This window comes from Vanessa cardui, chromosome 11 (genome assembly GCF_905220365.1).
Source record: "Vanessa cardui chromosome 11, ilVanCard2.1, whole genome shotgun sequence".
Lineage (NCBI taxonomy): Eukaryota > Metazoa > Arthropoda > Insecta > Lepidoptera > Nymphalidae > Vanessa > Vanessa cardui.
Genome location: NC_061133.1, coordinates 12,638,055 through 13,791,487, shown reverse-complemented (window position 1 = coordinate 13,791,487; position 1,153,433 = coordinate 12,638,055). Strand labels below are relative to the sequence as shown.

Sequence of the window (1,153,433 nt, the reverse complement as noted above, 5' to 3'; positions counted from 1 at the left end):
TAAAAAATGTTATAAATAATATTTGATATATATGCATATACATCATCATGATTATCATCCTCCTGTCTTTATCCCAATTCTATTTGGGGACGACGCAGTATGCCTTCCTCTTCCATACTTCTGTCTGACGTCATCTCAAAACTTAGTTTATTTTCAGCTATATCGTCTTTCACACTCCACCCATGCTTTCTTCTTTATTTTACAATTAAGTGAAACTACCACCGGTTCGAAAAGTTCTTCTACCGAGAAGATCCGGCAAGAAACTCAGTAGTTACTCTTTTTAATTAATGTTATTGTTAAATGACGATTCAAAATTTCTTGTAAAAACCTACTTGAATAAAATTTATTTCGATTTTGATTTTCAATTTAGTGGATTGATCGTGAAAAAGCAGGTTTCCTCTCTCTCTATCGAAAGAGTTAATTTATAATACTAGTAGAGATAGTAATCATACTAGCTTATACCCGGAACGGGTCACGCTGTCTATTGAACGCTAATGGTTGTTGATGTGAAGTCAGAAGCCATCACACGATTAACAACAATAGAATGAACAGTAACGGTTCATAAAATATTAATTTGATTCATTCATCAAGATCGAAAGTAACATTAGAAATACTGCTTGGCCGCATACACTATTACTACGCTCAAATGAAATAAAAAAAAAAAAAACATTTAAAATATACTTCAATTAATATGTAAAGTATTATGAATGCAAATTATTTAAAAAAAATCAAAATATATTTCATTCGAGTAGGCTTTTACGAGCACTTTTGAATCGTCATTTAACAACTATATTAAGTGAAGCTACCACCGGTTTCAAAAGTAGATTCCACTGAGAACAACTAACATAACATCAGATTATATACATTAAATTACATTACACCGTATAATCCGTAACATTGGATAATGACTTGACAATATATAAGCAGACTTGTTTCTGCCGTGACATAGCCCGCCTATTAAGTTAGCTTTATAAAAAGTAACCTAATATAGTATATACGTGGTGTTGAGCAAAATATCAATCGCATTTATAATTTTACTAAGGTTATTTATATGGGTCCGAAAGAAAATTTCCCACTGCTGGGAACTCTGCTGCTACAGCTTCAATCCTGATTAACAACAAGTTACGATTATACCTTCAACCATTGAGCCATTACGGTTTTTGTATGTTTTTGTTAAATCAAGACTTTCAACTCAAAATTTAAATAGCTTTTATTGATTTATTCATATTACGTGTAACCGCTTGTCCCATATTAATATAGATACACTTTATATGGATAGTTTGGACCCACGTGTTGCGCAATTCACTACAGGGGAGCGGATTTAAGAGAAAGTGCATCTGCACAGATCACCGGTCTTGTATCGCTAATTTTGCTATGACGTTATCTCATATGGTATTCATTCTACCAGCTTTAAAACTAGCAAGTGTCTGCGATATATATTAAATCGTTTTATAGTAATTACTAGTGATATTAATAAATCGAGTAAATGTATTATCGATTCAATAATTAGACAATATATCTGCTAATACGAACGAATTCGTGACCGGTTATTTGAAAGTAAAAGTAAGCTGCTAATATATCTCAAAACAAAAGTTGTTCCTGCGTCTCTCGATAACGGATTACGTCAGCCTGGCTGTCTTTCGCTGATATGTTCATCATAAAGTCGATCGATGGAATCGCACTTTCAACTCGTTACCAACTCGATCTGATCGAGGCCTTGTATTCTCGTATGAGTTTAATGTATTATTCGAATACCATTTACGGCCCAACCAATGTTACGTAGTAAACATTCCACTTTACTTAAAACAGTTTAAAGCTATTGCGTAATCACGCATTTCGCAATGTAAACTCACTCATTTACGAAATAAAATGTATGTATTATTTTTTTTTTTACAAAAGATAGATTTATTTACAGAAACTTACATTAACAACAAATATAATACAGTTAACGTCTAGGTGCGATCACATGTTTTTCATAACATTAAATGTAATGAGATGACTAATAGTTTCTTTTTCGTTTAATGGTGAGGAGCGCCGTATGAGGATGAGATGGATGGGACTCCGTAGGATCCGGAAGGAGCACCGATGGTGTTGTAAGAGGAAGAGGGGGCGCTGTAGGAGATGGAGCCTCCGTGACCACCGGAGTAACCACCGCTGGAGTATCCGCCGCTGGAGTAACCGCCGCTGGAGTAACCGGAGTATCCGCCGGCGTAACCTTCCTGAGCCTGATGGTACTGAGCGACTTGAATGCCTTGTTGCAGGGATTCCAGTTCAACTCCTACGATTCTCTCGTGAGGCACACCGTAGACGGGAGCGGGGGCGCCGTAGTGGGAGGAGATACCGTGACCGTGTCCATGTCCGCCACTGATGGAGGATTGGTAAGCCTGGTTTTGGATTTCGTCCTTAAGGATGATGTGTCTGATTTTGTCGAGTAGATGGGGGTCGATGTGGTAGCCCTCGGAGGTCTGGTGGCCGACTGGAACGGAGCTGTAGTGGCCGCCACTGGCGAGGGGAGAGCTGTAGCCGCCGTGTCCTCCTCCAATCGAGATGGAAGATGGAGCGGAGTAGCTGTAGCCTACTGGGGGCTCAGCGACGGCGCAGCCGATGAGGGCGAGGGCGACCTGGAACGAAGGAACGGTCTTAATCTTATAGGTCATATACTACATACATTATTTAACACGATGTATTCTTAATTTAAATTTAAAATTTAAAATTCGAAAACGAACGTTCTATAAAAAAAACTAATTTTATCGAATTAAAAATTTAGAATTCACAATAAAAAACTACGATTCGACTGCACGTGTGTTACGATATAATTCTAAATTTGAATACGATCCAGGAATGGTGACGTCACAATTATTACACAAAACCGAAACACTAAATAACTTAATACTATCCAGAACACATCACTGCACTCCAAGTAACACTTACAATGCTCCACTTGGCCATTATGTAGTATGAACTCAGTGACTGGTCGATGTGATATGATAGCTCTTGGAATGGTCAGGCGCTTTTATATCGAAGACTTTGATGTCTACTTTTACTTTGGACCATCCGGCTGTGCTCAGACGAGGACGAATACGGGTTACGAATGAACTATATTTTTTTATTTTTCGAACAAAAACAACTAACATTTGATTACGATTTTGTCGGATGAGCGCGTGATGAAGAGAAACCGCATTCGTATAAGCGTGACTAGATTTCTTAAATTGATTTGGTTATATCTACGTTACGAATTAACTTACGCTAATAATAATTTAGATTAACTTCGGATATACGATGTAAATACATAATGTTTCCGTGATTTGATTGTTAAAATAATCAACTAAGAAATTACATTTGAAAATTAATAGTTCTAGTTTTAAATAAAAATAATAATTGTATTATATGCGTCACCGCTTCAGACATATATTGACAATTATGTTATATGATACGTAAGGAAACGTGATATTTCGGAAATCAATTCTAATTAGGAAATAATTAATTGTATGATATTATCTAAATTTACAAGCAAGTGTAATGGAAATGTTTATTTTATGTACATATATTTACTTCCCTTTATGCCAGCGTGAGTTTGTTAGCTTATCAGTTTTATATATTCACAACATAGCGATGGGACGATATGATATATTTTCATATATAGTCAATTAATTTAAGCATGATATTATCTTTATTTTAGCCGACATAAAAAATAAGGTCGCTTTTAATTGGGCGATGCATTATCTTCGCTCATTGTGACATATTTTTTTAATATGAGATTGCATATAAATCGTTTTTATTTTTATTATTTTTATAACACCGCTTGCTTTTTGTCCCATGATAGTTAGGATTTTTTTAAATTAAACATCGCGTTTAGTAAAGTCCGACCATATATTTATTGAAATCTAAATACATTTTGCTTGGTTTGGCGCTACTTATAAAATAACTCGTTCCTATTTAAATTTATATATGTAAGATAATATAATAAAAATCATGACTCGAAACAAATTTCGGTAGAAACAAAGACACTGGAGAAAATTAGTTATAACTGACCGATTATATAAACAGAGCGTGATTCTATGTTTATCCTGAGAGGCTATATCGTGAAGGTTTTGAGTAGAGACCGCGTGTTGACAAAAATAATAATCAGCTGATTTCCTTTCGCCGGTTCTTCTCAAGTCAGGGTATTTTCATTTCCGAACCGGTAGTAGTGTTTAATTTGACTATCGATAATCAAGTGAATTGAAAACTTGAATTGAATAAAGGAATTTGAGTAAAATCAAACTCAAGTTGGAATTTTAATAACAAAGATAGGACGCCCTGTAAGTAGACAGTGATGGTATTCGTGAGGTCCCAGACAGGGGTTGGAGGAGAACCACAAAAATCAAGTTTAGTGGCGTGTCATTACAGATGCAGACCCCTCTTTCTCGCGTAGATATCTAGCCCTCAAATCAAATAATTAACTATAATACAAATATGTGATTCTTAATAGAAATACATCTATAACCTTGTTTTACTACTTTCTTGATATATTCTAATAAAATAGTGTTCTGTGACTCATAGGTACCCCATTATCCTAATATGCCCAGGGCCCCAAATATGTTAAAGATGGCCCTGTTAAGATGCCTATGTTCAGTAGTAAATTGATGAATTTTATAATGATGTAGTTTACAATTGGTATATAAGCTATAGAAACAAGGGTAGATAATTCAATCAGGGGTCAGAAAAAAATGGTTATTGGACTTAATAGTGATTCTATAGCAGCTTGAAGTTTGGTAATATGCAATGCTCAATCTCGTATCCGGAAATCACGACGGAAAATGATCTAACTCTGATCCGATTGTCATCTTTTCTGATTATGAGAGTGTGGGTATAGTGAATGCACCTGTCTTTCCGCATACCCTGGTAATATCTCTTGATATGTTATATCATGTTACTAGCGTCCCGGCCCGGCTTCGCACGGGTGCAATACTTGACGACAACACATTAAAAAATTCTAAAATAATCAGTGTTACTTAACCATATTGTCTATGTTTTATATATAAAAACCTTCCTCTCGAATCACTATCTATTAAAAAAACCGCATCAAAATCCGTTGCGTAGTTTTAAAGATTTAAGCATATGTAGAGACATAGAGACTGAGAAAGCGACTTTGTTTTATACTATATAAAGAGTTACAGTATTTGTTTATTTATTTATTTATTTATTTATTTTATTTGGTTCTTCAACAATTTGTACACTGTTTATAATAATAAAATATAACAAAAATAACATTCTGTTCTAAGTGTCACAATTACTTATAGAAGAACACAGCATGCACTAAAAGAAAACAATCAACATCTTAACCTAATTAGAAAATTATTTCAATCTTAATTAAAAGGAAGTAAAAAAACAAAAAAAAAAAAGCGATGTAATAAATATATATATGGGACAGGATGTATCAACTTAGACTTCATTTTTGTTGCCCAGTACGATATTTTTCATGGACGCAATGGACGTAACATTTAGATCGACACTGTGTTGATATTCATCATAAGCATCATACATTATTTACATTTATTAACGACATCACATTAGAAAATTCTAAAATTATCAGTGTTACATAACTAAATTGTCTATGTTTTATATATAAAAAACTTCCTCTCGAATCACTCTATCTATTAAAAAAACCGCATCAAAATCCGTTGCATAGTTTTAAACATTTAAGCATATATAGGGTCATAGACTGAGAGAGCGACTTTGTTTTATACTATATCAAGATTATTATATTACTTAATTGTTTTATTCAATCTAATTGTAATATGTGTGATTTAAAAACGGTGATATAAAGAAATATACATTTATTATTTAACTGGAGCGTGTCGGTTCGTAAAAAAATCTTTTTTAAAAGATCAATTAATGTAAGATAATGTCGACACAATTAAAAAAGTGCAATGCTGCTATATATTATAAATGTTTATAATTTAAAGTGAAAATATATGTTTTTAGTGTAATATGTTTTTTTAATATATTCTTACTCATTATTATTTTAATAAAAAAGTAAAATTTGTTAGATTCTAATTTGAGGGTAGATTATAAAGAATAGGAATTTGACGACGTTTCATTTTTTCTTTTAAAATTATCTATACATATAACAAAAATGGAGTGCTTCTTTGTAATATTAAAATTACCACTTTTTTCTAAATGCAAATTATAAAAAAAATACACGTTACGTACATATACCTACCAAAATGCTATTTTTCACAATTTTTGTCTGTCTATTAGTTTGTTCCGGCTAATCTCTGGAACGGCTGAACCGATTTTGACGGGACTTTCACTGGCTGATGCAGTAAGAAGTAAGTTACTTCTGCTTCTAGGCTACAAGAATATTTTTTGTTAAACTCAAACGCGAAGGAAGTCACGGTCGCAGCAATATATATATATTTAATTTAATCATTAACTTGTAGGACTCATTAAAGCTAAGTGTGGCTACCTGACATTGGTTTCTGGTAACCGGTTCAATTTTTATTGCAACATCAACAATCACTTTTTTCTATTTATTGTAACGACTGCAACATGTACTTAAGATTAACTTTCAAAGTCAAAATAAAAACTTCGATTACTGCCTTTTTAAAAATTTTATATGTCGATCATAACATCACGCTTATATATCTAAATTCAAATAAAATTGTATTTAAAATTTTATAATACTGTGCATAAGATTAAAAAAGTAAAATTTTAATATTCAATAATATATATTGATCTATAACACTATAAAATATGCTAATTCGATATAATTGATACAAACAACAGTAAGACAGGAAAACATCTAATTAGCGAGCTTTATTTGTATTCTACCACCAAACTGCAATACTTAGTAATGTTGTTTTACTTGTTGTCTGGGTATTGTCTGGGTTTAAGGGTGAGTGAGCCAGTGTAACCAAACACACAGCAACAAGTGACATAGCGAACGCGTAACGCAACGGAGTGTATCCACTGTTTTTAATATGAGACTCAGATCCGGTAATTCTTACAAAAACCCACGTCGTGTAGAAAAACAATTAATACCAATTTTATTAGAGATAAAAACATATGACGTAACTTTGTACATTCCGAGTTAACGCACGGGTTTTACTTAAACCAACAATGGTTCAATCATCAAATTGTCTTTTAATTAAATAAATAATAATAATTATATTAATTTTATTCCAGAAAACGTATATTTTAATTCCAGGAAATAATAAAACGAAAACAAAATTAATTGCGACATAGTTCCAAGGCCTTGACTTTTATCTTGGGATCCTATATCTAGTAAATATTTAAATGAAACACATTATTATTATTCATATGTAATTTTGAATAAAAACATATGTATGTTAAATATATAACATATTGTTCGAACGTTAATGTATAATGTATTTATAGTTTATTTAAACTAAACACACACATAAGGTAATAAAACAATCAAATCTAACAGACCGAAAAGACGTTTCATCGTAATTGTTTTATGAATAACTTTAAAATTGCTTCTTACTTCACTAACATATTTTTTATATCATTCTGACACGAATAAACGAAATTTCTTAATGAAATGTTAGCAAGTGAAACAAAGAGAGACATAAGTGAAAAAGTTGCTCTCAAAAAATTCATTAAGGTAATATTCCTTATCCCCCACAGATGGTCTAGACCTAGGTATGGTTATTGCATCACGGAAGCACACGTAGGCGATCCCGTGCCCCACTATGGCGGGTATTGAGTACTGCAATCGGCCTAGTATCATATACCTGATTGGATACATAAGTATATTTTACTATTATCATGGTCTTCAATCTTCAAAACAATATGTGTGGCCTTCAGCGAGAAGAAATAGCAAGAAACTGTTCTTTTCAAATAAACAGATTTACAATGCTGTTAGTCCTGTGATGGAAGCGAGGCTAAAATTATTCTTTTCACTACCTAGTAACTATTTAAAAATATTTATATTAACAACGATACGTTATAAAAAATCAAAAACATTCAAAAATTAAACACAAATTTTCGCAGATTTAGGAAAAATAATAACCTCTTTAGTCCGTAATACCTAGTACTTATTATAATAAGGGTATTTTCTCACATGCTACAATTACTATAACGGCGAATACAATAAAAGTTGCCTAGTATAAAACCGCCGCTTTTGATGTCAGGTGCGCAACTATTGCGCCAGTTACTTTAAAAACAAGGTTATTCGATAAATCACAAGACCTGTCTGTCTAAAATATTTTCGTCTATCATTTCACTATGCAACTATTATTAATAAAGTTACGTAAATCGACAATTTCTACGTATACCATTTTGCCCACCGAGGTTTAACGACATAGACTTTTAAGACTATTAATGAAAAAAAAATCGATGTAATTAAACTTACAACAACAACGACTTTTCAAAAAGCCTTCAAATGACCCCTCTAATAGATTTCCCCTAAAGTATTATGTCAAAGTCATTTATAAACATCGCTTTTAATATAATTATGTATGCGGCTAACTTAGGTAAATATAATTGCTATGTATGTATATACTTAATGAACTCAATTTCCGTGTTCGAACATTATGTATTTTAAAAGTAACAGCTCGTAAATTTCCCACTGCTGGGTTAAGGCCTCCTCTCCCTTTGGAGGAGAAGGTTTGGAACATATTTCACGACGCTGTTCCAATGCGGGTTGGTGGAGTGCACATGGAAGAATGACTATGAAATTAGACACATGCAGGCTCCCTCACGTAGTTTTCCTTCACCGCCGAGCACGAGATGAATTATAAACACACGTTCTATATAATATTTAAATAAGAGTCACAAATTGTTAAATAAAAATATTAGTGTGTATATTCTCATTGCATATATGTATATTCATAATATACATATATGTGCTATATTAATTTGCTATGAGTCATGCGATCGCAAAGATAACTAATGCTTACATATAGTATTTACGTAATATCAGTTGGAACAATTCTCGTCTGTAGGTTTTTATGCAAGCCAAACTAGTCATTTATCACTTATTTAACCAAACAGCAACACTAATGCAAAGTTCCGGTTTGAAGGATGAGTGACCCAGTAATTACATAAGGCATAACCTGGTTCCTGGTTCATGGTACTTTGACAATGAAAGAAATGGTTAATAGTGTCTATAGTGCCGATATTAGCTTGAACTATTATTAGGTCAACAGCATGGGTATTTTAAATCGCTACATAGTATAAAACAAACTCACTTTCTCTGTCCCTATATTCCGATGTATGTATAAATGTTTAAAACAATGCAACGGATTTTGATGCGCTTTTTTTAATAGATAGAATGATTCAAGAGAAAGGTTTATATGTATAAGACATGCACAATATTGCAACCGTGTAAAGCCAGGGCCGGTCGCTAGTATATATATAATAATTAAAAAAAAACATATAAACACTTAAAGCGTCATTGTCAATGGGCCATAGTGACCACATACAATCAGGTGGCTCATATGCTCGTTTTCCAACCTATAGCATAAATAATAAACTATATATTATGTATATTATTTACAGTTTTTAAGCGCCAAATGAAAGTCAAACACCTAAAAAAACGTCTACGAATATATGTTTGAGACTGTTCTACCAGAAGGCATTCGAAGGATTCGTTATTCGTAGGTTAGTTACGCAAATACGAACGCGATTTTATTACAGTTCAACGATATTATCACACTAAAGTATGCCAAGGTTCCTCAGATGCGTTTGAAACATAGAAATTATATATTAAGATGGTGTCATATTGTTAAAACGTCACGCTTATTTACACAATGACTAATTTATATGTAAGTCGTGTTAAAATCGGATACGATTTGAATTATTTTCGAAATTTACTTATTTACATATGGTATGACATATTTAGTGAAAAAATATACATGAATAGCCGATGAAACAATAAATTCGATAGTTACATTTGTGTGCGTAACTAACACAGATGCACTTGGATAATTCGTTAAAGAACGAACCAACAACAACAACAGTCTGTAAATTTCCCACTGCTGGGCTAAGGCCTCCTCTCCTTTGAAGAAAATGAAATTTTGTACATATTCCACCACGCTGTTGCTGTTCCAATGCGAGTCGGTATATACAAAGTTGACGCAACCACTGGGCTATCTCGTGTCTCGTATAAAATTGTTTAAGAACGGCTAATTGATGCCTAGGTGGCTGTTTCGATTAAAACCATCCGTCTATGCAATACCCACTCATAATACTATATTCTACTGGCAAACAGCAATACTTAATATTATTGGTTTAAATGACGAGGGAACAAGCTCAAGGGATATACCGTCTTACCAAGGTCATGCATTGGTGACGAGGTATGTTCATGTTTGTTACAGTAACCATGTCTTTTACCACGTATCAGATGACCCATTTGTCAGTATTCATACATGTATGACATCTATACATATAATAAAATTGTCTGTTTGTGATATTAAAATAAACGCCTTTTATTAAATTCCTATGTCTGCTTGTCTGTCTGTCTAATCTATGCAACAGCTGAACCGATTTTGACGGGATTTCTAATATAATAAGAAGTAACTAAGGTTACAATAATAGTAAAAAGTTTTTGTTAAATCTAAACGTGAATGAAGTCGAGGTAGTAGTTTATATAAAATAACCGGAGAGAAAGCAAACGCTCGACCAACCTTTGTAATTTCCTAGATAAGGCCTACCACTTCTCAAATATAGGATTTTGTTATTTGTTAGATCAAAGAATTTGAACCAAGGCTATTAGGCTTTTCAAACCTTCAAAGCTAACCAATAAATCGTTATTCAATATTTTTAATGATATTTCACTGTATTTTCCTCAAAATGTTGTTTTTCGTAAAATACATTAAATATTTTTCCACTTAATTATCATGCTAGTTAACAAACACAGCGACTTAAACAAATATTCATATTACATACATATATTCTAAAGTAAATGAAAAGACTATTGAAAGGTATAATAGAAATATTTTTTAGGAGTGTAGACATATAAAAAACAACAAGATAGTTTTTTTTTTTAATTGGTGACTATGTCTTGTAAGGAGGTAAAGTAATGACTTCAAATTGGCCTGCCATTAACTTAATATTAATGCCGGTCTACAATGTCATATGTCAAACTAACAGAAAGTAACAATTTGGTATATTTCTTTTTGTTTTATTTTTATGCAAAGTTATTTTTTGTAAAATAAAAAATATTTAATTTTACTGCAACGTTTGAGTAAAAACGTATTAAAAAAAAATAAGGAAATTAAGGATAGTCTTGCTTTTGCAAAAGTTGAATAATAAATAGCACATTTAATTCGCGACGGTAACAACGCCGCGTACTTATACCGTAAATGCTTAAGTATTTCTAAAGGTAGCCATCAAATCTAAATACAATAGAAATTTACATTGAGAATTACCGAACACCATATCTGTTCGTTCGTTTATTTCGTAAATTTTGGGCTATATTGCACTGACATATGTGATATACATACATATACTGACAACACAATTGTTATTACTGATAACGGTTTGTAATATCAACTGGACAAGGGCATGACCTCCTTTTGAAAAGATGCTTAGGTCCACCAACACGTGGCAGAATATTATTCCATATTATTTCTCAACTAATTGTTGCTGAGTAAGAGAAGCATAAACACAAGTTATTTGGATTTGATGATCTGATGGTATGATTGCGGAAAGTGAAGTGCTGGTAGCTCTACTGAACCTTTACTCTCAAGGTTCTCTATGCCTATATCTACCAGTGCTTACCATTGGGTGATGATTAATTAATTGATTTGGATTTTTGGAATTATCACTCTCAAAAAAGACCATCTGAGCTGGATATGTTATAGTGTCACACGTGAGTGGTTATAAGTGACCTATCTATGCCCTTACACTCATAACTCGATTGGAAATACCATAGGAGTAAGATCAACGTCTTAAGAGACTCTTCAAGAGACGGAAATGTAAATACCAACGTCAAGTCTCCACTTTAGCTACTGAGCTTTCTCGACAGTACCAGTAGTGTTTATGAACCTTAAAAGGGGTTTTCATGGGGACTTTGGAATTTGCCTTATAATCTAAGTACTTTACTAACGGAATAGTCCATAAAAATAAAACAGATTTGGTCCACAAACTTTAGGTCACATCCAAGTCCATTTCATTCCGTCACCAGAAAAATTGTGCACTAATTTGTCAATGTAAGAAGTTTTAATGAAAACACTAGAGGCAATCACTATAATTTAATTTTGCACATCACCGTTGACCTTTGAACTATCAACAAAAGTATATTTACTTCTTTTTCACGTCACTTTGACCTTTAGAACTATCCACAAAAAAATGTAGTTACCTCTCATTTCGAACGTGCCATTTACTTGCGTGATTTATACAAATAATGGTTTTACATAATTAAGTGCGAAAAGCCATTATTATGGCCGGGTTCAATGTCGTCCAATGTCATGTAACTATGGTAATAATGACACCGACGAAGACTGTTTGATTATTACGCAATACATTAGCACACTGCTCGAAGTCAACAAATGCCAAGTGTTTGATGACTATTATTTCTTATGGGCCAATGTCAGCGGTCATTAATAATGTAACGAGAATTACCATGAATTAATTCATTCAGAATTTTGATATGGATATGCTGGTCTTTTACTGTGCCTTTTAATTATAGCAGAGATATTTTGTGGAATACGTGGATGAAGTTTAGAATCATGAATGATATTTGGTTTATTTTATTTTTATTCTACCGCCAAATAACAGTACTCAGTATTGTTGTGTTCCGGTTTGAAGGGTGAGTGAGCCAGTATAACTACAGGCACAAGAGACATAACATCTTAGTTCCCAATTTTAGTGGCACATTGACGATGTAAGGATAGTTAATATTTCTTGATTGTCTATGGGTGATGGTGACCACTTACCATCAGGTGGCCCATATGCTCGAGCGCCAACCTATACCATAAAAAAAAATAATCAGCGTAAGTTCAAGTCCAAATATCGCAAGACCCGTTATGGAGAATGTCTTGTCATATGTTTATTCAGCAAGCCACTATCGAATCCAATAATGTAATTTGCTCCATAACTTGTTAACACTTTAAAAACTTAATAACAAGTATGGTGTTTATTCAAGTACTCCAGAGCTACGAGGCTTTTACTAAGAGACTGCCAAATGCCAACAGTTTGTTACTGGTTTCTCTTTATTTTTAAAAAAATATTAATGATCATTTGCAGACTACTTCTTTTAACTTTGTAATCTGTAGTGTCTCTATTGTTTCATATCGAGTTTCAAAATCAAATCCTAAATCTAGCAATTAGATGTTGTCGTGAACTTGCCGTGGAATAGTGCAAGCTCCAAACGGTAAGATGAGGTATCTTTAATGGGACTTTCCAAATCAGAATATTTCTGCACACAGGAAATTTTTGTACCATATAATTTGATGTTCTCCGTGTTTTCTTTCTTCCAATTTGAACCGGAACACAAAAAATACCTATTACAGTTTGGCGATATATTATCTGATGAGTGGTACCTACCCAGACCCGCTTGCACAAAGTCCAGAATGATTTGATTGTAGTTGTTTTTTTTTTTCTTTCTTATATGTTTAGATGCTGGGACGTGACTTCGTTTGACTGGATTAAGTGCATTAAATATCTGAGACTAAATAAAGTTAAGATGTTGAATCCTGTTACTCATTTCTCATTTTTAAGCAGTAAGCACACATTGTATTAAATAAAAAATATTTTCGAACTGACTAGTAAAGTAAAGTAAAGTAAGTACATAGTACTTTACTACTACTTATTTACTTTGTTGTATTCTCATTGAAGTGAACCACTTAAGTAAAGGCACAAGGGACATAATACCTTAGATTCCAAGTCTTTGATTGATCGATCAATGATTTTAGTAATGCTTAATAATTCTTTTGGTCGTCTTTGGGTGATGGTGATCATACACAAAATAGGCCTATAAAAGGCCTAAAGTGAAAACTTAATATTATATTGAAAAGTTAGGTATATAGATAAGTGTAATTTAAAGAAATATATTAATAATAATTATTTAATTTTTTAATTAAAATTACATAAACAGCTTAGCATTTAACATAGTTTAATAGTCATTATGTCAATAGAAACATAAAAAGCTTATGAAATTTAACAACATTTTTATCATAAAAATTATTATTAGTAATTCCATTAAATCGTAACATAAGTAATTAGAACAACTATAAAAACGTCTCGAGTAAATAAATTTAAGCCGGACCAAGACATTAATCTGAAATACGTAAGATGCAAATTATCGTTAGACTCTTAATAAAAAGAATATTTATTATAAGTTCGTAATATTGTTAAAAATTGCAAAATTATACAGACTAATGAAAGTATAGATGGTGTTATTTAAATATTTATATATTAATTAAATTAAGTTTAATGTGTGTACGAGTCATCGCATACATTTGTAATTATAAGCCAATATTTTAATTTAATTTAGCTAGTATAGCATTGTGTTATAAAACTACATCAAAGCATTTTTGGCAAATGCATTCAGTACTCGACGGGAATGGTTATTTTAGCACTCTCCTGAGTTACCATCCCTTAACTAGCATTATTCAGAATTCCTTCTCAGCTTAGCTTATTGTAGGAATAAACCCCTAATAATAAAGTAACTTTGTACCATGTATGTCTGGATCTGGATTTCACTACGTATGTTTTAATTTCAGGATTATGGGTAACTTTAACCTCGTAATTTAGAGCTAGGAAGAAGCAAACTTACGCCATAGACAATAAAAACATAACAGAAAGGTTAGGGTTGCCATAAAATTAACTAAAAAATGTACATAAGTGTATTTTGTTACTGACCCTTGAGAAACAAGGTTTTTTAATAAAAAAAAAAAAAATGTGCTTAAATCAACCTAAATCTAAAATTAGAAATACAATATCTTAGTAACAGGAGAAAACAAATACCTTAATCAACAGGAAATAACATAAGAAAGTAGTTGTGAAAGATGCTGAAACTTATAGGTTAATTTCCCCATTCCATGTATAAAAAGTCATCATGTATTTCGTAGTATCCCCTTTTCACAACTATTTGCTCATGATCTAAATACTTCACAACATCTTTTTTGTTACAATTCAGAAAATCAGGTTTAGATGGCCATTTCCACCCATCTGAAGCTTTTTGCATTACGGAAATCTTTAGGTTCTGTCCCAGGCTCTTGATGACCTTACCAGGAAACAGACACTCTTCGTAACTCACAATACAAAAAGATTCATTGCCCTGTTGACCTGTTTGATTGGTTGTATCTTTGTGTGGGCCAATGTTTTACTGAAGGCCAAAGTTACCCAGACTGACATTAACGAAAAGTAGAATTAATTTCTCCAACAATCTCGAAACTCACTCGGTGTGATACGGTACACGCGAAATAGCGTATTGCGCGTAAGTCCGTTTCAACATGTCACAAGTGAGATATGGCGAGTGCTTACAGAATAACACTGCGGTTATCTAACATAAAACAAGAATCTGCTAGACATTTCGTTGTATTCTTATCTGATGAAGAGATGATTGATGAACTAAGCTGTTTCGTAATAATTATATATAAATACGCTACTTTAGATGACATCGTAGGCGGCGGTGAGTTTGCAAGTGAGTACACCTACAGTCGATCGTATTAACATTACCCAACAAACATTTTAAAGATCGCCACAACGTGTCACCAGTAACTTTTGGTTCTATAAGCTGGTCGCCGTTACGCCGCTATAACGTCGACATCACCAAGAAAAGGCCCATTTTATACAACTTAGTGTCCTATAAGAGTCATGTAGCGGTCGCATAAGTTACTTTTTGGTCGCATAGTGGTCGCATAGTGGTCGTATAGAGGTCGTGCGGCAGACTTATAGTGTTTATTACCGCTGCTTTACGACATTTGCTCGAATAGCAGTATCCAACACGCTTCTTACAAGACTATATTTGTTGTCAAAGTGACTGGATAAAATATTAATTGTAAATTGAATTTGAAAGCTGTCACGAACAAACTTCATTGATTGTGAACATTATTTTTTGTTTATTCATCTATGTGTTCACTTCGAAACTCAAGTTCAAGGAATATTGATCTGATGGGAAATTAATTTTATCGAGTATAATGCGCTAGTTTTATCTATATAATGAACGCGCTAGTGTAATTAAGTAAATAAATAATATTTTATTGAGATTTTTTTTAAAAATTACCTTTACACGACTTCAAGTGCAGGAAAAGACTTTTATACAACTTCTAAATGACGTTTCATTTTATGTCATTATTGGATTTGTAAATATTCCGCCATAGAAAACGAAATTAGAGTTCAGTCAGTATTTGTCAAGTGTTTAAAACCTTCTCCTTAATGGAAGAGGAGGCCTTATCTCAGCAGTGGGAAACGTACAGGCTGTTACTTTACTTTGCTTCAGTTTTGATAAAAAAAAATGGTACGTGATATAATAGATCAGATTTTATGCCCATTTTTTTAGATTATCACGAGGTATATCATTTTCATGGGCTTCATTTGTGCTATCATAGTCGGAACTATCATTAATACACAATCTAGCCTTCTTCCACACTCTCCGTTCAAAATCAACCGCCTTTTGTACCAGCAGTACCAGCTCGGCACACCCAGTGGCGTAAATAGGGCGGTGCCACCGGTGCCCAGGCACAGGGAGTAGATTATTGTTTTTTCTTTTTACTCTTGTTAAGATTCCGGTGAGCCTCTAGTACTCGATTTCAATACAAACTTACTTACATGCTAGTATCATTAAAAACATACATCGCGCTCATTTTTTTGGCAGCGCACGAACGCATTTGTATTTAGTGTTTATCGTTAATGGGCAACACATTTGCAGTAGTGAACCTGCGTTTAAGTTTTAGTGAATGAGACAGTAAAATAGGCAAAGGGTCTGCTTAAATAGGGCGCAGTTATAGAAGCTCGCACAGGCCGCAGAAAAGGCTATTTACGACACTGGGCACACCACGCCACGAGAGGAAGTGACGGGATTCCCACAATACGGTGTCGATAATCAATAATCATACTAATACATGTTATTTAAGTTAAAAAAAATATATTTAAAAATCTAAACCTTACTAAAATTGTTATTTTAATTAAAATTATATAAGTATATTTAAATAATCATGACAACTATTATAGAACAACTAAATGCACTTTCTGCGCTTCGATTAATATTACGTTGCTCAGAACTCACTAAATTTCGTACGGAACCATTTCCAATTAATCGACAGGTAACTTGTCGTGTACTTATATTCGATATAATACAATTGGAGGTAAGAAATGTAGCATAGTTATTTTTAACATTCCTCTTAAAGTGGCCACTTTTTTATATATTTGCCCAGCTTTTTCTATCCATTTCAACTATGTAAAATTATTTTAACAAAGACGCAAATGAATGGCGGTGTATGTAATATTTAGTGTATTTTAAAACTCTTATAGGACATTCAGTCGTATAAATGTCGTGAAATAGTCATTTTGACTTAAATTCGTATAGGAGTTTTATACGTCACTCTAATACGACTATAGTCGGTATAAAAGTCGCAAAGACGTTTCTACTGCCACAACGCTGCTTACACGACTAAATGCCGTGTAATAGTCGTATAAAACAGTCGCATAGACGTTCCTACGACGTTTTTACGCGACTATAAGTCAAATAAACTAAAGGCGGCATTAAGTCGTACAACAGAATAAAACGACTTCTATACAACGCTTATACAATTATTAGTTGCGTAATTTCTTCTTATACGATTAAAATGTTTGTTGGGTAGTCAAGTCAAGTGTTTTAAAAATTAAAAATATTCTCCTAAATGTGATATCTGTAAAACTAGAAACTACTATCTAGTATTCGTTATAGTAATGCTTCTAATTTTGAATTAATCAGTAATTAAATTAAGTCATGCCACATGTGTATTCCACAGGCATAGGAACAGCGTGGTGGAATATGTTCCAAAACCTCTCCTCAAAAGGAGAGGAGGTCTTAGCCCAGCAGTGGGAAATTGTCAGGCTATTTTTGTTGTAATTAAAGACACTTTTATATATCGATTACCCAGTGGCTAATTAGAAAACTGTACATCGAAAATTGTACCAAAATGATGAGCCGTATAAAAAAAGTTACATTTTACTTTCAAAAATTCTTAATCGCGCACCGAAGGAATTTAGAGGTTGGTTCGTTTCACTGAGAATTTAAATCTACTTGAAGTTATTCGTCCAGCCCTCTCTCTTTAGTCATTTCACAATGTGTGAAAAAAGTATATCGCCTATTTATTTGTACTTTTTTTTAACAGGGAAAAGTATTTAAAAATCATTATTCATAAAATTTTTTTTAAATAGAGAAAAATATTTAAAAATCAGTACAAAAAAATGTTAAAAATTAATACAATTCTGTTGAAATATACGTAATTGATATCATTACTCTGTGTACGTTCATCTTCGCTCTGATAACTTTCATTCATCAGATAGTTCTCATACATTCATACACACATTCGAACAGACTTGTAAGAACAGCGTTAGCGTACATAATGCACAGTAATTTAGAGAAAGGCTTGAGATCCAACACTGACTCGCGTTGAAATCGTTTTCATTGACTCACGTTCTATAAGGATTATCGGTTAACATTCCACATTTAAAAACTTACGACGTAATATAAAAGATATATCTACGATTATTTATTGTAAACAATAATAACACAATTATAAAATTCAAAATATAACTATTAAAATTTTAATGGTATATAATTTAGATTTCAAAATTAAGTTATATTTTTATATAATATTAATTTAAATAATTGTATTTAACTATCGTGACTTTGTATTTTTTAAATGTTAAAAAAGAGTAACTACTGAGTTTTTTGCCTGTTCTTCTCGGTAGAATCTACTTTCCGAACCGGTGGTAGCTTCACTTAATTGTAAAATGACGATACAAAAGTGCTTGTAAAAGCCTACTTTAATAAAAATTATTTTGATTTGATTTGATTTAATTTAAAATTTTATTTAAGTTAAAGGTATAAATAATGCAGTCCAATAAAAATATTAATAAGGAGAATATGTTACTATATTTATATATTCTTCATTACACAGAGTATATAAATACCAATATCATGAGATATGTTTGTGCTTATTTCGATTTTATGAAATAAAGTTATGCAATTTACAAAATATATTGTGTATACATTGTTTTCGAAATGTTTAAATTAAAAAAAAATCAAAATTCAAGGTGATTTAGGCAAAAAATATATGTTCCTAACATTAAATATTGCGACAGAGGGTTCATTATATATGTTATTTTAAGATGTCAGTAAATAATAAACGAGATGTAAAAATATGTGAGGCTTTTATTTATTTATATAACTACATATATCGATTACTTTTATGTGTTTTTTATTTATTGTTTTTCAGAACATGCTAGTTAGACGTATTGATTATTAACTATTTGAATAACATGTTTATTAGTTCATTTATAACAAGCAACGCGCCCCGGTTTCGCTCGGATGCAATACTGATACTAAATAATCTACAGAATTTGTTTATTGACGACATGACATTGAAACTTCTAAAATTAACAGTGTTTCTTCATTATATTGTCTATATATTTTATACAAGCCATATTTCTATGTAATTGTCAAATTGAGTCTAAAAATAAAAAATAAATCAAAAATAACTTAAGTTAAAATTTTTATTCATTACTTAAGTTATTCAGATAAAAGAATACCTCAACTTGTTTTTGTAACACTTATGTGTAATAAGTGTTACAAAAACTAGTTTTTATATCAATATTTCGTTGTCTAGGTCATATTGAGGAGTTCTTTCTGCTTGCTCATCCTGGGTATTTAATCAAGTCATACCTGCTATAAAAATACTTTGTCATCGGAACTGGAAATCCACGTATAGTTTTGATTACGTAAAATAAGAGGATGTCCTTTCAATTCGTCTCTCAAGATTTGACCAAACCTAACCAACGGACGTCATAAAAATAAACGGTTTTTTCTCAATTTCCGACTTCCTTTAAAATAACATGATCGTTGTAATGGAAACGTATCCACGACCTCACCTTCGATACGTCATAGCGACGAATGATCCGCTAAGAACATTCACCGGTCACTTTTATGTAACTGGTATGTCACTTTTATAACGATCTGAATGATGGCTCACGGATTAATGATTCATATTACTCGATTAACTTATTAAATTAAGAAAGTAATCATGACTGTGTGTTTTCACAAGATATGGCCCAGTGGTTAGAACGCGTGCATCTTAACCGATGATTTCGGGTTTAAACCCACCACCACTACATGTGCTTTATTTGTGTTTATAATTCATCTCGTGCTCGGCGGAGAAGGAAAACATCGCGAGAAGTGTCAGCATGTATCTAAATTTTATCTTAATTCATCCACATGTGCATTTGACCAACCCGCATTGGAACAGCGTGGTGGAATATGTTCCAAACACCCCCTCTATTTGGGAGAGGAGGCCTTAGCCTAGCAGTACGAAATTTACCGGCTATTCCTGTTACTGTTTACTACTGATTTCACAAATGAGCCGTTAGGGAAATTGTAATAAAATGCCATAGTATTTAGTAAGTAGTGGTGCCAAATCGGGGTGAGATGACCCACGCGCATTCGCTCCAAATTTTAGCCAGGAGTTGCACCTGGTGGGCTATAAAAACACTATAAGCTCAATGGTCATTAAGTAATAATAATAAAAATTAAGTAGTTTTTTTGGAAAGATTTTTTGTCAGGATCTAATATACTAATGCATTGTTGTACGTATTATCACGTCTATTGACAGAAAATTCAGATATTGTCAGAAACTTGGTAATAATTAATTAAATAAATATATATTATAACAAACTAATTCAGCTTAAACTGGATTTAATTGTAGTAATGACCAAAATCAAAATTAATATTTAGTTTTAATCACAGATAGCTTGTAACCTGGTTATAAATATACATTCTTAAAGTAAATTACATTAAAACATTGCAAAATACAGCAAATTGAACACCGTATTGCCGAATCGTTTTATATATCAACACATTAACCAAATAGTTTGTATTAGTCACAGTGCTCAAACGATTCGCTAAAAAAATGTGAGTTAATTATGTCGTAACTCCAAGATTAAATTATTCTAGTCTCGAAGAATTGAGATATGTAGGTTGGTACAGTTGTTCGAGTGCCCTTGTGTATAGTTTTATTTCCCATCACTTTGATTTTAAACTTATCTATTAATTTTAGTGCCCATAATAATGGTAATTATGTAGTAAGTAATTTCTACTTTATAGTCTAAATGAAACTATTACATTTAATAAGAAACCCTGCTTCTGACTTACATAGCGTTCAGAACTATTAAATAAATATATTAGTTTTTATAGTATTGATGGACCATCAGACTTGACTATTCTTAGTTATTTACGTTCTCTACCTTAAAGGTAATACTGACAAATTAAAATAGTATTATAATTTGTTCTTAGACCGATATATGGTGCAGGATTTTCTCTTTTCGGCAAAGCGATTTCACTAAACATTTACCTTGTATGGGTAATATTTCTCATTTATAAATTAGAAAGGCATCATCAGGGAATATTGCGTCATATGTAATGTGTATTTGGCATTAATCATTTTACTTGTATTTGTAACAAATCGATAATTGGACAAGTTCGGAAATTACGTAAAATATAATTTAGATCATGGACGGAAATTTATGAGACGTTTTGAGCATGGGAAGCGATGGTACTTACTATCGACCGTTTGTCAAGTTTTTGTATCTAATATATTACTTTTTATATGTACATGCTACAATATTATTTAAATTTCATACATGAGTTATAATTGACTTCGAGGACTTACAGAAGTATCATCGTCCTCCTGCCCTTATCCCAATTTTATTTGGGTCGGTGTCTTCTTCTTCCATACTTCTCTACCTGACGTGATCTCACAAGTAATATTATTGCCAGACGTCTTTCATATAATCCATCCATCGTTTCTTTGGTCGACCCCTCCTCTATATCCACCTTCATGCTCAAGATCTTCCTAACAATATGGTCCTCATTCCTCATAACATGCCCATGCCTTTATAGTTCCCACATTGCTTCTCGGTTACCGGTGATACTTTCAAACTTCCTCTTACGTACTGAAGCAAATAATAACAAAATTATAAACTATGATGGCTTAGAATTGTGGTACTATGCGTGCGTTTCCTCGTTGAATCACACTCCTAATTATATGAGTGACAAATGAATATAATTAATACAATTTATTTGAACTATTATTTCAAAGTCCAAGTCAATAAATATACTATTTGAATCAGAAAGTTTCTACGCTAGGTCGCTTACGCATATATGTACATAATGTATGTGAATTATTGAAATATGAAACAATTATATTGAAGTATAAACAACATTACATAACACACTACCCTTTCTTACATTGATAGTGTTGTTCCCTTCTCTTTCTAGTATCTTCCTTACAAAATCTTAATGTAACCCTGACACTATCTAATCTTTGTAAGATGTGCAAATAATTAAAATACTTAAATGCCTAGAACAATAACACATAAAAATAATATGAGAAGTTTTAATTGGTTAGACCATTTGTAAAAAAATCGTGCTTCCAAAACAATACACTAGTTATTTAGCACCAACGTAGTGTACATTGACAAAGAGACAATACATAAACTTGATAATTATAAAATGATAAAATCAAGACATTATCAATGACTATACAATATTGGTTGCAACATTTTCAATTGACTTCTTAGAAAGGGCATTAAAAAATTTAACGTTATCGATCTGTTGGGCAATAAATATAATTTTGGATTGTGACAGTAAAGATCAGTGAGTGTATGAGTATTTAAGGAGGTTTATATCTGACCCGGCTTTTTTATGGATAAACCTCTATTCTATTCCCAATCCCCCTCCTCAAATTTGTTATTCAAACATACTTACAGTATAAAATATTTCTATCAACATTTCAGCTTTCTTAGCACTGTTTAAATAAAGATACTAAGACATACAACGTGGTCACAGATGCGATAAATCAAAAATCTAAATCAAAATCAACATGCGCTTTAGTCAAGTAGGCTTTTACAAGTACATTTGAATCGTCATTTAGCAACTACATATGTAAATCTACCACCGGTTCGGAAAGTAAATTCAACCGAGAAGAACCGGCAAACACAGTAATTACTCTTTATTAACATTTCAAAAAACAGTCATATTAGTTAATTACAATTATATATATATATATATATATGCATGTAATCCTATCCTGCCTGGAAGTCGACAAGTATTAATTCCACGCTTTTTTACCGTCTGTTTAAACTTGTATTGAATAATATATCTTCTCTACCAATGTAATTTTTTACAAATGATTGAAATATATGAAACGGCAACGTTAAAAATGTCTGTGGAATTTTATTATAGAAACTGATATCTAAGATCCTATGATCGATAAGATATCTCAGCCTCTCTGATCCGTGACTAAGATTGCAGTCATAAGGGCTTAAGTGAGTAGGAATTCCACATGAATCGATTGTCTGTGTTCTGTGTGTGCATGGTTCTATTTGTAAACCAAGACATCCAAGGTTATGTGCTTAAGCCCAAGATCGACTCAGTAAAAATGAATTGAGTTTTTGTCAAAATTTCTCAGTACGATTCTTGACTTAGAATCTTGACTGTCATGTATATCCTTGCTTTGAAAAGTATGTAGGCTGCTCTACGATCTTCTTCTCTCTATGGAAGTGTCGGATTTCTGTGCTATCGGCTTATAATGGTAAGGATACGGAGAATGCATATTCTACATCTTCCACGTAGTTGATTAATTTTCGTTAATATAAAATGTTCTGACCGAAAAATTCGAAGAGTTTCGCCAAGCCATAATTAGAACACAATAGGGGCATCGAATGCGTCATATCAAGGCAAACTCGGAGCTTTTCCTATCCATGATGATTGTCATCGCAGTTGTTTTAGTGAAATCCCATATAACCCTCAGATGTACCATCCTAAATGTTTCCACTTCGTTAAGAAAGAAAAGAGACGAAAATACTGCCATGACCAGTATCGTAATCATCATCCCCATTATCATGAAGAGTCTAACTGAAATCATCCAATTATATTGAATATATAATAATAAATTGAATACTTAATTTACAAAGTGAAATATTAGTCAGAATAATATAATGTCTAGTCATCATACGAAGATCTTAAAAAAAAGAACCAATACAGACTTATTTTAGATTGTATATTTCAACCTGTTACTTATTTCACAACATCTCGCAAAGGAGATTGTAGTGTTTTGCAATAAAAAATGCATATAATTCAAAGGTAATATCATATTCGATAAACTGGCTAGATCGTTGGACTTCCTAACCGTAACATTTTGGTAAATTAGTATTTTCAACTCGACTAAATTATATATTAACACGTTGGCAGCGGCATCAGTTTTATTTTTTCCATTCCTATAGTACGGGCGTTTAAGACCTCGTATGTAAACTATCATAATACCGGTACTGGGCTTATTAGACCTCGTAACCTTTAAGAAACTAAAATTCGATGAGATGTGATTGTGTGAAGTGATCTAATTTTATATCTTCAATGCGCTTCGTGGTCGAAGAGACCCCGTATTAAAGTAGGTACACCATAGCATTCTGTTTTCAATGGGCATCATATAAATATATTTATCACTTCCCTACAATATAACAAATAGATGTAACGGCCTCCGGATGACAAAGAAATCTATGTATTTCTTAGGCGCACCCGCAAGGGACACATTAGGGGCGTGTTAGACCTCGCTCCCCATTAAACGTGTTAACCGGTGTAGGGCTTTCAAATATGTCTGCACGTCCGTTTTTTTGCCAAACTTCCATAACTATGTTCATGTCTTCCGGTTTGAAGGGTAGAGTAGCCAATTTAATTACAGGCATAAGACAATTTTCATCGAAATTCTGCCACATGTGCATTCCACCAACCCGCATTGGAACAGCGTGGTGGAATATGTTCCAAACCCTCTCATTAATGGAAGAGAAGGCTTTATCTCAGCAGTGGGAAATGTACAGGCTGTTACTTTACTTTTATCCCTTAGGGAAAGCATATTTTATTAAGTAAGTAGTAGTAGTAAGTATTCATCATAATTTTTTGACATGACATTTCAAATATTTGCAACATTTTACATATTATAGGAAATACTTAGCCAAATCCTTACAACCTATATTAATATTATAAATGTGAAGGTAACTCTGTTTGTCTGTCGCTCTTTTTCAAAAAAAACCAATGAACCGAATTTGACGAAATTTAGTATGAAGTTCACTTCAAGTAAGGACATAGGTTACTTTTTTCCCAATGATAGATTCATGTTGAAAAGCAAACAAAATGTAACGATGTCAAATGATTTTATTGTCGTACTAACTTATTCGAGACTATTCTAGAATACAATTAAACTCGTTTGACACACAAACGAAAAAAGAACAAAAGACTGTATAGCCAACATTATTAAAGACCTACTGATAAGTCGTTTTGTAAGACCTTATGACATTGTTTATATTAGACAGCTCTAATACCCAACACGTGATTATCAACCTTCTAAACTGTAAACGACAACTAATTGTATATCTACCTTAAAGTCCAGCAACGGGTGCTATATGTTTGTGTTCGTTCCTTGTACAAATTTTACGGTATCAAATTTACTTATAATTACATTAATATTTTACCGTACATATATACAGAATATATATTAAGAAGTAATCAATCAATGTTAGAATAGTTAGAATATTATTATCTTTTGATTTACTGGCGATTGCTCATAAAACCAATCATAGTATAAATGTACTAAAACTGAGTACGGAAGATTTGTGAATGTTAAAATATGTGCAAAGACTTTCTAAAAACCTTTCGATCAAATAAAGTTCAGAAACGTTAACATAAAAATATCAACCCATATATGCGTGTTACTTTTTTGGCGCTCATTTTAATATTTTTCTCATGTGTCTGTTTGTTTATATACTTTATAAAAAAAAATACACAAATAAACTTGCATAATATTTTTTACAAACAAAATTTAATATACCAGTGCAAAAACGGTCATATACCAAAAAAGGAATCTCTTGCAGTCTTATATTATACAACTAATAAAAATAAATAATATACATATATAAGAAATGAATACATATGTACATAATGTCTTTGATTATTTATATGTGTAGATGGACTGTCAAAGCTGTACGTTTTTGTGGTGGCCAACAGATGGCTACTAAATTTACTCACACTAATAAAGTATGTCGTTTGGCGTATGTCAAGCGTAGCTGACACACACACAAAGATAACAAAGTTGGCCCAATTGACTTAGTTTCTTAGTAACGCCATTCTATTTTGATGTATAATTGAAATGGATTCTGAAATTCTGGGTTTAATTTTTAAGTGTGGTGAAAATTATGAAACAATAGAATATAGGATTAATTCCAAAATCGAAATTTTGAATTGTCATTTATCAAACTATATTAACTGAAGCTACCACTTTACTACTACTTCATTTAATGGTCGAAATCACTTGTCTTTTGATCATATTAAATAAACATAAATATTGGACAACATCGTATACATTACTCTGATTCCAGTGTAAGAAGCTAACGCACTTGTTTTATGACAATCATCAGGATTAATGACGGTACCACAAACACCCAGACCCAAGACAACGTAGAAAGCTAATTAACTTTTTCTATATCAACTCGGTCGGGAATTGAACCCGGGACCTCAGACTGGCATACTCATGAAAACCGGTGTGAAACACACTACTCGACCAAAGAGGGCATATAAAAAGATTTTGGAAAAGCTTACATAATAATTAGTAATAGTAATCAACAATAAGCAGAAGATGAAAATAGGAATTTTGCACTTTTCGATTTTGACTCCAAAACTTTTTGCTATAATCTTAACGTTTTATCTTTGGTATAACTTATCTTGAATTTTAAAATTATTAGCAAATTTTTCGGTCAGCTGTGTAACTTACCCAATTCATTTTCATAATATATTTATTGTAAATTATGTTTATTGTATACATAATGTATTCGTTTAAGATAAGAGAATAGTCGTCGAATCTTTTTAATGAACGTGGTGATATATTTTATTGAATCGGCAAAATCAAAGAACTCGACATCTATAAATATTCGCGATTTCGCATGAACTTTGCAAATAAAACAGGTTTTAGTAACTTTTGATCCATTCCATGATCCCTTGAATTTTCTCAATACCAATTACTGTACATTATGATGTATCCTCCAGATCGATTACGGCTAATCTCAAGGGAGATGAGCCAATTACATTATAAGTGTACGCAGACACATGTAAGTTTTACTTTGTTCTCGTTGGAATAATGCTCTTACTCGCTCTAAAAGCTATCGTTATTCAGTCAGTGTGAATGGGGGTCATCAGAGCATCATTTGTGCATAGTCAGCCTGTACATTTCCCACTACTGAGATGAGGCCTCCTCTGCAATTAAGGAGAGGGTTTGGAATATATTCCACCACGCTGTTCTAATGCGGGTACGTGGAATGCACATGTGGCAGAATTTCGATGAAATTAGACACATGCAGGTTTCCTCACGATGTTTTCCTTCAACGCCGAGCACGAGATGAATTATTAACACAAATTAAGCACATATATAGTGGTGCTTGCCTGGGTTTGAACCCGCAATCATCGGTTAAGATGCACGCGTTCTAACCACTGGCTGGCCACTGAAGGCGCGATGTTTCCCCCTCTATTATCTTCTAAGCTAGATGGGCACCGGGTACAGAGAACCCCGGCTGCAGAAAATCTTCTTCCCGATCTTATTTGATGGAGTTTGTAAGCGGAGACAATTTCCTCACACACGTATGCGAAAAAAGACCATCTCCATCCAAAACCTCTCGCTGACTCATGGCATGCAGCGAGATATCACCGACTATCACCACCAAGACATGCCCTGGGCCTTACAAGCAGCACACTCCATCAGGAAGTGCTGTGCCATACCCAATGGCGCGTCATACCAAAACTAGTGGCTGATGGATGTCATGATGTGCAAGCCCGTCTGGATTGGTACCACTCACTCGTCAGTTATTCTACCGCCAAATAACAGTACTCAGTATTGTTGTGTTCCGGTTTGAAGGGTGAGTGAGCCAGTGAAACTACAGGCACAAGGGACACAACATTTTAATTTCCAAGGTTGGTGGCACATTGACGATGTAAGGAATAATTAATATTTCATACAGCTTCATTATCTATGGGTGATGGTGACCACTTACCATCAGGTGGCCTATACTCTCGTCCGCCAACCTATACAATAAAAATAATAATAATAGCTAACATGCACCGGTAATGAGGTACCGAATGAGGGCCTAATTACAAGTTGTTTATATAGATAGCTATCATATCATAATATCGTAAAATCATAGAAATTTACATAGTTTTTTTTAAACTTACAGCCATATTGTGTGTCAGTGTCGTCACGAAAATACTCGAGCCACTTTGAATCATCATTTCGATAAACATCGTTTAGCAAAATCAGTTGACTCATTTCGACTCAATTTATTAATTTACATACATAAATAAATATACATAAATAAAAATAATCGTTCGTATTTGTGTACGAAATGTTTTGAAAAATTCTTGAATTGTATCTTTATTATTATTAATTATAATATATTTATTATTTAAAATATTATGGTTGATGATTTTATTAAAAATTGAAAGACAAAATTTTATTAAATACTAGAATTGCGTATCACGACTTCTGATTAATATACTATATTATATTTCACAATAAGATTTTTTTATGTCTGTTAACGAATACTGTGATATATTTCTTTTTAGACTAGACGTAAACAATAGCAATAAACTCATCTACCTTCCTATAATAAATAAAAAAACATAAAAGTGTTAAGTGATGTTAAGTTTTTAATTAAAAAATTATGTATATTATTAAGCAATTACAAAGTTATAAGGAAGTTTTTCATTTAATTGTGCGATTAAACACAATTTTTTCTACGTACGCGAAGGGATCTGGCACATTTCATACTGGTGCCACTACTTGTAACGCCTGTGGGTACCTACGCACTTAAAAAGAAGATAGCGTACAATTTCCTTTAAGGCCGCCAACGCACTTGCAAGCCCCCTGGTGTTCCAGATGTCCAAGGGCGGTGGATGTCACTTTCCGTCAGGTGAGCTTCCTACTCGTTTGAAAAAAAAAATAATATAAAGATATATTATATAAATCATCTGTGTATATGTGTGTCTGAACTACTTCTAAATGTGCAACCATTGCCTAAGCAATTTTGATAAACTCTTGTGTGTGTATATAATTCCCCAGATGGCTTAGATTAGGCTCAGCTTGGGCTAGGCTTTACGTCTGTGTGTCGTTTTGCTCTTGGCCGTATTGTTCTTTGCAATATAACAGGGCATGGGGGCGAGTATTAGACAACCTTAAACTTATTTCATCAAATCCCTTGTTAGTCTTATATATTTAACAAGACAAGACGTTAGCGTAATTTAATAGCCCACTAACGCCATCTATTATTTAAGTAGTTAATTATATTTGTACACATAGTGACTACAACATAAACACTGAACTATATGACATTACAGTGGTGACAAAACGCCATTAAAAATGGTTATCACTTACACTTTAAGCCGTAAAACGCATTACCCGTTTTCGTGATGCTTACCAAACACCTTATATGTACGTGATGTGGTCATTCTTTTGTAATTCTGTGTTATGTTATTAAACCCATTAGTGTATGGTATAAGTAACAGGATTCGATCGTTTCTGGAACTTCGTGAGGTAAAATAAAACAATAAAAAAATCTATTGGACTATCAAACTTTGTTTAAAATAAGAACTACATTTTATTTTATCTGTACTAATATTATAAATGTGAAAGAAACGGTGTCCCTTCTTTTTCTGAATAACTAACTAATTCTAATGTAGTTTAATATGAAGCAAACATGAATCCGAAGGGCGGATAAAGTCTAATTTTTTACTTATTGTAGGGACCTTTTTGGCAATTGCAATGGGGCGTAGCTACGGATTAAGAGCCGTGATGGCCCAGCGGTTAAAACTAAACCGATGATTGCGGTTACAAACCCAGACAAGTACTAAATTTTCATTTGGTTAATTTGTAATTATAATTAATGACGTGCTTGGTGGTGAAAAAAAACATCGTGATGAAACTTGCACGTGACTATTTTGATACACGTATCATATAAATGTTATAATTGAAGTGAATATGGCATATCGCATTTGACATTTCAAACATTGGAGTTTCGAGTTTCTTACAGAGTACCACTATTTATCTGTCACTTATTTTTAGTTAAATTATTAATTAGTACATGTGTGTGCTTTATACAAAATTGTTGTATAATGTTGTGTGAAAAACGCTTTCAGCTTATTATTTAAGCCGGCCTGTATCTAATGGTTTGTTGTATGCATGCTAATATTTATGGGTTTTTGTGAGTATGCACAACAGTGACTTGTGCCATTGACACAGATATTTCTGGGTCGATGATCTTATAACATATTCAGTGCAGTTTTTATGGGATTTTTATGTTAATCTTAAATTCTTTACACAATGATTTTCTATTTCGTTGTGTTTTTGTTATATAACATCACTAATATGGAATTATTTGTCAATCTGGTTTGGAAACAGTGATAAAAACTTTGGTCCATGTGTTGAAATAAAAAAAAACGCCTTAAAATAGAAAAGCTTTATATGGTTCCTTATTAAGTGTAAATATAAAAACAAAAAATATATCATACAATACATTTTTAATTAGTTAGTTTTGTACAAAGTTTTACATATTTCTTATTATTTTTCATATCAATTCCGTAATTATGTTCGCATTTGGGAGTAAATTGAAGCATTACGAGTATTTAAAATTTGTATATCCTTATAACAAATTTTTGACCAATCAGCTTAACAATTATAACAGTCAATATTGAATTCATTTATTCTAAAATAAAATATACGTCAACAAATATTTGAAACAACTTTCATCAATTATATAATTGTTATTTTATTTATGTATAATATATTCAAAATAATTATCTATTAATAAAATACTAACAGCATAAATATGACAAAGAATACTGAAATTAAAAGACATAATTTATTTAAATATTTCGAGATAATTATGATGATTCAAATTTAATTTTATTCAAGATGATTTTGTAATGTTAAAAGTGGAGTATAATGAGTCAGACACATAGGTACTTTAATGCGCTTGAAATGTCGTAATAGTATTACAGAGTCTTGGATAAGGCCTCAACTACATCGAAAATGAGAGTACAATTTCAAATATTACTTTAGTACAATTTTATATTTAGTATATATATAATATGTAAAATAGTTCACGTGATTAATTTAAAAATTGCGTTCCATATTCAAATTTTCGTGTTGTTAAGCTTTATATGTAACAACTTAATTTATGGTAATTACATAATAAAAATTACAAATGATTTTTTTACACCTTAAAATCAAATAAACGGTAAAGAATTGAAGCCATGTACCATAAATATGATATAAATGAATTATTAAAAAAAACCACTAAAGAATATAATTAATGGAAGGAATTTTTTTTTTTTAAGTTACTATATATTTACTAATTTTTTAACTAATTGTAGCAATGTACAATATGATATGAGTAAAAAATAATATTCTAAAAATACATTATTTTAAGTCACACCTTTATGATGAATGCTAAGTGCTTTGTATTTGGTAACGAAGACAAAAAAAACATTGACCTCGGCCATTAGTTCTTTTCTATCTTTATGATCTTGGTCAGTGCAAAGATTATTAAAGATAAAAGTGCTCGAATACCGCTTGATGTACTAAATCTTTTGAACTAGCCGTGACCGCGACATTGTACGCGTTTCAATTTAACAAAAAAAAAAATTGTAGCCCCATTTACTGTTTATTATATTAGTTATCTGCCAGAGAAGTCCCGTCGAAATCGGTCCAGCCGTTCCAGAGATTTGCCGGAGCAAACAGACAAACAGACAGAAAAAATGGTAAAAAAAAATATTTTGGTATATGTACCGTATACATACATATACATTGAGTAAAAAAGGGCTATTTTAATATTACAAACAGACACTCCAATTTTTTTGTATGTATAGGTGACTTGCTTCAGTGAAAGTATGATCGTCTAAAGATTGAAGCAGTTTTGATGTAACATTTACTACTGTTATATTGCATATTGCACTCTGTTTTACGATTTTGTCATACTTATCTTTATTACATTAATCAACTTTTATTAATAATGATTAATTTTATTTTTACATTATTGCAATTCATTATAATTAAATCTATAATAAAGATCATTAATATTATATGTGTATGACTATAAATAAACTCAATATAGATTTTGAAGCGTTAGTACTAATCGTTGCTAAAATGATATTTATTATTAAATATAGAACACCTAGTATTATTATTATTATGTGGTAACTTATAGGTTGGTGGACAAGCACATGGGCTACCTGATGGTGAGTGGCCACCACCACCCATAGAAAATGGCATGTGGCACGCCAATGCGACACCAACTTTGGGAACTAAGATGTTATGTCTCTTGAGTCTGTAGTTACACTGTGTGCAGGCTGAGTAAGCACCCTTCAATCCGGAACGCAACAGTACTGTTGTTTAGCGGTAGAATAACTGATGACTGGGTGGTACCTACTCAAACGGGCTTGCACAAAGCCCAAATAAAATAGAAATGATTATATTCTATTAAAACTAATAAATGAAATAAATTATCACTAATATAGATAAGAAATATTATAGAAATCAAAATTGAACCCTGTGGAACACTTACGAGATATCAAATTTGAAAATAGAACTCTAAATCTAAATGAGATACAATTTTAATAACATTCAATATAATTAACTGGAAACAATCGTGTATAACAATTTAAAGTCTAATTTTCTACACTCGTTACTGCAAAGGCGATATTATTTGTAATCCGCATAAATATGACGTCGGTAATGAAACGCACCACGTATTAAAACGTAATTAATTCAAATTAAAACGTTTAATGAAATCCTTTATCCGCACATGCCGCGAACAGTCGGAGCAATTAATTCGGCATATTCTGCTCCATTAACAGATATTATTTTGTATTAGATCTTGTTATGTTTGTATAAATTCTTCCGAAAATAACGCGTGGATTGAACGAATATTTGAGGTAAAAGTATGAAACCAGTCAGTCAGTAACAGTCTGTAAATTTACCGCTGCTAGGCCTCCTCTCTCTTTTGCGGAGAAGGTTTGGAACATATTCCTCCACGCTGTTCCAATGCGGGTTGGTGCCGTTGGTTGAATGCACATATGGCAGAATTTCGATGAAATTAGACACATGCAGATTTTGTCACGATATTTTATTTCACCGCTTATAAACAAAAATTAAGCACATGAATATTCAGTGGTGCCTGTCTGTGTTTGAACCCGCAATCATCGGTTAAGATGCACGTGTTATAAACATTCAGCCATCTCGGCTGTACTGGGTCATCTCAGTTCTACCAAGTAACTATTAAACTAAATATTAAGGTATTTCCGTTTTGGAATGACAGTATCACGAAATAACAAAAATTATACCAATATATTAATTATGAGCAATTTCATCTAGATGTATGATATCTTGTTTGAAAATCAACGAATAGTTACTTCAAGCTTTCTTATCATCTTCATCTTAATGTACAAGGTATGATTTATCTTTGCTTTTTTTAAATGTATTGTTTGTCGAATGTTATGTAATAGATATTCGTGAATTGGTATTATGGTATTGACTTATGTGAATACGAATATATATCTAATTTTCTCTTATATAACTTAATGTATTAAAAAAATTACAAATAATACTCTGTAAAAATAAAATATAAATAAAATTTGAGCTGATAAAATCTTAGGGGCATTCAGTTAAGAAAACTTATGATCTGTCGTGCCTACATCTTTGGTTGCTTATTCGGAAAAGTCATTGCTTTTGTCATAGAAATACTACTGCTACATAAAGTTATTTAGCTCTTAGAAATACTTCAAAAATATTCAAAAACTTTTACTTTACTAATTATGCTTGTAATTTGAATCAGTGCAAAACGTGAGACTAAAAGATTTGAATGGTATAGTGTGCGAAATTTGGTTATTAGTATTACTGTTCTGTGATTTAAGCTCACAATTAATCATTTCTTTAATTATTTTCAAAAATAGTTCTTCATTCAAAATTTAAAAAAAAACTTTTAATAATAGCATTAGAGTTACACAATTGTTAAAACAAAGTTCCTGACATTAATTAATTATACTTGTGTAATTAAATTTCTAATCACTATTCTTGGGATCAAACTTTATAAATTTGATTTTTTTCTTAATTATTTTTTATTTATGTGCCTAATTTTTGTATATAATTTTCTCGTTCTCGACAGAGAAAGAAAACATCATGAGGAAACTTGCATGTGTCTAATTTCAATGAAATTCTGCCACATGTGTATTCCATCAACCCGCATTGGAACAGCGAGGTAGAAAGAGTATGCTATGTATGTTTAAGGTAGATATGTAAACCTTCTCCTCAAAGGGAGAGGTAGGCCCAGCAGTGGGAAATTTACAGGCTGTTGATTGTCTTATTTCTTACAGAATATCAAAAACAAGTCTTGTCACTAATGTTTAAATGAAGTATGTTTTAACGCAATCGAATTTAATCTATTTTCCTCATAAGCAGTATTTCTCTATCTGACGTTTTCCGCTCAATGTTTGCCATATCGAATTAATGACGTCACAGTGGCCTTCGAATCACTTCTGCCCAATTTTAGTAAACTATTTTTGAAGAATAACAAACTAACATTGCTCTTATTAGTATCGGTTATGTAACATGTAAGTTAAGTGTAGTTATTTACGATCAATGTTTGATGATTACGCAGTCTTCATTTTATAACTAGTATTACGTAGAAAGCAAAATGGAAAGGAGATTGAAATATTATTAAAGGTCAAAAGTTAACAAATGTAACGAGATGGAGCGGCGAATGTAAAGTAGGGCTGCGCTTGCGCATGTCATTCGCAGATTATTGTGATCGCTGTAATTATATTGAGCTGGTGTTACGCAAGAGTACATATAAGGTATTTAATAAAATTGGTAGTAAGAAAAATAATTGATACATTTTTAATTAATGTAAATTTGTGGCAGATACACATATAGCAGTTTGTATGTATTTTTTGAATACTTAAAGATTTGTCATATAGGCTATTAAATATATTTATTGTTATATGTAGTGGTATAACTACATGTTTATCTTTCAAGATAATATTTGTATGCTGTATATACCTAATTGTAATAAATCTAATTAAGGTAATACACGAAAAGCAGGCACGTGAAATAAATGCATATATTTTTGTAAAATAATTATTATTCAAAAGAGTCTTACCTAATGGACATATGCAACATTGGTAGGTTTACAGCCTTATAGGTAGCTGGCTTTTATGAAATGATTAGGCTAAGGCTAGACTAATTTCTTGAGAGTTTTCAACTCTAAAATCTACTGCAAAAAGACATAATTATACTGTTTTAATAACAATGAAGTAATACAGAATCACAGTTATTTAATTAACGACACGTAAACGAAAGTCAGGATGACGCATTAGAATGTAAAACCGAGACCATACTTACGCTAACTTTTCTCTCCATCGTAATTATTTATGTCTTCACATTAATAGGTGACAATTAAGAATTATATATCAGTCGCTTTTACTGCACAAGTGTGTATGCTGCCTAATGTATCTGGTGAAAGGAAAAATGATATCACGAATCATAATTATAAATACCTCGAAATTCGTGTTATACAATAATCTCAACCAATCTCTTCTTCATGTTATTAATAGTGTGCAGATCACATAACTGAACCTTATGTTATTATTAAACTAGGGGCGTGGTCCATTGAAATAACTCTTGATTTTCCAAACGATTATTCAATTATTGAGATAATAGGCATAACCTGTAAATTTCCTTCTGATGGGTTGAGGGTTCTTTTTTGAGGAGAAGGTTAGGAGCATATTCTACCACGCTGCTCCAGTGCGGCTTATTGGATTCAAATGTGGCAGAATTTCGTTGAAATTAGACACATGCAGGTTTCCTCATAATGTTTTCCCTCACCGAGAAGTTCCAGATGGATAATTATCATCGGTTAAGGTGTACGCGCTATAACCATTGGGCCATCTCGGATCGTTGGGATCAAAATACTTAAAATTATGTTAAAATGTGCCATAAATATATTTAATTTATTTGTATTTAGACTAAAATTGTACCATATATATAGCTACGATGTAGGCTTACAAGTGCCAAGTGTTTTCGAATGAAGTTCTTTTACAGAAATCTTCAAAACCTTTCCTTTTTTTTTCTTTTTTCTATCTCTTTCTACTATAGACGGTTTTATATATTGTATATTTAAATTTAGTTTTATTATTGTTTTATTTAACACAATTTTTAGTAAATCATTTATTTCTTGTCATTATAATCATTTTATTATCCTAAATTTTGTTTATTTATTTCAAAGTATTTTATTTAATATATATAACATATATGTGTCAGCTCTATTTTTTTGTAACACGACTTCACAGAAACTTAAAATGCTCAGAAAATTTTGTTCTATCATTACTACAATGATATCGAACTAATAATTTTGTAATCGTAAGGTTAACATATTATAACAATCAAGATATTTATGTAAGATCTTAATTGAAATCATAAAATACCATTATTTAATTAAAGTTGTAATTATTAACAGCACTTAATGTAATGTGCATAAACCTTGTATCGTAAAAGGGAACGTAATTAATTTCCGGGCAAGTAAGTCATATTTGAAAGACTTTACTTGGTGGTAGGACTTTATGCAAGCTCGTCTGGGTAGGTACCACTCACTCGTCATGCTACCGTTAAACAGCAGTATTCAGTATTGTTGTGTTCCGGTTTAAACGGTGAGTGAACCAGTGTGACGATAGGCACATGAGACATAAATTCTTAGTTTCTTAGGTTGGTGGTGTACTGACGATATAAGAAATGCTTATTATTTGTTGCAGTACTATTGTCTATGTCATAATACCAATAACGATGACCACTTACCAACAGGGTAAACATAGTTTAAATTTATATTTTATTAAATATATTTATTATAAGAAAGCCCATCTCCAAGCGAAATATTAATTTTATTTACTTCTCGATCTGAGCAACATACTAAATGCTATCAGATATTGAGATACCACTCAAGTTAACACAAAAATCATCATCAAAATCGATACAACTCTTAAAGATTTAGTTACACGCACATTCACAAAATTTTGTGCATAAAAAGATGACGAGACATGTTTTTGTATTCCTATTTGAAATACTGAACCAATATAGATAAAACCTATTCCAGAAAACGCACCGCGTTTAGGATAAGGTTATACCATACATGACAGACAACATCTGAGGGTTTTGCTTGTAATAAATAAATGAAATAATATTTTTGCAATGGTAATGTGTTACCCAACACTTATTTTATGTGTCTAGCAATAAAGCCTAAATTACAGTGGCATATTCGTCCCTTTTGATCGGTATACCATGTCTCATACAGTGGACCAATTGCTCAGCAATTATTTATCAGTCAGTCTTCAGCTTCAATTTCGAAGGGTCTTTTAACTAGAAGCGATTATAATAATTATTTATTCCATACTAAAATAATCTTTATAAACAATTACATGGTTGAACTACGACAAAAGTCTCAATGTATTATAGCACGGTCATCAAACGAAACACAGATCAAGTACTGGCTATCCTAGCTAGGCTAATTAAATAACTTGTGTTAAGGATAAGATTATGATATATATTTTGTATGTGTTGATTACGAACACATGCATAACCTATAATTTATGTAAAAACAGAATAGCACTTGCGATTCCATCGTTACAACAGCCGTGCTATTAAAGCAAATCCCTTTAGGCCTATTCCAAGGAGATTTGACAGAGATACGACACAGTAAACACTACTGCCACCGTACCTGATCCCGAATTCACATACAAAGTTATGGAATTAGTCATAAAATGGATTCGTGACTCAAATATCTAACCTATGCATTACATGGACGAATACGAAAAACTTATACACATTTTACTAACAACGAAATATCTATCTTATTTTACTGTGCTAAGGCTCAAATTCAATTTGTAATCGTTTGTAGTTAGGATGTTTTGAACGGTTGAATATAAAACGATGTGAGTTGACATTCGATAGAGGGCGTCGTGTGACGTCATTAAATCAGTAAAGTAACAAAATTTAGGGCTTAAGGGGGGTTGATATTGAACTGAGCGAAATTGTGGCGTTTTGAAAACGATTCCATACTTTGGATGTATATTAGGTATAACAGTTTTGAAATATTTTATCACAGCAACGTGGATAGGACACGCTGGTTTCAGCGATCTGTTAAAAATGATTACACCTCCGTATTTATTTAAATTTAGTGAAAAAAAAATATCGAAGATAACAAAAAATACATCTAAAGCAGCTATTTCTTGTTACTGCAAAAGTTAAATTATATAACAAATAAAATCTACTTTATATAAAAAAAATTACAGCGTGAGAAAAAGGCTCTGTTCTTAAAAGGAATTCTCGAAATTGATTCCACCAATCACCACTGAGAGTTATAGCAACTCTGGCATAATTTTAACCAATCAGATGATGTCAGAAAAAGTTACAATATGTATAAATATGTTACCTTAACTAACACACTATCAAAGAGAAAAGCTTCAATGTATCGATATTATAAACAATAACTAATGATCAAAACAAAACGCAAACCGATATCAGTTCACTGATAGACACATTTTTGTTTAAAAGGAAGCAATGCTAATTTGATTATCGGTTCAAAAGCACGTCAGTCGCAACGATCCTTTGATCCAGCAAAAATAAAGATATGTGCCGCACTTTATGGCGTACCTTATGGTCTGGAACATGTTATAGGCGATAGCGCTGTGGCTACTGGGTTCAATATGAAAAAAATCGAAGATATATTTTCCATTTGACAGGTTTAGTTTTTTATGATACGAGCTGTAGATCAGTAAAATTTTAACACTGAGTAATAGACAACGTAAGGCCTAAGACTGCAGTCTTAAATCAGATCGAGAAGCATTTTTCTTGGTGTTAGCGTAGTCTTTGGCATTCCTGCCCATTTATGCAAGTACCACAATAGTAATATTTATTGTTGTATTCCAAATTGAAGGGAGATATAATCTTAGCTCCCAAGGTTGTTAGAGCATTTTAGGAATAGTTAATATTTCTTACAGAGAATTGACTTAGATATTGGTCTATGACCAATTGTCCCTCTCACTTACCAGCAGGTGGCCTCTTTGTCTACCCGTCAGTTAAATATAATGATAAATATGAAATGTCTAAATACGTTAGCCCTAAGAACGTTTTATTCTTCAAGGTTTATTTTTATGTAAATTTGTGACTAAGTTTATATTAAAACAAATTCGACCAGTATGTTTGGATATTATTTGATGGTAAAAGGCTGTTCAAAGGTTTATATAGATAAAATATTTCAATCATTATATAATTCAAATACTTTCTAACCTTTTTTGAGGTCACAACAAAATCAAAATGTTAATATCTCATATATTAATATTTTTTAATGTAAACATTTTGAAATAATCTCCTCAAATAATTGATGTTTTTTTTAATATTTATTTTGTTATGTTATGAGTTTGTTTATTTTTTTACTCTGAATCATAACTAGGTTTACATCCAATGATTCTCAAATTAAGTGACCAATCAAGATCGCTTAACAACATTAATCGCTGTCGCTTATGATTTAAGGCGTGTTAAAATAGTGCCCGAGGCGCCGTTCCCGCTAAGCTAATGAGATGTCAGTACAATCATTTGCTGTGTAACCTTGCTAGCTTTTTGGTGTTTAAATTTATTCACTTCATACTCATATTAATTAAGTCGAGATTATCGTGCGTATGTCACTTCTGTTTTCTTATTATCTATGATTTTATATAATTTAACATAAATTGTAATCAATGAATTGTTACGCAGTATTCAATTACTGGAGCCGAGATGGTCCAGTGGTTAGAAACCTAATTATTGCGGGTACAAACCCAGGCAAGCACCACTGAATATTCATGTTCTTAATTTGTTTTTATAATTCATCTCGTGCTCGGCGGTGAAGGAAAACATCTTGGAGAAACCTCCATGTCTAATTTCATAGAAATTCTGCCACTTGTGTAATCCATCAACCCGCATTGAAATAAGCTTGTTGGAATATGTTCCAAATCTTCTCCTCAAAGGGCTCTCAAATGGCCCTTTATGGCTGACGCCTTAGCCCAGCAGTGGGAAATTTACAGGTTGTTGTTGTATGTTCTAGTTATTTTATCTTTGATTAACTTGGACCTGAACTTTATTGTTAAGTAATTGTTAATAATGTCAGTAACATTATAAATGTGACATATCTATTTGTCTGTTGCTCTTTCAGGGAAAAACTACTAAACCAAATTCGATGAAAAATTTGAAGCAAGTTTGAACTTCAACGACATAAACAACTTTTTTACGTACAACACCCTCTGACCAACCCCTTAAGTGGATGTCAGCTAGTAAGAAGTAAAGGAATCACTCTTAGGTACAAGTCGAAGTCATTCTGTAAGGCTACCTCTGTACCTTTGTAATAAAGTAACTTTAAAGTATTTGATTTTCATGTACTTCGCTTGGTCGCATAAGTCTGACCTATCTATCACAAACAAAAATTACTGAGTAATGTAAGTTGAAAGAAATGACTACAGAGTCTCTTGCGGGTTCTTCTTAGTGTTATTTCCTTTCCAAACCGATGGTAACTTTATTTTTAATTTATTACTAACACGACGATTCTAAAATTCTTTTATGAGCCTACTTGAATCGAGAATATTTTGATTTTATTAAGTAACGTATATGTACTGACTTCACAATTTCGGAGGTGTGGATTTATTAATTATCGAAACATTATACAAAGATGAAATGTGATAGCTTTTATTTTACTAAAGTTACAGTCATCACAACATCTTGGTTCTCTATGGCGCATAGGCGATGTAAGCATTTAGTTGCTATATAACTCGTATGTGATGCACTATCGATTTATTCTGTATATGATTCAATGAAATCCAGGAAAATGAAAAAAGTTGTAAGCATGCATTCATAGCACATTCAAAAATTTAATTTTAATAATCTTTCCAACGGTCATTGAAAATTGTCTCAATATTTTCTATTTTTGTAAAATTATCACAATACAACGAATTTTTTTTTAATTTAGAATAATCAGATATCAACCAAGATGCAGATACCAATCAAGAAGTACATAGCCTTACTAATTTTCATGGATCAAGTAAACAATCTGTTTGTACATAGCATAAGTAGACCAGAGTAAAAATGAAACATAGATATGTGTAATAATACTGATTTTAATACCTATTTACATGCGCATCATATTCTAAACTAACACATATACAAGACAATACTTACTCAATGCACACGTTGAAACGATTTCTAGAAGACTAACAAATAGGGCTGACAACCGTTTAAAAACATTACCAACTAATCATTACACATAAAAATAAACAATTATTGAAAAATTCTGATTGAGTGATTAATTTAATATGTTAGCATTACAAATAGAATAGGAATATTCTTATTGTAGGAATTTGCAAAAATCTACAGATACTTTATTAGTTATAACAAATTTTACGTTTCTTTCTGGATGCACGATGCAGTTTAACTGTTAAAAAAAAATCAAAGATCGCACTCAGAAACAGTAACAAGTATTGCATATTTAGAATTTAAAAAACTATTAGAACTCGTGATACAATCAAAACCATTTCATGAAATAAAAATTTTCTTGCCACGATAATCACGTCAAAAAAGTTTTAATTGAATAAACAACATACTTCCTTCCGAAACTACTATCCAATGATGCTTATATAACTAATTGATAAAAACATTAATTATTAAAGATCCAAAAGATAATAAGGTCCAGAGATTTTTAACACGTAAATGTCAACCAAAGATGTCCGAGCAATCAACCACCAGTTTTGGTGATGAAAAAATAAATTCGTGAATATTTATATTTGACGACCTTCGTTTTCCATAACACAAGTGCTTTAGCTACTTACATTGGGATCAGAGTGATGTATGCGATGTTTTTCAATATTTATTTAATATTAAAATATTGTTTACTATCGATGATCGACAACCCTAGCAGCACATGTCCGACGTTCGCGTTCAAAAGCGGCTACTCAAAGACGTTATACCATATTAGCCGGCTAATTGAATAAAAAATAAATCTTTTTACAAAGCTCCCTGTTTATCTGCATTGCCTCGGGTGAGACGGATAATTATTGTTTCACTTTGTATTATGTTCATTGTTTGAAGCAGTTTCTTTTGTTGGAGTCCATTACGGTAGCTTGTCTTTAGCATAAATTCTAATCGTCAGTCCTCTGAAGGTTGGGATTGTGGACTTTTGAAATATTAACGTTGCAAGAACGGTTTTATTTGTTTGTATTTTATTGAAGAATACATAGAGAATTGATTATATAAATTAAAAGTAACAACAAACTATATGTATGACTTTATGTTTGATTATTTATGTCCAATAGGGGACAGAAGACAAACAAATTGAAATATCTTGTTGGTAGGGTTTTATGCAAGCCCGATTGGGTAGGTACCACCCATATATTCTACAGCCAAGCAGCAATAAGAGTAAGGAATAGTTAAGATTTTTTTCATTTCTTTCGCTCTTTAAGCGGTGATGGCTACTTACCATCTGGTCACCAATTTCCCTCTGCTCGTACCTATATCTAAACAAAGATACTTTGGAACCGAAACTAATCATCCCATATAAGTTATTAAATAACTGTTCAGTAACATACACACATGAATATAAGTGGTGAGACTTACTTCGAATGTTGCATTGTAATTTATGAAAATAATCACTTACCCTAATTTTAAATTAAAATATAATGAAGTTGATAATCTAAGTGAATTCTTTTATTCACTGGGGTCTGTTTGTGATAACAGCCTGGAGCTATAGGGGTGCATTTGGTATGCAAATGACAATGTCACGTGTACTTTGAACTTAATAGTTAAGTTTCATCCCTTGGTGACGATGATGAAGTTACATCCAAATCGTTTGAGTATATTCAATATAAAAATAAAAAAAGTTTGTTCATTTGAACATACAAATGATTTAAAACTGTGTTGTGTCTTGAAAACAAGTCTGTATTTTATTTAAAATAAAAGATCAAATTATGGAACCTATATTAATAATATAGTAAATTTGAAAGTAACTCTGTCTGTCTGTCGCTGTTACGCGACAAAACAGCTGAACAGAATTTGATGCAACTTAGTATGAAGTAAACTTGAACTCCAAAAAAGGACATAGGCTACTTTTTTGCCTGACACATGACAACCAACACCCCAAACATGAAGCCCCGCGGCTTCTACTGTTCAAATAAAATAAGGTATATTAAATAAAGCTCCATGGTATACTTCTATCAAGTCAGACCACAGCATAAACTCGAAGTCATTAAAAACTAACATGTCTCTCTTATACTGCTAGATAACTTGTGATCACAATAATATTATTATTGGCTGCCTTGGACTCGTGACTGGATAAAACAAAAATAAAAATTATACTAGTAGAAAATTAGACTAGAATTTACCAGCAAGAATTGGTAATGTTGTATACTGATTGGAAAGATGAGTCAGCCAGTGTAACTAATGGTACAAGGGATATGTTGCCTAAGTTACAAATAGAAAAATCATTGCAGATCCTTAGAGTTTAAGAAGATAATTGTTAAGTCTTATTGGGTAAAATTCTTGTTCTGTTCTATTGAATTCTTAATGAACTATTGTTCAGTTTTCTATGTTACTTTCATATGCTAAAATATGCATCTGCATACACCCCCGGTATAGCAGATGTCCATAAGCAGTGGTAGTTACTTTCCATCAGGTGAGCCCCCTGCTCGTTTGCCTCCTATAACATAAAAAAAAAACAAAACCAGTTATAACCGGAACAAAAACGTATTCCAAATTTAAATTATCACAGTTCAATAAACTAGACGTATTTATGAAGCGATTTGATAAAGTCATTTTAAAATAACTATTTACGGATGCATAAAAACGGTTGAAAGGTTGAATAATTACTATTGATACGTACATATCTGATGCCTATCTTTTTTTATTTGCAGCTCTTAACCTCGACGATCAAACGTTTTTCGAAATTAACTGATAAATTCGCGCCAATCCGATTAACCGGCGCTCACACCGTCAGTATTTTTAACGGTTTACGATTCTAGTATAACCAAAAATGGAACTATAACCAAACGAATATGATGTAATTAAGGTTGATTGATCAAACACAAAGCCCAACAATTTATTAACTGGTCTCATTTGTAATCTTTTGAGCAACGTCGAATAAATTAATCACGATGAGAGACCACGAGATGGAGTGACGATGTACGCAACTCGGCTGGCAGGAGTTGGATGAGAGTAGCAAGAACGATCATTGCGTGCAATTGGAGAGACCACTAATAAGACGTAAAAAATATTAAATTAACAATAAATGCAACTGAATCACGAACATTTGTGGTTCAAGTGGTGGCAGGACTTTGTGCAAAACCCTCTGAGTAGGTACCACCCTCTCATCAGACATGCTAGCAAGCAGATTTTTTTTTGATTTGTTGAGTTTCATTTTAAAAGGCGAGTGAGCCAGTGTAATTAAAGGCACTAGGGTTATAGTATCAGTAAAATGGGGTGGTTAATGTTTCTAACACGGTGGTGGTGGCCATTTAGAGGTCCACATGTCAACTTGCCAAAAAAAAATGTAAGCTTTAATTAACACAATGCTAATTAACTTAACTTATGGAATTGTGTCTGTTTAATTTATCGTACAAAGGTAAATTATATATTACCTGATAAGATATAAATGAATATTTGCCTTTATTTAGATATCTTTATTATTCAGTTACATACCGTCCTTAGTGGACTTAGAGTATGTTTCTCCGATTTTTAACATTCTTTCTATTGATAACAGAAAAAATAATGAGTGATTAAATTAATATCTATGCACAATTATTAATGCTTTTTTTTTTCAAAATTCATAGCCCAATTCGGTAGTTTAAAAAATGAATAAAAATATTAGATCACGGTGTAAATACAGCCAATTTTCACAAAGCGGTTCAAAACAACGAATTATCTTTGAACGATATCCATCACTTCACACAGTCTAACGAAGCACAAAACGCCAGAACAAAACGAGCAATGGAGGACAGAATTGAGAGATTAACACATTTTTTATGAATGTTACTGGTGCCATATTTCGCTGTATTGATAGGCAACAGTGGTTACTTTTTTAAAAAATAAATAAAAGCCTAAATCTGTTTGCATTGATGAGCCATAGTTGGAGCGATGACGGGCTGAATACATAAAATACTATTTTCGACAACTATATTAAGATTGACGTACAGAAATTTTTCATCGGCAGGTTTTTACAGGCAGAAATTAAGTTTTGCTATGTTTGTCTATTTCGAAATACTAAAAACTTAAAGTATAAAAAAATTAAAGTCATATTTTTGTTTTTTCTTTTTATGTAAATAGGCTCCAGAGCATTAATTTTCGTATATTTTTTATAGATCGATTTACATATAGGAATTATAAAGGTATTGTACCTATATAGATATAATATTTTATTTTATTATAGTTAGCTCCAACATAAATTATGCGTAGATAGTGAGCGAGAAAAAGCATTCAAATAATATTCATAACACTAATTAAAATATATTAACAACTAAAGTAAATAACTTAAAAATCATTTTATTTAAGAATAACGTTACAAAATAATATATAATCAAAATGTTATTAATTAAAAAATATATGTCAAGTCTATATTTAATATATATTCTTAAGAGTTCAGCTTCAGTAATCAAATTACCCTATACTCAGCTTGTTACCGATATATTAGACAAAAATTCATCTCAGCATGTTGGGGTGTCCAGGGGTTTAATTAACGGTCAGTAAATTAAGCGCAGTTGTGCCAAACCAGCAGTTTGGTTGAGCTGATGCGGATAGAATAAGAAATAAATCTCTACGTTATGAGATGTTTCGTACGTTAGCTTGTGTGATAGAATTTATAATCTGTACAATTATAATACGCTGATGTATTTGTGAATTCGTAGCAAAGTGCTACCTATTTAATTTTGTATTATAAACTTATAATAGTTACAAATTTGAATGCACGTTTTTATTTGTTATTTATATGACTGGCTAATACCTTTTTTATTCTTAGTCATATAGTCTCTTCAAATATATCAAGAAAAAATAGTACATACTTCTTCTTATGCACAAATTAATAATCTCCAGACATTTTTTCTACATAATAAATTATTTAGAAAAAAATGTGTGGAGTATCAAAATTTTAAACACACTTCACATATTTGAGAAATACTGAAGGTAGGAATTACTTACCTAGTAAATAATAGATAACAACACATAGGTTTGGTCTTCATTTACATTTACTTTCAGTTATATTACATAAAAATATTTTAATTAAAAATTATATAATATAGAATTCTAATTCGTTTTTTATAATACTTTTTACAATATTAACTACCTTTTTGGAAAGCGAAAGTATCGTCAAAATCTCCTAAGCACTTTAGTTGATTACCCGGAACTAACAGTTAGACAGCTAATAATGTTAAAATTTAGTACCATGTATTTGTATGGATTATTTATTTTTATTTGAATATTAAAAACAGAAATTTCAATTTCATTTATTCTTATAGATTATAGATTACTTAACAAAAATAATTTTAATATGATTCTTTATATTTAAAGAAATAATCAAGTAACAATTTGGCACGAGATCTGCCAACGGGAATCTGAGGCCCATCTGGTATGTTTCGTTAATAACATAACTTAACTACGTACACGCTTGTCGAATTTATTATGAGGATGCTGCTTCGACTGATGCACATTCTCGAGAAGAAAATCCAATTAATAACTTTTTTTATAATATAGGTAAGTGTAGCAAGAAGTTATTCATGTGCTTAATTTGTGTTTATAATTCATCTCGTGCTCGACGCAGAAGGAAAACACCACGAAGAAAACTGCATGTGTTTAATTTCATTGAAATTCTGGCACATGTATATTCAACCAACCCGCATTGGAACAGCGTGGTGAAACATTTTCCTCACCTTCCTCAAAGGAAGAGGAGGACTTAACCCAGCATTGGTGACAGGCCGTTGTTCTTGTTGTAGCAAGAAGTCCCAATATCACCAATACAGCACTAAACTTGGGTACTATGTTGTACCACTAGTACCTGTAGTTGTACTGACTCACTCACCCCTCAATCCAAGGCGTAACGATAAAGAGTACTGCTGTTTAGTGATGTCACACCAACCTTGCTGGTCACTGAGTCCTACCATCAACTGCATTATGCGGTCTGGTCTGCATTTCATATAATTAATTTATAAAATGTTATATGTTATCGAAATCGCACCAGAGTAACCTGCGTTGGTGGAACAAATCATAGTCAAAATAAATTTAATTCAAGTAAATAAAAATCGTCATTTCAAGCTACAACCGGTTCCAAATTCAAATTCTACCGAGAAGAGCCGGCAAGAAATTTCTTATTTTCTTATCGTAATAATTGTTGTGTATTATAATCAATGCACAGTCAAATCTATTGAGTTTACAAAGTTGAAAATTGGAATATAGATAAATTCTAACAACGAAAACATCCGCTAATAAAAGGTAATTTCAACTTTAACGGGGAAATTATTTGGGTATCTTTGTTCGAAGTCATTGTTCTTTGAAGTACGAACATGAAATATTTAATCCTTATTTCAGACGGACAAAGTCGTATATATATAAATTGGATATTGGCTGTGTTTGTTTGGCTGCTTGGATGTTTGTTTGTTTTGTTCTTAAATCGGAGTTAATTTTAAGTACCGAATCATTGATTAATTGATGGTTTGTTTGGATATTAAAAATCTTTACTTATATTTTAAAAACACAAAGAGCGACCGATATAGTTGCTTTTTGACTTTTGTATTAAGTTTGAACTAGAAGGAAGTATATAGTCATATTTTTTTTAATATAAAGACATTTTTTTTTCTTTGTATATTGCACGGAACTAAAGAACCAATCCTAAAAATTTCTACATATACATTTCTATCTCGGGTAGAGGAAATTATATTTATATGATATAATTTTATTCATAAATAGTTAAAAGTCCGGGAGAAGTCAGGTACGAGTCGCTAGCTTAATATAATCTTGCGGAATTTCTTGGAACACTATTAGCTCACCTCTAACCAGTGTTCCATAAATAAAATTATAACAAAACATATAACTTTAACGTCCTAAAAACAATCACATCTCTGAAGTCTTAGATTATTAAAAGTAAAGTAAAGTAACAACCCGTAAATTTCCCACTGCTGAGATAAGGCATCCTCTTCCATTAAGGAGGGGGTTATCGTGAGGAAACCTGCACCTGCTTCCACATGTGCATTCTACCAACACGCATTGGAACAGCGTAGTGGAATATGTTCCAAATCCTCTTAGATTATTATAAATCAGCAAATAAAAGTTCGTTAATCAATTAAACACCCAAAATGTATTTAATTCACAATACACTATTAATAGCGTGTTTGTACTTTTCACAAAAGCTTTCTAATTCCCATCACTAAACAAACAATGGGTCCAAATTGCCATTCGTTTCGTAACTTAGTTATTTTCAGTCTAATGGGGTATTGTTTTATACTTGATGAACGCTTAATTGATGGTTTTATGCCTATTATATATGGGAATGGTGATATTGATCATATAAACGTTACCAATCTGAGTTGATATAATTATTTTAATTAATAACATACGTTTGTTAAATATTATGCTTAGTGGAACTGTTCTGTAACTCATTTGGTGGTAGGTGCAAGCACGTGTTGGTAAAAACAACTCATCGCAAGAGAATTATAATCCAGAGTTTCAGTGAATATAGTCAGTGTTGACCTACTAGCAAAAGATCCCCGGATTTGTGAATTTCTTCACTACAATAAAAAGGTTTAATTAGGTATATAATTTTTTTTGGGTTTTTGTGTAAATGAGTTAAAATAGAACGACAATTGTTAATCTTCCATTCGTGCGAAGCTGGGACGGCTAGTAGTTTATATAAATATATTAATAATAATTAAATAAAAGTGTCCCCATTGAACAAAATTATATATCAATACAAGAAATTTTAAAAAATACAAAATATGTATGACAATTTTTTAAGTGGCTCCTAAATTTATAAATAAACTATTTGCAGTTATAAAAGCACACAAAAAAGTTTAAATTCTTGCGAACCTATAACATTCAATTGCACTTACTACCATTTGTTCATAATTATTAGCTTAAGCGATAAAAATTAGAAAATTAATGAAAATGTGATTTGTTTGTATTATATTTCTGAAACTCGCAATAAACACTATAGACCAGGTAGGACTTGTGACTTCGCGACAAATAACTCAATAGAGACGCGTTGTCGCCATCCATCCTCGTTGCGACACCGCTGTAATGAAATCAGCTTATCTCCACGACTGTACCACTTATCTCCGTCACTGTACCTCCAAAAGAACACAATTTTTACTTAATTGAAATAGGAATGACAATATCTGTAATTCACTAAGCGACACAGATCCAACTAAGAGTCGCCTCTGCAACAAATAACTCAAGAGCGATTTGTTGTCGCCATCCATCGTCGCCGCGACACCGCGGTAATGAAAGCCGCTTATCTCCATGACTGTACCGCTTATCCACGTCACTGTACCTCAAGACGGCTAATCGAGTGTTCATTTGAATTTAAATTAACGACTGTACATGGATAATTCTTTTTTTAAACATTTTTTTACCAAATATAAGGTGTATGTAATGAGTATTATCATCAAAAGATTGAAATTAAAACTATTTTAAATGCCATAAATTTATTAAAATGTAACTTATAAAAATAATAATTTAATAAAAATATTTAAAAATTCAAATAATAATGTTTATATTCTTGAATATCGAACTCTTTTTATTTAAATTTGATTCTGTTAAATAATCATACATTGTCGTGATATATTTGTGTTAACATTATTTATATATATGTAAATTGGAAACTTAGCTAACCTCATATTATTATAAAATATATTGAACTAGTAGTTGTCCGCGGCTTCGCTCATGTTTTAGGAGTTGGTTGTCATGTGTCAGGCAAAAAAGTATATGTTCTTTCTTGGAGTTTAAGTTTGTTTCATAGCAAATTTCATGCAATTTGATTTGTTCATTTGGTAGTTTTATAAATCCAAACTCAGCTCGATTAGATATAACTACATTTATTTAACATAATAGGTTCAATCGGCATAATTCCAGCTTGTACAATCAATCACCCTTAATATTTAAGATAACCCTGTAATCATAACGCCCAACCTCCATCTAGTTTACTTTTTCCCAACCCCGTTCAAAATCAACCGCCTTTTGTTTTTCTCGTGCCAGGTAGTACCAGCTCACCGCACCACGCCACGAGAGGAATTGGCGGGAGTCCCACAATACGGTGTCGATAACGGAATCAATAATCATACTAATAAATATTTCCATCAAAAAAAAGCATTTAGAAATGAAAACCGTGCTAAATATTACTATTTCGATTAAAATTATATAAGTATATTTAAAAAATCATGACAGTAGTGAAAGAGCGACAAACAGACAGACAGAGTTACCTTCACATTTATAACATCAATACAGATTATTTTCGACTCGAACAATAAATTATCGAAATCAAGACGAACAGAACATCCTCGAAATAATTTCAAACCGTAACAGACGTGAAATTTCGTTTCGACAAACTTAAATCTCAAAACAATCAGAGTTATGGGTGAAAATGACGTAAAGGAAACATGACCGATAATAAATTCGTGTGTAGCACAACAGACGTAAATCGCGTATCGTAAATACACGCAGGTGAGAAGTGGTCTGTTTATCGGATCGTGATCGTTACGCATTCGCTATTTATTGTTGTGTACGGTGGGCGGCACGGGTTCGCAGCGAGATGATTTCACGTTCAATTTGTTTGTTGCACGACCTTATTTATATCTTTACTTGACGAGATAATTGGCAGAAATCATCCGATTTTGAGAATATTGGTTGCAACATAGATTCTTCCATAAAATTTAATTGTAAATTTTCTAAATTATATTTTATTTCATCGTCAAGTTATGGTCGGAGTTGCTGTGTTTCAGATGAATGAGTCAGTGTAACTAGAGACTCAAAGGATATAACGTATTGGTTACCAAGGTGGCGTTTTGGTATGGGGAATGGGACATTTTTCGTACAGCGTCAATATCTTCGGGCGAGGTGATCACTGACCATAAAGTAGTAAATTTAGCCACTACCCATTGATATAATAAAAAAAACGCGTGTTAATAAGTGCTGGCAGAAATCATATGCAGAAATATGACAGAAGAGACAACTGCTGCACAAAGGCTTCTCACTTGGCTCGCAATTGAGCCTCGACCTTCAGCCTCCTCCAACTTAGGACACTTGGAATCCATTCAAGAACCAGGCTGCTGCAATCACTATAGGTCTGTGGTACATGTGATCTGTCCCCAGCTTGCTAATTCACTTGAACTAAATCGATATCTTGTCAGAAAGACATGTACCACAGACCTATAAAACTGTTTGGATTAGATCGCTAAGATAAACTGAAAGTATAACTCTATAGATCGCTGACTAACTTTGATCAAGCCAAGCTACTTTTGCTAAAAATTTACCCAACAGCTACCAGAATTATGAAACAAAACATATTGATGTTTAAATATTTTGTCGGATACAACCTTTAAAAACCAAATATAAAGCTAAAGCTGGTAACCCTTAATTAAACGCACTAATTACTGGTAAAATAATATTCAGACAAAATCGAGACAGTGTTGCTAGTCTACAAGTAATATTACGAAATAATTGTGACATCATAAGATTCTAGTGTATATATTTGAAACAAGGTGCGGTACCATTAATTTATATTTAACGGTGAATGTTACAACATTTATATTATTAGATGGGATATTTTCTCACGGAATCCGATACTTGATCGAGCAGGAAATTCGAATGTGGGTCGGTAAGTAATTACAAGATTACTCAGAAACCTAAAATATTCATATAATTTATTTTATTTTATGGTATAGGTTGGCGAGCATATTGGCCACCTGATATTAAGTGGTCACCATCACCCATAGACAATGAAGCTTTAAGAAATATTAATTATTCCTTACAACGTCAATGTGCCACCAACCTTGGGAACTAAGATGTCGTGTACCTTGTGCCTGTAGTTACACTGGCTCACTCACCCTTCAAACCGGAACACAACAATACTGAGTACTGTTATTTGGCGGTAGAATAACTGATGAGTAATTTTATATATATCTCAAGATGGTGTCAGTACAGGACAACCATAATGCGAGTATTTTATCTTATATGATTTTAATCATGACTAGTAATCGTCTGCGGCTTCGGTCGCAGTTTAGTGTGTTGATTGTCATCTGTTAGACAAAAACATAGCCTATATCCTTTTTTGGACTTCAAGTTTGCTTCATACCAAATATCATCAAATTCGGTTCAGCCGTATGATCGTGAAATAGCGACAGACAGACAGACAAAGCTACTTACATTTATAATATTAATATAGATAACATTTTGTCAGCCTTTTAATCGAAGCAAGCTTTATTTAATTGGCAACAATTGATTTGAACAAATTAACTAGTTGTTGTTTTGATTAAATCTTACAAACTTAATCATAACTACGTCCTTTTATCTTATGGAATTGAAATTTTAGATATTGGTTCAAATCCGATGATGCATTTTTATATTATATGCCAGACCTGATTTTACATATTCTACATACAATCAATCCATTTTTAATGTAAAACTTTTTGGTCCCGCCAAAATGTTTAGTCGGTAATTAAATTAAAATGCGCTCTTCAAGTACTAAATTATGTCATAATAATTTTTTCAAATATATCTTAATCTTTCAAATATTTACTACGAAACATCGACTATTTATATTTTTTAATAATTGCATCACATCACTAATGCATAAATGAACTCGTCAAATTACCAGCCAGTATCATTTACCAACGGACCTAAATTGTGCAATAATTATTCGTGAGTAACGTAAATAAGATCTCGATTAATTATAGATAAACTTGATATACATATATCATATGAATCAAATTAAACACAAGCTTTATACAATGACGGTCTACCTCGAATGTCACACACACTTAGCGTAAAATATTGGACGAATTATTATATATGTTTTACGTTAAAATTTGTGATTCGATAGAAAAATTTAATTTGATATATATTTTTTATTGAACGGAATGCATGTAAAAACCAAAATATTTCTATCGGAAATGAAATAAAGGAATCAATCAAGTGCAAAAATAAACACAAGCAACTTGTATTCCTTTGTATCTTTAAATAACTATGTTGACTTCCAAGCAGGATATATTAATTAAAATAATTGTATTTAACTAACATGACTTTGTATTTTTTAATTGTTAAAAAAGGGTAACTACTGAGTTTCTTGTCGGTTCTTCTCGGTAGAATCTACTTTCCGAGTCGGTGGTAGCTTCACTTAATTGTAATGACAATTCAAAAGTGCACAGATGCAAAAGTTTATTTGCATTTGATTTGATTTATTCAAAGTCAAAAGTCAAGATCAACAACCTTCACCCAATATAAAAGCATTACTACTATGTATTGACTGTTAAAAAATCTACCATCGATTCGAAAAGAAACAATTCAGACTTGAGAAGAACCACGAAAGAATCTTAGGGGAACTTTTCCTATATATTTTTTTCATCAATTAATCTTACAATGTTTTTATTTCATAAATCTATTTCAAACTGTCAGGAGGCGATCGTTTCATTACCAAGGTCGTATAATCTAAGAAATTTACCGTGACACAAGCATTCTTTAACACTTTTTTTATTTTGCAAATGATTATAGTCTGTAATGATATCAAGTACGTCTAAAACGTAATGCTAAATGAATGCATGTCACGTCATTTCACGTCACGCTGGTGAACACTGGAAGGAAATTGTCCCGTCGAACGCATTACATTTTTCCATTCGCGTCAACGCCACAACGGCCAACAATGCTACAAAGGGGCAATGATCGCAGACGCTGTTGCCAGCTAAAATTATTTCGCACTATCATTTGATTAATATCATTCAAGACTTACTTAATTGTAATAACAGATTTTATATACAGCTAAAAATAAATGTAATTTTCAAATTAAGAACTTTTATTTTTATTATAGAATGTATTAATTATACTGGCAACTATTTAATATGTATTTATTTTACAACATTTTTTTAATTATTGTAAATAAGATATCAGTAATAATATTTAATGATACAAGAGAGATTTTAATTAAAATGTTCAATAAATATAATAATCAAAATCGTTTAACAATAAACAATAAAAAGCAACCGAATCAAAACCTTCTTTATTCAAACATGTCAAATAAAATTAAATCCTTATTCACGTAAAACTATAATTATTTACATACTATCAAAATAAGTCCAAAATAATAACATTTCAATATTTTTTAACCTTTATATTATTTAGAAAATCAAAGCACAATCTTCTAACATATCTAGATACCCTTTTATCTTTCAAATAAATCCAATCGATATGAAACTAAAGAAAAAAAAAAGCAATCCGAAAGAAAAAAAAACACCTACCTAAGTTATTTCCAATCTAGCTCCCATAAAGAAAACGAACATCCGAGGGATCACCTTCGAACGGGAAAAATTCACTATTTCAACGAAAAGAAATCCAAAAAATTAGTCCCAAACAAGGGAAGGGGCGAGACGACGGATAACAGTTACACATTTTCGTCGCGAAGGCTAACGATTCCGAAGCGAACTGTCCCATAAATCTGGTACTGCCTGATTGATACATGGCGGTGGGTTGACGCCCATCCCGTAATTTACTGCGAGCGACGCCCTCCAACCATCTAGATAGCAAGACTTTTGTTTTGCATTAATTCCTCTTGCCTCTTGCCTAGTGCCGCCTTGCTTGAGGAAAATGTACTGAACCTTTATAAAAGGAATCGTATTTTTTTTTTTGTTCTTTTTTATCGTTGAAACTATGTTAAAGCTTTGTTTATGCTTGAGTTAATACATAGAGATATTTGTAAATGTAAGAATACAAATAAATTTTAATTATTTAATACGTTTATAATAAATACGATATATCATTTTTATCATTATCATTATTATATCGAGTGTCTGAGATCAATACTTTGTTATGCAATTTAAAATGTAGCCTTTAGAAGACAGATAACCCATTGCTGGGCAAGCCTCCCAGCATTGGGTCTTCTAAAGGTCACCCTTGAGGAGAAAATTTGGAGTTTATTCTGCCACACGGTTCCATTACGGATTGGTAGATACACGTGGAACATAAATAATGTTCACGTGACTGAAAATGCGACACATCAAAGTATTAAAGAGAGGTTTTTCTCAGTTAGTTTTTATTAGAACGATGTATGGTTGTAGTTCTTGTTTATTTGATATGTTACATTTGAAATAATGAGCGAAGTGTTTATCAATTAATTATCAATTAATTAGGTGATGATTTCCTTTATACCGTATTAAGTTTTATTACGTGATGTAATTTAATGTCAACTTGCACTAAGTTAAAAAACTTTTATTTATACAATATTATCACAATTTAAAATCAAATCTGAAAATTTCGTAGCAGCACGTCATCAAAACAACATATCCCACAGCAACTCTACAGCACAACATGAATTACAAAAACATTTCTGAACCGAACACTATTCAAAGATCCTTTCACGCCAGTAAATAATTTTCACACACCATAATCATTCATCCCCAAAAACGGCACACACAAACAGGCCGGTGACGTCACACGCCCGTCTACGATATTAGTTGACTCGAAACAAAAGTGCGGTCCTTTAAAAAATCAACCAGTAACGAGTAACAGACGAGATTCTTTTCAGAGCCCGCATAAAAAAATCGCCACTAATTTCAAAACACTCACACTATGCGACACAGGGCTAGAATAAAGGCTTTCTTAAAAGTTAATCTAAGACAAAAGCGTTATTACCAACTGCCCCCGGGTGTGGGACGAATGTTGCCTTTGTTTATTTTAATTTTTTCGCATGGCGGGCGCCGTCTAGAGTCTAACTAGCGCTAAGGAGGGATATACAGAGTGCGTTTATAAAGGTATGTTATTTTGTCCACTATAAGTGGCTGGATGACGTTATGTTCTAATTTCGAAATGCATGTCGACTGTATAGAATAACGATGTTTTGTTTTATTTAATTTATTCAAAAATGGAACTTTATTTTTGAATGCTATATTTTCGTAGGATGATAGATTCTATTAGCCTGAATTTCTTGTCAATGTTTCTATGTTCTATTTTTGAACGCTCGTTGACGTTTAAAATTATGTATCCCTCTGAAATGTGTGCTTTTATATTTTATTAATTCGTTAATCTGACTTGAATAAATAGTTTATTATTCCCTGTTTAATTTCATAAAAAATATTTGTCTAAATATATATAGATCTTATTTTATATTTAAAAATATTTTTTTAATTTTGAATTGCGATATACGTGCGTAAATATATTTTTAATTAAACAATTAATCGTTATAAATAATCGAGCACCCTGTACACCAGCATGGTACAGAACAGTGATATGCAGTTCATTTTCAGCTTTGGCGGGAATTATCAGCGATGCGTGATGGTTACTGCCTTCCGCAGCTTTGTATAGTGCTCTCAGTAAACAATGGTTTATTATATACTATATAGTTCTTTTAAAAGAAAACTCCTCGCTGAAGGAAGGCGTAATTAGCCTCATTTCAAAGTTTGAGATGAAGCTAGCCTTTTTTTTATTGTTTTTTTCGTGTATTATAATAGGTGAAGTTGTATTGTTTTGTTTCGACGTCGTTTCATTGTTATGTGTTGAATTTCATTTTTTTAATATAAAAATTTTCATTTTCATTTATAATAATTGTCGGTAAAATTCCGGCCTGAAACCACTCACTAATATTTTAGTAATCTATTGTCGGGCTTGTGTTTTACGTTATTGTGACAACAGGTTCCAAAGAATGCATCACGATTTTAGTGTATAGAATATTAAGAATTCTCATTTAAAAGGGTATTTTAGAGACGACTTATAGTTTCATATTTACGTAAAACATAGTTGAACTATCAATGTGTATATAATTAGTTTAAGGGGTTAATAAGGAAACACATCGATTACATTAATTATAATTAACCTTAAAAGCTCTATCGAATAAAATCATCAAAATTAGATTTTGGTACTTTGTAAAATTAAATGTCATGTAAATATATACGAACTTAATATAAAGTATTCAGTTGAATGTTACTGTGACAGGGTAACTATACGTTAGGTATATTATCTCGAGCAGTTTTTCATTAACATTTTCCAACTAGCTCAAAACTTCAGAGCCCACTGTAGCGTACGTTGACAAAAATAGGATGACGTGTCAAGCGCCGCCGGCTGTACTCGTGCTTGCTAAATCATGACTTGCTCCGCTAAGCACATACACACGGGTTACTTGCTCCACGTTTTATTTTTCAAAAAACGAACGTAGTTTTTTGTAAAGAGTTTTTAATGTGTTTTTTTTTTTTTAAGAATGCTTCTTCGTTTTTCCGCGAGTATACTACAAGGTTCATTTGATTAGTTCATATATATAGAGCATGTAAATATTTAATCAATAAGTAGGTAAACGGAAAAAATGTTTATTTTAATATTTTCCTTTTTGCAAACCAGAAAAAAAGTAAAGTTAATAATTTATTTTCGTCAATTTTTGGTTGGTTGACAAATCAATTTTTGTATATATCTAGGTGATTTTACTGGCTTTAATTATAATAAATAACTAAGTTTTATGTATTTTAATAGTTCATCATCCTATTGATGACGACGTCACTGGTTGAGATAGATTAATTTGGTGTTAAGTTTAAGCCACTAGGTACATTATAAAACCATCTCTTCATCTACTCAGTCAGAGGTCATCCTATACTTTAGTCACATTACTTATAAAAATGCTTAATGTAACTCATGCATAAACTACAGATATATTGAAAATATCATAAATTTCAAATTTGGAACGGATTCTTTTACGCGACTTACGGCAAAGTGAACCGGAAGATATCGTCACATAAGAAAAAGGGAAATGTTCCCGGAAAATCTTTCCGTCTCTTTCTATTGGTTACGGTTATATGGAGAGTTGTTTAAAGTAAGTTATTGTTTGAATTCATGGTATTTATAATCAGACTCAAACTTAAATTCCTTTATTCAATGTGGATTACACTTAAAGTAAAGTAAAGTAACAGCCTGTAAATTTCGTAATGCTGGGCTAATAGCCTCCTCTCCCATTAAGGAGAGGGCTTGGAACATATTCCACCACGCTCTTCCAATGAGGGTTGGTGGAATGCACATGTGGCGGAATTTCAATAAAATTAGACACATGCAGGTTTCCTCACGATGTTTTCCTTAACCGCCAAGCACAAGATGAATTATAAACATAAATTAAGCACATATATAGTGGTGCTAGCCTGGGTTTGAACCCGAAATCATGGTGTTCTAACCAATGGGCCATCTCGGCTCAACACACTTATTGAAAGCCAAATTAAACACCACCAACGGTTAGAAAATGGAAACACCCTGACCTGAGAAGAACTGGCGAAAGAAACTCAGCGAATCTTTTTTTGTCATATTAAGTTCTAAAACTATTAACTTCGCGTCAATGACATTCTAATAAACAGATATGTTATACCCATACTAACCAACAAAAAAAGTGTGCCGCCCCGGGGACCGTTTATTTTACATTTCGTTACAAGTAAAAAGGATAGCTTGATAAAAACAATAAGTTAAAGGAATAACTAGATGTTTTAATTACGCAAAACGTATTACTACGTAATTATGATGCATTATAACGTATTACTACGTAAAACGACTAAAGGCAAACGTTCCAATTAGGACGTTTTCTAGTCTTCACTTTTTGCGCGTTAATGACATATCTGTTTACTAGAACATCATTGCTTCGCGTATTAAAAATTACAAAACGTAATGTACTATTTATTTTGGATATTTATTTTATAACATGCTTGACAGCGAAACGATTACCATTAGGTTCTTATTATTTTACGACATTAATTCTACTATAAAACAGCCCCTTTTGGATTTCAAGGTATAAAGATACGTAGCCAGAAGAAAGAGTAACTACTGAGTTCTTTGTCGGTTCTTCTAAACATAATTTAAACTCCGAATTAGTGATTTAGCTTAAAACGATTTGATAAAATGACGTCAAAGGTGCATGGAATAGCCTACTTGATTTTCTATCAAACCGCCCATTTAATGAAACTTCCGTAACCCCGTCATAAATAATATTATTAATAAACGACGTAGTCTCTTAACTTCAGCTGGAAAATAATCAAACTCTATTGGCAGTTAAGAAATCTATAACATTACTCAGAGCGTCAATGCGCCACTGCATGGGATGTTATATGTCGTGTCATTTCTCTATGTCATTACACTGGCTCACTCATCCAGGGTAAACAAGCGAAGTATTGGTTTCATACTCGATGTAATTTAAACTAGAATGCACATTACACTATCTGTAATAAGTACGAAAGACAATTTAAAAATTTGACAGCTTATTAATAAAATCTCATCTAAAAACTTTGTTAATTAAAATTAAACAACGGATTTTGATGCGGTTCTTTTAATAGATAGTAAATCGAGAGGAAGGTTTTTGTATACTGATGATAATACTGGACCATATAGAAAAGAAACACTGATCATTTTAAAACTTTCTATTGTGATGTCGTAAATAAACAAATTCTGTTGTATATTTGCTGTATTCCAGTTTGAAGGGTGAGTGAGCCAGTGAACTAAGGACGCAAGACAATAAGGGAAATATCATCTCAGTTTTTAAATTTGACGGTGGAGTGGCGATGTATGGAATGATAAAAAGAATATGATGCCATAGTCTACGTTCATTTGTAACAATAAAATATCATATGTATTTTTATTGAATAAATATATATAATCATTATTATTTTTTATAAAATAGAGTATGTCAAATAATTGGACAAATTTGATGACCAAATGTGGTTATTGTATGTGATATCGTTTTCTTAATACAGGAAATAGATCTATGATAGTTATTCGAATTAAAAGAAACATTATTTACATTAGCGATAATATATGTATTTTGTTAAATGTCAACCTATTACTGATCTAAATAATTATTTTTAAGAGTGATTTGAATAAAAAAATATTATATACAAATAGAAAGTTATATGACATTTAAACAAGCTATGAAATGTCTTCTGGATAGATTTAAGCAATTAAAATAGGATTAAATGTGATTATTTTAGAAAAATACTATTGCATTATGGTTTAATTACAATAAAGTTTTAAGTTAAGTTATAAATGTTTCTTAGTTTATAATTCTTATAAAAAGAGATTAATGTATATTTATATTTTTAAATACAGAACTAATTTATTAACATCGACGCCTTGCAAGCTATTACATATAGACGGTCAAAGATCAAAGGTTCCACATATATCTCGGACTTCATCAATTCGCACTTAAAACCTTCATTCAAATTTCAAACGATCGAAAGCCTTTCGGCAAATTCATTCCCTCAAAGGCCACTATCAAAACGCAAATATCTCACGTAGTAAGGTGTCTCACTGAATGCACACATCTGGACGACTGAAGCTACTAATATTTCAAGCGCGACCACTACCCCGCTTTAACATCTTTACAAACATACCAAGAAACTTTATTAAATTTAATAACGTTCTTATTTCAAAGGCATAAGGGTTATAAAAGCTTGCGTTTGTGTTTGACGATGCTGCTATCAAGTTGGGAGGTCAGTGTAAAGATAGCGTTTACGAAGCTGGCTGTGGTCGCGGCTAGGTTGAAATATGCAGAGTTGGTATCGAATGTGACCCTTACAAAGGAGTGTTTCGGTAAGACAGTCCGTATGGAGACGCGTCGTGCCTGCAGGTGTGTGAGTGGGTCCATTATGTCACGACACGGCGTTGCTATTATAAATATATAAAGCCGTCATCATTTGAAATATAATGAGACATTTCTAATAGACTTTTGAATATTTTTCATTGATTAATGATTAAGTATAAGATATAAAATAATTTCGATTTATTAATTACATTTTAAAAATAATACAATATAATAGTTTTATCTCTTCTTGCCATAAAGAACGTTTTTAAACTTGTCGAGGAACAGACTATCACTATAAGTAATATATACAAACATATGTATAATTATAAAATATTTGAACAGGGTACACTCGTGTCTTGGAAAGAATATTCACTGTTTTTGCACTAATGCACAAGCATGTGTATTCTTTTGCACTGTAGCCGACTGTAAGCTTCCGACCTCCAGTGTCCTGCTGCCTCAGTTTCGGTGACTAGCTGAGGATCTCGTATAACTCTCAGCCGGTCGCCGAAAACGATTATTGCAACTTTCACTGGGTTACGACTGTGGATGTTTTTGGTGCACTGGATGACTCTTATGCACAGTAAAGTCATTTTTGAAAAGGTGTCGCCACACCGAAATCGGTCAGTATAATACCATTGATATCATTAATAGGATCAATCTTAAGGATGATACACACTGGCCGTAATTGAAGTCGTATCGTAAAAAATTAAGCAATGGATACACACATACGTAGTTTTCAAAAGCCATCCTGAGGGAGGGGTCTCACAAAGTGACCGCTATTAAACTTGCATAGCTTAAACAGCGAGTGTGAGGTTGGCACAGGAGATCCCTAATACACGAATTATTATTTCAAACATATTACTAATAAGAGCGATTCGTAACTATCGTCTTGTGTAATTCCAAATCATTTTACACGATCAATTAAAGTTAAACCGTAAATACTCAAAAAGTAAAGTAAAGTTAGAGCCTGTAAATTATCCACTATTGGGCTATGGCCTCCTCTTCCATTAAGGAGAGGGTTTGGAACATATTCCACCACACTGTTCCAATGCGAGTTGGTGGAATGCACGTGTGGCAGAATTTCGATGAAATTAGACATGCATGCAGGTTTCCTCACGATGTTTTTCTTCAGCGCCGACCGCCGGAATCATCGATTAGGATGCACGCGTTCTAACCACTGGGCCATCTCAGCTCACTCGTTAACACTCAGTGAACTTTAATTGTTGATTTTGGGTTGAAACTATATAAGATATAACTCAAATTTCATGCACATAATTTGTATTTATATTTCAGTTTACGTTTGGTGTAAAGAAAGCAACAAACCTACATGAGTTGGAAGACATGTATATCGCTACGTGTGTAACCACCAAACTACATTGGAGTAGCGGGGTGTAGAAAGCTATAAGCCTTACCCTTTTACTAGATGATACAATTTTTTCAAAATGGCTATTACTTTAAAAGAAAGGAATTGTCTATTAAAACGAGAAGTAGTAGTTTCTTACAACGCCATCCTTCTCATTTCTCAAATCTATGTATCCATTTAACTAATATTAAATAAAAATAACATGTCCATTTTTAGTATCCTACGTGAAAATCAACTTGAAATGTAAATTATTTATTAAAAAAAACTAGGTATTTTTTTATACATGTTAACGTTATTTACAAAAAATCATAAACTGCGTCGAGACCAATACATAAAGTGCTGAAAATACTGAATATACTGGCAGTATTAACCCGTCGTACGGGACAGCGGAAATTAATTATTTTCACAAAATAAATAGTTGAAAAACGAATAACCAAAAAAAAGTTAAAAACAAAATCACATCGATCAAATCATAAATTTTAGTTGTATTATTATAATTAATGATGAAAGAGTTGCAATGGTTCATTAGTTAGAACATCTTAAATTGAATTTCAGATTGCGCGTTCAACTTAGTCACCATTTGTTTTTCGTGTGCTATTTATCTTGTGTAGTAACCAACGGCAAGGGTCCTGGTTAGTTCGTAAGGTCGTATATATATTATGTGGAAGAAATTCCAACGTGATGTCACAAGAAGATATCTTTGCCCAGATATGTAATTTAACAGTATTTTTTGATAAATGGTGGTAGCTAGGCGAAACGGTCACAATAGGACACGTAGAAAAAAACACTAACCATTCCATACATCAACGAGAACTTAGGTGTGCCTTGTGCCTGTAGTTATACTGGCTCAATCACCCTTTCAACCGGAATACAACAATATTAAGCATTGCTGCATGATGGTAGCATACATAATAAACCTACCCTTGCACCACCAATTGGCAACATACACCCAATCATCAAAATCGGTTCAAAATTGTTGTAAAACATCTACAAGAAATAACATTTGATAATACGCTAAATGCATGTAATACTTGACAACGTCGTGATAAATAATAAACAAAATAACAAGCTGAAGACATTTTAAGTGTAGAGAAACGATTCCATCTTAAAATCTGTCTGGCAGTGAAAATATGACGCGTACAAAGTTTATACGTCAACTGCGAGTGACCGAGGCGATCGATGAAGTTTGACCTCTTCACCTGCCCTCAGCCGTCTTCACTGCACTCCTTAAGGGCAAGACTGTATTCAGATAAAAATAATACGTAAATTTTACATTACATTAAATGTATCTTATACTGTTTAAGCTTTCTTATATATTTCCTGTTGAAATTCTTTACCTACCTAGGGTATTTTCTTTTATATGTATAAAAGATCTGTCTGTCTTGCTTTCACGCCAAAACTAGACCGATTTATATAAAATTTGGTACACCAATAGTCTAGAGCCTGAGAAAGTACATAGGCTACTATTTTGGAAACAAATAGGTAAGGCTTGTTTGTAACTTGTCATCAATATAATGTTTTAAGTTAATTTGTTAGTGTAATATTCTACGCAAGCAAACAGCTAGTTACTTATATAAATGATTATTTAAGTCACTAAGGTCCATTAAGATCACTTGAATCTAGTGCCCTATCAATGCATTATTTATTTAAAAGCAATGAGACGATAGTTTATCGATTGATGAGTCACTAATTACAAATTATGACACAAGTAATGAGACGATTAGATATTATACAAACTAGAAATCGTTACACACCCTTAAGATTCACGTCCCTTGTATTTCAAATGACAAACGTACACTAGCTTTTCATATCAGTACTGACACTCCACGCTCTTCTAGTCATGGTAAAGTAACTCGATATCTATATCCTGAGATGGCCCAGTGAGCTGAGATGGCCCAGTGGTTAGAACGCGTGCATTTTAACCGATGATTTCGGGTTCAAACCCAGGCAAGCACCACTATGTTTATGTGCTTAATTTGTATTTATAAATCATCTCGTGCTCAGCGGTGAAGGAAAACATCGTGAGGAAACCTACATGTGTCTAATTTCATTGTAATTCTGCCATATGTGCATTCCACCAACCCGCATTGGAACAGCGTGGTGCAATATGTTCCAAACCCTCTCCTTAATAGAAAGGGGAGGCCTTATCTCAGCAGTGGGAAATGTACAGGCTGTTACTATTCTTTATTCTATCTATGTATATCCTATTCCAATGGGAGAAGGAAAAGGAATAAACAAATCTTAGATTATGTATTTCGTGCGATTTGCTAAAAAATATGCAACATTGCACACTACTAAAAGTTTATTAATATATCTGTATTAATAAAACAAAATTATTCTACTTAAACACATATTCCTACTTTAAATTTACTTTCAAAATTTCAATAACAGTTTCGTCAACGTTTAGAACGCTATTTCGCAAAACCATAGTGAATATCATAGATTAATCAAGGTCTCCACCAATGACATCGCTCAAATTTGCTGTCAGATGTTGTTCATTTGGCTTTTTCTGTTATGGTTCTATGTTATGGTTGTTAGTATAATAATTTACAAATCCATATTGTTGCTTATTTAGTATTAATTTACTTGGTGGTAGGGCTTTGTGCAAGTCCGTCTGGGTAGGTACCACCCACTCATCAGTTATTCTACCGCCAAACAACAGTACGCAGTATTGTTGTGTTCCGGTTTTAAGGGTGAGTGAGCCAGTGTAACTACAGGCACAAGGGACATAACATCTTAGTTCCCAAGGTTGGTGGCGCATTGACGATGTAAGGAATAGTTAATATTTCTTACAGCGTCATTGTCTATGGGTGATGGTGACCACTTACCATCAGGTGGCCCATATGCTCGTCCGCCAATCTATAACATAAAAAAAAATTAGCTTGTAATAATCAGTAGTTATAAGTAATTCTTAAATAATGTAAATTTAATTTTATATGGCACGTCTTTTTTGGTACATATTCATCTTCCACTTAAGCGCCTCCACGTCTGCAATCTGCCATCTCTTATACCGACGTTCGAAAATGAGAAGATTTTCAACATACGTTCTGCCGATTGATTACTATCTATTCGTATATATCTAACAGTATACATATATACTTAGTTAATTTTGTAAACAAGATTTTTATCAGATACAATTCATTAAGGATATCATTCATTAATTTATTAAGAATTAGCATTAACTATTCTACTTAAACACACATTCCTACTTTAAAACTACTTTCAAAATTTCTATTATTATATATAACATATAAATATTAGAATAATATAATAGAACATTAATCAAATAGTTTATTTCGTCTCCTTAAGAAGACTTGCATTGAAATCACCCTGCTAGTGAATATACCTCAAATTTTAATCCAATACATTAAACACGTCAGCTATCTCGAGTAATTTTTCTTCAGCACAGATATCGATATAAAATACTGTCACAAGTTTACTTTTAATCGTAGTACTAGTAGATACCGTATAGTACTAGACATTGAGACATTGCCTATTCAACTAATTATATAGGATCATACATATATTACATACAAAAACGGTTATTTCAACTTGGCCCATTAAAAGTTTAAATAAATATGAGACAACATCACATACATTACTCTGATCCCAATGTACTAAGTAGCTGAAGCACTTGTGTTACGGAAATCAGAAGTAACGACGGTACCACAAACACCCAGACCCAAGACAACATAGAAAACTAATACTAATCTACATCGACTCGGCCGGTAATCGAACCCGGGATCTCAGAGTAGCATACCCATGAAAACCGGTGTACACGCCCCTCGACCATGGAGGTCGTCAAAATGACATAATCTTTGTACAGTCTAGTTTTCAACCCTGTAACATGTCGATTCAGAATATTTTATATATATATATATATATATATATATATATATATATATATATATATATATATATATATATATATATATATATATATATATATATCCTATATTATGTCCAGTATAGTTATATTTCAATAGTAGCTGTTTACAGTTTCTTCTTCCGGTACGTCATAAAATTCTATTGGCTACATTGTAGGTTGATGTGTCCGGCCTACTTTATCTTCATTGCCCTCGGAGCCTCGACTTCGAAAGTGTATAATTAGGGCGTACATATAATTTAAAATATATACAAACAATAGTTAACAAATCTTTAGCTCTACTTTTAAAAGATTGCCTTGTAAGCACTAGGCTGTTGCACTCTTGTCGATGTCTCTATATTTTACAATTAAAAAAAAAAAGAAAACAATACACCTCTCTAATAGAAACTTATTGATCTTTGTAATTTAATGGAATATAAAAAAGCTACTACCGATGAAGAAGATAAAGTGTAAGATGTAGATAAAGTCGAGAAGAACCGGTAAGAAAGCAGTTACTCTTTTACTACTACCTAATTTACTACCTACACCAAAATTAAAATCAAATAAAACACAAACAGACTCGAACCTTTGTTAGATGCATATCTATCAACTGAGCCATTTAAGTAGTAAAATAACATATCAGTACGAATGTTTCAAAATAAATAATCCGAATATACACAATAAAATTGTATTCGCTGCATTTTATTGGGGACATATTTAAAGTCTTGGCGATCGAAATTAAGCCAATCTAAACGGACATATATATGAGCTTAGTATATAATATCACGAGCTGTAAACTACGACTTCGTTTACATTCAACTCAATATATAGACAAAACTATTGTGAGATTGTTGCCAAATCGAAAACTGAGCTAAACGCAAGTCCGCACGCCGAAATATACTAAGAACATTTGCATAAGAAGTAGTTTCATAAAAGTATTCTACCGTATTTTTCAATTACGCTTTTATTTTGCAGTTTCGAAATATTTAAGACGCGATTCTACTTTTATTCTTTTTGTATTTTAGATAATAGACTCTGGTTGGGACCAGGTTTTGCTTGTTTTAATTTTTAATTAGATTTATTCGGTACAAGTAAGAGGCCGGCCCAGAAGGTTAGTGTGCATGCATTTTAACCGATGTTTTCGGACTCAAAACTAGTATGTGTTTGTAATTCGTCTTATGTTCGGTGGGTGCTCGGTGGTGAAGGAAAACACCGTGAGGAAACCTGCATGTGTCTAGACTCAATGAAAATCTGAGACATATTTATCCTCGAACCCGCACTCGACAAGCGTAGTAAAATAAGCTCGAAACCTTCTTCTCAAACGAAAAGGAGTTTTCAATCCAACACTGGGATATTACTTAAATTTGTAACACATATATATTTTGTAACAAGTAATTAAAAAACTAACAAGACGCAATTTAGAAGAACTAAGACTCTAATTTCATTTGGTATTTGGATTTTGTATAAGCTCGTTCTGTGTAAGACCCAACCATTCAGAATTTATTCTATCAGTAAACTACAATACCATTTTTGGGATTCCAGATTCAAGGGACTTATTTTTTTTTTGTTTCAAAAGTTTATTGCGTCTTGGTTATGTAATGGAAAATATTCGACTCGTGTCAAATGAAATTCTACCAAACCAATCATGCAATAAATAAGTTCTTCAGCTTTAGCTTTAGAAGTTTTTGACCAAGAGTTGCGAATAAAATACACATAGGTGAGTGTAAACGTTTACAAAAGACGTATGTAATAATGAATACGTCATCATTATACGTCTTTTTAGTTTTAATTTCTCTAAACTAAACAAAACAGAAATAAAAGTACATAAAACGAAACTATATTTACCAGTATTACCAGACAATGTCACTCGCTCAAAGAGTTCCTTGCGTCTCCCTGACAGTTCGTGACAAGTACGAAGTCCTACACTAAACTCCCCTAACGATTGAATTCCAACTGAAAAATTATACTGAAATGTGAGCATTACTGTGTGAACTCTAATTTGTATGTTTTTTTTTGTACAATGATTATTGTTTACTCAAAAGTAAATTAAGTAATTAAGTATAAAATCAAAAATTGATGATTTGATGACCTCCGTAGTCGAGTATTGTGTACACAAGTTTTGATGGGTACGCCACTCCGAGGTACCGGGTTCGATTCCCAGCCGAGTTGATTTTGAAAAAGTTCGTTAGTTTTCATGTGGTCTGGGTGCTTCTGATTTTCCATAAACAATGTGCTTAACTTACATTGGTATCAGAGTAATTTATGTGATGTTGTCCAACATTTATATATTGTTATTATTATTATTTGATTACGCGTTGCATTATAATGTTACAAATTTCCCCAACCCCTTTTATAAAAGATTATTTTAAATTCATAACAAAATAGAATGTTTAACTAAGGATATATTTCTTTGTAAAACTGAAAGAAATACTTTGTTTCGGTTAGCTAAACAGTAAACATAAAGAAATTAACTGGCGCCCAACGTGGGACTTAGCCTTGACAATATAATTGATACTCTAAAAAACGTATTGTGAATCTTTAAGAGTCGTTATATTTCTTCCAAAAATCCATAGCTGTATACAATATTAAAAAAAAAAATAGTAAAAAACAAAATTAAACATTAATCAATTTCCAATTTACGAAACTTCTGTTTAGAAACAATAAAAATCTTTAATATAAATCTTAAATATTTAAATCTTAGTCCGATTTAATTTAAAACAACTTAATATCTAGTAAAAATTATATAAACATATCTATAGGAGGCTTATTATTAAATACTACAAAGACATTAAAAAAATATCATTATTAAAATTTATATTAAAAAAAAAATCAAATACATGCTTTAGAATATATTCATCTTTAAAATATCACTTCCAAGACGGATAAACAATAACGGTTTTCACAATAAGCGCAATAAGCATCGTCTTAGTTAACATCTTGCCCTATAAATACCCAAGGCTATCGGGTATCATTAGCCTTTTTAATATTAATAAACGATTGCTTATAATTTTTTTATGTTATGGGTTGGCGGACAAGCATATAAGCCACCTGATGGTAAGTGGTCACCATCACCCATAGACAATGACGCTGTAAGAAATATTAATTATTCCTTACATCTTCAATGTTGCCACCAACCTTGGGAACTAAAATGTTATGTCCCTTGTGCCTGTAGTTACACTGGCTCACTCACCCTTCAAACCGGAACACAACAATACTGAGTTCTGTTATTTGGCAGTACAATAACTGATGAGTGGGTGGTACCTACCCAGACGGGCTTGCACAAAGCCCTACCACCAAGTGAAAATGATAATACATATTTTTTATTAAATATGATAATATATTTGTAAAATATTTGTTACGTAATTCTTTAGTTTCAAGTAAAAATCATGGTAATAATAGAACATTTATCGTAATGATAGATCACACTGAAGCGCGATGAGCGCTCCCCAACAGATTCCCTGGTCATTCGTGAACAGGAAACTATGAAAAATAAGGAGTTTACTTTAGCAGCGGCTTGGATGCTTTATGGTGGTAATTGTATTTAAATGAAAACTGTTTTGATAACATGTCTTTTCCTAGTATTAAAAGGTCTATTACAAAGATTTGTTTTTACATAATTTTTCTTTGTATTATTTTGGAAATATAACCTTAAAACCCTAATCAATAAAATTTCAATATTCATCATAAAATATGCATCGTGTGATGTTTTTTTTAACACATTTACTAAATACATGAAGAAACACATTCTCCTCGCATCAGTTTTCACAAAAAGAAATATTCCAACCAATAAAACTACGTGGACCATTTAACACAGAGATCACTATTGTCTTACCTGGCGCGTGCGCCGAATAATCGTCGATTAGGTAGGGTCAGCAGATAAACAAAGCGACGCATTAAGGGGGTGGATTAACGCGAGCTGAAATATGTCGGTCGCCGTAAATTTTCTTACACCCCCACAGACGCGCGGCCCATCGACAGCGTTGAAGGGTACCGACTGCAAAAAAGTTCACTATTTAAATGTAATTCATTACAATAATAACTTAGTAGATTAAAGCTTTTCTTAATTGTTGAAAGTTTGACTTAAAATCGATATGATAGAATAATCTGTACAATTAGATTAGTGCACTTGTAAAAGTTTTTTTTTCAAGGTCAAAGTAAAACTTTGTCCGTATCGTTGTGTAGTCAAAACCGTTAGCTGTAACATAATAGTTATCGCCCGTGGCTTCACTCGTCTTTTTGGGGTTGGTCATCAGATGTTAGCCATAGTCAGTCTTCCTTAAAGTTTAAGATTGCTTAATTGAAAAATTTCATTGATTTCGGTCCAGTGGTTTAGCCGTTAAAAAACGAACAGACACATGTACCATAGACAATGACGCTGTAATATTTTTTACAGTGTCATTATCTATGAGTGATGGTGACCATTTACAATCAGGTGGTCCATATGCTCGTCCGCAATGTACATTGTTACTATTGCATACAGTAGTATTGATTACATCTTATCTATGACATGAAGGCCAACATTTAACTTGAAACGACTAACGTGAAATTATAGTCACAATTCCATCAATCTTCAACGCTCGCGAATAAAATTATGATTTGTTATTCCAACGGTACCGATGTCTCCCGATTCGTCCCACCGAAAATTTTCGTTCGAGCCGTTTCTAAAGCGCCTTTTTTAATCTCTATAAATCAAATTTATGACTTGTGTAAGCTTTCTGTTTTATTTACCCTTTTATAATTTTGTTGCGCGCGCTCCTTTAGATAAAGAGGGGTTGTGGGGTAGTACAAGTGTAGAAACACGTCAGAATTAATCTGTGTTATAACAGATTGCGGTATTGTAATTCATATCATTTCTGTTTTGTATTGTAAAAGACTTCTTATTTCTAAAACGATGAACTTTAATTTTCTTTTTATTATTAGAAGTCAATCTTTCTTTGTTGTTTTAATTATATTTTAAGGGTAAGCAATTACTAGAAAAGTAAATGAATTAATCTAAAAATTTAACAATTCAATTGTATATTTTTGGGCAAAGTTTTCTTGGCCTTAAGTTAGTCTTAACTGAGCGATTCACTACAGAGATAAAAACTTGAAATATCAACATAACAGAGTATCAATCCATGAATAATGTGTCCTTGTTAATTTAACAGTAAATGGAAGTTAACATAACGACATAAAAACATAGAATACTTAATATAACAGGATTTGACTTTCGAATAAAAATACTGCATTGTTTATAAACCTTTCAATAAGATAAATAATAAACAAAACAAAAACTTCAACTTAGGCACTTAATTTTGGTTACATATGATCACGAGCTGTCAGAAATCCATTTTATTAGCGACCAGTACTTGATGCTATATGTGTTGACATATAGTAGGAGACTAGGCGTAGTTTATTCAGAACAATACAGGGACACGTTTCTCCATTATAAATAAGTATTATAGTCTATTCTATGAAAGACAGAATGAATATAAAAATACGTAGAAGTTGAATAGTTATATTTAAAAGGTAAAAAAAGAAACATTTCTCCTGTATTTCACTTGGTGGTCAGTTTGAAGGGTGAGTGCTTCAATGTAACTAAAGACACAAGTGCAAACCACCTACCATTTGAAAGTTCACTTATCTATCTTAAAAAAAAGCAAGTGTTTAAGTAATAGCATGTGACGCGTCATGTTGCCAACATTAACATGACATCCCCTAAGAATACCTAGAATATGTGTTAGTAACATCTGACAACCGACTATAGCGCCGGACTAGCTCATTGGTCAAATCAAACTCGCAATCTATCATCCCGTTACATACTTCCGTCCCTTTCACAAAAGTGACAAATGAACGAAACAAAAATACAAATTTATTATAATTTATAAAAACTCAAAACGCTATATCTGGGTCCTTGTACCATAAACAGCTCCCTTCAATGGAGTTTGTCGTTCGTCTTCTATCTACGATAGCTCGGTGGCTGTAATTAATTTCGGCATTGTTCGGCGTATGTCGCGGTATTATTTGCTCCGGTGATAAATTTGTGATGTATGTTTTTATATTCGATTGATGATTTTCGTCGTAAGCCAGGTGTTTGTTTCGTATTGTGAAAGAATTTTGATATATTATACATTGTTTGAATTACAGCTACACTTCGTCTTACGATCTATTTTTATTTACACGAGTTATTTCAATATTTGTTCATTACAATTTCATCTTAAGGGGTTAATACTTTTTATGAAAATAACAATCGAACACACTTAATTTTATTTTGAAAGACGATAAACTTGAAATATTAATTTATGTAAATTATAGCGCGATTTAAAGAACTATTAACGCCATCTATTAACAAAAATGCAAACTATTTGTTTTATTAACATAAATAAGAACACTTCTCGTAAACGGTATTCATAGTTATGTCAAATAAGATTATCCAGATGCACAGTGGATATTATAGTCTATAAATTCAAAGGCACTCTCTATTTCCTCTTATAATCCGACTAAATTGTAAGGAGTTATGTCTTATGTTTTATCTGAGATATGGAAGTTCAAAATCTATGATCTTTTAAAACTATCTGGATAATCCTAACAAATCTTCATATAATTTAAGGCCCATTTGTAATGAGATCCAGATTTCTGTATTTTAAAACTGTATTTTCATACAACAAAAAAGCTACACTACGTTACAAAACGAATGAAACAGTACTGTCCATGTCATGAGTACTACTGAGTTTCTTGCCGGTTCTTCTCGGTAGAATCTACTTTCCGAACCGATGGTAGCTTCACTTAATTGTTAAATGACGATTCAAAAGTGTTTGTAAAAGCCCACTTGAATAAAGTATACTTTGATTTTTGATTGATTTATTTACAACCAAACTTATCCCTACGTATGCCAGGCACATGGTATATAACATCCTATAATCAATGATTAACAGTGCATTGACGTATTAAACGTTCTATAAATGCATATATCTTACACTCTCCGTACCAGGTATGTACATCATCACATAATAACAGTACCACTGTTTTTAACTTTGCCGTTTCGTAAATTCAAATCGTTTATAAAAAATACATTGGTAAAAAAGGCATATTATTCGATACAAGATTTTGTAGATGATAAAAAAGCGTGAAATTAATGCCTGTTGACTTCCAGACAGGAAATATTAATTTAAATAATTGTATTAACTAACATGACTTTGTATTTTTTAATGTTGAAAAAGAGTAACTACTGAGTTTCTTGCCGGTTCTTCTCGGTAGAATTTACTTCCGGACCGGTGGTACTTTCACTTAATTGTTAAATGACGATCCAAAAGTGCTTGTAAAAGCCAACTTGAATAAAGTTTATTTTGATTTTGATAATGTGATGATGTGGAAAGTGATGGAAAGTGTCAATTAAAATGTATGTGTATAGTTTTTCGTATAAAGTTAATTTGTTTCTAGAGCACGTAATAAGAACAGATATATAAGTTTATGTATATAACAAAAAATATAACCTTCGTACCATATGAATGATAAACGAATACAAAAGTTATATCGGAATGGAATATAAATCGCCATATTTGTTTTATTTCCAAGTATTGATAATTTGGAGTTTGCTATATTCTATTTTATTCTATACTAGCGGCCCGACCCGGCTTCGCTCAGGTTGACATGACCTTTTTATATTTTTACCTTTTATTTATATATTTTTTGTCGCTTTCTTCTAATGCTTTTAACAATTGCCGTTCTATTTCAACTATAATAAAATATATACTTAAATATCCCTCATGAATCTCTCTGTTAATTAGTGAATACTTCATGAAAATTCGTTCAGTGGTTTTAGAGTGTATCGGGAACATACAGACGGTCAGACGCGCGAGGGCACTTTGTTTATATAAATGACACATTCGAAAAAGCATAGCAAGAATATTCGTAAAAATTTCGTAATCCTCATAATGAATGATAGATGTTCGAATCACATTAAAACGTTCCCGTAAAAACATTGCATCATTTTAAAACGTTTCATTCCATTTTATGTTCACCAAAATAAAACGTCAACACTCCACAATAAATCCAAGGCCGGACCTCCCTCAAGGAGGCAGCCATGACTGTCAGGACGTGATAGACGGCGCTGTATAAACCTGACGAGACGACTACGCTCGTCGGAATGGCTCTACGGAGCCCACTATATCATTTTTATTACATGCCATCTTCATTTTCATATTTCATATTTGCATTTCACCCTACCTCCCAACCACCCACGGTTTCGCGCGTTTTTCTGTAATCACCGGCTTTGTGGAATGTTGTCCTAAATAATTTTTTAAGATGATATTTTAAATTAATCATAGTTTCATAGTTAGGGCCTCTATGTTAAATTATTGACGCAGTAAAACAATAAATTTAACAATATATGATCAAATCTGTATTTTTTTTGCTGGCTTTACTCGTGGTCGTCTCACACACACTAAGACATCTTGTAAGCACGACTATCACTCACACTAATGCACGCTGATAATAACTTAACGCGTCTTCTTAAGCAAATAGATCTATATCCCGTATTTAATGAAACATAAATTTCAATATCGTACTCATATTTGAGACAATTTAAGCAATAGGCAAGGGTTGAAATTATAAAAGCATGCTGTGATATTTTTATCTGTTTACTGTTAAGAGACGGATTTGTAACGAAGATTGAAATGTAATTAGTCAGATCCTATTTTAATAAATATATAGATTCAAAATTTTATGGCAACGTCATATCATATACATATAGAAAATTACAGGCACAAGGGACATAATATCTTAGTTCCCAAGGTTGGTGGCCCAGTAATTATTTCTTAAAGCGTCATTGTCTATGGGTGATGGTGACCACGTACCATCAGCGTTCGTTTATGTATATACGAACAAACTCTTCCCCTTAATTTCCATGGCCTGAAATCCACCATGCAACTGATGGGAAAAGTAAGCTATAAAACATAACCTAACAGCCGTACAGTCCTTGACTAAGCACTTAGAAAGAGTAAAAAGAAAAGGCTTAACTGGCTTCATAATGAATACTAAACTAATTAGCCAAGAAAATTCGCGCTTACTCCGTTAATGTGCGATGCAAAGTCACATATTCGCATAATATCAGCGTCGGAGATCGGGAGCCGCTGAGTCTCTTAAACACGCCTCTATAAATAGTGGGTTGAATACCTGGACTCTGTTAAGGGGAATGTTTGAGCTAAATTAAAAAAAAAAAAAACAATATATTATTAAAATGGCATCAATTTTACAATAATAAGAACTGATAAATCTAAATCAAAACCAAATGCAGGTTGATGTTAAAATCCCGAAAAACTATTTGTTTTGTAATTTTTTATACCATGGTTATACGGGCGGGTACATGGTCTATCAGATGGTAAATTATAAGTTAACCATTCCTTGCATCTCCAATACGCCACAAACCTTGGGAACTAAAAAGTCTATTCCACCAAGTAATAAAACCAGCGAATACTTGGTACCCTGTGGTTGCAACTAAAATTATAATAAATGGTACATTAATAAAGAATTAAAGAAATTATTATCAATAATTAATTTAAAAAAATTAATTGAAATAAATAGTGTTCGTGGTCACGGGTAGTCTACCCGTGACCACGAACACTGCAAAGTGCTCGAAACGTCGGGATGTTTTAAAAATAATTAATATACGCGATTCATCCCTTATAATTAGTTTTATTTAAATGTGTAATAATCGCGAAAATTTAAGACAACATTAAATTAATTGAATTTGATGGTTAATGATATTAATTTATTTATGTATATTAATTGTGTTATCCATGTGTTTCTTAACGCTTATTTACAGAAGGAAAATAATTTATTAGATATTCCCATATTTTAAAATTAATCAATCAAAAAATAAATGAATCAATGGCATTGTTAACGCCGTCAACAACGAGAATATTATGTTCTTTAGGAGGAATTTGCTGAACGGTTTCTTAGTAGAAGAAATGTCGACGAAGATGCCATGCCTTTCCCCAAAGGGCTTGTTCTTGTATACCTTATTTATTTATTATTTAAAATCATTACTAGACAGCTGCCCCTTAACTATGCGGTGACCACGAGCTCAAGAGACAAAAACTGCAAGTGTACAGCCCTCTTTACGAGCAGTGTGCGGTGCCGGCAGAATTATAAGAGGTTTTAGCACAACTAAACAGATATTAAATTCAGCGTGTAAACGGGCTTTGCTTTTTAGAATGCACGTTTAGAATATATCACATAATACCGCTGGATATACCTTGGAAATACTGTATTACATATAATGGAATAGGATTACTTGATAATGGAAAATGTCGCAAAATTTTAATATTGACTTTCGTGCGACCTCGTATTATAGTATGGGGAAATATGAAGATAATTGAGATCACTAATGAATAAAGGATATACATTAATTGTAAATCATCAATGTGGACATTGAAATTACTACTTCAGGATTGTTAACCTTCTCAGTTATTTTTGACAGCTGTCACGTTCAACTAGAAAAATAGCTTGACGTATAAAACAAATGTTGACTGGGACTGTTATTACTGACATTCAAAGTGAGTTTAAGAACTGTAAAGTATAAAAGTAGTTGGTCTTGGGCATGGATGGTAATCGATGTGGATGTGGATGGATACAGAGGTAGAGGACGACCAAAGAAACGATGGACGGATTGTGGAAGGTATGATTAGAAAGAATGTTACTTGTGAGATAACGTCCGACAGAGAAGTATGGAAGGAGAAGATGAAAGTATAAAATGACAGTCAATGACTTAGTACTGTAACGTAATATTTAAACCTAAGGATGGATTGTTACATCATAGACAAGTGCTGCCAATGAAGGAATTCCCCTGAGAGCTACCTTTTGTACGAACGTGACAAAATTCATATCAATATATACCTTCAAACCTTTATTAAACTATATGATACGTCATCCTGGTAGTAACCACTTGATCTTGACTTATAAAAATTTGCTTTCATCAATGTCTAGACAAAAGAATCCAAACATGTAATAAGTCTTCGTGAAACCCATTTCTTACGAGATCGATCAAACAAACATTGCGATTTATGTGAAGTAACGCGTATTCTGTAAAATTAACGCAACATCGACACTCAGCGCGGATAACAGATCGCCTGACTCAACGATGTAACGACTTATACCCGCTACTTCGCTCGCTGAAGATTTCATTAGAAGAAAGTTTTTTTTTTTTATGAAATAGCTGGGCATTGTATGGACACCTGATGGTAAGCAGTAGGCCATTGACATTGGCGCTGTGAGAAATTTTAATCATATTTACTTGGTGGTAGGGCTTTGTACAAGCCCGTCTGGGTAGGTACCACCCACTCATCAGTTATTCTACCGCCAAATAACAGTACTCAATATTGTTGTGTTCCGGTTTGAAGGGTGAGTGAGCCAGTGTAACTAGAGGCACAAAGGGCATAACATCTTAGTTCCCAAGTTTGGTGGCATATTAACGATATAAAGAATAATTAATATTTCTTACAGCGTCATTGTCTATGGGTGATGGTGACCACTTAGAATCAGGTGGCCCATATGCTCGTCCGCCAACTTATACCACAAAAAAAAAATTATATCTTGTATGCGCCACCAAACTTGGAAACGAATGTACTTACACTGGCTAACTCATCCTTCAAATCTGAATATAACAATATAAAGTATACCTACTTGGCGGTGAATTTTATATGATAGTGGTCAACACAAAACCTTACCACTTATCGGATTTGATAAATATGATCAAGAGATAAACGTCTAATCGAAATAAGAATTTAATTAAAAAAAAATCTGCTGACTTTAAATTCTGGATTGTTCTAAGAAGTTATCATTTTTTTCTATCTAGAACTATCAAAATTGCATCTAAAAGTTCAGTTTAGCCCTTATACTACCAAGAGTTCGTATTTCTGTTCTCCAGAAAGTAAATAATTAAAAAATAATTCTTATTTATCCATGTTTTCTGAATCTAAACTAAATGTTCTCTTTCTCCTCTCCTCTCTTTACCTGGTTTTAATATCATCGTTGAATGCAGACATGACTCTTACAATTTTATTATACATGTTTACATCGTATAAAACAATATTGAACAGTCGGTATTAGTGTAAATATTTAGATCGTAAAAGCTATAGTATACGGTGAATCAGAACGCGCTTATAAATCCATCGTTGCGCGTGAGTAAAACAGTTCATAGATATTTGTTACGGGTTTTAAATCAAGAAAGGTGCGCGCGAGTCGTGTGACCATACTTTAAACTTATCCCAAATTGGGACTGAAGGAACGTCGTCGAAAAGGCAGTACGTGTGCAGTCAGAAAACCTTAGTCTGTTTTCAAATTCATTCCTTTATCAAGTCTTAAACTGTAAGGACCTTTTGAATCTAAACATCAAATCGTTGCGACGCAATATGTAATTCTCGATCGGTACAGCAGATTATCGCTCATACTATTGTCAAATAGTCATTCTTAGTATTGTTGTAAGGTGAAGGATTAAGTATCACTGCAGACACAATATAACATTGTAGTTCCTTGTTTCAGAGTTGATGTTAATGTAAAGTGATCTCTTGAAGTTCCGGTAAATGAAAACTAAAATTGACTTAGACCGTTGGTTCAGTTGTCCATATATATTTACTGATACCCGTCCCAACTTCGTCCAAGTAAAATTAGAATTTTATTTACACTAAACAAGTAAAAAATCGGCTTACCCAATCGTTTTAATAAGTTTTGTTCCAATTATACTACTTTGAAATCAGTTGTAAAATATAATAACTCTTTAAAACATTTTAATTTCTGTATAACAATTATTGAAGCAGGATTGGTCTTCAGATATCTGGAATCGAGGTCACACGATTGACGCTGTTTACGTTGAGACGGCGTGAGATCGTTCGAACAATTCGTCATCGGGCGAATGAATCTCTCAACACGTACAAAACTGTTTTATTGTAGCCTTAAAAATATTTAGAGCAGGTCACATAATATTTATTATCAAAATTCTATATACCAGTCTTATTTTTTTATTATGGAATTTATTATTATTTACATGAGGGTTTTAAATATCGTAAAAATTAAAAATAAATCAAACAAATGAAAACAATAAATACACATAAATATTACAATTATAATAACAAAAATGGTTTTTATAACTAATTGAAACACTAACATCAAATAATTTTAAATTCTTGTTGAGTTCGGTTCATTTTCAAATTTTTAAGTGTTATACGTTTAATCGCACGTATCTATTTTTTATCTAATTCTTCGTTACCCCTAATGATTCCCAGCTCTCAATCTTGCTGAGTCGTGTCGATCTGCGCCTGCGCAGGCCGACGACAGACAGATGAGCTAACACATGACGAATGCAAACTATAACACCGTGTGAAGCTTCTAAATTTATTTGTATCTGCGAAGCGATGGTAATAGCTTCTTTTAGTAACTAGCTAATTCTTAAAAAAAAAACACTAGATGTTTTCTAGACATCAACTTACTGAACAATTTATAAGTCTACATCTTGCTGCGTTTGCACAGAGGTACCTATAGTGTATATTGTGAATTTCAGGACATTTTATTTATATGGCCGAGTCACTTTCAAATTAATTGTCTTTTTCTCTAGGTTTCAATTAGGCTTGCAGCTTCATAACATGGACCACCAAACATTCAGCGGACTAGTTTTATATTGAGATATAATTGGGATTTAAACACAGACTATAAACTATACGTGTCTCGTACTTTAAATAATAATCGATATGAATGTTTTATAGCAACCGATTTAATTATAGTCACAACAGCTATAGCCGAAACGTACAAATTATATTTTCATTGCCATTGAATTATTATCGCGACAATTTGAAATATCAAAAACAGATCGTCGAGTCCTTATTATAATTAAAATAATTACTGGACAGACAAACAGTTTACGACCGCAGTCACACCCAGATGTGCATTAAATACGATTCATTATCAACAAAAATGAGTTTATGTATATTTATTTGCGTGTAACGCGCCGCAGACGTCAAAACGGCGTACCGCCGCCGCTGTCATTTACCACAAAAACTAGATAAAACCGATTAAAATCGGTTCCTGCTGGTGATGGCCGCATTACACGATTACGATATATACGGACTGATTTTAAATATTACAATCGCAGTCGTATAAATACAGAAATCTCACGATCAGTATTGCCATATTGTGTATTTATTCAAAATTAAATTTCATAACTCTTAAATTGTATTAATTTATTATATTTAATAATAAAAATTAAACAAGTGCTTATATTTTATCTTTGCTCTTATTATTTATCACCATCATCAAATATGTGTTCGTAATGTCGATTCAATTGGTTGTGTGGAAGTTGCTTAATATCTAATTACTAGATTTACTATTACTAGACTCATATATAATAAAATGGTAATTTAAGAAGCGTGTAAAATGTCTGTTCAGCTGTAAACACACCAACTGAAGCTGTTATACGTAACAGATGTGAATACCCTTTCAATTCGAAGCGGCGCACTTTGACCTTGAAATTTTAACCTACAAAAGTTTGAAGACTGACAAACTGATATTTTCAATAAACTAAGCAAGATTACGACATTGCTATTCTGCATTGTACAAGTGCAGAATATCTAAGGAAAGCCTCAGGCTTGATTACGATGTGATCCTTCACCGATGAAAAGAATGAATTTTGAAAACTGGTTTAAACCGGTTCAAAAAATTAAATGTTAGCTGATTTCAAATCTTGGGTTGGGAGACCTGTTCTCCTCAGTAGAATGTACATTATGAACTGTGGCTAATTGCAGGTTAAAGAACTTTATTACCCATAAAGAACTTTACAGTCCACTTTACAATGAGTAATGCATATAACTTATATACAAAGTTTGTTTCAGTGGTAGAATGTAGCACAGTTATTTTCTATAATAACCCAACGATCTGTAGTATATTTACCAACTCCAAACATTATGTACTACTACCAAACCACAACATTTGGCATTGTTGTGTTCCGGTTTGAAGGTGAGTGAGCCAGATGTTATGGACATAACATCCTAGTTTCCAAAGCTTGTTGCATTAGCATATAGGAAAATATTATCAGTGCCATATCTATGGGCAGTAATGACCACTCATCACCAGGTAATCAGTGCCTTAATTATGATAAATTCAATGTGAACCAACTTTAATACCTAAATTTTATTTTAACAAAAACGTTCGTTAAGTCGCATTGGATAACCAAAAGCAGTTCCAAATCTGGACATCTGAGTTATCACGTATTTATAACTGATCTCGTACTCATTGGTGAAGGTAAACATTGTGAGTAAACCTACTTAGCTCCGATAAAAATATGCCACATATGTTTCCACCAAACCACATTGGAACTGATCTCCTTAAGAGTACAGAATCCTTTTCATCAGCTCTGCTACATTCACGATTTTTTTTTGGTATCTGCCTAAATATATCCGTCCTATTCAATTAGTAACGATCACAAAAGCTTTGGAAGCGACAAAACGTCCATTATATTATCTCGCCAATAAAATAACGAGATCTAAATTTCCCCAAAATTTATTTATTTATTGCTTTTATAATACGTCCGAGTATATATCACGGGCCTGTCATACTGGCGGGCGATAATGCAAAATTTCAGGCTCAAAAAATCTATGGAGACTAAATTATTGTAATTTTATTTTTAAAATTAGTATTTTTGTCTTCACAAAAGTGATTATTATTTTATTTTGAGGGTGTTTTTCTTTGTAATTACAGCTCATAATTTATGTCATAATTATGATTATATTTTAACTATAACATATTTTAATTATTATTCTAGTAACAATAATGAATGTTTTTTAATTTTTTTAAATGTTGAAATAGAGTAAATACTGAGTTTCTTGCCGGTTTTTCTCGGTAGATTCTACTTTCCGAACCGGTGGTAGCTTCACTTAATTGTAAAATGACGATTCAAAAGGTCTTGTAAAAGCCTATTTGAATAAAGTTTATTTTGATTTGATTTGATTTAATTTAATTGGAATTATCTTAAAAATATTTGTTAAATAAATAATTATTGACAAAAAAAATACGCCAACAGTATTAATTATTCACGACAGACAGGCAAATCAAGTCAAAGAGCTAGTACGTAACCTTTAAAACAAAATAGTGAAATTTAATTTCGTAAAACAATTTTCGACTTCATTACAAGGATTATTTAAACACAAACAACGACATCTCCACGTATTTCTGCGTCCACAAACGCCACCAGCGTCGAAGTGCGCTAGTAACGAGAGGCGTCACAATAATTTTCCTCGTATGACAATGCTTTAATGTGCGTTTGATTCATCCCATACAAATGAGGTTATCATTCGCAGCGATGTCGACTCGTTATAATGAATTTTGCTATTGTCAAGCGCGGCCGTTTTGTGGCTGTACGCTTTCGCCCATTGGCGACATATGCTTGACAACCTGATTAAAAGCTTTTTTGGATATATGTCCATTGGCCTTATCACAACACATACTGAATTTACATATTAAGCTCTTCTTTTTTGATTTGATACGAATTATAACATACATCACACATCACATACATTACTCTGATCCTAATGTAAGTAGTTAAAGCACTTGTGTTATGTAAAATCAGAAGTAAAGACGGTACCACAAACACCCAGACCCAAGACAAAACATAAAACTAATGAACTTTTTCTACATCGACTTGGCCTAGATTCGAACATCGGACCTCGGAGTGTCGTACCCATTAAAACTGGTGTACACACTACTACTAATTCCTAACACAATAGTATTTATTTGAAATCAAAAGTTTATATAAATTGTTCCTCCAAATTAACCAAAATTTTGCTCTTGATTTCCAATCGTCAGCGTTCTTAAATAAACATTCTATTTTTTTAAAAAGCATGAGTATATATTCGAAATTTAAAATATTCCCCTAATCATTTAGCAGCCATTATCAATGCATGACAAAAACGCGCCACCGTACATCATAACGAAACGCTGACATCGCCTAAGTTATCCGACAAACTTTTCACCCGGACACCTTGAGGCCATTAAGGCCTTAATGACTGCCTGTAAATTGGCCATAACTCAGGCCAGGCCGTAAATAACTGGGATTGTGATAAGGGCACTGCTGACTTGTCTCATCCCAATGTGTCTATCTTAGTTTAGCATGTGCGGCGATTTATAGTCAGGCACATTTATATTGTCAAGGGTGTGTAGTTCATTTGGCTTGGGATAGATAATGGAATTCTTCGAGTTAGTCCTCTTGTAGTTTGTCTATTGGTATTCGTATGTTATAGTGATGAATTTATGTTTATTGTTATCAATTAATTTATATATTATAGTGTTACATGGCATGCCCTATATCATTATCATTACACAGTATAAAACAAAGTCGCTTATCGCTACTCTTCAAAATCTTTAAAAATATGCAACGCATTTTAATGCAGTTTTGTAATAGATGGAGTTATTCGAGAGAAAGGTTTTTGTGTACAAAACATGGAAAATATAGTAAAGAAACGCTGTGAATTTTAGAATTTACTAACGTCGTAATTTTTTTTATGTTATACGTTGGTGGACGAGCATATGGGCCACCTGATGGTAAGTGGTCACTACCACCCATAGACAACGACGCTGTAAGAAATATTAACTGTTCCTTACATCGTCAATGTGTCAGCAACCTTAGGAACTAAGATGTTATATACCTTGTGCCTGTAGTTACACTGGCTCACTCACCCTTCAAACCGGAACGCAACAATACTGAGTACTGTTATATGGCCGTAAAATAACTAATGAGTGGGTGGTACCTACCCAGACGGGCTTGCACAAAGTCCCACCACCAAAATACCACCAATAAACAAATCCTGTAGTATATTCATTATCAGTATTAAACCTTTGCGAAGCTGCGTCTGGTCTCTAGTTAAACAATTAATTTAATTGGAAATAGTTTTAGCAACAAAACGAATCTTATGATAATTGATAAAGTTTCAATGTACTTTTATATATGTTATATACATATTACATTCACTGTCCTTGAAATGTGATATTAAGTTATATATTCATGACTTACTCGACCCGCTTAACCCTAATTAGTAACTTCTAAGTGCTTTCATATTTTACCTTCCTGCAGACATTCAAGATAGTTTACTGATTATCCCAAAAACCCTTTAATATCTTCAAATAGAAAAGTTGCAAGTTTTTTTGCTCTCATATATATAGTAAACATACATTATATATCGATGTATACATATATATTTGTGTTTATAAACATTCCAATTTTGATCTCGTATTTGTAACAGTTTTAACATTGCTATATCTCTGAAAAATTAATGAAGAATTGATCACTATAAGTAGAAATATCATAGGTAGGTTGACTGGTCACCTGGTAATAATTGCGCACCATTGTCAAGAAATATTAGAAAATATTAATCAATCCTGATATAATACCAGTACCTCACCAACCTACAACCTTAGAAATAAAATGTCATTATGCTTGTACTAAAATCTAATTAGTAAGCTGAAGTGGCAGTGGGCTGGTCATATTTGTCGAAGAACCGACAACCGTTGGGGAAAACGTGTTCTAGAGTGGAGACCGCGTCTCGGAAAACGCAGTGTAGGACGTCCTCAGGCACGGTGGAGTGACGATTTACGCAAGGCGGCAGGCAGGAGCTGGATGCGAGTAGCCGGAGAAAGATTACAGTGGCGTGCACTTGGAGAGGCCTATGTCCATCAGTGGACAAAAACGGGCTGATGATTATGATAATGATGCTTGTACTGACGTTACACGCCACTCACCTTTTAAACCGAACAAACGATACTACGTATTTATTTGGCTGTAGAATATAATAAGTGGTAGTTAGCTATGAAGCTTTAACAAGTAAAAACACTATGTACATAGCATATTTAAGCTGGGGTCTCTCTAAGTAGCATAATATATACTCGTATCAAAGGAACACTACTTGGGTTTGGTTTATTGATATTAATTACAATTTAAAAAGCACACAAGAGCAATTCGAAAATACAAGCAAATAACGACTTAGTTACCAATATACATAGGACTTTTATGCTATCAAGTATCCCTGTTGTAATTACAGTGAAGCCGCTATAAACATCGTCAAATCTATTACCCGTAACCTGGCTAATATTTTATTCGAGCCATTTCCATATCTCGCCACACTTTTGTTCGGGAATAAAAACAAACAATTATCGCCGGGCGGGCGTCGGTGCCGCAGAATTAACAATTACTTAGACGAAATCTCCTGAACCGCCATTATCTCGTCTCGTCGTAACTCCTCGCTAACTGTTATTGCCATCATTCCCGCTTGATTTAAACAAGACGTTACGGTACAGTCGCTCCCGTCAGACTTCTCGGGATCTGTAAATATCAGGATGTGGTAGTTAGGACTTTTTTTATCTAGATACTAGATAGCCAAGATTGGGATTCGAAGAGCTTAGATTATTTAGACACGGCATTAATATTCTGTCAAACAAATGTATATATTTTTCAAATGAACTTATGTCTGTTACTTCTAATTATATTAAAATCTATGTCTCTAAGTGTATGTTTTAGATAGGCTGAGAACTTGGAGCTCTGACGAACTTTAGGACAAGCCTCTCTGACTAATGATGATTATTTTTTGGGGCATATAGATATGTAGACTAAACAAATGGGCCATCCATAGAATACCATAGACTTTGAAAATTTTCAAAATATAAATTATTTCTCAACTCACCAATTTACCATCTAACTTTCGAACTATGAATTTTATATTCTGTCTAAACAAACCCTTAAAACCTTTAAACTAGAACACAAAAATACTAAGTACCTAATACTTGCATAAAACCCTATCACCCAAGTGTAATAAAACTATAACAGTATTTGAATTTCCCTTAGATTTGTACTAGAATTAGAGTTACATATTAAATATATTTCGTAGTTCCATGACACGCTATGAGTGTCTCAATGATTTGCTATAGCTAGAGAGATAAGTGAGTTCGTTACGTTGAAATGACCAAAGGAACACCATCGCTGTTATCTTTCAGAATTATAATGGGAAAATGTTGAAAAAAAAACCAGAGATATTTTTTTAAAATATAAACAAATTAAATTATTGTTAAATTGAATGTATCCAATGTAAAATATTTTTGTAAAAATATTTGTTGATTTTCATTAAGGATATCCGTCTAAATAATAATGTACATAGATTAAATAAATTACTAAGTGTAAACTAACAATTTTAGTGTTGGAAAAAAGTATCTGAGCATATTATCATGAACTGAGTTTTTAATTGGAATTTTATATAATTTGATGTTATTTTATTAAGTCTTATTTATCTATCTTATGTTTTATCAAATTCCAATACTTATGAAACACACAAAAGTATTTTATTTTTTTATATATCTTCGTAAAGTTGGTAAAACCATTGATTTAAGAAGAAAAAAGTTTAACATTAACTAATGCTTCTTACTAATAACTATAAAACGTTTATAACTTATTACAGTATTATTAATATTTAATTCATTAAAATAGTGTAAAAACAATTTATCTATTCGCTTATTTATTTATATCATATGGGTTAGGTAGTGATTAGTTTGAATGTAATCGTAAAAAAAAAGTTAAATAAGTAAAGCGGCTGTACAGCCGTTCCATAATATACATATTACATACATATTATGGAGATTCAAAGTTTATTCCACTATAGTATAGTAACCTGCACTAGTATCCCAGTATTTTAATCTACATATAATATATATAATATTATAAATGTGGAAGTAACTTTGTCTGTCTATCTGTCGCTATATAACGACCAAACTGCTGAACCGAATTTGATGAAATTTTTTTTGAAACAAACTTGAACTCCAGGGAAAAACATAGGCTACTTTTTTGCCTGACACATGACAATGTTTTGCTTATATGCACGAGATAAATTCAACACAATAAATTAAGTATAATAAAAATACGTAGAAGTTAGTACGATTCGAACCCATTTACATTGTTTAAATCCAACGTGTTACACCATTAGGCGATAGGCTTTTTATATTATACACAAAAAAATAAACAAAAATATAATATTATAAATATTTGACAAAATACATTAAGAAAGTAACTTTAAACTATTACAAAATTCCGAATCGAAGGGCATTTGTCGCACGGATTAAGGAGGGATGGGGGAAGACATTTAGTCTTGACATTCGAGTATTTATTCGCATAATAATAATTCCTCAACGCGTCGACGGGGGCAGCCTTAAGAGTTATGGCCGGGGGAGGCACCTTCAAGGTGATATCCCTTGTTAAGTTAAAGAGGACATTCCCTGGCAATTATTTAAAAAAACACAAGACACAACTAGTTTTTTTGTGATATAGTTTGGAGGACAAGCACATGGGCCACCTGATGGTAAGTGGTCACCATCACCCATAGATAATGACGGTGTAAGAAATATTACAATTCCTTACATCGTCAATGTGCCACCAACCTTAGGAACTAAGATGCCATGTCCCTTGTGCCTGTAGTTACACTGGCTCACTCACCCTTCAAACTGGAACACAACAATACTGAGTACTGTTATTTGGCGGTAGAATAACTGATGAGTGGGTGGTATCTACCCAGACGGGCTTTCATAAGGCCCTACCACCAAGAATAAAAAATAGTCTCAAGTCTCATTCTAATATTCAATGTATTACTTTTGAAAATAAATCTTTTTTTTTTAAATATTTTTTAGCCAATAATAGTAGTACAGAAGATTAATGACACATACAGATTACTTGGAAACATTTAACAAGATAATAGATTGATGACCTCCATTCTAGGAAAATCCTGTGTTATATTTACATTCATCCGTCCACTACCACTAATTAAATCGATTAATTATATTTTTAAGAACTGTGTGGTAATTATGACATGATTAATATAAAAGAAAACAAAAACGACTACTTATAATAATACTGTAAGCCTTCAAGTATTGTTAATGATTACATACAATTATGAAGGCCTATGTTTACCCAACATTCGCAAAATAATGACATATTTGTTACTTTACAAATTATTTTAACAAAAACCATTAAATAGATTTAAAATATGCAGAAATACAGTTTATATATTAGACCAATATCAAGAATATGACTTTTGGCTTCTAAGAGTAGTAGACAGTTTCCAATTTATTTAATTCCCATAATATAAGCTATATTATAGCTATATTCGCTATATTCTATCTAGAATTAAATATAAGCTATATTCTATCTAGAATTAAACGCTATTAGTTTTGAATTAGTATCACTATGGAGGATAATTTATTTATTATTTGAATTATTTATACAATATCTATGGCCGTAGAAAGTGCATGTCGTATCCATAAAGACCTTTCCCCTCCCGTCCATCGCCTCAAGATTAAGGCATTAACTGTAGAAAGCGCGTCGCGGCGATGTACCGGCCTCAATATTGTTATACCTAACATTACGTCTATGAGTAAACACTTACTGGAAAAGACAAAAATTCAAATAAAAAAATTAAATCTTTAACAATTTAAAACTACGCAATGCTTTTGTATATGCATGGACAATATAGTAAAAAACTCTGATAATTTTAGAAGATTGTAATGGGATGTCGTTAATATATAAATTCTGTACTATATTCAGTTTCGGTATTACACCCGTGCGAAGACGGGGTGGGTCGCTAGTATTAAATAAAAAAAAGATTGAAATTCGTTAGTGAGAAATTTTGACGTCAATTTTAAAATTTCTTAGCTGAAAAATTGAATCAAACTATAATAATGTCTGAAGAAATTTGGCTTGAATAATACTACTAGTACTATAAATGCGATACTTTGTGAGGATGAATGTATTGTATGTGTTGTTGCTCTGCCACGTAAAAACTACTCAACGGATTTGGATGATATTTTACATTATTATAAGTTATAAATCATAATAACACATAGGGTAGAATTTATAATGATTTTATGTAATTGGGTCTCAATAAAACAAGACTTATCGAGTATCTGTGTGAAGCTGGGCGGGTTGCCAGTATCTACATATGCTTAAATTATTTGATACTTAAATAGAGGGTTACGATAAAAATGAACAAATCAATCATCTACATATATTTTCTTGGTGTGCGTGACAACTACGCTTAACGCGTGTTCGATGCGTTCTCATCCTTAACAGTATCTAGATATATAAATATTCAAAAATGGAATTAAACAAATCATTCCCATTTAACATTTACACAGCCAATGACGAGTTATATCAAATGTAAAAATATACATTGCATTTTTTGACATTTCTTTGTTTTTTTTTTTCAATAGTATTATTACAAGGTATCACTGAATTGTGCCTAATTTTTTAAATTTCGAATCAATGTAACTTATTTTTATTACAAATGAATTACGTTCGAATCTCGACGAATGGATTATCAAATTTTATTTAGTTTCATTAGTCTATCTATTAATTGATCAATCCAGAATAAATATTTCTAAGTTTCGCATTAAGTTTACAATCTTTTCAGTCCGGTAAAATCAAATAAGTATGCCAAATTTTATATGGAATGTTCGTATACTTGTGCTTTGGAAATCACATAATTTTAACTCTTTACAGTCATGTCAGATTGACATCCCATCATGACAGTTAGGGTGTATTCACCATTATACTTTAATAATAATATTATGAGAAGTTATTCGTCACTGGAAAAGAAGAACTAGCGCTAGAAATTATATTGTAAGCTATTTTCCATCCCAATGACTTTATTACTTCAAAAATGAAAGTATCTAGTTCTTATACATCATTGTAGAGAACCATTCACGGTCTTCAAGCATTAAAACAATAGCCGTGATTACCTCATCAAACGCGCAAATATCTAAAGATTAAGCCTAAAGAATTAACGTCCTGTGACCCACTCGTCTGAAGGGTTAAGACGACGTTTTGGTGGTATTAAAGAACACATTTTAATGCACGACACCTTAATGTTATAATAAAAACTAATCGCTATTTTGATAAGGATGACAATATATATTCAGATAGGTTTTTATTTAAATTTACTTTTTAATTATCGAAGTAAGAAATAGAACCATTTCCAAAAGCAAAATACCTGAGAAGATCGGGAAAGAAACGGAATAAGTTTTAGTATATTTTTTATTGGTTATAATTTTCGTTGCAAACAAGAAATACTCAAAACACAATAGTTTCATTCATAAACTAAATAATTACATAAATCAGTTGCGTGTTTATACGTATAATATAGGTGAGTTACTTCGGAATAAAATATTTCGTTAATTTTTAACTATTAGTAATTAAAAACAAATTGATCAGATTTAACACAATAATTATTAACACTTTATTTAACACAAATATTTAAAATATATATATATATTAAAAATTACTGAAGTTGATTACTTTGATGACAATAAAACTTCACATTTAGTGAGGTATTAACGTAATAATATCTGCTATTTATAGAATCAACCAAATAGTTCGCATATAATATAACTGTCTAAGAGAATGAATACTTAACATTCACCGTTTTCAAAACCTCTAGTTTCACAATGGCGGCCATAATGGAGCCCAAGTCGACTGGATATATGGGCGCGATAAAAACGTATCCATCCCGATATGCCTGCACTAAATCACCACTTAATAGTCGAGGAGCTCGTAAATATGTCAACATACGCCAATATCTTCGGATATACAGAAGATTTTTCCCTTCAACTTGCAGTCTGTCAGGCTTTGAGAACGTTTTTTTTTTTCGGACAATTATCTTAATGGTGATGTGTCTGTGTAATCTTTTTCGGTATTTATTTTGTTATGTTTTTTGAATTGCTATTATCGTTTTGTGTTGAATTTAATGTTAAAAAATAATAATACATTGGTTGGGGGGTGTAAATTCAATAATTTATGTTGACTTAAATGGACACTAATAATAACAAAAAGATACTTGGACCTACTTTATGACATTCATAGTATAATCATCATATGTAATATAATGTTTTTACTAAGTTACACCTTACGTCTTCTTTATATTATTGTATTCATACTCTGCCAAGTCGTATATATTATATTTATATGCTTCAATATACTTATTATGAGATACTAAAAGATAAAATGTATTTATTGGATTCACATACATTTATATATTACTATACAATAAATATGTCTCAATAGGCTTACATAGGCTTAAATACGAAAAGGTTATCTTAACTAAATAAGTCTAACAGAAATACTTATTATAAATAATCTTAAATTCTTTGATCCGTCTGTGTATGGTGGCACTTAGTCAGAAGTATTTCTGCCAAAATTAATGTACGATGTACAACAAGGAAATATGTTCTAGTTTGATTAAGATTATTGAGCATCAGATGTAAATATATAAATACTATAGTATTCAGGAAAGAAAAAAATCTTAGATTTTAGATTAGACTTTAATAAAATATATAAAAAAGTTTTGACTTCATTAACGTTTTTGTTGATATTTTTAACAGTTGCTGTTAAATACATAAGAATGTGAGAAATAAAATCTGTCTGCAAAACTAAACAATGCGAACTAATTAAAATCAAATTAATCGTAAAAAAGTGGAATCATGTCAAATTGAGCGTAAAATTTCAAGAAGAAAAACAATGGCGCACCGACGATAACGGCCCGCGACTTAAATTAAATCGGGGCTGTTTCGACAAACCCTTCATTCTCGAAACACACGGGAACAAATTTAATTAAAAAACGAATGCTTACTTATTTACATATAAATTTGCGAAAAATTTAAAATGCAGTAAAAATTTTGTAACGCAATATTTGTTACCAAAAAAATCGTTAATATTTTTTAAACCTTAAGAAACCATACTCGATTAAAATAAACGATTGAGATTCGCATATTTCGAAATAGTCTTAAGCATAACTATTTTGCACACAATCAAATAAAATCAAATCAAAATATACTTTTTTCGAGTAGGATCCACAAGCACTTTTAAATCGTTATTTAACAACCATATTAAGTGAAGTTACCACCGATTCGGAATTTAGATTCTACCGAGAAGAACCAACATGGGTTTTACATATATGATTAACTAAATGTGCACAAGACATTATACATCATCAATATATGTGCTCATATATTTATTTTATATGTAGTGTACATTAAATAAATATATTTACAATAAAGACAAGTAAACATCATCCTCCTGCCCTTATCCCAATTTTATATGCGTTCGGCGCAGCATGTCTTCTCCTTCCATACTTCTCTGTCAGACGTCATCTCACAAGTAACATTATTTCTAAACATATCGTCAATCACACAATCCATCCATCGTTTCTTGGATCGTTCTCTACCTCTATATCCATCCACATCCATGCTCAACATCGACAATTAAACATCAAGAAAAATGACATTTCGTCGTTATAAGCAATTTAATGCATGGAATAATAAAACGCTGCGTCTATTTATATTATAAGCACCCGTATGTCCCCAACCCTAGAGGGTTAACTCTAAACTCCGGCCGAGGTATGAATATTTACGAAATCATTAATTATTTTTTAACTTTCTTCAGCTTAAGAGGATTTTCTTAGCCGCCGGAAAGAACTGAATGACTGTATTTATTTTTAGTTAACCAACTTTTCAGCTTCGTCGATATATTTTTTTTTATATCTGATATAACTTTAAAACGGGTTATAATCAAGCGTCTTCGTGTTTCATCGTATAATCTGTATACATGTGAAAGTATATAATTATGTATATTATAATGTATTTTTTCTCTATAAGTATCAATCACTTAAAAACTATTAAACGTATGAGATTGTTGACTTTTTGACGCGAAATTGTCTGTCTGTAATAGTCTTTAGTTGTAAAAAATCTTTCTATTTATGTCAGGATTATTTAATATGTAGTGTCGTGGGCGGGTATCAGGTAATTTTATAATTGCAAAGGTAACTCTATAACTTCACGCTATAACCACTGAACCGATTTAGATGTAATTTTCTTATAGACACAGTTTACGGCCTGAGAAAGGACATAGGTTACTACATATAGGCCATTTTTTAATGCACTCCTCGGATTAATAAATGTAATGTTTTATATGCTAAAAGTTCGCAGGTTCAACTAGTATTATTATATATTAGTGACTTCGAAAGGGTATAGTTTGCATTTTCACCAACGTAAAAAATAAATTTTTGCCTAAACTTTTTTTCAAAATGTTTGTTCCTTTTAAAATCGGCTCATATTCTTATCAAACATATTTATTGATATTATATTCTTAATAGGAAAATGATCATCGCTATTTATTTGTACAATCTTAACGCATTTTAATATAGTAACTTATTTTATTTATTTTATAAAGCGCTATCATTTTATAATATCTCTATAATATAAAAAAACGGTTGTTATTTAATTTTGTTTTTAATTTAAACGTAAAGAGCAACCGTAAAAATTTTGAAGCGTTATTACACCGTTAGCATCAACGCACCCGCGAGCCTCCCGTCGTTGCTTGCTTGCGTCGTTGCAGATGTCCATGGATGATGGTAGTCGTTTTCCATCAGATGAGCCTCCTGCTCGTTTGCCAACGGTGGCATAAATAATAAGAATCATATGTACTGCGCCTTTTTTTATTTATATTTGTATTATATATCAATCAATAAAAATAAATACAGAAAAGTATGCCTAAAATAGAGGAACTGTTCCTCCTAATTTCTGTCCACCACAATATAATGCTGATATTAAAGATTTATGAAACAACAATTGAGAAGTGCTCGGATATCCATTACATTAGAATATTTCGATTTAAATATTTTCAAATAACTTAATCACAACAACGAAACACAATCATAACGAAACAAATGCACAAGTTCGTAGCAATTCGTAGCACCGTAGCACCGTAGCTCATAAGATGGTCGGATCTGGTTGTAAAATTTAATTTGTCTACTTTATTATAATGAGAAAACACGACAAATTAGTAATAAGGCGAGGAGTAACGCAGCGAGTTTGATAGTACATTCAAATCTAGCGCACATTAAGTGTAATAGCAGAGGTCTGCGCCTCGAGATGACGACGAGAGAATAGAGTGGATATAATCCTTGCAAATACAAAGTCATAGTTTATAGTGAAAAATATAGTGACCATGATTTATTTTCATTTGTCGCGTTATAATACCAATTCATTTGTAAAAGTCTTCTTAATTCGATCGTATAATATTTTACAAACAAATATATCCACGTAATTTAAAAATAAAAACAAAATCATTTTAATTAAATATTATAGAGCACCAAAAACGAAAGAAATATGACGTAATTTATATAAATAGGTAGTATAACTTAAACCCTTTTGTATATAATGCATCTTCACCATGTCCACACGAATCTCTCATCTCACCGCAGCACAGAAACAAATTCCCGGCTCATTTGTTTTTTATTTACCAGCGGTTGTAATCGAAAGTATAAATTGAGTTTAACTGCGTTGAGGCCGATAGCGGCTGTTCGCTCGTAATAAGAATAAACTTAGCTTGTATTTAAACTGTTATGAAATATTTAACTTTAGACTCGCCTTCCCAGTTATTTTCCCTCGGGTCTCGTTTATTGATCTAATCCAATATATAAAGAAGGATAAGGTTTTAGTTTATTTTTAATATAGCTTTATTGAAAATCATCATTCATATTTACTTCATTTCTTTAATCAGTGGGGGTAAATGTCTGAAGCTCCTAGTCAATGCTTTAACGTTAAGATTGGTTTATATTATATATATGGGTGGAAGAGACATTTACGTGTTCGATTGGTCGTAATTAATATTAATTAAACTAAAAATACAATCAAAACATTTGTTGACAATCATTTGGGTTGCCAGTATCATAAGAACTTAAAATGAGACATATGGGTGGAAGATACACTCACGTCTTCGATTGATGGGAATTAATATTTATTAAAAAATACAATCAAAACATTTATTTTACAAACAGGCAGACTACATACGAGCTACCAGTGTTATAAGACTAAGACGTTGAAGTGAGAAATAGAATACCTGACAACTAAAAAGTACACCATTCAATTACATATGACAGAAACTAAAACCTCATTCGTCAAAACTGTATTATCACGTGATAAATACCACCCCAATTTAACCTTGAAATATTCATCACCTTCAAAGAAGTTTTACTTTTAAAAAGTATTTATATAAATGCAAATCTTTTATATGTTCGACTGAAGATTAATTCTTGTATAGCTAAGTATACTTGTGGGCTGAGATGGCCCAGTGGTTAGAACGCGTGCATCTTAACCGATCATTGCGGGTTCAAACCCAAGCAAGCACCACTATATATATGCTCGGCGGTGAAGGAAAACATCGTGAGGAAACCTGCATGTGTCTAATTTCATCGAAATTCTGCCACATGTGCATTCCACCAACCCGCATTGGAATAGCATGGTGGAATATGTTCCAAACCCTCTCCTTAATGGAAGAGGAGGCCTTATCTCACTAAGTATGACAATGATCTTGTATAGACAAAATCCTGTCCCGTTGAACCAAACGGCTATCAATAAAACTATCAGCAATAACCGATACGTCGCTCGCAATAAACTAGTAACGCGACACGTATTTTAGCTTCTGCGGCAAAGCGATATCGAAGCCATGTCCGTCATGCGATATCGTAAACTAGGGTTAAACAGCTTTGCTCTCAACGCATCAATAGTGGCGATTCAGACTGATTGGTTCAGTACAATGATGTCAAATTTTCAGGGGATTTCGGATTACCGCGAACGAATGATTTTGATACTTTCGTTTGATTGTTTTCTCTTGTTGTGATTCTTGATAGTTATAATTTACTATTTTATATATTATAGCATTAGTTTTATTGTTTTAAATAGGTAATAATATAGGATTTCATAGAAGTTATGTCATTGTTTGTAGGTTTTATTTTTTGTTTTGTCGCGTCTGAACTGTTAAACCTATAACGAAATTTGTTATATGGATAAATAAAGTGTCATATCAAATCCACGCTACAAAAATCATCTTAAAAAATATATTCATAGGTATAATATATTCGTTATCATTAATGCAACTGTTTGCTGATTAAGTTACTATGAAAAGCTATATTTGAAACCACTAAAATAAAACAAGTTATCACTGACAAAAAAATCCTCAGTAAAACCTCCCAGATTCGAACTCACGATCCCAAGTTAATACACGTACCATAAACATTTCATGTATATTAAATTAAAAAGCAAAAAACAATATTATTCTCTCATACGTATTTCCATTCGCTAAATTATTTAAAGCCTTAATTAAGTCAAATTAAATTTAAATAGCGCCAACCTATATGTTGTTTATTCACTAATACCATAACTAACATCGCTTTATTTTAATCAGTTAATATTAGAACATGAATGTTTATTTGTCAATTACAGTGTATCCCTTAAACAATGTGGTATTCGTGCGTACATTTGAAACGTTTAATTATAATAGTAGCATTAGCGATTAGCGAAATGAAATATATATATAATTGAGTATGTTATGTTGTTGGTCGTTAAATTAAATAAGTGAGTCGTTAAGTTTAGCTAATTACGCCGAATGGACGGACAAAATCGGATAAACATTGTTATTTATACGCTTTACGAGCGCACTGGCTTCCGACCGCCGGTTCGCGTGTTAATGCACGCATGTGTCGTTGTGTTCGAAATTATTATAACACACGTTCTAAATATGACGTCATGTGTGTAGCTTTTTAATTGCTTATGAATAGCAGAGCCTTCCTGTAAGAAGAAATTTGACAATCACCGCAGAACACGGTCGTGTAATATCAATATTTGACATAGGAAATTGACGACGATACTATTAATATTTCATGCACATAGGTATCAAAATAGAGTATCAATGTAATTCAATTGTCGACACTTTACAAATTATATTCGAATTATTTTTTTAAGCGATTAAATTAACGGATATTTTTCGCACTAAATCAAACATAAATAAATGTTTTTACCATTAAACGAAGGAAAATATGACTCAATGAAAGTAAACTAAGTCCTTTTAGTTGCATTCGTTGGTTCCTATTTAAGTCATGTATTTGAATTAAATATACATATATTTATATATAGTAAAATTAGTATAACGCTTCAATGTTAAATTATTAATTATTATTAATAAAAAATTAATATCTCCTACACAAACAATATGTTCATAGTGAGAATCAGCTGGAACTCAATAGATTTCTAAATAACATATATTCATATAAAATAATATAAGTATCAAAATATATTTTGACAAATTTATTTCGTTTGTACATATGAAATAGATTACCCACAGACTGACGATCGTGCTATTGATCCAAGAACTACCAACAAATTAAAAGAAACTGAAGTTATATCAAAATATTATTTATTCGAGTGGGAAAAGGCACTTTTGAGTCGTCATACAGAGTTCAATTAAATCGAAAGCTGCGAAAGATATATTAATATTTCGTACAGCATATTAAATATGGCGCGGGAAGTCAAAAAATACCAAAAATTTATTCGAATATTAAACAAAAACCCATACAAATATTTGCATCACGGACTTGATAGAATTTCGGTTTAATTTCAATGTATGTGTATAGTTAATACTAAGGCACGTCACACACGATTAATGTATTAATATATTATATTTTAAGTTATTTTATAGTGTAATTTAATTTTTAGTAAAACGTAAGGTACAGTCTAGAATTAGACAGGACTATAAGAATTCTTCGTGTCTGCTTGTGTGACTTAAAAACTATAGAAGTTATATTTGTTAGGATAACACAGATTTATCATAAGTATTACTCGATAAAGGATTATTTGAATGATAAAAATTACTGAGTTAGTATTTGTTCAATTCCATAGAAGATAAGTAATAATTAAATTGTGTTTTACAATATATATTGGAAGAAAAGTGAAAGACGTGAAGAGACTTTGATTTCTTAAACGGTTCTTCTGTAGTTTTTAGTTATGGTGGTGATGTAAAACTACATCTAATTTACTCCTGTAAAATGATACAACAGCCTGATTGAGTTAAATATATTTTCATTTTGATTGAAATTGAAACTGAGTGGCGAGGTAATGCCCCCTTTACTTTTTAATACATATTGAGCCACCGAGGCTACAGTGTATATAATAAAATTTTTAATTTTACTTAAACCCACAACAGACAAACTTTCAAGGCCTACTTTTTATTCTTTAATTATCTTAAAATAACTATTTCATGTTTTTAAAAACTATTGCCATAATTATAAATGTTCGGAGTATTTCAACAGTGTATCATCGACTTCCAAATCTCAAATGAAAAATAAAAAAAAAGAAACTTCTTTTTTTTAACTAAACATCCTTGAATGTCAATGAAAAAGGCGGGAAGCCGTGTAAATTCAAAATATATTTATTATCTGTATCTTGCGTGATTATTTGTCGGACATTTTGTCCTAAGATATATTAGTGTACCCATCGTATACGATGCGTTTAAGTTAACCTTTTTTATATAAATCTCTCACAAAATATATAAAACTTTTATATATTTAAAATCCAATAAAATTTATTAAAGGCAATGTCAATAAAAAACAAGGTTAATGAGGTTAGCATTTAAAATCCAAAATTAAAATGGCCGAAACAGTTTCAACGTATTTACGCCGAGCATTATAAACCTACCAATGTAAAGTGCACGTGTAATTATCGTAAAACGTCACATGTTTATGTATTTTTAATTCCGTCGTATATCGCGAACTGTAGCGATAAAATGGCGGACAGCACAATATGGCGTCGATTCGGAAATCGTTGGGCAGTAAAGTGGTTTTAATGTGATAGCTTTAGTGTGCTATCGTATTGCTATTTTGTGAATGCACAAGATTTTAGTTTTTGTATTTTATCTAAAGACTAAATTAGCTTAATGTTTTTTTTTTTATTTTAATATTAGCTTAAACATAAACTGAAAGGTTCGCAATTGGATACTTATACTTCTTTATTTTAAAATTCCCCACTTGACTAAATTATAAGAAATAGGTATTTAAATATAAAAAATCACTTAAAGGTTAATAGATTTTATTCACCAAACGTTTTTTTTTTCTTTTAATAATCTTTTATTACTGTTCTTAAAGAAAAATCATTGGGTTGTAACAAGTTCAGTCTTCAACAGCCACTTAGGAAAAGTCCGGTAAAGTCGTGTATCACATCTTGCAAAAAATTACCCTTTACTTATCAACTTTCTTTTCTGAAACTAAAATTTATACCAATTGCTAAACTATATTTTATGACAAAACATTTTACACTTTTTAGTGAAAAAGTCAAAAAAACTGACGTCGTGATTCTATCATGAAACATAACTCATTGTTCGTTACTGACACCATGTCTCGCGTAGCAAAACATGTCTGACTACCGGCGGTACAAATATAAATTACATTATTACTACCCATTATAAACCTTATTCATATCACATTAAGGATCAATATAAACGCATCCATAAAATTGCAATACATGCACTTGACAAATTACAATTTACAAATGATAATTCGAAAATTGAACTCTAACATAAAGGCACAAGGATTCTTGTTGTGCAAATACGAAGTGGCTATGTCGAATTCGTTGCAAAGTTTTTAAAGTAGCTAACATTGCTGAAATTAAACCTTATTCACTTGTATTAAGGATGTGATTGGCTGGATTTTTTTATTTTTGCGCGTTCAGCCGGAGCGTCACTATCTCGACGGTCGGTTGTCACTCAGGTGGTTTTTTTCAAAATCTGTCCCGCCCGGGGACGTTCGAAAGATTAACGTTCTTTTTTTCATTTTGATTGTTTACAGAAGTTTAAAGAACCATTTCACCGACACTGCAACTATCATTATATACTTATGAAAATATTATATAGAAGTGATTAAAGATATTCGATCGATATATAACTACGATAAATATTTCTGATGTTCGAGAAATAAAAAGAAGGTTATTCTTTTTTCATTTTAATTGTTTACAGTAGTTTAAAGAACCATTTTACCGACACTATAAGTGTATCCCATTATATACTTATAGAAATAGTATATACGGATAATCAAAGGATTTTAAAGGACATAATCAAACAATTAAGAAGTTCAATAACTTATAATATACAATATGCATTTTTAAAATATTTGAATACTCTGCTCGAACCTACAAAAAAGGTTTTAAGCTTGCGATTTTTTTGTACAACATCGCTGTGTTTACGTATCTTCACTATAATCCTATAGCTAATATAATAACATAAAAAAAACTATAATATCAACACATTTCGACCGAATGTAATATATCGGTCGAATTGGGAACGGTTTTAAATATAAATGAGTAATTCTATCTGATAGTTTTATATATTATACAATTCGATCTGACGGTCCGTCCGTACCTGCAATAACAATGGAAGCCATATTAATGACATTATCAAAAACCCATCGTTCCGCTCGTTAGCCTCTGCAATGCGAATTAAAACTGCATTCGATTCAGCAGTAACGATAATTATCAGTAATTAGAATAAACGGGTGGAGCAGGGGCGCGGGGCTATATTTTTTTTTATTTTGCATAATAATTATATTGTACAAACATAAGGGTAATAGCTACTATGAAGTAAGGCTTTTTAAATTTAGAAGTATATTATTTGGATGGAGTATTGTAAGAAATTTGATAAAAAAAAACAACGTTTTGTCAAGTCATTCATAACTAATTAGTAAAGATAATTAAGGAATTATGTCTAAGTATTTTATTATACTTGATTAAAATGAATTGATTTAAAAACGATTCAGTTTCTTGTCTATTCTTGTTAGAATCTGTATAAAATATCGATGATAGTTTTACTTTACTTTAACAATTGGAACACTTTTTATATATAATGAGTTAGGTATAAGAGTTAGTTATTATATTATACATCAGTTGTTTACAACTAAAACAATGACGTCATCATTATGGACGTACAGATCGACTTCTATCCAGCAGTGCGATTCTGTAAAATGTCACTTCGAATCTCACTCGTGAAATGTTTAATTTACGGTGATTCGCCATTTTGATACGATAAACGAGTCAATGTCGCATATCATTTTCGGAGATTTCACGCACGAGTTCTGCAGTGTTTCGCGTTTCTTATTGCCTAATACCTGTACTGACCAGTAAAGGTACATCTAAAACACAAATATTAAAAACATCCGGTCTCTAAAGACATCAGTCACATTTTAAATTATGAAAAAAGGCTTACTCAGCCGCAGAGTCAAAAGGTCCTAAATGCATTGTTATATTAATACTTCTCTCACGTGCTTTTCTTTGCGATGTACAAAGAGTAATTGTAAATAATAATTGTTTGCAAAGTTAAAACAGTTAAGTATTTCCATATTCTTTAAGGTTTTTTGAGTTACTTAGAATTCGATCAATTCCAGTTAGTGATAATTTTTGGTTATGAATTTGCAAGTGTGCTTCATTGAATTACATTATAATATGTTGCAAGTTCGATTCCAAATTCGATGTCCGAAAATCCACAACCGCGCGATTTCTTAGACATTTTCTGCCTCGCACAACTACTTTGTTGAACCAGCTTTCGCCGGTGATTTTTACGAACCGATACGACATGGAAACCTTCAAGACAAGAGCTCCTTTCTTAAAGGCCAGCAACGCACCTGCAAGCCCCCTGGTGTTGCAGATGTCCATGGACGGTGGTAGTCACTTTTCATCAGGTGAGCCTCCTGCTCGTTTGCCACCTATGTCATAAAAAAAAATTACAAATAAGTTTTGTTCCAAATAATAATATGTACCTTGATTTCGTAATTTTTTTATTAATTTCGTTTGTATATTTCATAACTTAATTGACATATAACGTCAACATTTAAAACGTCACGTTTATTCGATTCGATTTTCGAATGTAACAATAGACCGTATTTCATCTACAGGTTGCTCCGAAACGCGTACAAAACTTGCTCGCAAAATCCTAGTTGTCCGGCGATTGTCAAGCTATATCGCTGCAATAAACTGCGTTGCAATACGGACGCTTGTCCACACGCGGCCGCGGCCGTAACTCGGACTCATGCGGTTTGAGCCTCGGGAATTACACGGAGCTGTTAAATTGTCCAACATTATTAATAATAACATGTATTTTATGCGTATGCCTTCCTTGTAATCTTTTTTTTTATGGAATAGGTTGGACGAGCATATGGGCCACCTGATGGTAAGTTGTCACCATCACCCATAGACAATGACGCTGTAAGAAATATTAACTATTCCTTACATCGCCAATGCGCCACCAACCTTGGGAACTAAGATGCTATGTCCCTTGTGCCTGTAGTTACACTGGCTCACTTAACCTCCAAACCGGAACACAACAATACTGCGTACTGCTGTTTAGCGGTAGAATATCTGATAAGTGGGTTCACACAGGTGCAATAATGATACTAAATATACTACAAAATTTAACGAAATCACATTAGAAAATTCTAACATTATCAGTGACTCTTTACTATATTGTCCAGTTATTATATATAAAAAACCTTCCTATCGAATAAATATGTATTAAAAAAAAACCGTATCGGAATCCGTTGAGTAATTTTAAAGATTTAACCTTATATAGGAACAGACAGCAGTAAGCGACTTTGTTTTATACTATGTAATAAAGCCTACTACTAACACTAACGTCCTCAAACTTTAAACATAAATTTCATTTTCAATATATAGCTATATGAAACCAATCATCTATTTTCTTCTACAATAGCCTAGCAGGTACATATAAAACGTACCTATTGTATTTATTAAGTATCAAATGAGTTGTAATAAATATTCTGCTAACGTTGAAATGCCCAAATATTGCTAACAAATTGAAAGTTCAATTCAATTGAATTGAACTAGAATAGTTGCCGTTTAACCGTTTTACTAATTCTACTAAAGAAACGATCCAGTCGCTTTATGATCTAAATCAAAATCATACACACTTTATTCGAGTAGGCTTTTATAAGCACTTTTCAGTCGTCATTTAATAATTATATTCAATACAAATTATATTAATTTAAATATAATATACAAATTATATTAATTTAAATATAATATAATTCGTGTTAAAAAAAATAGTGAACCTATCACCGGGTCAGATTATAGATTCCATCGAGAACCATGAATTTCTGCGACTTTTTTTTTTAATATTTTATATACAAAGTTATGTTAGTCAAATACAATTATTATTACAAATCTTCATAATATACCCTGCCTAGAAGCTAACAAGCATTGGTTCCACTGTTTACAAAACTGTTTAAATATAAACAATAACATTATTTTTAAGATTTTAGTTTTAGTGTTTCTGTTAACTACTTGATTTCAAGGATCTTATCATATTTAATCTGCAATATTAAATTAAGATGTGCATCTGTTAGTTGTATCAGGTTTAATAATATATGAATTTACAAAAATTTTACTTTAACAATTAAACACGTATGATTTCGTAATAATACCTTAATGCTAAGAAACGTTTTGTTTTTAATCATATGCTCTTTCAAAAAATATAATGAGAACAAACAATACATTCAAAACAATGCGTTTAAAAATATTTTTCGAGCTAAAATTTCACAAAATGGCTCCGAAAATTTCGCTTATTATTAAACGCACCGGAATATTGTTTTCACTTTCCTTACAATAGTTTTTAGGCGTCCTACGTGAACTAAAGAAATGTTTAAAATAAAAATTATAAATTATACAACCATATGCTTGTGGCCACACTTACCTTTTAGTTCATAACGGATTTCATATCTACTTCTTTCCATTTGCGATGTAATTGTTTTATTTGTAGGTTTCTTTATTGTTGCGCGCATACAATAGGTAAATATAAGTATTTTAAATCTATTCACAAGGATTTAAAAATAAAACAACATCAAAATGAATTGATTCTTTTGTATATTAATATAAAATCCCCACAAATAGCTTCATAAATATTAATAAAATAAAAATTTCAGTTTGAAGTATCTACTGTGTAAATTTAACTTTAACTTTGCCGTCTCGTAAATTCAAAACGTTTATAAAAAATACATTGGTAAAAAAGGCGTATTATTCGATACAAGATTTTGTAGATGATAAAAAAGCGTGGAATTAATACATGTTGACTTCCAGGCAGGATTTATTAATTTAAATAATTGTATTAACTAACAAGCCTGTATTTTTTTTAAATGTTGAAAAAGAGTAAGTACTGACTTTCTTGCCGGTTCTTCTCGGTAGAATCTACTTTCCGAACCGGTGGTAGCTTCACTTAATTGTTATATGACGATTCCAAAGTGCTTGAAAAGCCCACTTGAATAAAGTATATTTTGATTTTGATTTTTTTTAAATAAATTTATAAATATATGTCCTGAAAAAACAACTCTATATAAATCCGGTCAAACCGGCCAATTAAAACAAGGCAAGTCGACGTCGGCCATCTTAAATCTGCAGGCTTGTATTGGCAATATCTGGCGCACCTATTGCACGCGCACCCTGTATGTCGTGGATTTAGCACCGAATGTGAACACGCTGTATGCATACTTAAACGCACTGATACGGCTTGTATAATTTTAGACACATTTTTGGTTGACATTTTGGTTATTCTCAGTTGAAGTTTGTGGTTTTTGAAATGAAATAATTATTTGTATATTGAAAGCATAGAAAGTTCAGTGATTATAAAACGTGAATCTTAACCCGGGATTACGAGTTGACCCAGTGAAAAACACAGCAAATTTTCGTGGAAAAATTGTAAGAAAACCCGCAAGAAAGCATGTTTTTGATGAAAATCATTCAATTCTACCTATGTGTCAATCAAACCGCCTTGGTCGTATAAGAGGTCCCTCTTCTGTACTCGTAAGCAGTACCTTAGAACTGCAGTAGAACATTTGCTACTTATTTATTTTTTACTATATTTATTAATATTTCGTTTCAATTAGCATTTTTATCATAAAAGAACTTCTTGATGGTTTTTTTGTACTTTAACTTAATTGTAATTTTTTAAGTTACTAGGTAAACTACTACGTTTTATATGTTACTAATCTAAAAGTTTATATGTTCCACGTGATCATTTGCCAGGCAACAATTCCATTGTATGCTTATAACCAACCACATGCAAGTCGCTTTGAATATGAGCAAGAAAAATAATCCAAGACTTGATCCCAAAGGGACTGCATACACTAAGATACAACTAAAGAAAGACTTTTTGGTACCCAAAAGTAATTTGATGTAGTTTCAATCAAGTTGTTTTAATATTTTAAAAGTGATCAGATTGAACCTTTCCTTTTTTAACACAAATAAATTATTAATTGTAATTACTCAACATAGGCTTTAGCACTATAATAATTAACAACTCTTCTAACATCATCTGTACTATACAAACAAAAAAACCAAGGTTTTTATTTTATCTCTTGTGATTATTAGTATGACACTTTTAGTACGTAAGATTTTTATTTTTTATGGAATAGGTTGGCGGACTGGGATATGGGCCACCTAATGGTAAGTGGTCACCATCATCCATAGACAATGAAGCTGTAAGAAATATTAACTATTCCTTACATCGTCAATGCGCCACCAACCTTAGGAACTAAGATGCTATGACCCTTGTGCCTGTAGTTACACTGGCTCAATCACCCTTCAAACCGGAACACAACAATACAGCGTACTGTTGTTTAACGGTAGAATAGCTGATGAGGCTTGCCCAAAGCCCTACCACCAAGTAAAAAATTACAAAAGAATTACAAAATATCACTGTTTGATGGTAGCCTTGTCTAAGTGATGTCCACTCAAACTTGCAAAGAGATCTACCAGCGAATCCCTAACTTAAATAACATTCTGAACATTACAAAATGTAGACCATCGACCGCGCAACCAATATGGTGAATATACAACAGCTTATTCTGCTCCTAAATAAATGGGTATTATAAAATAGACGTTAAATTAGATTTTGGACGGCGATGATTATTTATCATCGCAGTCAATAACGCGGTAATGACTGCACTAAATATGATTTAGGATAATGATTAAAAGGATCCCTAATTCCATGATTCATAATGCTATGAACGCTGATATTATTAATTTCGTTTTGTACTATGTTAACGTTCATAATTCTACTAAAAGTATATAAATTAACATATTTGCATTCGTTAATTTTATTAATATAAGTCATTTTATTTAATCGTATTCCTATAAATTTTAAGACTTTAATTTTCATTCCTAACTTGAACCATATAAGGATGTATCATAATTTATATTGCTTTCGATAATTCATTTATTGGATCAACTTATAAGCTATAACATAACATTACACTAATATCTTGAAGGCTGAGTAACGTTTAATATGTCTTACACCTCTGCATGCCGCGAGTGTATTATATAGCTGGATATATTGTATAGTTGAAGGCGTGGGGTAGAACCCATAAACCTAAACCAATATGATTATTTGTAGGCTTGATAGTATGTATGTTTTAAATACACTAATCTCAGGAACTTGTATGTTCAAGCAAAAGCCATAAAAGTAAAGTAAAGTAAATTGTAAATTACCCACTGCTGGGCTTAGGCCTCCTCTCCCATTACGAGAGAGTTTGAAACATATTCCACCACGCTGTTCCAATGCGGGTTGGTGGAATGCACATGTGGTATAAATGTCAAACTATTTAGTTTTTTTTTACTTGTATAAAATAAATAAAATGAACTTGATTATGATCTTACAATATTTTGTACGCATATTTGTATAATTTTATAAAATCGCGAGTATATAATATATATACAATTTGGAAATATTTTATTTATAATTTGACTTCCAAAGACGGTTTTCAGTTACAGCGTTCAAGCTTAGTTATCATAGTTCTCGAACGTGTGCGCAGGGCAGCTGCACTTTTTATATCTTCTCTCTGATAATACAAAGAGATGTAATTCACGTGCTTAGGAGAACTAACACAACTAAACAACCAGCCAGCAATTCAGTAACTGCAAATTTCTTGACAGAAAAAACCAATATGATTTTATATCCATGATATTTGCAATATTATGAGCTAACGATTTGTTATGAACCATGAATGAAAAATGAAAAATGAAAAAAATTGATACAATTCTCCATCTAAAATACCTATAACTTTTATACTTATGTAGACAATTTCAGTAACAATATCTAACGACAAAGTTTACAGTCCATATCCTATTCCTAAACCCGTGCTAAACCGTCTCGTATCACAGTCTACATGGTTTACGGACGCCCATTGTTATAATCAACGCGTATCATGGAATATGTTCATCTTCATACAATGATAACAGCTAACTGGTTATTGTTAGCCAACTATGGTGATTTTGGTATGGTTTTTAGTAGGTGGGACTAGAAAATACGCCACCTTATGGTAAGCAGATCATCACATATAAATATTAGTCATGTTAGAAATACAAGTCATATCTTACATCGCAACTCATAAGCTTATATTGTGAACTAAGATGATATATCCTGTAAATCCAAACAGGAACAAAATAGTATTAAGTATTTCTGTTTAACAGTAATGAAAGTTAATTACACAGGCAAAGTGGCACCAAGATCCACCACCAAGCCACATTAATTTATAATCGCCTTTTTATTCTAACTAATGGTTAAATATCGCCGATCAAAAGATTTCAGTTCAAGGCTCAAGGGTCCTTAGATCAGGCTGATGATAAATTATTGGTTTCTTTTGTCGAAAAATTGGAAGTGTCATCCTGTGCCTCAGAAAGCACGTAAAGCGTTGTTTCGTCTGACGTTGAATGAGGAAATACAGGATGTTCTGTGTAGTTAACTAGTCTCTCTTATGTTAATTATAGAAATATAAACCTGAACAGATTATTGTAGATACAAGGCATTTGCACCCTTATAACCTTTTTCATATCCTGTACTATTAAGATGTATTGTATTTAAATGTTTCATATATGTTTAGGATGATGTCTTTACGACATTCCATCTCGCTGCTTTAATACGCGATAAGTTATCAAGTAACGGCAGAATTTAATTCGACTAAGACAGATATTTCTTAACCGTTCATCAAGAAATGAATTATAAGCAGCCTCAGTATTTTATCGCAAATAGCGAGATTAAATTCATCGAGTAAGTTATGTCTTTTTATTGGTAGGCCTACTAATAGTAACTAATTTCTTACGTCCCTCGTATCTGTAGTTACACTGGGTCACTCATCTCAAACCGGAATGCAAAAATATAAAGTATTTGATGCCGTTTGGCTGGCTTGCATGAACCACCTGCATAATCATCCCAGATCCTGTTTAATTATCGCCTACCATCACCGGTTAGAAAGCAATTTCTATCCATTCATCAATGTTAACATTTTGTATTAAACCACAAATCTAAATTAAACAGTTTTACTTATAAAATATATGTTATAAATCTGATAAGTTACTACACAAAAAATGTTTTTAAGTCGTACAAGTAAAGCTTTTTTTATCTTATTTTTATTACCACATTTACGTTTACTAATAACCAGCGACACCCATTTCATGTCTTCAGGGGTATTACAGTATTACGCATTAGTGTTGCGCTGCGACAGTTAGCCTGTGCGAGCCTCTACCCCGCCGAAAGACGAAGAGGCTACCGCTGCTTTTTTTTGTGGGTAAGTCCGATGGACCTGGGTGCACTCGGCGTCCAGAGTACCGGGGAGTCCCACATACACCCCCACTTTCCATCACGTGGGGGAAGCGGGTAATGCGTGCGAGCCTCCACCGTAATGAAGTTACTGCGTACATAGAAACTCCATACTACTGGTGAAGTTGGGCTAGCGCCGTCACCTTCACTCTTGTAATCTTCGGCGGAGCAAACAGCGAAAGCACTTTCCTCCCAATCCCGCTCCGCTACTTCACTTGTGTCATGACACTTCCCCAGAACGAGAGTATATCCATCCAACACCTATCACTGGCGAGCAATAACAAATAAACCTATACGAACTACGAGGCCTTGATTAAACCAATATTAAAACAGATAAAAGCAATATTGCGAGCAGTAAGTCATTACAAAATATAACTTACGTTATCGCGATTATCTCCGCACTAAGCTATAAAACTAGGACGCGATCATCAAAAACTGGCGAACAGAGAGATATAAATCAAAACGTACCAACGACGCTACTGATTATATTCGCAACGGGGCGATAATGGCGTCCACGGGCATAATGAGCACCGAAAATTGCACTATTTTGATTTAATGACGTAAAATAACAGCAATCAATGCTGGGTCTGTATTGTGAGTTTTAGCAGAACATTCTGATGATAAACGCTGACGTTATTGTAATGATTTATTAAAAACGCAAAATAAAAACGTTTGATTTGTGAAACTGAGCTTATTTTAGCTGTAGGAAACGAAAGAGCTAATTGGCTACGTGTTGATGAAATTGGTCATCGCTTAAGAGATTGCCTTCGTAAGAAATTGTAACCTTTCCCTACCCTGCCTGACACAAACCTGACAAGATGTTATAACCCTTGTGTTTAGGGTTACACTTGCTCAAACCTTCAAACCGGAAGACTACAACGCAATAATACGGAATATTGTTGTTGGGCGGTAGATGCCATTTCTGTATCTGTACTGTACCCCTGACTAGCAAGTAATATTGAATGTTTAGATTAGTAGACACGGTATAAACTAAGATAGACTATAATACAGACATATAGATAAAATAAAATAATATACGATTTATGAAATTGTTTTACCTTATGATATAGTTAAGCCATGGTTTAATTCGTATCGACATAAATGAATTATTATATATTACTATTATAAAATAATTATTTAAGTACTAAAGTTTCTTTTTCAATATATATTTTATTTTTTCAACGGTTATTTTTATAAAATAATGCTATGTCGATAATCTGTTTAAATGAAACAACTAAGAGAAATAAGCAAATAATCCCTTAGTTTCCACCCTTAAGAAAATAATTATTTATTTAAATTAACATGGGTGCTAACTCAAAACCTTGTTTATTCCATAAACAAGTTGTTTCATAATCAGTAACGTTACCAAGACTCATTGAAACTAATCATAAGATATGATGTTATGCTTTGTGCAAGCCCGCCGTACCTACCCAAGGTACCACCCACTCATCAGATATTTTACCGCTAAACAACAGTACGTAGTATTATTGTGTTCCGGTTTGAAGGGTAAGTGAGCCAGTGTAAGTACAGGCACAAGAGACATACCATCTTAGTTCCCAAGGTTGGTGGCGTGTTGACGATGTAAGGAATAGTTAATATTTCTTACAGAGTCGTTGTCTATGGGTGATGGTGACCACTTACCATCAGGTGGCCCATATGCTCGTCCATCTCATAAAAAAAATAATAATCGGTCATTACAAAGAAAGATCGTAAATAATCAACCAATAAATTATTATTCTTAAAATAATATTAAGGAATATGTACATTCGTAGCATTAAATTTATTATCTAATAAGTAACCTCTTAGAGAAATCCAAAATAAGGCCAACAGTCCGTAACACAATAAACCAATAAAATACAAGTATAAATAAAAATAACTGCCCCGATATAAATAAGGCGAGTTCCAGTAGGCGAGTATATCACGGGCTCAGGGTGACGTGTCAGCCATGTTGAGTAATGGCGTCACACAACATAAAATATACAACAAAAACTGTTCTTCCAACAGTTTTGTCCCATATTAAGAATGAGCGTAAACAGAACTTGGATTTGGAACACAGTCAGATTGAAGCGTGGAGTCGACCACATACATATTATTACTAAAAAAATTCATTAAATTTGTATTTACTTCTTCAGTGTATTTAAAAACTATTATTTAAATTTTTACCATATACATGTGTTTTATTTATTTTAAAAACATTATATCACATTAAGATTATTTTAAAGCCTTTGACATAATTAAAATTTGATTCAAAAACACTAGCAAGATTTCAAATTAATAAATTTCATCAAATAGAATAATGGTAAGATAACTAATATATTTTTTATAATGTCTAATCAAGACGCAAAAATGCTTGTAAATAATATAATTTAAAGCTATTCATTAAGACCTTTCCAATGAGCTCAAACACAACATCTTGACATTACAGCAGTGCCAGTTTGTAATACTATAATTGAAGTCACGGAATACTAATTTTGGTTCAGTCAGACCTGTAAAAGTAGCTCACTAGATCAATAGCTACAATTAGAAATAGTATGACATTCAAGTTTCAGTACAATTTTTTCGAAATAATACCTAAGAATATTTTCGATCGAGATTATGAGTAAAAAAAAACTACGACTAAGAGCGTGTCCATTACAGCCTCTGTTCAAAACGCTTCTCCCGAATCAAGCTCAGTTCGCGGGGTAATTCGTTATTTTTATTGTTTTTTGTTATTATCATTCTGTCCCTAGGATTACTGTGTGTGATACACGGCCGGCACTGGATGCGTTTAATTGCCACGGACGCTTTACACTCGACGATAAATAATAAGATTAAGGTACAGTAGATTTGGATGTTTATGAAAGACAATAAGTAAAAACGTAGTTTATGTTCTGCTATTTTCTTTTTTGTGTGATTTAATGTTTTTTTTTTTGCCGACGGTTTTTTTTGCCAATGGTATTAAGTTTGAAATCCTAATAATTGTACTATTTAATATGATATCTGATTAAATTTTTTGTTAATTTAAGACCGAATAAAAGATCCTGTTCAATAATAAAGGCGTGCTTAGACTGTACTCTTATTTTAATGTTTGATATTTTTGCTGTATTACTTTAATTTTTATATTTATCTTATATTAGTTGATAATGTATTGGACGAAGACAAGGTAATTAACAAAGATATTCCTCGTTTGTTAACAATATTAATTTTTATTAAAATATTTACCGGTTAATTTAATAAATGTCGTTCAGAATCCCCTCAATGAAACATTTTTAAAATAAGAACAGAATGTATAAAATCACAGGGTTGTGACATTACCTATCTTATCAGATTACTTCAATGGCAATAAAAAATTCTTGTATTGTCACAAAAGTTAAACAAGCATTCAAACATAAGTTACAATTATAAGTCGGACGATTATTTCAATTTCGAATTTTAAACGCCACAGATAACTTGTAAATTGATTCAATAAATAAAAAATACATATATTGAATTCGTGTTATTTTCGTAGTATTATTTTAAGAAATCATGTGAACAAGTATATGTAAAACATAGACGAAGTATATAAAGATGAATTTAAAAAAAAACACATACATAATAGTTTAAGATACGTGAGTGTGTGCTTGGCATCAAAATTTTTGTTAATTAAAATCATTTACATAAATCTTATAAAAAATAGTGACTTACGATTGTCACATACAGCCATATACATAGATAGAAATTTATTAAATGTACTAGCTAACCCGGCAAACTTCGTACTGCCATAATCGAAATGCTTAAATTGGTCAAATGTGATGTGAATAGAAAACATTGCACGCAGCGAAACTGGTGATATGAACTGTAACAATAAACAATTGATACTTATATTAAAAACGACACTGTCTATAATTTTTTCTATACCTTCAATGACACAGGAATCATGAGGTTGCGTGATAAATTGCCATGTTGCTATGATTAAGTCCTTACAACATAAAATCGGTTATCGGTTCTACGACAAATATGACCAGCTCACTGCTACTTCAGCTTACTTATCCGGTGGGTTATGTCGATGACTTTGATTGTTTGACGGATCACCTCATTTCTGATGCGATCCCTCAGAGAAACGCCGAGCATAAGCCTTTCCATAGCAAGCTGAACGACTTTAAGCTGGTGGATCAGCCTTGCCGTGAGTGTCCACGTTTCGGCTCGTATGTCATGACGGGTAGGACGCACTGGTTGAAGACTTTCGTCTTAAGACACTGTGAGATCGACAATGTAAAGTTTCGACGTAACTCCCCTAACACTACCCAACCCAGCTGAATTCTTTTTTTCACCTCGTCCTCAAGGTTGTTTCCAACTAAACGCAAAGTCTGCCCGAGGTAGACATACATATATTTGAACAACTTCGAGGACGGTTCATTGAACATGATATGGTTTTATCCAAGTTTATCCGTAGGCCGATACGCATAGAAGAATCAGCCAGATCGTTCAGCATTTGTTGTAGGTCCTGCAGCGTTTCTGCCACGATGACGATGTCGTCTGCGAATCTCAAGTGAGAGATGTATTCGCCATTGATGTTGATGCCACGTCCTTTCCAGTTCAGCGTCTTGAATGGAGAAATAGATGTAATGAACTCGTATGTAGCTCACCGCATAGACCATGTATCATATTTTTAACGACAACGTGAAATAACTCTGAATCAAGAGTTTCATCGGGAATTTCAGCTGATATAACGTTATCGATTTGATCCGGAGTAATTTTATGTACCAGCCAAATTAATACATGTGCATGCGGAACTCCCCTTTATGCCATTCAATGGAGTAAATACAATTAAATTAAATCCATAAGTGCTTTCAATTTTTGCCGAAAAACACGTGCTGTAATGTCATGACGGTCAGTTGTCGACTATTCTTCAAATAAATTGTTTTTAATATCATCCCACTGCGGATTACATGTAAATGTAATGAACAGATCCGGTCGACCATTTCGTACATAAGAAATTGCGTCTTGTGCATATTCGTTCATATGCCGTCGGTAACCAATAAACGAAAATGGCAATGTAGTCAATCGCCCGCTGTCATTTACATTAGCATCATTCGCTATCGCATCTTGCAATTGAATATATTCTTCGGATCTTAATTTTACTTGCTTGAACAAAAATTAAAACTTTCAGTTTCCATTTTAGCATACGTATCAACGATGTACTGATGATATAGTTTAACACATCTCGAGATTTAATTTTGTGCTTGTGGACGAACCACCAATCGATACAAATAAAAATTCATGGCAGTAACTTTATTCTGTATATTTAGACATGAAAATAAATGCAAACACTGTACTTTTAAATAATAAATTGAAATAAGACGTATTTATTACCTATTGAAACTGGTCGATGAGTGTATTCATTTTTTAATTAATATTTACTTTTAATTTAACAGCACAATTCCTCATCTGTAAAATCTCCATTAACAAAATGACCCGCTATTTATTGAATTCATTTGTTACAAAAATGTGATTAATGAAGAACCACTCGACCGATTTTGAGCAAACTCCACATAAACCATCTACTAAATAGTCCAAACAAACCCTGAAAATTTAGTTTGGATAGGTGAGCCCGTTCTTGAGTTATAAAGTAACATCGAAAAATGCCACTTATTTTTGTAGAAATAGATTCGAAAAATAGACGTAGCGATGTTTTAAATAATGCAAAATTAATTTTAAAACATCAATGTTTTATTGTCTAACATCAATAATCATAGAAAATCAATGATAATTCTGTAATAAATCTATTTCGAAGGAAAAATAAAGTTGTTTTTTTTTTTATTATTATATTCCTAGCATTTTATCATGCTTACTGACCTTCTAAACCTTCCCTGGACTTCCACCAATAAGTCAAGACCAAAATTAGCCAAATCGGTCCAACCGTTCTGGAGTTTTAGCGAGACTAACGAACAGCAACTCATTTTTATATATATAGATAATTGTATATTCGTAAAATTCAAAATCGCTTATTATACAAAATTATACGCCCCATATGATATAATATAACAATCAAAGCAACGTGTTTAGTTAAAATGAATTTATTATAGTATTTGTTGCTCGTAACAATGATAAAGTGATTTAATTATAAGCTACCTTCGCTTGGAGAGCAACGTGAGGGCGTTAATATATTATTATTATCGTTTATACTTTAAATAACAAACGTTATAGTTATTATATCATTAATTACATTTATAGCTATAGCATTTGCTTTGTTATATATGTATATCTTCTGCGTCGACTTCTAAATCTATCGGTTTACCCCATTTGTTATATATGTATATATAGTTGTTTATGTTTAGCATTCATGTTAGTTTTTCAATCGTAATAAAAGTAGTTTTCAAAGTATATTAACAAATCCTTAAAAAAAATATGAGACAACATCACATACATTACTCTGATCCCAATGTAAGTAGCTAAAGCCCTTGTGTTATGGAAAATCATAAGTAACGAAGGTACTACAAACACCCAGACCCAAGACAACATAGAAAACTAATTATAATCTACATCGACTCGGCCGGGAATCGAACTCGGCGTGGCGTACCCATGAAAAGCACTCGACCACGAATCCTTAGAGTCAAACAGAAAAAAAATATCTTAGTTTACTTCATTAGTGTAATAAACTGCCTATTTAATTTTGTTTGATTTTGTTATCTCAAACTTAATCCCTTGACCATAAAACATCGAAACGTTTCTGAATTAAGAAAAACAACAATTGTTTATTTGTTTATTATAAGCATTCACTAATTTATTAATGACAATTTTTTTCAAAGGAGTAAAAATGGTCATTTACTTAATATATTATTTTGTAATTAACAAATAAGGTAAATAACTATCCAAACAAACATATACGAACTCATTAACAAATGAAGTGAAATGGCAAACGCGTCACGCATTATTCATCAACAGGTGTGAAAGGGAGAGAAATACTGTCATCTCCAATTAATATAAGAATATGAAAAATCAACGTCAGTCCCAGTTGAATTCACGCTATCGAAGGAACCGTTGCAAAATCTCACTATGAGTACATTAATTGATAACGACACGATATTATCAGAAAACGAACAATGGAAAAGATTGGAAGAAGAATGGGGTAAACCGATAGATCTAGAAGTCGACGCAGAAGATGATTCACCAAGAATAAAATCAGCTTACAGCACCTTAGATCTGAAGGGAACTACGTTTGATTCATCGTTTCTATTCAAGAAAGTAAGAAGGAAAATTGGAAGACAGCTATCCAAGAAGTCCACATCATCAGCTTTGGAATACAACGATTTCATCAGTAATTTGAAAGACGATCCGAGCAGAGAATCATCCAAACAGTTTTATTTCATCAACGGTCAGCTCGTATCGGCTGCTTCCATCGAAAACATATGCGATACGATCGATGATATCTTCAAATCGATCGATAAACTATCGACAGTTACAAGTACTGTTCGAAAGGAGAAATTTCCAGATAAAGTCCAGTGTAGTATATCAGCGACTGACTTATCATTTGACTCAGACACCGAAGACACAAAATACAGTGAAATCGAGAGGCATATCGAAGAAGCGTTTGAAGAGTTCAATTCCATATCAGCTATAGATGCCATCGACCAATCGACCTTGGATTCTGTTACGACGCTGGTTCAGAAATTCAGTTCAGTGTTAAACGATCCCGTTATACAATGCAGTCCAAGGCGACGAAGGCAGTGCTGTGATAAGTTCAAGGAACTGGCGGATTTTTGGAAAAATCGTGCTTTTGAGTGTGATTGACCAAACATGAGGGTAGGTTGATATTTATTTATATAAATTAATTTAGCATTAGAATTAATATTTCCGTATATTTCATAGTGTATAACGTATGTACAATCCGTACGTAACATTCGTTTAATTTCAGCTAGTGTAATTTATATTTGTGACCTTACAAACATATAATTAAATATAGGTACTGTTAATTAAAATATGTTAAGATTTCAAATGAATTTAGTTACTATGATTATTTTATATTTATCAAATAGATATGTATATACAATATTAAAATGATTTTTAATTTTATCGAATTTATGAAATGTTTAATTTGTTGTAATGAATTCTCACAAACAATCTTAATTTAATTAGTGTAACTTAGTATGTTATAATCGTATAAAATCATTATATTGTATACGAATGTCTTAAGTTTATGTAATTGAAAACAAGTATTATTGTAAATGAAAACATATATTTTAAAATAAATACAACTACGTTTAATATAAATATATGTTGAGTTTCATTTTGATAAATCAAGTAGATTTTTACTAGCACTTATGAATCGCCATTTAACAACTACATATATTAAGTGGAGCTTCGTTTCGGAAAGTAGATTCTACCAAAAATAATCGACAAGATACTCAGTAGTTACTTTTTTCAACATTTTAAAAATACAGTCATGTATTTTTTTTAATTTAATAACATTTTTATTATCATAATAATTAAAACATTAAATGCTTAAATATAGGTATACAAATATGAATTAAAAATAAGTTACTTTATAAATATTGACCGCGTGAAATGGTGGCAAGAATGAATTAGTTAGATACAATAATATGTATGTGTGAATAAATATGTCAGTTTCATCCGCTAATCTATACATATAATAAAATTGGAGTGTCTCTGTATACACGGTACATGTGCCAACATAACATTTACATTTTTTTTCCTGTCTGTCTGTTTGTTCCGGTGAATCTCTGGAACGGCTAGACCTATTCTGACGGGTCTTTCACTGGGAAAAAACTGATGTAATAAGAAGTAACTTAGGCTACATGTATTTTGTTAAATTCAAACGCGTACAATCGCGGGCACAGTTAATACTATTGACTTGAGATGAAATTCAAGTTCTTGAGAGAAAATAGCTTATAAATATTCTATTATATTGTTTTCAAGAACGATTTATAATTTCGAACTATCGGCCAAATCCCAATAGCAAGTATCAATAATACTTAACAACTTTGTCACAGTTGTAGAGTACAGCCAGCATAAACAAGACTAACACACCTATTACTTAATTACCTGAACAGTACAACAAATAGAAATTCATGGTTCATTAGCCAAAGCGTGGTACCGTTCGTCCACGGTGCAAGTTGGACCTTAAATCATGAGCTGTGCCTGTGGACCGCTGCTTGGAAACATACGGGAGGGTTAAAACGTCGCGGTTCACGAGGAATACGCTGATCGATAGTTTTAACAACATATATAGTATAAATCTGACATAATAATAAAGTTTATAATATAAAACACAAATTGAGATAACATATGCAATTAATATGAAATACGTTCAATTATTTCTAACATGAATTTAGTACTATGCACTTGTAGTATCAATGAATATTTTAACTGAGTTAATTTATTTAATCATGAGATACACAATTCTTTTTTTCTATTTAGATTAAATAAAACATGCGTAAATAGATACATAACTATATATGTATATTAACTATATATATTAATCCACCAACCCGCATTGGAACAGCGTGGTGGAATATGTTCCAGACCTTCTCCTCAAAGGGAGAGGAGGCCTAGCAGTGGGAATTTACAGGCTGTTGTTGTATTAATGAGTATATGCATATTACACACATAAAGAGTATTGTTTATCTGAGTAATGTATCTCTGGGATATCTTATATACATTATTATATAATGACGTTATCTTTAACAGATAGATATAGTTATAAAGAACCATTAATGATTATAACGCAGCGTTCACGCTCGCAATATTAACCCGTGTGTCATCAATATCCCGCGCACTGACCGTAAGCAGAAACTTATTCCTGTTGTTCATGAGAGTTGGACAGTTTGTCAATTTATGAGGCCGGCACAATAGCGTACGAGTGAAGGCAGATTTGGTTAATTGAGTTACAGGAGTTATGAGCTAAGAACATTTTAGCTAATTAGACAATATATACCATCTTTTGTTGTCGTTTTGAATCTAATATATGACTTTGATAGCACTTTTATGGTAACATAGCGCAAGTTTTGAACCCATTGCGTTTATTTGATATCAGCGATGATCCAGAAGAAAATGAATTTGGTAATTTCATTGACGAATCTCTTGAAAAGACTGGTTGTCCAACCAATGTAAGTTGGCGAGGAAGAAAAGTTTTTTTTTAATTAATCTGTGTTGCTTATGGTTAAGCTGGATTGGTTTTCCATAAACGTTAGGGTAGTTTTAATAGTGGTACTCAAATTAAGGGCATTGATGGATATCCTACAATAAATTACATTTTAATGCAAGATATTATTAGTATTCTCATGCTCATAATCTTAACTAGTATTAAAAATTCGATGTATTTTTTGTTTTTTGTTACGTCTTCAAGTCTTGCTTCTTTTAAGTCAACTACTTAATCGTCAATTGATTTGCATACACCTTATCAGGATCAGATATTCACGTACCAGAATACATTCACTACCTAAAACCAGAACTCCCTCGAGGAAAATACATTTTTCTTAATATTCAAAAGTCAAAGTCTTTATTCAATATGGCAGTGGTATACTTGCTTATGCGGTAAAAGAAAACATCGTGAGGAAACCTGCATGTGTATAATCGAATTTCTGCCACATGTGCATTCCAATGCGGGTGCATTGGAAGAGCGTGGTGGAATATGTTCCAAACCCTCTCCTTAATGGAAGAGGAGGCCTTATCCCAGCAGTAGGAAATTACTTACTTACGTTACTTTACTTCACTTATACATGCTTATTGGTTGTGAAATGTTTAATTTAGCGGATAATTAAATGACGTTTAATATTATAATGAAACTAGCGATCCGACCCGGCTTCGCACGGGTGCAATACTGATACTAAATATACTACAGAATTTGTTTATTGACGACATCACATAGCAAACTTTTAAAATTATCAGTGTTTCTTTACTATATTGTTCATGTATTATATATACAAACCCCTATTAAAAAAACCGCAGAAAAAAACCTTCAGCCAAGAAAACCCCATAGTATATCTATCAAAAAACAATACGATATACTTTAAGATATAGGTATGTTTTTTACAAATTACCTTTTATAGGATAATATACTGGGGCTCAATCAAGGTATAGCTTCTTTATACCTTATTTATATCTATATATTATGAACAACTATTCTTTTCTTACTAGATATTAATCACTAAGTATCACACTCGTGTAAACCGTCTTACCGTAGTCCGCTGTCATGATAGCTGTATTCTTTAAATTTTTTAGTGATTATCTAAAAAAATGGTATAGTAACTTGATATAATACCACAAAAACCCCAGGTGAATCTGTTTTTTTTTATTATTGTATAGGTTGGCGGACGAGCAAATGGGCCACCTGATGATAAGTGGTCACCATCGCCAATAGACAATGACGCTATAAGAAATATTAACTATTCCTTACATCGTCAATGTACCACCAACCTTGGGAACTAAGTTGTTATGTCCCTTGTGCCTGTAGTTACACTGGCTCACTCACCCTTCAAACCGGAACATAACAATACTGAGTACTGTTATTTGGCGGTTGAATAACTGATGAGTGGGTGGTACCTACCCAGACGGGCTTGCACAAAGCCCTACCACCAAGTAAAAAAGTTTTTAAAAGTTGTTAAAAAAGTTTTCGGGTTTTTCATTAGCCTCAAGTCGACGACCTCCGTGGTCGAGTGGTGTTTACACCGGTTTTCATGGGTACGCCACTCCGAGGTCTCGGGTTCGATTCCCGGCTGAGTCGATGTAGATTATCATTAGTTTTCTATGTTCTCTTGGGTCTGGGTGTTTGTAGTAACGTCGTTACTTCTGTCTATCTTCCATAACACAAGTGCTTTAGCTACTTACATTGGGATCAGAGTAATGTATGTGATGTTATCTCATATTTATTTATTTATAAGTCTGAAAGTTGGAACTGTGTACATTGCCGTGGCTCGGAAAGCACGTATAGTTGATAGTCCTCTATCTGAACTCGTTCTGGTAGGATTTGCAAACATCTGATTATAAGAACAGAAACTGCACCCTTGTTTGTGCACTTAATCGTCCTACTCATTGGTCTTTCCTTGAGATTAGCCAATTCGGCCCAATTCGGTAAGCACGTCACCATCATAATCTGTGTCACATTTAATGTTTACTGGTGAGTTTCGAATTGTCATAGCTATCAAAAGCAATAACAAGAAATTTGAAACTATATGTTACAGTTCACTGGTTAATAATAATTATTAACTAGCGACCCCGGCTTCGCACCGGTACCTGAAATGTATCGTTATATAAGTGTAAAATTTTAACCCAATCCGTTTAGTAGTTTTTTCGTGATAGAATAACAAACATACATACATCCTCAAAAACTTATCCCATTTACAATATTAGTAGGACATTTACTCCTGTTTTTAAGGCTGGATTACAATTAACATATTGCTCAAAGCAATTATATTCAAAGGTTTTCTTACCTTAAATACTAATCTGATTGTTATTTAGTTATATTATTGTTATTAATTAATTTAACACTTGCAAAGTCGAGTCCAGTATTCTTTATGTGATATTATTTTGACACATTTCATATATAATAATAAAACCGCTGAACGGGGCGGTCACTTCGCAAAAGTTTCCTTGAAAAACAAAACAGTATCGCTCCATTAGTGACGTCACAGCCCACGGGCCCGCTCTCAATCAATTTGGATGAAATCACCGGAGTGAAGTGTTTTTTAATTAATTTTATGAGTGAACAGCGCTCGGTTACAGGTATGAAAGAGATGAATGGTTTCTATTTTATTTTAGTCTATTATAGAATATGGATTTTTTTAAAGGAAAGTTCTATTATTATTGAGAATGCACCTTGCATTAAATATTGAGATTCAATGAGGTAAGTAAGTATGGAAATTATAGTTAATAACCTAATATTATAATGTGTTATAAGTGTATTCAATGTTATGTAAATATACAATTAACGATGTATTTATTAATATTATTTGTTTCATTTAAAATCATTTTTTTGATTATAACTAGTGTAACATAAAAAATCATGTTTAAAAATTAGCGTAACAATTTTTTTATGTCCAATCCTCTCCACTCCACTCTTGTCCGCACGACATCGTCGTCCACGCACTAATTCAATATGGCCGACGTAAGCCATTTGCGTTCGCGCTTGACGCATCGCCCGTGAAAAAATCAATTACGATTTTTTGATAGCGGTGACCAGCTAAGTCAGTATGGAATACAAATATTATTTTTATAAGGATAATAATTTAAGCAACATGCATTAGCTTTTACAAAACCAAAATGTACTCTATTCAAGTAGGCTTTTACAAGCACTTTGATTCGCCATTTTACAAAATATATTAAGTGAAGCTATCACCAGTTTAGAATACAGATTCTATCGAGAAGAACCGACAGTAAACTCAGTAGTAACTCAGTAGTAGTTTTATTTTTACAAGCCCTTTAGGACGGCGGAAAATGACTATTTATTAAGTACTGAAAACTATCAACCAAGCTAAAGAAATCAATTATGAGATATAATCTCATACCTTAAAAGTATCTAATAGATTAAGATACTTTTAAGATGCAAAACAGACGTCGCATTACTTACAAGTATAAAAATTCCAGTTTTTCAAATTAAAAATATCTATATTATAACGAAACGTCAATTATAGCTTAACTATTTATTAATAGCATTAAGGCTTATGTTAACTATCCAGTGATATTCCGAAGACTTGAAGTATAAAAAAGCTTGTAATTTTTTTTATAAAAGCCTCTTCCACAATGAGCTGACTGATGCCTTCTATAATAGACACTTTTAGTGGCGCCATTTCGCATGACACAATCTGTCATATATACACAACACCAAACAGAAGCCTTGTCACGTGGGCAGGAGAGACAAGCCCTGGAAATAAGAAAGCGTATTCGATATTTAAATATATATTTCTTTTTTTTTTTTAAGTGCAAAAATTAATGGCATTAAGAAATTTTTATGCCTGTAAATAAATTTGATTTATTTTAAAGTATATTCATTAGTAAGACTAAAATATGTTATGTTATGTTATATTTGGATAGCAAGAAAGAGTTAAAGTGGAACTATTTAACAGATACAATTATTAATAACGATTTTGTACTATATGTTCAATAGTTCCAGTTCAGTCGTTTGTGTGGAACTGGCTTAAAATTATGTTGTAATTTTTCATCATTATCATCAGCCTGTTGTTGTCCACTGCTGGACATAGGCCTCTCCAAGCGCACGCCACTGTGGTCTTTCTCCGTTTTCTAACTAATCGCTAAGTATGAAGAGTAACATATTTCAATATCATAATTAAAACTGCTCGAATATTAAACACGAAAGCGCTTTGTAAATCACGGATCCATTAGACGCAGGTGCGCAGAATGCGCATGCGCAACTTATATGCAATTTACAACGAAACACTATAATAACGAGTAATGGCGTTGCTTAAAATTAATTCATTACTTACAGTTTCAACATCACCGTGAAATAACTTGTGGTATTTGAAATTAATTGAAAATTAAGTCTTTAATATCAATACAAGATATCAAGATATATGAATAAATTCGTAACCCCTTCTGTCCCTTTGCATGTGGTACAGAGAACATTTTTGAGCAATGGTATACGTATAAATAATAAGATACCGGGATATATAATCAATTTACTATTAACAAAATTTTAGAAAGTTTATTAAGACTTAATTAATAAAGGTAAAAAAAGTAAAGTAACAGCCTGTACATTTCCCACTGCTGAGATAAGGCCTCCTCTTCTATTAAGGAGAGGGTTTGGAACATATTCCACCACGCTGTTCCAATGCGGGTTGGTGAAATACACATGTGGCTGAATTTCTATGAATTTTGTCACATGCAGGTTTCCTCACGATGTTTTCCTTCACCGCTGAGCACGAGATGAAAACAAATTAAGCACATGAATCAGCGGTTCTTGCCTGGGTTTGAACCCGCAATCATCGGTTAAGATGCACGCTTTCTAACCACTGGCCCATCTCGACTTACAAAATTAACAAAATTTTAGAAAGTTTATTACGACTTCATTAATAAATGTTTCTTTTTATTGTATTATATATTATTATGTAGCTCGTACAGCTTGGCCATAACTTCTTTTTGTTTTGTTGTCAAGGAAAACGTTGTTTTTAGTATTTATTAATCACCATAGATTAGGTGCGTGAATACTTCAGTTAAATGGACACGTTATATTCGCCGAGCCATATCCGGTCTAGAATAAAAATATAAATTGCTATTAATTGATCGCGCTGTGGCTATTGGCATGTCGCTCTGGGTACCCAAACCTATTAGATATTCTCCTGCCAAACAGTAATACTAATTGTTTTGTTCCGCTTTGAAAGGTGAGTAAGCCAGTGTATCGACAGGCACACGTACATATTACGTCTAACTTAAAAAATCGTTATATTTTTATCAAATTTTCAATATGTAATAAAATTCAGCAGACATTTTTAACTTTGCGTCTTCGTAAATTCAAATCGTTTATAAAAAATACATTGGTAAAAAAGGCGCATTACTCGATACAAGATTTTGTAGATGATAAAAAAGCGTGGAATTAATACCTGTTGACTTCCACACAGGATATATTAATTTAAATAATTGTATTAACTAACATGACTTTGTATTTTTTAAATGTTGAAAAAGAGTAACTACTGACTTTCTTGCCGGTTCTTCTCGGTAGAATCTACTTTCCGAACCGGTGGTAGCTTCACTAAATTGTTAATTGACAATTCAAAAGTGCTTGTAAAACAACATAAAGTTTATTTTGATTTTGAATAATGCATATGATCGATCCGATCGAACCACTGGCTAAACATTAACATTTAAAAGTTTGAAAGTTGACAAAAGTTTAATCACTAGTAAAAAATGATCATTGATGCATTCATGATTCCGAATATATTGGCACAGGTTATCAAACAATATTACATCACACCACGAAAGTAAATAAAAAATAAAGGTAAATCAGGATGTAACAAATACTTCCCATTAACGCTGAAGCTCGAACAAGCAGCGATCAAGCACTCCATCGGTAGATGTCGGCCGATGTCGACGCACGCCCACAAATTAATTCAGTTAACGCCGCTTACCGGGCATCACCTGGACTCCCAACAAGGCTATAAAAATACTGGAATAAACAGGATACTATATTTGACATAAAAAAAAACAAGAATATTTTGTCGAATTAATTAAACGCATCTAGGTATAATGTTTGTTCAAATCTGTCTTTAAAAATGTTAAGTAACGATTTGACGAATAGGTATTTTCTGATAAGCAAATTTAAGCCTTATCGAAAAGTCAAAAGATTGACTTTTAAGTATTGGATTAAAATAACTTATTATATTTTAGAACAATTGTGTGCTTATTTATGTGTATTAAAATGGTAGCTGTGGACCCATATCTATGTGTCATATTATGTCAAGGTACCGTTAGGATAATATTTTTTTTTTTATTTTCAGGCCTATTCCAGTATAAAAGAATCTATCAATTTACGCTGACAGTAAAGCGATGTGAACACAGCCGCGAATTAGACAAGACTGCTAAGAGATATGGACCACATACGTCACGTTGGGGCAAATGTTTGTATGTTGGGTCCAAGTTGACAAATATCGTCATGTGTCTATTTTCAATATTAACAAATTCGCGTGCACAATATCATTGAAAGTGAAATATTTGGGTTTGGATTTCGGTGTCTGGTGTATTTTGTTATAACTATTCACCATCCACTATAGACATTCCTTACATATATTCCACCGCTATTGGCACCACCGTCCTTCGGAACTGATATGATTTCAAAAGCCCTACCAGCGAGGTAAAGTGTTAAAATGAATTATTAAGCCAAGGGAATTATAAAATTCACACCTCACGCACTTATCATTCAATCAAATAGTGTTTATAATTTACGTCATTTAAAAATAAATAAATGGAACACGCGTGAATGAGACACCAATGTTAAGTGGCCAACACCGCCCATAGACAATGGCACTGTATAGAAATATTAATCATTCATTAGGTCAATGTGCCACCAACCTTGAGGAAAAATATGTTATATCCAAAGCATAAAACAACTATACTGAGTAATGCTCATTAGTGGTAGAATATTTGATGATTTTGTGGTACTTACCCAGACGGAATAACACAACGCCACACCATGTTCAAACAATTTTTAAAATTGAATACATTATTGTAACTTTCGATCGTATTTTTTGTTAATAAAAAACATCTATTTACGGAACGTTTTTTCTTATTTTTGAACTGAAACATCAAATCATATCTTTCACATATCACAGTCCATATCAATATATAACAACGGAGACCGTTCGTGTATTGTATATACTTAAACACAATACATAAACGCTGTACCGACTAAATAACGCACGTTTTAATTTATTATTAAACTTGTGCAAGATGCACTTGCCGGGACCAAGTTTCGATACAACGGGACTATAAATTAATAAGGCGAACTGGCGGACACGTGATATATTGGTATTAGATGTTAATGGCGGCGCTTGGGGTTGAGAGTATAATATATACAATGTCGTGTTCAATATTTGATATTAATTATAATTGATTTTTTTTGTTTTGTTTTTATTTCCATCCGAACTTATAGATGCCGCAAATGTTTTTAATGGGATTGTTCATCGAAGTCAAGACTCCGGAAGTATCTAGTAGGTACTTGGTGGTAGGGCTTTGTGCAAGCCCGTCTGGGTAGATAACACCCACTCATCAGTTATTCTACCGCCAAATAACAGCACTCAGTCTTGTTGTGTTCTGGTTTGAAGGGTGAGTGAGCAAGTGTAACAACAGACACAAGGGACATAACATCTTAGTTCCCAAGGTTAGTAGCACATTGACGATGTAAGGAATAGTTAATATTTCTTACAGCTTCATTGTCTATGGGTGATGGTGACCACTAACCATCAGGTGGCCTATATGCTCGTCCGCCAATCTATAAAAAAAATAAGATTTTTTGTCTGGGGTCAAATGTATCTATTGAATTATTTGTATGACTTCATTTTGTTGTTATTTCGTGGTATATTTAAAATAAAAGTAAATATAATTTTGAGTATTAAATACGAATCATTTGTTTGATTTAATATTTTGTATAAAATAGATGACTTAAGAAAGATTATAAGCTTACCGCAGAACATACCGATGTGTGATTATAAGCAGAATCTGATAACAATCAATACGCATATGGCGTATCAAAAGGGCGTATCACCATAGGTCGGACAAACAATAGCATATAGTATATATACATAGTTAATCTAAAGAACATAAGAACTATACGAACAATACATTTTGTTATTAAACCCTAAAAATAACTATCGGTAAATCATATATGTTGGTTGATATTCGAGAAATGTATTAAAACTATTTAAAAAATATTATTTTATAGTTTCAGTAATTCTAATTGTGTTCTATTGTATTAAAGAAAAATATACTATTTAAATCACAAGTAGGCCAATGGGTAATAATAATGAGTGTTTTGGTAATTGAAAAATAAATGCACGTGTATGAAAACCCTAACGTTAAAACATGTATCACGTATTACCAACCAACAACAACATAACACACCAAGACTAAAGAAAAAAACATGTATGAGTTTCGAAATAATTGTGCCCGTTTTTTTATATACGCACGAAAAATACCTAAATAATATTTACACAATAATTAACAATAAAATAAATAAATATTTCAATATTTCACAGATCATATCACGCTAACGAATTTAACAATTTCAACCAACCAAAATTATTAGCACATAAAAAGCAATAATATCTACAAAAGGATATTAAAAACGCATGTTTATGAAAAGGCTATTCAAAACTTGATAATATTTTATACTTAATACATTACGTAACGGGTTTCATATAGCTCAACGCGAACCTTATCGTCCGTGGTATCAGCTAGCATCATCGCAAACGCACGATGCACCTGGGATTGCATTAGCGCTGACATATTTATGTGCATATTCGCTATAATTACGAACACTTTGCACCGTAATGAGTGCTATAGAAACGTTACAACATATAACGTGTGCTATAAAAATATCCCCCATATAAATTTGTTATAAGTTTGTTATTTTTAAACCAGAATGTTGAATCGAGATTTAAGGTTTTTTTTTTTTCATTGTGTCAAAATAGTTGATATTTGAATTTATGCAAGTAAGATATTGAAGAGTGACTTTATTTTTATTTTATATGTGTGTAATTCTTAAATAAAAGTAACCTAAGTTACTTCTTACTACATCAACTTGCCATTGAAACCATAAAACATTTTAGGTTTGACATTACAATTTAATTATTACTCATCCGCGTTTGATGATGACATTTATAATTTATTGAATACTACGACTTACTATTTAAATATTAATTTTTTTATTTATTATTTTTTAAATCTAAAAGTGTCTGAAGAATTATAGTGTGGCGTTATATGCGAACATCTTGCCTGGAGAAATAATTAATTGTGCGGTATTTTAATCATGTAAATATAACAATCAAATTTTATAATAACTTAAAAAGAGTTTTAAGCAGAGACCCTATGATCCCGGGTTCAAACCCCATATCGATAAATAACTTAATACTTTATAATATTATAGTGTGAAGATTAATATAACCAATTTATATAATTCACTGTGTTCATGTTATTGCCTCAAAAATATATTTGCATGTACAGAATGTCTATGAAAAAAGTATTTCATATTTGTACTGTATTCAATAAATAAATACGTAAGTTAATAATATATACTTGAAAAATATATATGTTGTTTAACTTAAAACACAATTAGCCAGTCACCTTAAGTAAATTTGATTGTGAGTGGCCTCAAATTAATCTAACGCCTAACACACTAACAACGGAGTGGGATGACCATTCTTCATTAGCACAAAGGAACTCGGCTTTTGTCTCGCGACCATTCATTTGTGATTGTTCACTACACTCACTGAGACCCGGCCCGGCTGGCCTATTCTGGAACTCACGTCTACACAAACCGATTACAAAAACTTACTTATGTGTCTTATACCATCAAAGTAATGTTTGAAATGTATTTCTAATAATATATTTCACATGTGTATATAATAAAAATCGTTATTGGGTATCGCCATATTGTGACGTCATGATTTAAGAAAAATATGTATTTGGAGGCCTACGGATAATGTGCTCATGAAAGGCATGACAACGACTTGGGTGCGGAATGAGTAGATTACGTCAAAAAGTATTCTGGTGTCCCATTAACATCCTACTGGGAGTGAACATGTTTATTTTAAAAAATTGAGTTGATGGTGACTACATATGACAGATTTCATCTGATACATTCATGATGCAAATTATGATACATAGATTGATGAAATATACAAATTTGACTCACGTAATTAATTAATACACTTACCTCGAAAATCTAATTGCTGAGAATACACTCGTAGTCCTTTATACTTAATCAGAAAATGTAAGAAATATATAAATCAATCCTATTAATAAAACGATATATAAGCCAATGCGTCACCAACCTTGGAACCTGATGTTATGTCTCTCATGCCTGTAGTTACATTGACTGCCTAACTCTTCAAATCGCCAAACAATCATTAGTATTGATACTTGTCATTTTGCTATTTAGTGTTAGTATTGACGTTTATTAAATATTATATGATGTCTGTAAATTGATTTAATTTGATATTATATTTAACGACGCATGAGCCAGATGACCGAGCCGAGATGGCCCAGTGGTTAGAATGCGCGCATCTTAACCGATTTTTGCTTGTTTAAACCCAGGCAAGCACAACTGAAAACTCATGTGCTTAATTTATGTTTCTAATTCATCTCGTGCTGGGCGGTGAAGGAAAACATCGTGAGGAAACCTGCATGTGTCTAATTTCATCCAAATTCTGCCACTTGTGTATTCCACGAACCCGCATTGGAACAGCGTGGTGGAATAAGTTCGAAACCTTATTCTCGAAAATAGGGGAGGCCTTAGCCCAGCAGTGGGAAATATACAGGCTGGTTATAAAACAACGTATGTCACTTGTATTTGTTTTATGGTTTTAAGCTGTTATTTAAAACGAAATGTGAATAAAAATCTTACACTCTTATAAACAGATAAAAACTGACATATTTAAAAAAAAAAAACAATATCAAATTGAAAACGTAATGCTTACAAAATGACCCACGCCGTCAGAATAATCCCGCTGTCGGAATGGCTTGATCCCTGTCAACAAATCCACAATACAGCCTGACTCGGTGTCACCCCGGCACAACAATGAAATGATTAATGTCCGCTATCGGCCCGAGATTCGATTCGTAAGTGTGGCCTGCATTATTAATATAGACGTTAATGGTCTTACTATAATGGTTCGGACAATAGTCTAGTGCATGCCTGCCTTTATATTGATTCTCTTAATATTCACGAAGGAAAAGGTAGACTTGAAACTGCAGATAAGTCCGAGAATATAATAGTTGTCAATTGGGCAAAATTTTGAAAAAAAATGTTCCAGTTGATCATAAGTAAACAGATTAAATATTATGTTGTTGAGTTAGTAATATCTAGTTTAAATTATTGGTAACAATATTATAATCATAAGAGATTTAAGAAGTTTCGATTTTGTAATGTAAAACAAATAGTTTGTAGGTACTTATTACTGTAGGGAGGGATTACTGCATGGAAACGGATATATTTAATTTCATTGTATTGCTATTTATTAACGTTGGTTTATTTGAAGAAAGAATCTCAGTGTTCATTAAAAGGATATATTTACTATTGGTAAAAATTATCAAAATATAATTTATTTTTGAAGAGGATTTATTTTTATTTAAGCATATAGATACAAAATACCTACATCTGCTCAAGATTAAGATAAGCTTTGAAGATAAATGTGTTGTATTTCTGTAATCAGTCAAAAAAAGGTAAAATAAAAAAAACGACTCGTATATTTTTTGTCCAGCCTCTGTAATCCGACGTCAGCTGCCGCTCTGGGCTGACGTTCGTGTCATGGATTATACTTCTGATAAGCACTGACGTGGCAAAACGGTGCAAATGTACCTTAAAAATAACCGTTTTTACTCTCAGCGATGGGGAGTAAAAAACTAAGATCGCTTTGAATTGTAATATCTCTTTAAACTCCCAAACGATTCTAGGTTAGTCATAAAAATAATGTTAATTGCAATAGTCTGTGTTTTCTTTTATTGCTTAATAATAAATTTGAAAAACATTAATTGAAATAATTGAGAAAACCAAAGGAAATCTCTTCAATTAGACTCGCTAAACGCCAACCTATTCTAGGCAAGTGACAGAACAAACTTCCCGCACCGGCACTGGCTCAAACCGCCTTAAACTGGTTTACGCCTGGTGTGAACCGGTTCAAGCTAGCTTAGCTGAATTTACATAAACTTCTAGTCTTAGGTTTGCCGTAATAGTGCAGTGTTTATTTAGTTGTTCTATAAGTGTTTGGAATATTTCCACTATATATATAATTTCCATAATATGATTTTATGTAAAATCACTAAAAAATATCGTTGTTATTTGTTTATGGTCATCTAAGGGGAATTTTATCAATTTTGAAATTAGAACTTGTTCTTGAATTAAAATTAGTTATTTTCTTAAAATGAAATTAAATAGATATACAAAATGGACAAGTGATTTCCTAACCCTCGCTTTTACACCAATGCACAAGTGCAGTGATCCAAAACAAACTAACACCTATCACGGTGCATTAAACCTGGTGGAATCTTTACGGGTACATTTGGGACATTTGCGATTCTATGGAGCCACAGTGACATTTCGCTAAAAGGGTACGGTAATTGTCAGGCTCTTTTATTTTTACCCGGCTTAGTTTACGCCTCGCTGATTCTAGAACCATATCGTGGATAAATTACCTCGTAATAATTTGTAATAGTTCTGGTAAAATGTCGACTTTGCAATTTATATATTAACAACTCAGAAGTTGTCACTTTATTTTTACATAAGCACTAAGCAAAAAAAGTTTTATTTTACTTTTTAATTCACTTTTATAATAAATTATTTGTTCCTTATTACATACTACGCATAAAATGTTGACTGATTTATCTAAAAGTGGTGAAACGCGTGAACCGCAAACCAAACACGGTAGCACAAAGTTTGCGAACTGGATTGCAACGGATTACGCCAGTCTCCGGCGACGCATACCGGTTAGAACCGGTGGGTACTGTTTAGAGGCAGTTAGTCAGGTGAGATCGTCGCGAGGTTTACAATTGGTATTATCGCTGTGCAATTGCGGTGGGCGGGAATATGAATGCTAGTTAGTAGTTAGATGCTAATCTGCGGCTTTTGATAGTCGCGTATTTTATATGCATCGTATAGTCCTTATTGTTTTAAAATTTTGCAGTCTAGTTTAACCGATTAATTGTATCTCATCTCCAATAATATGTTTTTTTTAAAGGACATAATTATTTGAGTTTGAGTTTTTTATGTTATTGAGATCTAAAGATGAAAAGTGAAGGACCTTGACTATTGTTCTCGATAGTTTATTGATGTCTAATTATTGATATAATTATTATTATATTCATTGTTTCTTAAAGCTATAGAATTACATAAATATATATTGTATCTACAAACAAAACATTTCACGGCCGAGAGCACAAGTATCATTAGATATTTAACAATCAACTACACAGTACCACCAATTGTATAGATTTACAAATTTGCTTTTTAGAGTAATCACCTTTTTTTGGTGTGTAAATAAATATAATTTTTTATTTAAGCCAGGTTGGCTACAATGCCACTAAATATGTAATATATTAAATAAATTATATAACAGTTTTTGAAACTCCAAATACTTTAACATCACTTGCCTTTAGTGAATACGTATTTTATACTAGAGCAATGATTACGATAAGTTAAACTGTACATTCGAATAAGATAAATCATTAGTAATCTACATTACCTACATTTGAATTGGAGCGATTCAAATCATCAATTTGCCTAACAGGATACAGGCAATCCAGCTGAAGCATATGCCCTTAAATCAATGGGTCTTTGTTCAGGTATCCTGAGTGCCATCGAGACCTGTTTGATTTAATATAATGGCCATATGTGCACATTAGACGATCAATTGGTCATCAATTGTTGGGTTAATTTGCAGTAAATACGCACTAATCCCCCACGTCGAGGGTGGATTCGGTCTTGACGACGTGGCGCACTAACTAATTTGATACGTTGTCTATTTACATTTTATTATAATAATTATCTATTAATAGAATGCGTATTTAGATACGGATCTACATTATGTTATTGTGAGTTCAAATCTCAGTAAACCTCATTTAATTTTCCTTCTTAAATCAACTTGTGGAAAGAACGCCAAAAAATTTCGAATTGGGATAAAATTCTGCCATCAAATTGAAGCAACTTTCAAACGTGGAATAAACCTAAGCCCAGCTGTGGGTCATTTACAAATTTGACTTTATTAGAAACAAAGATTAACAAAATGTATTGATATTGATTTCAATAAATATTTATGTAGAATATATTGATAATCTTTTCATTCCGAAATTTACCATCTACCGTACTTGAACAGTTACGTATCTAAACACAAATCGCAATACCCTTGACTAATTAAAGTAATTTGTCGAAAAACAATTCCAATTTCAATAAGGAAACTTTTCATTCAACATCTTGACTAACGGCAGCAAAATTTTTAACCTTCAACCATTTTTCTTCAGGCGGTACTAATTGATTACCAGTAATTCGAAGTACAAATTGCTGGGCCATATCTCAAGGCGACAACGGCCTATCAATATGGTTGCTATACCACGCCAATAGCCGCCGGCGTAAATTGAGATGCTCAATTTACGAGCAATGCGCTTCAAGATGTTGTCTGTCACTGTGGATTGAGTGTTACACGAACTTAAACCATTAATTGGTACTTGGGACGTATCAGCGTGGCGCAGGCGGAATCCAGCCTTTGGCTGTAATATATATTGTTATTGTTAACTTGGATTTTAATTATAAATAACATTCCCTTGTATGTATATACCTCCTAGATATTATATATTTCATTATAAGTTCAAGAGGGGGTAATCAAAAACAGACTTTGACATTGTCAATGAAGAAAAACGAACGTTTTCAGTGTTTAAGTTGGTATAGGAAGTTTGCAAGTAATAATTAATAGTAAGCAATTGTAGTAAAATAAAAGTGGGTAGTTTTAAAGAAGTAGTAACGTGAATAGTGTTATATTATAAATAAATATATAGCATCGCATGTAATATAAAAATCTAAGGCTTGTTCATCCTTAGTTCTTGTTCGATTGGAATATTAATTATAAAAAATATCTAAACCAAAATCAATTGAAAATATTTGAGTTACTTTTATTTAATTAATTTAAATTTTCAACGCGATCATAATTATGTTGAATCAATCACTATTTTGTTAAATCAAGTGAAACTATGATTGAAGCTTCAAACCCAGGTAAGAACGATATTTTCATGTGTTTAATTTGTGTTTTATTCATATGTGCTCTATGCGGTGAATGAAAATGTGCCTCAAATTCCACCAACCAGTACCAGAACAGTGTGTTGGCCATATTTGCAGCCTAATTTAATAATCAGTTAATTGACTTAACTTTTTCATTTGTCTTCAGTAGTAAAAAGAGCTGAAGCGCCAAAATGGTATTATTGAGAAATGAGATTTAAAGATTTTATTTTTAATCTCTTTTCAAAACATAACGACTGTGGCACTTTATTGTTTTTTTTTCCTTTGGTAATGACGATATGTTTCTTTTTGTCTAAATTAGCAAAGTCATAAAACTATAATCTCCTACAAAATCGAAAAGTTTGAAGAAGCCTCTTTATTAACACAAGAATTAATAAATCAAATGCTTATATATATACAAATATAAACTAAAACTAGTTTCTATACAAATCATGACCGCGTGGAATGGTAGCAGATTTTCCCAAAATCGCAAAAAACGTTTGAAAAATGAATTTTTCCATGTATTTCTAGGAAAATAATATTAGACCGTCTCGTATAATTTTTAATTTGTCAGTCAATTCTGAGTGGTAACGACGCTACCACATCACCCGCAGTGCCATACCGCAGTTCAAATCAAATAATTCTGTACATTACCATTGATTAAATTAACATTAATTATTATTAAATATTATTATGTACGGATGTTAAATAAAATATTATATTGAAGTAAAACAATCGCCAAAAGTATTAATTATTTTTCTTTTTGTGTGAAATTGAGATTAAATTAATCCTTTATATGATAATATCATTGGAGATGTTAATAATGATTATCAATGACAGCCTTGTAATTTTCATATTAACTTAATCAAAGTGTGTTATCCTGAAGTCACTTCGCATCTCACTTGTAGTACATTGAACAGCTATTAACGGTGATAAGTTATTTTAATGTATATGCTTTATTATGCTTTTATAATCATCACTATAGCTTATTTTTCCTGTCATTCATTATCGTGTCCATCACGAGAGCTTGGAGCTGGCAGCTTGTTTTTAAAACCTGGCATCAGTGATATTTGAAATTACATCAGAGCTTACATATGAGCTGAAAAGGCCCAATAGTTAGAACGCGTGCATCTTAACCGATGATTGCGGATTCAAACCCAGGCAAGCACCACTATATATTTGTGCTTAATTTGTGTTTATAATTCATCTCGCGCTTGGCGGTGAAGGAAAACATCGTGAGGAAACCTGCATGTGTCTAATTTCATCGAAATTCTGCCACATGTGCATTCCACCAACCCGCATTGGAACAGCGTGGTGGAATATGTTCCCAACCCTCTCCTTAATGGAGAGGAGGCCTTATACCAGCAGTGGGAAATTTACAGGCTGTTACATTACTTTACTTTACAGAGCTTATATGTGACAGAATATATGTATGTATAAAAATTTGCATTGCTGAAATAGTCATAAATATAATAAGAAAGACACTCAGCTATATTAACGTAAGACGTTTTCAAGAAAAAACATCACTTTTAAATGTCCAATAAAATCCAAATAAAACCCAACCATCTATTGTATTAACAGTTTTGAAGACGTATCATTAAAATATAAATAATTCCGCCCGACTTCAGACTATCTTCCTTCACAAAATACCTGAAAGCTTTTAACGCCCGAGCCTTATATCACAGACTCCCTGTCTTTCGATTCCGGGCCCATAACATAAACATGACGGTACACTATTAAAAGTTGGACTCGTTTTGTAAGTCGAAATATTATTCGACTACCTTCTATCTCGTCCGTATCGGAGTCAGGGCTGCCAACTATACACAATTTGCATTTTTATTTTATTTTATTACAACGGATTCGGTATGTTCCGTTTTTAAACTTTGCGAATTCTGTTTACGATATCGTTATCCGTATGAGGTTATCTACTGCTGTTTTCGGTTATTCGAGATTTAAATTCGTATTTGTTACACTAATACGTTCTACTTTAAGATTTTATTCGGTTCAAAATGTACTTAGATTTTATATGAGTTCGGTTTGTGCGAGACGTTCGAAAGGTTCGTCGTGTTACGGTTTATTTTTTATTTTATTTCATAGATTTTTTTTTATTTCAACACATTTTTTGTCGTAGGTGAATCTTTTGTCTAACATCATGTAGTTCCTAATCTAGACAAATATCATTACTCGTTGTTGCTAAATTATTACCTTTTTAATAGAGAACATTATACCACGAATACTTATAATGATGTACTTCTTATAATGATGCAAATCCATTAGAAAAAAAAAACATAAATGAAGGATCATACTAGATCAAATTAACATTAATAAATGATTAGCATTGTATTAGACATGATAATTGTTATTATTAAATTCGTGACAGCCCTGGTTCAGGGATACAGTCCGGTGGAGTCCGGCGCTGTCTCATAAACATGGCCCTGTATCAGCGCGTAATCTGCCGGATTTGTCGATCAGGCCGGCTATCCACTGGCCAGATTTGTACGGGGCTTTGCCGCCGATGGGACACATACGTTTTGCTTTTCTTGCCGGCTATTTATTGGTCTGTGCGGCCAGGTGCGCTGAATTTGTTTATGTTCAATGATTGAGGATTACATCGGTGAATCGATTGATCGTAGCTTACGTTGAGTTGGTATCTGCGTTCAAACGTATTACAAGTTTAAGGCAACGCGCACGGTAGTGTATGCAGTCGAGTTTATTTAGAAGTAACGTTGGATTGGTATAACGTATGATATACGAATTCATTTTTAAAAATAAATAACTTTTCGTATTGTTTATTTGACTAAAACAAAAGAATTCAATAAACCTTATAATGTTTACTATTTTATATATTTATTTTTATTAAGTTAGATACAAAAATTGATTATTTACTTGCATTAAGGCTGGTATAAAAAAAAAAACAATATTTTTTAGTCTTGTAGACTAAACACTAAGGTAAAGTAAGTAAACACTAATATAATAAACGTAACGATTTAATAAAATGATGACGTTTTAATAAAATATTTAAACATATATTACCTAAGCAAAAACATAAATGATTATACAAACTACACGCTATGGAAAATTGAAATTTATTTCAATACGTTTCACTAACAAACGACCTTTACCCTGATTAACCTAAAAATTGTACGTTAGTATATTTCTATTTTAGTCAGTCACAAACATGTTATAATTCGCAGCAAGTAGCTTTCAGTCTGTAAATATCCCACAGCTGGGATACGGCTTCCCTTCCCTTTAAAAAAAAAAGCTTCGGAGCTTATTGGATTTCATTGCAATTAGACAAATACCGATATGAATTAAAACCAATTTAAGCACGTGAATTTTCACTTTTGGTTTGAACCTGCAATCATCGGTTAAGATACACGAGTTCTATCCTCTAAGCCATTTCGGTTTTTATATAATTCGCAAGCATTATTATAATTTAGCAAAACATATAAAATTAGAATACATATTGCTGAAATAGGTCTTTTATAACGTAAATGTACCCTACTTACCCCACAAAGAACATTCAATTCGCCCTTACATATCTAAATGTAAATGGCCAATCAAGACTACCTGTGCCTGTGAAATGGCTGGTACCCAAACTATATGTCCCGGGCCGGACATATATAAGGTATTTTATTTATTTCAAGATACACAAAGTCTTATCGGTGGATATATAGTTTCTGCGTGTACAGACTAGGTTGCTCTTCATTTGTTTTTATCATTACATATTACGACGAATTGAAATACGATTATTTTAATGAATAGATACAACTAACTATAATATTATTTCCAGTGCCAAGCAAATGCTTTTTTATTTAATTATTTTGTAATAATTTAATTTTGTAATAAAACTTAAGACTGGTTACTTATACCGATAAGTACTCCAGACCCTTGAAAAGTAGTCCAAATGGTGTAATAGATATCGCTCATAATTCCAGTACCAGTCTTCCGTTGTGGGCTAAATAATTAACAAATTCTTAATCATTTTTATGGACATCTGATATATAAAAATGTACCTCCATTTTTCACAACACAATTGTGGGCGCGGTATAACGTATTTATTACAATAATAATTCAATCATATTATTTTATCATATTTATAAAGTATTTTGCAATTACTCGAAATATAAATAATATTATTAAATATAAGTGTTCTAGTATGAACGGAACGCAGCTGACATGTGCCTAGTTAAGTTTACTCCTCATAACACCTCCGTTTGATGACGGTTGTTTTAAATACCTGCGGTAATGGGAGCCTATTTAGCTGATACGACAATGACGTTTGTACGTTTCCCAGATCACGTGACGTTAGCGAATAAATCGAGCTGTTTACTGCGACCGTTTGAACCATTGACACAATTCTCGAACATGTAGATATAAAAAACTAATTAAATTAATTTAAATTATTGTAAGAAATTGGTGTGATAACTATTATCATAATGCCATTTATCTGCGATACGTCGTTTTTAACTTAAGAGTTCGGTTTTACTTTCTGAGTTTGATATAACTTAAAATAAGTTAATCAGTGTATCAAAAGCCTAAGGTCTATAATGCTTTTCCAATACAAAATCTTATACATTCTTAGTTTTCAAGAATAATTTTATATCATCAAACAAACGAAATAAGATAAGCTAAAATAGACCTTATTTCAAGGCAAAATTATTTGAATTAAAATTACAAGAATTAATTTATAAAACAGATGACCATAATACTCGTATACTATATATGTTTATAAATAGTGTCTAAAAGTTTGTAACTCTGTCGCAAAATAAAAATAGAGGAATCCACGTCAGTAAAAAAAGGTTTAAATTACAAATATTCCATTAAATTATGAAATGAATTATTTAATAAGGTAATAATAACACAGAAAAACCTTCAATCATAAATAATCTGTGGAACCCGAGACTGTTTTTCGTCGTAACGGCTTGTAATGGCTGTCATTTCGTGTCATCTTGCAGTTAACTGTTAACGAGATTATCAAAATACTGAAGATAAGTTTTAGAGCGTTTTCATATTATCCGATCCGATGTCGGTGTCGGATGGCGATAGCTGACAGCCGATACCCGACATCATATGCTATTTTCACATATTTAAGACAAAATCAATCCGATTCGGTCATTATAGCAGACTGTATAATAGAAATTTTTATTACTGTATTTTTTATGGTACAGGTTGGCGGACGAGCATATAGGCCACCTCATGGTAAGAGCATCACCCATAGACAATGAAGCTGTAAGAAATATTAATTATTCCTTACATCGTCAATGTGCCATCAACCTTGGGAACTAAGTTGCTATGTCCCTTGTGCCTGTAGTTACACTGGCTCACTCGCCCTTCAAACCGGAACAGAAAAATACAGAGTACTGTTATTTCGCGGTAGAATAACTGATGAGTGGGTTGTACCTACCCAGACGGGCAGGTGCACAAAATCCTAACACCAAGTAAATCTGTAAAGTATCTGTATCTGTATCTGTTTTATTTGAGAATCAAAAAGTTATATTTACAATGGAAATCCAATTGTGAATGCTAGGGCTCTGCGCACACATAGATAATTTAAATACACGTATAGCACACTTAAACAATATCGGCTGACAGTTCACGAGCTTCTGATTGTGCTGCGGACATATCGGTGTCGGCTCTGATAATCCATATCGGATCGGACAATATGAGAGACGGTTACATATTGCATACAGTTTACTTCTTCCGATATCGTACAGCGCGATAACGACACCGGATCGCATAAGGTGAAAACACTCGTATTCTGTAGGAATTCACTTAGTACCTCATAGACTAACAGTGATACGCTATACGTATATCTAGAAGACAAAATTAAATAGCAAAAACAATTGACACTATTTTTTGTATTTTCACATTAAACGTATATATATTATGTTTAGTGATCTCATATTCAATTGTTTATATTATATATATTATTATATATTATTATATATATTATTGTATATATTATATATGAGACAAGCAAAAAAAAAACCCCTGAGTTTCTTTCGCCGGTTCTTCTCAGGTCAGGGTATTTTCTTTTCCGAACCGGTTTTAATGTTTCAATTGACGATCAATAAAAAAGTGTAATGCTTCTATACTGAATAAAGTTATTTGAGTTTGAGTTTGAGTTTTTAGCAACAAGAACGTTCAATGTTGTTGAAAAAATTGCGATCTAAAACTTAGGTTCTTAAATGTCTGTTATTCAAACAGGCTTTGATCACATCAAAACCTTCCGTACATATTCAATTAAATTTGTCTTAGAAGATATACGTCGTGAAATGCTACATAACTTTTCAATCGCTCATAAAAAAATACGAAAATATAATGTTCGTCTAAAGTACAAAGAGGCCGTAACATAACAAAAAAAAACACACACTAAGAGTAAAAGAGACAACATGATCTCTAATAGTTAAAATTCGTCTTTCATCAGCAAAAGATCTCATCTAGGCCTAAAACGGTAAATAATATTTTAAATTAATGCTAATGGCCTCGGTTAGCCTAAATGCTGGGCGGTGGCATAACTCAGAGCAAGTGACTCTTCCCTTGTAAATATATGAATATCTACCTACATTATCCGTTATTTATTGTGATTACGGCGAAATAAACGGACGATGGATACCTACGTCTTACAGCTAATGGCTGTTGCTCATTATAAGTATAATTTTCATTAATCTATACTCATATTATAAAGCGGAAAACTTTTCTCGTTTGCTTGTAATGAATAGGCTCAAAAACTACTTGATCGATTTAAAAAAATCTTTAACCATACGCAAGCTACATTATCCACGATTTATTTATTATTATTAATTGCTAGAAAAGATAAGGAATCCTTACTTCAACTTAAGTAACGTAAACCAAGGTCGGGCCGCTAGTTATGCGTAAAGTAACAACAATACTATGTTTCTATGTTTATCTATACTGATACTATAAATGCGAAAGTAGCTTTGTGTATGTGATTGTGAGCTGTTCGTTCTAAGCTAAAATACTGAATACATTTTGATGACATTTTGGTATGAAGAAAGATTTTTGTGCCTAACCTGAGGATCTAACCCTAAAACGTATGCGAAGATAAGCAAGCAAAAACCGCTATCAATAAATTCTGCTAAAAAGGAGACGCGGTAACAGATTATTGGTGACAATATACATACATATATACATATTGAAAAGAAATTGTAAGAAAATTGGAGGAAATTTCAATACTTAACACATCAAATAGGAACATTGATAAAATAAAGAAATCAATACAATTTGAACCCCATTAAAATAATTATAATAATTATGATAATTATTAAAGAATGTTAAATATAATTGAGTCAAAAAGATGTTATAATTTTAAATTAACATGGTTATTTTTATTATTAAAGTTATTAATTTCGACGAATGTCTTGTTCGTGAACAAGACATTCGTAGACAATGTCGAAATATCGAGCTCCACCGAACAAAAATAAAAAACATCATTATTGTTATTTTTCAGAAGTTTAGCAATTTAGAAAATATTCGTTTGTTTTATTTTTTGGTAATATAAGTATTTTTAAGTTTTTGATTTCGAGACTATATTCGCCCAAAAGTTGACTGACTAAAACTGAAAGGATTTAAGTTCGCGTTTTATACCAAATAATTGTTTACACATTTATATTAAATAAACATTTTTTTTTATTTAATAAATGTCTTTAAATAATTTAAGTAATCTACTTTAAAAAAGGGCTTATCAAGGAATCACGTCTCGAAACGTTACAGACCCACGATCCCCGAACTTGAGTTATTTGCTCAAGTTATCGGCCCCCCGTTTATCACAGAAACGTCACATTTAATAATAAATGATAATTGCGTTCCAGCTTACAAAGCCGATCGGCCGATTCACGTAACTAACTTTAGTTTAACTTTGAATTTAGAACTGTATCTTATGTTGTTCTCGTTCTGAGACCATGGAATGCATGAAGTTGACGTGTCCGTTATTATTATTTAAATTTAGAATTATAACATTCCAAACTTAAATAATTTAAATAATTATTTTCGGCATAGTTCTCTAGTTTATACTTTAAAAAAAATTATAAATGTAATAAGCTTTTAGTGTATTCATTAAAAGAAGGAATAAAGACAAACAAATAATTAGCACTGCACCAGGTAAGCTGATCATTGCAGTTATACGTATACTATTTAAAAGGCTATATCACAAAAAAATTCAAAGTAACAATGTAATAAGCGTCTTGTAACATATAAGTAAACGTTACAGAAGGCTTACCTTTTTAATTCTGCCATATGCGGAAATATTTCGCAAGTAATATACAATAAAAATTAAACCATACTTAAATATACTTTGTATATACATATAATAAATATGTCCCATGTACGCTAATGTACAGTTATTGATATAAACTCCATAAAATATAGTTACCAATTTTAAGACACTTATGACTAAATGTTATAGAACAATCCTCTCCATGCTATCTTAGTCCAAACCAACAGCATTCTTAATCACTTAGCATTGGTAAACGCTCGACAAGGTAAACAATATGAAGACACTAAACTTGAACTATAATTCACGGTCGCGCTTAAACTTGCGCAAATATTAACTGCATTGTTAAACAACGACCAATTTTAACTATGACACACGGCGGTCTTATTGAAATCCTCTGGAATGGCTTTAACTCAATGAGGTATGTATTCACTATACAACTACTTACGAGCGAATGGGCTGTCTTATAATAGGTATATACAGAAGAGATATACTATACTGCATAAACGTAGTATTTATCCGATAACATACTTTGTCTACAGCTCTCTAATCAGCCAAAGGAACAGTGTAATAAAAAACAATTTTTTCAGGGCTTTATTTTTTTATCTTACTACACGTATAGCTTGAGTCTTGGTCGCATCATTTTTTTTAATTTTTGTTGGTCTGTCAATATGTCTGTCTGTTTCGGCTAATCTCTGAAATGGCTGGACCGATTTTGACGGGACTTTCACTGGTGGATACTTGATATATTAGGGAGTAACTTAGGCTACAATATATTTTTTTTGTAAAAGTCAAACGCGTACACGGTCGCGGGCACAGCTAGTTTATAATAAATTCAAATTCGCAATTGATAGACAACACAAACACAATAGTTTAAATGCAAAGTTCCGAGGAGGTACCATTAGAGGTTGAAAAAAAACTAGTGTATGGTACCAAAACAGATGCAGAAAACTTACCACCTAAATATACATTCTGTAAATTTTATGATATAGATAAAAAGAGACAGCGAGAAAGCATTCTATATATATAGTTATACTATTTTTACAATACAATATAAAACACACTACAATACAAAAAAGAAACAATAGATACGAAATCTGCCCTTATTACTAAACCACCACCAGACTAACTTAGGATTGAGGAATATAGAAAGCAAAACAAAAAATGCAAACAAAAACCTACTAAAGTCTTCCCAGTAACAAGCACTGCTTCCCTTAAAACCGTCACAACATATTGGTTTTTGACGAAATTGACAATTCAAAATTTCTTCTCAAAACCAGCTCGATCTTAATATTCTTAATTTTCCTCTTTTCCTGTATTTTTCCCGGGTTTCGAGCATAATCCGCCATGAACATTACAGCTTCCCAGACATGCATCTTCCAGAATTTCTCCCCGGAGTATTTGAGCACTTGAAAATTACTTTAATTTGTATTTGCAATTCATCTTATGTTTTACACTGAAAGAAAACAAACATAGTAAAGACATATAAGACCGCTATAATTATCTGATACATTCACAAATATAATTTATTTATATCAGTTCAGTGTATAGTTCAATTTGAAATCCAATTTGAAAATCGTCATTTCTAAAATAAATCCAATAAAATCCGTGTTTGTAACATTCGTTTATCAATATATTTTATTTATTAAGTTCTTCGTTTGTTAGTTTTGGATACTTATGAATATATTCGGTTCAACAAATCATTTTATATAATACTAACGACTCGTCCTGGCTTCACATGCAAAACATATCAGTGTTTCTTTAGTATACTGTCCATGTGTTAGATACAAAATCCTTTCTGTCAAACCACTCTACCTAACTAAAAAACCGCATCAAAATCCGTTGGGTAAGTTTAAAAGTCTAAGCATACATAGGGACAGTCAGCGGTAAGCGACTTTGTTTTATACTATGTAGTGAATTTGATTATTTCAGATTCATTATATCTGTATGGAAAACTAATTAAACTTGACAAGATTAGCACACGGCTATTTAATCAAGTCCACCTTAGGATAGATCATTGTTTGCGTTACAATCGTATTTTGTCAATCTTGATAGCGACCCTGTTTGCAAACAAGGTGTATCGAAGTTTGCACATCCACTCAAATTTGTTCCTTAACTCGAACGGTTAATGGGATGTAAGGAAGGTGATTTGAGACAAGATGTTGGAAGTTCTGATAAGGTATTTTGTTTAACTTGTGATTCATTTGCTACGTACTCTTGAGTTTGTTCGCTTAACGATTTATTATTAACATTGATTACCTAACAAGGACATTTAGAAAGATGCAAAACTCCGATAGGTTTAAACGGGACTAATTTTTTTTTTTAGAATTATTCGATTATTCAGACAAATTTGAAAGATAGTGGTGATCGAGGCCCTAACTTTGATACTCTCTGTAAATCCTTGTAGTCGTGTTACATTTACCATCTCGTCGGATTATAAAAATGAGGAATTGCCCTTGGTTTTGCCTCACTTGTCCCGCCTAACCGAGATATTTTAAAGCATCAATGATAGCATTTTGTGGAGACTGCCACTGTTACCATTCCGGGTGGTAGGGTGTAAAGAAACAATATTAGGTTATAAAATTTTTAATGCACAGTAACATAGTATTATAAACAACCAATTACTTAATTTACTTGTTACTTATGTTACTTCTTATAATGACTATTAAATAAAAATTATGCCAGCTAGACTCAGCGTGGGTCACTTGGGATAAAAGGCAAGCTTGAAAATTCAATGTTACTAATCTAAAATTTAAGGTTGAAAATTAGGCGACACTGACGAATAAATTAATTGATGTGGTTTGAACGAATACACCGTTCGCCAGACCGGTGTAAACGAAATTTATAATATAATTGAAAGGGGGTACATCACCAAAGTTTCCAGCTACACGTGGATGGATACCGACAACGGCTTAGGGAACAGGCCTGCCGTCCTTGGAGTTGCACCAGCCGCTATCTGGGCACACTCAACCAGGAACCTGGAGCCGTTCACTCTTAATATTTCCATTCAAGAAGTCCACGTGGTGGGTAAATCCGATTAAAAAAAAAAACCTCCTTCTGGAGGTTCAAAGTCCTGCTTACACAAATTGACGATCTCAACTCCGGAGAACCATTTCAAAAGGTCACTGGAAACCACAATTTACACATGACTACGACTTTTCGAATTGTAAACCAATGCATTTTATCAAAAACAAGAATTAAAGACTTACAATTTCTTACGAGTCGGTAAACATGATATAAAGTTCTGTCAAACTTCAAAACTTCATTGTTAATATAAATTCTGAAAAGATAACTGCTATTAAAGCACTGAATACTAAACAACCACAAATTAAGAAACTCAATTATTAAGATAACTCACCGATATATTCAGTATATCGAATTAAAAGTTTGGATTCGGTGTGAAGCCGATAGTTCCAAAATTCAAAAAGAACGAAATCGAAAGTTCACGAACCTTTGAAAGGTTAGCGAGTGTGACCAGTATCACTACCAAAATACCCTTAATGAAAAAGGAATTATATCCATAATTAAATCAGGGAAATAATTTTGGAATAATTATTAAAATTAAGAAAAGTCAAAAATGAGGCAAAGTAAATTTATCATAACTAGACTCCGACACCTACATCGAAGAACTAACCTTTAAACTGGAAGACAGCTATTAAATTAATCTGAAACGATTTGAAATGACCTCTAATCAAATTCAGCAAACGAATTAGATGATTAAAATCTTATTTTAATAATTGTTTTAATGCACCTTTAAAATAAATGTAATTTATTTTATTAATTAAAATTTTAGAAAATGCCAAGATGAAGCGTTATACTAGCAACAGGCACGGAATTTAGCGAATTGACACTTTTTTGACGTTTTATATAATTATAAAAAAAAAGTTAAAATTATGAAAATAATTTTTAATGTAACAACCCATCATCAGTCAATTAGTTTATCATAATTGTCGGATAATTCAAACATATGTTTGCATATATAAACAGCATCTTCGATAATGTAATTAGTGGTGGTTAAACTTTGAAATCAAGGTTTTATAATCGTCTGGTAATTAAATAAGTATTCCATGTACTCGTATGGACATTGAATCTAGCAATTAGTATTAGTATATCCTTTATAATAATGGACTGATCTATATTTCTTTTCCTATATTTATCGTAATTTATCAAAATCGAGAAGTTCACAGAAAAGACACACAAACACATCAGAGATATATTCACAAGCAAAACTTAATAATCAATATTAAAAAAAAAGTAAGTAAAGTAACAGCCTGTAAATTTTCCACTGCTAGGCTAAGGCCTCCTCTCCTTTTGAGGGAAAGGTTTGGAACATATTCCACCACGCTGTTCCAATGCTACTTGGTGGAATGAAATGTGAATGTTTGAACCAGAAGTCATCGGTTAAGATGCACGCGTTCTTACCACTGGGCAATCTCAGCTTCTTAAGAAATATCCAATATTAATATATCAATATTAAATACTTGTTTACTATACATCCCCACAATCTTACAAAATCATTTCGTCATGTTAGGCAATATCTTTGATAGTTTATATTTTCATTTAAAATTGCCACATCATATTTTCTAAGCTCCAATCCAATAAGCGTGTCAGCCATGCCTCTGTATCAGTGATCTCTTTGTTTGACTCATATCTCGGATTAACTGTTCCCGATACCTGATAAAGTAACATTAAACATTGAACTATAATTCAAATGATATGGTACTGTAATGAAAAATGGTAAAAAATAAAATAATAGGTTAAATTGAGAGGAGACCATAAAGTCTCCTCTCCATTTGAAAAGCCTGTAAATTTCCCACTGCAGGGTTATGTTTGTAAAAAAATATATAAATTGTAGCTTTTGTGTAATTCTGATGTATAACCTCACCTATATTACTGTAAAATTACATCCAAATTCGATTAAGAGTTTTTCTCGAAAGTATAACAAACATACACATATCCATTCTCAGAAAGTTTCGCATTTATAATATTAATAGAATGGTATTTTATTAAAACATTAATTAATCTATTTATAAAAATGGCTGTAATGCCTCGTCTATACAAAGAAGCGTTATCATTATTATTTATATTCATCAGGTGTTGATATTACTTCACACGATTTGCGTAAAAAGAAAAACTACACAATAAAATATGTCATTTAAATCTATTAAATTGCAGCGTATTCTACTTTTTAAAATGACAAGCAATCTTGCCCAGCCGTGCGTAATTTACCTACAACTTTTTTTAACTCAAAATACACATAATTTTTGTTTGTTCGGTCTAAAAAAACTGCAATAGTATTTGTTTTTAAGATAGGTGTCCCTTCATGTCACTTTACATCCTCGTATTGGCATTTTGGGCCTTTTATTACGAGATCCTGATGCCATACAGATGCTATCTGCATCTTGTATTGAGGTGGATAAATGAGTTTTCCCTTGTTCTCTAAACTTTTACCATCTGATACAGCCATTGTCTCTTAACACCTTTATCGCTATTTGGATTTAAGTAACTAATATTTATTTAATCTAGTTGTAAGTACTTACTAGGGACCTAATTATTTGAAGGAGACATTGTATTTTTTTATGTTTGGAACATGGCAAAGGGTTTCGTTTTTACTGCCCAATTTTTTTTTCTTTTTCCTTACCTTAATTCGATTATATTGCGAATAGAACTTTCATTATGCGAAGTACGACGTATATATATAATTATTACCTACTTATTCTTATGTGTATTCTCATAAGTTGCTACGTTAATTTAATGTAATCAAATCATTAATATTGATCATAAGACTTATTTAGGTCAGTTATTGTGCCGTAATGTTTTATTAGATTCCTTTTAAACACGTCAAATGACTTTCGCTGTTGTATTGAGAAAGCTATTATTTAAAAGAAGTTAATTAGTACAATCTGATAATGGCGATGATGACTAAGACTATGTATTGTATTTATAATCATATAAAATATCAAAAAAATAATGTTCTTGTTTACTTATTATACTATTAAATAATTAAGAAATTATTTTTTTTTAGTTTTAAAATTTTTAGTACTCATTTTATTACTAATTTTGTAACAAGTGTTTATTTATAAACAAATATCCATTTTTAAAATTATGAATTTCCGTACAAACTCTCGATTCCATTAAAACCCTTAAAATTCCTTTTTAGTAGCTACCTTAAGGAATTCTTGTGCAAAATACCTCCTATTAGAATCAGCATTTTAGGCTGTGCATTGCATGCGAATCAATCATTTTAAAAAAAATTACATAGATAATGTTTTTTCGTATTACAAATATGTTATAAAAAAAACTCGAAACTCACCGTAGATCACGCTCTTAAGAATCAGAAAATTATATTCTACATTGAATCTAATAACTATATACCCGCATCTAGTTAGCATGTCACCGTAAGTCATTAAAGTTTTCATCATTTCCCGAGTGAGAAACGAAGCGAGTATTTACAGAATCGCACTTCAGTTTTAGGCCCTGTAATAAGAGTATCAAAATAAGATAAACATAGCTTACATTAATAGACTGAAAAAAAAATTCGAAGCATTTATTCAATACAGTTCTAAACATTTCTCGATTCGATGTTTAATTAAACTCAAATTAGTGTTGCGAATTAAAGCGAACGTGTACGCATCGGTTCTGCGGAACTGTGTACGATTGATGCACATTGAACCCTATTTAGACGGAATAAAGCTCAAAATTCGGTGGATGTTCATACCGCGCACTTAGTAAGGAAGATCGCGCACTCTTACAAATTGGCCACATTAATACAGACAAGAGATAGAGGTGACACGATCGAAACAAGTGCGTTTTAATAAAATTGTGAATTTGATGTTGACTAAATAAAACGTACAAAAAGTGGATTATATCTAAAATATCTCAAAAAAAAATGGGTGAACATCATCCATTAAAACTTATTCGAATACACAAAAAATAATACGCGTCTTATATAAAAACAGCTACATATGTATTCACTCTACTGAAAATTATAATTTTGATTAAAAATAAATGATTCAATATTCTTCAGAACTACATCTACAGAAATTTTATAGTGAAATGTACGAAATGATTAATGATCTATGTCTGTATAAGGTTCATTTGATTTAATTCAGTAATTAGAGTAATTAAGTATCACTCGATTGTCCTTTCGTCATTTATTTTGACATGTACTGTAAGAAAATCGCTAGTAAAATATAGATATTAAAACAACAGGATATTTTGTACGATTATAGATCGTATCTTGTTAGGTATCAATCGTAATGTTATTCCATCGTCTCGTTCAAAGAAGTTGCACGTTTGTTAGTCGTAGTTACATTAATGTAGTACATTCCGGTGTCGATTCGGTAACAGGCGCTGTCGAATGTTCGTCTCCCGGCTCTGTAGGGATTGGTTCGTGGTGTGGTTAACGGTAGGAACGCAACTTATTTTTAAATTAAATATTTTTAGGCAGTATATTGAAATTCAATGTCATATTTTCAAAGAAGGTTTTAATGTAAATATTTGTGACGCAAAAAAGGTTTTACTTCAACTTTTTTTCATAAGTTATATACAGTAAATAATATAAAATAGTTAATACTGATAATAATAATAGCTTCACTGGTCTGGGTTAAGTTTAATTTATTATACTAGTTAGGTATGAGTTTTTCCTGTCAAGGAGTTTTCCAAGGAGTCTGAAAGAGACACGTACATAAAATGAAATTAATTTATTTGTTGAACCGCACACTGTTTACTAAAAATAACGTAACGTCCAATCTATACTGTAAAGTAAAGGTTATTTTAATTAATTTAATTTAATTAAAAGCGTTTCCAAAGAATTTTCTATAATTGAATACGGTAGTATGAATTTTAGCTATAAATAAATATTCCAGTGTAATGATTCAACATTGAATAAATTATTTTGAGTCCTATTTATAAAGCGAGTATATATATTGTAATATAATTAATGAATTACAAAACATAGCTTGATAGAATTACATTGTACAACAAGTTTAAAAAAATGTATAATATTCTTTGCGACCAATACTGTCATATAATCCTACTCATCTACTCATAAAAATAACTGAACCAACACATAAAAAATTAACTAAATGGGATAAAATAAGGGTTTCTAATTAAATTCAGTTAAAAAAAATAAAAAACTTGTAATAATAATTAAAGGTCAAAATAGAAACTATAATGTATATTTTTTTAATTTCAAGATAGCAGTTCACCTCACTGCGAGCCAGCTGTCAATAGTCAAGAGTGATACCAGTTGAATTCCCGCCGTGACACAAGGTGCGCGGGAATGTTAATTAAGCATTGATGGCCAATCCGCCATCTTGTCTGTTACTTAGTAAATTCACGATAAGTAATTGGTGATTAAAAAGCCCGTAGTTATCTGCTGATGGAGGTAACTAGTGCTTATTTATTACGAGCTCGTTCGCTGTTTGCACCCGTTGGACGTCGAATTTGAACTAGATTGATAGACTAATTATGTGCCAACAAAATAGTCAGTTACCACTAACACATTGGTGTTGTAAGAAATATTGACCATACCTTAAAATTTTAATACCAACCAACCTTATTATTACAGTTTTTTAATACGGATTATTTACCATTTTTTTATTTTTAGTTGGTGATTTTCGTGATTAAGGAATTCGTAGATAATGTCGAAACATCGAGCTCCCGTATTACATAACTGTAACAATAAAAATAACCATGGTAATTTTAAAATCTTATATAAACTTATTTTGTACTTGTAGGTAATTAAAGTTACTACGGCTACTTTTGGCGGTAACATAAATGATAAATGGTTGGTACCTACTTAGATAAGCTTACACAAAGTATCGCATAATAAGGTCGCCATTAAATAACGACAGATGCGAAATAACCCAGTGGTTAGAATCCCGTGCATTTTAACCGATGATTGCGGGTTTCAAACCCAGGCAAGCACCGTTGAATATTCATGTGCTTAATCTGTGTTTATAGTTCACCTCGTGCTCGGCGGTGAAGGAAAACATCGTGAGGAAACCTGCATGTGTTGATGTGTCTAATTTCATAGAAATTCTGCCACATGTGTATTCCGTGTGTTCCGTGTGTTCCGAATCTTTTCCTCAAAAGGAGAGGAAGCCTTAAACCAGCTGTGTGAAATTTACAGGCTGTTTGTTGTAGTTGTTGTATAAATGATGAATGGGTGGTGCCTACCTAGATGAGCTTATACAAAGCCCTACCACCAAGTATTGCATAATAAAGTCGCCATTAAATACCACTTGTAAACAACAAAATAGATTTTATTATTGAGATAGAACGTGATTGTAAATTGTAACCGATTTTTTGTTTTCGTAAAAACTATTGCAAAACTCGATACTTGTCTAAAAGGAATTAAAGAACAAAAGACCGTGCAATACCGGCACACTATCGCCGCACGGGGACGGTACTATGCAAAAAGGCGCTAATTTCTCGAAACCAAAAAGTGGTAATGGTTATGCGTTGCAGCACCAACGCGTTTGTCTCGCGATAACGCGCGCTTACAATTAGTCGGGACGGCTTTATACGGAAGGTGCGCGAGTTTAAAATTTTATTATGCTTTTTACAGGATATTTTCAGAAATAAATTTACGAAACGAAATTTTGGTCTTATTTGAAGTGGAAAATAATATCTTTAGTAGTTAACAGTACAATACTATTTAAATATAGATTGAAATGAAACATAATTATTTGTAATGGCGTATCATTTTCACAATATTTTTTTTGTTTTTTTTTAACTCTTGGCATTCTTTTTATTTTCTATTTTGAGTTCTTAACTAACATAAATCTAATAAATATTTAATCAAAAAGCTAAGTCTTTTTTACTTTAAATTATTATTAATACACTAAATTATATAATTCGTGTTTTTTACTGCAAGTGATGCAAGTTATACATCAGAAATGTGTAGATCTTGACATTGTACTCATTTCTCGTTTAATTCTATAACAGATAAATAATACTTTTAAAATCTAATTTATTCTATCTCTGAAAAAGGAATGGCAACATCTCTATTAAAACCATCCACACTCGCAATTAGACGTGACTTGGCGACTATAATCGTTAATGTTTAGCACCGGCCACATATTTCTGTACCTTTGTGCAAATGCACCCTCCTTCTAGAATCGTATGTGCTGAGACCAATCAGAGAGCGCCGTTTTAATAACGGTTACGATACACGTTTGATTGAAGTAGACTATTCTTTTTTCGAATTTCAGACGGTTTTTCCGCAGAACGTATTTTTTTTTTGTCGCGTGAAAAGAATGACACTTGAATTTATATTCGAATGCCGCTTTTTATAAAGCAAAAATCAAACAGTTTATCATTATTAAAAAGTAAAATATTTTTTTTACATAAAAATGACGCTGAGGCTTATATTTTGTTCATCATTTAACATTTATAATGGCGCAATATGCAATTAAATAATTTTATAGTACTTCTTTGCCGATATGACTTTTAGTCGCATTTGTATAAAGCTCGCAATAAATATGTAATAATTTAATAAAATTAAAACAAATTTTAATGCAACTAACTAATTTAAAAATGAAAATAGTATAATTATTAATTTTCTGTCTTATCAAAATAAAGCTAATTCAAGTAATCTTTTGCAAGCACTTTTGAATTGTTATTTAACAGAACTATATGTATTACATTCGAAGCTACCATCCGGTCGAAATGTAAATTCTACCTAAAAGTACTGTCAATCAAATACAAATAAAAGTTTTAAATATCGTGCCTGAAAGTCAACAAATACTGGCTCCACAATTATAATCCCCTGACCATATCACCTAACGTTACGAAGTAGGCATACAGTTTGTGTATCCGTTACGTTATCAACATTAAAAATTAAAAAAGAATCATCAGTAATTAAATCAAATCAAATCAAAATGAACTTTATTCAAGTAGGCTTTTGATTCGTCATTTTACAATTAAGTGAAGCTACCACTGAACCGGAAAGAAAATCAGTAGTTACTCTTTTTCAACATTTAAAAAATACAAAGTCAAGTTAGTTAAATAGAATTATTTAAATTAAAATATCCTGCTTGGAAGTTAACAGGTATTAACTGCACGCTTTTTTATCATCTATAAAATCAATATTGTCACAAACACCATGCATACATTACACGTAGAGGTATCGTTGGCTATTCACATCAGTTCACAAAACATATATTATGTTAAATTACGTGAATAAAACAAGGTAACTAAACATATATAATTTTATCACTAGTGCATATGTTTTTATAAATAATATCCATAGTTGTCTCATATAAGTTAAGGACACACACACAATACGTTATTTCTGAAATTCCACTTAGGACTGTTCAGTAGTACGTATAGAATATCTTTTTAAGGATATTTTTTTTAAGATTTTCAAATTTTATATCATTTTATACTTACATTAATGAGCCATCAAGTATATCATTCCTTTGTATGAGTGAACATGACAGTTTCAAATTAGGAATATTGAATATGTCAAAACTTTTAATCCAGAGTGAAACAAGATACAAATATTTTATAAAAGTCAAACTTCTATTTATTTTAGAAAACGATTCGCATGATCTTATCTATACATTCCAAAATGAACCGTTTTTATTAAATAACACAATATCTTTAAGAATCATTTGCCCTGTGTGAGCAGTGGAAGGCTGTATACAGACTGGCTCATTAACCAGGCACATATCGACTTGGCTGATTTCTCCAGGGCGTATCTACTGTTTGATGGCGCCCAACGTGGGGCACTTTTATTAAGACACGGTCTTAGAATGAGCGGATTGTATAAATTAAATATTTTAAGTTATAAACTATATTTTAATATATATAGTTATGGTTTTTTTTATAATTTTGCTTGATATATGTTTAATTAAACTAGATTGTCGTCAAATAATAATACTTAATTAATAAGAGATATGTGGCATGCTAAGTTGGTAATGGATGGGTCAAGTAGTTAGACGAAAGAAAAACGTTCGAATGTGATCTCTGTGCTCTTTGTTAAGAAAAGAAGGCATACTCCGGACTTTTCGGACTGACTATCTAAAGAAGATGGCGAGAAAACAGTATTGGGAACAGTATTGGTCTTGTAATATCTAACATTAGGATTTTAAAGGATATTTGGATAGATTAAATATTTTTTTTCCTTTAATTACTACAAAATATTATATTTGTTTTATAAGGCAACAAAACAATTTGTTCTTGCAAGTTTGTTAATATTTGTAACGATAAAATATTTTATTTTTAAATAGAACGAATTCCTTTTTTAAAATTCCTTTTAAGAATTCCGTTTATTTAGTGGCCCTGTACTAAAACTGTTACTTTTAGAATTTGTATGTTTTACATGCTTGTATTAAATATTGCAATAATAATTATTGATATTTTGGCGCATATTGCTCATAAGTTTTATGTAACTAAAATATTGTTTAACTTGTTCTAATAGGACTCTAAAAATAATACTCAGTCAATCAAGTATGAATTAATAATTCGTTTTTAGTGTCACCTTATTACGAATGTCATTGATAAAGCTGTATTAATATAATTGTATTCGCAAGTATAATTTTATCTAATAATATTAAACTGTAATGACTCAAATTATTACAATAAAACTTTAAAGATACTAGTCAAAATTAAATTCTCATTTAATTGTTTTCATACATTTTAATCTTTGACAATATTTTCTTTAAACACTAAGTATGAAATGAATTTTACAATCCTATATTATGCGTGACCTCGTAACGAAATTATTTCATAAATGTCCAGAATACATCTTATATATTCAATCTTTAATTATTCTTAGTTGAAACCAGTGGTAAGCAAACAAAAAAATTAAAAAGGGGAGAGAAACAAAATGTACGCAAACATTGATTAAATTACACTCTTTATCTCCTCAAATCACTGCCGTAAAACTCGCTAAGGAAAATAAGCTGAAAATATAAGGGGCCCCACGTTGGGCGCCAAAACATCGTCTATTAAATATTCATACACCGTAAAAAGTTTCAGAAGGACCGGTTGGAACTCATCAAATTACAACTTGCTCAAGTGATCAACTTCGATGGGGAAAAAAAAATATTTAAGACATGTCTATGATTACAAATACTCAGTGTGATTTTTAATATCATACTTTCGTTTGAATGTGTGTTTCATTCGAATCATAACGTACAATAAGTACGTTCAAATAATAAATTACGAAACAGGTTCAAACGAATTAATAACAATATTTTATTCATTAACTGATAAAATCAATTATGTGGTCCTGTCATTAAAGAATTCCCAGGGAGACCGGCGGCGTCGAGCGCTTGAGGCAAACTGAATAACTTTTAATTTCTTCACCGCAGACATTGACGTCAGACGATTGCAATTGGCGGGAAAGTTACATCCCACAGATAAAGACAAGTTTTTGAATCTAGAAATGTGTAATGGACGCCATTGGAGTAAAGGTCGTTTAACTCTGAAACTTAATGCGACATTCGACCAGGAAAACTTTTTACATTCCGTCAAATTTATTACGTCGAATGAAATACAGGAAAACTATTTATAATATTTTTTGTTTCTTTATTATAAATAAATAAAAAAGACATATTTATTGTATAAACAAAAGTAACATTTAATGCACATATATAGAAGATTTCCCCTGTCAATGTTAATGTTATCATGGCGTCCGACAATAATCGTGATTCGGAAAAAAGGCGGTCTATTACAGACTCAGCGAATCGGCCTAATGACACGTGTTAGACGCCTAAACAATGTTTTAATGCGGCCGAAACTCCCTTACGTGGATGGGTGGATGTATTTGTTTAGGATAAGCTAACAGCCTGCCGTTTAGCGAGCGACCCTGATCGTGTGGTACAAGGAATAAGACAATACGGTTATGAAGATGAAACAAAGATTACTAGTGTATCAAACACATATGTTGGAAATAATCATAGATAATATAAAACAAGAAAAAAATATCTAGACAAAAAAAAACAACATTTATACATCGTGTAAATTTATATCTACCCTCCAAAAAAATAGACGCGTATTCCATTAGAAATCGCTATCCTTTCTTGACTTGCTTCAATTCAAATACAGCGTGATACAGGTGTGAGATTAAATGGCTGCCGTGTATACAGGGTGTTCATTACGATATTGCTGCGACTACAGCGAATATTGCGAGCGGTTTTTATTAGGGACGTCATAACTGTGCCCACTTTTTTGATGAGAATTGAAAATATGTTTGATCTGACCAACGTTGGATGCCATTTTACTTATTGTTTATTGCGCTTTATAACGTTTCAATGGCCGTGTCCAACGTTTGAATGGTGTTGACTTTATTCGTAATTATCGTTTACACTCATTATTTACGATATATACATCCATATATATTGTTGATTGAATAAAATAATTAAATTAATGAAAGCTTTTAATATACTGTTGGTAGGTACTTTCGATAACTATGTATAAATATATTGATAATTATTTATATGACTTTAAAAAGGCTTAACGTCAACAATCCTTTTTTTATTTATAAAAATCTAGATTTCTCTTTATGCAACTTACCATGATTCAAAGGATGTTTTAATATTAATAGAAGATTAATTTATTTAATATATAATATCTTAATTTTGCGTATCCAAGATCATGAAGGTAATGCTGTCACTACATGTGCATCATAGAACCAAAACTTGTAGTGAATAGTAAATATATAATGCCCATAACTATATACATATGTATTCAATTTTCTGATTTGCACATAATTTATTATATATATTTAGACTTCAGTTATAGCTTTTTTTTATTGGAGTGAGAGAGACGGATAAAAAGATGTATAAAAGTCGCGTATTAAATTTAATAGCAACATTCGAAAATAACAATAAAATTAAAAAAAATTAGGCATGTCACGTAACATGTTTAATATTTTTGTTCAAATTCAGCTGATCGGATTATTTGCTTATCGTACTAACGTTACTTGAGACCTGAGACCGCCATTACAAATCATATTTCTCATACTCAATACAACGATCTATTAAAATGTTTAAGTAACCTAGGCCCTCAGCCGATAAGAGGCCCTGAGGCAGGAATCAATTGGTAACATATAAATTTTTTTTTAACGAAATTATCGAAAATAGTAACATATCTTATTTGTATAGGATCGTAGCATTCCTTCACAATATAGTAAGAAACAGTGTAATTATTAATAAAAGTCTATGAAGATAGTAAAATATTTTTTTAAAGAATTTAGAAATGGATAAAGGGGCCCCAAGCCGAGCCGCGTCATAGTAAATACGGCCCTGTGAAAACTATAGGAACTTACATCATATATACATGAAGGATTTAAGGGACTCAGATCTATCAGGATACAGTAATCAATGACGATCAATACAGAACTTTCCATAAACACAAAAAAAGGTTAATTTAGGTATAAAGTCGTAAAAGACAAAGAGACAAAAAAATATATTTTAAAATATCTTTGCCATAACGCTAAAGACAACAGAAGCTACAATATAAACATACATATACAATGTATGATAATGTTCAGCATCGATTAACTGTAACAGGTGGACGGAACGATCGTGTGAGTTACGGTTATATTTATGTTCGTATGTACGTTCGCTCGTAACTCAAGAACTGTGCATCGATTTTGTCGTAGCGGAGCCACTACCGTTATTTATCGACTAAACGTGAGTAACATATTGTTTTAACATTCGATTTTTCATAGCTTATTGAATTTGAATATTAAATATAAATTTCAAATTTCTTAAATAATTATCTATTGCTTTGAGAATTATCTCTTTAAACAAAATCAAAATTTATTTAATTAGAACATAAGGGTGTAATTATGCATAGATACCTTTCAAGCAAAGAGTTAAAGTTTTTCGACCACATTGCTCCAATAAGCGATGCAGGTCACACGCAGCTCCAAATCCTTCTTTCAAATTTTTCGACGATCATTAAATAGATAAAAACAAATAAAACAAAATTCTGCCACATAGAACATAAAGTGTTGGCCCAGATTTGACCTGGAATTTCTAGTTCAGATTACGAGAGCTAAATACCTACTAAACATCCATAAGTAAAGTCGTTCATAAATACAATTCCAAATTTAAAAATTATCGAAACATTTAATCGAAAACCGTTAACTAAAAATTTTAATTAAATATATTGGTTTAAAATCGTAAATACAAAGCGTACCTTTATTAAAGCCATTAGGAGGGTCAAGCCCTCCTTACATCACGTATTATTGTGCTTCCTCACACGAACATGTCCCCTGTACCCTCGGGGACAATTAAGGTCCAGCAAGATTTCACACGTACTATTTGAATTTTAAACAATAGTTTGTCATATAAATTCAATTTTATCTACCGATGTTTAATGTTAGGGTGTTTCGTAAACGCAATAAATAACCAAATTGTTTTCCTTTATGTGACCATGGTTTAGTATTTATTCAACGAACGATTCAAACTTGAGGCTAGATTTAAAGCAGATCCAAAGTTGCAAGATTCAAGTCCCAAATCGTGTTGACAAAAAGTTATTGGCATTTTCATTCAAGAAATTATTAGTAACAGATTCTGGAATTTTGAAGTGCATACACTCCCATGCCTCGGAGTGCACGTAGCTCCGAGGGGTCTCTTGGCATTTGGGCATCTTTTAATTTGTGTCGGATTTTCCGTTTCATTGAATCTTGAGAATGAAAGCATGGAGAATACACTTACACTGGTCTTCTTTGGATATGGCTGTGGCCAAAATCGATCAGTATGACATCATCAACATCATCATTTAAATAACGACATTCCATGATTTTCGGCATTTGTACTGAGGACACCAAGTTTAGAATATACTACATGCTTTCTCCGTAAAAACTTACATAATTTTTCTGTCAAGGTCTTATTGCCGTGCCCTAGAAGGCAAACATGCTACTGTGAGCCTTGAGCCTGTGAGATTTCTTTGAATTGGGAGTCATTCAAGCAACGACACTCGAGAAACATACAGTGCACTAGTGTTTAATAAGTTATGGTCATTATAACCTTTTACAATTCGTTCGATTTTATCTATCGTAACGGAATACAGTTAAGCAGACGGTATACATGCTGATATCTTTTAAAAAAAGTATTTTAAAATAAGTATATAAAGGAGCAGCATGTCCGAGCCCATCGATCAAATCAGATCGATCAGAGTTTCGATCTTTAACCGTCTTCGGTGGTATGAAATAAAACTCTGGAAATAATCCTCTCTGATTTATTCCAATATGAGGTGGTCCGATCGCTCCGACGGCTCGACCAAGCCTGTCGATACCGGCGGGCGCTTGATCTTTTATAACAAAAATAGGTGAGTAGACTTATTCACTCAAAACAACAGCTGTTTACCAACACTAAAATATTTCAGACTAATTTAACATTTCAAAATTCACTAAAAAATATTAATTTAACAATGAAACAGTTTTAAACTATTAAAATAATCATATCTGGTACACGTGTTTTTCTTAAATTCATGGTTTCGTGCCGACGTATATAATATTATTATTATTCATTGTATTTAATAACAGCCTGTAGTATAGTTTAGTAATGTTTTAAATAAATTTTCGTTTACAGTGAGGGACGGACAAGGGTGTGCGCAATTAACTCGGTCGCGACCATAAAGAATAAAACGTTTGGATTCAGGCGGATACCGTCAAAATTGTTGCCTCCAAACTACACTAACTTTTCACAGTTTAGATTTGAGGCGAGTGCCACAGTCGCTCTTATAGTGGATTGGATTCTGACGTGTTGTAATTACAAGTTACTGATGTTTAGAAAACATCAAGCAATGTCAACAATCATTGGATTGGATTGACAGAAGAGACTGGATGCAATGGTCAAATTAAAAGTCTATATGCAATGGAAGCGTTGTATATTATAACAGGATATTTTAGCAACATTGGAGAATTGTAAACTTAATTCCTGCTCTTACACAATTTAACGTAGATTGTTAGATATCAGTGCCAAAGGTGTGGCTTAAGGGATATTATTTTAATGCTTTTGATATGAGTACTACTCATAAAGATATAACAAAAAAATTAAATTCAAACTTTTACGTTAAGTAACAATAAAGTTGCGTTCATAAAATATATCCAAGAATAGATAAAAGATCAACGTATTTACCCATAAATATTATTAGGCGGTGATTGGTAATGTCAATGAAATAACAACAGTTAACATTTCAAAGCAATGAAAGAAATTATTGTCTAACCAAACATTATTACATTATTACTATTAAAACAAGTTTTGAAATTAAATCAATCTATGTAGCTATAAACTAGTATTTAAATGATATTATTTTGTCCTTGTCATTATAATGTAAATAATAGAAGCTAGACAAAGACGTGGCACAATTTAGTCGAACGTAACACGAGTCGGTGCCACCGTCCATCGGTTGCTGTTACGGCACCAGTTAACGGCCTTAATCGCAGGTCTACAACGAGTCACGCCACAAAATACTAATTCTACTTTTACAAAACGTATCAAACTTTTCTAATTACACCAAATGTGACGCTCCCTTTATTGTAATTTTGTCTAACTGGAACATCGCCATTGCCACGAGCCGTTAAGTTTTATACTTTATTTATGTTCGTGCTTGTCGGAACTGCAGTTATGAGAAATAATTTGCCGGTTAAAACATTAATTTCAGTGAATATAAGAGGTCGTTCCTGTAAATCTTATAGGTCGCCAAAGACAGCTATAGCGCTTTGTACGGCATCGTCTATCAAAATATTTTTACGGCGAAGCGAAATATTAATTCTTAGCATAATATATTTGGACGCCATTTTTGTTTTATTGATATCTATAAAACAATAAAAGCAAAAATATCACAACGTAATAAGTTGACAACTCTTCTCATAAATTACTTTCTTAAAACGTAATAACTCGAAATGTAAATTATTATTTTCGAGTAGTAAAATATAATAAGTAAGAGAAAAATAATGTCATTGCTTATATTACAGACGTACGAAATTAGAAAAGGAATATATATAAGAGAAGAACGGAAATTACGTCATAAATAACATACTAAAACGGAAAACGGCAACAAAAGCACAATGACCGAAATTAATTCCATAAACAAGATCACATATGCAGCAATAGACAATAATTCGCACGCGTTTCCGAACCACGTGGCCGGGCAAGATGGCCGACCTTTTGGCGGGAATCGCTTGTCTAACGGTAATGGCGTCTTTTTACGCTACCTGCTTGCTAATTGGAAATTAGGAGCCTAATGTGTAGGGCTTAATGTTTGCTTGAACTGTTATTGCTATTCCCGATTTACGTATCCGTTCGTCTTTTTTAATTAGCTACACGCACTGTTTCGTTTATTGAAGAAAAGGGAACGGCCATCTTGAAAGTAGGTAAATTTATTCAATATAATTACATAAACTTACAAGTATACATTTATTAGATACCTATATTATTACAAAACTATTAGAGTGTTTTATTTTATTAAAAAAAATGATATTGATTATTTAATAGGAGACTTTGTTTATTTACTTTTTAATTCTCACAACAAATATTTTTAGCGATTTATTAAATTATTTTTTCAATTATTAACCTTAGCATTATTTTATATACAACTAAAAGTTTATTATATCAATTAATTATGATGTTATACAATTCACATAAAGATTTTAACACTAATTATGATATGATACTAGCGGCAAAGACGGCAGCCATTTTACCGCCATCTGACGCTTGTAAAATGAATTTATTGATACGTCTAATTGCTTCGTACGGGTATTGCCAAAGTGTTATGCAGTTACAGCTGTCATCTCGATATAGCTTCATATAGCATAATGCTGCATTCGAAATTTAAATTTGCATTATTTTTACATCTCAACCAACAACGTCATTCTGCGCTTGGGAATCCCTCTTCGTTTGTGACGGATTGCCATTCAATTGAATGAGAAATCATAATGAAAATTTAGAAACGTGGGTCGGTGAAATTGTTCGATCTCGGATCGAAATATTTCATTCTTTAGCAAGGACAGAAAAAGACTAATATACATATACACATATATGATAGACTGCTTCTCTTATTAAGAAGGCTTGTAACTTAATTTAGTATACTGCTTTAAGTTTCGTCGGTGGATAAACGTCTCGTAGATATGATTTATCTCGTTATCTTAGTTTTTAACGTTTTGCTACTTTACATACGAATACGTGAGGAAACCTGCATGGGTCAAATTTCATCGAAATTCCATCACATGTGCATTCTGCCAACCTACATTGGAACAACGCGCTGGAATATGTTCCAAGCCCTCTCTTTAATGGAAGAGGAGGCCTTATCCCAGCGGTAGGAAATTTACAGGCTGTTACTTTATACGAACACGACATCGATTATAAATATATTAAGCTTTCCTAGAACTGACAACCGGAATCCCAAATTCAATTCTTCTAATTAAGCACTGTGATTTAACAGAACAATACGTATCTTGAAATTAAACCACATTTAAATTCCCAACGTTTTGATTTTGTTTATATAAGATAATTTTAATGATATTTTTAAATGGGTCTCTAAATATTATAGCTTTTAAAAGCGTAAGACGTCCATTAAACACACGCCTTTATCATTGTTAATATGAATGCTGAAAGTCATGCTTAAAACATCCATTTATTGTGTGAATCGTCAAGTTTTACTGCTGGAATGGTTATAGCACCATCTATCTTTTTATAGATAAATAAAGAGACGCATCGTGAGCTTATCTTTTGTTAAAATATAATTTTTAGTATGAGATTGCTTCATCTTAAATAGATAATATTTTCTGATATGTTTTTATCTATTTATATATATGTTTATATAATAAATAATAATACTTTTCATATGAGCCTTTGTGAACTATACTTTGAAAGCGCCGTGGACACTTTAAAACTATGTCGTTAATGTTATTAATTAAAAAATGTACGTGTAGTAATATGTCATGATTACATTTATTTTGAAGTGTCTGTTAATCGTTGTTTTAAGTTATTTTTAAATGGTTGATGTTAGCAACAAATGAATTATAGATCTGTTCAATAACGATAGCACGCGTCTCTAAGTTACATTCTATCAGATTGCATAAGTATGACAGTACGAGTAGACCCGTGCTTACAAGATGTCCTGGAGTGCGTAAGATGACTGTTTTAAAAGTAGAGACACCAAAAAAAATACCTAGATTACGTTTGCATTAATTCACAACAATTTAACGTGGAGGCGGGAGTTTTCGTCATTGAACATTTACTATACTAGAATAAACTACGGAAATCGACAAAGGTATGTGGAAATAATATATACAAATATAAATTTTGTACAATATCACATACATTACTCTGATCACTAGCTGAAGCACTTGTGTTATGGAAGATCAGAAGTAACGAAGGTACTACATACACCAAGACCCAAGACGACGGAATCGAACCCGGGGACCTCAGAGTGGCGTACCCATGAAAACCGGTGTACACACCACTCGACCACGGAGGTCGTTAGAATATATTACAGAAATGTCCGCAAAACACTGAAAAATCACATTTTTAATCATATATTACTGACGTATATGTATATTTCATAAACTATAATTATGTGTACAATGTTCAAGAAATAATTATTGAAAACAAACGATACTACCGATCTACAAAAGTCATATTTATATAACATATTCCAAATTTATGTTCATTTATCATATCAAATTATACTTACCCCATCCCTTAGCGTTAGAACCACGACGCCATTAGCCCCATAGAATACGCCATAAAGCCATAAACCACCAGATAATATGCATTAAAACATTAGTTCGGCGCTGGAATTTCCGATATCTGTTTAAGGGTCATAAAGAATGACGGTGCATCTGATATTATTACTTAATTTTATTTAATGTACTTAAAATAAATAAAGTAAAGTTTGTGTTTTTTATCAATATATAAAGATTTTAAATTAGCAGTTTAGATTTCATCTACTTCTCTCATTCTCTACTCGTAACTTAAGCTTTGCGACTGATGGGATGAAAAAATATGTAATTATTATATACTATATGAAAATAAGGTGCAAAAAAGGTATTAACGTTGATTGTTTTTAAAATATATATTATAATATTATATATATTTATGTACATGTACCGTCAAAACAGATTTTCTTTAAATATTCGTTCAGCTTTAAATTGTAATTTAATTTATAAGTAAGACAATACTTTATATATTTGCATTTTTGAAACAATAAAGCTATTATTTTTATTATTACTCTAATTCAATCAACTATACCAATTATCAACATATTTAATTTACATATATAAATCATCTATTTATTGAACTAAGAAAGATTGCCAATAATAGTGGAAGGAAACAATACGCGGTTGACATTTCTCGCATTAAGAGTGGGGATGATGGGGATGGGGGCCCAATGTCGAATTAAGCTAACATTTTTATTGTTTATCTAGTCATTATAGGGGCAGCTATCTATCAGTGAATATTGCGTTTTATTTGTTTTTATAGCTGTCATATTTTATAACGGATCCCATCGCATCTGTTTTATTTGATGTTTTCGACAGATAATACAAAAATATGGCGTCGTGTTATTTTGATAATAAACGTGTATTTATTATTTATTACTTCTATTTTACTAAAGGTGGTAGGTATTGCAGGTCTGGTAGGGTACCAGCTCACCAATTAACCTCTTAGCAAACTACTTTAATATCAAAGAAAACATCATATCTGTCTAAAAAGTTTTTATATTGTTTACAGTATGTGTGACGAAGACAATCTACCATCATAAATGTTCTCTTATCTATCTTCCTATGATAAATTTAAAAAGTGAATTTATACAAACCGTTTCTGCATTTTTTAAATACTTTTATATTTCTCATATTTATAATCTAGTATATCAAATATTAGGATCCCAGGGTTTCTAAGCAAACGCTGCCATAATTATGATAGTCACAAACACAATTTTTTTCCCAAAAAATATTTTGCACAGAAAACGAATACCGGTAGGTCGCGTAAACACAATTTAACTTAATACCCTAGCCCATCAAAACCAACATTGTTTAGTGCAAATTAAATGCAATTTAACGTACAAAAAGCATTCCAACATTCCACAACAAATTCTGTACCAAATTGGCGACGGATCCTGAATCGGGCCCAATGTTTATTCTAAGGGGGAAGAATTGACTAAAGTAACCGATTTGAATGCATACTTGTCCGTCAGTCAGTGCGATATCACGAGAGAGCGAACGCTGAACGCTGTAGCAACCATCCATTAAAGCTAAAATCGCCCCGCCCCGCACTACCTGGTAATACTCTTGGGTAACCGCGGTAAATACTAGATGTGAAAGAGGTCAAGTTACACTAGCCGGTGAATTGAACGAGCTAACTTGTCACATACACGATTAAACCTGATTGTGATGTAGGCTCACGGGATAACTGTTGATTTGATTTTATGTTACGCCGAAACGTCTGTTTGCGCGTTTATAGCTTATAAACTCTTGTTTGAATCGAACTGTATCGACATATAAAATTGGCTGTTAAACGATTATGATTGTGTATGAGTTCGGCTTTGGATAACGTTTCTATGGTTTTAGGAACGCGTTTATTTAATCGTTTATAAATTTATTATATACCGCTGAAAGATAACCGCAAATAAAAATGTAACTTGTGTTCTAAACTAGCTTCTATATAGGATATAGTATATTACAAAAGGGAACTACGAATTGTAAGGTGGCTTCTTATCCTTGGATGACAAAAAAGCATTCTATGGTAAAGACATATGTATATAATTGTTCGGAAACTTATTCTGTACTTCGAAAAGCTTTTTCGAATATAATTTCAGTTTATTTAACTTTCATTTATCTATTTATTCATTTAACATAATACAAAATAGCAACAAATTATTATAGTACAGCATAAGTTTTATAATAAACAACTATAGTAACAAAAAAATGGTTTGCTAATGAACCTTATATACATTAGACATATTCAATTTAATTCAATCAAAGTTACAAACGTCGTAACGGATTTGATACTGATAATTTAAACCATGCTCTTTCAAATTAAGTTTTGAGTTAATTTACTAATTCAAAACCATAATGCCATAAAATTGAAATCCTAAAATAAAATCTAAAAGACGATACGAAATAACTAACAAATATTATTTACCAATTTGAATTAAATAAATACCTATTAATATTTGTGAAAAATGAAAAGAACCTTGTCAACAAAACACATAATATCAAATTTAAGAGCAAGACGTAATATTAAAACTATAACACACAAACAATCGACATTGGGAAAGCATCGCGAGTCATCAACAACATACAATGCGGAACACATTACAACGAACTTTCTGGAATACACCCCCCGCCCTCAAACGTGCGATAAATAAGGGGGGCACAACAAAAACTCTCAGAAGCATCACCTCGGCACGTCACCCTGCTCAGATTTCATTACCATAAAGAACTGGAAGCCTTAAAACCCCCCAGCAGTGTAAAAGGTGACGTACACCGACCATTATAAAATGAACCGCCGTCTGGCTCCCGCTTCCTCGTTCCATTCTAAAAATCGGTATCGTAAGAAGGGAGGGGAAGGTCGTGGAAGATAGGGCGCTTGGAATCCCAGAGCGGGCCGGTCCCCGCGTCGAAATGTGCCGTAAATCGTCATAAAACTGTCTGGATTCATGATGTGACGCTGCCCCGGGGTAATTAAAGGACAATTTATAGTTTTGCCCGCTACCCCCTTTCGTGGAGACTACCCCGGCCTCCTCGACGGATGTCGAATCGCGTCTGTTTAGTTTTTCCTCACTGTTTTTCCTAATGTACTTTGTAGTTTTTGGCTAATTTATTACCATCATCGCTTTCTTTGTAAATATTTTTCTAATAATATAGAATAGTATGTAGCAATGTTCGTTGTTTATTCTTAGTATGAATAGTATGGTTTTATAGATATTTAATTTTTTTTTTGTTTTCATTTGGAATTTCCAGTATCAACTAACTCTAAACTTATATCTAATTTATTCTAAATTATATGCGTATGTACCCAATGAATAAAAATCAAACTTGTTATACCCAGAAGATGAAACTGTGCTTAATTTTGGTACTGTCATATAACTTTGACAGATTATGTCATGCATGACTGGATGAATACATGAAAGACATGAAGCGATGTGATAGAGATAACTCCATAGACTGTTTTTATTGTAGTTGTGAATTTCTTTTTTTTAATTTACGAGACGTAGACACCTATATACTATGTTAAAGGTTTTAAAAATATTGTGTTTATAGTTATTATTATTATATATTTCAGTATCAAAATATTTATTTAAAAAAAACTAATTTATGTTGCACAAATAAAAAAAATAAACGATTATAATGATAATAAAATCAATGTCACCGATAATATTTTTAATTTTATCAAAACCAACCAAATCCAGATCCGGATATATATTACGAATGTCTTCATTTAGAGAATTAGAATAGAAAATTCTTGTGAATTTAAACACCCTGACATGATGCGGAGTTTAATTATCGCCTCGGAGGATTTCGTCACGAAAAAGTGGAGCCTTAAAGTAATGTATATCAGGATAAAACCGCAAAGATTTAGTAGCGGACAAATCCCGGAAACGCTTCGTTTTTAAATTATTGTGCTGCGTCAGGTGGAAAACTATGTGCATTGAATTTTTTTTTTTGTTTTATATTAGAAGGCAGATAGGCCAAAGATAATAATCACCAAAGATCTATCAGTCTTTTAAAATCTTAGATGATTTCTGAAACTATACACTTATTTTGTTAAATGACGATTCCTTCTTGTATGAGCATACTTGCACCACGAATACCTCAAATTCATGACTAGTGTGTACACCGGTTTTCGAGTACGCCATTCCAAGGTCCCAGGTTCGATTCCCGGCCGATCCGATGTAGATTATCATTAGTTTTCTATGTTTTCTTGGATTTGGATGTTTGTGGTACCATTATTACTTCTGATTTTCTACAACACAAGTGCTTTAGCTATTTAAATTGGGATCAGAGTAATTTATGTGATGTTGTCTCAAATTAATTTTTTTTATTAAATGACAATTTTTCGTACGCCCTAGGAAAATCAAGAAAACAAATCAGTACCCATTTTATGGATGTATAATTCCAACATGACATTACATTGCTGGTTATATTCGAGAAACTTTACTTAGTATAGTCACACTTAAACTGAAATCCCCGTAGCATCGTAGCGTCCGCGTAGATGTGCTACATCAAAACCCAATTTTCGTAGACGCGTACGAAAAATACAAAACAAAGAAAATCATTTTAATATCCGCTCAATAACATGAAATCCTTATTTATAATGCCAATAACGCTCTTCAATAATGACGTAGTCGTGTTTCAGACCGATTTAATTTGAGCTCTCGATGGCCCCTTGTTGCTGTGTGTAGGGTATTCCATCCAATATTTATAGACCAGGAGGTTACTACAAAATCTCACAATCACACCTGATCTCCTAGTAATTTAATTTTATGTTGGTTTCAAACTTAACAGTTGTAGTATTATTATATACATATATTATGTTATACTATGAATTTCATCTTACAATCCTTGATGACAATCTGGGGTTTTAACCTATTAATAAATTAGTACAAAAGCAAATTTCAAATTATTATTATACATACATCTGATTCGGAAGTCTGGCTAAATTTTTAGACCGATAAATAAATCAAATATAAAAACTAAAATAATTGTTTGAAATATATAAAAGTTATTTTTGTAACTGAAGTCTAAAATTATAATTCATCAAAAAAATATAAAAAGATTTCAACGATACGTCACAAAACCTTTTTCCGTTTCACTCATACATTACATAAATAACTTTGCATACAAATTTGGGTATTTAATACTCTCAGCAAAGCCAACAAAATTTAAATAAATAAAATCAAAATCGATCAAAAACTTCCAATCAGCTCTCGGTCTAATTGGTAGGGGTCTACATTACTGGTGTTTGTGACGATTTTGGCGATTTATAGTTAGTATAGGGCTCCGTGCCCTGGTCACGTAGCGTCCCTCCGTGATACGATGATTTGAACGCGTCACGTGTTCATGGTTAGCAACAGTTTATTATCTAATTCGCTTTTCAATGGATCTCTGTGTATCGTTTCGTTGATTGAATTTCGAATGAATGACAATGTATGGTTCTAGTGATGTAATCTTGCTGATTGATAAATTCTGAATGATTTCTGAATGAGTTCAGAAGCTAATTTGTAGATTTCTTGATTATAAATACAATTTGAATTTTATAAAAATCATTCTAAATTTGAAAAACTATTATATTTAATTCATAATGTAAAATTTTTATTACAGTTTATCAATGTGTTATGTATACATAAAATATTTAAATAATGTTTTAACCGTATTTTGACTTAAATTTTATTTTTTCGATTTCATTGAAGCTGTTATATATAGGTTAATATAGGTTGCCATATAAAAACATTCAACATTAAATTATATAAAATTATGTATACTAGGTTCACTGCCAACGTCTGATACAATTTTAGCTCGATCAGTTGGGCGTAAACTTTCACGAAATTGACATTGACCATTCACAAAACATGCAATTAAAAAATTCTTAAAAAATTACACATAATTAAGCAGCATAGCATAATTTAGCATATTAGTTTAATTATGTAATTATTAAAAAAAAATATTGTCAAATGTATTAGACATGAAAAAATAACGAAGGCTCAGTGTAAATAATTACATGTTAACATACATCGTCAAGCACAAGACGACGAAATACTAATTAAGACACTGAAGTGTTTGTCCGAATTTCAGCGACCTCTGCTTAAAAATAACAATACCTCAATTTTAATATGTCATAAGTAATGAATAGTCTCAATAACGAATGTAGTCCTTAATACAATCCCTATGAGAATAATTTCCACTCGAACAATTACTGGTAATGAAATCGTCCATTAAAACCAACCGAGCACATCAAACGATCGTACTTCTTGCACATAGCTCATTGGATGCTGGGAAGTCGAACAACTCATATTTGACACCCATAACTGTATATCATGCCATCCATCCGTGAATCAGAACTTTGGCAATTAAAATTGTTGGTTTAACAAAGTTATAAGTTATATTTATTAAGAATAATACCGTCTCTAGTTATCTAGGAAATTTCGTTACTTAACAAACGACTATTGGTATTAATATTAATTCATTTATTCATCTGGAACTGCAGCATAATCTGGAATCGGTTTCCAAATTTAATTTGAAATCCAATTCCAAATTCCAAATGATGATGTATCAGGAATTGTTTAAGCCATATACTAAATTAAGACCAGTAGTAGCTCTTCACATCTGTGTAAAAAAAGAACTCTCCATTTAAATAACGTTTCATTATCCAGATTCGTAATTCCATATTACGCGTATTAAGTATATATAAAATAAAATCACAATCACTTATAAAGTAAACGAACAGTTACAATATAAACAGAATTCATCATAAATAAATGGTTGGAGAAAAATTAAATAATTTTAATTAGATGCTCCTTGTGCCTTGTGCCTGTAGTTACACTGGCTCACTCATCCTTCAAACGGGAACACAACAATGCTACGTACTGTTGTTTAGAGTATCTGATTATTGAGTGGTACCTAACCAGACGGCCTTGCACAAAGCACTACCACAAAGAAAGAGATAAGAATTTGTTATTTCATTAATGTACGTGGCTCGTTTGAATCAATTAAATGAGTAAGAAGTTAGAAAGTATTAAGATCAGTAGAAAAACTGTTTAGACAGTGTAAAAGACACATACTTCACCTGCACAAAACTATCATTATTATATCTAAGGATTATACCTATTTACTACCTTTAAAATGATCAAAGAAGCATATTTAAAATGTTACACAGACTACAGATATACTATATAATAGATGAATAATGCGTTAAGTTCCTGAATAAATAAATAATGACTAGAGTTAAATAATAAAAGTTTGATAAGTAGCCTAACTCGTTAAGTTGTTATCAGAAACTCATAAGGCTAATTACTGCGAACTGAATACTTAAATGCGGTTAAATTACACAGATTTGGTTACTTAAAGATATCGTAACGCCGGCGTTAAGTTTTGTCTAACTTAAAACAGGGGTCGTAAACATTTAACGCTTCGTTAATTAATATTCAATATTAAATTGATAATAAGAAATATCACAATCAATTTGATTTATTTTTACAAATAGTTAGAAAAATAAGAATAAATCAAATGAAAAAGAAACAGATTGTGACTAGTCCCCAGTTTATGAAACAATCGATCTTCATTAAGCAAAACTGCTGTTCGTACTGCCTTGTTGATCTGTAGCTTATCCGCTTGTAGGATCATGAGGTCAGGTGTCTGGATTCGTTGCAGCTAAAAGTAATTGGGTATTTCATACAATAACATATAGTTTGAATGTTAAGGCTCCCGAACCTGTTAAAGCACATAAAGTCTGGTCCTGCGTTTAAATAATTTCTTTCTTATCTTCTCTGTATCTGATCCCATCGGGCTATTAGTAAAAGAGTTTCTTAGCGGTCGTTATTAATATACACCAAATTGAGAACCAGTAGATTATCAAAAATACTTCATAAAGCTATTTATTTTTATGATATTGGCTGGCGGACGAACATATGGACCACTTGATAGTAAGTGGTCACCATTACAATGGCGCTGTAAGAAACATTAACCATTCCTTTCATCGCCTTGGGAACTAAGATGTTATGTTATTTATGCCTGTAGCTACACTGGCTCAATCAACCTTCAAACTGGAACACAACAATACCTACCTAGATGAGCTCTACCACTAAAAATTTAACATATAATAAAAAAAAATTAATATATAAATAAATTATATTTTAATTAGATTAATTTCATATAACGTAAATAATAAAAAATACAGTTATATTTTAACGTAATTATTCGAATAGATTGTGTCGTACCAAATGTTTACGAGCCAAGTTCTCATGAGATAGGAAAGTTTCTCAAGCGATGCGATGCAGGCCGAACGCAATCAACATTATTCACTTAATAATGAACCAGAATAAGGATTATTTCGCTACTTTGTTAAGTTTTGTTATCAAATAAAAATTACCCATCGGGTTTTGTATTTAATATTGCTTTAATTATAGTTCATTAAGAACCAAGTTAGCTCAAATTTCAGTACTTTGTTTTTTCTTATTTAATTATGTAAAGTATGGGATAAGGCCTCCTCTTCCATTAAGGAGAGGGTTTAGAACATATTCCACCAATGCAGGTTGGTGGAATGCACATGTGGCAGAATTCCGATGAAATTAGACACATGCAGGTTTCCTCACGATGTTTTCCTTCACCGCCGAGCTCGAGATGGTGCTGCCTGGGTTTGAAACCCGCGTTTAAGATGCACGCGTTCTAACCACTGGGCCATATCAGCTCTCTTTTAATTATCATAAGCTAAAACACATTTCTACGGTTATTATCACCGTTTCATTCTTTATATAAAAACACTGTATGCAAATGCTTATAGTCGAAATAAATATTGTTAAATTACAGACCAGTACTGCCACTGAGGGACAGTGATCCCTAAGGTCGAAGAATAGATTTGATAATTAATATATATACTAGAATGCGTCTTCAATATCTGAAAGAGTATGGAAAAAACTTAATGAAAATATTAATTCCGAAATAAATAATTATCACGCCATTGTTGCAAGTACTTTGGTTCAAATCATCCCAAATTAACTGGCACATTGATGTACATACATACAGAATAAGACGTAGAAAATTTACATTTATATTTATTCAAAATATGTATATAAACAGTGTGATATAAATATTTGATAAATACACTTAACTGAGTAACCGACCTCAAACCCGCGCCGTGGCTACGATTTGACAAGTGACGACAGGGGACCAGTGGAGTTACTAATTCTCATGCGTTCTATGAATTGTTTAAATGTTGAACATTTTTCGTAAGCAAATAAAATAAAACTATTGTTACGAGAGACATTTGATTCTATAACATAATTTATATCACATTATTATTGGCGTTGGCGGACGAGCATATGGGCCACCTGATGGTAAGTGGTCACCATCACCCATAGACAATGAAGCTGTAAGAAATATTAACTATTCATTACATCGTCAATGTGCCACTAACCTTGGAAACTAAGATGTTATGTCCATTGTATCTGTAGTTCCACTGGCTCACTCACCCTTCAAACCGGAACACAACAATACTGAGTACTGTTATTTGGCGGTAGAATAACTGATGAGTGGGTGGTACCTACCCAGACGGGCTTGCTCAAAGCCCTACCACCAAGTTATATAGCAGGGGATATTGAATTTACTTTATTATATACAATTATTATTGTAATTCATTGATCAATAATTTGTAAAACTGTAATTAATATTATTTTATATGACATAGCATTTAATACTGGCATGTAACACTATTTCTTATTTTAAAAATGATTGAGCTGTCATTAGAAAACAATTGGATGATAACGTGGCACAAATGATAGAGAGATTGGAGCACCATTGTAATACGTAATATTATTAACTACTGAAATTACACTATGTTTTATGTTATTTGATGTATATTATTATTATAGCAGCTGAGATGGCCCAGTGATTAGAACGCGTACATCTTAACCGATGATTGCGGGTTTAAACCCAGGCAAGCACTGCTGATTCATGTGCTTAATTTGTCTTTATAATTCATCTCGTGCTCAGCGGTGAAGGAAAACATCGTGAGGAAACCTGCATGTGACAAATTTCATAGAAATTCTGCCACACGTGTATTCCACCAAGCCGCATTGGAAAAGCGTGGTGGAATATGTTCCAAACCTTCTCCTCAAAGGGAGAGGAGGCCTTTAGCCCAACAGTGGGAATTTACAGGCTGTTGTTGTTGTTGTATTATTATAGAAAGATGGTTCAGTGTTTATAAAACGTTATGCCACATAAAATAATACTGAATCAATTCTGGCAAATAGTATTACGTCTTCAGCTGCTTTAACTGTTTTTATTATACTTGGTAGGACTCTGTGTCAGCCCATTAGCGTAGGTACGACTCATTATATAATCTACCCATAAGTAGCTATGTTAAGTTTAATTATGTTCAGTGTAACTACGGGCACAAAGGACACATCTTAGTTCCCAAAGTTAGTCATTGGCGATGCAATAAATGGTTGAAATTTCTAATGCTGCTTATGTCAATGTGCATTGGAGATCCTTTACCTTCAAAAAATGCATAGACAGGTCCGCCTACCTCCGTTATCTAAAAAAAATTACGGTAAATTAAAGGTGTGTATGAAGCAACTAATTTTAAAAGTGCAATGATAAAAAATCAAGCACATTTAAGAGGAGAGAAAACCTTTGTCCGTTAACATAAGAATATTTATGCGAATTATTTTATAATTATAATATTATTTTGCAATAATAACCAATAATGCCCATTAATATTAATAATTAATTAATATTTCTTTGGCTTAAATTTATTGACGCTCTTAAAAATATGTTTATTGAGTGATTCGGATTTGGTGTATGGGTTGTTAACTTTACATTAGGACCTATTAAATCAAGTTTACTTCAAAAATCTTTATTCGGTATAGAAGCGTTAAACTTGCTTATTGGTTACAAAAAATAACCAGCGGTTTACAGACAAAAACGTGTACTGAAAGAGCCGGTGAAAAAACTCAACATATTTTTTTAATAGCTTGTACCGTTCATTCCCGAGGTGTGCAAAATCTTATACATCAATCAAAATGACAAACTATATGAACCGACCTTTTCTAGAACCAGTTACAAACTAATCATTATAAAACGTAATAAGCAACAGGGATGTCGTCGCGTTGTAAATGTTGTAACATTATCGTAAACAAACCGATTGCGTTGAGATTTAACGACAATCACTGTGTACGCACGTGCGTTGCGTTGGATTTTAGGCGTTGTAGACGCGTATTGTCATTTATACACCATTTATATGTCGTATGATTATAATCTGTGCACATTTTGCGATGGCACAAAATTAACAGTCTAAATTATAATACTTTTATCGTTAAGCACAATACATACGTACTTTCGACGGATCATTTAAAAAAAAAAACAGAATAAATACAACTTACCTATGACTTAAAGAGAAAAACGACATAATTATTTGTCAACGACTGTACTCTAATAAGCCCAAAATCGAGGCTTTACTGTAGCCAATGAAAATTTGTAGTATGTGCCAAAAATTTGTATCAATATTCAAAGTTTTTTTAAGACAAAAATAAATTATAGGTGAATATCAAATAGCGCGTGAAATGTCTTGTAAGACTTTTTTATTTTTTGTTCTGACGAATATGTTTATTAACTATTCGTGTATAATTGAAGGTATTATGCTACTATCCCATCGTAAACATTATAAAAAAACCTTACGGGATTTACATAGTAGTACAATTTTTCGAAAACCTATTTGCTTATACAGCACTTTCCGTAAATCAAATTAAACGACTATTTCTTCTAAAATTTTTTTTTAAGTTGTGCGCAGTACATCAGTAAGTATTTCAAAATTTCAGGAAAGTAAATTTAATTAACCAACACAATTTAAAAAAGACCTATCGTGATTCTCTTTGTACTTGTGGGTAGTCTTTCTATTGTGATTATGTTTAATCATTTGATAGCAAAAAATCAATCTTTTTTTTAAGTAAATAGCGTGTATGTTTTTTATTGTAACACAACGCTAGATGTCGCCACGTGTTCGAGATAGCTGAAACTCGTTCAAAGCACCTCCAGAAACGAATGGATTTTAAATGACTGTGATTTCACGAGAGATCTCGTTTTTGTATGCAGATTTAGAACCTCTGAAGACGACAATGAGTTCGTATGTTAAAATTATATAACATTATCATAATACTAACACAAGTACCTATATTAACTTATTTTGAAGTATACGTATTGTTTCAATCGAATATAAAATGGTTTATTTTTATTTTTAAATTCATAAGTCAAATACAATGACATTGACAGCTCATTTGTCTTAATTTTTAACAAAGTAATTTATCATCTATGAACATCATTTCAATCAAAAAAGTTTACCATCAAACAGTATGTATATAATCTATCTTATAATCTTCATATTATTTTTTACGGCATATACATATGTCATCTGGATATTTACAAATCAAAAGATGATCAAAACATAAAAATAATTCCTCGTCTCAGATAAACCTTCAGACCCTATGCGATGGCGGACACCATAAATAACACCCGTCTGAATTGTCAACCGGCCACCCTAATTTACTGCTAGTAATTAGGAGTTTGCACTTTGCCAAAGCGATTTGCATCGATCGACTCAAGTTTCGACTTATCATTACAATGATATTAAAATAATGTTCGTTTCCATAGCTAATATTGCATACCTATATTTACCGAAGAATTTCATTTTCATCTTACATCTTTGTTTATAAATTTGTTAATCAATTTAAAAATGAAAAGAAAAATTGAGAGAAAATAAAACTTATATAAAACAGTTACATTTTATTTGCCCACGTAAGAAAGTATTTTTAATATTTTTTGTACATCTGTCATAGGATAGTAAATAATGTTTTTATAAAATGTACTTAGCCAGTAAAGCAATAATTATACATTTAAAGCACATAAATATAAACATATTATACATTTATTATTAGTAAATACATACATAAACTTATTATTAGTAAATACATACATACATTTATTTTATTAGTAGATTATTAAATATTCTTATGTTTTATTTTTATTATTTTACGAAAAGTGAGATTTATTTTATCCAAAAAACTCAAAAAGCAGGGTACAAGATAGGATAATCTGCATTATGGACCTATCATTCAATTTAGTTATAGTTCTAACAGACATATTATTGAAATTAAATTAACTTTTTTATACTTAAAACACATATTAAAATTATTAGGCCACAGTGACATCTTACGCATTTATTTAAAACAAAAACGCGAACTAATGCTCCACACAGGCCATATTTAACTATCTTCTTAGTGATAGATACTTACACGAGATGGCGTAGTGAAAAGCTTGTATTATATAGTTTATATTTGATAAATATAATACATATATTAAATATTTTATGTAACACATAAAAACAATATTTTCAAAAGATCCACTAGAACCGACGTCATATATTTTAATAATAATAAATTAAATTAACACTTTTAAAATATATCGCGATTAACGAACGTTTTCCCGCGTTTATTTTGACAGGCATGTCAATAAAAAAACTTTGCAGAGATATACTTTACACTTTTTAAGACAATCTTTTTTGAATTATTATATTTATATTCCACTTTTATAAGCAATATTGTATATTTTTAAGTATATTTTATTAATATGGATCCATTTGAAATCGAATTCATAGGCGAAAACAGAATAGTTAGTATAATACCAAACTTTTCTCATGACAAAATATTTTTAATTTGTGGTGAATTTGGACCGTTTCGAGCCGGTTTACCAATGAATGTTCCACTTTGGTTAGCTGTTATGTTAAAACAGAAGCAAAAATGTCGGATGGTACCACCAGACTGGATGGATATAGAGGTTTTGGAGACTATAAAAGAAGAAGAAAAGATATCTAGGTAATGTATTTAAATAAAAGATAACTACATAATTATACATTCATCAATAGAGTATAGGATTGTAAGATAGTATATAAACAAAACAATATTGTTGTATTTAAAGGTTTTTCACTAAAATGCCCCATGAGCACTATATGGTAGAAGCAAAACTGATTCTGGGGGTAGCTGCAGAGGACATACCACGGGCCGCTGAAATAAAAACAATTATTAAAGACATCTGGGATATTCGTATGTCTAAATTGCGAACTTCTATGGATGCTTTGATGAAATCTGGTGGTTCATATGGTAGACTAGATCACTTAACGATGATGGAGATAAACTCTGTGAAACCATTGCTACCTCAAGCTATGGATGAATTACATAGAATTAAAATGGTAATGTATTGTATTTATGTTTTCTTACACATAACACCTATATAATAAAGTTGCTAAGTTTCCTTGTTAATGGTAATATCTGGCAGCTCTCTTTGAAGTATTTAATTTACTGTTCACAAAACCGTAACACTTGAAAATTCAGAAATTGCCCAAAAATTTTCTAGAGAGATCAAAATGATGACTATATGTTACTAAATTTAAAATTAACTTGATTTAAATTAAGTTTTAAAACATTGTACGCTATTTCACTGTTATTACTGCATAATTTCAGAATTAAAAATACATTTTAATGCTGAATGATAATAAAATATGTTTAATTTCATACGAAGTGAACCTAACTAATAATTTTTAGTGTACTTGAATCAATACATTCTGGGCATTAATTTGTGACAGCCATATTTTATATAAAGACTATTTGGAATCCATGATTTGATTTTTTTAAGAAATTGTTTGAATGTTATATGGTGCCTCTGAAAATATGTGGCCTCTATCTAACTTGCCTTCACATCACCCATTTGGTTACCTGTCTTCCTAAATCAAATTTTAAAATCTAGCTGTTTCACAATGTGGTTTAATTTATAGTATTTTACGTATTACTAATTTCTTTTAAACAAAATTATTGTACATATTTCAGATGACAAGACAAACAACATCATCCACTTTAAATAGTTCAACATTCAGTCAGTCAGGAAGCTCACAAAGCAAATGACATCTAACAAATGAAACTTATTAGGCATCAGAAAGAGGGACTACTATATCTCTTAACACATTGTCTGTGGCATCAGTTTTTTTATATTTTCCATTCCAGCGGTATGGGGGGTGTTTAAGACCTCATACTACGATACCCATTCGAGGCTTAATAAACCCTGTAATGTTAAAGACACTAATCGTTGATATGATGTGATGCTGTAATGTGATTGAATATTAATTCTTCAGTGCAGTACATGTTAAAAGAGATCCCATATAAATTGTATATACCATAGCATTCTGTTTTCGATAGGCATAATTAAAATATATTTGTCACTTTCCTACAATATCAAATAGACGTACCAGCCTCCACATGGCAGGAAATGGAATTGTCATTTAGGAGTTTTTGATGTCTAAAATACTAGTCTGCTTCAACGGGTATTGAAGTAGATGTTTTTAGAATTCCTTCCTCACCATAAATTATGATATTAATATTTGCAAACTCAAATTCCTTTATTCAATATGTAAGCAGTAAACATACTTATTGATAGTCGATTTAGTAGCTCCGGTTTGAAAAAGAAAATACTCTGAACTGAGAACTGGCGAAAGAAACACGATAAAAAAAAATTAAAAATAACATAATTTGCCAGATTTGATGTCTTATATTATCATCTTCAACAACAGCTTGTGAATTCCCACTGCTGGGCCTCCTCTCCCTTTGAGGAGAAGGTTTGGAACATATTCCACCATGCTGTTCCAATGCGGGTTGGTGGAATACACATGTGCAGAATTTCTATGAAATTTGTCACATGCAGGTTTCCTCACGATGTTTTCCTTCACCGCTGAGCACGAAATGAATTATAAAGACAAATTAAGCACATGAAACAGCGGTGCTTTCCTGGATTTGAACCCGCAATCATCGGTTAAGATGCACGCGTTCTAACCACTGGGCCATCTCAACTAACATATTATCATCTTACTGACTGAAAGAACTGCAATGTTAATATTATGATGTCGTAAATAGTTAATTAATTAAATTTTAAGTCGATTTTTGATATTTTTATACTATGGAAGAAAATACATTGTCCTTGAATGGCATATACTTTGAAGCCTTAAGAATTTATCTTAGTGCATTTGTTAGTATATTTCAGCTTGTTTATTGTAACTGTGATAATAAATTAATAACTAAAATACCAAATTTTGTTTAATTTTTTAATATTGTCATTATCATTATTTTATAAAATAATAATTTATCTATTCACATTTATTTAAAGCTATATCAAAATTATAAATGTGTTAAAGAATGGTGTCTTTAAGATTTTTCGATGTTGTTAAATGCAAAATGGCATCTCCAATACCAAAAAATAGGACTTGATTACTTCAAAAGCAGGATTTATTTGTTATTTATATACCAGTCAAGTGTCAACTCCTGTAGGTATAGTATACTGCAAAAGAAACAGGTTATACAAAAAGAGGGAATATAGACATTTGTTATTTCTTTGGATATAAGGAGGTAAGCATCGTATGGAAACCTCGTTGTATAGCATTAATAGTGTCATGATTTTTTAAACATATAATTTTAATAGAAATAATAATATTTAGTACGGTTTTGATTTTTAAATACGTTTTTAGGGTTCCGTACCTCAAAAGGAAAAAACGGAACCCTTATAGGATCACTTTGTTGTCCGTCTGTCCGTCCGTCCGTCCGTCTGTCAAGACCCTTTTTCTCAGGAACGCGTAGAGGTATGAAGCTGAAATTTATATCAATTACTCAGGTCTACTGTCCCTTGAAGGTGTGAAAAAATCAACAAAAAACTTCTAAGCCAACGCAATCAAAAGATACAGCCGTTTATGTCGCAAATTTTCGACACTTGCAAGGGAATCAAAACCTACAGGGTGCTTCCCGTGAACTCAGAATCTTAAAATTTGGTACGAAGCAACGTCTTATAGCATAGATAAAGGAAAAATTACGAAAACCATAAACTTTTAGTTACATCACATAATATATATTTTTTTAATAATTTTAAACTTACTATCCATTTCCTCATAAACGCGTAGAGGTATTAAATTGAAATTCATACCAAATACTCAGGTCTATAATACCTTTAAGTTGTAACAAAATCGAACTTCTATGTCAACGCAATCAAAAGAAACAGCAATTTAAGCTGCATATTTTGAAACTCGCAAGTACTCGCAAGGGAATCAAAACCTAAAGGGTACTTCCAGTCGACCTAGAATCTTGAAATTTGGCATGAAGCAACGTTTTATAGCACACATAAAGGAAAAATTCCGAAAACCTTAAATTTTTAGTTACATTACAAAATATATATTTTTTAATAAATATAAACTTATTACTTTTTTCCTCATGAACGCGTAGAGCTATCAAGTTGAAATTCATATCAAATACTTAGATCTAATTGCCTTTAACCCGTGAAAAAATAAATAAATGATATGTGTTAATATAAAATAAAGGATTACTTAAACGATAAAGAGATCTTTGTCTTAAATTTATGCTCCTCCATCTTGCCCCATTGTAATGTTATGAATTTCATTTTGCAATAAAAATACCATAGTTATGACTCGATTGTCGTAATGAACGAACTTTGTAAACCTTGCAGGTTTGTACGGAACCCTCGGAGCGCGAGTCCGACTCGCACTTGGCCGGTTTTTTTTTTAAATTGAAATAACATTTATTAGTATGATTATTGATTCGGCTATCGACAGCGTTGAGCATATACTCAATACTGTGACTCCTGTCACTTCCTCTCGTGGCGTGGTGCGGCGAGCTGGTACGAGAAAAACAAAAGGCGGTTGATTTTGAACGGAAGTAAACTAGATTCGAGGTTGGGCGGTTAAAGGATATAATTAATATACAATAAGCGGTTAAATAATATATGTATCGATTGGTAATGTAATATAGTGACATGAATTAATGTTATGTGAGTAGTATTACTACACTAGCTACACATCAACCCTTCCGCATTAATTGACATTTGTGGTAAAATTAGCTCCGCCGTGGGATATTTACAGACTGTTATTTTACGAGTTAAGTGTTAACTGAGAAGTAATTTAGTATCTAGATAAGACTTAATAAATGATTATTATAAGCATGTTTAATTGATAGTTTCCTTGAAAACTTAACAAATGTGATAAGTCATTTACGGATGAATGTAATTGAACTACTTTCAGATAAAGCAAATTATAAGAACAGTAATTATATGGTCGTCATACATATTTTCAAAGCACTATAGATAATAATGAATGTTATAATCACAGATTTTTAAAGAAATTTTATTAACTTTTTTCGATTTACGAATGATTTGGACCATCCCATTGGCTTATGGAGATTATATTAGAGTGCATTCTTTATCTGTGTCTGCTGTCGTATCGTTTCTTTCAAACGGAAGACCTGACTTTTATTCCTTTTTTTATTGAAAGGTCTTGGAACTAGAATTAAGAACACTATCGTGAGAGAAATTCTGTTCATCTGCTTAAAACTCAACAGCTGTTTTTAAAATCTTAAAGGGATGTAAACAACTAATGGTTTAAATTTTTTGGTTATGGTTTTAATTTATTCAATATATTGAATATCAAAACTTCCTTAACAAATTTTTAATTTTTTAAGGGTACACAATAAAAGAATTATTTAAGAAAAAAAATATATTTTTCATCTTAATATCCAAAGTCATGTACATAGGTTTCTTAAAACTAACGCGTAAACGCATCTTATGTTCTAATCTTAAATTTGTTAGTCTCATTGTAGTTACTGATAAGGTACTATAATAAAGAAAATTCTCAAAACTAACTTATGTTATAGGATTACTATGAAATCTACTAGAATTACTAGCGATTACAATCAGATATAAAAATACTGTACAGCTAATTCTACGAAATCGAAACTTCTAATCGGCCTTCCTTTGCCTACTAATAATATGTATTAGAAAAAGACAAATATTTATTTCAGATTCTATATCAAAAGAAAATTTGCAGTATTGCCAGATATGCAAATCGAAAAAATATTTTATATTTGTATCCCAACATCAGTTATAATATTTAACCTATAATTTTTAGTAAAGTAATTACTTTATATTTATGTTACTAACACAACTACGTAATACACACTGCAGTAGAAAAAATGGGCTTAAAATAATGTTTTTTTCTGGAATGTAAAATTACAGTTGAGATTAAACGTCAAAAGCAAGCGTTTTCGAGATCCAAAAGATAGTTATTAAACTGAAATTTGTTTACAAATTAGTTTGTGAATTCAAAATTATATTTTTAATCAAACAGTTTATATAAAATTTGTCACACAAAATATTATTATAAATTTCTAAAAGAAGCAACTACAATCAAGTGTAATAGATGCTTATACATAAGTAAAATTATTATAATTACAAACAGCTAAGCCGTGATCGATCGTTTTGCATTGATTAACTTTGCTAAGGAAATGTACATCACTATAATTATTGCTCGCGCAAAGTCATCAAAACGCTTTGGTTTAACTCCAGCTTGTAAACACACAGAGATACAAGTAAAGAATATTTTATTTACATTTATATTTAAAGGTTCTTCGACAGTCTAATATATACATTGAAAATATTTTTGGATAAATTATTTAGTTTAGAAAATATATACAAAGATCTGCCGATATAACGTAACGATCATGTCTCAAAGTTGTATTTATAGTCTGTTTGGGAAGTTCGTGCATTTTTTAAAGCGCCTTTATATTTTATCTGAAGGCCAACAAAAATGCGAGGGAACCTTGTGCAATGGCAACACACAGTTTTTGCAGTGTCCTATAAAAATGTGTGTATAGTATAAAATAACTTAGAATATTTCATATGGCACGTTTGAAAAGGAGTAAGTTATAGATATTCCTTGGAAAGGGAAAAATATTATACAGTTAAGGTAGATAAATTCCTTTGAAACAATGCTCAGTTCGTTATTTACTTCCAACGGCAATGAAACTCAAGAGATCTTCAGTGAAAGGATAACAATGCAGCGCTTGCGCTCTTACAGCTAATTATTTACAAATTTTAATGGAGTTAACGAATCTTGACATTGACAGTCAAAATGATTTATTGTCAAAATAAAGTGACACTTTATTTCAAGCAATAGATTTGACAGCGTCAACCGTTAACGCCATTTTAGTTTCCATAGAGAAGTCCTTTAGGGCCGTATAGAATTTATATATATATCGATAACTCCAGTCTTATTAACTGTTGCAATTGAAACTCAAAAATGCCCACAACTAAAGTTATCCTAAATTATGTACAAGTTAAACCTATGACTTTTAAATTATCTAATACTAAATAACAATGACTTTTGTGCGCCGATTGATAATCTTGACACGGTACTAGACGGCTACAATTTTGCTCGGGTCCACTTTGACCCTCAGGAACATCACATCGTCCTTGACAAAATTCCTCTTCTTGAGCATTTCGTGGGAAACGAACCTCGGGAATCCGAAGCCTAACGCGTCTGGTTCCTTCGATGGTCTTTGGAAGTTCTTCCATGTGGGGTCGGGGACGAAGCTTTCGACGATATTGCAGGCTCTGTCTGGACTTGAACTTTGGTCGAAGAGTGTGAAAGAGACGGTGTGAGCGAACGGCCAGCGCAGAAGAGCGTCGTATTCGCCGGGCAAGATCTTGATGTACACTGACATGTGGGTTGACTCGCCAGCGCCGTTGCCGTTCAAGAAAAGTGATGCCTGTAAAAAAAAAAATCAAATAATTTAAAAAATGTTCCTTTAATTTCAATAATATTTTAAAAATAATGCCTAATTTAAACGTATGTTTACCATCAATTATATTAACTGATTTTAATTTAATTTTAATTGTAGTATGAAGTACATATATTATATAATAAATAATTATTTTGAGGTTGAATTTCATCGCATCGATTATGTAATGTTGCATAATTAAATTTTTCTGATACAAAGAAATTGCATATTGTTACAGAGTGAACGCATCTTTTAAGAGTTTTATTTGAAAAGTCAGTTACTCTTAAAAATAATATCAAAAGCTGTATGTATCTGCTGTTGTCAAAACAAACATAACCTTGATACTTTTGTCGTTATTACTGTAACAAAAAAGAGGAACAGGCTGACGTATATTTAGTAGCGTACGCTCGGAGTGACTAAGCGATACTAAATCAGATTTCAGCGGTTGTAGAAATGTTAGTCATGATATTATTCACACGTATAAATAAACCGTGGACTTTCTGTATACAAACAAAAGATTACACCTGCCATAATCGTACAAAACATTTAATAACCCTGGTAACATTCGACAACTTCGATTTTTAAGTTTACTGTCAAAAGGCAGATGATGCGATATCATTGGTCGAGAGCTCTATTAATCTATGATATTCACGATGGTTCCGATAAAATGGCGTTTTGAACGGCGACGTAACCGTTACGTGCTTAGTGTAATAGTGTTGTATATATACATAATATAATAAGGCGACAACTGTGTAGTAGTTAGTAGTAGTAGTAAAGGTAAGGTTGGTTTGTGTTAACGCCCTCCCCGGTGGCTGGTGGTGGATGGCTTGTCGAGTGTTGTATTATAAATAAACATAAATTAGGCGACAACTGTGTTATAGTAGTTAGTAGTAGTAGTAAAGGTAAGGTTGGTTTGTCTCTCACCTGCAGCTTGTAGCCGTACTGCGAGGTGTAGAAGGTGGGCGAGACGAGCTCGACGCCGTCCTTGGCGCGCGCGTCGGCCATGCGCGCGGCCCAGTCCGGCACGCGCCACACGAGCGCGCCCGAGCTGGACGCGCCCAGCCGCGCCACCGCGCCGCGCAGCGCGTCCAGCTGCCGCGCCTGCCGCGCCGCCAGCGCGCACACCAGCGACAGGTGCGCCTGCGCGCTCTCCTCCGCGTGCCGCTCCAGCGCCGGCCGCGTGCCCTGCGCGCGACGCACGTTAGCCTCGATTGCGACTTAACTACGTACCATGGCCGTCTCTGCCATTACGTTATACAATTGAGTGATTTAATCATTGTAATGTAAAAAAAAATGTAATGTAACAGCCTGTAAATTTCCCACTGCTGGGCTTATGGCCTCCTCTTTCATTAAGGAAAGGGCTTGGAACATATTCCACCACACTGTTCCAATGCGGGTTGGTGGAATGCACATGTGTCAGAATTTCAATGAAACTAGACACATGCAGGTTTCCTCACGATGTTTTCCTTCACCGCCGAGCACGAGATGAATTATAAACACAAATTAAGCACTTATATATCCTCCTGACACCTCGCGTACTTTACAAAGTGCTAAATAAATCGTACTCTAAACGCCGAATATTTTTGAACTTCTTATTTCGACATCGGACGACCGTCCTTTATGTAGCATTAATTCCCGATTGTTTGTATTCACCCGCTAAAAAAGTATTGGTCAAGTGATTGCTTGTAGCCAATGAAGTTTAAGCAATGGCGATAGATTGTCCATGGAGTTCGATAGAAATATCAAACCTAGTGGCGGCCATTCTTGCGAAGCGTGCTCAGGAGTTCAGGAAGATGACGGCACGCCACCGACAGGGTTAGTATAACTTCAATTTTTTTTATTAAATTCACTTGTTTTAATGATTTTTTTTACATAATTTAAAATTAGTAAATTTTCTTTGGAATTTGCGTACTTTTGGGGAGAAATACAAAAATAATATATTAAATAAACCGTCGTAAATAAATTAAACCTATAGAAAGGCACTTCGTTCGTTATTCATAGTTTAAATATATGGAATTGATCGTATGTATATCACATTCGGCGTTCATACCAAAAGTAGCGTAATATTATTTTCAGCGTTACGAACCACCGATATCACGGAATTATTGAATAACTCCGAGTTTGAAAACTCGAGTGAGGATGAAAATTTCGCTGAGGCTCCTAGCAATGAATCCCGATCATCGGCAGATGAAGCATGAGCGACAGTTGAGACAGCGTTGATAGCAATTTGTCAAGAGATCGAAGCGGTTCTAGTATCCTCGGGAGGACTACTGGTTTTCGAGGTCGGGGCAGACGGCGTGCTGGCTGTGCTACTTTCAGCTACGGAACTCATTGAAGTATATGATCTTGATGTCACCACTGATTATGTGATATTTTGGTTTACCAAGGAAGTACGACATTTGAAGATTGACATATGTTGATTGGGTAGTCTTGTAACCTTTTTTGTATTATATTGATAAAAATAAATAAATTTATTTATGTTTGGTACTTCATTTGTGACGTTACATTAAATTATATGAATAAATGTAATCATTAGTTTTATTTATACAATTAACCTACTTATGCCTTAATGACCTGAAGTCCTTTATAAAAGACAAAAAATATCTAAACAAATGTAAACTCAATGTCTTCGTCAAATAATGTTAAGAAACATTTGTTTTAGTGAAAACTCGGGAGAACCCCTAGTTTATGTTTTATTTAACTGACAAGGTCTCGGCCTTTGTAACAAAAACAGTTTATTGCTATGTAAAGTACATTCGGCCCTTGTTGCAAGTGAACTCAGTAAATGCTTAGGCGTCAGGAGGATATAGTGGTGCTTGCCTGGGGTTGAACCCGAAAAAGGTTAAGATGCACGAGTTCTAACCACTGGGCCATCTCGGCTCTCTCTCTCTCTCTCTCTCTCTCTCGATTTAATCATTATTGTGATTATTTTATTTAAATAGAGTGCATAATCTATATTGACGAGTGATCCGTATGTATTCGATATAATTTAAAAATAGAAACAATTATCTCGTCCCCATTAAAGTAGTTATCTGCAGCGAGCTTATTGCATAATCTACAGGCGCAACGTCGAGTACATTAACATAAATCGATGTCAATGGCACGAAGTATCTGCACTATCAATTAATATTTATTATTTACTTGCGCATTATCACACAAGTCGTCACACTAATTTACTTTTATAGTAAATATCATTGCACTGCTTTTATAAATTTCACATTTGATTTTCAAACAGAGTAACATTATTTCAACACTCTAGCATACAAATGGAGATCAAAAATGGAGTAATATTAGGTATTGGAGGATATAGTATGTTAATTATTTAAATAATATTACATATTTAGATCGAGGTCAACTGACGATAGGATATGGTTTGATAATTTTGCAACTCCTACACGCCAAAAAGAAATCGCGCTTAGTGAGTTCGAACAGTGTCTCACCTTGAACCGACATCCCGCGTCCCGGTACGCGCAGAGCACGGTCCCGGCGGCGCAGTGGTCGCGCAGGTGCGCGTCGAGCTCGTCCCGCGCGGGCGCGGCCGAGCAGCGCTGCGGGCACGGCACGGGCGCGCGCGAGCACATCGCGCCGTGCGCCGACACCGTGTCCTGTAACGAGATGCCGAATTGTTAGTCAAATTTGCAATTCCATTTCACTGTATAAGTATGAGCTGATATAGACCAGTGGTTAGAACGCGTGCAACTTAACCGATGATTGCGGGTTCACGGCCAGGCAGGCACCACTTTGTCATTCTCACTCATTCATCACGTGCTTGGCGGAGAAGGAAAACATCGTGAGGAAACCTGAATGTGTCTAATTTCATAGAAATTCTGCCACATGTGTACTCCACCAACCCGTATTGGAACAGAGTGGTGGAATATATTTCAAACCTTCTCCTCGAAGGGAGAGAAGGTCAGCCCAGCAGTGTGAAATTTAAAGTCTATTGTTGTTGTCGGTTCGGTATATTTGAAGGAATTTAATTAGTATCCGGTTTATTCAGATCAGCTCACCTGCGTGTACCGTTGTCCGCAATGTCTGCAGGGCACGAGCCGCTTGCTGCAGTGCTGTTGAACATGTTGCTGTGTGTGTCTGCGCTGCACCTTCGCGCCGCACTTGTTCTCGCAGTACACTGGCTCGTGGCCGCAGTTACCTTGATGCTCCTACAATAATACATTATTAATTAATTACTAGATTAATTTAAATTTTAATTTTGGAATGTGAAGATTCGTATTAGATGTGTGTGCTTACCTCGAGCGCACTCCCAGAGAACTCTTTGCCACAGTGCTCACAGTTGGCCCTGCGACGGGGGCACGTGTAGCGTAAGTGATCCTGCATGAGCACGCGCGGGATCATCGCACCGCACTGAGCAGCGCAAAGCACGGCGTCGTGCTTGCATGTGTTTAAGTGCGCCTGTGAATTACATTATAGATTTTTATTAATTATTTAATTATAAAATTTTTAATAGACTAGCTGAGCCCGCGACCTTGTACGCGTTTGAATTTAACAAATAATATATTATTGTAGCCTAAGTTACTCCTTATTATATCAGTTATCTGCCATCGAGTCCCGTCAAAATTGGTCCAGCCGTTGCAGAGATTGGCCAGAACAAATAGACAGACAGACAGACAAAAATTTAAAAAAAACATTATTTTGGTATATATACCGTGTATACATACATATGTATTGAGTAAAAAAGGGCTATTTTAATGTTATAAGCAGATACTCAATTTTTTTTATATTATTATGTATAGATTGGTTCGAAATTTTTAGATATAAGTATGATATGTTGAAAATTTTGAAAAATAACAACATTATGATTCATTTTTAAATGCCTACCTACTCTTAAACGATGTCAAGTTGATTACAAATCTCATATAGTTAAAACAATAACTTATGCACGTATTCAATATCTTAACTGTAACAAACTACATACGCACAACGTAGATAAGAATTGTAACAAACATTAGAAATCTCTAGATATTTGGAGCAGCACGTGTCAGCGTTAAAGATAAAGAAATGTGTCGAATCCGACGTAGGAGCATAAAAATGATTGATACGACGGCCGTTTACGATACGCCCTCATAACTTTATCTCGACAAATATTTACGATTCCCAGCCACTCACCTTCAGCTTGCGGAGCTCGTCCGACCACTGACATCCCTCCTTGTGGTGGATGCAGTACACCACCGAACCCATTATCGCCTTTTCCGATTCCGGGTCTGGGTATATCTGTAACAAACAAACCATTATTGTGACTTCTGTATCGAAAACAAACGAACTCACCCCAATTATGAATATTTACGTTGTTCCGTTTAAATATGTGACTTGTTGACACTTTCTTTAACTTATTTACTATATATTTGAACATTTTGAATGCGTAACGAACACACGACGTCAAAAGCAAAGGTTGCCGTAAAGACTGATGGAAGCGCTAGGCGCTGGCATAACGTATTATATAGGACATCGCGATCAAAAATAAACCGATACTGAAAGAGGCGTAAGCGTACCGTGCGTTCGAATATGGAACACATCGTATCAAAATATGCAAAATGGCCGACAGTTTGTTTTTCGCGCGCTGTTGTATCGACACGAGACAGGAGCACTCGCGGCAAGGGCTCGACGCTAAATGACATTCCCGTTTGTACATTTTCGTTATCTTTATGGGTGCAACGAACAGATGGCTGACGCGGACCACCGGCCCTAGTGTTTGCGTCGAGATAAGCGTGATTTTTCACTTCCCAAACCAGCTGGGTAATGAGACGGGTAAATAAACTTGTTAGGATCTCTAGCGCGATCCCTTTCACACGACAGAGTTAATTATTCCCTGAACCGTTTCAAGATGGTGGATCGCATTCGTATGCGAGTGTAAACAAACAAGGCGAACAGATAAAACAACACAAAATTGTTTGTAAACAACGCTAGCAAACGATTCTTAGCATCTGAAACATCTTTCACTATCTACCCACAAAGATGTCAAAGCCAACAGCGACTTCGATTCGAGTCGGTATTAACAGATGTTACGACATACAAAGACCACTTCTCATTTAGTTGTTTGTTAAAACATTAAAACGAACGAGCGTTGGATGTCGAATCGTTCATAAAAACGAAAGATCAAATAGTTCATAGTGCGATGCGTTCTATTTACATTGATGCATGTGGTCATCGGCATGGATGCTGCATAACCGTACCACCTTAGGATCTATAGCATTAACTCAAATTGAACACTTAATCCTATCGATTACCGCACGGGATAATAGATCTAACACTTTGGCATTAGAAGCGAGGTTGCCGTGGTATCTGAGCGTCGAATGGACGCTCTTAAAGTCAGCAGTGTATAAATTTACAAATTTAGAATGTTATTTGTGTCGTATTCTAAAAAGATGGACCGCGATGTGTTGAACTCTCCCGCATCGCTCAATTATAGAACGCGTTGTACCGTAAACAGAATAGAAGCGAAATGTCATAGAATTGTACTATTGCAACGGCGCTTACGACATTCGGATAACGATCGTTATGAAAAGATGAAAATTGTATTCCTGTAACGCGTTCATCACTTTGTTGCTTAAAAGTTGTAATTAATAATTAATAATTTTTTAATATATTTTGTTTTGTATGAGTGATATTTTAAAAGATTTAAAATTAAGTTATATATGGTGAAGGAATGCAGTCTAATGGAACATGAAATATCGAATGGACAGACCTACACCTAGACAGTGTAAAAACGGAATAAGTCCAAGCCTACATTATGCATAATTAATTTCAAACATGTAATCAATTTAAATTGATACAAACATTATTTTTATATCTCTAAATTAAATAACTGTAACTAAGTATTAAATTACACATACATTATAGGTACATACCTACAAGTTCTTGATTTACTATAGAGAATTAAAAAAAACTGTTTTTTTTTTTTAATCGAGAATGCAATGTCAACGTCACACATTGACAAAATTATTTTCATAGTCTGACACATAATTTTTTTTAATTATATATTACAAAATTATTAACCGAGGTCTATCAATATATAAAGGAAGGCCGTCTGCATGTGTGGGTGATCTTATGCAATTATCATAGCTTTGTGGGCGGTACTTATTGAATTCGTCTGTGTACATTTTATTCCTTTTACGTCCAGAAACCAGTTCTCATATAAACGTTTCACAAGTAAACTTCGATTGCTATGAACAAGATAATTATTTACTATTTACGATAATTATAATATAGAAATGCAATAATATTGCAATACTGGAATTTTGATGGCTGGGTCGCTCTTTGGCTATTAGTATTTATAGTATTATCAATTGCTTTTTTTATATTTAATTCCTTTACAATGTGTTATTTTATCTTAAAATTATATATTACTAGCGACCCGTGCCGCTTCGCACGGGTCCAATTATACTAAATATACTACAGATTGTTTTTTACTACATCACTTTAGAAACTTCTAATCTCATCAGTATTTCTCTACTATATTATATATGTATACATTTAAACCTTCATCTCGAATCAATGTATCTATTAGAAAAATCGCATCAAAATCCGTTGCGTGATTTTAAAGATCTAAGCATACATAGGAACAGACAGCGGTAAGCGACTTTGTTTTTATACTCTGTAATGACTAGCTTAACTCGTGGTTTTTCCCGCGTGGCATTTATAACAGCACAAAAGCTTTCATAGACAATTTTCAACCGACTTCTAAAAGGAGGAGGTTATCAATTCGTCTGTATTTTTTTTTTTTTTTTTATGTTTGTTACCTCATAACTTTTCACTGGGTGGACCGATTTTGATAAATTTTTTTTTGTTTGAAAGGTAGTGCTTCCCGTGGGGTCCCATTTTTTTTTATTTTTTTTTCCGATGATGGTATCCATGTGAAAACGACATAAGTCTTAAATTTGCATTATGTATATGCGCGACAAATAGGTGAATAACTGAAAATCACGTTAACCAATTTTGGTAATTCTTTTTTTATTATAAAATATATACTACAAGGGTAATTTGGTGAAAGTTTGGTAAGGTTCTGAGCACAGGATCCATAACAAAGTAACGGAACGGAAGGGAACGGAACAATTCTGAGGAGCACGTTAGCAATACTCGGTCGAATCTTTTATTTATAGGTTATTTGGATATTTGAGTCACCTTCCGTAATGTGGTTATGTTTATGTAATTATCATAGTCGAATATTATAATCAACTAGCTACCCACCCCGGCTTCGCACGGGTGCAATACTGATACTAAATATACTACAGAATTTGTTTATTCACGACATCACATCGCAAACTTTTAAAATTATCAGTGTTTCTTTACTATATTGTTCATGTATTATATACACAAACCTTCCCCTTGAATCACACTATCTTTTAAAAAAAACCGCATCAAAATCCGTTGCGTAGATTTAAAGATATAGGGACAGAGAAAGCGACTTTGTTTTATACTATGTAGTGATGGAACTCCTATACGGCTCGCAGTTAGGGTGCGATATGGGGCAGAATTTCTTACTATCTTTAATCAAATTTTGTGTATGTGATGTGATGTCATATGATGTACGAAATATAGTTGGTCTTTTTCAAAGTTTTTTTGCTGAGTTCGATTACAGCTCTTTCGAGGGATCCTTGTAGTTTACGCCGCGTGACGTATTAAATCCGCATTTTCGAATGTCTATTTTTGCTTTATTCGCAAGTTTCCTTTGAAATTGTCCTCGAAGTAGTTTCTGACTCATATAAACGGAACGCTTAATCTATCCATATTAAAAAAAATTAGTTAGTCAACATCAGCTTCACTTAAAATCAAAAAATAAATAAAATTTTAACAAAAAGAAAAACCGACTTCAAACAAAACACTATTTTAAAACAAATGAATATGCACGAAAAAGTAATAAAAATAATTGCGTATTCAACATATTTTTTAGAGTCTTCCTAAGTTAAATGAAATGAAAAATATTAGACTACTTAAAAGTCGATTAACGATTATATCATGTAGTTATAATTATTGTTATATTTGGAGTCGGTGTCAGCCAATAAAACCCTACAGTATATCTATCAAAAAACAATACGAGAATACTTTAACAAATATGTTTTTTACAAATTACCTTTTACACAATAATATACTGGATCAATCAAGGGGCTCGTATCGCTTCTTTCTTTTGATTGTTGGGGCAAGGGCACCATGGCTGACACCGGCTCCAAATATACCAATAACTATAACTACATGATATAATCGTTAATCGACTTTTAAGTAGTCTAATATTTTTCATTTCATTTAACTTAGGAAGACTCTAAAAAATATGTTGAATACGCAATTATTTTTATTACTTTTTCGTGCATATTCATTTGTTTTAAAATAGTGTTTTGTTTGAAGTCGGTTTTTCTTTTTGTTAAAATTTTATACCAACTCAATAAGCGACGTCAATATCGTCCTTGGAGTACAATCTTGTGGTCATACTTTCGTATTTATAATATTAGTATAAATATAATTGTGTTATTATTTAAAATTAATAGTATCATCATTTATTTAAACGCAGTTAAGTTCGATACATTGCTTACTCAGTGCTATTATTGTTTATATTTAAAATGATTACCAACGTATTATATGTATATCGAATCAAATCTAAATGAAATAAACTTTATTCATGTAAGCTTTTACAAGCACTTTTGAATCGTCATTTTACAATTAAGTGAATCTAACACCGGTTCGGAAAGTAGATTCTACCGAGAACTGACAAGAAACTCAGTTACTCTTTTTCAACATTTAAAATATACAGTCATGTTAGTTAAATACAATTATATATGTATGTTATATATCCTGCCTGGCAGTCAACAGGTATTATATAGTTAGGTATGTTTATTTTGTTTGTTTGACTGCATATTATAAGTTCAATAATTGATATGATCATTTACACAGTTCTACACTAGCAAGTTTTCTACTTACTCACTGGTCACAAACAGCACATTTTTGGTTCGTTGACTATCTAATTTTTTGGAAGTATAAATTAGAACTCGTGTACATAAACGAATATATGTCAAAAACCTTTACCTACCATTTCAGTGGTAGAGTGGTAAGTGCATTCACAGTTTGTAAGTGGTTACCATATTTGGGTGAAAGTAATTTAAGGATTTCTTTTATTTGTATTTTGCTTTAAAAGGTTAAACAAGAATATGACGTTGAACTTTTATAAAGCATTAAGTTAGAATGTTCAATAATCCAGTGTTTATTTTTTTTAATATATACCAGCTGTGCCCGCGACCTTGTACGCGTTTGAAATTAACAAAAAAAAATATTGTAGCCTAAGTTACTCCTTATTATATCAGTTATCTGCCAGTGAAAGTCCCTTTAAAATCGGTCCAGCCTTTCCAGACATTACCCGGAACAACAGAGAGATAGACAGAAAAATTGTAAAAGAGGGGTAATTTAATATTACAAACAGACACTCTAATTTTATTATATGTATAGGTAATAGTGGGCAAATGAGCAGGAAGCTCTGAAAATCTGATGGAAAGTGACTACCACCATGGACATCTCCAACACCGGGAGACGGTTTTTATTTTTTGGACCCCTACAATTTTTATTTACATTGCCTTGTAAGACTTACAGCCTTGTAAGAACCTGCGCTTTTAAATATCAGCCAATCAAATATCTCCAAATACCACCATTAAAACCTATCTACCAATCGGCTGGAAGTATACGGAGAACAATAAACTTGTTCTAATTTCAAAACGCGGGCAATTGTGTCAAAACAGAAAGCCGTGCGTTATTTTTATCACAATTACATATAATAATTGGTAAGCTGTGTCCGGTGGATATGTCACTTATATTATGATTAATTGGAATTACTTATAACTCTATTGGCAATTAAAATGTTATTATTTTATATATATATGTAACATATTTATTAATACAATAAAATATATTTCGTTTTATAATGTATTATGTTATTGCTACGTCGTGTGCTTAATTCAAATAAACGACATGCAATCTCGTCTCTTAATTTCCCACTGTTGGAAAAATGGAAGATTGGTGGAATGTAGCCTTCTCTCCCAACAGCCACATTGAATACTCATAGGTGATAAGCCATCAGCAATAATACGAAAATAATGTAAAGGCTTTCTTAATCAAATTATTTCCATCTATCTGCCATCAGGGTGACATCAAATGGAAAGACTTTATTCGCTTGTTTTCCGAGGCACGGTATGATACTGTCAGGTGTAACTATTACCACTATTATTATCTATCTAAAAAAAATATGCCTACAAGTTAACTAGACCAACGAAATCGTTGAAATTATGCGTATTACAACTCTTACGTAAAAAGGTAGTGTAACCAGTAAAAGTGTAAAGGTACTGTATAAGTATTAGGGCAAGGGCCTCCCCAATTAGAGGCTTAACATAAACAAGCTGAAAGTTTACGATAAACGTGAACTTGAGAGATTTAAATACACGTGAAGATGGATATAAGTGAAGTTAGGTAGCTCAGACACTAAGGTATTTGGGACGTTTACACACGTATGCGTTTTAAAGGTTAAACTTTCCCGTTTAATCTGTGTGTCACTGACATTATTTTTCCAGAAACAAAATCGATTTTGATAATAATTTGACGATAGTAGTCTGTATAAGAAGGAAAAGTTAGTAAGATAAGGCTTTAGAGGGTAAGTAAAGTGTAAAAGTCATACTAGGCAAAGGGCTTATTACCTCTAGAGGCTCTTGACGAGGGCTGAATGTACCTCAAATAATTATCACGTTATGGTTGGAATAAGCCAAATTTCAGATAATATAAATGCTATGTATGTTTACTTCATTACAGCTATACCATTGAATCAAACGTGATGTAATTTTAAATAGGTATAAAAATTGAGGTATTTTTCGGGATATTAATGACGTCACAGGCCTCTTAGCAAGTAGTAAATTTTGTCAGTACTGCAAGAAGTATGATTTTTGCATCACTAATGCGCCACCAATCTTGGGTTCACTCATTCTTCAAACCAGCAGATAATAATTTTTTAGTGTTGCTTTTTAGGGGTAGAATATATGATGAGGTGTTACCTACCCAGGCGTACCAGGCAAGATAACCAAGTATACATTCGAAAATATTTTTAGTTTTATTTATGAAATCTGTTTCTATTCTTGTACAAACTTGATGTATTCTTATTTTAATATTCAAAGTCGCTACAATCATTAGAACCACAACATTTTTTTTAAAGAATAAAAAAAGTTCATTATCCATGGGCGAACGGAAGCGAGTTCGATGCCCGGCTGCGATGGCTAGCGGAACCATAACGTGGAATATGTAATGACCTAGTATACGCAGCTACTGCACTATTTAAATAATTATATATTTAAAATAGTAAAACATTGATAAAAAAAAAACTTCACGGCAGAACAATTATGATGAAAATTGTATTATAAATTATACTTAATAATCTGTATGATCCTATGGCACAGATAATAATAAAAACATTTATCTATAACAGCGAATACACTTTTAATTTCTGAACGGTTCAAAAACGTTATGATGTACACGCTATTATTAACACTATCCATTCATAAACATCGACCCGGAATATCAACGAACTGATGGACAGACGATTAATCACTGTTCGATGTTAATGCATGGCTGTTTATGTTTATCTTACGTCAGTTATATCATCTGAACGCAACCTACTACTTTGTAAATAAAAAAAAAATGTGTGTGTTTTTGGTCGAATGGGAATAGAGCACTTTATTTGAATTTGGAATATGATATCAATTAAGTAGCTGTCAGCGCGATGAACAGGGGTTAGGTTACACGGAATTTAATTCGAGAACAAACTTCGTTTTGTTTTCGAAACGACATACGAAAATATTTATAAATGTTGCCATGTATAAAAAAAATGTGACTTCAAAAGTTTATTTTAATTAAGTAACAACACTGTATTAATTATCGATTATTTCTATGTAATATAAATAATAAATGATATAACTAAAAAAATTTTATAATAATAAATTACTATATCAGGCTTTTTTAAAAGAGTCTTTTAAAGAATATTGATATGTCTTTTTTCAATTAGTACACATTCATTAAACAAAACTATTTGGTAATCTCTGTACGGATATGAATCAAACCTCATTAAATAGTCAATGTAACAAACACACTAGCACTTAATTATTACTTGTATTAACGTAAATAAATCCTAAAAATTTCAACCGATTAAATTCACTTACGATCTCCGTTTAAAACTTGTCTCAGATATGATGAAACGGTTAAAACGTTTCGCAAATGAAGTGGAAACTAGTTTTATAAAGTAAAACGTAATTTCGAAAATGGAATAGCATTTCAATTGACAGTCACAGATAGAAAAACATTAACTGGACTCTTAGGTTACGTGATAATTAAACACCATATCAAGGCGTTACTAATTTCATTCTAAAAAAGGATTTTTATATTATGAAATTAATGTTCAAAAACAATTCAATATTATAGGAAGTAATGATTTCGCATGTTCTTTGCAGGTATATTATTTTGCAATTCATCGTAGATTTTTGATTATTAATAAGCACGCTTCCATTTTGGTCGTTGACGTTTGGTTTACATGGAGTCAATTGAGGATCTTTTTTTGTGACGAAACTTCAATTTTTTATAGGGCAATGGTCGTAGAAAATACTGCCAAATTAAAAATATTTTACATATATTCACATGTAGCACATAACGATGGATGTGTGTTTGTATTTCGTTTATCTTAATTTAAGTGAGAAGAATAGCATATCAGAGATACCAAACGTCTCAATATTAACGCCACACATTCCTGTAACTTAGTTGTGTGATGCAAACGCATCTGAAAAGTATTTAGATAGTTTAGATAATTTTAGTAATATTGATAGTTCTTTTGAATTAATGAAATATTCGCTATATGATTATTCAAGTTATGATTTCTCATGTAAGAAAGTCAATAAAAAACAAGAAGGTTTATAATGAAGTATTATTTATATGATAGTAATTTTAATGGAACTAATATAACACTTTAATTTTATTCAATTTAGAAGTATTGCACGTAGTTGTTGATTTTAAACATCAATATTGATTTGGACGAAGAAATATCTCAGATATGAGAATAACCGATGAAAGAATACATCAAACATATTATTGCGATTTTATTTTTTAAATCACCTTCATATGGAATTCCACGAAACAGACGACATTGCATCATAAGCTTATGAAGTTAACTCATAAATTCGATTGGACTTCAGCTGACTTTAAGACGTTTTCAATTTTCGAAATACTTTATAAGAGTCAGATACCATAATGTTACTGCAAAATCAATGTCATTGATAAGGTATTGACGTATTTCACGTTATCTGTATAACAGAACCGATGTTCACAATGAACTCGGTAAATCAATCATGTATGTGGACCGGAAACATAATCGATAAATTTAATGCTAAGTGTTGTATTGGTGACTAGACTACTACATCTATGATCGAATATTTATAGACTTCATAATCTCATCGATATATATTATATTACTTAGTATACTTACACGTACCCATAAAAATAATCTTGTTAATAGAGATTATTAGTCAGAATCTGAATGCAGAAATTATCATAATTTGCATAGAATTAATTAATGAATATAACTATGTAATACTTTGAATGAATATGCATTTAAATGTAACAAAATATTTACATTTAAATGCATGCATTCGAATAATGTGTGACAAGCATATGCTTTTTGGTGGATTTATTTGGTCTTATTTTGGTGGAGATTTTGTTGTATCGACTTGAGATAAGTTAAAGACCAGATCAACAGTTGTTACAGTCTTCTGAATAACGGATTTCTTTAATATCAAAAAGGATTTAAACACCACGTTGGTTGATAAAGATTATGGCGTTTTATTATTAAACGAATAAGTGTTTTCATTCAGTTAGATCACATCTTAAACAACAAAATAATAATAATTTAATTTAAAGTCACGCCAAAACTTTGTAATTCGAATGAATGAGTTCATAATACTTGGCAATGCTTTAAGGGAAGAGTATAACGTCAAATTACAAGCACATTAATGCTATTACTAAGCCTCCATTGATAAAATTCAATCACACAATTCACTCAACAAGTGTGACCTCTCGTAACCAAGTCACTAACCGTTTAAGTTCAATTGGATAATTATACAGTTCAATTGAACATACCGTCATTGATATCACAGGCTATTATCGCCCGTATTTCCTTAAGTTAAGAGACAAATTAGCTTGTTCAATAAATCAATACATTATATACAATCCAATCCAAAATGGACTTTATATCAGTGTAATAGGGTTGAAACTTAAATGGTAAATATTGTAAGCAATTCATATACGGTCGCAAATTGATCGACACCGGATATTGCCATTATTGTCGTGTGATTCGCGAGTTCTTTTGGAAATTCGGACGTTGATCCTGAGATTTCTAGATTTTTCTAGAATTTTAATCAGTAAAATTCCCACAAAAAATATCAAATGACCTTGCTTTCAAAGTAGGTATAGCAGTAACAGGTGACTTAATAGTAGAGTAAGACTGTAATACTATTTCTCATTTTTATTTATTTCACAAGTGTGTATATCAGTTTGTTTGTTTCATTTTGATATGAATTAAAACATTTGCATAGCCTTAGATACAGAATTCTAAAAAAAAATAATTCAGGAACATATATAAACTTTTTGAATAACAGTAGATTAATCATTATTAATACAGAATTCTTCTACAGTTCCAAAAGAGCATAAATCATTCTATATTTTTTCCAAAGATCGAAACTTATAATGCCATCACCTTTTAACAATATCGTTAGAAATATATTTTCAAATACAACTTAGATGCTCAAGGCGATTTACTCAGGCGAAATCAATTAACGACATATTAAATCAGTTGTGTGCAAAACTCAAATATTTAAAAATGAAATCTATTAAGATATAAACAATAAAAATATTTTCGCGACTTTTATTATAAATATTCGATGTGTTGTAACTCTAATGTTATTGTTACACAACAATTCGTAACTCGTGGTTTGCTAAACAGAACGTGTCTCCGGTAATCCGCTTATGAATTATAATTGGACTGAATCGTCCATGTGGAGGTCTATCTTAATGTTTTGGTTTTAGTATTACATAATGTGCAAAATATGTTTGATGTTACAAACATTACTTTGACATGGTCTTATAATATACCACGAGCCCTTGGATTCAAATCCCTGGTCCCAAAAAATATAAATTGATTGATCGGTAACTAGATAAGATCTAAGTTTTTGAAACTCTTGGTCAGATGAAGTCAGATTCATCAAAATGAGGTAAATTTGATGATAAGAACCTTGAGAAGAATCGTAGAATGATCCGTTTACTTTACGTAACTTAAAACAATTTAGTAATGTTTCACAATTTTCAAATGAAGCTTTGATATTATCTGATTCAGAAATTAAAAAATTAAAATTTACATAAAAATAATCTACATTACCTTAAAACTAAATACCAATCAATCATCAACAAAATCAAAGGTAATGAAATCAGCCATAGCGATTTATAAAAATATTATTAAAAAAAAAGTTCAAAGTTCAAAAATCGAGTCGAATCGTTTTGTCCCCATGGAATTTGAAAACGTCAAACACAGTAAACAAACAAATGAGTAACAATGGGATTATTCTAAGAAATTACCATAAGCATAAATGTATTACTGTGACTCAATAGTAAATAGATATATTTGTTTTAAATTCCTTCCTCGTAAGTATAGAAGAGTATAGCTTAGTCACATTGGATTTTGAGAATTCACCATTACTTAGACGAGTGTTACATTATACAATAAAAAACATATGGAACACAACGTTTTTTATAGTGAAGCAACAAAAACGAATACAAAATTCCCGGTAGTCTAAAACCTCATTCTTAATACCATGTGAAAGTAACTCTGCCTGTCGCTCTTTCACGACCAAACAGCTGCACCGTTTTTCATGAAATTTGGTATGAAGCAAACATGAACTCCAAGAAAGTCAGACAGTCAGGCTACTTTTTTGCCTGACACGTGACAACCAACACCCTGAAAGGCGGGCGAAGCCGTAGGCGACTATAATCAAAAGATCAATCCTTGAAGTAAAAGCAAAAATACTGCATCTTGCTGTTAAATAGTTTGGGTGTTTTTAAACTCTACTTATGAAAATCAAACACACTTATCATGGCAATAACTCATTTACAACATTCTAGGAAATAATAGTATCATTAGAGCAATGTAATCTTTTTCTACAGATTGCAAATAACACTCGGTTACTGGCCGGATGTCGTGCAGCCTCACGACCGGAAGGGGCCATCTCATCACTACGTACGCAAATATGTACATATCCATCGCAAATACGATTATAACGAACAAGATTGATTTGTGTTCTAGATAAACTGTCTGTATATATAAGGCAATGAATTACTGGGTGCAAGTCAGTGTAGGTAACTCATCAGCTATTCTACCGTTAAATAGCGATTAGTATTTTTGGGTTCCTTGGCTTAGCTGCCATAATTAGCGGCGCATAGTGTACAGCGTCAGCCTCTATCATAAAATTATAAATAAAATATTAACTGTTGCTTTTTCAGGACATCAAGAAGAAAATCTAAGCTTATGACTACTGTGATAAATGAATGTAACTTCACTCAATTTAATCAAAGTAATAAACCAATTTTGTCAATTTATGCCAAGCATTTCCTCAATGACTGTCATTTGGGAAAATCCTAGATGTCACTGTCATGTTATTTATTAACCTGAGGGTTATGACTTGATGATAACAATGTTTAATTTTCAATGTTTAAAAAACATTAAGTTTCTTCGGTAATTTTTTCCTCATTATTTATTTTGAAGTCCCAGGTTAAGCGTCCGTGCCCTTGTTAAATTTAATTGCTTAATTTTTATTTAATTTTTAATTTGTTTTGCAATAACAATAGATTGTTTTGTTTTATTTGAATATGTTTTAAATTTGGAAATATTTATCTCACTTATTTTTAAGTTCTTTTTTTTGTGATGCGCTATTTTGACACTTGTATTGTTTAAGTATCATATTAATTATAATCAATATCCCGTATCAATGACATTTAATCCTGATTTTATAATTTTATTTTCTACCATCACCGATTGAATCCGTGTGAAGTTGTGTCATTTAATAAGTTTAAGCCGTAATACAAAGGTCGTAAAAGCCACGTGAACAATTACGTTATGTAAGAGCGATCCGCTTTTGATAAAACTGTGAGAACTGAAAATACTTAAACGAGAATTAGTGTACATTCAATTAATTTTATCAGATCAGCTGTTATCTTGTTACTACAATTTATATTAAATGGGGTTATCTTTTTTATGGAACAGGCTGGCGGATGAGCATATGGGCCACCGGATTGGAAGTAGCCATCACCTATAGACAATGACGCTGTAAGAAATATTAACTATTCCTCAATGCGCCACCAACCTTGGGAACTAAGATGTCATGTCCCTTGTGCCTGTGGTTACACTGGCTCACTCACCCTTCTAAGCGGAACACAACAATACTGAGTACTGTTGTTAGGCGGTAGAATAATTGATAAATGGACTTTGTACAAGCCTTAAAAGTTTACTACATGATAATTATATTTATTTGTAATTAAAAATATCGAAATATAATTCAATGATAACGCCTAATCGAAAACAGCAGATAGAAGGCAAATATCAAACGATATATTGTTAAACAAAATATGTTTTGTGTAAACATTGTGTTCCTCTGATTCACAAAAAAAAACTATAACTTATTTGTCATAATGGCGCACCTCTTCCCACCCTAATAAAAAACATTTGTTATACAAATATCTCTACAAAAATCCAACCCCAAGCGATGGGGTCATTAGCATCTATTATGATATACATTACAATAATAAAGGGGGAAACCTATTAACACTTACACAATGAAAGTAATGGATTATAGTGTAAAGTTTAGAGGACAAAGTAACTTCTCAATTTGCTGTCATTATAGTTGGTAGGATTGGTCATATTTATATTGCGTTATTAAATAATCTGTAAAAGTAGCCGTAATTTCTTTACTCAAATGTAATTTATTAATAATTCTTACATCTCAAATACATTGTTATATTCGTTCAATATTATTATTGATAGGAGCTTAAGATCATTTTTAATTAAAGTACATTTTTTAAATTATTTTTATGTAATTGTATCTATATATTACTATGTGTACCTATATATCTCAAAGATCGTGTTTAGAGTGGGAAAGACAATATTATATAACCAACCTACGATTCTATATGACATAACGATAGGCATATCGTTGACCCATTGAAGCCGATAATCAGAAATCCGATATGTCACTAAACAGAGTTTCGTTTAAATTTAAATCAATTCGATATTATTGCGAATTTAGAAAGGAGTATTTATTTAAAAAAAAAACTCAACCTACCAAATAGGTTTTGCTAAGATTTGCGCAAGATGCCCTGCCTCTGTGATGTCGGCGATGTGATGATTGCGATAACGCAACGACCCACATCTAACGTTTGTCTTATAGATATTTACTTCTAACTTTACGAAAATAATATTAATTATTTTTAACTTATTTAAAATCAGCACTAAAGATAAATTTGATGGAGTTTATAAAATTTATCTTAACATTAATGCGTTTTAAGTTAGTTATAGTTTTACATACTCATCAAATTAATTTCATCCTTTTAAATGCAAAAATAAATTATATATTTAATAAGATTCAAATTATTTGTTGGTTTTAAGCCCGATTTTTAAATATTTTTCCTTATACATACATTAAAAAAGACAATGTCTAATTTCTTGATTCCTTTTTTTTTATCAATGAGATAGTCTAGAGCGACTTACACCGGTTCTATCGACTCAGACTGACAGATTCAAATATAAATGTTTTTTTTAACAAGGACGAGAACAACAGTTTTTGGCAAAATTCTGTTTTGAAACACATCAAACGGGGCTAAGCTAACGAGAGGACCAGCGGTTCGGCTTTAAAATATAGCATTTGTTGCTTTTATAACCACAAATTTGCATGAATTTCCAAATATTTTTCATTCTTTAATTATTGCAAATTATGTAAAATATTGTCATTAATAAGTTAAGATTAATCTGTGTCAATTAACATATTAAAATTTTGTGTTTCTGATTACGTAAATCGCGGTGCCCTTGACGTAGTAACATCCTGACATGGTTTTCTCTAAATGTTTTCTATATATGATCTACTCTCTAAATATGATTTTATACAGTATGCTTTTTTCTCAAGATCGAAATGAAAGCAATGTTAAACCTGTCTCGCAAAACAAAGTTGATAAAAATACTTCTTTAAAAAATTGTAATTTCTTTGTGAGTCCCGTATGTGGTACCACTTAGTTGATTGCATTTACGCACTCACACATGCGAAACTTTCTGACGTAGTACTGAGAACTTACAATAGGTATCGCACGTAAGATATATAAAAAAATTAAAGGTATTGCAACGCATTCATACTGTCTCTTTAAAATGTATGCTTAGGGTATCCCGATTTACATAAATGTGCGATTTTCTCCATTACGTATTCAAGTCATAGACAATTGAACGTGTTTGGACATGTCTGAATGAAACCAGCCGGGCTCCGGACTCGTAATGATGAAACAGGTTGAAATTTGAGATCCTTTTTATAAGAAATAAAGACTGCGAAAAAATGCCAAGATAGCAAACACGTAGAATAGAAATATTTTTTAAGATAAATTTTAAAAGAATCTTAGCTGTATTTGACAATGACTTAAACTTTTATCTTGTTCCACTGACATAATGTAAATTTAAAAAAAATAAAACGTCAAGATTGAACAGTCGATTGAAAATATAGGGCCGCCATATTGCATTTGTGATGACATCACAAAATCTATTTATTACACTTGATTTTATGAATGATTTTTATTGACGTCATATTTTGTGTATCATTTAGACAAATCGAAATTTTAAAAGAACTTATGTTAATTATAATTACATATATTTTCTATCATTGATTGTTTTGTTTGATGATTTTCTGATGCATTTTATATACATGTTTGCAGTTATTTTTCATGTAGTAGTATTAATAAGTAGTACATGACATATCCCCTTTACAAGTTATTTTGAAGAAGTATCCTTTGTATATCTATGGAACACAATAAACATACATTCATAAACGCGTAAGTATGTATTGACATAACTGCTGATGAGTGAGTTACGTTGAGTGCATACTGTTAATTACAACGGAGTTCTCACGCCTCTTAGTCAACGACGGTAATGCTTTCCAAGAAACTAAACGTGTTAAAAAATAATTAAACCGATAAAGATTAAGCTAATATATAGAAGCATTCTTAATTTAAACTTTGTTAATTTGTTTAATCAATAAGTATAGGGCATTGACGTTACATTTTTATGATTAATTTTACATTCGAATTTCAAAATATTTTAAACATAGAACTATAAATGTTACCAGGTATAAATAATAATTTAAAACTGACCTCCAATAAGTCGTACAAAAACTCCACATAGCTCATCGCGAATTGTAAGCACAAGTGAAGACGACACACAGCCACTGTTGAGAGAATTATAAAAAAAAAATAGCATCTATGTGAGGTTATGCCACACCTGGGCCGCCTACACAAACCTGCCCCTGATGACCTGGCTCGCTGTATATGGACACCAATCGACAGGTTTGTCGTTAAAACTGCTATGTTTACCGTTCAGAGACGCTAATTATAAACTTAGAATAATTTTAATAAAGGTCGTTTTTTATTGATTGATATTTCACAATTATTATTCTTTGTGACTGGTCATATATATTTTTATATTTCTTGTTTGCGTAAAGTTATATGTGTACGTTATAAATGTAGACATTAAGCCCGTATGTAATGTAACTAAAACAACAATTTCACATCGGCCAGTCTGAGACGAATCTCATCGTGCCAAACCGGTCTTAAAAGTAGGCTTGCAAAATCCACTTCCTACAGCGTTAGTTATTCAGTTGCATATTATAATCTTAACAAAAGAATAAACGATTCAAATAATACTTTTTTGTACATAGCTAATTTACAAAATAATATCGTCGTTCGAATAAATTAAAAAAAAAGGTGTCACTTTGACAGTGACGTAACTATACAATAAATTACAGATTGTAATTTTGAAAATAGGACTATGAGACGGAAAAAAATGTTTACTAATAATCGAAACAGAAGTATAGGCAGCTACAGTTTAAAACGATCGTCTAAACTCGTTAATAAATCATGCTACTTACACATTATAATGCACTGTATCAGTAGAATAACAGATAATGTATATAATGATAGACCAGAGATACGAACAATCAAATGACTGACGAAAGCATGGGTTTTAATATACTCTGTTCAACTCACGCCCGAGGCGTTGTATGCATTGTTTTTTTTTAAACCTAACCCAATCGAATCCGTATGCAACCTCCGTGGGAACCTTAGGATTGGATTTGGATGCCTTAGGATTGTAAGTTATTTAATTTTGCAAAATTCGATATTTAGTGCCCGAGGCGAATGATTTCGATCTCGCAAGTCAAGGGCGTTTTACGGCTCCTGATTACAATGGCGGTGCGAATGGGACAGCTTTTTAAACGATTAAGGTTAAGAATGGCGGATGTAATAATTTAGCTTACAACCGCTTATTGTTTCGAGAAACATTAAAATTAGTGATAAAAGCTGACCATACGTGTACTTGTAATTACAAATGCCCTACAAACCTTTATAGTAATATTTACATTGCATTACTGCCAACATTTCACGTGATAATCTTAATATAATGTTTTTTTTTTTTTTATTGAATAGACAGAGATTTACACAAACTACTATTTCTTATTCTCAAATAAAATCTAATGTTTACACAGAATGCATATAATGAAAAATGGAGATGAATGATAAATAAAAAAAAATGATTATGGCAAAGGACAAAATAAATTTGTTTAAAAAACATTGTTACGTCTGATTGTTATTATTCAACAATCGACAACCTACCGGGTTTTTATCTTTGTTTCTGGCGATTAGGCATTCAGATGTGCAACAATCGTAGAGCCGATAAATTTTGAGGCGGTTCGCGTACGCATTACAAAACGATGACTAAACCAGCGTATTTCCAACTCTCTCACAACCTGCGTATCGTTAATGACTAAGGCGAAATATTGACTGCGACTTGCTGTAAAATATTCGACACGCGTTTGCCTGGGTCATATTCAAACTCAATGGCCTGCAAAGTTAGCTAAAGCTGATTTAAATATTCCTAAGTCTATAAGCAGGAAAGCTTCTTACTTGATTCCGTCAAAACAGCTGAACAAATTCAAAAGAAAAATGGTAATTTATCATGACCTGGCATCAATGGAAGGATCGAGGAACAGATCCAAAAAGATATGCTGTAATATTCAACATCAATTATCATCTTATTTAAATTTAGAACGTTTTGTAAGTACGATTTGGGTTTGGCCATTTCTAAATTCACTTCGAGAATAATGGCATAATTTCTTTGAATGTCAATTTCAACCGTAAAATTGCACCGAATTACCTTGACAATGACAATGGATATCTACAAATTAAGATTTCCAACAACCAACATTACTTAATCAAGTACAATCTGTGCCATTGAATTAAGTGGAATTGGACAAACGCCGCATAATGCTTTACGGTTCAGAGATTTTTCTCACAGTATACAAACGCAGCTTAACAAAATTATATGTGTTCTTGGTATTCATTTAAATATAAACCCTGTTACAACTTTTGTTAAGACAATTATAGGCTATCAATAACTGTGTAAAATTTGTGACAAAGAAAATTGATTCTTAGATTGTAAATCTTATGGTATATTTTAATGATAATGGATCTGCTGATACGAAGGACAACGGATGTCCAGTGCGGTCAAATTATTCGGTTCGCCTTCGAAGTTTAAAACGAACGCGCATCCGGTCAATTGAACATCAATATAACTTATTACTGATTCAAAGGTCTAATGTAAATTTATGGGAAACGATCGATGAATTAATTGTTCCTGTTTATTGCCAAAATTTAAATTTCGAACCGAATAATAATCTTTTAAATTCAAATAATTAGCTAAGACGTATCGTTGTTTAGAATCATGGAAATGATTATAACGATATTACGCGATCATATGATTCTCTTAATGTGGAGGTTTAAAAATAACAATAAAAGAAAGCATTTAATGATGTAGGTAATCATAAAGGTTTAACTACAGTGAGAAACGATCTTATTAGCATCATCCATGTCATTAAGCATGATCACAATCTGACCCTATAGACTATCTGACACTTAAATACCATACTAACAATGATTAAAAATAATATCTAAAACTATTCTTAAACGAATCACTAATAATTAAAGTAATTTTATTATTAAATCATGTATACAAAGAACGTTTGAATCGAGATGGTTATAAAATGATACGTTGTCAGTTATTTATTGTAACGTAATTATGGATTTGTGATGGATCGAATGGAGAATACACCCTTTGATGTGAGCTGCGTTTTATTTCACATGATCACAGTGATTTTGAATTCTTTAATATACTGTATAGATTTTGGAATGGTTTTCATTTAATAGGTTGTTTGTTTGTTAAAATTCATCTTCAATATATTCTCTTTTCAAATAGACAAATCGTCATTTTTCTTAGACAATCGAATAAGTTTTTGTATTCAGAATGATGATTCTGCATATTATTGTTTATGTTCTGCGTAAATAATAACTAATGCTAATTTGTTTTCTTCTTATTCATTGGATAATATACCTTATTTATTCATCATTTTTATAAGTTAAATTTAATTTAATAAATCGCCAATACTGAGACTATTTCAACGTGACCTATTAACTTTGTTATTGTTTATTTTTATTTATGTAGTTATGGAAATTTAGTTTTAAATATTTCTTAATTCTTCGTATAAAATTTTCTATTTTAAATAACTAAATTAACGAATATCTGAATAACGCAACGCAAGTACGATCGATGATACTAAAAGATCGCAGAATCGTTTGCTATTGTTAATAAAATTTATGACTAGATCAATCGAACGCTTTAAGGTGATCAAACAGAAATAGTGCTGCATAGAGTAACAAAGGTTAAAGGCACTTTTAGTACTAAGAGCTTGGACTCAAGACATATACCAATAAACATGACTTCGACACAAAACAGACGCACCGAAAAGGGGACGTGCTTTGTTTAGATCTTGTATAAATAAATTTCAAGTACTGCCCTTTGAAATACTTCAATATTTTTTTAAGAAAAATTATCAGTTGTTCCAAAATTAAATGTATTTACTTGTTTGATGTTTTTGATTGATTTAGTAATATTATGTACATCACTAATGTGATGATATTATTATCAAAACTTTTTAAAGCAACCAATACAACTTTATTAATTTATTGTTATATGACTGAGTATCCTATACAATAATAATTGACTTACTGCCTAAGAAACCTTTGAATACTATGATATTATACACCGATATTTATATTCTCTTAAATCAATCATTTCTTGTTGAATATTGTTATTTTGACAGAATTATGAGAAGCAATATTACTTGCGTGGATCATGATAATCATTATGTATTATTCTTACCCTCGCCTTCATAGCGAAATATAATATGTTATACAAAATGGTAACTAAATAAAATTCAAAGAAATCTGCCATCTGCTGTTGAAATCAGCTGATCAATATTAAAATCATGTCGTCCATTCAGCTTCCACTCAGGTAGTTGATTTTTTTTAAATTGTATTCATGTGTCAGCTGTTTGGTGCGTGCGCATGCCTTAAATCTTCAAAGTTTCCGATAGGCACCAAACATCTGCTCTCGGCAGGTGCCTTGGTGGAATTCACGAAATTTTAAGTTCGACCTTTAAGTAATTACGATTCGCTACATCTGCTGTTATGAGTGTAACATTAAAGGCATGTGTTAAATGATCAGCATTTTTAAACGATTGGGTAACATTTGGTTACCTTATCAAAATGTTTCAAAAAACATCGGAGCTATTTTGCTCTGAGATAAAATACTGTCTGCAAATTTTTGAGTTTTCTCGTTACCGCTAAAGGCTATTACAATAAAAGCGGATCTAAGTTGCCCTTAATGGATTGGTTGGCAAACTATGGCTAGAGATGGCACACACGTTCGCGGTTACCATTACGTAAACAGTTGATTATGATTTTTTTAATGTTTAAACATGCCTCGGCGGAGCGGCAACCTTAAATTACACGTAATATTGCATTACTTTTCTCACTCCTAGATTTTGATTTAAACTGCAATAACACACAATATTTATTTTTTAATCGCCTGATTTCAAACCCAATCCCTTTGTGGTATCTTATAACGGATTATTTGATATTTAACTTTCATGTATTATCTGTATATCCTTTCTGATATTTGTTCATACACCCGGATTCCATTTTATCACTTGGAAATCTTTTTTTTTGCATCCGTACCCATGCGAGTGTTATATTTCCATACTTTAGTGATATTGTTCATATCTTGTGCCATATCCGTTAGATATCAGATATCGCATAACATGGATACTTTGCAATGTAAAGTAATTCCATATAATATATAGAAATTATGTACGAAATGTAAAGTTGCGTTCACAAGTTTTTTTGGATAGGGTTGTAACTTTTTCCCTTTTCATTATAGTCACCATATTATAATACGTCGCATTATACTGGTAGATACTGCACCTTTGTCAAAGTAATAGTATTTTAGTGTTTTATTGTCAGCTAGTGGGATCATGGCGTTATTTTTAATATTTATAAAATTCAACATTTCGTTACTTTCGAAATATGAACAACGGACATAGCTCATATTTTCTACATGATCAGTAATTTTACCAGTTTAAACTGGTTTTGCGACTTTTTTCAAACATCACTCACGAACATGATATGACAGGTTATTTGCACTTAATTTTTTTGATCATAAACTGGGACACAAAATTTACAGTATTTGAAGCTGGTTGCGATTACATACAGATATTATTATGTTTTCGATTGCCGCAGCTATTCGCCATTTTGAACTAGACATGTCAACCAATCAAAGTATAGATTAGATATCTACTATAAAAAATATGAAAAAAAAATACAGCAATAAGAAATTATAATAATTTTTACGCGAAGGATGAAACAGTTTGCGGTATTGAAGTCTTCATTATCCCGGTTTTGAATGGGCTCGCCGATGCTGTTTTCTGTACACCCGTCAAACAGCTGACGGAACAAAAAATCACCCCTCTTCCTTTATCTCTAGTGGATTCAATGGCCACTTATATTATTACCTTAAACATCTTCGATCGAGTAAGAATGAGTAATAACTGGCTGGAAATATTTATATAATAGCCAATAACTACAATAATGTTTTAAAGACATAGCATTATTGTCTATATTTGGCAGAAAATAAAAAAAACAAAAAAATACTTATATTAATTATCTGTGTATATTTTTTTATGTTTTACAAATCAAACCGTATATCCATCGACCCAGGAACTATTAACGTAGAACGCATGTCTATTCCATTTTCAAATCAACATAAGGTTTTTTTTTTAAACTCATGTGTGCACGGTTCGCTTCCCACCAGTAGCTTGCACATGGCATCGAGGAATTTGACACGCAGATGTTCGTTCCGCCACAGACACAATAAAATACCTAATAAACATACCCATTACTTTCTTCAAAATAAAAACCGACTCAAAATATTTAAAGGTGTGTACATTTTAAGTATAAATTTTTACTGAACAAAAATATTTAAAAAATTTAAAAAGAGAACATCTTAATTTTACAACAGATTAAATAATAACACTACAATTTACAATATAGATCGAATAAAAAGTAATAACAAAACGAGAAAGCTAAGCTGCGACATCCATTAGCGTGGACGAGCGTGAGTTACGATGCATATGGCAAGATCATTGAAGGCATTTTGAAATGTCATTCTGTTGACTATTAAAAAATAAGTGTCTGTCTTTATGGGCATATTTTAAAAGCACGCGATGACAAAAAAGGTCAATTCACAACTTGGACCAAAGGCTAACCTTAACAGGGTTCAACATTGTTTGTTGCAACGGAACGCAATCCGCATTCCATTCTCCTTAGTTTAAAATTCGCGCTAAATATTTACTACCAATAAATGATGGCGAGGCGTTTTTTCTTTTTTCAATTTAATATAAGTCAAAAGCTACACGCTATAAAACCGAAATCGTTTTTTCGGATATTGATTGCTTTCTTTTACGATTACAAATGAATATTTATTTTATTACATGTTTCGTAATTTACTGTCGTTTGAAGGTATGAGATACTTTGACATACTACGGGCGTAAAATTGGAACAGTTTAGTTGCAAAATCTTTTACGGTCGTAAATAAAGAATACGCTTGAGTGGCTTCGAATTAATAATGTGTTTGACGACACATTTTTTTAGTTTTTATATTCTTATTGTTGTAATTTTAAATTCTTAAGGTGACTACAACATTACCACGTAACAAATAATGTTATACAATTGAGCGTAGCTGATCTAATTGTCTCTGTGTTCGTCCACTCTATGTTAGTTAATAATTATTAATTAATATAATACTTGGGATTTCCTTAAGCCTAAACTTAAAGTAATTTCTTGTTATTTCACTCGCCCGACGTGTCCACTTCAAACATGACACACATTTCAATAAACAGTTTCAATTTAATACTTTCATATTCAGAGATGCAAATGTTAGTGTAAAATAACAGTAATAATAAAGTTATTACACAAACGAATTGCGCAAACACATATACGCATGACGATATGGGTCAGTAATGAAGTATAAAATGAAACCTATACTTTGAGTATCGATGCAAAACCTAAATAAGTTTGAGACACTTCAGCATTTAGAAAGGCATCTCAAAAGGTGAAAGTCATGTGCTATCTTGCTTTGCAAAAACTCGCATCTCTGTGCGGCCTTGTCAAGGTGAGTGCAAGGGGGACATAACGGTGCGCCTGCGCAGCGCACCGGCTACCGCGTACCACGACGGTAAACAGCTGACAATACCGCTGTAAACAACGTCCATCGAACGCCCAAACCGATACAACGTTTAAACTTCCTAAACAAAAGCGTCTATATGTTTTAAATTTTGCGTTAGTACGACGAAATGTTTTCTACGTGGGAAACAAGACACGTATCGTTCATTTCCTTTCAGAAACCTACAGCTTAATAGCTGGCTAATATGGTAGTGTTTTAGCATTTTGGGCACGTATTTTAGTCTTTTATAGAAGACCAGTTATATCTAACTGTGTCATCTTTTAGGGATAAGGGTATGCTTTCAAATGGATTGTAAACAGACAATTTTTGAATTTGGAACAGTTATAAACAACAGCCAAACAATATGAATATAGTATGAGAGTATTTCACAAGTTCGACTTGCTGTTATACAATAGTAAAAGTAAAATAATGGTTATAGTATTATAATATTAAATAATATAATGTATCATTAAAATAAAGACCGTTAGTGTGGCTATCACCTGCGATATTTGTAATTGATAATATAAAGAGTCGTGTTGTAAAAATAGTTCTAGAACCGGTTGAACGTCTAGCTCACAAAATTACTTAAAAATACTTTTAGTGACATTCAGTAACAATTGACTGGAAACGTTACACATGAATGCTTTCTGGAACTCAAATACGCGTTTGGAAAACTTAAACGCTTTAGGAGACTTCGGATAAAGCTTTTTAACATGCATACTCCGTTCCCGGACCCTTTCTAACATGTAATACGAAAAACTTTAAGGGTCCTTCCCCAAGTAAAAGGGCGACTTACTATTTGACTGATCTCGGTGATAGGGATCGGCGAAATTGTTTTGTCAGAACCCTGCGGCAGAGACGATGCACTGGGGGTGGGCGAGACCCCCGGGGATCCCGGCTGGACATTGACCACGCTCTCCTTCGACGTACGGTTCGGAGACAGCCTAGCTGGGAAGCTGAGCGTCTTCGTCCACTGGGACAAGCTGCGCACCATCTTGGCTGTCCATAAGCACTACACGTTCACTGAACTCAAAACAAGCGCGAGCGACACATACACTCCCCACGGCGGTTAGCGGACGAATGCGATCAACGATGCCATCAAAACTTACGGGCTGTGCAAGTTACGACGTGTATGGCGTTAGCTTGTGTGCGTAGGGTGTGCACGCGTGTGCGTATTGCACGGACTGGTATTGGATTGGGAGCTCGTTGCGGGTCCGATCTTTTGTTTATCGATGGGGCGGCCACCTTACCACTTCTAAATTGAGAGTCTTTGTATAAATTTTTGCACAAGATTTAATTATAAATTAGCAAAGTAGACTCACAGAAAATAATTATTTTATTTTTAAACTCAATGTGATTTGTTATTAATGATCTCTCCTCTCTATTTTTACAAATAGTTAATCATGTTTTAAGTGATGTAGATTGTGATCTTTACGTCTGTATAAATTTAACATGTAATACTAAAAAAATTCAATAGTCACACATGAATGTACCTATAATTATACCACCCTCGCAATCCTATATAAAAATGATTCAGGAATTAGCAACGGTAAGCGAAGGCCGAAAATAACTGCACATGGCATTCCTAGGGTCGAACCCCTTTCAAACTACGAATTGTCAAATGCATCAAATGTTACTCTTTAATTTTTATAATTAATCAATGGATGTTACAGGGTAAATGATGTAGGCTTATTAGTATAGCATAATATGTTTTAAAACTGGTTTTTAGAACAAAGATCCAAAAGTCCGACATGTTTGGACAGGTCTATTAATTTAAAATAACGAATTAAATTTTTTGAATGGTTCAACCGTTTTCTGATGAACTGTGACATATCGTTTCTTGATCGAGTTAAATAAAAAAATTAAAATTGCAATGAGTTTTTCGCTTTACATTTTTTTTTTGTTGAATAATGTATTCGAAAATGACATGATATTTTGTTATAGTAAATCTATTTATTGCACTCAAATGATCATACAAAAAAACTTTACAAAGGCGGTCTTATCCAAATAAGGTACTCGTTTATCTATAATCCTAAAAGCACTATGGTTGATATAAGTCGTTAAAATCTGTGGAAACATGTCTGAACAAGTGATTGAAAAAAAAACTAAATTAGTAATTAATTATATTTTATATGAGATACATATGTATAGACACTAAAGATTCGTCATAATTAGTTTAATTTGTTGTGTACTTCATATCACTCCGTCCGAACTTCACATGGGAAAAAAGAGGGGTATAACCCTTGACATTATTATTAATGAGATAGAAATTCACAAATACTGTGATATATTAGTATCTATCCATTGAAGCCCTCACATTTCACGCATATATTCAAATAAATTACTTGCACAATCTCATAAAATACGGCAAAATGTAAAGTCAATATTTTTCACAATAAACGTATAAGATTAACGTGTTATTCATTTTAACAAGGGTTAATAACTGTATCAAATAAATCGTAAACTTGACGTTTATTTTTTATACTTAAAATGATAACATACGCATAAATAAGAGATCAGATATATTTTTACCAACCTTTCTTTCATTTTTAAGGCCTTTGATTCTTATACTTTAGGTACTAGTCTTAAATCATGTAAGTACTCTTAATGCATTTTTAATTGATTTCCAAGATTAGTAACGGTGACTTACTATCAGGAGGCCCATTTGCTCAGGCGCTAAGACGATCAAACAATTATTTTTATGATCTAGTAAGCTAGATCATAAATATAATTGTATATATTTATTATGGCTCATTTGTATATTATATTATATCTAAATCTAAATTAAAGACCACATCGTAGTAAGACAAAGACGTGTGTTGTTTTTTTGATTATGGCCATTTGAAACTCAAAAACAATTTAACGTACCTAACCCTACTTAACTAATATTTAAAGATAACTTCTTGTTGTGTAATTAGGTATATAGATTTTCAAATATAAATATAAGGACATTTGATACATTCTATAATATATTTAAACAGACAAAAAAAAGTTTTAAAATGATCACAGGCCTGGTGTTCGGAGTAAGCTGAGAGTTCCCTTTATTCGCCACACATGGGGACCTACGCGAGGCGTAAACTCGAAACAATGGTGCGCAGGATTCGTTGCGTGTTTACTTCCGACGCGCCACGTGCGGTACGCGCAGCTGCCTCGCGCGCCGCCCGCAGCGCACGCCGTAAGTACTCTAGACTTGACGCAAATATAAGTATGGCTCTTCTATTCGTCTGATTTAAGATCTTGATTGATAACCAGACCCACAGATAAATTTTATCACAAATCTTATACATAATAACATTGGAGTGTCTGTTTGTAACAGTAAAACAACCCTTTTTTACTCAACGCATATGTATGTATACACGGTACATAAACCAAATTAACATTTTTTACAATTTTGTCTGTGTATCTGTTTGTTCCGGTTAATCTATGGAACGGTTAGACCGATTTTGACGGGACTTTTACTGGCAGATAACTGATATAATAAGGAGTAGCTTAAGCATAATAATATATTTTTTTGTTATATCAAACGCGTACAAGGTCGCGGGCACAGCTAGTATGCAATAAAAAATGTATTTATAATATAAATTATAAACCCTAATTAATGTTCAAGTAGCGTTATAATTACATAGAAAATTAACATAAACTATTTCTAGAAATTAGTACACTGTACATCGGCGGCAAATACAATAAACACATTAACAAAACAACACTCCGAGCTACCCAAAGACATAAAAACCGAACTATCCTAACATCCTTCCCAATCGATATAAAAAAGGGCCATTAATGCCCCACGCTCAAGGGGCACACTTCCCAAGACAACCCTTGTCTTTGTGATGAAAGTGCCACTATTGTTTGGGACCCATTTCATTACGCTTTAGAGAAAAACTCTATACATCTCATTAAAATATAAGGGTAGTTTTTGATTGACAACCCCTCAGCTCTATTTAGGGTTGAAATAATGAAATAAATTCATACGTATTCATTATTTTAAGTATGAGAATCAACTTCAATTATGTAGTACATGGAAATGTCTATTAAGTAGTTACTTTATTTATTATACATTTTAACACCTGTTTTTGACAGCTGGTTTATTGAACTTTAAAGTATTATGAATCTATATATTATATTAACTGCAAATGAGGTATGACACTTATATTATTGTGTATGTAATAGTATGTTTGTAATGTCTTACAGTCTAATAAAACTATTTATAATTATATTAGTAATCTGTAGTTATAAGTACTTCATAATTATAGTTTGAAAATTGTTTTTGTTCATAATACATACAACTAATAGGCACTTACATTATATTGTATATTTTACCATGGAGCAAAGATCATATAGATTTTATTTTCACAAAAAAAGCATACTTGTAATTAAGACTTTACTTATCACCAAATAATTTATTTAAAACGATACTTTTGAAGTAAAACTTTAAGATCGTGTAAATGTCACTTTGATGGATATGTGATGTCCCTTGACAATACTGTGACGACACGTTCTTGTAAATTACGGAAAGTTTTTGTATCACTGGGCTAAGGCCTCCTCTCTGTTTGAGGAGAATTTTTTTAACATATTCCACCACGCTGTGGTGTGTGGACCATATTCTACCACGTGTGTATTCCACCAATGCGGATTGGTGGAATTCACACGTGGTAGAATTTCTATGAAATTAGACACATGCAGGTTTCCTCACGATGTTTTCCTTTACCGCCGAGCAGGAGATGAATTATAAAGACATATGAAGCACATGAATATGCAGTGGTACTTGTCTGGGTTTGAACCTGCAATCATCAGTTAAGATTCGCGCGTTCTTGGCTCTCATTAACATACAATTATAGATAAAAAGAATATTATAAAATAAGTTAAATAATTTGTAACACAGATAAAACTATAACAAATATATATATTCTTGGCTCTCATCAGCATACAATTATAGATAGTAAAGAATATTATAAATTAAGTTAAATAATTTGTAACACACATAAAACTATAAAAAATATATTAAAAGCATATTCTATTAGCCTTTGCCTCAGATACTTTATTCGAAATGATACACATAAAAAGCGTTGCTCACAAATAGACCTTGAAACGTTACAACGCAAAAAGGTTCACTGCAAAAAGTAAAAAAAAAACGCAACGCATTGTCACCCTCACCTCTCACAGCGAGGTTGTTATTACTCAAAACGCAGTAAGCTCGTATGGTATTAGTCTGCCGTCAATCTTTACCACTATTTAGGGATACGATAAATTATTTCCTTGCACGACATAACTCCTGTTACGTTAAAATTTTACTGCATGTAAAATTTTTATTATGAATTAGTGTATTATTGGTAACTCCATTTATATTAATAAACTGAGCTTTTTCTTTAACAAAAAAAAAATTACTAATATTATAATTGCGAAAGTTTGTGAGAATGTATGTTTATTTGTTACTCTTTCACAAAAAAACTACTGAACGGATTTGGATGATATTTTACAGTAATATAGGTCATACATCATATTAAAACATAGGCTACAATTTATAACGATTTTATGTAATTTGGTCATTATATAACTAATTGACTAATTAATATAAATAAAACCATTGTTACAGTTCGTATTAACCGCACTGCATATTCTTTATTATGTATGATGTAGGTATACAGGTTGTAATTAACATTACTTTTATTTAATAAATTATTTGTATTTGTTTTATTAGTAGTAATACATGTGTATTGCTGAAAGCGCTCTAGCAGTGCTTCATAATTATTACTAAGAATAGAAATAACTCGTTAAGGTAAATAATTAATATAAGCTCAAAAACAATTAGTTAATTAAGGGCTTTGTTACTAATAATTGCCAAATTTGTTGTACTGTTTATCTTAATCGTTTAACAAATAATAATGAAAGCTTTTTACTCAAATATAGTACGTATTGAAATAGTGTTAGGAACTAAAATTGTTTGCTCAACTACTTAATTGATAATGTATTTGTACATAAATAACATTTATCTTTCGTTATCAACTTTTCCCACAGTTTTGGAATCGATTTATGTATATAAAAAAATGTTTGTTAATAGTTTCCGAAACATAGAAATTATCCTCATCCTAATTGAAGCTATTATGAGTTTCTCAATATTACAACCGAATTTAATTCGTATTCTTTTCAAAATAAACTCTATAACTGCATACAGTTTTTCAAACTGACGTTGCCCACTGTGTGAAAAGACACGTGCGATTGTATTATAATAGTCGTTTTTACGATCGTAAAAGTATATTGTTTAGATTAAATGTTATCGAATATTTGCGTGATCAGGAAATGTGTGTAACTTTGAAAGCATTTCAATGTTATTTAATTAATTGCGAATTTTTTAATCGTTAACAGCTGACATCGTGTAAATTATCTATACATAAAATGAAATTGGAGTGTCTGTTTGTAATATTAAAATAGCCCCTTTTACTCAATGCATATGTATGTATTCACGGTGCATATACCAAAATAACATTTATAGCAATTTTTGTCTGTTTGTTTGTTCCGGCTAAAACAGAAGCCGTCTGGAACGGCTGGACCGATTTTGACGGGACTTTCATTGGCAGATAACTGATATAATGGAGTAACTTTTATGGCTACATTATTTATTTTTTGTTAAATTCAAATGAAGTAATAATAGTAATTAATAATTACATGCTGTATAATACATTGAACGAATATGATTTTTTCAAGAATTACTAAAATTGTCGAAACAAATTTAAATTTAACAAATGTGTATCTTAAATATAACGTAGTAATGAATACTATATTGCAGCAGCGTGATATGAGCCAAATCTCTTCAAAAGTTGAAGACTAAGTCCAGCAGTGGGAAATTGTTGTTTTTATACTTTATCCTACATGTATGGAAATAAATAAGACTTCTTCTTATAAAAAGAGACTGATTTAAATACTGTACATTTTTTTTATTTGCAACTTTATATATTTAATATAATAATATAAGATCGTACTAAAATCTAAATCCTTAACATCATAATTTCAAAACAAATTATATTAAAATAAGGTCACCGAGTTTGCCGACTAAGTTTAAAATTAGGACGTTTACACAATATAACCATATGCGAGCCCCATGCCCTACAAACAATGGCAAAATAACACCATATGTGTCACGAATGAAAAAATCAGAAATAGCAAAGTGACCCGCCCACATGGCGTACGGAAGAAACATAAATTATTCTTAAGACCCCTAAAGTACACGTGAACAAATAATTCAAGGCTTTTTAGGGTTTGGTTTATATAATAGAATGTATTATGGGATTTTCCTTAAATATATTATCGGAAGATGTTACTATTGTTTGATTTTTATGTATAATCTTGGTCAACCAGAGTATTATCGTGACAGAATAAATAACAGTAACTACGATGATTATTAATTACTCATAATTTTTTATTTTTTTGTGTTACATGTGTGAAGAAGTTATATTAATTTTTTATTAATCTATGTAATTGTCTAACTTATTTATTTAGGCTGTGGTCATCTTTTTGTACCTATTTGAATCAGGGATTTTAATTTTTCGAATATTTTTATTGTTTTCTCATTTTAAAAAGTGCATTATAATATTCCTTGTGGTCAACCCACATAAAACAGTACGCGAGACATAAAGACATTTGTTTTTCTCTAATATTTTAGTAAAAAATTAGAGAGTCATCGCAGTCATGATATTACCTAACCATGAAGTATATTATACTAATGTATTGTATATATGCAAAATATATTGTAAAACTTCTGATTAGTCCATAAATAAGATTAACTTTCTTTGTATCGTGCAAAGCTATGTAGATCTTCTTTTGTTTAATTTGGTATATTTTCCCTTCAATGTAAATTCTAAAGATATTATCAAAACATTTGGATGAACAATGACATAATAGAAATGTCGTGTGCACGACTAGTACTAGGAATTGTTTATTAACGAATAAGTGACCTGGTTGGCGCCATTTTATTTTTGATTGTCCGAATATAATGGCATACGTGATCACGGCCCATCTTCTAATACGTGACTAATTTTAAAAATCGAAATTAAAATATACGATCGAGTAGGTTATAACAAATAGTTTTTAATGGTCTTTTCAGAAGTTCGATACAAATGAATCTGAGACAATTTCGTATTGTAAATTGTATTGAGAATACGGCACAACCGAAAAAACATAAAGCAGTATGATATTATTGCATGACTTATCATAACATAGTACAAAACAAAGTCGCTTGCCGCTGTATGTCCCTATGTATGTTTAGATCTTAAAAATTACGCAACGGATTATGATGGGGTTTGTTTCAATAGATAGATTGAATCAAGAGAGTTTATATGTAAAATACCTGCACTTAATATTAAATGAACAAAGATAATTTTATTTTCTAAAGTTATGTTGTAAGACGGAGCGTTTGGTAGTGTCTAATGACTGAAAAACTATGAACTTTGTAAGACGCTCGGTTGTTGATACTACTATTTAACTACTTACTACCAATAAACAATCAAACATAATCTCCATATCGCTTATATAAATCTCTTTTAACAACTCCCCCAACAATGAGGTTGATCTCCAGTAATTAATGTGAATATCTAAACTTATTTACGCTAATAGTTTGTTTTAACGTCTAAAGACGCGTTCACAACAACCGAATCTCACGCAGCGATTAATAACATAACTGCCACTCCCGAAACGCATTATCGACCGTTATGACAATTTGTTATGTCACCCTTACGTCCAATCATAGACGATTCTATATTTGAAACGCCAAAAACGTTCCGTCATGAACGTTCCTAATTTGAAAATTTTGAAACAAAGAAAGGGCAGAGAACTTTTAAATCATGGTATAGGTGACATTGATGATGCGTGGAAAAAAGAATATAAAGGCAGTGACACATTTATTAGTACTGTCACTTACCTCTGACAGCTCGTAAGTTTAAAACTTTAATTCGTGATAAGCCTAATGTGTGTTAAGATGTGGATGGATGAGCTACTGGATTTTAGCTTTCACGTTTCGAAATGACCTTTAAATGGGGCGTTATAAACAAAGCAGACGAATATTAGTGTTTTTTGATTCTTGGCTTATCGTAAGGATGTTTTAGAACGTAATTATATTGAGAAATCGTTTGGAATGAAATATAATTTCAATTTATTTTCTCATTTATTTAGGTAAATTATGATATAACATTTTTGTGGTTATTTTTTTATTAAATTATTTATTGCCCCGGCCTCGCACGAGTAAAACACTGATACTAAATACTACAAGGACGTACGTGTATTAAGTCATCACATTAGCGACTTCTAAAATTATCAGTGTTTTTATATATGAAAACCTTGCTTTCAAATCAATCTATCTTTTTAAAAAACACATCACAGATACACATACATGGGGATAGACAGCAGTTAGCGACAATGTTATATACTATGTTATAATAATGAAGAGAATAATGATTTAGAAATAGTAGAAGAATATACTTTTCTGTTTAAAGAAAACATTCATAACGTCAATACGTTACTAAAATTACTTTTAATCTGATGCAACATTAAACACGAAAATTAAATGACCTTTCCGATCCCGAAACAAATCAACTCGTAACACGAAATGACAGATGGCGTTCCTTATTTTTTATTTTATTACAATTCCTCATCTAACTACACCAATTACGTACGCTGACAATATGGTTAGAAACATTTAGGGGCATTAGTCAACTAATTCATTTGACAGGCGCGTCGTAATCATAATCGACTTAATAACACCACTATGACGCCAACCAGAGTGGTTCTGTATGAAAAGAAATCTAATTTTGCAATATTTACTGCGGTTGATAATATTGCTAGTGTGAAATTAACCTTATAAAAAAGTTTTCCCGCACTTCTGAATTTAATTAAAATTATTTGAATTCTTCATTTGATTTCAAGTAATTTAATTAATTATCAATCGAAATTAAATTCCGAGTTTAACGTGTCTCCATTTACATAAAATATATATTCAAATAGGTAATAATAAGTTAGTAAAGTAACAGCCTGTAAATTTCCCACTGCTGAAATAAGGCCTCCTCTTCCATTAAGTCTCCTTAATATTCCTTAAAGGGTTTGGAACATATTCCACCACGCTGTTCCAATGCGGGTTGGTGGAATGCACATGTGGCAGAATTTCGATTAAATTAGATTAGTTTTCCTTCACCGCTGAGCATGAGATGAATTATAAACACAAATGAAGCACATATGTATATATAGTGGTGCTTGCCTGGGTTTGAACCCGCAATCATCGGTTAAGATGCACGCGTTCTAACGACTGGGCCATCTCAGCATAACAAATTAATAAATATTGAAGTATGAAAAAAACTATAGAAGAGTTTTAAATTATATAATTTATATTATTTCAACAATGCATAGCGGACATCCGGTAACCGTTTTAGTGTTGTTATCAATTTATCAACGCCCGTATACATCAATTAAGACATTCCAGCTGAAATCCCACAAATACTTCAACACGCATAAGGCGCGTTATAACCTATCTAATATATATTCATTAATAACTACGAAAGGTTTTAGAGAAGCGTGTTTTCAAAATAAATTAAGAGGCGACCCGCCTTTTAATTAAATATATTAGAAACTTGCTGTGCCCGCGACATAGTACGCGTTTAAATTTAACAAAAAAAAAATTATTGTAGCCTAAGTTAATTATTATATCAGTTATCAACCAGTGAAATTCCCGTCAAAATCGGTCCAGCATTTCCAGAGATTAGCCGGAACAAACAGACATACACACAAAAATTGTAAAAAATGTTATTTTGGTATATGTACCGTGTGTATATACATATGCATTGAATGAAAAAGGGTTATTTTAACACTACAATTAGACACTTCAATTTTGTGATAAAAAATTGGAAATCCAGTGTTGCCAGATTTCCAAGCGCTGGTAGTCACTTTCTTTCAAATAAGCCTTCATAGCGTTTGTCTAAACGTCATAAAAATACAGACAAACAACCTAGTCTGAATATTGAGTCTATATAGGGCTGGTTAAGTACAGGCGTTATTTCAATTCAATAAAAGTTTGTATATTATCGACAAAGTCTACGACATGCTATAAGTACAATGGACTCCGTCAGCTGCGATGTGAATGGGACAGATGCGAATGCTTTCGAACAAAACATTCAATTTAATGGTTCGGCCCGTACTGTCAATCTTTCGGTTTTAACGTTCATATCTGAAATGTGTAAAATTTTATTTCATTACATACTTATTCAACTTCACCTGTTCCTATAGCTGATGTTTATATGTGTAGGTCAAATCTTACTAATTATAAACCAGTTTCTATTGAGCTAATTAATATACATATAAGCACATGTACGGTGCTATTGATAAATAAGCTTTTAAGCTAGCGTTCATCTTTATTTTCATGTTTTTGATAACAAAATATATGTGCCAAATTTGACACGTTTATGTCAAATAGTTTTTGAGTCAAAAGAGGCACCAAATGGTTCGTGTCATATTACACACGGTGCTACTCGCCAGTTCTGTTACCTGAACTTGGTTGACACGCTACCGCGTATCTAGATAAAATTTCCAAGGGTTTAATATTTGTATATCAACAATATACCGCTTTATTAAAATTGTGAACTAAAAGAAAACTATACAGAAATTAAAAAAAGTCCCGGACAGATCTCATCACCAGTGCTGTCAAGACGATCAGTCAAAAGATTTTGCACCATCAAAGATTTCAGAAGAAAGTTAATTTGCAAACGGTATAAAGTAATCATTAAAGAATAATACGCTTCAATCTATTAAATTAATTCAGTATATCATCGTATATAGAGCATTGCAGTCTACAATTTACAAATAGCAAGGAAAGGTTCAAATTTCACATCGTTTTAACATTGATGCAATATGAAGACAATAGCAGTCCCATGGCGATTATAAGATACATTACTGCTATTCTTAAATAAACAGTTACGTAACCTTTCATAAACAACATTCACCATATTCCTTTCCCACTAATTATTACTTCCACATAGTTCTCTGATCAACACGATATCTTAATAAAACTTATGTAAGTGAATTTGAAATAGTTTTTAAATCTTCTTCATTTCTTTATTTGCGTTTTTTAATGTGAAATTAATGAGAATGAAAAATGTTGTCTATATTTTTTAAAGCAGTTAGCAGTTATTTTATATTACTGGAATTATTATGAATTCATGACGATTGTTATTGTAATCACACATTAGATAATTGAATAAATAATCGTTCTAGACTATACTTTCAGCAGCAACAGTGGTTTTAGACTAGACTATAAGTAGCCTATCAAAAACTGGATAAGAGATGATTTCTAGATAAGAAACACTGCCTGGAAATTTAAGCCAACTCGTGCTCTGACTTCCTAAGGATGTATGAGATTTCTCCTTAGTACAGAACGTGATCATTAGAGAGAAACGAACTCCATCATCTATTTGGCGAGTAAAATAATATAATAGTAGTAATAGTCAATAATAATAATACCAATAGTCAGGGGCCATCTGATAATCAGTGTCAGTATTGTCTTGTGTATAATCGATGTAATGTATGTGTATGTGTAGCAAAATAAATGGTTGGAATGGTTTTAAAAAAAGAACAGATAAAAAACGTTGCCCAACATTAAACTGTCAAATGCGTGACGCACTATGTGACAATTAACATTTATTAATAAAATCGATTCGATGCCGCATACGTCAACTAAGACAGAATTAAGTGTGGGATCTTATCGCTACTTAGTCCGTAGCCCAATTAGAGGTTATTTATTTAAGGCAGGGTGGTCCGACAAAACGACGGTGCGCTATTTGTTGTCGGCGATCGGTTCGGTCGACCCCCGTCAATTGGATGATGTCAGTTACCATGTTCTGTCGCAGAGTCTAATTTTGGTGATCGCGTTAATGTATCACGGCATTTGATATTTCATTTTGATGACCCATAACTATAGTTTGAAATATAAAAATACCTTACTCATTTATAAAACGTATTTAGTAAATAGCACAACAAATTTTTTAATTAAGTAATCGAAATTACTGAAACGTATTTACCATTATCATCATTACATAGTATAAAACAAAGTCGCTCACCGCTGTCTGTCCCTATGTATGCTTGGATCTTTCAAATTACGCTACGGACTTTGATGCAGATTTTCTTAATAGATAATGTGATTGGAGAGGAAGGTTGTTGAATATAAAACGTTGACAATATAATAAAAAAAAACTGATAATTTAGATTTTCTCTAGTATATTCAGTATCAGCATAATACCCGTGCAAAGCCGAATCAAATTCTCATAGAAATATTAAACACTAAATAAATTTAAACTGGTATCGAATATGATAACGTTAACAGACGCCCTGACATTTTTATACGTAGTTCATCTCACCGCATTCCAGCTCCGACCGTTACCGAGATCTTTCTATTGTCAAACACTTTACTTGTCTTTTTTCAATACAAACGGACTGATAAAGACGCACTCATATCAATAGAAACGTGGAGATTAATCTCATATGTCATCTATGCTTAAGTTCGTCAGAATCTCATACAAAAGGGATTTGATGCTCCCATTAAAAGGAAATGAAATGATTTCATTATAAAGTATATTCTTTATGAATACAATATTGAAATTAGTAAATTAATCTCTGTTCGAAATTTAAAATATATGACGGCATGTAATATAGGAGAATATTTATTGAGTTTAAAAAAAAAACTGTAAGCCAAGACACCGTTGCTATCGTGAGTCTTATATTATGTTAAGTACCTACAGCCAATTTACTATGCTAAATATTTTATGCACGTGCAGAGTTCAAGTAGAGTTATGATATAATTCAGCTATTGATTTATTTGTGAAAAATAGTAAGTACATCTCAGTACTTCATTGCTAATTATTCTTGGTGAAATCTATACTTCGAACCGGTAGCCTACATGTTCAAAAAAGAATAGTTTCCACTGTCGCCCATCTTATTAGGTTACACAGTTAATCTAAGGTGATAGAGCAAAGCTAATTAAACGCTGCTTCAATACGTATTGAATTGCAAAATTGTATGTATCCTAACGACATTTTACTTTACAGCTGAGCTCGACATAAACTATAAAAACAAAATAAGGCTTTTTGATGCCGCAACCGTTGATTAAGCACGTTCAATCAATAGGATTTCACCATTCATAAAATGTTTAAAAAAGTACGCCTCGAAATTGTTGTCAAATTACACGTGGCCGAGGTATTAGAAAACTATAACACATTGGTTGCTCACCATGATTTTAATAATGCACCCAATCTTCTCCCAGAGAACTTTCACATAAGAATGTATTTGAAAAGGTTAAAAACGACGACTACCGAGAATAATTACTACTACTATACTACCTACATAATAAAGCATAGACTATCGACTCGCCCCGGCTTCGCACGGTTGCAATGCTGATACTAACTATACTGCACCATATCTTCCGTCATTCTCTACTATATTGTACAAGTAAATACCTTCCTCTTGAATCAATCTATATTATATTCTAATTTCCAAGTAATCTTAGAACACCTGTAAAAAAGTAGGCAATTAACTTTTTACTTATTATGACTTTTGATTTACTGTGTGTTTTTGTTGTACTACTTGTTGGTGTTGTCAAATAAATAAATAAATTTAAAAAACCTTCAAAATCCGCTGCGTAATTTTAAAGATCTAAGCATACATAAGGACAGACAGTAAGCGACTTTGTTTTATACTATGTTAAGACCCATTGCTCGTGCTAATTGTATTTGACATATAAGAATTCACATAGATTTCAAACAAACCGTCCGTTACTCTGTCAACTTTCGTTTTATGATCTCATCATACGAAGGTCATGATAGCCGGTAACCGGTTAAAAAACGTCCGTTAATTCGGAAACTGCCATTACGATCAGCTGGTCGACACTCCCATGGAACTTGTTTTTTTTTTTACTTACAGTATCAAATAGATTAGAAGGCATAGATTTTAAGACGAAATAAAAATATTGTATAAGGATTTGCGATATTCCTTTAAATTGAACTCCATGAAATTTTATTTATTGAAAATTCTATGTAAATATATAAAAAAATTGTTGTTTAGTTAAAAGATATAGCAATTCTTTTTTATTTTGACAAAATACTATACTATACTTATCGATTGAGTGCAACAAAATCATCTCTTATTTAATTTCTTTTTATTTATTTGAATTCACACTATCCACATATCTAAAGAAAAATTCTATTTTTTTTTTCTAAAACATAACATAGCTGATTGCTTCCACTGGTTAAAAGTTAGGGACATTTATCGTCAATATTAAATCGAGTTTGCCATTCAACGATCATAAATTCATAAGATGCCACTTGTCACATTTTTGTATATTCTAATTTTAGTCTGCAAAGTATTTTTTTTTATAAATCCTAGAATTCAATGCAAACTATTATATTGGAGGGCACTTTAATCACAACATATAACATTTTTAATTGCGTTTCATGCGTGTAGTCGGTACATTATCCGAAAGAATTTATGCAGTAATTAATTTAACGCATTCAAACTTGACCTTAATAAATTTAACTGTTCTTATATAATACAATACATGTAAATGTCATTGTAATCACAAAATCGTGTGCATTATTTTTAATTACTAAATAATTGATTACTTTGATCTTATACATACAATGTTGTTCGTTATTATAATTAATTTCAAGGTCTTATGTGAAGTATAATTAATGAGGGAACTCCATGACTTATCCGATGATGATATCCGATGGTATATGCCTTATCGTCAACCTTAGGTCAGCTGTGTAATATGTAAAACCTGTTACTTATTACTTAAATTAACGAAAATGATACTGCAAGCCATTCAACAATAATTAATAATAAAAAAATCTAATTTTAAATTCGCTAGTAACTAATCTCTAAAACTTACTTGTATCTTTTGATAGGCTATTTACTATTAAAGGTTGTACAGGTAGTAAGTAGATGGGCCACATAATGTTGGTATATGATAACGAAATCTATACCTATACTTCTGTACTAATATTATAAACGTTAAAGTAAATCTGTATATCTATTTATCTGTCGCTTTTTCACTACCAAACCAATGAAATGAATTTGATGAAATTTGGTATGAAGTAAATTTGAACTCCAATGAAAAACATATGCTAAACATTTTTGCCTAACATGATAACCAAACCCCTAAAACGCGAACGAAGCCAGCTAAAACTAGTGGACTATGAAAGCTTACGTAATTAAATTACCATTATTTTATTTTTTTTATTTTTTATGGTAAAGGTTGGCGGACGAGCATATGGGCCACCTGATGGTAAGTGGTCACCATCACCCATAGACAATAACGCTGTAAGAAATATTAACTATTCCCTACATCGTCAATGTGCCACCAACCTTGGGAACTAAGATGTTATGTGCCTGTAGTTACACTGGCTCACTCACCCTTCAAACCGGAACACAACAATACTGAGTACTGTTGTTTAGCGGTAGAATAACTGATGAGTGGGAGATACCCACCCAGACGCTTGCACAAACCCCTACAGTACCTTTACCAAACCATTTAAATCATTAATTTTTGCTACACATACGAATACATTACAACGATTGTATACAAGAAAATAATGAAATTCAAGGTATACAGTGTAGGTAACAAGGGGTTCATCTCAGTATATGCTGTGATATTACAAAGAAAATATTAAAATATATAGCGATGTCAGTAATTAATGTTATTTAACGTTATTCCGACTTGTTTGCACACCCAATGGACGCATTCCTCCTGCGCGATCGAATAATGAGTCACAAAGACGCCGCTTCAAAAAGTTTACTCATAATAATGGATGCTTTCTACCGAGAACTTACAATATTGTAACCTTTGTATAGTTCGGTTTTATATGTAACTAGCTACTCCCCGCGGACTCGCCTGTGATAATGGATGATATATAGCCTCTATTACACTTGGTGGGTTTTATTACTTGGTTCTAACCACCCACTCATCACAAATTCTGGTGAGCCGGTGTCACGAAATAAGAGTCACCTTAGTACTCTTTTAACTTTTAACAAACGAGTAATAATGTCTATATATACAAGTATATCGAGATGTAAGTTCTACCAAGACGAAATCACATAGGTAGGCTCACATAGGTAGGCTTTTTTTCTCAAATGATTGATATACCTTTTATTACCTTTATGATTATCAAGGAACACAAACTTCACACTTTAATAATCTACACTCATACGGACGAGACGTAAACTTTTGTTATATCTATAGATAAAGACACATCGTATGTTTTATGGACCATCATAAAATTTTAGATTGTTAAATAGAGAGGTTTTATTTGTCATCTAATTTTAAATATGCTTCATTGTAAATGCATTGTAAATAATCAAACGTGAAATTTTATTAGTCATTTTTGAGAAATATCTTTTGGAATGTGAAGAGGGCTGATTGATATATTATATGTGCTCAGGTAATATTTAAACTGTATCATTATTGTACCAACGACTCAGAAGAATGAGAATGAGAGAGAGAGAGAGTGCTAGATTTAACTATGCGTGTAATAAAATTGTAATGATTGATTTTTATAGACATTGTTATTAAAAAATATTATAGGGTTATGACTTTTGGCGGAAGAGTTAGGTAAGTTAGTACAATATGGAGGTTATAAGGCTGCAAATGTCGAAGTTCTAGTTTAGTATCGAAAACTTTAAGTCGGTCTAATGAAATAAACTTAGTTTTCTTTCAGATAAATCGAATGATATTGTGTACAACAAACATCTACAGATTTTTTCGAGCTTATTATGGAATAAATGTATTTGTATGAATAAATGTATTTTTTACTTTTTTTTAAAGAGAATACTTGATTATCATCTTAGAATTTTCTTGAAGTTTAGAGAGTGGATTAGCAGCTAGAACGCATGATATTTATGGCTCCAAACCAAGGGTCGCATTAATCTTGGGTTCGACGGTGAATAAAACCATCGTGAGGAAACCTGGAACCCAAACCTCGTCAAATATAGAGGAGATCTTAGGCAAACATTGGAAAATATAGAAGCTGTAATCGAATATAGATACATCACTAAAATCTTTAATGACTGTTTTAAAAAAGGGCGGTTACCGTGTCAAACATGAAGGGGCTGTTTTCCTAAAACCCTGTCAAGATTTACGATCATTCAAAATAAATTGCGTTTGTCGTCGCCGCCAATTCTATCATAACTTGTGCTGTCGTCATACGATTGATACTTTATCTCTTTTCGGCTAAATTTCCAAAAAAAAAAACATATTTGAGTTAAGCTAATTTAATTCTTATTGCACATAAAATAGGAACCAGCGTTATTTTCTTGTCTTTCAACGCCGGTGGTGCAACAATTAACCTGTAAATCGTAGCTTGACACCTCGTTTGTCACAGATTGATTATGCATGGGAAATTAAATCTTAATAAATTACTATAGAGTTTAAAGTCACTTGCATTACAGATGGTTTAATGTTGAGAAGCTTTCAAACAATTTTCATTCATATTTCATATATTTTAAGGTTGGTTTTCGTTTGGGTAAGTTATGTTTGTTGTATATCAAGCCGCCTCTATCAGCATGGAGTCCTTTGACATAAAGAGTAGATGTTTGATTGTTCGTTTGTTTTGTAATGCCGAAACTACTGGAGGTCCGATTCTTCGTAATGAAATTATTAGTGGGTGACCGGTGTTAAATAAAGGAGTTAGACGACATTCAATATTCTAGAAAAAAACAGCAGTTTAAAAAGAAGATAGTTTTTAGTTAGGGTTATCTTGAAATATGAAAACGAAGTTGCTTAGTTAATTATTTATCCTGGAAATATTAAATAAGTTGTAATTTTTTTAATTTGTCGACTAAGTTAGTTTAAATATTGCGCCATTGCTGACTAATTAAAATAAGACATAAAAAAGTATATAGAAAAGTATACAGTTACCACCAATTAGACATATAAAACGTTCCATATTTAAAAATAAAAAACAAATTAAATACTGAGTAATATATTAAAATGCATTAACATTATTATGATCAAATAAAACTTCATTCAAGGTTCAGAAATCATTTGTATTAAGTGTTAAAAAAAAATTATCGCATATAATTTGCTCTCTGTTCAATTTGTTAATTCGAAACTTAGCACTAACTGCAGGTAATTTAAAAGTTTAAAAAGTAATCACCAGTAAGTCAGCAAACAACAACACAATAGGCTTTCTTTGCTCTCCGGTGTTGCTAATCAAGTTACGCGTGACGTAACTCACACATCCCATCTCTATTTAAAGTTCTCCAAACAATAAAATACCTTTTATTTATACCTTTGAGAATATACGCGTTAAGGTAAGGGTGCGTGACTCCTGCTCGCAAACTGTTTTATTTATTAACACCGACATCACACAATTATAGCGCTGTAGCGCTGAAGAAATTGTTGTTTCAAATAGATTTAATACGTAATCCAAACTAATATTATAAATGCGACAGGAACTTTGTCTCACTGCGTATTTTTAAAGTTATTTAAATTTACTAGGGAGTAGACTTATACCTCCTTAGAAGAGTCAGGAGATATTTTGTTTAATTCACCCCGCAAGGAGGTAAAATTAGGGATGAAAGTTTGTGTAAATTTTACACTTGTAAAGCGAATCAGCTAGCTTACAATAAATAATATTGATGATCGTATTTTGAAATAAAATATTTTAATAACAATGTAAATTTTAAACTTACAAATAATTGAAGAGTTGTAATAGTAGTTATTTATTTATTAACTTATGATTGACTAACCAATAAGCAAGCTACAAAACTGTTTAACAATAAACTACGTTTAACATGTTTTAACGGGTCAGCAGCTGGAATTCCTGCGCTGTTATCGCTTCAATAGTCAAGAGTAGTTGAACAGGAGTTGTCAATTGTTGAACAAAGATAGCTTGTGAATGTTTTTACGGTTATTTTGTTCACCTTTCGTTATCCGCACAATAACTCCTTTGTTAAATAAATTTACATTATCTGTGATAAGGGATTGCGTTTGTTGCTCATTGTTTGTTTTAGGGTTTTGGAATTGGTTTTGTGTTTTTTTTGGGTTTGGAAATAGATGGTATAAATTAATTTAGTTCCGTTGTCAACAGCGTTAAATTTTCTGGTACTACCGTTACAAGTGTTGGGTTTTTTTAGTTTAGTGTCTTTGGTAGAAAAGTATAAGTATAATTGTTATATTTTTTATTAATTACAATACAAACTATAATAAAATCTTAGACACACACTAACTAATATTTCTGACTTATGGTATGAATTAATATTTTTAATCACATATATTAATAAAAAAGGTTTGTGGCGAATTGATAGACACAGGACAAATATCTTACCGTATGTATATTTTTTTTTTCGCTGGTAACATCTTATTGTATTGTTCAACCTCAACAGATATAAGTTTTAATTAAAAAAGATATGAAAAAAAATTCTGTAAATATCTATATCCTTTTCTTTCTGTAATTCTAATGACGAATCATTGATACAAAAATAATAGTTTTTTATTGTCTTCATCACAGTTCGATTCATCTGATAACAATGCTTTAGCACCCGCTTCACCCGTAACAGCCTTCAAATATTATATTATATTATTATAACTTTCAATAAGATTCAAATAAACTTTACTAGCAATATGGTTTGGATGAACATACCATTCCATTTCATACTTTCATTCATTCATTCATTCCAGTGCATTAAGACTTTACATTACCGCTTACCAAGAACTCACGCTTACCGATGTCATTGTACTGTACATAAGTCCCCTGGCAACTTAAAATTTCCAATTCATGCTTTTAGAATATAATATACAAACAAAAACCTCATTCATATCAGCTTTTATAAATAAGGTATAGCTAATACAAAAAAGTTATCATAAAATGTCAATCGCGAAATTCAAAAACGATTTAGCACGCATTTAAGTCCCAGCTAATCTCAAACGACCGAAGTGTTTCCGATCCGCAAGGTCGTACGTTCGCCTCGCCAGTACCATTCAACATAACCTAATATTGCAAATATTTTAAAATATCTTCTAACAGATATCACAAGTTTTTTTTTTATGGCTTGTTACGGTAAATTAAAAAGTTTATATATATTTTACATTGACAAAAATAGATTCCAGTTCAATGAACAGATGGACTATATTAATGTATGATAAGATATTTAAGATTATTAAATTAAGAATTACCTAAATGAAATAGGTATTTATTTCATTTCTTTAATCGTATCATAAAGGTTTGTAAACCTTATGAAAAATGGCGCCCGTCGCATCGGTCTCTACGTTGTCTTTAACAAATTAACAGCACACACACATAAACAAGTAGTAGTTTAGGTGTGCAAGACCTGATGAATTGGTGGAATTTACCTCTCAAACAATAAATCAATTTCCTTATGCAAAACAATAAAAAGTAACGATCTCACGAACTAAATAACATAGAATTTAATTGTTTCTCCTTCCGTTTCCGTACAAAACAGATTAGTGGAACTCCTTACAACCGCTTTAAAATCTTCATTTATATGTTAACTTTTCATACATATATACATTGCATTTCAGATTATAAAACAAAAGGCAGAAGGAATGTTTTAGCGAAGCAAGAAAAGATATTTAGTTAAGCTAGTGGTTTTGGCATTTTAACCGATGATTGCGGGTTCAAACCCAGGCTAGCACCGCTGATTCATGTGCTTAATTTGTCTTTATAATTCATCTCGCTCTCAGCGGTGAAAGAAAACGTCGTGAGGAAACCTGCATCTGACAAATTTCATAGAAATTCTGCCACATGTGTATTCCACCAACCCCCATTGGAACAGCTTGGTGGAATATCTTCCAAACCTTCTACTCGAAGGGAGAGGAGGCCTTTAGCCCAGCAGTGGGAATTTATAGGCTGTTGTTGTTGTAGACTATCCTTTAAATTATTCATCATCATCATCATCACGATCTGTATTATTCTACTGCTTGACGTAGGCCTACCCCAATATATATGTTAATTCATAATTATTTACAACTTAGTTGCCACATATTCGAACATGATCAGTCACTTCATTCATGAAACCCACTGATCGATGAAACACTTCAAGTTACCGAGTAACATAACCCGCTAGGCCACGACAAGGTCGCAAGACGGAACACGTCACGACATGTCGAGAACAGATCTTACGTGATATTTTTTTTTGTAATTACAACAAGTGTTGACAGGATGTCCAGGGTAATTTATCAACTGCTATTAAAAACGAGTACCATTAATTTTTATTAGAAAAAAAAATCACAATTTGCTCAAGGCTGTATTATTATATCAATGTATGTATGTTTATCAAAGTAAACTAGTTCTAGTGACAGAACAGAAAATTTCTTATGGCCCGTATTAGTTAAGAAGAGTTAAAATAAACTCAAGTCATTTTGTCAAGACCGCCATTGTAAGTCACCTATTCACGTATTTATTTTCCAAAGGAGCTTTGATACAATTATTTAGACACGAATATAAAACAATTAAAAATCAATGCATTTATTTAACATTGATTTGTAGTATTTAATTAATTATTTGTCTATACTATTTGCTTCGTAATTGTTCCTTTACTAATTGGTTTGTTCGCACTCCTGCCAAATGGACTGTGACACAGATAATATAATATTTAGCAATTGTACAAAATATATCATACCAATTGTTACGAACCAACCTTGCTTTTACAATCACTTCGATCACGGTGGTCCCTTGCTAAATATTATCTAGAATGTCTTTAACGCATACTTTAACAGTAGCTACAGTTAGTTTTTACTAAATCACTAGTTGTATTCAAATAGAATGAAAGTTGTAATTGTATTAATTAATTACGTTTACCTTAACTTACAATTAGAAATAGAAACAACTTAGGAATCAACAAGCAGAAAGCAGCAGTTAAAATTAAAACTAATATATGATATTTTACTATAATATATAATAATATTATAAATGCGAAAGTATCTACTATTGGATATACAACTGAATCGAATTAGTTGAAATTTGGTACAAAAGTATAACATTCCAAAAAAGAAGGACATAAATACTTTTCTTATCATCTGACGACCGAAAAAAAATGTGTCTTTCTATATTTAGTAGTAATATAAATATTCGAAATTTAAAATCTTTGAAAAGATACATTCGAGTTATAAAAACAGAATGAGATCTACACTCAACTAATAGTATTCATTGGACTTGTCATCATAGTATGTATACAAGAAAACAAATAATACATAGCATTATATATTGCATGTGTATATTTAGTCATGTAAACGAGGCCGTTATTAATTTACCACCAATCTAGTTTCATTAAATAATATAATTTTAATAGGATTACAAATTTCTGCACGATTCGTCATTTATTTAGGTGAATAATTTCCCACGTTTTTTTTATCTTTTCTCAGTCAAATTAGATCGTAATCATTGACAGAACTTTCGCGAGAAATCGATCGGATTCGCATTAAATGTTTGTTTTGTCACAAGGTGCTTGTTTGAGGAGCTTTTTTTCTTAGAATTTCTCTATATTCAAGTGAAAAGTGAAAGTGACTTGCTTATATTAAAATAGTATTTATTATATTCGACAAAAAAAACCCGCTGAGTTCTTCTCAGGTCAGGGTATTTTCTTTTCCAAAACGATGGTACTATTTCAATTGACCATCAATAAGAAAGTGTCATACTTCTATATTGAATAGTTATTTGAGTTTGAGTTTTGAGTTACTAATATCAAATGTATTTTTGATTTTGGAACGGGATATCACATTTATGTATCAATGTTAAGCTACGGCTTCTCCTAAAGAATTTACTCATTTAATCAGGACAAGGGTTATTAATAAACAATAAATAATCAACTAGTCGCTCTCACCTTCGTCCACGTTTTAGGGGTTGTTTGTCAAGTTAAAGTGTCTAAGGAACCTCATCATCATCCTCCTACCCTTATTCCAATTTTATTTTTGGTTGGCGCAGCATGTCTTCTCCTTCCATACTTCTTTGTCAGACGTCATCTCACAGGTAACATTCTTTCTAACCATATCGTCTTTCACACAATCCATCCATCGTTTCCTTGGTCGTCCTCTACCTCTATATCCATCCCAAAGTAACCTAGAACCTTTCTTATAATTTAAGCGTGCTTCATACAAAATTTAACAAACGAATAATAAGACAGCTAGAGTTACTTACATGTATAATATTAGTATCTATATGTACTTAACGAGCTTTTTTACTACATTGATTGATGTCACATCCCAACCTTGTATCGGTTAATTTTAAAATATGCAATGCGTAATTTAACATAAAACATAACTGGCCTCTAAATAATGCCATACAAACACACGTGCGCGCGCACCTTGCACCAGGTGCGCGCTCAGCTGCCGCAATCATTGCCGGTTCAATCTCACCTTTTCTGGTCAAGCTTTTTTGTTATAAGAGCTTCGTACTTATTTATTTGGAGACAGCTTCACCTGCGAGACTTGGGTGCTATTCGTTTTATTTCTAAACGAATTGTGAGTCTGTGTCTCTGCTTTATTATGTATAATTTAATTAAATTTTTATAGAATTTGTAAGGGTAGAAACATACTGTTAATATCGCGACACGAAGTCTGCCTTATTTATAATACATTAATTTTATGATTATATTGTGTATAACTTTTTAATTTAAAAAGTAATTAATAATAAAATTAAAACAATAACCTATTCATATATAATAAAACATATATTACGATACCTAAATACATATTTTTTTGGTTTTGATTTATTTTAATTATAACATGGTGTTAATTCATTGCACAATCATTGTTATATGTATAACGCATATTAACTTAATAAGAAGAGTTGGTTTCAACCAGACGTTTACCGACCTCTCGTTATTTTATTAAAATCATAAATCAAAATATATTTTACTCAAGTGCAAGAAAACAAGTTATTAAGAGTTATCATTGTACAAGTCAGTTAATATTATGTCAACTTGTATGTTATAATCAATATAATACATTAATTAACTTTTAAATTTTATCAAGACTGTTCGAATGTAAATAATTATCCATAATATGAATAACGTAGTGTTAGATATTGAATGCAGATGCGTTTTTTATTTATGATCGTAATATTGAATATACACGTCAATAAAATATTATATTATTACAAAAGCTTTTTTCTTTATGTAGATAGTTATTTATTTATTATTGTCGAACATGACTTTGAAATGATTAATTGCTTAATATAAATGAAGGTAGGACGTGCAAATGGGCCTGACGGTAAGTGGTCACCACCGCCCATAGACAATGACGATAAACAACTTCTTACATATTCATTACCACCCTTGAGGAATAATATTTTATTTTCTTTATGAGTCTACTTGAGTTAAGAATAGTTATATTTTAATTTTAAATATGTTTTCCTTGTACCTGGATTTACACTGGCTCACTCATCGTTGAAAACAAAATATAAAAATATTTACTATAGAAAAAGAAGAAAAATGTGAAAGGTAAATAATAACTTGAATATACAAAAAAACGTTTGTGACAAAAATACTCACAGGATAAATTAGAATCTTGATAAGTTCATATTTGATACCGATCGTTCAAAATCTACTCGAGTTAGCCAACAGACAAACGAACGGCTAACTCAAAATTCATCTGAATAATTCATCACTGACGGACGACAATACGATCGACACGACGCGGGTTCAAATGGTGTCACTTCGTTACGTAAACGATGTATTTTTAACGTGTTTAAAGTGTTCTTTGACCTGTATTTGATAATTTTCTTTTTAATCTAACAAATAGTTTAAATAAAAAGAAATCAAAATAAACTATATTCAATTAGACTTTTACAAGCACTTTTGAATCGTCATTTTACAATTAAGTGAAGCTACCACCGGTTCGGAAAATAGATTCCGAGAAAAACCGACAAGAAACTCAGTATATGAGATGAATGTATTTTTTTTTTGTTATGTTTCATACGTATGTTTCATTTTTTATGTATTTAATTGATCGAATTTCAACTCTTTATCTTACATGAATACAAGAGTATACATTTAGGTACTTATTGATTGTCAAAATCTAACATGAAATATTTAAATAAAACATCTACATATATATCATATATTACACGTATATTCCACTATGTAACTGTTTGACACTGACTTTTACAAATATTTTATAATATATATATATTTTCAATTATTTGTATTGTTTGTGTTTTTTTTTTGTGGTACAGGTTGGCGGACGAGTATATGGGCCACCTCATGGTATGTGGTCACCATCACCCATAGACAATGACGCTGTAAGAAATATTAACTATTCCTTACATCATCAATGTGCCACCAACCTTGGGAACTAAGATGTTATGTCCCTTGTGCCCGTAGTTACACTGGCTCACTCACTCCTCAAATCAGAATACAACAATACTGAGTACTGTTATTTAGATTTTAAGAAGGAGAAAAAAAATACAAACTTATAAAAAACAGTTGTCTCACTCTTTCATCAATATATAATTATTAATTGGTGTTATTCTTGTCACGAGCTTTTCTCTACCTCTGCTTAGTCATATCATCGTTTATTCCGTTCTAATACATACATACATCACTTGTCATTTAGTAACTTTTTTTACACTTCCTCTTACCTAAAAGTCATTCACATTAATACCTAATATTATACTTGTAATTTACTCTTCACTTCGAGTCACGTGTCGTCACCGTGTAATCACATTTGAACATAATGTTATTCCCATGCGTACAAAATACCAAGCGATAAAACATGTATGATTGTTATATAGCGTTATATTAATGCTAATGTCACATATTACATATATCTCAAATGTATCACAAACATTCCATATCAATAAAGTCGAACCAGAATCGCGTTGATGTCTTTAACTCCGAAAAAACGATCACGAACGTTTTAACGTACGACGCATATATCAATTTTAAATACAATTCGAAGTCACCTTTATAAATTGAAGCCTATAAAGTGTCTTCGAAGAATAAGATGTCTGGTTCGTTGACCCCAATAAAACTTAAATAGACCAGACCCAAACATTACGTCCATATACATAAGTGTGTGGATAAATAACGTATAATAAATCAAGTATTTTCAAACAAAACGACTGGAATATTCGAAGGAATCTATCAAATTGTCACATAATGTTTCATGCCTTTATGATTAGGGTGACCATGATTTGGGAACCACCACTTTGCAACCAATCAAAAGTAACAAGTGCATGCATGTTGAATTAATTTAATTACAAAAAAAAGTAATACTTTATTAAATATATATTTCTCACGTTTACTCGTGCTTTTAAATTATCCCATATTTATGCTATTTCAATTAAAATGTAACCAGCAAGAAATCGATATTAAAACTATTTTATATTAAATCATTTCAAAAAATAGTATACGCTATCATGATATATACGAATGTAAAATAAAAACTAAGCTTATTTTAATTACATTGAAAATTTAATTTTTTTATGTAGCATAAGAACCCAATTTGATGGTGACCCTACCATCGTTATCTAGTCTAATCATAATCAATCATATAGCAGTCACTGTTGGTGTAATGTCTCTAAATGTGCCTTACAGACCTTCGAAGGCCGAGGCTTGTGGCTCGTCGCCTGATAAATGTCAATCATATTTTTTATGTTGTTAATAACATTCATGTTTACGAATGTCATATATATTTTTTTATTAAGAGGTAAAATAAAATGTTTAATGTATGTATGTAATATACATAAGGCAGGCAGCCTGGATTGTAAGAAATAGAAAGGTGAATTTCGAAAGAGATTTTCGTCTTTAATGAAGAGCTTTGAAAATGTAATGATGCAAAATTTGAAATAAATTTAGATATTTAATTTTCAATCAAATCCGATGACTTCTTTTAAAGTATGATTCTTGTAAGCGTATTAAGATAAATACATTTAAAAAGTGTTGATTAACGTTATGATTAACATAAAATATATACAAATATGAATTAAAAATAGTTACTGTGGCTAGAATATTGTCAGCATTTCCTCGTTGAATCGCAATTTCAATCCTCTGGACAAAAAACGAATCAGCCAATAAGTGTGTATTTCAATAAAAAATAATTCTTTTGTTCTTAATTTAAATTAATTAGTAAAATGACGATTCACAAGTTACAACTTACATACAACGGACATTTTGAATTTGATAAAAAAGAAAACACTAAATTATATATAAAAAAGGTAACTGTTTATTACATACCAAAGAGTCTTAATACGTAATGTCCGAACGTTACACATATCACAAGAATCAGACACGTGACCTATGACTCGAATGTGATTTAATCGATGTGTCAGTTAAGTTATTGAACTGAGTTGACATTGGTATGTCTTTGTAGAGCATTGTTTAACTAGCGCTTTATTTAACCAAGGCCCGCACAAGTTCAAGCTGAAAGCATACGCCATAATGAGAAGGAAAGAAGATATGGTATTAATACTAAACTATTTGAAGAAAACTGATGTATAAAATACATACTGTTAAAATTATATCGTGAAATGTAGTATTGTTATGTCTGTGAGCGGAGATGGCCCAGCGGTTAGAACGCAAGGAGCTTAACCGATGATTACGGGCTCAAACTCAGGCAAACACCACTGAATTTTCATGTGCTTAATTGGTGTTTGAAATTAATCTTGTTTTCGTCTGTGAGGAAAAACATCGTGAGGTAACCTGCATGTGACTTATTTCAACGATATTATACCAATTGTGTATACACTAACCCGCATTGGAGTAGCGTGATGGAATATGCTACAAACCTTCTCCTCAAAGGGAGAGGAGGCCCTTTAGCACAGCAATGAGAAATTTACAGAATTTTGATAATGATGATGTCTGATAAAGATGTTCTTAAAAAAAAGTATAGTTTTAATGAACTTCTAACATGGATAATATCACAAAATTATTCTATATTTAAATACAAGAAGATATCCCGAAATGGTCAATTAAAAAAAACGTTCTAATTTCGTAATTTAAGTTACTTAAGCGATTCCAGCGCTTTTTTGTTGTGTATGAATCTGCGTATATCATTTTTAAAGCGCGTTTTATCTATTACCGTAAGCTTAATACTTGACAAACATACCGTGTGTCGTGAGAAAGACCAAGATAAGGCAACAAATGTCCAGTAATACGGTAACAAGATAAGTGAAGTGCGGTGTTCTTTGGACTATCAGATTAACTGATACGCTTAGAATAATTGTTAAGGTGACTACGTACAGAGAATTCACTGGTATTTTTTATCTGTGTGTGTTTTAAGAGTTATTAACCTTTTTATGACTCTATATCATTTGTTTCCTAACAATATTTTATTAAATAAACGTCTATAACTAAAAGCTATATTAAATAACTGATTCGTACTTCTCGTGGCTACCTTATGGCTAAAGTCGGGTTTCTGAGATTAAGCTCAGGGTTGTGATTATCACCACGGGATTCCCCCTTAGGAATTAGAGGACCGCGTAGGCGCGCTGACCGTTAGGGTGTCACAGTAGTATGCGAAAGCGATCCTGAGCCCCATATACCCCCCACTTTATCAGGGTGGGGGAAGCGCGTAAGGCGTTTTTTCAGCTAGAAAAAAAGGGTTGTGATGTGAGATCCCAGTCATTCGCTGTCTCAACAATATTTGGATTCATGTAAAATAGAAAAAAAACTTTTGAAAAGTTAAGATCTGATACGGATCAAATATCAGTTAACTATTATTATTAAAGATAATTTATATACGGATAGATAAGTTCTTTTAATTTGAATGGAGCGATGTCAAACGGTCATTGTGTTTAGGGTGCGTTCCTTCACGTCCCTTCTCGATTGTTTCCGACTGCTTTACATTAAAATAGACTGAATATCCTCACCTCAATGCCTTTGAATATACTTAAATTGAAGTTCTTTCAGATAAGGTCAGTGAACTACGTCTTCCCATAGATTAATCTCAAATTTAAGGGTCGACACAAACGCTATCATAATACGGGATTTTTAAATGTAAACGATTTTTCTTTTAATATTTTGTTCTTTTGACGAGTTAAGAAAGGGTTTTATATGTTATAAGCTACTAAATAATTTTCAAAATTAGAATGGATCTAAGTGCTAATAATTTGAGGAAAGTAAGCATACTTTCCTCAAATTACTACTACTTATATACTTTACTAGCAAGTAATATGGGTCCGAAACAGGGTACAAAGTTCAACTCGATCAGATGTACATACATATAATGCAGGAATGCAAAGACAATTAAACAAACATTAATTAGTATACCTTTCTTCTTTATATATTATGTATATTCGACCACAAATCCTTATTCTAGTACTACAGACATCCTGCCCTCCCGTAATATTCAAGCAGTGAGTAAAACTAGTTGAAAATACAAATCTAAAGCGTATAATTAGGAAAACTCTTAACATCCCTTTTTCTTTGAGTTTGATTGAAGCTCCGGCAGGTGACATCAGAAGGCGCGCAGAGCTGTTATCAGCTCGTAATCAAGGACATAATGTATGCAATGGATTAAATTAATCATTAAAATTGAACAACATTATGTATTACGATTATTTGAATGAATGACATATATATACAATGTTTTGTACATTATAGATATGCAACAAAAAACACATGACATTCTTTTTTTAAAATTAAAGTATAATATATTGATATAATTTCCCATCGTATGTTGTAAGCTTTAACTATCCTTAGAAATCTCTAAAGAATTTATTAATGTCCGAATACGTAATACACAAGATTGAATCTGTTTTGTCCGTGATCTGAATCATATCTTTTGTAGTGTTGTACTTAAATATTTGAATTGAGTAGTTTTGACCCTCTGACATTTGTTTTCTTTGAATGGTAATTTATTAGATGAATAAAAAATTATCTAAACTAGTCCGTAGACAACAGTTTTTTTTGGTATATCAAAATTAACATTTATTAGTCATGAGAAGATTTTTTTTAAATATTTTTCTGTGGTCTGTCTTCCCGGTCTTGTACGATGGCCAGGATAACTCTGGCTTCTTGGATTTTTCTTTCGAATAGTTCTTAATAACAACGGGAGTTGGGTAGTTATCAGGATTACATCTCAAAAAATGAGTGCAGTTTTTTCGTATTTCAGTATTATCGGATTAAGCGTTACGATGTAAACATGAACATGTTTAAGAGTGTGTGTGTGCAAACATCTATATACCCACACACACTTTTAAACATAGATTTAAACACTATTAACGAAATTTCAAAATTAATTTAAAAAAAAATGATAACTTATTTTTTCATTGGACAATGATCACCTTTTGAAGCTGGTTATGAATAAATATTTATTATTATTTAAAACTCTCACCAACAAAAGACGATGTAACCGAATATACATATTGTACTATTTTCACGCTCCATTGACGTACAAGGGACCAGTTTGATTCCCAGTTGAGGCAAATAATATAATTACGGCTTTTAATAGCGAAAGGGGTGAATAGATAGATTTACGGTTCACATTTCTATAGATTCTGGTTTAGATCAGGTTTCTATGGTTCCTTAGATAAACTTAATAGGTATGCATGAAGGTTTTATGTTACCACGAATTATTAAATATTCTATTTTACGAATTGAAAAAAGATTTTATTGTACTTTGCTATGTTCCTTTTTATATGTATATATTTTTGCTGGTTTTGTACGACCCCGTCTGTGTAATTACTATACACTAAATGGTGATTTCACTGAATATAAATACAGTACTGGATTGGATAGTAAGTCAGTATAACAAGGCACAAAATATCTAAGATATTTGTATTAGAGTTTATATTTTTGATAACATTTTAAAAATCAATTATATTTCCTGTACTGGTTACCAGAGCTTGTTCATCGTTCTGAAGATTTAACGGGGAAATTTTGCTCTCATTCCTATTTGTTACTATTTCACGGTGTTATGACTTGTACTGTAACTATTTTTAATTTGTATTGATTTATTTAAGATCTAATTTTAATTCCATAAATATAAACAAGTTATTTTATATTAAAATTAACGTCAGCGGAATTTGAAAAATAAACACAGTAACACATACTCTACAAATGAAGCTAGTCAAACAAACTCTAAACATATAATATATATATTTACCCACACTACCGTATATGCTAATATTGCATCAATCAGCTTATAAAAACAATGGAGTACTCGTGTACTTATTTGTGTGCTTGTGCTCAAAATAGCTTATATATTTACAAAGATCACATTACATACAAGAAACGTCGAATTCGTTTCTTTGTTTTTCATTTTATTATTATTATTTACATAATATTATGTTGAATTGGTATTGAGAGCCGTAATGGTCCAGTGGTTAAATGACGTGAATCTTATCTGATAGTCCGTAGTTCAACACCGTAACTGAATTTTTTATTTGTTTATGTTCAAATTTGGTAATAGTAGTTATCGTGAGGAAAACTGCCTGTTCCGTAGCAAAATCCGCCCCGTAAATACTCGTTAGTGGATTCACGTAGAAGAACAGTATTACTATTTCTTTTTTATTTACAATGTGTTACATACATCAAAGAGACCCCGTACCCCTAAAGTAGGACATCCTGTATATAACGGGTCAGTGACTTCCAAATTAGTGCTTACATTTGTTGGACTTATTAAATTTCAATGAATTACAAATCTTTTTTAAGAGTAGAGTCCTTCGCCCCAGCAGTAGGACATGTTTACCATTATATACATACATATCTATACTTATAATAAATCTGTAGGGATGTCAATTCTGTACATGAAATATTTTTCCAAAATAACCATCAGGGGGTGATCAGGGATCGATACTGATGGCAAAAATACAATCAGTAAAATTTTTGTCTGTCTGTCTGTCTGTCCGTATAACCGTTATAGAAACAAAAACTACTCGACGGATTTTAACGAAACTTGGTATAATTATCTTTCATACTCCTGAGCTGGTTATAGTATACTTTTCATCACGCTAAAATCAATAGGAGCAGAGCAGTGAAGGGAAATGTTGGGAAAACGGTAGAAATTACTCCTATTTTAAGCTTCCGTCGCGTGTACAGCCTTAATGGTTAAAGGTTCACAGAAATCATGTATTACGGAAATGTTCTCCTTAAAATTATATAGAAAATATCCCATGACAGCCTATGTCTATCTTTTATGGTAGACTCACAATAACACGTGACACTCCCGATAGCGTAGTAGTTCGAAGCTTTCTGATTATATTTGACTATTCCTTACGTTTATAACACTCTCAATCATCCCAAATCCAAAAAAAGTTAACAGTTTTTACTATTCCATATTAAAGAATCATAGAAATCGGTATAGAAACACCAAAGTTATACATGAAATACGCTAATGATAAAGCTATCGCACGTGAATACTAAATCTATACTACTATATAAATCTCTAGAGTCTGTCTGTGCACTTATTTTTTGTATAAATGGTCTTTTTATGATTGACTGACATAATTTTTATCATTTTTGTAATTTATGTCTGTCTGCCTGTATGTTCTGCTTAAACTCGAGAACAGCTGCACCGATCTTTATAAAAATTAGTATACAGGAAAAAGATGTACTTGCGCAAATCATAGGCTATCTATATAAAGTCGATTTGTTTGTATTACGAAAATTGATGTGTATATCTATTGTTTTATGGAGAAAGTGATTATGCTATCCCCATTGATGTAACTCACCAGCATGTGGCGCTGCGATATAAAGATTTCTACAACGTTCAACCGGTTGTCATGAAAATAATAAACGTACAAGTATTTTTTTATGGAGAAAGTGATTATTTCATCCGTAACATTAAAAATAACCAACAGATGGCCCTTACGTATATCACGATGCAATTCTATAATTATGAAATATTTACAAAAAAATGAAATGAAATCTATTCAAAAAGCACACAAACTAACTTAATTTCCGTCATATGTCAATAAACATATAATAATCACAACAATAATAATTGTCATTTTAAAATAATTATAGATTACATACACGGGAAGAAGTGATTAGCTGTCAGATAATAAGAAAATAAACAATAATCATAATTGGTAAGTATACTCATAACTCCAATAACAATGAATCTTTAGTATAAAATGTAAACGTAAGACAAATAACCAAAAAAACTACTTATTTATATAAATAACAAAAGATCGGAACATAAACAAATATATGCGCAGCGTCATCTAAAAGAGCTAAGGAAACAACACACCAACAAGAAATACGTATAGAAGCAAATATAATCCGAATTTCTACTTTGAGAGTTGCCAAAACAGTTAGTCAACGTAATGATCAAGTTTCAGATCTTCGAACAAGCATCTTCATCAACAGATACTGAAAAACCTAATGAGCGAGCCCAACGACTAGATGATCAACGATTAAAATAGACTAAGTCAAGAACTAGAACCAATCTCAATAAATCAGCCTTCAATTACGGTATAGGTTATGGATAACAAGATGCATCCCGATGTGATCATTGGTTTAATGAATATAGTATTCCCATTGTCACACTATGATGTTTAAAATAAACTGCTGGCATGGCTACTCCACTGGCAAAATGTATTTACCACAACTGGTTGAATCACCAGAATCTCTTATTACCTACTTTGTTGGAACTACTAAGGAGTCTCAATATTTCCTTCAGTATATTATAAAATACAATTCATGCTTTCAAATGACATTATTTGGAGCAACAAATATTGTACAAGACAATAATTTCGCGTCTACGTTTGAAGTGTATCATATGATTGGTTAACTTCTTCCAGTATCTAAATAAAATCCCCAGTTTCTGGACATTTATTTAATGGACAACGTAGAAAAAGATTGATCTTCGATGCATGTTCAGTACCACAACTAATAGAGAAATCATCGCTAAATTTAAGATTATGCTTTATGAAAATAATTGTTTAGTTAAAGATTTTAAATCTGTTCTAGACGATGAAACAACAAATGATTCAAAGTCATTATCAATGCAGATAGAACGCCATTGAATGCAGAGCATGAAAGCCGTTTTAATGCTTCCATAGCTTCTGAACTCACAGCTGTAATTGTCGGTACAGAAATTACAAAACGAGGTAATGTTATCACTAAGCGACACAAAAACAATCTAGGTGTCGCTGAAACACATCAATCGTATGACAATTATTACGATTATACAATTCGGTTTATGCGAGCTGAAGATAGATATCATATCGATCTTCGTACAATGGAAGTCCAAAACATATGCACGAATATGCTCAGGATGCTTTGACGTACGTTCGAAAGTATTGACAAGGTTGTAAATATACCGGATTAAAGAGGACGTGTTGGTGTGATGCAAACTTTTACAGACTATAGAAATTTAATTAAAATTTTCATCGTACCAATTTTACATCGATATTATACCATCAAAAACATTCTCATAAATCATATCTGTTTCCGGATTCAACAAAAAGAAGATGTGATCTTGACAAATAAGTTTATGGGTGTTATGATCAATCTGCAGCCTAACATCATTGAAAAAGATGAAATAGATGACGAATATTAAATAAAATAATTTTTAAGTATTTGATTTAATATTCTAATTGTATCTTGATTTGTTTCTTTATTATTTGTACAATGTTGATGATCAGTAATTAATTGCAAAATGAAAAATTCTAAATTTATTTTTCTGCGACTAATGCCCAGCGAAGCGGGCGGGTATAGCTAGTGTATAATATGTATATTGGAGAGCCAAGATGGTCCAATGTGTGCTTGTGTTTCACACGTACCTGACACACATCAATAGGAATAAGAATACCTTATAACTAGAATAAATAATATATAAAATTTTTTTATCATCATCATTACATTGTATAAAACATAGTCGCTTAACGCTGTAAGTGCTTATGTATGAAGAACTTTAAAATTACGCAACGGATTTTGAAGCAATTTTTTTTAACATTATAAGACATTTTACAGTATATTAGTATCGGCAAAGCAACCGTGCGAAGCAAGGGCGGATCGCTATTCATCTCATATTCTGTGAATTTAATAAATATATTTAAAAATATAATCATTCTAATATAATTTCTCATAGCAAATCAATAAAAAGCTCTCAAAGCAGAGTGTAGTAAGGCAACAATGTTATGATAGACCGCTCCTTTAGCAGCTAACGCTTTAGTTCCTGTAGCGCCGGTTCTCACGACCTGCGACTTGCACGCGTATAGCTTGCACAGACGAAGCTATATCGACATACGAGTGGAACGGACACCACGACATTTGTATATATGTATATATATATACGTTGATATCATTTGGTATGAAGCAAGAACCCTGAAGAAGGACGTAGCCTTATTTATACCTCGTTTATAGTAAAGTAACAGCCTGTAAATTACCCACTGCTGGGCTAAGGCCTCCTCTTCCATTAAGGAGAGTGTTTGGAACATATTCCACGCTGTTCCAATGCAGGTTGGTGGAATGCACATGTGGTAAAATTTAGTTGAAAAAAGACACATATGCAGGTTTCCTCACGATGTTTTCCTTCACCGCCGAGCACGAGATGAATTATAAACACAAATAAATAAATTAAATTATATATGTATATATATAGTAGACAGTATCGGTTAAGATTCACACGTTCTAACCACTGGGCCGTCTCAGCTCTCGTTTATAATGGCCTTATAAATACCTCGTTCGTCAGTTTTATATATTTTTATATTTATTAATGATTCTATAATTAGGCACCTAATAAATTGTAAGATTTTGATGCCGAGAGGAGAAAGCCTCAGCCTCAAGTTGCTAGTAGTTAAACGAAAAGGCCCGATAATATTTCACTGTGGCGCAAGTGCCTTCTTTATAAGAATTAACATTGTATCTCAGTCTTGAAATTTTGATAGTCGATTTTGATTAATATCCTGTAAATGTTATAATTATTACGGTCTATATCACATAACACATTTTGACATTTCACGCACGTTTTCAGCGATGAATTTCGAGTTTACTCTTACTTTTAAGACTCCCATAATTTTTATATATTAAGTTTAATGTTTCTTTAGGAACTTACTTACTGACTGAAATAATATTTTTCGGTTTTAAAACTGGCTTTTTATCACCATCGTATAAAAAAAATCATTCATTATATTTTATGAAAAATATTTTTTTATTTTTATTGTCCACTTTACGCAATAGTCAGTGATGTGCGAGGAGTACAGCTATAAGATAAATTTAAACAATTAGACAGAGACAGTAATAGCAGCAACAGACCGGTACAACATCGCGAGAGCAGGACGACAACACTGACCGGTTAGCATTGCAAGGTCGTCCCGCGGGGTGAGTGACACCGAAATGCGCCCGCGCATAGCGTGCCAAAACCATATCTTCGTTACACAGACACTATTGATTTTTAATTGATGAATTAACGGCTATTTATACATAAGCGCGGCCTTGTCTTCAGATGAAAAAAAGCGTATAAGATTTGTTTTATGGGTGCTGTTACAAATCGTTAAATTCGCGGTACGATGGACTGAAGATTCGCAGTTTTAGTACATTAGCGTTAGAATTGTGGACGCGGATTTTTTTTTTTCTATTGACCTTAGAAAAAATGAATCATTTGCGTATTTAACGCTCATTGCCGATATTTCGCGTTAGTCACGACTTCGCTGAGAGAAAAACATTATGATTGAACGAATGGAATTAATATTTACTATATAAGTCGCAGACATAAAGAGTTATGTATATTTTAATGAACTATGAGTGTTAAACGAACAGTCATTACATATCAAAGCCATTATTTCAGATAACACGAACGAATGACATAATATTATAAAATAATGGTGACAATAATTGCACATATAGGTCCAACAAACACAACCTTATTGCTTCTGTTACTCGATTGCATAGAGTTACTCTTTTCTGAGTTATTGTTTTACAAGAAGACACAAGAACGAGTTCAAAGAGTTTAAGCGTACTTAATCTATAATTAAATTAAAAAAAAAAGTAAGAATTGTCTGTAAAAAGTTTCTATATAATTATTGACTTTATAGATTATTTTACACCTTGGTTATTTATCGTATTTAAAATTCGAGTTCCTTGAAAAAATCTTACATAAAAAGACACCGTATATATTTAGGAACTATATTTTCGTCATACTTACAGACTCTTTATCAGATATACGATATATGCATGTATATATAATAATTTGTAAAATTTCGTATATGCAGCTTATTGTCTTAGAAGAGAAAGGTGTGTAATGTTTCCACTATTAAATGTACGGCGCGATAGCACCGTATACTGTAAAGCTGTAATACAAAATATAACTTACAGAATCAAAGTCAGCGGCGCAAATATTATAGGATAAAGCGGTTAACCAGGGTCCCCTAAGGTGAGAGGGCCCTCGAAACTTAGTGATGAGTAGACTTAATGTGAACAGTTTCTGATATGACACAAAGAAAAAAAATCATTTTAATTTATTGAAATAATATGTTGGTAAATTTCTTTCATTATCCGCCTGGCTATCAGTGACGTCACAGTATAAATATTTTCATTGAAATTGGTCTACAATGATATTGATAATGAGACCATTCAATGCTATGAACATTTTTCATTTGACAAATAGGAAATATTTTTTTGTAAAATGCCGAAGACCGTTATCATAATAATATAACACAGTTATCTAGTTCAAGAGCTAGGGCCCCTTTGTTCTGTGCATATAATTGGTTTTTTAAAATACAGTTTTAATCATTACTACGCTTATATAAATTTATACGAAATAAATAAAAGTGAAAGGTCAATTTAAGTCTATCTACATAATCACAATATTAACATTGTTTTGTTATAAAAATATTAAAAAAAAAAAACAAATTAATTGTTTGAAACAAAACATAATATATCTTTCATAATGAAATGAATTCAATTTTTTTTCTTTGGTATTTAAACATTTCACAGCGTTGAACGCTGACAAACAATAAAAATATACTATAAAACGATGAAGTAATTCAAAATATGATATGAGCAAAGAAACACTCGTTTATGTTAAAACAATTTCCATTAAAATGTTCACAAGTCCGCGTCTATTCATTATAGTTTCCAATTCCCATAGGCGTTTACGAGAAAGTTTTCCACATAAAAATGATGGCGTCGTGCGCAATTCGCAATTCGGAATGTATGGATTCTGCGCACGCGCATGCGGTTCGCACGCGGCAATTTCAAATTCAATTACGATCGTGTTAGGAGCAGATCGCATCCAGAGTCGTTAAAACTGTTTCTAGAAAATACTCGAAAATTAAAATGATCATAAATTTCACAACGACATTTAATAGTAGAAATCTGAATAATTTTAATGAATGCAATCTTTGCTTTATAACCAATAAAGAATACCGTTAGGACATTTTTTGTTATTGAATACTTAATGTACACATCTCATTGCGCCACATTACGTTAAATTTAATACCGTGATTACTTGATAGCTTTGTTCAAGTATGTCTTGGTAGATAGGTAGCATCTATCACATATTCTACCAGCAAAAAGTAATATCTAGTAACTAGTTAGTGTTGAAAAAAAGTAACTACTGAGTTTTATTTCAATGTGTAATAATCGCGAAAATCTAAGACAACATTACTGAGTTTCCTGCCGGTTCTTCTCGGTAGAATCAATGGTATCGGTGGCTTCACTTAATCGTTAAAGGACGATTCAAAAGTGCTTCTAAAAGCCTACCGGAATAAAGTTTATTCTAATTTTGATTTTAGTATGTTTGTGTTCGGCTTGGAAGGCTTAGTGAACTACAGGCACATAATATCGTTTCCAGAGTTGGTATCGCGTAGACGGAGAAAGAGAAGATTAATTTTACTAACAGTACTTATCTCTATGGATGATGATGAACATTATATGACCCATTGGGCAGTCTATCTATCTATTAAAACAAAGTCGTGAATAATATTAAAAATGATGCGTTAGATATAAAACTCATACCGGCCATAACTTCTAAATTCCTAAGAAACAACTAACAAAATAACATAAAACTTAATATTTGTTTATTAAACCCATTTAGGGCTCGTTAAAAGACAATAAAAGTTTCTGTAAGTTGCCTTTTGACCGCAGTGCGCGCGCGCATGTAAACAACGCCATCTAGCGACACATGTCGAAACCACTTTATGGCGTCTCCGCTTGGGTGGGCCGTGTTGAATCATCGGTAAATATAGAGGTCGATAGAATCAAATTTGTGCTTATTTAATGTGTTCATAATCAAACATGCGTGTTTATTATAATTAATTATACTTTTTTACATATGAATCAGTTGTATATCTATATTAATATTATAAATGTGATATTAAGTCTATCTGTCGCTCTTTTACGAACAAAACGCTGAATCGATTTTGATGAATAAATAATAAATAAATAAATATGAGACAACATCACATACGTTACTCTGATCCCAATTTAAGTAGCCAAAGCACTTGTGTTATGGAAAATCAGAAGTAGCGACGGTACCACAAACACCCAGACCCAAGACAACATAGAAAACTAATGATAATCTACATTGACTCAGCCGGGAATCGAACCCAGGACCTCGGAGTAGCGTGCCCATGAAAACCGGTGTACACACCACTCGACCACGAAGGTCGTCTATGATGAAATTCGGTATGAAGTTAGTTTGAACTCCAATGAAAGGACATAGGCTTCTTTTTTGCGCAACACATGACAACCAACACCCAAAAACGCGAGTGAAGCCTCGGGCAACTACTAGTTGATATATATTATTATATGTGTAGAATATACATATATGTATTTTAGTAATTGTTGACTTACCTTAGCGTAGTCGACGGGTGAAGCATTCACGGGACTCGTGAATAAACCCTCGCTGTAACAAAATAGGTATTATATTATTAAGTTAATCAAGGATACGTTAAATAAAATTTTGTTAAAATATAAATTTATAATTCGTAACCACAGAATAGTAAAGATCAGAGACATAATTTCCATCATAATAGAAAAAAATAGTTACTAAGAATAAAGTGTCAATCTTAATGTTTTTTATTAGATTTGATGGATCGTTGCTAACAACAACAACAGCCTGTAAATTTACCACTGCTGGGCTGAGTCCTCCTCTCCCTTTGAGGAGAAGGTTTGGAACATATTCCAACACACTGTTCCAATGCCGATTGGTGAGTGATTTGGCGTTGGGAGGTGTCCAGCTCTCCTTTGTAAGAATTAAATGCGTCTATCCACCGCTGTTCCAATGCGGGTTGGTGGAATACACATGTGGCAGAATTTCAATGAAATTAAACACATGCAGGTTTCCTTACGATGTTTTTCTTCGCCTCCGAGCACGAGATGCATTATAAACACAAATTGAGCACATATATAGTAGTAGTGCTTGCCTGTGTTTGAACCCGAAATCATCGGTTAAGATGCACTCGTTCTAATATAACTACTGGGTCATCTCAGCTCAAACAACAAAGCAAGCTGCTATATACTTATATAACCAAAGTGTGATTATACATTTTTTTTAATAAAGTCGACGATGAGTAAACGGAGAACGTGCGAATATAATCGAATTGTCACATGACTGTTCTGCCGGCATATTAATTAATCACTTGCCTTAAATGTACTATCAGAACGAAAAATATGTTTATCTTTAAATATTTTCGTCATGAATCATCAAATTTAATTAATCTTGTTTTAAATGCAATTGAATATTTACACAAGGCTATCTATCTAAGATCTAGTGGTTAGAAGATGTCAATCTTAATTGATGATTCCGAGTTTAAATTATATATTTATTTAAATTATATAAAAACCGGCGAGCATCCCAAAATTTCTTCATAATCATATGTGATATATCACAAATATCCACTAACACTCCTTGGAGCAGTTGTGGTGGAAAAAGCTAAACCCAAAAAAGGGAGTAGCAGGCTGATACTTTAAATAACATATCATGAAAATTTGACTTTTTTCTGGCGTAATGTAAAGTTAAGCAATTTTATTCATGTGACGGCATTAACCGATACATGTTGGCTTACCCAGGATTTTTTTTTTTTCACCAGTAACATGAGTAAAAGTAGTTCTACGCATATCGGCTTTTGACTATATGCCTTATTTATTCACCCCGTTGCAACAAAAAAAGTTTAACGATATTTGTAATAGTTATAATAATATGTAATGTGCCTGTCTATATTATAGTAGCTCCTATACGATTGAAACCTAAAAATAAAAAAAATGTACTTAAATGTAAATTCAAAAAATTTATCTTTAAAAGTGTAAAACGCTATACGGAACCTATCATACAGAATAATTTCACACTTAACAAAATAAATGATAGTCAATTTTACCGCTGACATTTGTAAGTAGTATGTATTGCGAAGAATTATCTACAACATATACTTGTATGCGCGTGCGCATGAGATATGGACGTTTTTGTCGCGTGATGATCTCTACGTTTCCGGACGAATGTTTTGCTTAATAATCGGTATAATCGGCGCAACAGACCGTATACGAAGATGATTTATGAAACCATACATGTTTAGCTTGCTTAATAATATTAATTGATCAAATTTCCTCAATTACATTGTATTATGGGCTATTAATGTTTAGTACTTGATACCGGGTAGAACGGTTTTTGCAATATGTAACAGTGAATTCGTCAAATATTCTTTCTTATATTCCAATATCTAATCGTGGGACAGTTTTATAAAATACATTTAAAATAATCAGTACTATTGCTGAATTAAAAAATATATATACCTATTTACTTTTGGGACTTAGTTTAGTAACCTATTCCCAACAGGCGCATACCTGTATAGGTGTAGTGTGAACATTTGAACGGATTGATTTTCTAGAATATAATACATCATCGCTATGGGGAACATAATAAACCTGCTACTTTGTATACCTGCTACTCGAACAACTTTTACTAATCGATCAGATTAATAGTCAGACGTGGATATGACACACCAGCTGTTCTGGACCTATAAATGATCGCCGACCCTACTTTCTAAAGCACAAACATTTGTAAGATGTATAAGAATTCAATAAGGAGTTTCTTCCAGCTGTTATAGTCACATTTTTAAATGAAACGTTTACGTGTGATCACATTTATAACAATAAAACTTACCAATACATATTACCGCCCCCTAAACAGCATACTCGGTTTAAATCCGCCCCCAATGTTTATAACACTTCATCACAAGGAAAGTAATGCATGAGAATCATCAAACGTAGCGGCATTGAGAGCATGCGTTTTAGAAAAAATTGAGTAAACATCAGGAATTCATTTTGATTAATTGAATATGAAGCGTTAATGTAAACATCACTTAATTACGTTAAGTTTTAATTGATATGTCGAATGTATATAAGCTAATCCATTCCAATACCGCGTTACGAGTAAATATGTATAAGAAACTAGATCATATACATCTATGTATTGGCGCTCGTTAATGCTTTAACGTTTAAGACATTGGCGATAAAAATACATTAGTGGTGTTCAAACTCCTTTCTGAAACCCACCCTTGGTTTGTTTGTGATTTTTGGTTACATCTCAGCGTTATCAATGTGACAATGGCTGATATGACTTTTTGGAATGAGTGTCATAAGAACATTTAAGGCTGTGTCTGATGTTCCGCAAAGATCAAAAACGTAACTTCGGTGTAAAAATTGACTCTAAATTAATTTTACTTGGTGGTAGGGCTTTGTGCAAGCCCGCCTGGGTAGGTACCACCCACTCATCAGATATATAATCTACCGCTAAACAACAGTACGCAATATTGTTATGTTCCGATTTGAAGGGTGAGTGAGCCAGTGTAACTACAGGCACAAGAGACATAGCATCTTAGTTCCCAAGGTTGGTGGTGCAGTGACGAAGTAAGGGATAGTTAATATTTTTTACAGCGTCATTGTCTATGGGTGATGGTGACCACTTACCATCAGGTGGCCCATATGCTCGCCCGCCAACCTAATCCAGAAAAAAAATATTTAAATTACAGTTTATAAAGTAATAAAAAGTCATATATAGACTAGCTACTACTGCTTTAATTTTGCTTACGAGTGCAGTTAAATTTGTGTGCCACATAAGTAAGTAAGTAAGTCTCACACACATCCCTTAGAAATCAGTACTCATTAAGCCATTATTTTATTCCTAGCGGGTGTCATTTCGCTGGATTTTCCATTGGGCAGCCGAACATTTGATTGGATTTTTTAAGACCTGATGATAAGTTATCACCACAGCCCATAGACACTAGAGCCACACCTTAATATTACCAAAAGTGAAATGTTGTGTACCTTATACATTATGCCCTGAAGTTACCTACCCAGGCAAAATACATCTCGTTAACACATGGCCTTCTAAATCATTATATATGTCTGTTGTACGGCATAATCGACTCTAATACCATTTTATTGGAAACCCTAGTGCCATCAACGCGAGGTATAGTTTAGTCTTCGATTGAACACTAAACAAACGAACTTATACACTTATATTATGAGCATATCTGTAATAAAAAACAATTTTTCCTAGCAGCACTTCACGGTTATATCTTTGTAATCTGTATTCCTAGAAGTAATGCGATGCCATTAAAAGAAAAATTTATAGCTAACAACACGTTACGTTTTGTAACTATTGAATAATAATATAGACACATTATTATGCTAATGGCGAAAACATAGTGCATTAAACCGATTAAAAGAATAAAAAACAGTGCGTGTTGCCTGTCAATAAATCATCACTGCTAAAAATAAAATCAATTTGTTTTAAAACGTCATTCATTGTCATGTGCCATTGCATCAGACTATGAATATACTGCTTATGAATAAAAATACTTTTACTTAACAAAAATAATGTTTAATTATGTTGAATTTAACTTAGTTTTACTACAGACTTAGCTCATGCGTGCATTCTGGATTTTACGAAATTTTGTAGAACGCGTTCATCTTAACCAATGATTGCGGGCTCAAATCCAGGCAAGAATTACTAAATTTTGTGCTTTTATGTGTTTATAATTCATCTTGCGGTCGGCGGTGACATAGTGAGGAAACCTGCGTGTGTCTAATTTAAACGAAATCCTCTTGTGAATTCACCAACATTGGATCAGCGTGGTGTAATATTTTCCAAACCCTCTCATCGAAGGGAAAGGAGGCCCAGCTGTGAAATCATATGGAATTTAGCCTGCGGCAAATCACACTCCAGCAGCATTTTGGAATAAACCTTAGGTAAGAAATCTCAGCATTGACTAGCTCTTATTTTCTATAATATTTCGTTTTCAAACCAAATATTTTATGAATCTACTTTATAGGTGTTATATTTTTGTTTCTATGTTAATATAAGTAGATTGCATCACAGACAGACAGCTGGCGGTATCAAAACAAAGGAAAGATATCGGTTCCTCCGACCGAACCAGACCTGTTGTAACGCAAGCTGAGAAACCACATAGCGGCTAACCAACCACGGGCCGTTCCCATTTATCTGCTTTGCTTGATGAGTAAAATCTTCTACGATATACTAGACAACCCACCTTGTTTTACTTGGCTATTATTTATTTTTATTTGACTTGTTACCTGTTGACTTCCAAGCAGGATATATTAATTTAAATAATTGTATTAACTAACGTGACTTTGTATTTTTTAAATGTTGAAAAAGTGTAACTACTGAGTTACTTGCCGCTTCTTATCGGTAGAATCTACTCTCCGAACCGATGGTAACTTCACTTAATTGTAAAATGACGATTCAAAAGTGCTTATAAAAGCCTACTTGAATACAGTTTATTTTGATTTTGTTATGCACGGGTGGAAGTTTGCTAATTAAGTTTATTGTTTCGTATAAGGACCAATCTAGAAATAATGACAATCATAAAAATAGTATTTATGTGTACGAGAAAACGTACGCGTTTATTGATTTATATTATTTAAGGGGAAACATAAACATTTAATGATTATTCGGAAAGCAGTAAATAAAAAGAATGAGTCACAATTTTTGATATTTTAAATTTCGGCATAAACAAAGTCACTTTCGGCCATTTTTAGACTAAAAACTTTTAAAGTGCGCAACAGATTGTCATCAATAAACAGAGAGATTAAAGAAGGTTCATGATTATATGTATACATGAATATGATAGAAGAAAAACGTCAGCATTTTGACTTTCGTAGCCGAAAAAAAAAACGATAAGCTTACGTTTATATTTATTTTTCAGTCTAAGAGTACATTGTGTGAAGCCGGGACGGGTAGCTAGTCTCTTTATATGACTCAAAATCAGCTCTTTGCTTACAGTATTATGGATCAAATGCCGCTTCTAACGAGGCATTGATAAACAAGCAAGCAATCTAAACGCTAATTACTCTTATAGATAAAGAAATACACTTTTTATTCATAATACACTTCTAATGTTAAATACAGATTATCTTCCAAATACATCCATTCATCGCTTATCCCTTTTTCGAAATACCAAAAATATAGATAGATAGATATAGATACCAGAAATATAGATAGCTAAATATCTACATAACACCAACGAGGCAGTTCACATAAAAATTGCGGTAACAGTTTTTAATACCACACTTTGTTTAACGGAATTAACACGTGTATGTAATTTTACGCAATGTTGGATATAATTAGCCATTTAATATTACGTATACACAAGTACTGTACAATTCTGTTAGACACGGGTATATTTATTGGGGTTTAAGGTAGGAAATAGAAGGTATTTGCAGTTTACTGTAGGAAATAGAAAGACATTGCGATTTGGAAGAGAAAACGGACAGATAGTTTGTTACTTAATCTACCCCTTGGCGAACTCCCTCGAGATTTTTAAGCAAGGAAATAGAACATCAAAGTTCGTGTAGTGACTAAACAGTATCATCGGGTGCCATCTTTAAATGGAAGTTGAGAGCGATCAGAGTGCGGAAAGCCATTTATAAAAATTCAGAATATTTGAGTCTACACTTTTATATTCAAAACTTGCTCCTTAGTCTTTCTGGTGCTGTTAATAAAATCTTACCTTCCAGGATCATATTTGGAAACTTGTATAGATTAAGCAGAGTCGAGCTGAGTTAAGTAACTTAGTCATCAAACATGTCCGAAAAATATTATTTTTACTTAGTGTTCCAATTGGAACGATCGGTATGTCATTACAACAGGCACAAGAAATATGACCTATGAGATGTGTATCCCAAGGTGACATTAGATATGGTTATTATGTTATCGTGCTAACACATAACTTTGTCAGTCTGCTAAGCTGCTGAGCTGTTTACCCAAAAATAGTTTTACCGTCATTTTTCCTAGACCAAACTTTTCACCGCCATATAAAAGAGCCCAAGAAAAGTACTAGAACTAGCGGTATCTCATATAGAATGAAATTACATACATGAACAAATATTGGAAAACAATTTGCAATTCAATTCAATAACAAGCAGTGAGTTACGCCAACAGAAGCTGAAAATACGGTCAACGACCATCTAGGTTCCTCGTAGAACTAAACTTTACGTAATATGTCGATAATGTGTCGCAAGTTTGCTGCATTCAAATACATAATTCGTTGCATCTCATTGACACACATCGAACGTAGCAAATCGTCGCAATATGATGCCTCTAATTGGAATGTACATTCTTTACTATTCATAGTTAAAGCGAAGGAAATTTCAAGTGGGAAATATTGATTTTATAAGTGTAACTAAATATAAAAAAAATACATTAAGATTTTTAAAGAGTCAACGCTCAGGGTATATCTGACGCGTGTTGATGTTGAATTTTCAGATAGTTTGTGTTTAGTGACTAAGTTGGAAATAACAATAATAATATGATTATAGTATTGTGCTGCTTGGAGGCACTATTTGTTGACCACTATCGATAGAGACCTCTTATAAATACCACACGAACACTTTCAAATGCTATTCAATACAAAGTTCATATTAATTAAGATAAATTATTTCACGTGAAATAGGGCCAATAATGCTTCTAGTGTTATTGAAATGTACCGTTGAATCGTTGATATTCCAATGCTAAGCGCAATAAACTAGCGTATCAACAATGGAGGGACATAGGTCCTTTTTATTTTAGTTTTCAAATTCTCTTTCCAAGATGCGATTGTATAATGTTGAAAATTGAACAATTATGTTAAATCATTCATTCAATAATAATAATTAGACAATTATTATATAAACGATCTAGTCTACTGCATAATATATCTATATAAAAATGTAATTATAAAAAACGTGGGAAAATATTATTAATCGTTTGATGACAATTTTGAGGGGGATCTATATCTGTGACAAGGAGACTCAAATAATTATAATTATTATATAATATAAAACAAAGTTGCTTACCGCTGTCTATGCCTATGTACCTATGCTTAGTTAAAATTACGCAACAGATTTTGATGCGATTATTTTAATAGATAAAGTTATTCGAGAAGAATGTTAAGTGTTTTAGGTGTTTCTCATGTCATGTCGTAAATAAACATATCCTGTAGAATATTTAAGTATTACATCCGTACGAAGCTGGGCCGGATCGGATCGGACAAAATGAAATTTATAATCACTTAGTATGGATTGAATTAAATCCAAAACGAATTAAGTCAACACCTAAAAAAAGTTTCAGGAAAACGTCCTAAGAAGTTTGAATAAAAAAGAAATGAATCCTATTACTTGCCGTGCCTGTCAAAGCATCTAACACCCGACTCTGCGCTTTGTCAACAGGCGGCTTCAATTTCTAAGCGTTATCTGATAGCGTAACATGAAATGGCTTAGTTTATTTTAAATTTGTAAACGTTGATCTTTATTCAAAAACTTATAATGTTCCTAATATTATAAGTCTCAGTCTACTTTAAAAATATAGAAATTACATATTTTTTCTTTGGCTCTTTTAATTGTTATTGTATCAAGCACACCAAAAAAGGTGAGCAAAAAGTATTTATTCGTTGCGATATTTTATCTTAATTTATAATAAAATTTGAGTGTCTGTTTGTAATATTAAGATGACCGCTGTTTATTAAATGTGTACATGGTACATAACAACTAAAACAACATTTTTTACTATATTGGTATGTCTGGCTGGCTCTAGGCGAACCATAAACCAACTTCTTACTTAATTTAACTTTACAATGCAACTTCACTATAAAAACATTTAAAAAATATGATCATATTGACAATCCAGACACACACCTTTACATCTTCATAAGCTTTTGATAATGTTTCTAAACGAGTCATTTATGGTACGAAAAATTATTCGTTCGAAATTCAAAATAAAATAAAATAAATTTATAACGTCCAATATATCCCGTTACAGTCATATAATGCACACTACGTAAAGAGGTCTTATTTTATAAATGCAGCTCATAATCTGTGCTATTATAAATACAAAAGTAATGTTGTCTTTCTGTCTGTTGCTCTTTCAAGAACAAACTTTACTGAATTTGATTATATTTGGTATGCAGTAAGCTGTATCTTCAAGGTCCGTGACCAAAAACTCAAACAAGTGTAAAGCAGCGTGCAACAACTAGCAAGTTATAAATATAAAAACGTAATAATACAATCCACAAAAGTCCCGGTGAGTACCTCTAGTAGGTAGTTACCTCTAATTGATTAATTAATCCGTTACGAATATTTGTCATGAACCAAATCGAACCCACGATAATTACCATAGCGACTGTACCTGTTGACTTCCAGGCAGGATATATTACGTACATATATAATTGTATTTAACAAACATGACTGTATTTTTTAAATGTTGAAAAAGAGTAACTACTGATTTTCTTGGCGGTTCTTCTCCGTAGAAACTACTTTCCAAACCGCTTGAATTAATTGAAAAATGACAATTCAAAACTGACAAACAGACTTGAAAAAAATTTATTTTGTTTTTGATTTTGAGTGATTACCTATGACAATTTGTTGAAGCTCTATTAGTATACAGTGTTAATCGACGTCTTAATGCGTCACAATTAAATTGATAGCAATTATAATTATTATAGCTAATTATGTACAGTATTACCATAGAAGTAATGATAGAGCAAGTCGTATAGCGGCGGTGAGTTGCGCAGGCGCACCGTGTCGAGATGAAGTCCGTTAGTTCCCAAGTAATCGGATCTTCCGCATAAACCAGTCAAGTTTCCGACTGTATCTCGACTAGTAATAGTTTTCTATTAGCTTAATTTGCATACGTTTTAATAATTGATGATTATTTACTAGGAACCAATAATGACATTTCCTGTCAGGACTTTGGGTTTTTTTTTATTTGTACGATAGTTTATTGGCAAAGACATGTTATGAATTTATTAAGATTGTTTTTTAGTGATATGGAACCTTGTGTCACCATTTATTTTAGTTTCAATGACACTAACTTTTTTTTTTTTATTTGATACTGTCTAGTGTTGTGTAAAAATTGTTTTAATAATCCACAAATTAGATGGACATATATTGTTCTTACCAAAAGTGTTATCTCAATATATTCGATACAAAATTTTATAGATGATAGAAAAGCGTGAAGTTAATACCTGTTGACTACCAAATTAATTTAAATAATGGCATTAACTAACAATACTTTGTATTTTTAAAATGTTGAAAAAGAGTAACTACTGAGTTTCTTGCCGGTTCTTCTCTGTAGAATCTTCTTTCCGAACCGGTGGTAGCTTCACTTAATTGTAAAATGACGATTCAAAAGTGCTTGTAAAAGCCTACTTGAATAAAGTTTATTTTGATTATGATTTATTTCATAATAATTTACTCGCTTACTTAACATCGCTAACAAAAGAGCCTTAATAAATTTTCCCAAGCATGTATACTTTACAAAAGTGTACATATTATAAGTATATTTATTGTACATACGTATATTACTTATTATGTATGCAATGCTGAAAAATGTATATACATTTTAATTTAATTTTTTAAGCCGTAATTTTTATGTACAAGGTAACGTTACTCATAACAAATATTTAAAGTAACTCCAACATAATGTGATCGTAAATAGAATATAAAAGAAACAGCCGTCCCGTATCCCAAGTCAAGAAACAATTTACATACACGCATACAAGAACATGTAACATGTAACTCACCTGTTCACTTTGAACAGAAGTCCTACTGGGGTCATTTCAAATTGTTCGAAATTTGAATTACTATCCTTCACTTCACACCGGCACAAACAGTTCGAAACAGTCAAAGAGTCACAAATAATAAAAAAAGTTCGTATATATAAACTTACAAAAAATTCAAAAATCGAATTGCGAATTTTCAAATTACTGATTTAACATTTTTTGTCTGTGGTTCCAAGGAAAATACGATTCTAAATCGATTCAATAATCGTACTCTGCTTATCAGAGGGATTGATCGATTGTGAAGCGTGGTGGTCGGTCGGCGGTCGCGAGAGCTGTGAGGTGACAAACAATGGTTGTGAGGACTAATTATACAAGTTCTCCTCATTCGTTACAACAGGTGGGAACGGTTTATTCAATGTAAAAGACAATTGGAATTCTGGTGTATGTCTATGGGATTCTTGTGTTTAAAAACAAGATTTTAATATTTTTCATATAAGCCGAACTAGTTCTAACTATAATGGTTCTGCTGAATAATGTAAATGTAATATTTTATAATATCCTTTACTTTTTTTTAATAATAACATACGGAGTCCTTCAGAGTTTTTCTGCTTGGTTAGTGTTGCATTTATAAAAAAAAATAGTACGTATTAAATAGTTTAATGCATTCCATACAACGCTACATCCATTTTAAATACAAAATAATTTAAATTTTTAATAAAAAAAATACTTTAATTATAATCAAATCTCATTACAGTGACAAGTTTATTTCGAATACGAAATGTTTTTAAATTTTATCTTAAAAAGGGTAAAACAAAAAGTTTTTATATTTTTCAACGCTACCTTAATAATTTATTATGACTGTTGCTTTTTATTATTTTATTTATGAGGGTTTTGAAGAATACTCGCAAGGTCAGTGTCTTAGTGTTTTTTGGACAGAATAGGCATGAAAAATACGTTAATTAACAATTCATTAAAAGTAACGCATTGGTAGAACTAAACTTAAAATGTACAAATTAAGTCAGCTTAGAATATAATCTTTACTGATCGTATTAGCGTTATTGAGTAACAGACGCCAACACAAACATAGGATAACTGTATTTTATACACAACGTAGTAAACTAACAAAAATAATATTACACCATAAACTACATAGAGTCATCCATCTTGGTAATAAAAAAAGTAAATATCATCTTTACGTGCCTCTGTGGGATGTAAGCTTTTGTCTCTGGTGGAATATAAGCTCTGTTAAAATCCCTCACACTTCAACGACCTCGTTGGTCAATTAGTTAGCTTATAAGGCTGGACATTTTGAAGTTCCGGGTTCAATTCTAGTCAAAAGTTTTAGTTCATCTTTCATTATCAAAAGCCATCGAAAGTTTTAATTTAATTCTTCTGATGAAGAACGCCTTTGTTTTAGTTGGATGGCATTCCAGTCGTGCATCTCTAGGGATTATGACAGTGATGGCATCTTTGTTTGCGTAGCAAGCACGTGTTAACATTAAGATCTCCGCTGCAATGGACTTACTTAAATAGTCCTTCTACCCTGAGAATGGTAGCGTAATGAATTTGTCAAGATAAAATGATTAATATTTAATATTTATTAATATGGGAAACGCTAATTGTAGTTAGAAGAACGTTTTAAATATCCATTGAGCTTTACTATTCGTTAACCTTTGTTTTTTTTTCTCGCTGGAAAAACACTTTACGTGCTTCCCCCACGTGATGGAAAGTGGGGGGGGGGGTGGTATTTCCCGGTTTCCAGGACGCCGAGTGCGCCCAAGTGCACCGCGTATACCCACTAAAAATCCAGCGGTACCTTCTCCGTCTTTCGGCGGGAGCGGGCCACGGGATCGCTTACGCATGCTACCGTGACACTATTCGTTAACCTTGAACGAACCCTTCGTTAAACTTCATTTGAATATTTAAATATCATTTTAAATTTTAATATTTGACATCATAAATGCAATCAACGTCACTAAGATTGCACTTTATATAAAAATAACAATTTAGTGTTTCATAGTTTGAAGCGTGACCCTAGAAACAAAATATAAGACTAAGTACAAGGCTGCTACTTCCCATCATTAATGGTTTTATTACGTCCACCACATCCGCGCACGCGCACACCACAGGATGCTATGACTTACCAACCAATGTGTTCGAATGTTACCATTCTTATTGTCATAGCAATAAGAACTATATTCTTGAATTATTTCACAATGATAACATTGCTGAAACAGAAGTCCTACCATACAATCAAGTATGATAGCCCTTAACACAATTGTAATAAAGACTATTTTAAAGCGATGAGGTTTAATAATCATTTGGTATCATGGTTGTCGCCTTCTTGTCGTCTACAGCATATTGTTTCCTTTATATATAATTGAATATTTTAATAACAATGGCGCTTGCTGTCCTTTTTTGTTGGGTAATGTTGGCAAATACGTATTTCCGAATACAGAGGCTATAAAATCCGAGACAATATTATGTGCAAATGTAAAGTGGCATTTAGTAAATATGCGGACTAATATGAATATTTGGACTGGCAAGTTTACTACCTGATGGTAAGTGGTCACCACTGCTGATAGACATAAGTACTCTCAGAATTATGAATTATTCTTTATATAAAAACAATGCTTAGTTTATAGTCGGGATTGCTCAGTGGTGATTGTGGATGATTGCGGATTCCAACCCAGGCAAGCACCACCAAATTTTCATGTGCTAAATTGGTGTTTTATAATTCATTTCAAACTTATTGGTGAAGGCGATATCACGAGGAAGCTTGCATGTGTCTAATTTAAACGAGATTCAGCCACATGTGAACCCACCAACGCACATTGGAGCAGCGTGGAGAGATATGCTCCTAACCTCCTCTTCTTAGCCTTAGCCCAGCAGTGGATAATTTACAGGCTGTTACTATTACACGACTAACTTCGGGAACTAAGCTATTATGTCCCTTGTCCTTGTAACATTGGGTCAACCACTCAAACCGGAACACAACAATACTATGTACTCTTTGGCGGTAGAATATATTATGATAGGTAACTATCCTTGTATAGAGCCCATCAAGCTATATCAATACCAAGTTGGTTTGATCGACACCGAATTTCTGACACATTCCTCAAGGTTGTTAATCACCACAATCTCGAGCTTGGCGGTGTAGGAAACCTGCATGTGTCTAATTTCAATGAAATTTTGCCACATGTGAATCCACCAACCATTGGAGTAGTGTGGTGGAATATGTTCCTAACTTTCTCCTCAAAAAGGGATAGGCCTGCTGTGGGTAATTTACAGGCCGTTTTGTTATAGATGCAATTCTTCGACTAATATTTACGTGTACCATCGTGTGGACGATTGACTCCTTGAAATATCTTAATACATACAATAAATCTGTAACAGGATATTGTCCGTCCGTGCACGCAACCTGCGGAAACCACTGGGTGGACTTTAATTAAACTTGGTGATAGCTTATATCCTGTCTATGTGTAACGTTATTCTTATTTTAAAAAGCGAAACAGGCTTAATACCGAAATATTGTACTGCCATACAATATTTGAAGCACTTATGACATTATTGTAGTTTTTTGTAAATTTACAATAGAAGTTTTCCTCATTGTATCTTTCACACAGATTATAATTTTATGATACATTAAGTTTACCTTAAAGAATCGATATACCAGCTATTGATACTAATATAAAATGAATTAAGATTGATTGTGTTTGTATTCTCACACAAGACTACCGTTTTATTTTCATTTGTAGTGTACGTTTAAAACAAAATTTAAACGAGCTGCTAATGTTTTGCAGAAATTGAATCATTTATTTAATAAAAAGATATGCTTTACTTACTGAATGGTGGGGAGGGAATCAACTCTTACATAGTAGGTTTATTTTTTGACGATTTAATTTATTATCCTTTCGATATAATCATCACAAACCGATAGCAGATTTTTCGACAAATTTAATAAAAAATTAATCAACAAATCTTTTATTTTTGGTTTATTCTTTTGTTTTTAATTGTTATGAAAATGCTATAATGGGAAATTCAACAAAAAGTAAATAAAGCAAAAGCTTCTCATATCCCACTGCTGGTGTAAGGTCTCCTCTCATATTTTAGGGGAAGGTTTGGTTGCTACACGCTGCTCTAACGAAGTTTCGATTCACGTAGCACATTCTCATCTGTCACATGTAGATTTCCTCACAATGTTTCCTTCACCGCTAAGCACAAGATGAATTGTAAACACAAACCAAACAGCTCATGTACAGTACCTTTTTTATTGATAGCTTTATCTAGAGTGGTTATAAATCGAAATCCTTGTCCATCTTTAAACATCGCTTGAAAAACTATTATCTGTCCATATCCCAAGAATGTATGTAAGTATGAAATAATATGTAGTGTATAATTATGTATATATTTTGATATATAATATATATTATATATCAATATTTATTATATGTGTATTATTTGGATGTAGTTGTGTGTAGTTTATTATTATACTGTAATATTAGTCTACTTAAATAGTTATTATCTCTTAATTCTATTTGCACTTACCTGTTCTCTCGTCTTAAGTTCCTGTCACCAAAGGTGAGAGATCGCTATAAGCGATAAGACCGCCTTTGCGCACCATTTGTTGTTTTTTGTCTCTCTATTACCCATTATCGTGTAATGTGTTGTGCAATAAAGTATTTTAAATAAATAAATAAAATAAATAAAAAACAATTGTTAAGATAGTTCTAAGTGTGTTTATATTTTATGCAAATCCATTTTCAAAGTGGTTTGCAATTTAATTCTATTACAATGCACTGACGTATTGCAAAATCAGCGTGCAATATCAAACTTAAGAATTCTTAGAAAAATATTTTTGCTATATGTGCTGTAGCTGGTTAATCTGTGTGAATATTTAACAACCAAAATGCATTTCTAAATATTGTATACTAGAGACCTGCCCAGCTTCGTACGGATGCAATGCTGACACTAAATATATTACAAATTGACTTTGTATACAACGTATAAGTTTTTTGTCAGTAGACCATACAAACTGCTGTCACTGCATTAAAATGTATATTTCTCAAATATCTTATGCATGTATTATACACATAACCTCTATACAACACCTTCCTCTTAGATCACTCTATCTATTAATAAAACCACATCAAAATCCAACGCGTAGTTTTAAAGATCTAAGCATACAGCAACAGACGGTGGGACGCGACTTAGATTTATCTGATGATTTTTTTTTATTCATTATAATAGATTTTACTTCTTCGCTCATAAATTCAAAATTACCAACGCCTTACCTCCTATTTTATTGACTGTTTTGCTTTAAACATCACTCCATCTGTTAAAAACTTAGGTATTCTAATAGATAATTCCCTTTCTTGGACTCCACAAATTGCAGAGGTAAGTCGTAAATTGTTTGCTGCAATAGGGCGGTTACGAAAATGGAAAAACCTTCTGTCCATAAATATTAAGAAATCCTTAGCCAATGCTCTTCTCTTGCCAATACTAGATTATGCAGATCAATGCTACTTGGATTTAACCGAAATCCAACTCGACAAACTAGAGCGATTGCAAAACCTGTGCATAAGATTTATTTTCGGTTTACGAAAATATGATCATGTCTCTTCCTGCCGTCTACAACTTAATTGGCTTTCTATAAGACTCCGTCGTAACTTTCACATTCTCCTTCTTCTTTACACTATCCTTTACAATCCTCTTTCTCCTTCCTATTTAAAAGAGTCCTTCTGTTTTCTCGGCTCAGACCAAACACATAGCCTTGGTCTCCGTTCACGGAATGACAATCGCCTTAAGTTACCGACTTGTCTTGTCTGCCAAGCTTTGGAACTCACTCCCCTGAGATATTCGCCAGTCAGAATCTATAAACTCCTTTAAAAATCGTTTATTCAATTACTATTTACGTAAAGTTGATGAACTTTAAATTTATAGTGCATTATATGTATGTCTTAAATTCATTTTGTATATATTATAAGTATATTTATGTATGTATTTAGTATATTTGTATGTATTTATGCGTATATGTATGTATGTATGTAGTTAGGTTTTTATAATTGTTTGGATTACCTTCGCTTCGCTTATTATTATTTGCACTACCCATATATTTTGACTTTTCTTCTTTCACTACGGGTTGTCTGGTAGAGATTACTTATAGCAATAAGACCGCCCTTGTACATCACTTTCTTTTCCTTATATTTGTTATTACTGTTTTTTTTCCTGTTAATGTTTGTGTGCAATAAAGTTTTTATCTATCTATCTATCTATCTACCAACTAACATGTTTTGTAATTAGGTATTTAAAGTTATTATGAAATAACAACAAATGTATGGCCTGTAAATTTCCCACAGCTGGGCTAAGGCCTCCTCTTCCTTTTTTTGAGGAAAAGGTAATAAGTATATTTCACAACGCTGCTCCAGTGCGGTTTGCTGGATTATGAAAACATTTTATTTAGAACACTTTTTATTTTTTAATTGCGACACAAAATCAAACCACTGCCTTAACTTAACGAGTTATCAGCTGTGTCTTCACTCGTCGTCAGATGTTAGGCATAAAAAAGTAGTACAAGTTCTTCCTTGACGTTAAAGCTTGCGACACACCAAATTTCATCTAAATTTGTGCAGCAGTTTAATCGCGAATGGGTAACATACATACATTTGCATTCATAATATTAGTGTATATTCTTACATTAATGTTAGTTAGACATTACGACTTTGTTTAAATAATCGACAACAATATTCCGCTAGTTAAAAGAAGGCGCTATATGAATCACACACGAGTGTAAAGTGGCATTTATTACATACCTGTTACTTGAACTTATTTATATTTCAATAAGCATGACCTTCAAACATACTTAATTCAAAGTTTAAAACATTGAAAAACAGTGTAACGACGATGATGATGTCCTGGCCGTTTTACAACAGGGCAGCTAATATAGGTTCATTTAACTAATATTTTACAGCCAGTTAATATGAGAATTGCAGTTTGGCTTAGAACTCTAATATATTATTTTGTAATTTAACTTTAAATGAATGTACGTTTTATTAATAAAATTTCAGTTATAACGGGTTGGTGGAATGCACGTGTGGCAGAATTTCGATGAAATTAGACACATGCAGGTTTCCTCAAGATGGTTTCCTTCACCGCCGAGCACGAGATGAATTAAAAGCACATTGATATGATTTAGACGACCTCCGTGGTCGAGTGGTGAGTACACCGGTTTTCATGGGTACGCCACTCCGAGGTCCCGGGTTCGATTCCCGGCCGAGTCGATGTAGATTATAATTAGTTTTCTATGTCGTCTTGGGTCTGGGTGTCTGTGGTACCGTCGTTACTTCTGATTTTCCATAACACAAGTGCTTTAGCTACTTACATTGGGATCAGAGTAATGTATGTGATGTTGTCTCATATTTATTTATTTTATTGATATATATAGTGGTGCTTGCGTGGGTTTTAACCCGAATTCATCGATTAAGATGCGCGCGTTCTAACCACTGGGCCATCTCTTAATTACAATAATGCTAAGTTATATTTAATATACAATATAAAAGTGAAGCACGTCAAGAATGCCTTAATACGGGTTTAGTCTATGAGAACTGTCGACAGATGTCAGTCACGTTTGCATCTCGACTGGTCCAACCCGTCTCGTTTATTTATAGTTAATTGATTAACCGTAGCTACTGCATTCTGCGCGTCCAGTTCTAGTCGCTAACATTTTAAGGAAATTGTAATTTTTTTTAACATACAAAACTTTACAACAGAGCGCAACTTCTTCTTTAATAAAGAGTACTTCGGTTATCACCAAATTATTAAGAGATCACATAGACACATTTAGTTAATCATTGTACAAAAGAAAAAACGCTTTTATAGATACTCACATAGAAAACTCTAAAATAAGATTCAATTATGGGGAGGTGGGGGCATGTAATAGACCCTCGCTGACCCTACATCAGAACCAGCGCAAGTTTTGTACAAATTTAGTGGATGGTGTTTTTAAGAGTCGACGTAATTAATCAATTTGTTAAGTTTAATGTTTTATTAGCACTATGAGGGTGGCATTTTCTTTTGGCATTGGCATTTTCTAAAATAATTGAATAAAAAACAAAAAGATTCCATTATATAGGGTTGTTAAGATGGACTGCATTTTTATTCATAAATAATTTGTTTTATTATTATTTTTTTTTTATTTTTGTTACCACAGTTTACATAGCATATTTAAGGTTGGGTCTCTCTAATTGCATGATTCATACTCGTGTCAGAGGGACCCACTAATTTACGTTCCGAAAGCATGCAGTTATAAAATTCATCACTAATATGATTAACTTATTGCTTCATCTGCGATTAGATTATAATACTATTTACTTGATATCACTATACCCTCAAGATAATATAGGTCATTGTCAATGTCGTCAAATAAATTGAGAGATCACTATAAGCGATAAGACCGCCTTTGCGCACGTTGTATCTAATTGTTTTGTATTTCCTATATATTTCCATGTGTCGTGCAATAAAGGATTTTAAATAAAATATATATATATATAGTTAATAATTCATTTAATTAAAGTACGGCCTGTCAAAATCACGATTCAAATATACTCAGAATGTCATGAAAAATATTTAAACTTGATGCCTTATTTTAGTACGAATAACACAATACATAAGTTATAAAACTCTTAATGTAATTAAAAAAAAAGAAATGTCACGTTGACAGTATAAAGTAAACGAGTAACAATACGCTCCTATAATTAAATAGCGTAACTTAAATAGCGTGCTATGCTATGCAACTGTACCCTGGTAGAATCTTCGTGTAAGTCATGTGACTATCTCGCACATCTGGACTTCAAACAATAAAACATCATTAGATAAAGAACAAGGAACGTTGTGTAACGGGTGATTGTCCTGAGGTGTTATCGACGCGAGTTCGATTCCTGTTTGGCATTCCTTTCGAGCTCGTAAAACTCAAACAATGGCGTTTGAACCGTGAGCGTATATTTCCCGCGTTATAAAATATAAATCACTTTATAAAATGTTCTATTGTAAATACTAATTAAAAATTTATTTTGACATAACTAGAATACTTGGTTCGTATTTTGGTAAGGATGTATGGTGTACAAATTGTTATAAAAAATATTTGTTACTAATTTGATAATTATTTACGTTCGCACAAATTTATACATTATTCATTATTGAATGCTCTCAATTTTTTCGTAGCGTTACAAAGCGTTTGCCGTATATTTTTGACGTCTTCGATTGACGACTTTCAAGCTCCCTATGCAACATTCATTTTTTAACAGCCGTGAAAATAACACTTTATTTCGGGTTAGTATAAAAACTGTATTAAAAACTAACTAGCACTACTGACAATGACTATGCAAATCGTTAAAAGCTATATATAATATGCATTTATATCTTTATGGATAAAGAAATCACTTTATGCATAAGAGGAACTGACCCGCACGTTGATTACCAAACGTTCTTGTTTTGTGGTAGACAACCGTACTCTATTGTCGAGAATATCGTTAATTTTTATATATAACTAGCTGTCCCGCGACCTTATACGCGCTTGAATTTAATAAAAAAAAATATTATTGTATCTTAAGTTACTCCTTATTATATCAGTTATCTGCCAGTGAAATTCTCGTCAAAATCGGTCCAGTCGTTCCAGAGATTAGCCGGAACAAACAGACAGCTGTCTGTCTGTTGCCAAAAATTGTAAAAAAACATATTTTGGTATGTGTATGTGTATACATACATATGCATGTAAAAAGGGTTATTCTATTATTACAAACAGACACTCCAATTTTATTATATGTAATAGATAAAGGTTCCGCTTTTTGTTATTTGGCTACGGAACCCAAAAATCGGACAAAATATTTAAATCAATTTTTAGTTTAAGGTAAAATTATTATAAATTTTGAAAATCTCAAAATGTGTGAAAAGGATTGAGGTTAGAGGTTAACGACAGCTTAGCTTGACGGAAGCTAAAATTATTCATTTGATAAATTTAGATTCCATTGTGTATAATGTTTATCAATTCTACAAAATCGTTTACAAAATTACTAATTGTTTTAAGTTTTATTTATTTATTAAATCAAAACATTTATTAAAATTACGGACTTACACAATTTTCATGGTTCATGAGCTATAGGATGTTTAAAAAGAGTAACTACTGAGTTTCTTGTCGGGTTTTCTCGGTAGAATCTACTTTCCGAACCGGTGGTAGCTTCACTTAATTGTAAAATGACGATTTAAAAGTTCTTGTAAAAGCCTACTCGAATAAAGTTTATTTTGATTTTGATGATTTTCATTTTATAAGATACAAAGTGGCAGTGGGCTGCTCATATTTGTCGCAGAACCGACAACCGTTGGGGAAAACGCGTTCTAGAGTGGAGTTCGCGTCTCGGCAAACGTTGTGTAGGACGTCCTCAGGCACGGAGGAGTGACGCAGTCCTATGTCCAGCAGTGGACGGAAACGGGCTGATGATGATATATAGATGCAAAGTTAGTTTTTAGAACAGCAACAATATTGGTTGCACTATAAATACGCTTCACAGTTTTCACTTCACGCATTTATTCATATTGTTACGGAATACCAAATTTATTTCAAGTCATATCGAAGTGTGTTTAGATATGAAAACTGATTTCTAATTCCATCGTGATTTTAACAGGATCGCATAGTTGTCGAGAACAAATCACTTCGCATATCAATGAGATTCGAGGTGAATTGTAGAGAAAAGCACTCTTGCGCAGAAAATATTAGTTAAATAGGTAAGTTACTAATAAACTGGAAGGTAATACTTAGTACTTATAATTAGCTAATATATTGAAGGATAAGACTTTGCTAATCTATTAGGGTTATTTTTAAGATAATTAACGTTACTTAGTAGTACTTATTAGTTTTTCAAGCGAAAAACAACAAACATTTCTGTGGCTTCGTCCCAATATGAAGGTTAACCAGTGTAGATACAGGCATTAGATACTGGTGGTTTGTTAATATAGTGTAGGAGGTCCATTAGACCGTAAATTACTATGTCTATATATTTATATATAATTAACATTAGTAATGTCAGTAAAATGGTACATCTATTACCTTTAAACGTGCTTTAAAATTTAGAGGCAAGTTACTCAAAGTGCATCATTGAAAATTTTACGTAAAAAACTTGCCAAGATTGATTGTAATTAAGACACTGAGGTTCCGTACAGTATACATATGTCATATACGCTTATTCCATAAATAAAGAGTCCAATAAATTAATGTATAATTTGATTATATATATAATGAACTATAATAATGACAGTAAAATTCTATAAGTAATTTAGTGCAAATAAAATCTATTACCTTTAAACATGTCTTAAAATTTAGAGGCAAGGTACTTAAAGTGCATCGTTGGAAACTTTACGTAAAAAATTGCCAAAATCGTTTGTAAGTTTGACACTGAGATTCCGTATAATATACGTCGTATATTCCATAAGGAAAAATGATATAAATTAGCCAATTATTAGCTAATTTTAAACATAAATGATTTGAAAATTATATATTATAACATTTATAGGTTATATTATTGGGCTTCGTTGCTTTCTAAGCTAAACTATCGAAGCAATTAGTTAGATTTCGTTCTGAAACAATTGTCTCTTTATTTACTAAGAAGACCAGAAGACCATAATCCTGAAGATTTTTCATAATTGGTGGAAATACTACCATACCACTCATCTGATGTATAATAATGGGGAATCTTTGATCTCTTGGTCTATATGTCTTAAAGCTCTTCTTCACCTGATCGATCAGCGTCGAGCAGCTTGCATATAACGAGTACTTAATTTGAATTACATTGAACAATGCAATCCATTTCCCCAATTATAGCTTGGGACAAGATCAAGGTTAGTCGACAACGTGGAGCAACCCCTTCACGGTAGCATGGGCAAGCGATGCCGTGACGTCCTTCCTAAGTGGTTTTATAGTAAATATTCCGTCACATATGGCACCCTCGAGTCACACATAAACTTCTCGATGGGGAAACGTATTTTAGAAAGATAAAAAAACTAAGCCGATAAAATAATAGACGACCTCAGTGGTCGAGTAGTGTGTACACCGGTTTTTATGGCTACGCCAGTCCGAGGTCCCGGTCCGATTCCCGGCCGGGTCGATGTAGAATATGTTAATTAGTTCTCTATGTTTTTCTTGGGTCTGGGTGTTTGTGGTACTGTCGCTACTTCTGATTTTCCATAACACAAGTGCTCTAGCATTTATGAGTAGCCGGAGAAAAACAGCCGTGGACAACAACAGGCTGATGATGATGATGAAGTGCTTTAGCTACTTACATTGGGTTAAGAGTAATGTATGTGATGCTGTCCAATATTTATTATTATTTATTATAAGGGACGCTAAGTATAGCCTACAGAACCCCAAGCAAACTTCACATGTATCGTTTCCAATTCCCTTCATCAAATATTTTAAGGACGTTCTTACAATGTAATCTTTAATCTGCGTGTAATGATCCTTAATTACGTTTATAATTGAATTTCAGAAAGTTAACGCGGCGAATGACTGTTTTTATCAGATACAAACATTCAGGATATCCGTTTAATATAAAAAACTTCGACGCTTCTGATTGACAGCGCCAAGATTGTTCAACTTTTCCCATCATCGGAATGGTGTTTATGATGTATTTTTGTAAAAAAATATATATTCATTAAATTATCTGTACTAACTTAAATATTATAACTTTAAACAGCAAAAAAATATGATGATATTGCTATTGAAACATATTTCAAGTGGTTGGTTTCTGGTTCTCTTTCTAATAGTTTAGACTGACGGTGGAGACCACCTATTGACCATGTAATTCTTTTTTATTGTATAGGTTGGCGGACGAGCATATGGCCCACATGATGGTAAGTTGTCATTACCCATAGACAATGACGCTGTAAGATATATTTACTATTCCTTAAATCGTCAATGCGCCACTAACCTTGGGAACTATGATGTTATATCCCTTGTGCCTGTAGTTACACTGGCTCACTCACCCTTTAAACCGGAACACAACAATACTGAGTACTGTTGTTTGGCGGTAGAATAACTGATGAGTGGGTGGTACATACGGGCAAAGCCCTACCACCAAGTAATTCACAACAAAACAGCAATGCTTCCTATCACTGCGTTATGGTTGGACGTTTGAGTGTAATTCATAATATATATGAGACATATGAGACAACATCACATACAGTACTCTGATCCCAATGTAAGTAGCTGAAGCACTTGTGTTATGGAAATCAGAAGTAACGACGGTACAACAAACACCCAGACCCAAGACAACATAGAAAACTAATGATAATCTACATTGACTCCGCCGGGAATCGAACCCTTGACCTCGGAGTGGCGTACTCATGATCACCGGTGTACACACCACTCGACCACGGAGGTCGTCATAATGTGTGTTAACAGGCGCTCTCTATATTACTCATATCACTCTCATATGTTTCCAACTTGAGAATGTTTAGTAGAAGGATCAATAAAACAAACCCGTGGAAGTTTTTATTTCTGGCTTGCATATACGTTAGCCCACTGACCAATGAGAGATGATTTTGCTTATTTAAAAACAGAAAAAAAAACAGAGGCATTCATCCTATTACTGCACGCATGTCGAAGTGAAACGAATATATTTTATCATTTTCCCAATGAACTCTCTTATTTCCCAGACTCAAAAGTATCCAATATGATATTCCTTTTGTTGAATATGAAATTACAGAACGCTAGATTATCCCGATAAATTACCTAAGGCTATACATCATATAATAATCAGAATAACACAAAGACCTGTCGAGATAGATTATTATCTATTATTTTATCGTATCAGCCTTTTATGATAATATATTAGCCACGAAATACAAAATATCTACCTACTTAGTTTTACTAATTAATGCCCCGATTACAACACTTATTAGAAACAATAATCAAAGCAGATTTAAAAATAAGAGCATTGAAAAAAAATTATACGGACAAATAATATCGTAAGCATGGTCTTGCTTACGATATTATTTGTTTCAGACCACGTGATACATGACACCGATATCTGCTCCCGTTATAGGAAACGAAAGTGTGTCCGGGCTTTCGGCTGCGTGATCCCATTCGATCGGATTCAGTTAATCGACAAACTTCGATTTCGCTATTAGCTGATTATAAACGGTAACAAAATCTAACTAATAATTGGCGTCACTAGAATCATTCCACTAAATTTTTAAGGTATATTGATCGATTAAAAAATTAATTTAAAGTTACGTCTTCCATACAAACTTTTTACCCCTATATCACCCACTTCTAGGTAAAATTTCAAAAATTTCTTCCATATTGTTTACTATGTAATACGATATAGAACGATCGTATACACCAAGTTTCAGAGCCCAGTCAGGACTTGTTATTTTTTATATATAAATTAGGATGACTCTAAAAGTCCACTCCTAATAACAAATTAACACCCTTAAGGGAAATATGAGAACTTATATAAAAGATATGAGAAGTCTTTGGTTATGACTTAGTCTACCAATGGCATTTTAACAGGATTATTAATAGAATATTATATGTACACGTTCGCTATGATTAGAGATTCTCAGAGCATGACGTCCGCGACCGTGAAACCTCACATTACATTTTAACCACTGCTTTGCAGAAATATAATTTCATATCAATCAGCTACGCATAATATTTGCATGATTTTTTTAAACTGGCAACACTGGTTGCTTCTATGAAACGAAAGTGCGTTAGCGGATATTTTTGTTAATAAAAAGAAGTTTCACACTTTCTTTGGCAATTTTTCAAATAATTTTTCATTACATTTGTGATGATTGATTTATTGTTCGAACTTCAGGGAACTCACTATAACTTTAAGAATGCCTATACCGTCTTTACATCAACGTTTTTTAGATCTTTTCAGTATGGGTGAAATTTTTCAATTATTGTGTTGGGTTGTAATTTAGTCCACGCTTTAATAGCTTCTGAAAATATCTAGTATACTAAGAATTTCTCATTAACGCCCAATCAAATGGCTTTTTTCTCTCGCTGCAGACATGCGCTAAGCGTTTCCCCCAAATGAAATGTTGAGGTTTGTGGGACTCGCTCATGTACTAACCCTCTAAAAAACCAACGGCACCGACTCCTCGTCTTCGGTGGGCGTGACAGTATCACTTACGCGTGCTAGATGACGACCATTAATAAGTATTGCTGTCTGGCGGTAGAATACTTATTTAGTGGGCAGTACTTTTCCTGACATGCCAAAAAAAAGCATAATTTAACACCTCTATAATATGGCTTGCATCTCGCTTAACACGTTAATATTTTTACTTACAAACACCGTGTGAACTACAAAAATTTCCATACAATGGAACAACACATGACTACGTCTGGGTTTTGATAAAGCACCGCTGAACTAAGTGCGGGTTAAGCTTATTTAATTATACATATGAGTATCTTTTGCATATCTAAGATCTTGACAGAGATTTTGCTCGAAAAAGCAATTGTTTTGGACATAAATACCCACGTTTGAAGTTGTTTATGGATTTTTTTATTTCTTTCTGCTAAAACGGTTTTTACCAAGAATTTATCAAGTTTTATTTTTAATCTTAGTCCACATCGGTTGTAATAAAAGCTTTCGATCTATAAATAATTAATACATGAACGGTTTCAGTGGTCGTTCCTTTGTTCAATACTCGGTAACTGGTTCGATTTAGGTGACAAGTTTTTTGATGTGTTTAACGTTCGATTCCTTTGTTTGTGTGTTTGAGTATTTTAATACAGCATATCTTTTATTCTATCATTGTTTACGTACTAAAGAAATTCTTCTAAATATTTGTCAAAAATAATTGTAAAATAAAGCTTATCTTTACAAGAAATCTTTAGACTAGATCTAGTTAGTATTCATATTTTTACGACTTTAAACGAATATGGCTGTATTCTAGACAACTACATACGGAAATATTTACGTTTAAGATTTTAAATTTAAATGGTTATTTTTATTATTTAAATGTTAAAAACGGGATAATTACCATTTTTTTTTATTTGATGGAGCCCGAAATTTCGACATTATCTACGAATGTCTTGTTAACGAGAGGAGTCTCGAAATTATTACTTTTTATTTGATAAATAATAATAATAAGTAGAAATGTTTAATTTTGTTATAATATGAACAAGATATAGTTCATATTGAATAAAATGCTTGGTTGTTAATTGTTAAGTTTCTAGAATAATTGAATTAAATAATTGTACATATGTATATATATTACATCATGTTATTTGAAAATTATTAACAGTTTCTAATTACCTTTTATTTGCATTACGTTAATTTTTTTTTATAATTCTTTATTGCACACCACAAACAAAAAAAAAAGAAAGTACCATAAAATTAATAAAATACAAAAAAAGAATTAAAAAAAAAACAAAACAAATTGTTAATTTATGTGGTTTATCAAACGCATTCTTAAATAAAATTGATTTTGATTTGCTGTAAGAAAACTGCGTGCGAAATCTAGTATGAAATAATTTTGCTTGTTCGCATAAATTGTTTTCCCTACATTACAAGTGGGTTCCTATTTCTTGCGGTAATAGTTCCCATGCTTTCGTTCACAATTGTCGTCGGTTTCTCTTCAATTACGGTTTCTTGTGACAATGGTATGTTTATATTGACAAGCGCTTCAATGGAAATATTCCATCTAAATGTACCATTTAGATAATAAACGTACGCAACTTAAATAAAAAAAAAAAACTGTTTATCATGGTATAGATACAGAACGTATATTTAACTTATAAAATTATGTATACTTGGTAGTAGGTCTTTGTGCAAGCCCGTCTAGGTATGCCCCCCACTTATCATAAAAACTAGCGACCCGCCACGGCATCGCACTGCCGATTTTCTTACAATGTTCACAGTTTTTCATTTATTCTCTACTATACTGTGAATGTATTATACATATAGACATTCCTCTTGAATCACTCTATCTATTAAAAAAAACGCATCAAAATCCGTTGCGTAATTCTAAGGATCTGAGCATACATAGGAACAGGCAGCATTAAGCGACTTTATTTTATAGTATGTAATGATATTAATGATATACTGCAAGCACCGTGAGTAAGTCAGTGTAACAGCAGACGTAACGGTCCTAATATTTGCAGTTCCCGAGGTGGTTGGGCATTGGCGATATACGAATTGCTTATAATTTCGTAAAGCGCCAATTATTACAAGCAGCACTTACTGGCCTATTTGCCTGTCCGCCTACCTATGCCATAAAAAAAACGTCCAAAAATACAGCTTGTTTTTGACCGCAGTTAAAATGAATTATGAACAAAGATTAAACGGGCACATAAAATTCAACACCAATCGGTAAGAAAGAGATAGCATTATCTAGACAAGGAAAGGAAGTCAATGAAGCCGCAATACAATAGATAAGATCTTAGACTAAGACAATTAATTATTTCTATAGGGCCATCAACCCATGCGTCATTTCGCGGTTCGGTGACGGCGAGTTATGTCGGCACATAGCTACACATATAGCGTCGATGCGACTATATAATGTTGATAATTTAATTTGATTTTACAATCAACCTGTTCATTTTATTATTGAAATAATTCGAAGGCATTAATGTTGTATATTAATTTACTTAGGTTTGTTTTGTTGCATACCCAATGGGAAATCCAATTTAAAAACGTTACAAGGAGCACAACAGAATTTTCTTAAAAATTTGAGTATTTTAAAAACAATATATAGAACATTTTCCCTCTCTTTTTATCCACAATAATTTTCATCCTAAGTTTAGCCCTCTAGTTCAGGAATTAAAAAATAATAACATATGTATTATGTATTATGATAGACACAAATTAAACACATAATTCCATAATTCAAAAACTTAATAAAGTGACACAGCCAAGAAAAATATCATGCTTAATTACACCGTCTTCGGAGATGAATTTTCAAAAATATCTTTAACATATCTCATATTTCTAATATCCAACGAATTTGCATACTTAAAAATTTACAAAGGCAAAATTTTACAAAGGTATTACGGACCAAAATTTCCTTCCGTTAGTCTTTCAGCGATTAAGAGAGTGTGTTGTATGTCAGTCAGTAATTTTAATTATTACTAAGATGTTATCATCTGAATACATTATACACATTAATAAACATAAAGTATATATGAGGCAACATTAGAAACATTCTTGGATACCGATAGAAGTAGCTGAAACCCTTGTGTTATGCTTATGGTTTATCAATTTAAATACCTTGCGCATGTTTTGACTCCTGCCCTCAAAGATGATGATGACACTGATAGGGAGCGAAGAGCGATGTGTGTTAGAGCTAACATGATTGCCGTTGATTTGCACGTTCCTCGAGGGAGGTCAAGCTTACCCTATTTAAAGCATACTGCACCTCTTTCTACACGTGTAGTCTGTGGGCTCATTTTACTCAAAAAGCTTACAACGCTCTTCGCATCCAATACAATAACGCATTTCGAATTTTCATGGGGTTGCCCCGCTACTGCAGCGCGTCTGGGATGTTTGCAGAAGCTCGCACGGACTGCTTTTATGCGTGCTAGCTCCAACAGTATCCTGCGTATGATAGCTGGTAGACTAGATTGTACATTTATCAACAATTGTTGTAAGATCTCGGCTGGACCTATTGTTTACAGCTAGTAGTTGTGATAAGGAGCATTATGCCTATTTAATATGTATTAATATTATTTTTATAGCACTAAGATAGTTATTAAGAAAAATTTGTAACTAACACTATGAGTCATTAATACGAGAAATAAATTATTATTTTTATATAATGTCGGAAGTAGCGACGGTTCTACAAACACTTTTTTTTCGCTGGAAGAACGCTTTACACGCTTCCCCCACGTGATGGAAAGTGGGGGGGTGTGGGACTCCCCGGTTTCCTGGGATGCCGAGTGCGCCCAGGTCCACCGGGTTTACCCACTAAAAACCAGCGGTACCCTCTCAGTCTTTCGGCGGGCGCCGCGGGATCGCTTACGCATGCTACCGGGACTCCCTGACGTACTACAAACACCCCGACCCAAGACACATTAAAAACTAATGAACTTTTTCTACGTCGACTCGGGCGGGATCCGAACCTAAGATCTCGAAGTAGCATACCCATGAAAACCGGTGTACACACTCCTTGACCACGGAGGTCGTTGTGGCATTGATTACATCATTGCTTGTCAACCTTAATAACACCTAAATCATTTTAACGCTATCATACAAAATTGAAAGCCAACCAACGCACAAACCATTAAAGATTAATTACGATAATTTTTGTTTTAATTTATTTATTTGATATTCCATTTAGGGATTGGTAAGTACAAAAAATAATGAAGGGACCTCCGGGTATTATATTTCGAATATGTTCTTATTTTAAACACAGATTCCGAACCTGCTTTCCCTTGGGGTTGAGAAATAATGCGATTATTTGTCATCATCATCAGTGAATCGCTATGCACTGGTACATAAGATAATTTTTCAAAATTCGGATTCCAACTTGGATCAAAATTACCCACCCTCCTCCCATTTTCACATTAAGTTGCTTTAATAAGCAAATTAACAAAATTTAACTCTTTGTAATACGAGTTTGACAATATTTTAGAAAATATTTCTTATAAGAAATAAAAAGTAGTTTTTTTATATAGTAATAAAAATAATTTACTTACCTTTTAAGAAAATTATATTTGTTTAAAAAAAAACCCAACCAATATATATTTATGATTATCTCAAAAAGGATTAGAAATTTCAAACTCGTTTAATAAAAGGAATATATTATACAAATATTACTTTAATGTATTTGATAATCTCCTCTTTTATGAAAAGGCTGAGCGGTGTTATTCTGTCTTCACTCACTTCGCATTTCATTCGTGAAATGGTGAAAACCGATTTATATACCGACAATACGTAAATTAAACGTGCATTCTAGCCAATACTAACGAAATCTAGGTTTTTAATATTTTATTCATCAACATATCATCATGTAATTTGGTACACATATCTCCTGTAAAGAAAATGATATAGACTACCTTGATCCTCTTACACTTGATCCTCCATCCCCACTTAAACGAAGCCGCTGCCAGAAACTAGTGTCTCATTATTATTATAGTCAAATTCGCAAATCACTTAATAACATAACACAATCGTTTTCAGTGTAGAGTTCATTCACAGAATAGTCTTAGTTGTAAAGAACGCTTAAGTTATATGACGGACATTATATTAACATATAACTATTTTCATTTTACGGCTTTATATTGTATTGCTATAATAAAATATAACGGATGATGTCTGTTCATAAAATATGTATATATCAAAATAATTGGAGGATATTACTATCTTTATTCAAAATTTAACTCTTTTGGACTGTTACATGTACATTTTGATTATTTACGTACACAAAAAAAAAACTTGGAACGCCCAACAGTAATTTTAATTGATCTAATACTGAAACTATTTAACTTGAGCTTAGGATTAGATTAGGACTTAAATTTTATTTATAATAATATGATAATGCAAGGAAAGGTTAATATTTTTCTTTATTGTATTTCATTCTTAGTTTCAAATCTTGAATACGTACCTACATTAGAATTTTGGGTATGTCCATTGACTTTAAAAATCCAGGCAGGATTGTATTTAACTAACATGATTTTTGTATTTTTAAATGCTCTCCTTGCCGGTTCTTCTCGGTAGAATCTACAGGAAAGCTTTACTTGATAATTTATTAAATGACGATTGAAAAGTACGTAAAAGTACTTCTACGAAAAGCCTACTTTAACTAAGTGTGTTTTGATTTTAATTATTTTGATTTTGATAGTATTGCCTGCCTATCTCGGCCGAGATAAAAGAAAAAGAAGTCAGACAGACTGGTGCCGTAACGCGTTACGTAACGAAACGATTTATCCTTCCATAAAAAGTTACAACTTCTGAACTAATACTAGCTAATTAAAACAAACACATAAGTAATATAAAACAACATATAATGTTTTATTTATTAAATAATTATCGTTTAATAATATCAAGACATAAAATTATTTGGATATATAATATCTATATTTTGTAAGATAATACTCAATCAATATAATCATAATATGATTTTTGTATACATACGATAATCTTTAACTGAAAAAAAAAAACATTTAAAACAATGTACAAAATATTTTAAGACACGTGTTTCTTTGTTCTACGCTATAAGGTAACATTGTATTAATATTATTTCACGGATTTATTATAATACAGAATTAAAATGTATTGGCTTATTTAATATGTACCGTCAAGTTACTTTAAAAGGATAACACTTAGCGCTCCCGCCGTCTATACGTGTAGGCGATGCTTTTGGGCAGAACGATGTATATGCTGCCTTTATAAAATATTCAATACATGTTTGGATTTGTTCTTCAAATCGACGCTTTTTTTAACTAATTAATATTTATTAGGTAATAATTATACGGAGCTATATCTATCCATCACAGATTAATTCGCATATTAATAGTTGCGTGAGAAACTGGATTTTTTTTTAAATTAGCGACTAACAAAATTACGCGCATTTTAGGTTATAGTTTATTTAAATTCACTTAAGTACAGATGGTTACAATTAATGCAGAATAAATGAAAATTAAATATTTATTACGCAATATAGGCGCAAAAAATAATTTAAACAAAAGAATTGATTGCATTTTATTTCTTCAAAGAGATTGTTGATTTCAGCTGGTTAGGTGTTTGGATTGGGTAGGTATTTTACTGTACGCAACACAAAGGGACAGTGAGCCAGTGTTATTGCTGTCAAAAAGGACAAAACAGCCTAGGTGGGCGCAATTTAATGTATGTGTAAAAAGCAACAATAGGATACGTATTTCTCTTTCATTTTATAATATTATTTTTCCTTTTTTAACAATTCGCAAGGGTTAATATATTTCGAAAATAATCCGACTATCACTATAGTGAAATACCAGAAAGTTATATGCGATATTGTCTATAATAACTATGATGTACAAGGATCAAAATTGCGTGTTACTCTATGTGAATAAGTTTTCAACATTTCACATGCGAAGTGGGCTGTTCAAATTTTGGCCAAAGCCATTTCAAAATTTGGTTTTAGGAGTTATGTAAATTTACTTGATAGAGTTTTGTGCAAGTCTGTTTGTGTAAATAACATTATCTTACATATCCCATCGCCAAACTATAACACTTAATAGTGTTGTGTTTGTATATGAAGAATCAGAAAACCAGTGTAACTATAGACCAAAATATACCACCTAAGCTGTCAAGGTTGTTAGTGTATTGCTGATGTAATGAATGAAAAATAAATCTAATAACGCCAAAAAATGAGTCCTATTTGGCTGACGGCCAACATCACTACATATTGTAAAACAAAGTCCGCAGGCATTTCTGTATGTTCCCGAGAAACTCTAAAACTACTGAACAGATTTTCATGCGGTTTTCACTAATAAACAGAAGGATTCATAAGGAAGGTTTAAGTATATAATTTTTTCAGGTTTTTGTATAAATAATTTAAAATAAAAAGACATTTGTTAAACAAGTCGGAAAAAGCTACAAAAAAGTTTTCTCTAGCCGTGCGAAGCCGGGACTGGCCGCTAGTATAACATAATAAAATGGTTTCTGACCATAAACTCTAAATAGAGAGCAAACATTTTTTATTTGATTGACTTGTTATGACCTTGAATCCTTAGGTTAAATCCTTGACCAATGGGAAAGTGTCCATTACATAGTAAATTAGATTTCACCAATAAAACGCTACTTGCATCTACGCATAGATAATGCCTGTATCTATACATTGCTTATCGTGTAAGAATCTAGATAATTCATCCTGTCGAGAGCGCAGCCAGTGGAAAATTCAGATTTATATCCGTTCGTTACATGATTTTTTCATCGCTTCACAATTTTACAGAGCGTTTTTAAACAATCGATGTGTTTAATTTGCATCGCTTTATTTATTAGCTCTATGCTAATGATAAATTACGCATTGACAGCATAACGTGATAGTGATGTTTGTTTGTAGGGAGTAATCTCCGGAACATGTGTTCCAATTTTATAAAGCTTTTTTATTTTGGAAACGACGTGACCACAGAATACTATATTATTTTATATATCATATCATTTTCTTCATTGATAAACTGCAGCCGTGCGAAGCAAGGGAATCACTTGTTTTTTTTATATATTATCTACGTTAGTCTTGAGGCTAGATATAAAGTATTTCGAGGTCCTGGGTTTGAACTTTGATTGATTGATACTGATCGTTTTTTTTTAATAGTATTTATGATTTCTTTAAAAGTACATAGTGCTTTTTAAATTACAACATACTTTTGTAAGAAAATTTAAATTCTAATCTTCATATCCCAGGATTTCATTGAGAGTAATGCTTGCACTTTTTCGAGATGTATAAAAAGTTACTCAAAATCAAAGTTTTCCTTTGCATTTAATTATAATATAACAACGTGACTATAGTTATATTATACTGTAAATACGAGTAGTTGTACAAACAACAATATAGGAAATATCAAGTATCATAATACAAAGGGATTGATAGCATAATATAATGTGTTTAATGCTAATAAGGTGATAATTTTTGTTTATAAATCGTGCAAAGAGGTTCGTGTACGTGAAAATACTTCTTGGTTACATTTTTTACTTTTGGCACACCGACTTTTGCTTTTATTAATTTTGTTTGTTTGATAATTCTCACTCATTTAGGTACTCTCCAATACATAAATTCTTTATTACTGTCTACCTTCTAAAAAAAATATTGTAATAATTTATGTTACGTTACATTTAAATAACACATATGAAACTTTTTTATGAAGCGCCAAACAAAAACATAAAAAATATTTTTAAATTTCGAACATTTGCAACGGATTTTGCTAACCTTACTACATTAAATCACTTTAAATATAATTTGATAAGATAAATGAACCCCTAACCTTTGTTACTCAGTATCGATCCCTCCATAAAAGGCTAGGTGGCGAAGACTCCTAACCGAGTATTTTAATCACCGTATTTAATTGGCATTATCGTAAATTTTATACCAACGTGGGCGTTTTACTTAGTATCAAGTGCATTGACTTAACAATATTATTATGTATCATCGCTAATGTAACGCAATCGATCGTCGGACCTTCATTTATTTTTATGGATTTAAAAATTCACTTACAATTTGAATAAGACGTAAGTACAAAGAACTAAGCTTTTGACAAAGACATTTTTAATTAATTGATCCTTTTGTGTAAATAGTATAAGGTAATATACGTGTTTCTTACTTATTATTAAGATTTTTTTGTCAAATTTTTTTTGTTACATTTGCTGTCGAAAAGCTTGGCACTTGGAGTAGTGGTGCAAAAGCTTCATCACAAGTATAACACCTCGCCTCATTGCCTCCACTGGTGACAGGAGGGCTGGATCATCTTTCGCCCAGAGGATCGGAACTGCGATTCAACGGGGAAATGCTGCTAGTATTCTTGCCACCATTCCACGCGGTCAAGATTTTTACAGTAATCAATTTTAGTTCATATTTGTATATATTTAAGCATTCAATGTTATTTAATATTAATAAAGATATTTATAGATAGCATTGAGCTCTTAACTGGATGCATACCAGTGATACCATATAACAATAACTCGATATGACTCTCGTAAATATTCTTCGATTTCAAACAATAATTTTCATATCAATCGTTTGAACAGTGTCATTATCCTTCTGCCCTTATCCCAATTTTATTTGGGGTCGGCCAACATGTCTTCCTCTTACTACTTCTCTTTCAGACGTCATCTCACAAGTAACATTCTTTCTAACCATATCCTCTTTCACACAATCCATCCATCGTTTCCTTGGTCGTCCTCTACCTCTATATCCATCCATATCCATGCTCAAAGCCTTCCTCACAATATGTTTATCGTTTGAACAGTATATTCCACCAACTCGCATTAGAACAGTGTGGTGGAATATGTTCCAAACCCTCTCCTCAAAGGGAGAGGCGGCCTTTAGCCCAGCAGTGGGAATTTACAGGCTGTTGTTGTTGTTGTTTGAACAGTATATAAGTTCGCCATCTAGTGGCAAGTTACGATAGCGTTATAAAAACCTCCATAAAGAAATACATTAAAATATCTGCTAATTTTCATGGTAATATGTCGAAAGGCGTCAAGGTCTATAAATAATAGCCAATCTTTAAAAATCATTAATTATGAATGAAATTATTTTATTCATATATATATGTGCCTTGTCAAATGATAAACAATTCGCGAGGTTGTGTGTGTATTTATCTTCATCAATCGCGGCCCACGCTCGCCCACTATTGGGTTTATTTCATATTTCACGCCAACTCCTAACGATAACCTAGGATATAATAATAATTATTAATTACTATGTAATTTTAAGGAAACAGCGATTTTGTAACACGGACAAGAAATATAGATATAGGTATAACAATAAATGAATATGAGACAACAACATATACATTACTCTCATCCCAATGTAAGTAGCTAGAGCACTTGTATTATGGAAAGTTAGACCTAACGACGGTACCACAAACACCCAGACCCAAGACAACATAGAAAACTAAGGATAATCTACATCGACTCGGCCGGGAATCGAACCCGGAACCTTAGAGTGTCGACCACGGAGGTCGAAAGTTAAAGGCATATACTATTGACTAATTGAATTACTAAAATAATTAATGATATAATTCAAAAAGGAAGGCTGCCTCTCTACAACTCTACTTATAATAATCTATACCAATATAATAAAGAGCTAATATTTGTTCGTTTGTATGTAAGAGGTCTGGAATAATTGATCCAATTCTAAAAATGTTTTCACTAAAGCTACACCATTGATTGATTGATTAATTGATGATTGATTGATTGATTCCTGTGCACCATAAGATACACCCGCACTGTATAAATTGATATACCATATAAAACACGTGCGAAGCCGGGGCTTGTTGCTAGTGGCTTACTATACCTATTTCTTTAGCTATAGCAAAAAAATCAAGTATAGCTATTATACTTGATTTTAACTATTAAAACTGATTCCAGTATTTAATGTACCATCAAACTATTCTATCCATTCAGCAAGGTAAGAGGTAAGTCACATCCGCGCTATAATTAAAAATGTGAAAGTTAGTTTGTTTGATTATTCAGATTTCACGCATCAACGCCTTAACAGATCACCGTGAGAAATACCCGGACAGATTGAGATCGAGGTGTGCATACAATGCTTTGGAATAAAAAAAGGGTAAATACTATTTAGCTAGGTAATACTGTTAAATGTCATAAAACCCCACATCTCTTTTTAAACAAAACGGCTTGGTGCGAGCCTCTCTGTGTAGATAGCACCGACTGGTAGTATATTCTACCGCTAAATAGCAAGTACTTAGTATTTTTGTGTTGCGGTTTGTAAAGTGAGTGAGCCAGTGTAACTACATCATACACGAGATATATGTATAACACTCAAGATTGCTGTCGCATTTACGGTGTACGGAATAGGTAGGAAAGATGACCATTTTCATGACAATAACTGTCAAAACGAACCTATTTTTAATCCACAAATAAAATCGAACTGTTTCTTTACATATTGATTACATGTACATATGTCAGAATTTTGCATGAAACTTATAGGTTTAAGTAATTAAGTTAAACTTCAAATATAGAATAGTGATTGTGCTTGCATAAGCATAAGCCTCTAAAAAGGCTATGCAGGTGGAAATGTCTTTGTTAAACACGGGTCAAACTATACATTATCTTTTACTTCTTTTTCAAACTGCATTTACTTAATCGTGATGATTAGTACAAGCCCATTTGGATAGTTAAATTAAAATAAATAATTTATAAACAATTAATCGGACTTCAAAATTAGAAACAGCTAATAAACTGAAAATAAAAAAATATATCTATGAAACTAATAGACCAATTTAAATGAAACTTACACTGTCCCCTACGTTTAAGTATACCTTAACTTGAATTAAAAATGATCATCTCAATACGACTTTTAGTTTTAAAAAAACTCGTGATCAAAAAAACCCTTCTGAAATTAAGCACGGAAGTTTAACTGAATCTACACAAAAATATAATAAAATTCTAACAGTGTTACATACATTTCGAACTGATAACCTCCTTTATTTAGAAGTGGATTAAAAATAATAATTAAAATGGAAACATTGAATCCTTAACTAAAAAAATACAGACGTGTCAATGGTAACACGTGCGGAATTCGTCTGTGACACGGTTCATATCAAACGTGATAGTCTTAGACAGTGACGGACGTGGTGGCAGATGGCGCTCGAAATGCACATTGCCCTCCCGACACCGATTAGAATAAATATGTTAATCTCAATTCCTTATGAACGTATCGAACGCTAGTTTTGACATTTTATTTTGTATATTTTAAATGTAGGTACATTAGTCCAAGAAAAAAGTTACACTATAAATATTTAGTCATACCTATTTGATTTGTCTGAGGAACTATTTGGACGCAATGCTGATACTAAATATACTACACATTTTTTTCACTTAAGACATTACAATAGAAACGTTTATAATCATCATTGTTTCTTTACTATATTGTCTATTACTATATTTTACTATATTTTTAAATGTTGAAAAAGAGTAACTACTGAGTTTCTTGCCGGTTCTTCTCGGTAGAATCTACTTTCCGAACCGGTGGTAGCTTCACTTAATTGCTATATGACGATTCAAAAGTGCTTGAAAAAGCCCACTTGAATAAAGTATATTTTGATTTTGATTTTTTGATATTATATACAGAAATCTTCTACTCGAATTACTCTACTGGAATAAAGTCGCATCAAAATCAGTTGCGTAATTTTAAAGATCTAAGCATACATAGGGACATGCAGCGGCAAACGACATTTTAGCATTTTATATACTGTGTAATAAATCTGTGAAATGATCAAAAATTATAATTTAAAAGACTAATTGTATTCAACTAAGCTCCTAGACGCACCTATGAATCATTTTACAAGATGTTAAACCTGTACGATTTCGGAATGTAAATATATTATTCTAGAACTATGTTTACGTTCAGATTTCATAAGGGTAAACCTTATGAAGTTATAAGTTAATTCAAAGTTATCCATTTCATTTATCTCGTTAATCTTAGGGGTGATTTTGATGAAGATGTTGAAATAAACTAATGTTTCGGATCACAGTAAGGTTATTTTGAATGAAGAAACTCGAAACTCATTGCAGAACACGCGTAAAATCAGTGTGTGATGCGATGACTAAATGGAGTACCCCCAAAAATCTAATGTCAATATTTGAAGGATGAGTTACGAAATGAATGCTTACAGAATAACACTGTTGTTTCCTAGGTATAATCATTTTATAAGTAAAAAGTAACATAAAATATATATCTTAATAGTAGTAGTAGTATATATATGTGCCAAAAACATCCCAACAATTAAATTCTTAAAATAAATTAAGATAATATTTTATTTAATAGTAATTTCCACATTTTCATGGGATGAAAATGTGTCGGTAATATTTTATTTCCATCTACGAGCTGATGAAGCGTTCTGAACATTAATTATCTTGTACTTCGTTCGTCGGTAGCGCAAATGAATCGTGAAATGAACGTGTAACAAGTAGGGAGCTAATTAGCACCTTGTGTACAGATTCAAACTATTGGAAAAAGCGATTAATGAATATAATGAAAAGATTATATATGGTATTAGTTTAATTAGATGAATTAGTCTTCGTAAATCCTCTTGTAAGAGTAATTGGCGTTGATTTTAGTAAAATTTAGAGTTCAATGTTTCCTATGTGTAGTCAGATATCTTCCTTCTTAAAAACTATTTATCTTTGTGGTCAGTTCTCATAGACATTGGTTTTGAATGAAATCATAATATTTCTCATATCATGCGACACCAATCGTGGCAACTAGCTAGATTAGAAAAGTTACTTGAGTCTGTGTTTTCACTGACTCACTGACGTTTTAAACGAAACACAACAATTCTTAATATTGTTGTTTGTTGATTAATTAAGTGATGAATTTGTGGTAAGTAAATAGGCTTGCACAGACACTTGGACTTTGTGTAATAACATAATTCCAGTATAATTAAAATAGCTGTCTGTGAATATTTTTCACCGCCAAGCATGACATGAAATCCAGATGGTACTGACGAAAGCTTGAAGTGACAATTCCTGTCTTTGCTTGTATATCATTCTTATATACTTGTGGATCAAAAATTTTGTAATACGAAACCTATGACATACTTTGTTTTGATAACATTGTAAACTGTTAGTGTGTCAAAATGATAAAACCACTTTTAAATGAAATGGATATAAAATAGTATACATCAGTTCAGTTTTTTACATCTGTAGTACATACCTACCGCTCTATAACAGGCTAGTAACTTTTCCCGCCCTTTAAATTTAATTCTTTATTAAATCTTAACAATTTATTTCGAGATTAGTCTTTATTCTTTGAACTATTAGGTTGAAAATTTGACACCGCACCACCTCGATTAATACCTAATGATATAAAGTAAAGTAAAAAGTAAAGTAACAGCCTGTAAATTTCCCACTGCTGAGATAAGGCCTCCTCTTCCATTAAGGAGAGGGTTTGGAACGTATTCCACCACGCTGTTCCAATGCGGGTTGGTGGAATGCACATGTGGCAGAATTTCGATGAAATTAGACACATGCAGGTTTCCTCACGATGTTTTCCTTCACCGCCGAGCATGAGATGAATTATAAACACAATTAAGCACATATATATAGAGGTGCTTGCCTGGGTTTGAACCCGCAATCATCGGTTAAGATGCACGCGTTCTAACCACTGGGCCATCTCAGCTCCATCGGTGGTTCAGTGGTAGAATGCTCGCCTGCCTAATGATATATTAATATTTAAAATATTATTATTTGGTTTATTCTCAGTGGAATAAATTTTCGCTATTGCCATTACTTCAATGTTTATTTTCATTATAGATTTAAATCCGTCCAAGCGAGAGACGCGTATGATTGATCGTCTGTCTCCAGCGCGCGATACCGTGAAATTATTCACATAATGATCAACAAAGCTATTTAAGATATAGTATTTTAACTATATCACTATATATAGCTATAGCTCAATTATTAGCAACAAAACACATCAAAATACTCTTACAATAAACACATACTTTAATCACATTTCAGAAAAGTAAGCGCCGAGATGGCCCAGTGGTTAGAACGCGTACATCTTAACCGATGATTACGGATTAAAACCCAGGCTGAACAACTGAATTTTCATGTGCTGAGCTCGGTGGTGAAGGAAAACATCGTGAGGAAACCTGCATGTGTCTAATGAACATGTGAATCCACTTCTTCTCTAAAAGTCATACCCAAGCCTGGCAACGTGCCATTTACAGTCTACTTTAATTTATTATATCTAAAGTTAATCAATCAACAATATTTCAAATAATCATTTATATTGCGTACAAGTAATTTGCGTGTTTGTAATGAATTCATTGAAGAATTTCAATATCTATATGCGTTTGAATCAAATGATTTTGTTCAAATAAATCAATTAAACAACTCATCTTGGTAATTGAGCGTAAACATCTTGTTAATACAACATATTTTAGTTTGATTTATGTACGAGTATTTGCGATGAACATAACAATATTATGTATAAAAGTTTTCCATACTGTTGAGCAATTAATAAGTTTTAGTTAAGTCTTATTAGACCTCGTTGGTGCACCAAAAACTAGAAACTTTTTGTTGTTTATTATTTTTTTAATAATCATCCAAATTTAGTTTTTATTTTTAATTGACGTACGTCAATGATTGTTGAACACAGAATCAATCATCTGTTCATGTCAGGTATGATAGCAAAGACACATTAGAGAATTATTGGGGTTAGGGGGACAATTCTAATAACGCTTATGATATGTTACTGAGCTTATTTAGACCCAACTATTCCTCACAAAAATAAACCTTAGGTTAATTGTTACTGTCAGCCTGCCGGCATCGCCCTCATGTATGTAAGGAGGCATGTGTTAAATTAGATTATTTTAAACCTTTTTGGTTCAATTTCAACATTTTGTATCTCTTTTGTTTTTGGTATTTTGTAAGACTCCACAGTGCCTAAGATGCCAGCGCTTTAGTACACCAGAATACCTACTAAAACACAACGCTCCTGTATATTCGGCGAGCGTCACGGGATTGCATTCGCATTCTACCGTGACCAAACCTTTTCCGTACCTTTCCTGAGTAAGGAAGATCATGCAACAATCTTTGAATAGGTAAGACGCTAAAGCGTCACAAACAAAACAATAAACAAAATCACTTTTTCATTCATAAACTTTGTTCGAAAAGTCAATATATGTTAAGAGTAAATAGACATATATATTGACATGTAGAATTGCCTTTAACTAACTTTTGTATGTTTATTTGAATATAAATATTAGTATGTGAGAAGTGTTTTATAACGAGACGAAAAAGGCATTGCCAATATAACTTCTACGGAATAAATATTACATGTAGTGTCAAGTTCGATGATATAGGGATGTCACGCTTAAAGAAAATAAAGATTTTTGTATAACATATTATATATATATATATATATATATGTGTGTGTGTGTGTGTGTAGTATAGCTGCCTGTCCCGAGATCATACGGATGAAACGAAATTTTGATTTTAATTCCGATCGCAGTGCGCTTAGGTTTAAAGATTATTTATTCTCATAAAGTAGTAATTGAAAATAATACAAACAAAACAGATTACAGATTACATTCGTTGTCGTACTTACATTTATCATTTTTGACAATAGCACACAAATCATTAGATTTAAACAAAAAAATTACCATGATTTGATTTGATTGATGATCTGATGTGATTTGTGCAAGTTCACTTGGGTAGGTACCACCCACTCATCAGATATTCTACCGCTAAACAACAGTACGCAGTATTGTTGTGTTCCGGTTTGAAGGGTGATTGAGTCAGTGTAACTACAGGCACAAGGGACATAACATTTTAGTTCCCAAGGTTGGTGGCGCATTGACTATGTAAGGAATAGTTAATGTTTCTTACAGCGTCATTGTCTATGGGTGATGGTGACCACTTACAAATCATCAAATGGCCCTCGTGTATATGTAATATGCTCGTCCGCAAATCTATTCCACAAAAAAAAAACTACTATTATTCCATTTTACTTACTCTGTTTTTGCAAAAAATATAATGAGACAGTTACTTTTTCTTAGTATATGAGTATCTTATTATAAAATCGCGCACCGTTATATGTTTTGCGCTTACCGAGTTTAAACAAAACCATCCAGGGCCCCGAAAAATATCAACTAAATTGGTCTAAGATTTGATTTCTAAAAATAAACATCACCATCGAAATACTATAATGACTTCAGCTAGTATTCCATCGTCTACACTACGCATGCGTAAAATAGTTCGAAACTCGTGATGTGGCGATAATGATTACATGTTAATAAGTCAAAAAATCTCAAAAATGTCTACCTTAGTTAAGTAACTTCCGTTAACATAATTAGATTGAACATTTTAAATAAATTACATTATAAAATAGTCACACATAATTAACACATTCACATCAGTGGCAACCCTAATGAAAGCACGTCAATTTACTTCCTTAACCGGACAGGAAGCGGTACGAAAGCTCGTGAAGCTCAATATACAATATGACTATCAATGTATCAAATATATACTGTTATCGAGTTATTGACCAGTAAAAAATACGAGTCGGAATGCTGGCGGCTTCCGGGCTTTGAATCTGCTCGTTTAAAATTAAAAATAAAACCCTTTTTGCTTAAAACAAAAATCTAAATATACTTTATTCAATTAGGCTTTTAAAAACACTTTTGAAAGCTACCGAGAAAAATCGTGAGGAATCACGATAGTTACTATATAAATGATATAAAATAAAATTTATGTAATATATCCTGCCTGAAAGTCAACAAGTAAAACTATGCTTTAATGTGGCAAGAACACTTTGTAAAGCATGCAGTAGTTCGAAAATATTGGATACCATTGAGGAGGATGGTAATGCTTTATCTTTACATAGCATAAAACAAAGTCGCTTACCGCTTGGATTATGATGCGGTTTTTTTACTAGATAGAGTGATTCGAGAGGATTTTTTTTGTATATAATACATAGACAATATATTAAGTAAACAAGTATATTAAGTATCTGCATTACATCCGAAGCCAGTTAGCCAGACGAGTGCGCTATTTGAATTATTAATTTAAGGTAATTATAATACTAGGTGATATTTAGGTTTAAACCCTTATCAAATTTAATTTCTCGAATTCAAACCACTGGGCCATTGTGCATTGTCTGAATCGACCATAGGGTCCTTTAGTAACATTTTTATTTATATATTTACAGATAACATCAAATTCTTGCTTATTATATTACTATATCTATAGTTTTTGCCAATCAACGCTCGATTCGTCTTTCTATCATATCGATATCATAATAAGGTAAAATTATACGAGCTTATTTAAAAGTTACATTATTTAACAGTATTAATCACATAATTGAATAAATGTACTAAAATACAATTTCATTCTTTAGAATCTGCATCTCACACAGTGAAAAATGACAAAAACTTCGGCCTTAATAATAATACTTTGATAAAACCTTTAACATATTCACATCCCAATAATGGACCGGTTATAAATATAAATCTGTACCTAAACATAGTCTTTGTAAGTAACTCAACAAAACATCCGATAACTTCAAGTAAAATTCCCATAAAATGTCCATAATTTACGACTCTAATTATTATACATGTGTTCTTTATTTATAAAACGCTTCCTGGTCCCTATGGGACTTGAGCTATAACCTATGCCGTCCGACGTAGAAAAACAGTCGTTAAAAACACATCAAATTATGTATTTACAACTAAAATAGAGAGTACGGCGCTTTACTAGTAGGTGGCTGTACAAAATTAGCCTTTGCCTCTTCAGTGCGTTTCAATAAATTTATAAAAAAAAAATGTTGTACAATACAGTAAAAAAATTTTTTTGTATTTTTAGTAATTTATAAAAAGAATTTTGTATATTTTTTATTTGCTTACCTGCTTAATGAGACGTAAATGGGTAAAGTGGCCATGTCGAAATATGGTGTTACCTGAAACAAAAATATATTTTTTTAATTAAATTATATTATTTAATCAACTTATTGCAACACTTAAATATTACATCAGTTTTTTTTTTTTTAAGTATAAACAATATGTTGAATTGTTTTCATTGTAATACCATTTCAATGACCTCATTAGAGAAAAGTCGAATAAATACTTCTTTTCTATTTAATAAAAAAAAACGTACAATGACGATTACTAATTAAAGACCCTTTAACCGGATGCAAAATCTGTTGGGTCATAGACAATAGTCAGTCGATGAGCTTTATCTATTGTTTCGACCTAGATAACAAAATAGCTGTACTTTTTTATTTACTTTTTGTCTGTTAATTATTGAAACTTAAAACTTTTAGATACTGTATATTTTATTGTTATCAAAGGCATGAAACTTGTACCGTTCATTAATTTTATATTTATTAAAAATTATTCTCTAGCGATGTTATAACCTATGTTATTTTTTGTACAATAACTTTTTTATATTGCTTATTTCATGGTATAAAATAAATAAATATAAAATCTTTAATAAACCTGGTAGTTTTTTTATGGTATAGGTTGGCGGACGAGCATATGGGCCATCTGATGGTAAGTGGTCACCATCACCCATAAATAATGACGCTGTAAAAAATATAACTATTCCTTATATCGTCAATGCGCCACCAACCTTGGGAACTAAGATGTTATGTCCCTTGTGCCTGTAGTTACACTGGCTCACTCACCCTTCCAACCGGAACACAACAATACTGAGTACTGTTATTCGGCGGTAGAATAACTGATGAGTGGGTGGTACCTATCCATGCGGGCTAGCACAAAGCCCTACCAACAAGTATATATGTATATATTGTACCTATAATATCGTAATGCATTTCATTTTATTTCATATATTTTATTTGTGAACTAGTGATATTATACATAATTTATCGTTATTTAATATTAAAAATGTAAAACTTCAATTAATTCGTTCATTTAAAATGTGATAAAACTGAATTATATTGAAACTGCTTAACCGATCTTTCACATAAAAATAATCTCTCCAAAACACCCTAAATAATATAGGTCCTGACTCTTAGTTAATAGGGAGGGTGAAACTAGGGGAATAAAATCAATAGAGGGTAGAAAACGAATTTCTGAACGATCTGCATTCCATCCTCTTTTATTTATTTCACACTAGGCTATGAGTCATAGATTAAACAAGGTAATAAAGAATTCAGTATTCATGTTATTATTCCACGGAAAATTAAAAAAAGAAACTATTTAAATATGGCCGACACGTTTATATACTCATTATATTATTGTACCATAAATATTTACACTTCGATTGAATAAACATCAAGATTAAAGATTAGAGATTCTGGATTCGTACTCCATTACGAAATACTTTGCAATCTTCTAAATTTCAAACTTCCGTTCTGAAGTTAAAAACATGTTTATAAAAAGTAAATTTTACAAATGCGTTCAAAAATTATGTATGAAACTCTAAAAGAGATTAACCTACAAGATAAACAACTAAAGACTTTTATTTTACGACAGTGAAAATTGCTTTATTGAAGTTGGGGGAATCGTATAAATTAATTTGATGTCTAATACCATATAAATAATTATAACCTAAAAATTTAAACGATGAGGAGTGAAAACAGTAATAGCTTTTTATTAAGTAACCACATGTTACATTGCTTTTTTTAATATATCATTTCTAATTTGAACATATAACATATCATATATACTTTTAATTATATACAGCATAAACTCAAATAAAGCAACTTATTTATATTATTACTCATATAATTAAGAAATCTTATGCGTACTAACTCGAGGTCATAGTAAACAATAAAATCATAATATAAACGTATAAAATATTAATAATAGGACATAAAGAATAATTGTTGAATAACTTACGTGAAACTTTATATTCCAAAAAGATAACATAAAAAAACAGATATGTAATTAAATGTATGTGTAGATGACACACATGTTGAATTACAAATATATATATTTTAGAAGCAACACTAAATAATTATACTTACAAAATCCTTCTCAGTACTTTGATTAAAAAGTAACAATCCGCTAATCGCTACAGGTGCATTTTATTTGTATTAAAAAAAAAAAAAACTTTCAAACCACCAACACGACACAAGTTTTATCAATAGAGGGCATTGACACGAAAACACCAAATAAAAACAACGTCCTTGCCGCGCTTTTCTACGTCAAATAAGCGTGCGTTCCGTCACTGAATTATTATTTATCTGTGAACGAAAATGGCCGCTCTGTCTGCGAGCCGTTTATTTTTACTACAGCTTTGCATGGGGTAGCTAACATAGTTTGGGGTAACAAGTGAATTATCTAATCCGCGCATGCGTGGTGGTCGCGTCACTTGTGTGCGCAAATTAGCGGGTATATTGAAATAGTACTATCGTGTGGGGTAGATGGAATTTATAGAACTTGGGTAAATAAATATTAGTGTATTGGTCAATGAATATAACTCTTAGTAATTGTACGATTTGACCTTGACAAAGAACTCTTAAGAATATGTATGAATACATGACAGTGAACATTGAAAATTTAAATAAAACTAGTTATTACGGATTTTAATCGCGTATATTAATTATTTTGGACATCCCGACGTTTCGAGCACTTTACAGCGTTCGTGGTCACGGGTAGACAATTAATATACGCGATTAAAATCCGTAATAACTAGTTTTATTTAAATGTGTAATAATCGCGAAAAATTTAAGACAACATAACATTGAAAATTGTTTTACTTTTCTTAATATTGAAATACATGCTAGTAGTAGCCCGCGGCTTCGCTAGCGTTATTGGTTGTCATGACGTGTTAAGCAAAAAAAGTAACCTATGTCCTTTTTTGGAATTCAACTTTGCTTAAACCAATTTTCATCAAATTCGGTTTAGCGGTTTGATTGTGAAAAAGCGCCAGACAGAAATACAGAGTTACTTTCACATTTACAATATTGATAAAGACAAGATTTAACACATATATATAAAACAATCTTAATGCATATAAATATTTGCATTGGACAGTAAATACTCGTTTCGTTATAAACTTTTTTTTAACCAAGGAAAACACCGGCAGGCACAGGAACCGCGCTCAGCTGAGCGTGGCGCGTATGGCGTATGGGACGTGGCGTTGCTATGGTTTGTGAAGAAATGGTATTGTTGGGGCGAGACAAATGAATATTTATAACTTAAGCTCGTAAAACAATAGCGTGTTGAGTAATCGAATTTATATCGCCTGGCTATTGCGTTTTATCCTAATGTATAAGGTGTTACAATAAAGTATGATTATCATTACATAGTATAAAACAAAGTCGCTTACCACTGTCCCTTTGTATGCTAAGATGTTTAAAATTACGCAACGGATTTTGATGAGGTTTCTTTTAATACGTAGAGTGATTCGTGAGACAGGTTTTTTATACAAAACATTGACAAACGATATAGTAAAGAAACACGTATAATTTCTGTTTATTTTTGAAGTTTCTGATGTGATGTTGTAAATAAACAAATTCTGTAGTATATTTAGTATAAGTATTGCACCCGTGTGAAGGCAGTGCGGGTCGCTAGTTCCTTTGTAAATATTTAAGTCCGATCAGACGAAATGATTATAAATCACATACAATTTTAAAAAACCTTAACAAACCCATATGGAACCAGAAACAATTGGATACATTTACTTAAATTAATTCATTCATTAATTCTCAACAAATTTCTACCATAAACTTTCCAAACACGTTGAGCATCGGTTAATAGTAAAGTAAATTAAAATAAAGTAAAGAACATATTCCACCATGCTGCACAATGCGGGTTGGTGGAATACACATGTGGCAGAATTTCGATGAAATTAGACGTGCCTGGTGCTTGCCTGGGTTTGAACCCGAAATCATCAGTTAAGATGCACGCATTCTAACCACTGGGCCATCGGTTAACATATCAAATAAATTGTGATATGACTGTCCAATCCCGTTGGTTTAAATAACACCTGACTGTCATATTTTCTACCGCCAAACAGAAATATTGAGTATTGTTCTGTTCTGATTCTTACAAGGATCATACACTAGATCCCAAGGTTGATGATGCAATGCTAATGTAACGAAAGGAATACTCTTCGATAATAGCGCTGGATACTGTAAAATATGGCACCGTAAACAGATCCACAGCTGCTACATTCTACAATAACCTGATCTTTAATTCCTGTAGCCGACTAGCAGCTATTTTTCTCTCTCCCATTAAGCTGATAACAGCTGTTATGTCCAGGATCATAATTTGTTTTTCAAAGAATCAACTTATATAAAGGTGTTCGAGATCAGAGAGTTTTAAAAAAAAGTATTAACTTAAGTCATGAAAAATCAGTTAATTAAGCTTTTTGAGTATGACAATGAAAAAGTAATTTCACTTTCATCAAAAGCTTTTTATGTTTGTATTTGATGAACATTATTAAAACCGTAAACAATTTCCCTTAAGGAAATTATCTCCTACCTTTCCCTTCCCCCATTATACTTAGATTTATTATTGTATACAGTATTATATTATTTATGTGTAAGTGTTTTTAATATAAGTATTCATTAACTTAATATTCCATAAGCACAAATATCACTGCGCACGCGCCAAGCAAAAACGTCCCTACTCATAGAACGGAACGACACGCTTACAATCATAGCTTTATAATTGTTAGAATTAGAGTTCCGTAACATTAAGAATAACCTAATAAGAATAACCTTATAAATATTAAATAAAAAAATAAACAATTATTTTACTTCCAAAATATCGGTCCATTGATCGTACGTACGATAAAAAAACACAATATAAGCCAAAATAAATACTTAGTTCAGTACTTTCAAAATAAGAGCGTTTTAAACGCGACGCGTTTGTTAAAACACATCAATATATCGCTACCCAACAATCTATATCCATATTAATATTATAAATGTGAAAGTAACTCTGTTTTTGTTTGTCGCTCTTTCACAACCAAACCGCTGAACCGAATTTGATGAAATTTCTTATGAAGCAAAATTGAACTCCAAAAAAGAACAAAAGCTACTTTTTGCCTAACATTCCACATAAAAATTATGCCAATACAATCTATAATTACTAATATACATGATAATATACATATTTCAATAGATTTTAGACTAGGATTTAAAATCCTGGGCCTCAAATTTACAAATATTGATACTGCTTACTAGTTTAAGTATCACAGGGTAGATATATAGAATGCGTGGCTAGGCAAATTGCATGTCTGAATAAAAATAAACCGTAAACAAGATTTTCACCCAGCATCGGTGCATAATAATGTTAAATGATTCTGCAGAAGTATACCATTTTTAATGTATTCCGTGCATCATTTTCCCAGGTATTTGCCTCTTAAATACTTAATATTCTTCCAATCTCTTGAATAGACAATATTTAGACACTTGTGAAAATAGAAATACAATTCTGAGAACGTTGCAATATAAAGCGAAACAGCGGGCATATATTTTCTTCCATTAGATTGTCACAATTAAATTGAATATATTTGAACAGTCGTGAGAAGTATTATGTTAGGTACATAATAAATGATAAATTATCCATGCAGAACCCAGAACACGCGCTAGTATCGTCACGACCTTTACCGTTGATTTTGCAATCAAGTACCACTCCAGTATTCAAACATATTTATTAATGCATTATATATAAAAACAGGAATATTTAAAACATTATTAAAATAACAATTTATGCAATAAAAAATAGTTTTACTCTGAAAAAGGTTAACATATTCTTAGTTACGTATTGTTTCTAAGAAAAAAAATTTGAACAATCACTGGATGCATTGTTTTTTTATCACTTGCAGTTTAGGCGTAGCAACTTCATGCTTCTCTTGGCATTCATTGAGAACACAGCCTATATGACGACAGAAGCACACTGATCTTGGTGGATCTGAAAACATTAAGAAAAATTTTAGTCTAGGTATAAAATGACGTATTTATATCTTGTAAAATTATAGTCAAGATTTTTGTCGTCAATATAGTACGACAAAATTAGCATCGGCAAATTGCGTAAAACCGATCGCTTCCGAATTATAGTACGCTATCCCAAATTTATCAATACTTCATTCTTATGTGAATATGATCTTTACACAAACGTAATAACTTGTAATATATATATATATATATATATATATATATATATATATATATATATATATATATATATTCGTCAATTTGACACGTCGATTTACATGCACTTCCTTTATCGGATTGAACTGACGCGAGAATCTATAGCGACGAATAGCTTCGAATTTCGAGTTTGGGAGCTATTTCTATTGGTTGTATAAATCGGCAATAATCGGTTTTATTAAATTTGCCGACTCTACAAATCAAATCAAATCAAAATAAACTTTATTCAAGTAGGCTTTTACAAGCACTTTTGAATCGAAATTTTACAATTAAGTGTAGCTACCACCGGTTCGGAAAGTAGATTCTACCGAGAAGTACCGGCAAGAAACTCAGTTATTCTTTTTTAACATTTAAAAAATACAAAGTCAAACTTAAGTTATTTAAGTTGTGTCGTACTATAGTTATGACCTTACTAGCTGACCGGTCTTGGTCTCGCATGATGGACTGGAGAAAGTTCATGGGTCTAAGCCGACAAATTCAGCAACGTTACATCACAAACAGAAATAATGATCAAAGGGTGAAGACCAATGATTGAGAGTAGTATTCATACTCATTTATGCAAATTTACGTCTTTATAGTATTATCTTATTTCTAAATTCCTCACCGCTAAGTAGGTTACCACTCATTAGATATTTTTCCCCCAACTTGGAGTATTTAGTATTGTTGTGTAGTGGTTTGAAAAGCCAATGAACCAATGTAACTATAAGCACAAGGAAATAACATCTCAGTTCGGTATAATGTAAGAAATGCTTATTATGTCAATGCCAATGGGCGGTGGTGACCACTTACCATTAAGTTTTCCATTTGCCCAATCGCCTACCTATTATGTTAAAAAAGTTCTTCATTAGCGTACGGTTATTACCAGCCAACAATATATTTATGGGCTATTAAAGTCATATAGCGCATCAAATAACAAAACCCACCTTCAGTTAAATCGTCGTTATAATACAACAAGATATCAGGAATATGAATATTCTCTGGTAAAGAGACCTCACTGAATAAATCACGTTCGTCGGGAATGCCATTTTCTGCTAGATTTTTGGTGTAGTCGAGTCCTCTACCAAGATATCTCCAAGTGTACGAGAGCATGTGGTAATTGTGAGGTAGGTAACGCATCATTATTTGATAAATTGTCTCCTCAGAGCAAACTTCTAAGGTCACGCTGGAACCTGGAGTAAATCAGAGGTCAAACTCGTAATGATACGGATTAATTAATTTAACTATAGTTTATTCTTTGATAATCTTTAGCCTGTTCCATTATTTATAAATTAAATATAAAAAATTATTTAAAAATTAAATTTATGCGCTTGATCAAATCTTAGCTGGGGTCAATACAACGCTGTTCCTTCAAGAAAGTAGCACTTTATTTAGAAATGTTTGAAGTTAAAAAGTTGGTTCATTCTGGAATTTAAGAGATCATTTGAAGACATTAATCCGCTCACTTGCATAGGAGCAGCGTGCTGGAATAAGCTCCAAATCTTAAGGGAAAGATCCTTAGGGCAGCAGTGGGACATCTACAGGCCGTTACTTTAAATTAAATTAATCTGACGCCTTATCTCTTTCCAAATGTGTCGTATCGGCATACCGCCAGATTATAAAAATAAGAGAATAAAGAGCCTGTGTATGCTCACAAAACTGTGCACTATTATAACTGCACAATTTTCTAGTTTCCGTAAAGAATAACCATCCTGTTCGGAATCGGGGGTAATCAATTAAATGCCCTTAGTAACTATTACTAAAAATATAAACAAGTTTAAATTAAATACCAGTTAAAGTATTAGTTATCCTTATCGGTCTGGTCCTCTCCGTTAATTTTCCCACTACATTGTTCTCATCCAACCACCAAGGATTCGTGATCGGACGCCAGCGCGTGGAGGGCACTACTGGCTGCTCATTGCCTGGACCAAATCGATGATAAGGCGTTTTTGATCCCACAAGCGGGTGCGTATAATGTGCCCAATTATCACCATCAAACCAGTGGCTTACATCTTTCCCAGCGTATGCTACTACGGCCATTGCTAACTGGAAAAAGATTGTAAGCCTGAATAACCTTTAGCTACATTCATGTAAAAAATTAAATAGCTATATTTTCTTAGCTTGAACATGTATTCTACAGCAAGAATTCATATACGTTCAGTCTATGTGATCTTGCTATCACTACATGGATGCTGCTAGCGATGACAGCGCACCTATATATCAGAAATTCCATGGAAACTATTACCGCACGCTTAAAAAAGCATCCCTGATGCGCTTCAGAATAAGTGTGCAGCACTTTCAGCAGCACTCGGAATGCGTTTTTAGCATTCGACTACGCAAAGATATATAATATTCTCAAAACAATGAAGGGGCAGATTTTCAGCATTCTGGATTAAATAAATGTTAAAAAAACCTATTTAGTTACTCTTTTTCCATCGCAATATGAGAATCCACGCTTGAAGCAATCACAGTATTCCACGCACGTGTCTTCGCACAACCAGGATTTAACTGGACACGAACAACTTTTGATGCACTTGCAGATCCTAAACTGTTCCTTGAGCCAATTGGTGAGGTTCCGCACCACGCCGTTGACGGAAACCCAGCAATCAGTAGCTTTATTGTGAAGTGCCACTTCAGCTGGCGTATACCATTCTTGTTTTGTGTAAATCATTATGGTTTTTTTCTTTTTCTTTTATAAAATTAAAATGTATTAAGATATAAGTACAATGTATTATAATTTTAGGTTATAAAGGATTATTATATTTTGACAACTTTAAAAGAAGTTCATAAATAAAATTATCAACCTATTTTGACACATATATTATTATTTAAAAATATATAAGAACATTATAATTGTACTGTTCGGAATATATATAAATGTTCTGTTGGGTCATTTTTAAATCTTTAGAGAAATCTTCATTAGGCGGAGATGAAAAAGTTACATTCGTTCTCGTAATTATAGTACATAAAACCTTTAAAATACCTATTTGTTAAATATTCGATACTCAATGTGTATTCATTATTATGTGACAAATTTAAACGGGAATCATCCGTAAAACCTATAACTATAAATACCCCACTTTTTCCTAGCACCTACCTACTGTAGTCTTATGAGTTTAATACACAAAAAGTACTTTAAAATAAGGTATTGCACTATAACCTATAATAAGTTATATGTATATTATAATGGTTAGGTTGGTTAAATAAATAATATGCACTGTTTATTATAAATATATTATATAAATAAACATGTAAATATTACAATAACGTAAGAGAGAGTTACGCTTGTAAGCATTTTTTTACAGGTATTGAAGAAAGCTTCGCGAAAATTTTATTAAAATCGCAGCATCATAAATGTTGCTTTTTAATGTTAAAAAAAAAACAAGTTCTAATTTTAGAACATCATGATGCTAAATTGCAAAAAGGCATTTATGTAACCTTACCATGTATTACCGTTATACAAGAGCTTTATATAATTATACATATCGTAGATATTTTCATCTTATAAATTGGCAGCTAATCTAATTAATTACTTAGGTAAACCAGTACCTATAATCATTTCATTATAATCATTTTTTTATTTTAGTCTCCGGAGACTGAGTCTTTTCTTTTTAAGGTTATACTAAATAGATATTATACAAATTGCCATATAAAAAAATCATGTAACAAAAAAAAAAAAACAAAAAAGTTTATGAAACGTTTGAAGGCTTTATTCAATATGTTTTAATTGTATATATACAGATCGCAGGCAACCAATGCTCTGATTGTAGGTGATTTATAGCTGGTAATGTAATGTCCACGTGTGCAGAGCGTTCAGTGTCAGGAGGGCTGGTGCGGCGCTTGCGAGAGGTGTTTGACGATGTCGACCCAGTCCCAGCCGCGCGGCCGCTCGCCCGCGCGCCCGATCTCGGCGCGGTCCCACGCGCGACGTTTCTGTGCTTTGCTCATCTGCTCCTTTTTCTCGGGTTTCTTTGTTTCAGTCTAAAAGTAGGTGTTGCCACAGTTAAAAATACGTATATATTTTTAAAGTGAATAAAAAAAAAATTTAAAAAAAAGTCACAGTTTTCGATTTTAGATTTGAGAGTTTTAGATTTGATTAATGTGTGTTGTGTTTTTTTTTAAGGTATAGTTTGGCATATGGGCCACCTGATGGTTAGTGGTCACCATCACCCATCGACAATGACGCTGTAAGAAATCTTAATTATTCTTTACATCGTCAATGTGCCACCAACCTTGGGAACTAAGATGCCTTGTGCCTGTAGTTACACTGGCTCACTCACCCTTTCAAACCAGAACACAACAATACTGAGACAGAAATTTAAATGATGAGTGGGTGGTACATACCCAGATGGGCTAGCACAAAGCCCTACCACCAAGTTTATCTGTTTATATGCAATTTGTGGATGAAATTTTGTATATTGGCATTAAAAGAAGGTTTCTGTCCACAAATGTCCACGGTAGCATGTACCAGGGTAGCTTATTGTAATAATGAATACCTGTTCCGTAATAGCAATTTTTTCGACTCTAGCAACAACGGCCTCCTCCGTTTGTTCAGCCAAGATTTCCGTAACCTTTTCTTTGAGACATTCAAACAAGGTATATGTCATTGCACAACCCACCCATTGATCAGCTTCTGCATTTACAATAGAAAGTATCTTTTCTTTTACCGAAGGTAATCTGAAAAACGAAGTAATCATTTGTTATTTAAATATATTTCTTGCTAATTACTAATTTCTGATTTTGAATGGATCCATCTGAAAACCATATTATATTTTTATATAAAATTATAAAAAGGAAATCCTAAACTTCATCCAAATTAATATACCGCTATTGTGTTATTTAACAGCATTAAAAGACTTGCTTTAACATATAAGAAAAGCACAGCAACAAAGGAAAAGGAAGGCAAATACGATTTCCTATTGAATATGTCACTGTAAAATTATAAAATCCATAAGATTAGATATCACGAGAAATAATATGTTAAATTGCAATCATATTTCATAGTTTACAATATTTCGAAAGATTACAATCTGTCTCTTCAGATTGTAATCTAACGAATTTTGTAATCTAACGGTGACATATATAATAGTGAGTAGAGTTCATCTGTATTGGTGCACAGACTTCTGCACTCATATCCTGTGTCTCTCTTAACAATGACTACTGTCGCCAAAATTGCTCAGACGATCCAATTGTAAACAGTGCATATAAAATAAAATAAAAAACTGTAAAGCTGTACTCACAAGCTCTGATTATAAAATATTTCTAAATTAAAACTCGGCTTCTCTGTGGGATATGTGGGTCCCCATAATATTTCTAGTATGAATGACTTATCTCCCTCTGTGTACTGAAATTAAAAAGATATACAATTAAAAAAGTATACACAAATTTATAATATATTTTAGTTAATTATATTAAATAACACAGTACACAATGGTTAAATGACTTATTGTATAACTGCAGATTAAATGATGACTTCAAAACTATGGTCAGACCAGGGGTCAATTTTCAGAGGTAGGCCAAATAAGATACATATTACTATTTCAATTATAAAACAGATCAGTTTGTTTATACTTTTTAAATTTAATTAAATTTATATTTGTTTCTTAATTATATAACATTATTATAAGCAGATTTGGATATCAGATATGTAATGTAGCATTAAATATTATAATAGTATATAATGAAATTTTATCTAATAGCAAATCTAGCAGAACCAAATATGAGGAATGATAGAAATTGTGCTCAGCACAACATAACTCACTAAGTGTCTCTAGTTATTTCAGACCAGATAAATATAAACTCACCTTATACTGATAAGATTTTGCATCAACTTGCTTAAAATTTTCATCTCCTTCATAGATTGATTTAAGAACTTCTATCTCTTCAGCCTGTTGCTCTGCATCATCAGACATTGTTATACTTAATGAGATCCTGAAAATAACAGTTGCATTTTAACATAAAGATTTAAATACCTATATCTTAATATTGGAAAAATAATAATACAAATGAGTCACAGAGAATAGGCTAATAAACTAATATTATAAACGAAAATTTGACTTTGTTTTTGTGTCATTTACACATATTATTTTTAAATAGGACTAGTTTTAATATAACCTCAAACTATTATGTCTGGACAATTTTAACATAGTATATTAACAGCATCTCCACTAGATTTTTAATTTATATAGTCTACTTCTATATAATCAAGTCTTAACTTTAATTTGAATTTTATTTACGTTTTATTACAATATACTAAAAATAGGAAGGATAGTTTTTTTTGTCAATATACCATAATTACACACAAAAACAATTACAAAAATAAACTCCGTACTATATTATAAAAACCTTACCTTTCTTAATGATATTTGTTATTTTTCTAAAATAAAATTATTTAATATGTTAACATGTTTTTTAATATCCAAAAATTCTTGACTTTATATTGTCTAACTGACATGTGTCATCCGAACAGCTGGCAGTTGCTGAGAATGACAACAATAATAATTGCTAACGTAGAAAAATATAATTGATTAATAACATGTAAACGAGTACATATCTATTAATTATTTTTAGTCTAAGGAGCTAAATTTATACTTTTAAGAATTTTGAAATAGTTTAAAATAATTTATCATTAATCTTAGAAAGTAAGTTATTACAAAATGGATTTGTTTGTTTGACCTAAGTTTTTGTACTAACAAACTAACATGGCAATAATAATTTCTTTTGTCAGTAGAATACGTTATTTGAAATTTCAATATTCAATATCGTAAGTGAACCTCAAGTTGATATCTTAAACGAAAAGTTATAAAGTATTGTGAACATTGCATATTTTAGCATAATATAATCGCAATGAATATTCCAAAATGTGATTGCAAAGAAAATCGACCTCCAGCAGGTGGACGATCTAACTGTGCGTGCTCTTCAAATACACAAAAAATGCCAGCTGATAGCTTTAAAGTACCAACAATACCTGTTAACCGCCCGGCTCTCAGTAACAACAAGGAGCAGCCAGGAAAACCAAAACCAAACCAAAATGATAAAAAAAAACAATGGGCACTGACGGATTTCGACTTAGGACGCCCGCTCGGGAAAGGTAAATTTGGCAATGTGTACTTAGCGAGAGAAAAAGAATCACACTACGTTGTGGCACTTAAAGTGCTCTTTAAGAGTCAGATCCTAGATTCGGAAATTGAACACCAGGTCAGACGCGAGGTTGAAATACAGTGCAGACTAAGGCACCCAAACATATTACGTATGTATGGTTATTTTCACGACGAAAAAAGGATATATTTAATCTTGGAATATGCAAAACACGGTGCGCTTTATAAATTGCTGAAGGAACGCGGGCGTTTCGACGAGAAAACAGCAGCCATTTACGTGCGCGACTTAACAAAGGCTTTGATCTATTGTCACACAAAGAAAGTAATTCATAGAGATATTAAGCCGGAGAATTTGTTAATCGGCCACAACTTTGAACTGAAAATAGCTGATTTTGGATGGTCTGTTCATTCACCTTCCTCAAGACGTATGACTCTATGTGGTACACTAGATTATTTATCACCTGAAATGATTGAAGGCAAACCTCATACATACGCTGTCGATATATGGAGCCTTGGAGTTTTATGTTATGAGCTGCTTGTAGGCTTACCTCCATTTGATGCAAAAGACTCCCATCAAACATACAGAAAGATACGGTATGTAATAATTAAGTATCCAGACTTTGTATCCGAGAAGGCAAAAGACTTAATGGGAAAATTATTAGTTATTAACCCTGAACAAAGATTACCACTAACTCATGTTCTTCAGCATCCATGGATTATAGAAAATGCTCCTGAAGGCGTGCATCCGCCTATATGTAATACTGAACAAAAATGATTTAGAAAACAGTATTTTTATGAGATTTATTTCCAAATGGTGACTAATTTGCTATCAAATATTGTCCAATTATTACATAATTTACTATATTATGTGTTTAAATTTATTTGTATCAATTAGTGACTTGTGAATTATCCCGAATTATAGATTAAACTAAAATAATTGCCAATGTTATAAGTTTTTATTGTTGTCATAGATAATTTTTAGTATTTCAATAGTTACATATGATCATTACAAACAAAATGACTGATTTAAACAATTAATTTAATACCTGTAATGTGTAATGTAATTTTTATATTTTCAGTACTGTAGTATGTTAAAAATAAATTTAATAATAAAATATAATATTGTCTGATGTCATCATGATAGTTAATTATTGAATGACTGAAATATTTATTTTAATTTGATCATGGTGGATTGTAAATAATTTTAATAAACAATACTACAACTCTACAGCTTGTTTTTTTTGTTCATGTAATAAATATCTATAGCATATTTATCAAAACTTGGATCCTTTTTGACAATAAAGTTCCAGTGGACAAATTCACCGATTAGACATATAAAGCTCAATGTGTAACCGATAGCAAGTGCTAAAAATGCACAGTATAATTTTTTCAAATTGATTAACGCTTTGATTTCCTCTTCCTTTGCGTCCATTGATCTTATTTTGTACATGATGTCACTAAGCCATTTCTCCACGAGACCGACTTCTATGATTCTTTGAATATAAACATCGGCTAATGGTTTCAGAGGCGAGTTTTTATGAAAACCAATAGATATCGGTATGTTTACGACGCAATCTGACATTATATGCAAGTTTCTGTCCCCTTTATCGTTATCTTGTGTAACATCTATTGACATTGAGTTATTCATATTTAATTTTCTTTTGACGCTCAAGTACTTCAGGTAGTCTGAGCTGTCGTAGTAAGCGAAAACGCCTTTCGCTATTTTCTCGGCGGCTTTCTCGGGATTCTCAACGTTTTCGAATCTTTCGGAGATCTTTTGTCCCATTTCATCTAGCGAACCTTCGAAGAATTGTTTTGTTTGGAGCCCCCACCCACCGCATGCTATTTTGCTATTGACCAATTCTTTCAACGTATCAATGGTAACCCGTGGTGCGGGATTGGCTAGAATAGCGGTCATACTCGCTCTATACGATACGACTAATAGAATGCAATAGAGCCAGTACCATCCAGTTAAAAGGCGGATTGACCAACCAGTGGGCAACTTGGGTAGAGATACAACGAGTAACATTCCATACGTATAGAGAATGCTGTTTGTTATTTCGCCGAATAAATATAGCCCGACGGGTTTTGCATCTGTAACGTAAATATTGATTTGCTCTCAGCTGACCTCGGAGTATCGACTTTAGAGTAAATCTCAGGGAAAAAGGACAAAAAATTGAATATTGTTGCTTCATACTTACAGGTATAATTTTTTTCATTTGCCTCATTTTTGGTATTTTTATTATTTAATGGTTTGTAATTCAAAAGATTTATATAATAATTGGCTAGGCCGTAAAATATAGATCCGGTTACTAACAAAACTAATAAAACAGCGATCCACATGTACAGACTGTAAAAATATAAATTACTGGATTAATATACAGTAAACCTGTTAATACGACATAAACAAATTCAAGCACATGGTTGAACATTTTGCTTCTTGTTAGAAATTATCAACGAACGAATGGCGCGTTGACTTGTCTGGGATACTTCTAAGTTTTGTGTACTTATGTCGGACTTCGAGTACCAGGGTCTTTTTAAATAGCTAGAAAGTATTTGGAGTTCAATATTCAAGTTTATTATATAATAGTTGAAATTTTGCAAAATTTTGGAATATCCTACATATTAAATACACCGCCTCAGTCTTTAAGTACAATTCTAATCAATGTAGTACAATGTGTCCCTTTTATTAAAGTTCGACAGTACTTTAATCATTAAGATTTAAAACATATTTAATGAAGCTTGGCGCATACTTACTTAAATGGTAGAATTAGCGTTTTCCAAGAGTTATCCGATAAAGCCTCTGGAGTTAAGAAAGTCCAACACTGAGATGTGTAAGGGTTGCTCAAATCTAATAATTCCAAATGATAAGGTGTGTATTGTAAATTTCCGAGAGCCAAATCAGCTTTGCCGCTCACCACTTCGCCGAGAAGACCGGAGTAAGAACCGTTACTGTCCTTCTGACCCCATTTATGAATATATGAATCCAAGGGTTCATACAAATGGTGCACAAAGTTCATTTTCTTGGCGAGTGTGTTAAGAATCTGTTAAATCAAAATCATAATAGATTTTGATTATAAAGGATTAAATATTATTTTCACGACATGCTTGTAAAATTTGAGTCGAGATGGCCCAGTGGTTGGAAAGCGTGCATCTTAACCAACAATTGCGTATTCAAACCCAGGCAAGCACCGCTGATACATGTGCTTAATTTGACTTTATAATTCATCTCGTGCTCAGCGGTGAAGGAAAACATCGTAAGGAAACCTGCATGTGACAAATTTCATAGAAATTCTGCCACATGTGTAATCCACCAACCCGCATTGGAACAGCGTGGTGGAATATGTTCCAAAACCTTCTCCTCAAAGGGAGAAGAGGCCTTTAGGCCAGCAGTGGGAATTTACAGGCTGTTGTTGTTGTAAAATTTATTAGTAGCTTGCTGAACCTGCGTATTTAACCACGCGATATTTAGAAAACTTTACCTACAGCTTACAAACTTCAATAATATTTAAATACTTACTTCAATTTCGACACCGCCAACTTTGTTAGTGGCATTCGACTTCATCACCACGACTGATGGTAGATGATCAAAATAAACAACATTTAAAACTTCCCCGTTAAGATTTCCAGTTTTATCCGCAAAGAGATCTCTACTATAATGGAATTGTCCACTCCATGTATCGACTCGTCTTGATATAAATATGCCTTTGATGGGATTTGGGAAAGGAACTGTTGAAAGGTCGAACCAGGCCTTATTTTTAGCTTTGCCAATAACTCTTCTATGATATTTCAGAAACACGACATTTACAATTCGTTTCCAAATGTAATGTAAGCTGCTGTGAAATAATCTTACGTCATGAAGAATTATATATTTGGCTCGCGTGTCTAATATCCTGTACCTAAAATAATGGCTTAAAATTACTATAATAGTTAAAAACAAATCAGTATCAAAGCAGTAAATGCTGCAGAGAACAAATGGACTTAAGGCTTGACTTCATGTGTTTATGCCTATACCTCATTGTCGACAGCCGAGATGGCCTGGAGAGTCTAGATGGCCTAGTGGTTAAAACACGTGTATCTTAAACGATGATTGGAGGTTCAAACCCAGTCAAGCACCACTGAACATTCATGTTCTTAATTTGTGTTTATAATTCATCTCGTGCTCGGCGGTGAAGGAAACAATCCTGAGGAAACCTGCATGTGTCTAATTTCATAGAAATTCTGCCACATGCGTATTTCACCAACAGGCATTGGAATAGCGTGGTGGAATATGTTAAAAGGGAGAGGAGGCCTTAGCCCAGCAGTGGGAAATTTACAGGCTGTTGTTGTTGTCATGTTTATATAGAAGTATAAAATATATGAATAGCTTTAACCTATCTCCAAATCTTAAAAGTCCCGTCAATTGAAAACCATTAGCCATAATAATAGTATACATATTGCAGCCATCCCTCCTCGCCTGCCGTAAAGCTTCTAAAGTGTCGTAGTTAGGGGATAGTAAATCTTCGTATTCCTCCACAACGATCTAAAAGTAAAATTATGAATTATGATAAATCTTATTGGATACAGCCTGACCGATTTCAGCCACGGTATGTAATCTCAATGGGGACCAGTCAACTACGTAGAATATATAACAGTGCATAAGAATATATCCTTATAATTCGATGGCAAAAACAAAAGTTATAGGTACGGCATCTGTATTTTTATTTCTTCGATTTAAAACTTATTTAATAATCTCAGAATAAAGGACAGTGCTTACACTCCTGTATCTCGGAAATCATTGAATTATGAAAGTGAGAGAATAATCGGTGTATACACGCACTTATATGATACGCTGTAATATGTCCCGCGCAATTGAGAATAACGGCCGTGTAAAATTTCGTTCAAGAATACATTATTATTAAATAGAAACAGTTTCATATCACTAAAACTTAATTTTCATACCATAACAATTGGAACAGCAAAAGTTCGTTTAAAAAAAGCCCCTTCGAATACGTTTAAATACACCGCGTCGCATATAATAACCAGGCAAGTTACGCCATCTTTCCTGACCAAACCATTCAACAAATCTATTAGTACCAATTGTAGGTCTTTTCGTACTTGTAATTCATTCACCAATATACCTAAGTCTGCCTGGATTCTAAAAATACAAAATAAAATATATAAAACATTATTTCTGTCGACGTTTCTAAATCTATATATAAACTCAAGAATTGTTTAAATCTTCATTTTATAGTATCATATTCATTCGTTGATATCATTAAAATAGTATGACTTTCATGATCCGATTAGTATCAATGCATACTAATTGTACAAAATTTGAGAATCTGTATATAACAATAGGTACCCTTTATTTATCAAGACCTGCCTTGTTCATGTTGGGCTGTCGGTCTATTTTTTTAAGTCAGCTTCGCTACTTCGCTTACTTGGTGGTAGGGCTTTGTGCAAGCCCGCCTGGCTAGGTACCACCCACTCATCAGTTATTCTACCGCCAAATAACAGTACTCAGTATTGTTTGAAGTATGAGTGAGCCAGTGTAACTACAGGCACAAGGGACATAATATCTTAGTTCCCAAGGTTGGTGGCACATTGACGATGTAAGGAATAGTTAATATTTCTTACAGCTTCATTGTGTATGGGTGATGGTGACCATTTATCATCAGGTAGCCTATATGCCTGCCAACCTATACCATAAAAAACAGGGATTTTATACCCAACGAATTCCGCATATTCCGCACTTCAATCTATGCCAAAAGGAGACTTCGCAAGGGCTTTTAAGTCAGAAAATCCTATATTAAACTCCTTTTACTTATGCCATAAACCAATTTAAAAAACTTACGGAATCATAAACGCCGCAAAGAAAACAAATTTAACAACGATTCCCGCCATTTTAGCTGAACGAATGAAATGTTGAGTCAAATCAAAATCCATTTTAAGGCAGACTAATTGACAACCTCTAATTCCGTATTCAAAGCAATTACGTTGAACCGATTTGTAAATAAATAATCATTCAATTTGAACCGTATAAAGTGGTTTAAGACTAATACATAAATTAAAAAGGTCAGCATTTTGATTAAAAATAACAAAAGTCGGTATAATCTTTTATTACTAAAACATTGTATATATCTTTAAACATTCTCATTATTGTACATAAAAACAATAAAAAAATATTCCTTAAAAAATTTTTTTATTAAAAATTTCAACCGTTTAACAAACCACCATTAAATATATCTTTTAAAAATGTAAATCTTATCATACAATATAAATTTTTTTGTGCTTAATTTAAATAATAAGATAATTTATATTAAAACATTTTATGTTACGAATTTTAATTGACATCAAGTACATAAGTATTTTGTATATTGTTTCTTTACATATTTATTTCTAATATATAGTAATGGCATTTATATACATATATTAATATTTTAAATACTTTTTATTGTGATTTTTCTTGTCTTATTTCAAGATAAACGAAAACAAAAATAACTATACACGTAAAATAATATAAAAAAGCAAATAACATTGTTGTGACTTAATTGTATGCATATATCACATTATTGTTTACAAATTGTAGCTTTTTCAAATGCCAATTACAGCACCCTGTATACAAAATTAAGTTAAGCAACCTGCTTTATATAAAAATAAGTGTATTGCACTTAAGTCGTACAGAATGTGACAGTTGGGAATACGTTGAGTGTTTTGCATCGTACGGGTAGTGCTTGAGCATATATATATGTAGGCGTGTGTGTGTGTGTGTGTGCGCGCTATAGCTTGCTGTGCAGACGCGCACGCCAGTGCACGACGTCACGCCACCACGCCGGACGGGTCATCGACCCCGGTGACGTCATCACCGTGTTCTGGATGTGTTTGTACACCTGTGCCAGTAATATAAACACATTAGGTATAAATGGGGTAACATGAGTTTCAATCTTGTATTATTAATTAAAATCAGGTCTCTATGCACTTACATTGTTTTTATAATTCTTTGTTTTTTGAGGTGTAATAAGTTTATATGTATTTGTAACTCGACATATATATAAAATTATTCTGTGAGATCTTTAGTGTTTTTTATGCTGACTCTCTCATTTATTGCAAATTGAAATTGTAATACATATTTGGTATTAACGGGCATCGTCGCGCCATGATGCGTGTGATTCAGAATATACGATGTTTTAAAAGCTCATCTGGGTTGATACCTTCCACCCATTTACCAAACATTACTTCACTTAAGTTACTACAACACTTAGTACTTTTACGTTCCGGTCTGGAGTGCGAACGATTCAATACAACAACAGGCACAAGGGACATAACATCTGAATTTCCAATATCGATAACGTATTGGTCGTGTCAGTGATAGTTGATGTGAGTTAGCAGACCTGTCCGTCAGCCATGCCGAGCACGGAGTTAAGGCAGAAGTCAGGCGGCGCTAGTGTGTCTGCGAGCGCGGGCGCGTGCGGGCGCAGCGCTGCGCATGCGCGAACCACGCCCTCGCGCAACCGCGCGCCCTCCTGCGCGCGCAGGTAGCCGCCCTGGGGGAATTATATTGCATGGGTATACTCATGATATTTATATGAAAATAAACTATATCATAAGTTAACAAAAAAAAGTTACAGCCTGTAAATTTCCCACTGCTGAGATAAGGCCTCCTCTTCCATTAAGGAGAGAGTTTGGAACATATTCCACCATGCTGTTCCAATGCGAGTTGGTGGAATGCACATGTGACAGAATTTCGATGAAATTAGACACATGCAGGTTTCCTCACGATGTTTTCCTTCACCGCCGAGCACGAGATGAATTATAAACACAATTAAGCACATATATATAGTGGTGCTTGCCTGGGTTTGAACCCGCAACCATCGGTTAAGATGCACGCGTTCTAACCACTGGGCCATCTCAGCTAACTATATCATATCACAACTAAATTCATTTATTTGTAAGTTTAGTTATTTCTGGTTTGTAGACCAAGCGGCAATACTTAGTATTCTTGCGTTCCAGTTTGAAGGATGAGCGAGTCAATATGACTATAGGCACAAGAGACAATACCGTGCGTAAAAAAATATGAATTATTACTCATATCAGCATGATATGAGTAATAATTCATATTTTTTTACAGTACCAATGCGGTGGTGGTGGTGAAAATCAGGTGGCCGATTTACAAGTAGGCTTAATTATTTTACTTAAAAATATGTAGTTGAAATAAGTTTTACCAATAGTGTGACTAATTTTTTTATGTTTTATTATTTGAATTTTTGCCACCATTATAATATCTGTTTAGTAAAAAGAACGACTAGTGTAGATTACCTAGATGGCATTCAGTTCAATTTGCCCATACATTTGTTTAGGTAGAACGATTACTTACAATATACAGAGTAGCCATATGTTTTTCTAGAAGAAACGCGCCATACAATGACACCATTTGTAACAAAACTTCTCTACAAGGAGCGTCTTCGAAAGCGTTCGCAGTTTTGTAGAAGTGGTTCAGTATGTAGTTCTAGAACAATTCATTAAACATTACGATATAATATATGCACATATTTATTAACTAAGAACATTTCAGAGAGTAGGAAAAAAGCTGAAAGATACGACTTTATTACTGATCTTCACATATATCATAAGAATAAAGTACATAAGAGATTATTCTTTTTGAAACGAAATCGAAAATTTCACTCTCTCTCTCTCTCTCTCTCGCTCTCTCAAAACTTCTTGTCATTCTGATCTTTCCCTCTCTTTCAAAATCGCCCCGTCTCTCTCTCTAATGTACACAACATTAGAGAGAGACGGGGCGATTGTGTTTTTAATAATATTATTTTAACATTTTTCCGTTATTATTTCTTGTTTAAAACATAATAGCGAAATCAAATTTACTCAATATGGGTGCCTCACGGCACCACTCTTTTTCATAAGATTGGCTTCTTAAGGTGGTTTACTACTAGCTAACATAGTATATTATTAGCGTAACTGACACGCGGAAGAAACATAATATAATATATTATGTTTAATGGCATACTTGAAATAAAACTAGTTATAACGGATTTGATTCGCGTATATTAATTATTTTTGACATCCCGACGTTTCGAGCACTTTACAGCGTTCGTGGTCACGGGTAGGTAGTAGAGTCTACCGCGATACGCGATTCAAATCCGTTATAACTAGTTTTATTTCAATGTGTAATAATCGCGAAAATTTAAGACAACATTAATGGCATACTTCTCCATATATGACGGACAACGAGACCGCGTTGTATGCTTGTGATTCGTTCTTCGCTTGTAAATTGTCTTTGCCCTCACTCTTCAGCTTGGAAACTTTTTCGTAAGTCATCTTTAGCACGTATGCGGTCAGCCATTTGTACATTTGTATCAGGTCTGGAAAATAATTTAAGAATAAATGTACAAAATCAAAATCAAAATAAACTTTATTCAAGTAGGCTTTAAAAAGCTCTTTTGAATCGCCATCAATAAAGTGAAGCTACCACGTGTTTGGAAAGTAGATTCTACCGAGAAGAACCGGCAAGAAAATCAGTAGTTACTTTTTGTCAGGAAAATAATAAAAAAAAGTACAAAATTAAAATAAACTTTATTCAAGTAGGCTTTTAAAAGCTCTTTTGAATCGTCATTTTACAATAAAGTGAAGCTACCACCGGTTTGGAACGTAGATTCTACCGAGAAGAACCGGCAAGAAACTCAGTTGTTACTCTTTTTCAAAATTTAAAATATACAAAGTCATGTTAGTTAATACAATTATTTAAATTAATATATATTCTGCTTGAAAGTCAACAGGTATTAACTCCACGCTTTTTATCATCTATAAAATCTTGTATCGAATAATATGCTTTTTCTACCAATGTATTTTTTACAAACGATTTGAATTTATGAAACGGCAAAATTAAAAATGTCTGCCGAATTTTATTATAGAAACGGATACCTTGCCCCAAGAAATATTTAAGGATTTTGCGGAGTCGGAAACTTGGCTTTATAAGCTTACCTTTACTTCTAGTGCATATACAATGATTATCACAGATTTTATCAAAGTGATCAATGTTACTGTCAATATATATAATATTGTTGTAAATATATTGCGACGCAACAATGAGTATTCCTACTCTGTTAAAAACATCCCGAAGAGAGTCTCTAGCTCCAAGATTATAAATAGACCGGATTGCCCTCTTTTGTAAAATGAAGACAGATTCAATATCTGTAGCGGTATCCCAAAGTAATATGCCATATGGCATAATACCGTGAAAAAAACCGAAATATACTACTAGACGAGCGGTATCAACATCAGTTAGTTGTCTAACTTTTCTAACCGCGTATCCTGCGCAGCCGAGTCTTCCTGTTAGGGATGATAAATGAGGACTCTACTAAAGTTTGGAATCTAATTCTTTTCCTAATAACACCGTAGTATTAGCTTCTTCAAGACGGTTAAAAGATATCTTATAATTTTGCTTTCTAATATTGTAATTGTAAGGTAAAAACTACACATTTTGTTTTTTGTGCATTCAAAACTAAATTATTTACTGTAAACCAATCGTGTATCTGTGATAATGCACCATTCACAACGTCATAGATTTTTTCCTGTCAACCTTAAAAATCAGTGAAGTATCGTCAGCACACAACGCTATATCACAAATGCTTTTAACATAGAAAGGAAAATCATTTATATATACTAGAAATAGAAAGGGACCCAACATTGAACCTTGTGGAACACCCATTTTCAACGTGGATCCAGAATACTTTATTCCATTAATGAAAACTTGCTGGATTCTTTTACACAATACAAATACAATTCATTTAACCCTATTTCATTAAAATAATAAATAAATTTTAGTCTCATGTAGCAAAAAACCAAATTAATCTAATTTAAATTAAATAAATACATAAACTCTATGTTATTGACTGTCAAAGTCAAAGACAGCTTCCCAATTTTAATACTTAAGGAGCTAGTCACAATCTATACATCGCCATATTAAGCTATGATATTAAAACAACTTACTGCAGGGATCTATTAGTTCCTCAACGGTCGTCCAGGGGCACGTGGTCTTCAGAAACTCGTCAGCATTTTCGAGGAACTTCAATGACCCCAGAGGCGTATCTTCATCTTTGATTTCTCGCCTCTTCGGCCACATGGTCAGCAGCCAGTTGCTACTCTGCTGCAAGAGCAGGCTGTTCTCGCCCTCGTACGTGCAATTTGCGTCATTGTCGTTTCTTAAGTCGCCCAAACCAGCGGCTGCGGTTCATATGCACGATTGTAATTATTACACTTTATATATATTGTTGGAATAAACAAGTACGATCTGCGTCAAGTCACACAACTTTCCATTAAAAAAAAATGCGGGAGATTCGTAGTTGACACATTGAGAATTGCTATTATAATTATTACGGTGTAATGTGATTATTGATGGTTATTTGTGTTGTAGACTAAGTGTTTTTCTATTGTGGTAGATTGATTGTTATTTTAAATTAAAGATAATTGTTTTAGAGGTTAACCTACTTCCTGCTTCTGGTTCTAAAAATATATATTATTTTTTTTATTGCGTCGTAATATCATACAAATAGAGTGCAACTACATTTTTTTAGTTTGTAATGTAATCTTTTAGTATTACATATTATGCTACATATTAGGGACATAGTTGAATATCAAAAATATACGCCATAAACAGGCCGCACTGACCTCGCAGGTATCCGTGTCCGCCGGCCGCCTCCCGGCACGCCTGGATGGCGTCGCGCGCCGCCCACGCGCACAGCGGCTTGGCGCTCGCCGACAGCGCGTGCAGCTCCACGCCGCGCGCCGCCGAGCCCGCGCGCCCTGACGCACGCGCCCAGTTATATAACGCACACACGCGCACGCACGCACACACGCATACAGACACACGAGCCGCCACGCGCACAGCGGCTTGGCGCTCGCCGACAGCGCGTGCAGCTCCACGCCGCGCGCCGCCGAGCCCGCGCGCCCTGACGCACGCGCCCAGTTATATAACGCACACACGCGCACGCACGCACACACGCATACAGACACACGAGCCGCCACGCGCACAGCGGCTTGGCGCTCGCCGACAGCGCGTGCAGCTCCACGCCGCGCGCCGCCGAGCCCGCGCGCCCTGACGCACGCGCCCAGTTATATAACGCACACACGCGCACGCACGCACACACGCATACAGACACACGAGCCGCCACGCGCACAGCGGCTTGGCGCTCGCCGACAGCGCGTGCAGCTCCACGCCGCGCGCCGCCGAGCCCGCGCGCCCTGACGCACGCGCCCAGTTATATAACGCACACACGCGCACGCACGCACACACGCATACAGACACACGAGCCGCCACGCGCACAGCGGCTTGGCGCTCGCCGACAGCGCGTGCAGCTCCACGCCGCGCGCCGCCGAGCCCGCGCGCCCTGACGCACGCGCCCAGTTATATAACGCACACACGCATACAGACACACGAGCCGCCACGCGCACAGCGGCTTGGCGCTCGCCGACAGCGCGTGCAGCTCCACGCCGCGCGCCGCCGAGCCCGCGCGCCCTGACGCACGCGCCCAGTTATATAACGCACACACGCGCACGCACGCACACACGCATACAGACACACGAGCCGCCACGCGCACAGCGGCTTGGCGCTCGCCGACAGCGCGTGCAGCTCCACGCCGCGCGCCGCCGAGCCCGCGCGCCCTGACGCACGCGCCCAGTTATATAACGCACACACGCGCACGCACGCACACACGCATACAGACACACGAGCCGCCACGCGCACAGCGGCTTGGCCCTCGCCACGCACACACGCATACAGACATACGAGCAAACACGCGTCTCGCACGCACACACTCACACGTTGCATTACATACACATACCCGCACATTGTACGCACACTTGCGGATGCACTCACACGTTGAAATAAATAAGCAAACCCACAAATCGTTGCACACATACGTACGCACTCACACATTGAATTACATACGCCTGCGCGATTACACCAACTTCGACGAACGCGCGTAAAGAGTCACAATATATACTTGGTGATTGAACTAACCGAGCAGGCTGTCGATGGTGATTCTGACGTGCAGGTCGCCGAACCAATTGCAGAATATGCGGAACGCGAACGTCGTCGCCAGGTACGGCAACAGGCGGACTTGCTGCGGACATAACATTTGGAAATATTACAAATCTCACAAGCATTCAAAATATACATTATTTACCTGGTTTTGTGCAATCCCGCCTGGGTTCCTACTATAAGCGAGCAGTAAAATAACTGAAGAGAGATACGACTCATGAGAAGGGTAAGTGAGCCAGAGTAACTTCAAGCATATAACATCCCAGTCCCCAAAGTTGGTCGCATTTGCGATGTAAGGAATAGCTTATATTTCTTACAGTGTCTTTGTCTATGGGTGATGGTGATCACTGTACCATACGATCAAAAAAAAAATCGATTACATTACCAGAATCCCAGAATTAAATTCTATGATGGGTTTGGGGCAATATGCCTAAAAATGTGATATTTACCTGTTGTTGATATTCGAGCACGGGTGTTTCCTCAATGGCATCTTGCGGCCCGAACTGTTTCCTTACGGCAGAGTACCTGATCGCTATGACTATCGCTTTCTGAAGATAGTTTGTCGATATCGATGTTATATGCACTCGTCCACCTAAAATATTTAATGGATTAGAACCAATTATTATTATTAAATGCAATTATTCATGTGGTTTTTATACTTCCACTGAGAAAAAGTGAGAAGTTAACAAATGTAATTGCTCAAGAGACATAACATCTTAGTAAGTGCGTATGCTAGCGTGCTCTTGTTTGTGTGTATGTGTATGTTTGCATGTATAAGTGTGTGCAAAAGAGAAAGAGAATGTGCTAGTTCGAGTATAATATAAGTCTTGTGAACTAATCATTACAGTGTGTATACCTGTATGATACAATTTGTCCGATATTGTAAAAAATGACCCCTCTGCAGGCGAAATCTTGTCAGCAAATGAGGGATTATTGTGATTTAATATCAAATCAAAGATTTATTACATTACAAGGGAGGATTATGAAACATTAAATTGTATTGATGATAAACACTCATAATACCTGATAATATTCCCAAAGATGCGCCGAATCTCTTACTGGGATCCCTGAAAGGCGTTTTATAGTCCCCATTATCGTCAACTCCCCCCAATTTATCCAGTGCATACTCCTTTGGTATGTGGTAATTGTTGAACATGACAAATCTGCAATTAATAATATTAAATTAATTATAAGTTTTGAAAACAACACCATGTTGTTTTAATATTACAGTACGAATAAATCTCCTAAAATAGAGCGTGGTGCTACGTAATAAAAGAACCTTTTGGGACGCATCAGATAGATTCAAATCACAGGGAAATTGGATAAAGATACGGCCAACATATCGAGGATATACGCTGAAAGCAAAATCCACCATTCCTTAGATCTTAGAAACTACTTGCCTGTAAATAAATTACACTGATTCTTACTTCAAACTGAAACATAATTATTAGATATTGCTGGCATTCTGGAATATGCAAGTTTATTTAGTCCCAAGATCTTTGTGTAAGCTCGCAAAATAAATACCATTTTATTATCGAGCTACAATACTCTGTACGGTGTTGTCCGGTGTTTTCCGGTGTCGAGTTTACGTAATCTAGAGTAATTACTGACCCAAGACTCAAACATATTTCTTATTCTAAAAGTATGTTAAGTTCAGCTTCATACAAATTTGAATTTTAATTTAAGGCCATTAAGGCCAGTTCAGTTCAGCGACATAGAGTCATATATTTTTGGTCATTAGGACTAAAATTCCAGCCTAATTTAATGCAAATAGCTCTGTGTTTTAAAAGAGGAAGTTTGAAAGTGGCACCGATAGCCGAGAAGTTATGTGAATGTAATTATGTAATGAAACGATGGATGGATTGTGTTAAAGATGATATGGCTGGAAATAATGTTACATGTGAGATGACGTCACATAGAGTAGTATGGAAGAAAAAGACATGCTGCGCCGCCGACCTCAAGTAAATAGGGATAAGGGCAGGTGGATGATGATGTCTGTTTTAAAGGGCAACATATTCAATAACCATTGTAGAGGATACCTACCCATTGTCAACACCATTCAATCCAATCTTCTCTCCAATATCCCCTGCCGTTACTCCCGGAAACGTTTTCAGGGTCGTCGGGTCTCTAATGGGAACAACGAATGCATGCAAGCCATGATTTTTCCCTTTCGATATAAGCATTGCGTAGACAATCGCGTGTGTTGCGCATTTTCCTAGAAAATCATAATAACGTTAGCGGCTTAAAACAATTGTTGTGTTTGACCTTGTCATAGCTGATGCATGATGAGAGATAATATTTAAAAAATAATTAGCAGTAAGTTTTTGTTAATCTGTATAAAAGATAAAACGCCGAGATGGCTGAGTGGTTAGAACGCGTTCATCTTAACCGATGATTACGGGCACTAAAATTTCATGTGCTTAATTAGTGTTTATAATTCATCTCGTGCACGGCCGTGAAAGATAACATCATGATGAAACCTGCATGTGTCTAATTTCAACGAAATTCTGGCACATGTGGATCCAACCTGCCTTGGAGCAGCGTGGTATAATATGCTCCAAAACCTCCTTTAAAGGGAGAGGGCTTAGCCCAGCGATGGTACATATTGTTGTTGTATAAAACTTACTACTAATAAAAATACGAGATAATATATAATTTATTATAAATATAATATTTAAGATTATGCTTGTACTTGTGTCTATACATTTGTTTTCGAATATATTCGACTAATTATATCATTAACATAATAAAGAATACAATGACCGATTGCTGAATAACGTCCGATTTAATTATCTGATAAAAATAATAAAATAAGTAGTAAACATCACCTCGATAGTACAATACATGTTGTATAATATTTAATATATATAAAAAATAACAAAAACAAAAAACGACTTCAAACAAAACAGTATTTATAAAACAAATTAATGTGCACTAAAAATTAAAAAAATAATTACGTATTCAAAATATTTTTTAGAGTTCTTCTAAGTAAAATGAAATGAAAAATGTTAGACTACTTAAAAGTCGATTTACGTTTGTATAATGTAGGTAAAATTATTATTATATTTGGAGCCGGTATCCTAATAGGGGCCAAATATCTACCAGTGTTTCTGTGCTGAATATTCCTTATGTAACAGATATGATGACAGTTGACAGATAATATAATCAACTTTTCCTTTATATATCTGTTGCACTCATCACGTGAAGGTCCTAGTGACCTTCGATTAGATAAAAAAATAGCTATAATCCTTAATAACATACTATAAAACCTTTGATTCCGAGATATATACCATGATAAAGCAATTTATATGACATTCGTAATGTACGTCAATTATATGTCCAAAGATCACAATTCTTACATATAATAGTTGGCCGACGTGTCTGATCAAATCAAAATAAACTTTATTCAAGTGGGCAACTTTATTCAACTTTTTTCAAGCACTTTTGAATCGTCAATTAACAATTAAGTGAAGCTACACCGGTTCGAAAAGTAGATTCTATCGAGAAGAACCGGCAAGAAACGCAGTACTTACTCTTTTTCAACATTTAAAAAATACAAAGTCATGTTAGTTAATACAATTATTTAAATTAATATTTCCTGCCTGGAAGTCAACAGGTATTAATTCCACGCTTTTTTATCATCTACAAAATCTTGTATCGAATAATACGCCTTTTTTACCAATGGATTTTTTATAAGCGATTTGAATTTACGAAACGGCAAAGTTAAAAATGTCTGTTATGTAATATTATACATAATATAAAATATAAAACCTTCTCCGAATCGTGCTTTATCTTCAAGTATAACTTTTATATATACTGGTTTAGTTTTTGTTAACAATCACGGGAAGTCTATATTCCTTCACATTGTGTTTTTTAATGTCCCGATTAAGCCCGATAATTCTTAATTGCAATTTATTACATTTTTACGATTTAACAAAGAATTAATTTTAGAGAGAGGCTAAAATTTACTGGCCGGTTAAAGAGCATCGCTATGGTTGTATATAAAAAAAAAACGTGCGAACAGACGTTGTCAGTTTATAATTAAATGAAAAAAAAAAAACAAAAAAACAGGTTACCTAATTTGTAAATACTGTTGAATAAACGGTTAGTTTAGCGTGTTAAAAAGATAATTAATTAAAACACTAGAGGGTAGTGTTTTCATTAATTATCTAAAGCTAAAATACATATACTTACAGATTATTTTCCACGGAAAAAACCGAAAATATAATTTAGTTTTTTTTTTTTAATTACCTAAAGAACAAAGGTGAAGCGGACGTGAGACTCGGCTGAAAATCATCAAGATTAGATTTCTTGTAAATATACAATAGTGAGATTCTATTTTTTATTAAAATGACGTATCTTTATGACCTGAGATAATTTAGTCAGGTTTATTTTTAGTTGAAATGACAATTAAGAGTCCGTTTATAAAAAAAAATTTAGTCCACGAATGCAAGACACAGGGGCCGATTATACTCTTGGGACTTCTGTATAATATGCAGCACTGTGTGGATGTGGTGTGCGCAAGACGGTTCATGATCACTCTTGAAAACAGCTTATAGACGTGACTCAGTAGGGATATAGGACGATAGTTCTTCAGCAGGGTTTTGTATCCCTTTTTGAAGACCAGAACGACCACACTCCTACTCCACGCTACCGGAGTTCTCCCTTCGAAGAGAACAGAGTTAAAAAGCTTTTGGAGTTCCTTAAGTACCGGATTACCTCCTGCTTTTAATAACTCTATAGAAATACCGTCCTCTCAGGGGCTTTTCCATTTTTAAGCTGTTTAAGAGCAATCTCGATTTCGCCAACACTGACTTCAGGCAGGTCTTCGTCAATGGCGTGTTAATGTAGCTCTAGAATCCTCATTTTCGGGATCAGGTCGAGATGCATGCGATGCGTATAACCGGCCGTGGAAGTCCACTACTTCCGAAAGAACTGCCGGCTTGGAAGAAACGACTTCTCCACTTGCTGTGGTCAACTTCGTCAGGTGGCTCCTTATAAGAGATTGTACGAACACCTTAGACTCCTGATTCTGCTCGATTGCTCTTTCAATCGTAAGAGTATTGGACCACCGGAGGTCGTGGCATACGCGCTTCCTGATCTCTTGGTTAGTTGCCGCTTGTCTGTCGAAGTTTCTTCATTAGCCTTAAAGTCTCTTCTGAAAGTTTGCATGCCACAAAATCTTGTACCTTCTTCCCTGAGAATTCGAACTACATTTTCTAGGGTCTGGTTTACGTCTGTTGTGGTTTTCACGGCAGCGAATCGGTTCTCCAGGTTTGACTGGAACGTTTCAGATCCCGCAATGGGTTGGAGCAGCTTTGGTCGGAGCGTGGACTTCATCAGACGGACGCGCTCGACCCTAAAATCGATATTCAGAGAGCCTCGGACAAGTCGGTGATCACTACCGGTATTGAACCTGTTGATCACTGAGACGTCTCTGAATTTTTGCCTCTTGTCTGTCATGCTGAAGTCTATCTCATTTTTTGTCATAGCATCAGGGCTGTGTCACGTCAACTTCCTCGAGGTCGGTGCGTACGCTTGCACCACCTTGAGGAAGTTGACGTCTCTTTATTTTGATGGCTATACCGCCATCATTCGGTCGCCAGAGCCTCGTTTGCTAGTCGTAGTGAGATTGGCTTTGCTATTTTTTATTATTGTCTAAGCATTAAAATAAATATCAACAAGAACAAGAACATGAAATTAAATATTTATATATCCTGCCGTAATTCATTCATAAAAATTAATTCTTTTATATCTTTAATATAACTTTGTATTGAGTAATAAGCCTTTTATATATACTTGTTTTTTTATATGATCTTTATTTTTTTAAATATTAGTAGGTAATATTAAATATACTCAAAGTTAAAACCTCTGAAACGCGTGGAAAATCATGTAGAATATTTTTTTATGTATATTGATTTAGATTATTTTCAGCCAGGCTTTACAAAAAACATACACTCATATTATTATATAGATTTGTACCATAATAGCATAGGAAAATCAAAATGTATACGGCTAATTGAGCGGACTTTATCTGACGTCAAATGATTTCCATTTAATTACGAAACTACTTTCTGTTCAAGTGTCATTTATGATCATTTCCGATCTGCAAGCCTTACTGCAAGTTCTTACATTTTACGCAATACATTTCCTCCATTCCCGACTAGATATTTCGAAAATAGCGATTCAGACGTGTGTGAACTATCGATAGTTTGGCTATCGATAGTTTGTCGATAGTGGACCATCGATATACAACACTAATGCAGACTAACCATTTATAAACGGATGCAAAACGAGTCAAAATCGTGTATTAATTCTTTATTTTCACGTAAGTTTTAATTTTCCATTAAAACATTATTAAATTAAAATAATATGTAAAGCTAATGACGCTAACGGTTCGGAACGTATATTTCACCAAGAGGAATCGATTACTGTAACTTCTTTGTTTTTAAACAGACGACACACAAAAGTATTAAATCGTTAGAAAATACATAGATTATAACTAGACATTCCGAGTTATCGTGTAACATGTATTTTACAAATTATTTGAGCCTATTAAAAGAAATAACAACATTCATTTACATAAAATTAGTATATTAAATAGCGTTATTTCATGAATTCAATTTAATTTATCATATGCCGATAAAAACCGTGGGTTATAATTATTATTGTTCCATGTAATACGATACAAAATTAACGGCAGTTAGTCTTAAAAAAAAAATACATTACATAAACCTTCCTAATGGAAGCAATGCTTTCAAATAATTCCTACTAAATCTACCGCCATCAACAGTACAGTATATCCTGGTGAAACAGTTTATAGCAATGTAAATAGACGAAAACAATGGAAATATATTACCATTTTAATGTTTTAGAGGTCAAAAGGACAAATATGTCAAAAGTTATGATAATTAAAATTACTGGTATAACTAAATACAGTGTAATACAAGCTAAAAATATCTTTTTAAATTTTCATTTGATAATGAAACTTAGATTATATATAGTATCTATTAGTCAAAGTCATATTATTATGCAATTTTTAATTACCACCCCACCACTGGGAATTTTTAAAACTTGATTTTGTAATTGTTCATCTTTTGTTTGATAATCTGGGGTCTAAAATTCCATATTTAAATCTATCCATCATTCCATATTTATATCTATTTAACATACATGCAATACTTTTATTGAATATCAAATTACTACTGCCAGTTCCAAAGAAACTCCTCAGATTTGAGAAGAACTAGCGAAAGAATCTCAATATTTTTTGTAGGAAATGTGTTTACTTTTTTTTAATGATAAATTATTTATTTTTGAAACTCCTGGTATCAATTGTTTCATTACTAATTTTTTTAAATAACTAGGTTTTTTGAAAGATGTTTGTTTATTCATATTTAGGTATTTGAAGGTCCTGGGGTGAAAAAGGGTCTCAATTTTTTCCCAATTAAATTGAATATTTTTTTATTTACCCACTATATAAGACCTATTTCTTTAATTTAACTCTTTTTATATTCAACACTGTTTATGAAACATAAGAAAATGAATGATGTACACTCACCCAAGGATCCAACCCAAAACTTAGCAGCTTCAAAATCAGCGGAATGTAACACAAATTGCTTTGTTTCAGGGCAATAAGTTGCAGTTGTTCTCATGCCCTTTGCATTGGAGCCGTGGGATACTTCAGTGAGGGCAAAGCATCCACCAATCTTTCCCATTTCAGTGGCTTCTATAAAATCATACAAGTGAGGCCCTCCACTTCCTTGAATTGTGTTCGAGAACATACGGAATGTCAGAGAAATTTTCACAGCAAGTGAACTATTAAACATAAATAAAGCTTCCGACCATGCTTGGAATGATTTTGGCTCTTCTACAAGCTAAAAAATAATCATTTTTGTTTATTAAGAAAAGTGCATGTACATTTTTTTGTTGTGTAAGTAACATGAATGACTTACCAGTTCAGAGGGTAAAAAATTCTCATTAAATATGGCATACATGCGTTTCACTGTTATACGTCTTTCTTCATCAAGAGAAAGTGATGTATCAGAATGTTGAAATAATGGATTACTTTCCATAAACTTCCACATATCATGCTACAAATAAACAAATTAAGAATATGTATATTTTTATTTCATTTAATGATATAATTTTAGTTTGTAAAACATTTCTCAATTGTCTTAAAGACTTCAAAGTCTTAAATTAAAAAGTTTTAAATTAAATAATAAAAAAGGTAGCTAATTTAGTGGATATTGCGATTAAAAAAATAAACTTTGTACCTTGTTGTTACTTATTAAATATTTTATGATTAAAATCTTAATCATTAATCTTATACTTAGTTAAGTTAAAGTACTTACTTTAAGTTTAATTGTTGTCATATTATCATAAACGAGTTTCATAACACGCCAATTAAATGTTGCTTTTTTTCTATAATCATCCAGTGGTCCATTTGGTAAGTCGGGGAAATAGCTTTTTAACTCGTCCATGACAATTTTTTTTGAAGATTCCATCGTTTTCTAACAAATAACAATGACAAACACCACTCACTTTCTGTAATATTGTAATTACTAATTTAATGTTTCACTTATATATAAAACTGATTAAATCGACAAAAAAGTTAAGCCTTAGTTATCACATATCAACAATATTGTGTTATGAACATTGAACTTTATTATAGACAATTTATTTGACATTTAAAAAACAAAACACTACCTATTTAACACTAATTAATACTTTTAATATATTTTTATATTTATAAATTGCTCATAATTTTATTTAATAAACTAAAACAAATGAACACTTTTCCGATCTTTTTGAATTTTAACATTTAAAACTTTTAATGAAATGTAAATTTATGCATTAGATAATTGTATATTTTGTGAGAATTTAAAAGTTAAATTCATGGTAGATAGAATAATGATTACGATATTTTATGCATTTACATAAATAAACGTTTTAATATATATGTACATTTAGTTTAAAACATTGAAACTATTATATTTAATAAATTTAAAAATGCAAACACTATAAAGTCTGCAATACACGTTGGGCCAGCGCGATGGACCTACGTTAAGATGATTTACCGCGAGACCAGTAGTAATTATACATGTCAGAAGCTAGGTCTGCGGGTCACAGACCCAACGTGAATACTGTTTGCTTGACACTTGTTGAATGAGTTGATGTAGTGCTAGTGTTTGATTCTTTCGTTCAAGGATGAAATATAGATACCTCTTACAGCCAATGAAATATATTTTTGTAGCAAACTACTATTATGAGAGACATAAAATTAAGACACGAAAGAGATAATTTTTCAGATGCAATAGAAGTTCATAACTTTACCGCAAATTAAGTGTCAGTCGCTCTATATATATCAACTTACACTTCATCGTTTTTTAACTAGATAATTTATTAATCTATAAGCAACAAAATAGATAAACATGAAATTAATCTTAAATTGAAAAACAATACTCTTTATAACTTCTTTAAATCTATACATTGTGTAAGGAAAACCAGAGGAAAGAATTTATTATCGATATATATTTATATACTGTATATATCGATAATCAATTCTTTATCGAAAGAAAAACTATAACTTTTAGTAGAATATACAATGTGTTGTGTTGTGTGTTAATGTTATTAAACATTAAGATAATAAGATAAAGTTTATGAAAATATTTTTGAATTTAAAAATGTCGTGTAATACATCTTTGAAGGTACATTTGGTGTGTGACTGTTGTTTGACCACGGGTAGCAGGAACTTAACTTTTAGTTGTCAAAAGTTCAAAACAAATAAAAGTAACATATGAAAATTATTCAAATGGCGGAGCGTCGCTAGAATTTCTTTAAAAAACATTATTAAACTGAAATAGATGAACCCGTTTTCTTGAAACGATGGGTATTGGTGAGTATAAAATAAGATTTTTTTGTTCTACAATAACAAAGTTTCACCGTAACAAGTGTTACCGTACGTTATTTTTCATTTAAAAAAAAAAGAACCGGTGAATCACTAGTCATAACAAAAAAAAACTTATGTACAAAAAAAAAACAGTTTTACAATCTTTGCTATGTTGTTAATTTAATAAAATAATATAATTTAATAAAATAATTTTATAAATAAAATAAACAAATGAGGCATCCATGTAAATAATAATGATTGAAGACTTTAGAAGTATAAGTTTATATACATCAAGTAGTACATCCAGTAGTAGATTTTTTTGTATTACCTATGTTACAGGATAAATTTAATTTAACTCTAGCACCTTTCTGTATGTAAAAGTGGTCGATTTATAGGTAATATACACTTAGCCCATGAACTCTGTATCTATTTCTGTACCTTATAAATAGTTTGATTATTTAATTCTTTATTATACGTATAATTTCTGTATTATATCACATTTTATTAAAAGTTCTTCTTCTAACAATAAATAAATGGAAAAAAAAGTCCTTCGTAAATTTAATGTGTCTTATCCATGATTGAGTAAAAGAATCTTTTTTAATTTTTAAGTATAAATTATTTTTTCTAATACTTATAAGTTACAAGATGCAACCTTAATCATCTTGCTTAAAAATTAACATAGATTACTTATTAATTAAATATTTATTAATGCTATAATATGGCTATTTGACAATGTGAAAAATTAATTGTGAATTATTGTAATGAGTGTATATTATGAGTTTAAAAATGATTATTTACTAACGAAAGTTGAAAATAATACTTAATTTATTCAAAAATCCATAAATAAAAATGCATTTTTTCAAACATTTGTCACATGACACAAAACACTCCTCATGGCCGGGCTTATGATGAAGTCACTTTCTTGTAAACTTTGCTTTTCTACTATATGTACCACAGATATTTTTCGGCAAATATGTACAAGAAATAAAAAACACAACTTTTACTGGGTTCCTTAACTTCTACTAAATAATACAAAATGGATTTTAAAAACCAGTCAAATAGCCTATTTTTTTAGAGATCATAATGTTAAAAGGCATGAAACAAAATAGTTATGAATGATAAGCTATTTTAATATTTAGACGTTTGCTCAATAGCTAGCTAGAATACCTGAATCTGGACAAATGGTTGGGCAAGCCATACTGAATTCTCATGCACTTATTTTATGTTTATCCACCAACACATGGATGCAGCACAAAGCACAGTAACTATCAGGCTTTAAGCAACACCCTACCTTTAAAAAAATAACTGGGCATTATAATTATTGTTCAACCTTAATTAGAGAAGTCCATAAGTTACAAATGTAATAGTTTATTAAGCGGTTTGAAAAGCATGAATAGCAAGTTTCTCAAACTGATAACCTAATGTAACAATGTGTTTGTTGAATGAAACTTTTTAAAATGATTGCATCCATTAATTTACATTTTTTCAATTTTGATAATTTTGTTTTAATTCTTTAATTTTTTTATAAATATTTATTGAATTATAGGCATGCTAGGTACCTATCCAATGTATATGTTGCAGCCAGCTGGTTCAATTAGCCTTTTCATTAATAGCCTCGACACTTTACTAAAGGGGGCCGGTCAATCAGATTCCCGAATGACAACCCCCAATATATCCAGAGCCATCTCATGTTATGCCTTTGGGAACCCCCGAATTTGGAGCTCTGTTTGTTTATTTAAATAATTTGCTCACAGTTTGGCCTTAAGTATAGTTTGAAACATACGGTGCGATCAGAAGCGTAGATTTAAATACACATGCTCCTTGCTTTTTTTCGGTAAATAAAATTTTAAATTAAATATTTTATATATTTTTATAACATAGGTGGAAAATGCAACTTCAAATATTTATTTAAAAAAAAAAGTACCATTTAAATCAACTTCAACTTTTAATTTTTTTCTATAAATCTTCTGATTTATAAAAAAAAATTAAACAATGGAAATTTTTCAATATTTAAACAATAATTATCGGTCCAAATTTAAAAATGCGGAATGAAAAACGATTTTTTTAATTGCCTTTTTCCTCAAAAATACCTTAAAAACAAAAAACTAAAAAAAACATCTCATTTTTGAACCCCCAAAAACCTCTGCCGACGGCCATGGGTGTCAGTACACCCATGATGACAGTTCGTCGGCATAGCAGTGAATGTTCCCATTTATTTATAGCTGATGACGACTTTAGTTTTTCTAAAGTTTCTGCTTCTATGGAAAATGAGTCCAATGAGAACTTTGCTTCCCCCGGAACCGTTCATAAAAGCAGAGCTCTCATTAGATATCGCTCGTCGCCCGTCGCTCGCGCACAGTTTGCAGAGGCCATTACGCGGGAATAAGAAATTTTTTTTTTTTTTTTACTTTTGTCATTTCTGAAATAAAAAAAAAGTTGGGAAGATTTTTATTAATATTTGCTTATGCTAGTTGGGGGCCCTGTGGCTCGGGGGCCCCGTATAATTGATACGGCAGATACGGCGGTAGCTACGCCCCTGCGTGCGATAACTTTCGAAAATACGTAGATATCTGTTTTTTTTTTTAATTCTGTGGCTATTGTATATCTATTTCTATCATGAAGAGCATGTCTATCTATTATATTATATTATATATTTCTACTTTTAATGTCGACTATCGTCACACGCCTTTGGATAAATATGTTAGTTATTTCTTACAAATATGGCAATTTCGATATACATAGAAGTCAATGTGAGCAGAAACATGTGAAAGAAATTGTCGGTTCCTTGGGGCCCTCTCAAGACAGGGGCGCGTGCCCCGTGAGCCATATGGTAAATACGGTAATGAATACATCTTCCATTCATAGAAAGATAACTCTCAAGTAAATAAAAAAAATAATAATATCGCGCCTATATCGTTGATATTTCGAACCTCAAGCGATCAGTCTCAGCGGTCATTTGGAGGGAAAACCCAAATTGGCTTTGTGTGCTCAGCAAGGCAAGACAGTATTTCACGTCGGCCCTTGAGTAAGACTATACTGGGCGCAAATTCGGCCCCACATGGAATACTGCTCTTATCTTTGGGCGGGCGATCCCTAGTACCAGCTCCTTTCTTTCTTTGAATAAGGTCAAATGACCCTATTCACAGCGGAGCGGCTCGAATTGTCGACGATCAAGCTCTTTCCAACTTTGCATTTTCTACTGAAATTTTCAAGGGCAATGTTCCTAGGAATTCTACGGATTAATACCGGCTGCTGAATTTCACCTTCGGACATCTCGTCAAAATTCGTAATTTCACCCGCACCACCTTGATGTTCGAAAATCCACAACAGCGATTTTTAAGACATTTTCTACCTCGCACAACCACTGTGGGATTAACAGTTGCTGGTTTTTCCGAATCGATACAACTTTGAAACCTTTAAGAAAAGAACGCGCTCCTTCCATAAAGGCCGGCATCACATCTGCAAGCCCCCCGGTGTTGTAGATGTCCGTGGTGGTAAGATGTAAATTTAAAGAAATTAAAGTAATGACTGTCGCTTCTCAATTTGTTTTTGATGTTATGTATGTCCGCAAAAACATAAATGTTCCCAAAAATTGTGACGTACATTCCAATAATACTAGGAACAAGAATAAACTTGTTACGCTTAGTACCCGATTACACAGGGTTAGTAACTCTTTTTTGGTGCAATGTATACGTTTTTACAACAGGATCCCAGAATACGTTCAACAATATTCAATTATAAAATTCAAAAGAATCGTTAAAGAGCGTTTGTGTGCTAAAGGCTATTACAGCAACTAATGACTTTCTAGTTGACTGCACACCTGTTTTAAATAACAAGAATATGTTTATTACAGTATATTGTAAATTGACAGTATAAAAAAATAATCCCGCTGAGTTTTTTCGCCGGTTCTTCTCAGGTCTGCGGTTTTATATTCCGAACCGGTTGCAGATTTTCGACAATCAATAAGAAAGTGTAAACACTTCTATTTTGAATAAAAGTTTTTGACTTTGACTTGACTTTGACTATCAGGTGAGCTTATTGCTCGTTTCCCCCTATAACATAAAAAAATAAATATATACGAGTATATATTACTATTTATCACAAAACCGAATCTGTTAATTCTGTCTCAATATGGTTCTGTCGGCTTTACCCTCAGGGTGTTTTTTTAAGAAATTTAAGGCGCGAAGGGGGCGCGGTAATAAAGCACAGGTGCAAGATGTACATGTCCTTTGTTACCGCACTGCACAAATAAAAGGCTAAAGTGTTTCACATTCCGAAGCGCCCAAGGCCACTTAGTTGAGTCAGAAATATAGATCTTTTTAACCAATTTGAAAAGGAGAATCCAAAGCATGAAAATGTCTAGGCGCTACATTTAATGGTTAATTAAGCTAGTTGCTTGCGACATATTTACCTAAGCACTCTACAATGGCAGTATAGACACGTCCGAATTATGAACTAATATTATTATTACTAATAATATTATTATTATTAGCCGTGGGCTAATATATTTTTAGGTCGCACTAGAATGCTTTCTATTAAATAGGACATATTACTAATTGGAAAAACCAATGCAATTTGTTGCCAATTTTGTTGGTAGAATTAGCTTTTATACATAAACATCTTTTTCAATTTAGCTCTTTATGCGAATCCTGTTGAAACCGAAATATACATATAGTATTACTCACAAATAGAGTTTCTACGCTGTGGAGTAATAGGTTTTATAAGTGTTTTTTTTTTTTACCGTTTATATAAAACATTTATGTTGAAGGAAAACTATAAAGAAATATACTTTGTTTTTTTTGCGCTAAGACATTATATGCTGACATGTTTAGTAATCTTTTTTTTCTAATATAAAGTATAGATCGCATTCTTAACAGACCTGGGCAAGACAAAAAATTAGAAAAGACAGTATGATAAAATTATAGAGGTAGCCTGCAGAAGTAACGTAACTGCGACGCTTTTCTTTACGTTTAGTTTAAAGTACATCAAAGTTTATACTAGATTTCAGTGAACACTGAATATTCACGATATTCTAAGAAGGCTGTTATATCTTTATCTTCTGCTTCAGAATATTTTATTATGAAGACTACTGAAACGTTTTTAATTCTGTTTAATTATTAGTAACAAATTATATTCCACTAACTGACTGATGTACAATTGATGTTTTTTATAGTATTTCGTTGAACAGAATTATATAAAAATACAAATACGTATTAATTAAGATATTCGGTAATTAATTTTGTATCTATACTGCAAAAATAATTACAATAAAAGTCTAATAAGTACAGACAATATTTGCATTATACATATTAATGTTAATTATTATATCATACAAATTATCTAAATTAATTTGATAAGTATGTAGTTAGTCCTTGTAGAACAAGACAAAACAGTGTACTATTGTAAGGTAAATTGAATTAAATTGTCTATACTAAAAATATTAAACCTTTTAACTTTATTGGTAAGCAGATAATCAGCGCCAAACATAGCCCAATTTACAGTATATAATGTAGGTATTGTAAACGTGTGTGTCAGTAAAAAAATGTATCTTACATTTTCTATTCTAACAGCCTAACAGCATTACGTAGTATTGCTATTTTACATGATGTTTAAAGGGCGACACGTGAAACATCTCGGCCTTCAAGGTTGGTGGCGCATTGGAATTATGTACGGAATGGTGACTATTTACGATCAGGTGACCCGGCGTCCGATCGCCTACCTATAACCAGCTGGTCGGCACAATGAAAATTTATTGGGTTATTCTGTCGAAAAATTCTGACTAACAGCCCAGGGTCTAGAGGATTTTTTGAAGACTTTCATATTTGGAAAGCACAGAGCCGGTAGTCGTGCGACTGAACTCATGTCGGTCGTGACGGATTTGTGCAGCTTATAACACAAATATTTTGCATTATATGGCGTCCCTTGAGATAGATTGCTATGTTTGAAATTGGTCAGGACGAAACCATCACATATTGAACATCTTAAGAGTAACCGGCATTGACTACACAATGGCTATAGCATAGTTTTCTAGTATACTGTCACATGTATTAGATAAATATAATGTGACAATTTGAATATGAAAGCAAAGATTTAAATCATTGTATGAAAAGTATTAAAATGATCATGGGATCATAATTAGAAAAACAATTTTTTTATTTTATTCGACGTATTCCTTACTGATATAGCTGACTAAAACCGAAACCGATTAAAAAGGTTAAGATTTTTGTTTTCGAACTCTGTTTTTGTTCTCACGATCCACAAGTAAGAGTCGATTTAAATATATATACATGAATTCAGGGTGAAGCAATTCCTATGCTGTTGTGTCGTATACAGTTGATAAAAAAATAAATGTTTAATATGAAGGAATCGTAATATTACGTTATAATAACATATAGGTAACTACATTGCCTATCCTACGGTATCGGTACGTTAAATACGGTAAGGGCGGCAGTTTCGTTTCGTTCGTAGGGGGTACAGAACGTTTCCCGCGCAAATTCCCGCCAAAATGTTTGCGAAAGGTAAAAGACGCGTTCGAATTATTTTGTTCTTAGTATTTCTTGAATATTTTATGCAATAAAAAATATAAAGTTCACTAATTTAATAACATTATTAAAAGTTATTAATTTTTGTTATTTCACTTTAGTTTCTTTTTTATATTTTATTTTTATTTATTTTTTGTTTCAGTTACGGCTTTGACGTTATTCACTTTAATACAAACAGCGACAAGTTTTGGTAAGTTTTGAATTTATAACATTTTTATATAACGGTAAAATTGTTGAATGTGTAACAAAAATAATTGCGGCACAGATTAAACTTCAAATTTTATTATTGTTTTTTAACTGTTACTTTGTATGAATTAAAAAAAAAATCGGTATATTGCATATTACTCAAAATTGACGTATTAAAAAATAATTTATTGTAACAAAATAATTAAATGCACTGTGAATCAATTAATGCATTAAATAGTACTTTAGATTTTAAATTGTACTAGGTATCTTGTTTAAAAAAACAGATTTGAGGCGTTTGTTGAAATTAAAAACATTTTTATAAAACCTCGGCCAAACTGAAAATAAAATAACCAGATAAACAAGAATAACTCATATCATTTTATTATCTCTTAGTATTCATTGCCTACATAATGTTTAATTAAATACATTTTCATTCTTACGCTATTAACTGTTTTTGTTGTGATATTTATTAAAATAATCCTTAATTAATGAATTAAGAAAAATAAGCGCTAAAATATAAATTAATATATTGGAAAAATGCTTCTCTTTTTAATCTGTTTAGCTTTTCTAATTATATTTTAGGTTTCTTGATTTGCAGATTATAATATATAAATAAAAAAAGTTATTGCTATGATATCTCTGTCAGTTAGTTACAAGATTCAATTAATTTAATACATACACGAATTCGATGCCCACAAGTCCTTAATAGAGTCGAGATAGCCCAGTGGTTAGAACGCGTGCATCTTAACCGATGATTGCGGGTTCAAACACAGGCAAGCACCGCTGATTCATGTGCTTAATTTGTCTTTATAATTCATCTCGTGCTCAGCGGTGAAGGAAAACATCGTGAGGAATTTCAATTGCATGTGACAAATTTCATAGAAGTTCTGCCACATGTGTATTCCATCAACCCGCATTGGAACAGCGTGGTGGAATATGTTCCAAACCTTCTCCTCAAAGGGAGAGGAGGCCTTTAGCCCAGCAGTGGGAATTTACAGGCTGTTGTTAAGTCCTTAATATTAAACTTTAAAAAAAGGTTATTTTTAAGATTAGGACTAATTATTTTGAATTGGCGAAATAAACTATTTATTACGACTAACTCAGGTCGTAATTTATCGCTAACATAAAATCGGTGAAGATGCGTTATATGGGTTCCCCTTAGTTAGACACGATGACAATGCCTAGATTACGTAATCGTCTTTGTTATAGATTAGACGCTGTGTACTAATTCATACACTAAAACCAATGTTTGTTGAGAAGCAGCGCTATAATATATACAAGCTGTACAATAGGCAATTTGACTGGTTTTTAATGTACAATTTATATTATTTAGTAGAGGTTAAGGCACCCAGTAAAAGTTGATTTTTTTATTTCTAGTACATGTTTGCCGAAAAATATCATATTAAAAATTCCATATTTAAATAACGCGCGAAAACGCTACTTGGACAATATGGCGCTGCAATGGGGTCGGTGACGTCACTTTGCTGTATTTTAATCTGTGGTACATATAGTAGAAAAGCAAGGTTTACAAGAAAGTGACTTCATCATAAGCCCGGCCAATCAGGAGCGTTTTGTGTCACGTGACAAACGTTTGAAAAAATGCATTTTTATTTATTGTTTTTTGAATAAATTAAGTATTATTTTCAAGTTTCGTTAGTAAATAACCATTTTTAAAGTCATAATATACTCTGTTTACAATAATTCACAATTTATTTTTCGCGTTGTCAAATAACCTATTCTGATTTTCAAATCTTAAGTATTAGTATTCCTGTTTGTTCTACTGACCAGTGTAAGGCCGCTGATCTCGAGATTCCGGCTTCAATGCCCAGGGGTTGATATGAAGTTATTCAATTTTTCATTATTAAAATTGTTAGTAGAAGTCCAGAGGCGACAAGTTGTGTATAATATACTTCCTCGTAAAACACGTGTCGTGTGGGGTTCCGTCGTCAAATGATGAGAATGAGGCAATAGAGTGACTGTGTTACGCACACACTTATGCACAATATGTCCTTTGTAGTTGCCTGAAATCCTTTCTGATATGTTTTCGAGACGAAACGCGTGAATGCCACGGCTAAAACGTTACTAAATATAAATGTTTTAATCGTTTTTTGTAATGTTCTCTTATCTCCATTGGTAATGACTTGGAACCATTTTATTCCGACGTATAATTGAATAATGAATAACTTTGTAATTAAAATCTTTTCAGCAGCTTTCGCTTCCTCTGAATTATTTTTAATAAGATAAGTGATTTTTTTATATTAAACATTGCATTATATTATAAGTGATTATTGTTTCTTTAAATAGGTAGTACTGTAGGTAGTACTTATACAAATGATTATAATCAACCAAATTTTTAAATGAGCTAACTAGTTAGAATAATTGGCTATAAATAATGTCGATAAAAAATACGTTTAGAAGTGTGGTGGCTATAACTCTAATCCCTCTTGTTAAGAGACTAAGGCCTCGCTTTGAAATATACAGGCTGTTGTTTTTTAGTAAAAAAATTGCCGAATAGAAAAAAAAAACACCTATCCTCAATATCGTTGATCGTACTTAGTAAAATGAGACACAAATAACTTATGTAAGTCGTAAATTATTGACTTGAAAGATTTCTTACTTTTAACTTTATACTTTACAAAAACGTCGTCGAGAAATTTCTCATATAAACTCGAGCGTTGTACGAGGTGACTTTATACATAAGTTTGTTAATTTAATAATCGCGTTTTCATACGAGGGATCACGTGACCGTTTATCGTGTATCGTTAGCGACGTCATTCCAATGATAAAACGGGTAATTTAAAATATTAAAAGTATATTTGAGGTCAAATATTGCATGTTTTAAAAAATAGTCTATTATTCTTTTTTTAAGGTTCCTTAGGAATTAATAACATTAATTGCTTAAGTATATACAAATGGTGAAATGATGGCAAGAATGTAAGTAGCATTTCACCTTTGAATTCCGATCCTCTCAACAGAAAACGAAGAAGTCCCGTCACCAAAGTTTTTAAATAAATAATTTAATAAATATAATTAACACGCATTAAAAGTATCAGTGTATCAGTTCTAAAAATCTGATTTTAATGAAGTATATTCGTATATGCTTATTTATGTTAAGCCCTTGTATGTACTTTACTTCATTATGATAAGACTTACGTATAGCTGAAACTTTGTTCGAATAGCATTAATTATATAAATTTAATATCCTGAAAATTTATTCAAAAATGTTTAAGAGGAAGAATAATAGTATCATTCTTCATTATTCTTAGCGATTTCAGCGTTCAAAAGCATTTGAGTTCTTCCGTGAAAAATTAAAGGAACCTTTATAATTGATTACCAATATTATGAAACATTTTAGCAGGTGTTATTTGTGTGTTTTGTAAGTGTTTAGTTCCCTAAATCAAACCTTCATGTGCATGTGCGGGGTTGAGTTTCTCATCATCATCATAATCAGCTTGTAGTCCACTGCTAGACATAGGCCTCCCTCAAGGCATGCCAATGAACCCGATCTTCGGCCCTCCATTCAAGTAATATACACTTAGGTCCCTCCCAAAAGACAACCTTTGACAAAACAAAAACAGTTGTATTTCGTATAATTACTAGGACAATCAAGAAAAGTTTCCGATTCCTTGACTGATCAACACTGATAATTGACATTATGTAAAAATGTTAATATGTTTGTTAAGCGTGCTCGTAAATAAAACGTGTGTTTATTAGTGGAAACGGAATGAAACTTCACAAGTAATTTCCTGTGTTTATACATACATATATGTAGAGGAACGTACGACGCATAGCTCATAAATGTGAAGTATAGACATTTCTAAGTCCTATAAAATATACTGACGCGAAAGATCTTTCGTAAGCTTCTTACACGCGAATTTCCGGCGAGCAGACATACGGAACCAGATGCTGTACACATACGAAACTATTTACGCCAATAAAATACTGTCGATACAGTCAATGGAATTTATTTCAACTGAAGATTATGGTATAAAAGTCGGCAGCTACGATATGTTTCTGAACCTACACTTTGGTATTTGATATTGACGGTATGCCTGTAAAGTTTACTAATACAATATCACATACATTTATAGGAAATAACTTGGTGGTAGCTTTTTGGGCACGCTCGTTTGGGTACGTACCAACTACTCGTTATATATGCTATCTTCAAGCAGCAATACTTTGTATGTTGTATTGTTTTGTACTGGTTTGAAGTGTACAGGTACAAAAGGAATTTTTGTCCCCAAGGATAGTGGCCTATTGGTTTGGCATGGATGATTACAATTTGTTACGGTGCCAAATTACCAATGTCTATAGGAAGCCGGTCATCCCATACTGTCCAACTAAATTTACAAAAATAATCTTCATTATGTCACTTTGATTTATGTCTATACTATGAGAGTTATGTCTTGAACCACGGTGAACATTCCGAAATCGATTAGAGTTAATTTAAAATAGCTTCTAGCACATCGCTTATTACTGTTTTTAGTACATGAAACATCGATTTCCATAAAAACTTTGACATTCATTTGATTTCGAAGCACCTTAAATTGCTCTTCACGGCTTATTTTGGATCAGCACGTCCGGTCGGAAGATCACAAGAAGAATCTATCTAAGATCAAATTTGATCGTACAAATTCACATAAAGCCGATTCTAATCGAAAAGAGAATGAAGATAAACAAAAACCTTAATTTACGTAGTCATTAGTTATACAATTTGCTACAATCTATATTGTCCACAATTCTTGTCATGTATCATAAATACACCACTATTTCACTTCACTTTAATTTTGCTGCCAAAGTTCCGATGACAGTTTCCATAATATATATGCAGCACCAGGGAGCTGGCAGGTACGTTACTGGCCTTTAAGGAAGAAGTACGCTCTTTCTTGAAGGTTCCCATATCGGCTTGAAAAATATCGCCGGCGAAAGCTGGTGCCACAAAGTGGTTGTGGTGTAACTGGCAATTTTACCTTTTCTTCATAACGATGTCCTGATCGCTAATTTATGCAAATGTCATGGCATTGCCATGTCAAATATATTATAGCTCTCATTACAACATCAGAATGCTCTAAGTATTGATAGTACAATTAGTATTCAAACCTACATGCATTAAATTTGAATTGGGTGTACTAATTGTTTATAGACCTATGTTAGAGAACTGCTAATTGAATTATGTTATTATTGACGTCATTATAAATTCGCATTAGCTTAATCTAATATTCACTATGTCATATAGTCAATGACAATAATTATTTGTACCTACTATAAACTATTTATAGAAATTGTTTATTTGGAATATAAAGGCTATAAATCAATTCAAATTCATTTACATATTTTTTTAATTATTTTAAAATACTGGCAGAGACTGTATATATTGGACTGTTTAGCTTGCTACCTTTGCCTTTACTGAGGCGAAAGAGAGACAACATATAAAATATATTTGTAAAACCGAAACAGCAATTAATGAATACATAGTAATTCAATCACTCATGCAGTGATGATTGATTATTATTTTAAGTCTCGACTGTCAAAGTTGACCAAGCATAAAAAAATGTGGCACACAGTTGGCCCCTACGTACACGTACATTGGGAAAGTAGTGTGACGTAGCCGCGACGCATACCAATATAATAAAGTTTACTTTATTGGTTTTTGGTATACGTACACTTAATCTACGGTGTACATAGCTTTAGATCAAGTGTCGCACTAAAATTCATATGAATTGAAATAGTGTCATAAGACCTAATAGTTTGTGCCTAAAATGTACACATCTTTTAATTTTAGATAAAACGTTAATATTACTTACAACAAATAATGCAATATTTTGCAACACGTTATTTATAAGAGTATATATACATTTTCAGAAACAAAAATATTAATATGAAAGTGCTATTTCTTATCAGTTCCTTTTAAAGTTAAAACAAATAGCGAGCGGAAAGTTACAATACAGTTCTTACCGACATTTTAAAGTGTTACAAACAGATTTCCATTAAATGGATTGCCATCACTTACTCGATTGCTTTTAAAATTCCACACAATTTTTAAACGAAACTAGTGTTGTTCGTGTCTCAGGTTTTTAAATGTATTTTCTATAGTAATATTATGTTATTTATTAGAGAAATATACTTTAAAATCGAACTTTAATATTATCTCCTTACAACTTAGCTGGATGTTGAAGATACCTCAACGCTGTTTAATACTTTCTGCTAAATAACTGAAATATCATTATATGTAAAATAATGTACTCCCGTCGTGTCTGTATGCCATAACCTACCAAAGGGATCTTTATCCCCTTAGGGGTGGAATTTATCAAAACCCTTTCTTAGCGGATGCCTACGTTATAATATCTAACTGCATGGCAAATTTCAGGCCGATCCGTCCAGTGGATTGGGCTATGCGTTGTCGTTGCGTTGAAAAAGTTTTTGATTATTTTTAAAAATAATAAGCCGCCTAATTAAAATTTATATTATTAGAACCTTATTCTAACCGGGCAAAGCTCGGTCTATGTAAAACTGAAATCAATCAATCAGTCAAATATTAATATAAATAAGTAACTCCCCGCAACTATAATAATCACCAGTTATATTTTTAACAAAATACAAATTTTACTAACCACAGCGTAAAATTATATCAGTATTAAAAACTTTTATTCTTCTAATCTCAACTGAATATCATTAACTCAACTATACGTGAGTTTAAAGAAGGCGGGCATTAATGAAACTGCGTTACACTCGCAATAACTTAAAACAGTTATAAAAGAGTACCAAAACGTGCAGGTACAGTTTGTCCTTTATGAAGGAACTCGGTAGGACCAACTTTTAAAGCCTCGGTGCCGTATCTTGCATAATTTAGCGTGTGTACTTTGTCAACTTAGTGTGTAGTCGGTCCTTCTAGGTACACTAGGTGTTGTTCAGTGCATCCTTTGTTTGTGGAGATTGTTCCAGCATTATTGCGGATTTTGATGTCGCCACGGAATACGCTACGTATATGAGTTTTGTTAATATAAACAAATTTGGTTTTAAAACGCTTGTAAAATGTTCGGCTTCTTGTTGCTACAATGTCGTTTTAGTGTCTTTGTTTCATATTATATACAAGAGTTTTTATTCTTGTAATCTGAGAGGAGTTATTGTTTTGATTTGTAAGGGACATTGTCCAATCACGTGCGAGTGTTCTATTACAACAACAACAGCCTGTAAATTTGCCACAGCTGGGCTATAGCCGCCTCTCTCTCAAGGAGAAGGTTTGAAACATATTCCACCACGCTGTTCCAACGCGGGTTGGTGGAATGCACATGTTCTATGAAATAAGACAGGTTTCCTCTCGATGTTCTCCTTCACAGTCGAGCATGAGATGAATTATAAACACAAATTAAGTTCATGAGTATTCAGTGGTGCTTGCCTGTACTTGAACCCGCAATCATCAGTTAGGATGGACGAGTTTTAAGCAATGGGCCATCTTTGCTTTTTTAAATTTGGATATTTAGTTGAAACTGATAATCTTTAATGTACACACACAGGGAAACGTGTAAAAAGGATATACTACATTATTATCATAATCTGTGAAGCAGCCAAAAAAGGAGCTTATCATCAATCAGCTTATGGTGAAACTCGGGGGAGCATACAATGACCCCCAAAATTCGTCGCTGATTTTCAGTGAGCCCCTAAGAGGGTACTAACAACAATAACAGCAATGCAAATAGGTCGATATAATATTTAATGAATTTTATTTACATTATTATAATCATCAAAATCAAAAAATTAAAATCAAAATAAACTTTATTCAAGTAGGCTTTTATAAGCACTTTTGAATCGTCATTTTACAATTAAGTGAAGCTACCACCCGTTTGGAAAGTAGATTCTACCGAGAAGAACCGGCAAGAATCTCAGTTGTTACTCTTTGTCAACGTTTAAAAATACAAATTCATGTTAGTTAATACAAATATTTAATTATTAATATATCCTGCTTCGAAGTCAACTGGTATTAACTCCACGCTTTTTTACTTGTATATAAATATATGTATGACGGCGATATATCAACGGCAGCCATATCTTTGGTGGGAGTTTCTGGTAAAGGGTTCATAGGTCTCAGGTAATTAATTACGGAGTTGACAATTCTTGTATTTTATACGGTAATTATCACAGTTGCGTGAACCAACGGTCCCGTTTGGAAGGTCCGAACTGTATCTCTCCCTTTAATAAAATTTAGCTTCCGACTCTCCTCTTTCGAAAAGAATTAAATGAACGTGACACTGGTCCCATCAAATGATTCCGATCACGTGACTCATTATGACACGGACGTTCACCAATTCACACCCCACAGACACAACAAAATCATCTAAGTTACTATTTATCGACGACATGTATACATATATATCATAGTTAAATAAATCAACGTCCAAGATATTAAATACATATTTAATACTGATGAGTTGATTGTAGGGGACGAAACGGTGCTTCATACTATTAATTATCTTTTTAATTTGGTAGGATATTATTTTGTATAAAATTTTAATACACGCCTTAGTTCCCTAATATATACTTAAATCAATGTCTTCAAGAAAGAAACATAATTATAGGGCTTTCAATGAAAAGTCTCGATAAAATTCTTTACAACTGGCTATAATTATAATGCTATTGATACGTCTATTTCAAGTTATTTTTAGTATTAGCTTTAAAAATGAATATTAATAACTTATATACATTATACGCAAAAGATTATATCAAAGAAAAATATTGCAAACCTCAATCAGTGCTAATTTTATAAATTATGTGAAAGTAACTCTATCTCTTTCTGTCTTTGCCTCTTTCACTACCAAACTACTGAATCGAATGTGATGAAATTTGGTGTGAAGCAAACTTGAACTTCTAGAAAGGACATAGGTTACATTTTTGCCTAACACATGACATCATTAAAATGCGAGCGAAGCCTAGGGCGACAACTAGTACTAAAATAACATCAGGTAAAATCAAAATGACTTATGTGACCTTAATTATGACCAACTCTCGTTGTCCGTCCAACACCACCGATACCACAAGCAAATGTCACTTTACTTCTGAGTTAGTTTTCGTCGGATGGTTAATGGCGTAAAAACTGCTTACATACATTATATTATACTTCGATAGTAATACTAATAAACATTGTATATCGGATAGTTATCTATCTACCGTCTATGGGTGGTGACCATTTTCCATTGACCAGTTTTTCCGTATGTCTATTCAAATGAAAACAGAATCCCACTATTATGAATACGAAATCATTCGATTCAAATAAATCTTTTTCGAACTTTTTCGACAACTGAGATATTCTCTTCTTTCCATTTCACAATTCCGTCCAGAAATCAGAGACCAATTCGCATCAGTAAGTGCATTTCGAGAAACGTAGTTGAAGCCCGGTCGAATCAGAAACTTAAATCTGATAAAAGGTAGTCTTATTTGAATTTCCGTTTGTAAGTAAAGAGGAAATAGTGTATTGGAATCTTTTGGGTAAACTTTCTTAATCCTACTTCGTTGGAAGTACGGCTTCGAATCTGATGCGGGATTGCTTTGAAAATTATTACTCTGTAATTAATTTCATTTACTTTTGAAACTTAAATATAGTCTGCCAGATTTATGTATCTAATTAGTTTCCGTTTTACTATTTCATTAATTTGTGGTAGAAATGTTGGTTATATTCTGTTCATGACATCCTTAATATGAAAGTTTTGCTTATTTGTTAGTAATGATATAATATTATATGTTTATATACACATCAGGAATACAGAAAAGGATAAAAGTATGTCCTGTATGTTTTGGTGAAACAGATGGTGGAAACTTTTATAATTGTACTATTTTCACTTTAGTGACGGTTTATAAATACAGCTACAACAGAATTTATGATAGAAATAATGATAATATTTTTTTCGTAGAGATAAGTGATAAATTGTGAAAATTACTTAAATATGTTTTTCTATATTTTAAATCTCTTTTCTTTAAAGCCCTGAATTAATGTAACGTAATGTATAAATAACGTTCGCTGTAAGCACTCAGACCGATGTGTGACGCTTGGGTTCCCTCAATAAACGCTTAATACTTTCGAATACAAGCCATTTCATAGATGTTTGACCTTTCATTCCATTACGTATCAAAATCTTATTCGTCCAAGATCAACTATTAGTTTATTTTGGATTTTTACGTAGTGTTTTTTCATATCTTTCCAGTTTTTGTAGATATAGCTAATTTATAAGCATAAAATAAATCAATCAACTTCAATCAATCAATTTCAGAGATGCTTTCCCGTATTGAACCGCAATACGGGAAAGCATCTCTGAATTTTCATATCTCTACTTCGCGCTTATAACGATATTCATCTCGACCTCGGCGGTGAAGGAAATTATTTTGAGGAAGCCTTTACGTCATGTGAATATTAGTCATATGTTAATTTATTCATTAGAAAGTATCCACCTAAACCCTTTCATTAATGTAATATGAATAAATTCAAAGTATTATTAAGACGGTCTTTTTTAATAGAACTTAGAACTTAGTTAGAAACGTGTGATCTCAGGACGGGCAGTTACTAAAGATATGACGACCTCCGTGGTCTAGTGGTGTGTACACCGGTTTTCACGGGTATGCCATTCAGAGATCCCAGGCTCGTTTTCCGGTCGAGTCCAATATTTAGTGTATATTAATATAATAATGGGTGATTTTCTTGTATTTTGTGGTGAGTATGTACTGTAATGTATGTACATACATCATGATATTATATACTTTATAGACAATACTAGCGAAAATAATTCCAAGCGATCGTATTTTTAGTAATGTAGAAAGAGGAAAATGTTTATTCGTTTCCATTTAAGTAACATAATTGAATTTATATTCCGTTAGACATCTTTGTCTTAGCACAAAAACACCTTCCTCGTAAGCCTCGCGTCAAATTGAAATCATTCGTTCCTTATAAATTCGGCATCGGATGAAATCCCACAGGATCTCGTCGAGTCTACGAGCTCGAATTATTGATGTGAGCTCTCAGTCAGCAGCGAGTGTGCAGTGAGTTTCTCGACAGATTTGTGTGCTCTGATTGTACCGAATTTGAAGTGCATTGTCACCTGGAGACCCCGTGCTGTGGACGTCTGTCTCATTGTCCTGTTTAAATGTGTAACGTTTCTATTTATAGCCCTTAGAGCTTACCTTGGCAAATAAATGTTTTTTATACTTTCACTGGTACTCATACAGTGGTTGAAATTGGTCATATTTAGTATAGAATATTTCAAGAAAATATTTGTAAATAGCTGAAAGAGAAGGAAAAACTATCAGTTGACATATAGAGGAGAAAAAGATACTGAACTGTTTTGTCTTGTGTATATGATCAGGGTGTAAATAAAATTATTGTTTCAACCCGACCAAGTCGATATAGATATTATGTCCTCAAAATGTGACATTACAAATTAACTGCACAATACTGATAAAGATAAAACTTTATCACTCATATATAACATTTTCGAATGCGTTCAAAATTCGAAAAAAAATTGCTATTAAAAATTGAGGCAGTATAACAAGGGATTCAGTTCCATCGCGCAGCGACAGTCGCCGTAATCCCGATAGATTCGGATGAAATTCGTCCATTTGCTACGATGGCGACGAATTATTAATGCTCCCAAATGCTATTTGCACCTTATCCAGGATTCAGTTGGAAAAGTTTCAGCAAAATTGAACGAAATTGATTTCGCTGTGGCAATGGAATATCGAATGACTAGTGAATTTGTTATTGGAACTCGATGACACGTGTTAGTCCCGACTATTTGTGTTTCGAATTCATTTAATATACGTTATTGTCAGTTTTATCGGAAATCATTCATTCGATTGAAGTTGGAGTGAATTTAAATACAAATCTTCAGCATATTCTACGATAAATAAATCGTTGGGCAAACACGTTCGAATAAAACGTTAAGTCACTTTATCACTCTCGGAACATTACGTTCATTCTCTTTATCCGCGACCGGCCTATCTCTGAGAGCGAAATCCGAGTGGGATAAATCCGCGAACTGAGAGCAGCCAGAGTTCCCTCAATGAATAATGCAAACGATCACCTGAGGTGCGAGACATTAAAAACTCATTGCAGTTCTTCATGGTACGTATCGCGGAAATGGATTCGTAATGAGCTATCTCCTTCCTTTCATTCGATGGCTGTTTTCAGATTAATCAGACTATACCCAGAAGTCAGGATTGGTACGAAGACTCGTAATAAAGTATTTTGGTACATTATTCTTTTAATCGTTTCAAAAATTCATACGGTGGTATGAATAGTTTAATCAGGTTTTGATATGAAAAATTATTTACATAATCACATGTTTAATTAATTTTTACAAAGCATATTACATTGCTGTATTGCAGAAAAATACATCGCACACAATAAAATGGCTTCAAATTAATTCATAACAGTGTTTTTATATGCTTATGTACTTTTTATGACTATCGTCTTGTTAATTTTTTACATTTAAAGCAATACAGCCATATCAAAAACATATTTTTGTATAATTTATCTTTTTTTAAGTTAAATAGTGAGGAACTAATGCGAACGCTAATTTAAAATCTGAAAGAAAAAGATTTTTGGTAAAATGTTCGTTTCGATTTAACGGACAATGACGAGCGTAATATCATGTAATCCTACTTATTTGTCTTCTAAGTATATTGTTTTCTAAAAAATAAAATGCATATGTGACTGACTGATCAAATCTTCTCAACGGGATTTAAAAATCTTAAATTTTCCTTTGCATAGTGCTGTCATGCAAAAATACTAGAACCACGTCACGTTTCACTTGTACTAGCAAAATTTATTGACACGCCTTCAAGGTTCCACGCGGAAAGTTTCCTCACCATAAATCTTTAGACAAACTTTAAGATTGCACTAAACTTGCCGACGTTATTAGCTACTGAATAATTCATCAGCATCCGAGCATTATCATTATATTTTTCTCACCTCGCGTTAAAATTGGTATCGATTTATTTAGACTATTTAAAAATTAACGTATATTTATGGACTGCTGGCATTTTTGGTCGATGCTTTGGGGAGGATCTTTTACAGTGGAGTATTGTTCACTTATCACTTTATTCCTTTAAGCTATTAGCGATGTAATTTATTCCCTCTGTGTATTCTCAAGTTTAAACTAAGAACGATAATAGCTGGGAGTATATGCTGCCAAAAAATGTATCTAATGTCCATTTAGTATATGCAAAAACAATTATACTTTGTACGAATGTTTCTGTACTAATAGTTAGAATGTTACCAAAACTGTATCTTTGTTCTTATCGCTATTTTTAAATGATGAACAAAACAGTTTTCGTAATTAAGAAAACAACTTAATGCTGCAAGCTCATTCAGTCACATAAGATATAATTAGGTGCGATGGACCAATTACAATCATTCATCCATAAATTTGGACAATTACGATTTTAAAAATAGGAGAATGATCTTACCTTGAGTCGAGATGGCCCAGTGGTTAGAACGCGTGCATCTTAACCGATGATTGCGGGTTCAAACCCAGGCAAGCACCGCTGATTCATGTGCTTAATTTGTCTTTATAATTCATCTCGTGCTCAGCGGTGAAGGAAAACATCGTGAGGAAACCTGCATGTGACAAATTTCATAGAAATTCTGCCACATGTGTATTCCACCAACCCGCATTGGAACAGCGTGGTGGAATATGTTCCAAAAAACCTTCTTCTTAAAGGGAGAGGAGGCCTTTAGCCCAGCAGTGGGAATTTACAGGCTGTTGTTGAATGATCTTACAGTTTTTGTGAGCTTTCAACATTGTGACTTGTATTTGTAACATTTATTATTTATTTGTTACATTTTATAGTTTCTTGTGAAAAACTTTGTTTAGATAGTTTTGTGCATGTTCATATTGATTGTATTTCCATAGACATTTTGGTAAATTTTTTAAATAATTTTATTAATAGAGTAATTTATCAAAACGCAATATCTTCATACTGTTCAGTTTCTCCAGCTTTCCAATATAAATCTATATTTCAATTAACATCGCCTCTAGGATGAAATTATCTAAAATTGCCTCGGCATCATAATTCCCAATCAATAAGCCTATAGACTACGGTATCGCATATCTCATGCCGATACATCATTGAGCGTACCCTAAGTTCATGTACACCTGATTAATAGCCATGACACGTGAACCTCTGATTGATGATTCCAGCGGGGCTTCGATCGACGTGCGAAGCTATTTGTCATAATTTCATGATAATGTCGTTACGTCGAACACGTTATCTCCTTTAGGTAATGTAAACACGCTAATGATACACCGTTCGTTTCTTTGCGATCACAGATTATGTTAAACAGACTTCAACGTATAAGATTTTTTATATGTAATATATAGGTTGCGTAAAATTAGTAAAATTAAAATATATCATATCATATCATTGGTTGTCATCCGCTTCTTCGAGAAAAATGCGTATCTACTTTCTTGGGGTTTAACCTTGCTTTATACAGAATTTCATCAAATTCGGTTCAGTGATTTAGTCTTGAAAACCGTTGTATGAGTGTATACTTTTATTTCCAGGCAGCATTTCAATCGAAATTTATGGAATATTTAAAACTTTTTAAATTTGGTTTTATTTGTATTTTATTGGTGTATGCTTCCTTGGAAACCATTTACAATTGGGAGTATTTTGTATTTTTAGTTTATTTTTAAGTTAATGAGGTACTTTATCAAGTCTAAAATATTTTTCAGATTCAAGAAACGTTGTATTTACTATAGTTAGTCAAGCAGAGCCATATCACGCAAGTGTCGCAAATCGCCTAAAACAAGACTTAGAGAATCAAGTCAATGAATTAGAAAAGGTAATAATTGTTATCCTTGTGATATTTCAAGTGAAAAAGTAAATTCTAAAAACATTAATTAAAATAACAAAAGTATTTATAAAAGCTATTCTAAGAATTTATGTACGAATTGAAGTTTGTTTTACTTCTTAAGATTTTATAATATAACTATCTCAAGTGAATTGTAATATAAATAAAACGAGATCTTTTGTCGGTACAATTCAGTCATTATTTGTGACCAAATCTACTAGGCTTTGTACGACATAATATATACAGTGCTTCCATATTATAGCTTACACCTAAAGTCTACATAACACATGAAGATATACCCGTAGCGGGGGCTTGGACAATAATTCCTCTACTGAGGCCCCTAGTCACTAAATACAAAGATACAAATGTTCGATGGGTTCTATTCGTGGAACCCCATACTGCTGTGCGTTGTAGTAAACTATTTGAAGCCTTAGCAGCAGCTGACAGTCAGAAGGTAATCCAATCGATAGTTTATATTTCTTAAATTCTTGTTTTGAAATCAGTTTTAAAACTGGCAGGTTTCATTGCCAGCCGTGAAATTTAGAAAAAAATCAAATCAAATGAATTGAAAATACGGTTTCCTTTTTAGGATACAATGTGGATTGGTTACCCTCTAAGTGATGATGAACCAACAATTATACATCATTTTGCCTTTTACGAGGATTTGGAAGATGATGGTGGTTTTGTGTATCCCCATTTTGCAAATGGTTTCGCGATGAGAATAGAATTGATGGACAGGTAAGACTTATAATAGAATCAGGTTAGAAAAATGTCAAGGTTTGTAATTTATAAAATATATCAACAGGCTCGTAAATCAAATAGAGAATGACGAGAGGAAGTTAGAAGCAGATTTCTCAATTGACCCAGCGTTCGAACTGGCTCAGCTCGTGTATGGGGATAGCACTAGTCCGGGACCGTTATTGACCCCTGATCTGAGCTTCTGCATTGTTTCCGGTGATAATTGTGCCACCTACCCTAGACAGTTCGATATATGCGTAAGTTACATTACTTACTATTTTCTTGATTCTGATTATCAATAAGGAATAATCTGATATGTTATATTTTTCAGAAAGTCTTAAGGATTTCCCATACTTCATAATTCATAGTAAGCTAATTATTTTTCCCTGGCAGGGCAGCCCTATTGCGGAGGATTCGATATACTTTGCAGTGAAAACTTGGACAGGTTTCCACTCTACCAGAGCAAAGGTGGTGAAGAAGACATGGGGGAAACACGTGACACATCTGCAATTCTTCAGTGATAAATCTGGTAAGTTTAGAAATTTGATCTTGTCTTCGGATATTGACGGTGCTTAAATTTAAATAAAACTAGTTATAACGGATTTTAATCGCGTATATTAATTATTTTGGACATCCCGACGTTTCGAGCACTTTACAGCGTTTGTGGTCACGGGTAGACGTGACATCGTTATAACTAGTTTTATTTAGATGTGTAATAATCGCGAAAATTTAAGACAACATTGGGAAATTTTAGTTTACCACCCATTCAATTTTACTACCTTTCATCGCACCACCAATCAGTACTACTTCGTCTTAACGTGTTCCATTTTCAAGGGTGAAATAAATTAGCCAGTGTAACTACACACACAAAGATCATAACATCTTACTTCCTAACAACAACAGCCTGTAAATTCCCACTGCTGGGCTAAAGGCCTCCTCTCCCTTTGAGGAGAAGGTTTTGGAATATATACCACTCTGTTCCAATGCGGGTTGGTGGAATACACATGTGGCAGAATTTCTATGAAATTTGACACATGCAGGTTTCCTCACGATGTTTTCCTACACCGCTGAGCACGAGATGAATTATAAAGACAAATCAAGCATTGGATCACCGTGGTGGAATATGTTCCAAACCTTCTCCTCAAAGGGAGAGGAGGCCTTTAGTCCAGCAGTGGGAATTTACAGGCTGTTGTTGTTGTTGTATATTAGAATTACTCATAAAGTAGTTTAACTGACGATCTTAGTTGAAGATAAAATTAACAGCAAAAATGGTCTGCTTCTGGTCAAGCATCTTCTTTCTTAGTGTTTCTGGTAACATAACTTATGTATCTATATAACTATAAATACATGCAATAGGTCCAATTTTTCTTTACAACAATTTCCTTATCTCAAATAGTTTTTAAAGAATCTCTGGATAAAAATTTTCTTTAAATATCCAATGCACTATCGATAGCAATTTTAATTTAATAAAAGTTTAAACTTTTAAGTCTTACGTAGGACTATCTTATCGACTTACTTTTTAATTAGAGATTCTATAAATACAGCAATCACTGCCAGTCTGGCCTTATACGTTCTTTTATAATTTTAAATATTATTGTATTACTGTAGACTAAATAAGTTATAAATATAGCATAGATACACAAATACATAAAAGATTCGTATCTTGTTTGTGTAGGTGCTAACCAATTCAGTAGCAGTTGTATTTTCGACCCAACACACAAATGCCCAAATATCTTGGCCTTAAGTCGTGAATTAAAATAAAGCATTGAATGTTTGGGTACAAAAGGTTTCTTTCAAATTTACACTGTGTAGACTTGCGAATATCAATCCATCAGATTGGTACCCACGCTTCATAGACATGATATAAGAAATATTAACAATTCCATACATCACAAAAACACCACTAACCTCGGGAACTAAGTAATGTCCTTTTCACCTGTAATTAAATTGGTACACTCACCCTTAAAGATGGAACACAAATATTCTAATTTCTGTTGTTTAACGATTTTATAACTGATGCGTGTATACAGACGGGCTTGATCATAGTCCTATTACCAAGTAAAGGTTTTCAAAGTGTTGTACTGTGGAATGTTCATTATTTATATATTTCTTGGAAATGCAGCTGATTGTTTACAACTTTGTCATAGCCAAAGATTTATATCAAGTTATAATCATAAAATTTACTTTATCCACATTCCATAAATTGACTCAAATTATGAGAAAAGTTCAGTAGAAGTATCAGCGTAAAATATTTCCGCAGATCCCGATCTTCCTGCCGTGGATATCGGTGTGCCAAACACCAAAACAGGTCATTGCTTGAAAACGGTCACCATTTTAAAGGAAGTTGTGAAGAGATTGAAAGATCTACCAAATATCAAATGGATATTCCTTGCTGATGATGATACTATTTTGGGGTAAGGAAGGGTTCCATCGTTCTTTATGTTGTATGCGTGATTTTTAAAAATTTAAATGGTTAATTTTATATATGTATAAAAGCATGCAGCTTCATTATTATTCAAGTAAATAAGATTATCATTCGTGATTATCTGTGCTGATATGTGTTAATTTTCCCACAACTTTATCAATAAACAAAGTTAATTTAATTCAAAAGTGTTCAGCGACTCTGCGAATTGCTAAGCTGCTATCGAGGCGGCTCCGACATCACGGTTCTCGGAGAAAGATATGGTTACGGATACGGCAAGAAGGAGACGGCTGGTAAAGGTAAGATATCTACTTTTTCAATCATCGTTATGGATTCTATGCTGCTTTACTCTGAAGGAAACAATTAACAATTTGTCATATATAATATATACGTTACTTGGGAAATTTTCAGGAATATTAGGGGTGAGTCTAAAACCCTTTTGAGAAATGACTAGTTTCTTCTAAAATCTTCTTTTCTGATTATATTATGTATAGGTTACATATAGTCTTTTCCTAATGTACCGATCGAGCTACCCCAGTGTATACTAAACCTCCGCGGCCCGAAGGCTACGACTACATAACGGGCGGCGGCGGCACGGCGCTGTCGGCGGGCGCGGCGCGCGCGCTGGCGGCGTGCGCGTGCGCGGCGCGCGCGGCGCCCGACGACATGGCGCTGGGCGCGTGCGCGCTGCGACACAACATCTCGCTCACGCACTCGCCGCTCTTCCACCAGGTCAGTGTCAACCCACGAGACTTACCGGGATATTTATTTAACCTGGGTCTCTTAGCCTTAAGTGTCGGCCAAGAAACCCTAAAATATATCTAGCAAAAAGTAATTCGATAATCCTTGATGTATTATGTTTTTTACACTTCTTATACGACAATATACTGTGTCAATCATGGGTCTCGTATCGCTTTTGATTGTGGAGGTGCGTGCCCGGGGCTGAAACCGGCTCCAAATATAATAATAATTGTAACTACATTATATAATCGTAAATCGACTTTTAACTAGTTTTTTTTTCAGTGCATATTAGTTTGTTTTGTAATAGTATTTTGTTTGAAGTCGGTTTTTCTTTTTGTTTGTTTGTTTTGACAAAGTTGACGACGCCAACACATTTTTTTACGGTATAGGTTGGCGAATGAGCATATGGGCCACCATATGTGGTCACCATAACCCATAGGCAATGACGCTGTAAGAAATATTAAATATTCCTTACGTCGTCAATGTGCCACCAACCTTGGGAACTAAGATGTTATGTCCCTTGCGCCTGTAGTTATGATGAATATATTAAATAATATATTAAAGAATGTACAATGTTTACTATTTTAAGCGTTTCGTTTATCTAGGCGCGTCCACAAGATTACCCGCGTGAAGTACTGGCAAGAGATCGCCCGGTGTCCTTCCACAGGCACTCCTCACCAGAACCGCTCAGGGTCTACGCTACCTGGTTCCAGCATGACGACTTAGCTCTTAAAAGAAAAAAGAATAAGGACGAACTGTAGTTAGTAGAAAAATATTTTTTAATTATATAAAGTTACAGTCAAACTTGTTTGAATGAATTATTTAAAGGTTCCTAAATGTTTAAATAAACGGTTAAATGTTTGAACGAATTTATACATTCTCTTGTTATCTGTCTCAGCTTTTAATTACTTTTTAATTTTATAATATTTAATGTGTTAGAAAATATTGTTACAAAAATATCATGACAAATCTACATTCCATGCAAGGTTTTTTTATATATGTATGAGATGTATATAACGTTTTCTTTTTCAAAATTTTATAAAATTTGACGTTTAGTTTTATGTATTGTTTATTATAGAATTAAATTTAAACAGTTTTGCTTTGTATTATTTTATAAGTATTATAGAAGTTAATGTTAAGATATAAAAATATATAATAATTTAGCTTAGTTATGCCAAAATATAGATTTCGGTAAAATGTTGCCATCTAAAAAGTGCGTTATTCTTTCGAATTACTTATTTGTTCTTAGAAAGTGGTTCTATACAATAAATGATAATAATGTGTTATCTGAATTAATACGTTCAATATATAATAATGAATTTGTTTTTTCGAACTCCCAATTAATTAATGTAATCGTTACGTAACTTTGGGTACTTATTTTGCATAAGCCTTATTTTACCCGTGCAAAGCCCTTGCAGACATTAGTATTTATTTGCCTTTATAATATATACATACATTAAAAAAAAAAGGTTTTTTATGGTTAGAAATTTTGGCATAATTAAGTTTATTTGTAGTCGCTATAATATCTGTGCCAGTATTGTTACACTGTAAATACATATCATTGTGTACGATTAAATAAAGTTTACTATTTTTGTATCTGTTGTTTTATTAAAGTACCTATATAAATTAGTGCATTTTACAAAATTAATCATCATAACAATAACAAAAAAACATTGTTATGATTTCGTTAGTGTATAAAAAATCAAAATAATTTGAATTATTTAAGTTGACGTGGTTTGAGATGTCTTATTCTATATCACTTAAAATAAAACTATAAAATAGGGTACTTTCGGTAGTGGAAAAGAAATTATTAAATTTGGTAAAAAAATAAATGTATGTAGAAATACACACAACATTCTGATTTTGAATAATAAAAGTATATTATTGTTTGATTTTATTAAAAGTCGTAATTTTTAATCTGTATGTCAAGTGACCTATATATAACACGAGCTATTATGATGTTAAGACATCATCATCATCATCATCATCAGCCTAATCTTGTCCACTGTTGAACATAGGCCTCTCCAAGTGCACGCAACTGTGGTCTTTCTCCGGCTAATCTCCTGTCCGCTGCCTTGCGTATATCTACATCGTCTCTGGCGTATATCGTTGATGTATATGTAGGGATGTACGGGGGCCCAAGTTACACCTTAGCTCCTTAAGCCAACCTCACCTACCCGTGGTGCATCCTGCCGACCAGCAAACGAGGCTCTGGCGACTGACTGATGGCGGTATAACCATCAAAAATAGGCGACAGGCAGATGACGGGCAGCAGCGTCATCGGTACGAGAAGCTACGTCCTGTGATCGCCAACCCGCATGCCCAGCGTGGCGATTATGGGCAATATCCTCTTATGCACAACACACGTTAAGACATACGTATAGGTAAAAAATGTCAGTTCAGTGTGAATAGCAATGATAATTCTGTTTTCGTCAGTGCATTTTATTTAAACCTATTTTCTCATTATTTATTAAAATGAAAACGTAAGTAGTTAAACGTAACGTAAGATACTCCTTATTACATCAGCTATCTGCCAGTCAAAGTCCCGTCACAATCGGTCCAGCTGTTACAGAGATTAGCCGGAACAAATAAACAGACAGACAATAATTGAAAAAATGTATATACATATGCAGGTAGTAAAAAGCGGTTATTTAAATATGACAAACAGACACTCCAATTATTATTATATGTTTAGATATACTTAAGAATCTTGTTAAATATACATATTTTTAATAATATGATATGACGCCATCTTTGAAAAATTCCTTAAGCCCGTAAATCTTGATTAATGTCTTGTATTTTACATCATTAATAATTAATGTAAGTTTCAGTCTTAGCTAATGGACCTTTTGATAACGGTGACTTGCGAGTTTCTTACTCCACTGATCACAGAATCAATGGGTTTGTTTTGATGTAGTAAGATGGTGGTAAGATTAAATACAGCTATTGAAGTATGAACTTTAATTGGTTTCTTTTATACATAGATATATCTTTTGTTTTTCTTTTTATATTTTCTCCATGTAATGTACACATATAAGATATATATTATTATATTTTAATATCCACACGCCGTGCACACACACAGTCTTCACCCGCGCCCAACTCATATCTTTTTTATATTCCCGCCCTTTCCGCCATGTCAGATACATATATACACAGATAATATATATCCATACACAATATAAGTCCAATAATAATAATTATATTATTACAGATCTGTGTACATCATAGTCATCAAATCAATATAATTACAATTTCTATAATGTTAATTTAATGTGTCTGCATTTTATTGCTAGGTGTAAGAACCAAAATTAATGTGGATTGCAAATAAGTATCGAAATATTTGCATTGAATTCTACGGCGATGATTTCTTCATTGTCTGGGAGTTTCTTAACGTGTGTTCCTTGTACCAAGAAAATATACCTTACAGGGTACCCTTATAGGGTATTTGGTATAAAGCCTACTCATACAAAGCCTAATGGCGTCTTATTAAATTATGACATTAAGATTTCACCATACATATTTACTAGTTTTTAATTAGTCAGATTAATTCCTAATTGTTACTACTTTCATAATAAAGAGATGATTTGGAAAATTTTACTGATATACATATACATAGGAAGATTAAGTGTTAAAAGATTGCATGGAAATCTTAAATACTAGTAGGATACCTATCATAAAATGACATTGTTTATATTTTAATTTTAAAATTTTATATTTATTTTCAGGGTACTGAACATCCCTGATGTCGTAAAATAGGTACAGAAAGTTTGTATGTAAATTTCGTTATATTATTATGTTATTCGTGAAATCATAAAATATTTTACATTTACATATTAAGTTAGGGCAGGCAGACAAAGTTGCGGGCAACAATGTAGCTCAATTAAGTATGTTGAGAACTATATTACACAATATATCGTAGAAAATAATAATGTATAAAGATTAACAATTGTTTTCTTAATGCTTTTTATAATGCTTTTTATAATTTTTTTATATTTAATGTTATTAGAATTTAAATCGTATTTTTATTTTGTTTATTGGTTACTTAGTGTGGTGCTTTACTAAACACTGATTTATAACTTGTTTTTATTTCTGTTTTAATGTTGTATCCGGTTCTTATGTTTTACTATATTTGTGATAAAAAATATCCTTGTAATTGCTTACTCACAAACGGCTGGCGGGATGGAGGAGTAGCTTATTAGAACTCAATATTCTAGTATTTTGATTTATTTTGGTATTATTATACTATTTAATTATTTTTACTTACATATATATAATATTAACTTGTATTTACATTAATAGTATGATTTCAAGCGTTCACAGCGTAAGTGACTCGAATGATAATAGTATCTATCTTAGTGACTCAGTATTATCTACTGATGATAGTTTTCACAGTGCTTCTCTTCCTCTTAATTCTCTTTTAGACTCAACTTTCTCCGGTGTTTCTAGAAACTTTAATGTAGTGCATATAAATGCGCAGAGTATTCCATCTCATTACCCTGATTTCCTGTCCTCCTTCGACAGTAAATATATTCATGCCATTCTTGTATCCGAATCTTTTTTGAAACCAAATTTACCCTCGACGTCTTACTGTTTGCCTGGCTACCATCTGATCCGGAACGACCGAACAGGTAAAGGTGGTGGTGGTGTGGCAATATACCTCCGCAGTCATATCCCCTTTACAATTTTAAGTAAGTCTCCTTCACAATACTCTGAGTCATCGGAACACATCTTTATTGAGGTCTTATTCGGTCATCTCAAACTACTACTGGGCGTATTTTATAGTCCGTCACTCAATATTAATTATTTTAATAATTTTGAAATGTTATTAGATCAATTTAGAACTTCTGTCGATCACACCATAATTATGGGTGATTTTAACACCTGCTTGATTAAAGACGACCAACGTGCCCGACGACTTAAGAATATAATTGATAGCTGTAACCTTAATGTACTTCCAACGAATGCGACTCATTTTTTTCCAAATTGTTCTCCCTCACTATTGGACTTAATGTTTGTTTCCTCTCTCAGACATGTTGACGTCCATGGTCAGTTTCCCGCAGAGGCCTTTTCCTACCACGACTTAGTTTATTTATCCTATAGAATTCGGCCTCCGCGAGCGAAGCCAACTATAGTGATGCGGCGTAATTTTCAAAAGCTTAATAACACCAATTTCATGAGCGATTTAAACAATATCGACTGGAATGCTATTTATAATGCCAGCTCAATTGATGAAAAAATTAGCATATTTAATTCTCTCTTAACCGATTTATTGGATGTACATGCCCCATTACGACCTATTAAGCTTAAGCACTTACCGGCTCCTTGGCTAACTCAGGATATTAGAGCACTCATGGCTAAGCGTAATGCTGCGAAGGCCAAATATAAAAGAAATCCAACTACTGACAACTTGGAAAAATATAAACATCTACGAAATCGTTGCAATAAACTCTGTCGTGATGCTCAGCGTAAGTTTATTGCAAATGCTATTGATAATAGCGGTACATCCAAGGTTTGGCGGTTTTTGAAATCGCTGGGAATCGGTCGTCAGCGGGAAACCATTTCTTTTAATATCAAACTTGATGATCTTAACAGACACTTTCTTTCTTCTTCTTCTATAAATATGTGTGACAAACTTAACACAATCAACTTTCTTCATACACTGCCTATTCCTGATAACCCTCCTTTCGAATTCAGCTCTGTCACCATTAGCGAGTTAAGGAAGCACATCCTTAGTATTAAATCAGACTCAACTGGCTGTGATGAAATAAGTCGAAAACTTATTCTCCTTACTCTCAACAATATTTTACCTATTTTATGTCATATATTTAATTACTCCCTGTCAACTGGTACTTTCCCTTCTATTTGGCGCAAAGCTCTAGTGATTCCTATTCCTAAAGTTTCCAATCCCTTGTTACCTTCTCATTTTAGACCTATATCTGTGCTTCCTTTTCTCTCGAAGGTGCTAGAACGTGTAGTCCATTCTCAACTAAGCCAATTCCTCTCTATAAATAAAATCCTCTGCCCTTTCCAATCTGGGTTTAGAAAAGGCCATAGTACAGTTACAGCTCTCACCAAAGTATGTGACGATATACGTAACGGAATTGACAACAAATGCGTAACTATACTAGCTCTTCTTGACTTTTCGAATGCTTTTAATACTATCGACTATGACATATGCTTGGCAATCCTTGAATCTCTAAACATAGGTTCTATTGCTGTTGATTGGTTCCGTTCTTACCTGTTCAACCGACAGCAATGCATAACGGCAAACAGTAGGTCTTCACCTTTTTTAGATATCCCTTCCGGTGTCCCGCAAGGTGGTGTACTCTCTCCTCTTCTCTTTTCTATTTTCATTAATACTCTCTCTACACTTATCTCTTCATCCTATCATCTATATGCTGATGATCTTCAAATATATGTTACCGCTCCCTTGGACGGTATCGACGAGGCTGTTGCAACTTTGAATAATGATTTGGTAAAGATCAGTGAATGGTGTAGATCTTACGGTCTCCAACTGAATCCAAGGAAGTCGCAAGTAGCTGTTTTTGGCAGTCCTAAGCTTCTGTCGAGGGTCAAAGACAAAATCCTATCTCCAATCATGCTTGATGGCCACACACTACCGCTGCAAGAAACTGTTAGAAATCTTGGACTACTTCTGGATGCTTCCTTATCCTGGGTACCTCAGGTTGCAGAAATGAGTCGTAAGATGTATGCCATCATTGGTTTTTTAAGGCGATGGAAAAATCTACTACCCATCAAGGCTAAGATCAGCTTAGCCAATGCATTTCTTTTTCCAATATTAGATTATGCCGACGCCTGCTACATTGATTTAACTGAAGACCTTCTGAATAAATTAGAACGGCTGCAAAATTTGGCCATTAGATTCATATTTGGCCTGCGTAAGTATGATCACGTTTCGCAGTATCGGTCTCAGTTGAAGTGGCTGCCAATCAGGCTTCGAAGAAACTTGCACGCCTTATCTCTTCTCTATGCTATTTTATATGTTGAGCATACACCACCTTACCTTAAAGAACGCTTCAAATTTCTTGGGTTTGATAGCACACACAACCTGCGTTCTAGTGAGGACAACAAACTTGTCACACCCTGCAGTCGGACACAAACCTACAGCAACTCTTTCACCGTGAAAACCGTCAAACTCTGGAATGCACTACCCACTGATATACGGCAGTCTAAATCCTTGGCAATATTTAAGCATCGTTTGAGAAACTATTACCTATCCATATCTAAATAATGTATGCAAGTATGTAATAATATGTAGTTTATATTTATGTATATATGTATGTATATTTTAACATATATTATATTTCTATGTATGTATTATTGGTATGTAGTTATGTGTAGTTTATTACTATACCTTAGTATAAATATTATTATATTGTACTTTTCCTCATTTTTTCATATATTTTTCTTCACTTACCTGTTTTCGTTCTAAGCTCCTATCACCAAAGGTTGTCTGTGAGAGATCGCTATAAGCGATAAGACCGCCTTTGCGCACCATGTACTTATTTTATGTTTTATATTTCCCCTTTTTTTTTCCGTGTGTTGTGCAATAAAGCATTTTAAAATAAAATAAATGCTGTCTTCATATTAACATACACAGTTAGGTTAATTTTGTTTATTTTTGGATTCACGTAAATTTTGGTACTATATAAATTCGGGTAGGTTATATTTTAGAACAGACAAAGATGTTTAAACTATTCGAGAGAAAATATTTGATATTTGATTCGAGAACTTTCTTGAGACAACAGGAAAGTAGTGGAATCGAGGGTAGTTCTAAGAGAAGCTTCATTTTGTAAGAGATTTTTTTTATGGTTGACTTTAATTTAATACATATTCGAACATCCATTTATAATAAGTCATATTTTAATATTTTCAAAGCTGTTAGCCCTTGTGCAAGACCGTCTGGTTATCACCCAGTCGTTTCATAATTCTATCGGGCTGGAATACTTGGTATTTTTATAAATTATATTTGTAAGGTGAATGAGTCAGTTTAACTACTACAGTTACAAAGTTTGACGGCGCATTGACGATGTAAGGAATGGTTTATATTTCTTCCAGCGTCAATATCTATTGACAGTGGTGAGTACTTACCATAAGGTTATTCTTTGTGCCTCTGTCAACCTATTATAAAATAAAAATTAAGGAATTACACAATATGCGGAATTTAGTACTATACGTTTTCATTAGAACAACCTGCGTTCAGTTAAAATGCAACGCGAAATTAGTTTTTCACGCCATAAAGTTTAAGTTTTGGACAAGTTGCGTATATTTTACAAGACTGTTGTTTCATAACCCTTTGTATTCAGAGACGGCGCTGATAACAACGACATAGTTTAAGCAACTGCACTGCAGGTTCTATCAAGATTGCTGCCTTGCTTTTGTGTTTTAATAATAGCACTTGCTGTACTTGTTTAAATGTAACAACTTTATGAAATACAGTCTAACAAATACGAATAAATTAGCGACCCGCCCCGGCTACGCACAATAATGATACTAAATAAAATATAGAATTTATTTACATAGGATATCATACAATTAAGTGAAGCTACCACTGGTTCGGAAAGTAGATTCTACCGAGAAGAACCGGCAAGAATCTCAGTAGTTACTCTTTTTCAACATTTAAAAAATACAAAATAATTTTATTTAAATACAATTATTTGAATGAATATATCCAGATTGGAAGTCAACAGGTATTAATTTCACGCTTTCTTATCATCTAATACTCGTACATTATCTGTATATGTATATCTTTGATTATTTATATGTCTAGGCAGACTGTCAAAGCTGAAAGTACATTAAAAAATAGTGACCTACAGTTAGCCCCATTTTTTTTACGCACTTGTAAAGTAGGATTATGTTTGGCGAGTGTCAAGCGTGGCTGGCACGCAACAGATTAAAAAGTTGGCCCTTTTGTTATAGTTTCTATGAAGTAGTACGACACAACATAGATGTAGCATCAGCAAAATTCGTAAATCCTATCACATCCGAATTAAGTATGCTATATCAAATTATGAATATTTAGTTCTTATGTGAATATGATCTCTACACAAACGTAACAACTTGTATGTCATATGACCTAATATATTCGTCAATTTGACACGTCGATTTACATGCACTTGCTTTCTCGGGTTGAAGCGAAATTAAGAAATAAACATTGCGAGAGTGAGAGTGAGGTGAAATAAAATATACAGTAAATTGCTAAAAAGGTCGCTTTACAATATAATCAAAATCGACAAGAAATATCATTATTGCCATATTTAAAAAAATCGTGACGAAAAATTTATTTTTATTTGAATATAACGTACGTATAACATATATCTAGCACAACGTAAAACCTCCCATGTGTATTTGATATAACATAACCGATATTAATTCTAGTCAAAGTTTCAAACTTTGAGAACCTCTAAGAGGGTTCACCATTCATCATGCGTCACGCGATACTTTGCTAAGTACAAAGTAAAACTTGCATTTTTCATTGCGACAACTTTTAAGTACGGCTCTGGAAGTTTTCGTACAAGGAAAACTGAACCTTATCTCTTAGGTATTGAGTTTGTTATCGTTAATTCGAGTATTACCGAAGTGATTCTGGATTTTCTACGCTTCGAGCGTTCGATTGATCAACTTGTCACCTTTATTCGTTCGAATGAATATTTATGAAACACATTTCCAGTATTATCAAATACTTATAAATTGTGTACATTATTTCCACAAACAAACATTTTATCATTTAAATTAATACTTATTTATACTAATATAATTAATGTAGAAGTTACACAGTCTATTTGTCTACGGAACGGCTAAACCATTGAAACAAATTTGATGAAACTTGTTATGAAATACGCTTGAACTCCAAGAAAGAACATTATAAATAATACATTCATACAAATAATCGAAATATAACTAAAACCTACGGTCTATTTCAGTTCTATATTTACGCAATATCTCTCACCCTTTTGATGGTTAAAAGGTTACAAAGTGCCATACAATCCCGTAAAAAGCTGGTTAAATCGGAATTAAACTCAAAAAATATAATTATTGTAAACCTAATTTCATCTTCATAAATATCTAATGGCTTGTTACTAATGCCGCAGATCCTGTTAGCCAGGTTTGGGAGTAAAACTTTATTGCTATGTTTCTTTCTATACCTACTCCTTGTAGGGAGTGCAAAATTTTAAGATAATTCGTTGATTCGTTTAGACGTAAAAGGTTAACAAACTCACCTTCGCATTTATAATTTTAGTTAGTAATACTTGTACGGAAAACTTTGGAAACTCAGTATAGACAACGGGCTGTGTCTTGTAAAGCTAAACTATTAAGAAATTTAGATCCTATTCACTTTCAGATCTTTGAGAAACTAATTACTAAATATGAATATGTTTTCTCGTCTATTCGGAATGTACTTTGAATTAACTCACACTTGTGAGCTCCTAATTCATTCGAGCACCATTTTTCCTTTCACAAATATGAGAACATTAGTATATTGTCAATGATATTCTAATAAAATATGTTATATCCATACTAAACAACAGAAAAAAGTGTGCCGTGCCGGGGATTATTTTAGTTTATTTTTACATTTCGTCAAAAGTAAAAAGAATAGCTTGATAAAAACAATAAGTAAAAGCGATAACTAGATGTTTTAATTACGCAAAACGTATTATTGCGTAATTATGATGTATTATAACGTATTACTACGTAAAATGACTAAAGGCAAACGTCTCAATTAGGACGTTTTCTAGTCTTCACTTTTTGCGCGTTAATAACATATCTGTTTACTACAACATCATCGTATATTGTCAAAAAATATATATATTATATTATGCATATGAAATCACCCCGTGAATTACATTAATTGGTGCCGTTCTTACCAATATGGTTGCTGGCCAATTTTAAAAAAGACAACAACAGCATTTCAGCGGACTACACTGGAAATATTATAGTGTACTTTCTGTTTCGTCACATTCATAATGTTATGGGACGTCAAACCCAAAACGGTTGTTTTCGATAATTGAAGCGTAGGTCCTACTATCCGCTCTGTTCCTTAGATTGAAAATAAATTTAATACGGAGTAACCTCACATTAGGGGAATAAACACTAATCCCGTTTAAAGTACTAAACACTAACATACATATATATATATATGTTATGCATTTACTAATATTAAGTGAATAACGTTATTATTTAATAAGTAAAGTCAATTAATATGTTCAATTTCAATCTGCGAGTTTCAGCTTCACAGAGGCAATTTACTCGGATTTTCATTTACTTAAAATACTCTGTAAGGTATACCCATATAACATCATATTGACTTTTATTTTCATATAGCGATGGAAAGCAAAGTAATCTACAGTTCTTTGTATAAACATTCTCTCACAAAGGAAATGTTGATTACTATTTCAGCAATCAACTTTTGTGATTATTGTAACTACATGTTAAACAGTAAAAAAATTATGAATGTTGGAATTGGAATGTTGGACTGAACTATAAATTTTTTTTAACTTTTATATGAAGGGGCTGATTTCTGAATCTCGCAATTGTTTGGTTCTACCAAACGTATATAGGGTCACGAAGAAAGGTTTAATGTTGGTTGTCTTTGAATTTTGTATTGTATATAAATAGCCACGTGGTGTTATATCTGTTTTTATTAATCGTTAATGGTTTACTAACCAGATGTCTTCCTTCTTTTGATGGATAACCGCTATATTGATTAACTTTCACCATACAATATATTCAGAGATCTTATACAGTTCCTTATTAATACTTGCCTTAATATCGAGTCTAAGCACTAGTCCACTAAATTATAACCAAAGCATAATACATAAATCATAATCCACATTGAAGCAGCGTAGAATATGCTCCAAACCTTCTCAAAGAGAGAAGAGGCTTTAGCCCACCAGTGGGAAGTTGTTGCCCATGTGGCACCTAAGATAAGACTTAATAATTTCGAGAGCAACCTAAGAATATTTTTTCTTGTTGACACAAAATCAAAGAGGCGACTTCGATATCATCTGACGTTGACTCGAGATATACTTAATGTCTCAAAAGTCTTATAAATCAATGTCTCCTTAGTATTGACTCTTGAATCAGCGCTAAATTTATGATGAATGAATCTGGGATGCTGACCGAATTATATCAAAACGATTGATAGATACAAGATATATACTTGCAAATATATATAGATATATTTGCAAATGATTTTACAAATTGAGGCACTCTTGTAATTAGTATGACCTAAAACGTACATACTAATGCTTTCAATGGATTAATACTAATGATTGGAAAGTAAAATACTGGCTCATTAACTAAAATAAATCTGGTATTTGCTTGCATGTGGTACCTACATGGTTTTCACGAAACAATTTAGATGGCTGAGTGGTATATGATGGTCTTTTTGATTATGGATGATTTTGTATATTGATAATTTTTTTTTAATGTTATTGGAAACGAGCAGGGCGCTCACCTGATGGAGAGTGACTACCACCGCCCATGGACATCTGCAACACCAGGGGGCTTGCAGGTGCGTTGCCGGCCTTTAAGGAAAGTTTTTGCTCTTTTCTTGAAGGTGCCCAAGTCGTATCGGTTCGGAAAAACCGACGGCGAAAGCTGGTTCCACAGAGTTGTTGTGCGAGGCAGTGTAGGTTTATGCATATTGATTCTCAAAGAACGATAAGGCATGAATGCCGTCAAATGTTTTGTTGATATTTCGTTATAATGTATGTAAGAGGCCCGATCGAGTCGAGATGGCCCAGTGGTTAGAACGCGTGCATTTTTTTTTTTTATAAATGTCTAGGCTAGCGCCTGTAAATGCTGCGCGACAATGTGAATTAAGCCACTTGACAAATCGCTATGGCGGTGCGGCTTTGTTTGCAGGGTGGTAATGCTAACTACGGCCGGAGCCTCCCACCTAGAATATGTTGCTCGATTAGCACCACCCAGGGGTCACGTGTAGGGTAATGAGGGATGCAACCTGTCTTTGGTGATACCTACGGACGTGAGCAACTTTGACCCCCAAACCGCATCTTAACCGATGATTGCGGGTTCAAACCCAGGCAAGCACTCTCGAGCTCAGTGGTGAAGGAAAACATCGTGAGGAAACCTGCATGTGACAAATTTCATAGAAATTCTGCCACATGTGTAATTCCAACAACCCGCATTGGAACAGCGTGGTGGAATATGTTCCAAACCTTCTCCTTAAATGGAGAGGAGGCCTTTAGGAATTTACAGGGTGTTGTTGTTGTTGTATGTAAGAGGCACTAGTTCTCTGGGATCCTGGAACGGTTCCTATTGTGGTTCGTCATATACGTTAGTACATCTCTTTGTAAAACCGTGGAATATACGAAAGCGATTCCGGATTTTTTCGGATTTCAGCATAGTATACCACGGATGTTCATTAATTAGCGTATTAGTATTACCGGTTTACCACTGATGTTCATTAGGTAGCGCATTAGTCGTACGAATTTTAAGATTAACTCATATACATGCAAGGTCAATCTACAATATATTAGGAAAGATTTTGTAAGCAGTTAGTCACAGACTGGATGAGCAACGAAAATATCCTTAAATCTTAAAACATCAAAGAGCAGAGTCGCACAGAGCGCCAACAAACATCAATTTCCTCATAATTTGTAAACTCGTCGAGTATCAAGGGGCAATCGCGTGGAAAGTACGGCAGTTTCACACAACATATGTTAACCCGACGCCGCGCCAGCCCGGGGCACGCTCCATCTGAAGATTTTTCTTACATATAATTTTGTATTTGGTATCGTTAAATATGAACGCACCTTACACCCTACGACTGAAGGTAATCTTTTGGAACATGTTATGTATAAAAATATTTGTTTTGATTTTCATAGTACTATTGCAACTATATTTTATTAAAAAATCTTTTTATGGAAATACGTACGAGTAAATGCACATTGTTGCAACTGCTTTTGAAGCTGTATCAAATGGCAGTGTCAGTGGTGACCATTTACTACCAAGATGTGGTAAATACCTCTAGTAGGTCTAAGAAAATTGATCGCTGCATTACTGTTGCTCTAATAGGTCTTTCAAGTTCGATTAAAGCAAGGTTTTTGTGTTAACTGAGCCCGAGGTGAAAGAGGTCTGAAAAAATTATCAACATTGTACCTAAATGATAAAACCTTTTTGTACATACATAGATAGTGTTAGAGTTATTTTTTTACACATTGTATAACTATAATTTATTAGAATGATTTAGTTAATAATATGTCGATTGACTATTTTTAGAATATGTTGTAATGTAATATTTTAATTGTTCACGATTAATACTGGCCGGAAAGAAGGAGAATGTCAAGAAATCAAATGCGGCGGCAATGTTTGGTGATATTTAATTTTTTTTTAATTTAGAAATAATGATAATGAGAGGCTAAATTTTGATATAAAATACGGGATATATTATAAAACACGGATTAGTGAATAAAATGAATGTGAAAATAGTGCTAATAAATGAATCTGGAAGAATATCTTTGTTTAAACTCGTGACCATCCTAAAAATAGATATATTACTTCTAACAGTTTTTGGACTTGTAATTTTTTATTTATTAAATAGGTATCATGACGTCTCTTCCCGTTTTCTGTAAACAACCAATGACAATGACAATTACTGTCAAATAAAAAAAAACGTTAGAGAATTAAATTCAAATTTAGAATTGATATTATTACTTTATCTCTAGTTCATATTTATGTCTTCCCATCAAGATAAATTTAAGTTAGAACATTAACAATGGTTAATCGTATACAGTAACAATATTAGATAAAACGGATATTTGTGATTATCACAGCAATTCTGGAATCATGTAAGCGTCGTGTCGTAGGAATAGGAGAATATTTTAAGATGAGGCGCTCCACTGCCTCTTTGAGCAAAATGCAAATAAAACGAAGGTTTCTTCGAAATCGTAAATCAAGCCACTCCGGCAAAGCGCTCCAGCGGCGTTTGTTCATTGTACAACGACTGTGCATCGCGTATGACACTTCAGAACTCATTCCATTGTTGGTTATGGAAGTTTAATGGAGAATTGATTTTCTATCTATAATTCTATACCTGAACGTTTTAAACTTACTCGGGATATTTTATAAACGCTATATAAAATCAATGGATGTATTTTCTATTATGGTGCTTAGTCTAGGAGCTTTTTTTATCAGATAGCCATTGAAATATGAAGAAAGCAAGTTATATTTGAAAGAGAATATATAATAATGTCAAATTTTATTAAAAAATAATCCATATTTGTATTGCTTGCTCTTAAGTATCTTTATAAAAAAATAGTTTGTTCAAAGCAAACCTGCATTGTTTATGTAACTCTTTTTTATGGCATCCAATTATAAAGTTTTAATGCAATAACGTTCTTATAATTGACTGCCTTGTTCTAGTTGCTTATAAAGTTACAGATTCCGGGGTCCCGGGTCAAATGCAGCGTGTACCTTCTTGTAGCCCAGAGTTTGTCACTACGGTTGCCTTAAATAGTCGCCTTTAGGGCTATGATAAATCTCAAGTAAAAAAAAGGTCTTAATTTGCATTAAATACATCTTCCGACGTAAATTTGTATACGAGTAAATATAGGCAGGAGGATATCGGACGATGTTTTTAGTGTTTTAATAAAAAAAAAATTCAATAAAATTGAAAAATTCGATGGCTTTTAGTTGTTTTACATATCAGATCCCAAAGGTGTTCGAACCGCATCAGATCGATATCTGTATTTGTTTTTTTTTGTTGATGAATCTCGAAAACTGCCAAGGAGTCTTGATGATGGAAGTGTCTGTCTGTATGTAAGCGTTCAGATCATGACAAACTCCCACGCTTGATCGTGTCTGATTGGTCGTCTCACCGGATTAAGATAGTGAGAGAGAGATAGATATGTCACTATATTTGCACGTACATTTCTGCACTATAATATGTCCTGTCCATTTGGTTTATATTTCTTCAATTATTAATACTATTATTTATTACTTCTACATTCAACCACTTTTACGGAAAATGTAAATTTTAATGATGTCGTATCTGATTATACAATGGAGCACCACACGTCAGGTGATAGAATCGTGAACACTTATCAAAATATATATTCATGCTGAGAGAGAATTCAGCTCACAAAGCTAAAAGCGATTACAGCAAATGCCTTTTAAAATATGTGGGTAACATTTTGTGTTTTATTGCCGAATTGGTTAAATTTTTAAAGTTCTCTCAGCGTTTAACCGTCTAAGCGAAAAGTTTAGGATTTCGATTCAGCGATGTTTAAGAAAGTTATCGATTTCCTTTTGATAAATTTATTGAATGTATTTTATAAATTGACTTAATTATTTTTGTTAATGGTATATTTAAAACGGGATATTTTTTGATGGACTCATGTGAACAAGACATTCGTAGGCAATGTCGAAATATCGGGTTCCACCAAGTAAAAATAAAAACATGGTAAATTTTCCGTTTTTTAATAACATTAAATGTATGTCCGTAAAAATATTTAAAAAAAAACGGCAATTGTGTCGTAAGCATTCACATAACACAAGGATAAGTAATATATATATGTTACGTATATATACAGGTATATATATCTTAAAGTGATTGGACTATGTTGCCTTGGAAGCCATTTATAATTATTTACAGATAGAATAACATTCTGTTATAAATAAACTTTTATGTATAGTGTAAATTAAACATGAAAAGTATTTATTAATTATGATTGTTATTTTAGAATTGCAAACTAAAATCGAAAAGGGATCTCTTAATATTGATTTCGGAGTAGGTGGGACTACGACAAACAGGTATTTATACCTGTATATATAGATATCACCATAGGATCTTAAGAATCATTCAAACCTAGAGAAAGAAAACCAAAAAAATAGTCAGATATATAGTATTTATTTGCTAATCGTGACTGTTTTATCCTGTATCTAGTGAGTGAGTTAAAATTAAAAAAGACTTTGATGAATTTGATACTATTTTATTTATAACAATTTTAAAGTCGTATACGTAGTCCCACCTACTCCGAAATCAATATTAAGAGATCCCTTTTCGATTTTAGTTTGCAATTCTAAAATAACAATCATAATTAATAAATACTTTTCATGTTTAATTTACACTATACATAAAAGTTTATTTATAACAGAATGTTATTCTATCTGTAAATAATTATAAATGGCTTCCAAGGCAACATAGTCCAATCACTACATTGTATAAAACAAAGTCGCTTTCTCTGTCCCTATATCTCTATGTATGCTTAAATCTTCAAAACTGGGTAACGGATTTTGATGCGGTTTTGTTTAATAGATTGAGTTATTCAGAAAGGTTTTTATATGTAAAGCATTGTTTGGCCATTTTATTAAAGAACTGATAATTTTAGAAATTTCTACTCTGATGTCATTACACCCGTGCGAAGCCAAACATAAAGCGAGCATATTCGCTACAGTACACTACAGTTAACAAGAGTTAAAAATAAAAACGTTGAAGAAATTACCGTCCCCAAGTTTAGAAGGCCATTGACAGCCGAACAAACAGGATTAGTCCCATCCCAAACCTCATCTTAGGCTTACGACGCTCACAATAAATTGTTCAAAAATTACATAGCGAGTTTACGGGCGGGAAAGCGGAACTCAGATATATAAAAGGCAATAAAAATAAATTGGACGAGCGACTACGGCTCTAGTAGGGTTTATTGGAGTTATGCTTGGTCCGATCAAGGATGACTTCTCCGGCAAATGAATTGGTCTGTATATGAATGTTGGTCGATAAAATTATAGCGATACGTTTTGAAAGGCGATGTTGTTTCGTGGTTCCTGGAAGATTATAAACCTGAATTATCGGCACTGTATTCGCATGTTGTGGGTCAAGGAACTCATCGCTAGGAAACTTTGTGTGTCGAACGAAAACTTATGGCACGTGTCCCCAACATACTTAAAAGAAAAGAAAGGCAGGCAGGTAAAATGAGAAGATACCTAAAGCTAATAGTGGGACATTAATTTTACAGGTTGTTTTTACGTGCTATAATAATGCAAACATTTATCACATATTTATCATTTATACATCATATATAATATTAGGAGGATTACTATCGAGTTTTATATTAATTATGACTTAATAAAACATAAAATTGAAATCAATTAATTGGCGCAGCTATAAAAATAAAGTTAAAAACATTTGTTTTTGTCGAACATGCAGATTAAACAAACTCTAAAAAAATCTTTCAAACTTTCGCAATTAGTCCAATAAAGCGAGTGGTATTCTAAAGGAAAAGTCTGAACTGATCAAACGGTAATTAACTTTATCGAGAAGATTCGATAGCGCTGGAAGTGTTTTATGACATCTGCATCGAAACTTAACACGTTTTACTTTATTTTCCCCAAGTTCTAACTAATCAAATTTACCAAAATAATACCTGTAATTACTACATAGTATAAAACAAAGTCGCTATATCCGTGCATGCTTAAATCTGTAAAACTACGCAACGGATTGGGATGGGGTTTTTTAATAGATAGAGTGATTCGAGAGGAAGGTTTAGTAAAGAAACACTGATAATTTTAGAAGTTTCGAATGTGATATCGTAAATAAACAAATTCTGTAGTATATTTACTATTAGTATTGCACCCGTGTGAAGCCGGGGCGGTCGCTAGTAGACTATATAATGGATCTTGAGAAATATAATGAATTGCAGTAAGTACCGTTGGATTTTCTTGTATTGATTTATGTACAACTTGTCTTTGTTAATTTAATTTCGTTTGAGTTTTGATATAAAGTTGTGACGATATTCTTTAACGGTCAATCAAACGGATAAATTAATTATTATTTTCGTATCAGAAAAATTCAAAGAAGAAAAATTTAGATATGTTATACAGCCTCTAATTAAGGCAAGTCTTCAAAAGTACCGCTTAATTCTTACATCACGCTGATATTATGTAGAGGAGGATATGAAAAATGGTGAAAACTCCGATCATAGTATTTGTGTGTGATTTTTTCGATGTTTGAAAAGATCGCTTAAACTTGCTTTATCCACACTATCATCTAAATTAAACAATTTAGTACAAAGCTGCGTTCAGTTGAAGGCAAATTATTTTAGGAAATAAAGTATTGACACCTAATCTGGTTACTCCGGCTTAACCGAGAACTTTTAATTAAAAGCTATTAAAGCTCCGCAAAAAATTGGTGACTCTTTGGATGAAGGAAATTGCTTCCAAAACAAAATCTATATACTTAGGTTTTTCAAAGTTTTAAAATGTATACGTTCTGAATATTCTTTCTGAACTAAAGCTTCTGATCTTCAAGGTCTTTATCGAACAGATCATTTCGTTTCTCAAAAATAATCACAACAAAAGAACCCTGACTGTTTTGTATTCACGCCTTCATACCAACTTTATAAATATTGATCAACAAACATTTTAGAAATAAAGGGTAGTAAAAAGGACAAAAGCAAATGTCGACCGGCTCAACCTACTTGATAATGTAAGAGCAAAAACACACGAAACATTTATCACATGTGGAATATATTCGTAAAAAATTTTATACTCTTCCTAACGGCCTATCGAATGTTTTTTACTAAATTTAAACTCTTGACTAATTTAATTTCTGTAATTAAAATCAAAATATACGAAATAATAATATCGTCATTTTACAGAACTATATTAAAGAAACCACCGATTAAAAACGTAGAAACTTCTGAGAAGGGCTAGTAAAAAATCACTGTTTATTCCTATCGAACATTTAGAACACATTATTTTGTTTATAATAAACAGTACATAAGACAGTAAACAAGTATTAGGCTTTACTTTATCATCTTTGTAATCTAGTCTGGTATAGTATGTCTTATTTAATAATTTTCCTTTGACAAACGATTTGTTTTTATGAATCTGCAATGTTAAAAATATCTGTGGAATTTGTTCTAAGAAGGATTTATTGATGTTGCGGGGTCGGAAGTTTAGTGTTATTAGCTTATTCTTACGTCTCGTATTCATACAATGATTATCACTGATTCTATCAATGTTATTGGGAACACAAATAACATTGTTGTAAATATATTGTGACGCAACTGTGAACATCCCTACTTTGTTGAAAACATCCCGGAGGGACTCTGTAACCCCAATATTATAAATAAATAGGTAAGCTCTCTTTTGTAAAATAAAAGTATAATTTTTAACAAACGCAATTTCTTAATAAGTAAATTTTTATAAAATGGTTAAACAACGTATCTTCTGCTATTCATTACCATTCTTTATTTCAACATATTTTTAGTTTAGCTTTATGAAATTGTTGCCGGCTTCTATAACCTGCCCAACTTGTAACAAAGTTCCAGAAGCAAGTTGAGACTTGTTCATGAAGGCTTGTTCAGAACTTCCGTAGGCTTTATTAACTACGTCCTGTCAATGACGTTTCACGAGTGGTCACATTAATATTGCTCTAGTATATTGTTCCTTATAACAATTAAAATAAGATTCAAGCAAGTTAATTACGTCATTTGTGGGACCATGATCATAAATCGGTGCTGTTCTTGGATAATAGTCCTTATCACTATGTTATTAAAGTCATATATCAGTATAATTGTTCGTTCCTTAAACTTTGAAGAACAGTTTGGTTCATACATACGTAAGCAGAGCTTCGGTCTTAGACCCTAGTTAATGTTATCAATCACGTCAACGTCTACTAAACATAGTAATATTCAAGTTTACACATATAGATGTATTGTTATATGGAGTTGAAGCATTTGGTTGAAAATACATCATTTAAAAAATAAATCAAAAGAATACAAAGCAAAGTCGAGATCGTTAAAATCTCAGTCAATCTACTTGTAACAATATCGTCACAAATTTATTGTGTCCAGATTTAAATAAAGACATATTGTGCTACTAACATATTTTATTTGGTTTGAAGCTTTATTACCTTATGCTCGTTTGTCAAATAAAAAAAATTAAGTTACCCAGTTGATCAAGAGATGAATTCATGGTACTCAGGTTCCCTTACAAATATTATGGTTAAATAACACTAGATGTTAAAAAACTTGGAATTAATATACCTGTTGACTTTCACGCAGGATATGTTGAAAAAGAGTAACTACTGAGTTTCTTGCCGGTTCTTCTCGGTAGAATCTACTTTCCGAACCGGTGGTAGCTTCACTTAATTGTTAAATGACGATTCAAAAGTGCTTGTAAAAGTCCACTTTAATAAAGTTTATTTTGATTTTGATTTTGAGTGATTCCAAAATTTGTACTTTGGTTGCCGAATAAGAATCAGCAACCAACACTATAATCCTTATTTTTAAAGGTTACTGTTTAAACTAACTACCTATATTACAATGTTATACTGGTATCAAAGGTAAGTAAGACAAGTTATTGAATATAGATACCACAACCACTAAGCTACCTGAGCTTACCGGCAGGTCGTCAATCGCCCTGTTCAATATTTGTTAGGAATATATCTTGTGAAAATATAGTAAATTGTCTATGGGAAATTCATAATGTATTTTAAATGGTATCAATAATTTTGATAATACACTTGAAGGTATATGAGCAGAGATGGAGTTGAAGAGACTTAGAACGCGTGCATATTAACCGATAATTGCAGGTTCAAATCTAGGCAAGCATCATTATATATGTGCTTAATTTGTGTTTATAATTCATCTCGTGCTTGGCGGTGAAGGAAAACGTCGTGAGGAAACCTGCATGTGCCTAATTTCATCGAAATTCTGCCACACGTGCATTCCACCAACCAGCATTGGAACAGGTGGAATATGTTCCAAACCCTCTCATTAATGGAAGAGGAGGCCTTAACCCAGTAGTGAGAAATTTACAGGCTGTTACTTGAAGGTATTTACATATGTATGTGTTGCGTCCACGCCGTATAAAATCAAAAAATCAAAATCAAAATATACTTTATTCAAGTGGGCTTTTCCAAGCACTTTTGAATCGTCATATAACAATTAAGTGAAGCTACCACCGGTTCGGAAAGTAGATTCTACTGTGAAGAACCGGCAAGAAACTCAGTAGTTACTCTTTTTCAACATTTAAAAAATTACAGTCATGTTAGTTAATACAATTATTTAAATTAATATATCCTGCCTTGAAGTCAACGGGTATATAGTCTGACATTACATGAAAACGTATTTAGTATATTAAGAGATAAATAACATTAAAGACTTCAGTGATAATCTAAATTAATATTATAGATGTGAAAGTTACTCTATCTGCCTGTCGCTCTTTCACGACCATACCGCTAATGCGAATTTCATGAAATTTGATATGTACACTTGAACTTCAAGAAAGGAGGCACATAGCATCCAACACAATAAAATACGAGCGAAACCTCGGGCGCCTACTAGTATTACAGAAAAATACAATACTTAAGAACGAAAGAATTAACAGATAATAAACCAAAACGATACCACTCCGATCACGTTCCGTTAAATAGAAACAGATTAATTTCTTCCAGTGGATTATTACGGCGCCCGCACGTGTATCGGGTAGTGAGTAGTGGATATTGGGTAAGGGGTAGTCGGGGGTAGACAATAAAGAATATTGACACAATAACTAGCTCCACTCGCACGCTTGCACCAGACTGGAATATTAGATCGACCGTGTGACCATTGTCTTTGTAAATTATATGAACGATTTTTTTATTCAGCTTTCATATTTAGAACGTGTTGTTGCCATCCACAGATAATACAAGTTAAGATTTAAAAAAAGGAAACCAATTTTTTAGTTATACTAACCTTGTTAAATTGTACGGGTATATAATGATAATAGTTTATTATTTGAAATGTATGATATTTTTGGTTTTGCCTTTTTTTTTGCTTTATCAATGCCGTTTGTGAACCAGCCACTTTTAAGGGAAATTCTGACATCTGTCAAATAAAATTTCTCAACCTTTTCATAGGAGAGTCGAATCAAAATACGTGTTTCTTTCCTACCGTAAAACGTTGTCTTAACATAATAATATAATTGAAAAATATCGTAATATTCAAATGTCTTAATTTTATATTATTTAAAGGTATTTCCATACAATTATTATCTCTGGCAAATTTATGATATTACGATATAACATTAGACTTTTGACGTATGCGTTACATACATAACTAGTGTATGTTATAAATTTAAGGCTCAATTTTTTTTTCCTTTTTCTGTTTTTTTTTTCATAATACAATGGACACACGCTTGTATAGGAACACAACACTAGGGGAATCCGAAACGAGCTCTTAATAATGTTCCCTATGATATCGCCTCACTATTGCTAAATGGTTTGCCTGCGTATATCAGATTTATGTACAGCTTTCACAATTTACACCCTAAAATCTATTGCATAGAGTCGAAAATTCATTTCACTTTATGAATAGCAGAAAAATTGAATAGTGCAGTATTTCATAACGAGTCTGTGGCGTGATAATTTTTCCACGTGGTCTAAACATGACGATTGTAGATTTTAATTAATTGTATTTAGTTTAATCACGTTGATTGTAGGTTTTTAATAATTTTATAAATTCGTACGTTATTTTTAGTAGCTACGAATTTGTTTTTGTCTATGATTATAGACGTATAAAGCATTTTAAAGATACAGACATAAACACATAGATGTTTTAAAATGGTTATTTGATTTTTCGCCGAACGATCTGATCGAAGTGGATGTTTGTTTTAATCTGAACAAATAATCGGAACACATTACATTTTCTTAAATCAAAAATCAAAATAAAAATAAAATTTATTCAAGTGGGCAATTACAAGCACTTTTGAATCGTCATTTAACAATTAAGTGAAGCTAACACCGGTTTTGAAAGTAGATTCAATCGAGAAGTACACTTATGTGTACCACAATTAAAAAAGCCATTAATAGGAAGACATTACTTGAAAGAACTATTTTATAAAAAGACTAAGTTGAAAAAATCTCGGACGTCAGTTTTTATGTTTGCAAATACCGCTTCAAAATGTCTATGAACCTATTTTTGTTATTATAAGTAGATTTCATTTTTACTGTGTGTGTATTTAACACAATTAAATAAAAAATAATCGGTAGCGTGGCGAGTGAGAAAACGCGAGCTTTGCTAGTTCTTATTAAAAACAAGTATAGTAATATTACGATAAAAACTTTGTTTAATATATACTAAAGGGTATATGATAAATTGTTATACAAACAAAAAGCTAATATAAAATTGATATACAATATTTAACATACACATTCCCACCAATGCAATACATAGCAAACTTTTAAAACATAACATGTTTAGTTGACAAAAATGTCGTCAAAACGTTTCTACAATTTCCGATTTAACATCGTAATCTTTCGAAACATTATTAAAAATATTAACATATTAAGCGTTAAGTTGTTGTTTTCGTAGCGACGTTCGTAGCAGTAATTGGCTTGTTTCCACTTCTGTTTTTTTACTGCTGGTACTCATATTATCCCGTCTAGATTGCCGGCTCCGAGCTTTGTTAACGCAGGAGATAAGATACTGTTATGTTCTGTTTTTATCTCCTAACGAATCTAATTTGTGAAATATTTTATTTATCGAAGTTTTAAAATCTTTAAAACGTTATATTTCCTTAATTAATACGGTGCAATGGAGTGTATTGCAACTGATTGAAATTGTAACAAAATTGAAAAGTTTGTTTCTTGTTTATCGTTACGTGCTTCCTACAATTTGAACTTAGTGATGATGATGTACTCTTGAATGATTTTGTCATTACGATTAGTTTCAAGGTAAAATAGTTTTCTGCACTTGTATATTAGTATACATATATATATATGTACCGGAAGTAATCCGACGGAGGACAACACCTTCAACGTTTTCCGAGACCACATTTCAAACTTCCAAAATGCTGCTGTCTTTAAAAAAAAGGGGGTTAGTCACACACAACCCACTTATTTTTTTATTCAGAGATTTACGCAAAGGTCTAAATTTAGATTTATATAATATTAGATATTTTTTGAATGCTTGTGTGAATGAGCTTATGGGGTAACCAGTAACACAAGTCTAAATCCTATGCAGGGGCCCTTGCAACTTTTTCTAAAGCTTTGAGAACTTTTATCTATGAACCTTTTTATTCTATAACTTTTTTTACGTCTGATTCGTATCGAACTTTCAGTTTTCTTTATACTCTAAGCTAGCATATAGTCAAATGAGACAAATTAAATTTTAACATTTGAATATTGATATATAATCAGTAATCAAATGTTATAATTGAATTAGAAATACTGTCAAAATAATTTTATCAACAATTTGCTATAAGTACACGCACACTACTAAAAAAACACTAGTGCTATATTTGTTTTACATATTTTGGAGTACAATAATCAGTAAGATAAAAGACATGTTTTTTTTTATATTTACGAGCTATGTATCGAGTAAATTAAATATATATATGTTTTTTTATTATTCTTTATTGCACAAATAAAACATGTACAAAGGGCGGACTTAAGGCTATAACAGCATTTTCTGCCAGCCAATTTTCTTATTAGTTTTCTTTTAGTATTTTAATATTTTAATGAAAATTAATTTACCACGTGGACTTATGTAATTTTTGTCACAGACCAATCAAATACGTTATTTGTTTCGTCTGCGAAAACATATTATTCCAAAATCAAATACAAATAACTTCTGATCTATGATTTATGACTTATCGTGTTCAAAATGGCGTCGTTTGTGTCACTGTTACCATCGGTTTTTTCAGTTTTTTTTTTTGCCACGTTCCGTATCTACACGCGATGTCTCCACTCGCTTGCTTTCTGATAACCTATTTTTATGTGTTATTGAAACTATAATATTAAAGGCATATGTAGTTCACGGAACACGATAAATAATATAACTAAAAATATAATCATTACTACATAGTATAAAACACATCGCTTATTACTGTCTGTCCCTATGTATGCTTAGGTCGGGTTGCTAGTAATTACTAAAAAAGGCTGTTAAAATTTGTTAGAGTTTGTACTCTTGACTTAAATTGTATATGTAACGTGTAAACATTCTTATATATTCATCACTACAAAGAATAAAACAAAATAGCTTACCCTATCCCTATGTAGGCTTAGATCTTTCAAATTACGCAACGGATTGTGATGCGGTTCTTTTAATAGATAAATTCATGAGGATGGTTTTTATATATAATACATAGACAGTATAGTAAAGAAACTCTGATAATTTTAGAAGTTTCTAATGTAATGTCGTAAATATATAAATTCTGTAGTATAATTAGTATTGCATCAGTATGAAGCCGGGGCGGATCGCTATCGTTGTAAATAATGTAAACTCTTCATCAAAAACCAATGAGTGATTACGCCAACAGCCCAGCGTCGATTCAAGACCTCAGAGATGGAATTCGTGAGGCTATCAAAGACATAGGGCAGCCACTTTGCGATTCGGTTATGGAAATTTTTCATGGCAGGATGGTATCCTGTAAGCGCGGTCGTGGATATCATTTGCCTGATGTTATTTTCCACTATTAACGGCTTACCTTCCTCCTCATAACGAAATAGACATCCGGTCATTTATATTAAAAAATTGACATTTTTCTTTGAATATCAAAATAACACCTCTTATTGGAAAACCTTATATATTGATATATGTAATAAATATTCATATTGTTCATTGGTTTTTGAATAAATGTATTAACTGAAATTTAATGTTCAATTTCATTAATTTCCTCTGGAGATTAGAGACAGCAAATAAACAAACCGAATAACGAAATGGCCCGTCGAGGTGATTTCATTTCCGCTCTGGAGCTAAGGTCGATTAGACAGACTGACGTTTGAGAACGCGGCGAACTAAGATTTACGTATTTCGTTAGTGTAGCGTCAGAAAAAAAAAGTCTATGATATAAGTTTTTATTTTTATTTTGTAATTTTTTCAATTAATAATACTTGTAAGTCACCATATATTTACAGTGTGGACTTAGTATGTTAATTGTCTATAAGCAGTTCTCTTCTTCTTAACAGACATTTGTTAGATTTTTTTTCACGTTGTAGACGAGACTATTCGGAAAAAACTTTTTATATTGACTGTAGTACATTCAATATAAATAATAAATTAAGTAGTAGTATATTCAATATAAATAATACATTAGTAGTAAGGTACCCAAAGGGAAACAGGTTTAGTGAGATTATTATCCACTAAAATTTTTGCAATTGCTAACTTTCATTGATAACAAGATCCAATGATCATGGTGAACGATTGAACAATGTATCCGCTGGCTGACCATGCCAGTGCCATGCTCTATTCGTGGAAAACTTTCCGAAATGGGATATGTAGCGCTTTATATATTCTTAAATGAATCCTGCCTCAGAATCGATGTTATGGAAAGTAAATTGCAATGATAAGCTATGCTAATGCGTGTATCCTTAGTAAATGGCCATTTCATATATAATCACACATGTGATTTGTGGTGACTTTCGATTTGGTATTTACAAATTAAATTTCATACTTATCCTTCAATTTTGGATATTTTTTATTTAAGAAATGAAGCGTAATAATTTTATAGATCAGCAATAAAAGACCCTTTTTATGCTAACGGTATTCAGTAAAAGCTAATTTAATCGGTCGGCTGCTGGCGTCAGTTTATCTCCAGCCGATGTAATCGAAAACAACTGGGAGACCAGCAGACCGCGATCTTTAAAGTTGGCGACGCTGTACAGACGCCCTCTGAAGCCACTTAGTGCAGGACTTTACCAAAGACGCTAAGTTATTTTTGGTAAATAACACTTTAAATAATATCTATATTTTGACTGGCTAGACGTAAGGCAGATGACAAGGTCAAGGGTTCAAATACCAGTCAAAACAAAAATAATATTTATTTAATATTTGGGAAACAAACAGATATAAAATATAATCTAATTACATAATACAGTTTAGATATCACATTATCCAGCGAAGTTTCCACCGATTGATAAAACATAAAATGCACTCAAATGATTTAACACAATAAGAAAAAAAAATATTTGACAATATTAAAAGTATAAAGTTATATATATAAATTTATATATATACATATATAGTGCTGTATGTAAGGCAGTGGATAAGAAATAACTTCTAGTTTATCTGTAGAAAAAAAACTGTTATTGTATTTGCAGCATGATGGTAGAGCTTTTTGTCTTGGTGGTAAGGATTTATTCTTGGTAGTAGGACAAAGTTGGTGGAGCGTTGGCGAAGTAAAGAATGGTTATTATCTTTTATAGAGCCATTGTCTATGGGCGGTGGTGATCAGTCACCATCAGGTTGCCCATAAGCTCGTCGTCAACACACACCATTAAAAAAAGGAATAAATATTCACTCCCGTGCTTTAGAAAACACGTAAACCCTTGTCTTGCGCCTCAACTCTCCGTTGTATCCCTTGTATCGGATTTCCCATCCCATCGGAATTATGAGCTTGATACAGCGAACACCTGGGTTTGAGGCACACATTTGGGCACTTTAATATATCTTATTAAGACAGCTTTTCCAAAATCTTTTCTAAAGTAAAAACTTCGAAATTGCTTTAAAAAATAAATGCAGTTGAAATGAAATTTGGAAAAAATATACTTACATGCGCGTTAGACAGGGGATACCCTCTTATAAGGACCACAATATTTCAATCAATTTATACAAAATCAAATTCAGCACAGCAACTTTATTTTAGAATTGGCAGTCAGCCGGGCAAAGCACCGTGAGACATTTTTAACGTTCCTTATATTACTAATACGTCATCAATCTTGGTTGCTAAAGTATTTATGTCCCTTGTGCCTCTAACATCACTCATCCTTCACATGGGAACACAAAAATACGAACAATTGAAAACAAATTACCAACCCGCTCATATTACTGTGAGCGGTGTCTCTGAGTAATCAAACCATACAGGTTTTAACTTCAATTATAAAGATGGTAATATATCATCCAAATAACTTTCATTCAGAACGAAAAATACAATTTTATTCATCTGAGATGGCCCAGTGGTTACAACGCGTGCATCTTAATCGATGATTTCGGGTTCAAATCCAGGCAAGCATCACTATATATATATATATGTGCTTAATTTGTGTTTATAATTCATCTCATGCTCGGCGGTGAAGGAAAACATCGTGGGGAAACCTGCATGTGTCTAATTTCATCGAAATTCTGTCACATGTGCATTCCACCAACCCGCATTGGAACAGCGTGGTGGAATATGTTCTATACCTCCTCCTTAATGGAAGAGGAGGCCTTAGCTCAGCAGTGGGTAATTTACAGGCTGTTACTTACTGTTACTTATATTATCATTGAAAAATGTCGCTTGCAGTATGAGATGAATTGGACTCGGTTTTTCAAGGATTTTGAATTATAAAGTAAAATAAAAACAACGCTTAATTAAAAACAAAAAAAATTATTACATTAAATTTTTTTTTTTGGTAAATGCAAATTACCCAGAAAACAACCAAAATGTATGATACATACAATAATATTATGACATCCACAGTTTTAGTTCCTCATTAACTTATAAGTAGAAGCGGAATTCTTATTAATACGAATTACAAGAAATAAATAATAATTAATAATAAAAATTAACAATGGCGTCGCTAGCGCTAGTTAATTATATTTTTACTAACATTTTCTCACAGAATTTTCTACACGGGTAACATTTTTTATAATTTCACACTTCTGATTATAAAATCTTGTCAATTCTCATATAGTCTATGGTATTCAAAATGAAGTGTCCAGAGTAGGTTTTAATTTACCTTTCTTAACATTATTAAGTACGCGCTTTAATACAAAACTAATTAACGTTCTCATTTTAAAATATATAGTTTTTATATTCTGTGAAAAAATGCTAAAAATTCGAAATATTATTCTAATATATTTACATTAATTTAGTTAATTAGAAACTGGCAGTTTTCAGAAGGCACGCATTCGTAAAGCACATGTGTAAATTGCTTAAGGCACAACTGTCAAAATACTAAATTTAATCTTGTTAAAAACTTGGCTTGACTGCATTTAAAAATTGCAAAACTTGCGCACAATGTGAATAATTATACGATCGGTTTTATTTTGACCTGATATATTAATAACCTATGATTTATTTTTTAATTGTAAAAACATCTAAAAAATATTCGCTATAATTGTACAACCAATAATGTGCGCTAAGCTTAACAGCCACAAAAGCCTACTTATTGTACCTAAATGTGATGTTTTTATATATTAATAAAAGATATGTTATTGCGATATGGTTTTAAATAAGGCACTTTATGTCTAACATTATACTGAAATTTAAATATTTATTTATTACATTCGAATATTTACATTACTTTAAATATAATTATTGCTAATCAAAGCGTACGATTCAATGCCTTCTAAAATATTATTTTTTAATGAGAATGAAGATTCGTTAGTACGAAAATATTAATATTTTTGTTCAGCTACATCCACATCGTCTCATTTGAAAGTAAACCTAATTTATAATATTATAGATCACATTTTACAAAAACACTCATACATTTTCGTCACGTGTATCACACTCGTGTATAAATTTTTATACTTTTTATTTTATTATCTATATCTAATATGGCGTAAATACCGACGTGATTCATGTTTCATTATCGTGACTAGTAATACGTTATGTTATATTTATATATTGTAATATTTTACCTTAAAACATTTTTGGGCAAAAATATTTAAGGTATTTTTTACAAAAATAAAATCGAATATAAATCTCATGAGGCATTATAAATTTGTCCTTTGTCTGTTATATACATTTTATAATGAAATTAACTTTTTATAAAAAGGATCAATTCGTAATATTGCAACTTTGAGATGCATTATATATATATATATATATATATATATATTCTATTGATTATATATATTTTTACAATTTTTTATGACTTATATGAAGATTTGATGAAATGTATGAAAGGTAATTTTATAAATGGCCGCCGTCCTTACTGTCACCACAGATTAAAAAAAAATTAAATACAAATATTGTTCGCCAACAGATTATAAACTGGTAAGATTCATCATTAATTCATTCACGTTATGGTAATTTCGCAAAGATTATATTCTTTAAAATGATTCGTGGCGTCAATATCTGTTCATGCTAGTAGAGTCCTGACTTGTGATGTCACTCGCGGCATCGGTCGAGCTGGAATCTGTGGCCTCGGCGTCAGAGGTGGGGTTGACGTCAGAGGTGGCGTTGACGTCAGAGGTCGCGTCGACGTCGGACGTCGAGTCACCCTCGGAGGTGGCGCCCGTGTCGCTGGCGAAGCCGAGATCGGTGGTCGGATATCAAAGATGCTCGTCACGGCCGTTCAGAGGTTGTCGCTCGGTGTGGTCCGAGGGCCGGTTACGTTTGAAGAATCCGCACTAAAAAAAAATTCAACTCGATAAGGACACAACAATTTGCACTTGCAAATATAAAATAATATTTACTATAAAACAATGTAGTAAAATTATAAATAATAAAACTGAAAACGATCATAATACTTCGACTAGGCCCAAATCATTGATAGCCAAATATTAAATAATTTGTATATTTTAAACTCGTAACACAGTCGGGCGCGGGCTCACCTTGTAGAGCGCGAAGACGAGCAGCAGCAGCAGCAGCGCGCCCGCCACGGCGGCCAGGATGATGACCCACAGCGGGATGGCGCCGCTGTCTAGCGCCTCCAGCTGCGGCGTGACCAGCGTGTGCGCCTCGGCCGCCGCCCACGCCTGCGCGCGCGCGCCGCCCAGCGGCAGCCGCGACACGCGCGCCGCGCCCAGCGACGACAGCCGCACGGCCCGCGACGCCGACATCTGTGGACACCGAACACTCTATCGTTTCAGACTGTCTATAGTAGACTATGGTTTTTATTTTTGAAGATAATATGCGAACAGCTATGTACGAGAACCTCGTAAAAACATATATTCAACATCATAAGATAAACCCACAAAAGATCAGTTGAATGTTTGCATACTCAAGACAATGAGTTGATTTGAGGAAAATTCATCTAAAACGATTCGTCTATAACAATTCAACTAAACCAATTCGTCATAAAAATAATTCGACTATTAGCAATTCGTCTAAAACAATTCGACTAAAGCAATTCGACTACAACAATTCGACTAAAACAATTTTAGTAATAATAATTAGTCGAAAACAATTTAACTGAAAAAAAACTTTACTAAAATTAATTCCACTAACATTGCGTATACAAAAGTCAAGTGGAACAAGAGTGTCTCTTTTGCTTACTCTAAAAGCTTTGTACCGTTAAACTGCTTAAAAAATTCCTATCGTGTAGGTGTATTCACGATTTTTGAGATATCTGGTTGGAATTCGCTATATGGACTAACAACAAACAACAAGAGCCTGTAAATTCCCACTGCTGGGCTAAAGGCCTCCTCTCCCTTTGTGGAGAAGGTTTGGAACATATTCCACCACGCTGTTCCAATGCGGGTGGAAAACACATGTGGCAGAATTTCTATGAAATTTGTCACGTGCAGGTTTCCTCACGATGTTTACCTTCGCCGCTGAGCACGAGATGAATTATAAAGACAAATTAAGCACATGAATCAGCGGTGCTTGCCTGGGTTTGAACCCGCAATCATCGGTTAAGATGCACGCGTTCCAACCACTGGGCCATCTCGACTCATATGGACTAATGGTGGTAGTGTTTCAATTGACTATCAATAAGAAAGTGTAATACTTCTAAATCTGTAATAATCATTGTATGTGCACAAGAAGTAAGAATAAATTTATAACATCAAATTTCCGACTTCGCAAAGTTAATAAATCCTTCTTGGGGCAAGGTATCCGTTTCTATGATAGAATTTTTAATTTTGCCGTTTCATTAATTTCAATAATTTGTAAAAAATGTACACTGGTAAAGAAGGCGTATTATGCAATACAAGATTATGCAGACGATAAAAAAGCGTGGAATGAATACTGGTTGGAGTAGTTCCAGGAAGGATAAATTACATCCATATTTAATTGTAATTAACATACATAACATAAATATATTTTTAAATGTTGAAAAAGAGTAACTACTGTCCGAAATCTGAATCTACTTTACGAGCCGGTGATACCTTCATTTAATATAGTTGTGAAATGAAGATTCAAAAGTGCTTGTAAAACTTGAATAAAGTATATTTTGATTTAGAGTTTTTTGAATATATTGATACATACAGTAAAAACAACATCTTCTTGGCAATGGTCTATAAAAAAGCATTTCAATGATAAGCCTTACCAAATATACATGATTGCAACAAATATTTTGGAGTTTGCGTAATTGAAATGAATTATACAAATGGAGTCCGGACCCTCACCTCGTTGAGCACGGAGGCGTTGACGCGCGCGCGCAGCGCCACCCACGCCTCCTGCCCGCGCAGCAGGCGGCCCGTGCGGCAGCGCACCACCGAGCACTTGTACTTCTCCTCGCACTTCTCCAGCATCTCCTTCAGCTGCGGATCCACCTGCCGAGCGACACATTCAAACTATAGTTGGCAAAAAATGACAGCCGATTTGGCCATGTGGTAAACTCTAATGCTAGGGTCATAGTTGTGATATCTGTATTTATAGTTTTAGCTTAGATTTTTTACTGACTAAAGCTTTAAAATAACTTACGTCATCTTGACGCCGCCGTCTAGTACTTTCCCGTCTGTGATCTGAGGATGAGCTGAAGCTTCCGCCTGAAGAGTAAGAATTGTGTCCACCTGTGGGAAGTAAAACTTAGTTGACTAAAGTAATTTAACTAATAACAAGATTAAACCAGCGATTTCAATAAAAATAAATGTTAAACAAGATTTTTTTTATTATTTAAAAATACCTGATCTTGAAGAATACGAGTAGGAACTTCCACTACTAGCACCACCATACGCTGCTCCTGTCATGCCTGGGTGATAACCTCCTCCTCCTTGCTGCATTCCACCCTGATAACCCCCACTTTGATAACTGCTTCCTTGGTATCCACTCTGGCTTCCAACACTTTGTGCAGATCCGGATCCATGGCTTCCACTGACATCAGCGATTCCATATTTAAATTCATTATTCGGATTTTGAGCTGCATATACACCAAAGCCTTCTAACTTGTCTTCTTCTTCATCGCCTACCACGGTGACACCTGAGCCTGCTCTAAAAGTACTGGAACCAGCTTTCATTATATCAGGATTGACGGTTTCTGTTGTACCCCAGGAACCATGAACGAAACCTTGAGATCCGTAGCCTTGTTGCGCACCACCTTGGTTATTGAGATAGCTGAAAGAATATTTTTTATTAAAAACAAAATGAATAAAAACAGGAAATCAATACCCATAAAATGAAGTTTCAAATCTTGACGGATTGCTTAAAACTTTACTACTTAATATAAATATACTAATTTTAATAATAAAGTTTGTAGAATTTTAATTTTAATTTTTTATTTTTATTACGAACTGAAACTTACGCATTAAAGGAACTGCCAGCCTCGCCTTCGTGTCCAAGTGATCCGTACTCTGTGCTCGTCTCACTCTGGGATATGATGTTATGGTTCGAGTCATAGAGAATTGTCCTATTTTTAACACGAACAATACGTCCATCCTGACCAACACCTTCTAAGCCTCCATAGGCTTGTCCTCCTTGAACGTGGCCTTGACCTTGATAGTAACTTCCTTGCCCATAGCCCGCTTGCGCTTGCCCGTGAGCAGTTTGACCATGTCCGTAACTACCCTGAGCTTGACCACTTTGTACATAACCACTTTGTCCTCCTTGAGAGAAGCTAGCTTGGCTTCCTTGGCCCTGGCTAAAGCTGCGGCTAGAGTCTTGGTAAGTAGGTTTAGCCATTGTAGCAAGATTTCTCCGAATAATTTCCCGTTCTTCAGCACTTAATCCCTCACCAGACGTCCCGCTGGTCCAAGTACGATTATACGTATACGTGCCACCAGCTTGGCTTCCTCCACCAACTTGGCCACTGCCATACTGACCACCGGAGACTTGTCCACCGCTGTAATGCCCGCTACCGGCATGAGCTCCATATTGCCCCCCTGATTCCTGAGAACCGCTGGCTTGGCTTGTGCCGTACTGTCCACCGGAGACATGGCCACCATTTACATATGTTGTTCCAAACTGGCCACTAGAAGCTGAACCACCGCTCTGTTGGCTCGTGCTGAACTGGCTGCCACTAGCTTGGCTGCTACCATAGACCCCACTAGATGCTCCATATTGGCCACCGCTAAACTTGTTTCCACCAGAATTAGCGTTTACTTGACCGTTACTTGTGTATTTTTCTTCCCAGTAATCTGTAGAAAAATTTGGTTTTACAAAATATAAAATTAAAAATATATATATGTCTATCCTCGCAACTCCGCTCAGATAAACTTACGTTGTCCATAATATCCTCCACTACCTCCGATCTGTGATGCTGAGTAGAGATCGCTGCTTTTCATTGCTGCATTACAAATATTAAAGCATTAATTTTATTGATTTGTATTGTTGGCATATTAGCTATTTTTTTAATTATTCAATTTAATGTATTTTTTGTTCTAGATTTGAAAGTCAGTACTATTGCTAAATGTATGATTTCTTTAAAAATAGTTTTGTTTTGATGGAGGCAAGTACCTTCCCTCTCCTTGGTCAGCAGGTAGGCGTAGGGGTTCTGCACGAAGAGGTTGTCGGGGTTGACCTGGCGCGCCACGTCGCACTCCACCTCGCCGAGCCACTGCGGCTGCACCAGCATGTACATCAGGTTGTCCCCTGGAACCATTGTTGAGCAATTCATATTCAGAAAAACATTCATTTTTTAAAATGATACACTGTTGACTCCCTACGTTGAGTTAAAAAAGAATATTAACTGCATCAGAAATTACATCCACATCTTAGTTTGAAAAAGATATTAATAAAATGAGTCTAATACGTTTTGGGAAGTGATTCAAAGTGACTCAAATACTATGGAAATACCAATAAACAATAATAGAGGTGATATATTCAATATTCATTCACTTTTATTATTACATATACATTCACTTAATAAATCGAATTTCATTCAAAAATGAGTTTACAAAAACAGGTTACTTTTTTTTATAAAGAGTTTTCTGTTTATTTAATTCAAAATACATTGAATGTTAAAGTAAAATCATTGATGGCGCTCTCGTTTTAATTCAATACTTGAACTTACAATGAACCAACAACATGGTCACTGAAATAAATGTCATACATGATAGATTACATGATAGTTATATAGATTGAAGTAAAGATATTTCAATATCTAGTGATAATTTTAAATTCAAAATGAGATGTACCAGTGAGGGTTTGATAGGGCCACATGATGTATATCTCGGCCTCGTCGACCGTGAAGGGGCCCTCGTTCTTGATGTTGTACTTGTGGATCACTTGGGGACCCAGCTTCGTGTCGTCCTTCAAGTTCTGCGCGTCGTAGTTTGACGCGTTGTAGTGCAGTTCCGGTGGGTCAGATGCACTGAAGAAATAAAATAGTATTTATCCTTTTTGCGTTATTAACTATTGCAGAAATTTTTAATCGATTAGTATTATGTGGGGTCGAAAGTCCTACTATTTTGATTTTAAAACATTTATAAAAATGAAGTATATTTAAATTTTAAATAATGAAACAGATAACTTTCCAAAATGGAGTCCTTATTCAAATATTCTATCTCTTTCTTTACAACGACCAAACAACAAATGACCAAAGGTTTGACAGCAAAAAGTCTTCGAGCTGGGTCTTTTCTCCGACAGTCCAGTCGACTCACCCGATGACGGACAGCACCGCCTTGACGACGACTCCGATGCCGAGGTGCCTCGTGTTGTCGTACTGCGTGCCCTGCTCGGGGTTGGTGGAGTTCACCTCCATGTCGAAGTCCAGGCTCGTCACGCGCGCGTCCACCTCCACGATCACGCGGAAGTTTACCTGTGGGGAGAGAGGCTTTCACTCAGTACTTTGTATTATTTATGGGGCTGATCGGAAACATATTGGACAGATAGATCACAGTTGATTAATCAATCAGCATTCAGCTTTTTTTATTTAACACATTGATTGACGTATGATTTCTACCTTAAAATGAAAAAAGAAAGCTCTTATGTAATGATGAACTATATATTTCTAGACCAATTAACGAATATTGAAAGTTATTTGCGCTATGTAGGAAAGGATACTCACACTTTGCCCGCTGGCCATTGGATTTCCCAAGTCACATTTCAAAGTACTGTTTCCATCTGTGCCCTTGTTCTTAATAGAGCAGTAGATGGGCGTCGACTCGGCGCGCTCCTTGTCCAACCTCTCCATCTTGGCGTACGTGACTCCGGCGGGGATTTGAAGATAGTATGCGGCTTCGAAAGCGTCCTCCCCAGAATTTTCCACTTTTACATCGATGTGTAAATTCTCACCGGATCCGAGAACGTAATTCACGGTTGGCCTACAAGATAAAGACATAAAGATTAGGGTGTGAATCTAAACGTGAGGTGAAAGTAAATATTTCCTTATGATTGTGATATTTGAATCGACAGTATCAGAACATTCGATGTATTTGTTTTGATCCCATCGACACCCATATCAGAGGAGCGGTCACTCACGTGGTGACAAACATCTTGAGGTCGGGCACGCAGACGTTGTCGGGCCCGCAGTTCTTCTGTATGTTGAGCGAGTCGGTGCGCTCGATGCTGCGCGTGCGGTCGAGCACGGGCGGCACCGCGCCCCCCGCGCCGCCCGCGCCGCCCGCGCCCGACAGCTCGTACGTCAGCTTCACCTCCATCGGAGTCAGCTTGTCGCGGATATCGTCCTGAGGACATAGAATTGCAACAGGCAATGTAATATCAGTCGGTGCAACAGAGGTTCTGAAATAGTATTCCATGAAACACACTAATTCGCAAAGATTAATCATCACAAGATATTTATAAAAGTCAAAATATTTGTTTTATTGAATCTGACTTACGTCTAGGTACACCATAATCTCCTTGCACTCCTGCTGGCCCTGTGTCAGCAACATGTGCGTCGTGTACATCGTCTGCCTGCTCTCCATCAGAAACAGGCGCTTGCTCGTCTTCTGCCTCGAGTCCAGGTCGATGGTCACCTCGAAGTCTAGAAATGCAACATTTTTATACTAACGGTTGTTTTGTTTTATTATCGTCGTGTTCTCCTTCGATTCTTCATAAATTTTCTAACAGTCACATGCTTTGAACATATATGTGCAAATTGAATTAACATACATAATATAACATGAATAACATCTAACATTTACTACGGAGTGGCGTTAACACATTAAAGATCACTATTTTATTCATATTTACATTACTTATTTAAAACAGTGATATTTACACAATTAAAGAATTTTATGTCTTTTTTTTAGTACCAATCGTTTGCTATTACAACCACTCACCAAAATAACAAATATATCCTTCCGCTTGAAAAAGAAAATTATGATAAAACTATTGCACATTACAAATATCACATACGGATTCTTTCCCCCCATACAATCACATATGACAGATACATGTACATACATAATCTACATATTTAAGACAAATTCCATGAACGATAAAATTTTGGACACATTTGGGTTCAATGTCGGAATATTACAATTATTTCATTAAACCGACTATCTATACTAGATTTAATTGTCACAATGAATGACTGATAAAATGGATGAAAATCCACAAAAAGCTAATTTGATAATGTACTCACTTATTTGTTGATCAACGTTGACGCCATCGTATGTGAGACAGAACATTAGCTGCGCACACGCAACCTGCGTGCCGTTCGAGAGGCGGCACCTCTTGTCGTCGAGCGATATTAATTTGCTTTCACCCATAAACTTGACATCCGCCATTACTTTTACAACAGGACGAGATCTAGAAATAATAAACATAAATTTAGTTATAGACATCACTAATAACAAACAATATAATTGAAATAGACAACGCCAATGCATTGCCAAAGTGGGGAAGATCGATATTATTTCTCTTATCTTTCTAGTTACACTAATTCACTCAAATCGGAACACACCAATGGTAAATATTTGGCAATAAAAATATATGATGAGTGTATTGAACACAGACGGCCTTTAATAAAACCCTAGTATCAAATAAAATAATGAAATACAGGGAATAGAATACGTGAATTCAGATCGCATACAGCAGGTTCCCATTCGGGCCGTCTCACTTTGTTTTGGTGTGTTTAAATTTTATTGTTCTCGGTGAACAAAAACATTGCTCGAAAACATTTCTTATTACTATATTTTACAAACATCTTGGAGTTAACATTGTTTCGAAGAGTCTTGACGCAAATAGCCACTTACTTTAAAAACACAACGCTGTCTGATTTATAAGCGCCCACGGCTAAATCGGTGTAGTTGTTGTTGTCAAGGTCCACTCCTCCAGACAGAGAGAATCCAAACGTGGTTAACGAGGGGCTGATCTCTTCAGCCGTGATCGCCTGGGAGTACTTCTCCCCAATACCCAACTCACTCCCGTGATAGATGAACACCACGCCTCTACCATTTTCTCCACCGTAAGGGGCACCAACTGCCACATCTGAAGGGAAGAGTTAAATTATTTTCATATGGCTCTTTGAATGATTACCTTTATTTAAAAAAAATGTACCAAACAATAAAATTATTTTTACATCAGTCTTAGTTGGAAAAAAAATCTTCTAATAATGAAGTCTCCTGCATTTAATCAACATACCTCCAAATCCGTCATAATTGATATCTCCAAGTGACGTGACGGCTAAACCGAATCTTCCTTTAGACACTTCACCTGTTCGCGCATGATTCTTAGAGAATGCCTAAAATGATATTATTATGATATATTATTAGTTCATATTCTATGAGCTATCCTAACACACGCCGTTGGTTGCCTGGAAGAGATCGCTATAACGATAAGGTCGCCGAAATTTTACGCCTCTTTTATTGAGGCTGAAACTATGTTGTATTCATTTATTTTGTCTGTGTGGTATATAATAAAATTTTAAAGTAAATAAGTAAAATAGCAGGTATAAGTCAAAGAAACAAAACAGAAGATTAATGATAAATTATACAATAATGCGTATATATACGTATATTACTGAAAATAAATTACTTACCCTATTCTTGCCTTGGTAAATGACATATATTCTTCCATGTTCATAACCATCGCTTTTAGGCTTAGTGAACATTGGGGCGCCAACTATAATATCATCAGCTCCGTCACCATCGATATCACCACTCGCAAGACTGTAGCCAAAGTACGCACCGATTTGTGAACCGCTGATATTTTTTATATTTTGGAGCTCCCAAGTATACAATACAACCTAAAAGAACAGAATTTTAATAAACCTTTCCTTGGTCAAACCTAAACAAATCCATGGAACGAAAATAAATATATGTTAATTAATTTTAACAGAACACCAACCAATCCTCTCAGATCTGATCCTCTCGGTACCCCAACAGCGACTCCCTGGATACCCTGACCAGCAAAGTCTCCAACCGTCACTGAGTATCCCATGTAAGAGTCATCGTATTTAGGAATTGCTTCTGGTGTCGAAATCAGTACTGGTCTTGAGTTTAATGTTTGCACTTTCAGCTGACCTATAAAAGGATTGGTTATAAATAACGTAAGATCAATTAAATCTTGTAATGACTCATTCAAAAGCCATTCCGTTCATGACGTAAGCTTTATGATATTCATGTATAAATTGACCGGTGATCTATTTGATAAGAATGTACAAGATACATCGAGCAAACTAATTAATTCATTTTGAAAGATGTGACGTCATTCAAATATACAAGAGGTAGACAATGAGAAATTTAGAGACGTATCTATAGATATGTTTAAAAATCGGGTTCATTTAATAAGTGTTTTAGAACATGAAGTTGAAACAGCACAGACAAATTAAAGTTACAGTTAAACAAATTGTTAGCAGACACATGTTACATTATTTGCATTGTGATCATGTGCCAAAGAAACAATAGTTACTTCACATCAATGATCATTATCAAAAGCATTTTATACATTAACAACATCACTGAGTTACGTTTCAAGAACAAAAAAGTTCAAAATATTTGATAAATTCTTGAAATGAAACTCGTTACAATAATCTAAATTAAAACATTTTTTTGCCATCAATAATTCCGAAAATTTATTTACAACACTTTTTTTAATACTTTTAAAAATCGAAACCAAATTAAACGAATTATAATTAAACAAAATTACACTCTTGTAAAATGCCAATCAAATAAAACGTAAATTTTAAAACATCTTAATAAAATAAAAGGGATATCTGAGTATGTTAAATACCACCAAATTATTCAAGCGACCAAAATTAATTTTTAAAGCCAATGGGATGATTTTTATTTCAATTAGTCTTAAAGCGTTGGGCATTTATTTAAAGCGTTAATTAACCTTTTAATCCCTTTTAACAATATCATAAGTAGGAACCATAATATAAGACCACGTTAACAGAAAAAGGTACTGTTCTACAATTTTATATAAAATGAATAAAAATATGTCTCGTTTGATATTTTTGAATAATGTTGGTAATGTTTTTCCAAATGTATGTTTTTCTGAATCAGCCTGATGTAAATCAGGCTAATGGTTAGCACTGTACGGAGATGACTTTAAACAAATCATTTATGAAAATCGGGAGCCATACGTGCTGTGACTCGTCTAATTCTACGTTCATCATGAGCGTAGCCAGGTAAAGACTAAATATACCCAATATTGTAGACAAAAACCAAAATCCTATTCAATTCTAACGAATCTCATGAAAAAGTAATTTAGGGTGATTTATCGAAAAAAATGTTTGTAGATTTTTTTTGTGGCCATTTCACGCCCAGGATAAAACCCTGGCTACGCCAATGATATTCACCATGGAATGGAGTCTAGTCATTCGTGCAATGACTTCACTATGACTATTTACTATGCATCTAATGGACGTTGTAGGTCATATCATCGATACCATAAATGTGACATGGAAAGCTAATGATTATACTATTCATAATGTTGATAGTTGGGATGGTTTTTGAGTCGGCACCCGATCAACCATTTTGAATAGAAATTATGAAGATTTAATTCAACTCTTATTTGAGGATCGATTAATAATTTCAAATTATTATGGATAATCGATTTTAATTAGGATTTACGAACAAATTATTTTTTCATTAAAAGAAAAAATCGATATCCATGATCAATAATCGAATCGACAAAATAAGAATTAAACAACATCAATATGGCTCGGCTTTATTATTTGTAGGATTATGTTCGAAAGCCTCTTTAGGTTATGTTTGTTAAGAGTTACGAGGTCAATCTGGCGATACGTTTGTTTTTTACCTTCCTTCGGCATATAGTAGTTGAATCTCGCACTAGTGTCTATGGATAACGTTCGCCCTGTGAATTGTCACCAATAGTTCAGAATATATCACACATGTAGACGGACTTACTTGACGACTTAACTTATATATACACATCTATATAAAACAACGGCGAGCCAATTGCTATGTGAGAGCCAATAATACTAACTTATTTTGGTAAGTTCTCGATTCTAATACAATCGATATTTTCTTCACAGAATATATCAGCTTAATCGCCACTACTGACCAATTCTACTTATTTACAACAGTTACGATACAATCCAGTTTATATTACGATCAAATTTCGAACGAATCGTTACTGGATAGTTGCATTTGAAAAATAGAAATACGGCTGAACTGCATCGATTACATTTCGATTCGATTGCGATGAACTGTCAATTTTTTAATATAATCGGACCTTGGTTAAAGCTATTATGCTGTAATACGCATCAGCTGTTATTTACACTACTAATGCATTCTTATATTCCTTTCCAGTACATTGGCTCACTCACCGCTCATGACCAAACGGCAAAGATTTTGCTGTTTACGGAAGATCACACTGATACACTATGGTATCAGTTGAATACTCTCATTTTCTGTTCACAATTTAAAACATTGTAATAATAATCTATTTAGTCCGTAAATTATTTTTCTATAGCCGCTTTTTTATTACTAACATTTTGAAGTTATGATTAGATATTATATCTTACCTTGCCAATAAAAGCTCCCAGGAGCGCCCATGAACAGCCTTTGACCATCCTAGAAAGTAAGATAAATACGTTTATTAATAATATGAAAAAATATATACATTGCACAAGATACAATTATAAAATATATTAGTCATTTGTCTTAAAAGGGACAGTCCACCTTTATATATAATGTAAATTAAAAAAAAGAGTTTTTAATTAATAACTACAAACAGGTATATACTATAAAAGTAAAACATTTGATCGTTGTCGAGTCAAAAAAAGAGACAGACGGACAGACAGTCATGACAATTTGTAGGGTTATATTTCTACATCGACAAAAGACAGATTAAATATTGTTTTCCCCAAAAAGTTTTATTACATATTTTTAATGAAATAACCAGTTTATAAAAATACAATAATCGTAAATCATCTCTAAATCTGAACTTTCAGGATCGATTAAAACATAAATATAAGTTATATTCTGTCCAAATATAGACCACATTTCGTTAACTTTGAAGAAATTTAAGAAACTGAACACATTTGTTTTAATTTATTACCCAAGCCTAAGCTATCGCTATGAATATTGGAAAAAAAGAATAAATTATTTCTCATTAGAAATTAATATTTGAAAATCGAATTCGTAATTCCAAACGCAAAAATATCTCAATCATAGAAAGAGACAAAGATAGCACTTTGTTTCATATAACATGCAGTACCAGTTTAAGTTGTTAAAGCACTTGCATTGGTTATACGAGCTCACTGTTATCATAAAGGGGTGGTTTATAGCCTACTTCTTTACGTCGAGATAAAATTGATCTGTTTATGTGTGAAGCACTTATGTATTTTTAAATTTTATGATCTGAGTGATAACGTAGAGGGGATCGTCTGGTGAATAAGGAAGTATTGTTTTTAATAATACTTAAATGCTTATGTTCTAATTATAAAAAAGTATTTAATCGTTCTCATTAACATATAAATAACTAAGCCAAGCTTTATACTTAAAATAAGAAACGTCAATATCTATCTGCATACGAAATGACCTCATCCGTTGCGCGTACGCATCTCAGACCCATTAACTTATCGGACGAAACGCAGACGCTTCCAACTCGTGTGAACGTGTGAGATAACTCCAGTACTCCAAAAAAATTCTGTATCTTTGAACATGTGTATTGATTTGTCGTTACTTGCCACTTGAGATAACAAATCCAAAGTTTTTTTTCGTATTTCTTTTTTATTTTTTCCTTGTTTGTTTTTATGGAAACGAAAATTCCTATTCTAACATGTACCTAAGTACATGTTTGTTTTTCTTATGCTTCAATTTTGAAACCCAGTAAGTATCATATTAATAAAGTTTATTTATCGATTCACAAATTTAATTTCATAAGCTCTTAAGATATTGTCAATTCCCATAGTAGTATTGCGCGGGCGCCGGCTGGCCGATAAATATGCGCGTACGCCGCGTCACCCCATATAAAGAGCGACAAGCTCCATGCGCGGGCGCACGCCTTCTTTCGGCGCTGTCACGTGGGGGCAGAATGTCAAATCGAAGGTTTATGGGCTTGCGTTTCGCAACTGTTTAGTATAAATAAAGAGTTTGATAAATTTTATTAGAGTTAGTTAATGGAATAAGACGTGTCTACATTTTAAAGCTTCAAACAATTCGTGGAAATCGTTAAAGTCAACTGCTTGCTCGTAATTGAATATTCAATTATTACCCATAAATTTTGGCGTTGTTAAATCCCATAACTCGTGAAACGAGGCACTAGCACTAGCAAAGTTATATTATATTGTTCAAAGTCAACTGAATATACATGAGGGAAATTAAATTTTACTGTTGTAAACAAAACTTTACAGTAAATTTTAGTCATTTATTGTGATTCCGAAGTATCTGTTTTCATTGAAGAACGTAATAAACGACACTGAGAACAATTATTAAAACTGTAATCTTTGAATTTAATTTAATATATTTTAGTGCCTATGCAAACTAAAAAGACAAACAACGTATCTTTATACGTCTTTATATTCTCTTTAGAATACTTTAAATAAAACTAGTTGTCAAGGGTTTGGTTGTCATGTGTTAAGCAAAATAGCAAATGTCCTTCCTTGGAGTTTAAATTTGCTTCATACCAAATTTAATCAAATTCGGTTCAGCGGTTTGGTATTGAAAGTGCGATACAGACAGATTAACTTTCACATTTCTAATATCAGTATAGAAGTATACATTTTAATTTCGTATTCAGTTAATGTGTTATTATTTCAACGGTTATTTAAACAGTGCCAAATTAGGCTTGTAGATGTAATACCAAATATGTACGAAAGCATTTTATAACAATAAATAAAATAATTATTCGGACAAATCCCTAAATGTGTTCGATTCAATTTTACGAGTACAATGGTGCGCATATCGCTTTTCCCGCCAACACCATTGTCTGCAAATGGCGGCCGTTTACGGCTACGTTCCGAAACCATGTTTGTAAATCCACAAAGAATGTTTAAGACGTTTCAATGACATGGAATTTTGTTTTGCATAGGAAAAAGGCTGAAATGAATAAAAAAATAAAAAGAAACACATTCAGAGGGATAACGCTTTATCGGTAGACGAATTATAATTCCGGGTAAGTTGACGGTTTCATATTTTTTTTTTATCAAAATATACAGTTTTGAGTCGTTATTTGGTGCGACATATAACTCTAACAACAACCGACGATGAATTCTTTACATATATATGTAATATATTTTATGATTTAAAGATTTAACTCTAGTTAACTCTACTAAAAGTAAATAAAAGTTTATGTAGTTTTATTTCAAGTTTCTAAGATTTAATATGCAATCTAACATCACTTTGAAAAGGTTGCGTAGGTCTACTTCTTTTATCATAAAATGAATTATATTTATCATTTATTTTTGTTTATTTTAATATCACTAGCACAAACCAGTAGTCATAAATACGACACTTAAATAATAAAAATATTTAATTAAGGCAAATAGCTAGCAACACTCGGTTTGAAATTGTGCCCTTATATTGAGCTACAATTTACATCTGCATTACGATTCAACAAGCTGTACCAATGAATAGTAATGAAACAATTGACCCGACTTCACACCTAATCGAATTTATTGCTGTATAAAGTTGATGCTTGATATAAATTTTCAAGCAAAGGAGGTTTGTATGGTTAAGGAAAATATTATATATTTTTGCCTGTATAAATCGAATTTTATTGAAAATTAAAAAAAAGGACCATATCACTCAAACACGTTATATGAATTAATTGATCTGCAAATATGTAGGAATTATAATTAACTACTACGTATAGTTTTAAGGTGAAGCATATAATAATTACAAATAGGAGCTTAATGATATAACAAAATAGTATTTTTTAAATTCCTATGAGGCTATTCTTAGCAATCAAACGTATCAGCTTACACGAAGTAGATTCCAAGGATTTATGCAAGTCGTGGTATCTATAATTCTGTTCCCCGAAAAGATCACATCTTGCGGGTTTCGCCGCGACGCATGTGTTGCTTTCATACGAATATCATATGGTATTTTTTTTAATAAATACTTGTAACACAGATAATTAAAATAAACGTACTACCTCATTTTTAAAAAATCTAAATAATTTTCTTCAATTTTAGTTCTAAAGGTATTATAATGTGTGATATAGAATAAATAAACAAAGTATTGCATATATTAGAGGTTTGGCTCCTGATTACAACAATACAACTCGCATAGTGCGGAACTTTACCATTTTCGAGAAATTTAAGAAAAACTGTATACAAAAAAATAATGTGAAATTTGTCAAATAAATCGTCGAATCATTGTAACATTTTTTAAGTTCGTCAAGGGTGCAAATTTACATGATGGGATTACCTTGGGCGCCAATACCAATATGGAGATTACACGTACTCTCCCCCTAGCCCCTTTACCCCCTCTGCGCACGAATACTAAACCGCTACCAATATTTCTATAAGTGTCAACCTGTTTTACCATCAAGTGGCCAATTTGCCCATCCTATTACGATAAAAACAAAACAATTTACTTGTAACAGTTTAACGTATACTACCAACATTCATTTTTTGCGCTCAAAATATAATAACTGTCAAAAAATGCTGATCACGTACGAATTACGATCCTTGTCATTTTGGCGCGACATCTGTGATACTATCATTTTAAAATGTTACTTCTTTTGCTTAAACACATTAGAAATTAATGTTATTGTCGTTTATAAGACGAGAATTTAAATTAACTATTTAGTGGTTTTAGTACCATTGCAGACATGTTCTTTCTAGTATATCGAGTTAAATTCGTTTTTGACTAAATTGGACTACAAGATACTTCTGCAAGTACCTAAGTTATGTTTGAAAACTGAATAAATGTTGATTATCCCGACCGTGATTTGATCTCAAACGCTCGTCGTCAACGTATTTATAAACTAATAACATTTTTTCAGCCGGTTATGTCTATATATGGTAAAATTCACTTGAAACTTATGAATGAATGAAGTTACTTTGTATTCATTTTAGTTTTCATCACAGCCTTATATCCTAATGAAAATAAGATCAATACTGTATTTTATAAATTTTTAAATAAATTAGTTATTGTGGATTAAACATACGACAATTTGGAATTTATCATTGAATTGTAAAGAAATTAAAGTGTATGATTCTTATAAATCTAATTAAACGTTGAACGTAAAACATTATCTTGAATTAGTTTACAAGCATGAGAGACAAATATATCAATCAGGCGGTCATTTATAAAGTAATAAAAATGAAACTTTACCAAACAGAGAAAGTCGTAAAACCGCCCGGACAATTCGCAATATAAACCACCTATTTTCGGAATAGAAATCGCCGGTCGTTTTACTATATTTTTTGCGCTTGCAACAATAAAAGTTTTTAATAATTCATAAGGGCGCTGCGCGGGCGCAGGCGGGCCGCGCATTCGCGTCACGTGCGACCGACGATGCGATCTCGATGATAATTCAACACGGTAAAAATAATGCTATTCCCACGATCGTAAAATCACGATGTTTTACACGTTAGACCTTCTGCGGGGATTCGATTCACGAAAATCTTTTCATCTAAACCAAAGAATAAAAAAATTAAAAAAAAAAAAATCTTGAAAAGATTCTTTCGATTAAAAGTCGTAAAATTATAACTTAAATCTGCGTAACGATCTAGCATCATAGATATTACCTTTATTGTTATATCGATAGATCTCATATCATCGAGTTGGTGTCGATAGTATCGATAACCGTAGCGCCTCTAAAAGGAGCGTTTAATCGAGATACTTTACGCTGATACAACACTTTAGCTATAATCTTAACGAATATATGAGAGTCACGTCTGTTACCTACTCAACAAAAATCATGATTTTTCATAGAAATTTTCAAAAGTACAAAAAATACTTTTCTCCTTCTTTCCTTCCTCTCCTTTGCGACAGACGGTAATTAATAATACTTAACATATTTTAATTTAAATATTTTATTTAAAAAGCCGTTTATAAAGAGTCAAACTTTACGAGTCATCTTAAATCTGCAAAACAACAGTACGCAGTATTGTTGTGTTCCGGTTTGAAGGGTGAGTGAGCCAGTGTAACTACAGGTACAAGGGACATAGCATCTTAGTTCCCAAGGTTGGTGGCGCATTGACGATGTAAGGAATAGTTAGTATTTCTTACAGCGTCATTGTCTATGAGTGATGGTGACCACTTACCATCAGATGGCTCATATGCTCGTCCGCCATAAAACCTATACCATAAAAAAATACTTTTCCCCTTTTTCCTTCCTCCTCCCCTTTATGACAGACGGGAATTAATAGTACATAACATATTTTACTTTAAATATTTTATTTAAAAAACCGTTTATAAAGCATATGCGAATTATAATCTTAAATCTTTTGCGTTATACATATATATAAGATAATATGTAAATCGCTTCCAATACCGAACGATTAACATTCGCATTACGAAACGTTTACGGAACGATGACAATTTCATTCTGGTCACCGGCTCGTATTATGCGAGATTACTGTTATTACAATGCGTTTAACTCACCTTTGAGACTGCCGCGGAAAAACCGGCTTGACACACGCCCGTCTTACGTTGCCCGTGGCTTGCTGGAAATTGTTAAATTAAATTAATAACAATACACGAATACGTTTCGAATAACGTCGATTAAAATCAGCAAGGAATCTTGCAGTTTAACGTTTTTATACGAAACAATTATTTATTATAATAAATGTTCTTGTTTGTTTTATAATTTGATTTTTGAAATGTTGTGTAAATAATAAAACGAATAGGTACTACAATTTATATTAAAATAAACCGTTTACTAAATTAATTAATAATAATAATATTTCAAGTGTATTACAAATTGAAATTTTTTATTTAATAATTATTGTATGTGTAGTTGGTGTGTTTGTGTGTGTAACCTAATTGCTATAGAATATATACATATGATAAATTACTTAGCGTGTATAATACATACAGATGCAAGCATACACATTTACAAACTATTATACACTTATACATACATGCCATACATAACATACATAAATATTTTATTAAGCAAATACCGACGTTTTATTAAAATGTTACGTTATGGTATTGGAAATGATACTTTCTCAGTTCTAGTGCAACGTTGTAATGTAACGTTTGCGTGAAACGTTTCTGATGCACAATCATTTACAATTGAATTGGATACTGCGTCATGAATTTAATTAAGATTCTTCATTCAGCAAAACCTTTCTCAGTTTATACATATATTGTTTATATTTTATTTTTATTAATAATATAATAAATATAATAATTGAATTGTTTTATTTTATTTTCGTAGTTACAATATGATTTAATTGTGTGTTTCTAATCGTCAAAGTGAAGTTATCACTCACGATGAAAGTGTAGTTAGACACTTAACATTAATGCTTTAATGATTTCGGAAGATAAAGATTACCAATATGATGATCATCAAATCGGTTATCATATCCCCCCTACAAGTGCATCATACATCGAACTGGCAACACTACTCCATACATACCTTCGTCCTGCGATCGGAACCCTAAACAGAGTACAAAAATCTAAAATCCATATTTTACGTAAGCACAATACACATTGTTATCACATATTTGTGATAGGGCTTTGAGCAATCCCATCTGATTAGATACCACCCACCCTAAACATCATTATCATATATTTAACCGCCAATAATACTTAGTATTGTGAAGAGGGTGAGTCAGTGTAACAACAGGCACAAGGGACAAAACATCTTAATACTCAAGGTTGGTGGCGAAAGTAATATTTAATATTTCTTAAAGCACCAATGTCTATGTACGATGGTGACCACTTCCCTTCAAAGGGCACAAGAGGCACTATCAACGTATAAAACTATTAATTAAGAAAATTAAAAATTAAGTAAAGTTCATTAAAGTTCCTCAGTTATACAAAAGCCGTTATAAGGATATACTTTAAACGTATTATAAAATGTAATAATAATAATTAACCATTGGAATGTGACTAAAACATATTTTTATTATATAATTTTGATGATAGATAGTGTATTGTTCATATGATATAAAATTAAGTCGTCAGTGTGGAAGCGGCCTTATCATAAATCAAAGTCGCGTCGCCGCGAGCGTACGTCACGCTAATTTTCCCTCTCAATCCGCCATTACCGGAGGAAGTGACGGGAAGTTTGGCGCGCTTTTAACGCAAACATAATGCATATCAAAAAATGACGTTTCATTTCCCTTTTTTAACTTAGATAAACATTTTAGTTAGACGAAGGAATAGGATTTTACATCCTTATCTGTATTAGAAACAAAAAAAAAAACAAAACTAAATAGACTAAACTTTCAGAATTTAATTGAGTTATCAATTATTTTTTAAATATATCTATCTCGTACATGGATTATACTTACAGTTTCGACAGGGTGAAAATTCATTGACGTCCACTGCATCTGAGGACTTGGCGACGAAGCAGGAGCCAACCGGGTCGCGCTGGTTAAGTTTAGCTGTCACATAGGACACGTAACGGGGGGCGCAGGCCTGGAACAAATTGACAACATTAAGTACATGTACTATATATATAATAGATGATAAAAAGCGTGGAGTTAATACCTATTGACTTCCAAGCAGGATATATTAATTTAAATAATTGTATTGACTAACATGACTTTGTATTTTTTAAATGTTGAAAAAGAGTAACTACTGAGTTTCTTGCCGGTTCTTCTCGGTAGAATCTACCTTCCGAACCGGTGGTAGCCTCACTTAAGATAGTTGTTAAATGACGATTCAAAAGTGCTTGTAAAAAGCCTACTTGAATTAAGTTTATTTGATATATTTTTTTGTATGATTGTTAGTATAGTCGCAATCAATTAAATTTCGACTCAGCTTAGCGAAAATAAATATGTTTCAAAATATTTTCTGTAGTATTTCTGGCTTAAATATATGTTTGTATAACTTTTATCCTGTTTGATTATATAATTCCATAATATGAATTTTGTAAAACAATTAAAATGACGTCAATTAACGAAACAGACAATTTCTATAAATAATACAATTCGGATTTCATTAATAAAGGAAAATGGTTAAATTATACGTCAAACTAAAGGTTAACGAACTTTTCTCGGAATTGTAATACCACAATGTTTCATAATGTCAACTATATTTTACGATCATAACATCCTTCATAAGCTGGTTCACGGATTCCTGAAAGAACACGCCCCTAGGACCAAATATAGAAACCTTTACGGGCTTAACATTAAAAGTTTCAAACTTAACACTTTGACGACACAAAGTAAACCCTTCGATAGGGTTGCCAGTATCTTAATGACGAAACATACGTACTGTTTAAACAACAATAACAACCTTTAAATTTCCTACTGCTGGGCTAAGGCCTCCTCTCCTTTTGAGGAGAAGTTTTGGATCATATTCTACACCTTGTTCCAATACGAGTTGGTGGAATACACATTTTTCAGAATTTCTATGAAATTAGAAAAAGCTGGGTTTTTCACAGTGTTCTCCTTCACCGCCAAAACCGAGATGAATTCATAAATACAAATTAAGCACATGAATATTCAGTGGTGCTTGCTTGGGTTTGAACCTGCAATCATTGGTTACGATGCACGCGCTCCATACCATACCATTGGACCATCTGGGCCCAGTGGCGGGACGTGGTTTAAAGACTATAGTAAATTAAATTATCATTCAATTTCAATTCAATTATCATATAACGTGTTATAGAAAGATTTATCTTATATTGCAAGGAAGTTTTTTTTTTGAACGTAAACAAATATAAATAATTGACAGAATGATTTGACAGCCCTACAGACCCTCTATCAAATCGAATAAAAACAGACCCATCTGCGCATGCGTCGTGAAGTTAATAACAAACAAACAAACTAATAACACTCGCGTGCAGTTATACAAAACAGAGACATCTGGCGGAAATATAATCCTTATACATTTAAATAGTTTTTCTAAGAATTATTTCAATTTATAAATAACTATCATTATTTGTATAATTATCTGTATTTTAAGTAGATAAACCGATGTGAATGCTTTTCTAACTAATGTTGTCGAATCAGAATCAGAATAATCCTCGGAATATTAATATCTCAGGACCAATATGTTCTACTGGAATAATTGTCGTTTTTTTAGATAATCAATTAATAGGAAATTAATTAAAATATTATAAAAATATAAAATAAAATTGTTCTGTTTTTTGTGGTTAATCTCCGGAAAAAAAAATATCCAATAAGAAAAACCACCAGCAGATACGTATATTATTCCTGATTTCTATATGTTTTCTTTAATTATATACCTGTACGAAGCTGAGGGGAATCGCTAGTATGATATATATAACTTCAATAGGCATGACCAAAACGCGTAGAATCCAGGAGCTTTACCCAGCACAGTTCTGTTACATTTTATAACCAAGCGACAGAAGAACATCGTGTTGGATCAAACTAAAAACCTTCATAATAGGACAGGAAACTTTACCGAGCAGTGAAACATTTGGGCTATAGTTTACGGAACCATGTCGTACTAATTTAGGAGCTATAATGGTGAGTGTGGTACTCGTTTGATTTTAATGGGATATTGATCACCAGTCGTTAAGCTCCGATAAATAAACGTACGCTTGTAGATGTTCTCGTCACAAGCAATCAAATAATGTACCAGATAATATCAAAAAACTGTCTTACAGAAATGGTGTTGCAGTGGGCCAGTTTAAATTCAGCGGTTTTCATGGGTACGCCACTCCGAGGTCCCGGATTCGATTTCCGGCCGAGTCAATGTAGGGAATTCATTAGTTTTGTTGTCTTGGGTGTTTGTGGTACTGTCGTTACTTCTGATTTTCCATAAACCAAGTGCTTTAGCTACTTACATTGGGATCAGAGTAATGTATGTGATGTTGTCCAATATTTATATGCAGAAAATATAATTTAAACTTCGAAACGAAAATTATGTAAGCTCCTCTATATTTTCTTAATTTTATTCTATGAAGAATATTCTCAATGTATGATGCGAGTTTTAAAATTAACAACAGCTACTCACTCGTACATTATATAAACTTAACGTGAAACCTAAATCTTAAGAGTCCATTGTCCAGCAAGGTTATTGACTCGACTCCTTTATTTTTCAAATCAGCTGATATTCGTCCGCCATTTTGTTGGAATTTGTTAAGTGAATCACACACTTCGTCATATCTGAGTCAGCGCGACGAATGTGGAGGCTCAGGTTAACTTGTGTTAGATTTCACGCGCTTTCTTTTTATTTGCAGATTTATATCTATACAAATATTACAATTCGAAAGTGACTCTGTACATCTGTTTCTCTTTCAAGGCTAAAACAATAAAAGCGATTTTTGAAATTTGGCATAAGGTAAGGCTCAGTCCCAAGGCAGGATATTGGTTATTTTTTTTTAATTCATCCATTAAACATGGTTAAGTTGGGATGGAATAAATACAATTTTTTCAAATTTGAAAAAGGAGAAACTAACCGAAGTGACACAGGGAATAGATTCCAGACTGTAATCTATCTCTCTGCAAAAAGTCCGATGCGACCTTACGTAACAGACTTTTATTCATCCAAACTCCCGTTTTTAATATCAGTAAGATTGCGTTTCATGAACAAACATATAATGAATACAACCTTAATTCTAACATATAATTAATACAAATTAATGAAGGAGTGCGTTCTGACCTTTCACCTTTCTCATGAGGGATGACAGTACAAATAGTTAGATGCGTACTGGTGACCCAATAATCAGCCAATAAAACCTTTATTGAAAAACCAATTAGAATAATATAATTCGAAATAGACAATACGTAATGATCCAACGTCCATTAATCTGGTTGTAGATCACACAAATGGAACGCACGCCGTTTGGTTTCCGAACGCAAGCACGACCTATATAGTTCACAAGAATAGCGCTATAATGTTGAAAAACTAGGCTAATGTTACGTTACAGGGAGGAACGTCTATATATACGAAATAAAACGGTCTCGTCAGATATTGCCAATGGAATGACACGTTAAAACAATTTCAGTATCATGATTTTATTTATTCCATTAGGCACTTTTGGATACGAAAAAAGCTAATCGAATAAAAAATATATGCAATTTCGTAAGGACTATCAACAATTTAGATAATGTTGGTGTTTTACTTGGTGATGGGGCTTTGTTCAATCCCGTTTGGGCACCACCAACTCATCACTACCGCACTATTCTACCGCCAATTTTATTATAATCGTATTTCGGTTTCGGGACGTAACGTAATCTTGACTTCCAAAGTTGGGTGCGCATGGGCAGTGTAAGGTGGGTTAACATTCCTTACAGATTCTGTGAGCTGTGGTCACCACTTCCCAACGGTGATATGCCAGTCCACCTACATTTAATTCAAGCTAAAGTTACATAAATATAAACATTTATTGGCTTGCTGCACAGAAAATGTTAAACGATTTTTCCATAAATATGTAAAACTGCATATATATGTATTTGTAATAACGTAGAATACAATAGTTTTGCGTTTATATATTACATTCTACGGTCTACGGGATATGTCAAATAGTTGCAACATAATATCCGAAATACATATAAATATATGACCTATTTAACACAATACAACAGTTGTCTGTCGGTAGGAGAGTTGTAAATCACGAACAATGCCTCCTTGAAGTCTCGGCAGTGTTATTTGAGCGCTGTTCCTCGCGATGTCATAATCTTTACGACATACATTTGCTATTGTTGGTTTTGAAATTCCAATGACTTTAATTCGTTTAAGTGGTGTTTACACTATGGGACATAAATTCTACATAAATCATATGTTATTTACCTATTTTGATTTCTGTTTTCTGTACTCTTTTCCTCTTTATTCACAAAACGTATTATAATATTTCGTTACATCCGTTTAACTAGCAAGTTTAATTAATCGTTTAACTGTTTTACATGATTTAAAACAAATTTTACGTTTAACTTCAGTGGAGTAGGCCATTGTTATTTTCTATTCATGTAACCTTTTGTTTTATTTATATGTAGGTGAATTGGCATCTGTAGGAGACATTAACAATTCCCTACATGTCAATGTCGTCACCAAACTAGGGAATTAGGATGTTGTCCTTTGTGCCTGCAGTAATACTTGCTCAATCAAGCTTTAAGCCGGAATACAACAATAGTAATTATTGCTAATCAGTTAATAACTTACTTGGACAGGTTTGTATAAAAGCCGTTAAACTAAGTAAATCTTTAGAAAAGTCTACTCGTATTTACAACGTCAAATATAAATCACCAACATCGACAGCTCCTGTATTAAATTTTTTATTAGTAACAAAACCAACATAGTACAAATATACTATCTCAGTGACCACGAAAATAAAGGGATGAATTCGTGAGATCGTTTCATATACCCGATCCAGTCTGTGAACAAAGGGTCGCCGGTATACCGAGGACACTATGGGTAGACTTTTCTGTCGGCTCTATCACACCATTGTTTACTTATAAACGTAAATTCAGTGTAATCACATTAACATTAAATTCCACTCGGAATATCGTGTAAAAACGGCGGCGCATGCGCAGCTAATCGATTTTCGGTGTTGCCACTCTCTGTTATAGTTTTATTGTGTTTAATCGTTCAATTTAGACAAATTACTGGTAACGTGAAGCAATTGCCAGAAATTGTCGTTCGATAAAAAAAACGACGAATACGATAATTGAAAAACACGTTACAAGTTTTATCAACGTTTAGTAAACAGTGAAGTACTGTTAATCAAAACATACATATAACGTTTTAAGCTATATCTAAAGAGTGTTTGGAGTACTATAATACTCCTTAATTAATAATTATATCTGGATTCCAGTCATATATGTATGTCAATAAAATGTCAAGAGTGAGGCGGTCGATATCTTATTTGCTAAGAAACGATTTCGCTTCAAATGGCAACACTGTGCTGATTATTTTTACTTCATATAACGGCAATACCGTTCAAAGAGCTGTTAATTTTCGAGAATCTGGCGTAACGCTATTTAGGAGCAGAGAAAAAGCGATGGCTCGCCAGTATAAAGTCACAGTAACTTTCTTTATAAGGACTTCATAGGCTGAATGAGTACAATCGTACAAGGAACAGTGGGCCCGACTAGACTATTGAAAGGAAAAAACTGACCGTAGTTCAACCTACTTGAAATGAAGACCATATAATTGTTAATCTATATTAATATTATAAATGTGAAAGTAATTTTGTCTGCCTGTCGTTCTTTCACGATCATACCGCTGAACCGAATTTGAGGAAATTTGGTATGTAGCAAAATTGATCTCCAAGCAAGGACCGGGCTCCTTTTTTTCCTGACACATGACAACTAACACTCTAAAACGACAGCGAAGCCGCGTTCATCTACTAGTATATAACACATAAGAGGAGATATCATCATAAAAAAATAAGATCACTGGCTCAAGAGCAGTTTTACGTTTTAACGTTTTCCACCAAAAATTACACGAATTTGCTTAAGTGATCAAGTTTAATTGTGCCGTTCTCGGTACTGTAAATGTCAAATGAGAATTTTTTTGTTTGCTGGACGTTGGCAGATATTTCAAGAATTTCGCATTTCGTATAAGATGCAGACGTTCGGTACACTTCCGTTACGTATATGTTAAATTATTTAAAATATATAAATCCATGTTCAAGAATTAATAAAATTGTATATACTTGATTATATGGTACCCTGTATTAGAGTCTGCGAGATTTGTCGGTTAAAATTAAAATTCTGTTTCAGGATTTAATCTACACGGTATTATAGAAAAATTATCAAAAGTTTTATTTAACTTGACCTACGTAGGTCACGGCACCACTAAACTTAAATAAATCTTATAGAAAGAAATAAGTGACATTTCTATTCTAAGGTACGTTTACGATTGGTAGTACGTCCAAAAAGTGTAATAACTCGGATAAAATGATTACAGTTTAATCTATTTATCCCAACACATATCGCAACTGATACTGCAAGTGTACTTACCTGCGATACTGTACAACTTTTTCCTTCATTCACCGCTAAGATCTAATTGCGCACGAGTGGTAACGGTGGTACCGTTATCATTGAGGGTTAGCAGGAAGAACTTAAAAGGGAAACTCGACGTCTAGTTTTTAACACAAAGTCTATATAGTTCGATGAGAGTGGTACCGTTCTGTACAGTTATGACAGACCAAGCTTAATATGGCGCTGGTACTTTTAAATAGTAAGTGGGACACATCGACTAATACGTGACACGCCGTTAAAGGGTCTCGAGTTGTGCTAAATGGCTAGATCGATCAATAGCGTTCTCATACATTTCCTTAATGATCTTTCGTAAGATAAAGAGACATATATATATATATATATATACATATATATATATACTAGTATATACTATATATATACTAGTATTATACATGTAAAAGTAATTCTGTCTGTCTGTCTGTCGTTCTTTCACCAAACCAATGAACCGAATTTGACGTGACAAATTTGATCGCCAAGGTAGGACATTTTTGCCTAACACATGGCTACCAACCCTGTAGACGCGAGCAAAGCAGTGGGCGACAACTATGTATTGTTACATATAATAACTCTATGTGCGGCTTTAGTCAGGCGAAATTTATAAAACTTTCAATTACCGTTTTACCCCCTTAGAGGTAAAGTTTCATACAATCCGTTCTTATTCTACACCCTATCAGGAGTATAACTGGCAAATTTCAAGTTTGTATCTGTTATAGTGTAGTTAACTTAAATTACAAGGGATAAACAATTTAATTCCTAATTGAAACGCAAGCGAAGTCGCGGTGCCAACTAGTATAACATAAATGTACTGACGCATAATTATTACCAACGTAATAATACTAATAATCTATCAACGGGCGCCAGGATGGTATAAATAATGAATAAATGCTTTACAAAGTGAACCGTTATCTCGCTGAGAGGAAATTAGCTGCCCAAAGGTCATCCTTATCGGATACCCCGGCGTTGCTCCAGCATCTATCATCTTTCATTGCCATTTCTACCTCCGGGGTGGAACACTTACGGTCATCGCTTTATGCAGCACATTAATATGGCTATTGTTTATTGTGTTCCATCGTAATATTGTTTTGTGTAACATTAAAAAATTAAAAGCCGTATAATAAACATATATAATAAAAAGTTGTATAATATAGACTCTTTATTACATAATATAAAACAAAGTCGCTTACCGCTGTCAGTTTCTATGTATGCGTAGATTTGGATTTTGATGCGGTTTTTTAAATAGATACAGTGATTCTAGGGGAAGGTTTTTGTATATAATACATTAACAATATAATTAAGAAACACTGATAATTTTAGATGTGTCTAATATTATATCGAGCCATTACCGCCAAATTATCGTAAGTACTTTTGTCGAAAAATCGTTTTTTATTGATACTAATATTTTAAACCGTAACGGACCGATCCCTGTTAATAATTTCCTCAGAAAAAAAACCGTTACAAAGTTATAGCAAATGCTAAAATTATCGTGAATACATACGTTTTTAAAGTCTTAACGTAAGCGACAATAGGCATTTTTATCTTATTTGACTAATGACCGATTTTTTTAGCGCAAGCGACCCTACTTATTATCGCAACCGACATTAGTCCTTGATCGTAAGGCGCTTACTATAAAGAAACCTGTCGTGACATATTTATTTCCACGAAAGTTATTAGGATGCAACTAACAGCGTTCCAAAGGGAACGATGTTATTTTTTAGGATTTTTAGGATTATTAGGATGCAACTAACATCGTTCCCTTTGAAACGCTGTTAGTTGCATCCTAATAATCCTAAAAATCCATTGTGGTTAAAAAAATAGTTTCACTCATAATTACAAATAATCAAAATCAAAATAAACTTTGTTCAAGTGGGCTTTTACAAGCATATTTGAATCGTAAAATTAACGTTTTAAATAGTGTTTTTTATTGTGTAGTACTTGAATTAATTGAGTTATAAGTGTACTGCAAATAAGAAGCTCAAACATTTATCAAATAAAAAAGCAATGTCGACTTCAGCAGCTAAGGTATGTATTGTATTTTAATTTTTTTAAATGAATGCAAGAAAAATGTAATATGCCTACAATTTATTGCCTGTAATATTGTTCTCCCATTTTAATTGTTGATGTGTTAGATTAGTATTGGTTAAAAAAATAGTTAAGTCAGGCCATTCTCTTTTATACGAGAATGGTCTCTATTTTACCTAAGTTTAATTAAAGAAACAAAGAGTGGATGACAGAAAATTCCTTAACGATCTCTCAAAGACGGGTTCTTAATAGGTTAGTGAGCACACTTTTTTTACTAAAACTTTGTCCGTCCGTTTATATGTTTTACATCATGCGATTCTTTTTAAGACTTCTCTTATTTGTTACAGCTAATATCACCACTCCCCGCAGAAAAAAAGCTATCATGAAACTGCTTTTCCCGAGAACATACAGCAAGATGCAGAGGCTTTAGTTCTTGATCCATTCTTGCTAACAGGCAGTAACAACGATATTAATATAGATCCTACACTAACTGTGACGACATCATGGTCTAATACCGTTTTAAATTCTGAGCAAAATACCAATCCACGTATAACAATAACTCTAAATAAACTTGTTGATTATAGTGATTCTGACACTGTAAATTCTTATACTTTAATGGATTTAGATAATCAAAATGAAATTGCACAAGAAGATATAACAAATTATGATCAAACTAATTTAGGGGATCCTGATTGCATTGATCAAATCAAATGAAATCAAAATAAACTTTATTCAAGTAGGCTTTTACAAGCACTTTTGAATCGTCATTTTACAATTAAGTAAAGCTATCATCGGAAAGTAGATTCTTCCGACAAGAACCGGCAAGAAAATCAGTAGTTAAAATTTAAAAAATACAAAGTCATGTTACTCAAATACAATTATTTAAATTAATATATCCTGCTTGGAAGTCAACAGGTATTAACTCCACGCTTTTTTATCATCTGTAAAATCTTGTATCGAATAATACGCTTTTTCTAACCATGTATTTCTTACAAACAATTTGAATTTACGAAACGGCAAAGTTAAAAATGTCTGCGGAATTTTATTATACATACGGATACCTTGCCCCAAGAAGGATTTATTGACTTTGCGGAGTCGTTTGAGCTTGACGTTATAAGCTTATCCTTACTCCTAGTGCACATACAATGATTATCACTGAAAGTGATCAATGTTATTGTGAATATACATAATATTGTTGTAAATATACTGTAACGCAACAGTGAGTATTCCTACTTTGTTAAAAACATCCCGAAGAGAGTCTCTTATTAATACAGCCTAGCACCAGTTCATTTTTGACCAAGCTGAACTAAACGGGAAGTCTTTGGATATCTACGACAATAATGCCTGCATTGATAGTGAATACTCATGGAAGCCCGCCTCATCGTCCAGTGATTCGGATGGACATGAGTCACCTCAAGAGACGATTGTTGGTCAAAGAGGATACAGGAAAATAAAACCTTTACCGGAACGTCCTTTATCAAAAAAAAATCGCGAAGTTGCTGTAGGGAAATCTGTGCAATCTCATCCTTGTAGGAATAAAAGATGTGGTAACTCATGTTCAAATAAATTTACTGAAGATGATCAGGCTAATATCCTTGAAAACTATTGGGAATTAGGTTGTGACAAAAGACACAAAGATTTCCTACTGTCATGTGCTAAAAAGAGGCCGATTGATAGATTGAGTGTGATACAGTGTGATATTGCCTTTTGCTTAAGACCCTAAACTTATCTCAAATGTCTTTAAGATACGCTATCGAAAATGCCAATAATTTTCTGAATACCGCTTGGGAAAGCAAAAAAGCTCTTCATACTCATAATAAATCTGGTGAAGTAGAAGTCGCACAGTTAAAATCGTTCATTGAGATGTTGCCTTCTGTTCCATCCCACTGTTGTCGCAATAAGAGCACAAAAGTATAATTACCTCAATAATTTCAAAACATATCGTTTCTATACACACTGTATGTTGTCACTTGAAAGAAAAGAATCTAGAATGATTATTCCATCAAGAATATTTAAGTATGCGGCATAATGAAACCATACGTGATGCTTTAGCTGAAACGGAAGAAGTATGATGCAAATAATGAGAATTATAATACTTTACTTAATTTTATTATATGTATAATCTGCTTGATCTCATTATTCCAAATGATTAACATAAATATATTTTTAATGATAGAAAATTTATTTTGTTTGAAAACTATGATGGAACCGTACGTGGTGTTAAAGCGGTCGAAGTAGATTCGTACCACAAGAAATACTTTATTTTATTTTATATACGTTGATTGATCTCATTATTTTAAATGTTTGATATGAATAAATATATTTTCAATTATATATGTGACTATTTCATTTAAAAACCTTTTGTAATGCTTATTTATTTACAGTTATAGTTACTTGGAAATAGTCATTTTAATAGACATTTTTATCGTAAACGCCAAAATCACTATCGATTATGACAGCAAAAATAATGTAAACGCCATAAATGACATAAATACTTATAAGTTTTGTTTTATTTTCAATTACATATTTAAATGTTTAAAAAATATTAAAGTATGCGAAATTTTTATTTCCTAGCACGCTTCGGTATAAAAATATTTAAAAAAAATCGTCTCCTGTAAAATTTGGTTTTTGTCGGTTGCGCTAAAATGGCGGTAAAGGCTCGATATCTTAATTAAACAAATTCTATAGTATATTTAGTATCAGTATTGCACCCGTGCGAAACCATATAGTATTACAGCGTATACGATTAATTTTAGTATCATGTTTCCACAGCACAAGTATTCTAGGACGTTTATCTCCTAAAGCATGAATAGATTACTAAATAGCTAATTATAGTAGGTAATGCACAGGATAATATATTAATATTTTCGCGCCCGATCCCGCCTCCTTTCGTTACATGCTATCTACAACGCATGCGCCGACCCGTGGAAAGGGCGCGGCGCGTGCGCTGCGCACAATGAACTTATGAGAGAAAATGAACATAGAATACACGATTTGTTATTCATTCTAAAATAGAGAACAGATAAGTTACTTGATAAATAGCTTTATAGTAATTATGACCATGATATTCGCCTTGTGGTTTTAATTTGAAGAAAACTTATATGTTTGCACGTTTCGAACGATTTATTTATTCATGGTTTTATATAAATCATAGTTATACTTTTAATTGCTTAAACCTCCTCAATACCTACCAAAGCCCACGAAAACAAAACAGTTGACAAATAGAAAATAGTTTGGTGCTGAACTATAACTGTTAGCCTGTTTTATATTATTTTTTAGACAATACAGAGTAATCGAATATGTAAGTACATATACTTATACTATAATTTAAAATGGACTAATTATATTTTTTTGTTTTGTGAGAAAGTATTTATTTAATGTCCAAAGTCTCGCTTTACATTGATTACAACATTAAACTCAGATCGCATATTTAACCGACCGATCTCCATTATATTGTCAGAGCAAACGTATACAGGGGAGTACAATTTGTCGGCACTGCCTTAACGCGTCTTAAGAAAGCACTCCATTTTATACCTCAGACTATATGGACCATTCAACGGTCTCATATAAATGGTAACACCAATTGTACCGTTCAGACCAAATTTAGTCTGGCAGTCTGGCTGTCTAGACAAATAATCTGAACTTTATGCGCTGATATTGTTTTCCTGATTATTTTAAAGTCTAGTATTTAAGACTGATATAATTGAATGATGTATATAGTTGGAGCCTGCGAAGTCACTCGCGATTTAGACTGGTCATTATGTGTTAGGTGTAAAAATGTAGCCTATGTTCTTCTTTGGAGTTTCATCGAATTGGGTTTTGTAGTTTGACAAAGAAAAAGCAACAGGCGGATAGAGTTAATTTCGCATTTATAATATTAGTCAACATGTATAAAATTATAATATATCAAATCATAATTTGTTTTTCCACTGATATAAAAAATAAACCATTATATTTTAATTTAAAATCGTAGGAACGTATATATATTTTTGAATTAAATACAATATACTACATATTTGTAATTATTTTCTTAGGCCTTATCTCGATGGAACATAGACATAAAAAATTAAAAAATTCCAATTTTGAAAAAAAAGATTGTTTTTTTCTAAGTGGCCACATAGTTAATAATATATTTTCTGAAGAGCTTTAAAGCAAAATAACGTCAAGATAATTATAGCTATCTCAACGTATCCAGGCTATCTGCTTAACCCTGAGCAAACAATAACTTATTGTATCTCGAATTATTTTACTGCGATACTGGCGCCAAAGGATTATTCGTATTGCGAGAGTGTAGTCTTCCATGATTCATAGATGTTAATAAACCTATTGCGTAATACGTGCTGTGCCTGACTTTGTGTCTCTTCCTCGTCAATGGAGGACCAATTTTTTTTTTTAGAACGACAATAATTAGATTTTTTTGGATATAAAGCGTTTACATCATAAAAGTTGACGTAACGTATATGTTAAAGAAATGATATGTTATATGTTTTATCTAAAAGAAATATCATATTAAAAGGGGGGTGGGGGTTTGTTTGCTAAAACGATAATTTCCGGAACTATAGTTTTAATTTGAATTGTTATTTTTGCGTTATGCTTAGGCGAACGTGGTTTACCTCAAACTTTATCCAATATCACGAAAAGTGAGAAATAAATGTGTTAATTTATTTATTAGATACATATTCTATAAACTCATCACATAAATATATTATATAAATTATGTATTGAAAATCACGTGATATAATATTATATTAATTAAAATAAATTAATACGTTATGAACAGACAAACATAATTATAATTACTATATATAGAGACTAACTGTTTGTTGCAGCATCGCTTTGGAATATTTATTACCTCGGAATAAGGATATGAATCAATTGCAGTCTACCACTAAATAATCGTTTAGCAATCTTGAAAATTATATAAATACTTCTTATCGGTATATTGACAATATGAAATTAGAAATTCGTGAGACATGAAAATTAAAGTTTGGAGTTATAGACTGCATGGACCACATCCACATTAATATAAACTTAATAAAAAACTATATAAACCGTAAAATATCATAATATTGAAATGTTAATAAACGAAAATGCAATTCAATATAGCGCGTCTTCACAAAGATTTACGTGAAAAATTTTGTGTCATCTAAGTAAGTTCTTAATTCAATTTTTATTTAAAATTTTTACTGCAGACCTCCATTATACACCGATTTTTCTCTCAAGCCGCCCTAGCTTGTTTCTATTTAAATTCGAAGAAGAAATACTTAATATGAATTACGGTATGAAACTTATCGGCTTTGCACGTATCCAAAGGGCATACAAAATTTACTAGAAATGTTTTTGTTTCTCTACTATATTGTCACGTTTTATATACAAAAACCTTCCTCTCGAATTACTCTATCTATAAAAAAACCGCATCGAAATGCATTGCGTAAGTTTGAATATCTAAGCATACATAGGGACAGACATCGGTAAGCGACTTTGTTTTATACTATGTAATGAAACGATTTTCACTCTTGTCTATTCTGCTATAATTTTATATAAGTTTTAAAAACGATGTGCTTAAAGAGCTCTCGTTATACACAGAATCAAGCACTCGAAGATTTTATTACGATGATTGTGTAGAGAATTGAGAAATGAAGTTTGCTTTTTACTTTTTGTATCGTGTCATTCATTGGCACAAGCGTTTATACTATATAGACTGAGAGCCAGTGATCGGCACTTACGGTATAGTAGCAATCTCCATGTTACTGCCAGGTATACTGCTTCACCTGTAGGGTAAAAGGAGGTTCACTATTCCCATCGAGGGTTCCTTTGAGTGAGCCAATCCACTTTCAAAACGTGATCGCAGCAAGTCTGCCCTTTTGATATCTTAAAATATATATTTACTTGGTGGTAGGGCTTTATGCTAGCCCGTCTGGGTAGGTACCACCCACTCATCAGTTATTCTTCCGCCAAATAACAATACTCAGTATTGTTGTGTTCCGGTTTGAAGGATGAGTGAGCCAGTGTAACTACAGGCACAAGGGACATAACACATTAGTTCCCAAGGTTGGTGGCACATTGACGATGTAAGGAATAGTTAATATTTCTAACAGCGTCATTGTCTATGGTTGGTGGTGACCACTTATTATCAGGTGGCCTATATGCTCGTCCGCCAACCTATACCATAAAAAAAACTTAAATGGCACTTACTCCGGTTCCTTCTATATCTTCTATCTACATATATAAAATAACGAGTCCTCACTGACTGACTCATCATCGCCGATCACTGGCTCTTGGATTATACGTAATGATTCCCATTGATCGATACTCGTATTGTTCTTTTGTTACGCACAGACGCACAATAGAATTATTCGCATTAGCTACATTGATGATAAATCGACGGCTAGACGTGAAATGACGGGGGATATAACTATATTTTATATATGTTCTTGTTTACAGTGTTCTTATGATAAGAACATATAATGAACATACTTAAAGTTATTTGAGAGATCGCAAGTAATTTTATATATTTAAACTATACGTATAATAATATATACTATATGTATAAAATTAGATACTATAGACTAAAATTTCTCAGTGGTAGAGTTTTTGTAAGTCCAGTATATTTTACCATCAAGCAGCCATACTTGGAAGAGTGAGTGTTACTGCAGAAATAAGGGACATAACATCTTCACATAATATTAGACAGGCATTGGCGATATAGGGACCTCATACGCCACCAATATTATGCGCTGTGAGGACTACCTACCATAAGGCACATGTGCTTGGGTGCGGTAGAAAGCTACGGTATTACTGAATGCTATGCTTTATACCCATAAATCTTATTAAAATCAGATTATGGTAGATTTAACATTACCATGATTATATTCTCATTAAACATCACTACATAGTATAAAACGAAGTCAATTTCTCTGTCCCTAAAGCCCTATGTATGCTTAAATCTTTAAAACTACGCAACGGATTTTGATGTGTTTTTTTTTAATATATAGAGTAATTCGTGAGGAAGGTTTTTGTATGTGTAATAATACATGGACAATAAAGTAAAGAAATACTGATAATTTTAGAAGTTTGTAATGTGATGTCGTTAATAAACAAATTCTGTAGTATATTTAGTATCAGTATTGCCTCCGTGTGAAACCGGGGCGAGTCTCTAGTAATATATAAATTCCAATATTAGATTAAATAACTTCAACTTAACGGTTAACTTTTTCTTGTTTATTCTTTTATTCATCAATCTCATTAACATATAACCGGAATGAATGTTTTAAAGGGCTGTAATTAAATAATAGATATAACAGAATGCTTACTAATGAAAGAGGCCAAAATCACTGCAGGCTGATTGATTTTTTTCTAAATACGCTATCATAGAGTTTGATATTTTTAGAAATGGCATCCAATTTATTTTTATTTTTATTTTCTCTTTAAAATAGCTTAAAATAAATTAAATTGAGTTAAATCTGTGTTGATTATAATTTTGCTTATCTCAACATCAGATGAGATGAGAGATGAGACAAAAAACTTTTCGTCACTTTTTTTAACTTAAGTTTGTAAAGGTGAACACTATTGTAATAAACTATAAGAAAAGTATTTAGTAAAATGTAGTGCTAATAATTGGTTCGCCATATTATTTTTTCATTATAGCAACGGCTTATAGTAAGCGGGCAACACTGACGCTTTAAAGAACGTACGATTTCTCCATTAACAACAAGAATTAACTCACTACTGTGTCCAACACTTTTCAGTCGGACCAAAGCACTATCAAGAACGATTTTATCCTAGAATGAATATCGACTGATCTCATAAAGCCTTAAGAAAAAGCTATGTAATAATTCCTTAATGCATGTCACTTCCATGATAAACACTGTTCATAGGTAACGATCTGAGGGCACGCGTGTCTAATTTAACATTATTCTTTGTTGTTTATGAATAATACGATTTAAATGGCGTGTTATTAATGATTTTAATGTTATATTCAACTTAGATTTTGTTTATTATTATTACGTACCAGTAAAAATTGTATGGCTTATAATTTAAACAGTATAGGGTTATAAAGGTTTTTGGAATGGATCCTGCGGTTCTATTATATAAGATCTTACTTTGACTAACTAGTAAAATGTTAAGAATCAACTATAACATACTCGAATCCAAAATAGCGTAACCTATTTAAGTTCTTGTATTATTAGTGATGATAGCCAATGGCGTATATGACTTTATGAAATTTCACGATCGCGTTCTGCGTGAGTTGAGTTTTTACGTAATAGCTCAACTCGACCTTTGGCCATTGTCATGGTATTTAGATTGATGGAATTTGAAAAATGACGTCATCGCCTTTTAGAGAAAGAATGATTATATCAATGAGGCGTATTCATATTTGTTTGAATATAAAGCATAAACTATAGTATTAAAAAAAACAGTAGTGTGTACACTTCTACTGAAAAATAATATTGCACTTTTATGATAAGCATAACCTCCCGAGATTTGCTCTAGACGAACTCCGTAACAACAAAATAGAGAAGGTATTTCTTTGTTTATGTACAAGATTATATTCGCTTCTTTATATCTTTTCAGTTGAATACTATCTTCACAAGTTAATTAATAACCCACGAATATACGCATATTCAAAACATAGTGAAAAATATATATAGTTAATTTTTGATTAGAAACATTAAAAAACATACTTGTCGTACTAATATTACGTCTACGTCTATACTTCGTATTGCTTACTCTTCATGACGCAAAACATCCAATAGTATTTCTGCGTATATTAAATTGTATATCCATCATAGTGAAGTAAATCCTTGCATTGACAGTCTCTAACAATGAAAAAAAGTGATATTTGTTTATAACAGTGCTTTCGACTACATTATAACTGTAACATACAAAATTGAAAAAAAAAAAATCCTTTAAAAAATGAAGAAACACAAAAATATTCAAGACATCCACTCCGAAGGTAGACAATAAGATAAACAGCCGTAAAAGGTCCGCGTCCGAAACCGACGCACGTAGCTGTCACCGCTCGACGCCATATTAGGTGCGCGCGCGCAGCAAGAACTCAAGAATTCGTCTGACAAATCACCGGACAATTTGTTTGCTTAAGTACCAGATCCACAGGATGCCACTGAAAATTTCGCGCCGTTATTAAAAAAAAAAAGTAGGATCTTTGCTACGTTAAATTACGACTTTCCTTATTTAAATCACGACGGTTACACGACAATCTTATTTCGATAAAATAGTAAATAATTTTAAATTTCGAATTATTTTTTGAATACTCTAAATCATATTTTTAATAGGTATGTTATACGTTAAATCAAGTTGCGATTATTTATTTATTTTTTTGTAAAATTAATAAAGCAATAAATACCCTTGCGGCAAAGATTGTATGTCGTAGGTCTTACCAAAAACCTCCCATTCATTACTTATAAAAATTTCAACACCATTAAGAAACATTTATTAATATATATAGATAGGTTAACATAGTACGTCGAACATGACGTACTTCTCATTCATGACTTCATCAAATTCCACATTTGATTTTATATATTAATTAATTATAACAAATAGATCATTAAAACATCTGATTTGTATGCTGATGTTTTCGTACTACTATCTTCTAATTATCATATCACACCTAAAGAAAGCATTCTAATAGTTCAGAGAATTGATACAAGGAGTATGTGATACCAAAGTTGAGAACGTATAAAGCAAACAATACGAATAATACTTAGAAGCGGAAAGATATCGTCGCATCAATCAGCTCAGCTCCATATAGAGAACGCCTTGAAATAAAACCTAGACCATAGATTATATAATTTTATAGAAAGACAAAGTACAGTACACACATCATCAATATTTACATTGGAATAGAACTTGGCTATTGATCATTGGTGAGCTTTTAAAATAACCGTCCAGCCATAGAAGGTTATAGAGCTCCCTTGAAATACCATTGTCGGATCAGATCAGGAGATCGCTGTATAAAGCGCACATAGCTGTATCACCGATTTGACAGACCGATCACTGACAAAATGTCATGGTCGTTTTCGTTTTAATTTAAAGTTCTAAAAGTCCACTCTCTAAACTAGTTTTTGTAAATAATATTAAAATGGATACATGTATAATACAGTATGTATATCATATAAAAAATGTAAACTAATGGCCTCCGTGCGTATAAAGTGAAAGATAGTCCGAAACAAAACTTAAAAATGCTGAGTTGAATTTTCACTATTCATATATATATGAATATACACATAAGTGTTCTGCAAAGTTCTATGTATATAAAAAATGTAATGATGATTTTAAATAAAGTAAAGGAGTCATAAACCTTCACAACCTATTTGTCGCGTCTATTTTTTCTTAGGTCTTCGATAAGTAGATGCGCGTACGCAACCGGCATGAAGCGACGTCGCGATATCTAGCGATTTATCGCAGGAAATATATTTGCAAGTGTAATAATGGTCGATACATGATCGGATACGCATGGAAAATTACTCTTTTCAAGTAAAACGACGCGTTACATGCGCAATCCATTTATGGTAACACCAGCTTTTATGTTACATTTGAAAAATGTTCTAAGAGTTCCGTAGTTAAATATAAAAACCATACAAAATAATTCAAACAATGAATTAAATTTCATTAGTCAATTTCATAATGATAACATGAAAATAAAATAATTATTATTGAATTATAGATTTTCATTTAAGTTGCACCTTAATAATAAAATAAAATATTTATTATTGAATTAAAACATTTAAATGTATTTTTGTAAATTTAAAAATGAAAATTTTTACATAAAAATAAAAATTCAATTGAAACATCTAACAGGCAAAGGATTGGCTAGACGCCGCTGGCGTGGGAATGTCAACCAATAAAAATCAACAAAAAACTAAGACAACCAATAAAAAAAGGCAACAATTACACGTTCGACAAAATAAGAGCTTGGCTCGATTGCAAGTGATCCAATAAAGCATGATCATCGAGTATGTTTGTATGTTGAATATTACTGTATTACTATTAGTAGATTTGATTAATTTATATTTTTGTCTTTATAACAGACACAAACAAAATTTTAAGTGAACAAAGTTTGCTTGACTGTATTTGGTATGTATTTGGCAATACAGACAGTCGGTCTATGTGTTAAATTATGAACAATGGAAATTGAACCATCATATACTTCATTACAGATCAATAAACATACATCATTAATTACTTGCGTCATTTTGAAACTGAACCAACCCAAAAAGTGGTTAACCTACCAAAATTTCTGCCACCTCTATAAATATAAACTCTACAATCAAAAGAATATTTCGTCATATCAAAAGAGACATAACTAATTATAAAATTAGGAAGATTTAATTTGACACGTGAGACGTCGGGGCTGGAAGTAGTATGTGCGAGCAATGCCGCGGGTAATAGCCAGCTAGTTATAAATAAACGATGTGCGATCTGAGCAAAAACGTCGTCTCGCGACATATCGGGTGAGCAATTATAAATCAATAAGTAACTTAAACGATATGTAGCCGACGCGATACAGGCTGTTTCATATATATATTTGTTAAACAATCTTATATAGTATCCCAGTGATTATGGGACGATAGCTGCATATGATAGACTAAGGTCTCATTTTGAAGAGCTCAAGTTGTAGATGTGAAAAAGAAGTTATAATATTACAATTGAATGAAGATATAATTTTAGAAACTGGAAAAAAATACTGGCCGGTTACAGAGAACTTATATATTTTACATTAAAAAAAGTCATTTAAAAAAGGTTTCATTACTTTCTAAAGAAATGAAATCAACACAAAACTTTATAGATTTTAAAATACCACAAAAACCTTCTGAATAAATGCAAAGTTTCGCGGGCGACCCACTAGTCAAACAATAAAGATTTAATAAAATACTTAAAGCTTCTATAAGAAACAACAATGAAAATAGATTTAAGTAGGTCGAAAAACCGTGATGACGGATTAACGTTAATCTTATGCGAATATTATGAGTTAGTTATAAATCCATGTTAATACACTGAAATAAAATGTGGATTGTTACTCTACTACATATAGAGTATCTTGCCAGATTAATTTGTGATGACAAAGAAAATACTATTACTTAAGAGAGAAACAAAGAGTCTCTGTAATTTATGTAATCGTAATTTACTATTTGTTACATTAATTTAATTGTCAAATTGAACAACAACTACTAACTTGGACTATGGTTGTATTATGGTTCAGAACAACATTCATTTATTACTTTCAAGGAAACTCACAACGGCACTTATATCATAATATTATACAAAAATACATACATAAGTTTCCTCTGATAAAAATAACTCACAAGTGAAAACATTATACAATGAAATGAGATTATATGAAATTTAAAATTAAATCAGATATCTTAATGGACTTGGAACTTTCATTAATGTCATCTTGTCAAAAATAAAAAATAAATAATAGAATCAAATTAAATGAATCAGCACGAAAAATATTAATTTAATTGTACACATTATCTTGGATCTCAAAATGATAAATATTATTAATATTCCTACAGATTAAAAATATAAAATCTTCGAAGGATTCGTATACAGCCTGTAGAGAAGAGAATCCATCACTAATTCAGAACACAACGCGTTCACAAACAGAACAAAAATCCAAACAAATTGCCGCATCAGCCTTTCGGTCCGTTTTTGCACTAATTCGGCATACCTAAATAAAAATTCCGTCTCCCCTTTAAGTGGTCACAAAAACCGAGTATGGTACCACTTCGGCGAACGCGATCGTTGGAGATCTTGGAAAAAAGTCGAACTGAAAGCTAACCGCGATGTTATTCGTATATTGTAATTAATCGACGCCATATTCTGATTCATCTTTATACGTTTGTTAATGTTTCAATACATTTATACTAAACGTTTGATATGGTATTATTTTAAGAAATCCAATGCCGAAATGGCTCTGTGGTTCGGTTTGGTGTATCAATTGCGGGTTCAAACTTGAAAAAAATAAATATATTTACAATGATTTAGCCTTAGGATTAGCCTATGCCTCTAAAATAGAATTATCCATTAGGTAGACTAAATATATCTATATTGTTATATTTATCCTATACTTTTAAATTTACCAGACTAGGATAATAGTCATCTACGTTCCAAAAAATTTACTCCGAGTAGGAGAATTAGTTATATTACGTCCGATCGTTACACTCTTATCGTTGAAAAGATTTTTTTATAATTTCAAATTAATTAAGTTATTTACTTTACCGAAACTAAGCTATGATATTTAATGACGAAACCTTTCTTTATCCAATAACATTTATGAAGCTTTGATAAAAATATATTTGATATATCAAAAATACCTTACTAATACTTTAAAAAAGTCTGAAATCTATCTTTCGTAGTCAGCTTATCCTATCCCCACACTATTTTAGTTAAAAAACCTAACTAACATGAATCACGTATAAACGTCGCTCAATACCACTGACCAAGCAATATACTTCAGAATGTCCACTAAGAGTCAACCCCTTTCCCCGTGACATAGATAACACCGTCCACAAATCGTAAAAGCGACCTTCTGACCTAATGGTGTGGCAACCCCATGATTGTATTCCTGACCCACTTGCAAATACCAACGCCTTTCACGGGGAAAATTAATGGCGGACATGATAAATAACATCTTGATAAGGGTAGGACATTCGTAATATTGTGGAAAGTCACGACGCGGGCATTTTGATTAAAAACCATAAGTCAAGTAAAGTTCAGAAACATAAAAAAAATAATTAATTAAATTTCGTGTAATGATTTCTTTTTTGCATAAAAAAATGATTGAATGAAAGCCGTGTATAAAAATATAACATTCTGTATATTCTGCTGTTTGGATTCCTTACGATGTTTTCCTTGATTGAGTACGAGTTGAATTAAAAAAAAAAACAAATTAATTTCATGGAAAATCAATGGTACTCGGGTTTGAACAAACCACGGGTAGGATTTACGTTGCATCCACTTAGCTATCTTTGCTCTTGATGACGTCATAAATTATGACATATGAACCTTTAATGAATAATATAAGAGACAAATATTGTTCATGAATAGTCCCTACTATATATATGGTAGGGCTTAGTGCAAACTCTTCTACTTACGCCCTATAATAATACTTAGTTTTGTTCTGTTCCGGTTTGAAGTTTGATTGAGCCAGTATGACTACAGGAACGGGGGACATAACATCTCAGTCCCAAAGGATAGTTACGTATTGCTGATGTTACAGTGTTTAATATTTCTTAGTGATAATATGTATGGGCAATCGTTACCAATATATATAATAAAATTACCTTTTTACCTCATTTTCGTTAAAAAACTTTGATAAGCAATTCACAATATTTTAAGATTACAACTTTACAAGCGTACTGAGATTAAAAACTTCAATTTAATATTTATAAGAAAACAACGAATCTGAAAACCTGATATGTCAAATTGACGTTGTAATATATTTAAAAATCCGGTATATATAATTTAAATAAAATATATTATATTTTAATGTTAATTTAATAAAAAAAGGTTCAGTATAATGAAACTAACTTAGAAAAAAAACGCAATTCCTAACAGTATGTTTACTACGAAATCGTTTACTATTTTACTTTTTTTAAATGTCATTTATTTAAAATATCGGCAAATATTATTTGATTAAACTATATTATTAATGTAAATTTCACTTAACAAACAAAGAGGTTGCATATAAAGAAATATAATTTAAAGTCATTACTCAATCACACACACATACACACACTCATATTATATCACAGCACACAATTATTGTTAATATTTTTCAATTCGAACTGTATTTCAATATTAATACACAAGATACATATCTAATATGTAATATTAAATATACTTAATTTTATATATGATAAGCTCTTACTCTGTGGTAAGAATACAATCTTTATCAATAACAGTCTTAAAATATAACTCAATAAACAAAAGATATCTATAGACAGGCATGAACAATGTGAAAAGTTGACCTTTCGTCTAAAAGCCATCATCCTCCAATCAGTTCACGACGTTGGGTGTAACAGGAAGGGTGCAGCCAAGACCCGTAAACTTTATAGGTCACCATTACAATGTTTATGGGGTCATGAGACACCATAAACTAACAACGGTGTCGCATCGTCTAACGAGTTTAGGAGATACAGCATAGATAAAAAATTATATAAGACAAAACAATTGTCCAAAGGTTTTGTTTCTTTGAATTAGTATTCATAAAAAATCTTGTTTAAGACATTAACCAGTTTCAAAATACCACCGGATTATTCCGGCGCAGATACGTTAGATCACTATCTAACTATATCTATACATTCTAAAAGAGTTATGTCTCTACATATATAATATGATGAGAGCCGAGATGGCCTAGTGGTTAGAACACGTGCGTCTTAACCGATGATTTCGGATTCAAACCCAGGCAAGCTACACTATATATATGTGCTTAATTCATCTCGTGCTCGCCGGTGAAGGAAAATCGTGAGGAAACCTGCATGTGTCAAATTTCATTGAAATTCTGCCACATGTGCATTCCACCAACTGTATTGGAACAGCGTGGTGGAATATGTTCCGAGCCCTCTCCTTGATGGGAGAGGAGGCCATTAGCCCAGCAGTGGGAAATATACAGGCTGTTACTTTTAATTTATATACAATATATGTATCGCGCGATTTCATTTCATTCTCGTTAAATGCTGCCTAAAATTCCACTGTAAGTCGTAGCGTATTCCAATCAGTAAACAAACCTTAATTTACATACTACATGCGTTTTCCTAATAGCTCTGCTATTTTATGTCCTACAAATAGTTCTTAATTAATATATATTTATTACAACACAACACTTTCCCACTGAACTAAAGATATTTTACTTGCAAAGTTTCGATATAAAATTCGCGAACATTGGAAACATTTTTTGGGAATCCCATACTAAAGATTGGTTCAAGCTCTTGACCAATTGACATAACTTAAATTCGAACCAAATTTTTTGTTTCTGTGTCTTTACTCGTTCTGTGTTTTTTGTGTATAGAATGCCTATATATTAATATATATACAAATTTACAACATACGTACTTAATTCGTGCGTAAATTAATACATTTAATAAATGCACTATCTAAAGAAAGTTAAAAATATTACTGGCCGATTTTCAAATGAGACTGCTCAAATAAAGCAAAACTCAAACTATAAAAGAGGTTGTTTGTATGCAATGGCGGATTTATAAATCTGCCGCTAGTAGGCTAGCAGGCTATTCAATTTTTGCCGCCCCTACTTTCGTGTCCTATCGTCCTCATTACATCGATTTTTTCCCGTTATTAGTATGATTATAAACTAGGTGATATTTCTGTCAGTTACTAGATTATTTTTCCAATTCGCTATGTAGTGACGAGAATACGAATTACGAAGGTAATGTGTTTACATATAATAAGTTGTTTTTTTATTTCTGTAAGATAATAACGAATTTGGGCTAAATTTGCCACCCCTCTAAATCTGCCGGCCTAGGCTCCAGGATACTTAGCCTATGTGTGACGCTTCTGACATTTCTAAAAAAAACTCGTAGAAATTCACAAATATTTTGATCCTGAGTGCTATATGATATGAATAATATTGATAATATATCTTATTTTAATTATCTTTATTAGCTTTTTTTTGAAGCTGACGCAATTTAGTATAATATATCCTAGACAGTTTGTTAGCCTCTGTTGAGTACTACTGTCAGTATGATCAAAACCAGTCAGGTAAAAAAAAATGGTGATAGGAAAGATGCAATATAATTTACTCACAACAATAGGTCCGTTCCTGCCGGTGCTCGTGAGCGTGGCTCCGAACCACTGGTTCGATTTCTGATCGATCTGTCTGTGCGCGCTGTCCACGTTGTTATCTATAAAAGAAAATATAATGTTAAAAACGTTGACAACTTTTGAAAATATATTTAAATGGCACCATATTTTTTTTAAATAAAAATTCCATATTTGAATTATTACAGTAACAAAAAAATGTTTACATAATATTGTATTAAACCTATATACGATAGAAAGAGAGAGGGAACGAAAAAGAAAGAGATGAACAAAAATACGTGACAACTTCTACCAGTAAGCCGCGTAAAATTACTTTTTTCAATAACATTGATGTTTACGTATATTTATTTATTTATCTAACTAAAACTTATTATAGCAATTATTTTAGTAGGTAGACGTTAAATAAATGAAAAAAAGAACTATTTGTTCATAGTGAAATCGATGAGGTCTGCTCTAAGTATTGCACTGCTCTATATTTTACTTATAATAAAACTATGAAATTATTTATATCACAATGTTGATATACCACAGATCTAGAAACCGAAAGAATGGACAAAATAAATTGTTTGAAAAATAGTGAAGAAAAATTAAATAAATTAAGCCGTTAATTTATTTAATTTTTCTTCAAATATTCTATTACTTTTTAAGTCATTTCCCTAAGAGAAGGTTTTGAGCTAAAATCAGCACGCTTCTCCACTGTTGTTATTGTTGGTAGTGTATTGGTGTATTGGAGTACATTTAGACAGTCAAAACTTAACCAAATATGTAACAATACAAATTCAATCCGGTTTCACACATATTAAAAGCCAAGCCCTAATACTCAGGGCTCGCAAGTCACAGGGTGCTGGGTCATTAGCTCATTAATGATCGCCTTCGTACAACCGACACGTGACGTCATTTACTCATATCCGACTTCCGGTGACTCAATAGATTAGTAGAGTATGACTTAAGGTGTACAAAGTCGTGAGTATCATAATCACGACGCAAAAACTCAGTTTTAATTTCTTATTTTTATAGTTTATCGTTTGTCTTGAATGATTTATTTTAATGAGTATTGTTTTTTGTTGGGTTTTGTAAATTATATGTGAACAAATAGTCAGGATTTTGACCTATCTTTTGAATGTTGTATTTATTATCTTACCTGCAATCTGTGACAATATGTTTTGTTTACCATTCTACTAATATTATAAATGCGATAGATTTAAGGACGGATGTATGTATGTTTATTACACTCTCACAAAAAACGCCTTAACGTATTTGGACCAAAATATAATCATACATATCAAGTATCCGTGCGACGCCGGGGCGGGTCGCTAGTATTTAATTAATAAATAAAATAAGAGGAGAGGAGATCTTTCCAGTCCACTAAATACATACAAGCGTTTACATTGTAGTAAAGCAGTACATAGTATCATTAATGCAATGCCCACTTGTAAAATATTTTCCAAGATTTATTTACAATAATTATAATGTATATATGAATACATATATATGATCCACTATTCTAATAACTTCAGTCTTATTTGTCTGTGTGTGTCGTATGTGTCGCGATGTACGATAAAGTGATTCATTGGGAAAACACGCTCCAAGGCATTTCATTATTTACTCGACTTTCATTGACTATGGACGTTAGTCATTGAAATTGTATTCCACCGGTGTATTTGATAGTTTTTATAACTTCAGTCAATGCAATGGTTGTTTGAAATGTTAGCGTTGTTTAGATGGTATTTACCAACAGAACTATACGGAACAAGTATATTGAAAGAAATAGTTAAGTAAATATCAAAGTAGTAAGTAAAGAAGAAGCCCGTTAATTTCCCATTGCTGGGTTAAGGCCTCCTCTCCTATTAAGGAGAGGGTTTGGAACATATTCAACCACGCTGTTCCAATGCGGGTTGGTGGAAAGCACATGTGACAGAATTTCTATGATATTTGACATATGCACGGTTTCCTCACGATGTTTTCTTTTACCGCCGAGCACGAGATGAATTATAAACACAAATTAAGCACATATATATAGTGATACTTGCCTGGGTTTGAACCCGAAATCATCGGTTAAGATGCAGGCGTTCTAACCACTGGGCCATCTCTGCTCAAATGATGCGATAAATGTGATAAATTTTGGTGTTATAGACTTATATCATTACTTGGTGGTAGGGCTTTGTGCAAACCCGTTTGGGTAGGTACCACCAACTCATCAGATATTCTACCGCTAAAAAATAGCACTCAGTATTATTGTGATCCGGTTTGAAGGTTGAGTGAATGAAGGAATGGTTAATACCTTTTATGGTGCCATTGTCTATGAGTGGTGGTGACCACTTACCATCAGATAGCCCATACGCTCGTTCGCTAACCCATGCAACAGTAAAATAGTTATCGTTGTTTTTTTTTTAAATCGTAAAAAAATATATAATAATACCATCAAATTAAAAATAAAACAAAATGACAACACGACCACAGACTATAAATAAAGCAATACAAATGAATCGATTGTTCGTCGAGATAGTCAGTAGCTCAAATATGGCGACTGACAAATGACGGGTATTACGAGTGTATAAGATACAATGTTCCGCATTAAATCAGAGGATGCCGCTAGCTCCGCCCCGTATTGGTTTTGCTCTCAACGCCACCCGAAAGTGGTTAAGTTAGCCATCCATTACTTAGCTATGGTCATATTTTCATTATGTGAGGATTCCTACCAGTTCAAATAATTCGGTCAAAAAATCTTAAATTCCACGGACTACCTTTATGAACCATTAAATTTTATAACAATCAATAACAAAGTGTAACGCATGTACATAGTTATCTATGTATAATTAAATTAAAATTTGGAATCGTTAATAGCGCATATAAATAGTCGGTAGGTTTTCGAGCCGCCTAGCGTTGAAAAAACTAGCAGGTTCGATCCCGACCCCTTGGGCAATTTCGTCCCAGCACAGGAGGTTTATTTACTAGAGCTAAATATCAGTAATTTCTTAAAATGGGGAATTGCTTTTATTATTTCAAAAATAGCTTGTGCATTTTTTCTCTGGATGAAAGTTCAATAATTCACAAACACAAAGACTTATTTAAAAATAACTCTGAATGTTTATTTGAATATCCATTGTACCTATATTTGTCTTGTAAGATAAATATATGAATATAGTTCGTAAGTAGAACTAACATATACTCTACTATAGTATTTTATGAGCAACTCAAGCGTAGCATTTTAGAGCAACAAATCGCGCTGTAATCACAGTGTATCACCGGCATTAAACTTGATTTTTATCGCAAACCTTTAATGGAATACCTTATAAGGTCCACTTGGAGTAAATTATAGTCCACCCTTATTGTTCCTGTCATTATCTCTGTTAAGAAATTATAAGAGTACAAAGTGAGAAGGCTGTATGTGTATACATGGCGTTGATGAAAGCGTAGATTAAATTTATTAATTGTAAATATTCAATACTCGCAACCCGCCCCGGCTTCCCATGAGTGCAATACTCATAGTAAATATACTACATAATTTGTTTATTTACGACATCACATTAGAAACTTCTAAAATTACCTGTGTTTCTTAACTATATTGTCCATGTATTATATACATAAACCTTCCTCTCGAATCACTCTATCTATTAAAAAAAATCGCATCAAAATCCGTTACGTAATTTTAAAGATCTAAGCATACATAGAGACAGGCAGAAGTAAGCGACTGTGTTTTATACTATATAATGATTTAAATTAAAGATGTAAAGAAAATTACTAACGTGTTTCTTTTATAAATGTAATTTATTTAAGTAATATGTGTACCTCTTTTAGTAATATAATATAGATATTTGACATAAGTGATCCTTAGACACATGATGTGTATATTTACTTATAAAGGTACATAATTTTTGATCGTCTGTACATCATGCTGTTTATTATGTTCGTGACCGATTCTTTCGCATGTTTCGAAGTTAAATGTTTATTGTGATACGATTTTAAAACCGTTTTGAACATACACGCAAAAGGGTAATGAAATAACCTGATCAATTTGCGTCAAAATTAAGTGTTTATAATAAAACATTCCATATATTTTTTAATTATATGTGTTAATGATGATGAAATGGACTAACTGTTAAGAGGTCACCACTGATCATAGACATTGGCTTTACGTTACTGACCTTGGGAACTATTATGTCCCTTGTGCATGTAGTTACACTGGCACACTCATCCTTCAAACCGAAACACATACGAAGTGTTGTTGCTTAGAGGTAAATGCGATGTATCTGTGGTACGTACCTGGTTACCATAGACACATCGTACATATAAGCTTTTAAAAGGTTCAAACACGTCAATAGTTTATTAAACTGCCTCCGTAAAACAATAATATATAACAGAACACTTAATATATAACAGAAGTAGGATTAGCACAGAAAGCTACATTTTTCCGCAATAATTCATAGTACGAAATACTACCATTAACAACTTCATAATTCCGTGATATTGTCCAATAAATATTATCGTGTACAACCCTAAGATTGAACAAGCAATTATATTATTATTACGACACGCACGATGATATGGTTCCGTGGAAGAAAGCCATGGCGACGTGACATGTCGCTTGGGATACTGTGTCAATTGGCAATCAGTGAAACAATTGCTATCCCAACACGCTATGGCTTATTACTGAATATATAAGGAATCTAATTAAAGAATTCGTCTCAATTCAATTGGAAAGGAATCCAATTGACGACTTCTTTAATTTGACGTGTAATACATTAATGACCAATGATACATAGATAGATATATTTCAATGCGGATATCTTCAAGAAGAGTGATAAGGAAGGGTTACATGTATGATAAAATCGAGCATTATGACTATCCCGGTCGGAAAAAATATGTTCTTCTTTTGACATTTTTTTAATATAAAGCTTGTATTTGAACCCTGATTATATCTGTTTCTGTATTAATCCGTTAATAAAATCTTAAACAGTCTCAATGTATTTCTTTAAATTTTACATATGCAGATAGTTTCACAAATGAACTTCCTATTAATAAATACTACTATTACTGCTACGAATTTATTCCAAACATGCTAACATATTAATGCAGTTGTTTTTTTTAATAAATAATGATGTAACAATCAATTGATTGGGAACTCATACCAAGAATGGAACATTAAACATCGATCCCCCTAAATGTATTGTTGCATAGCACTTCTCTTAAAACAAAACGAATGTATGATCATTAATACATTTGTAACAAATGTTCATTGACCACGTAACTAACATACATTCTAATATAGATCTTATATTAATAGAGATAATATCTATAATGCTATGAATTTAACATCTGAGGGTTCCACCCTTCATGCTATGGATAATTAGGTAAAACGCAGTCCCATTTTACAGTTCAATGGTGCCAGAAAATACATGAAACTCCATAAATTAAAGATTCAATGATGATCATAAAACACATGCAACTTTACCACGGTACATTTATTTCATTAATTTAATTATGGAATAATTGTATTATTGTGTATAAAAATATCATATATAATATCATGATGGATAGGAGTGTTATATTATAAACTAATATTAAAAATATACAAGCGAGACCGTTGTGCCAAGAAAAACGTCTTTATTTGAAATTGAAAATTAAGTTAAAGTTACTAGGTGGTAGGGCTTAGTGCAAGCCCGTCTGGGTAGGGACCACCCACTCATCAGTTATTCTACCGCCAAATAACAGTACTCAGTATTGTTGTGTTCCAGTTTGAAGGGTGAGTGAGCCAGTGTAACTACAGGCACAAGGAATATGACATCTTAGTTCCCAAGGTTGGTGGCACATTGACGATGTAAGAAATTGTAATATTTCTTACAGCGTCTTTGTCTATGGGTGATGGCGACCACTTACCATTAGGTGGCCCATATGCTCGTCCACTAAACTATATCATAAAAAAATAATAATAATAATACATATTTATCATCATATGTATGTGTAAAAACAATCTCGATTTAAAATTTTGCAAGATACAAATTCTGTCGCGGTGAGTATCTGAGCATACAAATCGCGTAGTATAATTTCACAGTGTGGGCTTAGCCGAACAGAAACACATGGCATTATTCAATTTATATTGTAATTAGTAATAAAAGAAATAAAGCATTTAGTACTACTATAAACGGCGTTATATATTTTATAAACAAACACCACATACAATGATTTTTTATATTCTCAAACACGTGTTGGTTGTATGCGCAATATCTGCTTACGAAAAAATTATCATTAACATGTAAATTTGCAATCCTTTGTTCGTATATTTAAAGAATTATACATCATAATATTTTTTGGTTTTGAGTAACAAGACGTTACAAAACCTTCTTATAAGGATTTTCGTAAAAACTGATGTACTGTTTTTTTACAGACGATTCAAATTAGTTTCTTGTGATATGGTAATTATTTTTAGTACATGTTATCAATACGAATGTGCTAAGATGATACTTGTTTTGTGTAGATGAATTTAAACGAAACTATACAAGCAAAAACATATGTATATCCAATCTTTTACTGAAACATATTATAAAATGTGTAAGATACATTACTAATAGCTGAACTGCCTAGTAGCCTTTACCGAAATTTATAAAATCTCCAACCCCCATTTTACACCCTAAGTTTCGTAAAATATGTTGTAAAATTTTAAATTATTTTGGTGTAGTGAGTTCTACACGAGTAAGAAAGTCCCTTTGCAGAAAGTTAATGAAAATAGAAATCAATAAGCACTCAGAACCCCATAAACATTTAACAATCCTCTTTAATAGTGAATAAATCAACCTACCTCATCAATCTGGTCCCAATTGAGCTTACGAATTGAACGAATTGGCCCATAGTCCGGACTCCTGACCACTTATTGCTAATTGATCCTAATACTGAGGTCGCTAACGTTCTTACGTTAATAGAAATCCGATCCTTATTCGTTTACGTTAAGCGTAATTATCGCATAAACTAATTTCGTATATTTGTTCTAATTGTGCCAGCGTAGAGGGCCATGTAAGATATTATTTAGAGTATAATGGATCTTAAAGCAAAGACTACAAGGTTTTTTATTGAGTGGCGTGTTATTTAGGTTGACAGTTGGCAAATAAATTCTTTGTTTATATATATGTATTTAGTTTGATAAAATTATCATAATGCATTAAAGTAATCTGAAGTGGTCATTTCAGTGATCTCATCTTAACAGTTTAAGCGGCTAAGACCGAACTTGCAGTTTATAATTCTAATTAATTTTTTGTTCTATCAATAGATAGATAATTATATACATTATGCTCGGATGTCTTGTCTGCACGTTTATCGTGCAAATGGATTGGATAATTTGGGCAATTCAAAATGCACAACACAATAGCGCTCAATAAATAGAAAGACAAATATATTTGAAAAAAAAAATGTTACATACAATGTTTTACACTTGCTGCCACAGGGTATAATTTTTCCAGAAAATAATCACGAAAGCAAAACCATAGATAGAAGCTAACTTCTCAGTTATAGAACGGAATTAGAACCCTTCCTTACGAACCCAATATAAAACGAGACAAACAGTTACTCGCTTTCCTACCGTGTCGATTACAGCGCAAATATTAATCATAAACAAACGTACAAATTTTACTTGAAGCGTACGTTTTGGCCACTTCAGAACACTTGAGAACTGGTTATGATCAAATTTAGCCAATAGCCAATGTTTGCCCAACCTTTGTGTGCTGTTTGTTAGCACGTGACTTGTATTTGGGGAAGTAAAGATGCATAACGGCTGTTAAGGTAAGGGTAACCGTGATCACGAATCTCTGATTTCAATCTATATTAATATTATGAATGTGAAAGTAACTCTGTATGTCTGTCGCTCTTTCACAACCAAAGCCCTGAATTGAATTTGATGAAATTTGGTATGGAGCAATTTTGAACTCCAAGAAAGGACGTGGATTGTTTTTACCTAACACATGACGCCCAACACTCTAAAAAGCTAGAAGCCGCGTGGGACTAATAATAATAACTACATAAAATACACATTTACGCTTTTTTCCGTAAGAGAAATTTTATTTAATTAAAACATCAATCAATAAATAAGTGATTTATCCGCTCTAGGTCTGTAATATTTCATACTTTTTCCAACCTACCACAGTTTTACCCACCGTATCTGTATACTGGCTCATTAATAATTTAAGTTGGGCTGCAACGCAGTCCATTGTCCCTTAGGCAGAATAAGTAATGGTCAATGAGTAATACACTCCAAAAAAAGAATAAAATTCTTTATTTAAAGCATTTCATATTAATGGTTAGATCTCAACCATCTGCGAAATTTTATCATTAGACATTTGAAAATCAAAAACTATCCATCCATTCGATTTTTGAAATCCCAATCGCCAAACTAACCAAAACTGAAAACGGATTTCATCAACTTCGATGTTGATTTTGTAATCTTTTTTTTACAGGTGACATCAAGATGACACATCTGAGCTTAATCGGTTTCAAATTTTACGAAATCTCGATGTTCCATTCGTAATAGGTCGCTGATATTGAGAGTTGAATGACGTAGGGGCATGTCATTAGAATTAGTTATTTACACAAAGTAATAGAGCTAGTCATGTTATTTCCTATTTTGATAGAGTTCTTAGTAAATTATTAGTGATAAATCATTCAATTAAGCGTCAAGCACGTACGTCGTGACGTCACTCGCAATATCAATAAAGAAATCAGGGTTCGTCGAACAAATGTGCACTTGTAAAGCAACATATGGGAGGTCATTGACCCGTTTGCGTTTGCGCATGAAAACGAAATAAATGACGCTTCTGGAGGAGTGCGAGCGCATCAAAGTCGACCCTAATACAAATGTGGCGCTATGGTCATGTAGAGTGACAACGATCGTTTTGTAATTAGGATATTTAATTTATATGTTTAACTAAGGATTTTGTGGTCAACGTATCTGTACTAACCAACCGGTACTTTATGGCTTTCATCCAATGTCTCCATGTCATCCATGGGTGAGTGTGGTGATGTGTGTTAGAATACCTATGTTCTCTATAACCTTGGTGACGTATAAGCAAATTAAAAAAAAACGGTTGTGCAGTTCAAAACCTACATTCGAATTTATAATATCATATGAATGTTTATCATGATGACAATACAACCAGATATCATAGACAAAGATACCGTTGAATTTTTAGAACTTTTTGTATTGTTATTTACATAGGCAAATGAATGTGTGCATACAGCCTACAAGTATCAAGCAAATCCATAATAATGGTCACACTACACGTATTCAATGCAAATAATTGATTTATACTTAATCAATGTTTAGGACGTCACTTGCACAATATGACCTCATTTTTGAATTGGAAGTATACAATTGATTTATATTTTTATATACAGAACGGGCCGGACTTTTGTCCATCGATGGGTCATTACATATTTGTGGATGTGTGCGTGTGTAACACCAACAACAATGGGATGACTTTTTACTGGCGTTTTTATAAAACGTAATGGTCGGTTGGCAACATTCTGGCACATCTGTATGCGATAACCTAACCTACATTTAGAGAAGGCTTACTTATGAACTTAAAGTGAAGATAATTATCTGTAATGTAATATATATCTTTATTTTTTTACTTGATATAATTGTTTCATAAACAGTATCGTACGAATTAATAATAATTATGTAATGTATAATCGAATAATCCTTGCATGTATACAAGAAGTATTGTGAGCTTCAAAAGTTATGTCTTACTTTATTTTCTATTTATCTTGCATTGAAAGAGTGTGCAAATAGTGTCGATGATCAAAAAATACAGCCGAATTAATAACCTCCGCCTTTTTGAAGTCAGTTGAAAAAGAGTATCTGCTGAGTATCTTGTGAGTTCTGCTCACTTAAATCTACGTTTCGAACTGAGAGTCGCTTTCAATTTATTATTTCTTTATAAAATAACGATCCAAATATAACCCAATAGATAGAAGATATTTATACACAACAAAATAATACACAAAGTAATACATCATACATAATCTAAGTAACGAACTTTTTCTCTGAAAATTAATCGTTCAATCTCCATTGGTATTTATTACATTTTGCGTCGTATGACTAATTCACGCTTTTGCTTGTCACAAACAAATTAAAAAAAAACGATTGTTACCCTACAAAGCTCGCGGCTCATTGATTTATGTTTTATCAACGCACGATGCGTTAATGTTGCTGCTTTCAACTCGGTCTGAATGCGTTCCCAATCAGAACCACTTCGGCCACGCAGCGGACACAAACATACAAGATGGATCGTATTTGTAAATATTAAATTATCTCTTTCATATATCAACACTGACCTCTATTGTAGCTAAAAATATACCACCTAATTATCCGACTAACTCCGTAAAGGTAAATAAAACCACAAATAATATGCTAAGTTTTTTTAAATTTAAAAAAAGAAAGCGCTCAAATTTTTAAATTTAGAATTTTTTTTTGTAACGACCAATAACTTTCTTGCTGGATAAACTTTCTCCAATCAAAGAGCAGTAAATTTGCTAATCAATAATTGTATTCAAACACATTATATGTATATGTATGTGTATACATGTATGCGTACATATGTCACCGCTGCTTATATGTTATGAAATAATAACATTATACACGCTATGTTACTTGTCAGATTTAAATGACAATGTCAACATAAGCCAAATCTAAATTAACTCCCAAATTAAATAATAATACTCGAAATTTAATTAATTCACATCGGCATACGGCTTATATTTTTTAAACAAAATGACGTTAACTTTAAAACAACCGGTTCCGGAATTAACATGCTAGATACTAGTTTTAGTAAAAACAAGTTATATTTGAACTGTTGAGAATATTTAAGGCTGTTTATAATAATGGTCAACAATTGCATGAATGAATAAAACACAGTCATTGACACAAAAATAATAATAGATAATTAAAAAAAAAAACATTAATTTAGAATTAAGACGTTTCATGGATAGCGAAATTTTTAAAACCTAATAATTCGAATTTCGAATACTTTTCGAAAAAGAATCGTTTTATTTATGTAATGATTTAGAAATGGAACCGGATTGACTGTTTTTAAATGAATTTATTGACGATACAGATACGTTTTACACAATCTCTTATTTGACATAACTAATTATTTTGCTAGCTCATTCTCACGTGTGTGCGACAGAGCTAGCAATATAATTATTTATAAAGGATTGCAAGTGATTAAGTTCTGTTAATTACTTATGAGATATTTTACAACGTAATCAGCACGTTTTAGAATTGCGCATTTTGAATATTGAAAATCGATATATGTATGTAAGCTCAATTCACACAGGCGCAGGCATCGATTATTTCTGACATTAAATAAAACTGCTGGTACAGTTTTATTATCAGTATATATCATATTATAGTTAATTGTATACTTTATTTTATTTTCACGGGATAAAATTAAATAAATGCTACAACTAGTTAGAAGCGTAAATTTTACTGACAAGAACCGGCCAGAAACTCTGTAGTTACACAAAGCAGGGCAATAAAATTAATCAGACAACTTAAAAAATTTTATATATCCTGTATCACGCTTTTTATAGTCTGTATAATCTCGTATTGTGTAATAAGATTTATCTATTTAAGTTTTTAATAAAAAATTAAATTTATAAATAGGCAAAGGTCTATTGGTATACAGTATACAACAACAACAACACCCTGTAAATTACCCATTTTACAGTTTAAATATTAGTAATATAGGAAAAAATAAATCCCACAAATGAGGTAATTCTATATTTAAATTAAACGGTTAAATTCTATGGAATTATGATACATGCTCAATGGTGTCAAGGATGACCCAATGCCATCATCTTTCACTTAAAATAAATCGTAAGCTGTGGAACTATTCCGTAAGCACAAAATCGACTGGGCTGAATAATGAAGGTACCTATACTAATATTATAAATACGAAAGTAACTCAGTCTATCCGTCAGTCGCACTTTAACAGCTAAACCACTAGACATATTAATGACATTTTGTATGAAGCAAGCCAAGCTCTAGTGAAGGAAATAGGCAATTTTTTATGTCTCAGGAACAACGCCTAAAATGCGAGCGAAACCAAGGGCAACACTTAGAAACAAGACGTTATAAAAATAGTCCTTAACTGGCACGGGGCTGTAAGAGCTTTGAGCAGGCTCTGTATAACTGTATTCTATAAAACATGGCACATATAAATGATACACAGCATCTTCAATATGCACAATTTATAATGTACCTGATGATTTCTTGCACGTATTGATGAAATGTGCTCAGAACGAATTAGAACTAGACTTGATTTAGATTTAGTTTGTTAATTAATGCAATATCAATCTAAATGATTTTTCTTTTTCTATTGCATAGTTTGGAGCATATGGGCCACCTGATGGTAAGTGGTCACCATCACCCATAGACAATGACGCTGTAAGAAATATTAACTATTCCTGAACTAAGATGTTATGTCCCTTGTGCCTGTATTTACACTGGCTCACTTACCTTTCAAACCGGAACACAACAATACTGAGTACTGCTATTTGGCGGTAGAATAATTGATGAGTAGGTGATACCTACCCAGACGGGCTTGCACAAAGCCCTACCACCAAGTAAAATAATATGTAATATCCAATGTCTAATCTCACAGAAATTATCCAAATTAAGTAGGTACGCAAAGACTTGAGATTAATTAAGATAGTTTTAAGTTTATAATTTTGTATCATCATAATGAATCTGGTTGACGAGGGCGACATGTTCCCGTTTAAAAAATCCCTTTTTAGATTAAATAAAAATGATACACGCATCGTATTCTGATGTCCTGACCTGTCACTTTGAGTCGCTTTTCGACATTTCACGTGAGTTCTTACAGAATAGGACTGTTGACCTAAAGACCTATTTGCGTTTAAGACGTGATATCAAACAGCAATTACATATTAAATTGTTTACATTGAAAGTGAGATTTATTTATCATATAAATTATAGCCGAATATGTACACAAATAGTTTACTATGTAAATACATAGAATTTAAATACTTCCACCAACCCTCATTGGAACATCGTGGTGGAATATGTTCCAAACCTTCTCCTTAATGGAAGAGGTGGCCTTATTTCAGCAGTGGGAAATGTATAGGCGTTACTTTACTTTACTTTTACTTTATGTAAATACATTTGACAATATAGACTGTTAAATTCTTGATAGCTCTTTCTCTTTCTTTCTATATTGATAGAATTTAAATTTCGAACCACTATTAGCGTCCTTGAATACAGGCAATTTTTATATAAAAACTTTTTTGCATTACCTATTTAAGCATAATTACGGTCCCTAAATGTATTGTTTATAGTCAACGTCAAATGGTTTATAAACACAAATTGAGCACACGAAAGCTCATTGGTGCTTACCCGGGCTCAAAGTGAGCTCGTAACTTCAACCAACATGTACACAAAACGTGTTGTAACCATAATATAAATAAAAGATTTTCTACCATTTTGATTACTTCGTCTCACTTTATATGAACGATCTAGAATGTTTTTAAAAACATTGTGAATGACAATACAAGCGGGCAATCGAAGCTGCCCACGTCAGCACCCACGGGCCAAATATCAATCCCACGTAATTGATTTTAATAACTGCTTTACTAATTCAATTCATTGCTAACTTGTATTTCGATCGCTACAGCGTAGGACTTTCTAACGTATAAAATTCCGGCAACGCGAGCGTTCACGTAAACTCTGCGTTTGCTTGCGCAAATCGGTTTGCGCTCGCATGCTCGTGTAGATGCTAAAATTAGTAATTTAGTTAATTTTTCCAGTATAAGAAAATCCCAGCTCTTTATCAGTTCAATGACAGTATATATTATATAGAATTCGCTTGAAAGCATTCAATGTATATTTAGCTATTATTATTATATATAACTGAATGTATATATTTATATTGTTAGGTAGAATGGCAAATGTATGAGTACCTAGATTGTAATTTATATTGCCAAAGCGTCACCAATGTTGTTAACTGACATATCGCTTGTACCTGTAATTATACTGGTTCTGACTCACCCTCAAAACCTTCACCCTTCGTATCAGAACATAACTATACCAAATCCTGCTTAGCGATAGGATAATCAGTAAAAACCCAAAAAATATACACAAAGTAGATTATTGACTGTTGCTTTACTCTTTAGAAGTTAAATTTAAACATGTGATTAATATTTGAAGGCCTCTTTTAAAGCTTTACTAATGCAGTATTCTCAAATTTATTATTTTTACTTTATATATTTTTTTAAATATTGGACAACATCCTAATGAAAGTAGCTAAAGCACTTGCGTTATGGAAAATCAGTTGTAACGACAGTGGCACAAACACGCAGACCCAAGACAACATAGAAAAGTAATGCACTTTTTCTAAATTGACTCAGCCGGGAATCGAACCCGGGACACGCTACTCGACCACGGAGGTCGTCATGATTTCAGTGACACTACTAACATTAAAGTTATAATAATTTTATAGGTTATGTTATTGATTTGCACTCTTCATCCGCATTCACACGCTGCGATCACACGCAGTGAAAATTCGTGCACTATCTAAACATCTGTTGGTCTACGAGCGACGTGTTTGAATTTTGATGATCTGTGGAGGCTATCTGCCTGTAAAACAATAATAAACACTATTAACTTTAAACACTTCTTATATACCGTAAAATAAAATAGTTTCATATCCTAGTCTGGAACGCTAATTTTCTCTTCGATTTTATCTCGAACAAGCAATGCCAATTTTCATCTGTTAAATCTATACTAATACTAGAAATGTGCAAAATAACTCCTTCTGTCTGTGTGTCACTCTTTCACTGTCAAACCAATGGATCTAATTTGACGAAATTTGCTATGAAGCAACATTGAACTCCAAGGTAGGTCATACTTTTTTGCCTAACACAAGATAATCAACCCATAAAACGCGAGTGAAGTTGCCGACAGCAACTAGTTTGTTATAATTTGTCCTCACATGACGAATATCATGTCAAAATCAAAATAAACTTTATTCAAGTGGGCTTTTACAAGCACTTTTAAATCGTCATTTAACAATTAAGTGAAGCTACCACCGGTTCGAAAAGTAAATTCTACCGAGAAGGACCGGCAAGAAAATCAGTAGCTACTCTTTTTCAAAGCTTAAAAAATACAATCATATTAGTTAAATACAATTATATATGTATGTAATGTATGCTGCCTGGAAGTCCAAAGGTATTAATTCCAGGCTTTTTTTATCATCTACAAAATCTTGTATCAAATAAAATGCCTTTTTTACCAATGTATTTTTTATAAACGATTTGAATTTGCGAAACGGCAAAGTTAAAAATGTCTGCGGATGAGCAAAAGTATTAATATAGTATGATATACTATATTAATACTACGAAGATAAGCTGCTACATACAAAACAAACTAATTTGATTACTTTATTGTATTATTATATTATATTATATTATAATAATCAAATTAGTTTGTTCTGTATGTAGCAGGTAATCTTCGGAACCAATTTTAAACATAAATAAATTATATGATATCATTTTCTTTCCTAATCTTCTCATGTGAAACCGGGACGAGTCACTAGTCTATTATAATGTGCCGTTATAATGAAAACAAAAATCTATAAGCCTGAATACGCGAAGTTCGTGGCCAGTCGAGGCACGTAGCGGCAGCGAGTACGTAATAACTAATATATTACATTCCTGCACAAGACGTCACGAGGAATACAGATCATAAGTGCACTCTCTTCACCTCGGAAGCGGCTCCATTGTATAACTTCATAGTAGAGATAACCGCTCAATACAGATAACGCAAGACGAATATGCAAATATCTAGTGTGGGGACGAGTTTATCGATAAAAATATCCTATAATTCATTATATTTTTATTTATCACATATTATTTTAGTATGTAAAATTGATAAAACGACTAGAAACCGTTCCTTAGATCACTAATATTACTAATATGTTTTTCCCGTAAACCTTTAGTTACACTAACTAACTGAAATATAACAATAATAAGTATTTCTTTTTGCTGCTCATTATAATTTTAAGAGCGGTTGATATATATCGCAAAGCCCAACTATTTATTTAAATTGTTAACAGTGAAATTAAAGGACGTAAAATAATTATTTATTTATATTAATATCAAATCATCGACCATTTTAACGGTATAAAGTAAACAATATTCAATCGATATACGCGATTCCTTAATGTCACATCACTAATTCGTATCTTATCAAAGTCGGCTGCATTTCACAACCACCATTGTGGTGATCGGCGCTGACTTCTGTAAGCATTGCACCGACTTTCTCTTATCTTTTAAAACATTAAAAACTACAGAAGGTTAGAAATGAGTTCCGCTTGACCAGGCATAATATTATATCTACGTTATGTATAAAGTACTGACTCATTTAATCAGTTAAACAACTATAAAGACAATACTTGTCCGTCAGTTAGGATTGACTAGCGAATTATTCCAAATTAACACGCAAAACCCACTGAATCATTCCATAGTAACATGTGTAAAAATATAAAATAGTCAGTTATATCATCAATAAAGCTACGTCCACACTTTTGCACATAATGATTGTTCATAATAATATATAAGATCCTTAAATTTGAAAACTTGATTGTGGCATACATTCAAGTTTTCGTTTTGTTTTCTTACATCACTTACCCTTTAATCAAATAATTCGAAACATTTATTAATATTATGAACATATAATAATATTTCATACATGCCTATTTGGTGCGGTGCCAATGCACGCAATATAACAATCACTAACAATTAATTATGACTAGGCGAGATTAGTAGATATACAGCCAGTATTTTTAGGGTTGAAGCGTAAAATATTCTAATATAAACTTATTTTTATCAAAATAGATTAGTAGTTCCATTCGATAAGGAAGTTGAAATAAAACTAGCTATAAGGGATTTGAATCGCGTATATTAATTATTTTTAACATCCCGACGTTTCGAGCACTTTACAGCGTTCGTGGTCACGGGTAGACTGAGTCTAGTCTCTAATCCGTTATAGCTAGTTTTATTTCAATGTGTAATCGCGAAAATTTAAGACAACATTATAATAAGGAAGTTCATTCATAAAATAACAGAAGTAAGTGTAGTTTGTTCTATAATATAAGCCGTCCCGTTCCATATATACATCTATATATACATAAATAGTACAAACTGTAAGTACTTCTACCTCACCCACAACGCTTACAAGTTTACCAATAAAAATACCAGCAACAAAAGCATAAAACTAATTGCGTAATCGGTAGCAAATAAAGCCAGTGCAGGTTTTTGCGCCCGCGCACCCACGCGCCGCCCACTCCTACATGACCCACTAATCCACGATACACGCTAATTATACACGAATTATATTATCCCATTAACAGTTTACACACCGTGTTATCTAGCGGATAAATCTCCTATTTGTGTGTATAAGATGATTCTTGTTATGCTTTCTTTATTATAAACGTTTTTGAGGATTATTTATTATGTTTATTTAATATGAGCTAGCGTTCGTTCGAAATTCGATAATTATTAACCACTGTTAAAAATTTTAGGGTCAACATCACATACACATACATTACTCTGATCCTAAGTGAATAGCTGAAGCACTTGTGTTATAGAAAATTAAAAGTAAAGACGGCACAAACACCCAGACCCAAGCCAACATAGTAAACATCCCTACGTCATAAAATTATATGAATTACTAATTTATGTAATTGGTTAATAATTGAATCGTGTTTTCGTTGTGCCAATAATAATTGTCACCGCTATTCTACTAGAGGATACAATGTTGGTCATCAATGTCGAAAATCAAGATATTTATAATAGTTAATATTTTGAAAACTATTAAAACTAAGTTTAAATTGATAACGAAAAAAAATAATTTAATCCTATTCTTCAATAAAACAAGAAATAGGAAGTATTAAAATGAAAAATATAGTTAAAAAAAAATATCGAAACATTCAAGGAAACAGTTACGAAGAATTGATCACTCAGCAATCTGCTATAAAAGTTCAGCAAAGCATTCTCGTAATTCTGACTACGACGATACAATTATTTCTCATCGAAATACGAGCGTTAAAAACTCAAGTCATAATAAATGCAAATAAATAAAACTCTTAAGCAATATATGACGCAGGGAACTCATAAAAACCGTTCTTGAAATATTAATCTCATTGTTTAACCACGAGCTCATTCGCCAACGGAATCTTAACGTCTGATATTTATGGTAATCACTTATGCGATTGGGTAACCAAATTCAACCGGTCAACCAAAATGCTTGTACTAATTTTATATTCAAGTTTCTTTGAGGATAACATTCAAAAACAAATAACAGATGTGTTCCTAAACTATTATAGAATCAGCATTGATAAAAAAAATTAATGTAATCATAAATTTGAATGGTGAATTATCAGGACCCAATTTGAAAGATTATGGCAATGTAGCGCCAAAATTGAAGGGCCCTGGTTTAAAGCTCCCTTAAATGCAGCCCTCATTATTACCAATGGAGAATCAAACATCAAACAGCAGACAGTTGCATTTCATAATGTCTAATTTCAACTGCCTTACTGTTAAAAAGGTTCAAATCATATTCTAAAACGCAACTTTACTTCGACGGTGGCAAATTTTCTCAGTTTTTTAGTGACCACCTAGTTTAGCAAGAGATCGGTTCACGAATTGAATGTAAGTCTATGTTATGAATTCCAAAAATTATCTACTAAGCTAATTCGGATCCAGTTCAACAATTGGTATTTTTTCCCACCAGTATGAACAAGAAATTTCAGAATATTTGACTAAATAATGGATATATTTAACAAATAATTGTATAAAAATACTGAACACGTATTCATCTGTAATATTTACTCATTGTTGTCGTATTACCTTTTTCATTACAATGGCGGACCTTATTTAATACCAAGATTCAACGATTAGGTAAGCAGCCTTATTTGGCACACCCATTTATTAGACTGAAAGTAACCGAGATTTCTCCTTAATAAAATGTAATAAAAACCAAACATTTCGCTGTGTATTATTCCCTGACATATTATATACAGCATCCGTCTGGGAACAAAGCGGTGGCGCTGTAACAGTGGTATAAATCAGTTGCGCGTGCGCAGCGCTGTCACGTTGCGCGGGAGTACGGGACTGCCGGGCTGCACGCCAAATAATAGACAACACACACGTTACATCGTAACTTTTTAACAAATGTGGAATCGTGTTTTTCTTGTTGTTAGGAATGTTTTATTGTTGTGTCAATATGCTTTGGTATTGAGGTTGTGTTTATAAGGCTTAGACGTACGTTGTATGTTTAATACAGCTTAATAATGGTATATAAATTATTATAAGTGTGTATTTAAAAAGCAATAATATTTATGATTTTGACACGATTTCTATTTAAATGTTTAGTCGAGACTGAATTAAATTTATTACGCGCACTTTTGAACAAGATATATATTCTGATACTTTTAAATGGTAGTGTGCGTTAGACTTCCACGGTAATGGTTCCGTATCATTCTGTCTTTCACAAATTCAGTCTTAAAATTTTCATTTACATTTTTCTTCATACCCTACAGTCTTTATGCTTCATAGTTTCAGAAACAAGATCCCTTACTACTTTATTTGGTATATCTTATATTCCATTTTATTACATTTATCTTATATACATAACGTGGTGGATTATGTTTTTAATATTCAGATTTTAACTCCCTAAAGTAACGTCCAAAATTTGACTTATTTATTGCTATTTTTCTGATTGGTCACCGAAATATGACTTAAAAAGATAAATAGTATTAGGTTCTTATACTAAAGTAATCATATTCGCATATGGTAATCCTTGTTTAGTTCTACTGTTACTTACTTCGATTCTTGTCAAATTCCATGAGTGAACATAACTGGAGCGGGTTGGTGCCGTCTTCCGGCGGGTAGCCACGATGTCCGGGCTGACAGCGGTACACCGCTCCTGGACGACGGACGCCGCTTACTTGGTACGGCTCATCTTCTGGTGCTCCCACCAAGATCCTGGAAGGATAGAAATAATTAAGATTACAAAATTAAAATATAATATATTCACTTTTGAATCGTCATTTAACAACTATTTTAAGTGAAGCTACCACTGGTTCGGAAAGTTGGTTCTACAGAGAAGAGCCGGCGAGAAACTCAGTAGTTTAAACCATTTAAAAATATAGACATGTTAGTTAATTACAATTATATATATATGTAGTTTATCCTGCCTGGAAGTCTACAAGTATTAATTCCACGTTTTTTTATCGTCTGCATAATCTTGTACTGAATAATATGCCTTCTTTACCAATGTATTTTTTACAAACGATTTCAATTTATGAAACCATATCTAAGTTCATAATCCAATAATTAAATATTGCCAGTTGACAATTTTCGGATGTGTATAACTCGATATTAGAAGAACAGTTCTATAAAGTGACTTTGATGTGTCAGCTTTTGAAGTTATATTTGTATTTACATAAAATTTATACACAAGTTTCAACGTATAAGATAAATATGTCACAACTGTTTCTTCCTTAATTGAATTCTCATAAAATATAACTATGTCAAGGATCTCTTATTAGTGGAAGCAGTTAGTCATAGAGATTTATTTATTGTGAACAGTTAATCAATAAAAAAAGTTAATTAAGTCATTAAAAATTATTATTAATTAAAAAGCTTCATCAAAAGTATAACACTTCGCCTCATTGCCTCCACTGGTGACAGGAGGGCTGTTTTGTTTTTTGCCCAGAGGATCGGAATTGCGATTCAACGGGGAAATGCTGCTAGCATTCTTGCCACCATTCCACGCGGTCAAGATTTATACAGTAACTAGTTTTAGTTCATATTTGCATATATTTAAGCATTTAATGTTATAAAATTAATTAATTATTATCGATCAATATGATTGGAATAATGAGTGAGTCGCAATGAAACCAAACATATCCTAGTTTATTTTTTCATAAATGAAAATGTTAGTCATGTGATTGTTATACTTTATAAATATTAATTTTGCGTATCATAATATCAAAGATCAATGTAATCTCTGTGGCCATCTAGCGTTGAATAGGGTCAAACAGTGCAGGGCCAACGCTGGCGAAGTGCCAGCCACGGAAATAGACAGAGTTCAATCCCCGGCTGTGTAACCGCTCGCCAAATTGTATTCCTATATAACTGACTCATATCGACAATCTGTTGAAATTTGTATCGCCACATATAACACACAGATAATGTGTCATTTGACGTATTATATGTATACTTTGACAATAAATTTTTTGATAGTAATAACATAAATAAAAGGGGGAAAAGAAATATCAGATATGCATTACGTAAAACGGCAGTTAATCTACAAACGTTACAATAAAAGTTAGTCATTTGAATTATCGACAGGATATGTTTGTTCTTATTTTCACATATTTGTATGTATTTAGTATTGATACTGCGATAAATATTAAATATTATTATACTATAGACCCCGTTTAACGAACTAAGACACAAAGGTTTAAATACAATTTAACCCGATAGAGAATACAATATATTGATGCTCAATTCCAATATAATAAACCTACCCAGTTATCTAATAGCTACTATACTATAGCACTATACTTACATGTGTATTTAAATACACTGCAAAATAGAAATGCAGAAAAAAATAATCTAAAATTACAAGTGAGTACAATCAAACAATATTATCGCACAATCACGAGATAAAATATAAGCTATGAATATTATTTATAAACGCATTCATTTCCATTATCGTATATTTGCCAATGAAGGCACACATACAACAAATCATTCAGTCATCGTATACCATATACTCACACATAAACATATAATCTTCTAGCTGAACCCACGGGTTCGGAACCCAAAATTATCTAATTAATGCTGAAAATATAACATATGTCCGTCCTTGACGTACAAGATTGCCTAATAGAAAATTTCATCAAAATTTAAAAGCGTTACAGAAAGAGTTACTATAGAATTTATAATGTTAGGTCAGATTTAGTTAATCATATATATATAGAACAGTCCTAATTAATTTAATTGATGAATAATAATTACGATTACGTAGTTAACAAATTTTTATTAATACTTTGACCAAGGAGAATATACGTATAAATATTTTTAGTAAGGTGCCTATGAATGATTTCACTGTTCGACTTTTCATCATTTTGTCACTCCGTGTCGAGTTTGCGGCGGGCGACAAATGTATTTCTGGCGCCGGAAGAGGGGACTATTTTGAGCTCGATCTCACCTTAGACACGCAAGACGAAGGTAAGATAATACACTACCAAACCTTACTATGTTAAAATGAGACAACAACATCACATTCATTACTCTGATCCCAATGTAAGTAGCTGAAGCACTTGTGTTATGGAAATCAGAAGTACCACAAATACCCAGACCCAAGACAACATAGAAAACTAATGGTAATCTACATCGACTCGGCCGGGAATCGAACCCGAAACCTCAGAGTGGCGTACCCATGAAAACCGGTGTACACACCACTCGACCATGGAGGTCGTCAAATCTTATTATATCATCGAAATATCCTTTAATTAATTAGGCTTATATGCTATAAGACTTTCAATTTTTTTATGGTATAGTTTTGCGGACGAGCATATGGGCCACCTGATGGTAAGTGGTCACCATCACCCAGAGACAATGAATCTTTTAGAAATTAACTATTTCTTACAACGTCAATGTGCCACCAACCTTGGGAACTAAGATGTTATGTCCCTTGTGCCTATAGTTACACTGGCTCACTCACCCTGCAAATCGGAATACAACAATACTGAGTACTGTTATTTGGCGGTAGAATAACTGATCAGTGGGTGGTACCTACCCAGACGGGCTTGCACTAAGCCCTACCACCAAGTAATGAACTTCGGGATGATTCTAAGGTTAAAAATAAGTTAAAAACGTGGTGGACTATTTGATTGTATGTGATCACCATCCCTTATTAGAAATACAGACGCTTAAAGGAATAAAAACCATTACGTAATACACCAATAAGCCCCAACCTTGGAAAATAATATATTAAGTACGTCACTTTTATCTGTACACTGGCTCATTCAACCCTTTCAAAGCGGAATATAATAATACTCATTATTATTATTATTTGATGAAGATTTTATGAGACGCCCGGTACCCAGGCGTATTTTTTAAAATCTCTAACATGAAGCCAATACTTTTATCAAATTTAATAAGAATTTATCTATTTATATGACTATTTTTTCTTCAATGATAATTTACTATTATATTATATATAATTTTACATAAATATTCGTAGACTTAAATTTATACAGCCATCAACCAAGACTACGAGACTAAGGACTCTACATAAAAATAATTCATATTTATTAAAAAAAAACGCTTTGACATTCTTCATTTAAATACATAAAGCAATGTTATTGTTCACCTGAATATTATCAAGAAATAACTAGAAAGATAAGTTTGTTTCCCTTTGAAAGACTGTAATTGCTTTAAGACAATAGTATCTCAATATTTCTATAATTATTCTGTTCTTGTAATCAGAGTTAGTCATCCATTTAAGCGCAGATTAGTAATGAGTCATTGTTCATAATCGATGTAAATATTAACCTTATACGTATTTAATTATTTGATCATTTTATTATTGAATCATTAATAAAATACTTACAAATACAGTGTTATACAGACCGACTTCTGTTGGAACTGAAGTGAAATCTTAATTACAGGTGATATCGACATTCGAATGAAAGAGGCAACATCACTCATAACATTCAGTTACATTGTACTTTAATACGTAAAAAAATATGTGACAACATATACAACCTTTTTGATCATCCTTCAAAAAGTAATGTTTGATTAATCCCTAGTTTATTCCATAAATACAAAAAAACTGCATAACCCAAAGGTAAGCAGAGACCTACTCGCCCTCGAAGAGATTCGTTTTGTATTGTCCCACTATAAGACATATCTAAATATGAATAACAAAAATTAAGCACATTAATACTAATGCCGCTTACTCAGGTTTGAACCAAAGTCTTTGATTAAGATTGACATACCATTACATCTAGGCCCAGTTGATACATGTAAAGCAATAATATATACAAGAATAGTAAGGATCAATGACCCATAAATGGCATTATTATAAAAATTACGTAAGAGAGTGTTGCCAACACAACTCACTGCTCTAACTAGGATTGACGTATGAACCTGCTTTCTTTGCCAACATTACTGGAAGATTGAGGATAATATTATTAGAGCTGTCTTTATAAACACAATGTCATAATAATTGATTAGGTCTCACAAAATGTCTGTTATACTTTACTCTGTAAATGCTTGATAATTGGGTCTTAAATAATGTTCCTTAGTTATATATTTTTTTCTTTTGACATCTCTCATTCGCGTCTGGAACGTTCTCGAACGTGTTAATACTAGAATGAATTCTTTTTTTAACTTTATGGCGTTTGCATTTCCAATATAAATTAATAATTACACAAAAATTTAGCACTTGAAAACAGTAACGATTTAAATCTGGAATTGAATCCGCAACCAGTATGTCTCTAGCTCAATAATGATCATCATGATTCATCTAGGCCGTATCGATTGTATACCTATGATTAAACCTTAAAGTAGTTACGCTTAAATACCAACTAACCAATAATGACATATGCAGCGATACTTAATAACATACTTATAATATATATATAGGTACATATATATAACGTTATGTTTTGTAGAGTACTTATACTTACCTCTTCAATGAATCTATAACTATATAGATTGTACACGCTAATATATATAGTTCCAAATTTGACCACTAGGGGCGCTGTAAAATTTAGCATAATTATTGAGAACATTCGATATTTAAAAAAATATACGACAATCTGACCACACTAGTTATTACGAACGCTTTTAATTCGAACACTAATTAGATGTTTCAACAATACTCATCCTAGAATATAATTAGGGTCAGCCAGGAGAACAGTAACGTTTTGATTGTTATTCGCTACGCTCTGGATCATCTTAGCTGTCAAGTGAACGTGTCCAATCGGGTGTTGGTGAGTCAAGCGTTGACTGAGTCACGACGCCGAGCGCCACCTGGCTTGTGTTTTATTTTTGTTATCGTTACGAAATTAAGATGTTCGCTTCATATCAGACGTTTTTAAAATCACTCATCGCGAAAAGAGGTCTTATATTTTTAACAGATAAGAAATAGCTTTACATATTTAATTTTTTTTTACTTATTCATTCAGGTTCACCGAAAATTGTTAACATTAGTATATATGGTAAATGTAACAATTAGGTACATTAGAGATTTAAACTCTTCGTATATAACAGTTAAATATATATACATTCATACTACGTGTATTTAAAAAAAATCATCAATTCAAATCAAAGTACACTTTATTCAAATACAGATCCGCATAAAAGGTACCGTTAAGGTTAAGGTATATAATGCAGATTCTACCAGATTCTTACATTGAAAATGATGAGGAATTCTTTTAGAGGTTAATAAATAGAAAGTATGTAATAATAAATAGTACATAAAATGTCCTCATTAGATTATGTTATTAAGATAAACTGAGGTAAATAACTCAAATGGGTTAAATACATGTAATTATATAAAATTATCTGACATCTTTCCACGAGGTTTTATCTCTACTCTGCGCTTTGTGATAACGAAACGGAATACCTATAATATAAAGAACTTAGATATCTAAATGAATGCTCGTATTGTTTATGGGAGCTGAGATGGCCCAGTAGTTAGAACGCGTGCATCTTAACCGATGATTGCGGGTTCAAACCCAGGCAAGCACCACTATATACTCGTATATGTGCTTAATTTGTATTAATAATTCATCTCATGCTCGGCGGTGAAGGAAAACATCGTGAGGAAACCTGCATGTGTCTAAATTCATCGAAATTCTGCCACATGTGCATTCCACCAACCCGCATTGGAACAGCGTGGTGGAATATGTTCCAAACCCTTTCCTTAATGGAAGAGGAGGCCTTATCTCAGCAGTGGGAAATGTACAGGCTGTTACTTTACTTTACTTTTTACTTTATTGTTTATGGGCTACAGGTTCTTTTCTATACTACCCGGGTAGGAGTATGACGCCACACCATCTGATGGTAAATGGAAGTGGAGTCAGAACGCGAAGACGACTAGTACAGTCAGCAAGAATGAGCTGCACTAGTCGCTTTTGCTATGTTGACCCGTAAGATCTTCACGCTTTGTTTGAAGACACCCAGGTTATTAAAGAAGGGGATACTAATAAAGAAGATAATAAAGAATAAATAGATAATAAAGAAGGGGGACACACGTGTTAGAACAGTTTCATTTTTAGTTCAAAATGAAATAAGTTTTTTAAAGTATAGTAAAGCGGACAGACAATAGGCCACTTGATGGTAAGTAGTCATCACCATCACATAGTTTCTGTACAAAATATTAACCATTCCTTCCATCATCCCTTGTGTCTGTAATTAAGTACACTAGCTCTCGACCCCTACGAGCTACTAACAGAACTACGCTAATTATGATAAAGTATTTATGTTTGGCGGTAGAATATCTGATGAGTATCTACCTAAGCTTGCACAAAACCCTACCCAATGAAAAGTTCTAGTTATAAATGAATGTTAAATTATATAAGATTTTAAATTGGCATGGTTACTTTTAATAACCACCTAGTTTAGTAGTTTCACGATTTATTACGTCTTGGTAACGAGGCGAATATATTCTTAGATAATGTCGAAATATCGAGCACTACCAAAAAAGAAAAATAAAATAAAAAACATGTCAAATGCATTTACGTTTTAAATAACTGTAATATGTTCAATTACTAAAGTATAGTATTAATTCTTCTTATCAGCAGAACTTATCACAGTTAAAATGTTTATGTTTTTAAATAGATATACATATATAGTTTAAGAATGAAAGCGGTTGCGCAATAGAGATAAATATATTCAAATTTGTTATCAAAAATGATCTCAAACAAATCTCTCGTAGTAATTTTTTTGTCACGTGATAACGATGTGCGATGACACGTAGCCTTCGAGCCAATGAAAGATAATAAGCTGATGACACAAAGGTCAAAAACATTCTCCAGACATCAAGGACTCGACTTGGAATATCGCCAAATATTGGATCAAACGTTGGTTCAAATATCACAAATATATTTCGTGTTTTTATTTGCATAATATTTTTATTTTTTTACCTATATTGTTTAACCAAATATATTTGTGTAATTGCTAAATTCATGTCTAGTATATTTTTTCCAAAAAGATACAATAATAAAGTAAAATAATTTTTAGTTAGGTATTTACCAGAACTTGAAAAACTATCGTAACATTTACTTAATAAAACCGGCCAAGTGCGAGTCGGACTTGTTCGCGAAGGCTTAAATATAAAAATCATAAATATTGAATGAGGGCCCAACTAAGTGTGTATTTTATTCTGTTTTTGTTAGTATTTCTCGCGTTATAGTGCCAACAGAAATATATCAGTGAAAATTTCAACTGTCTAACTATCACACGGACAGCGTGACAGACAGAGTTTTAGTAAGGGAGTCCCGTTTGGCCCTTGGTTACGGAACCCTAAAAAGTATTATCGGTATATAACTGTCTATTACACTGGAATAGGTCCTCCTCAGACTTCAAGAAGAAGTTGTGCTTTGTATTGATTTCCTAATATTATTTATTCGGCTATAAATAGTAGCATATCAGAAACCGACAAATAATACATTTTATAACAATAAAGATCTGAGGATACCAACAGGTTTCTTTGACTCAATATCAGCTCGATCTGCAATTATTTAAAGCAGCGAATTGATTACCATAAAACATTTATATTTTTCAAGGATTTCTATTAGTTTTGCATGTCGTAATGCTGTGAATGGTAGAAGTTTTACATTACATTTACATTAACAGTCTGTAAATTTCCCACTGCTGGGCTAAAACCTCTTTTCCATTAGAGGGGAACGTTTGGACTTATTCTACCAAGCTACTCTAATGCGGGGATACACATGTGGCACAATTTCGTATAGGACACCTGTAGGTTTCATGTATTTACTATCAGAGATACATATTTTTTTTTGGTTCGACTAAATTTTTAACAAACAATCGGGATCTAGAAGATCAGATTGAAGATTGAATAGAATCTTATGCTTTTTGCATGCCCACTACAACATGAATTTGAGTTAAAAAGTTGTCGTACAAAACTATGACTGCGGGACGAATACACACGGTAATATTCGCTAAGACAATTAAAATACATTTCATATCGCGTGAAAACACGAACTATCTTGTTTATATTTTTATAATTCTTTATCAACGCTGTCACTGTTACCATTCCTAACGCCTCGTTAACGTTGCGCCACAAACGTTGACATACCTATCTTCAGCAAACTGAATTTAATCTTTTACACGAGCAATTAGGGTCGTTGTCTTCATTACTTGTAGGTATTTTACAGGTGGTGAGACTTTACTGCCTAATTAGACGGTTGAAACACGTAAAGAAATCTAATGATATCGATTGATTTTTATTTTATTATTAAACTTTGCACGTTCATAATGCGTCGAGAGTAACACAAGTTGATTCCAGGCAGGATATCTTACAGAAATTTAATTGTTTTGAATAGTGATTACTGATTTTCCTATCGGTTCGTCCCGGTAGTATCTATCTAAAAAACCGGTAGCTTAAAATTCTAATATGTCAAATAAGTAATTAACTAAAAGTTGAATAAGCACTCGCATAAAGAATATTTTGATTTTATTTGCACTCATTTTAGGCGATTGTTGTCACAACTAGTATCTCAAAAATGGTTGTACTGGATAATTTATCACAGCTGGGTTTTTTTAGTTACTTTGTCTGACTAATACATAATGTACACCAATCAAATTTCAATTTAAAACTGGATCATAAAAATAAAATTAAGTGGAATTTAAATTATTCAAATTACATGGTGTGCTAATTATACAAACTAAGTGAATACTAATATCACAAAATGAACTAATAAATCACCAAGTCTCTCGAAATAAGTGACTTTATAGATGGTACTTGGATACGGAACCAGCCTCGTTATATTATAGGTCACGATATTCGCAGACATTACGGTCGGAATGACAATTTATCCAGCTAATTGTTTCTTGTTACGGCGGTACGAGCGACGCGTCGTCTTGCAGCCGATGTCATTCTCTGCATCATTACTCATAATTCACGTTACACGATATATGTGAATAAGTATTATAAAATACTTACTACTACTACAACTTCAAAATTAGAAACATCTAGTGAGTTAAAAAAAAATAGACATAGATTATATTGAAACTTGAACTATTCCCTATGTCCCTGAAATCGATCAAGTTTTGCGTTGTAATGTTCAAACTCAAACTCGTACTCAAATAACTTTATTATAATATAGAAGCATTATACTACGTATTGATGGTAAAATTAAACACTATCCTAAAAAGAAACACCCAGACCTGATAAGAACCGGCGAAAGAAACTCAGAGGGACGAATTAATTAAATACATATTGTATATGAACAGAAATAGTCGTCATTCCCCCCTTTCCTTATGATCAAATAAAAGCTTATCAGCCATATAATTAGTAGTTAAAATATTAAACCTATATTAAAACGACTTATATCAATCTATATGTACATAAATACATAATTCAAAGCAATACGTACACAAAATAGATAACGACGTTATATTTAGCGACACAAGTAAATAAGTCATGTTTTGAAGCCCCACCGATACCGCGTAAGGCGAGAACGGTTTGACCCTTTTGTCTCGAGATCGTCTCGTCGTGATTACGGAATTTGATAGGCTTCGCTAAGATATTTTAATTGCACGTTCATGAACATGACATGCGTGTTAAATTATTATTTATATACTAGCTGTGCCCGCGACTTTTTACACGTTAGAATTTAACAAAAAAAATATATTATTGTATCCTAAGTTACTCCTTATTATATGAGTTATGTGCCAGTGAAAGTCCCGTCGAAATCGGCCCAGCCGATCTAGAGATTAGCCGGAACAAACAGACAGACGAAGATTGTAAAAAATGTTATTTTGGTAAATGTACCGTGCATACATTCAGATGTATTGAGTAAAAAAGGGCTATTTTAATATTACAAACAGACACTCCAATTTTATTATACATGTATCTATACAGATATAGATACAGTTCTCAACGGCGAAAATTATTAAAATATCCTTTTTTATTACTACAAGACTATATGTTCTTCGCTTTGTAATGTTAAGCTCAATGGATACAGTATAGAACAGTAACAGTCTGTAAATTTCCCACTGCTGTGCTAAGGCCTCTTCATACATTAAGGAGAGGATTTGGAATATATTCCACTACGCTGTTCGAATGCGGATTGGTGAAATGCACATGTGGCAGAATTTCTGTGTGTGATGAATGTGATGGCTGTCTGTGTGCTCTAGGTAAAGTTCAATAAATTTAACGCCGGTGAAGACGCAGGTTCAACTAGTTTAATGTAAACAATAAGGATTTTTTTTGAAAATATTGTTTTTAAATTCGTGACTAATTTTTAATACTAACGTTTACTTATTAAATGACATATAACAGCGATATTTCAAAACATTATTTGTCTTAAGCATTAGGTAAGCGTTATAAGAAGGTGTTATGCGAACCGCGCCAAAAAACTTATGTTACAGCAAAACCTTAAATATAAATTCTATCCATCCGCTAACACAAACTTCATTGACAACTTTAGTAAATGAGTCTATTGGTTGGTACATTTCTGAACGAAACAATCTAATTGTAATTTATACGACACGACAGTACCTTTGCATTAGAAAAAATCAACCACTATTTACATTGTTAATGCGCTGCCAGATATGGGATCTATTACGTTATCTTGTTTCTATAATTAAACTGAAACCGTCATCCGTCAAACCAAATACATTGTATTGAGTTTGACAGTAGAATATCTTATGATTAGGAGTTTCTAGACGAGCCGGTAGTTTTATTGTGCATGAAATGTTTTGTAGTGAAACATAATAGTTGAGTAGTCAGTCCTCTATAAGAACTCACTTCCTTTCTCACTCTAAAAGCTATTGTGATAAGATTATCATATTTATAGTCAATGTCACATATTTCAATCAACTTCTGCGGTGAGTTACGAGTCGGTTATGACAGATGAGATCTAAGATTATTCAGACTTCTCTCTATTAATGGCACAAATGCCATGTTCTCTTATTTTAATTAACTTGTTCTGCGTTTTAAATAATGAGCTGAATTGAAAAATCAAACATAATTTATGCCCTAGTGTCCAAAATATCTCATCTACTAAATATAATTCAAAACGGCAATTAATTTCAAACAAAGCTTGAGTTTAATTTGATTATTAAATAAAATAGATAATTTGCAAATAAAATGTAATAGTCATTGAAAGTAGAGAACAAGTGACATAAGATGCCCGGCCCGCATAGGGTGGGCCTTCGCCCTGATTGACTCAATGAGAAGATTGCAAGGGTCTGCGGACCCGTGAGAATGGCGAGAGCCACGAGTACACTCACATTACATTATTTAACTCCATATAACAATTCAAAACATAAACATTGAACAGGAACTATTATAAGTAAAAATAATTACCCACATTCGTTACTTTTAAAACGTTTTGGAATCCTGTGGTTTTGACTTCATTGTTTTTTTTTTTGTAAAAGATATTCAAAACTTGCATCTTTATTGTTTTATTTAAAAACCTAAATTTCGTAAAAAAAAATTATTTAGTTTAGATGGAGTCTAGTCAAGTCTGCGAATGACACCCTGCTGTGCATCCTATTGTCTCCGGTAAAAGTCTTGGCACTTTTTCCGCCACGCAAATCCAGTGCCTATTATTTGGCAAATAAATGGCAAAATGTTCACCAACACATCCACGTCAACCCGATATTTTTCCGTACAGTAGAATATGAATAAGATCGGTCAAGATTTAACGTAATATCTCGAGATTGGTTTATTAAATTAATAATACCATTCACATATGAAACTACGTGAGGCCGCTAGTGTCCATAAGCATAACCATTCCTACGACAAAGGTAAAGCCGGTAAATTGCGAAAGCCGGTAATTTCGGCAATCACAGATGCAAATGGCGGGAAAGCAAGGCGTAGGTTGATTTTTTAATGGTATTTAGAACGAATAAATGCGAAGGCGTCAAGTTGTTTTTAGAGATACAATTTGTATTGACTTCTTAATAACTTAGATAAATACATATACATATAATATTAAGATTTTTTGACATCTACAAAAAATTAAAGATATACCCTAGAACATATAATATTTATACTAAGATAAGTTCTTAATTGCTTTTAGGGCTTATAGCCAAGTTAAAATCATTGAACGATATATACACATATATTAAAATTACGTATGTCGTAAGCATGAAGTAGAAACATATAGTCTATTATTATCACCACGCTCAAGGTGAGAAGAAATCAGTGAGACTTGCGCTCGCGCATCGTGTTAAGTATAATTCACGCATTTTAGAGGCATCGAAACGTGCGTGGGAGTGATCGTGCCCCACTTTTGATTCAAATGAAAGTGCCCTTGAATGGTCGGTGTACCATTCATGAATTATTCTAGTCATTCATAGTTATCTGACGATAGATTACGACATTGTTAATCTGATTTCCCTTTTTATATAAAATACTTGGATGTCATTTATAATTCGATACCTTTAAAAATAGTGGAATAATAATCCCCAAAGACTCTTTGGAATATAATTACAAAGCTGTATCGAACTTCATCAGCTTCAGATTTCAAGAACTATATTTTCATTTTAAAGAACGGAAACGTCGTTTCAAATCTTTCATCCCAATTTTTATAGCCTTCGTCTTCTTTTTATAGTCTTCATTAGATTAATTTATTAACCAAAATGTATAAATTTGCATTATTCAATTATTCAAGCTTTTTAAAATTTATAATAAAATTTCGTCCATTAACGAGAGCAAAATAGAAACAGCAGTTTAAGATCATTGTAAAAAATTTAGAATCGGTGCAAGTAGCCGGTTTAAGTAAACTTAGTCATGATATGATTGTACACACTATGTCACATGTAGATGATAAGAATCTGTATTTTCTGATATTTCATGTTAAAAATTTAATCTACTCGTAAAATGTCAATTCATGATACCGACTTGAAAAAACTGAAATAATAAAAAACAAAATCAAATCAACTTTTAATAAGGTAGCAAGCACTATGTATCTATAGGTTGGTTAAACCTCAATTTTAATAACTCGTTACATATAAAGATTTAATGAGGAAACCTATAAAAGGATAGAGATTAGCGTGAAGAATAAATAATTATTATTAGCACCTCGTCCGACTTCCTTCGCTCGTTATCTAAATTAGGATCAACAAAGGCACTGCGGAGCGATCTCACCTAATAATTAGTACCCTAATCTCGGCTTATATCTCGGCGCAATTAACAGGAGATCTACGATCATCGGTTAAGATGCACGCGTTCTAACCACTGGACTATCTCGACTATTGCGGGTTCAAATCTGAATATTCATGTGCTTAATTTGTGTTTATAATTCATCCCGTGCTCGGCAGTGAAGGCAAATACCTCGAGGAAACCCGTGTCATATTTCATAGAAATTCTGCCACATGTGTATTCCACCAACCCGCATTGGAACAGCGTGGTGGAATATGTTCCAAACTTTCTCCTCAAAGGGAGATGAGGCCTTAGCTCAGCAGTGGGAAATTTACAGGCTGTGAAAGATAAATACTGCTGGGTACTACTGAATGGAAACAGAAGTTGTAAATAATTCATAACATGTACATATATCTTGACAATTATTTCATAACAATTCGACAGAATAACGACGTTGCATTTTAAACAATAATCGAAAATCAAATCATGCTTTTTTCAGTTTAGCTTTTACAAGCACTTTTGAATCGTCATTTAACGTTAATATTAAGTGAAGCTAGTGAAGCAAATTCTACCGGAGAAGAACCGGCAAGATTCTCAGTAGTTACTCTTTTTCAACATTTAAAAATACAAAGCCAAATAAATTAAATACAATTGTATATGTATGTAATCGCAACTTAATTTTAAAGGTTTTTTTTTTAATTAACTTCCTAATGAGAGGTTTCGGTTTCCTCTTGTAATTTGTTCCACACGTTAAATGCATTTACGATAGCGAAGTATTGAAAATTTATGACTGTTACACACGTGTGTAGTCAGTTGTTTACCGTAGGTCTGTATGACGCGACCACCCGGTCAGGCCTTTATGATACATGGTACCACTGTCACCTAACGGTATTCAATTAAAGCATTATGTTAATTTAATCCCATTTCATGCTTATTAAGCGGTTTAGAAAAATTCTTAATTTTTCAATTATCTAAATATTATAGATTTTTTTTTGTATTTTAAATAGATTTATAAGTCTGATAGTAATCTTAATTTCTTTATTGTCACGTGATATGCGAATGCGTTTTGAAGAGTTGTTGTGTTGCGCATGCGTTGATGTATATTCTGCAAACAAAAACCGGCAAGAAACTCACTTACGTTGCAATACTGGTATTAAATATACTACAGAATTTGTTTATTTACGACATCACATTACAAACTTCTAAAATCAGTGTTTCTTTACTATATTGTTCATGTATTGTATACAAAAATCTTCCTCTCGAAACACTCTATCTATTAAAAAAAATCATATTTTTATTTTCTAGCGACTTTGTTTTATAATACGTAGTGATTAACAACTTATACTAATACATAATAACTCATTTAACATGTCTGATATCAACTAATAAAGGTAAGATTTAAACTCTATGTAGTCAAATAATACCAAACGTTTTTCGTTCATACTGTCTGGCCCCGGCAATAAGGGGACTAACACACGTTACGGCGGTACTTTTCTTGTCCTCTAATTAAATCAGTCGCCACCTGTCCCCTGTTCCCTGCGCGGGATGCGCGCGTGCGCACCTTCCTTCCTCTCCGACAATAAACCAACGAGTTATATTCAACCTTATACCCTTATAATAGAGTATATTTTTGTTTAAATACGCAAAGGGCTATTTATCAGCAATCGGCATCACAAAAGTCTTCAACTCGATCGCAGGTGTTTGTATATATCGTTTAATTTATATAAGGCTTTTGTGAACGCACGCGTCTATACATACTTATAAGTTAAATTACAGCTAATCAAACAGGTGCTTGGTTCTAAGTGAGAATAATAGACAGATTCTTTAAATAGTTATTTATTACATAATCTGATTTCTTACAATCCTTATATTGTAACTTTCCTGACTCCTCATTACATTACAGATTCTGTCTTTCAAGATTTTTGGGAAACACAGTGCACGCAAAATAAAATCCTCCCTCTCTTTTCATTGATACTCCATTCCTATTTCTAGTAACATGACGAAATATAGCCTTCCACTATAAATGGCTATATGACACTGAAATACTTATGCGTACAAATTGGATGTGTAGTCTGTGACAATAGTGCGAACAAGCAAACAATCTCTTCAGCTTTCTAATAATAGTATAGACGTAACACATCAACATCGGTACAACAACACACGAGGAATTAGTGGACGTGAATATAACCTCAAGTTCGCCTTTTACTGGTATATATTGTATATGTAAAATGGCAGTAAGTCGGTCACATCTGTCGAAGAAGCGATAGTCGTTGAGGCAAGAAGATTCTAAAGTGGAGATCGCGAATCGGCAAACGTAATGACGCCCTGTGGCAAGGTCGAGTGATATGCGGAAGGTTTTTCTATAATGGTATTGGTTGGCGAACGAGCATATGGGCCACCAGATGGTAAGTGGTCACCATCACCCATAGACAATGAAGCTGTAAGAAATATTAACTATTCCTTACATCGTCAATGTGCCGCCAACCTTGGGAACTAATATGTTATGTTGTAAGGTGGTAGAAAGTGGGTGATAAGGGCCGAAGATCGTGCTCAGCGGTGCACCTAGGGGAGACATATATGTATGTCCAGCAGTGATAACTTCAACGAAATTAATGTCACGTGAACGCATAGAATATTCCTATTATAAAATGACGATTATTTTTATACGTATAACATCATATTGCATGTTATCAATTTAATTACATCATGTTATCATTTAATTTAATAGTCCACTTATAATTGTTAACGTTTCACATCGTTTAAAGTTCATACGGATCATGTTAACGATAGGTAGACGTAACGCCGAGCCTCGATATTAAGTCGATAATCCGAGAACAGCCGTAACAGTTAACTACCCACCCTACAAGTCGTTACGCTATATTTACTCGTCTGCGCACGCGCATGGAAGTTGCCGGAGGAAGTGAGATATTCCGTTTATTTTTAACTTCACGCTGTATACGACCGCAACGTCATAAGACGTTAAAAATATTTTTATCAGAAGAAATCCTCATAGAAAATATTTAATTATCACGATTATCTTTCTTACCTATATATTATAAAACAAAGTCGTTTACTGCTGTCTGTCCTTATGTTAACTTATAATAGATTTTTTTAGATAGAGTGATTCGAGAGGAAGGTTTTTGTGCATAATACATGGACAAAATAGTGGCGTAAATAAACAAAATCTGTAGTATATTAGTAAGTCGGGGCGTGTTGGTAGTATATAATATTAGTAGGATTGTTAGGAGTGTAATTGAAATCCATTCAACAGAACATATTGTATAGAATGAGGTAATTAATCTTTTAATTAATGCAATCGTATAGAATGAGTGTAATTAATTAATCAACAAATTAATTTTATAATTATTTATATTGTAAACCACAAGCTTGATAATGATTTACTCAAACGACCGGCTTATTATTATGATTGCAATAGTATTTAGTAGAAGTTAAGGAACCCAGTAAAAGTTGTATTTTTATTTGTAGTACATACTTGCTGAAAAATATCACATTAAAAATTCCATATTTAAATAGCGCGCAAAAACGCTACTTGGACAATATGGCACTGCGATGGGATCGGTGACGTCACTTCCCTGTATTTTAATCTGTGGTACATATAGTAGAAAAGCAAAGTTTACAAGAAAGTGACATCATCATAAGCCCGTCCAATCAGGAGCGTTTTGTGTCACGTGACACAACAAACGTTTGAAAAAATGCATTTTTTAGGGATTTTTGAAGAAATTAAGTATTATTTTCAACTTTCGTTAGTAAATAACCATTTTTAAACTCATAATTTACACTGATTACAATAATTCACAATTTATTTTTCGCATTTTCAAATAGCCTATTAGGTAAAAAAAAATCTATATTATATTAATTAGTATTTTTTTTAAATCATATAACTAATATTTTTAGTCTGTGAAAGTTACCAAAGGTAAAAATTAACAATGCCGAACGCAAAAAAAATATGAATGTCTCTACCTTTCATTCAATTATCGTTAAAAATAATGTAAGGCGTATGTTATGTGAGTATAAATTAGTTGTAAGGAAACCAGCAATCTGTTTTTTAACCCACTCACTTCGATATTATGTAAAATAAAACAATACCACTTTAAACTCGGTTAAATCAGTGAATAGAATATTCTGGAAATGGTAACGCAGATTTTTCCTCTAAAATCATACGTATTCTAACAATATCTAAAAATTTTCAATGATGAAGTGCTGTTGAGAAGTAGCTTATCCAATTGATCAAACCAAATTCCTTTATTCTTTACTGAAGGAGGTTCGGAAAAAAACTACCTTATCTGAGAAGAACTGGCGAAAAAAACTCAGGTTACCTCGTCGCTCAACAGACTCAGGATTTGCGACTTGTTTAATACAGTGTAAACTATTTATAACGTTATCCTTTATAACGATAAACTCCCTATAAAGTAGAAGTGAGCACGACTTGGTTGGTTTGCGTTAAAACCCACATATTGATACACTCTTTATAGCAATATAGCCATCCATCCGTAGGATTTTTGGCATGGGAACCCCCTTAAATATTTATTTTATTTTGTTTTAAATGTTTGTTGTTCACAGAATTACAACAATTGAAAATTTCATATGTCACGTGTCCAACTATCACGGTTCATGAGTTACAGCTTGGCAGACGGACAGACGGACGAATGGACAGCGGAGTCTTAGTAATAGGGTCCCGTTTTACCCTTTGTTTACGGAACCCTAAAATATGAAATCAATAAAATTACTGATGAGTTAGAATCACAACTACACAAGTGTATCATATCCGTCCAGCTTCTATTCTAAGGGAACACTATCGAAACTGTTAACCAGTGAAAGGTGTAAGTACTTAACATGTGTTGACGGCTCCAGAGATGGTCACTTATCATCGTCATTATTATACCTCATGCACTGTCTGATTTCCTCTTTGAAACATCACTATGGTCAAAATGAGATACTTTCTCTTCTAACTTAATTTTGTTTTTTTATGGTATAGGCTGTCGGACGAGCATATGGGCCACCTGATGGTAAGTGGTCACCATCGCCCATAGACAATGACGCTGTAAGAAATATTAACTATTCCTTACATGTGCCACCAACCTTGGGAACTAAGATGTTATGTCCCTTGTACCTGTAGTTACACTGGCTCACTCACCCTTCAGACAGGAACACAACATTACTGAGTACTGTTATTTGGCGGTAGAATAACTGATGAGTGGGTGGTATCTACCCAGACGGGCTTGCACAAAGCCCTTAATATTTCATTTTTATCTCGAGATAGATATAGTCAAAGTCAAAAACCTTTATTCAAAATGGGAGTGTTTAAACTTCCTTATTGATTGTCGAAAATCTACCATATAATACCTCAGACCTGAGAAAAACCGGCGAAAGAAACTCAACGGGATCTATTTTGTTTTTTATAATATCAATTTACAATATACAATAATAAACATATTTTTATTATTTGAAACAGCCTGGAGGCGATCATTTCATTCCCAAGGTGTGCATTTATAGCTATAGATAGATAGGAATAGTGATCTTTCGTTGCAGGAAAGACAATCTGTATTTGTCCTCAAGACCTTCGCGAGATTTAATTTTCCTTGAGAGAACACGAGGCCTGTGTGTAAATTATAAAGCTGACGTTTTCCTCTCGACATAATATAAATAAGTGAAACTGTATACCACTATATATATGTGCTTAATTATGTTTATAATTTATCTCATGCTCGGCGGTGAAGAAAAACATCGTGAGGAAACCTGCATGTGTCTAATTTCATCGAAATTCTGCCACATGTGCATTCCACTAACCCGCATTGGAACAGCGTGAAATATGTGCCAAACCCTCTCCGTAGTGGGAGAGGAGGCCTTAGCCCAACGGGGGGAAATTTACAGACTGTTACTTTACTTTACTATTATAATATTATACTAAATGTCTAGACTAAGAATATTCGTGTAACCTACAGATGAACATAGTGACCCAAGATACTCGACTATTAAAATGGGAATAAAAAAATAAAAAAAAGCCTTTATTACCAGCAACAATGTCCATAGGCGTTAACTTATCATTTAAAAGCCAATTTACCAGGTCTATTTAATGAATAAAAATCAACAAGGAAGTCAAATGAATCATCATTATATAAATGACACAAGCGACAACGCTACAAATAAATGACATTGGCATTGGCAACTAACCAGTGTCATCATCGTCAATATTAAAGTAAGCAAGGCAACCACTGACTTCCCTTATCTTAACATTACTCAAGCATGCTCGATTACATGCACATTGATAACGTAATGGCTAAAATTATACTGACATTAGAGCTGAGACGGCCCAGTGGTGAGAACGCGCATCTTAACCGATGATTGCGGGTTCAAACCCAGGCAAGCACCACTATATATATATGTGCTTAATTTGTGTTTATAATTCATCATCATCATCATCATCATTCGTGCTTGGCGGTCGTGTCTAATTTCATTTAAATTCTGCCACATGTGCATTCCATTAACCCTCATTGGAACAGCGTGGTGGAATATGTTCCAAACCATCTCCTTAATGGAAGAGGAGGCCTTATCCCAGCAGTGGGAAATTTACAGGATGCTACTTTACTTTTTTACTTTAAAATTACGCACACACCGGCAAAGAGGCGATTCGTCGGTTTGTTTGTTTTCGTTCTAATAATATACAGTTGGATTGCGAACTTTTGTAAACATTAGTTATTTTGTCTGAGTTTTTTTATCAGTTAATTTATACAAAACTGACCTTGTGCACAAGGATATCAGACTCATATTATAAATCTCTGGTCCGCTGAAACACTAATTTTGGCGTAATTTGACGCAACAAGTCGTCAGAGCGACTAGTTTTTTGTTTTTAATTAAAATTGTACACACATATTTAAATTTGCATTTAAAATTGCTTATTAAATTATCTTTTAAGAATGAAAACAGCCTATCAGACACTTTTCTCTCTAGTAACTTTAGAAAATAAGTAAAAACATTACAATAAAATTAAAATATTTATATCAAAAATATTATCATTGTTTTAGTTGTCAAGTTAGTATCGAAAATAATAACATTAAAAATCATCATATTCGTCATTCGCTAGCGTTCATCCGATTTTTTTCATTTTGAAAAACATCAGCAACACAAACAACTTTCCCATGTACAAAGACGTGAAAACAGAAGTTACAAATACAAACAATACTTCACATCGACGGATCCAAAAAAGAAAAGCTAATATTTGAACGTCTGAAGATAATTGTTAACTAAAGCACGCGCTAAAGAACTTTTGACCCACTAACGCCACATCTGGTTCTCGGAGTTGTTTATAGAAACTATTTGTATTTTTTTAGACAATATTTAAATAAATAACTTAATTTAAAAGGTGTTTAGTCTATTTTGTTCTAGATGTATTTTGTACTTTAATTATAATACATTTAAATACTAGAATGATGAACAGCTGTGTTTACATAAGATTGCTTAGCATTAAATAACATACAAATTAAAATTAAAATATTCGAGTACGGAATATGACCGCATGGAATGGTGGCATGAATGTTAGCGTTGAATCGCAATTCCAAATTGCACTAGTACGAGCAAAAACACAAAGTATTTATGTTTTATGAAAGTTTTTGCGGCATTAGCAAGCGCCGAGATCCTGCGATACAAAAACCATACAAAAACTTTAAAGAAATCGTCACGCTTGGCTAATTACTTTAAAAGACATGAACATTCGCGAAGTGATAAGTTCTGAATTGAGTCTTTGTCCGTCGAGACCGGTATCACGTCTCAGGCTGGGTTTAAATAGTTAATAACCACGTAGCAAAACGGTGTCGAATTTCGATGCGCCTGCGCTCCGATTTCCACATGACCGGACCACCGGGACGGTAGCGCGATCGTATCTGATAGGTGAACATGAACTGCGAATGACCCGTGATACAACGTGATGGACATTGTCTATCAATCGTTGATGGCTCAACGGAGTGTGAACAAACGTCAAAATTTATCACTATAATAGTGTTTTAATGTTTTTTTTTTTTTTTTTCCTAACGGGCTGTTGTGTCTTTATTCGTAGAACATTTTTATCTCAAGCAGTTTGCATGAAAGTATATGTTTTTTATCATTCGTCTCTGCCATATGTAATTTTGCAAATGTCAAACATATGTTCTTCAATACGTTATACGATTTTCGACGAGCAAGCCTTCATAAGCACCGTATTATCCTATTATGTTGCAAAATTATTCGCATTAGTACAATGTTATACGCGTCTTCTATTCTGTCCCATTGGGCTGTTGTTCCAACCAATCGATGTTCCCATACCATTGTGAAGCGGTAAATGGACTACCGGCAGATGGTAAGTGGATACCATGGCCCGTAGATAGAGGCGCATAAAATATAGGTCATTCCTCAAATCGCCAAAACGCTACCAAACTTGAGAAACTTGGATTATGTCCCTTGTGCCTGTATTTACACTGGCATACTCACACTTTAGAATATCATCGTAAATATATACATACCCAGACGGGCTGCATAAACCCCTACCACCCATTAAATATATGTGGTGGATGAGTCACGCGTTTTTGATAATATATGTTATATGTATATATTAAAAACAAATGTGTTCACAGTCTACAGGTGTCATTAAAATACATTTTTATAGAATAATACTTACATGTTTACAATATAGCGTTACCTCAAGCGATGACTGCCATCCGGCCATATGGCGTTATGTCATGCGCGTGGGCACGATAGCCGATACTCGGAACCGCTTAGTGTGTGCGCACCTTAGATCATGTTTAGTAAAACCATTTATAAACTATATGAAACGACTATTGTCTGATTTTTTTTATATGTATTTTGGGACGTAATCGACGATGAAATACAGTCATACAATATTTTTTTAATTGATTATAATAATATTTAAGCAATAAGAGCGAAATTTGTCTAAAGAATTTATGACGTTCGACTTTCTTATGTGAATAAAACGTTCGAATTAAAACTAAAACGTACATAAGTACCTCATTCAATTATAATTCTTATTCTGGGTGTTAAATGTCACAGATCTAAGAAATAAGACGAAATAATTCAACTACTTCAAGGTTAACCAAAATATCTCACTTTTATACTTTTTACTTTTGACGACCTCTGCGGTCGAATGGTGTGTACACTGGTTTTCATGGGTACGCCACTCTGAGGTACCGGGTTTGATTCCCGACGAGTCGATGTTGAAGGTTTATTAGTTTTCTATGTCGTCTTGGATCTGGGTATTTGTGGTACCTTCGTTACTTCTGATTTTCCATAATACAAGTACTTTAGCTACTTACATTGGGATCAGAGTTGTGTATGTGATGTTGTCCAATATGTATTTATTAAAAAAAAATATTCAAAAAATATGAACGTAAGCATTATCTGTTACATATTTAATTGATACGCTTACTATAAATCCATATATGCTAAGGAGAGCTAATGAATGGCGTGACGTACCCGCCCCCGTAGTACCATATGGTCTGTCATTGATACCCACACTGGCATTAGAGATACTTAATTAAAATCAAAATATTCAGTGCAGAATCAATAGTAACTTCAATTTAAACTTTATTCCAATGAAAGTAGGAGAAAAGATAAAGAAACCGTAGATCTAAGTATTTCAAGCGGTTTGCTAATAACTCAGCTATATTGTGCATTATTAAGAGTTCATGATTAATATGTATTTATTTATAATTATTATTGCAATTAATAACTTATTTCCATTTTAATATTTCTACCAAAACTCCGATAATACTCTCACCGACGTTCAAAAAGTTTGAAAGATTACATATTATAAAACAATGTTACAACAAAGGATCGACAACTTTTTAAAAGAACGTAGAAACGTTAAGACTTTTAATTTACTGAAGTTAAAGAATACGAGTCATATTTTAACAATGAATATATTTCTTGCAAAATGATTAGTCATATATATTTCGTCATTACAACCACTTAAGATGAATAAAGTTTTCATGAAATTCGTCATATATATGGCCTCCAAAAGCTCAGTGCTTACCAGTGTATTTGCATCATGGCTCGGAATATAATTGCATATGCAAAGTTACTTATAAAACATTTTATAACACAAACAAGTTCCTTCAATCAATTACGCAACGTATTTAATATTTAGTGCAAGATTTAACGTTGCACACGCTTGTTTGCACGCACAAGACAAGACATGCGCCTGCGCAGGACATTCTAAGATTGATTTGATTGCAATCAAAAATCAAAATATACTTTATTCGAGTAGGCTTTTACAAGCACTTTTGAATCGTCATTTAACAACTGTATTAAGTGAAGGTACTAACCGTTTTGAAAGTAGATTCTACCGAAAAGAACCGCCAAGAAACTCAGTAGTTACTATATTCCTTTTTTACCATAGTTATACCTACATAATATTTAAGTAAATGAATAACACAGTATGACAAAACTACAGTCAATACGTAGGTAAAACCCCAGCGCTTGCGTGACAAACGACCGGTAACCAAGGGAAAACTTCTGTACCCTCACAGGACGTTACCTTACCCTTCCCGTTAAACGAATAAATATACTAGTCTATACTTAATATTATAATTGTGAAAGTAACTCTGTCTGTCTGTCATTCTTTCAAGGCCAAACCAATGAATGATTTTGATGAAATTTGGCGTGAAGCAAACTTGAACTCCAAGAAGGAACATAGGTTACTTTTTTTCAAAATCAACGAAAAATATACTGATTCTTGTTTCATAAACTTTTGATTGTTTATCAAATATTTTAGTGCATGAGTTATATGTTTAGAACTTTAAATGTAATTTAAATTATTGATTTACCGTGGAGCTTACTACATTTTTGAAATATCGTTATCCAATAAAATAACTTGTTCCCTTTTATAAGTTGTTGTCAAATTATTTTATTTCAAACATAAAATAATATTGTAATGTGGTCTTTAATCTTAATCAATTTAAAACATACATATTTGTTCAAGATCAGTACACAAGATAGAATAATTACCTACTATGAGTTATAGAGTGCCCAGAAATTGATAACAAATGAGATGCTGTATTGACACTCAAATCACTGTTTATAATTTTATCTTACTATACTAATACTATAAAGAGAGAAAATTCGTTTGTTTGTATGTAAACCCGGGAACTAATCACTACATCATTCCTGAGTGCTATACTAAGAAAAGGTTATATGTGTCATAGCGTTTTCTTTATTATTAATTGCACCCGTGCGATGTCGGGGCAAGTCGCTAGTTTATTATAATTTATTTTAATTTAAATAAATATTAAAAAGTATGTATATTTATTATTATTACAAAATATCTATTTCCCTAATTCCTTATTACTGCCAAAAAATTTTTGAAGTTACTTATAACGATAGAAGTCAATATGTATATATTTAGTAAGAAAACAATTAAAACAAGACTTATTTTCCTTTTATCTTTGTCAATGTATCCCCACGTCAAGTTCAAATACATATTTAAAAAAAAAAAAAACAATTTGCTCAGCTCAATTAAATATATACAAACTCATTACGTATATCTTATATAAATAAATGATAAAGTTACAGTAATTGAAAACAGGTCTGAGGTCTTCACCCTCTGGACGAACGATAATATTGACTCTTAGATAATTTATTTACTCACTCATACATGTTATACATAGTCTATTACATTCACATAAGTATATAATTACAAAGTATAAAACAAAGTCGCTTACCGCTGTCTGTCCCTATGTATGCTTATATCTTTAAGTTTACGCAACGGATATTGATGCAGTTTTTTTAAATAGATAGATTGATTCGAGAGAAAGGTTTTTATATATAATACATGGACAATATAATAGAAACACTGATAATTTTAGAAGTATCTGTTAATTACTACAGAATTACTAATAAAAATAATTTTATTAGTAATTCTGTAGTATAGTTAGTAACAATATTGCAACCGTGCGAAGTCGGGGCGGTTCCCTAGTAATATAATACATGTATAATAATATAATAAATGAACCATATCATTATGTAAAATTTACTTTAGTATAGCTTTAGAATGCAACAAAAAGTATTATTATTAGTATTATATTATGCTATTCATTACATAAGCAATTTGCTGTCAACCATGAAATCTAAGGGATCCTTGTAAAAAAGGGTCTGTCCTGGCATTAGTGACATAAGTCTACTATGTAGCTTCGTTATTATTTCATTAAAAAAGAAGATTAACTTGACTCTTAAGAGCTTAATAAAAGGCTAATTTTTTAAAACATTATTTTAATTTTGAGCAATACAGATCATTTATGTGTTATGATAACATATACATATTTATATTTAAAAAAAGTTAAACGATCGTTAGACATAAAAATAAGTAATCGAAATTAAGTTATGTCAAAATATGGCAATCAATATAATAAATTATTTTATGCTGTGATTGCATTTCAAAGGACTAATATGTTAGAATGACGGTTGCAAGGTTGTTAACATTATTTAGTCGACCTTTGACTTAAATATTAATCAATTATTATATCACATACAAAATGATTTGCATAAAATTGTTTATTTAACATATTGTTTAATCTTATAATGGATTAATAACGTGTTTTTATAAATAGCTGTTATGATCTTGACATGAAATACATTTTAGAACAGGCGTGCTTATATATTATGTTGGTTAAAGATACAAGAGCTTATAGCTAGAATCATGATTGAGAGCCTTTATCATGGGAACAGTTGAAAAGATGCTACCTGTAGGGATGCAGTGTTACTAGGGCTTTGCAGGCTCTATATAATTGTATTCCAGTGTGTAAGGTAACTGTTGATTTACATGCAATTTACATATAAACCCTATCGGTAGGATCCTAGGAGTGGCTTGGATTTCTTTCTTTTCTCTTTCCAGTGCCGTTATCTTCGGCATAATTAGTCTATGCCATCTCATCAATGATTTGTTACTTCTACAATCGTATATTATTAATATCAAAGCACCGTTTACTGAGTATCAAACATTTTATAGTACGATTGTGTTTAAATAACAATTAAATTTCAATTTATGGAGCTTCCGTCACGTCACATCCGCGGCCGCTGGCACATGAGCATACAAATGCCAGCACTCTGGCGCCATCTGGCGACCGACGCGGGTTTGTGTCCGGCCCATTGTTTTTTAAAATGTCACTAGATATTGACTGACGGATATTAGGTGTCTTGCTTGCAAGCGGATACGCGTTGTGGTCTGCGAATTTTAAATGTAGATATTTAAGTGTGAAACGAACTTACGCAAGTCGATCTATGCGTTGTGTGTTCGCAACGCAACTCAGGACTAATACTATAATATGAATCTATATACTAACAATACGAGAAGGAACATGAATTAACATCGGATATCCTCGTATATCGTCGTGTTTATTCGTATATCGTCAAGAAAGGGGAAATAAAAATTTCCTAACATGTGATTCAGACCGAAATAACTAATACTAAATGGATAAGATTTATGTCGAAAGGGTTATAATTGAGTTTAACTTCAATAAATCAACTCATTCCGATATAAGAATATATTTTTAAACAATCTAATAGCGTGATTCAGAGCGTGAATGACAAAGAATCGATGACGGTGTGAATGAATGATCACACAAACCCACACATTCACATCTCACCTGCCTCACCTTGACTCATCGCGTATGTCACCGTAACCTCTAAACGTGATGCCGTAACTACGGCTATATCCGCTATTTGGAAATACTGTACCAATCGATCGAGAAACACGGGCTGATTACTTGATGATCATGATTACCATTGCCTATAAACATTGGTACCGTATAAACCATTTCTTACGTAACATCCAACCATATTCTTTGTGTCTGTGGTTACACTGGCTCACTAGCCCTTCAAACCGTATCACAACAATATTACATATTGCTTTTTGGTCGTAGAAATTGTGTTGAAATTAAATGAGTCTCTCGGTCGTTATAAAAAAATAAGAGCTCATTAATCGACAAGTATTTTATGGATTTTAAAAACAAAGGACAAGCTTCAACTAACTGACTCTTGCTTAAGTTTTTCTTATTTTTTTAAAAAGATAATTTAAACAACTCAAACATAATAGGAAGAATGCAATGTGATAATAAATGTGATCTTAAATAAACGAAAGAAAACAAAGACAATTTAATTATTGACTGTTAAACATTTCTGTAATTTCTATTAAAATATAACTTTAAAGTAGAATTTATTTCTGATCGAACACTATAAAATAAAACATTTGAATTATTAATCTTCTTTATAATCTGTATATCATTGAAATTTCCATAAAAATTTATGACGAAACCATGACGCAAAAGGTGAACAAAGACGAAAGTTCTAAATAAATGGGATCATAAAAAAAACAAGTTGAACAACTGATCTTTTCCAGTGAAAGTAATATCCAGGGCAATATTGCGAAAGCGCTATCGATTTTAATAATCCTTTTATAAAGTGACAGGTTATATGTATCTGTCACATTCACCAAAATAAACTTAACAGTTTAAGATAACTAACTTCTCATTAATCCAACCAACCAATTAAATCAATGAGTGGAATTTCTTTTTTAAATTTAGTTTTGAATTTAGAATAAAACTATTCCAATATAGAATCTTAATTTTCTGGTTTGAATTATTGCCTGTTGAGTAAATATTCCAACTAAGGATTTGAGAAACAGATAAAAAATATTTCGCACTATGTAGTACATTAAGGAAAGATATTTGCTAAAAACCATTTTTGCTAAGATAAGAACAAATCACGTGTTGTTTAATATTTGTTCATTAGACGGAAACTATTTTAAGATAACTTCTATATACGTTCCTTTTATGTTCTTAAAATAATAAATTCATTGTTCGTATTTCACAACGAAAAACTTTTTAAAACTGTTTAAATAAAAATTAAATATGCATTATAGATACAACAAATAAATTTGTGTGATGTAATATTTTATAATTATAAGAATACATATCGAGGTCCGATGATCGAGACTTTATCTAAAAAGGTCGTCAAATGCCTGAAATTTTACATTCTTAAAATTGATCTCCCCTTTCATTTCAGGTTGCTGTTACAAACGACTTAAAGTTAATCGTAGAGAGGGGTCGACGTGAGTTGTCGCACAAAATGAAAAATATACCTATATTTAAGTACTTACAAGCATTTTTGAAATGTCATTTTACAAAACTGTACTAAGTCTAGCTACCATCGGTTCGGTAATAATTTCGAATTCTATTCTAATATTGACAATTTTAGATTTCATTCTAAGCACGAAATCACCCTATATCATGAGAGTGAAGTATCAGAATAAGATGAAGTAACATTGAGTCTATTCATTAGAAAATTTATCACGTATCAAGACTTGGTGATACGACAGTATCACCAAGTCGTTTGTCAACATTTAACGAGTGAGATACGAAGTGACTAACGAAAAATTTACAAAATCGAACAAAAAGTTATAATTCAAAAAAAACAACAAATAGATAATGATAATATCTTTATAAGTGAAACTTTATTATGAATATCAATATTAATTTTCTAAAGTGGATATAATGTGTTTCCGTCAGCGCAGCCTCCGACATTCAATGCGATCGTTTGTTTAGAGAAACAAAGATAAATCGATTTGATTAAACCAATATCAATGGACTTCACATTATTGTTTAAAAGTAAGTTCCATTTTTCATAAAGTTATCTAAATGAAAACAATATATGTATGTATATAAACATAAAATGACTTACAGCACTTTATTGAACTTTAAAGCAGGAGTACAAAGAAAATTAAACGGAATTCAACCGATTATAATAACTACCGTAATTTTGGAAAATATTTTCAATATAGGAACAGCCAAAACTCGTTTCATTCCAAAGCTTTTTGCAAATAATTCTGAGTTTGCATTTTGCTCATTCATTAAATATTAAGTAGTATTGTACTCGTATTAAAACATTGCCTCACATTTAACTAAATTCGAGTAACAGAAGCTTTAAGGATCACATCTCTCACTAATTCGTTAATATTTAAAAAATAACTTTGCATGTAATGTCAATTCATGTCGGAACTTTGTAACTTGTAGATTGAGCGAATAGCCCTATATATAAGTGTTATATCAGTAGCTTTTGAATTACCTATAACAATAGCTCAAGATACTAAATGTTAAACCCAAGTTTTTTATACAATAATTGAGCTATTACGCTCTTTGCTGTATATTGCAAAATTTAAAACAATAAACTCGTTGCTATACTTTACATAATATGTTAATTTTATTTAGTATCATCAGTTTATTTTTTAAAAATATCTCTGACCTGAATAAGTTAAATATTAAATTGTACTATTATTCATCATAAACGTAAAGCGAAAATACAGACAATAAGCAGGATCACCTTGCAGTGATATCATTTCGAGCTTAATCTTGCGCATGCGCATTTAGGTCAGGGCGACTGATTTGCGTAAGCGTTCCGAGAAATACCTCGACGAATGTGTAGGGAAAATTTGACATTGTTTTCTTGCTTCGAACGTATTAAAGGAATCCGTTATAATTCATTTTAATGGATCTTTAATATCGTCACTAAATTGAGTTTTCAAAAAAATTATAAATAAGGTACCTATATTACTCAATATAAGATTAAATTAATGATAAATAAGAGTAGTATTTGTTGACTTCTATGCAAGATATATTATTACATAATTTTAATTGTGCTTTATTAACAAACTTTGTAATTGGAATACACGAGATAATTATTATTATATTTAGTTATTATTATATTAATTAGTTTCTTATCGGTTCTCGATAGAATCTGCTTTTCGAATCAGTACATTTACATTTAATTTAATTTATAATATGTGGATTCAAAAGTTATTTTTGAGCCTACTCGTAAACGGAATACTTTAATTTGATTCATTATAATCATGATTCCGCTACTCGTTGTAGTCCATTCCAGCTACAGAAGGAAAGAAAGAGCACAGTGGCGTGCTTTTGGAGAGGCCTATGTCCAGCAGTGGACAAATATGGGCTACTGATGATGGTAGAATTAATAAATTTCTCCTATTATTGGCACGATACCAAATCAGCTTTTGTATTTCAAAGTGAGGAGTATGGAATACCATCAATCCGTTTGTTATAAATTATGTTACGTAAATGTTCTATTATAGTTTCACTTGCGCAGAATCGAAATTTGATATGAGGCAGTACACCTAACCGCTGTTGCTAACAGCAGTGTCCTTACAAAACCGACCAAACGTCAGAATATTTTGACACGAACGAATATAAGGAGGCCATAAAGCTTGTCAAAAATTGTAAACAAATTACTTCAATCATTGCGTTTAATTTTATCTTATAAAATATAATCATCAAAAATGATAAGTAATTACTATTACCAAAAATTTATTGGATTTATTTATCCAGAAACAATAATCTCAGCCAAATTAGCCAAAAAAGGAAAATACTCCAAAAATAAAGGACGTATCAACTAAACGTTGTGCATTTCACGATTATATAACAAATGTCAAGGCTGAGAGCGTATCAAATTTAATTTGAGAATTGTTATTACTATGTAGCGGCTGATAAGAAACATGCGCCCACGCAGATCGCTAAACAACCGCATTATAAATAGCCACTTGCTACGCTTGCATCACCACAAATATTCGACAGACATTACGCAGTACGTTAAGATGTATCGAATTATTATAAATATAGTTTTGTTTATAGCGTAAGGAACAATATATTACATTCCACGTTAAAATAAATCGAATATTTCTATTAAATAGGTATAAAATAAAGTGAAGTAATAGCGGCTAAATGTTCCAATGTTAAGTTAAGGCCTTTCCTTTCTGTTTTGACAAGCTTTAAAGCCTAAATCCAACCACGCAGATCCATTGAATGTTTCCTACATTAGAGCACGAGTAATCATATATTAAAAACTATTAAATGAAACACATGAATTCAGTAACGCTTGCAATCATCGGTTGTAGTTAACGTGCTACTTTTGCGTCATCAGAGATTGGAATAGATGTGTAAAAATAAAATTGAAGTAAACAAAAAATACTAATAAAACCGTGAATACTATGTGTTCCGGTTTGAAGGGTGATTGAGCCAGTGCACAAAGGAAGAAGATCTTCAATCAAGTTCCCAAGGTTGGAACATTGTTTGTGGAACTTTGGTGATATAAGGAATGGTAAATATTTCTTACAGCATCAATGTCTGGGTGGTAACCACCCACATACCCTTCGACCGGTCTCATACTGATTTGATTAAACAACATTCATTTTTATAACATCAAATACACTTCATTCAAGTAGGCTATATTAAGTGAAGCTACCATCGATTCGGAATAAAGATACTACCGGAAGATAACATTTAAAAAAAAACCTAATATAGGTGACATGTATAAAATGATATTCAAAATCTAAATTTAGCTTCGCCTTAAATTTGCTAATTGGCAAGAGCACTTTCAAGTTCAAAGTAATATCTAAATTGTTATTAATGAGTACAATAGCAGAGACTGTTAGAGCATTCAATGGCATTTTAATATCGCAGCGCTATGTAACAATTATGATATTGTTCGTGTTTTAGGAACTCCTTTTGCAGACCAATTATTCATATAACAGGTCTTTTTTTTGCAATAGCACGACTAGATTTAAAGGGACTTTTAATTTCATTTATTATATAACGGTGGCAAAAAATAACTGTCTGAAAAATTTGAAGGGAAGTACAATGCTACTTCTTCTGCTGGAAGAAAAAAACCTTTGGCGCTTTATCAACTGTTCTATTTCTAATTCACTTAAGTACTTTTATATGACTATCAATAAATTACTATATGTTGCACGTTTTAATATAAATGTTTGAGCATTACAATTAGACAATACTTAGCGAACTTAACCATACAAACAAAATTTCATCATGTATATTTCTCATCTTCCGTACAGCACACGAAAGATATATTTACAATGTGATTAGTAAATTTATTACAAAATCGGACATGCAGTTGCCGTAAGTAAAGCTAGCAACTCGTGAGGTCGTCCGCGAGCGCCATATTGGTAATGAGGTCACGGGTACTGCGCCGGCGCAGACGTGCGCCTACATTTACACCGTGGGGTTACTTTCTAGAACATTTTTTTTATTTCATATTATTTTTTAATTGCAGTTTTGTTTTTGAGCATTTTCCGGATCAAAAACTAACCTGACACGTTACGAATGATAGACGCAAATATGTATTTAAATACAATTCAAAACTAAAATAACCTGGACGAGTCCATGGAAAAAAAACACAAACAGACACATTTTAACAAGTTTATAATATTATATTGTGAAATTAAACCATTAATAAAATATTCTTATTGAAAAAACAATGCTAAAATAAGTTACTATTAATTTTGATAATTCGTTTCATTTATAATTACACCTCTGTAATGCACTTTTTAATTACTTAGAAGCGCTCATTAAAAGCTCATATTTAACTAATTATTCATATATATTTTGCTATCAGATTATGTTATATCCTAATTATTATGTACGTGTATTAATACATTTGTATACGCATACATCGATATGAAGTATCACTTTAAATTGTACTCATAATAACTCATTTAATATGAATAATATTTCTTAAAAATGTATCAAATAGCGTGACTGGTACATGGAAACACACCTAACCGGTTTTTTCGCAAAAAAACTAAGGAGAATTGTCATTGTATTTGTTTAATACAAGTAGGTATAGTACGACATAACTGAGATGTAGCATCGGTAAAATTCGTAAAACCGATCACATCCGAATTAAGTGCGCCATCTCAAATTATCAACATTTATTTATTATGTATATCTGATCTTTACACAAACGTAACGTCATATGACCTAATATATTCGTCAATTTGACACGTCGATTTGCTTTCTCGGGTTGAACTGACGCGAGAATCTATAGCGACGAATAGCGTCGAATGGCGCGATATGGATATTTCTATTGATTGTGTAAATCGGCAGTAATCGGTTTTACATACAAGAATACATCTAAGTTGTGTCGGACTATACGTATTAGGTATTTATTATCCTCGTACGTCGCGTCTTAGTACAGTTATAAAGACTCTTTTGTTAAACGTAGAGGCTCTAACTTGAATTGAAGTTAGCTCGTGAATTCGAAATTTAAACAAGAGCTAACTGGATGCATTAATGTTAGTTATTGTAATAATTAGTTATTGTAGTCCCGCGGACTTTCTCCACACTCACACATACACACACACAAAAAAGTACAAAATCTTGTACCTATTTAACGAAATTGGAGTCTATTTGGTTAAACGCATATAGACTTTTTAATAGTTATTTTAGAAAAGGAATTCCACTTTGTATAACATAAGCAACAAAAATATGATTAATAATTGATGTCCTCCTAAACTCTGTCGGCAAATACGGCAATTCTCAACGATGACAAATGCGCAGTGCACTTTAAATCCCTCCCTCAATTGAGACGTGATTGAATAGAGTGCAGGTGCAGCACTGAACACTCAATGTCCTATTCGAGACACGGCACACACTGCCTTCAAAACTTCAATCATCCTAGTTACAAAATAACTAAAGCTACGAACTCCAATTATAATCATACTCATTGAAGTTTAATAAATACGTCAAAACAAATGAAAAATGAGTCCTCATTTCCCGCGCACGTCGAGATATCATTTAAAATTTATTTTAAAATTTACGTACGAAATTAAAGTAACCATTAATCACTTTGCACGGCAATAATTTAAACTGTAAGATAGCAATGTCGCGGGTTATCCTTATCAAGAGGTATGCGCAAGCGACGCATAAGATAGCGTTTTATTTCGAAATTATATTTTTTGCGGCTACTACACATATTTACATACATACTATACATACACAAATACTGTTACAAAACAGTTTGAGGCTTTCGACAGTCATTTATATATCTAAGATTTTGTATGTATTTTCGATCAGTAGTTTAAACTTGTAAGTTAAACAATTTTTGGTGTAGAAAGGAGGAAAGATTTAAGAATTCTTGCTTCCCGATTACAGCATTATTATTAAAACAATATGTACCTATAGTTCAGATTTAAATATTAAAACAGCTAGATAATACTAGTTACTCGTATTGCTAAAAAATCTACAAATGTATTGATTTTTTTTTTATTATCTGTGCATTACTACGGAAATGACACATGCTATAGTCTAAATATTTCATAATTATTTTTCATTAAAATTACCCTAGATAATACATTAAATTTAACGACGAAATAAAAGCATTCCTAAAGCGTAATTACGAATAAATCTTAATATCCTATGTACACGCCAACATCGCTGACAGCACTTGATAACATTGTTTTGACAAAAGGATAATTTGGACGATCCGGAGGGACAACGACCCCCGATAACGAAGATTAGAAAGTTATTTGTGCTTCAATATCATAATTAACTAAGCGTTGTTTGAAGCAAATGTATTAATTAATAGTTCAATTCAAATTTAAAACTAGGCACGATTGAGTGTCATGTTCTTATTTTCGTTTCAATCATAGTATTGCAGTGTTAAACAAAACATGAGAGAATATTTTAAATGACAGGCTCAAATGAGATTTGTCAGATGTGTCCACCAAAGCGAATTGTGGCAAAACAAGAACAAACTGCAGTTCTATCCGAAGACATCTTTGCCAAGCACACATTGATGGGATATTGTTTTTTTTAAGGAAATTTTAAAGTGAGACAGTATTGAAAATCAGGTCATTGATATAGAGCACTACATACTATAGAATATAGATATACCTACCTAATTCTTATTAGCTTTCTAGTTTATTTTAAAAATAATTATAATTATGATTATTTTGAATGGAAGAAACATTAGACGACGTTTGAATCGCTAAGTAAAACCAGGCATAAATCACACAACACTCTTAAACCTACATTTGGACAGTTCGACATCAATAAATGATCGATAAAAAACCCATCTGACCGCAGCCGTAAACGTCCAAAGTCATTACTTATCTTTACCATTAACAGCATGAAGGGACTTGCTTCATAGACTTAGCGACTAATGACACGTCGACGGATTCAAATGTTATTAACAACATATACGTAATGTAAACGAAACCAATCATAAATCAAACGAGAAGCGACGTCTCACCCTTACAAACAAAAATAGCCCCGTTCACGAGTGAATTAAGTAAAAAAAAGTTAAAAAGGGCGCGACGTCGGCGCGCGCGCATGTGCTGAACATGTGACGCCTGCCATGTTTCCGGTTCCAGAATCGAAATTTTTGCGTCCCATTGTCTGGACTCATGGGGGTGTCAATTTTTAAACGAAGAAAAACAAAGCCTTGACCATAAACTTTACTAGCATGAAATGAACTTTGAACAAACGGGATACACATGGTGTTCTAAAAAATATTAAATATTTAGTTATAATTAATTTATCAGTGTATTAAAATTCATTGGATCGTATAACGGATTCAATTAGATCATTACACGGTGCTACTGGTGTTCGATATGAAATCAATATTAATTTATGTTTTTTGCACCTTCAATGAAATACATAAATGATTAGTGTTTTATGAATTATGAAACAAAAAAGAACAGAAATCATTATTTAATGTCTGACCTAATTGATATATCTATTAACTTATTACATTTCGTTCATTAAATACTAAACTGAATGTTTTATTTTTCTAATATTTTATAACCTTATATTAATTTTTAAAATGTACTTATATTAATTACGAGAATAAGCCATCATTATTATTTGTTTATCTTTGGTCTATTTATTCATTATAAATTAAAAAAATAATAAACATATCTCACGCTATTTTAATTTAAAGGAAGATTTCGTATGATGTGTGTGTTGAGTAAAAATGAATCAAAGTTTAATTCCACATGTGCAGATTTAATCTCAATTGTAAGAGATAAGATATAATTATAGAGATATAAAATCACGTTTCGTAATCTCGAATTTGGCTCTTTACAAACATAAATAAAAGGAATTAAGAATCAAATTGTTTGAATGTAATGTTTGTAAGCAAATCGAAGGAGTTAATTCCGATACTAAATGATTCCAATCTTGTAACGATACTATATAAATAAATGTCGAGTATCAAAGTTATGTAGTCGCAGTAACATTTCATACTAAATATGTAGTTTCAATATATTTGTACAGTTGTAGAACAAATGAATATAATTATACAATTGTTCGGTACGAGTATGTCACGAATATAGGCTTTGTGCACAACTTGTAAATGTAGAAACTTGCTAGAATTTTAATGTAATAAATTATTTAATAGCTGTTCATTATGAACATTTATATTACATTTTATTTTTTAGGGCGACAACGTGTTTATTTGCGGGATATTAATAATCGTTTAAGTAATAATTAAATTTTTGACTTCGAAAAACCAAATTACTAAAATTACATTTAAATAATTGATACACTAATTAATTAATAGCAATGATCTTAAGAAGGTAATTTGAACATAACCTCATTAGCGCACGTCAAAATGCATTACGAATAGCTGATAAAAAAAAAACTCTACAACTTTGAAGACTGCGTGTTTTTAAGTTGCGGCTAATTTCCAAGTTCTGAACGGTTTTGAGATTTATTTTTTCCCCCAGCATTTGATTCCAGGACTTTCAGATCTGCAACCTAAGTAGCCATCGACTACTAGTAAATCAGCCAGTAAAATGCCTATATCCTCGCTCACTGTTCAAACCTACTGACTTTAAATCGTTGAGTACGCGCATTCAGATATCAAGTATTCATGGCATTTCAGTAATCGAATAACCTAAAAGAGGATTTCAAGTCTATAGTCATTGTTCCTTTTAGAAAAGTTAAAAATTAAAATCACATATAAATAATCCTATTATATTTAAGAAAATCAGAGTAAACTAACCGATTATGTAACTTTCTTTTAGTCATAGTTTTTAATTTAATTACAAAGGATAGTTCCATTCATTCAACATTACACTATTTTATATTTGTAAATATTTTTCAATCTTATATTGTGCAAATTAAAAGACCTCTCTGAACGCTATGGTAGCGACGTTACAAAATGTCACAGTGACTTTTGGTAGGTAGTTCGTCGAACCCTGAACTGTGCTGTACTGTGTGTGCTAAATAGTTATAATAAAGCTGATTAAATAGTAGCGACGCTATTCTGTCTGTGTTGCTTGCATACTAAATAACTTAACCTGCTTTTAAAATGTAAATTTAAAAAATATATTTCATTTTACTCTCCATAATACATAGCGGTATGTACGATTAATGCATAATATTTTATAATAAATAAAAATAGACAGACTATTTATAAAATCTGACTTTTTTCCTAATGTTTTATATAAAATATAATTACTATTTAAGATGTAGGCATAACATAAATTTTAAACAGTCAACGTCTAAATTTGCTTTTTTAAATTGAAACTTATATTTTTTGCCTATGATCTAGATTTATTACATTTTAAACCCATCGATTTTTTGCACAGCCTTTCTGTATCACCAAATAGAACTCGTTCAAGCATTAATTTAAGTTTACGACGCTCTCGATGTTTAATACTATACAATAAATTGTATATTATATTATTATGTTAAAAGATATCAATAATTAACATAGTCCACCTTGATTTATAATCTCAGATCAACAGAAAACGATTAGTCTAGGATATAAAGACATCATTATACATTTTGGTCTAAGAATATACATCATTAGTTATAACATAAACGAACTGGTCGAATGAGGCCTGCCTGATGAACCGAGGCGAGGAACATCAAAGGAACACTGTCGTCGATCTTGAATATCAATTATAATGAACTCGATTACAAACCTTGTTGCTTGTTCCTCGCCTAACATGCATATTACTGATGCAATTTTTCGATCATACCTCAATAATTGAAATTCGTGTACACGATTTTGGTCCCTAGGTTTCGGTAATAAATAACGCTTTCGTATAAGTCATTAATTATAAGTCCGGCAAGCGGTGTGTTGTCTGCGATTCAATTGAAAGCGTGCTAAAAATCGCACTTATGAACTTCTTGAACGATGATGTCATTTTGAGATAAACTCCAGCACCGTCGGCACACAACCTTCACAATTACCATTTATATTTCCACGTCGAGAATAAAACATTAAATTTTAATCTCAAGGATTTATGTATTCGTAAGCAATGTTATGTTTTTTTTATTTTTTCGCGTCTTCCGTTTCAATGGAACGAAAGGCCGTCAATGAATCATTTCAAAGAATGGAAGAGTTATCTTAGCCGGATGAAATTGTCAAATCTTTTTGTTAAATTTTTTAAGAGAAACTCTTTAATGGCATGATTACCAGAATTGTCTAAACTTCTAAATTAATATTTAAAAAATACTTACATTTTTCTATCACCGTCGACGTGCGACTGGACGGTAAATCCAAACATAGATTGATAATTTCCTGTATAAACCACCCTTGAAGGGATGTCCACATTGAACCCTAGGGCGCCCGCCCAAGCGCATAGAAAAACGCACAAAAATAATGCCATTTTAAAAAATATAAAACACGTGAGTCACAGCACTGCACAAGAAAAATATATAAAGCACACTATAATTAATTATTTAAATAAATTATATAATTCGTCCTCATGATTCGTTTCGACTACGAGTTCGTGATCGTAAATATATTGCGACCGACAACACGTGTACTACATACGGCGGTCGGCACAACACTGACGCAAGGCCGCGCGGACCGACTCGCGAGTGAGGTAATCCCGTAGAAAATAAGTTCGGAAAATGTTTCACGTACGACGGCCGTTTCGCGCGTTTTTTCTCAGAAGATGAGTGTATGTTTTGAAACACGATTATTTTGGGTGACGACTATTTGACTCATTTCTCGGCGAGTTCGACCTTACAGTGTCACGTTTACTTAATTACGATGAATTTATTATTATTTAATGTTCGAAGAAAATAAAACGATTAATTAAGTACAGAACCTTGAATATCTTTGGGTATTAATGAGGACAGTTGTTAACACTAATGTGATTAATATTTCAACTCTGCTAGAATATTAAAATTATTTCTTTTTATAAAATAATAATAATCTTTAACAAATGTATACAATGTTTCAATGGAACATAGTTCTCGAGTCTACGTGTTACGTCGTGGTTTTCTGTTTTTCGAGATATTAAATATTTTGTCGCACCGCTAAAAAATTAAATTATCCACCAGCTCCTCTCATGACCTAGGTTCTTTCAAACGAGGTGTAAAGAGGCAGTTTACGTGACCTCATATCTAGGACTTCTATTGTAGTTCATTCTGCCTGACTCTACTAGCCTTTTTTATGACATAGGTGTCAAACGAGCTGGAGGCTCACCTTATGGAAAGTGACTACCACCGCCCATGGACATCTGCAATACCAGGGGGATTGCAGGTGCGTAGCCTTCTTCGCGTTTGAACTCTACTACCCCTTAGAACTCTTATACTATGTATATATACTCCTATTCGGATAATATTTAAATGAGGTTTTCTTTACGGTGTGTTTTAAATTATATAAGAAACTATTATACTTTTAATTCTTTTAAAAGAGTAATTATGGCAGTGGCGTAGCTAGGTGAGGAAGGGCCCCGGTGAATAGAAAAAGAATCGGGCCCCCACCCCCTCTTTCCCATCCCTCTCAAACTAATAATTACGCTTTAAAATTATAGATACCAAATAAGAAATCTTGTTTTTCTAACTTCAGAAGCTTAAGGTATAGTTTAGAGGGCCCCCTGAACTCCGGGGCCCTGGTGCACTGCACCACCTGCCCTACGATAGCTACGCCACTGAATTATGGGGTTTCTTGCCGGTTCGTCTCAGTAGAATCTGCATCCTGAAACGGTGACAGCGTTACTTAATATAGTTTATTAAATTACGATTCAAAAGAGCTTGTAAAAGCCTACTTGAATAAAGAATATTTTGATTTTAAATTTCACATATTTGTTATAATCCTTGGTGCATTAAATCCTAACATTTAATTATATTCTGTAATGTAATAATATAATTTATTAATTGATATATAATTTGTGTATTCTATATTTATAATTATTTCAGAGTTTTAATAATAGACTCATATTATTTTATTTATTAGTACAGCACCACCCACCTTATATTCTATGACCTATCCTACACCATCGGTTGCCTGGAAGAGATCACAATTTAGCGATAAGGTCGCCAAAATTGTACGCTTGTTCAAGGCCAAATCTTTGTTATAGACTCTGTGTTGTGTACAATAAAAGAAAGAAAGAATAATTCATAAAAAAACGAAAACTGCACTCTCTCTACAGCGTCTCAAATCTAAAGCTATCTCCATAGATACCTTTAGAACTGGCTACTAGACCTGGCTTGACAAGGGCAGAGTAAGGACTCTGCCCGTGTATATCAATCAAATGGAAAGTTGTAACCTAATCAAAAGTAATGGTATAAAATAAATATTTTTATCATAATACCTATTTATTTATTTAAATACTTTATACTATTACACAAAGTTTATGGGACAAAAGGCGGACTTAAAACCTGAAGGCATTCTCTGCCAGTCAACCTTTAGGTTAATCAGAAAGGCATGAGAAGTCTTTATTGGTCGGCATATTTTTTTCGATTATTTCAACAAGCATATTTCTCACAACTTAAACACCTAAACCTTTCTCATAAAACATTCCGCCCATTAATGAAAACAATAAAGAAATCCGTTGGGTAGTTTTTTATTTGGACTTAATATGATAATATTGTGCACAGATTAAATGTTTAAATTTGGAACACTAAAATATTTCTTTTTTTTTGTATGGTATAGGTTGGCTGAAGATCATATGGGCCACCTGATGGTAAGTGGTCACCATCACTCATTGACAATGACGCTGTAAGAAATATTACTTATTCTTTTTCTACCAAGTATTTCTTCTTACATCGTCAGTGTGCCACCAAACTTGGGAACTAAGATGTTATGTCCCTTGTGCCTATAGTTACACTGGCTTATCATGATCAATCATTAAAATTAATGGTTTAATAAATAAAAACGAAAATAAACATTTAGTACAAATAATATTTATTGGTACAATAACATGCCGCGTATAAAATATTTCATATACATAAATACTATTAAGAATACTGCATTACTAACAAAACTACATTACAATTTTATATATTGTAATTTAAATCTTTGCCATCATTTCCTTAAAAAAAAACAATACAGTGCCATGTATTTTAAAAAGGAGGTTTTATTCCAAGATGATATTATAGGATATACATGATTTTTTCATAATTTAACCAAGTTTTTAAACAATGCTACTTACCTTTTAATCTGTTCTTAAACACTTACAAAAATAAGCGTCCACAAATCATTTTATTTCAAAGTTCATTAAAAATAATTTATTACTTACATGATTATAATAACATAAAATTATTAATAAATAAAAACATGTTATTGAGATTACTTTTCAGTTGTTCATTACTAAATCATTAAGAGATTTGAGTTTGTTAATTAATCATTTATTTATTAGCCGATTTAATTATTTACTATCGAACTATCAATTTTGTAATAAAAGTTAAACAGGTAACCCCAATATTAGTGCTGATTTTGATGACAACCTTCAAATTAATCTAATTAGACAGTAAAGACTATCGCTATCTCTTTTCGATGTATGGGTTTAAACAGGATAGCAAGTATTTTAGCCTTTTCGGTTTGTCTTAGTACATTATGCACAGCATAAGTATAGAAATATTTTTAACAGACTATAACAATCAACATGTCGTTACATTATTTTTTATAAACACTCCTTAACAGCCTCTATTTATTTCATTTACTTATTATAAATAGTTTGGAATGATTTTTTTTTATTTTCGTTCAATTTAAATTCTAAGCTTTTATCACTCCGTTAAATATAAATAAATTTATTCATTACTTTTAACAGACAATTTTATACTTAAACACATTTTCTTTTAGTGTTGCTATATTTAATAATCAAACTTGTCTTTAAAAAAATCATTTTAAATTTATTAAAAATTGTCTTTTTCATTTTAAACGTCTTTAATATGTAACGTAATGTAATATTAAAGGAATACTTATGTCAAATAAATGTTCGTTGATTATATCAAAATATTACAACGTTTCGTATACTTAAACAATATAAAAAAACTGCATTCGAAAATATATTCTATTACGTCTCATCATGGTTCAGTTTCGTTTGATCGACAGTTTTTTTAACCTTACGCTACGATTTCGAAAACTTGAACACGCTCGGTGTGCTTTTCTTCTGCGGTTTATTTTCAGCGACCTGCAAAGTAAAAACAATAAATTTAAGTTTGATTATACATTTGCCGCTGAAATCTAACCTATGTATATATGGTATATAATATGAGATCGTAATTTTATATTTAATGTAATAAGGAAAAATAATTTCATGTTATTGTAAAAGCTTACTTGAATAAAGTAAGTTACTTATACTATATATAATAATGACACTACAAACTTAGTAAGTAGTATGAGGCATTAAATATATTTCAAACAGGAAAAAAAGAAGAAAAAGGTATGCAATTTAAAACGAACTTAAAATGTGTAATTAAAAAAAATTTGAAAGCATAATATAGGTATGTAACACGTGTATGTGACTTTTCACAAAGCGACTAAACAAGCATCAATGAGTTTTCGTATCCTTAATTAAATTTATGTCATTTTCATCACATTGTGAGGAAACTGCACGAGATCAGTCATCTGTCCTCACATCGCTAGTTGGTGACATAATAAGCTCCAAGCTTTCTCCTTAAGAGAATAGCTTTTAAATCAGCAGGAGAATATAAATGTTTAATGGGCGGGGGTTGCGTATAGTATCGTATAGTTTTTTTTTATGGTATAGGTTGGCGGACGAGCATATGGGCCACCTGGTGGTAAGTGGTCACCATCGCCTATAGACATTAACGCTGTAAGAATTATTAACTATTCCTTACATCGTCAATGTGCCACCAACCTTGGGAACTAAGATGTTATGTCCCTTGTGCCTGTAGTTACACTGGCTCACTCACCCTTCAGACCGGAACACAACAATACTGAATTCTGTTGTTTGGCGGTAGAACAACTGATGAGTGGGTGGTACCTACCCAGACGGGCTTGCACAAAGCCCTACCACCAAGTATGCATAGTATGCATAGTACCACCAAGTAAGTATAGTATATTATAGTATAGTATGGCATAGCTACGGTGCGGTCGCCCAGCAGCAGGCGCGCCTTGTCCTCCTCGTGCGGCTCGGGCGCGGCGGCGGCGCGGCGGTGCAGCTGCAGCTTCTGCCGGATCGCCTGCGACACGATCACCCTGCCACGCCGGACACAGATATTAAAATATGTTTTTTGCCAACGGTACCTCCAGACTGGCGGTATCGGACACAGATATTAAAATATGTTTTTTGTCAACGGTACCTCGAGACTATCGGGAGGTCTGAATCGAAAATCGAAATGCGCAAGGTTTATTCTAAATTAATATATTGTGCTTATAAGCAATTAAAAAAAGAAAATTTAAGATAAAGAAACAAGTTTGGTTTTCATTACGGATTTTGTAAAAAGGATTTTTAATGTTGGCAATTTTTTAAGAGAAATTAAAGTATTATATATTTTTTATCAACAAGTATTTGAAATGCATAATATAGCAGACCTATTGAAAAAACGTATGGAATATCTAATCTTGCTTATCTTTTATCCTCCTACAATTGAAATAAAGAAAGCACTCTCTTGCGATTTTTATTGGACAATAAAAAATATATATATAAAACAATGTTTAAAATCAAAATGACGTAACGTCCTTCAACTAAACAGCCAGTAATAATAATCAATCGAAATCCCGTAATAGCATAGTAATACCTTCTGGTGTCACTCTTGGTAGCCAGAAGCAGGTCGAGCCAGGTCCAGGTAACGTTGTGGTACTCCAGCGTGGGCAGCACCAGCGGCAGATCTCGGACGTCCTCCAGGTTCTTCTCCTTGCTGCCTTTGTACGAGACGCGCACCGGCACCTCTGGGATCTTGATGTAGATAAACAGCTTATTCTTCTCAGCTCGTTCCTGAATAAAAAAAGTTTTTTTTTTTTATAAATTGTATGACGAAAAATATTTGGTCATTACTGGTAAATATGGGTTAAAAACGAATCAAGCTCTAAAACTATAGGTAAAGTTTGGATGTGCTTATTGAATTTTTTATATTTTTTTATGATTTAATGTAAGTACCCACTTATCAAATATACTAAGGCTAAACAGCATTACTCAATATTGTGTTATAATTTTAAGTGTAACTACAGCCACAAGGAACATCTTGTTGGTGACACATTGGCGATAAGGAATGGTTAATAATGCTGACAGTGCCATTGTCTATCAGCGGTGGTGACCACTTACTGTTTGGTGGCCCAATTGAATTGAAGTGTTGAATTATTATTCTATATTTATCTCACCTTCATCTTTTCCACGTCGTCCTTATCCTTCTTGTCTCTCTTGACGTAGAAGTTAGAGTTTGAATCTTTGCCCTTCTTTTTAACTTTCTTGGAAGAACTGGATCCAGCTCGAAGGGTACCGTCGCCCTCCTCCTCGCCCTCCTCTATAGCATCCGGGTCTCGCTCAGGGAAGCAGAATTTGAGCATTGTGTTGAAAAATTTCTTGGTCAGACCTGGCATTATTTAGATATTGGATTTATTTTATTACCATTTTTATAAAAACATAGTAATGGTTAATAATTTTAACATTCTTATGTTAAAGCTGTTTATTTTTATGTGCAACATATGCTAAAAAAAATCAAATCAAATCAATTTTATTCAAGTAAACTTCACAATGAAGCGTTTTTGAATCGTCAACAATTAAATACTACCACCGTTTCGGAAAGCAGCTTCTAGCGAGAAGAAGCGGCAAGAAACTCGCACAGTTGCTCTTTTTAAATAAACAGATTTACAATGCTGTTGTAAATGTACAATTTACAGTGATTAGTGTCCTATGATGGAACCCGAGCTTAAATTCAGGCGTTTCTTTCTAAAAAGTATTCTTTTAATTAATAATATGATTTATTTATTAATTTAGTCTTAATAATCTTTTTAAATTTTGAGAATTAAATCATGAGTATCTCAAGCTTGACGATTATGAACAATGATTGACGACGATGTATAAACTTTATTATTCTAATCGATTTCGTTTTAATTTTTACTTTTTCCTGGTCCCTTTTAATGTTGTAAATGTTTAAAATCGATGTCCCCAACGGATGACCCTATATAACCTGGCATCTCGCTTGACGCGGAGGAGACACTGACCGATGCGGATGGGCACGATGTTGACCTCGAAGTGCTCCTTGACGGAGATGCCGCCCACGGGCGGGCGGTCGCGGCAGAACACGCGCAGCGCCGCGCGCCGCGCCACGGGCGCGCGCCCGCTCGCCGCCGCCGGCGCCAGCACCTCGGGGAACGGCTCGTTGGGCAGCAGGTTGGTCACGCGCACGTAGCCCACCTCCAGCTGGTGCTCCACCGAGTCGTCCGAGCGCGACGTCTTCGTGTACAGGAAGTTGGTCAGCAGCAGGTCGGCGATGCCCAGCTGCCCGTCGGCGTCCGTGAGCCGCCAGCGCGCCGACTTGAAGCAGATCTCGTTGTAGCGGTGCGGGCGCGCGTGCGGCGCGCGCGGCGCGGGGGCGGCGGCCGAGCGCCGCGCCTCGCGCCACGCCAGCACCATGGCGTCCAGCTCCGAGCCCAGCGACCACGCCGACTCCTTGCACTCGTTCACCTGCGCCCAGAGATAGTGAGACAACACGCTAGCCTCGGATACCAGCAGAAACATAATAATAGCTCCCATTACATTATACAGTTTTTAGCTTTATGTAACGAGGTCGTTATCATTCTATTTTAATTTTCTTACCGCTCAAAACACGAGAGGTGTTTATCCGCTATAATCTATAATTCATAAATATTTCATAATAGTTATTATTTTAAAAAAATAAAATATATATATATATATATTTATTATAATATTTTTTATTATATATATATATATATAATAAAAAAAAAAAGAAAAATATCATATTAAAAATTCCATATTTAAATAAATGCAAAAACGCTACTTGGACAATATGGCGCTGCAATGGGGTCGGTGACGTCACTTTCCTGTATTTTAATCTGTGATACATATAGTAAAAAAGCAAAGTTTACAAGAAAGTGACTTCATCATTGCCCGGCCAATAAGGAGCGTTTTGTGTCACGTGACAAACGTTTGAAAAATTGCATTTTTATTTATGGATTTTTGAATAAATTAAGTATTATTTTCAACTTTCGTCAGTAAATAACCATTTTTAAACTCATAATATACAATAATTCACAATGTATTTTTCGCATTGTCAAATAGCCTATTGTGTCGATCCACAAAGGTAAATCAAAAAGAAAAAATATACTGTTATAACATACAATACTACAACAAGCCAATCTCAACATTGAATACCTGATCGTCGAGAGCTTTGAGTTCGGCGAGAGCGACGGGGTCGTTCCCGTTGATGGACCGATTCTTGAGGTAGTATTCTTTCTCCAGCCGCCGCAACCGCGCCAGCGACTCTCGAACCTACAAACATTAAAACATCGATTAATACAGTCATTATATAATTATTACAACATAATATTATTATAACTTATATGATATAAGGCTATAAATTATTTTAAATAAAATATTTGCTGTATTTGGTAGCCGAAATGTAATGTAATTTGTCATTTTTATAAATAAAAATAAAACAATGTTTCTGAATTTAGAACATGAACATTGGGAATCTGGTTTGAAAAACGGAATATAAGGGTTGTAACGAAAACTGGAAAATATAAATATTATAAACTACATATATTAAATAATTGTATTGTTAATTATTTCATGTTTTCGTTTATTTGAAGTCTTCAATCATATAATGTATCTTTAAAATATTTTAATTTTAATATTGGAAACAGATTAACTTTTTTCAAGGCGAACTCCAAAAGACGAACACATTAATGCGGAATACAGTATATAAAGTCGATACTGAACAAAAAATAGGCCTTGCCAAAATCAAATAAATTAACTCAAAATAAACTTTGTATTTAGTTGGCTTTTCAAGCACTTTTGAATATTCATTTAAAAAAAAAATTTTAAACCTAAAGCTACTACCGGTTCGAAATGTAGATTCTGTCGCAAAAAACTCTTTTCCAACAAATAATCAATATAGAGCTAAATTATGATTTACTAAATAAATGATAACAATGTATTTGATAAAATAAACAGTATCACAGCAGGTGACACTTATGTATTTGACTCAATTGATATCATAATCGCTAAATAAGATAGCAATAATGTTTCAAGTGTAGTGCTAAATGTATCTAGAGACTGTATAGCAATTCAAATACACTCTACTATTTCGCACTTACAATCACATCCTCGGTAGTATAGTGGTAAGTATCCCCGCCTGTCACGCGGGAGACCGGGGTTCGATTCCCCGCCGTGGAGTTCACTTTTTTTTTAGTATACCATTTTTATTTGATGATTAATGAATGTAAATTTTAATACAATGCAGCAGATATAGAAATAGTATTAATTTTGGAAAAAAAGAGCTATTAAATTTTTATAAACAACCCAAACCCTACAATTTTAGAACATCACTGTGAATTTGTTTAAGAAATTGCAGAATATATTTTCTATAATATGTATAATGTTTGTACAGAATACTAATTATTGTAAAAAAAAAACGTTTTAAAGCTGTTTTTGAAAGAGCAACTACGAAAGTTTGTTCCGTTTTTTTCTGGAGGCTGTTTTTGAAACGGTAGTAGTCTTTTAATATTGACGATTCAGAAACGCTTCATTTTGGAATGTATTTGAATAAAATTGATTTGTTTTGAATGAAAACTATTTTACATGAAGTCCTTAATAAAAACTTATAAAATGACTTTCAATCTCGTTTCCTTACGATTTATATAAAATTTAGAGAATATTATCAAGGATGCTTCTATTTCTTAAAACAGGTTTGAATCAATAGGCTATTTGACTGGTTTTTAAAATCCAGACCCAGTAAAAGTTGATTTTTTTATTTCTAGTACATACTTGCCACGAATATCATATTAAAAATTCCATATTTAAATAGCGCGCGAAAACACTACTTGGACAATACGGCGGTGCAATGGGGTCGGTGACGTCACTGGCCTGTATTTTAATCTGTGGTTCATATAGTAGGCAAGCAAGGTTAACAAGCAAGTGACTTCATCATAAGCCCGGCCAATCATGAGAGTTTTGTGTCACGTGACAAACGTTAAAAAATGTTTTAGCATTTTCATTTGTCGATTTTTGAATAAATCAAGTATTATTTTCAACTTTCTTTTATAAACAACCATCTTAAAACTCATAATAAATACTGATTACAATAATTGTCACTTTATGTTTCGCATTGTCAAATAGCCTATTCGAGTAGTAGGGAGAGTGTGACCTGCGTCTGCAGCTTGTGTATGAGGTGTCGCGGGTCGGTGTCGCGGTGCAGCTGCAGCTGGAAGCGCATGCGCGCGCGCCGCTCCAGCGTGCGACGCCGCTCCGGCTCCACGTGCAACACCACATTGTTCACCACGTCCAGCAGCATCGCGTACTGACAAACCGATACACGTTAATTTAAATAAAACGAATTATAACGAGTCGAGATGGCCCAGTGGTTAGAACGCGTGCATCTTAACCGATGATTGCAGGTTCAAACCCAGGCGAGCACCGCTGATTCATGTGCTTAATTTGTCTTTATAATTCATCTCGTGCTCAGCGGTGAAGGAAAACATCGTGAGGAAACCTGCATGTGACAAATTTCATAGAAATTCTGCCACATGTGTATTCCACCAACCCGCATTGGAACAGCGTGGTGGAATATGTTCCAAACCTTCTCCTCTAAGGGAGAAGAGGCCTTTAGCCCTGCAGTGGGAATTTACAGGCTGTTGTTGTTGTTGTTGTTGAATTATAACGGATGAATCGCGTATATTAATTATTTTTAAGCATCCCGACGTTTCGAGCACTTTGCAGTGTTCGTGGTCACGGGTAGACTAAGATGACATTTGTCTATTTGAAGAACAAAGGAAATATTATTAACAACAACTTAAAAATAATTAATATACGCGATTCATCCGTTATAATTCGTTTTATTTAAATGTGTAATAATCGCGAAAATTTAAGACAACATTACGATCCACTTAACTCATTCGTCTTCATTGTGACCACTTATGTTAAATTATTAAGCAATTTATTCAAGCATTCAAATCAATAGATGATCTTTTAAATTAAACTAGTTATAACGGATTTTAATCGCGTATATTAATTTTGTTTGACATCCCGACGTTTCGAGCACTTTACAGCGTTAGTGGTCACGGATAGGTAGGTCACGCTGTAAAGTGCTCGAAACGTCGGGATGTCGAAAATAATTAATATATGCGATTCAAATCCGTTATAACTAGTTTTATTTCAATGTGTAATAATCGCAAAAATTTATGACAACATTAATAGATGATCTTTTGTTAAATACAACTTATATTAAATTTTAAGGTTCCATTAAAATTGGAACTGTCTTATTCCTTAAAAAATCTTATTAACAACATTCTCATTATTCTTTATCGATTTTAATATATATATATATATATATATACAGGGTTATTTGTAAAACATTAACAACCTCGCAGGGCTAGATTAAGAACATCATAAATAACAACTTTTGTTTTATGACCTTGAACAAAACTAAATATTTTTTCCAAAAAAACATTTCCAAGTTTTTGTTGCACTCTCTAACATTTCAATATCCTTCCGTGTTGCGTCATTCATATTTAATAATAATAGTAAAAACCCTCAACGTAATCACGTGACTGGCTCGCTATTGGCCAGCGGTTTTCGGAAAGCGCGTAGAAGGGTTTCGCGCCGCCCACACGCTTCGCTATACGTCTTCGTATTATCAGTTTAACTGACACAGCGACGCGCAAATGTTTGCAGGATGTAACAGATTTTGTTCCTCTCGTGGCTACGATGACGAATGTTTATCATAGTGTGAATGTTTGTATTTTATGTTTACGTCCGGAATTAGGATTCCCGGAAATTTTTACTCTGAAGTGCCGAGCAAAAAGTGATGTTCAGTCTCATGTTCCAATTTAAACACTTGACTAATTAATTTGCAAAAGATTATTTAGTTATTTGGTATTCGTATAACGTAGTAAAGTTAATTATTATTTTATACCTTTTCTTAAACTATGTACCTAATCTCCCGGATCCTATCTGATAATAGGATCCTCGACTCCTGATAATGAGACCGACTGTTAAGTATACTTTGAAATAAAAAAGAATTTTCATAATCGGTCAAACCGTCTTTGAGATTCCGTAACATACCTACCTACATAAAAAAGTCCCGACAAATTAAAAACCGCAATTTTAAGTCGTTTAAAAAAAGCTATAAAGCTAAATGAAAGTTAATTACGAACAAGAAAATAAATATTTCTCAATTTTAACAATCTAAGTTAAAATAAGGTACCTATTTAATTATTTATGAACAAAAGACAATATGATTATTATCAATACCTAATCTTTTTTTTAGTAAAACTGCTTGTACTACTATTACTTTACTTTAATTTATCTTATTCAAGGTAAACTAATGAGTTATTTAATCGAACAATAACTAAAATCCGATAATCACAATAAATTAAAAACTTGTCAACATTTGATCTGGCCGGCCTATCCATCAAAAGCCGTAATAATATTAATCGTGACTCATTATGTAGGTACATAGGTAAACCACAACGCCTTCATACTCCTACTTATCAAAGCATAAAACTGACCGTATTAAAATGATAAAAGGTTAAATCGTTTTGTTTAGGCACACGGCATGTTTAGATGCCTAGGTACGTAATTTACGTGTATGACTAATGTATTCAACATTTAACTATTTCTATAAAGTAATATGACACACGAATCTATTAAACATTAAAAACAGGCCATCAACTTGAAATTCCGGCTACCAGAACCAAGAATTAGAAGTGCATTTTAAAATTTTTTTTTTGGGAAGAAAGGAGTCAGTGTTATTAATTTACATTCAACAATAGAATAAAAACAAATAAGTTTTATCAAAACAAATTATTTTTCAGTTTCAAAATAGTAGGTATCTTTTCTATCCATCTATCAGAATCTTACTGTAAAGACAAGGCTGTATGGTCTAGTATCATTGCCTATATCCAATCAAGATAAATTAAAATTAAACCCTGCAATGTGACATTTATGTATTTGTTTACAATTTTTTTGCAACTTTTCGGTCTTGTTTTACGAGTTTGTTTTATGAATCATTAGTTTTAGATTTAACAGTTTTTGCAACTTACTTTTAGTTGGACTACTATTTTGCGACATTGCTACTGACCATTGCAAATTGAAAGTTTAGTTCTTTCCACCATAAGACAATTAAAAGGAAATTAAATAGTAAGTATGTTTATTTCTCTGCTATGTTTTACATTTTTTAATGTAATCTTTTGTTGGGATATTTTTTAATATTAAAGTGTGGAAAATTTAATTCATTCTTTATACCTAAGTTACCTATGTAAAATTTTGCGTATTTTGTGATACAAGATTAAATGTTGTCTGTTACTTTGCACCTCTGTACAGATGTGTACAAGACCTTGTTGATCTCCCTTAAACAATTTTAAATAAACCAATCTATTTAAAATTTTATAAATGTCATACAATTTCTATTCTCTTGACAAAAATATTGAAGAGAAAGCTCATCTTTGTGCTCAACAGCTTTCTTTATTGTTATTTCCTATGGTTGTTATTGGTATTCCTTTCTTTTAGTAAAATAAGTTTACATTACTAATACAAAGTAAAATTAAATTCTTAGAGGAAGCATAAATTAATAATGTTATTTTTGAATTGATAAGACAAAAAAATTAACTAAATTATTAAGCATGTAATTTAACTATTTTTATTTTCTTTTAGTTTGGAATTGAATAGCAGCAGATGTATTTGCTTAGATTTAAAATGTGAAAGTAAAGTCCTCATTTAAATAAAACTATTTTTATTTTGCATATGTAACTTTTTGGTATTGCTAATATTGCAATTAGAATTCAATCCAACGCCTCTGATGAAATGTTTGTTTTATGAATTCCACAATACATATTTCAGAATGGATTGTATTTTCTATCCAGTAAACTTCTGTTCTTTAATAAGTCTCATAATCTCTACAGGTAGACAACTTATCAAAAGTTGTATATCAACCATGCTGGCAAAGAGCTGATCAGACCAGCTGGGATTGGGTACCTCAAGCGAGCTAGACCAGGAAACTATCAAACCTTCCTGCAAATTTTCAGAGGAAAATCTCAATTGAACATCAATCATAAGAATAATAAAATTATTTTATTATACACAAAAGGCCTTGTTTTTTATTAATCTTGGTATTGTATGTCCCTATGGTATTTAGTAACTGTATTAATATGACTCAATATCTTTTATTCCTTTCTTCATCTAATTTGTTATAATAATATTTTTGTATAATAAATTAAGAACTGAAATAATTTTTTTTTAAACAAAAAACAGACCTTAATTTAATAAGCTTTAATTTTTATGCTTAATATTATTACATTCTTGTTAAATTTTACATTCAATTGTTTTTTTTTACAATTTATTATGAACAAACTTTATACAAAAAAACCTAAGGGCAATATTTTTATTATTCTGACTGCCTCATTTACAAAAAAAAATGCAAATATGAATTATACAATTAACTTAAAAAATATGATCTTAACTCTGTTAAACTGATTTCACGATGGAATTAGGATCTGGGTATAAAGATTCTTCTCAAGTTAAAAGACAAACTTAAGTTTTAGCTCATTGATTTTGTTTTAACAAATTAAAAATAAAACAAAAACATAATAAAATGATAGTATGGGTTTGGAACCACACACCATTTAGAATTGATAGTTTTATGGAGACCAGCTAGTTTGTGAGTATCGCGTTTAGGTAATGAGAATGACTTGTCTGTTTGAACGCTTAATTGTTACTGACTTGCTTGCTTTTATATTTGCTTAGGAATGTGAAACATACAATGAAATTATGTTAATGTATTGGTGAACCTATACAATGATGCTTATTTTAAATTAAATTTTATTCTATTGTACCTCTAAGGGTTAAATCCCGGGGATGTCTGTGTGTATTCCGCACATATTGTTCTATGTAGTCACCTTCACAACCTACACATAATCCACACCTAAAAATTAATTGTTCATTCACTCTCGATAGCACTTGTGAGTTTGACTTAACCTGGTCGAAAGCCCAAGTGATTTTCTCCACTAACATTTCACGGCTTGTGATTTCACGTCCACTATACACCAATGTTTTGACGTGTCCCCATAAATAAAAATCTAATGGCGTGATATCCGGCGACCTAGCGGGCCAGGCACGAGGTCCGCCGCGCCCAATCCAACGACCAGGAAAATTGTTATTTAAAAAATTCCGGACTTCGCGAGCATTATGCGCTGGCGCTCCGTCATGTTGATAATACATAACACGTAAATCAGCGAGGGGTATATCTTCCTCTAAATCTGGTAGTGTTTCAGTGAGGAAACGTAGGTATGTTTCTCCATTGAGTCGCTCCAAAAAGACAGGGCCTAGTAAAGTTGAATTTACAATTCCTGCCCACACATTGACGCTAAATCGGTGTTGAAAATGATGTGGTCTAGTTTTGTGTGGATTTTCATGGCACCACAAATGCTCATTGCGAGAATTGAACAAACCGACTCTGCCAAATGTTGCTTCGTCAGTCCATAAAATAGTTGGCCTCTCGTTTAGCACCCAGTTACAAAACGCAACTCGCGCGGGTTTATCGGGTTCGTTTAATTCTTGGACGCGAAGAAGGTGAAAGGGATATTTCCCTTCATTGTGTACAACACTCCATGCGAAGTATTGCGATACATTAAACCGCCGGGCTGCGTCGTTGGTGCTCGCTGCTGGATTGGCTTCGAAGAACTCCATGATTTCTTCTTCCTCTTGAACTGTGCGCCTTGGCGGACGACCACTATCTCTTAAAGGAGAACGGAATTGGCCGTAATCGCGTAATCGCTGTGTGGCAGCTAGCATTGTCACGCGGCTTGGAGTAGGCACATTTGGAAATTTAATCGCATATTGACGACATGCTTCTGAAACGTTGTCATCGCATTTCGCTAAAATGCGAACCATTTCAGTATATTCGATATTGGAATATGGCATAGTGAACTTATTAACTGAAATCAACGGACTGTAAACTGAAATTAGCAATAAGAGCACGTTGCGCGGGCACATCAAAGCGTAAGACTGCGACGGCGCATCAAAGCGTTAATTACGTCAAGTCAAGCGTGTTAACTCCGCCCATTTTGTGGGTGGAGCTAAAATCAGACTATTTTAACTGTTTTTTTTTTCATTGCCGTATAGAGTTTTTAACATTAGAGAAATCAATTTTAATATTTTTAATTTTGTATGAAAGTAAAAATTAATGAGTTATGAAAAGTCATAAAACAAAAGTTGTTGTTTATGATGTTCTCAATCTAGCCCTGCGAGGTTGTTAATGTTTTACAAATAACCCTGTATATATATATATTTTGTATAATATATTAGCAGAACGCCGGAAGATTAGAAATGTGGATGCATCTAGCGCACCTGCATGGAGTTGGTGCAGACGTCGAGGTCGTGGTGCATGAGCGTGAAGGAGTCGTAGGGCTCGGGCGCGCCGTAGCCCGCCGCGCCGCCGCCGCCCTCCTCGCTCTCCTCGTGCGACACGTAGTGGAACTCGCACGCGCAGCGCGACACTATGCGTTGCAGCTGAAGTCATGAAATAAGTATAGTACGACACAAATTAGATGTAGCATCGGAAAATGCAATGGAATGAAAATAAAACCGATTACTGCCGATTTACACAACCAATAGAAACAGCTCCCTATCGCGCCATTCGACGCTATTCGTCGCTATAGATTCACGCGTCAGAGAAAGCAAGTGCATGTAAATCGACGCGTCAAATTGACGAATATATTAGGTTCTATGATATTACAAGTTATTACGTTTGTGCAAAGATCATATTCGTATGAGAAATAAATATAGATAATTTGAGATGGCGTACTCAATTCGGATGTGATCGGCTTAACGAATTTTGCCGATGCGACATCTAAGTTGTGTCGTACTATACAATATTAGACTATTCCGTTGTTATAATATAACGACTAATCCGTTGTTATAATCGTACACATGTAAACAATAAAAAATTAAGTCATATATAACCTCAGACTGGTTAGTTTTTGACCGGTTCTTCTCAGGTCAGTACTTTTCTTCTAGTACCGGACTTTTCGGAACCAGTGGTAAAACTTAATATGACAATTAATAATAATATTGATTGAAGTTTTGACGCTACTATTTTGAATAATGAAAATTCATTTGATTTAATTGATAATAAGCAAACGTTTAATTTTATAAATTTCTAGTATTACACTAATGCTATACAATCGAGAGCATGCGAGAACGCTAAACACATACACACGTGAGCACGCTAATCACATACACACTATATTATTTCAAATGACTGCAATCCAAGGCAATCAAACTGAAGTCAGTCGCAGGACCATCGGCATGTTGTGGCTTTCGAGGAACATGGGTATATCATCACAGTGATAGTACTCACCTGAGCGAGCCCTGCGTCCGCCGAGGGCCCCACGGTGCGGCCAATGACCCCGCCGGCGGAGTGTCCGCTGCCCACGAGGCGCGGCACGTCCGGCAGCGTGCTGATCTCGGCGCCCTGCCAGCGCTCCTCAATCTCCTCGACAGACACCCACTGAATATTCTCTAGAAAATTTAAAAGCTTACTTCGAATATGACATCCTCGATTTTGATTTATTCAGGAAATTTTTCAAAAACGTTACAAATAAATTTCATATGTTAAAAAAATGTTAAAAAGTCTACCCGTGACCACGAACGCTGTAATATGCTCGAAATGTGGGGGTGTCAAAAATAATTAATATACGCGATTCGAATCGAAAATTCGAAAATGTGTAATAATCGCGAAAATTTTAAGACAACATTCATATGTTAAGTAAGATATGGCAGAATGAAAAATAGCCAAAAGATACAATTTTATCCAGTGGAAATTTTTTATGACAATATTTTGAATATCTTAAAAAGTCCAAATAATAATAAATAATAAATATGAGACAACATCACATACATTACTCTGATCCCAATGTAAGTAGCTAAAGCACTTGTGTTATGGAAAATCAGAAGTAACGAAGGTACAACAAACACCCAGACCCAAGACAACATAGAAAACTAATGACAATCTATATCGACTCGGCCGGGAATCGAACCCGGGACCTTGGAGTGGCGTACCCTTGAAAACCGGTGCACGCACCACTCGACCACGGAGGTCGTCGATCGTCGAAATCGAAAATAAATGTCAAGCGCGCTCTGACCGTCGAGCTGGTCGCGGTCGGCGGCGCTGACGGTGGCGTAGTACTGCATGGCGGACAGCGCGCCCGACCACGCGGCGGCGGCGGGCGCGCGCCGCACGCGCTGCCGCACCTCCGCGCGCGCCGCGCACAGGATCACGTAGCCGCGCGTCTCGCAGCCCTTCAGCACCACTTGCGAGTTCACCAGCTCGACTGCGCGCGCACACACTTGATCACTGTCGTACTTTAAACAACCTCACCAAGTCTATAGGCGTGCACAAGTTCGTCAGGAATGACAAGTCGTTTTTTTTAAGCCCCGACGCAAAAACGACAGGGTTTAAGTTTAAGGTGTCTGTGTAAATGTGTATATGTCTGTCTATGGCATCCCAAACGAATGACCAGTTTTTAATGCGGTTTTTTTTTGTTTGAAAAGTATATCAGTCGTAAGTGTTCTTATCTATATTTGGTGGGAATCGATTCTGGTCTTCAAGGTCATCAGGTCGTTTGTTAGGTTAGCATGATAGGAATGTAACACGATCAGTTTGCTTGCAAGCGTATGTGGGATCTGACATTTGAAACACATTACTGTTTCAAATGTTAGATCCCACATTCTTCTGGAACTACTGAGCTGGTCTGCTGTTAGAAGTCGAAGACAGGAAACGTAACCTTGACTGACTGCCTTTTAATCACACCCCATCGAGTTTGGGCTCATTGAATTTGCTTTGTTTGGTCGGGTTTTTTTTTTAAATTTTTAATATAATTATTTCGTATCACCATAATTTATGTACTCCATATTTATGAACTAGTCGGCTTAAAATTACATGCAGTGTGATCAACGAATACTATCGCTTCGTCCCTCAAAGCTAAGGATTCCCATGCTTCTATAGGCAAGGCAACTCTTTTCCAAAAAAGCCTAATTAATCACTTTAAAAATTCTTTATTTTCTTTCACTTTAAGAAATTTTTAGTTTTTTTTTTTTTTTATAATTATTCCTTATTATTAGGGACGAAGCGATACTATTCGTTGGTCACACTGCATGTAATTTTAAATCGACTAGTTGATAAATATGGAGTACATAAATGAAGGTGTACACGCTGCTAGACTTGAACGCTCAGCGCGGTAGCAGGGCAACATACTGAGGCAGGCGGTGTGCGAGTTGTCGTCGTCGAGCACGTGCTTGAGGTGCAGGTGCGAGGGGTGCGCGGGCGGCGCGTCGGCCTCCGCGCCCGCCAGCTCGTCGCTGAACACCACGGGCGCCTCGCCGCCCGCCTCGCCCGCCTCCGCCACCAGCGCCGCCAGCATGTTGGCGCCGCCGCCCGCGCCCTGCGAACCGATAACATCAAATTAGTGTAGTAAAACAACGACCTTATAAGTATAAACAGAATGATAATAAATCAATATTTTATTAGGTTGGCGCCAAACTCACTTGCGTTGGAGCTGGTGGTGGAGAAACTACGTCAGATTCTCGTTGATTCTTTGGTGAAGTCGTAGGTTTCTCTTCCTCTTTTAGTGCTTTGGTTGAAAGATTCTTTTTGAGTTGCTAAAAAAACAAAAGGAAATATATCTTAATTAATTTTAATTTCATGGCAAAATAAATATATCATTTATTGTTTTGCCTACAGTACAGTAATAAGAAAAACTTCGCACGTTCAAAGTCATATGACATCTGCGTTCCATTACCTGCGTTTTGATGTAAGTATCTATGAGGGCAAAAGCGAGGTCGCGGTTGAGTTTAGTCCAGGCCCCGCGCAGGTCGTGCACGGCCAGCCGATGCGTCGGCGCCGGCGTGGAGCCCGCCCCGCCCGCCTCGCGGCCGTACGACACCCGACGCACCGACAGGCAGTAGCACTTCTCCATGGCCGGCGGGTTCAGCATCGACGAGTTCTGCATCAAACGAATGCAACATATCGGACACATGTGTAACACGTCTCCTGCGATGGAGGACAGGCAAGGACAGGCAGCCGACCTCGTCGTCGGCGTCGGGCTGGGCCGGGTGCGCGTGGTGCGGCGCGTGGGGCGGCGGCGCGGGCTGCGCGGGCGTCTTGAGCCAGATCTCGGCGTCGTTGAGGTCGCAGTTCATGTAGAGCGTGGCCCACACGGCGCGCGCGCGCCGCAGCAGCGCGTCCGAGTTGGCCACCAGCGCCAGGCGGTGCCGCGCGCCGCACGTCACGCGCGCGCCGCGCATCTCGATGCCGCGCTGCATGGACGACGACGACCAGTAGAACACCTGCACACACGCGACACGTGAGCCTCACCACACACACCGCGCCGGCGGGCGCGCCCACCGACCCTCACCTGCAGGTTGTGGAGGGTGAGGGACACGCTGACGTTCCGATAGTGGCGCGACAGCTGCGGCTTGCGCGGCCGCAGGTTGTTGAACACGCGCCCGCGCCGCGTGGGCCGCGTCGTGCCCGACAGGATCAGCTTGAGGCTCTCGAACCATCTGAGTTCATTTTCAACATGGAGTTACTTCCGTAGAAAAACGTCCCACCGGAGTGATCATTCTCAGTATACCCATCCCCTCCCCCGCCACAAACCTCAGCGTACTTCCGTACAGCAGAAGCACGGGTCCGTCGCCCTCGATAGGTTTGGTGTCCATACTCAGGTGCAGGTCGAGACCCTGCGAGCGGAAGGCTCGGTACGAGTCGTGCTCCTGGTTGCTGGAGTACTCCGGCAGGCGCGTGGGCGCGCAGGGCGCCACGGCGTGGTGGTCGCGCGGGTCGCCCACGCACTGCCAGCCCAGCTTGACGGCGAGCCGCAGCGCCGGCACGCGCAGCACGCGGCAGTCGTCGTACTTGCTGGCCGTGCGCACGAACACCTTCAGCTCTCCCAGGAAGCCGAGCTTGCCTGGAGGAAACGTCGATACAACGATCCATTCACCTCCCAGACTCTCGTCACTGAAGCTAGGCCCCTACCGTTAGTCCAGTCCAGAACCAGATCGCTCCACGTCACTTCCATCTCCTCGGTCGTATTGTAGGGATCCAGAGACACGTGCAGTAGACACGTGAACTTGGTGCAATTGACCGTCAGTCGTCCGTGAAACAGCAGTCGTACCTTATCCCACCACGCCAGGGGGGCTGAGGGGTCCAGTGAAGGTCGAGATACTTGATCAAATGCTGAGGGAAAAAGTTATACCAAGTAAAAATGAAAAGAGGATTTCAATTTTATTCATACCATTTGCCACAGAGACTTATAATAAGCAAAAAAGTTTACTTACCAAGATTACAGTGTGCTATGACAGGTTCCCAACACGGTCCGAAGGCATAGCTGTATTCCGTCATTTCGCAGCAGAGGTCGTAGTACCACTTCAGAGGCATCATGCTTCGCTCCAATTCGAACTTACCCCAAGGTTCGCCCTGGTCAATAACAACCGTTCTAACCGCTGAAAATTTATGATTTGGTGTTTAAAGTTATTTCTTTTTTTAAATGATTTTACAACATTTAATACCGAACTGAAAAGACTATACAATTCAATAACTATCATTTAATAAATGTTACTACTTTTGCCTTTTTTATCTGCAAGCTACAAATTTAGTAAGTTCTATCTTTGAGTCGGTAGTTTTCTTTAACAACCGAAGCACACGACATCAAGTTTATAGTGTTCATTTTAATAGAATAAAATAGTACCCCTAGGCGGCGGCTGCTCCTCCGCTGCCATCAGGGTCCCCCAGAGCTTCAACTCGCTGAGGCTGAGCAGCGGCTGCGGGAAGTCGCGCAGGCGGAGCTGCCACAGCGCGCAGCTCACGCTCACGGCGCGGCACCACAGCGTCGTGAACTCGATGCCGTCCTCGGGCCACGGCCTGCGGGGCGTGCGCGGGGTCAGGGCGGGGGGGTGTAGCGGGCGGGGCGGCGCGGGGCGGCACTCACGAGTCGGGGTCGAGGTGTCGCAGGCGCGCGGAGGCGCGGCGCGCGCCGTGCACGCTGCGGTCGGCCAGCGCCAGCAGCGACAGCGCGCTGACGACGCAGGCCACGAGGCGCGTGCGCGGCGGCGGCGCGGCGCGCGTGCGCTGCACGTAGATCTGCGCGTCCTTGTGGCGCAGCGCCGCGTACAGCTCCTCCACCTTGCCGGCCGGCAGGAACAGGTGCGGCTTGCACAGCTCCTGCACCTGGGGACGGATCGAGGAGCTGACTGCCCGCTTACGGCTTCTTTATTAGTACCCATATACCGCGCACCTTAGGACTACAATCCGACAATAATGACCAATTTCAACATGACCATTTAAGTTAATTCAACCGTCAATCATGTGAACTAATATATCATGTATCTTGCTAATATCACACCGTCTCCTTTAAAACTCTCGACGTCACAAACCTATTTTGTGAGATCAGAAACCTTCGTTGCTTCCACTCTCACACCTACCTTGGCGTCAAGCATCGTTCTTCGTTTCTGGCTCTCCTTGTATTCGTCCTCCAGTAGTTCATAATTATCTCTTAGCCTGACTTCAAAGGGATCGTCGCTCATTTCAATTATTATCTCGTCGATCTGAAAAATATTAAACGCAACAACTCAGTTATTTCTTTTGTATGATTATGTAATAAAAACAATTATATACTACAACTAACATAAGTGCTACAATGTCTCACACTGCTCGACTTTGGAGCGACACTTAATTGAAATTATGAACAAATATGATAATATAAACCAAAATTATAGCTTGGGGCATTTAAAGGCAAGTGGTCACAACCAGTCGTATAAATTAGCACGGCAAAAAAATATTACCCACACCTTACATTGATATTAAGTAATGCCATTTCGAAGTGAAATATGTGATACCTATTCAGCCAAGCTTGCCCAAAGTCCCACTAAGAAAAATCTTCCAGTACCAAAATTATCAATAAAATATCACAAGAAGCACTTTTATTTTCAAACTATCCTCTTTTATATATGAAATCAAAACCCTAAAAACTTCGATCACAAATAAAGTTCCCTGCAAGCTCGTTTTTGGCCCAAACAACTTCTATTCGTATAATTTACAAATTTTGAGAACATCCGAATTTGTAACACTCGTGGAAGTATCAGGAGTATTTGCAATCCAAACTGCTATTTACAAATATTAGAAAAATATATATAATTTGTTTATCTTGTATATATGAGTGTTTCTGATATACCTTTATATGTAAATCGCTTGGCAAGGGACTGTCCTCTGTGAAGGGCTTCTTCTTAATTCCATGTATCAATTTGATCCATTTGAAAAGCGACACGAATTCGCCTTGCACTGCTTCCGCGAAACGATGTTTGTATGGAAATATAACTCGGACTAAACCTACGTTGACAGCCCTGAAATAAAGTAACAATAGGCTATTTGACTGGTTTTTAAAATCCATTTTATATTATTTAGTAGAGGCTAAGGAACCCAGTAAAATTTGATTTTTTTAATTCTAGTATATATTTGCCGAAAAATATCATATTAAAAATTCAATATTTAAATAACGCGCGAAAACGCTAGTTGGACAATATGGCGCTGCAATGGGGTCGGTGACGTCACTTTGCTCTATTTCAATCTGTGGTACATATAGTAGAAAAGCAAGGTTTACAAGAAAGTGACTTCATCATAAGCCCGGCCAATCAGGAGCGTTTTGTGTCACGTGGCAAACGTTTGAAAACTACTAAAACACTAAATAAATAAATAAATAAATTATTTTCAAGTTTCGTTAGTAAATAACCATTTTTAAACTCATAATATACACTGATTACAATAATTCACAATTTATTTTTCGCATTGTCAAATAACTTATTGGAAAAGAGACAGTTTACAATTTATTGAATTTAAATTGAGAACAAATTTCACAGAAAAAAAACAATGTCAATTTTTTTTTTAAATATTTAACGAATGAGTTCATGCACACCGTCAGACTTACCAAACCTTATTCCACATAAGAACAAATCCCTCATTCGCCTTCCTCTCAACCCTTATTTCGGGATCATCAGCGGCTCTCTCCATGGAGTAACCTTCAACTGTGATTATCTCATCACCATTCAAGATCATCTTCAACTGGCTCCATAATATCGACAAACCTTTTTCATGGTCGTATGCAATCGTCATGTCATCTATAATAAGTAATATACATATTTATGTCCTTTCACAATCAAAGGAAAAAAGGTAAACAAACAATTTTGAACTTGAATTGACAAATTTTAAATAGATTAGGTACAAGTAGGTAAAAGTACTGAATGGGTCGTTTTTGAGTCAAACCAGTCACGAATGACATATTTTTTTATAATATAATAAAAAAGTAAAATTTATATGTTTGTGGGTAGGAGGTAATCTTCTAAACTAATCTTACTAATACTACTTTTTTATATTGTGTTTTTTATATGGCAATTCAAGACCCTGTAAGAGCCTTTTTGAATATGATAAATTCCACTTGATAATTCATTTGTATAAAGCTACATTAGTCGTGGATATACTATGTCTCTTTCATCCATATACATATAAGAACTTGTAAGATTACCTTCGAATCACCATGTAAAAAAGTAAGTGACTTTTTCCTAAATTATGAATATATATTTAATGGTTTCAGACACAGACTTAGAGGGCAAATTAACAGAAATATGTCAATATTGCGTTTTGATCTCTAAACATGTGATATGTTTATCAAATAATGATATGCAAACAAATAATACTGACCAGTTGCAAAGAGCATATGATTACTCTGTGATAAAATTATTCCAAAATTAGTTTGACTCTTGAACGAGACTCTCCAATCTATCGCTCTACTGCTCTTCTGTTTCGATTTCGATACATCGCTGTCACTTTCCCTCTTCAGTCTCAGCTCATCCCTGAATTTTCTGACCGCTCTCACGAAGGTGAGAATCTTAAGGTGCAAATTTGCGCTCCATTCGAAGTCAACGTTTTCTATGAATTGAAAATCCAGCAAAACGGAGTGCCTCTCTCTGGAGGGCACTCGCTCTATCCTGGCGAGGCGCACGTGGAAAAATGCCGTCGGTATTTCATCTGACCGCTGACACACCACATTCCCTGCAATCATTTAAAACATAATAACAATAGCGCATATTGAACACCCTGCTATTTAATTTATATAAATGTTTGAACGCTATTTTCTAATTGTGTATGGAACTAAAATCGTCAATTTTTGAGTACATTTCGTGGGTCCCTGGAGGGCTCACATTGGACTCAATAGGTGATGTTGCAATTGAGAAGTAAATAAAAATCTTCTCATACCTTAAAAACTGCGGGACACATAGGTAGTTCTTTTATTATTTTTTATATTGTGTCTTACATTGCCAGTATTTATGGACAGTAGTTACTACTAACCACCAGCTCTGCTACATAATTGGGCTACCTAGTACCTATATAACAATAAAAAGGCTTTATAAATAAAAATTATTAACCTTGATAAGGCACCATTTCGACCATCTTCAACCCGGACACGAGCGCCCCCGCCTTCGCGGTAGTTTTCTCCAAAGTCACAGCATCGATTCTCGTCATTAAGCACATTTTTTCATCGATAATTAGGAACAAATTGATATGAGATAAGGCCACATTGACCGCTATATTACAAGAGGAATCGGGAACTACGGGTTGAGGTGATTTTGGCGTCGAGGTAGTTCGGTAGTCGTTTAGACAATCCACAAACGATATCAACGAGTCAGCAATTTCGGAACTCCATTCGAGCCGAAGACAGTCCATCATGGCTTCAATCTAGAAAAAAAAAAAAAAACAATTTTATAGATCAGTTTAGTTTCTCTATATATATATATATATATATATATATATATATATATATATATATATATATATAATTTAATTTAGACAAGTCACAGATACCTTGGAGTCCCTGGGGCCGTGCGTGCCCCACTTGACGAGCGCCACGGCGAGCAGCGCCGAGCGCCACGTGTGCTGGCGCCGAGGGGGGGGCTCGCCCCCCGACCCCGCCCACCCGCCGTCCACCAGCAGCTCCGCGCTCCAGTGGCGCGACCCCACCACCAACTGCGCCACCACCCACTTGTAAGGCTCCTCTATAACACGCATTTAAACTTGTTTAAATTTTTCAAAAATCAAATCAATTTTATTCAAGTAAACTTCACAATGAAGCGTTTTTGAATCGTCAATAATCAAATACTACCACCGTTTTGGGAAAGCAGCTTCTAGCGAGAAGAAACGGCAAGAAACTCGCATAGTTGCTCTTTTCAAATAAACACATTTACAATGCTGTTATTGACAGTAATTAGCGTTCATTAAGCATTGTTACAATACTTTTTTTGTCGTTATTAATACCGATCAAATGTTAATATTATATTATTTAGACACATCATTAGAAAGAAGAACATCTTAAAGAAACTTGTATGAAATAGGCAATACCTCGTGTATCCAGCAGCTGGTCCAACTTGACCTTCAAGCCGCTGCAGCCGGCCGCCAGCGCGCTGTCGGCGTGCGCGGGCGCGGACGAGCGCAGCGCCCGCAGCGCCACCCCGCGCAGCTCGGCGCAGCCCTGCACGGCGCAGCTGCTGGCCACGCGCGCCCACCACGACTGCGCGTCCCACGCTGCCGGCAGCCGAGACATGACGTCAGTATTTACTGACACAATGACACAATATTATCTCGATATTAAATGTTTTGATATTATGAGAGCCTATAACTCAATAAACGGAGACAAAGATTTAGATATTTTCGGTAACATAAAAAAATTTAAAAATAAATTATTAATTGTAAATACTCAAAATTGTTTAGTTTAGATAGTTTACTTATGTTATCTTTATTTTAATTTATTGTTATTATGTAAATAGTCTTTAATTAGCTTTTTTTTTAACTTCTTTTTTTTTAGTGTGTACTTTGTTGGTGATCTAATAAATAAATAAATAATTGCTACTTACGTTTTGTGGGGGATTCGGATATTTTTAACGGTTTCGATTTCTTCAGTCGCTGCCACGCACTGTACCATTCGAACGCATTGCTATGGTTGTAGGTGAGGTTTAGCGTGCTGATGATGAGGTACAGGTTGAGGACACCCTTCTCCAGCTGTGAATATGAAACGCCAAAATAAAGTAATCACTGCTATCACAGTGCAAAATAACAACAAACAAACAACAACAGCCTGTAAATTCCCACTGCTGGGCTAAAGGCCTCCTCTACCTTTTGAGGAGAAGGTTTGGAACATATTCCACCACGCTGTTCCAATGCAGGTTGGTGGAATACACATGTGGCAGAATTTCTATGAAATTTGTCACATGCAGGTTTCCTCACGATGTTTTCCTTCACCGCTGAGCACGAGATGAATTATAAAGACAAATTAAGCACATGAATCAGCGGTGCTTGTCTGGGTTTGAACCCGTAATCATCGGTTAAGATGCACGCGTTCTAACCACTGGGCCATCTCGACTCTCCCCGTGCAAAATACCCCGAGTTAAAAATCTAATCTTACCTTAGCGTCTAATTTGAGCTTGTTGATAAAGACTAAGGTATCGGCCCGGGCCTGCACCCGCAACTGGTCCATTTGGACCGCCACGTACACCTGCGGCAGGCCCACCACCTGCGCTACGGACGCACTCACTACCACCGAGGCAGAACTGAATCTAGAATTAACCTGATAAATTTTCGGATGGAAATATATTAATGATTTGAGTCAAACAAATATATCTCTGTGATGAAAAGTGAGAAAAATGTTTTAATAATTTAACAATTATCTTACTTGTAAGCCTTGCAATGTTGTCTCAAAATGTGTCTTCGTTATGTTGTCAATACAGCCTATTTTAGTTGCATCAATTTTGAGACTAAATATCTGTAAACCAAAGAATGTTTCGTATTTTCTTTCGTTTATATAGATAAGACAATATAAAAATTTATTTGCAATATTACCTTTGGAATAGCTGGCGAGAGTCTCGGTAAAAGAGTATCATAATGATCTTCCATGAAATGTGGTAACCTTGAATGTTTTCTTTTCTTGCGATTTTGAAGAAAAACATATAATTCATCTTGAAGCATTACTGTTGTATTCGTAACAACTGTATGAATTTTCTGTAATGAAAATTAAACTTTATTCATTAAAATATAAGGTAATATTTGCTTTGATATAGTAAACTATTTAAACTACAGATTTAATCAAATGTTTTGATATTATCTTACTTCAACATTTAATGGTCCTTCTGCTTTCACGGTGCCTTCAATTAGCACACTACACGATGCCTCGGCTAAGCTTTTACTGGTTTTCAATATCATCACTCTAGCATTTACAATGTTAGCTGAAAATACCAGCGCACGCGCAGGCCCGCCGGCCGCACCATCTGCGTGTACTTCTGATACAGATGCGTGCACACTCCATGCATTATCTACATTACTATTAATTGTCACTATTGCATTATAGATGTGGACTCCCATAAACTGAAATTTTATAAATATTGTGACTATAGTACCTTGTAAGTATGTTGATAAAAAAAACTAACCAAATTTCGTAGAATAACTACTAATGATGATTAAATTGTTTTCAAGGACTATTAACTATGGAAAGAAAAAACACCTATAATATATACCTGAGCAAACATAATAAGGCTAGGAGGCAGCTTTTTATTTCTAAAATCTAGTAACTTCTGCTGTCCAAGACCACTGAGGTCTCTTTCCAGGGTACTGTAACCACTTGCTTCATCATCAAGTCCGTCAGACCTGGAGCTTGAATTCTGCTTTGATAGGAGAGGCTTTAAGATAGTCTCAACCACTGCACTTCTCTTTTCTTCTGCATAATTATTTACTTCTACCGACTTGATTACTACAGAAACTAATTTATTTATCTCTGAGTTGAAAAAGCTACTCTTAAAAGACACTTCCTCTATGTGCTGGAAAAAAAATTGTATTAGAACAAGTTTATAAAAAGGCCAAAATCATAAAACATAGCGAATGTAATGTGGATCTTAACATAACACAGTGGGTACAAATCAAAGGAGATACCAGATCTTAAAAGATGTCATTTGTGTTTATAATTCATCGCATCGTACTTGGCAATAAAAAAAAAACAAACTAAGGATAACTGGCTTATGTAGATAAAATTTGCCTGCTAATTTTCTAAAATGCCATGGATGGAACAGGCTAGTGGAATAATCTAAACTCAAAGTCATAGTCTAATTTGATCAGTGTAACATTAACAGATATTTTTCTGTATACATTTTTTTAAAGAATTCTAATTAGTCTAATAATAATCATAGATCTTGTTTCTGATATAATGCTCTCTAACTGGATTTTTTTGGATTTAGATATACAAAACAAAAAATGTTTCAAATTTTCCAAATGTTTCAGTAATGAATATAAGATAAGAAAGTGTTAAAAAAATGACATGCTAACATTTTGTAGATTTCATGTGTAGACTATTAATTTTTATTCCATATAATCACAGAAAAAACAAACAGCCTTTACAAATAATTAACTGCTTCATCAATGAGATTTAAGCATAACTTTGTCAGCTTATTAAGCATACTTTAATCCCAATACTTACAATTGAGTATCCATCTTTTGATAAGCTAACATCTCGCAATATTAATTTTGGCACAGCTATCCTTCCAATCTTCAGTTTTATGTGATACTTTCTTTTGAAAAGCCATGCTAATACAGCTGGTAGTAACCTGAAATAAGAAATATATAAATGCATTTAATATTATATTTATTATCCACATTGTCAGTCGAAGGGAAAAAGTGCTAAAGTCCTAAACTATACTTTTTGAAAATGAAGTTTATGAACTCTAAACCTTATTTTCAAACACAGTTTAATGGGATTTATAACAATAACTATAGAGAGACCTGCTATGGCGACCATTGATATTAGTAGTATTATTAATTTGAATAAATAAGAAAATTTAAGTAGTTTTTGTTCACACTATGCAGTTAAAAAACCACACACCTTTTACAATTCTTATGTTAACACACTCTAATACTAACTTTCTGGTTACTAAAACTACCAATTAGTGCGGCATATTATTTAACAGGAAAACAAACAGAAAGTTATCATCTACTTACCATGATACACAAGAATATATCAAAACAAAAATTAGACATAGTACGAGAAATATATTCATTTTTAAATATTTAAACAATTCATTGAACTTTTATAATGTTTATTTATTTAAATACATTCATTTTTTCAATAAATGATAACCAACGTATCAAAATAGTTTAGCCGTAATCATATTACTCATTGTGACATTTATTGTCAAAATATTTCGTATAAATGTCAAATTCTTGTCAAAATATTGAAGTTTTACGTTTCGTGTAGAATTTTATATAGGTAATGGAAGTATATCAATAAATAGTATTTAAGATGTAAAAACATTTTTGTTTCAATAGAAATATACATGAAACATATTCGAGAAAATGCAGCGACTTTCAGAAAAGCTTTCAAAAAATTTATCGTAAGTAACGTCTGCCGACGGTTTTACTAGGAGAAGAAATAAGACGAAATCATGAAAAAAAGACATAACAAAACCTTACGCACGTATCGTGTGTTGTAAAATGTTATATATATATTATTTTTCTTTGTTGTTAAATGTTGAAAATCTTCTTGCCTAAATGTTTTTGCTTTTTTCTCATTTCTATTCGAATCAATACCTTTCTTGTATTCATTTATAACTTTTAATACTTTAAGCATATCAACACACATTCTGTAATTAATGTAATAATATAATAAAATTAAATATCTTGAGATGAAATGATTTATATCAGACAAAACAAATTATTTTTAAGAAAAAAGTGTTTTATTCATCTTACACTACAACCATTAATAAATGAATATCATCTTTTATTCTTTTTTTTTTCTTTCATTATACGTATTACGTTCATTTCACATTATACTTTCAGTTCAGTTCATATTACATTATACTTTCATTATACGTTATAGTTTTTCTTGTTCTTTCATTATACGCTAAGTACTAATAGAGAGGCTGCTGTTGCACTGGAATGATTTGAATTAATTTATTAGTAAAAAAAACTTATTAACGAAAGTCCGGTCATCATGTATTATAACATTTATTTATATATTATATTTAATTATTCAATCCTTGGAAATATTCAGTTACGGTCATTATTTTTGAAAAGGTGTAAATGTAACTAACAAAATGTCCCTATACTATGTTTATGTTGTCATTGCACATAGTAAATTGTAACTTAACATCGAAAAAAAAAACATTAGGCATCAATAAGTAATAAAATGACTTGTTTAAATTAATCAAAACTAAATGCTCGGAAATAAACTTAAAATAAATTTTAAGACAGAAACCAGTGAGCAAAACGATTTTTTACTTGTGTTAGATAATCATTTAGCTATGTAACAAGTATAAACGAGAGGGGCTAAAAAATCAAGTAAAGAAGGACTTCAAAGTTAAAAATTTAATTTAATGCGTCATTCAAATTTCTCAACACGGGTCCAGATAACGTCTTGACTGTTTTACTGGACTCGTTTTCGATTTACCTGTACATGAATTTATATGTCACTTTTCCACTCTATGTCGCAAGAATATGAAAATATATACATACTTTATTTATCATTTTTAAAATACAACTTTTACAAATTTGAAAATAGGTCACAATACAAATTTAAAATAAGATATTGGACTGAAATGTTACATGAAAGAATAAAGGACCTTTTGAATGACTAGGGAATCTAAATGGCTAAAATAATTCATTTTATTGCATATTTAAAAAAAAACATACTATATCAGGTAGATTGAATGAATGGAGCCAATGTGACCTCCACATTCATTGATCTTAAATCCCCAGTTTTTATTTATAAGAGCTGCTACAGATAAATGGTGCAGATCATTAGAAAACCTACATAGCCATGCCAGGACAGGCACATCACAAATAAGCAATCAATGGTGTATGAGACTCCTCAGAAGAAAATTCACCCATATAGGCTGTATAAAAGTAGGTGGCCAAAAATTATATAAATGCCTACATAAAATTAATAATGTATTTTTTTTTAATGTTAATAGCAATAACTCTCTATTCAAAAGAGATATACTAATGAAATAAATAGTCATAAGAGGTATCTGAGAATATGTATGTTGCAAATTTTTGCTGAAAAATTAATTCAAGCCTTTTTAGTGGCTTGGCAAAATCTGTGGAAAAATAAACATTTTATTTTTACATAAACAATAATTTTAAATAACAATCAAACATATCATTAATGTTTATAACTTATAATAGTTAAAAATAACCATATTAGGAAAGATAAATAATTCAATAATATTTCATCATTTATTTTATATTTATTTTTAATGTAAGCTATCTATAATCTATATATTATTAACTTTCTTCTTAAGGCCAGGATCTCTTAGCAGAGTAGCCTGCAAACTTCTTTCTTGTCTTTAAGCCGGATACAATTGTAGAACTCTTTGGAAATACTGATTTTCCATTGAAGAGGGTGTCAGTATCTGAAACAAATGTATTTATTAGTAATAGATCAACTGATATAATAATTTAATTCAAACTTTCCAGAGATTCACTACTTATCTTAATATACTTAAATTACATATGTGAAATAAAACTCTGTTACATACAAAGCATATATTACCTGGATGGAATCTGACATAATTTTCTTGTACGTGCAAATTCTTTGGTAACTCAATTTTCTTCAAGCTATCAAACGGAGTTGATGTATCTACTGGTGTCTCATAAAACTCTCTCAAATCATCTGAAATAATTTAAACACTGCTATTAATAAAGCAAAGTATAAAAAATAAAAAGAGCTAATACATATATGCAATTAATTTTTTACAGAATTATTTTTCCATCCTTATTAATAACAACAAAATATACTTTGTTCAATTATTCACAGACATTTATAAATTATCACAATTACCATATGTTCTTTATGTGTTCATTCCATACTTTATGAAGGGAATGATAAAAAGTTAATTTTACTTATTAAAATAATGTACTATATTTTCAAAATATAAACTATGTTTTCCCTCTTATAAAGATAATTTTGTATGAAAAATTGGTTTAAAAGTCACTTACCAACAGTCTCAATAGTATGTAACAAGGAATTGGGAATGCCATGTCCTGTTTCATCAAAACAAGCCTTCAAAACAGTGTATTTAACATCGAGGGAATCAAACTCTGATTCAGTATTCAGCCCATTATCAGCGCATATTTTAAGTATAGTTTTGTCTATTTCTGCCGGTGGGTCCCATGGTTTATTTGGACGAAGAAATCTGTAATTACATTATAATTACATTATTTCATAAATTATATGAGTTGTTGAGAATTGAAAAACGTTAATGTTAATAAAGAAAACGAGATAATAATATATTTAAAGTACATTATTATCTGGTTAATTGAAATAGTATGGAATTTCTTTAATAAATAATTCGAAAAACTTTTTACCCCCTTGCAGCAAGTGATTCTGCAGCAGCTTGTAATTTCTTGTCTATTTTTGGTAATTTGGTTTGTTTATGTCTAATAGCTACTACCTGAAATAAATAAATTCGTAAGATAAATTTAAAAACAATTAAATATTATATCACTTCGATGGCAATAAGATATAACCTGAAAATTTTTAACAGTCGTAGACAACACATTTCTAAACATTATTTTATAATTTTTAACAATTGCTTGTTAAAAAACTCTCAATAAATTCTTTCCAAACAATATTGGCGAAGTTTTTTATTTAATAATAAAATAATCCGATTTTATTAGAACTCTTCAAATTTGACAACCTTATTTACGTCTCAATTTAGAAACACGAGTTGTACAGAAACTTCCAATTATATTTGAGATATTTTTGTTTTTTTGATTTCTTTATTTAAAATTCCGATCAATATTTAATGTAATTAATATTTAATATACAAATATATTTTTTTATAATCTAAAGTTAAATAATCTTAATGTTATAAATGATATTAGAAATGGAACGTATTCAGATTTCTGAACGAAAGTAGTTCCTATTTTTACCGCTATGTGCGCTACCGTCGGCTTGGGTTGTTGTTTCCTATCCGCCATTTTCCAGTCGCCATTGAAAGGTGAAAACTTCACTAAATGTCGGTGATGATTTTAAGATTTTGAGTGGTTTCTTTAAGATTGAATCAGTTTTTAGTGTTGTGAAATGAAAATGAAGTGTCCCGGACTACCATGACGCATCAAAATCACCAAACAAACGGTGCAAGTCTCGAGGATTGCCACACAAACTTCTTCGCCTTGGTAAGTCACTTTTACATTGATGAAAGAACTCGTAGGTACTTTTCTTTCGAAATCCTTGTGATTATAGTAATACTATTATTGTGTGCGTCTATTTTACGACATTGTATTGAACGTTCCGCTGTAAGTCAACAATAAATTCACGATGATCAACGGTCCAATTATCGTTATTCGGTACTGATATACAAAATTCACCTTAATTGTAATACGGTAATGAAATCGATCAATTGCGTTAAATATTATGTACGGAAGAATACATGCTTAGTCGGCTTATGACGCTCGACCGTTAGTCATCCTGGCATCATATCCCAAGCAGTGGAGTCATGTCGTGTTGCTAACCCACAAAATGTCATCACATTCAGTAAGCGAGGCCACAAGAAGCCACAGGCCCATAGAGGTCATTTTGAATTCACCAGGCCGTAACGCGGACCGTAATGCGTTCGCGAGACTAGTTTCGCCAGGTCGAGGAAATAACTTTCTTATTACTTGCATTCTTACAGCTGCGTTCAGTTCAATACTGCGACATAATTTATGATAGTCGAAATGTTTATGTATAAAGAAACGATCGGGTCATTCATTATCGTCGTGTTGTAGTGTGGAGTCGCTTTGCGTAACATTCGTAGCTGGCGCGAATTTTATCAGATTGTGTTCGGGTGAGGATTAGCGGCGGGTGTATGGCAAGGAGACAGGGGGGCACGGTGACGGGGTGGGGGCGGTCGGTCGTCCTCGGCGGAGAACAGCCCGGCGCCATTTCCACCTGACGCGTTGCCACATCTCCGCGCCGCGGCGCGCGCCTGCACCCGTCTCCCTCATCGCTCCGCCTATCTCGGCGCGATACAAATTACTGATTTCTTGCCCTGCCTGCTTATTGTCTAATTATTTATGCGACGTTTGCGGACACAGCTCCTTTTGTTGTAAAGAATGCTTTCGTTTACATCGCCCGATCGTAGGACGGTGACGCATCGACCTACTAGGCTGACATTGCGCCGGGTTCAATACACTTTAGATCGGACATAACTTGATTTTAAATACTTAAGCAAAACAATATTTCGTAATTTCTAAGTAAAAAAATCAGACGTTTTGTGCCATCATAAAAGATTTTTTCCTTGTGAGTATGTATATGAATAGCATGACCTACAGACCTACATTTATTAAATACCACGTTTACAATTATTAGTTTTTATGCGATGACCTTCATATAAAAATTGAGCGAATTCCTTACTATATTGGAAATCAAAAATCGCAGTTAAGTTTCGTACAAAAAAAGGCCCATTTAAAAATACCGATGCAGTACCATTATGGGCCATAATGAGCGGGAGCTGTTGTCTCTTTCACATGATGCAAATTGTGTGCGATAATGTTATATTATTGGAATGTTTCGCGCGTTTTTACATAGTAAAACGGAACGTGTATCGAAAGAGTTCTTATATAACAAATACATCAATACGAACATTGTTAGTTACTAATAACATTTCAATCTATTTTAAATAATTTGTATGTATACTTTCATTTTTATTTTCGTCGGATGTAATTAGGTATTACGTATTTCTCATAAATGTTTTAAAAATGATAATAATGTATAATAAGTACGTCATATCAATACATTCAGTCAACGGTGATTCTGAATCTGCGCAGAGACAGATGTCGCGGGGGTCGAACGAAGCTCGAGTTGCGCGGGCGTTTCGCTCATTCAAGCGTTATGAATGGTTATCGTAACTTTCCCATACCGAGGACCGGAGCGTGGCCTCCGCCTAGCTGTAGCGTGCCATCTCACCCGTGCCAATATACAACTATGATAATTCAAATATATTTTATCCTATATTTTTTAAAACCACAACCTATCGTGAGAAATTTTATATTATCTACAATAATCTTGAAACAGTAATAAATTGCTTTTTTATCTAATTTAAATATAATATTTTATATGATTTTTGTAATTCGTAATTGAATATAAACACAATAAAATAAATATAAGGCTGTTATAAAGATTACACTGCAGTCATATCGCAAAGCGCAATATTCACGGCAAGTCTTCAGTAATTATTAACAAGTTCATGAATATATATTTTCTTAAAAAGTACCCATTCAAGCAGACCTCTCCACCTTCTTCGGAATATTACGATGACTTAATATTTTAGCGTTCATTTCCGCTGGCGCCGTTGCGGCGTTATTGTCCATTGACCGTCCAAATTCACCGCTCAGTTATTCATGGTATCTGACGAACTCCAGCAGACCCATCCCTTATCTCCATGCAAACGAGCACATCTTCAATTACCCAATGAATATGGCGGGCTTCATAGCCAGGAACGCTATTAACAGTAAGGTTTTGAATGTTTTAAAAATTTATATCATCCTACATCATGTAGAATTAAAGTATAATTATATCAACATATATTCATTAATGACATAGAAATATGTTATACACTTTTATAATAGACGAGCTATTTGTAAAGGTCGGCAATTAAAATTTAAATACTAAGAGCGGATAGATGTGTAAACAATTCCGTTCACTGTCACTGTTTATGACTTAGAGAATAGATAAAACGATAACATATCAGTGAACGCATGTTGCTCATGCTCATGCGATCATAGCTATATCTATATCGTGAGTAAATTATTAAAAAAAAACTTCTGACTTTATTTTAAAAAGTTAAAGTATAATGTTCCAAAGTTATGTATGTCGAATCTTATACAATACAGTTATATAAATAAATGAATTTTGTTGTATGTGATTAAAACTGTATTATAATGGTTTTCATACACATTGTATTTAATAATTACATTATATCGAATGCATTGTAATAATAACATAAATATGTGATATTTTTCGTGGTTTTGTTGTGTTGCGGTCTCGTCAGCTCGCTGATAAACTATCGCATCACTCGGTATCAAGGTTCCAGTCGGAACGGTGGCGATCATTATCAACGAGAGCTCACACTACCGTTAAACTTGTTGCCACTTAAATAACAAGTATATTTTATTCACATCTGAATATCTGAAACGAGGTTAATTTGCCTTCTATTTATCGTATTAATATTTTATAATAGTTTTAAACACGAGAGTTTGTTAAAGTATTTCTCACTGTAATATCACGCATAGATAGATCAGTATATATGTATTTTGAATAGATGAGACAAATTATTTGCTTTTTAATACACCAAGCGCAGGTCATACTAGGTTGTAAATATCATATTTATAATGTTGTTATATATTAAACAGCTTGACTTTTTTTTTAATTGTTCATCTGTTAATTATTGCGATACTCTATAAACTACGAGTGAATTTTTATTCGAAAATAGAAATTTATTCCTGTGTCAAGTGAACTTTTTGTCTAATTTGTTTACCTGCAAGTTGTAGTAGAGAAGCATGGTCAAAATAATCCTTTTTCTTAGAAAGAGAGAATACCTTAGTCTTGTAATAGAACATCAATTCGTCTAGAGGATACTCATCTCCCTTGGACTTGACCATCACACCGTCACCACCTTATTCCCACGTCGCTTTATACTAGCTTCCGTTAAATATTTCCGTAACACAATGAAATCGAACATAATATATAAATTAGACTTCTGTAAAGCAAATGGTCTAACGTATATGTTAATTTATCCCATAATTTGCGATAAGCATAAAAACAACAGTTGACCCGCGGTATGGCTGTGTCGCCGCGGTACCGCAACTCTACGTCAATTTTAATCACACTGATAATATTTTCGCGTCGTTATCAGTACGTCTTGTGACGCCGGCAGCTTTTTATAGCCGACCCAACAACGGTTTTGTGATATTATGATATATAAAAATATATTTTAATTCACTGATTTCGATTCTAATATGATGAGGGCATTTAAAAAGCTATTTTTCTTGTGTGTTTATGAAATACTTGAATTAAAAATATAAATAGATTACGTAAACTAAATTGATAAGGTATTTTTTTTATAATTAAATAGTAATAAGATGTATCAGTGATATAATAAAATTAGCTGTAATTTATAAATTTATTTATAATTTTGATGTAATCGATACGAAAATTATCAATGTGTTTCGTATAATGTATGTTAAGTAATTGAAGATTTAAAATTTTACATAATTTATTTAAAAATAAAACCAAAATCTCCAAATTATCGTACTTTGTTAAAATGTGAGCATGATTTCATAATTAATAGATCAGATTATAATTTTCATATTCAAATCTATTTATATAATCAAAGATAATACATACATAAGATATAAAACGAATTTGAAAAAAGTACACAAACATTATTATTGATTATAGACAAACAATTTTTTTTACAATTATATTTTTATTTAAGTAGGCTGTTACAAGCATAAGTGACATTTAAACCCAACAGTACGGCATGTAGATACCACTTACAATCAGCAAGAAATTCAGTACCTTACTATTTATAATCATATTATATAATAAACACGTATTCCATTTTCAAATAGTTGTATATGATATGTATCAGTATGTTGTATCGTAACATCTAGCTCTTATATTGGAAAAGTAAAACCTTCATTGATAATTTTTGAAAAATATTTTTTCTTGTAAACAATCGTAATTGCTCAAAAGTATTATACGTACAAGATATGAAATTATCATTTGACATTAGCTCCAGGTTGTGTCAAATACAGAATATTTAGTTTTGTTGGTCATTTCAAACAAAATTACTGGTTGTAAACCGATTCTGTGAAAGGAATAATTCAATGTTTTCATCGACATTGCTTAGTGTTTTTTCTTGTCAACTTTTGATGTAATGATGAATCATCAACAAACAATTAAATACAATAGCATTATATACATAAATTACATATACAATAGATAAAATGGTACCTAGAATCGATTTCTGTGGATCACTCACTTTACCACAGACCCAGAAAAGTACAATTTATAAAATTGATACATTTTAAAGATACATATATCTACGTTATCACGTCTTATCGATATATAGAATTTATTAATATTAATTAGGTGGTATAAGTTACTTTATCATGTAAACATTCTTTATCACTTCTAATTTGCTAATAATAAGGTAGTACTTGAAATTGTTTCGATTTCTAGACTAATTAGTTTGTTTTTTCTTTTAACTTGTTAAGTTTGAATACTTTAAACCCAAGTAAAATTCAAATTAATTACCAAAGATAATACAAAATTTGGTAATTCTAATTATTAAAAGAAATCTATAGAATTTTTGTTTTTGAATGCGGCACGATTGAAAAGGCACTTTCATGATATAGACGTCAGTTTCAAGATAACTTGCCATAGTTTCGTTGTATATTTAATATATTTATAAAATATAATTATATACATTTGTTGGACATCAAATCGAGCCAACAGTTTGATAAACTTTTGGAGATTCATAAGTGTAAGGTACCATTTACTAAATTAATTATACTTATGCTAAGTCCTGATTAAAGTAAATTTCTATCAAAGGGACGAAAAGCATATTAAACATTTTCTTAAAGAAATATATATTAATAATATTTGATGCGACACATGATACTAAATTTTCTCCCTGAAAAAAGAGTCGCTGTTGATGTCTTAGGGTTATGGTTGAAACCGCGAAATTATAATTTATTTTGTAAATTGTCTACGTCAAAATAATAGCAACACTATATAATGGTGAAATGCCACGAAAGTTTTGATTGGGTGGCTCTTTCAAACTAGCTATTGTCATTACAAATGGATCAATCAATATCCGCTTAAGAGTGCAACGTTAAAGCTCACTTACTTGTCAAAAGGTCCATTTATACATAATATGGTCTTATTTGTTCATTGAAATTCCAATTTAATTAAAATTGTTCAAAGAGAAGATTGCGCAGATTCTAATTTCGACAATGTTTAAAATCTGAACTGATATCACCGTTTTGATAATAACCTCGCGAAATATATAAGTACGATTTCCCTAGCGAGGTCGTCCTTGATAAACAACAGCTTTGTAAAGTACGTCCTTCACCTAGATCGCATCCTGACTTACCTATTGAAAACAATCCTTTCTCTGAGCTCTCACAACTTTTCCTTGAGTTTTATAACTACTTGTACTTCGTTACTTTATACGACATCATTCGGTAACTTGATGTTGTTTTGTTCAAGACTTGTTGTATTTTAAACGTTCCAACTTGACACCTGTACCTTGAATTTAAGGTTTTGTTTGTTTTGCATGTATATTATTATAAAACTTATTTGATCAGTTTACATATAGGTACTGACTACCGTTGCCATTGTTATCTACATAAATATCAAAATATTTTTGGATATATTGTTTGTCTGGATGTTATTTAAACTATTAAGGGGAAAAAAGATTATTTAATTACATAAAATATCACGACGTCATGGGGATAGTTAATCATATCTATTAATACGTTTGTGACAATATCGGTACGAATAGCCGCTATCAGAGTAGCTATTAATAAAAATAATTAGAAGTATTTAGCACGTATTATAATTGCCTCCGAGTGACCGTCGTCCATCGAGCAACTCGGCGTAATGTGAGCGGTGCTAGCGGGCTACTCTCTTATCTTGACCTACATATCGTCGGCCGCGACGAAGCAGCCCGCACCGTCGCACTCTAGCTAATCTACCAGCATTAATTGTCACTTTAAAACAATCATTAACATACATCTTATTATTCGTTCAGGGTTAACAATTACATCAGTTATAAAACTACTTCCATACCATACTTACTTGCCATTTTTTTTTTCAATTCAATTTGTAATTTGAAGAAACACAACCCTTTATGCAATACCAAATTTTATAAAATATTGTTTGAACTTTCATTCATTGAAATAAAAATAAGTAAACTATTTAGTAAACAACGTGGTTTATGACAAAAACACAAATTTGTCGCAAACGTAAGCTCAATTAAGATGTTACTTGCACCTTTTGGTTTAAATTAAATTTACATTAAATTTTCGTTACGTTTGTATTACAACCAGTAATCTTATGTAATTTTTAATTGATATATATATATATATATTGATTTATTAAACATACTTATAGTAAATTAACGGCCTCTAAGTATGACATTGGCAGACGAAGTCCCTTCTCATAAGGACTCGTGTCTACCCTGCACAACTATTAGTTGTACGATATAATTTACCCAGAAAATCTCAGATTAAGGCAGGGCAGGTTTCATACATCTTCCTTCTCTATATAACACGACTTCATTTGTAAAAAATATCTACAAACTTATAGGTTTAATAATTGTTTAATTTAACACTGTTGCTCTCTTTCTAACATCGTTGATTTGACATTCGAAAGGAGAAGACAGCATATATAAAGTTTATATATGAAATTTCTTTAAATAAAGTCCGATTTCATTGATATTTGAGCCCGCTTACTTAGATTAATATCCGAGTACTCTATCCGCATTCGACAGTCTTCGTTCGTCGATACAATGGTCTGCAATATCAAGATCCTGTATCATTGAGCGTTCGTTTTCATTACGCATTCTTTTGCAGTCGTAAAGTAATAATACAGCTCGGAGATGAAATAACGAGATGAAACGGAAAGCGCACCGTATATAAACACTGAATGTTTTCCCCGAGTCATCAGAGCCTTGACCCGGTATGTGATGTGTCATGATTATGTGAGGGAAGACGATATTGAGGTCAAGGACGGTGCTGATGACGCCGTCGATGATCCTTAAACTCCTTGCGAGGTATCATATATAATGATAATATATTTCATTCAGTAAAGACCAAGGTAAGATAAAAAGCGATGCAAATAATCATACATTATTAAAGATGCTTTTAAAACATCCCTTCTAACGAATGTTTTTTAAATTATCTGACGTCATTATAACAAGATGAAGTGCTGTCAACGTTTTTGATCAGACATTACAAAATGTCATCTAAGTATGTCGCTATTATTCTATCAAATGCCTTACTTAATATATGTAATTCAGAGTGGCGAATAAATCAATTTGCGCCATCTATTGGTACCGCATTGTAACACACGAACTTAAGAAACAATATATTAATAGCCATTACTAATATACCAATTTACACATCTATGTATTTTGTTTCAACTAATGGTTCTAGTGTTATGAGTGGGAGGATAATAACCCAAGAATAATGATAGAATCAGAATTTCTTAAGTTACAACACTTTATAGCATCTTTTATTTTATATAGTACATTACGCTTATGTACTTTTACGCAAAAGTTTCTACATTATTTTATGTTCGTAACGCCTTGGCCCTTCCTTTTGACCCTGTATTCACGGAAAACTGGTGTAACTTAAATATCTAGTTTTATCTCTTACGTGTTTTCCAAGAACGTAATACACATGTTAAGTGTGAAATGAAATCGTGAGCGCATACAGTAGAAGTATACATATTTTAACATGAAAATTTTAAAAAGTGATCGCTGACACGATTATTTTAAAGACAATATACGAAGTATTGACACCGCAACGCCGAGCTTATTAATAAAGAATGTATCTGGGTTGAATCGTGTTGTAAATTAAGTGTAAAATCAGCGGTGTTGATGTTGCGCAATGAGATATTATGCGTTTGCTTGTAAACAAGGGTCTCTTGATATAGCATCGGAAACTCGGCCGAATGCAGCGTCAGAGGGCATGCGATTAAATTTAAAACGCTTTCACTCAACGAGCAGCCCCTCCTCCCGGTCCCCCCACCGGCTGCAGCCAGAGTTGCGAACTCGTTTCTGCGATCAGTGCCGAAGATTGCACTCGATGAATTCGTCGACTCGCTTGTTTTATTTGCACGCTACAATTGACTGTTCCTTTACTCATAACTCTATTAAGATAAATGATAATGTAATCCTCATGTTAAACGTGTAATTTGCGACTATTCGTACAGCGGGAAACCTTTATTAACGATATAAGGTTGAGGAAAATTTAATTTAATAATGGTGAATAGCCAATGAGCGTACAACTTCATCGCGTACCACTTACCAAATGGTGCACGATGTATTTTCGTGTCACCATACAAAGTAGAACAAGTGAACAAGAAAATACAAGGCTTCGAGCGCTTTTTTATTCATGCTTTACTCCGTAGTATCTTAACTTATATATTAACATGATTCAGTAGATTATTATTGAAGAAAATATTCGTAAATCGTTCGTGATAAACTCGAAATGTATTAATGTGACATTGAACTCTATAATTTTTGTTAAAAAACAAATATTAAATCTATATTTCCTGATTCGGCGGCAATATTTTCTTCCGCTGTAATAAGTTATCAATTTAAATGGTTTATTTTTCTAATAGATGTTTGTATATCAATATATATATACTAATTGAAGTGGTACAATTGAAATAAATTAGTATCGTAATCTTACTTCAACCTGAAACAAAACTTCCTTAAAGTATAAACTAGCGATAAAGTACTATTAATCTAATTCTTATTTGAAATACATAATACTTGATTCAGATTTAAAATTACACTGAGCTGTACTGTACCTATCAATAATGATACTATTATATTTCTTTTATAATATAAAATATAATGTTAGGAATATTATATAAACAAGCCTTCCTTGCTTCAACGCTTGTAATGTATGTCGTATTAATAAGGTGAGGTGAAATTTCTACCGCGCTAATGATATGACCGTATGTAATATAAAACGCAGTAATTAAAAGTTATTAACATCATTAACTGGCTGTGTCTCGCGATTTTATACGCTTTAAATATGGATTATTTCATACAGCTTGTCATAATAGTGGACGGCTATGGAGCATCGTCGTAGTTTTGAACGGAACTATCGCAAAAAAATATTCGACCATTTATATAATATAAATATACGAAAAATTATATAAGCTAAGAGAAAAGACTTTATTATCCTGTAAGTTAATTCATAACTATTTCAATATAAAATATAATTAGATCAATGACATATATATGTTTAAATTTTTTTGGGTAGAAACTAGATACATTATTATAATTAGAAGTAAAAAAATATTCAAACATCTTCTTTTTCAACATAAAAACCGTCAAATATTGATGAGTATGGAGCTTTCTGCGTCCTCTTTTATTCCAGTATGCATGTGCGACAATCCCTCTCATAGTCCTTTGTATTCATAAAAGCTTTGCGGTATGCGAATCGGAATCTGCACTGTCAGAGCAACTATATTATGAGATTATATATTTTTAACAAACGATTTTTTTTTTATATAATCGAATAAATTTAACGAAATGGTTTGATATATTTGAAAACAGTTCAGTTTTCTTAAAAGCTATATGATGACGGATTAGTGCAGTAATTAAAGCCACTTATTAGGTATATTATGTAAATAATAGCCGGCTACTAGACCCATAAGTTGTTTTTTCTTTAAATAGCTTATAATATTCTGCGCACCGGCTGCCATTTGTTTTAATAACATTCTATAACAACATGTTATAACTTATATTAGTCTGACTTATTTTGTGCGATTTTTACTCAAGTAAGACATATAGTTTTTGCCGTTATATTAGGAATATTATGAGTAAGTTCTACAAGTGATTTTTGTTTTGTATGAAATGCTATCCAAAATTTTGTCACTATCTCCAAGGCTATAAAGGTGAAAAAGTAAAATCAAACGCAGAAAACGTGGAATAAAATAATATATAAAGTATGTCCGCTGCATTATCACCGAACGTGCATATTACGTAATACTAAGTATAAAAAAAACTAGGGCAAATCCTCAAATTTCTAGATGTACGCTGTCTTAAGGTTCGTTGACCGCAGACGCGCGCGCCTGTTTTTACCGTTAGCTGGATAGCACACTGTAGTGCAAGCCTACCTGTATACCCTTCACCCTTGCTCAGGGTGTAATTTTCTCCGGTTCATCCTTACTTTTTCTCCATTTTTGCGTCGAGCTTGTCTCGCCTGAAATGCTTCAACGTTCTTTGAAAATACTACCATAAGTATACTCGAGTAGAACGAGAGATTTGTTTTAAATGAATATTATGTAAGGTAGATACTCTTTGCTGTGACAATTGACACGTTGAATTAAAAAAAAACAAAGGTGTAAACAAATATGTTTTCCATTATGGTTTTATTGAAAATTTGTAAAATACAACATGCGACAAATATTAATAACGCGATGAATATTCTCGGCAGTTTGTTGTCGTGATATTTTCATTTCCGAATTGGTGGATATTTTTTTTTCTAAGCTCATATTGGACCTTGTTTTAATTAAAGTTCTAATGCGTCGCAGTTCAACGGCCGATGGAGCGATTGTTGAGTTATTATTTCTACTCGATTACGGCATTGCAAAAGCGTGCGAACAATAGATACAATGAGAGAACTCGTAATCTAAATATTACATGTCGGTTGCTGTCACCGTACCTGCTTTGGATTTTAAAAGAAGCTAAAGACGTTAAGATAAGTTATTAATATAGTCAAAAAATAAGTGCTTCCTCATAACTACATCAATTTGATGTGAAATCTTTCATGAATATTAATTATATCAGCTGTTTCCATTTAGTTTGTTAGTGTTTTTATTTTAAATACAACGGTTCTCATATATTATTATATTTCCTTTTTATTAATATAGTTCGTTTTCATAGTACTCGATTATATATTTAAAACATTTAATCACAACTCTTAAGATTCATTAGTTTATCACCTTTCTATTAACAGATTATATAACTATTATTTATTACTCAATTTAATTAAATCAGTAGCAGATATACAATGTTGTTTCAATAGCTATCAAAGACCAGCGTTATAGTATTATTGTATTCATCACAACTCGTTACCGTACCGGCTCTGCCTGCGCCCGCGCAGCCTGACCTCACCGACCGGCGCGTGCCTCTCGGCGCGCTCGTCGCATAACAATTTCGTATTTTGTTCACACTTTGCGCTTCAATAGCACGGATTGCCAGTGGATTTAATTGAGGCCTTCTATTTTAAACTCGTGTTTGAATCCTTTGTTTCTTTTAAGTATTGTTTTAACAATCAATCGCACAGTACACTGTTCAAACGTGTTTTCTCATCGAGTGTACCCAAATTAGGCCACGTTAATTTTACGGTTTTATATACTTGTAACAATAATATTGTATATAAATTGAATGAATCAATAAAAAAATGTCTTAGATATTACAAATGTGGTCTATTATCTAAATCTCTCGGGTCAGAGGTAATTGTTTTATCATTTTAATATTGGCACAGATAACCATGTACTTCAATATTGTAACCGCTTTGTTCCCGTCTCGCTCCCGCTCGTTCTTATTTGAATGACAAAGAGGGAGTGAGGTAGTTGTAAGTGGCGAGTCGTTACCGCCTACACGCCCCCGGTAACATGGTTCTAGTTGTCGGAAGAATCTGTTTGACTCCTGTTTACAGTACGGCTACATTATATTCACTCCACGTGCAAAAACTTGACTTTGTAAAATGAACTCTAATGCTTATGCTGTGAAGGTTCAGTTTCAGATTATATCGTTTGATATAGCTGTGGGAAATATACGATTGTGACTCTTAAAAGTTAAACCGACCATTAGATTTAAGGGTTGATCGAGGTCAGATAAATTAATAGGTGAACTTTTATTGTAATGAAGTATTAAACGAGCTTGAATAAATTAATTACATCTATTTTAGAATGCTCATGTTTTTTTATAATTTGTATATTATATTTATTTATATATTCAATTTACTTGGATGTTTTAAAATGTTACTTCTTTAAAACGAAATGTTGACTTTCTTCGTTTTTTTTAAACTTTTATTTGACTCTACTCTTTTACAAGTAAATGTGTGAGATTTGTATAGTAAGTGTAAGTAGGTCGGTGCAACTCATATCAAAACGTTCCCTATATTTTTATGGGCCCGTAAGATTTCTATACGTGAGTTGATTTCCTAATCTCTTCATGATCTTTTATGATATATATGTCTTATAAGTCCTTATTACATCATTTATACACATATTTTTCTAATTAAATTATCCAATAACTATAATAAAATTCAATAACGATAACACGTTTTATAATGTAAACAATTGTAATTGCAACATGTCTACATGTCTTATCTTGATTATTGATTTACGGAATATGTACAGCGCTCCAAAGTGATCGCATGGTAACAGTAACTTGGCACTTACCTACGCCATTAGTGGACTAGATCGTAATAAATCACGGACGATTATGACCGTTATCGCGAAGGAGCAGATGTTAGATTTGTTCGTTGCTTATACTAGAACCTTATAGTGAAATGACACGCGCAATCCATAGTAATGATGTTCGCGGAAGTAGCCGACATGAGGCGATCATGTCACGCACCGTGTCACCGAGCTCGGTCGGAAAAGTGTAAAGGTATCGATTTTGATACAAATTGTACTAAAAACATCTTAAAAGATGAAATAAGCTGATTTAAAGAAAGTATTTATTATACCTCGTATACATATTTACGCCTTGGGATCCTTGTGAGTTGAATATTTGTCGCATTTCAAAAATAAACATTTTATCTTTGCTGTGTCGTTGTCGTTTATACTCTTTTTTTTTTTTTGCTGCATTAAATTGTTCTCTAAATTTAATTTAGCTAAATATTGTAAAAATATAACATAGTTTATAATATATTTCAAAGCTAGTTAAAAAGGCAGGACTATTAAAGTTAGTACCTGTACTTTTAAGACTAGGCAATATTTATTAACTGCTAACTTATCTGATGCCGGTTCGGTAAAATAACACGTTTACCTGTCTGATATCTTAAACGTCTCAATGTTGAAAATTCGATCTGTATAAATTTACGTAAAAGGAAATACGTTCAGTAAGTAAGTATAAACTATGTCTCAATAATATTACAACACTTACATTTGTATTGTACAATTTATAGTTATTTAAATATGTGTATAAAAATACATAAAAGTATGATAGAAAAATATATCAACAGAAAAAAATCAAAACCGACCCCCTAGAGAGTAGTGACGTCACAGAACAAAAATGCAGTAGCGAAGTGCAGGGCCGGGGGCGAGCGCACGCGCACGTCTCTGTCGCCGTCACATCATCCTCGATTGTTTACCCCGCTAGTAACGTAACCGCGCTGTTGCCGCGCCGTGTTCGCCTCCTCTCACTTTCGCGACGCTCTGTCCCGCTCTTACGTAGTAAACCCTTCTCGCTCTCGGCTAGCGGTGTTCGACTTTTTTGGACATGCAGTTTTTTCCGTTCTCGGTTATGCTCGCTTTACGGACCTACATTGTTTACAGTCAACTGTTTATTTAATTGTACATATTTTATGGTTCCGGTAGTTTCTCGATTAGATAAAACCAAGTTCTAGCTAAGGACAACAATTGTATTGAGTGTTATTACGCGTTTCTAAAACAATGTCTCATACAAAACTAAATATATCCGTTATTCATACAGCTCCAACCGACAAAGTAAAAGTAAATTGGAAACGAAACACTAACACTGTAATAAATCTAAAATGTAGGACACTATTGAATCGGGGTCATATTTAAGCCCAACACTGGATAACATGCCGAGAAAACATTCCAAAGGGTATATTAAGTAATTTTCACTTATTTATATTGATGTAGTGTTTCGTACTTTACGAACAAAATTCTTACCGAACTACGAACTTCGTGCCCTTATTTCTGCTTTAATTTCATAAAGTTGCATCAAGTTACGTAAGTTGACTTTAGATCCGGTCATGGTGGAAATTTCCCAGGAAACTCCCTGCCTTTCAACGGCTTCAACCGGGCGTTATCGCCCGGGTCGGTGAGTCCGTCAGACGACGTCGTTCGCCTCGCATTTTAAATTCAAATAACCGCAGATTTTCTGACGAAGTTTCGTTTTACGAGCCGAGAGCTTTGTCGACGAATATTTTTGCTTAATATCAGCCGTGCCGCTGCGTTCGCTTTGATGTAGCCTTTGAATTACCATTGTAATCTATTGACCCCTTTGTACGAGTATCGGAAAGACATTAGCGACGAGTGAAGACATTTGTCGAAGATTTTGCTCTTTTATTGAGTAGCTGTTACAGCTTTCATTTAAGAAATCGTATTTTAGTTATAAAAAAGAACATTGATCGATTTTTAAACACCCCATGGCGATGTTGATACCGATGCGTGGTCACGTCATACGATAGAAAGTGAGTTGGTCCCGCGCGAGCGCATCGGGCGTTAGAAAGCGGCCGGTCTCAGACGTCCACCGAAACGGCGATCGGCATGCGTCTGCGCATTCTTTCACATAACCGTCCGACATGATTATGCGCAATGTGGAACGGAGGCAACATTAAGATGAACCAAATATTGATATACATTTCATGATACTAATCTATTCAATTATGGATTCGTTTAAAACTAAACGTCTAGTCGAAAAGAAACCCAAGTCCCCTCTATCGAAGCCGTTCGATGCGACCCCACGCGCGTCTGCCAGGTGCGTGGAGCCCTTCCGCTGCAGATGGCTACGTCGGGAAGAAGTCCGTTGACCCTCTTAGCTGCGGCTATTAATATTTAACACCTTCAGTATAGCAACAAAACGTTTGATTCGCCTTTCGACCTTCGTACTATATATATATTTATTATTACTCTTTTAAAACATAGACCCCGTTATCAATTTGAAAAAGTCTTTAAAAGATGATAACCCCACTTCATATAATTACAATTGTGATGATTTTCATATTTTTTCTTTACATATGTATTTGAAAGGTGTCTTTGACGACTACTACAATTCATGAAATCCTTTTATTTGTGCACTCATATTCCTGACTTCGTACATGGGGTATTGACCTGTTGCTAACATTAACGCGCATGCGCATCCGCAAGGTCATATCAACATAACTATGTTGCTGATCTCGACTCAATAATACGATCTTTAATATTTTATCTCTAAAATTTAACCGTATTGTAAGCTGAGATTAAATCTAGTGACTCAATTTAAGAAAAACCTTAGGTAAACTCGAGAATGAAAATTGTGTTATTCAATTTAAATAATATATTACTTATACATACTTGTTTTACGTAAGTCGCAAGGTAATCAACACTAGTAGGTAATTATATTAATGAGGAAGAAAATATTTTACACCTTATATGTACAAATAGTTTAGTATGATGTTATTTAACTAATTCAAATTAAATAAAACTCAAATGAGTACGATCATTTGTTAATGATACTATTTAATTATATGTAGGTACTGCTTTTTTATTATTGTTTATATTTAGAAAATAAATTACTATTTCGTATTTCATGCTCCAATGTTATCAATAGCATATACCGTTTCATACACTGTGTTACTAATTATTATAATGTTGTTAACTATATTAACATAATCAAGAAGAATAAATTTGAAAATTCGTTTCATACTAATTTTGTCATAAGGTGTGGATATTATTTTATATAAGTTGTGATATTTTCGCTAAACGGATACAATTTGTTCCAGACGGAGCTGTATGGCATAAAATGGCGTAAACTAGTGTGGGGGGAGACGAGCGGCGGCGCCGAGGGCGAGGAGGGCGCCGCGCCGCTCGCCGACCCTGTCATCAGCAGCTACGCGCGCTGCCTCGCCGGCGACATCCTGTGCGTGTGGCGGCGCGTGCCGGCCCCGCAGCCTCTCGACATCGACATTGGCATGGCCGCGCCGCCACCGCTCTCCCTGCGAGCCTCGAAGGAGCTATGGATCTTCTGGTACGGCGAGGAGCCGGACCTCAACGGACTCGTCGCACCCGAACTTATCGCCAGCCGTGAGTATTTTATGATATACTTTACTAATTATGAGACGTAATATATACAGGTACTTTAGTTTCTGCTAATCGTGATTTTATAACAATGTAACTCTTTAGAACATCGTAATTTAACGTAATTTTTAATGAATAATAAATTTTTTTAAACTTTTTTGCAAAGTTTTCGACTTTTACCCCAAATTTTACTAGAGTTCGTCGAAATGTTTTTTTACAAATGTTACGAAAACATAAATTAAAACGAAAAAAAAGTGATATTGAACGTTTAAAGTGTAGTACTTACAGCAAGTAATCATGTTTTGGCGCGCTAGCAGTTTAATGTCTGAACTTAACAGCTCGTTTAACAAGCCTCCGGGAGATGTTGTATCATCGGTAACAATTACGCGAAAGATTAAGATCGTGCGACGTCATTCCTTCTCGAGGCTCGAGTAACGGGGACCGGGAAAACTTGAGCGGCTAATTAATATAATAAATTACGTATACAGTTCACTTTTAACTTGTAGACATGATCGCTTAAAACGAGATGTACTATTTTCCACTTAAAAACTGTAATAATATTGAAAATGAACTGTAATTAAGAAATACGGTTAATGTTGAGAGTTATAAGAAATTAAATCATTATCTTCAGTGTGACGATCGAAAGTAAAAATGGATAGTTTCATTGGCTATTATAAAACAGCTCGTGTCACAGTGTATCGTCAAATTACACTACGGAAAAATGATATTGAACCCTCCCATGCCACAGTAATAACATAAAATTGTAGCTGCTGAAACAAGAATCAAAGTAAAAGTGTTGGCTAGGTGTCAAGAAAAGTTTGAGGCGGTGCCTGTCGAAGGCTAGTCGTGAACGACTCCGCTTCAAGTGCAACAGGTGGTCTTGATAAAGTTAGCGGGGAATACTTTGCGATGTGTTTCGAAAGTGAACGACACACGACGCACGTTCATTTATTTGTACAATTGACAAACTGATGCGATACAGTACGATGGCTTGTTGTTATGCTTTTTAATCAACAGATAATAATAAAAGGTGACAATCTCTGTGGCTATATTATTAGTTATTAGTGACCCGCCCCGGCTTCGAACGGGTGCAATTATATATCACAGTAGAAACTTCGTGTTTCTTCAAGAAATTGTCCATGTATTCTATATTCTCGAATCACTTTATCTATTAAAAAATCGCATCAAATTCCGTTGCGTATTTTATTCCATTAGAATCAGATGTATTGTATATTTAAAAATACAGTTTATTAATTGTTTTTCTCCATGAAGATAACTTTGACCACTCAAATCATTTTACTTTCATACTATCGCACAGTTCATAAAGCGCGATTGGTTTTCCGCAATTCGTTTGAACAGTTCGCCAGCTCATATAATACTCTGCAGTCGAGAATTATACAGTTACCGTAATGACTAGAAACTTCAAATCGACAATGTGTTGAGCAATACTAAAGATTGTTAATTGCTCGAAGACACGATACGTCCACGGATGTACGTTGTACGGTCGTGCCAGTGTATCCGTTGAACGTTCGAACTCCGAAGATGTATGTATGTAAACTGAAAAAAACAATTAACGTGTTTAAATATATGTGATAGTAATGTTTAATGCGTGTAGATTACTATGTAACTGGTTACATTCGTTTTTTTTTTATTATTATTTTATTCGACGGATATATATGTAAACTACAGTATAACTAAGTTTACTTTAGTATTACAACAAATATAAATTACTAGCTGTCGCCCGTGATCTTGCCCGCGTAGAAATTGATTATAAATAGTTTAACAGAACAATTTAATATATTACGTTAATTGGTTCGACTTCTGTGGTCGAGGCCTGGTGGATATCAGACTAGTCGAAGAGCTTACATTCCTTAGTGGGTGTCAACTCAATAAAACGATCCTAGTTACTAAATTTAAAGGTCCTTACTTATAGTTTACGCTCGGCAATGATGAATCCAACAGTTAGTACTGAAAAGAAGAAGAAAATATTTAAAAGATAGATAATTACAATAAAAGTAAAAAAAATAACAATTTAAAAGTAATTGCAAACATCTTATACGAGAATTCAAATTAGATCAGAATAGAAAGAAATAATATATTCAAGTGGATATGTTTATTTTTAGAGAGTTTTATGAGATTTTTTATAAAAAAAGTGTAACTAATCAAGTGAAATTTAATCACAACCTCTTTATCTGATATAATTTTTTCGTTTCAATATTGATCGCTAAGTAGGTATCGATTCTTTATTCTAATATCTGATCAGAAGAGATAAATGCATCTTTAACTGAAATAAATAAATATTGCAAATTTTGTGACGACGAACGATAAGTCATTGTTATCGTACGAAATTCTACATAGTACCGTTTTCCTCCTCGTTTATTTATTTAAACGATACCGGCCATACCGGCGCGGGCGCAGCACCGGCGAGCAAGTTCAAGCGACCGATTCCTAAAATAGACCGTGACATAAATCTACATAAACGGTCCTTATTTTGGTCGGTGCCCATTGTGACGGTGACGACTCTCGAGCTTTTCTCTGAAATTCACAAGGATTTTCTTTGTTATTTATATTTGATAACGATCGTGTTGTGTGCTACATAACGTACTGAGATTGTTTTATAATCAATCTTTAAATTTTATTTTTGTTGAATGTAATGACTCATAAATTTTCCATTTCTGACCAATAAAAACTCTTCTCATATAAGTGGAGTTTATTGGAAGGAGTTCTGAAGATTTTTTTCTGAAAATCTCAATAAATCACCTACTTTATTTGAAACTCCCACTACAGCCCAACCCAGATAGACCAACTATAGAAAATACCCACTAAAAACTCCGTCTCTTCAGCAGACGCCACAGAATCGTTTTCGCATGTTACCTTGACTTCCTGATAAAAGAATTAACCACACTCAATATCTAAAGCATAGACGATTATATGAACAATTAAATTATCATATTCCTATAATACAGCATAGTAAATTACTTTTTTTAACACTCAATATGGAATATAGATTAATAATAATGTGTAATTCGGTGTATTTATTTAACGTTTGCTTTTATTAATTGTATGTAATTAAAATTTTCCTTGTGCAGAATTTACAGTATCGGCCGTTTGTGACCGTGATCGTCAATTATTTTAACCTTGCGTACTTATTTAGCTCAGGAACAGCATTCGGAAGCTGACCACAGCTTAGTACATCTGAGATTAAAATACTATATCGTATGAATAATAATTTTATCATTTGAATGCAATGCAATGAATGCAAATGCATTGCATCAATACTAGTACAAATATTTATACTACATAACATGATTTAAAACAGGTTAAAATATATATTTTTTAGTATTTATTTCTTTCACGAAATAGTAAGTACTCAGGCTCTTGACGGTTTTTATAGGCTATCACTATATTCTGATAATTTATATTCATTTAAATGTACAACATGACGTCATCAGTATTAACAAAATTTTAATGTAGATGTAATCGACTGCAAATTTAAATGAAAAATTAATTGCATTTATAACCTCTTTCTTTATTTTTGGAGTCGGTTAAAATAGAGAACGAAATGGTATTTCAATATTGTTTCGAAATAATTTGATTATTTAAATGAACGCATGCTTACTTTGCAAAAGATGCATTTTGTTTACAAACGTGTTTCACATAGTAATAACTAAATTATACATGTATATAGATATATGTAGTTCTTTCATAGATGTTTGTAGTTTGTTTTGAGATATTACAAGATTATTTTTATACTATTTTGTAAGGAAATAGATTATTTGAATAAAATCTTACCTGATATCTTAAATGCAAAGTATGTTTGTTTGCAGTCACATCAAGTATTAGCCTTTCATCGTGTAATTTTTTATACACGTTGTCAGGAATACAGAAAAAATCCAATCTAAAATCTGATATAAATTTGCACATAACCTTTTTGCTCTTATATTATGAAAGCATTTTCTTAGTAATGAATACAATTCAATCTATATTTTTTATATTATTTAATATTATAAATGTGAAAGTAAGTCTGTATGTCTGTTGCTCTCTCATGGCTAAACCATAAAACCGAATTAGATGAAATTTGTTGTGAAGCAAAATTGAACTTCAAGGAAGGCTACGTTTATTGCCTAACACATGACAACCAACGCCCTAATACGCGAGCGAAACCGCGGGCTTCAACTAGTGATATTGATTCATTTATATGAGATGACCTTTCATTATTATTTAATTAATATGTTTAGTTTTATTATCATATTATAATTTATTGTACATAAGCATGTAAACCAGGAAGGCGTTATTCGAGCGGCTGGTTGCGTAATGTCACACCTAGGTGGCAACGAGGCTTAACGATATTACGTGAGCAGAAGCGCCACGCGGCTTTATAGAAGGCCGAAACGCTAATCGGAAGTGGCTCTATCGTACTCGAATCGGTGTTTAAACTTTGTATTCAATAATTATAATCAGATATAATATCATGGGAACGATAATTCAAACGCGTCTCGGCAAACGTAGGGTAGGACGTCCTCAAGCATGGTGGAGTGACGATTTATGCAAGGCGGCAGGCAGGAGTTGGATGCGAGTAGCCGGAGAAAGACCGCAGTGGCGTGCACTTGGAGAGGCCTATGTCCAGCAGTGGATAAAATCAGGCTAATAATGATGATGATCTTTCAAAACCTATGATGTCCTCCTTCACTAAAAGCTTCTTTATATATCACAAAAATACAGGACAATATTTCATATTTTTCATTTGTGATAAACAGTATTACAATCGAAGAAATAATAGAGATAAAAATACCTTAGATTTACGTTTTCAATGCTATTCTAATAGCACGACTATATTGTGCACTGCAAATAATTTATGATTAATATATCTTTATTTGTAATACAACACTATAAACAGCTTCGTCGGTATTAAAAACGCAATTTTTCGCTAATCACAATCACAGTGAAATTCTTAGATCTTAGATTATTATTAAAGCTCTCGACCAAAGATATCACGTTTATTAGTATTAGATGACAAATATATTTTTGCAATTGCTATAGACGAAGTATATATAGATTCAAAGTTCGTGAATGAATAATTTTAAGACATTTATTGATGTGCTGTATAAGTATATGGCGACATTTTTTTTCGGTAGCTTAGTGTACAGCTATAGGATACGATGTCTACACTATTTAAAACAATAATAAGAGCATTAAAATAAAACATATAAATTAATAAAGTAATATATTCGTTGTTTGATTTGGTATTAAATAAAACGTATCAAAGACTTATCGATTTTTTTACGCTATATTAAAATAACAAACAGTAAAATGTTAACTTTATTACATATTTTATATATTAATGATGTATTTTTAAGCATAAAACCAATATTTTTCGAATAACAGACCGTATAATTATAAATACAGACCGTAAATACAAGTTTTCGCCAACGATATATATCTCTCTTTTCTGTTAACCCACTTCTGCTTATAAGGGGATGGATACAAGGGTGGGCAAGGACGCAGTATCGACTCGCGATGTTCTGTGACATTTTTACCCTCCGCCCTAACATTCTGTTTTTTATTCAATAATACTATGCTCTTAAATCTTAATGTAAAACTTTTACGTGTAAAAATCTTGTTAATCTTAAAACTACGGCGACGATAGGATTTTATATTCTGGTATAGAGATATGTTTGAATAAAAATCTATTATTTAGCTTCAGCCTACGGTTTGGCTCGTGCTTGAGGAATGATTTTTCTCTCTCTTACTCTCACCGTTAATATATATTTTAATATATTTCCCGGCCTATTTCATACAAATAAATAATAAGATGTAGTTTACTATAAACTAACACATATTACTTATAATATTAATAGTCGAGCGAGGGTAGTATCTAATCTGATAATCTATTTACAATCGTCAGTTGTCAGCCTTATTTACATTAGCTCTATAGTTATTCAGTGTACGCATCATTACCGTATACATTGTAATAAATTTAATCCTTAATGTCTCTTAATGTTGTGCTAATAACACCTGTTCGCCTTATATTCAAACAAGTGTCCAGATCCTTGGATTGTCTCCGCTAAACCGGTGTAATAGATTCGTATAATGACGTTAAATTGTTAATGCGATACACAATTAGAATCGTTATCAACACTGCGTAAGGACGAAAGTGGATTGCACTCGCGAAGTATGGCTAGATGAGAAGGTGGATGCTGCGTTCGATCGAAGGTCGCCGCCGATCAGAGACGGACGGAAATAGCTGGACGTATGGCAATTTCCCGTCCGATCAAAACCATTGACACCATATTTATGTACATAAAAATCCTTGGACTGATGATCAAAAAACAATATTCTACACCTAAAAAGTAGGATCAAAACACTTTGAATTTTTTTTTTTTATTGAATGCCTAAATACACAAATATTTACAATTTTTTATTATAATCTAACGATATTATAAGATCACAAAGAAGATAGGTAATGATTACGATCTTTCAAAACGATTTAGATCGGCTCGACTGCTAATAATTTTACTTAAAATATTGAATTCAAATTGACTAGAAATAAAAACTCCGATTTAATAGTTAACACAATTAACAAACGAACCCTTTACGGAGTTAGAGGTTATTCGAAACTTGAGAGTTTTATAATTCCATAAAAGAAAACTACGCCATCAGCCTATCATGCTCGTATTGTTAACATTGAACCTCTCTATTATTCTAGTAATAATACAAAGTACAATAAGAAGTACAAAATTGTAATGATTTTAAGCGACATAGCTGTATTGATGCGCTCCTGTCTTATATATTTCATTATGATTGCTAGTTCAAACCCAGGCAAGCACCGCTGAATGTAATGCTAATATGTATTTACAATTCATCTCGTGCTCGGCGGTGAATAAAAACGTGAGCATACACATGTGTTAACCACCAATCTGCTTTGGAGCAACATGGTGGAGTAAGCTACCAAACTTCTCTAAAGAGAAAGGAGGCCTTAGCCCAGCAGTGGATATTTACAGCTATTTATAAAGAACATTTTGGCTAGACGAAATGTACTTCGAGGATCAAAATGTGCTCTTTTTTCAATAAGTGTCTTAATAGGTCCAAAAGAGCGACTCAATTATACAATAAGTACAATAAGCATGAATCGTATGTAATCGATATCGTAATCGTATATACACAGGATAGAGAAAAGACCTAAATACGAATAAGGCTTATAACGCACCATAGAGTAGATGCAAACACATATGTAAATTATATTTCTAATATTTCAAACGAATTCGGATTGTTAAATTATTTATCCAAGCCACCCTTACGTAAGGTAGGCAGTTAATTTAAATATTGATTTTTTTTTTGTATATCTTCTCTCCTAAATAATAGCGATATAAAAACGTCGCAGTTACAAGAATTACGGGTAAAAATGATATTATAATCCCCATCAAACGTTTAACTCTGCGTACGCGTGTATAACGTCCCCTAATGCCGCCGCTGGCAACAATTTGCGAGGAATCCTTCCCAGTCTAACTGCGTACGTGAGCCTATTTGCGACGAGATTAACGGTTGACCCGGGCGGCAGGCGACAACGGATTATCTGTATAGCTTTCGCGGATGCGGCGAGCTATGGCGGAATGTAGCGCTAGAGATGAAACGATTTTTGCTAGAATATATCTCAGCCGTGAATGGTAATGCTGTGATACAAGTAAGAAAAAACGTTTACGCGTAATTGTGTGTTTAGATAAAAATCTTTATTAATTTTGATACGCATTTTTCAGTAGCTCTATCACAATTGTATCTCTAAGATACGTTATTCGGCGACGAGTATGCCGCAAGTTAAGTGCCGCCGTTAACATATATAACTCGCTTTCTTTTTTTATAATTTCATATACTGAACAGTCACACATATTGTTTGAAATAATAAAAAGTTTGCGTTTGCTACTATTTGATTTTATTTTCTTGTGAAATATTGTAATTAATTATTTTTCAAACTATTTAACAGCTTAATAATATTCTCAAGTTCTTAAAAAAACATTTCTATCAACATCAAACTATTCTTTATAGTAGGCTCATATAAGTATAAATCGTCATGATACAGCTATGATTTAAATTCTGTAATAATAAAGTGTATTAATATACTTTCATTAAAAAAAAAAGTTTTCTCTGAAGTGTAAACAGTTCTGATAAGTGAAGTTACGAAGAACCCATTTGAAGTCTTTAATTGTAAATGTGTTTGTCCATCCTGTTCATTAAACTTACCGTTGGTACATATTTTTGCAGACCAGTCTGGGTATATAACAGTATATATTAAAACGTAATAGTAATGCTTTGTATAAATGTGTTTCAGTTTGAACGTTTCATTTGAATGAGGTATTGTGTAATAACAGACATACGAGGACATAGGTATCAGGTCCCGACATCTTGATCCTGTGGTCGGAGGCGCTGACGTCGAAATGAGTGATTTATTTTTGTTATAGATCACGTATCCGTAGACGTAGACTTACCGTTAGGTATTTAAATATAGCAACTTTACCTTGTACCTTTATTCTGATCTGAGCCTTATATCGCCGGCGTTATAATAAATAACATTTTGTTACTGATAATAATCGTGTATTCAAAGTAATTGCACAGACATCGTGCTGAGAGATCACACATCTCATTCATGAATATGGAATCCCGATCACGTGATTCATTTGTATAATGAACGTGAATTTTCCTCGGTTAGTGTGTCATTAGCTAGCTGTTCGATTCAGCAATGGTTCATCGGTATTACCGTAATGACAACGATTAAATATGATTACATGTGACGAGACACGTACTTCAGCTCCGTACGGTGGTAAGAAATACTTATACGTAATGCGATGATAGCCTTTGTGTGGGTACGAGGGAGATGACAGTAGAATGTGGCGGTATTATTGATCTGTATTCCGGATATAAGGATGTATAATGTATATATAATCTGAGTTTTATCCCTTGCGACTAAATAAGTTTTGAGTGTTTTATAGTCGACGTTACCTAAGTGGTGCTATTTATTTTAAATCAATAATCGCTACAAACTTTTTACTTTTGTCAATTTTTCGCAATAATTTCAAACGGCCTCATATTAACCTTTCAAACATGGCCATATTGATATCAACATATGTTTTGTGGTATATGGGTCTAGTACATTATATTGATCAAGTTTTTCCACATCAAGGCGATTTTAACCACATCATCGTGACGTCGAGACCAAATTGATACCTGTCCCAATATATCCATTATAACACTGGCTCATTAAAACTCAGTTCTAACTCATTAATAAAAAAAATACTTTTTTTAGGTACCATTGAGTATGTAACACATAACTAGCCATCACTGACCAAAAATCAAAAAAAATGTGTCAATCTATACATAAAACCCAAATGTTTTTCGAAATAAACGTGATAATGAAAATAACTTTTAGTAACATTTATAAATGTAATAAAGTAATCACGATCATAATAATATAAGGTCGATAAAACAGTTATTTAACTATGAGAGCTACGGTTAAATCTCCGGACGATAACCGCTGAACACATACGCCGGTAATAAATTAAATCCAATTTTCTGCGTGATGGATTAAATTGAGTGCATTCATATTTTAAGGGAGCTAGCCATTTCGTTTGCTCTCTATGGGGGGAACAAAGAGGCGAATACTTTTTTTTTCATATATATCTAAGGATTTATGTGTCGGAATATTATTTAGATTATTTCTTATGTTATTTTATTATTACTGAGCGCTTAATCATTTAATACGCTATTTTGAATTGTCGTATATGCTATACAAATTTTACTGATGAAATATTTTTATAAAATAGTTGCTTTTTCCGGTCATTATATACTTAATTGAAAACTGAACCATAATGCTCGCAAATCTTTCGCTTAATCAATCCAAGCTACTTCCTTGGATGACATGTTCAATGTTTTAGATTTGTTTTTTTTTTTTTTGTGAAGTAGTTTTTTCCATGATGCAAAATTAAGGCTATTCTCGTAGTAACGCGACGGCTGATCGAACTCGTCTGTGCGGTGGTGCGGTGAAGCGGTGGTACGTGGGCGGCGGGCAGCGCAAATGTCAGGACCACCCCGCGCCCACTCCGGCCCTCTGGAATAGCTAACGAAATTGATAAAGGTCGACTTCTAGGCGAGAGGTCTATTGACAAGTATGCAATGTTATACTGTGACAATTACTTCTGTTGCATATCTATGTAACAAATTATGCGAATTTTATAATAGCTTCTAGTAATAATTGCTTTATACTTCGATGAAATATCAAAATCCGCAGTACGACAATGGGTGTTGGGAAGTTATCTCAAATAGGCGAGATCATAAATTTATAGAGACCGTTAAAACATTCTTCTTATTGTATATTACTGCATTTTCATCCCTATTATTTTTTAATAGCTTCAATCTTCGCCATTTTTAACCCTCTGCAATTGTCTGATAGCACTCTTATGTAATAAGATCAATAACTATAAATATTAATCTCAATGATACTTAATTAAATATATTAAATTTTATTTGCATTCGATGGCAAGTTGATATAAAATGCAACGCTGAAAAGCATTCCTGAAACAGCGTGGGCCGTAACGCAGGCTACAAGTGCACCTTCACGCCCACTGCGCCATGTAAAGCTACGCGCATATTATCGATGTAAACACAGCCGCTATAGAACAGTGCAAGGGTCGTGGAAGTGCGATACGCGACTCGACGGTCGTATTGATCGCATGACTTAATGAGTACAATTCCTATTTTTTTTGTCTGTCAGTCTGTTTGTTCCGGCTATTCTCTGGAACGGCTTGGATTTTGGCGAGATTATTCACTAGCAACAAGCTAATGCAATAAGGAGTAATTTAGGCTACAACAATAACATTTTTCTTAATTCAAACGCGTACGCAGTCGCGGGCTCAGCTAGTCATAAATATAATTCTGACAGAATTCAGATATCAAATTCATATAAAATATTACAACGGTATGGAAATCGTGAGTAGTATTTATAATTTTGGTTCATAGGAAACATTAATTTGAAGCCGCGTAGCCGGTTTTAATAGTATCTCATGTTCTAAGGCGACTATTGTATAAGGGTGGGTACATAACGCTATTATCGCATAGGTAGGTATGTATATTACGTTTGTAGTTTATAATATACAATGCGTTCACCCAGCGTTAATATAAACTTGCTTCTAGAGCACCCTTGCCCGCGGCCAGGCTCGATCCGCTTATGTTACGGTCTGCTGAGTGCTGTCATTAATCATTCACTTTCGTGTCCTGGAACCGTGCCTGTGTGTCGTGTGTACTCGCTGAAAACTTTATCGACTCGACCGGCTTTTGTTACTTATACAAGATTAACTTGTGTATAACAGTAGGTAATGCTACGTTTGCCATATATCCAACAGTTTAGTAGTAAATATTAGTAAAATTTGCTCACAACGCGCCAGATTTTCTACCGCATAGCAACGATGTTTCGTTTTGGTTTTTTTATTTAGAACTGTAGAGCGAATTCGGTAATAAATATGACGGAGACCGACGTTTCTTTGTAAGTTTTCCTTTCGTTATTTGTATCATTACTTATTTGATCGTTATTTTTCTTAGGTATATCTATAGTAATTATAAAATTAACTTTAATTCAGTGATATTTTATCAGTACCAGTATTTAGGATAACAGCAATGAACACAGTAATATTATAGCCAGAATGGTATCGTTTGATATAAGCTATAAGCAATAAAACAGGCTTGTTTGGGCGGCGCGGTGAGCGGGCGGGGGCTAGGGCGGTGACTGAGAGGCGCGGACGCGGGCGCGAGTGCGTATGCCATATCGATCCATATGCCCTTACCCGTGAGCCGTTTTCCGCGGTGACCACGTGCCTCGTGACCTTCGTGCTGATGAGTTGTTAATAGATGGCACCCTAAATACTCGGAGTAACACAAATATTATTCTCAACTTCATTAATAGTAAAAATACAAAAACATTCGAAATTAATTTTAAGTAGCTTGCTTATCAGACAATAAGAGATTGTGAGAGTAAAACTCTAAATGATAATGACGCTACAGATAAACGTCGTTGCTTCAGAACGATTTCCCGAAGATAAAAATCGTTCGTGCGCCCGTACTAAATTTAGCGTCGTCATAAATGTATTGATGCGCGCCGCGGCATCATAACCGCGGCATACAAACGATGGTGGCGCGCGATAAATTAGGTGCGAAGTGGCGCGAAGACGGCGATAAGTGGCACCTACCGGCGCGTCCCGCTCGACTCTCGCCGCCACCGCCGCACGCCACCGCACGCCGCACCATGATCGATACTCCCCGCCGGCCGTCACCGTCCGCATTCGTAAGCTACCTACTGCATCCACCCTGTAAAAACTCGCCATGTATGAAACTGGCTTTACAGACGGAAGATAGAGACACAGACTGAAATAAATCAATTGCTAATATTGTAAAATAATAGTGAAAATGTATTCTTACTATTAAGAAATATTACGATAAAAAATTTGGAAGCGGTTGTATTGACCACATCTGCAATGATACGTTCCGCGTGAAACAAATGATAAAAAAGACAACTTAATCACTTCGATTCACACGAGCTGGATTACAAATTCTATGAAATTTTCCACTTACAGACACTTCTTATCTTGATTACTACAGAGATATAAATTATCAGTTTCAATTTCGACATTTACTCGCTTTTTAACTTTTTGTTATTTATGAAATATTTTCAAAACAACTTTATTCACGTGTATTCAAGTTTGAAAAATCAAATAGCAAACGTAGATGATTAGGATTAATAACAACACGTATTGGTCTAATAATTAATTTCTTGTTTATTTAAAAAAAGCCATTTTTCCTCCCCCAATTAAGGTCTATACGTCGTTTTGCGATTGAAGTTACATACGAAGCAATCGCCTAAACCTGTAATGAGTGTACGATCCCCCTAATCCATAGTAATACCGGAATATGTCTAGACGGTGTAACTTTGCCACTTATTAGACGATTAATCTAGATCCTGCTCGTATTGTGTATCATGTACTACGCCAATACGACAATAAACACACACGCAAAGGCATCCTATCCTTTAAAGGAGAGTATTTCTATTGGAGCCTATTCCAAAACGATGGATGAATTAAGTCTCGGTCAAATGGATTAATAACACAAATGAAGCTCATAAAAACGGATTTTCCAAAATTGAATTTGCGTTCCTCAGATCAAATCCTGTCATTCTAACAACTGAGCCATCTCAATTCTAATGATAATTACATTGGGATTATATAAAAAAATATTAAGCTCTCAATCATCATTCCCAAAAAAACGACCTTATATAAACGAGTTGTTGCCGTTATGATTAACATCCGGATTATATGAATCCTATATACTGGTTGTGTCCGCGAACTGGTGTTTCAGGTCACGGTCAACATCTGTACTTATTTTAGGATTTTATAAACCTAATTTCATTATCAGGGCATTTCGTTTTAGTGTAGTCATCGATAGGAGTTTGTGTATCATTTTTGTGTTTGTTATTATTAAGTTAACGTTTTAGGTTATCAGATTCATTGTATATCTACCGATAAATATATGAAATTTAAATTTAAATTTTTTATACGCTCTTTGGTCGTATACCATTTGACGCTCACTGATTAGTTTCGTAGCCTGTGAAAGTGCTGCTGTCTTACTAATGAGGGGCTAAGGCACCCTCTCCCTTCGAGATTTGGGTCTCATTTTATCACAATGATCCAAATGTGAACTAAATTAACTCATGAAAGTTTCTCTATGATATTTTATTTACCGCACTAGCTTAAGATGAATTATAAACAAATTAAGCTCGTGAAAATTTATTGGTGCTTGCCCAGGTAAAACCACTGGGCTATCACAGCTTAAATTCACAGACGCACCTTATTTCAATCCACGTTATAGTTATGCGAACGTATTTATAGTAATTTAAATCAGCTCGCATCTATCGCAGCGTACCGAAATATTAGGTTTTACTTTCTTGAGTCGACGGCCTGGACCGACTGGTTTCATAACTTGTTCCACCGGGCTTGCCCGCGGTCAGTACGACACCTGATCCTCGCTGCACATGTCCCCATACTTGTAAACGTATTATGTAGACAGATGTTCGAGGACCGCTTAGGGTGCGAGCCGAGGAAGCCATGCCTGCCAATTTTCCACAGTGAATCCATTTGTAACATAACGAAATTACTAATACAGGTTCAAATATTGATTTTGTACGATTTTATATCAACTCCGCAAATCAACCGTTTCGATTTCTTGTTCTCGAATTCCTAGACCAATTAAATGACCGACGATAAAACGAATGGCGTGCGCGTGTGTCGACCGATCGTTCGGATGCCTTTCTAAGGGCTCTTATCGTGTGTTACATATAAAGAAATGTAACTTACCGGATCCTTTGAATATTGGATCATGTACGTCATTGAAACAAATCATTATCTAAATGTAACTTGACAAATGTCTTAACAAGTGAAAAAGATTTTATGATTAAAGGCTCAAATCGTCTATTATTCCCGTAAGAAAGCATTTTCCATTATATGCTGTGCATGTATGCTATGGTAGTTGAAATATTTGAGGCCGTCGCAGGCGGTCGGGGCGCAGTCGTTGACCCACGGCGTGCCCACTCCGCGTCTATGCACGCTACGCCCTCAGACACGCATCCGAACCGAACCAAGATACGTGCACTAATCTCTATATATCCTTTTCAATTTTATCTCAGAATTATGACAGTGAGCAATCTCTTATTAGGGGCACAACTGTTTGAGAATTTTTTAATACTTCAATTATTATCTTCCGCGTATGTCGGCGTTTCATGTTATCTATCCAATGTTTCACTCAAGTGAGGTAATGTTAGTGTATTGAGTGCGTTATCTAATTCAAATATTATCTCATCCGATATATTTTGTACAGATAATGCAGCGTCCGCGAAGCGCTTCTCTTGTAGACCATAAATTCTTAACAAATTGTACGCGAGATGTAAAGTATCGGCAATAAAATAAACGTCTACGTTAAGGGAATACCAACAAACGATTATTATTAGCTCTTTACCAAACAATCTCGCTCGTATGCTCCGTTGTTCAACTATTTATTTTAAGAGAATGAACTTAATAAGAGTTTGGATATACATATTTCACTTTCATATTTTTCGAGTATGAAAATAATTATACAGTTTGCTTTGATTTGAAAGTAGATTATACGCCTATATACCCCGAGTACATGGCGTCGACCGCTGGGTTGAGTAATATATTTTTTTAAGATTTTCTGATAAGAAATTCTCAATAGCAGCTCTTGTCTTGTCTTGTCTTGTCTCTTAACCCTTATGGGTTTCGATATAGGATAGCATTATGAAAGCCTACACACGTAACTATAATGTGTCGTGTGTAAGATTGAGCAGGGTATTATTTTGTGAATAGTACTACTAGTAATACTAATAGTAATATTCCAAAATCAGCGAGGTAAGTCATCATCCTCGTCCTCAATCATGCAAACAGATACACCTATTAAAACATTTAGAACGTACAATTATTCATCACTCACGATGCCGGCTATTAATTTAACATTATTCCGCTTGGCCAAACAAATCAAAAAGTATGAAAACGGTCCGTTAGCTTATTAATTAGTTGGGAGGGCCGCAGACGGCGTGGGCTGAATGCGCAAGCGCAATATAAACTATAATTGGGAGTATCAACTCTTTTTGTTCTACATTTGAATCTAGAAAGTATCTCAATATAATTTATGACTAAAGATTTCAAATATAGTATATTTTATTGTATCATATCCTTAATGAAAACATAATTAATATGACTAAAGACACACAGCGTCAATGACTTGCAATGCAATAGTCCGAGGCGCCCACGATATCTTGCAAATATATCTTGTATTTATAGCTCGGCGTATTCGTTGTAGAAATACAATCATATCATACCAGCTTCTCAAATCGTCATCAGCGTTTGTAACTCTGAGAAATTAGGCGGAACGTCAGCGGGGCCGTGGGAAAGGCCCCTACGCAAACGTCTCTTTATATAACGGTGCTACTGTTACTTTTGAACATTACATTTTTGTTGACTTACTTTACGACGCATATTTTCTACGAAAACAAAATAAAATATTCAATGGTACATGTGCATAGCTCCCGAACCCTTCAGTGAATGCAAAATGAATTCGTGTTAGCTCCTAAGATTTTCCGCAAGGTTGATGAACGCCGCCCGCGTCCACCGCATTTGAAGTTTTATTATTAAACCACCGCAGTGACGCGTATTGACGGCCGCGCTCCCGATCGAGCTATTTATTGATGCGCGCGCGCAACGCCCCGCGGCTATCGATCGGTTTCCGATGTTGTTGCTCGTTTTAAGATACCTACTAATAATGCACTTACGGGAACGTGCGCTACTGTTTTATTTATATTATTAACGTACTTTCTTTTTGTTTATTAATAATTCCTAATAAGAATTATTAAAAATATTCTTCAGAGACATTTTTATGGTAGAACCTAGATCTGTCTGACATTTTAAATCTCTCTTTATTTATCAAAATAATATAAAATATCGCAAATAACTTATACTTAAAATAAAACCAAAAATTTCGAACGTTGCTTCTGATAAATATTCAAATTTGCACCTCGTTCGCGGTGTCTCGTTCTGTTTCGGTACACATGTTTTGTTCATAATGATTAGACGCGACGAGTGCGGGTTGCGCTACCCTTAGCCCTGAGAGCCGTGAGCTGAGACAAAGTGAGAGGGTGGGCCGTGCCGCAGCAGCTGCGTGACTCGCGCAGATGGCGAGCACCGCCGCCCCGACGATACTATCACCGCACTCGATCTATAGACATTGCGAGGCGTCTTGTGACGCGATATGAGATGTGCAAGACAATTGACTAAATAATTCAATACTTCTCGTCAATTTCCCATCACTTTCAACTTTAAATATGTATGTTTATAAAATTATTACTGTGTCGCACTGTACTTGGATAAAATATAAATAAATACATGATTAGGTTTCTAATTTCGTTAACACAAATTATACAAAAGCAGCAATCTCTTAGAATCCCCAAAAAAATAAATATTAGTGAAATTTCATATGGAATAATTTATAGTACAATAGATTTGCAGAATTCTATAACCTAAAAACCGATTAATAAAAAAGAGTTAGTAAAGTACAGTCGCAACGGGGTAGGCCCGATGCGGGCGCATCGGGTGACTTGCGGGCGGTCCGTGACGTCGGCGGGGCGACGCGCGTGTGACGTCACGCGCACGTGGGCGTGTGCGAGCGAGAGCACGACAGGCGACGGGAGGGACGAACCGGCCCGGCCTGCGGCAGAGGGCGCGCGCGAATTGACAGATTTCCACGCGCTCGATACAATCTTGAATCGCATTATCGGCGGCGATAGAATCAACCTACATTCTTGCAGTCCATGCGATGTTTTATATATATAGCAAACATTTTTTATTACTGCTACATTGAAATAATTTAATATTATTTAAAGATTTATTCATAAAAATATAATTCACTGAGTACTAAATTCTTTTTACAATAATTAAATAATTATTATTAAACAAAAATAATTTTAACGGGTCTCTCTGTATATTATTTCGAAACCCAAACAAAATGCGATAACAACTGCCGAAGCAAATGATTGGCGCTAGCGGCGATGTCGGTGGCGGTAACAATCGGGTGTAAACAAAGCGCGCGCATATCGCCACACCGACGCGGACACCCCGCGCCACCCCCGAGCTGTCACTCGATGTTTACTACCTCTATATCCCACCTTGCCAAAATCTATCGAAATATCCAAAGATTCACTCTTCCAATGCTTTCTATTTACTTGGTAATTGTTCCACTACGCATTAGTAAACATTTTAGTATTACCTATATTTACGTACTAATGTTTCATTTATTTAATAGTATTAAATATCTTGTAAGAATTACATAAATAAATTATAACTGTTCGTACCAGTGATACCTATACAATAACTTCATGTTCAATCAAGTCTTTTATTTATTACGAGCGAACCGCAGCTAAAGTTTTGGAAAATTCGTAGGTCAAGTTGAGTTTGAGTAACAATTAGTTAAACCCACGTAGAATTTATATTCGTGTACAAACAGATCGTAAATGTCGTAACCGTAACAATAGCGAAGTCGAGAACTTTGTACTTTTAATTAGATCCCAAATTTTTAACATTGTATGCCTGTTTGGTACATTAAGTTTGAAATATGGTTTTTATCCTCTGATGGAAAGTCTATATGTACTTGTAATATTATAGGGAAAAATGATTTAATGTATTTAATTTAATGTATTTATCATATTTATAATATTAAGTTGTTTTTAAATTATATATTTTTTTTAGTTTAGAATGATTTGCTTTCAAATTTCATAAGACTGTGGTCTTGTTTTGTTTCTACCTAGTTTTGTTTTACACTATTTGAAGTAAATTGTCTGGAATTAAATTAGAGAGGAAAAAATGTATTCCATTATAAGCATCGAAGTATTAGTAATACTGTTTACATTCGTAATTATTATAAAAATTATAATTTTATCAACATAAACTAGGTTATTGAATCAATCTATATATTAACATAGGATAAGTTTACCTTTAGAATATAAGTAAGAGAATTCGTTTAAGCATGTAACAAGACCGCCTCAACAGGTCCCCATATCCGTGGGGTGAGGTCGGTGGTGAGAGAGGCGTAACGCGTACACCGATCTCTGCATTGCTTACTATACACGCCTATATACATCTGCCCTAGTCAACATACAGCTCAATAATATTCATTTTAGGCTATAGTATTAAAATCTATACATAAATCAAACACAGCTATGATTGTGAAGCTCAACTGAAAAGTTAGACTTCAGTCTATTTTTTTTTACACGTCCTTTCAACATTTTCATTTCCTAATTTTATATTATTTAATCTTACTTGAACGTAATGTATATGTATTTGTTTACTTATATATTATATCGCGTGTGCTATTTAATATTTAATTTGCTCATTTATAAACGTCCTTTTTTTTTAATTACAGTATAACGATAATTTTGTAGACATATATCTGTCAAATTGCTACTATAAAAACAAGATTATTTATATACATTGTTTAATAAACCTTGGTTTTAAATTAAATAGTTTTTATGATGTAAAATTAAAATATATATATTCCATTGTATTCAACTTTAAGTGGTTTCGTTTGAGAGATAGTAAAATAGTATCGGAGATCGCAAACAAGTACCGCGTCTCGTGTCACACGATAATGTAAAGCTGTCACTGACTTCGATAAATCCTGACGCTCCACCAAGTACGGAATCGTTAAACGCTATATTTATTGCCCACACGATTAGTCCAACACAGTCCAATATATTCGCGGTAACTTGTTGCCGCTACGTGGATAGTTATTTCGTAAGTAGGAATGTTTTGAAGCGGGAAACGCAAGGTGATTCACTTTAGCAGAACATTCGATCAGATGTTTCCATCGAAACTCGTACTCTACGTATTTATTACAAAACATACATTTCAAGATTTGGTTTTTATTAAAATTCTCAAATGACTTTCCATCTTATAATTCGTGAGACCAAAATATCCATCAAATTCCCATTGAACTGAATGTGGAATTTGAATGGGTTGAGGGATTAATATTTAATCGTCTGCGATGCAATGACTCGGGTCTTCGGGAGTGATAATCGCATGGCAATTGTCGGTGGGAGTCGGTGAGCAGCGCGGCGGCGCGCGTCTGCTTCGCTATCGATCCCGGCCTAAGGTGCCGCGTACCGTGCCACCCGCGCCGTTACACCGCAAATATGCGACCTTGAACCCTTCACCAGCCTAATAATTGCATACCGACCGCTGCAACTCTTTATCTAATTGCATCCACGGCGCCAACTTCGTTATGAATATTCAGTTTTTTTTTTTTTTTAAATTGACTGTTTCTATTCCGTTACCATTTAAAAATATATTTTATAACATCATATGAAACAGAAGCGTATTGAATTTTATTATTTATTTTAACAGAAAAAGCAATGTTCTCATGGGAAATATCTAGCAATTAGTTTTAACCCAATCAACATAACAATACGATAACGTCTATAAACTGATAGTGAAATCCGTGGAGGCGCTATCGAGATCGCCCGCGACCCGGTCGGTCGTGACTCGCTCCGGTATCGCTGCTGTACGGTAAGCGAACCGTTCGACGGTTATGGCCTTGGAAGATACGATGAAGCCAACAGCCGGCGCGATAATGATTGCAGTATGTATGAAATAACTGCAACTCTCATGCTAGCGGTATCCGCGTGAGGTATCACTTAAGGAGTTACCTTTATAACTGGATTCTTGTTTTGCTCAATTCGCTATATTTTATTACACTTGAAAGAAATAACACGAGGATTTTATTGAGCGTTGTCTTTTTTTATCTCGGACTTGTATATACAAACTTTATTTACGCTCTCGTATTATTAATAATATATGTATAGCCGTCTGAAATAGTCCGTTGAATCATCAAACCAGTAAAATTATTCTTACTTGAGTTGGCGTTATTGTTGATACAATTATAATCTGTTTGTTTTTGCGGTGAAATATATTCTTGTTAATTTGTATTACGTTTAACGCTTTAGTTTAACATAATAACAAAGTGTCTGGTAAATAAAATCAATGAGAACATCGCCATAGATCCGTAATTAATTCATTTATAATGCTTATTCTGCGGAATACTGCTTTGTTACTTGACGCCCTTGAACACCTTGACGACATGCTCTCACGACTTTGTTTGGAACGAGATCATAATACCAACAGTTCGTATACGTCATGCGTCGAAATTCGAATTCCTGCGAAACAGTATATCAACGGTTAAGAAAAACGGATATCTATTAAAAACTAATACATAATTAAAGATTAAAACCGTCATCTATGTCAGCATGCGCTAGATACTGGAAAAACTAGTTCAGCCGCGGCGCGAGATGGCGCGCGCACCTGGAACACGAATGTCAAGGCTGCACGCTTGGAACCGCTCCAGCACGACGCGTGCACGCGCAAAAACTTATATCCTAAACATAACTTTTTACATATATAGAAATATGGCTTTTATCGTCAATTATTTACTCCCGCTAATGAAATTACCCTGCTTTTAAAATAATGTTCTATTTGAAATCGTATTTGTATCTATTTTATTACGAATAAATAAGGTGTAAAATTCAATGTCATTTATATTGTTGCCGGCCGCTATAGTAAGCATGTGTGTCGCGCGCGACAAACACAAGCACGTGCAGCGAGTGCTCTAGTGACGTCACAGGGGTCGCCCCCGCCCTGCCTCCCAGAGAGACAAGGATGGCGCGAGCCGGCGAGGCGGCAACAGCGCGCGGGCCGTTTTGTTTTCACATGGAACGCTAGTGATAGGCCGAGTTTATCTTCCGATTGCGAATGCAACAACAGCTATTTCAAGCGTACCTTACCGCTGCACAACAATATACGTATCTTTATCGCTTCCCCGATGCTCTGCTATTGTGGTCGTTTCATTGTCATCTCGACCTTGTTCGTACGTAATTATTGACAGATTGTATATGGCAATGTTTTCGATATCTGAATTCTAATTAGGACACTCCAATTAGATATAGAGGCGTACACCTAAGATAGACTTATACTAATCACTTTGTTGCATGACAAAGGCGATATCGTTACTATTGATAGCGGCAATGTCAAGGCGATATTAAATATGCGCAGGCGCATTCCATTATCGCTGAACGTCTAAACATATTTTAAAAACAAATGCGGTCACAATAATATTTTTTTAATTTTAAAATTTGTTAACGTATTTTATTATATTTACAGAAGGCGATCAAGGTTCCTGGGAGAGCGGGCTTTCCTACGAGTGTCGCTCGCTGCTGTTCAAGGCATTACATAATTTAATCGAAAGGTAAGTACGCCAAATATTTATGTATGAACACTTACAACAAGTCAATTAACATGAGACACGAAATTCACATACGTTGGAACGAAGGAAATATTTATTTTGTAATCTTAAACAATCCATACTTAAACATGTCTGCCCGTATATAACGTAGAACAACTAAGTTCATTTCACTTTCTCGGTTCGCTCTTGCAGTTTCTCTTGGAATATTCTAGTTATTGCCATCTACGTGACAGTAGTCTCTTGTCTTACTTTTGTGACTCGATGACGCCTCGAACCTACGCATAACCGGCACCAGAGACACACCGGTTTAAGAAGCGTTCTCTTTCTACTCACAACTTATCAACGTCGTTTGTTGTGTAATCACTGTTTTTGCTCTACAATATATATGATATACTTACGTTATATAATATATTTAAAATATTATTATATCAAACTTTAAAATTGTTATACATGAGTTTCTTCCGCCGCAGACGCACATCGTTTTTGTAGTTGTTATCTATCAATCTTTTACCTTTATTCCGTTGCTGTAATAATTAGAAATACACACACGTGTCGTAAATTATGCTATTTATAAAACATCCGACCCCTATAATTGTACATTTATCACCAAATAATTAGTTAAGCCTCATATCTAATTAATGCGTCGAATTCGCTTAGAATCGGTAAAATATTCGTATCGAATTAATAGTAGTACGTATTTAAACAAATAATTTAGTGGCACTTTTTAAAGTTTTGCTTCATTGCCGCTAGATCAATCGTAATTCGTAATCGTGCATTGCGCACAATTATTATGTTTTGCACCTGGCGTGCGGGCTGCGCGGGCGCATCGCCCGACGTCATCATTACGCGAAGGTCGTTGAATCGGCCGTTGGGGTGTTCTGAAAATGTTTGACCTTTCTACAGGTTTTTTTCTATTCAACCTGATGTAGGCTTAAACGTTTAATGGTTGTTCTGTTATACCTATTATTGTTAATTTAATTATTATAATTACGAATGATTAATGCACATTATCGCCTCTTTAATTGTTTTTTTTTTATAATTAAATATAAATATATGTAAATAGTACTATATACAGTTTAATAAAATTAAAATAGTAGAGCGAATCGTATATCTGCAGATAATCAGCGAACGCCCGGTGTTTTGTTATTTATCGTCAAGGTCATTACACCACTTATGTTGTTAATTTTTCACACAACCACTGCACTTTATTTCAACATCCTAGTCAATAACCCGAGTGCTTTGTGTAAACGATAAATAGAGTGAGTTCTTAGAGCGGTATCGGCCAGGCCGGCTCGGATATGAACGAAATCCAGACGAGTCGTTGACCCCGACGGCGGCACGTCAAAGAAACAATGCGTGCGCCGACGATCGCGACAATTTTACGATACGTGTTGTAATGAAGGGACGAACGTTTCAACTTTTTTTTTTCACTTCAGTTTTTATTTTTATGGGCTATTAATGTCGTCGGATCCCTCATTGCGAGTGTTGCTGCGATGCGGTAGATAAAACGTTGACTTTTTAAACGGCGGTGTTAGCAAATATTTATAAGCGTTGTTGCCAGTTAAAGAAAATTAATATATATTTTATAATGACTTGTTAATCGGATCTTTATTAATTTATTTTTCTTTGATCATCTGTTTAAGGGCGGTCATATAAATTTATTAGCGTGTTTAGCGTTTTACAACCGACCTTCTTCCTTTGGAATTTTTTGTTCCAATAAATAATATTTATACGATCGTTATTAACTTATTGCTTTGTCTTTATTTTAATTTAATATATTTACACAGTACTACGTCTTAATTTTTTTAAATACTTTTTATTGAATGATATTTTGAAATTGTAACTTAATTAAATACTGCAGTGTAATAAGTATTAATCCCATTATTAGTATACAACCTATGAAATGTAATTAATTATTGTTCAAAGGCTATTTATTGTTTATTTGTTACTACCATATCCAAAACACAACGTGTGTATTACATGTATGGCATGAATATAACGAAGCATTAAAGTTCACAGCGAACAATTACACGACCAGTCATACATAATTACATACACAAAGAAATTCGTAACGGCAATAAGTCGATAAGTGTGTAACACCCTCTCATAAATATACAAGAGCGCTACTGATTTTGTACTTCTTTTGTCTCAGATTAAAGTAAGCTTACTATTTTTATTCGTTAAATATACATTAATTAAATTCACGTCTTCTACTACTGTAGAATTAGGAAAAAAAAGTGGTACCGTCGATACTTCTGATTTTCACTAACACAAGTGCTTTAGCTACTTCCATTGGGATCAGAGTAATGTATGTAATCTTGTCACATATTTATTTATTAATTTTGTATCAAAGATTTACCATTGTGTCTCGTTCGCCTAATGGCTGAAACCAAAGGTAAAGCCTCGAAACTATTCGTCCATACCGGAGTATTTCCTCTGTTCGACTTACTAGGTGTTTTTGTAAATGTGGATTATAATTCCAACGTCTAATACGACCAGAGTGTAATCCTGATACTGTGAATCTATGGTCCCTCGAGCGACCGCTAGAGGCGCTTTAATTCTTTACATGTAATTCGAATAATTGTTACTGAAAAGAATTTTATCGGTATATCTAAATAGGTAATAGGTAAATCTAAATAAATAAATGCATGATTATGTTTATATAATGTTGTATATATGTAGTTAATATATTTTAGTAAATTGTAAGATCGCTTAAACTACATTACATTTTTTTATTTAAAAAAAGGTATAATAAGTAAATTACGGAATTAAAAAAAATGTTTTGATATTAAGATAAATAATATATACTTTACGGCATATACGGCAAAACATTGTTCTCACGTTATGTTTATTTTTTATTTTACAGATGTCTGTTGTCGCGGGACTTTGTAAGGCTCGGGAAGTGGTTCGTTCAACCCTACGATGGCGACGAAGAAGATGTCGGCAAGAGGTAATGTTTAATTAAAAAACGTTGGAGTAAATTTAAAACAATAATTTTTAATTTATTAGTTATATATATCACGGAAGCTAATATTTGAACCAGCTGCACTCACTAAGCTGTTTTAAATAAGCACTCGTGGTAACACGTGGGCTCGCTTCCAACAATAACATGAAGATCTCTGTGTTGCACTCGTTAAGACATCAGAGTGAGACTTCGTTCCCCTTCAAACAAACGAAATGATAAATTCGATATTCCTGAAAGCATTCATGGTCCTTCGAGCCGGATAAACATCACGAAGATTATTTTGCAGTGAGTAAGTTTCTAATTTCGTTTTCCAGCCCGTGGCACCTGTCGTTCTCGTTCGCGTTCTTCCTTCACGGCGAGAGTACGGTGTGTGCTTCCGTGGACGTCCGCCAGCACCCGCCCGTGCGGACCCTCACCGCCAAGCGTCTCGCGCGCCTGCACTCGCGTGGAGACAACAAGGGTGAGCCCATCAATAATAGATCAATGATGTTTAATTCAATCCGGATTTAACCGGTTCGAACATTCAAATCGCACGAGTCAAGCAGCCGCGGCTCAATTTCGAAATAGCAGCAAGTTACGAGTGTATCGAATATGCAGTGGAGTTGCATATCGCTTGACGTTTTAAGTTGTAATCATAGTAACTGTAATATGTATTTATCAATGGCATAAAAAGCAAATAAACACTACAGTCCACATACAAATACACATGTAATTTTGTTAACAACCAACCTGGTGACTATAGTTATTAGTACTATTAGTAATAAATGTACTTACCAGGCTATTATTATTTTTAGTTAGTAATATGGAAATATTATTATTGCAATAATACTTATTATATATTTTTAAAATTCATATAACATAAACTTGACTGGCTTATTTCATTATTTTGGTGCTAGTAACTAGTAACAGTAGTACTTGATGTAACATCGAAGTGACCTTAATTCTCTGATGACAGTGATCCTGGCTCCCTTCGGTCTGGAGGGTCGCGTGACGGGTCGCGAGTGGGGGGACGGCGACGCGGCCACGGCGCGTCTGCTGGACGCCTGGCGACACCTCTACCCGCTCGAGCAGGGCTGCGGCGCCGTCGAGGTGACAACACTTATATAATCTGTCAATTACATTGGCAAAAATGATGTACTCATAAACAATTTCAAGACAAGCTCCCACTTTTTCTTAACTAATTCAAATAAATTATAATATGTGATTCCAGTAAGGATTGACAATCAGGCAGTCCATTGGAAAATTTACTTTTTTAAAATAAAATATATGAAACAGATAAGTCTCTATCCATTGACTATAATAGTATTTTTATCTAAATGATCGATGCGGCAGGTGGAGTGCGGCGGCGTGCGCATGCGCTACCCGGTGCCGTACGTGCTGGTGACGGAGATGGAGGCGCCGCGCGACGCGCCGCCCACGGCCGCGCGCCTCGCCACGCGCGCGCTCGCCGCGCTCGCCGCGCCGCGCCCGCACCAGGTACGCTCCCGGACTCCAGACACTCGCGCACTGGGAAGTTGGAAACGGAACTCTTCTTAATACATGAACATTTCCGAGTAAACTTCCGATATTATTCAGAGAAAACTTCTCTATTGAATTATGTTTGAGATAGCATACATAATTCGAAATAAGTTTTCGTACAATTGTATTTACTGTATTATTACATGTACATTTTCTGTTTGACTCGATAGTAAACAGTTTTGTGATCTATTTGCGTGATTTACATTTTTTGCGAATCATATAACTGAACATGTATATCTTATGACATTAAATAATTGAACACTTGATTTTTACAGACGGCGGAATTGTGTTACGCGGAGTTGTCGGGCGACGCGAACGACGACTTCGTCGACCCCACCAGGAAGACACCCTGTACCTGCGCCAAGTGAGTGCTTCGAAACGATACACGCTCCGAGCTGCCGCTGTAGATTCGTATGATTCAAAGTGAATAGCGAAATATGCATTACTTTTAACATATAAACTCCTTGACCTTGATCCTGTTACTTCGTATACTAAGTAACACTCAAATTATTTGTAATACGATTCTTGATGATGTCGGTCAAATATATATAATGCATATTTTTCGATTCGAATATAAATATATATTATGTATGCAGTAGTCAAATGCAGTATATTTATTTACATAGCAGTAGATGTTCGAACCTTGTGTTTGCGTATTTATGTATGTTATAATTATTCGTAACATATTTATTTATGAAATGCAAACTGTATTTATGACAGTAAAGTTCCGTCGATCACATGCTTAAAGATGGTTTGGTTACTAAGAGTGTTCTAAAATACATGTGTGTTGGTATAGATTGTAGTCGACGAAATTTTCTGTATCAAAGAGCGATCTTCCAGACGGGTGTAGTTCTGTAGATAGATAGGTAGATGTTATGTATGTGAATGTTTTATACAGTATGAATAGTCACAAGTATTTTATTATAGATTTTAGTCTGTAGAGGGATATAAGCTTCACTAACGGACATCTCTCAGTGAGACGTGATCGTTAGACTACTTATATATTATATATATGCATGGCTGAGATGTTTATGTTTTAAATTATATTAACACTTAATGTTTTGTTTTCCATTTTCTTTTGTTTTTAACATCTCAGTCACTGTATCCGATGCGTACAAGCTTCTGTCACACTCGATACGAGCGTAACTAATTATTTTGAATACTCGCTTCAGTAGAGGTCGAAACGAAACGTAATGCATCTATTACGTGAACTTAAGTAGATTGCATCAATATGTAATTTGTTCTATCCCTTTCGTAAGACGTATTTGCATGGTTTTTTTTTTAAAACATTAAGTTCTTCCCTCTCGTTACTGTAATATGACCCGTGTACGTAAAGAGCAATCGTGAGTCGCAACCGAGCGTCGTCGGGAGGCCCTCGAAACGACCGTCGGTCAAAGCATAGATAACGCTCGCGCGGTAGGAGCGGCCGGTAGAGTGTGACAGGGGCGGGTGTGCGGCGCGGGCGCACTAGCGTTGTGTTGTGCAGGTGGCGGCGCCGCCGCGCCGCGCGCCCGCGCCCGCCGCCCTTCCACCGCCGCGCGCCCGCGCCGCGCCGGCGCCCCGCCGCGCCCGCCGCGCCCGCCGCGCCGCCCGCGCCCGCGCCGCCCGCCAGGTACGTACCTCTGCCGCCGCTCCGGCGTCTCGCGCGCCCCGCCCTCGTCACGGCACGTGAGCATTATTTTTGATTCGATGGCCGAGTTACTTTTAAATATCATTATCTACAAAGTTAACGGGCTCTAGTATTGACCGCTGGAACCGGACTGGAACCGTGAAAATGCAGCCTCTCAACGTGCAACCCCACAAGGTGAGTCAACTTATTTTATATCAGGTGAAGAGTAAATAAAGTGACGACTGGTTGAAACGAAACGTCAAACGTACCCTGACGTACATCTGATTCCAAGTAAGTGGTGTCGAGTGACATGTTAGCCTTGCGTGTAACTTCCATCGAGCATAGCCGTCTGAAACATCTTAACATATCACCATAAACACGAATAATGCAACTCTCTTACCGCATGCCCTATTGCCTCAAATTCATATATTTTATATTGCCTCCGTAGAATAATAAGCATGTATCCTATTTATGGTAAATTGCATGTTTGTGTATTTTATATATCAACTTATATTATACTATATGTATATATATAGAAAAATTTTGTAATAACAATAATGAGGTTCTTGAACTAATAAATTTTATTTTGAGTACAAAAAAATACACATCAAACATTACTTTAAATCTATTCATACTTTATTTCAGAATACAACACATAGTCATTTTGATATATATAAATAACATGGAAATATAAAATATATTAGTTATTAAATGACACATAAAATTTGAAGTACCTCGTAAACGTAGTTTTTTATTTCTATGTTTCAGATTATGTTAGATGTGTCAATGTTAGGTAACGCGTCTGTCCATTTCGTCATACATGCATAATAACATCTACCTCATCTCAATACTCTTAACTCGCTCGATTCATTTCATAATTTCGAACAAAATGCTGATTTCATTCATCACGATGGGCAGTGTCAGTGATTGTGTGTGTTTTTTAATATTTCCATAAATTCTTAAAGGAAATTCAATTGTCATTTGTGATAAATACAGAGTCGGCCACATGACTGCTACTGCGCTCAAATGTGCAAATGTATTCACAAAAAATTGAAAAAAAATTCTTCTACCTAACAATACTCATAGAACACCTCGCGACGTCAGCATATGGAAATGATTCATAACTTTCAATCAGCACTAGCAGGTTGCGGGGCGGTCTCTCGCGGGTCAAGCGCACATTCCAACCCGCGTGTGTGTTGCAGGGCCAGCGGCTGCGGCGCGGGCTGCGCGGGCGGCGGCGGCGCGTGCTCGCCGGGCAGCTGCGGCGCCGCGTCGCCCGCCGGCGCGCCCTCGCCGCACCACGCGCACGCCGCGCTCTCCACGCTCACCACGCTGGCGGCGCACCAGGTACCCACGACGACGACACCTAGCTGATGTTTTGTTTTATGCCTTTCAAATTATTGACACATAGTTTTTTTGTATTAATTCTTAGGTCAATGTACCGACGACGCTGCATACGCCGGCGCCGACGCCCGACCCCCTGGCGCCGCCCACACCCGCGCCCCCCTCTGCGCCGCCGCATAAGAATTACGCGCAGGTACCGCAATCTATTGGATTTTTGTATGAATATTATGTAGATACACTCTTATAGAGAAGCAAAGAGTTCACCATCATTGCTTTTTGACTTTAAAAAATAAATAGTAACAGCAGCCGAACTAATCATAACCTTGACGTCAGGGCGAGTCGCCGGGCGGCGGCGGCGCGGCGAGTGCGGGCTCGCCCGGCGGCGCCAGCGCGCCCGCGGAGCTGCTGCGCCGGCCCGCGCTGCCCGCGCCCGAGAAGCGCCTCGACCCGCTGGAGGACGAGCACTCGCTGCACATGCTGTACGACTACACCACCGTGCACGCATGGTGAGCGCCACATGCCGGGCCAATCACCCTCTAATGCTAGGATTAGTTGACAGTGACGTTATGTAGCGACTCGTGAAAGCATTCGTGCTACGTATGCTATATATGCGAGAATAACGCTTCCGATTAGAAGCAAGCATTTTATCATTATGAACCATGCCTTGGGTGCCGTAAATAGTTGCGGCTGTAAAACCATATATTATCATATATAAACATAACAAAAAAAAGTATGCAATTAGCAGTATTTACGCCGCATGCGGCTCGCTGCTAGCTAATAATGAATACGAATCTCGATATAATAATATCATATATATTTTATGTAATTGTACTGTCAATATTCGTATATATTTTAAAAAGCAATATCAAACAAAGTTTTTTCATTGGAAACTTTAAATTTACCCACTTTTTTATTTTAAATAATTTATGTGTCTGTAAATAATGTTAGTTACGTTTTCAACGCTATCATATGGCTATCAGGTACTGTAGTTATATTATAGTATTATTTTAGGACACTAGAATTATTTTTTATAATTTTCTTTGCACTTTTTATATATGATATTCATTATAGTATTTCATTGTTATTTTTTATACTTACTCTTAAACTATAAGCGAGTCGATACATGTTCGTATTGGAGTCATGTACTTTTCAATGTGAATCGTTATCTCGCTATAATATCTGTTGGTGACCAATAAGCGCATCAACAACTTTGAAGCTATGGTTGTTTGTGTTAAATATTGGCTACATATATTTTTTACTTACACTTACAATTTACTTTAAATATAGTTAGTAATGTAGTAATATTGTATTTGATTGTAGTATATCAACTGGTATCGTCATAGGCAGTGCAGAACTGTGGGACTAGCTCCTAGTGACTGCTTAGTCTTTAGCGATACAATCTAGCTAATAATTATTTATAATTCCCTTTACATCTTACGTTATTACTATTTACTACAATCAGTATAATAGCTAAGTATAAATATGTTGACTATAACGAATGTCCCGCCGGGCGCAGGCTGGAGCACCCCGTGAAGCGGTTCAAGAGCGCGGAGGGCACGTTCAGCGAGGAGCTGGCGCTGGGCGTGGCGGCCGGCGACCTGTACGCGGGCCACGACCACACGCGCCTGCCCGCCACGCCGCTGCGCGACCACGCGCTGCACGCCCACATCAAGAGCGAGAAGCAGGACCACGTCAGTACTCCGTCCATAACCACTCACCCGGCCCACCAAAGAGTTTGCCCAGCAAAGTTTTTATTGCTGAAACAACTACATGGATAATTTTATTACATAGCAAAATCTTGAGATTTATTTTTAAAAATTATATATAAATAATCAAACTCCGTATAAGAAATAATATTATGATGTAACCAAATTTTATTTTTGTCATATGGTGTATCTGAAATCAATAATGAGTTTCGTATTCGTATTTGATTGTAGGAGGATGCAAAAGAGTACAAGAATCTTTTTACGTCGGACGGCTTATGTCCGACTTTAAAGGACCTGGAACAAATATTCGATAATTCGGACGACGCGGCCAGTGGTGATGAGACGGTAAGACTTGTGAGTGTACCCTTTTTATTATCTACTCGTAGAATAATAGAATGCATGCTATCTTCTGAATAACTTGATATTTATAACTTTTATCCAACTCATTTTAAAAATAACTAAGTACATAAAATAACATATTCAGAAGATATTATTTTTGTATGTATACCTTTTATTTGAGCAACAAATGATGCATTATTAATCGTTTTAGCTACAAGTGCAAACGCCGCCCGATTCGAACAAGTCAATGGAGGAGACGCGCTGCCTGAGTGGGCGCTGCGTGCGCGCCGAGGAGCTGAGCAAGATGTTCCCCACGCCGCCGAGCATGGAGGCGCACGCGCAGCCCTCGCCGGGCTTCTCCCCGCCCGACGACGCGCAGCAGACGCACGCGCACGCGCACTCGCACGTGCACGGCCACCGCGCGCATGGCTCCCCGCCGCCCGACCCTATTGAGGTACATTTTTTTAACTTTATATACAATTACAATTATTCTTAGTGGTAGGGCTTTGTGCAAGCCCGTCTGGGTAGGTACCACCCACTCATCAGTTATTCTACCGCCAAATAACAGTACTCAGTATTGTTGTGTTCCGGTTTGAAGGGTGAGTGAACCAGTGTAACTACAGGCACAAGGGACATAACATCTTAGTTCCCAAGGTTGGTGGCTCATTGACGATGTAAGGTAATATATCTTACAGTGTCATTGTCTATAGGTGATGGTGACCACTTTCCATCAGGTGGCCCATATGCTCGTCCGCCAACCTATAACATAAAAAAATATATATATTTGTTTATTGTACTGTACTTACATAAAAGTAGTTAGAGTTGGATAATTCCGAGTGAGTAGGTAGGATACTTATATTGATAAGATTTTTTTGGTATAAGATAAATGAATATGGGTTTGATATGAACTAATATGTTGCTTGACGCAGTGAGAGAATATCAGATGTTTATATATTATACTCTTGCACTTTTCACAGGATTGGTCATATGTGTTCAAACCGCCTACGATATGCAAGTATGTGGGTTCATCCAAGTATGCGCCTCTGACTACTCTTCCGAGCCAGATGTTGCCTCCGGTGGCCTTACCGCCACACGCAGTGTACCGGCCGCGCTGGCAACGCGCCAAACAGGACTCCGAACGTGATGAGCATGCGCAGCCGCATCGAACGGAGTCGTCCAATACTAATAGTACGATTGTTTTATTTCATACTTGTATCTTCTTCAAACACCGGAAACAAGATTCTTAAAATATATCGTTCTGATTCAGGTGGAAGCAATACTACAAGTAGCAATACCAGTACCAGTGGTGTGAAGCGATCGATATCGGCCAGCAACGAACGCGTCACCAGTGGCGCCACCCCCGCTACGGAGACGCGTGCCTCGCCCCGGCGACCGGGCGCGCCCTCGTCCGCAGCTCCTTGTGCGATTAGTACAGCACCCGCCTCGCCACGGGCCGCTGCGCCAGCGTGCCCATTGTTACTCAATGTGCTACTGGCAGATACCGTGCTCAATGTCTTCCGAGACCATAACTTCGACAGTTGCACGCTTTGTGTGTGCAACGCCGGCGCGCGGGTAAGACAAACTCCTATAATATGTATTAAAGTAGTTAGTACTGGTATCCTTAATGGAATAGGAGGCCTTATCTCAGCAGTGGGAAATGTACAGACTGCTACTTGACTTTTTTACTTTTACTGGTATTAAATTGTAGTATGCGAGGCTTTCTTAAAGGTTGAATTTCATTCGATTTATATGTGTCCAACGAATGGATTGCTTCCTAAACTCACTCATGAGATTATTATAATTGAAAAACGATATTGTTTTATTAACAGATGGTTGGCAATATTCGCGGTGCGGATGCGGGAACGTATCTGCCGGGAGGTGACTGGGGCGGCAGCGTCGATGATGAGCCTTCTCGATGCTCTTGTGGCTTCAGTGCTATTGTTAACCGTCGACTGGCGCATCGAGCGGGGCTGTTTTACGAGGTAATTTAGATAAAATCGATGAATAGTAAGTTACTACTCAAACTGTGGACATGTTAGTTTAAAGTTCCATCGCAGCCATAGATGTTTAATTAAATATAAACTGACATACAAAGTCTTCACCGCCCTTCCGCAGGATGAGATGGAGATCACGGGTATAGCGGAGGAGCCGGGCGGGCGCAGCGGGCGCGGCACGCTGGGCGACGTGGCCGGCGTGGTGGTGGCGCAGTGCGCCGCGCCCGCCGGCGGCGCCGCCTCTGCCCTCGCGCGCGCCGCACGCCGCGCCTCCGCGCACTCGCCCGACCACTTGCGCCTCAACCTGCTCGAGTGAGTCGCCTATACTGTGCTGCGCGTACGAGTGGCCGTGGCATGCCGTGTAACCGATGCTATAATGCGCCTCCCGCACCTCGCAGGTACTCCGACGGCGGAGCAGCAGCGGCGCGAGCGCTCCGCGCGGCGGCCGGCGGCGCAGGCGCTTCGTTACCCGCACCCACCCCCGCCACCGCCGCCACCGCCGGCGCCGGCGCCGCCGTGCATCGCTGGCCCTTCATCGGTGCACGAGCGCCACGCTCCTCGAGGGATGTTGTCAGGTACTCCCTTTTTCCTAAATGAGTTATATTGTAGTAGATATAAATAAACAGACGGTTACAAAAAAAAATACAATAAAATATTAAAGTGTTTGTTGTTGAGAATTTTTCCAGAATTAATACAAGGAAATACAAGCTGGGAAGAATAAAGCTTCTCGGAAATACCTCTACATTCATTTCACGCACGTCTATTTTTTTATGTATTTAGTAGATCAATTTAAAAAAAAAAGTACTGAATAGAAAATGTATAGTAATTATTAAATTATGACAGATTAATGCGTCGCCTTCGGCCGCTGCTCCAAGATGCGATACAAAAACGTTGTTGCGGCGCTCGCATGTGGGACGGCGTGACGGGCCCGCTGACGTGGCGGCAGTTCCACCGGCTGGCCGGCCGCGGCAACGAGGACCTGTGCGAGCCGCAACCCGTGCCGCCTCTGCTGGTTGGCCACGACCGGGACTGGATCTCGCTGTCGCCGTACGCCCTGCGGCACTGGGAGCGCCTGTCGCTCGAACCGTACTCGTACGCTCGAGACGTGGCCTACGTCGTATTGGCGGCAGACGGCGACTACTTGTCGGAACCTATCAAAACGTTCTTCCGAGAGCTATCGGCGGCCTACGAGTCATGTCGGCTGGGTAGACATCAACCTATTGCTAGGATAGCGCGGGACGGTATCGTGAAGACGGCGCCTAGCGACGGCGAACGGTAAGTCTGATTTACTTACTAAAAACAAATAATTATAAATATTTTTGAAACTCTTTACATTTTAAAAGCTTATGTTATTGTGATTTTACACAATTATAAAAAAAATATATTCATATTTAAATATAAATAAACCATATTATTAATCTGTATGTTATTTATTATTCATTTTATATGTATTCTTTAGGGATTCAAATTATGAAGAATGGACTGGAGAGCTACCTCCTGGGAGATTAGGAGAATATATGAAAGCCTATGCTGAGACCCTGCGGTCGAACCTCGTGCCGCAGCTAGCTGCGCTAAATGTTGACCGGACGTTATTCGAAAGTAGGTTTTATTGTAAAAAAAATAATAAATATAAAATAAATAAAACTGTAAAATAAATATATATGTAAAGTACATATAAAATAATGTTAAAAATGTGCCCTTCAGCAAACAATTCGGGTTCAATGCGACCCCCCACGGCGCCGGAGATGCCTGGCACCCCCGGCGGCTGCAGCGGAGCGGGCGCGACGGCGGGCGAGCACGAGGCGGAGAGCAGCGGCCTGCCCAGCAGCGCGGCCTGGGAGGAGGACGAGGCGGGCGCGCCGGCGCTCGTGCTGTACGTCGTGGAGCCGCCCGCCGCGCATGCGCACCGCCCGCGCGCCCTCACCGCGCTGCTGCGGCTCGCGGCGCAGGCGCACCACCACCTGCACCACCACAACCCGCTCATCAAGGTACTATATTGCTCGGTCAGTCGTAGGCGTGTATACAACAAACAACAACAACAGCCTGTAAATTCCCACTGCTGGGCTAAAGGCCTCCTCTCCCTTTGAGGAGAAGGTTTGGAACATATTCCACCACGCTGTTCCAGTGCGGGTTGGTGGAATGCACATGTGGCAGAATTTCTATGAAATTTGTCACATGCAGGTTTCCTCACGATGTTTTCCTTCACCGCTGAGCACGAGATGAATTATAAAGACAAATTAAGCACATGAAACAGCGGTGCTTGCCTGGGTTTGAACCCGCAATCATCGGTTAAGATGCACGTGTTCTAACCACTGGGCCATCTCGACTCAGAGTTTTTTTGAGTCGAGGCGTGTATAGTACGACACAACTTAGATGTCGCATCGGCAAAATTCGTAAAACCGATCACATTCGAATTGAGTACGCTATCCCAAATTATCAATATTTATTTGTCATGCGAATATGATCTTTACTCAAACGTAATAACTTGTAATATCATATGACCTAATATATTCGTCAATTTGACGCGTCGATTTACATGCACTTTCTTTCTCTGACGCGTGAATCTATAGCGACGAATAGCGTCGAATGGCGCGATAGGGAGTTTCTATTGGTTGTGTAAATCGGCAGTAATCGGTTTTATTTTCATTCCATTGCACTTCCCGATGCTACATCCAATTTGTGTCATACTATAGCTTGTGAGACATTTGTACCGTGAATATTCCATTTTCCTAAAGATGTTAATAAAAACACAAAATAATTTAACACTCCACGCATTAAAATTGCGTATTTTTATTATTTAAATATCTCCAAATTATTGCGCATTTTTATTATGATTACGTAACATAATTTTATATCTTTACACAGATAATATCATTAGAAGGCGTCTGTGAGACATGGGGTGCGCTAGGAAGCACCGACGTGGGCGGCATCGGCGGCGGGGCGGGCGGAGGGGCGGAGGTGCGCGCGCTGGCCTTCAGCGTGTTCAGCAGCGCCCGTCGGCTACTCTCGCACTCACCTGCTGGCAAATCTTTGACGGGCTTCGGCACCGCTGCCAATGCCAATCTCTTCCTTAGCTCGAAAGATGTAAGTACTTATTATATCTCTTATGCCACTGAAATATTTCCAGTATTGGACACGACTGAAAATTTTGTTCCAGAGAAGAACTGTCAGGTTTTAAAAGATTTTCCTCCTTTTATTATGTTTCCAATTTTAAAAAAAAAAAAAAAAAAAAATTCTGTACACAGGAGAAAAACCGGGCACCATATAAGCTGTTCTCTCCTGCATGGGTGCTGGCACCTCCGCGCGCGCTCAAGGAGGTGGCGGAGACGTGGGGGACGACCTGCGGCGAGCAAAGCGCTGTGTTATTCCTGGCTTACTGCTTGTCGCACGACCAGCGCTGGCTGCTGGCCGCCGCCACTGACGCCCGCGGGGAACTGCTCGATACCGCCGCCATCAATATACACGTTCCCGCCAGGTAAAAATCCTATGCATATTCATACGTTCATGTTCATGTTCATTCCTACAATCTTTCAAAAAAATAATCCAGATAAATATGTATTAAAAAATCTCTAATTTTTTTTAATTCAATAGATCGAGACGGAAGAGAGGCGGTCCGGCGCGTAGGCTAGGTTTAACAAAGTTGATGGACTTCACTTTGGGTGTTATGTCGCAATCGGTGCAGCCCTGGCGACTTGTCGTCGGTCGCGTCGGAAGAATCGGCCACGGAGAACTTAAAGGTATACAAATAAAGAAAATTAAATATTTCATCAATTATAAGATCGTTGAGTTAAAACACAGTGAAAAATTAATTTAAATTACCTATCATTACATGGAAGTAATCGCTTTACAGGATGGAGCTGGCTGCTATCTCGACCTAATCTAAATCGCGCCTCGAACATGCTCCGCGAGATGTGCGGCAGCTGTTCGCTGCTGTACCCGACCGGCGCCCCCTGTATCCTATCCGCCTGCCTTGTTTCAACGGAGCCCGATTCCTGCCTGCGGCTCATGGCCGACCGCTTCACACCAGATGAGCGCTTCTCGCAGGCTTCCATTCAGTCGCATCTGCATACGCCTCGAGACGTCACAGCTACGCACATACTCGTCTTTCCAACGTCTGCTACCACGCAGGTATAAATGAATAAAATCATTAGTCTTCTTAAATGTGATCAAATAAAAATATCAGTGATAATTAAATTCCAGATACGGTTTCAATAATTAAACTGTAATAAATAGTATTATGATAGTTTTATATTTAATAGCTTCAGCTTATAGAATAGGTAACCTTTTCATCGACAACTTTGAACATCAGAATTATTTTTATTTATGTAACTTGTTAAATATGTTATAGTCGAATCAAATGCCATTCGAGCCACCAAACGCCAACGGCGAGGAGAACGACATGCTACTTGGTTTGGTGGACATGGTGGACGAAGACATGGGCGAAGAGAATATGACGGATCTGCTCATTAGCGACATGTTCATGTGGCCCGCTGGCAGTCCGCGCGCCTCTCCTAGGAGGCACGATGACGAAGCCAGCCGGGAGGGCAGCCCTGCGAGGCACGCACATCTTAATGCCACAGGGGCTTACCCTCGCGACGATGAACATCAGCCGGTTAGTAGAAGGCCGTGTTTAGTAGTATAATTGAAAGACTTCAGTTTAAGTATAACAGAATTTAATTCCTATTTATGATACGTTTACAGGAACAAGTCGGAACAGTCCTGCAGCAGCCACTGGCTCTTGGGTACCTGGTTTCTACGGCGCCTCTGGGCGCCATGCCGGGCTGGTGGTGGGCGAGTTGCTGGCACCTGCGCGATGCGTGCCCTGCATTCCTCAAAAACGCCTTGCACTTACAGTGCTCCGTCGCACCTCACGACGACTACACGTCGCTCACTCAGCGTCGCGACCACAACACGCATCCACTCGATTCAACCACCACCACCGACGTTTTACGGTATTTATAAATTATATATGCTGATTTTATCTATAGCTGTCATAGTTTCTAAATAAGTTCTTTATTATTTACATTAATACAATATTAAAACAATACAAAGCAATAATAACGTAAATATTTACAGATATGTTTTGGAAGGCTACAATGCGCTTTCGTGGTTGGCGCTTGACGGCACGACGCATGACCGGCTGTCTTGCTTGCCACTCCACGTGCAGGTGCTCATGCAGCTGTACCACACCGCCGCCGCCATCGGCTAGACCGGCCATCTGGATCTTCACGCTACAGGGGATCAAGATTAATGTGCTACCAGTTGTCGAGAGTGTGTCCTGGAAGTTTTATATTCAGTGAAGTTTTACATGTGGTGAAGTGTTGAGAAGTGGAGCACTGGATAATAGGTGAATGAATAGGTGCGCCATCTAAAGTGTTGGTTACCATTTATAGTAATAAAATTATTTATTGGAGTTGGTGTGAAGAATGTCGCAGGTCTGTATTAATAATGTTGACCTATTTTATATGTATTTAAAAATTCAGTCGATTATCTAGACAAGTTTATTAATTAAAATATATTTTTTTAATTGAAATTGATTTCCTATACATTTTTTTACTATTTAATCCGTATCATTAATTTTATTTGATACTTTGATATTAATATAATATTTTAAAATACAGACTTGCGATAGATCTTACCGTTGTTAAAGATTAATGAAGTCCATTGAATGAATTAAAAAGTACAACATCTAAAACATGTATTCGACAGGGATTTGTCATTGAACAAGGTTACTTTTGTAGCCATAATATAAGATAGATATCAAAATAATGTAATTTTTTTTCGTAAAATCTCTTGAGATTAATCTTTTAGGGACAATTAATATGGAATGTTTGATTACAATAAATTTGTGATGAATTTTACAGTAATAGAAATGTATGGATTCTTTTCCAATAGAACTCATTCTTCAAAGCATATAGAATTCTTAGATGAAGCAGTACTTAGGTAAATTAATTATATGGTATGGCTCGTATGTAAGATGGCTTGAATAGGGACAAGTTATTGTTGTCAAGGTTTGATGTTTAGCCCTAGAAAGGGTAGTTGAGCTGGGTTATGAATAGTTGTTATAGTAAATCAATTGAAAGAGTGGTAACTTTAGTGTTGCCCCTTATACTATAAGTTGTTTTTAGGACAACGATTATAAGCAATTAAATTGAAAGTAGCCTGTTATATTTTTCAACATCAGGCATACATTTGTTGTGAGGAAATATATAAAAACATCTTATAGTAGCAAGAGTACCATCTGGAGGAGTAAGTTACCACGACTTTGTACGAATATCGAAATGTTAAATTAAACATTAAGAAAATTTATAAAAAAAATATTAGATAAGCCGGGGAACTATTAAGAATAAACAAATTCAATCTTACAAAGGTCCAATTCGGAATACAAAGATGGTTTTTACTGAAACCATAGTTTTTGAGATTTAGTCTCGTTAGGGCATTTCATTTTCATCTTTACTCATATGTATAAGATTTCTTCCATTGTAGTCTTTCGAAAAGAAATATCATTCTTCCGTGATCTCACACTCCATAAAAAAACCTCATTTTCTGTAGTGTAGTGTCCCACTTTTATGCTGTCTTGTAGTGATTAATTTTAATGGTGATCCATTGCCAATTTTAATTCAATCAAATCAATTTATATTTTATCTACTTTTTTATATGTTTTCTAATTCTTTTTGTAACCGACATATATTTATATTTACAATTTCATTTGTATGAAAGATCTTAAATCTAACCTGTAATATATACCCAATTAAACATTAGTAATTTTTAATAAAACTATGTTTAAAGAAAAACTTCTATGAAAACTAACCTAGAGTCTATTGTACTTGATAGCTTAGTGCTAGTGTTTTGGAATGATTTTATATCTGTAGCATGTTAGATGGACAGAGTCTGTGAATATCGTAGTTCTTTTCTTCTTCTAGCAGTTTGTGAGTTTTGATTGTCTGTCTGACTTCTCGTTTCAGTCTTAAGTCTTCTAATCATGGTTATCCGAGAGATGTAGATTGTCACAAGTTAATTATTGCAGTTGTAATATTATTATAATGTTGTTGTGCTACGTATAATGTAATATATTATTTTTATTTTATGTTTCAAGCCGGTATGAATTACCAAAGGTGTTAGCTATTCGATTAGTGATTTAGATATTTTTACCGCCACAGATTTTCATAGCAATCTTGATTGACAGGGTTCTGTTTTCGTCTCTATTACATTTAATGAAATCAAAATTTTTTTTTAATCAATTTTAAAATTATTTTTGTACAGTTATTTTTTTATTTAAATTTAAATAATTTTTCTATCATTTTATTATGTACGAAATAAATTAAAAATCATGTAGTTGAAATTTTAAATTAGATCAATTAACCGTTAATTTAAAGCTCGGATCTGTATTGACCGAGCACAGTTTTATATCCAGGGATCAAAGGCTCAACGTTGGTTGACATAATTAAAACATTTCTTTGAAGTAATGAATAACATTAGTGCAAAATGTTGGTAATATATTATTAAGTAAACTGCCAAGTGACCGCGTCGAGGCGCGAGTGGGAAGGGTATAACATTCTAAAAACAGTATGTCTAGTAATATCGTTTTCTTATGATAATGAACCTCCAATCGGAAAATAATTAGTAACACCAATAGTTTACGATTATATGAATAGTAAAGTAATAAAGAGAGCCCTCTAGATCATGTTCGGAACTAGCATTTGTATAATTAGAGGTCGTTTTATATAACTATTAATGAAAATCCATTGTAATGACAGCATTGTTGATAGGTCGAATCTCTTACATTTTGAGTAGGTATATAAAAATTTTCTATTTTAATAAAATTAAAGGTAAGTAATAGGCAGGTGTCATAAAGATATTGTAATATATACATAAATAAGACCCATTGGGATGATCTTTGTAATATCGCGGCACATGTGGAGTGTCTCAAATAAATTTGTAATTCCGTTGGACTCTGGAAGTTAAACGTTTATTTGTTGAACAAAATGAAAACTAAACAGTAATAATTAAAATTTCGTTGCTTTTTACCTGATTAATTTTAGTTGCAAACACATTCGGTCAGTTACTGAAACTGATTGTAGGCAAATTGTACAGGCTCTGTATGAAGGCGGCGTCGCTGGCGTGCCGGTATACATAAATTATTTAATTGTAGCGACGCGACGGCTACAGCGCGTATTAACTGAATTATGGCTAGTTGAATATAAAATGTTTTAAATGTGTTACAGCATTTGAGAATATTTAATGATGTTGTATATAGTTTATATTTTGTTTTGTAAAACGACACTTTGTAAATATAATTGAAGTAGTGATGTACCGTTAATTATTTGCCCACTTTGCCGATGTATAATGGAGCACGTTTTAAAGAAACCACTCGTAATATTTTGTACAGTTGTTAAGCGAGATTCGTAGTTGAATGAATTATTTTTAAGATTACGTTTTTGATCCTTTTTTTGTTATTGTGAATTTGTCAATTTTTTTAGGGAATTGGGATTGTACTGTATATAGACCACACCATTTTGTCATATATTAGTTTGTAAGCGGACAAATCTGATGATTGTAATGGAAATCAAATTTTCTCAATAGAGCAATCATTAGGTATTCGTAAACAAAAGTTAGTGTAATACTTGATATTAATATAACTTTATAAATAACTGTGAAAATAGGTAATAATAATTATGAATAAAATATTACATATTTATAACTACATTTTATTTTCCCTCAATTAATTTTGCCATATGTGAAATCAACAAATATAAAAGTAAAGTAAAGTAACAGCCTGTTAATTACCCACTGCTGGGCTAAGGCCTCCTCTGTCATTAAGGAGAGGGTTTGGAACATATTCTGAGAGCTGAGATGGCCCAGTGGTTAGAACGCGTGCATCTTAACCGATGATTGCGGGTTCAAATCCAGGCAAGCACCACTATATATATGTGCTTAATTTGTGTTTATAATTCATCTTGTGCTCAGCGGTGAAGGAAAACATCGTGGGGAAACCTGCCTGTGTCTAATTTCATCGAAATTCTGCCCCATTTGCATTCCACCAACAAATAAAACATTTAGATATTTAATTTTTCTTTGGTAATTATTTGTTAAGAGACAATATCGAATTTAAACCTGACGGACACCTTAATAACTAATCTACATATATACGGTCGCCTAGACCTAATGTGAAGATTTAATAAAAATGTTTTATAGCAGTACAATATTCTACAAAAATATCAAAAGTGGAATTAAAAAACTTTTGGATATTTAAAAAGTTATCATCAAATTACCATTTCCTTTTTGAAAAAGAAACTAAATTTCTCCTAACGAGGAATTTCTGTCTAGACACCAACGGCAAGAATTAGCTACTGCTGAGAAGGATGGAAATATAGAGGAACTACAGCGCACAGTTTACTTTAGAGCATTATCGCAGATACTTTCACATTAGAATATCTTTAGGAACTCTATATAGCAGTGTCTAACTATAACTTCGTACCAAATAATGAAATAAATATTAAGATTTATTAATAATTATTGGATCTAGACCTAGAGCTTTTATTGTGTCAATAAGTTCTAAGCAATACTCCGAAGTTAAACATGTGTCGTAAATCAGTATTTATTTATATATATATAATATGCCAGTGCAAATTTCTAACTCAGCTTTACATAGTGTTAAACACTTTGAAAGCGCATTAATCTGCTCATCATAATCCTGACCATGCACAGATCGTAAGTCGTAACTCATAATGGATTGTTCTGCCACAACAGGTTTGCGCACACACTGTTATATATCATATACAAATGGTTATATTTTATAGTTTTTGATATTAAAACCCCATGGCTTATATTAGAAGGATATTCATTTTATTAGAATAGGAAATTGGTCGTTAATAAATAATCCTAGTTTCAAATATAAAAAGCCTATAACTTTTTGTTCAGTTGTTATGATTGCATTATGATTGAAAGTGATAATTATATAAACAAATATAAAAAAATGTATTTATCAAATTTAATAAATAACTTACACATTTAAACTTTTGCTCAGAAGTCAGAACCAAGGCTTAGTTTAAAAAATAATTAAACAATTGAAGATGTTTAAAAAATAAATTTAATTATCGTCTCTGAATGTAAAAATATACTTGGTCACTAATAAAAACGCTAAGCCTAATCAATTATTAAATTATATTATTTAATGTTCCTTAATCTGTATTATTAAAGTATATAAATTTAGCCTGCATTATTGCAGATCTTTGCCTAGGATTAAAGATTTTTGACACAGGAAAAAATCAACTTGACGTATCGAGTTGACGTTTGTAACATTAAAGAAAATAAAAATTAAAAATAGAAAAATGAATATGTCTATTTGATATCAAACAATATTTTCATTGCTTGAAACTAATTGAGTTAAGATAAAGATTTTCAACCAGATAGTTTTTCGAATATGTACCTTTATTGTTGATAGTCTTTGTGTTGGCCTTAACTAATATATAGATCTTATTACGACCATTAAGGCAAAATGAAGATTAATGAGAAGAATTTATGCGCTTTCGCTTCATCAGCAACTCCAGTAGATCGTGAGGGATGGCTAGATATGAGAGGCGAAGTAGGAAAGAGCTACCAACGCAGATGGTTTACCTTGAAAGGAAATCTACTGTTTTATTTCGACAAAAAAGGAGATAAAGAACCAGTCGGTGTAATTATACTGGAAGGATGTACGATTGGTAAACTACTTGCTCAACTATTTACTAAAAATTTTACTAAACTAATAAGTGTTAATTGTGTAATTATTTCATTGGAAACGAAATAGGTTCGATTTGTATACTGTTTCACAGAATTGACTGAGGAAGAGTCGTACAGTTTCAAGATAGTGTTCCACTGTGAAGGCGGACGTACGTATTTCTTGTGCACAAACTCACAAGCCTCAATGGAAGCTTGGATGAAGGCTTTGGCTTGTGCAAGCTATGACTATATGAAGTTGATGGTGGCCGAGCTGCAGAGACAGCTGGATGAAGCTCAGGGTAATAAATATAATGCATTTTTTTTTATTATTATTAACTACATTAAAATGTATACATATGTAAAAGGTGTATCTATTTAATGTGTGTAAAAAATTGTTTAATTAACAGCTGAAGAGGCTGCTGAGGCGGCTGCATTAGTTACGGTCACATCTCCTGAAGAGGAACCCAAGGTTCCCCCACGGGGTCAACGCTACAATCCCTTCAATAAAGCTCCCGAAGGAGAAACTAAAGCAGTGCCGGGGAGTAGACACCGTAAGTACACTTACACATTTATCAACTCCTTATCAAAATCTAAGTAAATATATTTTCTCGCAAGGTGGAATAAGCAAGGACATTGATTAATAAGTTAATAGTTCTACATTAAATAATCTTAAATAATCTTTAGGTTTAGTTTTCATCTTAATAAATAAAAATTTATGAAGGGATACTAAAACCAAGTTTTCAATAGTCTACATAAGTTTAATTCTAGTAATAATAATAATCATTTGTACTCATGAAATGTATTTTTTTTACCCATGTTATGGTGTTGTAAATATATCTTATACTAATAATTTCTTTCAGACAAAGAGAGTGTGAAGTCAGAGCTTCCTCGTAAAAAAGTACCATTCCGTGATATCCACAAATCCTATGGTCGAAAGATCCTTTCAGATCGCAGTGAATGGCGCGCACGGCTGCGCATGCGCGATGAGGCGGTCGAGCGACCTCTTATACAACTGTGAGGTTATACACCTTAACACAGATATATGAAAGAGAGAGATATATACATGAGAAAGGGATGCAGTATTTAAGATGATTCAATATCTCTTTGCTATTGTATTTTGACGAGTGATGAAATTGATAATAATTTGTATTACTTGGCAGTATTGAAGATGAAGTTGGCAAGATTTGAATATGAAAATGCAAACATCTGATTTTAAATGATGTTGTACTAATATTACATGTATTTTATTTATTGCTTACTCAATACCTTTACAGCACTCACAAGAGAATTATTCTATGAGAATTCCTTCCTTATATTATTATATACATACATAATTTAACAGTAAAAAATATTGTAGTCATATTATGTTTTCTGTATAATTGTCAAATTTCATTTACATGGTCTGTGATGGATTTAGAGTTGTACCTGATGTTAATGTTTATTTATCATGTTATCGACAAGCAAATAATATCTCTGACTTTATCTAACCTCTGTATAATGACATTCTCTCTGTCCCTTTCTCTCTGATTATGATGATATTTATTTATTATTTTAATAATGTGTACAGAAACAAAATGTTTTGTTTCATTTCCAATGGAAACAAGTGAATGTTGAGATTAATAAGTAATAGCTTTGCTATCACTTTAGGCTCACTTTCAATGTATTAAGATCACAGACGGCATCAGCTACACCCGAAATTACTGTGCACTGATCTGTGTGCTCGATTAAAAAAAAAAAATCCATCTTAATTTAAATGACAAGTGTCTCATTTAAATATATGGCCTACGAATTATACTGACTAAGAAACTTTATATAATTAATATTTCTGTCTATAGCACGGATAAAGAGCTTAAAAATTTCACCTAGTCTTGACTCTTGATCATGTTTTTTTAAACATTCTTTCTGGTCTGCTCAGATCTCTCATTTATTGACAAGATATTCAGACGAGAAAGAAAAGAACAAAAAGTAAAATGTTCTATTTTTATTTATAAGTTATGTTATTCGCTCGAAGGTCAAAGGTTTCCAATAATCATATTTGTTTTGAAGAAAACTTATATGTATTTGTTCCTTTGAATATTTTTTATTAGATGAACGTTTCATCTTTGCCCATTTATAATAGTGTTAAAAAAGATAATTGTTAGTTTTTTACTTTGCTTGAAGCTTTAAACATATCTTATTGTACTTATAAGTTAGGAACTGAAATTATAATTTATATTGAATCCTATGGAAAGTAGGATCTTTAAAATCGAAATTTATTGTTAAGCTTGCTTGCCAATTTTATTTTATCAGGAAAAACGATAAATAATAATTTGTAATTTGAATTTAATTTGTACGGATTACATTTTAAGAATGTGCTTGTTAATATATATATTACTATTATTTCTTTTTGTTTTTATTACACTACTTCTTTCGTAGATTTTCTGTAGAGATTAATGTTTTAATCACTTTTCGGATGGACAAATTTATGAAAGAAGTTTAAAGCCAATTCCAACATTTTTTTAATCTTACTGGTAAAACTCTTTTTATGCCATCTTCATGAAGTGGGACCCGCTGATGGCTAGTGTGCCATAGCACACCGGGATACGCTTTAAAAAAAAACGGGGTCTCAGTGAGGGGCGTCACGGGATCGCTAGCGTATTCTATCGTGACGGTCGAGATTACTTTATGGATATACAATTCTTAGTGGGGATTCCTCCCGTCAGTTTCAAGGCATTGTACTCAATTATAATATTGTTGGAATAAACAAGCAATGTCTGCCACAAGTCAAACAACTTCCCTTAAAAAAAGGCGGGAGATTTGCGGCTGACACATTGAGATCGCCATTATGATTATTCCTGTATAGTGTGATTATTGATGGTTATTTGTGTTGTAGACTAAATGTTTTTTTTTTTGTTGTAGATTTATTAACATAAGAATTAACAACATTAAATGCTTAAATATATATATACAAATATGAACTAAAACTAGTTACTGTATAAATCTTGACCGCGTGGAATGGTGGCAAGAATGCTAGCAGCATTTCCCCGTTGAATCGCAATTCCGATCCTCTGGGCAAAAAACGAACCAGTCCTCCTGCCACCAGTGGAGGCAATGAGGCGAGGTGTTATACTTTTGATGAAGCTTTTTGCACCACTACTCCAAGGGCCAAGCGTTTCGACAGCAAATGGAACAAAAAAGTAATTAGATATAATACACGAATATTTAGTTAATTTTTTGGCTTCAGCTTTTTCCGCAGCGGCACCGGCTCTTAACATTGTTTCTCGGATAAAGAATTTTTTATATAAAATCTCCTGAAGAGGAACCCAAGGTTCCTCCACGGGGTCAAAAATGTTGTAGATTGATTGTTCTTGTAAATCAAAGATAACTGTTTTAGAGGTTAGCCTACTTCCTGCTTCTGGTCCTAAAAATATATTTAAATATAATATTATCGTCAATTATAGTGCTTTTAACACATATTAAATAAATGAAAGTATATTTTTTTAACTTTTATTTGTTACACTGTAACTTTTATGAAATAATAAGTTAGCTATTCAGTAAAATGAATAAATTACTGAATAGCTAATTAAAGTACTAGCATTATTATATAATAATGTGCTTTTAAATAAGGCTAATGAAAGGTCGAAATAAAACGATATTATTGTATTAAGTAGTTTATTTTAAAAATCTTTGTTATATAAACCAACACTTTACAACGTCAACTAAGACAATAAAGGGAGATAATATAGATACTAAGAGGCTACTGGTGTGACGGCGGCACGAGAACAACATCATCTCTTGTCAATAGATGGCGCTAGTTGTATCATAATGGGGGTCACACACACCAGTCCGCGTTACACCAATAGCCGCAGTCAGTCGCGTTAAGACCTGCCAGTTGAAGCGCATATGCATCTAATTTTGGTATATCCCATAATACTAGACAATATTGAGCAAAATACACCGCAGCTATCATATGTCATTGTGATAAGGCATATTTTCGCTTGACGCTCCGACGCGGGTGAACTATACATAACAAGGTGAAATCGATGAGTGGAAGACCGTTCGAATGCCCAGTTCGGAAAACATGGTAACAAACACACGCGGTGACATGTGAGCCGTCGCACACGGCGCCGGAACCGGCCAGTGACGCCGGCCATTAATGAATCTATCGATACCAATACCGATTCGATGCCGTGTGCGACACAACACTAAAACGAAACACAAGGTGACAATGTCAAACTTTAAACTTCTAAAATAAAGTGTTAATATTTAAAAAAAACAATATAATATGCCTAAAGATACACACCCGTTACAGTATATTTTTAAAATCGTTAATTTTAAACATAAAAAATCTGATGATTTTAATTTTGTAACAGGTCATTGAAAACATGCCTTTAGAATTTCCAACTCGAATATATCTCCCATTTCCGAATACATATGTAAGTATAATAACTATTTATAAATCTACAAAAAATCATAAACAAGGTTCTCTAAAAACTAACGAGACACAGCGATTAACTGTCATTACAACAATATTCTTACCAACGACCACAATCTATAACCAAAGACTAAAAAAAAATTATCTGTCAAATTACCACAAACAATGTAATTAGAAGCCATTTTGGTAAAATAATTTATAATTTTAGTAATTTTTTTTTATGAAAATTATATAATTTTATCTTGGCCCATTTAGTACTTTGAAATTGAGCATTTTCATATAGATCTCTACAGTTTTAACGCGTTAACTCTCTCAAACAAAAAACATAAAAATCCACCCGAGAGTACATAGCTGTGTCTCCGAATATACCGCGAAACGCGAACGTCAAAAAAAAACTCATAAATAAGAAATATTTGGTAACAAACTCCTTATAAGATAAATGAACAGCAAACTGCACGAAACGACTGGTTACAAAAGATGAGCGGACTTGAGTATTTACACATTGTTAAAATTTTACACGATCGATACATCACTAACCCGAATCTACCGCTAAGAAGGAAAGTCCGTGGGATGAAGTAGCTTCGACTTTATGGATTTTATAATTACGCTATTCTGAATGAAACAATTTAATAAAACTACACGCCTTCAAGAATTACAAGGAAATGTCAAGCGAATGAAAATCGAGTCCAGAATAGCATAATTCTAAAATAATTGTGAAGAATGAAAAAATATTGAAAACAATATACACTCTATAGTTAATTAAAATTAAGTAAAAAAAAAACAAACAAAGTTATATACAAGTTTTGTGGTGGGTGGGAGTTAAAAGTTCTGGCCACTTCTCGTAGAGGAAGGACATTTTTGGTCTTAGTTAATAACTTAACTATAAATATTTAGAGAATACATTTTCAATATATTAATGTAACAATACATCGTTAAATCAAATACGCTTAAAGCGGATGCGAAATTATAGGTTCTCTAGGAGCAACAATTCCGCACCTCCGACGTCATTGGAATACAATCGCTGATACGTCGCCGTAGAGTTCAGTTTCGATCAACAGATCGGGTACAATCGTACCCTTACGTGTCCGAGTGTGGCCGCATGCAGGCGCGGTGACGTCACGCCTCGAAGCGCTTCTTGCGCGCGGCGACGACGCCGGCCAGCGGTCTCAGTTCTGCGGACAAGCACGCTAGTGAAGCACCGACTCACATACCGTAGAAGGAAAGAACGAATGATTTGTATTTAGCTATATAATGTCAAAGAAAAAAATATAGAAACACGACAGGAAGTCGCAATGTACGATGACTTGCTTTTATATGTATTTAATGTATCGTTGGTGAAAGAAAACATCATGAGGCAACCTGTACGTGTGCCGACACGGATTTATGTCATTTAAATATCCATCTACTGGCAACACTGGTACGACGCGTTAGAAGCTTTAAGCCGTAAGACATTTAATGAATTTCACCGATACTGTTGAATTTAACTAATGACGATTAGGTTACCTGTACAGGGGATAGCTGCAGGTTTCTCGACGTGTCGGTCTTGGAGTACTGCAGGCCGGACCCGCGGGCTCTCGACTCCAGCGAGCTCGACCTTGAAGACTTCCCCTATAATAGCGAATGTTCATTGTACATAATGATTTTATTTACAACGTAATAAGCGTAGGTATATAGACACACATCAAATAGAGGGAACATACACAACAAGGAAAGACAAAATGAATGATATTATAATTATAGTATGGTCTTTCCTCACCTTTATTTACAGCACAATATAACTAATCACTCATGTGTTATGTATCATAATATCAAACACATGTACAATATACAAATTATATGTATGGTAATGTGCTAAACTATGGAAATCTGAATTAATTTGGTATTTAAAAAATTTTTGAAGACATTGAAAAAAAAAATTAAATTATAAAAAAAAATTTAACGCCAAAACCACCATGCAAGTAAATACTTATGTAGAACACACACGAAAACCATTCCTATCAATATTTATACACAATAAATTTCTAAATATCACAAAACCAACGAAAATTCATGCAACATATTATTATGATAATTTTTTTTATCAAAATGAAGGCAAATGGGATTATTTTAAGTTTCGAAATCGATAATTCGAATGATATATACAGTTTTGAATTTAGAAAATAGGTATGTATTAATTTTTAAGTTCAAAACAGCTGTTCTTTTTATTTTACAATTATTATTCTTGGTGCACATGACAACACCACATTCTGCCTAATCTACCTACCTAATCTATCTACATTTGCGTTTTGTCAAATTTAAATTTTGTTTTTTTAGTTGTTTCTGTTATTTTAACACTAATTTTACTGTTATTTTAGTTTATTTACTGTTATTTTAGTTTTTTATCAAGATTTATACAGTAACTAGTTTTATTTCATATTTGTATATATTTAAGCATTTAATGTAATTAATTCTTATGTTAATAAATTAATATATTTATACAAAAAAGAAATTAATTTTGTTGATTTACTAATTTTACTGTATCCCTAGAAAATGTTTGGCTAACAAATTGTAAATTTACTTTTTGGTACTTTATTTTTTTAAAAGGAAGGAAAGTTAAGGGTTTTCCTTAAAACTGCCTGCATATGTTTTCCCACACTAGATATCTATTACTCATGCTTAATAACTTAGCGTAATGATGACTTTGAATATTGTTTGCAAATTAGAAATACATTTTCCTTGTAAGACAATAATATTAAGATCTGGTTTGAAAGATAACTTAAGACAATATGGTAATTGGTGCACATTTTATCCTGTATAAACTTTGAAATGAACCAAATCTATTTTAAATGTTTTAAGTGTATATTTTGACCTACAACATCAAATACAACTCATACAACAACAGCCTGTAAATTCCTACTACTGGGCCAAAGGCCTCCTCTCCCTTAGAGGAGAAGTTTTGGAACATATTCCACCACGCTGTTCCAATGCGGTTTGGTGGAATTCACATGTGGCAGAATTTCTATGAAATTTGTCACATGCAGGATTCCTGACGATATTTTCCTTCACCGCTTAGCACGAGATGAATTATAAAGACAAATTAAGCACATGAATCAGCGGTGCTTGCCTGGGTTTGAACCCGCAATCATCGGTTAAGATGCACGCGTTCTAACCACTGGGCCATCTCGACTCAATACAAGTCATAACGAATACAAATTGCTAACTTATCATAATCTTTGACGTGTGTGTCTCGCAATGATCAGCGTACGCACTCGAAACAGCTAATTATTGATACTAATGATTTTTTTTCAGTAAGTACCGCCCTACTAATTTTATTGTTACTGTTTTTTTCATGGTACTTATCGTATACGTAACGTACATATGATTATTATGAATGTATCGGCCGACGAATGTATGAACTAACATTTTTTTGCGAAATTGAGTTTCTTATACCTTTAACATACAAGTGATTGGTATTAAAATAAGAAATACCAATTGATTAAAGAAATACAAACATCAATTGATTAATAAATACTTTTTTCCCCTTAACTAAAATTACATCTAAGTTAGATAGGCGATATTCGTACATCACGGACGATATGTTATATTGAAAAATGACAGATGGTAAATGATCACCACCGCCAGAAGACATGAACACTGTAAGAAATATTAACCATCACCAATGTACCATCAACTTTGGGAACTAAGAAAGTATGTCTCTCGTGCCTGTAGTTACACTGGCTCACTCACTCTTTAAGCCGGAACACAACATTACTAGGTGCTGCTGGTTTGTGGTAGAGTATGTGACGAGTGGGTGTGTGAAAATGGTTACCAACAAGTGGGTACCACTAATTAAAATTAACGTCATGAGAAGACTTATTTGTATATGATGCTAATGGTGTTACCATTTCAGCATTATTTAATTAATTAAGTAAATGGTGTCCAAATATTGTCCGAAATGTTTTAATTAAAAATAATTGAAATGTACCTAATTTTTAAATTCTATATTCACAACGGTTTTTCAAATGATCCAACACAGCCAGTGTTCTAAGCAAATTTTAATACTTATAACAGTAATAACATAATACTAATTTAAATGCTTCTGAGAAATCTGTCAGCTAATGTTTTTAGTGAAGATATTTTTCACTTAAATCAAGCGAACAACAAGAGAATACTTTGTCTCACATACAACACTGAAAGCGATGTATTAATTATTAAACTATTTACAATAATAAAAAATAACAATTTTTTGAGAATTCTTTATATATTCTGCAAATTTATTTAATAATGTGAATTTTTTAAATAAAATATACGTTAAACTGATCCGAAATAAAATAAAAATGATAAATATCAAAATTATGAGTAAAAAGTGTAAACAAACTTTATTGGAGTAATGTTGGGTTGTTTTTAGGCCTTGTGGTCGTAGCTTTGTGTCTGCATCTTATCTTATTATTATTTTTATTTTATTGGCAAATGTATTTAATAAATCTGAGTTATGCCTGTAATATCAAGTATTTTTATATATTATAGTATATTGTCTTGTGATGGCATTAATGATTACTATTTATTTCAGCGAGGGAATGAGCAATTTTGAGATATATTTAATATTGTAAAATTCTGACTGCTTTGTAACCAGTCTATGACTATTAAGTGACATTATAGTATATACGAAATGAAAAGGATTATAACTAAGAGTAAAGAATAACCTACTAATAATGTCAATTTAATATCTTGTAAATTTTTCTTTTACATTTTCTTAATAATATCCGTTATTGAACTATCCGGAACTAATGGATTATCCGAAATTATTTTTTATCCGTAACCATATCTGGAATCGGTAAATTATTATTCAAATATCCGTAACCATATCCAAGATGAGATTTCCATTATATCCTTGGAGTGAATTAGACTTGATAAAGTTTGCAAAATCATGTGAATTGTAGTAAGTCGAGTGTCGTGTAGGTTAGTAGTTTTGGGTGTTGTGGTGTGGTGTGGTGTGGTGTGGTGTGGTGAGAGGAGGAGTGGCGTGTTACCTGCGGCGGAGCGGCCCTGCCAGGCGGCTGCCAGGCGGCGCAGGTGTGCCCACAGCGGCGCGTCCGCCCCATGCTGTTAGTGCCCGCCACGCAACCACGCCAATGCAATACAGTGGACAGACTTACGACTACGCAGTGATCGCGCGAATTGATCGTTGCGTTCGAATCTTATTATACGATGCGAATTTCGTTTAGTTAATTTAGAATTTAAATCTATTTTTCAATGTTAATTTTTGCAGCAATTGTTTACTATGATTTGTGAATTTATGAAAAACAAGAATTCCAATGTATGTACTCATAATTTTATAATACAAATAATTTAGTAAAAAAAACAAAAAAAAGAAACAATCGCATATATAAGTCATCAAACCAACAAAGCCAGTATACAGCTCGTCACAGTTCAATTTGTGCGATCAATCACTTCAAACGCTACGAAAGCGACGACTTAAGTTTATATACAGAATGTTCGCTGTCTGTGTGAGTGCAATTATACTCGTCGCAAATGTTCACTTGTGACGTTCGTATGAATGGTAATGGAAATGTTACGTGCTCGTGACGTCATGCAAGCGTGGAGCGTCTACTTTGCTCGGTAGTTTAAGCGGTATTTATAAAAAAGCCTATGTAAGCGAGCCCTAGATCTGCGCCAGATTAAGGAGAGCTTTACGTACCGGTGCAGTATCCTCGATGAGTTGCGCGAGTGTGGAAGCTTCCGCGTTCTTCATTTCATTCGCTTCGGACATTATATGCGCTCGGAGCTGTTTGTTTCTGTAATGGTAAATTGCTATGTTAATAAGGAAGTACAAGTGGTAGTGCCACGCTGTATACCTTCGGGTTACAGCCGAATGGGCCGGCACGCCCGGGGAAGTACCACTCTCTCACTTAAAATCGGCGTAAAGTGGTGGCTATGCTACCGCGTTTCGTCCGGTAAGTGAGAGTTCCGGAGGCCCAATCCCCCTCCCCCCCAAAACTTGATGGTTGTGCAGAATTTGGTTAAATTACCCCAGGAGGGTACCATCAGCGACAGCGGTGGAGAATCCCTCTCTGGGCATCCATGCTCAGGACGTACACCGCCTGAGCAGGGATGCCCAGGCTGCCCTCCGAATTCTGGGGGGGGCAATTTTGCGCTCGCCACTGTTCGGGGCAAGCGGAGCAGGCATCATAAGGCAACCCCTACCACCCTCGCTGTGGACTTCTGCAACATAAGGGGACTCAACTCCAACCTCAACGCCGTTCACTACCATCTGGAAACGGCGAAGCCGGCCTTGCTCTTTCTAACCGAGACCCAGATATCTTCTCCTGCCGATACGACTTTTCTCTCGTACTCTGGGTACAAATTGGAACATTCTTTTATACCACGAGCTGGGGTATGCGTTTACGTCAGAGATGATATCTGTTCTCGACGCCTCGGCAGCCTTGAAGGACAGGACCTATCGATTATCTGGCTACGTGTAGACTGCGATGATCATCCGCGAATCTATGCGTGCCTTTATAGGTCCCATAGCGGTAATGCCGAAACCGACCGACTGGTTGAGCACGTCCAAATGGCTACAGATTCCGTGCTTCAGCAGATTCCATCCGCAGAGATCATTATTCTGGGTGACTTTAATGCTCACCACGCAGAATGGCTCGGCTCACGCACCACCGATCATGCGGGTGGATCTGTTCTGGACTTCGCTCTAGCATATGATCTGACACAACTGGTCAACTCGCCAACGCGAATACCGGATGTGGAGGATCATACACCTTCCCTGTTGGACCTTCTGCTGACTTCGCATCCGGATGGCTATCAGGTTATCGTCGATCCCCCTCTGGGCTCGTCTGACCACTGTCTCGTCCGGAGTACAGTGCCGGTTGTGCGGTACTCACGGCCTCGCTTTGTTGGGTGCCGCTGAGTATGGCACTACAAGTCAGCAGATTGGGATGGGATGCGGTCTTTTTTTGCATCGTACCCATGGGGGCAGATTTGTTTCTCGCCGGAAGATCCGAACGCTGCTGCTGACTCTGTTGCCGATGTGGTGCTTCAGGGTATGGAACTATTCATTCCTTACTCTGCAGTACCCATCGGTGGCAAGTCCCAGCCTTGGTTTGGTCGTTTCTGCAAAACGGCATCACGCCGAAAGTGGGAACGCTATCAAACCTGGGCTAATGCATCTGCGTCTCGTGATGTAAATACCAGCGCATTCAAAAAGGAATATAACTCTGCCTCTAGGTCCCTCAAAAACGTGATTGCTAGGGCGAAGACGGAGTACATTGGCAGAATTGGCGAGAGACTGGTGCGTCTCCCTTCAGGAACACGAGCGTTCTGGTCTCTCGCTAAGGCTGTCTTAGGGAATTTCTGTCAGCCCTCTTTTCCATCTCTGCACAGGGACGGTGAGTCATTGGCCCATACCGCGAAAGAGAAAGCTGATCTTTTAGGCTCTCTCTTCGCGTCGAACTCGACTCTGGATGACCAAGGAAAATCTCCACCAACAATTCCGCGGTGTGATACCACGATGCCGGAAGTTAAATTCCGGCAAAGTGCAGTTCGTAAAGCACTTCTTTCCTTGGACATTCATAAGTCGAGCGGACCCGATGGTATCCCTCCAATCGTGCTACGGACATGTGCTCCCGAGTTGGCACCGGTCTTAACGCGTCTTTTCCGGCAATCCTACACATTAGGCGTCGTCCCGAATTCCTGGAAGACAGCTTTGGTGCATCCGATCCCTAAAAAAGGCAACCGCTCAGACCCGTCCAATTATAGGCCTATAGCCATCACCTCCTTGCTCTCCAAGATAATGGAGTCCCTTATTAACTGCCAGCTCCTGCGGTACCTAGAGGAGAATCAGCTGATTAGTGACCGCCAGTACGGTTTCCGTCAGGGTCGCTCAGCCGGTGATCTTCTAGTTTACCTTACTCATAGGTGGGCTGAAGCAGTTGAGAGCAAGGGGGAGGCATTAGCAGCCAGCTTGGACATAGCGAAGGCCTTCGATCGCGTATGGCACAAAGCGCTTCTTTCGAAGCTTCCTTCCTATGGGCTTCCCGGGAAATTATGCAATTGGATTACCAGCTTTTTGGCAGATCGGAGCATCAAGGTCGTTGTCGACGGTGCATGCTCTGACTTAAAATTCGTCAATGCTGGTGTTCCACAAGGCTGCGTTCTATCACCCACTCTGTTTCTTCTGCATATCAATGATTTGTTGCAAATCGGGAACATTCATTGCTATGCAGACGACAGTACCGTTGACACCTTATACACCGGCCGCGCTAATATTTCTCGGGAAAACGTCGAAGAGAACCGGAACAAACTTGTGTCTGAAATCGAGTCTTCATTAAACGAAGTCTCGAATTGGGGCCGGCTAAATCTAGTCCATTTCAACCCCAAAAAGACGCAAGTTTGCGCGTTAACCGCTAAAAAAACACCATTTGTCGTATCTCCACGATTTGAGAACATTCCGATAGCCGCTACAGGTAGTATCGGAATACTTGGCGTTGATATTTCGAGCCTCGTTCAGTTCCGCGGTCAATTGGAAGGCAAAGCCAAATTGGCTTCAAAAAAGCTGGGCGTGCTCAGCAAGGCGAGACAGTATTTCACGTCGGCCCATCGCCTAAAACTTTACAAGGCGCAAATTCGGCCTCACATGGAGTACTGCTCTCACCTCTGGGCGGGTGCTCCCCAGTACCAGCTCCTTCCATTTGACCGCATCCAACGTAGAGCGGCTCGAGTTATCGACGATCAAGCCCTTTCCGATCTCCTTGATCCTTTGGCTTTGCGTAGAGATGTCGGATCACTCTGCATCTTCTACCGAATTTTTCACGGGGAATGTTCCGAGAAATTGTTCGGATTAATCCCGGCTGCTGAATTTCACCTTCGGACATCTCGTCAAAATTCTAAGTTTCACCCGCACCATCTTGATGTCCGAAAATCCACAACAGCGCGATTTCTTAGACATTTTCTGCCTCGCACAACCACTTTGTGGAACCAGCTTTCGCCGGCGGTTTTTCCGAACCGATACGACATGGGAACCTTCAAGAAAAGAGCCTACTCCTTTCTCAAAGGCCGGCAACGCACCTGCAAGCCCCCGGGTGTTGCAGATGTCCATGGGCGGTGGTCTTCTATAGGTTATTCTTGTTTTTCCGGTTCACTAAGAATTGGATTTATAAAACGAATATTTATTACTCTATGGCTCTTATAGAAACATTAATTAATAAATATTGCAATTTAATTGTCCATCCTATATATCTACACAAAATGATACCCTTTTTTCTTATTTTATATTGTCGTTTGGAATATAAAAAATATTAGTGATCTCCGCGGATCACTGTGTCAAATGTATTGTAAGTGATTGGCAAGCGAGTCTCAACTATTCAAGTTCTAGCTCCTCCCTTAGTTGACGATAAATACGAATTTAAATATTCGTCAACGCATTTTTTGTAATCAATCAAGGCAGTGACCTGGCGTCGAGCTGCATGATGTGGTTGTGCGCGTGCGCGAGCTGCGCGCTGGCCGCCGACAGCCGCTCCTCCAGCGCCGCCGACTCCACGCACTTCACGGAGTACTTCTCCGACAGCGACAGGATCTCGCGCCTGATCTCCTCCATTTCTTGTCTGTAATCGTGAGCACTGCCACTGAGAATACCGAACCAAAGTTTAGACTGCATACTGTTCAACGATCAGGGTCGCCGGCGGGCGGAACGTACTGGTGTCGCGAGCTGAGCTGGCCGAGGTCGGGCGCGCCGCGCGACAGGAACTCGGCCTTGAACTTGTCCACCTCGCGCCGCACCTCGCTCTCGTGCGCCTTGCGCATCGCGTCCAGCGCCGCCAGCGTCGCGCGCGTCTCCTCCGCCAGCGCCTGCTCCTTCTCGAGTCTGCGAACGCACGATCACGCATTCATTTTTCTCTGGATGGCGAAAGACCGCGCTCGGGCGATTGGCATGAATTAGTAAAAAAACTAACCTAAGCTGCTCCCTCTCGGCGCGGTGCTTGTCCTCCATCTCGCGCACGATGCGCCGGTGCGAGCTCTCCATGGCCAGCAGGCCCTTCTCGCACAGCGCACGGAGCTGCTCGATCTCCTGCTGGTATCGCGCGCGGAGACTGTCGCCGTGGGTGTCCGCCGCCACCGCACTCTGCGTTGAAAATTGTAGTCAGGATGAGTAACAATCGACACCGCCACCGGCCTCAGTCGTCAGCACTACCGGCACTACCTGGTACGCGGCGCGCAGGCTGTCCAGCTGCACCGAGTACTCGGAGTCGAGCGCGGCGAGGCGGCGCTGCAGCGTGCGCGCGCGCTCCCGCAGCGCCGCGCGCTCGCGCTCGTGCTGCGCCTGCAGCTGCGCGCGCGCGCGCCGCGCCGCCGCCAGCGCCGCCGCCTGCTGCGCCAGCGCGCACTCGCCGCGCGCGCGCTCCGCCGTGAGGCGCTCCAGCGCGTCCTGCAGGCGCGCGCACTGCGGGCACTGCAGCGCCTCCACGCGGCGCCGCAGCGCCTCCATGCGGCGCCCCACGTCGGCGTCCCGGGCGCCTCCCACCTCGTCATCGTCCACGGCCTCGTCTCCCGCGAGCCGCCTCTGTGCCGCCGCGACGGCCGCCTCCACCCGCTCGAGGCTCTCGCCGATCTTCATCGAGTCTTCACTGTTGCCCGAACAGTCACTGGAGAAGAGCGCTCGGCACTCGGTCGAGAAGTGCTGGAACAGGTAGACGAACTCCGCCTCGAGCGCGGGGTCCGTCTCCAGCGAGGAGATGGCGTCGTCGGCCCGACGGAGCGCGTCGCTCGGCTCCGAGGCGCGGTAGGTGCCCTCGACGACGGCGACGCGCGCGTCCACCAGCGCCTTGTGCGCGAGGACGTCGGCCAGCTGCTGCAGTAGCGCGCGGCTGTCGAGTCCCGGGGAGTCCCTGCGCTCGGCGGCGAGGCACTCGCGGTAGCGCGCGGCGATGTCGCGCACGGCGGCGTCCATCTCGCAGCGCAGGTGGTCGTGCGCGGCCTGCCACCACAGCTCCAGGTCGGCGCGCTGCTGCGCGGACAGCGTGAGGCGCGCGCGGCGCGCGGCGTCGAGGCGGCCCTCGCAGAGCTGCGCGGCGCGGGCCAGCGCGCGCGCCACCTCGGCCTGCACCAGCTCGGCGCCCAGCGCGTCGCGCGCCGCCGCCCACGCCTCGCGCACGCGCGCCGCCTCGGCGTCGGCGGGCATGGCGTAGCTGAGCGTCTCGCTGGCGAGCGCGGAGCAGAGCTCGGTCAGTTTCTCCGACTTGTACTTGTCGACGGCCTCGGCGACCTCCCTCTGCGAGGCCTTCAGCGCCTCGAGGTCCGCGCTCTCGATGATGACCTCCGACCTCCTCGACTCGGAGTCGCGGCTGCTCGCTATGACGTCGATCTTTCGGGAGAGTATCCTCGCGAGGTAGTCGAGGGAGCTCTTGGTGGCGGACGAGACTCTGCCGCCGTCGCCGTTTATCTTAGACTTAAGGTTATCGATTAGTTGACTAGTTTCGTTTATTTCAGACTTTATTAATCTAGCGAAGAATCTGCTCCCGTTCGACGATTCCAGGGCCTCTTGTATTCGGCCCACTAGGATCGCTTCGTAGGCTAGCTTCTCTGCTAGAATTTCTAAGCTCTTTCTCTGTGTCAGCTCTCCGGCTTCGTAGAGCGCCGCCTTCTTTTTAGATATCTCTAGCAGTTTGGTCCTCAATTGTTCCTCGAGCTGCACGACTACCTGCGCCACGTTATCGTTGACGTCTTCCCCGGCCTGTTGCCGCTCAGACGAGTCTATGATGCACTTGTCGAAGCATTCCTGTAATCTTTTGCTGACGTCCATCAAACATTTCTCCATTGATTTAATGCTGTATTTCTTTTCAACGCTCGGGGAAGGCGATCGCCTAGATTTAGCCGCTCTCATCGCACTCATTTGGCACAAGCATTCGTTAACTTTATTTCTCGAATGTATGACGACGTTTTCAAGACTCTGAAGTCTGTCTAAGAGATGTCTCTGTGATTGGGTGCCCACCGTAGAACTCTCCGGACTATCGTTGCTCAGAGGACTCTCGGTCGACCTCGTTATCGGACTTAACGATTGAGTGATTGATTCGCATGAATTTGTTACATCTCGACGGTGTTCTAAAGCTGAAGCCACTTTGGTTTCAAGCGAACTTAGTCGGACAAGCATTTTCATGGGTTCCGAACTCGTGGCACTATCTAGTGACTTTCTTCGTAATCTCGCAGCTAATCTTTTCATCCTTTTTTCGTCCGTAACGCTATCCGTTTTGGATACTTTTTCTTTGGCTGGCGACGCGCTTTTGGAAGGCGAGTTAATGGTGGGCACGGGTTCTCCTGTTTCCAACATTGTGATTTTATTTTCTAATTCTGTTAATTTCTCCTCTACTTCTTTACCCAATGTAAACGATTCCCGGCCCTTTAGAGATAAGCTACGTCGTTTTTCTCTGGACTCAGTTTTTTGTATTTTATGTTTTAAAGTCCGAACTTGCTTGTCCGAAGCCGTGAGTTTTTGTGTTAAATCTAATATGCGAGCCGCCAATAAATCTATTTCGGATCTGCTGCATTGCTCTCTTAGTTTCATTTCATTTCTCAATTTCATATTGGTTACCTCCAACTCATCATACATGTTATGTGATTCCCGAAGTTCTCTTTTCATGGTTTTGATTTCTTGGATTGCCATCAAGAATCTGTTTCTCAATTCTGCGTATTCTTCGATCAGTCTATTTTTCTCCAAAGACTCGAGATTTAAGTCTTGATTAATGTTACTGAGATCACTAAGTGATCCAATGCTTTTTCTTTTTTCTCTTGTCGGTGATTCAGCTACTATTTTACCTTCCAACTCTCTTATCCTAAGATAAAGATTATCATTTTCTTTAATATTCTTTAGAAGCCTTTCGTTGAGTTCGTTCAACTCCTTTTGTAGCTGCTTTATTGTCTCCTGCGCTGTCGTCAACTGACTCGTCAATAGCTCACAATGCTCGGTTGATTCTTTCAAAAAGTTTTGTGTCTCTGTTAGCTTGTTTTCCCACATCGTTTTGTCTTGATTGTACATTTGTTTTATTGCGTCCAAATTCTCGGCTTCCTTGGTCCTGACAGATAATTCTTCTTCCTTCTTTTGTAATGTTATAACCAACTCTTCCATTTTCTTTTCTCTCAACGCGGCATCTGCCTTTAGTTTACGCAGCCTCGCTAATTCCGATTCAGCAGCGTTAACATCATTCAATGCTAATTTTAATTGCTTTCGCAAATCTTCGATTTCGATCGTTTGTTTGTCGATAGTTGAAATGTAGCTACGTTTTCTTGGTTCATTTGGTTTATCGTTCTCGTCAACCTCATCAATAGGGAGGTCTTTTTCTTTGGTAGCATCTATTTCGTCTTTATCGACTTTGTCGCATTTAGGTTGTGTTTGCTGGCAACCTCTGGCACGTACCTTTTCTTTGACTTTGGATATTGGAGTTCGATTGAGTATGGGTGATGGCGGCGGCTGAGAGCCAACATCTCCCCAATCTGCACTATCTCTGCGCCCTCCTTCGGATGCTGTTCTGTATTCTTCGTCCGAGGAGAATGGTCCCGACTTTGCCGTGTTGGGAGTTACTGGTGTAATCGGTGATGTCGATGATTCAGATGTCTGATCGACTGCGTCCTCTCGCAATATCAGAGAAAGTGGCCCAGAGTCGGGTAATCCAGCCGTCCTTCGCATGGCAGAGACCCAATTAGCTCTGATTCCTGCTGTAACCGCTGACAAAACGATGTGTTTTCCATCCCAAGTCTACAAATACAATATAGAGTATGATAAGTTAATGTTATTGTTGTGTAATTAATATATTATTAAGTGACTAAAACAAAAAAAAAGAAGATGAATTTAGTTCTAAATAATCATTTTCAAATTACCTCAGTTTCAAATGCGTATCCGTTGGTGGAAGCTGATGATGGTAGTTCGACGACCCTCGAAATACCGCTAAGATCTATAACCCCATCCATCAGGCCTCTATGTTCTGCGTGGGGATCTCGGAAGTATAATAAAGCAGCTCCTCGTAAGACAAACCAGTGTCTAGACCAACCGCCAGCTCCTCTTCGTTGAAGCCACCCAGCTCTTGCGTGTAGAAGCCTCTCAGCTGGTAGTTCTACTCTGCCTCCTTCAGTGGTCTCCGTTGTTTCCACTGTATCTGTTGGTTCACTTCCTTCGCTTGCTGAACTTGTGATTCCTTCATCAGGGGGTGGACCACCATCCGGTGAACCTCTTGCCTAAAGAAGTTTAAAAAGTAATTATTGAATAAACTGTAGATATTCGTATATCTTATAAGCACATAATTTCATAAGAAACATACATATATAAATATTAACTTTAGCTGCAAAAGAGATATGTTGGTATTAATATAGTTTGTAGACCTCCATGGTCGAGTGGTGTGTACACCGATTTTCATGGGTACGCCACTCTGAGGTCCCGGTTTCGATTCCCGGCCAAGTCGATGTACATTACCATTAGTTTTCTATGTTGTCTTGGGTCTGGGTGTTTGTGGTACCGTCGTTACTTCTGATTTCCATAACACAAGTGTTTCAGCTACTTATATTGGGATCAGAGTAATGTATGTGATGTTGTCTCATATTTATTTATTTATTTATTTATAAAAACAGGTGTAAAATTAATGAGACGTTTTAATGAATACTTACCGGTAGTCTATCTGGGGGCGGTAGTCTCGTAGGTCTTTCGAGTGTGGGCGGAAGCGCGCGACGAGAGCGCGGTCTAGTTAGTGATGCAGCAATATCGCGTAATTGTTCATCATACTGCTGGTGCTGTTGTTGCAGTAGCGGCGATCGTACTACATTGGCTGCAAAGATATATTGAGATACAATTACAACACAACAAACATCAGACAACAACAGCAGCATGTAAATTTCTCACTGCTGGGCTAAGGCCTCCTCTCCCAATGAGAAGGTATGGAATATATTCCACCACGCTGTTCCAATGCGGGTGGGTGAAATACAAATGTGGCAGAATTTCTATGAAATTAGACCCATGCAGGTTTCCTCACGATGTTTTCTTTCACCACCGACCACAAAATGAATTATATATACAGATTAAGCACATGAACAATCAGTGGCCATCTCGGCGTTCCAATTAATAAATTACAACACTTTGTACATGAATTAGCTTTTAGCTAAAGTCACTACGACAGATGACCGTTTTTTTTTGGATTCGTTTTAAGGGCATACCTTCATCAGTGGAAGGAGTTGTCGTCGGTTCAGGCCACGTATCCCTGCGGCGGGAGCGCGCCTTCTCCTCGCCATTGATCTTGTCTCGTGTCGGCGGTGATGCAGACGACACTGGCTGATCGTTGTACACTGAAACAAACATCATAAACATCAAAATAACTATAAGAGGAATAGTTCTAACAAAAATTACGTGGTTTAATTTTTTTACCATCGTCTACTTCGATAGCCAAGAAGATTTCGTATTATGTGTTGTTTGAAGAGAGAGTGAGTGAGTGTTTTAGCTGGCATACGACACGTATACTTACTTATTGCAAGCGATATAACGATAGGATAATACATGACCGTCTGAATTTTTCCATACTTGCCTTTTCACTGTGACAAATGTGTGAAAATGCATATAGATATTTTTATAAACATCTCGCGTTGACGGTGACGTAATTATCATTGACGGGCCAAGTCGATAATTCTGAAGGGAAACTGTGATATTGCAACAGGCTTTATAATAAATAGTTCACAAACGAGAGTTCGATTAGAAGTATTTTTTTTATAATCTTTTGGAACAGCACCTTGTCCTGTGATTACAGGACAGAGAAGGATTCTGTCACTGTCAATTTTTTGACATTGACGATAATTTGACAAAGACAAGGAAATATATTTACAATTCCAGACTCCGGTCTGCTATTGAAATTCCTCGATAGTGACCCCAGTAACTTTTTCCTACGTGACCCGGCTATGTCCAATTTATAAGGCTTTATAAGCTTACAGAGCACGAGGCAATAGATAGGCCCATAAAGATATTTCGTTGATAAAAGTAAAAAATCTTTGTTGGTAAAAATAAGTTAAAACGTAAAGAATTTATTATCAGAGCAAAACGAAGTGAAGTATAGGTTCGTAAAAAATACTTTTTTGTTTTAAAATATGAAGAGATGATAGATACCTAGGGTAAAGAAACTTTAAATTACCTAGGCCGACGCAAACAGGATATTTGACCTTAAGAATTTTCCAGCATATTTTTACTCATTTAAATTGACTTGTGAGTTTTATTATTTTATCGATACGACTTTCATTCCAGGGGCTTAAAATAATAATCAATGTGTAATAAATCGCCTTGTCATTACATATAGCCTGAGGCTTATATCATTTTCGATGAGAGGCCAGATATGTATTCGCAGACAGAGTTAGCACTTGAAGGAAGGTTGTCCCTGCGTTGGGGCAACATCGGCCGGGCATCGAATCGAGATAATTGATGGAATCCCGCAACGACCAGATCGCGTGGCAAGGTCGCAAGAAAAAAAAATAAAGATATGCGCCCTTTCAGACGATTATTTACGAGCAAAGGAACCGTCACACAGACCGTAAAATCTCTAAATTATTAAAATGTGTGAAAAAATATATAACGTATATTATAATATTATAAATGTGAAAGTAACTCGGTCTATCAGTCTGTCGCTCTTTCACAACTAAACTAATGAACCGAATTTGATGAAACTTGGTGTGAAGCAGAACTTAACTCCGGGGGGGACATAGGCTATTTTTTGCCTAAAACGCGAGCGAAGCCGCGGGCATCAACAAGTCTCTTTTTTCTTAAAATCGTAATTTCTCAAATACAAAAATTATTGAATGCAAACTATGATAAGAAGAAGAAATGACAGATTTGTTATAAAACGTAAAAAGTGCCTAGAAGTGTATTTCTTATTTGTGAATATGTTTGAGTTTGAGAAGCATTATGTTTTATCGTACTGATTTTTACTTTAAACGCATATCATAATTATTCCTAACGAATGTATCAGGTCCTTTACGGGCTATTGTAAGAGACCACGACTCTGGCGATCAAATAATATAAATGAACGTGCCATTATGCGAAATTGTGGAGCCGCTCCGTCGAAACATTTAACTTGATGCGCACGCGATTATTCTCGGCAAAAAAAACAATTCATCCCTCAAAGAGCGTAAAATTTTACAAAATAATATAGCAATTGTAGTTAACATACTCACTTAATGGAAACTCTTTAAACGATTATAAATAAAATATACCTAAGAGACAAAGATTCTTGGAGAAATACCAAAATATTGTCGCTTAAATGATAAAATTGCTGATTTCAAGTATTTTTTTAACTACATCATATTATTTCGACAATTTTTTTTATAGCTTATCATATAGGTCATTTAAATAGATCAGCACAGGTAAGTGGTTACTACTACTGATAAATATAAACCAATCCTTGTGCCAATGTGCCAGAAACCTTGATCTAAGATGATATGTTCCTTGTGGCTGTAATTCCACTGGCTTACTGGTCCTTGAAACCGAAACGCAACAATAATTATAATTCATCAGCGGGTGGTACCACCTAGGAAGGGCTCGTAGAAACGAAATATGTAGTAAGTACAATCCCCTTATACCAATGATTATTACAATGATATTAAGAGACTTGGTTCAACGTCGTGTTGATTTTTATCAAAGTAGGCTAATGTTAATTTCTAAATGCAGATAAAACATTTAACCCTTTTTAAGTCAGCAGTCAGATGATAACCAAATTGGCCCCATTTCCTATTTAAATGGACAACACTCCTTCTAGAGGCGATATTAATCGACAAAACAAACAAAATGGCGTCAACGCGTTCGCGCGCTTTGTCGGCGCTCGCGCAGATATGTTCCCATTTATACCCCTTTATAGAGACATATTATTATCTGTGGAACTTGTAAATCATCATTAAGAGTGGAGCTGTAAATGGTTGCGTTTATAGTTCTAAACGCGACGAGTTATTATTTTGCATATTAATTCTTTATTAGCAATTAAACTTGGACGTTCATTGCTTTCTTGGAATCTACATCAAGGTCGATATTATTCAAATATAGAATGCTCGGAGAAAGTACGAGAACTTTTCGGATTCAACAGATCGGTTTGCATAATTATTCAATATAGTATTTAATAATCAATATAAACACATCTCTGTGATTTAGGATACGATAGTTCCATCGTCTAATTTCATTGCTTTTAAATATTATCACTGACTTTATTTTCGGCAACTAGTCAATACTTTGTCTTTAAACTTTAACGTGTATGGATCGCTTTATGCAACTGCTTTCTGCTTTAAAATTTTGGCCAAACATTTTGGTTCTGGCAACAAAGCAGTTAATCAATGAAATGAAATATAAGTACTTTACACACACCACAAAAAAAAGTTAAGTACGCGAATGTAATAGATATTATTATTACATTTATTTTCATAAACGAATTAATTACAATACAGGATTCATATGAATAGTCATATCTTTAACAAATCTACATGTATGGTATATATGGTATGTAGTACATAAATAATTATCGCGTTCATGATTTTATTTCGACGCCAGCGAAATGACTATCCGCGATTAACATGGAATGGCTATTGAAATTATATTCTGATGTTAGATATTATTATTTATGCGCAAAAATAAACAAAACACCTTAGTTTATACGTCGATAAATTACAAAAACTATCATGAGAAGTATTTCAATATACAACAGATACGAGATGGACCCAAGATGTTTATGTTTAAAAATAAAAGTCATTGCATGCGAGGTCTAGTAACAAATAAGATTACCGTGTCGAGGCGTCATTCAGTGGAGATTTACAGCTGAAAAAATGCTTATACATATAAATGAAAACGAGGCAGGAATTCATTTAGCCACGGGCCAGAGTTGCTCTCGGAGGCTCTGATTGAAGTTTTTACGTATTTTTCCATCTTTGGTTCGTCGAGTCGTGATTTATGAGTAATTTCCAATTGGATGGTTTATATTTTTGGTGTACTTTTAGGTTGCGTTTATATTTGGAAATATTTTTTTCTAAAATTCTAATGATTTATAAACGGGGAGGCTGTTTTATGTAATGAGATAAAATCTTCCTTTCAGCCTCGGGACTACTCTGAGAATTTTCATTTTTTTTTTCAGAATCGTACCAAGAACTGTCCGAAAGAAAGAACATTAGATAACTAATTAAAATCAAAGATAAATAAATATATATAAATACAATAAGTATAAATGCTGGTACAAAGGAGTTCATGAAATATAACAATTAATTATTTCTTTCTTACACAAAAAATAACAGCCGGTATTTCCAATACTCATATGATTTGTTTTATTTCAACAAAAGCCTTTTTGCTCCATTAACGAACGTAGTTGGTAGCTAATATGTTTTTAGGTGTCATCGACCCCGGGTCATTACTCACGCTGTATGGAGCTGAGTTGGTGCTTTCGCTAAAGGTACCGTCGCCGTCGGTTTCAATGAAACGTTGGTTTTTTTTTGCAACGTACGTGTCACGTTCTGAGAACCAATTAAGTATAGCAAATTATATAATGGCTTCGACTTCGGTTTTGTATAAAAACTCGTGTTTAATTACCTATTTAGGGTGCTGTCTAATGGAAACACTTTTTGTTGTACAATACTCGTATTTGTTACTTGTGTTACTGGCGAAGGTTATATCGACTTTCAAAAGCATATTTACAGTTCAATACATGTGTATATAAATACATGTACATTAGTTAAATCCAATTAATATGAAGTTATAAAAGTGAATTCAATGACACCTTACTTGATACGTCTATGAATAATATTATTTATATATTTTTATTTGAATGATATTTTTTATCACTGATCGAAATTGAAGCCGGGATATTCCCTTGAGATCATTCTATACTCTGAACTATGTGAGTCAATAACATTGAATATGTACAGCCTTTTATTTTAGATGAATATTTTCTATCGCGTAGTATTGACATCTTCCCTACTCTAATATTCCTCTAAGTTTTACGGAACAAGTAATTCATTCTTACTAATATATACTATAAGGTTAATAACAACAAAACAACAAGAACAACAACAACAACATTCTTGTTGTTGTTGTTGTTATTCGTCAGCCTGTAAATTTTCCAATGCGGGTTGGTGGAATACATATGTGGCAGAATTTCTATGAAATTAGACACATGCAGGTTTCGTCACGATTTTTTCCTTCACCGCCGAACACGAGATGAATTATAAACACAAATTAAGCATATGAATTCATTGGTGATTGCCTAGATTTGAACCCGCAATCATCGGATTAAGAACAGAAATCTTTAATTAAAATATCTCTGTATTCGTTTTATTCAACAAAACGTTTATGTACACTGTGATAATTTAAAGTTAAACGCAAACATTATAGTATATAAAACTTTACGATTTTCCAAACGGTCGTGTGAAACTTGTTTATGAAGATTTCAAGCCAGCTCGTGTTTATTTAGGTAGCCCACTTTGTGGCTTTAACAGCTCCATAGATCGAGAACAGTGAACATTAGAAATGCCACTGAGCAAGTTAGGAGAAAATGATATTGATTACCTGGTGAGAACAGTCATTATTAACTAATTTGAATTTAATCTGAGTGCTGATTGGTTGGTGACATCCGATGGCTTTCAGGCGACCAATGAGCTTTCAGATTAGTGGATAAATTAGACTGCTCGTCACTGTGTGTTATAAAATTGTTGATATTAACTCATTATAAATAATACGCCGCGGTTTCACAGATGTTAAAATTTATTTATAGGTTGCTGTTTCAAAGTTAGATACTCTGATTGTTAAGAATACTTTGCACTTATCTGTGCAAATAATAATAATAAGCTGGCTATGAAAAATATAATTTAGATATCAGTTTAGCAAAATGAAATGATTTTTATTGTATTATTAATTTCCATGTATATTTCGAGGTTAAAGATTGACTTATGACATTTCTAACGTATTCTTAACTCTATGTTCGTAACTATAGGCTATAGAGCAAACATACACTTTCTTCTCCAATTAGAATGTTGATTAAGACATCGGTTACATTGTACCGTATATTTCGCAATAACAGTTCGTATAGCGTAAAGCTATAAGGTCTAAAATAATCAACTTTAATTGTTTGAATAATTTGAATAAAGTTTTATTTGTTTGCACAGAAGAACCATTAGAGACAATGTAATAGCGAATTGGTTAAAATACTCAGATAACCGAAGATCGGGGGTTCGAATCTGTAAAGCTATAATTGAGTTTTAACTTATTATTTTAACTATTCCTTAAATCGTCAATGCGCCACCAACCTTGGGAATTAAGATATTATGTCACTTGTGCCTGTAGTTACACTGGCTCACTCACCCTCCAAACCGGAACATAACAATAATGAGTAGTGTTGTTTGGCGGTAGAATAACTGACGAGTGGGTGGTACCTACCCAGACGGGCTTGCACAAGGCTCTACCATGATGAATGGACGCTAGCATTAGTCGGATTAAATGCGTACACAGTAGAGAACAATGAGATGATTGGGTCAGACAAGATACATCCACTTTCCACAAAAAGAGACTAGTCTCTAAACTAGAGCCTCTGTTTAACAGATGAGCCTCGGTTGAGTCACGAGAGAAAGATATGAAATTGGTGAAATTTTCAGATATTTTCGTTAGTGCAGAGAAATCTAGCAAACAAAACGAAGAAAGATCTGTCTGAGTTGCGTCGCGGTGTCACGCACCGGCGCGCGCGCACCCAAAACGCGAAAGTGAAACGTAGCCGCACTCTTCCTTATCGTCTCATTGTCAATTGAAGCTTTTCAACGAATTTTGTACAGTTCATTCGAAATTATTTACTGTTATTGAATAAAACATATAGAGAAGATACTAAGATTTATTAAAAGGAAAATCAAATTAAAGCCTATAAAAAACATCTTATGATAAAAAACTAGATGATATGGGAAAACACTAGTGAAATTTGGCTTATGTATTTCTAACCAGTAGTCGCCCGCAGCTTCGCTTGCGTTTTAGGGAAATGGTTATCATGTGTCAGGCGCTTCTCAAACATATTTACTTGGCTTGGGACAAATCACAGAATGCTACTGGAGTATTCTGTGATATATCTAAAGCATTCGATTGTGTAGAACACGAAACGCTTCTTTATAAGCTCAAATATTACGGTGTTAAAGGTAAGGCTCTTGATCTCATTGCTTCATACTTAAGTCAAAGAATCCAGCAAGTTTTCATTAATGGAATAAAGTCTTCTGGATCTACGTTAAAAATGGGTGTTCCACAAGGTTCAATTTTAGGTCCTTTTCCCTAGTATATGTATAAATGATCTTCCTTTCTATGTTAAAGGCAAAAAAACTAACCTATGTCCCTTCTTGGAGTTCAAGTTTGCTTCATACGAAATTTTGTCAAATTCAGTTCAGCAGTTTGGTCGTGAAACAGCGACAGACAGATAGAGTTACTTTCACATTTATAATATTATAATATCTAATTAAAGCCTAAAAAATAAATCTTATGATAAAAATTAGATGATATAGGGAACTACACAAATTAAAACAGGTTTTCGAATTTAAGGTACCATGGACCACAGCACGGAAATAGCACGATATATTGTATCATAAAGTCGATTACATAAATCGATTGTAAACGAATAAATAATCGTTAAACATTGTATCGGAATTCGATCACCGACCATCACTCACGAGATTTATCTCAATATTGTTATGAGGCTTAAATCGAAGCGATCAACAACGGTTACTATTAGACGAAGGTCGCTATAATTCATTTTATGATAATTCAGATAAACTTAATGTTAATATCGTGAACTATTGTTATACAGAATGATTTTTGTTGACAATATTGAATATGATTAAAATTTTTTTTGATAAAGATCAACGAGCTGAGATGGCCCAGTGGTTAGAACGCGTGCATCTTAACCGATGATTGCGGGTTCAAATCCAGGCAAGCACAACTATATATATGTGCTTAATTTGTGTTTATAATTCATCTCGTGCTCGGCGGTGAAGGAAAACATCGTGAGGAAACCTGCATGTGGCTAATTTCATCGAAATCCTGCCACATGTGCATTCCACCATCCGCATTGGAACAGCGTGATGAAATACGTTCCAAACCCTCTCCTTAATGGAAGTGTAGGCCTTATCCCAGCAGTGGGAAATTTATAAGCATCTAAGTTGTGTCGTAATATAGTATTATAATATCACCGACTGTTTCCTTGCTCGAAATGTTCTTCCAAAAATATAGAACGTTCCTATTTAAAAACAAAGTGACGTCATCGAAACGGAAAAGTCTATATATTTTTTTTATATTATAAACGTCAATCTTTAGCCTGTTGGTATTATTTAATTGTTAGTATAGATTACAGTTATTGATAAGGGTCATTGTTATCGTTATCTATAAAGTTGTCGTTTAGCTACATTATGAAACTTGTAACTGAATTAACGGGTTCAAAATTGCAACACTCTAGTTAAGGGTGTAGTACACATGATTTCGGTTAAATTCATTTTTAACGTTAATTATAACGAAAAATAACGTTATTTTTTTAAATTCGTTATAATGAGGACTTTGCCTCCCTTGTTTGAACTATTCGTACCAAAAACTAATACAAATAAACAGATGTGGTTTAATAACTAAATTCTATTTGAAAGACGTGTTTAACGTGAACGATTACGTATTCGAGTGTGTTAATATTTACTGAGCATAACATACCGGTAGGTCCTTGTAAAGGCACGAGTACCGTCAAACAGTAATACTTTGTATTTCTGTGATTCGACTTAAAATAAATCCAGACTAATTAAGGCATCAGAGACATCTTAGATATCGACTGGTTGAACGTCCATTGACGATGTAAAAACTTATTTATACTTCTTATATTACTCTATAGTCAAAGACTCCACGCATGATTTATTTAAAATAAAAGAACATACTCTAAGTTTAACACGTATAAGTCAACAGTCAAATCTAGTCACTTCTAAATAACTCATGGCAGTGACTGTTAATCTGTAATTAAAGGTTACCTATAATGCGTTAGATTTGTAATTAAGATCGCCCAGGTGCGCACGCGCATGCAGGCATTCGAGTACACTCGTATAATGTTCTCTGCTATTAAGCAAAGATGTTAACACCCTACATATACGATTTGATAAGTAATTTGTTTGAAGAGAAACTTGTACAAATATAAATATATGTTTTAATATTAACATAAACTGCATTTATTAATTCAGAAGCTAAACAATATGGACGTAATGAATTAAAATATGTGTTTATCTATAATTAAATTACACATCACATTTAAAATGTAAATAAAATGATAATTCGTAGTTTTTCAAAATTATTTTTTACGTAACAGTCAACGGTGTGACACTATAAAGCCTAGTCATTTTTTTTACTTTAAATAGCATGGATCATGTTTGAGATATTTAAATTATTAAAATGGTAATTACTATATATATAATACTACAGTAATATATATTGACTTAAATTGCCCTTTTGATTTAAAATATTGCGCCTGTCATGCCATATTAAATACATAGTATTAAAATAGAGGTATTTGTTTAAGCAACTAATAATTAAGATTAATATTCTACTACACTAAGTTACATTTTTAATATTTAATTATTTTCCAAACAAACTAACAAACACTTCGAATATTATATAATATTGTGTATCAGTACATAAATGGGTCAAATTACCTTTCACAGATACTAAAATAATTTATAATCTGTTGCACCATAAACAAAACATCGCGAAACGGCAGAAGGCAGCATAAATTGTGATCAAGGGCGAGCTATCAATTAGCGTTGGAAGTGTTTCTAACGGCGCAGATTATAAAGTGGACTCCAGATACTACGAGACCATACGAATAAAATACAGAATCGATTTCGCTTCGATTTTATTTATCGATTTGAAACGACACAAATAGGGTTTATATATATTTGTATACAATATTTATTGATAAATTTAAAATTCGAACATCAATACATTAGACAATTCTATTTTTAAACATAAAAAAAAATGTGTAATGTTTTATCTGTGATTGCATAATCAAAATCTTTTCTGCTTTTCTTTCAGGTGATAGTTTTGTTCTTGTGGTCAAGTTAGTTCCTTTAAACCACAGAGTAACTGTTCTTGGTCTGTTTAATTATCATTATTATCTATTTCTTGTTTGTTATATATAAGCTAGTTTTTATCTATCTCCATTAAAAAGACTTTGCATGGACTGACAGTAACTTTGTATCGGACCGTTCCTCACGCTGCCCCATACAAGTAACAGGTAACGGCACCTAATTAGAACTTGTTGTCACCCAACGCGATTTATAGACTGGCTGAGTCCCACGATGGAGAAGCGAGAGGTTATATATGTATATATAAGTAAGAACGGGATAGACAATGTTTAGAATACAAGTAGCTTTGAAACGTTGGGTCAGTTTAAATTAAATTGCAGTATCATCTATTACATATTAAAATACGTCACAAATATTAGGATGCGTCCAGTTGTTCGCATGTGATTGCGTAACGAATATAAACACAAGTGACTTATTTGTGGGTGGGTTTTCAACGCAAGTTAGTCAGTAATAATTTTAAATTTAACAGTTCTTTTTTGTCTAGTGATAATTTACTTAAATAGTATGACAACGTCAAATAATTATTTTATTTTTTTCACGAGACATTGACAATGTACACTCACCAACTACAACAACAGCCTGTAAGTTTCCCAAAGCTGGGCTAAGGCCTTCTCTCCCTTTGAGGAGAAGTTTTGGAACATATGTACACAAAAGTGAAATACATGTTGATAACAGAACAATAAACTAACAATATTTTGTTATGAATATATCATAAACATATAGAATACTAAATTACAAGATTAAATAGATTCTATAAAATTTGGTATCGTCCGCTGGACTGTTTGAATTTCTGATGACGTCATAATGTGTCAAAGATACGAATCAGAGATATAATTTTCATTCATTCGTTTCTGCTTAGAAAACTCTGAATGCGTAATTTATGTGCATATACGTATATTGAAATATAATTTAACGCATCTATTAAAAAAAGTCTCGCAACATAATCTTGCAATCGATAAACGAATAATTACGTGAAGATTGCGTCTCAAATACAGTTATCGCAAACATCTCGTAATATAAAAGTCGCAATGTATAATGTATTATTAGGAACGGTATCGCAATTTTTACCGATTCGATTGCTCGTTGCAATTACGTAATCGTCCTGTCCGCGTAAATTGGTTGCAGACGTAAATAGTTGTAGTGTTATAACGAGTAAATAACGGAATAATGTTGTACGTTACAAAAAAACGATAATTCTTTTTGACTGTTTGTTCTTTTTTTAAATTCTGATACAATATTAATGTTACGCATTACAAGATTGATGAATAAATTATGAAATAATCACTGCTAATATTATGTGTTTGTTGTATTGTGTGACCCCGCAACAAAGATTTCGATTATCATAACAACAATAGTTTGCATAAGGATGACATGTTTATTCATGTTCTGGGTAAATTGACATAGGCTTCTAAGACAGTTAGAGGACAGGCTTTATTATAAGTTTTTTTTTTGTATAAATTATCGTTATTTTTATGGTTGCAAGATTTTATTACCTCAGAAAACACAGTGATCAGACGATCTAGAGAAGAGTTTAGACGATACCCAGTCTGTGATTGACTAGGTACTGTAGACTTACTCATGCCACCAGAAGAGCTCGTATAATTGGATTTCAAAATCTCCGTTTCAAAATAATTTAGAGCTCACTAATAAGACCCACAGTTATAAAGTTATGGGACAAAATTTGAAATGCAAATTTGCGTGAGCGCCATCTAAAGTGGGAAGGTATGTTTGCATAAAGGTATAAACACACTTGTCCGTTACCAATCGTTTCATGCTTCGTCTAAGAAAATTTAACAAACGTTTGATATATGGGAAATTATTGATCGTTTGTAAAATATTATAGTGGTGTCAGAAATATAGCTACTGAAACTTTATTCAAATGATTATTTTATACCAATCATTGTACATGTATCGTCGATTTATTGGAACACAAGTGAATTATTTGCCACACACACCGATACGTAAAAAATAAATATAATAAATTTAACAATAATATATTATCATTTTTGGGCCTATTTCTTTTGTTTATAATATGGATCAAACTAAATTTTTATAATGCGTGTATATTCTGACGTAACCACTTACAAGTACTTATTTTTTTCTTCAATAAAAATAACATGTCAAGCATTTTTAGTAGCGTCGATATCCTTCGGCGTATCTTTGCGCATACGTGTGTATTCTCTCTAACTGTATTGCTAAAGCCTGTATATCAGATGCATGTTCATTTGAAATACGGGCCGATGTCACGAGTGGGAGTGTCTTTGAATAGACTCAATGAAAGCTACCGAAGGTTGTATTCCCAGGGTTATCAAGGACACGTGTCCTTAAACAGGAATACGTATAAAAATACCAGTTACATGTTTTATTGCTAACGGGAAATTTGAATCGTTAATTTGTTGATAAGAAGATGAATATTTTCTTCAGTCCATCAGTTTTTTTACGGTCTAATATTTTATCAGATAAACTTGCGATTGCATTGTTATGCGTTTAAATATATATACAATTACCAAACTATTGAGCTATGAAGTAGGAAATATACTTTGGGTAATATAAAGTACTTCATTAAATAGTACGATTTTTTAGCTTACCTTTGGTGTCAATGTTGGTGGGTGTGGCGAGGCTGGGTATCTCCGACTGCGGCGGCTGCACTCTCGGCCCTGGCCACGTGGTGGTACCACCGCAGAACCTCGGCCTCGCGCTGCAGTCCGCAGCGTCCCGGAGCGTCGACGCGTCTGCGGAGTATTCTGAAATCAGATCACTCTGACTCAGATTTAAGTGGTTTTGGTGCGAGTTGTACTTTAGTGAGTGATATAGTTTGAAGCTGATTTTATAGTGCGTGCTACGGTTATGCTACGTACTTCTCGTTGTCGATGACTGCAGGAGGCTGGCTGTTTGACCTCCGGGAAACGTGGCGTTGCGTTTATGTCGACCCTGTGAACGATTAATTATTAATAAATCATTACCATTAACAAATTATACCAACGTCAAATCTTCAATTGCATAAAGAAAGTTTATTCAATTTCATATCAGTAATCTATATTAATATTATAAATGTGAAAGTAACTCTGTCTGAATTTGAAGAAATTTCGTATGGAGCAAACTCGAACTTCAAGAAACGACATAGGCTTTACCTCACACATGACAACCAACACCCAAAAACGTCAGCGAAGCCGCGTGCGACTATTAGTTTAATATGTATGCAATACAAAAGAAAGAGACGGCAATATAAACATTGTTCTGTAGCGGTAAAATTGTTGAGAAATTGATAGAACAAAATAATTTCCCAGTAACTAATGGCTTTGTTAGGCATTTAATCATATAGTATGAAGTACAGTCATTAAAAAGACATCTAAAGATTCTTCAGAGACACTTCGACAATTCGTGTTTAGTTTCCAATCCACCATCCGAATTTGGTTTAACAGGACGAGACGAGAACGTATCTACCAATAGAAACCGACGATAATTGTTCGAAAGCGCATTACTGCAAATAGCTTCGAAGAATATTTGTTGACAGACGCAAACCAATACGAACCAGACCGCTGCGTCATCACTTCGTCTAACACGCACACTACTGTACCCAATAATTACAATAGCACACATTGAAAACTTTATTTCGATTGGACAAGTAAGAAATATATAAAAGGTAATTATTTAATTAGGAATACAGTTCACATCGTCAGATTGCATTAACATGAAATTTATCTATATCATTTTAGAACTACATAACAGTAAAATCGCAGAGATCATTTTAAACTGTTGCACGATGCTCGGTCACTCAAATGTTGGTTCATTAGCATATGTTAACCACAATCCGATAAAAATCTATATTAGACATCATTCAGACATACACTTTGACACTTTGGCACAAAAAATATATATAAATTACAAATGATTAGTAGAGTAACAGCTTAACATCTACTGAACATCTTCTAGTTTTTACACGACACTGCCTCTCATACAAGAAAAGGTAGTCATGAAGAAATACTTTATGTCAAAGCGAAATAAATTAATGATTACACGCAGAATGTAATTACTATTACACGACGCGAAATAGCAGCGGATATTGCTGAACATTGGACTGGACTCATTTCGCGAAGTAAGGAATTTACATCAACTACCAGTTTCGGACTGACTTAACTAGAATTATATCAGACATGGGATTAGCACATACTGGCGTCGATTCTGTTGTACGCAATCTCTCGTTTCATTTGACAGGATTAAAAGTTAAGAAAGGAATCAAATCAAATGGTCCTTAAATAGTTTAGAAATTGTCAAGAGCAGAAATACATTGTCAGGCATATTATAATTTGTCAAAATATCAGCTAATTATTATTTATTAAAATTAGATCTTTTTATTGCTCCATTAATCGAATTAAAAAAAGAAGGAGATTATTAATGCGATTGTATGTATTTATTTTAAAATTTGTTAAGTCAAAATTTCGTCATTTACGAACCGATATGAAAATTTATTTGTTTGGGAACATCCCATTTTTTCCCAATAAATTTCGAGTAAAACAATTGAAATCGGGATATCTTTTGGTAAAATTTAAATAAGACTATTTTTTAATAACTAGAAATAATAAAGACAAATCATTTGTCATTGATTCTAATAGGCCATTAGAGGACGCAAATCCAGATCCAATCTTGAGAACTAGTCTAGGATGCACGAGTGTGTCCCCAATCACTTCCACGCTCACCCTCACTCTCATAATCCGATAATACAACATGATTAGCGAGAGATTAGTCGCAGAACGGTTTTACGTGCTTTCCCAGCAATTTAACACTGACAAGTTTCTTACTCCAACATTTCTGATGTTGACTTTTTTGTCCGAGTCGGGATTTAAACCAAAACTTTGGGATCTGCAATCTTAATACTAGCTATTAAATTTGATTGTATAAGGAAACGAATCCGAGTTTTTTGTTGGTGCAAAGCGACATTATTTCTGAGTGGTAAAGGGTATAATTTATTTGTATTTATATCTTTTTCTATCACTAAATTGCAATCATCCGAAGTCGAATAATGAAAAGAATTCGAAGTCAATCTTTAGTTAAAATATATATTTGTAACCGAAAATAAATGATAGTTGTATTATGCATTACGAATAAAAATAACCGATATCTCTCGCATCGCTCATGATCTCATATGATCAGGTTGAGTATAAATTAATTGGCGAAAACATAAAACAATTTAATCGGTGCGCCTGCGCCGGCGCCGTCCCGTTAGCGGATAGGCGATGTACCCGGTCGTTGAACTGATATAATTTTGATGACTGATACCTGTTTTATTAGTTCTTAGTATATGATATGGGATGACAAATCGTACATAATAATCTACATTAAAAATCAATTACAAAATATTGTATGTATATTCTCACGATACAATTATTGCAATAGCATTTCAAATCCTTTATTTTTAGTAAGTTAGAACAGAGTCGAATAACTTAATTATGTAATATGTCTTAACTTAAATGTATGGTTGTAGTAACTAGTTTACAGAAAAGTTACGAATACATATTACGAAACCTTCATTCAGTAAACAATAATAAAGACATTTAACATACTATTTAAAAACCTACTGGCACAGATTTGACATTCAATTTTAATTTTCGATACACAAATTAGACGTTGTGATTATTGATAGTGATTTTCCAATCCATCAGCGTTTTCTAGCGAACAATATATAATCATTACAGTTATTTAATACATGATATCTACCATGGTTTTTATTTTTCGATGGTAATGCTTGGTATTTTGACATTATCTACAAATGTCTTGTTCACGAGACTGAAGATCTACAAGAATCTACTCGCAAAACGTAATAATGAAAATAACCAAGTTAATTTTAAATCTTGAATATAGGATGATTTCCGTTGCGTTTATTTTCGGCATTTTATTTAAATTGTCCATTTGCATAATTTAAACTCTATATAACTTCTGTATAGACTATAACGAGATCTTTCGCATCGTTACTACAAATCTGTAACGTCAACTTTACGTGAGGCAACTTTCTTAGAGAAACTCGTACCGAATTTTAATCCGTACACTTTATAGTTTTAGAGATTTCGTGTTCAGTTTTGATAGAAGCTTTAATATATACAGAAAATGATAAATCTAATTCATGAGCTACAAAGTTGACCACGTCTAAAATGGTAACTATCGAGTCAGTTGACAATTAATTGGTATCAACTACTGAAATTAGTTATGGTGTCCGTATCACGACTAATTGATACCGTTCCCGCGGTGGTGAGATTAATTCTAACAATTTTCACCACACTTCCTCAACGTTTATGGTCACCACACACCGGTATGTCCGCTGGATGGGTCTGGCAAAAAATATTCTACTAATTAATGACTTGATGACGCGTTGTCGATACTTTGTTTGCAAATCTCGAATGGTTTTTCCTATTCTGTTACTGGTAATGTTCGTTACGAAGATGGATATTGAAAATTTATAAGCATTCGATTTCAAGTATGTCAATTCATTCATGTCGAGTTTTTATTGTATAGACGTTTGGCATTAACAAACGTGTATCATTATTGACTTTTATTATGGATGGGTAGCTTTCTTGAAAGCTAAACTCTGATTAATTTTGAATTGCCTTGATTTTATAGACTATATGTCTTAAGAAGCATCAGAATGTGTTCGTGAACAGCCTTATCTTCACGCAAAAATCAGATCAAAAAGTTAATTACGATATAAGTTCCAATCAAAACAAAAATTACTAACAGACTTAATTATGATAAAATTCTTCCAAATCGACTTCATAAACAAAATACAATTAAAAAAAATCTTTCATCTCACAAAACTCATAAGTTTAATTAACATTATCAGATCAAAGTTATTCGTGGTGTCAATGGGCACGGCGATCCAATTAGGTCGGATCTAACAGAATATTATTACGACATTAATTAGTGAAGACTAAATTTAGTTTAACTTTTAGAGGTGATATATTATGTAATGACAACTTCATCAGAATCTGTTGTAATTGATGAAGAGATTAATAACATAGCATTAATGAGCATACAGAGAAATATTATGAATATGTTTGATCATTGGAATAACTAGTAAGCCCCAAAGCATTCATAATTTTGTAAGAGATCCTAACATTAATGAGGATTATACATTATAAATCTACATTCAGATCGAATGAGCAGATTTTAGTAGATATAGGATATAAAGATCTAGATATATAGACAAAAACAAACCAGCTCAGTACCTTTTTCAGTCAATCAATAAAAAAGAAATGAAAATATTCGCAATAAGATTTGAGTGTGTCGAATGATTTTTAATTATGGTTGGCACACATCCATTGGAACACTAGTTTAAAATATTGAAATCGTTAAAATATATAAAAGTATAATTAGTAATCTGCGTGTATAAAAGTAACGTAAATATAACAATTTATACACGAGAATATTCGACATTAAACGAATTTACAAAAATATAAACCTCATGTCTGGATGGACTAGATCAGAAACGTGACTGCGGCAAGTGTAGCTATAGAGTTTTAGATGTCATAAAACGGAGATGATATTGATAAGCTAGTTTGAAGGTCTTGTAATAAAATTTGTTAGTATTTTTATAAGCATTGAATTTTATATGCGTCAAACAGAAAATAAGTATAATGCAAACTTCCTCAAAAGATACGAAGGTTTTAGCCCATTATTGACACAGTTACTGACTATTTATAATAATTTAATAGACTATTTAAAAGTGATGAGAATGTTTGGTTTTGCTGTTCCAACATACGAATGTATGATATTGATATTATATTTACCAAATGTAATTGGTTATATTTGAAATAGTTTATGAACGACTTCTAGTCAGTGAGTGAGTCAGAGCGAGAAATTCCATCCAGATCTAATTATGGTGTATTTGCGGCAACTGGGTCGCAGACAAAATTCGCTGGAACCGATCGACTATTGACCCAATTGAAAAATTGCTTTCAGTTCGAATCGAGTCCTGTTACACTAATTTGTTTTATTTAGGACGCAACACGAATTCTTATATTAATGTTGTTGTACTTACTTCGGCTTGATACAGTCTTAAAATATGTATATTTCTTTTTAAATGTATTATTTGCTAGTAACACGTGCGCCAAATTAACACTTCATTTATCAAAACTTTTTCGAATTAATTTAACGAAATAGGATCTTTACAATCTCTTAGTATTTACGTGGTTACTACTTGAAATTTTACTAAGGTTAAATTATTATCTGAATTAGAATAAAATAAAATCTACATCAGGAATCATATAATTATATCATTATGGTTTTACAAAAACACAAAATAGGGGGGTTTACTGTCAAAAGTTATAGTGACTTGTTTTTTTGAAAGTCAAATCAATGACGATACAAAGAGATAAATCACTGTTTACTAATAAACTGACAATTAAAATAAAGACATTAATCTATGAATTTGACGCAATAAAAAAGAGCAACTGAAAAGCGACTAAGTTTACCAACTCAGGAAATCCTGAATCAATATAATATCAACATTAGTTCAGGTATTTAAATAAAAAGTTCGACGAAATCGAAACAGATCTCGAATCACTGGTCTCTAATCATCCGTTAGCTATAGAGGCCATGAGCGACCGTGATGATTGTGTGATTGATTACATTTCCTAGTCGATTTGACGAGACGTAATTTAAAAATGTAATTACATCATTCAATACGTAACCACTTCATACCGAATTGAAAATGAATGAAGATATAAATGAATGAATTATACTTGCTCGAATTGCTAGTTTAGTAAATAAAACATACACTTATATACGAATCGATTTTGATACCGAAAGAACCATGTCGCAGAAACGATATCAGTCCGAGCTCTGAATCTAAAATGCATCGTTCGAATACCTTGACGCGATATGGTTATAAATATAAACAGTGACGACTTTATACAAGTCAACAATGCATTTGTCCTTTGAGTGCTAGTCCAGTTATCAGGTTACATGCCAATTGAAAGCCAAGGACACGAGCCGGTTCCAGCGCATGCAAATCGTCACGCTCCTGACCGCTTTGTCCAGGATTGTATTTAGTTTCAACTATCGTATTTACTTTGCCTTTGATAAATTATATTATCAAGTAGTTTAGATGCCTGTTTATTTATACACACGCTAATAATTAAAACATATCAATAATTAATCAAGAATCTTCACGTATTATTAGTGTCTCAAATAGTTTCATATTTTTTTTACATTTTTAGACAACTACGTCAAAATATGAGAAAAGGATTATCTAGTTTACTATAAGTTAGAATTTAGCATAAACTTATAAAGGTCATAGTCTTTTTCTCTTAAATAATGCTACTTTGATGCTTTCTGTTATACAGGTGGCAGAGTATTTGGTACATCCTGTGTTTCTCATTACGTTCCTTCATCTTAGAATACGAGATAAATTATATACTGTATTACTAATTATTGAATGATTACAAGGAGATAATACAACTCGGAGAAAACGTTTCCAATTATGAATATATCTGTCAACAGCATGAATCATTTAATGCCTGTACCAGATTTCCCTTCGAGAATTTCCTGTTGAATCCCATTTCGTATCGAATTAATGGGAAATAGTGTCTTCGAAATCAATCATCGCCATTTTGATATTTCGCTAGTAATGGTTAGTGAATAAGCGATATTTACTAAATAAGCTTTCTAATTATTGATTTGAAATTAATTGGAAATCAATATGTCGATATGACCTAAAATTTCATCCTACTAATATTATAACGGGGCAGGTTGCTAGTGTAATATATATTTGATAAAAGGTTTCTAGTTAAGCTTTTTTAAAAATGGCATTATAAATAAAAATATAAGCAGAATACATTTATAGAATAATTGAAAACGTCTCCTAGCACTTGATTCATGCCAAGCATTCACCATTCTATAACGATACGAGGGACTATTAAATCGGCCATATATTTATCTCTAAACAGGTGTACAATAAACAACGCAGGCTCTCGAAGAATCCTCGTTTCGAACGCTTATCAACCATTCAGCGCTTCCATTACCAATCGCCGGAAATGAAACATTATCAGGACAGTTGTTATCATTCCTCACGAAGGTAACATTCAATCTGTTTCCATTACGTTTCATAATTAGAGTCTCATGAACCTTTTAAGGTAATTCACTGGTTCATAATCTGCTAGCATCCGCCTGTCCTCGTTGCAGATCAAAATATAGTATAACGGATACAAACGCAGGGGATATGACACTTAATGGCTTCCAGCAGCTTCCTGAAGATGGCGTGAGTATAATTTACAACTCTAGAAACGAATTACGGAAGTAATGCGTTTCGAACTAATTGGTGTTTAATTTAAATTTATTATTTGTTGGAAATATCATCATAAATACTTATGATTTAATTGTTAGATATTTCAAAATAATAAGTAGATTTTAAATAAACGGTTCAAGTGCACTGCGTTACAAATATAATAAACAATTTGGCTGTTTCGGAAAAATGTTAGGAGCCCAAAAAATGGAATGTCCAAAATTCTATTAGTTAATATGCTTAGTGTCAATAATAACATACCTTGCTTCTCGGGTATACGCTCAGCACGTCAGACCACCACCGCGCCTCTTCTCTACAAGTTCCTTTGACGAACGTGACACGTTCCGGTGCCGTGATGGCCAGGCTGTGGGCATGACCCGTCACGCTATCTGCCTCGCTCACTTCTAGCACTGTCGTCATATCCACGCTGGCTTGCGGGACTGTGTCTGGCTGCAACAGAAAATATTTTTTTGTTAAACATGTATTGGAGAAAATATGACCAAATAGTTTCAATTGGGAAATTGGGAACTTCTCTGTAAGATTAAAGATTTGAAAAAGAAATGACTGCGTTCTTCGAATAAATCATAATATTCCTAATTCAAATATTTACATAGCCCAGGAAACGTACTTATCGCGCGGGCAACGTTGTAATCAAGTTTTCTTCATGGAAATTGTAGTTAACGGCATTCTGACGCTAGCAAGTATCAGGTACACTGTCGGTCTCCGCGGGGGGTAAGACTAGACGCGTTTATTTAGACCAACATCTTAAGCTAGGGAGAGGCGTCACCTATCCATTATTTAGTTAGCGAGTAAGTTGTATTAAGCTCACCTGTCTCGCATGAAAAGGAGTTATACTCACGATAGTATTTTATTTAAAATGTTCTATAAAAGTCGTTTTGGTAAACTTATTTTAAAATATAACTCAAAATCAAATCGTCCAGAAACAATATATTTTAAGGAATTGGTTACAAATTATTATATTTTACAATAGCACCAGAAACACTTATAGTCTTACTAATAAACAAGGTAACCAACGCGACAGCAAATTTCCATAAAACGTCAACATATAATTCAGTCTTATATGAACGCAGCCTTAGTTCCTCCATTCCAGTGACAAACTGTCTCAACCTCCTACCCAGTACCTCAACGTCGCACTTAAAAGGCAAATATACTATATCACATCCACTTAGCTTAGCCCTAATAGACCATCCAACGCACGTAATTAGTCTCAGGCTCATTAAGGATATTCGATCCGTTTATCTAGATATTTATATGAATCTAGACTCTATTTCCTCACTGATGGTGAGAAGTAAATTAAACGTTTAAAATATTATCCCAGCTATTCGTAATTGCTGTGTTTAAAAGCTTAATTTATCAGCGCCAATTTCAGAGCTATTCAAAGGTCGCAAATTATTCCTCAGCGAGCATCGCTAGGAATATTACTTTGTAGCACCTTCATCTAAAAATACTTTTTGTAATTTTATTGGCGAGAGTTCTTCGAATGTACCCTTTTGTAAAGTATTGTGAATATGGAGCCGACATGTTTGATACAAAGCTATTTGTTATGTTGTACTTTACAGTCCATCTATTTGAGAAAACTATCGGCCGCCCGCGTTGGATTGTGGTATTAATCTAGAGCGACCCTGGCCTGATGAACTTGACCTGCGCCTGAGTCGAGGTTAATCGTTTCAGTGCATAACAAAACGATCGTATGACGCGTGTAAATATGACATTGTAGTCTAAATAAATAATGAAACTGTAAATAAGGAAACTTTGTCTAATTGTTCAGACAAATAACCGAAAATACAAAACTTACAGCGCTCAGTACGTTTGCAAACTTAAATTGATTGGATATCATTAATTTAATAATAACGCATATTTTTTTATATTTATTCACGTACATAGTAGATATTTACGCAATACAAAACACACCGTGAGAAATAATGTCATATGAAATAACATATCTTATACAACATATATTTCCAAGAAGTCCTAGACAGAGTGATACAATATAGACGTGATAACTTCGATATTTATACAAGGAGTTTATCACAATACTAATCGTTACATTAATTAAGTTTATTTACTAAAGCCAGGAGGTCATGTCATATTTAATGGACACTTTAGCTCGTCACCTCATCCATCAAAAGAGATAAGAGCAGTGTCAAAACGTCAAAATAACATTTAATATCTCCAGTGATCTGAAATAAATCTTGCAAATATAAACGAAACATCGGTGAAAGCACTAACGAAAACCGATAACGAACCGAAAAAGTGAAAATAAATTTCACGTAAAACACGTTAACGATATGACCAATTAAAATCCTCGCTTGAATCGTGGAAGCGGTCAAGCTTCAATAAGCGTATATCAAAGTTTATTAATCACGCCCAATGAGACGTAAAGACAAGGTGATTTATTATACTACTTTCCCTGTGTCCCGAAATGGTCTAAATTGACATCAGATCGCGAGCAGCGCCAATATTATGCAACGGTTGTGTCTAAGGATGTATGTTCGAAACGGCTCAAGGGTCTTCCATTGCGTGGAATCTTGACCGATCGTAAAAATTGTCAATATAAAGTCGGAAATGAATTTCCTGCGGACTGAAGTTTTCGTGATTTTATCGCCTGCAATCCTACCGTTGTGACGGCAGCGATTAACGATTATGCAATTGTTCCCATGCGACGGTCCAGCAACCATAATTTCCGTTGTAGCGGGACAGAGGCATTCAAACGGACCATGAATGGGCGGAACTCCCATATGTATTGCTTTTGAGGGCTAAACACGATGTTACGTCCATACATTTAACAAAGACCTTACTTCAAATCAAAGTTTCATAAATAGCTTTTATCTAATTTAGTGACTTCTTAGTAGTTGTGTTCAGTAACAATTTAGGATTACGCTACTTTAAAAAAGTTTCTACAACTGCGTTAGATGTCGGAACCTCAAAACATTGTACCGTGTGTTATTTTTTGCAGGTCAACAATATTTGGTCGATGAAGCCAAATTGGACAAATTCTTAAAAGCAATTAAGCAGTGCCGTGACAAATAAATAAATTCGTTTAACCCAATGGCGTTTGAATTAATCATATTATATTGAGCACTCGAATTCTGTCAGATGTTAAATTAATGTCTTTGCTAAAACACGATTTTACTGTTGAGTTTATATAACTATTATTAGGTGCGTCAACTTTAGTATTTTATATTTGATGTCTAATAGTTGAGCAGTTTTCATTGCAAATTCATTTTGAATTACTAAGATAATGATACTCAGTAATATGTAGATAATAACGATTTACTAATAAAATTTTGCAAAGCTATACTTTTTTTAATTCAAAATATTGGACAAAAAGTATATTATTTAATAAATAAAGAAGGTCATATTAATAAAGAAAGACATTGATTGTAATTTGAAGCAATGCCCTAGCATGAGATTCCTACAAGCATTTAGAAAGGAATTCTCATTAATTAAGATTGTCATTAAATTAAACGTTAAAGTCAAACTTAGTTTGCTCACTGCGTGACGTTATAAATCTTAGGTCCGTGTACAAAACAATTAGCCTTACACCTCTAACGAATCCTGACCAGTTTAACTAACACCGTAGACCTCTCATTCATTCTCCTATAAAAGACATCCGAAACACCGGTGTTGGAAATAAGGCTCAAATATATTGGTGGTCATCAAGAACATTACAGATTAGCTATGGGATAGCTAACAGTTTCTTACCGCGTTCATGGTTTATTTATGTACGTAAAGTTATCGAATGTTAAGAACGGAATCCAGTTATAACGGTGCTGTAAATAAAATTTATCTATTTGGTAAAGAAAAATGTTTCGAATCCTTCGAGGGATAATTGAACTAAAAATAAGAAATATTTCAATAAACTGTGTTTGGAATGTTTTCATTTTAAGACACCAAAGTGTTTTTTGATATGCTCATTAATTCCAACGAGAAAGTAACGAATCAGGCGTATTTAAATATAGAATTCTTCAGACCAGTTACAACTTTTACGGAAGATATTATACATGGTGTAGGTATTGTTGATATAGGTGTATTATTTTATTGCATGCCTCGAATGATACAGTCAGTCAGCTAACACCGTTAAATATAAGTGCTGAACAGTTATAGGGTCGCCCACGCAGTGTCGCCGATTATCCCTAGAGTTATGGACCTCACGCACGCAGCCTCTGATAGATAAAGGTCAATGAGATAGCTGTTATGGTATTCAAGCAGTCGAACAGTGAATTATGATATGAATGTCAATTAAAGGTATTAAAGAGTGAAGTGAGTCTTTATGCTTCGTAACTTATCCGGAAAATGTTTGAGTATTTCAATGTAATCGATAATTAGAACGAATCATGAATCTGCCACAAATGTTCATTTTTAAATCAATCTATACTATCTATACTAATTCTATAAATGAGAAAGTAACTCTGTCTGTCGGTCGCTCTATATATTACTATGAAGCAAACTTGAACTTGAAAGCAATGATCTAGGATACTTTTTACCCTAAAATACGAATGAAGACACGAGTGAAAACTAGTTATTCTATATATGCTATTCTATATGCAAGATCGTGTGGATCCTTATATCTCCATTGATGTGGAGTTTCACATCAATGGAGATGTAAGGATGGACGTCCAGTTTATACGTTCTATTTGGTATCAATAATCTAACTTTGTATTTATAATTAATTTTATTTATTTTTTTAATTGTGAAAAAGAAAACACATGTAAAAGTAATGTATGTAAAAGTAATGTAGTAAAATAATAATTAAAATATTGCATACTGCGTGTATCTCGTTATTAGAGCTCGCGTGAAATTAACTTTATCACGTAATTAGCGATATCGCGAGTGCACACGTCGACAACAATGTTGTTTTCTAAAAACTTTAATTACATAAATAATCAAGTTAATGCGATCGTAAATAATCTGAGCGTGTCGTATCTGGCGCCATTTATTTTATTGGGTTCGGATGAACTCGACCCTGTTTTGATTACACAAACATGTTTCATTCATAAGTTAATAACAAGGAAATGATTAGTGTCAGTGTCGTCTCTATAATGATCATTATGACGTATTTTAGTAGTATAAGTTCATGTTTAACTTATTTCTATCTCGTCTCTGTAAAGAATTTACACCCACTGAATTTATGCTACTAATAGCTACTTAAGCGACTCGGGTTTAGGAGATACGACTATAAGCGATGGATTATATTTAAATTTAAGAGCTATGATGTCCCGTGATAAGAACGCGTAGGTACATCTTAATCGATGATTACGGGTTCAAACTCAGGAGCACCACTGAATTTTCATGTGCTTAATTTGTATTTATAATACATCTCGAGATCTATGATGAAGGTAAACATCGTGAGGAAACCTGCATATGTATAATTTCAACGATTTTATTAACACATGTGAATCAAGCGTCTAGCTAATAAGAGCTTGGTGGTATTTGCTCCTAACCTTCTCCTCAAAGAACGAGGAGGCCTTAGCCCAGTGGGATATATACAAGCTGTATGTTGTATACATCAATTTCAAATAAGAAGACAGTTCGGATTTGATTCTTGCGTCTTTAATTTACTTTATAGTTGAATGAAATTCAACAAGAGTAGAGAAAGATTCGCGTCGTAAATTTAAATATAATCTAAAGTCACTCTATGTAAAAGACACATTAAAAATGTCACAAACTGGACATTCTGATTACTTCTTATATAAATGGTCAATTTACGAACTTCCTAGATTAATTTAGACCAAAGTGTTCTATCAGCAACATAGATGTTTGCAATTAACTTAGTATTCACGGAACTAGTGATCGAATTTGTTTCCAATTTACGAGGGTGATCAATTAGAGAGAAACACCTTGTCCAAGTTGTCGAGATCAAATGGTCTTTGATAATGAGAATCTCACTGCCCAGTACATTTCATTTTGCACACAGTAAACAATTTAATTTGGCTATACTTTTTATTGTTGGACAATGAATTCATATCATGAACATATTACAAAAATCTACAGTTTTATTTCAATTATGTTTATTCAAGTATCGCAGTCTGGCTAGTAAGATTCGAAAAGATCATTTTTTTTTAATATTGTCCAAGTGAATTTCTCAAAACAACCAAAATCTAAAATGATTCGGAAAGTAGATTCTACCGAGAATAACCAGCAAGGAACCTACTGTTCCTGTTAATCTTTTTCTATATTTAAAATACAAAGTTATGTTACTTAAATATAGATATATGCGTATGTATACAAGCATAAAAAATCGTCTATACATATATATTATGCTAGGTACAGAGTAAAATTGATCGGTACACATGTTTTGAATAAATATGATTGAATATAAAACAGCTTTTGAAAGTAGTCTTAAGAAAGGCGTACGTTGTTTATGAAAACGTGTTTATTATGTTTATTGCCTTTAAAATAAACGTTCCTAATTGCCGATTAAATTATTCTCCGTCTATCCATTGTGCGATCTGTAATTCCAATTGCTACCCATTAGCGAGGTGATCCATTAAAGCAAGTGTCCGAGATCAGCGGTTCCGTGCTAATAAGATGTCGTTAGTGATTTGCATCCAGGTGCAGGGTTACCGGGGGAAACGTTTACTTTATGTTTTCACTTATTGATATTGTTAATTATTCGTATTAATTAACAATGACGATTGATTCTAAATTATGATTTCACAGGAAACAAAATTAAGCATTTAATATTTTACATTATTTGATGTATGTGTTAACCGATTTTTGATATGTAACATCTTCCATCTCGCTTTCTTGCGATCCGTGGGAGTGATTTCGTGCAAAGGGACGGAAGTGTGTAACAGGGGCCAGTAGCGCGCGCTTTTTGATTCGACCAATAAGCGCGCTCAATTCTAGTGATCGTTCGAAAGGAATTGTAGCAACCTGTAAATACCCAAGGCTAAAGACTCTTCTACCTTTGTGGAGTAGGTTAGGAGCGAATTCCTTCAAACTACAATGTGGATTGGTGGTTTCACATGTGACATAATTTCATTGAAATTTGACACATGTAAGGTTCCTTCGAGCTCAAAATGAATTATAAAAACATATTAAGCACATAAAAAATCAGTGGTGGTTGCTTGGGATTGAATCCGCAATCATTGGTTAAGATGTACGCACTTTCAACACTGGAGTATCCCAGCTGTGTTCCATAATTATAAGATGTTTTGTTATTTATATATAATTGAATTGAAAGCGACAGCCCTACCGTCCCCTGCTGTACTTCCTATTGTATGTGGGGCACGCTACACGCTACCACTCACCATCGACAATTGAGAATGCCATTCGTCTGTTCGATACAATTAATTGTCTCCAATAATTGAATCTTTTTATGGTAAAGAAACTCATTTTTATGTTACGAGTCAAAATCAACCTTAAGAACTAACCTACTTAACATTTAGGAAAACTTTTTAATTGTCGTTTACAAATACATTAATAAGCTATTATCGGTGATGGATGGTGTCAGAATACTAAATCCGAGATATTGAATATTTATAATTTTGTAAACCGAGCTCTCAATTTATGTAAAGCTCATGAGTGTTGTGACGTCACCATAAATCAAACGAGTGTTACCCAAAACATACAATAAAGTACGATACTTGATTATTAATGATATGAATTGACGTTACTAATGAACACTTCATGATAATGAAACAATGTATTCTTTAAATCATTAGCAAGTATGTGGATATCAACATTTATCAATAAGATTTTTAATCGTGTTCTTAAAATTAACAAACATAACCCAATAAATGGATATAAATATATGTATGTCAATTGTCAAGAAATTAGTGCTGCAACACCAGATGTCAAGTTACAATAAAGAGTAGTATTAAGAACATATTCATGAAAAAAAAATCACTGAAACGCTTTTATAATCTACTCATTAATATCAAACAGGTTTTCCACATGCATATAATACGACCTACATTTAAAAAAATTGTTCAAATTCAAATATATGACAAGTGGCATCTCCGATAGCTTCTGATGCACTTAAGATAATTTGACAATTATCAATTATAAGTGCGCTAATAACACAAGACAAGGTTGTACACAAACATCGACCGCCGTCAAAGTTTATTAACGGTGCCTCTTTGAAATTACATCGATTCGAAACAGTAGGAAGCAACGAACGATTGACAAGCAATCGAGACAGATCCGACCACAGGCAGCTTGTAGCCGAATAGAAGCCAGGGCACCGCTACTCGATTCAAAATACATCGATATCACCGCAGTAATGGAAATACAAACAAAGCCGCAGGTAGGAAGTGAACGATGAACGAATGATCCGAGTGACGAGCTCTCGCGGCTAAGAGGTAATCTTGCTCAGATCTTTGTAACCAATGCAAGCCTAACCTTAAAGCACATTATGGTATTCCAATACAAGCTTAATCTTTAAGCATAGCTGTTTCGTTTTTAATTTCAATTTAACGTACAAAATACTCGATCTTAAAAATATATTATGGTATTTTAATATTTTAAGGGTAAGAATATTTATCTCTTAGTCTCTGTGATTATATTTTAAGTGAAATAATTTTTCTTTCGTTGCTTCTCTCTCTTATAGCTAATATACTTGAATGGAATCAAAATTATGATCAATTATTTTATCAGTGTTAGACGTTTGTGCATGTTCAGTTTGGTGGCAAGCCAAGCAGACAGAAAGCAAGATTTCGAAGACGTTCTAGTTTTAATTGTAACGTTGTCAGGATACGCATCAAACATCACAATAAAAATATATTTTTTATAGCACCAGATTGCGGAGCAACTCAGTGACTAGAATCAATAACATTAAATGTCTGACTTCCTTTTTATTTGCTCCAATTGCTAATCTAAATCAAAATAAATTAAAAAATAATCCTTATTTTAGAAAAACATTACATACTTTAATATACCGTTTAAATAGATTCACAAATCCTCTCCACATCTCTCAACTTGAGCCGTGATGGACAATCATTTCGTCACGGATGCTGGTTCCGTAGCTGTGGATAATTTCGCTTATCGCACTACACTTTCCGTAAATGTCAGGTCGCCTCTCGCCGCCACTTATTCTCGCTAACCGCATATTTTCAGACCTTATCAGCGTGTCAGTCAAATTGACGCAACACACGACTTATTAACTTAAAATGATATTATAATACATCTAACAATTGTGAATACATTGTTTGCAGGAGTATACATTAATTTGTTCATCTGAAGATATTCGAATATTCATCTTCACTACACATTCTAAAACAAGTCTACCGTTCGTGTCTGTCTTGTCTGTATGTTCGCGGTAAACTCCGAAACTACTGAACGGATTTTCATACGGTTTTCACTAAGAGAGAGAGGGAGTCATAAGGAGGGTTTAGATATAAAATTTATTAAGGTTTTTGTGTAAATAAGTTGAAATAGAACATCAACAGTTAATCATGTCGCAAAAAGGCAAAAAAAATACATATGTATGTTCACCCCCGTATCACGCTGGTACGGGCAAGTAAGTAGTGATTGTATATAAGGTATAGATTATTCCAAAACTAAACATATAATCATTATTATCCCGTATACATCTCTTATGTTTGGATTCGTATCTCAATAATTTCTGATAACATATGTAGATTCTAATATCCTAATTAACACACACGAAGACCGGTCGAGTCTGTTGATAAATCATTATATATAATAAACGAATGTTAATAATTAATTGATTACAACAATTTCTCTTAATAAAGGAATGTCTCGCTTCTGTTATACAATCACTTTCGTTTGTAAACTGTATCGTGTCACGAATTTTCAACACTATATATTTATATGTATATATAAGTTATGCGAGTGGTATTTATATACTTTATTTATAATTGTAAGGAGAGTATTTTTAAATCTTATCAATTAATTATTTTGGCCCTTTTACCTTATATTGAAATTTAAATCGAATAATGTAATCGTTTATTTTTAATTATATAATTTAAACGATTCGAGTATTCGAAGATATATTATTTTATCATATCTATAAAGTTTATACAATAACGTAATAACAGCATCGTAATGTTAAAAGGTCCTAAGAGGTAATTGATTTCAATCATATTTAATTTGTTTATTAACTATTTGATTTATAAAAAGGATAAACTATTATTAAATAATCGGGCAAGTTCGCATTAAGGCTCCGTAGTTATGACAACAATCCTGGGAAGAATCTTTACTCACATACTAATTGTGTCCCTTATACTTTATACCCTGGCTTACTCTTCCCTAAACCTGGATCCCAGCAATATTAAGCGTTGCTGTTATGCCGTAGAATTACTGTCTAAATTATGATACTGATACCAGAATATTCGGTTACGTAAGGGCTTACAATCAACCCTAGATCTCTTATCCCAGAGCAATCGTAGGGTCAGTGACTTATAGCATTAAATAGCAAAACGCTTCAGCTCAGTAACTAGCATTTTTAATCAAACACCAAGAGGCAATTAAGATGGTGAAGTGTAGTATTAATAATGTGTGTATAAAAATCGTGCGGCCGGTCACTCAAACATGAAGCCTCGAAGTTTGGTTCACGATCCATTCACCAGGGACATATACAGAGTGTTACATATGACATAAAATCGTATCCACGAGCGATACCTTAATTTAATTAATGTTTTCGTACAAAAAGTATACTTTGGGAATTTTAGTTAGTTCTTTCAGTGGAATAGTAGCTTCAAATTTTCTTTAAGTAAGTCCTTATGGGAAACTACTGGAATAATAATAAACAATACAAATGTGAGTTAGTTTATTTGTCAAGTTTTACAAGTTAACTACTCAACGAATCATCATGAAATAAAGATAAGATATATAAATGTATGTCATCATGGGTTTAGACGATATATGGGATTACATAGGGTTTTTAACACCTGGCCTATATACAAACAAATACAATTTTGTTCCTTAGAATCATTTATCCTAGTATTTAGGGTTTTTGCTTATTTTAACGGTTACCATATACAATGCTTTTAAATTAAAAAAGAATAAACCCGATGTTTATTTTGCCGCTTTTGTAGATTTGCTTTTCAAAATGTTGAATTTAAATTTGAGTAATCAATTACTTATCATATATTATATAAATCTGTATCTTATTCCTCATCATCTCGTTAGTATAATAAGTAGCTGCTACTTTCGCTGTCACAAAAGACCATTAAATACAATTTATAAAGATGACAAAGATACGAACAAGTGATCTATTTCGATGTCAATCGCTACACCTAATTAATTGCGTAACAAGTATTATTAAATATATTATCTTGTTAATAAATCTACAATACAAAGAATATCGTAGATACAGACCGTTTTAGTACATAAAAGGAATATTATGATTTATATAATACCTAATATTGAGTCCGTTAAGATCAAAATAACAGATCCCGTAAGGAATAATAAATAATTAATATTCTATAGTCATTGTTTTTGTAATTTTTTTTAATATCAGTTAATAATTAATTAAATCCACAACCATCACGTTCGAACTTATGTCTTTACCTGTTCAATGTGAACTTGACTTTGTAATTTGAAAAGATTTGATTGGTCAAATGGGCCGGTAAACAATGACAACTCACTGCATTCTTAACGCGAACAGACTATAGTGTTTCTGTTTGAATGGTAAAAGAGAATTAACTCAGTGATAGTCAGAGAATTCTTGGTATAAGATATGTTTTATATTTCTTAAAGTGGTAAATGGTAAAGGCTATAAGTAGTAGTTGATCCTACCGTCAGCGGCTATTTTTTTATTTTATGTAACAGGTAGGTTACCACCACCTGTAGACATCGGTGCTGTAAGAAATATTACCTACACCTTTCATACTAGTATGTTATGTCCCTTATGTCTATAGTTACATTGCTCATTCATCCTTGATACCCAAAAATTTTAACTATTGCTGATTGGCTGTAGAATATCTAATGCGTAGGTGGTACCTACCTAGACGGGCGTACTAAAAGGTCGGCTATAATTGTATAAAAAAATACATAAATACAAGACTACTATTACTTATCACACGCTGTATAACACAAGCGATTAAGGAAAGGCGCGACAGAATATTTTAAGCCGATTAATCGGATCAGCTGATTGCTAGACAAGCCCTTACCTACTTAATTTTGTGTTTGAATGTCACTTTGACTTAACTAGGGAGAAAGTGTTCGTTAATATATACAGTTATATATTTTATAGCTCATAAAAGTAACATAACTTAAATGAATGTCGTTAAATTTTATGTTTTTACCTTTTAGTGTTTTCTAACTAATATTATATTGTAATTTAAAATACCGTAGCGTTTTAAGAAAATGTGAAAAGATTATCGTCATTGTCGATAATTATGAAAAAAAAAACACAACAAAATGTTACGACGAAGAATGCTAATAAAATACGAACAAAGTCAATTGAGAGTCAAAAATCATTTTTCAATATAGAAGTGTTACACTTGCTCATTCTCTATAGCTACATATATCTCCAAACGGAGACCAAACGGGATCATAGATAACCACCGTATTTAAGAGGCAATGTAATTAATCTATACTAATGTTATAAAGCATGTCTTTCTGTGTCTAAGTCGCTCTTTCACGACCAAACCAATGAACCGTTGATGAAATTTGGTGTGAAGTAAGCTTGAACTTGAACTCCAAGGATTGGCTATTTTTTTGCCTAATACATGATATCAAAAACCCCTTAAACGCTATCAAAGGGGACTACTAATAATTTATAAAGATATTAAACAAATCGTAGAAGCTCATTAGTGATTCGCTATTATTGCTTTATCTCATTTCGTTGTTCGGTTTTTGTTATGAATATAGCCGCGTGGCTCGCAGGATGCGCGCGCCGGCGGAAATGTCGCACAGCGCAGACAATGCTCTATTGTGCCGGGTAATTACCGGGACAGCCTCATTGTCATGTGACCCACTTTCGATTCGCCCTGTAACTTGTCCTAACCATGCGCGATTTAAGATGTTGCGTTAGGGTATGGACATACTTTCGTTTTATTAGATTACATCCCGTTGCCTGTCATCCGCGCCGAGCTCGCCATTCGCTTCACTGAGTAACAATCCCAGGAGCACATGGGTATACGTGCGAAAGCGATCGCTGCCTAAATTCGAAGTGACACGTTGTCAAAAAAAAAAAGTCTAAAACCAGTTCAACCTTTTTTCATAAAATATAGGGAGTAGTATCCATATAAGTACAGTATAACACGAGATTTTTTAATCCAAGCCTTAAATGTAAAGATATATTAAAAGAAATACTAATTCAAAAATTACATAATATAAATTTTAATAGACTTTAGATACAAAACAATTTCCTTAATTAAAAATCAAAATTGAAATACCGAAATTAATTAACAATTTAAATAACGTATTCAAGAGAAGATTTCATTGACAGAAACCCTAAAAAGATGTCTTTAATAATTTCCCATCTGATAACGATTTCTATTCGATGTTATCTCGACGTTCTTAATTATATACCGCGTATGTGAAGGCAGCTTTATGGACGCCACTTAATCATTGTGTCGCATTACAATACAATAAGCAATCACGCTACGAATATATAAATGTATTTGTTTCTTCCCGAGGAAGATCGTTTTGACAACCGAGGTTTAACGAATAACTAACGACTTTCCTTAACGAAATCAAATTTTCTGTTATAAATAGGCTATTTGACTGGTTTTTAAAATCCATTTTATATTATTAAGTAGAGGTTAAAGAACCCCGTTTTTACGGGGTTCTTTCTACTACACATTAGCCGAAAAATATCATATTAAAAATTCCATATTTAAATAGCACGCAAAATGCTACTTGGACACTGGCGCTGCAATGGGGTCGGTGACAGCACTTGCTCGTATTTTAATCTATGGTACATATACTAGGCAAGCAAGTTGAACAAGCAAGTAACTTCATCATAAGCCAATCAAAAGCGTTTTGTGTATTGTACTTTTGTCAAGTGACAAACGTTTAAAAAATGTCTTTTGGTATCAAGAATCTGCATTAGTACAAATTGGTGAAATAGAGAACCCAGTTTATATTGATGGACGATATATTCATTTCGAATTAGTACTTTGAGTGAGTTTATTTATTTAAGTACCATCCCCTTAACTTATATAATACTGCCAACCATGAATATAATTCCTAGGTAATTAGTAAGTAGCTGACTAAACAGATTCCATAGTGATAACCAATTAATATTAGGGCACTATATAATATTTAAACAAATGAAAAAACCAATTCAAATTACATAATTGATACCTATTTACATTCTTATTATTTCGACTTCCTAAGATATCTCCGATGACCTGACTCTGTTTATTTTTTATTGTATATCCAAACAGTTATTATAACATAGTATAATAATAGAACGACTAAACATAGTGACTAAATAAAATAAAATGTGGAGCATCAAAGACACCGTCTAACCAGAAACATGGTCCCGTTATTCGAGTGTAATAAAAACTCAGTCCGTTCGCTGATCTCTTAGACTTGTAAATGCTCATTGCCGTTGATAACACTTATCATCGCACGTGTGGTCTTAAAAGCATGTTTGTTTAAATCCTTAACGGTTGTAAGGTTAAGATCACTTTTGCATAACTTCTGTCACTTTTTTTTTTTTAAAGTTACTCCAAATTTCTAATGTTGATAAAACTGTTATCTGTGGTCGAAATTTACGCATATTTGAGAGTGACAATACTTTAGGAATAATCTATATCAATATTTTAAACGTGGAAGTAAATCTCTCTGTCTGTCTGTTGCTCTTTCACTACCAAAATGGTAAACTGAATTTGATAAAATTTGGTATGACGCAAAATTGAACTAAAAGGAAGGACATACGCTACTTTAAAACTAAAACGAGTAAAACGCGGGCGACAACTAGTAAAGAAATATAGGGATTTTTTCAAAAATTGTTCTCTTTCAAGGTAAGGCGGATGGGCGCCTTTCCTAGAAGGCGGAAGAACATCGGCTCTTGAGAAAATAGTTAGAAGTGTATTTTCTCTACACTGGTCATTGTAAGTCTTTAAAAAACATGTGGCAACATGTGACTTTCATTCCTTACGTTTGGTCACGACGTTTCCCTTCACCAGTGAGCACAAGAATAGGGCTTAGTTGATATATCCTCTAATGTAAATAAACTACTAATAAATTGCAACTAATAAGTTGTGCACTACACTGTGTATAGCTAATTGTTGCAACGGATATTTTTCAGAAGGTGAGCAAAACCTTTTTCTTCGCTAATGTTATGCAGATTAACCTGAAAACGTTTACATGGCATTGCTCCTATAGAAAATAGATGTTGCGAACCGCTGCGAGCATTAATGATTGATCGCGCGAGGTGCAAGTTACAAGATGAATTATTATACGATATTTAAATAAAAATCAAAAACAATTCTAAGGAGCCATTTTGTATTGCAATTTGCTAACTAATGAGTCTCATATTTCAACATACAGTAATATGTTATCAGTAACCTTTTAACAATCTGTATGGACATAAATATCTTTTAATATATATTCAAGGAAGATACATGCATAAGTTATCTTTTTTAGGGATCGGTTATTATAGACTTGAAAATAATGAAGTACGCTTACTCAGAGGAATATGTTTTCGTTAACATCTTGGACCAGAGCGCAAGGGACTCCATCACAGCCAGCGAGCCCGCCTCTGCCGTTTCCGTGATGACGTTTTCGAGCAAATGCCGACGCAAATCACTATTTATTGCTCACTGCATTATTTCGCGGCTATGCGCTCTACGAAGATTTAAATGGGACCGCACGAACCGTCAATTCACCTGCCCGTCAGTTGCAAGTGATCATTGACGGACCTAAGTAGGTGGTGTTGGTTCTTGTCCTCATTTCTATACAGTTATGACAATGTATGATATTTGCAGATTCACATTCCAGAAGTCAGCTAAAATCTGTTTATATTTTTTGTAGAAAAAAAATGTCCGCAATTGTGACAGAAATCCGAAAAGTATTTAAATCTTAGAACGGCATGGTTGGATGCGGAGTAGTGAATAGCAACTAATTTGTTAAAGTGTCGCCGAGTCCAGCGACGTCGGAGGTGTAGACAGGTTGTCTTATAAATATTACAAGTTAAAGATTAACATCTTCAGGTGGGCACATAGACGACTTGGAACATTTAACTTAACTGTCTTCCAGATATAATCTTAGGAACTTATGTTCTACCGTAAAAGGTCTGATGAGATTTCTTTTTTATGCTTTTTGAAACAGCGATTAACACTAATGGTTAAAAGCTCAAGGTTCGTTTTTAGTTGATTTTTTGTTTTCATTACGCTCCGTTAAATGTTACGAGATTGAGCAGGGAGACGAAATTAATGGTGACGGTAATTTTAATTGCCTTTTTTAAGCTGTCATAATGTTACGTCCCTTGTCAAGGATCAGATTTTATGGCATCCGAGATAGCAGGAGCCTTTTAATTTTTATGAAGGATGGTGGTTTTTAATGTTTAAAATAAATTGATGATCCCGATGAAAACTGAATCTCTTTGTGGATTAAATAACAAACAGTAACTTTCGAGTTAAAAATCGCGTAATTGAAATAAAAATATTTTTAGATTTATTGACTTTAGAGGAAGATATGATTGAAACACACACAAAAATTTAAGTGAATTAATCAATAAATGTGATCAATTTTGAGCGGTGAGCGGGCGCGGGCGGTTAGCAACGCTTCTAGATACGTAGTGCAAGGTCAATATAACGCGCGTTTGGAGCGTCCACGAGCGGGGGAGGGGCGTTGAGTTGTCAACGCGGGGAGCGGGCAGTGAGCGTCGGACGCGCGTGCGTTGTGGTTGCACTATCATGTCTTTCGAGGACATTATCCTAAAAGTCAAGGCGCACCCCGAGTTATGGCTGTGCACGCATCAGTATTACAGAAATAGAGCGGTTTGCTCACGAACTTGGAAACAAATTACTAAAGAACTGGATGCTGATGGTACGTTCGAAAGATGATTTAACCAATTTTATAATTGAATTCAATTCTTGTCTTAATAGCTTTTCGTTGCGTTAACAGGACACGGATTTTCGTCAATGTCACGTAGAAATCAATATTATAAGGCTGGTATAAAAAGTGCTTACTCATTCTACGTATGTACAGACGACACTTTTTTATATTAACACACAAATATAGTACATTGAATAGGATTTACAATTTTGGAAATAGGAGCGATCTGATGATACGAATGTGACGTAACTCGAACAATTGATTAATATAATAAATAATTTTAGAGCTGAAACACAGGCAAATCGATTTTAACGAAATTATTAAAGTTGCTAGTAAACTTATTATAATAAATGAGTTCTCATAGGTATTTTATGGGCGTATGTGTTTCAATAAGTCACCACATTTATTAATTTTCGTCTCTGAAATCATTATTTTAATAATAAAAAATACTAACATTTTCTATTTGTCATTCAGAATGGACAGTTAAGAAACGATGGAAGCATTTAAAGGATCAATACAGGAAAGAACTCAAAAAGATATTATCAAAACGATTGGCGATGTCAAACTGGCATTACTACAATGACCTGAGCTTTATTACCAATGAGGTGTTAACTGGAAGACATGGCGTCAATAAAAATGTTGACTCTAATAACGTTGCATCAGAAAACGAATCAGACAGCGACGAACAGACACTTTTACAAACAAAATTGCAACATCAACGTGTTAATAAACAAAACTCATCAGCTCTTGTAAGGCGTTTAAACGTAAATAAAAAGCCATTGATAATGAAACAATTGAAAGAATTAAAAGATTTGATTCAAAGCAAGAAAACAATGGAAGATGATTTGAGAAATGATGCGGATTACTTATTCTTAATAAGTCTACTGCCTACCATAAGGAAGCTGACAGATCTACAAAAATTGCACTTCAGAGGTAAAGTTAACGAGTGGCTGCTAGAGACTCTGTCGCAATACCAGTTTACGAATGATTGTGATAATAAAATATACGTCCAAGATCAATTAAATGAAAGTCAACCTTGAAGTTGATTTATATGCAAAAACAGAAGTCTTGGGAAATATTTGAAGCTGCGTATGTTTATGGTATTATAATATAAACGTTTTGAATTAAAACTTTTAAAGCAAAATTTCTGTAATCTTTTTCTTAAAAACGTTAACCATACAGACTGATGTTCAAATATTCGTTTATTTTTATTGTTAAGAGATTTAAGTTTATAATATATTTTAAAGCTGTGTTCATATGCAAACTGATAAAATTTTAATGAATATTTAATAACTCTTCAAAATACTTCGTTTAAAGCACTAAGTGTAGTTAAGGTTTTTCTATATTGTTTGTGTATTGTACAATTTGAATAAAAAAAATAATTTGTCTAAAAGTAATTTTTATTTATTCTTTTTTATTAATATACTACAATAGAATAATAATGATGCTATGTGTGAGTGACGCTCGTGCTTACGAGATGATTAGTGAGCGTGAGACGACTAAGCATACAGCCAGAATACTATTAGGATTATATTTTTTAAGGTTATTTTATTATAAATATATTGCGTAAAATGTACAACAGTAATGAAATTGATATTCGAAATCGGTGGCACATTCGAACTCACTTTTCGGGTATCACGTAAAAAGGAGACTAATTGAGTATGCGCAACTTGCAAGCAAAACTTTAGATCGCGTTTCAAGGCCGTACATATCGTGAAACTATGAACATGTCTTATTTGTATGCGAAATGGTTTTTTAAAGGATTGCAATTTACCAAGCACAAAATTAAAAGTACCCGACAGGTCTTTATGAATTCATCGTGTATCAATGAATGTTTGGATTACAAATAGAAGAGATTAGATTTACTTGGTGGTAGGGCTTTGTGCTAGCCCATCTGGGTAAGTACAACCCACTCATCAGTTATTCTTCCGCCAACTAACAGTACTCAGTATTGTTGTGTTGCGGTTTGAGGGGTGCGTGAGCCAGTGTAACTACTACTAGTCACAAGGGACATAACAACTTAGTTCCCAAGGTTGGTGGCACATTGACGATTTAAAGAATAGATAATATTTCTTACAGCGTCATTGTCTATGGATGATGGTGACCACTAACCATCAGGTGGCCCATATGCTCGTCCGGCAACTTATACCATAAAAAAAAAATAATTCGATCCGATTTGGGTCAAATTGAAGATCATTAAATATGTCACGCGGAAGTATTTATTTCACATGCGTTTTTAAATAATATATATGTGTATAATATGAATTCGTCAACCTGCTCAATTACAGACACCAAAAGATTACGATTTTCTTTTTCAACAACTCAACTAACTCTATGTCTCTATTGTTAAGAATTAAGTATCATTAGTAATTTTATTACATTAAATATAATTGTAAGATTCTTAAGGATGTATTTCACTGTTTCCTATTACATTACTCTATAATGTAACATTATAAAACTAGAATCTAGCAAGTTTAAAAAGCGATTGAGTAATTTATATCTATAACACTAAAATATTGCAATTATAATGTTGATAAGATTACGTTTAAAATGTAATATTGTCAATTTCAACGGCATATGTAAGAATATTGCGTCAATATTTGTACACGACTTTTTAATTAATCAACGTATAACGCCATTTGTGGGGTAAGATTTAGCATCACAATGGTCTGTTGCAAGTTTTCTCTACGATTTTCTATTGCGCGGGAAATACCTCACTGTTGTTGCACTCATATGCAACATTATCTTGCAACATTCGAGAGCACAGTTCATGAGATATTTGATTAACTATTGTTTAGCTTGGCTTTGTTTTTCCAATGATTAAAAAAAATATGTTGGAATGTGATCGATATTTACTGTACAAGATTTTTCGTCCACAAGTTATTTATAATAACAATAAATATTGCATTATAGTAGACTGTAGAATCTTTAGATCAAACACTTAAACTTTTAAGTAGTATTTACGTTAAAATCTAGTACAACGAAGTGTCAATCCGCAAATCATACCAAAATCGGCATATCATAAATTACGGAAGCGTGCGCGCAGGTGAATCGTCGTGGGTGCGCCCGCGCCGGCGTAGAGGATCGCTTGCTCAAATTGCTCAATGCGGCCGCATTCCATCATTGAATGCGGGTGTGGACGCACGTGTATAACGTAGCCTACGTTTGGATAAAATCAGATAACTTAACTTGAATTATTATTACATGTCATATAATAAAACAAATTAATGAGATGCAGCATTTATTATTAATCAAGTCAAATCACAATTACTATTAAAATATATACGGTAGTAAAATTTGTAATAACGCAAATAATCCATATTTTAATGCTATAAGTCAATATGGATTTATTTTTAATTTACATTTTGTAATTGGTCGCAGAAATGTAAATACTAGTTAAGTTAGTACCGATAGTTTGCTGCTAGCTAATTGCAGATATAATTAATAATGCGATATAATCAAAATTTATGTCTGCCCACACAGACAGTCGTTTCGAACTCAATTGATAACAACCAATGAATTGCTTTCGACATAGCTAAATTGCCTCCCTCGGGCAGTACGAGGGTAAAGCACCAAATAATGTGCTAACATCAAAACATTATATTTTGATTGAAATTCGAAACCTCAGGCGATAATTTGATTCAAATTAAACACGACATGAATATTAATTGCTCGAAGCACCTGTGCTAAATCGAACGGAGAAGTCCACGATTGTGCAACATACATCACAGCTCAATGTTACTGAGATACAATTACGAGATGACTCAAGTCATAAGTGACATAGCGGTAGATTTATGTGCAAACGATTTGAAAAATTACAGGCAAATTGACGAAACAATTACTTTTGTTCGACGCTCCCAGCTATCATCTAAATTATTATAAGCTGGAGCCGAATGATGGGTGCATGGCATTTTGGTTACGAAATTGAATACGTTAATTATACGATCACGACGCTATGAAGTCCCTAATTGCATACGATAGTATATTGCAAATACGCGTGGAAGCAGGTCACCCAATGGTACGGGCTTGTAAGGTATCCTCATATAATCCAATATAACGTATGGCTTCGTTTTGACGCAAACAATCGAATTATTCGCGAGGAGTCTATGTTCTTCTGCGAATTCTGATTATTACACAATATTGTTGTCATTGGTTGTTTGAAAAGACTAATAATAATAAAGATATTTAACGTTATTTTCTTTTCCCAATAAACTATTTCATATGACTAGGATCAAATGTATGTCATCTAGGACAAAATATAAATTACTTTTTATCGTATTATTTAAGCAAAAAGTACCAAGAACAGAATATTGGTTCCTTTATTAGTTTTATAAAAAAAAACTTTACTTGGTGGTAGTTCGCTTACCATATATCTTACCACTAAATAGCAAAATTGTTCGAAGGAACCTCTCAGTTCCCAAGATTGGTGACTATTATTGGTCATATACGAAATGGTTAAAAGTTCATACGATATCATTGTCTATGGGAAGTGGTGACTTACCATCTGGTGACCCATTTATAATTCCGTTTACCTCTAATCAAATTGGACCAGATCAGCATCACATTTTATTCGATAAATATATGAATTGTATTTTGGTACGTTTTGGACTAAAATACATTACTGTGCAACCGACAAACATGATCATTGGTAATTAAGCACAAGATAACATCCACCGGATTTTACTGATGTTTTATAAAGTGTTTCGGGTTTATTCGCGTTAAGATGATTCATATGCGACTTGTTTGCGTTAGTAAATATAGATTTACACTTAATCTCCGTTTCCGCAATCCGCTAAAGGGATTAGTAAACTTGGCAACCGATTTCTCGTTTTAATATCTGTTTATTCGATTTGCTTGCTTGTCTTGAACAGTAATATTGACGCAGTTTTAAAAACAACAGCACATAAAATTGGATAATGTCAATCTTAGTTTAGTGCGACTTTACAATTTTGATATTTGAGAATAAAATTAAAATCATTGAGCTACGTGTACCTACACATGTATTGAAGGCTAAAGTTGCACCTACACGGTGTGCTCAGCCATCCAGTTCCGCATATTAATATAACATGCAAATGGATTAATTTATGAGTCAAGTTTTCATATAAATACAGCTAAGCACTAAGTTTTGTGTTTAGAATCCACTGGAGCACCGAAATGCTTTAAAATTTCTAAAGAGTTAATTAATCCTTAGCAAAGTAGGAAGGAAGTATCTTTACTATTTTGATAGTAAAAAAAATGAATTAGGTATCCACAGGGAATCTTTACTATATCTAGTGAATTAAGTCTGTGCAAATAAGACTATCAATTTGATGAAATGGAGTTATGTTGTAACAATAACAATTATAAAGAAAGATATATTTCATGTAGTATACTAAGGTAGTATATATTTTTTACAATAAAAAAAACAAAGTGGTATTGAATAACGGATACAGACAGACTTTGACTTTACTTAGTTTGGAAGACGGTGGACAGCAAATTGGACCACATGATAGAAAATGGTTATGTCAGAAAAAACAATCTTGGTATGCCAAGATTGATGAACTTCCAAACGTCTTGGACGTGGTAGCTGGTTTTGGCATGATGTAACTTGAAATAGTCAAAATACATATACATTATTAGTAAGTTAAATAAAGGTAACTTAAGAAATTAGTACAAAAATAATTGTGACAATAATTTGTAGCGTCATATTTTACTAGAACAGGTATCGATAAGGTGGCTGCATATACTCATAGCATATCGGGCTCATGGTTTCCTTTCTCTCTTTCAGTGATGCAAATATCCCGTATTCACACGTTAAGTAGCACGCAATGAATTACTCTGAGCCGATGATGAGGGCCTGCTTGTTCGTCAACGCCGCCGTACATGGCCGGCTCCGTTCGATCGATAAAATTATTATATACCTACATTGTAACTAAGTTCTCTCTGATTTATATGCAGTGAAACACTATATAATGAGGCGCGTTTACGATCGTTCCAAGCGTATTGCAAAAGTTGCCTTTGAGTTTTATTGCGACCTGTTCGTATTTGTGATGTTGATATTTTGGTTTAGTAACATTTGAAAACATTTCATCCTTTACTCGGTTCTGTGAAAGTGACTTAGATAGGGAGGATTCGTTTATTTTTATCTGCCCCATGCATTCAATGAGGTTCTATAAGTAGTCACCTCGCATCTCACTCCTCATATTTTGGGCATTAATATTATAATTATTATAGTAAATTCTGCGGTTTGTTTCGAGTTTCTTCTTACAGAATCTAATGAATTTTAAGTTTGAATACGTATCATTTTTTATATAGAGAGCGAACAGGGTACATATTAAGTTTGGCGGTTGTTCCACTACGTTGCAGTAATGCGAGTTGAAGGCAATTTGTGACGTAATGTTATTGGACACATGCAGATTTCTACACAATGTTATCCTTCACTGACGAGCGCGTAACGATTAACTATAAAAAAAACAAGCAAGAAGAACTGCGGTGTTTATTTGGATTTGAGTCTATAATTTTAGATTAAGATCCCTTGATCTATCTGATGCTCCATTGTCTAATATAAGGTTCTGAATTCAAAATCATTAACGGTATTTTTGACAATTTCCCAAACATACATACTATCTTTAAATGGATTGTACAAAAAACATAATTCCGTAGAATAATCAGCAACCGACATACATTTAATTATTCGTGCCGAGTAAAAGTAGCATTAATTGTTTAATAAGGTTTGTGACAAAAAGTTTTTATGCGAACCGATCGAGGTTGTATGAGTTTCCATTATAGGGATTCCCGTTTATCCTAACTTAATGCAGGTTATTTACTATACATTTAAAAAAAAGCTACTGTATAATAATTAGACGATAGAAATGTAGGAATTGATATGGTCAAGAACGTAATGGTTACGTTTTACTTTTTTATACAAATATTGATTGGTTTTGTTGTCATTTAATAACTTATATTATCACTAGTGGTCGCCCGTGGCTTCGTTCGCGTTTTAGGGTATTGGTTGTAATATCTTAGTCAAAAAAGTAATCTATGTCCTTTCTTGGAGATCAATTTTGCTTCATACCAAATTGCATCTAATTTCGGTTCAGTGGTTTCGTGAAAGAGTGACAAACAGACATAGTTCCTTTCACATTTATAATATTAATATAGATTATGTAGATATAGATTTTGTAAATACCAATACCCATTTTAACGATCTGTCATCTCGACTGGTAATAACTCATCTACTTTAACAAAGTACTAAATATTCATATGCTTAAATTTGTGTATGATGCAGTAAAGGAAATATTCGTGAGGAAACCTACATATTACGTTAATATCTACAACCAGTACTGCAATAGTGTGGTGAGATGTCCCAGTGGTTAGAACGCGTGCATCTTAACCGATGATTGCGGGTTCAAACCCAGGCAAGCACCGCTGATTTAAGTGCTTAATTTGTCTTTATAATTCATCTCGTGCTCAGCAGTGAAGGAAAACATCGTGAGGAAACCTGCATGTGATAAATTTCATAGAAATTCTGCCACATGTGTATTCCATCAAACCGCATTGGAAAAGCGTGATGGAATATGTTCCAAACCTTCTCCTCAAAGGGAGTGGAGGCCTTTAGCCCAGCAGTGGGAATTTACAGGCTGTTGTTGTTGATGTTGTGGTGAGCTGAGTACTTTTAAAGAAAAGTTAGACATTTAGAATCTGTCATTTAATTACTTAAATTTAATCTACTAGGTTCGTGAGATATTTGTAACAGATCTGTTACATCCGACTTAGATCCCTGTCATCAATATTAAATAAAAAGTTGTTACATACTAAATATGGCGTGTATTAAAATTCATGTGCGCTAAGTTGAAATGAATATTAATGTGCAAATAAAAATGGTAAGGATTTGATTTTAATATATAAGCCTCGCTGAGACCCTTACTAAGACGTGTTACGTGTTTGGTAGTATGTGTTTTTGTTTATATATAATTAACACAATACGTGCGTTCAAGTACGATCACAGAGGTAAGGAAGGCTCTGAATATGTAGTGGGGATGCTCAGTTGCGTTTACTTTTTTATCTAAGATATTTTTATATGATTGTGGTCTTGAAATTTGCTAGAAAGTAAGATAGAAATATATTTAATTTCTATTTCTTCGATAAATTCGTGCGTATTTGAATTTAACCAAAATATTACTGTTGTTGCCTATGTTAAATTCGCCGGAACTGACGGACAGATAGACAGACAAAAAAAGGTTTTGCTATAGGTACCGTGTATACATATGCATTTAGTAAAAAGCGGTCGTTTTAATAATACAAAAAGACACTCCAATTTTATTATAAGTATAGATAGTTTGCATTCAAAACAGTTCCTAAAGTATAACGAAACCAAATAAAAAAGTGCAATGACCTTTTCTGTGCTCTATTAAATAAATAGAACTATGTATATATTTCTTAACGACTCTAAGTAATCTTCATTCAACTGTGCATTTATTATATTAAAATTATAATTAAGTAAATAAACACTCAAGTTGTTTTCAAAACACATTAATTTTACGACATTTATATGGTCTAAGGTTGAGTTCAATCAATTCAGTATTAACCGGTTAAGTGAAGAAGTCAGTTGAACTTATGTATTCGTTTTTCCTGATCTGAAAGGGTGAACGTCTGGATACGGTAGCGTTTGATCTAACAAGTCAATTACAACTCTACGGTTTACGGGTATAACCTGAGACTGGATTGAATCTGTTATAAGGTTAGGGCTGTCAACAGTTACTTTTTTATATTCACTCACGAGGGCGCATTATATTCTTCTTAATAATTGCAAAAATGATCTGATTCGTATTTTTTTTTGCTGTCCATACTCTTATGTTAAAGTTCCACGCACACTTAAACATTTGTAGCCACGAGTTACACTGATCAGATTTACTACTATGGACTTGGAAACTGATAAAAAATAGATATATTTATAATTTTTTTTTGTAATTTCTAGTACGAAATCTTCAAATAAAATCAAATTGAAATCTTGTATTTTTTTCTTCTACAATAAAATGAAATTGAATGAAATTTGATATGAATAAAGATTGCTTTTTATAGCCACACCTACTTTTACCTATTTCTGTACAAACAGAAAGTATTAGTAGGAGTTCTCTGTATGTGTGTGTATTACATATGATACTTGCTTGTTGTTTAACTATTGTGTCGGCTATTTGGACGTGGGTCTTGTTAAAACGTAATACAAGATTGCAATCAGGGTGAAAATGTATAAATAAGTTGGTGTTGCAGAGTACGAGGAAGATAATTAAAAGATGCAACTTGCATTATAGATAACATCAGCAAGACTGAAATATCTTTATATTGTATATATGTGTGCATGTTTTTGTGGTGGAGGGCGTTTGTGTGTGTAATGTCTTTTATACGAGGGATAACATATAATTGTAAAATATATATTATAAATGTGAAAGTAGCTCTGTCTATCTGTCGCTCTTTCAAGACCAAACCGCTGAACCGAATTTGATGGAATTTGGTATAAAGAAAACTTGAACTCAAAGAAAGGACGTAAGCTATTTTTGCTTTTACACGACAACCAACATTCAAAACGCAACGAAGCCGCTTTTTTGTAACTAGTAATTTTTTCTCAAATATAATTCAACGTGTAGAAAATGTTATAGTTTGTGTTGTACAGCCCTGTCGATGCAGAGTTGATGAGAGGCGATATAAAGACAACTTGCGGGAACTTTACAAGAATATGAAATATTTAGTGATATAGAAACGTTTATACTAATTGAGAATGATCGGTAATATTCCTACTTGTTGTAAATCATAAGGTTGTGTTTTTTTCAAATTGCCGACACACAAACAAATACGTGCATACGCACACAATTTACACTTTTTTTTTAATATACCAAATAAATTGTAACCAATTTTTTAATATGGCATCTTAGCATCTGTTAGGAATTGATTTTTATTTATTTATTTAATATATAATTCGCAATAAATTATACCATTTATTTAAATTCAGTACAGTTTTTATGGGGAAGCAGATGTCTCAAATATTAACAACTGGCCTGCCTACCTACTGGACTGCCTATTTGACCTCCCCCATATTTTATAGATGATTCTGGACAAGAACAGGAATTTTCTATAACTTATAGTTATCATGATATTCGCCGCGTATTCAAATGCTTGACGCTTAATTTTTTTGTAATATTATTCACGAAATGGCTTCGGCGAATCTAACGTAATTTGATTAATCAAAATAGCCTACGCATTGCATAGTAAAAACAATGGAATCGTGAAACTTTCATTTCTACTTATTTTTATATCTTAAACGTGTTCTAGAAAATTATATTTGTTAATATTGAACTATTCATAGAAATATCAATCACAACAATGCGGTACTCACGTGTTCGTCTAGAGAGTAGGTTAGCTCTCCATCGTCATACAAAACGAACCACCTCCGCTGCCATCTCTGAAACAAGAAAAATAAAATATAAAACCTCGTTTTGTACGGACCTTCTTTAAAATTATTAAATAATAATACTATTATTGTGTACATATCTTCCAATTAATGTCCATGGTATGGTAGGATCTGATTCGAAGTGTACATTATTTTTAAATATGGAAACAAGAAAAATAAAATATAAAACCTCATTTTGAACGGACCTCATTTGAAATTATAATAGACAAATAATATTATTGTGTACATATCGTCCAAGTAATGTCCATGGTATGGTATGATCTGATTCGAAGTGTCAATTATTTTTAAATATAGAATTCAAAGTAAACAATTCAAACCCGATTTGTATTCCACAAAGCATCCGGACGAGATTTGCTTTTTTAATTTGCAAGTTAAAAACAACAACATTATTAAACATTGTCGGAGTTATTTTCGTCGTGTTCCATTCGTGGGAACAACAAACAACAGTTTAAAATGTTTAATCGTCGATTAGCAAATATCCGCTGGGATTGGAATTCTGTATTTCGCAATGATATACTGTGAAAAAAAATCGCAAGCAAATCGAACATATTACACCAATATAACCTTGAAAATTAGAATTCAACTATTTTATTTCGCTATCATTTATACTAAAGTACTTCCCGTTACATATAATATATGTTATTAGTGTGAAAAATTCCTTTAAACTACTCATGTAATCTAGACTAGTTAGCAAGTGTGGGTATAGCTTTATTCCTTTTAAACTACATATTTAATCTAGACTAGTTAGCAAGTGTGGGCATAGCTTTAAAATTAAATAAGACTTAGTTTTACCAAATCTAGACAGCGAGTCGAGTGAGAAGTGACTGATCATGACCTCATTGACCTTTTGAATCGGCTATGTTAATACATGCTAACAGGCATCTTTGAAACCATTACCAAATACTACTGGTTGTGGGAGTACCACCACCACCGAATCAAAAACAATTCTACTGCTATACATAAATAATTAACATTGTTGTGTGTTAAAAGGATTTCTGGATAGTTATCCAATATGTGTAAATTGTTCGTCAATAAAATGACTGTTTTGTTCCTTTGCTACACTAATAAAAAAAAAGTAAATCCTTGTATCCGAATTCGTTTATAATTACAATAGTAAGGGCTGTTTACATCGACTTATTAGACGATAAATACTGATGAAATAAAATAGTTCGCACAAAACAATATTAGACAAGAATATTTCTTTGTACTGTACTTTTCATAGCGTGATTTTTTCCATAGTCGGGTTATAATTTTAAATTCAAATCTTATTTAAATTTGGAATTTCGATTTGCACGGTACAGATAAAAATGGAACACCCAATCCGAACTAATATTATAGAAAGATCGTGCTCCGTGAATTAGTCGTTTAAAAAATATATCGATCGAGTTCGATGACGGTTTTTTATTTAGCAAATAAAGCGCAGAGCAACCTACTATCAAACGTAACAAAGAGTTCATATATAATTGAATTATCATTGTGAATGTGAAACGGAACGAACTCCGCAACAATTCGAAATAGCTATCTATTATGAAACCAAATAGCAAGTTACCTATAATAGTATTAAAATCGATCGTCGAATGCTATTTATAATTTAGCCGGGTTATAGTTATATCACGCTTACGAAAGAACGCACGTGTCTCATTGTTTTAAGTTACTGTTGCGTATAAAACAATTGTTTAGATTTACCACCCTGTGTAAGTAACGATATGAAAAATGTACTGTATAATTTCAAACGTGGTTTTATTACGAAACAAAACGAAAAGGGCATAAGACATATTAAAGCCAGTATTATTAAAATATTATACCTAGTTCATTTTTTTCTGTAAGATTAAATTTAGATTCCTTATTCATTCCGATAGAATTCGTCACAATTAAAAAAAGTCTTATGCATTGGGCCAACACTTTTTCACCAACATTGTCAAATGTCAAACTATGGTGTGCTATTTAACTATTAACTATGGTATGTATTATTAAAAAAACTCCATTAACCTCGATCCTGAACCCAATACCCCAAGATGCTGCCTTAAATAACTCTTATAACATGTATTGTTTTTATCAGAATTTATTGAATAATGTTTACTTTCTTCTAATAAACAATATAATTGTTTAAGTATTTGAGTGAAATTAATGATTTTTTTAACCAGTTTTCGAGCTATGCGACCTCTTTGCAAAACAGTAATTACTTTAATAGGTTCAAGAACACGGCACTTTCACTGATATTTGCATATAGCTCTCAGTTTAACGTATTCATAGTTTTTGCGTCGAACAATGAGGCGCGAGACAATAGTGTTGCCATATTAATGACTGTTAATAAATTCCAAAAGGATTTTTACTATACTTATGTAATAATGCTATGTTATACATGATGTTAGGTTATTTTGTAAGTACATTGACCTGTATTAAATATATACATACAATATACTTAATTTATACATTACAGGATTAATTAACATCTTAACTACCACATGTTCGACATACAGAGAAGAACCGACTAGAAACTTGTTAATAAAATTCATTTTTATAATTATGTACTTGTCCTGTATTAAATACAATTTATAAAACATTTTTATTTTTTGTGATGACAACACATATATTTAAAAAAACCGACTACCGCTTTAACCATCTCATGACAAAGAACTAACTAATTTTGAACCTCATGAATTGAAACCCAAATGATCCCAAATAAAGGTTCTCGTAACAAGGCTCCAAATAACAAAATATCATCGTCAATAATTGACAATACTTATATGAAAGGAAACCGGCGGATGCGTCTAAACGCGTAACAAGATGACGCCATGTTGGAATTCGACTGCCTAATCACAAGTTAATATCATCAGTAGTTTAAGCACCACGATATCTCTCCAGAATATTCCACGGCTCATGTTTTTGTCGGATTGAGAAATAACGTCGAATCATAATCTAAAGTAATATTGAAGAGTTCTTATTACATATTAAATAAAGGCCAATGATGTTCTAGTAAACAGACATGTCATTAACGCGCAAAAAGTAAAGACTAGAAAACGTCCTAATTGGGACGTTTGCTTTTAGTCATTTTACGTAGTATGCGTAATTAAAACATCTAGTTATCCCTTTTACTTATTGTTTTTATGAAGCTATCCTTTTTACTTTTAACGAAATGTAAAATAAACGGTCCCCGGGGCGGCACATTTTTTCCGTTGTTTAGTATGGGTACAACATATCTGTTTATTAGAATATCATTGATAAATGCTGTATTTATAACCCTCATTCAAATTTGATATTTAATTGTCATCGTGACATGACAAGTTGACAAGTAACTGCTGTCATTTGTTTTAAATTTAACGGCATTTAATAGCTAGGAGTGACGTCACTAATGTCATTTTTGTGTTTTCTGTCCATCCGGTTTACTGATCCTGTTTATTTTGTTTGCGATACTGACGCTGTGAGCTTAAGGTTATCACGTATTTAACACTAATTAATGGAAATGCACTAGACTATATGAATCGTCATAGGATACTTTGACTTGGCAGAGTCGGTACTAAGAATATCATTATTATTACAATGATTTCAAACCATACAGTAACCATCTATAGATATACCTGCTTGCCCGTAGACACTACTCTAGTGTTGCTTAGTGGATATTACACATGCGCCAGAATTGAATTATAAATATGCAGATATAGAGTCGGATTTAAAGGTCTGCAGGCCCCGGGGCCACAAAGAAGTGAGGGCCCTAGACAAACAGAAGCGTGAACACCCTAATAATTATATTATTATGAATTAATTAGTTTTTTTTATTTCAATCGGTAAGCTATGATTTGTTTCGTATTTGCATCGGTAACTTTTAAAATATTAAATAGTAACATTATTATAATTTGCCTATATCTCAGTATTTGTTAACTTGCTGAAAACTGTGGCCCCCTCTCATGTGGAGGCCCCAGGGCGGTTGCCCCGGTTGCCCTCCCCTAAATACGGCCCTGTGCAGATATCCTCACGATGTTCATTAACGCTAAGTATGACATTATAAATACAAATGCATTGGAATAATAATTGCACTTGAGCTTATTGGATTTGATAGTCGAACTTTCATCACTATCCAGTTTGTCAGACATTTAAACTTGACTGAACAAACAGGATACTTTTTATCCGACTTCAAAAAAGGAGGTTCTCAGTTCGATTGTTTGTATGTATGTAGGTATGTTTGTCGGCGATTTTTCTCGCGTTTGGCTAGAGCTATTTGGATGCGGTTTTCAGAAAAGTATTTGTTACATTCCGGAGAAGGTTTTAGTGCTTTAACCGACTAGAAACAAGGATGTTCTTAGTTTGACCCATGATTATTATCATCTACAAATATTATAATATTCTGCTTTTTTAAACTGGCAACATAAATATGAACATGACAGATACTTAACATGGCGGGAAATTAATTTACTATTTAATCAACAATATTATTAGCATTGTCGATATTGTAACCGATGTATAATATAAACTACTGTTTTTTGTAATATTGATTCTACTTATAATTTGCATTCCAGCAGCGGAGCGGGAGAGGTAATCTTAGAGGGCGTATCGCCTTGCCTCCTATTACAGCGACCGACTTTCCCCGCGGGCGACGATTGTTGATGATTGTCACTCGCGCGTGCCGCCGCAGAAACGAATGGAGTCGCGAAAAACATAATATATATATGTGTATTATCTAATATTATATAATTATATATTATAATAAGAGGCGAGATGGCCCAGTGGTTAGAGCGAGTGCATTTTAACGGATGATTGCGAGTTCAAACCCAGGCAAGCATCACTGAATATGTATGTGCTTAATTTGTGTTTACAATTGATCTCGTTCTCGGCGGTGAAGCAATACATCGTGAGGAATGCATAATTTCTATGAAATTTGACACATGCGGTTGCATGTGCCACATGTGTATTCCACCAATCCGCATTGGAATAAGTTCCAAAACTTCTCCTCAAAAGGGAGAGGAGGCTTTAGCCTAGCTGTGGGGAATTTACAGGCTCTTGATGTTGTATATTATACAATTACATTGCAAACGCAATTTCAAAAGTACAAATTCAATTATTCTATTTAAACGAAAAACGAATAATATCTACTGAATTAGTAGTTTCAAGTAAAATATAATTAAACTTAATTACGCTATTAATATGATATCTTAATAAGTTTAACCCAATTCCCATTGCACAATTTATATATAAGATAACGAGATCCATTACAATTGTCAATATTATAATTATAATTCAAACACATTAATTCAAACATCGACGCTCGGTTGTAAATCGCGTTTATTTATGTGTCAGCATTCGCGACACGCTTTCCAATCACACTTGAGCTCCCGCACACCTGTGCCACAGATAACGGGATACGAGGAAGGAACAGATAACACAATGGAAATTATTACACAGATAATAAATTTATACTTATTCTACTGTTAAATAGATAATTTCGATTATAAGTGACAAGAAAAACAATAATTAATAGAATTACAAAAATGTTATAGGAATTTATGACAATTAAATTAGTCTGTACCTAGTTAATTTTACTTTATTTTTATTAAATATTTTATGTAATTTATCTGTCAATTATAGTTCGATCAAATTTGGGCTTTATAATCACATTCCTTTGTTTTTAAAATAAAAAAATATATATTTATTGTTTATGCAAGATATATTTAATATCTCGAATACATAGATTTAATCACTGTAGATAATAATAGTCTATACTTTATCTGTGCTAGTGTAGTAACATCAAAATAATCCATAAAATAGTACTAACAATTTGCTAATTGCCATATAAATACGGAACGTTAGCTAATAGCTTAAACCTTAAACAATACAGTGCGGGCGCTCCGTCTCAACAATTTCAATCACCAGTTAAGCTGATAAAGACAAGTCGGCATTAGCGACGAGATGGCAATCAGCTGACACCTCGTGAACATTAATGTCACACCAATTAACCTATTAAAACGTTAGAGATCTTTTGAACACACTGTATAATGTTACAGAGACATTGTTTGTATTTAAAACTACCTTTTTTTCTTAGTAAGATTTTATCACACAGGTATTTTTTAATGTATCACAGCTCGTAAATGAACAGAATTACTTCATAATAATGTTATAAATGTGGAAGTAACTTTGTCTGTCTGTCCGTCGCTCTTTAACTGCCAAACCAATGAACCGAGTTTGACGAAATTTGCTATGAAGCAAACTTGAACTCGATAAAGGAAGGACATAAGCAACTTTTTTGCCTAATTCATAACAACCAACCGCCTAAAACACGAGCGACAACTAATAAAGCATATACCTATATTCTGATCTGCCGTTGCCCTTGCTTCTAGCATAAGTCCAGGTCAGATTGAAGAAGAATTGTGTTTATATACAATTGGACATAGATAATATCCGAAACATTTAAATCTTCGATAAACTCCAAGACAAAGAAATACAAGTTTAAGTCTTAAGAGAAACTGTTCATGCAGTGCGGCCCATTATGTATTTCATATAGTGTATTTTTAGAATCGTTGGTACAGGTAGTTGGTACGATAAATAATTCCCCAGTTTAAGTTTTTACACCAATCACTTTAAATTACTCAACTAAAAGTGAAATTCTTTATAAAAAGATATTTATTGTAATCACTTAATTGGACTTGGCGTTATTTTTAGAAGGCATCCTTTAAATTATTTTAACGAGCCTCCCCCGCTTACATTGTTGCAAATATAACGACAGAATGTGTAAATAATGTGGCATAATGACATAGCTGCTTTTAACGTACAAAAACAATAATTATTTATTTAAATGAGATGAATTTGTAATGTTTTAATTTTAAGTTAATATTGAATTAGTTCACGCGTTTATACTAATCTATTCTAATAATATAAATGCAAAATTAGCTTTGTCTGTCTGTCTGGTATAGCTCTTTCAATTAAATCACTCATTAAAAACAAAAAAAACAGTAACAGCCTATAAATTTCCAACTGCTGTATAAAGCCCTTCTTTCTCTTTGAGGAAAAGGTTTGAAGCATATTCCATGACGCTGGTCTAACGCGTGGTTTGAAGCAGTTGAAATTTGTCACATGCAGGTTTCCTCACGATGTTTTCCTTTATCGCTAAACTAGAGTTACTTGAGCGCTAAAACGTCTGCAAGTCTCTTGCACAGTTGGAATGAGCGGTGACAGGGGTAGGTCATGAAGACATTATTGCCAAATTAGTATAGATGGTGAATACGACAAAAATGCCACAGATAATTTACAATTAATGCTTATATTAGAATCTTCGTATTGTTTATAACATTGTGAGTGTGAAATACTTGCATAACGTACTGGGTCGTGTCCCATCCGCTCGCTAACTAGCAACTACCTGTCGTGAATCAGTTAATTATAGCCTAGGCTAAGCTAGCCTCTAGCGTGTTACACGCTGCAACGAATATTAGTAATTTGCTCAGTAATAGTTTAAAGTTTGACATCCGACAAAACTACATTATATATGTTGTTTGTAAGTAAACACTTGAGAACAACTGTGTTAATATAATTAGTTAGAAATAAATATGTCTCTTTACTCGATACGTATCAAAACAAAATAACTTGAAATCTTGAAGGTAAACTTCTTATACGAGAATAAGATTTCAGTAGCAATTTCTGGTGCCGTAATTTTGATTTTTTTTATGTCAATTGTTTAGGTGGACTGGTAAATGAGCCAGATGAATTTGGAATATGAAGACCAGCTTGGAAAACACCCATATAAATAAGCAAGTAAAGATTTGTATAAGACACTTAATGATGATTGGATGGATGATTGTAGAATTCCCAAATTTGTTGAACATTTCTTGATAACTACATCGAATCGAAGAAGTCGTTAGAAGATCTAATTGAGACTAAGAATTTCTTTCAACTGTTTCAAAACACTTCTGCTAAAGTGTGTGTGGTATTCTTGCGTCTCGTGCACTAGATCTGTCACAAATGATCCATTTAGCTTACACGATTGTGTTCCGTTGAGCGCTAAGTTATTTCACGCCTGTATTATTGAACGACACGTATCAGCGATTTGGTCCTTAGGATAGTATACGAATCTAGATGACACACTGATTATTGAAATTATAAAATTTAGATATTTGTCTTTATATCAGCCTATTTGTGTTTTCATAATTATGCTCCAGAATATGATCATTTTAATATGGCAAGCTTAAGGTATCTGTTATTTTACGTTAACGTTTCCTGATTCGACATTGACAATAATAACAAAATAACTGAAAATAACCGGAGAAAATTGTGTATTATTTAGTGTCCTACCAAGTATTATCAATCTTAATGACAAGTCAGTGGACTTTCTGTTATTGTGTATATCAAATCTGATCAATAATTCTGATGCTTAGTTGTATAAGTCATCGAATGGAAAGGAAATATATTATGCACTACATTTGTGCACTGGTTGATCAAATCCTTAAATGTCAAATCGAATGTGAAGAATTTAATAAGCGTAGTCTACGTGAGTTTATGGTAGGTTAACAGCGGGGGGTACCGACCTCGTGGACGTAATTGATTTCTATTGTAACTATGTTATCACTGATGATTGTTATATCATCTACATGTGTTGCGATAATTCGATTCCGAATGAATCGATTATTCTTGGTTTGTACGTGAACAAATAATAATCGATCACCTTCAAATTAGGCTTCCAAAAGGATTTCAATTAGAGATAACTTCGATTCCTGTACGAGATTTTTTTTTTCTTTAAACATTTTATCAAGATCACGAAGTATATTTATTAAATTAGTCTTAGTGAAAGGTATAACAGGCCGTGTAGAATTTATTTATTTTCAAAAATTGTGATGGAATTCATGAAAGGTGTGGAGGAAAATATTCTGAAATCAGTATTTGACCTTTCCTTATTCGGTTTTCCAATTAGGTATAGGCACCGTGCGTAGCGATGACTCTGCCATCTCGTGACACATATACAAAACTTTTACCCTCAATTTTAGAAATTCTACTGTCAAACAACGGAATTTCTGAATTGTCGTGTTAATTTTTGATAATTTGAGCTATCGAAATGTATTGTTGTATTGCTGGATGCCGTAATACATCCAAAAACAACTTTAAGGGTGTAAAATTTTACTATTTCCCTACTAATAGTACTCACATGCCATAGCTTAGGGATAAAAGAGTGAAATGGATAAATGCAGTTATAAAGACACGTAAGTATACCTTCAAGTATTTAAATTGTACTATTTGATTTTATTTATATAAAAATCACCAATTTTGTGGGTAACCGTTATGGAAGACAGTTTAATTTTCGTCGATCGTTGAATCTAACCTATAACTGTTGTTTCTTTTAGTAGACATCAAAAAAACTGGTCCCCATCTAAAAATACCACCATCTGCAGCGCCCATTTTATTGGCAACAGAAAATCCGAAAATCCTCTTGATGAAAAATTAATTGGTAAAAAAACCATGTTTTATAATTTTGATCATTGTAAAATCATATGTACAGACTTGACAGCTGCCAGCCTGTCACCAATGTCTCTGGGAAGTTTCTTTTTTTACTCGCACGGTGTCTCTACTCTCAGGATTATAACGCCCTCTATTGTTTCTGCACGGTGCCTATATCTATTTTGATTTGACAGAAGGGTGAGAGTCTTACTTTTTAAAAATTAACAGTACAAAATTCCACATTTATGTATCAACTTTTCTATTATGAATTGTTTTTGTGTTATTTAAAGCCATTTTAAAAAAAAAAATTCTTCGTTTCTAACTATAACTAGGTTATTTTTTTCAATTAATTGATCGCATTGTAACACAAATTGAGCACTTATTTTAAATTGAGAATCTTATATTGCAAATACTTTTTTTATTAAATAAAATATCATCTATTATTAAAACAACAGATAAATAGTCAAATAGAGCTATTTAATATAAAAACACACTTGAAACTGCCATAGATCACGATCGCGAAACGCCTGAATCTTATATGTTTTGTCAACAATATTTATAACAATCACTATAATATCTGTTTATAATATTTCATGAATGACATAAAATGAGCTTTTTATGATATTGATTTTACATCATAGCTCCGAAAATGTATTGGTAATATTATTCCACAAAACGCATGCCACACTCGTGCTTTTTGCGTTAATTTTTTTTTACTTAACGTCATTCACTTTGAAAGAACAAGACAACACGCGAATTAGCCAGACATTTGTTATTGCAAAAAGTTGTAATTATTTAATTTTCGGGTATCTTTACTTTTTTATGGCCTCACAACGTCAAACTTTTGATATAATTTTCTTTTTTGTTTAGCTATTTGAATTAGGGATAAAAAAAAACAATAATTATGATCGGATCAAATAAATATAAATATGTTCAGAAATATGTTCTGTAAGTATTTAGCTTTCACACTTTTTTGTGAAGGTTTTCGTAAAAAGGGACAGAAGTGTGTAACAGGAAGCCGGGGAAGCCCGCGTTATGATTCGACCAATGGGCGCTCGCCGCTCTAGCACCGGCGCGCTCCATTGGTCGAATCAAATAACTATTATTATCTATATTTAACCGTCAAATCGTGCCTAATCATTTTCCGAGAGGATATAATTTATCTATAACTAGCGTAAAATATAACACATCAAACGCGACTGCTGTAAGGATCGTTACAATATTAATAATCACATATTTTGTATATTAGTAATTACTATGATTTCACATTCAGTCTTTAAAATTTAAATTTCTGTAATACCTTATTCTTGAATAAGGCAATGTATAGTACTATAAATATAATTAATCTAATTTTATGGTCGACATATTTCTTTTAACATTCTCAACATTCATGGCAAATAAATAAAGGTATAAATAATTATTAATATTGCTGGTAGTTTGTGAGCGATATTTATTACTAATGTAGTAAATACTAGTGTGATTGCTGTTACGGATTAATCAAGTGAATTTATTTATTATATATGTAAAATATAATTCCTATTATCTTCGACATTTAATTAGTATTTCATCTTAGCAATTTGCTTCCTACTATTTGACCAATATGTACATATTGGTCACTCACCAAAAAATTTAATTTAATTCGATATCTTTGCAAAGACACACTCAAATTTTAGTTAACCAAAAAAACGAAAACTATTGAAAGAAATAAATCTAATCTAAATCGTAAAAGAAAAAATGAAATTGAAATTTAAAAACAAAAGTTGAAAGATGACAAATTTGCATTAAATCGATTAACGAATCGTCCGAATCGATTCGAATCGCTTTTGATTTAGCCTTTTGCCCATATTTGTCGCGAGCGTTACGCGAATTTATGATAAGAAAGCACCATTCACCATTACCGTCGAATTACCTTTTAAAATACCGCTATCATAATGTAGATATTGTCTTTTATTCGTCTTTCGAAAGTACTTAATGCACTATTTAATTAAAATCTCGTTAACTGTATATTTTTATTAAGGCTCGAGTTTATAAGTGGTCTCAGTGAATCGTGCAACTTACAACAATAAAAACAATGTGAAAAATTTCGAAGCAAAGTTTTTATTGAAATTCTTCAAATGAGCAAGAATCTGGGAAACCTTTTAAAACCAGTATATATAACAGGTATATATAGTATAGTATTCATCTTGATAAAGCAACAGTATTAAGTCTAATATAATGTATTGTCACAAGCACTAAATGCGGTCAAATTTTCAGCTCAATCGTTACAAGTATTTGAAACAATTGAGGTCGAGAGTTGGTACAGTGTTTAGAAGCCTTAGCCCAGCGATGGGAAATTTTGATGGGAAATGGCTGTTATTGAGACAATAGACCCACAACTATCAATGCATGAGGTGCACAAATTACTTGATGAAAGGGTTTTCCGATTATCAATCAGATATGCCAAAGAGCAATAATAATAATAACTTTTTATTTCAAGTGACTAAGACTCATTTTTATTGTTAGTGATACATATTACTTACCTCCTATGTTAGTATAATATATTAATTAACAAAAAAAAAAATGCAATTCTTAGTATTGTTTGAAGAATGAGTGAGGCAAGTTGGTGGCCTATTGGCGATGTAAGAAATAGGTAATATTTTTTACAGCACCCATGTCTATGGGCGATGGTGACCACTTACCATACCACTGTTTTTTTTAAGTAGGTATATTACTAAGATTTGTATCTGCTAGGTGTTTCATGTCTCCGTCAGTCTATGGAAAGGGGCACTTACCATCAGCTAGGTAATTTACACGTCAGCCTCCTACAAAAAAGACAATGCTCAAGTATAATCAAAGGCTCAGACGTAACTCACGCAAGCAGAGTGTTTGCCAAAGAACAGACATCTTAGTCTAATTAATCAAGTCACGAATCTCTGCCGTTGACCTCTAGTATACACGTGTCACATTCACTGGAGTTTCTTCGGCTGCAAATATTTCGTATGAAAAAAATAACTACATGTGTTATATAGCATTTAGAAATACTTTACCTACAATTTTAGATATATACATATTAATATATTTTAAAATTTTCGTTATCTGAACGCACTTATTACGCGCTATACGAAGTGCGTTTACTATAACAAGTTTTATAGTAAAGTTTTTATTTTTGGGTATGAAAGTTTAATTGTGATCCCTTATCACACTGTATGATGTAGACTTTCATTATTCTTTTCGTTTGTGTCATGCAGTGTGAAATGTCCCTCATCCGCACGCACCATAGAACGTACGCAGCCGCTTTCATCAGCGCTGTTGTAATCACGCAGTTTTCATTGCGACATTCCCCGTAAACGACACCACATACATCTCAGTTCATCTATATGTACACTAAGTGAATTATGACTGCAAAAATTAGGAATTATATATAGCTATGTATCATGTATTACGGACCAGATGTGAAAATAACTTTAAAATAGGATTGATTTAACATAATAACAAATAACAATCAACAATAACATTAAAATAATTAAATTAACAAAAAAAAAAAAACAATTCAAACGGCATATTTTCTTCGCGCCAAAAAGTAATCCCAAGTCGGTGACAGGCGATCGCGCGCTCTTTTTTTTTTTAATTATCACGCTACAAGGTATTCATATTTTAGGCGAAAAATAAATACTATATCGTTAAAAACATTACAAAATTTTGGGTTATAATGCTAGTAGATTTATTTTTTTCGTAATTTATATTAATAACAATTCTGTTTAAGCATGAAAGCGTGAATGTCAAATTTGGCCACACTATATATAAAAAATGACAAGATCTATCTTTATTAAGTCGATAAAAAAGTAACAATTGCTTAAATTAATTTGTAGCCGTATGTAACGACCGTATACCTATTCCGTGAATATAACAAACGACTGTCTGCGATCAAAATAATTAAATAGAAATAAAAGAAAGAAAACCTTCAAAATTTAACAAGGAAAAACACAGTAATATTTTAAGTGATTGTTAAATATCTTGCAATTCACGATATCAATTACGATTTAATGTACTACGCGAGCCGAATCAACCTTTGATTTAACTAAAACGCGTTATATTATTCGGCGTTGTTCGATATATAATTGGTTGTTTCAAAAATTGGACAATTTGCTAAATTACCCGCAAGTAACTAGTTTCTCAGCAACGCCGGCGTTATTATCTGTCTAACAACACGAATACAAATACGACCTAAAGAGAAAACTAAATTGTTTTACTCATAATTCAATATTGTAACATGTATGTAGATTTAGTGATGAATTGATGTGATATATTTTCGATATGTACTGAAATAACTACACGGAACTGATATACTTGGTGGTAGGGCTTTGTGCAAGCCCGTCTGGGTAGGTACCACCCACTCATCAGTTATTCTACCGCCTAATAACAGTACTCAGTATTGTTGTGTTCCAGTTTGAAGGGAGAGTGAGCCAGTGTAACTACAGGCACAAGGGACATAACATCTTAGTTCCCAAGGTTGGTGGCACATTAACGATGAAAGGAATAGTTAATATTTCTTACAGCGTTATTGTCTATGGGTGATGGTAACCACTTACCATCAGGTGGCCCATATGCTCGTCCACCAACATATAGCATAAAAAATGATAATATAAACATCTATCAATATATAAAGAACTCTATATCAATATTAATATAGAAAAATCTATCAATAAATAACGATGAAATACACGACTAATAAATATGTACATCGCGAAAGTATACTTCATAAAAAACAACATTTTTTGTAAAAAATAATTACAGTGTTAAAACCTCCTTGGGCGTGTTTTATAATAATATAAGTGAGTACATAGTTATTAACCTCTACAATTTCTTTTCTTCTATAACCCAAGCAAAAACAAGTTTACTGATTAGTCAAATTTATTTCAAAAAATCTTTTGCATGTAAACAAATTGTTTTAAATGTCAACTTCTTATAAATAAAATATTACCTATATATTATTTAAAACAAAATATAATATAATTTATTACATATAGTGATACATAAAGTTGCAGAATTTATAGGAAGGATGAAATCTAGGCTAAATCGTTTTGTAGGCCGATCTCACCAGGGAACATGGTACGAGTTACAAGTTTTCGTCATTTCGCTGCGAGAGAAATGACGCAACACAAATGTCAAATCTGAAGTTCAGAGCACGTGTTCGCGATGATTGATGATTGCTCTTTTTTTTTTATTTCGACAAGATATTTATATGCAAACGGTTTTTAATTACACGTCTATCAAATGTTATATCGGTTGACGAGAACAATTGTATATAGCAAATATTTTTATTCCATCTTTAAATATTTTTATTCCATCTTTAAAAAATTTTTAGAACATAATTGTAATTTGTAAAATAGATAATGTAAGAAGGACATTCAAATTAAACTGGCACATATACCCTTAAAATCGAAGCACAGCAATACTAAATACTGCAGTTTGGCGGCAGAATAACTGAAAGCCGAGATGGCCCTAGATGGAAAGAAAGCGGTATGTAATTTCAATGAAATTCTGTAATGTGTGTATTCATCAACCCGCGATGGAGGAGCATGGTGGTATATTCTCCAAACCTTCTCGTCAACACTAGACACTGTGAATTTTACAGGCTGGTACTGTTAGTGGTAGAATGTCTGATGAGTGGCTGGTACCAAAACCAGACGGCCCTGCTGAATACCAACCAATTACAATTAAACACCAAGTACAATTACAATTTACATCCAATTTATTTTTAAGTTAAAAAGAAAAAGATGTACATACATAAACAAAATTCGCTGATTATCTAAAACTAGCTGCATATACATCAATAGAAAAACATTAATTCGATTGAGAGTCAGTAATACACGTACATGTATATGCATGTATGTTCATTCAGAACTAGTGTTCGTGATTGAATTTAAATAGGAACATGTTTCCGTTTCGACTTACAAATCTCCTTGTCAATAATGTTATCTATATTGCAAAATTTGGACGCAAATTGCGAGACAATAATTCAGATTCAATGAAATCAAGCTACATTCAGTTATGGAAGAACGAAAATATTTACTATTAGATATGTGATTTTCTAAGCCAATTTGATTTTTTTCTTAACAAAGTTTTACACTTAAAAGAACATACAAGGATGTTGGCTCATAACAAACTCATTACCAAATAATGGCTCGGGCTAAAAATACTCACGTATCCAGCCACATGCAAAGGTTCGGATATACAAATATTTTTTGGAGGAAAAAAAAATAACAGTTTAAACACAACACCTCCAATTAAGCTTTAGATTTCTCAGAATAATTTCAGCGTTAACAACCGCGTGTCATGCGCAAAAGAAACAAAAACAATATTCAAATTGCCTCTGATGATTGTACCAAGTGCAAGAAGCCCATCATTTCAGTAGCCGAAAAAATAATAAAAGAACATGCAAGTTTATTAGGGACCAAGTGAATTTTTATCCATCGAGTATAAGGAATTCGATTATGGAGATGCCGTAACGAAATGCGAAGACTCCCCATTTGTGCGGTAATACTTTCAAAATGGCGGCCAGTGTCCCGTTCCCGCCGTGCCACCGTGACTGATCGATACTAACTTTACATCTTCTAATTGCGATGTCCATTGACCCTTGGTTAGTACTTTTTGCACAGCGTACAGTGGCCGAGGTGGTCCTGATAAATGACTGGAATTACTTGTAGAATTTCATTGAAATTCGCCGCAGCCTTTGATCGTTTAAGTCTTTAAATTTATGTACACCACATACACAATGGACTTTCTTTTTGAGTAAATAATTTTGGCGTATCGTCTTCCGAGCTGGCGTCGTATAATAACATATCACATATCTCCGAGATCGTGGTCTTGACCCTGAGATCTTTTGATGGCGTAATGAAGGGTTTTATTAAATCAACGTCAGAAGTCCATTAAAAATGGACCCTTACAAAGCAAAGTCCATCAATCAAGCAGACGATACGGATATAAACGAGACATTATAAAAGGGTGGACTGACTACATTTCGAGTTTATTTTTTTGGTAAACATTTATATGATTGTATAGACAAAGTTATATGTGCCGCGTGATCGAGTATTCATGACGGATCATCTGTTAGAGGAAAAGAGGGATCCTCATTAGTAAGTCAATGTAAATGTTATAATTAATCGTCCGTGTTATAAAATTATATGAAGAGATATAACGATACCATAAGGTAAGATATTTATGGTCTGTCAGGAAGAAGTAAGATAAAAAATCGAATGTTTGAATACGTGATTTAATTTATTCGTTTTGAAAACAATCAACGAGCAACTAAAAAAATATCGAAACAAAACGATGACTTAAGTTCATTAAAAACTATAGAAAAAAAATCTTAAAAATGCCACAACTTTCTTTAGATAAAAACAAAGTTTAAAAAGTATGTTTAAACACAGTATCAGAGAACACGACGTTTATTTAAAAAAATGACCCCTGTCCTTCAGGAATGCTATGAGATAACATCGAAGGCGGTCTTGAGTGATGTACTACGCTAATGGGCAGCATAGGCGTAGGAAAAAATTGAGATAACGCAATAACGTTAACGTTACTGGAGGGTAAAGGGCACTTAGAGAATTGTTTGGCGTTTGGCAAAAGAGCCCTTTAAGTGTATTTGAATTAAGAACATTGGAAATTACCTACTTTTTAACACTACTGGGTCAGTAATCGCCTATAGACATTATTAAAGCATGCTAAGCTATTGCGTCGAATGTAGTATGGACGTATGTAGTCATATAGTGCACGTTTGATTTTCATTAAGTTAAGCTAATACAGCAGTTCAGCCCATGACATTTCATGAATAGTTACTTAGCCGTAAGCGGACATTCAAATGATTGATTTTAACGCATGTGTGATAATTATCTCCAGGTTCATAGTGCAAGGATTATTCGTGCGTACGGCGCGTGCGTACGCGTCACGCGTATACTCGTAGCTCCCGATCTTGATCGTGAACGAGATTGCGATTGTTTTGATACTGCGGTCCTGCTACACAACTGACAAATTGCCTTTCAATGCATTCGAGCAATCATTCAAAATTATACACTCAAAACAATCCATACAGTACACGATTTTAAACAATAATTACAAAAGAGGTTTTTTGTCGACCGTTTCTGAGAAGGCTTACGGTGTGATTAGGGTAAAAAAAGTTAGTGGCATTGTACGATATACAAAGAAAAAAGAACAACGGCTCCTCGAGACATGGGAACAGCAATCCACATGAAAACCGCAGGACCAATACGAGTGCACGATAAACAGCCACGCGTACATGAAACTTCCTCCGTTGACCGCAAGGGTTTGAAAAAACTTGAACAATGGCAAGTCTTTCATAATCTTTGCCACATAAATTCGCAATGCGGGCAATACATATAAGAGAAGAAGAAGACAAGAAAATAATAGACGATTTTTAGTATTTACGTTTTTTCAAGGAAAATTATTTTTGGTGTTATTGAGACTAACAGTATGAAGTTCTCATGATAATATTTTCTCAATCGACTAGACACGCTTAAAAATAATAAACAACGCATGAGGAACACGATCCCGGCTAGTAGATCTGACCGCACCGTACGATGCGGTCGCGGAAAAAATATAAAAGATTCCTAACCACACCGTGACGCAAACAGCGCCCTTGATAACGCCTTTGAAATTTGCAGATATTCAAATATCTGTCCATAATACATAACGTCAATTGACATATTTTGATGATATTATTTATTCAAGCAGGCTAATATAATAGAACTTTGGAATCGTCATTTGTATATGACACAGATGTTATCTCAGTGTAATTCGAATGGTACAATTAATTTATAATCCTTCATTTACAATAAACACTAATAAAAAGATATATTTTTTGGCATTTTCGCTTTCACTGGTGTAAAAGAAAAACAATAAACTGTTGATCGATGATGATGATAATGTTTAATTTTGATATGAAGCTAGCTCAAATTTCAAGGTAGGACATAGTTGTTCTATGCTAAATATCTGATGACAAACCCCGAAAACCTAAGCGACGCCGCGACATACAATTGGTGTATCTTAATTTCGTCTAATATAAGTACTTGAAGAATAAGTTTGGTTATTTTACAATGTCTGTTCGTAACTAGATAGTTTAGTTAAGATTATACATGGTTGAACGGCAAGTAGGTGTAGTTTATGGCGAGTGAATAGATATGGCTTCCGTCGGATTTTTCTTGAAGCCGAGACGTTATGCTAATTTTGTAATGGACATTGTTAGGGCGGTCCCTATCTCGTGATCGCAGTTCTTTTTTAATATTATTAATTTATTATCCTATCTGACGCTACCATTGTAATTAAGCAGCTACACGAGTAAGGATAAGATTGTTTTTGTTGTTTTTTGTGCATATATTGACAATGTAATATTTCAAACATTATGTAAGGTTATTTTTTTAAGGCTTTAGTTAAATTTAATTCAGCCTCACACGATCGTATTTAGTACAAAGTAATTTTTGTGTAAAAATAAAATCAAAGTATACTTTTTTAATTAGTCTATCAAGACAAGTCAATCCTCCATTTAAAAAAATCTTGCATCAATTTATCGTGCCAGCGATTTAAATATTTCTCTCCTAATCTAAAACGTTATTAGCAAGCCACCCTTCACATAGGAACATAGTTAAATAAAAAGCAATTAAAACGACATCCATATACCTAGCTTAAAAAAATGCAGTTTAACTGTTCGGAAATCAGAAATGGTGATTGTATAGACTTGACAAACCAATTGAGCGACGCCACGGGCGACGACTGGTGCTTTAAAAATAGATTATTCTACAAACATTTTGTTCTTGTTGGTCTATAATTCATATCGGGTCGATTACCACGCGGAAGGCTCACTAATAACCAGCGGGTCCGTGTCGAATCCACCCGGATTTTATGTACCATTAGTTAGACAGGATTAGAGTGCTGTACACTCGGGTCTCCAGCCGCTACCACCGCGCCGTGGAGACAATTAACTTTGGAATGTTGTAGGCATTAAATTTGATTGGTTATACGACTGCCGCATCTGTAATTACGCGCTCTTTGATTGAAATTTATCTCGTCCCTTGTGAGAATATAGATGACTTTTTTTTTCTCATATACGGTCATCTGATACGTCAATTATCATACAGTTACAGTGTTTTTGATCCTTTAAAACAATTTTAAATAGATATGTAAAATTTTATATAACAGTTGAAGCGTTTTGTATGCAACACAATATATTTTTTTAAATTATAAATGTAAAGTGTACATTTACATTACATAGTTAAACAAGAAGATATGTTATTAGATTCTATACTGGTTATTTTAAAATTGGGATAAGATGAGGTGAAGAATTAAAAAATGTAAAGTAACAGCCTGTAAATTTCCCACTGCCGGGATAAGGCGTCCTCTTCCATTAAGGAGAGGACATTCGGACATTTGGAACATATTCTACTACGCTGTTCCAATGCGGGTTGGTGGAATGCACATGTAGCAGAATTTCGATAAAACTAGACACATGCAGGTTCCCTCACGATGTTTTCCTTCACCGTCGAGCACGAGATGAATTGTAAACACAAATTAAGCACATACGTTTATATAGAGTTGGGCTTGCCTGGGTTTGAACCCGAAATCATCGGTTAAGATGTAGGCGTTCTAACCACTGGGCCATCTCAGCTCCATCGAGATGAAGATATATTTATTCATAAATAAATATACAAACATATCATTAACTACATTAAATACTTAAATACTATACATGATCTGAAAGTAAGACTTCGTTTAAGGTAAAATATTAGTGAAAGAATTAACAAATTTTCTGAGGGCTGCTGAATTGATTAATAAAGAAAAATAATATTCATGAAGCGTTTGTTGTAGAAAGCGTATCGACATTTTGTCGTTTGGATCACGCTAACCGAACAAATTAATTTTCACCGATAAAAGTAATCTGCATCTGGCATAACAATCATTTTTTGCGCAATTATGATCGGAATATAATGATAACACACGGAACTCGTTCACAGGATTGCATTTACTATACAAACGTTCAATTAATAATAGATCCTATTGCTTTGTCATACAGATCAATTTATACAATCACTATTAGTTCACAACGAGTGGACTTTATCACATTGTAATAGAAGTTATTTTCAATTGTATCATCGGTAAGTATTAGGGGCGTTCACCCCGCTCGCAAATAGCTCAGAATCTAACTCACGCAGTGATTGCAGACTTCATCGCTTGTGGTAGCTAACTACCGTATGCAATATAGATGGCGCTGATAAACGCCTCAACTACCCTCACACGCAGAATATCGGCGCGGGCGCAGGATCCGCGGAGATTGCGTCGTCCTCTCGTTACTGGAGATTATGTGTTGACGACGTCTGTTGTATGACTTGTATTTTTCGATATTACCATAACAAAACGAATATCAAGCAATGCATGCAAAAGTACCTACTCAAATAATGTTTATTCGCTATATGTATATGTTGTATATATTAAGCCCAGCAGTGGGAAATTTGCAGGTTGTTGTTGTTTTTACGTGTTGCGACGTGTTAATTGCTTGTCAAAAATAAATCTTATCACGGTACGAACATTTACTACACAAGCAAATGTTACAACATTTAAAATATTCAATTAGGAATAATTAATTGTTATTAAAAACTTGTCTGTATCATGGTTCATTATTTAAATTGATAAGTAATCACGACATCTACGTGTAGCAATAACACCTGTGGTCAGTAAATCGACGGTACCTCGCGTTTTACCACCCGTCTAAACAGTACCATTCGACTGGACCGTGAACCCTGAACACTTGTTCCGAACACAGATGTTTCACAATCATTCGTGAGCGACCTTCGCTCGTTACCATCATACTATCGTATCGGCGCAGACGCAGCCGCGTGGGAATGTACGGAAATTATCTCATCTTCGCCTGTATCGTGTTTATCTGCGATAGAATTATGATACATGTAGTTTCATTTATGGGCTCTTATTATTATTTAATTTAATTAAATTTGATGATTATGATCATGTTCACCTTGCTGATTTCGATCATGAAGCCAAATTTTATTATTACAATATAAACCAATGCATTCTCTTTTTGACGAGACCGACACTTAGGGAGTATGACCAAGGGCTTTTTGTGTTTCAAGGCACGGGATTATAAGTGTAGCTACCTTACATCCTTGGAACCCAGCAACTTGATATCTATAGCCATATAATCTACTACGTTTAGACCCAAATATTTAACTTATAATTTTACGAATAAAATTAGTAGTTACAAATGTGTACATATTTATCATATAAATGTAAAAGAAACGTGGAATACAAATAGCTTGTTTTAATTATGCCTATTCAAGTATGGGTATGGAATTAAAAACAACAATAGCAGCCGCACGCGCAGCCATCTGACATTTGGCGCTCACCTGCGCTTGCGCAATACGGCGTGCATCCCAAACTCCCGCGCATAGCTCACATATAATTAAATTGAATAGTTCGCATCGCATTCATTGTGTACACGCGTAATTTATATAACCTATCAGTAACTAAGAGAAAACGTTACAATATATCTTGCTTTAACTGTTTGATTGACACCAACGCATTAATTTTTGACAATTAAATTAAATCAACAATTAAACTTGCAGATATGTTTTATAGTGGTTATTATAAACACATAACTGATTTATTGTTCTATATGCTCAACTATTATCTATACTAATTTTAATTGCGAAAGTATGTCTGTGTGTTTATTGCGCTGTCACGGCTTAACCAGTGAACTGAATTTTATGAAATTTCGTTCAAAAAAATCTTGATCCTCAAGTATAAGCTGCATTTTATATCAAAAATTTACACACGGCCGAAGCCACGTGAGAAATGTAGTTGAATGTAATCGTTTTGAATACTATTCAAAATATATTAAATATTCTTTAAGTAACGATTAAGTAACGACATTATCTGTATGAGATTGTTGAATGAGATATGAATAAATAGTCACGAGCCTGAATAAGCTATACAATTTCAACGTAAATAAATATTATGATCAAGACTAATCAATCAAAGTCCACTCATCTATCTCACGTTAATCCTATACTTTTGTGACAAATGTGATTCTCATTTCAAAAAGAAAGTTGTCATCGTGTCGGGAATAGTTTATTTTACGGTACTTATCGCTCCGGCTTTAAGGAGTCAGAAAATACATTAGATTTCAAATAGACTTGCCGAGTTCCGTGTGTTAAATTACGTTGGAATTACGGGCCGCCGTGGGAGTGTCCCGGGAAAATGATCAGTAATAGGTTGTATGCTATTTGATATTTTTTATCGGACAAATCCTATTATTATAAATATAATTGGTTCCAATGGCTTTTTTTTCTTTGACTTTGAAATTTTAAATATAGGTAATGTACTTTGGTGATAAATATACCTAATCAATACTTCAATTAAAACATATGCATACACATAATTTATTTTGGTTTTATTGTATTGCGGATTTATTAAGATACTGTAATATATAAACAACTGTAAGAATAATATACCAGAAATACTCCTGCTTATTCAACGAGAACAATTTTCCTAATAACACGGAAATAATGGTCTCCTTAGTCTAATCCTGCATTAGACGAGTCGGCATCTTTGTGCCTTGCTCACGCGCATCCTAATCGTCAAGCGATACGCAATCATGCTGTAATGGATCCGAGGGATCGAACGCTCATCTCCGATGTAAACTGACCAGCTATCTAAACACATTTTTAAAGATTGAAAAACAACTATATACTATACAATGATGTTCTAGTAAACAGATATGTCATTGACGCGCAAAAAGTGAAGACTAGAAAACGTCCTAATTGGGACGTTTGCCTTTAGTCGTTTTCAACATAATTATGCCACTAATACGTTATAATACATCATAATTATGTAGTTAATACGTTTTGCGTAATTAAAACATCTAGTTATCCCTTTTACTTATTATTTTTATCAAGCTAACCTTTTTACTTGTAACGAAATGTAAAATAAACGGTCCCCGGCGCGGCACACTTTTTTCTGTTGTTTATTATGGGTATAACGTATCTGTTTATTAGAATATCATTGATACTATAGATCACTTTTTTAGATTTGCTAAACTGCTAGTTTAATTTGTAAACAATATATTATCATCAAAAATATGTCTTATTTATAAAAGTTTAATTAAACAATGATTACTCGTATCGTTTAACTTGTAAGATCCGCAAGAACATCCATAGAAGAAGCCTTATATTTAGAAGTTCAATGAACCTTAATCTTAACAAAGAGAAATATCATCACTATTCTACTTACCTCCTTTATTTGAGAACACCTTGAAAAAATAACAAGAAATTGGGTTATATTATCAGACAGCATTATTCTGCGATGTATATATAATTATATATGATAATATTTCAAATAAATGCAGAGCTAACAATACGATAATCATAACGTGTGATATATGAGCTGGAGTCGAGCTGTGTCGAGCTGCAAACGCCGGCATGCCATCGTGCGAGCTCGCCTAGTAATCAGCGCGTCCGGTCCGATCTACGCGAGGTTTATGATAGCCTCAAGTACAAAACGGCTGTCGATAAGGATAAACACTTAGCACTTCTGTTGTTTATGCTGTGTTGTAAATAACGAGGAAATTATAATGAGTGGAAACTGAAAAGTTGTAATCAGATGTGATTTAGTTTTACAACGTAAAGTGTTGATGCGTTATCAAATAAACAAGTTGCATATGTTGCGAATACAGAACTGAAAATAGAAATGTGTGGATGTTTTAAATATTTTTGAAATTTTCTATTGGGTTTTTAAGGATTTAAGTAAATGTCACATTTGATGTTGTTGTACACAACTAATTTATCAGAATTTGACGGCTTGCTATCCTTTTCAACCCAGTACATAAGAAAGAGATAGCAACATATTTACACCTCTTACATCAGCAGAGTTTAAATGTGTACACCAGTATCACAAACAGGGTTTTAGCGACTCCATTCGCGCCATTTTTCTTGCAATATACATTGACATTTTTATCAAAGTAATTCTACATTAATTTCACTATGATATATTTAGTGGTTTAATAATTTGATGCAACAGATTTGCATTTATTAATATTTCAATATAATATAGGTAGCAGACTTAGGTAGTTTCTAGAAGACATTTTTTATACTTAAAGCAAAGGTGTTATTAAATCACGAGGAAGAATTATTAGTATACGTAATGCACCTTGACCCCCATAGCGGGTTGAGAGCGTGATCGATGGTGTTCGGCGTGAAATATCTCAATTCATTAGTCAGCCACGGTGCCACGGTGCGACGGTGTCGTGCGGATTGTGCAAATTACTGCTATTGTTTGTAAATGATCGCCTGATTTCGTTATGTTCGGGAATCGAGAATCGGTTTAGACTTTTTGTTTTACGAGGTACATATTACGTGCGATGTATGATCAATTAGAATTACGGATTTTTACTTTTGTTTTTTAACTATTTCGCATTATATGGCCAATTCGTTTTCATTGCGTTATGTTATACATATAATATCTTAATTTGGTTTTAATGTGGATATCATATCTTTATTAGTTGCAATTGAAGCTGTGACATCTACCTACTGACTAAGTAGGTGGTCTTGATACTATCCAGATAGATAACAGTTCATAAAGATTTGTATGTGATTACAAATTTTTGAGCCATGTACTCATCAGGGATTGCAGAGATCCAAACATCAATACTCCGAACCCAGGAAGGGTTCCACTTTGAACGCGTCTATCATTGATTATTATGACCACTATTTAACTTTTTTTGATCATCTACCTTCTTATAATAAATGAAAATACCTATATGTTTGAAAACTTAATCCATAGTTGTCAATTTAAAAAGTATTTAGCCCCGTGGCGAAATAATTTCGTAATTATAGTCCTCAATACTAATTTAAATCCCAAGCAAAGCTTTACTTAAAAATGTAATCTTAATGTATATTTCAACAACATACTAATTGTCCGAATAACTTAACTCTTGTTTTACATACGTGTAACTTTTACTTTTGATATAAATTTAATAAAAGTTAGCGCCGTTTAAGCAGGTTTGAACAGGTGGATTAAATACCAAATTAAATAAGAATCAAAATACACTTTATTCAAGTAGGCTTTTACAAGCACTTTGGAATTAAAGAACTATATTAAGTAAAATTCAACCATAACCTTTTAAGGCAATCAGTTTAGCTAACGATGAGTACGACGTTCAAAATATTAAAAATTCTATTTAGGAATTGTATATGACAATACAAAGTTTTGAATTAGTAGTACCTATTGGTCTATTCCCAATCCAGTTTCGTCGGATCGTTTTAGAACTATAAGTATACTTGTATTAGCGAAGAGACCTAAAGTATCCATAAAGATTCAGTTAAAATGAAGCATATCTAAGATCTTTTAGAAAAAAAAATACGTTGGCATGACCTCAAAACCTAAGCAAACCAAGGAGGAAAAAGTTTGACTATTGCTTGAATTTATATTCATTAAGACCTCATTTTCTATACTGTCATAAATAATAATTAAATATTTCCTGGAACTTTTTTCGCATCATATTCAACTACGCTACTCTTTCCTTCGACTTTCTAATACGATCATCAAAAGAATTTGATCATTAAGACGTTTAATATGAAGATGTTTGCATTCCTTCAATTATAACTTGTTTTATCCATTAATAGACGTATAAAATACCGAAATACTTTCTTTAAGCTTGTAAATCTAGTTTTGACTTTACAATCTATGATGATTTAAGATCCACATAGAATTTCGATTATGTATTAGCACTAGCTGTCATCCGCGACTTGACACGCGTGTTAGGATTTAGTTATCATATGTTAGGGAATTTGAGTCGAGATGGCCCAGTGGTTAGAACACGTGCATCTTAACCGATGATTGCGGGTTCAAACCCAGGCAAGCACCGCTGATTCATGTGCTTAATTTGTCTTTATAATTCAACTCGTGCTCAGCGGTGAAGGAAAACATCGTGAGGAAACCTGCATGTGACAAATTTGATAGAAATTCTGCCACATGTGTATTCCACCAACTTTACGTAATTATTTTTATTAGTTAATTATTTTACAGGCTGTTGTTGTTGTTGTTGATGTTAGGGAAAAAAACGTAGCCTATGTCCTTTCTTGGATTTTAAGTCTGTTGCACACCAAATTTCATCAAATTCGGTTCATTGGTTTGGAAAGAACGACAGATAGACAGACAGAGTAACTGTCACATTTATAAAAGTAATATAGATAACAGTAATACAATATTAAGTAGTAAAGTTACCTTCCATTAATGCAATACGATCATGATTATTAAAATACATTATGTATGAGAGTAAAGATTTGTTACCCATATAATTCATTTGTATTTCTGTGATTTTACTTTCATTAAATTAATGTGATATTACAAATATCTGCTATTAATTTAGGAAACCTAAGTAGAAGTAATATTCAATTATCGTTAAATTTCCGTTGAATTCGTTCCATTAGCAATTTTTCCTCTGCCATATAAATCTGCTCCGTGAATTTCAATTTTCAATGGCATTTATTGCTCACATTACATAATGACCCTACCATTTTATCGGCACCACAGAAAACATAAAAATTCCGAAATCATCTCGCGTGTATTATTCATGAAAACACAGGGCCGGAGGGTTTTCGCAAATTGCCCATACACGCCATATTCGGTCGCCGTAAAATTCGATCTGATAAAGAATCGAATTCGTTTTCGGCCCTTCCAAGTTTACCATACGACTATACAAAACATTGATTATTGCTTGTTGATTTATTGCATATGAAAATCGCGTGCGTTCTCGTACTTTCGATTTTTGTTATAATTTTAAAGGCACGAGTAAGTATAGTACTACACAACTTAGTAGCAGCATCGGCATATTCAATAAAACCGATTACTGCCGATTTATACAAGCAATAGAAATAGCTTCCTATTATCGTCGTTATAGATTCTCGCGTCAGTTCAACCCGAGAAAGCAAATGCATATAAATCAACATGTCAAATAGACGAACATATTAGGTCATATAATATTACAATTTTATGTAAAGATCATATTCACATATTAAATAAATATTGATAATAGGGGATAGCGTACTTAAATCGGATGTGATCGGTTTTACGAACTTTTGCCGATGCTACATTTAAGTTGTGCCGTACTATACGTCTCGAAATTGATTTTAATATGTAATCAAGTTGTACACGAACGTTTCGTTTTTGTTTTAATATTATGATGTAAAATTTTACGAGTTATGATTTGAGGGAACCACGTTTCCTTTCTGGTCGATCAGGTCAGGGCGGTTTCGGCTCAGAATTACATGTAAATAATTCTTATTTCTCTCGTGGGAAGACAGATGAGGAGGCAGTGTATTTGAAAGTAAAAGTAGCGTCACATTGATATGTGCCAAAGAAGCGACGAAGTCCGAATTCCTAATCAGTCTCTGCCCACGCGGCGCCACTTGTCCATGTAACTTTCTATTGACCGTCGGCACTTTAAAACAAACGAACAAACATCACTGACTTTCGATTTGCATAGAGACTTTTAATGCTGTAATATTCTTAACATGAATTCTAATTGACATATATCTACGTGATACTTTACAATACAAACCGCTTATATAGAAGTGTGACGTTGTATTTTATTGTAGGTTTCAAATTGCATACCTGAAACAAAAAATAATATAACATTAATCATTACTATCACTACATAGTATAAAACAAAGTAGCTGTCTCTGGCCCTATATCTCTATGTATGATTAAATCATCAAAACTACGCAACGGCTTTTGATGCGGTTTTTTTAATAGATAGAGTGATTCGAGAGGAAGGTTTTTTATACATTAAAAACTAGAATTTAAAAAACCAAATATACATACACGTTTTGCTTGTCTTTTACGACGATGAATGACTGTTTCAAAACAAACTCTGTAATGTCTATATCTTCTCTGACCATGTATGTTAACTCTCCTAACTGTAAACCACATCGTTTTCTAGAAATCTTACGTCAGATCAGAGAAGAATGTAGCCCGGCGGTATTTCGTTCAGAGGGTATTATCTAGTCGGGATTATTGGGGAGCAATAAATAATAATAAAGTGGACAAGAGCGCATTGCGTGACGCACGCCACCGTGCGCCCGCGCCGCTCCGCGTGCACATCTCGCTACCACGACGATGGCACCGACAAACAGAAACCGAAGTCGTGTAATGACACTTAAGAAAAGGGGAAGCCAGCATTTAGAGCTTTATATTTACGTACGGCTTCTGAGTTTAGCTGATTTAATATTATATAACAAGAGCCGAGATGGCCCAGTGGTTAGGACGCGTGCATCGTAACCGATGATTGCGGTTTCAAACAAATATTGTGTTTGAAACTTGCTTAATTTGTTTAATTTCTATGTAATTCGTCTCGTGCTCGGCGGTGAGGGAAAACATCGCGAGGAAACCTTCATGTCTAATTTCATCAAAATTCTGCCACATGTAAATTCCACCAATCCGCATTGGAACAGCGTCGTGGAATATGTTCCAAACCCTCTCCTCAAAGAGAGAGGAGGCCTTAGCCCAGCAGTGGGAAATTTACAGGCTGTTGTTGAATAACAACAATATTCTACAAAACAATTTGATTTGTAAGCCGATACACGCATAGCGACTTAATTATTTGCTCATTTTGTTGAAGGTGTCATTACGATTAGCATGAAGTGATTCACGTATTCATCAGGATGTCAATTAGCATGTGAATTGTAATTATAAATAGCTATTAGTGCGGTAAAACACGAACACTTTCAATATTTGTATGCGCTAGACATTATGCCGGCCGTGACGTGACAGAACGGGCGGAGATCACGCCCAGCTTTGTTTTAAAAATATTAATCGCTCATTGGTCTTCGAAATACATAACGATATGAGATAAAACATAAAAAAAATATACATACAATCAGTTTAATACAAAATAAAATGAAATTAACAAATAAAGAATTCTTAAATTGAAATATACATAAAATACTTAAAGGTGTAAAATACTATTTCTTCTTACGTTTCTTCTTTGCGTCTTTAGTTGTTTTTTCTTCCTCGGCTGGGGGCGTGGGTGGCAATATCCTATCTGGCCACAAGCGTTTTAAATAATCGACTAACTTGACCAAGTCAATAGTTTTTCCTGTCCCAGGAGGTCCAATAAAAGCATTTGATAACTCTTCAAGTAAACCTTCGTCCATGTATACGCCATTAATCCTTAAGTTTTTTGTAAACAATTTGACATCCATTGGTTCTTTATTAGCTTTAAAAAGTTCTAAAATAATATGAACTATATCAATAACTTTCTTTTTAGATTGCTTGCATATTGCATCAGTTCTTTTTAATACAATTTCACGCATATCACCAACAGTGGGAACAAACTTTGTCACTAAGCCTCCCCATGTAATTATTGCCTTTTTTCTATACTTTAAGGATAATATTTCTTGTCTAAGCAGGAGAAACTCAACTGTTACAAAAACGTTATCAAGAAATAGCTTTTGAACCTTAACTTTACGCTCTCTTAGACAATTTAATAACGCTAATGCGTCTCTGGGGGTTAAAGGATTACTCGAGATATCCAAAACATTCAAACCTTTATTGTCTTCCAAGCCTTTTGCTATATGTTTAATTTCTACACTTGAGAGTTTGTTATTGCTTAAATTAAGTGATTTGAGGCTTGGATTTGTTAAAAGATTCTTAATCGCTTTACCTACTCGAAGACCACTTATAGCAGTCCAAGATAAATTTAGTTCTTGCAATGCTTGATTTTGGGATAGCTTCGCGCATAAACTAAAAATCGCATTCGGTGATAGAAAGCTATTCCAGGATAAATCGAGGTGTGTCAATTTATTACAGATTCCGAAGGCTTCCGCCAATGTAAGTACGGATTGAGCCGTGAGTTCATTATAGCAAAGATTTATATTTGTTATATCTGAGCCTTTAACGATTGCTTTGGCTAAGTTAGTTACGCCGACGTCTTCGAGACAATTTTTAGTTAAATTAATTTTTCGTAAAGAACGATTGATTTGTAGCCCAGCGAACAATTGTCTTGCACCCACTGGGCCTATGCGACAGCCACTTAAATTCAATTCTTGTAAAGTTATATTTTCTATTAACATATCACCTAAATGAAAACATCCATCTTTACTTATCCAATTATCGGTCAAATCCAAAGTTTTTACGTATTTATTATTTTTAAGAGATTCTGCTATAGCCTGAAAGCCCATTGGACTTACTCCGTAGTATTTTAGGTCCACATGTTCCTCTAATAGTTCTTTGTAAAAAATACGAATTGGACTGAGGCCCATTTTTTTACATAAGGCTAAATAGAGCTCTTGGCCGTCATCTGGGTAAATTATTCTTGGCTCGGGTTGAAGCAAAGCTTCTACGATGCCAGGATTTACAACACCTGGATAACTGTAATAGGGATGTCTAAAAACTGAGCTTGAAGACAGTGGCAGATATCCCATACACATGTCGGCATTATTAATTTGATTTTGGTGATATTCTTGATTTTCTTTATTTTGTTGATTTTCTTGATTTTGTTGATTTTCTTGATCTGGTTGATTTTCTTGATCTTGGTGATTTTCTTGATTTTGTTGATCTTGGTGATATTCTAGATTTTCTTGATTTTGGTCCTGATCTACGTTTTTAGATGAATCAAGATTACACTCTTCGTGAGATAATTCTTCGGGTTTTGATAACTTGACGGAAGACATGATAATTATATATTATCATTAGTAACTAAATAAATCAAAACACAAATTACTTAAACCATGTAAGATATTATAAAACATTTGTGTGTATTTATGACATAAGTCAAAGATTTTCGTCATGACAGAAGATAGGGACACATAAAAATCTTAATTCGTACTAAAAAAAGTTTAATAAATATACTTTTTACATACCAAAACTATTATTACAAAATATAATCCCAATATAATAGTGCACAAAGGAATACAAATACAAATATTTAACAAAAATATACTCATAATAAATAGATTGTAAAATTACTAAAATATCAATTCAGAAGTTTTTATTTCTTTTTTTTCCCCTTTCCTTTATTTTCAGTTATTTCGGGAACAGGTTCAGGAATGGGCGGTTCAGGCTCGGGTTCTGGGGGTGGCGTTGGTGGAAGTTTGCGATCTGGCCATTTTCGTTGCATGTAATCCACCAATTGGCTTATACTAATGGTCTTAGTTTTGGCACTTTTTGGTCCCGGAAACGCATTTACAATTTCATCGATTAGATTTTCGTCAAGATTAGCTCCTGCGTCAGCTATAGCATCCGCAAAACTTTTCGAAGACATAACTTCTATTTTGTCCTTTAAGATTTGCATAGCTATTAAAGCTATATCGACCTTTCGTTTTTTACCTTTCTTTGTTAAAAACTCAACTCTGTTTAGCACTAAATCTCTCATATCCGGCCCTGTGGGACGGAATCCGCCAATAACGCCTCCATATGTAATAACAACATTCTTTTTTGTTTTCATTTCCTTAATTAATTTCAATAACATTAAAAAGTGACCATCAACAAACACATTATCCATTAAAAGATTTTGGATTTTGACAGTATTCAATTTCATTTTTTGAAGCATCTTTACAGCGTCCTCCGGAGTTAAAGGGTTGTATGATAGATTTAATGTTACTAACTTTTTTGCTCTACCTATATTTGCTATGGCATTTTGTATACCTTCTCCTGTAAGTCTATTATTACTAAGATCGAAGACTCGAAGGTTTGAAGCTCTTGAGATCAAATTTAGAGCAGTTCCAATGCGCCCACCTGATAAGGAATTCCAAGATAAATTCAATTCCTGTAAAAGTTTGTTTTCAGACAGTCGAGTCAGCAAATTAATTGTTCCTAGGACTGGAGCGTATAGATTGTTCCAAGAGAGATCAAGGTGTGTGAACTTATTATGTGTTTCTAATGCTTCCGCTAAAACGTTTGCAGATTTACCGCTGATGTTGTTATAATTTATTAGTAATTCCTTTACGCTAATTCCACGAATAATTGAAGCTGCAAGATATTCTAAGCCAATATCTCCAATACGATTTCTGTTGATATTCAAAGTTTGTAAACCTCTATTAAGATGTAATCCTGCAAATAACTGTTTAGCACCTGTTGCACCAATCCTACAACCAGTGAGATTTAGTTCTTTCAAAATTGAATTGCTTATAAGCATTTCGCCCAAATGGAAGCATGCATCATCGTTTAGGAAATTATCAGTTAAGTCAAAACTTGTCACATTCTTATTATACTGCAGAGCTAAGGACATTGGTCTTACTCCGAAAGGATTAACGCAGTAATATTTTAAATCTATAGATTCTTTGAGTAAGCCTTTGTAAAACGTCATGACAGGACTTTGATTCATTTCATTACAAATTGTCAAATATAATTGCTGACCATCATCGGGATATATTACTTTTTCTTCAGGATCAAGCAAAGCCTTTCTGATACCTGGGTCTAGAACCGCAGGGTAATTGAAGTAAGGATGAATAAGAATTGAACTTCTTGACATCGACACATATTTGTTGCATACTTCTCCACTGCCAGGGCTATATAGTCCTTGCTCGTATAAAACTCGTTTAGGATTCTCTTCTGGTGCTTCTATGATAAGTGATGACCATTCTTCCATCGGTGGGTCCTCCGAACTCTCCTCAATAGGCAGTTCATATATAACTTCAGTTTCCTGTTCCTCTTCTGATACTTCTGACGACATTTTTAATATCAAAATAAATATATCAAAAATAAATAATATTTACGAATAAAAGGCGTCTAAATATTACAAATCATAATTTCAAAAGGCATTTGTCAAAAATGACGCTTTGAAAACTCGAATACTTTTAAAAAGCCAAAATATAATAGAAATGTAATAAAAAAAAATGAATTGATTAAATATCGACATTTAAATAATTAGTACAAGAAAAAATTAAAAAAAGGACGCTTAAAAAAATTGTAAAAGTATTGAGTTGCAGTCCTACGTTTATACTTATTGCGATAATGTCTGCCTGACAGATTCGAGCCACGGCGGCTTTTGACATTGGAGATAAGCAGTAACTGTTCGGGAAACAATATAGCGCACAAATGAATCTTTAAATACGATTGTACTCTCTATTCCTTCACTTTTATAATTCGTGTTATGACAATCCGTCACGACTATAACGAGGTCGGGATCAACAGCTTTGTTTTTTGAGACAAGAGAATTTATTAATACTGCTCACTTCCTGGCACTTCACTTCTCATTCGCCACTCTCACTTTCCATGACACTAGCATATAAGCTGCAAATTCCCCAACCTATACAGCTACCCAATAGAACACATATACAACTATTATCCAAAATGTGAAAAGACATGGCTCTGTTATAGATTTCACTCATTGAATACTTTCGTCATAATTAACAAACCATAACTGTCAATCAGGAATATATGGAGTTGCAACCCATTAATATTTTTCTCATTAAAAAAGTATCTTAAAGTAAAATCAGGAATAAACAATACCATAACAGTAAGCGTTTCACCGGTGACCAGAAACATTCCCGTAAATAAACAGCGGAAATACAAACCAAAATTGAATATAATTATTGTAATAAAGAAGTGAGGTAATGGAGATGGGTTGCTTTAACTAGAAAATTACAAACAGTCTAGTCATAATAAAATTTCAATAGACTTCTGAACATAAAGTATGAGGTAAGAAGGCCCTTGCATGATTTATCTATGGGTGCTTAAAAAGCTTTGCAAGGTTTTAACGGAGGTTTAATTACAACTGTCGATTGTAAGCTGTGCACGCAATGGTAAGAAATGAATCTTCAGAGATAATTGCCCATGTGGTTACAATCTCGGTACTCGGCGAACAGGGAAAATTTAAAATCGATGCATCCGGTAGAGTATTGGATATCGAGAGAATATTATTTACTGTTCAGACCTTTATCACACGGTTTCAAAGAGAGAATAAATACAAATACACTTCATATTTGTCCAATACTGTATAAACTATCAATGTCTGTGTGACAATTTTTTTTGTTTATTAATTAGACAGTTTAGTATTTTTACAGAAAGTTTCGTTTTATGCTATTTAAACATTTAGAAAAAATGAGTAGAAAATTTTTGATTTGAACTCTAAAGCAATAAGGCGACCTAATTTAAGACGCTTAATTCAATTGAATTTATAAATGAAGGCAAAATATAAAATGAAAAAGAATATATACAAAAATAAAAATTGTAAACAAAAACATAAGAATTTTTTTAAAGGCTTACTTCCTAGAAAAAATTAGCAAAGACAAAATTCGGATTTCAAATGAATATAAAGGTGGTGCTCCAGTCATATCTTAATTCATTGGGTTTGTCTAGAAATTCTTCGATCTTAAGCGAAACTACAGTGAAAGTTCCGCCCGAGGGCACGGAAATGAGCCAAGAAGTAGAGGCGTTGTTAGTATATGACGTTGAAGACATCATCAGAGATAAAATACGCCAGCCATCCATCAAAATGTCTACAGCCTGGGCAGTATCATGTTCTCTGTTTAGGCTTGCGACTTACAACACCAAATATATGACAAATTCAAATGATTCAAGACTAATTTGCATTTACTTTCAATTTCATCAATCTTACAGTGCAACGTATTTTTATATGAATTGTAATACATTTTTGGGCATCATGTCCATTACTTTGTTGTTTTACAGTCGCTTTTGTTTGGTCCAAGCGGAATTTCGCGATAAGATTTATGTGGTCTAGTGAAACTAATCGAATTAGGGCGCGGTTGCACGCTAAATCGTCTAATTAATAGAATTTGTCTGTTTGTACATTGTTAACCTCGCTATTATCTTTATCAACACCATGTTCTAGGCCACGAACTAAGCTTTCGTTCGTTAACCGGCTGCCACATTCAGCCATTTAATATTAAATCACTTTCTCTTTTTTTTTCTAATAAATCTTATCATATGTTATTTAATTTGTAAATATTTGAATACTTCTAAATATTTCCAGAATTTTAACCGGTTCCAAAAATAATTATTTTTTTTGATGAGATTATAAATATATCTAGAACTAAGCGATACGATATAATTTCATAAAATTGATTTAACTTAATAAATCATCCACGGCTATAAAATCACAACGGTCGCCAGAATCGAAATTATTTGATTTAGAGAAATGGAAAGGCGAGGCCATTGTTTTCTCTTTGAAAATAAATTCAGATAAACTGTATTTGGATTTGTAATGGGAGACCGGTGGAAAGTTGAGATGGCATCAACTAGTGGCAATTTTGCAGATTAGCATAACCCTCTGTCGACTGCGTTTTTCATTCGTGATATTTTTGTACTTTAAATATGTATACAGACGTTTCGCTTGCTGGGTTACGTATGCAGAGGACATGATAAGCTTTCATGTTTTGATACCAATCTGTTGATCTTATGGCCAAGATGGCGCATGAATTTGTGACGCTGTTTTAACCCCTTTCGAGAATCTCTGAATTTTATGTGCTTATAAATTAATGGTGTTTAATACTCATTTCGTGCTTCTCGTTGGAGGAAAACATCATAACCAAATCTGCAAGTTAAGTGTCAAGTGAAAATCGTCGAAATGTTTCTCCTCCGTATTGGAGTCGTTTCGTGTATTGTATGGATAATAAATAAAGAAACAATCACCATTCCTAAATAACCCAACTCGACCCTGGTCTAGGTATCTAATTCAACGAGTATAAAAAAACATGCTTATTTGGTATCGACATATCAGGAGCCGAAGGATTTGTTTTAGCAAAACAATAATGCTAATTGCTCACTTTGACCAGCCAGCGGCGCGTGCGTATGCGAGCAAAAAATTACACCAGCCTTAAATGGGGTATATAAGTCGACAAAGCGACTGGCGCTCATGAATAAAAATACCTCGCCAAAAACAATTTGTTGATAATTAAAGCGCTTTATCTAATGCAATGGTTATTAAAGGATTTTGTGAACGGGTTTTCTTTTTATTATTACAGTTATTAAATACGAGATATTTCTCGTGTGGAGCTCGATGTTTTGACATTACCTACGAATGTCTTGTTCACGAGATATCGTGTTGTTATCGTTCTTATTAAGTGTAAAAGTAAAAATAACCATGTTAATTTAAATGTTATGTTTTATTTTTATTTTTCTTCGCTTTACTTACATCTGAACGAAAGATATTTAGCTAGTTTTAAATATTCGGATACACACGGACTCATTTAAATATCAAAGGCAATAAAAGTAATTTAAATTTCAACACTGCATGATTTATAGGTCATATGTTGTTATATTTTGCAATTATTTTGACTTCCATTTAATACTATGATTATAATGAAACTATGCAAACTTATTGAGTACATAAGATGTGGGCTGTGCTTACTTATATAATAAACTAAATGCAGCTAAAAACAAAAGACTGACCTCCGTTTACTAAAGTCAATTACGAGCTATTAATCTTTGTATCAACTTATAATGTAATTACGTTTGAACAAGCGTTTGATAATTAAACAATTTCAGGGTTATATATCAAGACTAATAAATCTAGTATCTAGTAAATCATTGCGAATTAATACCATGATTTAGCGAACCACTCGACAATCTACTAACTAAGAATTTTGACGTCGATAATTATATCCTGAGAAAATCCAAAGAATAACAAAATTGTGTATCTTGCATATTTTTATATTCCATAATTGACAAAAAAGGAAGAGCATTAACTAATAGTAATTCCAGAATGTGTCACAGAATAAATGTATTCAGTGCAAATGCGCTATATTCTTTTTAATTTAAAATCTAATTCCTTTATTCAACATAGAAGCATTACACTTACTTATTTATGGTCAGTTTAAACACTACCATGGTTTCGAAAAAAGGAACACCTTGAAGTGAGAAGAACCGGCGAAAGAAACTCAGAAAATCATGTAACATACCGCCTACTTGGTATATATTATACTATCATGTAGGCTACATTAGGCTACTTCCTCAATATGACCATAGATTTAAGTCTTGCTAGAAAAGAAAATTTGAATAACTTTTCTGACAGCGATTTAAAAAATACTGATTTTTCTTAACAATTATTCTTGTTATAATACCATCATTACAACTAAAAAAAAAATACTCAAATGAAAAAAAAAACATTTATACTGATACCTCAAGTTCCTCTGTCTGACCAAAATACCAAAATAATCCGTTCTGTTAAATGTTATGCAATAACTAACTGCTTTTCTGGAACATTCTTGAAAGTATAAAATACTTCATTAATCTTTTACTCATACAAAACGAAATGATAGTTTTGCAGTCCATTTAGGTCTCGTAGGTTTCGAATTTCTGATACGTCACAATTAAATAACAGTTATTACGTTGCCTTGATTTTTTATTTGTCTATAATTATGCCGTCGGTAACTATAATAACATAATAACGAATGTTTGAACGCTTCTGAGTGGACAGACTGATATGGAAGTGACTTAGTCGACCTTATAAACAGAGGTTACGATCTGTCAAAATTGTAATTCGAATTTCATAATTTTTTAAACATGGAATACGATCATGGTTATGATTTATTAATTTTCCTTCAAGGCTTTCGTGTCTAATTTGTCCAAAAAGTCTTGTATTACAAGTTCATTACGCGCCAATAACATGGTTTTTTTCTGTTGTAATTGACTAAATTATGGACCGGCTTGCATTTTGAACATAATTATTACGAATATAAAGTAAAATAATAAATATCTTTGGAACATCTCGACCGATTGGTTCCAAAATCTAATCAGGTGTCTAAATGAACCTTAATCGGTTGATTCGTTATCAAGATATCGAATGACAAAAAATATTTACACATGCACACACCCACACACATACATCAAGCTGTAAATAGTGATAATGGCTTTCTAGGACCTAAAACGAAGATGAAGAGATTCGATTCGAAAACTCGATTTTTTAATTATCGATGTTATACCATGCAATAAATTCTTAATTATTTAATCATTCGATTTTCAAAAAACTTTTTTCAATTAGTTTTATTTTAACTGGAAATTGTTCATATCATTTTTGATATCGTCAACAGATAATATTTGTGTCCTTTAAAATTACAATTTGTTTAAAGATTTTCGTGTAATTATTAAATTCTTCCAATAACAAGTAATTAATGGACCTATTAATAATCATATCATAAAAATCTACTTTAATTACAATGTATGTTTGTAATAGTTATGTACTCTATTACTGGTGAGTAATAGAGTTGTACCTGATTATACAAACAAGAGACCAGAAGGCAACGAGGAAAAACTATAATAAAAAAATGTGGTTTTATTGCTAAAACACTCGTAGCATTTGTAGAAAAACTTTACATAAAAAAATGAATGCGGTTAGGACAGTTTTAAGGTGGTTGGTTAAAAGAGAAATAATTTAAAAAATATATGAAACTAGCGGTCGCCCGCGGCTTCGCCCGCGTAGATAACGGTTCATAATCAGTCTTCTAATATCCCTACTGCTGAGGCACGGTCACATTTGAAGAATTACTGCAACCGGCGCTTGGATCTATTGTGATAAACCTCAAATTCGTGATCACAACACCTCAGCTAGACCAACATCAGCCACGAATCTGATGAGGTTCTTAGGGTCGGCGGCCATTATGACCTCTAAGGACCGGAGTTAGAACATTTTATAGTTCTATCTTTTATAGTTTAGGCATCATACGCAAAAAATCAACTTTTTTGGTAGATTTTTTCCTTTTTTGTCCGAAAAACCCAAAATATCTTACTAAACCCTATTTTTTTTTCAAAATAAAATTTAGCCTATGTTATGCGGGATTAATTTAGCTTTCGAATGGTGAAAGAATTTTTAAAATCGGTCCAGTAGTTTTTGAGCCTATTCATTACAACCAAACAAACAAAGTTTTCCTCTTTATAATATTAGTGTAGATTGAACTGAAATACTAATAACAATCTTCACTAACTTACTAACATTCTTAGCATTGTTTTATACATTATTTTTAATAACTTCGAGTTACATTTTTCTACCGCATACCTTTTAAAATTAATTCTTATATTTATTTATTGTAAATATTAGTATTAAAACAAGTTGTAAAAATAAATAAGAAAATAAATAATATAATAATAGTAAAAGTTTATATGTATGGATGTTTGTTATCCTTTGATCCAAATATAACGAATAAAACAATAAAATAATATAGCTTATACATCAAAATAACTTAGGATATCATTTATAAAGATGTGTATATAATACTAGACAACCAACTCGAGAAAACGCGAGCGAAGCCGAGCGCGATTACTAGTATTTTAGAAGTGTATAACGATGAAACAATCATCTCTTTACATCACGGTATATTTTCAACATATATTATATGAAAATTGAATAAGTTCAAGTTGGGACAAGACAAGTTACTTAATGTTTACAGCATTTGTAATACTAAATAAAAATGCGTGTTTTTTTTAATATGACTATTTATAATCTATGTGTATTTTATTTAAGACAGTTAAAATATAATTAATTCAACCTACTTTTAAATCTTTATCAACTACGATAGACACTGGTATAAGGTTGTCACGGAGTTGACTTCATTTAGGTTTGATGTATTTTATTTTATTTAAGTTAATATTTTCATATAAGCTAGTCTAGTCTAGTCTTGCTAGTAGATCATATAAGTAGTCATGTGTAATAAATATGTAATTAGTAAAAAAAAGGTTAATATGGAAAACTTTTTTTCACACACACACTAGGGTTTTATAGCCTGCCTTCATCAATATATCTGCTATATGCAATATCTGTATATAATATATAATATTTTATCGAAGCCTTAATGCAGAATAACCCTCGCACTCACAGATTGTCATCTTCAATTTATCCCCTTGAAAGTAAATTAAGAAAGTTACCCATGTTCCCCGGAAAATTACCTCAGTACCAACTGTTAAGCCTGAGTAGGTAGAAGAGTAACTTTTGCATTTTTCATATTAGTATAAATTAAATCTATTTAAAATATAATTGTTTATGTTATGATATTTTTTTCTTTTATATTACTTAATAGATAATAATAAATTCTCACAATCAATCAGAATGACGGATGGAAAACATACCTACAACATAACAAAAAAAATAGAAGTCGCCTAATCACATTCGGCAATATAAACCATAAAACACCCGCACTTGTTATCTAGAGCGAGGTGAAATCATTAATTACAGAGCCTTATTGATTTGTACACAACAAAATGTTATTTACTGTCAAATTAGTCATTATTACGACGGAATTAGGTTCAAATTACGAAACAATTTTAGAGTATTACGCGATAAAGCGTGGGACATTATTTGAGGTTACAATCGATATCGCAATTCACTATTGACATGTTCTAATATCGATGAAAAAATGCTTCGAGAAAAATAAACACGAATGGTATACATTTTAAAGAATACAGACATACCTTTCGATATTTTTATCGGTATGCTTAGCTTATTAATATTATTAACTAAACAAGATTTACAATTTTAAAAATAAATAAAGATAGCAAACTATCTGTCAGTGAAAGTCCTGTCAAAATCGGTCCAGCTGTACCAAAGATTAAGATTAGCCGGAACAAACAGACAGACTGATAGACACAAAAAAATTGTAAAATATATATTTTGATATGTGTATGTATACATACATATGCTTTTAGTAAAAATTGGTTGTCTTAATTCTACAAACAGACATTTCAATTTTATTATATGTCTAGATAAGCACCTTTCCTCCTCTCGGCCATCTTAAAAAAAAAACAATGAAACCAAGACTGGGTACCTAATTCTTACATTCTTTTATTGGCAGTGCATTGAATATTTAGCGGTTGAAGATACTACTAAAGGTACTTGTAGGTCCCTAACAAGTTTTTATCCATACGCCATACAAAAGTTTGACAATGATCATGAATCTCCTCACAGATGTATTGAAATAAAATACCATAATTACCCTTGAAGATGAGCGTGTACCGTTACTAAAAGAAGAATTAAATTCTATAGATTTACAACTATTGTTTAATTATTTCAAAATATTCTAAGCAAAGACATGGCATAAAATAGACGAATTTAAAGACGACCGTTTTTTCTCAGAAGTCAGTTAATAATAAGAAACTGTATATCTAAAAAAAAAGATTTTAGCTCAAAACATAATATTAAAACAAGACGAAATTATCGAAATCCTAGCATTCTCCTTTGAAATAATTTATTGGTAGCTTAGTCTACGAGGGTTACATTGCAATAAAAACACATACGATTGGTATTTAAGTTATGAAACTTACATAAAAGCAATCGACGTGACCACATTCCGTCTCCTATAGACATCGAAGGCCGTTCCAAACAATAATAAAAATATAGTACTTAGCCAATACAGACCCTAATATTCCACACTAAAAAACCTTCAAGTAGGTCGTATTCATTTCATTCGATAGCACTTTTTTATCCAACCTTATATTTTTTTAATTCAAATACAAAATTCAAAATAAGAACGGTAATCGATAACCATCAAAGGAATCCGTTTTGTGTGTTCATCTCGTACAAAGGTTTAATCGAGCGGTCGATGAAAAGCGCGTAGCAATCTGATTACGACTGTCTTAATATAGTTTATAAGCAGCCAGATCAGATTGTATTCTGATACTGGATTTTCCTATTTATTGATACGAAAGCGTTGGAATATAAATTAATGACGGAATGAAATGATTAAAATGTATTTGCATATGCTGTGAAGTCTCACAAGTCACAACATAAATAAGAAGACTTATACAGTTTTGAGGCGAAAAAGCCTCGAATGTGTAATTAATTCTGCAAATTACTAGAACTTCTATGGAGGTTAGTTTTGAGTATGTTGACTACTATATTTATCGTATAATTTCATAATATACTTGTCTGTTAGTGTATATTATTTTCAACTCTGTTTGAATGTTATTTTTATGTATCTATATATATGTACGATTGACATAAAATAAAATCAGCATTGCTGATACTAAATACAGTACAGACTTTCCTTGTTTCTTTGCTATATTGTCCATTTATTATATACAAAAACCTTCCTCTCGAATGACTCTAAAAAACCGCATCAAAATCCATTGGGTAATTTGAAAGATCTAAGCATACATAGAGGCAGACAGCGGTAAGCGACTTTGTTTTATACTATGATAATGATAATGATTCCGATCGTTTTATCAGCTACTTTCCTTTTCTTGTTAATATAATCCTTTTGCTCGCTTTCATTGATCATGTTTAATATTTATATAAGAGCCTGCGATTACTGTATGGTCAATGATAAAACGTGACTTAGCTGTTTGTGTCTTATAGGCTGTGATTTGGATCTCATCGAGTACATCTACAATCGAGATATCGAAGGAATCGGTAATAATAACCTACGGTAATACCGCGACGAATGCGATTTATGAAACGAATTTTTCACTCGGATCGTTCATTGAATTCCCGTACCTCCCCAAATATCAGTTATAATTTCGGTTTTCGAGCGCGAACTTGTATATTATTAGTGATCCGCCTCGAATAATTTTTGAGTTTGTTTTCAATTATTATAATCTGTGGGTACAGAGGCGACCTTATATCCCTAACAGGAAAATTATTATAAAACCTTTATGGTTATATTTTAATGTTATTTCGTTGTAAGTGAATAATAATGATTTCTTGGATATTTAAATATAGAATTCTACTTTAAATAAGACATAATATTATGTTTAGAAACATATATACATGTAAAATCTACAAAACATTTGAATTATTATTACTTAGAAGAAAAAACGCTGCAAAAAGATTTTTTCGGATCTAACGCTCTCTTCTAGTACGAACAACAATTTAACGAGCCATAAAGAAGCGTACTTCATTAAAGTCGCACAGAAATAGTCCATAAAACCTGATCTAAGCCGTACTAAAATCGCTCAGTGCGCACGCGCAGCTCGTTGATAGGTACGAGTAGCCGGACTTGAAACGTAGTATATTTCTCATTTCAACCCATAAAGGTAAACAAATAGAAAACTACAATCTTAGAAACGTTATAAGTTACTTTTTATCCTTACAAACGAACATTATACTAATATCATGAATGCTTATTTTTTCAGTTTGGACCTTTGGATATTGAACGTTACCTTTTGAGAAACTACAAATTTTAAAAACTTTTTGACTAGATAAAAATTCATAACTAAAAATTTACCTATTTTATAAGGTAAGGGCATCATCATTTACGACATTTTAGATGTGGCTCAGCCTGTTCAAGCAGATTTCTGAATCGAACTAGCATTTTCTTTTCAGTTCTTTACGTATCATAAAAAAAAAAAAACATAATTGTTTTGCCAAATGACTTTTACCATCTTTTCCTAGGTATGTTTAGATCTTTAGAATTAAGCAACGAATTTTGATGCGGTTTTTCTAATAGATAGAATGTATTTGTATGTAATACGTGGACAATATAGTAAAGAAACACTATCAGTGTTTCTTTAGACAATTTCCACTATATTTTGTATAAGCACTGCACTCGTGCGAAGCCGTTTCGGGTCACTAGTTTACAATTCACTCTCAGATGTAAAATAGATTTAAATGTTACGTAAAAATGTAATCAGGCCTATTTACAAGCAGACCTTGAAATTACGTGAAATTATCCTCGCCCACGAGATGCCCACCCGTTCGAACGAAATGAAACGATCCACATGATTGGATTATCGCAAATTGTGCGTATAATCGTGTATAATTGGTATAATTGACGCGTGTAATGCGAACACGAGCGAATATTCTATTCTTGATAATTTATTGTCACCGTAAAATCTATGAAAGTAGGGAGTCTGAAAGGTTTTTTTTCGTATTCGACAAAACTTCATTGCATAATTTATTAATGTATCTCGAATAGATATGGAATAATTCTATTCGTGCTTGGCGGTGAAGGAAAACATCGTGAGAAAACCTGCATGTGTCTAATTTCATCGAAATTCTGCCACATGTGCATTCCACCAATCTGCATTGGAATATGTTCCAAATCCTCTCCTTAACGGAAGATAAGGCCTTATCCCAGCAGTGAGAAATTTACAGGCTGTTACTTTACTTGACTCTATGCAATAATTATTATTGATTGCAATACACATACAGTTAAACTAATTTTACATTGATTTTTTTTAATACACAACTTTCAAATTATTATTCTCAATTCTCAATATGATTTACTTATATTGTGTTATTATATTTATTTACGTATAGTGTCGTTATTTGTTTTCTATTTGAAGTAAAGTATACACCTATGAAATATATTATAAAGAAATATGCCTATATCACTCACCTATAATTCATATTCGTATTTCTTTTAGTATGTAAGATCAAAGGTAGGTTAGGTTAGCTAGGTAACAATAAAAAGCCTGCTACGATAATCAAGTGTACCAGGCTGTTGCTTCTAAAAATACATGTGTGGCAAATAGGCCTTAAAATCCGACTTATTTTAATGCCGAGACCGGTTTTGTATTTTAGAACCTAACTCTAGGCTCATAGTTTTGTAAGCGATATTACTCAAACATCACAAATTTATCTTACTGACAGTAATAAAAATGAAATATTTAATTTCATTTGCAACACAAATATCTATCTCACTTTTATGTTAGTTCGTTAGATATTTCTCACATGCATAAATTTCTTTTTCACAAAGCAGTAAGTAACGCCCACAAAACAGTTACACGGAATCTTTGTTTTCGTAAATTAATTTATGGCCATTGTAGATATGTAAAGAAAGTCATCACTTTCACTCGCTAACATTATAAAGTATCTTAGATAACATCTAATAGTAATTAAATTTCTAAGATATTAAAATCAATTTTATTACATTACCAATAGAACATTACCGAAGAGATGAATTACGGTGATTACCTGGAATATAAAACAGAATGAATTAGAGAAATTTACAATAAAATAAGTCGATTTATTTACTATACAATTAATGTCTCATTGGTTTTTATGTATGTAATAAATGTCACGGTTTTATTTGTGACGTCATAAAATAACAATGACGGTGCGCAGAACAATGAAGAGTTGAACTGTTTAACCTTACAGAGTGGCTCTGTCCAAATCTTCTAAACCGATGTTACTATGTGTGAAGTTATTAATGTTTTGCTTGTCGTTAACTGTACTTTTATTCGAATAGGTTGGCGGACGATCATTTGGGCCACCTAATGTTAAGTGGTCACCATCACCCATAGACAATGACGCTGTAAGAAATATTAACTCTTACTCTATTACTCTTACATCTTCAATGCGCCACCTTGGAAACCATGTCCCTTGTGCCTGCAGTTACACTGGCTCACTCACCCTTCAAACCGGAATACAACAATACTGCGTACTGTTGTTTAGCGGTAGAATATCTGATGAGTGGGAGGTACTTACCCAGGCGGGCTTGCACAAATCCCTACCACCAAGAAATTATAAATATAATTTACAAATATATTATTTGAAGTTATAGCATTTTTATCAAAGAATCAGTTTTGCTTGTGACCTAATCGCATCTTATTTTTATTATTTAGAAACAAAATATAAAATAATAACCCACTGACAATGATTGTATAAAACTTGGTATTATCGTATATATTTGTGTATTGGAAATTTAATATCTTTACGTATAATGCTATCAATAAATAACATTGGATCTGATTAAAATCGAACAGGAATATCATGAAAACTTATAAACACAATAAGGCTATCGAACCTATAACAAATTATACGATTATGTTAACACATGCACAGTTTTCTACATCATGTTCACAAGATTCATAGCTTAATGAAAGTTTCTATGCAATTTCTAAGACGATGAAGTAAAAGTACGACCGTAATCACGCGAGAGACTCATTGCACTTACATGATAAAGGATCGCACACACCGGTGCGACGGAGCGAGGCGCGAGCGAACACGACGTAGAATATTTTCTAAAACAACGGCCATACTTGTTATCAAGTGAGTGAAGTGCATCAGAGGATCGTTATTTATATAAGTATATATCTCGTTTGGTAGTACAGGTGTGGCCGCTTCATATTCAAGTCGCTTCCGCTTAGCTTCACGCTGGTGTAAGCCACCCTTAAAGAGTTTATCTAGCGGCGCGTGTTGCACACCCGTTGAATGCCGATCTTTGATAAATTGCACTGAACATAGGGTTGCCATTCTTCTTAAATAATTCCTACTTTAGGAACTATATTTAAAAAGATTTTAAATGTGTTAATGATTTTTAATATTTCATACGTACTGTTTTTCTGATATTTCAGATAATAGAATGATATACAGTAATAAGGTGCGAATCGATTCGATTCATGAAACTACAATGATTTATAATTTAGAGTGACAGCCCTGTAACACCTGTCTATCCCTTTCCAGCACTAGGTGAAAGTATATATAGGAGTGAGACAGCTACGCTAGTTGAGTTGATAATGAGCAAGGGAAATGGTGGTGCATTCTTCAGTAGGGTCAGTGAAAAGTGAAAGTTCTCGAGGTCTGACACTTGACTCACGTTTTTACTAAATGATATTACGTAAATATTTTAAGATGGGTTTCAAACGTTATCAATACTAAGATTTTATTTAAAACACAAACAAGATTGTGTGTATAAGATGAAATTCAATATTATATGTGTACCAACTAATGTTTTATGTACTTGCCAGTTTCCAGTATCTCTGTATATATATAAGCCGAGATGGCCCAGTGGTTGGGACGCGTCCATCTTAATCGATAATTGCAGGTTCAAACCCAGGCAAGCACTATTGAATATTCATATGCTTAATTTGTGTTTATAATGTATATCTCGTGCTTGGCGGTGAAGGAAAGTATCGTGATGAAGCCTGCATGTGTCTAATTTCATAAAAATTCTGCCACATCTGCCTCAGAGGGAGAGGAGGCCTTAGCCCAGCCGTGGGAAATTTACAGGCTTTTGGTTGTAGTTTGTTGTTTTCTCTGTATATTAAAGATGGAGTTTGCTGATTATTCATATCTATCGCATCAAAATCCTCGTATGGAGCTCAACCTTCAATGCCAATTTAAATTTCCCATATCGAATATCGTTTGAAACCGCACCCACCATTGTGTTCCCATTGACTGATCGCTTGTCAGCGCTCGACAAATCAAGATCGATTCTGATACTATTCTTAATTCGATCTATTCCATCTCCTTCACTCATATGTATATCATTATATATCTATCTCATTTCATAGGGAAGCGTGAGCACGAACTTAGTGATCTGTTTATATCATTTGTCATGGTAATTTTTTTGGAAAGTTGATATTGATAACGTTCTTGACGCTTAACAAATTAAACATAAGTAAATTGATCTCACCGATTGAATTAAACGGTTATTTGAAAATACATTAATAAATGAATGTCAAAATGTAATAGAAAGATTACTTAACAAAGAATAAGATCAAACTTTATAAAATTTCCTAATAAATATTTTAGTATGCGAATAAATATCTGTAACTTGGCAGCTGATAAAATATTCCATATCAATGTATAGTACGACACAACTTAGATGTAGCGTCGGCAAAATTCGTAAAACCGATTACTGCCGATTTACACAATCAATAGAAGTAGCTCCTTATCGCGCCATTCGCCGCTATTCGTCGCTATAGATTCTCGACTTCTCGTTATATTACACGTTATTACGTTTGTATAAAGATCATATTCATTCAAGAAATAAATATTGATAATTTGGGATGGCGTACTTAAGTTGGCTGTGTCTGGTTTTATGAAGTCTGCGATGCTACATCTAAGTTGTGTCGTACTACATTCGTAATTATTATAATGACATCATGAATAAACTTAAAAATTTGTATGCAATAAAAAAAATCTTACGATAGCGACTAATGTCTATGTAAGCTAAATTACACAATCTACATATTACAAATTGAGCTCAAAGCCCTTTGATTGCCAATTTATAAGATAATTTAATGCATATCTAACATCACATGGAATAATTATAAGAAATAATGATCTCAGTTGCGCATAATAAATCGTTTAGTGATGAGCCCACACATGCTAGCACTAATATTTATTGGTAATATAAATGCATCATCAAAGACAGATAATAAATTCCACTGAAAAACCTAAGGGCAAGAATATGAACAATTAAAAAAGATTTGAAGTTAACAACAATAACAACAGCCTGTAAACTTCCCACTGCTGGGTTAAGGCCTCTCTCCCTTTAAGGAGAAGGTTTGGAACATATTCCATAACGCTTTTCCAATGGGGGTTGGTGGTATACACATGTGGCAGAATTTCTATGAAATTAAACACATGTAGATTTCCTTACGATGTTTCCCTTCACCACTGAGTTCGAGATGAATTATAAACAAAAATTAAGCACATGAATATGCTGCGGTGGTGGTCTGGGTTTGAACCCGCAATCATCGGTTAAGATGCACGCGTTCTAACCAATGGGCCATCTCGGATCGAAGTTGCTAAAGATAGAATAATTCAAATAATGAACGCGGTCGTCGTTATTAAGAAGAGAGGGAATGATGTGCAAATGAGGAAGATTCAGATGCGACTAATGGACTAGCTCAAAGTTTAATACCAGGTTCACACAGCCCAGCGTAGGGCGGAAGGCACGCGTGACCTGACATTTCGTTGGATGCGCTTTAACACTCATCTGACGCAACACTTTCTTGTGGCGAAATTCTTTAAGATTGCCTAAGTATCATAAAACTTTCAACTCGACGAGTAAACTCATCTCGTTACTGGGTTTCCGGGATGATGAGGCAAGTCGGGCTTTTTGGGTCGCTGTGTTGTAAGTGTTCAGTTGATGCATATAACAAATGTTTGTTTGAAATTTGGGTCTAATTGCATATCAGAACGATTACGAATATAAACTTGATGAGTTGAGTGTTACTGAACTTCCTTACAAATATTTTCAGCGAGTTAATAAAACACATTGCAAATCGTGATACGGTTAAAATCAAAATCAAAATAAAAATTATTCAGTAGGTTTTTTTCAAAGAAATTTTGAATCGTCATTTAAAAATGAAGTGGAGCTACAACCGGTTCCGAGAAGAACCGGCAAGAAACTCAATAGTTACTCTTTTTCAATATTTAAAAAATACGGTCATGTTAGTTTAATTCAATTATATATGTATGTAAAATATCCTGCCTGGAAGTCAAAAGGTATTAACTCCAAGCTCTTTTATCATCTATAATAACTTGTATCGAATAATATGCCTTTTTTACCAATGTATTTTTTACAACTGTTGCAAATTTGATCGAAAAATTCGTAGATATTACGAAGCATTAATCTTCCAAGCTGGTCCATCTAACGTAAGATTTATATAAAAATATTTTACGCATCTCCGTACTTACACAATAAAACAATGAGAGTCAAGAATTAACGCTAGCGTTGTGTAATGGACATTTTGTTTTAAAATAGAAAGGCGATGCTTTATTGTGGGAAGTTAAAATTTATTGTGTGTTAACGGAATTCCGAAATTGAGGTTATCTTAACGTGTGACAGCCGGTTAAAGAAAATAGCGGTTAAGGCTCAGCCTAACAGTTTCTAAGGCAAACAGTGCTATATAAGTATATAAAATAAATTGGTGAGCCTTATGTGCTTTATACACTTAACCTTATTGCAGCAGTTGGTAATCTCCATAAAAAATCTTCAATTGTTACTTTTCTTCTACTTTATGATTAAGAACAAACTCCACGTAGCTAATTATATATATAGTATTTTCGATTGCGGATTCTTAATGTCCTGATAAATTAATGTCAATTTTCTGAGAAGCAATAGACAATAATCTAAGACCGAAATGAGGACAGCGCTATTTACATTTAATCTCTGCAGCGGCTAGTATGTGCGAGCCCTTACGGTCGCGCCCTAATCTTGCTATCTCGTGAAAGACGTGTAATCTCTCCGATAAAAGCTTTAAGTATTAGTGCTTGTTTATAAGCTATAAATTTGCGAACACTCTATAGATAAAAGCTACTGTATTTACTTTTTCTACATGTTTAGATATGTGCCCTACAACGTTTGGAGCCATATCCAATAATTCATTCACAAATTAAGAGATCCAAGATAAATATAAACTAATCTATTTTTTAAGCGAATATAATTGTAAATATATCTCTACTAGGTCAATGCTTTATTCGCAGAAGACTTTTGGCTTAATTCCATCACGCGGCGTGGACTACGGGTTAGAGGGTTACATTTGGCAGAATTTCTTTCACTTGATCCCGATTTCATCAAGATGTTTTCTTCGATGATGAGCTGGAGATGATAGACAGTGATGCTTGCTCGTATTCAGTCGTGACCTGAACATTTATTATAAATATTAACTAAGTATTTAGTAACTTAATTAGAAATTAGAGATGGGCGTTTTTATTAGTTCGAATGCTAGGGCAGTCGGTCGAGGGCGAGGGTGCGCACGCGCAGTCAGCTTGGCGCCGACTTTCACTGCGCGGGTCAACGATCGGTAGCCAAATATAATAAATGACGTCGTGTACTAACGTCAGCAACGATCGCGATTTTGGGTTCAAGACATTTGCACATCTGTAAACAGCTACCAGTAATAAAATCCTCATACTTTGGTTTACATTTATTTTATTAGCCGTCCTACATTCATTAAATACATAAATGCTGACATCTAGCACTCCCCTTCTGAGGAATAGGTTAGAGACTAATCCTAAAATATGCTTCAACATTTTACGATAGATCATTCCACAGGGTATAAGGTGTTACGTTATTTGGATCCGTAATGGCCTCATTTACCCTTCAAACTAACAACAACCGTACGGGGTATTGTTGTTTGGAGGTGGAATATAATATTATTGTGCCGTACCCAACCAGTCAGAACCCACCATACGGCAACAGAATTTTTATCAGCTACTTTTCGTCACGATATTTTACTTAACCCCTGATCACGAAGTAATAATGTACACAAAATGATTAGGGTACCCGAGCATTGGTTAAGATCTATCTCTTGTAGTAACTGTGTCATTTAGGATATACAACTTTACAATTTACCCTATGTATGTGTATATAATGTTGCCCCTAATTCTATGTTTAAAGAATCATAAATATATAGACGTACGTTGGAATGATTAATACGTTTCGAAGTTAACAACCGGAGCCCGCAGCTAAATCGTTTCACAGAACTTTCCATTACTCAAATACCGTAAATAAACTTTAGATGTGAGATTACAAGGAAAGCAAGAGACTCCGAATAAATGGAATAGTTTAATATTATACAAATAGATAAAAAGACAATTGTTCTCTATTTGATCCGGTCGGGTGCGCTAACCAACAAAACTTATATAAAGTTGTAATCATGTCTGTATGCGATGTCTGTTTAACGAAAGTAAGTGAAGTACGGATTAATGTTATCGATTCAAAAAAAATTGAACTGGTCAATGGAAAATAACCCTTATGATAAATGGATCTTTTAGAGATTTTGCTAATATAAAAACATATTTATTCAATTTGATGCCACACATAAGAAAAATATATTATATATTTGATCAATAGCAAAAGGAAGTACAGATTTGTATTTAGAGTTTGTATGTAGAGAATTATTTGTAAAAGAAAACAGGTTTTAATAGTCTAGATGGACACATGACCGAACAGGTCAAAATTGTGGAGCAGATAAAAAAAATACATTTCCTTTTTACTTGAGAGAAAATGTCTTTGTCCCGTAGTGGATGGCATTCAGTTTTTTATTTATTCATTACTTTTAATCTCATTTCTGGGACAGAAATATATGTACATTTTACGATTACAATATATAGTTAAATTGTAGTTAGCTCACAATCTACGCATAATTTCGATGTTTTTGTACATATTTTTTTTAAATCATCAACTTTTTAATATCCGGCCGAACATTATCATTAAACAACATCACAGAATCATTAAATAAAATCGATTTATATCGGTTTATTTATATTTTTATCATGATTCGAATAATAATATGTTTATTTATGATATTAACTAGAATGGATTGAATTACATCACGTTTTTAATAGAATGATCGTGAAGCATCAACTCCCTGTGCCTTCCTGAACTGTATTCTTATTTCTTATGAGACGTAAAATTGACTTGCTTATTCCCCTGATCTGCCATTGACCGTTAGATATGTAACTATTTCTAGCCTTCAATTCAGATAGTCTGTATGTTTACTAATGTAGTTTTCACAGCACGAACCAGATTCAATAAGATTCTTCTGACGTACACACATGTGACAAAATAAAGAACGCAAACAACGCATGCGTGTTTTGACATTCACAAGAAGTAAGTCCTTTTCGCGTCAGAAGCGTTTCAGCAAACGTTGCTCTTATGCTCGGCCTTGAAATTTCACTTTCATTGCGCCCAGTAATATTGGATGAGAGTGTATTATCACGATCGAACTTTTCAAAAAATGTTGCGCATAAGTTTATTTTGAAGTTATATTCAGATAAAAGATAGATAGATATATAGATAGATAGCTATAATTTCAGTGATCTCGTCGAACAAAGCCGAGTGCGAAGGTTGTGTGAAACATAATCGGATAGACATCCATGGAGCGTGATAATCGAGAATCACGACTATTAAAATAATTAACCGATGAGAGCCATTCATAGAACACTTTCTTTTTATATAGATAAAGATCTGTCAAGATTTCCAAGTGTACGTACAATGATCAAGATTATTCGTAGTCAGCTATAAATTATTTTGAATAAGTAAAAGTTGTAGGAATAAACGGGTTTAAATTTATTTATTTATGTTTAAAACTGTTTTATGGAACATTTTGTGAATTAATTTGTTTACTTTACACTGTGGCGAGCATTTTTGAATCGGCATTTCACAATGTTACATCACTACACATAAGATAAAATAGTTCGGTCGCATGCAATAAATTCAAAAGTTACCGAATTTCATAAGGTTTCAACTAATGGATGTAGTGAGGTATGGGGCAGGTTTAGATGGATAATCCAGTAATGTTTTATATGGTTGACTAACATGTGATCCATAATCGTTGAGGATATCGGCAAAATCAAAGGGGCTGGAAGTTCTTCTGGCACGCCTGGATTTGGCGAGGCTTCCATCACGGGACACAATTTTATGTAAAAAATAGCTTTGTAAATATATTTGAAAAGAGCGACTTGTTTCATGCCGTTTCTTCTAGCTGGAGGCTGCTTTCCAAAGCGGTGATAGTATTTAAATATTTACGGTTCAAAAACGCTTCATTGTAAAGTTTAATTGAATATAATTGATTTGATTTGAAACGTTTGACGTAACATCGGTTCAAAAAGACTTATCGTACAATAATTTACTTAATACTTTTTAAACTATTTACATTACATATGAAATTTGAGTTTTATTAAGCCACCGCCATCATAAATAACCTTCAATGCAAAGCTTTAGTGGAAATTTACGCGATTTTACACTTTAAAATGTGGACGCTTAGATCACAATCCTATGCAAGGATGATTCAGTAATTCGTGACCGTTGACTGATATTAGGCAAAGACCTTTTCATTTTTGCCATTTGTACTAAAGTCTTGCGGTTTTATTACAAAAGCGTTATGAAATATAAATCATGACACTGTTATTTATTTCAAATGATAACTTTTCGTGATTTTCAAAATATATTTTTGTCATAACTGAGTGTGGTAAACATAAGTGAATCAATATTTTTGTCATGCCTGTTAAGTGGTAAACAATTTCGTACGCCACCATTAAATATTACTGAAATCTTACTAAAATATTGTGTCAAATTACGAAGTAAAAAGTCCTTTCCATTACGACGGTTAAGGCTTGACTATTATAATAATGGAGCTGACATGTTACATGGCCCAGTGGTTAGAACGCGTGCATCTTAACCGATGTTTGCGGGTTCAAATCCAGGCAAGCACCACTATATATATGAGCTTAATTTGTTTTTATAATTCATCTCGTGCTCGGCGGTGAAGGAAAACATCGTGAGGAAACCTGCAAGTGTCTAATTTCATCGATATTCTGCCACATTTGAATTCCACCATCTCGCATTGGAACAGCGTGGTGGAATATGTTCCAAAACCTCTCCTTCATGAGCCTTATCCCAGCAATGGGAAATTTACAGGCTGTTACTTTACTTATTATAATAATAATGTATTTATGGAGATTTGGTTACAGCGCGGCAGTCATTGAGAACCTAGCCAATAAATTGATGAGCAGTTGAATGTATAGGATGCATATTGTAAATGAATGTTGTTATTGCGTTGAAAAATTAAATTATCTAAATATTCTCGCGATGTAGCGCTTTAATGTAATTATTCAAATCTACGCACAGATAGACAATACAGCACTGTGGGAAGTTATTTGAGTCAGTTCAGAGGATCGATCTCCAAGTGAGTCAGGGTCAACCGCTTGATGGCGCTGCCACACTGCAGTTATAAAACGACTTAAAACATTTACATCAACACATTACGTAATTTATATTAGACTTTGTTACTATTTGTAAGAAGTTTTTAACGTTCCTATACCAATAAAAATAATGTATAATACATATATAATAAATGGGTTTTATTTTTGGAAAATCAAAATTACAATATACTTTAATCAAGTCGGGCTTTACATCATTAATGTATCCAAGAAAAGAATCGCCAAGAAACTCAGTAGTTACTCTTTTTTGACATTTATAATACATATACAAGTTTGTGTATGTATTATACACAGGCCTCCCATTCAAAGTATTCTAGTATGAAGCGGCAATATATAGGTAGTTTGTTGTATTTGAAGGATGGTTTCATTTCGTTTTGTTACAATTTGTGGAAACGACAACTATCAAATATTTATTAACGCTACATTATATTTTCTGTAGTGTGGCAGCATCATATATAGACAAACTCACATTTATTTCGCATCGAGAATGAGATAAATACATACGGTGAATATATGTACTTACGTTCGTTTGATTTAAATTGTCAATTAAATTATTTAGGTTATTCATTTGTTTTACTACAATTTTAATTTTTGAATTTATTATGCGACGCCACCTTTTTTAATTAAAGGTATTGAATTTATCATATAAATATACATCACAATTTGATGATGTCGATGTCATTGCGTTCAAAAACAATGATTATCATTATTCTGAATGCAATCATAATACATTATTATTTGGAAGGATAACATTTAGCGCTTATCATGGTCATGGACAAATTTTAAGATAATAAAAAAAAACCCAAGTTTACGCAGTAGAGGAAACAGGATATAGGGATGATAGTAATTTCATATTTCTAGAAACAAAAAAGGATCGCTCTTTCAATATACATTATTTTATTAATAAATAAATGTAAATAATTATTTTTAAGACGCTCGATTTCAATAAAACCGTTATTAAATCCGGATGTAGTTTGAGATAAAGGTTTTATAAAGCGTGTTTTCTGTATCTTTAATTTTAAATCTTGATCTATAAAAAAGCATTATACATACATTATAGAAACTTAAATAACTTAAAGACTACACGTTTAACTTTGTTATAAAAATTAATAGTAATTTTGCATAATCCATCCTTTGTTTATTATGGTTCGTAATAATTCATTGAATTTCACGCAACGCCAAAACGACGTGTATACTCGTCTCCAATCATTAACACCAGCGAGACATAAATTCCCGGCCACGCTAATAAAGCCCTTATCATTGTGTAATAAGGCGTATAATAGCATCAATTTTATACATCTCAGATAATGACGATACAAATCGCGAAGGGACCATGTGACAGTTTTAAAATTACGCAGCGATCGTGAAAAATGACGTTCGTCTTTGATCGCTGTTTCACAGAAACGTCGAATAAAAAGTCTCATTACGATCGTGTAAACTAAAATAGTCGTTATACCATTGGTGTAGACTCGATAATTGTTTTTTGGAGCGCAATTTAACACAAGTGCGTTTAAACAATATACCATTTACGATAGAAAAACATAATTAATTTCAGCTGCAAATCAACGTTTCTTTGGCAGTCAATTCTTGCATTATTCTTATATGTTCATAAATTTTTATAAATAAAAAAAAACCGCCTTCAAAAATGAACTAAAAAGAAAAAAATAATCAGTTACATCCATATCCAATTAACGATTTTTTAATCACCTCTCAAAGTCGGTGCCAACATTGCTAATATAGGTACATAATACATACATACAAAAACTAAATCTATTTATTGTATAGATGACACCATTAGACAAACCCTACTATCGATACAAATTAAATGATTTTAATATAGGAATTTATTTACTTTGTTGGCACCGACTTCAAAAGGTGATTAAAAAATCGTAAATTGGATATAGATGTAACTGATTATTTTTTTCTTTTTAGTTCATTTTTGAAGGCGGTTTTTTTTTATTTATAAAAATTTATTTAATGCTTTTCAGTGTTGTTTTGTTATTTATAATTACAATTGGTAGTGTTTGTCATTCACTTTATTATACTCAGTACATTTCGGCTTTCGACTCTAAACATAACTCAACGCCGTTTCAATACGATGTGGACTGCAACTCAAATTAAGCGTTACCTAAGTTACAATAGCCTAATGTTAACTGCTCATCGCCAATTAGACAATACCATTTTTGCCGATGCAATGCCGTTAATCATTGAGGAATTCTCCTGGTAGTCCACCATCAGCTAGACTTCATCATAGGCATGTTTACTAACATCAATTGCTTGACGACTATCTTAAAGAAATAGAACTAAACCCGTAAAATAGTTACTTACTAATAGGTTCTGATTACCAGTTGTGGTCTTCATCATCAGTTCTACTTCATCAAATGTCACTTTTCGTGAGCATATGACCAAGGCACTTTGAATAAAACCAAAATCACTATAGGTGTGCCTATAAAATTTGAGGAGTTCCCTCGATTTCTCCAGGATCCCATCATCAGATCCTGATCTCCTGACAATGGGACCACCTGTAAAACATACCCTTTCAAACAAAAAAAGAATTGTCAAAATCGGCCCAGCCATCTTCGAGTAATTCGGTAACATACATAAAAAATAAAAAAAAAAAAAAAAAAAAAAGGCCCCGACGAATTGAGAACCTCCTCCTTTTTTTGAAGTCGGTTAAAAAAAGTAGCTATAGCTATCGGCTTTGCATGCGTTTTTGGGTACGTTAAGTCTTAGGTATTAAAAATGAGCTTATGTTCTTCATTAGACTTCAAGCTTGATGCATACAGAAATATCATCAAATTCTCTTCAGTAATTTAGTCGTGAAAAAATGAACACACAGATAGATAGACAGATTTACTTTCGCATTTATAATCTTATTATAGATTATCTAATGAAATGCGTATTAACGCAAAACAAAAATAAGCAGACCAAGCAAAAAACAAACTTATTTTCATTGAAATATAGATTATTTTTAAGGCAAGCTTAAACTTAACTATACAATTGGGTATAGTTCACACAGATTTAGCTTATGTAAGATCAATACCAACGATTTTTGACACCTTTCTATTAAGTTCGTTCTATCATTTACGTTTTGGTCACGTAAGTAATATTAATATACCGATTACTTTCTCTTAGCATCAAATTCTCCTCCTGAATATATTTATCGGAGTGAAACACTTGAAGTCTGCTAAATAATGCATTCTGTAGCGATCCTCGAGTCTGACCCGGGTCAAGTACTGACCAAGGCCGGTTCGAGTCACGACCGCTGTGATGCGTCACTGCCTAATTATTTTCTATTGATAAATTCGGTTTCCTTTATAACTCATCTTAAAGACTGCTTTTAATATCCTTTATAATTTTTTTTTAGTAATTATTAAATGGATCGGTAAATAATAAATAATGGACAACATCACATACATTACTCTGATCGCAATGTAAGTAGCAAAAGCACTTGGGTTATGAAAGATCAGAAGCAAAGACGGTATCACAAACACCCAAATCCAACACAACATAGAAAATTTCTGCATCGACTCGGCCTAGAATCGAACCCAGCAACTCGAAGTGGCGAACCTATGAAAAACGGTGTACCCAGTACTCAACTATAGAAGTCATCTCCGACCTCCAGTGTAATTTAAAATATTTCTCCCAAAATTCATCTTACGCCACAACAAACATCATATGCTCAAACAAATTTGTTGCATTAACCTTTTTCAATGTTCGATGTGTCGATTTAAGATTTACACAGATAATAGATAACAAAATTATGGTCAATTATCTGTATGTCTAAAAGCTGTTTTGAAGGACGGACGGTGGTAGCGATTCTTCACTGTGAGGTCGACAAGGTTCAGCGCTAATGCTTGCTGAATTTGTAGTATACAGGAAGAGATAATGATCTCAAATAGATCCCACATGATGTTAAGCTTGCACATGGCATAAATTCATTGCGAAATGTCCATTATAATACTGAAATTATCATATTGCATAAAACATTAAATTACCGCATAAAATTATGACTGCTTTCGAGGAAAATCGTATTACGAGTTTAATATTTAACACCTTTAAATGTTATTTATGAGTAAGTGTGAAGATGGGTTCCCACAAGTGTAACCCAATATTATTTCGTTTGACATCAGCTGACCCATCTCACACGTTATGTATACGCTTAGAAGTTAAATACGTTACCGAAATGTGACCTTTATGTCTCATGTAAATAAGCAATAATACTGCCCAATATCGTATTGAGGTAAGTCATTACTTGTATCTAGTGGTCGATTTTGGTTCATAGGCGTGTTTGAAACATAATAAATACAATATAAATCTATATTTTTATTTTGTGCGGAGAGAAAGTTAGAACATGTCATTTGTATTCACGGCATTACGTAAGATGTTTTATAAATAACCCGACGAACATAGATTATCTGAGAGACTTAAAGCTTAATTTATTTTATAACCTTTTTCAAACGGATAAGTACATGGTAATCACGTCACCCTACCATTAATCATCCTTTCTGGCTTCCTAATTTGATAAGGAATATCCGAGATGAAAGTTTGAGAATCGTCTTTGGAGATGTTATGAATGGTGTAAAATAAATATAGACAACATATGTTTTATTTTAACAACGAACGACAACAACAGTCTGTAAATTTCCCACTGCTGAGATTCCTCTCCCTTTGAGGAGAAGGTTTTGGAAGATATTCTACCACGCTGTTCCAATGCAGGTTGATGGTATTTTAACAAGAATTTTTAAATTCCTCAAATACATGGGACTGGATAATACCTCTCGTTCCCAGGTCCAGGATCTATTGAGATGCGGACCGCGAAGGGCGCGTAGGGCTCATTGTAATGCACATGCCGTCCGACGATTGTTTCAGCAATGCCCTTGTGGGGCATTGACTTTGCTATGACGTGACTGTATTTTCACACTTGATCCCCATGGATACAACTACCATTATTTTAAATAGACTTGCAACAATCCGTAAGTTTAACGTTTGATTTTGGCTTTGTTGTTTACGGTTTTAAGGTGAATGTACTCGGAAGCCCTACGACCCCTGTCCAAATTCCCTGTGACGTCACGTCTTGGTCAGCACTTCCTACAAAAGAAACATTAGCTTGACTTGTATAAAGTGTAATGCTTCACTTCCAAATCGTGTTCATATATTTTGAGAGTTTATATTAACATCGGAATTTGAAATGTCTATGTCCTTCTTGTAAAGGAAATAATTAATTAGACCGTAACCAAATTCATACGGCTTTTTTAGAAAATGTTTTAAAAGAACATTTGCTTGATCATATGAAATCGCTCTAGTTAAGAAATTACCGCGATACTAACAAAAACTGATTTTTCCAAATATCTGTGTTACTAATACGTATTAAATACATTGGAACTTTTAACATATAAAATGTTCGATATAGATGTTTTATCACAACATTTGGCGGGCAATAAAACGAAACTCCTTAAAGGCGACTTTTTGCCATCAAACGAAATTAGTTTCCGCACTCGTATTTAGGTTATAAACATTTACGCTAAAACCGTTCAGACACTCGATAAATCATTACAATAAACACAGCATTTATTGATGGCAATATCTGATGTAATATGAAAGGGTCATTGATCTTGATCGACCCATTTTATGGCGAGTGTTTATTTCGACAAAGTTGCAAAAGGCGTGCACGCGAGGGACAGATACAATTTTGTCAAATTGTACGACTGCTTTCCAGGCTGTAATGAGGGAACATTAAAACGGTCCAGGGTAATTGTTTGCAGACATGCAAGCTTAAATGGTGCTTTACATTCAGCATGAGTGCGAGGTATCTAATTTGCGACCCTTCTAGGTCAGATTCGTCTAAAGTACAGGGAATGACCTCGGGTGACCTCATGTTTATGTCTGATGTTTGAAATGATATATGAGCCTTTTAAGGACGGAATTAATTGACGTGTAATGCATTTGAATATACATTAGAATCTGCATCACGCTTTGCATATTCGATACTTTTAAATTGCATTTCAAGATTTCCATTTTGTTGAATCATTTGTTTTGATTATGTCTGACAAATCATTACAGAAAAAAATGTGTATTATTTTTTTTTAGCGTTAGTGGCACAATTTTAATCTTGTATAACGAAATTTTTGTTTTGATTTAAGATTTGGAAATTGTTATGAATATAATTTATTGCACGACATAAATCTAGGAGATAAAAAAAATTACAATTTTAGAAACTTTTTTGTTAAGAACGCAGGTTGTTCTGCCTACACAAGCAACGGTATAACCATCAAGTCAGTCACTATGAATAAGTTATAAATCATATCTTGACATGCGCAAGCGCAAACGGATAACGGTTCTTGAGTTTCGCAGAGGACGGATTAAGTCCGGCCGCGAAGTCTCAGGTTCGATTTCCTTGAGTTGATTAATCGCCGGTTAAAATATGCTAATACAAGATATTTCATATGTAAATATAATCTAAGATTTTAGATGTGAGATAAACTCTACATTGCGATAACGGGGTTTACATAAAAACAAGTTAAACGCTTAAGAAGCGCACTGGGTAATGAATATCTCTTAAATGTATAAATATATATAATCAAGTTCTACAAAAAATAAACTTTGTGATTTCACACGCAATAAGCTACAACCAACATTACTTAATGTGTTACATCTACCATACTGTTACAGTAACAGCCTGTCAATTTCCCACTGCTGGGCTAAGGCCACCTCTCCCAATAAGGAGAGGAACATATTCCTCCACGCTGTTCCAATACACATGTCTCAGCTCTTGTCTACCATAGTTAAAGCTAATTTCGAAGAACCCAAAACATTAGCTAAAGGAAAGGAACAGACCAATCACAGCGTTACTTACTTGTACCCATTTTATAATTGATATGAAATATTCAGACAATTACTCGCAACTGGGTTAGTGATTTGACCGTAACGTGTAATTGGTAACCTGACATTAGTTGCAGCGAAATTATTTATCAATTTAAGGACCTCACAGCTCGTGTTATTATGAAAAATATGGTAATAACACGTAATGTTAAATGTCTGGTCTCATTACCGAAATTGCGTACATCACTTGGTCTTTAAGTGAATAAAAACGAAACAAGAGACGAAAAGAAATATAATAATGATACGAGGATCCCGTTGCGAGAAATTATAATGTGCTGTAAAAAATGGATAATGCTAATTTTAAAGATGATAAGGCTTTCACACATTTTGCATTGTTTTCAAAGGAATTCCAGAGGGAATTATTTTGGTGATGATTATTCTAAATGGACGTTTAGTAGATATTACAGTACAGGTATATTTCCAAGCAGAGCCATTTACATGACTCCCATAATCCCATGGAAGGGCAATCCAGAGAAAAAGGGAAAGGGTTCGTGCCAACGACAAATTGCTTTACGTGCTCTGCGAGGAGTAACAGTATATTCTTGGTGGTAGGGCTTTGTGCAAGCCCGTCTGGATAGGTACCACCCACTCATCAGTTATTCTACCGCCAAATAACAGTACTCAGTATTGTTGTGTTCCGGTTTGAAGGGTGAGTGAGCCAGTGTAACTACAGGCACAAGGGACGTAACATCTTAGTTCCCAAGGTTGGTGGCACATTGACGATGTAAGGAATAGTTAATATTTCTTACAGCGTCATTGTCTATGGGTATTGGTGACCACTTACCATCATGTGGCCCATATGCTCGTCCGCCAACCTATACCATAAAACAAAAAACAAAAACACCAAAACTAAAACTTTTTAAAGGATTTAGCTGCATGTTGCTGAAAGAAATTTCAACAAATTTACTGGCCCAACTTTTTTTGAACAGAAGACAAAATTTCTTTACGTGCTTTCTGAAGAGTAAAGGCAGTACCTGATCCAAAACTTTTCCAAGGATTTAACTGAAAAATTCTGAAAGAAAAGGTCAATAAATTTTACGGGCCCAAATTAATTTGAACCGAAGACTTTCCACCATTTTTTAAGTTAGCAACGAGACCAAGGCGGTCGACGCAACGCGGCAGACTAGACAAGACTTTTTAGAAAGCGGTTATCGAATCGGAAGTTGAATCGAATTATGTCGTTAAAACCTAGAACTTGTATGTCAGTGCTGTTTAAAGTCTATGCCGAGTGTGTTATTAGAAAAAATATATAATTTAAAACGACTTCCGTACACTTTTTTAAACTAAAGCCACTTAAGATTATGGTTCCTTGATATGTAGTGTGCGTGATGATTATTGTATAACAATATTCTTTGAACGTTTTTCAATGAACATTTTGGTTCGATATTTAAAAATCAGCGCTAGAATAGGGCTCGGACTTAGCCAACAAAGATTGAAGGTCATATGTCCAAAGCACTGCAACATTTGGTGATCAAATATGCTCCACACAAGAGATAATCTTTTCCCCGCTGTGGAACATTAAGAGGCTTGTATGTAACGTCACCAGCACATCTAATGGAATTAATTAAAACAAACATTAGAAACCCGATGACTAACTCGTTCCTCATTAACTCTCGCAAATCGCGCTGTTTTCCCTTTTTTCTTCACTTTTCCTACCAGTATTGGTTCCTTACTTGACGTCTTGACAAAAATGGTTATAGAAAATCACGAGTTGAATAACTTTCGACTTTTCGATTTTGTCGAAAGTATTAACCGCGACTTACAATAATGAAGTCTCTTACGTCTTGTGTAAAACGTTGGTAGCAGAATAAAAGTATGTATTAATGGATAAAATAATATAATCGTAAGTAGCATCTTCATTTAAGTCATGACTAGAAAATGTATTATACTTATGCATGTAAGCGGAGCAATATTTTATTGTAATATTGCATATACTTTGCATATATCATATGAAATATAGAAATTGATATTTAAATGATTTGACGTGGAAACTAAGGTAGCCTTATTTGCCGTTTGATATCGCGTCGTAACCAAATTTATCACTTTTAATGTTTTAAAAAGGAATATTATATGATCGATTATTTAGTATCACTCGAAATAAGTATCAAATTATTTACCCTTTGACTTTCTATTTCTTAGAATCTATATTCCGAACCTGCGCCTGCTTTACATTCAAATGAATCCTGTAAGTTATGATAGAAAGTACTAGTGCTACTTAAGAATTATTTTAAAAATAAAAAATAAACTAAATAGAATAAGTACTTTAGTTTTCGATATATCGATCGATCGTAATACAATTTCCGTAATATGTATCGATAGTGAAATTTTTAGAAGCGAAAGTCGATGTCCCAAATTTTTCTAGAACTCGTGAACTTGTAATTTGAGCCTCGAATTTCGATCCGATAAAAGGTAAACAATCAACAGTGAAACCTCGCTTTAGTCTCGGCACTGTTCATTCGATATTATCTGACCGATTATTTACTGAATCGAATGATTTAATCGAGTCCCTAAAGTTTCTTAATTAATTAAAAATGACTGCTATTATATAGAAGGTATTACGTAACCAAGCTTATTTATTAATGTTTTCGTGTAAGTTATTGTTTTGATTCGATTTTATGAATATGTAAACTTTTTAAAATTGAAATCTTAAAAATATACTTGGCATTTTGAGCACAGACGTTCAATTTTAAAATTTAGAAGTAACAAATTAGTCTTAATAATGAATAATAATGCTCTGCTATAAATAGGACTGGCATTTCAAATATAAAGATTTGGTACATATTAAAATTGAACGCCAAAAAGTCGAATTTAATGCGGATATGTTAAAGTACATTTAATTTATAAAAAAATTAACGAGTTTATATTAAATCAATTAATGAACCAGAGCGACGATAACCGGTAATAATCTAATTAGAATTGGTGCCGGCGAAGCGATTCCGATACATAGTTTTCTCTGGAATGATTTATTATACCTCGTTGAAAATGCCTCAGAGCTAATGTTTATTATTAACAAATCAGTCAGAGATGGAATTTAATAAAAGGCCTCAATAGCTCATTGGTATTCGTGAAGATTGCGATGTGAAAGTCACGGGTTCAAAGCTGACCCTCGAGCTATTGTCCTCGTCTTATACAAGTATAACGCTCGGAGGATACAATATTAGCAATACTTTGAAAATGTGAATAATTAATTGTTTAAATAAACTTCAAATTGAAAGGGCTCTTATATTGAAATTAAATCTAAGCGTTGTCATGTCGGGCTCTAAACGCTTAGCCTATATGTCATAAATTTGAAGGATTGATATCTTAGATATAAATTGATCGTATTAATGCTGTTTTTTTATTTTATTTTTTATTTGAATTGGAAAATGTATGAAAGTATATCTATATCTAATTTACCGAAAAATAATTCAGCTGAGTTTCTAAAACGGGGCAGTTTTTGCACAATCAATAAGAAAATATATTGAATAATGCTTTGGTTTGAAAACAATTTAGATTTTTTAATAACGATATTGTCATTGAAAATAAACTAACATAAACTATTACTATTATGTTATTTAATTGCTTTCTTTTAACGTATTGATAAATTCAAAGAACATTTTCAAACATTACGAGCGAAAAATAACACGCGATTAAATCTAAAAAAAAGCAACTTATTATACGTATTTGTTTTTAATAAACATTCATTGTTAGCAGTTTGAGCGAAAACAGCTTCACATGATGCATTTCTCGCTTGTCACGCTTACACGCGAGCGAAAAAGCGAAGCTAAATAATCTATAGACGCAATAAATTCCACACTTTTACTTTTAACATCCTACTAAAAACAGTGATTTGACAAAAACTTAGCGATTGTAATCTCGTGGGACTCGATTATTGCAGGCAATCTGTTATTATGGCTGTGGATTAACGAATCGCGGTAGACATTAAATGTTTTTACTCGATACCCACGCGTCGCTTTTTATCCGACTAGAAAAAGGAAGGTTGCATGTTTTACCCGTATTTATAAATAGTTTACTAGTATGTTGTAGTCGCGAGCTAAGTGGACTGTACAAGAAGCGTCTCAAAATCCAGGGTCTTAATATAGAAGACTCTTTTCTTCTTTGGAGTATCTTGTTCTTCAGAAGAATTGAAGCCATTTAGAGCCATTCGTTGAGTACCTAATATCAGGTGTGAGTATGAGAAGGATTTGTCGTTTCATTAGCTAACTCTAAAGCAAGGCGCACGCAAAATACACGTTGCTGCGAAATCAAAATCAATATATTATATGTATTTTATTCGAGTAGGCTTTTCACAAGCACTTTTGTATCGTCATTTAAAAACTATTTTAAGTGAAGCTACCACCGGTTCGAAATGTAGATTTTACGCGAAAGGGTACGTTGTTAGCCCGCTTAGATCGTCATTGAGGGTTTCTTATCTACAAATACTCAATAACAGCCTGGAATATGAAAGACCCCTATGCCTATGAAAGCACTAGTACATTGTAATAGACATAGGACGAAAATAAATCTTGCATCTTTACTGATTTTATAAATGTGAAAGTCATTTTGCCTCCCTACTGCTTAGTATTAAACAAGCTTCAATCGACAACTATTTGTATATAATGCCATAATATGTTTACTTTCCTACAATTCGACGAAAACTTGACTTTTATTTACCATTCAAATCAAAATATTATTCCAAGGTCGATTGAGTGCTTAAGACACAGTAACACATTTTTACACGTAACATTTAAAGCTGTAATATTTTTTGTAATGAAAACGATCTAATCTACAGTTTTTTTAATCAATAACGTTTGATTATTAATAAAATGTAATAACGAATAACGAATTAAGCAATGTTGTATGACAAACTCTAATTGAATACAATACACTATTGCCAAGCAATATTAACCATAATAATAATTAAATTCAAGGACTTTATGGCTGAATATTGTGTAAATCGCTTCTGCAGTTCGATCTAAATAACAGCTTTTGAGTGTTCAAATATTACTGCAATTAAGGAAACATTAAATCGAAAGGAAGTATTAAAATTACTAAATCACTGAACATTTGAATTTGTCTAATTTACAAGTTGACTTTGCTCGCGTTTTAAGGGTCGGTAGAATATGATGAATTGGTGGTATCAACCAAGCGGCTTGCACAAAAGCATAATTAAAAAAAACTGTTAGATGATAACACGCCTTAGAAATTTAACGATCGCCTTAAGGCGCAATTTAAATATATTATAAGTAGAAAAAATGCGCTGTACATGTGCGCCAGTTTGTCTAAAATCCTACAGAAGACCCGACAGTAATTATTTGACATAAATAAATAAGTGAATATTGAATAAATTATTTGACAGCCAGTGTGCACTGTAGTGTACTACAGATGCAAGGAACTAATATTTTTTTTTCCAAGTTTGGCGAGCATTGGCGATTTTATTTCTCACTGCGCCAATTTAAGAGTGTCGGTGACAATATTACTCTCTATGTATAAAATTACGGTATTGACCAGAACTAATTGTATATTGAGCTGAGATGGCCCAGTGGTTAGATCGTGTGCATCTTAACCGATGATTGCGGGTTCAAATCCAGACAACCACCACTATATATACATGTGCTTAATTTGTGATTATAGTTAATCTCGTGCTCGACGGTTAAGGAAAACATCGTAAGGAAACCCGCATTATTTCATCGAAATTCTGCCACATGTGCATTCTACCAACCGGCATTGGAACAGCATGGTGGAATATGTTCCAAACCCTCTCGTAAATGGTAAATGGAAGAGGAGGCGTTGTCTCAGTAACAACATACAACATACTTAATTGTATGTTATAAAATGTTGATTCAAAAATACGTCATAAAACTGTAAAGTATGTTTGATTGACGATTTAAATATAGGTAATATGATTTAAATAGAATATTGCTTTATCGTTATTATATACTTACTATATATAAAAACGTTGATCCGCATCTCATTACCTATAGGTACTATATACCAGCGTTTTTCTTACCTGAAACAATAAAATAAAATGTTTGTTATATTATTACTTAAATACAATGAAGTACAATAGTTACAAAGCAATTGGAATAATTTTACAGTATTTTTTCAAAGAGTTCCAGTTCAACCTTTTTGAATTTGCCTTAACTGTTTTATTCATATTTGTATATATTGATATACCGGTTGTATATACTTTTAATAATTCTTATATAAATAACTTTTTCTTTGAATCACTTTGATACACAACACACAATCACGAAACGAAAAATAACAAACAATCAACGTTATAACAGCAAAATTGTAAATCGGCTAAAATTATTAATAATGAAATGAATACAATAGTTAATAAGCCGAAAACAGAAACAATTTCACTCGGCGTTTGTAATCATAATAAATCAGTCAATAGCAGATTTATTTAGCTCGATTTAGTAACAAGCCTCGCCCACTTGTAAGCGGGGAAAGTCGAATGGGAAGCTTGTTCATCATCGCTCGGTGTTTACGGTAACAAGTGAAAATTGCTATTGATTATTCAGCTCTTGATCCCACGGGGATTGGATAGCTACTTTGGTTTTGGTAATGGTTTCATATAAATTGTAGAGTTTAAGTTACATAACGTTACTTTGAAATTATTAGGCAGTGATAACTCAATGGATTATATGCCGCCTAGTGATGTGATAGCCTCAGGTTCGATACATTCGTGTTGAAGAATTTTTTTATCGTTCTAAATTTATAAATATTCAAGTATTTTTTGATATTGTTATTTTAATATAATGTCATACGATTTAATCTAAACTGTATGTATTGTACTCATATAAAGAGATATATATTTATTAATATGGATTACAATTTAAAATGTATTAAATACAAGTGCGATCAACGGATGTGTTCAATGGGCCACACATAATTCGCCATGACTTTTGAGTAGCAGTAAGCAGAGATGGCTCAGTTGTTAGAACGTTTGCATTTTTACCGATGATTACGGGTTCAAACCCAGGCAGGTGAATTTTCATTTGCTTAATTCGTTTGAAGGAAAATATCTTGAGGAAACTTGCATGTGTCCAATTTCACATAAGTAATACTAATTCGAATTGGAACAGCATGGATGTTCCAGCTCAAAAAACCTTCTGCTCAAAAGGGACCTTACCCTGGCAGAGAGTAGTTTACAAGCTAATTTGGACTATAACAAAATCGACATCGTATTACCATGATGAAAGTTCGATTCCATTTTTTATTTAAAAAAAAATGGCCGACTTTAAAATATTATTCACAAGATTTAAGAAGAATTGATCACTGCTCTAAACTAACTGATGTAGTTAGTATACTTATATATATGACTATATATGTACAGTACATACAGTTCATACAAACAGAGGTAAGTTCAATTAACGTGATTGAAACACGCATGCGTATCTTAATCAATTGCAGACACCATTGCAACAAGACGTATTACGTGACCGCTCATTATGACAGGAGCGCGTTGACAAATCGCGACTTTCCCTGCGCATGCGCAGGTGGCCGCAAGTTTGTAGCTACGCTCGTATAATATCAAACATATGAATTACTAATGGTTAGAAATTCTATAAGCACCATTGAATGATGATGAGTAATACCCTTACACGTAGAACATATGAATTGAAATATACTCATACTATTGTTGCAATAAAATTGTTAATATAAATTGATTACACGGTTCTGCGGTTAACACGGTATTGTCATTTATCGGTCATTGAACTCTGTATAGAATATATTAAATACGAATATAAAAGGCAAAAAATTATACTAACACACTTTAACAACTGTATTATATACGTAATCCTTAACGCGAATAAACATTATAAAATATAAATTAATTTAATATTCCATTAATGACCTTACATTAGAACCCGATTAATTATTATAATGTGTACAAATTGGTATTATTATATTTATACGTGCTGTAAGAACAGTGGTTTGCAGTCGATTATGATATCTACGCTAATAATATAAATGTGAAAGTAGGTCTGTCTGCGTGTTTCTCTTCCGCAGCCAAATCACTGAACCGAATTTGATTAAATTTCGTATAAACTTGAACAAAGTACTTAATTAATATCCAATCCCCAAAAGACAAGCGAAAACGCGGGCAAGAAATAGTATAGCTATAATTAACGTAGCAGTTATCAGTTTATACAAACTATCTGTATCTTTTATATTAATGGTACCGTCGTTACTTCTGATTTCCATAACACAAGTGCTTCAGCTACTTACATTGGGATCAGAGTAATGTATGTGATGTTGTCTCATATTTATTTATTATTATTATTAATTGATTGATAGGTAAAGCCGCGAGACAGGCGCAGTACCAAATGAAACAAAAGAAAGTGTCTACGTTTCGCATCACTATCGATCTATGTATTGACACAGCGCTTTCGCTAGCAGATGCGGCGCCTGCGCAGGAAGCCGGCGATTATGATCGCCGCCGGCGACGATGACTTACGAGGTATCACTACGTCGCACGCATTATGTTAATCATCCTTAGAAACAAGAAAAGTGTTTTGTTTAATGATCGATGATATTTCAATGGCAGATAAAGAGTTCTTGGAAACTCTTGAAAAAAGCCTAACGTTCTATAAGCTTGTAATGAAAACATTGTATTGTAGGTATTTGTAAATGTGTATGAAATTTCTCTACAAGGAATGATTTTATTTTTTATCGTGATGTCAGTAGATAGAAGACGTTAAGAATGTTTTTTTTTTAATTATTTCTATTAACATATTATGTGTAAAATAAGACCATGGGTTTATTTCCAGCAAATGTGTCTCTACCTCAGGAAAATCTATCTAAACGGATTGACGATTGGAAATAAATTACAAAGTCTTGTCCTAAAAGGATGAGGGCCTTGCACAGTGGGGCATGTATTTTATAGACTACCAAAATATTAATTATTATGTTCTATATTTAAAAACGTAATAAACGTGTAAAGTCTAGAAGAGTGACTAATTAAATGTACAAAAGCTCACACCCAGCATATATCTAGTGTATAAACGCTGGAAAGCGAACGCACATCCGTCGATGACTTTCAATTTCGCCTGCGCTTGCGCATGTTAAAGAAATAAAAAAATAAAAAATGCAAAAGAAATTTCTAAATTGTCTGTAACGCTTTCAATAATTCTGTAATTGCTTGATATATCTTTTTTCTATTCTTATATTCTTTTCTATTGACGTTTGGATGTTCTATTCAAATTGTACTCGATGTTAGAATACTTTGAAATCTACCACTCAGTTTTGATGTACTTGCGTATTATAAATTAATGTAATTGACACTTCGAGTGTCTGTCTGTCTGTATTAGAAACATCATTGCGATTATTATTTTTTCTTTATAGTAGGTAAATAGACCACCTTGAGAGGTCCTCACAGCGGAGTGGTCAGTTACATCGCAATCATGGAATGAAATATTGGAATCATTCTTTGTACATATACCTACTTTAGGTTCCTCGCCTTTCAAACACAAAAGTACGAAGGATTGCTTTGTTATACTAGAATATGATGAGGGCTTACTTACCCAGGTGGGCTTGGATCATGCTAAAATCTCGAAGTTAAAATCGATGTTATTTTCGTTGCCAGTATTAAAAAAAAATAAACCTACAACAATTCGAAAATCGAATTTTTATTTTATTAATTTGTATATTAATTTAGAATAGAATAGCTGAATCCTAATAAATAAATTAAACATGTAGTTATTTATCAAAGTGAAGATAATAAGCGGCCTCATTTCAGACGGACTTGATATATCTATTTTTTTTTTATTTAAACAAAATGACAGGAACAAGATTGCACGTTTTAAATCCAAAGTTCTTTTCGACTTTTATTTTTTATCAGTGAAAGTAACTTTATGTCGAGCGACATTTCAGAAGCGAGTTACGTTCTGTTTTCTTTTTGTTTAAGTAAAATATATATTTCGTGTAACAACTTTTTAATTCAACGTTTTCATACACGAAGATTTACTTTTAGCTTTTATTAAAATGTCATATTACTTGTCACACTGTCTTAGCGATCGCGTACTACACGTGAGTATTGAAATCATTCGAAAATGTGGGTAAATATCCATTTCATAATGAGATTTAGAAGATATGTGCCGCTCTGTTCTTATGTGAGTATTTCAATACAAGAATCTTCTCGACACACTCACACCGTTCCATTTATAAATATATTGTATAATATTTTTCAAAACAAAATTTTAGCAACAAAAAAGTTTAGTTATTATTAGTGTCGATATAATCAAAAGTAACTCAATCGAGTTTATGTAACACGTTTCATTTCAAGCAATTTTTTTCTATACATCCTAAAAGGTTGAAGTTCAATAAAGACTAGTAAAGTTGAGACTATGACGTGTTCATATCTAAGTGCACATATATAAGTCCGGAAGTCTTAGTATTTACAGTCAGAGTAAGAAAACCTTCGTCAGTTTTCAAATTAATTCCTTTATCAAGTCTTAAACTCTTCGTACCTTTTGAATCTAAACATCAAATCATTGCGACGCAATATGTCATTCTCGATCGGTAAAGCAGATTATCGCTCATACTGAGCATACGAAAATAGATCTTAAGGTGACGAACCTTTTCTTACCCCAACTGTACATACTGATTTTAGGTATGAATTATTTTAAAGTCATAAAATTTGCTCGATAAAATGAACTTACAGAAAAGACCGCTATGTATTCATAGCCTATTAATCCACGTCACTTTGCGTTCGTTTGCACATGTGTCCGAAGCCTTACCAATCAGCTACATAAGACTAGATCAACTCGTCAACGAATTTCTCCATTGAATAACTCTTGTCATGAATACTTGTTTCGGCTTTCGTTGCTTATGTAATCTAATTATAATAATTACATTATATTGACGTGTATTAATTAGTTCTGTGTTGTTGATTTAATAAAAAACACCATGTTCTGTCGTTATGAATCAATTATGAATCAGATTATTATCTGAAACACGTTTGATAGTCACCGATTATATATTAAACTGGCTAACTGCTGGACCCGACTTCGTTCGGGTAAAATTACCGTTATGTCACGTGATCTTTTTAATGAAACGCGTTTTTATTTTTATTATTTTTAGGAAATATATGATACAACAAGCGATATCTTTGCCCGTGTAAATTATTTCTCAAGAAAAAAAAACGTTCCATCTATACTTATATTGGGAATGCGAAATTTACTCATTATATCTGTTCATCTGTTACGCGTTAATGGCTAAAACATTGAAATGAATTTGATGGACTTTGGTATGAAACTAACCTGAACCTCAAGATAGGCTTGTTATACCTAAAACGACGGCCACTATCACGCCACCGTAGCGGAAAAAAGGTGATCATTTGAAAATTATATAAGTACATAATATATTTAAGAACATTTACAAAATAAGATCATTAATGAATGTTAATTTATTTACGCCATTACACAACTCTTACAAAAGTAAAAGACAAGAAAATTTTATGCGTCAGAAATCTAAGAAAAGAAAAGTTTAAATTAAAAAAAATATATTACATTCAATAGTAATAGTATACCCTCAACCTGTATACAGAAGAATCACTGAAAAAAGACGCATATTCTTAGAACAGAAATAACTTTACAATGAAGTTATTCTTCTATAAATTGAACAATTGGATGACGTATCGTTCTGCGACTCAGCTAATAAGGAATCCGTTGATAAGTATGAGAAAGCCAAGCTTCCGCGTGTCGCATAAACCCGTCCTCAACACTTTCTCGTCAGGAAGTGAATACTGGAAAAATGAACATATATTACCGAGATTTCTAAGGAAACTCTGACTAGCTATCAATGGCGTACGGAAGAGGAACGAAAATCGCTTCGTCATAATGGATCTGAATTATGGATGATTTCACGTATAATATATTTTCAACAGCTTTATTTGGAATAAATCTTACTCCTTATCAAAATAACTGCAGTTAGTGTGAGATCCTAGTTCGCTTCTCACTCGTGAACTGTTAACCAATCCGGTGATGCGTAATACACGCATCAATAAGTTATCTGTAATTGTTTCGTGATTACATTCGACATTTCACAATCGTTTCGTATTTTTTCTCATGGAATAGTTCATCGGACGTTGAATTACTTCTAAATATTATACATACATACATAAATTAGTTGCCGGCCTCATACGCGTTTTAGGCGTTGGTTAAGTGTTAGGTATAACAATGTTACCGTAAAATCATAATAGACAGAGAGACTTACATTAATTATATAAGTATAGATTTGAGAAACGCAGATGGCCCTTCTATTCGAATGTTCTAAGGTCGTGTAATGAAAAACATGAAGACTTCATAAGTGGGTGCTAAATGCATCAGTTAACATCTGACCTCTGTGTACAGTGTTGCAAGATGCTCTGAGATATTTGATATTTGTTAATGCAACTAAAATACTTCGAGGAGCTACAAATGTTTGTTTATATGTTAACACTGATCGCAAAAAAGAAAAATGAAATTATGACCATATCTCAATATTATAAATGTGAAAGTAACTCTGTTTGTCTCTCTTTCACGACCAAACCGCTGAACCGATTTTGGTGAAATTTGGCGTGAAGAAACCATGAACTTCAAGCAATGACAGACGCTAATATAGCCTAGCACATGACAACCAACACATTTAAACACGAGCGAAACTGCGGGCGACTGGTAGTTTAATAATTTACTTACTGTAAGAATTGATTTGTCGTTTTTATTTTTATTTTATGTTTTCATTTGTTCTCAGTGGTGCTATTACGTGTATAGCATAGCGAGTTGCTATCAATATTTGTTGATGATTGATATCAAAAGTACAAATGGGTATTATGAACTATTCAGTAGCATAATACACCATAATGTTTTTTCACGGCAACATTTATCAATTGATAGTTGCTATAACGGTAATAGCAACACGGGTACGAGGTGTTAATTTCCGAACCGGTGGCTGATTTTTGACTATGAATAAGCAAGTGTAACACTTCTATATTGAATAAAGACTTTTGATTTTGTGTGTTCTTTTTTTGTAAGTAATTAAGAAAAAATTAAAGAAAATAAACCATTCATTTCGATTAAGCTCTATTGAAATTTATTAAAAAAAATTGAAATGTTTATTTTTTTATTTTAAATGGCAACGAGCATGTGACTCTGAGTTAGCCTGTGACTCCACTGTATGATTTTTATAATTACTTTAAATCAACTTACCTATGTATATAATCCCTATGTAATCATGTAACAAATAGTAATGAGTACCATACTATAATTTAATATTTATAAACTTTTTATTTCATGCAGGTTATATTGAAATGAACTCTAATAATGCAGTTCATTATTGTACTTACTACGTTTTTTACAGATTGACGTACATTCAAGCTGTATTGTGTAATCAGCATTCTATCACAGACGCGTTCCGCTTGGGGTCACCATCTGACAGATTTCGGAATCAGGACAAGGAATCGAATTAAGTTATAACTTTGATTTGCGTAACAATGGTAATAAAATTTAAACATGAGTGAGGTAATACTGACAATGTCCTAAAATTCAGCATTTTTTTTAACATACAAATTCTATACTTACACATTATAAGATTTAAATATGTTGCAAAAAGTCATATTATGTATCATATTATATGTCTCCATCTTCCCAGGGATGAAACTTTTATTGATATAAAAATAAAACGCCTCCATACATTTATTCCTAAATTTAAAAAAAAATTTAAAAGTATCATTATTTTTACACGTTAACAAAATAAAAGCCTATATCAAGTAACTTTACGAAACAAGTCACAAAAACTTCCACAAGTCCTGGGAAAAAAGAACGGTTGGGAACACTACCAATCAAAATCTAAAAATTACAAGCAATTAGATAGTTCATTGACCCTTGGCCGATTCAGACTTGTATAGAGAAAGACTTGAAGACCCAGCTCATATTATACTTACATTTAAATATTAATTTTATGACAAGATAATATTGTTTAAGCGGCAGTTACATCACGTGTTATTAAAAATATCACTATTACATGACTTAAAATAAATTAAAATATACATTATTCGAGTGGGCTATTTGATGAAACTCAAACTTTTCAATTTTCATCTTAATGTAATATTTCTGATTTATTTATTTTTCTTTTGTATATATACTGTAATTATTTATTATTATTACAATGTGCCTATGTTAACATAACCTGGCTGTGGTTTTTGACATTATATGTCAAAAACCGGATAATTTTTCTAACAACGAAGATTCACATGTATTACTTAAATATTCCCTTAATATGTAACAACATCGAGAGAAATATACTCCTTTTGAAATACGCCTTGTTTTATAAAAAATAAATTGTTATTCGTTACCCAACGCTAACATAAATCAATAGATAACAATTTCAATAATTACATAAACGTAGGAAACAATACGTAATATTTTAATGAGTTTAGTATGAAATACCGGAACTGATCCTCTGCACTAGACAGCTGAATTATTTCGGGGCGTGTCGCAAGCAACTTGTTGATTTATTGCTATAAACGCGAACGCACCCGGGGAGGCTATACAAATGTGTAGCACAAGCTTAACATTCTGAATTCCATACGTAATGAGAAATCTGTAACTTAGATGTGGTTCTCAATAATTGTTATTGATAATTGCATTTTTCATACAACAATACTTGTTGTGTTTTGGATGGAAGTGTGAGTAAGCCAGTGTACAGGCACAAGTGATATAACATCTTAGTTCCTGAAATTGATGGCGCATTGATATTGTGAGGAATACTATCTACATATCAGGACAATTATTTCATACAACACGTTTGTACTATAGTAAAAATGGTAATACTTTTTACAACAAGTTAGCCCATTTGTAACAACTTAATAATAATAATAATAATTGTATTTTAAAATAAAATTAAATATTATATATGAATAAAGAAAAATAATAATTGATAGGAAAAAAATACATTAATCAAATGAAAATCAATCAAATTTCACATATCTTAATTGGTATAATTATATATATAAGACTAAAGCTAAAGCTGTAAGATCACCTGAAGTACGTACCCTCCAGTTCAAAGGAAGATTGAGAATAGGGAGAACTTCAAAAAGTAAACATAAGACAAATTATCGGCATATTACTCCTGTTTTCCTAGTTATAATAATCATTTACTCATTATTTTATATACAATATTTATTACGTAGAATATAAACCATTACGTATACAAGCGTCAATATAAATAGTGTTTGAAGGCGATAAATCTCTTCTTTAATGTAGATACGCCGTTAGTATCAACGTATAGACTCAAGACCATTTCTCCGTGTTAACAGAGAGTACCAGCTCCAAACTACCACTTCCTACTCGACCATAATGGGATTCCATCGACCAGTCCAGTAACATTTTACGTTCAGAAAAAACTGACTATAAGGAACATATTTATAGACCCGCTCATTACAAGCGTGCGTTTATGTAATAGGAAATACATACGGTCAATGATCTGTTATGTATTATATATTTGAAGTTACGATTTGATTTGTTGCATATGTTATTTTATATATAAGTAATAACCGTTAATTAAACTTAATTGTGTAAAAGGATCAACTCTAAAGTAATTCGAAATCAAAATCTAAGTTAAAAATATGTTTAATTTTTCTACTTTGATTTTCATTTTATCAAATTTATCCTTTACTATATTTCTAAAGCGGTTTTACTTGCCTGTAAAAAAAATAAATTCCTTGAGGTTCTATGTTGATTCATACAGTTTCATCATATTCGGCTTAGTGGTTTAACCGTCAAATCGAAATAGACAGAAAGGAACAGTTACTTTCTTATTTATAATATCAATATATATGTATACTATCCTAGTCAACACTTAGCCCTGCTATGTATATTTTTTAATGTAAATTCGAAAATTAAATCTCAATTCAAGATTTATGAAAATGTTTTGAAAAACTTTAATATTCGTTCAACAAAGAAAGTTGTTAAGTCAGAAATATTTCCTATAGACAAATTACAGGTCTAGCCGTCTGTCGGTAACCGCGACCGACTTCCGCATTGCGTGCAACCGCTGGCACGCACAAAAAGATGCACAGTTTATACATAAATAATACATAATATTTATATACCATTGCGAGAGACACGCTGGAAAACGCTGAAGTCGCCAAACGAGGCAGTATCTGTCTTATACGAAAAATAAGATCGAAATCAAATTAAAGCACTTTTGAGTCGTCCTTTACCGATATATTATGAAAATACTTCACTATTTTTTTTAAATATTTAATATAAACTATAATTGTTCAGATGAACAACATAAGTATTTCCATTAGAGAAATGTTGCATTAATTCGCAATTAGTTTTTTATAGTCAGGTAAATCATAATAAACTAAGATATTAAACTTTTAATTAGGATTAATAAGATTAAATAATGGTCTAATTATTACAAAAAAAAGTCGGAAATATGTAACGGCAACACTGTTATGAACCGAGCACACATGACGCTGCGCCCATGCAGCGTGACGCGTTATCAGACTAGAACGTGAAATGCGCAAATTTCACAGTGTTGCCATGCAAATTAAATGTGACCCACTTTCTAGAGCAATTAGATAAATAAATCTATTGTTCATTAGCTACTTTAACTATTATGCTAATGTAATGTTAATTCAATTTTAATAGAATTAACTATCAGCTCGTAAATGTCCCACCGATGTCTAGTGTAGAGAAAGTTGAACTTCTTAGTAGAATCTACATTACAAAAGTATGGCGTTGATTTCATTTTTTTTAATATGTTTGCAAAGTGCTTGTAGTTTTATTCCCGCTTTAACTAACACTGTCATTAATTTACTTCACACATAGAAAATAAACAAAAATATAGAAAATTTACAGAATGATTTGTGTTATCACAATATCTTTTGTAAGTGTATTTAGTTGTATTGGCCAATTAAAAAGGAATCCCTTTGGCAAATCTACATTGTGAAACAAATGGCTCTCAACTACCTAAAGTTACTAGTAATACTTACTTCAAGTTACTTGAGACAGTCAGATAAAACTTTGGCCATATATATTAGACCATACATCGATGACTTAATTTATTTGAAAAGATCACCATCATCGGTCCCTACGTATTCTTAGCTCTTTAAAATTACTCAACAGTTTTTGATACAGTTATTTTTAATAGATAGAGTGATTCCAGAGGAAGGTTTTTGTATATAACATATGGACAATATATTACTATAATAGAAACAATGATTAGACTAATTTGAGGATAACGTGAAAGGAATAGAATATGTTCCAAAACCTTCACCTCAAAGGGAGAGGAGGCCTTTAGCCCAGCAGTGGGAATTTATAGGCTGCTGTTGTTGTTGTTATTATTAATAATTTGAGGAGTGTCTAATGTGATGTCGTAAATAAACAAATTGTGTAGCATACTTATTGTTAGTATTGCACCCGTGCGAAGTCGTCGCGGGTCTCTAGTAATACATATTCTGAAAACATATCAAAAGGTCGATATAATCTCATGACGTTTTAATGTAGTCCTTTAATGCATAAATAATGTAGACATTAGCGAACCCGAGGCAAGCTCTGATGTAACGCGCAAACAAACACAAGTACGAGCTCATTGAGCAAGATGTCGTGTGAAACGAAATATCGAACATAAAAAGGTATTCGTCAAAGACATTTGGAAATGAAATGGTATTGCTATATTTAACTTACTAATCCATAAATATAATAAAATTGGTGTATCTGTCTGTTACATTAACACTTTTTATTAAATGCATATACATGTAGATACGGTACATATACTATTTTTTTTATATAATTTTAGTGAAAGAGAATAACAATGAAAATCAATCAGCACTTGTCAGGTCTAAGGTAAAACATTTAGGAGTGTAAAAACTTCATCAAATACATTTCAGCCGTTTAGAAGTAGATTGGCGATAGACACAAGTAATTTATACATGAGAGGAATATAACTTAAACTACTTACTTCCTAGTTTCATCACCAGAACATTTATTACATACAAAATCTTACAAAGATTAAGCGTACCTTATCAAATTATGAATAGTTGAAAGTGGTTGCAAAACCTATCAAGTATAGATTAAATCTAAATATGACAGGGTTCTAGATTATTAAATACGCTGAACGAAGCCATCTGACCTCCATAAACAAAAAATAACCTACCACCAAACGGTTATTAGTTTCCGAGATAAGTGTTATCAAATAAACACACCATCATAATGATATTTCTGATTAACGACCCGTTTCCCCACCCCCGACCACATTAGGTATTAAGTTTCTAGGCACAGGGAAAGCTGGTGCTGTCGCTGCAATCATAGTAATTTAGGTCTTAAAGCGGAGACCTAGACCGCAATTGTTGGTAATTGTATCGGTTATCGATTACTATGTTAATAAATTTTCTTGCGAGTATCATTATGGCCTTTTTGTAATCAAAGTGATCTAACAATTTTAGAAAAAATCTTTACCTTTTCACCGTTGTACCATTTTATGATTGTATCATTTGACGACGTCCGTGGCCGAGTGGAGTGTACAAAGGTTATCATGGGTACGCCACTCATAGGTCCTGGGTTCGATTCCCGGCTGAGTCGATGTAGATTATCATTAGTTTTCTATGTTGTCTTGGGTCTGGGTGTTTGTGGTACGGTCGTTACTTCTGATTTTCCATTATACAAGTGCTTTAGCTACTTACATTTGGATCAGAGTAATGCATGTGATGTTGTCTAAACCCTTGTTGTTAAACCCTTAGAAAGAGCAACCTACCCCTAAAGAACGAGACAAAACTAACTTTAAAGAAACAAATTTTAAATCACATTATCGATTTCAAAATATATATTCAAATTTTATAGAGTGGTTATTCTAAATATAGAAGTTTTTGAAATCATAAATAATAACAGTGTCTCAATAGTAGCCTGTATTTATTACTTATATTTATTTATTATTACGTAAATAAATACCGGAGTCATAAAAGTTAACCAACACAGCGGTTGCTTCACAACGCCCCGCAAATAACCTTAGCGTAAGACTGAGCGGCCAGCAACAGCGAAAACATCCCCGAATACACGAATACTGTTCTACTATCTATATTAATATGATAAATGTGAAAGTAACTTTGTCTGTCTGTCTGTCTGTCGGTCTTTCACGACCAGACTACTGAATAAGCAAACTTGAACTCATTAGGCTACTTTTTTGCGTAACACATGACACCCTTAGACGCAATTCCGCTGGCCACTACTAATATTAAATATTTGATTGCCAATGCGTTCTTCTTTACGTTACTTTTGTTGGTACCTGGCCATTTAAATCAATGAGCTAGTTTAATATACTACATACTTCTCATATTTTTTGTTTGACTTCCCTTTTCCTTCTGTTCGTTTGTTCCGGCTAATCTTCGGAACGGCTTGGTCAGTCTTGAAGGGACTTTCACAGCCAAATAGCTTATGTAATAAGGAGTTACATATGCTACAATAATAACTTTTTTGTTGAATTCAAACCCACATAAAATCGCGGGCACAGATAGTATGGTTATATATCCAAAAGGATACGTCATTATATATTTATATGTATAATATTGTCTATTTCTATGAAACAACTGTAATACAAATAAAACATTTCCAACATAGTTTTCAATGTACGTAGAGTTTTAAGATTAAGAACCGCGCCGTTCCCCGGTTGCCTAATGCCATTGAAATGAGCAAATTTTAATATCCATAACCCTGCGCGTGACTCGGCCTAGAGTCTAGACCAGTATTCTGCCTGTACTGAGAATTTTGTATGGGAATCTGATTATATCGATCGCTTCGTGCTGGACGAATTTACGGAACCGAAAATATCCTTTGTTTAAACATAATATAGGGCAACGATAAAAGATAACTTCGCAATGGCAATATTGCGATATAATAATTATTGTACTATAAAAAGGTTACCCGTTGATTGCATCACTATCACTACATAGTATAAAACAAAGTCGCTTTCTCTGTCCCTATATCCCTATGTATGCTTAAATCTTTAAAACTACGAAACGGATTTTGATGCGGTTTTTTTAGTTGATGGAGTGATTCGAGAGGAAGGTTTTTGTATATAATACATAAATAATATAGTTAAGAACAACACAACATTGATAACTTTAGAAGATTGTAATGTGATGATGTATATAAACAAGGGTTTAAAAATACAATAATATAAAATAGTACAGAAGTATAGAAGCCGATGGCGTTTACAGCCCAGTGCCTCGCAATATATTAACCTACCCGGTGCTATAGGATTGGGAGTCAGAGATGGCCCAGTAGTTAGAACGCGTGTATCTTAACCGATAATCGCGGGTTCAAACCCAGACAAGCACCACTGAACATTCATGTGCTTAATTTGTGTTTATAATTCAACTCGTGCTCAGCGGTGAAGGAAAACATCGTGAGGAAACGTGCATGTCTAATTTCAAAGAAATTCTGCCACATGTGTACTCCACCAACCCGCATTGGAACAGCATGGTGGAATAGGTTTTAAGCCTTCTCCTCAAAGTGAGAGGTCTTAACCCAGCAGTGGGAAATTTTACAGGCTCATGTTGTTGGTATAGGATCTGACGTTATATAATGCGAATGTATTTTTGCATAGAACTGTCAACAATAATAAATCCCGCGCAATTCTCAATTGACTAGTCTTCCTTGAGATTGGAGAACAATGTTATGTAGGTCGTATTTATTATTAAGTAAATGCATCATATTAAGTAACTGTCCTCTCGTCCATTAAAATATATTTAGACAGTTTTTCCTGTATAACGGCTTTAAGTAGTCTGTATAATTTGAAACATAAATGTTTAAATAAAATAATATCAGATAGTGTAGGAAGTATTTGACACTTATATTAATTGTTTTCGACTACATCCGTAATTTCGTCTGCTTACAAATAATAACGAAAAAGAAAAAAACTTAAATATTCTTTAATATCGTAAAAATCCGCGTCGTGTTCGAGGTTCGTCCTTAAATTACAATAATAATCTCCGGTAATAAAATGGCTGTTCATTATCATGAAAAAAACAAAACCGCGGCACACCATTAACAAGGGGACAGGGGTCCGAAATAAATTATGACGTTTTAATTCGACGCGCGTCGGAAATCGTCGCCCGATTATTTTTTCATCCGGACATCTCGATCGGTATCCCATCAATTTGCCCGTTAATAAATTAACATCCAGCAATGTATTCCGGACTCGTTTCAGACGCTTTTTTTTAACTACGCCGTAAATATAGATACGTCGACACCAACGCTACCGAATTGAGTTGGACGCATCTTTAAATTAAATGTAAAGATTTATGTATCGATTTAAAATACCTTCATATTTATAGAACGTCACAATCGATTGGAAAATATTATTCGTTTATCTCTGTTATGTTATGTTATATATTGCTTAAATTTATGTCGTATACAAATAAGATTTTGTGCTTAATGATTTTTATGTGTATATGTGGTATATTCTACCGCTAAACAAAAGTACGCAGTATTGTTGTGCTCCGGTTTGAAGGGTTAGTGAGCCAGTGTAACGACAGGCTCAAGGGACATAGTATCTTGGTTCCCAATGTTGGTGGCGCATTGACGATGTAAGGAATAGTTAATATTTCTTACAGCGTCATTATCTATGGGTGATGGTGACCAGTTACCATCAGGTGGCCCATATGCTCGTCCACCAACCTATTACATAAAAAAAATGTTTCTGTTGTTGTTTTGAATAGTCATTCCATTGGATTAAATTGAGGGAACAACTAGCCGCTCTATAACTATACTATATATCATATATCCTACGAATATAACCAGTATGAGTATTGAGTAACTCATTATGATTACAGTTACGGTCGCCCATATTTATTTACGATGGAATAGTATATTACCACCGCGCGTGAACATCTACAAAATCAAGGAGGTTGATGATGCCTTGGCTCTTTTCTTGAAAGTTCACAATTCGTAATGAACGGTAATCTATAGATTATGGATAACTGTCAGCCGTGGTAATGACATTAAATTGTTTCACATTATTTACTTAACAAAGTATACTAATGATACCTATAATAGCTATGATACCTACCATATGAAGCACAATAAACCACTGGCATTAAAATCTAGTACGACAACACTAGCCTTGTTCTATTGATATAATAATCAGTATCACATAAAATATTATTTTAAAAATAATACACAGCGAAGTAACATGTGTTTCGGATAAACATATATTTTACTGTAGTTATGTTCGTATCTCGAGTTTTAATTACGAACGATAAAAGAACGAACCGGCGGGCGTTCGATGCATTGGAAAAGGAATAAATTGTACGGATAATGTTCGTTTAAGATAGTTAATAATGGCTTAATAAAGTTTAAGAAGCATTGCGATACGATACGCCGTCTCACATCGAAAAAGGATGCATATATCAAGATAATATGTTATGTACAGTCAGAGTAAGAAAACCTCAGTCGTAACTCTTAGTACCTTTTGAAACTGAAACACTAAACAGATAACTGCATATAAAATTAAACTTACATTGTACTTTTGCCATATTACATTGCGACGCAATATGTCATTCTCGATCGGCAAAGCAGATTATCGCCCATACTGAGCATACGAAAATAGATCTTAAGGTGACGAACCTTTCCTTACCCTGACTGTACGTTTAAGGTATAACAGCGTGCGAAAACTGAAGAGCCGCTATTAACAGCGTTGGATACTTCTCAACGATTTGAAAGGATATTTATTTTTAGAAAGCAGAAGCGATTGGGCTCCGATTGCTATCGACTTACATTGTAGAGATTGACAATTCGTTGCCAACTACGGGATATAAGTCATTATGTCACTTGTGTAATGTCTTGGCATATACGATCATATATAAATATACCGCACACATTAGCTGCGTCAGTCTCCTGTCCGAGTACTGTTCGGATAATATTCACAAGCTACGACAATTTGTCCAATTAGGCTCGGAGTTAACTTGTAATTAATCATTGAATAATTTTTCTACATCCATATTGTTCTATAATAATAGGAACTTTGAAATGTTGTCCAAAATATCTCCTATATGAGTCAATTTTGATATAATTATATTTATGAGTTCTTAATATAAAAATTACTGTATGTACAATTTAAGTTGGTCGGTTTAAAGAAGGGAAAAACGATATATGTTTAGTTAGTTTAAAAAAGCGATTGTAAACTTCAAAAAATTGAAACTTTTGAAGTAATCAGTATTCATCATTCTTATTAATAAAAAAAAATATCTAACAAATCACAAATGACTTCAATCCGGATAAATTACAATGCGCATAATTTTATTATACTTTCCGCAATAATATATCAATCTATACTAATATTATAAACAGGTAAAAGTTTGTCTGTATGCAGGGGTTAATGACCGGAACTAATGATCTAAGTCTAAATATTTTTTCAATGATAGAAAGCTACATTATTAGTGTAGTAGGGTATCAATTATATTGATATCATAACAATGTCTTTATTGATAAATTGCAACCGTGCGAAGCCAGGCCGGATCGCTAGCGAATAAAAACCTCTCGAACGGATTAATAATCCACTTCCTTCACTGACGTAACCTTATGTTAATGACAGTTTAATTGATCTGTTATAGCACATTCGTTTTTACATAATTCTTTGTTTATTTTAATAAATTAATATTAATGTGATATTTATGCAATTTTCATAATTATTTTCGATTAATTTATCAACTTCTAGTTTGTTAGTCTTTCCTATTTAAATGAGGTTGATGGACTGGCAAAAGGACCACCTAAGTAGAAAGTGTTACCACTAGACATAAATGTAATGAAGAAAGATTATCACTTCTCGATACCCTGAGAACGAATGTAAACTGTTTTTATCCCTTGTACCTTTATACTGGCTTACTCACCCTTCGAACAACACATAACATATGTGTTATGTACAGCACAAAATTCTACCAAAAATGAACGATCGGAAGACAAGCAGTTTCTTCTGTTTAAAATATCTTAGCGCTCCATAAATATAATATAGTTTCTATTGCTGGTCCGTTTGGAAAAAAAACGAGAAAAAAAAATCACATTATTATTAGCCCAGTGGAATAATAGGCATTGGCCCATGGAATAGTCTGCTTACTTAAGCAAAACAAGAAAAACAATTAAATAATCATTATATGTTATGAGAAAACATTACAAAGATTTGTATAAAGTTTATGACGTAATTAATCCAACTACCAATATAAAAAAATCCAATTCGTTCTATTTTCGAAAATCTTTTTAATCTATATGATCATATAACTAAAACGACCTCCCACTATTCGATCGGTTAGAACTACCGCGATCAGTCGTGCGTGCAATCTGCACTACTTGACAACGGAGTTGTAATAGACAGTAGAAAGCTAAGGAAATTACTACTTGAACATTACAATATTATACCATTTCATATTTGATGTTATAGATGTAATAACGATCAGAGGAACGCTTGCTACAGCGATAGACGATAGTACAGACTCATTATACATACATATAATAAAATTGGAGTGTCTGTTTGTAATATTAAAATAACAATGCATATGTATGTATACCCGGTACATATACCAAAGTAACATTTTTACAATTTTTGTCTGCCTATCTGTCTGTCTGTTTGTTGCGGCTAATCTCTGGAACGGCTGGACCGATTTTGACGGGACTTTCATATTCCATATAATATACATATATTTTTGTTAAATTCAAACGCGTACAAGTTAATGCTACACAGCTAGTTAATATATATATTTAACAATATGTTATTTACGAACTGCTTAAGCATTATTGTTTTGTAAACATGATCTGCCCTAAGTCAGTATATAGAACGCGAATTTATGTTAAGTAGGTATGTCTTAAATATTCGTTTAAATGAGATTACTTAATGAGTCTACAGTAAACTAACAATATAAAACAAGCATTAACTTTAAACCTATTGACATTTTTAAACAATCATGAACTCTTGTAAGCATATTTTAACCCATTAACAATACGCAATCAACGGGTCAGAGTAAAAGTATGTAACCACTAAAAGCGTAGCGAAACGACGCGGTGATATTATTTCAGTGGCACGTTCTCACGTCGTTCATTTCAAAAGTGTTTCACGTACTCCCTAAAAAGCCAAGGATTACTACTTAATTTGTGTCGAAATAATTTATTCAAATCGTTTTTATAACTAATTTTAAATAGAATAGCGAATCCACTAATTCCGAATATTTCCAAGAATAATCTTCAATGATCTAGTTAAAAAAATTATTAAAAGATGCCGAAACTTACTTCTATTTTGACTTTCTAAACGGGCGTGCTTTTCTGTATGCCATGGCTGATTGCTATGGCTGGAATGCCCTGTTATGGAATGAATTTTTACTACATAGCCATAATCCACTAAAGGACATCTGGGCGACTTGTTAACCAAATATTTATATTAATGATATCTAGATGAAGTTAAATTATAGCCTAATGTCGCGCTATAATACAGTAGGCAGTTAACCTAACTCACGATTAGTTCAAACCCGCTGATAAATCGGTCCGAGCTTAGCCCCACGAATGCTTAACATTTAAACAGATATTATCTCGGCGCTTGTTCTACAACACAACTATAATTTAAATAAATAACGATAATTTCGGCGAGCTAGTTGTAATTTGATTTGCACTTTTTTATCGGGAACCTAATACGAAATTAATTGTTTTACTGGTTGCGAGTATCTATTACTTTTTATATTAATATTTACTTAAATAAAATAAGTAAACAGGAGTGCAATAAATAGCACAGTTTTAAAATTACATAGCAAGAGATTCTCTCTATTACCATTCGTTTTTTATGTTGTCCCAGACCCAATCTGGGTGTTGGTGGTACCGTCGTTACTTCTGATTTTCCATAACACAAGTGCTTTAGCTAATAACATTGGGTTCACAGAGTAATGTTTGTGATGTTGTCCCATATTTATTTATTTATTTTATTATCTAATAGTAAGTAATATATGTAGCCTGTGGTTCGGGGTTTGTTATTTTTGACTACAGGACTTAATAATCCCGCTTTGATTTGGAGTGTGAAAATAAATTAGTCAGACGGTCATCACTAATGTGCCACCCTATGGTCACCAGGGCCCATTGACATTGGTGGTATAAGAAAATATATAATTCATTACATCTTTAATACGCCACCAGCATTGACATCGCCCCCAAGGTTGGGAAGTAAAGTCAATATTGTTTTCATATTGCCTGTAGTTACACTGGCTCACTCACCCTTCTAAGTGGAACACAACAATAAAAAGGTATTACTGCTTGACGGTAGAATACGTGGTACTACATAGGCTTGCCCCAAGTAAATAAAAGTAAGTTAATTAAATTTTCTACTCAGTGTATCAAAATGAAACTGATTTTTATATGGGTTTTTGATTTATATGACTTTTAATAATGATATTTATGTACATGCGATAAAACGAACGGCTACGTAGTCATTGACACTGATAGCAGGCTCAGTGAAACTCATCTAGATATAATCGATCTAGAACTCGGCTAGTCACGCCCCCTCTTTATGCAAATGTCGGCGGCTGTCGCTGCGTTTGTTCCTTTGAACGTCTTTACTCACTTTCTCGATCATTTACATAAATAAAATGTTATTACTATTATACGTTTCAACACACGCATTCATAACGCAATGATTTTAAACTTCATTTAAAAATATCAGTACGACAAGCGTCAATAACATCATTAAACTTATTTCGTTTAATATTTTTCTCATAAGAAATTAATTGTAATTTCATCAATTTCAATTTTTACATTGAATACACTGGAAGAGAGCGCACTTGTCATTCATTACACGCTGATATTCGCTTCAATAAATTTTACACGAATGAAGCAAAATTCATAGTCTTCATATAAGGCTGAACACTTAATCATATTGGATCCATATAATAAAATTAGAGTGGAGTGAATATAATAATAGCCCTTTTTTACTCAATGCATTTACGTATGTATGCACGATATATATATACCAAAATAACATTTTTTACAATTTCTGTCCGTTTGTTCCGGCTAATCATGGAAAAGCTGGACCGATTTTGACGGGATCTTCACTGGCAGATAACTGATATAATGAGTAACTTAGGATACAATCATTTTTTTTTCTGTTAAATTCAAACGCATACAAAGTTGGCTGTGTCCAATATATATAATAAAACAAAACGACCGTTCCCGTGTTCCTGACAAGTGAATTGATAACGCAAAATTCGATTCGAACTCTCATGATTAATACTATCTGTCGAGGTCCGCCAGCTTTAATTTGCGCCTCGACTCTCCCGCGCATCTTTTTGACACGTTTTGGCGCCGGAAAGCGGCCCCCCGTCGGATTTTATCGTGACCGCCGAGACATCGTATACGAATCTTTTTATTTCAATCGTTTGCATAATAATATAACCATATTTCGTACGGATAAGATTCGTAAACCTCGTGTGCGTATACTCGTAAATAACCCCGGTCGATATATGTATAATTTTATGTTTCTCTCACTTAAACGACCAGGGTCAATTGAACATAATGCTATAAAACAAGATTTATATAAACAAAAAGCAATAATGACATTAGCTTTAATAAGTTTCACGTGGTACAAAAAGTGAATAACCAATTCATAATAATTATTAATCTGTAAGTACAGTAAGAAATCCTTCGTCAGTTTTCAAATTAATTCCTTTATCAAGTCTTTAACTCTTAGTACCTTTTGGATCTGAACATCAAATCATTGCGACGCAATATGTTATTCTCGATCGGTAAAGCAGATTATAGCTCATACCTAGCATACGAAAATGGATCTTAAGGTGACGAAGCTTTTCTTACCCCGACTGTACTTATATCTATCCAATAGAAGATTACTACAACTATATCAGAAAAGACAAAAACGTGATGCTTTTTTAAGTCGATATATAATATATATATAACTATTAACTTATATATATATATAACTATTAACTTTCGTGATTAATATTATTGCAATTTAAACATAAGTTTTATAGAATTAAAATACTCCGAAAATAATTAAAAAGATAATAAAATATTTTTAAATGATTATTCGTTTTTCTCAAGCGGCAACATCACAAGCTGTCAATTCACCACATATATATTGTTACTGGCAACACGGACATGTCAGCCTAATTACTCGGCCGTGGCGATTTTCCATAACGGCTCGCGTCACTTGATTAATATTAATTATTCTTTACGATTATTCGGCAATGTTTTTGATTACGCCATTATCAACTTTACAAGAAATTATTATATTGTTTGATAATTTTGTATATCTTTTCCTGTTTTACTGATTAGTAAATTATCGTTTTCGTATTGATTAAAGATGATAATTTTTATTACTATTGCAGTGTAAAAGATTTAATTACTACAAATATGATCAACATGTGACAAGCTTCAATAATCTGAATTTAATAGAGTATTATATTAAAATGTTTTCGTTTTTTTATGTTATAGGTTGCCGGACGAGCATATGGGCCACCTGATAGTAAGTGGTCACCATCACCCATAGACAATGACGCTGTAAGAAATATTAACTATTCCTTACATCGTCAATGTGCCACCAACTTTGGGAACTAAGATGTTATGTCCATTGTGCCTGTAGTTACATTGGCTCACTCACCCTTCAAACCGGAACACAATAATTTTGAGTACTGTTATTTGGCGGTAGAATAACTGATGAGTGGGTGGTACCTACCCAGACGGGCTTGCACAAAGCCCTACCACCAAGTACTGAGATAACGGAGATGATATATATTTATAGGAAAGGACATAGGTTAATGTTTTGTTACCCCTCGAGAGAGCAGAAAGGGTGGTGATGTATTGAGAGCTCTAGGTAACGCTTCATAAATTTAAAAGTATTTTGTTAAAGCAGCAGGTTTAGCTAGTATTTTATAACCAAGTATTAGTCTTCTTATATTGTGTAGATTGCATACAGTGCATGTTCCACATATCGCAGGTCGGTTGAAACGTTAAAGTGTGAAAGCAGGACAAACAAACAGACTCACTTTCACATTTAAAATATTATGTAAGAACAAAATCGAATCAAAATTTATAACCTAAAAAAAATTACATTAAAAATCCAGTTATTCATACGCGGAGATATTCTCGCAACTAAAAAAAAAATCAACTCTTTAATAACCCATAAAATAATTTTATCAACATAAATATTGAATATATGTGAGACTGCAACCGAAAGAACAGGTTACTCTGTATAACATACATCAAACATCTTTATTTTCTTTCTGCCCATTGGCATGTTCAAAATAAAAATATTAAATCGACCGTCCACTGGATTCCATCGCTATACAGCGCTATATCATGCAATAATCGATACTGACTATACTATCGTACACCTTAGCATTTTAATACACGCTTTAATTGAAGCACTTGGTATCTCAAACAATCTTAGGTAAGTTTACGTGTTCTGCTTACTATCAAACTAAACTCTGAAGAGAAACACGTAAAAATCCAGCCCTGAGACTTGTATTGTATATCAATGTTCTTTATAGCATTGATATAACAGCACTTACATATTTATGGTTTTTAATTAGAGAATATACAAATGAATAATAAAAGACTTAACGCACGTTTAAAAATTTATTTACTCGCTATTAATTGTATTGAAATTAAGCTACGTTTTGCTGTGTATCAGTGGACAACGAGCTTTATATCAGCATGTCGTACAAGTATAATATGTTTAAATTCGACAATAAATATTTGATTCCTCGAAACTGAATCGACTCTAATGTGTTTTATTGTTTTCTTGAACGTCAATGTGACCTTATCCTTCTTTATTAGTTTGAGACTTTATTCAATGTAATTATGTCTGTTGTTCGTTTGTATCGTTACTTTGCATTATACGATAATTTGAAGATTTCTTATTAAGTTTAATGAAGTGATAAAAAAATATTGATAAAAAGATATAACTCCAAGGTTTGTAATGGGTTTTTCCCTTAGATAATAATGTCAGAACATATAGAATTGTTTATGAAGCATATTATTTTTCTCAAGTTCGATTAGGAATAAATCCCGGCTAGACAAGACATGTGGGCTTACCTTTGTTCTGTAGAGCGGATTGGAAAAGTCCCAGCCTGGTGCCACGAACAGATATCCGCATTTTGATATCTTTCTACTGGCCTGAAAATAAAATAAAAAAAAAATTAACTTGGCTGAATATGATATACTTGGCTGTATAATTCGAGATCTCTGCTCTCTTTCAATTTGTAAAAAAAAGAATGGTTAAAAAGTTACGCGCGAAAACTGTGACAGACTAAAAAAACATAAAGATTAAAAATAAATTCAGGTGACTGTATTTATATTTGTTGTAAATACAACACCTTAGTGCGAAAGTGCTTGTATCGACAGATGCAAAGCCAAAATACACCAGATGAAATATTTGCACCGAGCAACCTTCACATCGTTAATCATACGTTGACACACCATAAAGGAATTAACAGTAAATGTAAATCAATGCGTGGGCGTTGGCAGTGTTGGCACGTTGGTGCTTGAAGCTAGCAAGTACCAACTCTTGAGGTGAGAGCAAACTTTGACCAATGTTGGCAAACACGCCAACCTACACTGTTCTCATGCTCATTGCTATACACACCATTTATGTGCTTCGAGATCATCAAACGAATGTAGGATTGGTTTTGTTCATACAAATATTTAATTGATATCTCGTAAATGAATATTGCCTGTGTTAGTTACGGACAGTTAAATATTATTTAGTCTTATTAAAATGTTAGATATGTATCGCTAATCGGCTGAAGGTGAGAATGCAAAAGAAATCAATAAATAAATCAATCGGCTTATCATAATTTTTATATAACATTTAATAAATTTAAGTCCTTTAGCGACGCTGTCATCGCCATCCATATTTGTAATTTGATATGATATACAGTAGAATGTCTTTGCAACAAAACTTGCAAAAAAGTCAGTCCTTTTTGACGATAAAAATCTAATGGACAATTTCACACCCAAAAATGCACAACCTTATTCTTTATTCGATAAATTCTTTAAACTAATTCAGAGACTTATGACCATGATAAAATGTGTTCATTTTTTGCTGTCTCCTCTTTCATCTCGGAGATAAAAGATTTCCAAAAGGATTTCGACCTCATATCCTAATGCGAATTGTTTTGGAATCAGTAAAACCTTCATGGACACATGAACTGATGTCACCGGAGGCCAGTGACCCTCAATTGCGTCACGAAGTACAGTCGTGTTAACATTACTTAATGTTTGATTAACCAACGAAGACCCAAATCAAGTGTCCGTTGAAATGCTAGATCATTACAAGTGTATATGGCAATGACGAAACATTTACATAGCTAGTACTTATCTTTGAAGATATATCACCGCTATATTTCATCCTATATTGTAATAATTAATATGGAATACGATGAAAATAGCACTTAATTAATAATAACTTTAAAATTTAACTGCAGTATTATAATCTTTTAGGATCAGAGGTTCCAATAGCTAATATTGAATTTGGAATTGTTTAAGTCCTGTAAACATTTAAGTTTTGAAGAAGTATTATAAAGATCTAGAGCGGTTTCGAGAGAAAAATAAAGTTGTAGCTAAGCACATAAAACTAGTATTCTTTTAAATGAACCAAATGAATACAGTATCCATAAAAAACATTTTACAAACATCCGCAGCGGTCAGAGCGACTGTACGAATGAACTTGACCGATCTTTTTGTGAGGTACAAAGGCCATCGACACGTCCGCGTGTGTCATCGTCATCAGATAATGCGAATTTAAGCGACCGAGCCTGGCTATAGGAGCACCGTTGTAATGATTGCGAGAAATGCAATACTATGTATTTACACCAAACAATCACTTGAATAAAATAATAGTAATATACCCATACTTATATTATAAATGCAAAAGTATCTCTGTTTGTCTGTCTCGCTTTCGAGTCAAAACTACTGGACCGATTTAAATGAAATTTGATACACAACTAATCTGGAGCATGAGAAAGGACATAGGCTTTTTTGAAAACAAAGAGGTAAGACCTCTTTGTGTACCAATCATTTATTTATTTGTAAATATATTCACTTTCTTTGCGACCAAAAGTGGGTAATAGCTAGTATAAAACGATATCTTCGTGGTGAGTTAATTTTCATTTTATTAAGTTTTTAACTTAATAAATATTATCTAAAAATTCCGTCGCTTTCCAATCGGTCCATAAAATATCATAGCAGCAATGATGTACACAAAAGATATTTGAAAATAATTTAATTTGATGATGCCTTAGTAAAAATTCTCTAAAAAGCAAAGTACATTTAGCCTTTTCTTAGAGACTATGTTCGAATATGAATATTTAACGTGCCAGCACGAAAGCGTTCTATACTTATAGATTGTTTCTAGAAATATATACATAACAGTTCAGTAGCTTCCCTTATAATATCTATGTCAGGGTCCCCAACCGGTCGCGTGGTACCGTTACCACCGTACACGCCATTACGGCGACAATACGAATTCTGTGCGTATCGAATCGGCTGCGCGTGCGTCGCTAGATCGCTATCACCCGCGTGAGCCCCTTAACACCAGCAGCGCTTTACAGTGCTACATATATTTAAATATTTTATTGGCATATGTTTAATATTATCGTCGCATTTCAAAATTCGTTGTGATAATATTTGGCTACTTGTTTTTAAATCGATAAATTTTATGGTGGTGATTATTTTTGTTATAAATGTTATTTACACAATTATAATTATAAAAAGATTATCATGAGTTAAATACATAATGGCCACACCTCTATAATACATTTATTTTGTATCTTAATAGTCATGTTAATTTATATTACATATTATCAAGAAGATATATTGGTCGTTATTTTGTAAGGAAATATCTTATGATGGCGTTAACCACATTGGTTCCATGGGAATGGGGACGAGTCCTACGATAGGACGGTACACGCGTTGACACATTGGCCTCCTCTGATGTCAGGGGAACAATGTTAAGGGACGGAACGGTAGCGGAAAATCGTGTAACGAATTACATCTGAGAGCCGTTTCCAATTGAAAAATTTTACACCTGTTGAATCTTTGGATTATATAACCAAGTAAATATAACCCAGCCTTATTGCGTGATATGTACATAATAGAAATATAGTTCTTATTTTAAATAATTCTTATGTAAAAAAATATCCAATATTACGTATTCATCTGTTATAAAGCGGTTAATATCTTCTATATTTATATGTCGTTTAATATTAAGCGCTACACGAGCGCTTGAAATATCATATTGCAACAACATTTCACGCTTACGGCATTGGTTGTCTATTAATTTTAATAGCAACAGACACTTTATTGAATCGTAAATTGAATTTTTGCATTTACAAACAGATGATTATTATTTACTGTTAGTTACATAATATAAGAAACTAATACATTATGAAATTTGTGCAGCATCATTATTGTATGGATTTTTATTCAATTATTCGAAGTATAGATTGTAAAAGTCTTTATCGTTACGAGAGAAAAAACGACTGTTATTGAAATTTTATTTTCTCTGTTTCATTTGGAAGTGTTATCTAAAATATATAATCAGTTGATCATATTATATTTACAGAATGTAAATGTATGGACATGAATCTTATTTTAAATATTAACAATTACACAATAATTTATGATTTGTACTGTTCGCTATTAACAGTATTAAAAAAGTAATTTAGAATGATGGCAACATTATTACCCTTTTATAATATATAATATGGTTGACTGTGGAACTACAGGAGATGGTTTAAAGACATAAGGGCGTAACTAACTTAATGTTAAGTATTTTATGTTTTCAGTACAATATTCTATTTAGATAACGTTACGTTTTCATAAATCAAGCAAATTTTGTACATACACACGAACACTCGTTCAAAAACAAACGTCTAGTACATTAGTCGGCAATAAAACATCCGTAACTCTTTATGGTTACACGGTCGTCCTAAAAAACAATTGATTTACGAGCGAAAACCTGCTGGACGTACCAACACGAATATAGAAAATCTTACATTGTTGTAAACATAATAACGCATCAACGATCAGTAAGGTCTAACTGTAAAGCTATGTACATACATGGTATCCACTATGGGCTGTTTAAAACAAGCAAAGAATGACCATTGTGTGTTGTGTGGTGCCAAATGAACCCTCCAAAGTCCAATAGCAGAGTGCGCCATATAACTGTTTATTGATGAAGTTTCATTGACATCATTGTATTGAATACTTCAAACCAGCCAACACGAGAACTCTTGGATATTGTAACAAAATACAGTAAGTCCTTTCCTTTTGATGAGAAGGAATTAATACGACCACGCTGCTTTATTCAGGTATCTTGAAAAAGACAAGTTATAGTATAGTAGTAGAATTCTAATATTTCATAACTATTTTTTTTAAATATACTAATTTCGACAACTAGACTTCCATTTATCTACTTCGATGACTTTGTCGAGAGCTTCGGAAACTGGAGTTCTGACTTTTATATGAGATACACATTGATATCAAGTAAAATTGTTAATTTTTTTTTTCTGTCTGTAAGAAAATATTTTCCATATAAGTTGAAAAAGTTGGGATTTGACTTAATGAGGATCAGCTGATTGTGTTTGATGTGAATAATAAAGAAGACAAATATTACCAAGAAAGTATCGCACCCTTAATTTAGAAATACCGCAATACCACTAGCTAGGTAAATTAAAAATCGCTCGAAGGACACTGACAGTCTGCACGTCGCTTAAAGGGTGTTGCAAAATGTGCGAGCACGTTTCAACAATAAACTTTATGTTCAACAACATTAAGTTCAATTTCACGGACCGTGCTGAGGGCATGGAAATTTTAGTCGTCTATGTGAAATATTCTGTGCTGATAAGACCCACTGGGCCGTCTATTTATGCAATATTACTTGTAAGAAGCTGTTTCTTAATATTTTTATATACTTTTGCACTAGGTACTGGTTGATCGATTGGGTATTGATTGTAAATGCACTGTTAAATCACTCGTTTCTCATGATTAACAGAGTCAGGAAGTTAAGCGTTATAAGAAGGCCACTAACCCATGTACAAGACATATTTAAACAAATTTTAAATTTAATCAATAAATATTTTATTCAATAGTTAGTAACAATTCGTGAATAACCCGCTATTTCTACTGTTGAACTGAGATGGACGTCCATCGGGGCGCTATATTATGTATTAGCAATTGACCATTAATGATCCAATACGAAAAACCAAGTTCGAGATAAAATAGATAATGCGAAAAAAACATTTCACACGTCTCGGGAATTCTTCCACTAGATACAAGTTTGTATAAGTTCACTTTGTATTTTCAAAATATACAGAATGATTGCCTTCTAGAAGTTGTAATTGAAGTATCCTTCTCGAAGAGCGCCAGAGAACTCACTGAACAACAAAATATACAAGTTGTGCCCATTCATTAATTATATTCCTTATTCTTAATATTAGATGATGATGATGATAATTATATTTGATAGATCTTAAGCAACAAGTGCTATAGGAAATGTAAGATTGTCGGCGTACCCTATATAAAAGTAAGAAAAACAAACGACAAAGGATATCCTTGCAACTATGATCAATGAATATATAATCAGTTACATATATAAAGTAATAGAAAATATAAATTAAGTTAAAAATTGACATTTAATTTAAAGAAAATATCGATACAGTTTTGACGCATCACTAAATCTGACTCAATTCATTATCGATTCGTTCTACAATACCAATTTAGATTAGATAGCTCATATTGACAAGTATAAAAAATACCACATTATGATAACACGTCTATAATAAAATCACAATACATTATGACTTCGATACGAAAGTGAACTTGATTAAATAGTTGTTGATTTTGAGAGGATGTGACATGAGAATAATATCGATAAGCGTATCGATTTTGCGAAAGTATAAATATCGGATTCATATCGATCCACGAGTACGGGGTGGTCGTGGGAACTGGGCGACTTGCACTTTCGTCGGCGCGCGCGCAACCGATGCGCGATAGCGGGCGCCGAGGAGTCTGCGCACGAGTATAGCTACGGATTAATCATTCATCGGTTCAAACGGGCCTTACATGGCTCGAGGATTTATGGAGAAAGTTGAACCGTTAGGATGAAAGCTCCTTAACAGGGAGTCATTGGTATGATAAGCTTCGGTGTTAAATTTGGGAGTTATTTGTAGCGAATTTACTGAAACATAGACAAAGCCATCAAATAATGACAAGATAACAATTATTATCATTAGTATAATTAATGTTTACTGAAATTATGAAGACACATAATCCAAAGATGGTCAACCTCTATAAAGAGTTAAATAAATATTGATAGTAACCACATGACAAAACATTGCTGTACAAATACAAGTGTTAAAACATCTACAACTTTTAATGAGGCATTCACACCAATTAATAAACATCTCTATTGACAATGAACCGTCAAACGTTCTCATGAAGAGAAACGTGAAACAAAACAATAACAGATTCGAATCGAATATAAAAGATATCGTGTATAATAGAAATATCAACAAAGATGTCACTTTCACGAAGCGATGAACGACGTCGCGATATCAAATTGTTCGGGGAACTGCAAAAACGCGTCAATGTCTGCGATATCGAATCACGACTTTCGACAAACAGTCGATAAACGTTTTTAAAAATCGCTATCAATGGTTCTCGAATGAATACCTCCGTCTAATTATTCCCCGTTCCATTATTGCACTGATTATAATGTCACAGAAATTACAATCTTCATATTTTACCGCCGCGTCTATAATCTCCGATCGTTATTCCGATAAAAGATTCCTCTGTGTATTGCATTTCGATAAATCTACAGATAAGACTGAGTTAATCGTTACACATGGGACCTACTTTTGGAATGGCTTCATGTGCTCATTCGCCGAAACTAGTTTGAGCTGTTCGAGTCGAGGAAAGGTTACCGAAGAGACGAAAACCCGTGGTACCGGCGGGCGGTCGGGCCCGGCTCGTCACGGAATCGCTACCGGCACAATTATCGTATCTAGACCACTCTCACTGAATCAAAAAGAACACCGCGACGTAAAGAAAGCAAAGTCAGGTGCGCTCCCATTTCACTTTCCAATGACTTATCTTTAATGCGATGTACACGAATTTGAACTCAAGGCCGATAATGACAAGATTTAATTTGGTGTGCTTTCACGAAATATCTGACTCGGAACGCTTAATTATCAAGATTTGCACGGAAACCCTTTAACTAATTGTGGTTGTTTTTTAGTTAGAATCATTATTATTGTAATAGTTAATCTTCTATATCCCACTTACCCATCATCATTTTTCTAAAATATTTTAGAAAGATAAAATATATACTTGCATATTTGTTTAATCAAGTTTCATGAAGTTTAAAAATAGATTTAAACTATCCAATTATGGTCATCATAATCAGTACTCTGCATAAATTACTCCAAGATTATCATTGCAATGCTGCAGGAACATAAAAAAACAAATGCAGATAAAGAAAAAAACGAGTACAATATATTATCTGTCCAACATAAACTAATATACAAGCTAAATATCTTCATTACACTTTCTCGAAGCTAATACAAGAAACATTAGCGAAGCATTAACATACATACTTAACTGACATAAAATATTCATCTCGGGTTATCAAAAGCATCTCATCTATTGGAGATCAAGAGCAGGCATTGTGGGACGCGACCGCAAGAAGCTCGCCTAATGACAGATCATTTAGTACACGCTTAGTATCGATCGGATTGAGACGTTGGAACTGTATTTTGACAGGCCATTTTTATCTCTAAATAAGACCACCGTATACATTGGATAATTGACAATTGCGTTCCGTTTTAAATATAAATCTTATGATAAATTAATCGTCTACTAAAAATGAAGTATAGTTCATATATTCCGTACGATATTCGGCATACGAAACGAATCCAAACAAACGTTTACAAAGGTCTAAGTAGTCGATATCATTCGTATTCAGCATGAGACAAAATAAAGCTAGATATAAAAAATGCTATTGTATTTCCTTCTAAGAACATATTATTAAAGTTCCAAGAATTTAGATAACTCTAAACCATTTAAGCACACTAGATCTCGAAATGGATTTAAAAAAAGCTAGTCATTTAGTGACCGTATTTATGTCTACCTAATGGTATGGGTCACCATCACTCATAGACAATAGAACTGTAAGAAATGTTAACCATTCCTTATATCGCTAAAGTACCGTCAATCAAGATTTTATGTCACATGTGTAGTTATACTAGCTAACCTTACCTAAACATTGAAACTGGAACACGACAATACCGGGTACGCTGTGTGGCGTTAAGTCAGGCCAGCACAAAGTCTACCAAGTAAAATTAATTTGACATGTAGCAACCCATACATATAATCATTCACCCATAGAGAACTGATCAACCGAGTGTCGTTCAATAAGTGAATATACATTTAAACTAGTAGTCAAGCTCACCTTGTACACTAGAAGGTCTAGGAAGCCTCGGCGAGTAATTTGATTTTAAGTGTCGAAAGCAGGTCAACAAGTTTAATTAAATATAATATTATAAATGTTTTTATCTATATGCTAAAATACAAGAATAATATTAAGAATATAATTATTATTATTTAATATTAGAGTACAAATGTGAGAGTAACTCTGTCTGTCTGTCTGTTGCTCTTTCACGACCGAACCATTGAACCGAATTTGATGAAATTTGCTATGAAGAAAACTTGAACTCCAAAGATGACACAGGGTTTTTTGCCTAATACATGACAACCAACACCCTCAAATGCGAACGAAGTCGCGCGCGATCACTAGTACTGCATAAATAATTACTTGTTCCGAATAGATCGATAGTACTATACTACTATATAAATTAAATATTCAATAGAATAATTAATATTATTAAACAAATTGTAGTAGGTGTTTTCGATTGTATTATAATCAACGCCAAAAGGCTTTTTCAATGAATTGGGTGGAACTGGTTTCAAATGATTTGAATAACTTAACCCACATATATGTATCTATTTTTAATTTATATCAATGAAATATAGTGTTACTGGCTTTCCTGTGGGAAAATATTATAAATACTTCGAAACATTGTATATGCACTATAAGTAAGGATAAACTTATAACGCCAAGTTTCCGACTCCGCAAAGTCAATGGATCCTTCTTGGGGCAAGGTATCCGTTTCTATAATAAAATTCCGCAGAAATTTTTAACTTTGCCGTTTAGTAAATTCAAATCGTTTGTTAAAAATACATTGGTAGAAAAAGCATACTATTCGATACAAGATTTTGTAGATGATAAAAAAGCGTGGAGTAATACCTGTTGACTTCCAAGCAGGATACATTAATTGAAATAATTGTATTTAATTAACATGACGTTGTATTTTTTAAATGTTAAAAAAGAGTAACTACTGAGTTTCTTGCCGGTTCTTCTCGGTAGAATCTACTTTCCGAACCGGTGGTAGCTTCACATTGTAAAATGACGATTCAAAAGTGCTTATAAAAGCCTACTTGAATAAAGTTTATTTTGATTTTGATTGATTTTGACTCTAGGTTGCTACTGAGAGTTTTTCATCAGAAAAATCTACTGGCCACTGAGGAATTTAAATCAGCACCTCGCAACCTGCAACCTTATAAGCCACGAAACAAGTAGACGAAAGAGGCAGTCGAATCTAAATTCCAGCGATTGCAAATCAGATGTTTCCGAACCAAGTATACTGTGAAAACAAGGCCGAGGTTAGGTGCCAGTAATTAATAATGCAAGGCGTCGAAATAGCTATCTCAACATAAACACACTACATGAACTGACACTGACATTCGATAGGAAAATATTTTGACAAATCACCTTGGAGCAGGTTTTTTTTTATTTGAGCGGTACATGCAGGAAACATTCCATAGTATATTCAATAACGCTACTTAATATGCTTTCAAATGAACACAACAACGTAATAAATATGATAGATGTAAATGATATTAATGGCACACATTTGTTAGCAACGACCAAGAATATTTAGTCATAGTCGGTATCGTTGTATCCTCATAAATGGTACAGTTTAAAAATTTTTGAATGAATATGGAACCAAATTGCAAGATTTTGTTAGTGTAAATATTGTATTATACGTAGTGAGCTCGTGACTGTAACAAATCCTAAAATTCTGTCAAAATGACGACCTTCGTAGTCGAGTGGTGTGTACTCCAGCTTTCATGGGTTCGATCGATCGATCGAATCGATGAAGAAAAAGTTCATTAGTTTTCTATGATGTCATGAGTCTGGTTTTGATTTTCCATAACACATGCTTTAGCTACTTACATTGGTATCAGATAATGTATGTGATGTTGTCCAAATTAATCTATATATTAATTTAAAGGATTTATTTTTTCAAACTATTACGTACACGAAAAATATGAATTCCATTTTCAAATTTGAAACGCTTATCACCCGTTCTACCTTTAGCCAATAATGTAACAATAAACATTCAACCTCTACCATACACCGTCCATCCATTACGACCGTCATTTTCCAAGCGATTGTATGCAAATACGCGACTAACCGTCCAGTTTTCGTATGAAAAACGAGGACTATAACAAACAATGACGACGAGTTTTCACCGTTTTCCATTCCGTTAAAACACCCACCTGACTTTCCACATACAATTGTTGTCACTTTCTACGTCAATAGAAATTACCACTGAACAATGATTGTTAGATTAATATCGACTTTATCGCCGTTTCATAAAGTCCAAATTGTTTTTAATTCATTGATGGTTTCTTTTTTGAAAAAGACTTATTAATTGCGAGTCGTTTGCTGCATGAGTACCCAATGAAATTTCTTTTCTGTTGCCATTCTTATATTATTATTGATTAATTAAAATATATTTATCATTACATGTGCAACTTATTATTTTAGTTGGTCTAAAATATTCCTTTCGTTTTAACCTAACCGACAAGTTAATATATGAACTCGGGTTTGTCTGAAACGCATAAGGCATATTTCGATTTTTTCCAAAAAGAGAACGTCAAATATCTTGGTAAAATGACAATTCGATCGATTATCAGATTGACTCCGAGTGATAAGAATCTGATCTCCACCTGATCATCCACATTCATCACGTCACTGGCTATCCATTACACTGCATCACATTCAGGATCTCGACCTCTGCACCCAATCTGTAGGAACGTCGGATGTAATCAAACCGACGGCATCCAAGGCTTCGGATGACTAATGTTCCTTAATTCAATCTTGGAAGTGCTGGTTATAATGTTGATGTATGGTACTAGTGATCAAGTAGGTATTATAGCAACTAAATGTAAATATTTAAAATGAAAACTTAAACATTAATTAATTTAATATGAGTAAGTTACTCTGCAGCCAATTTTCAAGAAAAAAACAACCGATATTTAGTGAAAGTATATCTTTATAATGTTATGTAAGGTATTAAAAGTTATTGACTGTAAACAGATAAATTTCTATGTAGAAACAATACGCGATGCACAAAAAAAAACAATGATACTTCGTATACCGCAACAATTGTAAAGATTAGATCCAGTCATGAAAACAAAAGTGAGGAATTCGAACATTATGTAATGTACGTAACAAACGAGATGGTCTTAGGCGTGGGATACATTGTTTAAGTAGGTGTGACGGATTCCAGACCATTACCAGTTCTGTGGGGTAACGATGATTACCTTATAATCATAGGTTCTTGCTGTTTCTCACCCGCACCTTCGACCAACTCGTCTGGCGGGTTTGGAAAGAGACAGCCATTACGAGCGCTATTGATTAGAAAAGGACAAATGAGGGATAGATCAAGGATCTACAATATACAGGAAAGACTTGTTTTTATGATGATTCAATGGCAGGAATTGGTTGGATTACAAACGACTCTTGGAGATTTTGCTATTGCTTGTAATAAAATTGCATCAACCTTGAATAAACTGATAATAAACAACGAAAATCATTAATTATTCTCAATCCTATGTACTAATCACGATAAAAAATACGAGGAAGATTGTGTCGATAAAAGTTTATTTTTACAACATATTATAAAAAGGTCCTACCAATATTCTTTAAATAGAAGACACACGAGCGGGAATTTTAATGGTCCAAGCCGCTTGTTTATCTCGGGCTTTTTCATAAAATAACAACTGTTTCGTTGCATTCTGTTCTGTCCTTGCCTTTAAATTGTCCTATTATAAATTATGGTATACAGAAAAAATTGGCGACGAGATGATTGTTTATTAAAGTAGTACGTGCCACTCGTTTGCGATTTAATCGAGGCACTGCGCTCACGCCCCTACTTGTCTCATAAATTCACTTTTTCCGTAGCATCTAAAATCAAACCACTACTCAACTCATTGTCAAGTATTTGAACAATTTTAACGTTGTTAATATCAATATTTTTAGCTAAATTGCTTTTGATTGATTCAAATTATGGGCAATAGTAAAGTCACATATAACTTTTCCACTGTATGACCAAGTCTGCCTCTCCTTTCGAGAAGAAATTCTACCGCGCTGTTTAAAAGTCAATACATACCTATGTGGTAAATTTTCATATTTTCACGTGAGTCCGAGATAAATAATAAACACAATTTGTTTGAATTTAAAAACTTCGCTGAGAATTCATGTTATATCCTTGGTCATTTCGAATTAAGATAAAACTATGTATTATATTTCGAATAAAATAATACAATAAATTAAAAATATGTCACTGTGTTAATAGATAAGGCAACTTGGTCGAGACTTATACTAACAATGGTACGTGCCGGCTGGTTATTTTTATATACATATTTATATAATTTGAAAGATGCCAGTTTTTTCTCACTCACCTGGCACATTGATCCATTTAAACGGATATGATATTTTTTATTTCTGCCTATAACTCGTTCCCAATATCATTCTAGAAACGAGTTCCCTGGTTACTGCTAATGTAACTAGATTAATGGTGGACTAGTTTGTGTGTTTGTGAGTTTATTCACTTGTAAATTTACCGACGCAGATGTTTTGATACTGTTCAACGTTTTAAAATTTGTTATTTTTTCGCATACTAACTGTTTTCACTTTTAAAAGTGTAGAGCTATAAAAATAAAATCTCGAAATTGCTCCAGCATACGACAGTATAGTTAGAGAATATAATTTTGAAAACAGTAACTACTGAGTACCTTGCCGGTTCCTCTGAGTAGAGTCTACTTTCTGAATCAGTGGTAGCTTCACTTAATATAGTTGTTAAATGACGATTGCTTGTAAAGTGAAGTGTTTATTTTTAGGTATACGCATAAAAATAGCATATCACCAAAATTTACCCAAGATGATTTTCACGCGTGTTTACAGAATAACTCTGCAGTATAGAGCTGCATTCATTATAAATTTAATTTCAAAACTTAAGCGGTATTTTCAATTGAAAAATGAAGTATGTACTTAATCAATTAAAACTGTTTTATTTCTTTTTTATTTAGAGGACATGGTGCAGACTCACGATTGTCATCTTAATGCATATTTCTTAATGCTCGACCTTTGGCAGCGACATCTGTCTCGACGATAATGCTATGGATATATTTAACAGTAATAACAAAAAGTAATCCAGTTTCACATCAAATAAATTGTTCATGAAATATTTTTTAAATTGACGTACTATTTTTCATTAAACTTTACTTGGCTAAATGGGTATAGTTCTCAAGTGTCGACAAATTCATTACATCTCGCAATGAGAAAATTCATAACCCGTGGCAAACATTCGAATATTTTTATCTCTAAATTTGTTTCAATCAAATAAACTAAAACAATAATTTAATGTATTAAGTCTAAGAGAATACACGCCCTCGCGCACTGTCTCCAATTCGTTTGACATATTATAAACATGACACTACAAATTCTCATGATAAATTGTTTTAATTAAATCAAGCTGTCGAAAATAGAGAACCGGAAGCTTATTTAAATATGCCATGCCATAGATTTGCATTAAATAATCACTTTTAGAATATTATAATTAATCGATTCATGATATCGAAATTTTACACTTAAGATATTTGCAAATAATAATTTGAGAAGAGATTAATATTGAATATATTATTTTAAATGTAGTAAAGATGATAATAATTCGTTTGATATCTCCATCTGTGAGGCTATTACGAGATAAAACAGCTGTGATTGACAACCAAACAAGTAAAACGAAACATAAGGGCTACAATTGCCTGTTTCGTCTAACTCCCTAAATGGTAATCCTGAATATGGCATGTTTCTAGTTTTGGTCCCTAAGTGCGAACTGACCGCATTAAAAGAACCATTATATCATTTAAAAAACGAATAAGAATGCAGAGGTCACATAACAGCGATGGTGACATTTTTTATAATTAAATCCTTAACATACTTTAACAGGCATAACAAAAAAAAATCGATACAATGATAATGATTATAAATATTTTAATAGTTAAAGGAAGTGTAACTCAATAAGGCAATTCAAATGGAAATTCGAAAAGCATTAACATTTAGCGTTGAATCTTATGTTGATGGAAGAACTGGAAGCTTGGGCTTATCATTTTTCTAAACAGGTTCCGCGTTGATTCCAAGATTGCAGTCAGCGACGATAATATCTCTGCTCGTTATTCGCTGGCAATCGAACCAGGACATAAACAGTAGCTCAAGTCAAACTAGGTTTTGCTTGATGATTTACGACCACGAAATAATCGATGTGTTTTTTTACGAGCACATAAAAACTGTTATTGTGCATGGGCTATAAATAAACATTCTTGATGAACAGAGGCAATTGGATTTGTGTCACATGAGTCAACGGTGATTCGTCTCTGCCTTATATTTAGAGCTTTATGCGAATTTGATATAAATGGGTCAGGTTTGTGGGACGTTAGCATATGGCGTGCGATCGAGTACGTGTTCGCTAAAATTTAGCGACGAAAACAAACTCATTGTGTCGAAGCCGATGCCAGAATTTTGATGGACAAATTAATGTCTTCAGTTTGTAATTTGTGTCATGCAAAAATTTTACTTAACTTTTCATGAAACTATTAATTGAATATGAGGAGGAAAAAATCTGTAACCAGCTTTGAGCTACGTTCGAGGTCAATCTTGTTACTCACTTATCTGGCCTGTTCATCATTGTTAAGAGTAATTTATGACGGGCGGTAAAACAGTGCATACTCTTAGGTATAATCATGTTTACAGGGTCTACGTATAAAGAGTTTTTGTTCATTAAACAACGTAAAGCGTGTCTCTACAAGGTCGTATAACGGCTAAGCTAAAATAAATCCTAATTAGTTCTTAGCTTCCTTAAAGTTTTGTTAAATTTCTCAATACATAAATATTGTTACGTAATTTTTTTTTGTTTTGTTTGAATTTTGAATGACCGATTGTAATTATAATTAATGAAATGCAAGTCATGTTTAAGTCGCAGGTGGTTACGCTCTAGATAGAAGATTTCGTAACACGAAATATTAAATTTTGTTTATTACGATTATTGCATAAACTCTAATTTTAATTTAGTCTGAAATTAAACTGGTTTGAATTATCTAACAAAACTGCTTCATTAAAAACTAATGATTTATTTCTTGACACTAAAATGTAAACATTTTTTTTTATATCATCATATGCTGCTGTCATATGCATATGATTATTAGGAGAAAACAAGTCTTTCATTGTAATTGTAAAAAATATATTAAAATGTACGACAGCGTTGCTACCACACTGGTAGACCCTGATTCTAATGCGCTACGGTACTTTGAAAACATACATTCATAATTTTCTCTGGGTCATGAAAACCTCCAAGTCACGAAGAGCTCCCGCTGATGAAATTAATAAATAAAACCTTTAGCCTTACAGTAGTTCAGGGGTCCAGTAATTCTGGGTGCGTTGTAGCACGTTCCTTTCAATATGGCGCCGATGTCTACGTGACGTTGGTGAAGGCGGGAAACAATGGTAGCCCGTTATGAATATTGAGCTGGAGGGATAGTGGGCATGCTTCAACGATTTTCGCCGCATGTCTACATAGCTATTCGACTATGAAATCACACATCGGAATGTTCGCTGGCCTACTGCGGTACGCGAGCGTGCCGTTTCCGCGCCATATTTGGCGCGTTCGAAATTTTAAATATTCATTTTTTATAACGGCATCTTTTTTTCTAAGCTGCCAAGTATTTTTTAATATACATATTACGCATAATATTAGTTTTAACATAGTCATATATTATCTGTTATGTTATTTTTATTGGTATCTGTCATTGCCTACTAGTTTGACTTTTGACTTTAAACTGCTGGCCTAAATTTGTTTTTAAAAGAACCATTTATTAAAAACGAATATATTCAAATGATCAATACGTCATAAAAGCGTATGTGTGTATAAATATCGATGCGACTTACGTCTATTTACAGAAAACTAAAACCGCAAGTGGCGCTTACTAAATATTCAAGAAACAGATAAAGTAGCCAATGTCGCGACGATGTTTTCGCTATGCATGTCATTATTGTTATTTTCGTTATTTATTGGGAATTTGGTGAGTCAAACGATATCGCTTATTTATTTCAAGATTCGTCATATGTACCGGATTCGATGTTCTCAGAAAGAAGACATTCAAGCAAGTATCGAAATTATATGAAACAGGAAAACTCTATTGAATTGAACGAGTTCAAATATGCACAACAGTTTACTGATGATGAGATATAAAGCTCATATCATATTCTAATCACATATTCTATCAAATACTAGTATCACTGTGGTTGAGCCAGTATAATTACAGGCGCATAGAATATAACATTTTAGTTCCCCTGATTTGTTGCAAATATACGGTGTTCGAAATTGAAATGTTTACCCATGATCAATATTAATGTTTTGTGGTTACGACGCTCCCATTGGCTCGTCTGATTTTAAATAAAGAATTATTTAAAAAAATCGAACTCGTTCTCTTTCTAACAGATGTAACAACTGAGTGAATGGTCCATACAAGAAGAATTCAAAGAGATTGTCTCACTAATAGCTGCAACGAAGCGTTTAAGGTGCCTCCTAAACTTCTAAGAAATTGCGTATTCTCATCCACCACTTAGACCGTAACATAACCCACACATAAAACGCAATAATTCGAAATATGTCCAAGCGATTATAGTCACTAGATTAAAATATCATAAAAACGAGTTTCGTTCGCAGACGATTAAGAAAAATTTCAAAGCTGCGTTCGTATACTCGTTACTCAAACGCGACAACTATTTGAGTGATGTCGAGTAAAAAACGTCGTATCTAACGTCATTTATGTAATTAAAAATTATAGTTACGGTTACGTAAAGCGTAATTGTGAGTGAAAATTTTATGTTGCGCAATAATAATTTTACGTTTTGCTTTATCTGGGTCGTCGTTATCAGAATTAACGAAAACAAATGAATTTATTGCGGCCCGTGCGAGAGTTTGTATCGAATCTTAACTGCTCTTAAAGCACTAAGCGAGATTTACTTAATAATTAATTTGTGCCTTCTCACACTTTGAATTCGACGTTAAATGAGAATTGATTACACACACACACATACAACTCTGTATAAAATGAGTTTTATTCAATAAATTAATAAGTATTTTGTCACTTTACGCATTTATGATATAAAAGGTTTAATTGTTATTTATTTCGTAAAGGCAGAAAATTGTCTGCGTGGAGCTCATCCGTTAAAAAAAGTCTTTGAAACCGAGAGAAGAAAATGCAACGGATGTTTGTAATTCTTTCACGAGAAGATATTTATGACAGTTCATAGTTAGAAAAAATACTTCACATAATAATATCACTTGCTGGTAGGGCTTTGGGCAAGCCCGTCTGAGTAGGTACCACCCACTCATCAGTTATTCTATCGCCAAACAACAGTACTCAGTATTGTTGTGTTCCGGTTTGAAGGGTGAGCCAGCCAGAGTACAGGCACAAGGGACATAATATCTTAGTTTCCAAGATTGGTGGCGCATTGACGATTTAAGGAATACTTAATATTTCTTACAGCGTCATTGTCTATGGGTAATGGTGACCACTTACCATCAGGTGGCCCATATGCTCGTCCGTCAACCATACCATACCATAAAAAAAAAATCCCTTAATTTCAAAATGAGCCGAGATGCTCCGGGTTCGAAAACGATGAAACCAAGGCCGTTTTAATATCACATACCTAATATTATGTAATTAATATTTTATAGTTCATCACGCGCTCAAAAGTGATCGAATACTTCGTGAGAAAATCTGTACATGTCGGATGCAAATCTTGTCACATAAGCATTCCACCAGCCCGCATTGGCGCGTTGTGAAATACACACCTAACCTCAGCAGCAATGGGATATTATCTCAGCAGCAGTAGGACAAGTACACTCGATTTCCTCAAGGATATCAACAAATTGTTATTTCACTTTTTTTTTCTTAATTAACAAACTTGGATTAGTTCAGTAAAAAAGAGTCAATAGAAATAAAACTCTAAGAAATTCTGAATCGTTTTGCAAGTATTAAATCAATGAATCGTGAAAGAAACACCACGGAATGTGGACTACCGGTTTTCGGCAACAAGAAATAGCAAGAACTTCAACTGTCAACTTTTTTATACGACGTCCATAACAATATCAACGAAAAGTCATTACTCTTTCGTCCCATAGATATTGAATAACTCGCTTTTTTTTTAATATTATTTATAAAATTTAGATATTACTTTCGTAGTATTTATGTATATTTCTGCCGATGATACTTCAACCTATTAAATGCGGTATACAATGATCGAAGGCGGCAAAAAATATAAATATTTGAGGGATCGGGTACTGAGTCGGAATTAAGGAAATTACGTATAGGGTTCGTAGTAATCTTGCTCCAAAATGAGCAGATCCGTGAGCGGCTCCATCATCACACGTCCATAAAAAATACTCGTATTATTAATGTCTAGTTCTCTATAGGAAATCCCTTTGGAAAACACTGCAACTTTACTCTTTTTTCTTATAAGTGATAATCTTCCTCTTTCCAGGAATTCCTGTGCACAATAACATCCCACCAGATTAGACCTAGCGGGTTTACCTGTGCATTGTATGTCAATAATGTAATTTTAAAATTATTCAGATATTATGGTCTGTAATAATACCTATTTCATAAATTTAATAATTATATATTTACCGTTTAATAAGGTATGTGTAAAATAATTAAAATACTTTAATTAATAAAGATATTTTTTTATCTGTAAGATTCTTGAACAACCATTGAACTAACTTCACATAGGAATGTTGCTATTAGTTCGTTATGCGATATATCGTATCGTATACAACAATGGGCACTTGATACCGTATAATTTTTTCTTGTCCCGACCCGAGGCTACAATTAGCCGTCCATTTACGTACGCTGCGCGCACGTCACGAAAAATAACGCGATCCTTTGAAATAGCTTCGTTTATCTTTCCTGTTTAGAGATTCCAAATTCATTCATACTTATTAGGACTTCTAAATTAACATTTTACGTTAGAATAAGGCCTTTGGGTAAAACTAAGGGAGCTTAGTACTGTATATTAAAGATCGACTTCAATACCATTCTAAAAATCATAATGATATAATTTGGTTTGTTGTGTGGGCTATGTAACGTTTCATTTGGGTTTTTATTTTATTTGGAAATAACAGTAAATACCGTGGTAATGCTGTGATATATGCCTTGAGGGCCCAGTAAATCTTAGCCGATTTTTCAGAGTTCAATTCCGGACAAGCACCATTGAATTCATGTACTTAATTTGTAATTATTATTCATCTCGCGCGGTGGTGAAGATACTTGCACGTGGTGGTTGAGGGTCTGTCTAGTGTACCCAGCTACACGCATTGGATTTTGGTGGTGGAGTAGACTCCAAATCATCTCTTGAAAAGAGAGCCAAGCTCTTTCTCTCTAGTAGAGAGACGTTAACATGCCTAACTTCACTGTACTCTTATTAAATACCATTAGACAATGTATTATATATAAATATAATTCATAACCAGTACCAATCTCCATCGATATTCTTAAACCCTTCAAGTTTCCCACGATTAACTAAATTTACGATACATAAAAACAAACATGGCGTTGTCAGAGTTTCACTTGATCTCGGCCAACCACTTAAAATTTAAATTTGCAGCTTCGCGTTCAGAAGAAGCGGCTTACGATGACTGATGCCTTACCTGCAATAAAGAGAATAATATTTTATTGAAATTGTTTTTTAAAAAAAAAAAACTTTCTTCGAAACGCGATGGTTTCATATTTTCTACGGTTCTGAGGAAAATATCTATAATATATAATACTAAAATTTTACTTAGTGTAATATATTACGTTACTATATGTATAAGTAAATTATATATTGTAACAAATCATTATACAAAAGTCAGTATTATTTATGAGTGAGCCAGTGTAAATCCAAGTACAAGGGATTTAGTCGGTTATATTAGATGGGCTCAATACACCATTGTATTGAATCGTTTATAATTCTTGAAGTGTTTATTACCTTTCCAAATTGAAGTTAAAATACATATAAAAATTTCGCACTCAAATTCGACCTTGAACTTACATCCTTATCGTCGCGAATATCTTTAAATAAAGGTTACTAAGTAAAGCTATATATGTCGATGTTTATAGTTGTAAATATTGTAATGTATCCCATATATTAATGGTTTTCATATTTGTCTGTTAAAGTAAAACTATGATTCGAACGATAAGGCAAACTTCGAACCGACCGTGTTCAAAAATGCGTTCATGTTTGAATCTTTTCTAATAAATTAGCTATCGATATTTTAGGCTCACTCGAGTGAAAAAAAAAAAAACAAAAAGTAATTTAAATATTTCACTTTTAAAATTCGATTTTTTTTTATTCGCGTTTCCGTAACACTATTTATGTTATTATTAAATACTGGCTACCCAGCCACGGGTGCAATGCTGATACCAAATATACTACAGAATTTGTTTGTCTAAGACATCACACTAGAAACCTCTAAAATTATCAAATTTTATTTACTATATTGTCCATATATTATATACCAAAAACCTTCCTCTCGAAACACTATCTATTAAAAAAACTGCATTAAATCCGTTGCTTAATTTTAAAGATCTAAGCATACATACATATATACAGACAGAGGTAAGCGATTTTGTTTTATACTATGTAATGATGATGAAAGAACATTAATACCTTTAGCGACTTTATGCGTAAACTTAAACATACAGTTATTATTAACATGTTTGTAGCAAAATATATTCGCAATTAATTAAATCGAACGGAAATAATTAGCATTAAAGTGATTATATTAACGTTATATTTACATAACATATTATACAGCACAGTCTCGACCGCAAGCGGCTATGAGAAGCCGGCTCTTTATTCACATAGGCATTGAATGCGGAGATTGTATTATATGCAGTTTATTGATTAACGCCTGGGAACTGGAAATTAAGATTTACATTTATTTTAAGGTGAGCAAACGAACAACATTACAACTAACAACCTATAAATTTTCCACTGCTGGACTAAGATGTCTTCTCATAGATCAAACCAATGAACATCGTTTGATGTAATTTTTTATGAAGTTTGAAACCTAATGAGAAACACAGGCTCTACGCATATTCGTCACGGGAGCATGCGTAAGCGATCCCGTGGCGCCCGCCGAAAGACGGAGAGGGTACCGCTGGTTTTTTAGTGGGTAAACCAGGTGTACTTGGGCGCACTCGGCGTCCAGGGCTCCGGGGTGTCCCACAGACCCTCCTCACTTTCCATCACGTGGGGGAAGCACTTAACGCGTTTTCTCAGCGAGAAAAAAATGGCTCTAAAATGCAAGAGAAGCAACGGGTGAAAACTAGTCTATATTTCATTTCGCATTGGTTTAATTAATTTCTAATTCGGGAGTAAGATTATTACAACACTCTGAAGGTGACAGGCGTGTGCAGACCTCTATTAGAAAATATTTATAGTCTGTGGTTATGGAATATCATTAAAATTCATCGAATTTTTTTATGTCTCATCGATTTATGCGTGTATAATGTTACAAAGAAATGAATCTAAATAATATATGACATTTAATTTTAAATAATTACAATATAAAGATAAGTCTTTTTGGGTTTATAGTTGATTAATAATCATCAATTTAGTGTAAGCGGTATCGCCGTTCTAATCAGATGTAAACAAAACGAACGTTTTGCAAACAAGATATACATATATAAACAAAAATACTTTTTTTGTCTTATTCATAAATTTCCATTAACCTTTTCGAAAAACATTATTATTTGCATACACACATCACGTTTACAATTTTATTTTATATATATGGTAATAACATCAAGTTTGACAGTATTTATTACACGGCAGAATTAATTTACAGTTATAGAAAATTATTGAACGATGGGATAGGGAATTAACAACAAACAAAGGAAAATAAATTGTAAAATTGGTTTTGACTGCAAACAATAGTTGTTACATGACGCTTTTTAAACAGCAAGATGGTAGACGAAGCTATGACACATGTGGTAAGTGCTCATATAAATTGACGCTGTAGACTGCATTAATCAAATCTCGCATTGCCTACTGTCTGTTAAATAAAGAATAATAGTCCTTATTTTGAAAAACGACTTTTATAATATTACTAGCGACCCGCCCGGCTTCGCACGGGTGCAATACTGATACTAAATATACTACAGTATTTTTTTTATTTACGACATCACATTGCAAACTTCTAAAATTATCAGTATTTTACTATTTACTATATTACTTTTTTTAACTATATTGTTCATGTATTATACAAAAACCTTCCTCTTGAATTACTCTATCTATTAAAAAAACCGCATCAAAATACGTTGCGTAGTTTTAAAGATTTAAGCGTACAAAGGGACAAAAAAGCGATTTTATACTATGTAAAGACTAGTTATTGCACGCGGCTTCACTCGCGTTTTAAGGGTTAAATGTAACTGTAGCGAGTTAACTGTTAGTTCTATCCTTCCACACACAGACAGAGAAACAGACAGACGTACTTTCGAATTTATAATATTAGTATATTCCATAATTTAAGCAGTATGGTTATACAAAATATGAAACTTAAAATATAATAAAAAATACAAAATGAACTATACACTAATGAAATCATTGCTTCTGCTGCAAATTGCTGTTTACACATTACACGTTAAACATAATTACATTACAGATCGTTTGCTGCATGTTTCAACACAAGATCAGATATCATTTTCGGGAAGGATCGTCATTAGCGAGAATCTAATGCAATCGTACCCTTCAGAACTGCTATTAACATATCTGGAAGGTAATCGAATACCGACCAAGTGGCGATTTGTCAACTAAGCAGATATCATTACGGTTAAGCAACATTAAGGCTTAGTGCTAACTGTATAATGTAATGTAGGGTACACATTGTTATATGTCGACTGAGCTCAGTTCGTAGAACACGTTAGAACTGACCAGCGAGTTTTGAACGACGATCTCTGTGGTCGAGTACTGTGTACACTGGCTTTCATGACTACGCCACTCCGAGGTCCCGATTTCGATTCCCGGCCGAGTCGATGTAGAAAATTAATTAGTTTTCTATGTTGTCTTGGGTCTGGGTGTTTGTGGTGCCGTTACTTCTGATTTTCCATAACACAAGTGTTTTAGCTATTTACATTGGGATCAGAGTAATGTATATGATGTTATCCAATTTATTTATTTATTTAGTTCATTTTGTAATCAACTAAACTAAAAAACAAAAAATATCTCTATATTATCTTACGTATCACATCACAATTCTGACACATTTACACCCGTCAATCCAGAAACATATTCTCTTTGACACGAGAAGTAATTTTTTTATAAAAATATATTGAATTAAAAAAAGCTTCAAAGAGCACAGATTCGGCAGTGAGAACACGCCTCAACGTATATTTCATTCGAAGCACAGTATTACCTACTCGTATTACAGGGTTACGACATCGGAACCAGTCGTAAAACATTCGCATCGCGTGATCTAATCTAAAAACCTCATCGCGGCCCAAAACTCGATGTTAGATGTGAGCGCAGATTGCCACTGAATAGCGTTCGCAGCCAAACAAGTCGCTGATGAATGCCTATTCACTGATTACCATTTCAATTTCGTATATGCACACGTAATTGGGAATGTTTTCGAGTGCTTTATTAGCTCGTATATTCGCACACTTTTTTTAAATTCAAATTCAAATAACTTTATTCAATATAGTGCATTACACTTTCTTATTGATGGTCAATTGAAACACTAACACCGGTTCGGAAAGAAAATACCCTGACCTCAGAAGAACCGGCGAAAGAAACTCAGCGGGTTTTTTTTTTTTTTGTTTGTCTTATGTATTATATAAATAAACAATTTAATATGAGATGAAATAGCCAGGAGGCGATCGTTTCATTCCCAAGGTGTGCTATCGATCATAAACTCATTAATTGTATAATAACCTTTGTATAACCACTAACTAACTTTTTTATATTTTATATACTGTTTGATTGTTTTTTGTTTATATATACGAAGTAAGAAATTATAACCCTATCTATCTTATATCGAGAATGCACCACCAACTTCGAGCACTAAGATGTATTTAAAACTGTATAAGGAATGAAAACAAACCAAATATCAGAGGAAAAACTTCCAAAAGATCGTCAGCGATTCAATCTTTAAAGATGCCTTTCGGATTCGAGGATGACGTTCGAAATGTATTTCGATTCCAGACCGTAAATAGAATACGGATATAATTCTACAATAAGGGCATATAAGTGACTCCATTTGTAATTCTGTCCCATTGTTCAGGGAGAAATTTACCGAATCTACTGTTACGGTTGCTTCAATGAAAACGAGATTCTGTACCGTAAATAACTCACCTGCCATCGCTGACCATAACAAGTGCGCTGTTAATCTTGACGTGACAGCCGCTGACCAGTCGGCCCAAATTTTGGTCCACGCATGTACGTATGTAAATCGAGAGATTTGACAAGTAGTAGTTGAATTGTATTGTCGTCTTAAATTCAATATTAGCATATCATATGGCTGATAAACATTTGCATAATATTACGCTAATAATTTTGATTGTTCGAATTTTGATTATTTTGAGTCTATTACAAATCAAGATGTATATCATAAATAACTTTGAAAATTGATAAAAAACACTTCAGCAAAATGAATTTACCAATTCTGAATCGTTCGCTTCAATCAACGTTAAATCTTTTATTTCCTTAAACTACTCGACGATAATTTCAGCCATATTTTAGCATAACGCTCAATTTTGCAATGTTTGCTTTCCGATGCACGTATCTCATATAATTTAATTCGGTGCCTCTTGTTAAATGCCAGGGGACCTGTTCACTGACCTACAGAGGTTTTTTCACCAATCTCGCTATATGTAATCTCGATTCATGATTGCGACACAGCTTTTCGGCAATTTTGCTGTCTTGATAGTGTATGCAATAATTTGCCGGCTCCGTGTGTAATACGTCCAATGAATTCTTTTACCTTAAGTGAAATTACCTGACATAAAGAAATGTTAATGTCTTTTTTAATGAAAGTACGTTACGGTTAATAATGTTTTGTTTCGATATTGTTTCCAAAAATATCTGTTACTAGTTAGTAGTTGTCTGCGGGTTCGCTCGCGTTTTAGGGTGTTGATTGTCATGTGTCAGGCAACAAAAGTAGCCTTTGTCCTTTCTTGGAGTCAATTCAAGTCAGCTTCAAACCAAATTTCATCAAATTCGGTTCGGTTGGCCGGAGTTACTTTCAAATTTATAATATTAATATAGACTAATAAATATGTTAACACCACACTTGCTAAATTATCCTATTTCATCTTTTGCTATTATTATCAGGAATCAATTTTTATTTGAGACATTTAATCAATTGATTTGCGATTACTTCCCACAATCTCCTTGTGCAGTCCATCGAGAATCCGAAATAAATCTTTTAAGACCAGCAGCAGCAGGCTGAGCGCATAGCGTACATTACAGTGAGCCAATTAAAAGAGAAAAATTATATCCTTTAAATACTCTACATAGCAACATTCACCTGCTTTCCATTCATTAGGCCGTTGCGTAACCTTCGACGATTCCTTATTGGGATTTGTACGTTACTGCCTTTTGAATTTGGGTGAAAGTAGCTCGTAGTTATTTGGTTGTTTCCTGACACGGTTCTGACCTATTTCGTCGAACGTAAGCTCTAATTAGGCAATAAATTAGGCTACACGCCTCTAGACATCGTTGTCTACCGTAATTGCTTGTAATTACAATTTATTGCGTCCATAATATCGTATCGGTCGTAAATTTATTTGAATCGTAGCGAGGTGAGTATTTTAGTGCTAAATTAAAGTTTTTGCGTTTTCAATTTTAAGCCATTAACATGGATTTTGACTTTCTCTATAAGAATGTTTCCTGTAAAATATTAATCACCAATAATTAGTACTTTTTTTCGTAATTACCATATATTAATAAATTTTGGTTCAAGACTATATTTTTTGTTATTATGGATTTAATTGGTCGATTTTTAATAATCATTGATTGCTTTAATATATTTCCATTTGTCCTGGAATCAGAGTATACCTATTATGCCTGAGAAAAGTATATGACACAGTGATTTGAGAGGATTTCTTAACATACCGTTTATTATTGTTATGAATAGAATATAATTCAATTATCTCCTCATTATCTAATATAACGAGCACAGTTGTATTTTCTTCTCGGCCACACAATTTTATTTCTCGAGCAGATTTCTGTAATATTTATTAGAAACTTTAATAAGATCTTCGCTGCTCTATTAGATATCAGATTGCCGTCGCATCGCGTTATGAGTGTGAGGGATAATGCACCTGTGTCTGCGCATGCGCTTGAACACTAACATCACACACGGTCGCTGAATCTATCTAGAGAATACCACGATGACCAAGTCACAGACAAAAGGAGACTGCATTGGTGCGACCACCATTTTTTATTAATTTGGGCGAACGGGCATGGGTGTATAGTAAATATCACTGCCTAGAACATAGGTGCTAATGACACGAATTATTCCTTACATTGCTAATGTATCACCTGACCTGGGTACTAAGCTGTTATGTCCATCATTCCTTATTCACCCTTTAAACCGGAACACAACAATACAGTACTGCAGTTTGTGTGGTAGAATATCTGATGAGTTTTTTTGTTTAATTTCAATTTGAATAAATGTGACAAAAATAGTTGTTATTATACTAAGTATCACTGTTTTGCGGTGGAATATTTGTGGTGGAGAGGGTGGTACATACCGAGGCGGGCTTGCACAAAGCCCTAACACCAAATAGACATATCACCCTATCATCAGTACGAGTATATCATCGTTTAACTGTATTTAATTTTATTTCTTCTTAACTAGCTAGTATATAGTATATATTCCGTTGTAACAATTCACAGTTGTAGCAGGTGGTCACGTGCCGTTACGTGGGAGTCCGATGTAATCTATGCCTCACGTATTTTAGACTCGACACTTGCTATTTATTTTGACTAACGCAATACATCAAGTACATTGTTTGGTTTATGTTGTAAATTTAAATACATAATTTTTTTATTTTAATTATATCTTTTTAGTTTGGTAAATAACATTTCGAATGCCACTGAAAATTTTAATACAGTTTCTACCTCCTAAAATAGCCTTAAAAACCTCAAAGCCATGATATGGTTAGAAGTGAGATTTTGAACGCAAGATGCGTATACAGAATTAAACGAATGTTACTCATAGGTCATTTATTATTGTCAAAAACCCACGGAACAATTAACATGATAAATTTTGATGTTATTTTGTTTGTTAAGCCAAAATGTTATCATCTGAATGTAATCGATTATGAGCTCGATATTTATATATCTATGAATAAAATGTATAAAAAAATATTCGATTCGATAAACGATTAATGTAGGTTACATGTAAGTACAATAATGCGTGACGGAGCTGAAAACGATCATGTGAAGGTATTCTATTATAGCTAGTTTGTTCCACAGTCACAAGTACGCACTAAACAAGTGAGAAATCAACAGCGAAATGCGAGCGGTTATCACGACGTCGCTAACGCGGTTAGCGATGCGCGTGCGCCGAGCGCCAGGGACGATTGCGTCACAACGATCCGTTATTCTAATAATAATCGCTTTTCAATAAGTTTACTAACCATTTAAAATAAACAACAACAAAGTGCTGTTAAGAATGTATTGTACGTTTAATTTTAGGCTGAAAATAAATCGAATATAATATTTTTGTAAATTTAAAAAAATGCCATTTTTTTTAAATAAAGAACAACATTACAACATAACTAAATAACATTCCAATTTCTAATAACAAAAAAAGCAAATCAATACACATCAAAATAAAACAACATACTTGTTATTATCATTAGAGGAAATAAAAGGCTGTGTAGTCGAATATAGCCTAACCGCAAAAATAACAAACAAAATTGTCAAACCGTTGTCTAACCGCACAATCATCTATGTAAACAATTGAAAACGCCTCGAGCAACCGTCGAAAACCAAAGAAAGAATATATAAATGAAAGAGCTTAAATGAATAATCCAAACAACACCTTGCGTAAATTATGTTAGATTAAGCCATTTGCGGCACTTCATTAGGCTTCATAAACGCCATTGGCACATCAGAGGCGCAGAACATACTTTCGCGTGTTACGAATAAAATCGCGCAATCCGCAAATGACAATATAATCTTTGAAAATACGACAAAGTGTTACAGTTCCACAGATTACGTTCACCGTGGAAATCTGAAACAAAACATTGGAAATACGAATCATGTCAACAACTCACGTGAAGTTGAAGATAATCTTTTGTTATGAAGATGCAAGTATCGCCGTAATTATTAATGGCCGATACAGGAGGACCGAGATTATTGAACTGAGATGGCCCAGTGGGAACCCAGATAGAACACGATGATCGTGGATTTAAATCCTTGTAACATACAGTGGATCTGCATGGTAAAATAACCTTCATAATTTCCTCTTATAAGATAAATAGTCCAGTGGTTCTACCACTGATACAGAACTTTGTAACGCTAAAGACTTGGAAAGTATGACAATAGATTACAAATCATCATCAGTTATCATCCAGCGTTCAGTTTTTCGTTTCCTTATTCTTTAACTGATTGTATAACACACGATGTTATGGAAGAGTGGGTCCACCATGGTGGGTAGATAACGCAAGTTAAATATGCTATGTATAATGTGGTAAAGAATAAACATTTGCTTGATCGTTCTGATAAACTACTGAACATAAGAAAAGCTTATACATGTATATGTATTATTATATATTAGAATACGGCATTGTTGCCAATCTTTGGATTTTATTTTCGGCAACTACGATTGTCATCAACCAGATCCACCTATCCCTTTAACTTGCATGCTCTCTAGGCTAGGTAAGTTTTCTGTTGAATTGTCTTTCTGATTCGATAATTCAGAGAAACTCCGAGTTTAGCACTTTCCATGGCTCGCAGCCCGACCTTAAATTGGTGAACCATTCGCACTCGCACGTCTCAGCTCGTTATGTCGAAACAAATTCTATATTCTATACCATATATGACCAAGTAAAGCGAATCGGTATTCTATTCATTATGTTCTCATTTACATTTTTATTGTTGACAATTAGTACACAATGTATACAATCTATTCGAAGTTCAAATAAAATAAAATCAAGAATTCCAAAGATACGCTGTCAGGAATCTGTTATTATTGGTACCACTCAAATCGTCTAAGAACTGATGTTCAATACAATAAAAGATGCTAGTCACGACAGCCAATGTGCAAGGAACTATCGACCAATCTCTGGCAAATTGTTATTTATCAGAGTATAATTTGTCCAGCTTCTTCAGAAATAACAATTCAGGGTTATAAATGAAGTTAGACTTCTGAATAATATAAAAATTCTAAAGTCTAAATTGTAATCCAAGATATACAGGAAATATGCAATTACCCAAATATATCTCTAATCTAATTTGCCTTATCATGTCAAGAGCATATGAAAGGATGCGCCTGTCAAGCGGTTGTCAAGTACCGTCTTCGACCTGTCACGTCGACTCCGGAACGTCGGGTTAGCCGGGCTATCGCGACATGACCGCGCATGCGCAGCGCTAATTGCGACCGCGTCCCCGCAGCCCTGGGTCAGACTAACGGGCATCCAGCGTTATAAATGATATGGGACGTATGTTAGCGGGATATGAAAGGGATGCTAAAGAGCTTTATCATCATGAGAGGACCATTATTCACAGTACAAAGAACACATTTCCTCGTACGTGCTGGAATCTCATGCAGCACAATTTAATATTACATCATTTAAATTATTATAACTTGTATATTCTGACATAGAAATTATTTCTAATTACGAAATTCCGAAGTCATGTTATAAAATACGGATACATATATAATGACAGCGAAAAATCCGTCTCATTGTCTTCCGTATTCTTTATACATTGTATTATAATAAAGAAAGCACTATCTCGATAAAAAGGCGTAATCGTCGAGTATTACATCAGACGCACGTAGCTCGAGGAAGCCATTGGGTCTTACCGGATTTCCCATATGACGATAAGGTAAGAAAACATTACACGCTAACTGTATTCGTACGCAAACCTCGGAAGCGTCAGGTGTTATCTAACTTTTGTGTATCGTGTCGGTAATGGGAACTCTTCCCACAGTTTTCATACTTAATTATCAAATTACATTACAGCTCCGTAATTGTTATTCTTGCTGTTTCTCGTCAGCCGGTCATACTTTGATCTCCTTTTATTTCGGCGTTGTTTTATTTCATTGTTACGAAAACTAGGTGAAACGATTGAGGTAAGTGTAGCTAATTTAGAACTTGCTCGGTGTTTTTTCTAAATTGTTATTTTAGGTTAATTATAAGAAAAATGTTTTACATAATCGACTCGCTTCGAATAGGAGCGGAAGTTTGGTACAGTTTTAGTGACTTTCATATAGAAATTATACAATTAATTAAATGTTATTAATTTGTGTTTTTATCCGCAAATGTCTCTCGTTCACCAAGTTAAAATTGCATACCATATAAATAGGTAACAAGAGCGACTTTGAGTAATTATTTAGTATTGATTTGGTGGTAGAATTTTGTGCAAAGCCGTCTAGGTAGGTAAAGCCAACTCATTTTACCCCCAAGAAACAAATGTAACAGGCATAAGGGACAGCTTAGCTGCGAAAAATGTTGGAGCACTGGTCGATGGTGATTGTCTATGGACACTGGTGGCCGCTTACTATCAGATAGGGTCACTTGCTCGTCTGCCAATTATACCATAAAATTGTATTGTACTTGTATCGCAAAAGACTGCTCATGCTTTAGCTAATTAAATATTTCATCCAACTATTTTTCATTGAAACACGCTAATTGTAAGAGATAACATCTTCAAAAACATACTTAATTGACAGTTAATTACACAACGTACAAAAGAGAAATATGTATGTTAAAAGGTATAATAACTTTGATTAATTATCTTTTAAGAATTACCGATATTCGAATTTATTTCTACATTTAACCGAAGACTTTCATATCGACCCGGACAAATCTAAAATATTGACGCTTCAAATTATATGAAAACTAGCTATTATCAATTTCATAAGGATTTGAATTCAAATTTTCTCATTAGAACCTAATTGATAAAGTAAGATTGTACATCTGATTTTTATATACTTTTTTGTGTCTGATTGTTGAGTGAAGTTTACTATTGCTATAATGTTCATAAGGATTTTCTTAGTCAAGTTACCAAATAATTTGTCGATAAACCTGACCAAAGTATGTAATAAATATACATATTAAGGGAATTACCATGGGTATTGCTCTTTGATGTTAAACGTTGTTTTAAAGAGTGACCCTTTGATAAATATTTCTAACGATTCTAAGTCTCTTCTAATTTTAAATAAGGACTCAGCATCTCAGGCTCCATTTGAAATGAAACCTTAATTCATCAAGCGCGATCCCGTCCATAATTAAAATAGATTATATTAATGTGATCATTTCATACAGACGCGCCATTTATTTTTATTGATTAATTTAACGCCGCTTGCAAAGAGGCTAAGTGGATAATTTAGCTTTTCTGATATTCTAATAAAGCTAATTGAATATCATGAAGACGCTTCACGGAGGATTACTTAAGTGATAATAAGTTCTGTCGTTTTAAAAGCGATTACTTGTGAAACTAATTGGTTGACTAATGTCTCGTTGCGTGCTGCATTTAGAATACAGACTTCAGGTCATTGATACAAGGGATTCGACGTTTCTCAACCTTTTTAATTAGTAAAAGTAATAATTAACTGACTTCGTGACACTCGACAACAATTTTTTTTAAAAAGCAAACTAATTCTACCAAAATTTTATATTAAAAAAAAATTGCTGCTATTCGAAAATTTGAGCCGAGATGGCCCAGTGGTTAGAAAGCGTGCATCTTAACCGATGGTTGCGGATTCAAACCCAGGCAAGCAACACTGCAGATTCATGTGCTTGATTTGTGTTTATAATTTATCTCGTGTTCGGCGGTGAAGGAAATTAGAATTTCACCAAACTGGAACATTGATAAGAATATGCAGGAGTTAAACTAATTATCCTTAACGGTTTTTCGAATGACACATTCCTCGCATATTGTGTGTAATGATTAAATAAATTAGTCCGTGCGTAGCATATAATTATGCAGAATATATAATAATATAAAGCATACGTAGGTCACGTAACGACGTTGCCTTCATAAATATTTATCGATCGCTTTGATTCATTATTAGAACAAACAGATCAGAATAATTGTCGGGCAAGAAATATTTCTCGAGATCACAATTTTTTTTTGTTTTGTTTTTTAATAGACGAACACAATTAAATTCTAGTTTGGACAATGTCGTCAATATGAAGTCTGACACGAATGTTCAAGAATCTTAACAGTAAGTAAACACAGTCCAATGTTTAGTTATACTAACAAAATTACCCTTTTTATAACAATAAAAACAAGAAAATAATAACTGGCAACATTCAGAATCCGAACTCTTACTGAAAATTATTCGATATATGAACTAATCTGCTTTTTTAAGACTCAATCTAGGATTTGAATTTAGAACCTCAGCTACTACGCAGTAACATAAGCGACAATTACGAGGATACAATAAATAGATACTCATATTTACACGGCGCCGCACGCATTACACGAGTATTCTTCACACCTGTTTCCTGGTCGTATTAAATAACTTAACAGCGTATTTAGATGGTAATACGAATAGATTTGTAACACCTCAGATTTAATGTCTGAATGTAGAGGCGTTTACGTTCAATTCACGAGGACGCCGCTGAAGTGGGGTTAATTGTGACTTATATGGTGACGGTTGGTGGAAATTTATTGCATTGTAGGATGGATGCCGCTGGGGGTCATACATTTTTATACGTAATAAAACTTTTATGGAACTGTTTAATTTAATTCACCATTAAATTGATAAAACACCTTTTGTATAAAATAATTTGCAAATTACGATATAATTTCGATTTCCAAAATCTCAGTACAATAATAATAACTTGTATCTAGATAATGGCTTTATTTTTCGTTCTAGAATTAAAAATGTCAGGATAAAAGTAAGCTTATGAAACAGCAACAAAAATCTCCACATCGGTTAAAAGGTCAGTAAAGTCTTTTGAAGTCAGTGTAACCCGAAGCCGTATGGGACAATTCCTACCTATCTTCAAATTAATCTCGTAACAGTAATCCCTTTCGCCTTCACGCGAATATAATACCGAACATTAAGATGGAAGAAAAAATTAAAAATAAAAAGATCTTGTTTTTGCCACCAAACAAATTTGAAATATGTATACCTAGCGATCGCCCCGGTTTCGCACGAGTGCAATGCTGATACTAAATACACTACCGAACACCTAACGACGTTCACAGTTTTCAGTCCTTAGACAATACAAACCGCTACGTCCTACGACATCACTTTACTAACTAAAATAATCCCTGTTTATCTACTATATTTAGCATGTATTATACACATAAACCTCCTGAATCAATCTATCTATTAAAAAAAAATGCATTAAAAATCGTTGTGTATTTTTAAAGATCTAAGCATACATAATGACAGACAGTGGTGAGCGAGTTTGTTTTATACTATGATAGAAAGTTATTAAAAACCGCCTTGTTTAATACTATTTAGAGATAAAACTTTACAGTACAATGCTTGGTTATATTTGCAACATACAAAATAGCTTAATATTCACGAGGTTGTAATTGAGATGAAAATTCAAAGACAGGACTTTAAGTAACGAGTTAAAACGATGAAGCTATTAAAGAGCGATTACGAACGCACCCGCGGAATGCGAGATGAATAGAGATAGACAAACCCAAGTGATCAGCATGTATGATTTAGCGGCGTGCGTTTTTACAGCGCGCTCTCCACTTCACACTCTGAATGCTTTGAGGGCTGGTGTAAGTTATAAGCTAATGTATCAACGCATAGCAATTGGTAATATGATTATATATTTATTTTATTTTTATTATCGTATTTTTATTAAAGCATATTGTAAATGAAAGTTTGCTTGTCTTGTATGTAATTTAGTGCGGCGACCATGAATCTGGTTATCAGTGGGAGTTTATATCAAAAGCAAGTTGGCCTAAGTCTACCATTTACATTAAGAAAAACAATTTGATTTTGCTTCATTACCTACTTTGTAATAAGGCAATAAGGGTATTATAAGCAATGTTTATAAGACAAGATCTGAGATATAAACCAGGGTAAACATTATTAGCATATGTACAGTCGTTTATATTAATTGTATTGATGATAATAATAATAATCAAATGGTTCAAACTCAATAACAACTAATTCTGTCTGGTAAGAAGGATTAATGTTTGCGTCTGTACAACCCAGACCACAACAATTGCCGTACATAAACAAATAAGTTACTATATTTGTATTCATAAACAGTACGAAGATGTAACGGTAAGCATAAATAACTTGATTAAGAATCAACGCACTGCTTAAACTTTAAGTCATAGATACATAAACTTGGATGACTGTTTTAATGTAAAGGTGCAGTAAGATATGCGAAATGATCATTTTAAAAGCGGCGTTGTAATCAATTACTCATGTCAATACTTTTAGCATATAAAGAAGTTCATATTATCTTATGCGATTTTGACAATAGTGATACGATTATGAACGTGAGAGTAAAACTGTCAGTCTGTCTGTCTGTCGCTCTTTCACGACCAAACCGCTGAACCGAATTTGATGAAATTTAGTATGAAGCAGATTTAAACTCCAAGAAAGGACATAGGCTATTTTTGTGTCTGTCACATGACAAGCAACACGTAAAACGCGAACGATGCCGCGGACTACTAGTATATCGCTTAGTTTTATTGTAGTAATACTGTAGGTGCTGGCGACCTATCGCCACCATTTCATCACTCGGTCTCCCAAGCAACCCGAGCGCCACGGTCTAGTAGTCCGGCCAGCTTCGTGTTACACGCGACCACTTTCTGTTGGGACGGGAGAATTTAGAGCAATGCATACACAGGCTCGCCATATTATATGATTGCATATTTATTTTATACAATTACGGTATTTTTATTAGAAATTGTATTTAAATGTTTGCTTGGCTCGTAATTTACTGCGATGGCCATTAACTTGTTTTTCATTGGTAGTCTATTTCGATTGCAATTGGCCGTAGTCTAAGAAAAATAATTGCATTTGACTCCATTACTTTTTGCCAATAAGAGTTGTTTTAGGATATTTTCGTCAGTGTTATAACTGGCTGTCGTGCTAAATATCGTGTCGTAATACTTAAGACGCAAGTTAATTCAAAGGAGAGCTTTATATTGAGTATCGCCATCTTCATATTTATTATTTTCTTAATTAAAAAAAAAAAAAGAATAACTATTGTATTTACAATAAATCTTTAGATTATTTGTCCTTATTTTCCCTGTCCATACATAGTCACCCTACAGATATACGATGGTCATTGAATTTGTCAATTATAATTATTCATTGGCTTCTCAAATAACAGAAGCATGTCTGTTATTTACGTACGTACGTCAAGAACAGACTACTTATTATAAATTGGTCATCTGAAGTCTCTCTTAGAAAATAATCGTCGACTAATAAATTATTATTGTTGTTTTAATTATGTTTCCCATTTCCCGCTATTATTACGGTTTATTAATACACAACCGTTATTTGAAACTGTAAAATAAATAATGCTTATTTTATTCTCGATACAACGCTAATTTTCAATAATTGTATGCCCGAAAAGGGTATTTTAAGTAATTATTTTGTATAATTGTACCCATATCGCGATAACGGATTAATATGAATCCACCGAGAATAATCGATTCTGGTGTCCGTATATGGTATGATCTAAAACATTCGAGTTATTTGGGTGACATCGAAATAGCTTTAGAATTCTAACTGTTGGGGTCAATTTGAGACCACACAATGATAACGATTAAAAATCGTCGATTATGCGAGAATCGACTGATGATCGACCCACGCGAGCTATCCAAACATGTGTTTTGTTATTCATTCATATTAATCATTTGCATGTTTACATCAATAAAATTAATATTCATCGAAGTAAACTCGATTAATGAAAGTATTTAATTATCTTTCGAACGGAATTCGAATTTTAAATAATAACAAATTAATTTTCAACTAAATTTAATAAAGAAAAAAAGCAGTCTAAAATATTTTATGTAAAGAATATTACATACTTTATGTATGAATACAACACACACTACGTTAAGAATAAAATGTATTATGATTGATAAAACAATGCACGATAATAGAAAATCTGAGTTTCATAAAAACAAGTATCCGTTCGATCACTTTAGAATCGATTTTCTGCCGTCGATCGATACGAATGATTTATTCGATTCACACTCACATCGATTCGTCTTGCTGCCTGTAATTGTTTCAAGGTGTATGTGTGTATCTTATTTACTATAAGTTTTGTGGTTAAGGTTCATTGTTAGAATTTAATGCTTGGAAATGGGTTCTCCCCTCCTTTCAAATGTAACAATACCTTTTTATTTTTATTTGTTATAATATTGTCATCATAATAGGATATATCCAGTATAATTAAATGGCTTAGAATTCGCCAAAAGATATTTTATACAAACAATACATTTATGTATGTCTCCCTTATTACTGTTATCAATAAAAATATGTAACATACGAAAATTAAATTCTAAAAAATCTATTTCCATCATTTCACTGTATTAGTTACGAGAAATTTTTGAATAAAAAATAATGTTACATATATAAGGCAATAACATATCAACTTTTTAAATTAATTATATATATTAACTATTAAGTAATTTAAGTAAATATAATATACAAAGTATATATTGTAGTTAGAACATAACGTCGAAGTAAAAGGGCCAATAATGTATAAGGTCTGATTTAATTCGTTATCTCGATCTCAAAGGTACCCAAGATCGGTCAGGATCGATAAACGATATCGAATTAAACGCACCGAATTTATAGCTGAAGACAGTCATTATCCGCTTACGATCGCTAATTTCGCGGGGACGATCGACCAACGACAGTTTCACAACGATATAGATAGCTGGAATGGAAACTATAACTATCGATGTTCGAAATCGATAAGAAATATTATGATTGTACTAGGATACCACAGCTTTGTGGAGGATTGAAGATATAATTCTTCTAAAGCCTTAATAATTAATTTATTTGCAATAGTTGACCTTTCTTAACTTACAAAAAATGTATATGTCTCTTTAAGAAAGGTCCATCATAACCATTGGTCAGTTCCTTTTGTTATATACTTACGATTAAAAATATATCATTTGAATGACTACCCAAGATAATTGGAAATAGTTTATTTACTGTATTTAAAACATTTATTCAACATATGATATGTTATGAGATGGGACCTTGTCACAAGACAGAGGGCAATTCTACATAACGGTTACAATACTTTCCCAACTATATTCTGATCCAATTTCGAATCCTCATAAAAATAGATTCAGCTTAATCGTGAGGACTAAATCTACATATTTATATTATGATACGATTCAGATCGTTGTGTAAGTTGTAGGCAACGATAACGTTTCAATTCGATAGTCATCAGAATCAGAATTGCGATTCAAAGAAATGCTGCTAGCATTTTGACATCAACATGCATTTCTAATCATGATTTCTTTAATACCTACTTGTAGTTATCATTTGTTTTATTTAAGTCTGTTGTGTAAATTTTTATGAAACTAGCGACCTGCCCAAGTGTTTACTTATGATATCACATTAGAAACTCTAAAATTATCAGTGTTTCTTTACCATACTGTATATACATTATATACAAAAACCTTCCTCTCGAATCACTCTATCTATTAAAAAACCGCATCAAAATCCGTTGCGTAGTTTCAACAATTTAAGCATAGGGACATAGGGAAAGAGAAAGCGACTTTATTTTGTACTTGAGAATGAATTCAAGTCACATCTAGAATTTATGTATCTGCGCACGGAAAACGACGAACAGCGCATCAAAAGCTTTAAATGTCTATACGTATCAATTTTACTGGCTTAAATCCCTTGGCAATTCCCGAGGCGGTCGACAAATGTACTTCACTTTATCTCCCAGCATAAAACTTTAACATCGGTATTAGACAATTTATATTAAACGAAGTTACATTACATTGTGCCCTCACAACGGGATACAGTTTTTTTACTAGAAGTGCTATTCTGTAAGTCATTTCGTATCTCACTTTTGAAATTTCGAAAACTTTGAAATGTATGTATTTCATATTTGATGATAAATAAATAGATGATTGATACGGTTAGTTTCCTAGTAGTTTGAGTTTGCTAGAGAGATTTACTTTTAGAAATGGCGGTTAATTTTTCGATACTGTGATACTGATCTGTTATAATTCATAATGTTATTGATTTCTCTTATTTATAAGATCAAATAAGACATAGATTGTTTTCTTCTTTATCATTGATATTTGAAAGCAAAATAAAGTCGTAGCAAGAACAATATAATTAATTACTGTTTAATCAACATATACAAATTAATATTAATAAATACATTTTTTTTATAAATACAAACTATTATACATACATATATCTCGTATTTCGTCAACATCAGCTTAAAGTGTTGCTAGCTTACCTGAAAATAATAAAACATAAAATTAGACATTTCTAAGCTTAATTCATAAAATTGATTCTCGATATATTGACTTAATGAAGACCAACATAATAATGATCAAAGTTAAATTAACTTATTTTACTATAATCTTAATTGCCATTGGTCGGTAGAAGATGATGACGCGATAGGCGACCAATAAGCATTCAGTATTTTGATTGATTAGATAATCTGACGCAATTCATATTTTAGTATAAATACATTATACAGCTAAATCTCCATGTCACATTCGGAGACTTTATGAAATTAATTTCGACAGTTAAAGATAAAAAATTAATTAACATTAGGAAGGATTTTAAAAATAATTGTGTGATTAAATTTTATCGTCATAAGATACGCTTTATTTTATAACAGGACTTAATGTACTCTGAAAACTGTTCATTTGATCGAATTGAAGATAATATTTGACGGTTTATTTGACCACTAAACTGTGGTGGGTGACTGTGGTCGACAAAATGTAAGAGTAGCAAAATTACCCTTTTCGATTTTAACCGCTTCCGCTAACAACGGTAATGACTATACGGAAACATTTAACAAGTTTATTTAAATTATTGACAGTAAATACTTTTTTGTGCAACGATGATTACGTGGATAAATATGAAAAAAAAATAGAATTTGAAAATCGAACATTTAAACAACAAAGGTTACATATCAACAGTCTTAATTCATAATCTTCTACAAATATAAATAAACACGTCAATAAGGTTCAATATTCGAGTGAAATTTTATGACGAACGATCACAATTTTTCCACATCGTCCGACATGACGTAGCGTCAAAAAGCGTAAGCGTTTTAACTAGAGAAATCATGAAGCGAGTCATAAACAGTAGTGAGTAATAAAGGCGTATTAACATAAACACGCATTTGAACTTTCACAAGCGACACATAAAGGTAACACCACATCTGGGACGAGAGACTGACAACCAGAAGCTTGTCAGGTGTAAAAGAAAAAAAAAACTTGCAAAAGCAACGGCTGTACCGTTAAATTTGCTCTAAGAGCTAGACCGCTTTAACTCATTCACAAAAAGCCTCGGTCGAACGGCGCGCGCGCAGCGAACAAGGTGACCATGAATACGGGATTGATAGAAGTACAATTCTTAAATTTTATCTTTTATTGATTGGACGAATTTGAATTTATATTAATTATTCAAAAAAAAATCATATGTATTTGTAATGTAATGTATATGTTGCAATACTAATAACGTATAAATATATATTTTTTTAATAAAAATAATAATTAATTTAAAGTAAATAATTTCATTTGATCTATCACGGCATAAAAATGCAAACTAATATTTTTCCAAATACAAAATTTAAATGTATAATGTAAGAAACATTAGTAGTCTCTGAATCATCAAAATAATGGTCAGCCTAAACGTATTAACCATTTGCAAATGTACATTCAAAGAATCTAAAGTCACCAAGAACTATTTATATAAGACATTAGTTGAGAAGCGATGTTGTCCGAGCAAATCGATTATTCGTGACAAAAAATCGAGATAATCTCTTAAGTACTCGATTGTCGTGCTACTTAGAGATATTGGCTTTGGAATTATTGACAGATCAGGTTATGAAGTATTTAAGTTGATATCTCGTTCGATTCGAATTGCACTCGTAATTAAATTTAATTGTTTTTTTTTTATTATCCTCCTTAGCGTCTCAACAACGTAACATTGACAAAATAAGACAAGTATCAATGAAATTGCCATAATCCGCATCAACAAATTATTATTTATATTAACAGTATAAATGTGTAAGTAACTCTGTCTGTGTGATGCTCTTTTAGGACCAAAGCGCTGAACCATGTTTGCTTCATGAAGCAAACTTGAACTTGACAACCAACACCCTAAAACGCTACTAGTTATATATAATTTAATCTTTATTCAATTTCAAGAAAAACTAAATAAGAAACGATTTATAGAATTAGTATATACATTGAAATGAAGAGAAAAAGAATATTAATGTTTTTCTATACCAAAGCAATAAATTGAACACATCTACACTGGTAAGATAGAAGTTATACTTATATACGAATAATATAAGTAAATATATTTGTTTGTTTAATAACTGATAAACTACAGAAACGATATTAATAATTCCTTCAGTTAGAAAGCTATTTTAGCAAAAACTAATAAACGTAGACTTTATTTCTGTAGTAATAAGATTCACATTTACAAATTGCTTTCCGCGCGGGCGAAGCCGCAGACAATAGCTAGTGTTGTAATGTAAAAAGTAACATTACTCATTTTAAATGAACTTCGCGAGTGCGTAACGAAATGTTATTAAACGATACCGACTCGTAATAGGTAGTAACTGTTAAAAACTATTATTACATAACAGTATTGAAGACTCGAAACTAATTTAAACTATTATGGAATTTTAAACAGTGATTATTTGTATTGTTATCTCGAAAAACATGCAATTTTTTAATTTATTTGCAAGCGAGGCAACTGAGCCAGAGATTTCTAATGGTATAAAAGAATATTGAGACCATTAAAAATGTACTCCATGGGATTGAATATATTAAATAACTACGAAATCTGTTAAATGACGATTCAAAGGACGTTGTAAAAATTTTACTTGAATAAAGTATATTTTAACTAGTTGTCGATAGCGGATTCGCTCGCGTTTTAGGGCTTTGGTAATCATGTAGTAGGGAAAAAACGTAGCCTATGTTCTTCATTAAAGTTCATGTTTGTTTCACACTAAATTTCATCAAATTCGGTTCATTGGTTTGGCCTTGAAAGAGCGATAGATAGACAGACACTGTTACTCTCACATTTATAATATTAAAATTAATATAGATTTTGATTCTAATTGGCCTTATAACATAGGGTAAATTACCTATATGATATTGATACATGACAGTTTAACTTATGTGCCATTTAAATAGCATTCATAAACATAACAGATAAAGAAAACTTGCATATAACATTCAGAGTTTATCACCATTAAAAAAAAAAAAAACTTTATAATAAGATAAAAATCGTTAAGCATTTTTTTCATTTAATTAACCAGTTTTAACGAGATACAATCAAATCGAAGAAGATTCATTTATTAAATTATCCAGTATCCAGTTTCTATATACCTGACCTACACCAAGTGACACGCCAACGCTTTCGTAGATAAAATATATACCTCAAAAGGAAGTAGGTTTAAGGTCAATATGGAAAATAACTAAGGATCTTCACAACGAAACCGGTTTATAAGTTCAACATCGTATAATACTATCGGTTCTATAAAACGAAACCTGTTATTAAATTTAAAATCAATTATTAAACCTAAATTCATAGTTATATTGGAAGTAGTGTTCTGTAACAGATCGTAAATGTGCCACGACCAGCTAATGGCCTCCACTTAAGGAGCAAGCTCGGTGCTTATAACGTTGTTCAAATGTGATAAAAACATGGGGCGAAGTTAATTTATATTCTACGACGTAATATAAAATTTATTAAGAATACTCTGAGGATATAATCTTTAAAACTTCAACTCAATGAAAAACCAACAGCCTGTATATTTTTTATTATATCTTAAACGGTGGTGTTTTCTTCAATGGGTCCAAACGTCAACGTCCAAAATCAGTTCCTAAATGTCGAATTTGTAAAGTAACAAATATAAATCAAACGGAATTGAAATCATCTTTCTATCTATTTTAGTCGGTTAAAAATTAATATCTATGACGTAAATATTTTAGTCCTAAATCAAACAATTGGGTTTAGTACAATAATAAATAACTTTGTTTTCGTTAGCCTCAACGCAACCAATCAACAAAAATACTTAAGAATATAGACACAAAGGCATATTATTCAATACAAGATCATACAGAAAAGCGTGGAATTAATACTTGTTGACTTCCAGGCAGGATATATTACATGCATATATAATTGTAATTAACTAAACATGGCTGCTTTTTTAAATGTTGAAAAGAGTAACTACTGAATTTCTTGCCTTAGTACAAAAAAAATGTTAAATGACGATTCAAAAGTGCTTGTAAAACTACTTGAATACAGTATATTTCGATATGATTTGATTTGGCAAAGCGCAGTCTACACGTACGGTTTCAAATCGTTATCATCGTCTTGACAACCATAAAAATATGCAGTCCTAACGACATTGAGTTCCGAGTATACAGATAAGAATTCTAGAGAATATTCTAAATACATATATCAAAGAGCGCATATTTAGACAGTAGACACAACAAGAACAAACGGCAACACGGTAGATAGATCACGTATCCAGCGCTACCTGCAAGGCCGTTACCGTTTCAGCTCGATTCATTCAGATGATTTCGCTAAGGCTGTTGTGATACGAAACTATTGTCAAGAAATGTCACAATATTCAATAATTTAATTAAATATTATAAACTTTGAAGTGAGCTGAGTTAAGTGTCCCACTTTTGAGAAATCGGCACAAGTTTAAATTCAATAATGATGATGAAAAAAATCAAAACTCAGTAAGTGTTGTCTGGATTTAAACCGGCTTTTTATGCTATAGGTTTACCGACGAGAATATGTTAAATGGTCACCACAGCCCATAGACATTCGCGATACCAGAAATATTAACCATTCCTTACCGCCACTACACCACCGACCTTGAAAACTAAGAAGGATGCCCCTTATGCCCATAGTTATACTGGCTCACTAGCCCTTCAAACCGTAACACAACAATACTAAGTATGTACTGTTGTTTGGTGGTAGAATATCTGATGAGTGGGTGGTACCTACCCAGATGGGCTAGAACAAGTGGTAGGGACCACATTAATTAAATTCATTTCAGTTGGCCCCAAGTTCATCCTCCAGAGTTTGTAATCGTTGAACCGAGCGCCGTCCGTATCTTAATAAGCTCAAGATCCTTACAAATTTTATATATAGTATTTTTATTTATCAAATTGTTTATCAGAGCCCTTAATAACATCGACGCCCACCTGCGCATGCGCACGTGTGTCGTTTCCGTTGCAAAAATGACAACCTTGGTGTAACAATCGGTTCATGAATGAGATAATTAAGACCATTGTTTCTGTTACGTTTCAGTAACTAGTCTTAAAAATATGTTAAGTACGTTTTGTTATTCCTATATAAGATTTAACAAAATAATTTTAAATACTTTAAGAGTATAGCTAGGCATATTCAAATAAGTTTCAACCAACCACTACGATTTTATTAAGAGTAACCTCGTACTTTATTTTATATATAATCGACAATTAAGTTATATGAAATACTTACATTATTCTAGTAGTGTGTACCTATCGTAAGTGTATTATTTCAATTTAAAATTCCATTATACTATTTAACAAATGTTAAAGAAACATTTTTGAATAGTCGATGTACACGACTTAATTACATTTTAAGCTATCAATTTCAGATGACCCCTCAAGATAGCCTTGTGAATAAAATCGATCACAACAGAATCTTCGTATGCTCAATTGGAGTTTTAAATTCGTTCCGTACTAAGGGACTTCCCCCTAAACGAATACACCTCGTACAAGCAGTCGTTTACCTCAGAACATTTATCGGTTTTTATATAACATTTAGAATTGAGACGAAGTGGCCCAATGATTAGAACGAATGCATCTTAACCGATTGCGGTTTTAAATCCAGGCAAGCAACCCTGAACATTCTTAATTTGTGTTTATAATTCATCTCGTCCTCGGCGATGAAGAAAAACGTCGTGAGAAAACCTGCATGTGTCTAATTTCTTAGAAATTCTGCCACATGCGTATTCCCTAACCCGCATTGGAACAGCGTCGTGGAATTAGTTCCAAAAACTTCTCCTTCTCTCTTTGTTCTCTCTTCCTTTGTTGTTGTATTTAGAATTGATTTTTAATACAAATGATAGTATTGTATTTAAAATCGAATAATTACAGATTCCATATCCAAGTTCAGGTTAGGTTATGTTTAAATGTCTGTATATTTATAAATAGGTACGTTTAAGGTTCCATGAGGCCGACAGCTCCCTTACAAGAAGCGCAAGGTAACCCGAGTGTGACGCGGAAGCCGGCTTTTGTCGAGGATATCATGTCACTTATGAATGTCAATGAAGGTTTTCGTTCCGTTCATTTGTTTTTTTTTTTTTTTTAAATAGTCTATGATACGAAATATACCGTTTAGTCTTCGACAAATTTATCGTTCCGTGTGTTTTTAATATTGTTTAAATTTAATTTTGTTCATTTCCTTTGGTGGACAATTAAATTACTTTGAATGTGTAAAATATTTAATAGATTTAAAAAAATATATGTAAGTTGTATTGTGGTCTACCATATTATAATTCCGTTTAAAAATATAGTTTAGATATATAATACATAAAAATCGGCGCAGCAATTACTAAGTTTTGACAATTGTGAGTTGCCAGTTTTAAAAGTGTTTTTATTATTTGATCTTCATAAAAGTCACTCCACAATGACAGACGAATACTTCAATTACCTATGTGATAAAATAACTAAAATTAAATTTCCTTCTTCATCATTTAATGTGAAAAGGGCTTAACAATCGTAAATTCTCCACCGTAGTTTTAAATCATGGTTTTAATGTTATCCGGTCTTAAATACTTTTAACCTTTCCCCGTACGAATATTGTCAGACGTAATTATAATTTTATGATTAATAGCCACAGGTATTAATTTTAATTTTTTTTTTAATTTCAATCGTATTTTAAAAGACTACGGCATTGAATCGTAAGTGACAATATTAAAAGTATTTATAACACATGTGTTATTTATTCAATAAATGTAATATTCAACTTAGAATATTTATATATACAATAATTATATCGTAGAAATATCAAAAAAATCATGTGAATGATTTTCCGTGATAGAGAGACTAAAATGTTAAATTAGGGTTTCCAGGAATAAATCTAAATATTTAACTGTCGTACATGAGGTTATAACTATACAAGAAAGAGAAAGAAGTTCAAGTTTAAACAACGAAAAAAATAATTTTTATCATAAAGTTCTAAAAAGAGGTCGGCTAACAGTTTGTCTCATTTTAACAATACTTATACCAGATTTTTTTAAATTGGACGGGTTATAAAATAGTATAAAGTTATAAATATAATATTATTATAGAAACAAAGGCAAAAAAATAGAAAATTTTACTATACCAAAACTAGTATAGCAAAACAGGAAAGGTTGGTAACTGCTATTAGAGAAAGAGATTTAAGGAGATGCTATCGAAGAGTTAAATACGTCTTTTAACGTTGTAAGATGCGATCTAAGACCTTGTTGTCACTTGTCCACACTGCGCCTACAATGTGAACATCGACAAATGTTTATAGTGACACATCTGAACCCGACACAGCCTTCGCTATCAGGAATGTTAGCGTCGACTAATTCTAGACAAGATTAACGCATCAACAAAACTAGTGCCGGAAACGACTAGCAAAATAATTCCCAGCCGATTAATTAGGACCGGTGAAATATTTTATTAAAATTCGATATTTGAAATTGATGAGGTCTAGTGTTGTGACCGTAATCCTTATTAAAAATAAGAATAAACTATCGATAGAACACAAATAACCATAACGAATTCCTTAACGGTATTGTCGCTTTTTTTTCAACAAACAGCTCTATCGAAAACCTGTCGCGGTTGTAAAAAATCGACCTACATATCGCAGTCACAAATAAAAGGAATTTACGTCGATAACCATAAAATGGTATTAACCGTTTCGTGATACAGTGTGTCACAAAACCGAAAGGGCGAATTGAAGATCGATTCAAGGAGATAATTTTGCAATTAAGCTATTTAATCTTCTAATCGCCTATAAACTAAACGTATAGCGGAATATTTCTCATTAATGACTTCACTAAGCACAATTATCGTCTTCATCACAAGTGAGGGAACTATTTATTAGAAATTTATCATCATTTCACTACTCGAACGCTTCATCCGATATCTAAGATTGTTATTATCATACTTATTAAAGCGTTTACACTTGGAATTTACTGTAGGTTATAAAAATTCCTACAGTTTACCGTTAAATTCAACAGCATCGCATATAATTTTGAATGTTGCCACATTAATAAAGTTTGACGAATCGACGATGACATAACACTAAATTAATTGACAGTTACACAAAAAGGCGAATTCTTTGTACAGCTTTGTTATTCTAAATATGAAGGGCATTGAATAGAAAAAAGTATCTCATATTATTTATCACTATACGAGTATTATAATAGAAATGCGAAAGTTTGGACTGATGTATTTATGTTTGTTACTGAAACAAATTAACGGTTTTTAATGAAATTTGCCATTTAGAGATAAAGATAAAGGCACTTTTTATCTCTAACAGCATCCCCCTTGCCCTCTCATGTGTATGAAGCCGTGAGCGGAAATTTGTTTATTCTTTATTTTATTATTATTATTAGTATTACTGTAAAACAAAAAGGACGATTGTTTGTAAAAATATAATTAATATGATATGTACTGTCGTATATTGAAGTGAAGGTGTAGTATTTGTTGATTCAGGACACAATGACTGTAATGAATGAAGTAAGCTTTATGTAACTATTTAGCACTTTTAAGCAATATATACACAGAATGAGATTTTATTACTGTAATTTTTCGTGAATATCATCACATTGAGCGACTATACTAAGGACGTTTTTATTTTGTTATAAAAAATATAATATTGTACAATCAGAGTAAGAAAACCTTCGTCAGTTTTCAAATTCATTCCTTGATCAAGTCCTAAACTCTTAGTACCTTTTGAATCTGAACATCAAATCATTGCGACGCAATATGTCATTCTCGATCGGTGAAGCAGATTTATCGTTCATACTGAGCACACGAAACTGTTACTATTCATTGACAGATACTACTTTTTTGTAATATTTTGTTTAGCTGTAATTTATACATCTGACTTGACTTTGAAATTGGAATTCATATGAGAATTTAATTTTTAATTAAAGATGTGACGGAATTAAAATACATAGCGAATAACCAATTTACGGTAGGTTGGGGTTAATAAATAAAAACTAAATAACATTTGCGAATCTGACCTTAAAACAATCATATTAAAATAACCAAAATGAATTTTTAAACCGTAATTATGTTATGCATAATTTATATTATGAATATTAATTGCCATATCACGATTATTTTTACGGCTACCGTATATTCCATTAAAAAAAATCAGGACCTCATTTGTGGTGGATGTGTTATTTTTCAATCTCAAACAACCGTTAAACGTTTATAATGTATTTTTAATATGGCAACACTATTTCTCTTCATTATAGAGCGATCTAAAAAACCCCTGATTGATGGTGAATTATTATTAGCCTCGTTTATATAATTTTATTATCTGAAAATGAGGATGTCCATATAATCTATCATTGTATCCATATTGATCACTTAAAATGGACAGAAGCGGACTATTTTAAAAAGGCAATTAAAACTCACCGTTAAAATCGATTTAGAAAACATTTCTAATGACACGTGATATATTGAAACATCCCTAATGATTTGAATTTACATTTATGTCAAACGGTTTAATTTTTATGAAGGTCATAAAAAAATAATCACCTGAGGAGAAGACTATGGATTAGGTATCATGAAAAAAATACAATAACGAACATTTGACATATCATGAGAAATAATTTAATCCAGTATATGATGGCTCGTGAAAATAAATATGTTATCATAAGAAAATTAAATAGTAAAATAATAACAGCAAATCATATAACTTATATTAATATTAGAAATGCGAAAGTAATCTCACTTTAGTACTTTCAGAGCCGAACAGCCGATTTCATTAAATTTGGTATGAAGCACGCTTGAAGTGCACGTATATGGGATTACTATTATCCTAACAAATGACGAGCGACCTCTAAAACAAGCGAAGCCGTGGATAACCAGTAACCAATACAATTTTAAGATTATCATTTTGCACTTTAATTTTATTACTATCATACCAACGTCAAAAAATCGAGTGATGTAACAAGTTATGCGTGTTCAAAACAAACCAGTTGTTATTATTAAAAAATTCTATCATCGTCCGAGCAAGTGTTGCATTAAACAAATGCAGTGTTCCCAACGATGTCCGAATCGAGAACAATACAATTACAATCGAATTAACCGCTCGCTATCTGATGAAGGCGATGGCCCGGTTCAATGGTGCTTTCTCGATAACCGACAGTCGATTATCGTTTGCCGGAATCGATTATACTATCGATACCGTTTACAAATATTTCGACATATAGATAGTGATCTGGTTGGGCTCGAACGGGTTTATATTAATACTGAGGTATTTGCCTAGTGTACGAGGCATTTTGATATGTTCCTTTCGATTTAATTATGATATTAATTACATAATATAGTCGCCAGTTGCGACAGGAAATTCTAAAATAGATAGAAGTTTATCTCTTATTTTATGTATTACTAGTCTGTTCTGTTAATTAGTGGTATTTGCTTTTGATATACTTGTAGTGTATTAATAAACTGAAAATCGAAATGCCTACTAAACATGATGACGCTGCTAGTGTGCCAGGATGACGATGTATTTGCTACGTCATATTTATTTGTCTCTTCGAATGTGTATCCTCAAATATTAAAATTAATTAAAATACGTTGATACACGATTTATACAACGCGGAAGCCGACTGAGAAAGGTTTATCACATTTTAAAGTGCTGTTCTCTATGTAATGGCCACATTCACCGACCATCAAATAGCTTCACCTTTCTGTATTAATTTATAAAACTATATGAGAATCATATATATATTTAAGAAAAAGAACTTTATTTTATAACCAGCGATGAGGTCTAAGATGTTATATCCCTATAATCTCACGAGTAATAAAACCCGAGTACTTAATAAAAATGTTATTTGTAAATGCTGGCTTTAATACAGTTCAGTAACATCGTTTCTTCTTGAGTTTATTTGATAAGGTCTTCTATACAAACTTTGAATACGTGTATGAATACTAAAGTGTATACATGTCTTAAACATATGCTTATATATCAACATCGGATAATTAGTTATATTCAAAGGGTAAGTTTTAAAAATACTAATTACTAGCTTGTAAAATTCCCACTATTGGGCCAAACCCTCATCTCCTCTAGAGAAGGTAAAGAAGACATTTCATCATGCTTAAAAGAAAATAACTGGATGATTGGAGTGGGCACGATATGAGAATATGAAAATGTATAATTGAAATCAGATTTGATTAACTCTAAACGATAGGACATATTTACGTTTTAATAAAAGAATTCTAGAGCAATTTATCTTTAACTAATTTACCCTTTAAGGGTTAAGGCAGGATATATTCGAGGCTGACAATTATGCAAAGAAGTCAAAATCGAATTTGGTATATTCAAATCTCTGAGAAATAACAATGAACTACTAAGACATAACTCTATAGTATACTAATTAATATAGTTTTTCCGGTAGTGTTAATTCGTTTCTGTCATTTCTCTCGATTCTAAATAAATGAGATGTTAACGAAACTAAAACACTTTTTGTGTCACCATTAATAAATTAAATGCCATCAGACTATAAAAGACTCGACAATTTATAGCCAACCTATTTTTATGTTATTTCAGATGCATTAACGACATTTATTTTACATCTGACGAAATTTCATTAAATGACTATAAAATTATAATAGAGTCTTGAGTAACTTTGGTTTAATTTTAGGAGGGAAAGAGATATCAGCTATTGCTGTCTCGAGTGCTTATGAGTGATAAAGCATTAATTAATCTTAGGTACTATTAGGTACTTATTATGGTATTTATTCCGCACCTCCAAAAGACTATTGTGCGTACGTCTATTTCTTTCTCACTGTGCTCTACGGCCGTGTCGGATTTCGAATAGTGAGCTTATATTTATTAATAATATTTAAATTTATTTTTGTTAGTCGCATTATTTACAACTTTATACATACAACATAAATATCATTTATTATAAGCATGATAAATACCAACACATAACAAGTGAGTGTGATTCCAGAATAAGAAATGAAGTATTAAATTCAATTTATTTATGAATCATCGATAAATCATTGAATTTAAAAACAAAAACCCTTTCTACATTGTAAATTAACTCGGTTGTAATTTGTAATAAAATTCCCTCGGATGAAACTTGTTTAATTGTTTCATCCGAGATTCGTTTCGGAATTCGAACCAGTTCGATTAACTGGAGATTCTTTAAAAAAAACAAGAAATGTTTTTATTATTGCCTTGATTACTCATAATAAATTTTAAACCGACCTTCGCTTTTAATTACTTAGATATACCGACTCCTTTGTTTATAATTAATTAATATATATGAACTCTGTATTAAATTTTCGAAATAATTAAAATTAATGAGTCATTCCAAAAATGTTTCATATTATTACAAATATAACTTTTTACATTGTTTTTTAAATATAAATGTTTGTAAATATGTGATGAGTTTTTATTGAAAATATTTTAATAATTTCGTAAACAACATTCAAAGTCATTAAACTTTAAATTTCATATATTTGAATTGATTTTAATAATTAATTTTACGACTGGATAAACTAACCCATACAGGAACTTTTTTTATCGTTACGAACATGAATCTACCACAAAAAATATTATTTACTGATTTCTATCACGTTAAGCCTATTTGGATAATTTCTTTGCCATAAAAGAAAGTGTATTATTAAAAAAAAATCAATAGTATGGATTGCAAACAGTAAATCACTGTCTTTGACTGATGGAGATATCATTCGTGATTGGTCACTTCGAGAAAATCTGTCAGCATAAGTCTAAAAAGACCATGTGTCTGACATCAAAACGATATCCGCGTCACGTGGGACCTCATACATCAGCGATGTCCTTATTATTCACCATACAGAGCTGACAGGGCCATTTGTAATGGGCCTTTCATTGGCAATTACGATGTCCGATTAATGGGGACAGACTATTTTGTATCTATGGCTAAACCTCAAAATGTCTGAGATCTGATATGGTCATTTCTTCATTCTTGGAAGCGTTCTGATATCAAGTAATACTTACGTCTTAAAACTTTAAATGTTGAAATAAATATAGGTGTATTTTATTTTTATTGTTTATTTGTTAAATAAGAATAAAATTGAGATTCTTTATTTAAAAATAATGACACAAATCTTAGATTTTATTTAACATTAAAATGTAAGTAGCAATTCAATTTTTGAACTATAAACATACATATGCATATAATACCTTATTGCCAAATACTCCTAACAAAGGGTTAGGGCTTTGTAAAATCGGTTCAGTGCAGTCGATCGATTTATACAACAAAGCGTAACAACACACAGACCAATAGTTACTTTTGTAACTCTAAAACATTTTATAACTCTAACAGTCGTAATTGACTAAAACGCACAACGATTGCTAGAAAGCCATAAGGAAAAGGCAGTCATTTTAATTTCTATTTAGTTTTATACAAAGCGCCCATTTCCACGTAAAGTGGCAAACAACATGTGCAAAAGTTTTGCTCAATTTGTTTTAGCGCTCGTCTGTTTGTTTACGTGATTACCTGTCTATTTGTCTCTCTGCTCGTTTGCTTGTGGTTTAAGTTGCGAGAGAAATAAAATCCGAATAAGTAAGCTGAGAGAATACGAGATTTCTCGATATTCGAAATTTAAAAATAAAATCGAACGCATTCAATTTGGTTAAGTAAAATTGGTATTGGCTGCAAATACTATTATTTTAAAACGGTTTCAAAAATATATATTGACATGTTATAATAGTGTTACTATTTAAATTATAAGATACTATAAAGAAAACGGCATTAATATTTAAATGTTATCATTCCTTCAGTTTTTTTCTTTCATCTATATCTAGTGGCGAATGTATACACTTTTACAGTCTAAGTGTTAACTTGCGCCATAGTCATATCTTCTGTATTCAGATACTGTGGACAAGGATTGGTTTGTTGAGTGTAGTATTTTGTATATTGTGGGATGTTAACAGAGATATTGTTTGTTCAGAACGTTTGTACAGAATATAAATTTTACAAAGGTGGCGCGACGCTTGTAAGTTTTACGCGTCGGCCATTACGCAAAGTAAATTATTTAAACCTATGTTCCTCGTATTATTCCTTCTATACATATTTATATTTCTTGTTTTTGAATTGCAGATATATGAGAAGAGAGAACACGTTTTCCCCAACGGTTGTCGGTTCTACGACAAATATGACCAGCCCACTGCCACTTCAGCTTACTAATCCGGTGGGCTATGTCGATGACTTTGGTTCTTTGACGGATAACCTCATTTTAACCGTTGGGGAAAACGTGTTCTAGAGTGGAGACCGCGTCTCGGCAAACGTAGTGTAGGACGTCCTCAGGCACGGTGGAGTGACGATATACGCAAGGCGGCAGGCAGGAGCTGGATGCGAGTAGCCGGAGAAAGACCACAGTGGCGTGCACTGGGAGAGGCCTATGTCCAACAGTGGACAAAAATAGGCTGTTGATGATGATGATGATGATGATGAGAAGAGAGATGATGATTGATTATTCATAATCAATATCATTGTAATTTTTTAAATGTATTATGTTAAAAGTAACACCTAAAGAAAATAATGATCAGAATGACATAATATTAGAATGAATAATCAAAATATTTCAATTACAATTAAAAAGTATATCGGCAACTGTTTTTTGTATTTTTTTTTTTTTTTGTAAAGACTGCCAGTACTCACCAAAAGACACAGAACACCAAAACACATATTCGTTGCTCTATATACACACACAAATATGAGTATGTGGAAGTTGCGTAGGTACGTTCTCTATTTACACGCACGCACGCATTTCACCCTCGATGTTATGATGTCGGTGAAATTTGCAACATAAACACGTGTTTATTTTTCAAATAAACCTGCTCTATAAAGCTCTGCTTCGCGAATTATGTTTATTTATTATGAGCGGAAATACATACTCGCATACAATTCCAGAAGGACTCTATGTTAACATTTGTATCTTAATATGTTGCAATCCAGTTAGTTTGTTACTATAGATATAGTTTTATGATTAGTGATTGCTACAATATATCAATTGATAAGGCTTTACACTCATAAATCATGACGTAAATTCATGAATCAAATCAGAATGAATCAACGCGAATAATATATAAAAAAACCTTAACAATTTTAGTTAAATCTGCTGAGCTGAAGATTTGGTAATATACAGCATTCTTGTTACTACATATAAAAAAATATAACAGTATTCACTTATCATACAACATTTGGTAGTAAAAAAAGTCAATATAAATTTTCTATTTGTAAACATTACGCAATATTACCGGGGAAGTTTTGTATAATACTTTTATTATATACGTCATTGAGGAAATTGACTAAGTTTACAAGTACAAATGTCTTGGTCACGTGCGTTTTCATATTAGGTATACAATCAAGCCAATCCTCCCTTATTATAATCTAGCAGAGTGGACAGGTTGGTAAAGTAAGATGTAGAAACAAACAATGTATTCATAACGTATGTACACATAACACGAAGAGCGTTAGTCAATGGGAATGGTACCTTTGAAAAATGATGTTTAGTAACTTAACTTAAAATCCCATTTCCCGAAAGTACAATTTTGGCGCTTAAGACGTTTCTCCTGTCTACATAAGATAAATATATCGCATCAAGCATATCAGCTGGAGAAAGTAACCACTTGTTTACAACAACATTATTATTGCTGAATTCACTTTGCGCTGATCTAACACGTCTCTCTCGGTCAAGTGCGCGGGCGGAGTCTAATGTGCTTTTCTCTTACACCTGCGCATGCGCAATTGCAGTTATCTTGCTAGCTTATTAAGGTATTACTGCAATATAGTAATAGGTGAAAGCCGCAGTGACTCCTGTAGTGCAATATTGATTAAATAGGAGCAATTTATTCAAAAATGTGACCTGATGCATCTGTCAAGGTATACACGGGCGCATTATGGTACTTTCCTCTCACACCTGCGGATTGTTACCACGCAGGTGATCAATACTATAAATAACTATGGTATTCCTACTTTTTGTGAAACAGTTAATTAAATAGTTAACAAAGGCACTTTAAAGGAAAAGTCAATAAAATTGACTTAAACGTCTTATTAGCGTTCAGACCGTACTTTAAACACATGGTAATTCTGACTAGGGAATGTGAATACTAGGATAACAAATTTTATGCATATTATATCAGGAACAATAAATTCAGGCATATCACGTCAATAGTCTAAATTAAAAGCGGGTAAAATTACGAAGGACAGTTACTTATACGTTAGTTTTATATACAGACACCACCTTCGAAACGCGCTGCTTATTCTGATATGAATTTTATGTGTTTTAATGGGAAGTTTTTTCAGTTAGATCGCAAGGTAAATGTGTAACATATACTTAGGTATACATAAGGGAAATACCCTTGACAAGACTCTTGACTACTTGATAATGATCTTCGAAATTGATCGTTCGTTCGATTCAATAGAATTTTAACAAAGTTACTCTTTCGCTTACAAAGAAACTTTTTTTATAAATTTGAACTTCAAGTGAGGTATTACGCGCGTTATCGATACAAAGTCAGGACAAACAACAAGTTCATAATAAACTATCAAACAATGTCAACTATCGCGTGTTTACGAATACCGGTATGTGTACGAGGGACACTGATACCGGTGTAGATACGCACTATCTTGATGGTTAGAAATGAAGCGAAGTAAATTACAGGCATGTCCTACACCGATACGGTCTAGGAAAATTGGCGATTATGCAAATGACAAGTGATCGGCTTTGCTTTACAGCTACGAACGAATTACGCATTCAAGGGGGGCCTTTTTATTAAGATGAAGTGCCATAAACAGACGATAGTCCTCGGTGTCTGAAACATGGATGAAATGCTTTACAAAATATTGAGTACTAGTTGTGGCGTTGTGTTTCATGGGTTTGGTCATGTGTTAGGCAAAAAAGTAGCCTAGGGCCCTTCTTTGAAGTTCAAATTTGCTTAATACCGAATTTCACCAAATTCGGTTCATTGGTTTAGTAGTGAAAAGGCGACTGACCGACAGAGTTAATTTCATATTTATAATATTAGTATAGTTAAAATCAAACTTAGAAATGAAATAAATCAATGGAATCTTTAAAGAATTGTTACACGATAAGTTCTGAATACAAGTTGAGGTTCCAAGAGGCCATTTTTTGTCAGCCATGCCAAACTTCACAGAAAAACATAAAGTAACGGACTCGAATCGGCTATTGTAAATATTCCACTAACTCTATGATAACCTGTTGGATTTCCTAATGAAAATCAAATGTTTGTTTTCTAATTCAAGCGATTAAATTAAACAATCTGTAATTAAAATCTTATGCGATAGAAAGATATAAAATCAACATTTCTAGAAGGTTCTATCGTATAAATATTTTATCGCATGAAATCATCGCATTCGAAACATCGAATACACTAATCGATAAACGGAACATCACTAATTATCCGCATAACGGTTGTATCTACACCTACTCGGTTAGATAACGTATCTAATGCGTTGGGACAATCTTAATGCTTACAAACAAAGATTTATCGCGTATGTGAGTTCATGTTTAAATTGAGCTTATTAAAAAAAGCTTTGGCTAATCGTTGTTTATTTAATTGATTAAAGGAATATTTTAATGCTTTACAAAAAAAATCACAGTGATTAATCCCTATAGAGTCACAGACAACAGCGTCGATCGATCTATCACAATGAGAATACACGCTAAAGCATTTTTCATCGCCTCAAGTTTTTTTTTTAATATACTTGTAATCCAATATACAGGATGTTATAAAAATGTATCCAATCTTTATAGAGTAGTGCTTCGGTAACCTGTTATACTTTATACAATATACATAACCAAATAACCGTCCTGGGTTCAACGGGTACAATAAGGATCTGTATGAAACTTTTAGTTTGGAGAAAATTAAAAATAAAATATATTGTTTTCTTTATCGCCTAAAATATGCACATAGAAACTTTCATCCTAAATCATTTTTTTATTGATGAAAACCGCACAGATTTCCGTTACGTAGTTCAAAAGATCTTAGCGTACAGATACTATGTAAAGATATACAAATATTAACAAACATGAGATAAGACTGTTTCTTATAATGCCAGCGTCTTGACCGATCACTGACCATCATATGTTTTATTTGCTCGTCTGTTTTCTTGCTAGCAGCGCAATGTGGAACGGTAACGGTCTGATACTACAACTGCTTCCAGTTAGCGTAACATTGTGTACATAAAAAAAACACAATCAAAATCGATCCAATAGTTCAGACTAACGACTTGACTTTATATAATACTAGTAACCTTACATAAACGTAAATAAATAATTTATTAAGACGGTTACATCTATCATCCATATGTGGCTTTAAGCAAAGAGCAAATACCTCGTAAAAAGGTGAAACTACAAATGAAGAAATTTCTAGAAATGGACGATAGACATTCTCACATTTTCATTTAATTGTTTTTCAAATAAGGAAATAGATAAATACCATTGATTGTTATTCGATACATTCGAACTGCGGAGTTTCTAACGCATGTCGGTATCATACAAATACGTTTTAGTCCATTGAACGTTTATAACGTCTGACTGTTTTGGAAGTTCACCCGTCATCATCAATGTACTACAATCGTTAGTAATTGATTGTTCTTAAACCTTTCAACATGTCTTGGTAGGATGTAAAAAGTTATTTCGCTATATAAAGCGGAGCCGGACGCCAACGCCTATATAAGTCGAGATGCGCAGGCGCATCTAACGGCGTTGCGTGACCTTCTATTAATTACCGTTTGCTCCTGTACCCAGCCCATGGAATTTCTTCCTTTGCTTGACTGGTTTCACTCTTCCCTTCCATAAATAATTACATACTTTTGATGTTTATCTTGTAGTAACAAAACATATCCTAATTATTTAAAAAATACTGTATACGTACTGTATACGATCGTATAAGATATACGATCTTTAGATTCTATCGAATAATATTTAATAAAAAAGGTAAATTTCTTTCGAATCTTAAAGGTAAATATCACCGCTTTCTCTAAGTTAATTTTTGAAGAAATCAATAAACAAAAGTGAATTTCCTAACACTTCACATTTCTGTAAGTTTTATCTAACACAATCAAGAAGCGGTACTGAGCTTTAAATTAATCACTAAACATTACAATTTACACATATTTCCAATCAATAAACAAGGAATACGTTACAAATAAAAAAACCTCCACATTCCCGTTTCGACGCACTTGACCGCGAACGGATCCGTAATGCGCAAGCGCAACTCAGCCGTTGCGTAATAAATCACACGTTGCAAAACAAGTGGGGCATCGCGAACAACCCCCCTCCCCTCTACATTAGTACCGTTAATTTGCCTACTCATTAGGAAACCTTATTGGCACGCGTACGTCAGATGTTTTAAAATATATTTTTTTAAAAACCAGCTTTGGAGCAGTTTTTGTGCGATGCAGCTTTCAATACGGTACTATAAATGAGAATAATTGATCGTTAAATAAACATTGTTCAAATAATTGATGGAAATAATGTATATTACATATAAGTCCATTACAATTGGTAATTTTAAAGAAATATTTTTAAACTTTTATTTACATACGTCTGTTTATAAAGTAAATATGTAGTTGAATATTTAAGACGATATGAAGAATTTTCAATAGTTTGTTGTAATAAAATGGTTTTCGTTATTGGCTGCCCACGACTTCGTACGCGATTGAATATAACAAAAAATATATATTGTACAGTGACAGCCCCGTCGTCGATAAGGTGCAACTAACAGACAAACGGACAAAAATTGATTTTTTTTTTGTATACGTACCGTGTACATATATACATTTAGTAAAAAACGGTTAGTTTAATATTACAAACACACACTCTTATTTTTTAATATGTATAAATACCTACGATTCCAACAATAATACGAATAAACGAGCATTTATAATTTTTTTACAATCTATTTCTGACCGTTAAAAATATATGTTTATACATTATTTCTTCAATATCATCATTACATAGTAAAAACAAAATCTCTTACCGCTGTCTGTCCTTATGTATGCTTAGATATTTAAAATCGCGTAACGGATTTTGATACGTTTTTTTAGATAGAGTGAATCGAGAGGAAGGTTTTAGTATATAATAATACATGAACAATATGGTAAAGAAACAAGAAAAATTCTGTAGTACATTTAGTATCAGTATTGCACCCGTGCGAAGCCTGGTCTTTCGCGAGTGTATGAATAATCTATTAGTATTTAGTTAATAGTTTGATTGACAAAGCTTCATATGTCTGTCGTAACTAGACAAATACCGTAGGCTTTATTTTAGGAGCAGATTAAATTATAATGATATTGTAGGAGTAAATTTGGAAATGATTTAAATTTTATTTTTATTATTATAAGCTCGTATCCACCCACAATTTCGTTCGCATTCGAGAGGCGGGGTCAGCTGTTAACTGATTGCAAAATTTCATAATGACCGGACGAGTATTTGAGAATTGAAAGCGTAACAAATAAACAAACTCACTTTCGCATTTATAATATTAGTTATGATTATTTGTCACGACGGTGACGTACTAACGATTTCTGCTTCCATAATGGATTATGGAAGCAGAAATCGTTGGAAGCAGTGGCGTAGCTAAGGGAGGAAGGGCCCCGGTGCATAGAAAAAGAATTGGGCCCTCACCCCCTCTTTAACTAATAATTACCCTTTAAAATTATAGATACCAAATAAGAAATCTTGTGCGCTGGGTCATGATTTTCTAGCTTCAGAAGCTCAAGGTTTAATTTAGAGGGCCCCTGAACTCCGGGACTCTGGTGCACTGCACCACCTGGCCATACCATAGCTACGCCATTGAATCGAAGCCTTCTTCGTTTCATAACGGCGTTTATCTTAGACAAGACAATACGCTACAGTAACAATAAACGAATCAAATTAATAACAATATGTATTCCATTAGAATCGGTTCATTTTCTTGCAGTGTATATTACCTACTAAATAAAATACTGATTAGATACAGACTTGTATAGACTGACGTATCACAGATATTACTCAAAGTCTGGTCTAGACCGCAAGTGCAGACAGCGTCCGGTACTAAAAAATCAAGAATGTGATATGTCCATTATTACAATCCGCAACGCATACGATATGGAAAAGAAAAGTGTTATTAATTATAACTTTTTTTTTAATAGATCTTGGAATAGACAATATCGTAATCTATTTTTGAAATTTCAAACGATGCCGCGTTCGATTATTTGTAAATAATTGTTCATCAAGTGCATTCATGCAATGGAAAATGAATAATATGATATGTAGTAACAAACGAACAGGTTTGAAAATAAGGATTAAGACATTTGCATATACCTATTATAATGTGTGTACCGCAACTTTAATTTAGCACTTTTTAGTTAGGCAAGACTGATTTATGTTGATTGCAGTTTAAATTTATGCAACTTGATTATTGAGTAGTTGATTACTATTTTACTAATAGGCTATTTTTTATTTGTATAGTTTTAGGGTTAAATTTGTAAGCAATGTTTCCACGCTACGTTTAAATAAATAATTTCCGTCTCAAGTAACTTTTTTATATGTATCGTGTTAAAATACTCTTAAACGGTCCGTGACAATTATCATAGCTGGTGCAATGGACACAAGCTATCTTTGAACACGTCACATAAGTTGAGATCACTGGAAATGTGGTTACGGAAAAATTATGAAACATCGCGTACTTAATAGTACCATATGGTATGGCGAACTTGATGTGGTTCCGCGAAACGACTAGACTCGCTCGTACCTAGAATGACCGTAGGAACATACCGTAAACCATTTGAATTTAAAGAGACTTGGACAGACGAGATGCTTATGAAATATCTACTGTCATTTCATTTGTATACTTCGTAATTTTATTCATTTATACCATATTAAAATATCATAAGTGCTATAGAGACATGCATCCATTTAGTAAAGAAAGGATGTAAAAGAATATCATGTTTAAATTAAATTGTACCCGAAACTTAATTTCAAAGAGATCATAATCGTATGCAAAAAAAATCAACTCATTCATCGAATTTTCAAAATCGAATCAGTAGTCAATGTTAAATAAATCTAACAATAGCTTAGCTATGCAAATTAAATTAAATATTATGATGTGTATTTAAAATTCTGTATAACATTTCCAATTCAATAGAAATGTTGATTACGAAGTGGTATATTACATGTATGTTTTCATTGTACATATTTAACCCTCGAACCTTCGTTGCATTAACAAGATTAAAACTACCCACACAGACACAATTTAATTTGCACACCGATAAACTGTTACAGTCTGCCAAGTTTCAGTATCGATCGCGACTAAAGTACTACTACTTGTAATGTACATTCAGACGTAGACGGTCAACGCCCTTTTGAACCTTAATGACATACAAATAAGGTTTTAAATGCAATAACGTTTTTCACCAGCAGTACCTAGAACAGTAATAAAGCGTTAAGAGAATCCGTCTGATTTCACTGTCTAGTCTGAATAAATCTCGTTTAATCGTCTGGAACTCCAATACGTACAATTTGTAATAAAATGTCCTGTGTGCTTTATGTCGTCTGGACGGATGTTCATTGTATTTTGATACTTATATCGATAGCTACAATGAATACAATTACTTGCAGTACACGATTACATTTATTTTCTTTTAGTGCTGGATGTACTTACTTTAAGCTATTAATATTATACTGTTAATATGTAGTGTAAAAAGTTTTGTTATAATTTGTAATTTTATTGTTACATAAATGGGTATTAATACCAAATGATTATGCATTTATTTTTAAATTAATTATCGATGTCAAGGTGAAATAGCACAACAATGTAAATGCATATCATTTTAACGAAAATACATACGAATATCATACGATAAAATTTGATGCAATGCGAGATTATTAAAACATAATCTAAACGAAGTAGTTCCTGTTTAATGAGTGAGTAACAAAAGAATAACATTATATTTATTTTAAAATTTTATCAAAAACCATCGCAACATATTTTTACATCAATTATAATACTGAAACCGAAATATACATTTGGCTTTGTTTTTAATACTCTATCAAGTTTGTTGAATATAGTCTGACCGTAAAAATATAAATATTGTAACGTGTTGCCATCGTTGTATATATAACTAATTTTTATTGTAAATATAGGAGAACTTTTTTCGAAAATCTATTCTTCGCTGTAGCCTTTCAACTATACGGAACGATAAAACATTCAATCTAAGGAATACGCTTACGATGTACATTAAAACCTTCATAGTCATGTAAACAATATAAATTTAAACGATACAATGAAAAAAAATGTCATGGGATTCTAAAATCAAATTCCACAGAACCCGAAAAATTTTTTAGTTTCAAATAAGGAATTTAATACCTCCGTCAGTATTCAAATTCTTTCTTTTGTCAAGTCTTAAGCTCTTAGTACCTTTTGAATACATAACAAATTAGAATTTAATAATACAACTTTTAGTGAAACCTCTCGATTACGAGAACATCGATTCCAAAATCGATCGGCGCGAATTCCACAAATTATCCACGACATTAATCGATGAGTCAACCTATGGCCTTTGGCATTTCGGCCAGCGCTTTGCTATTCTGATCGATTTGACAAAACGCAGCGTCTGGGCATGCGTGCATTTATTTCGGTAAGCGGGTCGGCGGGTTCATCGGCCGTCGCGACGCCTAATAATAACGATGCGCGTGCGCAGGTGCAGCGAGGGCGCGCAGATTGATGGCTATTTGGAAATAGAATTTGTGGAACACTGAATTATACCGGACCTTTGATATTAGTTAATATTGTTAATTCAAACTGACGTTGTTTTAAGACGAAGTCGTCAATTTAAATTACGTCTAATTCAGACGGTATTTTTCTTTTATTATAAGTATAATATTTAAACAAAATGTTTAAAATTGTTCGACGGTTCCTTTTATAAAGTAACTCTTCATGTTATTATTAATGTCTGTAGAATCATCATAAGAAATGTGTGTCTGCGCTTACCGGACATAAACTACTACTACTACTTCTTACATACTATAATTACTTAATAAATTAAATTGGTTGCGAGATTTTGTAACTACCCAAAAGCCAATATTACATTTTTCAAACCCTTTCTCTAAAGACTTTTAAGAATTTTTACTTGTAACTATAAATTATATTTTTTAATTTATTTTAAAGACATTATTCATATGGGGAATAATAAACTTTATCGTAAACACTCAGCAGGGTCTTAAGTAAACGGTGTTTATATTAAACGCAAACATTAAATTAACTTAAACTTAAGGTCAGTCGCCCCACATCTGAGAAGACTCTCAATAAATCACCTTTTTTAATCCCAGCACCTTTTAGATTTTCACGCCAACTTTACATATATTTTTGAAATTCTTGAACTTTGACTTTGACGATTTACTCTATATAGATAAGTACTTTTGAATTATAATTTTATAAGATCTATTAAATGTTACGCTAATGTCACCCAGTGACAGGAATCAGCAATACTTTCTATAATTACTTTTTTTTCTGCCTAAGTATAAACATATTCCAACTCTAAGCTTATTTATCTCCCAAAGAATAATATATCGTATATGTTATTATATCGTAACAAATAAATGTTTTTTAAAGCACTTAAAAATAATTTGTTGCTACCATTCCACGCGGTCAGGATTTGTATAGTGGCTAATTTTATTCTTGCTTCGCACGGGTAGACTTCGGGTCTACATAAAATGTTTATACCGTAATACACAATATACCTCTACTGGTTTACGCGACCAACGCTATTAAAAATCTCAATTATCACGATTTTATTCCACAGGAACAATCATTTTCATGTTCACTCAAACCCATTTCATGAATCACTTCACCCATTGGTGAAAACCGTATCAAAATCCGTTCCGTCATTATTGATAGCTTATTTAATAAGCATGCTTATTTAAACAACAAACGCAGTAATTTTATTATATCCTTCATGTAGACGTATATATGTATATATAAATACATTACATTTCAATTAACATTTATTCTATTTTTAAAACTATAATAGTCTTAAAAATAAACGCACAGATTAAACATGATATAAAATTAAATAAAGAACATGCAACTGACATGGAATAATCAGCATTAATAAAGACAATTAGTTCTTCAATTACCGACGTAGTGATCTCCAGAGCTGATATGATAATACCACCAGACTCAGTACGTGCTATTAAAGAATTAAACATATCTAAAATCCAGCTATTAAACTGCAAATGGTACGGTACATACAAATAGTCTTAAACAGCAACGGTATATACCTGTTTATGTTTACCAGTGTACTAGCTTTCAGCATAACATATTTCATTTAAAAAAAGAGCATATGGTCTGCTTGAGACTAAGAATTTAAATATAAAAAACTGTACTTTTTTTGTAACTGATTCGTTTGAAATTTTATTTTTGGGTTTATGAATATATTAGCTTAATCGTAACTACAAGTTATATTGTTTGAAATGCTTTCACGTCTTAAGATTTTTGTTTTCAAATTCGAAAAACTAATTATGCGTTTATCCCAAGGGGTCTTTATGTGACTCATCGGTGGCCAGGATATTCCCTCATACGCTGCGTTTTCTGAAATACCTAAAAAAAAACCAGGAACCCTTTCCGTCTCTTCGGTAGGCGCCACGGGTTCGCTTTCGCATACTACTGTTATGTTCCACGTCTTAACTGCTTTTAACTAAAATATAGCATACATCGCATCCGCAGTACATAAAATTACATAAGTACTCAACAGCTGACAAGTTATGTATAATAAATGATAACGTCAGTTGAAAAGAATAAGAGCTAAAACGCCAATATTATATTTTGGGAAATGACGTTTAAGTCCAGTTAGTAAACATCATTTTCCATGGTTCCTAGCGTGGTGTTAAGATTCTTATACGATACTTACAATAGCATACATGTAATCGTTTGAAAAGGGAAATTCAACTTTGCTCTCTTTCAACCGTAACAGAAAATAAGCCAAATAAACAAAATTTGACAGCAGATTGACGCGATCAATGTTCGAGAGCTTATGAGTGAGTGAGTTGCGAAAATATGGCATTTTGAACGTCGATGAAACTGTTATAAGAATTTTAGAAGTAAGATTAAAGTGAAAATAACTGTTTAAATGCAATAGTTTTAAATTATAAATAAAGATATAATAGATTCGCTTCAAGCAAATGAAATACGTAAATTTAAAGTTTGTTAATCTTTTCTCCTTGTTCCATTGGAATAGACTACAACTTATATCGGTGTGTGAGTCGAGATGGCCCAGTGGTTAGAACGCGTGCATCTTAACCTGGGTTCAAACCCAGGCAAGCACCGCTGATTCATGTGCTTAATTTGTCTTTATAATTCATCTCGTGTCAGCGGTGAAGGAAAACATCGTGAGGAAACCTGCATGTGCCAAATTTATTTTAAACTCGCATTGGAACAGCGTGGTGGAGTATGTTCCAAACCTTCTCCTCAAAGTGAGAGGAGGCCTTTAGCCCAGCAGTGGGAAATTACAGGCTGTTGTTGTTGTATATCGGTGACCCAAACCAATTGAATCGTTACTAGAATAGGAGAAAAATTCAAGAGCAAAGATTACGTTACGCTTGTCAAATAGTTAGTAGAATCACCACCCTTACGCTTACAATATGATTGTCAAATAGTCAGTAGAATTGACCAGTATGTAATGCGTGGGTCAAATTTAATCCTCTCGATTCTACCGAAGAACTAAAAGTTAATCTGCATACTTTTATTAAACTTTATTGCGTTCGATACGCAAGTTTGTTGCGTAAACTTATTCAGAGCCTTTTATAGATTATCTGTGTTAAAATGTTTTTTTTTATTTATTCATGTTCTTAGGAGTGTTTTTAATCGCTTGCTATAATATTAATTCTTTCTTAATCAACACTCTGTATATAACTCGTAAATACATTCGTAATCTAGTTTCTTTTTTAATAGGTTTAATATATTTTTCGCTTATTCTTAATAGTAAATGTGAATCAGCAATTATTTTTGTGTTATTAACAATTTCTACTATTTAGAATAAAAAACTTTAGTATAAACATAAATAACATTTATTATACAGGTCAAAATATTAAGCAATGATATGGAAATTGAGCAATTTACGTAGTACATGTCTAACAGTGACAGATAGAATGAAAAATAATCTTTATATATTTTAAATATAATTTATAAAAATAAAATATAAAAAATGACATAATATAAGCAATTTATCAATTTAATAAAAAAAGATAATTTTTGATTTCATCACAAAAATATCGAAACTTAACAGAAAAATTATACACACACTGCAATCTCCAGAGATAAAATTAAAAATAAAACCATGTAGACTATAATGTCATCGATTTTAATTTTAAAAAATAAACACATTAAAAAAGTTGATATTTGAATTTAGAATACAAATAAAATATTCATGATAAACATCAGAATATATTTCTAAACCACCAGTGAAATCAAACGATATAATTGAATATACACATGCATTATATTTACGATGATATTTTGTAAACTTTATATAATATCGTACAATCGATTGCATTAATAGATAAGATGCTCAAGATACAGCCGTGTCAATGGTTATAGACGCCGCATGGACGTAATGTATGTCGAAATAAATGAACTCGTATTGCATGAATGTGATTGCCATGTTTAGAGAGAGATAAAGACATCAGCCAATGCCTCGAGCCTGAAACGAAATGATAAATACGACGCCAATACGCTCTCACCGAGCTTGAGTTTAATGAGGCTGCCGATTAATATACTAACAATTCAAACATCAAAACGTCAGTGTAAAATTAATCGCAAATCATTAATACGTCACTAGGTAGGTATCTAGAACGTACACGATACATTTCGAACGTAAAATATTCCTTCATAGAATTGAGAACCCTATCTATAAGCATGTACGAAGAGTTTATTTTTAGCTTTTACGATTTTACGTGACAAGCATAATTTATATGTAAGAAACACAAATGCGAATAAACAAAGCGAGGCAGTTAACGAGACTAAAGATATGTAACCTATATGGGCTATATTGGGGACGGAAACAGCTTTCTAAACGCGGAAGACACATAACATATACAAAATCACTTGTATTTCTTGTCACGTGTGCGGGAAGATGCGTTGAAACAAGTTGTAAAGCGTCATCGATTATGCAAGATAACGTGGTTCGAGATTAAAGCCAACCTGTAATGGCTAACAAGACCGCATCTTGGATATCTCGATAGCGCAGGATGTGGCGAAGAATTCAATTTGCAATTACAAGGAGAAACTACCCATCGCATACATTTAAAAGAAGAATTAGCTCGGAAACGATAATTTTATTAGCGATCTCATTTGAACAAAAAATCTATAATTTTAAAATAATAATCTATATTAATGTAAAAATGACTGTCTGTCTGTCGCTCTGTCACGACCGCTGAACTGAATTTTTTGTAATGAGACAAACTTGAACTTCAAGAAAGGCTACTTTTTCTGCCTGATACATGACAAGCATTATATACATTAGGGTGTCCTAAAACGCGAGCGAAGCCGCTACTAGTATAAAGATAATATGAACCCTAATGAGTGTAATAAACTACTGCAATGGGAATACGATTCCTTCTGGGTGGGCATCATATATCCAGTCGCCAGACAGCTATAATTGGTATTTACCTACTTGAACAGTGAATAACAAAGGGACGACCAACTTAAATTGTCAATCTTAGCTTCAAAAGTTGGGGGCGAATTGGTGATATCAGGAACAATTCATATTTCATACAGTACCAATTATCATGAGCAATGATATTCTCTGAAAATAATGTGATCCATTAGACGGTTGACCTCTCAGTATGAAAAAAAAGGCACATGGTCTACAACAAAGCGCAAAATGGAATCTGTTGTGATAAGCATTGATGAATATCTAGTGCACGAACATCAACCTACTAGCATTGGAGTAGCGAGGAGATATGGTAAAGGAGGGGTAAAGGGTTCCAAACCCTTTAAAAAGAAAAGAAGGGCCATTGTACAGCAGAGAGAAATTTCAGTTCGAGCAATCCTTGTTAGACAAACCGGTAACTTGCCATCGTCGCAGTCAATTTTGAGTAACATTAGCGTAACATATTCTAGTAGCTGAATCTGCGTCGTACTAATGCGAAATTTATAAAAACCAAACTTCCATCTCCCGATTTAACCTATTAGGGGTAGAGTTTAGTAAAATTCATCTTAGCAGATACCTTATAAGGAATCTACTTGTCAAATTTCAAGTTTGAAGATAGTTTTTGAAATTTCGTAACTGATCAGTGAGTGGTATTTCTGTTTTATATAAATAGATTAATAGTCTGTATTATTAGCACAGATACATAAAAACACCAAGCATCTTTCCATTTTTAAAGCGACAACAAACTCCTTTAGATTAATATAAATTCTAATGTAAAATACTTGGGAGCATAAACCGAGAGATAAAATTTTACAACCCGGACCATCGAGATCTTGTACGTAACTGTTATAGTTTCAAATGAGCTACCGTTTATTGACAAGGATACAAACATAAATGGCTGATGTTGAACGAAATAAGGTTATGTTTTAAGTTTTATAGTGATTGAACAAGATATTTGAAAAAGATAATGGCACAAATCAATCTTACTTCATTAAATTTTTATTTAAGTTCACTTGTCAGTATGGTAAAATTTTGCAACTAAATTTAAGGCCAGTCATCCAAACGCTTGAGATAAATTTTGAACATGACAAATTAAAATTTTGAATTTGTCTTTGTAAGAAATATAAATTTGCGTTCAAGCCATTGTAATAGAAAAAAATATTGTAATATTCAATGTAGTTGCAACACTTAACTAAATATCGTTTAAAAAAAACTTAAAAATGTTTTTTTTTTTCATTTCCATATTTATGAATAAACGTTTCTTATTATTGTGTTGCGCTTAAAAAATAAAATAGTATATTTATAAATAAATGTAAATGACTGGTTTTATCATCGGAATTAAAAGGAGAATTTACATCTTCATTCCTTTTTCAAAATGTATTATTTAAAATTAAATGTCATGCCTATAGTTTTCAATATGTATATCCTTGTATATTTATGTGTGTGGATGTTTTTGTCGGGTCTTAACCGTTTTTTTTTTATCCTAGTTATATACAACAGTGATGTGTATTAAACACAAATCTTAAGTCTTAACAAACTGCATTTGTTGATTAAACAATTAGGTCCGTTAATCAAAGCGAGGCCGTGACCGCCATTTTTATAATGCGTCTCATTGGTTGCACGAACTCTATGATATTTAAATAAAGAAACATTTAAATAAAAAACTCGTATTGACTGGTGCGACAAAACTGTTTCTTCCATAATATATTATTATAATTTATTCATTTGCTGAATGTAATACGAACGTTTAGAAGAATATTATTCTAAATATATTTTTATAGAATTGATTAATAAAATAATAATAAAAAAAAAAACAAAAAATATCGTAGCGACATTGAAAGTGAATGTAGGCGCACCTGTAACTCCGTAGTCCGTGACCGGTCGCTCTTCTCTTATTCGTTAGGTCACTGTGACGCTGTAAAATGCCGTTACAAATTTTAAAATTGGAATTCCAAACTGTGTAAGAACGTGCAGAGAACGATTTTATCGTAAACGAAATATTATTTATAATTTTAAAATGGCACGGGTCAAAATCAGAAGTCCTTACGTATGACCTTAAATTAAAGTTATAACTGGCATATTATAAAACAATTAATTCAAGTAGAGTCAATTTATTATCAAAATGATCTTCATTATATTTCGATTTCCTGTTTCTATTTAATTTGCGGTTTGTGAAATTGTTATTTTATACTTAATGTATAATGTATGGGTATTACCATATTTTAAATTTCGAGCTTTTTAAGGGTTTGTCGTCAACTGTCAATGTTACAGAAACTTTATACCGCGCGTACGATTGAAATTTGGAACGGTATGAACAATGAACGAACAAAAACGCGTTGACCACAAACGGTACGTAAGTAAAAAAATAATTTCCACTGAAACATACACCGTTGCAGACATGATTGAGTAATATGTATGAATTATTTACGATGTGGTAATTTCCCGGTCGGCCTTTTTAGGCGTTTCGCGGCGGGTCCGAGGCCCGTTTGAAAGATATACGACTTCACAAAATACATTCACTCATGTTACGATATTAAGTACAGATTACCAATTCTGGATCCACTTTAAGCTAAGAATTTATGGCAAGTGAAATTTATATCGATTTTATTTTTTTATAAAATTCAATCATTAAAAATAAAACTGTACTTATTTTAAGGAAATTCTTGACATTCTACTATATGTTTCATCGCAATGCTTTCGACAGACGATACAACTAATCATTAAAAGCAATTGACTAAAGGAAATGGACCATATTCGAGACAATCGCTTCAACAAAGTTCCGTCAATGCTTCAATAAATAGCCATTTAGTCGATTTCGTGAGGCATTTTACTAATAAAATCAATGGTTATCTTTGGAACGACTATGCTGCAAAAACATCTCCATTTCTGTTTAATGCCTATACATTACACAACTGTACAAGCAGCCAAACATGGCATATTGACCCACTCTAAGCATTTAATGACCGTTTATATTAGCCAATAAATTAAACACGTCAACATCCAGTTTCGAGACAGAAATAATCATGTTTAAAAAAAACCTTAGTAAGTAAACTGTGGACTATAAAGAACCCACTTAGAAATTGCGTTGGCGGGAAATTAAATGTCATTTTGACAGATTATATTGACAAGTTTTCAACTTTGCCCGCGGAGTGCGGTACGTTTAAAGCTGTAAAAGGAAGTGATAAGTGTTAACACGCCTCTTCCGCGATTGCTAAAGTTGTAAAAACGTCATCCATTACTGTGAAGGAGGAAATAATTTAGGCCTCAGTGTGGCTGTACTTTTATTAAGATCGATGTGATATTTTAATCGCTTTACGCCAACTATAACATGTTTTATGGGTAAATATAAATAGTATGGGTAGCATAAATACAATATCCTATTTTAATACATTGTAAATTTTTATTGTTTCGATATAGATTACTATCAATTTGACAATTTCGGCCACCGCGGCTATTCTCAAAAGATACTAGCCAAGTAGGGTTACATATTATAATGCATATATGTGTGTGTACAAAACAGTGATCAGTCTCATCGTCCAATGGAACGAAAAATATAATACGACCAAGAAGAGTTGAAGCGCAAGAACTACGATTTTAGGTGCTTTTCAAGACAATACAATTTGTTTTCATTATAATACACACACTTTAATAATAATAAAATATGTCAATATTTTTATAATATTGTACAGAATCAACAAAGTCGTAAAATAGCAGTAATGTTTGAAAACATGACATCTTTTAATTTTTAGCGACCACGAAACGACGATTAGCGGTTTACGGTTTAAAAGCGATAACAATCGGGCCCCAAGTTTACACAATACTGAATGCGTAATGATTTACACAATTCAATTTAGGTACGCCATTTGATGGATCAAGTGAATTCGATTCGGTAAGAAAAAATCACGATATGCTAAGTGATGTTATTAGATGATATATTTGAATACCAACCAAATTATCCTTATTGTGGTGCATTGTACAACCTGTATAGATGTGAATTGTGATTTAACGGTAATTTAGTATAAAATGAACTTGGTTTCGTTTATAAAACCGTTATTTGCAGGTTCATCGGATATATGACATAAGCCCGCCCCCGTGAGGATTAACAGTCGACGCGCTGCGCACACGCATATACAATGTCACATCGGAGTTAAACACTTTGATCTCGGATGCTTGCGCTTAATATTACACGAGCGTTTATAATATTTTTTATCAATTAGACGTTGCAGGAACTCCATATTGAGAGGATAAAAACTTCACCTCGCTACTTCCGCGGACCTCCATCTTATATGGCTATAGATGCTAGATGCTTAAGAGATGGTATTGCGATAATCCGGACTACCTGAATACCAGTATATTATACAGATTTTTGAATATAATCAATCTAATTACGGAAAAAAAAACTAGTATTTTTGTAACGTGTAACGGAAGACCGCTTTCAGCTAATCAACTACTTTAATTAGATCAGAATAATCTGTGTCCATAATTAGATTTAGATTTATTCCAATGTTAATAGAATTCGCAATGATTCGTAAAACTTTTTTTTTAAATCGTTAGAAATAATTACAGTTTAATGTTTTACCAAAATTCAATATTCTCTACTAACACTTTTGAACTGAATCGAATAATCTAAAAGTACATCCGCATCGAAAACTCATGATTCCTGAAGTGAATCAGAACATAAAATAAATAAAAAAGCTACTTCAAAATACGAACTATAAATTTAATGAATAATAAAACTCAACGAATTGTGATTAAGCTCTTAAAACAATATTAATGGTCGCGAAGAGAAATCAGTAATAAAGTAGCATTCGAGTGTTCACAATTTTCAGAAATAACAAATTATACGGTTTACAGTTTAAGTGTATTGCGAGAGATATAATTGCTAGAAAGTTCTATAAAATTTAAATACAACAATAAGCAAATGATGAAGATAAATCTTATATATATAAAAGCGAAAAAACACTTACAGATTAATGACGAAGTCTCAAAAACTATAACACCTACACACTTTATATTTGACAGGTAGTTTCCTTATAGGGCGTAGACATCCGCTAATTTACGAAATTCCACTCCTAAAGGGGTTACAACTTGTGTAAAACTTTTGGGAGTTGTGTTTTAAAAAAATCGCGCGGATAAAGCCGCAGTTTCAGCTGGTAATCAATCAAATCGATAGAAAGTACTGCTATAAGTTACTGATTTATAATAAGGAAACGATAGTACAATTCATCACCCGTCTTATTACAAAAATATTATAACCAGATGCAAAACGAAATATCAGAGTATTATGCTATGAATCATTAAGTTGCGTTTTCTAATACTAATAAAATAATAATATGCAGTCTTCTAACGATAGATAAAGTCATTCAAGACACAAAAGGCAACTTCGTTCTTAATGATCATATCACCGAAAGTGCCTTTCAAATTGGTCATTATGAAGTAAAATGCATCGATGAGTCATTTGCAGACACTTTCTAGAACTGGGCCTCGTATGAAATTATCACAATGATAAAAGAAATATCAATACTGAATGTTTATAAAAGATAAAGACTAATAAAAGTTGTATTTATTTCAAAGAAATACATTACAAATACTCACAATATATTCACTTAGGTTTTTTATTTAAATGAACTTACGAACAATTAAACCACCAAAACTCGAAGCGTCTGATAACATTAAACTTACCTGAAACAAAAAATAAAAAAGCAATTAATTAAACGAAATGAGTATTCGAATGAACGGGTGATATCGATTTTAGTGGGCACAACAAAATAAGAAAAGTTTATTATAATTAGTTTTCGACACAAAAAAATTTACTCAAAATAATGTTTAGTGAAATTGAACCACAAGAAAGGATTTGAGGAAAATGATAATTAATTTCGAATAATTAAGCCTAAGTCTTAATTTAATTAGGTGTTAAGTAAATTACTTCACAATTAAAGAAATGTTTTTAATGGTTCACGTAGCGGTCAAACTGCTTAATTACAGAGTATACTCCTTAAGGTAATTAAAATTTAAGGTTTTTTTTTCGTGTCTTGTAAATGGTGTTATTTGCTTAGTCAGTAATTAAATATTCTATTTCGATTATTATACCTCAATAATAATTTTGACCCCGAGCATTAGCATATTTTTCTGTCAAATCAGATATTGTAAACAATACATTTTAATCTACAATATTTTGTGTTTTTTAATATAATCAGGATAAAATAAGTAGGTAGATTGTGATGTTATAGTAAAAATATCTTACTGAAGACGTTACCTATTTGATTATTCAAGTGTAACAGATGAATCAAAATTTTCATAAATACGAAGTTTTTATTTTAGTACTCTCAGAAATTTTAGCTAATTAAAAATCCATTTTTTTGGCATTCTCTAATCATGAAATTCAAGCCCTTGTTACTGTTTTCTTTTCGACCTGTCAATTAAGTCGTCTAATGATTTCGACACCAGTATCGAAGCCTATTTCTCCATTGCCCAAGTTATTTGTTAGCACAGATGGCTTTTAATATGGCAATAAATTGAACGTGGGAGTCAGGGTCGCACGTACGCGATTCAAAGCAAACAATCAATAAATGATAAATTAGCCAGAAGGTATTCTAGTTCATTAAACGAGTTTAAATTAGTTTTATAATATTTTATAATCGATGTAAAATTTATCGCTCTTAATTTTTTATAAGCGGGTTTACATTAAAAACAGAAATATGTTATCAAAAAACATTATCAAATTAGTAAGGACAACCTAAAAGTGACAAGTTCAAGTATAATACAGTTTATTTAACTTAAGACTGTTTGTTTATTATTTACAGAAATAAATAAAATATAATAATTCAATCTAATCTACCAAACTGGGTTAAGTAACATTGCTTATAAAGTATGAGATAAGTAAATTTATGTTTTTTTGTCGTTTTTGATAACGGCTTAGTATTTGTATTGGTTGGAAATGTTAAGACATAGTCAAGTAAAATTTAATCTTTAGTTTTTGCCATATTATAAAACACCTACACCAATGTCAATAATTCTATGGCCGAATTTGATAATCTTCTTCATCATCTGGTTCCTTGAACAGCAATAATCTAAATGAGAAAAAAACAGCTTCCACTTGGTTGTGGACATATGTATGAGCTCACTTTTATATAGACGCCAACCAAGAAATTAAATATGTTTAAGGATATCTCGCTAAATATCCGTGATAGATTATAATTTATTTGTAATCTTTTAGCTCCGTTTGCTTTGCACTAGATATCTAATCAGAGAAGTAATTAAAAAACGTAATTTGTTATTTGCGGTAATTTTCCATGACACGGTGTCATTTCTTTCAAAAACAATTTAATCTGCATTTTCCTTATCTACCTGAGCGAACGCAATGCAACTTAATATGCAACCCTTTTTATTATTACTTACTTATCTAGCAACATCAATTAGCCCAGGATTGCTCAACGCGGTATTTTTATCTATATTTATAGTTACCAAACCTATGTTTGTATAAACCTTTCCTATTTCTATCGGTATCTTTCGTTTCAAAACTTTCTTGACATAATCGGCGTTAGCTTTCTAGTTTTAGCTGAACGTAGTTTGAGTTTAAACTTGTATAAATCCAAAGTCGTCCAAAATCGAAGGGTGCAAGGTCTCGAATCGTGTGTAAGAAGGCGCGTTGCAAATTTATGATGGCGGTTACTATAATGGCTCAGTTTACGCACACAGCAGCGATTATGATGGATTGGCTGCATTGCGCGTGGGCAAGGCGTCCGGCGGGTATGCTAATACTTTGCATGCTGCACCAGGGAGGTTACATTAGTACAAACTTAGAACATTTGATTGTTCATAATCGTGCGACACGCGAGCGTGGTTTGACATCAATACACATAATTTTCATTCTGTCTTTAATATCCCTTATATTATATCGAAAACTGTCCTGTCGGCAATCATGACAGCAAACCTACAATAGTGCTAATCGCCAATTTAGGTTCTTAGACCGTTACAACTTGTTAGTAGATGTATAGTAACAGCGTAGTAGTAATTATTCCTATCAGATGCCCAACATGTTGATTGAAAATAAGTCATGATCACGTTTTACAAAAACTAATAAGGTGTCAGATCTAGAAAATATCTCGTTACATATTTATCTTGTTAACTCAAAACAAAATGTCTACGAGGAATTACATCCTTTGTTATTGGAACAATTGATATTTGAGTTCGTCTGTTTATTGACATGCGATACTTTGTAAACGAGATATTATTAGTAAACATCAGTATAAATACGAAACAATGAACCGAACGTGTTGATAGATTCGCCTGGAACGAAACAATGGCGGTGACAGTGTCGTAACACGATCCCGGCGCAGGCGCATCGCGCGCAGCGTTCCCGCGATATTGCGATGAACAATCAACCTGGCATTTCGCAATGACAAATAAGGCGAGATGATTTGATTACGACAAATGAACAACGAAATACGGTTCCTTGACTAATTATGATTTCGTCATAATAGCAGCTCAAAATTTTTCAATACGGTAAAAATGTACAACGGAAAGTTCCCACAGCTGGACTTAGATCTCTCCATTTTGAGGGAAAAAAGTTGAAGTTTATACCACCACACTCATACAATGCGGATTCTTAAATACAGATATGGCAGAATTTTATTCCAAATTAGACACATGCAGGTCAGATGTTTGCCTTCACAGCCGATCACGAAATTAATTTTACTCAATAATTAAGTGGTTCTCGTCTAGGTTTGAACTGTCAATCATCGGTTGATGATAAAGATGCACACGATTCAACCACGGGGCCATCTAGTATATTCATAGCTCATACATAATATTTAATACAGAGTTAAAGATTTTATACATAAATCTATATGCGTATATTTTATACGAGAGCCAGTTTAATATAGATCTCATAGCAGTGCATTGGTAATAAAATGAATGGATAATGCAGAACACTTCCCCTTTATGCAAACACTTCCTGCATTCGACGGTGCAACAAAATTATTAAAAGGCATTGCATAGTAGAGGAGCAGTGGAATATCAGCAGGGGAATGTCAGTAGAATCTACATTCTATAAGAATACATTAAATATGACTATCGAAATATTTCCATTGCCTCCAATATTTTTACTCAAAAATCGCAACGTCCCACTAATAACAATGGAATTAAATACAACACATAAACATAATAAAAATTTGATAACAGAATTTTTTTTATTTACACTTGCTTGTATTTATAATTTAAACTCAAAAGATTATGAGCATGCAAATTTAATCGTAGGTAGTTATTATCTTATTGAATATTCTAAACAGTAAAAGCTTAGTCACATTATGTTGACTACTCAAAATGGACTCATTTATCTCCGAGTTGATACTGTAAATAGTTTCTTATTTACTAATGGAAGTTATATCGCTAGTTACATGCTAGCAACGTTGAGATCATGATGTAAACATTTACAATTTATTTACTAATACATCTTAACCAGACTAAAAAAAAACAAACTTAATGATATGCAATTATACTACAAAATGTAACATTTTAAAATATCATCATAATCATCATTTCAGATGAAAGACCTCCACTGCTAAACAAAGGCCTCCCCAAAGGACGATAATAGTCCATCTTGCCTTGCATCTAAACTTCCCAAGACCCTTATCAGATAGTCAAATGTTTCTTGCAAATTATCTGCGATAATTTTGTCCTTAAACACAAGTACGTTACAAGCCGTTTTTATATCTTAAGCTAATTCAAGAGTTATTGATTGTTTTTATCAAAATATAACGCATTTTACGAGGAATATTGATATGACAACTGATGACATTTCCTTGAAGAATTGTAATGATATAATTATAATGTATTATTACTAAAATATATGTGCAATTGATTCTGCTAAGTAAGAAATTAATCAATGATTTTTGTATTACACTAACTTTTCTCAACCTTAATAGGTCTACAGATTTTTTTCCGAATGTTTCGTTTAATTGCGATCATTGCTGAATAGAAGCATTTTTTTATAAAAAAAATGTAACAACTTCACTCGCCATTGTTTTTCGAAACATTACTACTAGTATTTAATTGGGCTAGTTAGTTAGGTATAAACAGCAATCGTAATAAAATTATTAATAGAATATTATTAAGTTTAAAAGCAATTTCTTCGAAAGGGGATCAATTTATTTCTTTACGACTAATAAAGATATTTTTAACATAATCTTAAGTACGGTTATATCTTTCTAATATATACTAATATAAAGAGGCAATATATCTCATTTTAAGTACGTGTGCTTGAGTCACTTAGTATAATGATAATTACGCTTAGTCTTGGTCAAAGTCTGCCTTTTTTGTTCACATATTTCAGTATTCGTTACATTTTCAATGAGATATCTGTTTTTTCTTGTGGAACTTTGAACCATATCAACTGGCCAAAAAATGTTTGCAATTTCATAGTCCAAATATACATAAATAAATGTAATACGTACCCTTGTGAAATGTATAATTTAAACATTTATCCTAGAAGAAAATTCTTGAGAATACAGTATCACATCCCATAATTATTTATGGATAAAACTAATGCTAGCTATTTTTACAAAAACAACTTTATAATCATAGAATTACAATTTCCCGATAGCATACCTTCAATGTCTATCACGGGGTGGGCTGACCGTCCATCAATTCAAGGCCCGAGATTACGTCTTCTAGCAGCCTCGGGCTCATTCTAGAGTCTAGCTCGGGTACACTAGTTAGTTGTAAATAGCGGTTTAATTAAACATTCTGATGGCTTAGAAGTAGCGAACGGCGCCGGGGAGACGCGTACGTTCCAGTATTAATTGTATGTAATTTTCTGTACCATTGCATAAGGAGCGAATAAACGCATTGTAGGTACGCTTTTTTGTCTTTTGTGTTAAATCAAGAAATAAAGTTGACAATATTGATGCGCCTGAACCATAACTTAACGAACTAAAACTGTCAGAATTAGCTTAAATATTTTCTTTCATGTTATCGTTAGAACTACATACATACCTACTAGGTATTTAATTCGGGTCACTTGTAACAGCTAGTACACAATATTTTGGATTCCATAAAGCTATCAGTATAAATCGTGCCTAAAATTTCTGAACGATCGAGCAGACATATCTTGAGGATATTTAAGAAGCTAGGTATACCACCATTAAATATGATGGGATTAACAACAATGTAGCTTAATCTCATCTCATTAATAGAAGTAAGTCTGCATTATACTCAATTATTAATTGGATCCCCGAGATAAAATTATGGTCGACATAAATGCCAATACGAAATTACAAGTTTTATGTTGGATTTATATTTTAACGGTACGTGTTAACCGGATGGTGGCGATGGCCATTGAAGTTCTTGTTATAACTTTATGATATGTAATTCAAAAAGCGAAACCATATTTCTTTTAATTATTCAAATAAAATAGATATTTTAGTCGTGTTCGATTTTTAAATGTAATTTATTTATTGCACAAATTCAATCATCCATTCCATCTTCGCAATCGTGAACGCAGAGAAAACAAAAAAAAAAACGACAAAAACTGTGTTCTTAATTTAAAATATGGAACATTCTGAAATTTCGTTCGGGACTTTATTTCTATTATCTTAAAAACCAACATTGAAATTTCGTGTCGGTATTTAAAGCAGATTATCAGACATTACCGTGGGCCAGGAGAGAGTTGACATTTAAAAAAAAAAATAACACGACAACGAAATAAACTCATAAATGAACACACGCACTTACATATTGCACACTTTGTTTATATTCGCCATTTTATCGCCGCCATATTGACGTTTTTATATTCGGTTAAGAAACGATTTTTTTTTCGTAATGATTTAATTTACGTATCTACGCGTCACTATCCCGTATCTCTGCTACATAAATACACGTATAAAAAACGCATAATGACTCATAAAACATTTGTCAGATAAGGTTTGTAAATAAAACATGTTAATGACTGGAATCCCATTGAACAGATAAAGCTATTTACACATTAGCGCTAATTCCACAAAACGCAGGTTAAATGTGGTTTATAAAAATAATTATTAGTCTCAGTCCTCTTTCAAATAATTCAAAATTTTATGGCGGTAAAAATTGGACTTAGAAAACGCTATAATAAAATCTTACAGTTACGACAGTATTCTGGCTAGATAAAATGGCTTGCTATGATCATTCGATTATTTTAGTAAATAAAAATGTATTCTTTTTTATTTATATCAATTTTTTTAATTTCCACATTTCATCCATGTATAAATATACAAATACTTTAGCTTTTCGAAAACATTTTTTTAAATGTAAACACTTATGTTAACTTAAATCCTCATTTATTACGGAACTACTTACCCAGATTCGAACTTTGTAAATATTTAAGCTCTCACCACGGCATATTGAAAAAAATAATGTTTACCTTCAGTTCGGACGTATATCCAGCATTAATCTGACAGGTGCAGTTGTGGGAACGGGTTCCGTGGATTTGATATGTGACATCGCTCGTCCGCAGACAGAGCGGCTCGTAAACTTCAATTTGAAGCATATATTATAGTCCGAGATTTACTATCGTGTAACGCAATACAACGACTAAGAATGGGTATAGTACAAAGGACAATCATTAGGTTGTTATGTGGGATGCGCATGCGCACAATGAAATGTCTGAATGTCATTATTTAAAATTTCGTAACATCTTGATGTCTAGTCTATGTTTGAAATGAAATGAAATGTCACCAAGCGTTATTAGAACTATGCATAATTAACTATTAATAATAATTATTTGTTAACTTTAAGTACAGATTGCGGTGGTAGGGGTTAAGTTAAACGCAACTCTCAATACAAGTTAACTTATTTACATAAATATAAATAGACCCATCAATGATTCATGGAAACGATATAAAAGTGTGATGCCTTGCAAATGATTCTAAGACATGTATCGCTGTCAGTTCCACGGAAATCAGACGAGTTCTTAGCTTTTTTAACTGACAGTTCCAGCAATTATACGGATCAACGAGATGAGACGGTGATCTCAGGACGAATAGTATTAGATCTGCTGACCTTGGAAGTCTTGATCTTGGAAGACTTTATCCAGTGAAAATACCCATATTTATATGCGCCACAGTGATACTAAATTATAAGAAAAATATGTTTTATATTAAGCGTTGTTTTTAATTCTTATCTTTTACATCATAGTACGATTGTACAGTGATTCTCAGACGTGAGTTACCTAATAAGAGTTATTACAAGATAAACAATGTTTTAAAATTTTCTGATGGTACGAGTGTTACGTCATCGCAATGTGGTTTTGCATATCAACTTATCTTAAGGACATCAAAAGGTCAAATACCTTATTACAACGTACAAAGGGCGGAACAAGTTACGTACATTCAGACATAGAAATAACGCTTTTAGAATATTGAGTACTGTTTAGATGAGTATCGAAGTGAATGTATTTACTTAAATGTTTTTCAGAATAAGGATTTTTACTTGAATAAGTCGAAATAAAAAGTGACACAGTGAGTGAACCATTCAGCCTAATATTCCTCCACTAAAAAATGCAACAATGTGGGTTTCCAAGCGCTCAACAATCATCGTGTTTGCTTTATCTGTGGACTAGAAAAAATAACTAAAAGCTAAAGCAAGGCAGCCGTAAACAAACGTTGTTTTTTTTTCACAGCTACCTGTCAAAGTGTCAGTTTGTCGTGAAAACATCAGGAACGAGGTAAAAATGTGTACTATACGGTTATCTGTCAGTTACCGACTTACGGACGACGTTGGGAAACCCTTGAACTACATACTTGAATGTAATATTTCATTTCTCAGCACGAACAAACACGGCAATGTTACGTTGAATGAACTTTACCGCATGAACAGAAAACTTTGAAATGTAAACATTCGTTTCGATGTGAAAACATTTTGTTTTATGTCACACTTATCTCTAAAGGCAAACATGAACGGACAACATAAGGAGATATTGCTATGTTAGTAACTTTGAAAAAAAATCTTAATTATAAAGTTACAATCTCCGAAAAATAAGACCTTACAAGCGAGAATCGTTTAAAATCTATGGGAATTAAGTCGCGGGAATCTCTCCTAACTAATGAAGTCACATCATCAAACAAGTGTTGAGTTACGTTTGCTTTACAACGTGCTTAAATAAACGACGAAAACCGAAGCACAACACTATCATATTACACATTAGACGTTCCGGTCTACGGACTTGTTTATTTACTTAAAAAAATAACAGATTAAAAATAATAAACGAGTAAAATTTAAACATCGAACTTAAAGTACTTTAATACAAATTTTATTGCCGTTTTTTTTTCTTCTTTCTGTAACCCGTAATAAAATCGTTGAAGGGTTATTCTGATAAGCTGAAGCGTTTAAAGCGATTTAATTATCTGATTGACCTTTAACACGACATTTTAAATATATAAACTTATTAAACAAAGTTCGGTTTAAAAATGTCAGTACTTTAATGGAATACCTGGATGGTAACTTCTGATAGTGTTTTATGCAAAAAACAAATATTGAAGATTTAGTGAGGAATTATTTATTTTATCGAGAATTTTAATACCGTAGATGTTTGTGTATTTTAAGGAGTAAGGTTGGATGGTAAAAAAGAAAAATCTTCTCAATTTAAACTAATTCCATAGATGCGATACCTAAGCCGTACGAGGGTTCTTCCGTCATTCTCTATTTTTTTTTATTTATCTAACTATCCAAAATAATTAGAGATAAGTTCAAAAATATAGAGAGAAACAAACCATACCAGTACGTATAGTAATGTATACAGACTTGAACGCAGAACGCAGTTGCCTTTTGTAATCTGCGGGTTATCGGGTTATAGGTCACGAATAGATTTCGCAGATAAACGTTTAACAAACAAACAAAGTTACGGCAATTTACCCAAAAAAGGGGCAACAACGGAATGTTGGATTTAGACTGTCGCCACAAGCGGGTGATAAGGTGTCGACTTTAATTGTTCGCATTGGCGGTGTCTCAGCGACCCACATTATATTATTTCGCTGGCAACCCATTGTATTGTTAACGGTCCGCACCATTTCGAGTCAGATAATCTGGTGTAAATTTCGCTTCAATAAAATGCTAACGTGCCGGACTATAAATTGGTTCTATTAGTAAGATACACAGTGCATATACTGAGACCAGATGCAGATAAGATAAAGCATAGAGACGAATCTTCTCGCTCTTTCATTTTCAGCCAACCCCAAAAAGGGGATGGCGCCAAATTTGATTACCAAACTAATATCGTATTAGGCGCGCGCACAAAAATGCCAGTCGGGGGCGGGGCGTGCGGCCGTTGCACCTGGCGATCGCGCCGGCGCATTCCTCACGCACTCCTTTTTATACTACACTACGGGTTTGAACCGGCCAGCCTTAGCTGAGCCCTGTCCCTTCCTCTATTCTAATGCGAAGAGACTAGAAAAGTTGACAGCGTAACTCGTCTGAAGTTCGAATTCGACTAGCCACCTATGTAGCAATGGAACGCATCATCCATTTATTCTTTTTTAATTTTCATCTCCGCGTCATTGTTAGCCGGCTGCTCGTATTAAAGTTTTTTTCATAGTCGACCCAGAATCGTACCGGCGGTTCTGTCGCAGTCGAGCTGTGTTGCTTAGAGTAAATATTTACGTTGAGTAAATCCTAGCTGTTTGCCTGATAGATTTATGGCGCCTTTTAGAGAACACGAGTTTGAACAGAATGAATTAGCGGGTGCGTTCGAATTGACTGTTATTCTTTTTTTTTTAATTCAGTCGGCTAACTTGTATAAGATACTACTATAGACTTGAAGTATGTCAAGATGTACAAATAACAGTTTACTTACACTATTAAAGTCGTAAACATTTAGTACGCAGGGTCATCAACGCTTACTAAATGCTAATAATAAGCATTTATATTGAGTTTTAAATGTACAGCACGAAAACTGTGTCAAAGTACTAAATGGATGTTTGCGTTTTGCGCTTACGCATTAACCGCAAAAATGTGGCTCGTCGGCGCCATGCTGTACCGAAAACATCCTAAACCTGTTCCGACAGAGTTGAATTTTCTTAAACAAACACAAAGTCTAAGGTAAACTAATATACACGAGAGCGGAAAAACTACATTATCACATAATTTTAACTCTTCATTCAACTAACTGTTACAAAGATGTCCAATTGTAAATTGCCTTGCATACACGCTGAACACATGCTGCATGCGATCATAAACAAGATCAAACATAATACAAACTGAGAAAGAAATATTTAAAATCTAGTAACTCAAGCCTTTATAAGAAACTAGCGACCCATCCCGGTTTACTTGATATCTATTGTTATTTTATTACGAAATTACATAAAAGCATTATAAATTGTAGCCTATGTTTTCTTCTGGTTTATATGTTATATTACTGTAAAATTTCATCAGTTTACTAATTTTTACGTGAATGAGTAACAAACAAACATACATCCTTACAAACTTTTACAATTACAATAATAGTAGGTTTTGAAAAATATACTAATTTAATTAATAAAAATGATCACATTTGCGAAATCGACACGCGTCGTTTCGGCAATCAGTCTCACTACATCCATCGAGGTATTCAAACATTATAATGAAGTGATCAATGCTAACACATTTGTTTAATAAGCAAACTTTCACCGGCACATTACTAAAAAAAATAGCATTCTATTTAGTGAAGAAGTAAGAGCTCATTGTGTCGATCGTTAGCTTCTCATTGGTCGCATCACCTTGCGCGCGCGCATCAAATATGGAACATGTCAGCCTGCTTCGTTAGCGAAGCATTTGTCAAGATAATTGCTCGAACCGCGCCATTTGAAGTTCTGACGTTTCCGTATTATTATAAATAGTACTCATTTCGAGTACACGATAACCTCAGCATCCTTAGCGCGCTGCGAGATAAGGTTCAATTTGTGTTGGTTGTGTTTCTCCGCACATGATTAGCCTTGCCTTTGACATCCCGTCACGTATTCCAAATCGAGTTGTTTTGTGTTAATTCTTTGTATATTATGTATTTGTCCACTTTAAGAAAACAGGACATTAACTTGTATTCTTAATTTTATTCGTAAAAACAGCATTTTGCTTGGGAATGTTCTCGCAATCTTTCATATATCTTTGTATACATATATATAAGCATTATATATATATTTCATGTAATATTTTGCGTACAAAGTTTGTGAGGCGTTAGTTGTCTTTGTTTAAATCAATCTGAAAACTGTTCCCTAACCTTATATCTCAAAATATTATCCTTGACATATCTTAACTATGAGATATCCAAACATTTGATAAATCTACAAAGGAATCGTTCATTATTACTAAAGTTAATGTATTTATTGATGAGCTGATAATTTGTAATTATACAGATTTATAGAATGAATATCAATCGTGTTTTTAACAAATGCAATTAAAATCACAAAAATTCCTTGAATCCTGCTTTTACGAAACCCAGTTGAGTTACGACTTTTTTCTACTCGGTAGGAAACTAAAGACTAAGCTAAACCTGTTTTTTTTTAATTTCAACCTATGACCCGTTTACGATCAAAACGTATTCTTTAAAAACTCTCATTTTATTTGTTTACTAAAGTGATATGGGCCTCAATTGGGTTACGTATCTATATAGAAGAGTTATCGCCTTTCTTTTTGTGTCAATATGATTTTGAAACTCAAACAATATCAAATGAGGTTAACCAGATTACTAAGAAAAAAAAAACTTTAAGAAAATTCTCTGTAGGTGTTTTATTTTGTGAGATTCCACTTGATAGATAACATTTATTCGAACTCGATAGTTCGTAAAACGAATTTTATATTTTTGTTGACAGATTTTTTGGTGCAAACCGGTTGAAACCGGTTTTTCTATATATGTATTTATTTTTAATTAAACTATATTAATGAACGAAACGTAGTGCTAATGCTAGTAATTGAATTTGTTTTAACAGGTGTAACACGCGTGTACGTAACATTGTGGTCGGATAATTGTCAGTCGACGGCAGAAGACTTATTTATCTGACTTTTTATGACGAAGTTATAATAAACATATACTTCTCAGACATTTAAAATATAATCAAATATAGTACATATCGATCTAGACCATACGCAAATACTAATATTGTTGCTATTTGTTGATAACGTACTTATGTATTATGTTCTCTCTTATAAGTTATTTGTTTTGTAGTACCGCCCCATCTTTGTATACATATATTAATAAGGGTTATGATAACTCACAACCTATTAAAATATTTAATGAAAAATAAAAAAATTGCTAGTATATCTTGACTTCGATTATTAATTGATTGCTGTATCCTGGGGGCGAAAGTCGAACGCACAATTTAATTAAACACGTATATTAGTAAAATAACTATTAATATTGTCTATATAAAATAAAACTTATGACCATTGTGAACATGTAGGCATATCATTATTCGAATAGCACGATAATGCATACATTTTCGACCTTGTTGCATAAATTCTTGTTTTATTTTTGTCTTCTGCACTGACAAAGATGTAAAAAACATTCATTATTGTAGTCATAACGAAGAACTGATTACCTCGACCCCGTGTTAAATATAATAATCATTTAAATAGTTTGAAATAATAATAATTTTAATGAATTTTATCATTTACATGTAGTAAATATAAATACGTGCATTTTATATCATAACAATCCTTTCCGATAACAAATGGTATTGTTTTTAATTAAACAATTTATTTTTCGTCTGGCCAGTAAGTATTCTTACTATTTAAAATAATAAATTAATCACTAAATAAATATTTACTATTAAACTTTAGCGTATTTTGATAAGAATATTTATATAGCATATATTCCGTCACACTACGTCGTGAATTTACTTACAGTCGGAAATACGTTGTCAAAAACCCTATTATGTTTTAAAAAAAAGGATAATTTAAAATATAATTTATAATGTTTACATAAAAATACTTGGGACCGTACAGGCTTGCAGGGGTGAAATTAATACAATGACAATGACAAAATATCTTTGCTTTATTATAAGCATATTTATAATATTATTATATTCTTAAAAAAAAAGTTGTCAAAATCTAAAGTCAAATTTAAAACACAACAGATAGACTAGACTAAATTTAGTATAATTTAATCGAGTAGAAATACTGAATATGTTTAGGATTTAATATCATTGTGAGACATGTGAAGGTCAGTGTGCACCTTCCCGTGATCCCGTTGCGTGAGCGCATCGAACAGGATGCGTTTCTGAACAGATCTATTTTTATACTGTAATTTGCACCCAGTTGTATTTTTTTAAATTACATGTTACACCAAGAGTTGTATTATTTTAACATTTCTAATTCTTTAGTCTTGATTGACAGCTATTTTTTTTTACTGTAGACATCATCTCATAAGCTGTAATTATCACACTGTATCTGTGACTCAGTAACAAAAGCAAAGTTGAAGTATATAAAAAAATTATCTTAATAGTACGTATACCCTATATATAAAGATTGCTGTTATTTATTTACGTTTAGTACATTTTAATTAAATATAAATAAAAATTAATGAAATTTAGTTAATTAAATCAGACATCACATTTCTGCTAATATTTAATTTATAATTATCAATTACTAATTCGCCGGAACCTTTCATCCTCGCAACGGAAATATCGTACCGGGTATTTAAGACAGGTTTTATATTAGATGGAAAAGGTTCGAAATGTATACAAATTATACAGTACCTACCTAAATGTGCAAATAGAAATAGCATTCGTATAGTTAATTAATCTTTTTTTAAATATTTTTGTTCTTAATTTAAAATTTTCATTGTAACGTTTATTATCTGTTTCGTATCATGTTTAGAATTATATACAGCGAATGTCCTAGTTAAAGCTAAAACGTGTCTATGAATGGGTCTAGACTTGCACTGTTACTTGTTAAAGCCTACAATTACATATAATACAATTATATAAATAAAATATTGTAACTTTTATTCACAAATTTATTTTTGCCCCTAAAATTATATTTGTATGTGTATAATGATTTAGGTGTGCAATCGATTTTTAAAATATTTAATAAAAATAATTTTACGATATAGGAAATTATTTTCTAGAAATTCGATAAAGACATTTTTAAATAAAATTATTTCATTCTGTTTACGTCACTCTTATCAGATAGTGATAGCACGTTTGTATAATCATAAATTAACAAAGACCTTGCTTATATAATATAGTTAAGTATTTATAAAAAAAAACATGGGGGTAGGCGTATAACATTTGGATCCAAAAAGATCTTTATCACCAGATCTTTTTATTGCAACCAGTCAGTACTATTGAGACTTGGCTTTCTTTAAACAAAACTATTATGAAACGACAGTCTTGCTTTTTTTAACTTGACGACCGTTGTCCGTTAGATCAACACCTGAAGAGTGGATTGGCGACGCACACATACACTCGATGTAAACACCCACACACGTATCACGTCCCAGTGTTTTTGATTGAGTCGAATAGATTCGGTACTTAAACAGAACTTACCCGATTAGATTCCAAAGCTTCAGCACTATGCTCCTCCTTCTGTCGGAAGCAATTAGTGCACTTGCTCTTATTAAAGATATTTGGTGCAAATTTCCTGCAATCCGATCGACCAGACATGGTTGTCAGCGGTCAGGGTCAAATTCAACGTTCACTATGTCACCGTGCACAGCATCGTGGTACTGTGAAACACCCACACTAGACGATTATTCGCCTTTTTTTTAAATACCGAACACGCAGTTTATCACGCGCGCACCCACCGGTGAGTGAGCTATCAGCAAAATCACTGCAAGTGAAGTGAACGCTAGCGTCATAGAAAAAACACAAACACAACACAATCTTCTATGGTAATTTAACACCGAAGAAGTCGAACAATCGCGTAAACAATATTCGTATTCACGTCAAAATAAACATCGATTTTATAACGAGCACGCGGAGCAAGCGAACGCGCAGCAACACGACCGCCCGTCCATTTTACATCTGATAGAAAACCAAGCACAGCAACGAACAGAGTTGTTGTTTTACAACTTCTCTTTTCTTGTCGTATGTCGTAGGATAAATGCCGATGTGTGGTGAAATTTTCTTTGTGTGAGTTGAATGTGCGTCTCATTCTATTTAATACAAATGTTATCGCACTATCTCTTTTACACTTTTCATTAACTTGTTTAGTATAAGTACTGCCATCTGTTGTGAAAACATTAATACTATCTTCTTATGTTCGTATTTCAATACACATCTATCTTATGGTTGTAGTTAAATAAATCAACACTAGATGTCGCAAAGCATGAAAATTGCACACGGTTAAAGCGAATAAGGTAAATTAATATTTTCATTTTGTTTTATTACTTTTCTATGACGGGTAATAATATCCCATAGCAATGTTCAATCTGACTGTAAAGCATTATTATAGGTAACATTTACCTAAATGATTTTATTGATCATACTAAAAATGATGTCATGCATGGAACTTGTTGGGATTTAATAAAAACAAAAATATGACTAAATAATTTTAAACGATAAAATAATACATCAATTGATGAATGAATTAATTTTTTGGAATATTAATATCTTGACTTTAATTTCGGTAGTAAATATCATTTGCTATCTTATTATTTTAATAAATGGGTACATCATTGGAAAAGACTTTGTTATTTTAGAAATAGTCATTCAAAACAAAATACTTCGTAGTATTGTATAATTTGCTACGACTAAACTTATTAATTTTTTCGATAGTTAATTAATTATTTTATTTACTTAAATATATTTTCAAACTTAACAATTATTATTATTTTAACAATGACATTACTATGTGGTTAAGTCAAATAGATTTAATTTGACATATGTCAGTTATCATAATCAGTAGACTGTTACTTTGACTGATAAACGCCCGCCGCCCGCGCTTCATTACAGGAGTGTATATTTTAGAACATACATAACAGGAAATATAAACTCCTATTAAAGCCTTTCTGCTCATAACATAACATTAGTCTTGTTTTAACCAGTGAGAGGGTTTGAAGCCCTTGAGTTCTTGAAGTGTAAACTTTTTTATTTTATATCAAGGTGAGGGTTTAAATGGTTCAGGCCTAATTTATAGTTTAAATAGTTTAAAAAACTGTGGTGGGCAAAGAGCGTTTGATTTATTAATCTCTTGAATCACAATTTATTTTAGTTATTTTTTTTCTTTTAGAATAATGGAAGACTTAAGTTTTATACCGGAACTCCCGAGCGGGCCCCTAGACGTATATAGGAATGGAGCTTCGTTCAACTGGAAGCGGCTTAAATTGGCCCTTGAAGGAGACATTGATTTATTGAAACTTAAGGTAAGACATGTTTTGTTTAGGAAATATATATATATCTATATTATTATATTTTAAATAATAATTAATTAAACATAATTATGACTTACGACATGATCTCGCACATGTCGTAATTATAAAAAAGCTGTCCATTTTATAATAAACAATATTTTACACTGAAATATTCAGTATCAACTTTTTATTTAGGGTTCTTATTGAAATAATTAAACAAGCAATTTTTTTAGAATATTGTAGTTTTTAAGATTTTTAGGGGTTATTTTTTAAAATCTTGAACAGTATAAATTGTAAAAAAAAAAGAGTAATAACAAAAATTATAAAATATTGCTGTTGTAGTAATGACTTTGAAGGAATACTCAAAAATATATTTTTGATAATTTTTTAAAGAATAAAGACAAGCTGATCGGTTACATATTAAAAAAAATATTTATAGGAACAACATTAATTGATTTTATATTTATTTATGTGTCGGTTAACTGACTGAATTATGTAGTGTATATATGGATCTATTACCTTATTTTATGAAGTATAAATAAGTTTATTAAGATTTTTTCGGGATACGAGATATATATTAAACAATATATAGTTAAAAAACTTTATTATATTTAAATAGGCTTTCGAAGCATATTTTAATCATCATTTTACTATATAATTTTAAAGATCTGGTGCAAGATGTAGATTCTATCGACAAGAACAGTCAAGAAACAGTAGTTCATCAATCCATATAATAAACACATAAAAATATTTTTTATTATGTCCTGTTTCAAAAAATAATATGACAAGTATAATTGACATATTATTTTACAGAATAATCTGCCTTATTTGTTTCAATAACAACTTATAATAGAGAAAATATTGTAGACCATATTTAAAGTTAACAATTTAAACCGTTAAAGATCTTTATTCAGTATTCAGTAGTTGGTATTGACTTTTTGAATGAATTAGAAAAAATATTAGAAAAAGTTTTATTTTTGGAATTATTCTATAAAAAGCAAGAATGTTCTACAAATTTCAAAAGTAAACCATGTCGAACTTAACTTATAATAGAGAAAATATCGTAGACCATATTTAAAGTTAACAATTTAAACCGTCAAAGATCTTTATTCCATATTCATTAGTTGGTATTGACTTTTTGAATGAATTAGAAAAAATATTAGAAAAAGTATTATTTTTGGAATTATTCTATAAGAAGCAAAAATGTTCTACAAATTTCAAAAGTAAACCATGTCAAACTTAAGTTATAAAAAGTAACATTTTATATTTATATGAAATGTGCATGATGAATGTATATGTGAGATAATTAGAGATTTTTTAACAATTCCGTTGGAATGTAGTCTAAAAAAATTTTAAGCCCAATGTTTTTAAGGTATAATAAAAAATAAATGTCATGTCAAAATTATCCTCAAAACAGTATTGTCTTAAAAAGTTACTTTTTAAGTTTATTTAAAAAAATCACAATTAAATTCTGCAGCTCGGAGTAAATTATACCTCCATATAAAAAATTTTGATAAGTACCTTGTTACATTACAAGAAAATTCAATTATTTAAAAAAAAACCAGACAATATTTACTTATTTTGTACTTATGATTATTATAGTGTATTTGTTAGATGTCAAAAAATGGGCATATATGTCCGATTCCAGGTCATAATTCCTATCCTAGCCCTAAGATGCTATGTGCAAAATTATTCAAACAATATCAAGTAATGTGGTGAAAATATACCCTTATCTTAGGGTATTTAGGATATCTTAGAATATTATTTTTCATTCAATATTCATGAGCAATAAAATGCAAATATTTACCCACTAAACATTTTGTATCAACTTCTTTAATTTATGCTAAATGCGATAAGTGTTTCTAAATTTGTGCTATAATATAATATTTACTTAATTAATATATATCTTTTTTTCCTTGGATATAAGATATGGTAATACAAATTATTATACACTGACATATTTTTTTTCTATAATCAAATTGTATTTTGTATTTTATTCAATTATTTAGTTTAATTTAAATATTTTTAGCATAAATGACGCCTAAACAAATATAAGCTACCAACCTATTGTTGTAAAAATCGCCATCCCCTCTAGCCAATAACCCAATTGTTGTGCCCTAATATACACAAGCAAAGAATAGCTTGGCTTAAAGAGTCTGGCATAAATAAAGTCTTGTTTTTTTTTTTTTTCAATAGTACAAAATATGGCGTACGCTAGAAAAGGATCCTCTTTTTGCTCATCATCCGGTTACACCTCCACTTGAAGAACAGAAGAGAATAACTCAGCTGCAGTTAAAGAAGATCAACGAATACAAATTCATTCCGAAGGAAATGTTCAACGCGAGCTATAGCAAACGGGTAAGTGATAATAAATTAAATGAGGATTTAAGGCCGCATATTGTTTTTTAATCAAATATCAAGTCAACTTCACAAAGAAGCGTTTTTGAATCGTCAATATTTAAAAAGCACCGTATCGGAAAGCAGCCTCTAACGAGAAGAAATAGTAAGAATCTAGCAATTGTTTTCATTAAAAGGAAATCTTATTTTTACATAACATGGAATTGCCCGTATTGATGATCTGTTGAGGTAAACGTATGATTGTGGGAATGACACACGAATGAAATCCCATACAACTTTAAGTCACACTGATATGATTCCTCAATTTGTTGTATATTTTGTTTATTAATCGGGTTTATAAGCTGTGGTTTCGCGCTCTTTTTTAAACAATACAAACTTAAAAAAGCGACTCAAATTTAACAAGATAGGTGCACGACGAAAATATTTTAAATTGTTTTTTTTTTTTTTTAATTTACGTTCCAATTTTAAATATTTCGTCCTACTCACAGCCTTTTTTTAGACCGATGTGAGCTTTTATTGAATAATTTAGACATTACGGAATTATTATTTTTGCTAAATTCATCGTTGCTAAAGTAAATTTATCCTAAATAATTTTGTAGTATAGAAGGAAAAGAAAATCATCAATCTTTTAATTTAAAAAAATATTTCCGAGTAAGGTTATAAACATGAAGTTCCCTTGTAATGAGTTTCTATTTGGTTCTCGGTCGCCATTTCCTTTTAAAAACTTTTACCAGTTACTGAACGGTATCACTAGCTAGACAGGTTCATGACTTTCTTGAGACACAAATTGTACGCAAGACTTAAAATAAACATAATTATTGTTTTGTAAACAATATTTTTATTACTAATAAAATGTTAGTTTTGACACATACGAGACTAATAGGGATGTCCATAATAGTCCAAACGCTCAATATCGTATCTGTGTTTCTCCGACTGTGTTTCTTTTTCGACATGTAGAATTAATTTATAGTGTTGAGCTATTTAGGCGATTTTATTACTTATTGTAAAACTATAGCTTTATAATATTATCAATATCTAATGTGAAGTTGAGCGGTGTCTCTTCCCAAGCGAATATAACCAGCAGCGAAATTACATTGCACATCTCTCATTTCCTTTAATTCTACTGTCAAATAGCAATATTTAATACTGTTTTATTCCGACTTTAATGTAAGTGATCCAATGTAACATGCACAAGAGATGTAACATCTTAGTTAGCAAGTCTAATTGCGAATGGGCGATGTAAGAAATAGTTAATATTTCTTAAAGTGCCAATATATGTGGTGTTGACCCACTTGATTTACATTGCACATCTCTCATTTACTTTAATTCTACCGTCAAATAGCAATATTTAATAATGTTGCATTTCGACTTGAATGTATGTGAGCCAATGTAACATGCGCAAGAGATATGTGACATCTTAGTTATAAGTTTAATTGCGCATGGGCGATGTAAGAAATGGTTAATATTTTCTAAAGCGCTAATATATGTGAGTGGTGACCATGTATCCATCCATCAATAAAAAAATGTATATATATTAAATTTTTTCTATTTTATTTTAGACACGAACAATAATGACAATAAACGAGGCGGTCCAGTCGCTAAATCCAAGTGTTTCCGTGAAGATGGCCATCGGTATATACCTGTTCTCGAACGCTCTCCTCTCGCTGGGTACAGAAAGACACTTGAAGTTCTACGAAGCGACGATAAAGCACAGAGAGGTAACTGTTTATCACTATCTATAGTGAAATGACGCATATATCGTGCTCTATATGTATTCAGTTTATATAATTCATGTTACTCGCTAATTAGAAAGATAATTTGCAAAATGATATTTTCAATTAAATGTATTTGGGACTATGTTCGATACATATCGATTATAAATTCATGTATTAGATATTTTTTAACTCTCTAATTTAATTTAGGTACTTATGATAACTTGTTATTAATTGATCATTAATGTATTAAGTTTTAGTAAGGGAGTATTGTGGGCTTAAATCCAATCGCTAGTATGTTAACAGATGCTATCATATTAAATAATACTTTACGATTCAATTCCTAAATACTTTTCGTTACTATTTCAATACGATTTTCGCATTGCAAAACGTCGTAAGTGCCAACGAAACATAACTAACCGATCTATACATACGATCCTTATATAGACAACGAATAAGAATAAACATTAATTCCGATATATAAGGATACAAATCAATAATTATTTGTAACCTTATATATAAGAGATATATAATAGGGAACTGTTCACAATCAAAGGAAAAAAATGTAATTAACTCATACGATAATTATATTACTGAACTAAAGACATGATTACGTTTTAGGGAAATTTGTTTTCATGTTTCCAAGACGTAGTCTCGTAGGGAAAACCGCAATTATCCTCAGGGATGTTGATTTCATTACAAATTAGATATATTTGTATGCAGGAAAATAACATATACAATTATAGTGTACATAGTTCACGCTCGCGTGTGTGATCCCCACCATCACAGTGATAGGTGTTAGTTAACTAGTGTCATTTGTATCCCTGACAATGCATACAAAATCTCATGATCATCGGTTTAGTAGTTAGACGAGGATTTATAATATATGAGGATAAGATGTTTGATAATGATTGATCCAAATCAAACAAAATTTCGTGTTTTTAATTCATCTCGTGTTCGGTGGTGAAGGAATACATCGTGACCTGCATGTGACTAATTTCAAAGAAATTCTGCAACATGTGTATGCCAACCAGCATTGGAGTATCGTGTGGAGATTTTGGAGAAACAGGCTGTTAATGTAATTTATGTAAATCAAACAGAAGTACCATCTATATTGATGGGTTTCTCTGTTAGATTGGTGAGTCAGCTTAATTATAGGTATGAAGGACATAACATTTTGTTCTTCATAATTGTAGCGTATAGATGTGAGGAACAGTTAATAGGTACTTTTTAACGATGCCAGTATCTATGGGTAGCTATGACCGTGACTCTGCGTTGACCTATTTGCTCGTTTGCTTTTTAAGTTACAAAGTAAAAAAATCGCTTTTCTTTATAGTCCCATTCGCTTGACCTTGTTCTGCGGAGAGGTCAGTGTTCTGCACAGAACATATTATAATGTATATTAGTGCCAGACACAAGTGCACTTTTCTTTTGCTCCAAGAGGGAAAAAAGATGATTAGGGAAGAAGCTTCAGCAGGGCCAATGGATTGACGTACTTTCGAAAGCACGAGAGTTTAATAACAAACTCTTTGACAGAAAACCCAATATTTTTATGTTCGCCCAAATCGCGGTTTGAACCTTATAAATAAGCCATTCTAAGCCACTAGACAAGAGATAAGCTCTTATTATATTAAAGATATACGTCCTAGGGGTTATAAATTTTTGCATAAATTCGACAAAAAAAAGTAGCAAAACTTCCTCTCTTACTTACTACCTGTTTGTAATTCACATTTGTTTTGATAATATCCATATACATATTTATGAAATAAGTGTACCTAATTTTCCTTTTTTCTTCGGTAACATTTTTTTTTACTTAACAAGGATTAATTGGATTGAGATTTGAGTGATAAGTCGCTTTGTAGGCATTAGGGCTTATCAATTTGCTAATTTCGATATCGTCTAATCCTAGAATTATATTAAAGAACGTTAAAATCATTTAATAAAGGATAATTTTTAACAGTCCCCGAAGATCATGCAAAGGTCATATCGTGATCAGAAACTCGCAACAAAATACATATACCAGATTCAAAATAGTGCACACACATAATGTTTATATCGAAGATTTGAAATGTAAACATTCCCGCCCAAACTGCAATAAAATTATTTTGGAGATTTACGTAAAATACATATGTAAAATATTTGTCATAATGACGCAACAATCAGCTGTTATGATTATGTTCCAAGAATTAACGAATCGAAATGAAACGAATAAATCTTTATTAGGGTAAGGTTTGAAGATTACTGGTATGACAGAGCCATACCCCTGTATAATATTGTTTAGGTATAGAACTCGTCGTTTTAAAAGATTTATTCTTAAATATTTATCTAAAATAATCACCGCGCTGGTTCGAAATGTAAATTCTATTGAAATTAACTGACTAACAAATTCCCGATTCTACTTTTACACTTGTTTATAAATATGAAATTTATCTATTAATTATCGTTCTAAACGTTTGTGGGGATTACGTTAGGTGTCGATAATTCAAAGGTTGGTGTAGCACAGAAGTGAGTCATTAGATAACTCTGACCTCCGCAGATATTAGCAAGCTTCGCGCTGACTGAGATCGCGCACGGGTCGGACGCGCGACTCATGCGCACGACGGCCACTTACGACGCCTCCACCAAGGAGTTCGTCGTGCACACGCCAGACTTCGAGGCGGCTAAATGCTGGGTTGGTAATCTAGGTAAAACTACGTGTGATTTTTTTTTAATTTATCTATTTATATATAATATAATATGAATCGAAATATACTGTATTCAAGAAAGCTTTTAGAAGCACTTTTGAATCGACATTTAAAAACGATTTTAAGTGAAACTCAGTAATTAACCTTTTTCAACATTTAAAAATACAGTCTTAATATTAGACAACATCACATACATTACTCTGAATCCAATGTAAGTAGTTATAATGTTATGGGAAATCAGAAGTAACGACGATACCACATTCCTTGTCTATGTTGTCTTGGGTCTGGCCCAAGATAACATTAACAACGAATGAACTTTTTCTATATCGACTCAGCCGAGAATCGAACCCGGGACATCGTAGTAGCGTACCCATGAAAACCGGTGCACTCGCTACTCGACCACGGAGATCATCAATATATTTGACGAGGCTATCATAATAACAAATGATGGAAGTTTTGATAAATTTTAGTTTTATGTTTTACTTTATGTTACCATTTATCTGACCTTGTGACCTTGAGGCCCTCTTTAAACACGTACAAAAAAATCCGATAAGCAAAGTTTGACTTACGATATAGTTTCGATATTTTAGACGATTCCGTAATACAACTTGATTGATATATAAATAAAGATAAATCAAATCTCTGCTCTAATGCTGAATTAACGTTATAATTATGTTATAATACAGTTAAATCTATATATACTTACATATCTATGACTTATATCATCACAAGATATCCGAAACTATATATGTTTATTGATTTTAATTTCTGCATAGTTACAACTTTCTCGATGTAGCAAGATCTTTGAAAATTTAACTTTTACGTAGTCGGGACGAACAGCTGTTAGTGTTTGTTATTACATTTAATAATTAAGTATTGATTCGATTTACTTCAGATAAACCATTTTAAACCTACCCTACCTATCTACCCGTGACCACGAACGCTGTAAAGTGCTCGAAACGTCGGGATGTCAAAAATAATTAATATACGCGATTCAAATCCGTTATAACTAGTTTTATTCCATTTTAAATCATTTGTCAAGCATAATATCTATCATGGTTAAGGTCAACCTGTAGGTACAGTTTTAGGTCAAACGTTAGATAATAGATTGCTTTGATTTTAACAATAAATTAGATAACCTTCACCTTAAAACGTTTCGATGAAACATTTTTGCTTTTATATTTGTTTCTATCAATATTAATAGTTCTTTGTAATGTAGACTCGTTGGTCTTATGGCTGACTTGTAAGTAGTAGAGCTTTGAAGTAATGAGTTTAAATCCCGGGTCGGGTAAAAAGCATGAACTTTACCTCATGGATTTTTTGGACCAGATATTTAAAGCTGGCTGGTAAAGATCATTGTTGAGTCTTCACTGTGTGACGATAAATCGTGTGTTTCTGCCGAGCAAATCTTTTATGTAGTAATTTGGTCAGTATTTACAGACTCGTATCTCGGAAATAATGTAAAGTTCTTCGTCCTTAGCCGAAATTCTTGATATCATATTGAATTTCCCGTTATATATTTTCCCATTGAATTAATTATGTATTATCATTTAAAATTCAAATCGCTGCAATTGTGTCTTTCAACTAATATTTGTTTAAATATTTAAATAACTTTAAAACCTTTGTGTAAAAGCTTTGCACGCAATGTTTAATTTATTTTGGTCGTGAGTGAGTATCTATGTACTATAGTATGTATGTGTGTTTACCCTTTGTATTTTAAAAACAGTAATTAGTAATACCAACTTCAAACTAAACTAATCCAATATCATAAAAAAAAATCATCAAGTACAAGAGAATATTATTAGTCCTAATTATTTCCTATAAATAGGTATTTAAGGGCGACATGTGAATAACAGAACAATGACTAACTAAGTTTAATTTTTTTTTTAATAATCATCTTTAAATAACAACAAAAACTAAGTGGCGTCGTGGGACGCTTGGTGGGAAGGAAGTTGTAGCTGTATATTATATATTAAATAAAAAATTTAAGAATAATTAAACCGTACAATTATCCTCAACGTTAAAAGAAATAAAGTCATAAAACCCCGTGGGAATTAAAACATTAACAAAAAATAAGTTTAAAAAAAATATGTTTTATCTGAGCTTGTGGTTTCACCCGCTCGTAATTTATAAGATTTTACATATAGCACCCCTCTCAAGGGGTGATTTAGAAAAAGCCCCAGGACTCAAAAATCTATATTTTATTTTTTATCAAAATCGGCTCAGGGGTTAAGTCCATTTAGATAAAAAAATTGTGTGAGGTAACAAACGGAATTACATTCGCTTTTATAATATTAGATAAGATAAAAAAACAAACACAATTGAATGAAAAAAAAATTACTGTCATTAAAAATCCTAAATTAATTAAGATACTAACAAAAAATATTTTTTTATAATATTCTATAAAAACGTTTAGAAAAACAGAGGAAAAAAGAGGAAGAGGAGGAGGTAGGGTTGCCAGGTCGTGAAACCTATCAGCCGGACAGTCCAGCTAGTTCCTCCGGACATTTATTTATTTATTTATTTAAGGTTCGTCAAGTTACAAATCAAATGGGTTGATACGTTACAATTATAATAAAGCTACGTAAATATTAACAATTTGTAACTTTGTGTAGACAAACAACACATGCATATACATTTAAGTGAGAAAGAAGCTAAAGAGTAATAAAGTTATACCATAAAATATGATTCGTATCTAATAGAAAAAAAAGAGAAAAACCGACATATGGGTATAAAAACCCTACATTATTACTTTTCTGATTATTACTATAACTGTTGCTAAATTCTAATTAAACATAAATAAAATCGAATATATGACGATTGCGGATAAATAAATAAAATATAAAACGCCTAAAAAACCGGACAAGCTGGACATCGGTTATCTTGGCCGGACACACAATCAAAAAGCCCAACTATTTAAATAATCGCGAAAATTTTAGACAACATTAAGCCCAAGTATGTCCGGCTTTATCAGCCTGGCAACCCTACCTGGAGGGGTTGTAGTGTTTTTTCTACACGTGACGTTTTCTGCCATTTAAGTATAGTGTAACATGTAGAAGAAATTCGTTTGAATAAAACGCTATCGCATCTATTATTGTTTTATGAGACATAGCGCATTATAAAACTGTGAATTTGTGGTTGTATGACGTCATCACGATCTGTATCACGGTTAAGGTCGTCGTTTCTCATTCCGTTTCACGTACTCACCGACGCTATTTATACAATATTTGTAGATTACGACTTTGTTTCAGTAGCTACTAACCTATAAAGAACGCGTACAGGATAATAAAATATTCGCTTACATTATTAGTATCGTGTAATAAGAGAATATCCCATTCCTTACGTCGCCAATGGTAAATAAAATATTATGTCCATTGTGCCTGTAGATACACTTTCTCACTCACCTTTCACACCGGAACGTAATGTCCATAATATAATGCTGTTTGCTAAAAGTATATCTGAATAGTTTGTGTTCCAATGCAGACGGGTGGGTCTGTTCAAATATGTAATATCTCGAAATAATTCCAAATTCAAAAATTTGAACGGTCATTTATATTTTTAAGAATATGTCATTTTTTTCTTTTTGATAGAAGTATTAGGCATTAACGCTTAAAAAGTGTAAGAACTAAACTGCTCTAAATTTTAAACTAATATTTACTTAATCTAATTTAAATAAACGATACTTATACTGACGTGGATTTGTCTTAATAAATAAGATCTACTATTTATTACTTTACGTAGTCTTTGCCCTTCATGTAGTTAACTCAGCTTGAGTAGCTTGTAACTATTTGATCACAAACAAAAAATATCATCAAATAAATGTTATATATAACAGGCACGTCGGAGTAATTATCTTAATAATGTTGAAAACCGTATCAAAATCGTAGTAGTGGTTTAGAAGGTATGCAACAGACGTACATATATATAAAAATAATGTTCTTTTCTATTGAATGATAATGCTATCCTAATCTTTATGAATTAAGAATCGCACGTTCAAATTTCGTATCGATTATTTGTATTTTTATCAAAGAATCGTGAGTTTTTTGTCACTACACCGATGGCATTAGGTGTATTTTATATTATTAATGCGATATCAATCTTAGGAAAGATATCTGACGATAAGGGATAAGACTTATATTCTATTCGTTTCCGCCTTACAATTTACCTTTGCACTCCTTAGACTTATTATAAAACCAAATTGTTACGTGTGCAATTTTCAAATAAACAAGATTTATTTTATGACCCGTTCTCCACAAGGTAGGATCCTAACCACTAGGCGATTATGGACTGAGAGCTGAGATGACCCAGTGGTTAGAACGCGTGCATCTTAACCGATGATTGCGGGTTCAAACCCTGGCAAGCACCACTGAACATTGATGTGGTTAATTTGTGTTTATAATACATCTTGTGCTCGGCGGTGAAGGAAAACATCGTGAACAAACTAAATTGGAACAGCGTGGTGGAATATCTTCAAGCCTTCTCCTCAAAGTGAGATGAGGCCTTAGCCCAGCAGTGGGATATTTACAGGCTTTTGATTTGGTTTTGATCCCAAAACGAAATCATTGACAAATGAAGGTTACATGATGTACAGACGTAACGAAATGTTTTTCACTAACAAAAACGAACATAAAGGCGATTCAATGGCCGTGAGTGACAATGGTCGGTCAGCAAGCGTGACCAATAATATTAGAATTCGTAACTTAAATTACTAAAATACCTGATACATAAATATGTATGACATTAAAAAAAAATCTGGCATGCTCACTCACTCAAGTCAAAGCTAAATCTATACTAATATTATAAATCTGAAAGTAACCCTGTCTGTCTGACGCTATTTAACTACTAAACCAATGAATGGGATTTGATGAAATTAGATGTGAAGAAAATTTGAACTACAAGGAAGGACAATTTTGCCATTGTTGCGAAACCGCGGACGGCAAACTAGTTGTTCAATTTTGACAATTAAGCCAATGGCAAAATTTCTATTTATAAATGTATATCATTATTAATAAATTCATAATTTGTTTTAATTTGATTTGAATGAAGACACAGATTAAGCAAGCAGACGTGACATAGGTAAAGTCGACACGTCTGCACCACACGAGGTGTCGATCAGACTGACATTTAGCCGCTTGTCCGCGTCGTTCGTTAGTTTTGACCAATTACGTACGATCTCTGATTACCGTATTAGTTTTTCTCAAACAGCTATTTATAGTAAATTAACGGTTCGTAAATTCACACAGCTGGTTTACGAAAACTAGTCGGCATTGAGGATGTAGTAACAATTGTTTTATGTGGCTTATTTGTGATGGTCACATTTTACTGTATTTTTTATATTTAAGGTAGACGGACAACGGCTATAGAGTCAGAAATATTAAACGTTTCTCACATCGAAATCAACCCTGTGAGCTAAGATGTTATGTCCTTTGTGCCTGTGATTACACTATAGCAACTACTAGCTTAGTACTGCCGTTTAATGGTAGGACGATGGGGGCAGGAGTCGAGATGGCCCAGTGGTTAGAACGCGTGCATCTTAACCGATGATTGCGGGTTCAAACCCAGGCAAGCAACGCTGTTTCATGTGCTTAATATGTCTTTATAATTCATCTCGTGATCTGCGGTGAAGGAAAACACCGTGACGAAACCTGCATGTGACAAATTTCGTAGAAATTCTGGCACATGTGTATTCCACCAACCCGCACAGCCGGAACAGCGTGATGGAATATGTTCCTAACGTTCTCAAAGGGAGAGGAAGCCTTTAGCCCAGCAGTGGGAATTTACAGGCTGTTGTTGATTGAGGCAAAAACATACAATAGTTGTAACTTCCCATCTATTGCTTAAATGTTATCTAATCTAAACTAATATTATAAATGTGTAAGCAATTCTATCTGTCTGTCTGCCGCTCTTTCACTGTCAAACCAATGAACCGAAATTTGCTTTGAAGCACCCTTGAACTCCAGCGAAAGACATAGGCTACTTTTCTTGCCTAACCTGATAATCCACCCATAAAACGCTAGCGAAGCCGCGGGTAACAACTAGTATATATTATATAATTGAAAAGTTTCCATGAATTCAGCTCTCTAAATAAATCTTTCTAATTCTACTTTCAGGTAGAACATGTACCCATACATTGCTGTTCGCGCAGTTGATCACACCTGATGGCACGAACCACGGGCTCCACGGGTTCGTGGTGCCTATCCGGAACCCGGACACCTTGGAAACGTATCCTGGTCTCACTGTCGGGGATATGGGGGAGAAGATTGGCGTCAATGGCATTGATAACGGGTGAGTTTTCCATGATGAGAACAGTTGACAACAGAGGACTTGTTTACTGTTAAAGATAAACTATAGGGTACTTAACCTGAAAATAGAGGTTTTGCGCAAACTTTTTTTGTATGACATAAGTAAGTGGACGAACAAATGGTCCATCTGAAGGTACCACTGCCCCTAGACAATTGCGCAGTTTGAAACAATTCATAACATCGCCAATGCGCTATCAACTTTGGGAACTAAGATGTTATGACCTCTATGCCTGTAGTAACACTCGATCACCATTCAAACCGAAACTTAATAAAACTGAGAAAATCTGATGAGTGGGTGGTACCTACCCAGACTACCTTTCACAAAGCCTTACTACCAAGTGAATTGTTTAGATTAACTATGTTTGCGGTACTATTGTACATCACAATATCTTCACGTTCTCATGGCTACAGTCTCTAAACCTCAACCCTGAAAGATGATCATTTAAATCAAATCAAAATAAACTTTATTCAAGTAGGCTTTTATAAGCAGTTTTGAATCGTCATTTAACAATTAAGTGAAGATACCACAGGTTCGGAAAGTAGATTCTACCGAGAAGAACCGGCAAAATCAGTAGTTACTCTTTTTTAACATTTAAAAAATGTTACATGTTACAAAGTCATATCAGTTAAATACAATTATTTAAATTAATATATCCTGCTTGGAAGTCAACAGGTATTAACTTCACGCTTTTTTATCACCTATAAAATCTTGTATCGAATAATATGCTTTTTCTACCAATGTATTTTTACATTTTTAAAGTTAGCTAACTGAACTAATTGTATAAGTAATATTTTGTTCGATTAACATTGACTATAAATATCTACCGTGACGCAAGGTAGAACACAATACTCGTATATCGCCGTATCTTATCGCTAATGGATTGTCACAATCTCAAAAATGTTATGATTCATAATCGATGTTTTCATGATAGCGAATAAATACGATAACGTTACACGCGTCCTTGACCCTCATTTAAGGATAACTTTTTCGATTTAAACTTTTTTTTTGTTTAAATATTATGTTAATTATATTAAATATATGCTAGGAGCTGAGATAGCCCAGTGGTTAGATCGCGTGCATCTTAACCGATGATTGCGGGTTGAAACCCAGGCAAGCACCTCTATATATATGTGCTTAATATGCTTAATTTGTGTTTATAATGCTATGTCTAATTTCATCGAAATTCTGCCACATGTGCATTCCACCAACCCGCATTGGAACAGCGTGGTGGAATATGTTCCAAACCCTCTCCTTAATGGACGAGGAGGCCTTATCTCAGCAGTGGGAAATGTACAGGCTGTTACTTACATTAAATATAATAATAGCCGAATCGAATACTCCAATGGAAATAAGAAAAATGATAAAAAAACCTTAGATTTACTTATTTAAAAGAAAGAAAGAAAGAAATGTTTAATAGGACACGAGACACAAAAAAAAAGAAGTACAACAAAAATAAAAATATGTAAACTAAAACTACTGACTAACTTAATCTAAAAAAAAACAATGATGACAAAACAATGATAATTAACGTGTCCTACAAGGTGTACCAGTGGGTATACAGCTTCCAAGTTGGGTTCTTATTAATCCTCAATGTTTGTGCTATTCTAGGTTAAGGATTAACATGGAAATAGGCTATTTGACTATGCGAAAAATAAATTGTAAATTATTGTAATCAGTATATATTATGACTTTGGAAATGGTTATTTACTAACGAAACTTGAAAATAATATTTAATTTATTCAAAAATCAATAAATAAAAATGCTTTTTTTCAAACGTTTGTCACGTGACACAAAACGCTCCTGATTGGCCGGTCTTATGATGAAGTAACTTTCTTTTAAACCTTGCTTTTCTACTATATGTACCACAGATTAAAATACAGCAAAGTGACGTCACCGACCCCATTGCAGTGCCATATTGTCAAAGTAGCGTTTTCGCGCGTTATTTAAATATGGAAATTTTAATATGATTTTTTTCGGCAAATATGTACTAAAAATAAAAAAATCAACTTTTACTGGGTTCCTTAATCTCTACTAAATAATATAAAATGGATTTTAAAAACCAGTCAAATAGCCTATTGTTACTAGTCTTCAAAATTTAATTGAGTTCTTTACCTCATCCGTATCATCTCATTCGTGTCATTTCTTCTCTATCCTACCCTATATTAGCAAAATAACCTGTTCGCTGTCGGCACAACTAAAAGCTATTAAACTAGGAATTATATTTGATACAAAAATAATCTATAGGAAATCGGTTGACTTCATTTGTGTGAATAAAATGCCAATACGATTTTTTTTGTTAATCAATGCGACTATAATGTTTTTATGATTCAAGGTCGTCGAGTAATTGATATTCCGATAATATATGACAACGCTAATTCGTAAAACATAATTAATTGCGTAAAAGCTAAAGGTCTCGTGTGTTATAAATCATTATAATTGTATCAATGATATTATATAAACATAAATTTTCTCGATTGATGTACATTTTAATTAAAATAAGATATTTCTCGTCAAATTACCTTTTCATAGATATGCGTGGAAATATTTAATTTTCAGATAATCGAATAAATATCGGACAGAGCGCACGGTTAATAATTTTGACGTAATAAAAGAGAATACAAACTCCAAATCGAATATCCGCTAGTAATGAACAATTTGAAATATTAATAATTATTTTTTAAACTTAATTTGTCATTAAAAAAATCACCATATTTTGCACTACCGGATATTGTATTCGCTTGTGACAGATACAAACATCTTAAGTAATGAAAAATAAATAATAATCTTTTTCCTTCCGTCTTAGCAGTTTTACGGGTTTTCCTTACTATATGTAACCAGTATTCCTTATTATATTTATAAAGTATGTTAAATTATCCTTTTAGTAAAACTGATTGAAATTTAATACTTACATCGTATCTAAAACTATTAAATGACTCAACTCAAGATAAATTAATAGAAAAGAAAAATACATTGATTACTAATTTAATTTAAACTGAAATCGACATGTATTACAGTTTTAAAACTTTTTTCTAGAAGAAATTTGTTTGCCGTTGTGAAATACTGATTATTATATATTTATTTGTTCCAGGTTCATAATGTTTAACAAGTACAGAATACCGCGCGAAAATCTTCTCAACAGAACAGCGGATGTCACCGAAGATGGCACATACGAGAGCTCCTTCTCGGAGCCGTCCAGGATACTCGGAGCGGCCTTGGAGAATTTATCAGCAGGTATTGTTATTTAACGTATTCATATTCCTTGAAAAATATTTCGAAGGTAAAAAAGCACTAAAAGTCATTCATTTTGACGACGACCTCCATGGTCGAGTGGTTTGTACACCGGTTTTCATGGGTACGCCACTCTGAGGTCCCGGGTTCGATTCCTGGCCGAGTCGATGTAGATTACCATTAGTTTTCTATTTTGTCTTGGGTCTGGGTGTTTCTGGTACCGTCGTTACTTCTGATTTCCATAACACAAGTGCTTCAGCTACTTACATTGGGATCAGAGTAATGTATGTGATGTTGTCTCATATTTATTTATTTATTTATTTTATTTTTATTTATTTTACGGTCAAAATATAAATCCGAATTAAGATTATAAGATCTAAAGCATCTCAGAATATATGATAATATAAGCCGGGTTTCGGGGCAGGGCGCATTGGCATCATGCAGGAGAGCTGCCAGTCGCTGGCCAGCGCCGTAAGCATTGCCGTGCGCTACGCCGCCACGCGCACGCAGTTCGGCGAGCGCGCACGCGAGACGCCGCTCATAGACTATCCGCTGCACGTGCGTACTCTAACACCCGTCACACACTTACACCATTCCTTCTCTAACTATGTCACTTTCATACCTAGACGCAATATCTTACTATACGGATTCCAATCGGAAGAAGTAAAGATATCAAACCTTAGATTTGCATTTTAGATCATTGCTAAAAGATCTCCTGTATGGCCTATAGAAAGTGCTCGATTGATATATCTTTCTTTATAATTTAAACTTAATTAAATAATCACTTTATACTATTTCATTTTACTTCCGGTAGCAACTTCGATGACATTGTAAATTATAATTCTTTAAATGCCACAATGAATACTATACATTATTATTATTTTGATATAATATTCCATATAGCAATGGCGCCTGTTCGGCCACGTCGCTGCGGCGGTTATCTACCGGTTGTATATCGGTAAATTTTCGTACGTTTACTTGAACATCGTGGAGAAATCCAACGCCGGACACCGGGTGGACAATTTGGTGAGTTTAACATTTGAATAAAGAATCGCTATTATTACAACAACAACAACAACAACAACAGCCTGTAAATTCCCACTGCTGGGCTAAAGGCCTCCTCTCCCTTGGAGAAGGTATGGAACATATTCCACCACGCTGTGACTTCCACGACGCTATTATTACACACTATCCAAAATTTGTATTCGCTTTTAATTTCGTAGTCTCTTGTTAGCAAGAATTGTTAAGTACTAAACTCATTCTCAGTTGATTTGATTGTGATTTTGTATTCACTTTTGTTGCTTCAAACTCAAATTCCTTTATTCAATGTCGTAGCATTACACTTACTTAGTGATACTGTCAAAGTAAACTTTAACACCTGTTCGGAAAAAGAAACCCTGACTTGAAAAGAATCTGCGAAAGAAACTGAACGGATCTTCTTTTAGTCAAATTAATTAAATATATATTGAATATGAATAGAAATAGCCAGGAGGCGATCGTTGCATTCTCAAGGTGTGCTATCAATCATAAACTCACTAATTTAGTTAGTAACCTTTCGCACAAAATCGTTCCTTAACAATTTGTTAAATTTGGCAAAAGAAGCATTTTAAACGCTTTCTGATATTGAACAATATTAGAGGTTTTTTGAGGAGGACCATTGTTTACATTGTCATACTTTACTGTTTCATATTACTTTTAATAAACAAAGAGGTGTAATTAGCAAACAATACTATATTATGTTTATTCCTAACAAGAAAGGGCATGTCATTTATGTATATGAGGAATAGAAATGGTCTGAGAATTGATCCTTGAGGGACCCCCAGAGCAACTGAGACCCCAGGAGACCTTGTCCCTTTTACGTCAAACCTCGGAAGTCTATTCCAGGTAAGAAGTCAAAAGGTCGAGCGCAAATTCTCTAATTCCGTAGTGCTGTAGTTTCTTGAGCAGAGTTCCACGTTGAACACAATCAAAAACTGTGGATAAGTCGCAGAAAATATCTAAGGCATTCTGCGGCCGCTCCTAGGTTTCATAGATAATTTTATGATCTCAATACCTGCGTCGGTAGTCCAAATTGTTTTCTATGAAGTAGAGTGTGTCTATTTTTTATTGATTGTGCCTTCAAGTTGGACTTAGTCAAATTTACTTTTGAGTCTTCTCAATAGCTTATATAGCTTGTTGTTGTTGTTGCAACATGTCAGCTTTAAAGTATTAGTATAAAATAAGGTTTACTTACTAATACTATTAACTTTAATTTTTGTGTTTCATACAATTTTTTCTTTTCTCCAATATCATATTATGACTATGATTATATTGGTTTTAGCGATAAGGCCGCCTATTGTACATTTTTCTTTTCTTTGTTTTTGTTTTACTCCTATTATTTTTGGTGTGCAATAAAGAGTATATAAATAAATAAATAAATAAATGATTGTAAGTTTCAAATGGTTATACAATTCGCGTGTAGAGCGAGGCTGTGTCAGAGATTCACGCCATGGTGTCGAGTAGCAAGCCGCTGCTGACGTGGGGCGCGCTGCGGGCCGCGCAACAGGCGCGCGAGGCCTGCGGCGGACACGGGTATCTCAAGGTACTAAACTTACCACGAGCTCGATTTAATGATTCCAACTACTATTATAAAGGCGAAAGTTTGTATGTATGGATGTTTGTTACTCTTTCACGTAAAAACAACTGAATGGATTCGAATGAAACTTTACCACAATATAGCTTATACATCAGAATAACACATAGGCTACAATTTTTGAGGTTTCCAATGTGAGGTCGTAAAAAAACACATTTTTTGCGCTTACATTGCAAACGCTGACTGAATCCTACAAGATAGATCAAAACAATGTACTACAGTATTGTACAACTTAAAAAGGTCTACAAAAAAGTCCATGATGGTATATGTTTATCTCTTAGGAATAACCCACAATAACAATTTTTTTATCCTTTACTTTGTACGAGAAATAATGACTTATTTACGAAGCGATTACTAGACTAGACGGGACGAACCTGAAGTCGCGGGCAAAAGCTAGTACGTGATAGTTATTTTAATGCCCCCCCTCGCAGTGCTCCAACCTGGGCGACATCCGCAGCAACCACGAGCCCACGGTGACGTACGAGGGCGACAACAACGTGCTGTCGCAGCAGGCCGGCAACTGGCTGCTGCGACAGTACGAGGCTGCGCGCGCGGGCGCCGACGTGGACTCGCCGCTCGCCTCCGTGGCCTTCCTGCGCGACCTGCCGCGCATGCGCGCAGCCGCCTTCCGCGCCACTACCACCGACGAACTCAAGAACCCCGACTGTGAGACCCCTTGCTAGCTATATTCACTATCGATACTAATCTAAACCTAACTCAGTGGTAGCCCGGCTGGGTAAGTACCACCCACTCATGAGATATTCTGCCGCCAAGCAGCAGTCCCAGCTATTATTTTAATACCAGTTTAACCACAGACGCAAGAGATATAACAAATTATTTCCTAACTTTGGTAACGCATTGCCGAAATAAAGGATGGTTAATATTTCTAACAGTGCTAATGTCAGTGAGTGGTGGTGACCACTTAACATCCTGTTGTTAAGTGGTCACCACGCCAAGTGCCACCTGTGGCACATTTGCCAATCTGCTTACCTTATAAAAACAAAGAGGCAACCCATATATATATAATTTTACAAGGAACAGAAAGTTACATAACGAATTCTTCTAAATATCGTTGCTATTTTGGTTTATATAAATGTTAGATTAATATTCACGCGTCGCATCGCAAGGGTTGAGGCGAAAATTTAAAGCGGCTTGGCGTTTTGAGTCAATCAAGGGAACTAAGTGCTCTTCGTTTTCTAGAAACCAGTCGTAAGATTTTATCTTTTGATACCCAAACACTTTTCCTGCAGTGTCAGTCAGAAGAGACTTCAGTTTTTCCCATTCGACTTGCGCTGATGCCGTACTGTCCCAAGTTGCAACTTCTTCACGGACAAGTCTCCCAAAAGATTCCACTACCTCCATGTCACGAGTCTTAAAAAGATTTATCTTTTTTCGACCGAGCGGCTTGGAAGAATGGACTCTCCTGGGGACAAGTCGAACTTTAGTAGCAACGAGACTGTGATCGGTGTCGCAATCGGCACTGTGAAACGCCCGCGTGTGGAGCGTTTCCCGCAGGTCCCTCCTTCTTGACAGAGCAAGGTCTAATTGGTGCCAGTGTTTAGATCGAGGATGTATCCACGAGACTTTCCGCATCATTTTGCCTTTAAAAAAGGTGTTGGTGACACACAGCTGGTGCTTTGAGCAAAACTCCAACAATCGTTGCCCGTTGTCGTTTAGCTTACCTATGCCGTTTGCACCGAGGCATTCAGGCCAGGCTGATGTGTCCTGACCGACGCGAGCATTAAAATCACCCAAAATGTGCAGTCTGTCAGTTGGATTTACCCTACGTACTGTCTCTTCGAGCTGGTCATAGAATTGGTCCTTGGTCTCTGGTTTTGAATTAAGCGTTGGTGCGTAAGCGGAAATTAGAGTGACACGAAGGCAAAAGCCGCACTCCAGCGCAGCACGCGCTTTTTTGCAAATGCGTATTGGACGGAGCTTTGCCAAAGCATCCAAGCGTGCGCAAGCGCGGGGGATACTGGCGGGGTTTACGCAGGCATCAAAAGAGCTCTTGGACCTACACCAAAAAAGACGGCACCTCTCAAAGAAATCGACGGTTCTGTTATAACAGACAGCACTCGTCAGATGGCAAGATGGGTAGAACATTACAAGGTTCTCTACTCGTGCCCAGTGGACATTAAGCCAGATGCGGTGGAGCTTGTCCCGAAACTGGCATCTTGGCACGAGCTAGACGCCGCACCCACCGTAGAGGAACTTTATCTGGCCGTCAAGCAGCTCAAATGCGGAAAGAGTCCTGGTAAAGACGATGTTGTCACCGAAGTCGTCAAGCTTGAGTGCCTCTTGCCCATCCTCCACAACCACCTGGCTAAGTGTTGGGAAGAAAACTACGTCCCTCAGGATATGCGAGATGCTAACATTGTCACTCTTTATAAAGGCAAAGGCGACCGCGGCGACTGCAACTGTTACCGCGGAATATCTCTTCTTAGCATCGTCGGTAAGGCCTTTGCTAGGGCCATTTTAGGCAAACTACAAAGGCTCGCCGATCGCGTATACCCTGAGGCACAATGTGGTTTTAGGTACCAACGGTCAACTGTCGACATGATATTTTCACTCAGACAGCTACAAGAGAAGTGTAGGGAGCAACATACACCCCTAGTCGTTGCATTTGTAGACCTAAATAAGGCCTTTGACTCCGTGAGCAGAGAGGGGTTATACTCGGTTCTTGTCAGAATTGGATGCCCCCCGAAACTCCTAAGGATAGTGCAATCGTTCCACGAAGGTATGGAAGTCACAGTCCTGCACAATGGCAACATATCTACGCCATTTGACGTACGCTGTGGCGTTCGTCAAGGTTGTGTACTGGCCCCTACCTTGTTCGGAATATTCTTCTCGGTGCTTCTGAAGGTTGCTTTTGGGGATGAACAGCAGGGCGTCCACTTACACACGCGAACTGATGGTAAGCTGTACAACATCTCAATGCTCAAGTCCAAACGCTACAGGGAGGACCTATTTGTAGATAGTCTTCTCTTCGCTGACGACGCTGCCTTTGTTGCTCATGACCAGGCTCAACTCCAGAACCTAATAGACAAATTTGCCAGAGCTTGCCACCTTTTTTCAATGTCCATAAATTGTAAGAAGACCGTTATTTTAGCGCAAGGATGTTTAGAACAACCAGTCATCTTGCTTAACGACGAACCTCTGCAGGTGGTTAACAAATTTTGCTACCTTGGGTCGCAATTGTCGAGCAATCTCTCGCTTGATGCAGAGATCGACTCCCGCATCGGCAAAGCAGCCTCCACGTTCGGGAGGCTCCGTTCAAGGGCTTGGGACAACAGACACCTTACGGTAAAAACGAAAATGCTTGTTTACCAATCATGTGTCCTAAGCACACTCTTGTATGGAGCAGAAACGTGGACAACGTACGCAAAACAAGAACGCCGACTGAACACATTTCACTTGCGCTGTCTTCGAAACATTCTGGGCATCACGTGGAAGGATCGAGTGACAAACGAGTCTGTCCTAGGCGAGGCACAACTGCATAGCATCACGGCCATTCTAAAAAAAAAACGGTTACGGTGGCTGGGACACGTGCATCGAATGGAGCACATTCGTCTGCCAAGGCAAATACTGCTGGGACAGGTTGCGGATGCGAAAAGGTCTGTTGGGCGGCCTATGCTCCGTTACAAAGATTGCGCTAAGCGTGATATGGTTGCGTTTAACATCCCTAGCAGCCGATGGGAGGAACTGGTCGAGGACCGTGCCAAGTGGCGACGCCTTATTCACGCAGGTCAATCAAAGCATGACGATGCCTGGTTTAAAGTTCTTAAGGAAAAACGCGTTAGGCGTCATGAGCGGGCTTCAAACCCCCGCCCACCCGGGGGCGCATACACTTGTCGGGAGTGCGGCCGAAGGATCCTCTCTCGCATTGGTCTCTTTAGTCATGAACGCAAGTGCTGCTTAAATCATCTGTCATAGATGCAGAGGCCTATATATAGATTAATATTATAATATTTGTCCACAGTTATAATTTCGACCTACAAGTGGCTTCTGTGCTGGTTATTGAAGTACACTCACGAAAAGAACGAGGCAGAACTCGCCAAGGGGCTCACCAAAGTCCAGGCGAGGAACAACTGTCAGGTGTACCGGTGGAAAAATCTCACCAAAGTGTACGCGGAGTATCTCACGCTGATATTCTCATTAGAAGCCATAGAAACGAAAGAGAAGGAATTGCAGCCGGTGCTGATGAAACTATTCTGTCTGTATGGTCTGTGGTGCCTCGATGATAACTTGGTGGAGTTGTACCAGGGGGGATTCTCCAAGGGGGAGGAAATGGCGAGATTAATAAGGGATGCGCTGTTGGAACTCTGTTCGGAAGTGAAGGGAGATATCGTTAGTGTAGTGGACTCGCTTGCGCCGACGGACTTCGTTCTCAACTCCGCTTTGGGAAAAAGTGATGGAAAAGTAAGTTATGACATGACATACTTAATACACATTAGTAAGATATCTAAGACATTGCCTGTTTAATTTCACGAGTGTAAGTAATAAAGTATCTTTGGCCGTCTGTCCTCTGCTAAACCGATTTTGATTCAATTTTATGTGATTGACTAAATTTGATATGCCGAGATGGCCCCGTGGTTAGAACGCTCGCATCTTAATACATTTTTTATTCATGTGCTTAATATGTGTTTACAATTTATCTCGTGCTCGGCTATGAAGAAAAACATCATAAGGAAATTAGACACATGCTAGTGTCCAATTTTATAGAAATTCTACAACGTGTGTAAATATTAACTTTGTAATATTATATTTCGATTACCTCAGTGGTCGAGTGGTTACTTTTCACGAGTACGCCACTCCAAGGCACAGACGATTCCCGGCTGAATCGATACAGGAAAAGTTAATTAGTTTTCTATGTTGTCTTGGGTCTGGGTGTTTGTGGTACCGCTGGTACTACTGATTTTCCATAGTCGTTAATTCTGCTTTTCCACAGTCCAAGTACTTTAGCAACTTACATAGGAATCAGAATAATGTATGTAATGTTGTCCAACACCATAATGCAACTCGTTTGATTACTTTCAGTTGTAACTAAGCTACTTTAGGTACTTTCATAGGAATCAGAATGTATGTGATGTTGGCCAACACCATAATGCAACGTGTTTGAATACTTTCAGTTGTACCAGAATCTCCAGAAAGCATTCTTCAGTCAGCCCGGTGTCTTCGAGCGAACGCCGTGGTGGCGGGATGTCGTACCTTCCTCTAAACTGTAAGGATAATGTATATAGAACCGTAGATTTTGGACACAAAAATTATATTGTATAGAGAAAAAGAAACTATTTTTCCCCTGTATCTTTATTACTAGATGCAAAGATTAATTTGATTTATTTTTTATATCATATTTATACTTTACCGAAGGTATGTTATTTTTTATATTAGATTATTTTTTTATTATCTCGAAGTTTTTTTTGTATGAATTTTTTTTTTTAATTTGAGAATCTTTCATTTACATAATTAGAAGTGCAAAGTGAAAAGGCATAAGTGCCAAAAATGATATTTTGGAAAATATGTTTAAAGATTAAGTTAATAATTGTCCCGTAAGTATTGTTTTGGCGGTTTAGCCTTTCTTACTCTCCAGTGACGATAGGATGCTGTGGCGTAGTACTTTAGACGTACTTTTTAACACATTCTAATAACATATCATGTAGAAATTTAATGATATGTCAAGTGTATGTCTTATTCTTATTGAATGTCTCATAAACAAAAAATTTAAACTATTTTAAAATTTGGCATAATGGTATGAAAAAACACACTCTATTTTACTAAAGGCCAAAGTTGTAAAGTAATAATAAAATTTGAGTCATGTAAGTTTTCAATGTGTATTTTAAGTGTTATTCCATGAAGCTCGCTGCGATTATTTTTATTTCTTAAGTTTTCTGGTTTAAGCCTACCAAAAACAGTTGATAGGTTATAAGAAACTTGGTCATTATCGTTAAAAAACATGACAATGAAACCAGCGCCATACATTCATTACCATATTCCGTGTTGCCAGCTACTGTAGAAGAATTCTAGCGCAAAATTGGAAATATTTTCATCACATATATTGGGTAGCGTTAAAAATGAAAGTTTTCCAAAAAATCTTAAGTATATAAACAAACATGAAATTTATCTATTTTTTATTACTTACAATCGACGTCACAAATAACATTATTATGTTCATCATATCAGCCATAAATTACATCACATATGAATGTGGATTATGATACACCGAATGTATGGTGTGTTTGATAAGATGGTTGCAAGCTGTGATGTGAAACTTATAATAAAATACAATAAAGTTGCCAAATACTGGAAAATTAATATTAAATCATAGTGTTGAACACATAAAAATATTCTATTAAATTAATAATAAATTTATATTGAAATATTTTATTTGAAATTGTAATGTCATTAATGTAATTATAATGAATTGTGTTGGAGGATGTTGTGTGGAGTCTTTTGTATATGTCTTTGTGCGATGCTATTTATGGCTGATCTGTTTGAGTGAGATTTAAATGTATCTCATTAATCGAATATCAACTAATAGGTTTCATTATATTCATATATATTCAAATGTTACCGTTCTAGAGTATTAAGTTAAACTTATGCCGTTTAAATGTATCAGAGATAGTGAATTACATTTAGTAGAGTAACAAATATCATCTCTTGTTCTATATTTAAACTATAATTTTAGTATTGTAAGGCTGTGGTAGGACATGCTAGATTTTCTATACAATCTCTACAACTTTTGTTGTTTAGTTCCTCATGTAGAAACTTTGTGAAGGGATGGAAACATTAAAATCTATATTTTTAAACAATACAATTATGAGGTGGGGGTATTAATTTAAACACGTGCAAAGAGGTTCTTTTAAGAAAAAGTTCGTTAATAATAATTATATAAAGCCAGGATTACATTGTGGTTATGAGGGGATTTTAAATAATACTTTTTGGTTATTTAAATTCAATCAAAGGCCATTATCTCAAGTGATAAATGATGTTCCAATATATCCTGTGATCTGTGAACAGTGAGCTCATATATTCTCTTCACTAGAATTTTGAACAGTTACTACAAAACAGACCACTTAGTTTTCTTTTTAAATTAAATTATTCAAAGAATATAAAAGTTACTAAATAATGTGAATATTATATACATTTCATGTCTCATTGTTCGATATTCATTGCATTTAAAATATTTTTAATAGAATAAAGTTAAAGGTTGGGTGTAGTGAAGTTAAGTTGTACACGGAATTGTATGAAAAAGTAATATATACAACCTCCTTTCAACTTCATACACACAGGGTACAAAACAATATTATTGTATTTTTACAAATGTGGTATTTATTCGCATCGCGTTAAGGGGGAGTATTGCATGTTACTTCTCACTCTACCCTCGCGTTATGACAGTTGATGCGTGTTTTAAATAAAATTTAAAGGAATGAATTCTATGCTGTGCCCATTTCTATATGATTACTTTAAACGGTTGCAAATAATTCTATTATTACTGTATAAGAATTATATGTAGGTAGAAAAATATTTCAAATTATGTTAATATTAAATAGCCAAATATAAACAATACAACTTAGTAGAATTTATTTAAGTAAAGGGTCCGTTTCAGTGCTTTTGATGCAAGTCAAACATAAGCCTCACTCGCGTTTTGTTATTCTATAGTATCCTTATACAAATTATTTGTTTTACAGATGTTATAGTTTATGTTGCTCTAGCATTATTGATTCTGAATATCATTATTATTATAATTTATTTCAAAATGTTGTGTTCAATTAAATATGTCTTATAATTTTACTATGATCAATGTTTTTGTGTTAATTTGAAAAGTGCAAAATGGTAACGGGCCCGTTGTTGTTATAATATATTGTTGATTTATTAATATGTCATTTATTAGTCGATAAATAAATATTACATTCATATAGAATAAAATTAAAATTTAATCGATTTCAAATATATTTTTTAATTCGAATTGTATAAATATATCTATAAGAATATATTATACGTCTATACAATAACATATTATTTTAATTTTATATCGTTATATGTTTCTTTGTAGCGATAAACACTCGAAAGTGCCTTCCTCTGTGTGAAATTTGATTATGAGTTGTTATTATAGATGTAATTATTGTTCTAGAAGCATTGACTTCGGAAATAAATGTCTTAAATAATATTTGTTTTATTTACTTATCTCTCATTGGTAGATTAATTATTTTAGAGGTGATAATTATGTCCTTATGTCTAAGTATGTGGAAAGTATTTGGTATTTTTTTTTATAAATATGGGTATTTGTAAAGAATAAAAAAGATGTGATTCAAAAACATTTATTAACGTGTAGATATTTTAGTACATTTTGTACAATCAGAAATTTTGTGCTGTATCTAGTATATGTGTTCCGGCTACTAACGACTAACTTGCCTAGTCCAATTCACGCAGTTAAGTCAATATCTTTTCAAGTTCAGCCCTTTTGAACTATACATTTTCAAATGAAGTGTATATTTATATATACTAAATTATAACATTGCCAGCAACAAATCCATGGAGTGCAAAAGATCCATACAAGTTAGTACTAATAAGTAATAGAAAACTTGTGAAAACATTATTGACACAGACGCTGCTAATGAACAGTGATGTACCGAGGCTAAAGTACGTTGAGAAAAAAATTGGTATGCATACATATGTATTGGATGAGCTTTAATTAAGTATACACTCATTAAATCATCAGCGTGAAATTGAACAAAAACATAACTAATACAATACGCACAGATTATAAATTCGTTTCAATTAATAACACCGCATAATTTATAAGCAAATTATATACGATAACTGGCTGTTATTTATTTCGATTAAGTTATGGGACCAACGAAATCACACGCCCATGCCTTTGGCAACGATCAAAACTTCAAAAAAAAAACTTGGGAATGACTACCTAAAACTTTTCCTCGTGAACGGGTACGACTTAACTGCGTAAACTGATTTTACAAAAGTGCATTACAATAGTGATAAAGTGTAGCCGGTATATTTTAAAGATCAAAATATTTTTAATGTGAAAAGCGTTTCATAGTTTTTTTTTTATTATACGAGACTTCTCTATTCTTATTCTATTTTTATTTTACTTTTTGTTTATTATGCATTGCATAACAATAACAAAATTATACATATACAATACTATTATAACTTGTCATAATTAAACAAAATGCACAATATAGTTGGAATATATACCTCAGACAATTATTTAAAATAATTAGTATAATATGATTGTTTTTTTTTTTATTCAAATATATTCGTCTTTTTAATTGTTATTTTTTCAAGTTAGTATATTAATAATGTTTAAGGTTAAATTCTAACAAAAATATTTATAGAAAATCACATTTTATTTCAATATAATCCCAGTTCAATTTTTAGTAAATATTGTTAAATCTCTACAGACAACCTAAAAACAATACGTTCCGTATTCACGTTTTAGCGCTAAATATTTTGACAAATTATTAATTAATTTTACAACTACAACTAGTATACAAAATAAATGCTAATCCTATAAGTATCAACCATTTCACAGTCTTCCGCATCACGTGCTCGACTCGGGCTTAGAAATTAAAGAAGGCACAATTTAAATAAATTCCTTGAATAGTTTTATGAGTGAATTCGAACGACCAAAATCTGTATGACTATCATATCAAACTATAGACGATTCCAACCAAAAGAGGAACATTTACAAAACAACGTATTCTATATTAATTATTTAAGAACAAAATAGTTTTCAAATCTCGAATAAGCGAATTAAATGTAATATTTTTGTGTTATAAATAAAAGCATATTATTCAAAAACAGTTTGTAGTGGATACTAAATCAATTATTTGAAAAGGGCATGGAACTCTTAAACTAGTAGTAACTAATTAGTACTTCTTCTTCGATTGGAATAGTTCATATGTTGATATGTTACATTCGATACAATCATTATCATTTTAAAGTGATTTAATTTAGCGTGTCAATATATTAAACATATACGACAATAAATTGTATTTAGAAGATGAATAGGAAAACAATGCTGTCTCTTTCTTTCAAATGTCAAACCTACGATGAGAGAAAGAGATCAGTGTTTAACTATACACGCTCTAAATTTGCGTGTGAGAACATTAATGATTTCGAATTCACTATCGAGTTCGAAATTTGTTCTTATACAGTTCTGAAGTTATAATTATAACTTCTATAATTTATTTTAGATACCAATTTTAAAATTGATACAAATATGATCACAATGAAAAATTATATTATTAATAAATATATATAATTGCACATTGTTATGTATTTAAACAGAAATTAAACCACATTATTGTTTTACGTTTTTTACTAAGATAGCTGATGTAATAAGGAGTTACTTAGGATACTTTTATTTTAGAATTATATATAAAAAATCGTTGTATTCAAACGCGCAAAAAGTCGGAGTGCATAGCTAGTTTGTAGATAGAGTATATTTTTCTATACATATCTATGATTAAGTACAAACCGGAAAATCGTTAAACTAACCTCTTTATTGTTAATAACGTGGTTTAATTCTTATTTCCTCTTCGTCACATATTAATGCTTGTTAGAGAAACCTTTGCTTATATATATTATCAGTGCATTCCATTAAAAACTTTACTAATTTTACAATTAACATAGAGTGCGTTCGGTGGACTGCTACGGCTCAAGCCGGTAATAGCTATAACACTTTATTTAGACAAAGTCATCTCAGAACAGACTTCAAAGCACTTCAAAGACAAATATTCATTTCTCAATACAACCTCACAGATATCATCTTATGCTATCATGTTTGAGACAACATATCTGAAAATAAAATCATTGCAAAGTACGAACTAAGTTTAATTTCGTATTAAATTTAATAGATTCATAGAGTGCATTTAAAAATATTGGAGAGCATTACTTTAAACTTATTTCCGATGAATGTGCGAATAATGTCTGCGTAATGTTTTAAATGACAATTTACATTAAGCTGAAGTGAATAGAATTTTAAAATTGTCTAAAATAAAATGTTTTGATGGTGTAATTATGAATTTTGTTTTTGAAAAGAAAAAGTAAATAATTCGTGCTCAAAATTTTCACTGCAGTATAATGATAGGTGTACAATAAATTCGGAAATCATATCAATAGTATGAATATTTTGACTCTTGGGAAACCTTACCGTTATTGCACCTGATGTTGATATCAGGGTTTGCTGAGTGATTGATGCTCCAATAGTTTACAAGTAAAATGCAAATTCACAACATTTAGTTTTTTTGGACTATGTTAACAAAAACACTATTTTTTTAAGTCATCACTGAATAATTTAGAAAAAACTTGCATATGGTCGTTGCTCCTGCAAAAGTCGTTATGTGTTTTTTTCATATTTACGACTGCTGTGCCGCATTAATCGTTATTTAAATATATGAAAATTTCGATGTATGAATATCGCAAAGCTAAATTTGTAAACTTTTCAACTATAGAAGTAAAAACAAAACTGTTTTTACAGTTCGTGCGTATGAAAATAATGATTAAAACGGTGGAACATTTGAAAAATATAAAAAAAAAAACACATAGCGACTTTTGCAGAAGCAACGACGATGTAGCCTATCGCCATAATAATTTTATCATAAGTATGATTTATCGTGGTGTTACGTAGCATTTGAAATCATTTTCATATGTTTTACATGCGTTTAGTAACAAAAAAAAAATACTATTCAATCAAGGAGTGCGATGATACCTTAAGTACTACAGCTAACACTTAAAAATTTACACAACCACTAACTATCCAATATAGTATTGAATTTTACATTTTTTTGCTCATAATTTTCATCATTTATATCAAATCTAACAATCAAATTGACATCATTACAAAAATCCATAACGTATCGTAAAACATTTATCTAGTGCAGACATTTTAGAAATAAATTCGACATTTTCCTCCAAAATCTTCAGATTTAAATTTAACTGTTATCACTGTCCGTTATCGTGGAGCTGGTCATTCTTATGACCGGATTCTGATTGGAGTCGCTCGAGTCGCATTCCACCATCAGGATATCATCAGGACTCTCGTTCCTATCGGAGTTGCTCTCTGTATACGTGCCAGTGGGGGACTTATCCTCAATGACGGCCTTCAGATACGACTCGCGATCCATCATGGTAGTATCCCTGGCTAATGCTAGCACGTCTAAAGACATCATGCTCTTAGACTTCTCAGTCTTACTTATTGGATTCGTATTTTCATAGATAACTTCTCGACTTATTGACTTAGTACGCGATAAATTTGATTCGGTTTTCCACGTATCGCTTGGTGGGTGATTTTTGTGTGCCGTGTTCGTGCTCGTCGAGGGAGCGCTGGCGTTCCTCGGCGAGCTGGCGGTGAACTTGGATCTTTTCTGCTGGTTTGTCTCCTTCATCATCAGCAGCTGATCTAGTTTATTTATAGTTTCGTTCAGTTCCTGAGCCCAGGCTTCGTCTGTCTCGACGTCCCCTTTATCTATCGGTTTGAGAGCTAGTTCCCTGACTCGCATTCTCAGTTCTTGGAGACTTGATTCTTCATCCTTTTCGATTACTTCTCCTTGTGTCTCATCATGTACTGGGTCTCGTTCAGCTCCAACTCCTGGTTCTCTGGGTCCGACTGGTATAGTATCTTTGTCCGGTGGGTATTCTCCTCTCCGTCGATGTATCTCTTCAGATATCTCCTCGAGAGCTTTGAGGGACTTCGAGTATCTAAACTTAGCGTCGGCGATGAGCCGCTGTAACTTCTCTATCTTCTCGTTTTGTGCTTGTAACTGTTCGTCACATAACTTTTTCTCCTCAAAATAACCTCTTGATTTTATAATATTCCGTTTTAAATTTTCTTCCAAATGCGTTACCTGAATTTAAAACATTTTGTTGGTTTAGTCATTTGTATTTGAAGTATTTTTACTCTAATAATTGCCGTAGTATCAATCGTATACCTTTTGCTCAGCAATGATATAAGCGGCCGCTTTTTTCTGATGTTCGCGTCCGCTTTCCGCTTTTCTCTTTTCAGCGTCCATAACCTTTAACAAACAAATAAAAGGTCACCGTCTCGTTTTTATATACTAGCTACCTGATCCGACTTCGGGTAAGTAGAATAAGGATTTACATAAAACATTTATATCGGCAATATTTTTTACTGATTACTCCAAGATATTACATATTTCGGCAATTTACATAAATTCTTAATTACTAATATAGTAATATACCTTCTTTAAAATCCAGTACATTAGTAAAAACTGATTACAAAAACGTTTAGCAATTATTAAAATAATTGGAGAAAATTGTCTTATAATGTGTTAGAAAATAAATAATGTTTAGCATATTTGATTCACTAATTCATCGTCATCGTCATCATCAACAGCTTGTAAATTTCCCACTGCTGGGCTAAGGCTTCCTCTCCCTTTGAGGTTAAGATTTAGAACATATTCCACCTAGGTGTTCCTATGCTGAGTTGGTAGAATACACATGCATGCAACTGCATGTATCTAATTTCAGATGATATCCTTCACCGTCGAGCACGAGATGAATTATAAACACAGATTCACTATTTAATGTAACAAATTGTCTCCCTAAGCGAATTTGGTCTTAATGATCGTTCTCAAAGTGAACTAGCCGAGAGCATGATCTATTATAGCTTAAACTTTACATTTGACAGAGTATGTTCTGAACGCGAAAGGTAATCTTACCTTAATAATGGCATGGTTGAGCACCTCCTGCCAGTTGCTGTCGAACTGCCACTCATCTTGCTTGCTTACAAAACGCTGTTCCGCTAATGTCACCGTCTCTTTTGCTGCTGCGTGTAACTCTGTAATTACATTTACATAACATATAATTTAAACTTATCGAAATTCCAAAGAGAATATCATAAGATCCTTCTGCTCGATTTTCCACGGCGTGTATTTTTAATTGAGTAGCTAGCACTAGCTGAAGGTATAAGGGCATTATCTACATAGAGCCAATGGTTCTACTTATTCTACCAGACACATGAGTGTAATATGAACTAAATATGTACCTTAGGCTTAATTTACGCGACAGCAATCCAATAATTTTGTTTGGCATCTAAAACACGAGTACTGTCGACCAACGAGTCAAATATTAGCTCATAAAGAAAAATAAAATATCACAAAGTTAATATTTTCAGCTTTCTGATATCATTTAAAATTTTATTACAGCAAGGTCACCGATAACTAAACTTTATGTATATTTGATCACAAATCTTATCTGCGCCGCATGTTTGTCTGGTCGTTCTGTAATAATATATGCTTTTTGAATGTACATATTTAATTATCATATCTCATACGTATACAGGCATATCATCGTTGTAATATATACCATATTTGAATATGAAATATTTTATTATTTACGATGAAACTAACCACTAACCTATAAAAATAAATCTATTTTTATAGGTTAGAAATTGTAGTCTTGTAATGATAGTCTACATTTTCGAAGACGCCAAGTAAAAGGTATAAATAATTTCTCAAGCTATGTAAAGTTACCTATTTCAATATGTTCTACAAGCATCTAGCATCTATATCTACTGTTGATACATGGTAGCGACGAACAAGGTGACACGGCTTTAATATACCCATACCATAAGAAAAATGTCAAGTCTTAGATATTTTGGTAAAGATTTACCACGTATGAACTACACAACCAACCATCCAGATAGAAAAGCACATTGAGTACCTAACACTGCCTGAAAAGCCGCGGTCAAAAACGTGTATTTAATCAAAAGAATCACTACATAATACAATAGAACGATTTCCTTATCAATGCCACTCGTGATATGTTTAAAGCCTTAATATTAAAAAAAGTATTATATGTTTTGATTTTATCGCATTAATAGCATGATTAGATAATAATTTAGGAAAGATTTTTTTTACTTATTTTTCTTCTTAGTAAACGTTATGTTGTAGATTTATAGTACTAGTATGTATGAGTGAGATAACAGGATATCTTGTTTATCATAGTTATTGATTGAGATTAATATAAGCAAATAAAAATAAGCTACGATTATTAGATAGGATATATTATTAGCTAGGATTTAAAAGGCGACTTATGGAAACGGGGAAGAGAAAGGGTCCATGAATTGATCCTTGTAGAATCCATTTCGACTGAAACCTAACGAAAATCTTTTATTTCACTTCACCTTTTAACTTATAATCTATTATTTGTAGAACAAATAATCCTCCTCCTACTTAATGACATATATGCTAGAGTTATATGTTCCACATTACGAAAGGCTTTAGATAAGTCTCAGTACACTTCTAAAGCATCCTATGAATATTTCTACTATTATTACACATACCTACTCCATAGATATTCTTAATGAGCTCAATACCCGCATCGGTTGTTGAGCGATGCCTTCTGAATTCAAATTATTCTATAAAACAAATGATCCTGTTAAAGGATAAACTAGTAATGGAATGAAGGATTTTTACTGTCAAATATTTTTAATAATAATTTAAAGTGACTGGGGTTAAAGACCTAACATAATGTTTTCTACAGAAATACTCCAATCAGCACATTGCTTGGTATAAAAGAAAAATTAAACTACCCTATTTATATAATTGGATGAATTTACGGTAACAAATTTACTGCTTACCTAATTATCTCACATTTACTTTTGTCAATGACTAAACCACGGTCTTAGAGGAAATAAAGAGATTTACTCTTCGAATCTTGAATGTCAGCAGAGATTTTTTCAATAGCGGAAGCAACTTCCAGATAAAACTGTATTGTATTAAGAGTCCAAGTCAATTCGGATTCGAACAAGACTTTACCAGTGTCGTAACTTATAATAAGCCACTAATTTAAAAAATCCATTCCAAAATTGAAGTTGGCACAAAAACATGAAATTTATAAAAGGCGAATTGTACAATGTACATATTTCAATGCGGTCTGAAACGACTGTTTTAAAAAGTAAAAATATAACGCAAAACAAAAATCACTTAACCTACATTCCGATGCGTTCGTGATAAAAAATTCAAGTCCCGCTACGTTCCCGCTCACGTTACGTAATTCCACGTAACATTATACGTTCATTCGCTCACTTATGCAAATTAAAGTTAATTGAATGCTCTACATACGTACGGGCTGGGATGAGACGGCTTATTGATGTTTATACAAATAGTAAACTATTATTTAAAAACTTATTTAACTGACCACACTAACAACCTGTAAATTTCCCACTGCTGGGCTAATGAGAAGGCTTGGAGCGTATTTCACAACGCTACCCCAATGCTTGGTGGCAGATTGTCTTTGAAACTCGTCGTATGTAGGTTTCCTAGCGATGTATTCCTTCACCGCCTCACAAGAGATGAATTATAAATACATTCAAGACGTGCTTGCCTGGGTTTGAACGCGTTATCATCGGTTAAAATTTACACGTTCTAACCACTATGCTATCTCGAATTATAACTGACCGACTTAGCAAAGTAATGATGTTAATCCTTAGTACAGTATTATAAATGAAATATATATTTTTTTTTTCTTACGAAGCGTATATATGACGTGGCAAAAAATACACGTGTGATAGCTAACACCTGCCACCTGCTTTGACTAAGAATGTTGTCACAGAATGTAAAGAATTTGAATGAACATTACTGAATTTTCGTTTTATTTAGGTATAGGTTAAAAGGAAACCCTATAAGATCACATCGTTGTCAGTTCGTCCATCTGTCTATCCGTCAAGACCCTTTTTCACAGGAACACGTTGAGGCACAATGTAAGAATAAATACTAAATATTGATGTAGTATCTTGGAGATTATTATTTTATATTTTTATGTATGAATATTATATTGTTATTTTATGTTTAACTATTTCCGCCGAAATATTTATACGTTTTGGAGGTAAACCAGAAGCTGAGATGGCCCATTTGTTAGAAAGCGTGCATCTTAATCGATGATTGCGGGTTCAAACCGAGGCAAGCACCACTATATATATGTGCTCAATTTGTGTTTATAATTCATCTCGTGCTCGGCGGTGAAGGAAAACATCGTGAAGAAACCTGCATGTGTCTAATTTCATCCAAATTCTGCCACATGTGCATTTCATCAACCCGAATTGGAACAGCGTGGTGGAATATGTTCCAAACCCTCTCCAGAAAATTTACAGGCTGTTCCGTTATTTCCTCAGTGGTTTACCTAAAATGCCGTTATTTACCCAAATTCAATTCGAGTAATTTCAAGTTCAAGTTGCGATCAAATAAGGCGGTAAAAATGTAAATGTAACTTATTGATGACAAGACCATATAATTATTACCAAAACTAATCAAGACATCAAAAAACCGCGTATACTTATACGTCGGTAATGAATCTTTTTCTTATTATTGTGATATCAAAAGTGAAAATCGATCAGATGTCAGTTAACGGCATTATAGATGTACTACGGCAGATTTATATTAAATATTAGTATTGATTGTCACAGCCCGACATAACTATAATTGAAAATCAGCGTTCCGTTTTTGGAACCCATTGGAAGCCGAACGGTACATTCAGGACACCTATTTAAGACACAGCTACTATCATTGGTTAAAAAAATCTCTTTTTTTTATATTTTCCCATTTTTGTTGTGTTTTTTATATACTTAAATTTATGATATTGTATTTATTTCTGTTAAAACAACAATCCAAGATATGACTTTGAACATTCGTCCGCAGTGGAGTCAATTGTTTTAACATCGTCAGACAAATTGTATCATTATAGATCGCGCACTATACTACTCGAATCTTACAATATACTTAATGCTCTTGGTGGAGCACCTATAACAAATAACTACAAATATCGTTAGGGTATCAAAATCTAATTATCTAATTTGTCTATCTATATATCTATAATCATCATCAGCCCGTTTTCGTCCACCGCTGGACATAGGCCTCTCCAAGTGGGCGTGCACTGTGGTCTTTCTTTTTTTTATATCTATAGATATATATAATAACTTTCAGTGTAATTTTCGTAATGTGTTCTAATTAAATATTTATTTTTTATTTATATATATACTCTTTATTGCACACCAATATAGACAAAAATAATAGGAACAATTTTACAAAAACAAAGAATAGAAAAATGTACAATAGGCGGCCTTATCGCTAAAACAGCGATCTCTTCCAAGCAACCTTTGGTAGAGGAGAGAGATAGGATGGTAGGGGTGTACAAATTATTTAATACATAAAAAAAAATAGATACAATATATATATGTATATATACGATACATAAATAAAAATTCCATAAATATATAATTATATAATAATATAATATACATACAAATTATAAATATATACATTTACATACTATAGATACTTACATAATAAATAAAATCTTTAATTACAGTAAATATTGATATAATTAAGTACAAAACACCGAAGTAATTAATGAAAACGTTTCGTTTAACCGAACGTTATTTAATATTACATAAAACACATTATAGTACGATGCATAAATGCTATGACGGCAAAACGGTTACATAACGTGACAAAAATGAAATTTTTCTGGTGGATTAAAACTACATTGCAGTAGCGTGTTGGAATCAAAAAGAAGGGTTTTGCCCAGCAGTGGGACTTTAACAAAAGTGTTTTTTTACTTCTTATATATCCGAGATTTTCTTTGTGTATAGACGTATTAAGCTCTTAACTGTTCCATTTCCATAGGCATACCTTTCCCGGGAAACAATCTTTTACGGGAAACGTTACCCGTAAAAGATTGTTTAAAGCAATAAAACAGCTTTTGTTTATATTAAAGCTATTTATATGTGTTACCGACAGAACGGTTTTCCGGTTAAATTCCATCTAGATCTGCAATAATGTTGGCTTAAAGAACTCTTTAACCGAGTTCAAAAAGAAGTTTATCAATTCGTCTGTATATTTTTTTATGGTTGTTACCGCATAACTTTTCAATGGGTAAACGGATTTTGATATCTTTTGGATCTTTTTTTGTTCAAAGCTAGTTGACAGACATCGACTCAAATATAACAATAATTGTAACTTCATTATATAATCGTAAATCGCCTTTTAAACAGTCTAATATTTTTCAGTTCATTTTACTTAGGAGAACTGTTAAAAAATGTATTGAATACATAATTTTGTTTTAAAATAGTGTTTCGTTTGGAGTAGGTTTTTCTTTTTGTTAAAATTTTTATTTGAATTGTATATATCAATACTAATATGTATAATTAGATAACGAAGTATCATGTGTCTGTTTGTGAGTCCGGAACTAATAAATCAATTCTACAATGTTAGAAAGCTGTTGTTCCCGAGTGTTATAAATAACACCATATCAATATAAACTAATATTATAAATGTGAAAGTAACCCTGTCTGTATATCTGTCGCTCTTTCACTGTCAAACCAATGAACAGACTTTGATGAAATTTGTTATGAGGCAAACTTGAACTCCAGGAAAGGACATAGCTACTTTTTTTGCCAAACATGTGAAAACCAACCCTTAAAACGCGAACAAATCCGGGGGCAACAAGCTAGTTTCTTTATAAATTAATTGCACACGAGTAAAACCGGTACGGATCAATACCCATATTATAAAGAGTTATAATTTGTTTGTACTCGACACACTCTTAAATAAATCGAATAATAAATGATATTCTAGACAAGATTAAATAATAACGTTAACTTAAACTGAAATTCAAGCCAAGCAGTCTATAAGCAGTTACGGATTGTTATATTCCTGTAAATCTGGTGCACTGCTATCAGCACCATTTATAAGTCGGCATAAACACATACAGAAATCTTTGAAATGATAATTAACGCTAATTGCATGCTTAACAGATAAGACTTAACATTCACAAACAAAGTGTTTTTTTTTCCTAAAGATAGCATAGCGTGTTCTCAAATATACCGCATTATAATTTAAAGTCCTTGACCGTAAACTGGCCTTGTAGCGAACCAAGGCAACACTCCCTACAGGAAACGAACAATTTGCCATCGCAACGATAAGATACAATGCCCGACAAACTGACTACAGTAATCGTGTATTAAACATATTGACCATATTTGCAATTTGTACCGAATACAATAACATACTGTGATTATTTATTTAAGATGAATGCCTAATGTTGCTACTGGATCGACCTGAGAAAATCCAACGCATCTCAATACCAGGTCTAAGTGCCGAGGTTTTGGAGTGCAGGGTAGGGTACTCTTCCGACTTCTAAACTCCGAAATGTTATTGAGAATTTTTCGATACAAATAACTTTAACGTGGGATTTGAACCCTGGACTAGGGTATTTGCGGTATTATATTTAGCCATTAGATACAGACCATAGATACCTAGAGATTAATCCAATATACAACCGATATACCAACTTGCTCAACCCAACCTTGAGTGGGTGAAATAAACTTTATATTACTTCCCAATTAGGGTCCATTTGTAACCATCTAAATACTTTACGAAAAATTAACACACACACATACACTTGCACACAATAAAAAATTACTAAAATTTAACTATCATCAACCATTTATGTGTATTCAATAAGTATTTTAAATTCTTTAACAACTACTGTATATAAGGTAGCTCACCGCTAGCTCTCTGGAACTGAACGGCAGCGCGCTGGCATTCCGATCTCGCTTTTGAGGCCGCGCTCACCGCGTCGTGATAAGGCCGAGACTTATCAACACAAGTCCCCAGGCGTTTTGTTAAGGCCTGAAGCCTCCGTGACGTCTCATTCAACAAGAGATGAAATGTCTTCATGGACTCCTGTAATAGAACATTTTCTTATCACCTATTAAAGCTAAATCCAAATCAAAATATAGTAAAGTAAAGTAAAAGTAAAGTAACAGCCTGTACATTTCCCACTGCTGAGATAAGGCCTCTTCTTCCATTAAGGAGAGGGTTTGGAACATATTCCACCACGCTGTTCCAATGCGGGTTGGTGGAATGCACATGTGGCAGAATTTCGATGAAATTAGACACATGCAGGTTTCCTAACACAAACTAAGCCCATATATATAGTGGTGCTTGCCTGGATTTGAACCCGCAATCATCGGTTAAGATGCACGCGTTCTAACCACTGGGTCATCTCAGCTCATTATTTGATTGGAAATCAAAATATACTTTATATAAAACGATTTCATTGATGTTGCTCGTCTACTTAGTCTATAGTTTATTATATTATAGTTAGTCAATAGAACATGCTCTGATACCACACGTTCAATGTTATAATACTCTAGCACATAAAATTTGTGATAAAAAAGCAAACCAATACAGATATTATTTCGTATAATCTCGATGATATTTCTGCTTAATCTGTCAATATGCCAATGAAGCCATGAGGAGTCGAGATAGCCCAGACGCGTGAATCTTAATCGATGTTTGCGGGTTCAAACCCAGGCAAGCACCGCTGTTTCGTGTGCTTAATTTGTCTTTATAATTCATCTCGTGCTCAGCAGTGAAGGAAAACATCGTGAGGAAACCTGCATGTGACAAATTTCATAGAAATTCTGCCACATGTGTATTCCACCAACCCGCATTGGAACAGCGTGGTGTAATATGTTCCAAACATTCTTCTCAAGGTGAGAGGATGCCTTTAGCCCAGCAGTGGGAATTTACAGGCTGTTGTTGTTGTTGTATGCCAATAAAAATGTTATGGTATACTGTAAAAAAATCTCAATCGCATCGATATGTAAGTGAACTCTAGCGTTTTTTCGATGATATCATAAGCGTTGCTAAAAACTAAACCTGACTAATGGCTACAAATACAAATTAAAGAAGCACATAATTTAAACGGATTTAAAAACGCTTCCAATTTTGTAATATGTTTTTAAATTATATTTATACGCAATATTAAAAGAATAAATTTAACTGTTTGACAAAATTAAATATACCAACACTAAAACTGTGTGCGAAATTTCAGCAAAGCTAGTTTGATAAAACTGGTTTAAAATTTAGATGCAAGATTTGACCCACACACAAACAGGTGTTGTTAAATGGCTTATTGTAAAAGGGTATATGTTGTAACGCATCCTCGTGACCTTAGGACTTATTTCTTGTGAGGTAGGTTTATATCAGAGTTGAATTCGTATATTACATCATGTTTAAATCATATTTATAGTTGTCAATCGGGCGCGGCCGCTGCGTACGCTGCTAATTGACCCCGTATTTCTATCGAGCTCGTTGTAGTTACAATATAGTCTTTATTTGGATCACACCACATAAGTAAAAATAAGAAGAGAAAAAAGAAATGACAAAAGTTAAGTTAATTTATGACGTAGAAAGAAAAATTTGCTAATAATTGGCTATAATTGGCTGGCAGAAAATGCTGTTATAGCGTTAAGTCCGCCCTTTGTACATGTTTTTTTTTGTGCAATAAAGAATAATAAAAAAAAAAAAATAAGTAACTTACAAAAATATTTACAAAAATATATTGAATAATGTACTTATATCAGAGAAATGGTAGATTTCTATAAGATATAAATAATAATAATTTTAAAAATTGCTCTGATTGCGATGTATAAAATTATGTAATTGATATAAGTAGTTCTATAATTAATTCGACTTTTAACAGCTGACTTTACTTGGTACATAATTTAAGTGAGTGCCTCTAAACAGATGGTCTTTTATAATCTGACTGGCAATCTGACACGGAGAGTTCAGGCGAAAGACCTGCGGCATTCGCTATAAAAACTGATAACTCTCAAATTTCTCGTGGATTTCTCGACGACAAATTCAATATACTGCATTGACTCGACCCGAGGTTGTATCCAGGACTTTGTACTATAAACTAGTCAATAGACCAGCGAGGCTGTAGCTATATATAGATGTTTATCAGCGCAACGAATGCCTAACGCACATAGCATTCTATTAATTTAAATTGTACTAAATGCATCTCGTCATGGCTGGCTTATACGGGTAACTGCGTTGTAACGTAGTATTACAAACGGTAAGGCGTAGTTTAGAAACCGGAACAGGTGACACTGGCTTCCTTTTATCTCGTTTACGCAACGGTCAAGAACACTATACAATATACATTACGTTATAAAACCTTTTTGTTTGAATAAAATACAAAACAGATGAATGCCAATTTTTTTTAAAAAGGTCAAGTTACAAAGTTGTATATACTCGTTTATAGATCGACATCGTAAATAAAATTATGTAAATATTTATGTTTCTACTAATATTATAAAATGCGAAAGGAACTCTGCGGGTATGTTGCTCTTTAAATACTGAACAGAATTTGATGAAATTTGTTACGAAGCAAGTGTGAACTCTGAGGAAATACATATGCTACTTTTTCATTCCTTACAACTAAAAACTAACTTCTTCTGTACGTGTGTATGTAATGAAGCTCCAAAAAGGTTGTTCCAATTTAGATGTAACTTTTTTCTTGTATTTGTCGGTGGATGGAAGTTCATCCCGGTCTCGTCGTAAAGTAAATAAAAAACTAATTTTACCCGGACAAAGTTAAGTCGTATAAGGAAAACCAGTATCTATATACGTATGTATAGAAGCATTTTTATTTATGGTATAGATTGGCGGACGAGCATATGGGCCACCTGATGGTAAGTGACAATGACGCTGTAAGAAATATGTATTAACTATTCCTTACATCGTCAATGTACCACCAACCTTGGGAACTAAGATCTAATGTCCCTTGTGCCAGTAGTTGCACTGGCTCACTCACCCTTCAAACCGGAGCACAACAATACTCAGTACTGTTATTTGGCGGTAGACTAACCGATGAGAGGGTGGTACCTACCCAGACGGGCTTGCACATGGCCCTGCCACCAAGAATACAGCCCTGTCCATATAATACTATCAATGGGAAGTGATTTTTTTTTTCTAGTAATATATCTATACTATATATATATTAAAAAGCGGAGACATTGTTTTTTGTAATGCCTGGCTGTAAAAAAAAGTAAAAAAAACTCTAAACATAGGAGTTTATACTAAGAGATGCGGCGCGTTACAGACAAGGTTTTAGCATAACTAATAAGTATTAGCACCGTAGCGTCGCTTCACCGTTTCACCATTTTATACAATTGATATGACAAGAACGATTTTCATATTATCGTATATATCGAAACCATAGTAGACTTTCAAATTCTTATACCATGAAGCTATGGAAGTTTAGACCTTGTTAGGGAACGATAAAGGTAAATCATATTCTACAAGACTCTAGTCCTGAGTCACTTACCATAACAAGCGTTACACTGAGATCCGTTCCATATTCAATGAACATTAGTTTCTAGTATATTACTTGATTAATTATACGATTTATATAAACCTTTTACGTATTAATAGTAACCTAATATTTACTCGGTGGTGGGGCTTTGTGCAGTTTTGTTTGGGTAGGTACCACCCACTCATCAATCTTCCGCCAAGCAGATAAATAATAATATAATACTTAGTATTGTTGAGTTTCGATTTGAAGGGTAAGTTAGTCAATGTAACTACCGTCACAAGGGACAAAGTAAAGTAACAGCCTGTACATTTCCCACTGCTTAGATAAGGCCTCCTCTTCCATTAAGGAGAGGGTTTGGAACATATTCCACCACGCTGTTCCAATGCAGGTTGGTGGATGCACAGGTAGCAGAATTTCGATTATATTAGACACATGCAGATTTCCACACGATGTGTTCCTTCACCGCCGAGCACAAGATTAATTATAAACACAAATTAAGCACATATATATGGTGGTGCTTGCCTGGGTTCGAACCCGTATCATCGGTTAAGATGCACGCGTTCTAACCACTGGGCCATCTCAGCTCATGACACAAGGGACATAACGGGATTGCATTAGAAATTCGCATCCCGAATTTAAGGTTGGGGAAGGGGTGGGGGGTAAGGGGGGGTGGTGTAGTACCTACACCACCACTCCCCCCGCGCGGAAATCATTAGTTTTTTTTTTCTTCAATTTTTAAATTTCAATACTAAAATCATCAAAATTCGTACTGTTAGTTAAATTTTGGAAGGGGAGAGATATAAAATTCCAATTATTGGTATACAATGTGATTTCTGGCGCTGCGCCGGCCGCTGCCGCGGCACGCTCGCTTCGCTCGCTCGGCTTGCGCAGCGTTTGGTCATAAAATCTAACCTAGCCTAACCTATCCTTAGCTACTATAAGTATCTACTATTTTTTGTTGCCGGAGTGGATTCGCCACTCCTGTGCCCCTCACAGCTGTTAATTTTGGGTGAAAAATAGAAACAACAATAGGTATATTTTAGAAATTTATAAGAACCATTTATCTGTATATATACTTGACTACATTTAATAATGCGATAAATGGATCTTTTTTATATTTTATGTTGTATTGTTGTATTCTATTATCATGTTCCTAAAATCTTCTGGGTGATTATTATTTTCTTTACAAAAATATCACTTCACTACAAAATTAAATTAAATTTTTACACGTTTTTTTTACTATAAATTAATATAGTATTTGTTAAAATATAATACAGAAAAAAGCTAATAAACATAAAAATAATGATTTAAGGTTAATTATAATGTAAAATATCGATCCGTTACACGTAACTTTAAACGCACATTAAAAAAAAACTATGGGTTTCCGCGGGTTGGGAGTGGTAAATTTCGAGAGAGGGGAACAACCCCTTTAAGAAACAACCCCTACTATCATCAAATTCGGGATGCGAATTTCTAATGCCGACCCGACATAACATTTTAATTTAAATGGTTGGTGGCGCATTGGCATTACAAGGGGTGATTAATATTTTCGGTTGGTTGACAATTATGAGGCATAAAAAGACTGTCTTTCAATAAAAAAAAAAGGTTAACTACTGAGTTTTTTGCCGGTTCTTCTCGGTAGAATCTACTTTCCGAACCGGTGGTAGCTTCACTTAATTGTAAAATGATGATTCAAAAGTGCTTGTAAAAGCCTACTTGAATAAAGTTTACTTTGATTTCATTTGGTCTAAATCAAATTCAATCAAATTCGATTCAGCGGTTTGGGCATGATAGAACAACAGAAAGGTAGAGTTACTTTCCCATATACCCTACCTAGGTTAGTGTAAATGTAATTCGTCATTGGTATACTAGAGTTACATATATTCTGTTCATACTGGTCATAAGCGTATATTATGACTTGGATTCCAGATTCGATATGTACAAAAATAAACATACATATGTAGATCAATCATTCAAAACTTCTAAGCAATTACATAAACATTGTATCGAGGTTCGTTTGTGCTTGAATTACATTTTTAAAAGTTAATCACTGTGATTATTGAACATAAGGCCAAACTGTGTTTGAAAATGTCGGTATAGCTGAACACGCACGACATGCAAACGACTTGATATTACATCAGTACAAAGATACACATACCAACTTCATATATTAGATAATAGATACAGTTCAAACATTAATCTCGTGTAAGTATTTTTGCAATGAAGCTCTTTTAAGCGACTTACAGTAAAATTAAATGGCATAAATCCATAAAATTAAGTAAGGAAAGCGTTATACCGCCTACATTTTATTATTGTTTTAATTCAGATGGCGTTTTAGTAACTTCTCATTTCTTGCCATTTATATACATATTTTCAAACGTTATTAATCTGTCGTAATATTTATCGTACATGTTATTTAATACATAATATCTACCGAAAATAAATTCGTTACAATGGGATATCACACGACACCTCCTTTTTGCCGTTTTTTCTTATATGACTTTTTTGTACAATGTAGGTACATATAAAAGACTATGTATAGATTATTATTATTATTATATCAACATATTCAGATAATATATTAATGGCTTATTATTAATAACATTCTGTAAATAAATTGAATGTTACCAGTAATTGTACTAATGTTAATTCAAACTAAAAACAAAATATTTGAGACGCTTCAGATATTTCGCACAAACGATGGTCATGGTCTACGCACTGTATACATAAGTACAATTTATCTATATTATCTAAAGCCGCATTCAGACATGCGCGAGAGTCGAAACGTACGGTAATACAGACGCGTGTGTAAACGGAGCGTTTACAATTTGACTCGAAGGAGGACTTTTGGGCCTTACTCATGGCTCTCCTCACTCTTCAATGGCTAGAGGCTCGCTTTTAGCGTTTATACTTTCACTTATTGACTCACATTGTCTTTCAATTACATTAATAAAAGAATACGTACTCGATAATCAAAAGTCAAAATTACACAAATTTTATAAATGAATATATCTGAGTGGTAGGGCTTTGTGCAAGCCGGTTTGGGTACCACCCACTCATCAGATATTCTACCAAACTGTACTTGGTATTGCTGAGTTCCGGTTTGAAGGTGTAAGCCAGTGTAACTACAGGCAAAAGGGACATAACATCTTAGTTTCCAAGGTTAGTGGCGCATTAGCAATGAAAGGAATGCTTAATATTTCTTACAGCGCCGTTGCCTATGGGCTGTGGTGACCACTTACCATCAGGTAGCCCATATGCTCGTCCGCCAAACAATAGCATAAAAAACGCGAATGTTAAAACGAACGTTCGTCGATCTCCTCGAAATACGGACACGATTTATAAATCCAGTTTTGATGTGAGAAATATTTCAGAGAAAGCTGCAATGCATGGTGTGCGCTACGTAATCGAACTCGTAACTCACACTCACACACAATTCCGTTGTAGTTAAAACGGACATAAAAAAAATTACATTCATTACATCGGCAATGTTCAAAATAGCCGAACGTATAATATTTTTCACATAACCTTGTAAGATCGGTTTTCAACTTCCTCGTATAATTAAAACAAGATAACTTTAGTTCGTTATGTATAAGCTATACGTTTATAATTTTGACATCGATTTCAATGATAAAAATGAAATTTTGTGTCTGTTACATAATTTCTATAACAACAAATAATGTTCTAGTAAATTATTTATTTATTTATAAGCATATCATTGATTACGACCAAATAACCCACTGTTTCTAAAGCGTTAAAAAGTTCAGTTTTGACTTATTTATTTATAAAACTAATTTTATAATATAAACTAAACTAATTTTATTTATTTATATAACGTGTACAAGTTAAACCTACAACTTAGCCCGAGTGAAATTTATAAAACTTTACCGATGTCACAAATACCCTCGAGGGGTGAATTAAGTAAGTCCATTGCTGATACTTAAAATATCGTCGTATTTGATCGAAATCGGTTCAGTGTTGGTAAAGCCTGAAGAGGTAACAGTCAGAGTTACTTTCGTATTTATAATATAGATTACAAATTAAACAGAACATAAGCTGTATACGGATGAATACTTTATATATATATATATATCCTATAGTATTTGCGATTTGGCAACGGAGTATTTATATATTAAAATCACGCCAGATAAGTAATCTGCATTTACATTATACTACTAAGACTTTGCCAAATAACATCTAAAATCTTTCAAACTAACGCGATCAAACGAAACAGACTACTTTTGGAATATCTGATAACTACATATAATTAATAAAATTAAAATTTAAACGTAAATCCTAGATTGTTAGGATTAAAGAAAGTTATAAAATCCGGTTTCCTTCAAGAGGGTTAAACGGAAGCACCGTTTAAACCTTGTCAAGAATGGTCCCTTGATAAATTAATCTACCGAAGTATTTTCCTATTTAAAGAGACAGCATTACCGGTACCATCGTTGAAGTCAAAAAATATTTTTTTTTACTTGAACTAACAGTATCTATGTATCATGTCTCATATCTATGTATCATCTGTTCCATTTATATGGCCAGTATTTTTAGCACCGATTTCAACTATCACATTCGTTAAAAAAGAACTTTTTTTATTGAGACAAAATCAAACCAATGAGTTTGTATATGTTAATTTAACAATAGTTTCAACTCACATCAAGCTCCAGTTCCAATTTATTTATTTCATCTGTGGCCGCGTTCAATTTCTCCAACTCCACCTGAAACGTTTTGAAATATTTAAGACAATCGCACGGTACACGAACGATATAATCCCAAACGAATGGCAGCAACAAGCAACATGTAGAGACGGGAAACTTTCGTGACATTATGGATCAAAATCATATCACACACGCATAACATTAGATAAATACATCATAACTTTTATCTATGTACCTTATGAAAAACGTTTCCTGTCCCTACGACGTAAAGCGCCTACACTACATATATATAAAGAAATATACTTACATCATAACATTTCGATTCATGACAATGGTAAAACAAACATCATTTAAAATTCTTAATATTAATATTTATTTCGTATTATCATCAATTTACATACACAATTCAATAATACATGCCGTAAAATTTTACGATACAAAAATATTACGCATTAATTGTATCAGCTGTTTATCGAAACGAATCAAAATTTTTTTGAAAATAATCGATATTTATAAACTAAAAGGTCTTCTCGACGCGTCTGAATTTGTATTGTATCTTATATATATAACAGTTATATTAATGGAATGGTTTTTGTTGTACTAAAGTATATAGTTAACGCTAATTATGATTACAATATTGAACACTTCACATTGGTAAAGGTTTTTTGTTACATTGCCATTTATTATGAGAATTTTTTAGGCCGAGGTATTAATATATTATATATATATTTATGAACATAAACATACAAAAAAAATGAGATTACATTTGAGTAATTTAAACATGAATACTATGTGTTATATAAGCATCGATTATAATAAACATTTAAACACAAATTAATCCTAAACTAACTAATTAATAAGAAAAAAAAAAATATAACCTCCGGTGGTAGAAAAGTGCTGATAAAAACTTAAGTTATGTTAAGTAGTTATATTAGACGACAAAATATTTATATTATAATAAAAAACAAACAACATTAAATTAAGAGATTCAAATAAAATCAATTTAATTGATTAAATTGTTTGTTATTGAATCCAATTGATGGGAACAAAGAATAAATTTATTCTTGCAACATTTATTGTTAATGTTTTTAAAGATATCTACGTTCAAAATAAACAAAAATAATATGTTGACTAAACCTCTGCAACATTTTTGTTTCTGTATTTTAATAATAATAATAAATTTTTATTATTACTGCTATAATTGCAGTTATAAAATAGTTAGATCCCTTATTTATTATCTGTACTAATCAATTGTAATAAACTTGTTTAATTATAAATAAAAAAAAAAACTAACAAAAATTAATTGTACCTGCATGTAATACATATTTGTGTGAAGTTAATGTATTGAATATTATTTATAGAGCAATAGGATATCTTCATTATTGACCTCGGGAGGTAGATAGTGATTTAACAATGTTAATATTTATTGAAATGCTGTTGATAAATAGTCAATAAAATTTATTTTAAAGCTTTATTTCTTGGTGTTAGAATGCGCTTAGATTACAAAAATAATACAAGTCATTGAAAATGTTGATTTTGTGATGACACAATCAGTTCAGAACTGAGTAACTAGACACTTAATTTATTTATTATCTATAGTGTGTATGAAAATTTCATGAAAAAATTATATACATATAATGACTACGAAATAGTCATGAATGGCACATCTATACTCTCGAGAAATGTTAGTGCAGCTGCAAACATACATACATAATTCGAATTAAAAAAAATCGTTAAGAACTGTCATACTACAACTAACAGTTTAAACATGAAAAATTGACAAATAATGCTATCTAATATAATCATATCAGTGGACAGGAAACAGTCCCATAAGGTACCAAAGATTTACATTTTATTAAATATGACCCAAAACTATGCCTTATATTCCAACAGTATACTCAACATGCAAAATTTATAAAATATTGGACCAATCATTGTGTATCACTATCACAAATGTATTTTCCGGATACGAAGCGACGCTTTACGAGAGATAGACGATACCCGCTCCCGATGAGTTCGAACTCAATGCCCGATAGTGTTGCTCCTTCGCAATTGAATTGAGCAGAAATCGTAGTCTTCGAAGATGGTCCAGTAGCCAACTCGAAGCGCGCTCTCAGTGAGCCCACGCCTCTATCCTCTGAATGCTGCGACAGTTCTGTAAAGCGCCACATCGCCTGTTCGTTTTCAGAATTCCACGCGGTTTTAGGCATCGCAATTACATTTTTCACTGAACCATTCATTGGTACGCAAACGGAAACATTTAGCAAGGGTGACGGTGGGCTCATCGCGTGGAGATTGTACTTGTAATCTACTTTCAGATCAGTATGGTCGCGCTCGCACTTCCAATAAGAAACCATTTGTAATGGACAAGATGCTGCGCCAGTCTTAGGTCGTATTTGATACTTCAATATGTCAACATTGAAATATTGCGCTGTAGGATTCTTTTCAGACTGCCGTTTCAATAGGGAAGTCAATGCTGGCATGTTAAACTCAACGACTGTCGTGTCGCGGGTAGACATCATAGCATTTATGCTTATCAGCTGCTTATTAGGCAAGACATTATCCAGTCTATGTATATTTTTCAGTCTAAAACAAAGTTTAGCGGGATTGGGATTATTAGCGAGAACACCAACAATGCCAGTCGGAAAAGATAACATCATATCGCCCGACATTTTCACTTGACATTTAGATTCTTCAGTCCCTCTGAAATAAGAGTGTATTATTTCGTGGAATGCTACTGCTAGAGGTATAGTGTCTGCCATACCAATAGTAAGTGGCGAAGGACCACGCGACCCAGACGAGCCTGCTGTTCGAAAATCACCTTCGGAGCGTCTCGACGGCGGACGAGGTAGAGAAATTGTTGATATTGTCGGTGTCGATGTTCGAAAGTTCGATTGAGACATTTCGCCGACCTCAGAGAACAAATCCCCGACGTCAGCTGTAGAAATGGGGGTGGGACTCTCTAGTAAATGTGACTGATTTGTTTGTAAAGGTGCATACGGGTTTGAGACATTGCCATGAGGGGAAGCGGGGTTACTGGGGTTAGGACTTTGGAAGAAGTTCAAATCTAATAAGTCACTACTTGCTTTACTTGTATTTGCATTTGAACCTCTTCTTGTTGTACCAATTTTATACAAGCTTATGTTTTCCACTGTAGCTCTGAGCTCATCAACGCTCGCTGACATTGGAGCACTTCCATTGCTTATTGGCTTTATTTCAACATGTATTTTTTGCTCTCTTTCTTCTTCAGAATCTGAGTCTGAAGAGGAATAACCACTGCCCTTTTCATCTTTAGGTCTTATACAAAATCCTTCTTCATCAACTTCTGGAGAGTTCATAAGATCATCTTTTGTTGCAACCTCTTCCTCCTTTTCATCTAAATCAGACTTGTCACCGGCATTTGAATTTTCAGATATTTCATCTTTTTTCTTCTTTGATTTTTTCAGTTTAGTCTTGGTCCTTCTACTACGAAGGAACCATTTGGACTCTCGAAGTGTAGTTCTGTTCATATTATCATCTTTATCTGGAACTACTGGAGTAGCCGGTGTTCCACTTGGACTTGAAGGTGCAGAGCATGGAGCTCCACCTTCGATACTAACACTGGGTTCATCTTTGCTTTGAAAATTTGGTGTAAACAAGTTAAGGAGTGAGGTAGTTCTTCTTGAAGTTTTAGTTGCAAATGATGGCTCTTTTTTGGGTGCTTTAGCAGGTTGAGGTGGCTTGTGTGATCCATTGGACACTGTGGAAATCTGATCTACTTCTGATATGGAATTGTTAGCTGATCCAGGTTTTGGTAATGATGGAGGTAGTTCTACTAAATTAGCCTTCTCCAAAGCATTGTACTTCTCGACAAGAAACTGTTCTAACAGTTTATCAACTGTTAGTTCGAGACATTGGTGCTTGAAATCCCTATGGACTTGGCCCATAAGATCATGATTGTTTTGAATGATATCTGCATAAGAATTCACAAACTGTTTCATCTGCTTTAGGTGAGCTTCTTCAACATCCTGAAAGTGTTTGCAGGTTTGGGTCATTTTTTTCTCAAAATCTTGTTTTACTAAGCTGTATTTCTCTGCTAGCTGTCTATAGTCTTCGTGTAACTTCTTTATTTTAACCTCAGCTTTCTCTATGTCTTTTGCAGATGCATTTTCCTTTCTGAGCTTTTCTAGTTCAGACGATTTGGATGTATAAACATCCTTTGCTTTTTGTAAAGCTTGCTTTGTGTTTTGTATTAGTAGTACTACTTCTAGTGTACTCGATTCTGAGTCTTTGACAGCTTTGTGCTTCTTGTGAAGCTCCTCAGCATATCTGGCAACATCTTTCACAAGCTCACTTACTTTTTGAAACATGTGCTGATGTAAATTCGACAATTTCTCGGCAGAACATTTAAGAACACCCCAAAAAGGCGCAAAAGTGCCTTGAGCGCAGTTACTGTTCGCTTGTTTCGCTAATTTGGCTAGGAGCTTCGAATTAGACTCCTCTATATTCGACCGTTCTCTGAGATACTCTGAGAGTTCCTTGCTCGCTATCAGTCCGTATTTCATGTTTTGATATAGAATATCATATCCATTGTGCTCGTTGGCGAAGTAATCTACAAAGTTGACACTCATCTTTGCTGGTACAAAGGCAACGATTAGTTACTCAATACATTATTTTTCACTCACTGACCTGAATTCTAGGGTCGAGCTCAGTATCACCATTGTCGTCAGCTGGAATAGTGAACGAGGATTCTTCCATGGTAGGGCCTACAACTAGGAAGCCGCCCAATCACCTAAATTACATCACCGACACAGTAATGGACAGCGTCACCGTCACTTCACTTTTAATTATTCTAATAAATTCTTAGACGCACATCATATAAAATTTGGTCACAACGTAGGTGCAAACTCTTATCAAAATTACTAGACAAGTTTAATTTGCAAAACTAATCAAATAAAGAATTTTCATACAAGATGACGTCCACTTTCTTGACGTCAAATCATAATAATAGACAACTTTTGTTTTTTACAGCGTAGTGCTTGAATATCGAAAACAGAATTAAATCGTTTACAACTTGACAACATTTTTGTATTCATTATTTAATCAATTTTATATACTTAGATTTCTTAATAGAAAAATAAATATATTATTGTTTATTTGCAATTTTATTTTGGTAGTTGAACAAAAATTTCATAAAATCTTTGTTAACCATTCATAATACTTTAATAATTAGGGAGACGTATCAATGTCCATGAATTTTTATAGTCAATTTTAAAAGATATTTGTGTACACTTTCAAAATTACCAATCAAATTGTAATGTCATTTTATTTACTCAAATGTATAAGGAATGAGAATTCATTAGTATTTTATAAAAATATATGTTATTTTATCAATCATCTAAAAAGTTTTACTTTATATCTATATATTTTATATTATTAAAATATTGTTCGGGAACGTAAATATTACAACTTAAAAAAAACGAATATTTTTTATAAATAATGAATTAATAAAATGAATCAAGAGTAGCGTAGTAGTAGGAATATAATAATATACTTTAAAGAAATTTTAAATAGATTGTTTATGTACACACAAAACATCACTTTTTTGAAAATAAAGTTTTGGCTAAGTATAATATAAATCCACTGTAAAGTTTTTTTTAATCGATTTTCAATACATAATTTTTTTAACCTATTATCAGTAGCACATCCCCACACTTTTATCTATTCTTGTCTATGCTATTAACCTTCCAAATGAAAAATTAACTTGATTTTGGCAATGCACTCATAGTGGTTCTCTTTTATACCCACGCGGATTCCAGACAAATGACAATGAAAACAAGATTTCATGGTTTGTTGGATATCATTATTTTTTAGTAGGGTTATGATGCTTTTTCAACTTGTCGAATTTGACGTAAAACAACTTCAATTTGATCATTTTGATCCAGTTTCGTTGTTTCATTGAAGAAAGTATTTGCTTTAAAAGGAAAATCTTTCTATGAATGACATAAGCAGCAGTTGCATTACATTACTGGACGAATCCATTTACCGTCGCGTGCTTAAAGCATATTTCTGAAACGGTGATTACAGTCAATCTGTATGCAACTGTTACGCGTTACCTCGACTATGTCTTACCAAGGATCACCATATTCGGGGCCGGGGGATGAGTACGACTTTGAAGACGATGGGTACGACGATTTAGACGAATATAGAGATCCAGAAGATTCATTACCACAGCTACCAATGGATGACAGTGATGAAGGTATGTTTTGTTTATAACTTGCGTAGCTATCCTATTTTGGCGTCATATCACCTGTCTAAGCTTGTTATTCTTGACGAACACGCATATTGTGCTTGTAAACACAGATTGCGTAATCGCCATAAGGTTAGATATAAATTATTTCTTATCGAACTATCTTCCCGCCTTTCGTGAGGTATATCCGTGACGTAATTCATGTACTGATAGACAACTTTCTCTTTGCCCAAATAAAAGTCTTTTTTTGTGTCAGCAATTCAGTTTTTTTATTTCTACTTCTTTAAAATTATATTAAAATTTTTTAGAATTTTATTGACTTCGGTCAAATTTCGACCATGTTTTTATTTAATAATTTTGTTGCATGAAATCTGATCAATAGTTTTTTAAGTTTATTATGGCACCTTACCATTCCAATGATACAAATTTAAATTCCCAAAAATAAAAAAACAGACTTCATATAGGATGGTAACTAAAAAAAAAATTAAAATTCCAGACACAGAAGAGGCCAGTGAAACAGATATACCCAACAATGATGAACCACTCGAAATCAAAGAACAGTAAGTCTTTACTTTAAAATTCTGTTTAATTTAAATTTAAACTTATTCATAAAATATACTAAAGCTATATAATCTAATGATTGATTGATGATCTGTGGTTTGCATTATAAAACTTTCTATTCCTAAAATTATTGTAAAATCAAAAATTCAAACTCATACAAAAAATTGTAAAAATTTACCTTCTGTTTCTCAGGATGTACCAAGACAAGCTTGTTAACTTGAAGAAACAACTACAGCAACTCGAGGAGAATATACATCCAGAATTCTTAAGACGAGTGAAGAGGTTGGAGCACCAACTACATGAACGCCTACGGCTTAACAGAATATACAAGTAAGATTGTATTAAAATATTATTTATTTAAGAGAATTACTAAGTTGTTTATTTTTGATACAAATGTTGAAAAGTTTTTCCTTCAAGAAAAACACAAACATACATAAACAGTCTAATTTTCATATTATTTTGTTATGGTATAAACATAAAGGAAAAAAAAGCCTGAATGCTTTTATATTTATTGATATAATCATATAAAATATTCATTAGTATATAAATATAGTTATCTATATTTTATTACACTTAACATTATTTTTAACTTTTTATTATAAGGAATATATATTACAATATATTTAAGGGCGGGTTTAATATTCAAAATATTCTTTCCCAGCCAATCTTGATTTGCTGGAAATCATGTGCATAGGTGTGCAAAAAAAACATTAGATGTTAGATAAAAATAATTTAATTATAGTCATACATGAAAACACTTATAAAATTATACACATAAATATAGTACTGAAATCACAGTACTTTATGGAGAGTTAAGTAGAAATAATTGTTTAACTTGTTGTTTAAATGCGTAGTTAATGTTACCAGAACAAATTGTCGCAAGCATACTATTTACTTAGCATTTTTAACACCCTGCCTATGCAGATTCTATATTAAAGCTGTTTTTCTTTTCATTGTATGGACTGATTTATTAATATATTAATTTTAATTTAAATCAAATATTTCATGTTTAATATTTTTGTTCACAGAGATCACATGTATGAAGTTGTAGAGAGAGAATATATAGCAGAACAAAAGGCAGCGGCAAAAGAATTTGAGGAGAAGAAGATAGAGTTAAGGGAAAACTTGCTGAATGATTTTGAAGAGAAACGGAAGTTGATTGAAAGTGAGAGACACAGTATGGAACTCAACGGAGATTCAATAGAGGTGAGTTATTGTACTTTAAAATTCCAATTAATAAACAAAAACATGTTCCAATCCCTCTCCAAAAACAGAGAGGAAGTCCTTAGCCCAGCAGTGGGAAATTTAAAAGAGGGTGTTGATAAATGGAATATAAAAATATAGGAATTACCTCTAGGATATATAAATGTACTTGTATATATATATGATATTATTAATTAATGTAAAATATTAACTACCGAGTTTCTCATTGATTCGTCTCGGTGAAAAACTATATCAAATTGAAATAAGTAGACTGTATAAAAACATAACAATAGCTGCAAGGTCAAGTTCTTCAGATCCAATTTCAAATCTATTATAATAATGGAAAAACGTCTGTTTGTTGTATAATGACAAGGCTTATTTATTCCTTAAATCAACAACAGCCTGTAAATTCCCACTGCTGGGCTAAATGCCTCCTCTCCGTTTGAGGAGAAGGTTTGGAACATATTCCACCACGCTGTTCCAATGCGGGTTGGGTGAATACACATGTGGCATTTCTATGAAATTTGTCACATGCAGGTTTCCTCACAATGTTTTCCTTCACCGCTGAGCACGAGATGAATTATAAAGACAAATTAAGCACATGAATCAGTGGTGCCTGCCTGGGTTCTAACCACTGGGCCATCTCGACTCTATCTATTCCTTAAATAAAAAAGCTTATTATAAATTATATTCAATTTAAACACCATTTTTATTTATTAACAATTTTAATGTTGATTTTTTTGCTGTTTACTTAAATAAGTTTTATTAAATGTGTAAAATCTAAGTAGATTATAAAATACTATTCGCAGGTGAAACCGCCGATGAAGCGTATACTGCGGCGGCGCGCCAACGAGCCCGCGCCGGCGCCCGAGAAGCGCCGCAAGCCGCTCGCAACGACGCTGACGTTCCAGCTGGACGAGCGCGACATCGACGCCGACCTGCGCGCCATCTGCCGCGCGTCGCCGCCGCGCCACGCGCCCGCGCACGTCGCGCCCCGGAAGCATCTCAACTCCAGTAGCTGTGAGTTTAGTGTGCCACCTGATGGTACTGGCAGAGTCGGATTTAAAGTTTTTTTTTTTTTTTTTTTATGGTATAGGTTGGCGGACGAGCATATGGGCCACCTGATGGTAAGTGGTCACCATCACCCATAGACAATGACGCTGTGAGAAATATTAACTATTCCTTACATCGTCACTGCGCCACCAACCTTGGGAACTAAGATGTTATGTCCCTTGTGCCTGAAGTTACACTGGCTCACTCACCCTTCAAACCGGAACACAACAATACTGACTACTGTTATTTGGCGGTAGAATAACTGATGAGTGGGTGGTACCTACCCAGACGGGCTCGCACAAAGCCCTACCACCAAGTAAAAAAGTAAGTTCTAGAGCCCCTGGGGCCACAAAGCAGTAGAGGCCCTAGACCAGGAGCGTGGAGACCCCAATAATTATATTATGGATTATTAAACGTTTTTATTTCAATCAGTAAGCTATGATTTATTTATTGGTAACGGTAACTTTTAACACATTAATTAGTAAGATTATTATAATTTGACTTTATCTCGGTATTTGTTAACTCGCTGAAAAGTGTGGCCCCCACTCATGTGTAGGCCCCAGGGCAGTTGCCCCGGTTGCCCACCCCTAAATACGGCCCTGGGTACTGGTACAGGCAGTCCTCGTGCTAACGGCATGTTAGATTCTCGTAATGCGTGACGTAAATTGAAACGACGTAAGTCGATACATAAGATTGATTCGATTTTTCTTGCCATGTCATTGACCTCGCGACAAGTTAATTCTCCTATGCCAGAAATGCGTATACTTGAGGACTAGTGTCATAACATTTGACGACCTCCTTGGTCGAGTGGTGTGCACACCGGTTTTCATGGGTACGCCACTCCGAGGTCCCGGGTTCGATTCCCGGCCGATGTAGATTACCATAAGTTTTCTATGTTGTCTTGGGTCTGGGTGTTTGTGGTACCGTCGTTACTTCTGATTTTCCATAACACAAGTGCTTTAGCTACTTACATTGGGATCAGAGTAATGTATGTGATGTTGTCTCATATTTATATTTATAAACACCACATATGTAGTTCGACGTAACTTAAAATGACGTAAGTCGAGGACTGCCTATATTAATTTGTCAGGGAATAGACTAGGCCATTCCTTGCTATCATGTGCTGATGTCGGAGTCGTGTCGCAGGCGAGTCGCCGGCGCGCGAGGCGGGCGGCGCGGGGGGCGCGGCGGGCGCGGGGGGCGCGGGCGAGGCGGACGCGCGCGTGGAGGACGGCAAGCTGCTGTACGAGCGGCGCTGGTTCCACCGCGGACAGAGCGTGTACGTGGAGGGCCGAGACCTGCCGCGCTTCCCCGCGCACATACACGCCATCACCGATGACGCGGTACGAACCGACTAGCCACACACTAATGCCACAGCGTCAAGATAAACTACCAGTGAAGTAGCGGACGGTGCGCGAGGCTAGATAGTGATTGAACCCAAGCCATACCCTTGACTTCCCATTTAGGGATGTAAAAATCGAGATTCATATTTTTATTAAGGCGATGACCCACTGATAGTTTCTCTTGATGCTATTATTGTTTAATTAGAGCAACGTAAAAATAGTGTAGTCATGCTAATTTATTACGCAAGTGTATTCTCTTTATTACACAAAATTTGAAAACATATCAGGAACAGAAAACAATTCTCATAAAAGTCTTGGTTCCAAATTTTGATCTAAACAAAAAAAGAATTATTGGAATTAAAAAACATTGCATAACTAGGAATCAAGATCATTGTTTTTTTTTTTAAATATACTCTGTATATCAAAAGATTCAGTAGTGTCACTAATAAGGATCAAATCCTAGGAAGTTCTATGTCAAATTTGATGAAAATGTAGGTTTTACTGTATCCTATCTACAATTCATAGACAAAATAATGCTCAATTTTCTTCAAAATGTTATGTTTTTCACAACTTTCATGGTTAAAGTCCTATAACCTTTTATATACTTTTTCCTTGACTAATTTTTCGATTCTGATAGTATTAGATTAATATTAACAATAAATGTACTATTTTTTTTTCCATTTTTTTTCAGATATGGGTAAAGAAAACGAACTTAGAGCGAGTGAGGATATACGTTTCTCAACTAACACGGGGTAAAGTGACATTAAAAAGACGTGCCTCGTAACTCAGTGCTCAGTGGACAGTTGAGATTGTGCGTACGCATGCTGAGTGTCATGTACGTTGTTAGTACACGCGCTAGATTTAATATTAAGATGCATTTTACACGGTTGTACAGTGCCAAGGATTTACCTCACATTGATTTAAACGAAATCATATGATGGGGACATGTTGGAAAAATTAATTTGCAATATTTTTATATATATATTGTACAATCTGGATGCATTTTCAATGATTAGAATTTGCTATTAATAACTATGTATTTGTATGATTTGTTTATTGTACAGTATTATATGAACATAAATGATTTTTTTACTGTATTTGTCGGTAACAATTACATGATATATGTCATGATGGCATGACATGATATGACATGACATGATATGATAAAGTATAAAACACTAGGATTTTTAGATCTTCTCATTTTATTAGTTTTATTCCGTATCGACAATTATTGTACTGTTATTATTTTAATATGTAAATTGTACATCAACAAAATTTAAGCTACATGTTTTGTCCAACGATATGAATGACCTAGGTTCGATCTTATAAGGAATTAAGATCGAACCTAGGATAGCCAGTAAAATGACCATTTCAAACACAACCTTATAACCAAATCTAAAATAAATAACAATATGAAATAATTCTTTGATCGGGTACAGCAAGTATGTATAAAAAAATGTCAGATATACATATATTGAAAATGCAACAGATTGTATATGACATATATATGTATAATTATCATTTTATATACAATGTTTTACAGCATTTCCCCTATCATTTATTTTGGTAACTAAACACATTCGCGTATATAAGGTATTTTCTTTAATAAATTATGAATTATGTATATTTATTCACTGACTCATTTAACATAAAGGTAAAGACACATCAGTGCATATTATTTTATTTTTAGTATTTACATTGTATGATGTAATAAGAATTTGTGATGTACATATAAAGAGTATATAATATTCATAATGGAATATATATTTTTTTATTTACACATGAAATGTTATACGTAATGTATGTTGTGTATACATATTATTGTTATTAACTATTCAACTGTAATTAAGATTTCACGAGAAATTTACATCACAATTACAAAGATTATCGTCAGAATAGTTAGTAATAATATATTGACATACAATTATATATATATTTTGATATAAAAATTGGTAGTACTAATTGCCCTAAATATGATGATGAGATATATACATAACATAGAGTTGATAATATAATATGTGTTATGTGAATGCTATGTTAGTCTTGAAGGTTGCTTGTGATAGTTAAGCTAGCGGGCAGGACTGCTGATCAAATCCAATGTGAGCCAATAATCTTAATTATTTAAGAATTGTTGTTAATCATTTCAAAGTAAAAAGCTTTGAATAAAGGAGTCAGTGTTACTCTTATGCCTCAGTACGCACGTAGATACGTTGGTCCTGCATCTGGGTTCTTTATACTTCTGTAACATTGAAGAGTTATTGTGTTTCTGCGGACACATTGAACTATTTTTTCTATACTGGCTTCAAAATAGGCTTTGGTCAAATTGGTTATGACTTAAGTTCATATATTTCCCACAATTTGTGCACAAATGTCTCAAACCACAGTAACAGTAATGTCAATCATAATATATAATAAAATCTCCATAGAGATTTCGAAGATTTTTGAAGAAAATGCATTTTTATTGTGACAGTACCTGATATATAATTGTATAAAATGTCGTTGTAATATTTTAAGGCAGTTCTGTCACTAGATAGAAATGGATTTCGGGCTCTTGGAATTAATAAAATGAAATTATTATATATAGAGATTGTATTTGAATGATAGAATAAACACAGTACAGTTGCGTTTATATAAACTTTTGTTTTTCTGTCCAGAATTGAATGGCGAAGGTTGGTAATGTGCAGCCTAAAATTGACTGTTAATTTATTTGTTTTTAAATTACATGCTTATGATCTTTCACATGTAATTTATCAGTAAACCACTCATTTGGATTTGATCATTCAAAAGCGTTATTATTTTATGTTTATGTATGAAATTGTATGTGTTAGGCAACTGTGCTATTGTGGGTGTGCATTAATATTGCACCTTCATACAATGTTTCTAAAACTTTTTAAATATGAAATGTATAATGTATGTATAAGTATAAAGTGTGGTTCACACTTGAGCTTAATACTATAGATAATGCGTATTATGTGTCTTTACCCTAATTCACAGTATTTATTGTAAATATTGTAAATAAATGTTGTAATATACCGATCAAATGACGCGTATTGTACATTAGTGAATTTGTATGGCGCCTTTATTTTTTATTATTAATTTTTGTGATTTAATTATTATGTGTAAATGAGTTGTGATTGTAAATAGGAGATGATATGAATGTTTTTATTATCTTAGATGATATTTGAGAACAAGATCTTTTAATTATATGTATTACAACAGATGCATTTGTGATTTTTATTTCCTGCAGCTATTGATTCAGAACAGTAGTCAATCAAACAAAATGTTACATATTCAAGGCTCATAAAGATTCTACCGAGAACAACCGGAAAAAAATCAATAGTTACTTTTTCCACCATTTTAAATATGTCGATTTTGAGTATGTCAGAAAAGTCCTTTTTTATATATATCCTGATAATGCCATGCTTAACAAAAGAGTTTTGACGTACAGCGCAGTGATTATTAGGCGTTTTTTTATAAATACATATATTAATATACATAAATTTGAACATCAAAACAGCGGCGATATAAGTATTTTGTCAAATTAAATTTCTTCTCTGGCAAAATATTTGCACTTCACCTGTGGTAATGATTTGTGCAAGCCCGTCTGCTTAGGCCACCCGCTTATCAGACATTCTACCGCCAAGCAATGATAACAGTTGTGTTACGGTTGGAAGGGTTAGTGGACCCGTGTATCTATAGACACAAGGGAACTGACAGCTGAGTTCCCAAGGTTGAAAGCGCATTGGCGATGTAAAATATGGGTATATAATTCATGTAAACATTGTCTATGGGCAGTGGTCACTTAATATTAGGTTGCCTATTTGCCGGTCAAATAACCTATGTTAAGAATAAGTATATACATTATACATGCATATATTTTTCGGGCGCAAAGAACCGCTTTGATGTTCCGAAGTAAAATCTACAAATAATAAATGCTATTGGACAACATCACATACATTACTCTGATCCTGATAAGTAGCTAAAGCACTTATGCTATGGTAAATCAGAAGTAACGACGGTACCACAATCACCCAGACCCAAGACAACTCAGGCCGGGAATCTAACCCGGTATATCGGAATAGCGTACCCATGAAAACCGGTGTACACACTACTCGACCACGGAGGTCGTCATATGTTACGATTGTGTAATAATTTTGATATTATTTCACAGTCGTTGTAACATACACAAAAACAAAGCCGATTCGATACAAATAACAACGAATTTATAAATTTTCTTATTTTAAAAACTAGCCTTAAACACGGAGTCATTAATTTTTATCAGACAACCGGTTAGCACAGTCACTCCAGCTGACTCGTATCATTTTCGTTTTATGAAGTGTCTCATTAAAAAAAAGAATGTAGTCTTTTATCACCAAACAGATTTTAATTGTGTATTTTGTTTTCTCACGAAATACTTGAAGCAGCTTACGGCAGCACGAAGGATATGTTCTGTGAACGACGAGTTAAAAGCCACTGTCGTGTGGTCTATGGATATAAGTATTGGCGGCACAAGATCTAAACTTAATGTGGGCAAGCTACATTTTGCACCATCAAAGGGCCTTCCCATTGATGGTGCAAGAAGAAGTAGAAAATGTGACGTGTACTTTTGGATTTGCCATATTTATTCAATTTTTTTTTTGCCTGTGAGGCGCCAAGCCCTTTGCCCCGCGAGCCTTACGCCGCCTCTGGATTTAAGGGTGGGCCGGCCGATTCTATTAACAATTTGTCAGGTTATTGCTATCGAACCGATGAGTAATTGTTGCAGTTCAGCGGTTTTCCTATTCTACGAACACAACGATTCAGTAGCAGTTCGGTCAAAGTAGGTTAGGGTTATAAAGGAGATGGTAACGCAACCAATATAAATAAATAGAATCGGAACTCAAGAATTAAAACGCGTACATCTTAACCGATGATTGCGGGTTCAATTACTGAATTTGCATGTGTTTAATTTGTGTTTTTAATTCATCTCTTCCTCGGAGATGAAGTAAAACATCGCGAGGAAACCTACATGTGTAATTTCAATGAAATTCAGACACATGTGAATTCACAAACCTGCATTGGAGCAGCGTGGTATATGCTCCTAACCTTCTCCTCAAAGGGATGGCTTTATGGCCAGCAGTGGGAAATTTAAAGACTCGAAATTGAATCGGGAACGTTGATCACTAGACGTCTATCGTGTGCCTATCTTAGTCCTCTACATAGATCCGTAATAGCCGTGGACGAAGCGTTCATTTGTTTATTTATGATATTTATGAAGCAATAAAAGGTTACTTTATAAATCATAAAAAGAAGTTTATATTACTTCTCTATACTATCTACATTTTCTGAATGAGGAAATCAGACATCATGTAGCTTTGAACGTTGATTAAAAGCTTTATGGCACCATATTAATTAATCTTGTTGACATTTTAAAGCGTATTCGGCGCCGCTTTAGCGGTTTTGGTTAAATTGGCAAAAAGTTGTAGACTGGTTTTGAGATTGTTAAGATAAAATTACTGTAGAAAAAAATCGTATTAATTGTCGAGGAGCGTACATTCGAAGGTGTTTTGGAACTCTACGTATCGTTTTTATCGACATGTGTAGCCAGAATAACTATCGATAAGTAATTATTAGCCAATCAACGTCCGTCGAATATTCATAATAGATTTGATAGTCTCAATCTAACTTTTTGACGCTGGCTCGTATGTGGCTGTTATTAAATACTTCTAGAAAAGTTGGGAGGCTATTCTGATCTCTTTTTTGGCTATTGTGCCCATTTCTATCTGACAAGTTGTTATTTTTTTAGTTATTGCACAATTTTGTGTAAAATGATAATTCCCTCAATCTGCAAAACACAGGTATTTAACGACGGTCGGAAGGCTATTCGGCCCTGACTGGTACCAAGTATCAATTAATGTTATTTCGAGATGTTTACAGTAAAATCTATTATAATGTTCTGTTTTGAGGTTGATTTACTCATCAGATATTCTACCAACAAACAACAATAGGTACTTATATCATTGTTATGTTCCAATTTCAAGAGCGAGTGAGCCAATGGAGACAAGAGATCGTCGTTATCAAACATAATGGATAGCAATCTAAGGAATAGTTAATATTACAGAGGTACTTACGATCTGATGACCTATATGCGCTATCTTATACCTGATTTCAAATGCTCTTCTTTTAGTTGGATTAGGCGATATTTATATAATATGACAACCCGTTGTCACCCACGGTTTCAGTTACATTTAAGGGCTTTGACTTTGTCTTTAGGTTTCAAGCTTATACACCTTTTTATCAAATATCAAATATCAGTTCAGAGGTAAAAGTTGAGAGAGACTGAAAGAGTTACTTAAGCATTTATGGTAAAGCGCCTGACAAAATTTAGTTACTATTTTCATAGAGTCAAAACTTTGCTAATAAACTATATCCTTATCTAGATTAGACTTTACAACATTCATTAGGAGTCTTTAAATAAATCAGATAGATATTCTTTCTCACAGCAGCAAGAGTTGCTTGATACTCGGAAGGAAATTTAGAGAACTTTTTTTTATTGTTTAGTAATTAATTATTAACTTTGGCGTTATTGACATAAATTTATAAAATTAACGGCAAAATATATGCACATACATTTTACTTGATTTAGTTATCTGAATTATTTTACATTAATATTATTGATTGACGCTAAATTATCTGTCTAAATGTCGACTTAATTTGTGACGCGAGATGATTAATTGGCATTCAATAATTTATTTCTTTATAGCATTACATTACGATGTTGTTTTATTGTTAAGATGACATTTAAATAATACAAGCTACTAACTACGATCGCGGAATAACTTGTGAGTTGGATCACGGAGTGTTGTCCGGTTTTGACCGATGACCAGTCGAAGCCGGACAGCACTTCTACCGTCAATAGATACTTGCTAAATGCTCTTTCCCTAATTTTAAAATTTCTATAAAACACAGTGAAAACTTTTATCTAAATGAGATAATGCTCAAACTTGAAAAAGATCATAACTTCATTCAATACTATTCTTATGTCAACCAAAAAAAAAATAAACATCCAAAGCAATGTATTGGAATGTTTGACAATTATTATAATACCTAACGTATTAAATCACATTTTAAAAGACATTATAGAGTTGCTCGGCGACGCCCACGCCTTTAAATGTATTCAAATTATTCAATCATTATATCCGACATTATATTTGTATCGTCGGTCGGAGCATATTGAACCATGTAGATAGGTATAATTATCACAGTATGGTTGTGTATCATCCAGATTACAAATTTTAAAGGTCCTTGTCCTTAAACTTAAGGTACTGTTACTCAAAACCGTTTATCAGGTTTCAAACGCCAGGTCGAGTAACTAAAAAATTGTAAGCTTATAAAGTATTTTAAATATAATATTTATAAATAATCATTAAAGGTTATATAACTTCTAGCTGTTGAGCTATATTCAGTCACAGAATTATATGAATGTAATGAATACTTTTTGGTTTGACATTTTTATAAATAAAAGTAGAAATAGAATATTATTAAATTTGACATGGGAATTGTAAATCTGCCTTTAAATACGGAAGATAATGGATGATTGTAAAGAAAACTGTAAATATTATTATACCATATTCAATATTGTTAATTATTTGATGTTCCTGTTTATCTGAAACTGGGTCTACAAAATGTATTAGCTTTTTCCGCTGTATAATCTTAATAGTAGCCCGAAGTCTTTAAGTTGGATGCTTGTACACTCTCGTCCCTTGGAAAGCATGTAAAGACGTTGGTCGTCAGAACTCTTTCCCTCGTCGTGTTTGCTGTAAGACCGGATTATGAGAGAGCAGGAATAGACACTGCATCTGTTTACGCAAATATTTGTCCCAAAAATATGTATTGCAAATTTTGATAGTCTGAAGATTAGCGGTCGTAGTCGAAATAGGTCAGGATGAAATCACGTAAAAACAGATATAATCAGTAAAAAAATTTTATCGAACCAATAATATTCCGAGACTTTTTGAGAACAGTAGCCTGTGTCCATTCTACGGGTTCAAGCTGGCTTCGTAACAAATTTCATTACAACAGATATATTTATAATATTAGTATACATTTAATTGCGTGGTATTTATTGCGATTTTGCTAGTTTTGAGCACTTTGAGATTTGTTATAGTGGGGTTGTCAAAATGCCGCCTTCTAAACGAAAACTGAACTAAAACTATAAAAAGTAATTCTTTTCTCAGTACCAATCTGTTGTTCTTGTTCTTTGAAGTTCGCTGTGTTTAAATTTCCATCACTAGTGTTTAAATTTATTGGTTCTGCATGTGATCTCCACAGTTATATGAGATTTGTCGTCCTAACCGTATGTAGTTCTCATGTTTGTGTACTTTAACAGCTTGGCAGGATTCGGTCAAAAAGACTTTATTATATAAAAATATACTTTATTTTATTTTGCTTTATTAATTTTGGAATTTAATTTTATGTTTGCTAAATAATATTCTACACTGAAATATAATAAAATACTAGTTTATCTAAAAAATAGTTTTCATGCCCAAGTTTTTCGAGTCGAAGTTTCTCATGAAATTTCTTAAAGTACCAACATAATATATACATATGAGCGGTGTCAAATATAGGATTGATTTATAATAATACTTATTACACAACATCTGTGAAGTGCGCCATCATTTCGTACCCGTTTTATGTATTTTAGTTTAGAAGTTGTTTTTTATTAGTTAAGCATTACGAAAAACAAAACATATCCCCATTTATTATAATAGATTTGAGAATAATAAATTGATCAAGATAATGAAAGTGTGATATCGTGTTCGGAACAAAACCGACCAGTGCATATTTTAAAATCTAGAAGGTCTAAGCAATGTCATGGAAAAGTGCCCGTTCTGTATATACTGAGAGCATCCTGCAGTGTCACTTACTCCGTTTACGAATATAATTGATATTTGTAAGATTTTTTTTGAAATTATTTCAAAGTTTTTTTAATTTCATTTGGTGTCTTAATTTTAAAAAAGTTTGAAAAAAACGATGAATGGTTTTTAATGATCCTTCTGGATAAACAGCTTATCTATTGATTTTGAGTTTTTGTAGAGTTATAATTAATAACATAGATATGAATTAAGTTATAAATCCAAGTAACATACATATATCTTTGCATGCAGATACAAGATGTGCTGTGTGTTGCGACTAATGTCTTAGCTTTTCTATTTAGACATATTTTTTTACAGATGGTTGCTATATAACGCTTGATTTTCGTTTTCCGACTGGTGACGTAAACAGTGATCTATTTTTTTCAGATTGTCACTGTTGGAATAATATTTTTTTTTCTTGGTGGTAGGGCTTTGTGCAAGCCCGTCTGGGCAGGTACCACCCACTCATCAGTTATTCTACCGCCAAACAACAGTAGTCAGTATTGTTGTGTTCCGGTTTGAAGGGTGAGTGAGCCAGTGTAACTACAGGCACAAGGGACATAATATTTTAGTTCCCAAGGTTGGTGGCGCATTGACGATTTAAGGAATAGTTAATATTTCTTACAGCGTCATTGTCTACGGGTAATGGTGACCACTTACCATCGGGTGGCCCATATGCTCGTCCGTCAACCAATACCATAAAAAAATTACGAGATTGGGCCGATGTATACTTTCAGGAACTCGAAACTCGCACAGTAATAATACTTAATTTTTCGGACGTGACTGACTTATCTTTTATATCTTGGTCTGGGTTATCTCCATAAACCCTAAAAACAACTGTCACGGGGTTAGCACTGCCAAGGAATGTAGCGGTCCAAAAAAATCGGAGTAATTAATTAATAAATGATTCAATTTGAGTCTTCACTTTTACGGAGTGGCTTGTTTTTCTTATTTTTTATGTCAGTTGAAATATTAGAATTTGAATACAGTAATATATGTATTACATTTATTTAATATGTCATACATATAAATTAATAGCTTTGAAGGTATTCATCGAATTTGCATGTTGGATGAAATCTCCGTCCTAATCGAAATGGATGAATGAATAGTTCATGAATAGTGAAGGAGCGCATTGTTCTCTTTTCCGGGCCTCTTCGCGGATCAAGTCAGTCACTCACCGGACACTTCCACTTTGCCTCCTTCTGGGACATGTCACTTTCGCAAAATAAGACCATGGATAATGCCAGTCTGCAAGAGGTGCTGTATGGAGATCCATTAATTACAATCGATAGATAGATCTGCAATAGATTTTCACTAACTATCGCAACCAGACAGTGCCTCTCGACCCACTCCATCACGGTGTGACGCACTGTTTAATAGTGGGCCACACTCAAGACAGGAGGATTTAACCCACCGCTTCACCATCCAAGCAAAGCAACCAGGTCTGCTAAGCAGCTGTGTCACTAAAACATAATTAAATAGCCTGCCAATTGATATAGTTAGGATTACCAATATAAAACGTAAATAGACTCTTATAAGACAGGATCGAATATAATTTCGTAGTAACTTTGGATAAGGCCAATATAATTACAGATTTATTATCAATACACTTTTAGTATTATGCGATACACGACGTTTTAGCACACTAAAGCAGTCTATATAGACAATAAATAAAGTATAATCCTCGTATTACGCGGTTTAGTAGGGATTATTATTGGATGTTTTAACAATGTGTGAGAACCGCCTAAAGAAATATAGTAAGATGCGCTCATGTCTGGGTTAGATGATGTTTAATGTCTTTTATTCATCTTGTAGTTTTCCTTTAGGAAGAAAGGTTTCTGGAAATATGATACCTAATAAATACATTTTGTAATGTAGGGTACTACATTTTCTTACAAACAAAAAAAGAAAACATAAGGAAAGTTATTAAGTTCGGGATATTTACCATTTTTTTATATTTTTGTTTGGTAGGGCTCGATATTTCGACATTATCTATGACATTATATATGAAACTCGTGAACAAGACATTCGTAGATAGTTAGTTCCCGAAATTATTGACTTTAATATTAAAAATAACCATGTTAATTTAAAATCTTAATGAACACAAGGAAACAAGTGAAAACCTAACATATATAGAGTGTATCTAAATTGAATATGAAAGTATAGTACCTTCTTAATGTCATTATAAAATAAAGGTTTCCTTCGAAGTTTGTAGCTTTATGTCGATCAATTCAATACATTGCCTTTTTACACTACTACTTACTATAAATACTATATATACTGTAATACGTACACCCATTTTTTGAACTTGAACCCGTTTTAGGCAAATTGCGTAGTGGGTGAGATTAATCATAATTAAAGTTTATACAACTAAAATATGTTGCAAATACATGATATTACGTAAAGTAAAATATTTATAGTGTCCATTCGTAGTGCCTTAATACCCGTCGACTTCCAAGCAGGATACATTACATATACATATATAATTGTATTTAACTAATAAGAATTGTGAAAAAATGATATTTATTAAATATTGAAAAAGAGTAACGACTGAGCTTCAACCGGTGGTAGCTTCACTTAATTGTAAAATGACGATTCAAAAGTACATGTAAAAAAGCCCACTTGAATAAAGTTTATTTTGATTTTGCCAATGATACCAAACCAAGTTTTTTGCATATAACGTTTTGTAATTTTAATAATGATAAGGCATTCCTAGGTGAGAGTGATATTTTCTATTTTTCGAATGAATGTGTGGTTTTCCAATGACCGCATTTTAATATTTACTGCAGTGAGTTTTATGAAAACTTTATTAGATCATTAAGCAATAATCAGATGAAGAATAAAAACACATGTGGGAAGTACATACATATAAACCAATACTTACAAATACTAACACTCCGTTAGATTTAAAACGTACTACTTGGAAAAACCAACTCATAACACTCAGGATAAAAATAACATCTCAATAGAAAAGATTTTAACGAAGCCTTCAAATTTCTACTCGTGTTCGTGTACTATGAGAATTAGCCATACATGCTTATGATAATTGATTTATTCATATCGTGATGTCATCGGTAGTTGATGAGTTTATTAGGATTCCATTCGTCACTAGGTTAATGGACTCGGTTCAAAAGAGCCCGGGGTACAGTCGAGTAGTAAACGTATAGCGAACGCTAAAAAACGGACCGCGAAGCCGAACTCCTAGCCAAGTGTATACAGTTACTCACATCGATGGACAAAGTTAATTTATAAAGTCGATGTCCTGCCACTCTGTTAGCCAGTCTCGGATGTACCGCGACGCCATTCAAAACGCACCGAACGTGGCCGCTCCCAAATAATTTGGATTAAATCCCGAATATTTTTCCAGTTCGCCATTGCTATTCGGCTCGCGTCCGGCGTCCTAGGCCGTTCGCGCGACACGCCACTGACACATTTCTGCGGTTTCGCGCGCCTTTTGAATTTAGAACAGTTTTCGTTTTTCTTTTGATACGGTGCTTCGAATATTGCCCAAACACGTGAAATTCGGAAAATTGTACTGTGTTTTTTTTATTGTTTAATTTATCGGATTTTTTCAAGGTAAGTAATTTTTTTATTTTAAGAAATTTAAGTTTTAATAACTTCTAAGGTATTAGAAAATATATCATCATTTTTTTATTTTTTACTATGACAATGGATCTCATTTGCAAACACATAAAGAAGTTATTTAAAATATTCGAAGTACAACTACTTTGAATTAAATGTCAGTAATGAAACTTATTTAATATTCGAAGATCGTTTTGGCGTCGTAATATCGGTAGAGAACGTGCAAACGTACCTACAAAGATATTTTAAATTTAAAATAATATGACTATTTACTTATAAATATGTTATGAAACGGTATTCAATTGTTTTATATAATATTTTATTCCAAAAACTTTAATTAGGACATTTTATTATTAACAGAACTACACTTTAAACCATAATGCCAATACTAAGCTGATCACACTTAGTTTCATAAAGAAATGCCTAGTTCATTGAGATGATCTTAATGTATTCCAAATAAATTGTTTGCAATACTGCAAATATACGTAATTACTAAGAACAATCAAAACAAAAAAAAAACAATGTCTAAATAATGTAACCCATCTAGGGCAACAAAAGTTCTAATTTACAATAAACATAAATATACATAATTAAAATACACAAGAATAAATTCAAACTATTGTAAATTTAAAATCTCTGTCTTTTATAGATAATTAATGTCGTTTATTCAAAACATTTTAGGACTTTAGGTAGCCTTATTTCGTATTCATATAATAAAATTGATATTTTTACAACCATCGCTTCTATTTTAACACGAAGAAAAAAATCATTCTGCCAACAAAAAATATATCATGATACATATTCATTTAGTTTTATTTTCAATTCTAAAGCTTTGTTAATTACGATCAAACATAATAACTCTTAGCGTGCCATATAAAAAAATGTTTTATTTATCTCATTTATTCCTATCGTAGCTAATGAACTAAAGAGAAACACGATGGTTTAACAAACTTAAAACCGGTAAAAAAGCGACTGACATTTCCAATTAAAAAAAGATGATTTGCCATCTGATCTTTCATTCTGTGATATATCATACAGTTTAACGCTAATTGAAATCGAATCTCATTCCATAAACCTAAAAAATACTATATTATGTGATTAGCATATCAAAACAAATTGGCGAAGACGCTTCTAAAATTAGGCACTCAAATGTTATCCCTTCGCCTTGTGAAGTAAGTATTGTTTTTATATTTAATCACAATTACAATGACTATCTTGATTTATTGTATTTTCAAATGACCGACTGAATTATCTATTGTAGAGGCATTTATACATTTGGTCGAATGTTTTCGATATTTTCCGATGATCGTGATTGTGGTCAATTAACGAATTGCTTGTTAAATAACCTTTGAACATATATTTACGTTCATCTACCGATAAAATTAAATTAGATTCCGAGTATACTCTATGGCATAGACTGTAAGTATTATTTCATTTAAATTGCGTACTTTATAGACTTTTGATGGAATTTAATATAGTTTGGAAAAACCGAGAAATAGAAGCAATATCATGCATATTATAGTTAATAAAAACAAATGTTGTTGTTCGTCAACTTATTAGTATATTATTCATTCCGAAATATAAACGAAAGACAATTTGTATAGAATACATACTCCCCGTATGTCAGTTTTATGAAAACTCAAATGTAATTAGCATATCCTCGAGAAACGAAAACTTGTAGGGCAAATGTTATTTACTAATAGTCCGATTTGTGGAACGACTAAGCGATAGGCTTGTACTTAAGATGGTAAAAAGTTTTAAATTAAATTTATAAATTCATAATTTGTCTTTTTATATGACATACCTTGTCGCCCCTCGAGTCGTAAGATCGACTAGTATGGCCGCGGCATATTGCTCTCATATGCCATTATGCTTCTTCTCTACCATCGCTTCCTACTCTCTTGTGTGTGAGTTGCACATACTTAGTTTTGATTTGTTCAACGTATATTTATTGATTTAAGATCATATATATTAATTAGTTACTTTTAATTATAAATTATTTCAGTAACCATTCATTACCGACATCAAAATAAGAAAGTTATGTTAATTAAGTTATTAATGATGGTTTTTGTTTACTTTATGTTTGTTACCTCAGAACATTTTAATTTATGTATCGATTTGGATCTATTTTCTGTTTGCTAACATTTCAATTTGAGGAAATCTTTGGAGTCAATTATTATTTTATTTTTAAATAATAGAATGATTTTACAATTTGTCGCTATAAATGATTCGTATGGGTATTTTTGTTTATTTTAAACGTAATCGCTGGGCGTATGTTTGTCCAGAGATCATTTAGTCATTTTATATATGGCAAGGAAGATATTTATTTTAAAAGTAGAGAGAGATTAATAAATATCATCAATAACATCACGTTAGTAATTAATTTGATCACGTATTTTGGATAAATTACGACGGGTTTCGCTTAAAACGATTTAAACCATATTCGTTGTTGTGCCGCGAAGAAATATTTATTAATAAAGGTAAGCTTGCATTCTTACTTTTTTTTATGTAAAGAAGATAAGTTTTTTTTAATATAGTATACCTAACTAAAGACAAATTTTATTCATTCTACCGTAGGAATTTAGATGTTATATACTTATATTGTGGCTGTAGTTACACTGGCTAACTTACCTTTCAGTTAGGTATTTTTGTTGAAAACCGATTTATTCTGATTTTGGCGCGTATCCTTTAAATGTTGTTATTAATAAAGTTAAAGTAATATTAGGCATATTACTTTTTCACATCTACAATCGTTTTTCTCGATTTACTTTTGTGTTTGTACGAAATAGTTCTACAGTTGTACCCTATGTTACAATATTAATTCTGAAGACTACTGCGTTTTTGTTTTTTTTTTCTATTGATTTAAAGTACCTACTTTATACCTACCTAATATATTTTGATCTACCTAGATCAAAATATGCATAAATATGCATACAGTATGTCAGTATATAGGTTGTAATTATTTCATTGTAACAACTTGTTTCAATTTAACTCGATATCTACGATGCAAAGAAATTAAGTAAGTAGATTGACTCGGCATAATTTCGATTTTACGATTTATAATCGAAATGAAAAGAATGCAATACGAAATAATTGTAATATTTTATTGATCATTGTCGTTCTTGTAATATGCAAAATGTTTACCAAAATATTATGCAATTGTTTTTTGCGCGACGTAATTGTACCATAGAGTTTTTTATTTAAAGAAGAAACTTTTTTATTGTCATCACGACAAAGAATAATGATTTTCTCGACCTCGAGATATTTATTAAAACAAAATGTTTATTAATATTCATGCATACTCTGATAAAGCACAATAACTTGCCCAATAAACAAGGAGTCACATTCTCTTTTTAAATACAACTCTATTGACGTTTATTTATGAGAAAACAGTCATTTTTGCAAAGTCGCTTGTTTGGTTACCTCGACTCGTCCTATAAACAATAAGAAAGGTAAGGATGACAAAAGAAGTCATATTATATCGATATAACCTTTCGGTATCGATATTATAGAATCTTAACTATGTATATGATATTTTATTGACGTGATCAAATCATTGAGATCAGTCCATATACATATTGTTGTGGAATATAATAGGATTACGTTTTTTTCCCACGAGACGTTATTTCAAATATTTTTTTATTATCATGCGTGATTGTTAGACATTTTTAAACGATTTTGATATTATGCTTCTAATGCACTTAGCATTAAACAAAGAGTTTGATATAATATGCGTTGGGTAATACATTAAATTTTCTAAGTTATATATTAAAGAACAATATCGTCATTGAAATGTCAATGGTATGTCAAAGTGTTGGGTCGATATTCCGATATTATATATACTATCTATTTGTTTTACTATACATTCCGATTGCGAAGTATCGACTTATTGGTACGTGGCTCAGATCTACTAAATAAAAAATGTAATTATTTGCGAATATATTGAGTTAGTAATCAAAAACAAATATAAGCTCAGGAACGACATTTGATTTTAAAAATAACGGTTTTTTTTTAAATTTATTCCATGACTACGCATAATAGAATCTAAAAATATATTTTTTGATGCTTAATACTACTGAGTCATTTATTTTGATTGATGTTTTAAAGGTATATGTTTTATAAGCCGTCATGACCAAAATAAATATTGATGATTTCTATAAAAAATTACACGTACTTATAATTAAAATGAGATAAAACGGTAGATGTCAAATTAAACTCTACTCTATGTACTTTTTTTATAATTCTGTGTTTGGAATGTGTCATTCTGCCTCATTTAAGTTCATTTAAAACGATGAATTATTCGCGTAGTAGAATAAGCTAAAGTTTTGGTCAGGAGATCACGCATAAGACAATTATAACGTTGACGGAAATAATTTAAGTAAATATTATTTTTAGTATGGTAACTTTGGATATTATTTTAAACATTATTTTATATTTTTTTAAAATTTCTAAGATTTGTAACAAAATAATTATAACATAATGTAATCGGAAATATTTTGGAGATATAATTTTTTTTAATTTTAGGAAATAAATGGTCTTACTAATTGGCCGGTTTATTACGGCCAACGACGATCTATACCGACTTTAAAAAAAGATTTATCGGCTAGTTTTTGGATTATTATTGATTTTATTGAGTCGTATATCTGCCGATAATATATATCGGTAATAATATTGTTAGATTTATAGTGGTCTTACTAGACTGTATATATCGATAATTTATAATGAAATCAAATTTTATTCAAATTATACTGCGGATCGATTAATTTTAATAACTAAACTCCATAGTTTTTTTTAAATTACGTCAATACACATAAGCCATCGAAATCAATGGTCTTTGCGGGGAACAGAACTCTGCGAAAAGCGCTAAAGCTCTCAGTCCTGTGTCTTCCTATACTTTTTGTATAACGTTTGCATTTCATATAAAGGTTTATAAACTAGGTGTATGCCATCCCAGTATTCCAATGACTAGCTTAGGTATAAAATCACTATATCATAATAGCATGCGAAAAGGGATTCTATGACTCCCATTGAAGAGACAGGCAGACAGACGCCCATAGAGAACCCGCTGGTTTTTCTAGTGTGCTGGGGCGCACTCGGCGTCCAGGCCACCGGCGAGACTCACATACCCCTCCCCACTTGACGAAGGGGAAACGCGTAATGCATTTTTACCAACGAGAAAAAAAGTATAAAATCACTTTGACTTTATGTATATAGGTTTTGTTACTAAAAATGAGACGTTTCGATTTTATAAATAAACTCATTTTAAAACCGCCTTGTTCACAGATAATGTAGACAAAGGCGGTTTCTCTATGATAATTTCCGAATAATTCCACGTGATTGAAAAACAACGTTGGTCTGAGAGTTCAAGGACTTTTTTGAAGGAAACATTTCTAGATGAGTTTTATGATGAAAAAAATGGTTTTTGATCCATGCAATACTTAATTACATTCTATTTGATTTATTTTCGATATTATTTAAGAATTAAAACCTTTTTCGATTTTCGTAGAAGTATTTATTATACGATGATCAGAAATCTGATATTTCATTTATCTACACAACAAAAGATACTTAATTTCGTCAATTGCGATAGCGATCGGAATATTTTCAAGCCAGAGAAAGACATTCTTTGGATCGCAAATATTCAGTTACGTTTGGTTTCAAGTTTGGAATTTGGTCTTTATGCAATTGGCCTTAAATAATTTTATTTAAGATGTACTGAATATTAATGTTAAATAATTATGTATATTTTAAATTATTTAATACACAATTATATAAATATTTTTTGTAATGTGTACTAAGTATTCGTTGGACTTGTATATATAAATGAATTAATGATTATATTATGGATCGGGTTTCATATTCACCTACTTATATCAACTAATCAGTAGTTACATTTACATAGGTTTCCCTCAAGATGCACCAAACTTTGGTGTCAAACTTATCGAGTCTAGTCTCGCCAACTTCTTCAAGTTTATTATTATAGGTATACGCTATAACTTGGCATAAGCTGGCTTAAGTTTAGAAATAATTAGTGTTTTTAATGTAATGTCAAAATAGATGATGAAAAGAGAGATGACTAATAAAAACAGCTAAAAAAGTGCAAATAAGATTATATTTAATTTAACGAGGGTGAACCGATTCATTTTTAAATATATTTGACATAAAATTAAAAATATATTTCAGAGCACTGAATAAATAAAAAGTAGCTTGGGTTATAAAAAATAAAAACTTGAAAAAAGAACTACGTTAACATATGCTTAATAAGATCTTAGTGCAACATTATCATAAACAAACTAAAAAAATGAGCGTTGCGACCTCAGCAAAGACATTTAAATATCCAAGGACGTATAAATCTATTAATTTCTTACGCATCTGCGTAAAATTGCTTTCATTAAAAGAACGTAATATTGTTGAAATATTAAGAGGGAAAATTATTACCATTTACTAAGTCGACGACCATATTATTCCATTTTTAAATAATCGAGTTTCATTCGTTTTACTATTCTTAATACAAGATGCTATTTTCTTCTTTTTTTTTTTAAATTTAATACGAAGATTATAGTGTTGAACGTTTTTAAAATTGAGTTCAACGAAAAATAAAAAAAATGCTTTAAAATGCTCAGGTAGAAATAAAGTTGAAATTTTTGTTGCGTTTTTTAAAACGATTCAGGTAATTTCTTTAATTACTCAAAGATTAAAAACGAAGTTCGATAATAATATAACAAAATAAGTACTTAATTTATGTTTTATTATTGTTTTCACGGTGTTTATGTCAACAACGTAATTTTCTCTTGATTTAATTACGAGTACGTACAGATAAACATTTAAAAACTGAGTATGGTCCAAAAATAACAGTTAATAGTTGTTTACACTAGCAACTAGCCCCGGCATCGCACGGATGCAATTATTAATAAAAAAAATGATTTAATATAAATAAAATATTTATAGTACTTGGGAATAATGTAGATTTCTATAAGTGAAAACTTTTAATTGAATTTCATAATTGCTTCCTGAAATTACCCCTTATACACAAACTAACAAATTTGACATCTTCATATGTATATAAAATATTAAAGGTATTGTAATACTTTTTCCTTGTTGTATTGTTTGTGTAAAAACCGCATTTATTTTTCGATAAGGATAATAAAACCTCAACTGTACTAAGACCAACTCTATGTCATACAGCCTGCGTGCCAAATTTCACAACGACTTTAAGCGTTAAGACGTGACAATGTCAACGCAAAAACTATTTCACATAAACAATATTAGTAACAGGACATCAATAAAAAAGAGTTTTTTTTTTTGCTTCGAGGTTGGGTATTGTTTACTACACGTGCGCGATCTCATTAGATTTTTTTACTAATATCGCTTAGTTTCACTAATATTTGTTTTGTCCTGTGTTGTTCCGTGTGTGTTACTTGTTGTGAGGTAAGTTTATCTTTAATTAGTTAGTAGTTGGTGATGGAATCTGAGGAGCCCCCGGATGGGGGCGGAGGTGACTCCATATGTCATGATGAAGAGATGGTTACTGAGGCTATAATTAGAGAAGACAGTAAAAAAGTCTTGAAGGCTACCAAACGCCCTCAAACCGCGGAAGAGAATATTATTATAAACAAAAAAGTTGCTTCCTGTCCTCCTAGCGCTTCCATCCAGCACACATTTACACTCCCCGAGTTTAGTGGCACTAAACTCAAGTATACCGACTCTGATCAAGGGCCTTTCATTGTCCATGTCTCTCGAGTGGAACCCGAGCCATCAGCTGGCTATAACATTAACCTGCTTAAATTTGCCCAAACTATTTACAAAAACAATGTCTCTGGTGTCCTCAAGGGAGGAATTAAATCAGCAGGACGTAACCGTGTTGTTGTTGAATTTCAGAATGCTTCCTCTGCCAATAATTTTATTGAGAATCCACTGTTTCAAGAGCTTAAATATAATATAATTATCCCAGCTTTCCACATTACCCGAATGGGTATTGTGAAGCAAATCCCCGTCGACTGGTCTATGGAGGAGTTCTTGAATTGTATTGAATGCTACACCCCCGGTTGCCGGGCTATAAAAGCTAGAAGGCTAAATCGCAAATCTATTACTGATGGTAAAGCTGAGTGGCTACCAACTCAAACAGTTGTTGTTACATTTTTAGGTCAAACTCTGCCTGAGAGAATCTATTGCTGTTACACATCCCTTCCAGTAACCCTGTACTCCCTTCCCACTATCCAGTGCAATAATTGCTGCCGCTTTGGACATACCCAAGATAAATGCAGGTCCAAACCAAGGTGCTTTATCTGTGCTCAAGCTCATCCAGGACGTTCGTGTCAAATACCCCATAGTCAGGCTACATGTCTGTCCTGCTCCGGTTCACATATGGCTACTGACCCCAATTGTCCTGAACATATGAGACAAAAGCAAATAAAAATTGTAATGTCAGAGGAAAATATCCCATACCTTGAAGCCTCTCTCCGTTTTCGCCCTACCCGCCGCTCTTTTGCTGACTCCACACGCTCTCCTCCCAGCTCTTTGTCCACTCCCCCTCGCCCTACTATGAGCCCTCTCACTCCAATCTATGAAATCTCCAGCCCTTTAATCCCTCCTATTTCGTCCAAACGGACAACTTTATCTGTCAAGCAACAACCTCGTCCTCCCCTTAGTAAGTGATTTGACAAAGACGCTCACTTTGCCCTTGTTTCTTCTCCAAAATCTTCCCAACCTAATGGCTGTGCTCTTACAACTTCAGATAATCATTCTAGACAAAATCCTGAATTATCCGACATCATCCAACTTTTGCTTTCTTTAATTGATATTATTACCCAGCATAATATCAGTTTACCGTACACTGTCACTGAAAAACTTAATCGGTTCACACCTAGTTCTTTTAATAAAAATGGTAACAATTCCTCAATGGAATTGCAAGAGCATTAGGCATAAAAAGCATGAAATTATCTCTCTAATTAACTCTTATCATCCTCATATTTTGGCCATCTCAGAGACATGGTTAAAGCCGGGTTCGCGTTTTCGGGTTCCTGGATATTCATGTCTCCGCGATGATCATGTTAGTGGATGGGATGGAAGTGCCATTCTTCTTAAGCATTCCCTTACCTACTCCTTGATTCCTCTTCCCCACCACTCTCCCTCTTTTAATATTGTAGCCGTCAGGGCTATAAATACAACTGTCGTGTCAATTTATATTCCTAATCCTAATTCTGCCATTATTTCCGAATTAAACTCTATCCTCTTAACTCTTCCCACCCCTTTAGTTGTTTTAGGTGACTTCAACTGTCATCATACTATGTGGGGTTCCCTTCAGTGTGAGTACCCTTCTGCTCATCTCATTGATTTGTTTGATAATAATAACCTTTGTTTATTAAATGATAGCTCGCCTACTAGAAGAACTTCTCCATCTCAGAATCCCAGTTGTGTTGACTTGTCCTTAACATCCCCTAATCTGGCCTCTCAGTGTAACTGGAAGGTATTATCCTGCTCATATGGTAGTGACCATCTCCCCATTCTTATTTCCTTATCCTATAATGTTCCTGTCTCGCCTATGCCATTTCCTCCTCTCTTAAAATATCGTATCTCGAAGGCTAAGTGGGCAGAATTTCAGAAATCTGTTACAAGCCAGACAGATCTATTTCCAGTAATAACTACTGAGAACTTTTTACAAACTTATATTGATTTTATTTCTGCTTTATTAACTTCGGCCAATCAATTCATCCCAATTAAAAAGTCTCCTAAAGATTTCATTCCTTCCCCCCCTTGGTGGGACTATGAATGCACGGACATCATCCGCAAACGGGATGAGATGGAAGAGGTCTTCATGGAATTTCCGTCTTTAGAAAATTACTTAAATTTTCAAAGTACAAATGCCAAATCAAAAAGAGAATTATCCCTGAAGAAACGTAACGGCTGGTTTGGAAAAAAATAAAAAACTTCCGAGGTTCTTTCATTGATAGTAATCCTGTTTCTAATGATCCTTCTATCTGGCTCTATGATTTTTTGGATAAACTGGCTCCACCTTTTGTTCCTCCTGAAAATTGCTTTCCTTCATCTTCCCCTTCTCCTCCTTCCTATGATCGAATGGATGATCCTTTTACATTTGATGACCTTTGCTCTGTTTTAGACAATCTTCGCGACTCCTCCCCTGGTATTGATGGTATTCCTTACTCCTTTTTAAAGAAATGTTCTGACAGTTCAAGACTAATTTTACTCAATATTTATAACAAAATTTACGAAACTGGGTTGGTCCCTGAATCATGGAAACATCAAATCATCATTCCTATTCTTAAATCCCATAAAGATCCTAAAGACCCCTCCTCCTATCGCCCTATTGCCTTATCGTCAGTTCTAGCCAAAATTATGGAACATTTAATAAAAAATAGACTGGAATGGATTCTCGAAAGTAGGAATATCTTGCCAAAATCGCAGTTTGGGTTTAGAAAAGGTGTAGGCACGATGGACAGCCTGAGCGTATTCTCTTCAGAAATTCGCCTGGCCCTCTCAAGGGAACACCATCTTGTTGGTGTCTTTCTTGACGTCACTTCAGCTTATGATAACGTTCTCCTCCCGTTACTCAGGCACAAAATGCTCCAGCTGAGTCTTCCCGCGAGGATGATTAATATCATATGCAACCTTTTCATGCAACGGTATATCTCTGTTCGAGTGCAAGGTACTATGTATCCCCCAAGAACAGTATGGAAGGGGCTACCACAGGGCTCGGTTTTAAGTCCCATTCTTTATAATTTATATATCTCTGATCTCGACTCTTCTTGTTCATCTGATTGTAACATATTACAATACGCAGACGATATAGCTCTTTATTATGCCTCAAAGTCTATGGATGATTGCTCTGTTCGCCTTAATGCTGCCATAGAAAATCTTTATATCTGGCTAGCAGATCACGGCTTATCTCTATCTGGTCCTAAAAGCTCGGTAGTGGTGTTTTCCAGAAGAAGATTGATACCGGATATTGATATTGTTCTGGAAAATGAGACCATTCCAGTAAAAAATAAAGTTAAATTTTTGGGTGTGTATTTTGACTCCCGTATGAATGGCACGGTCCACCTTAATTACATTAAGGAAAAATGTGAGTTTGGGGTAAATGTTTTAAGGTCTCTATCAGGTGTGTGGTGGGGTGCTCACCCCTACACTCAAAAACTCCTTTATAACGCCATTGTTCGGAGTCATTTTGATTACGGTTCATTTTTGCTTGAACCGTGTAATAAATCTGCTTTAGCCGATTGGGACAAAATTCAAGCTAAGTGTCTCCGCATCATTTGTGGTGCTATGAAGTCTTCGCCCACCAAAGCTCTCCAAGTAGAATGTCTGGATCCTCCCTTATTTCTTCGTAGACAATATCTTTGTGATAGATTTCTCTACAAAGCTTTTCAAAATTCTTGTCACCCATTACTTACTTCTCTTCGTCACCTTTCAAACTATGTTTCATCTTCTTCTTACTGGGCTCATAAAGAAGTTCCTTGTCTTTTTAAAAGTTATGAAAAATTTATTGCAACATCTTCTCTTTTTCAATTTCCTGGTAATCCTTTGTTTGCTGTCCCTTTTGATGCACTTGCTTTTAGGCCCAATGTAATTACATGTTTTGGTATTAACAAAGAAGATCCTGGAGCCAACTTTCGGTTTAAAGAACTCTTAAACGAACAGTTTCCCGGGTGGCGAACTATGTTTACAGACGCCTCCAAACTATCTACAGATGCCCCTGTGGGTTCAGCTGTATGGGTTCCTGACATGAAGCTGACTCTTAGTTTTAAATGCTCACCCAGGATATCTGTTTTTTCTGGAGAAACAATAGCTATTTATGAAGCTGTATCCCTGATAGAATCACACAACCTTAATAAAACCATAATTTTTACAGATAGTCGCAGTTGTTTAGAGGATATTTTAAAATTTCCGTTACGTTCTAGAAATGTTCACCCTATTAACCTCAAAACTCGGGAACTTCTTTTTAAGTGTCACTCTGCTGGAATTGAGGTAGCCCTTGCGTGGATTCCTGGCCACTCCGGGATTTCTGGCAATGAACAGGCTGACATATGTGCTAAGTGGTCTATTCGTAATGGTACGGAGACTTATGCTAATTGCTTTGCCCAAGATTTACGTTCTCTCGCTAAAATTGATTTGAATAAGCAGTGGAGTGAGGTATGGAACTGTTCCCGTCATGTTAAAGGTAAATTCTATGGCAGTTTGCAACCTGATATTCCATTAAAACCCTGGTTCTTTAAGTTTCGTCAATGCTCTAAATTTTCTACTTCTACAATAATTCGAATGCGTCTTGGTCATAACTGCAGCCCCCATTTTTTATCAAAGATCAGGGTTCGGGACCACTCCTTATGTGAATGTGGCCTTGATGAGGGTACTGTTGAACATATTTTCTTTGATTGCACCAGATTTCCTATTTCATTGTATGATCTTCTTCCTCCTACTTTTCCTCGCCCTTTCAACATGTCCTGCATTTTGTCATCTTCAGAAATTTCTATTATAACTATTTTATTTAAGTATATTGAAAGATATAATATCAAACTCTGAGTTAGTTTATGTATATATTATTTATATAATAAGTATATCTATGTAGGTAGTTTTATTATTTTGTATCTTAGTGGGTGTTGGTGTATTATATTGTGATGTCCTATTTGTTTTAGATCGTGCTACTGGTCATTGGGCAGAACGAGAAAGAGCTGTATTAAGCAACCACGTGTATTTTTCAACCCTGACACTGGCAGAATTGTCAACCTATTGACAGAGGCCATAAATATAAAAAATTGAATTGAATTGAATCAATAAAATAAATATGCGTGTAACCAAATACTCACAAATCATTTTGCATAAAAAACTTTTTCGAACAAACTTTTTGGTTGGGCTAATGATACATATTTATTTATAATGACTACATACGATCGTAAGCTTTTGCCAAATATTCTGTATGTAATCATATTCATAAAAACTTTACTTTTACGACTTTACGATGCAGGTTTGCCTATCATCGGGATAATGTCATTGGATAATGTCAGTCTTTCATTTTTAATCCGACAAAGTGTAGCTGGACAGTTATAATTACATTGTTGATACCATGAAGTAATGGAACCAGATCTTTAACACATTGGCGATTTCTTTTTAATAAATATTAAGTTAACGTCTTAACTTAAATTAAATATACGAAAGTTAGTTTGCTTATTCGTTTGTTACGATTTTACACTTTAACCACTTAATCGATTATAATTAAATGTTGCATATTTGTTCTGAAGGCTACATAAAGATTGGATAACTAACAATTACAAATTATGACCGTTTTGTTAAATTTTGGAATATTTCTCTCCATAGAGCTCGATATTAAACGGAGTCAGTTTTTTATTATCCTATGTGAACGGAAGATGAACACACATACCCATTCATCCCATGTAATACAATGTTCAAAAACCTCTTTTTCATATTCCTTCAAAGAAATGGAGGTCAGATTTGATAAGCTATAAATATTTTCTACTGCAACATAATAATATGTTTTACCTTTGTCATTTTAAATTTCTCAAAACAATTCAATAGTCAAAACATTTTCAACAGCATTCTGTGGTTAGAATTTTGTGTATATCCTGTACTTACTTCAGAAAGTACGTGAAGCACTTGGTTCATCTTGTATCTGTGTTCGCGCACAATATTAAATTGGGCATTGGGTCCTACAGATAAGTCACTACGATCAAAATTTGGCCTAAAACATGGGCAATTTGGCAAAAAAATAATAATAATATAACCTTAATTTATCAATGACGTTTAACAAAATAAACCAGCGTTAAATACGGTAGCTCGTTCGGGTCAATACGATGAAAGACTGATTCACAATGTTTAATTATTAATGAGTTTCCTCAACAAATGTGTATAAAATGATGTAAAATGAATATAATTTTAATTTCAATGTGCTCGAAGGTGTCAGCTTATGAATAAATGATTTTACAAGCGTTGATGTATTCCATAAAATACCAAATACGGCTTAAAATTAAAGATAAATTAATGTGAAATTACAATGAAGGTTAGTTGTATTTTTTGTATTTCGAATTGATTACGTGTAACGTTTTTTCAATCTTTATGGATTCATTCATTTTTAATGAATTCATATTCGTTTAAATGTATTATCTGTGGTGATATACATTAAAATAATTAAGTCAATGTGATTCAGGATTCGAACAACTTTTTTACAGGACATAGACCTCTACATAAATAGCTAGGTATTAAGCAAGTAAAAAACAAAGTTCAAACGTGTTTTGAATAATTTATATTTTAGACTTTAACATGTCCTTATACTTCCGCATTTTTGTTCTAATTATATGATCGCTTCAATTATTATTTAAAAGTAACTATCGCAAAAAGTAGCCCCTTAAAAGTATTCGATAAGACGTTAATGTCTGTTTTAATTTATATTCTGTGCTTTTAATTCTCTTATGTTATCTGTATTGGTTTTAAATTTTATTTTTAAATATTTGGTCTTAGAATGATAGCGAAAAATTGATGAAACTTGTTCACTCGCGAAGATACGTCCTTCTAGTAGTGTATTCCAGTGGAAGTAGGAACAAAGATATACAGACCTGAGATTTTGGTATTTCTTGCGATTTGCTAATAATTCAGTGGTATTATGCACTAAAAAAAAGTAAAGTAAAGTAACAGCCTCTAAATTTCCCACTGCTGGAATAAGGCCTCCTCTTCCATTAAGGAGAAGGTTTGGAATAAATTTCACCACGCTGTTTCAATACGGGTTGGTGGAATGCACATGTGACAGAATTTCCTTCGCCGACGAGCACGAGATGAATTATAAACACAATTAAGCACATCCGTCCTTTACGTTAAATTATCGGCGTTTGGTGAATCTTGGTGATTGAATAGAAATACACTTGTGTCTGAAAGCAAACTTACCTTCACTTCCGTTTTCACTAAACTATTTAAATCATGATGTCACCTCTTCTCTTGCATTGTGCCTACTTGTGGTCTATCTTTAAACAAGACTATATCAGTTATAATAGTAGCTTCTTTAATAAACAGTTGTATTATTTATTTTAAGGCAAATACAGACATGCTTATATATAATTCCTTAGTTTTGGCTCCACGGTGAAGAACATATTATATACTTTTATCTGGTGGCACGGCAGTGCCACAGCCAAGTCTCGAGCAAAACGGGCACGGCCGTAGCATCTTTTGTCGAAACGATTCACGGCTGTTTCGCCCCCCCCCCCCCCCTATATCTTCGACGTGGACAAAGCTAGGAGTTTAGGTTTAGTCACTACAATTATAATATAAAGAAAATATTGATACTCTTTTTACGATGGAAAGACTGCATCGAGAGACTTGGCATTTTTTTACATTTATATGTATATACTTTTCGTTGCTATGTTTAAAGGCGGAGATGATCAAGAAGGTCTTATTGATTGCGTATATCCGGCTATAAATTATTGAAATGTATCGAATAGTTTTGGTCTTTCGTACAATTGAGAGTCACACGCCGATAAAATCAGTAACAACTTAAACGCATTCTTTAAAAGGAATATTAAGAAATTTCTCGTTATTGAATAGGTGTTACTATAGACGTTATCTCGCATCAAATTGCAATAAATAATTTTCGTAATTTCACGATAAAATCATTCATTGATTTAATTTATTGCAACCATGAAATTAATGAAAAATAAAATTGTCTATTTTTTCTTTCTTTTAGCTTGCAGTTCGTTCTTGATTTTGGTGAATGTTTGAATGTGCTTTGTGTCATAATCTATAATAATTTAGTGTCATTTGTTTATTGTGTATTATTTTATTATGTATTTATACCACATATAAGTAAAAAGTTACTGTACCCTTCCTATTTATATCAACATTATGATCCTTAGCGATAAGGCCGCCTGTTGCACCTCATGCAACTTTTATGTAACAAAAATTTTAGTTTTAAGATTGGGTGTAGTTTTAAATAATATGATAAATGTGAAAGTAACTCTGTATGTCTGTCGCTTTTTCACGACACAATCGAATTTGAAGCTGCGGGCGACTACTATTAATGTCAATACGTCATGTTATATTTATATATCGGCTTTTCTTAGTGAAAGATGTTAAGATAAGGGGGTCGAAAATGGCCTGAATTGCTTCGAGAAAAGGATGGTACGGCCGTGCCGCTTTTTTGCTCGACTTGGTGGGGCCACTGCCGTGCCCCCAGATATTAATAAATAATATTTAAAATGCGACTGTAATACTTTCTTATTTTGAAATAATTACATATTTAAAATATTCTCAAACAATTACCCTTACTAATTTGGTGTAAAACTACAAAAAATGAACATTATTTTAACAATAATATGCAATGATTATGACTAGTGTTTCAGAAAGGGCAAATTAAAGTTTATAATGAGACGAGATGACACTATACGTCATTTAAGTGTGTTTCTTCCGCCACTCGGAGCAGTGTGGTCCTGACGGGGTAATGGCAATCGTAACATTTAAATGACCATAAAAATTAAACAAGTAGCATAATTGCAGCCGCTGGACGCATAAATCTGTTCGTTTTACATGAAATTTTACGTTTCAATATAAATGACAAAACCTCGTGGAGGTTGTATATGATTGTTTGATTAAGAGAATGTAATTATCTTAAAGTTTATCTGTGATGTATTAATTGATGGGTTAACTTATTGATGTTAATAAGGGTGAAGGGTAGCACAGATTGACATTTATAAAGCCCAAAATATTTTTTTTATTGTTAAATGTCAAATGGCCGGTCCATTTGACAGAAAAGACAGAAATTTAGATTTAATTTAGAAGCCAAAATGTCTTTAAAATAATAAACAACATTATTTCTCGCTATAAAAATATCTTTAAAGTTTCAATTCTTAACATATTTTATTAGTGTAAAAGTTTGTTTAAACTTAGTTTTTTTATAGCATGTGGCAACATTGTATGAAAAAGTCCAAAGTATAGGTTTCTAAACGCAAAATTTTGTTTAGACCACGTGTACTTTGTCCTTGAAACGTTGTATTATTAAATAATGAATTATTTATTATTATTACATAAATAATATTTATGATGTTATTTTATGTTATTAATATTGTAATTTCTTGTATTGAATGTACAATTTAGGTTGCAAAGTACCCCGAGCGACCAGTAAACTTTTAAGGTTAACTTGAACGCGTTGCTTTAAGACATCACTGTCCATCTGTCTCACGGTTGCTTGATAGTCAATGAGTGGAAAATTGGTAATGATTAATTATATACAAAAAAAGTTATTATGAAAATGGCACAAGTCTCGAAGATTTATTACGGAACGTCGACGTTTTAAAACAATAAATAATTCGTTGTTTATAAATCATTTTTTTGTATATATTTTTCATCGTACTGTGTTATTATTATAATACATTTTGGATAATTTATTATTTGGGAGTTTTAACACTTGTTTCTTATTACTGCGTAATATTTTATAAGGTTGAATAATATTTAAATAATCTTTCGATTTTCGCTTATGACTATCAGAAAATGAAAATATGTTTGTAGTTGAATTAAAGTTAATAGTAACAAATTAGGATCACTCCGATTTTCAAATTTTATTTCGATTTGAATAAATATCTCTGAAATGAATAAAAAAATATTTTGAAATTAAATTTCAAAATATATTTTGTTTAAGTTGACGTTATGCGTTAATCTGATAGTCATAACGTCATGACATTCAAGTATTTTTATTAAGACATATAAGCATATTGATTTATAAGTGAATTTACATCCTCGAGATTTTTTAACAGTTTTATTAGCGACTAATGTTTCCGTTGATCAGCAATTAGAGTGATCTGTTAAATACTTTTTCCGCTATGACTAAAATGGAATATACATTATTATTAATAATCACTTTATTATAAAAGAAAATCCAATACAATGAAGTTTGGAAAACAATAGGTAGACAAATTCTGATGAATACCATTTAATCATAGAATACTTCCTTTGCTTAAAGTCTTGTGAAATTACACAATTTACAAGTACATGTAGGTACATGCGTAAACAAGTATCATTTCACATTATTAAATAAAGTAAGTAAGTAAAAATTAAAATCATATTTCATTTGAAAGATCATTACATATTTATAATATATTATGTAGTTTTTTTTATAAAATATATATAAATTCGAAAATAACATATTGATTTTACTGTTCGATTACATGCGCAGACGCAGTTTGTTTAACAATGAATACGTTACAACACGGTTTATGTAATGAAAGCGATTCGTCTTGCATGTGTCGAGATAAATCGATGTTTTGTTAGCACGTTAAGACAAGATAGCCTTCCTCGAGCATATTACATGGTTCCTTTTCAATCGTATTTATGTTTTCTTTTTATAACAAAACATACAGTGTTGCCAGTAAATTATTAATTTAAATTTAGAATTACATTTCTAAGATTTAATTTTATAAAAGTCTCATATAAGTCACTATATATATATGTGCTCAATTTGTGTTTATAATTCATCTCGTGCTCGGCGGTGAAAGAAAACATCGTGAGGAAACCTGCATGTGTCTAATTTCATCGAAATTCTGCCACATGTGCATTCCACCAACCCGCATTGGATCAGCGTGGTGGGATATGTTCCAATGAGGGATTGGATTGGACTCCTTAATTGAAGAGGAGGCCTTATCTAAGCAGTGGGAAATGTACAGACTGTTACTTTTTAGTTTTTACTTTACTTTTTAAGGGTGAGTGAGTCAGTGCACTTTGTTATTAAGGTTGATGACGCGTTGATGATGGATGGGTTAATATTCCTTATAACATGCTATGAAGTAAAGCAACGACCTATAAAAGTTCGACGAATTCGAGTTGAGAAGTTATGGACAATTCTTCTCCAATACTACTTAGATACACATGAGAAAGATTTTCATCTAAATGAGGACTAAACCTAGTTCTTTTGTCCAGACGAGGCTGTTACTGAATGCTTTATTTTCTTATTTCCTTGCTCGCGTGTGTAAAAGTCATCTTGTTGGAGATAATTTCTTTGATCCTTAAACTGTATATTTTAAAAATACCAAATGAGAGGATTATTTATTTGTATTGAATTTATATGCTTCATATTGAATTCTATAAATGATATTCGAATAATAAAATGATTCTGATAAAAACTGGTTGGGAGGTGACGTGAATTCAAGAAAATTCTTTAATAGCGATGCACTTTTTTTAAATATACCAATGATTATATGTTGCTAGGTTTCGGAGTACGTACTTCAATTCTCCAATGTAAAGTAAAAGGTAAAGTAACAGGCTGTAAATTACCCACTGCTGGGATAAGGCCTCCTCTCCCATTAAGGAAAGGGTTTGGAACATATTCCACTACGCTATTCTAATGCGGGTTGGTGGAATGCACATGTGGCAGAATTTCGATGAAATTAGTCACATGCAGGTTTCCTCACGATGTTTCCTTCACCGCTGAGATGAATTATAAACATAAATTAAGCATATATGTATATAGTGGTGTTTGCCTGGGTTTGAACTCGAAATCATCGGTTAAGATGCACGCGTTCTCACCACTGGGCCATATCGGCTCATTTCTCCAATGCTTGTCTATAATTACCGCTTCCTAAAATTCACACAAAATTATAACATATATTCCATTCTTTTTTATATTTATATTTGCATAACATTTGGTATGAAGTAACTTGAACTCCAAGATAGAATAGAGGCTACTTTCTATGCCTAAAGCAAGTATGATCATATACGTTGTTAATTCGCAAGGACGAACAACCTCTAAAAAGCGAGTGAAGCCGGGTGTCAATAATATTATACATATTATATTACTCTGACTCATCAGAAGAACTCTGAATTTATTGGTTCGATTTACTTCAAAAATCAAAATATACTTTATTCAAGTGGGCTTTTTCAAGCACTTTTGAATCGTCATATAACAATTAAGTGAAGCTACCACCGGTTCGGATAGTGGATTGTACCGAGAAGAACCGGCAAGAAACTCAGTAGTTACTCTTTTTCAAATTCAAATTTATCACTGTACCGTTCGCGACGTAGACGCTCATTACGGAAGGATTTCTAGAAATTTCAACTTTAATCAGTGGTTTGTATAAACTTTAAATCGAGACAGACAACTAGTACAATTTATATTTAGAACAATCTGAAAAATATGCCGTGTATCACGGTATTACATATAAATACACTTACTACCTGCTGTGTTTAATAAGCTCATACATGTGTAATAAGAGTCATAGTATAGTACTCAAAGTACAAATATATCATATCATAAATAGTCCTTGAGACGAACGAAAACTAGTTAATGTATTTATTTACAAAGTTCACAAATAAGTAATCAAATTAAACGTGTTTTATATACAATTAAAACGACGACCTCCATGGTCGAGTGGTGTGTACAAAGGTTTTCATGGGTACGCCACTCTGAGGTCCCGGGTTCGATTCCTGGCCGAGTCGATGTAGATTACCATTAGTTTTCTATGTTGTCTTGGGTCTGGGTGTTTGTGGTACCGTCGTTACTTCTGATTTCCATAACACAAGTGCTTCAGCTACTTACATTGGGATCAGAGTAATGTATGTGATGTTGTCTCATATTTATATTTATTTTTATGAATATATATATTTTTTGTCTTTTTTTAACATGTATAAATTGCAATAATTCATTTATTTTGTCTTTGTTAATAATGATTGCTGTATTAAGCATGCTGATAATGTTATGCTGTGAGACTATAATTGTCAACTGTAACTACAAATTATCATCTCGATCGCACGATGGATTTGCACAGAGAACTTCGGAACGTTTTGAAACGTGATTTTTTTTTATTATGGGAAACTACGCAAAAGTGTCTCTTGAAGTACTAAATGTTACAAGAACATAAATATATAATTTACACATATATAATTATGTATATTGCGATAAGTAAACACATTTTATGTATACATTTTTTTAAGAATGAATAGAATGACGTACATGATTCATAATGAGTTATTTTAATTTAAGGAGAATTAATTTGTCTTAGTTATTCAAGGGCCCATTAAATTATTAACGTATATATCAATTGTGGCGGCAATGGGTTAATCTTAAAATATTTTTTAATCATATACATATATGTTCTAAGTTTTAGGGTAATTAGTCAATTGATATCAATATATTCTTGGTGGTAGGGCTTGGTGCAAGTCCGTCTGGGTAGGTACCACCCACTCATCAGTTATTCTACCGTCAAATAACAGTACTCAGTATTGTTGTGTTCCGGTTTGAAGGGTGAGAGAGCCAGTGTAACTACAGGCACAAGGGACATAACATCTTAGTTCCTAAGGTTGGTGGCACATTGACGATGTAAGGAATAGTTAATATTTCTTACAGCGTCATTGCCTATGGGTGACGGTGACCACTTACCATCAGGTGGTCCGCCAACCTATAACATAAAAAAAAAACAAAAATATACATCATTTTGACATCAAATACACCAATACCGCTTTTTATGTATAATAATTTTGTATTAATATTTGTTGATAATAATAATAATTATTATTATTCATAAAAAATAAACAATTGAAAACGTGATCAGATTCATGCAAATGAAAGATCAATTTATCCGGCACTCGAAGCACCAAGTCACAGTGATATAAAAACAAAACAATGTTGTTTGTGTGTACAAAATATCACTGCGATACCCAAAGGTCTTTCGTTTGTTTATTGTAGTCTACTGTTATTAGATAACGACAATGTGACACAGGAAAGAGTGACATACGAAATATAGATATCATTCTCCCATTATGCTTTATTCGCGTGTTCCTATGACGTCACAGTAGTGGAAGATGAAGTCAAGAAATAACACCTTTAACAGTGTAATTATCTAACAACATCTATTAATATTTTCATGAAGTTACTAAACTCTTTCAAAATAATAGATAGTAAACTTAATCGGTAGTAGGGCTTTGTCTGTTTGTGTATGTACTTATCAATAAGTCATTGTACTTTCTACCTCCAAATAGCAAGATATACTTATTATTGTTCTGTTGGTAACAAGCATGAGTAAGTCAGGGTAACAACAGCTACAAAGTATACGACATCTTTGTTCGGTTGGTGGAACGTTGGCGTTATAAGAAAACCTTAAAATGTAGTATGGAAAACTCTAACAGTCAGGTGACCCATTTGCTCTCTGTTATGTACAACTAGTTGATAAGACTCTTCCAGATAATTTAGTAATATGTCTACGTTGATATCTGTTGATCACACATCAACTTTAATTTTTTACTTTTTTAATTTTTTTTTTTACTTTTATTGTGCCAAAAGGGTACAGATTAAATCGCCAATGTCATGTGTTAGAATACGAAAGTATTTTTTGTCTTTTTGACAAAGACATTTTATGGTAGATCCTGAGTGACAATTACTAGCTACGCCTATGTTGGAACTATTGATTGTTTTTGAGTGACAAACGAACGAAACCCGTGGAAATGTCAATGAATACCAGTTAGAACTGGTCCGCGGCCATGACATTAGCTGTATCGGTTCCGCGAGCTAATTCGAGTCTATAAAAGTACTGTGTGGGCCTGTCCTCACAAAATTGTCGAAGGAGCATTCTTTGCATTCTAATAAGCAATAACAAATATAGCAATAATAAATATTCTTATTAAGATTTTGAAAATGAATTAGTTGTATTATAAGGCCTTTTAAATTTGACAGTTGACATTGACACAAAACATATTCTATTGATTCATTTCTTAAATTTGGGTAAATTGAGGGTTTAAAATAAAAATAAGTAAAAAGCCAATAATAATGCATTTCTTAAGTTTTCAAACATGACGCTAATTTTTATCAAATATCATGTTTGTAATAAATAATAAATATTAAACAATAAATGATGTAAAATGTCACTCGAAAAGCCTTTACCGTTGCTAAATCTTAAGCATATTATTTTCATACAGTAAAGAGAGTAATAAATACATGTCAAAAATCTTGTTAAAAATTCGAAAACTTCATAAAATTCTTGTTTTAAAATGAATGATTAATGTAAGACACCAGCGGCGTCAGAGATTGTGCGTTTGCGCAGACGTTACAGCACTTGACTAATTGAGACAGCTCGAATCTGATCGTAATAATTTATTGCACCTTATTAGACATTTTAGGTTATATGTGTAATGAGTAAATTATAATAATATTTTTCTTAGCTGGCAACTCTTTAGTTTTGGTTTATTAATTGAATAATTCCAAGAAACATGAACCTAATTTAATATATACCTAGGGAACACAATATTTGAATTAATAACCGATTTTTTAAATTACGATTTTTACTTTTATAAATTTAAGCTTTACATAAAATTATTTTATAAAATAACTAGTAATGTATAATTATATTATTAACAAACCAACAACCCTTAAATATTCGACTGCCGAGCAAAACCTCTTTCCTTTTTGAAGTTTTTTTTTTATGGTATATGGTTGGCGGACGAGCATATGGGCAACCTGATGGTAAGTGGTCACCATCATCCATAGACAATGACGCTGTAAGAAATATTAACTATTCGTTACATCGTCAATGTGCCACCAACCTTGGGAATTAAGATGTTATGTCCCTTGTGCCTGTAGTTAGGTACACTGGCTCACTCACCCTTCAAACCGGAACACAACAATACTGAGCACTGTTATTTGGCGGTAGAATAACTGATGAGTGGGTGGTGCCTACCCAGACGGGCTTGCACAAAGCCCTACTACCAAGTATTCACAATAACTCATATAATTTTATATGTACAATAAAATAAATAAAACAACCCATCGGTACTATTAAACTATTGATTTATATAATTCGAGGTTATATCGCAAAATTAAATACGTTATTATTTTCACTGAAATGTTTTTTAATAGTGACTTAAAGTTCAAAGAATTAAAGGCCTTTTAAGCTGACTGACTCTTTAAATCAAAGATAAGACAAGCGAAACGACAAGAAATACGGTTATAACCGTCTTAATTTTTAATGGAAATCAGTGATATTCATTTAAAGTAATTTACATAATAACTCACAACCTCAACCACGTGCTGAGTGAAAACATAATTAACAAAATAACATTTTACCATGACACTTGACTAATATACGTACGTGGATTGAATTTGAATCTTATTACAATGCTGTAGAGTGTATATTTGTGAATTGGTGGATTGCTGTAGAATTTTCCGTTGATGTATGAAATAATAGTTGAAGGAAGTTTTGTGTAAGTTGATACGAGTTCGCTTTATTCGTACTAAAATTCAAATGATAAATATTAAGTATACTATTGGTTACAAACAACAGTGACAGTCTATAAAGTTTTCATTGCCAGGCTATGCCTCCTCTCCCTTTGAGTGGAAGGTTTGTAGCGTATTCCGCCAAGAATCGACTGTGGCGATGGATACACATTTGGCAGAATATCTTTCAAATTAAACATATGCAGGTTTTCTTACAATTTCTTAATTCTTTCACCACCGAGCACAAGATGAATTATAAACACAAATTAAGTACATAAAAATTATGTGGTGCTTGCCTGGGTTTGAACCATTAACTATTAGTTAAGATGCAAGCATTTTGGGCCACTTCGGATACAATTGCTTAATATTACTTGTAATTTTTGTCTAATAGTAAATCTATTACCTATTCAGAATATAAATCGTACAAAGAATAATCGACAATGAATTTAGTAGCTAGTATTATTTATCAATCATATACATGTAATCATAATAATCATTTATAATTAAATTGATCTATCATGTTTAATAATCAATGCATTCTAAATTTATATATCTCCAAGGTCACGTCATATCCATAAATAATTTCGTATATAATTTTATAAATAGTCTGCAATTTTTGATATAGGCTAACTCATTAACTACGAATTTGGTGTTTATGGTCAAAGTTTATCTCAACTTCTGCATTATACAGGGTTATTGGTAACTCGACGTATATCCGTTAGGAGGTGATAGGGGTGACTATTTGCAATAATTTTAACCACCATATGCATCATCCAAAAGTGAACCATTTTTGAGTTATCAGGTTATTAACTTTTTTCAAAATTTGTAAAAAATGCAACTTAAAAAAATTATTTGAAAAAAAGTATCAATTATATTCTATTTTTTCCTTTTGTTTTATAAACACGATGAAACACTGGATATTTGTTAATATTTAAACAATAATTATCGGTCCAAATTTAATTTGACAACGGTAGAAAGTAGATAAGGTCTATTTATTATATGTTTTTTGAATTCTATATCATTGCAATTATTTTAGGAGCTCTGGGTTTCACACACATGTTAATGACTAGTTGCCCCAGTTGATCATCAGCCTTGATATAATGAAGTCGCCTTAGTCCTTGGGGTTCAAGGTTCTTAGTACAATTGAAACAAATTAAAAAGTAAAGATAAATTCCTAATAACTGGTTGGCTTATAAAATTCAAATTCATTGATTCGCAACAAAAGTATATTAAATTTTTAGATTCGCGTTGTATTTGAATCAGCATATAATTTAATTAATTTTACAACATAAACATTTGTTATAATAAAATTTATAATATTTTTCCTCCTCAGCACATTAGAACCTTTTTTTAACGATCTGTCATGGTTTTGTTTTACGGATTTTAAATTAATTGAATAAATAAATTGAACTAATGCATCGCTAAATTGTCATAAATATTTACAGCGATGTAATAAAGTTATATTGAATCAGTTATATTAATTGGATAATCGTGATTGATAGGTGAGGTGTTTTTTTCATGCATGCACTTAAAGGAATTATAATTTTATAGTCCTAATTTGAATTATTTATGCAATTGATTAATTTTTGCAATTCTATTTGTATGTAGATCTAATGATTATTTTTGGATGAATAAAGTAAAATTTTTGTCAACAAATTATTAAAAAAAAAAACAAAAATATGTTTACAATGACAAGTAAAAGATCAAAACAATTGACATTTTTTTTTGGGGGGATAATTGAAACTATAGTCACAAAACAATCGAAATTTTTTTGTAAGTAGTAATTTCAGTAGTTGATTAAATAATCGATTTTTCATGTTATACCTTAACAAATAAAAATCGTAGTAAGTAATCCTAAATAATGCAAGATTTATTTAAGTTATAAACTGTAGATTATACGCCTTTCGTCGTTACAACAATATGAAGGCACGCGTCGATTAAAACGCAAATCATCAACAACAAAATTAACCGTCATAAAAATAAGAATTATTATGTAAATTTAAGTGCAATTTTTGGGAACGATAAATTTATTCGATTATGTACCTTAAGCAACATAATTTATAATTCATTTTACAACAGACATGGTATTGACTGAAACATCAAATACTTTCACACCATTTTGAACTCTAATTATACAGTAATAGAGTTGATTTAGGATGTTTATGGTATGAACGAATCCATCAAGATCAATTACAGAGTTATATCTCTCAGTAGTCGCACTTCACTTAACCACAGATTATCTTACAATAAATTCTACAGAATAATCGGTTATTTGATATTTAATGTTCATAAAATGTCACATATAAAAATTTATGTTATTATTTTCGTGACATCGCAATCGAAATTTAAAATGTTTTCAAATTTTATAACTTTTTAAATTATTTATCATTTATAAATTTTAGCGAGGTCAAGATTTCTCGTCATAAATTAATTTGTTTTAATATTTGATAAATTATATTTTTGATTGCTTTTATAAAAATGAACGCATCTGTTTGTAAAAAAATACCTATTTAAACTTTATTAGATGGATATAATAAATAACTGTCAGTAGTTATTTCGTATATTTTTTTATTTATAAAAAAAAGGCTAAAGTAAGGAGACTAATTATTATAATGTTCGTAGCATCAGTATCACTGTTAATAAATCAAATATATTCACAATATATAAATAAAATATTAATAAATATCATAATTTTGTACAGGCTGCAATAATACTTTTAGAAGTTTAGTTATAAGACAGTAAACGTAAATCATTGAGAACTTCAACTAAAGTCAGTTGGTAAATGTTTGGCAACACTAAAAATCAAGGATTTTAACCCTTGAGTGAAAACGCTGAATAAACATGTGTACTAAACGCGCATGCGTGTCATATGTAAATCAAACACCTTCGCAGGCAAGGTGAGTGACGGTCGTGACGTGATTCACCTTCCTCGGAATCGAACTCGCTATAGTTCTCGACCGCATCGTGACGTGACGGTTGCAATGAGGAAATTTCGTCGTCTTCAGACAGTTATATTGACATGGTCACAAGATTAAACAATAATGCTTTCGTACCGACTTCCATGTGTGTTCCAAGTTTAAATATTGTCACATGAAGACATATTTTTTCTTTACTCTTTTGTTTAAATATGATTGTTTACTTTTTTTAAAGAAAAACGTTCGAAAATTAAAAGTTATTTACGTAATTTTTTATGTGGATAAGACCTCAGATGACGAAGCCACTTGGCACAGAGAAAATTACGAAGCCTCCTTAAATATTGCCAATTGGCTATTTAAAAACATTCTTATGCGTTTTAACGGAATAATTTATAACAAACAATTACAAATTAATTTTATTACTCAATCGAGATATAATCTAATGAAAATATTTGAATCTTCAAGGAGAAATGAGATGGTTCCTTATTATTTTGAGTTGCATCTTTCATTTTGAGTTTTTCGTATTCAAATATGTCGCATCGTCTTAAACATACAAATGTATGTGTAATCTGATATAATCACACAAAAGGTGTATCCGTATACCATGTACTTGTCATGATTCGTCTCATAGCAAAGGTCTTGAGGCATGAGTCTTACGATATTGTGCCGCAAGCGTCTCTCCTAACTGGTACAAAAAGCATGATGCTAAAATATTTCTTTTTATCCCTAACTAACTAGGAAATTTCCTTGCAATTTGTTACATATGAACAGATATCAAAACAGACAAGTAATTCGGTCTGTCTGTCTTTCATGGCCAAAGTAATAGCTTCACTTAAGATGGATGTTAAAATACGTTTTAAAAGTCTATGTAAACTTGAACAGAGTAGATTTTGATTAGATTTGAATGGCAATGGCAATGGAATGTAAGCTTGAAGCTTTGTCCAAAGAAGGACACATACTACTTTAGACCTGATGACTAACCCCTAAAATGCGACCGATGTTGTTATAGCTAGTCTATACATATAAAAAAATTGGAGTGTCAGTTTATTCCGAGTACTGTCTGGAACGACTGGATCGATTTTGACGGCACCTTCACGGGCAGAAAGCTGATGCAATAAGAAGTAACTCTTTAAATCAAATACTTTTATAAAATAAAGTGTTTCACACATTTTATTTAGTTATTTTTTCTTGCTACCCAATCTAGGTACTACTTTTTATAAGTTGTTCTAAATGGATTTACAATCACTTAAGGAAATTTTTTGCTGTAAGTTTTTTGTGCTTATCTATTTTATTTGATCTAATGTTGCTAATGTGTTAAATGTATCAATACTTATAAGTAGAATATCATAAAGAGTGAGCCAATAATTAAAAGACTACAAAATTTCATAACGTCATTTATCTATCATTTATCTAGAACTCGCAGTGAAGGAAAACATCATGAATAAACAAAAACGCAAACATCGTGAGGAAACCTGCATGTGTCAAATTTCATGAAAATTTTGTGTATTTAACCAAACCGCATTGGAACAGCGTTGTCGAATATGTACCAAACCTTCTCCTCAAAGCGAGGGGAGGCCTTCGCCCAGCAGTGGGAAATTTACAGGCTGTTGTTGAAGCACAAACAAACCGATATCTTGGTGTAAGTGACAGTAGCTGCCAGACACCAAATTTAATATTATTTTATTGTAAACGAGAAACACACACTAGTGTAATTGCAAATAATTATGTGTAATTATGTGTAAGGTGTCACTAAGGTGACCAAATATTGGGCACTATTCCTCTGGAAATGTTCTCAACTTGGACGGTAATTCTAGACATAAATAAAATTAAAGGTTTCACACGTGACATTGGCGAAATAATCTGTGCCATTTTGGCACAAAAAAGTTAGCATGTGCTTGATGATATTTTGCCTCATGCATATCTTGAAATAAACATTGAATGTTTTGGAGTTGAATAGCGTAGCTAATTGAATTATGTTTAAAACCTTCTTCGTAAAAATAGCTGACAGTTGATACGATCAGATTTTTCTTTTACTAACTATATAATGGAAGTGTTATTCACTCTTTTCCCGGTTGGGTCACAAAAACATAACGTTCAAACGACGAATCATTTTGTTCTGAAGTGGTAGATACCAATAAAATAAACATTGATAAAATCTAAATGTATTCATACCTGCCTTATTCGATATTATTATTCATTTTATAAATAGAATCAGAGGATTTTTAAGCGAGTCCATCTTATATTTAAAAAGATTTAGCTACATTACATGATGATATATATTTATTTCTTAATCCTGTATTATTGGCTTTATATGATAATTTTTATTTAGACGGAATATAACAATTTGTTTTCAAAAGTGTTGACTGGTTGACGTATATTGCGCAATTATGCTAACAAGACTCCTCTTCACTCCTCCCCCCCTCCCCCCTTCTCAAAACACTATTTTTTGTTCGTGTCAATGACACGTGACATTTCTGTTTCACCTTAGAAACACGACCTGGTCGAAAGAATTTAAATTAGATATATTTTTTTGTTTGAAGTTCTGTGGTCATGTAGACCGAGAGAATTATTCTTTGGATGTTTATGCGATCCCTTTGGCGGTTATTTTATTTAAAAATTAAAAATGTAAACCATTCTTGACATTTTAAATAAGGAATCGTTTGAAATTGTATACCTATATATTTGTCTGGTTTGATTTTGGTAAAGTGTATACGAATAATGCGAAAAAATATTTCAAAAGTTATAAAGGATATTATTGGAAGAGGACTTTTATATACCGGAATAATATATAAAATACAAACACAATATTATTATGCAATGTTACTACTTTTTAAGCGAAAAGATTTTTTTTGTAACTCATAAAGTTCGTTTATATAGTTAAAAAGCTTTTTCATTATTTTTTATAATGTAAAGCCCAATATTCAACAGACCAGAAAACATTAATCAAATACCTTTTTTCGCTTTAAAAATGCAAATAAATTTCAATACTAACTATAAAAAGTAGTCAGTTAATAAAGCTATTTATAATAATAACAAATCCGTGTCAATATAATTAAGCCGTGTTCACAGATTACACAACATTAATCTATGAAACAAGGCGTTAAGTTTGATTAATAACAACCTAAGCCTATTTCTGTGATATAATGTTATTTTGATAGCTGGCACAATCGGAACATTTTGACATCGTGCCGTACAAGGCGATGATGATTAATGAAGAGCATTTATCGTATTTGTTCAACTTTTCTTTATGGAAGCATTTGATTAAGCGTGTTGGCGTATTTGCATTAATTGTCCGGACGGGAAGCTGTGTCGATCTTGCTTTTATTTAGTTTTATATTATCTTCCATTTGTTTATTTGATAGTTAATTATTTGATAGTTAACAATATTTTTACTTAGCAGTATTGCACTGCTGTTGCGATATTTTGGTTCCAATATCTGGTATATTATGGTGGTTAGGTATAGTCTTCTTTCCTTCTACTGGTTCATTGCTGTCATGTTTATAATATTCACAAGTACACCAAATATTTTGTCAAAAATAGTGATATCGCAAAGGGTGAATATTCCATGGCGTACCTGTAGCATGTGTTTATAGGCAAGAAATCAAGAGGTAGTACTCCACTTTGGTAACTTTATCCTCAATATCATGTATACATATCAATAATTGGGCTGAGAAGGCCCAGTGGTTAGAACGCGTGCATCTTAACCGATGATTTCGGGTTCAAGCCCCATCAAGCACCACTACATACATGTGCTTAATTTGTCTTTATAATTCATCTCCTGCTCGGCGGTGAAGGAAAACATCGTGAGGAAACCTGCATGTGTCTAATTCCATCAAAATTCTGTCACATGTACATTCTATCAACCCGCATTGGAACAGCGTGGTGAAATATGTTCCAAACCCTCTTCCTAATGGGAGAGGAGGCCTTAGCCCAGCAGTGGACAATTTACAGGCTGTTACTTTGCTTTACAATAATATTCCCAGAAATATTATGATTTCTAGATGTGCATTAATATTCTTAACTTCGAATTTGAATCCATCAATATTAGCGTACGTGAATGCTAATCTAAAGTAATCTGAAAGTATTGTAACATTGTGTGCTGACAGCATTTTTGAATTGTAAGATTTAAATTAGTTAAAAAGGACGTAATGCCATTTACCAAAGCTATGAGCTAATAAGACAAGTTATTATCTTCTTCTTCGTTATCTGTTTCAAACTAAAGAATAATTTAGACGGAAAGCTAATAACAATGTTTTAGGATAATTCAAATATATCACCACTAGGGGTTTCGCGGGCGTTTTAGGGGTTCGGTTGTCATGTGTTAGCCAAAAAAAGTAACCTATATCCTTCCTTGGAATTCAAATTTACCAAGTTTCATTAAATTCGCTTATCAGTTTGGTAGTAAAAGAGCGACGAACAGACCGACAGACAGATTTACTTTCACATTTGTAATATTAAGTATAGATTTGGAACAGTTGTGGAAACTTCGAAAAACAGCATCTGTATTACGTTGAAGGTCGAAAGAAGCTGAAATTATTTATCAGACGTCAATTTAGGTGAATGATTACTGTTTCAAATGTTCCAAGAAGTCCAACACCAGTGATTCCGTTCATACGAGATCATTCTATAAAACGAAGGTTACAACAATAAAAACGAATGAATAATAAGATTGATTGTCGACTTCAGCATCACTAAGTATGTGGTCTGACATTTAAACTTATATTGATATTGTTCATATGTCAGAAGTTTGGGCATCATGGAAGAGCCATATATTTTATTTGTATTTGTTTTATGGTATAGGTTGGCAGACGAGCATATGGGCCACCTGATGGTAAGTGGTCACCATCACCCATAGACAATGACGCTGTAAGAAATATTAACTATTCCTTACATCGTCAATGTGCTACCAACCTTGGGAACTAAGATGTTACGTTCCTTGTGCCTGTAGTTACACTGGCTTCAAACCGGAACACAACAATTATACTTAGTATTGTTATTTGGTGGTAGAATAACTGATGAGTGGGTGGTACCTACCCAGACAGGCTTGCACAAAGCCCTACCACCAAGTATATGGCGCATATACGTATAAACGTTGTAACTTGTTTTATGGTACAATTGGCAAATGAGCATACCACATCAGGGCTACCTCATGATAAGTGGCCACCACCATCCATAGACATTAGACAATAGCGACGTAAGAAATATTAATTATTCTTTACGTTGCCAATGCGCCACATATTTTGGAAGACGTTATGTCCCATATGCCTGCATTTACCCTGGCCCAATCAAAATGGCTGACTCACTGATAATGGGGAAAATAAATATAATCATTTGACACTAAATAATATACATGTATTAAGTAATTTTATATTCAATCAATAAATTTTGCACGTTAAGGTATCCCTTATTAGTTAGTGGTTAGAATGCATACGTCTTAACTGATGATTACGGGGTCAAACCCAGGCAAGCATTACTGTATATTCATTCATCTCGTGCTCGGCGGTAAAGGAAAACATACGTGTGTCAGATTTCATAGAAATTCTACCATATTTGTATTCCACCAACCCGCATTAGAACACGGTGTTCCAAACCTTCTCCTCATAGGGAGAGGAGGCCTTAGCCCAGCAGTGGGAAATTTACAGACTGTTATTGTTGTTGTATTTGTTATTTTAGTTCTAAACATGAACACATAATTGGAATTGTAAGTAGTACATAATTTATATTTATATAAGTAAATTTATGATTTCTTTTTATAATTTGGAACCACGTCTCATATTTTTAATACTGGTCGTGTACAAATTGGTATCGTAATTATTACGCACGTGTAGGAAGAAATATTGGGTAACGCGAGTGTTTGATTGTGCGATTAATCGAGTATTTTAACTGTATTAAGTATCATAACTGCGGCCGAGAGAACTGGAGGCAACGATGATTATCTTCAAACCTGTCACCACTCCTGCTTCCAAGATAACATATCGGTGAAATCTTTACATATTCTTTTTAATTTAATCTTTTCTGTTTATGATAAAATGGGCCATCTGATTGTAAGTGGTCAACCTCTCCCATAGACAGTATTAATCATTACATACATCGCTAATGCTCCACCAAATGGGGGAGTTAAGATTTTATGTCCCGTGTACCTGTAGTTAAACTGGCTCTCTCATTGCTGTTTGACGGTACAAAATCTGATGAAAGGGTGGTACCTACCCAGGTGGGTTTGTACAGATCCCTTCAACCTAAAATATATAATTTTTACATAAATTTGGAAGTAATTTATTATCTATTATTATTATTTAGAAAATAATATTGAATGGTTACTATTGTAATAATATGATTATGAAATAATTTTAGCGAAATTTATGAACATTTTTTTTTTTTTATCAACCCTGTATTTTATTTCAAAATAACGGAGTATAATTAGTTTAAGCTATAAAGCGAATATTTATGCATAAACAGTAACGATATAAAGCTAAAATACACATGTACAATTATATGATTCTATTTTCAAATCACTTCTGACAATAAAAATATTTTAACAATAAACTAACAAACTACGGTCGACCTTTTGATTACAACAACATAAATGTGAGGTTGTATCGTTTTATGACGATCATTAAATATTATGCTACTGTAGTCTGTAACATTTCGATGGAAATAATTAATTTAATAAAAACTTACTGTTCAAAATGTTTCAGTAGTAGCACGCAGGCACGATTTAACAATACAACTGACACAGGTTAATGACCTTTTTGTTTTTTTAAACTAAAACGCGATGTTTGAGCCAAAAAACTTACATATGCAAATTCAACAGTTCGAGCGGTCAACGGCTTTGCAGATATGCCTAATTTGTGTATTTATATATCTAGTTTTTGATGGTAATTAAGTCCATTTATATGTTAAATATGTTGTATATGACCGTGTCTCCGTTTTCGAGGTGATGACGATTCACCATCGAACATTTTCAGAATACAAATCGTTTAAAAATTAGCGTTCGAATTAATTACAATAACACTTTCGATTTGTGACCTAGTTAATAACTAAAAACAATTGATTCGATCTTCTTAAAAGATTTTGTTCTTAAAAAAAACAATTAGTGTTGCACTACTAAGTAACTAAAAACAAACGAATAAACATTATTATCTTGGTGTGCGTGAGAGCTAAGTTTGACAATCGTTAAATGTGTGTACAATGATATTTTACTAGTGTGCGTGTGGTTATTTGATGGTCAACTATTGGGCACTATTTTAGTTCGATGCATTATCCGCTATAAAAACAAAGACAAATCAAATTAAACATAACAAGAAGGTGAGGTGAAGTCAAGTAGTATTCTGTGTTAAATTTTATAAATAACTAGCGACCCGACCCGGCACGCGCACGGGCGCAATTTTCAGAATAAATATACTACGGAATGTCTCACAACGATCACAGTTTTTCAGGCGTTATCAATGACAAAACCATCCTCTTGAATCACTCAATGTGTTAAAAGAAACTGCATCAAAATCCGTTGCGTAATTTTAAAGATCTACATAGGGACAGACAGCGGTGAGCGACTTTGTTTTATACTAAGTAATGATAATGATGTTGATAATAACAAATAAACGAACATTCTATTCTTGTCAATTAACGGGATAATTTTTAAATTTAAAATTTGTATCTTGACATTCAATTTTGAATATTCTCAAGTTTTACACAGATATTTAAAGGAATCAGGTGTTATGGAAACTTGATAGCAGATGTAGAGGTTGTAAAATTGATCTATTCATGGCTAATAAATAAAAATAAAATGGTGGTCAAACTCCTAATAATATTGATCTTATATAACTATGAAACGCTAATTCTAAGTTTTAAAAATGGAATTTTACTGGCCAGTTTTTTTAACATAAACAACTTCCCAGTCTTGTGGATTTCTTTCACTACTTAGTATTTCTAGTTTTATACATAATAAAGATGACGTCAGGCGTTTTGTTTTGTGTACGATGTAATTAAATTTGCCTTGGAGTGTAAAGCATAAGTAAGTCCGTAAATTTATAGTAATATTATCTAGTTAAAATTTGTTTGTTTGTGTGTAGGTGTTAATCTACGGAAATAATTGATCAAATTAAAAAAATGTACATTTATTCCTGAGTGCTATAAAGTAAATATATTCTTTATGATATGGTATATAATTTTTTTTTAACAAACGATAGATTTTATGATATATTATATCTATGAATATACAATTCGTAATAAATTTGTACTAATGGTACACTTTTATAGGCATCTTCTATAGATAAATTATTTAAACATTTTTTTTTATATCTACAGTATTAATATTTTTATTTTGAACATATATAATAATATACTGTTATTTATTAAATTGAACAGTTATACCAAAACAGGCGCCGATATTTATAGACTATTCCTATACCAATCGGAGAAGAAATGCATAAATCTGGATACAAACTTATTCACTTGGCTACAATCATAGGCTTTGTGCAATCTCGTCTGAGTAGATGCCACTCACTCATCAGATATTCCACCGACAAACTTAACTCAGTATTGTTCCGGTCTGAAGAGTTGCATGTGAATTTCTTACAGCGCCAATGATATGCATTGATGATCAATTATCATTTTAGCCCATTTTAATTATTTTAATATTAAAAAGTTAGTTATGGATTGTTTCCTTAATAATATATCGGATAGTTTTCTTATATAGGTAATAATTATCTTTTTTATCCCATTCCCTGTCGGAACACTTGGTCCTTGGAGTTGTAATGCAAAAAGCTTTATTAAAAGTATGACACCTCGCCTTTTTGCCTCCACTGGTGACAAGAGTGACAAAGGCTTGACGACCTCCGTGGTCAAGTGGTGTTTACAGCGGTTTTTCGGGGTCCTGGGTTCGATTCCCGGCTGAGTCGATGTAGATTATCATTAGTTTTCTATGTTGTCTTGGGTCTGGGTGTTTGTGGTATCGTCGTTACTTCTGATTTTCCATAACACAAGTGCTTTAGCTACCTACATTGGGATCAAAGTAATGTATGTGATGTTGTCTCATATTTATTTATTTATAAAGGCTGATTCCGTTTTTGCCCAGAGGATCAGAATTGCGATTCAACAGGGAAATGCTGCTAGCGTTCTTGGGACTGTTAGTAATTCATTTTATATATATTTAAAGAATTAATGTTAATCATTTTATGACTGTTTTATTATTAGTATCAGTATTAATTATAATTATATTAATATTTTTAATAATTATTAAAAAAAAAAAATCGATATGTATCGCTGAATTGCCTTTTTAACGGTCATTATATTTAAAACAAAAGGAGAATACACAAGCAACGAAGGGGTTTGTACAATTTCATTAATTTCTACATTTGTATGCAAACTGGCCCTACGTAATATATCCCAAAGAAATGTGATTTCGCAAGCTGTTTACGTTCACAAATTGATAATTTGTATTTACTAAATCTGGGTATACATAAGTCTGTATGTTAATGTGTGCGATATATATCTAAGAACGAACGAAACGCTTTAAAAGAATTCGCAAAAATATTTTGTCAATTTTATTAAATAATTTGTATTGTATTCCATTATTTCTTTTAGTATAATTATATTATATAAACAAATGAGAAAGATATGTAATCTTAACCCAATATTATTTACTTATAAACGTATTAACTTAACTGTACTTTTGAAACAGTTGCTGTTTTTTTATATACCAGTTAAATATCACTTCACACCATGCTTAATTTTGTACGTATTTGATCTTCTACCAGAGAAGAGGTCGCCGTATATGATATGACTGTTTGCATGACTTTTAATTACCTTTATTTTTATTTATTGACATCATAAGCTTTATTTTAATATTCTTGTATTAATAAATACCGCAAAAATACAGTATTCAGTACACAAATAACGTGGGTGAAGTCGCTCGGAGCGGGTGTTTATTATGAATAAAGAGTTCGTTATACTTTTATTACTACTTTAGAAATAAATGTCAAGCGTTTTTAAAAAAATCGAGAATTAATAACGACATCACCTGAGGCTAAAGGACGCTGATTTTGTGAAAGATAAACGTGTGTGGTCTGAAGATCTCATAAGCAATTATATTAATTGTTAACAAAATATACACTTTAAAAATAATAATATACAATTTCGTTTTCGAAGAAAAAAAATCAATAACGTAAAAATCATTACCGAAACTCATGATTACTTTAAAATTGAATAATAAGCTATTTTTAATGTCTTCAATTGTATGATCACCTCGCTGACTTCAGCCTTCCTGACATTACATCCGATATATCATTCAGGGCTCATAAGTTAGTTTTATATAGTACTAGCGACAAGCCCCGGGTTCGCACGGGTGCAATGCTATGACATTACAGTAGAAACTTCCAAAATTATCAGTGTTTCTTTACTATATTTGTTAACTTTCTTTATTCTACCGCCAAACAACAGTACTCAGTATTGTTGTGTTCCGGTTTCAAATGTGAGTGAGCCAGTGTAAATACAGGCACAAGGGACATAATATCTTAGTTCCCAAGGTTGGTGGCGAATTGACGATTTAACGAATAGTTAATATTTCTTACAGCGTCATTGTCTATGGGTAATGGTGACCACTTACCATCAGGTGGCCCATATGCTCGTCCGTCAACCTATACTTAAAAAATAAATAAAAAAGAATATTGTCCATATATTAAATTTAAAAACCTTCCTCTCGCGTCACTCTATGTATTAAAAAATCGCATCAAAATCCGTTACGTAGTTTTAAAGACCTAAGCATACATAGGGACATATAGGGACAAAGAAAGTGACTTTGGTCTATACTAAGTCATGATTCTACTGGCACCTCTTGAGAAGAGAAGAATATGGAATATTGCGTGATTAGACCTAGGGAAGCCCCTAAAATTTCAACAAATAAAAAGTAAAAAAGTAAATAAAACAAGGTGTAGAAACCTAAATATGTCGGATGAAAATCTTCCACATTTGCATTGAAATAGCGTGGTGAACGCTACACTCATATTTCCACTGTCCATCCCTTAACTCATTTGAACCGATGTTTTGCGATTTTGGTGCTCTCAGCGCTGGAAAAAACCATATACGGGATTTTTGTGCGCCGCCTCTGATTTACTTAACGAAGCTTAAAAGTCTTCCTCAGACAACCAGGCAGACGTAACATTAATAGGCCTATACTGATAATACTCAGGTAATTATTAAATATTCATTTGATTCATGCAGTTATTAGAATGACACATAAATCATCCTTTAAATTATAATACTTCACTGCATCCAATATCAAATTAGTACTAAAATAAAATACAGTTCAAAAAAGGTTTTAAAATATTTACCTGAATGTGCGCTTCGAATAAAAACTTAACCGTGTCCGAAGCACATAAAATTGAGATGGGACCACCTTGAGGCTGTACTGAATCGAACGCAAGAACAAATACTAAAACTGATTCTTAAAGAAAAAAAAACATACATGGGTTTATTCGATTAGGCTAACAATTAATTGCTTGCCTTGGTTTGAATTGTTATTAATTTACTTATTTTAGGAAGACAAGAATACATATCTCTTTGTTATTTAGGGCATAAATGGCACTTCAAATTTTATAACCATTTCATATTCATGAATTAGTAGGTATAATTACACTAACTCACTTACTCTTTAAGCCAGAATACTGCAATACAGCAATACAAACTATTGAAGTTTGTTAATAAGACTGGAATAGGTCTGCATAAAATCTTACCATCAGTTCTAGCAACTGTGTTTTTCTTTTCCATTTCCTCTAACAATAATTTATGATGTGTCAATTTTGTTTGACATTTATAGATAAGGTGTATTATTTATTAATTAACGGTTTAAACTCGGAAAATGATAATGTTACACGTAATATAACACACAGGCTTAATAATTATGGAGTTCCGATAAGGACACTAGTAGTCTGAGGCGTGTCAATTAAAATGTTAAGAAAAATTCAAGTAATCTCATTACAAAGAAGACAAGGCTCATTGGTAATTTACAGAAATGGAATCAATTTTAAATAAAAAAAGTGATCTTTGTCGGTTCGAGAAAAAAAATTGGATACGCTGACAAAATAATGGATTGTTTTCAAAAGAAACCTTGGAACAAATTTTCTGTCGTGTCTCGGGTTAAATACTGCAATTAAATAACAAGTTTTTTTTTATTTCTTATCTGTTAAACGATGTTAATGAAGGGAATAAGTGCTAAAGGATAATAGTTGAGTTATTTCCCTGTTTACTGTGAGATCGTTCAACTATAATTTATTTATATCAAAAGGAAACTTTTATAGTTGTGAATAAATATTTTCTGACTAAAATAGCACGTCTCGAAAGGCGTTGCGCACTCATAACTGTTGTCAGAATATTTTGTGTTCGCGATTCGAATAAGTTATTTTCGCGCGGTAATCATAGTCTTTGAACACTTTCGTTCAGAAATATAAGCTAATACAATAAAAAATTAATTCAATATCAATTCTAAAATCTTTTGAAATTAAAATAACGATTATTTAATTATTAATTAATAATCAGACATACTTGTCATACATAGATTTTACAAATTAATACTCATATTAAAGATAAAATAATTTTACATTTTGAACGTTGAGTTTTAAACATAATTCACACGTTCGCCATTTAAAATATTTACATAAAGACATTCCTTTCTCTTGACAAGTTTAAAAGGCGTTTTAATTACATTATTTATTTTACTGCCATATTAACAGATAAATAAATATAATAACGTTTGTTTGAGAGTTGGTCTGTGTGGTTATTATGTTCGCTCTTGACTGTTATAAACTGTCTAGACTTCATAAAGCTGATTACCAAGCTGATTAGTAATCTATAATATACATTAATGTATGATATCGCTAAAAATTGTCGTACATTTATGTATATTAATATTATAGATGTGAAAGTAACTCTGACTGTCTGTCTGTGTGTCGCTCTTTCACGACCAAACCAATGAACCGAATTTGATAAAATTTGATGTGACGCAAACTTGAAGTCTGAGGAAGGACATAGGCTTTTTTGCCTAATACGTGATAACTTACCTCTTAAAAGGGCGAGCAAAGTGCGGCTGATATTTAGTTTACTATTAAAAGCACAATAGATAGTACATAGTATAGTTTCGTACATTGCTGAGTCTTATGTGAATGGTTAAAGCCGTAAGCCGTTACTTCTGCAGCTGTGTACAGTGAAAAAATTAGTTGAAAATCCTTCAGAATAACTGTCACAAATCCTCTTAAAGATTTAAGCTACAAAGCGTTGGACAGGGCTTCAAATATCAATCCGACAAGCTGTTAAAACAACAACAACAGCCTGTAAAATCCCACTGCTGGGCTAAAGGCCTCCTCTCCCTTTGAGGAGAAGGTTTGGAACATATTCCCCCACGCTGTTCCAATGCGGGTTGGTGGAAGACAAGCTGTTAGAATATTATTTATTTCATGCGATTTTATCGTCGCAATAAAAAATTTAGATAATTAACATAATTGATTATATCAAAGTCATGTAATCCTTAAGTTTTGTAGAAGACTAGTGACAGTATTATAGATTGCAATCTGATTTAATATATTGAACCAGTGCACTAATTACGTGCCCATAAATCGTTTTCTTATTTTATCTGATAAAAATCGCAATCTGAATAACTGACAAAATGTTAAGTTAACGCCCTGTTTAATTGATCAATCACCACAATAAATCAGCGTTTTTTATTTTATCAACAAATCAGACGACCACACGAACTACTTAGTGGTAAATGAAAGTCTTCACCCATGATCATGGGGACTGTAAAATTCTACAATATTTTACATAAGAATGGCAATTCTTAACACTGACCGACCATCAGTACGATTCTTTTTTTTTGGCTTTTATTTGTGCCAAAAAGGCACAGAGATTCTTTCGCCAATGTCACGTGCGAATTGTAAGAATTAACTTCGCACGTCACTCGTGAAAAGTTGACAACTGACTTACAGTGATACGCCATTTTGATACGTGTCTCTCATAATTTTTATAATCATTTGAGTCAATTTAATATATTATATTCTGAAATTTCGATCTCGTATTCTACGATGCGATTCGAATTTCTTGTTACTTGTATTTATTTCATCGTTATTTTTTCTTCTAATAGATTGTTGCACAAACCGTAATAGAATTAACATATTTATTCGTTATAGGTATGGATTAATTTTGTTTTATCAATAATGTGTTTTTTACTATATAAATAATAATTGGTAATTTCGTAACATGCATTTTACGAAATGACCAATTAAAGGATATGACAATCAGTACAATAATATTTTAAATTTACTTTATGCAATCTCGACTGGCACACACTCTTGGCACAAACAAAAGTCATTAAAAAAATATATATTTACTTTGACTTTAAAGTGAAAAATTTACATAGAAAGTCTCAAAACTTTTACGTACCTACTCGAAACTTTTTTCCTATTACTATATACGTGGAAAAGTACTTGAAATTATAATTAGTATAAATCGTGAGCTATGACATAATGTATTATATATTCATTGAGAACATTAAAAGTATTTAAATATATAATAAATGCAACCTTTGACATGGGTGGTTTTATATTATGTTTTTGGCTATTATAATTAATTGATGTGCAGATCATTTAAAATATAAATATGTATCATATGTTAATGTATATATAAAAAGCACTTTAAAGGATTTTATTGATTTATATACGATTATTACTATGTCATAAAATATATAGTGTAAACAATATGAAGTTTTAAGTGGTTTGTTATCAGATTTATATATAAATATATTTCCGTATGTAGAGTAGAACCGGGTAATGCCGGTCAGTGGGTATTACCGGTCAAAGCGAAATTTCCTATTTTACTGCGTTTCGGCGAACACACACATACACAGAGCGTGGTGTGATGTTGCCGCGCGCCAATGCCCAGGTCCCTGCTTAATTCCCTCTCCGACGTTTATGATGAACGCAGGTCTATTGTTTTTGCGCCTAACTGAAGTAATTTTTTGGAGTAATATAATAAGAGGTGAGTGTTAATTATTTCACATTTCTTATAATGTTATTTGAGATTTTTGTAGCATAAATACTTAGCATTCAAAGTAATAATAGTTTTTGAACGTGTATCGACAAGTTTCTATCTTGGAATTTAATTTACGGAAATGTTCCTAGTCGGGAAATGCCGGTCACGTTGACCGGTAATACCCGCAAGTAAAATTGATAAACCTATTTATTTTTATGTTCATTTTAATGTTTCTTTATTATTTCAAAATGTCTACAAGAAGAAACCAACTACTTTCAAAGGCGTTATGGAGCCAAGATCAACTACACATAGGTTTTAGACTAGTGCAGGAAAGAAAAACTATTAGGGAAGCAGCTAGATCTTATGGTGCGCCATTTTCAACGCTTCAAGAAAGACTAAAAACCCAAAATCGTGACAAGCTGCAACTGGGACGAAAAACAGTCTTCACAAGGAAGCAAGACGATGAAATGGCTTCTCAAGTTAAGTACCTTGGTAAAATATTTTACACCTGCACTTCGCTTCAGAGACCCAAACAATATTAGATGAATCAATAAAATATGACCCACCAACTCATTATCAGGCGAATTCATCTAAATCGCCATCACTTGCTAATGTGATTGAACCAGCCTCGACAAATGTACCAAGAACTCCCGTATTCGAGAAACCGTCTAATATCTATATAAACCCCACTCCTTCTAGTTCAGGATGTGAAAAGACTGTCAGTGTTAGGTATCTTCTGCCACTGCCAAGTCAGTCGAAAGACAAGAGAAAAAAACTATCTCGCAAAAAACACGCAACAATCCTTACAGGAACTCCTCACAAGCAAGTTTTGATCGAAAAAGAAAAAAGAAAAATTACGAAAGAGAAGAAAACACCGACTCTTAGAATAAAATCTGAAAAAAAGAAAATTAAAAGAAAAGGAAAATCGATCGAAGTGGAAAAGACTATCAAGAGAGTGCTTCAAAATAAAAACAGGCATAATGAGAGTACGTCGGACTCGGAAGTGGAAATGACAGATTTGCGTGAAGATGAAGACACTGACGCTAATAAGGATTGTGAAAATAAATACATCATATGTGATGATTACGGGCAAAACAACGAGCTATGGTATAGATGTGTGCTGTGTGGTCTCTGGGCACATGCTGAGTGTTCTGATTGCGACTCCCCTGAGGGTTAAATCTGCGACTTATGCCTTCACAAACTTTGACCGGCATTATCAACCCATTGACTGGTATTAACCCCCGTGGTGTATAATACCAGTCAAAGTAGTTTTTTTTCTTAAATACTGATTAGAACAAAATTGTTATACTTATTGATCTCAATCAATGTGATTTTGTAAGAAGAATACCAAAGCTTTGACTATCGAAAAGATTAATAAAGAAATATTCATTATTATCTAATTTGTAATTATTTCTACTTAAGTGACCGGTAATACCCATTTTTACTCTAATGAGCGATTACTAATTAGCATTGCTTCTTATTACTTACGGTGATAAAACATTTTGATTCCTAAATGCTATAATAATAAAATAATAAACATGGGACAACATCACATACATTACTCTGATCCCAATGTAAGTAGCTAAAGCACTTGTGCTGCTATAAATGCTGTAATTATTAGCAATGTCGTATATTATATTATTTCACGTGAGTTTCGAGTTTCTTTTTATAGAATACCTCTGTGAGTAACGAAGAGAAGGTCGAGCTCATTCTACTCCTTCCAAGGGGGATGGCTACACACATGACTGTATTTCATTGAACACAATGTTCACGAAATTTCCCTTCCAACACGAGGCATTATAAACACAAATTAAACACAAAGATACCCATGGCAATGTCATGACATTTTTTTATTGAAAAAAGAAAAGCTCGTGTAGATATTTTCCATTATATATTGTTGTTTATGTTTTCTTAATTGAAACAAAATATCAATAATATATATCATTTCGCACATTATTATTTATAAAAGTTTATTATACTACTACTATTTTACTTTTATTATGAATCGAAGTTAATCAAAGTCTTGAATAATTTGAAATTTTAATTTTATAAAAGCAAGGTCAAAACGTCAACATCGTTCTTATCTTAATCTCTGCATACAATAACATTTTAAATATTGTCTGTACGTGTTTTTTTTTTCAATATTGACATGTGGTTTCTACTTACAGCCATTGAAAATATATATTTTTTAATAATCTGTATCTGTGCCGCAATGTTTAATATGTGAACTAAACGCACACAGGTATAGGACGAAATTTGAATTTAGAATAGTTTCCATAAAATAAAATTATTTAAAATATTTTTAACCTTATTCCCTTAATATAAGGTTGGCGTAGTCTTTTCTGACTTTGTACTAGGGGCTTAAGAATTACTTATATTGGAGACTGAAATACATACTATGAATAGCTTGGGAATGAGATGATCGCCTCCAGGCTCTTTCAAATCACAAAAATATGTTTATTATTGTATATTGAAAAAAAAAAAAAATAGATCGCGCTGAGTTTCTTTCTTCCAGTTCTTCTCAGGTCTGAGGTATTATATTCCGAACCGGTGGTTTACCTTTTTAGATTTACGACAATCAATAAGAAAGTGTAAACACTTTTTGAATAGAGGTTTTTGACTTTGACTTTACTTGAATGTACAAATCGTGGTGCATGGAATGGTAGCAAGAATTCGTCAGCTTTTAAACAATTATTTATTTCACCAATGGAGGAAATAAGACGGGAGGTATATGTTTTAGAAATTTAATGAATAAATTAAATAAATTAATGTTTATTTATTAAAGACATTAAAAACATTTAAATAAACACAAAGCCACTGTTAGTTTCGAATTGTTTTATATAATTTTTATTGCATTTTTATTGTTCTAATGTTTATCAATTAGGTAATAAAATAGGCTAAATTAATGTATTATAATCAATCGTTTTTTTTATGGAAATATTCTGTTATAATAACGGTTGCTATAGGTAACCTTAAAACCTATTTTAGATACGAATAATGTTTGTTTTGATTATGATTTACGTGTCACATAAATAGTGGCATCATATCTGTATGGTAGCTCGTTAAGGATCTTTCATAGATGCTATTATATGTAATACTAACGAAATGCCTCCGCTTCACATGTGATTAATTTTTATTACTGTTTCAATTTTATAGTTTCAGTTAGTTATCCAACAGCCCATAATGCAGCGAAATTTTTTTTATATCAAATTATATAATTTGGAAACAGTGATATCTCTTAAAAATGTTCTGTTTTAAAAGATTTCTCTTCGAATTGTAAGAGACAAAATATGATAGTTCGGTAAATATGTATAATATAGGGTATGTTAGGAAAAATGTAGTTATATATCAATATTTTGTTGTAATTTGATTTGCTCATTACATACGAATACGACGTGACATACATAAAAAAAAAAAAAAATACCTCATTATAATATTACCATAGAGTTGTACATATATAGAGATGTCCTTAATAAATGACTAAATTCTTGAGTCTGATCTGTAAGCGCTGTCATGTCGGAATGTACACACGATTCAACAACAATATCATATTTTGTCGTCATTGCTAAACATTCAGGCCAAATGTCATTTAATAACCCAGCTCATTATAATTTAGACTACACAGAAACATGAAATACAACATTCAACACCATCTCTGTAAGTCCTCTGTTCAAAATTTAATACAAGTGTATACCTACAATAAGATATGAGTATTATGAAAACATACACTGACTTAATGTATGCATGAATATTGGTTATGATCTGAAGTTTAGTCGAGATAAACAATAATCAGGAAATATCATGTTCCGACATCGCTAATATTGAAAATAAAACGAGGCTTGACCGCTCTATAGTACTTGCTTAAACAAAACATCAAATTACCACAGACTAAAAATTATGAGAACTGGTACAAGCGAAAAAAATAAATAAAAACAAATATATATATACTTAATAACGGATATATTTATTAAAACAAATGCATTAAATTAACGTCAAACGTTACACAAAATCAAAATCAAAACATTATTTATTCAAGTAAGCTAATAAAAGCACACATAAAGTTACAGTTACACACAAACATAAAGTTATTTGTAGTTTTTCTATTAATTATGATTATTAAACAACATACGTTACTAAAGTTCCATTGAGAATTCAAATTGTGCCAAAATGAGGTTCCCTATCAAAACAGCAGACATAATAGTTGAACAATGTCCAATCGGCACAACTAAAAGCCATTAAACCAAGAATTTAATTTAATTGAACAATGTCCAAGGATCAAACACACAGGAAAAGGTTTAATATCAGTAGAGTTTTTCTGTAACGATAAGCTCGTAATATTCCATGATCGTGAAATGTCAGAAAGTGATCATTGACTAATAATTGTTATAACATTTAAAGTGTATACGCATTAAAGTGACGTATCACTGTCAGTTGGTTTTCAACGTGTCACGAGTGAAATACGAGGTGAGTTTCGAAAGTATAGCTCTGCTGAACTGAAGCATATCATTCGCTTGGATTTAATATATTTGGTAGCTTGTTTTGTTCGATTATTATTCATGAAAATTTAAGTGTCAAAAATTTATGTAGTCTAACGATGTCCGTCTTTAGAATTGATAGTGGGCTCCACGCTCGATAGTATAACAGTAAACTCAATATATTTCCCATTGTCGGTTCTTACGACACCAGTTAATATAATAAGAAGCAGAAGTAAGTGCGAAAACCAATAAACTGCAATTTTCCTCTTTGCCATTTAATTTAAACATTTTAGTACAAATTGTAATCTGTGGACTGTAGTTTTTTGGTGTCATTATTACGAACACAGTTTTTGCTACTTCTAGAATATACATTCTGGAAGCTAGCAAAAACTTGCTAAGTGGCAAAATGCAAAAAAAGACCCAGGAGCTAAATGAGGAAGTGATAAAGAGCTGAGGGCGTTTCGGTTGGAATTCGTAAAGTAATTAAACAAAACCAGTTTCAATTTATGAGGACAGGAGGCTGCTCCAGTTTGCGCAGGTGCTTCGAACAATCCGACGCATTGTGGTGACCGATGAATACATTAACCGATGTTTGTTTACTTTCTATAATACGATCGTATTAATCCATCCATTCTATTTTAAACAATTTTTAAAAATAGAATGCTAAAGACAATTTAATTTACTTTTTAAGGCGTCAGTCACTATTTGAATAAAAGATAACCTCTTTTGTTAATCGAAGATATTTTGTTAATTTTAATTTATTTTAAATAGTGGCCATGTAAAATATATCTACATTTTTATTCCTTTCCTTTTTCCTATACCCTTTATGTATTTTAGTTTCTTGTAATCTAAGTAGTATACATACAAGAAGATTTCTTTATATTTATATATTCGATATTTTGAAATATTACCTATCCCTTGTTCCTTATATAAGTATGTATATACAATGTACATGTATGAATGTATTTAGCTATAATTTCCATATTCCAATTGTGATCGTAAACAAATAAATAAAAAGCACAAGGCAACCAATAAATGTTATTTTTATAAATTAGTTCTCCTAACCAATTGAATATTGAAATATGAATTATAGGAAGTCGATGAACTGATTTATTTTATTACAACTGAGCAAGTATGGCCATTAACGCAGTTCGTATTCAATAAGTATTGACAAGCATGATAATAAATTTGGAGCAAGAACAACGAATCCTCAAGAGTTAAGAAAACATAGAAGTGATTTTATTATTACTATATTTCTTTAAAAACGTCTTAAAACTAAAAATATATTCATACAAATTTAAATGTTATGCACAGCTGGCTAAGTTATATTATTGGTCGTCATTTTAATTACATATCTTACGTTATATTTGATATCTCTTAAAAAAGCTGACAGGAATACTTAAAACAAGTGCTAAATAAAATTGCTAATTATAAACTTAATAAATGTTTATTTCTGTGCTGTTAAATAACATTAAGTTATTCTAAGCAATTTTGATTTAGAAATTATTCGATAACACGCTATTAACGGTAAAATGTATGATGTATGGGGGCGTTCAAGTATTACGTAATGCAATTTGGGGGAGAGGGTATGTCGTAAAACGTTACGATGCGTTACAGGAGCGAGATTAGGTATTCTTACAACACGTTGCGTTAGACAGTTTTTTAATAGAAAAATTTGGAAAACTTGAAGACTTTATGATGCGTTATTACAAAATTTTATCTCATCATATAAATAATATATTATGTTACATACTTAGATTACAGTTTCTTCTTTATGTAAATTATAAAAAAAATAGCAAAAAAGCAATTCTCTTTGACGTGTCTATTCGTTCGTAAGTCTGTAGCGCCGGTGAGCGCAAGACGAGCCCCCGTCCCAATGTCGTTTGAATGCCAAGGGCAGAAACCGCGTACCGAATAAGTCAAAAACACCAATTATATAAATCCTAGACTAGATAACTACTATATTACTTTTTGTTATACGCGAATGTAAAAAAATATTAAAGATCAACGACAATTGTTTTTATGGTTATTAAGTATTCATAATTATAATCGATCGACACTTAATAATCATACCAATCCAACTGTGCGTTATAAATTAAAATATATATTCATTTAGTTAAAAAGGCATTGATATTGTTATAAGTTTAATGATAAATCAGTTTTGTACTTAAGGACCTAACTACCATTGTTATTGTCAGCTCTACTTTTCTATTTATAACAGTGGGTTGCTTATTATTATTATAATTGGTTGTAGGGCTTTGTGAAGCTTAGTTGGTAGGTACCTTTATCCTTTATCAAATACCATATATTCTTCCATACAGCGATGCAATATTAGACGACAATCATATGTGGTCTGTTTTACTAAATTTTGACATGATTAACACACCCAGAAATCAATTACAATCCCAGATTACGATCGATTAATGTACCTACTTAAATAACTGTATAAAGGATGGTCGGTAAGACGTATATCTCGTGACATTAATTCAACACAACAGCGTAATTCAGAATAAAGGTACTCCATCTTTATTAAATTTATCAGGACGTGTCTCTGGTAGCAAAATGAATTCGGGTTATTTAATCAGAGTAGGATTAAAAAGGGCAAACCTGAGACAGAAATAAAAGAAAAAAAAACAAACAAAAATAAAAGTCAAATACCAAAAGTTATCCCTCTGTTTTTAATCTCAGTGGAGACTGAAAACATGAGGTAACCTATATTACGAGATGAAACATACCTATATATACGAGGTTTGTTCAAAAGAAAAGGTGAATTTTGAAATTTCGCGGTCTGTATGTATTCAATCTTCGATTTTTTCTTTTTGTTATGTTGGTACATATATGGTTCTCAAATGTAGATATTATCAGCCATTTTGAATTTGTAGTTTTCTTTTGACAACTGAAAAAGAAAAGGCGTTTTTGTATGTTCTTCGATTTTTTATTTCTGAACAAAATGGATCAAAGAATCTGTATTAAATTTTGCGTTAAAAATTGAATAAAGTGTTCCAACGCTTTTAAAATGTTGACTGTGGCATTCGGCGCGTCTATCTCTTATCTCAAAAAAGTGTTTATAAGTGGTATAACCGCTTTACAAACGGCCGAGAAGATTTTGAAGACGATGAGCGTCCTGGAGTCACGTCATGCAATCACGTCAACAAGCGAAGAAAACATCGAAGCAGCAAAGAAAATAGTTTTAGAAAATCGTCGAGTCACTATAAGGGAAGTTGCAGAGGATGTTGGCATATCAATTGGCTCATGCCATACAATTTTTTCCGATATTTTGGGCATGAAACGTGTAGCAGCGAAGTTTGTATCGAAATTGCTAAATTTTGAGCAAAAGCAACGACGCATTAGTATCGCTCAGGAGTTGTTGAATGATGTTAACAACGATCCAGATTTGCTCAAAAGGGTCATAACTGGTGACGAAACCTGGGTGCATGGCTATGACGTCGAAACCAAGGCTCAATCATCCGAATGGAAGCGACCAGATGAACCGAGACCGAAAAAAGCACGTCAAGCTCGATCAAATGTGAAGGTTTTGCTCACTGTTTTCTTCGATTACAATGGCGTCGTACATCATGAGTTTTTGCCAACAGGTCGTACGATCAATAAAGAGTATTACAAGGAAGTAATGCAACATTTACGTGAAGCAATACGGCTCAAACGATCGGAATTGTGGAAAAACAAATCATGAATTTGCATCACGATAATGCACCAGCTCACACATCAATGCTTGTTCGTGAATTTTTGGCTAAAAACAACACCATAATCATGCCTCAGCCACCTTATTTACCAGATTTGGCTCCCTGCGACTTCTTTCTATTCCCTAATCTAAAGAAAACAATGAAAGGAAAGCGTTGTGCCACTATTAACGAGGTAAAGTCGAAATCGAAGTACGAGCTAATGGCCATACCGAAAATGGCATTTCAGAAGTGCTTCGAAGATTGGAAGAAGCGCTGGTATAAGTGCTGTATATCTGAGGGGGATTACTTTGAAGGGGACAAAATTAATATTGACGAATAAATGAATACTTTAAAAAAAAAATCAAAATTCACCTTTCCTTTTGAACAAACCTCGTATATGCTTTTAATGAGGTTCTATGTTAAAATTTTAGATTGGGTACGAACATCATCGCTACATAGTATAAAACAAAGTCGCTTTCTCTGTCCCTATATCCCGATGTATGGTTAAATCTTTAATACTACGCAACGGATTTTGTTGCGTTTTTTTAATAGATAGAATAATTCGAGAGGATGGTTTTCGTATATAATACATGGACAATATAGTAAAAATCACTGATAATTTTAAACAAATTCTGTAGTATATTTAGTATCAGTATTGCACCCGTGCGAAGCTGGAGCGCGAGTTTTAAATATATCATCCTAAAAGGAAGGCAGGCAAGGGGATAAGTCCTGTAAAGCTGAGGAGCACAGGTCAGCCCAGCTGTGGGATATTTACAGTCTGTACTTATATTAACAAACAAAAGCCCAATTATCTCTCTTTTATGAGTTTGATCAAAAAACCATTTAAAGTTGACCTTTGGATGGATTTATCGTGTATTGTGGCATTCTGATACAAGTGTGGTGTTATAACATTGTATTAAAATTTGTAATTAGTATAAAAAGACGTAGTTGGCACGTTGATTATAGCCCGACAATAAACATATAATAAAGTTTCGTTTGTTCATATGTTTGTATATGGAAATATAAAAAATCTAAATCAATACAAGAGCCGAGATGGTCCAGTGTTTAGATCGCGTGCATCTTAACCGATGATTGCAGGTTCAAACCCAGGCAAGCACCACTGAATATTCATGTGCTTAATTTGTGTTTATAATTCGTCTTGTGCTCGGCGGTAAAGGTAAATATCGTGAGGAAACCTGCATGTGTTTAATTTCACAGAAATTCTGCCACATGTGTATTCCACCAATCCGCATTGGAACAGTGTGGGGGAATATGTTACAAACCTTTTCCTCAAAAGGGGAAGGAGGCTTTAACCCAGTAATGGGAAATGTGCAGGCTGTTGTTGTTTGTTTTTTTGGCTATTTTTGGTTAATCATAATAATATTTTAATTTAATTAACCATCTTCAAATGCCTTTACGAAGCCGAGTCAAAAAAATTGAATGCAGCCTAATAATCATTTCATTAATTCCGTTCGAACAAACCCGCTGACAAAACGCTAGCTTACATACAGAAATATAATTGATTACAAAAATCTGATTGTAATTGCGATACAAAACAAATAATAATAAATTAATATAATGGGTGTCTTCGTTAAAGTGCCTTTGCCGTACACAACTGTTTTGTAAGCCGCTGTAAGTAATATAATGAGCGGCGATAACTCATAAATAATTTATAAGGTGTAATGTGTACGGATATCGATACTCTAGGTTTTTTGGCCCTTCCCCGTATTCAGACCTGTCAGATATTTTACCTTGACATAATTGATATCATGGAATTTCAAAATTACGATTATATTTTCTAGGAACACAACACTTTCCTCAAGTACCCAACCCGCCAATCACTAATGGCGTTCATTTTGTTCTCTTTTTTTTTTCTTTTTAATCATACATACATATTGGAAGGTTTTTCATGACGAAAGAATAATATAATTATTTTTATGAGGAACATAATTGATACATTAAAGTTAACAAAGATGATATTCACATAACATACCTACGAATTGTTATAAAGGTGCAGGTAAATCCGCACGCAAGATTATAAAAGCCAAAGCAGCACAATGGTAGGACTTTGTGCAAACTCGTCTGGGTAGGTACTATACACTCATCATATATTCTACCGCCATACAACAATACTTAGTGTAGCTGTTGGCTCAGATACAAGTAGACACACAACAATGTTGTGCTAGTTTGAAGGGAAGCTAGTTTAACTACAGGTACCAGGGACATAACGTTTTAGTTACCATAGCAGGTGGCATCGGCGAAGTAAGGAAAGTTACAGAAGTTTCTGAAGATTTCAAATGTTTGATAAATTATAATTTGTTAAAGCTTGCTTGACATTTTCGTAAAAATAGAAGCAACATTATTATTATAAATACTTTTAAAAATAAATACCAGAATCTGAAATCTTATTCTATCGAAACCAATCTTACTGTCAATCGCAATGACAGGCGCCATTTTGTGAAACGAATAAAGATCGCGGTGATACTTAATTTCGACTGGATAGAATAATTATGATTGAATACGGAGACATTACTGAAGGTATCACGCAAATATCAACTTGATAAAATCATGAACTTATCAAACTTTTTTTTTTATTGAAAGGTGTCGAAAGTCGAGTTGATATATGATGGCACGGTTCCTCCTTCAGAGATACTAACTATATGGTACCGGTATGCGGTGGCAAAATCCTACTACCTATATATATTTCAATTAAATTAGACAGTCAACACGTGAATGTATATAATAAGATTAATAAGTAATACATAGACTTATTTATTGAAGTTTAATATATCGTACGGTTATTGTTTGCTGCGACAATAAACCGTCACGGGCGTAAAGGGAATACTCACTCTAGTTCCATCACAATCGGATGGATGATTTAGGAACGCACAAACGTAGATTATTAAAATGTCGTAAGTAAATATGTGATTGTTATATTTTATTAGTGTACAGGTATAAACTCTAAGCCATCTCCTTAGCGGAAGAATCTTTGGGCGCATCAGATATTCTTCTTCTACGTCAATAAACAAAAATGGCTTCCGTAGTTAGTGGAAAAAATTTCCACTAAAAACAATATACTAATATATATTTAAATTTTATCTCTAAATTTTAAAATGTACCTTTTATTATACATTGGATAAAAGTTTATTAATTATATAGCCCCATCTTAAGGATCATAAGCGGTCGGGTGCAAATAGTTGTTTGGCAATATTAAGTCTCTCTAAATAAGAAGTAAATCTTTAAGTAAACGGAAAATCTGTAATGCATCTGCCACCTGATTAAAACTGGGAGTAAATTTAAAGCAAATTAACAAATGCAAAGGACAAAAATATTAATTTCTGATCGTCTAGCCCAGCGGTTCTAAACTTTTTTCGCTGGTGACCCAAAATATAAATATATTTTAAGGCTGCGACCCTGACTTATTATTTATGTTCCAGTGATATTAAAATAATAGGACTATCTTTTTTAGTACAAATAGATTCATTGTGGCAAATCTTTCTTTTAAAACTCTATCACACTGTAATTCAAGCAATTATTCTTATAATCCAGTCGTATCATAATAAGTATTGCGTTCCGATCCGAGTCAAGAATGACATCGATTACGGTGTTCACCATGTATTTTCAAAATTTCTGCGACCCTTCCCAATACTGCCCGCGACCCGGTTTTGGGTCTCGACCTGAGGTTAAGAAACGCTGGTCTAGTCTAACTGCATGCATGCGTAATTTATACAAAAATATATGTAGATAAACACGAAATTAACGATTGAGTGAGACAAGACTATAAAATCCAATTTAAAACATTTGTTATATATAAAAAGTTTATAGATTTACATAATATATACAGTTTGGGTTTTTATGTACTTATTTTTGGGAAATATAACGTATTATATGTTACAAAAGACTAGAAAAAAAATCCTTAAAATACCGAATTTACATAAGACATTTTAACGCATACATCAAAAATTTATCGAATGAATAATCTTGACTCAAAAATTAATACGAACGCAAACAAATTACGCTTGGTGTAACATTATACGATTTTTAATAAATTTCGTTGATATTATCGATAATGAAAACGGGCAGTTTTGTAAATATATGAAAACTGCGGATGCCATTAAATCAATCGATTAACGCCAAGCGAACCAGCGACTACGATGTATTGTGTATTGTATATTAATTGAGTTTTCAAGCAAAAAAGTTATAATTACTTCATGTGTTATAATGATTACCCTTTATAAATGTGACTACAAATACCAGAAGCTTTTTTTATTGTATAGGTTGGCGGACGAGCATATGGGCCACCTTATGGTAAGTGGTCACCATCACCTATAGACAATGAAGCTGTAAGAAATATTAACTATTCCATACATCGTTAATGTGCCACCAACCTTGGGAACTGAAATGTTATATCCCTTGTGCCTGTAGTTACACTGGCTCACTCACCCTTCAAACCGGAACACAACAATACTGAGTACTGTTATTTGGCGGTAGAATAACTGATGAGCGGGTGGTACCTACCCAGACGGGCTGGCACAAAGCCCTACCACCAAGTAGAAAGTTACAATCAAAGTTTAAAATTTAGGTTATTTAATTCTTAATTCACTCATTCAAATAAATACTAATATTATAAAGAATTTTGTTTGTTTGTATGCATTGTAGTAACCACAGATAATTATCAAATAGAAATAAAAAAAAAATGGTAGATTATTCCTTCATTGTTCCTGTATGCTTTAGTTAAAAATTATATTTTATATCGTGCGTATTAGCCGAGGTTGTACAATTACCTTACACATAATATCTTGATCAATCAATGTAAATAAGGCTTATTTACCATCTACATAATCATGTGTTGACTCTTGAGTAAGGTGTCTAATTTATTAATACATTTATTGTGATTAAAATTTATAAATTCCTTACTCTAAAGAAATGGGAATATATGTGGAAATTCAGATTTTTCGGAAAAAAACCAAAACATTTTATAGTGGTCAGACACAAGATTCGAACCTGAAGACGTTACGAGACATAAAAATTATTAACATATAAATAAATAAGCTTTAAGATATAGACCAGTAGTTCCCAAACTTGTCTCGTGGACCACTTTCAAAATTGTCTGGGTTTCGGTGGTGCTACATTTCTACCACATTCTTAAAGTCGCCAAAAATAAAAACTGTGTCGCTTCTAAGCTCTGTCCCTATAGGTATTCCGATATTTTCTAACACTTTACTTATTAAAAGAATGGAATTACAAGAAAAAATTAATAGGGTAATATAACTATGCTTACATTTCTGCTCCTTACTATCAAAAGCCGATAAATTTCCGTGGACCTCCATTAACATCTTGCAGACCCCCATTTTTTATTCACACCTACATAGACCCCATCATTTCGCCCGTGGACCCCTGGGGATCCACCTGGACCACTTTGAGAATAACTGATATAGACAGACATTAATTAAATACGGTTAGGTTAGAATAGTGGCAAGAATGCTAGCAACATTTCCCCGTTGCATCGTAACTCCAACCCTCTGAGCAAAAACCGAAGCAGCGCAGCGTTCCTATTGTTTTTGACTAACGAATTGAATTGAAATTGTTGGTGTCCTGCCATTTTGCAAGTAGTAAATTATTGTAAGGAATATTCGAAGTTGGATCCGAATAGAACCAAAAGTTGGATTCGTATAAATTGTTCTCGATTTTCAGTTTTAAGTTGTGTTGATATCCATTGAGTATATGTATATACGTATACATTTTATTGAAGTTAATAACCGTGAAGAGAACTACCACATGTTGCTATGAAATCAGTTTGATTTCGAACGATTATTTTAAACGATCGATAATAAATAACCGCAAAGAAATATCTGACGAATTTAACGTCGGTCTCGTATAAACTATCGTGTTTAAGGTTATTTTGTGAGTTTTATAATATCAATTTGTCGTCGTGCTTATCACATACAGTATTATTATTTTATTGGTTATGTTATGGTTAATTATAGTACGAAAACTTGTAAATACCGTATAATTTCGTGTTACAAGTCTTAACTGGCACTGTCTTCGTTTATGATTGTTAATATTATTTAAATGATTTTTGAGAGCTGAGATGGCCCAGTGGTTAGAACGCGTGCATCTTAACTGATGATCTCGGGTTCAAACCCAGGCAAGCACCACTATATATATTGATGAATAGATAAAAATAATTTAAATAAACCCGTACGAAGCCGGGGCGAGCCGCTAGTTTCAAACACGAATTTATTTATTTAAAAAATTAAAACAGAGTATCTATTAATCATTATATAAAATATTAATATTAGTTTTAAAACATAATAAAAAAAAATCTCAATTTTTACCCGACAACCAGTATCCCATGTCAAATTATAATCGATTTGGAATTAATCTCTTCTTGTTTATAAAAAAAAAAACCAAAAACAGTTATTAATGAGGGTACTTTATTTATTTAAGCGATTACTGGTTTATTAGGCTTCATTATGTGTTGGGACATGTTTACGAGAAATGATACGATTTAACATTTTAGCCGACAGAAATAAAGGATTTTTTTTATGTAATAGGTTGGCGGACGAGCGAGTAGGTCACCTGCTGGTAAATGGTCACCATCACCCATAGACAATGAAGCTGTAAGAAATATTAACTATTCCTTACATCGTCAATGCGCCACCAATGGGAACTAAGATGCTATGTCTCTTGTGCCTGTAGTTACACCTCACTCACCCTTCAAACCGGAACACAACAATACTGCGTACTGTTGTTTAGCGGTAGAATATATGATGAGTGGGTGGTACCTACCCAGGCGGGCCACCAAGACTAGAAGAGGGTGTAAATATTTAGCTTTTTAAATTGTGTATTGCGCGATATTTGTAGTGAATGTTTTTTATATAATTAAAATTCGAAATTTTATTTACAATTACCCCTAATACTACTATCTTTAATATTCAGAGGTATGGCCAGCTGAATTAAGGCCGCAACGAAGGATGAGACTATGCATAGATACAATATTGTTTTTTTAATTATTTAACTGAGCGTTTATAAAAATATAGGAAAATATCGTCAAAAATTCTTTTTCTTCGCCTGTACCTTTTGTTTTTTCTCCTGCAAATGATATTAGTAATTTAAATTCAATTCTTAGTTTATTGGCTTTTAGTTGTGCCGGCAGGGATTAGTAATTTAAAATCGGTACTCAAGAAATGTCAAATATAATTATGACTGGTCATCATTTGGTATTGCCAGTATGAAAATAAAATCTAGTTTAACAATGATTTTTTTATATTGCTCTAAGGGTCACCCTTGATGCCCTGGTGCATCACACCCCCTTCCAATGTGATTGCTACGCCAAGTATTAGTAATACTAGTATCCAACTTATAATGATGCGTAAAAACGTACATATTATATAGTTCTACATATAGTCGAAAAAGTAATAAAATAAAAGCATCACAATAAAATAAATGTTAGATATTTATCCGAAATGTCGACCTTTAGGTTTTTTAATTATTTTTTCGGGCAACACTTATGTTTGTTGAATAATGAAACGAGGTCCAACGTTTTTCAACTTATGCCAAGATTTCGATACAAGATAAATAAGAAACATAAATTATTTTGCCTACACTGCGTTGCTAACAAGGGTTTGGTAGCGAATTTGTTTGATTAAAATGATTGTAATGTATCTAATCTGCTTCGAGGTTATTTTTTAATTTAGACATTAAAAAATAACCTCCAAAACCATATATGTTCTTCCTCAGTATTCAATAATTCAATTTATTTAATACTAATATGAAAGCGATCAAAATAACAATGTCTTTGAACAAAAGTTATGATTTTCTCCTTACCTAGCAGATTCGGATATGTCCCAAAGTGAAAGGCTCGAAATGAGGATAGTGGACATTTAACAAATACATATAGTCTTATTCATTGGAAGATAATAGATAATAAGATATGCAAAAGAAAAACAAACACTAAATGTAGGTATTTCATGCGATTTGCTAATACCCCAGCTATATTGGGCACTCCTAGAAATTTATTATATATCTTTACTTATTACAGTGAACTACTTATTTCGAAGTTAATTTTACTTTCAAAATTCCATTTTTTTGCTAATCCATAACGAATATTATGAATAATCAAGTTCACGACTAATGATATCGCGTCACTTTGGTCTAAAATGTTGGTAATTTGGCTTTTTCCTTCATGGTGCGAATAGAGTATATATACGTATATTGCCAAGTATATATACGATAAAATTGGTATATCTGTTTGTAACATTAAAATAAGCGCTTTTTATTAATGCATATTATGTATGTATGTATACACGGAACATATACCAAAATGGCATGTCTGTCTGGTTATTCCGTCTAATCACTGGAACGGCCTTACACTGGCAGAGAGCTGATGTAATAAGGAGTCACTTATACTATAACAATAATTTTATTTGTTAAATTTATTCGCGCATGATATGATTAGTAAATATCAAATGTAAACCTAACATTTCATGATTGTATTCTGCGCTGAGTACCCATAATTTTCTTAAAATAGTAACAGATTATTTGGTGATAGGGCTTTATGCAAGCCCGTATTGGTAGGTAACACCCACTCATCAAATATTCTACCGCCTAACAACACTACTTGGTTGTGTTCGGGTTTAAAGGGGAGTAAGCCAACTGAGCCAGTGTAACTACAAGCACAAGGGACATAGCGTCTTAGTTCTCCAGATTGGTGGTGCATTGGCGATGAAAGGAATTGTTAATGTTTTTTACAGCGCCATTGTCTATGGACGGTGGTGGCCACTTTTATGCTCGCCCCAACCAATAGCATAAAAAAGGTCTGTAATTTTATTTGACCATTTATTTTGAATTATGATTCCTGTATATGACTCATGTATTGTCATCGAAACATTATTTATTCTTCGGAAAGTAAATCCCCAGATCATACATCTTCATCTTGTACATAATTGATTTATCTCATCACATAGACAGTAAACATCAAACTGGATAATCTTGATTCTGTATTGTATTGACTAATACCTATCTCCTTAGCTAAATAAATACCGATTGCAAACTAATGTCTACTTTATTGTTTAAGTATTAGAGTTTACATTCAAATGCGAAGTATACAAAATCGTTTAGTATAAACTTTAATTCGTCATTATATGTAAATTATTTGCGAGAATCATTTCGCGAACAAGCTTAATATATGAGTCATAAAATAAGGCGTGATTTGTCATGTTTTGTTTTGACGAATATTTGTTTAGTGTTGAAGAAAAGGAAAATAATTTGATTCTGCTATACATCTTTCTGTAATAGGTGTTAAAATATCATGAGTCTATAGATCGGCAAAGTTGGAAAAAACGGTGCAAAATTCAAAAGTAAGACTAAGTATAATTTTTGAATATGAACTTAGGACTTCGGCATGCGAAGCATTATACGTTAACTATTGCCAATGATTACTGAGACATAAAATAATAAGTATTATTAAGGGATGAATGCTAGCATATTTTGCAGTAAGTGAATACCGTAGCATGCGCAAACGATCCCGTGATGACCTTGATGAGACAGAGGTTTACTGCTGGATTTTTAGTGGATATTTCGGTGTTTTGAGGCACACCCCACGGTTACCGCTTCACATGGGGGAAACGCGTAAAAGATTTTTTATAGAGCAAAAAGAGAATGACTGAAGATATGAATTAAACTACACAATAGCCACGGTGTTTTTTCTTCTATCAAACTTGTAAAAATAAGAAAATATCACTGTAGCAACCCTAAATAAGGTATAAAGGCAAACTAAAGATGACTCACTTGATATTAATTAACAAAAACCAAGCGTTTTATCGGTCAATACGAACGTGTGCTCTTTAACAATAAATCATTTTATCTTAATGGTGATTATAAATATCAGACATTTATCAGCTGTTAAAATCAAGATAATAAATGGAGTATAATCACAGATTCATTGAGACAGCTACCAACGAAGTAAGACGCAATTACTAATATACTGTTTGTCCGCCTTAAAACATTGAACTTTATTTTTGATTTTAATGGACTCATTTATATGAAAGGACTACCAATTTTTTTCATGACATGCTTCAAATTTTAAACAAACAAAAGACTTATTTTTTTACAGCCAAATTAATGATTAATAAGTAAATAAATAAAAAACATACATAGTAGGAGTAGAATGAACTACATCTTAAATCCCATGGATGATGGCTCTTTGACGGCGTTATGGTGTCTGTGTGGTGTCTTTGTGTGAAAGATTCATCTTCCAATCAGAAAACATGAAAACATGTTTGTTCCTGTGTTGTCTTAAATTATTCTCTAAAAAATCACAGCAAAGAAACAAAACAATTTTGTTAATTCCGAGATTTAAAAATGATAACAAAATGTTAATATTGTGAGCATATATGTACCATGAGTTATGAATCTATATTCACGGATATTTTTATTACTAATTATGATCTAATGAGTCTTCTACTTAAGTTAGTAGATCATACTCACCATGAACTTCAAATCTTTGCAAATACGCTCATGCTCCATATTCATCAGAAATTAATTAACAATGTATCTGTCAGTGTATCAGATTACAACAATCTGATGTCATAAATATATCAGCTACTAAAGTAGACGTATATAATTCTATTCGTTTTGTTATTTTCACAATGAGGTATTTTCGAAATATCCCAAAATTATAATAAGAAATATGTATAAATACTACATTTTAGGACTATAAACCTGATAAAATGTTTATAATTACTGTATTTAAGGAGTAAATTGGCAGAGATGTAGCCATGATCTTCTTAACACTATCATTATCATAAATTCAATTTAACATTGATCATAAATTAAATTACGGTTCACTGTTAAAAACATTTATTACGTTAGTTTACCAACGCTGGTTACTCTTTAAAGGTTCTTTCCGATATATATACATGTATTTTATTCGTTTTTTATGTCGAATAATTAGCCCAAATTTGCCACCTGTTGTTAAGTGATCAGCAATGCTTTTAGACATTGATTCTGTGAAAGATATCAATCATTTCTCATATCTCCATTGTGCGAACAGCCTTGCAAACCTAGATCTTATGTACAGTGAGAGTAAGAAAACCATCGTCAGTTTTCAAATTCATTCCTTTATCAAGTTTCAAACTCTTAGTACCTTTTGAATCTAAACATCAAATCATTGCGACGCAATATGTCATTCGCAATCGGTGAAGCAGATTTTTGCTCATACTGAGCAAACGAAAATAGATCTTAAAATGACGAACCTTTTCTATCCCCGATTGTACATTGAGCCTGTAGTTAATTGAAGTTAATTTAATAAAAGTATTTGAAAGACATTCAATAATAAAAAAATACCATGTATAACAATTATAAGTAAAACAATATTTTATAAATTTGACTTCTCTTAAAATATTTAGGTATTGAAGTCCTACGATTAATTTTCACCAATTTTTAATTTAGTTAATTAAATTTAAATCACTTGTTGCAGATGGAAATAAGGAGACGCGGCGGACCATCATTTCTCACATATTGGATATTTTTGCTGCAAGTAAGTACTTACAATTAATCTCAACATATTCATATGTTATGTATACTTCAATTATAAACTTAAAACGTATAACATTTTAAATTTATACGATTTTTCATAACGTTCAATTCATTATCTTTTCGGTAAATTTTCACGACATTTTAATAAAAGTAACATCGAATTTTATTTGATTTGTCTCATAGATATTTATTACAAAGTGGCATGTTTTTCTACGTAAAAGCTTTATTATTTTTTAAAGTTGTCAAAAATCAAAACACAGTAAATATTATATTACAGTGTTAACAATTGATGTTAAGTTGGTATATTCATCAAGAAAAAATTTACCTTTATGAACTCATGGGGGTTTGCTAGAATAGACTTGAATAAATTAATAAAGAATAGTGTTTACTAAGTAATACCAATACTACTTTCTCCATAAAAAAATGCTAACTTTGTGAGTCTGTCCTAAAAATATATATGAGCACCTATTATTATAATAGATGTTCGAGTTTATTATTAATTGTTTAACAATAAATCTAATTTCCAGATGTTAGGCAGTGCTCGTCGTGGCGCTGAAGGTCATGGTCGCCTCATGGACCCTCCCGCGCGCAATTCTATGTGGAGGTTTGGTTTTCCAAACCCTGTCAACTATAATGACAACGAGCTCTTCTGCGGTGGATATGCCGGTCAGAACTCCTGTTAATTCAACAGATCTTAAATGTTGACCTTTAATTTTTCGTTCTGTTGAAAATCAGTTCTGATGAACTGATTTTCAGTACGATCCAGATTACTCTTTAGAGTTGATCTGGACTAGTATCCATAATTTGATGTTGAAATAACTATTGATGGTCTGATTACGTAAATGTTAACTGCGAAATAATTAGTAAGTTTAAGGTATTACCTTTAGCATAAGTTACTACATCTGCGTGTTATCTCTCTTTCGGTACCTAGCTGTCCTACAGGACTGCGCTCTTCTCGAGTTGATTTAAGAGCTTATTTTTTACACTCACTCGTTGCTAATTTCTGCCATTCATCTAAGATTTTATATTGACATAAAATTATATTACATTAATGTATTTGCAAATATTTTTATTTCGCATTAGTAACGCACATACACAAAAAATATTTCAAGATTTTAAATGTTTGTTTACTAATAATATTAATAGTCATTGCTGGTTGAATGTATTTGTAGATTAAGACGTCTCAGTTTTTTATATGAATTTAGTTTTCTGAAGAAGCGACCACTTGACCGGTCAGTCGTGCAATTTGGGAAATATTACGTCAGCCCATAAGAAATTGTCTGGGTGACAATCATTGCATTCAGAATATTAGCAAACATTTTAAGGTTGTTTATTGATAAGTAGTTTGCATTTAAAGTTTATTGACCTTTATATTATTCGTTTATTTTTCGAGATATCTTTTTTCGATAACGATCTATGGACTTGTATTATTTAAAATTTATAACAACAATAATGGCTAATATATTTACTTATTCTACCGTCGTATAAAAACACAATAGTAAGTATAGGCATAGATATTACTCATACATTGTCTACAAATTACTTCTTTGGTTCAACTAAACTAATTAAGCGTGTGTTTAGTCCAGTGGGAGCAGAACTCAGGGCGGTGTGGCGTGTGTGGTGACGCAGATAACCTCAACGAACCCCGACCCCATGAGGCCGGAGGGATGTACGGCAAGGGCATCATTACCAGGCACTACAGCGTTGGACAGGTAGAATTATATCTTATATTTGATACCATTCAATTCAATCGTTATCAAATATGATAATATTTAGATGTCTTAACTTGTACTTAACTGCAGGACTATTCTGAAACTTATTTTATGAAGAGGTAGCCCAGTGAAATGTATCATTTTTCAGTAAACTTAATCATCATGTTTTCATTTGTGTTTATAATTCATTTCGTGCTTAAAAATCTACTTCTAAATATTTACTACATGTTAACTCTAAATAAAGTTGTTAACTACCGGCCTGATTTGAAGAAGCTGATATAGGCTGCTGACTTTCTTATCGAAAGGCCTTAAGACAACTAAGAGACGTTGTTTGATTGCCCTTGAAAGCCGAAAAACTTACCTCACCAGATAGTATGATTATTTTAGTCAATGTTTCATATAACTTTTTAAGATTTTACTATTTTTTTCTGTGATAAGTTTCGGATTTACAGCTTAATTTTCTTTAGCGATTCTTTTGTCTTCAGATCGAATAGAGTTTGAGTTATGGTCACATTTTAGAGTTGAATCCTTTTTATTGGTATATGTTCATTTTATATATTTTGTAATAATGTCTATGAAATGACCATATTAGTCAAAAATTAAGTTAGAAAATGAAATCTTAAAAATTTTCATTTATTTTACCCGAAGAAAGTCGTTGGATTAATCGAGTATTGACAGTAAAATCAGGACTTACAGCAGTCAGTTTTCGTATGGTTAATTTAAGTTCATAATAATTTCATATTTAAGTATCGGTCAATTAAAAAATCAAAAAGAAAAAAAACAACAACATACTTTTGTATATCCGTCGATTTACAATGCATTATATGCAATATAAGCTTCAAACATTATCTTTAACACAAGATCCGTACCTATAGTGGTGTATTATTTGATTATAGGAAATAGAAATAGAAGTAGAATTAACTGCGAATCATCTTGGCACATTTATACTAAAGCTCTGCCCGAACAACAATCCGAAGCAAGAGGCGACTCAAGAGTGCTTTGACAGGTGAGAAAGCTTTTGTTAACACGTGTAACGAATGTTTAGCTTGACGTAATTATTACAATATTGGAGATAAAGAAAAAGATTAATGTTATATGAAAAGTCTATACACTTGTATTTATTATCTGTACTAAAACTGATGACCTTTTAGTTTGTATTGACAACAGCATGATTTAAATTTTAGTTTTGTTTTACTTTTTTTTAGTACAAAATTACATTACAAGAAATATATAAAAAGTAAAACTTATCAAAAACGCCCGTCTTCTTCAAAATTGATTTTAAGATTTATTGTATTTTTTTTTAATATAATTGCTATTTCCAATAATCTTGAAATCAATTTAATAAAAGAGTGTCATATTTCACGTAATATTATCATGAACGGAATGACTTTCGTTTTAATAAAATTTCTCTAGTGTCATTAAATAATTCGCCATTTAATTTTAGGTACCCTCTTTACATATCTGGAACACGAGAGGACAGATTCCTTATACCCCTAGACACGGCCAAGAAAGAACAATTCAGATATCGAGTGAGGTTACCTCCTTACGTAACTTGTACGCAATGCGTCTTACAATGGACATATTATACAGGTGAGTTGCAAATGTATACATATCAATGACGGTACGATATAAATATTTAAAAATATGTGATCTTAAATAGCAGTCTAAGGGATCGATAAAAATAACAAAATGGCGTTTAAAGGAAATTGATGTTTCTTTCGATTGTTTTTATAATACCTAGGGCGGCAGAGGAGCAACTTTACCACACCAAATTGCCGATTTGCCTTTCACTTATCACAGTAAGCGGCTATCACTACAGTTTATAGACATTTGCAACAAACATTAAGTATCATTTATGCCGAATTTTGGAAGATAAGATCTCCTTCGTGCTTTAAACTATAGCAGCTCACTGACATAAACCGAAAAACCGAATATTTGACTGTACCCTGATGGGGCTACGTAACATCATACTACCAGTGTGTTGTTCGCTGTATGTCAAAACATGATTTATAGTATCATATCATGTATTTCTCTGTACTGATGATACTTCAACACTCACGAACTTAGCACCAGTGTTTCCTTTCAATAATATTTCAATCATTTCCAGGAAACATGTGGGGTATATGTCCAAACGGCACGGAAGCTGTCGGATGTGGTCGCTCTGAAACATTCAGGAACTGCGCGGATGTGAGTGTTGTGACCAGCACCGGTGGTCTTCCGCCTGCGTTTGCTGGTGACCTGCGAAAAGACAACCCCTTCTTGTTGTACTACAGAGACTATAACATGCCTCAAAATGTCTACCCTCTTGTTGTCAGGTCAGTGGTTGAAGATCGTGTAATATTTGTATATTAATATCAAATTTATATGTTTAAAAAGAAAATGTATATATGGTTTTTCTTAATTATTATTTATCGATTCATACTTAATTTTATTATATTCATTATAATATATATTATTCAGAATTGTATGTAGCGTTTACGTAGTTATTCTTATGTACTGTAAGTATAGAATATTCATATGCTTAATATTTCAGATACATACAGAAGGGATTACAAAGAGAGAAATTTCGTGCTATTAGGTAAAATATGATAACGACGTAACCATATCATGTGAAATTGTATTTATATACATGTCGGCACTGTATAAAATCACTGATTTTCTTTCAGCAACGATATATCTGATAGTGAAACAGAGACGGATGTAGGTCCTCACGTCATTAGGTATTTGTTTTGTGTTCTCGGAATGATGGGATTGGGCCAATGGTGTCGGAAAATCCTCCGATTCTTTGGGACTTTATATGTTGTGAATAATTCTAATTTTCATCTTGTTTTTTAGGATTGTTATATGAAATGTGACTAACATGTTGTGACTTATATGTATCGTTCGGTCTTCTTGTTTCTCTGTTCTATTGATCTGTGTTTTCCTGTATATTTTGATTAATGTTTGTTTGTTGATATAATCTATCCTATTGAGGTGAATTGCGATTTTGTACGATTTATTTTTCAGTATCTGTTTAATTTGGTTGGTTAATCTTGTATCGCCAAATTTATGTTCTTCTATGAAATGATCCAGTGTTTCTTTAAGTGAAAAAAATATTCATGAACGTGTTAGTAACATGATAATGTACCTTTCCATAAACATTAAGGACTAATGTTTTTCTTAATATAAATGTTCTTTAGTTGACTGAAAACACGTTTTGGAACAATAAGGAGTTTCTGATCTACAGACATTTTCTTGACACTTATTACTATTATCCATTATCCAACCTGGTAACTGATAGAAATGTATAAACTTCGATTATAATTAATATTATTTTCAGATTAATTAAGTGCGGTCCTAAACAATTTTCTTCCTTATATTTTTATACTCATCTAAAATTGTTTAACGTATCTCTATACTGCATGTAAAAAACATTTTAGGATTTATTTTTTCTTAATATTACTTTTTAAATATTTTCAGGGATCAAGTCTGTCTGCCATCGCTTAGTTACCGTGTAATACCTGGAATGTTAAGCTGGTGTCAGACTAACTGCCTGCGATACCCTCCCAATTGTCCTGAGAGTCTGTGTCAATGCCCGTGAGTATTTAGCATCTCCAATGTGAATCTTTCGAAATAAAACCCGGGAAAGGTCACCGGAAAAACCTGAGGGAGCTTAAGAAAGGAGAGTTAGTTGGCAAAAATGTTCCTACATAAGAATATACAATTGGAAAACTATATAACATTTTGTTAAATAAGTTCCAATCTTACTCCTCAAAAGTCGAGGAGGACTTGCCTAGTAGTGAGACATCAGCAAGTTTTACTTTACCTAAAATATTGTAATAAAAACTTTCAAATATTGTCCATACAATTTCAAGATTTATATGATTTTAAAACGACTTATTATGGTTGTGATAAATTAAACTAACATAACTTCACATTTAACTGAATTAGTTGTTTACGATGAGGTACATTTTTGTGAAACAGATCTTCACATATTGAACCAAAAAAATCATTTAAATATATGTCATTTAAAGTATCTCTTTAAAATAATCCCCAGACAAGTCTGTGAAGCAATTGGTGAGCTGGAGGGTCGGGAAGGAGCCGACGTCTACTGCATGGACCAGTGCATCGTGTATCCGCCGCGCTGCCCCAAAGATAGGTGTCGCTGCTATTAATATGGAGCCGATACCAGTGGCGCCCAAAACTGAAGCCTGTAATTTTACAGTGCTCGCAATAATCGCGTCGTACTTTATACCGTCCTTACCATATTGTCTTATTCTTTTATCTACAATAAATTTCATACAATTAGCTTCCTTAATAGTTTCAATGATATTGCCAATTAACGATATTTCATTGAAAATATTTAAATTTGTCTTGTCCATGAAATTCTTCCTATGTTTGATTCAACAAAACACTCAAGCAAATTATAAATATTCTTTATTTTATGTTCCTTTTAAACACTCTACCTTTTTTCTTCCAAATACTCTGTTATCTTAAAGTTTTATAAATCTAATGTACAGCTGTATATATTATACTTAATTCTTGTAAATCAATGAGATTTTATACGAGATTTTATATCTATTTTTTATGTTTGGTGTTGCCACGTGTACTTATGAATAAGGATCTTTGTACAATATAATAATAAATATTTTTAATTAAGTCCTGTTTCATTTGAAAATTTTTGAAAGTCGAAAGATTAGGAGAATACCTTTGCTTAAAACCTGTATTATAATATATAACTCGCTATTTACTATCAAATACCACCAGCCACAAGTAGTTAAAGAGGTTGGATTCTGATTTGCAGCAATCATGAATAAGTGTGTATGAATAAGTTGAATTGTTACAGTTTAGTGTGTGTGTAAGTATTTACCTCAAAAGTACCTTGGGGCAATGGAACCATTATCAATTCGATCTTGTCAAGCAAAAGATGGCGGCGAAAATAATTTATAGCCTCGGGGCTAAATATTATTTTTAACGTAGTATATTAAAGTAGTATACATTATGGACTGATAACAAATCAACCTTTCTGTAATTATTTAATAAATGCAAATTAACCAAAAAACGCTTGTTGAGTTTCCTTTGGTGGTTTTTCTCGGTGGTTTTTTAGAAACCAGTTGTAGTTAGTCATTTGATAATTAATAAGCAAGTTTAATGCTTCTTTATATTTAATATACCACTTTGATTTAATTGGATTTAAATCCTATCACAAACAAGCTATTTTATCATCATATTATCATTATATCTTTGTGCCTGCCTACAAACCGCCTCACTCAGACTTGAGACTTCAAGCGGACAGAACAGAACAATACTAAGTACATATTGCTGTTAGTCGGCAGAATATGTAATAACTGCATGGTACCAATCTAGACATATATCAAGGTTTTAGATATCAAGATTTTGTTGTTACTTAAGTTGAGTAAATAATGTATAAAGAAGTATTATAATATTATATCAGTACTGGTATATAATATGTTGTTAGTCGACACATCCTTCAACACGTTGAATGCGATTGTGTACAACAGTCATTATTTTTGCCATTCGACAAAAAACACTTACAAAAATAAACGGCAACACTGAATTAAAAACTTCATTTTATTATCAGCCGGTCGATTATTTACGCATACAAGTAAGTGAGAAAAAGGTAAATATTTAAGGAATTACAATGGGTGATTTATTGGACGAAGATCTTGAATTTCGTGGCGGCACTCTGCAATTGTCGTCGGAAAATGCTACCGCGGAACCTCGGATTACTCAACCAGCAAAATCAAATACAAATACAAGTAATACACAAGTAAATCCTTCGGTTTTATCTGGTGCAGATTCTCTGACCTCGTCGTCTTCGTCATTTGCAGGTAAATAAACATATTAGATCGTCATTACAATTTAATATTATGACATAGAAAGTATAAACGTATGCTTATAATGAATACGAAATTACAATTAGTCAAGTAATTTCCTTATCAATTTCTGAATATTATACGTTTACGCACTACTGCAATGTCATTAATTCGTATACTATATTTAATTAGAATAATATTTGTATGCATTTTTAATTTTCTAATATGTTAACATTATTAAAGACACTTGTTTTTTACTTTTTTCTTAGTAAAATTTATGTTTTACTAAGTAATGTTTTTGTCATCTTTGAAATTATATTTTGTATTGCACTCAATACCCTTCAAATTTACCAATATGGCACTCTTTAATAAGAGTAATTATGTAAGTATATGAATAATGTCATAAAATAATTATTTATTTTAAATAAAATGTTTTAATGTCAATTTTGCTGGACTTATTACCTTTATGAGCTTATATGGGGCAGAATATATATTTTTTGTGTTGTATGTTGTTTTATGTAATTTAGCTATATGATAAATCTATGTGATGCTAGGGAAAAATGTATGTGCATAATATGATAAACACAATAATGATAATTACATCTATTTAATTGAATGGGAAAAAAAATAGCAACTTTAGATAAATTATAAACAACAAAGTATTTTATTTATCAATATAGATTAAAATTAATTATATTATATAATACATTCATTAATTTGATGATAAAATTAATATTGTGATCATTGTTCTCTAAATTTGCTTAAAAATATTTTATGTAAAATATTAAAACTTCTAGTCCTAGCTACTATAAATAACATAACTGGTTTATGTGGTATGATTATGGTGGCATGTATTGTTCATGAGAGTATTAATATTTATTTATATTTGCATAAAACATATATAAGTAAATATAAAAAAAAACAATGATTATTATAGCTTAAGAAATTGCCCTTCCATCTAAAAATGCTTTATGAACAATTATTAATGTCATTAATAATTTATGACTTTTAAAATAAGCTGTAATTAAGAAATCTTATTAAAGCAAGTTTTAATTAGTGGCCTTTTTATCTTTATTTGCTCATAACATTGTTTTCAGTACATTGAAAAAAAAATTCTGAATTGAAAACTATTATACAATTATTAAAACAGTTATGTAAATAGGAAGTTTTTAATGAACAAATTTTAAGCAAATTAAAAAAGAAAATTGTTGCTTATTAAGTTAAAAACCATATTTAAAATCCTACATTAACATTTATTGTATTTGTTTATGATTTTATAGTCCCAGTACCAAAGGTTTGCACCAATTCTTAGTTCAATCACACAAGCACAAATTAATTTCATAAATGGGTAAAAGTTGGTGTAAAACCCACACATTAATAATTACTATGTGTTTATTACTATTAGTATTTAGTGTGTCAATTATAATTGAATCTTGTAAACATATACAATAAGGTTGTTTGTCCTTGTTTAAAAGAATTTATTGTTCCAAATAGATGCCAGAACAGAGAGTCAAACAAATGCTCAGCAAGAGACTGATCCAGTGCAGACTGTTTATCCTCGGTACGATGTTCCATTCAACAGTGAAAATATTAAGGACTTCTTTACATTCCGCAAAGGAGTAGTTGAGAATGCCATACAGGAGTGCATTACGGGACTATTGTTTCCTGAAGACGGTGAATACTTAGGTTCCTGGTTATTGACGGAGTAAGTAGATATTTTTGTCAACCTGCTATTGTTTTATTATACATACTAGATTCTTAAACTGTAACTTAGATTGTAAATGTAAAATGTTACAACAATATTACTGGTGATAAAAAATAATATACCAGGTAATGTACCTACATATAATTATTTTACAACAATGGTTTAGTTACCTTCTTTATTTATTTAACTTAACAGTTACTAACATAATACACATTAAACTTAGTTATATACATGTGTGTTCAATGAGAAATACAAATTTAAGCCTTTTAAAATCAACAATGCAACTTTCAGAACAGTGTTCCCTCTAGAAGTTTTATAGTTTCTTATTGAACTGCATTGGGTATCAATTTTTATACATGATTTGTATTGAATTGTATCATTATTATATATTTATTATTTTACTTTTAGGATAACACTATGGGATAATGAAAAAGAAAGAATCGTTCTCTTAACCTCGAGATTAGTTATGACTATAAAATATGATTTCATAGCGATGAAGCAGTTGGACTTTAAAAAGACGTATTTAGACGATTTGGACACAATTGTTATCGGTGAATTAGTTTACCCACCATCTTCATTAGTACCGTAAGTGTTTTATAATATTAGTCATATCTGGTCAATGTTTGTTGATGCGAATTATTTATTTTTTTCTAAATTTTTTAATAATAAAAATAAGCCAAATATTCCAATATTATAACTTATTATATGTTCCTATTTAATTTACTAAATATAACAACAAACGACAACAATAGCCTGTACATTTCTCACTGCTCCGGCCCCTTCTCCCTTTGAGGAGAAGGCTTGGATCATATTTCAGTAGTTGTTGGATTCACATGTGGCAGAATTTCCATTAAATTAGACACATGCAGGTTTCCTCACGATGTTTTCCTTTACGAGCACGAGATGAATTACAAACACAAATTGACATGAAAGTCCAATGCAATCATCGGTTAAGATGATAACTACTTCTAACTCCTACTATATATATAATCTTATTATAGACGTCTTAACGGTATAGCAACGGGCGTGACGACAGTCGTCAAAGATTGCGTCATAGACCGCCTGTGCAGGCGGCCAAGTTCAACCGACGAAACTAAACTGTTCGATTACAAGTATTTTGAACCTAGGTACTTTCAGTTGCTGTAGATGCTGTTGTCATGATTTTTTATATAAGCATTTGCATCGCACTCTCGTAAATACATAAAATAGTACATTTCAAAAGTCGTTTTTTTTTGTGTACATTATCGAAACGTGCCCATTTCATGTATTGAAGAGCTAGTGTGCTTTTTTGTGTTATTAAATAGTGCATGATACTTTAGCGAAGTTTTAATAACTATGCTAGTGTACTTCGTTTAGTTTATCTCGTAGATTTCAAATATTAACACAGGAATGATTTTATATTGTCATTGATAGACGATTAATGTTAAATCTTAGCGGCTTGTAATTACTAAATGTTTTAACATAAATGAAGTTTGACAGTTAACATTATCTGTTGAGCTAGATTGGCTATTTATTGATTGGATGCATCGATAAATATGTACATAATAATCAAATTTCTGTATATAATAATGTTTAACAATTTTGTAATTTTGAACTGTTTTGGCTTAATTAAATATCAATGATTTATGCTGAGAGTTGAATTTGAGATAATTTAGGGTTGTATTCTAAGCTTTTATGATCAGACAGATGTTTTGATTGTAGGGTTTCGCTATGAAATGACACATCTGTAAAATTCTACAACGGTCAACGGTAGTTTTAACATTAAATTCGATTGTAAGATTTTGATACTGCTTGTATGAGCTTACCTGAAGTATATTATGATTGATCGATTAACGCAAGGCATAGCACCAGATCTAATTGTTGCCGACGCATTGACACTGTAAAATGCTTAATTCTCTTGCAAGCGGAGATAAACACTAATAACTTATATTGCTACTTGAAATCAATAAAAAATGAACTTGGCCCACATTACCAGTTGTTTCATGCATGCTATCACTTCTGTAATTATTATTAATTTTAATTGCTACCTGTTATAATTAACTTTCTTATATAATAATAATGTTGTTTATATTACACTTAAAACATATATGTAATATATAGTTACTGATAATAGTCTACCTTTGTGGCATGATTCTAAATCCCTTCAGTTTTGAATTACATAAAATTTTAAATATTTATAATATTAATAATACTTGTAATGTAAAGTCAGCAAAGAGTATTTAATGTAATATTATTTAGAATATACTAAAATAAAAAAGCAATTTCTATTATTGCAGTTATTAATTACGCGATATTTGCCATGTTTTTTATCTTGTTAACAAAACATTTGTTCACGAGTCTCGTGTCTCGTGAACAAGACATTCGTAGATAATGTCGAAATATCGAGATACAACGGATAAAAATAAAAAACATAATAAAAATAACCATGTTAATTTAAAATCTTATACAGCAAGTTCTAGTTTTTCTGTCTGGCTAAATCAGATTAATATTAGAAAAAAGTGGTCCTTGTTTTATCTCATCGCGAGGAAATCATTGATTGCATTTAAGAGGACACATAGTCCGGGGTTTGCATGATACAGGCATGTAGATTACGGAGAAATACGATATCTAACAAAAAAAATATAGATTTGTTGGTAACAGCTCAGTAAATTCTGGATAATGCTATTACAGGGAACGAAACCTTCGTGGGGTGCGCTTGATGTGGAACAAAGGTGAACCTTTGCCGATGAAGACAGTTTGGAACCCTTTTAGTCAAGATGTACCGTTCCTGACCTTTGCTTCTCATCCCATCTATTGGCACAAGGGTAATAATACTAAGTCAAAATTATTAGTTCTAATAAAATTAGCTTTTCTAGATTTCATTGTATTTTAATATAAGCATTTATTTATTCACAAATAAGGATATACATCAACATTAAAATAGCTACTATCCATATAGACCACGATGCTTGGTATCAAGAATACTAGCAACATTCCTGTAAATCCAAATTGTACTGTATCTTAAATTTCTCAATGGCTTTTGTAAATGATGTGTTGTGCGAATAATGGAAACACCCCATCTCATAAGAGCTTACCAGACTAATAATGAGCACTTCAGTTCCAAAACCACTGGATGGAGGACAAAGTTCATCGGCAAAAGCATTCACAAGAAATGGTTCACCTCTTTTCTTCACACACACTTACACACTACAAAAGCTGTAATGTTAGGCATTATAGGTCTCTAAGGTTCGGCGAAGGCAATAGGCTATTTGACAATGCGAAAAATAAATCTTGAATTATTGTAATCAGTGTATATTATGAGTTTAAAAATGGTTATTTACTAACGAAACTTGAAAATAATACTTAATGTATTCAAAAATCAATAAATTAAAATGCATTTTTTCAAACGTTTGTCACGTGACACAAAACGCTCCTGATTGGCCGGGCTTATGATGAAATAACTTTCTTGTAAACCTTGCTTTTCTACTATATGTACCACGGATTAAAATACAGCAAAGTGACGTCACCGACCCCATTGCAGCGCCATATTGTCCAAGTATCGTTTTCGCGCGTTATTTAAAGATGGAATTTTTAATATGACGTTTTTCGGCAAATATGTACTAGAAATAAAAAAATCAACTTTTACTGGGTTCCTTGACCTCTACTGAATAATATAAAATGGATTTTAAAAACCCGTCAAATAGCCTATTAGCTCAGATTAGGCACATCTATAGCAGGGTAGGTGCGGGTAGCATTAACTCACCAGTCTCCTTCAACCCCCTTCTACCACTTCTCAATCTCCCTTCGTAATCTGTATCAACATTCATCAGTAATAGAATATAGTTAATGAAGATGATTAAAATATATGTCTTTTTGTCCAAAGATGGCGGCATAGAAGAAAGGTCGACTTTCGATATGGAACTATTTGCTCAAAAATTGCAAAGGGCTGTCGAAAATATGACATCCCCGTGTTGCATACACCATTCCCCGATCGTTATACAAAGCTATGTAGGTCTCACGTCTCTACTTCACAACAAAACGAGCATGGGATTCTTCAAGGTCAGAGGAAAATTTAGTTTCTAATTATATTCAATAATTTATCTGTATTCCATAAAATTTCACATTTTACATAGATAGTAAATTTATTAAAGAAAAAATTAAAATTAAAAAGGCTTGTGTCAACCCTAATTGAGTAATTATTACTTAAATTAAATCAGCGTTAAAATATATTGGGCAGGTTCTGGTATAATTTTGTTCAGCTTTACAGCAAGTTTATTTGTTTTTTTTGTCTGGCAACATTTTGTCAATATTAATTATTTATGGCAACAAACCAATAATCATTATTTATAATATATATAAATTTGGGTGCAGATGAGATGGATCTTAGAAATAAAGATTGTGTTTACTTAGAAAATCCAGTTTGGAATTTATAGACTAGCCGTTTAGAAAATTATTTAAAAAAAAATAAAGTTCTTTTTTAAGGTATGTTCTGAACGACAAATTAAAATGTGTGCAATAAATCGCTCTGCTCAATAATGCTATCACAATTTGCTTCTTTTCGTTACTAAAACTCCTTAAAAAGGAACGTTATTTTAAACATTCATAAGATAAATAGAATAAATATATTATATTAAACGTATTTTTTTTATTTTACGCAATAAAGATCATTTTAGATATATATAAACATAATTACATTTAAGTACAATATATTCAATTCCTTATTACCATTGGAATATATTAAAATATTTTTGTGTGATGTATGATAGATAGTATCTTAACGAAATTCATGTTTTGTGTAGTTGAATTGTTGTTTAAATTATTGAGTATTTAATAATACAAGTACATAGTCGTAATTAAAAAAAAAACGATATATTTCATTTATATATTCCTCATATATGTCAAAATCAGATATGACATATTTTATTGTTTATAATGCATTTATATGTAATGGGAGTAACTATGGTTTTAGTTATATAATATATATTAACTAGCTGATAGGCTATGTATTGCATTTTTAATGTATTTCGGCGCTACACATTCGCGCATAACCAATTATTCGTAGTATTGCTGAATAAAACCTTTTTATACTTTTTTTTTAGAAATCATCAATAAAATGTAATCGGGCTCGATAAAGTGTCTTAAGACACTTAGACAAGATTAAATTTATTTCTATGATCTTTTTTTCCTTATTCATTGTCTTAAACGTCGCCGTCTTGCGTCAAAATATTGTAGAAATACCATACATACCATAGACAATAATTATTTTTGTTGCAACTCATGTGTGGCGTCGACCTTATTTGGGAGTAAAATATTGTTTAGTAGTTTACAATAGTAAATAGGTCATAAGTATTAAATGATATACATAATGTTAATATTTCTTGTTAAAATAAATTATAAAAGAGGTCTTTCATTGATTGTGATATTTATTATTTATTTATAACATGATCTTACGAATGTATGTAAGAATTCGTAAATGGAATTTGTAGTTAATAACTTTGGGTAAAATATATTTTATTTATAGATAATTTCAATAGATAAATAAAATTTAGCCAAAAATAAAAAATAAATAGTTTTTTCTTTCCTTATTCTAAAATTTACTCAATAAATATTTCTGTCATCATGTTATTCAATCGACTTACTTTGGAAAACAATATGTAAAGAATACTAATCATATATATTTTATATTTTACATTAAAAATATGAATATGTAATGTTTTATATTCTCGCGATATAATAAGTTGCTTGAATATCAACAATATTAATTAAATTATCCAATTCCATTATAGAGCATTTAAAACATTTTATTTGTATATTGTAGAACTTTTATTGATATATACTATGTGTTGTTAAAATATATGTATTATTATAATCTGTATGTTATATATTATAAAGATGAAAATGAAATCACAGGATGTTATTATTACTAGTGTAAATTTTAAATAAAATGTAGCTTTTGCATGAGATTATATTTAATATTATTAAAAAAAATGTTGTTCGGTGTAGATATAATTATTGGTCACTTGGTGGTAGGCAACGCTAAGTAGCAATACTTGGGATTGTTGTATTCCGATATGGCGTGGGAGATAGCCAGTGTAATTACAGGCGCAAGGAGCGTAAGATGTTAGTTTCCTTGTTTGGTGGGCCTTATCATAAGGAATGGTAAACCATTCTTATGACGCCAATATCTATGGAGTCAGTGGTGACCACTTACCATCTGACTGATAGATCGCTTGCCATCAAAAATGGTTTAAATAAATCGATCGGCTGAAAATTTTGCTATTTTTAACTATTTTTGTATGTATGGATGTTTTATTTATAGATTTCAAAATTTGGACCTAATTGATTATTAAATAATGAGAGGCCTAAATATCATGTGACATTAGGATTATGATAATTATAATAATCGTGACAATTTTAATATTTGCTTTGCATGCTGTCTTCGAAATTAGTAAAATAATTCTGAACGTTATGAATAAATACATTTTCATAAATAAGACATGTTTCATTTAATCCATTATGTGACTAATTATAATTATTACTCAAACTTTTTGCAGCAACAAATCCCGAATACCTATTTATTTCTTCCTATATTTATACACTCTCGTTTTAGAGCTTGGTCGATAGGCTAGGTTTAAAAAAGTAGCCTAAAATATACCTCCTTGGAGTTCAAGCTTTCTTCAAACCAAATTTCATCAAATTTAGTTCAATGATTTGGTGACGAGCAACAGAAGTCAGAAAGACCGGCAGTTACTTTCGCTTTTAGAATAGATTACGTAATATAAGTATTAGGTATCTATGCGATTGTTTTAAGAAATATATATTTGGCACTTCGACAGTGGCCTAATGTTTGAGTAGGGTCTAAGCTGGATATCCATAGAGTAAAATGCATAGAATATTAGGACAAAATTGTGACATTTTACTGCCTCGTTAGTTTAGTGGCAAGACACAACTCCACTGATTCTAAGGTAAATACTAATAACCCTGTCATCACATTACGACAGTTAGGGCATAAAGAGTGCCCATGTGTTTGTGCGGACACTTGTGGACTATGAATCTTCTATTTTGTTAGATGACCTTGAGATTAGTTATCACTTCAGAAGGACTATAGTGTGATAATAATACAAACGTCAAATTTTAATCCGTATATTCAAAATAATTTAAATTCCAATTAGTAGGTAAACTCAAATCATTCCAAAATGTATCTTCTAAGTTATTTAATGTTAAATCGTTTTCATCTTTGCATACTACTCTTACATATTTCATATTTTCGATCCACGATACGTCAATTATTTCATTATCCAAAAATTTATCTGGTGAGTTTCCTTTTTCAATATTGGTACTTTTCGACTGTTTCTTTTTAGCAGGTCCAATTGTATTTATACGATTTTTCTTAGTAATACCTTCGCCTTTCTTAGAATTTGTCTGTTTTCTTTGAGGCTTCTTATCTTTGTTCGATACCTTCGTTTTGACTTCTTTCTTAGTACGAACTGTCTTTGATTTTTCTTTTCTATTAGATTTTTTTGTAGTCACTTCTATCTTGTCTTTTGCATTATTTACTTGTAATATACTCGTATCATTGTTATCATTAAGTGCTATAACTTCTGTGCCTTTAGTGTTTTCAACTTTATCATTTGTAATATTAGGAATAACTTCTGTATTATTTCCAATAGTAGCATTTTTTAAAACACTACTATTTAAAATAGTATTTATGTTTACTAAATCATTAACGTTATTATTAAGCTCAGCAATTGCTATGGATGTATCTTCAGTTTGATTTTGTATAGGCATGAAATTATCTTCCCTAAACTGATGATTATTAGCATCATCTGAGAGTTTTGTCTGATCAACTGTATCTTTATTAAGATTTTGTTTATCAACACTTATTGTTAAATTAGAATATGAATCCGTATCTATAACATTTTGTGTATATATGCAAGTATTAACTTGGGTCTTGTTATCATTAACAACAGGAATATCTACAGCGCATATATTTTCAGTGTTATTTTCAGCGATTTCTTCACAATTTGGGATTAAGTTTTCAGGTCTTGGTAAGCTTTTATTCATATTTTCTATATCAGTTCTTATACTAGAACTGTCATTATGATCATTGTTTAACGTGTTCTGTTTGATAATGCTTTTCATGAATAAAGTTAGTTTTTCGATAACCTGAAATTGTTTTAGTAAAATTATTTATTTGGTAAAAAAACGTTTACGATCAGTGATACGTTAATAACTAGTCATTACTTAGAGACTTAATTGAAAGTATTCATTTATCGTCAGCATGGTAGGTAAGTAAAAAAAAAGTGATTCGAAACATTTAAACAGATCATTATTCATTAAACAGATAAAGAGATTTACCTGTCGAGACCTAACGTCATCAATACATTTTAATTTATACGTTGCTATTTCTTCGATATACATTTGGGCGTCCTGCGCGGAAATCGGTTTATTTTTGTAGATATAGTCGTCCATCTTCAGACTAATTACCATCAGCCTCGTGGCTATTGCTTTCTTCTATAAAATAAACATAAATAGTTGATAAAATATTAGAGATAACCTTGCAGAAACACAACAAAAATAATACAAGTTTTTATTAAGATCAAACTGCTATGTTAGGGGGGGGGGTAATCTTACAACTTACCTACTATATTTCAAACCCGTCTGACTGTAACCAACTGAATTGATGATTAAGCTACATAAACGTGTGATTTTTACTAAAATGGTATGCGTTTTAGATTAAGTGAAAGTTAATTTCGAAACTTTCCTCAGAGAAAAGTTCGTGTAAAGCGTTATATATAATATAATAATAAAAATGGTAACAGCCTGTAAATTTCCTGCTGCGATAAGGTTCTCCCTTTCTCTTTGAAGGGAAGAGCTTGCGCGTTGGTGGATTCACGCGTGGCAGAATTTTGTTGAAATTAATAGCCAATATATAAAGCTAGCTACTAGCAAATTTAAATAAGTAAATAATTGTATGTATATAAACAAGTGAATAAAAAGTAATCTCTGTGTTATTCCAGATAATAATCTACCAATCTCTAAACCAAATCTTTCATTAAATTCTTTTAAACAGGTCTCGCATGATTGTGTAACTAAAATGGATGGATTCATTCAAATTCTCGCTTTTAAATAATAAGTTTAAAAACTAAAAGTCTCGCTCCGCATCTTGTACACATTTTATATTCACATAATAGTGGTTAAATAATTTAAATTACAAAAAGAACTCATTCATCTTCTAAATTAGGAAATATTTTAATTTAGGTATATAATAAATTATTCAAAATGTATTTCAGGATTCAATTTCAGAATCACTACCTTTCATTCGCCTTGTAAAGTAGTTTCGAATAATTAAATCCGAGAAATAAATTTTAGTAAGAAATAGTTATGATAGAGCTTGACCTTTTATTATTCTAAATAAACATGATAATAAAACAAATTAATATAAAATTACAAGAACTGATAACGTATTTAACTACTGATGTCAATAAAAACCCGACTGTAAAACGTATTTTTAGAACACGTCATAACTTAGTTTTTTGATCTGACTACTACTTCTAAATTAGTAACAAACAACTAATTTTAAATTTAAATTACTATTTTCAACAGAAAAGTCCAACCTCTTTCGTATTTTTATTTTTCCTCCGTTTTTTAAAAGGCATCTTAATTTAAATGTTGTATTGTTTAAATCATTCTTGAATTTTTAATCGTAAAATATTGTCAGTACGACAAATATTTTGGCGCCATTTGAGCTTCAATTTTTTTTAAAATTTAAAAGTGTATAAGGAAAATGGTATTCTGATACAAATAAAATTACGCGTTCTAATATAAACAGATAACATTAAATTTAACGAGAACTCTTCGCAAATCCTGCATTCGCAGATAATTTTCAGTTATCGGGAGGATTCAGTATATGAATTTCCTTTTTAAATGATAACAGATGCATTATAATTTAAACGTTAGGATTCAGTATAGCTTGTGATTTACAAGCTAACAATCGTTTCATTAATTTCATTAATGGGCTATATATGGATAATTAAATAAAATGAATTTATATACGAGTGTTTTTATATTATTGTTTGAGATATATATTTGTGAAGCTGGTTATGGTTATGGCTCAATACCTGCAGAACAATATGGGTAAGTATTTAACTTTTATTTTTAATCATATATTTTTTGGGCTGTTTGAGTTGATTCTTTATACTTTTTTCAGTAAAGAAACAGTGCAAAAAAAAACGAACATAAAATATAGCAATCAAGTTGTCACTAATAAGTAAAAATAAATTATTTTTAAAAGACATTAAACCTAAATTTAGAAATATTTAAGGTGGAATTTAATTAAGTTTATAATCATTATTTTTGTTAGTTTATTAATTATCTATGTACATCTTATACAGTCAAGCATATTAAACTATTATAAAAATATATTTATTATATAAAATAATGTGGTATATTCGTGACCATTTACCATCCGCTCCTCCGTCTTCGTCACACTTTGTATTTTTCCCTTTTTGCTTCATTGATTGTCAAATATCAACGATTCTAAATAAGTTTCATTTCAAAAGCAGTTACAATTACCGCAAGTTTGATTTGAAATGAGTGAATTATGATCTCCTTTTTCTGGAATAGTACATGGATATTTTTAATATAATAGTATTAAAAATAGTATTTCCAAATATTTTGTGTTTAAATTTTCCCTCAGAATGTCTTCTCTGCTGATGTAGATATTTATTACATATGTACTTACGTAATATTTTATCATATATATGGTATATGTACATTAAAATTTCAGTATTTTTAGAAGTTTTATAATAATTATAATATAATTATATATTAAAAGAATTATAAAATGTTAATGGTATACTAGGTCGATTAATTTTATTTCTCAAAATTATTTTTATAACAATAAATAGAATCAGATATAAAATTAAAATCAACGTGCTCGAGTCATTAATTCAGTATATAAAACGTTCTGTAATGCTGCGTTAATATGCTTTTCACAACTTAGCGAAGTTGTGAACAGTGCTTTTAAGTTATTATATCCCATTTTAATTTCCATTACTACCATACCAACTTAATGCAATTCATATACAGTAGTACTATGATCAGAAATGATTATGTCGACCTCATTTGCCATATTTTTCTTTTTTTTTTTAATTATGAACAAAGCTTACAACAAACGTCTATCATAAGGACAATTGTAATTAATTTTTTTTTTCTGTCTGTTCGATTAAGCCATTTCGGTTATGTAATTCATCCTTTACATTGCCCAATTGGATACATCAGAAATCGTAAAACTGTAGTGAAGGTGTCGATAGATAGATATGGGGATCAGAATCGAACCTGCGAATGATTTATTTCTATTCAACCAATATAAAATTGAGTTATTAAGGCTATGCTATGCTATACATATACATTATGTAGATACACTTTATTCGCTATTTTAAGGATTTTTAGACATGTTGTATGCCTGAAACCACACTATGTGAGAACACTTTTGCTTATAAGAAACGAATTATTGAAATTTGCAATAATTAACCTTATTTTATAATGTTAATAGGCAATCCGACGTCCAGGCGCCGGAGTATGTGCCGGCGTATTTGAAGAACCAAAAATTCACGAAAACGAACTATCCTAGGAAAACGTATTCGGGGAGGAAAACCATGTACACTGGCACGAAAACCGGCTACGGAGGCACGAAAACTGGTTACGGAGGTACGAAAACTGGCTTCGCTGAGAAGAGGACGTGGCATTCTTCAGGCACGGGGTAAGACTAAGAGAGAGAATAAATTAAAAAAAAAAATCTCAATTCTATTCTGGTTTAGGTTACATCTTTCAAACTTTTACTAGGACTTTGTGCAAGCCTGTTATAGTTAGATGCTGCTCAGTATTCTACCGCCAACCAGTAATGTTCAGGTTTGTCGTAGTCCCATGTGAAAGAAGATTAAGCCGATGTAACAGGCACAAAATATATCAGAGTTCCCAAGATTAGTGGGGCGTTGGCGATATTAAAAATGTTTGAAATTTCTTATGTCGCAAACAAATGTAGGTTAAAAATCTTACCATAAGGTGGTCTAACTGTCGCAATTTAAAAAAAAACTTGGTTTTCTACTTGAAAATTCAGTCACGTAAATTTAATTTTCATGTGGTTTATTTGTGTTAAATTCGACTAGTGCTCGGCGGTGAAGGAAAACGTCGTGAGAAATCTGACTTCAAAGCATTTGCTCAAATGGACCGGAGTTCTTAGGGCCCTGGATCATCTAGAAATTGTTATTTCAGTTCATTTGATAGCAAAAATACGATGTTTAATATAAACTATATTGCTGGGAATGAATGATGAAGAAGTTGTTACTTAATATGTGCATAAGTCTAATTATAAGTGATAAATGGCTTAATAATTTTTGCCCCTAAAAGGATTTACCCCCAATATTGAGTATATTAAAAAACCCTGTGAGTAAACCACTCAATTTAATGTGAGAGAACTCCCTTCCTTTCAAGGAAATTAATTTTAAAAATAGCAATCATATATCATCCCGGAATTCCACTGTGAGTTCCTAAACAATAAGATTTCATCCGAAACATAGTACATACGCCATTTTGGTTCTATATCTTAATACAATCACTAAATATCGAGAATACTCGAACTCTCGTCGCCGGCTTCGTTTGCGTTTTAAGGATAGGTCGTCAAATTTTGTGGTAGATTGTTTTTCTTAGAGGTTCAAGTTTCTTTCAAACCAAATTCGGTGCAGGGATTTGGTCGTGAAAGAAGAGCAAACAGACTGACATACAGTGTTACTTACGCATTTATGATGTAAGTAAAGATTACTTATAAAAAGTCAATTATAAAAAAAAATCAAAAATAATCCTTTTGTTACAGACCGACCTACCAGGACTTTTCCAACACCGCTAATCAAGGATACACGGGTATGTTTTCTCAATTTATCACCAATTTTGTAGATGGCACTAAGCACATATTGGCCTTTCAATGTTTGTAATAATCTTATAAGTGATTAAGCGTCGTATGTTAAAAGACGAGGCGAATAAAGAGAATCGTTGAAATCAGTTTTGCACTTTGAAAGTTCTTAAACACCAAATCCAAGTAGGAAACTTGGCGTTGTTGTAGATACTCCCATAATTTGGAAAATACGTAAAACCTTTGATCAGGGAATTAATATCTGTCATATTTTTTTTAAATAAAATGAAATAGGTATATGCTTTTAATTAGCTTTCATCATTATAATTTTATAAAAAAAAATAAGTCTATTATTATCGTTACTTGTATTTAATAATATTTATAAATATACGATTTTGCATGGTAACTGTAAATTACTGATTTAATATTGTTACCAGCGCAGATTAAGTAAATATCGAAAACAGCGGAAGTGGATTATGTTAAATAAATTTATTAATTGATAACAAATTTTAACTAACAAAAAAAATTAGGTATGAAATCTGTCTGGGAATCACCCAGTGTCGGAAATAAATCACTATCTACAATTACTGTGTAAAATTAAGTTTTGGGAAACCATAATACTTAAAAAACAAACATATGACCTTTTGAAATAACATCAGATGAAGTGTCCGTTAATTACAAAGATTTGTAGCGTAATGCAATTAGATGTTTCATTAAAATTTAAACCCTAAAATCTTAATTAAAATTGTCAAAAAATGTAAAGTGTAAAAAAGTATATTATGTATTATTGTATCGGTAGAAGGGCTGTGTGCAAGCTCGTCTGGGTAGTTCTTACCCACTCATTGTGTATTCTACCGCCAAGCAGCAGTATCCACTTTAGGCTCTTGAGCCTAAACTGGGTACTGTTGGATGGTACTGTTGGGACATAAGATCTTAGTTCCCAAGATTTAGGACGTAAGGAATGGTCAATATTTTTTACAGCGTCATGGTCTATGGGCATGGATGAACACTTACCAGCAGGTACCTTTGCCTATCTGCATATATCATAAAATAAAAAACAGAAAAAACAATATTTGAAAATAGAATAAAACCGTTTGTTTTTTTTAAATAATAATGCAACTAATCTACGTAAACAAATCATAACGTAACGTTTTTAATAACTTAACATATCAATGACATAACAACAGTAATCGTTGACCTTGTGAATTTATCAGTATTTTATTTATACATTTTAGTACTTAAATCAAATCCTAAAATAATTAGGTTTGCACAATCAGAGAGCGTGGGTGGAGCTATCAATGTTTGGACGGAAATTAAAAATACGCGACCAGAATTAAAATGACCCAAATGACATATTAATAGTAATAATAATTATTTATAATAAACAATTTAAGAATAGACTTTTAGGGCGTGTTTTAAAAAGGTTTTTTTTTTACATGAATAGGACTTAGAATTATCATAGATTATTATTAATCTAGTAAAATTATTTCGAAGTATTAGTCACTTGACAATTTTTTCGCATTTGCAAGTAAATTATTAAACATGTATAAGTAGTACATACGTATAATACCTTTTGTTTTAAATTAAATCAAAGTAGTCTTGCTTAAAAGAGAAGCTTCGCTTGTTCTATAGAGTTTCTGTAATGAATGCATATACCTACTGGTTATTAAGGATAACTAAAGAAAAGATGATTAGTAAGACAAGTCAATTCAGATTTAGAATCAGAATGAAAAAGCGGTTAACTAACCGGCTATACTACGTGTGTAAGTTGACTTACACACGCTTGGTCCACTCAATATCATTATGTTTTCCTTCGATATTTTTAATTGATTCAAACGTATATTCTTCAGCAGTAATACTTCGTAGTGTTCTTTTACAAACACATGGAAGATAACATCTTTATTTGCAAGGTTAGTGCATTGGCAATATAAGGGGTGATTTCTTACAAGACAATGCCTTGGCAGGGGTGACCACAGTATGTGTCCCCTTGCCAGTCTACCTACCGAATACAATTTTTTTTTGTTAATATTTTCCTAATTTAACTGCGCAACGTTATCATGACTTATTATGTTTATGATTCTTATAATATTTCATCGATTTTTTTCTGTAGGTCTTTGTGACATCGAGTGCAAGAATAATGGCATCTGCGTTGATAGAAACGAGTGCGTATGTCCACCAAACTTCCACGGAAAATACTGCGAGTTTGAGAAGAAAGCCTGCCTCGTCTATCCCCCCTTGCCAATGAACTCGGAGAGAAAATGCTCGTCTGAGTAAGTTCATAAAAATAACAAAAATCTATTCATCTATTCACTCAGCCTTTATATCGATGAAAATGTCTTAGGTGTCTCCAAGAAGTCTTTACTCTGTCCAACACTTCTTACGCGACTAATAATAAATAATAATTAGACCGTTAAATAGGAATATTAGTAATCATATCAAAGATACGTCGGTAGTATTCTTCCTAAAAAATATATTTATCTATTAAATTATAGAGGGATAATTATTTATTATTACTATTAATTATAGGAAAGGTAAAATATTGAGTGTGTAATTATCACAATAAGTCTTGAACATACATTAAAGATATAATATAACTGAACTTATAATTATAAAAGCACTCAGATTGAAACCTCCACACATAGACTTATCAATCAGATGAATACAATTTGTACCAAGAAAGAAAACAAACTTACTTATTTTTTATGATATAATTATGACCTTATTGGTATGATAGTATTTCAAATGACTTCTGGCGATATATTTTGGATTATATGATATATGATTAGGATATATGATTATATTGTGAATTCAACAGACACTGCACAATAACGTGCATAGAAGGTCACAAATTTATCGATGGATCGACGATAGCGAACATGCGCTGCGTTGAAGGCGAATGGAGACCAACAAGAGCTGATCTTACTTCGATACCAGATTGCCAGCCAGAGTGCAATCCTCCGTGTTTGAATGGCGGAGTGTGCTTGTCAGTGAATACGTGCCAGTGTCCTGCGGACTACAGAGGTCCACAGTGCCAATATTGTAAGTGAATTGTTTGTTTTATGTTACATTATGAAACGGAAGGTGGGCCAGGACAGCGACAGATTTGTTGTATTGTTATAAACACTATTTCTTAAACATGCATAGTTACCACCTTACTCAAATTCAGCAATTATTATACAAAATTCAAATCACATTTAATGTTAGTAGTTGTATAAATCTTATCACGAAATTAAATATTATTCTAACATAATTTAAATAAATTTGAAATAAATATCAGGTGTTCGTAGCGTTGAGCTCAACAATCAACAAAATAGTTCAACATAATGTGTGAAAAACCGTAAATACTAAGTTTGGTGGTTACAATACATCCTCTTAATCAATCTCAGCCGCCAGTGTTTGCGACGTCCGGAAGTTGGCGTTCAACGGCGGCTACAACTGCTTCGGGGACAGCGAAAAGTTTTCGTGCAAGTTGAATTGTCCAACCGGAGCATCGTTCAGCACGCCGGCTGTGGAACTGTACACTTGCCTCTACTCAACTGGAGTCTTCGAACCGCAGCCCATACCGCACTGCGTGTTTAGTGAGTTCAGATCTAATTGCTTGAGTTTTCTCTAATTGGAAAACATAGTACAGTTTAGTTCATTCTTTCGTCTCCTTTCAGATGAAGTTATCGTGATCACGCCTTCAAATCATCGAGTAATTGTAAGTGGAATATTATTAAAATACCAAAAGTTCTCTTGTTCTATCTTCGATTTTTTCAAGTTTAATTCTTACGGAACCCTTGGTAGATCAATAAAGATTCAGACATGGGCGTTATTATTAAATTCTAATTTTTAACTTTCGTTCCAGCCGCCTCTATCTCAAGTACATTCACCGAATTCTTCAAACACTGCCCCTTATGAGATAACGACTCAACGTACAGGAAAATACGGCGGTTACAACAACCCTGTAACTATTGTAGTGCAAGACTTTACTCCCAAAGGTGGCAGTTGCTTGACCTGGGCTGGTGTCCACTATAAGACATTCGATGGGAAAATATACAGGTATAATGATTCCTTCGCTATTACATTTAACGATATTCATCATTCAAAGCATTCCAAATTTGAATTTAAGAAGTAGTATATATATTTCGTTTACTAGCTCGATCGGTGTTATCGGTAGATAAAATAATATCTGTCTGGGTAAGTATCCCATCCTCACTTGCTACCGAGCTCTTGTAGCTTTCAAACAGCAATACTTAATATTATTGTATTCCGGTTTGAAGGGTGAGTGAGCCAGTGTAACGTCCATTACATCTTGACACCCAAAGTTGGTATAGTCTTGCGATGTAAGGAATGCTTTATATTTCGTTGTGGAGACCACTTACCAAAAGATGGGCAATTTGCTCGGACTACCTATATCGTATATCTCTGTGTTCCTAATTAAATAAATCATCCCTTACCACCAGTTTCCAATCGCCGTGCAAGCACATTCTGGTCCGGGATAGCACAGAGCACAAATACACGATAGCCATCAGACACCCGCAGTGCGAGAGACAAGGATACTGTCCCTCAGAGATCATCATCTATTTGGAGGAGAAGATGTATTCACTCAGTGTTGCAGGTAAGGATTGGCATTCGCTTGCATTGGGAAATACGTAGATAGGGTTGTTATTTTGCATAGACACTTGACTCTCAGACCTTGCGGTAGATGACTGAAGAAAGTATCTGCTTTAGATATTGAGAATGGATGTCGTAGTAGAAATCAGGTAAGGACGTCGTTATGTTACTGGCTACCTTATGTAACATAGAAAGTAGCATAAAATGACAAAACCTTTTGAGTTTTTAGAAGATCGAATTGTGCAAGTCATAAATTGGAATTTTGCGAACTATAACGCTAAAATTCCTTATAAAATCTTTATTTAATATTTTGTACAAAAATATCTTGTAAATGCTGTCATCCGTTGAGGAGTTCCTCCGCCTGGAGCCATCATTACTGAGCGGACAGCCTTTATTATAATTAAATCTGTAGGATAATTCGAAGGAGTTCTAATTCAATTTACAATGTTTGATTCACAAGCAAATTTTGAGAATTTAATACAATATTAGATTGTAAAAATAATGAAAGTTATATCAATATCACAGAAGATGGATCAGTGGTATTCCGGAACAGCAAACGCATGATTCCGATGCCCGCCTTCCTGCCCGGCATCAGGGTCTCGATGCCCAGTGACCAAGTCTTCGTCAACCTGGATGTTGGTGTTACACTCAAATGGGATACTAATGTAAGTATTCCGTAACTTATTCCAATCAGAGAAGCGTAATAAACTTTGGATTTACGTTTTTACGCGATTTGCTACTAGTGTATATTGTATGTTATATTGTACACTACTAACAATAGTTTTTGGTTAATATATTCCATGTAAAAGTACAATAGAGCGCCAATCAAACAGATGGTAACATAAAAAAATTAAAAATTTGGGCTTAGTAAATTTGATTAGTTTTGTTTTGCTGTAACTTAATAATTTGTATTTAAGTCAGTGTTATTGTAGCACTGTGTTTGTTATACTCAATAAAGTTTGTCGTTTTTTCTTTATTATAGTCTATATCCGTATATCACAAATATATTATTTATTCTCTCATGAAATATCTCATGAATTCGTTGTCAAATGTTGTTTATTTTACTTTTGCACTTTTGTGGTTGGAATACACCGTACATTATAATGAACCTCGTACTTAATTATATTGTCCAGTAAGAAAATTTAAGAATCGAATAACTTAATTTACAAAAACCGTCTTTGTCATAATGTCGTTATTTTGCCTTCCTAATTCTAGGATCTAGTGATAATCGAAGGATCAGTTCTGTTGTGGAACAAAACGGAAGGTCTTTGCGGCACCCTCGATGGTAATCCAGAAAACGATATGACAACAAAGGAAGGAAATGTTGCGCAAACTAAATCTGTTATGATTGCGTCGTGGGAGTTAAACAAGATTGGCGGTACGTAAAAGCTAATTTCGTAATGTGTTTACATGACCAAAATATTTCATATTATTTGAAATAATCTGTCATTTCTGTATTTGTTTATTTCTGTACCTGGTGTAGCTTTAGACGGTAGATATACTGATATACCTACATTTAAAAAATCTACCATTTGTCAGATAAAGATTTGATTGTATCTTCTTCGTTTCTTTCCCAGATTATTAAAAATAAAAAACAGATAGATACGTAATAATAATAATAAAATAGATATTATTAGCTTACTTCACTATAATATTTCGGCATGTTCCATTTGTCTTTTATTATTACGCAAATATTACAATTCTTAATGTATAATTTAATAATTAAATTTGAATTTAGAACAAGCATTGTCATCGTTTTAAGAAGTTTGACTATAAATCAACCTCCTTACTACCATTATATAAATCAATGTGATTTGTGTATTTTCTTAGCTTCTATGCTCTAACTGATGGGTATTTGCAGACATATGTGACAGCAGTCCGACCGACGTGAGCGCCTGCAACTCCAAGTCCAACGCGGACATGAAGAACGCTCTTAGATTCTGCAGCAGTGTCTTCAGCAAGGATAAGTTCAGGAAGTGTTCCAAGGTACAGTTGTTTTAGCCTTTCTCTCCATGTATCTACTGGTTAGACTTCATCCATTCTGGTGCTTTAGGGCTTTCGACAAAATGGTCCTGTCGGAGTAAAAACTGTTGTTGGAGGATTAGGTCCTACCTTACCATAAGTTTGGATGGTTTTAACACATATAGTAAGAGATAGTGTTGCCAGTTACAAGGCATCGAGGACTCGGCTACCTTACCTTAGTTCACGGAATCCTAGTATGGTGGTGGTAAGCGTTCGACGGGGAAGCAAAAATTTAGCAAAAATATATCTAGCACTCGCCAATTCTATATAACCTTTCCGACATTGTATCCACCTTTATTCTCAACTTCAATTATTTTTAATAGAGAAGTTTCAAGTAAAGTTGGACACAGATTATGTACCAATAACTACCACCAGCTAACATGATCCCAAGCTAATATGTTTTATACACTGTACACGTACGCCAAAAAACATTCAGCCATATCAAACTCAGCGGCTCATTGACTATAGCGCTCGTCGTTTGTGCTTTCTCAGCGTTTAAAAGGTTTTGAGAGCTGTTCTTATAAATGCCACAATGTATGTATGTGGTGTATTCTAAAGAGTAATGGATTGTTATATGTGATATTTTTGATTTAAATAGAAATAGTGGCAAATATGAATACCATAGTTTTAAAGCAAATATTATTTGTATAATGTGTATTATCTCTCTGAGAAGTTACCTCATACTACCACTTATAGCGACTCATAACTACCGCCAAATAATAAGTAATATTGTGGTCTGATTTGACTGGTTAATGAGGCAGTTTATCTACAAACATTAGTTCTCAAAGTTATTTGCACGTTACTGCTGTAAGAGCTCAAAATAAAAAAAGAAACTGCCTTAAATATTCTACTGCTGAGAAAACGTCTGGTATTAAGATTATCACAACACGCTGATTCGACATAGTTTGGATGTGTAATGTACAAGGTTATTGGTAATTCGACGTAACTCGTTAGAAGATGTTAGGTTAGGTAAAAAACGTGATAACTCAAAAATGGTTCACCCATTTTTGAGTTATCACGTTTTTTACCTTTTTTCAAAATAAGTCCAAAATGCAAATTCAATAATTTATTTTAAAAGGTATCAATTTAAATCTATGTATTCTTCTAATTTATAAAACCGATTAAACACAAGTGTGGCATGCAAGTTTTCAACACGCGGTGTATAAATATTATTATGTTTTTGCATTTTAATTATATCTCAAATTTATTCGTAGGTTATGGATGTGTCGCAACTGCTGGAAGTCTGTCAATGGGACTACTGCGCTTGCACTACGAGCCTAAGTCAGTATCAATAATAGTTTTATTCTTATTTTAGTATGTGTCTTATTTTAATGTTGCTAGATCACTAATCTTGAATGGATTGAATATTATTTTAAATTTAACATCATAATTTTTATTAATAACAATTGATACAAAATAAAGTAATAATATTAGCTCTAGGGTTTGTCCCATTGTTGGGTTAAGGCTTTCTCTGCTCTTAAGGTGTTTTACAACTGAACCACCGTGCTGCTCTAATGCGTGTTGCGTAGCTGAGATATGAAGGTTTCCTCACGATATTTCCTTAATCACTGATAGTGACATGATTTTCGAATTCAATGTTAGCGTTCTATAACTAGCACTTTACTTTACTTAGATTGTCAGACCTTATTAATCGTATATCTCGTAGGTCCCGAGGAGTGCGCCTGCAGGACCGTGTCGGTGTACGCTAAGGAGTGTTTGAGACATGGCGTCGAGGAAATGAGAGCCTGGCGGGATTCTGACACTTGCCGTGAGTTGACTTAAATGTTTTTTTGTTACTAAAAACAAATTCTGTTGTTAATAACTGTACTCAGTGTTGTTGTGTTCCAGTTTGAAGGGTGAGTGAGCCAGTGTAACTACAGGCACAAGGGACATAATATTTTAGTTCCCAAGGTTGGTTGCGCATTGACGATTTAAGGAATAGTTAATATTTCTTACACTGACCACTTACCATCGGGTGACCCATATGCTCGTCCGTCAACCAATACCATAAAAAAGTGTTTTTTTCTGAAGGTCATCAAAATCCGAAGTAACCATTTCAAAGCAATATAAGTTGAGGTTATTGCACGTGCTTTATTCATTTTGATTAAATATTGTCATTAAACACCAGTTTGATTATCAAAAGCTAAAACTAGTTTAATATTGTTGTTCAATTATGTTACATAATAAGACCATATAAAGCTCTAATTTAATTATTCAATGCAGCGATGAAGTGTCCTGAGGGTAAGATCTACAAGGCGTGTGGATCAGACACGCAGCCTAGCTGCTCCTTGCCCGAGGTTACACCCAAGGATAACGCGACCTGTGTGGAAGGATGCTTCTGTCCTGAAGGTATGTGAACTAACGAACAAAGCCTCAACAGCCAATTTCAAAGACTATGTCATAATAATATCCGTTATTTTTAATTATTTGCTATAAATGTGTGTTTGTGGTGTATATTTATTTAGGTGGTATGTAACAAATTTGTCAACAATAGTTCATTAAATTGAACTAAATTAATTGTGTAAACTTTATCAAATAAATAAAAGTAGGTACTTCATAATATCCAATTGAACGTCAAATTAAAAAAATATGTCAACAATACAAGTGTTATATATAATAAGATTGTATTGATTCTAAGTCAAATAAACGATAAAATGAAACGAATTATAAATAACACATTTGATAGTAACATTTTTCCAATATTGATTTATATTTTGTTCTGAAATATATTTTAAGTTAGCCCCTAGACTTTTTTTGGCTTGCTAAAGAATTTGACGCCCGTACAAAACGATATTTTTAAATATATAGAGTACTAGTAGTAGTAGTAGTAATAAAATTCCGCAGAAATTTTTAACTTTGCCGTTTCGTAAATTCAAATCGTTTGTAAAAAATATATTGGTAGAAAAACCTTAGTATTCGATACAAGATTTTATAGATGATAAAAAAGCGTGGAGTTAATACCTGTTGACTTCCAAGCAGGATATATTAATTATTTAATTTAAATAATTGTATTTAACTAACATAACTCTGTATTTTTAAATGTTAAAAAAGAGTAACTACTGAGTTTCTTGCCGGTTCTTCTCGGTAGAATCTACTTTCCAAAACGGTGGTAGCTTCACTTGTAAAATGTGCAAATGTGTCAAAAGTGCTTGTGAAAGCCTACTTGTATAAAATTTATTTTGATTTGATTTGATTTGACATATTATTAGTAGATTTATAAATATTATTATTATTCTTGAATCCGATTTTACTTACGATGTTTACAACATATTTCGTGAAGATTGAAGACATCATCATGGAGTGGAGGCGTCTTTATCTATTTGCCTGAAGTTTGTAAAAGAGCGGTCGGCTCTGCAGAATTGTCAAATTCTTTTTGTCTTACACCACCTTTATAATTTAACTTAGTATTAATTAATTAGTAGTAATTCTTTTTTAGCTTTAACCCAAAAATATGCTCATTTAGGACTTCTTCTGGAGAGCGGTCGCTGTGTGCCGAAGAGCGAGTGTCCGTGCCGAGTGAGGAACCAGGGCTTCCCGCCTGGAACCGTCATACCCAAAGGCTGTAACACCTGGTACTTCATCTTATCATGCAATTGAATATATTTTTAGCACAATTAAATATAACATTAAGAATATTAACAACATTGAGAGTCGAGATGGCCCAGTGGTCGGCATCATAACCGATGATTGCGGGTTCATACCCAAGCACCACTGAATATTCATGTGCTTAATTTGTGTTTATTATTCATCTCGTGTTCGGCGGTGAAAGAAAACATCGTGAGGAAATCTGCATGTATCTAATTTCATAGAAATTCTGCCACACATGTATTCCAATCCGCATTTGAACAGCGTGGTAGAATATGTTCCAAACCTTTTCCTCAAAGAGAGTGGAGGCCTTAGTCCAGCAGTGGGAAATTTACAGGCTGTTGATGTTGATAAACTAACTTGAGAAATTAATCCTTTTTAGTAAATGCGAAGCTGGTGAATGGACTTGCACCCAAGTACCTTGCGGTGCTCGCTGCGGTGCAGTGGGTGATCCTCATTACACCACGTTCGACGGTCTGCGGTACAACTTTATGGGCCACTGCACTTACACGCTGATGAAGTCTCAAAACATAACGATCGACGTCGAGAATGTCGCTTGTTCTGGAGCCATCACCGAGGTACGAATGGATTTATTTTACATAATATCTTGTGTACCTGCCTCAGATATTTAATCTAAATTACCGTTTAGATTTCTGAATCAATTAGAAATGCTATATCAATATGCATATATATAAATAAATAAATATAGATTGGACAACATGACATACAATACTCTGATCCCAATGTAAGTAGTTATAAAGCACTTGTGTTGTGGAAAATCAGAAGTAGCAACTGTACCATTAACACCCAGATGCAAGACACGTAGAAAACTAATGAATTTTCTACATCGACTCGGCCGGGAATCGAACCCGGAACCTTGGAGTGGCGTACCCATGAAAACCGGTGTACACACTACTCGACCACGGAGGTCGACAAGGAGTACAATGGTTTACTACCATTGTACTCCTGATTTTCCACAACACAAGTGCTTTAACTACATACATTGGGATCAGAGTAATGTATGTGATGTTGTTTCTTTGTATGTTCATTTGTATGGATGTTCATAGTATATATACATATGTATAGTACGACACAACTTAGATGTACCATCGGCAAATTTAATGAAACCGATTACTGCTGATTTACACAACCAATAGAAAAAGCTCCCTATCGCGCCATTCGACGCTCTTCGTCGCTATAGATTCTCCCGTCATTTCAACCCAAGAAAACAAGTGCATGTAAATCGACATGTTAAATTGATGAATATATCAGGTCAAATGATATTACAAATTATTACGTTTGTGTAAAGATCATATTCACATAAAAAATAAATATTGATGATTTGGGATAGCGTACTTAATTCGGATGTGATCGGTTTTACGCAGTTTTCCGATGCTACGTCTAAGTTGTGTCGTACTATACCCATTATATTGGAAATGAAAAAATCTCAATATTTTTCATAATTTTTTTGGTATCAAAGAGGCTATTTGATTGGTTTTTATAATCCGTTTTATATTATTTAGTAGAGGTTAAAGAACCCAGTAAAGGTTTAGTTTTTTATTTCTAGTACATATTTGCCGAAAAATATCATATTAAAAATTCCATATTTAAATAACGCGCGAAAACGCTACTTGGACAATGTGGCGCTGCATGGGGTCGGTGACGTCACTTTGCTGTATTTTAATCTATGGTACATATTGTAGAAAAGCAAAGTTTACAAGAAAGTGACTTCATCATAAGCCCGGCCAATCAGAAGCGTTTTGTGTCACGTGACAAACGTTTGAAAAAATGCATTTTTATTCATTGTTTTTTGAATAAATTAAGTATTATTTTCAAGGTTTTGTAGTAAATAACCATTTTTAAACTCATAATATACACTGATTACAATAATTAACAATTTATTTTTCGCATTGTCAAATAGCCTATTTACTACCATTGCATTTCCCCAGGCAATGAACTTAGCTCCTTATAAAGGCGAGGGCAAACCTTCTTGCACGAAAGCCGTGAACCTCGAATACAACGGAGCAAACATCCACCTCAAACAAGGAGGGTTCATACTTGTGAACGGGAAGGAAATCAACTCGCTGCCCGTTAATGTTGGAGACATCAGGATTCGCGCTGCGTCTTCTCTCTTCATTATAAGTAAGTCATTTGATAAATGAAAAAGACTTACATTTTTCCTATGTTCATATTTGGATTTTTGGTTCTAGTTCAACAGAATCTTTTATCGTTACATAAAGATTAAATCCTTGTTTACTAAAAAAACTTATTCTGTATACAAATATATATGTAAATGTGAAAAAAAACTCAATTTTTTTAAATTTTGGTTAATATAATAATTATTCATCAAACATTTGAAGATAGATAGTACTTAACTGATCCCTTCTTAAGAGTGGCAGAGTGATTTTAAGGTTTTAAGGATTTGTGACAAAGATATGTAATATAAACTTAACTTTCAGTTCAACTGCCAATCAAGGTTGATCTTTGGTGGGATGGGAACACGAGGGTATTTGTGGATGTCCCGCCCTCGTTCCACGAACAAACGCAGGTAAAGTCTAAAAACAAAAAATAACAATAGATTCAATCATTCTAATATTATAAAATTATCATTAACGACTTTTATATTTTTAGGGTCTTTGCGGAACTTTCAATTTGAACCAAAAAGATGACTTCTTGACCCCCGAAGGTGATGTTGAGCAATCAGCTCTGGCATTCGCCAATAAGTGGAAAACGAGGGAGTTCTGTGACGATGTCATCACCAAAGAACCAGACCACCCGTGTAAGGCTAACATCGAGAACAAGGAATCTGCTGAGAAGTATTGCAGCAAGTTGAAGAGCAAGTTGTTCGAATGTAAGTCTGGATATATTTTTAGTACTAAGTAAGAGTAACAGCTTGTTTATCCCTATTGGTCGGCAAAAGCTTCCTCTAGTTAAACTACTCGTGTGCGGTTCGATTCGATTAACAAGTGGCAACTTCTCTTCCGACACATGTGACATTGCTTATGATGGTTTCCTTCACGACCAAGCACAAAATAAATACTTCAACATTATACCTTTGGTGAAAAGTGATTTATTTAAAAAATAAATTGATAGTTATTTATTTGAGTATTGAATTCATTTGTTTTTGTGCATCCACAATTGACGACCTCCATGTTCGAGTGGTGTGTACACCGTTTTTCATGGGTACGCCACTCTGAGGTCCCGGGTTCGATTCCCGGTCGAGTCGATGTAGATTACCATTAGGTTTCTATGTTGTCTTGGGTCTGGGTGTTTGTGATACCGTCGTAACTTCTGATTTCCATAACACAAGTGCTTCAGCTACTTACATTGGGATCAGAGTAATGTATGTGATGTTGTCTCATATTTATTTATTTATCTTTATTATTGTGTAGAAAATATATTACAATTTTTGAATGCATATTGACCTGCAGCGTGCCACTGGTTCGTGGACGTGCAGCCGTACTACGAGGACTGCCTGTACGACATGTGCGCGTGCGCGGGCGACGCGTCGCGCTGCCTGTGCCCCATCCTCGGCGACTACGCGACCGCGTGCGCGCGCAGCGGCGCCGTCGTGCACTGGCGCTACAGCGTCGCCGAGTGCGGTCAGTGCTGACGTCACTTACCTTGCCTTTTCATCAGCTACTGTTTGTCAACTGTTTGTCAGGATTGGTCGTCAAGTCTTTGATACCCAATTTCGGCAATTTGGATTCAGTATTTTGACCATGAAACGGCAGACAAGCAGAGTTAATTTGTCATTTACAACAACAGCCTGTAAATTCCCACTGCTGGGCTAAAGGCCTCCTCTCCCTTTGAGGAGAAGGTTTGGAACATATTCCACCACGCTGTTCCAATGCGGATTGGTGGAATACACATGTGACAGAATTTCTATGAAATTTGTCACACGCAGGTTTCCTCACGATGTTTTCCTTCACCGCTGAGCACGAGATGAATTCATGCATGAATGCATCGGTTAAGATGCACATTTTCTAACCACTGGGCCATCTCGACTCATTTGTCATTTATAATCTTGGTATTATATTTTGTTTATCAAATGATATGCCTTTTCAATCAAATAGTTTTTAAAAATTAAGCAATTTAGTTACTAAGTGACAAAAGTGACCAAAAATATATATATATCAACAAGAATTTTAAATTAAAATCCTATTCGCAAATAGATTACTAAACATGTTTAATTTTCTTATTAATTGTAATTCCACAGAGTTGCAATGCTGCGGAGTGACAAAAGTGACCAAAAAATATATGTCAGCAAGAATTTTAAATTAGCATCCTATTCGCAAATAGATTACTAAATCTGTTTAATGTTTTTGTAAATTGGAACTCCACAGAGTTGCAATGCAGCGGTGGTCAGGAATACACGGTATGCGCAGACAGTTGCCTGCGCACGTGCACAGACGTGGCGCTGGCGGGCGGCGGCGCGTGCAAGCCGTCGTGCGTGGAGGGATGCGCGTGCCCCGTGGGGCAGGTGCGTGCACACACCATACAGAACACTTGATACATTTATGTTTTATCTTATTGATTCTTATTTAAAGACATATCAGTGGAATATTTATTGTGGAACACGGAAGAGAGCTACAAATCGTTTAGTTTTTTATTTATATTATTTTTATTTATTTTAATACTTTATTGCACACACAATGATAGGACATACAAATAAAAAGAACAATTACAACAAAGACAAGAAAATAAGAGCGTGCAAAGGCGATCTTATTGGTAAAGCAATCAGTTTTTTTGTATTTACTAAAGACAAACTTCTCTCTTAGGTTTAGTTTATGGAGATTACTTAACGAAATTGTATTCACATTTTAATGGTTGATGTCTACAGTGATTTCGTCTTATTCAGGTACTAGACAATAACAACGTGTGCGTGCCCATTGCTCTGTGTCCGTGCTACCACAAGGGAATGGAATTCAAACCTGGATATAAAGAAGTGCGTGCTGGCAAGCGGGAACGTGATTTATGGTAAATGATACTAAAATTATATAGATCCAAGATGGCCCAGTGGATAGAACGTGTATATCTTAACCGATGATTGCGGGTTCCAACCCAGGCTCAATTTGTGTTTATAATTCATCTCAAAGGAGAACATCGTGAGTAAACTCCATGTGTTAATTTTTACGAAACTCTGCCGCGTGTGAATCCACATACCCGCATTTTAACAGCGTGATGATTTGCTCCTAACCTTCTTCACAAAAGGAAGAGAAGGGCTTAGCCCAGCAGTGGGAAGTTTACAGGCTCTAACTGTCATTATCATTATTACAACTTCAGAAAAAATCTGATATGCTTGACTTTTGACGTTAATATAATAACAGTGAGGATATGGTTATCCTCAGACAAAAACGGCCTTTTATATAATAAAAATAGTATACTGTAATTAATGAGCTTTGTGCTAGCTCATTATACATACCATCGCAAAACAACAATACGTAGTATTTTTGTCTTACGGTTAAAAAAGCTGAGTGAGCCAGTGTAACTTGATACACAAGGGACATAACATCTTAGCTCCCAAGGCTGACGTAAGGAATGGTTAATGTTTATTTTACCAATGACCACTTGTCATCACGTGTCCCATTTTCGGACACACCTACCCTTAAAAAAAATATTGAAAATATTATTAAGTATTTTACATTAAATTAAAATGATATATTTAATACACCTCGACGACCTCCGTGGTTGAGTGGTGTGTACACCGGTTTTCATGGGTACGCCACTCCGAAGTCCCGGGTTCGATTCCCGGCCGATTTAATGTAGATTATCATTAGTTTTCTATGTTGTCTTGAGTCTGGGTGTTTGTGGTACCGTCGTTACTTCTGATTTCCATAACACAAGTGCTTTAGTTACTTACATTGGGATCAAAGTAATTTATGTGATGTTGTTTCATATTATTATTATTATTAATACATGGGTATAAAAGGCGATGTGCCTGCAAGTAATCGAACTAGGAATATACAATGAAACTATCATATCATGAAATATCGTAGTACTTGCGTGGGCGCCCGCTGGGACTGCGCGCCGGCCAGCGAGGAGCAGATACAGAACTACCCGCCGGCCGAGGACCTGCGCAGCGCCTGCAGCGCCGCCAACCACATGGAGTTCACCACCTGCGAGACCAAGGAGCCGCTCACCTGCAAGGTCAGTTTCAGTTTTCAGTTTTCCAAATTCTTGCAACATTTGCTTTGTAATATACTTTTTTTGGTATGTACACTAGAATAAAGGCTATTACACTTAGATAAGGAATAAGGAATAGCGGAATCCAGCAATGGCAGCATCGTTGATCAAATCATAATTCAAAAATAAGGAATAACAAATAAAATATAAGAATAAAAGGCTATCTTGGTGGTAGGGCTATGTGCAAGCCCGTCTGGGTAGGTACCACCCACTCATCAATTATTCTACCGCTAAATAACAGTACTCAGTATTGTTGTGTTCCGGTCTGAAGGGTGAGTGAGCCAGTGTAACCGCGGGCACAAGGGACATAACATCTGAGTTCCCAAGGTTGGTGGTGCATTGACGATGTAAGGAATAGTTATATTTCTTACAGTGTCATTGTCTATGGGCGATGGTGACCACTTACCATCAGGTGGCCCATATGCTCGTCCGCCAACCTATACCAAAAAAAAAATTAAAAACAAAAAAAAGAAAATTCCGTCGCGGTGGGAATTTGTTTCTTATTTCTTATAGCCAGCCAATCGCAGGGCAATTGTTTAACGAAATGTCGTAAAACTAACAGCAGCGCGTAACTAGTATCAGGTATTCAACCGTTGTGATTGGTTGAATATTGTAACCTATCGCCTATTGTGTTTCGGTTACTGTGCTATTTCTTATTCCTTGTTTGTTATTCCTTATTTAATTATTCATGTAAACAGGTCACAATATAATTTGTCCTTATTTTGGGATAGAGGAAGCTTAAATTGGTAAAAATATTAATTATATATTCAGTTATTACTAAATCTAATCCAAAACAACCTAGGAACGATAACTTATTGGTACACTACCAAGATCCATTTAAATTGCTTAATCATATAAATCTGCTATGAAAATGTGTATTTTTTTTAAGTTAATTTATTTGAAGGAAACCTTTATGCTACGTCCATACCCTTGCTAAGCCATTCGGCAATTCACATGAAAGTTGGCCAATAATCTCCAAAATGATGAAGGGCACACTTTCGTTGAAGTAACTAGAATGTTACTAACTAAAATAAAACTAAAATAAAATTTTTGGTAATCATCTATTAATAATAATCAGCTATTACAATATAGACCAATGGAGCTCAAGGGTGTTGATGTACCATTACAAGTGTTTAATGTGTCACGATATGAAAACGTTACCCCTTCACTATGGTGCTATAAAAACACAAGTTAATATTTACACAAGTATATAATATATTTATATAATATATATAATATTTTGATCCCCATAGAATATGCACCTACCACAAACTGTAACATCGCAAGAATGCCGTCCAGGATGTCAGTGCAAGAAGGGCTATGTACTGGAAGCGTCGACCAAAAAATGCGTGGTACCATCCGACTGTCCCTGCCACCACGGTGGTCAGAGTTACCCAGATGGTCACACGATGCAAGAAGAATGCAATACATGGTCAGATTAATTATTTTAAATTATTTCCTTATAGATTATATGTATGCTGTAGTTATAATTGTATGCAAAATTTTGTTTTGTTATATTTTGAAATAAGATATAATTGTTAAAAAAATTAAATATTATCTGGAGGCGCCGGGTATCGATCCCGGTACCTCTCGCATGCTAAGCGAGCGCTCTACCATCTGAGCTACGCTCCCGATGTTTATTTGGTGTAATAGGTAGTACCGTTGACAGCATAAATTTTATTTTTGCAAAATATAAAAAGGATAATTCTGGAGGCGCCGGGTATCGATCCCGGTACCTCTCGCATGCTAAGCGAGCGCTCTACCATCTGAGCTACGCCCCCGTTGTTTATTTGGTGTAATAGGTAGTACCGTTAACAGCATAAATTTTATTTTTGCAAAATATAAAAAGGATAATTCTGGAGGCGCCGGGTATCGATCCCGGTACCTCTCGCATGCTAAGCGAGCGCTCTACCATCTGAGCTACGCCCCCGTTGTTTCTCAACATGAACTAACAAGTATGCTACTTAGTTGAAAGTCAAATTACAATGCGTGTTGCGTTGTCGTTGCGTACGTGAGCGTTGCGCCTTTCACTTATCTGTAACAAGAACGGAATTATTCGAACTACTTATTAAAGAATAATTGCACAAGACAACATATGACGTCGTAAAGGTTTAATTTAAAACTTGTTCCTGACCGCGTCTTCTTTTTTTTGGGTATATCTTTGGCGGACGAGCATATGGGCCACCTGGTGGCAAGTGGTCACCATCACCCATAGACTATGACACTGTAAGAAATATTAAGTATTCCTAACATCGTCAATGTGCCACCAACCTTGGGAACTAAGATGTTATGTCCCTTGTGCCTGTAGTTACACTGGCTCACTCACCCTTCAAACCGGAACACAAGAATATTGATTACTGTTATTTGACGGTAGAATAACTGATGAGTGGGTGGTATCTACCCAGACGGGCTTGCACAAAGCCCTACCACCAAGTGTTTTACTTCGCTCGTGTTTTAGGAGTTAGTGACATGTATATATGTATATATTTTATATGCGCCCACGCATCAACTTTACAAAGCAGTCCGATTTTGATGATTATTTACCCATCGGATAGTTCTAATTAGATGCCACATATATTTAAGAAATAAATTCATCCCTTAAATACAGTTGAATTGACACCCGAAGAACAGAGATGGCCTAGCGGTTAGAACACGTGCATCTTAACCGATGATTGCGGGTTCAAGCCCAGGCAAGCACCGCTGATTCATGTGCTTAATTTGTCTTTATAATTCATCTCGTGCTCAGCGGTGAAGGAAAACATCGTGAGGAAACCTGCATGTGACAAATTTCATAGAAATTCTGCCACATGTGTATTCCACCAACCCGCATTGGAACAGCGTGGTGGAATATGTTCCAAACCTTCTCCTTAAAGGGAGAGGCTTTAGCCCAGCAGTGGGAATTTACAGGCTGTTGTTGTTGTTGTTGACACCCGAAGATATTTACATGGTCATAGATTCTACCACGCAAAAATCTTTACTAATCAGATTTATCTGATAGTCACTTTACTAGATAAAGTTTAATAGTTAAACTTTGAAATTATTGTAACTGCTTTTGAGTCGGAACCAAAAATCACTTGATGGCTCATTTACAAGTCTGTATTTGAAGTTTTAATTTAAAAAAAAACTGGTGGTCATATCAGATTGAGATCAGCTTGAGAAGTGATATTTTAGATCAAGTTTTTGAATACTATAAAAAAGAGTTGATTATTGCATTCTTTCCTTAATAAAGCAATGAAATAAATAGCCTGTAGTCTCCGACAGCTTAAAGCCTTTCTCCTTTAGGCGGCTTAGACCTGCTGGCGATATATTTTGGCAAAATAAATACTAAAGAAAAAACACATAATATTTCAATTTAGTTTAGGTAGTGAGTGCTTCCTATAAAGTTTGCTTACTTAGCTAAGTATGCTTTAGGAGTTAGTCAGGCAGCCTTACAGTCTGTAAGATGTGGCCTGAAGTCTGAATACACCAATACTGCTAAATTGATGTTGACGCCCTTTTACCAATAAGCCACCTGAGCTCATATTAATGCTATTGATATTGTTCTTATTTTGAAAATATAATAAACTAGTTGCCGACCGCAGCTTCGCCCAAGTTTTAAGGCTTGTTTGTCATATGTTAGGACAAAAAGTAGCCTATGTCCTTCATTGGAGTTCAAATTTTCTTCATACCAAGTTTCATCGAATTCTATCACGAGAGAACAATAGACAGACAAACAGAGTTACTTTTACATTTATAATATTAGTATATATCGCTATCCCTAAGAGAAGTAACTGGTTATTAAAATGTATACTTATCGCTTTTCTTTTTTCTGTATACTATCAAAGGAAGGATTTGTATCGATCATATAGTAAGACCTGTAACGTAGATTTGCTTATCTAACACCCAATTGAGAACTTTTTTTATGGAATAGGATGGCGGACGAGCGTATGGGCCACCTGATGGTCAGTGGTCACCATCACCCATAGACAATGACGCTGTAAGAAATATTAACTATTCCTTACATCGTCAATGCACCACCAACCTTGGGAACTAAGATGCTAAGTCCCTTGTGCTATAGTTACACTGACTCACTCACCCTTCAAACCGAAACACAACGATACTACGTACTGGTGTTTAGCGATAGAATATCTGATGAGTGGGTACCACCAAGCAAGAACTATTGTGAATTGCTGCTGCCCTAAGCTCATGAATGCCGAAGTGCAAGTATATGTTAAATAGACTTTCTGAACTCCCATGTTCCAAGCCTTGACCATAATCGGTCTGTTGCCAGAGTTTTTGTGGCATTTTTTATGAATTAAGATGAGAGAAGGCCAGTTTAATGTCTATAACAATGAAGCTATATATGTCAAATAATTCAAAAATAAATAATTTGGAGGCGCCGGGTATCGATCCCGGTACCTCTCGCATGCTAAGCGAGCGCTCTACCATCTGAGCTACGCCCCCGTTAGTAGACAAACTGAAAAGCACATCTCATTTGTACTTTTTTAAATTTAAAAAAAATATTGCATATTAAAAAAAATATTGGTTTTGGAGGCGCCGGGTATCGATCCCGGTACCTCTCGCATGCTAAGCGAGCGCTCTACCATCTGAGCTACGCCCCCCGTTGATTAATCTGTTAAATAAATCCAACTAGTTCAAATTGTTACGAAATTATTTTAATAAAATATAATTAAGGACATATCCATAACTGGGTCACCTTTCACAAAATAACTGTATAAAGGCAGTACTCCACAAAGATATATTTTCGCTATCAATTAGCTTTCGTCGCGATTTGAAAAAAATGTTCAACTACCTTACTTTTTCAAAAAACCATTTCTTTTGTTATTTATGAATTGAAATATCCAGTGCCTGTAACAGTTAAAATTAGCGTGCATATTATAAGCCCGTGATTAAATAAATAGATTTCATGCGCTAATTTTAAGATTAAGTAAACTTACAAGTGTTCGATGATATTCCGACAAATTTTAATTACCACTAAATCTTCTTATCAATAAATTCAATCTCATGTAATATAGGTGCCTACTTTTGAATAAATATGCCATTTGTTGTTTAGTGATCACCACTACCCATTAGACATTGATCTTGAAAGTTTATCATCTTTACATCGCGAATACGCTGCCAACCTGTAGTTACACATACATACTCTTCAAAAACACAACGATAATAAATATTATTTTATGGCGATACTGTAATTATGCTGTTACTGATATATGAGAATTATCTACGTGGAGAGCTTAAATAACTATATACATATCAATATTAAAAATAGTTACCGCACATATGATGGCCGTTAAATCGTAATTGCGATATCAAGGGCTTAAGGGGGTAGTGTAATATTTTTATAAAGGTTTTTGCCATTTTATAACAATAATAAGTGTTGGTTTAACAAAGAAAGTTATTATTGCATACATATTACATAAAAGCAAATTAAATGCACATTATTATTTAGATTGATATCGTACTAAGACGTTTTTGTGGATATAAGGAATCTTTTACGGACAAACAAATAAAGAAAAAAACTACAGGAATCAGTATAGTGCAAGTGGTGTAGTTATACATGCAGTACCTACTTGTAAATAATTAAAACACTTAAATGTCAAATCTATACTCGACAATAAACACAAAATATTTACCAATACATAAAGTAAATATAAATACACATACAAATTTCCATAAATATTATATCACAAAATTGTTACAATAATATAAATAAATTATATGAGTGCAATAACAAATAATAACTTCCTTTAATAATTGCTAATAACCATATATCTCTTTCATAACTGTTTTGTGTTTAATATTGTGGTAGGTTAGTTATGTATGTTATATGTTATCTATATCTTCGAAAATGTTTAGCTTATTAAAACCATCGCTCGTAGGTTTACATCTGTTTAATTATTCAATCGTGATATTTCCGAATTTGTCGAAATTATATAAAAAATCTTTTTTCTTTTTTAATCAGCGAATGTAAGAGCGGCAAGTGGTCGTGCACTGAGCGCACGTGCGCAGGAGTCTGCAGCGCGTGGGGCGACTCACACGTGACCACATTCGATGGACAGAATTACGACTTCGAAGGAGTCTGCACTTACCTCCTCGCTAAAGGCACTGCGGATGGGAAAGATGGCTTCAGTGTTGAAATACAAGTAAGTGACAGTGATAATATGTAACCAACTTCAGTCGTGATTGTTTCCACCATTAAAGACTAGTCAACTGCATTGGATATCATAGAAGTATGTTAACAGGTGCATTTTCCACAATCCATTCCAATTCCGTAGCATATCCTTCTAGGTAGGAAGGAAGGCAATACGACCTGAACGGAGATAGTTAAGCCTCAATACCAATGAATTCAAGTGCTTTCTGTTACACGAGGAATATACAGTTATGAATAACTGACAACAATCTAGAATGGTTCTTGAGGTTTTCTTGATAATTTTTTTTTGTCTGACCTAGCTTTTATCTAAGATCCAAGATATATGTAGTTAACTAATAGGACCGAGATCTTGAAGATCTTTGGTTAAGTAGTTTGACGAGGCCGTAATCAGGAAATGTTGCTAAAACGATCCTGATTATTTTTGGGAGATTAATTGCTTCAGCTCGATTTTTGTGACTAGATAGATTTTGATTTAATTTTAATATGATATCTAAATTTTTATATTTAACGATCATTTTATATCAAAGCTTATTATAGCATTGTGTGGAACATAGCCTTAAATAATTATTTAAAGGTCCAAATCTGCTATTATTATCGAAATAATACTAGTTGAGGGTATTTCGAACTTTTTAGATTATGGTACATAAAAAGTGAAAATTAAGTTTAATTTAAAAAAGATTTTCATTTGGAGGCGCCGGGTATCGATCCCGGTACCTCTCGCATGCTAAGCGAGCGCTCTACCATCTGAGCTACGCCCCCGTTATATATTTGTTGTAAAAAATAGTTCAATTGAAAGTAGTCTTAAGTCATTAAAATATATCTTGAAGATTGTAAAAATAATAAATCTGGAGGCGCCGGGTATCGATCCCGGTACCTCTCGCATGCTAAGCGAGCGCTCTACCATCTGAGCTACGCCCCCTATACCTCTGGTTGCCAAAAAACAAGTACTGTAACGCTTAAAAATACTAAAAAAAATGCAGCTAGCATTGACTTTCCGTACGTGAGAATGTTGCATTATCGACATTCATACTTCGAAATCATTTTCATATTACAAACACTTCTATATTAGTGGTAGCAAGTCTTTTAACAAGCCCGTCAAAGGGCCTCGATGGTAAATCTAGGTCAGACAGATGGACCATCTGATGATAAGTGGCAATAATAACAACCATAGGAATTGACGTTGTAAAATTATTAATTTTTGCTTATATCGTCAATGCCACTGAACTAAACTAAAATGTCACCAGTGGTTAGAATGCCTGCATCTTAACCCATAATTGCGTGTTCAAACCGAGGCAAGCACTACTGAATATTCATGTGCTTAATTTGTATTTACAATTCATTTCGTTCTCGGCGGTGAATGAAAATAATTGAGGAAACCTGCATGTGTCTAATTTCATAGAAATTCTGCCACATGTGTATTCCACCAACCCGCATTGGAACAGCGTTGTGGAATATGTTCCGAACAATGTCCTCAAAAGGAGAAGAGGCCTTAGCCCAGCAGTGGGAAATTTACAGGATTTTGTTGTAGCTAAAATGGTTCACTCACCCTTAGAGCCATAATGTAACAATACACAGTATTGCTGTTTGCAGGAAGAATATGTGATGAATAGATACCACCACGCTTCTCCAATGCGGGTTTAGGTTACTTTTATTTTCTTATGTAAAACTAATATAAACTATTATGCTATAGAATGAGCCATGCGGTACCACTGGCGCGACTTGCTCCAAGTCAGTAACTCTTCGTGTTGGCCGTGGAGGTGCTGATGAGGAAGTCGTGTCCCTGACCAAGAGCGCTCCCCTTCCTGACACATCTAACTTGAAACGGTAAGATATCATTACGAAATAATTAAATTAATAAAACATTTATCTGGTAACATTATTCGTAACAAAGTTTAACAAAGTTTGAAGTAAAACATTTACATTAAAATTCATTTCAAACACCAATTTCAGAGCCGTAATCTGAATCAAACTTCTGTTAATATAAAGACACCAGCTGTACCCGAGTTCTTATGCACAAAAATGTTGTTCTAGCCCGATACGGCTTAACTGATTTTGATGGAATTTCACTGTCAAAAATCTGTTGTTCCAAGGAGGAACTTAGTACATCAGATTCAAAATCGGCTTAGCCGTAACAAACAGTCAGATAGACAAAGAATGTAAAAATGTTACTTTGCTATATGTACCGTGTATACATATACAACTGTGCATTATGCATTTAGTAAAAAGCGTTTATACAAGCGTTTGTACAAACAGACTCTTCCATTTTTAATAAATGTATAGATTTATTTAAATTTCGAGAATATTTATTATTACATGTAATATGTATATAAATTTCTATTCAACTTAAGAGAATATTTCTTATTAATACAAGTAATGTAAATGTAATAAAATCGAACTGTTTTCGTTATTAAAAATTGGTATGTTCCTTCATATCAGGATAAAGCTCCGTGAAGCGGGCGCCTACGTGTTCCTGGACGTGCCGTCGCTGGCCATCAGCTTGCAGTGGGACCGAGGGCTTCGGGTGTATGTCAAAGTTGACTCCATGTGGCAGAACCGGGTTTGTGATATTTGTAAATTTGTAAAATAGTCTATTCCCTCGTTTTACGTGCACGAGAAATATTAGCGTGTTAAAAATATATTTCAAACACAGTTGGTGTACACACGACTCGACCTCCGTGGTCGTCGTGACGTGTGTACACCGATTTTCATGGGTACGCCACTCTGAGGTCCTGGGTTCGATTCCCGGCTGAGTCGATGTAGATTACCATTAGTTTTATATGTTGTCTTGGGTCTGGGTGTTTGTGGCATCGTCGTTACTTCTGATTTTCCATAACACAAGTGCTTTAGCTACTTACATTGGGATCAGAGTAATGTATTTGATGTTGTCTCATATTTATATTAGTTGTTACTTTAGTAGGTCTATAAACATTCCGTTGCTCTGCAAACATCCAAAAAGATTGCTTTAGAGATGTGTACTGATCAATAACACGCTGCTTCAGTACAGGTTGTTGAATTTTTCGTCTGGATTTATTGCAACAAATGCAGATTAGTTTTTCTTAATGGTGAATTCACGTTCGATCTCATGTCGAATATCCCATTGGTGCGCTTACGCAGAACCATAAAAATATCCTATATTGACATTCAAATTCCCATTCCATTGGCCAATTTTAATAAAGAAAAATGTAATAATTTAGCTCTTTTTAGACACTATTTTGTTGTTTTGTCCTTTATTGTTGGCGAGATATAGGATATTTATAGATATTCAAATTAACACAAATATATTTATGCTATCAAAGCTCAATGTCCAATTCAAACATAGGCACCTCATTATGTTAAACTACCCTCCGTTTTCTGGTTCTTATCTACGTATGTACTAATATGTTTTTTTTTTTTTTTTTATGACAAAAATATAAACTGAGAGGTATCATTTTCAGGTTAAAGGACTTTGTGGCAATTACAACTCAGATATGCGAGATGACTTCCAAACTCCTTCGGGTGGTGGCTTTGCCGAAACTTCACCACTGATTTTCGCTGACTCTTGGAAACTTAAATCTACATGCCCTAAACCATTAGAAGTTACAGTAAGTACAGAGTATTTTTCTATTTTACCATTATTATATAAAATTTGACAAAAATAAGCACAGAGGCATTTCAATCATCTGACGACCTCCGTGGTCGAATAGTGCGTACAACGGTTTTCATGGGTTCGCCACTTAAGAGGTCCCGGGTTTGAATCCCGGCCGAGTCGATGTAAAACAAGTTCATTAGTTTTCTATGTGGTCTTGGGTCTGGGTGTTTGTGGTACCGTTGTTACTTCTGATTTTCCATAACACAAGTGCTTTAGCTGCTTAAATTGGGATCAGAGTAATGTATGTGATGTTGTCCAATATTTATTTATTTATCCATGTAGGACCACTGCAAGGAGCGGCCGCACCGCAAGGAGTGGGCGTCCAGCGTGTGCGGCGCGATGAAGCGCTATCCGTTCTCGCGGTGCCACGCGGAGGTGCCGGCGGGCGGGTTCGTGTCGCGCTGCGAGGCGGACGCGTGCGCGTGCGACGCGGGCGACGACTGCGCGTGCGCGTGCGCCGCGCTCGCCGCCTACGCGCACGCGTGCGCCGCGCGCGGCGTCACCTTCAAGTGGAGGACGCAGGACCTCTGCCGTGAGTCGCGAGCCCTTTATCAAAAACCTCATTTAATCCTGCGAGACGATTTTATTGTGATCCAAACATTATGTATTTCTTATGTCATCACAATTAATGCTAAAAGTTGTAATAAATAAAACTAACATTACAATTTTGTCTATGATGGTAAAAAATTGTTTGTTATATTATGTTATCAATTATAATATTCTAGAATATCAATCACGATACACATACATATATATCTAGTTTTGCTTAAATTTAAAATACATGCTAAAAATCCGAGTTACCCGAGTAGAAATTACATTTTTGGATTATGCATATGGGGGTTAAAATTATTGCAAATAGTCACCCCTACCACCCGTTAGGAGGTGGTAGGGGTGATATACGTCGAGTTACCAATAACCCTGTATATAGTGGTGCTTGCCTTGGTTTGAACCCGCAATCATGGGTTAAGATGCACGCGTTCTAACCACTGGGCCATCTCAGCTCTCACTATTATAAGTTTTAATCTAAATAGACGAAGTAAAATAAAAATAAGTGATTATTACGATTCAGAAACGTATATTTTTATTATTATTTTCATGATTTATCCATGATTACCTTCTCGATACAGCAATGCAGTGTGACGGCGAATGCTCCAACTACAACGAGTGCGTGTCGCCGTGTCCGCCGGAAACGTGCGACAACACACTCGACTACGCGCAGATAAAGACTGTTTGCGAAAAGGACACTTGCGTTGAAGGTATGTTGTTAAAATAACTAGATTCGTTTATTATAAAAATACTGTTTGGTGAGTGAATGTAGGTAATATTGCATGGGGAATGAATAATTATGTCCCTTCGACTATGTATTTAATAAAAAAAGAAAAATAAAAAGCCACAAATGTTAAATTAAACCAATTAAATGTTAATTACGTAATCTCCATCGTCATACTATAACTATTCACTACATTTTGTTAAATTATTTTGAACTATATTTTTATGTTCGATTGATCAGATTAAGTTACGATTAATTAATTAATTAGAAAGTCAGAAAAAACATTATTTATCGAAGTATTTTCTTGTACTCCTTAATAATTAAGATTCAAATAAAGCTATTATATATAAAGTAAATTCAAATAAAAATTAAAAAATTTGGAGGCGCCGGGTATCGATCCCGGTACCTCTCGCATGCTAAGCGAGCGCTCTACCATCTGAGCTACGCCCCCCATGTCAAATAGCTGCAAAAAAGCGTACTAAACGACAATTATTATCATAACAAGGTCATTTAATTAAAATACTTTCATATTTTATAAATCAAAAAATCAAAATCAAAATAAACTTTATTCAAGTAGGCTTTTATAAGCACTTTTGAATCGTCATTTTACAATTAAGTGAAGCTACCACCGGTTCGGAAAGTAGATTCTACCGAGAAGAACCGGCAAGAAACTCAGAACCTATATTCACTAAAATCTTACATATTGAATAATATTAATTTTGTATAAATTATATAAACGGCTGCAAGTTTACACCATAGTATAAATATTGATAAAGTAAATTAAAAAAAAGTAAATAAATATTGTATATGATAAAAAAAATATAAATTTACAATGACAGGAGTCTGTAATGATAAATTGTGCAATGGTTCATAAAACATTAATTTATACATATATATTACATGGAATACATAATATATAGTCTTAGTTTCTAGCCGGTTCTTCTCGGTAGAATCTACTTTCCGAACCGGTGGCAGCTTCACTTTATTGTGAAATGATGATTCAAAAGTGCTTGCAAAAGCCTACTTGAATAAAGTTTATTTTGATTCGATTTTATAGACTTTTGTATATATTGTTACCTCGATTGAAGGTCTATAAATTTTTACAAAGATTTTTTAGACATGAAAGAATACCTACTACATAAATGTGTATTTAATACATTTTATTAATAAATATCACTTATATGAAAATTTTAAATTTATACATATATATTTTCTGTCACAGGCTGCAAACCCAATAAAACTTGTGAAGAGGGCACGATCTACTCCAACTCCTCACTGCAGGAGTGTATACCAAGAGCTAAATGTAAGCCGGTGTGTATGACGCTGGAAGACGGTCGCGAAGTTTTGGAGGGTGAGATACTGGAGCAGGATGCTTGTCACACCTGCCGCTGCTCCAGGAAGGAGAGGATCTGCACTGGACAGCCCTGTGCCACTGATGCGGTTAGTATATCTCCATCTATACGAATGTTGTAGCATTTCATCATCGACTAAATGTATTCCTTCTTTTCTCAGAAATGGAAATTCATAATTTTCTTACATTCCGCATCCGGTAAATAATCTACCCATTTCCCTCTGGAGCATTATCAAATATATAGGTATCCTATTGTAAAATTGTGTATATAGATAAATCCCCTTATAATGTTTACTAAATTGGTCATATTTCGAGTACAAATGAATGTACCATTAAGATAGTTTAATGACAATACTTGGTCCAATCTGTTTAGGTAACGGAGGCTTCAACCGGCCCACCGGAGACGACTCCACACGACGAACCCCTACAGTGTAAAACCGGGTGGACGGACTGGATTAACCGCGGCCCGCCAGAGCTCAGCTCCGCCGGTGAATCCGTCGATAACGAACCTTTGCCGAAAAGCAACGAACTTGTAAGTTGATTTGTCTGTTTTAATGTCAGAGAATCGATAACGCATTTAAACCATCAAATACCGATGATTTTCTATTTTTAAATTTCAATTTTTTTTCTTAATCTTATATCATTTGACTATGTCAATAAGCAACTCAGCCGCGTAGAGGATTAAAACCTTCTTTGTTGTTTTATTCTTGGGCTTGAATTTGAAGACCCATGAATTTTGTGTTAATGAAAGGCATAATATGAGGTTTTCATTTTCTGTGATTTTGTAAATTTAATGCTAAATTACTGGAACAGTTACATTTTCCGTTATACCATTGAGAATTGTCAACAATAGTATAATTAAAAAAAATGGATTTTCTTAGACAATTGGATCACCGATGTGCAAACCGGAAATGATGACTGAAATCGAATGCCGTACGGTCGGTGACCACAAGACGCCCAAGGAGACGGGACTCAACGTTGAATGCAGCTTGGAGAAGGGTCTCGTCTGCTTAGAAGCTGAGAAAACTTGTCCTGACTTCGAAATCAGAGTCCATTGCAAGTGTGAAGAAGGTAAGTTAACAACACGCCATAACTTCCATTTGTATGCGATGCTAATCTTTAATAAGTCATTGCTAATCAAATGGAATATTAATTTATTATTTTTAATCATATAGGTATTTGCTTATTACAGATTTAAAATTACGATTATATGAAAAATATTTTCATGTTATTTTACAATTTATGTTGTATAAAACGTCTAAAATTTATAATAAGACTGATCATTGCAAAATCTAGCTATAAAGATGAGACCTTGTAAACTTCCATCAGTTGAAGGAATTTTACTTAAATCAATGCATATAATAAAATTGGAGTGTCGGTTTTTAATATATTAAAAAAAAAACATTATTAGTACATGCATTTAACAATATTTGCGTCTATCTGTCTGTCTGTTCCGGATCATTGCTGGAACGGCTAGACCAATTTTTGACTTTTCACTGACAGATAGCTGAGGTAAGAGGTAACTAAGGCTACTTTACTTAAGAATTATATATAAAATTTCAGCTTAAATCATACGCGCACGAAGTCGGCATAGCTAGTACGACATATCCTCAGAAAGTTATTTAATTAATGTGTCTACAGAACCATTCCAATGCCTGAACGCAAGCCACCCCAACTACCCACACCCCACCGACTGTAGCAAGTTCTACGAGTGTACTCCCGACATGACCAACCCCAGCAAACAGCACAGCGTGCTCAAGAGCTGTGGAGAGGGACTCCTATACAACCCTGTGGTGATGGTGTGCGACTGGCCAGCCTCCGTGATAGCTGTTAGGCCTGAGTGTGGGGAACTGACCACCACTACGACTACCATTGGCGTCAGTGAGACGGGTAAATATACATATACTTACAAGTAGGCAACGTAAATTACATTACAATGTAAAATAGAGACAGACGAACACGTTTTCACAAATATTAAGTAAATATATTCTGTTGTTTTAGAAGGCACTTCCCCACCGACTACTTCCAGTTCAACTACTACAGGTTTGGCCTTTTACACAAACTTTTGTTAAAATCATTGTCATTAATTAATAATTATAATAATTCGTATGTCAGCCATTAGTTTTTGTCCACTTATTATTCTTAATGTTTTGGTAATTAGATCAATTTGTTACAGAATCGACGACTCGTCCGTGCCCGCCCGGGCAAGTGTTCAAAGACTGTGCGTTCCCGTGCGACAAGCTGTGTGACCACTTCAAGAATGAATTGATGAGTCAGGATAAGTGCTTACCTGGAGAAGTACGTACTATAAACTAAAATAACTGTTTTTGTTAACTTATGCTAATTTTTTGGTTATGTCAAATTATTTCGTCTAATTTTCCAATGAGCCCTTATCATTTTTAATATTTTATACTAATTTTAAATTCTGCAGAACGATTTTTGACGACAGCTAAATAGCTAATGGTCATGGTTTTTCATTAATTCAATGTTGCCCGCAATTGCTCAGTGGCGTTTTGTCGAACTTCGATGGTGCGTTTTTATGTTTGAAAAATGATACCCCATTGTAGGCGGAAATTAAAAAAAAAACAAATTATTTTTCCCTTTCAATATATTCACCTGCGAGACTGATAGATTTTTCAGATCTTCTATTTAATTTATTTATGCCCACATAAAAAATGTTTTGTAGAAAACGCCGTATTTGGAATATTTTGTAGACAATGACACATATTTACAATAACATTTCCAAGAATATTTATTTTTCAATGCACGTAACTTATTCTATAGATATTGCTTCACTAACCTTATGTTTATTAGAATTATTTCATACGAGATATTTACCATGTTTTTATTTTTAGTTGGTGGAGCTCGATATTTCGACATTATCGACGAATGTCGTGTTCAATGTCGTTAAATATCCCCTATTAAATAACTGTCATATTAAAAATAACCATGTTAATTTATAATCTTACTATTACGTTTGTATTAATATTTATGTCTGTTTGTAGAAATGCGTGTCTAGTTGCGTGGACGAAGCGATCGCGAACATCAAGTGCGACTTTGGGTCCATGTGGCGCGACCGGAAGACCTGCGTGCCTCTGAAAGACTGCACGTGTGACAACAACGGACAGATTATTAAGGTACACACACAGATTGCACAGGTTGCACAGATTGCACAGAAAAACACTTCACATTGTAGTAACGTTAGTAAGTATCATGGTATGGGCATGTAATGCGGAGGAATGAGGAACATATTGTGAGGAAGGCCTTGAGCATGGATGTGGATAGATACAGAGGTAGAGGACGACCAAGGAAACGATAGATGGATTGTGTGAAAGACGATATGGTTAGAAAGAATGTTACTTGTGAGATGACGTCTGACAGAGAAGTATGGAAGGAGAAGACATGCTGCGGAGGATGGGACGACAAGATTTTTTTTTTTTCAATTTTATTGAACCAAAGTTAACGCATATATGTATTTTGTGTATTTTTTTTGTATATTGGACAGAAGAATTTAGTCAAAAGAAATTTTTTAAATAGTGATGCAATAAAATCGACCTTTGTTTTTTTTGCCAAATTACAAGACCCCAGCGCTGAGCTGTGTTGACTTAAATTGAAATGCATAAAGCTTTGTTTCTTCCTTGTTATATAATTTTCTCTTTTCTTTTCTATCAGCCCGGTGGAGTGGTCAACGAAGGTTGTCAAAAATGCCAGTGCTTGGACAACGCAATGCACTGCGACACCACAGAATGCGTCTCTATAGAAACCCCCATCAAGGGTTCCACACACTCTCCAATTATGTTACCAGAGCCGATTCGCACCCCTAGCCCTACCACGAGTACCACCACAACAACATCCACAACCACCACATCTACAACCACCACCACCACTACGACTCCCATCCCCACAACAATTACTACCATACGTACCACAAATGCAACAACAACATTCGTCCCAACAACAGTACCTATTGTTGAAACTACTATTCTAGTGAAGAATACAGAAACGCCACCACCAGAATGCAACCCTGATAAGTAAGAATCGATTAACTTTAGTCCTTATTTGAGTCTTAACAAAATCGCTATTTTCAAAAAAACTGATTGTTTATATATACAAATAAACCAATTTCTTAGGCAATTTTATTCAATTGGGAAATAGGAATTATTAGTAAGAAATATAGAAACTCCAAACATACAAAATATAGCTTAATCAAAAAATAAGAATCCTTGTTTATTATTGAAAACGACATAGTATCTAATTCTTTAAAAAAAATAAGGAAAAAAATACGTCCATCCCATTGTTTCTGCCAACCACAAAACTTCAAAAGATGATTTCGAGGATCTCATAACAATATTCCATTTCACAATTCATCAGCTACAAGAACTTGCTTTGGGAAGGTGACCGGCTGCCGACGGTCGCGTTCACATCCAGTTCAGCAGCCAGTCCGATGTTCAAACCCGAGTATGCAGTATTTAATGGACACCCGACAGCTTCCTCTGGTATGAATTACAAAAACCCTACAGACTACGACCAAAACAAGGCTCGTCTTGAAATAAAACTAGTTTTAACGGATTTAAATCGCGTATATTAATTATTTTTATCATGCCGACGTTTCGAGCACTTTACAGCGTTCGTGGTCACGGGTAGACTACCCGGAGTCTGTAATGTAGTGTCAGTAATATACGCGATTTAAATCCGTTAAAACTAGTTTTATTTCAATGTGTAATAATCGCGAAAATCTAAGACAACATTAAGGCTCATCTTGATTTAAATTAAATTATATTCTAAGCTACTAAAGGGTACACCTGGGTACACACCGAATCAGAATTTGAATGGTTCCTTAACTATTTTTTCGCCGTTTCTTCTCAAGCTTAATGCTTTTACGTTGAATAAAGTAATTTGAGTAATTTGAGTTTGAGTTTATGTGTAAGTTTGGTGACGCGATCTTCGTTTACAAATAATTTGAGTAAGCTCTGTAGATCTTTGTTATATTCGTGCGAAGCCAAAAATCCCGAAAATCAGAAAATAAGTTTGGTATGCATAAAAGTCAATTCAATTCTAAAACCCATGTATAACAATAGCAAATAATCGTTACTTATAAAAATCAAAACTGAATCTCTATATTTACAGCTGGAAGCTGGAACCCAGACCTGTCAGACGCAAACCCCTACATTCAGGTGGAATTGCCTCAGAAAGAACCAATATACGGCGTGATGATGCAGGGCAGTCCACTGTTTAACCAATACGTCACCAGCTATGATATTATGTATGGGGATGATGGTTCCATCTTCTCCGCTGTCGATGGTCCTGATGGGAAACCTAAGGTAGGTTATTAAGGAGTTAAAAGTAATTTTCTAGAATTAAATGTATTATTAATAGAAAACAGCATCTTTCATGACAAAATTATACAATTAGATTTTGTAGATTATCAGATATTTGTACCAATTAAATCGTCTTAAGACTAATTATTTATTAATTAGTAACAATAATTAGACAAACAGTAATACCCCGCGCTATACGAGGTTTATGATTGAACATAGTCAAAATTTAACACAAAAAAAACATTTTCTATTCTTAATCCTTTCATCTTTAATTTCAAAGTTACGCTTTTACGCCCTTTTGTTTATCTCTGTAGATATTCCGTGGACCGATAGACAACAAAACGCCAATGAAACAAATGATCGAGCCGCCAATCGAAGCAAAGTTTGTACGCATCCGACCAATCACGTGGCACGAAGAGGTCGCAGTGCGCATGGAGCTGATTGGCTGTCAGGAGTTCACAACGACGCCAGAAGAAGCTACTAGCCCTGAAATAACTGAAACTCCTTCCACGACTACTACTACCACTCCTATCCCTACAACTGTTACGGCACCGACTACGCCTACTACCCCGACTTCAACGCCAGGCACTATACCTACAACTGTTACAATTCCCACTACATCTACTACCGTTGCGTCAACACTAGGCCTCACTGTACCAACAACTGTAAGTGCTTATCTTTTACTTGGGATAGATTGTTAAGTTCTTAAATGAAATAAATATTATATAAATTTATTTTCTTGAAAAACATCCTAAACCTATTTTTTAGTGTTATTTTTGTACAAATATAAGTACATATTTTAATAATCACAATGTCCGTAGCCGGAACCTTTCTTAAACTGCACGGAGCCTCTGGGCTTCGGAGCTGAGCTTCCAATCAACATGGTGGAAGTGAGCTCAAACTTCGACGCCATACCTAAACTGAAGCTGGACTCAGAGCGCGGCTGGAAACCTCTTTACAGTACCCCTGGAGAATGGATAATGGTAAGAACGAGATCAAATTTTTATATATTATTTGATATAGGCTATTTGACTGGTTTTTAAAAGCTATTTTATAATATTTAGTATACATTAAGCAACCCAATTGTATTTTTTATTTGTAGTACATATTTGCCGATAAATATCATATTGAAAATTCCATTTTTAAATAGCGCGCAAAAACGCTACTTGGACAATATGGCGCTGCAATGGGGTCGGTGACGTCACTTTACTGTATTTTAATCTGTGGTACAATATAGTAGAAAAGCAAAGTTTACAAGAAAGTGACTTCATCATAAGCCCGGTCAATCAGGAGTGTTTTGTGTCACGTGACAAACGTTTGAAAAAATGCATTTTTATTTATGGTTCTTTGAATCAATTAAGTATTATTTTCAACTTTCGTTAGTACCTATAAATAACCATTTTTAAATTCATAATATACACTGATTACAATAATTCACAATTAATTTTTCGCATTGTCAAATAGCCTATTGTCGTTAAGTCAAAAACGTATTATGTTCTCATGGATAACCTATATGATGTAATATAACAAATCCAACTCAACTTCAATAGCAAAATTTCCCATTGTGATGTTATTCTGACTTAATACGTTTTCCACCAGTTCAACTTTACATCACCTCGGAATTTAACGGGTATCAAGACAAAGGGAGGTCCCTCCGGTTGGGTGACCGCATACAACGTCATGTACACCTCCAACCTGTCAACATTCAACCCGCTGCTTAACGAGAAGGGCGAGAACAAGTTGGTGATCGCGAACTTCGACTCGGACAGCGTGGTGTTGAATGAGTTCCGGCCGCCGATACGCGCGCAGTACCTCAAAGTACTGCCCGTCAAATGGCAGAACAATATCGAGATCAAAGTCGAGCCGATCGGCTGCTTCGAGCCATATCGTATGTATTTCTCATTTGATTCATTTAACATAGTCAAATAATAATCATTTTCATAGACAGAAGTGGTAGAATAAATGGAAGACTAAACATCTATAGGTACTGTGTGATAAAAAGTTAATTCAAAATGCAATTTTTGCAACAGACATTTTTAACTTTGCCGTCTCGTAAATTCAAATCGTTTATAAAAAATACATTGGTGAAAAAGGCGTATTATTCGATACAAGACTTTGTAGATGATAAAAAAGCGTGGAATTAATACCTGTTGACTTCCAGGCAGGATATATTAATTTAATAATTGTATTAACTTAATAACTAACATGACTGTATTTTTTTAAATGTTGAAAAAGAGTAACTACTGAGTTTCTTGCCGGTTCTTCTCGGTAGAATCTACTTTCCGAACCGGTGGTAGCTTCACTTAATTGTTAAATGACGATTCAAAAGTGCTTGTAAAAGCCCACTTGAATAAAGTATACTTTGATTTTGAATTTATTATTATGTATAAATATTTTAAGTTTTCGTCAATCTTACTAAACAAAATAGGATGTTCCTTTACTAAAAGTATGGCGACCTCGAGTAGAGTAGTAGTAGTCGGTAGTGGCAAAAGACAATCGCCTTAAATCGTAAGGTGCCCCCAGCGCGCGTGGAGGAGGCGCGCGAGGAGCGCGTGGCGGCGGCGTGCGCGCTGTGCGCGGGCGTGCCGGCCGCCGCGTGCGCGTGCGCCGCGCCGCTGCACTACGACGGCGAGAACTGCGTGCCGCGCGACCAGTGCCCCTGCCTCGTCGGCTTCATCACGTGAGTGCCTCCCATAACCCATATCCCAGGTGTATGGTCTGCCAATCCTCTATTTCCTCGCATCTATAGGTCGAGATTATATACAAGTGGCTCATAGGACACTTTCTTTTCAAACATTGTGTAAGCTGACAAAATTCAAATTATATCAGCATTAATAATAATGAATGTCTCATTTAGTTCTCCTCTAAAATAGTCCACGTGAAGAATGTTGAAAAGAAGAATGCCATTAGAAATAAAATGATTAATGATAATTTACTATTGATAGTTAAACGAGTATTTAATTTTTTTGTATACACCAGATACCCGGTGGGCTCCACGTACCGCGGCGACGATTGTGATGAATGCGTTTGTAAGTTGGGAGGAATAGCTGACTGTAAGCCCGCCAAGCAGTGCGTTTGTGAACCGGTAACTACAAATCATATCTTTAATAACCCTCTATATATATAGCTAATAAATCTAATAATAACACTTCTGAAATGTTACCTTGTAAAATAACACAGCACGTAAACTTCTTCATTTAAGTGAAAAAGATAATAGGTTCCAAATTTAACTTTAATTGATTATATATTATGATGGTGATAGGTCCAAAGTGATTTGTTCATTATTTATAAATGTTGTTGCCTAGGACCTTGTACCGACCCTGACAGCAAGTTGCGAATGCCTCTGTGAGCCTTGCACCAACGGCACCAAGATCTGCCCTACCAGCAAGCTTTGCTTGCCCCTGGACAAATGGTGTGACGGCCTCCAAGATTGTCCCGATGACGAGCTGGCATGCACCACCTTAGCACCCGTCACCGAAACCGTGATAACTACCGTCGTGCCCACAGTGGCCGCTATTCCTGTAACTACCACTGTTGCGCCTACCACTACAACTGAAAAACGTGAGTGACTGTAATTTATAAAGAACTTTATAAATGATTACCGACCCCACTTATAATAAAACTATTATTATTATTATAATTTAAAATTCTGAATTTTTTTTTGTACTTGTTCAATTTTTTTTCCAGTATATATTGTGGATATGAACATAACGGTCTATACCCAATATAATATATGTCAATAAATCAATTATAGCGCTACCCATTTGAACCATCGCCACTCGGCCAAACTAACATTTTACCATATATATAATCTATAATAAATATATTCTTGCCAGCGATTGAATGCCCCAAAGTGGAGTGTCCGCCTGGATACATTGTCCGTCAAACGTCAGCGTCACACTCGAGCTACAAGTCCGCCTTAGACCTGCCTCCTCCAAGACCCAGGTACTCGTACCAGAGGTTCTACAAGGGCGCTAAGGGAGGAAGAGGATACTCCAAAGGTGGATTCTCCAAGACTAGTTTCTCGAAGGGCGGATATTATAGTGAGTATTCATTATATTTTGGTATGTATCTTCATTAATCATAATTGCTCGTTCTAAAATATTATTATAATCAGGTCCACCGTCTCGACCACAACGGAATCAGGCTTTCACCTTAGACAAGCCTGCGCTGACTAATACTCCTACAGAGAAGAAGGAATGCGTGCAGTTCAAGTGTATTCCTCACCTTCCCCCTATCCCCCCTAAGGGTTCGACGCCTGCGCCCCTCATATGCTCGACTCCCGCGTGCCCGCCCACATACTCACTGAAACTAGAAAGCGTGCCGGATGGAGCCAACAAGTGTCCTCAGTGAGTTGATAAAGACTTTTTATTTACCCTCACACATACACACATACATATACACCATTTAATCTATCCAGTAAATATATTAATGAAATAGTATGTTTGCCAAATATTGTTTGGCATTGGCGAGGATCACGGGTCAATTACCGTGAATTTCGTCATTTAAGTATACCATTACCAAGCGACGCAGATGTTATGAACAAAAAAAAGGAAACACAAAAGAACACAATAATACCTTCCGATTAACTTAAGTAGTTGATATTGCTACGCTTATAAACTAACAATAGTGCAAAGTATATTAATAGGGTACAAAATTATTATTGGAAAAAATAATCATAATTTGTGTACTATACTTATCATAGACGATTCATTTTGGGATTGTTGTTAAGTATATATTTTGCTTTAGGTACATTTGTGTGCCGCCACCAGAACGGCCTGTTTTCTGCAACGTGACGGGACGCACTTTTAGTACTTTCGACGGCAGCGAGTATAAATACGACATATGCAATCATATACTCGCCAGAGAGAACCGCATCGGCGAGTGGACTATTCTACGTGAGTTACCTTTTTATGTCTTACTATTCGTTTAACGATAACAGCTATATCTATATTGTTACGGTGATTAGATAAATAATGTTGTCTTTTTCTTTCGAATGTTGAATCAATGATGACAAAAAGAGAGAACCATAGTTTATCTAAAAGTCTTTTAAATATTTGTAAGACTTTTTTATATAATTTTACCGAAATTATAGAAGAACAGGCATACAGGGTATCTAATAACATGTTGTCACCTTAATAAATCACGCTGTTTCCTTACATTCCAATGCCCAAAGACCATATCTAATGTGGTAAGTTCCTTGTGCCTATAGATACACTGTCTCACTCACCCTTCAAACCGGAATATAACAATACTGAGTATTGCAATTTGGCGGTAGAATATCTAATTAGGCTACCTAGACTATGTAGGGCCGTTAGTCAATCAAGTAGTAAGCGGTATTAATGGTAAACGAATATATAAATATATTTTACAGTGCGTAAGAAATGCGACTCGACAAATTGTCAGAATCAGCTCCTGGTTCTCCAAGATATGGAGTTGATACTCGTGAAACCGAACATGATGATAGAGTACAACGACTACGAGTACACAGTGGAACAAACGAACAAGATCTGCTTCCAGAAGAACAGCTTCGACGTGAACCGGCTCGGTGATGGCATCGCCATCAAGTCGCGCAAATATAACTTCACCGTGCTCTACAGTCCGGATGGTGACGTTAAGATCGGGGTTCGTAAAGATTTCTTTAACACTTCAAACATTTATAGTTCGACAAATTTTGTTTTTGCTAATGGAAAATTATTTGGCAGAATGTTTCGACCAGTGTATTTTTTTTAATTTTATTTTATACTAGTAGTCGCCTGCTGATTACTCTCGTTTTAGGGTTTTGATTGACATTTTTAAGGCAAAAAGTAGCCTATGTCCTTTTTTTGGAGTTAGAATTTGCTTCATACCAAATTTCATCAAAATCGATTCAGCGGTTTGTTCGTGAATGAGCGACAGATAAACAATCAGGCAAAGTTACATTCACATTTACTTTAAATATAGGTTAAATTTTGTTTAGAAATTCAAGTATTTCAAATTATAAGTATCTTAAAGCGCACTTTCATAAGATTTATCTGAATAACAACTTATACTAAACCCAAAATAAAAACTGAATTCTGTCCTCTCACAAATTTTATACAATTCGTACAACTAGATGTATAGAATATAGATTATGATAGCCTGATGATCAAGTCTCGTCATCTAAAGTCAAGGCCACCATTCGATAGGTGTCTAAGAAATACATGGGCCACGTGGACGGGCTGTGCGGGTTGTTCAACGGCGACGCCATCGACGACCGCGCGACGCCCAACGGTCGCGTGGCCACCACGCTGGAGCAGTTCGGGCGCGCCTGGGCCAAGCCCGGCCTGCAGCCGCAGGACTGCCGCGTCGACGCCGTGCCCAGGGACAAGCAGAAGCGGGTCTGGGACCTCTGTAAGGTCATCACGTGAGTGTCCTCTGACGTCAATTCATTGTCTTTGTTTAATCATTTTTGCCGGTAATTCGTAGAGTATTTTGTGACACTTTTAGTATCTGCTTGATCATTTTAAGGTATTTTAGACTTTAAGAGCTATACCACTTGATATTTTATAACAACAACAACAACAGCCTTTAAATTCCCACGGCTGGGCTAAAGGCCTCCTCTCCCTTTGAGGAGAAGGTTTGGAACATATTCCACCACGCTGTTCCAATGCGGGTTGGTGGAATACAAATGTGTCACATGCAGGTTTCCTCACGATGTTTTCCTTCACCGCTGAGCACGAGATGAATTATAAAGACAAATTAAGCACATGAATCAGCGGTGCTTGCCTGGGTTTGAACCCGCAATCATCGGTTAAGATGCACGCGTTTTAACGACTGGATCATCTCGACTCCTATCTCGATATTTTATATATAAAATTTAAATTGGTTAAAGATGGTTCCAAAATTCTCTAGTATTATAAAAAAGTAAGAACCCTAAACTCTTCAGATGATATATATGAAATATGAATTATTTTAATGATAGAATATTCACAAAATATCATAAGGGCGAATGATATTCTAATATTGTTTGTAGAGAGGAGCCATTGTCTCAATGCGCGAAGGTACTCAACTTGGACAAGTGGCGAAGCATTTGCTTAGAGAAAATCTGCAAGTGTGCAGACCTGGTCATCAACGGCACCAAGAAGACCGAGGACGAATGCAGATGTCTGCTAGTGGAGAAACTCGTAGCAGAGTGCTTAGCCGCAGATAAGAACATCGACGTTTCAAGCTGGAGAATGCAGATGGATTGCCGTGAGTTGCCAATCATCTACTTTAAAAACAATAACCAGTTAGTCTGATTTCAATCTTCTTAAGCGATAAATCAGTTACATTTTATCACAAACAGACTAATCTTGATTGATTATGTAAATAATTGGTCAAGGTCCATAATCTCGTTCAAACGTCAACGATTGACAAAATTAATAACGGTGCCTATCTTACCGACAGGAAATAAAACAGCTGAATATGTGTTCCAAAACTTGTATGTATCTTTCCATCGCTTTATGGTATATTGTAACCTTTTCTCAGCGGCGGAGTGTCCAGCTCCGCTGGTCCACTACGACTGCTACCGCAAGCGATGCGAGCCAGCGTGCGGCTCGGGGTCAGCCTCGTGTCCGGTGGAGGAGGGCCAGTGCTTCCCGGGCTGCTACTGCCCCGAGGGCAAGCTGAGGAAAGCCGACCAGTGCGTCACGCCATCCGAATGTCTTGACTGTAAGTCATACTAATCAACGTGGTACAAACTGATGAAAATTGATTGTACATAAATATATTTCAAATAGAGTGTTATATTAAGTATAAGCAAAAAAATAAGTGCGTACCTATTTTCACGTGAAATTGTCCGTCAGAAGAGAGAATTATAAGACAATAAGAAGATAAACTTAGTGTCATCGCATAAATAATAAGAAATATTAATTTAAAAGTGTACCGTTTCTATTTCACGTCGTGCTCACAGTATTTCAAGGAATAGTAGTAAGATACCATGTGACCCTCATCCATTACATAGCTTGGCTATTATAGGTACATGTACGGGAGTGGGCTCACCAGCCAAGTATGTGACCTTCGAAGGCGACGACCTGCCCTTCCTCGGGAACTGCACCTACCTCGCGTCCAGAGACACCAATGAGACTGGATACCACAAATACCAGGTTTTTTTATTGCACAAACTGACTACGTTTAAAAAAGTAAAAACGATCAATAATGCGATTATTTATTTCCAAAAATTCAAAACTGTTGACGTATTTTAAGAGGTCTTTGTTTATCGATGTGTTTTGAATTGAAAACCAACTACAATTGAACTAAGGTACCAAACTCAATTTCTCTAAAGAACAACTATTACTTATGATCGATAGTACTTTCTTAAATTGACTATAATTGTAAAATCGATAAACTGTACCAACATCAGGCATTTCTTTGAAAAGCCAGTTGAAAGCTAAGCTATTGCAATCTATCTAATTTATCTTAATACTAGGTGTACGCATCAAACGGCCCGTGTGAAGACAACTCCGCCGCAGTCTGCACTAAGAGCGTTCATCTCATACACGAGAAGAACGTAATTCATGTAAACAAAGATCAGGAGACTGGGAAAGTAAGCAACTTTGTTGTCAATTTATTTTTTAAGCACTTTTATTTCAGATCCAACATCGTTATTTTGTCAAATAACTGTAAAAATATTAAGGAACCAACTGTTAATCAGAGGCTTCCTCGTGCATATAAACGTATACTACCATGTTAAAATATTATAATGTTAGGGTAAAAATATTTGACAACTTACGGCATCCTAGGACTTAACTGTTGAGCTATTCTGTAACAAGAAATTCAAAACTCACCGCATGACATTAATGTGAAATGTTCTAATGTGATAAATGACATTTAACCTGGTAATTATATAAGTATATCATAATTGCGTATCACTGTAAATCAGTTGTCAAAATTTCACAAGTGATAAACGAAGTGAATTCTTGCAGAACCACACTGCGGATATTTAAAGTATCTTGCAATTCAATGCCACTCGTTATTTAGTAGAAAATCGAAGATAATGCGGCAACTTAATGCACAATGTTTAATTTGTTTAAAATTTTGGACTAACAAGAAAATTCTTCCAGCTTATAACGACGGTGAACGGCAAACCTCAGTTCAAATACCCAATGACAAACGACTGGGGCACTATCAGCCTGGTCAACGGGCAGGACGTCAGCGTACTCCTTCCGGACCAACATGTCGAGGTAAGATATCTAATAATAATAATAAAGTATAACAAGATATCTTAAGTCAGTAAAATATGAATTGATGTAAAATAATAGAAGTTGTAATAGGAATAAAAAATGGTTTTGAGGAAATCGTAACATCTTGGTGGTAGGGCTTTGTGTAAGCCCCTCTGGGTAGGTACCACCCACTCATCAGGTATTCTACCGCCAAATAACAGAACTCGGTATTGTTGTGTTCCGGTTTGAAGGGTGAGTGAGCTAGTGTAACTACAGGCACAAGGGACATAATATCTTAGTTCCCAAGGTTGGTGGCGCATTGACGATTTAAGGAATACTTAATATTTCTTACAGCGTCATTGTCTATGGGCAATGGTGACCACTTACCATCAGGTGGCCCATATGCTCGTCCGTCAACCTATGCCATAAAAAAAAGACATTGGACGAACTACTAAAGATAAACTTATTAGATGTTTTAAATAAAGGTTCTTGTTTTCTATTTTATAATAAAAGACACAAACTTTCAACGCCGTTTTACTTTCTTAGCGGTGCGATTCGTAAACCTGGATTCCGGATCATAGCAGATGTATTAAACCTATTATGAATCTGCCTACCGAATTTCAAGTTTGTAGGTGTTACAGTTTCTTAGATTTTTTGATTAATCAATGTGTGATATTTTGATTTTATTATATTTAATTGATTATATAGGGACATTGATACGCTTAAGATATTACGCATTTAATACATAAATGTATTATTCTCATTCTCAGCTGATAGTGATCCAATCCAAAATGGAGTTCAGCGTGCGCGTCCCGTCGTTCCTGTACAGCAACCGGACCGAGGGTCTGTGTGGCGTCTGCGCAGGATACCTCGACCACCTCACCACCAGCAACGGCACCATCACCGACGACTTCAATCTCGTTAGTTATACAAATATCCCTCTAAAAATAGTCGATTTGTTACAAGTCATCTATAAAATGAATTGCCTTGAAAAAGAACACTACCTATATTTTTATTTACTTTAACCATTTTAAAACCTTTTCAAGCCTTGGACCCGTCCGATAATGTGGCCTTCACATCTTTTATTTGATTTTCACAGTACGGCAAGAGTTGGCAAGCGAGTCCCGAGGCACTCACGACACTGGAGATACCCCCACAAGAGCAGTGCGACGAGGCTCCACCGCCGGAAGAGTGTGCACCCATACCGCCAGAGACCAACCCGTGCTACAACATCTACGACGTCGATAAGTTTGGTGCCGTAAGTGACGAACGTTTTTCCATTTGATTTTGACCATATCAACAACTCCTAAATAAATAATATAACATATACGATCAAAGTAATTATTACTATTATTATTAATTAAAATGCAGCAACTTAAACAATTGCTAGCTCCTCGTAAAGTAAAGTAAAGTAAAGTAACAGCCTGTAAATTTCCCACTGCTGAGATAAGGCCTCCTCTTCCATTAAGGAGAGAGATTGGAACATATTCCACCACGCTGTTCCAATGCGGGTTGGTGGAATGCACATGTGACAGAATTTCGATGAAATTAGACACATGCAGGTTTCCTCACGATGTTTTCCTTCACCGCCGAGCACGAGATGAATTATAAACACAATTAAGCACATATATATAGTGGTGCTTGCCTGGGGTTGAACCCGCAATCATCGGTTAAGATGCACGCGTTCTAACCACTGGGCCATCTCAGCTCTTAGCTCCTCATTAGTGACAATTAAATAACATGTGTGTGGCGTCGCAGTGCCACGCGCTAGTGGAGCCCGAGGCGTTCGTGGCGCAGTGCGAGGCGGAGCGCTGCGCGCTGGCGGCGCCCGACGCGTGCGGCGCGCTGCAGCGCTACGCCGCGCAGTGCCGCCGCCAGGGCGTCTGCGTGGACTGGCGCCGCGACCTCTGCCCCTACCCCTGGTCAGTGCATGCCACTTGCCCTTTTTTTTTTCTCGCTGGAAAAACGCTTTACGCGCTTTACGGAAAGTGGGGGGGGGGGCGTGTGGTACTCCCCGGAGCCCTGGACGCCGAGTGCGCCCAAGTACGCCGGGTTTACCCACTAAAAAACCAGCGGTACCCTCTCCGTCTTTCGATGGACGCCACGGGATCGCTTACGCATGCTGCCGTGACGCATGCCACTTGCCCTTACGGAGAGTCGGCTTAAATGGCTTGCTTCACTTAGCTGACTCACTCTATTCCGCTGTTACCAACAAGGTCATATTATTGATTAGGAAGTCTAGACGAAAACCTAGGGCGCATTGCGTTGTGATAGAAAGAAGGCCTCTAAAATTGCATTGCCCAGGGTCGTAGATTTGGTTTATCCGGCCATTTTTAATGTTCCAAACCCAAATCACTCTAGCTATTATTTAACCCAATTAATTAAGTCAAGTTATTTTCACCATTTGTAGCATACGAATAGCTAACAACTGGACACCTTCTTGTTTTTTCTTACTTAAAGTTATGACTTTTAAATATTACAAATATTATGTACTTTCAGAAAAGATTTCATAATTTCGACATATGGGCTATAAAAATTATCATTTTTTGTTTCACAGCGAAGCCCCGCTGGTGTACAGAGCGTGCGTGGACTGCGAAAGGACGTGTGACAACTACGACGAACTTAAAGACAATCCTAAGAAGTGCGACAAAGAACCGATTGAAGGATGCTTCTGTCCCGAAGGAAAAGTAAGTTGCACAATGTTAAATATCCTCAGTTCTTTTCACTAAAGTTTACTAACTTGTTAAATTACTTGTTAAAAAGTTAACTTAAAAGTTTTTCACCAATGTTTTCCGAAATTATGGTATCTAGAGTAGCTAGACTTTCTAGTCTTCTGACTAAGCTAGTTCTTATTTTTTATTCAGTTGTTAATCTACGATTTTCTTCCTTTCTTTAATCATTTTGTGTGTTTTGATGATAGTCCCTAATTTACGAGTGCCTAAAGACTCGTTGAGGAATGTTATAATTTTTTATAACATTTGAAAATCTTTCAGGTGAGAGTTAACAACACGTGCATCGAACCAACTAAATGCTTCCCCTGTGACGCAAAGAAGGAACACTATGCCGGCGACGAGTGGCAGGTAAGTTACATATTATGAGACATTGAACCTCACAACTTTACAACACGAAGTACTCTCCCACTTTCAATAATAATTACTATCCACAATTTGAATAACCAGTGGTATGCATGACTTGTATTCTCATAACTCTTGGAAGTTTACTCGCTTTACCTCGTTTCTAATCCACCACCATCCAGAGTCGAGATGCCCCAGTGGTTAGAACGCGTGCATCTTAACCGATGATTGCAGGTTCAAACCCAGGCAAGCACCGCTGATTCATGTGTTTAATTTGTCTTTATAATTCATCTCGTACTCGGCGGTGAGGGAAAACATCGTGAGTAAACCAGCATGTGACAAATTTAATAGAAATTCTGTCACATGTGTATTCCACCAACCCGCATTGGAACAGCGTGGTTGAATATGTTCCAAACCTTCTCCTCAAAGGGAGAGGAGGCCTTTAGCCCTGCAGTAGGAATTTACAGGCTGTTGTTGTTGTAATCCACCACCGCCATTAATGTACCCCCCCCCCCTTCTCCCCCCGGCAGGAGGACGCGTGCACCAAATGCACGTGCGCCAAGCCGTCGCAGGAGAGCGCGGCGCACGTGGCGTGCACGACGCAGACGTGCTCCGTGCCCGTGTGCTCCGAGCTGCAGGACCTCATCGCGCGCCCGCCGCGCCCCGGCGCCTGCTGCCGCGACTACATGTGCGGTGAGGCGATCTGTTTAACGCTTTGCAATCATTTACGAAACAAAATCTTCTTGGAACTTATGTTTCTTATTTCTTTAACGACCTTTGACGACCTCCGTGGTCGAGTTGTGCACACCGGTTTTCATGGGTACGCCGAACCGAGGTCCCGGATTCGATTCCCGCCCGAGTCTATGTAGATTATCATTAGTTTTCTAAGTTGTCTTGGGTCAGGGTGTTTGTGGTACCGTCGTTACTTCTGATTTTCCATAACGCAAGTGCTCTAGCTACTTACATTGGGATCAAAGTAATGTATGTGATGTTGTCTCATATTTATTTATTTATTATTAATAAATAATTAAAAATTATGTACTCCAGTTGACAAACCACCGGATGAGAGGTGCGAGGAACCTAAGAGGATGGAGTGTGGATTCGGCCAGGTGCTGAAGCAAAAGACCAAGGCGGACGGGTGCAAGGAATTTGCTTGCGGTAAATGTTAATCCAGATATGATTCTGTTTTTAGTTTCGTATATTATTTCTAAATGTAACGTTTCATCGCAGAGTGCAAGCCAGAGAGCGAATGCGAGAAACTGCCCGACGAGAGCGAAGTGGAAATGTTAGAACCGGGAATAGAACGCGTCGTGGACACCACTGGGTGTTGCCCACGCGCCGAGCTTGTGTGTGTTCCGCAGAATTGCCCACGACCACCAACCTGCCAAAAGTTCCAAACGCTAGACACCAAAAATGTCACCGGCCAATGCTGTCCGGAGTATAAATGTGGTCTGTATACTTACATCAGCTACGTATTGCAAGAATCATCGGTCCGATGCTGACGATGTTTACATTTCACAGAACTACCCAAGGACAAATGTGTTGTGACCCTCGAATGGGAAGCTGCTGCTAAGGGCGGCGAAAAAGCAAGAACGACACCTCAAGTGCTGCTTAAAGATGTAAGTTTAAGTCAGCAACATATATTCTTCTTTCAACAATACTTTGTTGTATTCCAGTTTGAATGGCGAGTAAGCATCTTAGCTTCCATGCTTGGTGATGCATTGGAATTATATGAAATGGTTAATATTTCTTGTATTACCAAGATCTATGGGCGACAGTAACCACACACCATTAGGTTCTCAATTTGCCCGTCCGCCAATCTCATTATATTATTTTAAAAAGAAACATGAAGTAATTTTACCAATATTACTCGGATACTTGTACAAGAAAGCGATACATTTCGTAATTATTTTTAGATGGATTCCGCGTGGTTGGACGGTCCATGCCGTTCGTGTCGCTGTGAGTCGTCCCCTCTGGGCGCCATAGCGCAGTGCAGCGTGACGGAGTGTCCCGCCGTCGTCTCCACCGAGCAGTTCGTGCTGGAGCCTCGTCCCGTGCCCTTCGCTTGCTGTCCCGCTGCCGTGCACGTGGCCTGCCGAGATGGAGACAATATTTACAAGGTAATTTTTACACATTGTCATCAATTTTCAGGAGTGCTGTAACGGATCTATTATATGTGCTCGTTGGCAGTTAAAAAAAATTAATCTTTAAGCTAGGACCCAAGATCTACACCAGAAAATTTTAGCCATATATGCGTATTGTCAAAAAAAAACACACATAAAATTAATGATATACACAAATAACTAAGTAATATTTCTTTAACTAGGTTGGCGAGAACTGGACGTCACCCTTCAACCCCTGCGAATCGTACAAGTGCTCAGAAGTCGAGGAAGGCAAATTGGAGAAGGTCACAACCGTACAAAACTGCCATACCGACTGTCAACCCGTAAGAACTCGTGCCAAGAATGTTTTAAAGAAATTGAAGTTTCCCCTAAATTCATAGAGAACATAATTTATCAGGGTTGGGAGTACACACCTGCACCTGAAGACAGTAAGCAGTGCTGCGGACAGTGCCAGCCCGTGGCGTGTGTCGTGGACGGCGTCACGAGAGACATCGGGTCCTCATGGACCTCGCCAGACTTCTGCGCGAATTATACCTGCGCTAACCTCAACGGCACTGTAAGTTGTCACTCACTATACCCACAAACTGATTATATCTTCCACGAAACCAAACTGCATGTATTGAAAACCAACAGTAAGACACCCAGCCCTGCTACACTAAGGTTTGATCATAATATTAACCTAACCCTTCGAAGGGCAGTTTTACATAAACATTCCTCAAATTTTCTGGTTTTTTACGTTTTTGCCGATGAAGTTTGAGATATTAATGGGGAAACTATATATTTGTTTATTTGTAATTACTTATAAATAATTGAAACGCCAAACAAGTTAATTAATACCAAGCAAGTTTTTTATTTAAATTATGGGTATCTTTCATCTTTTTTCAAATTCATAGGCATACCAAAATTGACAAAATATAATGATTTAATTGTATAAAACTCGAACTAGGAAGCATTAATTTTGAAACTTTTGTTCAATAAAAAATATTCCCATTACAGGGTAAATAATACCTTATGTAATTCATATGTATAAATTCAAAGTAATCTTAGTATTTATACTTCTTATCATGCATTAAGTACATGACAATGTATAAAACCTTTTTAGCTTCAAGTGCAAAGTAAGAACGAATCGTGTCCCGAAATATCGGACGCCGTCAAGAAACAGTTCGTGCTGAGCGAGGAGAAGATTCCAGGAGAGTGCTGTCTGAAACAAGAACCGGTCGCTTGCCGCGTTGGAAACAAAATTTACCAGGTACATAATTCATTAATATCATGAATTTACTAATATATGCAAAGCCATTTTTGAACAATTGTAAAGTGACTATAAAATATTAAGTCAGGAATATTAGCTACGTCCAATTTTGTTTTTATTATTCGTAGTACTTTTGAGCAATATTATTTTCGGTAGGAATCTCTGACAGATTGTATTGAAGTTAAGTTAATGCTGTTGTATGAAATGGTGTTTTTTTAATGCCACTATCTGTGAGGTGTGATCAGTTAGCAATTGCCATTGTGGTAAAAACTCAAAATATATTTAAGCGATTTACGAATTCCTATCCAGGAGGGTCAAACGTGGCCATCCTCGGACCCCTGCAAGAACTACACGTGTTCCCGCGACGAGGCCGGCCTCACGCACGCCGCCAGCGTCGAGACTTGCGTCAAGGACTGCAAGCGAGGCTGGAAGTACATCGAGCCCGCCGCCGGCGTCTGCTGCGGACACTGCGTGCAGGACAAGTGTGTGGTCGGCGACGAACTAAAGGAACCTGGTGAGTTGGAATACTCTTACTTTGTTCTAGACGTGTTGGCTTGTTGAAAAGCTGAGACGTGCTGGCTGTGTCAAGTTTTCTACCAAGAATTTTGTAAGGTTTGTACAAATATATGGAATGAAGATAGCTAAGTCTCTTTTGAGATAGTTCTATGTGAACACGGAAATCTAACAGCAGGGCAATAGTAGAGGGAGATATTCGTAATATTTTCGAGTTAGTTATAGTATCACTAAAAAGTGTTTGGAAATTACAACTTTATGTGGGAAATGGGAGAGTTCGTGACATTATATTTACCATTGATATCAATGGTAAATATAATGAGTGTTAAGGATTCAAGAAGAATCCATTCTTTCTAACATAGAAAGAAAAGGGTATTTAATCTGCCGAAAGAACAGGAACCACAGTGTTGAGTTTTTTAAGTACTAAATGATTATTAAAATCTGTCAGGTACAACATGGCAATCCGCCGACAACTGCACGACGTTCTCGTGCGAGGGGGTGGAGGGCGAGGTGTACACGACGTCGGCGCAGCACCCCTGCCCTGACATGTCGGCCTGCGCCCCGGAGGACCTCGTCAACGAGACCTGCTGCCAGGTGTGCAAGGAGAAACCGTCTTCGCTAAGTGAGTATGGTCTGCTAATCTATGAATTACAGGAACACATTATACAAAAGTCGATGATCTACATGATGTAAAAATATTCCGACATAATTAGGATATTGTCATCCCTATAAAATGAACTTCAATTTCAGTTTTCAGTATTTGACAAATTTCGAAAATTAGTGGTCGAAATATTTGGATATTCGAAATAAAACCTGTAATTTTGATGGATGACTCTTTATTGTCCCAAACAAAGGGTAACTTTGGGTAAGTTTTTTCTAATCTGTTTAATTGATTTTCCAGGCACATGCGTACCAACGCCGATACCCAAGAGCGATTCGATCGGCCTGATACGAGTGCTCATGGGCCCGCACGGTCTCTGCGTCAACGAGGAACCGCTCGACGGATTCCAGGAGTGCAGGGGCTCGTGCGAGTCCGGAACTTTGTTCAACAACCGTGAGTGAAAGTCGATTACTTCTTTATTGCTTTAACTAAATCGTTCACAACTCATAATGTGGTATAATTCCGATCCTATATTTGTTATATTCATGTGCTTAATTTGTCTTTATAATTCATCTCGTGCTCAGCGGTGAAGGAAAACATCGTGAGGAAACCTGCATGTGACAAATTTCATAGAAATTCTGCCACATGTGCATTCCACCAACCCGCATTGGAACAGCGTGGTGGAATATGTTCCAAACCCTCTCCTTAATGGGAGATGAGGCCTTATCTCAGCAGTGGGAAATTTACAGGCTGTTACTTTACTTTTTTACTTTATTCGTTATATGAAGTTCTAAGTTTTATGACGATAACAGAAAGGTCATAACCGTCAGCCATATGTGTGTAATGTGTGGGTGCCCCGCAGAGACGGGCAGCCACGACTCGTCGTGCGAGTGCTGCCAGGCGACGCGCTACGCGCCGCTGCTGGTGTCGCTGGCGTGCGCGGACGGCTCGGCGCGCCCGCACCGCGTGGCGTCGGCGGCCGACTGCGCGTGCCGGCGCTGCGGGGACCTGCCCGCGCACTGGTACCCCAGCAAGACCGGTGAGGCTCTCGCACATACACATACTCGTTGACATCGTTTGTAACAGTAATCTCCATTCTATTCTCGCACATATACATACTCGTTGAAATCATATATAACAGAAATCTCCATTCTATTAGTTTCCAAAAATAATAAACAAACCTTTAACATTAGTAAATTATAAAACTTACTGCGGCGACCTGCCCGCGCACTGGTACCCCAGCAAGACCGGTGAGGCTCTCGCACATACACATACTCGTTGCAATCATATATAACAGTAATCTCCATTCTATTCTCGCACATATACATACTCGTTGCAATCGTTTGTAACAGTAATCTCCATTCTATTCTCGCACATATACATACTCGTTGCAATCGTTTGTAACAGTAATCTCCATTCTATTCTCGCACATATACATACTCGTTGCAATCGTTTGTAACAGTAATCTCCATTCTATTCTCGCACATACACATACTCGTTGAAATCGTTTGTAACAGTAATCTCCATTCTATTCTCGCACATATACATACTCGTTGCAATCATATGTAACAGTAATCTCCATTCTATTCTCGCACATACACATACTCGTTGAAATCGTTTGTAACAGTCATCTCCGTTCTATTAATTTCCAAAAATAGTAAACCTATCACATTAGTAAATTATAAAACTTAATGATATGTTATATCCATCCATCCAACTACACGCCCTTATCCCAATTTAATTTGGGGTCGGAGCAGCATATCTTCTCCTTCCATACTTCTCTGTCAGACGTCATCTCAAGTAACATTCTTTCGTACCGTATCGTCTTTCACACAATCCATCCGTCGTTTCCTTGGTCCTCTACCTCTGTATCCATCCACATCCATGTTCAAGGCCTTCCTCACAATATGCTCCTCATTCATCCGCAATATACGCCCATACCATATTGACTTGTTATATATTTAAGTCCATTATAAATCTAATATTTGATTGACCCCGTAATAGTAGACATCGGTTTAACGATTAACTTGAATCGCATGAAACACGTCGGACAAGCATCAATGAAATGTTAATTTCCTCTTCATTTATCGAAATCAAATACAAAGTAATTCAATAAAACATCTCGTGCAGGTTACTCGCAAGCCTACAACCAACCGACACCGCAATATGGGCGCTGGCGCTCCAAGGAGCCCGACGAGTACACCGTCCCCGACCTGTTCGTCCGCTACGGGACTCCGGCGCCCCGACGACAGTTCTGATCGCCACCTAGTCACTTCTAAGTGAGGATAGCAATTTAAAATTGGACACCTTCAAGTATTACGTAGGCATTCGATTTTTTTTTGAATTTTTTGACATCTGTACAAAAGTTTAAATCCTAAAAAAATTAAATTTAAATAAAATAATCTTAACATCAATTATGTATTTCTAAATAAATACTTTTTCTTGATGGTTTAACTGAAAACCCTTATTTTTATTGAAAGAAATCGACCTTATTAAGTAAAAAATAAAAATATATATTTATAAGTCGAGAGATTGTTTTATTTTCTATTAAAAGTTTGAGAAATTACATTATTATAAGACATAAATTATTAAACGAAATACTTGAAACGCGTCCTTTGTATATGTAAAATATTTCCAAAAAAATATAACTTTTGGATTTATTACAAAATGTATTAATGAAAGAAGATTCCAGTGATTTTAATCATTTATTATTGTAAATAAAGACGATTATACTATTGATAAATTATGCGTTTTTTTCTATAACAATTTTAAATTCCAAAAGAAAAACCAAGAAACAAATGCCACAGATAATTACCACCACACCACCGCCACAGATAATTAAAACTACCACCAATTGAATAGTCCGAGATCCCTAACAATTAGCTGAATGAAAACTTTCGATTGTGGTAAATAGCAGGGATAAAATGTGTCGATTTAATGATTCTCAATAATTTATTACTAACTGGGATATTTAATATCAAAATAATCATCTAATTATTTATGTCATTAAAAATGATTACCAGCCATTATTATTTTTCGTGAATTCAAATCTCAATCATCAGAAAAAAAGATTGAGATATTCGTAACGGGTCCTTTCGTTCTTTAAGATTTAAAAAAATATATTAATGTTGTAAATTAATCCTTAATATATAAATGAAAGAAATTGTTAGAGATGTTATCATTTATTATTGTAAATAACGAATAATATAAATATTGATAAAATTATGCGCTTTTTTTGTCACAATTTTTAATTCCAATAGTAATTTCATTCGAACATCCAACTAAGAAAAGCGAATAAATTTTGACCACAGATAATTAAGACTACCACAGATTAAAAATTAATATTTATATTAATATTTAGTCTTCTTCGTCATTGTGATTATCATTTTCGTTGGGAGTTTCCGCGTTTTGTTTCTGTGTTTCTTCTTCCTTCTGTTTCTGTTTCCTTAACATTTCTGATAAATATTTGCACCTCTGCATACACTCCTCCTAACAAAAAAAAAAACAAAAACATTATTTATTCAAATCATGTCCAGATACCTCTATAGTTAATTTGTTGCTTAAATTACATACTAAAATATTGGGAAAACTTTATTAAATATATTTTACAAGTTTATTTCAATATAAACATTAAAAACCTGAAGTTAAGTAACTCTTCAAACGAATTAATGTATTAAGCATAATTAAAAAACAACTAAATAACAAGCTACTCTGTATTATTAATATTTTTTTAAGATTTAATTAAAGAACGAATGGTTATCCCCAGAATGTTTCTGTTCGAAATCAGAAACTGAGTGTCAGAGATCATCACAACTATCCATATTTAAACTTGTTATTAACAAATTCTTAAGATTTTTTATGGATATTATAATTCATCTAATTAAGTTAAAAATATTCAGTACATAACCATAAACGCGGAATAAATCGTTCGCAAGTCTTGCCAAGAAATTAAAGAATGGCCGGCCGTATATTACCTCGTATTACGTAAAACGTTTACGTAAACGCATCACAACAAAAAGGTCCATTGAAATACTTTATTATCAAACACAGTGACCAAACGACCGTTCGAGCGTTAAATTACTTTCAACTACACTTTCACTTTCGTCACACTTCACGATAAACTTTATCTAAAATATTTCATATTACAATGTACTGGCGGAGAAGACATTCTTTATTGCCTAGTGTCACCACCTAATAAAAAATTATATCCTGCCTATATGCCGTAAGGAATCTTACAATCCTATTTTGAACAGTCTGTCCTAAGTTAAACAAATATACCAAGACGATGTTTCTCACATCTGATAAGAGGGTCTCTAAGGGTCATAAAATCAGAAGGCACAAACCCTCAGGTCTAATTTTTCATTCTGATCCCATGAAGCCATGACATTTTTTTTTTAGTGGCAATTTATGTAAGCCAACAATCATGCCCATACTCCACCAGCTTACCGCGATATAGTATTGCAATTAGTTGCCTCTTTTGTGGCGTAAGCAGAACCACATAGATTGAGCACCATCATTAATATAAAAGTAATCTTTTGGTATTCGTTAAGTTTTTGCCACTGCCCCAGCCGCTTATCCTGGTGGCTACATTGGTTTTTTTTTTTTGTTTTTTTTTTATGGTGTAGGTTGGCGGACGAGCATATGGACCACCTGATGGTAAGTGGTCACCATCACCCATAGACAATGACTCTGTAAGAAATATTAACTATTCCTTACATCGTCAATGTGCCACCAACCTTGGGAACTAAGATGTTACGTCCCTTGTGCCTGTAGTTACACTGGCTCACTCACCCTTCAAACCGGAACACAACAATACCGAGTACTGTTATTTGGCGGTAGAATGACTGATGAATGGGTGGTACCTACCCAGACGGGCTTGGTAAAGCCCTACCACCAAGTAAATGCGGCCAGTGATGGCTACGAGGGTACCTTGGTCTTGCCGGGCACGGCGTTGGCGATCTTCTGCCAGCGGTCGCCGGGCGCGCCCTTAGGGCTTCGCGCCAGCGCCGCCTCCAGCGCGCGCTGCTGCGTCTGCGACCAGTTGCCGCCGCTCGTCTCCTCCGCCTTGCGCGTCTTCACCTGAAACCCCACGACCTGTATCTCTACCCTACTGGAGTAAAACTTAATCCATGTCTCTACTTCAAGTAATCCCCTACGAAAACAATTGTATTTCTTTCGGAAAGTAACACTTTGTAACTTATACAGTGCCCCCGTTAAGATACCAAATTTAAATAAAACTAGTTATTACGGATTTTAATCGCGTATATTAATTATTTTGAACATCCCGACATTTCGAGCACTTTACAGCGTTCGTGGTCACCAAGTAATAACTAGTTTTATTTAAATGTGTAATAATCGCGAAAATTTAAGACAACATTCTACCAAATTTGTTTTAAGTTTCGCATCCGGGCTTCGGATAACACGTAAATATAGTTAAGTTGATTGAACTTTTTCCGGTCGTGTTAGATTTGGCGTACCACCGGATTATTAGATTGACCGAATGTTTGCATCATTTTCACTCGATTCGTTCCTGCTCTTGGAATATATAAATAAATAAATAAATATGAGACAATATCACATACGTTACTCTGATCCCAATGTAAGTAGCTTAAGCACTTGTGTTATGGAAAATCAGAAGTAACGAAGGTACAACAAACACCCAGACCCGAGTCAACACAGAAAACTAATTATAATCTACATACCTCGGCGTGGCGTACCCATGAAAACCGGTGTACTCACCACTCGACCACGGAGGTCGTCGTATATGTGACTGACTTTGATCTAATTTGGTCTAAAATGAGACCAAAATCGTTCAAGACAACATCATTATCATTATCTGTAATCTTTCGATCGAAATCTCTAAGCCTCTACCAGGCTTCAAAATTATTAAGAAACTTCGCTGATGAAGTTCAATAACTAAGATTCATATGTTTGATGAAGTGTCATCATCAACCTGTAAATTTCCCACTGCTGGGCTAAGGCCTCCTCACCCTTTGAGGAGTAGGTTTGAGAAGTTGGAACTTATTACCAACACGCAGTTCTAATGCAGGTTGATGGCACATGAAAAGTCAGTGGTGCTTGCCTGGATTTGAACCCGCAATCATCGAATAAGATGCTTTCTAACCACTGGACCATCTCTGTTCCGATGAAGTGCAAATTTTATAAATAAAACTAATTATAGATTATTCCAATGGGAAGAGGAGAAAATGTAAATAAAAAACTTTGACCTTGAATTGATATGTCATTTGCGTTCGACTAGTAAGATGAAAATAATCGAATGAATGGGTAATTAATGCTAAGGAACGATATATTTTTTTGATTTTAAAAGTAATTTTCCGTTTAAACAAAGCCAGGTTGTAATAAAAAACTTAAGAGAATTCCGAATAAGCACCCGTGCACATGATACGAAAGATGAGAGACGAATGTCTTTCTTAACATTGTATTATTTGCAAAACTATAAAATTGCTATGCACAAAACTTATCTAAATTTCGAGATAAGAGATTTTTTTTAAGTAAAATAATTCTTTTAACATTTTTGGTAAAAAATGTTATTTTTATGTAAAAACCTTACTGTATAAAAAAATAACTTTATTATCTTTCATTTGGTAAGTTTTTACGTTTCTAATAAATAATTCATATTATATATTACAACCAATTAAATAAATATATATTTTAAAAAATATCTATAATGAATGTTAAAACTAAAATAATATATTTTTTATCTGTATAAATTCATTCAGTCTCCATTCGTTTAGCGAACATCCTTAGTCGAGGCCTCTATCTTTAATGATCGTCATCGAAAAATGGCGCCTTGAATGTCGACGAAACTGTTTTCATTACTGTGGAAGTTTAATTATAGTGGATTTGGATTTATGTAGTTTAATGAAATATTGTTGTATTACAAATGAAGATATATTACTCAAGAACTGTTTGTATTTAATCATATAGCAGAATTATCAACAAAACACGTGTAATATTGAAAAATACGGTATGTTTTGAATGTTTCCTTTTGTCATTGGAATGGACTATATGTAAATAGGATTATTACATCCTAAGAGTCTTTGCCTATCATGTTGTATTAATTTTATCAAACTTTTAATTGATTACCAATCACTATCGCAGATTATATTTGACTCTTAATATAAATTCGATTTAAATAACTATGCCGTCCAAATGTGACCAAAAATTTTACATAAATATAAATAAGGAACTAAGGTGTTAAATCTTAAGTGACTTCTATAAAAATTGTTAATAAGTTTTAAAAACATATCTCAATTATCATGAATGCTAAATTCATATCGAAATATAGTCGAAGACCTCCGTGGTCGAGTGGTGTGTACTCCAGTTCTCAAGGGTACGCTACTCCGAGGTCCCGGGTTCGATTCCCGGCCGAGTCGATATAGATTATCATTTGTTTTCTATGTTGTCTTGGGTCTGGGTGTTTGTACCTTCGTTACTTCTGATTTTCCATAACACAAGTGCTTTAGCTACTTAAATTGGGATCAGAGTAATGTATGTGATGTTGTCTCATATTTATTTATTATTATTATTATTTATTTATTTATAGTACTCACCTTTTTGGGTGGTTCGGGTGGTGTTTCATCAGCTTGATCTTGACCAGGTAACTTGTAGCAGTTCTCCTTAAGTTTCGCAGCCATGTGGGTAACTTCGGGGACACTCCTAGACATGGCCTCGGCTATCCTCTCCCATCGCTCGGCGGCGCCGGGCGGGTACTTCTTGACTAGACGGACTAACTCCACCAAATCGTCGTCCGTCCAGAGGCCTCCCGATATAACTGGAGGGGACTGCAAGAATTTTATATGACATTCCTTATTTTTACAACAACGGCCTGTAAATATCCCTCTACTGGCCTGCTCTCCCTTCGAGGAGGTTTTAAAGGTTTGTAACATATCGACCATGCTGTTCCAATGCGGTTTGGTGGAATACACATTTGGCAGAATTTCGATGAAATTAGACACATGCAGGTTTCCTCACAATGTGTTACTTCACCGCCGAGCACGAGATGAATTATAATCACAAATTAAGCACATGAATATTCTATGGTGCTTGCCTGGATTTGAACCCGCAATCATCAATTAAGATGCACACGTTCTAACCACTGGGCCATCTCGGCTGTTTTATTAAAATATATATAATATTACACGACATTGGCAATCAAAATTCGAATAAATTAAAAAGGAAGTTCAAATACAATGTATGTATTTAAACCTAGCATCGTATCAATCGATCATAGTAACTCACAGGCTTGACGGGTACCGCCACCGGTGCTGCATCGTCCGGCTCGGAGGCCGGGTCCAGCAGGCAGTCCCTGGCGGGCGGCACGAAAGCCCTACGCCTCCGCGCGGCACTACTGGCCTCCGCACGGGCCTCAGCTGCCGCTGCTTCGCGCTCAGCCCGGATACGATCTTCTTCTTCCCTATCAATAACAATAAAAAAATATTAGACTTTAAATATAATTAACTATCATCACAGTCAGAGAAAATATGTACTAAAAATTAAAAAAAAAAAGAATTTTTTTTTTTTATTTCATATCATTGTATACGCAGGTAACACAATATTATAGGTCTACAGATATTGCTTTTGCAATTAAGAATCAATTACTTTAGTGACCAATTAATCACCTTACCATAAATTAACATAATTATTATATAACATATTGGAATGATCTCTCAACTAATATTATTAATTTGAATGTTACTCTGACTGTCTGTCTGATAAAAGTAGATGTGCCCTCAACTATGTGCACATTTGAATTTAACGCAAAAACTAAAATAAAAGAAGTTGAAAGTCCCATCAAAACCGGTCCAGCTGTTCTAGAGATTAGACTCAACAGACAGACAGCCAGACAAAAACATTCACTCACTCACATTCATTCACTAATATTACAAACAAACACTCCAATTTTATTATATGTATAGATTTAGTATGAAGCAAGCTTGAACCCCAACAAAGAGTGAAAGTATCTTATTAATAACCTTAACTATTCAACCAATCTTAAAAACATGAGTGAAGACGGGACTGACAACGAATAGATTATATGTTATTAATAAAATTACTTACTTTCTCTTTTTCCTCTTCTTCTCTTCAATCATTTCTATTCTCCTCCTCTTTAATTCCATTATACCATGAGGAATTGCTGTGATAGACCACCATATTGCTCTTGGTATTTGAAATGGAAGAGTATCTTTAATACTAGGTTTTGGTAACTTTTCTAATATTTCCGCTATGCCAGTGTCAAAGCCTGTCTTTTTGAAAAACTTCTTGCCTCGACTATTTAAGATGTGCTCCTGTTAAGAAAATTAAAATGGTGAAAGTTCCACAGATAACATATAAATATACCAAAGATATAAACAAGCTAGGTTAATTAATAATAATATTTGTTGTGGATTCATAACAAACCAAATCAAATTTGATCAAAATAAAAGTATAAACCAAAATTGCAGGATCTATGCAGTAGCATATTTCATAATACTGATTTGTCGGCTGCAACATTTATCGATCAGCAACAAATATTTGACAGCAACAGTTGATATGCGATTTATATAATAAATTTTCTTACAGCTGTAAACCTCTTTTCTAAATATGCAGCCCATCCAACAGCATACTGTCCGAACGTTATGATTACAAAGAGTATTATAGAGCCCTCGGCCAAGCCCATCTTTCTCACATGTCTATAGTAATACACTGCAGAACGCCAGTTCGGAAGACCATTTTTAAGGACCTCATTATACCTGATTTAGGAAAAAAAATGAGATAATTTTATGTGATTAAAAGTATATTGCATTAAACATATGTAATATATTAAGAAAATTCACTTTTTGTGGTTGTTAAATTTTGGAAATAAATGACATATATGTATTCTCAAAATCTATATAATTAACAAGTTTATATTATCTGTGTTTAGTAATTACTTCTCTCGTTTCCCAGGATCTTTAAGTATATTGTGAACAGATACTAGGTTCCTAAACTGAACATCTGCGTCAGGAGCATCGTTTTTATCCGGGTGAAGCTTCAATGTAAGCCTTTTGAAGGCTGATTTTATTTCAGATTGTGAAGCATCCTTAAAAACAACAAAAAGATAATAAAATTATACTTATAATTTGTTTAAAATGGGTGTTTTATTTCGGCATATTTAAGGTTACAATCATTTTTCACTCACCTTTAAAACTCCCAATAATTCATAAAAATTCTGATTAACTTCTTCAACCACGTCGAAGACCTCTAAATCATCATCATCCCATGCACGAACACTTAATAATAAAGTAAAAAATAACAAAATTCCGCAACGCATTTTTCTTTTATATTTTAATAATTAGGTCGACGAATTAACACATAAATTACACGATTTGAGACATTTTCATTGATAATAGAACCGCTCTGACTGATTTTGACTTAGTATAATTCGAAATGATATGATTAAAATGTCACTAAATGCAAAATGTCACAACGTTGAACGTTGCCAAAAAAGTGACGTTTAGATGTGTAACTTGTATTATATTATTGTCTTACTTAAAAGTATGTAAAAAGAACAACGTACAAAAAAAATTACCCGTTCATTTTTATGCTTTTAATTAACTACTAATTTTTTTGAGGTATATGACACTGTAAATTAAATATAGTTAGAATAAAATCTATCCTTATTCATTTACATTATAAAAAACTCTAACTTAATCGAATATTTATAATTGAGGTTCTTCTGTTTCTTTGTTTTCTATATTCATATAATCATATTTATATTATTCTTCGGATGATATTCAAATTGGAAAACTAAAATTTCGAATTATAACTACACTTTCCATACTCCTAAATTAATGCATGTTTAAAGAACATTTGAATTGATTATGAACATATCATGACGTGTTTGAATTATCTTTGGAAAATTTTCTATACACATTCAAAAGCTCCAAATAATAAAACATCAGATTTTTTAAACCTGAGCACAACAGTAGTAAGTAATACTGCTTGACGGTAGAATGTACGATGAGTGCGTAGTACATACCCAAACTTGCTTGCACAAAGCCCCACCACCAAATAATAATCTATTTTAACTAATAAAAGAATATCAAGTACTCCAAAGGACTCTTGACTTGTGAATGTCTAAGTCCTGAGTTTTACCAATATAGACATAATAAATATGGACATAGTGTTAAGCGATGGCCTTATCAGTGGTTTCTCGTCTATGATTCTACCAAAAGAAATCAATTCCTAGTATTAAAGTTTTTGAAATATAACTAAGCCCTTCTTATTACAAACCCAAGGGTCATAAAACTTGGAGTCGGTGGTGCGATGAGCATGTAAGGAGTGCTTTGCTCATCTTGCCATGACAAGATATAGGTGCTAAAATGATCACCAAATATTACCCAATAATCTTATATTCAGATCAGATATATCAAAATATTATTATTAATATGGCATATCAAATAAGTCTAAAGAAAAAGAAAACATTAAACCGCATTTCACTAATAATCTTGCATATTGTATTTTTGCCGCAAATGGCAAAACATTTTGCAATTTTTCTAAAACCTCTATACTTACATCTAGTTTATTCTGTGGCTTTGCTCGCATTTTAATGATTGTCGCCAGGTGTTAGACATGAAAAAGCCTATGTCCTTCTTTGAAGTTTAAGCTTTTCACAAATTTTCATCAATTACGATTAAGTGATTTGACCTTGATAGAACAGCCAAATAGACAAAGTTACTTTTAAATAAATATTTACTTATAAATATATAATGAAACATTATCTTTTAAATATTAAATTCATTTTAGACTCTTGTTCAGAATTAATTGAATTTTATAATTTAAAGAAAAATCTCAATAATTTAAAATAAAAAAAATGCAATTTTTCTATTTATTTATGATTAACTGGGATTAGATGGAACCCCTGGGTTAATTTTTTAAGGATTACTCTTCATATCATATTCAATATTATCATTGATTTTCATCGATCTTGGAGCTCTCCGTAATATAATATAATACAAATAGTATAATACCTACAAGGGAGAGTTACTTGGGAGATTTTCAACTCTTTCTCACTTGTACATATACATAATATGACATGAGAGGGAAGGCAAATCACGCGTCATAGATGTCCTTTATAAAATCTGTGCCTGGATGCAATTCCTAGAATATGGTTCAATATTCTATTTGAGGAATGGAACTCTTCTACGACTGGTCAACACTTATTTCACAATTTGGTGACTTCGAAATATTATACAACTTTGAATCTTACTGTTTAGGTTTTATGGAGGTTTACGTATTGGACAGATCCAGTGAAATACACACGTTTATAGAGCATTTCCTATAGCGACCAATGTAAGTCGAGCTCAGTGTATTTGAGGAGGCTTACGCGCCCGGACGGGGATGTGAAGGGCGAGACGGGCGGGGAGGACCTAATAAAGTAGCCATTTCTGTTATATGTACAAGAAAATTCAGTTTCACACGGCCCCGCGAGGGGGTGATACGCGGCGCGGGGATGGCGTCCCTCAAATAAATTTCCATTATTCCCAGCGACGTGTTGCAAGGTGCAGTTGCATCGTGCATCTAGATTGAGTCTAGCATATTATGTGAATAGATTCTATTATCCATGCCGTGCCCAACCCCGCTCTTCGTGATAACCATGATTTTCTTTTGCCTCGGTGTTTCTATGCTGGGGGTTATATTGAGCAAGCCGGCTGTGAGTCTTTTTATTTGTTGGTGTGCATGTGTCGAAATAAATGTCACCTTATTAGGTACTTTGTTTAGTGGGTCATCGTTTTTAATATCCATGAAAAATATATTGATGTATTAAATATTTATATGTACCTAATATTAAAAAATTGTAACGTAAATTCTTAAACCTATTAAGTTTCAATCCTGAGATTTTAATGCACGAAAATTGCTCCACTCATCTTATCAATTAATGAAAGCATACTTGTAAATTAATAAAATGAGAATACTGGTTTTAGTATTAGTAAGCAATCTGTACTTGACGAAAGATTTTTTAGAAAAACATGGCGGTTATTGTTACTTTTTTTATGATATGCAAAGATAAATCATATGTATGATAGAGCCTAATTAGGAAGAGCGGATTTGCAATATGGCTATGTCGAATGCCGATTGCTTACTTAAGTTTTGACAGCCCGATCGATCGGCGGGAAAACATGCGCCTTACGTTCACGTGAAAATTTCGCGCGAAAGCTACGATCACTGTTTTATGTATTTTTTTCTGGCATTTATTTAATTTTGACTGCTAACTGAAAATACAAAAATAAAAATAATTAAAACACTAACTTTTCTCTACTTCTTCTTTTTTAATTTTCAAGGATGCGTTGTTGTAGTGTGTATCATCCTTTATTTTCATTTTCCTTCGGATTAGACGAAAATGACAAATTAAGGACTCTGTTTTTTTTTTTAATTTGAAGCTATTCTTCTTCTACCAGGTCTACGACTCTGTTGGATCTTTTCCTGCGTGATCAATTGGAAAACATGGTATTTTTGTTTGAGCATGTGTTTAGTCATAGCTACAATTTCATTAGCACATACGAAGCAAAGCACCTGTACACACAACATTAAAAACTAATTTTGACTTTCATATTATCAATATATCTTAATCAATATAATAGTCTTACTATAGTTTATTTATCTTAAAATAATATTTGTTTCTTTTTTTAAATATATATTACAATATCACTTCATGCTTTATCAACCTTATTTTTTTTTAATTTAAAGAAGCTGTTTCTTTACTAATAGAAATATTCTTACATAATTAGTCCAACTTAGTGCTGACTTTTTAAATATATCGATATATGCATGGCTGCTGTACTTGAACTAGTTTTTTTTAACACCACTAATAGCTTTTATTGCATTATTGTTTGTACAGTTTTAGTACATTTAGTTACAAATTGAGCCAATCAACTTAGAACTCGATAGATAGCTAATAAATAACTCGATACGCATAATTAAGCATATAGAAGAGCGAACAATAAAAGTGTGATTCAAAGATGCTTAGAATAACATATACAAGTAAATATAAAAAAAAAAACTAAATTATCTATGACAGCTATTTATAATGAATTACATCTAATTCGTTTAGTAACTTGTAAGGGAACGTTTTTTTTTTTTTTTAATTTTCAGTGTGCCGCTGAAACTCCTTGCTCGGATGGGCAGCTGTGCCCACCGCAATGGGAATGCTGTGATGAAGGTTGTTGTGCACCGGCCACAAACCCCCCACGTCACGTCCCAAACGATCCTTTGGAAGATGTTTTCAATGGTTCCTGGTATTCACAGTGGTATGATTATTCCTCAATTATCATTTCTTAAATTAGATTAAAGAATAGATAATTGCATCTGATGATGATGTCCGCCCAATTTTGGTCATTGTGGCATTCTCAAAAAGAATAGTAAGATGCGTAAGTGTAAATGCAACCTCTACTGCCTCATAATCCAATGGGTTGCCATTATAACACGACGAAGACAATTGAGAATTTCTCAAAAGAAAAAGGCAATAACTTCCTAATGGCTCGATTTGTGGTTTGACTTTGGGATCGGCCTTATAAGCGAGACACGAGACCAATAAGGCACGAAAAGACCTTGACAACAATAATCTTAATGGGAATTTTCCTCGCAACGGTGTCAATGTAACAAAAAAGTTGGCTTACTCACAATATCTTTAAGATTAATTTTATTATAACACTGTAACCTTTTTCTTGATTTATATTTAGCATCTGATATGTATCTCTTTTGTTTTATGGAATGGAATTTGATATTTTATTTTTTCTTCATATTAATTGAAGTCTCGTAATATCCAATCGAGGCTTATGCGTAGATGGCTTGTCTGTCCGGTTTATTTAACAAATGTTATTATTAAGATTATTTGTTTCAGGGAAGTGCTGTTCCTCTTTGGTACACTAGCCGGGATCCTGGTGTGTTGCGTGTGGTGCCTGGTTTACAAGCGTCCATCTGGCATTTACATGTGTTCTTTCGCCTGCTGCATCCCCCGCAATCGCTCCGACCGCGACTCTGCTGGCTCCGTCTACCCGCCCCCGCGCTACAGCCGCTGTGGATCCATACACCAGGCGCCACCACCGTATTCTGAAGTGATATTTTTGTTGTGAACTTATTAATTTGAAAGTCTTATTCATTTCGCTCTTAAGTTTTTTAAGTGTCTATTTTTTATTTTAAAGGATAATTCTTCTAGGCTATTCATTAAAGTGTTGCATGTTTGGTGCACGTGTGTACGCTTTTTATGAAAAGTTGTTACTACAACGATAAAATAGGGTGAAGGGCTTTTCGAAAGTCCTCTTAATAGGTACTTCCCACTCATCATATATTTTAACTAAATAACAAAGCTTGGTATTGTTGTGTTCCGGTTTGAAGGCCGTCACAACCACTAAAAGCCCAAAGGTTCATCACATCTATATTCCCAGAACGATGGCGAATTGACGATCTAAGAGATGGCTAGTATTCCTTAGTGCCAATGTTTACCTATTCCCTATCAGACGTTCTTGAATACACTCGTAAAAAGTCTCCTGCCTTGATTAATAATTATTTTTCTGTTTTAATTATGTTACACAACATAAAATTATTAAGGTTGAGTTACATGTGTGATTCTTTCTTCTCCAGGTCACGTCAAAACCAGACCTCTATCCACTCGTTATTACATGCGGCGAAGGAGACGGTAAATCCGGAGGAAGCTATCTTATGGTTCACTACTTTAGAAACTATGTAATTCGCGCACCAGGTAAATAATATTTAATAACGAAATAAATAATACTTTTATGTGACTAAATCATATCAATTTCGCTGTCCAAAACTTAAGCAGCAGACACATTAATTAAAACAAAGAATCTTGAATTTGAATTGAAGAATATTAAATGTCACTCATGGGAGAGGGAAAATATAAATAACTTATTAAATTCATGACTAACAATGTTACTTTATTCATGTATATATTTAATCGTAATTCAGATCATCATCTGAGTAAGGTGTTATGATATCTTTTGCATTATTTAAGCTGTTACTACCAAAACAGAGGTCCAAGATTTTCGATTTCAAGATATATTAAATTTAATGTAACTTAATTTAAAAGACTAATTGACGTTTTTGTTCATGTTACAGGTTCCCTATCAGCCACAAGTACCGCAGAATCCCTTAATTCTAGTTTTATATGTAACGCAGCAAATGAGGTGAGTGATCTTTGTTACTAACATTTTTTGATAACGGAATAAATTTAATTGTATTTAACAATAATGATATTAAATGTACTAAAACTAAAAAAACCCAAATGAATAAAATATATTTCAATAATTTATTATTTGCGATGAAGTATACTTATTTTTGGAATTAAAACAGTTAACATCCGCCAATAAAAGAAATAGAGGACTAAAATCAGATCTTTCTATATATATTTTACGAGAGGTCATGTCACTTGGTCGGTAAAATCATATTTTATAATGTTCGATTATGTATTTCACAGGTAAATTCTATAATTCCACCACCATATTCATGTGCGAGTAACTGCGGGGAGTGCGGCGCGGGGTGCGGCGCGGCGTGCGGCGCGGGCTGCGGGCGCGGCGCGCTGCGCTCCATGACGTCACTGCCCGAGCCGCGCCGGCGCGAGCACGGCGCCTTCCGAGAGAACGTCATCACCTCACCGGTATTTATTGCGAATTAGTATTATTACAAATAAGGGACCATTCATTTATTACGTAAGACTGTTTTCGCTAGTTTTTAACCCCCTCCCCTCTATTATAAAAAAAATAAGAATAGGCCGACTCTCTGTTAAGACTTATTACGTAAGAATCTAAAAGAAATAATACACGATTGGTTTATTTTAATGTTTATATCAAACTTTAACTATAAACAGTTACCCGCTTTTTTAAAAAAAAATACACTGCCTATTTTTTTGTCGTAAGAACTATCGAAAGACTTCCCTACCCCTTGTAAGAAAACATAAGTCATGGTCGATACCCCCCCCCCCATTCTAAATCTTCTTACGTAATAAATAAATGGCCCCAAACCAACAATATTAAAATTATGTTCTTTTTAAACAATTTTCATTTATTTTCAACCTCAGGATCAAAATTACGATCTGGAGTTGGACCTCATCGACTGTGAACTTTACTGTGATGGAGGTTGCAAGCCTCGCCTCGGTTCGTCGCCTCCACCGCGTCGAGCCTCTCCCAACACTGATGACACATACTGTGAACGCGCCGCATACCTGCGCCACCTCTTCCTAACATCTCCAGATACACCAGGAGGATGCGAATCGCCGCCGCAACCCACCAGCCCGACGCAATCAAGAGAATCGACTCTCCGAAGACAGATCGACGAAAGATGCCAAAGAAGACATGACCTCTTCCGAAAAACTCCACGAACGAGAAAATCGAGCTTATATATACCACTATCAAAAATACCTCCCGGAACAAGAAAATTACTAACGAGATCCGCTCCAGCGACACCCAGTGGGGCTCTCGTACCCAATTTATTAAATTTTACACAAAGAGTTTCAGCTTCGAGACTCAGTTCGAGATCATCAAGGCTAGAAGAAGAGAACGATCCCTTGTTAGCGGACGTGGAATCCTCGCGTATGGATCATAAATTCTAGAACACCTCGCTGCGTTATATTCAAATAGCATCTAATTAATGAGTGTTTCAAAATAGAAATTCGTGACTGTACCCTATCTCACGGCCTAGTTTCTCAACCCCAACCAGCTAACGGCGATCTTGTGGGGATCATCCAAATCTCAATGTTGTGATTGTTTATAATATGCTCTATCGCGAACACCGCGACGTAGCTAGCTAAATGTTATTCAATTATATTACTTAGATTTAAGGAATGAGCTTGTTGGACCATTGTTCACTTGCTTTCTATTATTATATTATATGTCAAATTAGGCTGTGTTTGTTTTATTTTCCATAAAAATTGTATACCTGTATATAATTGTTTATTTATGAATATATGAATCCAAAATATAATACACGACAACTACATGACAAGATATAACTTTGTGCCAATAGTTACATTTAAATCGGAATACTGCAAATAGTAATGCATTTTTTTAATTAAGCATACTGCACATAATTTTTGTTTTTAAGATTTTTGAGATTTAATAGTCAAGTTTTAAATTTGAACAGAAGCCATTTATTCGGTTTTGAGCCCATAATATGAATATTAAAACTTGATTAGAAAATATCACGTATTATTATTTTTATTTGTGACGTTAAGCTTAATAAACACATTTTAAAATATATGTAACAATGATTTATGAACACTCCTTTTATGAAATAGTTAGTTATCTGTTCCGTAAATGACGTTGTCATTTGAATTTGACAGTGACACTGAACTATTGAGGTTAGATTTGTGTTTACTAACAAATCTCCAGTTATTTTTCAACAAATTATTATATTAATATCAGCAACCGTGGATACGAATTTCTCGAAACCCGATATAGTTATGAGTTTACCGACAGACTTCGGTCCGGATTCTGGTGGTAGAGTAAAGGTTAAGTAACAAAATATTAACATTTTTCTCATATAGCTTGTAGTTAAAATTCAAAATTTAATCTTTTAAAAATTAAAACAATAACAATATTATTTCACTTCAGGGTCTAGTCATAGTAAAACCAATAGTGTATGGTAATATAGCTAGATATTTCGGTAAGAAACGAGAAGAAGATGGTCACACACATCAATGGACTGTATACGTTAAACCCTACGCCAATGAAGACATGTCGACATATATTAAAAAAGTACATTTCAAACTACACGAGAGCTACGCAAATCCCAATAGAATAGTGACGAAACCCCCATACGAATTAACGGAAACTGGATGGGGTGAATTTGAAATAGTCATCAAGATATATTTTCATGATCCTAATGAAAGACCCGTAAGTATTAAAACGTTTAAATAAAAGAATCAACTGCAATAACTTAAAAAATTCAAACAATTTTAATCATTTTAGGTGACGCTGTATCATATTCTCAAGCTATTCCAATCACCTGTAAGTGAAGGCACGCCGCCAGTAGGCAGAGCACTTGTTAGTGAATCATATGAAGAGATTGTGTTCCAAGAACCTACACAGCTCATGCAACACTTGCTGAACAATGTAAAGCCCATTACTAATGGTCAATGGACACATGATACTAACTGTGAGTACTGTGAACATAGAATATACTATTTAGCAATTGGTTTGGACTCCTTTATTTTATATAGAAGACAGATTCATTTATAAAATAAAGTACAAATGTGGCAAATTTTTTTTAGTAATATTGCATGTGTTCATTGCATGTTAACTATTTAATTTACTTTTACTTTTTACTCATAATCTCCAAAAAAGTTCTAGACTAATAAGGATCAGTGCTTAAAAGAGTTTGCAACTCTTGCAAAACATTTGTCACAAAACCACATAGCAACTCCATATATAATAGGAAAAGAATATAAGTATGGATAATTAAAAACATTTGCAAATAATTAATAAGAAAGTTTGAATAATACTTGTAACTTTAGACTGAACATTAAAAAAGGGTTAATGTAAGTTTCAAGTTTCAAACTATGACTCTGCTAGTAAATGCTTATGTAATAATATTGTTTTTAGTTGAAGAAAAGAAAGAAAAGACATTAGAAAGAGTGATATCAGCACAAACGAAGGTTCGAGGTGAAATTTCAGATCTCAAAGAAAAACTTCAACTTGCAAAGGAGACCATATCAAAATTCAAAGATGAAATAGCAAAACTTCAAAACAACCCGGCTTCTAGTATTCTCTCTGGTATTTAAAAATTTAAGACATCTAGTTTTCGTGAATAAATGTAAACAATTTTTTTTTATAAGAAATACAATTTGTCTGAATAAAATATTAAATTGAAATAAAACACATTTTGCTTTTGTTTTTATTGAATTTTCTGCATAAATTATTTATTTAAAAAATATAAATAGAAAATATTTAATTATTGAATAATGTGCATGTTGAAGAATTAGACTTTTAAATTAATAAATTTTAAAAGATAGTAATTCTTTTAGGGTTCTGTATGCAAAGGATTAAACAACAAATACTAACAAAATATTTAAGTGGGAATCCCATACCACAGATATAACCGATTTCATAGATGGTATGGTATTCATAATGGTACGGAACCCTTCGTGCGCGAGTTGGACTCGCATAATATGTGTCCTTTTTTATTAACCGCCGACGCAAAAGCGACGGGATGTTATAAGTTTGACGTGTCTGTGTAAATGTGTATGTGCCTGTCCGTGGCATCGTAGCTAAACGAATGATCCGATTCTAACGCGGTTTTTTTTCTTTGAAAGGTATATCAGTCGAGAGTGTTTTAGCTATGTTTGGTGGAAATCGGTTCAGGTCTTCAAGGTCATCAGGTCGTTTGTTAAGTGTGATAGAAATGTTACACGCTCAGTTTGCTTGCAAGCATATGTGGGATCTGACACTTGAAACACTAATGTCTTCTGGAACAACTGAGCTGGTCTGCTGTTAGGGCTCGAAGATAGGAGACTAGTGTTGCCCAAATTCAGTCTTGGTCTTGCAGTCTTGGTCTTGTTCTTGCGTTTTTGCAAGACCAAGACCAAGAACAAGACCGGATATTTTTTGCAAGACCAAGACCAAGACTGACCGTGCAAGACTTAAGCAAGAACAAGACATAGCCTGCAAGGCTCTTGCGTCTTGCAGCTAGGACTTAGCGCTATTTCACGGGGTAGTTAGGTGTAACAGTTCAGTGTATAGGTACGCTTAGGAATTCTATGAGACGCAAATAAATGTATCAAAGAATATGAAAAACTGGACCTATATGCGCATTACGACTAATACCATAAACATACCTACATAGCGAATAAAAAAATATTCATTAAAATCAAACTGAGTGCATGCATAGTTATGTTTTAATCATCGGCATTTTGATAATGCGGCATCAAAGGTTTTGTACTTACTTCTCAAAGAAATTTGACGTTTTTCGGAAGTACATGGTTATGATACACGCGCCGGCGGCTTCTTTTGAAATCATATACAACAATCGTTGCCGCCGCGCCGAAATCACAACATTTGACACTATTTTATGGCCGCCACAGGGCGTAGGTATACACATGCAAAATCATTTCGAATTTTAAGAGTACCTACAGGTGTTCCAAAGAATAAATAAGTGTTTGAGTGCTTAGAATGAAAATGAACACATTATAATTATCAAACAACAACAGCCTGTAAATTCCCACTGCTGGGCTAAAGGCCTCCTCTCCCTTTGAGGAGAAGGTTTGGAACATATTCCACCACGCTGTTCCAATGCGGGTTGGTGGAATACACATGTGGCAGAATTTCTATGAAATTTGTCACATGCAGGTTTCCTCACGATGTTTTCCTTCACCGCTGAGCACGAGATGAATTATAAAGACAAATTAAGCACATGAAACAGCGGTGCTTGCCTGGGTTTGAAACCGCAATCATCGGTTAAGATGCACGCGTTCTAACCACTGGGCCTATTTCGAATTCTAAATAGGCCCAGTGGTTAGAACGCGTACATCTTATGATGATTGCGAGTTCAAATCCAAGCAAGCGCCACTGAATATTCATGTGCTTAGTTTATGTTTATAATAAACTTCGTGCTCGGCGGTGAAGAAAATAACGTGAGGAAACCTGCACGTGTCAAATATCATAGAAATTCCGTCACATGTGTATTCCACCAACCCGCATTGGAAGCGTGGTGGAATATTCTCCAAGGCTTATCCTCCAAGGGAGAAACAGCCTTAGTCCAGCAGTTGGAAATTAAAAAGCTGTTTATGATGTAATGTTAATATAAAACACTAACTTTTTCTATTCATTGATCGTCAATATTACCCACTCAACAAAAACTTATTACAAATGGTAGTTAGCTTTCATAACGAACTATTTTTAGCTAAAGTAATCAAACAAACAATTTATATCGCTTTTGTTTTATTATTTTGTTTGCCTATCGATCGGCCTTCACTGTTCAATTCGTAACTGTTGGGAATTTGTACTTAAATATTAAATGACACTTGGACTATGGAAGTTAATTATATTTACAAAGGTATCAATAAATATGTCCATCCATATTATATATCAATAGATTAGAAAAACGCCTTCTAATTTCTGCCTGTCTAAGTGTAAGTATTACTTAGGTACCTGAGTACTGTTTATAATCAGAATTTATAATACGAACTTGCGTACGTATTAATAAAAAAGTTGTAAATAAAAATTTTTGTCCGAAAAGTTTCTATGTTCCATAGCTTTTATCCAGTATGCGAATAATAGGAGCTCATGATAAACTATTCTTGGACAAGAAGAGTAGATAATGATGAACTTTTTTGACATATAATTAACAGCCGTAAAATTGACTGTGTCTTCTTGATTAGTTACTTAAGCCAAAAGGCAAGGTAAAATAAGGATTGACTTTTGATGAAGTAGAATAACACAACAGTATAAATAAAATACAACTATCTGCAACGCATAACCGGCCGCCGATACTTGAATTAAAAACCTTTGCTTTATCTACACATGTTTGAAAATGAAAGTTTTAACCAATGCGTTTTACCTATACAGGGCAGAAACGTGAACGGTAGCTGAATTAGTCCTTGAATTAAAAGTCACTCACCATGCTATGAAGCGATTAAATTTATCCTGTAAAGGTATTCTGAACATACTCGGAATATCTTTACAGGATAAGAGGAGGTTATCTGGAGAAGAAATGGAATTACCGAAGTAGCTTGCATGATTAGTAGCCAGAAGTGGTCCCGTATTACAAGGAACCGATGGCTTTTGTAGCACATTGACTAGATTGCTCTCCTGCCAGGTGGATCGATGACCAGAAGTTTTCGTGGTTCTGAATCCGGAAACAACTGTCTGAAATCTGGTGAATGAATAAATTTTAGTACTAATATATTTTTGTAAATTATGTTATCCGTTCACCCTGAGCCAAATCTCTCTCCAGTTGTGATTTACTAATACATAGTTACATGAGACAGAATTACATCCGACTCTCGCAGATTTGCATCTGAAATCTAGATGAAATATAAGTACCTACAATTTAATAGGATGCAAGTCAAAGGTAAAAGAGTCGAGATGGCTCAGTGGTTAGAACGCGTGCATCTTAACCGATGATTGCGGGTTCAAACCCAGGCAAGCACCGCTGATTCATGTGCTTAATTTGTCTTTATAATTCATCTCGTGCTCAGCGGTGAAGGAAAACATCGTGAGGAAACCTGCATGTGACAAATTTCATAGAAATTCTGCCACATGTGTATTCCACCAACCCGCATTGGAACAGCGTGGTGGAATATGTTCCAAGCCTTCTCCTCAAAGGGAGAGGAGGCATTTAGCCCAGCAGTAGGAAATCACAGGCTGTTATTGTTGTTGTTGTAAGTCAAAGGTAACATTACACCCTCACTGTTTGACTGGCGATCTTCTGGCTTTGAGTTTGACTGCACTAGCAAGCCATTCGTGCAGGTCTCATAACATAAAAAAAAAACTATTTCATATTAACTATAAATGCAAAATAAACATTAGAACATGTCACGGTACTAGCCTCCACGCTTTGTTTAATTAAAATTATTAACGGTCTTTTTTCAAATAAATTAAACAAAAAATTAAATCCTTTGTTTCTATAACTCTTTGTTGATGCTCACACGTTAAACAAATGCTAAAGGTGTATTTAAAAGCCTGTAAAAGATTTTCCGTCGCGTCCATCCGTTGGCACGCGATCAGACAAACGCGAGTGCATTTCTTTGCATGACCTACATTACACTAAATGCTCTAGTGCAGCTACGGGTTCAATCAATGTATAAATTTAAAAGACATGACAATTTTTAATCAGCATTAGTATTTTTATCCCAGTTGTGGGAAATTTACAGGCTGTTGTTGTAGTCTTTTAATATGCTCATAAGCGTTTACAGAAATATGCAGCAACAGTTTGGTGTAAATCATGTATCCTAGGAAATTAGATAAAATCAAACGAAGTAGGTAGGTATTTTCATTGCAACTGATTGAACAATTTATCATCGAAAAAGTGACAATAAAATTTTTACCGGAAGTTAGCTATGATAAAATTTACTTTCAATATAATTAAATTATACATAGTATAAAACAAAGTCGCTTACCGCTGTCTATCCCTATGTATGCTTAGATCTTTAAAATTACACAACGGATTTTGATGCGGTTTGTTTCAATAGATAGAGTGATTGGAGAGGAAGGTTTTTATATGTAATATGGACAATACAGTAAAGACTTCACTTTCACTTGGTGGTAAGGCTTTGTGCAAGCCCGTCTGGGTAGGTACCACCCACTCATCAATTATTCTACCGCCAAATAACAGTACTCAGTAAATTGTTGTGTTCCGGTTTGAAGGGTGAGTGAGCCAGTGTAACTACAGGCACAAGGGACATAACATCTTAGTTCCCAGGGTTGGTGGCACATTGACGATGTAAGGAATAGTTAATATTTCTTACAGCGTCATTGTATATGGGTGATGGTGACCACTTACCATCAGGTGGCCCATATTCTCGTCCGCCAACATATACCATAAAAAAATAGAAAAGAAACACTCATCACTTTAAAAGTTTCTAATCTGATGTCGTTTTTGCGCTTATATTGATAACTATGTATTGTCTAATGATTGAAAAACTGTGATCGTTGTATGACATTCTATAGCATATTTAGTATTAGCATTAAACCTTGCAAAGCAGGGTTGTCGTGCGTGTCGCTAGTTATTTATATATTGCAAAATAACCAACTTACGAATTGCGCATAAGTTATTCGTTTATTTAAATTATTTCCACGAATACCTAACAAGTGTATAAGTGTAGTGTTACAAAGGTTGTCTGTTTGATTATGTTAATAGTTGTAAGGATATCAAAACTTGTTTTATTTGAAATTTAAATTTTTATATAAGTACGATTCGTGAAAATATGGATGATCCTAGAATATATTTTATGTCTTTTTGTTTATAATTATGAAATCTTCACGATTAATCATATTGATAAAAATCTGCTACATTTATATGTACTATTTACAAGCTATTACTTACCATATTATTAGCACTTATTGTAAATTGTTATTGATAATAAAAGTGTTAAAAGTAAAATTGTTGAAATAAATGATATGGAGCTAAAACATTATGTTTTTGTTTTTTACTTAGACGATGTAAATGAAGTTAGTAAAAAGTTATAAATTTATTTTAACTATAAAATAAATTATTATCATTAGTACGTGTCTATATTTTAATCTTGACGTGCATTCCTTATTTAACAGTAAGTAGTTGTCGCTTTAATTATTTTATTTTACTTTCAAGTTTCATGATGATTTGTACATATTAAGTACATCGAACTTTATATAAAAGAACAATATACGAATAATCCCTTGTTTCTAAGTTACTACCGCCTACAGTGTGGTAGGAAGTAGTTTTGGCTATAATGGTTGTCGTCAAGGTAGCCTCACGTTAATTTACCCGTGCTCGCTACTTAGGCATTAGCGTTACGTTATTTTGTAAGTACCTTTTTAGTAATATAATAAGTGAGTCATAATATTAACAATTTATACGATATTATAAATATTTGTTTATTTATTTTTTAAATAATTATGATAATAATAATGGAATTATTTCAATATAAGAAACTAAACTTCAATCAAGAAAGGTTTCAAAAAATAAAAAAGGTATAAGTATATTAAGTCTAGTTTATGAAATTAATTATTAACTTCTATGTCATGAAAATATTTTCAAAACAAAACATATATTTAAATAATATTTTAATCGAAATATTCAAGTTATCCACTAGTAAAAAACATAATAATAATAACGAATGTTTACGAAACAAAATAAAGCTTAGAAATACATACCCTTTGCCATAAATAAAACATTTTTTTAAAAACTTAGACACACTTTTATTTAATATTATAAGGACGCGCAACATACACGCAATACGAAAACTTGAGCAATATGAAAATTTCTCGTATACATCTCAATGATATGTAACAAATATAAATAGAATACTTTTAACACGTAACCAACTTCTTCCACTGCGTAAACACTTTCACATCAAGCTCATAGAAAACCTTTTATAGAATAACCTTAAATCCTTAATAAATCTATTAAAACCAACTGTTCTCTTTTTTCATCCTGTCTCTGTGTCGCCCCTTCATCTCCAAGTTTTGAAAAATCTCTGACAGCGTATTCAATTTCTGTGCAGGACTTTGCGGCAATTTTTGCAATCTACATGTATCGTTATCTTCTCGACATATTATGTTGTATGTCTCTCTTTCCCTTAAGCACAATAATTTTCCCGTTTCCGGAACAGAGGTCAGTTTCGCAACTTGCAATGCCGCGTTTTTGAATCTTGTTTTCGGTGACATCTTTGGCGCGACACCGCTTTCCGAAACAGTCCTTCTCGATTCTGTTTTTTTCAATTTATCTGAATTGAGATATATTGGCTCGATAACGTCATAAGTATTCTCTCTCAACAGTGGATGTGGTTTCCTATCGTCGCAATCCGTATTCTTCCGTAGAGCATGAATGCTTAGAGGCGTTAACGGCTTAAGAACTTCCTGCAATTTCAAAGCATGATCGTCTTTCTTCAAATCGAATACAATAACTTTAGTTTTTTCTTTTTTCTGTCCAATAGCTGGGAGCGGATGGAAAGGGGACAGGGTAGATTTTATCGGTATATTGTTTTCCAACATCCTCGATTGTGCGGTTTTATGCTTCCGTGTTTTGAGTTTTCGCGGCGCGTAAATAGTGGTGAGCGCGCGCGTTTTCTGGGCGTCGAGGGCCGCGAGTGGACCGGGCAGCATGTTCGCCGCCCGCCCTCAACCCGTGACCTTGGACGTGTGTGGCCGATAATCGAACGGCTAACGCGCGATGGCCCCACTGACTGGACACAACACGAGGCTACGTCGGCATCGACGCGATTGACGGATTTTAATTTTTATTATCACATCCGTCCCCGTACCGTGACAATACAAGCGACTTATGTTACATATTTTTATATTGAAAACGTGACACTGACAACCGTTTTTCTTTCAAAACAATTACCAGTGTCAATTAATAAAATTAATTTAAAAATAAAACCTTTTAACACAATATAAATTTAAATATCTTTAAATTATATTTTAGTTTAGTAGATTTTATCTATTTTGATCATATGGATTTAAAATCATAATTATAAAAAAAATATATTTTATACTTACTTCAGCGGATATATATTACTAGTTAGACTGAGTATCCTCTTAAAGTGTGTAGGTAATTCTCAATATAAACAATTATCTTTATATAAATAATAATAAAACAGTCGCTTTTTATGCTTAAGTAACAGATTAAATCAAAAATTTAGGCCTTGGGAGAAGCTACAGAAAACATAGTATTTATACTCCAGCCACATTCGATCTGGAATTTTAGTAAACAAACCATGTGTCATCATAATTAGGGTTGATACACTCTTAATAAAAAATAATAATTATTAAAATTACAACTATATTCATTATAACACAATTTCCTGTTTAAACACAAAAAATTTAATTTAATACAGAATCCAAAAAATTATTTAGCCGGTCAATACATAATTTATATGAAAATTTGCTTAAAATAAAAGTTTAAAAATCTTTAATTACCACTATAATATTACTACAAAACTAACAACCCTATATTTAATATTGACGTAAATAAATCGCAGGTTTGTAACATTTGGAGTGTTGTTTAAGCAATTGGCAGATTTAGGAAGAATAGCGATACAGCATCTTCGTAATTGGTGGTGTATATTTTTAGTCGTATAATTTTAATTTTAAATAAAAATATATACTTATCGCGCATTCCTAATAAAGTATAAAATATTAATGCTTAAAAAACATACTAATATACTAGCATACCAACAGACGCTGCTTTTTCCAGTATTAGAGCAATTGTAATCTCAAACCTCCCATTGACCCATTCAAATATACACAAAATTAATCTAAATGAGACCTGTCGTTTGGGAGGTGATAGATAAAGTTAATAAAGCGAATTATATAACTACGAGGTAATTTCTGGTATCATTTTAAAATCTACATTATTCCAGATGATCATAAGTATTATAATTATAAACAAGAATGCGCTTAGTCCTTTGTCTTAAATATTTTATTATTCATCATCAATTTTAATTTTTATTAATATCAAAAATAATTGTTTTACATATTTCTAAAAATGTTTTGAGCATCTGCCTGACGTTGGTTGCTAAGCAACGCTTTGTTATTAAACATTCCACATCGAATTTGGCTGGAGTATAGGTAGCGAGTCCTTTAATAGCCCAACCGTTGTCTAGCAATGTTATAATTAGTTCTATCGCCACAAGTTTAGTGCCCACCTTATGCGTTTTTCTAATCCATTTCTAACACATTTTTTTTTTCTTTATTTCCCTTTTACTTGGATGTTAAAAAATGATTCATTCAACATAAAATATTCACGTTTCACGTTATATTTCTAATTCAACTAATTTATCGTTTATTTCTTTAAGAATAACATTAACAAAAAAAGTAGCGAGTTTATTTTGCTAGGTACGGAAAGAAGAAAATATCTTGGGTATTTTCATTTTTCCATATCAACGGCAGTTTTGATAATGCATATCAATTAGTGTATTGCTTCTTTGTATAAATAAGTCTAGAGATTGAGTAGTCACCCACACCCTCTTGGTAATTGCAGTTGCCACTAAGGAGTGGAGGCCTTAGAGTAACAAAGGAGTGGAGACCCCAGTTAAAATTAATTTGCATATTTTAATTTCAATCAGTAAACTATAATTTATTTACTTGTATCGGTTACAATATTATAATTTGACTCATCGGAATTCGGAATCTTTATTGTGGTCTTTTGTGCTGGACCTTTCACCTGGAAGCACTAGAACAGCTGAACCAGTTTCCCTCTCCTGAATATGCCCCTGTATTAAGTATTTAATTAATGATGCTACACTTAAGGGTACTTGTGGATACAATTTACATTTTGCGTTTTTTTTACGAGTCGAGATGGCCCAGTGGTTAGAACGGGCATCTTAACCGATGACTGCGGGTTCAAACCCAGGCAAGCACCGCTGATTCATGTGCTTAATTTGTCTTTATAATTCATCTCGTACTCAGCGGTGAAGGAAAACATCGTGAGGAAACCTGCATGTGACAAATTTCATAGAAATTCTGCCACATGTGCATTCCACCAACCCGCATTGGAACGGTGGAATATGTTCCAAACCTTCTCCTCAAAGGGAGAGGACGCCTTTAGTCCAGCAGTGGGAATTTATAGGCTGTAGTTGTTGTTGTTAGTTTTTTTTTTATATTCGTAGTGAGAAATATTAGTTAATTTAAAATATATTAACGAAAGAACAGGCCATAGTAAATCTCAAAACGTCGTCGTAATCAGTGATGCTCCGATGTGAGCCAATGCACGTGCCAGCAGTCAAGTTCCCTCGTTATACATATGATTAGACAGAGCTCTTATAATGACCGCTATAACCACCATCGATCGCACCGTCCTTCGGCATGAAAAGTAATTTTCGTGACGGACACAGAATGCTCTTGATGGATTGATGTTTTATAAAATATATGCAATTTATGTTAATTATTTATGCCTTTGATCTATGTGATATCTTAGTAAAATTATTGATAGTTGGAATTCTATCGCTCAAAAGTTAGAGTTATTATTGATCGTATTTTTTTTTTAATTTCGATGGCTGTGACAATGTTGTTTAAAGTCATACCAATATTATAAAGAGGTAAGATTTATTTTGACTAATTTATGTGCACATCGCATATGTAGCTTTGCTTGTATTCGGAAAAATAAATTAACAATATTTTGCTCTATTTCTTAACATGATCTAACATGTGTTTGCGAATCTAATAAAAATCTAATCTTGTACTTGGTGATTTGACTTTGTACAAGCATCATATAATCATCAAGGTATTCTAAGGCTAAGCAGTAATATTTTGTATTGTTGTGTTTCTTGAAGAATAAGTGTGTCAGCATAACTTCAAGCAACACGGCATAACATCATTTCCCAAGGTTGGTGGTGTTGGTAATAAGAGAAATGATTCATATTTCTTAAAGTTCCAAGTCTACGGACTGCGGCGACCACCTGTCATTAGGTAAACTATTTGCTAATCTGCCTACCTATGATATAAAAAGGTATATCGCGCAGTATAATATAAATTTTATAAAATATAAACTATAATAAAAAAAGTTAGTAATAATATTAATGAGGTATTAATTTTCATTTAAATAATGAGCATATTTCTGTTTGAAATGCTTTTTTTCTTCTTTCTCCATGACTAGGAATATGCATTTATCATCATCATCCTCCTGCCCTTGTCCCAATTTTATTTGAGGTTGGCGCATGTTTTCTCCTTCCATACTGCTCTGTCGGACGACTCACAAGTAACATTATTTCTAACATATCTTCTTTCACACAATCCATCCATCGTTTCTTGGGTCGTCCTCTACCTCTGTATCCATTCCACATGAACAAGGCCTTCCTCACAATATGTTCCTCATTCCTCCGCATTACATGCCCTCACCATAATACCCGCTATCCACGTAACTTCTCAAAAAATCAAAATATGTCTTATGTTTAAATATTGTTTATGTTCACAAACAATAACACATTAGTGACGAATTAAGTTATTCGTCATTTTACTCGTCGTGATTATGAATAAATAATGAATTTCGACTTTATTACTATTTATTGAAATTCAGTAATTATAGTATATAGGAGTCGAGATGGCCCAGTGGTTAGAACGCGTGCATCTTAACCGATGATTACAAGTTCAAACCCAGGCAAGCACCGCTGATTCATGTGCTTAATTTGTCTTTATAATTCATCTCGTGCTCAGAGGTGAAGGAAACCTGCACGTGACAAATTTCATAGAAATTCTGCCACATGTGTATTCCACCAACCCGCATTGGAACAGCGTGGTGGAATATATTCCAAAACTTTCTCCTCAAAGGGAGAGGAGGCCTTTAGCCCAGCAGTGGGAATTTACAGGCTGTTGTTGTTTGTTGTTGTAATTATAGTAAAAGAAAGATTATAAGTATTTTTACTACAAATAAAATCGATAAGATATGTACCTACTCGTAATAATTATTTAGTCATTCGTTTTTATCACCACTGGATCTCTAAAAGCTTCGAAATCCAAAGTCATTACACACACGTGTATAGTAATCAATACTCAATACCTTAATATATTAAGTACGCCCTAAGAATGAAAAAATGTGTTCATACTAAATCACATTAAAATATATTTAGCCGCTTGATTATGAGACGACAAAAACTAATAGTAAACCTACTATAAATCATAAATGCAAAAGTAACTCTTAATTTTTTCTGAATATTCTTTAGCGATCAAGCCTGTGAACTGATTGGATGAAATATGGTATATAATCAAATTAAAAGAAGATATACAACTGGTTATGCCAAAGAACTGACGACCGACTCTCCCAAAACGCGAGCAAAGTCACAGACAAAGTATGCATAATTATATATTTGGGTGGTATTTAATAGGCTTTAGAAAGCCTTTCGTGACAAGTCTTTCCTCCCATGACGCTCTGAACTTGACATTAAACGGTGATTCATTGATAAGTCTAGTCAACCTTGTGGCCTGAAGTCATGGCTATTGACCTTAGAGGTCGATCAATGATTCATATACTAAAGAGGCTAGAAAGTATATCACTTCTATATGTTTACATTTAGTTCATATCTGTAATTACTTAAATCTGAATACCCTTTATCTCATTAAGTTGATATTTTTTTTATACAATTTCAGTGAGATTAATATTTTTTTCATAATATCTCCATATCAAAATTTCATGTTAATATATAACTTATGCTTAGTTTCTCTTTTGTAATGTATGATGAACAACAATGAGTAAATAAATTAAGGAGTTTTTCATCTTGAATAAATATTGAACGAAGAAATATTCACCGTACATCGCCAATGCGCCACCAACCTTGGTCACCAATATAAAGTTTGTCTGTATTTACCCTCGTTTGAAGGTGAGATACCGTTCAAACCTGGATTAGATTTGTCAGGATCACTTACTAAAGTATCGGTTTTAGGCGATGCCTTCATTGCTTTGTTGTCGATAACTCTGTACGTCATTTGCCACCTATTACACTTCGATTGTATACATTAATGGTACTCATTCAGAAGCCTTCCAGCCCTCTATTAAACGTCACTATAAAAACAACTCAATGTGTCATTAATTGAACGCAGAGAATAAGAAATTAAACGAATTTTCATGATACTATAAGTTCAAAAGATCAAAGGTTTACCATATTATTATGATTTTTCATCCTGGTTTCAATTTCGATCATACTTTTTTGTATTACATTCGTGAATAATGTTCGAGAGTTCAATTCTGTAAGTGTAGTTTACTTCCATCATTAAAGCCACAATCCACGCAAGTCTCACGCTGCAACTCCGATTTTAAGCGCGCTTATATGAGACAACACGCAGTGCTAAAGAACTACATAGAAAATTACACCAAGTACGGCATCTGCGTTAGCAAGCAATGGCACATACATTAGAAATAAATACACTAAAAATAAAATGGTGGTACCAAATTCGTACTTACTGCAGTCGTCAGATAAGATCTGATGATCTATCAATATCATTGAAAATTAGTAGTTTGAATAATTGTCTACGCGTTTATAATGAAATATTTTGAGTTATTCTGGGGGCTAGTTCTACTAACCTATAACGGATTACCGTTAATATTCCGTTCGGAATTATCCGATAATATTCCGATCCTACATCGAACAAACCGCATAGCTACGTGTCAATGCGACCGTTATAAAATTACCATGATATAGTAGAATTACTATCGTCCTGTGAATCGTGAAACGTACCTTAAATAAAGCAAAAAAATATGTTTGTATGTGTTACCTTAACATAAATATAATTATGTAGACCCTTATCAGATCATTGTATAGCTGTAACGGCTAGCGAGTTAATAAAAGCGTTACAATCCTTCAAAAAAAATGTACAATATGTGTAAATGATGACTCGTCGTGGCGTGTCGTTGGTTCGAGTTGAATCGATCACGAACGGTGGCTTTAACTAAATAATCTCTATAACATCCTTTTATCCATTACCCGCCCCAGCTTCGCACGGGTGCAATGCTGATACTAAATATACTACGGAATGTCACACTACATATGCAACTTTCAGTTTTTCAGTCATTAGACAATACAAGCCGCTACATCTTACGACATCACTTTAGTAATTAAAATTATCCGTATTTCTCTACTATATTGTGCATGTATTATACCTTCCCTTAGAATTAATCTACCTGCTAAAAAAACGCATCAAAATTCGTTGTGTATTTTAAAAGATCTGAGCATACATAGGGACAGACTTCATTTTATATTATGTCATGAGCACGATGATGATATAAAAATATTTCCTTAGAGTAAACCTAATATATCCTATTATAAATATGTAATTTTTCATTTTCAGGAAACATATTTTAAACTACAAGTCATGATACAAGAATAAAACGTAAAGCTATATGACGTATAGTACAACACAGCTAAGATGTAGCATCGGCAAATTCATTAAAATCGATTACTGCCGATTTATACAATCAATAGAAATAGCTATCAATCAATCAATCAATAGAAATATCGCGCCATTCGACGCTATTCGTCGCTATAGATTCTCGCATGAACCCGAGAAAGCAAGTGCATGTAAATCGACGAATATATTAGATATTATATTGACAATTTGGGATAGCGTACTTAATTCGGATGTGATCGGTTTTACGCATTTTGCCGACGCTACATCTAAGTTGTGTCGTACTATATATACCTAGTACTATACCTATATATGCTACATTCAAATATTTTCACGTGTATATTACCTCAAGGTTATTTACACGGTACAATTATGTAATTAGTGCTATCGTGTTTTTATATTTGTACTTATGCTTAACATTATAAAATTTGTATTTAAATTTCGAATACAATGTTGACAGCAGTATAATAGTTTATATTTCTTTTAACGTTACACGTAGAGATAATGTAACAATATTTTTAATCCCATGAAATTAGTAAAACGGTTTATAGTTAGGGTTGCCAAGTCGATAATACAAAAGTCGAATACAGCAATATTATTTTTTAAGATGTATTGCTTAATAGCCGGGTATAAGTTTTAAAAACTGGATATACCTACATTTCTTATTATACCGTAGTTACCCTACTCGATTTGAAACTACTAAAGAAAAATAACGGTTCTCTCAATTTGAGGAAAAGAACTTTATCGGATCGGATAAGTATACATACTAAAGATTTTAAAGAAATAAACTTATAATTACTCAGAGGTACTTAGCTACAGTCTTCAATTAATTTTAACTACTAACACTAGATCAATAAAGTTGAACAAGAGCTATTGTTTTACACTCAATGTGCTAAGCTGATAAAAAGCTTGAGGAAAGCCGGATACGCAAGGCACGTAAATACTTGGCTAAAATGCTAAACATATCCGGCTAAAACCAGACACCTGACAACCCTGTATCCAACTTAATTTGCATTATTATTCAATTTTAACCCTTATTTTGTTATATATAAAGTCCAAGTGGTTTGTTAATTCGTATTATATCGATTGCTACCCATTCATGGCGCCTACGTAAACTCTTCCTCAAACGAATGCCAAATCTCGTATTTAGGTGACGTCACACTGGACGATGTTATGCGCAAGACGCATAATCAACAAATAATTGAATTGAAAAACCGTTCAAATCGTAATTGAACAGATTTTTATCTGTATTTTAATATGTGTCTATATAGGTATGATGATTTAAAACAAAACGTGTCTTGACGCGAGTATAAAATTAATTACTCGATAAAATCATGCATAATACCTATTTAAAGTTGCCTGACTATATTAAAATATTATTAAATGTTTATCTATAATTTTGTAAGTCGCAATAATGTTTTTTTTTATTATCTGTGTTATTTCATTTAAATTTCATAAATAAATAGGTTGTCGCAAGAAGTTTAAGGCTATTTGACTGGTTTTCAAAATTCATTTTATATCATTTAGTAGAGGTTCAGGACCCAGTAAAAGTTGCGATTTTAATTGTAGCACATATTTGCTGGAAAATATCAAATTAAAAATTCGATATTTAAATAGCGCGCGAAAACGATACCTTGACAATATAGCGCTGCAAAGAGGTCGATGACGTCACTTGCCTGTATTATAATCTGTGGCACATATAATCCACATACAGTAGGCAAACGAGGTTAAGGAGCAAATAACGTCATCATAAACCCAACCAATCAGGAGCGTTTTTTGTCAATTTTGCATTTTTATTTGTGTACTTTTGAATAGATTAATTATTATTTTCAACTTACGTTAATAAATAACCTTTTTAAACTGATAATATATACTGATTACAATAATCGATACTACTATTATTCGCGTTGTCAAAGAAACCCATTGCAAATTAAGAATACTAATCTACTATGCTTACTGTATTATCTTATTCACGATTTTCGTTTCAATGCCACAAACGTCAGATAACAACTCAGATAGTTATCGTCGGTATCAAGTGGCGTTATGTTTTTACGTAATTCTCAAGTGTTGTAGTATTTAATGTAAATTATTAAAAATTTTATACGAGTTACCTTATAAACTGAACGTGATTAATCTAAGATACAATTTTTTTTTTAATTTGTGACGTTTATAAGTGATGTGAATATATTGTTTGTGTTCTAAATTAAAATGTGGTGAGTGTATTTATGCTTTAGAATAATAATAAACATAATTAGTTTTTTGGTTTAGTATATTGAATTTAATTGATATTATTAAATGATTTAGACAGATATTGTGAATATATTTAAGTATTATTTAGGCATTTCTTGTAAAAAAAAAAATAGAGACAAATTGATAACCTCCTCCTTTTTGAAGTCGGTTAAAAATAATATCTACCTTTATCTCGAAGGTTTTAATCTTTCATGATATTCGATAATTAGCTAATTAATGAATTCTTACTCGAATAAAAAATATATATTTCATTTGATTGAAACTCAGAAACAACCCGTAAGAGGTCAGGCGATAAGCTGATCTAACCCAGGTGTTAAATCGGGGTCTAGTGTAACATCAAACTTAATATCTTACTTACCAAGGCAGCGCATTGACGATGTAAGGAGTTCCTAATATTCCTTACAGCGCCAATGAATATAGGCCACTTCATCAATTGACCCACATACTGGCCGCCTAACTATATTATAAAAAAAACCTTAGGGCATGAGGCAATGGTATGGTTTGGTGCATAAAAAAGGAATCAGGCTCTCAACCCCTCTTTCCCATACCTCTTTAACTAATAATTACCCTTTAAAATTATAAATACCAAATAAGAAATTTTCTGCTTAGGGTCGTGATTTTCTAGCTTCAGAAGCTTAAGGTTTAGTTTAGAGGGCCCCTTGAACTCCGGGGCCCTGGTGCACTGTACCATCTGACCCTACGATAGCTACGCCACTTGCCTGAGCTCTATAAGCTAGATAATAGACCAATGAGACATTTTATTACTAGATTTATTTATTAAATATTTTATTCTCAAAAGCCCAATATTATTACTTTAACAGGTAAATATATCAACAAAAATCAATAAAAATGGATTTCGTCATCGGAGGCCTGGCGGGTGCCGGTGCAACTATTTTCACAAATCCTATGGATGTAGTCAAAACGCGTCTACAGCTGCAAGGCGAGCTACGCGCGCGCAACGAACACACCGCAAGATACAGGGGAATATTCCACGCATTATATGTCATCGCGAAGAACGATGGAGCATTGGCCTTACAAAAAGGTTTAGCTCCGGCAATGGTCTAGGGTTCTGTATGAATTCCGTAAGGTAAGTTAAGCGTAAAAATTAAAGTATGATTTAAATCCATTATTTTCAATGACCCATGCTTTGTTAAAAACGAAAACGAAAAGGTTTTCATCTTCCGAATACATGAAATTATCTTTCTTTTTTTATAACTCAGCATGACTATAGTATAAATATGTTCTAACTAGTTGTCGCCCGGTGGTTTGCTCGCGTTTTAGGGGTTCGTTGCCTTGTATTAAGTAACATAATTTTATTTAATTACTAATGTTTTTTTGTGATGTACAAGTCATAACCTTTCATTTGATACCCCACTTGAGCATATTTGCAGACATTCAGTTTTTTTCCCCACTTTAACCCCCCATAACTTTAAATGGCTAAACCGATTTTCATCAAACATGTCTAAGAATTCTCGCCCGTAAAACACCTATAATACAAAAAAGGCTAAATTGAAATCGGTTTATTCGTTCGGGAGCTATGATGCCACAGACAGACAGACAGACAGACACGTCAAACTTATAACACCCCTCTTTTTGCGTCGGGGGTTAAAAAGTAACCTATGTCGTTACTTGGAATTCATGATTGCTGAATAAATAAATTTCATCAATTTCGGTTCGTTAGTTTACTCGTGAAAGAGCAACACACAGACAGAGTTACTTTCCCATTTAAAATATTAGAATAGATTATGAAATGTTATAATTCTTGTAATACAAAAGTAAAATTAAATAAGTAAATGTCATAGAAGTATGGAAAAAATTAAGCCTGTGTGCGAGTAAATCTTAAATGAAACCATGCTTTTGTTTCACAGATTAGGCATGTATCATATAGCTGAAGTCCAAGGCTGGACGAAGACTAAAGAAGGTGACATTAGCATACACAGAACAATGTTCTGGTCAAGTGCAAGTGGAGTGATGAGCGGACTTGCCGCCAACCCTGCTTCTGTGCTAAAGACAAGAATGCAAGCAGCCGCCCACCCAAGTATAGCAGTGGGCAGGCAACATTCGTATAATGGTACCTAATATATTAATACTTTATAGAAGACCACATAAATTCTTGCAATGCACTAGCCTAAAACGAATTATTCCGTTAAACAAGCGATGGTCTTATGGCAAATTATTTAAATTTCTTGCATTTTTACAATACCGTGATCTTTCCTTTAAATATCGAATCATTTTGACGAAAAGAAAATCTAATAGATATAAATTACTTGTAACATATAAACTTAACACTTAGATTGTACGAATTAAATTGCGTACGCCTGAAACGGCGAATCACCACGGTAGAAACTATCTCCGTGAATGTAAACACTGAAGTCCGTGTTTAGTATTTTTTTATGTATTCCTGCGAATAAATGATTATTACCATTCGTTTATAATCTTATAAAATTTCATCAGGTATGGTAGACGGTATCGTAAAAATCTACAGAATGGAAGGAATACGAGGATTTTTCGCCGGTGTTAACGCCACCTGTTCAAGACTAGCTATCGGCAGTGCAGCTCAACTAACAACATTTTCGACGTAAGTTATTTATAATATCAACACAACTACTACTATTATATATCAAGATTAAGGATTTGATTGATCCTCAAATATAAAAAGCAGATTTAATAATAATTTAGGCTCAACATTTTGCCGAACAATTGTGTAAAACGTTGCGGGTACTAATTATATTTAATACGTAATAAGAACGTCTAATACACATCCAGAAACGTACAAATTTAGCCGGACACTTGCCAAACCTATGAATATCTACGAGAATTTTAATTTGCATGTCAATCTTAAACATGTAGTTTCAAATCAAGAATACGTGTAGTCTGCAATTGATTTAGCAAAATATAAAAAACATCGAAATACAAATACGAGTAGTCGACGTCGACTGTCTAGAAAATAAGAAATAATCTGGCTTAGCTTCTCAAAAATTGCTTCTCTAATTATTTCTTCTCCTACAGTACAAAAGAAACATTGCTGTCTTATGGTTTGTGTGAGCGATCCCCGCTTGGGCTCGCTTTCGCCGCAAGCTGTATCAGTGGCGTAATGGTAGCTCTTGCCATATGCCCTTTTGACGTCGTCGCAGTACGACTTTACAATCAGGGTAATCAGATTACCACCGATTTTTGTCACAGTATCATACCACTTATCACGTTTGACTGTGTGAACCAAGTGCTTTTGGTGGAACAGCCCCTGGAATGCCTTTCCTTTCATTTTATTTTCAAAACATGTAATAATTTTGGTATTTGTAAAACTATACCAAGTAGCTTTATCATAGATGGCAACCCTCATTAATAATAAATCCTATGGAACACTGTTTGGAAAGTAATTTGATGGAATGGTATTTAATTGAATCAGTGGAGTTATGTCCAGCTTATTAATCCATTGCAGAGTGAAAGAACTCCTGCTTGCTCACGGTTATTGGGAGCATGCGCCCGCAACGCTCGCGTTCACAGCAAGCCTTGCGTGTGGAGTCGTATGTGTGTTGCTGGAAACACCTCTGGATGTTGTCAATACAAGACTTTATAACCAGGGTAATTTAACTGCTTTATGTGATGTAATTTTAGTAAAATAAATCATTTCGTCGTTAACATTCATTATCGTCATCACTAAACGGCTTAAAGATCATGTAATTTTTGTCACCATTATTTTCATATTGCACTTTTGCTGAGTACATTTTAAATGTGAATGTTTTATCTATGTGACTGTAATTATTTCACTTTTATGTGTTATGAGAATTGGCGTGCAACCAATTATCTATCGTTGAGTAATACCGCATAAATATATATACGTTTTTTTTTTTTGTATTTTCACAAAATTTAATTTGCATAGTACCTATAATTTAATCTTTATCAAATAATTAATATCCTTATACTGTCTATTCCTGTAATTTTGTTTGTTAAAGTCCCTTAAATATACCAACTTTATTCATTCAGCTATAATTGCATCTTGAATGATTAAAACGATATCACAATCAACTAGAAAATGCAAATTGTTTAAGTTATTCACTAAAAAATGTTATTATTTACAGGCCCTGCTTCGAAAGGCGAATTACTTTACAAAGGAGTTTTTGACTGCCTGAATAAAATATATAAAAAGGAAGGACTCCATGGTCTATACAAAGGAATAGGTCCGCTTTATCTAAGAATAGCGCCTCATACAACCTTGTCCCTCGTCATTTGGGACATGCTAAACATATTATTCAATAATAAAAAGAGATAATACAAAAAGTAGTTTTATTATCATAGTAACAAAATTCACTATAGTAAAACAAATCATAATATTATATATGACACAGCGTTACACAATCTATTGATTTTCATCCTCTTGGTGTAACGTTTGATAATACATCAGAGGCGGTGTAAAATGGATTTCCCAATTTACTTCCGAGGAGGCACTACTGATATTATCTACCAAATCGTTATCTTCACATGAACTATTAACCGTTTCAATATCTTCTTCATTACAATTATTTTCTTCCAGGGGCAAAACACCCATAACTCGCCGATATGTTTTTGCACAAATATTTTCACAGGCATCAGGCCGATATGGATCTGACCAAACCTTATTTACAGCAGCTCTCACGAGACGCCGCTGTAACCTTTCCTTCTGCTTTATCTTATCTTTATTATTTGTAGATTCAATTTCATAAATTAATGGATTGTATTGTTCAGTATTGTATTTTTGATTCTCGGGTGTGACTTGCATTTCAATGTGATACTTGCCATTGTTTTTGCTAACTATAAGCGTGGGTTTCTCCTCGACCTTCTTCTTGACACGTCTTGTCCGCTTAATCTCTTCTACGGTAGATTTTCTCAATTTAGCTTTATTAAGCATTTTAAGTAAGCGCTTAGATACAGCGCCCGGTTTCCAACCTTTATGTACCTGCAGAATATATAACATAAATAAAATTCAAAGCAGAAAATTATTAAATAGACTCCAATAAAAAAAAAAAAAACTTACTTTAATATGTTCATGAAAGCGCCAAACTTATTCGTATATTTTTGTTATATATTTCATAAAAAATTAAAAAAAAAAAAACTTTTAAAAGAATCATACGTTTTATTTTTGTCTTACGATTAGTAGACGTTACAAAATTTAACTTAAAACAGTACCAAATAAATAAACTTTCACTTAAAACATTACAAAAGTCGTCAAATACACTACAAATTGTCACTTCAAACAGAAATAATTATATGAGTTGGTACAATGGACATGAGTTTTAAATCTGTGTCGCTGTTGTTTTTGTCGCCTGTGCAAGAAGGCGATCACGTAGCTGCTGTTTCATAACTTCTGAATTGATAAAAGAATTAAAACACGGTACATGAAACGAACTTAAGCTAATACCCCGGTCTTCTAGGGCTGCCAATCTTTCCCGCGGGCGGTAATTTTTACGATGTCTTAATTTGAAATACGTCTTGTTGCCGTATTCATCGACAGCCACAATACCTTTATCAGATGGTACGGGGTGATGACACTTGCCATTTAACATTTTTTCCCTTAAACTACCTACTTTCATTTTATTAATTTCCTTTTGACCGAATTTGGTTTTCTTAGAAGGAGGCAGATGAAACACTGTTTTAGGTTGAGGTATATTTACATCTTCTCCGTGTGCCAACATGTCTTGCAGTGTAGAAATAAGTAATTTTCTGTCGCCACCATGACCTACGATGCCTAGCTTTGATAACTGTCTAGGAGAAACATCTCCGAAACAGCTCCAACTTGTTTCAGACTTGTCATATTTCTTATCACCTGTCTTCCTTTTTTTTGTTTGGTCACCGCGATGTTTCGTTCTGTTCATAGATCCTGCTGATGCAGGGTAAAATTTCCATTTACCATTAATATCAATATATCCATCAACGCCAACAATTAGCCATTTACCATTCATAGCCTGAAATTTTCCAGTCTCCGCGTCTACCTGCTCGCCGTTTGGCCCAATGAATGTGTTTGGCGCCCATCTGCCATCTGGAGCTATATAGCCATCAACGTTTATTTCTAACCACTTATGGTCCGGACTCCAAAAACCACCTAAGTCACTGCATTGTTCCTTTCCATCAGGACCCTTAAAGAACCTTGGAACGATATTTCCAAATCTATCTACGAGTTTAACTCTATAATCAAGATATGTATATTGAGAACCATTATCCACTTTAATTATTTTTTTTCCTTTATAACTCGGATCAAATATTGCATTGGGTGGGGTAAACTCAACAATCCATTCATCAGAATCAGTATCAGAGCCAATTGATGATTCGTCTTCCGAACAGGAACATGATAAGTTCATATTTGTAGTCTTTTCAGTTGGCACAGCGGGATAACATAAACATTTAGGATCTTCAGTGTCAGGTAATATACCAAGGGCTTGCTGATATGTTTTTAAGCAAATTTCTTGACACATATCTCTAAAAGTGCTCTGTATAAATTCTCGTTGAGCTCTCTCGAGCCGCCTTCGTGCTCGTTCTTTTTTCTTAAGACGTATTCGATTTTCCTCGTCTGTTCTACCTATAGTGTATGTTAAAACAGGCTTATCCTCATAAGGCTGTTGATTTAAAGTCCTCGGTTTTAAATAACTCTTCATAGTTTCCATAGTAATAGTGAATTCACCATCTTTTTTGTGAACAATAAGTAAAGGTCTTTTGAGGGGGCGTTTCCTTTTGTTTGTATCTTTTCGTTTCTTCTTAGATATAACTTGACCTGGATTCTTCGCTATCTTTAATAATCTTACTACGTGTTTATTCGTTGCACCTGGTTTCCACATAGGGCGAAACTAAGAAAAAAAAAAAGAAAAAAATACAATAAAAAAATTTAAACACATGAGTTTATTATTCATGTTAAAAAGTTACCTTCATTCCTGGAACATCTTCTGAAGTCCAAAGCCAACCCATATTTTTGGGAACATTGTCTAATGTACCCGTACAGGGTAAACCACATTTACTGTGGCCAATTTGAGGAGCTGCAAATATTAAAAACAATTAAAACACAAATTCAAATTTAATATTTTATAATAGTTATGTAATTGCACTTCTGCAAGTGTATTTTCAATACGTACGTATACCTTTATAGCCATAATTGAATTTAAACCTGTCATCTTTTTTTTTTTTCTTTCCTTTCTTCGAGTCTTTTTCGGATTCAACGCTTTTCTTCTCAGTTACCGTTTGAGGCTTATCAGAAGCAGCTGCTTTTTGTAAAGGAGAACTCGTTTTTAAGTTCTTTTGATCATCTCCTTTCTTTTTACCTTCACTGCCGGAAGTACTCCATGTTTTTAATTTACTTTTATCAACGAGATTGTGAAATATAGGACAAGGTATTGGCATTTCGTGAAACGGTTTCTTGGATATCTCATCGCCAGCTAATTCGTATCCACCACAAACATCACAATATGTTGTCTTCTTAGTAAAACCGAACGTACATTCACAGGTGCAAAAACATGGATCATCTCCATATTTCATTTTAGCTGTTACTCCACCTATCACCTCTTCAACTTTTTCTACAGTTTTATTTTCATTACAACATTCTTTTTTTAAATTCGACATATCTAAATTAATGCGACCATCAGTACCTGACGGTGGTAATTTCCTGTGAACTCTGTCATTACAATTAACATCTTTACATTTTGTTATCCTGATTTTAGGACCTTCATCTGATAAGTTTAAGGAATTCGCACTTGTTGAACTTGAACCTAATCTTTCTCTACCTCGACAGTCACTAGCACATTTCTTATATTTAATTTTTTTTAGAATACTTGGTCCATCGACGTTTTCTACGTCGGATTCTTTGGGAGAGTTTTGAGGGGAAGAATCATTTTTAACGGAAAAATAACCGACACAGTATACTTTGTTACCAAATGTACTCGATGGATCTCCAAATATATATTTTAATGTATTATTTCGTTTACTACTAATTGATAAACATGATCTACTTTTATCAATGACCTTTTGTTTTTCATCAATTATAACAGATTTGCTTTTAACCGTGTTTAAATTGTAGACTGTATCGTGCAACGGCTTGATCGACATGTTTATATCAGATATTTTTTTCGTATTTGCCAACGAAAGTATTTTTTCTATGATTTCATTTCCAGGCTTAATATTAGTGACATGCTTGCTATTAGGATTATTTTGATCGTTCTCTTTAGTTACAATATTGTTAACAGTACTTAGAATCATGTTAGTATTTGAATTGTTTTGTGTGTAAATAAGAAGAGGCACATTTTTAGAAATAGACCTAAAGTGGCTTGTTATTTTGTTACCTAAATATGTTATTTTAATACTCAGATTGATTGTAACTACTCTTTTTGAGCTTATATCGTGATAAATGCTATATACACCTTGTGAACAAGGTGCTAGAATTGTTGGATTATTTTCTACATCACTCAAATATTCGGTGTATATCTTGTTCCATGGTATTACAACAGACCCTAATTTTACGTTTGGATTTATATCCTTCCACAAGCTCAACTCGAGTGGAAAATGCTTCATATAAGATACAAGTATAGGTAGCTTGTTGACTATTAATATTGATTGACCCAATTGCGGTTTCAGATTTAAAGATTTCTTGATTGTAGCATTGTTTTTTCTTACCTTTTGTTTTGATTGAACAATTACTTTTCGCTTTTTCATAGGTAACGATGCATTTATTGGATTTTTTATGGTCGTCTTGAATATCTCAGCAAATTGAGCGACAACTTTTAATTCTTTCTCTGTTGTGTAACACTTCAGGTCTTTTATACCTAGCTCAAATAAAAACATTGAATCCGAAAGAGCCATTTTAAGTGTATAATATGTATTACTTTAGTGATAAATTACATTTACGGTTATCGAAATTATGAAAATTATATAAAACTTGTAATTTACATGACAGCCAAAATTGTATATTGTCAATAAGAATATAGGGGTTTTTTCTTTTATAGTATTTTTTATAAATTTATTTGTATTTTTTTGTACGAAGTTGTCAGTGACATATTTACAAAGAAGTTCGAATGAAATCAAATCAAACGGAAACTTAATAGTTCAGTATAATTTTCTGACTAGCGACTACTAGCTCATTCTTTATTAAAATGGATTTACTTAGTGGTAGGTCGCTACCACCCACTCATCAAATATTCTACGCCAAACAACAGTCCTCAGTATTGTTGTGTTCCGGTTTGAAGGATGAGTGAGTCAGTGTAGTGTGAAGGCACAAGGGACATACATCTTAGTTACCAAGGTTGGTGGCGTATTGGCGATGTAGGGATGGTTAATGTTACTTACGGCGTAATTGTCTATGGCCGGTGGAGACCACTTACCATCAGGTAGCCCATATGGTCGTCAAAAAACAAAATATTGTTTTGTGGCGCTACCGTTGCAGTTCCAACGTTTTAAGTATTTGGTAGTTATCATTTAAATTTAAAATTTAATTTTAAATCTTAACCTAATTAAAATACTTATAGTATTGTATTGTGAGGTATCAACAAAATGACCTACACAAAGGTCCTCAAAAAATAAACATCTATAAATGAAAATACTATTGTAAAATTACGATTTAATAAATTAATTTATTAAACACTGTCACGTATTTTTATATAGAACATATATTTTCAATATAAATAAAATATAATTTATAAGAAAAAATATTAATATGCCTCCAAGCGGGATTGATAACTTCTGTTACCAGATCGTAAGGGGCTCTTTTTATACGCTTTCCTTAAATTTTGTAATGTGATAAAAGCGTGCGTATTTGAGGCTCGATTTATTTTAACTGGATTATTATTAAGCTCTGGCATATCATGCATTTGCAGTTCATTCATTATTTCGTTGTATTTGGCAATTTTCTTTGCCTCCATTGAACTTTTCATCCATGGCGATTGAGTATATTTACATCTTTCATGATTCACCGATACGCTCATGACCAAAGGGTACTTACCTTTGCTCGATGAGTATGACACTGCTTTCTTCGATTTCGTTTTATCGGACCCGGCTTTATTTGCATGAGATTGTGGAGATTTATCATCCCTTCCTTTAATCGTTGTTTGTTTGCGTTTGTTATCTCTTTCTTTGGCCAAATTGTCAACTTTTGGTGAAGCTCTTCCACCCTTAGTTTCAAAAGTCGTAGCTGTTATAGTTGACTTTGATTTTGGACTTCTACTTCTTTTCTTTGAGTACCAAGCCCATTTTCCTTCTTTATCAATGTACCCATCGATTCCAATTTTTAAAACTGCACCAGTATTGTCTGTGAAGAAACCTTCCTCAGCCGAGTAATACATACCATCGGGACCAATAAAATTCATTGGTGTCCATCGGTTATCAGGTCCTATATAACCGTCCTTGTTTATTTCCATCCAAACATGGTCTGGACTCCAAAATCCTCCTAGATCACTACATTCCTGTTTACCATCAGGACCTTTAAAGAATCTTGGAACTGGATTTCCATGTTTATCAACGAGTTTTACTTTATAATCTAAATAATTATATTGGCAATCGTTTTCTACCATAACAGGTGGATGCTTAGCCTTAACATCCCATCGAGCTGCAGGTGGAGTAAACTCGATTGTCCATTCATCGTTGTCGGTATCGCTACTAGATACAGACCCTTCATCAGAACATGAACAAGAATCGATGGGTGGGCTTATATTTTGAACGGCGTCAGTATGACACGGGCATTCAGGATCATTAGGGTTAGCTAAAGGTAACAAGCCTATAGCTTGATTGTAAGCTTTCAAACATATTTCTTGACATCGGTCTCGAAAAGTCGACTGCAATAATCGGCTTTTTCTTCTCGTTTCCCTGCGTTCTCTTCGCTCACGTTGCATTTGAATCTTCCGTTTTTCTTCCTCGGTCTTTCCAATTGTGTATACCAGTGGTGGTTTTTCATCGTATGGGTATTGAAATAAGAGTCGTTCATTTGAGTATTTCTTAAATACTTCCATTTGAACTGAGTATTCACCGTTTTGCTTTTTAACGACTAACGTTGGTTTCATTTCTATTTTCTTTTTCCTTTGCATCATTGCTCTCTTCTTTTTTGCTATTATGTCGACACCTTCTCTTACAGCTCTGTATCGTCTCACTAAAATTTTATTTGCTGCACCTGGCTTCCACTTAGGTCGAGGCTGAAATTATTAAAACTGTTTTTATTTACACTGTTTATACAACTATATACAGTATTGACTAATTGACCATCATTATATTACAAATAATAAAACACACAAATGATCTAATAAAGTTTATTGGCAAAACAATCAGATACACACAATATGGAGTGTCTTTTCTTGCCATTTTCGATGTCATGGATGGGTTTTTCTCCGGCCATTACAACTGCAAAAGGATATTGAAATCGCTTTATTTCATTACTTTTTTTATTATATCATAATTAATTTTTTTTCTAAATTAGGTATATAAACTTGACTAAATAAAAAAAACTTACCAAAAAAACAAAAAAAACGGATTATCAATAAATATAACGTCACTTTCAATATTTTTTATGCGTATAACAGAACCTGTTTATATTAAGAATAAAAAAGAAAATATAGTTACATATTCAAAAATGTGATACATGTTTTATTATGGAAACATACGGTTTTCACGTGGAATCTTTATCGTTCTTAATAATCATTTTTAAAGAATATAAATTAAATCTCAAAAATATAGGTATAAAATGTAGCGATACTAAAATCCTGTCTACGCGAAGCTTATTAAAAAATATATATAAAATAAATTATTTCCCAATCTTACAGCGTTCCTCGTCGTTTCCTCAAAACTAATATTTTACAAATAAATTTTAAAAATAGTAAAAAAATGTAACGGACAACTTTTTTAAAAGTAAAGTAATAAACTTATATTTCACTTTCTAGTCGGTAGTAACGGAAGCATTCGCCTATATACAGTTCAGATTCGAATATTAGCGAGTGAGAAGAACTGAAACTCAACAAAATAACTTATTTGTCTGCAAATGCTCAAAATCGAATCTTAGTATGTTAAATTACAGGCGAATTTTAGACAACGTGTTTTAAATCTCTTATTTATTACACAGTTGTAAATGGTAAAGTAAAGTAAAGTAAAGTAAGAACCAGTAAATTACCCACAGCTGGGATAAGGCCTCCCCTTCTATTAAGGAGAGGGCTTGGAACATATTCCACCAAGCTGTTCCAATGCGGGTTGGTGGAATGCACATGTGGGAGAATTACGATTAAATTAGACACATGCAGGTTTCCTCACGATGTTTTCCTTCACCGCCGAGCACGAGATGAATTATAAACACAAATTAAGCACATGTATATAGTGGTGCTTGCCTGGGTTTGTACCCGCAATCATCGGTTAGGATGCACGTGTTCTAACCACTGAGCCATCTCAGCTCTCAGTTATAAATGGAAATGGTTATAATGCTACACGCATTACATCTTATATCTCTCATCTTACCTGAGTGCAGGTTCAAGCCTAGTCGTCACACTTTTTCATGTGCTTAATTTGGTGAAAGACGTTTAGGTCTTTCCCATTTGTCTAGTGACAAACATAAAAGGCTGTGTAGGTCTTAAGGTCTATGTACCCTTGGAAGTTCCCGTAGAGAGAACACAATCGTCGATTTTATTACAATATACCTACATAAATATCATAACGAGGTCTTCATAGCCTAAGACTTTCGTACCTTCATTCCTGGAATATCTTCCGCCGTCCAATTCCAGCCCATATGCTTAGGTACTGGCGGATACGGATATTTTGGTTCTTGTTTAGTTTCCGCTACTGGAAATGCTACAATTTATTTTATAATAATAGATCAATTAGTGGTTTAATGTATAAATGAGTTATTTTATTATTTTTTGTGTAACTTACGTGTTTCTTCCACATTTGCTGTAAATTTACCGACCTTCTTCTTTTCTTCTTTTGGCTTTGTTACAATTTTATTTTCATTCTTATCCTTTTTACTATCTATTTTCTTGTCTGAAAAACTCTTCATTGAGCGCGTAACAGTCAGTCTTCTCTGATCAGCATGGCCAAGCTTCGAACCAGTAATTCGTGAGCTTTTATTACTTATTGTATCAGGTTGTACTTTAGACTCCTCCTCTTCTGGCCATGGACTCTGAACTTTGATATATTTTTTATCATACAGCTTATGATATACCGGACAGGGGTGTGGCTTCGCGTATTCAGGCATTGCTTTGACATCTTCTCCTAAACATTCATAGCCCCCACATACTGCACAATATGTCGTATTCTTAGTAAGCTTAAAAGAGCATATACAATCGCAATAACATGGATCATCGTCAGCAGTTGTTCTATTTTTCTGACCCGAAATACCATCAACTATAAAGTCTTTTACTTTTTCAGCTACATCACAAGATTTTACACAACAAGGGTTGTATATTTCATCAAACCTAACTACGATATCGCTATCTGCTGGACTAGGGGGATATTTTTCTAATTTAGGGCAAACTAGTTCATGACAGCCTAAATCTTCATTAGTCACATCCTTTGGTAATTTATCTGTTATGTTAGAACAAGCGCTTTTAGAACAAGACGTTTTCTCAGAAGGTTTCATACTTGGACATTCTGTGGAACAATATCGGTATTTTGATGATTTGTCTGTACCACTAGGAGATGAAGATCCTGTATTTTCCTTGTCAAAATCATGTTCAACTGTAAAATAGTATACATCGTACGTTGGCTGTTTTTCAGATGCAGTGGCAAAAGGGCATGCCTTTCCTTCGCATTTGCTGTTTTCGCTATCACTTTCAGCACAGTTTTTATAGCAAGAAGAAACGCAAGAATCCTTTTTCGTAAGAGCATCTTGCATCTTCTTTACACAGCCACATTGGGTAGATAATCCTTCCAAAGTAGAGCCTTCTTTAAAAACGCCATCGTGACGAAGAAATTCTTGGATTTTTTCAGCTATTCTACATTCCTTACTGCCGCAGGGACCAATTATGTTACTGATATCAACTTCTGTATTATCTTCGTCAATCAGATTTTCAATATATGCTTTCATATCCCTCGCTATTCTACAATCAGCTCTACCACATGGACCCCTTATGTTAGCAAGATCAAATGTTTTATCACGTGTATCATCATCCCTTTTATTTCCTAAATGATTGCACATTGGACAAGGTTCAGACTGAGCCGTATTCTTGAATCTTTCCGCAAATGATCCTTCCGGCCAATTCGTTTCTTTACAATAACATAGCCTGTCAATATCGGTAGCTTTAATTCTAGGCCGTATTGTCGGACGTGGTGTTAACATTCTCATGTTGTCATTACAAGATACTATAATTTTTCTGACATAATCAATGATATAATCTATGTCAGGGCACGTTTGTGGTGCTTTATATATCGACTCTGGTGGCTTATCAGCGTTACTCATACAACAATAATCACCTTCATTAAAGAATGTAAGATTCGCTCCTGGTGCATTTTTGTAATCAGCAAAAGCGATTTTATTTGACTTGGGTTTATCTTTTACAAAATTATTTTCGATCTTATTACAATTTTCAACAAACACTTCATCAGTGGTTTTCATTGTACATATATATGATGTTGTTTTCGAATTAATTCCAGTATACAAAACTTTTTTTACAGATGGATCTTCTGAAAGTGTACGAAAAGCCGTTGTTACCCTATCTGTCAAATAAGATAATTTAACTTGGATTCCTAATTTCGCCATTAGCCTTGCGGTACCTTCTTCAAATATGTTGTATTCATCATTTACCGTAACCGGTTGCGATTCTTCAAAGTTGCATATTTTTTCTAAATAAGTATAAAAACTAGCTTCCCAAGGAATTTGACAGGAACCAATATAAGTGAGATTGTCTTCTTTACTCCACAAAGCCACCTCTAAGGGAAATTTTTTCATGGTTTGTATTAAAAATTCTGCAGTACTTGAAAATAAAACAGACTGGCCGGACTGTATGACTGGTTCAGGAGGTGGTTCTTCTTCTTTACCCTTTTTACCCTTTTTCGGCTTCGGTGGTTTTTTACCTTTCTTTCCTGGCGGGTCTGGCGGTAATGGGGGTGGTTCTGGTATGACTATATGCATTTGTTTTGGATCTTTTAGTTCCAATGAGAAAATATCACCAAAATCACTTCTAATGATCAAATGTCGACTTTCAACCAAACTTTTAACGCTTTCCACTACAACTTCAAAAAGAAACATGGCGCTTGTTACAGCCATTTTTCACTTTTTTTTAAGATATTTTATAAGCAATTTTAATTACAATTTCACATATTTTCTTTTATTAAATTATTTTGTTCAAATTTTATATTACATATGAATTTATCACTATAATATTTTATCAGTAGTCAAATAAAAAATGTCATGAGCAAACGAAAAGTAATAAAATTATTGTCAACCAGTTATATACATTTTTATAAATATCATAATTTATTATAAATTTTAGTACTCATAATTTCAGAACGTAATTTCAATCAGCTGATTTATTATGATATTGTCAGCGATGACAGTGTCATTTGTCAGCGATGACACTTGACGGCCGTCGAAATCATGATCACGGGCATCCAAGAATTTTGTTACGAAACGGTTTTGCCGTGGAAATCTCCAGTTGCACTCGGCACAGGATGCTGACTATACAATTCCTACTTAAATCTGGAAGGTGACTTCGTCCCTGTACATGAAATCAGATCAGGTAAAAAACATTTTTGTATACCTATTAATTACATTTATGTTTATGTTAAATCTCGACATGCGTATATTTTATCTCATGCTTGCGTACATTTACGTCATATCTGGTGTAATAATTGTAATATTAAAGAATACTATCGAAGCCTAATTATATATTTTGACCTTTATCATAATATGCTTAATATACAATTGTCACTTCTGATATTTGTACCAAACAAACATATAAAAGTTAGTGTCAATGAAATGTGATTAATAAAAACTAAAATCATAACTAAAACTTTAATATCATCTTAGTTCTTATTAATTATAAAGTTATTCTTTGTAGTTTCACACAAAACCGTAAAATTCTAAAACCTGTTAGCACATTAAAACAAAAACTAATTGTTTGAATTAAAAAAAATATATTCACAATACCTAAGATAAATAATATTTTTCCTAGTACGATGGATTTCATTGTCGGTGGCCTAGCAGGCGTTGGAGCCGGGTTTTTTAGCAATCCATTTGATGTTGTTAAAACTCGAATGCAATTGCAAGGGGAGCTCCGTGCGAAAGGTCAACATGCTGTTTACTACAGGAACATACCGCACGCTATGGCCACAATCGTGAAACATGACGGTATATCTGCATTGCAGAAAGGTTTAGTGCCCGCATTGTGGTTTCAGCTTTTTGTTAATGGTGTAAGGTAAGCTATTTCATTATTAATAAAAAAAATTATAATAAAAAAACATTGCTTAGATCTTTGAAAAAAAATAATAATATTTATTCTATATAAAACAAACCGAAATTATACTCTTGTATCATCTCATATACTCTTGTATCATATCTGCTTCATATTATATATTATTATAAAAATCATGTACAAAATAACAAATCTTTTTATTTCTAGGTTAGGGATTTATCAGCAAGCCGACAACTACGGACTATTACGGGACGAACATAACAATACTATATTCATGAACAGCTTCTTCTTTGGGTCCGTAGCTGGAATGTGCGGTGGTCTAGTTGGAAGTCCGTTACAGCTGGTCAAGACCCAATTAATGTCATATTCCTCTGAGAAGATTGCTGTAGGAACTCAGCATGGGCATCCTGGAACTATATTTGCTTTGACAAGGATATATAAAAAGAATGGTTTCCTCGGTTTATGGAGAGGGGCTCATGGAATGATGATGAGAAACTCTATTGGATCTGCCTCACAAATTGCATCATATGCTGTGTAAGTATTTTTTTTATTTTTATTAAATAAATAAATTATGAGTGTTCCTGTTCGGACACATTTTCATCCAACACACACCGGTTGCAATAAATAAACACTGTGTACTGATTATTTGAATTAAAATAACAAATAAGTGTAACATTAAAATTTAAAATAATTTCAATTATTACTTGAAGTTGTAAACACTATATGAACATAATAACACTCTTACAGTGTTATTATCTGTAAGTGTTGTACTTAAAGATTTTATGTTTCTTGGTGGTAAGCCTCCAAGCTCGAAAAAGGCTTTTAATTATCAAAGCAAATTATGCGGTAGTCATTTTTTATCAGAATTTCGTTATATAAGGTACATGCACCATATTGAACTATGAAGATGATTTAAAATGTTTTATTATTTAGATTCTAAATGAATATTTAAAAGAAATAGTTACATGAGAAGTAATTATTTCTTGATACAGCTACATCACTCATTTGAATCTTATTTTATACTGAATTTTTAGATACTACCGTCAAAAAACGATAGATTGAATATATTTTATACTACACTGTTCTATACTAAACTCACTCTTCTGAATTAATTCTATTCATTAAAAATATTTCAATAGTTTACATTTCCAATTTAAAAGAAAACATTAATTAAGCATGTGAAAAACACCAAAATGAAATCATCGTTTAAAATACACGTGTCATTCACCACTAAGCCATCTCGGCTTTTTTTACGTAATAGTTGTTATATTAATAAATCAGTACACAATACTTTATCATCGCACAAATATTTGTATTGTGACGTTACTATATTTAATACCTCGATACTGAACGCAATAAAAATAATGTACAACGTAATTACGATATGAATGTTATCATTTAAGAAAGATCGTTTGATTTCGTTTTTTGCTATTTTTGTAGAAATATAATCCTTATGTTGTCGTTTATTATATTTATGATGACAAATTATTTAATTTAAACGTACGTGTAGCTTATTAACATTAACAGAATTTCCCACTGCATTGGAAAATGTAGGTTGGTGGAATGCACATGTGGCGGAATTACTATGAAATTAGACGCATGCAGGTTTTCTCACGATATTTTCCTTCACCGTCGAGCACGAGATGAATTATAGATACAAATTAAGCACATAAATGTTCAGTGGTGCTTGCCTGGATTTGAACTCACAATCATCGGTTAAGATGCGCGCATTCAAATAATGGGCTATCTCTATATCTAATATAATATAACAAAAGTAGAATTATATTTTAAGTGTCACAATCACAAAAATAATCTTCTATCTTAGATAGATTATTTTTTGTATATCATACCATTGTTGCCATACCAGCGGTACCCTCTCCGTCTTTCGGCGGGCGCCACGGGATCGCTTACGTATGCTACCGTGACGCCCTGACGGTCGGCCCGCCTAGGGGGGATTCCCGGGGTATTGTTGCTATACCACTGCAAACTCGAAGGACTCAACAATCGATATACAACTATGTAATATTGTTTTAATGAGAATATGTTTTATAGGTTTAGGGAATGGATGGACAACAATAATTTGTTTCAACAGTCCAAGTACCTCTCTGCCTTTGTCGCGAGCAATTTCGGTGCGATCGTGAAAACGATAGCGCTAACACCCATGGATGTCATTATGACGCGCCTTTATAACCAAGGTAAATAAAGTTTTAAATACAATCACCACATGATAAGATGGAACAGTTTTATTTGCGGTCGGCGCAGCATGTCTTCTCCTTCCATACTTCTCTGTCAGACGTCATCTCACAAGTAACATTCTTTCTAACCATATCGTCTTTCACCCAATCCATCCATCGTTTCCTTGGTCGTCCTCTACCTCTATATCCATCTACATCCGTGCTCAAGGCCTTCCTCACAATATGTTACATGCCCACACCATGATAGCCGCCTTCCACATAACTTCTCGGCTATCGGTGTCACTTTCAAACTTCCTCTTATGCACTAATTCCTTACTCTATCCATACGCGTACCAACACACATTCCTCTCAGCATTCTCATCTCCGCAACATTCAACTGTTTTTCAGTCATCCCTTTTGAAGCCCAACACTCTTATCCATATAGAACAGCAGGTCTGATCATGGTCTTCAAGATCTAACTAACTAGTTTAATTAAACATAATATTCGTTGGAATTGTTGGCGTATCGATGCTGGCAAGAATAATTAATATTTCTTACAACGCCAATGTCTATGTCTATGTCAATCTTAGTCAGGTCTCATTTGTAATCTACATTTCGAATAAAAAGTAGCTTTATATTTAACTAGCGACCCGCCCCGGTGTTTCTCTACTATGTTGTGCATGATACATATCAACCTTCTTAGAATCAACCTATCTATTTAAAAAACCGCAACAAAATCCGTTGTGTATTTTTAAAGATCGAAGCATGCATAGGGACAGATAGTAGTGAGCGACTTTGTTTTATACTATGCAATGATAATATTTAATTTAATCTCAATAATTGATGATTCAAATGTGCCTGTAATAACATCCTTATTAAAAAGTTTCTATGGGTTATTGATGTTGCTCGTCTGCCTTCATAATATAAATTAAAAAAAAAGTCATCCTTTCGCTTCTTCCCGAATTTTTATATTTAAAATGTATCACATGATTACTACGTCTTATCTTTTACAATATTCTCATATTTTTTTAAAAGTATGAAATTATTGAACTGACTTTCGCCACGATCCCGAAATTTATTGTATATAATATAAAGTATCATAATTAATACCATACTGTACTCATTACTTTTCAATTTCTAGGTGTCGGTGAAAACGGTCGGGGAATTCTATACAACGGTATAATAGATTGCGCACGTAAAATAACCAAAACTGAAGGTCTACTGGCCTTCTACAAAGGGATGGGACCCTCATACTTACGCCAGGCCCCCCACACTATCCTCCTCTTAGTATTCTGGGATATGTTAAAAGATTTACAGAAGAATTTAGCCTTATAGTATTATATATGTAAGAGTGTTAAAGAGCCTCATTATTGTTAATATATAATAAAATAGCATATAATATAGCCCTAATATATGAATACGTAAAGTATTGAAGATCAACCAAAGTTTTAAATAGAATTTCTATTTTCAAACGTCAAACGAGTTTTAAATAGTGGAGCTTTCTGAAGCGTTTACAAATTCGTGTGTCTGTTCTTGTGTTGCGTTGTGTGTTAAGTAAAAAGAGGTGCTACTGAAAAGTATTTATTCTATTTTATCAATCATTTCATGAATATCTAGTTTATGAGCAAAGAAATATTATTATTTTTTTCGTTTCATTTGATTACAATAAGCATTATGAAAAATACGTAATTATATAATTTCATATCTCATATCCTTTTTGATTTAAAATTAAATTCAAAACAATTGATTAATTCATATTTCGAATTGTACCTTTAGAATTTCGAGTTCTACATTTTTAAATTGACATGAAAACTCATTTTTATATATTGATATTTTTATAATAAATCGAAAGAAACGACGTATTTTATTATAAACTTTAAGGCCAATTACCTTATCAGTGGTCAATATGATAATTGTAAAGCTTACCATCGTGACTTGTGACTTTTTATATTAAATGTTTGTACTGGTACCAATGATATTCTAATAAACAGATATGTTATATCCATACTAAACAAAAGAAAAAAGTGAGCCGCGCCGGGGACCGTTTATTTCAGTTTATTTTTACATTTCATTAAAAGTAAAAAGGATAGCTTGATAAAAACAATAAGTAAAAGGGATAACTAGACGTTTTAATTACGTAAAACGACTTAAAAGCAAACGTCCCAAATAGGACGTTTTCTAGTCTTCACTTTTTGCGCGTTAATAACATATCTGTTTACTACAACATCATTGACTGGTACCCTTTTGGTAAACTCGCAGACATTCTCAAGATTGTATTGTTAAATTTAAAATACACATATTTTAACTTCCGCTGAAATTGGAGATCGTTTCGTTCGATCGTTTGTTGTAAATATAACAAATAAAAAGAAATACTGTAAATTGGCGCGTTTTTTGGTCATAGATTAATAAAAATGTATTTTTTTTTGTAATGTCATTCTTAGTCGACATTTATATTCATATGTTTTTTTTTATCGAGTTTAAATCGAGATGAGAGAATCGAATATTATTATCATTATAAGATTCATTTTTAGAACATCGACAACATGTAACTTATAACGATCTGAATAACTTCTCTTAGGCAACTTCGAAATGTCACATGAGTTTATATAGACGCTATAAAAAGTATTATTTTTTATGATCTGTGCAATTAATTCTACATTTGACAGTTCCTTTAATTAGAATATATTGTGTATGGCAGTTATATTAATACCACTTACCTTTTTATAATTGACAACCAATATCCTTTAGCCTAATGATTGTCAATTAGGCAAACGTCGTCCGTTTTGAGGACGGATGAAATTCACTATGTACGATTAAAAAAACTTAACTGTAAGTAAATTGAATTACACACAAGTATAATGATATACTTATTTGAAGTTGTAATTCTTAAAAAAATCTGTGCAATATTTTTAATTATTAATAATTAAATCAATTTTGTATATGTTTTGTTCAAATTGTCAAATTAATAATTACAATTGTTTTTAAATAAGTGAAAGGCATTTGTAGTAGTAGCATATATATTTAGGAAATGTTATACATATTGTTTTTTTTTTACAAACCAAAGAAAATATAGTTTACTATAAATTATTGTGATGTTGGTAGTATGTTTATTGTTAATACAATACCTTACAATTGGCTGTGTAAATGATTGAATAGATTAATCATTGAAATAGTTCAAATATGTACTCAGTGCAGTATTTTAAACAGTGTTATTATGTTGTTATAAGATTATGTTACTTATTTAGATAAGTTTAAATAAATAATTGTTGAATTTTAAATATTGTTTTATTGTCATCTCCCTTTATTTTTTTCATTTTATTTAATTTTTTTTACCCATTCAAATAGGTTCAGATCAGATTCAGAGTGCCTATGTAACACATTGAATTTTTCTATCAAAAACTTCCTCAGTAAGCAGCTTAGAACTCAGAGTCAAGAATTTGGTAATCTTACAAGGAAGGCTCGTAAAGCAATTGGTCATTGTTTTAATTTTTTCCGGTTACTGCCCCATCAGATTACAAGAATTAAGAGTGAGAATGCACTATATGCGTATATTCGCTCACATACGTAATATAAAAGCAAAAATATAAAAGCTTTCCTCAGTATATGTTGGTTATAATGCCAGTATCATGTGCCATTCCATCATCATCATTCCATGCCTTCATCATCATCTTACCAACAGGTAATTCCGTAATAGTCTACATAACAAAAATATAAGTTGTATTGTTTTAAATGCTGAGAATTATCTCTACTCTGCTTCTTAATAATCAGTTAAAATACTACATAAAAAAATGTTCCATTACATTTTTAAAATCGTTATAGTACGACACAACTTAGATGTTATATCGGCAAATTTAATAAAACAAAATTACTGACTATTTATACAACCAATAGAAATAGCTCCCTTCGACGCTATAGATTCTCGCGTCAATTCAAACCGAGAAAGCATGTACATTGTACATGTAAATCGACGCGTCAAGTTGTCGAATATATTATGGGTCTAGGATAATTATTACAAGTTATTATGTTTGTATAAAGATAATATTCTCCTAAGAAATAAATTTTGATAATTAGGAAAGCGTACTTAATTTGGATCAACTGGGACTCAGTTCTGTCGTACTATAATAATGTACAAATTAGATATCATTTGATTTTTTATTTTAGTTTATCTCTAATGTATTGTTCGCAGAATCAAAACGCAATGGCTGCAAAAAACAAAGATGGTGTCCTCCGTGACGTCACAGACATGGCGATGGGCGGCACGTCCGCCATGTTTGCGACACTATTTACAAATCCAATCGAAGTAGTGAAGACACGTCTCCAATTACAAGGCGAATTGGTTTCGAGAGGCAAACATGCGATTTATTATAAGAACGTACCCCACGGATTGTACGTGATAGCTAGAACGGAAGGAATTATCGCCCTCCAAAATGGGCTACCAGCTATGCTTGGATTTCAATTTTGTCTGAATACTTTTAGGTGATATTTGAATTATTTTATTATAAAATTTCCGAGGACGAATCAAATAATTGATACCATATTCTTATAAGCTCACCATACGAAGTTCAATCAGACAAATCTAAGTCTGCGAATAAACTGGCAACCCTGAGACTTTTAATCCAGCTAGCCGCCTTTACATTTCTTTAATGCTTTCAACTCTAAGACATCAGAAACTGAAATGTCTTACCAATTATAATTAAAATATATACAGGCTAGGTGTATACCGAATATCGGAACGCCGAGGTTTGACGACCACCTCTGAAGGTCGTACGTCGGTCACTCGTGGCGCGCTGGCTGCCGGCGTCGGCGGCGCTCTCGGCTCGATCGCCGGGACTCCCTTCTTCCTAGTTAAGACACGACTTCAGGCTCAAGCTACTAAAGCTATAGCTGTTGGACATCAGCACAAGCATAGTGGAACTATGAATGCATTGGCTGATATTTATCGCAGGGAGGGATTTAAAGGTTCATTTAACGTCAATATAATATAATTGATACAAACCGACTCGCAACTTGTGCTTTTATTGTAACTATCTGTTCAACTTTACGAACTATGGAAAACGTGGATGTTTGCTTCTTAAGCCACAATTTTTGGGTTATTTTTAAAAGATAATTTTATCATTGAATGAACACCTAAGGCCAGATCTCAAGAGCGTTATTTCCTTCTGACAGTATTTCATCAATAAAAACTTACGCCTTAAAGTCTAGTTTAGTCTAGTCGGTCCAAAATTGTACTTGTGATTGTTTTTTAGGAAAACACAAAACAATTAACCTTATATTTATTGTTAGGTCTATTTCGTGGAGTGGGTCCACAAATACCACGCGGGGCGGTTGGCAGCGGTTCTCAGATGGTGAGCTTCGCGTTTGCCAAAGAATGGCTCAAAGATAAGGGATATTTCCAGTCGCCATTACTGCTATCTTTCATGGGAGCCAACTTGGGAGGCATCGTTATGACTCTGTGCCTCAATCCGTTTGATGTAATTGCCACGAGACTGTCAAATCAACGTTAGTACGAAATGCACTTAAATATATACTTTATAAATATAATAAAGCCGGTCATAAATCTAGGTTCGACTTTACCGGAGTTTTACTATCTTTCAAACTAAGTTTATTATATAGTAAGAATTTCTTTAAAAAAATCCAATGGAAAAAAAATTATGAGGCTTTATATATCATTTCGAATATGTATTACGTGTAAGTACTGGACTTTGAAATTCCATTCATTATTTTAATAACATAAAATATAAACATTTCAGCGGTGGATGGTAACAATCGTGGAAAATTGTACAAGGGCATGACAGATTGCTTCCTGAAGATGTTGAGGTCTGAAGGGGCGCGCGCCTTTTACAAGGGAGTTGGAGCGAATTACTTGAGGCTAGGACCGCACACTGTACTGTTACTGGTCTGCTGGGACCAGCTTAAGATATTGGAGGAGTATTTTAGATGACTACGGGCTATGCAATAGAAGATTACATAGAAACACTAAAAAATAGTGGAAAAACATGGTCTATCATCATATAGATTGTTTGGAACAAGCTTAGTGATAGAAAAATACTTTTAAATAAAACTATTTATAACGGATGAATCGCGTATATTAATTATTTTTAAACATCCCGACGTTTCGAGCACTTTGCAGTGTTCGTGGTCACGGGCAGACAGACTATAGTTTTATTTAAATGTGTAATTATCGCGAAAATTTAAGACAACAGAAAAATACTTATTGCTAAAATTAAAAATAATCTGATTATAACAGCTTATAAATATCTTTAACAATATGACATTTAACCTTATGATTGATTTATTTTGTGTATTTATATAGGTACCTACTTTTTACATTTCACAAAGACGGACCAATCTGTTTTGGCTTTTATTAAGAAAGTAAATAGCTTTTAAGACATTGGGTATGGTTAAAAGAATCTTAAAGTATCAATGATAATTATATATAATTATATTTAGAAGTATATAGTATGAGGTTTTTAATAAAACTTATTTTATATATTTTGTGACGACTTTAACAAAACTCCCGTCTTACAAATGTGAGAGGCGTTTTTGTAGTAAACGTATTTACTATATCGTTTAAACAAAACCATCTTCACCAAAAGTAATTCAAAATGAGTTTTTATATGGAGTGTACAAATGACATATTTTTTACGTCAAATATAATAAGATTGTGATAACTTCGCTTAACCCTTGACCGAATTCGGAACTTTCCGAAAGTCAACACAAAAAAGTAAAATAACGCACAGGAATTTTACAGAAAATTGTTTACAAATATTATAATTACATTGTTTTTTTTTTAGAATCATGACTATAATATTGTTAATTGTAATAGAATATGATGCCTAAAAAGATTTAATATATTGCATGTTTACAAAAACGAATGTTTTATATGTATGTACTTAGATAAAACATTCCAGGGTATTATTGTTTACCAAATTTGAAATAATTATGAATTATTTTTAATTAATTTAATTTTATACTTTGTTATAATTTGTGAAAGTGATAATAAAATATGACTATTTTAATTTGTTTGTTTTATTTAGTACCGTATAATTAATATGTATTAATATTAATAAACGTATATTTGGTGTTCGTTATAAACCAAATTTTATCAAAATGATTAATTAAATTTTAAATTCCAAAATTAAATGTAATTTAAAAAGATTTACCTCCTTTTAACCTAACCTACCACTCTAAACCAATATTCGAAGCACTTCAAAAAAACCATTTTTTTTTGTACACCTCGTAGAGCTGCCTAGAATTGAGAATGTTGATCTCAATGATACTCATTCATAAATGAATATTGAGTGATTAACTGATTATAGGCTTTATTAACATACAATTAAGGTTGCAGATTCAAAGAAAATAAAACGCAACACATAAAAGTTGAGCATTATATTATATTCATCCATTAACTTTTTTTAGAAAATTAACACACAACTAATATAATATAAAAAGCACAAAAAAAACTTGTGTTACCATATTAATTATTTTTATTAATCTATGGTACAAAAATACAAAACTATTGTTCTATTATTTGTATATTATGTTCAATAAATGTTACCACTTGGAATAAAATATTGTGATACAATTTGTATTGACAAGAAGGGAAGAACTCTTCCTATTTATTAGCTGTAACACATTGTTTTTTCATTAAGGTTTTTGTGAACTTCTATACAAAAACAAATTTAACTTTCACCCTCTCAGGTGATTAAATTTCAAAACATATATAGTTTCCCATATAACAACAGCAATGAAAGAAAATTACTGTAATACAAATATTTATCCCCCAATTAATGAAACTTGCAACTATAGTTACCCCAGAAGTGTCCTCTTTACTTAAAGTTATTATTATGGAGATACCATATCAATTTTAAAATGTTTTTTTAACAATTTATTTTGTCACGAAAAAATACAGAAACTATTAAAAAGAAATAGTATATATAAATGGCATTTTATTTATTTCAGGACGGACAGTCTGTATAGTGTCGTTTTATGCTATACATATATATTTTGAAGTATCACTTATTATAACAATTATGAAACGAAATTCTATTACAATTTTTTTTTTGTTTATTATCAACTTTTAATTATATTTAATAAACAAATGAACTTCAACAGATTGACTAATTCACTGACTGACCCTTATGACTAGAGTAAGTCGGGGTATTAAAGTAGTTAATTAACGATTTGTGACAAATGTAATTACCATGACAAAATATGTTACCAACAAAATACAAAATGAACTTTTACAGGTGTAAAATTATACAAAACAATATGAACAGTGTGACTCAAAATGAAGTATAAATATGTTGCTTCTATACTTAAAGCTTGCCTAATTACCTTTAATTTTTTTACGGATAGATTTAGATCACTTTTTCAATTCGAGATAAACTTATCGATTAAAATCAACTATTTGACTTCCACGTAATGCTATACAAAATACTTGAGCATTTTACAATTTTCTAGCAATGTTATGATTATTTAAATACTTAATAAGCCATATAAATACATAGTTATCAAGACCTCAAGCACTTTGGTGACAACTCAAAAAAACGTAAAGTGCATGAAATTTAAAATTATGATTTTATTTTGATTTGAACGTAATGAAATTTATCGATTTTTTGTGCAGCCTGTTTCTAAATAACATTAACATATAACAGTATATGTATACAGAGTTATAATTATGTTGTTTCATTAACATCAACTATGTAGTAATGTCAGAGGCCGCAAATATAAGTTAAGAATAAGTTATAAGACTTTAATGATTTTTTTTAAAGCATAAGTAGGCTTATACCTACCAATATGGGTATATGACCATCTCACGGTATGTGATCATCAATGACCATAGACATTGGGGCTTTAAGAAACATTATTTTTTCCTTAAATTATCAACGCGAAACAAACTTTAGGATGATGTGTACGTATACACATTTTTAAACTTTTGAAATGAGCTCCAAGTTCACTCAAAAGAAGAAGATGCCAAAATGTGAGTCATACACAGACTGTTATTTTTTTTTTAAAAGTCAATCATTTCAATTGACTGTATTATTTATAGTATTGTCCTAATTAATATAAAGACCACTTTGTTGATAATTGAAAATGATGAATGAATGAAATGATCATGAGTCGTGAAATGAGTGGCAAATATTTAAACTAAAAGATGAAAATTTAAATATAAAGCTAGCTTAAAAAATATTAAGTACAGCGATGGCAATAATTGTTCCTTTGTGTTATTGTTATATAGAATCCATTCATTCGTTCTTTTGTTTTTATTAATTACTGAATGATATACTATATAGACATTTTATATTTGTAGCTTTACTTTCTAGGCGATTGTAAATCTTAAACTATTAAAACAAAAAAATAAGTTTGTGACTGTGTGAAGTGTTGTGCCAATATATTGTAGTATGGTAGTACCTTTAGGAATTAAGAAGTTTATATTCTTTGTTTAATGTATGTTATAAAGTATTTTAATATGGTGATGTATTGTCGTCCAAACTGATTTAGGATATGGGGGCCAGTCAATGAAGACCAGCCATTTACGCAAGACATATAATGATCAAGCGTGGTTATGTTAGGTTAGCTTCCTGTGTGAAAACACACTCGCTATCAAAAACCGAAGGCAAATCTAATACGAGCGACTTAAGGCGTCGGAAATGAGAATCTGTACACTTCTAACTTTCGGCCCCGTTTTTTTAGGGATGTCGGACTCTGCGGTCTCGAAGAAACAGTCAACTTTATTATAAAATTAATACGAACATTCCCTCAATAACATACAATTATGCAAAATTATTAGTAAAAAAAAAAAAAAACATTTTTACTTATTATTACTTATACGTTATCTGTATTTTACTTGTGAAAGTAACTGTGGCAACTCGATCTATTATATCATTTGCTTTTTAAAGTTTTGAACCACACAAACATAAATAGGCTATTTGACAATGCGAAAAATAAAGTGTCAATTACTGTAATCAGTATACATATATTATGAGTTTAAAAATGGTTTTTTATTAAAGAAAGATGAAAATAATAATCAATCTATTTTCAAAAAATCATAAATAAAAATGTATTTTTTAAACGTTTGTCATGTGACATCGTAAGCCCGGCCAATCAGCGCTCCTGATGATGATGAAGTCACTTGCTTGTTAACCTTGCTTGCCTACTATATGTGCCACAGATTAAAATACAAGTGATGTCACCGACCCCTTTGCAGCGCCATATTGTTCAAGTAGCGTTTTTGTTGAATTTTTAAAATGATATATTTACTAGAAATCAAAAAATCTACTTTAACTGGGTTCCTTACACTCTACTAAATAATATAAAATAGATTTAAAAAAAGCAGTCAAATAGCCTATTGTAAAAAAAGAATATTATTTAGTTTGTGTGGGAGTGTTTGTGACAAACTGTGACAAAAGTTTGTTTCAAAGTATAAATTAGCCTACAGAGCATATTTTCTGGACCTATGATGTATTACAATTTGTATCAGAATTTTCTAGTTAAAGAATTTCTATTAAGTTCCGTTCAACCAATTCTGTAATATTAGCTTACGACTTATGGACGTTTGATCAGATCCTTTAACTGCGGTCAATAACTGTCAAGTGACGCTGGCCGTGACGTCACGCGGCGTCAGGCGGCGACCGGCTGGCAAGCGCTCAGCGGGCGGGACTTCAGACCGCGACTGCAGAGCTGCGCCACTTGCGTCGGTGTCTTGCCTTTCGTTTCGGGAAAGTATAATCTGTAATTGAAATTAAAGATTAATAATGATAAGAAGAGCCGAGATAGCTCAGTGGTTAGAGTGTACATCTTAACCGATGATTGTGCATTCGCGATTAAAGGAAAGGTTGACATTTCAGATAGCTCCGGTGTTGGTCGATGGACCACCATTAGGATATTGGTCCATGGACCACCATTAGGATGTTAGTCGACGGACCACCATTAGGATGTTAGTCCATGGACCACCATTAGGATATTGGTCCATGGACCACCATTAGGATGTTGGTCCATGGACCACCATTAGGATTTTGGTCGATGGACCACCATTAGAATGTTGAATGGATGGACGATGGACTCCTTATAGGCGGTCTAGCAACCTAATTCATATTTTAAAAAAAACAGATCTTAAACCAAGAAGCCCCCGTGACTAGCTACTGAGTTTATCTGCTTGACGTAATAAAATAAATTATCGTGAGTCAACCTGCATACGTCTATTGAAAATGTGCTAGATGTGTATTACAGTAATAACATTCATTACCAAATTGATTATTGTTTGAGTAACATTTCTTTATGTGTGTGTGCGTGTGTGTGTGCGTGCGCGCGCGTATGTGTGTGTGTGTGTGTGTGTGTGTGTGTGTGTGTGTGTGTGTGTGTGTGTGTGTGTGGGTGTGCGTGTGTGGGTGTGCGTGTGTGTGTGTGTGTGTGTGGGTGTGCGTGTGTGTGTGTGTGACCTCTGGAAGAAGAAGAGCGCGGCGGTGAGCGCGGAGAAGAGGAGGAAGCAGCCGGCGCCCATGAATTCGCGCAGCGTGGGGAAGCTCATGCCCACGAGGAAGTTCCCGCCCCAGTTGCACAGCGAGCCCCACGCCATGCCGCCCGCGCGGGTGCTCACCTCGAATAGCTCTGCGCACACATACACACAAACCTGATTAGTTGTACTTAATTTGCCTATAAGTTAATCTCATAAATTTAAAAAAAATTGCATGTGTGATGAAAGTACAGGTAAGGGTAACACGATAGTGTAGCCTCGTCTTTTGAAGAAGACCTCATTCAAAACCAAATCTATGCCTTTATGCCGAACCTTGCCTTGGCCCATTGCAATTTCAGAGATAACTGACAAAAATCTGTTAATTTCCAAATATATATGATACTTTAATTTAACTTTATTGCCTTAATCAGTATTATTTTTTTTTTTACTATTGATGTATTGTATACTCACCCGAGGCAATGAAATAAGGTATAGGGCCGAGACCGAACCCGTACACTAGGACGTACAGTATCACGGCCACCGTGCACACGTAGGGCATCCAGGGCAGCGCGTCCTGAAAGGAAATATGTATCAGATGAATTTTGTAAATTATATATAGTACGACACAATTTAGATGTCCAATCAACAAAATTCGTAAACCCGATCACATTAAAATAAAGTACGCTATTCCAAAATATCAATATTTTTTTTTTTTAAATGATCTTTACACAAACGTTACGACTTGTGATATCATATGAACTAATATAATCGTCAATTTGAAATAAAACTAGCTATAACGGATTTGAATCGCGTATATTAATTATTTTTAACATCCCGACGTTTCGAGCACTTTACAGCGTTCGTGGTCACGGGTAGACTAAGGTGACATTTGTCTATATGAAGAAAAAATATTATTTACAACAACCGCCAACGATTTCTCAATTTCTTTGTTGGCGTTTTAGGGAGTTATGTCTACTGGTCGTACGAATGCGACGCGTAGTAGTGTGTGTGTGGGGGGGCGCGATAGGGAGTTATGTCTACTGGTCGTGCGAATGCGACGCGTAGTAGTGTGTGTGTGGGGGGGGCTCGATAGGGATTTATGTCTACTGGTCGTGCGAATGCGACGCGTAGTAGTGTGTGTGGGGGGGCGCGATAGGGAGTTATGTCTACTGGTCGTGCGAATGCGACACGTAGTAGTGTGTGTGTGGGGGGGGGGCGCGATAGGGATTTATGTCTACTGGTCGTGCGAATGCGACGCGTAGTAGTGTGTGTGTGGGGGGGGGCGCGATAGGGAGTTATGTCTACTGGTCGTGCGAATGCGACGCGTAGTAGTGTGTGTGTGGGGGGGCGCGATAGGGAGTTATGTCTACTGGTCGTGCGAATGCGACGCGTTGTGTGGGGGGGGGCGTTGTAGGGAGTTATGTCTACTGGTGGTGCGAATGCGACGCGTAGTAGTGTGTGTGTGGGAGGGCGCGATAGGGAGTTATGTCTACTGGTCGTGCGAATGCGACGCGTATTAGTGTGTGTGGGGGGGCGCGATAGGGAGTTATGTCTACTGGTCGTGTGAATGCGACGCGTAGTAGTGTGTGTGTGTGTGGGGGGCGCGATAGGGAGTTATGTCTACTGGTCGCGCGAATGCGACGCGTAGTAGTGTGTGTGTGGGGGGGCGCGATAGGGAGTTATGTCTACTGGTCGTGCGAATGCGACGCGTAGTAGTGTGTGTGTGGGGGGGCGCGATAGGGAGTTATGTCTACTGGTCGTGCGAATGCGACGCGTTGTGTGGGGGGGGGGCGTTGTAGAGAGTTATGTCTACTGGTCGTGCGAATGCGACGCGTAGTAGTGTGTGTGTGGGGGGGGGCGCGATAGGGAGTTATGTCTACTGGTCGTGCGAATGCGACGCGTAGTAGTGTGTGTGTGGGGGGGCGCGATAGGGAGTTATGTCTACTGGTCGTGCGAATGCGACGCGTTGTGTGGGGGGGGGGGCGTTGTAGGGAGTTATGTCTACTGGTCGTGCGAATGCGACGCGTAGTAGTGTGTGTGTGGGGGGGGGGCGCGATAGGGAGTTATGTCTACTGGTCGTGCGAATGCGACGCGTAGTAGTGTGTGTGGGGGGGCGCGATAGGGAGTTATGTCTATTTGCACTCGCTCTCTCGTGTTGAAGCGAGTATCTCTAGCGTGTAATGGCGCGATAGGGAGTTATGTCTACTGGTCGTGCGAATGCGACACGTAGTAGTGTGTGTGTGGGGGGGCGCGATAGGGAGTTATGTCTACTGGTCGTGCGAATGCGACACGTAGTAGTGTGTGTGTGGGGGGGCGCGATAGGGAGTTATGTCTATATGCACTCGCTCTCTCGGGTTGAAGCGAGTATCTCTAGCGTGTAATGGCGCGATAGGGAGTTATGTCTACTGGTCGTGCGAATGCGACACGTAGTAGTGTGTGTGTGGGGGGGCGCGATAGGGAGTTATGTCTACTGGTCGTGCGAATGCGACACGTAGTAGTGTGTGTGTGGGGGGGCGCGATAGGGAGTTATGTCTATATGCACTCGCTCTCTCGGGTTGAAGCGAGTATCTCTAGCGTGTAATGGCGCGATAGGGAGTTATGTCTACTGGTCGTGCGAATGCGACACGTAGTAGTGTGTGTGTGGGGGGGCGCGATAGGGAGTTATGTCTATATGCACTCGCTCTCTCGGGTTGAAGCGAGTATCTCTAGCGTGTAATGGCGCGATAGGGAGTTATGTCTACTGGTCGTGCGAATGCGACACGTAGTAGTGTGTGTGTGGGGGGGCGCGATAGGGAGTTATGTCTACTGGTCGTGCGAATGCGACGCGTAGTAGTGTGTGTGTGGGGGGGGCGCGATAGGGAGTTATGTCTATTTGCACTCGCTCTCTCGGGTTGATGCGACAATCTCTAGCGTGTAATGGCGCGATCGGGAGTTATGTCTATGTGCACTCGCTCTCTCGGGTTGAAGCGAGAATCTAGCGTGTAATGGCGCGATAGGGAGTTATGTCTATTGGTAGTAGTTGTGTAGCGTAGTAGTGTGTGTGTGTGCGCGATAGGGCTACTTGTATGGGTCGTGTGAATGCGACGCGTAGTAGTGTGTGTGTGGGGGGGGGTGTGTTCTCACGATGTAGGCGAGCGCGAGCGCCAGCGCGGCGAGCAGCAGCGCGGCGGCGGCGGCGGAGGCGAGCAGCAGCGCGCGTCTGCCGGCGCGCGGCAGCAGCGCCAGCATGGCGAGCGCCGTGCACACGTTGACGGTGCCGCAGCCCACCGTGGCCAGCTGTGCCCGCCGCGCCGACAGCCCCGCCTGCTCGAAGATCGTCTGCGAGTAGTAGAACACCTGCGCGTGCGCAGCCTCGTTAGTCGTATCACGTTATAAACAAAAAAACTTTAGATTTTCGTATTCCATAGATTTTCTAGTAGCTCTGCTATGTAATGCACAATTGAAGTTAATACTTAAAAACTTTACTTTAATTTTACTTCCGCATTTTTTCTCCCTTCCCTTTTTCCATAATAAACACACCATATTCAAACTCATAATAAGAATATTAAATTGATCAAAACTAGTGACACCGCATCAATTCAATATCAAGCATTGGTAATTTGTGATAAATTTAAATAATGCCAACAAATTTGGCACGGTGTAGAATTAATTAAATCAATACACTATGAACTTTCAAAATCTCACCGCATTGATTCCACTGGTCTGCTGGCCAGCCTGCATGGTGCACGCGAGGAGTAAGGGCAGTCGTAGTTTGGGCTCGCGGGCGACCCTCCACATGGACCACCTCTCCCCGCTACTGCTGGCTTCAGCGTGCACTTCCTCTCTCAACAGTTCCAAGTCCTCAGTGAGAACGCTCGGAATTTCTCCCCGCAAGCGACTCAGTTCTAAAGAAATTTTCAAAAAAAAAGTTGGCTAATTATGGTAAACTTTAACCCTGGTACTTAACAGTAGTAACCACATTTCAATTCAAAAATCCAATTTATTAAAAGTATAGAAGGTATAAAGTAACATTAGAGTATAATGAACCATTAATTTTATTTTATCTAATAATTAGAACACAGCATAACTATTAGAATTAGATATTATATATATTATAATTAGATATTATAATTATTAGAATTAGAACACAGCATAACTGCTAAAATCAAGACGTTCAGGTTATTTTTGTAACATAGGTAAGTTGCCTGGCAAATAGACCACCTGGTGGTAGGATGTTACGACTGCCCATATATATAATAGCAGTAAGATATTTAATACACTTCCTTAGCCAAAATCCAAGCAGACTTATCCAGGGGACCTAAATAACTGGATTGTTTTTCTACATATTTATTTAATAATAATAATTGATTAATCTCACCGTTTATAGCCGCTGGTTCGTTTCTCTTGACAACAAAAAGGTATTTCGGACTCTCAGGTAATATAAACAGAATAGGCAATGATATTATGACTAGCAACGCGAAGACGGATAACAGATAGGGCCAGTTGTCGACTCCACCTGAAAATAATACAAGCAATTATATTAATTATTTAGTTGGCTTATATATAGAATTATCCATTAAAAAAATTAAATTTATTTTAATAAGTCATCAAAAAAATATTGATGCTGACAACATTTGTATACTTATGCTGTAATGTTGCCATATAACGATTTACACATTATTATTAATATTTTTTTATTTTTTTTAAATTGTATACAAATATCAAGTGATTCACCCAATATAAAGTCCAACCCCATAACTTGTCCCACAAGCACTCCAGCATTAACCCCAAGGGGACAGGCGACCCCCATGGCGCCCGACAGCCTGGGCGGCGACAGCTCCGTTAAGTACATGGGCACAATACTCGTCGTCAGACCTGGCCGAAATGTATATAAAATGTAAATATCGAAAAACGAAAATACATTTATCAAAAATCTAAAAAATAATAGGGGAGGAATCGGTCAGAATCAATCATTCATTATATATTATAGTACGACACAACTTAGATGTAGCATCGGCAAAAAATCGTCAAACCACAGAACGAAATTTAATGAAATTTGGTATGAAGCAAACTAGAACTCCAAAAAAGGGCAAAGGCTACATTTTTGCCTGACATATAACAACCAACACACTAAAACGCGAGCAACGCCGTGGGCGACTACTAGTTTTGCACAAAAGTGACGACCTCCGTGGTCGAGTGGTATGTACACCGGTTTTCATGGGTACGCCACTTCGAGGTCCCGGGTTCGATTCCCGGCCGAGTCGATATAGATTACCATAAGTTTTCTATGTTGTCTTGGGTCTGGGTGTCTGTGATACCTTCGTTACTTCTGATTTTCCATATCACAAGTGCTTTAGCTACTTACATTGGGATCAGAGTAATGTATGTAATGTTGTCTCATATTTATTTATTTATTATTTATTAAAAGCGAGTTAAAATGTATTACAAACTCACCACCAGCAAGACCGACAAGCAATCTTCCGAGTATAAGCATCTCCACAGAGTTAGCGGCGCGACAAAATAAGAATAGAACCGCTCCCGCAATCGCCAAGAGATTCGTTATTATTATGGCATTCTTTCTGTAAAAAAAACATGCATTACATATAGAAACTTCAATTCGTGCAATATTCCCTTTTAATCGCAATTTTAGCTACGGGGATCAGTCTCAAGGGCTTATAACAGTTTGCGCAAACACTAGTGTACTTTACTTTGAATTTACGAAAGTACTGCGGATAAATTTAGCCTTCGTCCATTTTCTTTTCATACAAAATTATTATTAACATAATTTTAATTGTTTATCCTACATCCATAGTTTTAAATAAAATATAAATACTTATTACATACAAACATTACACAACAGAAGCCATACAAGTATTCACCTACAAGCATACTCACTCAATCATTCTGGATTTTTTTGCAAATAAAAAACACTTTGTTTATATATTCTTATATCTAAAAATGAAGAAAGTAAATTTGAATCTGGCATTTAAAGAAATCTGAAAAAAAAAATCTGAAATTTCTGAGGTTTATCATTACATAGTATAAAACAAAGTCGCTTATATATGCTCAGATTTTTCAAATTACGCAACGGATTTTGGTGTGGTTTTTTTCACAGATAGGAGTGATTCAAAAGGAAGGTTTTCGTATATAATACACAGACAATCCAGTAAAGAAACACTGAGAATTTTAGATGAGTATAATAAGATGTCGTAAATAAACAAATTCTGTAGTAAAAAATGTTAATAGTGTGATAGGAAAAATCTAAACAAACACTCACAAAACTAATCTATCAATACTCACCTCCCAAACTTGTCAGCAAAAAAGGAACCGAGAATCGATCCTGTGCACCCTCCCACAATAAATATCGATACAACGGAAGACCAGAGCACGTTGAGCCATGTCTTATCCAAAGGCAGATCGTAGCGACTTATGAAACTTTCGTTGCAAAAGGTCTTTATGATCTGAAATTAAAAAAAAAATTCTTGTTGGTGATCACTTACCATCAGATGGCTATTAGCTATGTCATAAAAAAATACATATGAAAATGATTCACGTCGTGACCTAGACAATAATAGGCTCTCTATTCACACAGATCAATAAACCGTTTAAAATATAAAACAAATCTTGCATCATTAACATGAAATAAATGAGATCATACTTCAACTAAATAAAATATAATAAATTTGTAATTCGAATACATACCTCAGCTGGCGAATTGACAACTCCTATGTTGAATCCCACAGGCAAGGATGAACCAAGGGTGGTTGTCACCCCGGCTAGCACCAAATAGAACGACCATCCCGGTTTGAATTCGTGAGTTTGAGTCAAATGTTGCTGTTCATTGGCAACCTGCAACGAGTTATTTTAAAGGCTTAGCATATTTCATACAAAGGAGTAAATAATATATACCTGTAGAATGTAGATACTAGTTTAAGTGTTTTTTGTTTCTATCGTTAGCGTTTTTTACCATTTATTCGATTGCATAGAAACTTTGTTATCTTTGAAAACCGGCCAATAATATAAGGTCCCGTACATTTGGGTCCAAATCAAACTTCATAAACTACTAGAATATTATTATATGTACATTATGTTATAATTCTTAACTCATCAGAACTGTTTTTTTAGGAACTTTAATGGTTTGGAATGGGGGGTGCTGTAGCCTAAGGCCTTCCCAGAATCTGGCACAGGACAAAATGGAAATGAAAATGATTGGACACACAAAACAAAGTCTTTGCCAAGCAAGCAGAAAAACTTTAAAATAGTTTAATAAAAAAATTAAACTGATTTCGATACTGTGTTAAGTATAGAATAAATCAATATGTTCTAAATCTTGATATCGAATCACTTAACTTAGTATGTAACACAACTTCCAATGAACAAACTTTATTACTTTTCTACTACGTAGGAAACATCAAATAGTCCAACACATTACCTTAATTTGTTGCGTAGTCGGACAATCATTCTTATCTAACATTAGAACACGATTTAGGTAATATTTAACTGTTCTTGTTTACTGCTAAAGTTACAAATTGATTTCGCTTTACGAATCACAGATAATAATATAAAAAACATTCATTCTTTACTGAACGAATATTCTAGAAACTAAGGTCGTTACGATGAAAATTATCATAAAACGTAAACAATTGAAAACAAATTTACTATAGTCACGGAGATCGCGTTCGGTATTAACTAATAAAAAATATTACAAAAAATAACTTTTATTTGAATTTTTGAAATAAGAACACAGATTTATAACTGAAGTGGTTATATCGAAGACAAATGGTAGCACAGAGAAGAATAAGTAGACCGGCCAGAACCAATCACAAAGCAAGGTGTCGGGAACGAAGAATTTCAGGATGATCGATGCGATTCCGTGGCTTGTGATAGCTGATTTTTTTATTTAGGACCTTATTAGTATTAAAAGATAATCAAGGGGAAAACCAGTTGTCAATATCGTGGGTTTCGAGTCCTGTGCATAATTTATGTTTGTGATTTAGTTCATGCATTAAACGAAACAGTTAGTGGTAACAAGACGAAATTATAAGCGATGATTACGCGTTAAGCACCACTAAATTCATGTTTTGTTTTATTTATAATTCATCGTATGGTGAAGGAAAGCATCGAGTAGAAATTGGCACGTGGTGAAAGAAAATCTGCCACCGCATTGGAGCAGAGTGGTGGAGTAAGCTCCAAACCTTCTCAAAAGAGAGAGAAGACCTTTTCCCAGCAGTGCACACTTTTGCCCAGAAGTGGAACATTTATACTTAATGACTTTACATTGTCTTTTATTATATTTTATACAGTACTAAGGTGTAAACCCCGGTGCAACCAAATAAGCCAAACTGTGCGTGTATTAAAAAATATGTGCTTTAGAATAAAAAAGTAGATCAGAAAAGTAGCCTCTGAGACACATGATACATATCGAAAATGTTCAATACAAATAAGTCGGTAAGATGATAGGGACAGATTTTATACAACAGGACTGTTTCTTGGTCGCATTAATAAAAATCATTACAGAATTAATCATTCATAATCGTATTATATATTCCATTCGTTGACCATTTACAAAAAAGAGATGACTACATGAGATATTTTAGGACACAATTGTGGCCGGAAACCTAGCTGTACGATTTCCATACTCAGAGGCCCGATGGGACAGCAATGACATAACTGGATAGATGTCTTTCGACCTTTTTTACCAAGGTTATCTTGAAAGGAAAACTTTGTAACCTTTATGCAAACTGTCAATCTAGTACAATTTTCTAGACCAAGGAGGCAGTTACCTTTTTAAATTACCGAGAGCTATGCAAGGGAAGTAATTAACGTACACGCGAGCGAATGCAAGCAGTACATCGTTATCATAACAAAATACAAGTTACGTTTCATATTACGTGTCGAATCAACTACAAATCTAGTGAAAAAAAAATGCAGTGTATTTGGTGAATCACAACTAAATCATCGTGAATTATTAGTGTCTAGTACTTTTTCTATTGTCTATTTTTACTTGGTCCAAATGGTCCAGTGATTGGAAGTACATTTTAACCAAGATCATGGGCAGTCACCACGTGGATTTCATGTGTCCAATTTGTTTATAACTGATCCCGTACTCGGCGGTGAAGGAAAACATCGTGGCATTATCCTACATGTTATGAATAAATTCTGTTTCGCGGGTATTATTATGATGACAATCAATAAGTTCATAATCATCTATTCTATTCTATTCTATCTTCTCAAACGGGGAATAGGCATTATGCCGAGATTTATGGGATTTACAGGCTGTTAATATTTTATATATCTAATAGATAACAATAACACAAAGAAGGTACAGATATAGCCTTTATACATTAAACCACGCAACAAACCCAAAAATAAAAAAAATCTAACTTAGCTACGTAATAAAACTGTATATTTTTTATAATATATAATCTACTTCTATTCGCATTTATAGCCCTTTTAGAGGCCGTGTTCCCTGTAAAATGTTCCGACGACTATACCCTATCGTTGTCCTTTAAAATTGTCTACTGACTAACTTCAGTCCTGCCAAAATATATAAGACCTTACTCATTGAGTCATACATATTAATTCATAGTACGTACTAGGATATTCAGTGTGTACAAAACTAAACAGCGCGTGATATGTGCAAATACAGACAAACATTCAACAATAAAATCACAAAAGGATACACGTCAAATTTACAAACGATTCGAACATTGTTAGTCCAAATATGAACGTGGTGAACTCAACCACCACCAGAGCTAACGACGTAGCCAAACCAGGCACAAACCTGAAATGATGTATACTGATTACAAGTGCGGATACTAACAGTACAATTTTACAGCCTGGGCAGGTTTCTTGTCAACATTATTCCTAATCTATGTATTTCTATTAAATATTCATTATAAAAAAATTGTCTTGGAATGAAACGTAAATGTCACTTAATACGTAAAACATATCGATATATATTTAATAGCGGTAAAAAATGTACTGATTTATTTATATAATTTAACGTCGCCGTGAAGACAAAAAACATCTAATCATGTAATATAAATGATAATTTAAATATATAAATGAATTGAGTAATATATAAAATAAATAAAATCTTATTATGAAATACAATAGCATCCAGTTTAAATTAATAAATATATAGATGCACATTAATTACATGGATAGATGATTAATAATTATGTAATTTTATAAGACAAAAAGCTATTATATTTGCGTAAACAGCCAAAAATATCTACTTTTATATTAGTACTGTCAAATTTAAAGTAAAAAATAAACAAACAGGCATTTTGTACGACCTTATAAATAAAAATAAAACAGGACACAGATTTATCATTTTTTAAATAAAATATCCTTTTTTATTTTTGCAGTAAACTAAATCTGCTACTAATTAAACACCATAGTGAGGATTATGGATCGAATAAGCTTTCCTAATTATTTAAATTTAGCAAAATATGTATAATTTAATTTCATATAGGAATTTCCTATTAAATCATTTTTATGTCCAGCCCGCTCTTTACACATTTGATGTTATATTTACGTTACGAATTCAATTTAAGCCACACTAAAACAATTACCGTTATCAATCGACGTCGACGTGACTGGAATATTAATAGAATAAAATAAAAATAAATATTTAATGATATCGTAACGGCATATATCCAAATATATATTATTAACTAACGGCGTACATAGGGATTACACAAAAATAATAACTTTTTTTTTTTTTTTGGAATAAATATTATTCTCCTCCACTAAAAGGTAAAAAAAAATCCTTTAAAAATCTTATATTTTTTTTTTATTAAGTTCAACATAATTGTATTAAGTAAAAATTAATTCAATGTTTTAAATATGTACAAAAAATACCTAAACAAAACTAGTATAAATTATTTTTAAAAAAAGCTTAACTTGAAACATTTAAGTCTTTGCTAATAAAAAAAAGTTAGATGAAGAGAAAGCAACCTCTAACGGAAATAGAGGTAACATTTACTGACCTGGTCTTTCTTCTCTGACATATTTTGTTTGTTATTCTCAGCGTATAAAATTGTTATAAGATCAACATTAAACGAACATATTCCGTGGAACTTTAATTATACGAATTTACCGCGCACTTGTTTACAACATTTTCTATGTCTGAGCATGTGGAAACACTAACCTCAAGTAAAGCACCTCACTCTATAGTTTTTATTACACCACTTGATGTTTTCTCAGTAATTATTTTATTATAACTAAACAGTTTATTACAACAAAACACTGACTTAAGGTATACTAATTTATATTTAATTCGTCCCTACACTAACTGGTTGTTAGTGAGAAGTATAATAGTTTTAGTCGCCTTGAACTTTGCAACCTATCTCAATAACTCAAACCGGTACTTAACCGATAGACGCAGACGATGAAATACAAAAATAAATAAACGCAAAAAAGTCCGAAGCGTGTTCGAGGTTCTTGACCCCAGTAAATTAAATAAATCATTTTTTAGTGTATTTAATTTTTTAGTGTGGCAACATTGATCGTTACGTAACAAAACAAAGATGGACGGCGAGTTAAAAAAAAAACGAACACCGAATGCAGATACTCTAAATAATATTATACGGTTATCCGAATACGTCACATAACCTTATTCAATGGACCCTTATTATCTTTTTTTTTTTGAAGAACAAACATCATCTATTTAGTAGCGTGTGTTTATAAACTTTTGTTAATCATATAAAACCGGTTTAATGTTCGTTTAAAGATTAAACTAGATTTATTTATTTTTTAAATATATCTAATGTCTTTATAAAAATACATTACAAATTAGGTCTCCATCAGTATGTATGTTCGCTCTAATATACAATTGATTTATCACAAGGAAATTTTATGTATATAATTTATGAATATTTTTATGTAAATTATTGAATGAGGAAATGTGCCCATTAAGTCAACGCCCGCATGTAACAACAGGCAGGATATAACGTTAGCGTAAAGGACGTAGAGGACACCGCTGGCGTTTTAGTGTGTATACCGATGCAGTCAGCGCCTGCGATCCCAAATAAAATCGTATAGGGGAAACACGTCAAACACTACGTAGGTATGTAAGCTGACGTGCCCGTCTTATAAGCTTTATAGGATCTGTGAGAAATCATTTCTATATCATAAAGATAGAAATATGTCTAGTGTTTTCTTCTACTATTTGAATAAGGAAAGGATTGTCAATATTTTATAGAATGATAAATAAACTAATAATATTTATTAGCCCAATGCGGGATTGAAACCTAGGTCTCCTGGTCCAATCCCATGGATCAGGATCTGCCTCTTCAAATTACATGCGGCAAGCCTCGAAAGCAATCTATATGAGACCGATAAGACAGTACACCTTTCATACGTATAATAATATAAACATGAGAAGACATTCTTCTAAACATATCCGAACTTGAGAACCACGAAACGTGATTTGTTTTGTACAATTATATTTTGTTATTGGATAAAATTTATAAGCATTTATCAGTTTGTACATTTTTATTTAATTACTTAAGGTATCGTGGCAGATATCCAGGCTGTACTGTAAGTGGTCACCATCGCCAACAGACGTTTGGTTGAGACATATTATCATCTTTACATTATTAATATTCCAATCATCCTTGAAACCTGATACCTGTAGTAACACTGACATATTAATCCTTCGAAACGGAACAAAATAATATTAAGTATTGCTTGAAATATGCAATTCTTGCCTACCTAGGCTTATTTATACAAAAACTACAAACATACTAAATTTTATAATAATGTAATCTATTTTGTACTAAAGTCAGGGCAGTGAATTTCAAAACAAAAAACAAACAGATACAATATTCAAAAAAACACATTTGTATCCTTTGATTACATACAAACATACATACAAAGCAAATCGAAGCCTTCCTTTCATTGAAGTTATTTCAAAATATCTTTTATAAATAGTTACCTGTTCAACCAGTTCAACAGGTAACTATTTAAAGAGGCATATTATCTAAGGAATGGAAGTCAGCGAGATTAAAACGCAATTAACAAACAATCTGAATCAATATTAATATTATATGATTTATAATTCTATACGGAAATATATTTTCCTATTGTTTAAGAAGCAGTAAAGTTCTTATCTGGCTATTCACACAACATTAGATATTTATTAACATTAGATATTTATTACAATGTAAACGAAGAACATTCCTAGATTTGTACTTGAGTACACTAGTTTATACTTTGAGTTTTGAGTTTGAGTTTGATTCCTAGATTTGAACAGATTTCCTGAACTAATATTAAATACAAAAATATTGAGTTATTCATATTGTTTTAGAAATAAATTAAGTTTATATTTCTTTATTAAATATTAAAGCGATAAGCTTTTGGGGAGTATGGCTTCGTGCACACATGTTTTCTAACGCAAAGCAGCATTGTTGGGGCCAACGTTGGTGGCGCATTGGCGCCATTGGCGTGTTTCACTTGCTTCCGCATGCTTTAGTTTACCTTTTTCGATAGTGAATGTAGAGGTATTTTCAGTTTATTTGCTAAATGAAATGAAGTATTGCATAACCAATTCGTTATTTTTAGAACACGACAGACGACATCCTAAAAAAACTTCATAAAAATCAGAATTTTCCTTAGAAGTTCAATAAATAAACTCAACCATTTTTTAATGAAATATCTAGTATTACTTGTTTAAAAAATTTGCAACCGTTTAAAAATTTATAGAATTTATAATTAAGACATTACAAAAAATTGTTTTGTTTAATTTACAAAATAACAATTATTAACTGTAAGAATTTTGCTAAAGGGGCTCACCATTTCAATTTTTTTTAAATTTAAACCCTAAGTATTAATGAATCGAGATCTTATTAAAAGTAATCTAAATCTAATAATTATAACATTAAACTATTCAATAATTGACGTAATTATCTAAAAATCAACATGCATCTCAATAAACATAATTCTATTTTTAACAAAGGGTGGTAATAAAATTTCGTATATCATTTTGTTATAACCACGGGTTTAAGTAGAAGTCTATTAAGCCTCCTCGTCTCGAAGCGGTATTTTGCGCGTATCGGTGAAAAAAAACAAGTTTTTATTTATTATTTTTTATGGTTTAGGTTGGCGGACAAGCATATGGGCCACCTGGTGGTAAGTGGTTACCATCACCCATAGACAATGACGCTGTAAGAAATATTAACTATTCCTTATATCGTCAATGTTCCACCAACCTTGGGAGTTAAGATGTTATCTCCCTTGTGCCTGTAGTTACACTGGCTCACTCACCCTTCAAACCGGAACACAACAATACTGAGTACTGTTATTTGGCTTGCACAAAGCCCTATCACCAAGTAAAAAAATATTGTCAATATACCTATTTAAAAAAAAAACAAGCTGAAGGTTTTACTGGAGGTCTTATTAAATATGCTGATGTGACTAATAAAATATTTTAATAGATAGTTTAAGCGCGTACTTACTTTCAAAGTAATAGTTATTTTATGGCATTTATATATAAAATAACTGTGCTACAAATATACTAACATGTTATCTCAAAGATATTGGAATATTTGCTTCAAAACAAATGTTATGTAACTATTAAGGCAAGCAAATGTGAACGTGATAATTTTTTTTAATAATCATTTCACGTTAAAATGGTAACAAATAAGTAAAATTACGTAAAGCCATAATACGTAATGATTTATAAATCAGAAACATAATATTCATACTTTAAAATAATTTACGTCATGATTATTTAACTTGCCATAAATTATATTTTACGTAAGTAACATTAAAAATTTAAAAATTAACGCATATACATTAATGTTTTACAATTATACATACAAGGACGAGATATTCCCGCCTCTTAGGAAAGGCGGCAATTTATATTTAATAAAACATAAAATTAAAACTGGTATATGTATATTTGTAGCAAAAAAATGTATTGTGGTTGATTCCACCAAACATTACTTTTTTTTATATAAAACGAGTATATAAGAAAATCACACAAGTTACCCCAAGACGGGTTTGCGTAGACAAAATACAGACAAGGTTTCTATAAAAAAAATAAAATAATAAAATAATAATTAAATTTAAATCTCATGTTAGAAGCTTTTTACTTAAAAAAAGCGATAAAGGATTGTGACGTAGATGCCAAAAATGCGTGAAGATAACATTCGTTGACTTCTCAAGTAAGACTCGTAACTTATACAGAATATTTCAGAGTTCACAATTGTGGTAAGCAGGTACACTTTCTTCTCTTAGTCCTATAATTCGATGGAAGAGGTGCAAGACCCACAGCTTTACGTGTTTTCTAAGGCGCATCAGTATACACAAATCTAACCTGCAAACTCAGGGTTGCTGAAGACAATTTTAGAACAGGAAAATCAAATAACTTTTATTGATACTCCAACTTAACGTCTGTACCTAAGATGTCAGGATTATACCTCTGTGGTTTTATACCTAGTGTCGAGACTAACAAGTCATAATATAGTTCAATTATTTATTTATTTTTAATTACTTTGTTATCTTTATCATAATATAGAAACTGCCAAGAATCTTAAGTCATTCGATTTATTAGTAAAAGGAAGAAAGTATTGGGAAGCTGATTATTATTGGTTATAACTTACAACAGCACTCTACTATGATATTTAACACGCACATGAGTTTAAATCAACATCATGTATAACAAAGAGTTGTGAATATTTGATAATACTAATCTAGATTAAGCTGGATTAACATAATGAGCAATTAAGTCATTAATTACTAATCTAATACATGTGTATCATATGTACCACACACAAGGGAAATAAAGTAAAGAAACAAAAGTTTGCACGAAACATTTGTTAACAAAGTAGCCATTTATGTTTAAATTATTTTACCTTATTTATAGTTCGGCAATTGGATTATATTGACTAGAAACAACATTATGTTATTTTGGGTCTGGTACTGGTTATTTTAGTATTATATAATAACTTAAGTGATATATGAATTTGACTTTGGCAATAACGGACCAAAAATGTCTTTTCCAGAAACCTCTGGGATAGTAGTATTGTTCTTCTAAATTCATTATATCACTATTATAATAGAAAAATTGTATGCACTTGAATATTTAGATTCTTTAATTAAATCATGTGAATTTATTTTTATTCTAAAGTATTCGTAAAATTAATCTAGAGAGAATATAATTGTAGTATTTGTTGAATGTGTTATGACTATAGAACGGAATGTAGTTTTTCAGTTTAAATAAATTAATTTGTTTGCTGACCAGCTTTCCTTTGTTCCACTTTTACAGAGATTGTGTCGTTTTTATCAAACAAGGTTAAGAGCATTATCTGCTAATTTAAAAACAGTATGAATTATTTAAATTCATATTATATAAAAAAAATTCAAGTTTATTATAAAAAAAGAATTTAGAAATGAACTACAATATAATTGATTCACACAGAACTCTTATTTTTTGTTCGTTAAACATACAATTAAAATAACTTCTATATATTTTTCTCAAGCTTTTATTTTAAGGAAATATTTTATTTAAATATACATTTTAATTCCTGAAATAACTGGACAGGATATTCTTAGTTAAGAATAAAAAAGGAAGAAAGTATTTAAAGTAAATCATGTACTATTATATTAATAAAAAAAATGTAAATATATAATATCTAAAAAAAAATTACAATATATCTCATACTATAACATATTAAATAAGTTATTTACTGCTTTATTTTTGATTTCTCAATTTACCTTTTCAGTAATAATAATTTTAGGTATAATATTTAAATCTGAAGATTAGTAAATAAATATTGTTTACTTGAATTAACTCACCAGTGTTGATGTGTCTGAACGTTCGCCATTGGATATTGGCTCTGAATTGGTAAACAATGATGAAGATTCTTGTTGTTCTCCCATAACAGAGTTACAAGGATAGAAAAGTGGCCCAGTAGGGTTAAAAATCGAATTGATATAAGAGTATCTGCTCCTTTCATGCCGATTTTGATTTTTAAAAAAGGTTTATAATTTTAATTCAGAATTTTCTTATTCCTCTTTACGATATTTACATCGATTTTTTTTTTACAAATTTGAAATCTGTCAGTTATGACTTATGATTAGGTAAAATTTTATGTGACTTAAAAAAATAATGTTGCCTGCTAAATCTAATGTAATATTGAAATTAAAACATTTTGTAGCATATAATATGTACGACATTATCGTTTATTTAAGTATTGGTTATAAGTAAAAAATTAATGTGAACTCTTTAAAAAGGACGCTCATAAATAATTTGCCTATTAAATTAATTTTTTTAGCGCATGATTGCGCTTATACTGTCGATTTTTAATAATTGCAGTTCATCAAAAAGTTACTTTCCTTGATTGATCAACTATCCTACATTTTTTCAAGATCTACCGGCTTTCATTTAGTAACTTTTGAATAAAATATTTATAAAACATATTTCTGAACAGTGATTCTTTAATTGCCGAATGCCGGGAGTCGAGACTCGAGAATTAAAATAAATGTCATTGTCAATTATAAAACTTAGGTGAAAATAAACAAATTTGTTGTTATTTTCGGCACATATTTCTTAAACTATTTATAAATGAAGCTCTATAAACCCAGCTGGGTCAATCATGATGGTAAGTTATGTTCAAATTGTTTTTAAAAATTTGATTTCTTTTTTAAAGCAAATTATACTTTCAGAGAAGCCAATTTTTTCGGTGGACATCCATCCTACTGGTAAACGCTTTGCCACTGGAGGGCAAGGGGAAGACTCTGGGAGAGTTGTGGTTTGGAACTTCAACTCTGTACTATTTGAAGAAGTGGAATGGGATTCAAATGTTCCGAAAATGCTATGTCAAATGGATAACCATTTAGGTTAGACTGTTTAAATTTATACAAATAATATATTCTAAAAACGAATAGAAAGCGTATAAAATAAAATGTATGTTTCAGCATGTGTAAATTGTGTGCGATGGAGTAACGGAGGTCGATACTTGGCATCTGGTGGTGATGACAGCTTAGTTATGGTTTGGGGGCTTAGTGTAGCTGCAGGAGCCACCGGTAAACACAAAGCCGAAACTTGGAGATGCTTGACAACATTGAGAGGACATGCAGGTCAGTAATGTGTATAATATTAATGACAATAACATGCTGTTGAAAGTTTGTGATGTAATTTATTTATTCATATTTAATTAAAATTATTGTTTAACTTAATTATTCACTGTATATTGTGATTAATAATACTAAAATAAAACATCAATGTTGCCTACCATATCATACCTACAATATCCTCGACAAAATTTTTATTGGGATATTGCCAAAAACCTGCGGCTCAATTATGTCAGATACTTGAATAAATAAACAGGGTGCGCCCCAAATATGCGGCATTATATTTTACTTGTAAATCCCCTCCTACTCTAAAATTTGTACTCCTTTTATCCATAACATAAGCTAAAACAACTGTTTTCAGTGCCACTATGAACTAGTTTTATAGAAGTATTTTTATTTAATTTTTAAAGAGGTATTTATACTTGGTACTATATTTTCAGGAGATGTTCTGGATCTGGCATGGTCACCATTAGATAAGTGGTTAGCGAGCTGCAGTGTTGACAACACAATAATAATTTGGAATGCTGAAAAGTTCCCGGAAATGGTGTGTGTATTGAATGGTCACACTGGCTTAGTGAAAGGAGTAGCTTGGGATCCTGTAAGTGAATTTAAAAATTAAACTTACAAATTAAATATTAAAATAGTTGTCATAAATATGAATCCATATATTATCACCAAGTTTATACATAATTCCATTGCAGTTGTTTGAAAAATAATGAAACAATTAGTGATTGAAAAACTGTTATTACAGAATTAATGAATATTTTTTGTTATATAAATACTTTCATTTATCATTCATTTTTGAAACATTAATCTTGTGTATAATATATATCATAAATATTAACCCACATATCATAAGTTTATACATAAATAATTTACAGTTGTTTCAAATGTAATGAAACAAGTAATGTTTGAAAATCTGTAATTACTTACTAATGAACATTTTTTGTACATGAATTTGTGTAATTGCAGGTGGGGAAATATTTAGCATCACAATCAGATGATAAATCTCTAAGAGTCTGGAAGACAGCCGATTGGGCATCTCAGGCAGTCATTACGGAGTCTTTTGAAGAATGTGGAGGTGACTTATATGTTTATTTAATTAATATTTAAATAAGAGCCTGGGGGCCAATTCAATTAATTTATAATGGCTATAAGATATTCCTGATTCGGTTCTGATCCAACTTTGATTATTCCTTACAAATTGAACTTCAGCTTTAGTGTAACTGATGACCAATTCTACTTATATATATCTGAATGGACATATTCCCATCCAACTTTTACCTAAAAAGACTGAAGAATTGGTGTCCTGTATCTTTTCTATTTGTGAGCAAAGGTTGTTTTTCTTATAGTAGTATAAGTATATAAAGTTATTGGCCAAAATGTTTAAAGACCGTGTCTTAAGATCTAAGACATTTCTTTTAAACACTTCATCTAGAGCTAAAAGAATGTATTAAGATTTAAAGAGAGATGTCACTTGTAATCTTGGAAAAAAATACGGGCAAATTTAAAAAGTTTTTTTTTTTTTTTTTATTTACTATTGGTAATATGTGTTTAGTTAAGGAAAACAAAAACTATCCCGAAAAGCAACCCCTATTAATTAGTTTTTAATTTTAGGTACAACGCACGTGCTGCGCCTGTCGTGGTCGCCCGACGGTCAGTACGTGCTGTCGGCGCACGCCATGAACGGCGGCGGGCCCACCGCGCAGGTTGTGGAGCGCGACAGCTGGCGCTGCGACAAGGACTTCGTGGGGCACAAGAAGGCCGTCACGTGCGCTGTGAGACACATCCCTTTTCTTTATCGCTGGACAAACGCTTTACGCACTTCCCCCACGTGATGGAAGTGAGGGGGGGCGTGAATCTCCCCGGTTTCCTATGCGCCGAGTGCACCCAGGACCACCGGGTTTACCACTAAGCTTCCTCCACGTGATGGAAGTGAGGGGGGGGGGGGGGTCTCCCCGGTTTCCAATGCGCCGAGTGCACTCAGGACCACCGGGTTTACCACTAAAAAACCAGCGGTACCCTCTCCGTCATTCGGCGAGCGCCACGGTATAGCGTACGCATGCTACCGTGACGGAGACACATCCCTTGTACCAACACTTTGTAGTGACTTTTTACAAACAATTAAAATCAAAATCAAAATAAACTTTATTCAAGTGGGCTTTTACAAGCACTTTTGAATTGTCATTTTACAATTAAGTGAAGCTACCACTGGTTTTGAAAGTAGATTCTACCGAGAAGAACCGGCAAGAAACTCAGTAGTTACTCTTTTTCAACATTTAATAAAATACAGTCATGTTAGTTAATACAATTATTTAAATTAATATGGTTGCACATTCGATTACCGCAAATAACACTGTTTGTTTTTCAATGTGTTTGCTATTGGGAACTCTTGAAAATGATGCATTCCTTAATCATTATAACTGTTGCTTGTCAATATATATTCTGCAATGTTATTTATGTACAAAAAAATATTAATGATTTTATGATAAAATGTGATACTCATAGCATTGGTAAACGGAACAAACACAAACTTGTTACTCCTGTTACTCGACTGCATAGAGTCAGTAACTCCTTAGTGGGGCAATGTATACGGTTTCACAACAGGATCCCAGAATGCCTTCAAAATGCTTCTGATGCTAAATTTAAAAAAATATATTAAGGAATGCTTGTGTGCAAAAGTTTAATGAGTTTACGATTGAACGCACACATTGGGATTGAAACGATCGCCTCCTGGCTATTTCATTTGATATTAAATTGTTTATATAATATATGAGACAAAAAAAACCCGCTGAGTTTCTTTCGCCGGTTCTTTTCAGGTCAGGGTATTTTCTTTTTCGAACCGGTGGTACTGTTTCAATTGACCATCAATAAGAAAGTGTAATGCTTCTATATGGAATAAAGTAATTTGAGTTGAGTTTTGAGTTAGTCATTTATCAAATCATCATTAATTATATCATCATCATCATTAATTATATTGTTCGCAGTCATAATATATTTTTTGTTATATATTTTTTTTAGTGCATTTCAGGGCCGTATTTAGGGGAGGGCAACCGGGGCAACTGCCCTGGGGCCTCCACATTAGTGGGGGCCACAGTTTTCAGCAAGTTAACAAATATCGAGATATAGTCAAATTATAATAATGTTATTATTTAATATTTTGAAAGTTACTGATACAAGTTAATAAATCATAGCTTACCGATTGAAATAAAAAAGTAATTAATTCATGATAATATAATTATTAAGTTGTTTACGCGTGTTTGTCTAGGGCCCCCCCTGCTTTGTGGCCTGGGGGCCTCCAGACCTTTAAATCCGGCTCTGGTGCATTTATCTAATGATTTACATATTGATAGATTTATGTAGAAAAAAGCAAACAAAATGTAACGATGTCAAAGGATTTTATTATCGTACTGACTTATTCTAGACCATTCTAGTTTACAAGTAAACTCGTTTGACACACAAACGAAAAAGGAACAAAAATCTATATAGCCAGTAAAACATTATTAAAGACCTATTTATTCATAAGTCATTTTGTAAGACATTATGACATCGTTTATATTAGACAGATCATATATTGAGTAGCAGACAATTAAGGTAATACACAAAATGTATGACGTCACGCTCGTGTTGGCTTGCAGCGCTTCAACAGCAACATCTTCGTGAAGGACGGCAAGAAGTGCTGCTGCGCGGCGGTGGGCTCGCGCGACCGCTCGCTGTCCATCTGGCTCACGTCGCTCAAGCGCCCCCTGGTGGTCGTGCACGAGCTCTTCAGCGACAGCGTGCTCGACCTCTCCTGGAGCTCCGACGGTAACTCCACCACCCACCACCATCATATGACCATTCTTAGCGCCCTAACGCTAACTTGCATCAACAACGATAGTGGACTTAATGCTTTAAATTCAACTGTAATAATTATTCACTTGGTACAACAAAGTTTCCTTAGTTTATTTTTTAATTTAAATGCCCCCAACATTTATTTATTGTTTTGATATATTTTTTTTAATATTATTTTTTCAAAGGAAAAAAGTAGTATTTAGTTCTTTAATTACTAACAGTGCATAAATAAAATATTAATCAATAATTATCCACTAATTAGTTAAATATAAAATTATACTAAACGCAAACACACACAAACATTTGAAAGATAACTTAGATGAACAATTGAATTATATTTTAAAATTAAAAACTACAACATGAAGATGAATCATCATCATCCTACTGCCCTTATCCCAATTTTATTTGGAGTTGGCGCAGCATGTCTTCTCTTTCCATACTTCTGTGTCAGACGTCGCACAAGTAACATTCTTTCTAACAATCGTCTTTAACACAATCCATGCATCGTTTCCTTAGTCGTCCTACCTATTCTATATATCCATCCACATCCATGCACAAGCTTTCCTCCCCATATGTTCCTCATGCCTCCGCATTACATGCCCCTACCATGATAGCTACTTTCACATAACTTCTCGGCTATCGGTGTCACTATCAAACTTCCTCTTATGTACTCATTCCTTACCCTCATGATGGGGAATGTTAAGCATATTTTCTTGATTCCAGGGCTGAAACTGTTAGCGTGCAGCACGGACGGTACGGTGGCGTGCATACAGTTCACCAAGACGGAGATCGGCACGCCGCTCACGCTCGACGAGAAGGTAACCCCTAGTGGTTTATATTTATATAAATAAATTAATTAATAAACTCCAATTAAGAATTAAATAATTAATCTAAAAAAAATATATTAAGTTATACCGAAATACTCTTTGCTATAAAAGTGGTTAAGATACTGTTGTTTTAACAGTTTTTAATAATTTAATGTTAATTGAAGTTGTTTCCCGAACTTATTGGATATCTCCAATAATTTTGATGGTATTTTAAGAACAGACAAACAGAGAAGATATATCTATAGTGATGGGGTGAGACCTTCTCTATTATTATTTTTTGAGGTTTGGAGCATAATCTACAAAGCAACACCAGTGTGGTTTGGTATCCACCAATCTGCCACACTTTGGTGGTAGATTTTCATCCGCTACATGACACGCAGGTCACCTCAAGACATTTTCTTTGAAATTTTTTTTTTTTTTTTCTCTTTAATTTAAGGAGCTTGGTCCTTTCTTGGACTACGTCGCTCCATAGAGTACACAAAATTTTATAAATAATCTATATCAACTTAAGAGCTACTAAACATATTGTTAGATACACTGTTAGCCCGGAGACACTTTTTATATAACCGTAATAATGCCACAGCTTCATCTGATACAGGTCTGGCAAGGGCAATGTTACAACCGCCAATTCCTTGTATCATAGGATAACGGCCAACGATCTCCCGTCTTTCTGTTTCATTGCGAATACATTCAAGTAAAACATGATGTACATCTTCAGGTTTTTCGCAATCAGGGCAGTTAGGAGATGTAACTTTTCCCATCAAAAAACCGAATTTATTCAACGGGATGTGTCCAGAACGAAGTCGCAACAGATGAACAACGTCTTGTCGACTAAACGAGCAATTGCTAACCCAAGATGACAGAGGCTCCGATTGAATAGTTCGATACCAAATCCCTTTATCTCTAGAACGTAGGTCAAAGTATTCTTTCCAAAGAGATATGCATTTCTTTTTATATAAAATTATACCGTCACTAAAAGAAGGAGATAATTGCAAAATACTGCCTTCATAAGCAGCTTGATTAGCCAGCTGATCAACTTTATCGTTTCCGCTTATGCCTATGTGGGACGGGACCCATTGGATTATAATAGTTTTTTTTAAAGAAATTAGATTTAAAATAATTTTAATTATTTCATAAGCTATAGATAGCCCTCGAAAAGTCGAGGTGCATCTAGCTAGATGTTGAAGCGCGCTCTTTGAATCTGTCAAAATCACACATTTATCAAAATTAATAGAACTAATATAAAATAGCGCTTCAACGATGGCTAACAATTCCAAATGCATTATGGAAACCTTAGCTTCAACTTTAAATTTTGCTTCGATATTCATATACGGATCAAAAAAAGCTGCACCTGAACCATCAGTATTCTTAGAAGCGTCCGTATAAATTTGGTGAAATCCACAGAATTTACTATTTAAGTATTTGATACAAATTTGTTTTAAGTTATAAGAATTGTACTGAGCTTTTGCTTTTTGCATATCATCAATATTCATATACAAGACTTCACTAAGATCTATTCTACTAACCCACAAATCTAAACTATACATTTCTAATTTATCACATGTCTGTATTGAAATGTCTCTCAAATCATTTTGGACCAATGCGAGCAAAGGAATATTTCTCCTTTTCCAAAAATTTGACGAACAGCGCGACAAGAGTGTTTCTAAAAGGTTAATCATATCTGATTTACTGGATAAGGATTTAGATTTTAACCAGAACTTGCCTGCTAAGAATCTCCTACGTATACTTAAAGGTTGTAGGTTTAGTTCTGTTTCCATTACATGGATGGGAGTACTTTTTAAGAAGCCTCCTATTACTCGCATAGCTAAATTTTGTACCCTATCTAGTTTAATTGTATGAGAGTTGCAACTATCAGAGTATAGAAAACAACCATAATCCAAACGACTCCTAATTAGGGAAATATATAAGAGTCGTAAATGTCGCGGATGAATACCCCATCCTGACCCCGCCAACACTTTAAATATATTAATGAATTTTAATGTTTTTTCTCTCACCTCACTTATATGTTTACTCCATCTCAACGAACTATCCAACCATATACCTAAATATTTAATGCTAACTTCTGTACTTAGAATATGGTCCTTAATTTTAATAACAGCAGGGAATCTATTTGGTCCTTTTTTAAAAACGCAAACCTTGCTTTTAGTTGTAGAAATTTCTAAACCTAAATCAAAAAACAGGGCATATAATTTATTCAAAGCTTGTTGCACGAATTCAACACTTACATTTATTTTTTTATTAGTAGAATATAAGACAAAATCATCAGCGTACTGTAACACACTAATATTATTGTTGTGGATCTGGCTGCATATATCATAGGTTGCAATATTGAATAACAAAGGAGATAGGGAATCTCCCTGGGCTAGACCTCGACCAGTATTTCGCGAAATAGAATAATGACCTAATTTTATATTTAAATTTCTTTCTTTTAAAAATTCCCATAAATAGTTACAAATCTTAGCACCAACGCCTAAATAGTCTAACTTATGTAAAAGGGCACAAATATCTAAATTATTATAAGCATTATCAATATCGATAAAGCACCCTACTGTTGTCTCATTTTTAGTAAATCCTGTCTGTATATGCATTACAAGCTTACCTAACCCATCCAAACAAGAATTGGATCTTCTAAAACCTATAGAATTTTTTGAAAATACATTGTTTCTTTCAATAAACCATTCTATACGCTTATTAAGTATAGAATGAAAGATCTTGCAGATACATGAGATAAGAGAAATCGGCCTTAATGATGAAATGTTAGACGTATTTCGATCAGGCTTAGGAATAGGAACGATCCCGATTGAACGCCATTGCAAAGGTACATAGCCAGTTGAGAAGATTAAATTAAATAAATCTGCCAGCCATTGCTTAGCAACAAATGGCAAATTGTAGATCATAGAATATGAGATATTATCACAACCTGGGGCTGTATCTTTAGATTTTATCGATTTATTAAGTTCATGAATGGTAATAGGAATTTCCAGTATAGTATTAGGGAATCTAAAATGAGGTTTTGCAGGAGAAACGTAGTCGGGACATAACGTATGTAACAATACATTAGCTTTATCGGGATCTATGTATTTGCGAGAATATTTATATCCTTTTAACCAACTCATACGATGCCACATATCACTTGAAGATGTAGCTTCATCAATCGATGAGTAGAAATTACGAAAGGATTTAGATTGTTCATGGCGGATGTTTCTCTGAGCTTCACTTACCATTTTGTCTAAATTTGTTAAATTATTTGGAGTAGGATTACGTCTAAAGGTACCTAATGCCAAACGTCTTTTAGCTACGGAATGTGACAAGTTTGGAGTCCAAAATTCTCTTGGTCTAAAATTTATTTCTGGATTATAACAAATTTTAATAAAGGGTATATGAAATTCAGCTGCTTTATTGACATTATCAACAAATAAATTATAAGCTAACTGAGGGTCATCTGGCAAGTCCAAGTCTAAAAATGCTTCTTCGAGAAATGAACGATACCCCTCCCAGTTAGCTAGTTTAAAATTCCTTTTTTTATGTGTATAAAAATTAGAGACATATAACGTAGATAACTTTATAACTAAATGATCACTACTCAGAGATTCATTCAAGGTTGACCACTTAAATCTCAATGCCACGTCAGGAGAGATCAATGAGACATCTGGCGAAGACTCGCGTAGTCGACCATCTACCATTTGAAAGCGCGTGAAAGAACCGTCGTTAAGCAAAACAAAATTACTATCAGAAATAGCATCAAATATTTGGGATCCCCTATTATCAGTCCTGTTGGACCACACAGTATGATGTCCATTTAGATCTCCGAGTATAATTGTTTTGCTCACGGCTAAAGAAAAAATTTTATCCCAATCACGTTTTGTGGTTCTTATATCAGATGGACAATAAACGCAAATTATGTTTTCTAATTTGTTACAATTAACTACTTTGACGTGCATTATCTCTATACCAGAATTAATAGTATCTACATTACACATATACGATTGCAAAGATTTGTGGGTTAGTATGGCTACCCCGCCATAAGCCTCGTTCCTATCGCAGCGAAATATATTGTAGTCTTTTACCTTAATATGTTTATCTTCACTAAGCCAGGTCTCGCATACAGCTGCAATATGAACTTTTTCTTGGATTAGCAACTGCTCGAATGATTTAAGCTTTGGCCGTAAACTACGCGCATTCCATTGGATTAAATTCAAATTAATTTCTTTGCGAGTATACAGATCCATATTAAGTAAACCAATGAATCATATCTTTAATAACGGGTAATTTGGTAACGACATCCTGAAATACATCTATGATCCACTGAATAAAACATTTAAATCCTCTCTGTATCTTGTCCGTCCATGAGTCATCATTCTTAGTACTTAAAACAGTTTTAAGCTTTTCAAGAAGACCTATTAAATGTCCTTGCAGGTTCGGGATACGACGTCTCTCACTAGAATCTTCGTCAATATTATTTACCTTATTTCTTAGAGAATGACTGCTATCTTCTGATTCAAACACCGATTCTGAACATTCCATTTCTTTATCCTGACTATCAACGCGCAATAATATTTTGTTCTTCTTCCTTTTCTTCTTCCTTTTGGAGATTTCATGTAGCTGTTTATTGTTTTTTTCTTCTACCATTACAGTTGTTTCAAGGGTATTGTTTTCTAAGATTTGTGATGTTGTAGAAGGTACAGAATTAGAGGTTGTTTTTTCTTTGCGTAATCTTGCCTGGTTGTTCCTAATGACTTGAAGAACGGGGGAAGGAGGAACGTATAAAGTTAATGCTTTTTTATAAGAACAGTTAAATTCAGACATCAGTTGGCGTATTTTTTTCTCCTTAATGTAAACTGGACAAGACTTAGACAAGCTTATGTGATCACCACTACAGTTACAGCATTTAAAAGTGGAGCGGTCACAGTTAGCGTGATTATCGCCACATTTAGGGCATTTTATTCTAATTGAAGGGCACATTCGAACAAGATGTCCAAACCGCCAGCACCTGGAACACTGAGTAACAGGGAAAACAAATGGTTCCACGCGGATGCGCAATTGATGCAGGTATATATGAGGGGGAAGTCTAGATCCGACAAAACCAATTCTAACCTTTTCACTGGGGACCCAGGAACCATCTTCTGCTCTGCGATTTAGACGTTTTACGGAAATTATTGGCTCATCAGATGATATGTTTTCAAGTAGTTCTTCGGTTGAAATTTCAAGTTCAATGTCTTGTACCATGCCATACGACACGCCCACTTCCCAAGTTTTTTGAATTCTCCAGCCTAACTTCTTAAATTCTTCATGTTTAATCAACTTCTCCGCGTTTATATCCTTCTCAAAGTCGACTAAAATTTTAAATGGGTTTACGTATTTAACTCTCGTAATGCCTTCGATTTCATTTGCTCTTAAAAGTTTGGCAAATGCAAATTGTTTAGGTAACTTATCTGTATATGTTATACAAACTTGAGATTTCACGTCAGTATGATTTCTACACTGAATTGTTTGACTCCTCTTCGTACCTCTAGATACTGTATGCCATTCTCCCTCACTATCCTCATTTTCCTCCCTTAACCTTTTCCTCCGCGTATCTCCTCCCACTTCTAGCTTCGAATAAACTTCACAATATTGCATTGTTTCGTCCTCACAACAAGCACCCGCCTCATTCATTATCGAGCCGGTCCGCTATGTACCTACTAACGCGCGTATGCGCCCGGCGGCCGCTCGGCCGTTCGTCCGATAACAAAATTCAATAGACGACACGTGTAGTTCACAGTGAATACGACGCCGTACTGTTTTTTCTTTGAAATTAATAACTAATAACTTACTTTGTATATTAAAATATCATCTACGCTTGTATAATCGTGCTTTGACGATTAATTTGTCTGCACAGAATGCCTTCTACGAGAAGATATATGGGAAATGTTTCGTGAACGAGCCCGGCGGCGACCTCACATCCAACTTGCTCGTCGAGTGTCCCGAGATCCTGCTGGCGCGCGAGAAGCAGGAAGCTAAGAAGGAACCGCCCAAGGAGGAGACCACGCCGAAGAGCGAGAAGTCACAGGTACGCGATCAATGTCATATTTACTAACTTTTGAACGCATAAACTCGTTATCAAGACCAAAAAACCAACAGCCTGTAAATTCCCACTGCTGGGCTAAAGGCCTCCTCCCCCTTTGAGGAGAAGGTGTGGAACATATTCAAAAAATCAAAATCAAAAATCAAAATCAAAGTATACTTTATTCAAGTGGGCTTTTACAAGCACTTTTGAATCGTCATTTAACAATTAAGTGAAGCTACCACCGGTTCGGAAAGTAGATTCTACCGAGAAGAACCGGCAAGAAACTCAGTAGTTACTCTTTTTCAACATTTAAAAAAATACAGTCATTCATTCAAAATACAAAATTCCACGACGCTGTTCCAATGCGGGTTGGTGGAATACACATGTGGCAGAATTTCCATGAAATTTGTCACATGCAGGTTTGATCACGATGTTTTCCTTCACCGCTGAGCACGAGATGAATTATAAAGACAAATTAAGCACATGAAACAGCGGTGCTTGCCTGGGTTTGAACCCGCAATCATCGGTTAAGATGCACGCGTTTTAACCACTGGGCCATCTCGACTCCATACTCTCGTTATCAGTCATGATATACGAAATGTAAGTGGCGTTCACCTTCTTCCTTTCAACTATGACACTTATCGGTGGTCACGTGTTCTTCTACGTCACTACACTAAGTACTGATGTTGCCAGCATGTACGATAAAAAATAAATAAATCCTATCCTGTATTCTTGGTGGTAGGGCTTTGTGCAAGCCCGTCTGGGTAGGTACCACCCACTCATCAGTTATTCTACCGCCAAATAACAGTACTCAGTATTGTTGTGTTCCGGTCTGAAGGGTGAGTGAGCCAGTGTAACTACAGGCACAAGGGACATAACATCTTAGTTCCCAATGTTGGTGGCACATTGACGATGTAAGGAATAGTTAATATTTCTTACAGCGTCATTGTCTATGGGCGATGGTGACCATTTACCATCAGGTGGCCCATATGCTCGTCCGCCAACCTATAACATAAAAAAAAAAAATATTGATAAAAGGTGTAAAGTGTGTGCGCGTGCGCAGGGCTTCCCGGCGGCGCCGCTGCCGCCGCGGCCCGTGGACCGGCAGATCGAGACGCGCACGTCGGACGGCAAGCGCCGCATCACGCCCGTCTACATCCCGCTCACCAGCGCCGACGCCAAGTAACGCCTGCACACCATCACTCCTTGCCTTCGAAATTCAAATTAACCCATGAACACGCCCCCTTAACCCGGCCTTTAAATTCACTGGTTAACCCTCATTTCAGCCACCTAACTTGGTCTCTAAATTCGCTCCATAACTTGCCTCTACCTGACCTTATTTTTCAACTTTTACATTCGGCCTCTAAATTGCCCCACACCTCAACCCCCCAATTCAAATTTGAATTAACCCATGAACACGCCCCCTTAACCCGACCTTTAAATTAACTAAACCTGATCTCAGCCACTTAATTTGGTCTCTAAATTCGCTCTATAACTTGCCTCTACCTGACCTTATTTTTCAACTTTTAAATTCGGCCTCAACCCCCCAATTCGATCTTTTATTTCGCGCCTAACCTCAACCTCCAAATTCAGCCTCTAATCTCGGCCTCCGAATACAACTGCTAATCTTGCTTCTAACCTCGGCCTCCAAATCCAACCTCCAATCTTGCTTCTAACCTCGGCCTCCAAATTCAACCTCTAATTTTACGTCTAACCTCGACCTTCAAAATCAGCCTTCAATCTAAACATCAAATTCAACCTCTAAATCGCCCCCCAAAATAGGTCAAATTTGAAGGTCAAATAGCGTTTATCATCAATGTGACGGACTATTTATTTTTAATCATTATATAACGCTACTTATAGTATGGGTGGACGTTAAATAACACGTATACAGGGTGTAAGATAATGACAGAAGTGTCCGTTGGCAGCGAGTCGCTGGGGTCGCAGCCCGGCACGGAGAGTTGCTTCAGCACGTCGTCGCAGGGCAAGTCGCGCATCAGGGTGGAGCGCCGTGACGACATCGTCATCCACCCCAACGTCAGCAACCACGCCACCGCCAGCGTGCGCGGCGACACGTACCTTACTTTGCTTATTATTGACGCTTTACAATTGACACATCTCATTGATGTTATATACTAATACAACAAACAACAACAACAACAACAGCCTGTAAATTCCCACTGCTGGGCTAAAGGCCTCCTCTCCCTTTGAGGAGAAGGTTTGGAACATATTCCACCAAGCTGTTCCAATGCGGGTTGGTGGAATACACATGTGGCAGAATTTCTATGAAATCTGTCACATGCAGGTTTCCTCACGATGTTTTCCTTCACCGCTGAGCACGAGATTAATTATAAAGACAAATTAAGCACATGAATCAGCGGTGCTTGCCTGGGTTTGAACCCGCAATCATCGGTTAAGATGCACGCGTTCTAACCACTGGGCCATCTCGACTATAAGTACAAAAGTAACTCTGCCGGTCTTGCTCTTCCAAGGCCAAACATAACTTAAACCAGAAAAAAAGACATATGGCATTTTTAATGCCCAACATCTAATGACACAATAAACAGTATTAGGGTATATGACGCAAACATTCACTATAATTTACTTCCAGCGGACTGGAGCAGAGGCTGCGCAAGCGCACGGCAGCCAGCCTGCCGGGCCCCCGCGTCGACGAGCTGCACGCCAAGCGCAGCTGTGCCTCTCCCACTGCGGGGGCCTCGGCGTCGCCCTTAAAGACCGCCGGCCCCGCGGGCCCCGCGCTGCCGGCGCCGGCGCTCGGGACCGCCGGGCCCGTCGTGCGGGCCGCTGGCGTCTTGAGATTGCAGGTACTACAAAGTTCAGATAGTTTTGAAAATGATTCCTATTTTAAATTCATGATAGGGCTTACTAGGATCACACTTAGAATGGAGTACTATATTGGAAGGAGTTGTTAAATCTAACGACCAACTTCAAATTCCGAATATGACTACGGCTACGTCACATTTTTAAAGCACAAATAGGACTTAGATAGTATATTAAAAAAATTTCATCAGGAATAAAATATTATTATAAATATAAATAATTTGTTGTGTTTAGTGTTTTTTTTTTTAATATTGTATTGTAGTATTTAATACCTAACATAGAAATAACATTTAATACTTTCTAACTTTCAGGTTGTGAACAAAGCGTGCAACACGCACTACGGAACGTTATCGAGACTGGAACTTATACCGAACAACTCCGCCTCAAACGACCCCATCTGGGAAACTTATTTGGGTAAGGTTACAGATAATGTTTAACTGACATTTCTATAGGCCAAATGATTAATTAGGACATTACATAGTATAAAACAAACCGTTTACCGCTGTCCTTATGTATGCTTAGATCTTTAAAATTACACAATGGATTTTAATGCGATATCTTATATGTATTATATAGAGTGATTCAAGAAGAACTTTTTGTATATGATATACAGACAATAAATAAGAAGAAACACTGATAACGACTGAAAAACTGTAACCATTGTAAGACATTCTGTAGTATATTTATGCCAATAATATTTTTTCATACATAGATTGAAATGACAAATTGTGACCATTGTAAGACTTCTGTAGTATATTTACTGTCAGCGTTGCACCCGTGCGAAGCCGGGGCGTTTCGCTAGTTAATTATAATGCTAATAATAATTTTACATACATAGATTGAAATGCACGTCCAGGAATCATGTTATTTTTATCCATATTAGAATGAATGAGTCAGTGCTCGTTGTGATTCTTAATGTGGTAACGATTGCCCCCCCCCCCCCCCCGCAGGCTCTGCGGTGACGTGCATCGCGTGCGACGCGCGCTGGGCGTGCGTGTCGTGCGCGGACGGCGCGCTGCACGTGTGGCGCCTCGCCCGCGCCCCCGCGCGAGCCCTGCCGCACCTCGGTGAGGCCTGCTATGACTTGGAATAGTCCGAGATCACCACAATATAGTCATAATTTGAACCCAATCGATTTAGTATATTCAAATAGGCTATTTGACTGGTTTTTAAAATCCATTTTATATTATTTAGTAATGGTTAAGGAACCCAGTAAAAGTTGTTTTTTTTATTTCTAGTACATATTTGCCGAAAAATATCATATTAAAAATTCCATATCTAAATAACGCGCGAAAACGCTACTTGGACAATATGGCGCTGTAATGGGGTCGGTGACGTCACTTTGTTGTATTTTACTCTGTGGTACATATAGTAGAAACGCAAAGTTTACAAGAAAGTGACTTCATCATAAGGCCGGCCAATCAGGAGCGTTTTGTGTCACGTGACAAACGTTTGAAAAAATGCATTTTTATTTATTGATTTTTGAATAAATTAAATATTATTTTCAAGTTTCGTTAGTAAATAACCATTTTTAAACTCACAATATACACTGATTACAATAATTCACAATTTATTTTTCGCATTGTCAAATAGCCTATTACTGAATATAAATAAATATATTCAAAATTTTAACAGAAATTATTACAATCACTAAAAAGAGATATTTATAAACACAAATTAGATGTAGCATCGGAAAATGCAATGGAATGAAAATAAAACCGATTACTAACGATTTACACAACCAATAGAAATAGCGCCCTATCGCGCCATTGGACGCTATTCATCGCTATTGCCTAAATTCACTACAAAATAACCATCAACTCAATCGATTTAGTATATTCAAATTAGTGAATATAAATAAATATATTCAAAATTTTAACAGAAATTATTACAATCACTAAAAAGAGGACACAAATTAGATGTAGCATCGAAAAATGCAATGGAATGAAAGTAAAACCGATTACTAACGATTTACACAACCAATAGAAATAGCGCCCTATCGCGCCATTGGACGCTATTCGTCGCTATGGATTCACGCGTCAGAGAAAGCAAGTGCATGTAAATCGACGCGTCAAATTGACGAATATATTAGGTCATATGATATTACAAGTTATTGCGTTTGTGTAAAGATCATATTCGCATGAGAAATAAATATTGACAATTTGGTAGAGCGTACTTAATTCGGATGTGATCGGTTTTACGAATTTTGCCGATGCGACGTCTAAGTTGTGTCGTACTATTCTTCCGTTGATGGAGTTCGATATTTCGACATATTCGATATTGAAATAAAACTAATTTTAACGGATTTGAATCGCGTATATTAATTATTTTTACATCCCGACATTTCGAGCACTTTACAGCGTTCGTGCGTTACCACGAACGTTAACAAATCCGTTAAAATTAGTTTTATTTCAATGTGTAATAATCGCGAAAATTTAAGACAAAATTGTATTCGATATTGCGAGTTTCTTGCCGTTTCTGCGAGTTTCTTGCCGTTTCTTCTCACTATAAGCTACTTTCCGTAACGGTGGTAGTATTTAATTGTTGACAATTCATTGTGAAGTATACTTGAATAAAATTGATTTGATTTGACATTCGTCTTATATGTCGAGATATTATTTGTTCGTGGGACAAAAAAAAAGTTAACAGAAATGTCGTAACTCAAAATACAATTTCTGGACCAATCTTAATTATAACTTATTACGCGTTCCAGCACTACCGTCTCAAGCGGCTAAAATGACTTTGTCCGGGGATACGTTGGCGGTGGTGACCACGTCTGCCGAGCTCGCCATATGGGACCTGTCCGCTGCCACGTGCCTCGTGCGACCACTTTGCTTTAGGAATCTGCTTTCGCATGGTGGTAAGAATTTCTATTCTGGTTTTTCATATATGATTAATATGTCTTAAATACATACTTAAGAATAAAGTAATATATTGTTATTATTTATTTGTGGATTGAAGATTTATTTATGAAATGCCTAAATCATAGTCATATCAAAATTTTGGTGTAACATTTTGCTTTGTTTTTTTTACAGTAGTATTATTTTACCTCTATTTCAGTAGTTACTATTTTTTATTGTATAATCATATTTTTTATTATTAAATAAATATATAATATATATATTAAATAATTGCTGATCATTGACAAAAAAGGATTTTTACAATAATAACATTCTGTTTGTGTTTCAAATTATTATATATTTATTATTAACAAAAAAATTTTTTTTCTTTCAGTTACAGTAACAAATTGTTCCCTACTAGAAGACGGCAATCCAATGATCTCACTCAGCAATGGAAAAAGTTATATTTATTGCAAAAAGCTATGCGCATGGTAAGACTATTGACATTAATTGATACCTAATAAATAAACTTATTTAATCTGAGCCAAAATAGTAATGGTTTTTTATAACTAAAAGATTTGCAGTCACGTTTGCGCATGTTACTTAAATTTATTTGTGGTGTGGTTTTTTTTGTATTGTACATACATAATTAACTATAATGGTTTTTTATGATTATAAGACTTTGCAGTCAAGTCTGCAAATGTTACTTTTTAATTTTTTTTTTGTGTTGTGTTGTGTATGCCTGCGCTTCTATTTGTACGAGTATTGTATATACCGAGCGTTCTACAGGGTGGTGTGGTCGGACGCGGGCGACCCGGTGCGGCGCGCGGGCGGCGGGGCGGGCCCGCGCGCGCCCTCGCGCACGCGCACGCCGCACGCACACGTGCCCGCACTGCGGACGCACCCGTACGTACGCTACACACACATACAAACGCCCTATTATATTATATGTATTGTTTATTTATTGTTAGTTACATCATCGACTTTTAACTGAACTAAACTAACTAACTAAAATTAATATTTGATATATTTAACATTCAAGATGATATATCTTTATAGGTGTAAACAACATTCGTTGTTCCAAGTTACAGAGTTAACAACAAAAACAGCCTGTAAATTCTGTTCCAATGCGGGTTGGTGGAATACACATGTGGCAGAATTTCTATGAAATTTGTCACATGCAGGTTTCCTCACGATGTTTTCCTTCACCGCTGAGCACGAGATGTAAAGACAAATTAAGCACATGAATCAGCGGTGCTTGCCTGGATATGAACCCGCAATCATCGGTTAAGATGCACGCGTTCTAACCACTGGGCCATCTCGTACAGAGTTAAACTTTATGTTATATATTTAATAAAGTTTTCAAAGAACACCTCAGTAGATACAGGTCTCCTACCCTATGTGATAGTAGTGTCATATGTATATCACACTTTAAACATTAACCTAATAACCTTTCTAAGAAACTTGTAATAGTATTTCTTTCAATTTTTATATAAATATATGAATTGATTTTTGTTTCAGTTTTAATATTTTTTGTATAACATGTATAACATTAATAATCATCATATATATTGTTATGTTTTGGTAATCTAGTAACATATGTTACTAATTTATCTTAACTATAAAATGTATCATTTACCTACCATCATACTGTTCCAGCCGTTCGAAGGCGCTCTCGGGCGCGGCTCGCAGCTGGCTGGAGGCGCAAGTGGCAGCCTGCCTGCACCTTCGCCTGCCCACAGACTACCGCCACTGGTTCGTGGCACTCTTCGACCACCTCGTACATCATGGTAACTTGTTTTACATACATTATTAATTACCATCAAGATCAAAATACTCATTTTTCAAGTAGGTTCTTGAATCTTCTTTGTACTTTAAAATTGAATGTAAAAACTGTTTCAAAAGTAGTAATATTATTAAAGTTATTAATTTCGGGATATTTACCATGTTTTTTTTATTTTTGTTCGTTCGTTCGTTCACGATAACAAGACATTCGTAGACAATGTCGAAATATCGAGCTCCACCGAACAAAAATAAATAACATGGTAAATATCCCGAAATTAATAACTTTAATAATAAAAATAACCGTGTTAATTTAAAATCTTATATAGTAATATTATATCATAGCTAATTAAATAATTACACAACTATCAATTTTATTAATAAAAACATCCTACATATACTAGGTTATATACTTTCTTAATCTTATATATCCTTCTATCGACAAGCGTATCAGTTACTTTCTATTCATTTATTTTATATTAATATACCTTAAGAGTTTTTGAACGGGAATTTTGGCTGTAGATTATTTTTTATATCATGGCCAGCTAAAACATAATATGCTGTCAAAATAACTTATGATCTGATTATTCTTGTTAAGGGAATAATCTTTATAAGTTGTCTCTTTAATTTAAATTAATGAAATATATTGATAGCTATTTGTAGTTTGTTTATATACTTTCATTTTGTTTAATTTACACATTTACACACTATTAATTAATATAGCAATTGTTTTCTCTGGATGTTTCTGTATATAAAAGTGTTTTAAATTTCACAGGAACCGAAGAACAGTTAAGAAATATATTGGATGACTTGCTCGGGCCGAGTCACTGCACGTCCACTCCTAAGAAATGGCAAAATACGATTCTGGTAATCATTTTATTGAATACAAAAATAAAAAAAAACATGCATCGGCCGGGAATCGAACCCGGGCCGCCCGCGTGGCAGGCGAGCATTCTACCACTGAACCACCGATGCTTGATAACCTATGAGAGAATATTTAATCCTAATGTTTTATTCCTTATTAGTATTTTTAGAGACACATTTAATAAGTTACTTTTTAATGATATTGTTGAAAATCCTCGACGTCAACCCAAAACATTCAACGACTCGGAAACTTTATGGCTTGAACTATTTGACACGACGATGATTAATACAATTGTTAAATCAAAAACTTTTACAGATTTCCACAAAGCATAAAAATCTAAATAAAGTTGAACTAAAACCAACCGATCGTGAAGAAAGGAAAACTTTCTTAAAAAGAACGAAATATTAGTTTTTTGATTAGTACTTAATAAATGTTGATCTCATACAAATATGTTGTTGTTTTTACATTTCCTTAGTAAATGAATAATAAACGGATCACATGGCAGTTGAATTTTAATAAATATTAAGAAACCATTTCGGTTTCTTAAATAACCGTCTGATAGACGTCATGTGATGATTTATGATCTGACCTCAAGTAAACTAAACCACCTGAGTACTTAAAGGTTAATTATATATTTAGTTATATGAAGCTAATGATTTTGTTAATAACCTTCCAGGGTTTAAAGAAACACGATATCCTCGAGGAACTTCTGTCGCTGCTAGTGCGACAGCTGCAGTGGCAGCGCCTGTACGCAGAGTACTCGGACCAGCTTTCACAGCTGGCCGGAGCCGTGCTCAACGGCCACTAACGCCCCCTGTTTCAAGCTCATTTCAATTGTCAACGCTTGATAAAAGTGAAATAGTCACTGACTTTGAACGGAGATATACTAAAATATGTGATATAAAATAATTAAAAGTAAAGTAAAGTAAAGTAACAGCCCGTAAATTTCCCACTGCTGAGAAAGGCCTCCTCTTCCGTTAAGGAGAGGGTTTGGAACATATTCCACCACGCTGTTCCAATGCGGGTTGGTGGAATGCACATGTGGCAGAATTTCGATGAAATTAGACACATGCAGGTTTCCTCGCGATGTTTTCCTTCACCGCCGAGCACGAGATGAATTATAAACACAAATTAAGCACATATATATAGTGGTGCTTGCCTGGATTTGAACTCACGATCATCGGTTAAGATTCACGCGTTCTAACCACTGGGCCATCTCAGCTCATAAAATTATAATTGGTAACTTATTTTTCTAAGGTCTAAAACACTTCAAATCAATCAGCTAGTGTTTGTGATGATTGTCAAAGATGAAATGGAACGATTAAGAATTGCAGATATAGTGTTGTAACAGCGGCATTATTTTTAAACAGAGTTTCTTTTTTTAAATGTGGAAAGTATAATGTGTGGAAATCAAATAAATTATTCGTGTACGTTCTAACTAAATAATAAGTCAAGAACAGCTTGTAAATTCCCACTGCTGGGCTAAAGGCCTCCTCTCCCTTTAAGGAGAAGAATAAGTAACTATTCAATTTTCATTTAACAATTACTACTGTAAGTGATTAAAGCTGATGCCTCTGTGTGTTGTAAGTCTTTAAATATTGTTGTGTTGCAAACATATGTAAGGGTCATGACATCTTCGTTCCCAAGGTTGGCGCATTGGCGTTGTAAGATATGGTTAATATTGTTCACAGTGCCAATGTTTACGTGGTAGTGAACACTTAACATTTTGTAATCCATATAACAATCCACAGACTGAAAATAAAAAATACTTATCCACAGCTTGTGTACACAATGGAAACACTCACTTATTATATATCAGATATATAATAAGTAGGCTATATACATAAATCTTTACATATATGTTACAGTATAGATTTAATGTGTTAACCCTACCTTATTTTATCTTGTGGATCTGTGGATTTTCTTATTGAAAATGACAAGATTTTGATACAGTTAGATACTCTTTATTTCCTATCTTTTATTTCATTGCAGAGATGAATCTGTTTATTTGTTATTAATTCATGGCTCCATTAGTAACCGACTATTATGAAATTTTACTAAATTAGAGTTACAAAAAGAACATAGGGTGCCAAACTCCTCCTCACCAGACCTATGTAATCCGTGATCATGTTTAATGGTGACTTTAATAGTAACCAAATTTGTTTCAATTCTAAAATGTCGGATTCTTTTTTTAAACAAAAATATATCGGGCCTAATTCAGGAAAATAAGTCTATATATTGTATGTAGGCTATTTCAATTATAGAATTACAAGACAAATAATCAACTGCTGTTTTATAGACATTGTCAATGGTCGGAATTTTGAATGGTATTTACAATGGATTCATGAGTAAATGACAATTTGAATGTCGGTAAAGTTGCTATGAGAACATTAATTGAAATGGATGTAAGAATTTAAGTAGAATAGTGTTGCTATAAATGAAAAATAATTAAATAAGAACTGTTTGTAGTGCACCATATAGCAGGATACATATATCGAAAGTAATAATTAAAGTTTGTTAATCTTTAGTCCTTCTTTGATTGGAGTTGGCAATATGGTGTGTTAATGAAATAGTATTTATTATTTTCATAATAATGAACCACGACTTCTGTACCGAAATTTGTTCGTGAAGACTTTTTTTTATATGATGAGATTATTTCTCATTCTATATTTAAATTGTACATATTGAACAACAGCCTGTAAATTTCACACTGCTGTAAAGGCCTCCTCTCCGCTGGACGATAAGGTTTGAAGCATATTCCACCACGCTGCTCCAATGCGGGTTGGTGAATACACATGTAGGAGAATTTCGTTGAAATAAAACTTATTTAGGTTGAGCACGAGATGAATTATAAATATAAATTAAGCACATGGAAATTCAGTGATGTTCGTCTGGATTTGATCCCGCTATCATCGGTTATGATGTACATGTTCTAGCCACTAGACCATCTCGGTTCTTTATTAAGATACTATGCAATTTAAATCCATCCAGTGAGAACGTCAACTGTGCGAAAGAATGTTTTAAAACTTTTATTGAACTTATGTGTTACTGTTTAATTATACAGGATCCAAATGTTTTAACATGAAATGGCAGCAATACTTTCTGTTTATGTAATAATAAAACTTTATTTATAAGGTTTTTAATGTAAGCAATATTTATAAATATATTCCCAATATTCAATCACATTTAAATTCAAGGATTTTGACGCGATACAATTGGTTTCTTATAATCTGATTTGTGAAAAATTTAAAATCGAATGATGTATTGAATGTTGGCGAAATTAGAATCAAATTTTGTAAGAATGATTAAAGTGGATAATAGTAAAGTGGAATAATATAGTGTTGTAAATAAATATATATTAATGAAAAACTGTGGGTACTGCATACTGTAACTGTTATGTTAACGTATGGCAAATATAACAGTAATAAGGTGTTATCATCTTTAATTTTCGACTACAATAAGTTTTTAATCTCTGGTGAGTGACCACACTCCATTAAGAACAGTCTGTTACAAACCTAACTGTGTAAGTTTGTAACTTTTTAAGTTAGCTAAGTTTATAACTTACACAATTCGGTTTGTTTTCAATATTTAAACGACAATATTATATCCTTCACATCATCAACATCCTACGTAACGTTAGCGAAATAATCTGTGCCCGATTAGCATAATGGCGATTAAACTAAAAATCGAATGATTTCTGCCTTATATCAATAATTAATATTATGCGTACGATTATTTGCAACTCTTGACATTGGTGTAAAGGTATTTAAGTATTACCAATGTGGTCGGAAATGTTTAAATTATCGTACTTTTTAACTTTAACTTTTATGAGTTAAAAGAAATATGGAATGCAATGGATCGTTCAAGCTAAATTGTGTTCATATCAAATCTTATGATGTTAAGCAATTTAATATTAGTGTGCGTGTATATAGCAATAAATTTATTTAGAGAGTAAAATACATTATCACTTTTTATTATATTCCTTCACCATTGTGGGTTAAAATGACAAAGAATTATATAATACCAAATCTTCATTTAAAAATTTCAATATATAATATTGTATATTACACATACTTATAATAATTAATTTGAAATGAGTTTGTAATTAATAAATAATTTTAATTACTATATATATATGGTAGTACGTCATTATATATTTTATAGTAAGTAAAAATAATATCGTAAGATGTTCTAGAATATGACAATGTGATTATAGTATTAGTTAACGATGATTGGAATATCTATGTGTATCTTATTTTTTAAGGATATGTATATTTGGATTTTTTTTCAGTAATCTTATTCATGTAATTAGTTTTAGTTGTCAAAGTTGATTCATAAAACTTATAGCGAACTCGTAAAGTTTAGCTGCTAGATGTCGCTGTAAATCTAAAAGTTTATTTTTATTTGTAAATTGTTTCGTAAAGTGACACAAAATAAATGATTTTTTTTTAATAATCGATTTATATAAATATAATGTAATTCAATTCTAAAATGTACATTTTGTAGTAATTTGAGTAAATTTTGCGAAATTATCAAACATGTTAATAAAAAAATTTAAGAACTTAGAATTGTCTTAAAATGACGTCATGGCGACTTCATTTAGCGAGGCAAAAATTAAGAATTTATAAAAAATTATTGTATAAATTTTTGATTTACAGTCAAAATATTGTATTGAAATTATAATACAAAACAAATTTAAAATTTTCAAGATAGATTATAGTGTAACTAATATTATTTATCATGTTCAATTTATATAGAATGTATCAATCTATCTTTCAAAATTATTTTCCGCCTACATAGCAAGTAGTATCAACATTTTTATCAAATATGTATTTAGAGTGCTAAATAATGAATGAAAATATTAATTGTTTATAATAGATAGTCTAACAAAATATACTGAATAATTATAAGGAAAATGTAAAGGTAATTACAGTATAATCATAGTATCAAACTCGCTTGAAAACTGCCCTTTTTTAATTTTATATATAATTATAATTTAGATATAAGTGCATGATTTGGTTGTGATGTGATTTCGTTTGTGATTTATACGGTCTTTAGGGCACTATTTCTTACTATAGATTACTTGTACGTATGTGACTTCATTCTTAAGTCAAATAATTTTCGTCAACGTAAATTTTATTACAGAAATTTCTTTTATAATATAAAACATCTATTTTGACAATTTTAAGGTTGACATTGTAACGTTGTCACAGGTGGAAACATATTAAATATTGCTGAATGTAATCTCAGGAAGTTCTGAAGTTGTGTTTACAAAGCCTCATTTTATTACAAGTCAATTGCACTGAAGTTATTGATGCCCTAAAGGCCCCGATGTGTTCCAACGTTGTGCCAATGTTTGGTGTTTAAAGGCGAGGTGTTTTAATTGAATATGAGCGATTCTTTTTTATGTATTACGCCACAAGACTGTTATAAATTAAATTGAATTATACTGAATGATGTTGTTTATTTTTTTCATGAGCTCCCAAAGTAAAAGTATCCGAGTATTCCAACATCAAAAAGGCAAAAGCCTAATGAACAACATAATTTGCCATTAAGCTTTGAAAGTAAAATAAAGTGGATATAAATAGTTCAATTGAATAGTTTATAATAATAAAAAAAATATATTCAATAAAAATGCTATTAATAATATAGGTACCAATATAGCTGAGCTAACTATTAATGCAATGAAATGGAATGTTTGTTTTTAATTATCTTTATTCTTTCAACGATTGGAATAAGCTGTACCTCTTAAAATAAGGAGTACTCTATCATATATTTTTTAATCATAAGCAATCATAACACATTATAAGCAAATATAATGTGTTTACTAACAATATTTATTAGTTTCCTCTAATTATAACTAATGTTTTGTTTTCTGATTAATTAATTTATATATTTCGTTTCAGTTTTATATTTTGACTAGCTACTCAATGTGACTACGTATGGGTAAACTAATAATTTTAT

At 33.4% G+C, this 1,153,433-nt stretch overlaps 36 protein-coding genes, 10 non-coding genes and 1 pseudogene across 67 annotated transcripts; 19 read left to right on the top strand and 28 right to left on the bottom strand.

Annotated features, from left to right (window-relative positions):
• Positions 1-1,881: 1,881 nt before the first annotated feature.
• On the bottom strand, positions 1,882-3,092 carry LOC124533892 (prisilkin-39-like). Its single transcript, XM_047109455.1, has 2 exons — positions 2,932-3,092; positions 1,882-2,621 (listed from the first exon to the last, which is right to left on the bottom strand). The coding sequence occupies exons 1-2, from the start codon at positions 2,947-2,949 to the stop codon at positions 2,019-2,021; spliced, it is 621 nt and encodes a 206-aa protein (XP_046965411.1). The 5' UTR covers positions 2,950-3,092; the 3' UTR covers positions 1,882-2,018.
• A 112,730-nt stretch (positions 3,093-115,822) lies between these two features.
• Positions 115,823-116,742, top strand: LOC124533803. The gene has a single exon (XM_047109321.1). It carries the CDS (start codon positions 115,846-115,848, stop codon positions 116,578-116,580), a length of 735 nt encoding a protein of 244 aa, XP_046965277.1. The 5' UTR covers positions 115,823-115,845; the 3' UTR covers positions 116,581-116,742.
• Positions 116,743-177,771: 61,029 nt separating this feature from the next.
• Positions 177,772-179,272, top strand: LOC124533649 (probable DNA replication complex GINS protein PSF2). The gene is made up of 3 exons (XM_047109057.1): positions 177,772-178,025; positions 178,129-178,399; positions 179,034-179,272. The coding sequence occupies exons 1-3, from the start codon at positions 177,781-177,783 to the stop codon at positions 179,106-179,108; spliced, it is 591 nt and encodes a 196-aa protein (XP_046965013.1). The 5' UTR covers positions 177,772-177,780; the 3' UTR covers positions 179,109-179,272.
• A 4,850-nt stretch (positions 179,273-184,122) lies between these two features.
• Positions 184,123-265,037, bottom strand: LOC124533675 (TNF receptor-associated factor 4). 2 transcript variants are annotated; one of them, XM_047109096.1, is made up of 8 exons: positions 264,729-265,037; positions 254,506-254,557; positions 189,930-190,034; positions 189,054-189,215; positions 188,816-188,965; positions 188,249-188,413; positions 185,733-185,993; positions 184,123-184,796 (listed from the first exon to the last, which is right to left on the bottom strand). In XM_047109096.1, exons 1-8 carry the CDS (start codon positions 264,761-264,763, stop codon positions 184,443-184,445), a joined length of 1,284 nt encoding a protein of 427 aa, XP_046965052.1. In that variant the 5' UTR covers positions 264,764-265,037; the 3' UTR covers positions 184,123-184,442. The 2 variants fall into 2 exon arrangements, with proteins under 2 accessions (XP_046965052.1, XP_046965051.1); XM_047109095.1 differs by lacking the exons at positions 254,506-254,557; positions 264,729-265,037 and adding an exon at positions 214,580-214,862.
• Positions 265,038-304,538: 39,501 nt separating this feature from the next.
• Positions 304,539-307,653, bottom strand: LOC124533769 (cytochrome b5 domain-containing protein 1). The gene is made up of 4 exons (XM_047109276.1): positions 307,408-307,653; positions 306,773-307,028; positions 305,930-306,175; positions 304,539-304,767 (listed from the first exon to the last, which is right to left on the bottom strand). Exons 1-4 carry the CDS (start codon positions 307,651-307,653, stop codon positions 304,649-304,651), a joined length of 867 nt encoding a protein of 288 aa, XP_046965232.1. The 3' UTR covers positions 304,539-304,648.
• Positions 307,654-308,667: 1,014 nt separating this feature from the next.
• Positions 308,668-311,463, bottom strand: LOC124533596 (RWD domain-containing protein 4). The gene is made up of 5 exons (XM_047108981.1): positions 311,333-311,463; positions 310,787-310,913; positions 310,223-310,326; positions 309,479-309,659; positions 308,668-308,963 (listed from the first exon to the last, which is right to left on the bottom strand). The coding sequence occupies exons 2-5, from the start codon at positions 310,892-310,894 to the stop codon at positions 308,802-308,804; spliced, it is 555 nt and encodes a 184-aa protein (XP_046964937.1). The 5' UTR covers positions 310,895-310,913; positions 311,333-311,463; the 3' UTR covers positions 308,668-308,801.
• A 259-nt stretch (positions 311,464-311,722) lies between these two features.
• LOC124533653 (serine/threonine-protein kinase Aurora-2) lies at positions 311,723-313,011 on the top strand. The gene has a single exon (XM_047109065.1). It carries the CDS (start codon positions 311,829-311,831, stop codon positions 312,852-312,854), a length of 1,026 nt encoding a protein of 341 aa, XP_046965021.1. The 5' UTR covers positions 311,723-311,828; the 3' UTR covers positions 312,855-313,011.
• A 234-nt stretch (positions 313,012-313,245) lies between these two features.
• Positions 313,246-317,453, bottom strand: LOC124533405 (glutamate receptor ionotropic, delta-2). The gene is made up of 7 exons (XM_047108637.1): positions 317,445-317,453; positions 317,021-317,281; positions 316,453-316,601; positions 315,600-315,978; positions 314,837-315,123; positions 314,281-314,429; positions 313,246-314,173 (listed from the first exon to the last, which is right to left on the bottom strand). Exons 1-7 carry the CDS (start codon positions 317,451-317,453, stop codon positions 313,305-313,307), a joined length of 2,103 nt encoding a protein of 700 aa, XP_046964593.1. The 3' UTR covers positions 313,246-313,304.
• A 1,111-nt stretch (positions 317,454-318,564) lies between these two features.
• Positions 318,565-334,259, bottom strand: LOC124533698 (peroxisomal acyl-coenzyme A oxidase 3). Of its 4 annotated transcripts, none has more exons than XM_047109145.1 (14): positions 334,193-334,259; positions 333,467-333,659; positions 333,068-333,205; positions 332,674-332,989; positions 327,159-327,330; positions 326,139-326,278; positions 325,565-325,707; positions 325,095-325,197; positions 323,744-323,878; positions 323,066-323,299; positions 321,284-321,438; positions 320,436-320,567; positions 319,453-319,605; positions 318,565-318,951 (listed from the first exon to the last, which is right to left on the bottom strand). In XM_047109145.1, the coding sequence occupies exons 2-14, from the start codon at positions 333,617-333,619 to the stop codon at positions 318,841-318,843; spliced, it is 2,085 nt and encodes a 694-aa protein (XP_046965101.1). In that variant the 5' UTR covers positions 333,620-333,659; positions 334,193-334,259; the 3' UTR covers positions 318,565-318,840. The 4 variants fall into 4 exon arrangements, with proteins under 4 accessions (XP_046965101.1, XP_046965102.1, XP_046965103.1 ...); XM_047109146.1 differs by having other exon boundaries at positions 334,178-334,196; XM_047109147.1 differs by lacking the exon at positions 334,193-334,259 and adding an exon at positions 333,822-333,838.
• Positions 334,260-341,467: 7,208 nt separating this feature from the next.
• On the top strand, positions 341,468-362,065 carry LOC124533865 (beta-1,3-glucosyltransferase). Its single transcript, XM_047109413.1, has 11 exons — positions 341,468-341,522; positions 341,689-341,736; positions 356,450-356,559; positions 356,831-357,022; positions 357,158-357,306; positions 357,374-357,563; positions 357,700-357,835; positions 359,567-359,720; positions 359,918-360,027; positions 360,294-360,460; positions 361,075-362,065. Exons 1-11 carry the CDS (start codon positions 341,510-341,512, stop codon positions 361,228-361,230), a joined length of 1,425 nt encoding a protein of 474 aa, XP_046965369.1. The 5' UTR covers positions 341,468-341,509; the 3' UTR covers positions 361,231-362,065.
• A 27,721-nt stretch (positions 362,066-389,786) lies between these two features.
• On the bottom strand, positions 389,787-495,861 carry LOC124533764 (integrin alpha-PS2). 5 transcript variants are annotated; one of them, XM_047109267.1, is made up of 27 exons: positions 495,516-495,861; positions 456,634-456,794; positions 436,731-436,828; positions 411,312-411,438; positions 410,432-410,452; positions 409,450-409,511; positions 403,413-403,461; positions 402,683-402,739; positions 400,766-400,941; positions 400,458-400,664; positions 400,061-400,160; positions 399,673-399,907; positions 399,060-399,226; positions 398,311-398,456; positions 398,111-398,157; positions 397,952-398,059; positions 397,539-397,794; positions 397,132-397,289; positions 396,667-396,842; positions 395,987-396,121; positions 395,751-395,816; positions 394,836-395,667; positions 394,221-394,648; positions 394,019-394,107; positions 393,721-393,867; positions 391,984-392,211; positions 389,787-391,779 (listed from the first exon to the last, which is right to left on the bottom strand). In XM_047109267.1, exons 1-27 carry the CDS (start codon positions 495,662-495,664, stop codon positions 391,702-391,704), a joined length of 4,503 nt encoding a protein of 1,500 aa, XP_046965223.1. In that variant the 5' UTR covers positions 495,665-495,861; the 3' UTR covers positions 389,787-391,701. The 5 variants fall into 5 exon arrangements, with proteins under 5 accessions (XP_046965223.1, XP_046965221.1, XP_046965224.1 ...); XM_047109265.1 differs by having other exon boundaries at positions 397,952-398,157; XM_047109268.1 differs by lacking the exon at positions 402,683-402,739 and having other exon boundaries at positions 397,952-398,157.
• A 2,313-nt stretch (positions 495,862-498,174) lies between these two features.
• Positions 498,175-525,689, bottom strand: LOC124533893 (protein KIAA0100). The gene is made up of 35 exons (XM_047109456.1): positions 525,513-525,689; positions 524,995-525,121; positions 524,042-524,341; positions 523,638-523,892; positions 523,371-523,529; positions 523,204-523,293; positions 522,937-523,098; positions 522,389-522,533; positions 521,877-522,059; positions 521,343-521,533; positions 520,907-521,216; positions 520,182-520,532; positions 519,412-519,601; positions 518,662-518,830; positions 517,913-518,035; positions 517,420-517,658; positions 517,180-517,352; positions 516,770-516,934; positions 516,468-516,668; positions 516,090-516,399; positions 515,848-515,995; positions 515,519-515,779; positions 515,233-515,436; positions 514,979-515,092; positions 514,689-514,875; positions 513,577-513,765; positions 512,793-512,953; positions 511,781-511,942; positions 505,584-505,736; positions 503,591-503,707; positions 502,420-502,882; positions 501,577-501,788; positions 500,997-501,193; positions 500,343-500,454; positions 498,175-499,423 (listed from the first exon to the last, which is right to left on the bottom strand). The coding sequence occupies exons 1-35, from the start codon at positions 525,569-525,571 to the stop codon at positions 499,361-499,363; spliced, it is 6,645 nt and encodes a 2,214-aa protein (XP_046965412.1). The 5' UTR covers positions 525,572-525,689; the 3' UTR covers positions 498,175-499,360.
• On the top strand, positions 504,542-504,613 carry Trnad-guc. Its single transcript has one exon. It is a non-coding gene; the product is annotated as a tRNA-Asp (tRNA).
• Positions 525,690-527,733: 2,044 nt separating the features above from the next.
• Positions 527,734-529,234, bottom strand: LOC124533586 (39S ribosomal protein L50, mitochondrial). The gene is made up of 5 exons (XM_047108964.1): positions 529,041-529,234; positions 528,879-528,964; positions 528,510-528,706; positions 528,064-528,183; positions 527,734-527,923 (listed from the first exon to the last, which is right to left on the bottom strand). Exons 1-5 carry the CDS (start codon positions 529,080-529,082, stop codon positions 527,808-527,810), a joined length of 561 nt encoding a protein of 186 aa, XP_046964920.1. The 5' UTR covers positions 529,083-529,234; the 3' UTR covers positions 527,734-527,807.
• Positions 529,235-529,483: 249 nt separating this feature from the next.
• Positions 529,484-588,343, top strand: LOC124533708 (mediator of RNA polymerase II transcription subunit 13). 3 transcript variants are annotated; one of them, XM_047109156.1, is made up of 29 exons: positions 529,484-529,691; positions 545,997-546,297; positions 568,092-568,176; positions 571,040-571,123; positions 571,453-571,598; positions 572,094-572,227; positions 572,471-572,614; positions 572,932-573,020; positions 575,468-575,612; positions 575,698-575,802; positions 575,943-576,115; positions 577,126-577,300; positions 577,547-577,669; positions 577,866-578,108; positions 578,632-578,842; positions 578,922-579,226; positions 579,484-579,636; positions 579,770-579,960; positions 580,047-580,223; positions 580,492-580,923; positions 581,108-581,247; positions 581,353-581,636; positions 582,514-582,732; positions 582,894-583,123; positions 583,240-583,385; positions 583,499-583,776; positions 583,997-584,260; positions 584,350-584,600; positions 584,725-588,343. In XM_047109156.1, exons 1-29 carry the CDS (start codon positions 529,623-529,625, stop codon positions 584,855-584,857), a joined length of 5,430 nt encoding a protein of 1,809 aa, XP_046965112.1. In that variant the 5' UTR covers positions 529,484-529,622; the 3' UTR covers positions 584,858-588,343. The 3 variants fall into 3 exon arrangements, with proteins under 3 accessions (XP_046965112.1, XP_046965113.1, XP_046965114.1); XM_047109157.1 differs by lacking the exons at positions 529,484-529,691; positions 545,997-546,297 and adding an exon at positions 567,669-567,798; XM_047109158.1 differs by lacking the exons at positions 529,484-529,691; positions 545,997-546,297; positions 568,092-568,176; ... (3 more) ...; positions 572,471-572,614; positions 572,932-573,020 and having other exon boundaries at positions 574,934-575,612; positions 577,547-577,660.
• Positions 588,344-589,918: 1,575 nt separating this feature from the next.
• LOC124533802 (sesquipedalian-1) lies at positions 589,919-591,582 on the top strand. The gene is made up of 4 exons (XM_047109320.1): positions 589,919-590,351; positions 590,463-590,648; positions 590,757-590,900; positions 591,210-591,582. Exons 1-4 carry the CDS (start codon positions 590,147-590,149, stop codon positions 591,365-591,367), a joined length of 693 nt encoding a protein of 230 aa, XP_046965276.1. The 5' UTR covers positions 589,919-590,146; the 3' UTR covers positions 591,368-591,582.
• A 2,404-nt stretch (positions 591,583-593,986) lies between these two features.
• On the bottom strand, positions 593,987-837,959 carry LOC124533598 (protein outspread). 3 transcript variants are annotated; one of them, XM_047108985.1, is made up of 17 exons: positions 837,435-837,959; positions 749,230-749,310; positions 657,460-657,525; positions 630,402-630,590; positions 622,726-622,798; positions 622,456-622,599; positions 609,944-610,072; positions 609,401-609,558; positions 608,621-608,974; positions 604,953-608,498; positions 604,705-604,874; positions 604,449-604,616; positions 604,204-604,356; positions 600,441-600,537; positions 599,773-599,845; positions 596,267-596,371; positions 593,987-595,935 (listed from the first exon to the last, which is right to left on the bottom strand). In XM_047108985.1, exons 1-17 carry the CDS (start codon positions 837,549-837,551, stop codon positions 595,880-595,882), a joined length of 5,679 nt encoding a protein of 1,892 aa, XP_046964941.1. In that variant the 5' UTR covers positions 837,552-837,959; the 3' UTR covers positions 593,987-595,879. The 3 variants fall into 3 exon arrangements, with proteins under 3 accessions (XP_046964941.1, XP_046964940.1, XP_046964942.1); XM_047108984.1 differs by having other exon boundaries at positions 622,456-622,611; positions 837,435-837,958; XM_047108986.1 differs by lacking the exon at positions 599,773-599,845 and having other exon boundaries at positions 622,456-622,611; positions 837,435-837,958.
• LOC124533601 lies at positions 646,900-648,439 on the top strand. The gene is made up of 2 exons (XM_047108989.1): positions 646,900-647,081; positions 647,565-648,439. Exons 1-2 carry the CDS (start codon positions 646,949-646,951, stop codon positions 648,128-648,130), a joined length of 699 nt encoding a protein of 232 aa, XP_046964945.1. The 5' UTR covers positions 646,900-646,948; the 3' UTR covers positions 648,131-648,439.
• Positions 686,875-688,761, bottom strand: LOC124533599 (leucine-rich repeat-containing protein 74B-like). The gene has a single exon (XM_047108987.1). It carries the CDS (start codon positions 688,674-688,676, stop codon positions 686,967-686,969), a length of 1,710 nt encoding a protein of 569 aa, XP_046964943.1. The 5' UTR covers positions 688,677-688,761; the 3' UTR covers positions 686,875-686,966.
• On the bottom strand, positions 688,911-690,746 carry LOC124533600 (leucine-rich repeat-containing protein 74A-like). The gene has a single exon (XM_047108988.1). It carries the CDS (start codon positions 690,674-690,676, stop codon positions 688,994-688,996), a length of 1,683 nt encoding a protein of 560 aa, XP_046964944.1. The 5' UTR covers positions 690,677-690,746; the 3' UTR covers positions 688,911-688,993.
• An 837-nt stretch (positions 837,960-838,796) lies between the features above and the next one.
• On the top strand, positions 838,797-866,326 carry LOC124533540 (peroxisomal acyl-coenzyme A oxidase 3). The gene is made up of 13 exons (XM_047108894.1): positions 838,797-838,991; positions 839,119-839,251; positions 841,436-841,597; positions 843,157-843,315; positions 845,846-845,993; positions 852,104-852,278; positions 855,385-855,527; positions 855,949-856,082; positions 856,428-856,550; positions 857,986-858,105; positions 858,588-858,822; positions 862,139-862,578; positions 863,289-866,326. Exons 2-13 carry the CDS (start codon positions 839,123-839,125, stop codon positions 863,382-863,384), a joined length of 2,064 nt encoding a protein of 687 aa, XP_046964850.1. The 5' UTR covers positions 838,797-838,991; positions 839,119-839,122; the 3' UTR covers positions 863,385-866,326.
• A 3,636-nt stretch (positions 866,327-869,962) lies between these two features.
• Positions 869,963-891,971, bottom strand: LOC124533889 (SH3 domain-binding protein 5 homolog). 2 transcript variants are annotated; one of them, XM_047109445.1, is made up of 6 exons: positions 891,642-891,971; positions 886,971-887,033; positions 878,711-878,888; positions 871,863-871,981; positions 871,113-871,196; positions 869,963-871,028 (listed from the first exon to the last, which is right to left on the bottom strand). In XM_047109445.1, the coding sequence occupies exons 1-6, from the start codon at positions 891,708-891,710 to the stop codon at positions 870,117-870,119; spliced, it is 1,425 nt and encodes a 474-aa protein (XP_046965401.1). In that variant the 5' UTR covers positions 891,711-891,971; the 3' UTR covers positions 869,963-870,116. The 2 variants fall into 2 exon arrangements, with proteins under 2 accessions (XP_046965401.1, XP_046965400.1); XM_047109444.1 differs by lacking the exon at positions 891,642-891,971 and having other exon boundaries at positions 886,971-887,275.
• On the bottom strand, positions 887,323-891,646 carry LOC124533888 (F-BAR domain only protein 2). The gene has a single exon (XM_047109443.1). The coding sequence runs from the start codon at positions 891,581-891,583 to the stop codon at positions 888,905-888,907; it is 2,679 nt and encodes an 892-aa protein (XP_046965399.1). The 5' UTR covers positions 891,584-891,646; the 3' UTR covers positions 887,323-888,904.
• An 867-nt stretch (positions 891,972-892,838) lies between the features above and the next one.
• Positions 892,839-898,400, top strand: LOC124533848 (sin3 histone deacetylase corepressor complex component SDS3). The gene is made up of 7 exons (XM_047109386.1): positions 892,839-893,211; positions 893,699-893,762; positions 893,956-894,093; positions 894,792-894,969; positions 895,776-895,986; positions 897,166-897,362; positions 898,054-898,400. The coding sequence occupies exons 1-7, from the start codon at positions 893,049-893,051 to the stop codon at positions 898,144-898,146; spliced, it is 1,044 nt and encodes a 347-aa protein (XP_046965342.1). The 5' UTR covers positions 892,839-893,048; the 3' UTR covers positions 898,147-898,400.
• A 61,058-nt stretch (positions 898,401-959,458) lies between these two features.
• LOC124533404 lies at positions 959,459-960,133 on the top strand. The gene has a single exon (XM_047108636.1). It carries the CDS (start codon positions 959,459-959,461, stop codon positions 960,131-960,133), a length of 675 nt encoding a protein of 224 aa, XP_046964592.1.
• An 11,468-nt stretch (positions 960,134-971,601) lies between these two features.
• On the top strand, positions 971,602-977,791 carry LOC124533901. 2 transcript variants are annotated; one of them, XM_047109477.1, is made up of 9 exons: positions 971,602-971,664; positions 972,191-972,329; positions 973,245-973,375; positions 974,272-974,381; positions 974,820-974,965; positions 975,483-975,690; positions 976,042-976,095; positions 976,835-976,951; positions 977,412-977,791. In XM_047109477.1, the coding sequence occupies exons 1-9, from the start codon at positions 971,605-971,607 to the stop codon at positions 977,527-977,529; spliced, it is 1,083 nt and encodes a 360-aa protein (XP_046965433.1). In that variant the 5' UTR covers positions 971,602-971,604; the 3' UTR covers positions 977,530-977,791. The 2 variants fall into 2 exon arrangements, with proteins under 2 accessions (XP_046965433.1, XP_046965434.1); XM_047109478.1 differs by lacking the exon at positions 976,042-976,095.
• A 1,129-nt stretch (positions 977,792-978,920) lies between these two features.
• On the top strand, positions 978,921-985,979 carry LOC124533736 (tumor protein p63-regulated gene 1-like protein). Of its 3 annotated transcripts, none has more exons than XM_047109189.1 (6): positions 978,921-979,206; positions 980,686-980,896; positions 981,305-981,481; positions 981,898-981,996; positions 983,567-983,700; positions 984,759-985,979. In XM_047109189.1, the coding sequence occupies exons 1-6, from the start codon at positions 979,017-979,019 to the stop codon at positions 984,956-984,958; spliced, it is 1,011 nt and encodes a 336-aa protein (XP_046965145.1). In that variant the 5' UTR covers positions 978,921-979,016; the 3' UTR covers positions 984,959-985,979. The 3 variants fall into 3 exon arrangements, with proteins under 3 accessions (XP_046965145.1, XP_046965144.1, XP_046965146.1); XM_047109188.1 differs by having other exon boundaries at positions 981,898-982,023; positions 984,759-985,978; XM_047109190.1 differs by lacking the exon at positions 981,898-981,996 and having other exon boundaries at positions 984,759-985,977.
• Positions 985,980-990,806: 4,827 nt separating this feature from the next.
• Positions 990,807-1,046,996, top strand: LOC124533754 (hemocytin). The gene is made up of 75 exons (XM_047109237.1): positions 990,807-991,012; positions 992,433-992,639; positions 993,750-993,796; positions 995,896-996,055; positions 996,601-996,824; positions 997,172-997,363; positions 997,445-997,485; positions 997,633-997,826; positions 998,231-998,385; positions 998,907-999,046; positions 999,597-999,759; positions 1,000,243-1,000,367; positions 1,001,618-1,001,684; positions 1,002,070-1,002,171; positions 1,002,627-1,002,752; positions 1,003,867-1,003,975; positions 1,004,371-1,004,566; positions 1,005,938-1,006,130; positions 1,006,448-1,006,536; positions 1,006,620-1,006,839; positions 1,007,420-1,007,590; positions 1,008,335-1,008,471; positions 1,008,850-1,008,968; positions 1,009,988-1,010,138; positions 1,011,428-1,011,606; positions 1,016,137-1,016,317; positions 1,018,016-1,018,149; positions 1,018,762-1,018,882; positions 1,019,760-1,019,906; positions 1,020,236-1,020,485; positions 1,021,081-1,021,209; positions 1,022,446-1,022,663; positions 1,022,948-1,023,106; positions 1,023,456-1,023,645; positions 1,024,216-1,024,464; positions 1,024,576-1,024,617; positions 1,024,751-1,024,872; positions 1,025,580-1,025,711; positions 1,026,247-1,026,605; positions 1,026,946-1,027,070; positions 1,027,702-1,027,895; positions 1,028,207-1,028,557; positions 1,028,714-1,028,875; positions 1,029,492-1,029,780; positions 1,030,416-1,030,572; positions 1,030,872-1,030,977; positions 1,031,198-1,031,453; positions 1,031,729-1,031,935; positions 1,032,010-1,032,241; positions 1,032,642-1,032,790; positions 1,033,267-1,033,517; positions 1,034,060-1,034,277; positions 1,034,887-1,035,104; positions 1,035,381-1,035,563; positions 1,035,870-1,035,997; positions 1,036,321-1,036,437; positions 1,036,955-1,037,074; positions 1,037,824-1,037,973; positions 1,038,153-1,038,311; positions 1,038,812-1,038,975; positions 1,039,611-1,039,740; positions 1,040,047-1,040,133; positions 1,040,658-1,040,820; positions 1,041,175-1,041,285; positions 1,041,358-1,041,576; positions 1,041,649-1,041,746; positions 1,042,044-1,042,247; positions 1,042,454-1,042,573; positions 1,042,648-1,042,806; positions 1,043,353-1,043,499; positions 1,043,809-1,044,013; positions 1,044,461-1,044,634; positions 1,044,914-1,045,066; positions 1,045,476-1,045,652; positions 1,046,744-1,046,996. Exons 1-75 carry the CDS (start codon positions 990,918-990,920, stop codon positions 1,046,869-1,046,871), a joined length of 12,246 nt encoding a protein of 4,081 aa, XP_046965193.1. The 5' UTR covers positions 990,807-990,917; the 3' UTR covers positions 1,046,872-1,046,996.
• Trnaa-agc lies at positions 1,011,734-1,011,806 on the bottom strand. The gene has a single exon. It is a non-coding gene; the product is annotated as a tRNA-Ala (tRNA).
• Positions 1,011,883-1,011,955, bottom strand: Trnaa-agc. Its single transcript has one exon. It is a non-coding gene; the product is annotated as a tRNA-Ala (tRNA).
• Trnaa-agc lies at positions 1,012,032-1,012,104 on the bottom strand. The gene has a single exon. It is a non-coding gene; the product is annotated as a tRNA-Ala (tRNA).
• On the bottom strand, positions 1,014,545-1,014,617 carry Trnaa-agc. The gene has a single exon. It is a non-coding gene; the product is annotated as a tRNA-Ala (tRNA).
• Positions 1,014,703-1,014,775, bottom strand: Trnaa-agc. The gene has a single exon. It is a non-coding gene; the product is annotated as a tRNA-Ala (tRNA).
• Positions 1,017,012-1,017,084, bottom strand: Trnaa-agc. The gene has a single exon. It is a non-coding gene; the product is annotated as a tRNA-Ala (tRNA).
• Trnaa-agc lies at positions 1,017,172-1,017,244 on the bottom strand. Its single transcript has one exon. It is a non-coding gene; the product is annotated as a tRNA-Ala (tRNA).
• Trnaa-agc lies at positions 1,021,602-1,021,674 on the bottom strand. Its single transcript has one exon. It is a non-coding gene; the product is annotated as a tRNA-Ala (tRNA).
• A 783-nt stretch (positions 1,046,997-1,047,779) lies between the features above and the next one.
• On the bottom strand, positions 1,047,780-1,055,091 carry LOC124533753 (dnaJ homolog subfamily C member 1). The gene is made up of 8 exons (XM_047109236.1): positions 1,054,794-1,055,091; positions 1,054,546-1,054,694; positions 1,054,194-1,054,365; positions 1,053,695-1,053,921; positions 1,052,876-1,053,050; positions 1,052,188-1,052,418; positions 1,049,543-1,049,692; positions 1,047,780-1,048,102 (listed from the first exon to the last, which is right to left on the bottom strand). The coding sequence occupies exons 1-8, from the start codon at positions 1,054,923-1,054,925 to the stop codon at positions 1,047,971-1,047,973; spliced, it is 1,368 nt and encodes a 455-aa protein (XP_046965192.1). The 5' UTR covers positions 1,054,926-1,055,091; the 3' UTR covers positions 1,047,780-1,047,970.
• Positions 1,055,092-1,057,062: 1,971 nt separating this feature from the next.
• Positions 1,057,063-1,062,508, top strand: LOC124533916. 2 transcript variants are annotated; one of them, XM_047109503.1, is made up of 8 exons: positions 1,057,067-1,057,307; positions 1,058,053-1,058,101; positions 1,058,747-1,058,901; positions 1,059,495-1,059,708; positions 1,060,235-1,060,352; positions 1,060,730-1,060,797; positions 1,061,088-1,061,267; positions 1,061,688-1,062,508. In XM_047109503.1, exons 2-8 carry the CDS (start codon positions 1,058,099-1,058,101, stop codon positions 1,062,216-1,062,218), a joined length of 1,269 nt encoding a protein of 422 aa, XP_046965459.1. In that variant the 5' UTR covers positions 1,057,067-1,057,307; positions 1,058,053-1,058,098; the 3' UTR covers positions 1,062,219-1,062,508. The 2 variants fall into 2 exon arrangements, with proteins under 2 accessions (XP_046965458.1, XP_046965459.1); XM_047109502.1 differs by lacking the exon at positions 1,058,053-1,058,101 and having other exon boundaries at positions 1,057,063-1,057,307.
• A 444-nt stretch (positions 1,062,509-1,062,952) lies between these two features.
• LOC124533597 (YEATS domain-containing protein 4) lies at positions 1,062,953-1,064,387 on the top strand. Its single transcript, XM_047108982.1, has 4 exons — positions 1,062,953-1,063,115; positions 1,063,219-1,063,500; positions 1,063,576-1,063,762; positions 1,064,209-1,064,387. Exons 1-4 carry the CDS (start codon positions 1,063,068-1,063,070, stop codon positions 1,064,385-1,064,387), a joined length of 696 nt encoding a protein of 231 aa, XP_046964938.1. The 5' UTR covers positions 1,062,953-1,063,067.
• A 6,141-nt stretch (positions 1,064,388-1,070,528) lies between these two features.
• LOC124533830 lies at positions 1,070,529-1,071,555 on the bottom strand. Its single transcript, XM_047109362.1, has one exon. It carries the CDS (start codon positions 1,071,406-1,071,408, stop codon positions 1,070,710-1,070,712), a length of 699 nt encoding a protein of 232 aa, XP_046965318.1. The 5' UTR covers positions 1,071,409-1,071,555; the 3' UTR covers positions 1,070,529-1,070,709.
• Positions 1,071,556-1,080,131: 8,576 nt separating this feature from the next.
• On the top strand, positions 1,080,132-1,084,668 carry LOC124533795 (annotated as a pseudogene).
• Positions 1,084,669-1,085,538: 870 nt separating this feature from the next.
• On the bottom strand, positions 1,085,539-1,089,318 carry LOC124533794. 2 transcript variants are annotated; one of them, XM_047109310.1, is made up of 3 exons: positions 1,087,488-1,089,318; positions 1,087,282-1,087,391; positions 1,085,539-1,087,205 (listed from the first exon to the last, which is right to left on the bottom strand). In XM_047109310.1, exons 1-3 carry the CDS (start codon positions 1,089,202-1,089,204, stop codon positions 1,085,661-1,085,663), a joined length of 3,372 nt encoding a protein of 1,123 aa, XP_046965266.1. In that variant the 5' UTR covers positions 1,089,205-1,089,318; the 3' UTR covers positions 1,085,539-1,085,660. The 2 variants fall into 2 exon arrangements, with proteins under 2 accessions (XP_046965266.1, XP_046965267.1); XM_047109311.1 differs by having other exon boundaries at positions 1,087,494-1,089,318.
• A 674-nt stretch (positions 1,089,319-1,089,992) lies between these two features.
• LOC124533332 lies at positions 1,089,993-1,095,640 on the bottom strand. The gene is made up of 3 exons (XM_047108537.1): positions 1,093,240-1,095,640; positions 1,093,055-1,093,158; positions 1,089,993-1,091,522 (listed from the first exon to the last, which is right to left on the bottom strand). Exons 1-3 carry the CDS (start codon positions 1,095,569-1,095,571, stop codon positions 1,090,050-1,090,052), a joined length of 3,909 nt encoding a protein of 1,302 aa, XP_046964493.1. The 5' UTR covers positions 1,095,572-1,095,640; the 3' UTR covers positions 1,089,993-1,090,049.
• A 224-nt stretch (positions 1,095,641-1,095,864) lies between these two features.
• LOC124533645 (solute carrier family 25 member 35-like) lies at positions 1,095,865-1,104,850 on the top strand. Of its 2 annotated transcripts, none has more exons than XM_047109054.1 (5): positions 1,095,865-1,096,043; positions 1,096,479-1,096,721; positions 1,096,926-1,097,252; positions 1,098,771-1,098,913; positions 1,100,034-1,100,924. In XM_047109054.1, the coding sequence occupies exons 2-5, from the start codon at positions 1,096,483-1,096,485 to the stop codon at positions 1,100,225-1,100,227; spliced, it is 903 nt and encodes a 300-aa protein (XP_046965010.1). In that variant the 5' UTR covers positions 1,095,865-1,096,043; positions 1,096,479-1,096,482; the 3' UTR covers positions 1,100,228-1,100,924. The 2 variants fall into 2 exon arrangements, with proteins under 2 accessions (XP_046965010.1, XP_046965009.1); XM_047109053.1 differs by lacking the exons at positions 1,096,479-1,096,721; positions 1,096,926-1,097,252; positions 1,098,771-1,098,913; positions 1,100,034-1,100,924 and adding exons at positions 1,103,079-1,103,368; positions 1,103,601-1,103,851; positions 1,104,176-1,104,391; positions 1,104,643-1,104,850 and having other exon boundaries at positions 1,095,869-1,096,043.
• Positions 1,104,851-1,109,194: 4,344 nt separating this feature from the next.
• Positions 1,109,195-1,127,415, bottom strand: LOC124533779 (solute carrier family 2, facilitated glucose transporter member 1-like). Of its 3 annotated transcripts, none has more exons than XM_047109288.1 (11): positions 1,127,136-1,127,415; positions 1,117,029-1,117,175; positions 1,116,627-1,116,787; positions 1,115,781-1,115,905; positions 1,115,061-1,115,201; positions 1,114,705-1,114,842; positions 1,114,032-1,114,231; positions 1,113,471-1,113,683; positions 1,110,819-1,110,921; positions 1,110,334-1,110,502; positions 1,109,195-1,109,624 (listed from the first exon to the last, which is right to left on the bottom strand). In XM_047109288.1, exons 1-11 carry the CDS (start codon positions 1,127,217-1,127,219, stop codon positions 1,109,516-1,109,518), a joined length of 1,590 nt encoding a protein of 529 aa, XP_046965244.1. In that variant the 5' UTR covers positions 1,127,220-1,127,415; the 3' UTR covers positions 1,109,195-1,109,515. The 3 variants fall into 3 exon arrangements, with proteins under 3 accessions (XP_046965244.1, XP_046965245.1, XP_046965246.1); XM_047109289.1 differs by lacking the exon at positions 1,127,136-1,127,415 and adding an exon at positions 1,117,759-1,117,914; XM_047109290.1 differs by lacking the exon at positions 1,127,136-1,127,415 and adding an exon at positions 1,121,324-1,121,735 and having other exon boundaries at positions 1,109,196-1,109,624.
• A 401-nt stretch (positions 1,127,416-1,127,816) lies between these two features.
• LOC124533832 (protein HIRA homolog) lies at positions 1,127,817-1,148,465 on the top strand. Its single transcript, XM_047109365.1, has 20 exons — positions 1,127,817-1,127,941; positions 1,128,006-1,128,179; positions 1,128,258-1,128,419; positions 1,128,854-1,129,011; positions 1,129,386-1,129,494; positions 1,130,031-1,130,191; positions 1,132,052-1,132,220; positions 1,132,971-1,133,065; positions 1,138,974-1,139,144; positions 1,140,205-1,140,323; positions 1,141,070-1,141,216; positions 1,141,753-1,141,966; positions 1,142,294-1,142,396; positions 1,142,933-1,143,049; positions 1,144,696-1,144,842; positions 1,145,217-1,145,313; positions 1,145,612-1,145,728; positions 1,146,482-1,146,612; positions 1,147,380-1,147,471; positions 1,148,146-1,148,465. The coding sequence occupies exons 1-20, from the start codon at positions 1,127,905-1,127,907 to the stop codon at positions 1,148,275-1,148,277; spliced, it is 2,652 nt and encodes an 883-aa protein (XP_046965321.1). The 5' UTR covers positions 1,127,817-1,127,904; the 3' UTR covers positions 1,148,278-1,148,465.
• Positions 1,147,509-1,147,579, bottom strand: Trnag-gcc. The gene has a single exon. It is a non-coding gene; the product is annotated as a tRNA-Gly (tRNA).
• Positions 1,148,466-1,153,433: the final 4,968 nt, after the last annotated feature.

Bases quoted from the DNA above. Each gene is read 5' to 3' on its own strand.
- LOC124533803 (XM_047109321.1), top strand. From the start codon at position 115,846: ATGAGTACATTAATTGATAACGACACGATATTATCAGAAAACGAACAA.
- LOC124533649 (XM_047109057.1), top strand. From the start codon at position 177,781: ATGGATCCATTTGAAATCGAATTCATAGGCGAAAACAGAATAGTTAGT. The intron at 178,026-178,128 runs GTAATGTATTTA...TTGTATTTAAAG, and splicing joins GAAGAAGAAAAGATATCTAG to GTTTTTCACTAAAATGCCCC. The intron at 178,400-179,033 runs GTAATGTATTGT...TACATATTTCAG, and splicing joins AATTACATAGAATTAAAATG to ATGACAAGACAAACAACATC.
- LOC124533675 (XM_047109095.1), bottom strand. From the start codon at position 214,777: ATGGTGCGCAGCTTGTCCCAGTGGACGAAGACGCTCAGCTTCCCAGCT. The intron at 189,216-189,929 runs GTGAGTGGCTGG...TGTAATTCACAG, and splicing joins ACGAGCTCCGCAAGCTGAAG to GCGCACTTAAACACATGCAA. The intron at 188,414-188,815 runs GTGAGCTGATCT...ATCTCGTTACAG, and splicing joins GCGGACAACGGTACACGCAG to GACACGGTGTCGGCGCACGG.
- LOC124533769 (XM_047109276.1), bottom strand. From the start codon at position 307,653: ATGATTTACACAAAACAAGAATGGTATACGCCAGCTGAAGTGGCACTT. The intron at 307,029-307,407 runs GTAACTAAATAG...ATCTTTTTCCAG, and splicing joins CATATTGCGATGGAAAAAGA to TTAGCAATGGCCGTAGTAGC. The intron at 304,768-305,929 runs GTGGGTTTTGTT...TAATGTTTTCAG, and splicing joins TAACGACGATTTAACTGAAG to ATCCACCAAGATCAGTGTGC.
- LOC124533596 (XM_047108981.1), bottom strand. From the start codon at position 310,894: ATGTCTGATGATGCAGAGCAACAGGCTGAAGAGATAGAAGTTCTTAAA. The intron at 310,327-310,786 runs GTGAGTTTATAT...TTTTAATTTCAG, and splicing joins CAAAATCTTATCAGTATAAG to TACACAGAGGGAGATAAGTC. The intron at 308,964-309,478 runs GTATTCATTATT...ACCTACTTTTAG, and splicing joins AAATTGCTATTACGGAACAG to ACTGAAACAAAGAAACCCGA.
- LOC124533653 (XM_047109065.1), top strand. From the start codon at position 311,829: ATGAATATTCCAAAATGTGATTGCAAAGAAAATCGACCTCCAGCAGGT.
- LOC124533405 (XM_047108637.1), bottom strand. The intron at 316,602-317,020 runs GTATGAAAATTA...TTTTACTTTTAG, and splicing joins TTGCTGTTCCAATTGTTATG to ATCGTTGTGGAGGAATACGA. The intron at 314,174-314,280 runs GTAAGTATGAAG...TTTACGTTACAG, and splicing joins AAATGAAAAAAATTATACCT to ATGCAAAACCCGTCGGGCTA.
- LOC124533698 (XM_047109145.1), bottom strand. From the start codon at position 333,619: ATGGAATCTTCAAAAAAAATTGTCATGGACGAGTTAAAAAGCTATTTC. The intron at 325,708-326,138 runs GTATTATGAGTG...TAAATATTTTAG, and splicing joins ATCTTTGGGAATATTATCAG to GTGGACGAGTGCATATAACA. The intron at 318,952-319,452 runs GTCTGCTAACTC...TTACTGGCACAG, and splicing joins TCGGCATGGCTGACGGACAG to GTGTACAAACACATCCAGAA.
- LOC124533865 (XM_047109413.1), top strand. The intron at 357,023-357,157 runs GTAATCCAATCG...TTTCCTTTTTAG, and splicing joins CAGCAGCTGACAGTCAGAAG to GATACAATGTGGATTGGTTA. The intron at 357,836-359,566 runs GTAAGTTTAGAA...ATATTTCCGCAG, and splicing joins ATTCTTCAGTGATAAATCTG to ATCCCGATCTTCCTGCCGTG.
- LOC124533764 (XM_047109265.1), bottom strand. From the start codon at position 495,664: ATGGCATTATTTTTGTGCGTTTTTCTATGCGCTTGGGCGGGCGCCCTA. The intron at 398,457-399,059 runs GTGAGTACATTA...TTGCATTTCTAG, and splicing joins CAACGTTGATCAACAAATAA to ACTTCGAGGTGACCATCGAC. The intron at 391,780-391,983 runs GTGAGCCCGCGC...ATTTTTTTTTAG, and splicing joins TCGTCTTCGCGCTCTACAAG to TGCGGATTCTTCAAACGTAA.
- LOC124533893 (XM_047109456.1), bottom strand. From the start codon at position 525,571: ATGAATATATTTCTCGTACTATGTCTAATTTTTGTTTTGATATATTCT. The intron at 519,602-520,181 runs GTCAGTATTATT...TACTTATTATAG, and splicing joins TCATATGCTCTTTGCAACTG to ATGACATGACGATTGCATAC. The intron at 503,708-505,583 runs GTCACACTCTCC...TAATGTTTGTAG, and splicing joins TACACAAGCTGCAGACGCAG to GTTCGAGAGTCGCTGGCGCG.
- LOC124533586 (XM_047108964.1), bottom strand. From the start codon at position 529,082: ATGTTTAGAAATGTGTTGTCTACGACTGTTAAAAATTTTCAG. The intron at 528,965-529,040 runs GTTATATCTTAT...TATTTATTTCAG, and splicing joins CGACTGTTAAAAATTTTCAG to GTAGTAGCTATTAGACATAA. The intron at 527,924-528,063 runs GTAATATATGCT...CATTTGTTTCAG, and splicing joins TTATGTCAGATTCCATCCAG to ATACTGACACCCTCTTCAAT.
- LOC124533708 (XM_047109156.1), top strand. From the start codon at position 529,623: ATGACGCATCAAAATCACCAAACAAACGGTGCAAGTCTCGAGGATTGC. The intron at 571,599-572,093 runs GTGAGCCCATCA...CTCTGATGACAG, and splicing joins CTCGCGTGGAGACAACAAGG to TGATCCTGGCTCCCTTCGGT. The intron at 583,386-583,498 runs GTATACAAATAA...ATCGCTTTACAG, and splicing joins CGGCCACGGAGAACTTAAAG to GATGGAGCTGGCTGCTATCT.
- LOC124533802 (XM_047109320.1), top strand. From the start codon at position 590,147: ATGAAGATTAATGAGAAGAATTTATGCGCTTTCGCTTCATCAGCAACT. The intron at 590,352-590,462 runs GTAAACTACTTG...ACTGTTTCACAG, and splicing joins ACTGGAAGGATGTACGATTG to AATTGACTGAGGAAGAGTCG. The intron at 590,901-591,209 runs GTAAGTACACTT...AATTTCTTTCAG, and splicing joins AGTGCCGGGGAGTAGACACC to ACAAAGAGAGTGTGAAGTCA.
- LOC124533601 (XM_047108989.1), top strand. From the start codon at position 646,949: ATGTCTTTCGAGGACATTATCCTAAAAGTCAAGGCGCACCCCGAGTTA. The intron at 647,082-647,564 runs GTACGTTCGAAA...TTTGTCATTCAG, and splicing joins TAAAGAACTGGATGCTGATG to AATGGACAGTTAAGAAACGA.
- LOC124533599 (XM_047108987.1), bottom strand. From the start codon at position 688,676: ATGTCTTCCGTCAAGTTATCAAAACCCGAAGAATTATCTCACGAAGAG.
- LOC124533600 (XM_047108988.1), bottom strand. From the start codon at position 690,676: ATGTCGTCAGAAGTATCAGAAGAGGAACAGGAAACTGAAGTTATATAT.
- LOC124533598 (XM_047108984.1), bottom strand. From the start codon at position 837,551: ATGTCTGGTCGATCGGATTGCAGGAAATTTGCACCAAATATCTTTAAT. The intron at 622,612-622,725 runs GTACGTAGCATA...ATCTGATTTCAG, and splicing joins GCAGTCATCGACAACGAGAA to AATACTCCGCAGACGCGTCG. The intron at 608,499-608,620 runs GTAATTTGAAAA...TTGTATTTGTAG, and splicing joins GATACGCATTTGAAACTGAG to ACTTGGGATGGAAAACACAT.
- LOC124533540 (XM_047108894.1), top strand. From the start codon at position 839,123: ATGGAAGACTTAAGTTTTATACCGGAACTCCCGAGCGGGCCCCTAGAC. The intron at 855,528-855,948 runs GTATTGTTATTT...GTTTCGGGGCAG, and splicing joins CTTGGAGAATTTATCAGCAG to GGCGCATTGGCATCATGCAG. The intron at 862,579-863,288 runs GTAAGTTATGAC...GAATACTTTCAG, and splicing joins TGGGAAAAAGTGATGGAAAA to TTGTACCAGAATCTCCAGAA.
- LOC124533889 (XM_047109444.1), bottom strand. From the start codon at position 887,141: ATGTCACGAAAGTTTCCCGTCTCTACATGTTGCTTGTTGCTGCCATTC. The intron at 878,889-886,970 runs GTGAGTTGAAAC...GTTCTATTACAG, and splicing joins AATTGGAACTGGAGCTTGAT to GAGTCCATGAAGACATTTCA. The intron at 871,982-878,710 runs GTGAGCTACCTT...ATGTAATTACAG, and splicing joins TCAGTTCCAGAGAGCTAGCG to AGTTACACGCAGCAGCAAAA.
- LOC124533888 (XM_047109443.1), bottom strand. From the start codon at position 891,583: ATGAGTGTCAACTTTGTAGATTACTTCGCCAACGAGCACAATGGATAT.
- LOC124533848 (XM_047109386.1), top strand. From the start codon at position 893,049: ATGCAACTGTTACGCGTTACCTCGACTATGTCTTACCAAGGATCACCA. The intron at 895,987-897,165 runs GTGAGTTTAGTG...GTCGTGTCGCAG, and splicing joins GCATCTCAACTCCAGTAGCT to GCGAGTCGCCGGCGCGCGAG. The intron at 897,363-898,053 runs GTACGAACCGAC...ATTTTTTTTCAG, and splicing joins ACGCCATCACCGATGACGCG to ATATGGGTAAAGAAAACGAA.
- LOC124533404 (XM_047108636.1), top strand. From the start codon at position 959,459: ATGTTGACTGTGGCATTCGGCGCGTCTATCTCTTATCTCAAAAAAGTG.
- LOC124533901 (XM_047109477.1), top strand. From the start codon at position 971,605: ATGGAAATAAGGAGACGCGGCGGACCATCATTTCTCACATATTGGATA. The intron at 971,665-972,190 runs GTAAGTACTTAC...TCTAATTTCCAG, and splicing joins ATTGGATATTTTTGCTGCAA to ATGTTAGGCAGTGCTCGTCG. The intron at 974,382-974,819 runs GTGAGAAAGCTT...ATTTAATTTTAG, and splicing joins ACTCAAGAGTGCTTTGACAG to GTACCCTCTTTACATATCTG.
- LOC124533736 (XM_047109188.1), top strand. From the start codon at position 979,017: ATGGGTGATTTATTGGACGAAGATCTTGAATTTCGTGGCGGCACTCTG. The intron at 979,207-980,685 runs GTAAATAAACAT...TGTTCCAAATAG, and splicing joins GTCGTCTTCGTCATTTGCAG to ATGCCAGAACAGAGAGTCAA. The intron at 983,701-984,758 runs GTAATAATACTA...TTTTGTCCAAAG, and splicing joins TCCCATCTATTGGCACAAGG to ATGGCGGCATAGAAGAAAGG.
- LOC124533754 (XM_047109237.1), top strand. From the start codon at position 990,918: ATGAATTTATATACGAGTGTTTTTATATTATTGTTTGAGATATATATT. The intron at 1,018,150-1,018,761 runs GTAAGATATCAT...CCTTCATATCAG, and splicing joins GACACATCTAACTTGAAACG to GATAAAGCTCCGTGAAGCGG. The intron at 1,040,134-1,040,657 runs GTAAGTTACATA...TCCCCCCGGCAG, and splicing joins ATGCCGGCGACGAGTGGCAG to GAGGACGCGTGCACCAAATG.
- LOC124533753 (XM_047109236.1), bottom strand. From the start codon at position 1,054,925: ATGCGTTGCGGAATTTTGTTATTTTTTACTTTATTATTAAGTGTTCGT. The intron at 1,054,366-1,054,545 runs GTAATTACTAAA...TTCCTAAATCAG, and splicing joins GATCCTGGGAAACGAGAGAA to GTATAATGAGGTCCTTAAAA. The intron at 1,048,103-1,049,542 runs GTACCCTCGTAG...TTTTTTTGTTAG, and splicing joins CCGTGCCCGGCAAGACCAAG to GAGGAGTGTATGCAGAGGTG.
- LOC124533916 (XM_047109502.1), top strand. From the start codon at position 1,057,218: ATGCCGTGCCCAACCCCGCTCTTCGTGATAACCATGATTTTCTTTTGC. The intron at 1,060,798-1,061,087 runs GTGAGTGATCTT...TGTATTTCACAG, and splicing joins TATGTAACGCAGCAAATGAG to GTAAATTCTATAATTCCACC. The intron at 1,061,268-1,061,687 runs GTATTTATTGCG...TTTCAACCTCAG, and splicing joins AGAACGTCATCACCTCACCG to GATCAAAATTACGATCTGGA.
- LOC124533597 (XM_047108982.1), top strand. From the start codon at position 1,063,068: ATGAGTTTACCGACAGACTTCGGTCCGGATTCTGGTGGTAGAGTAAAG. The intron at 1,063,501-1,063,575 runs GTAAGTATTAAA...TAATCATTTTAG, and splicing joins ATGATCCTAATGAAAGACCC to GTGACGCTGTATCATATTCT. The intron at 1,063,763-1,064,208 runs GTGAGTACTGTG...TATTGTTTTTAG, and splicing joins ATGGACACATGATACTAACT to TTGAAGAAAAGAAAGAAAAG.
- LOC124533830 (XM_047109362.1), bottom strand. From the start codon at position 1,071,408: ATGCTGCCCGGTCCACTCGCGGCCCTCGACGCCCAGAAAACGCGCGCG.
- LOC124533794 (XM_047109310.1), bottom strand. From the start codon at position 1,089,204: ATGGCTCTTTCGGATTCAATGTTTTTATTTGAGCTAGGTATAAAAGAC. The intron at 1,087,392-1,087,487 runs GTACGTATTGAA...TAATATTTGCAG, and splicing joins TTATGGCTATAAAGGTATAC to CTCCTCAAATTGGCCACAGT. The intron at 1,087,206-1,087,281 runs GTAACTTTTTAA...TTTTTTTCTTAG, and splicing joins AAGATGTTCCAGGAATGAAG to TTTCGCCCTATGTGGAAACC.
- LOC124533332 (XM_047108537.1), bottom strand. From the start codon at position 1,095,571: ATGGCTGTAACAAGCGCCATGTTTCTTTTTGAAGTTGTAGTGGAAAGC. The intron at 1,093,159-1,093,239 runs GTAAGTTACACA...AATAAATTGTAG, and splicing joins AGCAAATGTGGAAGAAACAC to CATTTCCAGTAGCGGAAACT. The intron at 1,091,523-1,093,054 runs GTACGAAAGTCT...TAATAATTTCAG, and splicing joins AAGATATTCCAGGAATGAAG to CCTCGACCTAAGTGGAAGCC.
- LOC124533645 (XM_047109053.1), top strand. The intron at 1,103,852-1,104,175 runs GTTCATTTAACG...ATTTATTGTTAG, and splicing joins TCGCAGGGAGGGATTTAAAG to GTCTATTTCGTGGAGTGGGT. The intron at 1,104,392-1,104,642 runs GTTAGTACGAAA...TAAACATTTCAG, and splicing joins CACGAGACTGTCAAATCAAC to CGGTGGATGGTAACAATCGT.
- LOC124533779 (XM_047109288.1), bottom strand. From the start codon at position 1,127,219: ATGGGAGAACAACAAGAATCTTCATCATTGTTTACCAATTCAGAGCCA. The intron at 1,115,906-1,116,626 runs GTGAGTATTGAT...TTTTTTTTACAG, and splicing joins TTTGCTGACAAGTTTGGGAG to AAAGAATGCCATAATAATAA. The intron at 1,114,232-1,114,704 runs GTGAGATTAATC...AAATTTCTTTAG, and splicing joins CGAACCAGCGGCTATAAACG to AACTGAGTCGCTTGCGGGGA.
- LOC124533832 (XM_047109365.1), top strand. From the start codon at position 1,127,905: ATGAAGCTCTATAAACCCAGCTGGGTCAATCATGATG. The intron at 1,139,145-1,140,204 runs GTACGCGATCAA...GCGCGTGCGCAG, and splicing joins CGAAGAGCGAGAAGTCACAG to GGCTTCCCGGCGGCGCCGCT. The intron at 1,140,324-1,141,069 runs GTAACGCCTGCA...GTCCGTTGGCAG, and splicing joins CTCACCAGCGCCGACGCCAA to CGAGTCGCTGGGGTCGCAGC.